At 54.8% G+C, this 1137565-nt stretch overlaps 10 protein-coding genes and 1 long non-coding RNA gene across 41 annotated transcripts; 5 read left to right on the top strand and 6 right to left on the bottom strand.

The window, feature by feature from the left end:
- The first annotated feature begins 53407 nt into the window (after positions 1-53407).
- Positions 53408-57836, top strand: HMX1 (H6 family homeobox 1). The gene is made up of 2 exons (XM_033106484.1): positions 53408-53861; positions 56576-57836. The coding sequence occupies exons 1-2, from the start codon at positions 53468-53470 to the stop codon at positions 57223-57225; spliced, it is 1044 nt and encodes a 347-aa protein (XP_032962375.1). The 5' UTR covers positions 53408-53467; the 3' UTR covers positions 57226-57836.
- A 148208-nt stretch (positions 57837-206044) lies between these two features.
- CPZ (carboxypeptidase Z) lies at positions 206045-227590 on the bottom strand. The gene is made up of 11 exons (XM_033106233.1): positions 227451-227590; positions 223163-223195; positions 221830-222204; positions 219713-219925; positions 216268-216464; positions 215539-215700; positions 214968-215126; positions 212151-212286; positions 210269-210408; positions 207186-207285; positions 206045-206509 (listed from the first exon to the last, which is right to left on the bottom strand). The coding sequence occupies exons 1-11, from the start codon at positions 227533-227535 to the stop codon at positions 206142-206144; spliced, it is 1968 nt and encodes a 655-aa protein (XP_032962124.1). The 5' UTR covers positions 227536-227590; the 3' UTR covers positions 206045-206141.
- Positions 227591-256356: 28766 nt separating this feature from the next.
- Positions 256357-281815, bottom strand: TRMT44 (tRNA methyltransferase 44 homolog). 2 transcript variants are annotated; one of them, XM_033106250.1, is made up of 11 exons: positions 281166-281815; positions 280250-280364; positions 275740-275959; positions 273435-273503; positions 272534-272641; positions 271179-271250; positions 267965-268071; positions 266876-267059; positions 264925-265288; positions 262616-262732; positions 256357-257683 (listed from the first exon to the last, which is right to left on the bottom strand). In XM_033106250.1, exons 1-11 carry the CDS (start codon positions 281794-281796, stop codon positions 257349-257351), a joined length of 2322 nt encoding a protein of 773 aa, XP_032962141.1. In that variant the 5' UTR covers positions 281797-281815; the 3' UTR covers positions 256357-257348. The 2 variants fall into 2 exon arrangements, with proteins under 2 accessions (XP_032962141.1, XP_032962142.1); XM_033106251.1 differs by having other exon boundaries at positions 275740-275930; positions 281166-281304.
- Positions 281816-288383: 6568 nt separating this feature from the next.
- Positions 288384-328222, top strand: ACOX3 (acyl-CoA oxidase 3, pristanoyl). 2 transcript variants are annotated; one of them, XM_033105812.1, is made up of 18 exons: positions 288384-288553; positions 290118-290275; positions 290707-290937; positions 291825-291899; positions 292388-292477; positions 293020-293163; positions 297531-297619; positions 301788-301884; positions 303781-303963; positions 305649-305771; positions 307293-307413; positions 309533-309655; positions 310887-311000; positions 317291-317406; positions 320293-320467; positions 321749-321816; positions 323695-323781; positions 326543-328222. In XM_033105812.1, exons 2-18 carry the CDS (start codon positions 290132-290134, stop codon positions 326660-326662), a joined length of 2100 nt encoding a protein of 699 aa, XP_032961703.1. In that variant the 5' UTR covers positions 288384-288553; positions 290118-290131; the 3' UTR covers positions 326663-328222. The 2 variants fall into 2 exon arrangements, with proteins under 2 accessions (XP_032961703.1, XP_032961702.1); XM_033105811.1 differs by having other exon boundaries at positions 290704-290937.
- A 23737-nt stretch (positions 328223-351959) lies between these two features.
- Positions 351960-383103, bottom strand: HTRA3 (HtrA serine peptidase 3). Of its 2 annotated transcripts, XM_033106404.1 has the most exons (9): positions 382501-383103; positions 371232-371331; positions 368693-368915; positions 366989-367183; positions 366232-366264; positions 364361-364475; positions 356214-356262; positions 354504-354599; positions 351960-352458 (listed from the first exon to the last, which is right to left on the bottom strand). In XM_033106404.1, the coding sequence occupies exons 1-9, from the start codon at positions 383009-383011 to the stop codon at positions 352293-352295; spliced, it is 1488 nt and encodes a 495-aa protein (XP_032962295.1). In that variant the 5' UTR covers positions 383012-383103; the 3' UTR covers positions 351960-352292. The 2 variants fall into 2 exon arrangements, with proteins under 2 accessions (XP_032962295.1, XP_032962297.1); XM_033106406.1 differs by lacking the exons at positions 351960-352458; positions 354504-354599; positions 356214-356262 and adding an exon at positions 362685-363449.
- A 24232-nt stretch (positions 383104-407335) lies between these two features.
- SH3TC1 (SH3 domain and tetratricopeptide repeats 1) lies at positions 407336-452183 on the bottom strand. 2 transcript variants are annotated; one of them, XM_033106654.1, is made up of 18 exons: positions 452020-452183; positions 437194-437410; positions 433432-433506; positions 431726-431853; positions 430242-430347; positions 429305-429451; positions 428427-428637; positions 427517-427593; positions 426512-426707; positions 423261-423394; positions 422472-422513; positions 419012-420676; positions 416331-416511; positions 414999-415149; positions 413616-413738; positions 412798-412948; positions 411637-411833; positions 407336-408467 (listed from the first exon to the last, which is right to left on the bottom strand). In XM_033106654.1, the coding sequence occupies exons 2-18, from the start codon at positions 437360-437362 to the stop codon at positions 408210-408212; spliced, it is 4011 nt and encodes a 1336-aa protein (XP_032962545.1). In that variant the 5' UTR covers positions 437363-437410; positions 452020-452183; the 3' UTR covers positions 407336-408209. The 2 variants fall into 2 exon arrangements, with proteins under 2 accessions (XP_032962545.1, XP_032962544.1); XM_033106653.1 differs by lacking the exon at positions 452020-452183 and adding an exon at positions 441101-441271.
- Positions 452184-465632: 13449 nt separating this feature from the next.
- Positions 465633-590397, top strand: ABLIM2 (actin binding LIM protein family member 2). 24 transcript variants are annotated; one of them, XM_033105460.1, is made up of 23 exons: positions 465633-465816; positions 502681-502824; positions 510990-511173; positions 517229-517344; positions 518608-518734; positions 521032-521125; positions 531236-531323; positions 534224-534282; positions 540345-540422; positions 542031-542180; positions 543769-543801; positions 545322-545442; positions 547016-547114; positions 553200-553301; positions 553831-553884; positions 558735-558854; positions 559792-559844; positions 560566-560707; positions 570984-571045; positions 576325-576379; positions 577702-577709; positions 577912-577992; positions 588606-590397. In XM_033105460.1, exons 1-23 carry the CDS (start codon positions 465807-465809, stop codon positions 588717-588719), a joined length of 2094 nt encoding a protein of 697 aa, XP_032961351.1. In that variant the 5' UTR covers positions 465633-465806; the 3' UTR covers positions 588720-590397. The 24 variants fall into 24 exon arrangements, 23 of the variants coding, with proteins under 23 accessions (XP_032961351.1, XP_032961350.1, XP_032961349.1 ...); XM_033105459.1 differs by lacking the exon at positions 465633-465816 and adding an exon at positions 490454-490508 and having other exon boundaries at positions 560569-560707; XM_033105458.1 differs by lacking the exon at positions 465633-465816 and adding an exon at positions 490454-490508.
- LOC117021989 (uncharacterized) lies at positions 504100-507996 on the bottom strand. Its single transcript, XR_004422974.1, has 3 exons — positions 507859-507996; positions 507063-507265; positions 504100-504209 (listed from the first exon to the last, which is right to left on the bottom strand). It is a non-coding gene; the product is annotated as an uncharacterized LOC117021989 (long non-coding RNA).
- A 9387-nt stretch (positions 590398-599784) lies between the features above and the next one.
- On the top strand, positions 599785-725770 carry AFAP1 (actin filament associated protein 1). 3 transcript variants are annotated; one of them, XM_033105959.1, is made up of 18 exons: positions 599785-599915; positions 651931-652059; positions 655342-655439; positions 665963-666071; positions 670960-671171; positions 674615-674794; positions 681254-681349; positions 683978-684059; positions 687246-687395; positions 694474-694685; positions 697730-697875; positions 702741-702858; positions 706735-707001; positions 708868-708982; positions 712936-713100; positions 714692-714882; positions 718147-718308; positions 721129-725770. In XM_033105959.1, the coding sequence occupies exons 2-18, from the start codon at positions 651933-651935 to the stop codon at positions 721153-721155; spliced, it is 2457 nt and encodes an 818-aa protein (XP_032961850.1). In that variant the 5' UTR covers positions 599785-599915; positions 651931-651932; the 3' UTR covers positions 721156-725770. The 3 variants fall into 3 exon arrangements, with proteins under 3 accessions (XP_032961850.1, XP_032961849.1, XP_032961851.1); XM_033105958.1 differs by lacking the exon at positions 599785-599915 and adding an exon at positions 620485-620749; XM_033105960.1 differs by lacking the exons at positions 599785-599915; positions 706735-707001 and adding an exon at positions 620581-620749.
- Positions 725771-733337: 7567 nt separating this feature from the next.
- Positions 733338-1125499, bottom strand: SORCS2 (sortilin related VPS10 domain containing receptor 2). 2 transcript variants are annotated; one of them, XM_033106450.1, is made up of 27 exons: positions 1125029-1125499; positions 963710-963777; positions 879336-879435; positions 799645-799809; positions 794047-794120; positions 790095-790159; positions 788733-788851; positions 787794-787883; positions 779231-779410; positions 774256-774402; positions 768524-768626; positions 762189-762265; positions 758613-758704; positions 757538-757645; positions 756844-756964; positions 755935-756068; positions 754989-755117; positions 752514-752685; positions 747337-747523; positions 746717-746850; positions 745509-745632; positions 742068-742180; positions 741023-741148; positions 739476-739575; positions 738716-738818; positions 738283-738386; positions 733338-735682 (listed from the first exon to the last, which is right to left on the bottom strand). In XM_033106450.1, the coding sequence occupies exons 1-27, from the start codon at positions 1125497-1125499 to the stop codon at positions 735618-735620; spliced, it is 3471 nt and encodes a 1156-aa protein (XP_032962341.1). In that variant the 3' UTR covers positions 733338-735617. The 2 variants fall into 2 exon arrangements, with proteins under 2 accessions (XP_032962341.1, XP_032962342.1); XM_033106451.1 differs by lacking the exon at positions 1125029-1125499 and adding an exon at positions 1118650-1118693 and having other exon boundaries at positions 738241-738386.
- Positions 941230-943852, top strand: PSAPL1 (prosaposin like 1). Its single transcript, XM_033106452.1, has one exon. It carries the CDS (start codon positions 941289-941291, stop codon positions 942852-942854), a length of 1566 nt encoding a protein of 521 aa, XP_032962343.1. The 5' UTR covers positions 941230-941288; the 3' UTR covers positions 942855-943852.
- Positions 1125500-1137565: the final 12066 nt, after the last annotated feature.

The raw sequence follows: 1137565 nt of genomic DNA, 5'->3' as shown, positions 1-1137565 counted from the left end.
GGAGAGCCTTCCCGTTAGATACTCCTCACAGCCTCAGAGTAGCTGTACCCCCGAGATGGAGCTCTGCATTCTACCCGATACGGAGGGTGTTGAAAGGGACACTGATACAAGTAAGCACAGGGAAGGCCCCAGAGACCAGCTGCCTCCCGGGACCCATCTCCCAGCCCTGTGTGCTCCGTGGACCTGTTGCACTGGCATACCTTGGGGATGTGCTAGAAATAGACACTCCTGGGCACCCCCAGACCTCCTTCAGGGGATGCTACAGGCTAACGGGGTGCCCCGGGGATTCTGCACACCTTCCAGCACGGGGTGAGCTGGGGGAGGCAGGACGTGCAGCTGGAGGCGCGGAGGCGCGCCAGCAACTGGCTCAGATGCAGCACGAGGTGGAAGGGCATCCAGGTGAGCCCAACCCAAGGCGGGGGAGGAGCAGGGCAAGCTTATCCCAGAGCCCCGGGATGGGGAAGATGGACAGCTGGCCAGGCTGGCAGACCTGGCTCCTGATGACAAGCAAACCTGAAGTGAGGAGACTGCCATCAGAAGAGCCACCAAAACGCTGAGTCTCATGTGCCCGCCATGGGGACCAGACTTCCGGCGTCTCTGCTCTGCCCTTTCTTGGGGAGTCAGCTGCTCCCGTGATGCTCAGAAATTGCCTCAATTAGCTGGAACCGTGCTCAGCAAACTCCACGGAAACCCTAAATCAATTTGAAATCTGCAGAGTGAATCCGATGGGAGGCCGGTAACTGAATTGGCTGAGGAAGAAATACCTTTCAGCACCCCCTTGTTCCTATTAGGAAGCACACAGACCTTCTCAAATGAGTTATCTTGGAAAGAAAATGTGGTGCAGGAAAATGCCTTCCACACTTTGGGGCGAACCAGGCACGAAAGCAGCTGTGGTGAAGTTTGCCTCACTTAGGAGAGGGGAGTGGGTTCCTGTGGGTTCTGGACTCGATCAGGCTGTCCTTCAACCGAGCAGAGGATCCCCAAAGCAGCTGGCACTCCCGGGGGCTCTCATTAGGGTCTCGCAAAAGGCATAGTCTTTGAGTCTGGAGAGAAGATTTCAAGCAGATGTACTGTCCCTCGATGAGAGCCGAAACAGAACGCCGTGAGGCTCCAGGCAGCTTCCAAAGGTCAAGTCTGCAGCCCCGGGGGAGATCGCAGGCTTTCCAGAGGGAGAGGATCTGGGACAGCCCCTCATGGAAGGACAGGGAGGTTCAACCTCTCATTAACCTACGGGCCGTGACCAAGATCTCCTGTAGGTGAAGCTGTGATTGTCGCCATGGATGGTGGCGTGGCCCCAGCAACCAAGGTGCTCAGAGCCTGGAGGATGACAGTGGGGGACAGTGGGATCGCTGCTAACCCCCGTGGGACGGCGTGTGGAGCGGGGGCCGTGGGCTGTGAGCAGGGTGAGATGACGTCGTGAGGGTGGGGTCCCCGGGGTGGCTTTGGGGCCCTAATAAGAAGAGGAAGAGAGCAGAGCTCTGCTCTGGCCACACACAGGCACCAAGGAAAAGCTGGGTGACGACACGGAGAGAAGACTGCAAACCAGGGAGAGAACTCGCACCAGAAGCGGACGGCAGCCCCAGCTGAGCTCCTGCTGGATGCGCCAGGACGCGTGTGTAGGCCAGCACTGCGTGCTCTGGACACACCGTCTCAGCTCGCTGGCCCTACCACCTTCCGGGGACGGAGACTATTTGTCCCTTTTTACAGAAGAGGGCGTGGAGGCTGAGGGAGGCGTGGTCAGCCACCGGGCAGGGATGGGGTCACAGGGTCTGTACAGGGGGGCTGTGGTTAAACTCACAAAGGGTGTGACTCCAGAGCGCTGCTTTTCCCAGACCTCAAATTCTGGGGCCTCTAACAGTCAGGGAGGCTGTGGGGAGAGGGCAGGTCTGCTGCTGGGACCGGAGCCCAGACAGCCATGCCTGGAACCTTCCAGGGCAAAGGTCCGGGACGCACGGTGGCTTCCTGGGAAGTAATGGCTGCCCACTAATAGGTGGGAACAGTGTTTGCCGTAACATGGGAACAGAGAATGACAAGAAGAGGGGTGTCGCAGGGGCCTTGCCAGACAGTTCTCTGGGGAGGCAAAGGGGACGGCGGAGGGAGAAAAGTCCCAGCGAGAAGGGGAGGTCAGGTGGAATCCCTGGGGGGTGGGGGGAGCTGGGGGGTGGGGGTGGAGACTGGGGGCCTCTGCGTCTGTCCCAAGTCCAGTGTGGCCAGCACTGAACTCCTGTTTCCATGCGGGCATGGGGAATCCCCACTGTGCGGCTCTGCTCCCAGAAATGCCCAGGCCGGTCTCTCCCTCTGCACGCGGGTTTTGGTGACTTCACCTCCACCTCCACGGCCAGCTCTGACAGCTTAACCCAGAACTCCGCCTCTAAACACAGCTGACGTCCACCAGCCGGGGACCTGGCCCAGGTCGCTTCTCTCTGAGACTCAGTTTCCTCGGTTACAAACTGGGGCCACAGATGAGCTTCCCCTGATTCCGAAAGGGATGAGGGCAAAAGGACTTCCAGTGACATCAGTGTCACTGGACACCTCTGCCAGCTTAGCGCAGTAATGACTCATTGGCATAATAAGCCGCACGAGCAGTCAAAATCCATCCCAGGTACCTGTGGCTGCAGAGCTGCTGGGGCCAGAGCTGGTCACCCTGCTCCTTGGGCTCACCCCACTGTTGGTTTGTGTGGCTGGGTTGCTGGGAGCAGGCGTGAAGAGGCTGCGCGATACCCTGAGCACATTCTAGAGAGAGGAGATGAGATTTCACTGTGTGCATTTGTTTTCTTAACTCAGGTACTTTTTCAGGAGCCTGAACACAGACTCTGGGCCCCAGGTGCCACTTTCCTGCAGACGCTCCTCCAGGTCTGGTCCAGCTCCTCCTGGGGGGAGAGGGTCAGGGAAAGGGTCAGGGTCTGGCTCATTCTGCTTTGCCTTTAGAAGCAGAACTGTATGTACCACAGCGGCCTGGACACTTCAAATATGTACAGGTCATGGAGGACCAGAGCGTGGCGGGAATGTTCTGGATGAAGGAGAATAAGGAGAAACAACCACGATGTGCGGCGTGATTGTCAATCGCATCTGAGTCTTGCAGACTCATGAGTATTGACGTTTCTGTGCCCCTGGGGTTTGGGCTGTTTGTTACCGAGCGTCATTATGCCCATAGCTGACTGGCACAGGGTCCCCTCTGCTACCCGAGGACGCAGCCACTGCCAGAGAGCCACGCCTGCCGGCCTGGGGCAGGGACCGCATCTCAGCCCCGCCCATGCATCACCCTTCCCGGTTCTTCTCAATGCTAGTGTTTTTCTCTGCACTCGCTTAACGCCCAACCGTCCTCACAGGAGGTCCTGTCACTCCCCATGGGACACAGTGAACAGATGGAGGAGGGTCGGTGTTGTTCCTCTGCGACATTTCCCTCCTCCTGACAGCGATGGTCGCAACAGTGATGGTTGCCGTGGTGGTGGCCCAGATCCCCACGGTTGCGGCCGCTCTCACATTTTTCCCTCCTCTCAGCCCCAAAGGTCCCAAGGGGACGACAGCCATGTCAGGTGTTGAGGAGGGAGCGTGCTCAGATTAGCATCACACTAAAGGCCACCCAAGGATGAAGAGCAGGTAGCACAGGACCCCGTGGTGTGAAGTGCAGGGCTTGCTTCTCAGCTGCTGCCTCCGGGGCTTCTATCTGCACGTAGGTCTCGTCTTATACATATGAGCAGCTCAAAAGATTGGAAAAGACAAGCTAAAAATGACACCAGAGGTATGTCTAGGTGGAGTTACAGGCGCTTTTTATTATCTTCCTCATGTTTTTCATGTTACCCATAGTCTCTACAATGAACACGCTACTTTTAAATCAGAAACAAACAAACAAACAAACAAAATCCAGTTTTGCAGAGAGAGGGGAAGAAGGGTTCCGTATGGGTGCCCCTGCCTGTGGCCGGTGGAGACACGCCGGTGAGGTCAGTGCCCAAGGCCAGTCTGTCCTTGATTCAGGTTTCTGCCACGGCACCCCAAGATTAGGGAGCGAAGACACTCTGAGGAAGAGGAGGAAGCGCAGGAGTGTCAGCCTGGCTCCACCCCTGCCGAGATGGGTGGCCCTGGGCAGCTCCCTGTGTGTCTTCAGCCTCAGGTGCCCCGGCTGTAGAATGAGGGGGCATCCGGCTTCTTGCCGGGTCATGAGGATGCACAGAAGTGCTGGACACAGGACGTCACGCCAGGAGCAGCACAATGTAGCCCCGACCCTGTGACCTCGGTGTCCAGCACGTCCACTGCAAGTGTGGCCGTCCTGCCTCGCCCGCAGGGAGGCCCCCAAGCAGTGAGAACGAAGCCAGCCTCCGGTCCATCCATCACACTTGCTTGGACCGAGCGTGGGGGCCTGGTGCTCCCTGCACTACTGTGTCGGAGCTGAGTTAATGAAACAAATAAAATAAAATCCAAAACAGAGATGTGCGCACAGCTGGAAATGCAGGGGACCACATTCCCTAGGTGCTGCGACACTCGCTGTGGAAGCTTGCAGGCTGGTGAGACCTCAGCTCTGGACCTGCAGGTTTGCATTTTAATCGCATGTAATTATAGGCAGCTGGCTGCACCCCCGGCGCTGGGTGGGAGGAGAAACTGAGCACCCAGCTTTTATTCTTTTCTTCCCAACAACCACACAGTTACCTGCTCTCACTGCCAGAGAGGAGGGCCCCCCAGGAAATATCTGGCCCAACCTCCTATTGCACATGGGGAAAGTGAGGCCCAAGAAGCCAGCGGACTCTTCCCTGGACAGTGGGACGGGCAGGAAGAGCGGGTCGGGAGTCAGCCTGAGCTGGTTTGAATTCAGATTCAGCTACGTCCCAGGTGACCTTGAACTAGCCACCTCACCTCTTGGACCCTGACGGGGAATCAGCACGATGCCCCCGGGCCTGGGGTTGAGGTTAGAATGAGTAAAACGTCAGCACGTGCTCCTGGCTTCCTCCACGCCTTTCCCGGGACACAGGGCCTGAGGCCCTGAGCCTCTCGGGGCAGGCCCTCCCCGCCTGGCCCTGAGTCCCCAGTGTCCTCTGGTCTGAGCGCGAGGCTCTGTCAATGGATTGTGCAGGTGCCACCCACCTAGTGCGTAAATTCACCGGCAAGTGAGCACAGGGACCCAGGACAGCCTTTGTCTTCGCTGCACAACCAGCCTTGTGACGGCAGCCGCCCAGGGCTGCTCCCAGCAAGGCTCGCCAAACGGGGCAGGAGGGGCCTGGAGGCTTCAAAGAGGGGAAACCGAGGCACTGAAGGACCCAGGGCCGACTGAGGCAGCCCTGCCCTGCCTCTGCCCATCCTTTCTCTTCCTCTGCATCTCTTTCTCTCTTAATCTGGCGTCATCTCCTTTTCCTCCCTTCCCTCCACCTGCTGGGTGCTAACTGAGCAGGTCGCCGGAGGCTCCCCCAGCTCCCCTGGGAGCCCATCCCTGACCAGCTCAGCCCCCAGGCTGCGAGGAGGCTCAGGTGGGGCCAGATTGGGTGGGCTTTGCGAACCTGGCTTAGGTGCAAGGGCCTCTCCACCTCCCTTGGTGAACAGGACCCCTTCTCAACCCTGACGCAAACCAGGCCAGTCCACACACATTCCCAGAGCCCTTGGCTGCAGGGAGGGGCCTGCTCTCCATGTGAGGGAGAGGGAGCTACACATGCAGCAAGGAGACGCACTCAGAAAATGCTGTGAAGGAGGAAAGCAGCAACCAGGAGGGCTTCCTGGAGGTGGCACTGTTTGGGCTGGAGGTGAAGGCCTGGAAGAGCAGAGATCATAAGCATGAAGGCAGGAACCATTGTGGCCAGGTAAGGGTATCATGGAGATGGCTGGTGCAGACACTCGATCACAGAGAGCGTGACTGTCACACACGAGCACAGGCGTAGAAGCAGAAGCACAGCAGCTGTGCAGGGTCTGGGTCCCACGGCACCTGAAGCTGGAGGCTCCTACCTGCCTCCAGGTCCCTGCCACCTCCGGGCTGTCCCATGAACACCAGACAGCGTCATTCAGCCTTCCCCCACCCTCCATCCTTCTTTTTTCTATACTGGGTTTGTCTTCATTTAACGAATTAATTTCACAAATTACTGGATCGATACCTAATTACAACCGCACGCAGTTCTGACAGCCCTCAGAGCTCAGTGCCGCGATCGCCCTTTCCATGGGGAGGGGCTGGGTTCAGAGGCCACACTGCTAGCGAACCACAGAGCTGCAAGCTGCCCGAGGGCTTACGAAGTGTCCCCCCCCCACCCCCACCCCACCCCGAGCTCCGCAAACCAAGGCGACGGGGGTGGAGGGCACAGGGACACACTGGCAGCTCAGAGCCCCCACCGCCTGGCAGCCCTGCTCCTGTCTGTGTTTGCACTGCCCCTCAAAGGCCCCTGGGGACACTTAGTCTGGTCTGCAGGCAGGGGCCGTCACCCCTTCTCCATTTTAGGGGAACGGCTCAACTTGGATCCTAAAGGAGAGGGCAGGGAAGGGAGAGCCGGGGTCAGGGTCAGCAGTGGGGGCTGAGGTCGGATGGGGGCTCATGGCTGGAGGCGGGTCGGCGTGGATGAAGGGGGCTTTGCGCTCTGGTAATCTGGGTGTGCCCAGGCTCAGGGCCACGTGTCCTCCGTGCACTAGGCCTTCCTGTGATGTCCATGTGGCTCTCTCCATCTTCCCCACGGGGCGTCTACCCGGTGAGGTCCTGGCTGACCCCAGCCACACACTGCCACCCACCCACCATCCCACCCCTCCGTTCAGAACACGTCCTGCTCCTCCAGGGCCTATAACGCCTGTCCCTCCAAAGCTGGGCCTGTTCCGTCTGATACACGGTTCACAGACTTGTCCTGGAGCTGGGAGCAGCATGACCCACGCTCGGCCCTGTCACTGTCTGGTGGGGCCCGGGATGAGCGAGGCAGCGAGCTGACATGGAACAGAGCACCTGGACTACGAGCCCAGTGGCCCCCTGTCTCAGTCTCGGGCCAGAGCCAGCCCCCTGCCTGAATTGCCATCTGTGCCCTTTCAGGCAGAAACCACAGCAAAAATAGATCCAACTCCCCCCCATTGCAGGACTCGAAGCTTTCAAGTCCAAACCCCACCTGGTTGGAACAGGGACCTCTCCCTGCTACACCCCTCCTCCAGCAGCGGAGACGCATGGGGTGGGGGGCCCTATCCAGGAGAAGCCCTCGTCCCCCGCCCACCACCTCAGGTCCCAGCCTGGGTGTGGATCATCCACCCCTCGTGCCCCTAACAGGCGTGTGCTCAGACCCGGACACTGACGGGCAGCTCCAGGCGGCTGGCATCACTGCCTCCCTTGCCACTGCTATTCCCGTTTCACAGAGGAGGACACTGAGGCGGGGTGTTGTGGGGAGGGCGTGACCCGTCCACTCCCTCCTGCCCACCCACGCGTCCTGGCCCAGATGTACCTCTGCCCCGGTCTGAGGTTGACAAGCTCAGCCATTGTTCTGGGGAGGAAAACCTGTTCATGTTTCATTTCCTCTCTATTGTAGGAGGACGCACGCCCTTCACCAACCTGCAGGGACAGGCCACCCATTCCGCTCGTGGGGCCTCTGGGTACTGAAGCCGCCACCGTCTGGGCTGGAAACATGCGATGACAACATTTCCTTTAATGAGTCGAGCGACACAGAGCAGCCCAGCCCAGCCCCGGCTCTCTGTGGTGCCCTGAAGTGACGTGAACAGGGTGGGACGCCTTTCCTCTGGAGAAAAGATGGCCTTTGTGTTGCTCCAAAGCTGGGAAGGGAAGACCTGTCACCCTTAACTTCCCCTTCCTGGGCTCCTGTCGCATTGTGTCAGGGCCTAATGTCATCTGAACATTTTCATATTTAACTTGCAGGTCACCAGTTGCTCGGCATGACAAGAGAGGACCTGCTTCAACGTCTGTCACTGTCAGCTTTGAGGCCACCTCTTGCCAACTCAGAGGGCCCCACATTCTGCCCTACTGAGGAATCTGGTCCCCATTGCCCACGGAATGCAATCAAACAAGGGGCATTCCACTGGCCCAGCAAGGACACGGCACTGGAAACTTCCACCTACCGAGCCATCAAGACTGCCCTTGGGCCAAGGTGATATTTCACCCTCATGGTGTCCCCACCCTGTCAGGAACTCTGTTGTTCTCTGATTGCCCAGGTCTAGTCACTTCTTCAGAAGCCAACCCATGCCTCCATCTCTGGACACTCGGTCATCCTTCAATCCATCCCTCCATTTATCCATCAATTCACCCACCCATCCACCCCTGTACTCATCCACCCATCTACCCATTCACCTATCCTATCCACCCATCCACCCATCCATCCATCATCATCCATCCACCCATCCATCCATCCATCCATCCATCCACCCATCCATCCATCCATCATCCATCCATCATCCATCCATCCATCCACCCATCCATCCAATAAAAATGCTTCTTTCATTCAACATTCATTTTTAAGCAAACATTTATTAGGGATCCAGGTAGTGATGCTGATCTCTGCGTCCCACGACCAAATGTGTCTGCACATTCATTCCATTCTTTGTTCTTAACCTTTACAACAGCCCTAAGCACGTGGCTGAGAGGGTGAGCTGTCTGTCACCGTCCACATGCTGCTTGTCCTCCTGGCACTCGACTAGAAGACATTCCCCAGCCTCCCTCACACTTGGTAGCAGCTCCATGACTGAGCTCTGACAAGAGGGAGGTGAGGGGAAGTGAGACGTGCCATGTCTGGGCCGAGCCTTTGCAGAAGCAGGTGCCCCGCTCTGTGCGCTCGCTTTCCTTCCCCTCAGCTGGATGCAGGTGGTGATGGGAGGTGGAGCCACAGGGAGACAGAGTGAGGACCCAGGACTCAACACAGCGGCAGGGGAGGCGCCGTACCACCCATCAACCACCTGCCTGGGGAGGCTCTGTGAGCAAGAAATTGACGGCTATCCTGTTTGACAAATGGCCACAATGTGTTTCGGGGCCTTTCTGTTACCACAGCAAAACGTACCTTCACTAACAGATTGGGCATCATCACCCTCAACATGCAAAGAGGAGCCTGAGACCCATGAAAGAAAGAAATTGACTTGGCGGTGATTTCTTGGATGTGACATCAAAACCACAGGCGACAGACAAGTGGGACCGCATCCAACTGAAAGCCTCTGCACAACAAAGGAGACAATCCACAGAATAAGGAGACAAACTATGGAATGGGAGAAAACATTTGTGGACCCTATATTTGATGAGGGGTTAATTTTCCAAATCTATAAGGAACTCATAAAACTCAATAGCAAAAAAACCTCATTAAAATGGGCAAAGGGCTTAAACACGTCTCTAAAGAAGACAAATGACCACAAAAAGTGTTCAGCATCACTAATCATCAGGGAAATGCAAATCAAAGCCACAATGAGATACCACCTCCCACCTGTTAGCATAATTGTTATTAAATAAATAAATATAAATAAATAAATAAATAGTGTCACCTGATGTGGAGAAATTGGAACCTTGTGCACCGTTGGTGGGAAATGTAAATGGCTGCAGCCGCTGTGGGAAAACAGTGTGGAGGTTCCTCAGAGAATTAAAAATAGAGCAAACGTATGGCGCAGCAATCCCGCTTCTGGGTATTTATCCAAAGGAAGTGACATCAGGCACCCCCATGTTCAGTGCAGTATTACTCACCGTAGCCGAGGCGTGGAAACACCCCAAGTGTCCATCCACAGGTGAGTGGATAAAGAAAATGTGGAGCACACATGCAGTGGAATATTATTCAGGCTTTAAAAAGAAGAAAGTCCTGCCTTTGCGACACGATGGATGAACCTGAAGGACACGACACTGGGTGAAATAAGTCAGGTACAGAAAATCAAATACTGTATGACATCACTTCTCGGTGGAATCTGACACAGTCAGACTCGTAGAAGCAGAGAGCAGAACGGCGGGTGCCAGGAACGGGCAGAGAAAATGGGGAGACACTGGTCCAAGGACCTAAGTCATGTAAGATGAATAAGGCTTGGGGATCTAAGTGAAGCAGTGGCTATAGTTACAATCCTGCATTGTGTACTCCAAATTGGCTAAAGGGGAGGTCCTCATTGTCCTCACCACAAAAAGGAAACGGAACCGAGGGGATGGATTTGTGGCTTCTCTGGATAATGGTGATTCTGTCACAATGCATCTGTGTCAGAACACTGAGCTGTACTCCTCAGACACACAGGATTCTTGTTCGGCAGTCGTACCTCAGTATTCAACGAGCGACCTCAGTTATGCTACATGAGTAAGTTCTAGAGAGCTCTGTGTACGTCGGGCCTGTAGCTAACACAGTATTCTGCGCTTTGAAACTTGTTAACAGGGTAGGTCTCATGCTGTGTTCTTACCACACTGAAAAAGAACAGAACAGAGGGACAAGGAAACTCGGGGGGGGGGGGTGTCTGTGACCTTGACTGCGGTGACAGCATCACGGTGTCAGCAAATTGTACACGTTAAACGTGTGCAGTTATCTGAGGACTGATCACGCCTCAATGAAGCTGTTTAAAAGAACTGACTGAGTCACACACCGCCATCGGCGGGAGAACTAGGACCCCAGCCTGGGCCCGTCTGTCCCCACGTTCTCTCAGACGGACCCGAGTGTCTCCCTTCTGGCCCTATGCCAGGAGCTGGGCACAGAGAAGATGGGGCTGTCCCGCCCCCCCCAGGAGCCCCTGGCCTTGGGGGAGGCACCCGGAGACCTGTGCTGGTTCGTTTCTCTGCATTTTCCGATGCCTTCTACACGTGTGCCCCTAGTGTGGCCCCGTGAAGTTTTCTGTAAAAAGAATTGAAGGGATTCCAATGTCCTTTGTGAAGCAGGCACTGCAGTGACCGCTAATTGCTGTGTGATAGGGTTATTATCAGTCACAGGATAGCTGACACCGTCAGGGGCCGGCACTTCATTTTTACGAAGGGGGAAGGGTTCCAGGAAGGGTGAGTGGCCAAGTGGCCTGGACATTGGAAAATTGGGGATGACCCCACGGGAATGTGAGGGGAGGGGAGGGGCCCCATGTGAGCCACGGGGGGGGTGGGGGGGGGGGGGGCGGGGGGGACTCAGGGAAGGAAGGGAGCGAAGCATGGGGAACTCCGGCGAGGAGACTTCTTTCCAGGTAGAGGGAACAGTGAGTGCAAAGGCTCTGATCCCTGTGGCATTTGGGTGCCCACCCCACAGGGCAGCTGAGGATTCACGGAGGTGACAGGCACGGGTCCTATGATCCCCTGTGATGGGACACTGGGGTATTGGCTGTCTGGCTGGCTTTCCCTCTGGGACATGGAAGAAGGAGGTAAGAAAGGGCCCCAGTGCGGGGGAGTCCAGCCAGGGCTCCCCAGGAGACGCCGGCTCCCTGGGCTACCCCGTAGGTTGTGTAGGAACACTGACTGTGACCCTGAGCTCTGGGGATGTGGGAGAGGAGGTGGATTTTGGGAAACACCGCGGTACAGACACCAATATTTTGTCGGGTCACAAAACACTGAAGCAATTGACGGAGGGAAAACATCACAGATTCCTTCAGCAGTTTCTTGGCCTATTTTAATAACATTAACTTTTTAAATTAAAATGGACTGCTCGAGACTTTCCAATGGAACCAAGTTTCGCTTCTTAAAATAGAGTGTGTGCACATGGGACTCCTACCAAATAAGCTTTCCGGAAATCCAGAGGTGGGTGGACAGCAGGAAAGTGGGAGTCCAGGTGGGGAGTGGGGTGCTGTGAGGCCGGAGGCAGATGAACCCTGGGGAGGGCACGGAGGGTCGGGCACTTCAGGGGAGGGTCCTCTTGCCCTCCCGACACTGAGCCCTCTTCTCAGTCCCCCGCCTTCAGTCCTGCCCACCAGGCCCGTGTGACAGGTCTTTTGTAGGTCTGTGCGCAGTGCTGATCCGGTGGCCTGCCTCCCCTCAAGAGCCATCCGTGGCTCCCCGTTACGCAAGATGAATGCCCAGGCCCTCGGCCGCCCGGCCTGTCGTGTCTGAGATCCTGGTGATGAAGACTAAGCCGGACCCTCCGATGGGGTGTAGCGACTCATGGAGGAACATCAGGCTCTTATCCGGTCTGTGGAGAACACGGCTGCGGACGTGAATGGCTCCTACTGGAGACCAGCAAGGAAGGGACTCGGTGGTTTGGGAAATGCTGGTACATCCACCATCTCCTCAAATACGCGTCTGACATTCCTGTCACATATCCCGCTACTGCTGCAGAAACTGCAGTTGCTGAACTGGAGGGAAAAACAGCCGAGATGTACAGGGAGGGCGAAATACGCCCGAGCCCTCCCTTGAAGGCTTTCAGGGTCAGGAACGTGCCCAAGTTTGGACCAGCGCGTCTCACGTCTCTGGGGCTGGTCCATGACCGGCGGCGGGAACCCCCGGTCTGAGTCAAAAAGGTTGTGATTCAGCAGAAAGAGAAATGCAGCTATCATGCGGGGTGTCAGGCGGGGTCTCCGGTCCCGCCCCCACATAAGAACGCAGGACATGGTGAGGCCAAAAAGGAACACCCACGGAGCCACAGGTAGGGGAGTCATACTGCTATCTTCTCGCTGGCGCTGGGTTGGACACACAGGAAGCAGGAGCCACCCGATCAGCACTCCCGCCCTGCTAACTGCAGTCCGCGCTTGCAGGCTCAGCCACCATCTCCTTGCCAGCCCCCCATTTGCTGCTAGCGTAGCCACAGCAGTTATATTCGTGGCCAATGGCTCACTGGTTACAGCTGACGGCCAACTAGCCACAGCTGATGGCCATCCAATCACAGTCGATGGCCATTTACTACCCGAGCCAGCACCTTTCCAGTGAGGCCGAGAGCCTGGAAACTGCGCTCCTGGCTGTGTCCCCACAGCAGCCAATGAAGGCTCAAGCGACTGAGGCTGGACAAAGGGACCTTGGATAGGCTACGATCCTGTTTTCCTGTGTGTCGCTCTTCTTGCTCCTCTAACTGCTTCCCTCACCCCTTCACCCACAATTGTTACCAAGAGCTGCAGCAGAACTTGCTGGTGGGACCAGGGGAACCACAGTATTGCTGCTGAGCCTCTAAGTTAGGCTGCACATGCAGGGGAAAGACTGGGCTTTGGCAAACAAGACGAGTTACAACCCCTTCCCCAGGTGAGGCCACGTGGTCTCGGAGGGGAGACTGTAAGTGGGTACAGAGTTTTTTGGTTTGGGGAGCTAAACTCATCAATAAAAGTTTCCTCTGGTGAGAAAAACCCAACCAACCAACAACCAAGCAAACAAAACGGCAGCTCCCAGCTCCTCAGCAAGGCTCTGCCCCTTGCCTGCCGCGGGGCCCTGGGCACTGACGCTCCTCCCTCGGCGTCAGTTTCTTCTGCGCATCAGGACTAATGAACGGCTGGCTGAGAGTCAGTGAAGCTGGGGCCTGACGCAGCGTCATGGTCAGCACCGGCGTCACACGGGCAAGGTCCCCGTGTACCCCACCTGCATCTAACACCACTGACCCCAAAGCACTCCGGGCCCCCCCAATGCCCTCATTGTCCCACCTCGGTGCCCGTAAGCCTGCCGTCCTGGAATTCTCCCCCACGGCCCACCTTTGAGCCCACCTCTCCAGCCTCACCGCTCAGAAGCTTCCCACACACCCAGCCGCCCCAAAGCCCAGGGCTCACACTGGTTTCAGGGCCACCTGGCCTCATTGCACTCCCACACCCCACCAACCTGCAGCTGATGGTCCCGGTCTCTCCTATGACCCAGCTCAGCAGCCCCAGACCTGGCACACCAGGGACTCAGAGATCAGCAAGGGAAGGAAGGCAGAGGGAAAGGCAGAGACAGAGAGAGAACAAGAGAAGGACAGAGACGAGGCATGCAGAGAGACAGAGAGACCACAGAGACAGACAACGCGGAGAGAGGCCAGACAGAGACCAAAGGTGCAGAGCCGCTCCCAGGCCCCTCATTCACACATGGTCCCCATCCCCAGTGAAGAGCAGGTGCGCAATAATTGTCCCATTTCACAGATGGGGAAACTGAGGAGCCTCAGGGCCCAGGGTCCGCTGAGACCACACAGAGACTTCAGTCCCCTTGGCTGTTGGGGCCACTGTGATGGTGGAGCCTGGAGGAATGGAGATGCCTGGCGTCGCCTGAGGGGAGGGCCCCCCAGAAGTTCCATCTCTCCTGCTGGGGCAGGCAGGGCCTTTGCAAGCCATTTAGAAGGACAAGGTGCTATGGGGAGCCTGCCCCAATCCACAAACTTCATCCAAGTCACCGGTGGGAAGGGCGGGACGGGGGGTGAAGTTCCATCCAGGATGTGGAGCTGGGGCCCTTCCCATCCAGCGCCTGCGTGGATCCCACGCCTGCAGGAGACCCCTACGCATCAGGCCTGGGGACAGACAGGCCCACCTGCCTCACCCCCAGCCCCTCCCAGACCCCGCCCTGAGGCGCCCCCAGTGTTCTTCCCACAGATCCGCAGACTCACGCCACACCCCACTACAGCCGGCTTCCTTCTTCTATTATCAGCAGTTAATGAATTGGTGTTGGCTCCCACACAGAAAGAAGGGGTTTTTGCTGGCCATCTGCCGACCACTTGCATTGAGACGGGACAGTTTCAAGAGGGAAGTGGAGGGAAGGTGTAAGGAGGGTAACATGGAGAGGGAAGGGGGGGAGGACAGAAGGAGGGAAGAGAAGGTTAGAGAAGAGTGGTGGTGACTGCAGGAAAGAGCTAGGCATGACTTGGACAGACCTTGGCTTGGATTCTGGCTATGTGACCTTGGGCAGTTTACTCAACATCTCTGGGCCTCATTTCCTGTATCTACAAAGTGGGGATGACAAAGCATGCCTCGGAATGGTAGCAACCATAAAGTGTCATGACACCTGCTGAGGAAACCGAGGCTCGAGAGGCCTGCCCAGGGGATGGGAAGGCAGAACCCACTGGCTGCCAGCCCCTAGTCCCTACCCTCCCAGCAGGGTCTCCTTAGGGGCTAGACGTCTCCTGTTTCTTACATTGGCTTCAAATTGGACCAAGAAATGGCACCGAAGGCCTTTGGGTCAAGTAAAAGCTCAGCCCGAGCACAAGCCAAGTGTCAGGGTCATGGTGAGAAAGTGACCTTGACGTCTGCAGGGGAAGAAGGTGGTGATAAGCAAGGCTGCCAAGGGAGTGCCGTGATCAGAACCATGCCAGCAACTCCACCTGATTAATTAGCTAAGGACAATATAAGAGGATCGTAAAGTAAAATACAATGTGACCAGTGGCACTCTGTCCTCCAGAATTCCAAGAGAGTCAGAGAGACCCAGTGGTAAAACAGGGAGGAGCCCATTTCACAGATGGGGAAACTGAGGCCTCCAAGGGCCACACAGCGGGCAGGACCGAGCTCTGCACCTGCTCTGGCCAGCAGAGTTAGGAGACCGGATACCCCGCTTCCCATGGGGTGGGGCAGGGGTAACCTGTGGGGGTGATGATGCTTCTCTGTCTTGATTAGGTGCTGGCTTCTCGGTGTGCACAGGCCAGGCCCATCACGTGTACGCTCCCAGACTGCGCTGCTTGTGTGTTGGTTACATCGCAGCAAAGCTGTCTGAAAATAAATGAGACCAGCCCACTCCTACAAGGTTTCCATGCTGGACAGTGGCACAAACGGTCGTCACAGAGGTCAAGACAGACTCCCCCATCGGTTTTGGTCACAAACACGCGCCACTCGATCTGCTTTTTCGTCCAGAGCCTTGACGGCCGCAGGGCTGTTGTGTGAATCCGGGCTGCAGTCACCCCTTGCAGGTCTATGTTGCCTGACTGGGCCCATGGTGTCACCAGCAGGGCCCCTGGGGGGTGGGCTTTCCTCTGGCCTGTGACTGGGCCCAAGGACCCCACCATCCTCTTGGAGGACGCTTTCTTAGCGCAGCGGTCTGAGCCTCGGCTGCCTCCCTTTCCGTATTCTGCACAGATGGCAGACCTGTCCTCTCCCTGGTTCACTTCACCAGGGGCTCCCAGGAAATCACGTCCAACCCTGTCTGGGTGTCTGCTTCAAGGAGGACCAGAGCTAACAGGTGAGGGGAGCTGGGCATAGGGTCTGGCACCCAGTAGGCTCACAACGCGCTTTAGTTGAGTAAATAAACCTGGGCCTCCCTGGCGACGAGGACGTAGGTGTGTAGAGGATGTCTGGGGAGGAGGAGAAGAATTAGAGCAGAAAGGGTGCAAGCACGTGAATTAGGGGCTGCAGAGGGGTGAGTGGGCCCCCCAAAAGGCATGTCCACGTCCTAACCCCAGAATCTGGGACTGTGATCTTATTAGAAAAAGATCTTTGCATGTGTCAGCTAAGGATCTTGAGATGAGCAGATGACCCTGGATTATTGGGGGCGGGTCCTAAATCCCATGGCTGTGTCTTTACAAGAAGAGGAGGGATGCAGGCACAGTGGGGACAGAGGAAACAGTCATGTGATGGTAGAGGAGAAGTTGGGGTGCTGCGGCCACAAGCGCAGGACCGACTGCAGTCACCAGGGGCTGGAAGATGCAGGAAGGACCCTCCCTGAAGCCTCCGGAAGGAGGTGGCCCTGCCCACACCTTGACTGTGTCCTCAGCCACCAGTCCGTGGTGATGGCAGATGTCAGCCCTGCTATCGTGGCTGCTCCAGAACACACAGTAGCTCCTCCACTGGCCCGGGCACCCTGTCCCTCGCAGCCTCATGGGGGTGACGCTGCCCAGGGTCCTGTGCTCCCTTCTGAGGCCTGGTTGCCCTGCACGGTGTGCTGTGGAAGAGGCAGCTGGCAGGAGACAGCATGGTTGGTGAGAGCTCCCAGGGACCCTGGGTCTCGGGGAGCCTGCCTGGGGGAGCCCACCTGAGGGCACAGGGCTGTCTGTGAGGGGAGGGACTCACAGGTGGCATCAATGGCCCCATCCTGCAGCTGAATAGGGTGACGGGTTGAGCTGCATGTACCTGGCCAGGGAGGGCCTGCCTCTCGCTGTGTGGCCTGAAGACAGTCTAGACGTCGGAAGGGAGGGGGGTCCCAGCTGGGGCCAGCACCTCCAGAAGCCCCGAGGAAAGGGAACTCTCACCCTAGGAGGAGCTGCAGCCCCTGGACTGCCCTGTCTGCTCTGGGGACCTGCTCATTCTAACCCCACAGCACAATCCAGGCCCCTTGGGGTGGGGACTTTCTCCCCCAGTCGCCAGAGGGCTGCCAGAAAACGGCCCTCAGCTGTCCGTCTTCTTCATGGGGTCGAAGGAACCTGCCTGGACGGTCACTTCTCCCCCAGCAGCAGCCGGTGGCTGGTCCACGTGGGAGTATGACTGCAGGGTCTGCCTGGCCCAGTTCCGTTCAGCTCTGAAGGGCCGCCAGCCCAGGGTCCTGTGGGGACCTCCACGCCTGGTGAGGGCTTCCTTGCAGCTCGGTTTTCTCTCTGTTCCCCCGTTCCATGGAAGTGGGTCCCAAGCACAACCCCTCACCCCCAGGCAATCTCCATCAGGGTCCCCTTCCCAATTCCATGTACACAGTTCACGCAGGAAAGAAGGCTCCCGTCTCTGAGCTGGAGGGTTCCCTTCTCTCGCGAGAACACGCTCCTTCTCACTGGCGCCTTCACAGGCCCCAGGGAATCCGTCAGCGTGCCAGCTCTGCTGGGGATGCCTGGGGTGTGGCCATGTGCAGAACAGAAACCTCACCTTGGGGGTGCCTACAGCCACCTGGACTGGGCAGGCAGTAAAGACATCCAGTTGAACATGTAAACTGTTTATAATTCCAGGTCGTGATGGGTGCGGGAGGAAGTGAGGCAGGTGAGAAGACAACGGGGTGGGGGCGATTTGCCAGAGGCATTTCAGAGAAGGTAAGGTGACTTACCCCAGGGCTGCCGGCCTTGTGTCTAACCCGGCTGCGATTTGAGGGACAGCCACCAGGTGGCACCATTGTGCCACAGACGCTGGCTGGCTGCGCTTTCTCTGGCTCCTGGCAGGCTGAGCCCACCACCCCCTATGAACTCGATGCTGGTGGGGGTCAGCCTCCCTCTCTGGGCCCTGGCGGCTGGACGGGGTGCAGAGCTCGGAGGCTCCCGCAGAGCGGCCTGGGCACTCCTGCTGCAGGGCGCCTCACCTGGGCAGGTGCAGCTGTCCTGGGCGGGGACAGGGCTTGTCTCCTGGGCCCACCCCATCAGCATGGGAGGACCTGTGCTGCTGAGGAGTTGCAGAGAAGGCAGAGCAGGGCAGGCCTCACTCCCCCACCCCCAGGAGAGCTCAGCTCCTTCCTCTCTCCTCTTCTGCTTCTCACCAACGGTCTGTGTCTCGGGCTTTCTCCCTGTCCACCCCGCTGCTCTGCTCTTGTGTGTGTGTGTGTGTGTGTGTGTCTCCAGGTAGCTGTCTGGGAGTCCCCTGTCTCTCCCTCTGTAGCCTCCATTTCCGTTGGACCTACAGTGTGGCCCCAGACCTGGGACCTGCAGACACTCAGCCTCCCTGCTCCTGGGTCCCTCCCCAGGGCTGCTGGCAGCCTCTGGAAGGATGAGCAAGGCCCAGCCCAGATCCCGGCCTGCACACAGCAAACACACCACAAGCTTTGCTGGTCGGCTTGGGCCTGGCAGGCACTGGGCCACAGAGGGAGCAGGAGGCCAGGGAGGATCCTACCCCACACAAAGGCCAGGAGAGCTCTGGTGTCCCCTGGGACCTGCACGCATGGGGTTGGTCCCCATGGCAACCATGAAGCAGGAGCTGTGCTCCCCATTGCCAGGAGGGAGAGCCAGGCCCACGGAAGCTAAGTCAGGTGGCAAAGCCCCTGAGCTGGGACCAGGGGAACGGACGAATGGTGAATGTATGCATGGTATTGTCTGGGTCTCTCTTCTTGGGCCAGAGATGCCCAAGTACAGGTGTGTTCCTTGCCAGCTTTGACCCTGGGGGTCCTGGGGAAAGGATGGCTTGACTATGTGACTTGAACAAAATGACCCCAGACTCGAGTCCCCAGCTGCAGGCAGATGGGACTGCTCCCCAGGCTGAGCACACTGCGAAGTGCTGTGACCAGGACGGATGAGCCCTGGAGCGCGTCCCTGGCCTCATGACCCCCGAGCTCTGTCCAGGCCCAGGTGGCAGGGGTGGGGGCTCCGTGTGCACCTGGCCCTGAGGACACCCTTCAAGACACCTCCAGATGTCACTTCCCATCGCAGCACTGGAACAAAGGGTTCTGCCGGCCTGTTGCTCCTGCATCTCCAGGGACCTTGAGGAGGCCCGCGTGTGTCCAGAGCCTGGACGCCCTCCAGCCAGCTGGCCTCGGCCAGAGCTGCTGAGGCCATGAGTCTTTGCACAAATGAACTACCCATTTCCTTAATGGAGTGTCAGACCTGGGACTTCTAGAGCGAGCATGAATAATGCAGGTCTGAGCTTCCTGTCACCAAACCAGGAATCACCACTGCGGTTTCTTCATCTTTCCTAAAAGTCCCCAGAAGGGGATGGGGACTCATGCTGCTACAGGGGGTGGGGAGACATGCATGGGCTTCAAAAGGGTCTGGCCTGCGGAGCTGGAGCCCACAGGGCCTTCCAGGAGCAGGGTGCTCACCCCTCAACAGGCGCCCGCATCCTTACTGGGCGGAGACAGGGGTCAGAGGGCACTCCTAACCACTCCAAGAGGACACCGGCACCCTGTGCTGTCCCAGCCCACCACAGCTCTCCAGGTCCCTGGCTCAGAGAACCCAGGCTCAGCCTGAGCTTGGCAGACACCCCCTCTAAGGCAGCTCCTTCCAGGCTGCCCACAGGAGCATGTGTTGGGCCCAGACTGGACAGGTCACAGCCTGGGCAGAAAGATGAGGTGGGCCACGGGAGGCTAACAGGGCAGCACCATGGCCAAGCGTCTGGGCTGGAGGGACGGAGTGGCTCAGGCATGTATCTGGGAGGGGTAGGGCCAGGCTCCATCCTGAGAAACCCAAAAGCATCCCTGTGGCCTCATCCTTGAGTTGAATGTGTCGGACATGTGTCCATGTGGCCAGCTCTCACAGCCTGCGCACTGCGGCCTCATCCTTGAGTTGAAGTGTCGGACATGTGTCCATGTGGCCAGCTCTCACAGACCTGCGCAGCTGCAGTGTCCAGGGTCCAGCCACCAGGCATGTACACCAGCTGGGACCCTGACAGTGGCCAGGTGTGCACCAGACTAGAGCCCCGAATGGAAGGTTCTCTGCCTCAGAAGCTCTGTGCACTGTTTCCCAAGCCAGCCCTCCCTCTCCCCCGCCCCACCTCTGCTCCCCCTCCCTCAAGGCTCCTCCTCAGGCAGGGCTAAGTCCCAGCATCTTCAAGGCCCTGATGCCCCACTTCCTTCCCCATGGACCTGGCCTTTCTCTGCCGCCAGCAGCCTTGGGCTCTAGAGGTTCCCACCGACTTCCTTCACTGGGCTCCCACCCCCCCCCCCGTCTGTGGTCTGTGCCTCATCATTCCTGCAGGGTCCCCACCACAGCACCCCTGCTGCCAGGCAGGCCCAGAGCACACGATGCCTGAACAAACGGATGGAAGCAGCGCCCACAGGTGTGGCCACTACCCTCTTTCTCTTGTCTGGAGGGTCAGTGTCTTGCACGCTGCTGCTCAAGTCTCGCCAGGGACTGCTGCAGGGGCTCCGAGGTTCTGCAGGTGGACAGAAGGAAGACATGGCCCCAGCCACACCCTGCCGGCCGGCTCCTGAGGTGTGAAGCCCTCCCCCACTCACTCTGCTTTCCATCCTCGCACCCTGGTGCCTCTGAGATGCACCAGTGAGCACAGGTCTGCCTGTCAAAGGTCTTGGCTGTGCTGTCCTCATCCTGTGGATGCAGGACCCTGAGGCCAGAGTCAGGGTGGCCCTCCCGGGGCCACTCGGCCAGGAAGCAGCAGAGCTGGGGTTTGAGCATTGTCTGGGCCTGGATGTGCTGACCACTTGGCAACCCTGCCTCCTGCTTCTCAGATCTCCTGGGACTCCCAACCTGCTCCCTTTCCTGGACAGCCCTCCAGTGCAGTCCAGTGAGGTGAGGCCTGCTTTCCATTAAACTCCACGTGAAAACAATTTGTCCTGCAGACACAAACATGGAGACTGTTTTGTTACAAACAATGGCTGCTCCGGGAGGCCCACAGGACACCCGCTCCACAGCCAGAGCCCCGAGGCTCCACCTGAGAAAACCAGGGGACGTGAAAAGGGGTGAGGACAGAGAGGAGGCAGGCTGGGCTGGAAGCCTGCCGGGGTCACAGTCGTGGAGATGCAGGATGAGGCCAGCCTCAGGGCCTGGGAGCTGGGGGGCAGCACACGTGCCCTTGGAGCGCGGTCGGGGACTCTGTGCTGATGGCACGTCAGGGGCAGTAAGCGGGCCCGCCTTGGGCTGGAGACCAAGAGGCTCCCCCAGCCCTACTTCTCAGGTTGGGGCCTGACCCAGTGGGCACCTCTCTTCCGAAAGAAGCATCTGGAAACCTCCACTCACTGTTGGAAAGAGGGCAGCATCTTGGGTCACCTAGTTCTGAAATAATTTGTGGGTCTATTTCTCTCCAGCGATCTATTTATTTATTTATTTATTCTGCTCGTGAGGTTGGGTCTTCTAACAACCTCATGCTCACAGCGCACATGCAACCCGTAAAGGTTCTTACGCTAACGAGTCAGCATAAGCGTTTTGCATGTTCGAATGCGCTCCACGTAACCGGGTGGAAGCACCCCGTGGTATTCCACCCAGCAGACGATCCACAGAATAAGAGTGACCCTTTTATCAGATATTTAAGCTGCTTCCAATTTGTCACTGGTTAAATAACGACGCAGCGACCACCTGCCGCGGTTGCACCTGTTGGCCCTTCAGTCCTCTCCACACTGGCTACTCAGGGGCAACACGCTTTCCCAAGGAGGGGCCGTCTGGGAGCGCACAGCCCGTCTATGACGGTGTCCCCTCCGTCCCACCCGCATACGGGTTGTTATTTTGAAGTGCTGGGTGACACGGGGCATCTCAGGGTGCTCTCAGTTGGTGACTCTGTGTGTGACTTGACCCCTTTTCCAGACACCTGTTAATAGCATTCAGCCTTGTGACATGTATGTCCACTTCCCGGAGCTGCTATCACAAAATGCACCAACCGTGTAGCTTAAACAACAGAAATGCGTGGTGTCCCAGTTCTGGACGCTGGTGGCCCGAGATGGAGGTGTGGCAGGGCCATGCTCCCCGGGAAGGCTGTGCCCTGCTCCCGGCGTCTGGTAGTGAGTTCCCCATGGCGGCACCACTCAGCTCCACATGGCGCTCTCCCGTGGGTGTGTCTGTGTCCAAACTTCCCTTTCATAAGGACACAAGTCATTGCATTGGGGCGCTCTCTACTCCAGCATGACGTCGACTGAACTCATTACCTCTGCAAAGACCCTATTTCCAAATAAGATCACTTTGTGAGGTCCCAGGGGTTAGGGCTTCAACATTTGGGGGACACAATCCAAGCCATCACAGACAGGTCCACACACACCTGACCTCTGGAAATGCTCCCCTGCTTGGAAATGTTGGGCAAGCAAAGCCCGTGGGTTTCCTTGGGCTACACCATCTGTGGTGGGAGACGCAGGCCCCCAAGACACACGCTGAGTGTGTGAGGACCAAAGGTCTCCGCAAGAAAGGTGAGTAAATTCTGTGCAGTGGAGGATGGATTTCTTTTGGGGGAAAAAACAAGAGAGAGAGAATCGATGTAGAGCGAGCATGTGGCCTTTTGAGTTCGGTCCTCCTTTGTACACTGCCCGGTCAGCAAACCACTTAAAACCCCCAGGAGGCTGACGAGCATGCTCAGAAATAGCAAAATGATTTTTTTTATGGCATTTACTGCTCAGGCCTACCCTCTCAGCTAAGAAAGCAATACCCCACGAAGAACACCACTTGCTTAGGGGCTCTCCATGGCATTTTCAGGACTAGAACTGTGCTCACAACAGGTAATTGCCTGGAACTTAGTAGGGACTCAGAAAACATTCTTTACATGAGTGCGTGCATGTATGCGTGAATGAATGAATGAATGAATGAATGAATGAGGTCCGGATCCAGACTCCACGGGGACTGCGCTGGTCACCCCATGTCATCCATTCCTGGGAGCAGAATATTGTATGTGACCACTGTGACACTGTATCACTGTATTGGGGTGTCACTGCATCGGCCTGACACGCCTTGGGAAGCATTCGATTTTCTTGTTCTGTTCTTTCCAGCAACATCTTTCCTGGAATCAGAGCACAGCCAGAGGGAGGTGATGATGAAGTGCCCCATCGCCAGGGGAACCAAGGAAGGATCCGGGGGGTGGGGTCACAGCTGTCACCCATCTCAAGGCTGCCACAGGGAGGAGGGGGCCTGAGCATGTCATGAGGGGCTGTATCTGGGGACACAGCTACAATTGGTGAGTGGAAGCAGACAATAGCGGAGCTATCCAAGCGTAGAAAGGGAGTCCTTGTAAGGTAGTGAGCTGACCATCTCCAGAGCTATGTAAGCTGAGTCCGCTCAGCCGGCAGCTGGGAACATTGTGAAAAGCACTGGCGGGTACAGTGTTGAACTGGGGGCCACGGGGAGGCTGTGTAGGAGTTGCTGTGAGCGGTGCTCTGAGCGCGGCAGGGAGACTGAGCCCTGTTCACATTGGTGCTTTCATTCTCCCACTGGGGACTCCCACTCGCCTTTCCGAGGCTGGCAGGCATCCCTTTCTCTATTTCACAGAGAAAGCACAATGTGAGGCCCGTCGGGGAGCCGGGCCCTCCATCTCTAGCCTCTCTCTCCAGGTCAGAGAGCCTGGGTAGGAACCCACAGGTAGGACTGCCCGAGTGCAAACGTCTGTGGGGAGCCTGGCCTGTGGGGAGCTGGGCCAGCAAGAGGGGGGAGGGAGGCAGGGCCAGCTTGTCTTTACATCAGGCAAGGTGTTATAAAAATGCCAGCAATGCTGATTGCTTCAGCCTGTCGGGTGGGGCGGCAGGGAGGCCTAATCGCGCTTTGCCAGCTCCCCAACGCCCTCCGTGTGCAGTGCAGGGGTCTGGGCTCTTGATTAGCCGCCTCCACCCTCCAATGGTGAGATCATGGGGCTGCATCTACACGTCCTGTCAGCCCCCCATATAATGGGGAACAGATGCTGTCAGAGGGGCCCAAGTGGGGAGGGCTGCCCACAGGGGCTGGCGAGGGCTTCCCGGAACCAGCCAGTGAATGTGGATCTCAAAGCACAACAATACTGCCACTTACTAGAACCTTCTGTGAGCTGCCTAGCGTTCTGACAGACCTTGGGGCTCATCACTCTGACCTCTGCTGCAGCGGAGCAGGGAACGCTGTGTCCCATGTCCCGTGTGATAGAGGAGGAACTGGGCGCTCGCACAGGTGGTGACACCGGCCAGGCACCCGGACGCTGGGAGGGGGGCAGGTCCAAACTCTTGGGGCCTAAGGCCAGTGCAAGCCCCCTGGAGGCCACACGACACCTCCCTTCTGAGGACTCAGGTCTTAATGCTCTCGCTCCTGTGATGCTGCCACCAAAACGCAGGACCTCCTGGCTGATGGACCCGAGGAAGCACACCCCAGCGGGCGTCTTGGCATGTGTAGGAGCTGCTGCCCTTGTCCCATGGTCCCCCGTTTGCAGTCACAGCCCCTGGAGCAGATCTGAGCACAAGACTGAGGCACCAGAACCCAGTGGGACCTCCCAGGGGCCTCCCCTAGTGGTGATGGCATCTACTTCCCCAATTCAGGTCCTGTCACAGGGATTCAGTGAGCACCTGATTCCTATGTCACGCACTGTCCTGCCCTCGTGGACCGGGCTGGGTGAGGTGGGGTGATGCAGAGAGTGATCGCAGCAAATTAGCAGATGGCATGGTGTGGAAGTGGGTGGCAAGTGCTACGGAGGGAAATAAGAAGGGGGAGTAAGGGGAGGGTGATCAAGGTAGAGGGACGTTTGCACAAAGACCTGAAGGAGGGGAGGGAGTGAGCAAGCCCCAGGCAGAGGCCATGGCCAGTGCAAAGGTCCTGAGGCAGGAGGGCCTGATGTGTATGAGGATGAGTCGGGCAATACACTGTCTCCTCCAGCCCAGATGTTTAGATGGCATCTTAATGTCCTCAGGCTGCTGTAACAAATCACCACACACTGGGGGCAGACAACAACAGACATTCATCCTCTTTGTGCTGGGGGCCTGACGTTCAAAAGCAAGGTGTCAGCTGGGCCTCACTGCCTCCGGAGATTCTAGGGGAGAATCTGTTCCCTGACTCTTCCGACTTCTGGTGGCTGCCAGCATTCCTTGGCTTGTGGCCACAGCCCTTCCGTCTCTGCTTCCGTCTTCACATGGACGTCTCCCCTCCTGCCCAGCTATAACTGAGTTTGGGACGGCCAGACGGGGCGCCCAGCAGCTGGGGAGTTGTCAGCACTTGTGCTCACACGACCACTACACGCGAGCTCTCCATCACCCAGTCACACCCTGCTGTGGGCCTGCGAGGTCATTTCTTCTCTCTGCGCCTCTTTCCTCATCTCTGAAAGGCCATGTGAGGTTAGAATGAGGCCCGGGCAGGACAGGCCGGAAGGCTGTGTGTGGTCACTGTCCCTGACAGCGGGGTCCCCTGGTGCCCTGTGATGGAGGATTGTTGCTACTCACACTCAGAGGAAGGCAGGTCACACGAGGGAGGTCATACCAGCAGCAGGACAGAGTGCTAGTGGCCAGGGGGCACTCCTGATTCCCAGCCCACGGGAGATGAAGTGGGGGTCGGATCTAGTCACCCCAAAAAATAATAACAATGATAACTGACAGCAGTAAGTGCCTGAGGTGATCGCCTGAGTCCTGCTTCCTGCCGCTCGTCTCGTTTCAGCCCCACACATGACTGAGGCCAGAGTGGGGACCATGGATCGTGGGCCTGGCCCAGATGCAATTTGGGGGACCTCTACCAGGAAAAAAATCCCCACAAAATTATGAGTGCACAATTAGAAACAAAAGTGAATAATTAATTACAAGTAGAAAAAAATCACAAAATGTTACCCATTTTTTAAAAATTGACAAATACCATGGATATTTAAAAGTCCAGGCACATAATGTGACTTTTATTATCCGCCTGATGGTGTTTACTTTTTCCGACATATTTTTTACTCTGTCTGCTTTTATTGCCTTTTCACACGATGACACGGTAACACCATCTTCTATGTGAAAACTAGAAAGATGACTGTGGCTTCCCTCTATCAGGTTGGATTTCACTTTGGTTTGGACAATTGTTGGTTTAGGACAGTGTATTTCTCTTAGCTTCACAGATCATTACGGGTCCCTCCACTAAGAACTGTTTTCCCCGATCATTCACAGGGTTTACACTGCTGATTAATTGGGTAATTCAACAAACCAAGCGGTTTCTTGCTCCTATTCGAAATGCGTCTGCCCGGAAGAATGACGGCCCTGGGCACCATCTGAGCCCGCTTTCGGCTACAATTCACTTCTCAGTGTCTGAACGGCTTCTTTTGGCTTCACTGCTGGCCTTTATTTCACATTCCGGCCATTTTATCTGAGTCTTTTTTTTCTCAGTTCCTTAAGAGATAAATTAAAAGTTGACAACAAGGCACCTTTGATGTCAATCCAAAGCGGGAATCTGCAATTTCTCACTTGTTTTATCGAATTGCTCCAAACTGTCTTTGCAAATTATAGTTTAAACAGCACATTTGAGCTTGATCAACTTTTTGAAGAAGGCATGCGCGTCTCGTTTGTGTTCCGACGTCTCTCCCAGGTGTTTGACCGTTGCTCTCCACGTCCTCACACTTCCCCACCCTCTGCACCTGCTGTCATTCCAGTGAAGCGCCCGCTCTGTCCTCACCGCACCCCAACAGACACTGACCCTGAGCGCTGCGAGCGGCCGGCTGTGCAGCCAGAACCACTTCCCTTTGCTCAGAAGCTGGCGGGTTTCCCAGGCAGAACACTCATGCTCACGAGACCTTCCAGGACGAGGAGTGTCACCGTCCCTGCCCCATCCACATGCATCCCATCCAGGGTGCCGAGGTCCACCGGGGATCGGGAGGGGCCTGACCCTCTGAGCCATGGGTCCCTTCTCCTACTGCCCAGGAGACCAAGAACCTCCTCCCTGGGCAGAGGGACCCGTGCTCTTGCAGGTGGGGGAACTGGGGCTGGGCCGCCCTGTGTCCTGGCAGAAACACCTGGGGGTGGGGGGACAGCCTGAACTGGATTTCTCTGAGGAGGAGGGGAGAAGCCCCTCACAGCACGAGGGAGCACAGGTTTGAGAACAAGCAGGTGTGGGTTCCAGGCCCAGCTGGGTGACCCCAGGCAGTTTACTTAACCTCTCTGTTCTCTGATGCCCTCTGGTGTACAATGAAGCTTAGCTCCCGTTCCCAATGAGGCAGAGCCCCACTGAGAACCAAGTGGTAGGGCTGCCCGCAAGCCGCAGGCCGTGGGTTTGCGTCCTAACCCCTCGCACAGATGACATTCCGCCAGATGGTGGCAGGCCATGCAGACTCTCTCCAGCCGAGTCTGGGCTGCCTGCAGCTGCTGCCCTCCTGGCAGCCGGTAGGGCTGGGACAGCTGCCTCGCCAGTCCTCGGCCGTAATTGCTTTGGATGCTTCAGCCTGGAGCTCTGCTCAGCCTCTCGGGGGTGCTGCAAAGGCTCCTGCCAGCCCTGCCCCAGGCTCTCACCCCTCCCCTTGGCACAGGGAAGGCAGGGGCCAGGCAGGACACAGCGTCACCCCTGTCCTCCTCGTGGCCTGAGGACCAGCTCTTCGCCCTGGGTCTAACTGCAGGTCACCTGAACCATCAGTCCTCATAAACTGGGAATTGAAGTCTGGGGAGGCCGTAGCTGGAAGAGGCCACCTCTCCTCTGTCCCAACCTCCTTGAGGGTTCCTCCCCATCCCGCAGGTCACCACCCACAGCTCATTCCTGCAGTCATTTGTTTGTTTCTTCAACTGTAGTGGCTGAACAATGCCACCCCATGCGCCCCCGTGAGGCCCAGAACCTGTACGCGTGTGCACTTGTCAGGGCAAAAGGGACTTGCAGGTGTGATCGAGTGAAGGACCCTACAATGGGGAGACTCTCCTGGATTACCCGGCAAGGCTTTCAAAGGGGTGGGGACCAAGGGCACAGAACCCAGAGCGGACACTCAAGGCAGGAAACATGCTGAAGGCAGGCCCTACGTGAAGGAGGAACGGCAAGAGAGGCAGGGGCAGGACTCGAGCGAGAAAAGCGGAGAAAAGGAGGAAGAGCCACGAGAGGAAGGAGGACAAAGAGAGGGAAGCAGGTGCCTGTTGGAAAGAGAGACAGCCTGGCGGCGGCAGTGATTGAACACAGCTGTGGGTTGGAGCCAGGCATGGAGGGCCTGCGGGCACCCTGTGGGCATGTGTCCCAAGGAGACACGGAGGGGTTGGTCGCTGCAGGGTGTAGACCCCACTTCCAGCAGGGTCCTTTCAAAGCCAGCAGGCTGGTCTTCCAGGGTCTCTGACATGGAGCAGAGGGACGTAGAAATTAGCCATCAGCTCCTCAGGTGTCCAGGCTGAGGCAGGTGGCCCCGGCTCCTCAGCCCAATCTCCTTCCAACATCAGACAAAGAACAAACATGGCCCATGAGACACAGGCCGCAGACCCCACATGCTTCAGAGAGTCCAGCCTGGGCCGTGACGCCCACCTGAGCACGGAGGCCTCAAATACATGGGGCAGCAGCATTCGAGGAACATGTGGGCAAAAGAAGGGCCCTCCTGCCTGGGAAGCATGGCCCCAGGGCTCACTCTCTCGTCCCAGCTCCACCAGAGCGCCCCCTCCTGCAAGAACAGGACAGCCCACCTGGCGCCCTGGGGAGGAAGCAGGTGATGGACACCAGGGCAGCAGCCAAGCATAGCTGTGTGGGTTGGGTTGCAGCTCCCAGAAGGGCTCTGATCCCAGGACTGGCCTGAGCCTCAGGTACTGGGCCCCTGCAGCTCCAGGTCTGTCGCAGAGGTGGGCCACCCCCAAGTCCTGGTAAGGCGGGCTCTCCTGGAGGTGCCATCAGTGGAACATGCTGTGACTCTGCAGGCATCTGACTGTTCTTCCACAAAGAACTGGCCACCTTCTGCAGGAGAGGAGGATGCACAGACCCTGCGTTGCAGGCGGGTCCTGCCGCCCTCTCCACACCCGCCCTCTGTATGTTTCTATTTATCATGGGCGTGGGCGCCACAGTCCCGCTGCCCATCTTGAATCCTGCCTCAGCCACTCACTGGTGTGTGGTCCTGTGTAAGTTGCTTGTCCTCTCTGAGCCTCAGTTTCCTGTCTGTGAAATGGGAGTTGTGACAACATCCCTCTTCCCATGAGGTTGTAGCACGGATCAAATGAACAAACATAGAACAGTACTGAGCACATGCAAGATGGTTCATGTCAGTGGGAAATGCCGCCAGTGCCAATAGCCACTTCCCCAGCGCTGCCTCTGTGCCAAGCACTGCGCACTGCCTGTTGTCCAGCTGCCCTGTGCTGTGGGTGATAACACTCGTGCAGAAACCAAAGGTTGGGTGTGGTGCGAACAGCGGCTGCACCTCCGTGCACTGCCAGTCAAAGCAAGTCACGAGGCCAGTTTCAAGGAAATAGCTCCACCTCCTGATGGGAGAGAGGCAAAGCCACGTGGCAGAGGGACCGTGCAGGGCTGGCAGGAAACGGCGGACATTTTTTTCCAGTCTGGCACACGAGCTGCATCTAAGTTCTAGCAGTTCAATCCTCCTGTCTTTGTGGGCGCACCCCACCCCCACATACCCCGTGTGCAGGGAGCCAGGGCCCTGGGGTCACATCAGCATGCACTCCATCCCTGCTTTGGGGACGCTGCGTAAGACCTACCCGACCCCCACAGCCTGGCTCTGGGGTTGTTGTGGGGCTGCCTGAGCAGGGCTGGGCCACAGCGACCCTCTCCTCTTCCTCGGCGCTTCTGCAGGGTTGGGACCCAGCTGGCCCAGGCGCCCCACCAGGAACACAGCCCCATGCCCTGCTCCCATGGGCTGCTCTGGCCCCGGGCTGGCTTCACAGACGTGACCCCCGTGCCCTTCTCTAATTTGTAAAGCAAACTCTGGGGAGGGTGGGGAGGAGTAGGTACGGAAAAGGCTCTTCACGGGCCACTGGGTCCCCCCCACTCCATTCAGCACACATTACATCGCCATCCATCAGCCCCTGCCCAGGCCCACGGGGGATAGCTGGAGCCCTCTCCTCCCCCAGAACCCTCCAGCAATACTGGCTCTGCCTGCGGTGAGGTCACTGGGTGGGGTGGGGTCCCAGGCAGGCTCGGTGCCTGCAGCCCGCTCCCGCCTGGGCTCCCAGACTGGGCACTGATCCTAAAGTGCTTGGAGGGCAGGGAGGCCCATGCTGGGGCCATTTGTTTCTGAATGGCCCAGACTGGCCACCCCGCAGCGAGCAAGGCCTCTCTCAGAGCAGCCCCCGGGTGGCAGGGAGGGGGGGGCAGTTAATGCTGAAAGGGCTGCAGCTGGGCCTGAAGCCTTGATGTCTTTTGAAGTGGAGACAGAAAGAAACCACCTCAGGCAGGTCCCCTCTGCAGCGGGGTCTGCGAGCAGTTCATCTGCACATGCAGGGGTGGGGTGCACCCACCGTGCGGCATCTTCCAGGCCTGAGGGCCATGGACCCCTTTTCCAAGGAGCCCTGCAGACTCATGTTCCTCAAGCAAGCGTCAGGTTGCGGGGGTGGGGGGGGGTGGCCACCCAGAGTTTGGAGCCGGGAAGAACGTGTCCCTGAGGTGCTTGTTGCTGGCACCTGAGACGCTCCTCAGAGCTCCTTGGAGGTCTCCATCCACTGGTGAGCCTCCAGCCTGGCCTGTGAGGACACTTGGATTTCCGTCCTGCCCTTTGGGTATTTGAGGCCCACCGCAGGGATGAAGACAGATGTGGGGACGGGACCCAGGGCCCCCGCCGCCCAGCCCAGACTCCTTCTGAGGCCAAAGACGGAGGACAAGGGCTGGCTGTGGTCAGACTGGCCTCCCCTTCCCCTCTTCTCTGAACGTGAGTGGACGGGGGAGGTTTCCAAGAGAGAATGCTTCCAGCAAGAAGCAATAACTTCTCCATCCGTCGGTGAGTCTCAGAGAAGCTGGACTTGCCAACACCTTTCACTGAGGCTGGTTTCACAGAGGACAAGCCTCCAGCCCGAGATCTGAAACTGGTTAGTCCAGCCAGCCTGGACAACTGCCCAGTGCCCCAGCAGAGCTGGGCCCCCTCCCAGCCAAGACAGGAACTCTTGACACTGGTTTGGAAAATAAAGTCAAGACAGAGGTGGGACCAGGGTCCGTTTCTGGGTCTCCCCTGAGGGCTGCCTGATGCTAGATCCACAGCCACCCTGCCTCAGGCTCAGTCTTCACCGCCATAAAATGGGCTCAGTAATTCTTCACCTGTCAAAAAGCAGAGAACTCACCATCAAACAACCCATGTTTCAAGGACCCATGAGGAAAAAGACGCCAACAGACCTCAGAGACTTGACTCTACATGGTCCTCAAAATTCAGGGGCTCTGGGGATGGGGGAGTACATATTTTTTAAAATATAGATTTTAACAAAAATGATAAACAGTATCCAGCTGTCTCCTTTGGTTCCTCCAGGAACACACATGAAAATGAAATTGCTCTGAGCAAACTTATCAGGGGACCCAGGTTTACCTCCATCAAAAGATACTTTCTCCTAAATATCATTAACACATTTCCAGACAGGAAAAATTTACTGTTGTTAGCCTTAGATAAATATTATGCTAATCTCAATCCAGAGCCAAAAACGTGCTCCGACAGCGATATGGATGTTATTTTTTCCTGGGTTTCCTCCGTGTTGATCAGCAGATACAAAGTGCTTAGCTCCTAAGGGGTTTCTGGAAAGTGCCAGAATCTAATTAAAACCAGGGTTGGAGATGATGTGGGTTGGGGGGATGCCATCCTTCTGGTTAAAACTCTTTCTTTGGCTCCCTGCTGCTCGCGTTCCTTCCTCAGCCTGTCAACCTGCTGGCCTCAGGTGGCCCCAGGTACCTCCTCACTGCCGTCTTCCCCTGCGACCCCTAACTGCCCCCACTCTGATCACATATGATACACCAGACACACCCTTACTGTCCCTTTCTGCTCGAAAGTGCTTTTTTAGCCACTCGGTCGGTCGGTCATCAGCGTGTGCCTGGCACGGCCATTCTGCTCGCTCGGGGCTGGGACCCAGCACAGAGGTGCGTCGATGCTCAGGCTGGGGACAGGGCGAAGGGGAGACAGGGACACAGATCAGCGGGGGACAAAAGTCATGATGAGTCAGAACAGGGTGGCTGATTATTTCCAGGCGCAGAGGACAACGTGGACAGGGCTCTGACAGTGAGTTGGCAGGAGGACCAGGAATGGAGGGCCCCATGTAGGAAGGTTGTGACCTGCGGGTGGGGATGGGGGAGGAGTTCAGGCTGGGGTGGGGAGGGGCTGGCAAGAGGAGCTGGAGGGCGAGCGGGTCTGGGGCGTGGCTTGGTGCCAGGTTAGGGAACCCACCCATTGGCTCGGCGACCTCGGCAAATCACTGCTGTTCCCTAGGGCTTAGCTTCTATGAGACAGCCAGTGGCCTCCAGGCACAGAGGTGACAGGTGATCTAAATGCCACAAGTTCCCCTTGGGCAGGGTCCTGGTTGCCTGCTCACTGCTCTATTTCCGGAAACTAGACTGATGATTGGCACATCCCAGCCGCTCAGTGAAGATTCTAGGAAGGAATGAAGGGAGGGACGGAAGGAGGAAGGAGGGAGACATGTGTTGCTTTTGCAGAAAATATGGAGCTGTTGGAAATCACTGCCTGAGATACAACCCCCAGGCCACACTTCTCGGTGAACTCTCCCAAAAAAATGCTCATTTGAAAAAAAACAGACTCCTTGGGGGGAACATTTTAAAACCCTCCAGGTTTCCCTGGTAACATCCACTTGCATCCAAGATGGGAAGTGATCTCACGGAGGGCCCAGTGTCCTGGAGATGTCTTCTGAGGCGGGACCCCTGGGAGAAGGGCTAACAGCTTGCGATGACTGGACAGTGGCCCTGCCTTACTCACAGCCGCAGTGCGCTGTTCCAGCGAATTGAACTGAACCTGGCCCGTGTTGATTTGTTTTTCCCGACTTACTTCCATTTAAATCAGCTGCCCCCCAGAGCCCCACGTCTTGCATAATGCACCGCTCTGGAAGTGAAATCAATCAAAGCTTGAAGGAAATGGATTTGTATTCGCATCTTCTGGGGCGGGCTTCCTGCCCTCACCTCGGAGCTCGCTGGGTGTTCTCGGTACCGGTGCCATGCTGTGTGCAGGCAGGCAGGGGCAGGGTGGCAGAGCGCAGTGGGCGTCCTGGATTCAAATCCACTTCCTGCTGCTGCTGTGTGGCCTTAGTGAGTTCCCTATCCTCTCTGCGCCTGTTACCTCACCAGTGTGTTGAGAGAACTCAGTCACCAGGTTTGCAGAGGTAAATCCTCGCACCCCCCACCCTGTTTTACCACCCCTTACAGATGGGAAAAGGACGGCTTCTCCTGGTGGTTGCCTCATCCCACAGGTCCCCAGGACTTTCCATCCCTCACCGAGGCCAGGTGAAAGGTCAATGGGTAGGGCTAGGTGCCCTGTGTCTCAGGTGCTGTCCAGGCTTAGACTCATCGACCTCCTGCAGCCCAGCTGGGGACCTGGAAAGCCTGGTCAGGATCAGCTTTTTTCGGAGCCTCCTGGCGGCTGGGATGGGGTGCGGGATGAGCATACGGGCTCCAGGACCTGGAAGGGCCCCCAGGCCCAGTCAGCTCTGACACGCCCGTCAGAGTCCCCAGCGCTTCCTCCAACCCCCACGAACCCAGAGGCCCTCTCAGTGTCCTCAGCCAGCAGGGGAGGTGTGGGGAGCACTGTACACCAGGGTGTGGGTTTGGGAGCATCGGGAACGTTCACCCCACACATGCCCTCTCCCTCCAGGGCCCTCAGGAAATATCTCCGGGTCAATGTCTACCTCACCCTGTGGCTCAGCACTGCCTGCTCCAACCCAAGTTAAAGAGAAGCCGACAGTGCCGCTCAAGTGCCCCTTACAGGTAGGGAAACTGAGGCCGAGTGGAGCCAATGCCTTGGCCAGGCTCTCCCCGCAGAGCTGGGGTTGGGTCCTCCCCCAGCCTGCAGCACGATCCCCAGGCTGGAGAAGAGAAGCATCTCCCGGGGAGCAGCATGGCCCACGTGGGCACAGCTGGGGATTCTGCTGCCAGGCTCCTTCCGCCCACCTTGGAGGCAGGTGTGTCCCATGAAGGAAGAAATCGATGCTTCTGCCCAGGTTGGTAAACTCCACAGAGGCTGCTCTGGGTCCCTCCAGCTTCCCAAGTCCCGCTGGTCCCCCAAGTACGTGATGTCAGGCCTGCAGGCAACCAGTGCCCACCCCCAGGCTGGTGAGGGCCCCGTGACTTGGGTGCCTTACCCAGCTCTGCTGGGCCTCCATTCCCTGGTCTCCTGAGTGGGGGTAGCCTCAAGCAGTGCTCCGAGGCTAAAACGGGACATCGATTGAGGGTCACAGAGCACGGCTGCTCCTAGGAAGGCGAGTCCCTGTGCCCCAGCACCTCCCCTCACTCCACACCTGCAGGTTGTATGTACCTCACGCCATTGTCCAGAGAGGGAAACTCCTAGCACAGCTCAGCAGGTGTAGTTGGACTGTGGGGGTCCTAAAGTTCATACAATCACAGTGCTTCTGTTTGGAAAATATAGGAATATAGCCCTGTTTTGTTTTACAAACCACATGCCCTGGTGAACACCTGGCTAGGGCCCTGGCATTGACCAGCCCTTAGCGCTTAAGCCTCAGTGTTCACAGCCAATCCAACTCTACATTTAGGTTCCCAGACCCCAGCTGTGGCGCCGCCCGCCCTCCGCAGCTGCGGTCCTGCAGTGCGGTCGCCCTCCGCAGCTGCGGTCCTGCAGTGCGGTCCCAAGCAGGCCCGACTGGAGCTGCCCGCTCGCCCGAGTGCTCTGAGGATGGCCAGGCATGCAGCCTCCCGCCCCCAGCCCTGCCCAGCGCCCCGGGTCTTGTGCGTCTTGGGTTCTCTCTTAAGACAGACTCTCAGCCTGTGCTCAGCTGTGAAGCCACCTCCCAGAAGGTGGCCCAGGCTCCGCCCTGGCGGGGAGAGACCGGTTGGCAGTTTGGTGGTGACTGCACGCCAGGGGTCTGGTCGGATGGAGCGTGCATGGGCTTCTGCGGGCCTGGGCTGAAGGGCAGGTGAGGAAACAGATGGGGCCCAGGCGACTGGCCACACACAGGCTTCCGTGAGGCTCTGTAGGAGCCCAGCGTCCCTGTCATCACCCGGGCTCTGACGCTGGCTCCCCAACACAATTGGGAAAGGTGGTCTGAGCCCCGAGCGGATCCTGGGGACAGAGCAGCAGTGGACACACATGCACAGACCTGAGAGCACCCACTCTCTGCCTCCGTGGGCAGCTGAGGGCCGTCTTGGTTTTCCAGATGTTCAGAGAGGGTTCCCAGCAGCAGGGGCTGGAGACAGTCATGGGTGGGACAGCAGCAAGGCTGGGCCCTCAGAAACCCAGCTCTAGAAACAGGCCAGGCCCTGGTGTCAGACCTGTACTCTGCTTAAACCACACTTGCCTCTGTCCAGCCCACCTGCCTGCCCCCCTCCTGCTGGGGAACAGCTGGCTGGTGACCCTCTGGAGTCCCCAGGGCAAACGGAGAGAGTAGCCCATGGGACACCTGGGGGGAGGGCACGACCAGGCCTAGCAGGGAATCGCCATGCCCAGCCCCTTGGACCTGTGGAGCAGGCCACAGCACCCAGCACTTTGCAGATGCCCCAGGACTGAGCACTAGGGGCCGGCAGGGGAAGGCTTGGGAGTAGCCCAAGTGGGGCTCTCCTGAGATCTGGGGCAGGGCTGGTTTCCATGGGTTTATGGGGACCTCAGTCACACAGGACCCTGTGCTCAGGAAGGCCGCTCTTGCTGTAGCTGCCTTGAAAGTCACAATACTTCTTGACTTGTGAACAAGGGTCCATGTTTCCAGGTAGCCACAGATGCTCGGAGCTGGGCATCCCAGCAGCCAGGTGAAGAGGGCCTCAGTTTCCAAGGAGAGGTCAAAGCCAGATGCTAGGACCCGCCGCTGAAGGTTGCCCAAGGCTTGGGGTGCAACGGTGCCTCAGCTCTGTCGCTGCGCCTCGGCAAAGGGCAGAGTGGACAGAGTCTTTTCTAAGACTGTCACGCACAGCCGCCATGCCCCACCGCCCGCGCTGACCCGCGTGGCTGCATTTGGCGGGTGGCGGGGTCCGGGCTGGGTGGGAAGGTTAACCAGCCAAGGCGCAGTGTGTGGGGTGGGGAGCTGCGCAGGGAGGGTGGGGGTGGAGACCCAACGCTCCCTGCCTTCCGGGGCGAGGGCTGCAGTCCCGCGGGGGCGTCTGCGGGGGCGAGGGTGGGGGGCGGAAGAAAGATAACCGCCGGGAACAGAAGTGCTGCCGGGAGCCCGGGGGCCACCAGTCCCGCGGGCCCGGGCTGAGGAGCGCAGTCGGGCGTGCGGAGCAGCAGGAGTCAGGACCAGGGCTGGTCCGGGTAAGACGGGGCACTGGGGCCAGTGTGGGGGGACAGCAGGGGACGAAAGTCCCGTGGCGAGTGGGTCTCAAGGAGCTCCCAGGCCCCCAGTGCAGGCGCCGCTGCGGAGGGAGACCGGGGCCTCGTTGGCGGGATTTGAAAACCGCGGCGAGAGCAGGCGCCCCTGAGCGCTGAATTAACAGCCTATACTCAAGGGCAAAAGCGGGCATGGGGGGACTAGACTAAGGTTGGACTTGGTTCCTGCTGGGAAACACCTTGGCCCACTTCAGGGACAGCGCCGCCACTGCCAGCTGGCAGCTCGTTGGTTGAGGAGCAGCGCCGGCCTCAGCAGAGTCACAACCCCTTGGTGGCACAGACGCTCGGCCGGGACGGGGCTCCTGGGGACCCAGGCTTCCCCACGGCAGGGGCTTCAGGCCGCTCTGTTCCGCCGGAGCTCCGCTGTGGTCGCCGGAGATTGCATGCGCCCTGGTCCCACTTAAAGACGGCGTTACCACCTGAGGTCCACCCGGAAACTAGGTGGGAGCCCCGCCTGCACTTGCAGCCTTGCAGTCCTCGCAGCAGGGCCATCCCTCGCCTCCGCTAAAACGGTTTCCGCCCGGAGATGGAAACCCCACGTGGCTCTCAGGGGAGGCCCCTGGGGGGCGGGGTCGTAGGGACCGGGGCGAGAACGCTAATGCCCGACGTTTCGCCATCAGCCCAGCCACGCATGCCCGTAAGGTCCAAGACGCAAGGGAACAGGCCCCTCATTCTTCGGAGAGGAAAGGACCGATTCTTGCTCTGGAAGGTCCGCATAGACCGGTGTCCAGACCGCTGGGGCTGGGCTGGAGGCCAAGGCTTGGGCAGCGGGTGCGGTCACTGGGGGCACTGGGTCCTCCAGGGTTTGCGGGGGAGGCGGGGCCCTGGGGTCTGCAGGGACCTGGAGACCAGCTGCCCCCACCTGCAGCTGCGGGCGGGCTGCAGAGAAGCATGGGTGGCCTAGGGCGGCCGGAAAGGGGCAGCAGGGAATCCTCAGAACCAGCTGGGAGAGCTCGACAGGGCCCCGGATGCGGCTTCCCAGTGTGGTTTCTTTGTAAAGTCTGATGCTCACCCCGCTCCCGCACCAGCCGCATGGGGTGGGGGGGATGGACCCTAATCCCTGCTCTGCTGGGCAGGCTCAGAATGGGCTGTGTCCTCAGAAACGCCCCTCGCTATCGCGCTCTTCTGGAAGAACGGAAGGAGGCAGGTCCTGGAGCCAAGGACCTACGCGGTTGGGGACAGTTCTTTGGCCTGGCAGTCCCAAGTAGCCTGCTGTCCCCATGGCCCACAGTTTCGCGAGCCGGGGCACGACCATAGTTGTCTTTCCCTGGAGAGATCAAACCAAAGCCAAAGGAAACCACACACACACACACACAAAGACAACCTTGAGGGAGGAGTTTGTCCTGCTTAAAATGTGCAGACGCTGTAGTCAGGACAGGTGGAGAGCAGAGGTGGGCAATTCTGGAGGACGTGTGGGTCTTGTGCCCCTCCGTGGGACCTGGGGCGCAGGAGGAAATCCCAGGCCTGTGGCACCCGGGCGGGGGGGGGGGTCAGTGAGAGGCCACTGTGTGTACGGAGGACAACTGGGCACCGTGAGCCTCCCTGTCCTGTGAATGGGGGCAGTGCTGCGGGGAGCCTGTTTCGGTCAGCTGTGTTGGCGGGATGACCTCGGGCTGCGCATTTGGGACATGCCTACCAATCCAAGAGTCAGCTTGACATTGGGAAAACTGAACCCAGGGACAGGATTTGCCCCAAGATCCATCACGTTTGAGGCAGAGCAAGCTTGAGACTGCTCGTGAGGCCCTGGCGCTGCCAGGCAGGTGACTAGGGAAAGGGAGGAGAGGTGTGAGGATCCAAAGCAGACCTCTGCCTCTGGGCACAGCCGCAGGCACAACCCCAGGGGGAGGGCGCTAGGGCTGGCTGCAGAAGACCAGACGCGCCCCCTCCAGCCCTGGTGGAGGCTGGGCGGGGCAGGGCTGGGGCTGGGGCAGCGCCAGCCGGGATTGGCTCCGGTGGATGTGCGCCTGTAGTGCAGAACTGGCCGTGCAGAGTGTGGGCTGAGCCGGCTACCTGGTTAAATTAAGACGGCGTAAGTGCCTGGAGTCCAGATAACCTTCCCGCCTCTGGGCTCCCCGCCCTGTCTGGACCTCTTGTGAGTCCCTCACCTGGACCATCTCCCCTATAAAGTGGGGACAGGAATAGCACCTCCAACCCGCTTTCTGCACCAGCTTTATGCCTTAGGGCTCAGAATAGCATGTAGTGAATGGGACTCCTCAAAGACAAGGTGCAGGAGAGTTCCTAGGAACTAACTAAATGCAGCTGTTCTGCAAGATGCGACCCAGCATGGCCCCGGCAAGAACGGGGCGAGGAAGTGGGTGACGTTGCTGGAGGGGCCTCAGGGTACCGCTGCTGGGCTGGAGTCTGGTTTATTCCCCCTTTCTCCACGTGTTTATCCTGCTCAGTAGAGATCTCCCTGAGGTGCTGAAGGCAACTCCATGGGGAATGGCCCCGTACACTCTGCTGGCGCCCTCAGGTACCCGCGGGTCCCTCCTCACGGCAGGTTTGTGCTGTGAGGTTGACCCTCCTCTGTGGGGTGATCCGCTCCTCTCTGGGCTCGGGTTTCTCCGTGGTGCGATGGGAGTAGCAGTGCCTGGAATTCAGACCGAGGTCAGGAGGCCCTGGGTCAACGGGAGTCGACTGCCCCAACCCTCACTCAGATCCTGCGCGCTCCCCGCCTGTTTCTGCAGAGCTCGTTTCGGCTTGGGTCATTTTGCATCAGCCTGGCCAGGAGAAGGCACAGGAAGGAGTCTGGGGACGGTGGGGCAGGGAACCCATGCCCACTTCCAGGCACTGCTCCACAAGGAGGCTTCCACCGGGCGGGCCTGATGGCCCCAGGTTTCTGTTGCTCTCTCCTCCTTTGGGATTAGGGAAAAGGGGGCCTGTTCTCAGTGGGAATCATTTCAGCTACACGAATCAAATGCGTCTCAATCTGGACAATGCTGCTTCCTGGGGTCCCCAGTATGTTGCAGGGAGCAGAGGTGCGAGGCCGTGGGGCGGGGGTGCCCAGGACCATCCGGGGAGACCCATGGGGGTGTAAGTCCCCTCCTGCCCCGTGCTGTTACTCTCATAACAGCCTGGCTAGGTTGTCCTGTTACCGTGCCCATTTTCCACTGAGAAAACTGAGGCTTTAAAGAGGCATGGAGTTTGCCCACCTGGGTACCTGAGGCCAGAGACTGGCATGCAGCCGCGGGACGGAGCGGAGAGTGGTTTGTAGCTTATGGCATCCGCATCTCCTACCAAGGACAGACCCCATGTGCAGCAGGGACAGAGGCGGGGGCTGGAGTTGCTGTCAGAGCCCCTGGGTCGTTGGCCTGTGAGGCTGTGCGAGGTGTAACTCAGGCAACAGGCACACGTCTCATGCGTCGTCCTGGGGCACTAAATGGAGAAGACATCAGGTCTGTCCCTCCTGATGTCCCTGAGGGAGCTCCTCCCCCAGGCAGAGGCCCCATCCCACTCTTAGGGAGACCAGGGGAGCGCAGGGGAGGCTGGGACCTGTCACTTTTCCTGTCTGAGATTTACACTTTCATGTAGAGTCCAGTCGAGCATCAGCTTCCGGGTGTGGACCCACAGGTGTCCACTGGGGAGTGAGTGAGTCCTCGGGAGTCAGCCCTCCACGTGCTGGCAGGTCACCTGCCTCTCCCTGAGCCCAGTTTTCCCTGCTGTACAGGGACTGAATTGGGCTGAAATCTCTCAGGGACCCCTACACCTCCAACATTTGCTGATTCTCAACTGCCAGTTCATTTAACAATGGTCCCCTTACATGTGAAAGGGAAAGAGTGGGGTTCAGGAAAGTGGTGTTCCAGGAGCCCAGCAGAGGACTCCCGGCTAGTTAGGCCCTGGTGGGAAAACAATTTAGCTCTTTAACGTCTGCCTTTGTTTCTAGTTTTAAGAGGAAGAGTATCCTGTCTGTGCCTAGCTCGGTACCTGTCTCCATCTTTCTACCTATAGACCCTGAATGCTGGGGACGGCTTTATCCTCAGACGCATGAGGGCATTGGGGAGGGAGTGAGAGAACGGGAAGTGAGCTGATGTCCACGCAGATATCCCTGTGAGAGGGCCAAGCTGGGCACTGCCCCCTGCTGGTGTTCTGCGCTAATTACAGGCTGAGAAACAGAAGTGAAGCCTGGCCTCACCTGGGCTCTGGGGCACGTGGCAATAATACCTTCCACGCTGGGTTATAAAGGCCGCTTTAGCCCCTCGGGGCTCAGATCCCTCCGCCTCCCCCACCATGCAGGACTGCATGGGCCAGGAGGAGACAAAGGGGCTCAGGTCCCTCCCCCACCCCACAGGTGCTTCATCAGAGACTTCATTCTGCTGTAGTTAGACTGTGAAAGGTGGACGACTGTCCCTCCTGTCTGCCCATGTGGACAAGGGCGGGGTCTGGCTGGGGTCTCCAGTGTTCAGAACAGGGCCTCCCTGCTCCACTGCCTCATCACTAGTCGCTGAACAAATGAGTGAATAAATGAAGTGCTTTCCACTCAGCTCCCCAAAGTCCGAGCTCATAGGTCGGCCTGTGTCATCGCTGTCTGGCTCAGGTCCCATGTTCCGGGGTGTTGGGGATCAGGGGACGGCCGTGAATGTAGAATTCTCCTGGAGACAGTCTAGAAAGCATTTGGGGGCATGAGGAAGAGGCATGTTTAAACCTTCAGTCCGGTTCCGTCCCATGGCGGGCCCCAAACCACACCAGAGCCTTTATGTTAAGACACCATGTTTGTCACAGAAATAGTGTGGGGTGTGAGGACGCCAGGGAGCTGCAGCGGGTATAATGCATATTTTCACGTCTCTGCCCCAAAAGAGCGTTGTTACTTCAAGTCAGTTCCAGAAGTGTCCTCATGGTGGCGATGACGAGACAGGACGGTCATCCAGGGCCCGCACTTCTTTGCTTTTGTAAGCCTTTCGAATAAATTAGCTTTGGATGAATACAATCCAGTCACTGTGCTCTCATCTAAAGAAGAGTTCCAGAAAAATCGGGCTTATTGATGGATTCAGATCCAAGAAGCTGTTCTGTTTTAGAACATCCCCTGGTCCCAAAAATGTAACTTAGGGTGACTTGGAGACCAACTGTTTTTGGACAGATTTACTCAAGAGTTATTTTCAAGCTGATAACTGAATCGCGCTGTCTCTGCACTGAATCCACTCGGGGCACTGAGGACTGATAACCAGACCCCACCTTGCAAACTGTTTCCAATATCATTACAGCACAGGAAGCCAGTCCTGGCCACTACCCTGTGACCCCAGCCAAAGTGTTCCTTTTGGGGTGCTCAGAATAGGCACCCCCAAAAGAGTGAGTGCAAAAAGAAACTTTACCAGTTGCTAAGAATTATAAGCACAGTGGCCCACATGGGCCACGAGGGGCCGAATGAAGTTAGCAGCCTGGCCACCATGCAGGACCCACTCCCTTACCAGGGTCCACCAAGGGACACAGGTGCGGAGGGCAGCATTGTGGGGTGCGGGGTTCTGGGCTTGATGTCCATGTAAAGGGGATGGACATATGTGGACAGAGGCCTCTAACTGCAGGGTCCAAGCAGGACTGGAATCTGGCAGTGAGACGGCCACTCACCCACCTACCCACCCCTTCTCAAGCATGGAATGGCCAGAAAAATTGCCATCCCTTGACCCTCTTCAATGGCACGTTGAGGTATTGTGTGGAGTCAGGTGACAAGTGTATCACATTTGATGGGCCTGGGAGTTCAGGGATCTGGCTGCCTCCCCCACTAAGGGGTTTCCCTCCCTGCCTGCCCCCAGCCAGTGCACACAACTGTCCCCAGGGAGGCTCTAGCCAGCCCCATGTGGGCTCGCCTCAAGGAGAGGGTATGGGGAGAAGTGGGTAGAGGAAGCCAAGACCTGAGGGATGTGATCACCCTCAGCCCAGATACCTCCACAGGGCTCCCGCCCGGCTATGGGGCAACTGGATCTTGCATGAGAAATCTAGCCATCCTCTCATATTGTGACTTCAGTGATGGACTGAAGATGGGGGGATCTCATCAAAGGAAGGGGGTGTATCCCTTGGCGTGTAGCTGAGCTCAGAACTCCACCGAACGTCTCCTCCCAAGGCTCTGTCAGAGGGAAGCCTGGACTGCTGCAGACCTGCTTAGAGACCCCAGGTGGAGAGGCCAGCTTGTTTGAGCCATTGTTTATGAAAGCCTCCTCCGTGCGAGGGGGTGCAAACTCCAGGCTGGTGCCCACACATCAGGCTGGAACCAGGCTGACCGTCCTGAGGGCAAGAAGGGCACAGTGGGACAGCGCCTCGATTCAGAGGGTCTTCCCGGGCCAAGCCACCACAGCACGCCCAGCAGCTCTGCAGGAGCCAAGGTTCCTGTGCACATGGTGATAGGTGGGTGACCATGGGTGCTTTCAAGTCCCCCTCCGCTGGGCAGACATTTCATCCTCTCCGGGACCCGGTGAAAGCCTCACTGGTTTGGGACGACCAGCTCCAAGGGTGAGGAGGTCAAGGTTTCCACAAGCCATCGGCCCACCAGGGTGTTGCTTCTCGCCACTCTGTGCTGAGCCCTGGCCTGAGGTGGGAGGGGTGCAGATGCCTTCCTGGTCCTTGAGCTGATGACAGGCTCACTGACTGAGATTTGAGTGTGGGTCAGGGGTGCACGTGGAGGAGGGAGAGGGAGCAGGCATGAATGTTGGCAGGGTACGCTCCACTAGACTCCAGACACAGTGCTCCCACCCCAAGCCTAAAGCACCCATCCATCCACAGTGGGGCAGGGGCAGGGCACCTGAAGGCCCGGTGCCAAGGGAATGCTCATTGCACCCTCACCAGCAACCCTTGACTTAGAGTAAACCCCACTTCACACCCACTAGTCTGGCAAAAAGGGAAAAAGAAAAAGTAAAAGGAGCTATGCTACCTACTGGCAGCGAGGAAAGGACCCCACATAAATGACGTGGTGCACGTGCGAAGCCACTCTGTGTCAGTCACACAGACGCACACGTGCATTTACACGCACACACACTCAGACGCTACAGGTCCCTCAGTCACACTCCAGAAATCTCTCCCACAGAAACACAAGAACCAGCTCCTCTAAGGAGATAATTACACCTTTCCTTGCAAGTGGACACAAACACAGTGTTAATCGCAGCAATCAGAAACTGGAGAGCAAGTTGAAATCATTGAAGGGAGATGGTGGAAATGGGTCATGCATCCCCGTGAAACTGCACACAGCCAGGAAACGCGAGACCAGGGGTCCCCACGGTCCATGCTGGGTGAGAAAGAAAGAGGCAGAAGTACGATGTCATGTGCCGGTGTTTGCCTGAAACAATGACTCCCACTCTCCTGGTCACTGGACGCTGTTTATATAGGTTTGTATGAGATTCAGCGAGTGTGTCGGGACATAGACAAAGACACACATTAGGTTGACAACATGGCTTTTTCAGGGGGTAAGATGGAAATGGGTAGATACCGAGGGGGGTCTGTGGCAAGAGTCCATATGATCCCACGGGTATGAAATTGTGCAAGGGGGACGTACAGGGAGTCCATCTGTGTGTGGGGAGGACACGAGGCTGGGGGGCATGGTGTGTGATTACGTATGTGCATACGAGGTCTGACAATTAAGTTCGCGAACTTGTTGTGACGATGTTGGTAACCTTTTTGTTATCAGAGGGATTATTCATTATGAATTTGTACCAACTGGACAAACAGTTAACCAAGTTGACTATTTGGAAATGCTGAAAAGGCTGCGTGAAAAAGTTAGATGACCTGAACATTTCGCCAACAATTCATGGCTCTCGCATCACGACAATGCACCAGCTCACACGGCACTGTCTGTGAGGGAGTTTTTAGCCAGGAAACAAATCACTGTATTGGAAAATCCTCCCTACTCACCTGACCTGGCCCCCAGTGACTTCTTTCTTTACGGAAGATAAAGGAAATATTGAAAGGAAGACATTTTGGTGACATTCAGGACATCAAGGGTAACACGACGACAGCTCTGATGGCCATTGCAGAAAAAGAGTTCCAACATTGCTCTGAAGGGTGGACTAGGCGCTGGTGTCAGTGCACAGCTTCCCAAGGGGAGTCCTTCGAAGGTGACTGTAGTGATATTCAGCAATGAGGGATGCAGCGCCTTTTCTAGAATGACTTCATAAAATTAATTGTCAGGACTTCGTATATATGTGGGGTGTGCGGTGAGGGGGTGTGGGTGTGTGTGAGGGACATTTGGGGGAGCATCATATGCCCGTGGGGATGTCTGGGTGTAGGTGTGGATGGGTGTGTGATTGTGGGAGGGTGTGGGGCATGGGAGTGTGTGCGTAATAGTGTGGGGGGGGGTGTGCGCGAGCTTGAGCCTGTGCTTCTGGGAGGTGGGGAGGGACGGTCCCAGAATGATGGTGGTGAAGTCTCAGGGAGGTGGGTTTCCAGAGGCCTGTATTTGCGTCTTTATATCATCAAATTCTTTTTGTTTTTCAATTTGTATTTTCAAATTCTTTGTGTTGAGCATGTCTTATTTACACAACATAGAAAGCACTTCCGTCGTGGAATAAGAGGCCGGGGTGAAGGCAGAGACCTGAAGGGCCAGTGGAGCTGGCAGGCCGCTCACCTGGGCTGGGGTGCCCTCGGTGACACTGTCCTCATTGTGACCTGTGAACTGTGTGCTACCGGGGCGCTTTTTATTCCTCTATCCTATGAGGAAGTGCGGGCTCCGCGTGGTCCCGTGGCCGCCCGTGGGCCTGACTGCACAGCCCAGCTTTCCCTGTCACCTCCAGGACCTAAAGCTGGCCTTGGGGGACCACCCCCGTGGACTCCCCCTCAGTCCACACTTCAGTCAGTCAGTCTGTCAGTCAGTGGCAGGCTTTACCTCCTTGGTGGCTCGTGACCCTTCTAGCCCCTCCATCCCTGCTGTCCCCACCGTCACTCACCTGTCCACCCGGGCTCTCTGAACCTCTCCCCCATACCCTCTGCATTCATTCCCCAGCCCGGTGGCTTCAGTGTCCCCCAGAGTCTATCGGCTTCTCTGCAACCGCCTTGAATGATTCCTCTCTCCCAGGGCATCGCTTTGGGGACTTTTTAACTTTTTCCATTTAATTTTTAAAATTCAGTAATGCTTGCACACGGTATGAAACGCAACCTGTGCAAAGCTGTGAGCAGTCTAGTCCCACCATGGCCTCCAGGGCCCAGTTCTTCTGGGGTGGGTGATCTCACCCGCCCCCTCCCATCCTGCCTTCCCCCGGACAAGGGAGCCGTGCTCTGTGCTGTGTCCAGGGGCTTCTGGAACAAAGGACCCCACTCTGGGCGCTTAGAACAGCAGAAAGTGATGTCTCACAGTCTGGAGGCCAGACATCCAAGGTCAAGGTGTCGGCAGGGCCGCACTCCGCTGGGGCGTCGGGGAGGACGTGTTCCAGGCTCTCGTGCCTGGTGGGTGCTGCAGTCTTGTGGGGTCACGATGCAGCTCCTCTGCAACCCCCTCTCCTCCACGGCCTCCCATGCACCTGTCTCTTCTGGGGGCTTCTTTTTATAAGAACACAAGTCATATTGGATTGGGGTCACCTGACTTCCAGGCTGGCCTCATCTTATCTCACTACACCTGCAAAGACCTGATTTCCAAATCAAGTTACATCCTGAGGGTCGGGGGCTTACACTTCAGCCCATCACCCATGTATACACAAACAACTCCACACAAATGTGTCTACGTCCAGTGCTGCGTGACGTACCTCTTTGTACTCGCCCTCTCCTTCACACACACTTTGTACACATCCTGGAAAGTCACTTGCTCCCCTCCATCAATCCTTGAGGGGTCTCACATTCAGGGCACCCCATTCTGTCCCCAGCTGCATAGGTGGCAGTGTGAAGATGGGTCACTGTTGACACACCCGCTCCCTGCTGATTTGCACGCGGGGTTTTCAGTGTTTTGCAGTCACAAGTCCTGCTGAATAACCTCGGGCGTCCCCATTCCCCTGAAGTCCTTGCAGGGTTTGGGGGCACTGATGAGCCGGGCGTGTAAAGCCCCAGGCAGGGCGGGCCTGTGGCGGGGCCTGAGTTGGTACTTGCTAAACGTGGGGGACTCCGACCCAGCTACTTCTGAGGGGGTGCAGGGTGGGGTGGGGCTTGCGCAGGCCCCACAAGGGCGCTGCCCTCAGAAGGTGGAAGGAATAACTGAGCCAGCCTCTCCTCCAGTAACCAGACATTCACGTGGCAAACATTCCTGCGGACACAGTGGGGGGGGGGCACAAATACGCCCTGCTAGGCCACAGGCATCCATGTCGGGACCGAAAGGGGTGAGCCGAGCCAGACTGGCAGGGTTCCCGCTGGCTCCTGGGAAGGGGTTCCCTGCACCGTTCCCTGCCCCAGCCCTTTGTTCCAGCCTCATTTCTCCAACCCCAGTCACTTCCAATCAAGGTCACAGGCAGTCTGAGCTGTCTGACGGTCCCCCGTGGTTTGGATCACTCGCACCACAAATCTGGGCTCCATCGTGGAAACCAAAACCTGCGCCCACCTTGGGGCACTCTTCCTATTAGAACCAGACACCCAGCCCCCTGACTCAGTGACCACAGCTTCCCAAAATTTTACAGAGACAGGAAAACAGCTGAATGCGGAGGCAATGCACACAGGAAGTCACATGTGTGACTTTATCATCACACTTTTCAAAATCATCACGGAGGAGCAGTTCCCTGGGGCAGAAGTCTCCAGAGCATGAGTTTCACATACGTTGTCTCCCCAGCACAGCCAGCAGCTCAGGGGCCTGTTTCCAGAGGACGAAGAGAAGTGAGTCTCACTGCTGGTCCATGGCGAGCTGGGACTGAAATTCACACATTACTGTGAAAGGCATTGATGGGGGTGGGGGTGGACCCAGGGTAGATAGAGGGCACAAGTGATGAAGCCAGAAAAGCACTGATGGAGGAATCTGGGTGCTGGGACTGTGCGTGCTCTCTGGCCAAGTCTTTGCATTTGTGTGTGTGTTTGAAAGTTTTCCTCAGAATATGTTGAGGGGGAAATCTACCTGCAGAGAAGGGAAAGGTCCCTTCACACGTGAGAGCCCTTAGCAGGGTCCCAGGTTTGCTGAGCGCCTCCTGGGACAGGGCTGGGGGTGAGACAAGACGCACACAGCCACCAAGCCCTGGGTAGGGGTGAGCATGGGTCCAGAGACCAGATCTGGCCCGGGACAGATTCCCCTTCAAAGGTCCTGAGGTTGGAGCAGCCTGCTTGGCACAGCATCCTGCTGAGGGGGGTGGTTTTGTCAGGGCTGCTGTCCCCACTGAGGGGACAGGCATTGGCATGGCTCCTTCTGTGCCCCAGCCCTCTTCCCAGCTCTGAGCAGTCAGTGGGAAGGGCTGGGACCCTTGGGGGAGGGGGGGTGCTCCCAATCGGGAGGGGGCTTGTTGGCTGGCCAGTGGCACTGCCTGGGAGGAGTCACCCGTGCTGCAGGAGCCGGGCTGGGGAGCACATGCTGCCTGCATCCAGGCGGGAGAACCCCTGGGGCAGAACCGCGGGACCCAGGGCCGCCTCTGCCCCTCCCCCTCGCCCCTGCACGCCAGGAATGCGGAGGCTGAGCTCCTCCTGCTCCTCCGCCCCTCTCCCCTGTCTCCTCCCCCTTTGCCTCCTCCTCCTCCCAGGTCCCCCTCTCCTTCCTCCTCCTCCCTACTCCTCCTTACTCCCAAGGAGGGAGGGGAACTCTGGGAAGCATCCACTTAACACGTTATGAATATGACCCTCCTCTTTCCAGCGTTTAAAGGAAGACTTTCAGAAGGAAGGAAGAGGCCAGACCCTCAAAAGGCGGTCCAAATAATCTTCAAACACTTGGTCTTTTTCAAAGCAAACATTTTTCCTATATGCCAGAGACTCGCCTACACCGGTGTCTCCCCTCCACCCTGCTCCAGCCTGGGCTCTGGACGGTATTGTTATTCCCGGTTTACAGCTGAGGACACTGAGGTCCCTAGAGGGCAGTGACTTGCTCGTGACCACAGTGGACTCAGCAGCTGAGCTGACCTGAAGCCTGGTGCCTGACTGCACATCTGGACAGCTGCAGGGATGCTTCCTGCTGGCTGCGAGGTGGGGAGCAGACCATTTGAGAAGCCAGTAGGGGTGGACTAGGGCCCTCCCCCTGCTCCCTGCACCACCAGGACTGAGCCAGGAGGGGCTGCAAGAGAAGAAAAGATGGCAGTGCCTGGGGCTGCAGCTGAGGGGTACCTGCAGTGTCCCTCCCTCCACTCTCCTGCCCCCCACGCCTGGGCACCACCTAATGGCCCCTTTGCATGGCCACTGACCTCATGGGCTTCACTGCTTACCACCCACCACGCAAGACCCTCCTTGGCACTTCCTCATCTCAGTCCCCTCTGCCCCTGCAGTCACTTTCAGGTCACTCCTCCCAGGCCCAGCTTTGATCCTGTCACTTCCCCAGTTCAACAACCTTCAGTGGCTCCCCATTGCTGTGCAAACTAATTAGCTGCTATTAGCAACCAGAGAATCGTGACCTAAAACCTGATTTCCCCTCACACACTTCAGTGTCACACAGGAGAAAGTCACATAAAACCAAGTTCTGGTAAAGATGTGAGGAAATGGAAACAGATACAGTCATGCTGGAGAGTCTTCCTGAAATGCTGGGTGATGCTGAGTCTGTCTGTCTGGACCTTTCACCCCAGGAGTTCCCTTTTGGGGGCACAAACCTCAGACAACTCTCATAAAGACAGCAGGTCGTTCATCCCAATACTGTTTGCAATAGGGGAGAGTTGGTGGCAACCAAAAAGTCCCCCAAGAGGTGGGTCAACCTTTTCCCGAATGACCACATGGGTTTCTCATCCTATAATCCGATAGTTGTCCTACTGAGAGATGGGTCCAAGTCCCCTGCTCTTGAACCCCATGAGAGCTGTGACTGCTCTAGTCAAAGCAGAGAGCAAAGAGCTACCCTGATTCCCAGGCCAGGTTTTACCTGTCCCTCCCCCACCCCTCCACACTTGCTCTGGGAACCCCTGTTGTGTGGAAGCTGGGTCACAAGGAGAGGCCTCAGGTAGGGGTCGCTCAGCTGATACCAGCATCAGCCCCAGATAAATAAGCCACTGCACCTCCCCCTGCCCTTCTCCCCCTTCCCTGCACTAGCTGCGGCCCCCAGTACACAGACCACCGCCCAAGCATTCTAATAAATAGTTGTCTTACGCCCCCAGGTTTTGGGGAAACGTGACGCGGCCACAAGAACTGGAACAAGGCAAATGTGACTGTTGGGTTAATACACAGTGGTTAAAAAATCACTGCTACGTTTGTCAGCAGGGATCTCAAATCTATAAGGTGAAAATGAGAGATAGAAAAGGTGTGCAATGTAATACTGCTTTTGTAAAGTAATACAAGAGCAGGTACCTGGGATGAGGCAAGGACAGGTGGAATTGGGATGAGAGATGATGGAAGCAAAAATAAGATAAAATTGAAACTTAAATGTAGAAGTTATTCCAGAAGAAAAAGTTTATTGAAACAAAACAAAACAGGTGGTGGCTGGTGCATTTTGCTGGCTCTTGACCTATGAGGCTCTTGGGACCATCCCCAGTGACTCCCTCGGCGAATGGGGCATCTCCGGCTACCAGCCCTGGGCCAGGCCTTGGGACGCAGGTGACAAGGCACAGTCCCCGCTCACTGTCCAGATGAGGAGAGCACCAGGTGTCCTTTAAGATCCTTGGCTGGGATCCACGGTGGTCACTGCGCAGGGAGCTATGGCGATGGAGGGAGGATGAGGAAGGACAGGAATGGACAGAAAGCAAAGGAGGAAGGAAGGAAGGGAAGGAGGAAATGGAGGGGAGGGAAGGAGGGAGGGAGGGAGGGAAGGAGGAGATGTAAGGGAGGGAAGAAGGAGGGGGGAAATAGTGTGGATTCCTCGCTGTTTCTGTCGTTCCTCCTTTCTTTTCCTTCCTCTACTTTCCTTCTTCTTTCTATTTCTGCCTTCTGAAGGGAGGGATGAAGACTGGCTTGGGGGTTGCGGGAGTGCCCGCACAGAAATGGAGGACAGATGGTAACAACCTGCTGACCCTACTGATGGCTCCACTCTTCTTGCTCTTGGGGTGGGGTGTCGGTGGGAGGTCCTTCAGCCTCCGAATCTGCCCAGTGCCCAAAGGGTGACCAGAAAGCCTTTGGCTCTGCCCCTGGGAACGCCAGAAATCCCGCTCAAAGCAACAAGGATTGGGGTCAACCTGGAGAGAGAGTCCCTACCGGGGGACCATCTTGGTTGAGAACAGCTGCCACTGGGAGCTGTCCGCGCGTCTGAACGTGCAAAGCCGCGGAGGCGGCGAGCCCAGTGCCACGATCTCTTCTCAGAACTGGGCCTCTCCTCTTACCTGGACGTGGGCCGCGCTCTGACCAGCGCCGAGCGGAGGCCCAGGCCGGGGCCAGCATCGTGAGGCTAATTCACGCCTGCCTAACCAACCCCGCGCCGCAGTGGTGAGCGTCTGCTGGTTCTGCGCACACGGAGCGCCACCGTCGTCGGGAGCGTCCCAGGGCCAGCAGTGTGGGGACCCAATGCGGCACGCGCCAGCCGCTGCCCGCTGCCCTCCACAACCCCCAGAAGGCCGGTGCCGGCAAAGGAAGGCCCACTCACCTCCGCTCAGGTCCACCTAGACCCATCGCTTCCCATCTTCCCATCCCCCACGGGCCCCCCAGCAGCAGTAGGGACACACCAGCGAGCTCCCAGTGATTGGGGCCGCTGCCTGGCCGTGTCCAGCCTCCACTCCCAACAACCCAACACAGACACGACGCTTACTACCCCGGTTTATAGGAGAGGAAGCAGATCGGGGTTGAGGCCCCGCCCAGGGCAACACGGCCCGGGAGCAGAGAGAATCAGGACTTCCTCTGAGGAAGCGCCATCCGGAAGGTGCTGGGAGAAATGGGCCAGCCAGCCCCAACCTCTCAGGCTTGCGGTTCCAGAGACGGTGAACGGGCCGCTTACTGGAGAGCCCGGGGCAGCCTAGCGTAGGTTGTTATCCGGAAGGCACTCCTCCCCACAGCCAGTGTCTTTTATCCGGGTCCCTCTCTGGCGTCAGTTTCCCCATCTGTCAGAATCCCCCGGATTAGTCGGTGAGGAGCTCGGAACTAGCGCTTCCCTTACAAATAGACTGGGGAGGTCATTTTTCTCCTTGGCGGGACCCCTCTGGCTGGGGTGTCCCAGGGAGCAGTGGTGGGGAGACCCAACTTTTCCCTAAGCCGCCAGCTCGGTGTCCTCATCTATGGGGCGGGGGGTGGGGGGGCATATCTGTGTCCGCCGCCAGGATGGAGTTAAACAATCGGGTGAGTGCTGTCACAAATCGTCTTTGCCCCACTTGGCGCAGGATGTGAGGGCCAGAAGAGACGGGTCCAGCGTCTGGTCCAGGGTCTGCAGAAAATCCCCCTCCCACCCGCGGTCGCCTTCACTGGGCACCACAGGCCCTTCCTGGCAGCCCCGGAAGAAATGCGCCCTCAGGGGAAGGGCGTCGGGGATGGCTGGCTTCCACAGGCACACATCCAGGGTGCGCAGCGGTTTGTCTCCGCGGCCGCAGGCGGGCAGAGTTCCCTGGCCTAACCTCGGTCCGCACGGCCTCAGTGGCGGCTGCTCCGCTCCCATCCGACTGCAGGCGTCGGTGCGGGGAAGGCCCCAGGTCCAGAGTGTGTGAATTCAGGCCTGCCAGAACCACTTACCACCTGGGGTAGTCTGTCCTCGCTTCTGTTTTCCTCTGAGGGAACATGGGGTTGAAGCGCCCTCCGCGGTCGTCGTTTGAGACGTTAAAACGAGTTGGAAGCCGGGCCTGCAGCAGCCCTCGAGGAGTGCGGGCGGTCCTCTGTTGGACAGGGGCCCCTGGCTGGTCCTGCGCGGCTGGATGTGTCTTCCAGAGATGACCCGCGTTCTGTGAAGCCGGCTCGGTCCGCGCCACCGCGCTGCGATGCGGTGACTCGGCAGTCACCTGCTCCCGCCGAGGCGGGTCAGAAGGTTATTCCTGAGCGGCCACAGCTCCGAGGGTGACAGCGTGGGCCGGTTACATGTTTGTCACCGCACTCCCTGCTGCAGAAATGGGAGGTAACTCACCAGGATTCTAGAGTCTTAGAAACCGAGGCTCAAAGAGGAAACAGGCCTGCCTCCAGCCCTCCGCGGAGTGCTAGGTCGGAAGCAGTGGCTAGGTCGGAAGCTCCCGCCCCCCTTCTAATGCCCCGGCCTCGCGAGGAGTGGGACGTTGGGGACCCGCTCTCACTCAGCGTGACATCAGGCGGGGCTACGGGGCTGGGGGGGTGTCAGCATTTCCTTACACTCTGAGACTGAGCCTGGGAACTAGAGTTCTATTGCACTACATTTGGCATTAACATATTTCATTAAGTGTAAATATGAAAATACGCCACAATTGTGCAGCCCGGACACTCGGGGGTCTTAAAAAAAAATGACTGTGGTCGGTCCAGCTTCTTGCGGTTTCTTGGAAGCCCCAGGGTCCTCACGCCCCCCCATACACACGCATATACATACACGCACATACATCCATGCATACATGCACATAACGCGCGCGCGCGCGCACACACACACACACACACACACACACACACAGTTATGCTGGGTCCAACACTCTGCCGCGAGGTAATTACGGCTCTTGCTCGACAGTGATTGGCCAGCCTGTTTCTCATCGGGGCCTCGTAGCCAATGGGCGGTCGCCTGGCCGAGGTCCCACCCCCACCCCCCAGCGCGGGTGGCACGCACCGGGGAAAAGGATCACGCGGGACCCGACGCGCCGTAACCCCCAGCCTGAGTCCCGGGCCGCCCGCCCTCGGCCGCGCGACCGCCTGCGCGCCGGGATCCGGCTGCGTCTCTTTTCAGTGGCCGCGCTTGGTCCCGCCGCGGCGTCCTAGAGCTGAGCGGGCCGCCCCCCGGCCCGCGCTGCCCCGCCCCTGCTGGCCCCTCCCTCTCCCCTCCCCGCCCCCCAGCGGGGCCGGCTCGGGCGGCGACTAGAGCGGCGACGCGAAAGGCTAGCGAGGCGGCTGCCCTGCCTGCTGTCGGCGCGCACCGGCTCCCGGCCCAGCCCAGCCCAGCGCGGAGGCCGCCGCCTGCCCCGCGGGGCTCGACGCCAGCGCTGCAGGCAGCAGCCCCAGGGTCGGCCCGCGCGTGCCCCGGGGAGCAGCGCGCCACTGTCCCCAGTGGGGACCGGGACCGGCCGCGCCCCGGGCGCCCGGGACCCCGAGAAGCTCGGCAGAGCCCGACGGGCCCGCAGCCGCGATGCCAGACGAGCTGACGGAGCCCGGGCGCGCCACGCCGGCCCGCGCCTCCTCCTTTCTCATCGAGAACCTGTTGGCGGCCGAGGCCAAAGGCGCTGGGCGCGCGGCCCAGGGCGGCGGCGGCCGCGAGGACGAGGAGGAGGACGACGACGACCCGGAGGATGAGGACGCGGAGCAGACGCGGCGGCGGCGGCTGCAGCGGCGGAGACAGCTGCGCGCGGGCGCGGGGCCGGGCGGGGAGGCGCGCGCGCGGGCGCTGCTGGGGCCTGGCGCGCTGGGCCTCGGTCCCCGGCCGCCCCCCGGTCCCGGGCCGCCCTATGCTCTGGGCTGCGGCGGCGCGACGCGCTGGTACCCGCCGGCACACGGCGTCTACGGAGGCGGCCTCAGTCCCGACAGTGAGTGAGGGCGCGGGGACCGGGTGGGCCAAACGGTGGGGCCCCGCTTTCTCCCCCGCGCATTTGCTCCAGGACTTAGTGTTCACCGGCGCCCTTTCTGGGCCACCCTCCTCTGGTGTGTAGCAGGGTCTGGGTCGTGTCGGGCCCCGCAAAGCCCTTAGTTGGGCGAGTTTGGAGGCCCACTCTCTGGCACAGGGAGCTCCCGCGGGGAGGAGGTTTCACAGGGTCTGGACTGCACCCGTCGCCAGGCTCTAGGGAGGCTGGAGAGCCCACAGAGAGGGGGACCTGGGGAGGGGACAACAGACAGCTGAAGAGAAAAGCAGGGAATGCGAAATGTGACAGGGAAAGACAGGAAGCCGAGAAGGTGGGAGAAGAGGGAGGGATGCAGGAAGAGAGGGACATTGGGAGAGGAAAATGGGGAGAGGGAGATGCAGAAACAGCATCCCACGAGTGAGAGAAAGAAAAGATAAAGAGAGGAAAAGAGAGGAAGACAAAGTAGAGTCAGACACGGAAAAATAAGGTGGTTGAGCAGAGGTGGTTGAGTTGTGTGGGGCTGGACGGGCGTGAAGCAGTCCTCCAGTGTCCCTGCCCCAAAGTCCTGTCTCTAGAGCTGCACACCAGGCCGGCGCAGGGGCCTGGGCCTCCCTCTTGGTCCTCCCAGGCCCCACCTCTGTGGTTTGCTAGGCAAGAGGGGAGCCTGTTCCAAAGCCCCCAATCCCACCCCCTTCCTTTTCTGCCCCTCCCCCTTCCTGCCTTTGTTCCCCGCTGAGGGCTTGGGGCTGCGAGTGGGGGTTCTCAGCCTGAGAACCCACTCATCCGGACCCCTGAGTTCTGCTCCCTCTCCCCAGGGTCACTGCCTCCCTTGGGGACCTGCCCTTTGCCAGGAGAGCCCTGGAAGGAAGACCAGGAATCCATTCCAACCTGGCCCCCAGGCTTTTCCAGCCCACCCCAACACACACACACACACACACACACACACACACACACACTGAGGCCAGCGGGGGAGTCTTTGGGCTCTTAACTCTGTGGCGTGTTCATGTGTGCTGGAGTAGGTGGCAGACCCCTCTCCCCTCTTGGATAACCCCCTTGCAGAGGGACCTGGGTCTGAGAGCCTACACGCAGAAAGGCGGCCCCCTCCTCCTGTAAATGTGAGCAAGCCACAGTGAGTCCCCTGAAATCAAGTGGTCAGACTTAGGGCCCTTCTGGGGGTACTTCTGAAGAGGCTCTCTCAGGGTGAAATGTGTTCTCCCGCCCCCGCCACCCCCACCGGCAGCCCCTCAGGCAGTCCCGAAGAGGCAGCTCCTTCTTATTTCGTGCAATGCGGGTTAGGGTCCCATTTGCCCCAGAGCTGGCGAGCTGGCTTGGCACCTTGTGGCAATTCATGGGCTTCTGTGAGTTTGGGGGTGTGGGGTGTTGTGGGGAGGCAGAGGCTCCCTATATCTGGTGGCAGGCATGCCAGCCTGGAACCTGACTCCTCTATGGGAACAGTGAGGACTTAGCCACCAGGGTTGGGCAAGGGCACACGGAAATCTGCATACCTCCATAGGTGACAGGTGATAGCCCAAGCCCCACACACAGAGGCCAGCAGTGTTTGCACACCTTGTGGGGGGGCACACACTCACCCTGCGGGCACACCATTGCCGGAGTCCGCAGCTGTCTGAGGGCCGCCTGGCCAACCTCCAGCTGAACCTCCAGCCTGTGGGCCTTTGCATGGAGGCTGAGGCGGGGCGGGCAGCCTAGCCTGAGGTGGCGTCGTGAGCCCTGCACTCAGGCCCAGGCCCTCTCCATGTCAGGCCTGGAATCTGGGCCCTGGACCGACTTTCATTTGTTGGCACCATCTCTTGCTAGCCCTGGGGCATCTCCTCACCTCTGGGAGGTGAGGTGGAGCTCAGTACTTGGAGCACCAGGTCAGGGGCCCCTTGTGGCCTTCTGTGCCCCTCCCCAAACCCACAGGCTGGACCCGGACACGGCCTCATGTGTTTGGGTGGGGTGCGGATGGCTGAGTGTTTCTGTCGAGCAGTATGTGTGCCCTTCAAGTGTGGTTGTGGGTTTCGTGGGCACATCTCCATGGGCATCTGGGTTAGGGGGTCAGGAAATGGGGGATGAGTGGGCATCCCAGTGTCCCCTGGGCGCTGGAGTTCTCTTTTGGAGATTGTTTGCATTTGTTTGTCCTCCTGCAGAAATATTTCTGTGCACGCGGGAATTTGGCATCTGCTGCAGAGCGTGCATGGGGAGGGGCCACAGCAGGTCTTTATTTCTCTGTCTGGGGCTGGGGAGCAGGGGGTGTTTCTGTGCTGTTTTCTAGCGCGCACATTTCTCTGAAGGACATCTGTCCTCCTGTGAGATGGTCTGCGGACCGTTTGTGTGTTTTAATGCAACGCTGTGGTTACAGAAGTCAGCCTTCTGTTTGTGTTTCTGTTTGTATTTGTGTTTCTCTTCTGTCCTCTTTTCTCTCGTCTCTGGTATGCACGTGTGGACGAAGTGTTGGTGTGGTGTAGGGTAGGTCTTAAGGTCCACCTCCTATGGCTCTGCCTTTCTCTGTCCCCGCGAGATGTGCCCACTGCGGTGGTACCGGATGCGGGGGCCTGTGGCAGGGATATTTCCCTGCTTGTGGCTGAGGGTGATCTCATGGCGTGGTGGGAGCAGCTGGCTTCAGTGACTAGGTCTGGGGAGTGGCCCCCAGAACCAACCGTGTGCTCCTCTCTCTCCTGCAGCCAGCGACCGGGACTCACCGGAGACGGGCGAGGAGATGGGCCGCGCTGAGGGCGCCTGGCAGCGGGGCCCCGGGCCGGGAGCGGTGCAGCGGGAGGCGGCGGAACTGGTGGCGCGGGGTCCGGCTGCAGGCGCGGAGGAGGCGGCGGAGCTGGCGGAGGCCCGGGCAGCGGCAGGGGAGGCGCGTGGCGGCGTGGCCGTTGGCGGCGGTCGAAAGAAGAAGACGCGCACGGTCTTTTCGCGTAGCCAGGTCTTCCAGCTCGAGTCCACTTTCGACCTGAAGCGCTACCTGAGCAGCGCCGAGCGCGCCGGCCTGGCCGCCTCCCTGCAGCTCACCGAGACGCAGGTCAAGATCTGGTTCCAGAACCGCCGCAACAAGTGGAAGCGGCAGCTGGCGGCTGAGCTGGAAGCCGCTAGCCTGTCCCCGCCGGGCGCGCAGCGCCTCGTGCGCGTGCCCGTGCTCTACCACGAAAGCCCCCCAACTGCGGCCGCCGCGCCCCCCGCCGCACTGCCCTTCCCGCTGGCGCCCAACGCGCCCGCGCCGCCCCCGCCGCTGCTCGGCTTCTCCGGGGCCCTCGCCTATCCGCTGGCCGCCTTCCCGGCGGCTGCCTCCGTGCCCTTTCTGCGGGCGCAGATGCCCGGCCTGGTGTGAGCCCCACCCGTTGGGCCCACTCCCGTGGCCACGAGGGAGCTCTGTGGATGCGCGGGTGGTGCGGGGCGCAGGGGGCCATCCTGGAGGGTTGGCTCCATGGGATTGCTAGCTGCGGCCCTGGCGGCGGAGGCTTTATCCCAAGCTCCCCCAAAATGTAACAGGGACGCTACTGACGGTAGCTCCCCAAAAAGTTGCAAGGCTGGACCCCCGCAGGAAGAGGGTATCACCGAGAGACAGTGGCCATGCAGCCCAGAGCCCCTGGGGTCAGGCCTTAGCCTAGAAGTGAATTTAGCCACCCCCTCAGGAGGGAGCCAGCACCCGGCCAGCCCACAGAAAAGAGAAACCAGAAACAGGCTCCAAGGTGCTGCGGGAGAGGTGACCATCCCCCAACACAAACGCCCTTCCCGGTACCGCGAAGGGACCAGGACGGCAGGCCACCCGAGGACTGTGATCAGCCTTACGGCCTTGACAATGGGCTGGCAGAGAGAGAACCGGGGGAGAGAGCCCCTGTGGAGATGGCTTCTCAGATTGTCCATTCTAAAGGCAGGGCCAGACTGGGGCTTCTCTCCTGGGCTGCAGCCACCAGCGGCGAAGACTTTTTTTTTTTTTTTAAATGAATCTACTTATTTGCGTATGGAATAAAAAGGGATGTTTTCTGGACGGTTTCTCCTGCTTTGTGATCACTGGTGCCGGGCCCCTCCACTGGTAGCAGGACACAGAGTGGGCACTGGTTCTCCCTCCTAAAGCACTTACCAATGCTGACCCCGGGCTGGTAGAGCCCCGGCCAAGCTGGGGGCAGGTGGGCAGATGGGTAGAGCTGGCAGGAGTCTGAGGTTGGGGGGTGCTGTGCTCTCTCTCACACACACACACTGGCAAGCCCAGCAGGACCACAAAGGAAGTAAGCAAGGGGCGGGAGAGGGGACACAGAGCGTGTCCCATATCCTGGAGCTCAGGGGTCTCCACGGAAATCAAGTCACAGGCAGGTGAAGGCAGAGCCCGCTGGCCACTCTCCTTTGGCACAGGGGCCTGTGTGCCCCACTCCCCCATGTGCACTGCCCGTCCTGCACTGGAGTTGAGAGCCATCTCTAACCATATGGGTTTTTCCTTTTGGCCAAAACCGAACACTGGTGCTTCCTACAAGATCAGGCGGAGAACGCTGGCTCCAGCCAAGCATGATCCAAGCAGCAGCCCCTGGATCGTCTGCAGTTGCTGTTAGCTGGGGGACTCGGGCCGTGGGCGCAGTCCCGGCTCCGGCCCGAGCTATGGGCTCCCGAGGACAGCTTGTTGGTGTGGATCACTGTGCTCACCCCGCCTCCATCAGCCCCAGGCTGGGGTGTTGCAGGGTGAAGATGGGCCCCTGCACCAGGAAGGGACACTTTAGTGTGTGTGCTTTTTCAGCCTGGGGAGAGAGGTCATTCAGGGGTTGAAAGGGTTGCTTCTGTGACAGAATTGAGCCCCCTTGCAAACCTCCATCCGGGCTTTGAATAGGAGCAAACACTCCGGAGCGGAGCGGGTCGAGATGAGCAGCAACGGGGTCACATGCGGAGCCTCTAGCCATTCTCAGCCAGATGGCCCAGCGGCAGGTGCCATGGGTGTTTTCCCCAGGTTGCCTGTCTGTCTGTCTGCCCCTACCCTCCAGCTCTCTGACCCAGAATCATCCCCTGCCCCAGCCAGGCTAGGCCCCTGAAAGCTCCCGCGGGGCCAGCTCCCTCGGGGACAGCCTTGATCCAGGCGGTCCTCGCCCCTCTGGGCCCTGCGACCTCCACCTCTGGGCTCCCAGGGACGCTGCACGACAGCGTGAGCATCTTGAGAAGACCTGTGGGGTCTCCGCCAATCCAGCTCCCCACCCCATTGGTGCGGTGGAACCACCACCTCGGCACGTCAGCCTCCCCTCAGCCCTTCCAGGGCTCAGGTCACCTAGTCCCCTGTCCTGGGGGTGAGGGTGGGGTGCTGCTCCATGCTGCTGCTTTTCTCAGCCTCTGAAGCTAGATTTTGACTTTGTCTAGAAGGGACTTTTAGGATCTGCTTCAACAAAACGAGTTTGCTGCTAGTTACTTTCAAAGACCTTCACTCCTGGTCAGCGAGATGCTAAGGAGGCCCCTCCTGGCCACTCCAGGGCTGTGTCCACCCTCCTTTCCATCTCTCCTCCCTCACTCTCCTCCCCACCGGGCCCTCTCTAGGCCTCCCATCCCTGGCTCAGGCTCCACATGGAACCCTCCTGCTCTGAGCTTCTGGTACTTTTGTGACGGCCCCATGGGGTCAGCGGACATGTCACCACCAGCCCTCCAAAGGACACAACCACCCAGTCAGCACAGGTCCCGGCCCATAGCTGCCACCCTGTCTCTGCCTCTTTCTGTGCACACGCCAGGCCGGCAGCCGGGCATCCTGCCCTCACGCAGCACCCACCCCGCTTACAGGGGTCAACAACGGTATCATTAAAACCCAGGTAAAGAGAGTCATCACCACGACAGAAGCGTTTTATTTGACTGTTTGGGGCTCATGCGGGTACAGTCCCGAGGTGACGTGGTGTCTGCAGTGTGCCACTGAGCTCAGTGTGGTGCCCTCAGCGGGGGTCGGTCCACACCCACCAGAGCTCTGTGCAGGGGCCCTTGAGCCAGGGCAGCCATGTAGCACTGGGACCAGAGGCCACAGAGGGTGAGGAGCATGTGGATGCCGAGTCCAGAAGCTCCACCGAGAAGCAGAGAACACAGCCACTCGGCCTGAGCCTGGCGCCCTGTTGCAGGGAGGAAGGGTCTATGTGGCTACAAATGCCGGGCGGTTTGGGACAGAAGGGCTGTGTCTTTCGATGGAACCAGTGAAAGTTTAGACTGGCCAGTGGCTCCCGTGCCTGCCGGGCTCATCCAGGTACCCAGGCCGGATGGAGCGAGCAGGAGGCCTAGGGGCTGTTCTCCACCGAAGGGCCAGGCCCTTGTCCCCTAAGCTCTGAGCCTCACAGCGAAGTGTAGAAAGTGGGTTCCAACACAGACGAGGCAGGTTGGGCTCAGGGACGCTGGCCCTACCCCTTGATTTTCCAGCGCCCTGCATGATGCAGCAGCGGCTGCCCAACCAGAGAGAGACGGTGGTTACACACAGCCCAGGAAGCCCTAGAGGGCGTGCGGGACCAGGCTGGGGACTGCCGGGCCCCAAGCTCCAGCACCATCGATCGCTGGCAAACATCAGCTCTTTGGCTCCACTCCTGGCAGGAGATGAATGGCCTCGATCTGTCCCCACCACGCTGCCCTCCCCACCCCAAACCGCCAACCCCACCCGCCCCTTCAGTGAGGCCCAATTCAGCCACCAAGGCTGTCCAGGGCTTCCGTGGCAGAGTCCTTGAGCCCAGGTGAATCCCATAGGCTTTGGACGCTGGCCCGGGCCCAGCCATACTCCCCCAGTGACCTTGAGCAAACCCCTTCTCTTCTCCAGGCCTGTTTCCCACCAGAGACTGTGCTGAGGATGGAGAGCTGTAACCTGTAAATGCTCAGCCTTCTCTAATCTGAGCTCGGCCGACAGGGTACCGGGCCAGCGTCTCAGGAACACTCCTCCCAGGCTCCAGGGCTCACACTGGGGGACGGGGGAGTGACCCAACTCCTCTGGGCCTCTCAGTCCCCTGCTGGGGACTACAAAAGCCACGTCTCCACCAGCGACTTCCTGAGAATCAGCTCCACCTACAGCTCCTCCCTTGGGACTTCTGAAGGTGGGACCCTGGATGGGCCACTAAGGTGCTGTGAGGACTTGGGAACTTCATCGGGTCAACGGAACACATGGAGTTGCAATCTGACAGCAACTCACAGCCCGGTTCATCCTTCACTCAAAACCAGACCTGCCCCACTTCTCCCCAGGTGGTTGCTCTGCTCCTCACCCCCGCCACCCAGGCCACGCCAGGGCTCACTCCTGCCCGCCTGATCCAAAGCCCTGGTGAGAGAAGCCCCAGAAATTACCCTGCTTCTAGCTGGTGGTTCCCCATCCACCCTTTTCATCAGGCGCAGGCTAGGGGCGGTTAGTGGGCTCCAACCTCCTCCCTGAAAGCCTGGCTTGGGGAGAAGTTTTCCCAGAGAGACCAGAAGGCTACCGGCCTGGGTTGAGACAGAAGGGGCTGGGAACTGGGAAGGTAGCAAGCAGGTGGGCGCCAAGAGGGACGGAGGCCAGGTGGGCTTCTCTTTTCCTTGTGTTTGTAGTTTTCTCTCTCAAGCATCCTTTATGGTCTCCTGGCCCCATCTGGTAATTCTCAGAAAGAGAAACTGAGGCTCCAAGAGGGGCAGAGACTCGGGGGCAGGGACCCAATGAAATCACCTGGTGCCATGGAGGTCAGCTGCCCCATCCCTGGGGCCGGACCCTGCACCAGAGTCGCTCCTTCCTGCCAAGACTGCTGTTAGAGCAGGGTCTAAGTATCCCTCTCCGCCAATAAAATCAGCTGGATAACTCCCTTTGGCTGCCCACCTCTCTGATGGTCAGTGCAGGCGTCCACCCATCTGCCTGCCTACGGAGGGGTCCTGCTGGGAAGTGGGGTCCCGCCTTGTCTCTCGGAATCCTTAGCAAGGAATATCGCTGGGACCCTGCCATCCAAGCCAGGTCCCAGAGGCAGTTCAGCCCAGGACTGGCTGCACAGCCCACCGCACTCTAGGGGATAGGAGAGGGAGGTGGACACCCCCTCGAAGGTGGGCTGGAAGAGGGCCACCCTGTCCTCACAGCGCTGAGCTCTGAATCTGGAATGGACATGCCAGACAAAGACGGCAAGAGAAAACTGAGACCAGTCGGGCCATGTGCGGCGTCATTGCCTGGAGACCCAGCCGAGGAGGAGTTGCCTGCTTGGCTCTTGCGGGCTGCCGGAGCTGTGATCCTCCTATTTTATTGTTTTAATGATAAAAGTAATACAGCATATTATTGATTATCTGGGAATTGCAGTGAAGTCGAAACAGAAGTAAGTTGTCTGCATTTCCACCACTGAAGTCAACCGCTTCTAAGCGTGAGATGAAGCTATGGATTCACTAAGGTGATTTATAGCCATATTGCTAATTTTTAAATATTCTTATCAGTTAAAGACGCACTTATGTATTTACCGGTGAAATGTTTGCGTTTTTTGCTTGTAAATATCGCAACAAAACAAATTAATTAAATACTGAAAGTTAAAAAGAAGCACAGATAAAACTGGATTGGCCAGGAGTCGATGGCTGTTGAATGGGGGTGAGTACAGGGAGTTTATGTCAAGGCTCCCTCTAGTTTGTTTTATATTAAAAAACTTCCATCATGAAAATGCTTTAAAAGTGATTACAAGAAACGTCAGGAGTGTTTGTTCCTGGCGGCTGATTGTCTTGTCTCTGCCGGGGGCTGTTTTGTTGAAGGTTTGTTTTCATCCCATCGGAGTCTGACCTGGGTCCAGCCTACATCCTGCTTGTTTTATTTTTATTTTTTTTTCTGCTTACTCCGAACGTACGAATTAAACCCGCGAATTCGATCTCTGAAGACGTGTTTCAGTCTCAGATCTTTCTCTTTCTCCACGAAGCTTTCCCTGCCTCCACGCCTCCCCCACCGGCCCGGGCGCCCCTCTGGGTTCCCCCACGCCGAGCACCCGCGCCTGCGATTGCCTGCCCTGCGGGGAGGCCTCGGAGACCCGCGGGGACTGAACGTGGCTGCGGGATCACTGGCGCCGCCTCCCGGCCCGAGCGCCCGAGTCACCAACACCGACCGCGATCTCCAGCTGCCTGTGCGGCTGGTCTGATCGCGCCGTGGGCTCGGGAGACTGGGCTCCGCGGCGGCCCCTCTGGTCCCGGGTTCGTGTCTTTGGTTTCCCTGGAAGATCCTTGACGTTCTCGGCGTCCCCTAAGTCCACAGCGCGCGAGACAGGCAGAAGTAGGTTGGGTGGCCCACGCACGGCTGGGCGGGAGACCCCTGGAGGGCAGATGGAGGAGGGATCTCGTGCTTGGAGCTCTCGAGAGACAGGTCGGTCCGAAGGGTGTGCCCTATCCTCTGGCGAGGGGCTGAGCTCCCAGATCCTGGAGCTGTGAGCGCCCAGGCGGAAGGCTCCAGGGGCAGAGGGAGGGGAGATGGGGGCGGAAAGGAGCACGAAGGGGCCTCTGGGATGGGGGTGCCCCAGCCCCGAGTTGCGGTCTCCGCGGGGATCTCGCCAGTACCCCGGCGGAAGGCGCTGATTCGCACCACCTCACCGCTGCCTCTGGGGCACCGCCTGCCCAGCTGCGCGGTTCCCTTCGCAGTCTTCCAGTCAGTCTCGGCCTCTCCGTCTTTCTATCTATTCTTTGCTCCCTTCCCTCCACCGGCGCCCAGGATTCCGACCGTGCGTTCAACCCCGTTCATCGCGGTCTCCCTTCGTTCTATTTCCCTCTCCCGGACATGATTCCTCCCCACTTCCGAATGGCCCAGGTGGGGTCGGGAAGGCCCCTTTCAAGGTTTCATTTCTTTGCGGAGACGTCTCTGGATTTAGGCCGCTGGAAGCGCGTACTGCGGGACCCGGCGACGCGCAGATTCCGACCCTCGAGGCCCTGCTTCGCCGGGTCGAACTGGTGGGAGTCTTGGTCGCTGCTGCGCGTCCGAACCCCACGCCTCCCTCACTGAGGCCCTTGAGCTGGGCTCGTCCCCTGTCCGGGCGTGAGATTCCCGGGTGGCAGATGAGGGTAAAGACTCCCGGGCCCGCGGAGCTGCCCGAGCTTGAAGGAGAGAAACTGGCAGTGGCGCCAGCCTCGCCGCTCCCGGGACCCGCGGACGCCCAGCGCACAGCACCCCCTTCCCCACCCCGGCCTCGGGTCTCGGAGAACAGGGCCGCGGCTGCTCTGGACCCCCAGGCACTGGGACCTCCGGGGCGCCCCGCCCCCTACCGCAGCCCTTCCGGCCCCGCCCCCACTCTTCCCGGCGGCGCCCCGGCCCCCTCCTTGCCCCCTGCCGGCTCACCTGGCGTCTCCGCGGCGTCTCGGAGTCTGCCTCCGCCTTCGGGCCCCGCCCTTCGGGTCTCACCTCGCCCCTTCCCGCACTCCTGTCACCAGCTCACCCGTTTCCCCTCCGACTCCGCGCGGCTGATCGGTCCGGCCTCCGCGCCACCTCCTCGAGAAGGGCGTCGAGCTCAAGCTTAGCGCAGGGGCTGGGGCCTGCGAGAAGGGAGGTGCCTGAGTCCGCCCGAGTCCCACAAGGCTTCTGGGAGAAGCCTCTATTAACCCCGAAGGCTAGAGAGAAGTGAAGTTTGAGGAGCGCAGGTGGAGACCTGGCGGTTCGCCGCCTCGCACCTCGGCCCTTGGAGGGGCCGCTCTGCTTGGATCTCCGCCCTCTGGCCCTCGCGTGGGGGCACTCTCCTTTTCCACTCTACTCTCCCGGAAAGATGGGGCTCATTGTTAAGACCGCCGAACCACGCACTGCCTTCACTGGTCGTCTGCGTGGCTTTGGGAGAATCACTTCACCTTTCCGAGCTCAGCTTGCCCAGTAGTGGAGTGGGCAGGGAGCAGTGATGAAGGCGGCGCGATCTAAGGACAAAGCGCGGGCTCAGGGCTGGCTGCGTGCACACAGACTTCCGTGCCCCCGCTCAGCACCCACCGCAGCCCACAGGCCCCAGCGCGTTGTCCTCTGCCTGGTTCGCTGTCTGTCATGGCTTGGGCCGGGCACGTCACTTCGCTGTCCCTACCCCCATTCGCGCACATAGTCATGCTCCCACTGGGGCTCCGAGACAGCCATGGGGCGCGCACCCGAGAGTCCTCGCAGGCCTACATACATGTCAACAGCCCTCCATGATCAAAGTTGCGCCCCCTGACCCCACAGGCACCTTTCGCACTGTCATCTGCCGGGCGAGGGTCCAACTTCCCACTCTCCCGGCACATACACCCCTGCTTTGCCTGGTTCCCAGCGGAGACCCGTCCTGTCCACACGCCTGTGCCCCAACTCCCACCACCGGCAACTGTTCCTCTTCTGTGCCAACTACACAGGTGGGGGAGACAGTCAGCATCCAGAAATGGACGCAGATCTGGGTCCAGAGCCTTGGGCCTGCTGTCCCGCTCTGCCGCCCCTGGCCCCATCCCCACTGGAGCTTTCTTTAAGCTGGGAGCTGATCAAGCACATTATCAGACTTGTCTCACTAAACTTCCTCAATAAGCCGGGGAGGGGTGATGTCCCCATTTTATGAGTGAAGATTGAGGTCCCCATCCAGCTCCAGATTGCACAGACCACCTGGGGGAAATGACACCAGGCCAGCAAGGTACACTAGCACAGCCCTGCAGCCCACTTTCCTGGTTGGGCCACAGAGGAAAACTGGGTGGGTGAGGGCAGCTCAGCAGCTCAGAAGGCCTGGCTCCTTCAGTGCCTACCCTCCGTCCTTCCTCAAATCTCCTCTCCCTGTTCCTGAAGGATTTCTTTTCCTACCGCATGGTGGGGGTGTGTGTGTCAGAGGCAGTTCTTCTGTGCCCCAGGCTTTGCCTCCGAGGGCCCCACACCGTGGAATGCCTTCCTTGGAATTTTCTAAGGCTTTCTGGGATGCTTGGGACCCACGTGGGCCTTAGTGGGGTCCCAGAGGGGAGCTCCAAGCTGGCAGGAGACCTGTGTGGGCCCGGATTCCTGGAAGGCCGCCTGGCTAGCTACAGGATTGGAAAGATTGGACCTCCAGAATGATGCTGACATGCTGATTTGTGATGATTCAAATTGTTTATATAGACAGGGGCCCCCTACAAAAGTCCATTCATGGGGAGTGGCAACAGCCTCTGAGCCACGTCCTCAGCAAACCCCCAGCTCCTTGAAAGGGACTGTTGCCAGCTCCAGTCTCACCTCCTGCATACATTTCACAGATAAACCCAATGTGGCCCCAAGAAGGGCAGAAGCTAGTCACCTCTTCCCTCTGCTCCTGAACCCAGGGCTCAGGGAGTGCACCTCCCCACAGTAGGTGCCCCAGGAACCAGAGCGGTGATTGCACCCCGAGTATTGAATAGAAGGGAGTGGGAGGCCCCAGGGGAAACCAGGTCTGTTAGGATGCCCACCCTAGGCTTGGTGCCCTCTCTGATCTCCCCACTCGTTTGCCCTGCGGGGACTTCCCAGGGACTCTCCTCTGAAAATCTGGTTCTCTTGCAGGGCCTGGCAGAGGGACACATCCAGGACTTGACCCCAGAACCCCAGCCACTTGAAGCCTGGGGATCATTGTCCTTAACTTGAGGAGGGGACTGGGGTGTGAATGTGCGTGTGTGAGAGTGCGAATCTCTCCCAGCCGCTGGGAGGGAGGCTTGACCCCGGGCCAAGGTCATGAGCTCAGGGTGCGTCCCGGCCGCCGAGCCGCCCGAGTCGTGTAGCTTCTGCCCCGGTAGGAGGGGACTGTCAGTCGAACACAGGCCCTGGCCTCCTCCTAGCGCACAGGGGGGCTTGAGTGGGCACCTGGGACCCCCAAGAAGTGCCCGGACCCGCCCTTGCGCCCGAAGATCGCAGCCCCCGCCGCATGGCGGGGTTCATTCTACCAAGTTGGCTCTGTCCCCCCTTCTCCGCCCGGGCTTCTCGCTTCTCCCCGCCCAGCGCCCCCTTCCCGGAGTCGCTCTCGGGGCTCCAGCTCCGCGCCGAACCGCAGTGTCAGCACATCCGGGCCTCGCTCACTTTGGTTTGAGTTTATTTCTTAAATCGCGAAAATCCATTTCCCCAAATGGGCGGGGAGCGGTGCCTCGCTTCCCCGGGGGGTCGGCCCTGCTGCCCCCACCTCCGCCCCCACCTGCACCCCCCGGCCCGGCATTGATCCCGCCTCTGGTGTACACCGCATTAGTCCTAATGGTTTCGTTGATGATTCAACTTTTTCACTAAAAGCCGCCCCTCAGTCCTCACCCTTCCTCCGCCTCCGCCTCTCCGGGTTAGGCCGGCCCCTCCGCGGCGCGCCCGCAGCCCCGCACTCTCAGGACCCGCTGGCCCCTAGAGACGCGGCTCCTGGAACTCGGGCCCGGGCCGCCGCGCTGCGCTTGTAGCCTCCTCGAGAGGAGCGCGCTCCCTGGGGCAGGGGTGAGGGCTGGGTCCGGGAAGGGCTGCGGCGGTTTGGGACCCTCGGGGACCTTGGGCTCCCTGGCGCGTAAAATAAAGGTCTTAGAACCGGACCAACTGAAGACGTCCGAAGTCTCTCCTCCTCCCACCAGTCAGACCCGGGCAGAACGATGGACCGATCTAGAAGATGGGAGACCCATGCGCCCTCCAACAAGGGCCCCCGGCGCCTTTCTGCCCTCACTACCCACGAGCAGGCGCGGCCTAGGGACGGGCTCCAGGTCGGCAGTCACTACGGAACGGAGCTCGGCCAGTGCTCAGAACCAAGGACGCAGGCCGGGTGGAAGGGGAGGCACCGGGACCGCTTCCGCCCCCTGCCCGCGGCGCTCCCTCCTGGGCCTCCAGACTGGTGGGGGGGGGGCCCGGGCCTGCAGAGGGCGGACGCCCGCCAGGGGGACCTTCCCCTTTCCGGGTAAAGCTGAGAGCCCCCGGCCGCGTAGCCCCGGCTCTGCGCGGTGGGACCTGCCCCCGGTGCCTCCCAGCTGGACTCCGTCTGATTTCACGAGGAAACGCTGTTCTTTTCCTGTTCGTTTGTTGTAGAAAATCCAGGCCAAAAAAAAAAAAAAAAAAAAAAAAAAGGTACCACAAATCCGACTACCAAGAGATAACTAGAGTTTTCAATAATTTGGTTTTTCCATTTGTTTGTTTGTTTATTTAGAATAGCACATTGGCGTGGTGCAAAACTCAAGGTATAACCAGGTAGACTGTGGGAGGACTGCCTCTCCTCTTTCTTAGGCACAGAAATAAATTTACCTGCGAAGGAAAGCATGATCTTAAGAGTACAATTAGGTGAGTTTGGACAAACGTACACACCAGTTTTTTAAGCAAGGAAAAATTTCACATAAATGTCTAGAAGATTTAAGTGGAGAGACCCCTGTACCCTCCTCTTCCTCCTTCTCTTTCTTCTTATTAAAATTTACCAAAGTTATTGGTGCTCACAATTTAAAATGTCCTCGATTTTCAGTAAGGGAGTAAAAACAACCAGAACCCCCCACACCCAGCCCCCACCAGAGGACGCAGCAGTCCACCCTGCCCACATTTCCAAATAGCTGACTAATGTTGCTATTTCTTGGTTTCGTTTTTTTAAAAAGAAATTTACCAAGTGCCGGTGGCCCCATCTGGAAGATGGGACGTTCGCTTGCTGACAGTCGTGCCCACGCCGCACTGAAGCCCTTTCCTCCTCCTCCTCAAAATGCTGTCCTCTGCAGACTGCGCTGAGATGGGTACCGGCTCAGCTGCCACCCCATAACTGCCCTTCCGGCTGGGTGTGAGCTGGGGTTGCATTTTTCCCCTCACACTACTTGTCCCCCTTCGTTTTCTCTGTACCTGCCATTTGTCCCTAAACTCCCCTCCACAGTGTCGGTCTCCTATGGAAGGCGTAACCCCCCCACCCCAGATAAGGTGGGGAGGCTGGAGGAGGTGGGCGCAGGCCGGGGCTTCTAACAAGGCTCGCCTGTTTCCTCTTCACTGGATCCCGCTTTCAGAGGCCGCGTTTCCCAGGGCTTCCTGCAGCTGGCAGGCCGGTCAGCTGCTCCTCATTCTTGGCCCCCCACATTCTTCAGATCCCCACCCCCGGGGCATTTTGGGAGGGGGCTGGATGCACCCTTCTGGGGGTCACAACATTCCTCAAGGCTTTTGAGCCTTCCCGAGACTTCTGGGCCTCATCCCACTCCACGCCCTGGGGGGGGGCTGCCAAGGGGGGGCTCTGAATTTCTGAGGGTCCTGCAGGGGTGTGGCCCCTGGCTGGGGCTGAGGGGTTCCCTAGGGTGAATCCCCTACTAGCCTCCAGGGAATCCTCGTTTAATGAGGGTGCCAGGTAAAGTGAACTTTCCTTATCCCACCAGGCAAGGAGCCTGCCCTGGCAGCCCCTGGGGGCGGTGCCCCCACCCCACCCACCCGTGGGCCCCGCTGAGCGAGCTGGTGCCCAGCCCTCATCGCATCACTTGAGGTCCTCTGCTGTTTCTCATGTGGCTGCCTAGGAGACTGGGGGATGCTGGGGAGTAGGATCCGGCCCTGCCATCCTGACAGGCAGTTTGGGGGGTGCCCCTGATGGTGCTTAATCAATAGTTGTTGAATAAATAAATGGCGGATGAGATCGTGGTTAATTTGCACAGCCACCACATACTGTGGACGAGGCTGGCCTGGCCCCTTCTCAGGGGACCGAATCCAAATCTGGAAAGCAAGGCTAATAATATTGGTTCTGAGGTTGCGATGAGCCAAAGGGCACTGGCAGACACATCTGTATTGAATGAACGAGTGGAGGAGCCCGAGTGCAGTGGCCAGGCCCATGGGTGGGGTGGCGGCACCATTCTAGTTGTGCACAGAGGGATGGTTACGTGCAGTACAGTGACTCACCGTCCTGCACACACGTGTTCCCCGCGAAATAAAGCTGCTGGGGGTGGGGGAAGCCAGTGCTTCTCAGGATTAGTATTCTTTGCTGGAATTGTGTTTTACATGTCTTTATTTGTATACTTATTTCAGGATGTAAAATGCATTTCTTACAGTGGCTATGTCTACAAAAAGACTTTGAAGGTCACTGGGTTATGTTGGAATTATCTTTGTTACCTTATACTCCATATTTTTTTAAGTTGGTACGAGAAACAATACATACTTTTCTTCATATTGTTCTTAGGTATTGTGTTGAACCAGTAGAATACACACACACACACACGCACACACACACGCACACACACACGGAGAGAAAGAGGCAGAGAGAGATTTTTGTTTATGTGACTGTGAGACTGGACAGTCTGAAATCTGCAAGGCAGGCTGGCAGGCTGGAATTCAGGCAGAGTTTCTGTGTTGCAATCTCGAGAATTCTTTCTATAATACCTCAGGGAACTCCAGTCTTTGCTCTGAAGGCCTTCAACTGTTTGGGCGAGGCCCACCTTCCCACATTATGGTCATCTGCTTTCCTCACAGTATACTGATTGAAGTGTTAATCTCATTTAAAAAACACCTTTACGGAGACATCTGGACTGGAGCCAAGTTGATGCATAACATTAAGATCTCAGGTATTCAGGCCTCCAATGGATAATTTTAACATCCTCCCTCTACATAACAAAGCAAAAGGACCTCCCAGCATTGGTATTTCCCTGGCACTGTGTAATGGCAGCCTCTATGAGCCTCTGGCGCTTCCAAGCCCTCCAGGTTCCCCAGGTGCAGGCCCCATTTTGGACACCAGCATGGGGGAGCAGGACACGTCCTGTGCAGCTGTCACATTGCAGGGCCGGCTATAGCTCTTGTCTCGCTGTGTGGCAGTGCTGCACCCATGTCCCCTCCCCACCAAAGGCCAGGTCAGTGCAAAGAGACGGGTGTGTGTGGGAGGGCTGTTTCTCCCACATTGTCCAGGTGGTGGCAGTGGAGGGGGGTTGGGGGAGGGAAGGGCCGTGAGATTGGCTCACTGCATACACTTGTGTTCATCTCAGGTGGATTAAAGATGTGCATCCAATATTAAAAAGCAAGAAAAGATGATCCATGCTCTTCAGTTTTTTTGTGGTCCCAGGCGAGGGGAGGAGTAGCTACTCTCCCTTCTGCCTTCCACCAGCTGAACCCTTTTGAGTTTTGCTGGCCATTCAGCCACAGATCACGTCCCCAGCCTCCCTTGTACCTCTCAGCAAGGTTATACGATGAGGTTCTGACCAGTGGGCATGAGAAGTGCTATGTGCAATTCCTGATCTTTCTCTGAACAGGAAGTTGGGCCACTCCTGTGCCTTTCCCTCCCCTTTCTGGCTGCCTAGGGGTTGTAATGGTCAGACGAGGACATGTCACGTAGAGCACAGCAGAGCCTCAGATGAAAGAACTGGCCTGGGCAGAGCCGCTCTACCCCCGGAACCATTTTCTTTTTCTTTTTCTTTTTTTTTTTAAGGAGGGCACAGCTCACAGTGGCCCATGCGGGGATCGAACCAGCAACCTTGTTAAGAGCACCAAGCTCTAACCAACTGAGCTAACTGGCCATCCCCCAGAGACCCGTTCACTGACTTCTGCCTTCATCTCCTTGGCCACTTCTCTCTTCCAGAGAGGGTTTAGTTACTAAAGCAGAGGGGGATTGGGGATTGGAGGCACTAGGAGGCCCGCACAGAGAAGGTGTTAGCTATGGCCACACGGCAGCAACAATATCAGGACTTCTCAAAGAACTTCAGTTGGGACAAGTCTCCCCACAGTTCCACCCCAGCCCCTGCTGACTGCCTAGCGAGTCCCCCACACCCAGGCCTGATCAAGGCTCTCGTGTGAGGCCGGGTGGCAGGGCAGGGAGCCTGGGTTATCAGACACACCTGAGGGAGTCCTGGCACCCCACTCTCCCACTGTGTGGCTTTCGGGAAGGCGCCTAACCGCTTTGAGTTGCCTCTCTCCCCTTTGGCTCTTGCTGCACTGGGGACTGGGAGGGTCACAGGAGATAAACTGTGCAAGCACCTCTTCGCCACATGGGCATAGTAGGTGCTGAAGAAACAAACAGTAGCCAGTGTTCTTGCAGCTGCTGTGTGACAAAGTGCAAAGGAGCAAACGCTCTGAGCTGGGGCTCAGGCAGCTCCAACTGGTTAAACTCCTTCCCTGGAGCCGTGTTCCTTGGATGGCTGCCCTGCTGGATGAGCCCATCTGTTATTTTTATTACAAATTGCCACTCAATTGGCTTACCCCAAGGCGTGTTACCGAAAATAATGTAGTGATTGCTGGTCACTCCTTACCCACAGCCCCCAGAGTCAGGAGAGGTGGCCCCAGAGAGTTCCCACAGTGGCGGTAAGTCACCACCTCCTGGGGAGTGACGGGGCTTCCCACCCCACAGAACCATCTGCATTTAAAGATCCTGTCTGTCTCCAAGGACCTGAGGACCTCCAGGACAGTTTCCTGTTTGTGATGGGGCATGGGATCAAGGGCCTGCCCAGCTGGGATCAAACCCGCTGGCCTTGCCTTGGGATGTGAGCAGAGGAATATGTGCCTGGGCGGCACAGCTGGCATGAAGAATCGTCAGGCCAGAGTGCCAGTGGTGCCCACCCCAGTGAGAAATGTGGAGAGCTCCTCGGCGGTGGGGAGTAGGGCTCGGCCTCTTATTTCACGGTGGAGAAATGGAAGCCCAGAGGGGCCCCAGCTGTCCAGCCAGGCTGTTCACCCACAGGAGCTGGGGAGGGGATGCAATAGGCATGCCCTCATGTCTGCGGGTTTTTGAGGGCCTCGGGGCTCTCCCAAGCCTGGACCTGGAGCTGGAAGCCATGAGGCCAGCCCGGTGCCTCTGTTGTGTGGGCAGTGGGCGGCCTGGTGCTGCCGCCTGCAGGCTGGGTAAGGAGCCAGCAGCCTGGAGGCAGATTCCCAGGAGTGGGAACCCCCTGGGCACAGATGTGCTGGCAGGTGGTAGAAGTCAGCCTGAAGGCACCCACGGCTGGAGCACCAGACTTCCTGGGGAGGTGACTCAGGCTGTCCTGAGTGCAGGCTCTGGGAAAGGGGCCATTCACAGGTCTTTTGTTCTTCCTCATGGTAATGGGGGAGTATGCCGTCTGGGGCCAGATCACTGGGTCCTCTGTCCCTGTCCAGTGGCCATGTCTCCTTAGGCGGGTGGCTGAACTGCGCCAGCCCTCACTTTCTGCATTTGCAAGTGGGAATGTAATTCTGACTTCCAGAGGTCCACAGAGAGCCTGCCACACGCGTGGCCCTGTGCTGGACACTGCGGTCCCAATCCTGCCGAGGCGGTGCATGAGCCTACAGGCTGCAGATCTGCTGATGGGGGTGATGCACCTTCCTGGGCCACCCGCGTGTGCAGGCGCTGCACAAGGACCATGTACCACCATCCCTGCCTCCAGGGAGCCACAGTCTAGCAAGAGAGATGGCGGGGATTGTGCAACGTGGCTGGTAAGTGCGGCAGTGGGCGCAGACATTGGGCAGGGCCGAGGAGAGGTCCTGAGGAGGCGGTGAGTGGGAATTACCCAGCTGGGGGGGAGGGGAGGCGATTAGCTGGGAGAATGTTCCAGGCAGAGGACGGTTTGAGCAAAGTGCCGCGGTGACAGGGGTGTGGTAGAGGAGAATGTGGGAGAGTGGTGGGTGCTCTCTGGACCTTGATGGAGATAAAGGGTGTAGGACTCCCCTGGCCGGGAGTCTGGACCTCATCCCGAGGGCCACAGTCAGTGCTGGGTTTTAATCACTCTGGCCTCAGAGGGGCTGTGACAGACATTTATCCAGCAGGGCCAGCTGGATAAAGAAAACCAGGGCCCAGGAGGTGAGAATATTTCCAAAGTTGGGGAGATGTCAGAGGGCAGAGCAGAGCACCCCAAGGAGGTGTCTTGGACTCCCCAAGTTGTGTCGGGGCTCCCACAGGTGGAGGGCAGGTGTGGGCTCAGATGTGAGGTCCTGAGTGCTTGGAGTTGAGTTTTCAGCTGAGTTTGGGGCTCCCCCTGAGCCCACCTGCCCCCTGGCTGCAGCAGCAGGTGCTCTGAGTGGCCATGTCCCCTCTGCAAAGTGGGGGAGGCTGCCCTTCTAGCCTTCAACCAGCCAGTGCTCTACCTGCACTCATTCACTCACTTAGTCATTCAACAAACTCACTGCCCACTCATTCGGTGCCAGGCCTACAGAGGAGCTATCTTTCTGGTGTCATCTCTGGAACGTCGGTGGGTGGGGTGAAGGAAGCCTGGAGTGGTGGAGACGTGGGCCCAGGAGGCCCCAGGAATTGGGCCTCGCTCAGGGGTCATACCCTCATCAACCACTCATGTGAGAACTGACCTGGGGTCTCCGGGCACACCACGGGTCCCAGCTTCTCGCTGAGTGTCCGGGGACTGCTGTACCCAGTGAAATATTGATTCTCTCACAGTCTGGAGGCCAGAAGTCCGAAATCGAGGTGTTGGCAGGGCCAACAGAAAGGCTGTAGGGGCCGGTCTTCCTGCCTCTGCCACTGTCTGGTGTTTGCCAGCTCCTTGGTGCGTCTCGGCCCAGCCACGTGGCTGTCCTGTCCCTGTATCCTGATATGATCCTCCCTCTGTGTTTCCTTTTCTTACAAGGACAGAGTCATATTGGACCACGGCCCGCACTGACGACCCCACTTTAACTGGATCATATGTAAAGACGCTCTCTCCAAATCAAGTCACATTTTGAGGTCCTGGGGGTCAGGACTCCAACATGTGACTTTTGGGGACATAGCTGGGCCTACAACAGCCGCCAGTGTTGTGTCCTCGATGCTGCATTTCCCAACCTCACGAGAAGGCTACACCTCCCATCAGAAGTGGGCTGTGGGGGCGCTGAGAGACGATGTGCCCGAGGTGGGCAGCTGCAGAGGGCGCAGAGGACGCCCCCTCCGTGACTCCCCAGCCGTGTCACCTGCCTCGAGGCACCATGCCTGTACGCCCCCAAGCCGCACACTGTGAGAACTCAGCTTTCTCTTGCTGTAATGGGAGCTGCTCAGGAGACGCAGAGTTTGAGAGAAACGGTCTTTTAGCAGAAGGGAGCATTTTTCTCTTTGTAGTAGTAGCTCCTGCTGCTCACCAGGAAGGTGGGGCAGTGGGCCACGTGGCCAGATGGCCAAGTGGTGAGGCCTCTGCATGTACCAGGTGGTGCAACCAAAATGTGGTGGGGCCTCCATCAGCCTGGGTGTCCAGGTGGTCATGTGGAGCGGAGTGAGCAAGAAATAAACCTTAGTGTGTTAACTCACCTGAGCGTCTGCTCGTGATCGCTGTGTGACTTAGCCTATTATAATAATACACATGCCTCCCTTTCAAATGGGGGAGAGTTTGCTCCAGTCAGCACATTTCTAAATATTTGTGAACCCTGATTCTGAGCAATTAAAACGGTTTACGTTGACCTCTCTGTCTCTCCAGCAAGGCAGCTAGCTTACACGGCACCCTTGTGAGAATCACAGAAAGGCTTGCTCTCTGTGACGATGCAGTTCTCAGCTGCTCAGATGGGTGAGCAGTGAGCAGAGAGCAACCTGAATTTCAGCCTTGACCCACCCCGCTAGCCAAGCATTTTTGAGCAGTGCACAACCTGCACAACAGTACAGGGAGGCTCAACCATTCATCTGGCCCCAAACAAAGCACTGACGTAGGCTGGGCTCTGAAGATACAGTGAAAGTAGGATGCTACGTGTGCCTTCAAGGAGCTCACATTGGGCAAAGTCAACAGACTGTAGAATGACCCTCAGTGTGGTCAGTGTGGGGAGTGAGAGGGGCTCTGAGGGAGGCTCCGACCAGAGGAGGCACAAGGGCTGTGGGGACAGTGAGGGAAGCTCTTGACTAGTGTGGAGGGTGGGGAGCTGAGAAAACTGGGAGAGGCACAGGTTCAAAGAGGGGAGAGGGGCTGGAAGGCTGTCCAATTGTGGACATGTGAGACCCCCAGCAGACAGATGGAAGGGGTGAGGTGGGGGCTGGGGAAAAGCAAAACCTTCCAGACAGAACTTTCTGACTGCTTTTCTCTGCTAAGCGGTACTAAGTAGCATTTGCTGCTGTCCTGTGGGTGTCACTTCAGATCCTGAAGGGTGGGGGTACTATGGGGTTGGGGTCTTGGCTGCAGAAGCCATCACGATCACCCCTCCCCATCCCCCGTGCCCTTCTATCCCCAGCATGAGAACCCTGAAAGGAAACACAGCAGCAAGAGCCCAGCCCAGGACCACTGGGCAGTGGGCAGAGCGCTGCAGAGCCAGCCAGCCAGGTTCAAGGCTACGGCGGCCCTGCAGCAACACACAATCACATGGGCCCCCATTTCCCATTTGGGAAAAATTTCTTCCATGTGATCCTCAACATCTGTTGGGGAATTCTTTTTTTTTTTTTTTTCCAATAACAGCTTTGTTGAGATATGACTCACATATCATACAATGCTCCTGTTTTAAAGTGTACAATTCAGTGGTTTTTAATGTATTCAGATTTATGGAACCATCACCACCATCTGATTTTGGAACATTTTCATTACCCCTAAAAGAAACTCAGCACTGATTAGCAGGTAAGCTCCATCCCCACCGCCAGCCTTGGCAGCCACTAATCCACTTCGGTCTCTATGGATCCGCCAATTCTGGACTTTTCACATAGATGGAATCGTACAGTACATGGCTTTTTGTGTTTGGCTTCTGTCTCTTAGCGTAATGTTTTCAAGGTTCATCCATGGTGTGGCGTGTATCAGCCCTTCATTCCTTTTTGATGACCAAATAATATTCTGTTATATAGACAATGCCATTTTGCTTGTCCATTCATCAATTCATGGACATCTGAGTTGTTTCCACTTTTAGCTGTTGTGAATAAGGCTGCCGGGAATACTCCTGTACAAGCTTTTGCGTGGATGTACATTTTCAGTTCTCGTGGGAGTTGGATTGCTGTGTCGTCGGGCAGCTCTGTGTTTCTGAGGAACTGCCAGACTGTTTTCCACGGTGGCTGTACTATTTTAGTTCCAGCAGTGTGTGAGAGGGTTCTGATTTCTCTCGTCCTCACCAACATTGGTATTGTCTGTCTTTTTTATCACAGCTACCCTAGTGGGCGTGCAGTGGTGTCTCACTGTGGTTTTGATTTGATGACTAATGATATTGAACATCTTTTCATGTATTTGTCAGCCATTTGTGTATTCCTGGAGAAATGTCTACTGGAACCCTTTGACTATGCTTTAATTGAGTGATCTGTCTTTTTTATTCTTTTTTTTTTTTTTTAAGATTTTATTGGGGAAGGGGAACAGGACTTTATTGGGGAACAGTGTGTAGTTCCAGGACTTTTTTCCAAGTCAAGTTGTTGTCCCTTCAATCTTAGTTGTGGAGGGTGCCGTTCAGCTTCATGTTGTTGTCCTTTCAGTCTTAGTTGTGGAGGGCGCAGCTCAGCTCCAGGTTCAGTTGCCGTTACTAGTTGCAGGGGGCACAGCCCACCATCCCTTGCGGGAGTTGAACTGGCAACCTTATGGTTGAGAGGACGCGCTCCAACCAACTGAGCCATCCGGGAGGCAGCTCAGCTCAAGGAGCCGTGTTCAATCTTAGTTGCAGGGGGCGGAGCCCACCATCCCTTGCGGGAGTCAAGGAGTTGAACCGGCAACCTTGTGGTTGAGAGCCCACTGGCCCATGTGGGAATCGAATCGGCAGCCTTCAGAGTTAGGAGCATGGAGCTCTAACCGCCTGAGCCACCGGGCCGGCCCCCTGTCATTTTAATTCTTAAATTGAAAGAGTTCCTTATATATTCTGGATACAAGTCTGTTGGTATATATGAGTATATGCTTTACAAATATTTTCTTCCATTCTTTGTGCTGTCTTTTTACTTCCTTGATGGAGTCCTTTCAGGCAAAAGCTTTAAACTTTGATGAAATTATTGGGGGATTCTTATATCTAAGATAATAAAAGATAATGGCGATTACTACATGCCTTAGTAGTATTGATTCACTTAAGCCTCACACCAACTAATGAGGTCAGACTGCTATTGTCCCTAGGTTCTAGTTGGGGAAATAGAGGCACTGGCAGATCAAGAAAGAGTTTCAAAGTCATGAGGCTAGAACATGACAGAGGTAAGATGTGCCCCAGCAGCTGGGTCTAGAGTCTAGGCTTTACCCACTACACAGTGGGATCTCTGCACTGTGGCCTTTAGCTAGAGGGTGAGGGATCATCACCATCACCATCACCACCATAACCACCACCATCACCACCATCATCACCATCATCACATCACCACCACCATCACCATCATGACCACCATCACCACCATCACATCACCACCACCATCACCATCATCACCACCACCATCACATCACCACCAGCATCACCATCATCACCACCATCATCACATCACCACCACCACCACCATCATCACCATCACCACCATCACCACCACCATCAGCACCAGCACCATCACCACCAACCACCACCAGCACCACCATCAGCACCAGCAGCACAGCACCACCACCAGCCCAGGACCAAGCACCACCAGCACAGCACCACCACCAGCACCAGCAGCACCAGCACCACCAGCAGCACCAGCACAGCACCACCAGCAGACAGCACCACCACCAGCACCAGCATCACCAGCACCACCACCACACCAGACAGCACCACCACCAGCACCAGCACCACCAAATCACATCACCACCACCATCACCATCATCACCACCATCACCATCACCATCACCACCACCATCACCACCATCACCACCATCACCACCATCACCATCACTACCATCACCACCATCACCACTATCACATCACCACCACCATCACCACCATCACCACCATCATCACATCACCACCAGCATCACCAGCATCACCACCATCACCACCACCACCACCACCATCACCATCACCACCCTCACCACCATCACCACCACCATCACCATCATCACCACCATCACCACCACCACCATCACCATCACCACCATCACCACCATCACCACCATCATCACATCACCACCACCATCATCATCATCACCATCACCACCACCACCACCATCACATCACCACCACCATCACCACCATCACCACCATCATCACATCACCACCACCATCACCATCACCACCACCATCACCACCATCACCACCATCACCACCACCACCATCACCACCACCATCACCATCACCACCATCACCACATCACATCACCACCATCACCACATCACCACCATCACCATCACCACCATCACCACCACCACCATCACCATCACCACCACCATCACCACCATCACCATCACCACCATCACCACCATCACCATCACCACCATCACCACCATCACCACCATCACATCACCACCACCATCACCATCATCACCATCACCACCATCACCACCATCACCATGACCATCATTATCACCATCTTCATCATCGCCATTATTATTATTGTGATGGCACCTGGACAGTCTACCAAGCTCCTCACCTGAGGCCAGGCCTCAGGTGATCTGTGATCACCAGAACTGTGATCACCACATCTGTCGCCTAATTCAACCATCCCAGCTGCCCTGCAAGGGTCCTGAGGCTGGGAGAGGTGCAGTCACTTACCCCTCCCATAGCACACATAGAACCTTGACTCGGGCCTGCTGATTTCTGACCTTTGCTCTTGGCCAAGGCCCCCTGCCCCCTCACAGAGATGTGCACAAAGGACTAAGTATCAGGACTGAGGGGAGGGGAAGGGCAACTGGAGTCAAGTTCTGGCCAGAGATGAGGGCAGAGTGGTTTCCAGATTATGGCCTCCAGAAAGAGATGCTCCAGAGAACCCTGAGACGGGGTTGGAGGCTGGACTCCCAGGCGTGAAGCCATCCTGGATGAGGGTAAGGGTTGGGGTGGACCGTGGCCGACCCTATCAATTAGTGCAATTAGCCAGCAGGATAGAGGCCCCAGCACTAATTGCCTGGTGGGTGGCTGAGGTGCTCAATAATGGATTAGCGGAGTGCTGCAGCCACTGCAGGGGTGGCCTTCACCTCCTGGGGTCAAGGCCAAGTACTCAGGGATGCCTCCTCTCCCCAGGGCAACCCAGCCCTCTGCAGCTGTGTGCCACCCCTCCTCCTTGCCCCTTCTCACACCCCAGGACTGAGAAAACTGGCTCTGGGCCCACATGGCCACAACCCAGGGCAGGCAAAGGTCATGGTCACAAGTGGCCCGACGTCCCTCAGCCAGGTCCTGGGGAGTCCTTTCTCCCTGCCAACACTCCTCTTCTCACAAGTAGCTCACTCTGAGGGCTCAAGCCTCGTCTCTCCCTCAAGCACTAGGTCAGACAGGGCCCCTTGTAGAGACGTCCCCTCTTTGCACCTGGGTCGCCCCCTGTGTAGATGGGGCATCACCTGCCTGCCTTGCATCTCTGCCAGGGATGAGAGGTGTCTGTGTCCCGAAAGCTCCTTGAGCAGAACCTGCAGCCTGGGACAGCTCGGCCCTTTTAGTGGAATGTGAGCTGCAGTTTCCAGCCCACCTGCAATGGTTCCTGTGTCTTCACCTGGCCCTTACTCACCTGGCTGGGTCCCAGGGGGAAAGGTGGGGGCCGGGGGCAGTGGACTTTCTCCTGAGGGCAATAGGAAGCCATGGACAGGTTTGCGCTATACCACAGTGCCTGGTGGGTGCTATGAGGAGGGGCTTGGGAGTGATGGGGAGCCTGGGGGAGAGGCCGTGTCCTGAGCCTGGCCTGGGGGTAGGGGAGCTGGGGGGGGGGCACAGGTGTGCTAGACTTTAGGTGGGACTGGCTTGAGGGGAGTGAGCCTCTTCACTGGCTCTCAGGTTTTAGCCACAAGACCCTGCAGGGATCCTTCCAGCTCTGCCCCTGCTTCTGTTGCAGCCTCATCTCCTCACATTTCCTGTCCCCTCCTAGAGAGCCCAGTGGCCAGTGTCACTGACGTCCCCACCACTCAGGGCTGGATGCCCCCACGTGTGCCCTGCACACAGTGTTGCTCCCAGGCAAACCTGGCCCTGGGCAAAGTGGGGCGTGTCCTAGCGTGTATTCACTGGGTCTCCTCGGGGTCTGGTCTCCTCGTGCAGCAGCTCTCGGGCAGCTAACGCCGAGGGATTTTTAAACATAGAATTCATAAAGTTCACTTTTAAAGCAGTGTTAAGTTTACAGGCAATTGAGCGGAAAGTACAGAGCGTTCCCATATGACTCCCGCCCTACAGTTAACATTCTGCGTTGGTGTGACACATTTGTGACACTTGATGAGCCAATGATGATACATTATTATTAAGGGAAGTCCATAGTTTGTATCAAGGGTCACTCGTTGGTGAGCATTCGGTGGGTTTGGACGGTGTAATGACACGTGTCCACCATCACGGCGTCACACAGAGGGGTGTGCATTCTGTGGGTTTGGACGGTGTAATGACACGTGCCCACCATCACAGCGTCACACAGAGGGGTGTGCATTCTGTGGGTTTGGACGGTGTAATGACACGTGCCCACCATCACGGCGTCACACAGAGGGGTGTCACTGCCCTAAGCCCCCTGCTTCCCCTGTTCACCCTCCACCCCCACCCCCGGCCACCACTGATGTCTTTACTGTCTCCACAGTTTTGCCTTTTCCAGGGTGTCATGTCACTGGACTCACACAGTGTGCAGCCTTTTCAGATGGGCTCTGTCACTTAGTGACACGCATTTAAGGTTCCTCCGTGTGTTTTCATGGCTGGACAGCTCATTCGCGTTTAGTGCTGAGTAACATTCTCTTGTCTGGATGGACCACACTTATTTATCCCTCAGCTACTGGAGGAGGACGTCTTGGTTACTTCCAAGGCTTGGCAATTCGGGATGGGGCGGATGTAAGCAGCCGTGCGCAGGGTTCCGTGTGGCCGGGGGGCTCCGGCTCCTTTGGGTAAATGCCGCGGAGCCCGACTGCTGGATCCAAGGGTAGAGTGTGTTGAGTTTTGTAAGAAGCCACCCAACTGCCTTCCAGAGCGGCTGCGCCGTCTGCGCTCCCACCGGCGTGAGGAGGGTGCCTGCCGCTCCACGTCCTCGCCAGCGTGTGGTGGGGTCGGTGTCCTGGAGTCTGGCCATCCTCACAGGTGTGTGGTAGTATCTCATCATTGTTTCAGTTTGCATTTCCCTGATGTCTATAAGTGGAGCATCTTTCATATGTTTGTCATCTGTATATTGTCTTTGGTGACATGTCTGTTCAGTCACCATTTTTTCAATTGGGTTGATTGTTTTCTTATTGTTGACTTTTAAGAGTTCTTTGTGTTCATTCTTTTAGTGTATTTCACAGAGCAGAAGTTTTTAATTTTAATGAAGGCCAATGTAGTATTTTTTTCTTTCCTAGATCATGCTTTGGTATTGCATCAAAAGTTGATTTCCCCTGTGCTATCTTTAGGAGTTGTATAGTTTTGTCTGTGATCCATTCTGAGTTATTTCGTGAGGGCGGGTCTGTCTCGATTCCTATGTTTGCACGAGGGTGTGCATGCACCGATTTTGAGCAATCACTTCTTACATCCTCCTTGGAGTGGCCTCTGTTGGAACCTCTACCAGACCGGTAGACAGGTCCCAGCTCCATGCCCACAGTGACCACATGGGCCAGGTGCAGCTTTGGACACCCTGGCACACATATCCCAGGTCCCTGGGAGAGGATCCCCTCCTCATGTGGGGAGCAAGATGTAGCTTGTCTCAGGCTAGCCCAGGTCAGACCCTAGACCTCTGATTCTGAGCCATGGCACTGGGGCCCCTCTCTGGCCTTGGGTGACCCGTGCTTGTGTCTCGATGGAGGAGTGACTCAAGAAGCACTGGAGCTGTGCTGAGGTCAGGCAGGTCTCGTGTGGGAGTGTACTCAGGGCCACAGCGGAGCAGTCAGGGAGAGCTCTCTGGAGGAGGTGAGATTATATCCAACCTTAGATTTGGAGCAGGACTGAATCTGTCCAGAGGGTGGGAGGCTGGATGAACCATGCGGGATCAAGCTGGGCCCCTCCTCCTCCCGCACCCCCCCCACATTGTCTGCCTGCTCCACTCCCCTCCCTGCCTTTGTCCTCCCATGCTTGCACCACCCCCACTGATCCCCCACGGGGCAACCAGCAAGACCACCTAACTGAGACCAGCCTGGCTTGCCACCCCCTATGACCCTGGTGCCATCCCCTAGCCTTACTACTAGGGTGGGGGGCACAGGACCTACCTGACCACCCTGCCTCCTTCCCCAGTGGGAGGCGCAGTGAGGGTCCTCGGGCCGGGCTCCCCAAGAGCAGAATCTGAGATGGAGCTGAGCGGGAGGAGTTTATTTGGGGGTGCAGGGCACACTAGCAGGGGGGAGGAAAGCCAGTAACCCCCTGGATAATGTGCTATCCTCTCACACCACAGTTTCCCCACTGAAGGCCAAGGGAGTGGGGGTCCACACCCCAACTCCTCAGGCATTGGCTAAGGGCTGCTGGAGCGTGTGTGGACCCTCAGCACCCCTCAGCAAAGAGATGCAGACCCTGACGAGGGGAAAGCGGCCACAAACCTAGAAGGGATGAACTCCAGGGATGGGCCGGGCCCGAGGATAGGTGACGAGGATGGGTGACAGATGGCCTGCATTAGGGAGCAGGTCTGAAGCAGCCGCTGGGGTGGGGGTGGGGTGGGATTTGAGCAGCCAGGCTGACCAGTGGAGACCACAGCTCGAGGAAGGATGAGGAAGACGCCTGGTGGCTGAGTGTCCTTGAGAGGCTGCCTGCTCTTGCAGCATCCCGAGCTTTCTTCTATGTCCTCTCAGGCTGCCCAACCATCCTGCACAAGGAACAGGCCCCACCTGAGAGGTCACAGGGGCACAGGGCCAGCTGGGCATTGGCAGGGCTCTAATTTTCAGGCCATCAGAGTTTGATGAGAGGCACAAGCTAGCACTTCCCAAACTCTCCTGTGCCCGGAACCAGTGGGATTTTTCTAAAATGCAGATCTGACTCAGCAGGTGTGGGGCAGGCCTGAGACTCTGCCTTTCTGACAAACTCCCAGGGGACACCAAGGCTTCTGGTTCAGGAACTGCACTTTGAGAAGCCAGGTTACCCCTTCAGTCATGGGCTCCAGACAGCCGTACACACACTCTGAAACCTCACCTTCTAGAAGCCGCGATGAGGAAAGTTTTACGTCTCTTTTTGGCTCCAGAACTAACTGGCTGTGTGACTTGGGGAAAGCCACTGACCATCTCTGGTCTGCAGTTTCTTGATATGACAACCGAGAGGCTAGGACTAAGCCATAAGACTTCTACAATTCGAGGGACAGTAACGACAGGTTCCGGTTAGGGAGCACCTTCGTCCTGTTAGGCTATGTTCCTTTATGACCACAAATCTAGAAAACATTGTTCCCACTTTACAAATGGAAAAACTGAGGCTCAGAGAGGGGAGGTCCCCTGCAAGAAACAGCACCCTGCTTTCCAGAAGCATTGTCTGGCTTTGAACCCGAGTCTGCTTGCTGCAAAGCCCTTGTTTTTTTTCTACATGAAGCCAACTCCTGTGTTACTTCGGGGGTGAAATAAAACTTTTTCACGAGGAGAGATGAAATGTGAAAAGGGCTTGAATTTCTAAATCCAGGGAACAATCATCGCTCAGGCAAAGGCATTTGTGGTCTTTGACGGTTTCCCCCAAAGTATTTTTTGAAAGTTGATGAGAAAGAGTCATTTTCTGTAGTGTAAGGAGGTGAGTCTGGAAACAATAAAATCAGCATTCTCGTAATTAGCCCTTAAATTGTTCCCCTGTATAAAAGTTTCCTCTAGTCCCAGGCCCCCATCTTGCTCCTTGCACATTCTTACTTACACAAATCTGAACAATTTTTGACAAGATTTTTGAGTTTTGTCAGATGTGAATTGTTAAGATTTAATTGAAAAAATGAACAGAACACAGCCACTATTTCAAAGGGAGTGACCCAGAACCAATTAGAATTTTAGTAACAATTGACCATTCAGCGTGGAAATCCATGTTGGGAGAACCAGCTTAAACCCACTTTAATTTCTTCTCCCCTCCCTCGTTTCTGAACTCAAAATATCATTAGTGGGAGGTTTCCCTGGGTTTTTTTTCCAATCAATTTTCCTGGTTTTAGAGGTGAAGTTCACCGGGCGGGATTGTGCTCGAGTGGATGCTGGCTGATTATCTCCTGGACGGAGATGATACACAATATAGGTTACCGGCTTGAAAAAACAGGTCAGGCTGAGCAACATTCCTCGTTAAATTGCTGTTGACAGCCCAAACAAGAGACGGGGAAGGACCACAGAAAGGGCCTTTCATCTGAAGACAACACGGCAAATAATTGGTCATTCTTTCCTTCTTTCCCCTCTCTGTCTCAGCTGGAGGAAAATTCCCAAACAAAGCCGGGGCTTCAAACAGGCAACTTCTTCATCTTTTATGGCAAATGCTCTCAGGGAAGTGTCAGCTGAGAGAGGAGGCTGGGGATACCTAGCACATAGTAGGTGCTTATTAAAGGCACGGGAGGGCCGGCCAAGTAAACGAATGAATGACACCAGGCACAATAGGGGACATAGAGATGATCTGTGTAATCTGCTGGGTTCCAGCCCTTTTCTGCAGACAGAGAGTTCCCTTTGGGCTATAGAATCTTCCAGTCCTCTCCTGGGCTTTCTGGATTCTTCTCCGAAGCCCTCCTCTTTGGGCCGCAGGTCCTGGTCACCTTTTCAGCTCAGGTCCTGGCCACCACCACTACTCACTGAGCACACACCTGTCGCCGGATGCTGTGGGCCTTTGTCCCTAGAAGGAGACTGGGGCTCGGGAAGGCCGAGTGGGTTGGCTGAGCGGAGACTGGACTCTGGAACCTGCTTGAGCCCACGGGTGTGTCTGTCGCACCTGGGTTCCACCTGGCACCCTCAGCACTCAAGACTCCTGCTCCCATCCTCCAATGTTGGTTCCTGGAGGTTCTAGAAGCAGGGCCCTGCTCCAGGCCCTGCCTTGTCTAGTCCCAGTGGGACTGAAAAGCCAGGGCCCAGAACTGGGAACATGTTCTAGACATTTGCAGGCAGGATAAGTCATCGACGCTCACAGCAAGGACCCACGCTTGCTGCTGTGGCCGGTTCATTATTATGTTGAATGCCACCTTGAGGACATGTCCTGGAAACAGTGACATCCAGCCAAATCGTCCCACCATCTCCATTATCACCTCCATCCCCAAACTCTTTTTGGACCTGTTTCTGTTCAGTTCCAGAAGTCGAGTGAGACCCCCACAATGCTTTGTGACAAAACACAACACATACGACACAAAAGTGCCCACCCTGGGTCAGACTGTGAAGGTGTCCTCAGCACGTCTTAGAGGAGGCCATCGCAGACCTTTGGCATCTGGTTTGGGTGCCCAGAAGCAGACGCTGAGACGAGAACTGGCGGACAAGTGCTTTCCTGGGAGGTGGTCCCAGGAAACACGAGAGGGGGCAGACAGGGAGGCGAAGGAGACAGGAAGTGTTGTGTGCTCAGACAGGCCCCAACCAGGCGACGGCTGTGGGAGGTACACGGGCCAGGGGTGCAGGGGCTGCGTGCTTACCCACCAACTCCTGCCAGCACAGCATGAGGGCTGCTCCTGGCTGTGCAGACATGGATTCTGTGCCACTTCTGGCTGCCTGCCCTGCACACACATGGGCAGAAAAAAGATCAGCAGCCAGAGAGAGTCCCCAGGCAAAGGGACGTGACAGTCAGGGGCATGGAGGCAGCTGCTACAAGAGGGGATGCTGGGTGTGCTGAGCCTGGGAGCAGGCACCAGTCCACTGTTCAGTTCAGAAGAGATGGCGCATGTGGGTTTGTTGCCTTCAGCTGTGTGGCCTCGGACAAATCACCGCACTACTCTGAATCTTAGTTGCCTCACCTGTGCAATGGGAAGAAGAGTACGCACTCTTAGGTTCCTTGGAGGCTTAAAAGAGCCCCTGTGGGTAAGGTGCCCAGTCTTTGAAGGGCTGTTGCTAAGAGCACATGCAGTGTGCTGTAGCTGGATCAGGAACCTAGGTGAAGGGACTTCAGAACCTGGGAGTACTGTGCCAGGGAAGAGGGGACACACATCCAGTGTGGCCCTAAGGGCAGTGCTGGGGACTGCAAGGGAGACATCTGTTTTACCTGCATTTCAGGAAGGACAGAGTTTATGGTGGAAGAAGCAGGGTGCTCTGTGAGGTAGTGAGCTCTCCATCCCTGGAGGTGTGTAAGAGGCTGAGTGTTGGTGTTAATTTTTCTGTTGTGTGGAGAGCTCTAAGCCCTAGACGGTGGTGGTGGTGGATGGGGGGTGGCTGGATAGGATGTCTTTTAAGATCTTTTCCACCCCAGAGAGTCTAGAATTCCATTTGTCTGTTAGGGGCCAAGCACTGCAAACGTGCTCCTGATTTGATGCATTGCATCCGTGACTCCCTGAGGCTCCCCAGATAGAGCTCAGCAACTTGGGCCTGGTCTGAATTAGTGGGATGTTTAGGGGGAGATTCTGGCTTCAGCCGGAATGATCTGCTGAGTAGTGACCTGAAGCCTGGATGGAAGAGAAGCCGCTAGCCAGCAGAGTCCCCGGGCCTCAGACTATGAAAAGCAGAGGGGAGTCTGCCCTTGCTGGGGTGAAAGAAGACCCTGGGGGGCCTGTGAGAGTCTAGCCAAGCGGCAGCTCATGCCACTGGGGGTGCCCTGGGCATGAATCCTACGGGAAGGGTCCCCAGGGTGAAGGGACCACCTGAAAACCCAGTCACGGGCCATCTTGCATTTCATGTTGGCTTTGGCCTTGGCCCATCTGGGCTCCTGGCCGGGCTGGACTTGAATCCTGCCTCCACCCTTTGTGTCAGTCCCAGTTCAGTGGCAATGCTCCCAGTTGCTCCCCCGTCCAGGGAAAAGTTTCTGGGGGTGAGGGCCTTGAACCTGGCCCTTTCCGGGAGAAACACGGCCGAGGCCACACTTGGCTGGGGTTCTCTTACAGCTTCTTGGGCTTAACCAAGTAGGCTGAGAACAATCTGACCAAGACCAAGGGACCCCATGGTACTGTCATTTCCCACCGGTCTTGTATTGTCCATTACTATACAAAGGCTGTTGTGCGCACTGAATAAAATGGGAGCACAGGCCACCCTACTGAACTGTGGAGGTGGCCCAGCTGACCCCGTGCACCCTGGATGTTTCCGGTGGTGAACAAATGACGGCATCGTTCATTCATTGGTTCACTCGGTGGCCACTGAGTACCTCCACTGGGCTGGGTGCTGAGTTAGGCACAGCAGTTGACACTGATTGATACGGTTGATAACTGTTAGGCATCTAGTAATTGATAAGCCCTCGCAGCTGGTGAGTGTCCTGGCCCTTTGCCCAATTCCTGTGTAATCTGTGGTGTGGATACATTTGACGCCCCCACAACTCCTTTACAGACCCCTAACTATGATTGCACAACACAGTCAGTTTTAGCTGGGGACAGCTGTCCTTTGATCCCCTCTGTACCCAGTGCCGGAGGGAGCTCCCCACACTTGTCCTGGAGGGGCCCCGAGAGCCGGCTGGCAGACGCTCCCTCCTGACTGTGCGTCTTCGTCTCCTCTTGGCCAAGTTCACATGAAGAAGCCCCAACACGCTGATCGACAGACGGACAGCACGCCCCACGGTGGGGCCGCAGAGAGGCCGGGGCGCCTCGAGTCAAAGTACTAGGTTCATGCCACTCAGGCCTTCCCCACTTGCCTGCTGTGGGGCCTTGGATAAGCTATGTTGCCCTCGGGGCCTCAGTTTACCCACCTGTAAAGTGGAAATAAGAGCTTTGCCTCAGGGGGGTTTTAGAGGATTAAATGAGTTAATAGTGCTTCTATTTAGAAGTGTACTCACTCAGTACAGTTGTTAGTACTGAGTTTAATTTAGGCCCCGGAAAGGGAGGCAGACAGAGGCAGGTCTCGGAACCGGGGTCTTCCGGCTTCCAGACTGAAGAGCCCGGCCCTGGAGGGCCATACATTGGGGCTAATTTCTAAGGCAGAGAAATCTCGGTGGATTCCACCCCCACCAGAGGCTCTCCCATCCTCTGAGAGGATCCGGCTGGCCTGTCTCCTTAGGGCCGGCAGGGGAGGGTGGGGTGGGGGGGAGAAGAAAGGCTTGAAACTGTATCCTGTCGACTTGGGGTCAGGGGATCAGACCCCACGTTTTCTCCACCGTCAGAACCCCGGTAAGATTTTCTTGAAGTTAAGTTTCATATCATATGGCTGAACATTTGGAACTTTTTAAACGGAAATTGTAGAAAAAATGAAAAGTATTTTAGTCTCGGAACACAATACCTTCCTGGCAGGGAGCCACAGGAGAAAGCTCGAAGCTGGAGGAAAAAGCGGTCATAATTGTCAATCTGGATTAATCCGGGTGTTCTTCCGCTTAACCTCGTGCGGGCTGAGCCGGCTAATCAGGGCACAGAAGACACTGTCTTTTGTAACTGTACCGGGGCCCCGCTCCCACACATCAGCTAATTTTCCGATCACATTTCCTTAATTATGAGCTCGGTTTAATGGAGCCCCGGACGAGACTGAACCATAAGGAAAAGGGGAGTGTCCTGGGTAGAGAGTGCTAAGGGTTTGTGACGCAAACGTCATTGTGTGTCGTCAGTGGCTTAGTGGGGGATAGGTCTAAAGGCACACAGGCAGCCCCTGGGGAAATTCAATTTGAGGCAGGGGTGGGGTGGGGGCCTGAGGCAGCACAGTCATGGTTAGTGAGAGTCCTTTGGCAGCTGGCTTAGCTACTACTCAGAGCCCTTGCCAGGGAGGCCACCTGCGTCCCCATTTCACAGGCCCTGAAACCGAGGCGCAGAGACAAGATGAGCCGGTCTGCTGGAAGGAGTGGCTGCTGCCCAGCCCCAGGCGCGCTTTATGTGCCTCCCTGACCAACTTGCAGGACAGGACATGCCTCTGGCCCTGCCGGCTGGGCTGGGAGATGGCACAAGTAAAGGACCTCAAAATGGCCATTGCCAGCCTTGGGACCAGGAGGGTTTGCACAGAACTGGTGGAAGCCCCCCCACCCCCCCGACCATCCCTTCTCCTTGACGACAACCGCACTCCAATCCAGGCCAGTGGGTGTTTCCCTCCAGCAATTTTCTGTCCTTTCTGTCCCCCAGACCCTATTCTCCTGGCCACTGGCCCCCTGGGAGCAGACCCCATCCTCCCCCTGAAGCCCAGGGTCTCCTCCTGGGGCCGGGGTGTCAGTACCCACAGGAGCAGCAGAAACAGGCAGAAGTGGAAGGTCAGGGGCAGGTGGAGGCCCTTTCGCATGTGACCCTGAATTAACACCAGAGGCGGATGAAGCAGCCCCGGCCGGGCCGTGGCGCCAGCTCTGGCTGTGACGGGCGGCCTGCCTCGCTGTGTGGCCCAGTGCCTCACCTGTGATGGGACCGAGTTGGCCGAGGGGACAACAGCAGCCCTGCCAGTTTGCCCACCTTCTCCACCTTGGGAGCTGGGCTCCGTCTGCCGGGCTTAGGGCAAGAGCAGTTGTGACCCTGGCACTCTCCATTTGGCAGGCGCCCTCGTCCCTGGCTGAAGCCACCATGCCAGCAGCAGTGCCAGACCTCTGTGCAGGTTGTCAGAACCAAGCCAGGCTGGTATGGTCCCCACATGTCACCAGCTTTTAGTGGATTTGCTTTAGAATAAGGCTTTACCCCATCTCCACCTCTGTCTCCTTCACCATGTTCTGGGCACTGGGGCCATGAAACGCACTGGGCATCATCAGTCCTCCTCTCTGAAAGTACATGGTCCAGTGTGAGCCGTTTGTTGTCAACAGAGGGATATCAATGGTTGCCAGTTGCAGCACAAAGGTGGGAGATCAACCCTGCTTGGTGCCTCCAGGAAGGCTTCCTGGAGGTGGTGTCACTTCAGAGATTCTTAGAGATTAATTGCAGTTTACTAGATGGGCAAGTTCCTGGGATCAGTGGGAATAGAGGAGAAGGGATACCGAGCTGTGTGACCCTCAGGGACCCCAGGGGCAGAGGATCTGGTCAGAAGTTCCTCTGGGAGGTACACTGGGCCTTGAACCCCTGGTTCAGAAAGGGGATTTTGTGCAGCAGGCAGTGGAGAACCATGCCGGGTTTAGTTCAGTGGATGGAGCCAATCCATCCTGCTTGGGAAGCCCCCTGGCAGCCAGTGGAGAGGGGTGAATCTGGGACAGGTGACGAGCCAGGAGGTCCTTAAGGATCCAGGGGACTGGGTGGTGGTCTCGGCAGGCAGCTGCACAGGCCTGGGAGACAAGTGGACGGGAAGGGCGGCTTTGCAGGATTCTATCCCTGGGGAGCTGGCAGCAAGGGACCTGATGGACTCGGTATGGATGCTGTGGGGACAAGGCTGTCAAATGTCCCCGTCCCCCAGCTGACATCCGAGGCCCTTCAGGGATTACAAGGGTGAGTATGCCCATTGCCCAGGCTCTCCAGGGCTCACAACCCTCTTGGCTGCTTCTGAAAAGCCCTGCGGACATTTGCAGCCAAACACCCTGCATCCCAGGACCCCCGACCCCCCCTGCCCATCTCTGGTGTCCTTCACCAGTCCCTGGAGGGCTCTGCCGGGGGTGGGTGACATTCGCATCTGGGCCAGCTGTGCCCGTGTCCAGCATGCCATTGAAAGAAATGATTAATGAACACCTCAGTCCTGAAAGCTCTTGGAGGTGAATTCAAAGACGCCCATCTCTGCAGACCACCCGGTGGGAAGATGAAAGATGGCTCCTGAGGCCTCCTTCTGACCTTGGCTTCCATGCTGGATTTGCACACTGGTGCCCACTGGTGTGCTTCTGGCCAGCGTATGCCAGCTGGCATCGCTTTGTTCTCAGGTACACTCCCTGGTACCAGGTGCCAGGTGTGGCGGCCTGGGAGTGGACCCCATACCTGCCCTCCTGGGACCTACATGCTCTTAAATGTTTCTGTTTTTGTCTGAACTACCTATTTCATTGGGCATGCAGTCTGGAGTTCAGTCACTGGGGAAAGAGTTGGGGAGAAAATCCGAAATGAGCACATCAGTAAAGTTCTTGTGATGAATCTCTTTATACTTCCACTGGGACGCCAGACTCCCTCCTGGGTGCTGGCTCATGGAGCCGTAGCACGTGCGGGCACCCATGGGTCGGTAGAGCTGTGCACGGGCCCCCTGGGTCCTGCTCCTAACTTTCTCCCAGCTCCCCCTCATTCTTCCATCACCTCCTCTCAGCAGCCTCCCTGGACGCCAGCACTGGGAGTGGAAGATGGGTGGCAACAAATGGCCCCAATTCTTCACCCTTCTCTGTACCTACCTACAGCTTTGTCATGTGATAGTGCAGCTTCTCCCACCCACAGACAGACCCGACTTTCCCACCCTGTCGCTGGGGGGGCCTGTGGTTTGGTTGTGCCAACAGAATATGGCAGAAGCAATGGTATGCCAGTTCCGAGCGAGGCCTCAACGGGCAGTGGAAGCTTTAAGGATGTCTAATCGTCAGTATTTCCCTTCATGTCCTGTAGTTTTTTGTACCATGTTTAAAAATTCCTCCCTATTCTGGGGTCATCCAGATATTATTTTATATTTTCTTCTGAAAGTTTTATAGCTCTTTTCACACTTATGTCTTTGACCCATCTGGAATTGATTTTTCTGTAAGTAGGGATTCAATTTTCCTTTTTTCTACATGGAAAGCCACGGGTCCCAGTCAGCACCACTGCTGGATGGTCTATCCTTCCCTGAAGTGTGTTTCTGCCTCTGTCAAAAGTCCGCCTGTCGTACACAGATGCATTCTTCCTGAGTTTTCCAGTTTGTTCTCTTGTCTCATTTTTAGCCATTTCCACACTTTACCTGTTTCCAAAATTTTAAGGTAATCTTTATATGCTTTTATTTCCTAAAAATGTTAAAGTTATTTCTCTTCCATTATCTTTTTATACTAGTTTTCCAAGTCTTGGGGGGGGGGAAATCTTTTAGAATGTTTGATTCAAAGTTTCTTGACTGCATAGGCTGATTTAGGGTGAGTTGATATCTTTATGACCTGAGTCTTTATATCCACGGACATACTATGGTTCTTAACTTTCCCAGGGAGCATCTTGCATAGTTTTAAAGATTATAGTTTTGGTTGCTTAAGATTGGGATCTTTTCTCTATTGATTTTGTTATTGATTATTGCTGGCATGTGGGAATTCTATTGCATTTGTATCCAGCAAACTTGCCAATTATTAGTTATCTCTGTATAATTATTACTACTACTTCTCCCAGATTCTCCACAGATTATCTTGGATTTTCTATGTATTTTCTAAAGTTGCCTCTTTGTTTTTGTTTTTTTCTTGTCCTATTGCATTGTCAGGTCCTCTAGTACAATGTTGAATGTAAGAGACGATAAAGGCATCCTTGCCTTCAACCTGACTTTAATGGGAATATTTGGAAAAAGTAATGACGACGTATGATGCCTACTCAGTGTTTTGGATGCTCTTTATCAGGTGTGGCAGAGCCTGTAAGTTGTCCCTTGTTACGCATTCTTCCTTATTTTTTTCTTTTCCAGTGATAGAATTCCTTTGAGTTTTAGCTGGGCACATGGCTACCGGATGGAAACTGTATTTTCCAGTCTAGGTGTAGCCACTAAATTCTCATTAATGGACATGGGGAGAAGTGATGTGTGCAAATCCTGTCACTTTCCTTCTCTCCTTCTGCGGAAGTGGTGGTGGTGACGGCCAGGTGGATGAGGACGGCCTCACAGGGTGAGCTCAGGAGCAGAGCCACCTGCCTGACAGGTATCCGCGCTGTCCCTGCACTGTTCCATGCGACAGAAGCAAACCCCATCTTGTCCCAACGCCATTGGCTCCCTTTGTTTGGCAGCTCATCCTATACCTTGTCTAAATTCATCCACCTAAGAAAATTTTATTCTGTCAATAGTTTGCTAAGAATTTTTTAAAAAATCATCAGTGAATGTTGGATTTTATTGAAAGCTCGTTTGACAACTATTAGAATAACCAAATTGGTTTTTGTCACCCTTCCTCCTTTCATCTCTTTCATCTCTTTATGTGCTGTTGTTTCAAATTGAGAACTCTCCTTGCCCTTGCATTTATGGGGTAAACTAAAATGAGCTGTAGTTGTTTTAACACACAGCTAGACTTGATTTGCCAGCCTTCCCTTAAGGTTTTTTAAAATCTATGTTTTTAATTGAGATTGAGGTAATATTTTCTTTTCATGAGCTGTCATTTAGCTTTAGGCCTTAGTTATACTAGTCTCAGACAATGAGACTAGTTTCTCCTTTTTCTCCCTAGTCTATGAAGCAGAGTGCAGATAATGGGGATAACTTATTCCTTGAAGGTTTGGTAAGTCTTACTATAATACGATCTGAGTTTGGTAGCTTTTATTTATTTTTTGGACGGATAAATTTTTACTAATCAATTCACTTTCTGTCTTGGTTATTGGTTTGTTCATGTCTTCTGTTTCATCTTGATTTAATTTTGGTAATTAAGTTTTCTTTAAGAAAACTGTCCATTATACTTGCATATACAATTTATCAGCACAAAATAAATTGTAGTATCCTTCACCAATTTCTTGATCTGTACTGTGTCCACATGTTCCTTTCTGCATTCCCAACATTGTTTCTTTATAGGGTCATTTTTCTTGTTTAGTCTTGCTAGGAATTTTTCATATTTTATCAGAGAACAACATTTTGCTTTTGTTGATTTTTTTCTACTTTTCTTCATTTTCTATTTAATCAATTTCTTCTCACATCGTCTTTTTTTCAATGTTCTTTAGTGTGATTATCATTCTCCTGTTTTTTTCCCTTAGATAAAATGTAACTTACTTACTTTAGGTTTTCTTGTTCTGTAATAAATGCATATTTTACAATTATACCTTTAAAATCCAATTGAGGTACACCTCAGAAAACATATATTATGCTTTCTTCTCCATTCAACACTAAATAATTTGTGATTTCCGTGGTAATCTCCTCTTTAACTCATGAATTTTTAAAGAGTGTGTCTAAATTTTTCAAACTCATATGTATGTGCATTTAAATAAACTTTTCAGTGTTAATTTGTGGACTAATTGCACATGGTCAGAAAACAGTTCTCTGCATGAATTTTATTTTTTGAAATTAGTTGAGGTTTATTGTTTGACCTGTAGGTTGTCAAGTTTTGTAAATGTCTTGTGTGTGTTTGAAAAGAGCATTTAAGCTCTCCTGCAGATGTGTCATCGTGGAGACCATATCCCTACGTCCATCCCTGGGCAGCACTTTTATACCCTTATGTGTGGTTCCAAATGGCCTTAGGAAGGAAGCAGGGCTGATATTATATACCATTCATTTTATGGGAGAAAGGACTGCAGCTCAGAGAGGGAAAGCAATGTGCCTGAAGTCACACAGCCTCTATGTGACAGGTAACTGTGGAGGACTCCTTCTGCCTGTAGCTGTGGGGCCGTATTAATAGTGGCTGAAAGGAACAGTGTGTAATGGCATGGAACAGCATGGGACTGTGTTTGGGCTTTGCCCAAGCTTGAGCGTCGGGTGCTGGGACCTGATGCAGGCAGGAAGTCACGGCGATCTATCACTTGCTGCCTATTCTCACATATGTAAACCTCAGCCCCTCGTCAGGCTGAGCAAGCCCAGGTTACACTCCCTCCAGCCTGCGTGCCTTGTGGAAGCTGGGTCCCACCTGGAGGCCTTCTCCAGTCCCAGTCATCTCAGTCAAGCCCCACTGACTTTCCTGTTCTACTTCCTCCCACTTCATGTTTTCTATAATCCAGGAAATGCCCCCAAATCATTGTCTGGGCTGCTACATATCTGATTCTGTTGTTTCTGGCCAATTCTTCCCATGTGGGAGAACTGGCTCCAGGTCACCTCCTCCAGGTAGCCTTCCTTGGTCTCCAGGCTGGGTTAAGGCCACTCTGCTCTCGCATGGCACTTGGGGATGCCTGTGACCTGAGCTCTGAGCACTCTGACCGTGTGGTTATTGCTGTTCCTTTGCCAGCAGGAACAGTTCCTGTTTCAACCTCTGGTCCCATCTTCCCATCCTGGCTCTTGCCCCCAGGTCCAATGTCTCTGTCTGCTGACCCCTGGGGTGTTGTCTCCCAAGTTGCCTGCCAAGCTCTGCAGGTGGGGGCAGGAAGCAGCATCACCCTTCCCCCTCTCTCCTGGCAGTGGCCCCGGTGGAGGCTCCTGCCTGCTGACCGAGGCTGACGCCCTTTCCCACGGCCCTTCATTAGCGACTGGGCATCTCGCTGAGTCAGCAGGGACCGCTTCGCAGCCCCTGTTCAGGGTCAGTAGGTCTCTGGAGAATGTGGCCGAGGGCAGTTGGCCGACAACAGGGGCCATTGTCCTCGTCTGCCATAGACGGGGTCAGCCCAGGCCCATCTGGACAGGGCAGGGGGCGTGACCTCAGCCGAGAGGTCCTACCAAAACCTGGGGCACAACCTGATGAGATGGGGAGCACAGATGGTGTCATCAGGAGCCAGGCCCTCCAGGGACCTGTTTTTAGGGCCCGAGGGACCAGCTTCATCTCCTCCGCCCGTCCCCACCACCCTCTTGTCCCAGAGGTCTTCCTAAGGTGGGGCCCAGCACAGCTCGGTGATGGGTGACGGGGGTCACCCGCCCACGCAGCCCCTCATCTCTGCACTCTTGACATCATTCTCCCCAAGACTGAGCCAGCCTGGCCCCTGTGACGTGTCCCTCTGGAGACATGGACCCCGGTGAGTGCCCCCACCCCACCTGTCCTTGCCCGTCTGTCTCCACTCCGGCCTCACTGCCATCGACCCCCACCACCCCCACCCCACTGTGAAAATCGCCAACAATAATAACAGCCCTGGCTAGGCGTTCTCTCACTGAATGAGCTTCATGGCTGACGTGTCCTCAGGCCCCGGAAGCAAAGGGGCAGAAGCTCAGAATCACCAGGAAGTAAGTGCTGGCACCTGCAGCCAGGGCACAGCCACGGCAGCAGCTGTGTAGGGGTCACACTTTCTCTGTCGAGTCTCCTCTGGGACCCAGGTGCTGCTATTGTCGCCAGTGATGCTGTGCTGGCTTCACATGCCTTTTGTAGTTCAAGGACTAAAACTTACAGGCTTAGCGGAGGGCCCATCCCGCACCACCCCAGCGCCCTGCCTCCCTTCCCGTTTTCGCCCCTACCTACGCACGCATGCACGGAGATTCAAAAGCTTTAGCTACAGGAGTACATGCTGGGGCTGTAGGTGTTGTCAATTTGGGCGTTTAACAGAAAATCGGACCATGTTTAGCTGTGTTCCGTAGCTCTTTCCACCCAGCCTTGGGTTGTTACTAAGACTGAGCTGATTTGGTCCCTGAATGTCCAGAGTCGAGTTTTCAGTTGTAGGCATGTAGGTAGAGGGGTGCTGATGAGGAAACTGAGGCTCAGAGAGGTGAAGGCCTGGCACACACTCACATGCCAGTATGTGCCTGGGCAGGGCTTCCGAGCGGACCTGGCTGCAGAGGCCACGCTCTGTCCCCTGGGCTGCAGCAGCGTCTCCTGGAAGGTCAGTGACTCCCTACTCACCCACCACCACGGCCCCCTGAGCCCTGAGCTGAGTTGAGCTCCGCCCAGGTGTTCCAGGCCGGCCGAGCTGGCCTGGGTTGCCCTCTTGCCTGCTGGCTTGCTCCCGTCACCCTGCCCCGTGCCTGCCATTCCAGGACCAGCCACTCCCTGAGCGAGGCCCATGAGTTGCCATGGCCAGGCCTTGGCCTAGGCTGTTCCCCCGCCTGTGTGTACTTTTCCTTCTGCTCACCTGCCTGAGTACCCCCTCGTCTTTAAGGGCCAGCTGGAACGCTCCTGCTGGGTGTGTGAACTCTGGGTTAAAAGGGGGCTGTATGGGTCACCTGGCTGGATCAGTCACCAGCACAGGACTAGCCACTCTCCAGAGATTGGGGCAGAGCCCAAGAGACAATCCCACAAGGTTCCGATCACCAACAGGCTTGGGACCCCCTCTCTGATGGAAATTTCCAGGTGCCCTAATGCTCCCTGCCAGGGACCTCCTTCTTGCATGACCTCCTCTGGGGATGGGAGTTCAATCCCGCGTCCAGGGAAGGGAAGCCAGGCCTCGGCATCACAGACACGTCCACACCCTGCAAACACGTGCAGAGCCACCCATGCAAGCCTCCAGCCTCCACCATCCACACGGGAAGGCCGGATTTCCGGCTCAGACAAATTAAGAGATGTCTGGGGCTCTGGCTGCCCGGGAAAAGCCACTAATTAAGATGTCTCGTGCCTCAGATCCTTGGCCTGTCCCTGATCAGGTTACAACCAGTGACAGCTCGAAGGTGCTGCCTCTGGGGGCTTGTGGGGGAGAGAGGACAGATTGCTGTGTGACCTGGAGCTGCCTCCCTGCGCCTCTGGGGACAGGCCTGGGGGAGGCGGCATAACCTGAGACCCCCGCAGCCATGAAATGGGCAGCAAGGGCATCTGCTCAAAGGAAGTGCATGTGGACGGCCCGGCCCCGCAGTGTGCTCCCCACGCAGCTGACTGCCAGCCGCGGTCATCTTTCCACAAGACATTACCGTCCAGTGATTCTGGGCAGGAACCCCTGGAAGTCATGGCTGGATCTGACTTTGCCCCGAAGTCATTTCAAAATTTGAGACATTTTTAAATTTGAAGGCATTTTAAAATCTGGAAGGCTGGGAGTAAAAAGCACTCCCATATTCAAACCCAGCAGGTTCTGGCTCCTTGAAATCCTCCTTAAATATTTCTTGAAAATTGCAGAGTTTGCTTGTCAGCTCCCTACTGCTCTTGCATTTTATGGTAGGTAGCAAGGAGAAGAACGGTGGCACAGTCACCTACAAGGGTCTGCTGCCCGGCACGCACAGAAGCCAACACGATGGCTCCGGCTTTTGAGAAAAGAACAGGTTTGTATTTGCCAGTCGATGGGCAGAGACAGGAGGCAAGGCTCAGCTCTGTCTCCCCATCCAGGGTTCAAGGAGGAGTTTTAAGGGGGAGCAGTTAATGGTTCACGAGTGTCACTCATGAGGGGAGTACGCAAGGTTTGAACTCTGGTTCCAGGTTTTGTTAGAAACAGGACAGAACCAGTCTGAGCTGGTTCTGCAGTAACAACACTTTCAGTATTTTTCCTGGAAATCTTAGCTAGATTGAGGGTCAGCAAACTTTAGCCCACGGGCCAAATCCCGACGCTGCCTGCTTTTGTAAACCACATTTTGTTGGAGTGCAGTTGTGTCCACTTGTGTATGTATCATCCGCACGTATTTCGAGCTGCAGCCACAGACTCGAGGAGCTGCAAAGAGTTCGTCTGGCCCTCAGCACCTCACAGGTTTACTCTGTGGCCCTTTGCAGTAAACGACTGCTAGATCACTGTGTCAGTCAGGTACGTTTGCTGTTTTCCACCTTGTTGCCGGTGACAGCTGCTATACTGAGGGCCACTATATAACGAGGGTCCCTTTTCCTGTGGTTCCCAATCACGTTGTTTTTACTCTTTCTCAAGCTCTCACTAGCCTCCTCAAAGCCTCCTTAACTTCTGTCCACTGCCCAGGACCAGGCTCAATGTTTTGGATGGATCGAGACAGTCAACCTCTGGCCAGGTGTTAGAAGCCACCTGAAACTCAAGCATGGAACAATGATGTCTTTGGAAAGAGCCAGTGTGGGTGGCCTGTCTCTGCTCCACAAAATCTGGGCCCCAGGCTTGACGCCCCGATGACTCCGTGGCTGGGGGCTGGGGTCATGTGAAGCCTCGTCGCTCCCGTGGTTGGTGCTTGGGCAGCAAAGCCTAGAGCTGCTGACCAGTGTGCCCAGGGCCGGCCTGTGCGTGGGGCTGGGTTTCCTCCCAACATGGTCGCCTCAGGAAGTGGAACTTTTTCCCGGCAGCTCGTGGCTCTTAGCGGGCGAGTTCTGGGGAGCAAGGGGCGCTGCGTCACCATTTGTCCTAGCCTTGCTTCCATTGCACTGGTCACAAATGAGTCATAAGCACAGCTGGATTCACGTGCGTGCGTGCGTGCGTGTGTGTGTGTGTGTGTGTGTGGTCTATGAGGCTCCCTCTCCATGCCAGGAGGTCCAAGAATTTGTGGACCTGCCTCAAAGCTGTCACACCTCAGTCTCCTCTCTGTAGAACGGGGATGACAGTAATTCCTGCCTGGTGGGGTGTAAGCATCACGTGGGTCACTCCACGTACAGTGTGCAGGACAGGCCCCAGCTCAGGACTTGCTCCGTGACGGCTGGTTATTATCTTCACCATCATCCCAACTTGTAACCCCAGCACATATACTTCCTGGGTGTCTGTCACCTGGTCTGTCCGGCTTAAACAGGACCTCATCCTAAAAGGAGCTGGAGGCCTTTCGTGAGCTTGCACCACGTGCCAGGCTCCTGCAAGGCTGACACGTGGCCCTGTGAGGTTGCTACTCTTGCCTCGTCTTCCCATCTCATGCTGAGAGGTGCCGGCTGGGCTCGTGGGCAGGAGAGGACCTTAAAGCAGTGGAGGCCGGGCCCTCATGCGTGTGTCCAGGGCCTGCTGGCCACTCACTGAGTTGGTCCGTTTATCCTCTGCGTGTTCAAGTAGCACTTATGGAGCTCCTACGATGTGCCAGGTCTTCTTCTCATGCTGGGTGAACAGACCAGCCAGAGCGCTGCCCGCCTGGGGCTTCCCTTCTCGGGTCTTTGTGGCAAATTGTATTTTGGCTCTTGACTCTCCACTCCACCTTCTGGAAGCCTGCATTTGACCTCCCCTTCACCGACATGTGCTTCCCGGGGAGATGACCACGTCCCCCCACTGACGAAGGCCCTGTGGGCAGGTGTGCAGTTCTGGCTTTTCTCCAGCCCTCTTGCTGTTTTTACTGTGCCACGACAAAAGCATGTCCCCATTCAGCCTGCTCGTTCAGCCTGGGTCCCGGGATGGGACGTCACAGGCCACGACTGAGCCGCTGACATGCGCCGTGAGTGAGAAACCAATGTTTGTTGCTGTGCTGTGTTACCGGGGTTACCACGGTGGAGCTGACCGACATAGTCCTGGTTGAGGGTCCAGAAAGCCCACGGCACATGCATGGTTGACAGGGACCGAGCGTGGCCTAGAACCAGAGTCAGTCACAGGCAGGAAACTGATAGTTCACCTAATCAAAGGTCAAACGGCCAGTCAGCGGTCACAACCAGAAGCAGTCACCAGACCCCAGCCTGTGTTCTCCTCATTTCCCCACTCTGCTTTGCTATTTATTTCACTCATATGCCCACGCTTTCAACAAAGGATTTGAAGTGGCTTACAGCATGAAGCACATTGAACAAACATAATGAAATCCAAAAAAGCCACAATACTAGCATACAAGAGAATGCGCCGATTATGTTAGAAAGGACCGACACTGCTGATACACTTGAGTTTTTCTTGGCCTCTGAGCTTCCTGGCAGCTAAGGGGAAAGTAAACCGTGATCAAGTCTACAGTCTTCACTACAGGAATGGAAGAAGCATATTACTTCCTCTAGTGAAAGCTCTATCAAGCACCCAGTTTTAGAATAGAATTTGGGGGGTGCTATCCAAGGGAGGGGAAGCAACGGAATGAAGTGACGACACATTCTTCAGCGCTGTGATGATGATTTGTCTTGCATCCAGGACAAATGGGAGGCTCGCCTTCAGAGCCAGCTGTTTACAACATCTCCAAGCTCAAGTGCAAACAAGCCTGGGATTATCTCTGCATTTGGGGTCAGAAGGCAATGAATTTCAGTGGCAAAATGTTCCGCCCGCTCTGCAATCTTTGTTTTCTGCATGAGCTGATACACTCTGAGGCCAGGCCCACGGGCTTCCCGCCACATCGCCCATGAGCTTCAGTAAATCTTGTGACAGGAGTCATTGTCTAGGGCAGGGCCCCAAACGACTTCTCTAAACGGAGTTATTCATTTGGGGATAATGGGAGGCCAGGCTGCTGGGCCCGCTGATGGCGATAATTTCACATCATATTGAGGCCCCGTCGTGTCAGGGTATTTGCAGACTGAATGCCGGCCAGCAGTGCCTCCAGCAAGGGGAGGGGACTCCCCTTAGTCTGGGGCCTGGGCCTTGAGTTTGGGGTTCCTGAGGAGGAAGGCAGACATCAGAACTCCTTTCCCTCCAACTGTTGCACAGAAGGAAGATAAACTGCTAATAAGTCGGGGGGCGGTGGGGTGTGGAGATGAGGGGGGCAGAGCGGTTTCATCTTGATGTCCACTGTCACTTTAGGACACTGACTCCACCTCTCCAGCCTTAGTTTTCTCATCTGTAAAATGGGATTAAGGACACCCATGCCTTAAAGAACTCTGACAGAACACGGTAAGGAGTTTTCTGTCCTAGCATTGAGCACCGGGCCAGGTACATGGAGACACTGAGAAAGGTGTCACATGAGTAGTCGCAAGCATAGCCAGAGCCAGTGTCCGGCTGGTGAACGCTCAGCCAAGAGGAGCCTGGTGGGAGCATAGGAGGCCTGCGGGGGGAGCACCTGCCCTGCCCCACACTGAGCACCCTGAGTGACCCCCCGGTCAGGTCAGGACCTGAGGGAGCAGCACCCCAGAGGCTGCAAAACCTCTCTGTTTCGCTCCCCAACCCCATAATCCCCTGCCTTGCCACCTCCAGGTCCATGGGCCCCTTGCCCTTCACCCTCCAGCCCTGTGCTCCCGAAGCTCACCACCCTGCAGGCCCACCCCTCCAGCCCCATGACCCCAGCCCCATGCCCCCCTCAGGCACTTCCCACAGGTAACCCTGTGGATCGGGGTCGCTTGTTTTGTGCTTTGGAGACAAGGGCTTTGCTCAGCGCCGGGTCTGGGACCCTCCTTTTTGTGGAGTGGGTGGGTGTACTGGGGTCATAGTCACTGCTGGGGGTGTTCGTGGGAGCAGGAAGCGCTGTCCAGTTCTTGTGCGCCTACCCAAGCCTGGCGCAGGGGCTGGGGCTGTCTCCATCCGCCGGCTGCCTCCTGCGTCTGCTGACGGTGGCAGTGGGGGGCCCCAGGGACGATGTGTAGGGCCCCAGGGACGATGTGTAGGGCAGCCCCGTTTCTCTGGGAATGTCAGGGTGTTAGCCTGGGGAGTCCTGGGTCCTGGCCCATCTTCAGTCCCCAGCAAACCTGGATGGTCACCCTCAGTCTCTTGCCCACGTGTCTTCCAGAGCAATGGGCAAGGTGTCCTAGACGCTCAAGTGGGCAGGAGGGAGAGGTGGGGAGTCCTGGCAGGAGCTGACGCTGAGAGGGTGCAGTGGGACGGGCTGGCTTATCCTGGGAGGATTAGGGCTCCCGCGTGGAAGAGGCGAGGGAAGGTAGGCTCCTCACAGGGCGTGGAACAACTGCGTCCCTGCAGCTCCCAGCACAGACCTGCTTTCCCTGCAGGGCCTGGCTGTTGGCACTTCTGGGTCCCCAGGGTTCCTGACCCCCAATTCTCCTTATACCCACTCCCACCTAGGGGCATGAGTGTTCTGCCCCTAACCAGCACACGTGACGGAGGTGACTTGGGGGCACTGAGCCCCCTTGGCTGGGCTGGGGTCCGTGTCCACCTGGGGGGCCTGGCCTGAGCTCCTACAATTTAGATCAGGGGTGAGCAAACTAGAGCTCATGGCCACCTCCAGCCGCTGGCTGTTTTTGCATGCCTGGCAGCCTGAGAATGGCAATTACATTCAAAGAGTAAAAAAACAAAGAAAAAGACCATTGTGTGACAAGTGAAAATTTTATGTGAAATTCAAATTTTTGTGTCTGTTGTGAAATTCAAAGTTTTATTGGAACACAGCCACGCTCATTGGTCCATGTGCTTCTCTGGCTGCTTTCCTGATATAAGAGCTGGGGGAGGCTGTATGGCTGCAAAGTCAAAAATATTGACCTCTGGTCCGGCGGACAGTTTGCCGACTCCAGTCTGGAGGGTGTGGAAATGTTTTTGCTAATTATCGCTTTTTTTCCTGGAATGTTTAGAGACTCTCAGGTTTGAAGCTGGCCCACATCCTCCTGGGACCTGGGTTCTGGGCCAGCCCCCCAGCCCCAGCCCCCCAGCCCCAGTCCCCCAGCCCCAGACCCCCAGCCCAGTCCCCCAGGCCCAGTCCCCCAGCCTGGGAAAGTGCATGATTCCAGTGAAACCAGTGGAGGGGCCAGGGGCACAGTCTCTGGGTTAGCACTACTTTGTTGGCAGAAAACCGAGACATTTATGCATCATTAGTATTAATTGAGAACCTACTATGCTCCAGGCGCCAGGACATGTGAGATTAGAGACCAAGGTAATCACAGTTTCTCGGTGGAGGCAGGTGAACCACATGGGTGACAAGTACAGAAGGAAGCCCAGGCAGTGGGAGCCCAGAGGAGGCGCCAGCACAGCTGGGGAAGGTGATTCCCAGGCTGGGTTTTGTAAAAGGATAGTGATTGGCCAAGCAAAGAAGGGGAGTGGAGAGGGACGGCATTGCATGCAAAAGGAACGGCTTGTGCAAAGGCCTGGCCGTGGGAAATAGCAGCACCTTTGAGACTGAGGTGAGGGACTCAATCATTAGAATGTAGGACGTGCCCGCGTGTGTGCATTTACACGCATGTGCGTGTGGTGTATGTGTACATAGCTAGGGATTCCCGATGGATTGGGACGCTGGGTTCTTTCATGAAGGACCTTATGTGCTAAGCTTAGGCATTTTAGGAATTCTGAAAAAAAGGTGATAACAGTTCAGTTACCTGTTCCGTGTCCCAGGGCAAACCTTTCGCCCTCACCCTGGGCCCTGGGTTTCCCAGGCTGGGCCCCGCAGCTCTGATGCCCTGTCTCCAGACGCCAGCCTCCAGGAGAAGGAAGGAGACCCTCTGGCAGCCTTTGCCACATGCTGCAGCTGTCCCAGGGTGCCCCTGAGAGGCTCCTGATGCCCGGCCTTGCCGAGGAGCGGGCCGTCTGTGCTCCTGCGTGGGCTGTCAGCTCCGTGTAACGAGAGCCGGGCAGCACAGCCGTTACAACACCAACAACAACCTGGCCTTTTAATTCTGCAACTGGAGAGGGGCCAGTGGGGACTCAGGCCTCCCCAGGGGGCCTCGGGTGACTAATTGATCCATCGACGACAAACATCAGGGATCGGGGGTGAGGGGACTCTCAGCGGCCAGGCAGTCTGTCGGAAGAAGATGCCAACAGCTGCGCGTCAGGGCAGGGCAGGGAAAGCAACCTGCCGGGGTTCAGAAAGGCTCCTTAGAGAAAGGTCGGTGTTGAGAATCCCGCAGTTTGCCAAAGGTTGGCGTCAGGCCACTTAGGTGCAAACAGCGCTGCTGCAGGCCTGGGTGTCGTCCTGGTGCTGCGTAACTGCCTGACGCTGCTGAGGTTCCCTGTGTTCCTGAGTAAGAAGGACACGAGCTCAAACGGGAAGTCTGGATCAGGGTGGCCGATGGAGCCCCTGTCCCCCCCACTCACCCCCATGTGAGCAGCCCTCCCCCATCTCTCCAGCTTCCTGCCCTGTGCCCCCTCCGCCTGCCCAGGCCTCGTCTACCAGCCATGGTTCACCTCCTTCCTGACGATTCCAGCCCCCTTGCAGATCCAGAGCCCTGCACCCTCCCCACAGCCCCCTCCAGGGTGCTGGGCACTGTCCCCCAGCCGAGTAATCCGGGCTCTCTCTTCCGCATGTGTGGTTCAATATACCCAGTATAACACTGGCCTTTCAACCATTCCTTAAGTGTCCAACTCAGTGACATTGATTGCATTCACAATGTAATATAACCTCCATTTCCCAAACCCGTCATCACTCCAACCCAAGAGTTTCATACAGTTAATGACAAGGGGGCTATTGGCGACCCACGGGGCCACACTGGCGCTTGCATCACCTCATTTCATCCCAACAACGGCCCTGGTACGTGGCTTTGGCTCACAGACAGCGAGGGCCCTCACATGGGTGGGGGTGATGGCGGGCTTGGTGGTCTCCATCCGTGCCTGCTCATCCCCTGTGCAAAGGGCTGCAGGCCCCCAGGAAGGAGGCCCCGGCTGAACTGCAGTCTGACCCTTTATTGTGTGTCCCTGAGCTGGGTAATTGCCGCTGTCATGTGCATATCCTGATGCCATCAACCCGTACCTACAGCAGGTGGCTCCCTGGACACCTGGCTGTGAGCAGGAACTGGGAGCAGAAGTATGAGCTGGGCCAATCTGAGTCTGTTCCTAGTACCTTGGAGACCAGCAGTGGCCGCCATGCCTAGCTGTCCCCAGGCCTCATTCCCTTGTCTTAATAGCAGCAGAGCTTCTGACACGCAGCTGGGCCCTTGAATGAAGAATGTAGTTCCCTCGGCAGGTCAGTGTGGCCATGGGGCTAAGTTCACTGGTGGGATGGGAGTGGTGGGTGGGTGTGGGTGCCACTTCAGGCAGCTGGAGAGGGAAGGGTCATCCTCTGTCCTCCCCCCACACCCAGGGCAGAGTGGAGGGGGCTGTCTGAGAAACCGTTTAGAGGAGGCAGCCGCTGGGGCCAGTTATGGAGCAGCTGAATGGGACCACCCCGGGGAGGGGGCCGCCCTGCCGGCCTTGCTCTTGTTTCTACAGAGTCGGCTCCGTGGTGATGATTTCCAAATGAGAAAATGTGATAGGAATTTGAGAATTTGGACAATAACACAGGATTTAGAACTCACTTCCTTTAGGGGAGAAATGCAAACGTTGTCCCTGCCTTCAAGAAATGCCCACATTGGGGCGGCCGGTTAGAGCACGGTGCTGATAACACCAAGGTTGCCAGTTCGATCCCCACATGGGCCACTGTGAGCTGTCCCTCCTTAGAAAGAAAAAGAAAAAGAGAAATTCCCACACTGGCTTTCCCAGGAAGGCTGGGGAGGAGCAAGCTCGCTGGGCCCCTGCTGTCAGGGGGCCTTCTTGCTGCCTCCACGTGACAGATGAGGAAACAGTCTCAGAGAGCCTAGTTCAAGTGCCCGAGGCTGCACCCACAGTGGGTGGGAGGCAGGGCCTGTCCCACCCAAGGGCCTGGGCCTCCAACGCCACCTCCTTCGCCTCCCCCTGCAGCGATGAGAGGAGCCCCCATGGCTGCCCCTGAATGACACTGCTGACCTCTAACGTCACTCTGCATGGGGTCTGTGCCATCAAGAGCCAAGTGCAGAAGGGGAAGAGCCTGGGCAGGATCACGCCTGCAACCTCTCATCTGTCAGCTCACGGTCACCTTGCGGGCTTGGTTGTTATTGGGGCAGATTTCGCCTCCATCCATCCATCCATCCATCCGTCTGTCCATCCATCCTCGCCAGCCTGAGACCTGCGGTCTAGGTTCTGCCAGCGCTTGCCTGGAAGACAGCGGCAGGTCCTACGGGTCTCCTTGCTGCTGTCCAGGTCACAGTCGGCTCCATCCCGCCTGGAAAGCCCCAGGGACACACATCACATCTCTGCCCCCCACCCCCGCCCCGCCCCGCCCCACAGAGCTTGTGTGGTTTCTTCACATGCGCCTTCTGTGCGGGGCAGCCACCACGGGCCGCCGCTCGTCCTCAGCACCTGGGGGCCGTCCAGGTCTGGCCAAGGCCCCTCTCTTGAAAACCTCCATGGCACTTGGTGGAAGAAGGTCCCGAGCCAGAACACGGAGGCCCCACCGTGTTCTCTGAGTGACCCAGGAGAGCCTGCACGCTCCCAGCCGGGCTCACACCGCACCTCCTTGGGCTGCTGCGGCCAGTGTCAGAGGCACCAGAGTCTGTGCAAGACGATGGACTCTGGGAAGTGCGCCAGCCTCTCCCCTCAGGCCGGCCGAGCTGTCCCGTGTCCCCCGCTGACCTCTCCGGGCGCGGGCCCCCTGAGTGGCCTTCCTTGAGATCGATAGCTGAGCCGATCAGCTGGCAATGTGATACTAATGGACACAGAATTAAAACGCCGAGGCCCATATTAATCTGGACAGCCACGAGGCCTGGACGGGCGGGCGGGGCTCGGTGCGCGGCCCTTAATGGAGCCGTATTGACCAGGCCACGAAGACCGCAGCCGGCTGGGATGTCACTCGGCAGCCTAAGAACTGGGGCTTTATGGATTTCAGTGTTTTATAGGTTTGGGTTTTTATTTTAAAAAGTGACCTCTGTTTTTCCCCCAGATCAATATACTCTTTCAGTTGAGCGTGATCACCGATATGCCATCAGCACAGCCTCTGGGGACATTTGTAAATATCAGTGTTGGAAATGTTACTATCTGAGGGTAACGGGGACTCAGTGACACGGAGGTGGCCCGGCCCTCGGCCCTGTCCCCTGCTCCAGGCACCGGCAGTGCCCACAGACCTTCTCCTTTGGACGAACTTTTAAGTCTCGAGTTTTAGGAACCCCCGTCCACCTGGACTCCCGATGGGGGCATCGGCCTTCCCTCCCAGCTCAGGACATGCTGCAATTTGCACAGCCACCCTGGGAGGGAGGTACCGTGGGGCTGTGACCCTGTTTCACAGAGGAGGAACCGGAGCTCAGGACGTCCTGCCACGTGGACAGGCCCTGTGTGATTCCAGCCCAGCGTCCACACCAGTGCTGACAGTGAGAACCTCCCTCGCAAGGCTTTCTTCTCCCACAGCCGTCCTTGCAGGCAGACAGGGGATTGGGGCTGTGAAGTTCAGAGTTGAGGAGCTCTGGGCCTTGTACACTTTAAAGTGCCCTGGTGGGGACAGGAGACAGGCCCAACCTCCCCGCCCACCTTCCCTGCCCACCATGGCCTCCCGTGCTTATCATCTCTCCTGCCCTCACCCCAACCCTCTCTGGGGCAGCAGCAGCCAAGGTCCATGAATTCGATGGTAGTTCCTCCGTGAAGCCCTCCTGCCTGAACCCGAATGGCTGCACAGTGCCTGTGGCTCTTCTCTTGGGACACCCCAGACCTCCCCTCCTCTCTGCTCCAGACCCCCTTTCCCCCCTCTGTCCCCTTCCAAGGCCAGAGTGGCCTTTCCAAAGGTCAGATTTGACCTCATTCCTCTTCTGCCTTCCAGATAAAGTCCACTCTCTGTAGGGCATTCAGGCTGGCACCGGTGTGGCCACTGCTAACCTCGTGGCCCCACCCCTCATTGCCCTCTAGTACCTGCCTGCTGTGGCCACACTGCACTCAGACACATCCCGGGACACACAGGGGACCTTGACTCAGCCATGCCAGTAGCTGCCCCCATCACAGGATAAAAGCTAGGATGAGGCTCCATGGGGAGTGGGCCCCCAGGCGAGCTGGTCTCTGCCCCCCCTCCGCCCCCAGAGCCCAGCTCTCTCCGTCCTCCCTCATCCCTGCCCTGGCCGCTCTGGGAGCCTTCACCGAGTCCCTGGCACACGGTCTGGCCCCAGTTGTAACCCCTGCCTGGCTCCCTGCCCACACCCTTCTCTTCCGCTGTCAAGCCAGCGTCTGGCCACATAGAGGTGCAGAGCCCAGGATGGGCTGGAGATGGACAGAAGGAAGGAAAGGAGGGAGCCAGGGGACAGAGAGAGGAGCAGTGAGGAGCACAGGAACAGGACAGCAAGTCCTGAGGACTCAGAAGCGCCAGGAAAGCCCAAGAGGTATGGGGTGGGGGCCACTCTGTGTTGGGAGCTTGGGACTCTTGGACTTTGTCCAGCTCAGAACCAGGCCCTGTGACCACGGGCTGCCCCAGCCCCGTGCTGCCCCAGCCTGCCCTTCCCCCAGCAGGGCCTGGTCTCCTGCTCCTCCTCAACGTCAAGTCCACTCACCTTCCCGTCTAGGGCCTGTCACGGGGCCTGTCACGTGACTGCATCTCCTCACGCTGCCACCCAGCCTGCCTGGGATCCCCGAGTCAGCTCTGTAGCCAGGCTGCTCCTTGCATTTTGGCCAAATACATAAATGAATTAATGAGTTAATGCATCAAAGCAGCAGGTGTCCATTTCCTTCTGTCTGTTGATGGGACCCACACTTCTCAGGGGCCAGGTGTCCCAGCCTTTGCTGAGGGCAGTGGGGACAATGGGGAGAAGGGGGTGAGAGGTAACCAGAGCAGGCGCTGTGTCCACCCTGCTGGCCCAGCTTGGCCAGCTCTCCTCCCACTAGCCTTTGCCGCACCTGCTGCGCACGTCTGTCACAGGTGGCTGGGGGGTGGGGCGGTGCTGGCTTCTAGCACCCTCAGTGGGGGTGGGAGCACTGTCCTGAATCGGAGCATGACCCCTCTTCCCCATGTCCCCTTTCGGCCCTCAGTCTCCCTCTGCACCCGGGGCCCCGTGAGGCCATTTGTGCGGCCATCCAGGCGGGGCTCGTCCGGCCAGCCCTGAGTCCAGCCGCCCCGTCGGCAGTGAAGTGAGCTCCAACATGTTCGACACTGAATAATTAATTTTCATTCTGCGATAAAAACATTGTCTATTGATTTATAACCCCTCCCGGCAATAAAGCTTTTCGATGGAAACCTGACTCTTAATTATTGTCCCCGGACCCGCCAGGAGGTGTGTCCAGCTGCCCCAGGAGCAGCCCCAACTGTTCCCAGGAGTGTCAGAGCCTCAGGGCCAGCTGCTGCCCTGGCCACCCCACTCTGTCCTTCCCTTGTGACCAAGCCACACATAGCCTATGCTATCCCCTTGGCAAATGTCCCTCTGGGCCACCCTGGCCCAGCCTGGGCAGGAAGCAGGTCAGCGAGGCCAATGCCACACCATGCCTGGGAGAGCAGTGACTGCTCCAGGGGATCAGGGAGAGCCGTTGCCACCATGGGGTGGCAAGGAGATGAGGCTCAGGGCGGAGGGGTGGCTGCCAGCCCAGGTGGAGTCCGGCTGACTTCATCCACAGCAAAGGACGGTGGGTACAGAGGAGGAGGAGGTGGCTGTGGTGGTCACCTCGGGCTTGGACCTGGAGCACCCGTTCATGGCACCTCGTGTGCCCGTGTCCCTCCTGAGCGTGGCCTCTGGGCTGGAGCTTGAGTCGGGTGCTCACCCTTGAGGGGTCCTGGTTCTCTGCCCACTGCCTGCTGGGTGCCAGCTGCATTTGGTCCCCAGGTTCCTTCCCTCCAACCCAGCAGGCGTGGAGGGTGACAAGCCCATCTGAGGGTATGCAAGAGACCACCTGGCATTGTCGTCCACTAAGTGTTTGCAGAATGACACGGGGAATAAACAACACTCAGAAAAGTTGGCAGAGAGGCAAGGAGACTTGCCAAAACCTTGCCCGTTGATGAAACGCTCGGTGGAGGCCTGGCCCTACCTCCCTTGCTTGCCCAGCTGGGATGAGCCCGGTGTCTGAGTCTCTAGCCCAGGTCCCCACACACTCGGAGGCAAGTGCTGACCCAGAAGCAGCGGGATCGAGGTCATGGTGTCATTACTGCCCTCTGTGAATCTCTGCCTCCCACACACTGTTCTGTGTGTAGGTGATGCTATTTCACAATAAAACATAACAAGGTGGCAGCCCAGAGGAGGAGGGACTCAGAATGCACACGTGGGGCCATGGATTTATTTTTTATTCCTGTCAAATCCCTCCCTCCCCTACTTGGTTTTTCACAGGATTTGCTGATGTCCTTTGCTGGTGTCTCCCTGACCCTGTGCTGGTTTGGATTTCGGCACTGAGGGTTCCAGAAGCTCGGGGGCACATCACAGGGCAGACGCAGCCCGTCCTACGGTGATGTCCTCATTCCCACACCCCTCATGGAGGAGGCAGGATGGGCGCCGACTTACAGACAAGAGGCGAGGGGAGAAGGTGCCAGAAGAGGCTCATATTGGGCGTGCAGACCGTAGCCCGACCAGGGCGCCCTGCAGTGGGACCGGGGCCAGGCTTCCCAGGGGAGGAGGCCGCACACGGGCCCCACTGGCTGGGATGCAAATCAGCTCAACGTGAAGGGCTTCACACCGTGTCATCAGCACCGAGATGGGGGCTGATCCCTTTGTGTAGAAGGTGCAGGCTGTGGGCTGACCGAGAACGGACGGCTGCGGGTGGGACCAGCAGGCGCCCGTGAGTGCAGTGCCTGTGTGAACACCCTGTTATCACAGCGAGCAAACAGACGAAAAGGGCCTTCAAAGTGAAGGAAAGAAGGACTGCTTGGTAGCGGCACGTTGGGATGTCCCTGCACGCCCTGACTCGAGTGGACCCTGTAGTGTGGTGGAGGCGGAAGCCCAGTGGGGGTGGGTCCGAGAGAGAGAGAGAGAGAGAGAGAGAAAGAGAGAGAGAGAGAGAGAGAGAGAGAGAGAGAGAAGGTGAAGGGGACAGAGGGCGGGGGAGGGGGCCTCCAGGATGGTTCCGGAGAGCAGAGACATAGGAGCTGGAGGTGGGGCGGGCCAGGAGGTGGCTGCGTGTCACATTGGGCTGTGTTTTGTGGCCTGTGTGATGGGGGACGGCCCAGCAGAGAGGGAGCAATTCTGGAGAGGGCACACCTGCGGAAGCCAGGGCTGCTGGAGCAGTAGGTCAAGCTGTCGGCAGTGGGCAGACGCAGGGAGGGGACCGAAACAGCCGCCAGCTGCCCCCGAGCTCACAGGCCCTCCACCTGGGCCAGGGGCAGGCTACTTCAGTTCTCTGTGCCTCAGTTTCCTCCACCTGGGCCAGGGGCAGGCTACTTCAGTTCTCTATGCCTCAGTTTCCTCATTTATCAAATCGTAAAGAAGGAGCAGGCCCTTGGCTCCACGCATGGCACAGAGCTCCCCGCGTGGTGAATTTCGGTGAGGGCAGTGGGGACTCCCCAGGTCCCCAGCGGACTCAGGATGGGGCAGGGGATGGCAAGGCCCTCTCTCCCCACCAGCTCGGGGTATCCGTGAGCAGGAATGTCCCTCTTCTCCTCTGTGTTGTTGGGGTGGGCCCTCTGTAACACAGGGGAACCACACACCCTTCTGAGAACTGTGAGGAGTGGACGGGGGCCGTCCCTTACCGCCTGCTCTACCTCAGGGCCTCTGCACAACCCGCGTCTGTCGTCTCCTCCTTTACATCCCGAGCCCCCACCTGTCCCTTTGTTTCCCTCTGACTTGAGACTTTCTCGCTCTGAGCGCACTGGTGTGCAGTGGGGACGATCACAGCCCGCCCATCCGAGGCCCTGGCAGTCAGCTTCTCCCTCGTCTGCAGCTCCTGATCCGAGGCGGGGTAACTGACCTGTCCACTTTCTGATCACATTTAGCAAATGACTTGTATTGACCTCTGCCTGGTGTTGGAACTGGGGGAGGGGCTTAATGGGGCAATTATAGGATTTCCATCGCCCTCAGTGAGGCCGCCTGGGTGGGGGGCTTCAGGGCTGCTGACTCCCTCTCCTTGCTCAGAAGGGAGGAGGTGGCCGGGCCGGCCCCTCCTGGATGTTAGCTCACAAAGGGGGAAAGTCACAAGCCACCCTGACGCCTGAAATGCTCGTCACGGGGCCCCTGGTTCTAGGAGGCAGGGACAAGCGCCCATGGGTGAGGCAGGCCTCTGAAGCAGGCCCCTACCACCTGTGCTAATTGCCCTCCCAGCTGGGCTGTAGCACAGAGACCCTCACTCTGTGCCAGGTCCCTGGCTGGGCCCTGGGCTCTGGGGGCTGAACATGCCAAGGGGAGCCAGGGACCCAGTATGGGGCCCCTGTCCCTGCCTGTGTGTCTGCCCCTGACACTGCTGTTACAAGTCTGGGTGGTGGGCTGGTGGTTTCCCCAGACCCCAGGGTCATTGCCAAGCACAGTCCTTCCATTCCCCTTTGAGGGCCACTAATCAGTGGGGTCTCATTCCTGAGAGGACTGAGCCCCCAAAGCATGAGCAGGTGACTGATCACTTCCAGGTACCCCACAGACTGCCAGTCAGAGTCAGGGGCAGCCACGAGCCAACGCAGGGCCTGTCAGGTGAGCTCTCACCCCCACCTCCCCACACCAGGGGGAGGGGCAGCCCCCATGTAGGATGGGGGGGCTGGTGGGACACAGGCTGGGGCCAGCAAGCCCCCTTCTAGCTGGAGACTGTTTGGTTCTCTACAGGTGGGACAATCACTGCCGTTTCCTGTGCCAACTGGAAACCGTGGTAACTGCTGCCACCTGGAGAGTGTGCCTCTCGGCTCTGCTGTTCCCAGTCACATACTCTTCAGGACAACTCCACCAAGAAGGGGCTGCCATTCTCCCAAAGAGACGCACTGACTGACCTGCCCGAGGTCACTCGCGGGGGGGCACCAGGGCTGGGACCCAACACCAGCCTGGCACATAGTAGGCACTCAACAAGCTGCACCTGCTGTCCACAGTGGACCACAAATAAATGCTCCACCGTCTCCCACCCACCCACCCGCCTCCCGAGGCGGCCCCATTGGCCCCACCCAGCCAGCAGCCCTCAGTGCTGCTCAGACCAGCCCCGCGGGGACCCGAGCCGGCTGGGGAAGGGCTGAGAGGGGCTCAGGGGGGCCGTGGGAGCTAGCGTGTGGGTGACTGCTCCCAGGGCTCTTGGGGATGGAATGGGATCATCTAGAAGAAGCTCTGGGCCATCAGCCTGGACTGGGGGGTGTACCACGTGGTGGGGGCTGCGGCAAGAGCAGGGTCAGGAGCTGGGGTGGCAGCCTCGGCGAACGGTCAGCCTCTGGGGGTGTGGTGTTGAGCTGGTCCCAGCTCTGGCAAAATCACGGAGGTATGAGCAGGTAGAACCAGCCCCCCAAGGGCCTGGAAACAACGAAAGTTGCCCAGACCAGCTCTGCTGGCTGCAAGTGACCTTGGTTGACCTCACTGCCCGGGGGGGCTCCGCAGGCTGAGGCTGCACCACAGCAGCAGGTGCCACAGCCCAGGCCCCCGGCCTCCCTGTCCTGCCACCGGGAGATTCAGAGAACACAGGGCAGGGCCTCAAAGGGAAACTGAGGTCCGAGGTCACAGGGTCGTGTTAGGCCTGCGCCACACGCGGTCACTTCCCTGCGTGAGCCCACCGAGACCTCACAGCGTCTTTTGCCTGGAGCTCCTGTCCCCATGTTACGGATGAGCAAAGGGAGGGGATGCTGGCCGTGGTCATGCAGAGGTCCCACAGCTGGGCTTTGGGCAGTGGGGTGGACCTGTGGTCGGGCTGCACGCATGTCGCAGGCTGGCTCCAGGACCCACTGTGAGCACTTCCACCTCGTGAGACCCGGGCCAGGGTACTGGGGGATCTGGGTAGAATCTCAGGGGTTCTGAGCCTTGCGAGACTGGGGACCATGTGGTCCGGCTGCCCCCCAAGTTCCACCATGGGCCTCATGGTGCAGGTGGGGACATTGCACCTGGGTACTCTGTGTGACCACAGCCTCTGCTGGGTGGCCATGGCTAGTGGAGGCCTCCTGGGACCTTCTCCTGTTACATCGAGGGAGTGCGAGGGCTTTTGAAGCCCCTATAGGAGTGGAAGGGGAGGGGAGCTCCCCAAAGACCCCGGAGAAATGCTGCCACTCTGGGGCTGCAGAGGACGGTGGAAGAGGCACCTCCAGAGGCCATGCCTGAAAAATGGTCACAAAGTGCTCTGCGTCCCCTGAGGACACTGAGTGGGGGGGGGGAAGGGTGCAGGGAGGTGGGAGGGCCCCGGGCAGGCTTGCTCTCAGCCTCGCCTCTGCAGGTGGATCCCAGAGCTTGTCAGGAGAGACTGGTTTTTGGTGGGCTCAGCTCCCAAACAAGCTGCTGCTCCTCGAGGGGGTCTGTCCTCATTCATCAGTGTCGCCGGCCTGCCTATTGCTCCTCAGAGGGGCCATGACATTTGCCAAAAGGAGAGAGGGAGAGGGGAGGAACCCAGGGAAGGAGGAAGGGGACGGGGACAGGGGGGGGGGGGGGGGGGGGAGAGGGAGGCGGGAGGTGGGGAGTGGAGGGGAGGGGTGGGAGGGGAGGGGAATGGATGAATAAACGGAGCAGGTGGACCTCCGTCCAGCCGGGGGCTGCGATGTCCGGAGCATTGATGGAAGAAAGTTACATGTGCACGACCACAAATGAGACTACAAGTCCGTGGGGCTTCTGTGAGGCCCTTTAGCGCCCCACACGGAATAGGTGGAAGACGCAGTGCGGGGCAGCCTGGCTCCCACCCCTGACAAAGGCGGAAGGCAGGGCGCCCAGCCTGAGCTCTGTGCTCAGGAGCCCCCATGCGCTGGGGGTCTGAGAGGAGTTAAGTGACTTGCCCACAGTCCCCTGGGTGCTCCAAGGAGGCCAGCGCTGGCTCCCATCCTGTTTTCAGACTTTCGCTGATGGCTCCCTCTCTAAGGGATGGGAATGAAATAATGTTGCTGTGACACGGCTCTTGTCGCCTGAGAGTGTCTAAGTGCTTTAAGAACAATTAATCAGCTGTCACCCGCTCGGGCGGCAGAGCGTGATAGCTCAGAGGCCACGGGGGCCGGGCCCACTGGGGCCTGGCCCCTCCGGATAAACTTAAAGTCATAGCAATTTAGAATAACAGACACAAAGAATCGAGAATCATAGAAAAATAGAGGTTTGGGCCTAAAGGATCTCGGAAACTTATGTAAAAAGTCTTAGCCCACCAGGGTCGACCTGAGCTTTTTGCTTCCTGTGTCAGCCACCCTGGGCCGCTCGCTCCTCCTTCCTGAGCCTCAGTTTCCCCATCTCCACATGAGCTCCCTTTACCCAGATGCGAGGGTGGAATGGCAGTCAGGAGTTGCCAGCCAGTCCAGTGGAGGAGACAGACATAACCCCACAGACAGACGTGTGAATGTGAATTGCGGGGGTGGGCTGTTAGGGTGTGGCCAAGGCAAGAGCAGAGGGGTGCACGGGGTCACGCGTTAACATCCTTGGCCTTATGGCCAGGACAAGACACCCAGGAAAGGAGTGGAAACACCAGCTCTCCACCTGGAGTCGGGGTGCTGTGGGGGTGGCCCGGGAGTCCCCCCATAGGCCTTGGTGTAGTGCCCAGTGGCCCAGTGCAAACGTCAGGAGGAGGCAGCCGGGGAGACGTAGACTGTGCCCTTAGCCAGACGGGCCCGGCTGCCAATCCCGCCATGTCATGTCCTCTCCGCTGTGTGTCCACTGCAAGGCCCTGGCCTCTGGGCCCAGGCTCCTCTCCAGCCCTAACTTCTCTCTCTCCTCTGGGCCGGGAGCCCATGTGGGCAGGGACCACAGCTGTCTCAGGCACTCTTGTGTCCATCCCCAGCTCCCAGTACACGCTGGTGCTGAATGAATGAATGAGTGAACCGGGCAGAGGAAGGCCTGCCCCGCGTGCCTGCCAAGAGGGAACAGACACGAGGATGCCAGCACTGCTCTCACTGGCCCAGTGCCGGGGTGCAGCCAACACTCTGTCTTTGTCTTCTTTGGTCAATGATCCCTCCTGTGACCAGGCCTGGGGCTGCAGGGAAACTGGGCTGGCAGGTCCCGCCTGTGTCCCCTGAAGCACGTCTCCCTTCCCCCCCCAAGCCCTGCTCTCTGGCACTGTGAGAGCACAGAGTAATTCGGGTGTCCCACTGTGCCCGCCTCTCTTCCTAATGACCACTTTGGCAAACAGCATAGAATTACATAGGCGACAATGGCTCACTGGAGACCGGGCCTCCCTGGGCAGCGACAGCACTTCTGTGCGATGACTTGCCACTTGGGCAGAGCGACAGCACAGTCAGCCTTTGAAGGCCAACCAGTCCGTCACCGCTGGGCCAAGTCACATGTCCCATCAGATCGGAGAGCAGCTTTAGGGACAGACAGGCCTGGCCTGCCTCCAGTCCACCTGTGCCACCCTGGGCAAGTCACTTCCCTTCCCCCATCAGCAGGCAGTCGTTGGATGGAGTGAGATCCCGTCACAAGTGAAGCTCTGTGTCTGGCGTTGGACACGCAGAAGTCATCAGCCAAGGGTTACTCACTTTCACCATGGACAAAATAACTCAGTCTGTTTCTTCCTCGAATGCACAGCAAACTGTGTCTTACCTAGGGAAGGACCCGTCTGCCTCATCTAGGACTTGGCTGTCTCTCCTCAGCAGGTAACCCCGATGCCACGAGCGGCTGCATCCAATGAGCAGAATTAGGGGCATGGGGACGCACTGCAGGATAGTGCTGGGGACATCTCCTGAAATCCTCTGACCAACCGGGGACCTTATACAAGAAGGGAATTCACGGGCCGGCCCGGTGGCTCAGGCGGTTAGAGCTCCGTGCTCCTAACTCCGAAGGCTGCCGGTTCGATTCCCACATGGGCCAGTGGGCTCTCAACCACAAGGTTGCCGGTTCGACTCCCGCAAGGGATGGTGGGCTGTGCCCCCTGCAACTAGAAAATGGCAACTGGACCTGGAGCTGAGCTGCGCCCTCCACAAGTAAGACTGAAAGGACAACAACTTGACTTGGGAAAAGAAAGGCCTGGAAGTACACACTGTTCCCCAATAAAGTCCTGTTCCCCTTCCCCTATGGAAAAAAAAAAAAAAAAAAAAAAGAAGGGACTTCACAACCTGGTGTCTGTCCAGATAGATGACTTGCAGAGAAGAGCACGGAGACCCTGTCACCCAAACCAGGTTTCTCCACCTCGGCACTCGTGACATTTTGCTCTCCTTTGTCATGGGGACCATCCTGTGCTATAAAACGTTCGGTGGCATCCCTGGCCTCCACCCAATCAAATGCCAGCAGTAACCCCAGTCATGACAACTGAAAATGCTCTGGCTTTGCCGGAAGTCCCCAGGGACAAAGTCGCCCTGCATGAGGACCACTGCTCTGAAGAACCTAGGAAGGAAATGGGGACATCCTGGGAGGTGTGGGCTCACTCATCTGCTGGCTTCTGGGAGAAAAGGAGGAAGGACCATTTCAGGGGGGACCCAAGGTAGAGCTGGGGTGATGGTGGAGGCAGAATCCAATACCATGACAGCACGTTTCTACCGATGGTCCGAGACGGGGTGGTTCTCAGGGAGATCCGGCCCCCTTCACTGGTGGTCCACCGAGGAAGGGACGCGGGTGGGGGGCTGCCACCAGGCACCTGCGTGTTTAATGCCACCTCATCTGAAGTCTGTGCAACATCACAGCAAGTCCGAACGGCTGGCAGGTCCCATCAGCCCGAGCCTTTGGCCTTGGATTTAGAAACGCGAGATCCCGATCGATCTCACTTCCTTGAGAGCGCATTATCTTGTTACCTTCACGTGGCCTTGTGTTGATGTGCACGGCAATTTCCTGGTCCCAGCTGCAGACCCCAAGTGCCCCGAGCCCTCTGCTCCAGCCCAGGGGGAAGGGGCCGTGTCTCCGGGGCAGGGTCACCTCTCCAAAGTGCTCAGAAGTGTTCAATTGCTCCCTGGGGACACCGGCTTCCCCTGCTAAGTGTCACAAGGCCCTCAAGGACCTCTGCTGTGCCAGCAACAAGTTTGTCAAAATGCCCTCAGCTGAATGCTGAGGTTCTTGGCTTCTGTCTCAGACATCCCGGAATCTCAGCGTGGAGAGGATCTGAGGGGTCTCAGGGTTGGCAGCTGCAGGGCTCACAGACTCGGTCCCCTCTGCAAATCGCCCACCAGGCTCAGCCACCTCGGGTCAGATGGGGGCCTGGCCTCGGCCCCCACGGCCTCCTTCTCATCTACTGTGAGCCACACTGGCCTCCTTGATGCTCCGTCAACAGCCACACAACCGTTTCCCACCCAGGGAGTTAGCCCTTTCCCCACTGCTGCCTGGAACATTCCATCCAGGACCTCTGTCCTGTGCCGGGTGGGGCCTCGCACCCGCCTGCTCCGACCCCCGCCTTGCCCGGTGACATGTGCCAGCCTAGGACAGCACTGGAGGCTGCAGGACCAGACCAGCTCCCTGAAGAGTCTCAGCTCGCTCGGCCATTCCCCTGTGCTGTCACAGTGCAGGACGCTGGGAGGGCCGCCCCTCGTTTGCTCCGAGAGCAGGTGTGTCTCTCCTTACCTGGAAGGACTTTCACCATCTCAGTTTATAACAATGGAGCTCACTTCGCCCGAAGCCACTGAGCTCGCCTCTAGAGCAAACCCCACGGCTCCTTCCGTGTTTCTGCTTCCTCAAAGTTGCAAGATATGCTGCAGTGGGCACCGCGTGCCACGTCCCTAAGCTGCAGTGTCCGTAGCCTTGCCCTCCTCCCACAGGCCCGTGAGTATCTCCAGGGGGACCCACATTGGCTCCCCTGTGTGGTGGGGGCTGGCAGGGGGTCAATACTCAGGATCCTGGGTGTGGAGTCAAGTGGTTTCTCCCAGCTGAGTGGGATTCTAGAATCTGCTCTGACAGGTGTGGGGTGCATGCACGATGACTTCCCAAACAGGTGAGCCAGGGTACCTGGACAGACTTGGGGTGCAGCTCTACTGGCTTTTGGGGACAGGTTCACAGGGGAGCAGATTGGCAGGAGCCGGGCCTGCCTCCTGTAGGGGAGAAAACCATTTGCCTGCGAAGCGAGGCATAGCCCTGACTGGCTGCCTCCCTGGAAGGCAGAGGCGGGCTCCAGAGCGAGGTGGCAGTGGGAAGAGATCTGCACTCACCAGATGCGGCCCAATTAATGGTGTCAGGAAGGGGGGCCGTGGTGGAGCTCTGGGGACGGCGGCAGCTGTGTCCGAGCTGTGGGGCCCTCTCTGCACTGGCCCCGGCCCCAGGCTGGCCCAGCAGACCTGTGCACAGAAGTTTGCTGAGGGCTCCTGGACCCTGCTATGAGAAGCCTCCTACCTCCTCACGTGGCCTCCCTCCTTTGCTCTGCCCGCCCGTGTTCCCATCCGCTCCAAGGGAGGGTGAGGCAGGGGTCTGAGGAGGCGGAGAGCCTGGGGGTGCTGCCAGCAGTGGGTGACACACTCAGGGAGCATCAAATGGCTCGGGGCAGAGCCAGCGGCAGGGGACCAGGAGGGTGAGGCCAGCTGGAGCCTCCTCAGGCTTGTTCCAGACCAAGAGGGATGCTTGTGGTTTCCACAGAGGGAGCAGGAAGGAGCAGGCCCTGGCCAGGCTGAACCACGGTCTTCTCCACCGCTGGATCTTCCACGTGGCAGAGGATGTGGCCCCCGACCGCTCCTGTCACATACAGACAGCTCAAATCCATGAAAAAGGGAGACATCCTCTCTCTCCCATGCCTGCAGAGAAAATGCCAGGGTAGTCTTCTGACAGGCCCAGCCAGGTCATGTGTCCTCTCTGGCCAGGGGCACGGGAGGCATGGTTGGAGGGACCACCTAGAGAAGGAGAGGGGCATTCACCACCAAGAAGCGGAGGGAGGGTCCAGGCAGACCAAACAGCAGATGGCCCCCACGGCGGGTCAGCCCAGCACAGATAACCGGGCTCAGCCGTGGGGAGTCAAATCAGGACGGGCAGAGAGAACAGGAGGTGAGTGTGTGTGCCACTGCCTTGCTCCCCAGGCGGCGCGAAGCTCCCGCCCCCCCCCGCCCCCGCCCCCCCCCCCCCCCCGAGGCCCTGGTCTGTCCCACACTGTCTTCTCATCCCCAGATTCAGGCTGAGAAAACAGCCCCTATTTGGGACATGCCACTCTTGTGTAAGAGACAAACAACAAGAGATAAACCCAAACCATGAAATGATGTTCATGATTTTTTAAAAATTTGCTTACAGCAAAATTAGCTCTCTCTCTCTCTCTCTCTCTCTCTCTCTCTCTCTCTCTCTCTCTCTCTCTCTCACACACACACACACACACACACACACACACATTCACACAGAGTTTAACGAGTGTCCATAAATGCATGGAGCGGTGGTGTCCAAACTGCGGCCCGCGGGCCAACTGCGGCCCGCAATCCATTGTTAATTGGCCCGCAGCAAATTCCAAAAATATATTTAGTTTACTTAAATAAACCAGGTGAGGCAATACGTACTTCACCTCGAGTGAGTGGCCCGGCTGTTTGTGTATTTTACCGCATGTGGCCCTTGGTAAAAAACGTTGAAAACAGTTTGGACACCCCTGGCATGGAGTCATGTAACCACCACCACAATCAAAACGCAGGACGGTTCCATCACCTGCCTCCTAATTCCCTTTGTAGGCAAAGCCTCCCCTGAACCTTCACCCACAGCAGTAACGGTCTGTTTTCTGTGCCAACAGTTTCCTCTTTTCCAGGATGTCATAGGAATGGAATTGCACAGTAGGTAGGTTTTGATCTGGCTTCTTTCACTCGTATAATCCCTTCGCGATCGAGCCGTGCTGTTCATGAATGAATCATCCGCTGAGCTGTATTGCACACAACGTGAGGACGTGTGGGCGTCTGCTAACCCCTTTGCACTTGAGGACATGTGGGTTGCCTCCAGTTTTGAGCAATTATGAATAAAGCTGCTGTGGGGACAGAGTCCCAGAGGGCAGTTTCCAGCTCTCGGCCTCACGTGGAAAGGTGCTGGCTCGGGTAGTAGATGGCCGTCAGCTGTTACCGGTTAGCCATTAGCCACTGATACAACTGCCGTGGCTGAGCTGGCAAGCGCGGATTGCAGTTAGCAAGTGGGGTCGGTTGGCAGAGAAGCAGGTGGCAGGTTGCAGATCCTGTGGCTCCTGCTCCCTGTGTCTCCAACCCAGCCGCCAGCGAGTACATAGTGGTATGACTCCCCTATCTATGGCTCCGTGGGTGTTCCTTTTTGGCCTCACCATGTCCTGCGTTCTTGTGTGGGGAGCAGGAGCTGAGACCCCGCCGGACACCCTGCATGACAGCTGTTATAAACATTCACATACAGATTATGTGGGAATGTAGGTGTCAGGCAGGGACTCTGCTCCCGCTCCCCACACAAGAACGCAGGACATGGCGAGGCCAAAAAGGAACACCCACGGAGCCATAGATAGGGGAATCATACCACTACAGTCTCGCTGGCGCCTGGGTTGGAGACACAGGGAGCAGGAGCCACAGGATCCGCAATCTGCCGTCCGCTTCTCTGCCAACCAACCCCTTGCTAGCTGCAATCCGCGCTTGCTAGCTCAGCCACGGCAGCTGTATCAGTGGCTAATGGCTCACTGGTTACAGCTGACGGCCAACTAGTCACACCTACTACCTGAGCCAGCACCTTTCCACATGAGGTTGAGAGCCTGGAAACGGCTCTCTGGGACTCTGTCCCCATAGTAGGTTTCCATTTCACTCGGGTAGGTACCTAGAGCTGTGGCTCCTGGGTCCAGTGGCAAGTATATGTTTAAGTGAATAAGAAACTGCCAAACCATTTTCTACACATTCTCACCAGTAATGTATGGGAGTTTTAGCCTCTTTTCATCCTCATGAGCGCTTGGTATTGTCAAGTTTTTTTTTTTTTTTTTTTCCATTTTAGCTATTCTAAGCAGTGTGGAGTCACCTCTCATTGTGGTTTTAATATATGTTTTCCTACTGCATGACGCTGAGTATCTTTTCAGGTGCTTATTTGCCATCCATATGTCGTCACTGGTGAGGTGTCTGTTCAAATCCTTGCCCATTTTTATTGGATTGTTAGTATGCTTCTTATTGAATTTTGAGATTTCTTTACATATTCTGGATACAAGTCCTTTATCAGCTATGTGACTTGCAAATAATTTCTCCCGGTCTCTGGTTTGTCTTTTCATCCTCTAAATAATATCTTTTGTAAGTGAATTTTTTAAAATGTTGACACAATCAAATGTATCGTTTCCCCACATAATGGATCATGCTTTTATTTATATATCTAAGAGAACTTTACTAATTCAAGGTCACGAATATTTTCTTTTGAAAGTTTTATAGTTTTCCATGTAGGCTTATAATGCAGTTTGAGTTAATTTTCTATAAGATGTGAGGAAGGGTTGGAGCCCAATTGTGTTGCGTATAGCTGTCTGTCCAGTTGTTTCAGCCCCACACGTTGAAAAGACAGCCCTGACTTATTTAATCACCTTGTCATCTTTGTCAGAGGTCAATTGGCCATATGTGTTTATGGCTCTATTTCTGCGCATTTTCTTCTGTTCCATCGATCTATGTGTTCGTCCTTTTGCCAAAATCACGTCAGTTTGATTGCTATAGCTTTATAACATGTCTTGCAATCAGGCTGTGTGCGGACTCCAACTTCTGTCTTCTCAGTCACGTTCTCCTTTTAACTTTTTACTTGGAGATAATTTTAGATTTACAGAAGTGTTGCAAGAATGGTACAGAAAACTCCCCCAGACCTTCACCTAGTTCCCCCTAACCATAGCCCCTTACATAACCATATTACAATGATGTACACTAAATTAACTTCGATACAATGCTTTCACTTAACTTCAGACTTCGCCAGTTTTCCACTAACGTTCTTATTAGCTTCCATAATCGAATCCATGGTTCCACCTTGCATTTAGCTGCCATGTCACCTTAGTCTCCTCCCGTCGGTGACAGCTCCTTAGTCTTTCCTTGCTTTTATGACCTTTCGCCTTGAAGAGTGTAGGCCAGTTATTTTGTAGAATTATTTTCTGGCATGGTTCTTCTGATGTTTTCTCGTGATACGATTGAGGTTCTGCGTGCCCAGAATGAATGCCACAGAGGAGGCATGCCCTTCTCAGTGGCCACACCAGAGCTGACTCGGTGTTCCATCACTGGCGACCCTGACCCTGGTCACTCGGTTAAGGTGCCACCTGCCAGGTTTCTCCTTTGTAAAAGTACTGTTTTTCCTTTCCTAGTAACATCTTGGCAGAGCTACTTTGAGGCTGCGCAAATATCCCATTTCTCCTGCCCACTGATTGCAGCATTCAATACTGGATGTCGCCACAGCCGAGATTGCTGTGGCCATGGGCCTTTTCCTTCTTCCTTCCACATTTATTGCGTGCAGTTCTTCCGTAAGAGAGTATGTTTGTGGAAACAACGAAAATGTCCTCCAATAGATGAATGGAGAAAGAAGTTGTGGTATATATACACAATGGAATACTATTCGGCGGTAAGAAAAGATGAAATAGGACCATTTGTGACAACATGGATGGATCTTGAGAGTATGATGCTAAGTGAAAAAAGTCAGACAGAAAAAGCAGAGAACCATACAATTTCACTGATATGTGGTGTATAAACCAAAAACAACAAAAGAACAAGACAAACAAATGAGAAACAAAAACTCATAGACACAGACAATAGTTTAGTGGTTACCAGAGGGTAAGGGGGGTGGGGGGTGGGAGATGAGGGTAAGGGGATCAAATATATGGTGATGGAAGGAGAACTGACTCTGGGTGGTGAACATACAGTGGGATTTATAGATGATGTAGTGCAGAATTGTACACCTGAAATCTATGTAATTTTACTAACAATTGTCACCCCAATAAACTTTAATTTAAAAAAAAAGAGAGTATGTTTGTTTGTTTTTAACATCCCTATGAATGTAAAGGTGTTTATTTTATTCTTTGGGTTCTAATCCAAATGTATCTTTTCCTATATTGTTACTTAAGTTGTTCCAGCTTTGGCCTCTAGACACTCTCCCGGATGAGCTCCAGTGGTCTTTTAACATGTACCCTTCTCTTTTTTTTAAAGCAATTACCTGATTCCTAGAACTCCAAGATGCGCTAGGTGTATCTCAGTCTTTTTCCCTTCGCATTTTCCAATATGCTTGTCTATCATCTGTGTATCCTCTTTAATGAATTGTTGATCTAAATCTTTTCCTCTTGTTCAAAAAATTGGTTTGTTTCCTTATTGATGACCTTAGAGAGCCTTTAGTTTTATTATATATACTCTGAATCCAGTGCATTGTCAGGGGTGAGATTTGCAAATATCATCTCCTAGTCTGTGGCTGGTCTTTTCATTCTCTTAATAGTGTTTGTGTTTTTGTTTTGTTTTGTTTCGTTTTTTTGCAGAGCAGAAGTTTTAAATTTTGATAAAGTTCAAGTTTTCAACTTTTTCTTTGTGGATCATGTTAGTGGTGTCTTATCTAGGAACAACAGCTAACTCAGTCACACACATGTTCTCCTATATTTTTCTAGACGTTTTATAGTTTTATACATTTTACAAATGCTCTGTCCTGAGCTGATTTTGTTATAAGGTGTGAGGTTGAGGGTTAATAAATTGCATATGGATGCACAATTTTTGTAGCACCATTTGTTGTAAAGACTGTCATTTCTCTAATTGCTTTTGCACCGTTGTCAAAAATCATTTGACTATATATTGTATCTGTGGGTCTATTTTTAGGCTCCGCATTCTGTTCCAGTGATCTATGTGTCTGTTCCTTCACTAACACATACCGTGTTTCCCCGAAAATAAGACCTAGCCAGACCATCAGCTCTAATGCGTCTTTTGGAGCAAAAATTAATATAAGACCCGGTCTTAGTTTACTATAATATAAGACCGGGTCTTATATAATATAATATAAGACCCGGTCTTATATTAAATTTTGCTCCAAAAGACGTATTAGAGCTGATGGTCTGGCTAGGTCTTATTTTTGGAAAAACACGTACAACGCTGTCTTGATTCCTGCAGCTTTGTAGCAAGTCTTGAAATCAGGTAGGGTGAGTCTTCCAGCTTTGTTCTTCTTTTTCAAACTTGTAGTGCTTATATTAATTATTTTGCCTTTCCATACACTTATAATTCGACGTGTGTATATCTTTTTTTTTTTTTAAAGCCTATTGGGATTTCTATGGGGATTGCATTAGATCTATAGGTGAAATTGGGCAGAAGTGACATCCTAATATTCAGTCTTCTAAGCCATGAAGCTCTCCAATTATTTAGGTGTTGTTTGATTTCTTTGACCAGTGTTTTCAGTTTTCAACATGCAGACTTTGCACATTTAAAACATTTATACCTAAATATTTCATTTTGGGGGGCTCTGTTTGTATATTTGTTTTTCATTTCAAAGTCCAATTCTTCATTGCTAGTATAGAAAAATGCCGTAGATTTTTGTTTGTTGGTCATGAATCTCATGATCTGCTACATTCATGTATTAGTTCTAGAGCTTCTTTGTAGATTCTTTGGGATTTTCTACGTAGAAATAATACTATCTGTGAATGAAGAGAGGCTTATTTTTTCTCTTCTTATTTTACTGTTCTTGCCCTGCTCGATAGCGAGGACTTTCTGCATGGGGTTGAATACGAGTGGTGGGAGAGGACATCCTTGCCTCGTTCCTGATCTTAGGGGACAACGTTCACTCTTTAAAGAAAGAATGGCCAAGAATTTCTGTTTCTAAGAGTATGTTTAGGTTTACCACCATATTGAGAGAGAAATATAGAAATTTCCCACACACCCCTGTCCCACGCGTACACAGCTTCCTCCATTGTCAATGTCACTCGTCAGGACAGTACATATTTTACCAGGATGTACCCCCATGGACAAGTCATCACCACCCAAAGTCCACAGCTTACATGAGGGTTCGCTCTTAATGTTTGACACTCTGTGGTTTGGACAAACATGTATCCTTCGTTATACTACCACACAGGGTATTTTCACTGCCCTAAAAATCCCCCACCTTCTCTGAGTCTCTTGGACCTGTGTTTTGGTGCCTCTCACTCATTTTAGTAAATTCTTGGCCATTATTTCTTTAAATATTATTTCTTCTGCACTTTCTCTCTCAGTTTTCCTTCTGGGATTCCAATTATGCATTTAGAACGTTTGAGGTTGTCCCACAGCTCACACTATTCAGTTTTATTTTCGTCCTTTTTCTCTTTTGTTCAGTTTGGTTAATTTTTTGACCTGCCTTCAAGCTTGTTGATTTTTTCCTCAGCTGTGTAGCACCTACTGATCAGCCTGTTGAAGACATCCTTCCTGTCTCTGTGTTTTCCATTCGAACATTTCCAGTTGATTCTTTCTTAGAGTCTTCATCTCTCTGTTGAAATAACCATCTGATAATGCACGTTGTCTCCTTTTCCATGTATCAATCCAATGTATCAATCATAGTTATTTTAAATTCCCTGCCCGCACTTCCAACGTGTGTATCATATCTGAGTCTGGTTCTGATGTTTGCTTTATCTCTTTTGAATCTGTCTCTTTTTCTGGTCTTTTTGCATCCTCAGGATTTTTTGTTCAAAGCCATGCATCTTGTGTAGGCACTTCCCCCGTTAGGGTTTGTTCCCGGTGCGCGTCCTTTGCAAGTGGTGCAGCCGCGGGCATTTCTGGGCTCGTCCCCTGAGGCCCCAGGGCCGCTCTCTCTGGGCTGTGCAACTGGAATGGAATTGCAGGGAGATGATGCTAGATTGTTCCCCAAAGGGCCATACCGGTTCTCATCCCCACACAGTGTCCGAGAATTCCCATTGCCCCACCTCCTCGCCAACATTCTGTGTTAAACTTACCACGAACTGTAGCATCAAGAAAAAAGACCCGACCGTCTGGCTTCACAGTGCCATCTGGTGCCAATGCACCTTCTGCTTATAGTGGAGAGACCCTGGGTCCACCCAGCTGCCCTCTGGCTCTCGCATGTGTGCAAGATGGTTTGGGATAGACATGTGACAATGCCTCAATGCACAAAGGAGGTAAGTGTGTGGAGCAAAAGGACAGCATGTCGAGGGTCTGCAAAAAACAGAGTCATTCAACTTCTCTGAGCAGGTCTGGGCTTGGCTCAGGGCAGCTGGGCCTCTTTGCTGCCTGCACGTGACCTGAATGGTGGCAGTGCCTGGATGGTGCTGCAGCCCCCACTCAGAGCAGAGGCTCAGGCCTGGCCCTGTGACCACCTTCTCCCACCCAGGTTTCAGGAAGCAGTACCATCATGGTGCCTATTTTCAGGGTAAGGAAACCAAACTCTAGAAAGGTTTAGGGTTCCCTCTGAGGGACTTGGCCAGGACGAGCCAGGTTGAAGCCGTGGCCCTTTACTTTCCCTTTGTCCATGGTGTTGGGACAGCACAGGGCTCCCCCGCCCCCTCCGGGCAGAGGGGCATCACAGTGCTTAATCTGTCTGGGGAGGTGACCCGAACGTGGAATCTGTCGGGCTACCCAGGGCTTGCCAGCTTACGGATGCACAATTTCACCCCAGGTCAATCATCCCCCCAGGCTGCCCCAGGCTTTGGGCCTGGTGAACAAACGCCTGTTCTCTTCCCACAGACTGACTCATCTGGAAGCTTCCATCTGGGCAGGGGGCCAGGCTGATGCCAGGAGGCCACATGGCGGCACCGCACTTGGTTCCCCAGGCCGCTGCGAGGTTTGTGCCGTCACAGACATGCCTAATACATGCATTACTCTACTCTCGTTATGCAGGAGCAGGTCGCACTCCTGGCCGGAACGTGAGATGCTGCCTGACATGCGGCTGTTTGGTCAGCAAGCGTCCAGGAGGGGACTTTCTCCTGCATTTTATGTGACCGCGGGGCCTGTTCCTTGCGCCTGTCTGGTCGTGTCATGTCATGAAGAGTTCTCGGGCAGCTGGCCGGCTCCAAACACAGCTGGGGTGGCGATTGCAGCACAGCTGCTGCCCGGACACTCAGTGGAGGTGCTGGGCTGGCCCCGGGGGGCCGCGTGGCGGGGCCATTGACCGCCCTTTGAAAACTGGCATTTGCCCAAGTCGTGCCCATGAAGAGGGGCAGCCAGGCCAAAGGCGCCTCACCAGTGAGGTGGAGACGTGGGGAGTGAGTCACGTGTGATTGTGTGAGTGGTACAAGGGCTGACACTGTGTGTGCACAGGGGTGCGTGTGTGTGCGTGGAGAATGTGAGTGTGCATCTGTGAATGCACACCTGTTTGGGCATAGGTGTGACTGTGCACACATGTGTGCTTGTGTATGTGCCCACATACATGTATGTTCACGGGTGTGCATGTGTGTGTGTGTTTGCGACAAGAGGGAGACATTCTCATGGGCATCCTGCGGGCCTCGCAGGATCCTGGCGTGAACCAATGAGAGGAAGGCCCTTGCCGCTGACAGCCAGAAAGTACCCTGCTCCACGTGGCATCAAACACACTGGGGCGCATGGCACACACCTGGGTTTCCTATTCCCAAATGGTTAGGCTTAATGGATGTTTACTTGCTTAATAGCTTCCATTGTGGGTTGGGCTGTGTGGCTTCTGCAGCACACAGTTCAAACACCTGAACCTGTCCCAGGCCCTCTGTGTACCGGCCTCAGCTTGTCCAAGCTGCCTTTTCACCCGTGATCTTTCCCCTCCCACCCTCGTGCATGACTCACGAGCCTCAATTTCCCTGTTTGTAAAGCCTTCCTGGCTCGGCACGAGGGGTGAGGGCTGTGACACACTCAGCACGGGGCCTGCCACAAGTGAATAGGAGTTTTCTTTCTGTGTGCCTCTCTTGTGGTGCAGGGGCAGGAGGGAGGCTGTGTCCTGTCCATTTCTGAGTTCGAAATGAGTCTGCACCTTGCAGACACAACACAGATTTGCCAGGTGAAAGAGAGCTGTCTCCCTCTTCTGGAAGGTGCAAGATTTCATGTCACAGCTCCACCCGTGACATGATGGTCCCACCAGAGACTGAAAACGGATGCCGAGAAATTCACCCAGCAAATGAGTGAGCCCAGAACCTCGAGCCGGCCTGGGCAGGGGCAGCCGTCCCATTTCCCGTGACTCTTTTTGCTCTGATGGCCAGTTCACAGGCTGTACATGTAATTTGAGGCATTCGGTAGTGAGCTAATTAAATGTTAACACATCATTAAAGTGATTTGCAATAAACAGTTAACAATTTGATAAATCCACTCCTGGCCGACTCCATGCTGAAAACAATCGCTCCCAATCAGGGGCGGGCTGTTGATATCCACTGAACGTTCAAGGGACACACGTACGACTGGCAAGGCACGTCTGCCACCCAAGACCTTCCATGCTCCAAGCCCTGATGCCGGCATCTGGGTGCAGTGGTGGGGTGCGGGAGCAGTTAGTTTCCGGGCGTTCTAGAGGTTTCTGTGTCTGGGTGTCCCGGGAGCAGGTAGCCATCATGCCGAGAATTCAGGAAGCTCTGTTTTGCCCTGGTTCGCACTCCGTGGTGAAGGTGGCCTGCTGCTTGAAGGCTGTGAATCACTGCTTGTTAATGGAATTAATCGCTCAGGAATTAACTGCATTTCTGCACTCCTGTTGATGGCGGGAATGGGGCCACTTTCGTCTGAGTATTTTGATACAGTGACTTAGGAGAGAGATGGCTCACGGGAGTGAAGTGTGTTTGCTTAGGGGACATACAGCGTCGGAAAATACAAAATGGGCTGGACTTGTGGCCCATGACACTCCGGAACAGGAGGGACTGTTAGAGCTGGATGGTGCCAAGCGATCGTCTCAGTCCAACCTCAGCTGGGGAAACCGAGTTCCAGAAGGTGGGCACATTAGTGCTGGGGCGGGAACGAGAACCAGGCAGCCATGTGGTTGGGTGAGCAGGTCCAGGCTGGGTCAGGAAAGTTGGGCTTGGCTCCCCGCTGCAACTGCTCCGAGACCCAGTGGCTTCAAAGGGTGGGGAGAGAATCGCGAGAGGTGGTGGGTGTCCAGTGCCTGTGGGGGGCCTGGCGCATGGTCCCTCCCTCCAGGTGTGACCAGGCCTTGCTGCAAAACTCCGTGTGCCCGGAAATGAGGTTGAAGGCTGGCATCTAACCAGGGTTTATTGTTCAATGGCTGAGTTACTGGCAAGTTCAATTTGGTTCCAAGATTGTTCACTGAGCACCAACATTGTGCCAGGCTCTCGAATGACAAGGACACTCATGACGCCTTCCTCTCTGGTCTCCACTGCCACCTCCTCTTCCTCATCTTACTTAGACTCACACACGCCCTTCGGCACCTTGGTCGGTGTTGCAGAAGAGTCACTCCCACTGCTTGACTGCCCTCCAGCCTCATCCCTCCAGCTCCTACTCACCAATCCTCTGAGTCCGAGCCTAAACACTGCCTCTGAGAAGCCCTCCAGGACTCCAGGATCAGACCCCTGTCCTGTACTCCTCCAGCTCACATCTCTTATGGGTCTTCCCGTTCACTTGTTACACATGTGTCTTCCTTACTAGATTGTAAGCCACTGCAGAGGGCTTCCTAGCCATCGGTCCTGGGGCAGGTGACTTCTGCAAGCCCTGGTTCCTTATCTGTACCCTAGCTTCCAGGCGGGAATTCCCGCCTGTTCTCAGGAATTTTTTTTTTTGCTTTCCTGTTCCTGAATCCCGAGATATAAACTGTTTTCTGTTCTCCATGATGAATCGTTTCCATGAAGTGACGGCCGATACTATCAACCACCTGGGTTCAAGGAGCTGATTTTCCCGATTTCCCAACCAGGCTTTTCTCGGGATTCGAGAATGTGAAAGCGAAAAATAATCCTGAGAATGGGCGGAAATTCCCGCCCGGAAACCCTAATCTGTACAATGCTGTGATAGAGCCCTGAACTCAAAGAGCTCTTGTGAGGATTGGATAACACGGTGCAGGAGACTGAGCACAGCCTGGCACCTGTCACGGGCCTGCTGATGTTAGTTTATCACTATTATTATTCTCAGCATGGAGTGCAGCCACCAGGTTCTTGAATGATGCCTGCCCTGGCATCCAAGTGCACTAAATGGACTCGTGGTGCCATCCCTGAGGGGCTCCCTCACAGTGAGAAGGGGGAACAAATGGTGGCTGATAGTGTAAAGTGCCCCAGGAAGGGCAGTGGGGAGCACGGAGGAGGGTAAGAAGGCTTTGGAGAGCGTGCTGCCACCTGATCTGGGCTTCAAAGTGTAAAGCAAACAAAGAATGTGTGAGTGTGTGTGTGTGGGTGTGGGGGATGCAGGTAACAGTCAGGGTGGGGGATGTTCCAGGCAAAGAGAAAAGCGTGAGGAAAGGTATGGAGGTTGGTATTTTGAATAGCTACACACATTTTGGTGTTTCTGGTGCATAATATACAAGGAAGGTAGTGTCTCAAACAAGACTTGAGAGGTGGAGAAGGACCACAATAGGCAGGAATTTGATCTACTTATGAAAGACTTACTTCTCTGCTAAGGAGGAGTAACTGTCTTCTGTGGAATGCGTGGTTTGTGAAGGGTTTTATCCAGCCTGACACACTTTTACTTAGACTATTTCATCCATTTACATTTAATGTAATTACTGATATAGTTGGATTATAACTACCATATTACTATTTGTTTCCTATTTTTGCTCTCTTTTCTTCCCTTCTTTGAATTAATTACTTTTTAAAAAATTATTATCCCACTCCCTTCTGTTAACTTATTAGTATTAGTGGTAACCTAGAGATTAAGACACACATTATTCACTTATTGCAACATAATAGATATGATTTCCTTAACCACTGCCCAATGATGTTAGAACCTTAGAACACTTTAATTCCATTTATTCTTCCCATTTTTTACATTATCAGTTTTCTGCCTTTTATTTATACATATATTTTAAAACCCCTAATACATTGTTATTATTATTATTTTGAACAGTCATTATTCACTTGTATTTATAAACTTGTTGACGCTTTCTTTACTCTTCATTTCTTCCTGCGTTTATGTGCTTTAGCCAGATTGTTTTCTTTTGCCTACAATACCTTTTTTAGTTTTTTTTTCTTTCTCTCTCTCTCTCTCTCTCTCTCTCTCTCTCTCTCTCTCTCTCTCTCTCTCTCTCTCTCTCTCTCTCTTTCTCTCTCTCTCTCTTTCTTTCTTTTCTTTGTGTGCAAGTACACCAGTAACAAAGAAAGCAACCGTTCCTGTTTGTCTAAAAATGTATTTCACTCTCATTTTAAAGACTATTTTGGGGCAGCCGGATGGCTCAGTTGGTTAGAGCGCGAGCTCCTAACAAGTTTGCCGGGTTTGATTCCCGCATGGATTGGTGGGCTGCGGCCCCCGCCACTAAGATTGAAAACAGCGACTGGACACAGAGCTGAGCTGCACCCTCTAGAACTGGGGTGAAGGACAATGACTTGTCTTGGAGCTGGGACGGTGGAAAACAACACTGTTCCTCAATTAAAAAAAAAAAAAGACTACTTTGTCTGAATATAGAGTTCAAGGGTGGTAGATAATTTTTTTTCAGTGCTTTAAAGAGGTCATTACACTGTCTTCTAACTTCCACAATTTCCTTGAGAAGTCAGATTCTTATCGTAACTGTTTTCCTAAAGGTAAAGTGTGTGAAGTATTGTTTTCTCTCTGGGAGTTTTTAAGATTTGCTCTTAGTCTTTGTTTTTCAGCAGTTTTACTGTGATGTGTTTTGTGTTTTTGTTTTTGTTTTCAATCTTTCCTGCTTGTGGTTTGCAGAGCCTTGAATTTGTGAGTTTATTTCTTAAAACTATTTTGGAAAATTCTAGGTTGATATTTCTTCAAATTTCCTTCTGCCCCATTTTCCCTCTCTCTTCTCCTTCCAGAGTTCGTATTACAAATATATTAGAGGTTTGTATAGTGTCCATATTCCCTTTATGCTCTTTTATGCATTTTCATTCTTTTCCCCCTCTGTATGATGTAGTTTAGATATTCTCTATTGACCTATCTTCCATTTCACAAATCCCGCCTTTTGCTGTGTCTACTCTGTTGTAAAATCCACCTATTGACTGATTAATTTTAGATTTTTTTCATTTGATTTTTGTATAGATTCCAATTCTCTGTTGAAATTCTCCTTTATATAAAAAACAGCCTTGTGCCATAATTTACTCTTTTAAAACATACTAATTATAGTTATTCAGAAGCCCTTGCCAGCTAATCCAGTATGTGGATAAACACTGGGTCTATTTCTATTGTCTGTTTTTCCCCCTTGGCTTTCTTTCACATAACTCTGTCTCTTGGCATTCTAATATTTTTTCATTTATTGGCAGATATACAACTTTGTGTATAAAAGTTGTAGCAGCTCCAGGTGACTTTATTTTCTACCCGGGAGAGTTCCTCATTTCCTCTGACAGGCAGACAAAGTGTGGGGCTGATCACCTGAAAAGCTGATGGTGTCAGTCTGGATTTTGGATGTGGTAAGGTTGAGCCAACCTCTGGCTCCCCATTCTCCTAGTGCATGCAAATCTCCAGAACTTCAACTGAGAGCTTGCTGTGCTCCCTGATTTGATCCTCTCATCCTCGAGGGTCTCTGTCTCTTTAGCCCTCAAGACTGAGGAAAATTGCATTCTGCTTGTCAGAGGTCTTAGCTTTTTAACCTCTCTGTCCATTCCCCCAGGCAGCTTCAGGAGCTGGCAAAAGTCCTGACCTGGAAACGGTCCGTAATTTTGAAGCCCCTAAAACCTCTAACTTGGCTTTGCGGCTCCGCAAGCCACCGAAGGCTCTGCTGGGCTCTTTAGCCACCGCACTCCCAGCAGAGCCGTCTTCTTGGGACAAGCCCATCCTCTCCGCCTCTTGCGTCTGCCTGGAATCAGCAAATGCCGCCGGTGGTTAGCTCAGCCCTGCCTTCTGGTTCTCGTCGTGTCTGCAGCACTCTGACAAGTAGATGATTTTGTCCTTGGAGGCTGCCTTGGGGGCCACAGACCCCTCCCACTCCACGCAGAAACTGGTGATGAGTTTAAGGAAGGAAACCACATCAACTTTGGGGGGAAGTTTTGTTTATTTACATGACTTACCTCTTTCACAAAACTTGCATCTAGTCTTCACCATATGCATTGGAAATGCGTTTCCATGAGGCTGTGCCTTTGTCTGCTCCAGGGCTGTTCTAAAAACGCCCACCTTCTCAGGAAGTCTTCCTCAGTGACCGCATTTAAACTTTCAGGCCCCCATCATTCCTCATCCCCCTTTCCTGCCCATCCTTCTTCACGGCTTGTCACCATCTGATGTAATATTTATGTCACTGATTTCTCCGTGTTGTGTCTGCCTCCCCAGTAAATAAAAGTTCCACAGGGTAGGAACTTTGCTCATTCTGTTTATTGCTGAATACCATGCCCAAATCAGAACCAGGCCTGTAAAAGGTGCTCAACTAATATTGGTTGAATGAATGAAGACTGTTAATCCTGATTAACAGATAAGTGAACCAGGGCCACCTTTAAACCACTTAAGGCCACATTCACAGGTGCTGAGTCAGGACAACACATCTTTCCGGGGGACACAATTCCACTCACAACAGAGGCAAGAACAACCAGTAGCTCTTTGCTGTTTCTTCTACGTGCCCAGCTGTGTGCTCCCAGAAGGCGGTCTCCATCGGACCCCTCAGTGGCGCCCCGTCCAGCCCACATTTGCTCACTCAGTCATTCATATCCACTGAGTACCTTCCTGTGTCTTGGCAACACTGAGAGGATAAAGCCACCGAGGCATCTGGTGGGAGAGGCAGGTGCACGAACAGGTCATGGGTGAGTGTTGATGGGGTGACAAGCTGCCCTTGGGGACAGGTAAACACTCCCATGGGGACATATTAAAGTGCCAGCAAGTGCAAGCAGAGTCGTGAAACATGACTGGAGATTCCCTGGACGCTGGGAGCAAAACGTGAGTCCCAGGAGACTGCACGTCTCTACAAGGGGGAAGGTGTGCGTGTGCATGGGAGAGTGGTCAGATCCCAAAAGTCAGCGGGGTTCAGATCACAGAGGGGCCACATGCAGCCCTGAACAGGCCAAGGAAGCTGCCCTCCTGACAGCCCAGCGTGGAGGAAACACCGGCACCTTTGGAGAGAAACCCAGTGAGTGTGGAGGGTCAGGGAGGGCGCGCCTGCCAGAGCGACAGGCTGAGGGTCTGCGTCGGAGTGGGAGCACGTATTGATTTGCTGTGGCTCTGGCAGGCGGCCGGTGATGGATGAAGCTCTCGGTCCCTCGGCACACGGGCCCAGCGCGCCCACATTAGGCCACTGGCGCCAAAATTGTCTAGAAAGCCCATCACAGACGGTGTACGCAGCGCGCACTGAACGGCAATTACAGAGCCAGTCATTAATTAAATAAGACCTGCTTTTTGCAACCACGCACAGGAGACCATGCTGTTTGTTCTGTTTGTTCATTCAGCATTTACTGGGCACCCGGGGGGCGGTGGGCAGACAGGAAGCATTGGGGGGGGGCGGCCCTGACTCCAGAGGCAACACCTGCATTCGAGTCCCATCTCCGTCCCTCCTAAGATGTGTAGCCCCTGCAGTGACACCTCCCCGAGCCCCGCTCTCACCCTTAGGCTGTACCTCCTTGCTGCTGGCTGTACAGGTAAACGAGATAATGCACCCGGCACAGGGGCCAACACACAGCAGTCCTGGTCACGCTAATGCATTTCCCCTGGCAGGAGTGCAAAGATGGCACAGAGACACATCCCAGCACAAAGCATTCACACAGCCCTTGTGTGTGAGTCTCAGCCATTCTGTGCACAGAGCATGGGACACGCCTGACACGGGACTCTGCTGGGAAAGAAGCCCCAATGCCGTTAGACGTGACAGAGATGCCGTCAAAGTCACCCTTTTCCACAGCCTAAGCGGCACTTGTGGTCAACTCTCCCTAAAACTCAGCATGAACTACATCCAGGTCTTCTTGCTCCCGTGGCCAGCCCAGACTCAGGCCCTGCCACCTGCAGCCTCAGCCATTCCTCCCGGCCTCCCCGCCTGGTGTAGAAGAACACATCCACTCGCTGCTGGCACCCTGGCCTCTGCCAGGGAGCCTGTCTACTGCTCCCCACTGGTTTGGCTTGTGGGTCCCCTTTAAAGGTCAGGCCCGGAACTCTCCCACTTGAGGACACCCAGGCCCCAGGTTTCCTTCTCCTCTGACCTTGCTGTCCTCTCATCATCATTGCCCCGGGCCGAGCTTCTCTACCTCCGCCTGCCCCGTAAGGGCTGGTGTCCAAAGGGCACTGTCACCTGCCCCTTCTTTCTACAGACATCTTTCTGTGACTTTTTTCTTTATTTCCCTCCTTAGTTGCTTTTATAAAACGATCATTTGTTTAGCCCTGATTTTTTTTTTTTAATTTTAAAGCTTGAAATTCTGATAAGGGGTAATTGAAAACTTGGAAAAGAAAAGGTAAATTAAATTCTTAAATTCAGTATCAGTAGTAAAACAATCAAATGCAGATTTTGAAATTTTCTTGAGAAGCTGGTAATGTGTCCGTCTGCTGCTGTGTTTTAGTAACCGGTACCGAAACCGCCAATGTGCTCAAACTCCAATAGGATTTCTACTCTTTCAATAGAACAGCACATACAAAAGGACACATTTATGTATATCTTTCATCTGAGTGTCTCAAAGATGTTTAAAAACATATGTATTATTTACGTAAATGTATAAGAGGACCACAATAGTGCTGGGGAGTTAATGATGACTAACAAGAAGGTGGGTGAAAGCGGTGATCCCTGGGGAAACCGTATGTTTGGGCGTAAAAATCAGGTGAGACATGCCTGTTGCTTCTGTTGTCTCCAGGGTCGGAGCCCGGCTTCGTGCAATGTCGACGGATACAGCCCTGCTGTGTTTACCACAAAGCCTGGCCCGCCTGAGAACCTGCCTGGATGGAGCCCCACGTCAGTCAGGAAGGGGGATGCGCCACGTAACAAGCATCTCCACAACGCACACTGGGTGGCTGTCTGTACCGTGCCGGGCGCTGTGCTGGCCCTGGGGGGTGTAGAGGTGGATTTTGAACATGGACCATCAGTTACAAGCTGGGATCGGAACCCAGTCCTCTGGATGCAGCTTCCAGGGCCCAGGCCCCGCAGCTGCCGTCCTCTGACACACTGGGAACCCCAGCGCTTCCTGGGCGCAGGTGAGACTACCAGGCAGCGGGAAATAGGCTGGGAGGTGGGGATCGGGCCCACCACATCCGAGCACAGCTCCTCCTTGCTTAATGCCTTCCTAAGCTCCATCCCAACAGGACTCGGGCCCGGCTAGCAGTAATAGCCTCCGTGGTCCGTCTGCTGCTTGCTGCCTGCTTCATTTGAGGCACATGGCCAAGTGGCTCGGAGAGCTGGCTCAGGATGCAACCAGGTGCCTGTGTTTGAGTCCAGCTCCTCCACCCACTTGCTGGGAGAAGTCGGACAATGACACAACCTTTCTATGACCCGATTTTCATCAGCTGTGAAACAGGGTAATATCCACCTCCTCACAGGACTGTCACAAAGATTTAGTCAATGTATGCAAAGTTCTCTGCACAGTGCCGGGCTCACAGCAGCCCCAGCCAGTGTCGGTTGGCTGACTGACTGACTGACTGAACAAACGAACAAATGAATGAATGAGTGAGTGAATGAGGCCCCTCAGCCCCCAGCTGGGAAGTGGAAGGGCCCAGGAGCCCACCGTCTGCCTGGCAGCCCAGACCACTGTCTTGCAGGGGAGCCTGCTTTCGGTCTGTGCCGGCAGGCAGGCAGTACGGGTCCCCCACAAAGACCTCTGGGCTCACACCTGATTAGCCGAGCCTGAGTGCTCTCCCCGAGCGCCATTACAGCAATTAGGAGCCGAGCGTTCCACTTAACTGCCTGAGCGAAATCAGCGCCGCGCAGGGGGAGGTGGGTGTTGGGCCGTCTCGCCAGCCTGGAGCCCCCGACTCATCTGGGCCTGAGGGTGGGCGTGAAGCTGGTCGGGTGCACTCGGGTGTCAACCGCAGCCTGGATGGGCCAAGGGGCTGTGGTCAGACGGACGATGGGGGACAGGAGCTGGCGGATGGGGGCAGGAGCTGGTGGATGGGGGCAGGAGCTGGTGGACCTCACGGCCCATGTGCATGGTGCCTCCAGACGCTTGGCCACGTGCGTCCACCACTCGCCTGATGTGGCCGGCAGTTCTGTGAGGCCACAGGCCGGGCTTCAAATGCCACCTGGGCTGCCTTGGCCACCATAACAAGGTGTCCTAGGCTGGGGACTTAAACAATGGAAATTTAGTGTCTCACGGTTCTGGAGGATGGAAGTCCAAGATCTGAGGCCCCTCTGTCCTTGGGGCGTAGACGGGCCGTCTTCTCCCTGCGTCCTTACACGGTCGTCCCTCTGTGTGTATCTGTGTCCCGGTCTCCTCTTCTCATAAGGACACCAAGCATATTAGATCAGGGCCCACCCCAGTGACCTCATTTTACCTCAATCCCTGTTTAAAGAACTGATGTCCAAATACAGTGACATTCTGAGGTGCTGGGATGAGGGCTGCAGCACGTGAATTTTTGTGGGGGATATAATTCACCCCACAACACCATCTCACTGGGCCCTACAGGTAGCACGTACTGGCTGTGGGGTTTGGCCTCAGGCGTTTGCACCCAGGACTCCATCCCAACCCCAGCAGAGGCGTAGAGGGGAGCTGCTCTGAGGCTGAGAATGGCCCCCGTGCTACCTGGCAGCTTGATCTGTTCTGGAAGACTTATGGATGTCCCAGAAGTGCTGGTCACTCAGGGACACTGGGCTGTGGTCTCCTATGCTCGTGCTGAGCTCATGCCTGTGCTCAGCTGCCCTCTGCGTCCCTGGAATCTAGCCCAGTGCCTGCTTAGTAAATGCCTGTTGAGTTGAGACAACGGGGAAACTGAGGACCCGTGGAGCTCTCCTGGAGCTGGGGACAAGCCTGGACCCCTCTCCACGTTGTCCGGGGCTCATGACCCACAGCTTTCCTGCAGCCATACAGGGTGACACTTCTTCCCCAGGAAGCACTATAAACTCCATTATTGCTCCTAGAATTACACTCAGGCGACTCAGGCGGAGTGTCGCTGCGTCTTCTTTCTGCATGTGACAGTCCGTGCGTCCTGCCCCGACACCCGGCCCGAGAGGGGAAATCACCTCTTTAGAAGAGTGCATAATTATGTGCAGTTATTTTCTGCTACCAAGATTGACTCGGTAATAACTTTCCAAAATGTGTCTAGACAATATGTAAGAATGCACTGGACAAGACAAATTCATTAGTAGGCTTGAATAATTTAGAGAGATCTAGGAAGCAAATGAGTATCAGGGTGTCCCCTCGGCCTCTGCACTATAGATTTTCCTTTAAGAGGCAGAATGTACATGAATGGGCAAATTGTCTTTAACGACACAGGCAGAACTGGCCCTTGCCTCGCAGATAGCCACTCATTAAGGGAAGCTTTCATTTTCTCCCCCTGGACGAATTTATTGGTTAAGTTCTTAGAAGTGGCCCCTGGCACTGGTCAGAGATAACCGCTCCGATGAGGAATTGCGTGGCCAGAAAGTTTTGCACCAAAGGAAGAACTTTCCATAGAAATTGCTCTGTTTTGGAAACTGTCCTTGGGGCAGAAGTGGCAAAATCCATCCTCCCCACCCCTATACCCCCCAACCCCCTGCCAAACTGTAGATCCTAAATGACTGAAGGGAGGGGCTGCCCTGTTGCTTCACCAGCCTTTCTGCAACCACTTTTAACCCTTTGTATTAGTTCTGTCTTTTTGCTGTAACAGGTTGCCACAAAACTTGCAACTCAGACAATATACATTTCCTATCATGGGGTTCAGGAGGTCCAACACAGTCTCACTGGGATACAATCCAGGTGTCGGCAGGGCTGGTTCCTGCTGGAGGCTTTGAGGAGGACACGGTTCCTTGCTTTTCCCAGTTCTAGAGGCTGCCCTCCTTCCTTGGCATGTGGCCCCTTCCTCCATCCTCAAGCCCGCCGCAGTGGGAGTCCTTCTCATGGAGGTAAGGCTCAGAGGCCAAAGTGAGACTCCGCTCAGCCCTCGGCAGGTCTGCACGGCCCGCTCACCCTCACGTCCCAGGTCAGGGCCCCCCGCCTTCCCACACTGCCTCACCCCACTTTGGGGCAGAAAAAGTTGACTTTTAAGCTCCATTTTTTAAATCAAGAAAAGTAACCGAAATAAAACAGGAGAGAAGGGACGAGGAGAGGGGAGCCGTGACATGGGGAGGATGATGTTGGGGTTATTTTGGGGTGTCATCCGAGCCCCAGGGTCTCCAACAACAACCACAGGAGGCCAGCGTTCCAGAGGGCTGACGGGCAGTCCAGTGAGGCTGGGTGGTGAGCAGAGCCGGGGCTGTGAGGAGGGAACTTACAAGGGTCTCCCTGTCGGATCTGTGTCCGGGGTACCTGGCGCTTGGGGCAAGTGGGTGTTTTGCAGGCCTGTTGGGTGGAGCACAGAGAACGGGATCTGGTCAAGGCCCTGGCCTTGCCCCTGTCTGCCCTCGGGGTGATGAGAAGTGGCTTTGGAAAGGAAGTGGTGGCCAGGCCAGAGGCTGTGGGGGACGGCAGAGGTCCTGGGAACACTTAGGCCCTTATTGCTGATCAAAGCCAGAGGTGCCGCCCGACAGGCGAGGTGTGGCCCCACCTGGCTCTCATTAGGCGGCAGCCTGGTCCGGGGGGGCGCGCCCCTGTTCACAGACCCCGAAACAGACCTCTGCATGGAGTCCCTGCCATTGCACCTGGTGGCCGGACCTGCAGGCCAAGCGCCGGGCACTCGGGCAATGGGGACCCCAGCCCTGCCCACACTCCCTGTCTGGCCAGATGCCTGGTTCTGGCTGCCTCTCCCAGCGCAGCCTGCGCCAGCCTGCGGGCACCCTCCCTGCTTCTTCCCCAGGGAGAACCCTCCTCCTCCTTGGCCGGCTTCCCTGCTCTCATCCTCGGGGGCCCACTCCCGGTCACCTCCTGCCTGTGCTGTGGGGCCCAAACTAAGGCTTATTACTATGCGCTCCTTGCCGCCTGGTGACATTGGGCCCACCACCAGAGGGGTTCTCCTCCCCATGCTGCTCGCACGGATATGGTGCCTCGTGGACACTGCTCCTCCGCGTGGACCCAGCAGCCGTGCCTGCTCCCACTGAGTGCAGGCTTCAGTTCTCCCCCAGTCCAAGGAAGGAGCCGGGCAAGTCCGTCCCATCCTCCCGTGGGAACCAGGGGCTGGCTGAGGCCACACATCCCCCAAGAGGAGAGACTTGGCCCATTTCTTACCACCCCTAAACACTCAGTGGGAGCTGGAAGAAGAACAACACCCACTAGTAACGTTTCTACAAAGTATGTATTGTAGCATTTCCTTCCAGACGTTTTTCTACACATATTTGTTTTTACAGTGACATCATAATATATGCACAGTTTGTAACCTGTTCAGGCATTTTTCCTGTTACTTTTTGTGCCTCATAAAGTAATTTGGAATGGCTGAATGGTATTCTGTGCAAGGATACTCTGTAAAAAGAAAAAAAGCTGTTTCCCATTATTTTCAGTATTATAATGAATAGTCTAATGAAGTAACTTGTTTTCCATATTTTAGATTATATTCTTAAATTGGATTCCACCAGGCGAGTGATGGGTCGGTTTTGTGACCTCGAGAAAATGAGAAGTACACAAACAAATACAAGACAACCACACACACACGCAAAAATCACACAGATGACTGACGAAGTCATCTATTTTCTTTACAAAAATCGAAAAGAAACCCAAAAGTAACGGTCACGTGCCACAAAGCAGTAAGTTAATGCTTTTCGATCCTCAGTCATTTAAAGTTCTCGATCTTCTAGTCCTGAGACAGCACACGGCAACATTAGCCCTGATAAAATGCCTGTGCGAGCACCAGCGTAGCTGTTGAGCCCCTCACACATGCAGTGGTGGTCAAGAAATTGGAACAAATGTTTGGTGTTAAGGGAGTCAGAGTTATGGGAGAATTGCATATGTTATGATTTATGCATCCGTCATTCCAATCATCTTAAATAAGAAAAATGCTGGTTTTCAATTGCCACCGAGAAGTATCTGGTCTCTTTTAGATAAAGATTAACCACACAGAGTGACGGCCCAGCTTTGCAGGCAAAGCTAACACTTTTCTTATTATGTAACTGGTAATTCAGACAAGATTTAATCAAACAATCCATTTCTAATACCCATTTGGTATTAGCTTTCTGTTTTGGATTTGCCTCTATTCATGTAATATCCAGAAAGGCTATCTGTCTTCTGTTAAATGCTTTTAAGTCCCACATTTTCAACTTATATATAAAAGATAATCCAATAAGTAAAGTGCAAACTGGTAGAATTATCAGGTTTTTTTTCCAGGGGATAAGGATATATATATATATATATATATATATATTTACACACACACACACACACACACACACACAAATTTGTTATAAACAAATAATAAATTTATATGTAACAAATTTATTTAATACATTTTTTATATATATTCATTATTATTATTTTATTATTACATTTTGTGTAGTGGTAGATTGGGGTCAAAAAAGGGATTTTTTTGAATATTCACTCATTTCTCTAAATTTTGTGCAACAAAAACATGTCCATTCAGATGTGTGATAATGCTTGCAGTCTACATGTAACTGTATTTAATTTTTTAATATATTCAATGATTATTTACTTAAGCCTCACTTTGGGCCAGACTGGTGAAACACCAATTCTCAAATACGAATAAATTGGTCTGTGTCTCTAGGCTCTCACGCCAGCAGCAGGTGCCGGGAGTCTGGGTCATTTCCGGTGTGGAGTGTGGACCCGGCAGCCTATCCCATAGGGGTGCAGCAGGGGCTGGGTCAGCTCTGGCCTTCTGAGGACCGACCATCTGGGCTGGCTGCTTAGGAGGCAGAATTTGTTAGGTGTGGTCAACAATCTCAATTTCCGTTTCAGAAAAGCATCGAAATTCTTGCTCCACTGCTGAATCTTCAGCTTCGAAGATTCTATTAATATAACCATATATCTGTTTATTCCACAAATATTTATTGAGTGTCTACTACATGTCCAGCGCAGGACCATTTCTGGCCTGAGAGTTCTGACGTGAAAGGAAAGCGTCCTGTGGAGAGCCTCTCGAATTTAAGGGAAGGGCTGTTTGCTTGTTTGTTTGCTTGTTTTAAATGCAATAGGCAGCCACCTGCTTTTTAAGGCATTTTGAATCAGTTGAGTTACTATGCATTCATCTATTCCTTCCTGCTTTTGCGCATCCATGCAAAAATGTCTGTCGAGGGACCGAGTGTAATAAAAGCCCAGAGATGCTTCAAATCACTACCATTTCCGAGCAAGTCTGTGTGTCTAGACACAATCTCGGGGCCTGGATTTCAAGCTGGAAGCCTTGGTGCAGGTCCTTTCAGGAAATCTCCCTGCGACAGAGACAAATGAGCGGTTGATTTTTATGCACGGCGAATCCTCAGTACAAAACATCTGGCCCATCTGCTGCCTATCTCAGATCCCCCAAGAGATGTGAGAACACCTTGGATATTTCAAAGTAGTTTTTATTTCCCTGAAGGTTTTATGAAACCTGGAGCCCTGACACAGAATAATACCTTGGTCCAAATGGACGCGGAGACCACGTACAAGACATTCCTGTGGCATTTCCAGCTGCCTCAGTCCAGGAGCTCTGGATGACCTTTCCCAGAGTGAAGAGGGGATCATATTATTTGGGGGATCTGTGCGTTTGGGTTTGGGGGAAATGCATTCTTCCCCTTTCTGCCTGACCTACCGGAACAACTGTTGCCAGTATCCCCCATCTCCCTTTCACAGACAGTTTATTCAAAGTCCTCATTCCCTAACTTGTTTTTACCTGCACCCAACTTGAATGATTTTATTATTGGGGCATATTGAGGAACAGTGTGTTTCTTCAGGGCCCATCAGCTCCAAGTTGTTGTCCTTCAATCTAGTTGCAGAGAGCACAGCTCAGCTCCAAGTCCAGTCGCCGTGTTCAATCTTTAGTTGCAGGGGGCACAGCCCACCATCCCATGTGGGAATCGAACCGGCAACCTTGTTGTTGAGAGCTCCCGCTCTAACCAACTGAGCCAACCAGCTGCCCCAAATGAATTTTGAAGTCATCTTGTGACATGGTTTCTCAAATGTTGGGGCCCACACATTGCCAGCTTTTATGGAGACACAAGTTATGCCTGCCTTATGGGCCGTCATATTGATCTTGGGTGCTTCTCCCTAAGGTGAATGGAGGGGAAGGCTGAGCAGGAGACAGGCGGTTGATGGGGACGGGTCTGTGGCCCCCCCCCATTGAATGCTCTGGGCTAGGAGTTTTAAGTGCAGACTGGCATTTCCTAGCTCTGCAAGTTTGGGTGAACCACTTGATCGCTTCAAATCTTAGTTTCCTCATCTAAGAATGAGAACAAATAATATTGGACCACTGTATCTTATAGGACTATCACTGACATTCAAATGAGATGATGGATACGAAAGGTCTTTGAAAACATTAAATACTGAGAAATGTGAGGGATGATCATGAATTAATTATCATCTATAGTTATTTCATTTACTGAGCACCTAATATGTGACAGATTGGACAAAGATGAATGTAAACTTTTTCAGAGGAGAAAGGAATTTCCAGCTTAGAGAAAAGTACGGTAAAAGTGAATTCGTTGGGATTTTCGCTTCTGGCCATGTGGACAACTGGGCCTGGATTTGCCCTCCCCGAGGGACCAACTCTAAACTATACGGATGGATGAAGTCACCTCAAGGTAAAGTGACCTCAAGAAGAACAGGTTTGTGGCTTCTCAGAGAAGGGAAACGAAAAAGGATTTTATACCTGTCTACTGATCATTACACACATAGACAACAATTCTGTTAAGACAGAGCTGAATGACATCACCACCCACGTTTACCTCCCTGACATTTACAGAAGGCTACCCCAGCACTGCAAAAGGCCCCTTCTTTTCTAGTGCACATGGAACATTTGCCAAGACAGACCATTTCTGGGATAGAAAAATAATCTCCGTACATTTCAGAAGGCTGAAATTATACAGAACATCAGTAAGAAATCAGTGAAAATGCGATACCAAGAACATACCCAAATATTTGGAAATTAACAGGCTTCTAAATAACCCGTGGGTCAAGGAAGAATAATTCACCAGGAAAATTAGAGACTATTTTAATATGAATGATCGTGAAACATAATCTCAGAATTTGTGATATATAGCTAAAAATACTTACAGTGGAATTTATTTCTTTAAATACTTACATTAGAGAGGAAAAATGATTTAAAATCAATAATCTATATTTATACTAAGAAGCAAAAAAGACAAGTAAATTCAAAGTGAGTAGAAAGGAGGAGGTAATAAAGATAAGAACAGAAATAATGAAACAGAAAACAAACAGGAAATTAATACAGCCCAAAATTGGGTTTTTAAACAATTAAATAATTTGATAAAATCCTAGAAAGTCTAATCAAGAATAAAAAAAGAGTTCCAGTGGCCAGTGTGAGTGGCCGGCAGCCATCGTAAATGGCTGGCAGCCGTGAATGGCCAGCAGCTGGCGAGAGCTGCCGTGAGCTGCTGGGAGCGGCCGACCAACGGCTGGCGACCGACTGCCTCAGCCGGGGAAGCACAAGGCTCACAACACCAGCGTGGGCCAGGGAGCTGCGTCCTCCACAACTAGACTGGGAAACAACAGCTTGAACCGGAGTGGGCAGGGGGAGAAAGAAGCGGAAAAGAAAAAAAAAGACATAATTTACCAACGTAAAAAGTGAAGGTAAAATATCACTACTGATCCTACAGTCACTAAAAACATAACTAGGAAATATCATGAACAACCTAAATAGGAGGCAGGAGGAAACTTTTGGAGGCGATGGCATAGATTGTGGTAATGATTTCGTGGGTGTATGCTTATCTCCAAATTCATCAAATGTACACATTAATTATACATAGCTTTCTGTCTGCTAAAATATTTTTAAATTAAAGCCAAAAAACCCAATCTTATTCCAATGAATTTGGTAACTTAGATAAATGGACAGATTCCCTGAAAACCGTAAATTGTCAAACTGACTCAAGAAGAAATAGAAATTCTGAACAGCTGTATAACTATTGAAAAAAAATCAATTCATTACCAAATACTTTTCTACAAACACAATTCCAGGTCCAGGTGGCTTCACTGGTGCATTCTATCAAACTTACAAGAAGGAGATAATGCCAACAGAACACCAATTCTTTCATAAAATAGAGGAGAAAGAAGGAATGTTTAATACCCTTTTTTTGAGGCTAGTATTACCCTGATATCAAAACCAGACAAAGAAATTACAAGAAAACAAGACCAGTGTCTTTCATGAACATGAACCAGAGCACATCTTTCATAGAACAATGTATTTCATAATATTCAGCAAAATATTAACAAATTGAATTTAACTGTACATAAGACTACCTAGTGGAGTTTATTCCAGAAATACAAGGTTGGCTAGAGATTTGAAAATCAATCAATATAATTGCAACATTAACAGAATAAGGAGAAAATCATAAGATCATGTTAACAGAAGCAGAAAAACCATTCTGCAGTATCCATTCTTCAAAACTCATTCAAGCTAAGAACTCTCCGCAAACTAAGGTTAGAAGAGATCTTCCTCAGTTGGGTGAAGGGCACCTGAAAACCAACAGATAACATCACACTTAATGGTGATTAACTGCATGCATGCCCCTAAGCTTGAGAACAAAACAAGAAGGTGGCTCTCACCACTGCTATCTATTATCATACAGGGGGGGCTGAGCCGACTCAATAAGGCAAGAAAGAGGAATGAAAATAAATAAATAAAAGGCATGGCTGTTGGAAAGGAAGAAATAAATCATCTTTATTTGCAACAGCATGTTTGTCTACATGGGAAATCATCAGAAACCTTCAAAACGCTGCTAGACTTACTGAAAGATTTATACAAGACTGCACGATACGAGGTCAATGAACAGAAATCAGTAGAATTTCTTCATACTAGCTAGCAATAGCTTAGAAGCTCATGTTTTGTTTTGTTTTTCAAAATTGGAAATCAAAAGAAAACAATTGTATATACCATTTGGAATACTATAAAAATAGGTAGGGATAACTTTAATGAAAATTTTGTTAGACCTCTGCATGAAAAATCAAAACATTTTTGAGCAAAATTAAAGATCTACATAAATAAAGAGATATGCCATATTCATGAATAGGAAAACTCAATATTGTATAGATGTCTCTTTTTTCCAGTTGATCTGTAGCAGGGTTGGCAAACTATGGCCCTCAGGCTGACACCTGTTTTTGTAAATAACGTTCTATTGGAACAAAGTCATGCCCATTAGTCTATGTCATGTCTATGGATGTTTTGAACTTTAGTGGCAGAGTTGACTACTTGTGATAGAGACTGTATAGTCCTGAAAGCTTAAAATATGTACTACCTGGTCTTATAAGAAAGTTTGTCCACCCCTAGTCTATAGGTTTCACACAATCCCAATCAAAAACCCAAGATTTTGTCGTTCATTGTAGTATTGGTTTTACTTTGTCAAGGTTTATAACATTTATGACCTCTTTTGTAATCTTAATACATATATTTATTGTGTAAAACTTGATTCAATACTTACCCTCAGCCTTTCCTTTAAGGACAATTTTTCTAATCCTGAGGTTTTCAAAATCGTAATCATTTTTTACTAGATTCCCCCCCCCAAAAAAAGGCATCTTCCCCACAAGAAGGGTCATAAATGCCATATTTTCTGAATTCTTGCATATTTGACGCTTCCTGTTTTGCCTTTCTACTCAGAGGCCATCTTGGCTGGGTATAGAAGCTGTTGGCTGTGTTTTCTCCCTTAGCCCTCTGCAGCCACTGCCCCAGTCTCTTCTGCCCCTGAATGCTGCCTTTATGAGAACTTCTCTTTTTATCTTCAGTTGGCTGGACTTGATCATGAAGTATGTTTTTCCAAGATGGACTTTTAAGGCTGATATACAGCCTGTTTGAGAACGTCAGCCTCTTGCCTTATCCTTGAGCAACGTGTCTGCTTTTTAGAAAGAAAATCATATGTTTTCCTCTACAAGCTCTTTCCTCCAGAAATTTGATTTGTGTCACTGAGTGATTTTGTAGAGTCAGTTGATAACAGCCTGACTTGTTTTGCCTGCCTACGTGCCTGAAGTCTCTATCTTTGAAGTTCCATAATTTAACAAGAATTTGTGCCAGTGTGGTTCATTCTCCATCACCTCACTCTGTAAAAATTATCAGCTACTCAGCTTGCAAACTAATCTTTTCTTCATTTCAGGGAAATTTTCTCTTGGACTATCTTATTGTGTAATTTCTTACGTCTAATTTCTATTCCTTTTTGGCAGCTACCTCCATGGAACCGTTTTGTCCTTCCCTTACCCTCTCTCTGGTTGTTTCAATATCTTTGCCTTTTTCTCTGCTTCATTTGGTTTTGACCATTTTCCAAAATCCATGTGAACCATTAAAAAAAGCAAACCCTGGAGAACTGTCTGTCTCTTGAGACCCTCAGACCCTTGCTACCAAGAGGTCTTTCTAGACTTTCTCCTGGAGGTCTGCACCTCCCCTTCATGGATGTGCTCCGGATTTTGTCAACCCACCTTGTCCCCACCACTCGGCTTCTGCCATGCAAAGGGATAGTCAGGAGCCATGCCCTGATGCCAAAATCTGTGTTTCTCTTCATTACTTCTATGAAAACGTACAGCAGGCAGGTGATCCCTGTAAAGTAATTGCCTGGACACTGAACTTGACCAGTTTTTAAGTTTTGTGGTTGTGTGCTGCACTCATTGGTTGGGAAGGGGAGCTCAAGTTCTCACCCCTCCACCACCTCCACCTGAATGTCCGAAGAGCATTTGAAAAACGCCATTCAGCAGCAGCACGGACAATGGATTGCAAGCAAGGAGGCCATCTGGCTGGGACACAAGCCTCCCAGTGTAGAGAGAGGATGCATGAAGATGGAGAGGGACATAGAAAGGTGGCCTGGCCTGGGGCTGCGCAGGAGGGCAGGCGAGGTGTGTGTGATACCAGCCTGGCAATTGGTTGTGTCCCGTCTTGGAAGCAGCTCCTCGGTGATCTGGAGCTGTCTCTCAGATCTGTCACTTACTAAACTGTTGTGTCTTGCTTCCCGCTGCACTGCAGCCTTGTGGACAGGGAAGCTCTTAGGCCCTTGTCCAGGCCTCATCATGATTAGTATGGAGCATGAACCAGAGTCTGGCTTTGGCTCCCACCTCTGACTGTGCCACCCACAGTGCCAAGGCAGCCCTAGAGCAAGGATGGTCTGTGTGCCTTTAATTAGATGTCTTGCTAGTCGCCAAGCTCTGCGTCTGTCTCTTTGGCCTCTCACTGTCTGCTTTCTCTCCATCCCATGGTCTGGGGCAGGAGGGTGCAGACCTCTCCTGGGCTGAGGCTAGTTTTGCACCCCACAATTCATTCAGCATAAACCATGTGCTTTCCATATGAATTAACCTGGGATAGTTGTCAGAAGAGTGACAACTCAAAGTCAAAGTCGTAACTCCTGTATTTGCAACATGAAGCTTCTTTTCCCCACCGTGGTGCCTGAGCAGGTGTGAAGAATCAGAGATGTCACAGCAGGCTCCTGTCCTCAGAAGCATGCCCACGTGACTGACACGACTCCCGAGGGTGGTGAGCCCGGCTCGGAGCTGCACAGAGGGGCTGGGAACAGGGCAGTCTCCTCACACTCCCACCGTCCTCCCTCCCCTTTGCCAGCCAGTCCTCACGCCCCACACCCCACCCTCTCCTCTCCTCCTATACCTGGTCCCCACATTGGCAGAGCGAGCGAGCACTCTGGTGTCAGCCCCACTGGACCAGCGCCCCAACCTCATGACCTCACTTAACCTTAATGACCTGCTGACAGCCTCATCTCCATCACACTGGGAATGAGGACGTCAACAGATGAATCTGGGGGACACAGTCCATTGCAGGGGGTGAATTCCGAGTTCTAAGACCCCCCCCCTTTGCAGGAACTGGGGGCATTGGTGATAAACATTCCTGCTTAGCGTGCTCCTGGGGTGTGAAAGCCCACTCCATTTACCACCTAAATCTATTCATTCCTGTTTCATGAGCCACGGCCTTCATTTGGGGTCCCAGCCAACCTCAGCGATAGCAGGCGGGTCCCTTTCCTACCATCCTGTGACTTCTCAGAGAAGGGACTGGCCTTCTTGGGCTGGCTGCCACCTGTTCACACCAGGGCACCAATGTGAGTCATAACAGCAGCTTCCATCGAGGGCCGTGTGTCTGTCAGACTTTTACACCTCACTTACCAGCTGAGCAAATGGGGCCACAGAGGAGTCAGTGACAGCGCTGCCACACCAGGGCCTGGTGAGGCCTGGTCGCCCTCCCAAAGCTTCTGCTCCCACTGCCCTGCTCCACTGTCTTTCGTGAGGACACCCTGTCACTTCCACACCTCCTTTGTTGGAATGCTGGACCCCTTGGCGGAGCTCGGCTACAGAAATCCCTTTGTGTGGTCAATGTCCATTTGTCAGGCCAGCAGTCACAGCTTTGGGGGGTGGGGGTTCAGCTCCTGGCCCCTCCTGGCACTGGAACCCACCCAACAGTTGGCAAAATGGCCTGCTTGCTCTCCCTGAGAAGAGAGGTGGCCCTCTGGAGCCTGTGAGGGCCAGGAGATGGGCCCCTCCGCCCGCGGCAGCGTGAGGCCTAATTGCTCGGCAGGCTTTGAAGGCCGCAGCCCTGGACTGTGCTCGGACCCTGATGGCGGCAAGGCCTTCCCAACCTGTCATCAGTAATCGAGGGTAAATTAATATTTACTAAGCAGAGTCCCGAGGAGAGGGGCGTGCATGAGAAAGCAGGGGGATGCACAGACTGAGGACCTCGCCTGGCTTTCAACTCTGTGCGGGCGCGGGGCGAGCAGAAACCCGATCCACAGCTAATTGCCCGGGGCAGCCTTTCTCAGAGCTCCCCTGCCCCGACTCACAGCTCAAAGTGTTTCAGTGCCCTCCTGCACCTCCAGCGCTTTTGTGCACATCAAAGGGAGAGGAGGAAGCCTCTTAATGCCCCATTTCCCTCACATGGCCCACCCCCACCCCAGGACCAGCGGCAGCCCTCGGCCCCCAATCTAGTAGGGAGAGGCTTTCCAATAACCCAAAGCCTTCCAGCCCCTTGCAGCTTCCCATTGGGCACTTAGGTTCACCCCCAAGCCCCACTGTGAGAGAAACGTTTATTCTCCTTTTTTTGACCAGTGGACTGAAACTCAGAGAGGTTAAGTGAGTCGCCTAAGGTCACACAGCTGGTTACATGGTGGAGCTTCGATTCGAAATCAGATTGTGTTAGCTTCCTGGGGCAGCCATGACAAAGTGCCACAAACTGGGGGCTTGAAACGGCAGACATTTATTCTCTCAGCTCTGAAGGCCAAAAGTCCGAAATCAATCCTTGGTTTGCGACAGTGTCTCAGTGGCAGTCTCTGCTTCTGTCGTCACATGGTGTCTCCCGTGTGTCTGTGTCCAAACCTCCCCTCTCATACAGGGACACTGGTCATCGCATGTAGGGCCACCCTGCCTGAGTACGACCTCATCTTAGTGACATCGCAAAGACACTATTTCCAGGGAAGGCCATACTCACAGCCACTGGGGTTAGGACCTGAACAGACCCCAGACCCCATTGTACAGGAAAGCTGCCTTCGCTTTCTGTGCTCCTCTCATTTCTACAAGAGGGAACCGTGAGGGTGGCTGAGAGGATGAAGTACGGGAACTCCCAGACCCTTGACGCAGCCTGGGGGCTTCACCACCGTCAGTCCTTCCTTTCCCATGTCGGGGACTGGGGGCCGAGGTGGAAACTGTGGGTGACATCTGGCATAGCCCGTGAGGACACCCTCTCCAGGGTCCACTCCTTGAGTTATGTGCGAGGTGGGTGGCATCGGACCCTTTGAGCCACAGCGTCATAGGCCAGGGGTTAAGTGGCTGCTCCAGGGCACGCACGGCCTCAGTGGCCGGCAGGGCAGGAACAGGGGGCAGCTGACCCCAAGCCTAGAGCTCTTTGCAAAAGCAAATTTGTCAGAAAGCTGCCCAGTCTGGGGACTACTTATTTCAGAAGTTGCTAGAAGCCTCTGCGTTGACCGGGGGCCTGTTAGGTGAGTCCGGCCATTCAGTGCCCTGGTTTACGCAGCCACGGCTCCCACCCTGCAGTGTGGAAAGATGTGGACAGAGGCTGGGGGACACTGAAGGAGGGGCTTTGGAGGCTGAGCAATGCCTGTGTGGCCCAAGGAGGGGACGCCAGGGGAGCGGCTTTTTGCTCAGCCAGGAGGACATTTTAACAAGCGAGCTGTCCAGGGATGGGGGTCCCTGGAGAGTGGTGGGCTCTGTCACTGGAGATACTCAAGCAGGCACCTGTCTGCTCTCAGGGGTGTCCTGCAGCAGGCCTTTTGAACTGAGTGTCCTGTGAGCCCCTTCAGCTGGTGACCCCAAGAAACCTGGGGGTTGAGGAGGTGCAGGCTGGGGTGAGCTGGGGCTTGAGCCTGCCCACTCCACCCCAGGCTCTGGCACAGGTGCATCACGATGGGCGAGCCCCAGCAGGTCTCGAGCCCTCACGGGGCTCACAGGTGTGACCAGACGGCTTCCTGGGCCCCTCTTAGTGCACATGCAGGGGGGCCAGGCGCTGGCCGGGGCTGTGCTCTAGAAAACGGCCATCGGGCTGCATGAGCTCCCACATCGCTTTGTTCAGGAGACAACGACAGAGCCTGACGTCGTCTGACTCAGCGTGCAGGGAAGACCCTGGAGAAGGGTCCTCCATGAGGTGCCTCAGTTGGTCCTGGGCTCGCTCCTGGCGAGGGGGCTGGAGGGGTCAGAAGATAACGGATGTCAAGAAAGAACCTGCTGGGCCGCCCAGGCCACCCCTTCATTGACTACATGGTCTCCTGACCCGACACGGACGTGGATGCCCTGTGTTGTCCTCTTGTCCCATCCCCTCTAGACGGTGACTGCTGGAGGGGCCCGTGTCTTGGTCTGCGTGCCTGGTCCCGGGTCCGGGGCCTGAATGGGTTCCAAGTCCAAGCTCCTGCCTCTGCCAAGCACGAGGGGGAGGGCACAGGGTCTCGTGACCATGCACACCGGGGTGATGAGCTGGCCACTGGCATCTCTGTGGTCTGTCTGTCCTGATGCTGTCTGACTGTATGTCCATCTGTCCACAAGCATCTGTCTGTGCCTCATTCTAAAGGAACAGGCAAGCAGACAAACCAAGCCATACAGTACAGAAGGATAAGATAAAGACTAGTGGTGGGGATGGTGGAGAGAGGAAATGGGATGGTGAGAAACCAACCCCCGACAGAGCTCCAGTTGCCCCAGACCCCTGCTAGAAGGGACCCGAAAATACAGCTTTGAGCTCCCCAGCAGCCCAGGCCACAAGTCCTCAAGAGAAAACCCACAGCCATGTACAGGAGCACTGAGCCATTTCCAACCCTGGCACCCATATCAGGGGTGGGGCCAGAAATAGGCCCCGTGGAAGGAAGGGCCCCACGCGGTGGTCGTGGTCAGCAGGGCAGGGAAGGGCTGAGCACTCACTGGACCTGGGACTGTCAGCCAGCTCAGCGGTGCAAAGGAGCAGAGCCCAGGAGAACCAACATGCTTCTCTCCTTTACGTGGACAGAGGGTTGCCTGGTGTGCCGGGTGACAAGTGACAGAGAGTGACAATTCATGGGGAAGGAAGCACATTCAGGGAGGGGGTGAGAGAGGCATGTCACAGAGCCATGTGCTGGCCTGCTGGCCATGTGAGATCACACCTCCAGGGCTAGAGGAAGGCATGAAGGCCAGCGGATCCTTTCCTGCCCCAGCCAGACCCCACCCGAGCTCCCCTGGAAGCTCCCACAGACACGCCCCGGCTCCCTGCATCTCCCAGCTAGCACCTGAGTTCCCCGGAGATGGGCCACGCTGGCATCTGAACTTACCCCTTATAATTCTCAGGACAACCCCTCGAAGGGACTGTCAGTCCCATTGTACAGATGAGGAAACTGAGGCCACACAGTAGCTAGGCCTAAGCCCCCACCTGCTGACTGAAGGAGCCGTGTCCTGGCCTGGCTGCCTCCAGAGACTGTGTCTGGGATATTTTGCTATCGTCATTTTGTAGTCGAGCATTATGGGGAAAACAGAACAGATGAACCCCAAGGAAATCAAACGCTGAAGTGGAGAGAGTCTGGGCTTTCTGGTTACATTCCCCTGCGCAGTCTGGGGCAGTATGCGGCACCCAGGTGGCATTGGAACCCACCTGCCTCTCCCCGCCCTTCATGGCTAGTCCCCAGGGGAAGGAAGAACTCTCTGCTGCGAGGATCGACATTATCTGGTCCCGCAAGTGCTCAGATTTGCCCGCCTGCCCTGGTTACAGGACGGCGGGTCCCTGCGGCAGCTCTGACTCCCACTCAGGACCCCCTAGAAGAGCACTGCCCTCACCCCCACGATGAGTCCATTTTACACCCCGAGAACCCGCTGGTCCCCAGAGCAATGGCTCCCTTAGACTCTGCCAAGAGTAAAGTGGCTATTCTGTCCATAGGGCCTGAACTTTCCTCGAGGCCCAGTTCCAAATGCCCCTTCCTCCAGGAAGCGCCCCGGTCCTCCCAGCTAAAGGGAGCCCCTCTCTTCTGCGGACACACAGCCCTTGATCTGAACTCCCCCCACACCCACACTCTGCCATGTGGCTTCACCCCAGATTGCCACACTCGCTGGAGTCCCCCCACTGACTGAGTGCCACAGCGGGCAGGCAGCTGTCTCATTCTTGGCTGTGTTCCCAGGAGGAGGAAACAGCTGGGGCTTGGGGAGGGCCCACCAAGGGCCCCTGAACGGGAGCCAGGCGTTGCCACGCTCGAGATGAACTCATGCGTAGGATTTCACAGTTCCAGCCTGGGAAGGCTTTACTCAGTAACTTTTTTCTTCACACTCAACCAGAAGATGACAAAGCCAATGAACCAATAGAGGGTAAAAATGAACAAAAACTCAGCTTCGGAGGCTCCTCCTAGGCCAGCGGCTGGTCCGCACCCTGGCCTCAGGCCGCAGACCCACACGGATGGGACTGTGACCCCACACATCTTCCAGCGGTCACGCTTCCTGCTCAGCTGTCTGGTCACAGTGGCCTTGAACCTGCAATGGCCAGAGCGTGGTGGACCTTTGCGCGGTGTCTCTAAGCCTCAGCCTCCTCCTGGGAGAGCTATTCCTTTTTACTTTTTCTCCAGCTTTATTGAGATCTAATCGGATTCCAGAAACAGCACAAACCTAATGTGTACATTTTGGTGAGTTGGACACATGTCTACACTTGTGTTACCATCGCCACAATTGAGGTCCCAACATATCCCGTTTCTTTGCATCCCTTTGTGGTTGTTTTGGGGTTTGTTTTTTGTGGTAAGAACTCTTCACATGAGATCTACCCTCCTGAGAAACTTTAGGAGCACAATACATTCAGTGTCGCTTACTATGACGTCGCAGAGATCGCTGGAGCGCATTCACCTCGTCACTGAGCTGATGGCTCCTGGATGACAACTCCCCGCCCCTCCCCCAGACCCCAGATTCTGTCGTCTGCTTCTCTGAGTTTGACTGTTTTGGGTTCCTCATGTAAGAGGGACTGTGCAGTATCTGTCCTTCTCCAGCTGGCTTAGCGCACTCAGGGTGACGCCCTCCAGATCCATCCACGTTGTCACCAACGATAGCGTTGCCCTCTTGTTTGAGGTGGACTAATATTCCCTTATCTGTACGTAGCACCTCTTCTTCATCCATTCACCCATCCATAGACCTTGGGGCTGTCTCCATATCTGGCTATTGTGAATGGCGCTGCTGTGAACCTGGACACGCAAACATCTCTTCCAGGCCCTGCTTTCAGTCCGTGGGTGCCTAGAAGTGGAATGGCTGGGTCATATGGCAGTGCTAGTTTTAATTTTCAGAGGAACCACCATACATATTTCCACAGCCGCCAAGAGTACCCAAGACCCCAACTTCTGAAAGAACTTGTCTTGCCCCCAGTTTAGAGCTGAGCTCATCTAACGACCTTGGTGGGTCTGTCCCTGCCAGAAGTGGGGAGCTGGATGTGTCCCCAGACCCTCCCTACGCTGAAGCTGTGTTCCCTGGCCTGAGGCTGCAGCCTGGGCCTGAATGGAGCTGTCGGTGGCGCTGGGGACCCCGTGTCCTGAAGCAGAGGCAGGAGGGCAGGTGCTATGGCAAGAAGCACCAGTTCCTCTCTCTCTCTCTCTCTCTCTCTCTCTCTCTCTCTCTCTCTCTCTCTTTCTCTCTCTCACTTTTCCAGGGGTAAAGAGACTATGTTCTTCAAAGCTACGTCTGACCTAGAGTCAAGCGGGGGACCCTCTCTCACCCCCCAATATCCTCACCTCATCTCCCCAATTTAGGAGAAGGCGGTTCAGAGATTCGGCTTGTTGATGAGCTAACTTCTTTGGCCAAAGCTCGGGACATGGGGGACAGAACTCCTCCTTCCTGAGTTTCTAGAATGGGAGGCGGAAGCCTGAGGGCAGCAGGGGTTTGGGGGCGTGCGCACGCATGCTGTTGCTGTAAGAGTTATTTTAAGGGAAATTCTGTATATAAGAAACAATGCTGCGATGTGACTTGACTACACGGACGAGATCCTGTTAGTGTCTCCCTCTCCCTGCACCCCAGGTTGGGTGCACGTCGAGGTGCCTGGGACGCCACCAGGACAGCACTGGGCAGCAGCTCCCGCTCCCCGGTACCCTGGGAACCCCGGGGCGCTCTCCAACTCGCCTCCCCCACCCCGAGTGCGGCCACGCCAGTCTCCCCCTCAGAAGGAGGAATTCGATCAAATGTTAATCCTCTCCACATGTAGAATGTTCCAGATAGCCCGGAGCTCAGAGTGCCTTTTGAACTTGTGAACAGAAATTGATTCAAGGTGACGAATTTGTAATCAGTTTGTGATTGATGGCCCGCATGCCCAGAAAGGCAGCTCCATGTCCCGCCCTCCTTCCCAGGAAGCAAATGTGTTTCACTTTATCTCCCCCATCGCAGGGCCCGGAGGACCGGCACAGAGAAAATAAAGTCAACTGCAATATTTAACTTGGATTAGAACAGATGCCACTTAATTAAGGGATCAGTGGGAAGGAAGTGCTAAAATAGGGCTTTTGGCTACGCACCCTCCCCGTCTGGACAGAGGGCAGATCGGATGTTAAACTATTAGTGTGATTAGGTGAATAATGACTTTGGAACTAATTTCGGTGGATTGGAAAGAGAGCAGGACAGGATGAAAATAGAAACATCTGCCTGAATATTCTAATTTCAAAGGGTAATTGCAAAATGCCTGCTCAGGTTGTCCCCTCTCTACCCTTTCCTTTTCTTTTTTTTCTCTTTCTTTTCCTTCTTTTCTTTCTTTCTTTCTTTCTTTTTTTTTTTTTTTTAACTGAAAATGCCTTGAAGTGACTCCGAGTTCAGCCCTAGCAAAGTTCAGCAGGAAAGTTCTCAGGGCAGGAGCACGGGGAGCGACAACCAGAGAAAAACAGAGCAAAGCGGGGAGAGGGGGGCTCAGGAAGCCACCTTTCCACCACAGGGGCACCCGACAGGCTGCCCAAGGGGGAGAAGAGGCCAGTGGCTGGTCTGCCTGGGCCACCAGAGCAGCGGGCAGCAGCCTTCACCTTCTCTGGGTCGGCACGCCTCTGAGAATCTGATGAAAGCCATAAACCATCCCCATCCTGAATGATAAAAGAACAGGCGCCCAGCACAAAAACCTTTCGGGCAGGTTCACAGACCCCTTAACTGGCACCATCTCCAGCCAAACGTCCCTGCAGCCAGCTACTCTTTCTTCTCTCTTCAGGCAGCCGTGTGTTGCTAAACCAACTCTCAAAGCAAAACACAAAAAAGAACAAATCTTGATTTGTAGCATCTGCCAATTATTGTGGTGTAAATACCCCTCCAAGGCCAAAGGCAAGCCACCAACACTGATGTTACAGAGCCAACATGGCTGGGAAAACATGGACACACAAGTTCAGCTCTTGCTAGCTGGTCCTGCTGCTCCCAGGCCCTGATGCAAGGAAGTGAATTTGGCCAGACCATGGGGGTCTGGGATGGGGACATGGGCGCTCAGTTTCTCTGAGCATCAGTGCACTGACGGTCTGTGTGATTGTGGGTTGGGTCCAGGGTCCTGCTCGGGCCGGGGAGGCAAGAGCCAACGCCCAGGGAACCAGTGGAGCTGCCTGTGGGTAGGCTGGGCGGTGAGGGGGAGGAGATGGGGAGGACAGACAGGCAGAGGCAGAAAGGGGACCGTCATGGTGGAGACAGAATTAACTGATGATCACGACCCCCTGACAGTTGTGGAGAGTGAGTCCAGGGGGCTCACTGACCCCCGTGTGCCAGCGCAGAGTGGGTCTGCAGCCACGTGGGGGCTTTCTGCCCCCAGGGCCTCTTCTGTGACTCTCCCTCCTACCACCTCTGACTGAGACACACATCAGCCCAGCACCTTCTTTATCCTCTTCTACCTTCCCGCTTTTCCCGAGCTGCCTCTGAGCTCTGTGCCTCCCAGGCCCAGTGCCAAGCACGGCCAGGGGCAGGAGGGGCTCACGTCTGAGCAGCACCAAAGTGGACGCCCTTTTGTCCCAGGCAAGACTGTTATATGCTAAGAGGCAGCAGGGCCCCCAGCAGGCTGGCTGTATCAAGTGAGCACCTACTGTGTGCTGGGCTCTGTGCTGGATGTGAGGGGACACCAGCAGAAGCTTCCAGAAGATGGGACTAACAGGACACAGAGTGGCCACTGTGACGGATGGACCCAGAGAAGGACTGGACACATCAGAAAAAGCTGGGGATGAGGCTCCAGGTCCTGGCCCCAGAGCCTAGGGCCTGGACAAGTCATTTCTCCTCCCTGGGTCCCCAGGGTGGTGGCAGGAGGATGTCTGAGACCCTCCAGCTAAGGGACGGAGACACTGAAAATGTGCAGGCCTGGGAACAGAGGTGGGGTGAGGGACACCCCACTCCTTCTGGGGGGGGCAAACAACCACAGGGAAGGGGTGATCCTGGAACCCTGGAGATGAGGCTCAAGGACCCGTGAAGCAGAGACAGAGAGAAAGAAGCAGGAAGCATCCAAACAAGTGATGAACCTTCAACAAGTGAAGGAGGACGGAGCAGTGCTAAGTGACTCGGTTCTGCTTTTTCAATTAATTGCAAAACTTTTGTTTTTAAACAAAGGGAAGGTGCCGCCACTTTGGAAAATGCAGAGTTACCATATGCCCCAGCAATTCTCTCCTAGGCAGACACTCAGGAGTAATGAAACATACGTCTAGGCAGAAACTTGTACATGAGAGATGCTAACAGCAGTCTTCACAACAGCCAAAAAGCAGAAATAATCAAATGGTCCATCACTTGACAAATGGATGAACAGACGGTGCTATGTCTATACCCTGGAATGTTACTTGGTCATGAAAAGGAATGCTGCAACCTGACGAACCTCAAAAACATTCTGTGCAGTGAAAGAAGCCAGTCACAAAAGGCCACATATTATATGATTCACGCACACAAAGTGTCCAGAGCAGGGAAACCTACAGAGACAGAGAATAGATCGGTAGTTGTCAGAGGTGGGGGTTGGGAGCATGGGGAGGTGATGGCTAAGGGGGAGGGGCTTCTTTTCGAGGGGGTGAGATGTTCTAAAATTGACTAGGGTTGGTTGTACGTATTTGTGAATATACTACAAACCACTGCATTGTACGCTTTTTAAAAAAGGACATTGTTTTCATCCCATTTTCCAGGTGAGTAAGTGGAGGTTTAGACAGGTGACAGTGACTTGCTCAAGCCACACCGCTGGTGGGGGCGGAGCTGGGACCACTCCCTGGTGGGAGGAACCCGGTGGGGGAGCACGTTGGAGGTCAGAGGTGTGTGGAGCTGGAAGCAGGCGGGGCCTGCTGGGAGTGAGGGGTGACAGCCCCACCCCCCGGCCCCCACCCCAGCTTCAGCCCATCGAGAGTCACTGTATCTGAACTTGAGTGTTTCCCAGGACTCATCCCAACACTCTCCCAGCCCCGATTCCAGCACCGAGCCTGGCCCAGGGCCAACGGCCAACACATCCTGGGAGAGTGAGCAGGCAAGTGCGTATGGGGAATGGCCAGGGTGTCCATACAATTCACATCCAAACTGGGAGGCTGCTGACTCTAAAAGCAACACTGTTAGTAACTCGTCTGGGACAGCTGCAGACGACCAGGACTGTGCTGAGAAACCGGGAGGCACGGGCATTGGGGAATGGAAGGAACAGTAGTTCAGGGATGCAGGAGAAGGACTTGGCCTGCAGCAATCTTAGAGGGCTTCCTGGTAGAGGAGGCGCTTGACCTGCATTCCCTGGAGAAGCAGATCGGGAGACAGTCCAAGTCACCACCCTAATAAGAGGAAACGGAGAAGACTTGTTATCCTGGGAAGGTCACTTGCCCCCACGTCTCTCCAGTTGGCCATCTGCATAGCCACTGCCCACTCGCTTCGAGGAATGTGTCGAGATAGAACCTGAGAGCATGGATCTGCCCTGGGAGGAAATAGCACATCCCGGAGGATATCACAAAAGGACTCCTCTGCCCCTCCCCCTGCAGCAGCATTGTGGCTGATTAAGTTATCCATTGGTTTACTTCAGTTGGATTTTAAATGGTTTAGAAACAATGTTTTCCTTCCTTCACTTAGAAAGTGTCTGTGTTAACAGCAGAGACACGGCTGGGGCACCGGGTTGCACTGGATTTGCTCCGGGGCCTGGCCTCTGTGATGAAAGGAGATTTCTCTATGGGTGAGCACATGGGTATGTATATGTGTGAGTGTGAGTGTGTGTGTGAATACACATGGGTATGCACAGGCATGTGTGAGTGTGCATGCAACATGAAGTGTGTATATGTATGTGTGCATAAGTACACGTCAGTGTGTATACATGTGCACATACATGTGCCTGTGTGTGTGTGTGTATTTGTGTGATAGAAAGCCCCTGAACTCGTGGACCCCTTCACTGTGCCGTGGGAACCCCTCTCCTTGATTTCTTCGAGACTTTTGCACACTGTGGCATGCAGGTGACAACAGCTCCACATGTGTGCACGGCCCTAGCAGAGGCTGAATGTCTACATCTGGCATCACGCCATAGCCTCAGCCATCCTTCCTGGCGGGCTAGGTGGATGCTCTCCCCCACACCAGTTTGATGGAGAAGAAAGCCAGGCCCTGGAGAGGGCAGGTGACAGGTGGGCCAGTAGCCACCAGACCTCAGATGCCTGGGCTGTCCCCGACCCCTTCACCCACACAGGGGTGGGAAATTCTTACAGCCAGAGGCCAAAGAGGCTCTCTTGGGAGGGGGCTCTCTCCCCCGGCGCCCCCGCCTGCCCTGCCTGCCTGCATTCCTGGCCTTCTGATCCACCAAACCCTGCAGCCCCTTTGAAGTTGGCCCTTGAAATCTGACAAGGCTTGACCCATCTCTCTCTGGCTGCATCATCCTTCCAGGGTCCCGGTGCTGGTCTGCTTGCTCTTGCCTTCAGGAAATAGCCTGTACCCCAAGGGGATGTTCCTGGGACCTCAAGCCCTACAGGGTCCCTCGAGGCCAGAGTCAGCATGAGCCAGCTGCACATGCTCTGTGATGCACCGGCATCTCTGGACCTTGTCCAGGCAAGCTCAGCTTGGGGCTGACCGCAGGCAGTTCCAGTCTGCCCTCCTACCCACTGACCGCTCCCCTTTCTAATCCCCCTTCGCCATCTTGCCAACCTGGCTCCTGGTCCTGGTCCCCACCCAGTCCACACTGGGGTCACCGGTGAGACATGTCATTCCCCATTTTAGAAGAACGATCTACAGGACTTCACTCAGTTGACCCTCCCTCCATTTGGAAGTGACCTTGTCCCTTCCTTTCCAAAAGTGCCAATCCTCACTCCCGTCCTCCGCCCACCTCTTACACACGGCACATGGCAGTTCCTCAGGGCTCCATCCCAGACCTTCTCCTCTCATCTCCCCACTTACCTGGTATCATGTCTCCCCTCTCAAGACTTCATCTCCCTTCTAGACATCTCTGTGAACTCCAGCTGTTTCCTGGACTCTTCTACCTGGATGTTCCACTGTCCTGAAAGTTCAAGTCTAAAACTCAGCACCTCTCCTTCCTCGCCCTCCAAAGCTGCTTCCTCCCCAAGCCTCATGGATGGCATCACCAGCCCCACTTTGTCCCTTCCCATAACCTCCCTGAACACCTGCCACCTCCTCTAATCAGCAACAAGTCCTGTGGCCCCATCCTCTCTTTGATAGCTCTCGGTCCATCTTCCCCCGCACCCCATCTCCTCTCCTCTGTCCACAGCAGCAGCCCCTTCCTGACCCCGTCTGACCCCTGTAATCTATTCTCCAGACATTTTGACTTCTGATTATGATGGGACGTTCGTAACAGACCAACACCGTAAGAACCACTAGGCAAAAAAAAAATTTTTTTTTTAATTTGAAAACATATTTGGAGACATTAGAGTGTCAGCCAGACCACTAGGACTGGAGATGGCAGGATCTCAGACTGACACAGAGACTGCCTGACACTTGGCAGTTTTCCCTTTGAGACATTTGCCAAATTTTTAAGCTGCTCAAATGAAAAGAAACCAAGAAGACAGATGCTAAAAGTCAAAGTGGAGTTTTAGCATCACACTCCTAAAGAGACAAAATTTGATGTTCAAGGTCCACCAAAGAGCAGGAGTCCCAGACAACATCTCAGGTTCTCCACTGGGACCCCTGGAGGGATACAGTCGAGAAGTGGAGGTGAACCTGAGGGGGAAAAAGCAAGGTTTGCAAAGACTGTGACCCAGCCTTAAGCGAGCTCATTCCCCGCTTGGGTTAAAGTTATTTGCCTCCTGCTCTGCTCACCTCTCAGAAGATGAAGCAAACCCTTTCTGGAGGAATGTAACACCATCCAAACCTCTATAATTTGTTATTCACAATGCCTCGGATTCAGTTAAAAGTTACCAAGCAAAACGAGAAACAGAGTCAAGAGAGAAAACAGACAATAGAAACAAACTCACAGATGACCTGGATGTGGCAGTTACAGACTCACAATGTAAAATAATTGTGATTAATATGTTCAAGAAAATAAATGACATAATGAATTTTACTAGCGAAAAGGAATCTATAAAGAGTATTCAATGATGTTTGAAAAACTGAACAGTCGAAATACTAAAATTAAAAACTCAGTTGATAGACTCACCAGCACAGTGGGCGGAGCTGAAGAGTGGGCTAATGAATTGGAAGCAGGGGGAGTATAATATACCCACCTGAGAAAAGGAGAGCAGAAAGGATGGAAATTACAGACAAGAGAAAAAAAAAAACCAAACAAACAAACATGAGGCAGGATTAAAAAGCCAAATATAAACGTACTTGCAGTCCGAGATGGTGAAGAGAGAAACAAGGAGCAAGATTGGAAGAAATAATGGCTGGGAATTATCCAAAGTGGAAGAAAAACATCAACTACTGATTCAGAAGCATAAAGAATCCTAAGGAGGATGAATACAAAGAAAGCTACACATAAGCAGAACTACTGATGAGACAAGACAGAGAAAGAATATTAAATGCAGCCAGAGAAAGAAGACATGGTGCCTTTAGAGGGACAGCAAAAAGACAGACAGCTGACCTCTTGACAAAACCACATCATCTTTAAGGTGATGAAGGGAAAACCTTGCAAATTTAGAAGTCTATGCTCAGCCAAACGTCCTTCCCAAGTAGGGAGATAGTCATTTCCTAGTAAACCAGATTTAAGAGAGCCTGCTGGTACCTGACCTGCACTAAAAGAAATGCTAAAGGGAGGTCTTTAGACAGAGAAACACAGAAATGAATGAAAAGCAACAGAAAGGTAAACATATGGCTATAAATGAATATAGGCTATATAAACAATAGTCATTTAAATATATATGTAGAGTGAAGATGAATAATACACAAGGCAGGAAAAGGATGGCTGGAGTTAACGTATTTTCTTAGCTTGTCCTACCATTGACCAGGGAGTGGTAATCATGTTAATTTGCATTTGATTTTAATAAATCAAGAATGCCATTGATCTCTAGGATAAACAGTCAATCAGATAGCTAACCAGCTAGGAGAGGGAGGGAATGGACCTAAAATTCTTGATTGATCTAAAAGAAGGCAATAAAGAAGAGAAAAAAAAAATATGAAGATGATTTCTATAAATACCTCAATAATTACATTATATGTGAATTGACTAAAACACCAAAGATTGGCAGACCACAGTGAAACATATATGCTCCATAGAAAAGATACGTCGAAATAGGACAGAGAAAGGTATGGAAAAATACAGGCAGACCTCAGAGATATTGCGAGTTCTGTTCTCAACCACTGCAATAAAGCTGTTATTGCAATAAAGTGAGTCACGCACATATTTTGGTTTCCCAAAAAATAAACGATGTGTAATAGCATTGTGTCTGAAAAAACAATGCATATACCTAAATTTAAAAATACATTATTGCTAAGAAGTACTAACCAGCATCTGAGGCTGTTGGAGAAACGGCAGTCATAGACTTGCTCGATGCAGGTTGCCCCAAATTTCAATTTGTAAAAAACACAATGAAGTAAAGTGCAATAAAACGAGATATGTCTGTATCAGGTAGGATGGTCTATAGGGCAAGATTTGTTATTAAAGATAAACCATAATGATTAAAAGGTCATTCCACCAGGAGTTCAGAATCATTTGTGTGCATAATAATACAGCTTCAAAACACAACAAACAAAACTGGACAGCACCAGAAAGTTCTATAGACCATCTTCAATCATGGTGGATGTGGGTGTGTGGGACACGGCTCTGTCAGGACATGTAGGAGTTGAACCATTTGCTTACTGAACTTGACCTACTTGACATTTGCACAACACTGCGCCCAACAAAGACAAAATTCCTGTTGTTTTCAAGTGCACATGGAACATTTCCTAAAATTGGCAAACCTTGCCCATAGCACCACAGGTATTGTTCTAACATGCAACCCCACCCACCCAGCGCCTCTTCTGTTTGAAGGCCTCCAGATTTCCAGTCAGTCTCATGATGTAGACCCAGTCCTGCACCGCTTTCCCTGACCCCTGAGGCCAGACTCCATGGGGTCGTGAGCTCCAGCACGGCCGGCAAACAGAGCTCAAAGCCTTTCCCATGGATCTTGCTTGGCCATTGAATGCCAGATGACCACATCATCCGCTGGCCAGGGTCCTGCCATGAATCTGCCTCATTTGGAAACAAAGCTGAAGGTCACGTGGTGGCCCTGAGGCCCCAAAGACCCAGACCTGGTCACCTGTGACACTTCACTCCCCCACCACAGCCACCGTGGCCTCTGCACGTCCCAACGCACTGGGACCGTCCTTCCTAGGGCGTTTGCCTCAGTGGCTGCTTCTACCTGTACCTCTGCCCAGGTGTCTCCTCAGCCACTTGAAGTCTTGGCTCAACGTGACCCTGCAGCACGCTCCCTCCCCCCGGTACCCCTGCTGCTCTCCTTCCATGCACCCCCCCCAGCCCCCACATCCACAGCGTCTGTAGTTTGCCTCCATGTGGCAGTACCCCTGTGTCCTTGCTCTCTGCAGCACCTGTGAGCTGGGACGTGCTGAGCTCCCAGCAGGGGCCCCACCAGTCATCATGGATGGGTGAAGAAGAGACTGTTGGGATGCTGGGAACTAGAAAGTTCCAACACGTGGGACCGGTAGTTACTACCCTCCAGGGAGTACTGATCCCTTATCTTCCTGCTTCTCCCTCACTTTCTCTTAAAGCAGAGGCATAAGACCATTGACTTCTAGGCCCATTTTCTCTCTCTCAGCCTCTCCTGCTTACGCTCCCCCTGTTTACATTCACTCCAGATGCAGCCCCGTAGAGGACAGTACCATCCCCATTTCACAAGTGAGGAAACTGAGGCCCAGGGAGATTAAGGATTAAATGTGTGGTTGCCCAGCTGGTCCAACATGGGGTGAACCCAGCGATGTCTAACTCCAAAGTCACCCTCTTCTGCTCCACCCACGTGCTGAGGGCCCAAGGGCACCCGGGGCAGCCGCTCACATCCCCAGCCTTGCCCTCCCTCGTGCCCAAATGCACCCACTTGCTCCCAGCAAGCCCTTGGTCTGTGCTCCCACTTTCATGGCTGCTCTTCCTCCTCCTCTCCCTCTGCTTAGTTCTTACCCCCATCTATCCTTTAAGGCGCCGGTTTCATGTCCAGGAGGCTGACCCCAAAAGGACGGGCCAGGAGCCTCTCAGGCCCCCACTGTGCATTCTGGAGCCCATGGAGCTGGCAGGTGGAGGTGTAGCTCAGCTATGTCTGCCTGTCCATCCCCTCACTTGGCCGCGTGCGCCTTGGGGCGGGGGTCTGTTCAGCGCCCCGGGCCCCAGAAGGCTCCTGGCCCTGTTCATGCACAGTCCTAGCGAGCACCTCTGCAATGTTGCACAGGTCTTTCTATTCCTTTCCACTGCTCATGTGCGAGGTGAGCCCGATATTCGGTTCTAGACATTTCCCTCTTAAAGTCTGAGTGAATAGCACCCCTTTCACAATGAAATCGGCTGGTTTGTTGGCTTGGTTTTGTCATCATTCTGGGCGTGAGACGGGAACCTGCGCCCTCAAATCTTAGACTGCTGCTAAGAATAGTTTTTTCCATGTGCTGTGGGGAGTCATTTCACCGGGAACCAGAGGGCAGAGCTGTGATGGCCCCGGGGGAGGAGCCCCCGCCATCCCCGCGCACCTGTGAGGAGCCAGAATGGGGTGGGGGTCACCGAGGGCCACACAACTGGTCAGAAACTGAGCGGGACTGGAAACCAGCCCAGCGCTTTCCTAATAAACAGAGCCGGCTCCCTGATGTGTGCACTTAGGAAAAGTAAGTATTGGGATGGGAAACGTGGATATAATCTCTTAACTACGCGAATTTGCCCACTGTTAATGTGTTTCAATTAGAGAAATTATAGACTATGTTGAAAGTAAAGCCTGGGACGATATTATAAGAAAGGAAGATAACTGTGGATAAACTTTAAAACCTCTCCTTACAACGCGGAAGGGAAACGGTTAACCAACGTGATTCCTTGGCAGAAAGTGCGCCACATGGTGGCCAAGTGGGGGAAATGCAGGCCAGAGGGCTGGATAAGAACAAAATTTCTACGAAGTAGTGTGCCCTGGCAGAGGACTTTGAAAATACAGAAAAATAGAAAGAAAAAAATCTCCCACAGAATTCCCCTACTTTTTTCTCTAATTCTCTTTTGCTGTTGCTCTCTTCGTGTGTCTGTGTGCGCGCGCGTGTGTTTTGTAGAGAGCAACACACACAGATGCAGCAAATAATGGGGTGTGATGGAGGCAGAGATGGGGAGAGACAGCCGAGGGGCAGGGGCGCCTGAGGGGGAGAGGAGGTGTGTTAGCACACCTTGCTCTATCTTTCCTCTTCCCCGCCATTTGCAGTCATTCTCTCTCGTCCTCACACCGCTCAGTGTAAACTAAAATGGAGCCCCAGCTGCCATCCCAGAGGAACTGCCTTGCAGGTGTTATGTCTCCAATCTTGAAGTCAAAACAGGGCAAAATAACCTTTGGACTGGGCCTAGGGTAACATTGTATCCAAAAAAATTGTTTGCAAAGAGAACAAGAAAGCAGTTATTCTGACTACTGGACTGATGACTACCGGACTGAAAATTGAAAACATTGTTTAGAATTCACATCACGGTGTTAGCTTATCTGCACCGATAGAAATGCCTTCCTTCCATTGGTGTAACTGCTCCCCTTCCCTTTCTCATAAATACCCCTTGCCTTTGTCTCCTAATCAAACATCATGTGCGCAACATACACGAAAGAAACTTCTCCCAGTTCTGTACCTGAGGTTGCTGGTGAGACCCACCAGATCCCAAGGCCCACCAGACGGGGGTGGGGCTGCAGCTCTTTGGGGAGAGGACCCGCCCGCCCCCCACCAGCTGCTGTCTCCTCCTGACCTACCCGAGCAGAGGACACCTATGAGCCACCCCTGCTGGAAGGCAGGGTTCCACTTACCCTCCTCCCATCCACTGGTGTTGAAGACGAGGGAACTGAGCCCAGGCCCTGCGTGCAGGAGCAGCAGGCTGTCTTGGGCCTTCCTGGGCCTTCTCATGCTCTGATTTATGGCCCCCTGTGCCACCTGTGAGAGATGCAGGAAGGAGTTTACAGGAGGGAGACGCCTCTGAGACCTTGTGGTACCCACCCTGGGGCTTGGAGAAGCCCAGCTGAAATACTCGTGGGTGGTTCTTCTTCCCCTGCCAACATCACTCTGTGGCGTATGTGTCTTTGGGAAGCCCTGGGAGGGAGACTGCCTCTGTCCTGGCCCAGCTGGTACCCTTTCCTGGAGCTCTATCCCACTGCCACTAGCTTCTAAGCTCAGTGTCCTTGGTGACTTCCAGTCAATGTTTCGTTGGAATTTTCTATGGCCTGGGACCTTGGGAATTGCTCCCACTTCTAATACACCCTTCCTCTGTATCTTGACATCCAGTTCTCTTCGCTTCTCCAACTTTTCTTCTCCACCATCTCCTCTTCTCCATCATCTCCCCTTCTCTTGCACCCACCTGGGTCCCTGGCTGTGTCCAGCCTCCCACTCCAAACCGCATCCTCCATCCCTTCCAAGCAGTTCAGACACCCCTGAGTTCTAAATCCTCTTTGCCCTTGAACAAGCCATCTCTGCCCTGAATACGCACCCAAAATATGTCCCCGTCTCCTAGCTGTCAGCATCTCAGTTCCTCACTCTGCTCACTGTTCTCTCCCATTGGGAAGGTGGGTAGCGCAGGGCCATGAGTTGGGATCCCAGCTTCAACATAGGAATTTTGGAGGGACACAAACATCCAGTTCACAGCAGTGACGTAGTGAATACAGAGAGAGACGAGGGTCCTCACCCATGGAGCTGACATCTTGGGGACTTCCTACAGATGGAAAGCAGTCTGACCAATATTTCAAGTTCCTGTTCTTTTCATGACACCATGTTGTCATCCCACATGACTCTCAGATCATTACTTTGTTTGACCCTGGATGAGAAGCAAGGCAAGGTTTATTGCCTTCATGTAGATGAGGACATCTTAGTTCCCTTCTTTAGAGCCAAAACAAAATGGAATCCATCAATCTACCCACCTACCCACTTATCCATCCATCTATCCACCCACCCACCCACTTATCCATCTACCAACCTAACCGTCCATCCAGCTATCCATCCATCCACCTATCCACCCATCCATCCATCCACCATCCATCCATCCATCCATCCATCTATCCACCCACCCATCTATCCACCCACCCATTTATCCATCTACCAATCCAATCATCCATCCAGCTATCCATCCATCCATCCATCCATCCACTCATCCACTCTTCCATCCACCCATCAATCCATTCATCCATCCATCCATCCATCCATCCACTCTTCCATCCATCCATCCAACCATCCAACCAACCAACTATCCATCCATCCACCCACCCATTTATCCATCTACCAATTCATCCATCCATCCATCCATCCATCCATCCATCCATCCATCCACCCACCCATTTATCCATCTACCAATCCATCCATCCATCCATCCATCCGTCCGTCCATCCATCCATCCATCCATCCATCCATCCATCCATCCATCCACTCTTCCATCCATCCATCCATCCAACCATCCAACCAACCAACCATCCATCCATCCATCCATCCATCCATCCATCCATTGATAATCCATCCATCCATCCACCCATCTATACATCCACCAATGCAACCATTCTTCCAACTATCCATCCATCCACCCATCCATCCATCTTTCCATTCATCTGTGGATTTTTTTCAATAAACTCCCTGAACAGCCATCAAAGTCAAAATCCTCTCCGTCCTTCACCACGTTAATGCCACTCTCAGAATTTCCATTGGCTGCTCTGCCAAACCTGTCAGAAGCCTGACAGAGACCGGGCATCAGGGCTGTCTACATACCATCATGCTGGCAGTGGCCACAGTAACCAGGCTGAGGTCCTGCTGAGCTACCCTGGGAACCCCTCGACCCTATAGCACCCTGGTCTCCATCCCAAAGCATGTTTTCCAGGATCCCGTCTTAGCTTTGAGGGCCCACTGAGCGGGGGTACCCCCACAGAGAGGGGGAGGAAGGCATGCCTTTCCTTCCCGCCCATTGCTCCGTCTGCCAGGGCCTGAAAACTGATATTCCATAAAGGAGGGCCCAGCTGAACTCAAAATGGAAAACAGACCCTGGGCAGCTAGCGAGCGCCGGCTCAGACAGTCCAGGATCAAAGCAGGCTGAGCTGTCCACGAGCCCCAGCACGGTGTCTGGTTATCAAATTTGCACTTGGCAGTGCTTCTCCGCTAGCTGTCCTGGAGGGAGGGAAGGTCTGGCCAGGCCTGAGGACCCCCCTGACATGGAGGGGTAGAGGATGTCCCAGACTGATGTGCTGCTGCCTCCTGCACGGGCACTGCTGCGAGGGCCCCATCCTGTGAGTGCCAGCTGTGTGCCCAGCGCTTCGTATTCAGCGAGTGCAACCTGAGGCTTCAACAAGCAGGTGCTAGCCTGCGTCCCCACGTCCCCCGTCAGGAAGGAGGTGACTGGCTCATGGTCCCGTGGCCGGCAGCTGGCAAAGCTGGCAGGAGGACCTCCAAAACCGGCACCCTTTTGGGTATCTGATGCTGCTTCTCCATGTGGCTTCCTTTCCAGCGGTGGTCGGGGTGGGTGAGAGGCTGGGTGTCCTCGAGGGAGAAAGGTGCCTGTCGGGAGTAGAACCCACAGGGAATAAAGAAGGAAGAGGCAGGACACCAGGCACACGTGTCCACTGCAGGTCTCTGGGTCACTTACCTTTGGCTGCATAACAAAGCACCCCAGACTTGGGCGTGTGACCACAACCAGTCTCTGCCCGTGTGTCTGTGGTCAGCTGGGGCAGACAGGGAAGCGCTGCAGATCCGGGGCAGCCTTAGTGGAGACGACTGGGGGTCCCCACTCTGCTCCACGTGTCTCATTCGCCAGCAGGCTAACCCGGCACATTGTCACGGTGAAGGCGTAGGAATCACGGGAAGTATCACATAAGGCTTCTGAGGCCGACTCGGAAGGGCGGTGTCACTTCCATCACATTCTGTTGCCCAACAAAGTCACAGGGCTGAGCAGAGCCACAGTGGAGAGCGTGACCAAGGCCAGTGACAAAAGCCTGGGGGGAAGGCGTGGACCGGGGACCACGGATGGGAAGCTGCTAGGACAGCGGTGTGGTAATCCTCCCGCAGCGACTGACGAGTGTTCTCCTTACAGATCGAAGTTCTGTGTCTGGTGGTCAGCGTACAAATCTGTACTTTGAGAGTCTTCCTAACCATCTTCTCTTTATTGTCTATTTATTTATGTAGTTTTGTATGTATAGCTATTTACATTTCCATTTATAAAAAATGTTATATTCTCCCCAGAAATGAGATTGCCGAAAGACAATTGTAAATTGTCTCCTTTTCCCCAAGCAATGTACATAAAACCTGTTGGCTCCCCCAGGGCAGACACAGCTGTGTAACCCCGGCCAGACTGCAGCCCCCCCTTACCTCAATCTTGTCATTCATCTAAATGCCGTCGTGTCCACCCACAGGAGTGTCCAAAGGTCACTGATTCCCGCAGTGACCCCTGACCCTGTGGTGTGCCCTGGTCACCTCTCCCTCAGCTCCCAGGGTCCTTCGGCAGCGCCATTTGCCGCTGTGGGTTCCTTGCCTCCCCGCCCCCCAGAGCTGGGGCTCAGCAGACCCCCTGACCGGCTGAGTGATAGCTGCGGCAGCAAGACTGATGGCGGGGCCTTGGGCTTCACCCTCGCAGAGCTTGGCCTCGTCCATTATCGGCCAGGGCCGCTTGTCATCACACTCCGGGCGCAAATCAGAATCAAATGTGATGCCCGAGACTGTGAGAACGCTCCATTGCACATTTGCAAAAAATCTGGGAGGGGCAAGGCTCTTTTCTGTCAACTTGAAAGGGAAGGAGAGGCGGCAAGGAAGGAAAGAAGCTGCGATAATTCTTGAAAACTTTGTTTTTCATTTTCCCCTCCTGGCTCCTTGGGCTCCACGAGAGAACGGCCGAATCCCACAAGAAAGACGGCTCGGTCAGCGCCTAAGCAAAGCCACGTGTCCTCACGGCTCCTTAGATGTCTTGAAATGTTTTTCAAATGTCTGGGCCCCCACACTCTCAAATGTGCCTGCTGCAGAGCACGCCTGGCAGAGGTAGAAGGGGGCTCGTTTCTCAAATCCGAGGCAGCGTGGGCCACATGCTTTTCACGGAGTCCCCCACCCCACCCATGACTTCTGATTCAGATCGGGAATCACAGGCATTGACATTATTGATCAACAGCCATTGGGGCGCTTCCTTCCGCCCCTTGGTCTAGGTCTTCCGGGGGGGAGGAGATGGGGCCTCCATGCAGGGGCCTTGGGCCCAGCGTCCCAGGGGCCTCCATCCCTGGCGGGATCCCTCCCAGCCTCTCCTAGGCCCCAGTGGTCCTTCTAACTTCCGCTCACACATCTCCGGGGACAGGCTGCTTCCTGCTGGCAGGACGCTTCCATTTCCCCTGAGCAAGCTTATGTGTTTATTTACAAGTCTAGTCATCCTGGCGTGACTGACGCACAGGTCGTCAGCCTGAGTCCTTCTCCACTTTCACTATCGCAGTTTCCTCGGAGAGCTTCCATTGGTTCCCCCTCCTCTCCTGCCCCAGAGGCTGACCTGTAAGGTCGCATCCACCGGACTTGTGTGACCTGTGCCTTCCGGTGGCTTTGGCCAACAGGGCGCCCCAGTGGAGACTGGGGGAGGGAGCAGAGCAAGGTCAGGGGCCTCGATGTTCGAGGTGGCCTTGAGTCCCAGTGGCCTGCAACTGAAGAAAGTCCGTCCCCTGTCCTGCTCGCTCACCCCCTCCGTCCCCTCTCCCCTTGCCTCCACCATCTCTCTTGTGCTGTAACAATGGCTCCCTCCATGTCCCAACAGGACAGAGGTGTTGACAGCCAGTGACCCAGGCACTAACCCCACCCTCTGGTCCTCTGCACCCACACCTTTGTAACAGCCCCCTTTCGTGATCCTGTTTTCAGTGTTCCATCAATCTGATTGTGGTGGTCCCCGGATGACACACGTCCCTAGATAATGCCATGTTACAGGGGTAAGCAGAGAGTCCCTGAGTGGCCAGCACTGGAGCCCTGGCTCAGCCGCTACCCAGAGGGAGACCGAGCACCCCCGTTAGACACAGGCCAGTAAGCCTCGGTTAGGATCTGCACCCACCCTCTTCTTTATTGCCCACGTGTCCAGTGAACAAATAAAGGAAGGCGCGGATGGGACAATTTCCAAGCTGCTCCAGATTATAGCCCAGCAGGTTGAAGTGTAAATACTGAGCAGGTAAGGGAGTGTGCTTGGCGGGGAGCTTTCATGCCCTGGAGCAAACAGGCAGGGACCAGGGTGTGAATCCTAGCTCCACCCCCCACCTGCTGTGTGGCCTTGGGCAGGTGGCTGAACTTCTCTGTGCTTCGGCCTCTTTACCGGCACAAGAGAACAGAGAAGTCCCACCCAGCCTTCTTTCTGTGCCAGGATGTTGTGCAGGTCAAATGAGGAAATGATTTGCAGATGGTCAAATTCTGCCTGGGAAAGTTACCAGCGCCATTCCTCGTAATTGTCAGTGGCTGACCTGAGATTCCAGCTTTTCCTCATCTCAGGTGCCATTGTGAGCTCACAGAAGACACAGCCCTTTTTAGTCTGGGACCATTAACGGCCTCAACCTAAGCTTCCCATGCATCTAACTCAAAATGAACATAGAGCTAAATGCAAGAGCTGAAAGGACACAACTTCCAAATACACTTGGGATAGGCAAATTCTGAATAGGACACAAAAGCACAAACAATTAAAGAAAAAAGATCACTACTTTGAACTCCATAGGAGTTTGCTTTTAAAGAAAATGAAAAAGACAAGCCACCGACTGGGAGAAAAGATTTGCAAAATATACATCTGATACAGAACTTGTATCCAGAATATATATTTTAAAAAAAGAAAAAAACCCACTCTGACAAATGAATTTAAAAATAGGCGAGAGATTCAAACAGACAATTAACTAAAGAAGATATATTAATGGCCAGCAGGCACATGAAAAGAAGTCCAACATCATTAATTTTTAGGAGAGTGCAAATTAAAACACAATGAGATGCTGTTACACTCCCACAAGAATGGCTAAAATTAAGACTGATAATACCAAGTGTTGACGAGGGTGTGGAGCAACTGGAGCTCATATTCTGCTGGGAGGATTGTAAGGGCTGTGGCCTCTTTAGAACCAGTTTGACAGTTTCTTATAAAGTTAAACTGATATTTACCATATGATCCAGCAATTCCACTCCTGTTTATTTACACGTGAGAAATAAGACCATTTGTCCACACAAAGACTCATCCTCAAGTGTTCATAGCACTGTCCTCTGACGGTGGCCAATTGGGTTATGTTTTTGTTTTGTTTTATAAATCATTATGAACTCATGAAGTTAAATATATTTAATGCATCTCAGATTGCTGCAGTTAACATCTGTATTATCCTTTGAGAAGCTCAGATTTTCCATGTTTGGAGAGTGGAGACTTCGTCTTGTTGGCTTCTGAGTCTCTCTCTCTTTCTTTTTCCTCCTTTTTTTTTTTTATTGTGGTGAAATATACATAATTTGCCATCTTAACCATTTTAAAGTATTGAGATCAGCGACATTAAGCACTCCATTGTTGTACAACCATCAGCACCAGGACTCTTCTATCATCTTTTCCAAACAGACTCTGTCCCCTTTAAACAACAATTCCCCACCACCCACCTCCCCAGCTCCTGGCAACCACCATCCACTTTCCGTCCCTATGAATTTGACTCCTCTAGGGACCTCCCATAAGTGGGATCACACAGTATTTGTCCTTCTGTGTGGCTTATTTCACTGAGCATAATGTCCTCCAGGTTCATCCATGTTGTAGGAGGTGTCAGTATTTCTTTCCTTGTTAAGGCTGAATATTATTCTGTTGTGTGGGAAGACCACCTTTTGTTAATCTCCCGGGTTCTATCACCTGAGTGTTTCTAATTTTGATTTACGTTGTCCTTTTTTTCTTCTACCATTGTTTTAGTTTCTTTCAGCTGGTTTGGAAATATTAGGTCTTCATATTTTTGTTACTTTCATTGTATATAGGGATATTATTCTGTCTCTGTTCTCCGTTTTTATAACTGTATAGGATTTTATTATCCTTTCAGATGCTCATTTTTAGGTGGAATTAGTATACCTGAATTTTTAAGACAGAGCGGTGGGTCGAAATATGCTTTCTTGTTTCACGCCTCTAAAGAGCCCTGTTTGCTATTTTCCTGAGTCGGTCACAATATGCCCAGCACTTTCTGAGATGTCCTGGCTTGGTCTCCTCTCTGACTATCTGCCTCTCTCTCCTGCGCCAATGGGGTTCCTTTCCTGTCAGTTTCTCCCCAGGGGAATCTCCGTCCCGGTGGAGTGTCAGCTGTGTTTGAGCATCGTGGGTCCTGGCCTCTCCAACACCTCAGACCTTCCTGAAGAAGGTGAATCAGGTGAGCAGAGCCCCACCCAGCCTCAGCAGCTGTTCTCAAATGGTTCCTCCACACTCACCGAGCACCTGTTAACAGTTTGCCCTGTCATTCCCTCTGCGGCCTCTTGTACAGATGCTGACATAATAAGGGTCTGAGAGCTTGTCCCCCACCTACTCACATGCTGGAGCTTGTGACCTATTGTGACAAGGGGTGGCGTCTTGTCACCTATTTCATTGTAGATGTTGTCCATGGGTTTGGTGTTATGGTGTTAATATCTTGTTTCATGTAGAATTTCAGGAGATTCTAAAACTGTACTACCATTTTCATCTTTTCAGAATCTTTCTTTCAATTTGTTTTTTAATTAAAAAATAAACTAGCATTTGTTGAGCCCCTATTAGGTACAAGGTACCTAATGAAATTACTGCATAACCCCTGTACCCACCTTTCGCATCAGCTATTATTATTAAATCAATGTTTGGAAGAAATTAGTCTCAGAGACGTTCAGTAATTTGCCCAAGATCACACAACAGGTAAATGGCAGATCCAAGACACGGACACAGGTCTGTATGGTTAAATAGGGAGGTTTAGTTGCCAGTGAATTAACAGCTTGATCCACTAAAGGTATTGTTTAGAAAAGTGACTCTCAGGAGAGATCCAAGATGGTGTAGTAAACACTGTGCCTGCTTCCTTCCATGAACATATTAAAATTACAAAAATTATGGAACAAGCAACGTGGAGAACCATCTGAGGTCTAGCTGAGCAGAAGTATTACAACTGAGGATATAAAGAAGAAGCCACGTCGAGACTGGTAGGAGGGAGGAGACGCAAAACAGGCCGGCCCCAAACCTTCGTGTGGTGGCTGAGAATCAGGAGGAATATCTCGGCTGCAGAGGTTCCCCTAGAGAAGCGAGGGACCCCAGCCTCACACCAGGCTCCCCAGCCCAAAGTACTGGTGCTGGGAAGAGGCGCTCCCACAACATCTGGCTGTGAAAAACAGTGGGAATTATGATCATCTGGGTGGGACAGAAGGCTTCAGGAAATGCAGGCGTCCTCTTAAAGGGCCCACACACAGACTCAGAGGCACTCACCTGGGGCTCCAGCGGAGGGACAGTGACTCAGGGGGGCATCGGAGGCATAAGGAGAGCAAACTGAGATTTGTGGTTTCAGGCGAGGGCTAGAGGACAATCAACATTTTCTCTGTGTGGGGTCCTCTTCCTATGCAGCCGGCCAGCAGGTGCCATCTATCCTGTGTTGAGCCCGCCCCCTCTGGCCAAACCTGAATCTGATTGGTCTGGTGAGCTTTGCTGGGACCCTGCCCCACCCATCTCCTCCAACGCTGGAGGTACTTTCTCAGGGAGCAGCCGCCCCACTGGCATTGCACTCTTTCTTGGAAAACTATCAGAGTCTGCAGGGAGCAGGTGGGCAGTGAACGGCTTGGGTGTGCTCTGAGACTTTTGCTGAATAGCTATGGGCTCAGCACTGGCACCAAACCAGAATCTACATTAACCTGGTGAACACAACTCTTCACACTCTACTGACTCCCTGAGACCCTGACTCACCCAATTTGCATACTGCACAGTGGCTGAACCTTAAGGAAGCCAGCAGGTGGCAGCAGGCTTTGGGGTGTCCTGGCTTTTTTTGAAGCTACCCCAGGCCTGGTACTGGTGGCAGCCGTCCTCAGTTTGCAGTGTGGCCCCTCCCGTGCACCTCCAGGTTTAGCACAGGCAGCGAACAACTATGGATCACTTTTAATTCCTACCATGTAGTCCCTGGCTGGTCACAGGCATTAGGTGACCTGGGCCTGCACCAGAGCCCCTCCCCAGAGGCCCTGGAACCAATATACTTGGAAGTTGGCTTCAGACCAGCACCACCCAATTAGCCCCACAAGTGGCACACACAAAGGGTGGTCTCAACAGGCACCAGAGCCCACTGGGGAGAATCCCACTCAGTGGGGTAAGCCCCCTGCACAGCAGCCCGTAAGCTGTGGATGTGGCCAAACCCCACAGCCATCAGCCTGAGGGTCAGACCCACACACTCATGTGCTAATAGCAATCAAGGGTCAACTATAACAGGAGGACACACACAACTCACATGAGGGTCACTCCTGGAGCACCCAGCACTGGGGACCAGGGAGACTGTGCCAGGGCCCCACAGGGCACCTACTACATAAGGCCACCCGGCCAGGGAGACAAGCCTGGGAGACATAACAGGTCTATCTAATACATAGAAACAAGTAACTGCGTCCCAAATGAAAGAACAGAAGAAAACTTCAGAAAAAGAACTAAGTAAAATGCGGGCAAGCAGCCTACCAGAGATAGAATTCAAAACACTGATTATAAGGATGTTCACGGAACTTAGTGAGAACTTCAACAAAGAGATAGCATGTATAAAAAAGGACATGGAAACCATAAAACAGAACCGGTCAGAAGTGCAGAATACAATAACTGAAATGAAGAATTCACTAGAAGGAATTAACAGCAGTTTAATGAAGCAGAGGATTGAATCAGGGATTTGGAAGACAAGATAGCAGAAAATACCAAATTGGAACAACAAAAAGAAAAAAGAATAAAAAAAAAATAAGGATGGTTTAAGAGACCTCTGGAATAACATCAAGTGTAACAACATTCACATCAGACGGGTACCAGAAGGAGATGAGAGAAAGCAAGGGATTGAGAACTTATTTGAAGAAATAATGATGGAAAACTATCCTAAACTGGCAAAGGAAATAGACATACAAGTCCAGGAAGTGCAGAGAGTCCCAAACAAAATGAACCCAAACAGGCCCACACAATACACATCATAATTAAAATGGCAAAATTAAAGACAAGATGAATCCTAAAAGCTGCAAGAGAAAGGCAACTAGTAACTTATAAGGAAGCCCCCCACACCAAGATTGTCAGCTGATTTCTCAACAGAAACTTTGCAGGACAGAAGGGACTGGCACAAAATATTCAGCGTGATGGAAAGCAAGGACCTACAACCCATGGTATTCTACCAGCAAGGCCGTCATTTAGAATCCAAGGACAGATAAAGAGCTTCCCAGACAAGAAAAAGCTAAAGGAGTTCATCACCACCAAACCAGTATTATAAGGAACGTTAGAGGGACTTCTTTAAAACAGAAAAACAAACAGATCAGAATTATGAGTAATAAAATGGCAATATCTACATATCTATCAACAATTACTTTCAATGTAAATGGATTAAGGATCCCAATCAAAAGACATAGGAGAGCTGAACTGATAAGAAAACAAAACCCTTACACATGCTGCCTACAAGAAACTCACTTCAGATTGAAAGACACATACAGACAGAAAGTAAAGAGATGGAAAAAGATATTTCATGAAAATGGAAATGAAAAACAAATGCTGGGGTAGCAATACTTATACCAGACAAAATAGACTTTAAAACAAAGGCTACAACAAGAGACAAAGACGGATCCAGTAATCTCATTTCTGGATATTTATCTAAAGAAACCCTAAATATTACTTTGAGGACATGTGTGCATCCACATGGTCATTGCAACATTATTTACTATGGCTAAGACATGGAGGCAGCCTGGGTGTCCATCGATGGATGAATGGATGAATGGATAAAGAAGAGGTGGTACATATATACGATGGAATGCTGCTCAGCCATGGAAGGGAATGGGTTCCTCCCACCTGCCGTGGTATGGATGGACCTGGAGGGTATTGTGCTGAATGGAATATGTCAGACAGAGAAAGACAGATGCAATGTGATTTCACTTATATGTGAAATCTAAAGAACAAAATAAACAAACAAAACAGAAGCACATTCATAGATACAGAAAACATTTTGATGGTTGTTAGGAGGGAGGCTGGGGTGTGGGTGAAAAAAGGAAAGGGATTAAAAAGTACAAATTGGTTGTTATAAAGTAGTTATGGGGATATAGGGTATAGCATAAGGAATATAATCAATAATATTGTAATAACTATGTATGGTGTCAGATGGGTACAGATTTGTTGGGGTGATAGATGGGAGGGGGTTTGGGGGACAGGGTGAAAGAGGTGAAGGGAGTAAGTACAAACTGGCAGTTACAAAATTAGTCATGAGGATGCAAAGTAAAGCACAGGGAATATAGTCAATGATATGGTAATAACTATGCATAGTGCCAGGTGGGCACTAGCCTAGTCAGGGGGATCACCTTTTAAATTACATAAATGTTTAACCACCACAAAAAGAGAGAGTGAGGCAGGGTAAGTTTCCATAGCTATAAAATGAATACATCACTACAGATCAGAGAAGGAAAACTCAATTAAAATTTAAAAAATAAAAATAAAGAAAGAAAGAAAAGTGACTCTCAGCTACATTACGCTGTAGGATTTTATGAGCTTGAACTAAAGCACGAATGAGCCTTTCCCCCAATAGCCTCAGTGCGGTCACACTACACACCCCAAAGCATTTCATGTCCAAGTGCATGGTACACAGAGGGGTCCACGGCTCCCTGAACCTTGTTCTCCTGAGCCCAAGACAACTCACAAGTTGGGTGCTCTGAAGCTATTTGGTGCCACAATTTTATTTTTCACCTATATTTCCCCTGCACTGTCAGATATCTAAATAAATATATATATTTATTGCAGGACAGAAGGGACGGGCACAAAATATATATATATTTTGTATATATATGTATAAAATATATATATATTATATATATATATAAAGCCAAAAAAGATATTTTTTACTGCAATAATATTTACTGTATCAATAAAATATTTTTGTAACAATTAAGCCATTCCACAAATATTGGCTCAGCACTTACAGTGTCCCAGGCTGCTTTTTGGCATTGTGTGCACAATACAGCTTGCTTCCCAGAGGGGATGACAGACCATAACCACGTGAGCAAATAGAGCAGTTTCTCCGAATGAAGTTCAAAGGGGGCCTGGTGGGGATGGGAGACATCAGGGAAGGTAGGAAGACAGGAAGATCTTGGCAAGGACACTGCATTTGGGTTGCGAACTGATTGATGACCTAGAGAAAAAGGTTCCAGATCAAGTCTAGAGGAAGCTCCCAGAAGTAGGGACAAATGACCCTGTGGGTGTAGTCTCCTCAGTCAAGAGGAGAACGACAGCAGATGCCGTCAGGGAGGAGACGCTGCCAGAGCACGGGGGTTTGTCGGTTTGCATCTTGCTCTGGGAGGATGGGAGCCATGGCCTGTTTAGTATCAGGAATATGACCTGACTGTTGTTGCTGGAGGACTCCTTGGCCACTCGTGGAGAAAGGGTGGTCAGGGAGCCAGGGGAGCAGCCAGGAGGTGAGTTAGCAGGCAGCGGTAATCATCGAGAGGCAAACCCTAGCGTGGTAGTGTGAGGGCAGGTGTTCTTAGAAAGATGCCATCCTCCCCAGCGTGGATCCCACATGCCTCTGTGAAGGTTCCTGGATGGGGGTCTAGGTTTCTGAAGGATGTGATTAGACAGGGAGGACCAGACCGGAGAGCCTGGGCCAGGGGCTGCAAGAACCGTTACACTGCAGTACATCATGTAGGACACGCTCAGTGGGTGGGGTTAAAGTTACTGTCTATGTAAGATTTTAGTTCTGACTGAAAACTAATATTAATCCTCACACAGGACTTCACAGTTTCCCAAATGCCTCTGATATATGATCATATTTGATTTTCTGCAATCCTCCAAGGCTGCCAAGGCAAGTTCTATTATCCTTGCTCTGCAGATAGGGAAACTGAGGCTCCTGGTCACCCCACAGCTGGAGGTGGAAACAGGCCTTTGGCCTGAGAGTGGATACTGAAATTCAATTTTTTAAAATATTCAAGTGACAAATAGTAAAACATTGTATGGCCCTTCAGTAGCCTAGGATGGAACTAGCCCGGTGCACAGGAGGTACTTGGCCATATTTTTGAGTGGAAGAGTGGCCAGGGGTTAGGAAACTTGATATGTCACCTCCTTTGTACCCCTCTTAACACTCCCTAACCTTCTGTGTTATACATCGATTTACTTACCTGCTCGTCTCCTCCATGTGACTGTGAGCTAGCTCCTTGAAGGCAGGAACAAGTTCAATCTGTTTCCTAATTTTCCACACTGTAAGGAAAATTGTGCCTGGCAACAGTGAGTGTTAGTGAGTGAGTGGTGGGCAGTGAGGAGACGGTAATAAATGGGAGTTGGATGAGGCAAGAGGCCTGGAAAGGCTGGAAGGCCTGGGTGGGAAGAGGTGGGCAGACCTGTGAGGTGGGGAGCTCGGCTGGCGGAGGAGCAGCCCGGGCCTGAGGTCAGCACCACGGACAGCTCCCCGCGCCGCCTGCCCAGGACGCTACCACCAGCCCCACCTCCGCGCGGTTGCTTCGGGGCCTGAAGGAGCTCCCATGGGGAAGGCCCTTCCTAGTTTGAGTCACGGTCGACTGGGGTCCCTAGCTATATAAGATAGTGGCACGCCCTTTCCTCGGAGGACGTGGATTCGCTGGCAAGTGAATCCTTCGGGCGGGATGGGGAAATGGAGGCAGTAATGACTCTGAGAAGGGCGGTGCAGAGAGGGGATGCCGAGGGCATTTAACTCACGTGGTAACTGGGGACAGGGACAGCAGGGACAGCCCCAGCCCCAGACAGGGCTCCTGCACCCTAAGAAGAACACTGGTCGTGGGGCAGGAGGCTTGAGGTCCGACCTGATCTTATGAAAGTTTCATCATGAAAGTTTCATCATGTCTGCGGAGCCAAAGCTTCCTTGGTGAATCTGGGGGGTGGGGGGGTTCTCCTGCACCCTCTCAAGCTGTGCATGGCGGGTTTATCCTCTCTCCTCCTGGCCACCCACCTCCAGAGGGGACCTTGACTCTTGACTCTGAGACTGTCACCTTCTGTCTTGGGGAGAGAAGAGAGGCCACAAACAGGCTTGAGCAAGGCCGGGGTTTAGTACCTTCTCTTGTCACAGTCAGTCACAGGTCTGAGACTTGAGGCACAGCGCCACCTCTCTGGTGAGAGTTATTAAATTACAAAATGGGCACAATCACAGCCACTTCAGCTAGTCACCACAGGGGCTCAGTGCTTCCCCAGCATGGGGCCTCACACCACCGGAAGAGCCCCCAGAGAAAACAAGAGAGCCCCCTTCGCCCTCCACGCAGGCGCAGTAGGTATGTGTGTGGGGGGGTGGGGGCCGATGAGGTGGTGGGTCTGGGGTGTGTTCCCTTCATCGTCCCCTGACTGTCACACTGCGTCCTCTCTTCCCAGAAGAGCTTCTAAATTTAGGCAAACATCTTTTACTTCTGGTGAGACAGGCGATGCCGGTAACCAGAAGAGCTCAGGGCAGGGCAGGAATGGCTCAGGTGGGAGCAGAACCCGGAGCCACTAAGTCCTCCGCGTCGCCCTCAAGATCAATTGAGGTTGTTCCTGGAACGGTGTTCTTTTAAACAAGAAGGGCCTCCCTTCTCCTCTGAGAGTGTCAGCAGGACACACAGCAGGTCTCTGCCCCTCCCCTTACAGGAAGCACTCCTCCCCCTGGGATTTGGTGGGAAGGCCAAGGACATGGGAGTCCGAGGACCCCTGGATGCCTATCTGTCCCCCGGGGCGTGGACTGGACAATGTCTGATGTCCCTTTCCTGCTCTGGCTTCCAGGATCCCAAGATTCCCCACCTCCCTGGGGAGTCAATCCAGGAACTTGTGTGATTTAAAGGACAGGTCATTCAGGGTATGCAGCCCCCTATAGACTGTTCTTGAAACGGCAGCCAGAATGATCCCCTTATTTCACCTCACTTCTCTGCCTCCGAGTCCCCAGTGCTTCCTCATCTCCCTCAGAGTAAAAGCTGAGTCCTCCCAATGCCTTAAAAGATTATCCCCTCTGCCCCCACATCACCTCCCTGTTGCTCACTCTGAACCAGCCACTCTGACCTCCTGGTGGTCCTGCAGGGCTCACCCCAGGGCCTTTGTACTGTCTGCCCTCTCCACTTGGAACACTCTTCCCGGTTACCTGCATGGCTCACTCCCTCAAGTCTGTGTTCAAACATCCTTTCTCAGTGAGGCTTGCCCTGCCCATCGTGTTTAAAATCGTAACTCCCACCTCCACGCCCCTGAACTTCTTTACTCTGGTGTAACCCCTCCCCCACAACACTTAAAACTTTCTGATATGCTATTTGAGTTGCTCTCCCCACTGAATTGTAGTCTCTATTGAGGGCAGGGATTTTTGTCTGTGTTGTTTTTCACGGAGGTGACCCCAAATCCCACAAGGTAGTAGATACCAGGTGCTCCGATGTCAAGAGACTGCTCAGAGGAGGAGCAGCTGGCAAAGATGTGTGAGAAGCAGCAGCAGGGAGGTCGGTGGAAGCAAGGAGAAGGGGCTCCTCCCTCCCCCCCCCCCAAGCCCATGCCCAGCACACAGCTGTTCTGCGCCCGTGGCTTTTCAGGACTCATGTGTCCCTGGTGAACAGGGGCACGGGCTTCTCCGAGGCAGGTGCTGAACTTGAGCATGTATCAGAATGACCCAAGGGGTTTGTCAGATTAGTCGGCTGGGCACCACCTCCACACTTTGTTACACAGTAGGGCCAGGTAGGGCTGAGAGTTTGTATTTCTAACTGCTTCTGGTTGATTCAGATCAAGTATCTACATAACAGCAGAATTTCTAGGGCATGTGGTCTGTGTGTCTTCAACTGAACTAGAAATTGCTTCACAAAGTGTTTTATGTCCCACCAGCACTGTCAAGTTGCTACATATGCATAGACCTGTGTCTCAATATTCTATTTAATTATCTATTGTGTACCCATGCACCAATATCACGCTGCCGTTGTTGCCACAGCTTTTCCACAACCCTTGAGATGGAGTAAGGTGAACTCCTGTGCTCACCTTCTTCTTTGTAAGTGTCTAACTAATCGTGGCTTTTTGCCATTCCATTTACATTTTAGAGTTAACTTGCCAAATTTTGTTAGAAAGACATTTTGGGGGTATTTTACTGGAATTGCACTGAATCTATAGATTAATTGGGGGAATTATTGATCTCTCTTTAATACTGAGTCTTCTTATCCATAACATAACCCTCTATTAGGGTTAGATCTTATGTACTATCTATTAGGTCTTATGTACTATCTTCCAGTAAATATTTTATAATTTTCTACCTAATGATTCTGCACACCTTTTCTCAGATATACTTCTTAATGCTTCATTTTTTGTCACTATTATAATGATAGTTTAATTGCATTTTCTAACTGCTATTGTCATGCAAGCACAATTGACTTTATTGTTGTCCTACCTAGAAACTTTGCCAAATTAATTATAATAGATTCTAATTAATTGTAATAAATTCTGTGTAGATTAGTTTGGGTTTTCTACACAGAAAACCATTATATGACAATAATGACAGTTCTAGTTTTTCCTTTGTACTTGTTATATTTTTTATTTCTCTTTCTTGTCTTATTTCATTGGCTAGCATTGCTAGTACAAAGTGAATAGAAGTGTGATAAAGGGGTTTTATATTGGATTTTAATGGAATTGTTTGTTTTTTGTTTGTTTGTTTCATCACTGATTATGATGTTTGCAGTAAGATTGTTTTGTTTTTCTTTTTAGATACTCTTCATCAGGTTAGAGAAGTTCCATTACAGCCCTAGTTGCTAATATAGTAAGTTTTTAAAGAACACAAATGGATTTTAATCATCAATTTTATAAAATGTTTTCAATATCTATTAAGATGATTACATAATTTTCTCCCTTTATCTGTTAATGTGATGAATTACATTAGTAAGGTTTCCAATGTTGTAACAATATTGCATTCTTGGAATGAACCTCAATTAATCATGACTTACTATGTTTTTTATGCATTATAGAATTTGGTTGGCTAGTACTTTTTTGCTGGATTTTTACATCTGTGTTGATGATTGAGGTATTCCTAGTTATCTAATTTTTGTATCAAAAATGACCTGGAAAAGATGCTCAATAACACATGTCATTAAAACGACAGTGAGATACCACTACACACCTCTCAAAATGGCCAAAATCCAAAACACTGACAACGCCAAACACTGGTGAGGATGTGGAGCAATAGAAACTCTCACTCCTTGCTGGTGGGACTGTGAAATGGTGCAGCCACTTTGGAAGCCAGCTTGGCAGCTTCTTACATGTGATCAAGTAATCACACTCTTTTTGGTATTGACCTAAATTAACTGAAAACTTATTTTCACAGAAAAAACTGCACACAGATGTTTACACCAGCTTTATTCAGAGTTACCAAAACTTGGAAGAAACCACGATGTCCTTCAGTAGGTGAATGGATAAATGCACTGTGGTCCATCCAGACAGTGGAATATTATTCAGCACTAAAAAGAAATGAGCTGCCAAACCATGAAAAGACAATGAGGAAACTTAAATGCATATTATTAGTAAGTGAAAGAGAGGAATCTGAAAAGGCTGCATACTGTGCAATTCCAACTGTACGACATTCTGGAAAAGACAAACCTATGGAGACAGTAAAAAGATCAGTGGTTGCCAGGTACCGGAGGGATGAATGGGTGAAACGCAGAGGATTTTTGGGTAATTGAAACTACTCTGTATGAGAAAAGATGCAGGATCATTAGGTAAAAAATTATAAAACATTTACTGGAAGACAGTACATAATGGAGAGTTATGGAAAAATAATGGAGAGTTATTATAAGAGGATTCAGATTGATGCCGTTTCTTCAATGTTTATAAAACCTCTTGAATTTTCCGTTTCTTCTTGAGCCAGCTTTGGCACTTTGTCTTTCTAGAAATCTGGTCAGTTCACCTACCTTTTCTTATTGGGGCTATAAAGTTGCTCATAATATTTTGTTATTTATATTCGTATCTTCGTGATTTATTTTCTTTGGATTTACTTAGTATTCTTTATATTACCTCTCATATTCAGATAATTAATTTTAAGCTTTATTCTCTTCTCATATAAAGATTTAAAATTATAGAATTTGAAAAAATATTGTTTCAGCTGCTCCCTGCAAGTGCTGATAAGTAGTATTTCTGTTGTCATTCTTTTGTAGTATTTTCTCATTTCCATAATGATATCCTGTTTGACTTAAGAGCTAATAATAAGTGCATTTTAAATGTTCCACATGTATTATGTTTTATTGATATTTACTTATTTTCATTGTGCTCAGAAAACGTGGTCTCTTTGAGACCTCTTCTTTTACATTTGTTGAGGCTTGCTTTATTTATGGCCTAGTTGTTGTTGTTTTTTTAAATCCATGTTCCATGAGCATTTGAAAAAGGTGTGATTTCTCCAGTTGTTGGGTACAGTTTTCTATATATGTTTATTAGATTAGACTTATTAATTGTGTCATTAAAACATGCTGTATCATTATGATTTTTGGCCCACTTTCTCTATTAGTTACTACAAAATATCCCTCTCTGGTGGAATTTGTCCATTTTTCCTGGTATTCTGACAAAATTTGCTTTATGTATTTTGAAGTTGGAATTAGGTATAAACAAGTTTAGAATTACGGTCAAATTGAAAATGTTATGTAAATTCAATGACTCTCTTTATCTGTAGTAGTGTTTTTCCTTTAAGTCGATTTAGTTGATTATTTTTATAACTATAACTTTTATAGCTATAGCTTTTCTACTCACTGAGACATGCATCTTAAAAGATTTTATATAAAACATAATACATGGGTATAATGCGTATTTATTTCATCCAGTATTTTAAGTTATTCTGAACTGGGGTGCTTTCTCCAGACATCTGGATTGTGACATTGCCAGAGGGGGGTCCTTTAATTTCAGAGAAAGAAAAATCTACTAATTCCTTGGACAGAAAGCCTTTACTGAGCACACACTGTATCTGGGCAGTGTGGCTGGTGCTGTGTCTGTCCCACAGGGCTCCCTAGTCCAGGGAAGGGACAGGTGGAGCCCAGACACAATCACAGCGGTGGCCGTGTGTCACTGGAACTCAAGGCTACGGAAGCCATGAGAAGGGAGTCATGCATGGGTAAGGCCCGCTTGGCAAGCTGATCCTGCAGGAGGCCCGTAGCTGAACTGCACAGAGAACTGCCAACCTTTGCCTTAGCTCACTGAAAGGAGACGCTGGGTCACAGCCGTGCCGTTTACTGCTATGTCCTGGAAATGACAGCTATTGCTCATGCGACATCTCCCTATAGGAGAGCATTGATCTGCCGTAGGAGCTGGCGGGAGAACGGGTGGTGGGGCAGTCTGTGGAAGTCTGAGTCGTTTTCTAATTCCAGCCTTGGTCTCTCTTGCCGTCTGAGTACTTAGGGTGATTTACGGGCCCTCGTTAAGTGCGGCAGTAATTGGATGAGCCTCAAGTCATTACCAACAATTAAGAAGCACCATTGATTCCACTAAACAGCAAGTGGGCAGTTTAAGGGCACTTGAGATGGGTCCTCCCGGGAGGTCATCGCCCTGCCTCTCTGGGGACAGTCGGGCCTCTCCGTGCAGACCACCAGTACCAAGTCCCCCCTGGCCTTTGGTTGGGTGTGGTGGCATGGCAGGCGGGCAGAGAACAGGCTGCAGGTGAGAGGAATTCGGGCACAAACCCAACAGTGACCTTGAGTGAAGCCTTTTCCTCCCCTGCCCCACAAAGGTGATGCCCACCTGGCGGGCTGTTGGGAAGATCACATGAGGTGATGGATGTGCCTGGATAGTGGTGGTCACTCGATACATTGTAGCTGTTGTTATATTTAAACAGGTCACGGTGGGGGCGTGGGGTAGCTGTAGAGCACAGCTGCGGTTACAGGACTGCAGCCCACGTCGGTTATGGCATATCGCATTATATAATTATTCATACAATGCAACCTGCAGCCTGGACGAGGCGGAAATGAGCCAGAAACATAAGGGCTCCCTCTCCTTGGACAAGCAGCCCTCTCAGCAGCCTGACAGGGAAGAGAAAGCCCCGATGTCCCCGTGCCGGCCGCCCGCCAGGGGCTGGGCTCCAGGCTTTAGTTAAACTGTTTTTATCTTCCATAAATCCTCGTAAGCTACTTTAAGGCGCATCAGACCCCCTCAATTGCCATTTAAGTGTTTTTTTCTGCACTAACTGCTTCTTGTTAAATAGTTTGACATTTATGCGTCTAGACTTTGGTTGTTTTGATATTGATTTGGTCCAGAATGATAATGGAGAAAGAAGGCAGCATTTGTTTTGCTGTCATTGGCAGCGGCCATATATCTCTGTGAAGTGGATTGCTTTTTTATTTTCTCATGTTGGTACCAGAAGGGTTTGGAAGGGTTTGCACCCTCCCGGGTGTCTCCCCACTCTTCAGGGTGGGGGGATGGTTAAACCCAGGGCTGCACAGATAGCCCCAAGTGAGGTTTCCTGGCAGTTTTGTTCTCGCTGGAAGTCACAGGTGCCAGAGTCACAGGTGGGATGGTGGTGGGCCCTTCGTGGGGAGCTGCAACCTCCTGGGCTTGCCTCTGCACCTTTGTCTATGCTGTTCCCTCCAACTGGAGTGCCCTTCTTTCCTTCATCTTGTAAACTCCTACACAGCCCTCAAGACCCCAAGCAGATGCTCCCTCTCAGCAGGTTTTCCTTGGCTTCCCAATGATGCATGTGGTCATGTGGACACCCAGGGCCTCAGAATTGTCCTTAGAGATCAACCAGACTCTCCTTGTCAGCATGTGGGTGAGAAAGGGTGAGTGTGACCTGACTAAGGTCACCCAGTCACTCTGAGATGCAGCTGGGCACGAGTGGGGTTTCAGCTCCTGGCCTAAACCCTCTTCTACCATGTTCTCTGAATGCTCCGCCCGGCTTCCACCACGCATGGCAGTTCCCATGATCCCAGCTACTGCTGCACATACCACCCGAGGAGCTTGTGGCCAGAGAGTGGCTCTCCGATCAATACCAGGAACCGCACGGAGCCACCTGCCGGGCGGAGGGTGGCCAGGGTGAGTCATGGCTCCTGGAGGGCGAGGGAAACCCCGGCGCCTGTGGGCCAGCTTCTCACCCCGTCCTCCCTTCCCCTCTGCTGCTCTCGGCCCTGATGTCCTTTGTCCTCCTGTATCTCTTTCAAAACAATTTTTTAAACGTAAAACAGCACAGAGGAAAAATTACACCCATGTTCCCAACTCCCAGAATCCACAAATGTTCACAGTTTATCATTGTTATTTACCTTTATTGAAATAAAGGAAAGAAAACCACAGATAAGGTTGACGTGTCTCCTGGTCATCCTGCTCCCTCCACCCCCAACGGCCGGCTGTTGTCTCTCCTGCAGCTCACCTTTCGGATTTGCCGATACAGGCATTTGTGAAAACCTATAGGATTGCATCATATTTCAAGATCCATCGTACAAACACACCTCCATTTCATTTATCCATTCCATGTGACCGGCGTGTGGGCTGTTCCCAGGATGAGCAAAGCCGCCACAAGTGTCTCTCTGTGCCCCAGCGTGCGTGCCCCAGCCTCTCAGGGTGAAGTCCTAGACGGGAGGCTGGGACCGAAGCCCAGATGGTGCTTGGACTTCTGTCTGTCTGTTTACATGCTTATTGGGCTTTCAGATTTCCTCTTCTCCTTATATCTTTTGTCCGTTTTTTACTGAGTTGTTGGACTTTTTCCTCATTGAGTCCTAACAGTAACTTGGATACTCTGGATAGTAATCTTCTGTCTGACGGATATGCTACAGATGTCTTCTTCTGCCTGTCGCTTAGTCGTTATCTTCGTTTTGGTGTCTTCTGTCCTAGTCAGGTTAAATTTTGACATAATCAAATCTATCGCTCTTTCCTTTCTGAGTTATTCCCTTTGTATCTTGACTCAGAATTTTCCTACCCTGAGGCTCTTTGCTAGCCTCCTGTATTTTCTTCTAACAGTTTTTGTTTTCCATGTGAAGATTTTTGATCCATCTAGAATTTTTATGTAAGGCATGGATCGAATTTTTGCTGAAACAAATTTACATTTCTATTTCTAGAATAAATCTTGCTTTTCTTGTAATGGATTTTTTTTTTAATTATCTGCTGGACTTAATTTGCTAATTCTTCATGTGAGATTGTATATATGTATGGATAAATTTGGCCTGTGTTTGTGTGTTCTTGTACAAATTGTGAATGTTGGGATGTACCAGCCCCTCAAATGAAGCAGAAGCTTTTATTTTTTCTTCTCTGAAAGTTTGAATGAGGTAGAGATTGTCTGCTACTTGAAGATGTGTTAAAACTCACCTTTAAATGGCCTGGGAAGACTCAGATTTTCATGTCTATAGGTTTTCTATGTCCCTTTAAATAAAATTTGATAACATATTTTTCTGGGGAAAAAAAATATTCCTTCTCATTTTTCAAACATATCCATGTAAAGTTGTTCATAATCATTTAACGTTAGGTCAATGTATGTTTTAAAACTCATTAAGCCAGCAACAAAATCAGAACATCAAATTTTTGTAACAGCAACAGCAACTATAGAACATGTAGCAACAAATTTTTAAAAAGGGAGGAAAGGTGTCTGTGGAGAAAGTTATTAAACATTACTGACGAACATTTCAGAAGACCTGAATAAATAGAGAAATATACAAATATTCATGGAGACAAAGACTTGTGAATTTAAAGATGTCAGTTCTCCCCAAATCAATCTTTAGCTTCACTGCAATTCCAGCCACATTAGTGTGTGTGTGTGTATGTGTGTGTGTGTGTGTGTGTAAAACTTAATAAACTGATTCTACAATGTTTATGTAAAAGTAAACATCCAAGAATAGCCAAGGCACTCATGAATAACACCACAGAGAGAGTTTTTCCCTACCAGATACCAGAAAATTTTATGCTCATGGTGACTCAAAACTTGTTCCCAGCAACTTCACGTCTACATATATTCCCCAGAGAACTGAAAACATGTCACGAACAAAAAATGTTCGTAGCAACGTTATTCATACCAGCCAAGGAGTGGACACAACCCAAGCGTCCATCAACAGATGAAAGACAAACAAAATGTAGTCCAGCCACACGGTGGAGTATTATGCAGCCATGAAAAGGAACGAAGCACCGACACACGTTCCAACCTGGATGAACCTGAAAACATGACGCTAGTGAAGAAGCCAGACACATAAGGCCACATGGTGTGTGATTCCACTTATATGAAAGGTCCAGAACAGGCACATCCATAGAGACAGGAAGTAGATTAGGGCTGGCAGGGGATGGGGGCGGAATGGGGAATGACTGCTGATGGGGACGGGGTTTCTTCCGGGGATGTCTAAAGTGTCCTAAAATTGACGGATTGTGGTTGGATCATCCTGAGATTATTCTATTCTGGATTATTCTAAAAGCCATTGAATTGCACATGTTAAGTGGGTGAATTTTACGGTATGTACGGGGTCTGACACGCACAGATGAGCCGTAAATATTTGTTGAATGAATGAAGGAAGGAAGGAAGGAGTGAACAAGGCCAGAGTGCTTTAGCGTCTGCCCCTGGTCATCCAGCCGTGGGGAAGTGGAGACACTGGGGTCTGAGCTCTGGTTGTTCTGCCCTCCCAAGTGTGCCTGCCCCTGAGTCCCTGGAGGAGGAAGGATAGCCTGGGCGCTGAGGAAGTTCCAGAGACACACAGAGGGCTCAGGAGGCTGATTTGGGAGCATGGCATGGCCTGAAGCCGGTGCTCAGGGTGGCGATCCTGTCAGGGTTAGACTTTAGACTGGAGAGCAAGGGGACCCCTGGAGATCAGAAGGGTTAATGCCAACCCCAGCAGCCATGCGGGGTGACCCTTGGGAACTCGGGCTGAGACCACCTTTCCTGAGAGAAATGCATGCCGTGAGAGTCAAGGCCAGAACCTTCCCCTCTGTGTCCCCAAGCACCAGAACATAGGGCTCACTGTAGCTCAGGTGGCGTCAGGAAGCAATAATTGTGACATGTTACGCTCTGCTAAGGTGCTCACACATGATACGCAGTAAGGTGAGAGCCTCGAGGCCCTTTTTATCGTAATCTTTGTAACGAAACTGTCTTCCCTCACTCCCCTCCCCACCAGGGACCCTCTGGGCCAGGTGTCCTTATTTAGAAAACCCCACAGTAAAGATCTATAATGGTCTCTGGTTTTCTCAGCAGCAGGTGGAAGAGAGTCGGGCTCAGGACGGCCCTAGGATGTGGTCGTGGGATCCAGGAGGGTGAAGTGCTTATACCCCTGATGCAGTGAGAAGCCTAAAAATGACTTCTTTTTGGCAGGTGCCAGGAAAAGCAGCGGGCAGGCAGACCGAGCGCTGCCTCTTACCCTCAGGGGACCTTGGCTGGATTTCTGACACCCCGTGCCTCAGTTTCCCCATCTTGGGTCCATGCCGCCTGACTCCTGCCCAGGGCTGCCTCCAGCTGACCAGGCTGCCAAGCAATGCAAGCATAGCCCCAACGGGCAGGGTTCCTCTCTGGTGTGGATTCACGGGCCTTCCACCCGGCTAGCTTCATTTGCTGCAATCCTGCTGTGGCTTCTGTGGGCATGTGTGTGCGTGCATGTGCGAGCATGTGTGTGTATGTGTGTGTCATGGGGGCACATGCAGAGCCCTGCCCTCCCCCACGGGCACAAGGTCCTTCCTAGTGGAGCAGCTGCCAGGGTGGGTGTTCTCAGCCTCTTCTGGAAGCAACTTTCCACCACATTAGAGTCACAGCGTCCTGAGGACATCAGGGCCCCCCTGGACCAAGCCCCTCATGTAGAGAGAGGAAGCAGGTCTGACCCTGCATCGCACCAGCAAAGAGGCCGTGGGCCGTGCAGCTGCTCCGGCCTCTGCCCGCCCCTCCGCCTCCCTGCACACAGCAGGCTTCCCCCTTGGCTCCGGTCCCCGCACACCCTCCAGTCAGAACTCCTGTCACCAAAGAACCCCCAGCACTCTGTGTCCGTGGCAGGTGCGAGTCTGTGCCGATCACTGAATCATCAGTAAATCTCCTCCAAGCCCCCATAAGTCTCCGCTTCATAAACGCTTATTACCCAGAGCAAGACCACGTGGGGAGTCTCCACGTGGGGGGACAGGTTCCTTAGATCAATCGCTCACTTCAGGCAGAGCTTGGCCAGCACTCAGGGAGCAGTGGGCCTGACCCAAGAAGCAAGCAGACACGAGAACACATTTTTTTCCACCCTCTAGTCCTGCGTGTGAACAAGTAGGGGGAGCACATTCCACGCATACAAAACTGGCCACAGCACCATGAAACGTGCTACATACGAGGTGTGCCCAATGAGGACATAGCCATCAATTCAACACAGGAAGCCTGGCCAGAGGTGCTGTTATTTAGATGGGGCTTTGAAGGATGCATAGGAGCTCATTAGAAACATGCCCTAGGAAAAAGGAAGCACATGAGGAATGGCAGGAAAGTGCACTGCATCTTGTATTAGTTCCCCATGGAATGGGGAGAGGGAAGGGAGACACTGGCGCTGGCTAGCCCTTGGCTGGGGGAGTGAGCTGGCGTAGCCAAGGTTCTCTTGGCTGGGATCATGTCCCCCAACAAGGCAGAGAGTCCCTTCCTACCACCTGCCCCAGAATCACGGGCTGCATAGCTCCTCATCGTCACGGACCAGAAAGCAGGACCCCAAGGCTAAGTGGCTTGACCAAGGCCCTCAGCTGGGGGCCATGAACCCCCAGCCCAGCCCTGCCGAGTCACAGCAGAGGCCTGAGGCTCTGACCACAGGTGGGAAAGAGCTTCCTGGAAGGGAAAAGTTGGTAAAATGCCAGGGTTGTCAGAGAGGGTCTGAGAACAGAGTCCCAGAGAGCAGTTTCCAGGCTCTCAGCCTCACGTGGAAAGGTGCTGGCTCAAGTAATAGATGGCCATCAGCTGTGACTGGTTGGCCGTCAGCTGTAACATGTTAGCCATTAGCCACTAATACAACTGCCGTGGCTGAGCTAGGGTGTTGGTTGTTGGTTGGTTGGCAGAGAAGTGGATGGCGGATTGCAGTTAGCAGGGGTTGGTTGGTTGGCAGGTTGCGGATCGTGTGGCTCCTGCTTCCTGTGTCTCCAGCCCAGCCGCCAGCGAGACGATAGTGGTGTGACCCCCCCATCTGTGGTTCCGTGGGTGTTCCTTTTTGGCCTCACCTTATCCTGAATTCTTGTGCGGGGAAAGGGAGCTGAGACCCCGCATGACAGAGGGCCCTGTGAGGTCAGGGGGCGGCCTGTCGGGGACGTGGCGCCTCAGCTCCCGCCCCACCGCCCAGCCCCTCCAGTCGGCCCTCCCTCTCCCTGGAACCACGGTGGGGCTGGAGCCCATGGGGTGAGGAGCAGCAGGGCCAGGGGCCAGGTGGGGGCTGAGGCTGATGTGCTCGGGCAGCCGAGACGAGTTCCTCAGTCTTTGCACGTAACGAGTCCACTCTGACCGCTCCCCTCCCCCAGGTACAGCCAGGGAGCTGGCCGCCTGGAAGAGGTCAGTAGCCAGCCGTGGCCAGCCTGTCTGGCTGCACACATTTGACCCTGCTGCTCCCTAAACCTTTTCTCACACCTGAAGAGCAGCCCTCTGACCCTGGCCTGCAGAATTTGATCCGTGCCCCCAGGCTCTGTTTATCTTATGTATTAATTCCGGCAACATGGGCTGACCCTGGATTCTGGGGCAAAACTTCTCTGCCGTCACTCACTGGGGACAGCCTCGCTGGCCAAGCCGGACAGGCTGCACCCAGCAGTCTGGTTCCTTCCTGCCCTGGGTCATTCATCATGGATCCAAGGGAGCCTGCCCAGGGCCAGACCTGTGCAAGAGCTCGGCTGGAAGAAGGTCTGCACATGGATGCACGTGGGCTGCCAGGAAGGGCTGTTGTTAGGATGAGAACCAACTATATGAGCTGAACAGCACATGGGTCACGAGCCCCTCCCACCCACAGACTCCGACAGAGGGGCTGGGAGCTGCCTCCCCAACACCTGCGCACAGTAGGTCCTCAGTAAACATTTGCCAGACACAGTAATCCCCCATTTTCCCTTTTACCAATTTTCTCAGGCCCTAGTACGAGGTTGCCCTGTTGCTCCTCTGAATAATTGGCATTTTACTGTCTCCTGGACACTGTGGCCATGTGATGAGCGTATTTCCATCTTTGGTTTGAAGTCCAGGCTTGAATTTCCACCGCACCCCGTTCTCGTGTTCAGGGGCTCCTGGCTGGCATCTGATATGCCATCCTCACCTCTGACTTCATCTTATTTTTCTGTGCATATTTTCCCAGATCCCCTCATTTATTAATTCTATCCTGTTTCATGGTGGTACCTCTGTAAGCTCTCGGACATTTTGGGATATGGAATAGAATATTTTTAAAAACATCTCATGCATAAATTCTTAGTGGGCAACTGGATCTCAACTATAAACGTGTATTAAAAGAACAGTAAATGTTACCAAGGGCCGCCCGAGGGTGGCCTGTTTCTTCCTTGGCTGCACGTGGCTTGAGGTGGAACCTGCCACACATTGCCTGCAAAGCTCCTGCGTGCCCAGCACATTAATAGTTTACCACCATTGCCAGTTTCTGAGGACCGACTATGTGCTGTTTGAATGGAAACGATGCCAATTTGATGGATGAAGAACCTGAGATTCAGAACACCTTCTCCAGGTGACCCAGAGGGAAGGGGCGCTGGGATGTGAACCGAAGTCTCGCTCAAGCCTGAACTCTGTCCCATGTCATGTTGAGTCCGAGAAAACCTGAGACCAGCCATGGGTCTCCAGCAAAGCTGGAGACAGATACTGTCCCATTGTTTGGCAGGAAGCCACCTCCCACCCAATCCGATGTCACGTGTTTGACAACTGAGCCAGCCAGCGGGAGGGAAAGCCTCACTCAGCTTCCCCCAGCCGTCTTCAGCGCAGGTCCTCTGGCTCAGAAGCCACCTGACATTCCACACGTTCACTCTGAGCAGACTTCCTCAATTATCTGTCTTGATCTGAACTAGAAAAAAATTTCACCAGAGAGACTTGGAAAACACTGGAAGTCGAGAGACACAAAATGAACATCACCCATCTGATGCCCATTCAGAGACAAGGGCCAGTGACACTTTGACATGGACGTCTGAGCACCTACCTGCCTTTTCATGTGGCCCAGTCGTGCTCTGTTATCTTCCCACAGAACCAATGAAAAGGCATTTCCCCTGCATTTAGCGTCTCCACGTATGTGCACCCAACTGCACCCCAGAGACTGCGTTTGACCGGAGGGCAACGTGCAGCCTGGGCTGGGGCGATCCCGGCACCCCCGCGAGGAGCTGAGCACCGCACAGCCGTTCCCTGCTGCTCACTGTCCCATCGTCCTTGTTGGACACTGAGTGTGGGGTTTTTTTAAGTCATTTTTATTTGCTAAACAATGCCCGGACCCTCTCCTGTCGAAGCAGTCATGGCACCTCCTTTTAACACCTCCCCTAGTGTCTGTTTTTCAGGAGGCCACAGCCCAGGAAGGCCACCGTTTCTGTCTTGTCCCTGCAGGTTGAGTGGAGACACCCAGCAAACATGGGCCGAGCAAGGGCTTCAACAAGGCACAAACCTGAGGGTTTCCAGCTCATTCTCACACCCCCTGCCACCCGGCTGTGCCAGAAACAGCCCTTCCTTAGCCCCAGCGAGATCTTGCCCTCTAACGAGGCAGCCGCCCCCCAGTGACAGCTCATTTCCACGTACAAATCAATTTGTCTCCACCGAGGGGAGAGAATTGCAAAGCAAACAAATTATGCATGTCCCACTGCACCTGGGGCACGCGGGCGGGCTCAGGACCCGGAGGGATTTTCTTCCTCTACTTCTCTCACAGGGTGACCACCGCTGGGGGGAGAAATGCCATGCTCCTTAGCTCCTGAGCAATAAGTCCGAAATCTATTTCCCCTCAAACCGTCTAGGTCAGCAGAAGCGTTCGAGGATGGCCGTTATTTGGCAGGGGTCTGTCTGAGTAGGTCCTGTGGTGTCTGTAACAGATAACCACAAACAGAGGGCCTTAAAACAGCAGAAATTCATTCTCTCACAGTCCTGGACCCCAAGAGTTCGCAATCCAGGTGTGGGCAGGGCCGCAGCCCTCTGGTTGTTCCAGGGGAGCGTCCTCCAGACCTCCTCCACTTCCGGCGGTGCTGGCAACCCTCGGCTTCCGGTGACTTCCTTGGCGCTGCACAGCTCCAGTCTCTGCTTCTGTTCTCACGTGGCCTTCTCCCTGTGTGCCTGTGTCTTGTCCTTCTAAGGACACCAGTCGTTGGATCAGGGCCCCCACTACTCTAGCGTGACCTCCCCTCAACTTGACTACATCTATAAAGACCCTATAAAGTCACAATCACAGGCACGTGGGGCTCGGACGTCAATATAGCTTTTAGAGGGACACAATCCAACCCACAGCAGAGCCCTGTACCTGCAAAACATGAACAGGCTAACTCGCTGGCTTGCAATGAGGCAGAATCCCAAACACGGGGGGATAAGAAGTGAGAACAGACCAAAGAGTAAGAAAGTCTCTTTCCACTAAAGCGGCGGCCTCCTGGCCCCTGACTATGGTGGGAACAGAGAAGGGGCAGTGACAGAGCTGGCACCGCCCCCACAAGTCACCAAAGACAATGGGTGTCAGCTCCATCCTATGGAACCAGTGGGGAGGCGGGATTAATTTTGACCAGGGTGATGGTGAAGTCTTCGTGGAGGACTCAGAATCTCCACTGGGCCTTGAAGGGCAGATCAGGGTTTCAAAGCACCCCTAATCTAGCAACTGTTCTTCAGGAGTCTGGACCTGGTAGCAAGCACAGAGGCCCACAGACACCCCCTGAGTCCCGGCTTCTGTGGTCTACCTTCCATCTTTCTCCCAGATTCCCTGCCCCCACCCCAGGAAGGAAGAGGCCATGGTAAGCACCAGCTGTGAACTCCACCCTCCGCACCACCGTTCTGTGTATCATGAGCCAACCACGTGGCTGGGGGCACAGTTCCCTGTCACCTACTGGGCTGGTTGGAAAGCAGGGCGGTTGTGGAGAGGTGGAGCCCAGGCTGGTGCTTGTAGCCTGGCCTCTCATCACACTGGGGCTGGTCGTGTTCCCAGCCCTGGGGGTGCCGTCTGGAGGCACTGCCATCTTGGTAAAACATCACGGTTTTGTTTCAACTGAGAGAGATGTAAACCGGCTAAAACCGGCTCTGCTTCCCTTTATTGAATTGGGCAATACTGGATTTATGGAACTCAACTTTCTGATGACAAAAAAATTATCTGTGTGGCCAAATAAAGATGAACGAATACAGAGCCCACTCAGAGGGCAATTTGGGCCACTCACCCACCTCACGGGCTGCTTATCACGCCCTGGGATGGTGTCATCCGTAGAGTTGGGATATAAAGTACCCTTTTGGATTTTTCTTAAGCTAACATTAGAAAATTGTATATAAATTTAATCTCGGCTAAAAGGTAAAGCTAGTCCACAGCCAAGGGGCAAGGCCACCATTGCGTGGCACATGCTTTATGGCCAATCAGACACAAACTAAGAGGGGAAAACATGGTTCTCTCGGCTAATCAATTACATTTGAGTAATTGATCGTATATTATTATTGATGAAAGCCCATAATATGTGAGTTAGAAGGGAGTAGGTTCTCAAAAGATTAGATTTGTATACGAAAATGGAAGGGAAAAAAAATGACTGTCATAAAATCATTTGAAAGTGGTTTCTGGTTTAATGCCTGGTGGAACATGGAGACGGGTCCCAATTGCTTCTGTCCTCTCCTGGGCGCTGTCCACGTGGGAGGAGGGCAGCTGGACATTGAGCAGACGGGAGAGTCGAGAGTCCACAGTAGCTGCCTAGGAGGGTTGTCATGGGGAAGAGACAGGATTTGGCCTGTGTAGCCTCAGAGAGCAACACCAGGTGGACACTTTAATGAGAAGTGAGTCCTTTATGGAAGCACTTTCTCTCAATGAGAAACATCCAGACAGTGGTGGCTTCCTCGTAAGACGGTGACCTTCCCGCCCCTGAAGGCTTCAAAGCAAAGACGGTGAGACCAGCTGCCAGACACTTGGGAGAGGAGAGTCTGCTTAAACAGAAGGTCCTTGAGGTCGTTGCCAACAAAGACCCTAGGATTCTCGATTGTGCCACAAACCAGGCAGAAATGACCACCCCTGACATGGGTGCCATTCCTTCCGCTGCAGCCTCTGAAATACTGGTCTTGTTTAGCCCCTCACCCATTTCTGGGGGTGACTCTCCCTCCCCTCAGCCTCCCACCTCCCCTCATTCTCACCAAATAGAGACTGGGAAGTGACAAGTGTCTCTGCTTCCCGTCTTCCACCACCCACCACCCCTCAGTTCTGACACCCCTTTTCACCTTCTTTCCTGCAGTTCCCATGCTCAAGGCCAACGCCCCAGCCTCAGCTGGGTGAGGCCAACAAGCCCCCAGCCCCACACCTGGTCTCTCTCTCTCCCCCTGTGCCTAGTGCAATAACCAACAGCAGGGAGAGCCCAGGAGATACTTGGTCCAGAATCGTGCTGTCCCCTCCCCCAGGAATGAGAACTGCCCTCTGACCCTGCTCCCATTTCCTTCCCAGGCGGGACATGAGAGTGCGGCCCGCAGCCCAGAGCACCCTCGGCCACAGCCGGCCACTCCCCAGGCACAGCCTTGATGAGTCTGTGGGACTTCTACATTATCCAGACCAAAGACCCACTCCCAGCTCTCATGTTATTTCTCATTCATTCATTCATTCATTGTTGGATGAGCAACAGCGATTCGCAAGCCTCTCCACTAGGGCCTGAGTTCCAGACACCGTTCCCTTCCCCACGGAGCTCACAAGTCCACAGGGAGCACACGGGCAGATGCCGATGGATAAGCCCGGAGAAGAGTGACGAGCACCCCCCCGCCCCCCGCCCACCAAGAACGGAGGAGCAGCTCTGGGCGTGCCCCAGATCCACTCCCGTAGTCGGTAATGCTCTCAGCCCTAGATGTCCCACCAGTGCCCCCACCTGGGTGGCACTCACTGGCTCTCACTTCCTCTCTGGGCGCTCCTTCCCACGAGCCTTCTCTCTGCCTTTTTAAAAAAATTGAAATAAAATTCACAACATAAAACTCACCATATTAACCATTTTAAAATATACAATTCCCTGGGTTTTAGTATATTCACAGAGCTGTACAGTCATCACCACTATCTAGTTCCAGAACATTTCATCAACCCCGGAGGACCCCCACCCCCAGGAGCAGTCACCCCACACTCCACCCCCAAGCCCTGGCAGGCAGGGCCGCATCTGTTCTATGGCACGTGGTCTGTCTGTTCAAGTTATCTACTTCTTCTAGGGCTAAGTTTTGTCATTTATATATTGTGTATTATATATATTTATATTTTCCCAGGAAGCCATCTCTTTTCTTTCTAGGTCTTTAATTTTACCACCATAGAGTTATATATGAAGTTTTCTTTAAAAATTATTTTAAATTATCTTTCAGTGCTTTAGTTACGTCTCTCTTCTCGCTTTCAATCACATCTCTTGTATTCTCTTTATTTCTCTGTCAGGTTTATAAGAAATTTAGCTATCTTGTTGATCTTGTTAAAGAACCACTCGAGCTTATCAATCCTTTCGCAGTTTGGGTTTGTTTGTTCTCTATCACCTCGTTTCTCTAGTACTTTATTCTTATCTTTTTAAGAGACTTTCTTAATGTGATAAATTAATTCCTTTATGTTTAGTCTTCACTCTTCAATAATGAATGTACCTAAGGCTTTACGTTTTCCCTGGGTACCAGCTTTCGTTGTGTCCCATCGAGGAGTTTTCCTTTTCACTGCTGTCAGGTTAGTTTCTGATTTGTTTTCATTTGTTTTCTGTGCCAAGGAGGTAGTACAGTCTAACTGTCTTCCAAAAGCCATTCTTCTCTTTTTCTATGGTAACAGAGCCCTCCGTTTTCAGTGGGCACGTTCCCACCCAAGATAAAAACTACAACTCCCAGCATTCCTTGAGCTAGGCATGACCATGTGACTGGGTTCTGGCCAATGGAATGTGAGCAGAAACGATGATGGCAATGAGGGGGACCTTGTGGATGAGGGCACTCCTGGGACTGTGGAGCAGGAAGACCATGGAGCCTGGGCTCTTTGGAGAGCATCCTGCTGCCTGACCACCACCCAGCCCAGACCTTTATGTTCGAAATGAACTTCCATTGTGCTAATCTACAATTCTGTTGATTCTCTGCCATGCAGCTAAATCTATTCTTAAGGACAAAGCATAATTTAAGAGAATTTTTCTTATTTTCCAAGTGGTAATAGGGTGCTTTTTTGGGGGGCAGAGTGTTACAATTTAATTTATTTTTCTAATTTTTCTAGAATATGGCTAGAGAAATTCTCAACCTTTTAAATTTTTCTTCACGTTTTCTTTGAAGCTAAAGACAATATCAATTTTTATAAATGCTCAAAGCATCTTTGAAAGAATGTATAATCTCTCAAGTATGAAATATTTTGTATACATGTGTTAAATTGAGTTTGCTGATTGTGTGATGCCATTTCTCTAAAACCTGGTTTATTTATTTATCATCTACTAGATTAGTCTGATTCTGAAAATGATACATTGGAATTCTGCATTTATTACATGCTTGTCTTTTTAAATAACTTGGCTTTATATCGTTAGCTGCTAAGTTGATTAGTGTTTTACACAGATTTATTGTTTTATCTGACTCATAAATTACTCTTTTAATTCTTCAAAATGTCTTTCTGCCCATTTGATGTTTTTAATCTTCAGTTTCGCCTTCTCTGTGCTAAAAGGAACCCTCCTTTCCCTTTTTGTCTGCATTTCCTGGCCTCTCTTCCACGTCCCTTTACTTTCAAGCATTCTTTATCACTTGCATTTAAGCATGCTTCTTAAAACACATACAGTCTTTTTTTTTTTTTAACCCAAATTGGTGGTCTCTGTCTTTTAATGGAGAACCCAGTGCATGCACGTTTCCTCCATTTGGCTGCTATGCACCCACCCCCATTCTCCCCCTTGTGACATCTGAGAGTGGTCCTGGGATCTCTCTCCTCACCAGGGGTCACCTTCCCTTTTCCACCTCCAGACCAGACTCCTGGTTCTGCATTACAATATGAAATCAAAACACCCAGTGCATGCGTGCTCCCTCTGGGACCCCCCTTCTCCCACCGTGCCTGGTGCCTGGCCCCTCTGGAGGACAGCTGAAACCAGCTCCTGCAGCTGTGGCTCCAGAGTCAACCCTGGGATGACTTTCTCCAGTCTCTTTGTTCCCCGGTCCCCATGGCTCGGACTTCCTCTTCGGTCTCACAGCACAGCAGGCAGACCCTTCCTCCCCATCTCCTCCATGGGGGGCTCTGTCCTGAGTCAGTGGTCCTTTGCTCAGGTGAGTTTCTGGGGTACGAATTCGCTTGACCCTTGCCAATCTGGAAACCGCTTTCTTCCTCTGTGACCCATGAATTCTATCTGCACAGGCAGAAAGAGAGGGATGAAGAGCACAGACCCATCCTAACTAAGCCAGACTCCAGGTTCCAGCTGTGTGACTGTGGCTGTTATTTAACCTTTCTAGAGAGGGAACGATCCTGATACCGCTCTCATCACTGAGAGGTGACAAATGAAACGAACTCAGACGGTGAACACTTTGGGCAGATAACAGCCTGGACACCAGCTGTTATCACCATGGGTGGTTACTATTCACTGGGTGTGAAGGCAGCCAGCCAGAGCCCTTTCCTGTGAGTACTTTGTAGACATCAGTCCATCATCTTCTAGCTCTCACAGCAACAAATGAAAAGCCCAGGCTAAGCTGACGCTTTTCCCTCTACACTGTTTCTCTCCTTCAAGGAATGTGATCAGACTATACCTGGCCGTGTGTATCTCTACACCAGTCCTGTCTAGGACCTCACGAGCCCTCTCACTCTGCAGGCTTGAAGACATCATTAGTTCAAAGACTTTTTTTCTATTCTCTGTTCTTTTTTCGCCTGCTATTTGCATATGGGGCTGCTAAGTCTGTCCTCAAGCTTCCTTTTCCTCATGCTCTCCTCTTGGCGGTGCCTTTGCTCTGCCTTTCAAGTTCCTCCCTCACTTGGTCCTCGCTGACGTTAAGGCAGGACCCAAAAACATCGGATAAATGGATTTGGATTTACAAATCATGGGTTTTAGTTCCAGACATTTCTCAGGCTTCCTTGAATCTCCTTTCATTGTGCAATTCCTGTGGTGGCCCTTCCCCGGCAGGCCTGTCCCCTTAGCAGCCCTCCTCTGTCCTGCCCACTCCTCCTCCCTGGCAGCACGGACCTGCTTCTGGACCTCCCCGGGTGTCCTCAGCCTCCAGGATTAGCAAAAACTAATGATTTGACCTTATATCCTTAATGGGTTGTATCCCAGGAAAAAGAAACGGCAAAAAAAAAGAAAAATCTTGAACAGTTTTCGGTCATGACACCGTGGGTGGTGCTGTGGACCGGTGGTATTGTCCTTTTGAGATGGATGTGTGTGTGTTATAAGTAAAGCAAACGAGCAATTATAAGAAATACGAATTCTATCAGTCCGGTCCTGCAAACCAGGTTCTCGGAGCAGGAAAGGGGGTTAAGTAATTCTGAATTTGATTAGGAACCATCACTAAGAACTTATCTATACTGGCCCTTTAAAAGGAAACCTGTTTCTAGGTCTGTCCGCTGGTAAGACCTAGAAGCCATGACTTCACCCCCGCCCACCACCCTCCCCTCCATCTCTCCCTCACCCCACACCCCCATCCCACCCCTCCAGGAGGAGCCCCAGTGCACTGGTTCTGTTTTCCTACAATAGAACCCAGGAGACTGAGAAAATGAAAAGAGCGAGAGGACCTGTGTTCATCGTAGCTGCCAGATGGCAAAGACGTCGCCAAGGTCTGCTCCCATTCTATCAAAAGGACATAGGAGCCACCAAAGTGTCTCCCCTGGACAGAAATGGGCGCCGTGAGCCCCAGGGAAGGGCTGGTGTGGGGAAGACAGCCATCCTGTCCCCACCGTCCCCTCACTGCCATGGCCTCTCTCACCATCTCTCTCCTCGTTCCAATCTTGCCCCCTCCACCACCGGGGCCCAGGCCTCAGCTCCGGGCATGAACCAGGCGCTCGGCTGAGCTGTCTCTGCTCCCACACTGGCTCCTCTCCTGCAGACAGCTGTGAACACTGGGTGAGTGAGTGACAGATGCAGGCAAAGCCGTGAGCCTCACGCCGTGTCCTGGGCAAGGCACGGGAGCTCTCGGGGCTGCTCCCAGACCCGTAAAGCAGGAGTAGCAGCCCTGCTCCACAGGCCTCCGGGGGTTGTTGCATGGCACCTCTGCACAGTGCCTGGTACGCAGTGGGGCCAAATGCATGCTGACCGTCAGAGCCACTGGCCGCACGGTGAATGTAGGGTATCAGGGCTCTGAAAGCAGAGAGATGTTTGGTAAATGCTCCAGATCACATGTGCCCTGTCTTCTCACTGTGAATCGCCTACCGACACAAGCCTGTTGGAATAGGGGTGCCCCGGCCTCTCCCAGGAGTCCCCCCGCACAGGAAGTGCACCTGGTCCTCTGGGCTCTGCTCTGAGCCCTGAAACCTCCTGAGACGCACCGCTGGCCGAAAGCAATGGAACAATGCTGCTGCTGCTGGTGGGGTTCAGGACAGTCTTCAGCTGGGGTCAGGCACTGCTCAAACGGGGTACCCATTCCTGTGAGGGGTAAACCTAGCCCAGGCCAGGACGCTAGAATGCAAGGGGCCAAACGGCACAGAAGGAGCAAGCAGAGAACCCACCGCATCGCAGGTGGTCCTTCTGCGATGGGTCCAGTTGCATCCGCCCTGGGTTTATGTGCCAAAGCTCTGACCTCCAGTAGCCGTGACTGTGACATCAAGTGGAGATCGCATCTTACAGAAGTGATCACATTAAAATGAGGTTATTAGGATAGGCCCTAGTGCAATGTGCCTGGTGTCCGTATAAGAAGAGATTAGGACGCAGACACACACAGAGGGACGACCGTGTAAGGACACAGGGACAAGGCAGCCACCTTCAGGCCAAGGAGAGAGGCCTCAGAAGGAACCAACCTGCCTGCACCTTGGTGTCAGACCTCCAGCCTCCACAACTGTGAGACAACAGATTTCTGTAGTGTAAGCCGCCCAGTCTGTGGTACTTGTTACGCGGCCCTAGCTGACTAGTACACCTTCTTTGCCAGCATTCTCTGACAGGCTGCCTAACTCCCTACCTGATAGATCCCAGGACTGACAGACCTGCCTATGAGAGGGGTGAACCAGGAGGGGAGTTTGGGGCCTTGGGGTGTCCCTGAACCTGAGAGGGTAGCTTCATAAAAAGGGGAAAGAGTCAGAGCCGCACAGAAGCCCGGGAGCCTCCAAGTGTGATCCTTGGGTGACGCTCCCCCACTTTGAGGCCTCGACCCTGAGGGGTCCCCTGCAGCCCACCCCCCGTTCTCCCAGCCAGGTGCCCCGACCTTTCTCTTTTGCATCCTTCCTCCATATACTCCCAGACACACACTCTTCAGCTGCAGGACCCAGTGTCTCAGCCCCTTGCTCAGCCCTGCACCACCCTCTCCAGGTGTGGCCTTGGGCATGTCACGTGCCCCCACCCAGCCTCAGTTTCCCATCTGTAAAGTAGAGGGCCCCTCTCACTTTAAGGACCATGCACAGATGGGTTTCAATGGCAGCCCCGTTAGTGGCCACTTGTAGGACGGCAGGAGCACTTGACCCAAGGTCATCAGGTGGGCGAGGCCAGGGCAGCCCTCACTGAACAGGGGTTCCAGTCGCCTCCCAGCAGACGCCTCCCACACAGAGCCTCTCATCACGACAGGGGAGAATAAAAACATTTTCATTAAACAGAAACAGCTTTATGGGATGTCTTTGGAAGACAAAATCAAGAGCCAGGAATGCTGGGCCAGAGGTGGGCTGGGCCCGTGTCACACATGGGCGGTGGCACCTAGTACTTGAGCAGCCAGCGTGGCTTGTGCTGGTTCAGTGACGTGAAGTAGGACCACCACCAGGGCTTGCTCCTGCCTGCCCCTGGTTGCCTCCGTGCCCTGAAGGGCTCCTGGCCGGGGTCCTCCGGCTCCCTGTATGGGCCGGCCCCTTGTGGCGTGTCTCGGAGCCCAGGACTGCGTCTCTGTGGTCCCTGAAGGAACCTCTTGGGTCCAGTCCGCAGAGGCTGGAGAATAAAGTCCACGCGGCCAGCCCTCTTCATCTGGGCAGGGATGGTGACTTTCTTGATGACCTTGGAGTAGCCGGGTGCTTGAGCAATGACGATGTGGGACCCTGGGGGCAGTAGTCTCCAATAGTCCCCCTCTGGGGCTGTGGACAAACAGAATAAAATGGTTCTCAGATCTCGCTTAGAGTCAACCTTGAGAGGAAGGGTAATGGGAGACGGAGTGGGTGTTAGCCTGGAGGGCAGATAGACTCCAAATTGACACTTGCCTCTGCACTGGCCTGGAATGTCCATCCCATCTCTTCCCTCTATCAAACTCCTATTCATGCCTCAAAGCCCTGTGCAGGCACCACCTCCTCTCTGAAGCCTTCACAGACGATCCCCATCCTGCATCCCTCCCTCCTCTGGACCAGGTAACCACATCACAATGTATTGTAATTTTCAGATCAGTTGTGAAATCCCCAAGGAAGGGCAGCCAGAGCCCACACAGGACACACCAACTCATCAGTGGGATATAAACTCTGGGACATGAACACACATGGGCTGGAGGCGTCTCCCTCCTGCAATCTTTCAGAAGGAGGCTTCTTTCCAGCACAGTTATCTCTTGATGAACATGGAGTAGACATTGACTGTCACTAGAGCCCAGCACACTGTCCCATGGGCCAGATGCTGCAGGAGACACAGCTTGAGGGGACGCAGCCCCAGGTTCCCGCCCTCCCGACCAGGCTAAAGAGGATGAATGAAGCCACCTCGAGGAGCGTGGGGACGCAGCGAGTGCTTGCGGGACCGGCAGCCAGGACAGAGGCCCAGGAAGGAGCTCACCTGTGGTGACATCGTGACGGATCCCCTTGACTGAGATCCGGGCGTTTTTGACCGGCTTGCCAAATTTGTCCATCACCACTCCTTTGATGCCCCGGTGCACCTGGGGGACGAAGCACGAGGGCGCCGATGTGGCACGTGCCCTCCAGAGAGCCCGATGGCTGCCCCAGCCCGTCCCCGCATGTCTCTCCTCGGAGCCGGGAGTCCCCAGGTGGCTGAGCCTACCATGTGCCTTGCCATCCTGAGTAAGTGATTCCCCTCTCTTGGCCTGTTTTCTCATCTGGAAAATGCTGGTGACCATTTCTGGGGTCCCCCATCCGGCAATCAACCCCGTTACAGGTTTGTAAATGACCGCCAGTGCTGCTTGAGGGTCTGGCTGACATCTCCTGGGCCGTGAGCGCTGAGCAGAGAACCCCTTCATGCCTACCTCCTAACACACCTGAGTGTCCCCCACCTTCATAACCAGAGCGGGTTGGTTCTGAGCCGGGGTCCCAAAGGCAGTGTGGGCCATGAGGAGGGCACAGGCCAGGGGGTGGAGCCCTGGCCGTGGCACCAATGCCCTCTCTGACCTTGGGCAAGCTACCTCGCATCTCAGCATGGTCGCCCCATCTGTAAAGCGGGGTCACAATGCTTGCCAGGGTGCTGCTAGAGAACAGTAATCCATGCAAGGACGGCGCCAGGGCGGGGCCACAGGACCTGCCTCCCGCTTATTAATTATGAACTGGTCCTGAGCACACGCCTGCAGCTCCTGCACCCATCAATGGGCGAGACTCAGACACTACACTTCCCAAAGGAAATCTCCTCCCAGGACTGCGTGATCCTACTCACATTTCTTATTAAAAACTCAGCAATAGACAAGACAAACCACCCAACAGCTTGGGTCCACAGGTCACGGCAAACAAGGCCAGGATGACTGGGTGGAAGGGGAAACTCAGCCCAGTGAGGCCGGTCTCTCCCTGGAGGCTGCACACCCACCTCCAGTGTCGCCCCAACACCTCCTCATCTCCCTCACCTCTCCCACTATGAGACGCACTTCGCAGTCCTCTTCTTCCAGGAAGCCCTCCCTGATGATCGCCGCATCAGGGGCCTCCTTGGGGGGGTTTCCCACAGTCCTGGGCTTCCACCCTCCCAGCCCTGACCTAACTGTGATGTCACTGACTGCCCTTCCCCCAACCTGAGAGCAGAGGCCGGACACATAGTGGGACCTCATTTAATGCCAGCTTGCACTGGCCAGATTTTGTTTTGTCCTTGCTCTCAGGCTGAGGACACGGAGCTCCACCACAGGAAGGAGAGATGGCACACACACCCCTCCCGCTCCCGACTCAGGGAGATGGCGACACCCCCCAAGGCCTGGTCCGGATCACCGTGAAAAAGGCCTCAATGGGCCACGACAGGCCTGATCCTTATCAGAACTCGGCCGGCTTTCTGGGGGGTCAGCCCTGGGGGCGGATGTGCCCGGCCGCGCGCTATTAAATCTTCATATCCCGAGACTTCACATACAATATCCTCGGAGTGATCCCAGCTCCATTTAAAGCTCCTTAAAACTCATTTTCATCAGACGCCGTAAAACGGAATGAGTGCGGGGTCTGGCCTGGAGCCGTTACTGAGTCATGACTTGCCTCATGCAGCGAGAGGTCGCTGGCACAGCCATAAAAGAGGAACGCAAACACTCATGACATGCAGTTATCTCTGCTGTTCCTGTTGCTGTAGCTGCCGACCCGGGAGGCTCTGCCTGGTTCTTGCCTGGAGGTTGCTTCCTGATCTTTCTAGAAAGGAGGGGGTTCGTGGACAGGAGTGGGGTTTGGGGCAGGCAGATCTGAGTTCCAGCTCTGGGCAGTCGCTGGGTGACAACGGACAGGCCTCGTCACTCTGTCTCCTCCTCTGGTGGTGCCACTGTCACGGAGAGGCGGGAACAGGAGCCGGGGCATGGCCCAGTGACCCCGACCAGCACTGTCCGTTCCAGGCACAGCTGTCGTTTGGTCTATAAACTGGAGCAGGCTGTCAACCGCCCTGGACTGGTGTCAGGATTTGATGCCACATGTGGGGGTTCCACCTGGAAAGTGCCGTGCACTTACAATCCCCTCATGAGTGCCTCTGGGCAAGTCTGTTTCTCTCTTAGAGCCGGCTTCGCACTGGGACATTGTGCCAAAATGCAATTTGTGTGACTCTTGAAAATGCTTGAAATAAAATATAGCAGAGGCTTCTGCAAATCACTGTTATCTTTCATTTTGACTTCCTGTATTCCTCTCATGCACATGGCCTTACTGAGGACCCATGACATCCCTCGGCTGTGAGCCATGCTGGGGACACTGAGGTGTAGGGCAGGGCTGGGAGAGGTGGCGGGACAGCTGGCATCTATTCCCTGCTCAGTCACCAAACCACTGGGAGACTTGGGTCTCTAAGTCCAACGAGGCGTTGTTTCAGACACATTCTCTGAGGCTCCAGCTCACTGCCCACACAACTATTTCTGGGTGTCCTCAGGCCCATGACAGCAGTTACCCCTCCGCCCAGCTGCCCACCCCTCCCCCACCAGCCTGTGCCCTACTGTCCAAGTCCAAGAGGCAGACGTGCCCAAGGCCCTGGACCGCAGGAATACCCTGCGGCTTAGAGACATCACCACCAGGCCTCATCCTGTCCAGTGCCTACCTATTCCCACGGCCACTGGGACCCTCACACCACTCCCTCTGCCCGAGCTCTTCTTGTCCCATCACCTTTCCCTACTCTTTCAAGACACAGCCCAGGTGCTGCCTCCTCCTGGAAGCCCCGTGGCCTCCGAGGCTGGATCAGGTGCTTCCCCAGGGCGGCCCTGGCCCCCGCACTCCCCTTGTTCAATTAGGTCCCTTTAGGCCCTGAGACCCTTGATACAGCTGGGACTCTGACGTATGTCTCATGGGGACCCCAGCATCCCCCCAGGGCACGGCCTGTGGGAGGAGCGGTGGCCAGAGAGGCTTCAGTCATGAACGAATGAGTGGTCAACTAATAAACAGTTGAAATATAACTAAATGCACGGGGTCTCAGACGACGAGGTTGAGGGGTCACCTCATGCCCGAGTCCGCCCCTCCCTACCCCCGGCCACCAGGGCTCACCATCTCCATGAAGTTCAAGAGCGGCTCTTTGTTGTGCTGCCAGAGCGTGTAGAGCGCCTCCTCTGGGGGGAACTTGACACAGCCCAGCTCCACCGTGATCTCGAAACAGTTGCTGTGCAGGTAGTTGAAGTCTGACATGCCTGCAGCAAGGGGCGCATGTCACGTCCGCCTCCACCACTTAAGCTGGTGCCAGCGGCTGGCGTTGTCACTATCCCCACTCCATAGACGGGGCACGGGGTGTTTACAGCTCTCACTCAAGGTCCCCCAGGGGAAGGAGCAGAGGTTACTGTGACCCAGGTTGTTTGGGGCCTGAGGGTTTACCCACCATCCTCTGCAGCCCCTCAGTGGGTCAGGACTGAGCCGACTTCCAGTAGGGAAGCCGGCAGGCAGCCGTGGCCATCACACGGCCCCCTGGGGTCCCGGCGGCTGGCCTTCCCCTGGCCTGGACCCCAGTGATAATGATGTCCTTTATCTGGACGGTCCTGAGAAGAGCTTAGAGAGGAAGGTCCTGTCATCTCCATCTCCAGGGAGGACACTGCCTCGCAGGCTGGACAGCCAGCCAGTGGAGTGGTAGAGAGAGGCTTGGAAGCAAGTTGGACTGATGGCCGTCCCACCCGCCTCTTCCCCATCTGCCTTTGGAGTTTCCTGTCCAGCAGGTGGAGCAGCCTGTGTTGGGAACAGCTGGGAGACCCTGTGCCCTTAGGAAGTCAGGCGGTCCTCTGAGCCCCGGTACTCGGTACTCGGCGGCCACTGTTAGTGACTTAACATTCACAGCCCGCAGTGTGGCCATGCTCCATCCCTCTGGCCCTTCTGGCCTGGCCACTGGCCCCATGCCTTCCCTAGCTGTGAGAGACCCTACCTTTTCCCCTGGGAGTCAGGGAACCCTCGAGCCTGGGTTCGGGGAGGGAGACAAACTGCTTTGCCCCCACCCCCTGCCCTGAAAAGACCGCACATTCCCGGTGGGGTAGCAGGGGTGAGCTGGCTTTGGAACAGAAGCCCAAGGGGCCGCCCTCTCTGCCAACGCAGGAGGAGGGAGGACAGGTTTGCATGAGAGTCCCAGCTCTGCCACCTGCGGTGTGGACCTGCGAAACCCTTCTCTTGTCTGAGCCCAATTCCTTCATCTGCCGAACAACACAAGTAGCAAGTGCCATGCGGGCGTGCAGGGGTGGCAGGCGGAGCCCAGGGTGTGTGGGCCAAGCCCAGCGGGAGCCCCTCAAGGCGCAGGGGGCCACGTGCGCTCAGCTCTGCTCTGTGCCCAGTGTGCACCTAGCACAGCTTTAGCAAACAAAAATGCAAGACGCCCAGTTCAAGTTGAATTTCAGAGGAACAACAGACAAAGTTTTAGGGTTAGTATGTCCCCTGTAATACGTGGGACATACTTGTACAGTGCCACAAAATTCTTCATTATTTCTCTAAAATTAAAATTTAACTGGAGGTCCTGTATTCCACCAGCATCCCTACTTCACCCGCTAAAGGCAAAAATGAACTGGTCACAGGTGGAATCACGAAACGGACGTGTCCATTACACAGAGGACAGAAATGGCAGCGGGATGTCCCAGGTCCTGTACTTCCAGCACAGCACAGATGACCCTCATCAGGACAGTAACTAGGACTGAAGCCAGGGAAGCCCCACAGGCGCCAGCCCCAGCGGAAGTTTCCCCACCAGGATGTGTCTTTGCTGCTCTCCAAGGTTCTAGAATCCAGTTACCAGCAAAAGCTGCTAGACGAGGTACCAAGCCCCACCTGCTCCCCTCTCCCTCCTCAGCCCTCCCCCTGCCCAGCTCCTCCCCTCCCGTCTTCCTCCTCAGCCCTCCCCCCGCCCAGCTCCTCCCCTTCCTTCTCCCTCCTCAGCCCCCCCCTGCCCAGCACCCGAGGGCCGCACCTCCAGTGAAGCTGTACCAGTCGGCCCCATTGATGATGCTGCCCCTCTTCAGGAAGTTACCCCCACACCTGTTCTCCGACCTGTCCATCATCATGGGGTGGACATCGGCATAGGCCCTGGCCAGCAGCTGGAACATCTGGAAAGGAGACCAAAACGAGGTTTCCCCCGGCCAAGACCAGAGCCCTTCAGAGCTCAGGACAATGGAGGGGCCTCCTGTGGGAGGGGCCTGCAGCACAGGTAAGAGAGAGACCGGTGTCCACACAGAAGTCACAGCACTTGCAAAGGCCCAGAGGTGGGACAGCCAAGCTCAGAGCACTTGCGGTGGGTACTTGGTGCATCTCTGAGCTCCTGCACACCTGGCTAGAAGGTGGGCTTTCCTACAGAGGTTGCAGGGCATGGCTTATACAGTACTTCCTGCCGCTGGGCAGAAGGCAGGCCGCTGGTGGGAGCCTGGGGGCAGGGCATGTGTGGGTGTGGCCAGCGCTCCCCACCCCACTCAGGGCACACAGGTCCCCCTCTCAGGCAGGTCTCAGCCATCTTATGTCCCAGGCAGGTCTGACCCCAGTGAGGGTTCCCAGGGAGGGGTCAGATGGAGGAGAGGGCATCTGTATTTGGCTGGTCTGGGCCCCTCCGCCCTGGGAGAAGTGTGCCCTGGGGAGGGGACCCCCTGTAAAAAAAGAGGAGGGGTCAGTCGGTAACTAGGCGCTGCTTCAAGCTAGAACGAGGGTCTCTCCTAGTGGAGGGAGAGGAGACTCAGACCCCAGGCCCTGAGGTTTGGGGAGAGATGGGCCCAGTTTCTTAGGGATACGTCTGCAGTTTCAACTGAGTCCCACAGACGTAAAGCAAGCGCCCAAAATACAACCCCTTCAGGCACCAGGGCAGGAAGATCAGGGACTGCCATCCTGGCAGCAGCCCCTGCCTCCTGGGAGCCATGGGCAGTACCAACCACCTTCAGCCAGGGGACAAAGAAAGGGGCTGTCGCCTGCAGGTGTGACAGGGCTGCTTCTAGAACTCTGCCAGGTTCCCACATCTCTGGCCCTCCACCATCTGTCTGCAAGCAGGCCCTGGGCTGGGGGAGCTGGGGGGTGGGGGGAGGGAAGTTAGACCAGACCGCTCACCCTCCCCACCCAGCCTCTCTCCATTCTGCCCTGGGACCTCCTTCCTATAGTCCCACTGTCCCACTGCCCTGAGGAGAGCAGGGAAAGTCACCATCAGTCTCCCAAACCCTGGGCACATGAGCAGCAGGCCGGGCTGGGAACAGGCCCAAGCTGGGGGGTGGGCACAGGGCAAGGACTTGGGGAGCAACTCCCGCCCAGAGAACAGCATAGGTGGGTGAGGGAAAGACTCAGAGACCAGAGACGATGTGACCACGGCTGTAAATGAAACAAGGTGGGACACGGGGGGGCTGCTAGGAGGGGGCAGACATACACAGACACGGGGTCCCAGCTCCTGCCACCTGTGACCCTGGGGTGTGGGCTGGCTTTGGCGGTCAGCACTGAGCTGGAGCCCAGCTCAGAGCAGGTTTCCTGGGGAGCAGGCAGAAGGGGCAGGTGTGGGGGGGACAGGTGAGGAGAAGCAGGGGGCTGGGCCGGCCTGGGGGCCTTGAACGCTTCCCTGAGGTGCTGGCTGTTGCCCACAGAGCTCCATGCAAGTTTGAGGGGGTGACGGGACACCCTGGCCAGCTCCTCGTTGCTCTTCCACCACCAGCACCTCCCCTGGGACCCTGGTTTCCACAGAGCCCACTACTGGCTGTGGGGCTGAGAATTATCGATCGGGGATTGACGGCTGGTGGGGAGGACCCTGTGTTCTGACTCTGTGGGACTCATTGAGGTGGATCCCTCCCTGAGGACATCTTCACATACCTGCCTGTGAGATTCAGAGATGCTGAGCCTGGTGCCCAGGGATCCTAGGCCTGGCCCAGCACCAGGGACCAGGGCCAGGCCCCCGGGAGACCCCCCAGCTATCCCTGGGATCGCTTACTGAGCTCCGGGCACAGAACGTGGCACCCCTGCAGGCCCTCGGCCTGTGCTGGCTGCAGGAGCCAGTGAGTGAGGGCGTGAGTGCAGACGTGAGAGCAGGCACAAGCGTGGGGGGCCTCTCTGATCACCCCTCCCTTGCCTGTTTTTCACCCATAAAATGGAAAGGGCTCCACTCCCACACCCTTCCCAGAAGAGCCTGCGTGAGCTCCAGAATTGGGCACAGAGAGGCACCCAGTCAGGGCTTCAGGGGAGAAGAGGGCTACAGAGGGTCCCGTTATCATCACAGGTCTCAGCCCCTGCTGGTAGGACCAGTGAGGGAAACTGAGGCCTGCAGAGGAGCAGGACCTCCTCCAGACCCAGGCGATGAGGGGGCCAGAATTCCTACTCGGATCCCACTGCACTCCAACTCCCAGGGAGCCAGATCCTTAACAAACCCCAAGGCCCACAGGAAGGATGGACTAGCCCAGAGCCAGGCGGGTGCCATGCGCGCTGCAGCACTGCCCTCTGCTGGCATTTCCCAGAACCCACCCTCCACTTGGACAGAAAACACCAGATGGCCTGGTGGGAGGGCACTCGGCGAGGGCCCCCCACACAGAGGCTCCCAGACAGGGACACTGCTGAAAGTTGGGTGTAGCCAGAGGAGGGAGGGGCTACTCCCAGCTGGGCTGGAAGGCTTCCTGGAGGAGGGGGCTTTGGCTGGGCTGGAAGGCTCTTAATGGCTCAGCGACTCTGTGGGCTCAAAACAGGATTGACACTGGGCCAGGCCCAAGGGCACCACCCACACCACCGCTTCCCCTGCACCCACCAAAGCCACCCCACCACGGCACCCACCTCTCACCTTCTCATCGGGAGTGGGAGAAAACATCTTCTCCTCGTGGGGGTTCTGGGAGAGGTCAAAGGGATAGGACACCACCAGGTCGCCCCCGTGTAGACTGGCTGAGAGCACGAAGGGGGTGGTCCTCATCCACTTCATTATTGCCTTCGTCTCAGGGGCCACCTGCTCCAGATGAGGAGGTGGTCCTGAGCCCTGGGCACGCCCTGCTGACCACCCCAGGCCAACACCCAACCACTGGGCTCTCACACATGCTAGTACTCCTGCCTGCAGTTCTCTTCCTGCCTGGCAGGGACGTCACTTCCTCCAGGAAGCCTTCCTGGGCATCCATTCCATGAGCACCTCCCAGGCTCTTGGTGTTTTCAATGCATGCTCCCTGAATTCTACCAACACCCAGTGAGGAGGTATCCCCATTTCACAGGCAGGAAACTGAGGCTAGAGGGGAAGGCTTTAACTGCCAGGCTCTCCTGTGTTGGGGAGGGACCACACCTGAGGCCGGAATAGCTGAGCCCCCAGAGGGATGCATAACTGTGGGCGGGGCCCAGCCCGGGGCGGGCGTGGCAGCGGTGGCTCCTACCTTACCCCACCAGTAGTGCTGAGGGATGGGGATGTGATCCGTGCGCGCCCCGCGGGACGCGGCCAGACGGTAGAACTCGGAGGTCAGGTCGGGGAAGTTGCGGTTCAGGTCTAGGTTCTGGGCGTTCTGCCTTCCGCTTGTCCAGCCGTTGTAGCCAGCACCCTGAAAACACAGGCCACCCCCAAGCAGGGGTCCGTTGGCACACCTGCTGCGATTGTTCCAGAGGGCAGCGGCAGGGCTGGGCTGAGAGCTGGAGGCAGAGGCAGTGGTTTCTCTCTGGCTTTGTGTGATGAACTTGGGAGCATGTCGGCCCTTGGCCTCCTCTGCCATCTCTCAGGGCCCTCCCGCCGGCCTCCTTGCCGACCCTGCAACCTCAGGGCCTGGCACTGCCTGGGCCCCCTGCCTGGAGTGCCCCCCAACCCTTACGCACTGCTCGTCCCCCACCCCCTGCCGGTCAGGAAGCTCCCAACCTCCAGCTGGCACACTCGCCCTCTCTTGACTCCCTTTCTCATCAGCCTTTTGCTCCACGGCGCATATCACCTTTGTGACACATCAGTTATCAGCGCCTGTCCCCTCCGTGCCCCTTCAGGACCTGCCAGTGTTGATGCCTGCTGCATCCGCGTCCCCTGGAATGGGGGCACCCAGACCCTCCCTGACTGCCAGCAAACGAGTGAGTGAATGGGGGCGGCAGAGGCCGCAGCCCACGCCCACGCCGGCTCAGGCGCTCACCTCTGCGGCCGCCACCTCATAGCCATCGGGGTTCATGGAGGGCAGCAGGTGGATGCGGGTGGTGTTGAGCAGGCGCTGAATGCGGGGGCTGCCCAGCAGGTACTCGGAGCACAGGTACTGGGCCAGGTACACGAGCATCTCCCGTCCCGCCACCTCGTTGCCATGGATGTTGCCGATGAGCTTCACCTCAGGCTCCACTGGGGGGACATGGTGACCTGGGGGTCATCTAGTGACCCGGGCTCCCCAAAGCCTTGAGCGCCCCCTCAGTGGGGTTGGCCGGACGTTCTGGGACCTGTTCATACTTGTTTTAGCCTCAGCATTTCTGTGCCTAATGAGGTCTCCTGGAGGGCATCACTTTCGAGGCACTCATTTGTCATGTTTAGCCATAATTAGTAGCCTGACAAATCCAGGATATTAATTAATGATAATATATGGTATCAGTGGACTGCGCAAATTTCGTTGTAGCCACTCTTCATGTTTGTGTAATAAGTTAAGGTGTTATTAGATGGAAAGCAGCTGGCCCGTGGATAGATGGATGGAAGGAAGGAAGGAAGGAAGGAAGGAAGGAAGGAAGGAAGGAAGGAGGAAGATGGTTGGCAAATAGATGGATGGATAAATGGATGATGGATGCGCAGCTGGTGGATGGATGGTGGATGGATGGATGGATGGATGGGTGGACGGATGGATGGATGGATGGTAGATGGATTGATGGGTGGATGGATGGATGGATGGATGGTAGATGGACGAGTGGATGGATGGATGGGTGGATGGATGGATGGTAGATGGATGGATGGATGGATGGGTGGATGGATGGATGGAGGGATGGTAGATGGACGGGTGGATGGATGGATGGGTGGATGGATGGATGGATGGTAGATGGATGGGTGGATGGATGGATGGATGGATGGAGGGATGGATGGATGGATGGATGGATGGTAGATGGATGGGTGGATGGATGGATGGATGGATGGAGGGATGGATGGATGGATGGATGGATGGTAGATGGATGGGTGGATGGATGGATGGATGGATGTGTGGATGGATGGATGGATGGATGGATGGATGGTAGATGGATTGATGGGTGGATGGATGGATGGTAGATGGACGGGTGGATGGATGGATGGGTGGATGGATGGATGGATGGATCGTAGATGGATGGGTGGATAGATGGATGGATGGATGGATGGTAGATGGATGGGTGGAATGGATGGATGGGTGGATGGATGGATGGATGGATGGTAGATGGACGGGTGGATGGATGGATGGGTGGATGGATGGATGGGTGGGTGGTAGATGGATGGGTGGATGGATGGATGGATGGGTGGTAGATGGATGGATGGATGGATGGATGGTAGATGGACGGGTGGATGGATGGATGGATGGATGGTAGATGGATGGATGGATGGATGGATGGTAGATGGACGGGTGGATGGATGGATGGGTGGATGGATGGATGGATCGTAGATGGATGGGTGGATAGATGGATGGATGGATGGATGGTAGATGGATGGGTGGATGGATGGATGGGTGGATGGATGGATGGATGGATGGTAGATGGACGGGTGGATGGATGGATGGGTGGATGGATGGATGGATGGATGGTAGATAGATGGGTGGATGGATGGATGGGTGGATGGATGGATGGGTGGATGGATGGATGGATGGATGGTAGATGGACGGGTGGATGGATGGATGGGTGGATGGATGGATGGAGGGATGGTAGATGGATGGATGGGTGGATGGAGGAATGGATGGATGGTAGATGGACGGATGGATGGATGGATGGATGGAGGGATGGATGGATGGTAGATGGATGGGTGGATGGATGGATGGGTGGATGGATGGATGGATGGATGGTAGATGGATTGATAGGTGGATGGATGGATGGATGGTAGATGGACGGGTGGATGGATGGATGGATGGATGGTAGATGGATTGATGGATGGAGTGTGGGAGAGTAGACCAGGAGCCTGGCAGCCTTACTAGCTGTGTGACTTTGGGCAAGTCCCCTCTCCTCTCTGAGCCTCACCTTACTCATCTGGAAAATGGTGTCTCCCTCCCTGGCTGCGCTCAGCCCAAAGACGTGCATGTGTAGAAGCAAAACCCCGTGTCCCTACAGCATTCAAAAGTGTAAAAGACCCTGAGGATTTCCACAACAGTCACCTGCCTTGACTCTCCGCATAGGGGACACCCCTCAGATGCACAGGGGACACCTCCAGGCCGATGCTAATAGGGTAGGGCTCCCGTCTTCAGCTGAGAGCCCAGCACAGGTGGAGGGGAGGGGGCAGGGCTGGTCGTGGAGGCTGGGGGGCTGGGTGACCTCTGACCCCTGGCTGGGGAGAGGGCTTTGGACTCATGGTACCCAAGCTACTAAGATAAAAGCGGGGCTGCGTGTGGCCGGCCTAGCGGAGGCGCCAGAGTCGCTTGACCCCAACAAGGTGTGCATTTCAGTTAACTTATAGGGAGGAGGGGTGAATGCCCGGGGCCTGCGTCTAGGTTGATCCCAGCTGAGTCACATGGGCACAGGGACAGATGAGCTGAGTGATAAGGCTGAAGAAGGACTGGCCCCTCACTCCATGACCCCCCACAAGGCCTGCCCAGGGCACCTGTGCCTGAAGCTCTCAGTGCCCTGGAGGTGGCGGAGTTCAAGGTCACCTTGACAGGCAGGAAACAGGCTGACAGTCAGGGGGCTGAGTCCTTGCTAGAACCTTGGATTTGGGGGCCGGAGCCCCCGCCCCAGCCCCAGGGCCCACATGGCCTCTGCCTGCCCGACACTCAGTCACAATAATATTTTTCAGCCACTGCACTCCTGGCCCGAGTGGCCCTTTCTCATTCGTGGTGGGGAGTGAACTGTGACTGCAGTGAAGTCTGACTTTCCTCTGCAAGAACGCAGCTCTGAAGGGACAAGGAAATCTGGCATTTTCCATGCGGCTCTCCCTCATCTCAAAACAGGATCACTAAGTCTGATATGAGTTAAACTGGACATGAGTTTTACAATGGAAAAATAATTTTATTCACAACTCTGTGATACCACCTTCACCAAGCAGCTTAAAGGAGCCGGGACTGGGCACCGGACGGACCTGCCTGGGGTCCGGCTGCCAGGGCAAGGTTGCAAAACAACAAAATGCATAAGCAATTACGTTTTCCCTATAGCTGCACAGGGTCTGACAGCCATCATTCAGCCCTCGCTTCACTTCTCCCTGACTTGTGCAGGCCTCATTCCCGGGACTGTGTCCCCTCCCTCTCAGTGCTTCCCCTTGGCCTGTGGCTGTGGCCGTGCTCAGCCATGCACCAAGCAGAGCTCCGAGGCCTCTGCCCACGCCCTGTTCCCCAAACATCAGGGTCTTTGATTAGGATCGCGGACCCCGGCTTATGCACCCCACAGCCAAGCAGGCGCAGAGCCCTTTCCCGGAGGCCTCTCAATGGGACAGTGACAGTGGCTTACTCAGCTCATGCTGGCCAGGGCGGCCCGAGAACTCGATGACCAGCAGCTCCTTGCCATCGAAGCTGCGCCCGATGCTGTAGGTCTTGGCAACGTGGGGGCAGCGCGCGGCCGTGCGCCTCAGCACGCGCACCATCTGGGCGTAGGAGTGGTGAGTGAAGTGAATAAAGGTGGGGGGCACTCCCGAGGGCAGTGCCTCCTCCACGTCCAGGCCTCCTGGGGGAAGAATGGGGGCGCTGGGGTCGGCCTCTGCCCGCCTGCCGCCCACCCAGGGCTGCTCTGTCTGCCCACGCCTGCTTCCCCGCCACTGCCTGGGACCCTGACTGCTCATGGGCCCTCACACCCCATGAGGGGGAGGGGGAAGGGAAGTGGGCAGGGAGGGCAGCCTCACCCACTTAAAAAAGGTTCCTTAGGAGAAACTCATGGGCTTCCAGGTCTGGGGAACAGATGTTTTCCAGCACAGCCCACAGCCAGCAGGCTCTCCCACCCCCGTCACGGGAGCATAAGCTCTGGGTGGACGGTCCTGGTCACTCCCCGCCCACCTCACCGCCCCCTGCCCTCTGCATTGACCCATGCAGGTCCCTGCAGGCTGCTCCTGGAGGAACACTAGCAGTTAATGCTTTTCCCTAAGTGTCTTACTCCCCCTGTGGTTTTGCTTCTGCTAAAATTGGTTTTTGAGGAGATAGAAAGCAGACAGAACCGGCAATTTGGTGGCGGAGTTGCCCAAAATAACCACTTTCAAGCCAAGTCCACGAGCTTTCCCAGGGCAGGCAGAGTCTGGATTTCTCCATCCGCATCCCTGCCCCACCCCACCGCCTCCCCTGCCCGCTTCCTGCCTCTGCCCCTGCACAGGGCTCCTATCCGCCTGCAGAGTGCTGCCACGGACGCCCTGCCCCACACAGCGCCGGGAAGACGGGGCCCACCGGAGTCAGCTCCACGATTTGCCCTGAGGGGCACCCCCACCCCCCCACACACACAGCCAGCGAGTGGCAGAACCGCCAGCACAGACGCACCTGTGTGTCCTCCCCTGCCACCCTCCACGTCGCAGCCCGAGCCACGTACGCAGCAGGTGCTCACTAGCTGTTTGGGGAGTGGACAGATCAATGTGTCCGTCAGCCTGTTCACACCAGCTCTGCCAGGCTGCAGCTGATGACCCCGCTGCCATTTGCCTTCCGAGTCTCCACTCTGTCATCTGTACAGTGGTGACTAACATTCAGGGTAGTCGTGGGGTTGAAATGAGACCCACATGTGTGGCACTCGGCAGCAGAGCCTGTGAACCTCTCCCTTAGTTTCATGATATGAGTACATGAGAGGCCGGAAGCAGATGTTGTCCTACATTGTCCAGTGTCACACGTGCCCATTTACAGTTAAGCTTAAATTCATTAAAATCAAATAAAATCAACACTGAGTTCCTTGGTCAGACTCCAAGCAGCCAGTATCCACGTGTCACTCGTGGCAGCTGTCTGGGATGACACAGGAAGAATGTCCATTGCAGCAGAAAGCTCTTAGCCAGGCAGAAGCAGCCCTCACAGAGCCTTTCCTTCTCACCCAGCAGGGAGCACAGCAGCCCCTGGAGGGCTCTCCCTGGCTCCTCCCCAACCCCAGCCCCCTGCCAAGCAGCCAGCCCTCCAGGACCTCTTGCACACCTCCCAAGATAAGTGGCCCACCACCACCCAGGGCTGCCCACTGCCCCTCCTCTTGTTTGTCCACGAAGAACCGAAGCCCATACGTCTGCAGTCCCCTTTGCGGCTGCCTTGAACCCACGAGGCCCACGGACCCTACTTTGAGGGGTCTGGCTACCAGCCAGTAGCCTATGTGTGGTCTTTCAGGGCTGGCCATTGGCAATCACAGGCTCTGCCTGGCAGGCCTCCTGGGGCCGTGCCCTCCCTACAGCAGACGGGGGCACAGCCCGGGGACAGCAGGCCGTGCATAGCAGTTTTCTGGAGGGGGCTGCAGCCAAGGCCCCCGGCCCCCGGGACAGTCATGCTCTCACGCTGTCTGCAGTGCCAGCTTGGCACCTGCATGCGGGTCTCCTCGCCGGCGCCCTGGTGGAGGTGCTTTCCCACTCCTTTTGGTCACCTGACTGCTCCACACCACTGCACCCCGGAGCCCCCACTTACCTCGTAGCTTCTCCAGGGGGTCGTAGCAGCCTTCCTCCTCACCCCCGAAGTAGTGGCCGCAGTCGAGGAAGTAGGGCCAGGCCATGTCGATGGCGTCGAAGGCAGGCTGGCAGGCCTCCCGCAGGGCCTCGCAGACGCGCCGGCAGGGCCTGTGCACGCGGCCGCCCTCGCAGCGCGGGGCCAGCACGGCGCAGCCCAGCAGCCGCAGGTCGGGGTTGCACTGGCCTTCCAGGAGGTGGTGCAGGACACTCAGCAGGATGTACTCGGAGCTGGACTCCACCGCCTCCCGGGACCGGTGCTCCAGGGCAGTGGGGAAAGCCGTCTGGTTGTAGGCGGCGTCACTGCAGGTCCTGAGCTGCAGGTCCTCGCAAGTGGCTGGGGGGAGGCGGGGTCAGCCGGTCACTCCCTCCCACGAGGACCCACACGGTCATCTGTCTGACGCTTACTGAGGGCCTGGTCCTCGCAAGCAGACCCACCGGGGTCAGGGCCTGGAGGGAGGGGCCCCCACCGTCTGGGTAGGGAGAGGTCCAGGACAAAGGCGACTTTGGAGGAGGCAGGAGCTGGTGGGAGGACCAGAGAGGGCTTCTGAGCGGGACTGGGCTTCAACGCTCGCCAGTGGGCGAGCTGGCCCGGCCACTGGGTCTCAGCTCCCACATCTGTGAAATGGGAACAGGAGAGCCAGCCTGACTGAGGGTTTTCACCATAGGGCACGTCACTGACTTGTGTATTGGGAAAGTATTTCCTCCTTTCTTTTAGAAAAAGCAAATCTAGTCTCTCCATTTAGAATATACCAGATGCCCAAGTCTGGCAGGAAGAGACTTGCAGAAATGTCTGCTTCTGAGCCCTTCAGATAGATCAGCTCCCACATAATGTTCAAAGCCATGCCATGAGACCAGCACTGCCTTCCTGGATTTGCAAAGGAGGACACCAGGGCCCAGAGGTGGGGGCTTGTCCCAGCCTGGGATTCAGCAGGTGCCGGGCACGGGGCTGAGACAGGGGTGCAGAGGGTGAAGAGTGAATGCGGCCTGTGTGTTCTTCAAGTTCGGACCTCTGTGCCTAGAGCCCACCTCCGGGCCGCGATGGGAGGAGCAGCAGGGAGGAAGGGAAGGGACGCCCCTGAGGGGCTGGACCCAGCCGGGCTGGAGGCCCATGCTGCTGAGGGAAGGTCCTTCCTTTTTCGTTCTGTCTCATTTCCAGCTGCTTAAGAAGCAGCGGGTTTGGGTAATGGGCCACATTATGAAGTGCACTTCAGGGGCTCAGCTTGAATGTGCTGACGGCGTGGAAGGTCTGTATAACTCCTATAAACAAAAAACGAGGGCATCCACGTACGTACCACTGTCTGAGGCTGACGGCCTGTGGCAGCTACCTGGAAAGAGAAAGCCAGCACTGTCAGGGTGCGCGAAAGGTGGCCGCTCCACCTGACGGTGCTTTACCGCTCACCGATGCCCGCTGGGCACCAGCCCCCTGCTGGCCCTGCACTTCATGGCAACCCTCTGATGTCCATGTGGCCATTCTCCCTCACTGCACAGGTAAGGGGCCTGGGTCTCATCACGGTCACAGGACTTGCCGAAGACAAGATAGCCAGAGAGAGGTGTGGGCTCTCCAGAGCCCGGGGCTGACCGCAGCTCCCGGCAAACCTGTTTGCCAACAGCCTTGCTGGACACACTCCCACCATGGCCAAGTTCCAGCCTCCAGCAGTTGAGCGACTAGCTCTCATAGAACGCCCAAACGTTTAACAAGCAGCCCTCAGAGCCTGTCCTGGGGCTCCACCCCACACTGCCTCTGACCCCACATTATTTGACGTCCCCCCTGAGTCACAGGGCACCAGCTCCCTGTCCTCCAGAACACTCTGCAAGTGTGGTATTCCTCTGTTTCCCGAGCTGGGGACCCTCTTCGCAGAGAACACATAAAACTTCCCTTGAAACTGTGGGGATCAAGGGCCCTCCTGGAGGCCCAGACATGTGAACCCAAGAGCGAGCCCCCTGGGTGTTCCCAGTGACACCAACTCCGACCAATGCCACCTGCAAGGTCCTATCAGAAGCACCAAGAGGGAAGAACAGACTCCAAGAGACAGGTTGGCGCCAGATGTAAGCTCAGCTAGAACCTTCCACCCATGCAGGAGTCCTGGGAGGGGAAGGGCAGGCTGGAGGTGGGAACAGCAGACACAGGAAATGAGAACTGGGTGTATGTGTAGGGGGGGCCGAGATAAGGAGGCGTGGGAGGGAGGATCGTGTTCTAATCTGTGACGTCACCCAGGCCCGAACCCCAAATCCGGGAAGGGTGGGAGCTACTTTAGGATTTCACCGTAAGATCTGGGGGTCACGGAAACCTGCCTGAGCACACGTGAGCCCCCCCATGGGGGAGACGCAGTGGGGCGGGACAACTCCCAAAGCTCTCGCGGGGGGAAGGTTTTCCAGGCACCTTCTTGCCTCAGGGCACTGGTACAATAACTCCGGTGTCTGCCCTGGTGACAAGGTGACAACACGATCCACACAAATACGTGGCCGGAACAGTGCAGACTGTCTGTGGGAGCACGCCTGCCGCCCTGGGACCCCCTCCCCCGTCCAAATAACGTGATGAGAGAACACTGTGTGAGCCGTGGGGTCGGCAGAGGGCAGACAAGAGGCCCAGCCGCAGATCCCACAGCCCCCTGTCCAGCCCGCCCGCCCGGCACAGCAGGGAGACCCTGGAATCATTCTCTGTGCCTCCATTTCATCTGGGGTTCGTTATAATCACTTTGTGGGAATAATGTAAAGGTTCTCCGAGACGACCCACATTTAGGGCCCGGCTCGGGGTAGATGTCCCCTAAGGAACAGCGCGTGTCATTACTGCTGCTGTTTTATAAACCCCAAAGCAAGGCACCAAGGCCCGCGGGCTGTCCCAACTGCTGGCACCACTCGGGCAAAGCAACAGACGAGAGGCTAATTTCCCTAAAGCGCCTGGGCACCAGGCCTGGGCATCAGGGGCAGCGGCCCCAACGCAACAGAGGGTGGCAGTGGGCAGATCCCTCCTGGTGTCACATGGCTCCAAGTCTCCACATTCACAGGTGGGAAAATGAACTTGGAGGATCAGGCGCCTCCCTGCGCCTGGTTTCCTCACCTGCAGAACAGGGATGACAGCAGCGCCCCCTGATGATGGAGGATCTGATGAGGTTCCTGAGCGGGACCTGGGCCAGTAGGGCTATAAAGGGTGACCCATGTGACCCTCAGGGCTCAGTGGGGTGGAAAGAGGGCAGCATCTGCTGGCTTGGTCACCAGCGCTTCACAGATGCCACCAGGGGCAAGACAGAAAGATGGGCGGATTCGTTTCCTGGGGCTCCCGTAAGAAAGCCCCACACATTGGTACGACAGACATTGATTCTGTCCCAGCTTTGGAGCCAGGACCTGAAATCAGGGTGCTGGCAGGGACGCGCCCCTCTGAAGGCTCTGGGGCGGGGGTCCCTCCTGCTTCTCCAGCTCCTGGGCTCCCAGCAATCCTTGGCTTGTGGCCACATCCCCTTCAGTCGCTGTTTCCCAATAAAGTCACAGTCACAGGTACTGGGGATCATGACTTCAACATTTTGGGGGACACAATTCAACCCATGACAATAGGCAAGGCCCAGTGTGTGCCCAGGGGCTGGAGGTGGGGACAGGAGAGCAATCGGCTGTTCTGGCCACACCATCCAGGATGATGACTACCAGCCCCATTGAGCACGTGAAAAGCTTTGAGTCCAAACCAACACATGCTGTAGGTGTAAACAACCACATTTCAGACTTAGTACTAAACAAAGAGTTAATAATTTTTATATTGAGGGGAAAATCCTGCACCAATATTTTGGATATATTGGGTTAAATAAATTTTGTTATTAAAGTTAACTTCGCTTGTTTCTTATTACCTCTTCAGTGTGGCTATGAGAAAATGTAAAATTATATATATGGCCAGCTGGCATCTTTCTATTGGAAGTCCCTAGTCCAAAGGCTAGTTGAGCAGCCCACACGTGACAGTTACACCTCTCCACCACAAGGTGTCAGCATGTCTTCAACAGACATGGAGACTGTCCTATGGCTGGCCATCTCAAAGACCAGACTCGGTTGTTCATTCTGGCCAGAGCCGCTTCTGATAGAGGAGAAAACTGAATGAGGTCAGAGAAGTCACGCCATCTGCCCACGGCCACACAGCAGAGGAGTCTGAATTTGAACCCAGACCCACCTGGCCCCTAAGGACACGAAAGTCACCTCAGACCCCAGGCTCCCCATAAAAACCCAGAGACCTCCACCAGGCCAGGCAGAGGGGACAGAAGGGTCCAGTCTGACTCTGAGCCCCTGGCATTGAGATGGGGACAGGCTACAGTCCTTGGATTTAGCAGCCTGGACTCCATCTGCCCAGCCCGTCAGGGGTCAGGAAGAGGCACTGGGTTTCCATGGAGCTCACACATAAGGAAGGAAGATGGGTCTGGAGGAAGGATTCATTCTAGAAGCAGTGACTGAAGTTAGTGAGGGAGGTGAGGGGGTGGCCAGAGGAGGGGCTGCACTTCTCGCTGGGAAGGCGGGTCAGAGAAAACTTCCTGGAGGAAAGGCCTACGATTCCAGACGGTTCCTAGGGTCTCAGAACTTGTCCAAGGGAGGGTCCCTCCATGACACTGTGCAAGTTCCATCCACGTCCTGCACGCACACCGGTGCGCACACACACACACCCTGCCTGGCCCGGGCTTTTCTGCAGAAAGGAGGGGAAGGGGAGAGCCAGAGGGAAGGCAAAGTCCAGGCTGAGAGAAGAAAAGGAAAGGCCCACATCACACTTCAGAGGGGACCTGCTGCTCCCGGCACATCCACTTGGCCTGCACGGCAAGTTCTCAGGTATCCACCAGCCCAGGCGCTGGAGAGGTTCTGAATCTGACACCCACAAACTCTTTGCCCAAAGGGACCCCCGCGCTCCAGGGGCACAGATGTCTGTTGCTGATAAGGACCCTGGAGACTAGTTCCAAGCCCACCTTTAAATATGAAGGGAAACAGGCCCAGTCCAGGAGGGGAGGTGGGCCAGGACCCCAACCCCTGGCACTGCCACACACCTGACACTCTCAGGTGAGATCACACAGGCAGGGCACACCCCTGGAGGCTCCTTGGGTCCCACCCATCTCCCTGTCCCAGAGCCATCCAGGAGCTCCTGCCTGGGGACCACACCCCCTCCCAAGCCCTCTGCGCCCACTTCCGGAGACGGTGTTCACATCACAGCTGAGCTGGGAGGGAGGGTCAAGAGTTTGCTACAGCCCAGAGGCCACCCACTTCCCGGAAGGACCGGGGACCTCGTATGGCCTCTCCCCCTGCGAAGTCCTGGCACCTGCTCCCTTGGACCCCACCTGTAGGACGGCCCCATGCTGTGCCCTGACCAGAGAAGAACTCCCACGTCTGGGCACGGGTCCCTCCACTGTCCTCAGCTGCCTGTGCGTTCTGCCCTAAGGTCCCAGCTAAGGTCCCAGCCCCGACGTGCTCAGAGAGCCTGGTGCCCTCTCCTGGGCAGACCACCAGTCCAAGGTCACAGGGCGCCCACTCGGCGACGTTCTCTCGGACCCTGGGTCACACGCGGGTAAAAATCCCGGCACCCTGGCGCTCCCCAGCCCCCTCAGGGCACGGGCGGTCCGGCCTTACCCGCAGGGCCCCCGGCGGGCTGGCACCCGGGCCAGGCGGCGGCGGCAGCAGCGGCCAGCGCGGCGAGGAGCAGCAGCAGCAGCATAGTGGGCGGCGGGCTGCGGGCGGGCGCAGTGATGTGGCACTCGGGCCGCGGGGCTGGGGCGCAGCGCACTCGGGCTCCCGCCCCCCACAAGCGGAGTCGGGTTACAGCACGGCGCCAGAACCGCGCAGGGAGCAGGGGGAGGAGGACAGACCAGCGCTGCCCTTCCGCGGATTGTCCCGCCCCCAGGGGTGGGCCCCCCGGGGTCTCAGTTTACCGCCTCCTACCTGAGGCTGACCTCCAAACCCCGCAGCTGATCCTGGCTAAAAATCCCGATTCCTGGACAGGACTGGGGCCAGCTGCGACCCCAGCTGGCTGTGAGCCAGGCCAAGTCAGCCGGCTCTGCGCCTCGGTCCCCATGAGGGGAGTGAAGGAGTGCCCCACCTCCCACTCTGTCCAGGGGTGTGGGTGCACCCGAAGGGTCTGGGGCAGACGGCTCCTCCGTGTCCTTGGGCGAGGTACACCTCTGAGCCTCCGTCGGCACCATGGCGTGAAGTCCCCTCTTGGTTTGCTCCCTACAGGGAGCCTTGCAGCAGCAAGCAGTCAGTGAAATGTGGCAGGCCATCAGCTCAGTGCATTGGAGCAATAGCAAGTCCAGGTGGTGGCCCAGGGCTCACGGGGGCGGAGGGGGGGAGTCTCTCCTTCTCCCTCCCTCCTCACCCTCAGGTGAGCAAGGCAAAGGCAATGTGGAGGGGCCTGGACTGCCCCAGGCAGACACCCCTGCCTCCACAGTGACCTGTCCACACCCCAGGGAGTTAGAGGGCCCCCTCCCACATGCCTCCCCTCCCCTGTGCCCATGCCTGGGGCACCGGGAGCCATCTGGGCAGGTGGGGGTGGGAGGGCAGGGGCTGGGAGGAGGGAGTCCCAGGACCCCCGGCCCCAAGGTGAGGGAAAAGTAGACCCCAGCTCACTGTCTGCCCAGAGCCTCTCTCTCCTCCCAGAGCCAGGACTGCTTTGGGGTTCAGCCAAAACCTCTGAAACCCTCCCCTCCATGGAGCTGGGCAGGTGCTGACCTACCATCCAGATGTGCACACGTCTGCCTGCCAGCCACTTCTCACCGCCCCACAGCTGCGGTCCAGCCAATGTGCACCTCTGTGCTCAGGCCCTGGGCCCTGGGGACAATGTTAGCCAGCGACCAGGGTCCACAGCCCAGGAGTGTCACATGGGCCCTCCCGACCATCTTTAGGAGCCATGTGCCTTTATGGGCCTTCGCTTACCAACTGCGCTGGGTGGCGGGGAGCCAGATGTCCAGCCCTAGCACTCTGGACCAGCCGCTTAGCCCAGAGGCTGGGGTGACCGTGACAGCACCTGCTATGGAGTAAATGCAGCAAAAGGGCTTGGGTCCCTCCCTCACTCCACCTCATGGACTCCCGTTGCCCATGAGGGAGACTCCAATTTCAGCACCTTGGAGTCTGGGGCGTCTGGTGCTCCATCCACACTGCCTCTGTCCACCTGGACTACAGCCTCATCCTTCCAGAAGCCCCTGTGCTTGCTGCAGCCAGTGTCTCAGGGCACTGCCCTTTGACTGGCCTGAGGTTTCTGGCCTACGTGTGGGAAGGCGAATTCAGACCTGAGTGCCAGCTGGTGGCCCACGTTCCCTCCTTCCCCGTGTGCCCATTGGAGACCGGTCCCCTCCTGTGCGCAGGTTTACTTCTGAGTCCTCAGGTGGCCAGCTTTATGCCGCCAATTACAGCCCTCTTTTCAGGTTTGTTTTTCTTTCTGTGTACATAAAATGATACAGCTTTAAATCAACCAGTGATATTTTAGATTTGATGAAAAAGGGTTAGTGTTAGCTACTGTTATTTTTAAAGACTCAGAGAGAAGGGTCCTGGTAACCCCCTCCAAGACTAACCCTTTTCCTCCCCAATAAATTTGGAAGGAATAGCCTCTCATGTAAGGCTGCTTAGCCAAGAGAGCCCACCCACCAAATGGTTTGTCAGAGACAAGTCACAGGTGGGTTAACGTACTTCCCAAGGGTTGCGAGGTGTGTAAATCCTCCCTGTCCCTCCGAATCCCCAGGCCCCTCCAGCCAGCCCACCGGATGCTGGGCCAAGAGCAGGGGTGTCCAAACTGCGGCCCGCGGGCCAACTGCGGCCCGCAATCCATTGTTAATTGTCCCACAGCAAATTCGAAAAATATATTTAGTTTACTTAAATAAACCAGGTGAGGCAAAACGTACTTCACCTCGAGTGAGTGGCCCGGCTGTTTGTGTATTTTACCGCGTATGGCCCTTGGTGAAAAACGTTGAAACAAGTTTGGACACCCCTGGCCAAGAGGGTCGGGGCAGCACACAGCCAGACCTGCGTGGTCAGGATGGGGTAGGTGGACCAGCAGATGCCACTGGAGCCTGAGTCTGCAAGAGTTCAGATGCCTGCGGCCAGAGCGGGCTGGGGGGTGAGCCCACAGTGGCTGCTTGGGGAATAGCTGCACATGTCATGGAAAGAACACAGACTCTACCCGCAGCTAGTGACTAACCTCAGTGAGGGCGGAACCACAGCCAGGGGCCCACAGGTGGTCGGAGTCCCCTCCCCAGCTTGGAGATCATTTCCTGTGTCACCGAGGACTCAAAGGTTCAGCTTGCCTGCCAGCCCTCTAGCCAAATAAGACACAGCAGGAGATTGCAGCAAAGAAAGGAAAGGTTTAAGGAGTTGGCGCCAAGCACGAGACACAGGTGAGCTACTGCTCTCAGAACACCTGGCTCCCCAGGTCCTCTAGTGGCTGGGCTACATAAGGGAGAAGTTAATAATCACGGTTCCTAACTGGGGGCGTGGGCTCCACTGATTGGTTGGGACCGCGGTGGGGGCAGTTGATGGTGGACGGCTTCAGGTGTCAGTCACGGCATCGTTCAGTCCAGTCTCCAGGGCGTGTGGCCCGTGGGTCCATTCTGCTTTCATGAATCTGGAGCTGAAATGTAACTGAGGCCAAGGTGTTAGCTTTGTTTGACTCAAACCTTATTCTACTTTGAAGTTTGGTTATTGTATCTTGGTCCTGGCTGATAGACCTGAGGCTTTATTTAAGTGAGTTTGACGCTGACCAGAACCTAATGTCCTAAAGTCTTCGTGGTTAAAAGGAGCGGACATCCAGTGTATGTACAGGCAGGAGGGTCTGGAGAAAGAATGCCAGGGAGTCATAGATCTATCAGGCGAAACAGAGGTCGTGCGGACTAAAGCAGAGTGCACGCTAAAGAATGGAAGTCCATGTGCGGTTACATCTGTGTGCTCTTCCTTTGGTGCATCAAGGGAGCAGTCCCACCCCCGCGGCCCCCCCGCCAGGAGCCCCCTCCCCACGCTTCCTCTGGCACAGCGCTGACCTCACTGAATACTCTGTTTAATTCATGGGGGGGCTCTACAACCACAGCTCAGCACTGCCCCTGCTGGGCACTGAAGAGACACTGACGTCACACGCAGCCCAGACCTGGAGTTGGCAGCAAGGAAGGTGGCAGCCAGCGGTTCCTGCCCTGGGGGGTCTCGGGCCCTCTGAGAATCAGAAGGGAACTAAGGACCCTCTCCAGGACCGCAGGTGCCATGCTGGGTGCCCCTGGCTCATGCAAGGGAAGCATGAGGTTTGCAGGAGAGCTGAGCGCCACCTCCCCGCTCTCCTCCCACCCCACCCCCCTCCCCGCCCCAAACGTGCTGCCAGGTCTGCGCTGAGTCACCTGGGAAGCCCAACTGGGGCTCGCTTTTCTGGTAATTACACTGTTGGCTTTGGGCTAATGCACAGGCAGCATTTTTCTCCTTTGCCGAGAAATGAGAGACCCTTTGAATAAAATGTTTATTGATTCACAAAGTCCTTGGGACACGACACTGTTTTGCAATACGTTTAAGTGCACATGAAAAGTATCTTTCAAATGAAAGACCACAAGCACAAGGGAAAGACAGCACGGTGAGTGAGCCACATCAGCTGGTGGAAAGAATGTTCTAGAATGCCCCAACGACACTCCCCTGGGAGGCACCTGTGTTTCAGTGATCTTCTAGAAAGTTCTGTGGGGGCTTCATGGAGGCAGAACAGAAGAGGAGCAGTCGCCACCGCTAATGAGCGCAGTCTCTTTCCCACCAGGGCATTTCCGCAGGACTGAGTCCACGTATTTCCTCCAGTGCATGTAAGGCTGTGAGCATGACTTTTAACCCAGCAAGGCTGTGGCAGCCCAGACTCCAGCCCGGCTGACTGGTATGCTTCCACCACCCCAGGGAGGGGAGGGCTCCACCTACGGGTCCACAGCCTGACTCAGAGTTACCGACGAGGGAGACCAAGGTCTCCTTGGCGAGCCCTGGGGGCCCTAGGTCCACATGGCCCCTCTGAGCCCGGGAAGTGAAGCCACCGCCTGTCTCACGCCTGCCGTCCAGCCCAGGGCTGTAACGATGCGTTCACTGAACGGCTTGGGTGTTTGTGTTTTTCTGTTTTGTGTTTGTTTGTTTGTTTGTTTTTTGACTGCTCCCTACCACATATCTCTAGTTACTATTATTCCTAAGAATATTTTATTTGAATTGCACCTTATAACTTATAAGCACTTACAGATGTCCCGCTGGGGGTAGGCCCTGGAGAATCAGCCCAAAGCAGCCCAACAACACCCAGATAGTTGGGAAAGAATTTGTCAGGCTGGCTCCCCCAGGCTAGAAACTGTCACTAAAGAAAACCTTGACAAAGGAGCTGACTGCTGTGTGTGTGTCTGGAAGGAAAGCACTCAGGACCCATGTCGCCCTGGACCTTGGGTGAGGACCAGCGTGGCGGGCTCTGCGCCACCCCATGGGAGGGGCCCTATCAGAGTTCGTCCCCCCATGTGCTGGACCCCAATCACAAAGCCCACCGTCGTTCTGCAGGGAACAGCCTGGGGCCCGAAGGGGAGAGGAAACAGTGATGAACAGGACAGAAGAAGCAATTGTGTCCATTCATTCACTCGTTCTCCACTCCACACGACACACCTCCATCGAGAGTCTGCTGACACCATCTGGGCTCCCTTCTCTCTTTGAACTGTGAAATATGAGAAATGCAATGTACTTCCCGGACCCTGTCCCCTAGGTCCCTTTGGCGACAATGACAGTGGGTGCTCCACCCGGTAGTGGCCCCCTCGACCACTAGACTGGGCTGTCCCAGGGCTGAGCAGGGCGGCTGAGTTGGGGAGGGAGGCCCCCGCCCTCCTGGCCGCCTGCACACCTGGGTTCTGCCTGCAGCAGTAACGCTCTCAACCATCTCTGACCGTGATCACGAGGCCCAACGTGGCCTTGGGGGCACGGAACAGGGTCCACGTGCTCTTACACCTTCACCAGAAAAGGCTCTGAGCACAGATATGCTTTACGTCCTTCCCCAGTTAAGACTCTGATCTTTCCTAGCAAACCAAAAATCATCAAGATGCAGGAGGTGCACCCAGTCTGCCCCACCCACGTGCTAGGAGGAACCACCATGGAGCGGAGGGAGCCAACTGCAGTTTCTCAGAGATGGGTGCTTCCCGGGGGAGCCCTGCACCCGCCTGCCAGGCAGCCTGCCCTGACCCCCAGCTGTCAGGTGAGAAGCCTGGGAGCCCTAACCCACTCCCCACAGAATTTACCTTCCAAACCTGGATGGTGCTGGAAGCGAAGGGGACACTATCAACAATGAGGCTGGAACAACCAGTGTCCATGTGGGCCCCCCCCAGACCCTGAGCAAGCACGGTCACCTTCCCCATAATGACAGCTGTCACTTCCAGGAGACCCACTGTGTATTAGGCACTGGCAGGGAGCCTTTGGACTCACCACCTTGAAGCATCACAACAACCACAGAAAGGAGGTGGGGAAACTGAGGCGTAGGGGAACACACTGCCCGAGGCCACACAGCAGCCACGTGGCTGAGCCCAGAGCTGAAATGATCCACAGCCTGTGCCATCGCCTCCACTGCACAACTGCTGCCCCCACAACCAAGCTGCAATTTGGGGGTCCCAAGTGGCATTTCTGTCACAGCCCAGTGCCCCGTCCACTGGGCTCCAGCGAGGCTGGGCCAGGCCCTCAGTGCGTCTGCTGCTGGCAGCAGTTGTTGTCCACGTCCAGAGAGCTGTTGTGGGCGGACGCCTGGTGCCCGTGGTCCTCAGCAGCCAGCTGGCCAGGCTGGCCAGGACCTGACGGAACTGCTGGCAGAGCAGGGAGTAGAGAAAGGGTCGGCCACCGCCTTGCCCTGGCTCAGGCATGTGCTCTGCGGCCCGGTGAGTGCTGACAGTGACAAAGGCGTGTGCTCCACCAGCCTGCTGGGGTGTTGAGCAGGGGGTTCAGCAGCGGTGACCACATGTGCACACGCCCATGCTCTGGAGGTTTGGAAGTTTCCAGAACCACAGCTGAGTACAGATGGCAGTACTGACGCTCCGGGCTGAGCGGCTCTGTGCAGATGCTCTGAGCCTCAGGCACAAGTGTCCGGTGAGGGACACACAAGGGCTGAGTCCGGGAGCAGCCCAGCTGAGCCAGGCTCAGAAGGAGCTGCCAGGCAGACGCCTCCCGTGTCGTAAGCCTGAAGCAAATGGGCGCCTCACAGCCACGTGTGTGGACCAGGTTCTGAGCAGCTGCCAGATTAACCCACAGACATCGGACATGCGGCTCCTTTCAAGGTCCCGCCCCTGGAAGGGTGTGCATTTGTTCTACTTACTCTGTATTTGCTAAAGAAATTTCAAAGACCTTCTCCCAGAAAATTCTTTTCAGACCTGGGGTGTCAGATTCTCCTGCGGACACCTCGAAGATGAATTTGCCCTGGTTACAAATATCACAAAGTGCCCTGGAGCCTGGTGGTGTGCCTGAAGATGGTAAAGGGGCTAGGGACCAGTGACTTCTCCCTGTTTCTAGGTGGCCGCCCTTGGGTTTTCTTTATTCAGTCAGTGTGTGGATTCCGGCCCTAGGTGTGCGGCACGCAGACTGTGGGGGGGTGTGCTCACCCTCAGGAGGGCAGTCTGGGGGAAGGAGGGCTGTGCAGAGTGACCAGAGCCAGGGTGCTCCCCCAGCTTAGCTCCTCCATGGAGATACCTGCTGTCAGAGCTAAGCGCCCATTAAGGCGGGGTCACCTGGGACCAGGCACAAAGCCCAACAAATGCGGAACCATGCATAAAAGCTGCATCTGCTCACTAGCACTCATGACAATCCCCAGAGGTTCTATTTTATCCAGATTTTCCATAAAGGGCTTGCACTAGTGAGTCACAGAGCTGCCAGGGTCTCAGGGCTGGCACGGTGGGAACCAGGCTGGAAATTCAGACACCGCGGCTTCGTTCTGATTCTTCTTCCTGCACACGTGTGTGCTCTCATACAGATACAAATACACACGTGCACGGGCCCTTGTACACATACTGAAAATAAGAACAAGGCCCGGCAATCAACACAATACGCTCCCTCGTTATTCATTTATAATTTCCAAAGCAAATGCTCGGGCTAAGTCCACGTGCAGGAGCTCGTGAAACTCCAGCACTCGCTCCTCACACGCACGCACACCCTCACAGCCCTGCTCACCTGCAGACACACGAGTGCACACACAGACACGATACCCAGACGCAATCTCAGATAGTTGGCTGGTCCTGAGAGAACGCCCCGGCTCCGTGCGCCTGTGATTGGCTCACAAGGTTTCCTGAGAACGGGGGGCCTCTGCCAGTTCCCATGTGAGGACACGGTGTCCGCCTGTGACCCATGAGAAACCCACCCTGTGTCCCCAAGTCAGACGGCAATGGTGGCCAAGAGCCACATGACGCACGTCCTGAGCACTGATTCTGAAGGGCTCTGAGGGGAGCCTCACGGGGTAGAGGGTCCACTCCACTCCCACGGAGTAAGAGGCTTGACTGACTGAGGTCCAGCCCACTCCCAGTGGCCCCCAGGACAGGGGCCCAAGTGCCAGGACCCAGCTGGTCACCATATATGGGGCAAAGCAGAAGAAAAAGGACCAAATGAAGACGCTGATCTTCCTGGCAGCCTGCTGGGGGCAGTGCCCCTGCTCACAGAGGCACCACTGGCACATGCTGCAGAGAAGGCCTCAGCCAGGGGCCGGGAGGGCAGGGAGCAGAGCCCAGAGCTGGACCAGGCAAGTTCAGGTGAATGTCCAAGCTGGAGAGCCCCAGGAGTGCAGAGGGACAGGGCTCGAGAGAAAGAACAGAGTAAGAGGCAGGTTTCTTTTGTAAGGGTGAAACAATGAGGCACGGGAGGGGGTTGTCAGGAAGAAGGGGGCATAGAGGGCCTCTCCTTTCCCTTTCCCTCTCTAAGCCCCTCACCTCCGACTGGCAATGACATCAGCTAGAGATTCAGTGGGCAAACGCACACCAAGGAGTGTGAAGACAGAATCGGGCAGACCCTCCCCAAGACTTGAGACCCCAGGCCAGGCAAGGGTCCTCAGTCAGCAGGGCAGACATGGGAGGAGGTTCAGGTCCACACCCACCTGCCCCAGGAGGGGAGCGTGTAACCGCCCCCACAGCAGGCGATGGTGCAGACTTCAGCCCAGGGCTAAAGCTTCCTGCGGTTTGTGGACACATGCAGACGCTCAGAAGGTCTGGCCTCCGGGTGTGCAGACGCATGGAGCGTGCAAATAAGCCAATGTGGACACTCCAGAGCAGTGGCAGGGGAAGCCCCACAAGGCTGTGAACACCTGGGGCTCAGGTGCAGCCCCAGGGGCTGGGCCCCAACGCGCTGGCCGGCTCCCTGGGGTGCAGGTCCAGGAGCAGCGCGAGCACCTGCGTGGTGACCACGTCTGTGCCCTGGCAGTGGCCGCGTGTCACCCGAAGCACCTAGAGCAAGGGAGGCTGAGCACAGCGAGTGGCAGCGCCAAGCCCGCCGGGGGAGCGCAGCGGGGAGGCGGTGAAGCGCGGGCTCTCGCGTTCCCGGGCCGCAGAGAGCCAGACGCGAAGGAGCTGCTGTAGCCGAGCGGTGAGCTGGCGAGCACGGCGAACGCGAAGGCCAACGACTGTATCCACACGTAGGCCAGCAGCAGGCGCGCGTCGCGTGGTCGCAGGCGCCGGGCGTAGAGCCACGGGAATCCCACCGCCAGCCACGGCTCCGCACTCGGTGCCGCCGCGATCAGCGCCGCGTTGGACGCCAAGAAGGTGTCCAGGAAGCCGACGGTACACCCGAGCAGCGTGAAGGGTAGGTCGAGCGCCGCCAGGAGCAGGTGGCCCAGCGACAGGTTCATCAGGAAGACGCCAGAGGCGTGCGCGCGCAGCTCGGCGCTGTTGGCACAGCGGAGCAGCACCAGCGCGTTGGACAGCAGCGACAGGGCCAACACCCGCGCCAGCAGCCCCGCCAGCTTCTCCTCTCCCGAGCCCAAGGCACTAGCGGCTCGCCGGGAGCCCCGCGGGGGCCCATGCGCTTGGCTCCGCTCTGGGAGGGGAAAGTGCCCGAGGAGGCCCGGAGATCCAGAGCCGGCGGGCAGGACCCGGAGAGGCACACGGAGCGGCGACCAGCACCGGGTTCCGGGAGCCCTGGCCAAGCGCGCTGCGCTGCGGAGCTGGGAGTGACCGCCCGCGGCGCTGTCCGGGGTGCTGAACGCTCCTACGTCCTCGATCTGCCCCGGGGTTCAATCTAGGCGGGAGGTCGCGGGGTGCAGGGGCACGGAGGTCTCTTTGCAGTTGCCTTGTCTTTTCTTCCCTCCTTATGGAGTGGCGGGAGGGGGCTCCGTGCCCCTCTGCTCCGGACCAGGTCGGTACCTGTAATGGTCACACGTCCGCTGGAGCGTCCAGTAGCGACTTATGATCAGCTGAGACTCTAGCGAGCCTGTCCACTCCTCCAGGGATGCGACGGCCCTCACTGAGCTCCTCGTCCTCCTCTGCGCTGGTGTCAAACTGGAGTGACCCGGAGGTGTGTGGGGGGCGGGGAGCAGGAGACTGAGGGGACCGAGCAGAGGAAGCAACAAGGAGGGAGGAGAGAAAGCACCCCGCGGTGGGGTTGGGTTCCGCTTCCCCACCCCCCAGCTCAGGGACAGAGACTGGATCCAAGCAGGGTGACAAGAAGTGGCAACCGAGTTGGGGGGTAATGAGGGAAGGAGGGAGATGAGGAAGGAAAGATAGAGGAGGGGAAGAAGGGGAGAGGAAGAGAAAAGCAAAGAGGAGGGAGAGAAAGGCAGAGGTTGGGAGATGCACCTTTGGAGCTGGAGGTCTGCCCTTCCCGGTGCCCCTGGGAGGCCCTGGAAGGGGGTGTCTGTCTCTCTCCCGTCCTTCGCGGACCCCTCTGGGCCTCTGAGCTTAGTCACCCTGTGAGAACCTTCCACTCTCTTCACTGGCCAGTTGGCAGAACAAGGACGAGGGGAAGGCACGTGGAGGATGTGGTTCCAGGAAGCTTCTTGGCATTTTCTCTGCAGTAGCAGCCCAGACGTGAAAGAAGACAGAAGGCAGACCTTCACTCCACCTTTCCCACCCCCACCCACCCTCACCAGAGGCTCTGCTAGCCTCGCCCGTTATGAAGAACAGTGTGGCTCGTGGGCAGGGGGCTCACCCTCGTGGGGGTCTCCCTGGTGTGATAAGGACTGCAGAGAAGGCAGGTGGCTGGGGGAAGCAATAGGGTAGACAACCGTCACTGGTCCATCACGCCAGCTACATGCCCTGGGACAAGTCACTTAACCTCCCGGGCCTCCTTTGTTCTGTAAAACAGACTATTAATAGCTAGTAAGACCAGTGCACACCCAGGCCGCACGGTACCGCCTGCGGCTCCTGGCTACCCGCCTGTACCGCCTGCTCCTGGGCTGAATACTGTGGGCACTTGTAAGTGTTTGTGTATCTAAACATAGAAAAGCTACAGTAAAAGTACGGCATCCAAGATCAAATGGCACCTGCAGAGGGCACCCACCGTGAGCGGAGCCTGCGGGACTGGCAGTGGCTCTGGGTGAGTCAGTGGGTGAGCGGGGAGTGGACGTGACGGCCTAGGCCGTGCACGACTGGAGACTCTGTAAACGCTGAACACTTATTCTGGCTGTGGAGCCATTGCAGCCTGGACTCAGATCCTGGCTCGCTCCCTCTGAGCAGTATGGCCTTAGCCTTTCTGAGCCTCGGTTTCTTCCTCTATAAAATGGGAACACGACAGACACAGTCTGAATGTTTATTCCCCTCCCACCGCCATTTCAAATGTTGAACTCCTAACACTCAATGTGACGGTGTCAGGAGGTGAGGCCTCTGGGAGGTGCTTAGGTCATGAGGATGACCCCTCTAGAATGTTCAAGAAAGACCCTCCTCTTATCCCTCCAAAATCCTTTTTAGTTCAATAATTATTTATTGAGCTCCCACTCTGTGCCGGGGGTGGGCTCGTGGTGAGTAAAGCCAGACCCGGTGCCTGCCCTCAGGGGCTTACAGTTCTGCCTGGTCTGACAGTAGGAAGGCAGCGGGAGGGGTGCAGGGAAAACAATGACTGCTCTGGAGGTCTGTGGTACAAAGAGCAAGGAATGCGGAGTCTGACAGACCCGACTTGTAGGCCCAGTTCTGCCCATGATGAGCTGGGAAACCTTGGGTAACTTCCTCAGCCTCTCTGAGTCTTGTTTTCTTCAGGGCTCCTCCCTTGAAGACTGCAGATTCTAATGGGACTGAGCACAAAGAAACAGCAGGCTGTGTGTGTGAGGTCAAGTGTGACTGAGTGCCATGTGGACATGAGGAAGGGCTGGCAAGGTAAGGGGGGATGGGAGGTGAGGAAGGAGGGAGAGAAGGGTAGTGGGGGGGCGGGGGCAGCATCTCTCCTTCCGGAAAGAGTCAGCCGGTTAAGGCCCTATAGTGGCACCAATGCTCAATCTGTCTCAGAAGCATCAGCTGCTGCCAGGTGAACGAGACGGAGCCCAGAGACAAGGGGGGCTTTCAGCAGGGCAGGGAGCAGCTCCTGCGGGTGGCTCAGGACAGCTAAGGGAGAAGGAGTGGTCTGTAGCTAAGGACAGAGCACTGGGCACCCAGCCTCCATCCATGCTGGTAGGTGAGCTGCATCTCAGACTACAGCACCCAGAAAGCCCACAGGTGCCCAAGCCTTCCTCACCATCTGAGGAGCTAAAGTCCCAAGAGCATGGGACAAACCCTCTTACTTTTGTTTCCTGTCCTCCCACTGCTTGGCCCTAGACTGAGGCATGGTCCCAGGGTACATGCTGCATATCAGGCTAACTAAAGTTCTAGTCTTTTGGCCAAAAGACTGAACAGGCAATCCCCACCCTGAGAACTAGAGACATCAGAAAGAGGAAGAAGCTAGAACCTGACCCATAACATTGTTTCTGAACCCCTGGGCTTCACGTGTGTGGATCTGATCGTAACAGACACATTGAGAGCTCAACTTAAGTGTAGAACCACCTCTTGGGTCCCGGACTGGTCACTGGTTGGTGCCCTCACAGGACAAACTGCTGCAGAGACTTTGAAAATGGAACTGATGTTAAAACCACAACCCACAGAGGCTGATTGAAACCTGTGAGCTAGACCCAGCTGGATCAATTTCCTGCTAAAACAAAAACATAACACTGCATAAGATCTAATCAAGATCCACAGTCTCAAACATAGTATTCTACATGTCCAGGATACAATCCAGAATTGCTTGGCATATGAAGAACCAGGAAAACTTCAAGTTGCATAAGAAAAGACCACCAACAGACGCCAATATCAGGATGACTCAAACGTCAGGATAATCTGATGAAAACTTTAAAGCAAGTATAATAAAAACAATCCAAGAAGAAAGGGTGAGCACTGTTGACATGAATGGAAAGACAGGAAGTCTAGGCAAAGACATAGAGGATATAAAGAAGAACCAAATGCAAAATTTAGAACTGAAAAATACCGTAATCAAATGTAAACTCATTGTATGGGCTCAGAAGCGGAAATGACAGAAGAATGCATGAGTGAACTTAAAGATAGAGCGATAGAAATGATCCAATATGAACAAGAGAGAACAAAGAGGTTTTAAAAATAATCACAAAATCCAACACCTTATCATTATAAAAACACTCAAACTAATAATAGGAGGAAACTTTCTCGACCTGGTAAAGGATGTTTACAAACAACCCATAGCACACGTAATACTCAGTGGTGAAAGACTGGACATTCTCCCCTACGAGTGGGAACAAGACAAGATATCAGCTCTTATCAGTGCTACTTCACATCGTCTGCCAGATTCCAGCCAGAGCAATCAGACAAGAAAAAGAAATAAAAGGCATCCAGATTGGAAAGGAAGAAGTAAAATGATCTTCGTGTTCATATGACATGATCTCGTATATAGAAAACCCTAAAGAATCCCCCCAAATCCTACTAGAGCTAATTAACAAGCTGAGCAAAGTTGTAGGGTGTGAGATCAACAGACAAAAATGAGTTGTATTCCTATACACTAGCCAGGGACGATCCCAAGGCAGAATTAAGAACACCATTCCACGAGAACATCAAAATGAATAAAGTACTTAAGAATAAATGCAACCAAAGAAATGCAAGACTTGGACACTGAAAACTACAAAATAGTGTTGAAAGGAGGTAAAGAAGACCTCAATAAATGGAAAGACATCTTGTGTTCATGGATTGGAAGACATAATATTTGTTAGGGTGGCAAAGTTCCCCAAACTGGCCCACAGCTTCAAAGCAATCCCTATCAAAATTCTGATGACCTGTTTTGCAGAAAGGGATACACTGATCTTAAAATTCATGTAAAATTGAAAGGAAGTCCAAATAGCCAAAACAAGCTTGAAAAAGAACAAAGTTGGAGGATAGATGCCTCCTGATTTCCAAGCTTACTACCAAGCTGGAGTCAGCAAGACAGGGGTCCTGGCATAAAGATCCATGGAGTAGAATTGAGAGGCCAGAAATAAACCTATACAGTTACAGCCAATTGATTTTCTACAAAGACCAAGACCATTTATGGGGAAAGAATCATCTTTTTAACAAATACTAGAGGAACAATTGGGTATCCACATGCAAAAAACAAATAATTTTGGACCCCCCCCACCACTTCACACCATATACAAAATTAACTCACAATTAACTGGAAGACCTCAATGTAAGAGCTAAAGCTATAAAACTCTTAGAAGGAAACACAGGTATAAGATTTCATAAACTTAGATTTGGCAACAGTTTCTGAGATATGAAATCAAAAGCATAAGCAATAAAAGAAAAAATAAATAGGATATCCTCAAAATTAAATACTTTTGCTGCAAAGAACACTCTCAAGAATCTGAAAAGACAATATACAGAATGAGATGAAATATTGGCAAACCATATATCGGATAAGGGTATAGTATCTAAAATATAACACTAAGAGACAAATAATCCAATTAAAAATGGACAAAGGATCTGTGGACATTTCTCCAAAGAAGATGTACAAATAGCCAACATACATGAAAAAATGCGCAACGTCACTAACCATCAGGGAAATGCAAATCAAAACCACAATAGATACCACTTTTCACTCTCTAGGACGGCTGTCGTCAAAAACAGAAAATCACCTGTGTTGGTGAAGATGTGGAGAAATTGGAACTCTCGTGCAGTGCAGGTGAGAATGTCAAGTCGTACAGCCACTATAGAAAACACTACGGCAATTCCTCAAAAAATTAAAAGTTACTATATGATCCAGAAATTTCACTCCTAGGTATATCATTTAGTTCAAGAGACTTGAAAACATATGTTCACACAAAAACTTGTACACTAATGTTCACAGCAACATTTTTCCCAATAGCCGAAAAGTAGAAACAACCCCCATGTCCATCAACCAAGGAGTGCATTTTTTGTAAGTGTGCTCTATCCACACAGTGGAACTTTACTCAGCCATAGAGAGGAATGGCACACTGGCACACGCTACACCGTGGGTGACCTTGAAAGCATTTCGCTAAGTGAAAGAAGCCAGACACAGAAGGCCACATACTGTATGATTCCATTTATAGGAAACGTCCTTAACAGGCAAATCGATAGAGGCGGAAAGCAGATTAGGGGTTGCCAGGGGATGGGGGAGTGGCTAACAGGTATGGGGGTTTCCTTTTGGGACGATAGAACGTTGCGGAATTGCATAATGGTGATTGATGTACATTGTGAATATACTACAAACCATTGAATTGTACACTTTAAATGGTGACTTGTATGTGAATTATATCTCAATAAAAATGCAACTTAAAAAATAATGAAAAAATGAACACAGTTTCATAGTCCAGTGGGGAAATAACAAAAGGTGAAACGTGTGTGTCATTGGGTTCCCAGAAGGAGAGGAGGGAGAGGGTAGTGCAGGAAAAAAAAAAAAATCCGAAGAAATAATGGCTGAAAACTTCCCAAATCTGGCAAGAGACATAAACTTGAAACAACCCAAATGTCCTCCAGCGGGCTAAAGGTAAAAAAGTAGGAGGCTACATCCAGGTGCCGGAATGCTGGCCCGCGATCCAAGGGACGACCCGCTGACACAGGCCATGGCTTGGATGAGTCCTAAAGGCATTGCGCTGCGGAAGGAAGCCCTCCCTTCTCCCGTGCCCGCCTGCCCTGCTTAGGTTACTTTTATGGTAGCTCCTTTAGTGTCTCCGACAGACCATTCCCATGTCTTATTCGATTTAGATGACATTCTGGAAAGGACAAAGGCATAGTGCTGGAGGCCAGATCACTGGTGGCCAGGGCTGGGGTCTGGGGACTGGGGGCCAGGGGAGGGCCCAGGGCAGCAGGAGGGGGTCTCTGGGGCAGCTGTCCCCTGACTGTGGTGTGCTTACACGTGTGTGAGAATTCACAACACTACGGCCAAAAAGGTGAGAGGCCTGTATGATAATTCAAACGATGAACTATATGAACTTAAAGCAAAACATTTTTTAAACCTGGGTTCAGAGGAAAGACATTCTGGGACCCAAGTGAGAAAAGGTGGGAGATCCTCATTGTTAGTGTTTTGTTTTAGGGAAAAACATTACACGTGCGCAGGCATTATGGTTCGCCAGGCGCCTACGCGTTTTCATGTGCGCCCTTCGCATCCATCAGGCCAGGTAGGAGAGCAAACATCAGCTCCCAGAGAAGCCAGTCCCTGACACGCAGTCACGTGGGGGGATTGGTTTCTCTGCCTCCCGCTCTCACGCCTTTCTCTCTATGGCCCAAGCCGGAAGAGGAGGCACCTGGAGAAGCGTCCCCGGCCCGAGGAAGGCGGGATCTCTCCAAGCCCACTGTGCGTGCCACGCCGGATGGCCCGGCACTTGGGGTGCACGGAGTGGCCAGCCCTGACTCCCCCATACAAGCCACAGGCTCTCTTCCTGCCCCCGTTTCCTTAGCTATAAAACTGGAAATAAAACAGGAAGATACAGAAATAGGAGGTGCCAAGATCCCAGCGCCTCGGGTGATCAGGTCATCCTACTTCATTGTGGTGCCCCACTTTACCGCGCGCACCCCGACCGCCCACCCGCGTGCTCCCCTGCCTCTCTAGGGGGCAGTCCAGACGTGGCTCGTGCGTGCAGGTTCATTGCATGTGTCTGGCACCGAGGAGTAGGCGCCATTCTGGTTCCATTGGCCGCGGTTTTCTCTCCGTGGTGTGTAAATGACGAGGCACCGAGAACAGACGGATGGCGTCCAAGAGCGGACGGGATGTGGTTTATTCATCCACGCAGCAGACACGTGCAGGGCGCAGACTGGGTGCCGCCCACTGTGCGGCCCCACTCCCGGGGCCAGCCACGCCCACCAGGTGTTTGGGGCGGTGGGCGGGGCAGAGGAGTGAGGGGCGGGGCGCGGCCGCCCCGGTGCTTTCTGCTTTGCACCTGGGCTGCAGCCGCACTCTGGCCAAGCCCCCTCCTTGTGCGCCACCCCCAACTCCCACAGCAGGCCTCCTCCGCTGCTGACCTCCCCTCCCTGGAGCCAGGGCCTCGCCAGTGAAATCAGAGCCCAGACAGGCCGACCTCCGGAGGCCTGCTGGCCTCACAGCGGGAACACAGACCTTCCTTTCCTTAAACTGGGAATATTTGAAATTCCACAGGATGCCCCATCGAACTCTTCCAGAAATATTTCCTGAGCAGCACATTCTTGAGTCACCCTTGCAATGAATGCATCTTCCTTCTGTCCTTTCTCTGCTGCCCTTTGCATCACGGAGGCCCAGAACCTTCTCTGGCTCACAGGGAGGTCTGCAGGGGTCTCAACGACAGGCTGTGAGTTTTCAACCTCCATCCATCCCAGGGCCTCCCTGGAGATGGATTTGGAAGCTCTTGTCACCTGGGGAAACAACTCCCACAGGAAGACCTCCTGACCACCCCCGCCCACTGGGCAGGGTTACTTCTGTCAGTACTTGTCAAGCTGCCTGTCGGGAAAAATCATCCACCCCAGGCTGAAATGTGGTCCTCCTGTGTGTGACCATGTTTGGCCCGCGTCACTTGGGATTTGTCACGTGAACTGGTGTGTCTACATGTTGTAGTAAGATGACAACTGACAATGACCTGCTTGGGTGGTGCTGCGAGGTGGAACTGCTACAAAGGTCATTCAATAGTTGCTCCCGATTTTCTGCACTTGCCCTGGACCTGTCACTAACATTTTGAGCACAGCCCCCCAGGCGTGACCTGCCCTGAATCTCACCAACAGGGGCTTCTCAGGTCTGGTGGGTCCAGGACCCCAGGGGGAGCCCTGGAGCGAGGTGGCCGGTCCCAGGCAGTCCTGTTCACCCCGCGCCCTGGGAAAGGCTCCCTGGCAGGGGAACCACGTTGAAGGAATAAACGTTGGAGTGAATGTGGGGGAAATGGATAAACAAAAGATAAACAGAGGTGAGCGAGACTGAGAGGATGAAGTCCTGCTGCCTCAGCTGCAGAAGTGCATCATGTGTTCTGGGTGTCAGTCCTTCCGGGTGCCAGTCCTCCGGCTGTCAGTCCTTCCGGGTGCCAGTCCTTCTGGGTGTCAGTCCTCTGGGTGTCAGTCCTTCCGGGTGTCAATCCTCCGGGTGTCATCCTTCTGGGTGTCAGTCCTTCCGGGTGTCAGTCCTCTGGGTGCCAGTCCTTCCGGGTGCCAGTCCTCCGGCTGTCAGTCCTCTGGGTGCCAGTCCTTCTGGGTGTCAGTCCTCCGGCTTTCAGTCCTTCCGGGTGCCAGTCCTCCGGGTGTCATCCTTCTGGGTGTCAGTCCTTCCGGGTGTCAGTCCTCTGGGTGCCAGTCTTTCCTGATGCCAGTCCTGCCGGATGCCAGTCCTCTGAGTGCCAGATGTGCATTGCAAGCCTCCACCCAAGTTTGCCTTTGGCATCTTGTTATAAATGTTTTCCTTTCTGGTGTGGACATTTTGTGTCCTGGTGAAGGAATCATTCTCTAACCCAAGATCATAAGAACATTCTCCTGTTTGTTCTCGATGTTTTGGAGTTTTGCTGTTCAGGCAGGTCTCTAACCCACCCAGAATCCGGTCTCACGCGTGGTGTAAGATGGGGCTCTAATGTTTTCATTGTCTGTACAGATAAGCAATCATTCCAGCCTCATTTGTCAAAGCGCCTTTCCACCCTCCGTGACACAGGGAACCCAAGGCCAGCTATCAGGCTTGGGACCTCCCCATGGCAACTCCTACTCATCCCTAAATGCCCAGCTATGTGGTCACTGCTCTCAGGCAGACTTCTCTGATGCCAGGCCTGGGTTTGGTGGCTCCTCTGGGCTCCCGCAACCTCTCTGCTCCCCTGTCACAAGAGAAAACACATGGTTATGCAATCTCACAAACTGGGGTCAGTCATCACAAATTGAAATCCTGCTTCTAACTGTGAACCTTGGGCAAGTTCCTTAACTTCTCTTAGTTCAGTTTCCTTGTCTACAATCCAGTGTTAAATAAGGGAAACTTTACGAGCTTCCTGGCACGTAGCAGGACCCATGCATGATCATACTGATTGCTGCAATGTGCGTTGTGGGTGTTACAACCATCTCTTTTCTGTCTGCTTCTCCCACTGACGGTGCTCCCTGGGGGTAGGAACCAACAGAGCAGAATGCAGCCTTGAGGGAACAATGAGAGGACATGACTACCATCATGAAGGGGAGAACAGTTAAAAGGAAGAGCGGCCTGGACTTGGCTGGGAACGGGGCTCCATCCACGTGGCCACCCCACCCCGTCCAGAGCATTTCTTCTCACAGTGGAAAATCGGCCTTGGCGGCCTGCCCCACTGGAGGCACAAAGCCTGGCCAGCTCTGGAGAGGACTTCTCCAGATGGCGGGGAACATCTCGGTTGCATTCCCGCTGAGAGTGCTTTGCAGCCCACAGTCGCAGCCATGAATGGACCAGAAGGGGGTCTGGTCAGTGCAGATTGCTGGGGACATGAGGCCTGTCCCCGCCCCCAGGGACACAGCTGAGCAGGTTCAGCATAGGGATTCAAGCCTTTGACTCTCCCTCCTGCACTAAAAGTCAAAACGGAAAAGCTGAAATGTTAAAACCCGCCTGTCCCTTCGAGACTTCCTCGCCCTTTCTGTGTCCAGCCTGTGACGGGAACAAGGGCGACAGCGGATGGAGACCCTCCACCCTGAGGTGCTGTCCCAGTCCCGGGCTGATGCCCGCCCATCACAGCGACAGGGCACAAGGCCCAGGGCAGCGCTGTCCAGCCCGAGACCTTCTGTCCTCACCTATCCGCATGTCCAGAGGGCGCCAGGCACTGCCTACCCACCTCCCTTCTGGCACACCCCACTCTTCTGTCAAAGGAGGGCAGCTCACGGCAAAGAGCCCAGGCCTTGGCAGCAAACTGTCCTTCCTTCCCTTCCTTCATCTGTGTACCTCAGTTTCCTCCTCTGCAAAGTGAGGATAATAACAGTTCCCGCCCTGCAGGCACGTGGTGTGACTTGCCTTTGGGAGTGAGGAAGTCTTCATTAACCATATTCTTTGCCTGCCCAAGATTGGAGCCAACTGGGAGACAAAGAAATCCGGCAGATGGGAATGGAAATAAAATATCATGTTTAAACAAACAAAAAAAGCTGGATTCAGCAGAACAGAGCTTGGATGTGCAGCACTGATGGTTTCCTAATGCTGGCCACCACAGTCAGGCTGCCCCGCCCCTCCCCCACCCCGCCCCAAGCAACTGTGACCCCCGCAGGCCTCCCCACAGGGCCGCCCCGAAATCTGGCTGCCGGCAGGAGCCGACCACGCTGCGCATTTGGTGTGGACAGAGGGCGGAGAAGCTGCACACACACAGCACGCACCCCGCAAAGAACGCCCTTCTGCAAGGGGCCGAGCGAGGGGGCGGCCGGAGCCCAGGAGAGTTTCAGGAAAATCCCTCCTTAAGGACACTGCTGAGGGAGAATGCATTCTAGCAGCTGGTTCCATCCAAACAGGGTTGATATATTAGTATACGTATTAGTACATATATAGCTTTTTTGTAGATTATATCAGATTTTCTGCAGAGGTGTTCATGTTGTATGTGAATAAAGACAGTTTCATTTCTTCATTTCTTCTTTTATTCCTCTTTACTACCTACTGCACTGGCCAGACCTCCAGCTAGACGCTGACTAGACATGGGGGAAGCAGGTATCCAGGCCTGTCCCTATTCTTCGAGGCACTCAGGCTTTCTCCACGAAGTATGAGATGAAGGGCAGGGGGTTTGCAGGTGTCCTGGGTCGGCTGCAGGCAGTCCCCTTCTATTCCCACTGTGCTGAGAGGTTTTATCAAAAGTAGACATTGGACTTTGTCAAAGCGTTTTGGTGTGCCCCTGTTGAAATGATCATGTGGTTTTTTCATTTTTAACTTGTTAACGTGGCAAATTACACTAATTGCTTTTTAAATGTTAAACCAACCTTTCATTCCAGGATAAATCTGCCTTGGACATACTCTATTGTCTGATTTGTATATTATTGGATTCAATTTGCTAAAATTTTGTTTTAAAGTTCTGCATTGATATTCATGAGAGACCAGCTGTCGTTTTCTTGTCTTTGCCTGGTTTTGGTGTCCGGGTAATGCTGGCCTCGTAGAAAAAGCTGAGAAATATTTCTTCCTCTTCTATTTTCCAGAAGAGTTTGGATACCATTGGTGTTATTTTTTCTTTAAATTTTTGGTAGAATTTTCCAGTGAAACCACCTGGGCCTGAATATTCTTTATGGGGAGGTTTGCAATTAATAATTCAATTTCTGTAATAGATACAGGGCTATTCAGGTTATCTTTCTCCTCTTGGGTGAGCTTTGGTCTTTTGTGTCTTTCAAGGAATTTATTCATTATTCCTAAGTTGTTGAATTTACTGGTGTGAAGTTGTCCACACTGTTCCCTATTTTCCTTTTAATATCTGTGGAATGTGTAGTGATGTCATCTCTCACTCTCGATATCGGTAATATTGTCAGGATCGCCTGCAAAATAGTAAACCCCTTCACCCGGACATGCCGAACCGGCTTTTCCGGTACTTACTGCACGTTCCTCCTGGAACCTGCTACCATTTCCTCCTTCCCTCCCTGCCCCTTTACCATCACGTCCTGCATCAGTTGGGCCCCTAGGAGGGCAGAGCAAGGTAGGATTAGGGATGGCCGCACACAGCGGAAAACAGAATGAAATGGCTTAAACGGATCCGTGGTTTTACTGTCTCAGGTAAAGGATATCAGCGGGTAAGCAATCAGGAGGCATGAGGTCACCAGGGACCCCAGATCCTTCTCTCTTTCTGCTTCAACATATTCAGTGTATGGTGTCTGTCTTCAAAGTCACAATCTGGCTGCTAGAGCTCCAACCAGCACATTTGCATTCCAGTCAAGAAGGGAAGAGCAGGGGCCAAAGGGGTGAGCGCCTGCTGTCTGACCCCTTTAAGGAACATTTCCGAAGTCCCACTCGGGCATTTCCACTGACCCAGGCCTGCAGCTCCAGCTTCACCTGCTTTTTCCTTCAGCCTCTCCCCTGAGGCGTCACCACCCCCACTCCTTCCCCAGCACAACCACACGAGACTGTGCCACACGAGACCCGTGTCCTTCCTTACCAAGGCTCAGAGGATGGTCCTCATTGCTCAACACTCTCCAGATGGGGAAACTGAGACCCCGAGAAAAAGGGCTCACCCAGGGTCACTCACAAAGTTGGTGACAGCAGGGTGACCATGCCAGTCTATTCCCAGCTAGGGCTCTGGCAGGCACATTCCAACTGGCTGCCTGAGGACCACGTTCAGAAAGACTGCTTGGAGCATCCAGGACCACCAGGAAGCAGCCGAGTCACCTCCCAGCAGGTGTGCAGACCCCACTGAGCCCTTGGAAACACGGCTGTGGTCCCAGGCTTCGTGAACACTGTCTCATTCGCTCCGCAGGGTCTCTGACCCCCGACTAGGCCAGATGTGCTGAGCATGCAGGGATGGGTTCAGTGAAGCCTCCTTTGTCTTCCTAGACAAAAAGCATCTCTTTCCCGTGCTTCAGCACCTAACAATACTCACTCGTCTGCCCGCCGCCAGAGTGAGGGCACCGCTGACCCCTGGAAGGGCAGCCAGTGCTCGTCTCTTCAGCTGGGGCAACACACAGAAAACGTGACCTGGGGCAAATGACATGAGAGCTCGGGCATGACCCCACCCTGCTCGTTGTCAGAGCTGGAGAGAACTGGAGAAAGAATTTGCTCTGCACAGCGCCGTCTCCTGCAACGCCCTGCCCACTTGACAGGTGGGCTGCCTGAGGTCCCCAAAAGCCCTTGCCCAGGCTGCTGCTGCCAGAAGTCAGGGCCTGGCTACGAGGCAGGCTGTGAGCAGATGTGCCTGCCCTGAAATCTCCTCTGCCCTCTGTCGTCCCCCAGCCACCCTGCAAGGGGAGGGCCCCGTTCTCATTTTGCAGATGAGAGTGTAAGTGGCCTGGAAGCACCCGCTGCTGGGAGCACTTTGGGACTGTCCCACCCGGAGCCTTCACTCCCCCAGCTCTCTTGGGTCAGGGGGACCCCGACAGGCTTCCTGCCCCCACCGCTGCCCCAACACCCAGCTGAGGCCAGGCAGGCAGCGTTGGCGGCTTTTGCGAGTGCCAGTGTAGAAAAGGCACTTTCAACACAGAGATTCCTGAATGCAACTCAGTTCTTGGAAGTCACTCTTTCCTTCTCTGCCCGAGGAGAGGAAAACGGCTCCCCAGGCACCCGCCCTCCCTCATGTCCTGCCAGAAGTCTGTGCCTCGTGGAAACTGGAGAGGATCAGGCCGCCTCCCAGCTGTGGGGCTGCTGCTGACGTGGCCTTGAGCCTGGGTCACCATCGGGAGAATGTGGGGACCTTCCAGAGAGCCCGTGCAGGAAAGAAGCCATCTATGCCAAAATGTCAGAGGGGCTGGCCTCCAGCAGGCATGTCTTCAGGGGCTCTCTGGGCAAGGGGGCTGGAGAGGGAGCAGAGAGGACCCCATCAGCAGGTTCTAGGTCCCTTGCTGTCATTCATCCCCAGGGCTGCAGGGGTCCCCAAGCAGCTCTGCCATACCTCCAGTCCTGCCCCCGTCCTCCCCTGCAAAGCTGGTAGGTGCTGCCCTGGGTACCTACCTTTGCAGGCAGGGCAGAGTCTCACCCAGGTTACTCAGGAGTGTGTGGCACCAGGGTGCAGGTTCCCTTATAGCAGGCAGTCCTCAGCCACCAGAGAACAACCCTGAGGCCTTGGCAGCACCCCCAGGGAGCAGGAGCGGGGTGGGGGGAGGGTACCTCCTGCTGATGAGGAGCTGGTTCCGGAGAGCTGCTGGCTGATGGCAGCTTCCTGGGGGGGGAGGGGAGACTGGGCTCCAGGGGGCGTGGGATCCGGTGGCAGGTAGCCGGCCTGGCCTCCCTTTGTCATCGGCTCCATCTAGAGGGAGGGGCGGCAGGCAGGTGGTCTCGTCAGGCTCCCTCCTGAGCCTGGGCTCTTACCTCACTGGCCTCTTGGGAGATAAGATTGCTCACCATGCCCTCCATCTCAGCTCCTGAATCCCCTTTAAAATTAAAGAAGTAAAGACATCGGGAGTGAATTTTTAAAACTCTTCCAAGCAGTTCAGAGTGGGGTGTGGGTGGGGGTCTGTGCTGCCTGCAAACAGACCTTCTCCGGACTTCCGGTCACCTGGGAAGGAAGCTGGTGACGTGGTGGGCTGTATAACAAGGCCCCTACCACACCACACGCCAGCAGCACTGTGACAAACTCTGTGGTGGGAGGAGAGTGACGAGAAAGACGCGTGAGGTGTACAGACCCTAAGCAGGCTGTGTCCCACGGTCAGTGTCCGGAGTGCAGGCCCGGCCCTGCCATCGGCCGTGCTGTGGGACCTGCGCGGCCCCTCGGTGGCTCTGAGCCTCATTTCTTCACCTGTGCCATGGGAACAGGTGCTCCAATGCGGGGACTCCCGCTTCCCGACCAGAGCTCCCTTAGGCCGCTGCTCCCTTCCCAGCAGCCGGCTGGCTGCTCACAGGAGCCCTTGGAAGGACAGTTCTCTCGGTCAGCGTGCCCCTGGGGGTGGATCCTGCCCCCAACACAACACAGTGAGGTTCAAAAGGGCCCAGGCTGGGCCCACATGGGGGTGCAGAGCACACCAGAGCAGTGTGACTCCAGCCGAGGCCGCTCTGAGGCCTGGCCTTCCCCTGCTGTCCTGAATCACAAAACCCGAACCCCCATCTCAGCCTGTGCTCTCAGGGGACCTAGACCACTGCCTCCCACACACTGGGTAAACAGCCGACACCTCGCCAGTGATTCCAGCATGTCACCTGAGCAGGGAAGCCCAGGGTCATGGCTGCGGCCCTCAGCTGTCCTGTCAGGAAGTGCCTGGGGGCGTCCGATAAGGAGCACAGGCTCAGAATGCTCAGCTCCCCACTTATCTGCCTTCTCGAGCTTCCCCTTCTGGGGGGCAGGTACCAGGACTGTGGAGAAAAAACAACTCCCAGCGGCTAGTTGGATTTACAATTTCATCATGTTTCTTTGCTTACTCGAGGAGAGCTGTGATTACAAAATCTCAGATTTATCTGTTGTTTCCTAGTTTCCATGGAAACCCCAACTGTTCCCTGTCATCTGCTTAAGAGGAGTGGCTGGTGGGCCCCTTGCAGCTCCCGCCAGCCATCAGGCCTTCAGGGAAACACGGGATGGGGTACAAAGCTGGTTCGGCCCGTGGCTCAGCTGGGAAGAGAAAAGGGCACCAAAGCAGTCAGTCAGGGCAAGGACTCAGAAAAGCCACTGGCTTGGAGAGGGGCTGTCCCCCCATTTTACAGGTCAGCAAACTGAGGCTCGAGAGGGGAAGGCACTTGTTACAAACCCACAGACCGAAGTGCCAGGACCTGCCGGCAAGCGGGGCTTGTGGGTACACTGCTGGAGGCGCAGCCAGGACTTCACGTCGGCCACTGTCCACACGGTCGCAAGCCCACAGCCACGGTCAGGGTCAGCCGCACCGCACGATCGCGAGGGGTTCAGGGACAGGCTTCCTTTCCATCCAGACCCACTGGGGCTTCCCGAGCATCTGCCTGCAGGCAAAGGTCACTCGGACTGACCTTCAGGTCCCTCCATGGGGAGTCACTTGGGAGGGGGCTCAGGGCTCCTGTTGGCTCCACTGGCCCAATAACCTACAGCCACAGACAGGGCCAGCAGCTCCTCGCCCACCTGCCCAGCCCCCAGCCGCTTGTCACCGTCCTGCCTCTCACAGCCCCACAGACCACACAGCAGGTACCTGAACTAGAGGCCGAGGTGCACGTCCGCACCCCACCTTGTGAGGGCGCTGGAGCTTAGGGCTCCGCCTCCTGGTGGAATTGGGGACCATGGGGGGCACGGTGCAGCGAAGGAGCCCGTATAAACTGGACACTCCGGCTCACTCCCGGGCCCCTGCAGCCTGGACTTTTCTATAAACTGGACCACCCTGCCTCCAGGTTCTGGGCGGAGTGGGCAGGCGTCCTCACACACCCCTGGGATAAACTCTTTGGATGTCAAAGTAACGGAAACCAATTCTAGCTTCAGCCAAAAAATAAAGGGAGGGAAGGGGGCTGGGGGGATAAAGCTGTCACAGAAACTGCAGGCGGGGGTGTCGGGAGCCCAGGAACCATCCGGAACAAAGCCCCCCTCAGGTTGGGCCTGTTCTCTCTGGAGAGTGCAGAGCAAGTCACTGCCCATGAGCCGGGTCCCATGACCAGTCCACCCAAGCAGACTTGTCCCTTAGTTCAAACTCCTGTGGGGAATGGCTGGACCTGGCCTGGGTCAGGGGCTTACAGCTCTGCCCTGAGCACGCGGACGAGAGCTGTGGTGGACACTGGCACAGGGTCCCCCAGGAGGCAGTGCGCCTGAGAAAACAGGCTCTGTGCCGGCTCTGGGGGGGTCAGGGATGGGGGACGTGGGCATTGTGAAGGGTTTGCCAGCCCCACCGCAGGCTCTGGCCAGGCCTGGCAAGCTGGTGTGGTCACAGGCCTTCCAGTCCTGCAGGCCGTGAGCCAGGCGGGCTCGGAGGGGGCAGCCCCCTCTGGCCGGCGAGGCCATCTCTGGAGGCTCCGCACACGAGGCCCCCAGCCCCAGCTGCAGGAAGGCCCTTGGTGAGCCTGCACGGAGGACGAGCCGCCTGGCTAACCAGGCAGCGCTCTCATTTGGAGCAAGCTGAGCTGGAGCTGGACTTGTTTATCCCTGCCAAGAAACGGCTCCCTGCTGGAGCTCCTGGCAGCCTGGCGGGTGGGGCGGGCACTGTGAGGTGAGATTGCAGAGGAAGTGCACACACAGCACTGGGCCCGCTTCCCTCGGGCAGAGAGGACCCCAGGCACCCCAGGAGCAGAGGTTAACTCAGGCTAGGTCGGCACTGAGCGTGGAGCGGCTGGCTACACTGCCGCCCACTCACCTGGGCAGGGAGGAGGGCTCGGCTGTTTCAGTGGCGTCAGTCCTGATGGTCCCACAGGCGGGTGAAGAAACGAACTGCTCAATGTCTTCCGGGGCACCGAGGGTTTCGCAGACATTCCTGCTGCTGCACCCCTGCCATTGGAAAGATTTCTGCCCTCGGGGTCCTCCTGGCAGTGCCCGGCCCACCTGGAGCTTTGTGCCACCCCGTGGCTCCGGGTCTCAGGGAGGCCCTGGATGTCACTGGCCCTGTGTCCTTGTAAAGTACCTGCAAGAGCAGGGAACGCCCTTTCTTCCCCCGTGTCCCGTGCACACTTGAGCCAGACAGCCCTGGGTTCCGGGCTCTGATGCTGTCATTTACCGTAGGGCCCCGGCAAGTGTCTCAATCTCTGTGTGTCTGTGGTTTCTCATCAGTATAAAGTAACAGTGAGGACACCTCTGGAAGCTGAGAATGAAAGGCGACAGCCTAGCAATTGAGGGCACCTGAGCTTCCTGCTCCTCTCCCATCCAGCTCCATCTGACCCTATGACCTCAGCCCACCCACCACCCAGCTGCCTCTCAAGAGTCACAAAGGAAGCCTTGGGGGTCTCCATCCATCGCCTTACAGGCTCGGAAGCCAAGGCTGCAGGAGCACCACCTGGCCCTGCACCCTGGAAATCAGCCCGTGCGCCACACTGCACAGGGCGGGACAGGCGGCAGAGGTCTCCTGCAGGCAGCGTTCTCTGCTCCTGGCTGGCGGGTCCATGGCCCTGCACAGCCTCCCCCCAAACTCGCCACCTCTTGCTCAGGTTCCTGTACAGTGAGTCTGTGGCTTTGGGCTCGTCCCCTTGGGGCAGATCCGCAAGCCTGGTCCTGTGCCATCCTAACACTTGGGCAAAGGAGCCACGGGCGAGAGGCTCTGCAGAGCTGCCTTTATCTGAACTTGGAAGAAACGCAACTTGCCAAGCAGAGAAGAGGAAGGAACATTTTCCAGAGGGAAGGGCCTATGAAAAGGCTCGGAGGTGCAAAGCGCAGGGGGAGGCATCTCTCAAACTCAGTCTCCACATACACCACCCGCAGAGCAAGTTAAAACAGCTGCTGGGTCCCACCTCGGGGCTCCGATTGATCAGCAGGTCTGGGATGGGCCCTGAGATTCAGATTTCTAACAAACAACCATGCGAGACTAAAACCACACTGAGCAGCTAAGGTCTGGTGCACTCTGTCCAACATGCGAGCCACCAGCCACACGTGGCTATTTAAATCACAAGTACAGAAAATGAAAACTTCCGTTCCCCAGTGGCAGCAGCCATATTAAGTGGCTAGTGACCAGTAGCTCCCATCCTGGGCAGTGCAGACCTGGGACATTTCATCGCTGCAGCCAAGGATTTCAGGGGAGTTTATACGCAGACTTTGGAGTGCCTCCGTGCGGGCCCCTCCTCCCCAGGATGTCCCCCTCAATTTTCAGGTGTTTTGGCAGCTGACTCCTGAATTGCACAGGTGCGGTGAGTCCAAAGGGGCCAGGACAAGAGCCAGAAGTAACCAGAGCAGAGTGTGCCGCCACCACACGCCACAGGGGACACAGCCTGGAATTCAAGTCCTGCCAAGTTAGGGGGCTGGGGAGAACCCTGGTGACCCATGAAACCCCAGGAAGGCCATCTTAGAAGGACCTGTCCCAGGACTGCAAAGACATGAAATAAGGAATCGGAATTAAGGGCAAAACAGAACTCGATCTGCCTTAACAATGCCTCCACCAGACCAAATTTTCAGACTCACTGAAAATTAAAGGCGCACCACACAACATTCAGCACTCTTCATACGAAGACAACAGAATTCAGGATCTACACATACCACCCACAATTTCCAGCAAACAATAACCGTGTGTGTGTGTGTGTGTGTATACACATATATATACATACGGTCATAAGGAGAAACAGAAAAATGTGATCAGTCAAAAGAAAAAACAGTCAATAGAAACAAACTCATAGATGAGCCAAATGTTGAACTAGCAGAAAAGGACTTTAAACCTGATGGATAATGGCTGACGAGATGGAGAATTTCAGAAGAAATCACTTGTGACAAAAATAAGCAGTGGAAACCCTAGAAATAAAAACTGTCATATGTGAAATGTAAAAATATGTATCACTGAATAGAATTAACAGCAGATTCGATGTAATGGAAGGGCTAGTGAACTTAGAGACAAGTAGAAAGCATTCAAACTGAGAAAAAAGATTAAAAAAAGAACCTCAGTGACCTGTAGGATGGTGTCAAATGATCTAACACACATACAATTGGAGTTTTCGGAGAAGAGACAAGATGGAGGAGAAAAAAATATTTATGGAATACTGGCTGATTTTTTTTCCCCAAATTGGATCAAAAACAGTAACCTAGGGATTTACAAAATTCAGCAAACCCCAACAAGATAAGTAAAAAGAAAATCACATCTTATGCACGTTATACAAAACTGCTGAAAACTACAAATGAAAAAAACATTCTTAAAAACAGCCAGAGAAAGCGTGCCCTGCACAGTGGGGCGCCACAGTAAGAATCACGGTTAAATTCCTCTCAGACACAACGGAGGCCAGCAGACAATGGAGTGGCGACCTCAGAGCTGGAGGAAACACTGCTTGGCTTGGTCCCTCACAACCACCTGTGAGCTGGTGACACCCCAACATCCACACGTGACACTAAGGCTCAGAGCTGTGCCTGGTGCGTCCTCGGCGCAGGCCCCAGCCAGGCCACCATGTCCACAATCTCTTGGCCGTCACCCCCACACGTGTGCTACGCTGCCCAAGGTGACCATGACCTTTGGGTGGGAGGCAGGGCGGTGCTGGGGCCAAGAAACAACGTGACCTGGACCTCCAAGGCCCAGTGAGACACAGAGAAAGGAATGAGCTTCTTCTCGTCCCTCACAAATGACCCACGGCCACCTGTCCCATGGAAAGGGCGCCAGGAGACGTCCCACGAAAAATCAAGAGGCACAACAATCTGTCTGGTGCCGACTTTTGTGAAAAGCTGGAAAAATAATTGCAAATAGAAACACATCAGGAGTTTCTCTTCCCTGGAATCAAAAGAATGACCAGCACCAGTGGGAAGAAGGTCCAGTGGAGGAGGGCGGGAAAGAGGGGGGCTGGGCCCGGGCAGCTGGGTCTGGTGCCGGGAGCTGTCGCAGGCATGGCTGTGCTTCCTCCGTCTGAGCTGTAGGACATTTACGAACTGTCACACTCTGACAAAAAGAAGCTGGACACATTTAAGAGTTTGCTGCTTTAACAGACTGAGCATGCAGATGGGGGTGGGTACGAGCTTCTCCTGTTCATGTACCACAGTTATGTCCCCATGGAGGGCGGAGGGGAGGAGAAGGGGAAGGTCTCAGAAACCATGCAGCCCCGCGGGGCTGGGGCCTGGCTCTCCGCCGGCCCCTCGCATGGTGGAGGCAGCTCGCAGGATCTGCGTTTCCTTCTTGGTGGCCGCAGCTCCTCAGGCCCGTGGGCAAACGGGCAGCAGTGTGAAGGCAGGGCACAGCCGTCAGGGTGGTGAGTGAAGAACCAGCAGAGGCGGGTTTTGAAAGCCCCCGACAGCAGTGTGCGCTTGGCCTCTGGGTGCTTTCCCTTCTGACACTTCTCTTCCCTCCAGTCGCGAATGTGAACGCTCCCATTCAGAACTGCATTTGGGACAGAGAGAAAGACAGCCAGGAAGTCAGCCTGCAAGTCCCTTAGGTCCCCAGGATCTGTGGGCTGCACCGACACGAGCCCAGAGTCCCTGCCAGTCCCAGCCAGCCACTGCCCAGGGCGACGGGGTGCTGAGGTCTCAAGCAGTGGCCGGCTTGCAGTCCCGACCTGTGGGTGAGTGGTGATGGAAGCACGGGGCCAGCGGGGAGTGTGGAAGGGCTGAGGCTGGCACCACGGGCTGGCGGTCAGCACGGGTGTGCCAGACCCGGGAAAGGGTGAAGAGCCCCATGACTGCAGCCCAGGTTCCGGTGGCAACATCAAAGGTGTGGCCATGGGAAAGTGGCTGGGGCAGCACGGGGGTCGGGCTGATGGGAAACCAGGCTGAGGACCTGGGGCGAGGGGTGAGAGCCCTAACGGGGTCCTGATTTGTGAAGGCCGGACGCTGTCTGCACAGTAGCCCTGGTCCTTAGGACATCTCCACGTCATAAAGAGAAAACGAATAAGGGGGGGACACGTCCCTTCTAGGCAGGCAAAGATGGGGGAGCAGGCGGTGGAGACCCCCACGGCCAGAGCCCCCAAAATATAAATGAGGGTGAGAGTCCGCCGTGGCACTGGGGGAGCATGGTGGGAGGGACCTGTGTGGCTGGAGGACCCCAGCGGGCCGGGGAGAGGAGGGGGCCGTGGCCTGGCAGCTGACCAGGCCGCTCTGAGCTGCCCTGAGCCGTTGCTCCACCTCGGCTGACACCCCCGCAGCTCACGCCTGGCTGTTTCCTTCCGAGAGCCAACAACTCCAACAACTCCACGTGAAACGGAGCCAAAGCAACCAAGCCCATCCCGGTTTTGCCTGGAAGCTATAAACCCGCCCGGAGCCTTTGGAAAGGCTCGGGAGAAACACAGGAGGCTCATTGAGGCAGCCTGGCTGTGCGACCCCTAAGACTGGGCGTGTGACTGAAATCGCCACTCCGCTCTCAGGTGCCCTCGTGACGGTGCCCGCCCCGCAGACTAACGTTTACTGCTTTCCCCTGGAAGCAGAGAAGGGAGCGCAGAGGCGCCCCACTGCAAGGCCACAATGCGGGGATTCATCCTCACGGGACCAAGAGGCGCCTCCTCGCCGGGCTGCCTCCCCCGAGCTGGCTCCTGCTCTGTCTCCCCCCATGCTGCCCTCAGCATTCTCCGCCTGAAAGCGAGTCAAGGAACCATCACTGTGCCCACTGGATGCTCCCACGGCAGCACCTCCCGGCGCAGCATGAAAAGCCACGCCCCAGCTGTGGGGAGAAGGCGCCGCGGAGGTAAGGCTCCCAGGCTCCCGGGTGTGCACGCCAAAAAGGCGAGGGGCCCCTGATGGCCTGGATGGGCTCAGGAGAAATCTGGGGGAGGTCACAGGGGCCAAAGCTGGGCATGGAGCCCAGCCCACAGAGGTCATGCCCGGTTCCCTCCTGTCAGGAGAGGCTGGCTGGCGGAGGCAGCTTAACTCCACAGGCAGTTAAGACGACACCTGGCCACACCTTTGGAGCAGTACCTGCAGGGTCAGGGGAGAGGGAGCCAGGATTTCTAAGGCCTGGGAGTGGGCGCTAATGACAGAGTGGTGACGCTGGAGCTGAGAGGCAGGGAGCCCTGAGGCTGGCCAGGAAGCCGACATGCCGCCCCCCACCCCCAGGACACAGGGCAGCTCTCAGGCACGTGCCAGGCCCAACCCGAGGGGTGTGTGCACGTGCCAGGCCCAAGAGGAAGGCCTGACACCCAGCTCCCGTCCCGGGCAGGCCCGTCCCGGGCAGGCCCGTCCCAGGCGCCCGCCAGCCAGCTCACAGGACAGACCGACCACCCAGACTCTGCCTGTGCAGAAATGCGTTCCTGATTATAAGATGGAATCACAGGAACACATGCTCTTCCCCAGCTCATTTCCCACCCGGCGTTTCTGAGTGTGTTCTCCCTCATGCGTGCCCCCGACAGGCCTGGACAGCACACGGAACCTGCCGTCCGCCTCCTCCACTGTTTCTGGCAACAGACATCACCTTAACCAGTGTCCTGAGGGGCTGAAGAACCTTCCAGAAAATCGGTTTGGACCGGGATGGTGCTGCATGCTTGGGAGCACTGGTCTGCTCCGTCTCGACTTAGGGGCCAGCCCAGCCCCTCCCCTTGAGGGACACCTCGGGCATGTCACCAACCTCTCTGAGCTGGGTCCCCATCTTCAAGGCCGTGAGCACAGCAACTGACCACTCAGAGTGCGGACGTCCTCACCAAGAGCGCCATCAACAATACTGGAGACTGTCCACGTTCCTTTACAAAGAACCCTCACAGATAAGGCCCAGCTCCAGTGCATAGTTTTTGCATGACTGGAAGCAGACTGTTTACTTGGAGCTCAATCCCCAAGCCTCCTACTCAGAAGTGTTTCCAAAAATAAAAGTGTCCCCCCCACGTGAACTGCACAGAAAAGCAGTCACACACATGCATATTTATAATGGAAAAACGATACTATTTCATGAAACCAACCGGAAAAATGTGTTGGGACAAAACAAAAGAAGAGCGGCCCTCGGGCTGCATGACTGCTTCTACCCACTGGGCTCTGGACGCAGAGTGGACCCCAGGCGGCTGTGCCAGCTCAGCGGGAGCAGGAGCCTTCAGTTCCAGAAGGCGGCCCTCCTCCAGCTCTCCAGCCCCCACGGGGGCCTGCCCTCCTGCAAGCACCCCAAACATGGAGACTCTGGTTCCGTTTACAAAGCTTACCTCCCTCGGAGCAGCAGCACTTATCCAAGTGAAATCAAGTTCATGTGAAAACAAAGCTTAGCTCCACACGGGCAACCAAGCCATCCAAAGACACTGCAGGCGTGCACACCCAGCTCTCCCGTGCACACATGGGGGGGCAGTGCAGGCGTGCACACATGGGGGGACAGTGCAGGCGTGCACACCCAGCTCTCCCGTGCACACATGGGGGGCAGTGCGGGCGTGCACACCCAGCTCTCCCGTGCACACATGGGGGGGCAGTGCAGGCGTGCACACCCAGCTCTCCCGTGCACACATGGGGGGCAGTGCGGGCGTGCACACCCAGCTCTCCCGTGCACACATGGGGGGGTAGTGCGGGCGTGCACACCCAGCTCTCCCGTGCACACATGGGGGGGCAGTGCGGGCGTGCACACCCAGCTCTCCCGTGCACACATGGGGGGGCAGTGCAGGCGTGCACACCCAGCTCTCCCGTGCACACATGGGGGGGCAGTGCGGGCGTGCACACCCAGCTCTCCCGTGCACACATGGGGGGGCAGTGCGGGCGTGCACACCCAGCTCTCCCGTGCACACATGGGGGGGCAGTGCGGGCGTGCACACCCAGCTCTCCCGTGCACACATGGGGGGGCAGTGCGGGCGTGCACACCCAGCTCTCCCGTGCACACATGGGGGGGCAGTGCAGGCGTGCACACCCAGCTCTCCCGTGCACACATGGGGGGCAGTGCAGGCGTGCACACCCAGCTCTCCCGTGCACACATGGGGGGCAGTGCGGGCGTGCACACCCAGCTCTCCCGTGCACACATGGGGGGGCAGTGCGGGCGTGCACACCCAGCTCTCGCGTGCACACATGGGGGCAGTGTGGGTGTGCACACATGGGGGGACAGTGCAGGCGTGCACACCCAGCTCTCGCGTGCACACATGGGGGCAGTGCAGGTGTGCACACATGGGGGGCAGTGCGGGCGTGCACACATGGGGGGACAGTGCAGGCATGCACACCCAGCTCTCCCGTGCACACATGGGGGCAGTGCAGGTGTGCACACATGGGGGGCAGTACGGGCACACATGGGGGGACAGTGCAGGCGTGCACACCCAGCTCTCCCGTGCACACATGGGGGCAGTGCAGGTGTGCACACATGGGGGCAGTGCGGGCGTGCACACATGGGGGACAGTGCAGGTGTGCACACCCAGCTCTCCCGTGCACACATGGGGGCAGGGAAGAAATGGTGGCAGCACTCAACCCCTTAGGAAGTTTACAGCCTGAGGGAGTGGACAGACATGCCTCCATCAGCCATGTTGCCCAGCTGAGGCCTCCTTCCCCACCACCCCACTCAGCAAGAACATAAAGGAGGGGGGGTTCAGCCCCAATCCTGGGGCTCAGGGAGCTGCCCACATCCCCAGACAAGGCCCTAGGGCCCAGTGTGTACACACACCCCTCGGGCTGGGCCGGCACATCCCCTTGGTGCAGACTGCAATTCTGCGCCTCTAGGCTGGCTTCCCTCCCCTCTGGAAAGGTGCCCAGCCACCTTCCCTACACAGATCCTGACCAAGGCACCTGTCCTGCTGTGCTGGACCCACCACCTGGTGTGCCATATCCTGGGGGCAGGGACAGAGGCTGTCATCTCAGTGTGCTCAGGGAGAGACCTGCCCACTGATGGCACCTCGTGGGCCGGAGACCCTGGGACCCAATGGCTTCCCCTACCCCTCGCCGTGAGGAGGGTCAGGTGTGCGTGCCCCCACCCGCCCCCCAGGCCTTCACTCATCCCCCGGCTGAGCACCACAGTGTGTGTCTGTGGGGGGGCTGTACACCTGGCCCCGCCCAAAGGGAACTCTTGGTCTAGCTGGGGTGGCGATGTTACAAGGACAGGAAGACGTGTGACAGAAGCACATGTGGAACCTGGGGGCACAGAGGAAGGGCTGGGCAGGGGCAGACGGGAAGGTGGTTCCGTGGAGGAGACGGTACTTGGGCTCCCATCAGAGAGGCCGGGACACCGGGTGGGGAGGAAGCAGGGGCCCTGGGGGAGTGGGCACAGTGTGTGGTGAGTGACCGCCCCACAGAAACATAAACGGGCAAGCCAGGCGGGAGGGATGGAGAGATTCAGTCCCGCAGAAGCTGCGGAGGCAGGTGGAAGGAAGGTGGGCGAGGGCGGCGCAGGGAGCGCGTTTCCACCTGTGAGAAACAAGCATCCTGAAAGGTTTGATGCACTTACCTTCAAACACCTGATGGCTGTTTCTCAGCAGCGTCTGCAGGCCGCCACACTCCCGCTTCAGCCTCTGCAGGGTCTCCCTGTCCAGCTTATCTGCGACTTCAGACAAGGAAAGGCTCTCTGTGGAAAATGGGGTTTTCCCCCAAACAACAAAATGGCTATTACAAACCTATTGAATAGGCACAAAAACAATTCTAGTTCTATAAATTCACACCCCTTATGTACGCCAGCAGGAGGGACCACCAACATTTAATGTAAAGGTCCAGTAACCCAGCGCACACCTCACCACAGCCGGAACCATGCGGGCAGCCGTCACCACCGGGGCGCCCTGAGCCCCCCACCTGCCAGGCCCTGCACTGCCTGTCCTCCCCACAGGCCGCCCACCCCCTCCTGCCCGCGAGCCTCCCAGACTCAAAGGGTCGGCACCGCTGTGCGGCCCAGGCCTGGAGACCACAGTGCAGGCAGCTGTGTGGACCGGCTGCTGTAATTCAACCTGTCAGAGCCCAGCGGCCTTCCAGGTCTGCCTCTCAGCTTCCTCCAACCCGTTCTGAGGACCCAGGGCGTGTAAGGGGAAGTTCCACTGGCCCACACAGCCCTGCCCGCCCTCCCAGGTCCTGGCGCCATGAGCCCCGTGACGCTGACTCATGCCCTGCTCCTGCCCCTCGCTGGAGCAGGGACCACCTCCTCCCAGTGTCCCCTCGGCCATGCCTTGCAGAGGGCAGACCCCAGGCCTGCAATCAGTAAGGTCCTAAGGACAGGCCCACTCCTCTGTCATGAGGTCCCAGAAACATGGAGACTCCCATGCCTGAGGGCAGGCTGGGTAGGGGTCACTAATTCCAGTGACCAAAGAGGACAAGTGCCCGTGGGTGGGGGCAGGTGGCTGAGAGGCAAAGGGCACACCACCTCAGCGGAGCTTCTCCCAGATGGGTGGACAGGGGGCAGCTGGAGCGCCTCCAACAGCCTCGGACCAACAGAGACCAACCTGGGGAGGACAGCGCCCCAGCTCCCAGGCATCTCCAATGGGGCAGGCCAGAGAAATGACCAGAGCCCCCGCCCCGCATCTACCTCTGAGCCGAGGAAAAGAGCCAGGCTTTGCTCACTAAAAGGGTGTCCCATCCGAGGCACAGACTGGCACCCCTGTGCTCGACCGTTCCCAAAGGCCCCAGCCGAGAAAAGGGCCATCCTGGAAATGAAAGGTCATACTCGACGTTTTCAGATTCACCCGAAGGTCTCTGGCCTCTGGCCTCGCCCGCCTGCCTGCTGTGGGCTCCGTGCTCTGAGGCCACGAAGAAGCCCCCCGCAGCTGGCCTTCCGCTCTGCTCTGGCCCCGCTTTAGCAGAGCACACCTAGAAAGTGGGGTAGCCCCCACGGAACACCCCATGGCACCTCGGGACTGTCGGCAATTGCTCAGCACCCAAGCCAGGGCTGACAGTGGGTCCCCAGAAGCTCCCCTGATCAGCTACTAACAAGGTCGGCTGATTCCTGGAGAAGGGGGACATACTCAGTGGTGCTGCCACGTCACAAAGACAGAGGTAGAGGGAGAAATGACGACAAACAAGGATGCCAACACCCACGGCTGAGGAAGACCAGTCTGAGGGCGAAGGAGGACCCACGGCTACAGCCTCTCTGGCCAGTGCAGCCAGGCACAGACCCTGACAGCAAAAGGGAGGAGTCCCCAATTTCCTCCAGTGACCCAGTCTCAGAGGCAAAGCTCTGGCTCGGCCCAAGCAGACAGCTCCACAGCGCCCCCTGGCCGCCGGGAATGGAGCAGGAAGCACAAGTGTCTGCCCCGCAGCCTGGGACTCCAACACGCCAGGCAGTTTTAGAAAAAGCACCAAGACTCACACTTCCACTCCTTGCGGCCTTGACGGCCACTGTTTCAGCACATTGTCTGTCCTATGTGTACAATACCTGTTCTCCTGTCTGATTTGGCATTTTGGGGATTTCAGAGAATTATCAAATCACAACATATATTCTAGGGGACAGAGCCTCTTTCTGGCCTCCAGTAACCCGTTTTCTGTTTGGATACTTTCTAGACTGAAGCTGAGTAGCTGCAGACCAAGACCTGAACATGTCAAGGTTAGGGGCCCGGTGGTAGCACCCTGCTCTCAGCCTCCTGCCTGGAGGCAGCCGACATCCCCCATGTCCACAGGACGTGGAAGGAAACATAAGAATGAGCTTGCAATAGCCTGTTACCCCATTTCTTTGAAATACATTTAATTAAAAGCGGCCACACAGTTGTAAGCTGGTTACGAGGGAGACTGAGTCGCTGCCCGAAACCCAGCAAGTGCCCCAGTGACGTAGACGGTTACCTCCTCGGTTCCAGGCCTTCAAACGCCCGCCGGGAGAACTTCTCGGGTTTAACCGCTTTCCACCCAACAACAAATCTGCCACTTGTAGCACCACCTGGTCAACAAAGTCTCGAGGGAGGGTGGCACAATTCCTTACGCGCTCGGCTTTTTCTCGAGGGCGAAACCCAGGCAGCCATAGTCCTTCAGCCTGGACGTCCGGGGTTCCACGGCCATCAGGGCACCCGTCGGGACGGTCCGCGCTGCTGGCGGCAGCCCCGGGGGCAGGAGGGCAGCCCCGCCGCCTGTGGATGTACCGCGTTCTCTGGACATCCATGGAGGCTTCTCCAGCGGGGGGGTACGTTCTCGATTTCCCAATGAGACAAACCTGCATTTGAAAAGAGCAGAGTCAGGCTCCTGCAGTATTTGAATGCCCCCAGGAAACTCCTTGGAGTACACGTTGCACAGAAGTGTTAGCTATCCGCCACAAAAGAAGCCTTATTTTAAAAACCAACTCCAAGACCAATGACTTAACAGTAAACAATGGAAAGCCATGAAAACACGCATCGCTGAGACTTCCGTGGGGAGCTAACAAACACGCACACACCCAGGTCCACTTTGCTGAGCGTGCCAGCCCCCCTGTTCTAGACACTGCGCTCTGTCAGCCCTCACTTGCCCCCACCTCTGCCCCACGCAGACCCTGGGGGTCCCCCTAAGAAGGAGCTACAAAAGAATGAGACGTCTCTATGTCAGCCTCGCCAGAGCACGGGGAGATGTGAGTACCGAGCAGGGCAGTCAGCACAGCGGGCATGTGCGGCCCGCGCCACTCTCCTCCCTCAGACGCGCACACGGAGGCCGCTCTCCAGAGCGGGGCCTGTCCCGTGACGCCGCCGTGAGCCTTGTACCTGTGCACGTCCTCCCGGGGCACCAACTACAAAGCCAGACAGGCAGTGAAAGAAGGCGAATCTGGTCCCATCAGAGCTGCCCCTTACTACGCTCCAGCTCTGCCACCTGCGACACACGTGACCTCAGGCAGGTGACTTAGCTTCTGTGTGAGGATGAGAACACGTGGCACAAAGTCAGGTGCTGCGTGTGGACATGTACTCCTGCATTTGACCCCAAATCATCCATTTACAGGAAACCAAGGCTGGGGGAGGTAAAAGGTCATCTGTGGCTTCTACAAACACCAGTGGAAAGACAACTGCACAAACCAAACTGTGGGGTCTTCATGCCCACCTATGCAACCCAAACTTCAGCAGTTTCTGAAAACCACCTCCAACCTCCGAAGACCACGACTTGCCCAAATCGAGGGCATTTAGAGAACGACAGGAAGGCTCTGAAGCTGAGTCTTAACGCCCATTTCCTGAGCAGTGACAGCACCGACAGCCAAGAGGTCCCTGAAGCCGACAGGGGGGCCGAACCCCAACAGCCGGTGAGCGCCCACCACGGGGACACCTGCCCTCCCCACCTGGCGGAGTCCCGGAGGGTGCAAGCGTCAACTAGGATCCAGACCAATTACACTGCAGATCAATCTGAATCAATGAGGCTTTTAATAAAATTTGAAATCGTTCTGAACTTCTGAAACCACCTTTCATTTCAGCCAATTATTAGCACGTTCAGCTGCAGACAACACGAGGGTCAAGAATCTCTACACAGGCCAAGCTGACACTACCTCGGGGAGACCCCGTGGGGCCAGTCCCAGTTTCTGGAAAGGAAATGAAGACTTGGTGAGGGTTCCTCCAGAGTTGCCTGGAGCAGGAAGTTTCAGAACGTCCCCAAAAGAGGCAACCGTACAGAGAAAAGCCCCTGAATCCCACCAACGACTGAGATGTTGAAATTGGGATAGGGCCCTTCTGGAACATTCATACTTTCAAACATCAGGGCCGTTTATGGTTCTGGGCCAGGCCCTAAGCCTTCCATCTAAATGGCGGCAGCACGTCGCCCGCGGAGAACACGCGAGGTGACTGGGACGCACTCGCTTGGTTGAGGGGATCCTAAGGCAGTCCTCCTCCACGTGGAAGCCGCAGGTCGCTCCCACCTCTGTGATGAAATCCAGGTACCCTCGGTACTGCGTCTTCTCACTTTGCCTCCGGTGGTATCTTCCAACGAAGTCGAAGAAACAGCAGGGAAGGACAAAGAAACGGCACTTGTAGGAAGACCTTCAAACACAATCAACAAACACAGGATCCAGAAGTCGTGAATCCAGTCAGTGAAGAACATTCAGCAGAAAGCCACGTGGCAGTCGTGTTAGCAGGGGAACATACAAACGTCTGCTGCTGGCTCATTTTAATATAAAAAAACGAAGCACAGCTTTCCCCAATTTAATTTCTAGAAACAATGGAGCACAGTATTATCTTTCCTCTCATTACTTTTATAAAAAGTATTTTCTATTGCAGTTACTCTTGTCAACAGTAATCTAAAGTTTTCTGAACTGCACTGAGATTTCAGCCGTGAATCAGAAATTTCAGAGGTCGGCCTCACGAAGACTAAGATTTTCTCCCTGACCTCCCTAATTCCTGGAGAGCTAGAACAGCTAGCTCACAAGAACCTGGATGAAGAAGACCAGAAAACAAAATATTTCAGGGCAGCAAGGTAACATGCGCCTTGATGGTCTCCTGATACAGAAGCATAAGCCACGTCCGACAAAGGTGTGATGTTATCTGCGAAACAAGTACTGCTGCAAAGCATCTTTATATTGACAGATGTGCCCTTTGAAGACAAACTCTACTGTATCAAAACAAACTTCCAAAAAAATGACACATCTTTCAACACTGGATGTAAGAACTGTAGAAGTAATCAGTCTCCATCAACACTGTCCCACAGAAGTATGACGGAAACCACGTATGCAATTTTAGGTTTTCTAGGACCCATAGTTTAAATAGCAAAACAGGTGGAATTTCTTTTCAATTTAACCCAATACATTCAACATGTTGTCATTTCCACACTTTGAAATAGCTGCATTTCGAGTGCTTGACTGCCACATGCAGCTGGTGGCTCCTGTTTGGGGCAGCGAGGTTTAGCCACCCAACACCCCAGCCACTCACCTGCCAACCTGTCTACCTACCTGGCTGCAATGACAGGTATCCATGGTGTTAGTTCATCGGAATGGTTACCGATTAACCAATCAACGTCAGGAAAAAGGGTGCTATCGTTTGGTGTGATTGCACTTTCCTAAAAGAAAAACATAAAAATGAGACTAAACGTTTCGGAAATAAATGCAGAGCTGCTGAGGCAGCAGCCCGAGTGGGCAGGCAGAGGGCCTGCAGGAGCTCGCCATGCTCCCCGCAGGTTCTTAGCCCCTGTGGGCTTCCTGTGTCAAGGCTGAAACCGGGACTAGGAGTGAGGAAGTGAACGTGGCTGCCCCCGAGGGCAGGAAATATGAGCAACTTCTAGAGTCATCACTAGGGAAACACTTTTCTGAGTGCTAATTTCCTTTTGGTCATCAAAAATGTGCTTCATTACAAAACCATAAAAAGGCGCGCAGGAAAGAGGGGACACGTGACCAGTTTCACCTTCAGCAGAATACAGGAAGAAGAAACGGCCTTAAGAGTGGGGAAGTGGAAAGCAGCCAGGGCTCAAGTCGACTTAAGTGTATACTATAATGCACCTACACAGCCTCAGACGTCCTTCCACCTTTACCTATAAAAAGATAAAACACACGAGGAAGCTACACACGCAGGCAGCATAATTCTTTGCTATTACTATCTTTTATGAAACTCCACTGAATCGGCATGTTAACCACTCTGAAAATTTCTGAAGTTAACCTTGAAAACAGCTTGCTTTTATGATTTGGGAACTTTAAACACTCTCCCCCCTTCCTGCTAAATCATTAACTAGTACTGAAATCAACAGTCTCAACAGTGACTCTATCAGTCAAAACTGGCAAGAGAACAGACACTCTATAATTACTCCAAGTCCTCTTAACTTTAAAGTTGATGAATCCCCCAAGGAAGTAGGCAGACGTGTTACTCCTTGATCAAAATAAATGGGAAGACTAACAAAACTGCAGTATAAGAGCACCTTGCAGCCATGACCTTAATAAAAATAAAATTTAAATTCTACAATCTTTCTGCTTCTTAAATAAGCATATGTGCTTTTATTCACACATACATTGAAATGTTGAAAATAGTATTGCTCAACAGGTATGCCCATAATTTAAAAGCAGGAAAAACAAACCTTGATATTTATTCTGTATTCCCACTCATTCTAGATTTAAATTTGCCTACTTGTCTCTTTAAGTGGCCTGCAATGATACAAACATCACTTATACTCAGCAATCCCGTAACATTTACAGTTATCTGGCCAATAGCACGACAGACAAAACGCCACTTATTTAGGAAAAGTTTTAAATGACATTCTGAGTAGAGCAAACTGACTGTTCCTATTCCATAGATAGCTCCACAATTAAGACACTCTGTGATCCCCACACTACTGTTACTAAAAACGGGTGTCTTTTCTTAACAGTTTCTTGCTTATAATCAAACGAGGTTTTTGAAAGGAAGGACAATGTTGTACCCCACGCGTGGCCTCTGAACGTCCAGAATGCCTGTTCATGGAAGGGCCTCGTTTCCGAGACACCACATAACCACCACGCTAGTTTCGGGCCGCTCTTCTAAAGCAGGCGGCGTCATAGACGGCGGCCAGGCCTCACCTCACATTTAACACTAGAACAAGCAGAATCTCCAAGCTCTGAGATGGAAGGTCCAGGTGTAATGAGACACAATACACAAGACTAGAAAACGAACTCCTCTTAGCAGAGGAGTCTGAGGCAGGCCACGGGAGACCTCAAACACAGGACTAGAACCTTCCAACCCTTCTGCCAGCTCACCTGGGGTCACCACTGGAACACAGGGCTTATTCAAGTACTGTCTGAACCTCTTCCCAAAGACATTCTTTTGTTTTTTACAACTGTGGACACGGGATTTTGAAAACAATCACGTTCCTCCTGTAGCTTTGATCATCAACCTCGTGCCTAAATTAGAGCCCCTTTTTCTTAACTGTGTAAGAATATATGGTCTGCGTGCTATCTGCAGCCTCCCCTAGACATCGACTGCTTCCCGACATTCTTCAGACCGGAGAGCTTAACAATGTTTTAGTATAATGCATGACTACGTAAGCAAATGCAAATCCTTGAAGCATAAAACAGAATGAAAAAAAAAGCAAACAAAGAGATGTCAGGCCGCTGCGATGAACTTCCCTTCAATTTGAAAAAACAAAAATTTGCAACATACTTCTCAACTTTAAAAGCAAGTGAAACAGAGAGAATACAAAAATAATGTCAAAAAGTTTATTTTCCATTTACAGATGAAACGACATGCCCGAGATCTGTTTCAGAACAACAGAGGGGCTAACGGTGGGAGTGGAGGGATAAATGAAGAGTCGCTGAAGCTGGCTGGTGAGTTTCTGGGGTTTGTTATGCTCTTCTCTCTACTTTTGTACATCGTTTAACGATGGGAAAAGTTCTGAGAAGTGCATCGTTAGGCGATTTCGGATTTGGCTGTTGTGCGAGCATCACAGCGTGACGCACGCACCCAGGCAGTACAGCCTACCTACCACTCACCTAGGCCGTGCGGTACCGCCCGCGGCTCCTGGCTACCTGCCTGTACAGCACGTTACCGTATGAAACAACATGAGATTAAATCAAGCACAAAAGATGCGATCAAGAGACGCAGTGAAGCGCTCGCTTCGGCAGCACATGTACTGAGACGCAGTAAACATGCGACGCACGCGGCCGCTGCCGGCGTCAGCGGCATACTGTTCCACAGCACACTTTTTGTAAGGAGAGAGCACACTCTCAATGACAAAAAGCATCGAGCAGTAAATCCGCACGCCAGCAGCATGCCGTTTATATTATGAGGTGTTACGCACTGTAGTAACTACTGCTCCACGCTTCGACGACTGGCAGTGCAGTGGGTTTGTCTACTCCAGTGTCCCCACAAACATATGAAGGATGCTTTGTGCTGTGACACTCGCCTCCTCACCAACTTGCCCTCCGCCCCAAGGCAGCACCAAGCACCCACAGAAGGTGCCCACCACCCACGGCAGGCCCGCGGCAGGCCCACGGGAGGAGACGGCTCCTCCGGCTGCAGAGCTCAGCTCCCTTCTTTCCATTTAACAGGAAGGCTTTGAAAAGCCTAAAGGTTCATCCTTTCGCTAAATGTCAGATTAACGTGAATTATGGTAGCATTTCTGATCGGCCTACACAGAAACACACTCATTGAAACAACTGTCACCAGGGGATAACATGCAGGGACCGAGTGAATGGACAAAGCCAGTACCTCTAGGCGAGTCTGTGGCCCATACATGTCCCAGATTTTCCTTCTTCGGATATCGATCCCTCTGCCTGGGTGCTGAAATAATTTCAGAAACCGAAGGTTAAGTTCCGTGCATCATAATACATTAGCAAGAACCACTTAAACTCTGCAGGTACCTCCAGCCGTGGAAAGCACAGACACCCTCAGCACTGACGGAGGGCCCCAGAACAGCTCTCAGCCACTTCAGACAGACACGCTCTGTGCTCCCCGCTCGCAAGGCCCAGACAAGACCTGCCCCACCCTCTGGCAGCCACAAGTCTTCACGAAGGGAAACGGAGTCCAGGTGCGGGAACATCTCCATGGCTGGAGCCCCGGGAAACGTGCCTGGAAAGGGAGCTGGCTCCCTCGGCTCTGTCAGCTTACGATCTCCGATCTCAGGCACAGCTCCTCTCCCAGCTCACGCGACAAGCCTCATCCTCTAGGTGGCTTCTCCCCCAGGACACCACGACCACCTTGTTAGCTCTCACAGGGAACCGTATTTCTTTCACAACGCCCTCCCCATCACTGTCTCCACCTACCAGCATCATGTCACCACCTGATGTGCTAACCCACACCTCTTTACAAGTATTACAAACCCATTCTTTTATGAAGCAATTCAAAAAGGACGCTGGGACAAGCCCACTCCAAGCTCCCCGTGAGGACAGGTACACCTGTGCAGCAGACAGAATGCCACAGTCGGAAGAGAACCAGCCTTGGGGCAGCACTGGGCTTCAAATCCCAGCTGTCACCCTTGAGTGTGAAGCTGCTGAGCCCCCGTTTGCTCGGCCAGATGACGAGGGAACCGTGCCAACACACTGGGTTCTCCGGGAAGGCTGGGACGACGGCGGGAAGCTGGGGGCCGGGCGCCGCCAGCCCGCCCTGACTGCACTGCTCTCAGCTCATGCTGCCTTCACGTCACCGATCCAGAAAATGGTATCAGTTTTATGCTGTGGGATGTGTGCACGTGACTACCCTCTGAACTAGAACTTAAGCTTCTCTTAAGGAGGGCACGCTGCACCTTATTGTTTATTCTCCTCTAGTGCCTTGAAACGGTGGGTTTTCCAAAAAGATCTGACACACGTGCTGTTTGAAGCCTGCCGTTTTACAGGCGCTCCTGGCATGTCCCTGAGAAGCTCTTTCAGTCTAATGAGACTGCGCTTTTCCTCGTCTTACAAGCTGACGGTTCTGCAAAGCAACAGTCTACAACCAGTCACTATTCCAACAGCCAGGCCAACTCTGAACCCAGATCGTACCGGTGGAAAAAGAGCTCAGCGAGCCTCGCGCTAGCCTTGCAGACACTCTAGAAAAGGTACAAGAAAGGGCCGTGAGCCCTGCGTTACCCCCTCACTGCTCAGCACGTGCACCAGGAGGCCATTTCCGCACCCTAAGTCCACAAAGGACTGCTTAGCTGTCACTCCCCGCTCGGCTCTCTCGTCTTCCCATAAAACCTAAGTGAACAGAAGAAAACAGTCAGTTTGTAATTCGCTCTAGCCCAGAATCACTCAGACACAAGCCCACACGGGACTACACTGCGCACTCTCAGAACGGGCTTCCGCGCAGGTGCGCAGAGGGCGGGCGCAATTGGCCCACGGCTCTGGTGTGACGCTGCATGGGGCGGGGCAGCCTCGCCTTCTCCTTCCATCAAGATGCCACATTCAAGTGGTCGTCTCTGGGCAAGAGCCTTAAATATTGTTAGTTTCCCCGCTTGCTCTGTATTCTTCAAGTTTTGTATACATCGGCAATCAAAACAAAATAATGCTGTCTTAAAAAAAGGACTAAGAGAATTACAGTGGAAAGGAAATTGAAAGATACCTAATCTAAACATTTTATAGATCAGAAAATCAAGACTGCAGAGTTACAGGGCACGTCCAAGTGGAGGTGGTCTAGCAAGCTCGCTAAGGAAAGATCCACGGCTAGAAACCCCGTGTGGAGGGTTGGAGGGCGTGAGCTCAGACGGCTGCCATCGGTGGTTCCCCACACCAGCCAGCATCTCCATGCCGACCATGAGTGAGGAAAGGACAGTTCAGCTTGAACCCCTCCAGTCAAGTTTCACAATTCACACTTGTTCAACACTCATGCGAGGGCTCCCTGCGAAGTTAAAAGCCATCACGTGTGGAACCAACTGTGGCAAACAGAGGTACACACACCTGAGTCATGGCCCTGACAGGTGTCGCCCACTCGCAGCGAAATCGCCAAAGCCACCTGCCCCCACCCCACAGAGCTCCAATGACACGCTCTTACCAGCAGGTAGGCAGCAATCGCCACATCTTCATATACAAACTTCTCAGGGTCGGTCACCTCGGGCCACGCCTACAAAGTTTTCAAGAGCGTATGAAAGTTGTCCTCCCATCTGCCCCCGTTTCACGATACTTAAAGTATCTCCGGAAGGCCTAAGTCAAGCTGGACTAATAATGCGATCAAGTTTAAACAAAAAAGGCTCGTTCTAAAGGCAGGAATTCGGTCTCTTATGGTAAGATCTGCATAGACTTTTTTCCTATCTGTGTAACGGGACATGTCGAAAGCCAACACAGTCCAGGCAAGACTTTACAACCAAGACCGTGTGTATACGTACTTAGAGGAGGCGACGGCACATCACAGGAAAACAGCTGGCTGCACCAGCCTGGCCATTTCTAGAGGACAATGACCAGGGAAATGGGGCTGGGGAGTAAAGGGACAGGGGACAGGACGCCAGCGCTCCGCCTTCTGGTCTGTCAGCCGCTGTCAGTCGCCCATCAGTCCCACTATCAGCTGCTTTGTCCCCGTATCCCTGTCCGTAAAGCACGGACACAGCCTAACTACCACGCAGGATGACTGTCAGGTGCTCTGAAAACTGACACGCTGGTCGTGCAATGTGGGGAGCCATGATTTCTTGCTATTCTGAAGCCTTGCAGACTGGCTCAGTTTTAGCTCCTGAGGCATTGTCTCTGCCTGCACCTGGAGGGTGCTTGCAAGCTGCTGAGGAATGAGGTGGGAACGGCCAGTTACCGGACACAGATCACTGATGATTATCAGGGTAATTGGTGGGCTTTGTCATTGAGATAATGACTTTGGGAAGTTTCAGTGAGTCTGTAGTTTATATGTAAAAGTTGAAAATTTTACTCTCAATGAGGTAATGCACATTCGTGATTGTTAAGCTGCACGTACACAGGTGGTATAAATTGGTAAAGAAAAGTAAACTCTGTGCTTCAGGATCACTGAAGACTGGCCGCATCATCATTTGTGTGAGTGTCTTTTTTCATTCCCACTCCCCCATTCAGGTACTGTTTGGCGGCTGGCCCGTCACAGTGCAAGTGTGAGGTCACTATGCAAACCACTAACGTGCACAGCTGGCATCTGGCAGAAGAGACACCAAGGCCCAGTGATACACATTCAGATGTGTTTCCTGTCACCGCAGGCCAGACAGTTCAAATGAACCGTCTCACAACTGTAAAAGCTGGAAGAATATAAAAGTCCCTTCTTGAAGGTTCTGAATAGTTAAGACAATGAAGGACGACTAGGCCAGGATCTGGGAGAGATGGGGAGCCCCAGGACCTACACACGCTTGAGCGGGGATGAAGAGTTACTATTCCTGCGACTTTTGGGGGTGCCCGGTTACACAGCAATAGGTGATAAAATACAGCGGCGTGGTAAATGGTGGTTGCTTCTAGGAGGGAGGGAGATGGGAAGTAGGAAAACTACAGGGAACTGCGACCGATAATTAGAACTCATTTCTTAAGCTGGGTGTGAACACACACGTTTGTTACCTTTTTACATCTTAGAAAGTCAAGAAAGTTATAAAATGTATCGCTTTTTGGGAAATATATATGCCCCCCGCCCCCCACTCGGTGCAAACCGTCAGTTGTTTCCCAGTCTAGTTGTGGAGGACGCAGCTCCCTGGCCCACGCTGGTGTTGTGAGCCCTGCGCTCCCCCGGCTGAGGCAGTCGGTCGGCCGCTCCCAGCAGCTCCCAGCAGCTCCCAGCAGCTCCCAGCAGCTCCCAGCGGCTCCCAGCAGCTGTCACCGGCTGCCGGCCACTCACGCCGACCACCCCAGCTCCAGGTCAAGCTGTTGTTCACAATCTTAGCTGTAGAGGGAGCAGCTCACTGGCCCATGTGGGAATGGAACAGGCGACCCGGGTGTTAGGAGAAAGATGCTCCAACCCTGGAGCCACCGGGCCGGCCTGGAAGTATATTCTTTCATACTTTAATTTTTCACATATTTTAAAATATCTTTAAGTTCATACCAAAGCATTATGGTAATTTAGTAACTAATTTAATGTTCAATTATTTTAAATATTTCACTTTTTTCTCTTGAAAAATAATTAGTATTATGCAAAAATAAATAAATTCTTTTCCATAACACACCTGCCAACGTTTTTGTGGTTCGTATCTCTAAGTATGTCACACAGCAGCACAGCCACGAGTGACCTGAAGTGGGTACATTGACTTAATGCCTGCATATGTAGAAAACTAGAGGGCATACAGGAAAAACCATTTAACCTGGCACAGTTTGGTCATGTGACCTCATTTATATGCAGCGGGGGTCACAGATGCTTCCCCCAGAATTACCTTGACCATGTCCTTGTACTTCTCTTTCAGCCCCTGATAGGCCTTGCTGTACTTCGCGATGGAAATGAGGGACAGGGTGCTTTTAAACGCGCTCTGCCGGCTCTCTGCAGACCACCTGGCCAGCTTGGCCAGCAGCTCGCCTGCAAGCCACGTGACTTTGGGGTACACAATTCCATCTGAATGCCATCTTTCTGGACAGAAAATTAAAACAGATATGAACCTTTAAAAATAAGAAAAACATGAATGAGCAGAGCTGGTTTTAATTCTTGTTTTTAAATTACACACTTATCTACTAGCACAACAAGAGAGAAGACAGCTACAATTACAAAAGTTTATCCAAAACACAAAACAAGCTGAACTCGTTACAGAATTTTCATCTAACAGAGAAAAACACATTTAAAAAGCAGAAAGAATTCCTCTTCTCTTGCAAACACTGTTAAGACAGCATCTCGCACCCTATGAAGCCCAGCAGGAGGAGGAACTAAAATGACAAACTAAAATTACCGTCTACTTCAGACCCACTAACTGGCCAGGTGCTACAATGCCTATGGATTTTCCTAACATTTCTCTTCTTTACACATTTTCATATGTGCAACTCAAACGTGAGTTTGCTGGTTCACCAATCATTTACTGGACAGAAAGATGAGTGCTCAGTCACAAAGCTAAGGACCACCCCCGTGCAGCATGTGGTTCGTTGGGCTCCTGCATCTTCTGCCACCAGAACGTGGTGAGGCTGTGGCTCCCGCCTGCGCCATTCGCTCTGCATCCCAGCTCCCAGCAGCACCTGGTCCACGGCAGGTGCTCACGACCCGGGGGCCCAGTGGGCCCAGATCACAATACCCTCTCTCAGGCTGCAATTCGGGCAGCACGGTGAGGGGTGAGCGCATCGTTTGTGGGGCGACACAAAGGAGGAGGTGTTCGAGGGGGAGCCCCTACACAAGCAGAAGCACAGGCGGCTGGAGGAGAGAGCAGAACTGGACACAGGCACAGGGGACAAGGAAAAGGGGTCTGTCGGGGTGGCGAGAGCTCTGACTGTCAGGCTTCTTATCACCACGTGCACCAGAGGAACACGACTCACTCCCAGAAGTGACAGCACTGATTCTGCAGGAGACACACCGAGGGAGGTCACAATGCAGGAAGGGCCTGGGCGGGACGCTGGACGCTCACCTTCCCCGTCCCTTCCCCTCAGGAGCTCTTGCTGGGGCTGACGCACTTCGGTGGGCCTCTCCCCTACCCTTCCTGGGCCTCCCGCTTTCTCCAGGTGTTCGCAGAGGTCCCCACACCTACTCCCTCATCCACTCAGGCCTGTCCTTGGATGTCCCCATCTCAGAGGCCTTCCCTGCCCACTCTACATACGCTGGCACACCACCTTTGCTAACGAGGGGCAACGGGCACAGAGACCGTTTTACCTTTTCTTTCTCGGCACGGTACTTAGCACTACCTGGTACTAGAGAGTACGTTCACGTGTCTCCCCCACAAGGCTTGCTCAGCGCTGTCCCCCGGGGCTGAGCACATGGTGGGCACATAACAAACACTGCTGAGACGGCAGCCCCTCAAACGCCCATTTAATTCATGTGGGCTCCCCAAAGTATGACCAGTGCTCACAGGAATGTGACTGACACAGCTGCCCAGTGGGGCAACGATAGGAAATGCCACCCTGGAAAGATGGGGGCTGCCGGCTGAGCCGTCAGTAACTCATCAAGGCGCCGGGAATGTGACCCCTGGCATCGGTGTCCTGAGAGCCAGCTACGGCCAGGCCTGGCTACAAGCGTCGCCACGTACGTACCTGAGCACCTAACGGCTTGGTGTCGGCACCCAGCCAAGTGACCACACAGGTGAACACGGGGCCTGCTCTCACTCCCCACTTTCAGAACGGAGCAAGCTGAGAGAAAAGGCCCTTGGGCCACCTCTTGATAATTCTCAAGAGGCATCACCTGGGTAGCCCCAGGAATTCCCATCAAGCTTCTAAGCCTGCAACGGATCCCTATGAAGCCCTGCCCGGTGCCCTCAGAGGCTTATTAAACCCATTTCACAGGTGCGACAACTGAGGGCCACGGAGACCATGTACCCAAGGTCACACTGCTAGTGGGGAAACCCAGTCTATCTGACCCCAAACCAAGCTTCTCCCACTGTACCCCTCTGCCTTCTACAAAACCATGTGCAAAGCTCATTCTGCTTAAACAGACACATTCCCCAAGGTTGTTTGTCGTGCGGGGCGTCCGGTGGGGTCTCTGGTCCCACTCCCCACATAAGAACGCAGGACATGGCGAGGCCAAAAAGGAACACCCACGGAGCCATAGGTAGGGGAGTCACACCACTATACTCTCACTGGCAGCTGGGTTGGAGACACAGGAAGCAGGAGCCACACAATTCTCAACCCTCACTGCGCCGCTTGCAGGCTCAGCCACCATCTCCTTGCTAGCCCCCATTTTCTGCTAGTGTAGCCACGGCAGTTATATTAGTGCCTAATGGCTCACTGGTTACAGCTGACGGCTAACTAGCCACAGCTGATGGCCATTTGATTGCAGTCGACAGCCATTTACTACCTGAGCCAGCACCTTTCTATGTGAGGCCGAGAGCCTGGAAATTGCTTTTTGGGGCTCTGTCCCCACACTCCACCCCTACAGGGTCTCGCCTCACAATCTACGCGACAAGCGTCTTCCGCGAGGGGCCCTGTGCGAGGAGCCTGGAGGTGAATGCTATTTCCTGGACACAGCCAAGCTCTCTGGTCACAGCCAGGGCTCTCAGGGCACCACCAGTACTTCTGGGCACAGCCAGACTTCCTGGGCTTCTTAGGGTACCACTAGTCTCCCCGGCACACGAGGGCCTCTCAGGGCACTGCCACTCTCTCTGGGCTCAGCCAGACTTCCTGGACACAGCCAGGGCTCTCAGGGCACTGCCACTCTCTCTGGGCACAGCCAGACTTCCTGGACACAGCCAGGGCTCTCAGGGCACTGCCACTCTCCCCAGGCCTCTCAGGGTACCGTGCTGGAACAACAGTGGCTCACAGTCAAGGTGCTTACATATTCTCGATGGTGGCCGGTCAAGACACAAAAGCAAACATCCGCCAGTTCCACTACATGGTGGGATGTTCCCAAACAGTGAAGAGGTCCATTAAATTAGGGATGGAAGGCAATTCCCCATAGTCCATAGTCATTCACCAGGGCTGTCCTGGGGGTGAGGGGTGACCTTGACCTCACCCTCAGCTCCCACGGAGGACTCAGCAAGCGTTTCTTCCTGGGACTACAAGTCCTGCATCCGGGCTGCCTCAGCGAGCACTTCCCAGCCCACTGGGCCGCAACCTTCGCTTTCTCCGGCCTCTGCTGGTTGGGGAACCGTCCACGTCTTCCCACCCCTCCACGGGGGTCCATCTCTCAGGCAGCGTCTCCTCCTGGTCTTCCTGAGACTGAGTGTTCATACGCACAAACCGCTCCACCGCCTTTCGGGGAGCTTTGGCCGGCACCGTACCCTGCTCGCTGCGCCATTTGTCGTGCGGGGCGTCTGGCGGGGTCTGTGGGGTCTCTGCTCCCGCTCCCCACATAAGAACGCAGGACACAGTGAGGCCAAAAAGGAACACCCACGGAGCCATAGGTAGGGGAGTCACACCACTATACTCTTGCTGGGGGCTGGGTTGGAGACACAGGAAGCAGGAGCCACACAATTCTCAACCCTCACTGCGCCGCTTGCAGGCTCACCCACCATCTCCTTGCTAGCCCCCCCTTTTTCTGCTAGCCTAGCCACGGCGGTTATATTCGTGCCCAATGGCTCACTGGTTACAGCTGACGGCCAACTAGCCACAGCTGCTGGCCATTTGATCACAGTCGATGGCCATTTACTACCTGAGCCAGCACCTTTCTATGTGAGGCCGAGAGCCTGGAAACTGCTTTTTGGGGCTCTGTCCCCACATTGTTCTAGAAAGTACAGACCAGATGTGGCTTTCAGGAAAACATCAGCAGAAGGGGAAAGAGTGAATTTACCCTTCCTCAGACTTTTTCATTTAAAAAATACCTATTGGAATTAAACCAAATCTCACACTTGGCTGTACAGGCCCAAACGCCACATGGGACAAAGGGAGCTTGTTAAACTGCTACTTTTATGCTAAGCGTTACTAAATGCCCGTGACATCTGGACAAAATAGAGCCTCAGCAGGAAATCAAAAAGGAAGCTTGCAATTACTCCATCACCAAGTTGTGAGAAACAGCAAAATGACAAAGGGATTTGAGTTCATCTGATTTCAGGGCTAAAACTAGGTGCTATAATACTAACCCTCAAGGCTGCATGGAAAGCAGAGACTCCAGCCTCCAGCCAGGCTGTGACCAGAGACGCAGGCCAGGCACCAGCGACAACAAAGGCGTGTCCTGCCAACACCAACTACAAGGCACCTTCCACAAACTCTAACTGCCCGACAGGGTCCCTTTAGCTCTTCAGTGGCCCAAAACCATGCAGTCGCCTAAAGAAATCATCAACTGATACCACAACACATTGAAAGAGCAATCAGTTATCTGCTTACCATTCTTCTTTGATGTGACTGAGCTGAATTTGATACACATTGCTCATCTTAACCTTTAAATTCCCGGTGTCGTCTTCTTCCAAAGGTAAAAAAGTTACAGTTCCATTGAGGACATCTGGCGGAAAAACCCACAAGGATGACAAGTTACAGCCGCTTAGTTCAGAGTCTTATCAGAGGCAGTATTAACAACAGAAACGACTGAGGTCCTTAGAGTCCTGGACGCCCCTCCCTCTCCTGTTCTGGTCCTCTTACATTGAAACGGCAGTTATATTAGTGACTAACGGCTAACTGGCTACAGCTGATGGCCGAGCCAGCACCTTTACACCAGAGGTGGAGAGCCTGGAAACTGCTCTCTGGGACTCCACCCCTACACTTCTTAACCTAACTGCGTCCGCTGCTAAAGATTCTCTTCTTGACCAAACTCAAGCCAGGCTCCTCTGAGACCTTTCTCCATTGGGCATCAACACTGGTCCATAAACACTTGAACAAACACTAACATGGTTTCCAACAGCTCAAGGCCATACCCCTGGGACGACCTGAAGATGACTGAGAAAGTTCAGGGCTGCTGCCAAAAGAATGGACTGTCCCAGCGCACACCTGAAGATGGGGCGTCTTCTGGCCTCCGTGAGAGGGGAGGAATCTGACTGCCATAAACACAGATGGGTTTCACATGGACACTTTTGTCCCTTTTAATTTTTCACTCCCTGAGGCCCCCGCCCCTACACACACCATTCCCTCATTCTCCCTTTAAAAGGCCCAGCTACCTCTGCTCAAACGGGAGTTCAGTTCACGCTGCACTCTGGTTCCTAAGGCAACGGTGTATGACTACTAAAAATCTATTACATCTTTGCCACTTAACTAGCGTCCGGCTTCGTTTACCTTTGACACCTCCCACTACTCGAAATACTCTTCTTACCTTGCACGACTATTTCTCTCTTCGGAGCAGAAAGCGGGCAATGCGTGCTCCGCTTGGGGATGACGGTTCTGAGCACCACGTCGAGCTCGCGCTGAGCCTCTGGCTGCGATCCCGCCCCAGAGCCCGTAAGGAAGGCCAGCATATCTTGATTGTCGCGGACAAGGCTTCGGGAGAAATCGTCCCAGAGAGAATCCAGGTCCGAGGCTGGGAAGTCGTCCTCCCCGACTCCAGCCTTGCGGGGCTGTCCGGGGGCCCCCGCGAGCAGAGGCGCTGCGGCTGCTTCCCTCTCGTCTTCCCCGAGCTGGAGCCGGCCGTGGGGCTGCTCGAGGTCTGCGCTCGGCCCGGGGCCCGGGCCTCCCTCGGGGGAACGCTGACCGGGTCCCGGTCCGTCCTCGCGCCCGCATCCCGACGCCGCCCGCCCCTCCTGCTCGGGGCCTGCGCTCGACCTGCGGCTGCGGCCGCGGGCCTCGGTCCGGGGCAGGACGGCACCCCGCCGGCTCTCCACGCGGACGCCACACAGCCGCTTGTTGGCCACCTGCGGCCTCTCCAGCCACACGGCCACCGCCGCCCAGAAGCCGCCCGGGAGCAGCGCCCCGGGGTCGCGCACAGCGGCCCTGCCCACCTCCGCCATGGCCTGCCCGCGCCGAGAGCCAAGCAGCGGCGCGCCGTGATGACGCATGGCGCGCCGTGATGACGCAGCGGCGGCGCGGCGTGTGGACGCCTGGGGGCGGGGCGCCGGGACCGGAAGTGAGCGGGCGAGGAAGGGCAGCCTGCGCTTCCGTCCTGTGATGCCCTGGCAGGATTCCGTTGCGGAATTTTACCTTTGCTCTCTATTCTCTGGGGGTCCGTCCCAGGCGTGTGGGTTCCTCCGAGGAACGTGAGCCGAGCTGAGCTTTGTAGAATTCTGGAGGTGGTGTGTTTATAGAATCGTGATCGTCCTGCCTCCGCCCCCTCATTGTCTCCAGTATGGATGACTGATCACAGTCCGGGAGCCCGCGTTTGTGAACGTTCAAGATTACGCCCATGTGCAAGCTCTCCCGTCTCCATTTTCGTTCTGGTGTGCTTTCCCGTGAGGCAGAGTTACAGGGGGGCGTTCCTGGGTGGGCACAGCGCTGGGTGTTTCTTATGACAGGTGACGTCAGCTGTCACCTACGTGTCCCCGAGAGGAACGGAAGGGTGGGCACTGCCAGTTTCGGCCCACATCACCAGCACTGTCTGCAGAATCTAGTGATGGCCCAAAACCCTCAAAGATTTGACACTTTTTTTTTTTTTTGGTACTTTAGTCCTCAGGTGGGATTTTGCCATTCCCTAGAGGGTCTCTGTCAGAATCAAAAAGAAATGAAAACTAACTCAAATCACGTGATATAAGTCAGAAGAACATAGGCCAAATGTCTGGAATAAAGTATAAGATAAATGAGTGATAGAACCCCGGAGGCACACCTGCTCACTTCCGTGCTTTCAGCCTTTGATGTAGTTGACTTTCCTGCTATCTGTGTGTGTTTCCATAAATTACCACAAACTGGTGCCTTAAAACAACGGAAAGTTACTCTCTCACAGTTCTGAAGGCTCTGAGAGAGCATGTGTTCCTTGCCTCTCAGATTCTGATGGTTGTCATCAATCATTAGCTTTCTCTGGCTTGTGGCCTTAAACTCCAATCTCTGCCTCCGTGGCCACGTGGCCTTTTCCTGTGTTTCTCTGTCTCTTCTGCAAAGACCCTACTTCCAAATAAGGTTGTAGGTACAGTGGGTAATGACTTAGACATGTCTTGTGGGGAGGGCATAACTCAACCCCCAATACTGTCCAAATGGGTTTAGCCTTGTTGGGGAAGCCAAAAGGTTAATAATTACAAATATTACTGTTTGCTAATGTGTGTGGGGGACCTGGGCTAAGCACTGACAGTGCAGAACTAAATTAGATCCTGCCCTTGAAAAACCTTCAGGTCAATAGCGGAGGCAGATAGGTAAACAGGACCATGATTATGGAACATGAAAAGTACAAGACAGTGAAGACATGTAGAGGGTTCAAGATTGCAGCCAGGGCCGGCCCAGTGCCTCAGGCGGTTGGAGCTCTGTGCTCCTAATGCCAAAGGCTGCCTGTTCAATTCCCACATGGGCCAGTGCCAGATGGTTCAGTTGGTTGGAGCGCAGGCTCTCAACCACAAGGTTGCTGGTTTGACTCCTAGACTCCCGCAAGGGATGGTGGGCAGCGCCCCTGCAACTAAGATTGAACACGGCACCTTGAGCTGAGCTGCCGCTGAGCTCCCGGATGGCTCAGTTGTTTGGAGTCTGTCCTCTCAACCACAAGGCTGCTGGTTTGACTCCCGCAAGGGATGGTGGGCTGTGCCCCCTGCAACTAGCAACGGCAACAGGACCTGGAGCTGAACTGTGCCCTCCACAACTAAGACTGAAAGGACAACAACTTGACTTGGAAAAAGTCCTGGAAGTACACACTGTTCCCCAATAAAGTCTTGTTCCCCTCCCCCCGCAAAAAAAAAGAAATAAAATGCTTTTTTAAAAAAAATTACAGAGGCAAATTGTTTACTCTCTAAGTCTCCTATCTCAAAAGAAGTGTTGTGAAAGGAGGACTAGGTGACCACTGAATGAGGTAGAACTAACTGTAAAAAAAGGAACAATCTGCAAGGGATCCTGACTTCAGAACACCTGGCTGTGTAAATAAAGAGCAGAGAACAAAACAAAATAGTTCCCAAAAGTATAGTAATTTCTTCACAGTGGAACAAAACAAGTCCTTCTCCCATATTCTCTGCAAAAAGCAACACATATCTGCAACCAGTGTTACTGCAACCAGGAGCAATGTTTCATTAGGGCATTTGCAACTTACAGGAGAAGCTTCATTGACTTCAGGGGACTGGTGTTAGACTGAGCTTTCTGGTTATTTCAGTTGCTCTGAGGATGCAAAGTGCTTTTGTTTTTTTCATTTGGCTTGGTACGTAATGTCCCTAACAAAACAGCAGCAAGGCAAGGTGTCCACTCTGATTTCTCATGTACAGCAAGAGTGCTGTTTCCTTTAAATATGAGCTCGAGTCCCCAGACATTTCTTTTCTCAGGCTCTGTGCTCCAACTCGTCTGGGCCCTTTTGTGGCTCCGAGGCCTCCCTGCGTCCTGGCACTGACTTCGTCCTGCTGTTCTGCTGCATGTCACATGGGCCTAGCAGGAAGTGATCCATTGCTGAGCAGAAACCTGGAGGCCAAGGGCTTGACAGTGACAGGGCAGAAATCCAGAGGCCAATGTTTCCAGGGAGGTGAAAAAGTCCAGTTCAATACGGATGGGTATTCTTGCATGAGATCGTGTCAGTTCCTTGCTGGAAACCGCCCCAGTGCACTAAGAATACAGTTAACCTGTCCCTTGGCCACTGTTTCCAACATCCCACACAAACTGGTTCTGCCTTCTTTTCTAACTTCATTTCCCGTTCCTCTCACCCACTCAGCTCTGACCACAGCAGCTGTTCTTGGAACTCCCGAGCTCATTCCCTCATTCTCACCCCTAGAGCTTTTCTCTAGGGGTTCCCTCTGCCCGGAATGCTCATTCCCTATCTTCTCCCGAATAAGAAATCAGATTAAATGTCCCCTCCTCAGACAAGGCTCCCCTGACCTCCCAAGTAAATAACCCCCAGGTTCTTTATATCTTATTACCGTTTTTTTTTAAATTATCCAAACATTGTGTGCTGCCTCCTCCCTCTAAAGCACAAGCATCCTTAGGTCAGGAACCCTGTTTGGCTTATCACCATAGCTCTAGCTTAGTTTTTGGCATAGAGGAGTCACCCAATGATTAACTGCTGAATGAAAAGATGTCTAAGTGAAGAGAATGTGGCAGGAGAGCTGTGTAGATGGCAGGTTGTCCAGGACTGTCTCTCTGGGGAGGAGCAGAGCCCCAACCAGAGGCTGCTGGGCAGAAAGAAGCTGGCAAGATGCAGGCTGAGGGCAAGGTTGCTGCCCATGGCCTGGGTGTAGGAGTGGTCTCTAGATGTCACTATCCTATTGAACTTGGTGAGGATGGAAATGTTCTATATCCGCATTGTCCAGTGTTGACCTTGAACAAATAAACAGCCAGATGTTCCTCCAGCAAAATGGGTTTATTGGGGAACAACAAAGAATTACAATTCAGGACACATGGTCTAGGGGTGAACCACAGGTTCAAGTCTCTGACAACAAAGGAGAGGAATGTTGTTTTATAGAGGAAAGGGGGAGCTCAGAGGGGCTGCCGTACACAAAGAGGAAACGGGGACTTGGAAGTGTAGCTGCTTTTCATTGGCTGAGTGGTAGCTGGGGGAGGGAAAGTAGTCTTTTCCTGTTTGGGGTAAAGACTCCAACAGGAGAGCTCCCCCTATAGACTGTCCCAATTTCCATTTAAATGAAGTTTCTGTTTATTATTTTTCACAAATACAGTAGCCACCTCTGGCTACTGAGCACTTGAAATGTAGCTAATGCAACTAGGGAACTGAATGGTGAATGTATTTTATTTTAACTAATGCGCATTTAAATTCAAATAGCCCCGCGAGGCTGGGGGTTACTGCACTGGATACGGCATCTCTACAGAGCCTCAAGTGGGTCTCCCCACACCACCACACCCCGGGTCCTCATTATCTGAGTGCTGGAAGCTGGGTGGAGGCGGGGGACACGGTGTCTGAGGCTGGCGGGGAGGCCCTCTGTGCTCTGAGTTTCCAAGTGCCAACCCCATCAGGCGATCGAACGTGGGCTTCCGCCCACTCCAGCAGAGCCTTGCTCTCCCCCAGTCCCATACTCAGGGGCCTACTGTGTGATGCGATTTTACTAGCGGGAAGGACGCTGGGGCCGGGTGCTGGCGGCCATGGCAGAGCTCTGAAACCCCACACTTGGCATTGAATCACCGTGGCCCATCCCAACCCAGTGAGGTTGTGGCTCCTTTCCAGCCAGGCCTCTGTGAATGCTGAATCAGTGAGGGAGGTGCTGGTGCTGGTGCTGGTGGCGGAGGGAAGAAGGAAGGGGATAAGGAGAGACAAATGCCAGATTTGGGGGGGAAACTTTAGTGTTAACAATGTGTTCAAATAATGGCAGTGAGCAATGACGGCCAATAGAGCCAATGACTAAAAATGATCAGGCAATGGGTGGGCCACACAGAAAGGAGAGGAACAGATGTCAAAATGAAAAGAGTGTGTGGTTGGGGACTGATGGCAGAGCTCCACTGGAGGCCTGCCAGGTCGTTAGCTGAATTAGGAAAGAGCTCTCACCCTCCCCTGCTATTTACACCAGCTCCACTGCAGCTCCTGGCAGTTTTATGAAGAACTAGCTAACAAAATGTGTACGGAATCAAACTCCCTTTCCTTTGCCCAGAATTGCTCCCCTATGCCCATCTCAGTGGCGTCTCCTTCCACCCAGGTCCCAGCAAAACAACCCAGAGCAGTGCAGGGCCCCTTCCTCTCTCCCTCTCTCACCACCGTGCAAAACATGTTCAATGCCCACCCGATTCTACCTAGCGATGCCCAGGGCACAATCCCCCTCAGATACAGGCCAAGCGGTGACCTGGAGCCAGGGAAGGGACTGAGTTCTGGGTACTGGATGATTGACAAGCAAAGACCAGAGGTGGGTCCTGAAGCAAAGCTAAGGTCAGAGCTGGGAACAACTCTTAAACCCAATCACCAGTACAGGAAACTAAATGGAGTGAAGAAATGAGGCCAAAACTTGCTAGTAGGAGCCAGGCCTGGTAAGTCGGGAGGGTAGGTGTAGACAAATGTGAGAAGAGGAGGGAGGCAGGAAAGGGAGGAGAGCCTGAAGGCATTCAAAAAGGTGAGAAAATCTGCTTTGTATGTGGTCTCTGGGTACATTTTGTGAGGAGGCCCAGTCTTAGAAAGAACCGACAATAACAAGTCATTCAACCCCCTCTCCTGCCCTGGCTCCACGGCTGCAGCTGGTCCCAGGCCGCCTCACCTCTCACCTGTACTAGTTCACCAGTTGCTCCTCCATCCTCACCTTTAGCCAGCCCTCCAGTGTCCACTCAGAAATGTCTTTGCTCTCTCACTTCCACAGTGAACTCAATTGATTTCCAAGTGGAAATATGTTTCTCTTATGTCAGTAAAACACGTGAACCTGACGTACTTTCTAGTAGTTGTAATTTTGAAAGCAACTGTGACCTAAAGGAGGTGTGAATTCTGTAATGAATGGGTTTTTTATTACTCTCAAAAGTATCTCCAAACATCTGAAAAACAGTAGTATGTGTTTTTATCAGACCACTCTTATTAGATCTGTATTCCTGGGTGCTCTCCTGGGCTCGGGGACCCCCTGCAGCAATTCCACAGTCCCCTGGCAGGAAACACTGCCTAGAGGATGGAGTGTCCGTTCTGAGAGCTTAGTATGGTACACGCGAGGCCCTCGTTTGTCCATCAGTCTCTTCCTTCTGCTTTTGCAACAGGAAGGTCCTACCCCTAATTATAAGTCTGTTTGGAATAAGAGTTGCAACTGCGAAGGAAAAAACGTTGTCACGGCATGAAGGAGACGGTATTTCAAAGTAGCAGGAGGGAGAGAACGTCAGCGTCTCCACCCAGATGTCCTACCAACACCTTCAACTTGACACATCTCTACAATTGAACTTTTTTGCTTCCCCATGGCTGCACCGCCCACCTTCCAGTTCCCTTGAAATGAAAAAGTTTTGACTTTCTTGATAGGGCAAATTGCCAAGTCCAGCTGATTCTCTCTCGGTGGATTCATGTGATGAGCATGTCTTAGTTTGGATTCCCGCAAAAAGAGCGTGAGACAGGGCTTCGCGTGCAGGTGTTTCCTATGGAGCTGACCCCATGGGCCGGAGTGAGGAAGTGGAAAGCCTGAGACAGAAAGAAAGAAACCTCGTAAAGGATGGATCGCCGGGTTGGTTACTGGTCTGGGCGGCCAGGGCTCAGTCACACCAGCCACTCTCAGGAACTGGGTAGCTCCGGGGTTCTCTGACTTGATGCAGCACTTGGCCGTGCCTCTTAATTCGACAGTGTCCAGGCCCCAGCCTCGGGGTTCTGACTCCGCAGCTCTGGAGTGGGCCCCAGGAATCGCACACGAAACAATTATCCCAGGGATTCTTAACGCAGGGGGGCACCTGGGAAGAGCGCCGGCAGCGTCCCCCGGAGGCTCTCCTGCCGCGAGCGCGTCCCGGACGACCTCGGCTGTCCCGGAGCTCGAACGCGCTCTGCGTTTCCCGGGCGACGGGGGCGGGCGGAGCGGCGCGATGACGTCAAAGTCGGATGGTAGTGGAGAGGCGAGGCGGCTCGGACCGCCGGGCGGTGCGCGGTTACGCGCGCCCCGCCCGCCCTCGGACGTCTGCTTCGCCGCAAAGACATTTACCGGTCGCCTGCCGAGCGCGCTGACCCGGGCCGCGGACCCGGCGAACCCGAGCGATCGGCGACATCTGAAGGTGAAGCCCGCCTCTGCGGGAGGGTGAGGGGCCAGGGGACCGAGTGCCCGGCGGGCCGAGGGGACGGAACGTGCAAGGGCCCGGGGGTGCCCCGGGGGCCTGTGCACAGCCTGCCAGCGCGCAGTTGCGGAGCGCACAGCAGGCAAGGGCCGGCGGGCAGGCGGGTAAACCTCGGAAACATTGTGAGGGATTGGGACATTGTCCCCTGGGGTCGCGGGGCAGCCGTCAGCTAGAGTGGGACTGATCAGCTGTGCCTGTTAGTCACCGCTTCCCCAGTCGAGAGGAAAGTTGGCTGAAGGCGACTGTTGCCGCAATCATGATATCCAAGCCACAGCTCCGTGCTGGAAACTGTTCCAGGTGCCCCTTGTCAGTTGTAACAGCCGAGATACTAGATACAGTAAGACCTCCCTTAGCATAAGCGGAAGGACGGGAGTATCAGGAAAGTTTTACCACAGGCTAATTGATGTGAACGAGAGTTAACTTTGTACGCATCTCACCAACCTCCTACTGAAACAATGTGGAAGGACGCGGTGTGATTCCAGGACCCGCCGTACTACACACCAGGCTACGATCACCGTGTGGACCCGCTCCCGCGGCACAGAGGGCAGGTGACTTCTCAGTGAGCCAGCTACTGCCCCAACTCCTCAGCTCTAGCGTTGGGGTCTGACGCCTGGCAGTCCGGCTGAGGAGTCCTTCCTTGCCACAGCTCTCCCATCGTGCAGTCATGCTGGTGCCCTCAGGCGCCATGGGGTCCTAGGGCACCTACGGGTTGCTTAGGATCCTGGGGTTTGGGGTCAGATGTGCCTGAAACCAGCCTGACCTTGGGCACCTGACTTCACACTAACAGGCTCCAGTTTCGTCAGCAGAACATGAGAGTACTGGTAGTGCTCGAGGTTGCTACATCACTGAGACATCACCTGCACTCCGCGATCGCTCAGTAACTGGAGGTTATTGTGAAAGATCTAGTAGGAGCGGAGAGAAATGAAGGGATGCAGTAGGTGCTAAAGAGGGGCAGTGAGCAAGCCACTCACCAACTGGGTTATGGGGCCTGAAGGAGGGGGGAGTTCCAGGATGATCCGCAGGTTTGCAGCCAGAGGTGCCCTTGGGCCACTGGCCACGTGAGCCTGTGCGTACAAGAGGACAGGCTGGGTCAGGACTGAGGGGAAGCCGGTGTTGCACGTTCAATGTATGAGGACCGCCAGAACAGGAGAGGGAGGCGCGTCCAGGAAACTAAGCAGTGAGCACGTGGGTCTGGACATAGGGCCGTGGGAACACTCCGTTCTCGCACAACACGGCCTGTTTACCTTGGCGCTTCGTGCCCCAACCCCAGGGCCACCCATGCTCTCCCCGTCTCCTCGTCACCGTTGTTCAGGAGTGAGAATGAGGAGATCACTCCTTGCCTTCTGTTTGGGGAAAAGGGACATTAGTGCTCAACGTGGCACTCCTGCTGTCCCTGTGGAGTTACAGTTTTTCTCTTACTTGTAACACGTCGCACGTGCACAGTTGTTCATGGATGATTTGAATGGACTGAAACACGGTGACTCAGGTGGTTCATTTTGTGCAGGCTGACATCAAGCGATGGCACCTACTTTGGAAGGCAGTAATGACGCGCTGATGCCCGATTTCCCCAGAGGGCCCCTGCATGCGTACCGCGCCCGCGCGTCCTTCAGCTGGAAGGAGCTGGCACTGTTCTGGGACGGCGCCGACATGCTGCGCTTTAAGGTGAGGCCAGCGGCTGGGCAGTGCTGGCCGTGCCGGTTCCCAGTCGGGTCTGCTGGGCATCTCGGTTCGTTGGCTCAGTGGAGCTTTGTGCCCTCAAAACCAGGTGGCTTCCCCGGGCCTCGTCTAGGCCTCTGTGAGGTGTGGCTGGCCCGGGCCCCAGCACAGGCCTGTCTCCTCTTTGCACCCCAGGATGGCAGAGCCTCTGGGAATTGCCAAGGAATCCAGGAATGAGCACAGACTGTTTAAGCTTCCTGGGCCTCAGGCCCCCACTGCTTTCAAAAGGACTTTCATCTCTGTCCCTGTATTTCGGGGTTATACTGTGTGTTTGATGTCGCCAGCAGCCTTGAGAAAACTCGAATAAATAAGAGCGTAGCAAGGTTCTGTCCTTTGCCTCCAAATCGGCCATCCCCTGTCTCCTGCATTTCCAGAAGACCCTCTTCTCAACTTTGGAGAACGACCCCCTCTTTGCACAGCAGCGTGGAGGCGATCTCTCCATGGAGAAGTACCGTGAGCTGAACTTCCTGCGCTGCAAGCGGATCTTCGAGTATGACTTCCTCCGTGTGGAGGACATGCTGGGGAGCCCTCTCAAAGTCCTGGGGCTGGTGACCTGTCTGGGCACATACGACTGGTCCCTGGCTACCAAGGTCTTCCTCCACATGCTGGTAAGTAGGCGGCACAGGAGAGGAGAGGAGAGGCGTCGGCTTTCGCTCCCTGGGATGCCCGAGGTTGCTCGGGAAGGACATGGAGATGGCATAAACTCCTTTATGTAAAATACACGCAGCGTGTGGGCTTGGGACACTTGCCTCGGTGGTTTGGTGTTTGTTAGTGTTTGCTTGCTTTTAAAGTTTTCTGGGTATTTATGCATTTGGGGAAATGTTTGTTTCAAGAGATTCAAAAGCAGCGATTAGAATGTGTGGGCAGAGCCCACGGTTTTTAGTGAAAGGCCAGCTTTTTCCACCGACATAGGCAAATTTGTACACCTAAGTCCTTGATAAGTACAGTGCTATGGACTTAAGAAGTCCCCATAAGAAGGGGAGCTTTGGGACTGTTTTGCTTTATACTCAAAAAAAAAAAATTAAAAAAGAAAGAAAAAGAAAAACAGAAGAGGAGAAATGGAGCCAAGGCCTGTGTCTCCTTTCGTCTCTAACATGTGGTGGGGGTGAACTTGGAGAAGGTGGCTTCCCCTTAGCTACACACCTGGTCTGTCCCTTTGTTGTCTGATGGAAAGGTGGGCTCACCTCGCCTCCATGCACCCTCCTTCCCTCCTCTCCTGGCCCCCATGCTCTTTGCAGACCCTCAGGGGTCTTTCAGGTGCCTTACGTCCGAGGTGAGTCTGTTGAACTTACATAAACTGCTTGGGACGGGGACCCAGGTCCCCCCAGTCCCGTGAGCTCAGGACAGCCATGTCCCTGGGCCTCGGACGTTCTTGCTGTGAGCCTCTCAGGGCTGCCCTCTCTGTCTGTGAAATGCTGTGGTGTGCAGAGCCAGGGGTGGGTGTTAATGTGCTTTTTCACGTCCACTTGTTCATGTGATGATGTTACATTTTCAGACTTTTGGATCGACCATTTACAGCTCTGGTTCTGAAAGACACTTCAAATATATTCCCAAGGTCTTCAACATGGAGGTAAGTTTAGGCTCGTGGTGAGCTAGGAGCCCACGATTTCTCACCCATTCTCCTTAGGAACTTGTGGGAAGGGCAGACTGCAGCTGGGTGGGCCTCGGGGGAGGGGTCACCTTATTTAATGGTGTTCTTAGTCTTCTCACCAAGCAGCTAATGCTGTTCTTTCCAAACGTGGGTCTGCTGGATGCCTAGTACTATATGACGTTAGCTCCTTATCAAAGCTAAGCTAAAGCCTTCCGTTTTCTTCTACTACCTGGGAACAGTTGCAGCCCCCATGCTGACTGAGGCCGTTGGCAGCCCGTCCGACCTGCTGTTGTCACGGGCTGGGAGGTATGGCATCCAGCATAGCACAGTGATGATTAGATCGGTAAAGGAGAGGTGGGGCTTTAAACCGTGGGTAAAGCGCTTGAAGGACAGGTGGTGGCAGGGTCCCTCCAGGAACATGAGAAAGAGCCTTTCCTGCCTGACATCGTTTTGTGCTTCCGTATTAGATTTTTGGATGTTTTGCTCTGACTGAACTGAGTCATGGGAGCAACACCAAGGCCATCCGAACGACCGCGCACTACGACCCCACCACTGAGGTAGGCGGGCCCTTCCCATCGCCCTCTGGGCTCCGAGCACAGAAAACATGGTGTTGGCATGAGCAAAAAAGGAATGAGACCACGGGACCTGTCTGTATGCTCGTGAGCTTGTAACGTGCACACTGAGATCCATCGTGCTGAAAAGTGGGTGCTCAGGAGGTGAAGGCTTTCAGAGGCAAAACCTACCCCTCCCGGAAATTGTATTCCTTAGAGTCAATGAGGTAGGGGTAAAACTTACAGGAGGTGGTCAGGGAAGGCCTCCCTGAGAAGATAACACGAGCTGGGGCTTGGCCAGCTTCCAGAAGATTCTGCATGTATTTTATTGTTTGACATGTTGGTCATCATTTCCCACAGGAAGGTTCTGCTTAGGTCCTGAGAGCCAGGAATGTGCTGTGTTCAAAAATAGGGTCACCGGTGCCTTACAGGGGATAAAAGGTTCAGTTCTCACTGTCACCTCAGAGATTTACGAGCAGTGAATATCAAAAAGGAAGAGAAATTCTTCACGTGTTCCAGTTGCTGATTATAATTTTTTCCTTGTGCAGGAATTCATCATACATTCCCCTGATTTTGAAGCCGCCAAATTCTTGGTTGGCAACATGGGCAAGACTGCTACTCACGCAGTGGTGTTTGCCCAGCTGTACACGCCGGGAGGCCAGTGCCATGGCCTGCATTCCTTTGTCGTCCAGGTAGGCTGTCCTGCGTGCTGTGTTAGAGGGGAGGAGGCAGGTTTGACCCCAGGGGACATTTGGCAGTGTCTGGAGACATTTTCCTCACAACTGCGGGTAGGGGCGTACTTCTAGCATCTTGTGATTCGAGCGGGACCAAGGACACGGCTAACCATCCTCGGATGCACAGGTCTGCCCCACCTGCCCCCCAAGAAAGAATTGTCCAGCCCCAAATATTAGGGGTGCCAACGTTGAGAAGCCCTGGGCCCCGGGCCCCAGGGCATCAGGTGGAGGGCTGTCTGTCCTCCTAGCGGCCACGTCAGTATTGTCTCAGACATTCAGCACAAATCTGGATTGCCGGGCCCACCCTCCCGGGACTCCCCACTGAGCAGGTCTGTGGTGGCCGTCCGGAGTTCTGATGTGAGGTCTGGCTCGGGGGGCCTCTTGGAGCATGTTCCTGGGTCACAAACAGGAAGCTTACTGCCCAAGGGAGTGGCGCTTGGGACTGACGGCCAGGCAGGGCTTTCCTCCCCAGTGGGGCCCGTTTCCCAACTGCCCAGGGCTGCTGCAGCCTCCACACCTGGAGCTTCCAGAAGCCTGTTCTATGTGGACCTTTCTATCTGGACTGACTGGATTCTGAATGAAGCCCCACTTCCCCCCACCCTGCCCCATTCTGGGATTTTTGTTCTTTAAGACTTTTCTGGTGTGGGAGGGGAGGGGCTGTCACGGAAAAAGGAAACCATCATGTGTGTGGTTTTTTTTGCAAATTGAGGTGTAAGTCATATAACATACAATTCCCCATTTTAAAGTGAACGATTCTGTGGCAATTAGCGCACTCACCGTGTTGCGTAAGCACCACCTCTCCAGCTGCAAAACGCTCCATCTCCAGAATACCCTCCCCGTTAAGCGGCCAGTCCCGGTCCCCTCCCCAGCCCTGGCAGCTGCTCTTCTACTTCCTGTCTCTGGATGTCCCAGTTTGGGTCCTTTCATATAAAAGGAATCATACGCTATGTGGCCTTTGGTGTCTGGCTTTTTTTCAGTCAACATATGTTTGAAGTTCAGCTGAGTTGTAGCTTGTGCCTGAATTTCCTTCCTTTTTAAGGCTGAATAATCCATTTTATGGGTAGGCTACAGTTTGTGTGTCCATTTATCCATTGATGGACAGGTGGGTTATTTTCATCTTTTGGCTCTTGTGAATAATGTCGCTATGAACATTCATGAACAGGTGTCTGTTTGAGCACCTGTTTTCAGTTCTTTTGGGGATACACCAAGGAGTAGAATTGCTGGGTCATTCGGTAATTCTGTGTATAACTTTTTGAGGAACTGTCCACCATTTTATATTCCCACCAGCAATGTATGAAGGTTCCACGTTCTTCACATCCTCACCAACACTTGTTATTTATTTATCTTTTAATAATCACCCTAGTAGGCGTGAAGTAGTATCTTGTGGTTTTGATTTGTATTTTCTTAATGACCAGTGATGTTGAGTATCTTATCATGTGCCAGTTGGCCATTTGTATATCTTCTTTGGAGAAATGTCTATTCAAGTCCTTTGCCCTGTGGAAAAAAGCAAAGACTCCCCCCGCCACCCCTATCACACACACACAGGAGAAAGCAAAGGCTGTTTACTCAGAACCGGCGGTAGCGGGGTCGGCCACCGTGGCTTGCCTTTGGCCGAGACCCCAAGGCAGGCAGAGGGGTGGGAGAGCTTCCTAGTGGAGAAAAGGGGGCTCAGGTGTCCTGATGGGGGCTGGGGGAGGCTGGGGGGCTTCTAGAAGGGGGCGTCCCAGGTGACAGGCTAGGGGAGCAGGTGTGGCTTTCTCGGGTTGGTCCTGAGTGGGAAGTGGGGACAGAAGTTAGGGAAGCTGTCAGTTATTGATCAAATCCTGGCCGATTGTCACAGAAGTTATTGTTCAGCCTCCTGGGTTGTCACTGGAGACGGCAGGCTGACGTCCTGCGAGTCTGGCTTAGAGGCAGGTGGCTGCGGCTGTGTTTTAGATGAGGTCTGGCTGTTGCCTGTACATTCGGTCTCTCCATTTCTTAATTGGGTTGTTTGTGGTTTTTATTGTTGAGCTATGATGGTTCTGTAGATTGTCTGAATACTAAATCCTTTGCAGATAGATGGTTTGCACATATTTTCTCCTTTTCTGTAGTGGTCTTTTCATTTTCTAGATAGTGTCCGTCGATGCACAAAGATTTGTATTTTGATGAAGTCCTGTTGATGCATTTTTCTTTGTTGTTCTGTCCTTATTTTTCAATTTACATGTGAACTACTGCAGACCAGATATATTTTCGTGAGTATAGGTTTGTGCCTGAAGTGAGCTTCTTAAAGAACGGACTAGAATTTGGCTTCTTACAGTGTTTCTGGATCTTAGGCTATAGAACCACAGTGTTTAAAACTCGTTAAAAGTTATGCTTCAGATACTCCGATGTGTTTTGTCATTCCTCCATCCAGCAGATGCTTGCTGTGTGCTCAGTGTCTATCCAACAGAGGCTCAGGGCAGCATGGTTCCCTGTCCTCGTGGAGTTTACCGTCCACTGAGAAAGAAAGGTTGAGACAAGTAATTGCGAAGCTATTTAATTAGACTTGTGATGCATGTTATAGATTGTTAGCTGATAAGCTAGAGGGACTCTTTTTTTTTTTTTTTTGTATCCTATCAGGTTGGCAGTCTCCAAATATTGTGGAAAATCTTATATGTAAATTGACACAGTTAAATATTTTGGAGATTACTACTATAACATTAATTCTGCTTTTGACTTTAATCAGAGTCCAGTCCTTGATTCGAGAGGTTAATATGATGTTTGTAATGACTGTTATCATTTATTTCTAGATGAACCGAAAACTTGCATTAGTGTTTTTCTGTTTGATCACTTGAAAACCACCAACATTTTTAATATTTCTGTTTTACCTCAACACTTTTTCCCCAACTATTTTTTTATTTCCAAGGTTATAAAAAGTTTGTATCTGAATCTTTCCTGAGCTTTACTAAAACACTTTAGAAACAGGGAAAGATGATCTACATTTGGGCTTTAGCCTGTTATTTTATTTTAAATATCATTATTATAAAGTTTAATTAGGTTAGATGAAATAAATAAAAATGAGCAATGCATGCAAATAGCTAAATCCCAAACAGTACAAATTCAGTATTTCTTTAAGGCAGAGTTTCTCAGCTCTTAACATTTGGGCTGGATAATTCTCTTGCTGTGGGCCGTCCTGGATATGTAGGATGTGAAGCAGCACCCCTGGCCTCCCCCTGTGGAACCCCCCCAGTTATGACCACCAGAATGCCTTAGACACTGACACGTCCCCTGGAAGGGAGGGGACGGTGATGGAGTGACACCTGGTTGGGAATCGCTACTTTGAAGCTTTTCTAAAATGAAACATCATATCCTTCCTTAGCATAGAGGTCACATAATGAGGGGCTATCTGCTAGCTATAGCTGCACTTTTTAAGGTAAGCCTATTTATTGGAAACTCATTTGGGGAAGCAGAGATTTACAAAAATGATCTTAGGCTGTTTCTCCCACCGCAATATGTACACAGCCATTTCGTCATTGTATTAAAACCAGCAGAAAGTCCTGTATCGAAAGCCCCAATACCGAAAGCCCCAATATTTCATTCCTAAAGTCCTCCAGGCAGCGTGTGCTAGCCAGTTCCTGGAGTAGTTTTCCAGTGCTGCCTACTGTGTTTCCCCAAAAATAAGACCTAGGTGGACCATAAGCTCTAAAGTGTCTTTTGGAGCAAAAATTAATATAAGACCCGGTCTTATATTATACCCAGTCTTATGTTATAATAAAATAAGACCGGGTCTTATATTAATTTTTGCTCCAAAAGACGCATTAGAGCTGATGGTCCAGCTAGGTCTTATTTTGGGGGAAACACAGTAACAAAACAAAGCAGGACAGACCGGGGCTTAGAACACCAGAAGTGACTCTCCCACAGTCCGGAGGCCAGAAGTCCAAATCCAGGTGTGGGTGGGGCCTCTTGCTCCTGCCCCCCAGGCTCGCGGGAGGGTCCTTCCTGCTCCTCCAGCCTCAGGTCCCTGCCAGAGTTCCTGGAATGCAGCCGCCTGATGCCAGTCTCTGCCACCGTCTTCACTTGGCTTCTCCTCTCTCCACGTCCTGTTTTCTCTGACTCTTCTGGGACTCTTGTCACTGGATTTGGGGCCCGCCCGGGTAATTCAGGATGATCTCGTCCTGAGATCCTTCACTCAGTCACATCTGCAAAGACCCCATTTCCAAGTGAGGCCACATGTTTGGAGGACACAGTTTACCCCCTGCAGCTATTTGGAGGGAGCCTGAGGCTCGGTCACTGGGGTTGGCACCAATCCATTTGAGTTTCGTGTGCTTGGCACAGTTGTCATCTGTTGCTTTCTGTGGTTTGTACAGATTCGGGACCCGAAGACCCTCCTTCCCATGCCCGGGGTGATGGTGGGTGACATAGGGCGGAAGCTTGGACAGAACGGTCTGGACAATGGGTAAGTGCACCGAGCTTCATGGTCATGGTGGCTGTCCCCGGGGTCCATCCTCGAGGCTCCTTGTCAGGGCTTAGGTTCCTACCCCATGGCTGCTCGAGCCTGTGATCTCACCAGGCCCTCAGTGCTGTCCCCACACCTTCCTAGGTGCCTATGGAGCCAGGTAAAGTGTGGTGGGGCCACACGCCTCACCTCCACACTTGAAGGGCCGTCTCCTGCATCAGCTCCAAGGTCAGGAGGTATAAACAACCTGAGAACTGAACAAGTGACCTTGTCCCCAGGCAGGTGGCTGTTCCCTGCTCATGCATCAGGCCCAGGCCAGACAATGGCAGCTTGGTGGGCTGTGCTGAGCTGTGACTGGGACCCGCCTCCCCCAGATGAGGTCCCCATCAGCAACCTCCAGGGACTGCAGCATCCAGCACAGGTCCTCGCTGATCTTGGGGGTAGAGGGTGGGGAGTGTCTCAAGTCTCTGCTTTGACCCTTAAAACAGACTGTGCCAGAGGGCGGGGGAACCATTGAGTTTTACGCAGTGTTAGTTTGAGGAGAAAACAGAAGGAAATTGTTAAAAAGCAAAATCAAACACACACAGAACCCTTCTGATTAATACTCTCTCAGCATTCTGTGCGCCTCGCTCACTGACCTGTACGGAGAGCCTGTTAATGATGTTGGAGTCTGATGGGGGCCGTCAGTTCCTTAAACCATTGCTTTGTGTGGGTGCATGGGGGGCCCTGGCCCGGACAGGCCGTGTGGCACGTGTTGAAGTTTCACCATCCTCGCCCTTTGTCCTCAGCTCTCAGCGAGGCAGTGATGCAATTCAGTCTGTTTGCGAAGATGGCACTGGCCGGGGGAGGGGGCATCTAGGAGGGCGGTGCAGGAAGTGAGTGTGGTCTCTTTCTGCACTTGGAAAATGAGTCCTTTTGTGAGGTCCGTGCGTTCCACTTTGGGCTCAGAAAAGTAAGTGTGTCGTGACTCTATCTGTGGAAGGGTCTGAGTGTACGAGTGGGGCCTGGTCAGCTGTATCCTCAGGCACCCGGTGGGGGTAACTTACCCTCCAGCTGCAATTAAATGCTACCAGGTCACATCCAGTGGATGGCACCTCTAGTCACTGCTCACTTGGTTTCACCAATCAGAATCTTTAACGTTGCTTTGGGACAGCCTCGGAAACCCCTGCACTTGGTTCCCCTTAAATGGACTCATACTTCCAGAGACAGAGCACTGCCCCTCCTGAGGTGGTGCCCGGGGAGCATTCAGTATGGCACCGACAATAAATGCATCCTGCTAGTGTGGCACAGGCTCTCCTAAGACTCACAACGCCAGTCACCTCTAGCATGACCGAGGGCCAGCGAGGTGACCACCCCTTGAAGGAGTTTCAGAGCAGCTCCACCGAACTGAAGTGACCGTGCCCCGTGCAACTGCTCAGTATCAGGCCGAGGGGACATTGGAAGCAGCCATACTCGGTCCCTGAGCCTTTGAAGGTCCCTGGGCTCACAGGCTGGGGCCGGGGTGTAAGCCACGTGTGACACAGCAGTGCCCTTTTCCCTGCTCCTCCGAAACCCCTCCCGGGCCTGGGCACACATGCCCAGCAGAGGGCGCACGGGTTTCGAGGACGCCGACCTCCTGGTGGGGTTTTTTGCTTGCGTGCAGTGCTCTGTCAGATTTGAGTATCCGTTGTAATTGAGTAATTTTTTGGACCGAGGTCACTTATCTTGAAAATGTAGGGTAGATTTTGTCACTTTACAAGAATTGCCAAGTGTGTGTGGGCTGACTCAAGGAATCAAAGGCAAATATAAACTGTGAGGGTTAGTTTCAGCCACGTGCTCTGAGAGCAAAACAAGGACCCTCTTGGGTGAGATTTTGGCCTCTGAGGCTCTATGTGCAGGGCATTCTCACATATTTGCTTTGAGGTGAGGCCGGGTGCTCAGGCCCTGGGAATCCATCTTGAAAGTGGATGGAAGGAAGTCCTGCGAGGCACTAGATGTCCTTGGTCCCAGGTGAGGCTGGGTGGTGGTGGGAGGCCCCAAGGAGGAAGGAAATTGCTAGAACATGGAGCAGGAGGCCCAGGGTGGAAGGGTGTGTGCAGCACCTGGAGGTCAGGCCTGCCACACACACACTCCCCGTGTCACACACGCCACATGTCACACACACCCCCATGTCACACCACATGTCACATACACCCATGTCACACATACCACATGTCTCATACACACACCCACACCCCAGAGCCCTCTGGGGACACTGGAATTCTGGCTTGCAGCCTGGCCCACCAGTCTGACCACCAGCTGTTTCTGGAACAGCTATTGTGGTGTACTAGTACTCAAAAGGGAATGTGTAAAAAATCTTTTCAAATTATTTTCCAATGACAGTCGACATACAATACTATGTAAGTTTCAGGTGTACGGCATAGTGATTAGACAATTATATACCTTATGAAGCAATCGCCCTGATAAGTCTAGGACCCATCTGGCACCATACCTGGTTATTACAATAGAGAAGATGTGAAATTTTGCTTTCGGTAAACTCAAGCCAATCCTTCTGCAAGTATAAATATATTCAGACGTGTTGTATCTCTGTGTGTCAAGAAAGGTGACAGTTTTCCATTCCTTAAAAAGGGAGCTTTGAGTTTACAGAACCTTCCTTTCAAGTAACCACCGGGGCATCGGCCCTGGTGGGCCTCCCCGGGCCCTGCGGTCTTCACGCAGCCAGTCAGCACCACCCCACGAACCTTGACCTTACAGCTCACCCCGAGACAGGGCCTGAGTGCGCCAGGCTGGAGCCTGCCAAGAGCTGGTCTGCATCCGACCTTCATTTCACAGGCGGGAGGGTGACCCACAGAGGTTGGCCTCTTTCCTGGACACCGGCAGGGGCCTGGTGGCCTGGTTGAGAGTTCCCCACCTGCAAATCTCCTAGAAGCTTCCTAAGGAATTTGGGAGGGGGCTCTTCCAACCCGCCCTGTGCCCAGCCCAGGTCTCTGCTCTTCCCTGGGGAAGCTGGAAGGTGCCACTTGTCTTTCCCCCAAGACTGTCCCCGGACCGGCGTTTTGCCACTGTTGATTCATTCCACAGCACTTCTTGCCCCATTATAAAGGGGTGATCGAGACCCTGGAAGCTGCCAAAGAGAAGTGGGTGGCTCAGTGAGGGCTGTGGACAGTAGGTGGTCGCTGCAAAATGGCACAGCCCTCTAATGGTACTCTGGCCTCACCAGTCCCCACACAGGTGGGTGGAGAATCCTGGCAGGCCTCCTGGAGGAGGTGGCGTCAGGAGAGAGCCTGGCCAGTGTGAGGGCCACGAGCAGACATGACCCAGCCACCGGCTGCAAGGAGGCCAGCCGGTGGGGCAGTGGGCAGGGTCCCTCCCAGGGCTTACCATGTTTTCACGGTGTTAAGATTCTCAGGTGGCAGACTGGACCTGTCTCATGCAGGGCGGGACCATTCCTGAGGGCAGGACAGGCCGGAGGGGTGGGTGCTGGAAAGAGCTAAGGGGAGGTTTTTGTAGTAAGGCAGACAAGAAGGGGTGGGAGCTGAAGGACGATAGTTCGTGAGACAAGGGAAGTGCTCTTTGGATCAGGTACGTGACATAGGAACTTGATTTTTTAAGATGGTTTGGGTTTTTGGCACAGTTTATGTAACCTCCAGTACTTGCGTGCCCTTGTCCCCAGACTGTTGTGAAGTAGCCTTTCCTGGCCTGACCTCTGTAACAATGCCTTCCATCACTAACCTATGAGCCTGTCCTCTGTCATCATGGTGTAGACCCCGGTGAGTGAAGCGTGAGAACCAGGGGAGTCTAATCTTTATAATAAATAGCTGCGGTCTTTTCTGTTGAGTAACTTTCTCGATGGCCTGCGGTGTGGCGTTGGTTCTTGGAGCTCACTGAGGAGCCTGACATATAAGTGCCACTAGGACCCCCGCCTCCGAATGACCCATAGGTGGCTGTTTTGTTTCACATGGAACCCCACTGCACACACCCACTTTCTTTTTAACCTACTTTTTCGGATAGAAAAAATTGATGAAATTTCCTGTCTGCCAGTGTTTGTTTTCTCTCCTGTTTTCTTGGTCTCTGGGGATTTGGGCACGTTGTAAACTGTCCTTTGCCTTCACTCGATGGGGTTTCGGGAGGCAGAGGGGATAAGGCCGGCTCCAGACTGGTGTAACCCAAGGTCCCATGCACCCCCCAGGTTCTCCATGTTCCACAAGGTTAGGATTCCTCGCCAAGACCTCCTGAACCGGACCGGGGACGTCACCCCCGAGGGCACCTACGTCACCCCCTTCAAGGTATGGTGTCTCCCTAGGAGAGCCCCTGTGCCCACGAGGAGGAGGTCTGCCACAGGAGCTCATTGGCTGGGGCAGACCTCTCTAGGTTTGGGTTCCAGTGCCACCAACGAGGAAGGGGCCACTTGGGTCAGCCCCACCCCAGAGTGCGGGCATGATGACATGCTGGCCTACAGCTGCCCGCAGGCCTCCACACCCCTGTACCGCCCCCGCCAGCCCCATGGGGTTAGTTAGGAGGCCCCCCCCACCAGTGCTGTTCCCCACGGTGGATTTAAAGGTGAAAGGTTACGTGGTGGGCCATCCACAAATCGGGCTGACAGGGTTCCTGGTGTCCAGGGCTCATTGCCCCCTTAAACCCATTGGGTGGTAGACACACAGCGGTGTGGCCCTGGACCCTCTCCAGTCGTGTCCCACCTTGTAGAAGCTGATCGCCCCCCTGAGTGAGTCCTGAGCTCACAGCCAGGATGGCTGTGTCCCGGGAGCCTATTCGCTTCTGAGAACTCTGCCCGGACAGCAGGCCTCAGGCGATCGGAGCTGAGACAGCGTGACAAGTGCGCTGAGAGATAAGGAGAGCGACAGACCGTGAAACCAGAAGTCATTTACACATGGAGATAAAGTTAATAGGAAAATGAACAATTGAAAGAAGGAATGCGACGGGATGAATAGAGGGGGAGAATGAATTGGAGGCTGGGAAATCCTAGGAAGGCGCCGCAGGAGAGGGTGAAAGACCATGAAGAGAAGGTTTGGAGAAGTGATGACGATCAATGCCAAGAAGAAAGAAGGAAACGCGACTGGAGGGAGCCATGGAGAGCCCCAGAGGAGAAGGCAGGGGCATGCACACCCCAGATACACGGCGCAGAAACTTAAGAATTTCAAAGAGAGAACCCCGAAACCTTCCAGGGAGGGTGTGGACCTGACGCCAACGGAATAAAACTCACTTTCCTTCAGACTCCTCCAGCCCGACACCAAATGCAAGTAGACATGAGACGATGTTTTCTCCCACGGAGGAAGATGATTTAAATGTATGCTTTTAAATGCAACTGGACTGTCATCCGTACGTGAGAACGTCACAAACATCCCCCAGCATGCCCAGTTTGGGAAGCCTGCCACACAAATACTGCAGGGGATGTAATTTTGGAAGAAAAGCCCAAATAATAAGAGACGTGAACCCAGGAGAAGCCGCCAGAGGTGGGGAGGGCAGGGTGATGGGACGGCTCAGGAAAGCTCTGGGTTAAACGCACCCACAGCCCCACCACGGGCCTGAGAGACACCGCGCTAGTACACCGAGCTTTAGAACCGAAGAGTAAAACTAGATGCCCACAAGGAGATTGTCTATTTTAAAGGAACACAAATGAGCATCACACCTCTTCAAATGGTTGCCTTGTTGGGGAGAGAGGGATTCCGGGGGCTGAGCGTCAAAGGGAGGCATTTTATAAAACAAAACGTTGATACCAGCAATACAATCTCGGCCTGGGGCTGGCCCTCCCACCCCCACCCCCTGCAGGCTGTCACACAGGCTGTCTGAGCGCAGTGAGGGTGACGGCAGGGCTTCCAAACCTCCCGGCGGGCAGCCTGCACCCCCCCAGACCGCGAGCCCTTGCAAAGCACGACTCCCTCTGCTGCAGCCCCCTCCCCTGTGGAGCTGAGCCCCCCCCACATCCTGTGCCTCCCCACCCCATCCCACCACGAGTCACTAATGACACCTGTACCCCTTGCAGCCCAGCCGGGGCTCCCTGCACCTGGAGCTCTGTGTCTGGGGGTGCCCTGGGGGCGGGGCCTCGTGGGTGGGTACTTTGCAGAGATGAAAGGAGGAACAGGTGCCCCTCCATCTCTGTGCCTCTCTCCTGGAGGTGGCCTGACGTCGTCCTGCTGATGTGACTCGTTGCTTTTCTCCCGCAGGACAGCAGGCAGCGCTTCGGAGCGTCCCTGGGCAGCCTGTCCGCCGGCCGGGTCGTCATCGTGGCCATGTCCGTTGTTAACCTGAAGCTGGCCGTGTCCATCGCGCTCCGCTTCTCGGCCACCCGGCGTCAGTTTGGACCAACAGATGAGGAGGAAATACCAGTACTCGAGTACCAAATGCAGGTCCGGTTTCACAAGTATAATGTCACTTTCTTTCTGTTACGCATGCAGATAAACCTGTTTCAGATGACTGCTGTTTGTTTCCTGGGACTTCACCAAACCTCATAAGGCAATTCACAGAGCAGTGGATAGGAGTTACCAGGGCGTTTAGTAAATGGTCTTTCATCAAAAGGAGTCTGTATGACTCCCCAAAATAAGAAGCCCGGAGAGCGCGTGGCAAGGCTCTGAGGAGACAGGTGTGCACACTCACTGCTCACCTGTGAAAGCTCTCGAGCTTTGGTGGGGTCCTTGCATGTCCAATGTCAGTGACCCCTCGTCCCATCCTGAAATGACCCCAAGGAAATAAGCTGAGTGTGCAGCGCTGTTCATTGTGATGTCATCTAGAGGAGCAGAAGGGTCCCTCATCCTCAGAGGTGAGGCAGCCTGAGTGCAACCCAGAAAAGCCAATTGTCACCTGGAGAGGGGACATGCACTTGATCCCAACGAACACTCATGGTGCTTATGCGGTGCCAGCCCTTCCTCACACACCATGTGGTCAGTCCTCACGCCAGGCGGCTGGAGTTACTGTTCCCGGCTTATGGGTGGGGACGGGGGATCAGGGACGTGACTCCCTCGGGACATCAGTAGCTAAACCTGCCAGATCTTAGGCCAAGCTGCACATTCACAAAGGTGAATCTGAGTGAACATTTCCGGGAACTATAACAGACTTGCCATTGGTTCTTTTAACACTTCTTTTACTGTGACTTTGAACCCATTTTAATAATAAATGAGGGACAGCATAGTGTCCTGCTTCATGCTGTGTGGCACACATTGCTCGCCACCATCACTAATCCCGTGGCCTTTGTGAGGTCACCGTGCATCTGACTGTGGCATTGGGGTGGCTCAGCGGTTACGAGGGCCCACTTGGGCCACAATGCTTGGCTCCTAACGCCAGGTCCATCCCTGTGGGCTGTGTGCCCTTGGGCAAGGCACCGAACCTCTCTGTTCTCTAGTTTTCTCATTTGTTAATCGGAATGGTAATAACCTCTTCATAAGGTGGTGGTAAGAATTAAATTCGTTCATACGTAGAAGCGTTGGCACAGTGTCAGGCAGTGAACACTCAGCAAGATGGGCAATGGGTGTGCTGATGGTGGTGGCGACTGTTCCCCGGGTCTTCTCAGGCTCCTGCCTTCCATCCATGTGACTGTGGGTGTGGACAGGTCACTAGGACACGCTCCCTGCCTCTGAGGGACTTCAGGCTCTCTGTGAGCCTCAGTTTCCCCATGGGGCTCAGGGACGATTGCTTCATCTCTCAGAGGCTCACAAAGCACCACGTACCAGCCAGTCTGTGCCACACTCCGGGCACAGCAGGCTGGTTTTCCTGGTTCCCAGGTAGACTGAGACTCTGTGCCAGGCAGCACTTTGACGAGACAGCAGTGAGAGGCAGGTGTGCAGGGAGCTGTGTGTGGGACAGTTGTGCCTTTGCGTGAGGTTGCGGGGTTGGGAGAGAGAACTGGCCCGGTGAGGGCGCGAGTTCCGTGGCTGCAGGCGGCGTGCAGGACCTTCCACATTCATTGGGGGACGTGGGTGGTGACGTCCTACCGCTCCCCTGACCCTGGCTCCCTGCTCTGCCCTTCACGGCCACCGTGAGGCGGTCGGTTCCTTGTCAGCACTTAGGTGTGTTCATGCCCGTGTCCTATCCCCTCTAGCAATGGCGCCTGCTTCCGTACCTGGCCGCTGCCTACGCCTTCGACCACTTTGCCAAGTCGCTCTTCCTGGACCTGGTGGGGCTTCAGCAAGGCCTCCTGGAGAACGACCGGAGCGCCAGGCAGGTGAGCGGAGACTCACTTTTCCCCGCAGCATTGTTATTATTTCAGCCTCACTGAGCTTGCACATCAGCCTTTGTCCCGAAACAACACCAGACCATGGATTTGTAGGGGGAAGGCTCTCCCCGCCTCTCGTCAGCTGTGTCCCCACCTGGAACTCCTGGAGCCTCACTGATGTGAACGGTTTGGATGTCTGTCCACATTCCCACTCCTCAGGATGTGTGACGACCCCTGACTGCACTCCTGTGAGTTCAGCTGGTGTTCTCCTTTGAGGACACGATGGTTTTGCACAGCCCACGTGACCTGCCCCTCAGTAGCTTTCATGGCTCTGATCCTTTCGTAAACAAGCACACAGAGGTCTGAATCCAGCTGACGGGATTTGCCTTGACAGGCAAGGATTGGTGCCAGACACGGGTGTGCAATTCCACCGAGCGCAGCCACCCCCACACAAAGTCCCTTGTGAATTTCTGCGTCAGTGCTGTAAGAGTTGACTTTCTGTAGCCCCCTCTTTGTCTCCTGGGCAGCCATACAATGTGAAGCACAAGACGCGCGTTTGAAAATGGATTAGAAATGCCACAGATTAGGGGTATGTACAACACCCTAGAAGGCCTGTGTCCAATTAGTACATTCTGGAATATTCGGCACAAACATCCAGCAATCAAGAGGCTGTGGGTGGTGCACGGGTGGCCAGCAGGGGGCGCTGTGAGCCGAGCTCAGGTCTGCTGTGGGGGTCTTTCCCCAGGAAGGCAGGGGTTAAGGAGTTTTTCTCCAACATGAGTCATTGAAAACCTTTGCCAGCTGACACTGGAATTATTCTCCTGTTAATAATGTTATAAAGTGTGATCACACTTTATTCTTCCTGAAACTCTGGTTTAACCCAGGCACCACAGGACCTCACAGTCGCCTTTACTTGAGGTTGAAAACACTAGTAAAACGGGTCACCTTAGGTAGCAGGTGTGTGTCTGTCCTTTTTGAGAAAAAGAGAATTGTTTTTATTAAATGCCAAGTAGAAAAAAGGCTATTTGTAAGCCGTGGATGGCCCAGCGACGCTGGCTGGGGAGTGCCCTCGCGGAGTCCGCTGTGAATGGCCCTCTCCCCTCAGAGGGGCACCACCTGGACATTGTCAGCGACCCCTTGCTTGTCTGTATAGTGTCACCAGAAGTGGTTGGAACCTTCAACAGCATGTGACTTGGTGTCACGTGGATGAACGTCCCATAAATGAGTCGTGACGTGTGGTTCCCTGAAGTTAGCTTCCACCATCAGCCTTTGGCCCTGGCACTTGTTTGCTGGACAGAGCACTGGCCCCTGTACCTTCCTGGCTGTGACATTGCATAAGTGTACCACGAGGTAGCTGTTCTTGGGGGACTCTCCCATTTGAAGCTAAAATTGTGTTTCTTCCTCCTGTAGTTGTCAGGTGTCTTGGATTAGATTGGAGGGGACTTGCGCCTTTGACGCTAGGGCTGGACGGATCCCTGGCCTGGGGTTGGTGCCTCTTTTCACCTGTTCTTCTTGGATTTCCTCCCCAAGGCAGAGCTCGGACGTGAGGTCCACGCCTTGGCGTCGGCCGGCAAGCCCCTGGCCTCGTGGACTGCCCAGCGGGGAATTCAGGAGTGCCGGGAAGCGTGCGGAGGACACGGCTATCTGGCCAGTAGGTTTCAGAGAAGCGTGTGACAATGTCCTGTCCTTACCCCTACCGTTTGACTCCAGACCATGGGTCTGCAAGCTCCAGCCTGAGGGCCAAAGCTGCTACCACTGATTTCTGGGAACAGTTTTATGGGGACGTGGCCACACCCGTTCATGTATGCATTTTCTGTGGCGGTGTCCGCACTCCATCAGCAGAGACGAGTATCTCGGCAGAGCCTGAAATGTGTACTGTCTGGCCCTGTCCGGAGCGAGTTTGCTAACCCCTGCCCTGGACTGATTCCTCCGCTTTCCGATGCCTGGTGTTCCTCAAAACATGGAGATCTGGGGGTACTTATGCAGCCTGGAGAAACGTTGTGTGGGTGCTCACTCAAAACCAGAATGGAGAGGAGGTGGTCTGTTCATTTGAGTTGTAACTTTCTGCTGAACGCCTTGGCAGTACAGTGGTACCAAGTTTTGTTCTGGTGAAACATTCTTAAATGTAGAAAAAAAAGAGTAAGGTTTTATTGGCATTGACCTGTTTGGGCAGCTGGCCTGTGGGCACCTGAGAGCCAGTCCTAGCTCTGCCACTCAGTAGCTGCCTCACTGTGGGCAACCTGCCTGACCTTGCTGTGCCTCAGTTTTCCTTATCTGTAAAATGGGGATGAGAATAGCACAGAAACATAGGTCCCTGCGGTGATTAAGTGAATTAATACACGCAAAGCATTTAGCAGAGTCGGCCATGTAGCTTGTGCCCAGTAACTTTTACTTGCTGTTGTTATTAGAATTACTATTATTACAGCATCATTAGCATTTGCAGTGTACCAGCAAATTTCCCGTGCCCTAATCGTAAATAACTTACTGGAAAAAATCTTGGTTACTCCAAGAAAGCCCATACACATTCCAAACAACAGAACTGGCAGAACCCTTTCGATAGTCTGCATCTCCAGAAGCACGTTAGGCTCTTGCCGAGCTGAGCACTTCAGTGGCAGCCTGTGGATAACTGACCAGGTGCGTGGCTGCCTGCTCTCGGTGAGGTTCTGGTCCAGATGCTTCTCTGGCTGGCGTGGTGGCCCCCGGTGCCCCCACACTGGCCTCTCTCCGTTGCTTACTGACCTTTGGATAACCATGGCTCTGCACCAGTTGCCATTTCCACGTTTTGTCCTCCGGGCAGTGCTCTTTGTAGTTTCTTTTTGTTGTTCTAAGTCATGGAGACGCTGTAAATAGTTTAGAACAAGGAAACTGAATCCTGAAACATGCTGACAATTGAAAAAAAGGGCTGAATCAAGTGTCATTACATATACAAATGCTGGCCTCAAGCCAAGAGACCGAACTCAGCAGGGAGAAAGGTAAAGCCCTTTATCTAGGCTTAAGTATATCTGTTGTAAATTATTTCTCGAGGTCACTCCCAGCTCTTCACGGTCAGTGGTGTGACTGGCGTGGGCAGAGTGGGAGAGAACCAGGAGGGAGGTGCAGGCCACCACGAGCCTGCGGTCTGTGAGCGCGAGAGGCGGCGGTCCCCCCTTTCCCTGCTGGGTCCCCATCCCAGCCTCTCATACAGAGAACATCCTCATCGAAGGAAGGAGACGGGGACGATGAGGATCCGGGAAGCACAGCTTAGAAAGTATGCGAAGGACTTGGTTTCCCGAACTGGCAGGAGAGAGAAGAAAAGGAAGATGAGAGTGTCTTCAGATGTTTGAAATTTCTTGTGTAAAACAAAAGGCTCATGCAGTTGTAGAAGGCGGAAGGGCAGCCTGCGGAGGTCGTTGGCTCCCTGAGCGTTTGTCACTGAGCTCCACGGTGGAGGGAGGTTCTGCCAGGCGACCTCGGGAGGATGGGGACGCTGGTGACAGTGAATCTCTCATGAGCGCTCCCTGCTCACTGCTGAATGTTTCATGGGGAAGCCGCCCACTTTCCTTCCTGACACCCTTACTAGGCTGTTACTGCTGTGTCTGGAAAGACGGGGCCACTGGGTGGAGAGCAGTTCGGGGCTGACAGCTGGTCGGGAGGTGGAGGTGCAGGTGGGGTGTGGAGCAGGCTGGGAGGTGCTTTGGCCCCATCACGCTGGGCCCAGGATTAGATTCCTGGGGGGGATGGGTATTTTTCACATATACACCCAAAATGATGAAAACGTGGTTTTGTTGCAGTGAACCGTCTGGGCGACCTCAGAAATGACAACGACCCAAACTGCACATACGAAGGGGACAACAATGTTCTCCTGCAGCAGACCAGTAACTACCTACTTGGCCTGCTGGCGCACGGGGACCCAGGTGAGCAACCACCTGCTCGCCTGCTGGCGCACGGGGGCCCAGGTGAGCAACCACCTGCTCACCTGCTGGCGCACGGGGACCCAGGTGAGCAACCACCTGCTCGCCTGCTGGCGCACGGGGGCCCAGGTGAGCAACCACCTGCTCACCTGCTGGCGCACGGGGACCCAGGTGAGCAACCACCTGCTCGCCTGCTGGCGCACGGGGGCCCAGGTGAGCAACCACCTGCTCGCCTGCTGGCGCACGGGGGCCCAGGTGAGCAACCACCTGCTCGCCTGCTGGCGCACGGGGGCCCAGGTGAGCAACCACCTGCTCGCCTGCTGGCGCACGGGGGCCCAGGTGAGCAACCACCTGCTCGCCTGCTGGCGCACGGGGGCCCAGGTGAGCAACCACCTGCTCGCCTGCTGGCGCACGGGGACCCAGGTAAGCAACCACCTGCTCACCTGCTGGCGCACGGGGACCCAGGTAAGCAACCATCTGCTCACCTGCTGGCACACGGGGACCCAGGTGAGCAACCACCTGTTCGCCTGCTGGCGCACGGGGACCCAGGTGAGCAACCATCTGCTCGCCTGCTGGCTCACGGGGACCCAGGTGAGCAACCACCTGTTCGCCTGCTGGCGCACGGGGACCCAGGTGAGCAACCATCTGCTCACCTGCTGGCACACGGGGACCCAGGTGAGCAACCACCTGCTCGCCTGCTGGCGCACGGGGGCCCAGGTGAGCAACCACCTGTTCGCCTGCTGGCGCACGGGGGCCCAGGTGACCAACCACCTGCTCGCCTGCTGGCGCACGGGGGCCCAGGTGAGCAACCACCTGCTCGCCTGCTGGCACACGGGGGCCCAGGTGAGCAACCACCTGCTGGCACGTGGGGACCCAGGTGAGCAACCACCTGCTCGCCTGCTGGCTCACGGGGGCCCAGGTGAGCAACCACCTGCTCGCCTGCTGGCGCACGGGGGCCCAGGTGAGCAACCACCTGCTCGCCTGCTGGCACGTGGGGACCCAGGTGAGGCTCTACCACGCTGGTGTGTGGCCCCAGAACTCTCATGGGTGAGGGTCCTCGGGCCCCTCTAGTTAGACTCTGTGTTAGCAGGAAGAAAAGTGTGATGACGTAGTGACTGCCCAACTTCCCAAGTGATTACTGAGGCGGGCGGGGGAGGTTCCCTCCGTCCCCCCCGGGACACGCGCTGTGGGCCGGGTCCCTTGGCTCTCGCCTGAGTGACCCATGTGCTGCTAGGTGGCGCTCGCTTCCAGAGCCCTCTGAAGAGTGTGGCCTTTCTGGAAGCCTATCCAGCCCTCCTTGGCCAGAGGTTCCAGGTGGCCAGCCTCAAGGACTGCTTGGACTCCTCAGGTAAGCACGCCCCTCCCCGCCATTCCCTTCAGGCCCAGCACAGGTGGGGGGCTGTGGTGGTGGCCGGAGGAGACCCCGGACGGTGGCTTGCCGCCATTCGCTGGAGGACTCATGCATCCAGCATCTCCCTGGGCTGACACTGAGTGAGACACTGACTGAAGGTGAAATGAGGGGAGCCCCACACCTGGCACCTTCCTGAGGGTGGCGTGTGAGCCGCTCTGGGGGCCCCCAGCCCTCGCCCACGCCCCCTGACCGGGCTGTCATCACAGGAAGCTGGGGGCTGTCCCTGAACCTTCGCCCTTGATTCTCCCTATCGAGGGCACTTGCCCTTACGTTGTTCACTCTGCAGACAGATATTTATAAGCACAGGTATCTGTGCAGTCTTGCTGGGACGCAAAGGTGACTGAGACCCAGGTCCCTGCTCTCACGGGCTTCGCAGTCCAGATGGGGGACAGCCGTGTGCAAGGACGTCAGGGGCCTGATCAGAGGAGCAGTCTGCGAGGCTCTGGCCCCCCGTTCAGGGGTGGGGTCACTGGCACAGCCTCCTGAGGTCTCAGTGGAAAGAAAGGGCTAGTCGCAGGGGACCCGAGGGACAGCTGTCCTTCCAGGCCCATGGCAACCACTAGAGGATTCTGAGCAAGAGCAGCTGACTGGTTTGGGTTTGTGTTGTCTGTTGTGATGACTCACGTTAAAATTATTGTGGAAAAAAGGCGATGGATGGAGACAAGGATGGTGGCCTGGGCAGGGCGGTGGGGGCAGGAGGATGGTGGTGATGGCAATGGAGAGCCACCAGGACAAGGATGGAGTGGTTGGGGGACGAAGGGACGAGCCGCGGTGCGGCTTGCGCATGACATGCCCCCTTGCTCGGGACTCTCGGGCTCAAGGACGTCCAGTGGCTTGTCCCTGGTGGAATGCAGAGCCAGTCTGGACCCGAGCCTGTTGTGCTCCAAAGCTCAGGATAGTCTGTCACAGCTTCCAGAAGCATCTGAATGGGCAGTCAGGATGAGATTTTACAGAAGGAACAGCTCGGCTTGGAACTTCTGCCCTGGACTCCGCGTCCCCCACCCCTAGGGTGGCTTTGAAGGAAGTGCCTTCCTCCCACACGGTCCCACCTACTCTTCTGTCAAATCTCGTATCAAAAATAGCTTTAAGCCACAGCAAAAATGTCATTAATGTGGTCACCTTGTCCATTAGCATTTGGTGAGCCTCTTCACTTTGCCACCCACACCTGCTTCCAGGTGCCTCAGAGACGTTCTCTGTGGGCTGGGCATGGATGGTGGAGCAGGGGGCCCGGCGGGCGGGGAGAGCTGACCCTTCTAGTGAGACCCCAAGAAACTGGACGCCAGGCTCACCCGGGTCTGCTCCAGCCCCTCCTCCCCACAGCCACGGGACTTAGGGCAGGTACCCTCTCGCCTTGGTTTCCTCGCCTGCACCGGGAGAATAACGGTTCCACTGTGTTGGGCTTTCGTGAGGATGAAGGAGCTGGTGCATGGAAAGCACCCGCATGGCACTTGGCACCACGTGTGTGCTCAGTAACCACCGATGACTATTTTAAACACATAACCTTGTCATGGTTCTAGTTGTAATCACAGGGTCATTGTCAAGGTGCTGTTTATTCCACCAAACTGTCAGCAGAGTGCCTTTGTTACGGGAGGAGGAGACCCCAGCGTGATCATCCCCTGGGATCTTGGGGGGCCGCTGGGTCCTCTGGGTGAAGAATGGAGAGCACGTGACATTGTAGCACCAGCAGCTGTGGGCTCTCCTGGAGAGGACACGGTGGCACAGAGCAAGGTGGCACCAGCCCTGTCTGCCTCTGTCCCCATCAGCAGCCCCAGAGCAAGAGTAGACCCGGCCGGCTGCCCCCCCCGCCACCGCGTTCCTCCCTCCTCCCCCACACTGTTGTCATCATCGTCATCCAGAAAACGTTTCTGCCAGCAGTTGCTTTATTTCTCTCCGGGCACCACCCTTTGTTACAATTTTTGTGCCAATCACTAACCTTGCCGTTGCTCATCTGCCCTTTTAAAGTGCCTGTAGAAAACAGGGACGCACTGGAAGATGTATTTCTGATGGTTACAATGTTCCCCAACCAACCCGTTGCTACAGGAAGCATTAGAAAATGACCTCATCGTTCTAGTAACATGAACCCAACCAGAATGTTTTCTTCCCTAAAACCTGTTGTAAAATGAAAACGTAAACAAGTGAGCTGCCAACTTCTTGGTGTATCTGCCATGCTCTGCTCGTGTTCTTTCCCCTGTTGCCAAAACCATGAAAGCAGAAGCTGTTTTATTAGGTTGATGCAAAAATAATTGCGGTTTAAAAGGTTAAAAGTAATTGCAAAAACCGCAATTACTTTTGCACCAACCTAATATATACCAGCGTCAGGGAAAATGCCAGGGCAGCGTCATCTGTTTTTTCTCTGAGTGCCCTAATTTTCGCAAGACCCAACAAAGTGAAAACATTTTCTGGAGGAAAAAAATGCAACTAAAATTTATTTGGCATAAGTGGCTTGGCACCGAGTCCTGACGTTATTCTCTGTGCAGAGAAGGGAGCGCATAGCTTGTGTGCAGCCCCTAGTCTCCGGGGTATTTGATCATCCAACCCCAAATCTCGGGACTGGTCTTTGTCTCAGCTGGACCTTTGGTAAAAATTATCTAAAAGATTTATGACCCTTGAGCTCGGTAGGACTAGAGATGCAGACCTTTCCAGTTTTGAGCGTCGCCTGTTTGGAAGGTCACGAGATCTTTTGCCTTCAGGGAATAAAACGATTATTTGGAGAGGGAAGGGCAGGCACGGCGCCGTCCAGTGCCTGTGATTTGTGCACACGCGTGTGCGCTGAGGTGGGTTTAACAAGTGGCGCTGCTCATGAGAGGGCCTGCACGGTCACTTAGCCGTGCGAGCCCCGCGTCTTTCCCTGCACTTGGCTCATTTGCAAAAATATGAAATAATTGCAGGACAGCGTGTTTGCCGCTCTGAGAACTGTGTGTGTCTGTGCAGGGCCGTGGGGTCACTCCCATGTGTCCGTGGGGCCCCTGGTGCGGGCAGTACAGCCAGGCCTGGGGGCTCCGTGCTGCCCCCGCGGTGTGGCTCAGGCTTCTGTTCACCCTCTCTGAGCCTCAGTCTCCCTTGTGACAGATTGGGGAGGGAATGCGGTCAGCCCAAGCTGTGCCTGATCAGGGCTGGGGGCTGGCCACGGTGGCGAGGTCACTGTTCTGAGCAACCCCTTTGGGCAGAGGTGGGGATTGAGCTCTGCAGGGTGAGCTGAGCTGCTTCCCAGGAAACGAGCCGGGTCTCGGAGGCGCAGGGTAGTGTGTTCAGGAGCAGGTGGCCACACAGGGGCACAGGTGTGAAGGGCGTGTGCGCACGGATGGACACAGGTGGCACCGGGCCTGGGGCTACGTGCCAGCCAAGGAGCCCGGGCCAGTCGTCCAGGTCTTGCTGTCTGGGGCGTCCCTGGGCAGAGCCCCGCTTTAGAAAGCGTACCCAGAGCAAGATGGACCCACGAGGGAAATCAACAGGAAACAGAAATCCAGACAGAGGCAGCGCGGGGAGCAGGGGAGCAGGGTGGGCAGGCAGGGGAGGTGGTCAGAGGGCGCACTGGAGGGCCGTGAGTGGGGAGTGGCCCGTTAGACAGAGGGCTGAGCGAGAGTGAAGCCCCTGGGGACACTGGGGTCGAAAGCTGAGTCAAGCGCCCGGGGGTAGGGGGGGCGGGGGGCATGTCCAGAAGCCCCTGGACTGAGAGGCTGGGCAGGAGCGCAGACCTGGGAGTGAGTGGGGTGGAGTGACAGAGGCAGCTGTGAGCAGTGCCCGTGGGTGGGAATGGGCCACACGTGGGGGGGGTAGTGCTGGTGGGCAGGGGCCGTCAGGTACAGAGGGGACATGGGGGAGCCCCGAGGAGCCCCTGTGGTGTGCTGCATCAGAGGCCAGCTGTGGCCCAGCACCAGGGACGGTGCTGGGGACAGAGGTGTTGAAATGGTGTTTGTCCTCTGGCCATTCGCAGCCTCTCCCGAGAGAGCGTTCCTGCCGCTTCTCCCAACCGATTTTGTTACTTAATTTCTCACCTCCAAAAAGGTCCAGGAATTGTCCACACCCCTCCCCATCCCCCCGCATTACCGTGTGCTTTCATGTGCTTGCTGGGGACCCTCCCATGTGAACACGTCGAAGCAACATGATGTACTTTTTCTAAAAACCTGAGAGTTAAAAGTTTCCACAGAAAAGTGTTCCAACAACTTGTGTATCATTTGAAGCAGCAAACTCTGAAGCGGTCCCGGACCGTGGCTCCGTCTGGGGTGGGCATTGTTGTGTAGTGGCGTCCACCGCAGACGGGCACGTCCCTGGGCAGCCTGTGGAACGGCCCTGCACGGCCTCGAGGGACAGCGGCCGTGGTGGGCGTGTCAGTGACGGCAGGAGCCTCTGCCTGGTTACGCATTAGCAGGACCGGTTTCTGGCTCTGGCGAGGACCTCGGGTTTGTTGCTGTGTAAATAAATCATGGAAAATAGGAGGGTGTGCGCCTTTTACTGTTGCTGGTGACGGTCCGTCCTGCTGGGAAGACTGTCGGAAGCGGCAGCCTCGAAGGTTCCAGAACAGGCTTTTGTTAGCGCTGGTTTCCAGGGTTGACCTGGGTTTTCAGGGACATCCGGAAGGACAGCATCTAAGGCTCAGGAATGCCCACTGGGCCACCTGGTGTGTCCATGTCCTGGGGCGGCTGTGACAAAGTCCCACAAACTGGGTGCTGAAAACAGTTCAGAATCAGGGTGTGGGCAGGGCTGTGCCTCTCGGGGACGCCAGGGGACGGTCCTCCTGCCTCTTCCAGCTCCTCGTGGCTCCTCATGCCACGTCAGTGCCGTCTCTGCCACCGTCGTCACCTGGCCTCTCCGTGCGTCTGTGTGTCCTCTTCTGTCCTTTGTGTAAGGTCACTCTCATGGGGCGCAGGGCCCACCCCAATCCAGGGTGGCCTCATTTCGAGACCTTCAACTTAACTGCAAAGACCCTGTTCCCCAGTGAGGGCACATTCACATATTTCAGGAGTGGTCATGGTTTTTGGGGGGTCATGTCTTTTTGGGGGGCCCATGGAAGCCACCACACCTGGCAGGACTCTGAAAGGGGTGCCTCACCACCTGCCTCCCTGGGCCCTCTGAGATCAGCTTCTCGGAGGACGTCTCAGGCCTCCCCACCCTGGCGTCCGAGAAACCTGCCTTCCGTCCTGGCAGCCATGTGAGCGCGGCCGTGGAGCCTGCGTTCCTCAGCCTGTGCGACGCTGGCGTCGTCGTTGGTGGGCTTCTCGGTTCTACTGCGACGAGCAACTGATAGAACAGGCGCAGAACGGCCGGTGTCTGCGCAGCTCTCAGCAGGGCTGTGCCTTCCTCCCAGGGCCCCTGGGCCTGCCCCGGAGCGAGACCCTGTGCGGGATCCCTCCTGGGAGCTCCCAGCCGAGAGCAGCTGCCAGGTGCCCTGTGCCCGGGTGGGGGTGAGAGCGTGGACTCAGAGCCACGCGGCCAGGCCGGGCCCCTCGCCCACTTGCCTGGGTGCCTCCTTGTGTCCCTGTCCTCGTTGGAAGGGGTGGTGACACGGGCTGGCGGGTTCTCAGCACTGCCACATCCTGGGATGTGCTGGTCCGCAGGAAGCACCGTGTCACTTAGACGTGACGAGGAGCAGAACGCGCCACAGGTGTGGCATCGCGCCTGGCTCAGGGCGAGGACCAGGCCAGTGCCCTCCAGCCTCGCCGTGGGTCCAGCCCACCCTGTCCGTCTATACCCTGTTACGTCCCTCTCTGAAGCTTCCTGTCCCCCTCCCTTCAGAGCTGTGGGGAGGGACACGTGTGCATGCGGTGGGGACCCGGTGTGAGCCGCCGTCTCACCCGCCCGTCCACAGCAGTGCGGTCGAGGGCTGGGCCGCCACTTGCCCACCATCTGCCGGAAAGTTGTCCTGATGTCCACGTACGTCCCTGGCGTCACTGAGGGGACACGCCCCCATCCCATCAGACCAAGCACGTCAGTACCAGCCATCATGAGGGAGGCGGTCACACGGAAAGTGGCCCTGGGACCCTGCGGCCTCCGTGGTTGCTAGAATAGTGTGGGACTCGGAACAGCCTCAGGGCCGAGCAAGGGAACACCCTCACCTGTGCCTGTGCCGGCCCGGCCCCCACCCCTGCCTGTGCCTCAGTGTCCACGTCTAGACTGGGCACCTCACACACTCGTCAGCACATGCCAGGTTCTCGCAGTGCCGTCTGTCGGGGAGGTGGGTACTTGACAGATTCTCTATCGTCACTTTCCCTCTGTTTCTCGTTTTGAAGTCCCCCTGGCAGCATACGAGTGGTTGGTTTGTTACCTGCTCCGAGAGAGTTACGAAAAACTAAACCAAGAGAAGAGATCAGGAAGCAACGACTTTACAGCAAGAAACAACTGTCAAGTATGTTTGCTTTAAAAATGGCTTTATATTTATTATTTGCTCCTAATTCCTGTGCTGCCAGGTCCCAGGTAAGCTGAATGTCCTGGGGGAGGCGGGCCCAGCCCTCCAGCCCCCGGGACCTTGGGCTGTTGCCTGACTTCTGCACCCTGGTTTGCTGTGGGGACCGTGGTACCTCCCTGTCTGGCTTGTGGGAGAGACTGGGCATCGTCAAGTGCCGGCAGCATCCAGCCCGTCAGCCAGAGCCGGGATCGCTGGAGGTGGACGTGGGGCTGCAGGAGCCTTGGCACAGTGGGGCTGGGACACCAGGCAGGTCCCGACTGATCGGCTGACAGAGCGATGGCTCAGTGACTCACATGAGGTCACACTGGAGCTCTCCCTTTGGTTTTCCAGTCATCTCCCTCCCCAGGGAGCTTTCGTGGGAATGGTCCAAGGGTGGCTTTGGCTCTCACATGGAGCAGGGCTGTCCCGTGTCCCGGGAACCCCCTGTGCAGAAGCAGTGCTCTGAAACATCCTGTGACGCCAGGGTCTGGTCTCCTGTGGTCCATGCGTCCCATGTGTCTGCAGCGATGGGTGTTGTTTGGGAGGCCATAGATAGAAGCTTCTCAAACGGGTGTCGTCCCTTCTCCTTGGTGGTGTTTGGTGAGGCTCTGTGTCCTCTGAGAACTCAGCGTCCCCTTCTGCCCGTCTGCTCCGAAGGCCCAGCCCTCCTCCTGAGCTGCGAAGGACAGCCCGCAGCCCTCGGGGGGAGGCACAGCTGGTGGTGTCCCTAGGGACCTGCTGGATACACCTGCCCATGGGGTGGGAGGTGAGGCATGAGGGTCACTAAACCAAAATCAAACCTGTGGCTTAAAAGAAATGAATTCAGTGGTGGTCAGAATCAGTTCAGCGACCCATACAGGAGGTATGAAAATGGTCTTCTGAAATGCGCCGGGGTCACAGCGGCTTGGTCATTCAGACACTGATGGCTCTGGTTTTGTTTGTCCCATGTCACTCCTTTTCTCTGCGTGTCAAATGGTCATTCTTGAAATGGAAATGGAGACTCTCCCGAGTTACAAGCCAAGACCCCAAAGGGATGGCAGGCACCAAGGGGGCCCGTACCACACATCCAAATCCCAGAGAGGTGCCCCGAGGCCGCCAGCGATCCCCTCCTAGCTGTCCTTCATCCCATGCCAGCTGGCCGTGCGGCACCTGGCATTGCACCCTGATGCTGGAGCCCCAGTGGGTGGCTCAGCCGTTTGGATGTAGATCCCCTATAGAATGTTGTTAGAGGACTCCGTAACGGCGTTCCAGTGTCACGTGGCTGAGGATGGAGAGCCAGCGGATGTCCCTGGGGAGCGCCTCAGAGCTGACCAGCACTGTAAGCTGAGGTACAGCCCCATGGAGTAGCCGTGGCTATGGATAGGAACGTGGCCGTGAGGCCTGGAAGAGAAGGTGATGACCCAAGAGGGGGTCTGTGTTGTCCCCACCTGGTCTGGATCACGGAGCTTTTAAGAGCGAGCGCTGGGTTATTTCTGACAGCCGAGCGCGCTCAGACCCCTAAGAGACATAGTCCCTTCCTGTATGGCGGTTGGAGCAGCAATTGCACCCGAGAGAACACTTCAGAGATTGTTTGTATAACCTGGGCGTGGGACGAGACTTCTTGAGTAAGACCGGAAACTCAAGCTGTAAAAGAAAACTGTCAGCTCTGACTGCATAGAAAGTCACTATTTCTGAACAGCAAATGATACTGTAAACAAAGTCAGAAGACAGACTGCAGACGGGACACATGTAACATATAACCGACAGCGTCCCCAGCCGGGAAAGGGTTCTGCAGATCACGCGGCAGCCTGGCCCGACACCAGCCACAGGCCCTAGGGGGCGCCATGCATGGTTGCTGACCGTGAGCCGGCGCCAGGGACGTGCAGTTTGGAGGACAATGTTCAGGGGACAGCGGCCACTCGATATGCTGTCAGTGGAGGGTGGGAACTGCTGTGTTTTTTGGGAAACTTACTGCTTTAGTTAAAATATAAAACATGCTCCCTCTTTGACTCAGCAGAGAAGTTCGTTAACTTCTGTCTGCTCTCTCCTGCCAATAACAACTGTCACTGTTTATCTTCTGTGTAAGCCAGATGTGCACATTAGGTTTTTTTCAAAAAACATATGTGTTTATCACATTTTTGGCTGGGTGACAACATCACATGTTCAAAGTGAGAAACATACAAAGGGAGGCAGTGGGGTCTCCCCAGCCCACCTTCCAGCCTCACCGCTCCCACCCTGGCCAGAGTTCCTGAGGATGCCCTCCAGAGACATCTGTACCTCAGGAGGCAGATGAGGCTGTTTCCTCCAAAATGCGTCCTTTCACACCGTCGTCTTTGACGGATAAGGAGATGGAGGACCAGGGAAGTGCCCCAAGTCAGCCGGCTCTCCTGTGCCGGGGCTGACGTTGAACCCACGCCGGCCCACTCCCGGGCCCCGCTCTTTCCCCCATAGTACACGGCGGACGTCCGAAGTTGGACAGTGTGGAGTTTGTTTTTTGCCTCAAGTCTCCATTCCTTGTTAACATGCAAATGTCCTCAGGAATGAGGGTGCAGCTGAAATTAAGACCTGGCTCCCCATTGGCTCATCTCGTTCTTTCCTGGGGCTGGGGGCTTATTGGGGATGCGGGTTCATGAGAGAGGGGAGCCTGGTGTTGGGACCAATGTGGAGGAAGGTTGGTCGCAAGGCTGGGGGTACGGCCTGTACCCCATCCCGACTTGAACGTCGGACTGTCCGCCTCTCACTTTGAGTGCACGCTCTTCAAGCATCAGTTCCAGGATTCCTGCTGTGAAGTGACAGCCGACCCTTAGCTCCCGACCGGAAGTGCCCCGGCTGCTGCTCACCGGAGGGTGGCATGTCGCTTGTTTTCAGGTGTACTACTGCCGCTCCCTGGCCCTGGCGTTCCTGGAGCTCACGGTGCTGCGGAGGTTCCACGAGCACACGCACCAGCCCGGCGTGCCGCCCCCACTGCGGGCTGTGCTCCAGCGGCTCAGCGCTCTCTACGGCCTGTGGTCCCTGAGCCAGCACATGGCCCTGCTCTACCGAGGTGAGGCACCTGCCAGCGCCCCGCCCAGGAACGGGGCGCCATCTGCCCTGTTTGGGAGACTGTCCTGCCCCGGTGTGGCATGACTCCCACGTGACTTACCCAGCACTCATCGCGTGCTGGGCCTGTCGACAGATAATCCCGATGCCATAATAAGAAAGCAGGAGGGCACAGCAGCATCAGGAGGGCGCCCGTAGGGCACAGACAGGAGCCCAGGCTGCTGGGGAGGCGCCCCCGGGAATGCCCAGGCGGGGCTGATTCCTGGAAGACTGGTGGGAGGAAGGGCCTAAGCCTGAGGTCCTCAGCCTCTGTCCATTCTCGTCCTCCTCAGGAGCCTTTTTGGGCATTTTTTTCCTATTTGCCCTCATGACACGTTAATGCTACGAATATTCTGTGTATCTGTTCACATCCTGTGTGTGTATCTGGGCTTTGCGAACAGTCCATTTTTGCCCCTCCCCCTTGCCAAGAACCTACCTCGTCCCCCTTCGGGCTGCTGTTGCCCCGTGGAGGCGGCGAGGGTGCACCGTTCACACAGGAAGGCTGGGGGCGTGCGGGCAGAGGGAGCCGCTGGGTGCAGGGGCAGGAGACCACATCCGCCAAAGCACAACTCCAAGTGACCAGACATCGTTTTTATAGCAAAATTCAAACGAAAGCAGGTCCTACAGCAAATGCATTTTCAAACGTGCAGGGCCTGTTAGACACTGCAGCAAAGCCCGCAGCCGTGTGGCAGGCGAGGCTGAGGAGGTGGGCCTCGCACCCTGTACCTGGTGGCTCCGATGGCCCCTTGTGCCCCAGGCCATGCTCTGTGCTGGGGCCCCTGCCGGCCCACAGCCCCACGCTCTCCCGCCGTCTCCCCAGGCATTCCCAAACCACCATCCAGCCTTCAGTCTCCTACAGTCTGTCGTCCTCAGAAAGAACCCACCCGCCAGCCCCAGCCCCGCCTGCCTGCTGAGCCCCTCGGCCCTGAGCTCCTCACAGACCCCCGTCTCCTGGATCCCGCAGGCTGTGCCTGCCTCGCGCCGGGCCCTTTGCTCCTGCAGCCCCAACTCCTGGTACATGTTCAGTGAACTAGTGGAAGAGGGACATCAGAACTCCGGCCCAGCCCCTGCATTCTTGCAAAGGGGTCACAGCTCAGCTGGGCTTGTGTGTGTGTGGGGGGGCGACAGTGACATATTTTCACACAAAATGGGCTAATTTGGAAAGCTGTTTCCGAATGATTGCTATCTGTGGGTGATTTTGGACTTGGGGTACCAGACCCCAGGGTAACCAGTACTGTACTTACAGGTGGCTACTGTTCTGGTGAGCAAGCAGGTAAAATGGTGGAGAGTGCCATCCTGGCCCTGTGCTCCCAGGTGAGTTGTCATTCAGCTTTGCATTGTCACATGACGTAACCTGTAACCCCTATATGTTAGTACCACTCACCCTGCTTGCCCCCTTCCATGCACGCACTGTTTAGCAAAACAAGAAAATCACAAGAAAACATGCCTGTGTCAGGAATTTCAGGAAGAGAGGAACTCAGAGGGAATGCTTTAGAATCGGTACACATTCGACTCACTAATTTTCACACTTTTCACAACTACATCGATAATCCTTCTGCACATTTCCGCCTCCGAGTTAAATTCAGCTCATGGTAGTTCACTTTTTTAAATTGTATTCTTTGACCTTTGCCACCCAGGAAACTCCAACGGCCCCAATCCCCACTTGATGTTCTGGTGACACTCTGTCCAGTAGAACGTCCCACAGGGATGGACACGTTCAGGAACCATGCTGTCCCACGGGTCACCGCTGACCATGGGGGCCACTGGCAGGGGGACTGTGGCCAGTGTGGCTGAGGATTGTAATTTCCTTTCATTTAAATTAATTTAAAGTGTAAGAGCCACAGGTGCTGTGGCCACTGTCCTGGCAGTGCTGCTACAATTAGCCGAGTCGTGACTCGACTTTGAGGGTAGGAAGTGAATCAAGGCCCTGCCAGCACCCCAGCAAGTGCCCTAAGTGACAGTGACGTGCCATTTCATTTCTCCCGTCAGCGCTGTCAGAGCTGCTAAGTTCCAGGTAACATCTCTGATTGGTTTTAAGCCTCTCCCCGATTCGTTTCGTAAGCAGCCATCACGTCTCCCTGTGTTCTAAGGTGTGTCTATACCTGCAGTGCATAGGTGTGGCCACATTTCCTTTTCCCACAGTGAAACCAGTGACAGGAAAGCATTTTCCTCTCTGTGGTCCTGGGCGAGTGGCTAAGCCTGATGCAGCCCCGTCCTGCTCCACCCGAGTTCTCACTGAGGTCAGCCAGGTGGGGGCGCCAGCTCCGTCCTGTGTCCCATGGTGGCAAACTCAGCCCAGTCTGACCATTCGCTGTGCACCCACTGGACGTTGCCGCCCAGGCCCAGGTGAGCAGTGAGGCGGAGACCCCAGGCCCAAAAGCTGACGCTATTTCCCATCGGCCCCTTAGGCTAAAGGTTTGCCAACTACCTGTCCCGACAAGGGCCTTGCTCTGCTGGTTTCCCTGCAGGGGGCTGGCTGGTTCGCCTGCGCCCCGCAGGCAGGGCCTGTGCTCCTGTCCTCTGTGTGGGGGGGTTTGGTGCTCTGTGCTGACTGATAGCTTTCGATCTGTGTCGTTAAAAGCTCCCCTATCCCACTGTTCCGTTCAGCAGGGCTGTGGCACTTCACAATTATTGTAGAAAAAAAATTTTCTTCGCATTTCAAGAAAATTCTTGGGAGTCCTCGCGTATAAATTCCGTATTGAAGAATACTTTGTATAACGGGATAGGAGAGTAATAAAAGTGCTGCGAAGCTAAGAGCGCTCCTGTGAGGACTTTTCCAGGTGCTTCTAATGCCTTCTCCCCTACATGTTCTGAACATATTTTCCTGTGTTGAAATAGTGACTGCCCAGGGTTCAGAGACAAATCTCTGAAGACAGTTGCCAGTGAGTGAGCTGCAGAGTCATCACTTTTATGAGCAGTTCTACCTTGTTGGGAAAAAAAAACACACACACAAAAAACCTTTAAACATAAAACGTTGGAAGTGCTGAGTGAATAGCAACATGGTGAAAATATTCAGAGGCACCCCAAGGGACTCTAACGGGCCAATGAGAAGCTACAGCATGGGGACTCCAGCCCTGCGCCAGGGTTACTGTTGCCAGTGGGCCGAGCAACAAACTCTGGGGCTCTGTTCCTCCGTGGTCGCCATGGAGATATCTGGGCGTTGCCAAGTGAACGGACTTTGTTTTCCAACAGCTGAAAGATGATGCAGTTGCCCTGGTGGACGTGATCGCCCCCCCTGACTTTGTCCTGGACTCACCGATCGGCAGAGCCAATGGCGAGGTAAAGGGTCCCCTCCCTGTGCCCGGTGAGGAGCCCGTGTGTCCGAGTGCCAGCCGGGCCGCGCTGGGGGCCCATGGTAGTTACTGCAGAGCCTGAGATGATGACTTGCCCCAGTAGTCTCCTGGCACCTGCTGGGGGGTTGTCAAGTTTGGGCAGCTGTGGAGGGAGCGGCCAGGACAGGTCAGGGTGGTCACGGGGGACTTCGCCATCCCCCAGAGCCTTCCTCTGAGAGATGGGCTGGTAACTGGGCCCTTGCAGGGCTGTGATGCCAAGGTCAGCATGGACCTGTGCGGAGCCCCAGGCCCTGCAGCGTCTTTCTCCCTCCCTTCACACTCCCCCGAGGCCCTTTCTAGGCCTGGGTCTTCCCAACATATCACAGTGCTGGCTCCTGCCCCCGCTGTCAGCAAATCCACTCACCCCTTGCACCGGCACTCCCTGGAGGCCCCCGCAGGACTCCCTGATCTCCTCCCCTCCCCGCAGAAGGATTCCTTACAAAGCAGATCCAGTCAAGCCACTCCTCTGAGCCCTCCACCTGCAGTTGCCTGCACCTGCAGTTGCCCTGATCCTTTCCTGCACCCCCAGTCCCTCCGCATGGCCTGTGCCTGGCTCCCCAAGGTCATTTTACTACCTGGTGCTCCTCCCTGCTCTGGCCTCCAGCCTCACGGGCCTTTGTTCTTCTGGTGGGCTGGGCTCGTTCCCACCCCAGGACCTTTGCACCTTCTGTTTTCACTGCCTAGAGCACTTCCATTCATTTGGTTCTAAGCTCAGTGCTGCTTCTCAGGCCTTCCCTGGCCTCCAGCTGTAATGCCCGGCTCGCGCCCCGCTCTGTCCTCAGGGACCCTCATGTTGCTCTGACTGAGCCCACGTGCACCCCTACGTGACCTTCTCTGCCACATGGAGATGCCAGTGCTGGGGAACACGCGCAGGTCTGCTCAGCACCTCCCGGCACAGCACTCCCTACAGCTGTTGTCCCATGTTGTGATGGGGACATGGCTTTTGCAAGTGTCAAAGTCACTTGCCTGAGATCTCACAGCTATCAGCTGTGGAGCAGGATTTATCCCCACTCGACCCCTGACCCCCAAGGCCATGTTCTCTCTGCTGAGGCGTCTGCCGCCAGCTCAGGCTCTGTTTGAATGGAGAGTGAGCATATAAGGGGACAGGAGCCCTCCTCTGCCTTCAGGGGACACTGACATCGGGACTTTATACAATCGTAACAGCCTACCCCAGGAGGGGCAGCTGCCCTGACCTCTGCCCGGCCCAGGCCACCCTTGGGGTTGGGACCAGGTACCAGGTGCTGGGGCAGTTTCATTCTCCACGGGTGAAACCCTGATACCCACACAGGCCAGGTGTTCGCCCAGCCAGGAAGCGGCAGAGCCAGGATCCAGGTAGAGATCTGCCTGGAGGGAAGACAGGACAGTGCCCCTCAGGCCCCAGTGTGGCCAAGGCTACAGAAGAGGCCGAGCTAAGCCCACAGAAGAGGGACGGTTAGCAGGCCAGCAGGTGGGTGGGCATTTGAGGAGGAGGCAGAACAGTGGTGCCCGACACAGAGGGCCTGGAAGTGGCGTCACACGGGGACCCCTGAGCACACGGGAATAGTCACCTCTCCAGAAGGGGCCAGAGCGGCCGGCTATGGAGCCTGTGCCTGCTCTGCAGAGGGCAGCCCAGACGTGGGGCCTGGGGCGGGGGAGTGAGGAGTAGAGGAGGCCGCCCCGCCCCCCCCCCCCCCCATGGGGCCCCTTCTGAAACCAGAGCCAGCGACAGGACGGGTTATACTATGCGCATTTCTCCCAGTTTAAGGACTGATGTTTTAACCAAGTGCTACTTAGTAAGAAGTTCATTGTAAATGAACAAACGCAGTGGTAGATGATGCGAGACGACCACTACATGAAGCGTAATGCTCCAAGTTGTAACACGTGACCTCGGATTTATGACGCGTGGAGCAAAAGCCCATGTTTTGTCTCTGGGAGCCAAGAAGAGCAGTGGCCGTCGCTGAGCGCATTTGGCAGGTGCAGGGGGAGTGGTTTCTAAGAGTGAAATTGGTCCACATCAGCCAGGCACAAAATAGGCCCCTTCCTGTCCCTGTGGCTCATCTGTCCCCCGGGCTCGTGGCCTGGGCACTGACTGCTGGGGGCGGGTGAGGGCTCAGTCAATAGTTGATGTGATTCACGACTGTCCTCTCAGATGACTGGTGCTCTACGTTTGTCCAGGGAGGTGACTCGGCTGACCTCCCTGGAGGAGACGGCTTGCGGGCCCAGTGGGGCAGGCAGCCAGGGACAGTGTGTGCCAGGTCTGGTGGCCCAGGGGACTCGGGGGCCCACACAGCAAGGCCAGCCTGATGGCTGTCATCCTGCTGCCCAGCTGCACCTCCAGCGTGCCAGCCAGCAGCCACGTGGGTGCCCGGGGACAGACCAGCGCAAACAAGAAACGCAGACTCGCAGAATTCCATCATGGCCACAGTTGGTCAGGAAGCAGGGTCTGCCCTCGATGAGAAATTCCAAAGAAAAGGACGAGTGGGAAGTTCTCCTAAATGCACTTGATGGATATTTTATACTTGCATTTTCCCCATTGTTTTCTGCTGGGGGCAAAAAAGGTTTACGTGTATATAAATTTAAGTCATCTTAAAATTTTTTTAAAAAGTGAGAATTTTTTAAAAGGAGAGAATTTCCTGGGTTTTAACAAGTTTACAAGGGGAGTTGCATTTGCACATTTGGCCATCTAAGGAATTTTTTTTTTTTTTTATTGACGTGTGTATTTTTTACAGCTCTATAAAAACCTCTGGACCACCATCCTTCAGGAAAGCAAAGTGCTGGAGAGGGCGTCGTGGTGGCCGGAATTTTCCGCCAACAAGCCGGTCATAGGAAGTTTGAGACCGAAACTGTAGTTTCTCCAGGAAGCGTTCAGCTCAGTCTCATGAAGCCAATGAAGACACTGAGCTCAAATTCCAGTTCCCACAGGCCTGGAAATTGCCAGCCTTCTGAACACGCACCTCTGCCCTTAACTGGCTGGCTGTCCTGTGCGCCCAGGGTGGGCCGGGCCCGTCCTGGCAGGGCCCCCGAGTCCCCTCGAGGGGTCACCCCGAAGCGCTCTGTGATTTGCTGTGTGAACAGATCACCTATACCATCACATCCTCCCGATGGACTGTTGGCTGGATGAGTAGAACGGTGCACATCCCGCTTTTATCTGCGGAATCGAAAGCCAACTGCTCATGATGAGGGGCTTTGGGTCAGCCAATGCTTTGCGTTCATCTGAGGGTTTTACATAGCACTGCCAGCCTGATGCTTCCTCCCTACCTGCCTTTCCGTGTAATTAAATGACAGCCTCACTTATCTGCACTGCAGACCATCTGAATGACATCATGTAAGATTTTCAAGGAGATGAAAATCAGTTTTCTTGCTTTCTCGGGTGCAACTAAACGTTTCTGTCAAAGAAACTTCAAAGAAAAAAATTTGTCACGATTCGAATGGTCAATTTGAAGTCCTGGCCGCCAGGTGTGTCCACGTTATTGAATCGGTTTGTTCCCACCATCGGCCATTCCCCAGTGCTCCTCGGCCCCGCAGAGCGTGTGCTCAGCAAGCCCTTCATGTGTGTGTGTACGTGTGCGTGTGCGCGTGCCCTCTGCACTGCCCAGGTCTGTGAAAGCCCATCCGACCAGTGAGACCAGATTGAGGAGGCGGATGCACGCCTCCCGCCATGTCGCTCGTATTTCCAGGGTCAGGACGACGGGCTGCTGGTTTGTTGTCACCCTCAGCCCCACCTGTGTCGCCCTTTGGCCGCCGGGTTACGCTCCTGGTGTGTGATCAGTCCAGGAGGCCACAGGTCACCTTGGAGCCCTGCAGGTGATGTGACCCAGGTGCCCAGAGGGCACAGAGTGGCACTGAACAAGTGATGACCGGTGCTTGTTTTTCAAAGTAGCCCGGAGAACCTCTGAGCACCTGAAGGGCAGGAATCTTTTTAAAGACCAAATTTCCAGCTCTGGAAATGAAGGGGGTGGCTACTTGACTTCTCAAGCCTCAGTTTTCATGCCTAGAAAAGGGACGTGCACGCACACACACCCCACAGAGCATCCGGGGCATCCGAGTGGGGATAGCGGCTAATTTGAACAAACATTAACTGCACGCTAGAACTTTCTGCCCATCTCACCGGACCCTCAGACAACTGTGTGAGCTGAATGATATTGTCATGCCTGTTGCACACATAAGAAATCTGACTGCCGTGGGTTAGACGGCCCGGAAGCAGCCGAGCTAGACCAGGCTCCCAGGCCTGACCCGAACCCCTGCACGCACCCCTGACGTCCAAGGCGCCAGCACACCCTCAGGGCAGGCACAGCAGGCCCTTGCTAGTGTCCGTGTTACAGTTTTAACTAGGGAGCAATCCCCCTGAATTTAATATATCTCTGGCTGGGTGGTTTCCTTGGTTTTAAATAAACCCTCTGTGTTTCTGAGGGCTGTTTCGTCCATTACATTCCTCGGTGCCTCCTTTTAGAAAGATGGGAACAACAGACAATATTCCAAACCCTTAACAGTTTAGATGGGTCGGTTCTGAACGCAAGTCCCAACAGTAAGTCAGAGGAGCCTGCTGATGCCAGCAGAGCTCCGTTTCTTGTGGAGGCCGCCTCAGGGGGCCCGAGGCCTGGCCCCCCGGCTGGGTCCCCGCCCAGGACAGTATGTGTCCCTCAGCTGGGGTCACACCAGTTTTATCAGGTGTCCCCTTTAGGAGAGGGATGTTGTGGGCCGGGCTGCCTGACCCTGTGGCTTTTCTCAGTGAGGAACTGGCTCGTGGGTCTTCCGACACTCCTGCCACTGGCGTCTCGCGGGGCCCAAACGCCTCACCTCACCCCTGCAGGAGCAGGCCTCCGGTCCTCGATGAGTGAGTGACTGAGCCTGATCGGGGCATTTCTGGCTTTTCTGTTGACCTTGGGTCCGGGGCTGGGGTGCAAACCCAGGTTCACTGGCTCCAAAGCACACTGGACCACCGCTGGACAGAAACTGCCGGCAATTTGCAACTGGCGGGCTCTTTGAAACGTATCATGTGATTCAAGAGGTCAGGTCACCACCATTGTATGCCCTGTCTGGGTGTTCTGCTGTGAGCTCTTCTTTCTAGAAGTTTCCTTCCCTCCACCTTCTCCACCCTCAGGCCCTTCCAGCCGCATTTCTAGATTGAGAACCAGGACACACCAAGCCTCAGAACAAGTGTGGTTGGTGGGTCTGTCTCGAGTGTTTGGGGCAGGCAGGAGGTTAAAGGATGCCCTAGTGACTTAGGGAACACAAAGCAGGAGGAGCTGGGGACGTACAAGCCTGACCGGGACACGTGGCCGTCTGGTTGCTGGCTTTCAGGGTATGCGCACCCGCCTGTTCGCAGCTGAGCTGCTGGGACACACGAGGAGTAAAGGTTTAGAACCAGGCAACTAGATCCCCAGGGAGGGTAGGCCGGTCCAGGCAGGCACCCTGCCCCCAGAAAGGGCCCTGGGGGGCGGGAGGCCTGCGGTCTGGCTGCACCTCTGCAGAGCTCTCACCTCTCCTCCCCTCCTCGGCTTCCTGTCCACAGCCACAGTCACAATGATGCTGATCAGATGACAGCAGCCCTGTGGACGGTGCCCACCCCTGTGCCCCATCTACATCCCAGAGTACCCCAGCCCTGCCTGGCTGGCCCATGGGACAACGCTGTGCTCAGAAAGCTGTGACACCGGCCCAGCCAGGGGGACACAGAGCCCTTTGTGGGGACAGGAGGGGGCGGGCGTTCTGCCCAGCTGTTGGCATCGGATGGGTGTCTGGTCTGTGTTTGCTTGGCTGTCTCCCTGCAGCCCACCCACGGCGGCTGCTTCATCTCAGAGGCAGGACTCTTTCCGTTCCTTACCCCCAAGATCCAGGCATTGTGAGGTCATGGTGTCCAGGTTATCAGCTTGACGTTAAGTCCAGGCCCAACTGGGGACGGCGGTGGGGGGGGAGTGGGTGCAGGAGTGGGCTTCTGAGAATGCCAGGCCCCAGGGGAGCATCTTGGGAAGAGAGGCCTCCAGGCAAACTCTGATGATAAGCGCCTTTGGCAAACCCCCTGCCTCCCACCAGTGAGCCACCTCAGGTGCCACGGGTGCTCTGTATCGGTGCCAGGCTGCTTGAGTCTGAGCACCAACTTGCTGAGCACGAACTGTGTGCCGAGCTGGTGCCAGGCCCCTCATCTAAGTGACCTGTTGGATCTCCTCATGCCCCGAATTTCACTGACAGGGGCTCAGCCCAGGTCATGTGACAAGGAGGCTGGGCCCATCAGTCTGGTGCCAGACAGACTGCTGCCTTGGGTCCCCTTCTCTGCCACCGCGGCAGGCCTGCCAGGTCCACAGCCCCACGGGCAGGGCCTGCCCAGAAGGAGCCAGGGGTGCAGGAGAGGGAACAGAGTCAGTGGGGCCCAGAGAGACAGGGGTCCCAGTGCTGGGCCACTCGGGTCTCACATCCTCCCGGGGCAGAGGCGCCGGCGGTGAGACTGCAGAGGTGGGTGCACGTGGCTGCAGCTGCCTTCCCCACTGTGCGGCCAGGCTCGGGCACGCCCCGTTTCCCAGCCTCCCTTGCAGCTGGCAGGGCTGTGTGTAGGGGCTGAATTGAATCCCTCCAAATTCGTATGTTGAAGTCCTCACCCCCCGGACCTCACAAGACAGCTGTTTTTGGAGACCTGGCGTTTAAGGTCATTGAGGTGAAACGAGGTCATTAGGATGGGCCCCGATCCAACGTGACTGATACGCTTATCAGAAGACGGTTAGGACACAGACGTGCACAGCAGGACGACCCTGTGAGGACGCAGGGAGAAGGGAGGGTGACTGTCATACAGGGTGGCCTGCAGGGTCTCAGCTCCCGCTCCCCACACAAGAACGCAGGACATGGTGAGGCCAAAAAGGAACACCCACGGAGCCATACATAGGGGAGTCACACCACTATATTCTTGCTGGCGGCTGGGTCGGAGACACAGGAAGCAGGATCCACACGATCTGCAACCTGCTGTCCACTTCTCTGCCAACCGCCTCACTTGCTAACTGCAATCCGCGCTTGCAGGCTCAGCCACCATCTCCTTGCTAGCCCCCATTTTTGCTAGCGTAGCCACGGCAGTTATATTAATGCCCAATGGCTCACTGGTTACAGCTGACGGCCAACGAGCCACAGCTGATGGCCATCCAATCACAGTTGATGGCGATTTACTACCCGAGTGAGCACCTTTCCACGTGAGGGCGAGAGCCTGGAAACTGCACTCCTGGCTCTGTCCCCACAGTGACTGTCTACACCCCAAGGAGAGCGGCCTCAGAAGAAACAACCCTGCCCACACCTTGTCCTTGGACTTCCGGCCTCCAGGACTAGGAGAGGATACATCTCGGTCTGCTTCCTCGTTAGGGTTGCCTCAGCAAACGGGTGCCCTGGGCCTCCTACAGGTCTGGCCACGAGGTGTAAGCAGAAGGTTTGGGAGGGGGTTTCTGGGAAGGCTTCAAGAAAGTGATTGACTGTTGGCAAGCTCCTTCACCCTCCCCCACCTGCGCACCTGAAAGGCAATACCTGTTCTGAGACCGTGAGGATGCCAGGAATGAGAAAATCCATGAAATGGGCAGGGTCCTGGAACACTCCAGTTGGTGGGACAAACCGCCTGTTTCAGCCAGCACTGGGCAAGTCTCCTGCTCCGTGCGGCATCCTGGCTGCCCGGCACGTGCTGTTTCCCCTTCCCATCAGGGGCCGGCTTCTCCACACCCACCTTTGACCTGCCATCAGTCGCACCTGCACAGAGGATGTGAGACCCACGGCCACCAGGCAGCTGAGTCCAGAATACTCAGCTTTGTGAGCAGACTCCTACTTCTCACGTGTGTTGGCAGCCACCTGTGCGAAGCTGACATGCTTTGTGATAACCATTGAGAAAGACCACCCAATCCTGACATGTCTGGGCTGTGACGTTCTCCTGCCTCTGCCCTGACCGCCCCATTTTTGGCCGGGGTTGGGGTTGGGGTGGCGGTGAGTGTCCTCAAATGCTTGTCATTGAAGTCTTCATGTTGGCTGAAGGATGCTGATGCCGGCCCCTGGGCCCAGTCCTTGCTCTGTGGTTGGAGGTGAGCTCCTGGTCCTTTCTGGGCCTCAGTTTCTCCATATACAAAATTGTGGGAGAGCTGACTTCCAAAGGCCTGTTCAGCTCTGACACTTCGGGCGTGTGTGTGTGTGGATGGAGCATGTGTCCTTTCTCCCATGTATGTGGGATTATTTCTTTAGGATACACTCCCAGAAGCAAAATTTCTGGTTGCTTAATGGCTGATACAAGTTTGCTTTTCAAGCTCATTATTCCAGCTATAAAGTTAATAATAGAGCCCGGGAACCGGCTGCCGGCTTACCCCCCAGCGCTGGGCACAGTTGTTTCAGAGCATTTTAATTTAATGGGTGGAAAGAGACCCCTGTGGTTTTAACTTACATTTGTGTTTCCTGGCAGGCTGCTCTCCTTGGGGCAGCTCCTCAGAGGAGCTGGGCTGAAAGGAGGTTTTATTCTCTGCTCCCTCATAGTGACTGGCCCTCGGTCCCCATTGAACGGCCAGGACTAGAGAGAAGGGCTGCCCGTCGTGTGTCTGGAGGCAGAGTGGACAGTGCTGAGCAGACGCCAGGAGCCCTGGGTCCCCGTCTCAGCTGCCCAGATAGCTGTGGCCAGGTCCTGAAGAACGTAGCTTATCCCTCTCCCTCCCCAGGGAAGCCAGCGTGCTTGGGATCCCCAGCCAGACACCCACGTGTCACCCTCGGCCCCCTGGTACCCGGTCCTGCCGAGCTTGGTGCTCCCTCGTCAGGAGCCCTTCCTCTCCACGCCCCTGTGAGCCAGCATCCATCACACCTGGGCCACAGGGAGCGCCCTCCCTGTGCTCCTGGCCCCTGGAAGTCGGGTGGAAGCTCCTCAGACTGGCATTCAGGGCCCTTCACATGCTGGTCTCCGTGGACCTCCCTTGTGTCTCCCTCCCCTGCCCTGGCTGCCACTAGATACCACACTGCTCCCTGCACGCAGTCACCTCACCCTCAGCTGGCCTCAGACTGGACCCTCTCTGGACCTTCTGGTCCCTTCTTGCTCTGCTTTAACCTACAGCCATGTGGCAGCCCAGGTACCCTGTACTAGGGGTAGGGGGCGGGGTGGGGAAGGTGGTGGGCTGCCGTCCTCTTAGGAGCCCTCCCCAGGCTGTGCTGACGTCAGAACCCAGCCTGCAAGCCCATTCCAGCCAGCACCCTTTCCTGACCCCGTTGCCTCTTCTCCCCTTTTCCAGCTGGACCCAGACACCTGGGAGGGACATGAATTCTCATGTTGGCTTCAGGGTTCCTGGCCTCCACTCCAGGGCTCAGGCAGCTGATGCAAAAGTGTGGCATCTCAGTTTCCCCATCTGTATAATGGGACAGCATCACCCACATGGCAGGGCTCCGGGGAGGCCTCCAGGCGATAACGGGCCCAGCTCACTTTAGGTGTTCAGTAAACGGTAACTTGCTGCTGCTGCTGCTGTCAACATTGCAAAGGGTCACAGGGAGGAAGGTAGTGCAGCCTGAGCATCTGGGAGCACAGAGGATGGGTCCCACCCCTGGGGGACGGCACGAGCCTGGCACGAGCTGGGCTCCTGACTGAGCGAGCTGGGCTGAGGCCCTTGACCTGCATGGAGTGCTCTTGTCCTAGAGACATAAGGGAAGGTAGAGGTGGCGCCTTAGTCTGAGGCCTGAGGGGCAGGGATGTCACCCTGCTGTGGACCCCTGGATGGGCAACTCAGCTCAGCCCAGACTGTGCACGGGATCGCTGCGGCCAGCCCTACGGGACGGACTGTTTGGGGCCTGGCCCTGAGTTTGTACGCCGGGCTTGTCGTATCAGCAGTTTCTCCAAAACATCCATCCTCTCTTGGCCTTGCAGCTGTTTTTCCTTAAAAAGAAAAACACAAACTAAAACCAAAACACGAAGCAGGATTTCAGCGGCACATTTGCCAGGCCGCTGTCGGATATGTGAACAACACAAACAGCTGCACTGGAACATGTCAGCTTAAAAGAGCTCTGGCCCTCCCTGGCTTGAGTATGCTGCGTGAAGGGCCAAGTGCTGTCCTCCTGGCATCCTGTCAGGCCCCTCTGAGAACACAGGGGCAGCTGAGGCCTCCTGCTCAGAGTCTTTGCACAGGCTGTTCCCTCTGCCTCCAGTACTGTTCCCCTCATTGTCCTCCTAGCAGCTGCTCTTCTGTGGGCTGTTCCCAGACCAACCCTCACTCTCTGTGACCCAGGTGGCTGGCTTCTGTCTCAAGGCATGCTCTCTTGCTGGTGCGGCTGGGCCACAGCTCTGTGGTTCTCCTTTGGGTCTCTAGAGCCTTGCACGTATGTGACAAGTGTCCAGTTAGTAGTTCATGGATGAAGGCCTTAATGAATTGGGTACCTGCTAGTTCCTGGGACACAGGGATGAGCGGCCAGGGCTCCGGCCCTCTGCAGATGCTCCTTTAAAGTTGAGCTCCGATCGGCAGGGAGGTGAGGCATCCTTCCTGAGCCGCTAATGGGAGTCATTCTCCCTGAATGTACAGAGCCAGGCCGACTTGACGAGCCACACCTCATCCAGGAAGCCCTCCTGAGCCCTTATGTCAGCACCCCCTGCCCCGGCTTTCCTCCATCAGGCCCCCTCAGGCTGCGCCCCCTGCCCTGCCCCCTCTGATCCTTTTCCAGCAGCAGCCCTTCAAGATATGAATCAGCACGTGCATGCCCTCACTCAGCATGTGCTCGCTGAGCTCCGGCCCTGCTCGCGCCCCATCCCGGGACAGGCATGCACAGCGCTGGCATCCAGTGGGGAGAGAGCCATACATGGGAGACAATGAACGAGGAAGTACACACAACGCCAGACAGGCACGTGCTGTGGGCCAAGTGAGGCTGGGCGTGGCTAGGCCGAGGGCGGCCAGGGCAGAAGCAGCGGCACAGGCAGAGGCTCCCCCAGGGAGGCACCAGCCGATGGTGGCTCAGAGCAGCAGAAGTGGTGAGAAAGTTCTAGATCTGCTGGGGGTAGTGCCTTCAGGACTTGTGGTGGATCGCAGGTGGTCCGCAGGACAAAGGAGTGACAGCCTATGCTTGGTTGTCAGGCGGGGTCTCAGCCCCCGCTCCCGCCTAAGAACGCAGGACATGGGGAGGCCAAAAAGGAACGACACGGAGCCACAGACAGGGCAGTCAAACCACTGCATTCTTGATGGCGGCTGGTCAAGACACAAAAGCAAACATCTGCCAGTACCCCAACAAGGGGTCTTCCTGCACCCCAGTCTCGCTGGCGGCCGGGTGAGACACAGGAAGCAATCCGCCACCCACACTGCTAACCCCAGTTGCTAGTCGCAACCCGCCGTCCTCTTCTCTGCAACCAACCAACCCCTTGCTAACTGCAATCCGCGCTTCTCTTCTCTCCCAGCCAACCAACCAACCCCCTAGCATAGCCACAGCAGTTATATTAGTGGCCAATGGCTAACAGTAACAGCTGGTGGCCACCCAGCCACAGCTGACGGCCATCTAATAACCGAGCCAGCACCTTTCCACGTGAGGCCGAGAGCCTGGAAACGGCTCTCTGGGACTCTATCCCCACAATGGTTGTCAGCGTGAGCAGGTGGGTAGGAGGAGGGTGACAGCGGCTGCCATGCAGATCCCTCAGGCAGGGGTAGGTCTGCCTTGGAGGGTGGCTGGCGAGAGGCAGCCCTCAAGCCGGCTTCAGGCCTGAGCGTGTAAGATGCCCGGCTCGGGACCCAGCTTGTGGAGCCCCCTGCGCGGCCCCTCACCACCCACGTCACTGCCTGGGGCACCTGGGCACACAGGACTTGTGCAGATCCCGGAATTAGCTAGTTGCGCTCTTTGTGTTGGCGAGAGGCTCATGGGAGAAAGCCAGGCGTTCACAGCTGTTGTCAGAATTGCTGAATTTGCCAGTGTTGTGAAGGAAACCAGTCCACAGCCCTAAGGACAGCTGGGCCTGTGAGCGTAATTCCGTACCCTCCCCCCACACTGAAAGTTGTTTGTTCCCCACTAGGGACGGAGGGGCCAGAACGATGTATTTTTCTCGAAATACAAATGAGTCTTGGCCCTCACTCCATGTATTTCAAACGGGAAAAACAGTCAGTGTTGGCGTTACATCTGGTGGCTGGCGGAAGGAGGACGAAGGCCCAGGACAGCAGGCGGCTGGCAGCAGGGGCTCGCCCAGACCTGGGGCCACAGCCCCTGCCTTCAAGGTTCTCCAGTTGGGATCTAGGGGGAGGGGAGACCAAAGTGCAAATAATGCCCCTGACCGTGGTCCCACCCCTGCATGGCCTCTGCTTCTGTGACACCCCCAGCCCCCATCTCAGGGCGCGCAGCCAAGTGTTCCAGGCTGCAGTGGGACAGTAGACACACCCCACAGAGTGAGGAAGCCCACATTTACCTGGTGGGCTCTGAGGTCTCCTCTCATTCCTGCTCCCTCCCTCCCACTTCTCGGGCTACTGCAGGGTCTCCATCCCCTTCCTGGCCCAACCTCCCTGTAGCCACAGTCGGAGCTCTCTTCTATCCATGGCTCACGGGAAAACTTCTAACTCAAAGTTGCATGTGCGTACAATCTGCGGAGTTAGTAATTCCCCAGGCTGCTTATAAAAACCAGCAATCCCCTGTCTCTCTACCCCACCCACTCCAACTATTCTTCCCCAGAGGCAACCATTTCCTTTTTTAAAAACAAAAAAACAACAACAAAACATCTAATGCTTTTGGTATTTATGTCTGCATTCCGAAATAACACTTTTGTGTTGCTGCTTCTTGCTTTTTCAACTTAGTGGCTATCTGCTGCCTTGCCTTATGGAGGAGAGGTGTCAGCTTTCCCTCATCCCCTGTCCCACCCCCCACACCCCCTTTCCCCCCACCCTGTTCAAATGCAGAGTGAGGTTTGAGTTAGACCCACGCAATCATGTAAATGAAACTCACAGGCAGAGCCAAGTCCTATGCTATGATTACTTTTCCTGCCTTATCTTTTTCCCCTACAGTTATCAATCGCTGTGTTATTGTAGCTGCTTTTTTAATGTACTTATTTCTAATCCAATGCCAATCTGGCTGCCTGTTGTCTAAATCTCCAGGCCTTTGGACCATTAAGGTATTCTGTGTCTTTCCCAGTCTGGGGTTGCTCCCTTGTTGGGTGGAGCTGGCACTCTGTTGACTTTCTAATAAGGGTGCCGAGGAAATGGAAGTGCTGCGATCTCCACTGTCTGACAATGACCCACCCTGTCCTCCCGGCCGGCTGGCTCAGGTTGACAGTTTGGCTGGCTGGCTCAGTCCGTCCAGTGCTGTAACAGAAAACCACAGACTGGGGGGCTTAGAACAGGGACTAATTTCTCATGGTTCTAGGGGCTGGGAATCCAGAATCGAGGTGCTGGCCGCGTTGTTGTCTGGTGAGCCTGCTTCCTGTTCATAGATGGCGTCTTCTTGTCACTGGGTTAAGGTCTGGCTGCTTCTCACTTGTAAAGCGAGAGACAAGGTTGGTGGAAAGAAAAGCAGGTTCATTCCAAAATGAATGGAGCAGACTCCTCTCAGAAAGACCACCTTCCCTGCTCTTAACACCGCCAAAGGGTTTTCTGTGCAGTAAGAAGAGGAAGAACAAAGGAAATACAGGGTGGGGGGTGGTCTTGGGTGAAGAGGGAAATCTCTGGTTGTTGATGAAGCAGGTGTCTGAAAGCTGTAGCTGCAAGTCAGTGTAAACAGATTTAGGAGGTAGCCTGCAATCCTCAGAAAACAAATCGTTAAGGCTAATTATTCTGTAAATTAGTGAGGCGGGCCTTCCTCTTAAGTAAACAGAGTCATTGAAACTGTTATGCACAGTCTTGAGTAAACAGAATCGTTAAAGCTGAGGCTAGAGGGGAGCAAAGTAAAGAAAAAACTTTTCTAAAGTCCTAAGCTAAATTACATTATTAAGTCCAATTACACCAGAAGGTTAAATCTCAAACTAGAAGATACTTCTAGTGTCATACTTACATTCTGTTTCTCTGGGGTCTCTTTTATAAGGGCACAAATCCCCTTCATGGGGCCTCCACCCTCGTGACCTCATCACCTCCAAACACCATCACATGGTGGGGAGTCAGGTTTTCAACATACCAATGGGGGATGTGCACAAAATTCAGTCTATTGCACTGGGTATAGAATTCTTGTTTGAAAATCGTGTTCCTACAGAAAAATGTGGGCAGAAACCCATTTTACAGGAGTCGCTCCAGCATCTTCTAGTTGCTAGTATAGCCATTGTCAAGTCCAAAGCCATTCTGATTCTTAATTCTTTACAGGTGACCTTTCCCTCGTGTATTAGCAATGCAAAAATTAAGATAAAAATAAATTAATTTTTGAATTGTCTCATTTGACCCTCCTTCAAACAGGAAAAAGTCAGTCTTGTTTTCTCATATAGTCATAGACGCTGGACTGTAAAGTCCCAGAATAATCGAAGAAGTAAATCTTTGTTTCCCTTCTAAACCACCTAGTGTGGAGCCGCTGGGACGTAAGATGGAAGGGGAACGAAAAACACCATCCGGTCATTATCTCCAGGAATCTTACACCTGTCTGGTCCACATGCTGTGAGAACGCTGAGTGCGTATGTGGAACGCTGAATCGGCTCCTGTGACACAGTGGGTTCTCCGCAGATGGAGCCGCCAGCACTGTCGTCCCTGCACTGGGGCCCCCAAACCCCCCATCCACCCTGGGGCGGGGGCTCTTGTAGCACACACCTGGCCCTGGTGACCCTGTGTCAGCCTCTTCCTGGGTCTCCGTGGCCTCTCAGCAAGCGAGAGCTCTGGGCCTCATTCCAGGGTAGAGTGGAGGGGCACATGGGCCTCCAGAGGGCCCCGATTCTGTAGGTGACCCTCTGAGGGAGGCACTCTGTCCCCGCCTCCTGTGTGCCTTGGGTTTGAGCGGGAATGTCCTGGCTACAAGCACGGGTTAGAAGGTTAAGGTCACAGGGCTGCTTTCACAGCTGTGTAAACCAAGGTTAGGGGCTAGTCTCTGGGTCTCAGTTTCCTCATCTGCAAAATGAAGAGGAGAGTGTCATGCAGGGTGTCATGTCGGGTCTCTGGTCCCGTTCCCCACACAAGAACGCAGGACATGGTGAGGCCAAAAAGGAACACCCACGGAGCCATAGATAGGGGAGTCACACCACTATATTCTCGCTGGTGGCTGGATTGCAGACACAGGAAACAGGATCCACATGATCTGTAACCCGCCGTCCACTTCTGTCTGCCAACCAACCAACCCCACATGCCAGCTGCAATGCACCATGCTAACTGCAATCCGCGCTTGCTAGCTCAGCCACCATCTTCTTGCTAGCCCCCATTTGCTGCTAGCCTAGCCACGGCAGTTATATTAGTGGCCAATGGCTCAATGGTTACAGCTGACGGCCAATGAGCCACAGCTGATGGCCATCCCATCACAGTCGATGGCCATTTACTACCTGAGCCAGCAGCACCTTTCCACGTGAGGCCGACAGCCTGGAAACTGCACTCCTGGCTCTGTCCCCACAGAGAGGTATTTTGAAAATCAAATCAATAACAAGATGTGGTTTGATGAGCACTTTGCAGCACACAGTAGGTCCTCATATTCATGGCGAGCTGTCTGCCAAAGAGCCGGGGCCCTGGGTGGACCCAGATGCTCCGGACAGACAGACCCCCTTGGTCCCACCCAGCATTGCAGCATTCTGGGACGCGGGGGACCCTGCCAGGAAGAGCTGGGCGGCCAGCTCCCTCTGGTTCTCATTAGGACTTGTCACCGCCCCTGCCCCGGCCCCCTCCCTGTCGCCACCATCACTCCTCACAGTTCTCCTGGGACCATCATGGCACGACAAGTCCTGTCATCTCATTAGGGACAAGCCAGGGGACCTGCGCCTTCCAGAAAGGAGGTGGAGGCGGGCCACGTCAAGGACTCGAGGCCCGAGAGCCAGGTCTGGCTGGGCGCTGAACCACGTGACCTGTGGGCCTTCCTGCCGAGGGTGAAGATAGTGCCGGAATCTCTTGCAGGCATTCAGGCCTGGCAAGGGATGGCAGACTCTGAGGCTGGGACTGCGGAGTCCTGAATGCCTGCGGGAATATGGAGCTGGTCCAGACCCAAAGGCCCTGGGCCGCTGGAGGCTGTGTGTTTCCTGGAGGGGGAACTGAGGGAGCCGGCTGTGTGCACAGTGGTTTCCGGGTGACTGGGATGGGGCAGGTGGGGTTGATGGACAGAGGTGTCGAGGAGGTCACTGTCCCTGGCCAGGTGCTGGGGAGGGGGCTTTCTCTGTGTCCCCCAGGTCTGCTTTGGGGCCTCTGATTGCCCTTCCTGGATCACCTGTTTGTCTCCATCCTCGGAGATCCGCGGGTCCAGCTCTCCTGGGGCCTCGTACATCGGTGCCTTTGGGGGAGTTTGAGCAGTTTTCCTGCCCCTTCTGCCTTCTTCATGAGCAGTTTGTCAGGAGAGCATTTTCCTCTGCAACAGCGTCACCCTGCATGTGACGTGCCTGCTGGACCCGAGTCTCTGGCTGGTTGGGTCAGAGCTGACTCTGGCAGGCAGGGCCCACCAGGCATCTGGGGACCCCTGGAAATATTAGATTTTAAGTGCTTTTAAAATCAGAAGAAAACGTGAAGATAATAATGAACATATAATAATGAATCCAGCCTGGATCACATTCAGCTTTGTGCCAACCCAGTTGTAAAATACAATTTTTTAATTTTTTTAATGGAAGAAGGGGTCCTGAAAGAAAAGTACAGAGGGCCCCGGGAAGCCATGGTACAGCCCTGGGTCACGTGGGCAAAGTCGGCCTGTGGGGCTGACTCACTAGCAACTGTCTTCCTGATGCGACACGTTGGCTGCCCTGTGTATCCTCAGATCATGACTTTCAGATACAGAAGGCCCTGACGAATTACTGGGTTCCTTTGGACCCTCGTGGTCCCAAGATGCAGAAATGCTGCTCAAACCAGCTAAGCCAAGGGTAATGGATTGACTCGGTGACAGATAAGACCAGCTGTCCCTCAGGATTCAGGCTCGGCTGGACTCAGGCTTCAGAGGGTGTTGTCAGGGTACAGGCCCCACCTGTGGCTCTCAGACAGGCTCTCTCCTCTCCCAGCCGCCCCCCAATGCCAGCCCAGCTGCCCCAGTGGGAAGAACCCGCCCCACACACAGCCCTGGGAGCGCCTGGGTGGCATCACGTGGGAGTTTCTGTCCTTACGCCCTCTCGGTGCCCAGCGCTGGGACTGGTGCACAAACGGCGCGTGAGCAGGGCTTTGGGGATGCGGAGCGCTGATCGGCCTGCGTGCACATCAGCCTCCTTCCCTCCGTCTCACCATATCCTGCCACCGCAGCTAGGCCTCAGGTCTCCTGAGGGTAGCCTCCTGGGTTCTGACAAGCTATCAGGTGGGAGGTCGCTCTGCACGTCCTGGGCCACAGGACAAGGCCCCGATGTCCTCCCGAGATGGACATGATGTTCTCATTCCTTTCCTGTCGACATCGGAGGCTCAGATACTGCGTGTGTGGGAGGCAGTCAGTGCTGTTTGGCGGCGGGAGGCTTCCTGGCGGGCTGAGAGGGAGCCGCCTGTGCTCAGCTGCCCCCGCGTCTTCCTGGGGCGTGGACCGCACTGTGTGTGTGTGTGTGTGTGTGTGTGTGTGTGTGTGTGTGCAGTGAGTTCAGTGGGTGTGAGTGGAGTGTGATGTGAGTGAATGTGAGCCCTGTGGGGGTGTGTGTCACACATGCTGGTGACCTCCTGGCTGTCCCATCCCCCACACTCCCCTCCCTACCTCTCCCAGGCTGCAGGCGAGCCCAGGCCATAGGACACTTTCAGTGGCTCCTTCTTTAAAACAGGAGGGGTTAATGCCTTGTGGTCTGGTCCCCTTTGTGCTCTGGGGAAAGCAAGGCGTGCGGTCAGCAGCTCTGTCCCTGGCTCCACCCGCCTCCCTCTGAGGCCTCCTGGGCCCCCCTGTGTGTGGGTCTGAGGCCCAGGGGTTTGGGGCCCTCCCGTGGGGTACAGCATTTGACATCTGTACGGGGTTTCCTCAGGGCCGTGTGGCTCAAGCCCTGAGCCGTACCCAATGCTCACAGGTGACTATCACGTCCTGCTGTCCAGAGCCTTTGCAGACATGCCTGCCAACTGCTGAGGCCTCCCTGCCATGGCCTCCCTTGCCAGGGTTCCTGGGGCTGCCCTCTCTGCCCAGGGCCTGGCTGTCCACAGGACTGCGTGGGACCCTCCACGCAGCAGCTCTGCCTGCAGGTGTTTTCCTGCAAACAAGTGACACCTTCTGTGCCCATGACCTCATCTTTCCACGGCTCCCCCAAACCATCTGGCTGGCCGGACCCGGAGTGCTTCTCTCAGTCCCTTGGGTAGGAGGCCAGCTCGGGGATTTCTCTCCCGCTGCACAGGTGGAGACTGCAGTCCCGAGTGGGGAAGGGGCTAGGCAGGGCCACAGGTGCTGCCAACATGACTCCTGCCCGGGGGGCGGGCTCTCTGTGCAGGGCATTTTGCAGCACCCTCTCAGCTCTGTGTCCTCACCACATGGCACCAGACCCGGGCCGGGCATAGACACTACCTCACCTGCCCGGGTCTGCCAGCTGTGGGAGCACGGCCATGGCTGGCCAGCCAGTCTGGGAGAGGGGACAGCAGTTCCTAAGTCTGTTTTCAAGCAGGTTTAGATACATCTTAGAATAGCAGCCTGCCCCTCACACCACGGAGGAGGGGAGAAAACTGAGACCTGAGGGGTACACTGACTACCTCGATCTATAGACCCAGGGCAACCGCAAGCAAAACCCCCGCGAGTTACTTTGCACGTCGATGAGACTGCAGGATGCACACTCAAACATCAGCAGATATTGTCACCAAGTGCCGACATTGTCAGTGATTTTAATTTTTTTCTTCGTGCTTTTCTGATGTTTCTGCCATGAAAGTGTGTTACTTTTAACATCAAAAAGGACAATAAACATTTTTTTTTATTTAAAGGAAGATATGCAGAAATAAAGAAGAGCAAGCAGAGAGGGGCATGGCAGATGAGTTTAGCAGCAGAGTCTTTTTGGAGTTGCCAGGACGGGCCAGGAGTGTCACCAGGGCCAGCTGACACATGTCTCCTTTCTGGGGTCTGGCAGCCCCCTGTCCAAGGCTCTGATAGTCCCACAGTGAAATCCGACACAGCCTGGCCTGGGACTTTTCTCATCTGCAGAGAGGGGATGCCGGCCCTTTCTATGGTCTGGATGGGCCCAGGGAGGATAATTTCTCCAGCTGGGTCTTTTCTCTTTTAAAGGCCTTTAAAATAGATGACAGAGTAGATATTGTCAAGACATCCAACTGCAGTTCTTCACTGTCAAGTTCCCGTCCACAGAGCCCGCTTTGGAAATGTCCCGAGGAAGCCCAAGGGCACGTAAGGGCTTGCTCCCCACACTCTGCTCAACCTTCAAGGCTTGGCTCCAGTGCCACCTCCTCCAGGAAACTCTCCCTGATTTCCTGGGCCCACAGCACTTGCTCCCTCTCCTTAGTCCTGATGCATTTGACCTGCCCCATCCTGGGTCCTGACTCTTTCTCCCTTGTGGAAGAGCCTGGTGAATGGACCAGGGTCACCCTAGAAAGGCCGGAGAGGAGTGGGAAAGTATGTGAGGAAGGAAGGGTGCACCAGGGAGTCACGGCTGTGGGCACCTGGGACCCAGTCCCCGTGAGTCCCTCTCCAACCATGTGGCGCACACCTTGAGTGGCCCCACTGAGGCACAAGGAAGCTGGTTCTATTCACAAGTGGTCCATGGGGGCGACTCCTGGGCATTGCCTCCTGGCACATGGGACCTGCCCTGGGCACAGGCTGGCACACTCCCAGCCTGGTCCTTTGGCCTGAGATCCTGATAGGCAGACAAATAGAGGTGGCCATTGGCTGGAAGGACAGGATGGTCTGCAGGTGAGCTGGCCAAAGGGGTGCAGATGGGGCACCCCCATACCTGCTCCTATGTCCTCGATCAGCCAGGGCCTCTAGGCTGCACCCCACACCCTGAACGGAAGCGACATTTGACAAGCAGCATGTGCCCAGGACCCAGGGAGGCCGCCTGCCTTTCCCCAGGTCCCTCAGTCCTCAGGCCCAGAGCAAGGGCTTGGGGAAGTTTGAGGAAGAAAACAGATCCCAAGGAGGGTCCAAGCAGCTCTGACCCGTTCTGGAGAGGGGTAAGCTTTCATTCATGCCGCAAATATTTATCGTCAGTCCTGTATCTGCCTGGCCCTGAACCTGAGCCTGTCACGGAGGCTGGCAGCGGCTCAGAGACCCTGACACAAGACAGAACCCTCAGTCCCTGTGAAACTGGCAAAAGCTCAGGCGTGGGGTGGGCGGTGGCTTTGCAGGCAGCGTGCAGGGAGCTCACGCCTTCGCTGTGAAATCAGATGGACCCAGACTCACATTTCAGCTCTGCCACTTTTGTGAAGTGCGGCACCTCTCTGAGCACGTCTCCTCGTTTGCATAAGTAGGAAATAAACTCGGATACAGGGTCATCAGAAGGTGGCAACAGCCCAGCTCAGAGTAGTGCCTTCCAGGTGGTGAGCGGTCAACATGGCGTCACCGTGGTTGTTGTCACTCACCATCCCTGATTCCAGGGCCTGCCCACCACACTGTGTGGCCGAGAGCTGCGGTGACCATCCTTGGAGCTTCACAGAAGAAACTCGCCAGGACCACTTTCCTGAGAGTTGCTCTGTGGACACCTTCTTTGGCCCGCCTGTTACACATCCTTTCATGACCCAGGAACAGATATTGTACAGGTGAGGAAACTAAGGCTCAGAGGGAGGTCACTCAGCCAGTTCCGGGACTCACGTTAGTCCCACTGAACCAGCAGCACTGAGGACACGATGGCTGACACGCACCGGGCAGTGCCATGGTGGCCGGGCTGAACATGCCTCCTGGGAACCACTGCTATAATCTGTGCCATGAAAGCCAGTTCTCTGACATCTCTCAGCTGCAGATTCTTTTGGAAAAGTTGGGAGAGATGCTGGGTGCTTAGCATGGGGCCGGAGGCATATTCCATGTAACAACGCGGAAGAAAGAAATGGAAGCAACTGACTGTCCTGGGAATCTTTGTGGGGACGGCATCTCGACGTGCTTGAGTCAGGAAAGGCCTCTGTGGCCAGAGTGTCTGCTGGGCCCAGTGCCACTGGGGGAGACTGCAGACAGGACAAGGGGTTCGCTGCTTCCGGGGAGACTGGGAGGGGAGGCAGTGGTGTGCAGAGAGCAGGTGAAGCAGGGTCAGAAAGGAAGATGGCCTTCCACTGAAGGCGGGGCTCCAGGGGAAGCCACCCTATGGTGGGGTTGCCAGCATCTTTAAGTGGTTTGCTACAAGGCCGGGATGTGCCGTCCCTCCCTTGCTCCTCACAATATCTTCAGCAATTCAACATTTGTGTCTCTGTGTTATGCAAGTGGATTCTTCTGGAGTGACACTGATGAAGATGGTGATGATGATGATGGAGGTGGCGGTGGAGGTGGTGGTCATGGTGGTGATAACGATCATTGCTAATATTTTGGGGACATTTATTAAGTGCCAGACAGAGTTTTAATTTGACTTTGCCTGAGCTATCCCATTTAATTCTAATGGCACCTCTCTGGTGTGTGCACCATTATTGTTCGTAGTGAGAGTCCCATGCCCAGGTTGCTCCAGGCAAAAGAGCTACCCATGTGGGCTCAGGAGTCCAAGGGCAGCAAGAAAGGAGCGGTGCCTGAATATTCTGAGTCTCACAACCAGCCCTATAAGGAGGAATTGCTGTTCTGCTTCCCAAGTGCAGAAAACGAGGCCCAGAGAAGGAGAGCAACTTGCCTGAGGTCACAGAGCTGGCGATGGCAGAGACAAGGTGGGAACTCAGGTAGGTTGAACTCAAAGTTCTCGCTAAGCACCTAGGCCAGGTGCTAGGAATGCAAAGATGACTCAGATCAACCTAGCGCTGTCCTCAAGGAGCTCAGTCTCATGGGGAGACAGGCAGGTAAACTGACAGTAGAGGAGGGACCCAGAGGCCACCCCAACCGAGAGGTTGGGAAGGCTACCCAGAGCAGACAGCATTTGGCTCTGGGGAGAAGGGAAAGTGTGGTCAGACAGGGGCCAGGGGGCCAGCAGGCGGGGTCTTGTGTGTGCTCCCCTCACATCCTCAGCCAGGGCCCTGCCCTGAGCCCCAGACCTGCCACTGTCCACACAGAATACCAGCCTTGGCAGCCACTTCTCCCAGAGCTATTTTTACACCCAATTCCGCTCTAAACGCAAACACGTTGTCAGATATTGGCTAACTTGGATCCCATCCATGAGCTCTGGGACACCAAAATAGAAAACGGCTCCACTCGTGGATGACACGGACTGTTGGCAGAGGCTGCGACTCCCGCGGACAGAGGCCAGATCACGGCCCAGCCCTTGGATGACCCAGCGTATTGACGCTTCCTACCCAAATACAGTATAAAAATGCATGCAGAGGCACGGTGTAGTTAATCTCGTAAAAAGGCAGCTTCCCACTGGGGCCGACCACAGTGCCAGGTCTGTGGGAGCAGCAGGAAATATCTCTATCACTGTTTAAGAGAGAAATAATGCCAATCTTATACAGACTCTCCCAGAGAACAGAAAAAGAGTAAACACTGCCCAAGTCATAAAATGAGGTCAGAATAATCTTGTAGCAAACTCCAATGTGAACATTAGGCAAATTATAGACCTGTTGCACGTAGCAACACCAAAATCTCAAGTAAAATATTAACAAAAATATTTAAAGAGGATACTGCATCATAGTAAAATTAGGTTTTGTCCAGTAATTCAAGGTTGGTAAAATATTTCAATATCAAGGGATTTCACTACATTACCAGAACAAAGGAGGACATGATTTCATCATTTTAGTAGAAGCCGAAAAAGGCTTCTGTTAAAATTCAATATTCATGCATAATAAAAACTCTTAGCAAATAGGAATAAAAGGGAACTTTCTTAAACTGATAAAGAATAACTACAAAAAACCTACAGCAAACATTATTTTTAATGGTGTAAGGCTGAAAGCATTCCTTTTGAGATCAGGAACAAGATTAAGATGTCGGTCATCGTTAATTCTATACAACACTGAACTAGAGGCTTTCGCCACTGCAATAAGGCAAGAAAAAGAAGTAAACGGTATTAGGATTGGAAAGGAAGAAATGAAATTCGTTACTTATAGATGATGTGGCTGAGTATGTAGAACATCCAAAAATAACCTGTTGATCTAGTTAGAATTAACAAGGGAAAGTTGCTGGATATAAGGCCAAAATTTTTTAAATTATGAACAATTAAGAAGTAATAACAACAAGTCTACATATTAACAGTGAGAAATAAAAAAATAAAGTATATTATTTGCAGTATCAAATATAAGCTATTTACACAGAAGGCTATACAACAGTATTGGGAGAAATTAATGAAAATTTAGATAAATGGAGGAATACCCAATGCCATTCTAACCAAATTCACATGAAGTGGAGCTTGATAAACTTATTTTAAAATATATATGAAAAGCAAAGAGTTGGGAATAGCTAAGCACCCTTGAAGAAAGAGTAGTACAACATGCATGGTTTCAGTGCACTAAATAACAAAATATATCATAAACCTAAATAGCGAAGGGGCAAGGACAGAAAGAGCAATAGGACCCTAGGTGGCTGGAAGAAGACCTACCCGTGTATGGGAGCTTGGTTGGTGACAAAGGAGAAAAGAATTGCCTTTTGAATAAATGGTTTAGGGGACAATGACAAACCCACATGTCCGGATGGAGAAGCAAACTTGACCTCTGCTTGCGCTCTATACCAAAGTCAAGTCCAGTGGGTTGTGTATCGACATGTAAATATAAACTAATCAAGCTTCAGGAAGGTAACAGCTTTCTCAGGTTTTTGAAGTCCCTACATTCTTCAGCCCCGTCTCTCGTGTCACCCAACCTGTTGCTTCCATCATCACATCTCCTCCTCTTACCCTCCTTCCTCCCTCTCATAAGGACCCCGAGGTTCCATGGGGCCATCCAGAGAATGCAAGAGAAGCTCCCATCTCAGTATCCTTGACTTGCTTACAGCTGCAAGGTCCCTTTGGTCATGTGAGGTGACATTCACAGCTTCCAGGAGTTTCTGAGGTGGATAACTTCAGGGCTGTTTTTCAGCCCATCCATGAAGGGGATGGTCTGTGGGAGTGAAGCAAGCAGAGGGGAACCCGAGAGAGAGCCCAGATTGAGGGAGTGGCTTGCACACAGGCCCAGGGCTGGAGAGGGGAGTGGAGAGGAGGGAGGTGAGAGCAGCAGCGGATCCCCAAATGCCGGGGGAACAGGACCGAGAACAGGGCAGCCATCTGGGCTGTGAGTGGGGTAAATGACCATCTGGCTGCCTGGGGCCGAGGGCGGGTGGCGACCAGAGGCAGAACGCCTTGTATACAAACACAGAGCTGGGGCAAGTGTTGGCAGGCAGGCGTCCAGCCCCAGGCTCCCCCAGGAGCTGCTCAAAGCCGGGGAACAGTGCCAGGTACCCGTGCTCCTTCCCTCCAATCGGACCCATTCCTGAATTTCCATAGTTGGTCACCGTGTTCAGGGTCCACTGGTCCCAGAGGGGTGGGGGGGGGGCCTCTGGAAGGAAGATGACCCACAGGTCCGATGCCCACAGGACTTGCTTCTCCTGGAGACCCCAGTCCCACCCCACACCCTCGGGCAGTGCATGTTTGTGCTGCTGCAGCTGTGGCCACAGCTGTCTGCTGCAGCCCAGACTGAGGGGAAGTTAGGAGCCCAGCCCTAGTCACCTGGAAGCCAGCCACTCTCTCATGTGTGACCCCAAGTCCTTCTCTCTGACCTCAGTGTCCACCTCTGTCCAATGGGGCTTTTGGACGCGGGGGCCTGTGATGGGTTGCGTCAAGAACCCAGAGGATTGCACAATTGTGGCAGCTGGCAGCCTCTGAAAAAGTTGTTTTTCGCCAAGCACAGCTGGAAGAGCAGCTGGGAGACCAGCTCCGCCCAGTCGGGTGGCTGGAAGAGGTCAGAGGCTTGAACACCACAGAGCCCACTTCCACCGGGGCAGGGCCAGCGGGGTGAGTGAGCCCACAGCCCCAGTATTAGGGGAAGGGTCCCTCCTCCTGGGGGTGGCAATCACTGGCCCCCCTGGATGCAGAAAGGCAGAGCTGAGGCCCCCAAGAGAGGTCAGCCAGGGAGGGGCAGAGCCGAGTCCACTGCCCAGACCCACTCACTCCGAGCTCAGAGACCCCCACGTCCCAGCTCTCTGTTTCACACATGGCCAACCTGAGGCCACAGGGGTGATGGTGATGGTCACCCGGGGGCTGGTGGCGGGGAGCGAGAGGAAGTGATTTTGGGGGTACTTTTGGGGCCAGACCTTGTCAGGAACCTTCTCACGGCTTTAGAGCGAAGCTGGGTGTCAGCCCGCTCCCCTCCCTCTTCCCCCACTGCTCAGACCTCAGGGAAAAGAAGGTTCCGTGAATGCCCTGCGGCGGGAGCTGGGCTGCCCATCTAGGTGCTGGAAAGGCGTGGACCGTGGGCATCTGCTGGGCAGGGCCGGGGCTGCCGCATCCCTCTACGGCCTGTCTCTCGAGATGAGGACAGCAGGGGCTGTGGCTGCCCCGCTCACGCCCCCCCCCCCCAGGTCACCTGCAGCTGCAGCTGCGCGGCACAGCTCTGGGCTCTGGCAGCACTGCCCCTAGGCCTGGCGGTTCTCTGCAGCCCTGGGAGCACTCGCTCAGCCTCTCGCAGGGCAGGGCGGCCCCGAGAACGAGAACGAGAGAGGGTGAGGTCTGTGCGTGAATGCTGCCAGTTTCCTGTGCCGCACGGGACGCTTCCGAGCTCCTCGGCAGTTCTCAGAGGGTCTCCGGCGGGCTTTACCCCAGAGGCCACCACCTCAGTGTCACATCCCTCCGTTGGCTTCTCTCCCCACCCTGCCTTAGTGTCTGTGCCATGGACTGGATTGTGTCCCCCCACCCCAAATTCACCTGCTGAAGCCCGAACGCGAGCGTGCTGGTGTGTGGAGCTGGGGGCTTTGGGAGGTGAGTGGTTAGAGGGGGGTGGGGTCTCCCTAATGAGACTGCTGCCACGGTGAGAAGCCACTCGGCTCGCTCTCCCCGCCGCCCACAGTGGGAGCTCACAGTGACGGGGCATCTGTCTGTGAGCCAGAAACCGGATGGACCCCTCCTTGATCTTGGACTCCAGATCCCTCTTGAAAGCCTGGCCCTGGGTGAGTCCAGAGCTCTCTCTCCACGCCCTGCGCCCAGCTCGCCCTCTTCCTGGGTCCAGGCTCACACGGGTGACCTTATCCCGCACCTCTGCCCCAGCACCGCTGGGCTCCGTCCTCTCAGCCAGGGCCATGTGGCCTCTGGGCTCCTGGTCCAGGGGGTCAGAGATGGAGGAACAAGGACCACGCTCTGTGGGCCACTGCACGTGTGTGGAAAGCAGAAGGCCTGCCCGAGAGTGAAAGCGGAGGCCTGGGAGGGTGGATGGACTTCGGGCATTAGGACCATTCTAGATGGGAGGTGGGCAGGAGAAAAGTGGGAGGGGGTGTTGGGATGGCACGGGGTCTGTTGGGTTTGACCCACACTGGGGAGGAGTGGAGGGATGGGGGTGGTTGGGAAGTGGACAGCCCCACCCTGTGGCTGAACCAGGCTCCTGGCCAGGCTCTGACTCTTCCAGAAGACACTGGCAGTTGGAGGTGGAGCAGGCAGGCCAGCAGGAGGTGGGCACCATGGCCTGGTGAAGATTGGGAGGAGTCTTGCAGGGCCACTTCTGTGCCCAGCCCCTCCCTCCCCAGCGGGGTCTGGTTAGCACTGGGTGTGGGAGGGGTGCCAGTGCACGTGGTAACCTGAGCTGAAAGATTGCAAAAGTGGGATGGTGAGCCAGATCACCGCGCCTGCATTAAAAAGCTGCTTGCAACACTTCTTGGTCTTTTTCCGGGCATGGGTGCTGGGTGCTCTTGGTCCAGTTTCCCCGCTCTGGCTGGCTGCAATGCACAGAGTGGGCCACACCCAGTGTCACCGACGGTCTGTGTGCCTGTCTTCAGGATTCTCCTGTGAGTCCCTCCGAGGTACCAAACAGGATTCTGACTGCCACCATGGCTACCTGGGACCATCTCTTAAAATTAACCCCATGGTGGGGTCGTTCGGTCGAGTCCCAGGCCTGAAGTTCTGCAGCTGACTCTGTCCCATCGCCCCCAGGGAGAAGGTGGGCGTGGTCACACAGCTGTCCAGAGGCCAGCTGGTGGCAGACCCTACCCACCTGCAACCTGCTTCGTCTCTTCCCATTGTACAAATGTTTAGTCCTCATTTCCCCATCTCTGGGTCGTGTTGGTGAGGGTGACACAGAGCAGATGCAGGGAAAGCTTTGTCATCTGCTGGGTACACACGGCACGGCAGGGACTCATTGTCAGCCAGGCACCTTTCCAAGTGCTCTGCCCACTTGCCAGGAGGTTGGTGGTCTCAGTTTCCATCCTGTATAACGGGAGACACCAAGGTAGGTGGGAAGGAGGTGTCTTGCCCAAGACCACGAAGTTAGGGGAACAGGGACCTAAGTGGCTGGGTGTCGCTCATGCCTACTGATGTTGGCTCTGGGTCCCAGGAGAAGCTGTGGCCGGTGGGGGTGGGTGCCCCAAACGCCCCTGCTGGCTAAGGACCATGTGCTTGTAAACTTTAATTTCCATACAGTAGAGAAACACAGTATAAGCAACATGGGGGGTCGACTGTAAAGCGAAGCTCACAAATATACCTCGCAAGGCACGGCGCCCCGCTGAGAGGAGGGTCCTTCCTGCTGAGACAGGGCAGCCCCTGAGTCGGCTGCTCCACACAGAACAGCACATGGGAGGCCAAGTGGCTCAGTCCTTGCAGCCCCCTCCTCCCGGCAGGTCCCAGCTTCCTCTGGGCACCGCAGCACGGTCACCTCCCAGAGGACAAGCAGACTTCCAGACGGGGTTGACACAGGCTGCTCCCTGCCAGCTTCTCTCCCACGTGGGGAGGGGAACCTCACCTCCAGCTGCAGGGCTCAGCCAGGTGGCCAGAGGACATCCCTGGGTGCCTGCTCGGGGCCAGGCCCGCCACACCTGGCTCCCCAGGGGGTCAGCCGTGGCCTGCCCTCCAGGGGCAGACAGCCTTGGTCATTTGACACGGGGCCCAGGGAGGCTTGGGAGCTGACACCTGAGTGAGAGTCGGTGGGGGAGAAGCAGAGTGGGCATTTCAGACAGAGGTATCAGGTGCAAAGGCAGGAAGGTGGGAGAGATGGGGGACTTCCAGGGACTATAGAGGAGTCTTCTCAAGTATCAGAATCATTTTACATTATCCGGGGAACTTGGAAGGTGGCCCTCAGGAGCTTTTGTACAAGGGGGACACCGGGCTGCCCCCGTGGGTACCGTGATGCAGGAGCCAACACTCCCAAGGCTGACAGGCGGACCCCTGGCCAAGTCCAGACTGTGGCTTTGTCCCTGGACAGCTGGGAGGAGGTCCCTGGCTCTGCTGAGGACCGACTTCAGTCCTTCGTCCTGATCCCAAGGGAGGCGGCGACTCCGGGTGGAGCCAGCGGGCTGGCACCTGTCCTCCGCTGTAGGCTCCGGTGCTCGGCGATGGGGGAGGTGGCCTCACCTTCACAGGACCACCTCAGGGGCGATGTTAAACAGCAGGTCGTCATTCCCCCGCCGTACCTCCAGCAGCAGCGGGGACTCGGTCAGCACCGCCTCCTGCAGCTCGCTCGAGTCTGCCAGAGGGCGCCCGTTGACCTTGACGATGATGTCGCCATCTTGGATGCCCCCTCTGCCAAGAGAAGAGACACGCGGTCACCGCAGCCCATCCGGCCTGGGCCCTGTCAGGGCACAACTGGGTCTAAGAGCAGCAGTTTAAGAAAATTCATTTCAACAGGTAAGATCAGAGCCCCGACTGCAAGGCTGTCACACCGGATGAAAACCAATGTCCCACGATGGACCCATGTCCTTGCAATCTACTTCCATACTCCAGGAGGGCTGGCTCCAGATCTGGATGCAGCTTCTTAGCTGGGCCACCTCGGGCCAGGTGCTTGGCCCCTTTGAGCCTCAGTGTCCACACCTGCAGTCCTGTGTGGGGACACTCTTTGCAAATTACAGTGAGGTCCAGGCGATTGATTCTGACTCTGCTGCAGTTTCTAAGACTTTCGTGTGGACGGAAAAAGGGATTGTACAGAAGGTGACCTCACGGGGAATCTGATCATAAATCCCTAACTGGGCAGGTCGGGTGGGTCCTCACGCCCCAGCCTCTAACTTCTTTAGGGAAAGGTCTTAAACCAGCTCTGTCCATTGTTCTCCTGCATCCAGATTAACACACCTTTGAAGCACCGGAAGTAACACCCCTCCAGGGGGGCCTTAAGCCTCAGGAGAGCACAGTCTCCTAACTCTCCTGTAATCTAATCCCTGGCTTGCTTTCCCACCTCCAGGCCGGCTTCCTTGTTCCCTCCTTAACTCCAAATGCATAGAAGAAACTGTGAAACTATTATTCTCCGGAGCATTTGAGATCTTGCTCCCCGGCAGCCGGCATCTGTTTGGCTCCAATTAACTCTTACAGAAATTCTCCACAGGTTTGGACATTTCTTACATGGACTTTGGCACAGGGGGCAGAGCTCGCCGGCCAGCCGCCTTCTGCATCCTACTCGCTGTGACCTCACCGCCACCCGGAAGGCAGGCAGGCCAGGCTGGGAGGCATAGTAGTTAGATGTCTGGGCCACAGCACCAGGATCCATGCCTCAGAGGGCTAACTTCCCTAAGCCTCAGTCTCCCCATCTGTGAAGTGGGGTGAAAGCAGTAGCCCACACCTCCCGAGCTGCAGTGAGGAGAACCTGAGACACGTGTGGAGCGCCCAGCTCATGATATAGCCTGCTCGTCAGCAGTCAGTCAGCACCAATCTCACCCGTCTGGCTCTCAGGGTGCCTGGCACGTGGCCACTCTCCATAACTGCCCTGCTGAATTCAGCAGGGCACAGCAACCCTGGATAAAGGGTCTGAGTTGGGTGGTTACCCTTTGGCATCACGGAGCTACATTTTAACAATTTCACTGCAGGCGTGCTGCGGGCTGGGCATGTGTGCTACCTGTGGTCACTACAGAGGACCTGGGGGGCCGTGCCTTCCAGTACGGCCTCCTGGAGCAGCACAGTACATTGAATGGAAAGAAGAGGCCCTGTTTGGCTGAAGGCGCCGTGGGGGCGGAACGCCTGCCTGCCCGGCTCCTCTCTCCACTGCACACCCTGCCCTTGCCCCTTGCAGCAGCCCCAGGCCCCGGGGGGACTATCTCCAGCTCCCGGAATGAGTTCAGAAACCATTGACCTGCAGCCCACTGACAGTACTGGTGGAGACCAAGGCCCAAGGAGGGGAGGGACTTGCTCAGAGCCCTTCGAGGGGCCTGGATTACCCATGCAACTGTGTAGCGACCTCGCTGCATGTCTGCCTCAGCTCATGGTGTTGCAACATTCAACATTCCCCAGCACTTGACCTTGATAAAGTCTCCCGGAATAGAAAGAGTAGGCTGAGTCATGTCCATTTTGCAGATGAGGAAATAGACCCAGGCCAGCCCACCGGGCCGGTGAGAGTCAGGCTGTTTCTCAGGTTGGGCCTGACATTCAGGCCACAGAAAGGCATGGCCAATGCTCTAAGAGATGCTTCATCTCCCCAGCCTGCCCCTGGCTGACAGGACAGGCCAGCATCCCACCGGCCACTTCCACATCACATCTTGCCAGGAAGCTCAAGGTCAGTGAAACAGGCCCAGCCCAGGCCCCAAGCCCACCAGGATGTCTGACGGCCTCCCATCCAGTCCTTCCACCCCCTCTGAGGAGCCTACCTCTGAGACGGTGAATTCGGAACAACCTCTTGCACATAAATCCCACTGCCGACCTCTGGGAAGTCTGGGTTGCTGGCCTTTAGTTCTTCCACCAAACTGCAAAGACAGTTGCACAGCTAAGGCCCTTCTCCTGAGCCTCTGAAGGCACAGAGCTGCCCCTCCGCCCAGGCCAGACGAGGAGTCTCCTTGGGCTCCCACACCGGCCTGTCTTGCCACCGACCATCTGGGTTCTCACTAGCTCTTGTCTGTGTCCCCTACTCAACCTGGGCTCCTCAAGAGAAACCTTAGTGAAGGTGCATGGTGAGCAGTGTGGAGACGGGGTGGTGAATAGATGGGAGGTGGGGTGGGAGTCGGGGTGAGAGAAAAGAAGGAAGGTAGAAGGATGGGTGATCAGATGGATAGGTGGGTGGATGGATGGATGGGAGAAAGGAATAATGGCTAGATGGATAGATAGAAGGAGGGACGAGTAGTGAGTCATGGAATGGATAGAAGACTGAATGGATGGATGGATGGATGGATGGATGGATGGATGGATGGATGAAAGAGACAGATAAAGAACACGTGTCAAAGATAAATCGGTATATTGGTGTTGATCACAAATTGCCTTTAGATTTAACGCCTAGATTAGCAGTGGCTGAAACAGGAAGAACGATCATTTGAGGGACTCCGTGGGTTGCAGGGTGTAGTCCGTTGAGCTCACCTCAGTTCTTCCCAGAGTTTCCCAATGCAGTGACGTCTTCCTTCTTCAAATCCTCGAGCTTAACTTTGCGTTCACCTCCCTCCCTAGTGCCCTCACTTCCTCTGTCCCCCTCCTCTTCCCCACGCCCTTCTTCATTTCCCTCGTTCAGTATTCCCAGACACCCGCTCTGTTGTAGGCCTGGTGGGGTGGGGGCAGAGGGATGAGCAGGACACAGTCCTCGATCCCAAGGAGCTCCTGATCAAGGTGGAGTGGGGGCACAAACAGGCAACACTGACGTCACGGGACCGATGCAATGCTGAGGAGGGAAGCACAGCTGTGCACACGACGGGGGGGACATGCTCCCCCTTGAGCAGCCCCTTAACATTCATGACCACTCAGAACCTCAGAATGTGACCTCGTTTGGAAATAGGGTCTTTGCAGACGTCACTGATTAAGGATCTCTAGATGAGATCATCCTGACTGAGGGTGGGCCCTAAACCCAATGACCGGTGTTTTTACAAGTAAAAGAAGATGGAGAATTAGACACGGACACACAGAAAGAAGGAGGCCATGTGAGGACAGAGGCAGAGATCAGAGTGGTGCAGGTATAACCTAAGAAACACCTGGAGTCACCAGGACCTGGCAGGGCCAGAGGACTCCCCCCTCCCCAAGAGGCTTCAGTGGGAGCACAGCCCTGCTGACTGTGGACTTCTGGCTTTCAGAACTGTGAGAGAATGACTTTCTGTTGTTTTAAGCCAAGTTTGTGGTAGTTTGTTATGGCAGCCACAGGATGCTAATCTAGGGGCTTCCTGGAGGAGGGGGCACTTGAATGAAGTTCTGAGGGAACCAAAGGAATCTATCAGGCAAAAGGGAGAAAGGTAATCCAGGCAGAGGGACTGGTCTCAGCAGAGGCTCAGAAGCCTGAGTGCATCTGGCTCGCACCTGCAGGTGGCCAGGCATGGCTAGGAGAAGGGCTGAGGTGAGGGGTGACAATGGAGGGCAGCAGGGGACGGCTTCCTTCAGACACTCACCTTGGTGTGATAGTCCTCATCCGTATGCCAATGAAACGTTTCTTCCAATCTGGAAACAGAACATAACAGGACTTGGTTAGAACCACCATGAAGGGTAGGTGGGGGCAGAAATTCACCCACAGGAGCAGAAAGCAGCAGTAGCCATTCTACTAGGGCCAGCCTGGTCCGCATATGCTCAGGTGCCCAGAACTCTTGGCTACTCTTAAGGCTGAAAGATGTCCTGGCTCAATCTGATGGCTTCCCACTACCCTCACCCTCAGGCACCATCCAACCACATCAGCTCCAACATCTGTTCCCCCTCTGAGCTCCATACCCAACCCCCAGTGACCAGTGGTGCTCTTCTCTCCAGCCTCCATCCTGCAGGTTCCCCAGGTCTGAACTCATCACCTCCCTCTGCCTTCCCCATAAATAATAATATTAATTCACGATGCCCTGTGAGTACTAACTGTGTGCCAGGCCCCCTGGTTGGAGTATTATACACACAACCTTCTAAGGCGGCACGTCTTTCCCCGCAGCTGCTCTAGCTTGTGATTTAGCTGGTGTCCTAGACTCAGAAATAACATTTACATATTCAGAACCATAAAATAAGTCTCAGTAAATTTTAAAATTTCATATCATAAAAGTATGCTCTCTGACCACAGTGAAATTAAACTAGAAGTCAGAGGTAGAAAGGTATCTACAAGATTCCCAACAACTTGGAAACTAAATAACACACTTCTAAGTAACTCATGTTCAAAGAGGAAGCCAAAAGGACATTAAAAAGGATTGTAAACTAAATAAAAATGAAAATACAACGTATCAAAGTCTGTGGGATGTAGGTAAAGCAGTACTTAGAGGGAAATTGATAGTACTAAAGTGCTGATATCAGAAAAGAAGGTCTCAAATCAATTACCTCAGTTCTCACCATGAAAACTAGGAAAATAAAATAAAATGAAACCCAAAATAAGTGGAAGGAGGCAAATAATAAACAGTAGAGTCAATGAAGCAGGAAACAGAAATACAATAGAGAAAATAAATGAAAGCAAAAACTGATTCTTTGAGAGCAATAAAATTGATAAACCTTTAGCTAAACTAATCAGGAAAAAAAGAAAAAAGATGTAATTATTAATATCAGGAATGAGAAAGGTGACATTACTACAGATTCTACAGGTATTAAGAGTATAATAAGAGACTCTTATGAACAACTGAATACCAACAAATCTGACAACTTAGATAAAATGGACACATTTCTTGAAATTTCCAAACTACCAAATCTCACTCAAGAAGAAATAGATAACCTGACTAGACCTATATCTATTAAAGAAATTGAAATTGTAGTTAAAAATCTTCCCACAAAGAAACATCAGGCCCAGATGGTCTCATAGGAGAATTCTATCAAACGTTTAAGGAAAAATAATATCAATTCTACACAAACTCCTCTAGAAAACTGAAAATGAGTGACTACTGCTGTGATGTTGTGATTTATAATAAGAAATGTATATTTTGGTCTTTGCCCATGGTTCCCAGCACATAGATCCTAAAACTTTTGTAATTTCCTAAGTGATAAGAGCTATGGGGCATCTTTTGCTCCCAGCTCCTGAAATAGCTCCAGAACTGTGAGGGAGAAATGGGATTTTGTTCTTCACCACACGTCCCTTTCAACCACATCTGAGTTTAGGTCAATGAGGTGACTTTTGGAAAGCACCTGAGGAAGGGGGCTGGTTGCCAGGGAAACCAACCTCTGGGGAAGGGAGAGGGGCTGGACGTTGAAATAAGCACCAGTGGCTAATGGTGTAACCAATCATGCCTATGTAACAAGGCCGTCATGGAAACCGGAGGGAAGTTCCTCTGAGAGCTTCCGGGTTGGTGCAACGTGGAGGTGCTGGGAGGGGCTGTGCCTGCAGAGGCACGGAAGCTCCACGCTGCTTCCCCACACCTTGTCCTTTGCATGCCTTCCGGTAGGCTGTTCCTGAGTTGTATCTTTTTATAATAAACCAGTGATCTAGTGAGTAAACTGTTTCCCTGAGTTCTGTGAGATACTCTAGCAAACGATCCAACACCAGGAGGGGTTCACGGGAACGTGAGATTTATAGCCAGTCGGTTCAGAAGCACAGGGGACAAGCTGAACTTGTGACTGGCATCTGAAGGCAGGGGCCGGTCTTGTGGGATGGAGCCTTTTTCACCTGTGGGATCTGACGCATCTCCAGACAGTGTCAGATGCGAGTTAAATTGTAGGGCGCTGGCATGGGGAAGCCCTGCACATTGGTGACCAGAAGTGTGAGAAGAGAAGCAGTGTCGTAGCAGGAAACAGATTAGAGGGGACGCAAGAGGAATGTTCTTCCTAACCAACTTCTTACTTCATTCTGCTGATGCCAAAATCAGAAAAGAAAACTAGGTCAATATCCTTTGTGCAGACAGTTGTGGAAAATCTTTCATTGTCTTCAGCAAATCAAATTCAATAATATATCAAAAGGAGAATGCATCATGACTAAGTGAGGTTTGTCCCAGGAAGGCAAGGATAGCTTAACATTCAAAAATCAACCAATGCAATTTACCACATTAACAGAATACAAAAAGGAAAACCATCATCTCAAAAGATGCAGGAAAAGCATCTGACAAAATCTAGCATCTATTCATGATAAAAACTAGAAATAAAAGGGAATTTTTTTCAACCTGATGAAGGCCACGTACGCAAAAGCTTTATTAACATCATATTTAATGGTGAAAGGTGGAAGATTTCTCCCTAAGATCAGGAAGGGGGCAAGATATCCACTCTCACCGTCGTTATTCAGTATTTATGGGAGGTTCTAGCCAGGCAATTAAAAAAAAAAAGGCATTCAGACTGGACAGGAAGAAGTAAAACTGCTTTTATTCACAGACTGCATAATCATCTATGTAGAAAATCGGATGGAATCTATAAAAAAGCTACAAGAGTTATGAAGGTTGCAGGATCAACATACATTTTAGTAACAATCAGAAATTGAAAAAATTTTAAATATACCATTTCTTATAGCATCAAAATAATGAAATACTTAGGAATAAATCTGAAAGTTGAGAAAGACCTGTACACTGAGACCTAGAAAACCTGTACACTGAGACCTAGAAAACACTGCCTAGGGAAACCCAAAGAAGATATAAATGATGGGGAGAGAGTCTGTGTTCAGAAGATTCCATGTTGTCAAAATGACAATTCTCCCCAGATTGATGACAGATTCAATGCAACGCCAGTCAAAATGTCAGCGGGGGGTTTTTGGGTGGGACTTGACAAGCTGATTCTAAAATTCATATGGAAATGCGAAGAAGGCTCTAGAAGAACAAAAACAACGTTGAAGAAAAAGGACAAAGTTGGAGGACTGACACCACCTGACTTCAAGACATAAAACCACAATAATCAGGACAGTGTGAGGTTGGCACAAAGACGGATAAACAGACAAATAGGACAGAATATGCTCGTTTTATTTTTGACAAAGTTGCAAAGGCAATTCAGTGGAGAAAGTGTCTTTTATAACAGATGGTGCTGAAACAATTGAACATCCAACGCAAGAAAAGAACTTTGATCCACACTTGCACTATTAAAAAAAAAATTTGAATTCAAAATGCATCATAGTCCTAAATCTAAACCCTCAGAAAATAAAACTTCTAAAAGAAAATGTGGGAGGACATCTTTCTGAACTTCAGTTAGCCAAGAATTCTTAGATACACCACTGCATAATCCAGTAAAAAAAAAAAAATTGGTAAATCAGACTTGATAAACATTTACCAAACTTCTGAGCTTTAAGGGTAGTTAAGAGAATGAGAAGACAAGCCACAGGAGAAAATACTTGCATTCATTTATCTGATAAAGGGCTCCTACCCAGAATGTGTAAAGAACTCCCAAAACTTAATAAGAACATAAACAACCCCAATTTTTGACATGGGCAAAATATTTAAACAGACATTTCACCCAAGAAGACTGATGGATGGCACCAGGTGGGAGATGAGGTCAGAGAGGGCGGCAGGCCTGGCTGATGGGTCTGGCTGCCAGGGAGGCTTCAGTGTTTATTCCCAAGGAGGTGGAGCCACGGCCAGTGTCAAGCAGAGACGTGATGAGTTCTGAACTTTGAAAGGAGTCCACAGGCTGGGGTGGGGTCTGTGGGGGAAAGGGCAGTGGCACAGGAGCAGGGGGGAGGCAACAACCAAGAAGAGTGCCGCTGGTGGCAGGACCAGGCAGTGGAACTGGAGCCGGTGACAGGGCAGGTGCAGGAGGGGCAGACCCCATGCTAGGGCCAACAGAGCTGGCTGATGGCTGGAGTGCAGCTGTGGGAAATCCAGAGGTTGGAGCTGACGTAACTGAGAAGGTGGACGTGAGGACAGGGGCGCACAGGGAGTGGACATGTCTGACAAGCAGTACATCCGGGTCTGGAGCTTGGTGAGAGGGCCCAGCTGTAGATGTAAATTTGGGGGACTCACTCTAGATGGCATTTACATTCACAAGACTGGGTGAGGTCCTCAGAGGAACGGGGAAAGGCCTGGGGACTGAGTCCTCGGCCCTCCATCCTGCTCCGGAATGGGTACCGGCCACTGGTCAGCTTCACTCAAACCCAAGGTCGTGCCTCAAATGAGGAAGACACCTATGCTTGCCGTGCTTGTGCCTGAGCAGTGCCCTGGAGGGGCAGAAGTGCAGCCTGGGGTCAAATCAGAGTCCTTGGGAGGGAGAAGCCTCCTCCCCACCCTGAGCCAACAGGCCCAGCGCACACGCAGGCTTCCCAGAAACACTGGCCCGTGGGGCATGCAGGGCGGACTGGTTGAAATTCTAGGTCAGCAGAAATTGCTAGGTCATTAGGTGGAAAACCACCTAAATGGTGAGTGTCTGACACGCTGCCCTGGAAATTCGGCTGGAGGGAGGTCGTGGATTTGTTTGTTTTCTGAGCATGTCATGGAACAACTTTGGAGCCCACAGTGAGGCAAGCATCAGGGGGCGGTAGTGAAATAGCGGCAAGGTGGGCAGGGGGGAGGGGGAGGAGTTCGGGGTGCAGAGTGCTCCTCTGGGAAGGCCAGAAAGGTTGGAACTAGAGGGAGGGGACACCTCACGACTTGCTGAGTGCACTAAAGCCCGGGAAACAGCACACTGGGGACTATTAACAATTAACAGAGCGCTTAGTTGCACAAGATGTGAATCTCACCTCAATAAAAAAGCCAAAACCAACAGCGAGAGAAACTGATGGATGCCGGGGCTTCTGGGGCATTGGGGCTCATCCTTGATTTGCCCAGGACCCCCCGTCCCAGGAGACGTCCCTCAGCTCCCGGGCCTTGTCCTGTCGGCCCCAGCCCCTCACTCACATCCTACATCCCACCTTCCAGCAAGTTCTGAGGGCTCCAAGTTCAAAACAGATCCAAGACCCGACCACTCCTCAGCCCAGGGCTGCCTCCCCCGGGTACCACCTGGCATCTATCTGCTCTCAGCTCCCTGCAGTAGACTCCCCGCAGGCAGCCAGCCAGGTTCTTTTAAATCATTGCCACTCCTTCCCATGGGCCCACAACACTTAGAATAGAACCTAGCACCCGAGACCGGTACCCGAGGAGGGCCCACGGTCCCATGCCCTCATCTGCGCCCCTCTCTCCCTTCCCCCGCTGGCCTCCAGGGATCACGACTCTGACGTCATAATACGCATCTGCACTTTTGTGGCCCCTCCCGGCTAGAAGGAAAGCTCAAGGGGCAAAGACTGTGTGCGCTCACAGCCCTGCTGGCACCCACAGCACCAGCAGGTACTCAAATTTGTTACCCCCGGACCTAGACCCACTCTGCAGATGAGAAAGCTGAGGTGGTAACACATCCCGGGTGCAGGGCTGGGAAGGAGCCCAGACTGCGCTTGGGTATCAAGGACACTAAAGCCTCTGACATCTTGGGAAAGGGACAACGGGAGAGGCGGGCAGGGCACCCAGCAAAGCGCTGGTCCTCCGGGCTCGGGACACAGGTCCTTCCTCTACTCTCCCCTCCCTGGGGGCCCACTCCCGCCTCCTTGGCTTCCTCCTCCATTTGAGAAGGATACTCTGGCATGTGTGATCTTGAGGCCAGGGAATGTGCACTTGGACCCCGTCTTCCCAGTATCCCCCACAATGCCTCCCTGCAACTCTCCCCCAGCTCCCAGGCCACAGAGACCCTCCCCCCCCATCAGGAGAGGAATGAGAGTTTCCACTCCCCAGCCCACACCACTGAGGAGCCAAACCCCCCCAGTTTACAGAGGGGCAGACACCCCTAACCGCCCAGCTCCAGTAACTCAAACACCCCCGTGGGGGTGCACTCTCGTCCTAAGTCTGGCCAACCCCCAGAGCCCTCTGGGGCCGCAGGCCGAGGCAACGCTACTGCCCTCCGGAACCAGCATGGTGGTCCCTCTTGAAGTCCCCAGAGGCCTCTGCACCCCAACCCCTAGGTGGGAACAAAAAGTGAACCCTAACTAGTATTTCCTTGATTTAATAAAAATATGGTTTGTGTTAAAGAACTTTAGATTAACTGGGTTTGGATAGTTTGATATTTTTATTAAAAAAAAAAAAAGCAGAAATGAACACCAGCTAACTTCAAAAGGATTTTAAATTATAGATTCTTCAGTCATCCAGCTAAGATTTAGTGGACTCTTCAATTAGTCCACATGTCCTGGGAGAGGGGACAGCTCTGGGAGGGTCTGGGGTGAGGTCAGTGCCGACAGGGTCAGTCCCTGGATAACAAAGGGGTGCACCTGGCCCCTGGTGGGTTCCTGTCTGTGAGAGCAAAGGAAGAGCGGCAGGAAGGGAGAGGATGTTATCATCCCATTTCCAACAAAACAGTCACCTCACAGCTCAATCTGTGCAAAGTGCAGCTCCACCGATTTGCAGGAAGGTGGCAAAAGTCAAAGGCCCCTGGAGCAGGAGATAATTACAGTGGAAAAGCCCACTTATTAGAGAAAGGACCAAGACTGTGAGGTACGAAGGTACAGCCCTGGGTCAAGTTCTGAGCTTCCTAGCAGCCAAGAGGAAAAGGGCTCAGGAGGTTAGATGGCCCCTCTGGCCAATAGAAGCCTTCAGAGTTATTAGGGAAGACAGGCACTGCCCTGGCTCCAGGCTATTTTCACATAAGGGACACTGATGAACCAAACGGAGTCCTCAACAGCAGTTCTTCACGTAACCAGTCCTCACGGCCCCGGTCTTTTCTGTACTGGGCTGTGTGTGCTCGGCTGGCGGAGTGGTGGAGGACGGGCAAGCATGCAGAGGCCCCCCGCTCTCAATGAGCTGCTGGTGAGAGGGCTGGGAGGAGATACGGAAGCAATTTGAAGGTATGAGTGTCAGAGCTGAGTCAGGTCTAGCCAGCTCTGCCGGGGGGTGGGCATGGGGGGCAAAATGGCGGGAGGGCAAGGTTCACGAGGGATGAAAACAGGTGGGAAGGTGGAGGCTGCCAGGAAAGGTGCTGAGATCAGGGACGTGTGACCCTCCCTGGAGAGTGGCTGTGACCTCTGACTTTAGGAAGGCCGTTAGCACGCCCTCACTAGGGAGGGCCGCCTGTGCCTTGTCAAGGCTTCTCCCAGATGGATACACTCACGCCACCTAGGAGTGGGCAGGGTGGGCTGGGCACCCACTCCCTTAGAGGAGCGGTCACTCCAGCTGGCGGTCTGCAGGGCCAGCGCTGAAAGAGGAAGGGTGGATGGGTGGATGGAAGGAAGAAAGGGAGAGGAGATGGAAGGATGCATGGACGGAAGGGAGGGAGGGAGGAAGAAAGGAAGGGTGGATGAAGAGAAGGAAGTAAAGAAGGGCAGATGGATGAACAGATGGGTGACTGGATGGAAGGAAGGACAGATGGGTAGATGAATAGGTGAGTGGATGGACAGAAGGAAAGAAGACTGGGCTCTGTTAACGATGGAGCAGCCCAGACAAGGGGAGCCCAGGGAACCCAAGCAGTGGGAGGGAGGAGTGACATCAGAAATCTCCAACCTGTCTGCAGGGGTGAGAGGTCAACGTGGCCGTGAAGTGAAGAGGGGTGGGGGGGAGATCTGAAAGAGGCTGAGGCTGAGCCCCCAGGGACTCAGGACTTGGGAGCTGGTCGGGAGTGAGCCAGGGCATACGGCCCTGAAGGACGGGCTGGGGTGGCCCCAGCTGGGCTGTGAGCCTGCGCCCTGGCCCGGCGTGCCAGACCTCTGCCAGCCCCTGGGAGCGCTCTCTACCTTTCAGGTGCTTGTCCTGGAACTCCGTGAGGAAGCGCGCAATGCGGTCCGAGGGGATGGCGAAGGAGATGCCGGCGGCAACCTTCAGCGTGTTGATGCCAATGACCTCGCCGTCCTGGTGGGGAGATCAGAGCGGGCAATCACGCCAGGGGCACAACCAGCCACTGCCCTCAGCCGCAAAGCATTGTACCCGGGCCCAGAGCTGACCTGGCTGGAAGCGGCCCTGTCTGAGGAGCTCCCAGCAGCCCAGAAGCTGTCCTGGGAGGGCACTCTGGGTTCACATGGGGTCAGGGACCCCACCCCTCACCCTTTTTTCCTCCACACCGGACTCCCCCTCCATCGCTGGAGGCTGTCAGCTGGGGAAGCTGAGAGCCTGCCCCTCAAAGCAGTGCCCACTAACCCAGGACACCCCCGGGCGGCATTCTGAGGGGCCAGAGCCAAGAGAAGGATGTGATGGGGATGGTGGGGAGCGGGGCCCCCCTTTCCCTTCCTTCCAGAAGTAGGTGGGGGTGAGTGGGGCCAGGGCAGCATCCCTCACTCTCTCGTCCCTGTGGAGCTGGCCTCCCGCCCTGTCCCCTCCTGACCCTGCCGCCAGGCTGGTGGAGCGGGCTGGATCTGCCCCTGCCATGGGCCAATGAGGACCCCACGCTGCTGGGAAGCCTCCTCCCCACAGCCTGGCATGCGCCCCCAGACCTGGGCTCCTGCCCATCTCAGGGGTGATATCCTGGCCAGCTCACCAGGGGCCCCCTTTGGGGGCAGAGCTTTGAATCAAGGCACGCTTCATCTGCCTGGTCCCCTGAGGGCGCTCCCCACCTGGCCCCCAGAAGCTCTCACGGTGGGCGGATGCAGGGGTTATAGACCGCTTCTCACTGGCCCTGTTTGCCCCTCCCTGACTCATGGAGACGGGAGTGGTCTCCTGGCCGCCAGCCCTAAGTGCACCCGCACGAGTGGGGATGGACAAACACCGGCGTGATGGCCTCAGCCCTGCTGAAAGCCTTCAGGGCTACTTAGGATGCAGGGTGAAGCGCCACCCTTGTCAGGACATGGGCCCCCGCCTCCTCCACCAGCCGATTGTCTGATCCCTGCCGCTCTGCTTCTCCAGCAACAGCACCTGACTGAGGCCCCCGCCCCCGTGCTCGTGCTGTGCCGTCTCCCTGGAATATCTGTCATCTGCCTGTCCCCTCCACCAAGCCCTGTCTCCACAGCCCAGGTCAGATGCGCCCGCCTCCAGGAAGACCCTCCTGGTCCCACAGCAGCTGCACGGCCTCCTGCCGCTGGCCCTCCAGGGCTCTCTCCCTGCCCCTCACATCAGGCTTAGGGGTGTCCACATCTGACCCCCCCACGGTGGGAGCTCCCCGAGGTGGGTGGGGACAGCACCTGACAATTATCAGGGCCCAGGAACTCTGAACTGAACTTCCTGATTTATTCTGTAAATGTCACCTGGGATGGGGATGAGCCTGACCTGGGGGCGTAGGACAGACCTGGGGGAGGGCGACCTGAGGGGAGTGAGAAGGAACCAGGGCACCCCTCTCATCTTGCATATAAACTCATGGAAAGGGAGGCCCAGAGGGGTGACCGACACGAGTGTCTCCCCCGCCCCAGGTCTCTGAGGGGCACATGGCCCCTGCCTGGCTGCTGCTCTCGGGCCACCCTTGTTCCTCTGCCAGCTGCCAGGAAGGTGGCGGCAGGGGACACAGGGCAGCATGTGCTGTGGGTCACGTCCTCTTGGGCCTCCAGCCCAGCCACCTCCCTGACCGTCAGGTGTGAAGGTGCCAGGGCCGCATGTCGGGTGCCATCCCTGCCTCACGGCTGTGCCCCCCATGTGAGCAGAGCCCCAGAAAAGTAGAGGCCCCGCTCAGGGGGACACTTACCAGGTTCACCAGCGGCCCCCCGGAGTTCCCGTACTGCAGGGGAAGAAAACACAGTGTTAGCTGTGCCCAGAGTGCTACTGAAGCTCTTTCTTACAACGACCTTTCCAACAGCACAGAGACATGTGGCCCCCTTATCCCCTAGCAGCTTCGAATGGCCTTGTCACCGTCCCCCGTCTCACAGATAAGAAAGCCGGGGCCCACACAGGCCCTGTGGGTGGCGGAGCGGGTCGGAGCTGGGCAGTGCTCTCTGTGCAAAGCTCCCAGGCTCACTCCACACTTGCTTTGGTGTCTCTGTCACTCGTGGCCTGGGCCACACAGGCCGCCTACAGGATGGGACACTATGTCTCGTCCTACGGCATCAAGGAGTCTCGACAAAAACTGACATTTCCAGAGAATGCCCAAACCACGGCAAACCCCGACAGGCGGGCACTGGGGCACCTAGGCAACGTGCTTTGTGAGCGCCACAGGCACCATCCAAACACTAATACTAACGACGACGATGGTGATGATGACGACGTGATGTGAAGCTGACCGTGGAACTTGGGCAGACATTGCAGGGGCGTGGCTGTGCCTCTCCATCCTGAAGGCAGCCCCCAGGCGGGGCCGCAGCCTCTAACTCCCAGGGCAGACCTGGCAGCATGGGAGTCAGAGCTCCATGTCATGGAAAGAAAGAGCTTTCTAGCAGTGAGCAGTCTGGCGAGGGGTGGGGTGGGTCCTGGGGCAGGGCCGAGCCCGGCAGAGTCGGCTGAGGACTCACGTTGATGATGGCGTCTGTCTGGATGTAGTCCATGTCCGAGTCCCGCAGGCCCAGCTCCCGGCCATCCCTCTGGGCCGTGCTCACGATGCCCGTGGTCACTGTGTTCTGCAGGGCGAAGGGGCTGCCGATGGCCACCACAAACTCGCCGGGACGCAGGTCTGCCGACTGGCCCAGCAACAGCGCCGGGAGCTTTTTCTGGGGGAGGGAGGAAGGTTCAGCTGCACGCCTTTGGTGGGGACCAGCGCCAGGTCAGGCCAGGCCCCTGGTGGGGTGGCCCTAGAAGCAGCTAGTTACAGCGGTCAGGCAAGTCACTGACGCAGACTGAGGCCAGGCCTGCCTCCGGCTGACCCTTGGTGGACAAGAGAGACCCAGGCTGGCATCCTCAAAGCAGAGGTTCAGTCCCACCAATGCCCACAGGTCTCTCAGAGCGGGCACAGGGTACAGCTGGGCTCAGCCTCTGAGGCCATTGAGCCCGCTGGTTTGATGGTCACAGTTCCCTCTGAAACTCTGATAGAAGCTATGGACACCAGCACCCCGAACGTGTACCACACACAAACTGATGCATACAATCCAGAGATCTGCGGGAGCCCTGGGGCCCGTCTGGGGACCTGGGAACCCCGGTTAGGAATCCTTGATCCAGCTCAACTGATTTCCTAACACTGACACATGGGGAAACTGACGCCCAGAGAGAGAATGCGACGTAAGCAAGCTCCGCCATCATCCCTGCGCACTAAGACACCTGCACACTTCTCCCTTGTTTTGCATGGAGCCAGAGCAGTCTGTCTGTCTAACTCTGGGACAGCCTGGGAGCTCTGAAGCTGCAGGGAGCATGCTCAGAGGAGGTGCTCAGAGGTGCTCTGAGTGTCTGTCAGAGGGGCTGCAGCGCACACGCCAGTACATGTGAAATTGGTGGGCTGAAGCGCTGTCACCTGCACCCACGTCCATTTCCGGGTTTTGGTGTGGCACCCCTATGTCAGACGTCACCACTGGGGGAGTGGGGGCACATGGGACCTCCCAGCACCACTTCCGCTGCTTCCTGCAGCTCTAGAATTATTTCCAGATAAAGTTTTATATAAAACGGTGCTGCAGACGGCCATGCCCAGATCACACAGACCTCACCCTCACTGGGGATCGGTGGGGAGGACCCCACACTGCGGTCCCTCTGAATTGCCTGATGCCACTGCTCGTCCTGCCCAGTTAGTAGCTTTCCCCTTTACGCTGTATGCCACCACATCAAGTAAGGGATTTTTTCTTCAGGAAGCCTTTTTCATAGCAGCTGGGGGGACCAGTGTGGAAGGGGAAGGACAGGACATATATCCCAAGGGCTCCCCACTGGCCTCCCTCACCCCACGGGACAGCTGCATCCCTGGGCTGGGCCCAGGAGGGACAACGGAAGTGCCCCTGGCGTTGGAGGACCTCCCTGAGGCCGTGGCCGTGGGCAGCACAGTTTTCGGCCAGTGGGCAGCACAGTTTTCGGCCAGTGGGCGGCAGCCTTGCTCTGCCCTGTCCTGTCCCAGTGGCTCAGGGAAACAAGGGCAGGTGTCGGAGATCTTGGTTCTCCTCTGACTTGGCCCATGACGGGACAAATGGCTGGCCCCCCGGGCCTCGGGTCCTCCAGCTGTCCAGGGGAAGGTTGGGCTGGGGCATCTCTCAGCTGGAGTCTGGAGAGGCTCCCCTGCCCCCCGGCCCCTGCCACCCACTCACTTTGGAATGGATCTTAATGGTGGCGATGTCCGACTTCTTGTCGATGTCCTTGATGGTGGCCTCGTAGGTGTCACCATTCTGCAGCTGCACCTTGAGCTGCTGCCGGCCTGAGAGGGTGTTGGTGCTGGTCACCACGTGGGCGTTGGTGACAATGAGGCCGGCCTCCGACATGATGAAGCCCGAGCCGCTGGAGAGGGGCACGTTGCGGCCAAACAGCGGATGTCTGCGGGGAGCGGGCACAGGGTGTTCAGGGGCCGGGCACATGGGACCTGGGGGTCAGCCACAGTGACGGCTGAGCCAGCATGGGGGCAAAGAACACGGGCTTGGGGTCCTGTAAGCCCAAGTTCAAATTAGAGCTTTTCCACTTACTGGCTGTGGTCTTGGCCAGGTCAAGAAGTCTGACCCATCTCACGGCCAAAAAGAGGGGGCAAATCTCCGACGTGCAATTTGCCAGGTGAGACAGGAGGCCAGAAATGTGAGATCTGTGATAGCACAGCAGACACTCGCTGCTCCGACAACAGCACTGGAGCCAGACAGACCAGGATTCTAATCTCAAGTCCAGTCCCCACTTATTATCTGCCTGACTGTGGGCAGGTGGCTTAACCTCTCCGAGACTCGGTCTGCCCACCCAGGAAATGGGATGACATGTCTGGTGCCTAAAGCACCTGGAGGCGGGAAGTCACTCAACAAACAGGGCTGTTATTGGCAGAAGGGAAAATGTACCAATGTGCCTACAGCATCCGCTGGGACTGTCACAAGCAGTCCCCAGAGCATGTTAGTTTCCCAGATTTCTGTGTAGACAGAAGGTAAGCACTGGGTGGGGATGTGCTCCCACCTCCTTCTGACCCCTCCACTGCGGCCGGCTGCCTGGAAGCCCCCATTGGCTACCTTAAGGGGCCCATAAGCATGCAAGAGAAAGAACAGGAAGGATGGGACTTTCTCAGGAAAGTGAGTCTCTGGACTGGATAGAACCAGTGACAACAGCTCATGTCACCAAGCGCTCCTAATGAGCCAGGGACAAGGTCATTTAATTCTCATGATAGGTACCCTACAAGGTAGGTAAGTCTCCAGTTCACAGGTGGGGAAACCGAGTCCCAGAGACGTGAACTGCTTGGCTGGGTCAGGCAGGCACAGGGTAGAGCATGGGTTTGAACCAGGCATCCTGGCCACTCAGCCTCCCTCAGGGTGACCATAGCGGGTGTCCACCCAGCTGTGTGTGTGCCCTGGGCAGGGGCTACACCTGAGTGCCTCTGGAAGTGCCTGCCCTCGGCACCTGCTCAGCCCGACACGTATAGGACTTGGCGCTTGTCTGTGGAAGGGCCCGAGACCACCTGAGGCCTCCGAGCCCAGCAGAGCTCCCCTGCCTGATGGTCATTGCGTCTGGGATTGTGTCTGGATCTCACGCGCCTGGGCCTCAGCCTCCAACCCCTCGGACATCAGCCTCCGAGGCTGACACAGGAAGACATCGCCACCTGCCCGGCTGAACTGCTGTGGGCAATTGGGTGGCTCAGGGCCTGGTGCCCGGGGCCTTCTGGACAGACACTGACCCCACCCAAGCCACCAGCAAGGCCAGGACTTAGCACAAGTGCCAATTAGCATGTCCAGCGGTAATCTCCTCAATGACACGTCCCCGGGGCTGGGGCCCCCAGAGAGGGCAGTGAGGGGTCAGCGTGTTGCAGAGGGATGGTCTCAGCTCTGAGGTCCGAGACACCTGAGATCACACCCTGCCTCAGCACTTAGCAGCTCTGTGAGCCTGGGGAAGTGTCCAGGCCTCTGCTTCCACATCCAGGAAATGGGAACGTGACAGCCTACCTTCCAGGGGTCACGGGAAGATGCCGTGGGCAAGAGAGAAGGGCCTTGGAGTGCGTGGAGCACAGGTGCTGTCAGTCAGCATTGGGCAGTGGCCTGGGCCTGGCTCTCAGGGGTGAGTCCCATGGGCTGGCACCAGGGCTGTTTGAGAAATGTAGGCAAACAGCCACCACGGCACGGGGCACATAGGGGGTCCAGGGTATCACTATTCTGATGGTGCTGGGCTCATGCCAGTCCCCTCGCCCCATGGAGCACTGTTGGTGGTGAGCAGTCCCGGTCCTCCAGAGACTGGGCATAGTGACACCCAGTGACACGGGTTCCCACCGGGCTGGCTTGGCACCATCAAGCAGGAGCCTTGCGCTGGGGCAGGAATCATGGTTCTGTATTTGCAGGCTTTCCTACCTGGCCGTCTGGGATATAAACACATAGTAGCCGCTCATGAGTTGAATGAATGACTGAATGACTACAGCTACCACCCACTGCACACCTGTTTAGTGCCTACAGCTCTGGAGGTGCGAGGTTGTTTTCCATTTTCCTCTGATTGCCTTGCCATCAGAGTCAGAGGGGACGTCCTTCCCAAGGGCACACAGCAGCCGGGAGTCTGAGTGAGGTCCGCCTGACTCCAAGCCCAGTCTGGTTTCTACTGCCCCCAGTGCTAGAACCAAGTCGGGTTTGGGCCCCAGCAGGCAGAGGGGACGCCTGGGAGAGGCGCGGGCGGGGCTTCACACACCTCAGGAAGAGCTCTATGTGGACCACAGCCGGTGCGATCTTCTCCACCACGTCGGCGATGAAGTTGAACTTGTACCGTGGGCTGGTCAGCTGGTGGAGACCTGCACTGGCAGGAAGAACCCGGTGCATTAGTGAGACCCAGACACCGCCCAGAACCCGCCCAGGGTGAGGAAGGAGGAAGCTCCACCCAAGACCCCTGATCAGATTCACAGCCCCTTGGGGACACTGAGCGGCACAGTGACACGAAGACATCTGGGGACGGGACTCGCTCGCCCCAAGAATGGTTAATGCTCAGCTTCCTCCTATCACCTCACTGGACCCTGCCCGGCAGGCCAGGAGGTTCAGATAAGTTAGGACACTTGCTCTGGGCTGCACAGCAGTGACATGCCTCTCAGGCTGGATCCGGGCCAGTCCCCCTGGGCCCTCGTCCTTTCTCTCACATATAGCAATACCCTGACACAAGGACACCATCCCCTCCCCTTGCCAGCTCTGCTTGTCTGTCCAGGCCTTGGGCTAGTGCAGTGACTGGGCAAGAACATAGAGAAGCCCTGGGTTGTCCCTCCTGACTTGCCACACCCAACACAATGCGGCCCCTTCTGGGCTATGCTGGGTCCCCATGTGTATCTATTAATAACTTGGCCTTGCCCCAGCCTGACTTGCCAGGAGGTTCACAAACTTCTCTGGAACCTTCCCTGTCTCAGATTTCTGCTGCCGTCAAGAACAGGGCTGCTGTCTACTGGGACCACAGGCTAGAGGCATGTTGGTGGCATGAGGCCCCACGCTTGGTCCCCCTGCTCAGGCATGTGCCGAGGTCTCCCAGGTCCTTGCCAGAGACTGGTGCTATCTGGCACCCATACTGCCCAGTCCTGCTTGTCAGTAGCTCGCAGGGCCCGGAATGGGCACTGGGTTTCGAGTCCTGGGCTTGGCTGGGCATTGCCACTTTCCAGCTGTGTGGCTTCAGGCAAATCACTTACCCTCTCTGGGCCTTGACTCCTCATCTGAAAATGAGACTGAAGATCCCCTTGTACCCTCGCCCCCCGACCTGTAGGAACTGGGTGTGACTGTGACCTGCAAATGTGCAGCTCCCTGCCCGGGAGCCCACCACCCACCCTGCCACCCTGATGGTGGTGAATGAAGTGGGCACAGCCTGTCAAGTCCAGTTTTGCAGCTGCTGTTCCTGCTGATGAGCTCTGGGAAGTGACTGAGCATAGGGATCTGGAGAAAATCTGGCTTCCCCGGTCGTCCAGGGTGAGGGGAGCTAATGTGTTGAGTGTAGTCACAGGAGCAGGCAGGGGCCCAGGGCCATGCCAGGAGCATGTGGCAAACGCAGTCGCTGCCCACGTCCCGACTAATCTCCCCAACCATCCAGGGCGGCAGCCACGGCAGGGCTCATTCCCTCCATCTTTGAAGCGGGGAAACAGGTTCAGTGAGAGGAATCCTCTTGCCCGAAGACACATATCTAGTTGGACGTTAACCAGGCTCCCTTTCCCCCCCCAGTGCCCCCCAAGGTCCCGACTCTGCATTAAGCCTGAACCGGGTCTCAGAGCCCAGAGGACAGTTAGCCTTAGACTCTGCGGTTAGGGCGGGCAAGGAGGGCCCACCCCACTGATCCTTCGAAGTCTGCCTCTCAAACAGCCCACGGGCCCTGGCGGACAGCCAGCCTGCTTTGGTCAACCTGAATCAAAGGCCGCCTGTCCAGGGGTGGCCCACTGCCGGGCACTGCCCGGCTTCTTGATTAGCAAACAGTGGGCAGCCAGGGCTACTGTGCCTTGGAGCCCTCTTCCTGGAAGCAAAGCCCCTTGGTGGGACTGGGTCCAGGTTCAGAGGTCATGTTAACAACCAGCCCTGGTGCAGGGCTCACTCTAGGCCAGGGCTCCATGCTCCCAGCACACAGGGGTTATGCCGCACATCTATTTCCATGTGGGATCACTGGTCCTGTGGAAACTCTGGAAGTGACGCTGTCTGTCAGACAGCCCTGCTTTGTCCACCAGCTAAGCTAAGGCCCTGGGAACCTGTTTTCATGTTCTAGCCTCCAAGCAGAGGGAAGGGAACCAACCTCAGAACCTGCTCCCCTCAGGTTCTGTTTCTGACAAGACACGCCCACCAGGCAATCCCCACAGCTTGGCCCTGGAGGACCCCAAACCCACGCCGGGGCAGGGGTATTTGGCAGGGTCTACAGCTCTCCCATATATACTGAGGCTGGATTTACGTTGGCTGAGGCTCCTGGCCACCGTGCGGTGCTGGGGCGGGCAGCTCCAGGTGGGAGAGTCCAGGTGTCACCCCTCCCTGATGTGTAACCTCTCAGGCCATTGCCCACCTCCCACAAGTCTGCTCTATGACCTACCATTCTCCCTCCACCTGCACGGACTGCTCCCCATTTCTCCCTACCAAACTACTCCAGCTTGTCCTGGGCACAGCTCAAATCCCACCTCCTCCAGGCAGCCCTCCAGCAGGCTTCTCCCCGTCAGAAGGAGTCTCTCCGTGCTCAAGGCCCCCAACACAATGCCTCACCTATAGCACTTGCTCTCCTGTGCATGTGCTAAGTGCCTTCTGTGTGTGCACCCCATGCTGGTACAGGCCTGTGACCAGCCAGGCACAGCCCAATGTGACCAGTGATGGGACAGAGGAAAGCCCAGGGGTGTCGCTGATCCAGGCCTGGAACAGTGCACTGGGCAGGGGAACAGCGTATGTGAAGACACAGCTTTGCGCATAAAGGGAGCTACAGATGGAGGTGACTCCAAAGTGGGCCCAGAATGAATGAAACAAGAGGATGAAATATTAGAAAAGGCCGCGTTTGCACATGACCTGATCGTGGATCTCAGAGATTCCAGCACCCGTTGTGCACTTCTGTCCACCCTGCTGCTGGCCTGTCCCAGGTCCTGGGGGCCCAGGGAGCCCCAGTGATGCTCAGGTTGCAGATCCCGACCCAGTGCCCGGACATCTGGATGGGACGGCAGCCTCCGCCTAAATGCTTTTCTTTCAATGTGGTCTCCAGAGATCACTTAAAATAGGCGGCACTCAATTTTATACATGATGATTTTTAAAAAAAAAAAACCCTCTGTAAAATATTTATAAGTAAAAGGCTAACAGGAAACACATCAAAATACTTCACGGTGGATATTCGGGAACGGTGGGAAAGTTACAAGTGATTTTGTCTTTCATGGACTTTCCAAATTTTATACCACAGGCAAATATATGCAGACGTACCCGAGAAAACTGGTCAAGGGAGAGAGCAAGGCCTGGTGGAGGGCAGGGGCGGGGACGAGCCAAGGCGGGGCACTGTGGCGCCCCCTCGGTGGGCAGGGCCCTGGGCTGTTTGGCTCCAGAAGCTGTAGGGACAAGCTAAGGTGCTCACCTCCCTCCCAGGCACCAGCTCCTCCAGCCGATAACAAGCACGGGAGGCCCAGGGAAGCCTCTGAAAACCCTTCAGAAGGGAGGGGACTTCACTCCCTCTGACCCAACACACAGCAGGTTTGCAAACACCAACACAAAGCACACCTCAGCCTACCGGCCAGCCTACCAGCCAAGTCTTGCAGGAGAAGCTTCCCCAGAACAGCATGGGGTGCTTCCTACCTCCCAGGAAACTGAGCCTGGAGGCAAAGATGGCTTGCGGGGGAGGTCCTGTGGACCTCGGAGCCTGAGCCCACCCTCCCTGGCCCCACAACCTTGGGGCATCCCTGCAGGGCTTCCAGGTCAGCTGGCTGGTGACGGGGCCCTGCCAGGCTCTGTCCCTTTAAGCTGACCATGGTGGGTGGGGGTGGCTGGGGCCTGGTTCCTGGTTCTCCTCCCCACACACAGATGAATCACCCCGTGAATCAGTGGGAAGGGAGGACCCGTTTCCCACCGCTGCTTTCCACATGAAAACCTTGGGCCCCACGGCTGGCTGGGAAGCAGACTGTTTATTTGGGGGTTTGGACAACCCCGCCCCCACCCCGTGCTCCAGCCAATGTACTGAAGTCAACAGTCTCGACCAGATTCAGCTGCTAGCATTTTTTTGCTTTTTTCAAAAATAAACTGTAATGCACAGGCGTTGGATGTTTCAGTCGGGAGGAACTTGACACAGAGCAAAGCAATCAGGCCAGGTCCTGCAGCGCCTCCTGGGAGAGAAGGGGCACAGCCAGGAAGGAGAGAGAGAAATGGGGCTCCGGGCTCCACTGCCAGCATTCCTGCAGGGCAGGGCTTCCAGAAGGGCTGAGGGACAGTGCAGACCCTGAAAGACGACTTACTATGTGCCAGTTCAGTCTTGACTACCACGGAACAGATGGGGAAACCGAGGCCCAGACACCCTGCAAGGCCACTTTGTACTGCGGCATACCATGTTTCCCTGAAAATAAGACCTGGCCGGACCATCAGCTCTAATGCATCTTTTGGAGCAAAAATTAATGTCAGACCTGGTCTTATTTTACTATAAGACTCGGTCTTATATTAATTTTACTATAAGACTGGGTCTTATATAATATAATGTAAGGCTGGGTCTTATATTAATTTTTGCTCCAAAAGACGCATTAGAGCTGATGGTCTGGCCAGGTCTTATTTTAGGGGAAACACGGTAGGTTGTGCACTGCACAACCCCAAGACCATTACTGACAAAGATCACCGTGTGGCTGACCTGCCCTGGGGTTGTGCAGTGCACAACCTGCCTAACCGTACGCATTAGTCCTTCCAGCACATAATGAGCAGAGCCAGCACTGAGACCCAGTTCTAGTCCCTCCAACTCCATCCCTGCCGCTTCTTCCATTGCCCCTTGCAATCAGAAGACACCCCTGTCCAGTGGTTAACTAGGACCTGGGGATGGAGGCCCATCCATGGATGACCACGAGGTCCCCAGCTGGGCCCATGTGTCCGTAATGGTGACCACAGCCTGCAGACCAGACGGCAATCTCTCGGCAGAGCCCTCAAGCATCTCGGTGTTGAGGTCGCATTTATAGCTGCAACCTCACCTACTGCCACTCTCCCTTCTGTCCCCTGGCTCTGCTTCCCTAAGCACACATGCTCCTATGTGTGCCCCTGCTTTTGTACGGTCAGATGCCCCTGCCAACACACGGGCCTGCACTGACTCAGCAAGCTCAGTGACCACTCTCTCTCCTGGGCCCCCGGCTTGTTCCTTGGGACTGTCCCCGTGGCCTGGGCGCCCTGACCCACAGCAATGAGCAAGGGGGTGCATGACTGTTCTCCAGGCACAGAAGAGTGGTCCCATGGGCCCCTCACAGCCCCCAGGCCCCACTTTCAGTCCTGCTACAAGGGGCCGGCTTTGAAGCCCCAGGAGCCGCCTCCCAGGTCTAATTAGTTCCCAGACAGTTCCCTGTGTTTTTCTTTCTCTAAAAACTTGCCTGTCCCTAGTGAACCTCCTACTCCCAACCAAGGACAGGCCTTCAGATCTGGCTGCAACTGGGGTGTGGGGGGGAAGGGCAGGGGCAGTCCTCCTGTCCTCGACCAGGCTTCTGACCCTGGGACCCAGGGTCAAGGGCTGCAGCCTAGGCCTCCCCCTCCATGGGCTGGGCGCCTGGCATTTACGATTTCAGTGAATTCTCGCAGCAGTTCTGCAAGGCGAGTTGTTAGCCCATCATTCAGGCGAGGAAAAAAGGCTCAGAGAGGTCATAAGACGTGACACCGCCTCCAGGCCAGGTCCCTCAACCCCCACCCCAGCTACTTCCCCAACTGGGTGCTGGTCCTCGGCCATTGGGACTGGCTATGGGGTCCTCAGGGGAGCTAGGCCTTGGCAGGTCCTCGGCTTGGGTCCAGCCTGGCTCATCTGGCTGTGAATTCCACCAGGAGGAGGCAACTCTGCCACCAGCTTGTTTGTGCTTTATCAAAGGGTCCCCCAGGCCAGGCAGAACTCCAGGTCACCCACAGGGTCCCGCAAGCCACTGAATCCATGGAAGACAATGTGGAGTCCACCACAGACCCGCCTCCTACAGGAAGCCCTCCCTGCCCAGACTGGCCCATCAGTTGACTCCTCTGGGCTCAGGCTTCCTGGCTGGGAGGCGGGGACTAGAAGAGGCCAGAGTGGGGCCCCCTTGGGCACGTGGCAGCCCCTCCACAAGCACTTCCGGCTCCACCTCTCCTTCACTCTCACAAACTCCATTTACATCAGAAACGTCCACTTGTCAATATTTAGGTGTGTCTGCACTAACATCTTGGCCCTTACAGTGTGCAAAGCACATTTACTTCCTTACCTCATAGACTGTCCAATGAGCCCGTGAAGAGGGTACCACGCCAGAACCCCCATCAGTACCTAACCTGAACTCGTCCCCTCGCCTCCATACCTGTCCTTCAGGCTGCCCCGCCTCTAGGAAAGACCCCACCATCCACCCACCCTGACACTGGGGCCCACCCCCAGCCCCTTAAGGCCTCTGGAGCCTGCCGTCCTCAGCCGTCACGCTAGCTCAGGCCGCATCAGCTTCCCCTGCCCAGGGCGCCGACTGCCCACTCGCTGGGCCCCGTACTCACTGTGCACACCTAGTACCCAGAAGCCTCCAGGTTCCTCACCTCACGGCTCCTTCACTTGCACCTGCCTGTGCTCAGCGTCTCCTGCTGGCTTGGTGCCCACTTGTCCATGTCGTCTGGGGGCTGCCTCCCCCAGGAACCCTCCCTGATCTGTCCTCGCCTGCATCCACACATTGTCCTGTGTCCCTCACAACACGAGCTGGGGATTCCTCAGGGATAGGGGGGCCTGCTGGTGGTGGTGACGGTGGGTAGGACGCAGAGGCCAGATCGCACTGAGTCTGCAGGCCACGTCCGAAGTCTGTGCTTGGTTCTGAAGGCAGCAGGAGCCATGGCAGGGCTTTTGGAAGGGACACCAGTATTTCATGATGCACCCTTGGGCCATTGTTCGGAGGTGCATGGACAGGCCAGCCCCAAGGGGGTGCCAGGGGGGAACACAGAAGGTACGGGTGCTTCCTAGGCCCAGCCCTGGCCGTGGGGCGGGGGGGTACTGCATAGCATCCTGCATTTTAAGCTCCTCTGGCTGGACTGCTGGCTCCCAGGGACCTGGGCAGTAAGACAGCTTAGCTCTGCTGTCCTGGGCAGGCAGAGAGGGAAAAACAGGCGGGACGTCATCTTGCCTGATTTGCTAAGAGGATTAAAAATCAAAAGCCAACCAAAGCTCTTAGATAAACAAAGCTGAGAGCCACAGTAGGAAACTACTCTGGGGTTGCACAATAAAAGCTGCTTATTAAATGCCACATAAACTGCCCCAGGGCTCTAAATTCTGAATTAATTGCACAGTCAAAGGCCTATTTGTCTGCAGCTGTCGGCAGACAGGCTGCAAAGATCCTAAGTCTCTGGAGTAAAAACGGGAAAGCTCTTCTCTGTGCAGACCCTCTGAACACGTTTATCTGAGTTTGTAATATCCCACCGTGTAGCAGCACTGCCTCCCTGGAGAGGTGGTGAGCCCTTTTCACTGGAGGTGTGCAAGGAGGGTTGGGAGGGTTATAAGAGATTCGTACATCACACGGGGATCCACTCATTCCACAGCACCTACTATGCACCAGGCACTGGGCCAGGCCTGACAGGGAATAAACGGACCAGGCCCTCACCCTGTGAGGCTCAGAGCCCAGTGAAGATGGAGATAAGGCACCAAGTCAAATAGGTGGTGTCAGGGTCTAGAGGGGACCCCAGAGTGTGCTCATGAGGCTAATGACGGGTTCATGAGGCACGGTGGTCCGGAAACGCAGCTGAGGGAGGGTGAGACAGCCAGGCCCAGGCAGAATGAGGACTCGGCCATGTAAAAGTGAGGGAATGGGAATTTCAGGCAGTGCACACAGCATGTGCAAAGGCCCTGAGGCGAGAAGGAAACTGGCGTGGCTGGAGCCCAGACGATGAGATGGTGTTCAGGGTGGGAGGGGGCCAGATGGCATGGGATGCTGTGGGTCAGGGTAAGTGTCGGGGAGCTGCCGAGGGGATAAATTTATCAAGATTATCCTGGCTGCTGTGTACAGCAGTGACCAGAGGGAGGATGAAGGAGGTGGGGAAGAAAGGGGAGGCCAGAGTTGCCAGGGCAAATAGGAGTAATGGCAGGCTGGGGGATGGTTCAAGGTTGAGCTGAAGACTAGCCTGTGGATAGAAGCTAAGGAATGATGGGAAATGGGAGACCAAAGGTGACGAAGGCTTCTAACCTAAACTTCCTGGGGTGGTTCTTTCGGTCGAGGACCCTGGCCAGGTGAGACACAGAACTCTAGCTCAGAGAAGAGACGGGGCTGGAGACAGGAGCCCCGAGTAATTGGCAACTGGGTGTATTTGAGGGCAGGCCCGGGTGAGGGTAGAGATGGCAGGACTCCCGTGTGGAAAAGCTCAGGATGCTGCAGGGTGTGGACATCCCCCAGTGATCTCTGGCGGGGCCCTTGGGAGGGCAGAGAGGGGACACTGCCGGTGCCACTCTGTGGAAGCTGAGCCCAGCAGAGCTGGAGACCTAGGCCTAACTCCGATGCCAGTTATCGGGGACCCTGCTGCTCCCCCCACCCTGCCCCCACCCCAGCTGCCTGGGGCCCTTGAAGAGTGTGGCTTTCAAAGCCAGCCAGACGGGGGCCAGGCCTGGCTCAGTCATTTCCTGGCCAACTGACCTCAGATCAACCACTTGTCCTCTCCCTGCCGCCGTGGGCACATCTGTGGTGTACGCAGCCAAATGTGCAGAGGCCCATGGAACTGCGGTGGTGAGAGACCAGGCAGCAGCGCGTACTCCACAAACACTGGATTTGCCACATGCAGAAAACTGGGTGTCTCAGGTCCCTGTTACAGGGGTCAGGGGTGTGTGACAATGACCGCACAAGGCCCAGAAACAAGGGCAGGGCCACATGGACCACTGCGCTCCCAGGCCCTGGACCCGGCTGGCCCGCCCTCCCGCAGCGAGGCTCCCCATCCCCTCTCTCTTGGGCTTCAGCCCCACAGGGAGTCCCTCACCTCTTGGGCTCTGGCAGCAGCCAAGCTTGCGGGTCCTGGGCCTGTGAGGCCAGTCCATCTGCCTCTGCTTTGCTGCTGTCCCTCTCTGTCCCCCTGTCCTTTGTTCACCCCCCACAGCTCAACACAGAAGCACCCCACCCACCCACTGACTCTGCCAGATGAAACAACTGGTCGTAGTAGTGGTACTAATACACGAAATAATAGATGGCCTCTTGATTGCAAGAGTTCTCCACAGTAGGTGCTACTGTCACCCCCACTTTACAGATGAGGAAACTGGGGGTACCTTGTCTAAGGCCGCAGCATTCGTAAAGGCACCCCACGACAGCCCCAGCCCACGACCTCTGTGCCTCCGTGTGGTCAGCAGGCTGTTTCCTTCTTCCCACTCTCCCATGTATGACCCCGACCCTCTGAGATTCTCAGGGCACAGACGGGCTCTGTCTCACTGAGGTGCCTTCTCACCATCCCAGGGCCAGCCAGACACACAGAGGAGGGACTTCACAAGTGTAGACATGCTCAGCTAAGAAAGAGGGTTTCAAAACGCCGAGACCACCTCCAGCCTCCCTGGCTGCCGCCCTCGGCCATGCTTGTCCTGGAGTCTGTCTTACTCTAATAGCACCTGCCACACGGATGGGGGTCGGGGTTGGGGAGAGGGCCCCACGGGCACAACCAAGCTGCAGTGGGCGGGCGCCAGGCCCACCCGGAGCCCTCCACCCCTCAGACCCATCACGACCTGAGATGGGCCCCCCAGTACCAAGCCCCAAAGCAGACGCGCCCGCTGAGGGTGCAGCAGGAACTTATTACATGGCAACGCCCATCTCCCAGACACCGAGGGGCACGAGACTGTCATCCCGGGGTCCCGGACACAATGTAGCACAGCCGACCACATCACCCTCACTTCCCCTAAGGCCCTGCCATGGCTCTCCCAGATAACCACAGTCACTGCCATCTAATGCTTCCCAGACGGGGCTCCCCGGAACCCCGGTGTGCCGGGAGGAGGTCAGGTGTATTCCGCCAGAAAAGAAGTGCTCTCTGTTGAATTTCTCTGGAGAAACCTTGGCTTTTACCAGTGTGTGTGTGTGTGTGTGTGTCTTACTGCAGCTTTTCTCAGAACCTCTAATAGAACCAAGTGACTCCCCATTGCAGGGACAGTGTTCACGCTGCCAACCTTTTGGGGCCACAGGACACTTATTTTCAGAACACCAGACACGTGTTGGGAAGCCTGGCCTACGGGATGAAGTCTAAGCCGTCAGCAGGATGCTGTGGGCACCGCCATCCCATCCCTGCCCACCTGCGCAGGCTTGGGGCCCCCCCTTTCTCTCTCTCTCTCTCTCTCACACACACACACACACACACGCAATGTATGCACACACACCTCCCCTGCACACCAGCTGCTTGGGGTTTTTGCTCTTCCTACAAGGCTCACCACTCACAGCCCGCCTCCACAGGGAGGTTCATGCCATTCCCTCTTTCCAGAAAGCCTTTCCCTCTCACTACCTGGAAGGTGTGTCCTTGACCTTGAAGTCCGTTTAGATGTCCCTCGTCCCTGCACGTTTCCTGGCAGCCAGGCAGCTGTGCCCTGTGCTGCTCCCAGGGCAGTAGAGCCTGTCCTCCTGCTTCGTCTCCCCCTGAAGCTGCGAGCTGAAGGCACACATGAGCCTGGCTCTGTGAACTTGGGGCCCAACATGGGATGTCTGCGAGTACCTGTTGGACTAATGCCGTAGCCTACCTTCCTAAGAGGCGTCCCAAACAAATAAGGGGACAGCAGCGTTTTTCAGCATTTTCTTCCATGCACAGGGTCAACCTATGTGGCAAGAAGCAATCCAGGGCCAGCTCCAGGTCAGGGGAGGCTGTTCTGGGGTTTGAAGAGACTGAGAAATTCCCTATCCCACAGCCTCTCCCCATGGAGCCCCAGGAATTCCAGGGACCCCATAGGCTTGCTCACCATTCCCGGACCAGCATTTTAAGTGCAGTTCAAAAGAAAGAAAACACTGAATGTCGCTCCAAAGGGCACCCAGACTAAGGCCAGGAAAGACTGCTTTTCACCCAAACTGACCCGTGGAAATGAGCTACAAGATAGGTAAGTTCTGATGAGGCCAGAAGTTGGAGGACCACGAGCTAGACCAGGCCCCCTGGGGCTCGCTTGTGACTACTTCTGTGACCTTGGGGATAGCATTTTACCCCTCCACGCCTCAGTTTCCCCACTTGGAAAACCAGAGGGCTGATGAGACGATTTCCAAAGCCCCTTCCCGTTGTGCCCAGGGCCTTGGGATTTTGAGGCGCTGCCCTAGCACTGAGCCTTAGTTTCCCCAGGAGGAGGCTTCACGTCCACCCCACACGCACCCCCGCCGCTCTGCCCCAGCCCGAGCACTTACCCGATGGGCAGGCGCCCTTCTGCAACTGGCGCACGGGCGTCCCAGAGAGCTGCAGCGCCCGGCGGCTGGCAGCCTGCAGCGCGCACACGTTGGCATAGGTGTGCCCGTCGGTGCCGCACACAGCATGAGCCCAGCGACAGCGACACACACCTCGCGTGCACTCCAGGCTCTCCCCACACGGCGAATCCAGGGGGCGGCCGCACGGTTCGCCCTCGCTGGCAGCGCACACCAGGCAGCAGTTGCAGAGGTCGGGCACGTAGCCGCCGGGGCAGCGGGGGCTCGGGCACCGCGACACATCGCAGCGCGCTGGGCACGGCGCCGCCGGGGGATCCCGGGCCAGCGCCAGCGCGGTCAGCGCGGACAGAAGCAGCGCCCGCGTCTGCATGGCTGACGGGCCGGCGGCGGGCGGCAACGCGGAAGACCGGCCGGGGGCCAGCGGGGACACCGAGGCCGCGCCGGAGCCCGGCGCCGGACGCCTACGGAGGGGCCGGGGACGCGCACACGGCCACATGCGCCAGCGGCTCAGGCGAGCCAGTGACGGGACCGCAGGGGCATGACCGGGTTGCGGAGACTGGAGAGACGCCCACTCCCTCCGGGCCGCCGACGGTCTGCGGGCAGCCGGCCCAGCAGCATTTAAAGGCGCAGCCCGGCCCGCCCCCGCTGGAAGGGGCGGCTGGGCCTCTTCACCAGCCCCGCCCCCCGCCCCAAATGGCCAATGCTCGGCTTTCCCGGCCTGGACGTAACGGGCCGTGGTGGCAGGACTGGGCCTGCCTGGTCTGATATGCTGGTGACTCAGAGGGGTAGGGACATGTGGAGGGGGTGCCACCGGGGAACAGGGCTGAGGCACACCTGGAGTGCTTGCACCACATGTGTCCATGTCCAGGGTTCCAGCGACCTGAGCTACTCCCCCCTCCCCATAGAAATTGACAAGTCCGGCCCCCCAGCTCCTTCTCCCCAGCCTGTCTCCTGTCCCTCCCCTTTCTCCTCCTTCCCCATCCCCCAGCCTCCTCGGAAGGGGCGCTCTCAGTACAGGGCCTGGAAGGTTTACATCAGGGGTGTAGGAGGTCGCCCCTCTGGCTCCCACCCCCACTGGGGGCAAACCTTCCTGAAGTGCGCGCTTGTGCCCTGACTCCTCAGTCTTTAGAGCCTGGAGGATGCGCTGTCCCAAGCTCTGGACAGGTCTGTCAGGGCTCCCAGCTCCCTCCTCTGTGAAAGGGGCAGGAACAGCCCTTTGCTATCTCATAGGACTGTTGGGGAAACCCCACGGAGTAGATGGTGGGGTGCAATGTTCCCAAGCACTCCATGCTTGGCACACAGTCAGCCCTCAGGAACGGAAAGCTGTTCCGTTCTCCGTATTATTCCCCACTCAGGCTTTGAGGGGCCACTTCAGGCGCAGTGCCCTGCCCTGAGGGGCCCAGAGCCTGGTAACAAGGACACCAAGCCAGTGTGAGGAGGGTTGTGTGGTCAGAGGGAAGAGAGCAGAACCCACTTTGGAGGTGGGTAGGGCTTGGATGTGCGGTAATGGGACTGGGGCTGGCAGGGGACGAACCAGGAGCTCATCACCACCTGGCCAAGGTCCCAGAAGGGACAGCAAATCAGAGCCGAGACTCACTAAGCAGGAGACCTGCATGCAGACCCTGGAGCTGGGGTCCACCCCTTCTGTCCTGAGCCCGTTGGCACCTGGTGAAGTCCGGGGAGCCTGGTTCAGAATGATGTTTTTCAAATGCATGAAACAAACTGCACAGCGTTACAAAAGGAAAACATGTGATTGAACTACACTTATTAAAACAACAAATAAATCCACAATATACACATGGGCTTCTCTGTGAATCCGTTAATGACGACACCTGGCCGGTCGGATAGCCTAGAGATTTCCAAGCAACGGGGAGCAGAAGGGAGTTTGGAGGTGCCTGCGGCAACCGCAGGGCAGTGTGGAAAAAGCCGTGCATTCCCTTAGTGACAGGGTCACAGGCGTGCTGTGGCTGGGACCTACTTCACCACTGAAGGGAGTGCTGCGCTTCAGGGGGAGTTGTTGGTGAGAAGAAAGATGTCGCTTTCATCTAAGTTTATGGAACAGCTGGCTCAGAGGAGGGAGAGGGAACTGGGGGTGCGGGTGGGGCCTGGAAGACTGAGGAGAGGCTGGGTCCCATCCCTGAGGACAAGGACGCTGGGCACAACACGCAGAGGGATCAGACGGGTTTGTTGGAGGAAGTGGTGCAGGCTCAGGAGACTCAGGAGGGAGGAGTGGGGGTCCAGGCAGGAGCATCCACAGGCTCCCAGAGAGGCCGTGGCGTGAATGCGGACTTAAGGACAGTAGGGGGGTGGGGTGTGAAGGGGGCCGGGGCTTCCTTCCTCTTTGACACAGGGAGACACGATATGCTTTTCTGCCTCAAAAACTGGAAGCACATTTTGCTTTGAAGATGGGGAGAGTTTCAGGCCTTTCTTTGGAATAACCCAGAATGCTGGGGGTTGGGGACCCGGGCTCCTGGTTCACATCTCCTGCAGGGCAGGCTCAGGCCTGTAGGGTAGAGGGAGTGGCCTGCAGGTCCAGGACATCCTGGGGGCTTCTGAACCCGGAGCAGACTCTTTGGGGGGGTCACAAGGTGCTACAGACCCTATCCCTCGGGACAGCACCTTTGCCTGGATTCTCCATGCACAGAAAAGCAGAGCCCTGGGAAGGGTCAAGAGCTCACCTCTTGTCCAAACAGGGAAACTGAGGCTCAGAGAGTCATGGGGCTGGCTGCTACTGCAGACCAGAGTTTGCCTGCCCTCCACCTGCTGCTTTGTGGGCCCTGAGGCTGCTCAGGTGCTTTGCATACATTATTTGACTCAATCTTCACCCCCCCCCCCAGGAGGTGTGTATTGTGATCTCAGCAGGACATTCTGGAAGGTGAAAGCCACAGCAAGTGGCAGGCTGGGACGCAGAGCTGGGTCTTTCTGCCAGTCGAGTCTGTTCTTCCCTTCAGACCACACTGCCCCCCACTGGCCATTTGATTAGACCTTCACAACTGCCTTGCAAAGGGGATATTTATTCCTTGTACAGGTGGGGAAACTGAGGCCCAGAGTGAAAGGACACATAGTATCTTCCCTGCTCCACTTGGAAGCAGGGATGCAATCCCCTGGGGTTGCCTTTGTTCTTCTTAGACGCGGGCGGACGTGGTCGGCCAGCCAGGCTCACAGAGACTGCAGCGAGCATGGGCTCACGCGGCGCCCAGACTGCTCTGCTGGCTTAAAAGGAACCCGGTTACAGAATCAGGGGCAGCTGTTGGGGCGACGGAGGGAGCAGCGCCCCCTGCTGCTCCCACTCCTTCCTGCCTCTGGCTCTGCAAAGCAAGACACCCTCAGGGGCTTCCCCCACTGCTAGGGGTTCCCTTCCGGGCACCTGAGTCTCTCCCAGGGTCCTGCCCCTCTGTGGGTGAGTATACCTGAAGGCCTCGCTTATGCCCAGGTGATGCTTTAAGGAAGGCGGACGCTCCTCCCACTCTCAGGACCTACGGGAACGTGAGGCTCGTCGTCTCAGTCCAGGCACCCCGATTTGGCTCTGCGTGTGGGTCCAGGCCTGTGCCAGGCTCTCTGCTGTGTATCACAGTCCATTCTCCAACAAATGCTGGCAGGCTTGTTTCACTTACATAAATTTATCATTCATTTGTTCGTATTCAGTCCCCTTGGTCCCCACCCAAATATTTAAGGATCTTTACAAACAAGAACAATATAAAAAAGGAGGGGAGAAAAATAGAGTAAAACAAAATGAAGTGGTAGAAACATAATGGGAAGCCAGAGGTGAGGCTAATATATAAATTCTTGTCATGAGATGCTACTTTTTAGTGTGTACCCATAAATTTGGTTCTGAGTTTCCTGGTAGCTGGAGCAAAAACGGAAACATGAGGCCCACGTGATGAAAACAAGCCAGTTGCTCTAAAGCAGCCTAACCCTTCTCATTATTGAGAGGAGAAGAGGGTTCCCCAGGGAGCCTCAGAAAGGGACGCTGTGGAATGTCCTGACAACACCGTCTACTATGAGACCGTGTGGCTGTCCACAGAATGTTTCTCGGGGGGGGGGCCCAGAGGTGAGACAGCCTAGGGATCCTGCAAGAAGGATCCAGTAGCCAGCTGGTGATTCAGGTTTTCTTGGGGGAGGTGGAGATCAACTGTTTCAGCAGTAGTGCCTGACTGAGCTTGGCAGAAGTGCCTCCCTAAAGCAATTCAGGAGCAGGTCTTGCGATACTGAGGTTGGAGAGAAGTGGCCTCACTCACTCACTCATGAGAACGCCTTCATCACGCCAGTCCTCCCCCACCTAGCACACTTTACCGCAGGTAAAGAGTTCCATGAACCGTTGTTCAAGGAATGGACTCAGGTCAGCCAGCATGACTTGTGGCACCCAACACGGCAGGGCGAGAAGGTTCTAGAAGCATGGAGAGGGCTGCGAGGGCTGAAGGCCTTCAGAACCGCGTCAGCAAGGCCCCGACACCATGCTTTGGGACCCTCCAACAGAACGCAGCGCAGGGGACCGAGGCGTTCTCCCGATAGTGAGGTACCTAAGGGCCCCATGGCTCTGCCCCGTGTCCACACTGGTGCCAGAGGACCGGGCATTCTGACAAGCCAGCAGAGCAGCAGTGGCTGGAGGCCGCAGGCCGCGGTGTCCTCTGCAGACTCTGTCTTGTTCCTGAGCTCATGGGAAGTGCCCTCGGGGAATGTCCCAAGATCCTGGGCAAAGGGGATACTTTCGGTGGGGCTCAGGGCCCTGCGCCTGCAGGCAGGGGTTCCTGCTATAAAGAGTGACCTCCCTCCAGGCTGCAACCGTAATGCAATCTACAGTCTACAGAGCACGATCCTCTCGGGCCTGACTCCACTCCAGACGCAGCCCCTCGCCGAGAGGGATGGGGTCTCATTGCCCGGGCGCCGGCACATGCCGGGCATAGGCCAGTGTTTTGTTACACTAACTGGAATGGAGCTGAGTCCATCAGGCCAGACATGGGTGGGGTCAGAGTCTACATCCCCCCGCCCCACCCCGCTTCTGGGGCACCCCCACCCCAGCCAGCACAGAGCTGGACAGCAGGGCTGTGCCCTGGTCCTCGGGTCACACTTTCCAAACGCTTGGCAGGCTCTGCCCTTTGTCTTGTCCCTTGTCCAGGCCAGGGTTTCACATCGCATGTCATAGTTTACGTCACTTTGGGGACCTTGAGGGCCATCCCCAGCCACACCTCGGTCTCCGATAAGACTCATTAACCAACATCAGTGGCTGACTCAGAGGGTGGGCCCTGCTTAGGGAGGGGTGGTGATGCGGGCCACCCTGTCTGCAGCCTCCCCTTGGCACTCAGCACGCTCAGAGGAAGTGGGGCCCCCGGCCCGCGGGGAACGCTGGAGCGGGGGAAGGCCAACACAGCAAGAGCTCACACGCGTTGCAGCTCTCAGGAGCCTGTGAAGTAGGTGTTATTAGGACCCCGTTTTGCAGGTGAGGCAGCCCGGGCACAGAGAGGTGGAGTGACGTGCCCAAAGTCACAGCATGGGACTGGGCCCTGCCTGAAGTTAGCCTGGAAGTGCGAGGGGCCCATAGAGAGGCCACAAGGCAAGGACCTGGGGTGACCTCTAGGAGCTCAGCGACACCCAGCTGACAGCCTGCAAGAAAACGGGGACCTCAGCCCTACAACCAAAAGGAAATGAGTTCTGCCAACCCGACAGACCGGCACATGTCCTCCCGGAGCCTCCACTTGAGGAAGTGGCCGGTGGCACATGGCGAGACCCTGTGTCAGGCCAGCGAACACATGCCGCCGGCTCATGACGCACGGAAACTGTCAGACAGTGAAGCGTGTTGTTTGAAGCCACTAGGTTTGTGGTCACTTGTTTTGTTGTGCAGAAAACCAATACAGGACGTGAGGGCTGAGCAAGAGTGTGACATACTGAGGAGCAGAGCAAACCAGGCAGGGAGGCAGCTAGCGGGGAGGGAGGGGACAATGGCCTGGAGAAGGGAGGGACCTTCTGCACCAGCGCAGGGAGACCAGCCGATCTCTTGAGCTCTGCCTGCTGGCCCCACCCTGTCCTTTCTCGGCATCTACTTAGGTTAGGGAATGCCACCGGAGTGCTGGTTACACCACCTCACAGGCACAGAACACCAGCCTAGGAGAGTTTAAGCGACTTTCCTAAGCCATTAGATAGTGGAGCCAGGATGAGAAAATAGCTTATCTGACCCCAAAGTCCATGCTTTTTTCCCAGCACCACACTTCTGTTCCATGTCCATTTTATAGAAGGGAAAACTGAGGCCCAGAGGAAGGTGGGTTGCTGAGATAGCCAGGCTAACTGATAACCCCAAGTCATATTGATCCAGTCTCTACTGTGTATCAGGCACAAACCGTGTGTGTCCAATCGTGCCCACACTTTCTGGAGGAGGTACTATTATTGTCACGCCCATTGCACAGATGGAGAAAGCTAGGCACAGAGAGGTTCCATAACTTGCCCAAGCTCACACAGCAAGTGAGCCACAGAATCGGGATTGGAACCCAGGCAGTGGCATTCGTGCCTCGAGCACAAAAGCTGCTTTGGGAGCAGCTGACGCTAAGGCTCAGATGGGGGCGCTGAGAAGACAGGAAGGGGTGTGCAGCTCGGAGGGGCCCTGGCTGCTGCCACGATGCAGTCAGGATGCAGTCAGGGTGGGAGGAGCAGGGCTTGGTCTTGTTTCTTTCTCGTAAGACAACAAGACCCAGCGCTGAATGTCTGCAGCCCAAGCCCTTCTTGGAAATCTCCCCACCCCACCCCATCCTCGACACACGTTGGACATGAACTCTCTCCTGGATCAGAGCGGCCTCCCCACTGTGGGAGGGTACGTCCTGTCCATCTTGTCCGGCCAGGCGGCCAGCCCCACCCAGCCAGCTGACCATGCAGCTGTCCTGGGGGCTGCTTGGCCTCTGTCCACCCTCCGAGCCCCTCTCCACCCTCTCTGGAGCTGCGGGGTGGAGGCCCTGGCACAGTCGCTCTGGCCACCCAGGCTGTCAGGGGTGATGGGAAGGGTCTGAGTTGTGTCCAGAGGTTCGCAGGGGCCTGCTGGCCTGAAGATGAGCCAAGGAGGAAGCCCTTCAGAATCAAGCTTGAGGCCGAGCCTGATGGCCCTCTGGGGCTCCCCTCAAACCTGCGAATGGGGCACAGGAGCTCCCCAGGCGCACCCCATCAAGAGTCCCCACGCCTGCTGTACACTGGGCACCCGCCATGCTCTGTGTCCAGGTGTGGTGCAATCCCCACAGAGCCCCTCTGGGGGACCGTCCCCATATCACACGGGAAAACGCCGAGGCTCCGAGCGGTGGAAGCCACTTGCCCAAGGTCACACAGGTTTGTGGGGTGGGAATGTAGAAGCCTGGGGTCCCACATCAAAAGGTGAGATGCTCCGGCCAGAAGAAGCCCCCCACGAGAGGCTAGAGGCCCCCCAAGCGTCTTCCCACACCTTCAGCAATGGGGTCCTCGCACACACCTGCCGGGGCAGCCTACCCAGTTCTGGCTGGCACTGCAGGGGGCTCTGGAAGGGAGCACATGGTATAACCACGAGTCGGCTCCAAGCCGCATCCTGCCCGTGTGACAGAGTCAGTGCCCTTGTACCCCGCCGACGCTCAGCCTCCTCCTTCAAGTGGGCACACGTGGTTCTTGCCCTCCTGTGCTCATCTCTCTGCAGCTGTCAGGAGACCAGCTAGCGAGGCGGTAAAGAACCAGCCCCTGCCCAACCTCTCAGTCTGAATGCCACCCTGCTCTAACCCTCTCGGACTGAATACAGCTCATGCCCCCATCCCTGTGGACAGTGGTCTCTATCTTGTACACTCGACCCCCCAGCCATCTGTCATCTCTTTGAGTCTCATCCAGTCCCCTGACCCGTCCCCACGCCTTCCCTCAGTCCCCAGCCCCACACTCTGCATGGACGGCACCCCCAGATCCGGGTCCCTGACCCCGGGACTCCTCACCACAGGGACCCCCCACACCCTCTTCGGTCCCCACTCCACACCCCAGCTCCTGTTTTGCCAGAAACATCTCCACCTTTGCAATCTCAGTTTCCAACACACCCCTCACCTTGGATTTTAAAAATATAACAGCTTTGTTAAGATATAATTCACATGCCACACGAGTCACACTTTCAAAGTGTACGATTCAGTGATGCTTAGTATATTCACAGAGTTGTGCAACAATCACTACAACTAATTTTAGGGCATTTCCATCGCCCCCCAAAGCAGTCCTGTGCTCCTTAGTTATCACCCCCCACACCCCTCCCCCAGTCCCTGGCAACCAATCATCTATTTCTGCCTTTTCCAGACATCTCATATAAATGGACTCATTTTTTGGTAATTTTTTGCTTTCTTATTTTATTAATTACAAAGGCAAGTTTCCCACTAAAACACAGAAATTAGTGCTAAAAAAATAACAAAGGAAAAATCCCAAGCCTGTGTGGTCCCCCTGCCCAGGAAGCCTCCCTAGGTGTGCAGCTGAGGTGTGTGGGGGCGGGGTGCGGGAGGATGGAGAGATGACTGGCCTCGGGGATGAGGTGGACGTGTGGGAGGTGCTGAAGTCACCTGACACCCGTGATCTGAGGACACCAGGCCGCACAGGGTTCTGAAGTCTCCTCCGCCCGAAACCACCTTTGTAGAGAAGGTGTGGCTAAACAGTGGGTCCACTCGTCCAGTGTGGTCACAGAAAGCTCCCCTAGGAGGCCAGCTCGAGGCTGTGCTGGTGGTGGATGCAGTTTTGTACCACGGCCTGAAGCGCCTTCCAGTGCTCATGTGGAATTACACCAACCGCCGTTCTCCAGCCTGCTTACCTCCATTCCGTGCTGGGTCATGGGATGGTGGCGTGGACTTGCCCACCCAGTGGAGCTCAGCATGTCCTGAATGTCCCACTCCCCTGGGAAGAAGGGAGATGGACCGGCAGGAGGGAGGGAGACGGGCCGTGAACAGCCGAAGGTGCCCTCTGTGGCCGCAGGGTGGGCAGATGGGGCTGGAGAGATGCGGTTTGGGCCAAGGGCGCCCTGGTGAGGAGATGGCATTTGATTCCAACCGTGGTGGGGCCGCTGGGGGGCTGGAGAGTGAGTGTGTCCTTAAAGGACAGCATTGGTCACCGTGTGGGTGGAGGGCAAGGCCAAAGCTGAGAGGACGGTGGCCCCAGGAGGCTGTGTTCCCAGCAGTGCCCAGCTCCAGGATGGACCTTTCGGGGGCATGCTGAGTGCAGACCCCAGGCCCCTAACCTTCCCTGCTTCAGTGTGGCGTGTCGGATGAAAGGCCCGCCAGGAATGACACGGAGGCGAGGGTGCTTGAGCCCGTGGCGGGTTCCCCTCCATCGCGTGGCATAGATCCCTATAATTTTCCTGCTCGATGGACAGGAAGCTTTGGCCACGAGGCCGCTGTGGTTCCCTGTGCCAGAGAGGCCTCACCGTCACTCCAGCTCCCTCGGTGGCTTTGTGCAGACACAGCATTTCCCTCCTGCTCTGGCCAGAGTGTCCTTGGTGACCTCACCCCTGAGGCATGCCCCCTTCCCGCACCCCTTCCGGGCGGGTCTGTGCACGGCTCCCAGCCTGGCCCTCCTGTGTGTGGACTGGCCTCCGTGGCTCCCCAGGGCGCAGCTCAGGCACCCCCCTCTTCATTTCCGGAGGCCCCCAGCCCCCAATCCTCACAGGCTCCCTACAGCGACATTTCTCTCTCATCCTCCCACCAGGCTTTGTTCCTGCTGTAGTCTCTCCTGGGACGTCCTTTCCAGTCTTCTTGGCATTGGACATTCTTCCTCACTTAGGCACTGCCTTGCCCCCTCCCCCCGCTAGGTCAGGTATTGCCCTGGACACACTGCCCCTGGGGCTTCCCCTGAACACCCTGCGGCATGTGTCAGCTGCATTTTCCCAGGCCACCACAGCCTGAACTAAAAACCAGCCCCATCATGATACACCCTAAATCTGCATTTTGCTTAGTCCATTGCTAATGCAGTCCCTCAGCCCAAAACGCCTGCCCTGCTCCTGAACGTTTCTGGAAGTCTCCGGGGTGTCTCGGGGCTCAGGGACAAGCTGGGCACCATCCTGTAGCTCACTTGGGGCCGAGACTGCAGCCCAGTGTGGGTGTGTTGCCCACGGGGCACCTGAGACAAGAAACTGCAGGAGGAGAGGTGTGGGGCTGGAGGGGGCACCGTGGCTCCTTTTCTGGCTCCATCCAATTTCTCTGCAGGTCCAAGCACCTGGTGCCCAAGGCAGGAGGGCTTCCAAGAGGGCACACACCGTGGTTCCATCGAATCGGAAGACAGACCTAGCACCTGGCCATTTGAGACTCTTCACCCCACTGAACAAACGGACAAGGGGGTCGCTCTGCTCGCTGGGGTGTGATCCTGCTTCTCCAGGGGAAATTGGGGTGCTGCTATACAACCAAGGCAAAGGGGACACACCTGGGGGCCGGCGGTTCTCTGGGGTGCCTCTTCCTACTCACATGCTCCATGATAAAAGTTAGTGGAAACTTACAGCAACTGTAAAAACAGTAGGGCCACCAAAGGCTCAGAACCTCGGGAAAAAGGCTTAGGTCACCCCATTAGCTGGAGGAAGCGGGGCTGGGTGGTAGGAGATGGAAAATTAAATAAAAACTAGTGTTTTTAATAAATGTAAATAAAAACTAGATGGGATATTTGTAGCAGTTCACATTTTCTTTTGTTCCGGGTCCTCAACTTTATGGAGACACAATTGCCATGCAGATTCCATTGTGTTACCCTGAGGTGTGCAGCTGCGGATCTGATCCACTTACAGATCGCGAAATGATTGCCGCCACAGTGTTGGAACACCCCTATCCGGTCGCATAAGTACCTTTTTTTTTGCGGTGAGGGCATTTAAGAGTTACTCTCTTGGCAACTTGCAAGTATATCGTCGTGTTATTATCTGTCATCACTGCGCCGAGCGTTAGGGCCCCAGACCTTCATCCTCTGTCAGTCTGTACTGTACCCTTTGGCCAACATCCCGCAGTCCCCAGCCCCGGCTAGCCCCCATTTTACTGTCTGTTTCTACGAGCTCAGCTATTTTAGATCCCACATATAAGTGAGGTCAGACGGGACTTGTCTTTGTGTGTCTGACTGATCCACTTAGCAGAGTGTCCTCCAGGTCCACCCATGTGCTTGCAGATGGCCTGATACCAGTGTTTCTGACCATGTCCGGCCCTCTCTCGGGTCCCCGCTCCTGGGCACGCTGATGTGCCCTGGGTGGGTCACACCTCCAAGAAGCAGAAGGTTCTGGGCCCAGGAACCCAGAGCTGTGCTCCATGAGCCACAGTATTGGGAGCCACACCCTGGGGAGGGGTTTCCCCTGGAATTCACTGGAAGGATGACGTAGAGAGCCACGGTTTCCATGAGCACAGCCCTCTGGGTTTGCCCCCGGCACAGCAGCCCTGCTCATCACGGTACTGGCCAGAGTCCTGGTCATTCAGCACCTGCCTCGAATGCAAGTACTGTGGGTAGGTGGCCAGCACCCTGCCGTGCGCGGAGAGTCATGTGCTCGCTTGTACAGAGCTGAGGGCAGCTTCCGGGCACCCCCGTCCCACTCCCATCAGGGAATGCCGTCTGCTCTGACCCTATGCAGGACTCACAGTAGGGGTGGGGGCAGATTCTCCTGCAGGCTGCTCCGAGGGGCCCAGGAATTTATCCCGAGGAAATGATGAAGGCTCCGTGCAAACGTTTAGCTGCCGGTGTTTCCCACAGCGATGTGATGACAATGAAAAATCAAAACACCTTAAGTGTCCACAGCCGGGTGGTTTGGAGAAGCCCTGTGCATGGACCACAGACAGCAGCACGACGTGTCCTGCACAGTCTATGTGAAAGGGGTCACGGTGCCTCCTGCAGTGGAAAAGGGGCTGGATGGTGCCATTTTGGTAAAACGTAGCGACGATATGTGCCCATACATCCTTCTCTCAGAATCTGGAAGGAAATTCTCCCAAATGTGCACTGTGGTGGTGGGATCCGGGCTTTTTCTTTTATTGACTGCATTTTTCTACATTGACACATTTTGAGGGTCTAACTTTTAATAGTTATTTTAGAGCAGTGAGCATGTGTGTGCGTGTGTGTGGGGGATGGGCACACATGCGTGTTGCTCGGCCTGGGTGCGTGTTCACGTCTAATCTAGCTCTGTCTCTCCCAGCAGACATCCTGGTCCCTGGGGCCCATTCCCAGGCCAGGACAAGAACTCTTCCCAGACTGCGGTCCTGGGATTCTTTCCGGAAGGAAGAGGAGTGGAGAGGGGGTCGCTTGCGGCCTCCAGCTGGGCCCAGGCGGGGGGGGGGGGGGGGGGGGTGGGGAGGACCGGGGATGCTGAGAGCAGTGCTGACCTCAGCTCCCAGAAGCTTAGGGTCCTGGGGAAGAGAACTTGCTGTTCTGTTTGTCACCACAGACCAGAGGAGCAGAGCCTGGCAGGGCCTGAGAGAGTGACTGCCTCTATTGTAGTACAGGCGGGGAAACTGAGGCCAGCAGGGCATGAAGCGTGCCCAAGTCACCGAGCGAGTGACCAGCACTGTGGACATGGACTGGGGCTCAGAGCACCACCGCCCCCCCACCTGCTTCGTGGGCACTCCCGCAGCCCTGCCCCTTCAGTTTTCACCCCCAAGGGGTCCCTCCTCCTTGGGGTTGGACACTGGTGACCCAGGAGGGAATTACATGAGCCCTGCCCTTGAAGAGACAGGGCCAAGGGACATTTATGGAACACTAGCACAGACAAAGCGACGTGTCCTCCCATCTACGTGCAGCCAAAGTGTGCACAAAGGTGCCCTGGACACCCCCTGCCCCGACCAAGTCACAACTCTGCCACTCACCGGCTATGAGTCGTGAGCAAAGGATCCAGGTGGCTGAGGCACAATTTCCTCACCTATAAAGTGGGGAGATGATGCTGACCCCACACAGTGGGGTCACGAGTGGCCAGGGAGGTGGTTTGCACGGAGCTGCCCAGACAGTGCTCAGTTCCCAGCGGGCATGGCCTTCTGTCTGCGGCTTCCCAGTGTCACACATTACCCCGTCCCTGTCCTCGTCCTCTCAGGGCCACAGGACCCCCCAGCTCGCCTGGGAAATGCCTGTGCGATGATGTCACCCAGACAGGCTGACACAGCCACTCACTCCGGCGACATCCTGCCCTCAGCACCGGGCACAGAGGGAGGGTGAGGGACGGGGACGTGTGCCCGCCCAGGAGGACACGGCCCCACAGCCACCCTCCCTGTCACGTACCTGTCCCTCTCGGTTTCGGACTCTCTCTCAAGTTGGGAAAAATAACTATTTTTATACAACTTGTTTGTTATTGGTATCATCATCATTACTGATTGCATCTAATAACACAAACTATCATTGTAGATAATATAGAAAGTAGCAACGAGTATGCAGAAAAGTTTAAAAAGTGACCCCCTCACAGTAGGTTGAATGGTAGCCCTGAAAAACGTATGTCCACGTCCTCACCCCCAGAAGCCTGTGAATATGGCCTGTTTTGGGAAAGGATCTTTGCAATTGTGATCAAGTTCAAGGTCTCGACATGAGACCATCCTGGGTTATCTGGAGGGCCCCGAATCTAACAGTGAGTGTGCTTATGCGAGACAAGGAGGAGGAGGCCACGTGGGGACAGAGGCAGGGATTGGGGTGATGTGGCTGCAGCCCAGGAACATCTGGGGGCCATGACACTGGGAGAGGTGGGAAGGCCCCTCCCCCAGGGCCTCTGGAGAGAACACGGTCCTGCCGACACATGATGTCAGATTTCTGGCCTCCAGGACTCAGAGAATAAATTTCAGTTGTTTAAAGTCACCGAGTTTGTAGTCATTGTTTCAGCAGGCCCCTGGAAATGACTACTGACCCCAATCCCCTCAGCCAGGGTGGGTCCTTGCCGACGCCCTCCGGCCTGAATCTCGCTGTGTGTGCCGGTGAGTTTGCGTGGGTGTTGTGTGTGAGTGTGGATTACGGCCGACAGACCTTGCAGTAACTTTATTAAAAAAAAAAAAAAATGATTACACGAGAATTTTCTCATTTTATCAAATAATTTTTTCAGAATTTATTTTTCTGATTACAAAGTACATATTAAAACATGCTTATTTCATAAAATTTGGAAGCTAGGAAAATATATACATAAGAAATAGAAATTACACTTGAGCTGTCAACCAAAAACTAACATTCACTTTTGTGGTTTTCTCCTAGGTGTATGCTTTGGTTAGACTCCTACCAGGATATGTAAAATAGTACAGCCACTCTGGAAAACAATTTCCTAAAAACAAAACAAAAAACCAACAACTAAACATACGCACATGACTCTCCTGGGCACTCATCCTAGAGAATTGGAGACTATGTCCACCCAAAAACCTGCACACAATGCTCACAGCAGCTTTCTTTGTCACGGCACAAAGCTGGAGATCCCAGGTGAAAGGTCAGGCCAACCATGGCGTACGTAGCATGGATAACACAACAAAAAGGAAGAAACTGTTGTCACATAGAGCAACCTGGGTGGATCTCAAGGGCATTATGTCGAAAAAAAGTCAACCTTACAAAGTCACATGCTGTATAATTCCATTCCTATAACCTCCTGGGACGGGCAACCTTACAGACACGGAGAATAGTGGGCAGGGATTGTGAGGTGGGTGAGACCTGGGGACGGCTGGGGTGGTGAAGTAGCTCTGTACCCTGACGGTGGCAGTGGTTGTGTCCATCCACACACAGGGCAACATGACATGGAGCCACCCGCACATGCTGTTCCAGGGTCAGGTTCCGGTTCCCAAGTCGCTGTTGTTACATAAGATGCAGTCATTGGGGGAACTGGGGGGAAGGGCCCACGGGGCCTCCCTCCACTGTCTCTACAACTTCTTGTTAATCAGTATTTATAATATTTCAAAATAAAAAGTAAAAAAATCCTGCCAGAACAACAGAAGCCACTCCAGGCACTTCAAACAGGTGGTTTATACTGAATCCCGGCCCCACAGGCCACGGAAACATAGAAAAGCTGAAGCAGAGCCTGGAGCCACTCTCACCCCTGGGGTGTCAGAGGAGCTGGGATTTCTGGAGTTCTGGGGTCGGTCCCCTGGCTCAAGCTGGGATCACCAAAGCGCAGGAAGTGGAGAAATCCTGGCCAACCCCCAGCCTCTCAACCGCTACTCTCCCTTTGGCCAAGCACAGCTGGAAGAGGTCTCCTCCCGAGACACAGAGCAGAGTCGGGGGGAGACAAGGGAGGGTCCCGGGGGCCGTGCACATCCGGTGTCGTCGGGTGGGGGGGATCACAGCATGCTTGTGCTTTCCACTTCTTGTCTTACATCCCAGGGTGGCCAATTCCCTTTGAATTAACTGTCTTCAGAAGCATGCTTTAGGCAGTACCGTGTTTCCCCGAAAATAAGACCGGGTCTTACATTAAGTTTTGCTCCAAAAGACACTTCAGGACTTATGTTCAGGAGACGTCATCGTGAAAAATCGTGTTAGGGCTTATTTTCCGGTTAGGTCTTATTTTTCGGGGAAACACAGTACATATCATCGTTGGTGTGAGTATTATAATCTCAATCCCACACCGCCTACCTTAACAACGCAGTGACAAATATCTCTGGGCGTCAATGTTTGGGGCATCGGCCATGATTTCTTTAGGGGACATCCTGTAAGAGGAGTTTCAGGGTCAATGACTCTTTGCTCTTTTAAGACCTGACAGAGAGCCAACTTGCTTTCTGGAAAGGTCCCACTGAGTATAGGCAGAGGGCCTGTCTTGGGCACCTTTGACACCATCGAGCATTGTCCTTGAGAGAATATTTGCCACGAGGTACCTCCCTACAGTCCGGTTCCTCCTGCTGGATGACGGTCCTCTGGGGACACAAGGAGAAGGCCAGCACGTCACCTGTGCGTTCTGTGCGTCAAGACTCAGACAATCCTCAGGGAGCTGGGTGCTTAGGGGGTGGGGACATGCAAATGTGGCGCAGAGTTAAGGTCCCTCTGAGCTACCTCCCTTTGTGAAGCCGTGTCCCCAGGTGGGATTTCTACCCCCTCTCTGTGCCCTATTTATCTGCTGCTTCGTGTCCTCCTGGTATGATGGTGACAAAAGTGAGTGTCTGCTTGCACCTCCAGTCCATGTGGAGCAGGATCCATCTCTGTGACTGAGCTGACCCCTGACCCAGTACTGGCAGGGGCTCGTGAACTGTGACATGTGGACGGACCCCTGCCATCTTACTGGTGGGACACAGAGAGGTCTCTCAGGTGCACCGTTTGGGGCCCACCCACTTCCTGTGCATTCTGAAACACATTCACCATCTTCATTTTATAGATGAGAAACCAGAGGCTCTGAGAGGGGAGGAACTTGCCCTGTCCCATGCTAGCGGGCGTCTCCATCACCCCAGAGTCAGACCAGAGGGCCCTCCCCGTGTCCCGTGGCTGCAGGAGGTTGAGAGTCCTCGCAGGGGGCTCTGTACTAGACGTCCCTGGCTTCTCGTGCTGAAAGGGCCCCCCTAGGAGTGGAGGAGACCAGGCTTTGAGCTGGAGGGTATCAGAGTTTGCGGACACCCATGAGAGTCCGTCGACAAACACACAACCCCTCCAAGTTCCAGCATGTCCCCTCCTGCAGCAGGCAGGGCTCCCCTGGCTCCAGAGTCCCTGTGACCAGACACAGCTGTTGACCTGGATTGGTTTCCCGGGGCTGCCGAAACAAATTACCACACACTGAGGGCTTAAAACTACAGAAATGTCTTCTGTCATGGTCTGGGGCCTAAAGCCTGGCATCCAGGTGTCGACAGGGCCACAACCCCTCCAAAAACTCTAGGGGATGCTCCTTCCCGCCTCTTCCAGCTCCGGGGGGCCCCAGGAGTCCTTGGCTGGTGGCCACATCACCCCAGTCTCTCCTCCGTCGTCACCCCTTCTTTTTCTCTTCTCTCTCTCTGATCAGCACCAGTCATTAGTTTTGGGGACCACCTGGGTAGTCCAGGACGATCTCATCTTCAGATCCTTAGCTCATAACGCCTGCAAAGGCCCTATTCCCCAATGAGGTCGCACTGCGAGGCTCCAGGTGGACGTGAGTTTGGGGGAATCCTATTTGACCCTCTACGTGTCCTCAGGATCTTCCCAGCCGCTGGGAGTTCAGAGCTAGATTTCAGCCTGGCTAATGGGCAGGTAATACTTGCCATTAGTGTTCTGACCCCAAATCGCTGTTTTTTGTCACCCGCCGGCTGCAGGCCAAGAGCCCTCATGCAACAGTTACATAAATAAACCATTAAAGAAATAAGCAAAGTGTCAAAACAGACACAGGTGATGAGGGGGCATCTGTGACACATGGTAGCCCCCACTGGCCACTGTCCAAGCCCCAGCTCTGGCCTGCCTCCCTGTGATGATGAGCTGCCCCCACCTGCGTACTGACCACCCCCTGGGTGCCATAGACACACCACCCTGGATGCAGGTTGAGGGGGAGCTAGCAGCCGCAGGTGGGGTCTTGTTCTGCTCTTGCCAGCCCACGTCCCCTCTGTGGGCCTGAGCCACGGAAGGGGCTGCTGTCCTGTGGTCCCTGCATGTACTTTGTCCTGCAAATACCTCAGCCCCAACTGCCCACCCAGCACACGCGCGGTGGTCCAGAGCAGGAATTTGAAAACATGCTGTCGTGCGGGGGACCCTGCTCGCTGTGCCATTTGTCAGGCAGGGAGGCCTGCGGGGTCTCTGGTCCCACTCCCCACATAAGAACGCAGGACATGGTGAGCCAAAAAGGCACACCCACGGAGCCATAGGTAGGGGAGTCACACCACTATATTCTCTCTGGCGGCTGGGTTGGAGACACAGGAAACAGGAGCAACACAATTCTCACCCCTCACTGCGCCGCTTGCAGGCTCAGCCCCCACCTTCTTGTTAGCCCCCATTTTTGCTAGCGTAGCCACGGCAGTTATATTAGTGGCCAATGGCTCACTGGTTACAGCTGACGGCCAACAAGCCACAGCTGATGGCCATTTGATCACAGTCGACGGCCATTTACTACCTGAGCCAGCACCTTTCTATGTGAGGCCGAGAGCCTGGCAACTGCTTTTTGGGGCTCTGTCCCCACACATGCACTTGTCATACTCGCAGCCTGGCAAGTCCTCTGAAGCAAGAAATGCAACAGATAGTTAGTTGCTTGGCCCATTGGTGGAAATTATACATGACAATAACTCACGGGGGAAAAAATAATATGGCTCAGAGAGGGATTTCTGAGAAAAGAACATTGTGTTTAGTGCGGAAATTCTCCAAATCTTCTCCACGTGGGTTCAAAGCCTTTTCCCAACCTCACGGGACACACCTGCTGCTGTGTCCCAGGGAAGCGGAAACCGTCTCCAAGCCCCCAGCCCTGGGAGCCCCCATCTGTTGCCGGGCACTGTCCATGGGGTCACCCCTCATAGGACCACCTTCACACACGCGTTCCCAACGCCTCGGATACACGTGTGGCAAATATCTTCTGCAAGCTTGCGGCTTGTCTTTCCACTGAGTCAGAGGTGTCTGTCTTGCACAGGGTTTGTAATTTTAATGTAGCCAGACTTCTCAATCTTTCCCTTTGGTGCTATTTGTGTCCTGTCGGAAATGGTCTTCCCCACCCCGGCTTACAAAAACACTTTCACTTTCTTAGACGTTCACATCATTTCTGCTTTCCAGAGTCTGGTTTTTCATCTGACAGGAACTGGTCTTTGAGGACACCTGTTCACGCGGGGCCACTGAGTGTTCCCGCGCTAGTCGCTAAGGAATCCAGCTTCTCACAGCCATCTGCTCGCTCCGTGGCAGGTGTCCACATGTAGGCTACTGCCTATTGTTTTGTGGTAATTTATTTATCCCTGTCCCAATGCTACGCTATATTCACGAAATAACTTTATAATAACCCATCATATAAGGCAAGGCCCTCGCCCCAATTTTTCCTCTTCTTAATGAGTGCTGTAGCTGTTCCTGACTTCATTCTTCCACATAAATTTTAGAATCAGTTTGTGAAGTTTTACGTAAACCCTGTGGGGTTTTCTGTTTGGAATTGCCACAAAGTCATGTATCTATACGAAGAAAACTGATATCTTTACTGCATTGAGTTTTCCTACCCATGAATTTGGTTAGATTTATCCCTAGATGTCTCATATATTTTTCTTGATACTCTAAATTGTGTGAATTTTAAAACTACATTTCCCAACTCCTCACTGCTGGTCTGTAGGAGCGGGCCTAACTTTTGTTCACTCTTTCCTCAGCGAACTTGGCTTCTTCTTTATCTTAAAAGCTGCCTGAGCCTCTCTGGGGGTTTTCTATATGCAATGCAGGGTCTCAACTCCCGGCGGGTGAACACAGGAGACGTTGAGGCCGAAAAGGAACAACAACAGAGTCATGGATTCTATTCTCGATGGCGGCCAGGCAAGACACAGGAAGTAGGATCCACCCGATCCGCGCTTGCTAGCGTAGCCACGGCAGTTATATACAAAAGAATAGTGGCTAATGGCGAACTGGTTACAGCTGATGGCCAACCAATAACCGAGCCAGCACCTTTCCACGTGAGGCCGAGAGCCTGGAAACTGCTCTCCTGGGACTCTGTTCCAACACTAGATAAACAATCATATCAGCTGTGAATAATGTCCATTTGTGTTTTTAACGATCCTTAGAGCCTGTTTCTTTTCGTCGATGTGTTGTGTTTTCTGGGACCTCCAGAATGACTGACTGGCAGCGGTGTTGGAAGCAGGCTGGCCTCCTCCTTGAACATGTGTGGATCGCTTCTTAAGTTCCACTGTAAAATACGGTAGAAAACTCTTAGCAGGTTGAGGTGGGGCTGTCCTCATTGCTCAGCGTGTTCATCAGATACAGGTGGGAGTGGTAGAACGTGGAATGCTTTTCCTGTGTCTACTGAGATGGTCTGGGGGTGCCTTTGATCTGCCCCAGGTGTTGGCTGGAGATTAAGCTGGGGCATAAAGCGCCTGCTGAAGCTCCCTGGTGAGTACTGAGCCCACAGCGGTTAGGCCTTCTTCTAGGCAGGGCTGGTCCTGCACACAGAAGGCTGTCCTCCCAGGGGCCGGGAAGAGGGGAGGGAGGGAGCCTCTCCTCCTCGGCATCCTAGCGCGTCCTGGAAAGCAGATGTGCTCCGTTGGGCCGAGGGCAGGGCCCGGCCGACCTCACACTCAGCTCTGGGCTCCAGACCGTGTCAGGAACAGGCGTGTCTGCTTAAGTTGGACCAAGAAGCCCAAAGTGTGTGGAGTCATGACTGTACTCCCCGGGGCCCTCCTGGCCAGCCTACTGGCCCCCTGGCAGCCCAAAAAGCCTGGGTAGTGCTGGCTCAAGGCAGAGGCCGCTCTTACGGGGCAGGTAGGGGTGGAAGGTGAGGGGAGAGGCGTGTCTTAGCCCTAGTGAGGGGACTGCCACCCCCTGCCGCCTTTGTCCAGGGCGGGGCCTATTCCCAAGCCTGAGACATCATCAGGTCAGAGCTACGTCTCCTTCCCTCAAATTTGTCTGGAAACCCAGCCCTGCCCTCCCCCGGCCTCACAGCCCCCAAAATTGAAAATTGATAGGTCCCCAGAGAGGTTCCCTCACCCTGCAGACGGGCCGTCATAGAGCAGAGCCCACCCTATTTTTTCTGGGTGGGGCACCCCTGTTTCCTAGAGACACCCTAGGCCCTGCATTCCCTCTCCCCAGGACGCTGTGTGCCCAGCCCAACAGCAGGGGTTGTGAAATCCTGTTGTGGGTTCTGTCTGGGCAGTGAGGGCTGGCCTTGTGAGCATAGCAGCTTGGGCCATGCTTGCAGCAGGAAATGGCTACCCCTGGGGGACAGCGATGCCCGAGACCCGAGGCTCGGGCAGGAAGAATGCCCCTCTGCTCAGTGAAGGAGGGGGTGAAGCCCAGGCTGGCTGAGACCCACAGCCGTGAGGCAGGGTGGCTGAGGGCCTGCAGCCCAGTACCTGGCCCTCCCTCGCTCCCTCCCTAACTTCTGGTGTGCGACTTAAACCTCAAGACTGCGTACTTGGACTTGTAGAGCTTGGAAAGCACAGGCAGGTGGGCAGGTGAGGATGGAAACCTGTGGGGGAGGAGGGAAGGCATGCTGCTGGACGTAGGCCCGTCGAGGAGGGGCTGCAGGCTTCAGGGACACCTGGGCCTAAGCCTGGGTATTTGTGCTGCACAACAAATTATTGCAAACTCAGCTGCTGAAAACCACACCTATTCATTACCTCACAGTTTCTGTGGGTCAGGAGTCTGGGCCAGGTTTTCTGCTCAGTCTCCACAGACTGTAATCAAAGGGTCTGCTGGGCTGGCAGAAGTCAGTTGCAGGACTGAGGTTGCCGTGGCCTCCAGGGCTGCCGGCTGGGCTGCTCAATTCCCAGAGATGCTCTCAGCACCCTGCCACGTGCCCCTCCATAGGACGGCCAGTCACATCATGGCTGCTGGCTTCTTCGAGGCCATGGAAGCTCGGCAGCTCCACAGCTGGCTGTCCTCCCCTCCTCCCCCACAGGCCTCCATCCTCACCTGCTCACCTGCCCACTGGCCCACACCTGGGGACCCTCCCCCACAGGCCTGCAGGGAAGGCTGGACCCTCTTTTAAAGGGCTCACCTGATTAGGTCAGGCCCACCCAGGATGATCTCCCATTTGACTAACTCAACATCAACTGAGTAGAGGCCTTAATTACACCTGCGAAGTCTCCCCACCTTTGTCCCGTAATGTAACCTAATGTGGGAGTGAAAGCCCATGATATTCATCGTTTCACCTGCACGCCAGGGGAAGGGGCTACAAAGTAAGAGCCGTTTTAGAGTTCTGCTTTCATCTGGGTCAAAGCATACCACTGTTGTTTTTATTCATATTTTCGTCTCAACACTGGTGAGCTTAATAAACCCTGGGAGAAAATGCTAGATGTTAATCTTAACAGTGGGGCAAGGACCATTGTGGGGACAGAGCCAGGAGTGCAGTTTCCAGGCTCTCGGCCTCACGTGGAAAGGTGCTGGCTCAGGGAGTAAACAGCCATCAACTGTGATTGGATGGCCATCAGCTGTGGCTAGTTGGCCGTCAGCTGTAACCAGTGAGCCATTGGCCACTAATATAACTGCCGTGGCTACGCTAGCAGAAATGGGGGCTAGCAAGGAGATGGTGGCTGAGCCTGCAAGCGCGGATTGCAGTTAGCATGGTGCATTGCAGTTAGCAAGTGAGGTGGGTTGGCAGAGGAGCAGACTGCAGACTGCGGATCGTGTGGCTCCTGCTTACTGTGTCTCCAACCCAGCCACCAAGAATATAGTGGTATGAGTCCCCTACCTATGGCTCCGTGGGTGTTCCTTTTTGGCCTCACCATATCCTGTGTTCTTATGTAGGGAGTGGGAACTGAGACCCTGTATGACACCATGCATGATAACCATCACCCCATTTTACAGATGAGAAAACTGAGGCACACAGAGGGTGCATGCCTTGGCACATGAAGGATGCCTTCTGCTCAAAGTCACATCAGTCAGAGAGAAGCAATGCCTGGACTTGACCGTGTCCTGCCCCTGCACTTGTAGAGCCCCACCCTGCCGCCAGCAGACAGGTCCCACCAGCTGCACAGTCTGTGATCGATAGCCCCCGTGCCCAGGCCAGGCACTGACCCCCAGGGAAGTATAGCTGATGGCTACCAAGTTCACCCAACCAACTGGGGTCACAGATGGTGCAGACCTGAGTCTGAGGGGCTCCTAATGTCCCCAGCACACTCTCAGGGTCCCTAGACACACCTGTCCGCTCACCTGGGAGGTCCTCTGTGGCCTGCTTGAACCCCTCTGCAGATGGGAAGCTCTCTTCTCCCATCTCCCATCTCCCATCTCTGAAGAGCTCTACCTGGGAGAGCGCTCAGCTTCATACCGGGGCACACCCACCTCCTTGCACTCTCACCGGTTGTTCAGAGGAGATGGAGTTGCTGTGGCTCCACAGTGGTGAGGGTGACAATAGCTGCTGTGCATCCTTTGGATAGTTACAGTCCCTCTCTGAGCCTCGATGTCCTCATCCAAATCTGAGGCCAACCTGGGCTTGGTTCAGCATTTGTACCTTGGATGAAGCCGGAGCTGAGAAAGGAGGGTGGAAACAGCTGTGCTGCAATGGAGTGCCGGCACCTCACAGTCAGGTGGGGCTGTGTGACCCTGGACAGGTTGCTTTCCTTCTGTTTGGTGTGGTGGGTGAGAGTCTCTAGGGACCCCCAGCAAGGAGTATGATTTCATCCCCTGTCCCAGGAGCTCCTCCAGGAAGGGCCATTTGTCCTCCTAGACCCCACGTGGTTCAGCACTGCACCTGGTTAATGGAGCTTGCACACAGTAGGTGCACAGTGAGTCTGTGTGGGAAGGGGACTGAATAACCCAGTGAAGACACCGGCACTTCCTTCTAAAACTGGGCCGAGGCCTCTGGGCTGTGTGCCCATCGGTGGATAGGGCTGAGTGCCTACTATGTGAGGGCACATGACTATCTCATGCTCACTCTGCTGAAAGGGGCCTGGAAGGTTGCTGCTGGGGGCCCTGGCCTTCGAAGGGCAGAGCAGGACTGGGCTGTCGGCCTGGGGCCCGAGCCAGCCAAGCCCTGGCCTCTCTACCTGCCTGCTCCTTGCCTCGGCCACAAATGAGGGGCTGGCTGCCAGCTTCTGCGCACCCACTCAGTGCCCGGGACACAGATTCTCTTCATTCTCAGAATCTTGAGGTAGAGTTTGTCTTCAGTTACACATGAAGAAGAGACTGAGGGTATAAGAGGTTAAGCGACTTGACCGAGTGACTCCACCTTTGGTTCAGTGTTCTCAGCCTGTGGTTATTGGCGTCCCTCCTGTAGTAACAAGGATTGTTAACAGGGAACAGGCAACTATTGGCCGGGGATCCGGCACTGAGCTGAGCCTGATGCTCGAATCTTCACTTCAACCCGATTCAGGTTCTATCAGCCTCATTTTAATTGTGACCAAACTGGGGCTCAGAGAGATAAGCTTTCCCCATACCCCTCAGCCTGTAAGTGGGGAGCTGGGATCAGAACCCCGGAGTTGGATGGCCCAGCCTCCCCTCTAGGCCTCCAGATCTGCTGCCTGAGAGCCATGGGGTCACAGGAGGCCAGTGGCCCCAGTGGGAGGCCAGTGGCCCCAGTGGGAGGCCAGTGGCCCCAGTGGGAGGCCAGTGGCCCCAGTGGGAGGCCAGTGGCCCCAGTGGGAGGCCAGTGGGAGGGGCAGGGGTACGACAGCTGTGGAAAGACAGGGAAGGCACGGGTTCCAAGGCCTCTGTTCTCCATTCTCTAGGCAGGTGGTGGGCATGAAGAACCCACCACCACTGGTCCCACTGCTCCTCGAGGCTGCAGGGCCAGGCCTGGGGCTGCCTGGCCGGTCAATGACCTTAGAGATGTGTGTCCTCGGGATTATTGAGAAGGGCACTTCCTGCTGCACCCAGCGCGAGTCATCGGGCCTTCATGTTTTCAATTATGGTGCATCTTCCCCACTTTCAGATCCAGCCACAGAGAGGGCAGTTTGAGGTCAAAGTTAGAAAGTTTGTCAGCAGCTCTGCAGGGACTAGTTCCTTCCTCAGGAGGCACGAGTTCTGGAAAGCTCTCTGCTGCCCCCTGGTTGGAGAGGACTAAGGGGCCTGCCGGCAGCCTTTGAACGGGGCCAGGTTCTGGGGCTGCAGGTACCCTAGGACCAGAGGAAGGAAGGATGGATGGAGCTCCCATCCTCCTCCCCGAGGACTCTGGGCCCTGACACTTGTCCTGGGCACAGAACCAAATGCAGGACTGAATTAGGGCTCTGTCCCACCAGCAAGTCCCTCTCCAGGCGTCAATTTCCTCTTCTGTTAAATGAGGTTCTTGGGGGAGGGAGAATGAGAAGTGACTGTTTTATGGGTACAGGTCTCCGGGGTGATGGCAATGTTTTGGAACTAAACAGGGGTGGTGGTTGCACAACACTGAATAACAAAAACGCCACTGAATCAGTCACTTTAAATGTTTAATTTTATGTCATGTGAATTTCACCTCATTAACAAAATAAAGAAAAAGGAGCTTGGAATAGTGCTGGTGGGTGAGAACCAAGACACCCACAACCTCTCTGAGCCTTGGTTTCCCTGCCAGTAAATCAGGGAGAGGATTTCAACGAGGGATGCCTGGGTTCCTTCCTGGCCCTTGGCTCGTCGCTGCGGGACGGTGGGCAGGCGGAGCAGGTGGGGAGGGCGGGGGTAGGCGGCCCAGATGAACTTTTAAATACACTCACTCGGCAGTGGACTCCACTATCCCTCCAGGCAGGCTGGCAGGCTGGCAGGGTGCTTCCTGTGCTGAGCTCTGGAGCTCTGCCCTCCCTACCTGCTGTGTGATGGTGGGTAAGGCACCTAACCTCTCTGTGCTTCCGTTTCTTCAGCTGTAAACAGGGATGATAACAATCCCAACGTCGCAGGGCGGTTTGAAGATTAAAGGCCGAGTATAGTGCTGGACACTCAGCGGGGACTGTGGGAAGGGAAATGACACCCAGGGAATTCCACGACCATCTCCCGCAGACAGGCAAGAAACGGGGGTTTGAGGGGCGTGACTTGCCCAACGCCACGCCGTGAGTGGCTGGCAGGGGACCCGGCCTGCGTCTGTGGGACTCACAGCCTTCCTGCTCATACCTGCGGACAGGGTGCAGCAGCAGAGTGGCCCCCGGGACACTCCCTGGAGGCTAACAGGGAAGAGGGCCGCGGACGCAAGGAGGCTCCTGTAGCACACTTATTGCTACTCGGTCCCTCCCTTCGTGCCTCTGTGTCCAGGAAAAGGAGCCAGCACGGCCCAGTCCTGAGAGGACAGGGCCCTCAGGCAGACAGGGACCCACTCGCTGGAGGACGGGCCCTCAGGACGGGTGGCCGGGCACCAGCCAGGCTGCCCGCCCCCAGCACCGCTGAGGGGCCAGGTTGACCCTGCGGATGTTGAGCTCGGCGGCGAAGGTCCTGGCCTTCTGGTAGAAGAACAGGGACTTCTCGCGGTCCAGCAGGAAGTTGTGGTAGATGGTGGCCAGGCGCGTGTAGATTTTCATCTGTGCCTCCTTGTTGCCCAGGTCCACGGCCGCCGCCAGTGCCAGCTGGTAGTAGCCTGCTGCGTCAAATGGGTCCTGCAGGGGAGAAGTGGTCTCTAACCAGATTCCATGTTGCTTGACCCCGGGGCAGGGCGGCAGGCGCAGCCTGCCCACCCCCCATCATCTCCACCTTACACAGGTTACCCCACCTATGGCCTGTGGCAGGCGGGCCGCCCTGGGGCCAGGGACAGGCCCCTGTGGCCTCAGCCCCTGGATGTGTTCCTGGGAGGAGCCCACCTGCTCCAGTGGGGCTGCCTGAAGGTGGACTCGGCCTCATGTCCGGGCTCGGACCTGGAAGTCTGCGTGGCTCTGGACAGGCATTTTGGCTAACCCGGGTCCCTCTGCGCTCTGGGCCCCCCAGAGCCAGGGCTTCGAAGCCTGTAGTCCATGCCCGTGGCTCCTGCCGGATGCCTCTTCCCCCTCAGCCCTGGGGCCTCCCACCCACCTGGAGGACATCTGTAGCTTTCGCCTTGGGCTGGGGGGGGTCTGACTGCTGTTCTAAGAGCCCACTGCAGAACCCACCCCAGCCTAGGGCCACCACGGCTCGTCTCTCTCTTGCCCCACGTCCACACTGATGCCACCATGTCCGGAACCCTCCATGGGCCAGGCTCAGCTCTCAGCTCCTCACAACATTCCCTAACATTGTGACAGAGCAGGACATCCCCAGGACATCTGTTCCCATTGCAGATGCATCTTTGCCTTGAACCCATCATCCCAGGTCCAATGCCCCTCTCCCCGCCCTGACTCCTCTCTCCCACCCCAGCTTCTGCCCAGGTCTCTCCCCCCATACCCAGGTTACCAGAGGGACCCGCTCTAAATCCCAAACCAGGCCTGTCCGTCCCCTGCTTATGATGGCTCTCCAGGACGGAGGACAAAGTCTGAGCTCAGCAGCCCTGGCTCCTCACTGCCCCACACAGAGCAAGGAACCAAAAGGAAATAAAAGCAGGTACGTGCAGCAGTCTCACCAACACTCCCCCGGCCCCTACCAGGTGCTGGATGCTGTGCAGGGCAGACCCACGCTGCCTCTGGGGACAAGTGACCACAGCGGGTGTCTGGGGCTGTGGCAGAGGGAAGCCCAGCAGGCTGTGGAGCCCTGGGTGGCACCTGACTCAGCCTGAGGTTGGGAGGGCTTCCTAGAGGAGGTACATCCCAACGAAACAGAGGGAATTGGCCAAAATGTGTGGTTGGGGTGGTGGTGGTGGTGGAGTGTACGTGTGTGCCTATGTGTGCATTCGCGTGCACGTGTGCGTGGAGCAGTTAGTGGCTGGCAGGCTCAGGACCACACCCAAATCTGTCCCATTCCAAACCTTGCTCTCAGCGATGACACGCCACCCCAGGCGAACAATGACCCATTTCAGTGAGACCATCAGCAAAGGTACTTGTGGACCCCCTGCCTCTGGGCAGCACTCGGGGGCCCTGTCCACCCGTCTTTTTCCTTCCCTTCTGTGTCCTGCGCAGAGAAGCCCGTGGGTCACGCACAGGGCGTGCAGGGACCTCTTTCCCTCCTGGCTACGTGGAGGAGGGCGAGAGGTTGGCCGGTGGCCCCTGAGGAAGTTCCGGTCTCGCCCAGCTGGTAGGCAGGCCTGGCGCTGACAGAACTGTCATGGCGTGGCTGTGGGCAGGGAGCCCTTTCGGAAGGGAGCAGAGTTCCTTGCCCCTTGCCCCCAGCTGCTGGGCCGGGATCGTGGCCTCTCAGCTGACTGGAGAGAGAGGCCCCTGTCCCCACTGAATGCTGGCTCATCTCAGACCCTGGGGCTCCCCCAGGCCTGGTTCCCCACACCCCATCCTGGGCAAGTCAGTTCACCTCCTCAGCCTTCGTTTTCCCTTCCTGTGTTGAACTGTTTGGTAGTCAGTCATGTGGATCCTGGGGGGTGGGGGATGCATGCACTGCAGCCTCCTCCTCAGACCAGCCAGGGGCCAGGGGTACACGGTGAGGCCACGTCACAGACAGCAGACGGCTCCCGGCAGACAGAGCTGGGGTGAGGCTGGCCGCAGCCCTGCCCCACACAGAGGAAGGCCTGGCTTGGGAGGGTGGGCACTGACGGGGTGTGCCCAGGTCGCAGGTCGCAGGTCATGGGGCAGTGGAATCTCAGTTTTGTGAGGTCGTGGGGCCGCACGGTCTCAGGTGCGAGAGCCCTTCCACGCTGCTCCTACCCTGACCTCAGTCAGGAGCCATGCCTCGCCTGTGTCCTCCCAGTCCTGCGTGGGCACCAGCTCCCGCCTCACAGTAGAGCACGCAAAGAGCCGACCACATAGAGTTTGAATCACAGAGCGCCTAGACTATACACAGCCCGCCTGGCACAGAGCCGGGAAGCACAGAAACTGGGTGGCACAGAGCCTGGATCACACAGAGCCTGGATTGCTCAGAGCCTGGATGATACAGATTCTGGATGGCTCAGAGCTTGGATCACAAAGAACCTAACCACAGTAAAGCTCAGTTGCAGGGGTCACCACTGTCTACGGGACACCACTGCCTGCCTCTGACATGGCAGAAGGCCAGAGTGACCATATCTGACCAGTAAGTGTCGCCAGCACACAGCCAGGGCCGCTAGGAGGAGGTTGGGGGATGCTGGCCCAGCTCTGACAGGGCAGCGACTCATCCTGACTTCCTGGAGTGATGTCCCTGCTTGGAAACCTGGGGTAGTCGCATCCTATCCTGAGCCCAGGTTTCCTTCTGAGAAATGGGGTGATTGTTCCTGCCCCACCAGGTGACGTGTGGATTCAAGGTATCTCAGGATCCCAGGAAGAGCTCTGTACAGACTGGCAGGCTTCCTGGAGGAGGTGCCAGGATTTGGGTTCCATCTTGCATCGTGGGTGTCTGGGGATAATGGTGACTCCTCCCTCCCCTCCCAAAGTCATCTCCCCCCTTTCACATTTTTGTAGCTACTTCCTGCTTGACTGTCCAGGCTCAGCTTTGCAGTCCCCTCCTCCAGGAGGCCCCCTGACTACATGCCCTTGTGTCCTTTACTCGGTGGCTGCCGTCGTCTGTTCACATGTCAGCCTCCTCCACGGACCCTGAGCTCTGAAGAGCAGGGCCCGGCCCTTGTGAGAGCTCAGAGAGTATGCTGACTCTGCCCGTTCTGCACAGCCAGGCCCGGAGCTCCCGGGAGACCACGGGAAGGGACGCTGGAGGACGACGTGGGCCCAGGCCTCTGGGGTCCGGGTGCAGGTCCCACCCAGCCCTGCCTCCTCTCTCTCCGCCCACCTTCAGGTCGTAGAAGATGATGTCCCCGAGCACCAGGTACACCTTCACGTAGTACAGGGTCTCCTCGTCGAACTCCAGGGGCGAGGTGCAGAGCGACAGCGCCTTGAGGTAGAAGTGCTCGGCCAGCTCGCCGTGGCCCAGCCGGTGGTGCAGGGCGGCCAGCCGGTGGTAGGCCACTCGCTCGTTCAGCCGGTCCCCTGGGGACACAGGCGGGGGCACACGTGAGGACACACTGTGTGGGGCGGTGGGGGCACAGGCCCGTCGGGAGCACCCATGCCAAAGCCACCTCCAAGCTCCAGCCAGTCACTTCCCACATCCAGACTCACTTTTCCCACCTGTAAAGTGGACCTTATAATGCCTGCTCCCTGTCTACCTTGGGGGTGGGGCAGAGTTGAGGATTTGGAGGCCCCAGCTCCGAGCCTGCACATAGCCATGTGGGTGGGACACATGTTTCTGAGTAGGAGACCCCAAAAGTCATGCAGTCTGTGCACTCGTAGGCACCATGGCTCGGGTCAACCTCAGACGTGACATGTGACCCTCCTGGGGTATCAGCAGCAGCAGCAGCAGCCCCCACCCCATCCTCTGGCATCACCAGCCTAGGCTGTGTCCAGGACCCTCCCCTTTCAGGCCAGCGCTGTGGGGCCTGCACACAGACCACGCTGCGCACCTACTGTGTGCCCAGCCCTCTCAGGGCTCCTTGTCTCTGGGGGAGGACGACGGCCTGGGACAGCACAGTTAGGTGCCAGACAGAGGGATACTCGGCAGCCGGAGACCGGCTTCTGGAAAGGGGGCTGGGGTTTCTCCAGCCAGGGAACAGCAGGGACTGGCTGAGAGAGGGGAAGGGACAGCATGCAGCCGGTGTGTTCAGGGACCTGTGAGAAGCCTGCAACGCGGGCGCACTGGCTGGCCTCATGGAGGAGGCCGCACAGCTGGCAAAGGAAGTCCAGCCACGCAGCAAGCGTGATGTTTCTGAGAGAATCCACACTGGCCCAGGCAGGGACGGGAAGGAGGGCTGCAGCCCAGCTCAGCCCAGCCTCACAGGAGAGGGCAGCCTGAGGATGGGAGGAGCCCGCAGCTCTCCTGGGGTGGCCTCTGTCACCTTCTGCTCCTGCCCTCCTGCTCTCAGAGGCGGAAGCCCCGGCACCAGGGTGTGGGGCTTACCCAGGGTGATGCTGAGTGCCAGGGCCATGTGGCCGAACTCCAGGCCCTCCTGTGGCGTCTCCAGTTCCTCCAGCAGTGCCACCAGCTTGTTGCAGAGTCTCAGCTCCGCCTCCTGGTTCCCTGTGGTCACAGCCAGGGGCAGCGCCCGGTCCTGCCCACACAGGCGGACGGGTCAGGCCTCTCAGAGCCCCCAACACGTGCTGGAGCTTCCTCCCTCCACTAACTCCCCTGGATCTTTACACAGTTCTGTCCCCCAAGAGAAAGGTTAGCTCAGAGACGTGCTGACACCCCCAGAGCCACTGGGCCCTGAGCCAGCGGGGGTGTCACCTGCAGCTCTTCTGTCTACACTGCGTAACTTCAGACCAGCTCCCCTTCTCGGGCAGTGAGGGCCTGACCAGGAAGTCTGGTACCCCTCTACGCTCTAAAAATGCCACATTTATCTGAATCCCAGGGGCTGAGCCACACGTGGTGAGCTGGGCAGACAGGAGGGGACAAGCCGCCCTCCCTGGGAGGCACATGCTGACTGGGTCCTGGTCTCAGTGCCCCCACTGACGTGCTGTGTGCCACTCTGAGCCTCAGTTTCCTCGTCTGTAAAATGGGGATGAACTAGCACCCTGGGGCTGTTGGTGGTGCCCGAAATGCATGCTTCCAGCCCAAACAATCGTTCCTCTCTCTGTACCTCCAGGCCAGGGTTGGGGTCAAGACCATCCCAGGTGAAGCCACCGGCAAATTAGGCTTGTGCATGAGGTGGCCCTGCCTTCAGGTGAGAGGCCTCCACCGGCCACACCTGTGCTGTCCCACCCACTGGGGCCACTCACCCGGTAGAAGGACACGGCTTTCTTCCGCTCCCAGGTCCCATTGAAGAAGATGTCTCCGGCGGCCTCGAACAGCCTCAGCCCCAGGTTGGGGTCCCCCGTGTACAGCGCTGCGTTCTGTGCCACCTGTGGGGATGCGGAGACTCTCCTGGGACCTGCAGTATTCTGGCAGGTTGAGGTGGCCTTCCCACCCCGTGGGAAAGTCACAGCCACATCCCGGCTGCCCTGGGACCCGCAAGCAGCCCTGTACACCCTGGACTACACAAACACGTGCATTGGAGGCCACTTCCCTCTCACACACCTCAGGAGTGACTGGCCCTGTGCATTTGGGGCCATTGTCACCCACTTGTGCTAGGATGATAATTTAAGCCCTGTGTACTACGAGGAGTCCTGTCCAGTTAAAGCCCTGGGAGCCGGAGGGTGTGGACTGCTGAGGAGCTTGGGGTGGAGCTGAGAACAGGCCCCTGGATTGCACCGGCTGTGCCCAGACCATGTCATGCTCTGCTCTGGCCTCACTGGGGCTCCTCCATCCTGACCCTTTCGCCTCCGCTGATTTTCCTCCATAACCCTTAGGAACACCTGATGGTACATGCCCGCCTGTCTCTCTCACCCGAGGACTAAGGTTGTCGGCTTCTCTGCTGCATCTGGGGCCTGGCACAGTGCCCAGCGCATAGTAGGTGCTCAACAAATACCAGGCAGTGAATGAGAGCACTAGCCCCCGCCCACAATACAGCCACGCTCAGCTACTTGCAGTCCCGGTACTTGCCACACGTTGGGCACCTCTGGGCCTTGCCACCTGTGAGTCTGCTGCTGGAACACCCTTCCCCGGGAGGGCACTGGCCCCCACTGGCTGCAACTCAAACCAGCCTGTGCGACCCAGAAGGACAGGAGCTCACCCTCCAGCTCCTTTCTGCACCCCCTCGTGTCTGCCACAGCCCAGGGCCCCGAGTCAGCATTGTTTGAGGAGCCTGTACCCCGTCAGCCATAACTCCTGCTCTGGGATCCTCAGCCCCTGCCAAGGGAGATACACAGCAGGTGCTCAAAAATAAAAAACTCACAAGGCTCATGAGCCTCCCAATTTGTTCCAAATCACGTCACGTTTAAAGGAGACGTGCCATATGCGGCTGGAGCAAGGTCTTCTGTGTGTCAGCTGAGTGAGCACACTTATTAAGCACTTGCTGTGTACCAACACGGGGGCGGGGGCTACTGTGAGGGGCACGCGCCTCCGGGGCACGCGCCTCTGGCCCCCGGGAGCTGAGACCACTGTGGAAGATGCTGGCAGCAAGAGTCCAGGGGCAGTGGGGGGACGGCACGGGCACCTGGCTCGCAGCAGGCGCTGGGCAGTGGTTTAGGAGGGAGGGAGTGAGCGCCCGCGCCTGCTCGCACCTGGATATACATGTCCACCAGCTCGTTCTGCTGGAGGATGTAGTAGATCTTCCCGGCCTGCAGCCAAGCGCACGCCTCCTTGTCCTTCCTCTGCAGGTCGATGAATATGCCCAGACTGCGCTTGGTGTAGTCCAGCGCCGACCTGTAGGCCCTGGAATGAGGCTCGGATGGTCAGAACACGCCCTCTGGGCTGGCCACCACGCGAGGGCGGGGACCGGGCTCTTCCCACGGCCGCTCTGCTGACCAGGACCTGGAATGTCGGGAGTGGGATCAGGTCCTGCCCTGCCCAGGCTGATGGGAGAGCAGGTGGACACAGGCGGCACTGCTCGTCTGGCAAAGGTAAGGGGGCCCTTTGCGGGAAGTGGCAGCGTGTGGCCAGGGAGCAGCGCACTATTTGTCTCTGCCGGCTCCCACACACAGGCACCCCACCTCTCTGGGCGCAGCAGGAAGCTCTAGCACCGGGCGGAAATTTAGAGATTATCTAGGCTACAGCGTCTTAGGCCCGAGTGGGCAGCAAAATCATTCAGAGGGCTGTCGAAACGCAGATTGCAGGGCGCGGCTCCCCAGGTGTGTGACTCAGCTTTCTGGGGTGAGGCCTGAGAATGTGCATTTCCAACATGCTCCCCGGGGAGGTGGATGCTGCTGGTCCAGGGACCCCACTCTGAGAAGCACCGTGTAGGGCATCAGCCCATTTGTCCTGCTGTGAAACTGAGGCGCGAGGGTGGGGTGCAGGCCGAGACTGGCCCTCCCAGTCCTTGTGGAAACCTGGCTCCCTCTGCTCTCTCCGTGTGTCCCCACACCAGAGGCCATGTGATCAGTGAGCGTGTGGGCCCTGCAGGCTGCGTGGCCCAGGCTGGACAGTACTCCATCTGGTCAGGGTGCTCAGTGTAGGCTTCTCGGGGGACGGGCGTCCCTGAAACCCTGCCCTGGGGGACAATCAGCTGTGTCCTGTGTACCAGACTCCCCCAGGCTCAGATGGCTGCTGTCCTTACATCTGAGGGCCTGGATGAAGACCAGACCCCCTGGCCTGGAGCTGGGCCAGTGGGAGCAGACTCAGGGCAGGCAGAGGGCAGCTTACAGAAGTCATCATGGCAGAAAGAGCAGCCCAGGAACACAAGCTCTGCCTCCCCTGGGGAGGTGTGCAAGCAGAGACCAGAGGACATGCGTCATAGGACACAAATGTCATGAGCATTAGCCAGGACGACCCCGAGGCCTGCCAGCTCAGAGCTCGCCTGGTGCTAAGGAAGGAAATGGTCCCCAAGGAGGGGCTGCCCTGATACGGCAGCCCAGCATCCTTTCCGTGCCTTCCCTCCCCACACAGCCAGCGCTCACCGCTCGGTGCCCAGGGAGAGGTAGAGTTGACTGATGGTCTCCAGGAGCTGCCCCTCCAGCACCTTGTTGGCCACCCTTCGGGCCAGCGAGAGCTGGAACTCGTGGTAGACGACACATTGGGCCTCATTGGGCTTGACCGTGCTGTAGAAGTGACACAGCTGCTGGACAGCATGCAGCTGGCCTGGGCAAGGGAGACAAAAGGAAGAAGCCACTGTCATTCATCAGAGCAATGACGACATTTGCAGGGTTCAAAGGCCCCTGCTCCGGTCACACAGTGATGAGCACACCATCATGGGGCCAGGCAGGACATGTTGTAGGTGCTCGAGAGATGGCACCAACCATTTTTGTAATGCCCCTCAGGCCTGGCGGTCCTGGCCAGGCTCTCACCACACCAGGCCACCTGTTTCTGCTTCACAAATTTCCTCCTGGCCAGGACAGGTGCAGCTTCACACTGAGCTGACAAAGCAGGGCACTGGCATCCCCATGCTGCAGGTGGGCAAACTGAGTCCAAAGCTGAGTCCAGGCATGCAGTGGAGCTGGAATTCAGATTTGGCTTCCGGCATTCCGGAACCAGTGCTCCTTCAAGAAGCCAGGCTCCAAACCCCAGCCTTACTTGCCTCTCCTAAAACCAGGGTCTAAGGACAGTCGAGAGCTTTCACTATTAAATATGATCTGGCTGTCAAGGAAAGAGAACACTTGCACGACACCATGAACCAACGAGACCGAGTAGACACCTACAGAACACCCCCCAACAGCACCAGAACACACATTCCTCAGGGCCCATGGAACATTCTGCTGGACAGAACAGAGGCTGGGTCATGAAACAATTCGCAAATGTAAGAGGACTGAAATCACAGAGTCTGTTTTCCAGCTACAGTGGAATGAAATCAGAAATCGACAACACAAGGAAGTTTGCGAAGTTTACAAATATGTGGAAATTAACAACATACTCCTAAATAACCAGGGGGCCAAAGAAGAAATTGCAATGGAAACCAAGAAATATTTTGAGATGAGTGGAAATAAAAGCATGACATCCCAACTTGTGTGGGATGCGGCAAAAGCAGTGTGCAGAGGGTCTTTATAGCTGTAAATGTCTACATTTAAAAAGAAGACTATTTCAAATAAAAAACCTCAAACTTCTACTTCAAAAAGCTAGAAAAAGAGGAGTTAACTGGACCCAAAGCAAACAAAAGGAAGGAAAAATAAGATTCGGCAGTGATGATTAAAAACAGACAATCAAAATAATCAATAGAGAAAAATCAATAAAACCAAATGATTTTTTTCTTTTTTTGGGACAAGATTAACAAAACTGACAAATCTTGAGCTAGACTGACCGAGGGAAAGAGAGAGAAGATGCCCATTTCTAAAATCAGGAGTGAAGATGGGCATTAATCATAATCATGGATGCTGATCTTATAGAAATAAAAGGATTATACTATGAACCAGATAACGTAGAGAAAATGGACAAATGCCTAGAAAGGCACAAACTACTGAAACAGCCTAAAAAGTGCCCCAGAGCAGGCACTGGGTGACCCTGGGTATCACCCCAGCCTTTTGTCACCTCGCTGTTCAGTATGGAATGGGGACAACATGACCCCCTAGGACCCCCAGCTCGACATCCCCAAGTCTGAATCCCTGAGCGTCCTGGGGAGGGGCCTCACAGGAGGTTTGAGACAGGCCCATGGGGACCACTGATGAGTATTCATTGCCAACATTTGCCTGAGGCCACAGGGCAGGTCTGGGGACCCAGCTCTTGGTTCTTCCTGGAGGTCCAGAGGCCCCTTGCCAGCCTTGGTGAGTTTCCTACATCCCTCAGTGGCTCCCCAGTGCTCTCGGGGAAAATGCCAAACCATAGCCTGTGTTCCCCAGCACTTGCCCAGGCCCCCAACCGAGGTTTCCACCACCCACCAGCCAACCCACCGGAACTTTGCACCTCCCTGCATGGCCCAGCTCACTCACCTTCTGCCAGTCCCTCTCCCAGTGCTTGGCTAAACCTCAGCCCTCAGGTCCCAGACTGAACAGACATCCCTGATTCACAAGTCAGGACCAGGAGTCGACCATCACCGCCCTGTGCACCCCTTTGCTGGCTCTTGTGACCTGGACATCTGTTCCCTGTAATTGGCAGCCAGCCCCAGCGAGGACCACTCAAGTCCCATTTGTAGGTAGAGTCCCGCATAGAGCTTGCTCTAACAACAAGCTGCTGTTGAATGAAGCTAACTGCTCCTTGGCCCTGGGGAACCACCCACCACCTGGGAGTCCTCTGGTGTGCAGGGCTGTCGGGATGCCGAGGGGAGAGCAGCCGCTAAGGTACTCCGTGTTAGAGTCTATGTGGCTCCTTCAGCTCAGCCGCCCCTGCCCGACCTAGGCTACATCCCGGATGACCCACCACGTGTTTGACCATGACTGTGGAGATGCCCAGGCTATAGGGCTTTCAGTGCTCAAAGCAGGACATGCCAGGCAGACCGGGATGAACTGGTCACCCTGTTTATGTCTGGGCTAGCATGGGAACACCCTCCAGCACCTGGGAACAGCTGCTGGTTTCCACCACTCTGTTGCCAGTGTGGAAAAACCACCGCCCACCTGTGCTCGCAAACCCCAGGCGTGCTCTGAACAGAGATGAAAACATGTTCTTTCCAGGAAGCCAGTGTGGGGCCGGCGCTGGGACAGGGCGTGGCACTTACTCTCTAAGTGGTCCGTCTCCACGGCGACCAGAAAAGCCCACTGGTAGTAGCACTTGGCCTGCTGGGTGAGGGCCTTGCGGGTGTATAGGTGACCCAGCTGCAGGAGCACCTGGGTGAAATCCTGGCCGCACTCCCTGCTGGGCAGCCTAGAGAAGAGCTTCACGGCCTCCAGGAGGTAGTGCTGGGCCAGGCCGCTGGCACCGGCCTGCAGGCACAGAGTCCCAAAGTTGGCCCGGACCACCGCCTGGTTCTGGAGGTGGCCCAGGTCCCTGGCCACTCGCAGGGCACGGTAGTAGCCCTCGGCCGCCTGTCGGGTCCTGCCTGTCCTCTTCAGGGCAATGGCCATCATATTTGCGATCACGCCCTCTTGGTCCACACTGGCCACTGCTGCGTCCAGGACAGACTCCAGGATGTCCAGGGCCACCGGGCTCTGCCCATGAAGCACGTGCAACCAGGCCAGGGCCACCAGGTAGTCCACGACCAGGCGGCCACCGGTCTCGGCACTGGCTTCCACTGCCTGCATCATGAAGGAGATGGCCATGCCGTGCTGCCCGTGGTGGCTGTGCAGCTGGGCCAGGCTGGCACAGAGGGGGCCACGCAGGGCCTGCCCTGTGCCTGGGGCCAGGGGGGCCAGTGCCTGCCTAAGGTAGGGAGCGACCTGGGAAGGGGGACGGTGGGGCTGAGGGGCGTTCCGCAGGACCAGGTCCACGCTCCTGAGCAAGCTGGCCAGCGAGCCCCGGGTCTGCAGCAAGGACACCCTGATGCAGCTCAGTGCCAGGTGGGGCAGGCACTTCTGGCTGTACACGTGCGCCAGCAGCAGGTAGCAGTCTGCGGGCCACAGGGCGTGCGGGGACCCCAAGGCCCTGTGCAGCAGCAACAGCCTCTCCAGGAAAGGCAGTGCCTCCTCGGGCTGCTTGAGGCGGATGTGGTGCTTGGCCAGCAGGAAGCAAGCGCGGGCTTCAGCCTGCGGGCTCTGGCCGCCAACGACCCTCTGCAGAGCGAGCCTCAGGAGCTCTGCGTCCCCCTCGGTGCTGCAGACTTGGCCGGGCGTCCCCAGGAGCAGGGCGAAGGCTTTGGGCACCACCTGCCCGCACTTCTCCCTGTTCTTCTGCTTCAGGTAGATGGTGGCCAGGTTGGCATACAGGGCCACCACCAGGAAGAGGTCGCCAAAGTGGCCCCTCAGGGCTCCCAGGCCTTCCTCAAAGTACACCCGGGCCTGGGACAGCTTGAGCTTCCGCACGCACAGCCGCCCCAGGACGAAGCAGAGCCTGGCCAGGGCCACAGGAAGGCTAGCTCTCTTGGCCACACCCCGGGCCTGTGCCAGGCGCCCGGCCAGCTCGTCCTCATCGGCGAAGCCACAGAACATGGCACTCAGCCCTGGTGGGGAGAGGTCGTATAGGCTGCGGAAGCAGGACTTGTACTCGGGAGCGTCCAGGAGCAGCAGCAGGGAGTGCAGGGCCTGGGGGTCAGACCAGTCGTCCTCAGCATCCAGGCAGAAGGAGGGCTCCTCGGCACCCGGCGAGCTCGTGCCACTGGACACTGCGTGGAGGCCCCAGGACACTGGCTCCTCAGGGCAGCCGTGACAGGGCTTGCATTGTTCTAGAACATTCTTCACCTTCTGCAGGGTCTCACGTGGCTCTGAGTGCAGGCCAGGCAAAGGCATGTCTGCAAGTCACCAAAACCCCCAGATGGATTAGAGTCTGATCCGAGTCCAGGCCGGGGCAGGGACGTCCCCCCCGAGGCCCTGCGTCCCTGTGGCAGCACTTGGCAGACACTACCTTCCCAAGGGCCGCCTGAGCGTCTGAGGGTAAGTGGGACGCCCGGCACCCAGAAACCAGTGTAAACTCCGTAATTAGGACCTCGGGGGACACAGCTCCATTCAGCCAAGTCACCGAGAGGCCCTCCTTTGCTCATTCCTTCTCGTTTGAACTCAGTTTCAGGAGACTAGTGCCCTAGCTCCGTGATCACTCAGAGGTCCCTTTCCCTTTAGAAAGCATCAACGCCACTTAATGGGATGTCCATTCGCTGTGATTTTGTCAGCTCTCGGGACCTCCAGTGAGGTGTAGGCGTCCCCATGACATGGTCGAGAGCCAGTCAGAGGAAGAGATGAGCATGAGCCCAAAAGCCACCCCCAGAACTGACAAAACCAGCCGCAGTGGAGGAAGTGACGTGTCCAGTTGCCCAGCTCTAGCATGGAACCATTTCCAACAGGAAACAGCGGGATTGGCTCCCAGACCCCTGGGCTCCACTTCACCTTGGCTGATTTGAGAATTTGAGGCCCATGGCTACTAAAGGGTTAAAAAAAAAAGAAGAAAGGACAGGGAGCTGGGGAGTCTGGAGACATCCCAGAGGCCCACAACTGCCTGCTTGTGGACTATTGGCTTTGGAAGGATCAGAACCCAAGGGTTTGTCCAGCGCTTAAGAGCAAACAAGTTCCATTTCCTGTTGGGAAAACATGGGCTTAAAGGGGAATTTATTTGAAAGGAAAAAACCCAGCATCTAAAGACTGTTCTGTTTGGAATTAATATGTAAAAAATGTTCAAAACTAACTGTCTCCTTATAAGTCTGTAAAGTCTAGGAATAAAGAAAAATTAAATCTGGTTTAGTGGCAAATGTCTGACTTGACTACACATTAGATTAGCTAAGAAAACGCTGTCCTCCAGGCGTGTGCTCCCAGCTGTTATCCAGCCCCCCTCCCCCACCGCCCTGGGCAGCCTTTGCTCCCAGGGACTGGCAGGGTGTGACACCCCCCTCCTCAGGGAAGGCAAGCCTGCAGAGTTCTTCCCTGTCGTCACCCCGCAGAGGCTCCGGAGGAGGATGGCCCTGGAACAGCCCGGGGGGGCCGGGGGAAGGGGGCTGGCCTCCGCACTGACACCCCAAAGCAACACTTCTGTGTTGATGCTTAGATAGGTCCCATCCCCAGGGAATCTCAAAGGGTACTCAGGCATTCACGTCCGTCCGCAGGACCTGCCTGATGCAGACCCTCTGTGGGTAGAGAGATGGAGGAGCAGAGGGGGCGCGGGTATCCCTCGACCAGCCCTGCTGGGAAAGGAGCAGACCCCCAAGGACTTCTCCAAAATAAGGCTCTAAATTCAGCACCCTTTTTATTCTTCAAAGCAGAGCACAGGGTGAATTTCAGCTGCTCTAGGTTATGTGAGAAGAACCGAGGACCAGGCATGGGCTGGGGCGAAGGAGGGCGTGCTCCACCTTCACTGGGGACAGAGCGGGGGTCTGGCATGATCACTGGGAACCTGCTGCTGCCGGGGAGGGGAGCTTCACCTCCATCGCTCCAGCCTCCCCTCCAGGGCAGGACACCCACCCACCAGCACTCCCCCACGGAGGAGCGGGGTCTGTGCCCAGCACCCATGGGTGGCCAGCTCTGTGGCCTCTGCCTGGCATCACCCCCCCAAAGCCCAGGTCCATGACCACAGAAGCCCTGTGCTGTGTGGGAAGAACCCACCTTTTTTTTCCTGTGGTTCAATCTCAGCTTCTTCTAGTCTGTCTGAAAAGGGAGAGAAGAGAAGCATCAGCCTGCGGCCAGCGCCCTCTGGGCCATGTCCGGGGACAGTAGTGACACCAGGAGGGTAACATTCCTGACTCCAGTGCCCGTTAGGGGCAGTGGGGAGTGGGGGTGCGGCCTGAGAAACCTCATCTTCCAGGGTCTTCCCCACCCCCACCTGCACCCCCACCCCTGCAAGGCTCCATCCTCTCACGAGAAACGCGAGAAAGGTCGAGGCTGTGGCTTCTGCTGCCGCCCCTCTGGAGATGAGGGCAGCTTCCCAGTGAAGGAAACCCTTGACCCCATCGGCTCTCCCAGGGAGCAGGGTAGCAGATCTGGTGTGACTCCTGCTCCTCTGTGCACTCCTACCGCTCATTCCCTCAGTCCCTTAAAATGGGCTGACACCAACAGCTCGCTGGGTTGCCACAGAAATCAAATGAGAAAAAGAGCTGTCAAAAGACATGAAAAGTGTAAAGTGCTGCCGACTGTGATAACACTGAGAATCCTGGGAAGTTATGCGGCATCAGACAAAAGGGCCCCTCCACCCCGAATGAGACGTCCCAAGGTGGCTTCCTAAGAAAGAGAAGAAAACCATCTCTTTTTGTCATGGTTGAGGACACACGACACACTTCCTTCAACGGCGCTTGGCACTGCAGCCTCAGAGAAATCCCTTCCAAGTACAGGAGCGGAGAGGTGAAATGGGAACAGCGTTGTCTCAGGAGAACCCCCCCCAGCAGCACCCACACCCACCCAAGCTGTACACCGTGTAGATGTCTGCGCCGGATATCCTTCTCAGTAACTGTCTGGCGTCCTCCTCAGAAAAGCACCCTTCCTTGCTGAAGAAAGATCTTTCTTCCTCATTGAGAAATATCACATTTTCCAACCTGGAGAAAATCAAGTGCTTCATTGAAGATCACATGGTTCCAAAGTAAACTTTGCGCCGTCAGACCACTTTCTACTCCCTCACTTGACAGGCAGTCCCTGTGCACCTACTGTGTGCCCAGCAGTGAAGACACTGATAACAAATAAAAGCAAAATAGACCCTGCCTTCAAGGGTGCCTTGTCTGGTCAGAAGCAGACGCCCAGGAGCAGAAAAGGCTGTGGCAGATGCAGCAGGCCACGGCAGCCTGGGAAGAGGAGCTCCTGGGCAGCCTTCAAAGCCCCACCTCAAATGTCCCTTCCCCTGTGAGGCCGGTCATGACAGCTGCAGGCAGAATTGATCCCTCCACACAATAAGCTCCTGAGATTTCTTGTACGAGCTCCACGGTGCTCCCACAGTGCCCAGCACAAACACTGTCAAGTAAGGGAGACGAAAAACAGGAGGGAGGGAGGGAGGGAGGGAGGGAAGGCAGAAAGGGGCCATTTTGCTTATAGGACTAAATTAGCATCATACTATGAAACTCTGAAATGTGCTGTGAAACTTGGGGCTGTTTTGAGATGTTAAAGAAAAACTTAGAGTAGCTTGTGGGACATTCAACCAAACAACATGCCTGCATTCTTCAAAAATGTCACTGCCATAAAAGATGAGAAAGACTGAGGAAATGTTTCGGATGAAGGAGAGAAGACTAAAGGGACAGGACAACGGGTAACGTGTAGTCTGAAATCTTCTTTGGCTATAGAGGGCAGTAACAGGAAAACTGGCAAAATCTGAATAAGTTCTGTGGATAATATTACAGAATTGTATCAGTGTCGACTTCCTGATATTGACAATCGTACTGTGGTTAGCAAGCAGAAGGAGTTTGGGAAAACACTGCCTTAATTTAGGAGTAAAGTGAAAACACTGACTGACTTACATCATGTTTGCAACATATTCTCAGAGAGCTTAGGGGAAAAAACTAGAAGTAAAACAGAAAAAAGGAGAAAGCAGATGCCGTAACCAGGGAGAATTTGGGCAATCTGGGTGAAGGCTGTGCAGGAAATGTATGCTCTTGTTGCAGCTTTTCTCTAAGTCTGAAATTATGTCAGAATAAATTAGAAGGAAAAAAAGAATAGCCACCAGGCTGTTCATTAAACAAAGAATAAAAAGCCAGGGCCTGGAATAGGAAAGATGTTCAGGAAATGTTTGTTGAATGAATGAGGGAAGTCATTAGGGCTTCTCCTGCCGTCAACAGGACCAATGGCCCCTTCCAGGTTAAGAGAGAGGAACAGACTAGCTCAGCCCCCTGACTCTTCCAGCTCAGGCCCTTGGTAAGTTCAGGACCTATTTAAGTCACATGGCCCCTCGCCATCTGTCGAGAAATTGTGGTCTCCACGAAGACAGTGGCAGGGATCTAGACCACAGGCCCCCAAACTGTGTTCCCCAGAATACCAGCTGATAGAGCTGTGTGAGAAAAGGATTGAGGAGTTCAAGTCAGCGTGACAAACATATCTCGACAGGAAGAAAACAGTTTCAGACTTCTCGGTGCTTTCCTTGCACCGGGAGGCCTGCAGGCTGCCCACCAGGGCACAGGGAGGGCCCATCCCCACTCATGTGAGCACATCGAGGTTTGTAACGGAGTGCCAGGAGGGAACACATTTTGGGAAACGCAGGTCTAGCAGCCACACTTAACATCCAGGCCCAACCAGCTTCAAACTGCTGCTGCCAAATAAGTGACAGAGGCACCAAAGCAGCCAGACACTTACATCAGGGAACAAGGACTGGCAGGACCCGTCACGACGCCAAAGTGGCCTCTGGGCTCTGGTCTGGGAGGTGGTGGTCTGTCGTAGCGCCAGACCAGAATGAGATGGGATGTCGGGGGCGGGGGTGGCGGGGGGGCCTTGTGGACAAACATCTCGTCTGGGAGAGGGGAGGCCTGGCGGACGGGGACAAGCCCAGAGCCCAGGACCCAGTAAAGGGTCCTTTCCACGCCACACTGTCTGGCGTCCTTGACCGAAGTCTTAAAAATGAAAGGTCAACTCAAGGGGAAGAGAATTCCACCACGGGGTGGACGTGGCTGTGTCGCTCACCACTCTCCTAGAACCCCCCGTCCCCTGCTGTCCAGGGCTGGGCAGTGGGGACACGCAGGTGACCAGGCAGTCCTCGCTCAGGATTCCTAGGGGGGCGGGGGCAGACACATCCACCAAGGGGCCAGGGGGCTCACACAGGGAGAGGAGCTCGGCCAGGACGAGCATCCTCAGGGATGAGCCACTGGAGAGGGGCCTTAGGAACCAGTGAGGGCCCCCAGGAAATCGTGAGGTCGGGATGGACGGAGCGACACCCAGGGTCATTCTAGAAGGGACAAGCCAACAGCATAGATGGACTCAGGGTGAGCTGATGGCGAATGGTGGTGTTTGAAACGGGGGGTCACTAGGTCCTGGGTCATGGGGGGGCCTTGAAGGCCAGTCCCAGAAGCTTCGAATGGTTTCATGAAGGGCAGTGGCGTGGTGCACAGAATGGAATAGAGTCCCCAAAGTCCATGTCCTCCGAAAGTAACCTTCTTTGGAAAGAGGGTCTTTTCAGATATAATCAAGTTCAGGGTTCTGAGATGGGGCGCTCATTGTGGATTATTCAGTGGGGTCCTTAAATAGACAGAGGGGAAGAAAGCCACGTGAAGATGGAGGCAGACAGGAGGCGTGCGGCCACGAGGAAGGCCTGGAGCCCCCGGAAGCCGCAAGAGGCCGGAGGCTCCTCCCCGGGGCCTCCAGAGGAGCCGGCCCTGCTGACACCTGGAGCTGTGAGAAGCCCCTGGTTTGAGGGGCTCTGTTCCCCCAGGACGCTAGTGCACACAGACAACTGTGCACTTCAGAGAACGACCCCTGGCAGCACCAGGAGGAATGACAGGAGGGGCCCAGATAGGAAGTCGATGTTGGGCCTGGGGACAAGGGGATGGCAGCCTGGGCTAGGTCCAGGCCTGGGGACAGAGCTGGGAGCAGACTCCGCCATGACCAGCGGGGGTGGGACGGGGCTGGCAGCGCTGTGCAGGACAAAGTCCAGGTTTGTCACCTGGGAAGCAGGTAGATAGCAGCAGGGTTCCCACGGGGGTGGGGGCGGGCTCAGGGAGGGGTGGCGCCTCAGCACTCACTCAGACGCGTGGCCCTGCACACTGACGAGACTCGTCTGCACAAACCCGACCTGGCCCGAGGCCATGTGCCGGCCCAGGAACCAGGGCAGGCCGGGCACCTGGGCCCCGAGTATCTCGATGAGGTCGCCGCTTTGGAAGGTCAGCTCTTCAGGCCCGGAGCCCTGGTAGTCTGCCACTGCCGAAGCCAGGCCCACGGCTATGGGAAAGAGGGCACACGGTCAGTGCTGGGGGCGGGCCCGAGGGGGGCAGACACCACCCTCAGCAGGCACACGAGGTCCCGCTGTGGACCCATCTAACACCTGTCAGGGATTGCAGTGACGCTCAGTCACCGCACGTGAGGGGCTGGACATTCACGCAGTCCTCAGAGGGGGTGCTTTAGCCCTACGCTGAGGGTGAGAAACTGAGGCCCAGAGACCTCAATTATCTCGGCCCACGGCTGTTGGCCTCCGAGGCTGGGCTCTTTCCTCCGTCCCACCCCGACGAGGCCAGGCCAGGCCAGGGACCCTGCAGGGTGTGTGCCGCTCTGAACATGGGTCCCTCCGATCCCTGCTCCCCTGGGGCCTCATGTTCATGTCACAAGGACACAAGGCCACCCCAATACTAGCCAGTCTGGGGCAGAGAAAACAGCGCTCGACAGGGAGCCCTCCGTTAGTGCACAGGGCCATTTCAGCCACAGCCCGGCCCAGCGCAGCCCAGCGCCCCCCGAGTGTTTAATGTGGTTCCAGAAAGAGAGAACAGACGAGCGTGCTGGTGAATGGTCTGTGGAAGCTACACTTTAAGGGCAGTAACCAGGAGCCGGACCCGGCCTAGCTGTGCTGTGTGAGTTTGCACCAGCCAACAGACCTCTCTGAGGACAGTCATCACCCTGTGACCTAGAGAGGATTCTAGCTTCATCTGGTGGCTTGGGGAGGATTCAGGGCTAGGGCAGAAGCTTCCAGAACACTGGCGCCCGCCCCTCCTCACCCACCTCCTTCCCCAGGGAAAAAAGACAATGGAAACATTTACCCATCAGCTGGATGTCCGGCGTCCTAGGTCTATCTGTAGAGTCATCAAAGGGGTCCCAGGGAGCCCTAAGAGCCCATCTGGAGTGGGGAGAGGGAGGTCTTTGCTGCAGGATTTCAGTTTTGGGGCAGACTGAAACTGTGCGGAGTCTGGATGAGTCAGCAGCCCCTGGTGACCCATGTGGATCCCACCACACACACACACACACACACACACACACACACACACACACACACACACCTGTCCAGGTGTGGGACCTTCCGGCCTGGGCGTGGCACTGCCTCCAGGTAGCCCCATGCCCCCCAGCCCAGCTGCCTCCTATCCTTTCTCATGCTCATGTTCCTGGGGAGAGAAGCTGAGCCATAGCCTGTTATTTCAAGGACACTGAACATCTGGAGATCCAGTTTCTCTCTTTGTCTTGGCTGCCAGGAAGCTCCAAGCCAAGCGTATGCCTCACATTCAGCAAGGGAGCAGGAGCTTACATGTTCCCTGCCCTGGTTTCCCCCAGGCTCTCTGCCTTGGTCAATATTCCTTCAGATTCCCCTGTGTTTCCTTACTACAAGCTCCCTCAAAAGGTCTTCATGAGCTGGGATATGAAGAGCTCCATGCAGCACGTGCAGGTGCCCTTGTATCCCAGCACAGCCCTTCTGGGAAATGGCAGTGTCCTGTCACACAGGTGGCAGCCCTGAGGCCCAGCTGCTGGACTGGCTTGCCAAGGTCACACGTGGGGAGCAGCAGAAAGGATCGTGGCTGGGTCTGCCTGGCTCACACTGCTTTTAGTCTCCCCACCCCCAGCACACACACACACACCCCACCCCTGCCCATGGACGGCCCAGGGCCCAGGGCCCAGGGCCCAGAGGCATCTCCGAGAGGCCTGACGGCAGGAAGCAGTGAAACAAAGGCCGGTACCTACTGATGAAACGGAATCAAAGTTTCTGGAGTGGCTACCGCTGCCAACTCCTTGGAGGATGTGCTGAGGTGGTGGGCCGAAAAGTCCACTGCTGGGGTTGCCTCTCCCTGGGGACCCCCTGAAGCCCGCCTCAGGGGCTGGGGGCCCCTCTCTGCACCCCAGGGAACAGTTGTTGCTCGCACATGGTGGTCAGCACACAGGACAAAGAAAGGCCCTTCAAAGTGACAAAGGGTGGTCATTCACGGCGGCTGGACACAGGGGGCCCACCCTTCCCCTCCAGGATACACGTGTGAAGGCAGCACCTGTAGGAGCCCCCCAGCCCCCAGCTCTACATACAGAGGTGTCTGGACTTGGGCTGGGGTCCCAGCTTTGCCCAGGCTTGCCCTGGGAGCCTGGCTTGGACAGACTCTTGGGGCCTCAGTTTCCCCTTCTGTACAGAGGGGCCAGACGTGTGATCCCAAGGGCCCTTCCTGCTGGGACCACCATTGGTGAGTCTAACCACAACTGGCCACCTCTCTTCCTCTCTGTGGCCAGGGTAGGACAGACAGCTTCTTGTTCCATTAGCTGCAGACTTAGAGACTCATTGTGAGGCCACCGTGGCCTTCAAAGCAACAGCTGAGTCAGGAACACAGGGTGGCAGGTTGCACTCGCAAAACTCCTTTTCTGTTCTTTCTGTGGGAGCTGACCATGGCCTTACAAGGAAGTGACGGAGCCTGGGCCCACCACTGTCAGCGTCACCTGCATACCCCTCCCTGCCTGAAGCCCCCTCTGGTCTCCACGTGCATGCCCGAGCCTCCAGAGCTCTCCCGCTGGCTGTGGCCCGGGCGTCCCCAGCACAGCATGGAGCTGGCCCATGTCACCGTCACCCACGTAGCAGTCACCTTCCTGGATGAGGAGGCTCTCATGTGTCAGCCTCAAGGCCTCCTCATCCACGTGGACTTGGATGGCCGTCTCCTCGTCCTCAGCCGGTGACAGCAGCCAGAAGGCCTGGTCCACAAGCAGGTTTTCCAGACAATGATGAGTGAAGCCTGGGGAGCCAGACAGACCCTGGTCACCAGCGGACCTCAGAAGACGGCAGGGAAGCCCTCATGGCCCCAGGGTGACCAAGCCCTGCACTGACTAGGCCCAGGGAGACACCCCGCCCTGCCTTTGGGGACCACATCCTGGGCGGGCCACCAGTCTGACTGTCTGAGCTGCAAGTGGCCCAGCTGTGACCGGGCACAACTTATTTGACTTCCCTGTGCCTCGGAAAGGTTGGACGAGGACAAGTTACTTCTTCTGGGACCCTCAGTCTTCTCATCTATGAAATGGGACGAGAGTGTCTAATACTATCACATATGCTGGTTGTGGGAGTGACACAGGCCCTTCTCAAGGTTTGCAAGAAATTGTCATTTTCCAACATCCTCAGCCCTCAAACCAGGGGTGGGGGAGCAAGTTTCCCCAGGAGACGCAGTCAGACCCTGCAAATGCCTCCCCAAAGAATGGGGAATGTTCTAGAAAGAAAGCACTGGGGTCGAGGTTGAAATAACAGTTTCCTGGTCTGTGCTCGGCCAGGCTGAGCTTAGCTTCCCTCCGTTCTGGTCCAGCAAAGTTAGGCGGCACAGCGTTGGAACAAATTTGGAAACAGCCAACTAACATGGCAGCACAGATGGTGTGTGCCTGCAGCTCCACCCACCACAGCGTCCTCTTGGGGACAGGTGAGAGGCCATCATGAACTAGCCTACTCTAAAGCCCGATTTATAACATAAATGCTTGGTGTGTGACAAGTGTCCTGCTAGAGGAGTCCTCGTAACCGGTTCTGGCAGGGCACAGCTTTACCAAGAGCGTGGTAGGTGGAAAACTTCCAGATTTCTTCGAAAGTCTTAAAGGTCACCACAATCCTGTCCTGGTCACTGTGGATAGACAGCAGCCTGGCCGATAACTCCTTACGGGGAAGAAGCAGAAATCAGAAACCATCCCAGGGGCTCGAGGCATCTGACCATCAGGGCACAGAGCCACACCACAGGAGCATTCTGCAGAAGTGACCCTGCAGGGGCGCAAGCACACCGCGGACTCCTTGGAGGCCCGGGCTTTCCTCTCCTGCTCTCTCAAGCCAGCTGTGGCTCCCCAGGGCCTGCGCCACAACCTGCTCCTTCCCGGCGCCTGTGGGACCTTCACGCTCTGGACTTACACCCTCAGCAACTCCCTCCCCCGACGGCTCCACCAGCCTCCATCCCTCCCCACCAGCCAGCGACACTCAGACAGGAGGTTCTCTCCTGTTCAGGCCGCGTTCTCAGCCCTGCTCAGCCCAGACCGGCCACCCCGGCCCCACCTGCAGCATTTCCAGTTCTAACTCCCCCACCCCCTCTCTGACCTCCATCCCATAATCACTCCTGGTGGGCGTGACGGGGCGTTAAAGCAACACCAGCTAACACGGACAGTCACAACTACTTACAACTCAGTGTGTGTGTGTGTGTGTGTGTGTGTGTGTGTGTGTGTGTGTGTGTGTCAGGGAAGGGGTCGTATTCGTCTCCATTGGATAGACCCTCCACGTGGCACAGCCGGGAGTCAGCCCAGAGTCTGCAGGCTTAACCACGCCACTCTCACCTGGTGTCATAGGGGCAGCCCCACTGCTGAGCACCTGGGGTGCTTGGGGGTGCTATTCTGTTTGCAGGATCCTCACATCAGCTTCCTGGGCCACAATTCTAAGCATCCCTCGATGTGTGGCTGAGGAAGCCGGGTTCACAGAGGCCAAGGGGCATCGGCCAACGTCAGGCTAGGCTGACTGCAAGGTCAGATGGTGGCCACCCAGCCCTAAACCCCAGGACCTCTGTGGCCTGGCCCAGGCCTCTCCCCCACCATCCTCCTTCCACACCGCTGTCGTGCCCCATTGTGCGGAGGTCAACAGGGGGCTGCCCCATCAAAATCAAAGAATAAGGTTGACTCCCACCAGCCCTTTTTATACCCAAAGAAACGTTAGAAATCCTAGCAGGACGAATGGGACGGGGACGCACTGGGGACATGGCAGCCCAGGCTGCTGGGCCTGCAGGAAATGATCTGATGGGTGGTCCCTGGGGCCAGACAGCCAGGAGAGCAGACAGGACAGGTCACAGCGCCACCATGAGGCGAGGTCAGGGATAGCCTCCCCTTCCCACGGCCTTGGGGGCTGGGAGGCCTGGACTTCTGGACCCTCGTCTCCTGGGGCCACCAGCTCTGCACCTGGCAGTCCTCCTCTGTCCTGTTCTCAGTCACGGACTCCTGCACCTGCGCTCACCCAGGTTCCTTCCACCCAGGCCCTCAGCCCCCAGAGGAACCAGACTCACCCCCAGAGCGCGGGCCACCTCCCAGCTGTCGTTCTCCAGCAGGCGAAGCCGGTCCCGCAGGGCCTGCTGCAGGTGGGGGTCCGGCAGCCTGCTCTTCCTCCGCACAGCCAGCAGCTGCAAGGTCAGGTCTGGAGGGCAGAGCAAGGTCGGGCAGTGGGCCTGGTCTAGGACAGGCGTCCTGTGGGCCTGGCCACCCCGTGAGGCCCAGCTCACCCAGTCATGGGAGCCGGGGTCAATCCCCACGTCAGGCACCTACGCGCACCTCACACAGCGGCTGTGCCCGAGCCCCACTTTCTTTGGTTGTAAATGCATTGCAAGCTGCCTACATCCCACAGAGTGATGGGAAGTAGACCCCTGTGACAGCCCCGGGACAGGACGGCACTGAGTGAGCTTCCAGCAAATGTCTTGAGTCACCAAGACGTCCAGCCCCGACCTCTCCCACCACCCCCACTCCAGCCAGGGGCACCTGACCTCCGGCAGACACTCCCAGAACCCTCAATCCCACCCCAAAACCGCCTCCTCTCCCTGACTTTGCCATCTCCAAAAGGGCGCCAGCCCAGCCCTGCTCAGGCCCCCACACGTCCCTCCATCACACACGTGGGTCCATGGGAACCTCATCGGTTCCCCCTGCAATACCAGGCCTGCTGGGCTGCCCTTAGATTCAAATCCCAGCTCCCATGCCACCCCCACCCCCACCCCCACCCCCTTAAAAGGCCACCACAACACAAGAATCCCCAGAAAAGGGGCTGTTCCAAGGGAGATGGGTGGTGTGGAGGAATAGAAAGGGAAGGAGGTGGAGAGGGAGAGCGAGATTCCCCCGCACTTTGCATACCCATTGCTGTATTGCACCTGCCTTAGAATTTTCTAGCAGGGGACCCTGGAGCAAACAAAACCCCTGCCCTCCTGTGGGGCAGGGCCAGCGGCAGAACTTCTGGAGACTTCTGGATCTGGGGTCAGGCCTAGCATTTCACAGCCTGTTCTACTATGTCACCCCCCCTGCTAATGTAAGAGGGTGGGGTGGCGTTTTCAAACCCAAAGTCATCTGCCCTGTTGCTTAACTTGTCCCGATCCTGGCTGACCACAGGCGGCACCGAGCACCTGACAGGAAAGTGGGGGGACAGGCGGATGTTGGGGCAAAGGTGAAACGCCAGCAACACTGAGGTCTCCGTGCCCCCACTGCTGGGGCTCAGGAGTGGGGTCTCCAGCGGAAGGCGCTTCTTACTGCCCCCAAGGCCAGGACCACCCTCGCTGCCCAGGGTTGCCCGCCATCCATGCTCTGCAGAAATCTGCCCACCTCCTCAGAGCCCCCTCCCCAGAAACTGGCCCTTGGAGGCCTCTTCTGTGGGCCCTTCCCGTCCTCTGCGCTACCCACTCCACAGAGGGCTCTTTGATCTAATTCTTACCACATCCTACTGCTGACCCCTCCCTTTCCCTTGCATGCGGCCTCTGGGGCCAGGTCCAACTTTCTGAGCAGATGCAAACACAGAGTCCAGAGAAGTCCTTTGCAAATGCAGGTGAACCCAGCCTTCCGCCTACCTACTTCCGGAAATGCAGAGTCCTGGGACCTACCCCAGACTGGAAGAATCAGAACCTGGGTGTCTGCATTTAACAAATCCTTTCCCAACCCCCATGGAGGGAAGGGGGGCACCCAGGGATCCCACATTCATGTCCCCAGTCCAGCGTTAACCCTGCCCGAGGATGCCTACCTGTGGGGTACGCGCCCATCTGGCCGGGAGGGGTCCCAGAGGCCCGCCGAGACGTGCCAGGGGGCAGAGCAGCACCTGTAACAGAGCAGGTCTGTGTGTTTACGATAACAACAGGCAGCTCGCAGCTACACAGGCACCAACCCCCCAGATGTTTCTGGAACAAAAGAGGTGTGTCCACATCCCCGCAAGCCACCGTGCACTCACGACCTCCCATTCCTCCAGTGTCACAAAAGCCCAGCGAGGGTGGGAGGTGTGTGAGTTTTCTTTTGTGCTGTCACACACTACCCCAAGCTTAGTGGCTTCTGAAAACAACACAGTATATTATTTTGCTGTTCTGGAGTTTGAAAAGGGTCTCGCTGGCTAAAATCAAGGTGTCGGCAGGGCTGGTTCCTTCTAGAGGCTCCAGGAAAGACTTGATTCCCTTGCCTTTCCATCTTCCAGCAGCACCTGCATTCCTTGGCTGATGGCCCTACCTCTATTTTTAAAGCTGGGAGCCCAGCATCTCTGATTTCCCTCTGACTCTGACCCCAGGGTAATCTCCCCATGTCAAGATCCATAACTTAATCCCATCTGCAAAGTCTTTGCCACAGGAGGTAATGTATGTGTGCACGGGGTCTGGGGATTAGGATGTGAATATCTTTGGAGGCCATGATTCTGTAGACCATAGAGGGGAGGGGACAGCCCAGGAGGAACTCGGGGTCTGGAGAAGACAGAGCTGCGTCCTGATCTGGCTGCACTAGCCACTTGCTGGGGACGACACGTGCTTTGTGAGGCTGGTGGAGTGAGCTCACAGCCTGGCAAGGATTAGTGACATACCCCCAAGTTCAGGGTCAGAGAACGGGTTCTTAAACACTGATAGGCCGCTCAGTCCTCCGCTTTCACCCCTCTCCCCTGCAGCCTCCATCCTGGAGGCCAGCTCCCAGTTTGCATCTGAACCAGGGCACCTCGTCTCTGCCCTGCTCAGTTTGTTCATCTGTAAAATGGGATGATCAATCAGGGCCTTGGGGCCAAGGGGAGTCTGATTGGGAAATGCCTATGGTTCCGGCAGAGGGTCTCCATCACCTCCAGACATCCTGCTCGGAGGCATGCGCACAGTGCTACCACATCGGCCTTGGACCTGGCAACACAATGGTGCTCATGCCTGCTCTCCTCCCAGCAGGGTCTGCCGGCCACCGATGGTATACCAGCCCCACGCCGGCTCGTTGCCTGAGAGGTCAGAGCCCATATCCGCGCCTCGCTTTCTCTGTGTCCCCAGGCCCGTCCTAGAGCCAGGCATTCAGCAGGGACTCAGAAATGCCTGTACAATCCCAAAAAGCATATAGCGCCCAGATCTTGGCTCTAAGCACCCTCCTCCTATTCAGAAGCCTGGGCTCCGTGGAGAAACGGCCAAGTTTGGGGACTGGGATAAGTGCCAGATGAGCATCTTGTGGTCCCAGAAAGCCCGACGTGCTCACAGAATGATGGGGACATGTCAAAAGACCAAAGCCGGGCCAATTTGAACACAAAATAATGATGTCAACTAATACAATCCAGAGAGTAAACTACAGATGGATGTGCCCACAGTAAAATCAATAAATGACTAATGGGGGAGGGGCGGGGACTGCTCTTCTTTACAGTAGAAAGCCAGGTGATAAATGTAGAGGAACAAAGCGTAAGAAAGTCACTTAGCAACCATCATAATTATTGTTTCCGTCAAAAACCAGGCATCGATGATAAAGCACTGCTTTGTGAGCTTGAAAAGGAACAAGAGATTCACAGCGTCTCAAAGCATCTTCCCACAGGTTACGTACCAAAGACAGAGGGAAGGATTACCGGCTCGGGGTGGGAGGGCTGTCACACACACCCCTTAACCAAGCCATCGAAATGAACGTCATCAGTATGGAGACAACTTGCTATCGCGGCCTCCAGCTGTGCTGCGCTGATAGGCACACGGCCCTTCTGGGTGTTTTGTGCCACAAACACCTGACTGTAAAGCTGAAGAACCATTTGCTCTGCCTGCAGTGAGGGACATCCTACAGACTACCTGGCCTTACTCTTCAAAATAGCAACCCCCACGTTGCCACAGAGAGGTGGCAATGCAGTGCAAGGCATGGCCCGGGGTTCTCCCTGCTGTGAAGGACGCTACTGGGACAGATGACAAGATCTGAATGAGGTCTTCGATTATCATTTCGACCAGGAACGTGACGTTGGGACCCCATGTCCTGGCCTTAGGAAATATACACGCCGAAGTATTTGGGGACCAAGGGGCATCGTGTTGGCAATTTACTCTGAAACAGTTCAGAAAAAGAATACATATCAGTAAGAAAGGGAAAGTGAAGTGTAGTAAAATGTTAACATCGGAGGAACCTGGATAAATGGGAATTATGCGTATGATTTCTTGTACGTTTCGCTGTCGGTGGAAAGCAAGCCGGCAGGTGAAGGAGCCTGGGTGGGGCCGGTCACTGCGCGGCTTTACACCTCACAGCCGGGCAACCTCCTGAGGAAGAACGTACGTGGTCACTGACTCCCTTGGCGGGGCTCACAGATGCATCCCGAGGCCAGTGTGTGTCGTGTGTGGTGTGTGGTGTGGAGGAAACACCTGGCAACAAGGGCAGAGTGCTTCCTGTTTGGCCTCAGCGCCAGACCTCACCCGTCCTCTGCTCTAAGACTCACGGCCCCTCCCTGGCTGGGCTGTCCGCGGGAGGCAGGTCAGGCCCACACACGGGAGGCAGGACCCAGCTCCTTCTTCCCTACCCCGCGTGCTCCTGAGGGAGTTGGACCCCATGCTACGAGTGGGCTCCCAGGCCCAGTTCCCCCAACAGCTCCCCCATTCCTGGCCAGGCAGGTGTCGGACAGGACGGATTCCTTGGTGGGTCAGCACCTAGGAGGGTCACCCTGGCCCTTCCCATCTGTGCCAACACCTGGAAGGGCCACGATAACAGCGGTATAAAAGTACCTCCAGTTGCCAGGTTTCCACGGTGTCCATCTCTGGCCCGCCACCGTGTGTTAGGCTTTGTTTCCACTCTCCCAAAGCATCAATCATTTACTGATCATTACTGTGCACCAAGCATCCACCATGTGCAACCCGAGAGCCCCAACAGGCAGCTAGGACAGCATGGCAATGGGGGTGCCTGGCGAGGGGCCCGGGCACCTCAGTTTTGGCCCCTCTCCTTCCCTCTTCTCTTCCAGGACCTGAGGGGGTTGGGAGAGGGGTCCTGGAGATCACTGAGGCACCCCTCAGGTTTCCTAGTGGGGAAACAGAGTCCTAAGTCAAACAGTGGCCCAGCAGCAATCAGGATTAGAGCCTGGTCCTTGGGCAGCCAGCCCACCTTGCCTCCCCCGTCACAGCGCCTCCTGTGGGGTACACAAGACACCGCCCACGTCACACCTGCTCCTCCTCCTCCTCCGTCCAGGAAGTAGCCCTGCCCTAGTCCTGGCCTGGCCACTGGTCCCTTTCCCTATGTGGGCCTTAGTTAGCCTCCTGGGGGAACGGGGGCGCCCCTTCCTGAGTAATCGGTTTATGTCTTGAGGACACACAGGGCTGTGGGAACGCAAAGGTCTGTAACAGAGCCGTAAGTGGAGGTGTCGGGACAGCTGTTCTAGGACTTCCAAGCCCCTTCCCCTTTCTCCAGGCCGGTCTCGTCATCACTGACACGCCCCTGGAAAACATGGGTTGGCTTGCCAATGACTCACTGGGAGGGGAGTATCTCAGTCGACACCCCGGCAGTGCAGACACCGCTCTGGCCACATGGACCACTGGCCGGCCTCGAACGCTGCACTCACCGCCTCTGCCAGAAGCCTCGGCCTCCTGCGGTCCTGCTCCCTCCCAGCCGACCGACGACCTCACGGCCAGTCTCTGGACCTCGTCGCCGCCACTACCACCAGACGCCCCTGTAGGCACCATCCTCATCGAGGAAGGGACCTCAGCGGCCACCTCCGCTGGATCCTCCATGACCAGCAGTGGCCTCAGGGCCGAAGGCTGAGCATGCCAGGCTGGCCTCTGCAGAGAGAGTAGAGGGTGGTGGTCAGCAGTGAAGACAGGCCCCCAGGACCCGCGTGGATGCTCCCACCAGAGTTGGGGTCAAGAGGAGAGAACCCCTCCACTGTACTTGGTGGACGCCTCATACGCTTCATCGCTCTGCTCGCCGGTCACTTCCTCTCGGACCAGCACAAGTCTCCCTGGAACAAGCTGTCAGAGCCACGTGCCAATGTTTGCATGGTGATCGGGCTCACGCCTGCCTAGCCTGGCAGGGTAGACATCCTGGAGGGAGGGTGGGGTTATCCACAGAGCCCTGCCGTGGAATCACTGCTCAGAAGTGACTGTGAATGATGCGTGAGCAGCAAGGACCGTGTGGGACAGGAGCAGAGACGGCCTCGTCACACACCATGGCACCGTGTGCTGGGGATAAGCCCACCCACGTCCCGCCAGCGAGGGCTGAAGCAAGGAACCTGGAGACAGCTCATCTCTGGGGAGACAACTATTTAGTTGCATGTCACACAGGCCTCGGCCGACCTGGGATTCCAGCCTGGGATGATTCCCAAGAGGTTCTGCTGCTCCTTATAACAACCTCACGGCCTGAACTGGCTCCATGGGTTCCTTTCTCCCACTGGGAGAGGCCTGGGCTCTGGCAGGGTCCCCGGAACGCCGTCCTGTCTGTCAGGAAATGGGCCGGGTCCCAGGAGGGTACGAAGCCGGTGGCTGAGGGCAGGGAAGAGGAAGTGGCCGAGGCAGGAGGGCGCCTTCTCCTCACCCCAGGGGTGCCCTGGGCCCTCAAGAGCAGGCAACCATGCCTCAGTCCTCCCCAGGGTCAGAGACGAGAGGGCCATCACGGGGAGATGGCAGGGGGCATCCTGGCCCAGGGCTAAGGGGCCCAGGGCAGACCCCCAGCTGCTACGGCCTCCAGGGCCGGGGTCAGACACAGCCCCGCCGCCTGCATTGTCGGGACCAGGGCGCATGCAGCTCCAAGCCTGCCCTCCCCTCTGCTCTTGCTGCTGAGCCCACGAGGCATCTCATCGTAGCACGTGGGTCCCTTGACCCACTCGGCTCCTGTTTGTGGGCATCCCTCGTCCTGACCTGTGTCCCCACTCAGGTCCCTGCCCCCCTGAGGTGGATGGAGCAGGTGCTCTCACAGCCGGGCATCTGGCACAATGGTAGCACATCTGGGGTGCGTGACTCTCCACCCCGCCACCCCAGGGCAGGACCGGCCCACCAGCTTGTGCACTGGGGCCACCATGGACCGGCACCTAGCCAGCGCTCAGGGGCTGGGGCCTGAGGAAAGGACAGGCTCCCTGGCTCAGGGAACCCCCACCCCTGCTCCGTGAGGGACCAGCCAAGCAGGAAGGACTGCCAGGGACAATTGTAAGCGTGGGGTTCCTAGTCACAGTCCAGTGATGAGGAAGTGGGTACAATCTCCACGGGAGCGTTCCCTGCTTTCTGGTTCCTAAAATGGCCTCGCTCGGCCTCGCGGGTGCCGGCTCCCACTGCAGGAAGGGCTGTCCTGACCACAGCCCTGTGGGGGTCCGGTGCTCCCAGAGGCAGCCGGGTCACCATAAGCCACCCTTCAGAGACTCTTCTACCTCTGGCCTTTATCCTCTTTGCTCAGCTCATGGTGGGGACAAACCCGGGCGGGGCCTCTGCAGCCCCAACCTCCGGGGAGGGGAGTCTGGCACCAGAACACGGGGCCTGGGGTCAGTGGGCAGGGTGACCGCTCTACGCCTCAGTTTACTTACAGGAGAATGAGAATGAAAACACCCACCTCGCAAGGAGCTCGATGGATACATGGATGGTGCTACTGGATTACAGTTGGCATTTGACAAATGGAGGATCGACGGGAGGAGAAGATGGTACCAACTCAGCCCTAAACGGGGTGGGGGTGGTTCTAGCCGGAACTTTCACTGGGCTCACGCTGAACAAATGCTTGGAGGGCCCATGCAGACCCGTCTGCTTCACCAAGAAGCACCTCTCAAGGGTTGTCTGGTTATCCCCTGTACTGGGGTGAATAGTGTCCCCCCAAATTCATGTCCACCCTGAACCTCAGAAAGTGACCTCCCAGGAAATAGGGTCTTAGCAGGGGAAGACAAGGGCACACTGGGTTAGCCGGGCCCTGGACCCAGTGACCCGTATCCTTATAGGAAGAGGAGGGTACACAAACACTGGGAGGGGCCACGTGACACAGGACAGACTGGAGTGACTCGGCCACAAGCCCAGGACCGCCTGGGGCCACCAGGAGCAGGAAGAGGCAGGAAGGCGCCTCCCGGAGCTGTGGAGGGAGGTGGCTCTGCTGACACTTTGATTCCAGGCTTCTGGCCTGCAGACTGTGAGTAAATCTCGGTTGTCGGTTGTTGAAAGCCCCCAGCCTGTGGCACTTGGCCATGGCTGCCCCGGGACACTGGTCTATGCCGGCACCCAGTGCTTTGATTTTCGTCTGCTGTGAAGCAGGGCTAACCTCACCCACATCAGGGTGTTCTTGGGAGGAGAACCGAATGGCTTCCCTCATAGCACATGCTGGCACTGCACCCAGTACAGGAAGCGTCATCGTTACCAACAGCAGTGCGACAATCACATAATGACGGCCACCACCTCGGTGCTAACTACGCATCCTCATTTAATGACAGCCTGCAGGAGGGCGTGTCCTCGGGCCCCTTTCCCAGATGGGCAACCTAAGGCTCCTGAGATTTAAAAGGCTGGATGTAAAATCAGCTGGGTCTGCGTCCAGCCCTCGAGCACCCACCCTTAACCTGGGCGGACCCGCTCGGCCCCTGCACTGCCTCCAGCCAGGGGTTCAGTTGCAGCTCCCCAGATCCAGCGCTGGGAGGCCGGCCCCCGCCGGCCGGCCCACATGCAGGCAGCCCCCGGCCCCAGCATGGGCTGGCACCACTAATGCCCGACATTGCTCTGCCAGCCATCATTTCTACGAACCTCACCAACTGCAAAAGGTTGGAACCCTCCATCGACAGGACCAGGGGTCCGGGGCCCCAGGAAGGGTCACTGGAAGCCAGTACAGAGTCTCGGGGTGTCCACAGGCCACGTGCCCAGGACAGGACCTGGTGTTAGGGGGCCTGGGTCCACTCCTCCCCTAGAACTTGCTGCTTGGTGCCTCTGATCAAGGCACTCATCCCATTTGCTGCTGGAAAAGAGGCCCGAGGTGGTGACCTCAGAGTGGCCAGGTCACAGCTACAGTGGCACCCTGGGCTGGGCACTTGTGGGGTCTGCCCCATGTGGCACCAACCTGGTGCGAGGTCCCACCTGAGATGCCCTAGACCTTAATCCCTTATTGCTGGCTAGGTTCTGTGTCCCTTCCAGACACGCAGGACACACTCGCTCAGCGCCCACGTGGAGGGGAGATGAGGCGAGATTGTGGAAGCCCGGTGCTTCATCAATGTGACATCAGTACTGGCACCATCACCGCCAATCCCCACTAGCAGCGTTCCTGGCGTTCTGGCCAGATCCGCCAACCAGTGCCCACAGCCTTCCAGAGTCACCAGGCTTCCGTTCTGCGCCCCCCAGTGCCAAAATGTCAGAAAAGTCTTCAAGGAAGTAAACGGGGGAAGACTGTTCTTAGATCCAACTGTGGCGAACCCCTGCTGTGAGCAACGCCTGCTCTGCCAGCCTACGTCCTCCCACCCCCGTCCCAGAGCCCCCAGAATGCCCAGCACCCCCAGTGACCTGCCTGTCCCAACACCCTCATACCTGCATGAATCCTCAGAGGCAGCTCCCAGGCCGGCGTCCACAGGACAGCAGACACCAAGTAGCCGATCCCGGCTCCTCCCCGGCTGGCCCTGCGGCTGTCTCAGCCAGCCAGGGCAGGCAGCAGCCGTCCTCAGCCAGGCAGACTGCTCTGCAGTGGCCACCGCCCCCTGCTTCCTGCCCCACTTCCTCCCTGCGCCTGGGGCCAGTGAGGAGAGGCAGGCCCAGTACAGCAGGAGGGTTGATCATTAGCTCCTTCCTGGACCAGCTCCAGGCCCTGTGCCGCCCGCCCACCACCCAGCCCCCAGGCTCTGGGTGGAGACCCGGGGACACCCAGGATTGGGGAAGTCACCCAGCTGCCAGCCAGCCCTGCCTCCCAACCTCAGCCCTTCTCCGTTCCTCTTCCACTTGCGTGCACACACACACACACACACACACACACACACCACAGACATACACAGATGTACACACGCACTCATGCTCACACACGGGCACAGCACCGTCCTGCTGGGGACAGAGGAGGGGGCCCACAAGCTCTCCTTTTCTCTGTGCCTTCCTTCCAGTTGGCTCCAGGTACCTCCTGGGTTTGAGAGCAGGGGACCCCGGCCCTGCCTCAGGCTCCCGTTGGCTCAGACAAGAAGCAGGAACTGATCTGGGGCCAGCCCCACATCCTCACCTTTCCGGCCACACTCAGGCCCTTGCGGAGTGAAGGGCTCTGGTTGCCGTCCCAGCCCAGCCCTAGGAATGCGGAGTGGGAGGGCCACAACCTTCACGTGTGGCCTGGCTTAACACAGGGAAGAACCTCAGAGTTAAGCGGTAGGTAATGTGCTCGGTTTACAGACAGGAAAACTGAGGCTCAGTGAGGTTATGTGACCTGCCCCAAGCTAGTGACAACTGGCGGACAAGCTGGGACCAGGTCTGACAGACCTCGAAGCCCCAGGCCTGGGTTCCCTGGGTTTCTAACTGTGCGCTGTGGACACCTGGGGGGATGGCTTCTCATCACGGGGACGGGCTGCCATGTGCACTGTAGGATTTTAGGGGCATCCCTGGCACCTACCAACCACATGCTGACCCCAGCTGTGACAACCAAACACATCTCCAGACAGTTGTCCCCTGGGCAGCAACATCGCCTGGGCTGGCCACCACGCCAGGCCGAGCTACTCCTGGGGGACACCACTGCCGCCCACGGCCTGCCCCTTCCTCACCCCCCCCACACCCTCCTTCTACCCTCTCTCTTCCACGCCCTCCCCATCAACTCCAGGCATTATGCACAGTCACCCCCGAAAGTCCTCCTGCCCCCCCCTCGGGCCTCAGGGAGGCCTAAACAAGGTCCAGGCACCCCGTCCTGGACCCCCTCACCACCTCCCTTCCTCAGACACCTCCCACTCCATCTCCCCACTCCCTCCTTCTTCTGCTCCAGTTTACCTTTCCTGGTCCCAGCCCAGCAGGCTACTCTGTCCAGCTCGCCCCTCCCCCTTTGCAGCCCTTGCACAGGAGGGAGGATCTTCCTGCACCTTCCTCGTACATGGGGGCTGCTCTGCCGGAGCCAGTCTCCTGGGCCACACCGCTGTCCTCATCCAGAGGCAGGAGCCCAAGCCCCCTCTGCAGTGGCCCTGGGACCTGTGGATGCCCACAGATGGGCCGACATTGTCCCCTCAGGTCCTTCTCTCCCGCACTGTGCCCCATGGCCTTTCAATGTCCCTTCTTAGGCTTCTCCACAGGGTAAAACCCCAGGCTCCATTGTCTGCAGTGCAGGCTGCCACATGGCGGGAGCCGGGCCTGCCGATGGCACCCGTGTCCCCGACACTGCCTCGAAGGCCAGCTCTGTTGTGCCGGTCACACGACCTCAGTGCTTCGGTCTGCTCAGAAGGCCCAGGAGGGGTTGGCATCCTGTGGTCTTGCTCTGGGCCATCAGAAGGGTTCAACTAGATGTGGGAATTCTCTGACAGGCCGGCCCACAGAGCGCGCAGCACAACCAAGCCTCAGTTCATGTGACAAAGGCCAGTGTCCAGGCCTCTTCTATGGCCTCTGCCCCCACTGGCCACCCCCCCAAGGCCAGGGGACAGAGCTCTCCAAGCAAGTGGAGAAAGAGGAATGTATCTGGAATGTCGGTCCCCTAGCCCAGCTGCCCACCCCACAGCCCAGGGCTGGCATGTGCCACTGCCCACTGAGGTCCTGGGGGGCTGCAGGGAGAAGCTGGGCGAGGGCGAAATGTCCACCCCTCAAGGCCAGGCCTTGGACACATACCCCGTCTGTGTGGTGGGGCCCCCATTCTCCAGCCTGCTCCCCAGAACCCTACATAGTGCAGACATGAAATGCCTGCCTTCTGCTCCCTTTGTTTTGCTGGAAACTGTGTTGAAAGAGGCCCCAGACATACTCCACATCCATAAAAGGGTCTGGACACGTTTCCTCTCCTGGCCATTGTCCCCACTGAGCCCGAGACCCATATCCTGTTTGTCTCTGCAGCTGTGCTCTTGGCCCAATGCCAGAGGGGGTTTTCCAAGAGCCTCCCCAACTGTGCCCAGTGCTCCTCGACTCTGCACAGAACACTGAACCTCGTAGAGCACCCCAACCTCAAGAGCACACCCCAACTCTGCACCCAACTCCACAGAGCGCACTACAATCCACAGAGCACCCACTCTGCACGGCTTACCCCAACCGGCTTCCAGGTCAGGGGCTTTCTCCAGGGTTCCCTCCTGGAGTCAGGGGCATGAGGCAGACCCACAGCCCTGCTGGTGACAAGCTACCCTAAACCCAGCCCAGCCGGCCTTTGGGCCGCTTTGGGACAGCCTGTCACTCCCTGGGCCTCAGGTTCCCCCTTTGGAACGGTGGAGCTGGGCCTGGAGATCCCGTGGAAACTCCTGAGCTCAATAGTCCTGAATCCTGACTTGAAGGGCGGCCTGGCCTTCACCGGGCAGCCCTTCCAGGCATGAAACTTGCTAAGGTGTCCCATAGCCACTTCCAGGTGACAGCAGACAATGGAAGCCAAGGACAGACCCCCACACCCTCCTCCGAGGGCTAATCTACAGCAGGTCAGAACCCAGGACCTCCAGAATGCTGGCCCCAGGACGGGTACGTGACTAACGCCCGCCCCCCTGGGCCAGGCTTCTGGTTCTCCCAGCACCCCCTCACAGTAGCAAGTCCTGCCCGAGCCACACGTGTCATTCCAGGGCAGGGGGCTGCAAACGCTTTGCGTAAAGGGCCAGAGGGTATGTAACTTGGCTTTGGTAGCCATGAGATGGGTCTCTGCCACAACCCTGCCATTGCAGCATGAAAGCAGACGCAGGCCAGAGGGAGTCAGTGGGCTGGCTGTGCGCCAATAAAACCTATTTACAAGACGGGCTGGATCGGGCCCTGCGTGTGGCAAGGGAATTAGTGGGGAAGCTTCTCAGATCACCCTCCGGTACAGGAAGGAGTCAGCACAATGGCAGAACCGTCACATGGGGCTGGGATGTGTAAGGTTCAAGATAAGAAGACGCCAGCTAAGCAGTCAGTGGAGGGGCCGAGAGGGCACGGGGGCACGAGGGACGGGCACTGTGACCAGGCCGCTGCAGCCCACCTTGTGACTGGAGCTGGCTCAGGCCATAATATGTACGTGATGCTGTGTCCCGCCTCCCGCCTCCCACTGTTCATGGCTGTAGCTGCAAACACGGGTGGTTCCGTGAGCGAGAATTTTCGTGAACCAACACTTAGAATGCAGGACACATAAGGACAGGTGACTGGATAGCCAGGCTGCAGAGCAGGTCCTTCAGGCCTACAAATGGGGAAGCTGAGGCTCAGCTCACCCCGGTCACACTGTTCTTTCACATTGAAGGTGACTCAGAGTTCGGCCCCAGCCCAGGTCCTGCTTGGTGACCGTTCCCACACCTGACCCGGCTCCAGGCCAAGCAGCACCCCACTATCTTTCCTGGTCTCTGGTGCAACATCTGTGAGGTGCAGATGGGAGCCGGCTTGAAGCAGTTTCCCAGAAGTGGACAAATGGACAAAGACACCACCGTGAACCTTCCAAGACAGCAGATTCCCGAGCCTGACCCAGGTCCAAGGAAGTGGAGGCAGGAATCTGCCTGGAGAAGCCTTTTCCAGTCGGTTCCTCCACACCCAAGTGTGAGCACCAGGGCATCTTGGGGACAGAGACAGAAGCCACAGCCTGCAACCTGGCACCGGCTGCCGCTGGACACATGGAAAGGACTAGCATAGAGCCTGTGCCAGCAAGGGTTACGCATGTTTGGTATTCCGGCCTTCGCAGCTGAAACTGGCCAGAGCACAGATGAGGAGGATGCGAGCTGGGTCCCGTGATTACAGGGACTGCTCTTTGAAAAACAAGGATATGGGGACCGCGCAGGCTTTCCAGATGACTGATGGCTGCCCCAGGATGGGTTACAGACCTGTCGGAAGTGGTCAGCAGTTCCGTGCCTGGGCCGGCACCAAAGACGCCCACCCCAGCCTGGCCTCGGCCTCAGTCCGGCAGGGGAAGTGCTGACTCTGCAGCCGGGGGAGCTGGCCAGGTGCCTGGGTGTGTTTGTACCAGGGACGCCTCCAGACACCACCGCCAGGTGTTTCCACAGACAGAGATATCAGGAGAAGGCACTGCCTCCTGGACACCGCAGATAGTGGCACGTGGACACTGGGAAGGAGTTGGTCAGAAAGGTATAAAGGCTGTTTTCACGACCCATACAGGTCACAAGGCCCAGGTGGTATGCCCTCCTTGTCACATCCGTAGGACAGGCTGGAGGTCGTAGGGGACCGGGACGGGGGTGCATAGAGCAGACAGAGTAGACGCGCCCAGAGTTGGGGGGCATGGTGTGTGCCATTTTCCCTGGGAGCCTGAGAAGTCACCCTCGCTTACAGATGAGTCCCACAGACCCCCTGACCCTATCGGCCCTCACTCCCCAGAGCCCCAACATTTCTGACTTGGGGTGTGGGGCCCCTCTGGAATTCTAGACATTTTCTGGAGCCCAGTCACTAGGGGGTGGATTTTGAACTTAGCTTATGCAAACATTAACCCAGGCCCTACTCCCCAGAGGCTCCCGGGGGAGTGAAAGTCCTCCCAGCCAGGACCCATCTCCCTGGAAACCAGGCCCAGGTCACTGCAGTCCGGATGGGGGCAGGAGGGCTCAGGGAGAATTTCCATGGGACTCCCCAGTGTGCCCCTGGGGCGGTGCCGGGACCTGGGTGATGCTGCCAATCCTTGGGCTGCTGTCAGCAGGCTCAGGGGTTACAGCTGCACCCTTCTGCTCCGTCCTGAACTAACTTCAGAGCCTGTACTCCTGTCTTCTCAGCCTCGACTCACCCTCACGCCCCGAAACTGCCCTGTCCAGGCTCCCTGTCCTCATCTCACTGGCCTCTGGCGGTCACTCCTACCCGGCTGGCCACATCCTCCTTCCTCTCACCCACCTGCCACACCTCTCCGAGGGGAGTGCACAGCTCGGGGACTTCTAAAGCCATCAGTCCACATTGACCATCCAGGGTGTCATCTCAGGCCTGAGGGCCGAGCCAGCACCTCCAGGCATTCCCCTTGGTGGGACACCCCCATCCCCGTTGCCCACCCACCACTCCCTGCTTTTCCCCAAACCTCAGGAACCAGCACCTCCACCGCTGGACTCCTGGTCCTTCACTTCCCCCACCTGTTTACATCCAAGCCCCTCCCCCACACCCCCACTCCAGTAGGGGACCTTGGGCTCCTGACCACACTGTGCCCCCCATTTTCCATCAGTTGGATATCACTCTCCCAGTGACTTTCTCCAGGCTCTGACCTTGGCTCCTGTCTACTCCCTCAGGTCTCCCTCAGGCGTTACCTCTTTCCAAGGCCTTCGCTGACTGGACGAGCCGGCCCTCCCCAGCCCCCGAGGGCCCTGTGCTATAACTCGGTTTTCTGTCCAGGCTGCCACTTGGTTAACTCGAGAGGACCCCACAGCTATGAGTTCCTCAAGGACGCTGACGGGGCACTTTGCAAGTGTTTGATGAATGACTAGCAAACAGAGATGTTGCCAATGGGGGAAGGGGCCCTCCGAGCCCTGTAGGACCCTGAACAAAACCCGTGTGGACAGGGTCTACCTCTCCCAGACATGCAAAACGGGCAAAGTCGCACGAGACATTGACCCTTTTCCTTCTGCCCATTTTCCAGTGGCACCCTCTCTTCCTGGCTCTCCGGGGAGGCGGCTGGGGGGAGGGAATCATGCAGGCCTCAACCTGGGCGTGGGCTCCAGGGACCTCTCCCGGCCTCCTTTGGTGAGATCTGCTGGGAGTGTGAACAGGGCCTGGTAGGGCCTGGCCATGGCACTCTGTCCCTCTGACCGGAAGGCTGGAGACATGGGCTGGGGTCACAGACTGGTCGATGGGCCCCGAGTGGTAGCCCCTTGTCAGGCCGACATCCACCCCTGTGCCCTTCCCACACCAGCGCCCAGGGACGAGGTCTCACAGGCCACGTTGTGGGGGGCGTGGCCAGAGCAGCCACTGCCGGCTGGGCACGCCCTCCACCTCCCTGTCCCTGGCATAGCTCTCCTGTGTTCACAAAGGGCGGCTCTGTGGTCCAGGCATCTCACGTGCCCATTCCTGTCCCCCCCACCCCACCATGCTGAGCCCGTACAGTACAAGCTCCGGCGTGACATGGTGACAAAGAACGGAGATTCTGGAGCTCTTGTGGCTATCTGCCAGGCCCAGCACCCCTCACCCCCAGGGTGGAAGGGGGTCCCACAAGGAGAGACATCATTGTCATTATTATTCAGAGGGGGCAGGATGGGAACTGTCGGCAGTGCCCAGCCCCAAACTTGCCGGCCCACCTCTGTGCCTGGCCCGGGGCGGGCACTGGGGGCATAGATGAATCAGATGGCGCTGTCCCCAGACCTCTCGGCCTTGTGGTCACAACAGCCAACGAAATGGATGGAGGATTGCTGGCCAGGTATTTCATAGAATGTACTTCAATGGGGATTTGTCTGGTGTTTTTCTCAGTCCTTTTACTTTCAATTTTTAATGAAGAAATCTGCTGCTGGTTTCGGTTCAGAGCAAGGCTGGACCCTGGCTCCTCTGCCAGCAGCTATTTTGGGTTAAACTGCACCTGAGACGTTGACCGCTTTGCCGTGTCAGAGGAGAAGACCAACAACTCTACAGAAAAACAGTGAGCAGACACTTCCTATCTGTCTGTCGCCTAACAGTACATGAAATGACGCTGACAAGACGTGCAGATGATCCCAAGAGACCCTCTGGCTCCTCCCAGCTCAGCAACACCCAGCATGTGTCAGCACACCCTTGGTGGCAGCAGACAGCAGGGTGCAGGGGCCAGCTGGAGGGCGAGTTACCAATCGCACCTGTAAAACCACACTGGTGTTCACCCTTTGACCCACAGCCCCACCTCCGGGAATTCACTCTGCAGGCACCTGCTGCTTCTGAGATGGCAGGGCAACAGATGTGCACACTCTATAATAGCAACACCTTGGAAAGAACCCAGGTGTTCAGCAAATCTCACCCCAGCCCTGCAGCGCAGAGCGTGCAGCTGTGATAAGGAACGAGGAGGTTCTCTGCGCTGATAAGGAACTCTCCCAGACGCGTGAAGGGAGAAAGCAAGCTGCCAGGTGACAGGTATGTTACGCTATGCTACCTGTCGTGTTCCAAAGAGCCTTAGAATCCATTCGTATGTGCTAGCATCTGTGGAAAGAAACTGGGGAAGGGTCAATAAATGAATGTGGGGGTGGTGAGTAGGGATGCTAGAGGCGGGATTTGTAGTGTGGGGGACTTGTGTGATTCTGGGATGGTGGATACACGACACTGCTCTTGTCAAAAGACACTACAACTTTGCAGCACAAAGCGTGAACCTTAGTGTACGCAAACAAGAAAAGTGTTAGGAAGACAGGGGAAATCCCAGGATGGATGCAGAGTGTGGCAAACAGTGAACGGCATGAAAAATGTATAAAACAGCCTCACGGGTGGGGGAGGGGAGAGGTGCCCCCTGAGCAGCTCTGACAATGGGTGGAGTCTGAGTCTGAAGACGAGGGGAACAGCTCGTGTGTACTGGGCTCTAGCTGACGACACTGTTCCCCACGCGGGCCTGGGTTACAGGCTCTCATGCTTCTACATCTGGCTTGAACAGCTGGATTGTGAACAGTTACGTAAATGGATGGTGGGTGGGTGATAGAAGCCAGCTGTGGCACTGTCGGAGTGGGAGTTACAGACAGTCAGCGAGAGGAGGCTGGAAAGATCCGTGTGGACATGGGTCAGAGTTGGAGACGTCAGTGTGAATTCACAGTTCCCTTAGAATAGATACTCATGTTACATACAGAGATACTTATTATAATAGGTGTGGATATACACATACGTGGTATGTGCATAAATACGTGTACTCATACACTCACAGATATTGTGTACACATGGGCCAGCATGCTCGTGCCCATGGATACATGTGTATATGAGCTAGTAAAGGTACACTTGTAGGTATGTGTTCACACGTGGCTTAGTGTACTCACAGATGTGTCTCTATTCACAGGTTAGTATACGTTATACTTGTAGATACAGGAGTTGGCATATACATTTAGATCTCCAGGCTCTGTCAGCTGACAGGTCCTAAGAGAAAAGACACTAGGTAGCAGCAAAAACACCCAGAGCACAGAGAGATCTTGGTTTCTAAGACTATTCTCCAACAACAGAAGTCAGGACTCTTGGAGAAATGACTAATACTAGGACTGGGCCAGGAAACACAGATGAGCCTGGCTGGTAGTGCCAGAAAAGTAAAAAATGAATGAATGAATGAATGAATGAATGAATGAATGAATGAATGAATGAATGAATGAAAGAAATCCCAGTGATGGAGCATGTCCAAGGGACACAGGAGCCAACTGAGAGAGCTCCCAAGGGCTAAAGCCGGAACAATTGAGAAAGAAAATGAATAACATAGTACTGGCGTATAAACCATAGTGTAAAGCAAACATCCACGAGTCCATGCTGATACGAGTGAATGAGTAAAGAAATAAATGCAGCAGGGAGGCAAATCTCCATGCAGAAGAATTCCCAAAAATTTACGCAGACAGTCGGCCCCCAAGGAGGGGAGCCGTCCCCGACTCCCCAGGTGCGGGCTGTGCTCAGTGACTCCTCCCTAAGAGGACGGCGTGTCAGGGGGAGGAGAGACCTGGACCGTGGACAGTCCTGGCCAACACGGCGACCTCGGCCAGGGGATCCAGGTCAACGCCACTGTGATGGGTCATGTGGACAGCACATGCCCGTGACCTGCTGGGGTGAGAAGGGCGCGTCACCTCTGTGGTCTTCCTCCCAGGAACCCTAAACCCCAGTCTAATTGTGAGAAAAATCAGACAAATCCTAAGTGAGGGGCATTTTACAAAATCCTTGACCAGGAGTCCTCAAAACCGTCAAGGTCATGAAAAATAAGGAGGGACCTACGGAGGCCCAATGACTAAATGTCATGTGAGGTCCTGGATGAGCTCCCACGATAGGAAAAGGACATTAGGAAAAAACAAAGGAAATATGAATAAAGTACAGACTTTACTTAATAATAATGGACCAATATTGGTTCATTAGTTGTGGCAAATGTCCCATAGGAATGTAGGGTGTTCAAAATACGGGAGGCTGTGTGTGTGTCGGTGGTGGAGCAAGGAGTCATGAAAACTCTGCGCTAACCTCACCATTGTTTTACAAATCTAAAACAGTTCTAAAAACAAAATCAAGTCTATCTTTAAAAGTCCCAGTAAGACGGAACACACTTCATGTGTGTAGAGAGAGAACCATTAAGGCCTGAACAGACAACACACCTTGTGGGATGCGGCAGCCTAGGGCATGTTCCAGGGCCACTTGCTGTGTGGCCTTGGGCCAGTGCCGAGTGTGTCTGTGCCAAACCTCCCTCAGATGTAACTAAAGGAGGACACTTGGGGCAGAGCCTGGCTCTCCTTACTGTTCTGAAGCACTGGGGAAACTGAGGCAGGCCTTTGGATGAGCACCCCAGTGCCAGCCGCTCCCTGCCAGTGATGTGGGGTAGGTCGTGCCACCCGGAGCCCCAGTTCGTTTCTCTAAACGAGGATCCGGAGAGGCCCTCTACAGATACCTGAGATCCCGTAAACCAAACTCCGCCTGGGGCTGCGTGGGAAGAAGATTCCCAGGCTCATTGTTCATGTGGAGAAACAGAGGTTCGGAGACACGCAGCCTCGCCGGGGGCCACTGAGCTGCCCACTCACTCCTGGGTCAGCCGGTGCGAAGTCCTCAGGGAGGGTCCCAGACAGGGAGGGCAGAGCTTCTCCTTCACCCCCTCCAGGTCGGACCCCCACCCCCCTCTCCACTGCCTCTTCCCTGTTCAAAACCTATTCTCAGGCCCACCCCCCAGGGAAGGGGGCGTTCTCAGGGCTGCAGGGACTCTGGCACCTGGGGGAAGTTGAGGAGCAGACCCCTCCCCACAGAGGGCAGGACCTGGCCCTGGCCTGCAGCCCAGGGGCCCCCGCTCCTCTCCAGTGTCACTGGTCTGTATCTGCTGACCATGTGTGGACACCGTGCTGGCCTCCAGCATGACACTCTCATCTTGCAGATGGGGAAACTGAGGTTCAGTGTGGTGCAGTCACTTGCTCAGACTCTCAGCCAGTACCAGAACCCCCAGGGCCACTGTCTTCTGGGCCCTCACAAAGTCCCCCAACCCGTGGGGAGGTGCCTTCCCACCTTACAGTTGCCACCTTGACAACGTCCAGCTCCACCTGCCAGGCTGTTGGTCCCTTTCTCAGAAGTGGGGACAGGAGGCTGGCCCTTTCTCGGCCACTTGAACCCCAGCCTGGAGTGGCACTGCCTCGCTGCTCCCTGGCCAGGCCGGTTTTGGGGTACACCCCCCATGCACACACCCCCTGGCCCCACATGTCTTGACAGGTGACCCTGAGTGTGGGAGACCGCAGCATGGGGTGGCTCCTGCCAGGGCAGGCCCAGCTCAGTGGTACAGAACTTACCCTGCCAGAGGACAGTCGCTGCCAAGGAAGGGAGGGAGGGCGGCTTCCCGGGCCCCTGAGGACGGTCTCCACGGAGCAGCCAGGCCAGGAAAGTGAACATTTTCAGCCAGGCTCCAATCAGGCGGCCTGAGCTGTCAGCCCGAGGCATTGGCTGCGGCCATGGCTGGCCCGCCCCGCCAGGAAGGGGCCCAGTCTCCTGAATGACCTTCCTCCTTCTTATCCCTTATCAGCCATCGGCCATCGGAAGTGTCAGCAATCCCGGTCAGCATTCCGGAGCCAGCATTCCTGAGCGAGGTGGGGAGGAGCTGAGGAGCTGAGGCAGGCAGGCAGACGGCTCCCAGGATCTGCCTGGTGTGCTGAGGCTGTGGGGACGCCTGAGGACCGGTGCCACCTGCCTGGTCTCGGGGCTCACAGAGGAAGGGGCTGGGCCCCAGGACGGCCGCTAGGGATACCCCATAGCTGGGCTGAGGAGCACTGGCCACTCTTGCTTGGGCCTTGAGGGCAGCGGATGGGGAGTTCACCAAATGTTTATTGAGCACCTACTGTGTGCTGGGCCCACTGTGAGGCCTGCAGTGGGTCAGTGAAAGAGGGTAGCATCTCTGTGCGGTGTCCAGAGGGACTGGTTCCCAAACCTACTCTGGATGAGTCTCCTGGGGCGTCCTTAAAGTTACAGATTCTGGACTCCAGGTCCACTGCCTCAGGATCCCCCTGGGCAGGTCCCAGACATCTGGACTTTTAACAAGTTCCCAAGTGGTCTTTCTCATCAGGCGACTACGAGTACCCCTGTCCCACATGGCGCTCCTGCCATTGAATATTCAGTCATATGGGCAGAGTCCTCTGGGGCCTGTGACAGACACTGCCTCCCTTGCAACTCTGAAGACCCCTGAATCACCAGGGGTGGGGCTACAGCTGCCACCGTTGGCTGTGTGACTACAGGCAAGTTCCTTAACCTCTCTGTGCCTCCCTTCCCTCATCTTTGAAATCTAAGAACAGTAGATACTTGTCCTACCTCATCAGTGTTAGTGAGAAATAAGGGAGTTAGTAAATGCTGAGGGCTCAAAACAGTGTTCACCCCCCAACCCTAAGTGCCACGTGCTCACACTCACATATACCAGATGTGTATGTATTATTAGGCATCTTAGTGATTCTCTCAGCCATTTGAGGTGATTTGTACTCTTACAGGGGAAGAGCTGGCTCAGCCAAGAGGCAGGAAAAGCTGGGCAGGATCTGCCCATTCCGTTCTCTTTACCTATGTGGGTGGGTGGGTGGATGGATGAATGAATGAATGAATGAATGAATGAGGTACAAGGTGTCTGACACTTCTTTGCTCTGAATTATGAGAGCCTGGAATAGGTCTCTGCACCGCCCTGCTGGCTGGCATCTGATAGCCGCTGGCTGTCGCAGCTCCTGACACTGTCCCTGCAGTCCAGAGCCCTGGGCTTTCTTCCCACAACCCTCTCGTGCTTGCCCTGTGTGTGGCCCAGTATGTGGCGATGTGTGGCACTGTCCTAGGACCTCCGGCCTGTGAGTGTCACCAGCAGCCCTCAGGCCAGTGGCGTGGGGCTGAGACTCCTGAATTCATTTTCAACAATTGAAAGGATAGAGATTGCACAGTTAATCCAGACATCTGGCTATTCTGGAAAATCCAGGAAGCCTGGCCAGGTGGGCAGCATTCCACCAAACCACGTGGCGGGATCTAAGGGTCTGCTGCTACTTCGCGGGCGATGAACTCTCCAACACACATGAGTACAGCAGGCACTCCACTGGTTCACTAGTGGGTGCCCTGCAGGGGTTGAGCTGTGACCCCGCTTCTCTGGGCCTGGTGGGGGTCCAGCAGCCAAGTCCTGGCACCCTGGAATTCCTGGAGACACCCGAGCTCTTAGAGCTGTAGGACCCCACCAGTGTCCAGGGGACTGTGCTTGTCACTAGGCCAGGGAAGCCAGGCCTGGGGACTTGGAGGTGGTTAGGTCCTGGGCCATCCTCCTCCAGGGGACCTCGCCTGGTTTGGGGGCCTTCATGGGCCCAGTAACGTGGACAGAATTTACCCTGGAAGTCCCTAGGCTGGGGTCCCACCATGGGATTTACCACCATTGACGTCTCTGATTCTGGAAGCTCGTTTGTGCTGGAGATTTGGTCCTCTACCCTCCGCTGGCCTGGCGGGTCCTCTCATGGAGCCGAGCTATGTCAGGAGCCCTGAATTTTTGATCCCAGCTTCATTGCAGACAATACACCTTGCTGTGGTCCTCAGGGTCCCCATATGCAAAGTGGAAGGTGCTGGGCTAGGAGCTCTCTGTGAGTCAGAGTTACAGAGAAGACACCCGCTCCCCGGCCAGGCTCCTCTCCACTCCCCATGCTCACTCGTCCTGGCTGAGGGGTGCAGGAGGCCTTGTGAGCCGGCATGGGCTTGTGGTGACGTAACGCCTCTCCTTTCTCTTTCTGTGAGAGTTCTCTCCACCGTATAGCAGTCTCACATCTGCCTCCTTCAGGGACTCATGATTTTCAGGGACTCAGCATTCAGACAGGAAGTGCGAGGGCTTCCTTGATATAAACGATGACATACATCAATTGTCTTGACTTGGGGACTGCCGTTCTGGAGCCCAAAATTCATTTACGAACAAACAAATCGCCTAAACCTAAACTTCTTGTCTTATCCTTTTACCGTTTAGCAATCTTGCTTAAAAAGACTCAAGCCAAGTGCACCTTGCTTTCACCCCCTGTGACCCTAAAGGCCTGGCCAGGCTACCCCATTAGCCCGAGAGTGAGCCAACCAGACTGGGGGTGTTTTCAGTGCACATTTCCTACAACGTGGAGGAGATGGGGCGAGTGATGAAAGGGGAAGTTGGCCCTGAGGGGCAGGCAGGACCACTCGGAGTAGAGACGACCCAGGAGAAGCTAGAAGATTCTAGAAAAGGAACGTGTATTGCTAGGCCCAGATCCCCAGGGCCAGGGCAGCGAAGCTCTGCATTAAATGGACACTTGGTCTGTTTCCTTCTGAGACAAGGCAGCTCTGGGGCTGTGTCCAGAGAAGACATAAACAGGCAAAGAAAAGGCTGTAACCTACCTGGCTGGGCGGAGACAGGCGTGAACCCATCAGCAGCTTTACACACAAAAGCCCCAAGGCAACAAGGACTTGAACTTGTTTTTGAAGGGCTGTCCTCACCACACGTTGTGAGGCAGCCGGACTTCCCCCAGGGCTGGCATCCACCCAGCCCAGGGGGCAATAGGAACGAGGTGGACTGGACAACTACTGTCGCTGGTGGCAGAATAAACAGTGATTCCATGAAAATTTTCTCAATACTTCTCCAAGGACAGGGGAAGGAATTTCAAAACACCATGGGAGTTTGCAGGCCATTTGTGCTTTTAAAAATGCTCTTTAGAGGGAAAAAGAATGAATGGACAGAAGAATACAACACCTTCGCTGTGGTCATCAGAGTGACGTGGTCAGACGATTACATGTTCGCTGTACTCTTTCTGTATTTTCCGTGTGTGTCACGTTTATAATCAGGAGACGATTAGTTTTGCAATCAGAGAAAAAGCGATCTGTATGATAGTGAGAGCCATCTTTTGGGAGCAAGTTTATAAATGAGTGTTTCTGAGCAAGCATATGAGCCCAGGGATGGGCACAGCAGGCCGCAGTCCCTCGAACTTTAGACTCCTGGGGCCTCTGCCCAGTTCCAGACCCCCAGCTCCCCGTTTTCCATTCGTTAGGATGTTGTCACCTGCTCATGGTGTCTGCCCAAGCCCCATTGGGAACAATTGTGGATGAGCCCTGGGAGATCGAGAGGGGGGCATTTCTTTCTCTGAGTGACTTTGAGCAAGTCCCTCCCCCTCTGGGCCTCAGTTTCCCGTCTTTAGACAGAGGCGTCAGTCAGGCCAGTTCCTGCAGGTCCTGCGTTCCCATGCTCAGTCCAAACCTGGAGGAGCAGCTACCGCCCACCACTGCCCTCTAGTGGAAAAGAAGGAGATTGACCACACAGCGACCACCGCCATCACTCAGGGACCTGCGCTGGGCTAAGACCCCGGAGGCGATCTCAGTGGGAGGGCCCAGTGCCGGGAGGACGCCTTCCTGTGATCACCGCCTTGATAGATGAGAGGGACTCGGCTTTCCCAGGAAGTGCTGAGCTGGGTTCCCCTGGCTCGCCCCACTTGCTGCTCTCTGATTCTTAATTATACAATAGTAGTGCCGATGAAAGAAAACCAGCCTAAGTCTTGTAAGAGTTTATTTAACCCAAACCTATGCTAATTCCCAGGAAGCAAAATCTCAACGGATTGAGAAAGTGCTCCGGAGAGCGGCAGTTTTGCAGCTTATTTTAAACATTGGAATCAAAGGAGGAGACGTGAGGAGGGTTGTGTGGGATCCACTGGGGGTGAGGGGGTGGGAGGAAGTGAAGGGGGAGTCTCTGGGATTGGATCAAAGTAAAACGGAGAGACACGTGCGTCTTCCACACTGGTGGGTCCAGGACAGTAAACTTCCACAGAACTGGAGATGGCACGTGAGCAACACGGCAGCATGTGGGCTGTGCTCTGGTGTCTTCAAGGAATCTGGGAAAGGAGATGACTCTGACATTTCAAAGGTTTGTTGCCTTAGATGCACAAAGACAATAGACGGTTTCAAAGGGAAAGACTGACCTTTGTCAGGAAGCTACAGGCCCAGGATGTGACTACCCCCCACGAACCGTTTTTACTGAGGAAATTTTACGTTCAGGCCACCCAGTGTGGTTGCTGTGGTCTCTGGGTTTGTAGGGCCCGCCCGCCACGTGGGGCTCCCCTGAGCTTGTCGGGTGTAGTATGTGGCTGCTTTTCGGCCACAATATTAGTAATTAAAGAGGTCCCTCGTCCGGGAGACCAGGTTGGTCATTGCTGCCAGGTCCTCAGAACAACGCTGGAATGAGAGGCGAGCAGGGAGAAGCACTGGGTAAATTTCGCAGGTGAGGTTCATGACAATCTTCCTGAAAAGCCATCCCTTTCTCACAGCCCCGCAGAGCAGCCTCAAGGGAGCATAGTTTTTGTAGGGGACCTTTCCCCGCCCCCAAGACGTAAGTGTGTACACGCGCAAAGCCGGGGCATGAAGTTTTGAGAGATGACAAGCTGTCTTGCCTGATCGGCTTGGGGGTCTGGTGGCAACGTGGGACCAGAGGCTGGTCAGCTGCATGAGACTCAGGATAAGAGCTGGTCTCACTGTCAGGGACGCTGCCTCTGAATCCCCTGCTGGGCATGTGCCTAAGTTGTCATCGACAAGTGGGGACACGGAATACTGGGGTCACGTGGCTAGGAGAGTCTGGTGCATTCTGGCCTGCGCGGGCCATGTGTGACCTTGTTGCTCTGGGCCTTGGTTTGTCCTCTCCAGCTGTGAGCCCCTGACGTGAACCTTCCTCCCAGGCCCTTATAGGGGGGACGACACTGGGTTGAGTTGTGCCCCCCCCAAAATATGCTAAAGTCCTAACCCCTGGGACCTGTGACTGTGACCTCATTTGGAAATAAGGCCTGCGTGCATAGATGTAGTTAGTTAAGATGAGGTCACGCTGGGTTAGGGCGGGCCGTGACCCAAGGACCTGTGATCTTTGAAGGAGGGGACATTGACAGAGAAGGCTGTGTGAAGACAGAGTAGAGAGTGGAGTGACACTGCCACAAGCCAAGGACGCCAAGGATGGCCGGGAGCCCCCAGAAGCTAGAGAGAGAAGAGGGAGCCTCCCCGCGAGCTATCAGCTAAGCACGCCCGCCAGGACCTTGGTTTTAGGTGTCATGCCTCCAGGGCAGTGAGAGAACACATTTTTGTTGTTTATGCCCCCCAGTTTTGTGGTACTTTGTTATGCAGCCCCAAGAAGCTAGTCCAGCTCACATTCCAGTTACCCCTGGAGGACCCAGACCAGCTCTTCTCTCCTGTTTCCAGCACACGGTACACGGTAGGTGCTCAGCAAATGTATCGCCTCACCACTGAACTTGCTCTTCTCCCTCACTCTCCAATTCTCTCATGTCATCCTGACTCTCTTTGTTTCTGCTCGCACAGGCACAGAATTGAATTATAATAACGACTTTTTGATCAACAGCCAATAACCTGAGTTTTGCATCACGTGAGCTGTTTCCAGAATCAGGCCCATACAGCCTACTTCATTCCATCACGTGTAACAAACCCTCTGTCATGATTTTCTGTGACGGCCAAATGTTGCCAAGTCCGCAAAGCACTCAGTTAACTGCCAGCTGAAATTACGCAATAGATTGGGCTGCTCCGGAGAATCAATTACATAAAAGCCACACCAGTGCATGTCCGCTTCCCATCGTGCCTGCAGAACTCAGGTGAACTGTAGGTGCGTGGTGACGAGCTTGGGCCTGAATTGGCTGAGTAATCCTGGTGTGTGGACCTGCGTTTGCGAGAGCAAGATGTGAGTCACATGTTATTTTTACTCCTGGTTTCACATGGCATGGTTTAAATTATTGAGTGGTTGGAAAGATCCCACAATGAAATCATATTTCATCTGTTTCTCCATTTGGCTGTGAAGTAAATCAATTCACGGGCTGTATTTGGAGGTGAAGAAAGGACAGAGGAAACTGCAGTTTGTTGAGAGAATGCCCGGAGGTGCCCTGGGTGATCCGGGTCCCCTGGAAGCTGTCAGCTTCTGCTGGACACCATGTGCCCACAGCCAGCAGGATTTCTGCACAGCTGGGTATTCAGGCCGATGCCTTTTCTAGACCAGGCCCCAGGTGACACCAGATATACTGTGGGCTCCGTAGCAGAAGCAATTTGTGGGAGGTCTCAGCGGACCCAGGGCTAGCTCAGGAATGTTGGGAGGGGGTTCAGGGGGTCTGACCTCTTTCCTTTGGCTGATTGAGGGGCCTCAAAGGGAACCATGGAGGGGAGCTCGCTGACCCTGCAGTTCAGTGGCCACACCCTTCTACGCGGGAGACCCTGGGATACCCAGAGACCCCGGGATGCCCTGAAGAGCCCAGGACACGCTGAACCTAGCCCTACCTGGGAGGCCTGACGTCTGGTTTGGGAGCCAGGCAGGACTAAGGAGTGATGTGGCAGTGACAGTCAAGGCCTCAGGGAGCAGAGGTGCCCCCTGGTTTAGCTGGGGGCGGGGGGGGTCACAGAGGCTTCTCCAAGGAGAGAGTCTGCAGCAAAGTCTAGAGCATAAGACCGAGATCCCCAGGTGAGGGAGGGCATTTCCAACAGTGCAGGGACAGAGGGCCTGGTGTGGTTCGGATCTGGTGGGTCCCTCTGTGCTGTGCTGTGCTCCTCATCCTGGGCGCAGGCCTCTCACCGCATCGCCGAGCCTCCCCACTGCCCTGTGCTGGGGATCACAGATCAGGAAGGGCGCTGTGTCACAGGCTCTCTGTTCCTAAGGGCCGAGGGTGCATCCCAGCTACTCCACTCAGCAATCATTTGCATTTTGGTAAAGGCCTCAGTTTCCCCACGTAAAATGGGACGATGGTGATGATGATGATGGTGATGATGACAAAGGTGGAGGTTCTCTGGCACAACAGCCCTTGTCGTGACAGGGCCTCACCTGGTTGGGCCTGGGCATCTTCCTCAGGTGCAGTGTCATACTCACCCTCAGCTCCCTCTACCTGAGCAGAGTCTGGACCCACTGAGGGTTAGACAAAACCCCTCCCTCTAGGCTATTCTGCCCCACATAAGCAGCCCCCAGCCCATGGGTCGCTGACCCCTTTCCCTCCCACACCGTCCTGCACCGGCCTCAGGAAACCAACCTGCATCCTCACCTGAGCCAGACTGTGTGAGGTCGCCACTATGGCCGGCCCCAGCCTGCCCTAGTCCCGCACCTCCTCTCATCATTCTCCACTTCTCAAGACCTTCATGCCTCCACAAAGGGGACAAAACGTTTTCAGGACAAATAACCCTGCTTGTGAAGCAATCTGCAGACCCATGGAGTAGTGACAGGTGCCTGTGCTTGTCACCGGGGCATTTATCACAAAATGAAAACAGGGCCTTCACCCACAGGTCACTGGACTCCTTTCTCAGAAAGCCTCACCCGGCACAGCCTGGGCAGGGAAAATATTCCACAGACACACCGGAATGGCTGTGTTTTTCAACAGAGCAGGTGGTTTTATATATTTAACAGACATTTGTAAAAGCATATATTTGCATTTATTATTTTTGTGTTTTATGATCACCTTTGGATTACCAAGAATAGAACCCCAAAATTGTCACCTGGTACCCACAGGAGAGCAGAGTTTGGCCTGCAGGGCTTGGTCCCGGAACCCATTGGGCCGGGGTGCTGCAGTTATCCTCCCCGTATTGTTTCCCTCCCTCACCAGAACAATCAGTACCACACAATAGGTGGTTAGGGCACTGAGAAGGTGCGCGGCGGAGTGCAGCTCCCTGTTTGCCCCGGGGTCCTACCACCCGCTTGCCATCCTCTCCTGGCCTCCTGCTGGCACCAGGCAGGTCCCCTGGTGGGCCCAGGTGCTCTGACAAGTCAGCCCTGATTGTACCACAGTTGTCCTGGGGCCCAGGTTTCAACAAGGACATCCCCGGGCACAAAGCAGGGGAAAGATGGAAATGCCACCTCTCAGTGCTACCAAATCCCGACTACAGCCTTGAGAGTGGAAGAGGCTGCAGGCACAGAGCCCGAGACCCATCCTGGAGGGACAAAGGCCAGTGCTGCCGGCTGGGGGCTCCCACCAGGGGATCTAGTCCCAACGTGCCTTGGAAAACTCCACCCGTCCTACACTTCCCCAGAGTGAGTCTCCAAGCCTGTAGGAAAGAAGGCCAGCGCCCTGCTTTCGGGGTCATGGGAAGGATCAAACCAAATGAAACATGTCCATGGTATTTAGGTGGGAATGATGAGGCAAAGGTGTGTGTGGCAAGAGGGGGCTTGGTGCCGGAGGGAGGGGCCCCACTGCCTAGGGTACCCACCTATGAGAGGCTTGAAAGAATCTCCCCCAATGAAATGAGATGAACAGTCCCCCATGGTGAACATGTGACAAGTGCTTGAAGTGGGAGGGGCCCTCAAGGAGCAGGGGTGGCCCCTACACTGCCTTCCTTGAGTGACCTGGGTCATGCAGGGCATCCCTTCTGTCTGTAGGAGGTGTGAGTTGGACAGCAGAAGGGTGGGAGGCAACCAAGGGAAGCTCCTGCTGCCCTGTGGCCCCCGCCTTCTGCATCTGTACCCATCAAACTGCAGCTCTTCCTCTAAATGCACTTTTAATAAACATTGAAAGGATCTTGGTTTGACAGTTAGCCTGTTTGGGGCCTCTTCGTGTCAAGGAGCTGCTTGAACGCCCTCTGACACCCCTCCCTTGAAAAGCAGGTGGCGGCATTTTCTACAGTGATTCATGTGACTTGTGAAACAAATTCTTGTCTATTTTCTTCACTAGAACAGTGCCCAGTACACTACAGGTATTAAATACTTGGTGGATGCATGGATGGATAATGGATGGATGGATGGGTGGATGGATGATGGATGGATGACTGGGTAGATGGATGGATGGATGGATGATGGATGGATGGATGGATGGATGGATGGATGGATGGATAAATGTTGGGTAGATGGATGGATGGATGATGGATGGATGACTGGGTGGATGGATGGATGGATGATGGATAGATGGATGGATGGATAAATGTTGGTTAAATGGATGGATGGATGGATGGATGGATGGATGGATGGATGATGGATGGATGGATGGATGGATGGGTGGATGGATGGATGGATGGATGGATGGATGACTGGGTGGATGGATGGATGGATGGATGGATGATGGATGGATGACTGGGTAGATGGATGGATGGATGGATGACTGGGTGGATGGATGGATGGATGGATGGATGATGGATGGATGGATGGATGGATGATGGATGGATGACTGGGTAGATGGATGGATGGATGGATGATGGATGGATGACTGGGTGGGTGGATGGATGATGGATGGATGACTGGGTAGATGGATGGATGGATGATGGATAGATGGATGGATGGATAAATGTTGGGTAGATGGATGGATGGATGGATGGATGGGTGGATGGATGGATGGATGATTGGGTAGATGGATGGATGGATGACTGGGTGGATGGATGGATGGATGGATAATGGATGGATGACTGGGTGGATGGATGGATGGATGGATGGGTGGATGGATGATGGATGGATGACTGGGTAGATGGATGGATGGATGATGGATGGATGGATAAATGTTGGGTAGATGGATGGATGGATGGATGGATGATGGATGGATGACTGGGTGGATGGATGGATGGATGGGTGGATGGATGATGGATGGATGACTGGGTAGATGGATGGATGGATGGATGATGGATGGATGACTGGGTAGATGGATGGATGGATGGATGATGGATGGATGACTGGGTAGATGGATGGATGGATGGATGGATGGATGATGGATGGATGACTGGGTGGATGGATGGATGGATGGATGGATGATGGATGGATGGATGGATGGATGATGGATGGATGACTGGGTAGATGGACTGATGGATGGATGATGGATGGATAAATGTTGGGTAGATGGATGGATGGATGGATGGATGGATGGATGACTGGGTGGATGGATGGATGGATGATGGATGGATGGATGGATGGATGGATGATGGATGGATGACTGGGTGGATGGATGGATGGATGGATGATGGATGGATGGATGGATGGATGGATGATGGATGGATGACTGGGTAGATGGACGGACGGATGGATGGATGGATGGGTGGATGGATGATGGATGGATGACTGGGTAGATGGATGGATGGATGGATGATGGATGGATGACTGGGTAGATGGACGGACGGATGGATGGATGGATGGGTGGATGGATGATGGATGGATGACTGGGTAGATGGACGGATGGATGGATGGATGGATGGATGGATGGATGATGGATGGATGACTGGGTAGATGGATGGATGGATGGATGATGGATGGATGACTGGGTAGATGGACGGACGGATGGATGGATGGATGGGTGGATGGATGATGGATGGATGACTGGGTAGATGGATGGATGGATGGATGGATGGATGGATGGATGGATGATGGATGGATGACTGGGTAGATGGATGGATGGATGGATGGATGGATGATGGATCGATGGATGGATGGATAAATGTTGGGTAGGTGGGTGGATGGATGGACGGAAGGAAAACATGAGAAAAGGCAACAAACAGTCTTTAAGGTTAGTGATGGCACATGCTTCTCCCTGGTCTGTTTCAATAACAATAATGACACCATTTATTGAGCCAAGCACTTTGAAGTGTTGTCTTATATACTCATTTATTCTCCTAACATCCGTCTGAGACAGGTACTGTGGTTTGAAGAATAAGTAAACTGAGACACAGAGAACAAGCAAGCTGCCCGAGGTCGCAACTGGGATGAAAACCAAAGTCAGTTCAATCTGTGCAAACCAACCAGTCTCAGGGGGCTTGTACAGGAGGAGAGTGAGCAGGCCTGCCCCCCTTGGAGTCCACCTAGCTGGGGAACAACCGGAGTGAGGGCAGAGGGAGTGGTGGCACAGCTACAGGACCTGTGTCAGGCCTCTCCCTTGCCACTAACTTGCTGGGTGTCTCTGGCCAGGATCTCTTTGGGCCTTAGGTTCTGCTCTCGTGAAAGAATGTGCCAGAACTCCATGACCCTGAGGTCCCTCCAAGTTGAATAGTGCTGTGACTCCCCATCCCTGCCTCGTTTGAAGGTGCGGGCTTGGAGAAGCAGGGCCGGCTCCATCGGGAGGCCTGGGTGGCCAGAGGGAAGGCTGAGCTCTGGAACCAGCCAGGAACTGGACACTCACTTCCACCCTCTGACTCATAGGGACTCGGGAGCAAGTGCCCGCCCACACCTTCGTTTCTCCCTTGGGCAACTGGTGTGATGGTGACGTCCCCGCCAATCTCACTGGGCTGTGTGTAGGAAACCATAGACCCTCAGGAGGCTCGTAGGAGCCTTGGGAGACATGTGGGGCTGATGCTTCTGCCAGGGAGGAAACAGGCTGTGGGGGAGCTGGACAGAGAGCTGCTTAAAGAGGGGAAGGGGTGGCAGGGGTGCGCCCACCCCCTCTCCTTCCCTCCATCCTTCTCTCCCTTTACTCAACAGATATTTGTGGAGTGCCCACTTTGTACCAGGCCCAGTGCAAGACACTGAGAATAATAACAATAGCACAATGATATCAAAGACATTTATTGATCTCATCTCATGCTGGGGAACGGCACGCATTAGCTCATGTCATCCTCAGAACTATCCTAAAAGGCAGGGATGGCTATCAGGTCCAATGATGAACACTGAGGCACAGAGTTAGGTACCTTGAATGAGCAGATGGAGAAGCCAGGCTCCCCACCAGGCGGTCAGACCCTGGGGGCTTCCGACCCTTAGTGGCTGGCATCTGCCTCAGCCAGGACCAATGACTCAAATGTGATGCTCTCAGCCAACAGTGGGTCCTTCACTGAACCACTTCACAGGTTGGGCTCTGATGCCCAGAGGGGAAGGGACTTGCTCCAGGCCACCCCATTGAGATGAGGGAGCTGGGTTGGGGACAGGGCATCTGACCCCTTCCCGTGTTCCTTCCATCACATCACACTTGTGTTATGGGCACAAGACCCCAGCGGGCGGGCCACAGAGCCTTGCAGCTGCTGACCCAGCCACCCAGCCAGGCCTCCCGGGTTTCTAGGGTGTGTGGGACTGGGGCCATTTGGCCTTGGCCCTGGCTGGCTCTGCAAGACTTTGGCTCCCTCCAGGAGCCATGGCAACCGGGGAGGAATATCTCCTCCTGCCTCGGTATCCCATTCAGAGTCCACATTTTCTGTGGCCAGCCCTCGATCCTCTGTGGCTCCTCTCCTCATGCAGTGCCAGGTCCCAGAGATTCTGCCTCCTGCACGCTCATCCAGTCCGGGCCCTCTGTACTCTCTGCAGCCCCCTTTCGTCAGTACAAGGCACCAGTGGGCTCCACCTGCTCCCACCCGGGGGCTTTCCCTCTCCTGTACCCGTCCCCTGTGCTGCGTGCCTGACGTCACTGCAGGGAGACTGGGAACCGGGCCTGCCCTGGACCTGGGGGTGGGAGTGAGGCGTCCCCTCCTTGGGCGCCACCCCTGCCAGACTAAGGCGCCAGCCAAAGCGGCGCGCCGGGAACCTAGGATGTGCAGCCCTAGACCTGGAGTCAGGAGCCCTGAGTCCGTATCGCAGACTGCTCAAGACTCGCCGGGGAGGTGGGCAAATCCTGCCGTGCCCCGCTCCTGCCTCAGTTTCCCTCTCCGTAAACGGGGAGAAGAGGGGGTTGGCCGAGGATGTCTTCAAGGCCCCTAGCGACTCAACAAGAGCTGCAACAAGCTCGCTTTCTCCTAGGGCGCCCTCCTCGCTATCCCCGGGTTTCCAAGAGCTGGCGGTAGCCAGGCAGCCAGCGAGGCCAGCAGCAAGGCCCCGGTGACAGCTCCGCAGACCCACGAGCGGCTGCGGAAGGCCGCAGCGGCGGCCTCCGTTTGCGCACGCGCGGGACGTGCGGCCTGCCGGGACTTGCAGTCCGTCGGTGCGGCGGCTGGGGCCTGAAGGCGGAGCGCTGGGGTCGCAGCGCCTACACTTCCCAAGGTGCGCCCCGCCCGCGGCGCGGCGGGGGTGGAGAGGGGCGGGATCGCCCGGGGGCGGGGCGCAGGGGGCGGGGCGCGAGGGGCGGGGCCGGCGCCCGAAGAGGCTGCGGCGACGCTGCGGGCAGGCGCGGCTGTGAGCTGAGCCGCCGACCGGTGGAAGGACCGCCGATCGCGCAGCTGAGCGCGGCACCTGCGGCCAGGAGCGTCGGGCTGCAGCAGCGCGCGGACGGCCCGACTAGAAGCTGCCGCTGAGATGAGTGCAGGTGAGTGCCGGGACCAGGGACCGGCTGGTCCCAGAGCTGGGTCGCGGCGCAGCGATGACTGGCGGAGCTGCACCTGCAGCGCAGAGGGAAATCGCCCGGCGGCTCCACCCAACTTTTGCTCTAGGGTCTTGCAGTCCAGAGGGTCCTGCGCCCCGGGCGTGTCGCTCTGCGGCGCAGACTGGGGATCCCCCTGCCCACCGCGCCGGCTGGGTGGCTGCGCTGGGCTGTCTGGGAGGCGCCACTCCTTTGCTTCTCACAGGTCCCGGGTCTCCGCAGGCTGCAGTAGGCGGCCGGGGTCCCGGCGAGCGGCGCCGAGCCGCCTCAGACCGTGACTCGGAGAGCTGTGATGATGGCATGGGGGGCTTTGCGGCAGGGGGCGCCGCCCTTGCGGGGCTCCCGCAGTGTCTAGGTCCTGGGTCGGGGGCGTCAGGCCGAGCCCCCGCGCCCTGGGCTCGCCCGCGGCAGATTTGGGGGCGCGGAGCCCACAGGTGTGTGCGACTTGCCCGGATCTCCGCGCTTGGTCTCTGGCGCCTCACCCCTGCGCATCCCACTGGTGCCTCCCGCGCCGCACCCACCAGATCTGACCGCCTCTGCGCGGCCTCTGTGCGGCACTGGAAAATCCCACATCGTCACAAGCCAGCCGCGCCTAAAGCGCTTGGGGAAACTGAGACCTGGAGCTAGGGGGCCTTGGCGGATGAGTCTGGACTTGGCCTGAGAGCCCTGGTTTTGAGAGCCTTCTGGGGCCCGGCCCTGGGCCGAGGGCTTGTCCCTACGTTCCCCGGCAGGGTGGGGCCTGTCACCCCATTTTTCAGGGTGCGACTGAGGCTCACAAGCTTATCACTTGCTCAGTTCCCACAGCGGGGTGGAGATTCGAACCGGGTGCTCCCGGGTGCTCTTTCATCTGATCTGTCTCTGTACAGACTGCAGTTTGGCTCTTGGAGGAGGTGCAAAAACCAATGGGGACAGCTGCTTCCCTAGGGAGGGGGATCAGACTGGGGAGGGAGTGTGCATTTAGTGAGTGCTCACTATGTGCTCTCAGCCTGGGGGTGCTGTTTCCAGGGACTTCCCCAGGGGAAAGAGTCCCCTTCCCCTCCCAACCAAGGAAAGAGGGACACTGACAGTGGGCATCTGGAGAGTGGCTGGGAGCAAATGGCAGGCTGTAGGAGACAGAATTCTCTAGAAGAGGGTTTCTGAAATGGCCAACCTGTTATCCGGAGGTGGCTTGGGAGCAAGAGCAAGGCACCCCCAGACCCTGCAGGGCCTCCAGACACACTTATTTAATGGGAGACCGGCATAATGGCAGGGTGCACACAGGGTAATTTTGGGCTTTCTGTGGCCATAATTGATACCTACGGCCCTCCTAAAAACTGAGAGAACCCTGGAAGGAGCCTGCATCCCTCCCCATTGGTGGTTGTCCTGGGAGAAGGGGTATGTGGGCACTGGGGGTTGTGGGGGTCATGGCTGGAAAGAGCAAGAGGACTGGGATTGAACCATGGTGACCACCTGGTGGTCTTGGGCACCTTCCTGAGCTTGGCTTCCTGACGTATAGGAACAGTCGTGCTGGTTATCTGGAGAGGATAAGGTACGAGTGAGAAACCCCGCGCACAGTAGGTCCTTAATAGCTTAGATGGACGTTGCCAGTTCGCCTTCGTCTTCCTGAGTGAATCAGCTCTTTGGAACGAGCAGTGAGCATGCCATCCACCTGTCGCTCATGCCCCAGCCCTGTCGCCAGCCCATTATTTGCATAGAAGTAATTTTGACTACCCCTGAGGTGGGGGAGAGCCGTACGGTCCCTTGTCCCTGGCACTTGGCTCTAATGTCCGGCCACTGTGCACATCCGGCAAGTCTGGGGCTTCCATTATCCAGGGCAGGTCCCCTGATGGCCCTCCCATGGAAGGCTGGCATCCTTCTGGAGCTCGGCACCAGCAGGTGTGGCTGGGGATCACGTGGCCCCGTCTCCAGCTGCGGAGATGGGCTGGATAGTCCAAGCTTGTACAGAGGCAACCTGTACAACCTCCCCTTTAGGAGGGTCCCCTTTCCTTTATGCCATCAGGCTGCAGGAGTGTCTTCCCTCAGCCTGATAACGAGGACACCTTTGACATGGCTCACGTGGCATCAAGGCCCATGCAGTCACCTACTTGTTTCGTGGCTTGTTGATTTCGAGTGGCCAGGGAAATTAGGAGATGGTGTTCTGCGCCAACAGGCCTGGATCCAAATCCCGCGCACTCGCTGTGGGCTCCCTGCTCCAGGTTCCCCACTGTGTTGGGGGGAATGTCCTTAGCTCCGCCCGAAGTGCCGGCCCACATATGGTGGGGCCCAGTAGACCACGATGCGTGTGGTGGTGGCTTCACAGCATCACAGCCCACGTGGTCACAACGGGACAAGGTGGGGCAGAGAAAAGAACCTGAATTGGGAGGGGCTCCTGTGCCAGCTCTGCCACCCGTGGGCGCCAGGTCCTTGAGCAAGACCCATGCTCTCTCTGGTCCCCTTGTCCTCCCCGGGCGGCTGCAGGTCTGCGAGGCAGGATCCCCAGGTGGTCAGAAGTTCATGGAGGGTTTACTGTTCTTCCGGGGCTGCCCTGACAAAGTACCAAAGGAAGAGCGGGAGCTTCAACGGTGGAAATGTATCTTCTCACACTTCTGGAGGCCGGAAGTCCAAGATCAAGGAGTGGGCAGGGTTAGAGTCTTCTAAGGCCTCTCTCCTCGGCTTGTAGCCTTGTCCCTGTGTCCTCACGTGGTCGTCCCTCTGTGTGTGGCTGCGTCCTAATCTCTGCTTATACGGACACAGGCATACTGGATTCAGGCCCATGCCAATGACCTCATTTTACCTTAGTTACCTCTACAAAGGTCTTCTCTCTAAATACAGTCACAGTCTGAGGTCCTGTGGGGTTAGGGCTTCCATATGTGGATTTTTGGGGGACACAGTTCAACTTATAACAGGGGTGCAGGGCCAGGTGGAGAGCCTGGATGTCTGGCTCAGTCAGCTTCCGTTCCCATGGCGACTGAGTTAGCATCATGGAGCTAGAAGGGACCTGGAGGATCCTCCAGTACAAACCCACCCACCGTCCCAGAGGGAAATCCGAGTCCTGTCCAGGGTCAAGGAGCGTAAGTGGCGGAGCGAGAACCTGAGCCCTAGTCCCCTACTCTGTTGGCGCAGGTCCCAGTATTTGGGACAGAGACACAGTCCTTCACCTAACCCGAGTGTAGGCAGTGATGTAGCCACAGAGATGGTCCCCTCAGCGTTACTAGGAACAGCACAAAGGCAGAAACCGCCTGAATGTGGAGGGCTTGATGACATATTAGCCATGCAATCATTCATTCAGCCAACAAATGTTTACACTAAATGCCTCCTGTGTGCCAAGCCCTGCGGCAGGCCCTGGCAGTCAGCAAAATGATGGGAACAAACAAAAACCCATATCCTCCTGACATGCGTTCTGGGGGTGGAGGGGCGGGGAGCGGTCTAGAACTGCACGTGAGAAGTTTTTAATGTTAGGGGAACATGCTTGCGAAAAGGTTAATTTAGAAACCAGCAATTTTTTTAGACAAAAATTGCATGTCATGTGTGATGTCAACTCTACAAAAACAATGCAGGAGAAAAGACTAGAAGGAACTACATCACGGTGTCAGCAGCGGCCCTCCGCTGTGGGAGGCGGGAGAAAGCCAGGTCTCCCCCACCTGCGTCTTTATACTGCCCGTGACTTCTCCGAGTTTTCTTCATTGTGTGTGCTTTGCTTTTACAATGAGGAATCAAGAAAAGCGTCACGCCCCCGGTCTAAGGCATGCACGCTCTGGTTTAGAAGTTCGTGACTTGGTGAGCGGTCCGGATGCTGCCATTCCACAAGGGCCACTGTCCCTGGTGGCGAATGACAGCATCACGGAGCGTCATACAGGTAGTGGCTCTGGTGCCAGGTTCCCTGTGTGACTCCATCTGAATTCAGTGCCGCAGGAGGCAAAGCCCCCCGACCCAGAAAGTCAGCAGAACTTGCCTCTGAAAAGGATGGGCGTTGCCTGGGCATCACCTTGTTCTGAACTGGTTTGCCCTGATGTTCAGGGTCCCTTCCTACCTGGCCACCTAAGACCTTTTGATTCTTTATGGTTTCTGTCGATGACGTAGTCTGGGGAGAGTGGACGTCTTTTCTAGCCTCAAGTCCTGAGTTTGAAGAACTCATGCAAAGTCCAGTCTTACCGTCCCAGAAAAGGGAGTGTGACGCTCGCTTACGGAGAACTTGCCTGTCCCGCACCCTGACCCTCCAGAGTATGCTCTGGGTCGTGGGAGAGCTGTGAGCTGGCGAGAGGAAATCGGCAAGTCCAGGTGGTGAGAGGAGAGGGTGGGAAGGGTCCAGCCTGTGGGGAGGTCTGCCCCGCCACTGGTCCTCAGGGCCAGGCCAGCTGCAGTTGCTGACAGTCCCAGCTGCCGGGGCTCTGGGCTGCTAGCTGGAAGCCTGACCCCCAACCCCTCCTCTGTATAGACATGGCTTCCTTGCGCCCCTTGTTTGCCTCGGCAGCACAAGGTAAGGCTTCTCCTGAACTTGGGTCTCTGAGGCTCAAATTCCAGCTCTGCCACCTGCCAGCATTATTGACTGTTGAACCTCTCTGTGCTTTTGATGCCACCTCCCCCGGGTTTTCATTGGGACCAAGGGTGCCAAGTGCTTGGCACGTGAGAAACGCTCAAAAAGGCAGTTAAAACATAGGAAAACATGGGTGGTGTTTAGAAGGCAGCTCATACTTTTGGATGATAACCATGTGGTCTTATGAGATGCTGAGGGGACCAGCCAGATGTGTGCCAGCTGCCAAGGGCTGCCCTGAAGCAGCGGGCCTTGAGGCTGCTGGTACACAGCGCAGAGCAACCCGAGTGCAGCGTGTCTGTTTACTCGGGGATGTTTCCACTACCACCGTCTCTAGGGTGTTGGCAGCGCCCTGCTTTGGATGTCATGGCAGCTGTGCCTCACTGGGTGGTCCCTGGGGCCCTGCGCCTCGGCCAGACACTCCTGCAATCCCGGCCGGGGGTGGGGGGGGGTCACAGTGCTTGTTGGGGCTCCTGGGTATCCCCACTGCAGATGGGGACACAGATGTCCAGGGCCCGACATCGTGTCACCCCATTTGTAAACGACAGCTGGATTTGAACCCCAGTCTGCCCAGACACACGCATCTCCCCGACTGGGTGGCACTGTCTGTGTCCCCCCACGGCCCCACTACATGCATTAGCTGGCTGCCATGGTGACTTACTGGCCCCTCGTCAAGTGTGGCTGAGTGTTTGGGATGGGTAAAACTTGATTCATTTGGGGCATCACGACAATGCTTCTTAAGAAGGGGAGTGTTACGCATCCCGTCTTCTCACCTGGGCCATGAAGCATTGTCCCATCTCCCAGGTATTTCACCTGCCTGCACAGAGCCCGGAGGCCAGAGCCAGCCCAGCTGCAGGTCCACGTGCCTTGGCAGTGTATGCTCTCTCCTCTGCCGCCCATGGGGGCTCCTGCCTGGGTGGTGGCACAGCCCCCAGCATCCACTCTAAGACAGTGTGGACCATGAGAGCTTCACCATATCAAGCCCACGTGCCTCCCTGTGGCCTTGACCCTCTGGCCCTGGACTCTCAGCCCCACCCACCCAGACTTCTGTGTGGCCTTGGGTGGCTGTCTTCCCTCTGCACCTCCGTGTAGCCATCTGTAGAAGTGGGGCCCACTGCCACCCTCATATGTGTGACAGTGCTGTCCCCTCCACTGTCCCTGGCGAGACCATCTGGGTTGGAGGCTATGCCATGGGTTCAGGGAAAATGCCGTGTTAGCCATGAGGTCTCCCATCTCCCTTCTCCACCAGGGAGACCTTACGTGACATTTTCACTTTGCCTTTACGCCAAGGATCTTGGTGTGAAGGGAGTTCTGGACAGCCTGCCAGGGAAGTGACATCCACAGGCCTGATACTGAGCTGGCAGAGTGGCTTTGGGGTCAGACACACCTGGGCTGCAGTCTCAGATGTCACCTGCTAGTTGTGTTCCTGCACCCAGGTTGCTTAACTACTCTCTGCCTCGGTTTCCCCACCTACAAAGTGGAGCTACTAATAGCCCCTGCATTTCCAGATTGCTCATGTGTTTGGGGTGTCGATGGCTGGGGCACAGTGGCACAGGAATTGGGTGGAGTGGGCTTCACGGCGGCCGTCCACGCCCGCCACGGCTTGGGCCAAACCTGAAACTGCTCCCCGCGTGGCCCACTGTGCCGTCAGCTGACACAGTCAGCCAGGCTGCAGCTTGTCTCCCCGTGTCACTAGTTCTGCTCCCTCCCCTGACCAGCCTGCCCCAGTCCTGTTTACAGCTCCTGTTGGTCCCTGTCCCTGGGGAGTGCCCAGCTCCCGTCCTCCCGCGTGTGGGTCGTCAGTGCCGCTCAGGGCTTCACTGCAGCCCGGCTGCTGGCCGCCCTCACTGCCCTGCCAGCGCCGCTCCACCCTGTGTGCAGCACACGCCGTGCTCTCCCGGGCTTCGGTTTCCACATGCATAGAACGAGGCTTTGGAGACATGATCTGGCAACACGATTCCAGCCAGCAGAACAAGAAACCGACGCCCAGTGTCACGGCAGTGCAGAGCGTGCTGGCTCCTGTCCCCGCTGGGTGTCTGTCCCCAGCACAGGGCTGGGCCTCTGACTTGCACCTGTCCGGTGGTCCACACATGGGCTGCCACGGGACGACGGTTCCATGCAAGCCCGTCCAGTGAAGGAGGGACAATGGCTGGAGCTCAGGGCCCCGCCTCCTGCTCAGCCTCCTCGTCTGTTTGCTGTCTTTCAGGTCAGGGGCTCACAGCCAGACCTCTCTGCCCCTCTGCCCCACCTTGGACGTCCCCCAGGCTCTTACTGGGAAATGACGTCTCCAAGGCCCCAGCTGGTGCTGCAGCTGGGCCTGACGTTCCAAGAAGGAAGAATTGCAAGGACCAACCCCAGGGCCCCCACTTCAGCTTGGAGCTGAGTTTCAAATGCTTGAAGACCCTTCGTCCTGCAGCTGTTTCATTTTAGGTTCCTGAGTGACTGGGGGCTTGGGTGCAGGTGGTGTACCTGGGAGGCCATCCCAGGGAGCAAGGGAGAGTGACGAGGGTGAGATGGGAGGGGGAACCAGGGCGTGTTGGATGGGTGGGCGGCCACTATCCCTGTCACGCTCCATGATGCTGTCACTCCCCACCAAAGGACAGTGGCCCCTGTGGAATGGCATTGTCCAGACCGCACGCTGAGTCATGGACTCCTAAACCAGAGTGTGCCCCCCTTAGACCTGGAAGCACCCCAACCCCAGACGTCTGTGCAGTTGTGAATTGCCCACGTGTGCAGGCACTCCCTAGCTCTGGGGGCGCAGTCTCACCCCCCAGGGTGTGGGGAGCCTGGGTCCGGCAGTCTGGCTTCCCCGGTACCGAGTGGGTCCACTGCTCCTCTGTTTAAGCCAGATTGGCTCATGGGCCTTCACGGCCCTCTGACAGGACTCTTGTTTGCAGTTCTGATCCAATGGTTCGCCTCCTGCTTGGAGAACGGGCCTCGCCTGCCAAGTGCTCAGGGAGTAGTTGTGGGGTGCAGAATTACAAGCTTCGGTTCCCTCCACACATCCTGCTGTGCCCAGAAATCAGGAAATGTGATATGTGTGCAAGGAGCCCAGCATCCAGCCAGGGGCATCCCTGCCTCTGATGGGTACAAGTGTGGGGTGCAGCATGAGCTTGGGGTGCAGTACAGGGTGGGTGTGAGGTGCAAGGACTGGCTTGGGGTAGAGTGAGGGTGAGCTGTGGCTCCCAGTGCTGGGGGTAAAAGGGGTGGTGCTCTCAGCGCTCTGCATGCTGCCTCTGCCATCCAAAGGGGTGCCCCCCCCCAGAACTCACTGTGCCTTGATTGCTCTTCCCTGCCATCCTTCTCATTCCACCCGCTGATTCTGTTCCCTCTGGCCAAGCGGGACCCGTCCGAAGCCCTGCAAGGCCTGGGGCTGCCACGTTAGATCTTTGTTCTGCCTCTTCCCTTTTTCCCTGGGCCCCATCTCCTGCCACCCCACATCCCTACTCTGCCTGTGTCGCTTTGACAGCAGTTTGCTAGGGGCACAGTGGGAGGAGCCAGCCAGCAGCCTTTGAAGGAAGATACCAGGCAACGTATATACACACTCTAGCCCCTAAGTGGGGCAGGGGGCAGGGGGTGCTTTGGGGAGGCACATTGCAGCCCAAGGCGAGAAGGTTTTCTGACAGGTGATGCTGTGGGAGAGAGACGGGGGTTGGAAAAGGAGGGAGTTGGCCCCCATCCCTAGAGGTGCTGTGCACCCCAAGAGAGGTGGTTGAGGGCAAGGTATCGGAAGCACTGTGCCCCTCAGAGGCTCTGGGGAGAATCTGCTCCCCGCCTCCCCCCGCTCTGGTGGCTGCCAGCGCTCCTTGGCTTGTGGCTGTATCACTATAACCTGGATGTTGAAGGCTGGCATCTTCAAATCCGTCTGCTCCATCTGCACACCGCCCGCCCCCTGTGTGTGGGTCAGATCTCTGCCTCCCTCCCGTAAGGAAGCTCGTGACTGCATTTAGGGCCACCCGGACGATCCAGGGTAACCCCACACCTCAAGATCCTTAATTTAATCCCACCTGCAAAGACCGACCCCCCTTTTTTAACCACACGTGGTCATTCACAGGTCCTAAGGACGTGGATGGCTTTTGGGAACATTATCCAGGGTACTACAGCAGCTTTCCCGAGCATTCTGTTTCTGGAACCGACAGCTGTTTCTCTCCCTGTGGGAATAGCTGAGACTTTGAGACAATGACTTCTCACGGGATGAAAATGTTACTCTCGGCTAAGTTTAGACACCCCCGAACCTGTGAGCTGGACGCTGACACAGACGGCCGACGGGAGGACCGCCATGCACAAGCTTGAGGCGCAGTAAGCAGAGGGCCTGCGCCCTGACCACGCCCGTGCCCTGTGACATAGGGACGCAGCTGCCCAAGACGGCTCTGGGAAAGGCTCTGAAGCGCAGCCATGGGCGGACGCCTGAAAGGTCGTTGGGGCAGGGGTTGCGTACGCCACACAGTGAACATCCAGCCACCGGATGCTGGCTGCGCAAATCGCTATCCGCCCACAGCAGCGGTTCTCAAACTTTTAGGGCTCAGAACCCCTTCATCTCAAACTTAATTGAGCATGCCAAAGAGCTTCTGTTTAAGTGGACTGTCATTGCCGATATTTATGGTATTAAACTTCAAAACGGAGAACATTCTGACGTATTTATGAATTCGTTGAATCAGAATAGTAGCCCTTTGTATGTTACCATGTGAGTGTTTTTAGTGAATAGTCTGGCATTGCTTCACAATTCTGCAAATCTCATTAATATCTGGCTTAATAGACGGCAGCTGGATTCTCATGTCCTGTCTGTGTTCAGTCAGTTGTGATGTCACCCACCAGGCAGCCTCTGGACAGCTCCATTTGACACTCGGGAGAGAAAGAAAGTGAACAGGGAAAAGAACACCTTAATCTTATTCTGGAAAAGGTTGTGACCAGCTGACCCCTGATTGGGTCAGGGGGATCCCCAGGGGCCCCTTGACCACACTTTGAGAACTGCTGATAGAGGATGGACTATTTTGCAGTCATTAATATGATTGTGAAGGTTTAATAAAATGCATGTGTCAGTGCTGGTGACAAATGAAGAATACAAGACCCAGAATTATATACACAGTGTCATCTCTGCAAAATATGCAAGAAAAACGCACTGGAAGAAAATACATCAAAATACGATAGGGTTAGGGGTAACCGTCCCTTTTTCCCCTAATGCTTTGCTGTTTTATTTTTTCCTGCTGATTCATCTTAAGATATGCAAGGGACAGGATTTCTTCAGGGAGGCTCGACTAGCGAGCAGCTGTCTGGCAGCGGCCGACTCGGGCTCAGGAACAGCGTCCTCTATTTTGGGAGGTGAACTCTCACCGCGGAGCTAGGGCTGTGATCGACATCCACATGTGACCAGCACAGGAATTGAACGTGTGTGTGTGTGTGTGTGTGTGTGTGTGATGATTTAGTCTACAGCTCTAAACAAGAGAGAGAGAGAGAGAGAGAGAGAGAGAGTTCTGCTCTGGAGCAAATTCCACAGTCGCCAATGAGGAATTAGGAGCTGGTCTGAGATGCGCGTCACTGGCTGGAATGCCTGCACCCGGCCGGCTCCAGCAGAGCTAAATATACCCTGGGTGTGTGCTGGTGGCTTCGGGAACGCCAGCCCCCACCCCAGCCGGCTGCTGATCAGAGCTCAAGGGAGTGGTTGAGTTGCCCAATAAAAATCATCATCTGCCATTTGGGGTGCGACTCGTCATGCCAGCCATGGTAGAGAGGTTGTGCAGGCTCGGTCTCCAGGGCCCCAAATCCCTGTGCGGTAGGGACTGTTGCTCCCAGTGTGCAGATGAGGACATTTGGACTAACACGGGAGGCTTGACTTACCCACAGTCATACAGCTGGAAAACGGGGGCGGTGGGTTTCGCACCCCAGTGCCTCCTCCCCTGAGAGCACGTGTCTCCCCACTCTCTTATGAATCAAGGAGTTGTTCTATTTCTCCAAGAGCTCAGGCTTCTTGACGAAAGGTGCCTTGCAGGTGGTAGAGACGGACAGTTGCAATAGAGGTGACCACACTGGACCCCGTGAGCACTGCAGGGGTGGCTACCTGACTGCCCATGTTACAGGTGGGGACACAGAGGCCAGGTGACGCGGAGAAACCTGCCCCGACTACCCAGCTGGTCCCGGGAAAGCGGCATTCAGGCTCAGGCGGCCTCCTTCCAGATTCTGGGCTTCTGCTGCACCGCGTCTCCGCTCCCTAACCTGCATCAAATGTGGGTCAGCTTCCAGCCGGGGCTGTCTGCCTCCTGCCCTCAGCTCCCTGCGAGCCACGTTTTCTATGCCGCCTGTGTACTTGAGTCGCCTCCTCTCCTCTCCTTGCAGAGAGCCGAGCTCCCCTGTCTGCTCTCTGCTCTCCAGCTGGCTAGCCTGGGGCGATGTCATCAGCAGGGAGCCGTGGTGGGGGCAGTTCTGAAAGGGACCTCTAGAGAAACCCTCCCTTTCCTTACTTAAAAGAGGACCCACAGCCTCCAAGGTGGGCACCTTGCAAAGAACACCTTGCTGGAAATTGGGGTCTTGAGGGCCATTTCTGCCCCCATTGATGGCTGGCTCTGACCTTTGACACCCTTCCTTCCCCCGACTCTGAGGGGTATCCCTGTGGCCCAGCAGGAGGTCTCAGCAGGGCTTTGTTCTGGATCTGGAGGGGCAGCCCTGGCCTCAGCCCACCTCCTAGCCATGGATCAGCCTGCAGGAGGCGGGGGGTGGGGGGGCGGGGGTGGGAGAGTTGGGGGGTGGCGGGGGGATCTTACCCTGAGCCTCACCCTTCCAAGTGCCTATGTCCTCTGTGAGGACATGCCTTTCCCTGGGGTGACTGACACCAAGAAGGACACCCCCTTCACAGAAGGACACCCCCTCCCCAAAGATAGGGTCCCACCCTGGGTCTTATGGATAGTCTCTAACATGCCACCAAGCAGCGGTGGGGGTGGGGGGGCAGATGTGTTGATTTCATTTGAGCATCTATCCACTGGCCAGTTGCTGGAGGTGACCCCGACGCAGTCCCTCCCCCCAGGAGCTCCCAGCCTAATGAGAAAGGCAGACAGTGCGTGATGAAAACACACCATGAGAAAGCACTTCTCAGGGAGGCTGTGGGGACAGAGAAGGCAGTTAATGAACCTGCCATGAGTGATAAGTCCTGGCAGGCTTCCTGGAGGAGGTGACACCAACCACGTAGGCTGTAGCCGGCAAAGCAGTGGGGCACGAGGTTCAGTAGCAGGTGCCGAGCCCCAGAGGTGAGAGAGGAGGGAGCATTGAAGAAACATCTGTGCTCTGTCCCCTGCTGGGCCCTGCGTGAGGTGCTCGGCCTGGGCAGGAGCCCCACAGCCCCCCCCCCCCCCGCCTCTGTGCGCTGGAGTCTTCCAGCAGGCAGTCGGTGCTCTGTGACAGTGTGGGAGCAGATGAGTCTCAGCCTGAGAGGCGGGGAGGGGAGGGGGCATGGAGACCGCAGCTCTGCAAAACGCAGACTCCTGGGCTTTCTGACAGAGCCGCTGGGGCCTGGGAACGTGCATTTTCAGGTCCACACCAGGCCAACTTCCTCGCAGAGGGCCCGGGGGCCCCTTGGTCAGGAGAGGGGTGCGTAGTGGCATCTTCCTCTAGCTGTCCAGGCGAGGGCCCCTGGTTTGTAAGCTGGGCCCCCTCCCTGCCACACAGCAGGGTGCCCACCCCCCCTGTTTGGCAGCCCAGCCAGCCACAGCCTGTGTGTCATTTCAGTCAAGAGCAGCAGATGGCTTGGGGTAGAAGTGGCCTCTCTGACTTACATGCTGTTACATCCGGTGACTCCTCAGGTCCTAGGATGGTGAGGGCGACCCGTGAAGCCGGTGACGGGGACGTGTGGCCGCTGCATCTGAGGTAGAGAGCCATGGAAGACAGCTGCGGGGTCTTCTGCGTACAGCCCGGCTGGGCAATGTAGGGGCAACACAATGAGGCCCATGGGGTCCCTGTGCCCTGGACGTGGCTGGGCTGGGGCGACTGGCCTGGGAGCAGACAGCCACACAGTGGGACTGCAGTGCCATATATCCTAGTGAGACCCAGAAACTCAGGGAGGGGTCTCAGGCCAGTACCCAGACCCTGGCAGCAGCCCGACTCACTGTCCCAGTTCTGGGAAAGAGGGTTATGCCAGGAATAGAACCTTTTATTTCCCACAGCACCGCCTGACTCTGGAGGCCACAGCAGTTCGGAGCGGGTGGCACTAGTGGCCGGGATCTGTGGCTTCAGGTAGGGCTGTGCCGCGGTGTGTGGCCTCCTGCTCGGAGCCAGAAGCTCCTGTTCAGGCCTTTCCTTCTGCATCCAAGACGGTGGAGCCACTCAATGCTCAGGCTGCACGTCTGCAAAGCTTGGCCCTGAGAATGTGGTCAGAAGAAATCCAAGATGGAGCTCTGGACCCGGCTGGCAAGCCAGTGCACTTAGCACATTGTCGCAAATTGTCCTTTTACTTAGAACTCACTAAGCTCCGCTGCGAATACCAAGCCCACTGTCAGTACCCTCCCCCACGGCGGCCAAGAGAAGAGGAGTGATTCAGACATCGATTACCTGACTCTGCTGGAGCAAACAGCCCCAAGTGGCATTGGCCTTGGCAAAGGCCGTTCCCTGGGTGAAGGGAAATGAATTGCAGGACAGCTCTGAACGAGGCCCATGTGGCTGTGGGCTTGCCCGGGAGAAGGGGGGCTGGTGACTGACTGGGGGCCTGGCTGGGCCCAGATGCGGGTCTTTCCAGCTCTTCCCATCCAGGCGACTATAGTTTACGTTTGCTCGGGGTGCGCATGTTTGTGACCTCCTGAGAGTTTGCTCAGAACCCTCAGAAATCCTTCAGGCTCTAGGGGTTGGGGGAAGCTGGCCGCCCAGGTCATCACCAGCATGAGGAGAAGCCGTGGTTTGAGCCCAGGGCTGCCTGTCCCGTCCCAGGCCCTTCCCGCCACCCTGAGATGTCTCAGGAGAGGGAGTGGGCCAGGGAATGGAGACTTCCGCTGACCTTGAGATCAGGTGTACCGACCTTGGAGAAGTGTCCACAGGGCAGCAGGCACTGATTTTAATGAGGAAAGAGGCTTAGAAAGGCAGCGTTCACACCCCCAGGCCTCGTCCGTACTGATGCAGAGTTTGCTCGCCCTTAGAGCTCCTCTCAGCTGCCATTCACTGTCCTGGCCCCCTGATGTGACAGGTGGGAACACGTGTGTCTCTCTTCTCTGCTCTGTCCTAGCTCTTTCCTCCCTCCCACGCACATCCGGGCACCATTCCCTGGCCACTGAGGCCCTTACGGAGGGGGACCCCACCTCTTCGAGGGGCCTCACTCTCACTGGATTTCTGGGAGTCGGGTTTATCATCATCCTTGTTGGCAGTGGCAGTGAGAAAACAGCAAAAGTCACAGTGTGACACACACGTCACACGTCTGTTTTTGTGAGATCGATGAGCAGAGGGGAGATGGTTCCTGACCCCAGCACACAGCCGACCACGGGCCCCGGGCCGACGTCTCCCTCTGCGTGGACGTCAGCGCGCGTGTGCTTCCCTCCCGTGATGGCCCCCAAAGCAGATGTATCAGTGCTGCATGTGATTCTGAGTGGGTTTCTGTGGTTGCTGTGACCACATTCGTTCCTTTACTAGATGGGGAATGTTGCTTATTTGGTTTTTTTATTTTTTGTATTTTTAAATTTTTTTACTGGGACACGATACACATAACGTAAAACTATTTTAACTATGTTAAAGTGTCCCGTTCAGTGGCACTAAATGCATTCACACTGTTGTGTGGCCCTCCCCACTGTCATCTCCAGATCTTGTCCATCTTTCTGAGTGAAACTCTGTCTCCATTACGTAACGACTTACCCCGCCCCCAGTCCCCGGCTCCCACCATTAGACTCTGTCTCTCTGAATGTGACTCCTCCAGGGGCCTCATGTAAGCGCAGTGTTTGTCCTCGTATGTTCTGGCTGATTCCATTGGCGTGCTGTCCTCCAGGCTCCTCTGTGTGGTCGCAGGCGTCAGAAGGTCCTTCCTTCTGAAGGCTGAGTCATGGCTCACTGTGTGGATGTACAGACCACGCTTAGTTTATCCATCCCTCCGTCCGTCTGTCCGTCCATGCATGGACACTTGGGCTGCTCCCACCTTTGGCCGCTGAGAATGAATGATACTTCTGTCAACAGGGTGGGTACAGATACCTGTCTGAATCCCCATTTTCATTTCCTTTGGGTGTCATCCCCAGAAGTGGCTGGCTGGATCAAATGGTAATTCTGTTCCATTTTCGAGCAGCTGCCATGCTGTTCTTCATGGCAACTGTGCCACTTTACATTCGCTGAGGGGTATTTTGAGAGCAGGACATGGTCAGTTTGGCCTCGGAAGCCACCTTGCATGGGGACAATCTCCCTGGCTTGGCCGAGGGGCTGAGACCCGGGCCCTCCCCATCCTCAGTGGACGCTCACTGAGCTCTTGGAGGGGCCCCATGTGGGCCGCGCTCCTCCCCACCCCCACGCCTTTGCACAGGCTGTTCCCCTCTTGGCTGCCTTCCCTCCCCTGTCCCTTCCCCCAGTCCAGCAGCGTCTGCTCCATGGGTGGATGTCCTGTTGGCTGTCCCTGACCCCTCAGCCTGCTGAGGCACATGTGTGTCCACCTGTCCATGTGCCTCCCTCCACCAGTGACTCCACTGTATCCCGGGCCCAGAATCCTCGGAACTAGTGAGCTCCTGCTGGGCCCTCAGGGTTCGTGACCCAGGGCGACAGCTCCTAGGACCCTGGAAGCGTCTCCACGAGAGCACGGCAACCTGGAGTTCCCTGAGGCCTGAGCCAGACACACAGCCGTTTTTTGGAAAGACCCAAGGCCACCATGCAGGGCGCTGTCCCAGGCAGTGAGGTATAAATTTAGCCACACTCATTGGAAAATGTCCTGTACCTTCCTTCCTCCACTTCCCTTAGCCCTGTGAGCGTGAGTCAGAGGGAAGCCGTTGTTGTCAAGTCCCCCTCAGAGCACCCCCTGGTCTGCTGACCCAGGGATTCCCTGGGTGGTGGACCCCTGACCCACAGAGCAGACCCAGTGGTGAGAGGGCACGAAGCCCCCTCCACTCACGGCTCAGCCAGAGCCCCTCCCCGTTTTGGTTTGGAGTTTTGCTGCCCCGGGCACAGAGAGCACCTCTTGGCACAACTTTTTAATTGTGTTCAAATAAACACAACATAAAATTTGCCCTCTGAGCCATTGTTAAGTGTCCAGTTCTGTGACACTCACACTGTTGTCACCTTTCCCCCATCATCTCCAGGACTTCCCCTCTTCCCAAACTGACACTCTGCCCCATGTAACACCGGCTCCCCACTCTCCCCTCCCCCAGCCCCTGCCACCCACTATTCTGCTGTCTGTCTATGGATCTGACTCTCTAGGGACCTTGTAGGAGTGGAATCACGCAGTGTTTGTCCTTCTGTGACTGGCTTGTCTCACAGCATCATGTCCTCCAGGTCCACCCGTGTTCTCCCGTGTGTCAGAATGTCCTTCCTTTTTAAGGCTGAATGATATTCCATTATATGGTTGGACCACATTCTATTTATCCCTCCACCTGTTGACAGAAAGTTGGGTTGCGCCCGCCTGTGGCTGCTCAGAACGAGGCTGCTGTGAGCACAGATGGCCAGATACAGGGTTTTGATTGTAACGTCCCAACAGCAGCTCTGTGCCAGGAGACCTCACACGTCCTGTGGCTCTGCCGCAGGCAGGGGCCAGGCGCCAGGCCCAGCCGAGCACTTCACGTGTGGTTCTTCATTTACCCTTCAGTACAGTCCTGTGGACTCGGTGCTCCGTATGTCCCCCATGCGCAGATGGGGAAACTGAGGCCAGTGAGGGGAAATGATTCGCCTGCGATGCCAGTCTCTGGGCTACAGCCCTGGGTGGAGGGTTTTCCACATTCGGAACGCACGTCATCACTTCTCATACAGCATCCAGTTGGCTGTGTGCATACCTTCATCTTCTCGGTCATTCATTTGACGACCAAACACTGAGCCTGCCCGCCCTCCACCCTGCCCTGGGCGGTGCTGCACGAGCTGCATCGGGTGCCACCTCTGGGATGGGGGACTGACTCACACAGAGGCAAAGAATAGGCAATCGACTGTCCATGTCTGCCACAGGTGCCAGACAGGTGGGTGTATGTGTGCGCGTGCGCATGCATTGTGGGTGGGCACGTGTGTGCATACAGGTATGTGCACATGCATTGTGTGTATGTGTGTGCACATGTGTATACATGTGTGTGTACGTGTGTGTGTGTGTGCATCTACATGTGCATGTTTGCCAATTCTGGCTGCAGTTGGGGAAACAGGCCTGGGAGAGGAGAGTGTGTCCTCAGTCGCAAAGCCAGGTGTTCTGAGCCCAGGGTCTGTCTCTGTCACTGCAGTTTATCTCCCGGGATCTTTAAAGGTAATGTGGCAGGTTATGTTCTGTCCTGTTTCCAGTGGCATTGTTTTCTTCATCAGTTTTTCCCCCAACGTTTTATTTTGAAAAATTTTAAGCATATAGAAAAGTTGGGGGAAAAAAGAACAGTTCTATGAACACCTTGTAATACTTTCATCTGGGTGCATCAAGGATTCACATTTTGCAGCACTTGGTTCTCTCTCTCTCTCTCTCTCTCTCTCTCTCTCTCTCTCTCTCTCTCTTTCCCTGCTCTCACCACCTGAAAGGTGCATCCTGACAGCCCCTGAGCAGTTGGCGCATGTCTGTACCAGAATTTCACCTGCAGAAAGCACACGGGCCTGTACCCCCCACCCCAGTGTCCTTCACAGAGGCTTGTTTGTTTTTTCTCCTCCAGGAGCCATCATGCCCTGCAATCGGTTATCTTGTCTCTGTGTTTTTCGCCTCCTTTATTCTAGAAAGGTCTTCTCACCTTTCCCCTTTTTTCTTTTGTGCCACTGACACTTGTAGAGCCCAGGCCTGTTGTGCTGTGGATTGTCCCACAATCTGCATTGGTCTCTTTGTGAGTGACAGATTCGGGATTAGCATTTTTGGCAAGAGGCTGCCTTGGGGACATGTGTGCCCCTCAGGAGGATCTTCACATGCCGTGTGTGCCCCGAGCGGAGATGAGGATTCTTTTTTATTTATTTTTATTTTTTTATTTTTGGGTAATATTGGGGAACAGTGTGTTTTTCCAGATGTCAAGTTGTTTTTTCAATCTAGTTATCGGGGGGCTCAGCTCAGCTCCAAGTCAGGTCATTGTTTTCAATCTAGTTGTGGAGGGTGCAGCTCACTGGCCCATGTGGGACTCGAACCGGCGACCTTGGTGGTATGAGCAGTGTGCTCCAACCACTGAGCCAACTGGCCGCCCGAGGTGAGGATTCTTATACGTAGGTCTTTGCACCCATGTGCAGAGACCTAGAAGAGCTATTCCTGGAAGTGGAACTGTTAAATGGGAATGCTTTCTCCAAACCGCTCTCCCCAGTGGCTGCCCCAATTATACCTTTACCTAAGGGAGGAGCGTGAGAGTCCCTTGTCCCCGCCCCCTCCGAGCCCAACACAGGACAGTGTCAGTGTTTTCAGATTTGCCAAACTGATGAGAAAAGGGCACCTCCCTGCTTTATCTGCCTCCCCGGATACTCGAGTGCCCGAGAGCATTTTCCTACATTTCCGGGCCATTGGTGCTGTGAATTTCCTGGTCCCTCCTTTGCTTATTTTTCTGTGGGGATGCTTGTCTGTCTTTATTGACTCAGGAGGCGGATGGGCGTGTAGACTGCATTTGTCAGGCAGGGCAATGAATCACTCCTGATCTGAGTGTGGGGTGGTGTTGCCCATGGGGCCTGGGCGGGGGTGGGGGGCACTGGGAGGGCAGGGGCCGCGGGAGGTGTGTGCAGGTGGTGGTTGGGCACAGAGGCAGGCAGTGGCAGGGAGGGGGTCTCTGAATGGGGATGCAGATTCTCCATCACCTCCCTCATGTCTTTCTCACTGGTTGATTTGCCTTGTGCACCCTGCTTGGGGGGCCCCCCAGGACCCCACGAATGAAATCAGACAGAATGAGACCCCTTTACCTCTCCACAGCTTGCTCTTGCTCTTGCTCCTCCTGGCCTGGGGTCCCCACGCCTGCTGACCCCCTGGAGGGCTGTCCTACCCCCTCCTTGGCTTGTTCTCAGTCTTTGGAGTGCAGCCTCACTGTCCCATGCTGCACCCACAGCAGCTGCTCCCCGCTTTCCTCCTCGTTAAGCTGACCACAGTCAGCTTGAACGTTACTGTGTTTTCTTGGCTACGTTGTCCCCTGCCAGCCTACCCGCGCCACGCGGGACGAGGCCCAGAGCACCTTGCACCTTGCATGCTGCTCGGGCCAACCTGCCCTCGGCACGGGGTGGATGCCCAGCGCTGGGCGGCCCGCATTCCTCTGCTGTGCGTGTGGGACTTCTGCTGATGTGCCCGACCCTTGCCATCTGGGGGGTTCCCAGTGCAGCCAGCTCCTTGTGGATATCTTGGGGTCTCCTGCATGTCCTCGACCTGAGGGAGCCCTGGACTCACTGCTGAAGCCCTAACCCCACTACCTCAGAATGTGGCCCTATTTGGAAATAAGGTCATTGCAGACATAACTAGTTGAGATGAGGTCACATGGAGTAGGGTGGGCCCTCTCCCGGGCCCTCCTCCAATACGACTGGTGTCCTTACGAGAAGAGGAGACAGAGAAGATGGCCATGTGATCACAGACACAGAGACTGGAGTGACGCAGCTGCAAGGAAAGGATCCTCTCCTAGCGGTTTCAGGGGGAGCACGGCCCTGCTGGCACCGTAATTTAGGACTTCTGGCCCCCAGAACTGTGAGAGAATAGATTTCTGTTATTTAAGCCCCCCCCTTTGTGGTTCTTCATTATGGAGGCCATGGGAAACTAACACAGTCAGGAATTGGGAAAGAAAGATGCCAGTTACCAAGTGCCCACCATATGCCAGGCGAGAGGCCAGACACCTCCACATATTTCCTCTTATTTAAGTCTCCCTGCAATCCCCCATTCTACAGATGAGGAAACTGAGGCTCAGAGAGTTACAGTCTTTGGGCCAAGGTCACACAGCTGCTGAGCAATGGAGCTGGTGGCAAACCCAATTTTGCCTGAGCTGCAGAAGTGGAGCCAGCTGGGTGAGGGTATTGGTATGTGACGTGTGGCTCCGATGGGAGATGGCGAGTGGTGAGTGAGAGAGGACGCATCGAGTGAGTATTCTCTTTTTCGACTGTGAGGTGCCTGGGGGGCTTCCAGGAGGAGGTGTCCAGCACGCAGCTCTTGCTGGGGGTTGAATGCTCGGGAGAGGCTAGGGCTGGGCCTTGGAATCCTTGCCCAGGGACTGGATATTTCAGATCCTCCAGACCTAAATTTTTATGTCCCTGAAAGAGTGCTGGTGTGTTCCTTCCTTTAAAGTCACCTTGAGATCTCTCCATCTGTCGTAACATTTTCAAGCCCTCACTCTCATTTGTTTCTCATCTTTGAAGCAGCGTTGGGAAACGAAGTGAGCAGGCATCACTGCCGATAGCACAGTGACTGGTGGGCAGTGCAGGGCTGGCAGGGGGTGAGGAGTGAGTTAGAGCGGGCAGCAGGGGCTCCGCTGGGAAACGTGAGTCAGGAGGGAGCTGCGTGTGCGTGGAGCTCTAGGAAGTACTGGGGTGACGGCCACTGGGGACCACATGCCCCCTTTCCTTTCGGGCCAGTGCCCCTCCCCCAGCTCCCTGGTAAGCCAACCAGACTGCTCGTGGGAGGCAGCCTGCTGTGGGGGCAGCAGGGGGAGGACTGTCCGTGAGGCCCGGCGGGACCACTCCTCCAGGTGGGGTAGTCCTTCCTGGCACCTGTCAGGCCCGCCCCCTCACTGTACAGAAAGAGCGCATTTCTGCTTTCCTTTAAATCATCATAGTTTTCACTCGGGTCCCCACCCTGGCAGGGGTGCTGGTGTAGGATTAGGACAGAGCTTTCTACACGGCGGGGAGCGACCCATTTGTGGGCGCAGAATCAGATTAGTGGGTCACAGCAGCGTTTGTTATGTAAGAGGTGGAATCGAATAGAAAAACAGAGAGCACATCACGAGGAATAAGGGTAAGTCCTGTTTGATGGAAGAAATTGTGTTATGTATTTACGTATCATAGGAACTGTTGCTACGTGTGCTCGGCTGAAAAAGGAGCCCTTCACGATCTATCAGGTCCTTATTTTGGACCCTGTGAGTGCTGTCTTATTTGGAAGCGTCTTTGCAGATGGGGTTAAATTAAGGATGTTGAGACGGGGGGATTACCCTGGATTACCCACTGGAGCCCTAAATACACTCAGATTATTCTTAGAAGAGGCAGAGGGAGGATACAGACAGACACCCAGGAAAGAAAGCCACTGACCGTGAAGGCAGAGGTGGGGGTGAGGCAGCCACAAGCCAAGGCCGCTGTGGCCACCAGAAGCTGCCAGAGGACGGCACAAATCCTCAGCCTCTGGAGGGAGGCAGGCCTGCTGACACCCTCACTCCAGCCCCATGAGACCCATTTTGGATGTCCGGCCTCCAGAACTGGGAGAGAATCCATTTCTGTTGTTTTAAGTGGTACGGTTTGTTACAGCAGCCACGGGAAGCTGATACGCCGTGAAACAAACATCCCTAACGCTGGAGGCATGAATCAGCAGTCAGCCACCCCCGCCTGGGGCCTCAGACTGGCCGGGGCTCAGCTGACCAGGCTGCCTCGGGGGGTGTCTCTGTGTGGTGGGGCGGCTCAGCTCCATCTCACGCCTTCCTCCTGGACCCGCAGGCTGGCCCGAGTGGTCTCGTACAAAGGCAGAAACACGATAAGGCAGGCGGCAATGCATGACGCCTCGGCTCGGAATTGGCACGTTGTCACCTCCACCTGTGTGCCATTGGCCAGAACCAGCCCCGTGGGCAAACACACGGTTGGTAATGGCACAGGAAGCTACCCTATCCCCCAGATGAGACGAGCAGTGAGGGAGAAGCAGGGAGAGTTTAAAACCCCGTCCACCACAGGCACGCACACTTGTGTGTGCGGGGCCCCCATCCGATGTGATACCGCTTTCTGTGTGCCGAAGTCGGGACAGTGCGGAAGCCACTGCCCAGGGACAGAGCCTGGCTCCAAGTGTCTGTCCCCAGCGCCCTTGACCCCAAGGTTTATGGGTTTTCTGGGCCCCGGCTCTGCTTCTCTGTGACTCTTCCTGAGATCAGCAGGAAGGTTCTGGTGGGACAGGCATAGCGACAGCATTTCTGGCCTTACCTCCTCGCCCCACTTCCGGAGGAAAAGAGGGCGCACCCTGCAGCATCTGGGAGGGGAGCAGACTGCTTCCCTGAAGCCCAGCCCCCACAGCCCGAGGATGAGATGTGTGAGTTGCAAGTGAGCGTAAGCCCACTGTGGTCCTGCCTGCTGCTTTCAGATCTCACTGGTGACCTCGGAAACCTCTGCAGCCCAGGCCATGGGGCAAGGGACCCCCACAGGGCTGGGGGGGCCTTTCCTCTCTGCAGGTGCTGCTGCCCCCTCCAAAACCATGGGGGAGGGCAGGGTGCAGGTACCCCCGCCAGCCCTCCTGAGGCCCTAGAACAGGAGGCTGTGGGTCCCCGCACCCCTGGATATTTGTGGGTAGGAGACTCCCCCACTCTGTGTTCCCATGAGCCAGAGGTAAGCTTCCCGGGTCCCAGCGGCCAGCACAGTTGGGGGAGCAGGGGCAATGGGGCTGGAGCTCCAGGGGTGGTTGGTGCCCGGGCGAGGGAGCCAAAGGCTGGCAAGCACCCGGAGGGGCACAGAGCTCAGGAAGGCACTGCAGAGCCGGGCCCTGCACTGATTCCTGCCTGAAGGCCCAGGGTCCAAGAAGCCTCCACTCGAGCGCGGCCCTTCTCCCCTGGGGCGCCGAAGTACCCCCCGAATGCAGGTGTTTTGGCCTCCAGCCAAGAAGAATGGGAGGCGTCGGGTACCCTGGTAGGGAGGGTATCGGCCTTGGGGAGTATGGCCTGAAGCTGGGAGGCTCTGGGAGGGTCCAAGGCAGATAGCTGGCCCTTCCTGGGGCCGCAACAGGGACTGGGTTCATTCCCACATGTGTGTCTTCACCTTGGGCAGCCCCTGGTTCCCGCCTCATGGTGGAGGGAGGAGGGTCCTTCGGAGGGTGTGGAGAGCATGGGACCCTCGCCCCTCCAAGGGCCTTGTGAGAGGTCCAGCTCTGTGCTACATCCAGGGTCCCAGAGATGCTTGTGGAAGGGCCGGCTGTACCCACCGCCCCTCCACTGCACTTCGCTCTCTGACACCTGAGCAAGACCCTTCCTTGCCACCCATGGTTCTCAGGGAACAGCCCCTGCTTGGGTGGGGCGTAGGACGCCCTGGTGCCTGCCCAGCTTCCCACCTACCAGATGCCCCAGGCTTGGGCAGCCAAGGTCGTCCTTCCTGCCACCTTGCGCGTCTCCTCTCCAACCTCACACAGGCTGCTCCCCCTGCCTGGCACGCCCTTCCTGACGTTGAGGGGCTAACTGCTCCTTGGTGTCTGCGTTCCCGCCGCCGCTTTCCTCCAGGGCACCCCCGTCGAGCCCCCAGGAGCTCTCACTGCCCTCTGTGTTGCTCTCAGCCCGGCACTGGTCACACAGGGTGGGCCCCTCGTCCCCCACCGCCCCCAGACTCTCAGGCCAAAGCCTGTGGCTCCGCCCACCTGTCTCTGCTCAGTTTCCTCATGGGGAAAGTAAGGGTGGGATTCCCGCTTGGGCCTGAGGCAGTGTATGGGACTGCTGTGTGCTCAGCCGGGGCTGTTGTCGTTCTCACTGGCATCGTTTTCTGCCCCAAGCTGGGCACTGGGCCGCAGGGATAGATAGCAGAAGAAATGAAGGGGAAACTCTTCTCATTTATAAGCAAAGGGGATGCTTGGATCACTGCCTCGGATGCCTAATTTGTACCCATTTGTTGGTCCGCTGGGCTGTGGGAGTGGAGCTCCAGGCCACTTCCTGCAGTGACCTGCGGTCACCATCCCCATCTACTGGGTGTGACTCATGAAAGTCAGACTGGGCAGCGGGGCTGCCAGCACCTGCTCCCGACTCCTGAGAGCTGCTGGGGGAGGTGTTTTCTGCTGAGTGCCATCACAGGGGCCACTCAGCCCTCCCAGAGCCGCTCCGAGGGCCGAGTGGTCCTGCCCCGGGCTCTTAGCTGCGGGACCCTGGCCCTGGTTAGCTAATGACTGGATTGGCACACGTCATGTGCCCGTGGGTTGTCTGCGGCCACGTGCTGGGTCAAGGCAGTGCTGCCTACATGATGGCAGATCACATAACATTCTACCTCCTGAGATCTTAAAGCCGAAACTAGCAGAAGGGCATCACAGAGAACGGGGGACGCCTCAGGGACCACGCGGTCAGCCAGACTTGGGCAGGAACGCAGCGCTGGCTTCCGTGCCCCGGGGCCTCCTCTAGTCACCTGAGCTTCCCAGGCCTCAGTTTCTCCTCTGGCACATTGGGGCTGTGCAATGGGTTAAGTACGTCCCCCCAAGTTCACGCCCACCCGGAACCTCTGTGTGTGACCTATGTGGAATAAGGGTCTTTGCAGATGTGATGAAGATGATGATGGAGACAAAGTCCTCCTGGGTTAGGGTGGGTCCCAAATCCAGTGCCTACTGACCTGACAAGAGACAGTAAAGGACATGCAGACACAGGGAGAAGCCATGTGGAGACGGAGGCAGAGACCGGCATGTTGCGGCCACAGCCCAGGAACGCCTGGGGCCACCCGGGGCTGGGAGAGGCAGGAAGGAGCCCCCCATGCAGCCCCCAGAGGGGCCTGGCCCTGCTGACACCTTCACTTTAGACTCGTGGCCTCTGGGACTGTGAGACTGGAAATGTCTGTTGTTGAAGCCCCCAGTGTGTGGGTTGTTGGGCAGCTCCAGGACCCGGGCATGGGCGGTAACCCCCCACACCGAGCTGTTGGGTGGGCGGGAGCTCACTCATGTGGCATCTGGCATGTGTAGGGCAGTGAATGGACCTGGCCCCCCCAGCCCCCTCTCCCCGCCCCCACGTGTCTTTTCAAAGTCCCTTTCCCGGACGCCTGGGAAACAGGTGCGCCTTTGGAGCGTGGTGGGAGTCTATTTCAGTGTGACAGGAGGGCGTGTCCATCGGAGCGGGCGGGCCACAGAGGCTGCCCCACTCGTCCAGCTGTCGCCCGCAGCCTCCACCGGTGCCAGCCCTTGCGAGGAGGCCACGCTCCATGGGGATGCCCGGAGGAGAGGCGGGTAAGGCCCCAAACTGCCCTTTGTACTAAGACCATCCGGCTGGGGAGGAGGGAGCGTTTTTCTCACTAGAAGTCTTGAGCCCTAGGGATAAGCTCTGGGGGCCTGACATGAAAGGAGGCCCTCGGTCTACCTGAGCTCTGCTGTTTATGAACATAGCACCTGTGAGCGCTGACGTGTGCCGGCCTTTGCGACTTTCTCTTACGGATGCTTGATGACAGCCCTGTGGAGTGACCCCATTTTACAGATGAGTAAGCTGAGACTCGAGAAAGGGAAGTGGCGGGCATCAGAGCCGAGACCCCCTTGGCTGGGCAGAGTCACTGGGCCCACAGATTCTGCACCAATCCCTGCTTAGCCCCTTTCCTCTCCCATTTCCCCCCTCTCCTTCCCCCTCTCCTCCCCCCTGTCCTCCCTCCTTTTCTTCCTCCTTCTTGTTCTTTAAGGCAGTGGTTCTCAACCAGGGCCGATTTTGCTCCCCAGGGACCACGTGGCAAAGTCTGGAGACGTTTTTGGTTGTCACAGTTTGGGAAGGGGGTGCTCCAGGCACCTGGTGAGTGGAAACAGGGAAGCTGCTTAGTGCTCCGCAGTGCACAGGCTGGCCCCCAGCAGAGAGCTGCCTGGCCCAAGATGTCAGTTGGGCTAAGACTGAGAGACCTGCCTTAAGGAATATCATGAGAACGTCAGTTCTCTTGGTGTTGACACAAGGAACAGGGCCCATTAGCTACTTAGGTAAGGAACAATAAGTACCTTCTCATCCACTCAAAGCCCACGTGTGGACTGGTGGCCTGGGTGAGGATGACAGGAGGAGAAGGCGGGGGACTCAGGGAGAGGCGGCAGGAGGACATGGTGAGGGCAGGTGCCAGGGCAGGGAGCCTGGACCCAGAAGCAGAGAGAGTGCGGTGTGCGGGGGGGCCTCTGTGAGCCGCGGTGTGCAGCACCGGGCTCCTTCCTGCGGGCTCCCGGCCTCCACCCTGAAATGTTCCCGACTGTGGTCGTCAGGCCTCCGTCAGTGCCATGGACGCCTCCTTTGGGGGCAGCCATCGCAGAGCTTTCCTCTTGCTGGTGTCCTCTCTAGCTCACGGGGTCTGTCCAGATGTGGGGACCAGGATGCCTGGCCCCCATCTCCCCGTCAGCGCCTCACACGCCAGGGTTTTTACTGACAGGAGCAGCTCTGGGCTGAGACGGTGGCAATGGCTGTGTTCTGTGCAGGGACCTCAAGGACCCCATCAGTAAATGGGGTGATTATGGTTCCTCCGCCCCGGCGGTTGTGAGTAAGCATAGCAGACACTCCATATTTATTTCCCGAAGCAAGTAGCTGGGGCTCCCCCCATGCTGGCCTGACCGGCCCTGTGTGGGCTTCTGTCTCCTTCAAGCACCAGTTAGCTTGAGCTCAGGTAACTTCCCTCTGGCCTGGTTGGTATACTGGATTGTTCTGGAAGTTCCAGCGGATTCCAGGAGCTGAGGCATGTGATGATGCCTGTTTCCCAGATGGAATTTCCACGCCGGAGGTCGGGCGGGTCTCCGCGCTCAGCTGAGTACACAGTGTCTTTCACACCCACTGTGCTTTCCCCAGACCATCGCCAAGAACCAATGGGAAGGAACAAAGGCCAGTAATGTGACAGAGAGCACAGACCACTGCAATGAGCCCTGTTGTTCCCGAGTCACAGGTGAGAACCGGCATCTTGTGACACAAATAGCAGGAAAGGAAATGTGATTCTATTTATGTAAAGTTATAGTAAGAGCTAAAACCAACAAAACAAAACTATACTGCTCTTAGAAGGAAACAGAGATCAATCTGTGTGACTTTGGACTGGGCAGTGGATTCTTAGATGTGACACCGAGAACACAAGCAACAGAAGAAAACTGAGAAAGTGGATTTCATCAAAAGTAAACTTTTATGCTGCAAGGAACATTATAAAGAAAATGAAACACAATGGGAGAGAGTCTTTGCCAAGCATTTGATAAGGGACTTGTATCTAGAGTATATAAACAAAAAAATCAGTCATTAAAAAATTAAATGGAGGTGGCCGGATGGCTCAATTGGTTAGAACACAAGCTCTGAACAACAGGGTTGCTGGTTCGGTTCCCACATGGGCCAGTGAGCTGCGCCCTCCACAACTAGATTGAAGACAACGAGCTGCCGCTGAGCTTCCAGAGGGGCGGCCGGATGGCTCAGTTGGTTAGAGCGTGAGCTCTCAACAACAAGGTTGCGGGTTCAATTCCCACATGGGATGGTGGGCTGCGCCCCCTGCAACTAAAGATTGAAAACAGCAACTGGACTTGGAGCTGAGCTGCACCCTCCACAGCTAGACTGAAGGACAACAACTTGGAGCTGATGGGCCCTGGAGAAACACACTGTTCCCCAATATTCCCCACTAAAACTTAAAAAAAAAAATAGTTAAAAAAAATTAAGTGGACAAAGGATCTGAGTAGACATTTCTCCAAAGAAAACATGCAAATGGCCAACAGGTACATGAAAAGGTGCTCAGCCTCACTAATCACCAGGGAAATGCAAGTCAAGCCACAATGAGATGCCACCTCACACCCACTAGGATGGCTGTGTTCAAAAATACAAACAATAACCAGTGTGGACAAGGGCATAGAGAAATTGGGCCCTCCTACATTGCTGCCGGTGGGACTGTCACGTGGTGCAGCCACTTAGGAGAAAATCAGGTGGTTAAGCAGTTACCATACAACCCAGCAGTTCACCCCTACGTATGTACCCAGAAGTGCGACCATGTCCATGCAAAAGGGCTCATGCATGAATGGTCACAGCACCTTGTTCAGAATAGCCCCAAAGTGGAAACAATCCCCAGTCCTTACACGGAGGAGTGGGTACATGGGGTGTGTTCACACAATGGAATATTACGCAGCCATAGAAAGGAACAAAGCACCTGCTACAATGTGGATGAACCTTGAAAACATGATGCTGAGTGAAAGAAACCAGACAGAAAAGATCACATATGAGGTCTGACAATTAAATTCACAAACCATTACAACAATGTTGCTCACCTTTTTTGATATCAGAGGGATTATTCATTATGAATTTGTACTAACTGGACAAACAGTTAACCGAGTTTATAATTTTGAAGTGTTGAAAAGGCTGCATGAAAAAGTTAGACAACCTGAACTTTTCACCAACAATCCATGGCTCTTGCATTAGGACAATGCACCAGCTCACACAGCACTGTCTGTGAGGGAGTTTTTAGCCAGGAAACAAATAACTGTATTGGAACACCCTCCCTACTCACCTGATCTGGGCCCCGGTGACTTCTTTCTTTACCCGAAGATAAAGGAAATATTGCAAGGAAGACATTTTGATGATGTTCAGGACATCAAGGGTAATACGATGACAGCTCTGATGGCCATTCCAGAAAAAGAGTTCCAACATTGCTTTGAAGGGTGGACTAGGCACTGGCGTGGGTGCATAGCTTCCCAAGGGGAGCACTTCAAAGGTGACCATAGTGATATTCAGCAATGAGGTATGTAGCACTTTTTCTAGGATGAGTTCGTGAACTTAATTTTCTGACCTTATACACTAAAAACCTTTGAACTCTGTGTTTTAAATAGGTGAGTTGTATGGAATGTGAATTATATCTCAATATAATTCACATTTTTTAAAAAGCATACACTGAACCTTGTCTGCAGAGCTGTCAAATGGTCAAGACAGGATTGTTCCCAGTTGTGCTGAAGGAAGGATCCTCTCCTAGTGGTTTCAGGGGGATAATTGCACTAAAAGCGACAGGTGCACAGGAGGGTCTGGACAGTGGCTGGCATCCTCCTGGGTAATATGATGGGAGAAAGGGGTGTTGGGGGGCTGTGACCTCTGTGGCCATCCTGGCTGGATTCAAAGATAAGGACTTTTCTGGGCTGGTGGTGCCCAATGGGCCCCCATCCAGACGGGTAGTGTCTCTAGGTCAAGGCTACAACCCCATCTTCAGAGACCTGAGCAGGAAGGGGCTGGCTGGTGGCTCTGAGCCGGCCAGTGCACACTTGGGGGCATGACGGCAGGTCCTCCAGCCTGCCGGGCTCCCACACAAGGGGTGTCCCCTGTCAGACACCTTGGGGGAGTGAGGGGTCATGGTGGGATTAGCTCAGCTCTTATGCACCCTCTTGGTGGGAGGTGACAATGGGCTTGGGATCTCGCAGCCTGGGTTCAAATCCCAGCTGTGCTATTTGGCCATTTCCAGCTCTGTGACCTGGGCTATTGACGGAAATTGCCGAGTGCAGTGCCTGGCACAGCCCCGGCACAGGAACTGAAAGATGATGCCACTGAGATTGTCACCACCCTGCCTGTGCCCTGTACGGTCCTTCAGTCACCAAATGAGTTTCCTGTTTCCCATTAGATTTAAGGAACATTTATTGGGCATCTGCTCTGTGCTGAGCTCTGGGCATATGTTGAAGACCCAGAGAGGTCACTTGTTGATTCAGTGGTAGCCGCCCTGGCCCATGGCAGTGCGACACGGGGGACAAGCACTGCCTGGGGGCCTTAGACCCGAGCTCTGGGCCTGGCCTGGCCACAGACTTGCCGGGCATTGGTAGTTTCCTCTGTGTGTGTGTGTTGGGGGGTGGGGGGAGGCCCAGGTGCCTGCTAAGCCCTGATCTTCCGGAATGCCACCCATGAGATCCTCAGATGCTTCTCCGGTCAGGAAGAGCTGCTCTTCCGGGGATGAAATAACACACTGCAGGGATGTGGGTGGCGAGGGTGCCTGGATCAGCTGCTTGAAGCTTGAAGAGTCCCAGGAACTGCCAGAAGATCAAGCTGAAGTCAGCTGGGAGCCCCTGTGGCAGCCGGAGCTTCCAGGGAGCTGCTCACGGCCACATTTCTCCCAGCTTCTGCCTCTGGAAGGAGCCCCCCCCGCATCCCCCAAACGCACACTGACACCCGCTGAGCCCCCACCATGGCCAGCCCTGCCACGTCATCCTCAAACAGCCCTTCCCTAGAGCAGCCGGATGGCTCAGTTGATTAGCGCACCAGCTCTGAACACAGGGTTGCCAGTTCGATTCCCACAGGGGCCAGTGAGCTGCGCCCTCCACAACTAGATTGAAGACAATGAGCTGCCACTGAGCTTCCAGAGGGGCAGCCAGATGGCTCAGTTGGTTAGAGCGCGAGCTCTCAGCAAGGTTGTCAGTTCAATTCCCGCATGGGATGGTGGGCTGCGCCCCCTGCAACTAAAGATTGAACATGGCGACTGGACTTGGAGCTGAGCTGCGCCCTCCACAGCTAGACTGAAGGACAATGACTTGGAGCTGATGGGCCCTGGAGAAACGCACTGTTCCCCAATATTCCCCAATTAAAAAAAAAAAAAAAAAAGCCCTTCACTGAGGACCTCAAAGGGACAAGAGCAGGGAAAGACTTCAGAAGGCCTGGAGGACACACGGCGAGATGCTGAACCGTATGGACGCCGCTGGTGAATGCTGCAGGAAGCAGGAGACAGACGTGTGTCCAAAAGGGCTACAGCTCCGTGTGATAGGGGTTGACTCATCCCATTTATCAAGTGCCTCCGCGGTGCCAGGCCCTGCGTGGGGTGCTGGGCCTCCACGCGCAGCACACAGCTTCCAGGTGTGGGGCCTGCCAGTCCTTCAGCGGGACCGGTGCGCTGAGCGGGGTGAGCAGGCGAGGAGGGCGGCTCCTTCCCCGGCAGCCGGTTCCTGCCGCCCCCCAGGCCAGCCCCGAGCAGGCGCGGAGGCCCACGCGTGGGTCGGACCTTAGGCGGCCACTGTCCGGGCGGACAGAGGTGCGGACGGGGGCCAGGGGAAGTTGGTCAGTTTGGAAACACAGCGGGGTCACGTCCCGATAAGCCCGTCATCCGTAGGAAATATCGTTAAGTCGAAAATGCAATGAATACACCCCCCCCACCAAACCTCACGGCTTCGCCTGGGTTCTACTGAACGTGTGTCGCTGTCCTACCATCGTTAAGTGACAAAATCTAAGTGGAACCATCGTTACGTGGGAACTTTCTGTACAAAGCATTTTCAGAGTCTGTTCTGTCTGCACACTTGTGCTCAAGCCCCCACATCTAATTCTTAGACCCCCCCAGGATAGAGCAGAGCTGCTGGCTGCCCTTGGGGGAGGTCAAGGCCTCCATGGGAGAAACCAGAGACCATTCCCGTGGGGAATCGGAAGCGGGCCAAGTCACGTCCGGGTCTCAGGGCCACTTCCGGTGTGCAGGTCACTTCCGGGTCATGGGTCACTTCCGGAGTGCTGAGGGAACAGCTTCCCGTGGAGGTCCCAGCGGGTCCTGCAGCTCGATCTCGTGTAGTTGTAGAGATGGGCGTGGGGATGGGTCCCGGCAGGAGCGTCCCTGTGCCCGGAGTTGAGGCATCAGTGCGATGGGCTCTCCGCGTGGGGTGTTCCCACCTCTGTCCCCCGTGTCCACCCTTCAGTGCGAGCTCCCGGGGATGGGGACGGTCTGCTTCTCCGTGCCCGCCCCAGCTTGGCGGGAGGGGGTGCCCGCTGCATCTTCTCAGGATGGAGGACGTGCCTGGGGGTGACAGGATGGCCCTGTGACGGGGCGTGCGACGGCCGAGCCCGCTCGCTGCGCCCAGGCTGCTGGCGCCACGGTGAGGGGTCGGCTCCAGGGGCGGGGAGCAGCTGCCTGGTTCCCGGTTATAACTAGCGGCCGGCCCGCAAGTAGGTGAGGCAGTGAGAGCTCGCGTGTGAGTAACTGGTGTGATTTGCTAACTCACAACCTTGGGAGAGCAGGTGAGGCCCGGACCTGTTCCTGAACCAGACAGGACCCGTGGGGTGTTCTGAGGGCGGGGGGACAGACCCTCTGCGGCAGAGGGGGCATCGGGCGGGCACACGGCTCCACGGCACACGTGGGGTGTACCAGCCTCAGGGACGCTCAGGGATGCTGTGATGCCTCAGGACAGAGCCAGGCAGCCCCGGTCGCCCCCAGGACCCGGCCCTCGGGAGAGACACACTTCTCAGAGCTGGCTGCTGGCCCTGGGGGCTTCCAGGCCAGGGGAGGCGGACAGGCCAGTGGGCACGGGTCACCCGTCGTGGTCAGGGTTCAGCTGCCATTGCTGCTCCCCAAGCCAAGGGCCAGTGAGGCTCGGGGCATCTGGATGAATGGAGCATAGCTGGGACAGGTGCTGGGGTGCAGAGGACCTCCCCCACCTACCCAGAGGTTACCATTGGGCCCTCCCTGGAGGAGCAACCTCACCACCTCCAGTCCCCCTCACACTTACTGCCTCCTGCACCCCCACAACACAGCAGGCACTGGCTGAGTCACCAGCTTCACACGTGTTCTCTCCCCTGATCTGCACAAGGGTCCTGCATGTGACAGTACTTGTCCCCATTTTATAAAGGACGAAACCGAGTCTCCTTGAGAGCATGTGACCTGCCCAAGGTCAGCTGGGGAGGGCATCACTGGGATCAGCACTGGACTGTCCCCCTTCCCACGCGCCCTCCCTGCCATCCCACTGAGCTGGGCCAAAGTGTGAAGGCAGAGCTCAGGCAATCCACTGAGGCAACCGCGTGAGTGAGGTGTGGCCCTCTGGGAACTCCAGGTCCCCTTCCTCACAGCCCCCGCCCCAAATTGCTGGTCTGCCTCTGAGACGCCGACAGGACTGAGCCGGGAGCTGAGGCTCATACCTTCCATGCACTACACCAGGTGCTTTCTCTACTCCCGTGGGTTCTAAACAGAGCCTCCTGAGAGCAAGCTCCAATACACAGATAGAAAGACTGAGGCTTCTCAGCATTTAGTCGGCTCTCCGAGGTCACAGCCGCCCCTGGATGGTGGGTCCAAACCCAGCCTTGCTGCTGTGCCCCAGCTCGCAGCACACAGCTCCTCCGGGCCTCATTCCTGGTGGCAAAGGAGAATCCGTCCCACCTGGATGGGTTGTAGGAGAGGGACCACAGCGACTGCCAGTTAGCTGGCCCTCCAACACCGAGCAAGCCGCATCCCTCCCTCATGAGAGGGAGCCTTAGGGGTCCACTTTCCCAGTCATAATTCTTTTGATTCCCAGCGGGGTTCACTGTGCTGCGGTTTCATTATCACGGGCGGGACCAAAAAGTCACAACAGCCCTTGTATGATTGATTCTTACCACTTGAGTTTGTTTTGTGTTATTATCACAGTTAGGGATTTGTTAAACCAAATGTTGGAGCCGATCTTGAAATTGTAGTGAAACAAACCTGCCGCCTGTGGTTAGGTCTGGGAATGTGGTCGTTCTGTTTCTCTGTCGTTTAAAAATTTTAACAGACTCTATTCTCAGAGCAGTTTTTAGCCGACAGAAACATTGAACAGAACGCAGAGAGTTCCCATATATGAGCTACCCCAAACCCCTACTTGGGGGTTTAACGTCCCGCCTTGGTTCAGTTTGGTGTGGTACTTGAGTCGCAATTGATGAACCCATTTTGATACATTATTGTTAACGGAAGTCCATAGTTTACATGACGGTTCACTTTTGTGGGTTTGGACAAATGTGTAACGACATGTATCCTTCAGTCCGGTGTCGTACAGGCTGGTTTCACTGCCCCGAAGTCCTCTGTGCTCCCCTTGTCCATCCCTTCCTTTTCCCCAATCCCTGGCATCCGCCGGTGTTCTTGTCTCCGTGGTTCTGCCTTTTCCGGAATGTCATGTAGTTGGCACCGTACGGCAGGTAGGCTTTGCAGATTGGCTTCTTCACTTAGTGACATGCATGTAAGTGTCCTCCACGTCTTCTCATGGTTTGACTTCTTTCTGTAACATTCGCACACCAGACATGAATTGTGGCCAGAAACCTGACTTAGGGCCACGTGGAGAAAACCCTGGGCGTTGCCAGGCTCGGGTCCTGATCCCTTTCTTGCCGCGGCCCTGTGGCCATGTACTGGCTGGGCCACCTGTCCCAGCCTCAGGTCGCTCAGCAGCAGCAATGACGGCACTTATTTGCTGGCAGCTGTGAGGAGCGTTCCCTTTGCGAAGCCCCCGTATGCATAGTTGACCTACAGGGAAGGGCCTCTCCTCGCAGTTGGGCAGCTGCAGGAGGAATGAGTCCATCTTGGGGTAAAAGGCCCACACCATAAACCCACCAGATTCACAGACGTGATCCCAGGGCCAAGCAGGCAGATGGGAAGATGTGGGCTGGAGGGAACACCTGTGGAGGCGGTACCTGCATGAAGACAGGTGTGCAGTGCCTACTTCCTACCACAAGAGGGCAGCACCACGGCTCTCACCTGTGCCCAGAGGCCCCAGGAGCCTCTAGAAGATGCTCCAGGTGGGTGGAGTTGGGCCCTCCCAGCCAAACCATGTCTTAAAGTAGCTTCCCCCCCACAACCAAAAATACCTCCAGTAACCAGGAAACTGGTGGTGTCAGTCCATGAGGTCTTGTCAACGAGGAGAGCTGCTGTGCACTGAGCACTTAGGGTTTGCTGGCACCTTTTTGCCCACGGTCCTAGCATGTCCTGGGCAGGTGATGGGAGTAGAGGGCTGATGGCGGAAGGACAGACAGACGGAAGTCTGGGAGTTCCGGGTTCTAGCATGTAGGAGGTGAGGCTGGGGCGGCAGGTACCCAGGCCATCCGACCCTGCAGCCGCCGTGCCCCCAGGGCTCTGACACCGCCCCTAGCGTGGGTGGGCTGACGTTCCCCGCATACTGGATCAGGGCCCGTTCCAGCAGCATAAAACCACGCCTTGTCTGCGCGTGGAGAGTGTCCTTTGTATGCCTCACGGGTGAGAAGGTAAGAGTGTTGGCTATCTGTGTACCCCCCCTCTCCATCTGACCTTGGACGTGGACCAGGGTGACTTAGTGGCCTGTTAGCCCCACGTGAGCCGTGGGCGGCCAGGGCGTGAGCTGGCACTTGCTGTCTGAGGTTCCAGTGGCTCGCTCTGCTCGGGGAATTTTAAATTCAAGCCCAGGACATCCTCACTTTCTGCCTGCCTCCTCCCATCTATTTTATTCAATAATTGATGAGGCAGTTTCTGCCATTCCATAGGAAAAAGGAGCGTGGGGCAAGCCTGCTGTTGACATTTAGCTCAGAGCTGGAAATGCCACCATGGCTCCGGACCGCAGACGGCTCACGAGCCCTCGCCCATCTCTGCACTGTCTGCTCTGCTGGTTGGTTTCCTGACTTTTCTGGAAATGTGAGGCAGGTGTTGCCAGGGCTCAGGGTGCGGCTCGTCTTCCTGCACCTGCTTCTCCAGGCAGTGTAGCCTCTCGTCCCGACAGCTGGCACCCCACCACCCATGGGTTATGCAGAGCCCTCCTCCTCGGAAGGCCTGCTGTCCCCAGCATGGCCTGGGTCCCTCCTTAGTGCCACCCCCCCAGGGCGGGGAGTGCAGAAGAGGAGAGGAGCCCTGCTCTGGCCAGACTGGGGGCTGTCGGGAGGTGGGGTTCTCAGGGTATCAGGGCAGGTTGGCAACTGGATGGAGAAATGTCCTCTGTCTGAGATCCACCTCGCTTTTTACAACAGGGATGAACAGACCTTCCAGGCTTGGTGCTCGATCTATGCTAGTGTTAAGCAATTGTTGGAGAGAGAGAGAGAGAGAGAGAGAATACACTTAACTGTCAAGTGAAGTGTGGCAGCTGTTTCCTGGGCCCGCCCACCTCCCCTGTGCCCCCTGTAGTTCCAGAGGCATCAGCCAGGCAGGCAGCCCACCTACACCTACAGACTTCCCCTCAGGCGCCCACAGCTCCCCTGGCTGCTGTGCCTCAGGCCTCTGCTAAACCCTCAGACTCACTCAGCCCAGACACCGGGCAGCCCAGAAATGGAGGGATGGGGTGACCCCCACCCAGGAGATAGGAGGTGCCCCAGCCTCCTTCCTTCTGAGTGGCGATCTAGGTATGTTTCCCACGATTCTCTGGAGGGCCCCCAAGGGGCTGACCCAGTTGCCTACAGCAGTGACCAGCGTGGTCACACACCTGTCAGTGGCTCTTGCCTTCCCTGCCTCGTCCCCCCACCCCCACCTCTTTCCCGCCACTGGGAATGCCCAATACCCCACCGCACCCTGTCTTTGTCTCAGCCGCAGGCCAGGGGCCCCCAGACCAACACTGGAGGGTGGAGTTAGAAGGTGTGGAACTAAGTGGAGACCCACACACAAGAAGACAAAGACCCTCCCTCTCCCCCACGCCCCTCCCACACACGAGAAGCCAAAGTCTGTTTACTCAGAACCCGCCGTAGCGGGGTCGGCCACCATCACTTGCATTTGGCTGAGACCCCAAGGCAGGCAGAGGGGTGGGAGAGCTTCCTGGTGGAGAAATGGGGGCTCGGGTGTCCTGATGGGGGCTGGGAGAGGCTGGGGGGCTTCTAGAAGGGGGTGTCCCAGGTGACAGGCTAGGGGAGCAGGTGTGGCTTTCTCGGGTTGGTCCTGAGTGGGAAGTGGGTCCAGCCTGCTGGGAACCTGGCTCAGGCTGCACTCTGCCTGGCTGGCCTCCGTGCCAGTGTGCAACTCTGCCATCTAACTACCAGCTTCTCCTCACGTTTCGAGTGACTCCTCTGGGACAGAGCTGGTCCCCAGCCCCACGGCTTCTCCCAGCCCCGGCTCTGTCACTTGGGTGTGACTATTGCTCACTGCTGGCCCACTGCTGGGCTGGAGCTCCTGGAGGGGCAGGCCTGCCAGGGCCCGTGTCCTGCACGCTGGCCTCTGAAGGTGCCCTTGGAGGAAGTGGTGAGGAGCCGACGGCCCCTCCCAGACCCCAGGAGCCCCCCATTGGGCCCCTAACTGTCCACCCAGACCTGCCTCCGTGGGTCTCCAGCGCCCTGTAAACACCCTAATTTGTGTCTGGCTTCAGGCGGGACAGCACCAATAGTCAGGTCAGTGTCGCCAGGACGCAGAGGGAACGTGGCGGCCACAGGACCAGGTTAGTTAGTGTGCGAGCAGAGGAGAGGACTCTGGTTCTCCTGGCACAGAAGCGGGGGGGTGGGCAGCTCTGAGACCCTGGAGGGCCAAGGTCATGCCAGGTCAAGGCAGCAGGGGACCCGGCCACCCCGGTGATCACATCCCTGCAGGTGTTCTCACTGCATGGGGACAGGTCTGCCCGCTGGGGGCTGACCACTGGTCTCTTGCGTTATCCGATTCCTATTGGTGTCCAAGGAGAAGGGGAAGATGAGTCTGTCCCCTGACAGCCTGCCGGACAGACTGTGCTGGGGGTGTGGGCCCCGTGTCCTTGCCCCGCTGCTGCTCTGCTCACCCTGTGCCTGGCCCGTGCCCCCTCGAACGCCGCCTCTAACGCCGCCCCTTTTTCCTGACAGTGTCAGAGGCCCAGGCCGCTCACCGCCCCCTGGAGAAGCCGCCCAGCACAGCCATCCTGTGTAACACCTGCGGAAATGTGTGCAAGGGCGAGGTGCTGCGGGTCCAGGACAAGTACTTCCACATCAAGTGCTTTGTCTGCAAAGGTGAGTGAGCGTCTCTGGCCAGTGCCCTGGCTGCAGTGGCCACAGGGACAGCCGGGCCTGCAGCCGCGGTTCAGGGCCCACAGGGTGTCTCCTGGATCTGGGGTCTTCGGAAGTCGTCAGAGTCCAGAATCTTCACACAACAGTGTGATCGTTTCAGTGTGGCCTGCGTCACTTATGGGGGTGATAGAGGAATCTGGCCGAGTGGGGAGGGTCAGGACAGGGGCCAGGTCCCCAGGAGTGTCCTTGTACAGCTGCACGCAGCGTCCCCGGATTCAGGTCCAGTGGCCACAGCAGGGTGGCTACCTGGGCCCCAGAGCCAGAGGGCACATGGTCCTTGTGGGCAGCATGACCCCACCAGTGTGGGGGCACAGATTGCCCGGGGCCGCACGGAAACCCCCACTGGAGTAGGGAGAGAACATTACTGTGTGTTCCAAATGAAAACGGTCTTAATTTTCTCTGATTGTAAAAAATAACGTGCATAGTACACTAAACTCAAATAACGCCGAAAAGACAAAAAGAAACAAAAGCCTGAAACCCTGAGACCTCCGTGTATCTGAGCCGGCCTTTGCTGCAGGCTCCCTTCCCCTTGCCTTCCTCCCTGCACTGACGTGAACGCATATCAATTGTGTAGAAATGGTTCCGTGTAGTTGCATTTAGTTTCCTAAAAATATTTGAAAAATAGCATTTGGGGGAAGGATAAGCAAACCCAACCAACTGGGCACAGACTCCAAGGATTTGCGGTTCTAAAGGGATTGCGTTAATGGGACTGGAAACACCGCTAACCTCTCTGCAGCGAGCAGTGTGGTCACGCCTGCTTCCCGAGGTTGGGGAGGATGTCCTCCTCGGCTGTCACGGGTGCATGCGGCGTTAGCCATCATGCACCTCACATAGTCTCGGAGCGATGAGGGTTTGCTTTTGGGGGGGCAAACAAAACTGGGAAATGTGCCGCATACACCTACAGGTAATGGAGTGACGTGATTTTTGTGGACGTTACGCGGCCCTATTCAGTCAGCGCAGGCTGCATTCACTCGCTGCACAGAGGATCCCAGGAGGCCCTACTGTGCGCCAGGCCTAGCGGAGGCTCTTGAAAGCGCTAAAGCATAAGAAGGCGCCAGCTTAACTTTGACTGGTGACGCTGGTGAGGGAATCAGTGTATCAGCTGAGGTAGGCGTGCAACACAACTTGGAAAGTTCACTTTTAGTAATGAAACCATGTGCTGGGAGTGGGGCACAGGAAGGTTCCGGAAGCTTCCAGAGAGGGCATCACAGAGGAGGTGGTGTTTGGGTCTAACTTGGAGAGAGGAGAAATCCACCGGTCAGAGGAGAGCCAGGCGGGTCCAGGTGGCAGAGACAGTGTGTGCGGTGTGGAGGGTGGGCAGCCTGGACCTGTGGGGAGGGTCAGTGGTTTGCTGAGTGCAGCCGAGCAGCAGGGAGATGAGGCTGGGGGCCCAGACTCGTCCCTGTGTCAGCAGCCCCACAAGGGACGTGTGACTGTCCCCGTGAGAGAGGGCAGCGGAGGCCGGGAGATGTAGGAGCCTGTCAGGCCTTGGTTCCAGGCCGGCCCGTGGCCCCCACACAAGGGGCTTCATCCTGGGGGTTCTGTGGGGCCGCCTCTGGGGGCAGAGTGAGGTAGCAGGGAAGCGCCCGCCCCCAGAGGACCTCTGCCTGCAGCCACGTCATTGTCACGGGCTCTGTGTGAAGACTGTGTGAGAGGCCTGTGGTTTGAAAAGAAAACTTGAGAACCATTGGCCACAACTCTCCTGCTTTTCAGGGAGGATCCAGAGAGGCCCTGAAGCCTCCTGGCCCTGCAGGGGGTCAGAGTGCAAAGGGGAGACATGGGGGAGGGGTGGGCAGGGGCCATGACTTAGGGAGATGGATGAGCACCACCAGCCTGCCTGCCCCTGGACCCATGGGGGCTACGTCATTCCTGGCAGGGGTGGGCATACCCTGGGGTCCAACCCCACAGAGGTGCTGTGGCTCCATCTGTGGGCGTGGGTGGCTGTCAGGGACGTCACTGAGAATGACTTGATGCCCCCCGAATCACCTGCATTCCAGGGTTCCCATGCATATCCACAGCCTGGCTCAGCCCCCAGTGAATTCACCTGTCCGCCCAGGTGCCCTGTTACCCCAGCCGGACAAAGGCTGCCAGAGTCCTAGCAATGGGGTCCCCCCCAGGGCAACCCCAGGATGGTGGCTGGGGGACTGTTTGGAGAGACGAGGTGAGGGGCATGTCTGTGGCACAGCCTGGGAAGCGTCGCTTTCTGGGGAAGAATGGAGCTGCCCCCGGTGGTACTGGGGGCATGGCTCGCCGTCAGCATTTCCGAGGACAGGAGCTCAGTCTAGCTGCCTGTGCCCATGACGCTGCACTCGCCGCCTTCGGCTCCAGAATTCAGGGGACGCGTCTGTGCCAGGGAGATCTTTCCTTGGAAAAGGTGACCACCACCCTGGTCGGTGTCCCTGTCCTGCCTGAAGCTTGTCTTGCGTTTCATCAGAGCTTCCCAGTCCATCGTGGAATTGGTCTGGTTTAATTATCTCCACTCTCCGGAAGAAGCATTTGCTACATTACTGAAAAGCAAAATCCATTAGGTTGCTCTTTTACAGCTCACTTTAAAACACAGAGGGGAAGTGCCCACTGTATTTAAAAGGATCCTCTAAGCGCAGACCTAGGATCGCAATACAAGGATTAGACCCCTAGAACCCAGCCCATCACCTGAATTGACCCTCGGGGTTTGGTAGGAGGTGGGAACTGGGCCTACACACCGTGCACCCCCTCCCCAGTGTGTCACTGGGGCAGGTCACTCTGTCCTCTGAGGTGTGTGTCCCCTTCACCTGCTGAAGAATGGCAGCAGAGCAGCTGAGATTTCCTGAAAGACTTTAAAAAGCTGTGTTTGTTTAAGCATGAGAATTACAGTGTTGCTTGGATTGGTCTTTTATCCAGGCTCTCATAAAAATGCAAAGCCTATGAATCACCGAGGGTGCCTTTGGGTGAATAAAAAGAACACCCAACTCATAGTGTCCTAAGCAGCACGGATACTTAACACCTCAAAGCAGCCTGGAGGGAGCCCCTCACACCCAGGGCTGGTTAGTTTAATGACTCAGCAAGGTCATCAAAGACCCACTTTCTTCCTCCACTTCCCCACCCCGCTGTTCCCGCTCCACCCTCATCCTGTGCATGTCAGCGCTGCCTGTCCCCGTGATGCCACGGTGGCTGCTGTAGTGCCAGGCATCACAGCCTCACAGGTGGCACTCAACCCTGGGGAGGGCGTTGGGGACCCTCCCCTCGCACCATGCGCCCTGTGATCAGGGAGGAGAACCCTGTCCCTGAGGTCCCCCACGGACTTCCAGTGGTTCATTGACCAGAACTGGGTCACACATCCCCCCACCGGCAAAATGAACGGGAGGGAGGCGACTGACTGACATCAGTCTCGTCCCTGCCTGGTGGGTATGTCTCCAGTTGAACCAAAGCGGGGTCAGAAGACCACTGTGCCACTGTCAAATTCTGATCCGAGAGGCCCAGGGTGTTGGGTTCCTGCCACCACGGCACTGGTTCGATGTGCCTCGGTTTACCTGGGGACGCCATGAAAGCATGACGTAATCATCCTTCCCTTGCAGCTGCCGCAAGCTCAGGCTTTGATGCCGTGAGGTGTGGGTTCACATCCCACCTTTGCCACCCTCGGCTCGGTGGGTATTAGACATGTTTCTTAACCTCGCTTTCCAGTCAATGATTATTTCTTGGGCACCTACTATGAGCAGGGTGTGCTGGGTGCTTGAGATGCTTCCACGAACAGAACAGACCTTCTTGTCCTGTGGAGATCGTGTCGTAGGGTGACAGGTGACAGACACTAGCCAGAATAAATAAGCATATGTTATTATGTGCTAGAAAGTGGGGTGCTAGGGAAGGGAAGAAGAGGGACAAGATGAAGGTGGGCTGGGGGGTACTGTTTTAAATTGGGTAGTCAGGGAAGGCTTCCCGGAGGCGTGACCTTTGAGTGAAGACTTGAGGAGGGGAGGAAAGAGTGCAGCAGTGGGTTGGAGCACGTCCGGGATTATGGGAAGAGCTGAGGAAACAGGAGGGAGGGGTGGCTGCATGTCCAGGGAGGAGAGCCCACCAGCCCTTCCTGTAACTTGGTAGTGGCAGATGGGGGTGTCCTTGCGGACCCCCCAGCCCCCCGTTGGAGACTGCTCTGGGCAGCTAGAGAGGTGCGACAAGGGAAGGGTACAAAATTCCTGCATACTCACCTTTCGGGGCATTCCCGGGGCGTTTACGGGAGACCCACCAAGGGCTTCCAGACCAAAGGAAAGCTCCAGCCAGATGTACCTCCTCCTCAGGCCCAGAGCACATGTCCTGCACAGCCGGACCCACGCAGGGTGCGACAGGAACCAGGGATCACATGGCAGAGTTGTGGAAACTCACGGCAGGAAGGACTCTCTGATGACACGGCCTGTTATTCCAGATGGAGAGCCTGAGGCAGAGGTCAGGCGAGTCCTGGGCTGCTCGCTCCCAGGCAGGGCGCACAAACCCCTAGTCCTCGGCTTTGCTGTGTCGTAATGCTAGTTGCCGTCCCCTCCCTGACGCACCAATGCAGAGAAGCAGGGGGCGAGCGGGAGAATGTGTCACCTGACCACCCGGTGGTTTTCTGGGTTTCAGCCCTCCAAGCTCATCTGTGCGCCAGTCTTTTTAAATTTGAACTCATGCTGTGTCCATCCGTCTGTACCCTGAATTATTCACTTAAAGGACTGTGGAACCCTTTCCCCATCAGATAAGCTCTTCAAATCTATTTCCACATCTGCCCACATTCCTCCAAATGCAAGGCCCATCGTGAATCTGGCCGTCCCTCTGCTGTCGGACGTTCACATGGGTTCCAGCCCGGCGCACCTGCCTAATGGGTTTCCTGCACCTCATCTCTGATTTCTTATGACAAGCAGGCAAGATGGGGATGGTTAACCCATTTTACAGATGAGGACTCTGAGGTTCAGAGAGGTTCGGAGACTTTCCAAGGTCACACAGCTGGGAAAAGCAGGACTGAGGACTCACCTACACTGCCTGTTTCCAATGGCCAGTTTACCTGGCACTGTACTGCTTGTAGCCAACGCCGACAGCTCAATGTCTGGGTCTTCCTGCTCATTTCCTCTGCAAAGAGTCCCCGGAGAGCAACTGCTGGGTCAAAGGCTGGGAGCGGTTTGAACAGCCTTCAGAGTCAGTGCCAAATGGTGTTCCAGAACGTGTTTTCCCACTACTGCCCGCCCCTCTGGACCATTTCTCATAAGTGACCACAGTGAATGCCAGGGACCGACACTCAGGGTCACCTACGGCTGCTTCACACTCGTATTAGTCTTGGCTAATCCGATGGGTGACATAGAATGTAATAACATATTGTCTTGATTAGGCGTTTTAAAATTGTCCTTGACTTTGGACTCTATTTTTAGCAGCAGAGGTCTGGGTTCGTCCGTCTGGCCCGGACCTCAGCGTGTTTGGGCGGCCACAGTCCGACCAGCAGCAGAGGTAACCAGGAGAGGTGGCACCAGCCGGACCCGGCTTGTGTGACTGGAAAGCTGTTTTACTCCCTCTCCTAGCAGCTCCGTGATGGAGACTTACATCATTTTAAGGGGGCGCACGGCCCATCTTTACATTTTCATCCTTCAAGGAACAGTCCATGCCTTCGTATCCTTCTGAGGAACAGAAGATTAGCCAGATGCCAGGGTCAGGATGTCCAGTGAGCAGCTCTGTTACTCAAGAGCTGAATTGTTTGGGCGGCGTTGGCAGAAAAAGACAGGAATTCTCTTCATAAGGCCCCAGATAGTCTGTTCTTCCCAGTGGGGTACGGCTGCCTGGCCTGCGCCGTGATGCAAGTTTGAACAAAGGGTTTTCACTCTCAGGTGGGTGTGAGGATTCAGAATGGGTGGCCTCTGGCCTCTCGGGCGAGTGACATCAGCTCAGCCACGGCCTGGACAGGGGCCTCCATATGACTCGGGGCTTGCTTCATGCTAGGTCCCCTGTGCTGCGTTTTCACCTTTGAAGCGGGCCCTGTGCTCCAGGTGGGAACGAGGAGACCAGAGAGGTCAGGAACGTGGCAGGGGCTCTCAGCTTACGTCTCACCTTATCCAAAGGCCTCCCCTCCCCCTGGAGAAGAGGAATGAAGGGTTTCCCACCGCTCTGGGGGCTGTAACAGAACAGGGCACACACAGCCCTGAGGCCCGGGTGAGGGGACAGGGGCACCCCGAGAGGTCGTGGCCTCACCCTGTGGGGGAGGGGGCTGCACTGAGGGGGGCCCACCTGGCAGGGCTGCCAGAGCCCCCCGGTCACGGCTGGGAGGGGGGTGCGTCCTGACGGGTGCGTAGCTGAGGGGCCCTGCTACGCAGGCCAGGTGGAGCAGATCGGCCTGGGGGACCCCGAGACTCCAGACCCCAAACTTCCCCAGATACTCTTCCTGTGTGACCTTCCTGGGAAGGTGCCAGTGGTGGGGGAGGAGGCCAGGAGGCCCCTCTCCCCCAAACTCCCAGGGCACCAAGCAAGACGCAGGTCGAAAGTCGGGCTTCCGTCACCAGACACCAGTGACTTCCCAGACACCAGCCCCCAGTCAGCGCGAGCTGCGTGCCGTGCCGACAAGTTTTACTTTATGACTTTAATAGTAACTTATCAAAACATACAGCACGTGCTGTGTGATAGCTTTGTACTAAGAGTTGTAATAATAACAACTCAATCCAGGATAATGCATGAAGTATTTAGAGCCTTGTGACTACAGAAATTCCTAGTCAATCAGTTTCCCTGTGGACTTTGGAATTTTGGTTGCAGAGAACACGACACACACTTTCAGTGTTTGAAACTCACAACATGCGCTTCCAGTTCTGCGGGGCGGGGGAAAGGTTGGAAACAGGCTTTCCAGGCCAAAACGGGATGAGGTGAAAGTTCAATAAGAGCCCGGCGGTGGGTTTTGTAAGTAGATCTCGGGGGTCCCACTTTGGCATCTACACTCCTCTGGATGTGCTGAGATTTCAAGATGCCAGTGCTTACAATTTGCCAGAAACAACATGCCTTGCTATCAGTTAATGTTTTGATAAAAACCGTTAGGTGTCGATTCAAAAACGTATGAAGGCTACATGATTTTTCAAGACTCTGGCTTGGGGGCTATGACCCACGAGGACCCCAGACTGACCGGACGCAAGGTGTCCTCTGGGACTCCAGCAGGGGTGCTCCCTCTGAAACCATGCCTGGCTCCCATGTGTCCCTGGGGCGGAGGGGGAGTGAGGGGGTGGATGCTCAGGTGTCCTGCTCACTGACTGGCCAACTGCCAAGGGCAAGTGCCCCGTTCCCCACCTGGTCAAGTCCCCCAGACCCTGCATGCAGTGCTACAGTGCAGCTTTCTGGGGCAGGAGGTGTGTGTTAGGCGCCAAGTGTCCCTGGCCTCACTCCCTCCTGCAGGGGTCTGGCCTTGTCAACGCTGTAGGAGGAGTGAGGGAGGGGGGAGGGGGCCTTGCCGTGGTCTGGGCGCTGACCGCAGGGATTCATCTGTCCTCTGCCACACGGGCCCTTCCCATGCGGAACAGAGCCGAGAGCATAGTAGGTGCCTTTCTGATCTGTTCTGTGCTGGGACAGCCCGCCTGGAGTAGCAGAAGGCTTCAGAGCCAAGCACGCTGCACCCTGGTGGGGTCCGGTAGGGAGGGAGGGGGCAGGAAGGGAGGGGGGAGAGAGGAGGGGGGACAGGGGAGGGGGGAGGGAGGGGGAGGGAGGGGGGAGGGAGGGGAGAGGGAGGTCTGGAGGGAGGGAGGAGGAGAGGGGGATGGGGGAAGAGGGAGGGGAAGGGTGGGAGGGGGAGACGGGGAGGGAGGGGGGAGATGGGAGGGGGCAGGGAGGGAAGGGGGAGGGGGAGGGAGAGAGGGGTGAGGGAGGGCGGGAGGGAGGGAGGCCGGTGGCACCTGAGCACAGCCTGGTTCTCCTCCCGGGTCAGTGCCCCTTGGGGAAACTTCCACAAGGAAGTCCACTCAACTCCAGGCTGAGGGGCCGGAGCTGGAGTCTGTGCCTGGACCTGCCCCCCCAGGGTTTTCAGTGAACCACTGTGAGCCTGTGTGGGGAGGTGGGGGGCTGTGTGTGGTGGGTCCACCTGGGCCCTGTGGGGTCCGGGGCAATGGTCCCACCTGCTAACAGTGGCCTCACACGCTGTCGCGCAGTGTGCGGCTGCGACCTGGCCGAGGGTGGCTTCTTCGTGCGCCAGGGCGAGTACATCTGCACGCGTGACTACCAGAGGCTGTATGGGACCCGCTGCTTCAGCTGTGACCAGTTCATCGAGGGCGAGGTGGTGTCTGCGCTTGGCAAGACCTACCACCCTGACTGCTTCGTGTGTGCTGTGTGCCGGTGAGTGGGCTGCCAGGCTCCCTGCGTGGGGGGAGCCCTCCCCCTCTCTGCCCCTTTCTCCCTCCCTCCCTCTCTTCCTCCCACTGGGTCACAGCAGGAGAGGGAAGGTGGGGCCCAGCCAAGGGATCCCCGGGGACCCTGGGCAGCCGCACACCACACTGAGGGTTCCCCCTCCTCCAGCGCCAGACTCTTGCTCACAGCACAGGACTGAGCCCTCTTCCCTGGGGGCAAAGTGGCCAGCGGGCTGTGAGGTGCTGGCACGTGGCCTCCTTTGGCTTCTGGGAAGGTGCACCCTCCCTGTCCCCTCCCGGGGACATGTCTGCATCCTGCACACGTTTCATCTCTCACTTTGGCGCCTGAGGTGCCCACACTTCAGCGCCTCCATGCCCACCCACTGCCACTCTTCAGCTGTCCGGGCACGTCCCACCTGCACACTCTGCCTCACTCCCCGAGTCGCTGATCCGTGGGTGGCACAGATCCACCAATCCACCAGGCGCATTAGCCCCAAGCCTGGGTGTGTTCCAAGGTCCCTCCCTTTTCAGAATCCACCCAGCGGCTGCCCACGCTCAGGCCTCGAAACTTGCCTGCCTGGGGTCCCTGCCTCCCGTCTCCTGTCACTCCTCCACACTGCCTTCTGAGGAGCTTCACCGTCTGTTCCGTTCGTTCATTCGTTCGTTCATTCATTCATGCATGCATTGGCCAGGCTTTTCTAAGCGCCAACACGTGGCCAGGCGCTGGGCTGGCACGGGTGACCTGGGGTTATGCATTAGCAGACACCCTACAGGACTCAGCACCTAGGGACACTGCAGTGCAACAGGAGGTACCACCCCAGAGTCTCCCCCACTTGCGGGAGCTGCTCCCTCCTTCCCTCCATCCGTGGCCCCCATTGCACCCTGTGCCCACGCTCCCGGGCCCCACACACTTCTCTAGCAACATGTCTCTGGAGCTGCTTGATGGGAGCGTCATGCAGGCCGGGCAGGGGCTGGCCTGATTCTTTGTGTCCCGGGTGCCTGGCACAGAGCAGGTGGGCACTGACTGACTGGAGGGGATTGGCACCCCTCTCTGCCTGCACCTCGGGGGCTTAGCAGGGAGGCCAGCAGGCAGCCTCCCCACCTGGGTGTCCTCCCCCCGCTCCACAGCCCCAGACACAGTTCTTCCAGGAGGAATGTCCCGTTTCTGGAAAACAAAGAATAAAACCCCAGAGTTTACTTCCTGCTCTGCTCTCTCTCTGTCACCACACCCAGTGTAAAGGGGATTTTTTCAGTATTGTCCCCAAAGCTGTTGTCTGTCGTTGTGGCCCGTGCACTGGACAGAGATGGAAGCTTTGTCAGGATGACACAGAGGGAGGGAGGAGCGATGCCAAGGAACATTGCTGTGTTATGGCAGCGCGTGGGTTAGAGCTCCCCCAAGCACTATCTGAGGGTTTGATTTCTGAGCACGTAGCTCAGAGACAAGGGTTGACTTAATCATAGTGGGTTTGAAAGATCACCTCTGGATAATCCACTATTTTAAAAATAATAGCAGACAGCTCTGTCACGCTGGGACTAGATTTACCCATCCACTGTAAACAACTAGAAAACTGGACAAAATATACAAAACAACTGTTTTCATAGGTTGGGGCACAGGCGGCTCGGGACTGAGGGTAGGAAGATAAATGAAGTGAACCCCATGACTTCCCCTTCTTGCTACCTGGAGGCAGTTTCCCATAGTACAAGGAGGGAACCATTAGAGATGGCATGCTCGCTGTGTTAGAGATGGTGGTCTGAGACCGAGAAGCATACAGAGGGGAGAGAGCTGCACACAGGTGCCTTTCACTCTGACTAATACAGAGCCAGGTAGACAGAGGACATTTTACAAAGTGGGACCACGAATGACCGGGTTGCTGTAAGCTAAGCAGCCGCCAGGGCTGGGAGACATTGGAGTTCTGGCCTGGTGGAGAATGCTTGCTGAACAGCCCAGGAATGCAGTAGGGACACAAAAAGGGCCACGCCTTACTGTTGGGATTAAGCCCTGGGCAAAGACTACAACTACACATCAACGCTAATGAAGTACAAGAAAAAAGTCTCAAAAAGATCAGGCTGATCTGTAAACAAGCTAACAGCCTGCCAAAGCAAAGTCCAATACTTTTATGAGAAGAAAAAAGTCCAGCTCTCAACAACATAAAGTTGACAGTGCTCAACATTCAGTCAAATACTGGTATTCATAAAAAGAAACTGGAAAATGTGACACAAATCCAGAAGAAAAATTCATAACAGTAGACCCAGAAAACGAGAGCAGTGGTGAAACTAGCAGTCAGTGACTTTAAAAGAGCTATTATACTTATGCTTAAGTATTTAAAGGAGTATCATGGAAGACGTGAAAAGAAACTAAATGGAGTTTCTAGAAATGAAAATTATAATTTCTGAAATAAAAAATTCCCTGAAAGGAATTAGCTGTAGATTACATTTTGTAGAAGAAAAGATTGGTGAACTTGAAGACATAACTATAGAAACTATTCAAACTAAAACAAAGGGAGGATAAAAGACTGAAAAATACAGAGAGACTCAGTGATCTGTGAATATAGAGCTATCTGTCTGCCTCTCTAGGTTGGGACAGGGAGACCAAGGGAATGGGAGAAGACTCAAAAAATTTGAATAAATAATGGCTGGAAAATATCCAAATTTGATGAAAACTGTAAACTCATGGATCCAAGAATTTCAGTGAATCCCAAGCAGAATAAACATACCAAAAACCTACCAAGTCCATCATAATAAAATTTCTGAAAAACAATAGTAAAAAGAAAATCTTAAAAGCAGTAGGAGAAAAAAAATAAACAAATAAAAAAATTAAAAAAATAAAACATATGTACAGTGGAACAAAAGAATGACTGTAGACTTCTCATCTGAAACTATGCGCACCAGAAGACAGTAGAACAGCATCTTAAAAGGACTGGAGGGAAAAGAATCAATCAAACAAGTCTATACCAAGCCAAAAAAAAAACTTTCAAAAATGAAGGCAAAACTGCTGAAGCGTATGGCGTTCCTTTTTGGGGTGATGAAAAATGTCCTCAGATTGATTGTGGGGTTATTTACACAACTCTGAATACACTAAAAACCATTGAATTATAGACATTGAATGGTTCGTGAATGTTATAGAGCCTGTGAATAAAACAATGACAGTAAAGCTGTCACACACAAAAATGAAGATTTTTGTAGACACACAAAGCTAAGAGAATTTGTTGCCAACAGACCTGCACGACAATAAAGTTAAAGGAAATTTTGCAAGCTGAAGGAAAATGATGTCAAAAGACATCCAGAAAAAGTAGGAGCAAGCCATCAATTGATAGATAATATGTGTCTGACGATGGAGTGGTACCCAAAATGTATAACGAACGTCTGCAAGTCAGTTATAAGGGTCCCCCATTAAAAATTAAAAATGTTAAGCCCCATTAAAAATGAGCGACAGCGTTTAGCAGACACTGCACAAAAGAATATGTATGGATGACAGCGAACACACAAAACAGTGCTCAACAATTAATCGTCAGGGAACATAACTGAACGCTGTGATGGAATGCTGTTATACATCCACTAGAATGACAAACTGGAAGGATGGATAATGTCACACGTTGGTGAGGAGGTGAAGCGAAAGGAACTCTTCTATGCTGCCGGTGGGAACACAAGTGGTACAGTCTCTGTGGAAACCAGTTTGCCATAAGCATATGGCCCAGTATGTCCACTCTGTGGTGCTCACCGAGAGAAAGGAATGCACATGTCCCCAGAAAGACTTGTCGGCAGTTGCTTGTAGCAATTTGACTTGTAACTGCCCCAAAGTGGAAAGACTCCAAATGCCCTTCGACCGACCGCGAGTGGAGCCTGTGTGGCTCCCCCATGCAAAGGAGCAGTGCTGGGCCAGAAAAATGAGCAGACTATCGGTGTACGCAGCGACGTGAGTGACGCTCAGAAACGCGATGCTGAACAAGACATCCGAGACGGCGTGCTGCGTGATTCCATTTATGTGAAGTCCCAGAACACCGGGTCTGCTCCATGGTGACGGAATGCTGATCCTGGTTGCCGGGGCAGGGGTGGCGGTGGGTGATTGTAGACGATCACAGGGGATCTTTTGCAGGGCACAAAATGTCGCATGTCATTACTGTTGTGTGGGTGACATGAGTGTGTACACTTGTCAATGCTGTTGAATTAATAAATAATAGCTGCCATTTATTCAGCCCCTCCTGGGTCCAAGATAGTGTGTCCGATGGGTGGATGGATGGATGGGTGGGTAGGTAGGTGGGTAGGTGGTTGGTTGGGTGAATAACGACTCCACGACACAGGTGTTATAAGCCCATTTTACAAGCGAGAAACAGAAACTCAAGAGGTTACATAACCTGCTCTGAGTTACACAACTAGAGATTCACTCAGAGCACATTCAGGGATGGTGAGGGACTCCCACCCACTGTGTCCCAAGATCCCTCATTACCAAGCCAGCTGCCAGGCAGTAAGATGGAGGGAGGCAAAGCACAGCACTGAGCAGTGGCACAACACAGGGCATCAGACAGCTGCGAAGGCTGCAGGACCGTCTCGCACGTCTGGGGAGGAGGGTCAGCTCAGCCTGTGTTTGTCCTCAGTCTCCAAGAGCAGATACTGGTCAGATGGGAGCTCAAGGACCTACCTGCTGAATGAACCTAGGGCCCTGAAAAAGTGGGGAGCTATGGCAGGGCTTTATGGGGGAAGGCATGGCAGACATATGTGTAGGAAAGCTCATCTGGCTGCAGGGTCAGGGCTGGACCAGAGCTGGTGGCTCGGACAGAACAGGGCGGGCTGAGTGAGACCTCCCGGGGACCTTCAGTCATTCACTTCTTCATACTTTCATTCATTCATTCATTCATTCATTCAGCAATTCCCTATTGAGTGCCTGTCATGTGCCAAATATTGTCCGGTCCTGAGGACGGCGGAGGGGAGACAGCAGAGGCTGAAGCCAGGGGAAGGGGCTTGTCTTGGTTCTGCCCACAATGCACAGGCCGAGCTGTGGGGGAAGCGGCCCGGTGGCTGCCGGGAGCCCAGGTGGCAGGAATGGACGTGGGCACGACCCCCAGGCAGTGCTTCCAGCCCCTGTCCAGGTGGCCTGGCCCTAGCGCACCAGACGCAGCCACTTTATCCATCTCTGTCACCAAAGGAGAAGTCCTTGGGCTGCAGGGGGTGGGCTGGCTCTCTGCTGCCCCCCTGCCAGCTGTGACCCACCTGTCACCAGGGCTGGGACCAGGGTGCACAGCATGAGGTGCTCGATTCGTACGTAGAATTTAAAGGGATGCCAGAAAACTCAGGAATCCAAGTGAAGGCTATTTTAATATGATATTTAAAAAATTGGAGTTAATGCAAAAATATCCGCTATAAACAAAATGCCCAACTTTTAAATAAAGACGGATCCAATGTACAGTGCCTTGGTGTCTACAGGACATGTTTTGCCACATTGCTGTCTCAGGCCCAAGTCGGTGGTTGTGGAGCTCTGGAGCCAGACAGGTCTTGGTTTGATTCTGGGTCTGACGTGCATCGGCTGTGTGTCCTTGGAAAAGTTACTATCTTCTCTGAACTTCAGTATTCCCACCTATAGAGAAAAAAATGAAGCGAATGCCAACGTGGACAGATGTTCTAAAGTTATGCAGTGAGGTCTGCTTGTAAGATATCTGTCTTGTGCCTGACATCCAGCACCCAGCACGTGCTTAATAAACGGTACCTGGTACTGCTACTATTGAACTGATATAAAAAACATCCTGGGGGGCGGGGGTGTCAGAGGAGTCAGGGTCGCGGGGAGGAGGCCAGTGGCTAAGACTGCCTGGTTGAGGGCCGTGTACCAGGCACTGGGCAGGCCTCACTGCTCCCCGCCATGGCCCTGTCATTCTGCCTGCTGGCACGGATGAAGAAACTGAGGCTCAGATGTCAATGAGCAGCCTGAGGTCACAGCAGGGACACGGCTGTGCCTGGATGGAGAGGCCTGTGTCCGTGAGATCCCAGGGGGAGGGGATGGGGGACCTGGGTGGGCAGCAGGCAGTCCTGGCTTATAATGCGTTCTCTTGTTTCAGGCTGCCTTTTCCACCCGGGGACCGAGTGACCTTCAACGGGAAGGAGTGCATGTGCCAGAAGTGCTCCGTGCCCACGGCAGCGGGCAGCAGCTCACACCTGTCCCAGGGCCTCTGGAGTAAGTAGGCTCTGAGCTGTGTAGGGGAGCAGGACTGACAACACTCAGACCCAAAGCGGAAGCAGTCTAATGAATCACTGTGGACAAGCATAACACAGGGAGCCAGGACAGAGGTCCCTGAGGCGCTCGTGCTCCCGAGCCTTTGTGCAGACTGTGCCCTCCAGCCCGTGTGCCACTCCTGCTTTTATGTCCAACTCGCATCCTGCCTTGGACCAGCACCTCCTCCAGGAAGCCCTCCTGGCCTGCTTCTGGTCCTCTCCTTCCTCACAGTTAGTTCCAGAAGCCCTCTGGGAGAGCCATTAGAGGGGCACTAGACTCTGGGCTCCTGTGTGTGGTCAAGGGCTGCACCTGCCAAGGTCCAGGACATGGCACGTATGCAGTGGGTGCTCAGGACAGGCTTGTTGCCTGAAGAAGCAGGAGCTGGTTCCTGTAAAAGAGCAAATGCCAGCTGGGGTGTCCCTGGCCTGTGGATGTGGGGCAGGAGCAGACAGACACTGGCCTTTCCCAGCTTAAGCGGCTCTTCTGGGGCCAGAGATGGGCACAGGGCCTGGGCAGGGGAGCCCTGCTCCAGGATCCCGCTGCCGAAGTGGAGTTTTCAGAGCCCACCCTGCGTGGGCACTCCCGTGCTGGCCCAGTGCCGAGGCCGTGTCCTGGGACAGAGGGGATCCTTCTGATGTCCAGAGCCAGCCCGTTGCCCACAATCAGTTTCCTCTTCCGTGTTGAGCTCCCTCTCCCTGCGCACCTTGGTTCCCGTTCATGCATTCACTCACGCAGGCATGCATTCATCCTCAAACGTTTCTCGAGCCGCCAGCCTGTGTGGGGCTCGAGAGTCCTGAGATGGAGCAAAGCCCCTTTGCCCTCGGAGTTTGAGTCTGTTCTTCAGGTGTCCAGGGTGTGTGTGGATGTGAACAGTGTGACAGTTTAGGACAGCCAGAGCGCGGACAGTTTGGGAGCCCCCAGGACACAGCCGCTGCTCAGACCTAGACTCACCTCTTGGAAGCGGGGGCGTGCGTCTCCCCAGCTCCCAGCCTAGGCTGCATGCAGTCAGTGCTCAGCACCTGCAGGAATGAACCTCCCGGTTCGTCTCCTACACGTTCGCAGCGGCCGTTGTGTAACGGTCCTGCAGACGCATGCAGCTGGATGGTGCCCTGTGGCTGCCCTGGGCCCACTCTGACTGCTTTAGTCGCGTCTGCACACCCAGCGGCCCAGACCCCGTCTGCTCTTGGCCCGCAGTTGATGTCTGTGTTCTCATCTTTCTTCCAGGTTGTGGGGGCTGCGGCACAGAAATCAAAAACGGCCAGTCCCTGGTGGCTTTGGACAAACACTGGCATTTGGGCTGTTTTAAGTGCAAGACCTGCGGGAAACAGCTGAACGCGGAATACATCAGCAAGTGAGTGGGGGGAGGGCGCAACTGGGGGCACCCCTCCTGTGTCCTGTGTGCGCGGCAGCCGTCTGCCTTTCTCATCCCGCTGGTGGGCAAGGAGCCTGTGGGACCTGGCATGCTTGTCCCCCAGCCAGGCGCCCTCTCCCACCAGCCTGCTCCCCTAATATGGTTTATAGAGAGACCCCATTTCGTTCAGTGGATTGAAACAGCTGTTAGCACTCCCATCTTTGACTTTGTAAGACACTTCCCCACGTGCACCCCGGGGGTCACCCTCCCCATGGAATTTGCCCCCTTGGTGGCACCTGGGTCTCCTGCAAAATGCAAAGTGGAAGTCAGCTGATGCCAGCAACAGAGCGAGGGAAAGAAGGGCTGGCCAGTCTCAGTTGTCAAGGATGGGACAACTCAGCCCCACGCTCAGGCTTCTGCAGTGTGGGCCGTCGGGCAGCTCCCACTGGCTGACGCAGTGCCCCCAGCATGCGGTCAGGGTGCTGTGACGGCCCGTTTGGGTGGGGAGGGGGTAGCCGGTCTGCAGAGGGCATGCATTTTGATCCTGCAGTGCAGGGAACTGAGACAGGCAAGCCCCAGACAGCGCAGGGGAGGGAAGAGTTAAGGTGCAACAGGCTCCTTCCTCGACTTAGGGACACGTTGGGCAACTTTTCTCCAACCCTGTCCTAGTTCTTGGTGCTCTGAGGGAACAGGACCATCACCAGAACTGACGGGTTAGAAAAAGTCCTCTGGTAAGACTGAACAGAATGAAAGACACACGCACATGAGCACACGCACATGTGCATGTGCACGCGAATGCCTGTCAGGCTGGGGGAAGATGAGTCAGGTCCCTGGATGATCCACCTCGCTATCCGGGTGCCCTTGTACTGTAATTCTGCAGGAAGGCTGTTGTTTCTTGCATGTGACTCTACAATTCTGTCCGAATAAAAGGTGTTCCATAGAAGTCCCCCATCCAGATGAGCCTGTGTCCAGGCTGGGTCAGGCGGGGTGCGTCTCTGGCCGCTCGGTCCAGGAGGCGCTGCCTCTGTCATAGCAAAGGAGAGGGGTGAGTGCCTCGGACATCGCAGCCTGGTGGACAGATGCTCCGAACAGAATAAACGCCCAGCTCCCAGGCTGCTGCCGCCCCGCTCACGTGAGTGGCAGGCAGCTCGCCCACACTGTGCTACGTTACTTAGCAGCCTCCAGACTGTCCCAGAATTGACAAGGAGGGCGCGTTGGTGTTGCCATGGAGACATTATCTTTGAACCGCCTGGGTCTGCTGCATGTACACCCCTTTGTGGGGAATAGCAGGGGCCCTGAGGTTCTAAGGGCCCGATTTATAGCTTCCTCTCCTGTGGAGTAAGGGCCTCACCCCAAGGACTTGTCACCCCACAGCAGGCCCTTCCCCTCCTGCAGGCATCCCTGGGACCTGGAGGAGGTTGACCTTCCGATGACAATGGCAGTCGCTTTTAAATGAGCTCCTGGCACAGGGCAGACGCTGTACCAACCTCGGGCTGGTGTTCTTTTCTGTCAGTGGCCCTGCTCACTGGCTCCTGTCCTCTCAGCTCAATCAGTGGGGGCTCAGCGTTTAAGCGACTGGCCCCAAGCTAGCAGCGCCTCAAATGGTGTCTCATTTGTCACCAAGTCCCCAAGGCCACCGCCAGCACCTGGACGGAGCAGGCTCGCTGTAAACATGCCTGCAGAGTGGGCGCTTCACCACGTGGCCCTCCTGCCTCTGCCCGCACAGCCAGACCCTCTGTCACCCCACGTGTCCCCAGGAACAGGAAGTTCCCGGCCACAGCTGGGACCCGCCACATCTGCCGCCTGGTCCCCGACGTGGGCACCTCTGTCACACACCCTTTGGGACTCACATTTTTCTAGGGTGCCCAGAAGGAGCAGGAAGCCAGCTGAGGAGTAGACAGGCCATTTCCCACCCCAGATGTGGAACGTGGGGCAGAACAAACCGGAAGGACGAGCCTTGTCTGTGGAAATGGCTTTTATTTCTCAAACGTGGCTTTAATTCCCTCGGCCCAGCCTCTGGCCTCTCACCCTCCTACTGGGCAGGTGGCCCCCCCTCTGTGCACCGTGTCTCCCTCCATGAAAGTGGACAATCTCCATGGTGTCTCTGGAGGGGCCGGTGTGATGATGGAGGAGGCCGGCCTGAAGCTTGGAAGCGCCCAACAAATGCTGCCGAGAGCGGTCCTGTGGTTTGGGTGGGAGGAAGTGGCCATGTCCCCTTCGGGGCCGTCCCTCTCGTTGGCAAAGTTTGTCAGATCTTGGAGGTGACCTCGCCGTCCTGACTGCCTGGCTCCTTGCAGGGACGGGCTGCCCTACTGTGAAGCCGACTACCACGCCAAGTTCGGCATCCGCTGTGACGGCTGCGAGAAGTACATCACGGGGCACGTGCTGGAGGTAAGCGGGCCAGCTGCAGGCCGGAGAGACACTGCCCTCTCTGAGCTATGCCCTGCTCCAGGTGGGTGCTGGGGCCCCCCTGCCCTCCCCCCCCATTAACTGTGAGGATCGAAAGGGACCTTGGAGTAGCTGATGCTCGTGTGCATTTGTGCAGAATCCCTCCCCAGAGCTTCATCTCCCCCATCCTCCCAGCTCTGTCAGAGCGCCACCTCCTCCAGGAAGCCTTCCCTGTGCCCGTCACAAGTTAGAGGAGTCCAAGAGATGGGAAGGACTTGAGATCTTTGGTCCAGCCCTTTCCGTCTAGACGGGAGCCTGAGCCCAAGAGGCAGGACTGTGTCCTTACAGGAGGCCCAGGGTGGTCACCTGGCAGGCCAGGTCAAACAGCACGTATGAGGTGGGATTCTCCTGGGTGCTGACTACCTGCGGGGTAGTTACGTGGGTGTGTGTGTCCCCTGTGAAAACAGCAGGTGTTCTGCACTTTTCTACATTTGTTCGGAAGATAAATCCCTTAGGATGACCAGGAGTGGTCCCCACCCACCAGCCCTCACCCGCTGTGCAGCCCCTCCCTCCTTGGCTCTGCTCTGGGGTAGGAGGACCACCATCCATGGTCCCTGGGGGGGGGGGGCACAGGTGACTGGAGGGCCTGAGGGGAGGAGGCCCTGACCCAGCGGAGGTCACAGAAGCAGCCCCTGAGGTTGGGGGAGGGAGAAGGCCTGGGGGGTGAGGCTGTAGGGCCCCCATCATCTCCGAGGAAGGCCCTTGAGCCTGGGTTGGATTTGCATTTTAAAGAGCCTGGAGGTCTGCACTAGGAGACTGGCCAGGAGAGGGTAGGATGGGACAGGCTTTCCCCTCAAATCTCCAAGGACTCCTGCTCTGCCCACAGCTGGAGCATCCAGTAGGGTTCAGAGGGCGTTAGCGGAATTCTGCACTGAGAGTCGAGTTGCTTTTCTCACAGTTGCAGTTGACATCCCAGCAGCAGGGCAGAGTTGGGCGGCCTCAGTGTCACCTTCCTTCCCACGCCTCGCTCACCACCTCAGCTGGGTGGGGGGAAGGGGTGGCCACGTCCGTCCGTCCCCACATCTGTGCTGCCCAGCGGGACTCCCCCTCCCGCGCCCACCCTGTCCTCTGCCCACGTCCCACAGTGGGAATGGTGGAGTGCTCCATGTGGAGCTCCTGCCCTGCTCCGCTGAGCCTCTTCTCATTGACTGTGGAGTTTGCAAAGCTCAGACGAGGGGGAGAATCACTGATGATGCAGTCCTGGTTAGCCGAACTTTTGGGCTGGTTTCCTTTCAGGTTTTTTTTTCCTCCACGTAATCAGTCACAGCTGATATCAAACCATTTGTACAATATTGTATCCTGATTTTTTTTCAATACACATTTCCTATTTAACAGATTCCCATGTTTTTGTTTTCTGTATTATGGGTCTTTTTTTCCATTAGACCATGGTTCACATACCGCACAATTCACCCGTTTAAGGGGTAATTCAGGGGCCATTGGTGTCGTCACAAAGCTGTACCACCACCTCCACAGTCCACGTTAGCGCTTCCATCACCCTCGAGAACCCTCCCCCCTTAGCTGTTACTCCCCACCCCCGAGCCCTTGGCCACCACCTGTCTGCTTCCTGTCTGCCGAGGTCCCTGCTCTGGACATTTCCCCGGAGTGGGGTCATACAGCACGTGGTCCTGCGTGCCTGGCTCCTTTCACACAGCACGTTTTCAAAGCTCGTCCGTACGTGAGCGTGGGCCAGCACGTGCCATATTTCGTCATAGGACTATATCAGAATTTATGGAGCTGATCCCTGTTGTTGGACGTGACACTGCTCTCCACTTTTCCGATAAACAGCACTGAGATAGACATCTTGTTTTATTGCATGTCTAATTTTCCTTCAGATTAATTCCCAGAACTGTAGAAGCTAAGTCAACCACCATGAACGTTTAAAGGGTTCTTGATGCTTGCGAGTTGCTTTCCAGAGAGATCACCCTAATTTAGGCTTATCCACAGAATATCATTCTCCCCGCCTCCCACTGGGAGCGTCATCTTTATGGGGCCCTGAGCCAATCTGACAGCTCGCTTTAATTTGCCTGTCTTCCATCCCTGGTGAGGCTGGGTCCTTTCTGTCATGTTTAGCCAATCATAGTTCGTGTATTTCAGTTATATTTCATGAACATTGCCGGTTTATGCATTGGGGTCTCCACACTTTTCTGTCGGATTTGTGCGAGCGATCACATCATGAGATTGTTGACATTTTGTCTGGTAACTATTTTCCTGGGTCACGATGATACCTGATACTTATAGTCACATCCTCTGAACGTGGACAAATGACAATCCTCTCCCCGTACCCCGTACCCCTCACCTGGCCCCTCCGCTCCTGGTGCCCCCTCTCCTGCCCTCATCTCTGCTCGCCCAGCAACTGCACCAGTGCCTCTGGGAACGGGTGTGGGGCGCCTGCCCCTCTACCGAGGGTGCAAACCCTGTATCTTTCTGTCCCCCTCACCTGTTCCCGACCTTGTACCTCCCCGGCTGCTCCCTCCTCTGTGACAGTGACCCTGTCTTCCACTTGACAGAGAGAAGGGTCCAGAGGTCACTCAGCACCATCTTCCTTGGCTCACTGACTGTGAAGCCCCCATTTCTACCTGTCTCCTGCCCTTTCTGCTAAAGGTGCTGCCCCTCCTCCCCTACACCCCCATTTGTGCTCAGGTCCCTGCCCACCCCACAGCCCCCACCTTCTCCGGGTCCTGACCCTGCCATCTCCTTTCCTCCCTTGGACTCACATCTCCTCTCTCAAAAAACATCCTCCTGGTGGCTTTTTAAACAGCTCAAGTCTCCCCTGTTTAGAAAAACAAAACACCACAGCCTAACAGGAAGTCCCTGCGTGTGACTTCAGCCTCTGTCCTCCCTTCACAGCCACCAGCCTCTCTCCCAGCGCTCTGCCTGCTCCCAGATCAGACCTGCCTCCAGGGTCTGAACCTGGGACCCCCTGCAGCCCTCTCCCTGTCCCCTCCCTGTGCCCTCCCTGCCTTGAGGCCTCCGGTGCCTGGGCTCCTGTCTCTCTCTTCCCTGAAGCCCCTGGGTACTTGGCTGACTCATGTTTGTCCTCACTCACATTCCTCCTGGGAAGGGCAAGTGGCTCTAAAGCTGGACCAGTCAACACCAAATTTGGGAAGGACCCCCCCGCCCCCTCCCAATCCGCACATGCCTGGGGTCCTCCCCACCCCCAGAGAACAAGTGGGACCAGCTGGTGCCATACACCTGGCATCTGGCATCTGGCTGGTGCTGGGCCATTGGCTAGCCAGACTTGAACCCAGGCTGCCCAGGCTCCTGGCACCCCCACCCCCTCCACCTGGCCTCTCCTCGTCCGCAGACATTGGTTCATGTTTCTGTCTTAGCATCATGCCATGTGGTGGTACCTGACTGCCTACAGGAGGCTCAGGTGGGCTGAGCTGTTGGGGCCTCAGGTGTGTGAACCCGCCTGGGCCGCTTCCTGACAGCCACGGGCAGCGGCCCCCGCACCCTGGGAGGGGCCAGACCTGACCAAACCATGCTGCTGGCCCTGCTTCTCCAGGCCCTGGACAAGTGTTCTAGTAACATCTCGGGGACTCAAGGGACATGTTTGTGAAGTGTCCCCAGCTCAGTGCTGGCCCTCTGGCAACGGATGGTGGGGAGTGGGATGGGGACTGTCATGCAGCAGGCAGGGGGCCTCCCCTTGGGGGTCTGGAATGCAGGGTGACCCCCACTGCTGTGGAAGCGCCTCTGCTATTTGATGCTGGAACAGATGCTGCACTGGGGGGCTGGTGCCTGGGCCCAGGCCCCTCCGGTACATCTGGTGTATCAGGAAGGGCCCTCTTAGTTGCGAGGAGCAGGAGGAAAACAGGTCTGGCTTTTTCCTCCTCTCTGCAGTGGAGGATGCAGGGCCTCCCAGGGAAGATTAATGCTTTTGTTTTCGCCTCTGCCGGGAGCTCAGGGCTGGCTGAGTCGGCGGGCAGGCGGGCGGGCGGGCGGCGGGCTCTGCAAAGCTCTGAGCATCCTCCTTGGTGAGGCGGCAGCTGCGGGTGGCAGGGGAGAGGAGCCCGCTCTGCAGAAGGGGAGCAGCCCCCGCGCAGCCCCTGAGCCTGGCCCAGAGTGTGCTGGCACCGGCTGGGCGGGCACTGAGCTCTTGGGGGTCAGCAGGTGGCAGACTCTGCAAAGAAGGGAAAGGATCCAGAGCTGGCCAAAGGGCGAGGGTGGCCGTCCTCACGTCACACTGCTGGTTCCAGCCGGCCTGTCCCGGGAGCAGGCGCTGGACAGAGGCCTGATCGGACTGGGCTCTGGTGCCAGGACCCCTGCAGGTAGGAAGCCTGGTGGGGCTGGTGGGGAGTGGCGCCCTGCTGGGCTGCAGGTGGGTGGGCTGGCAGTGAGCAGGACACATCGGCCAGGTGTCAGACCTCCCACGTACCTGTCACCCCCCCCAGGACCCCGTTTTGCCCCCAAGGTGCTTGGTGTCGCTCAGAACTTTCCTCTCTGTGGAGCACGAGTGGGAGAGCAGCCCCGGCCGCTTCCCGCCAGCCGCAGAAGCCGTCAATCTGTGCCGCGTCGGGCCTGTGTGGCGGGCGGAGTGGCATCTCAACGCTGGGCGCCAGCAGCGCCCGCCCGTGAAACGTGCGTCGGACATGGCGGAGGGGCTCTCCCCCACCTCAGTCTCTCCTAAATATGTAGCGTCCTCTACTGTGTGTTTCCCGCAGCCTGCACGTCTCAGGGTGTCTCTTGATGAGCACAGGCGGGTTGGGGGTGGGTGGAGGTGGGTGGAGGTGGGTGGCTGGGGCAGCCCAGTGGCAGTGGGGCCCCTGGGGATGGAGTCGCCCCAGGAGACAGCTGGGAGGTGGTGGGGAATTGCCGGGGACAGAAGTGTCCCCAGACCCACTAGACCAGCGTTTGCTAAGGGGAGGAGGTGCTGCGTGGGGGGCGTCCCTGGCTGAGTCCTCGCTCTGTCACCCCACGCACCTACCTCCCCTGCCTCGTTCTCTATTTTGTTCTCAGTGGTTTTAGCTCTAAGGCTTCCCTGCACAGGTGGAGGAGGTGGGGTTGGGACAGGGGGTGCTGCTTGCACCCTGGCTGCTGAGTCCCACCTGCCTCCTGCAGCCTGACTGTCCCCATGGTAACAAGGAGGCCTGGGTCCCTCTGAGACTACTAATTCCTCCCTCCTTCCTTCTTCCCTCCCTTCCTTCCTCCCTCCCTTCTTTCTTTCCTTCCTGCCTCCCTCTCTTCCTCCCTCCTTCCTTCCTTCCTCCCTTCCTACCTCCCTACCTCCCTTCCTTCCTTCCTCTCTTCCTCCCTCTTTTCCTCCTTCCACCCTTCCTACCTTCCTTTCTTCCTTCCTCCCTCTGTCCACAACTCACCTTACCCTTTCTGAACACTAATGGTGTCCCATCCTGGGCTGGGGCCGGATTCATGGAGATGGTGGTTACAGGCCCCCCTGCCTGGCCTGGAGGAGGAGACCAGGTGGGAGAGGCAACCACAGGTGGACCCAGCCTTGGGTCAGGCGTCCAGCTAAACATTTCTCCATGCCCAGTAAACCATCTCCTGAGACTCTGGGATGCTGGTTTATTTGCTTCGTTTTTCTTCTTTTGGCACTTTCCATTTACCCTCACAAGCAGGTGTGGCTTTTATCAGTGGGAGAAGATAAACCAAATGTTCCAAACAAATGAAAGCATTTCCTCAGGACAGAGGTGAAGTCAGCTTCCCCAGGCCCCAACTTTTTTCTCTGTTTTGAAAACTTAATTAATGTGTTTATTTAAAGAGCACACTCAGGAGGAATCATTGTTTATCATCTAATAAACCAAAAAATCATGCATAATGAATGCCGTCACCCAGACGACTGTCAGCGTGTAGAAATCATCCTTGTAGACTCAGGGCAAATGCACACACACACTGACCACACACACACACACCGGCCACACACACACCCCACACACACACACACACCGGCCACACACACACACTGACCACACACACACAAACACACACCAGCCACACACACACACTGACCACACACACACAAACACACACCGGCCACACACACACACTGACCACACACACACAAACACACACCGGCCACACACACACACCGACCACACACACACAAACACACACCGGCCACACACACACACTGACCACACACACACAAACACACACCGGCCACACACACACACTGACCACACACACACAAACACACACCGGCCACACACACACACCGACCACACACACACAAACACACACTGGCCACACACACACACGCACACCACACACACACACACACACACACACACACACACACACTGACTTGCCTTTTGCCTGATAGCAAGTCCTTATCCTCAAATATTGGGCTCTGCCATTGTCAGGCGTTTCCTGGTCAGCTGGGCCCAGAACGCAGGCTGAGCAGACATCTGTGCAGGCCCCTTAGAGCCTTGATATGCTGGCACCCCAAACCCCCTTGGTCCGAGCCCCCCTGTGGTCCCTAGCACCACTGATGAACGGCTGGCGGGCACTGTTTCTCTTTCCAAGTGTCTTTATTGGGCACCACCTCCACGTGCAGCTAGCTCTGCTCTGGGGCCTGGGGACAGCAGAGAAGAAAGGGACGGCACTCAGTCCTCCCGAAGCCCACACCCTAAAGGGAGCTAAGTGGTGAGACAGAGCGGGCAGTGAGCCGTGCCACCCTGCTGGCAGAGACCCCGAGCAAGGGTGAGCGTGTCCCAAGGCTAAGGAGGAGGCCTGGTGGACACGTGGAGCCAGCGGAGGGAAAGGGGCAGGAGTGAGGTCAGGGGCTCTGGGGGGGGGGGCTGCGGACCACGCGGGGCTTTGCCAGCGCGGCAAGGAGCTGCGTCTTCTTTTCAGGGTCACGTAGGCCCTGGAGAGCCTGGGCTGCAGGGAACCTGTGGGGGCTGTGGGCTGCAGGCTGTTCCCACAGCTGCATCGCTCCTGCTGAAGGCGCTGGTTGGCTTCGCAGTAAATGCTGTTTGATCCGTGCACTCTGATGAGTAGGTCTGGTAAGGTCTGGATTCGCTTCTGGTCATTCAAAGAGGAAACTAAAGCTTTGAATTGGGCAGTAAATGCACTTGTGGCCATGGGGTGCTGGCCAGCCCGGGGACGTGCACGTGCAGCCCTCTGCAGTGTGGAATCCGGGGAGGGCTTGGAAAGCAGGTGGAGGCACTGCCGGTTCTCCAGAGAATGGACCAGGCCACAGACTGGCTTAGGGAGGAGAAGGGGCGCCGCCTCAGGGGTGCAAGGCGCCTCACAGCGCAGGGCCTCTCCCTCTGTGCTTCCGACAGCCCCGTGAGGAAGAGGTCGCTAGTCCTCTGCAGGGCGGCAGGGAGGGGCTTTCTGGAGCCCGACCCCGCCCTGCATGCCCCTGGCGGCGGGACCTGCTGAGCCCCCCACTCTGGCCTGTTGGGGAATAGTGTGTGCCCTGTGCCCCTGGAGGCTGTGTTCCTGCGTTCCTAACCAGCCTCGTTCTGTCTCATTAAAGGTGACAGTCACTTGTCAGAAAGCATAAGACATTGTTTTAAAACCACGCACTATAAAATCTCATGCGCTTTTCATATACTTTTAAAATCTGAGCCATCTGCAGCCACACCTGGGTGAGGGGCTGGTCTGCCTGCCTGGCAGGGGGTTGGCGGGGCTGCACTGATGACACCCCCGGTGCTGAAGTGTCCTAGAGGCCTTTGTCGGACAGTAATTGGGAGGAAACTCCCTGAAAGAGCTGGGAGTCCAGCAGTGGTCTGGTGACACCCTGTGTCACGGTGGCTGCAGTGAGGGGACTAGAGTGGCTGGTGATTGACAGAAGAGTGAGGCTACGTGTCGTTTTGCCTCCAGAAGCTCATGTTCATTTGCTCGGGCTGCTGTAACAAATACTATAGACTGTGTGCCGTTAACAACAGTCATTTTCTCACGGTTCTGGAGGCTGGAAGTCCATGATCAGAGTTCCGGCCGTTCAGTTTCCGGCAAGGGCTCGCGTCCTGCCTTGTAGAGGGCTGCGCTTTCCCCGTGTCCGCACGTGGCAGAAAGAGGGCGCGGTGTCTCATAAGGACTGTAATATCCTTATAAGACATCACGGGGCCCCATAGGTCAGGACGCCGTTCTTTTTCATGGCTGAGTAATACTCCAACGGATGGAGGGACCACATTTTGTTTATCTGCTCATCCCCGGATAGACATTTGGGTTGTTTCCACCATTTAGAGACAGAATCATGCTGCTACAAACCTTCCTGTACACGTTTTGTGTGGATCCATGTTTTCATTTCTCCTGTTCTGTTCTCTTTGTTTTTCTTATATACCTAGGAATGGAATTGCTGGGTCCTGAGGTAATTCTGTACTTTTGGAATCACTGGCAAACTGTTTTCCACGGCAACTGCACCACTGTCCATTCCCACCAATGTGCAAGGGTTCCAATTTCTCCACATCTTCACTAACACTTGTTATCTTCCAATTTTTGTTTTGTTTTGTTTTAATTATTGTCAGCGCAGGTGGTGTGAGGTGCGGTCTTGTTGTGGATGGTTTGTATTTCCTTAGTGACAGGGCAGCTGAGCACCTTGGAGGCACCACTTGGCCTTGGCATGTCTTCTTTGGAGGACTGTGTGTTCAGGGCATTGGCCCGCTTTCCATTGGACCCTTTGTCTTTTTGCTGTTGGGCCATTAGAGTTCTTCATGTATTCCGGATACTCAGCCCTTCTCAGACCTGTGATCTGCAAATACTTCCTCCCATTCTGTAGTTTTTAGCCTTTCCACTTCCTTGATAATGTCCTTTGTTGCACAGAAGTTTGTAATTTTTATGAATTCCAACTTACCTATGTGGTTACTGCTGCCCATGCTTTTAGTGTCAGATCCAAGAATCCGCTGCCAATCGGGGCTCATGAAGATGTACCTCTGTGCTTTCTTCTCACAGTTTTATACTTTTAGCTCTTGCATTTCGGTCATTGGTCCATTTTGTGGGGACACCTTCACTGGTGTGTGGCACCCACAGAGGAGAGCACAGATCACACTTGTGCAGCTTGATAAATTTCCCCAAACCGGACACGCCCATGTAACCAGCACCCAGATCAAGAAAGAGCGTGCCCTGCCCCCCACCCCAGGCGCCCCCTGGGGCCCCCTAAGGCCAGCCACCAGCCTGACTCTGACAACACAGAGTCCTTTGCCTAGTTTCGAATTCTGGAAAAAAGGAATCTGCTTTTTAGTGGCTGGCTTCTGTTCCAAGCGTGTTCTGGATTCTTCTCCCCAACACACAGGGGTCACCTTTGGGCCTGGTTTCCCCCGAAGACGCGGTGGGTGAAGACAGGAAAAATAAAGTGCTTGTAATCAGTTTTTATCCCATTACTTACTTTTTCAGGAAAGTGATTATTCATCATCCACATTCGGGAAGTGATGATTAGATTCTTGCCCATTTTAGGAGAGAGAAACTCGGGGATTAGCATCCACATTTAGCTGCAGGCGGCAGCCCCGCCGTAATTACCAGGTGAAGCAGTAGTTGCTGTAAAGGAACGCTGAACGCCAGGCTTTGGGAAGCTCTGGGGCGGGCGAGGTTGCACCAGGTAGAACTAAGCCAAACCAGCCAATGCAATTGGTTTAGGTTATTTCAGTGTTACTACTGTAATCTAATGTAATGGATTTTAAGAATTATACAAATAATAAATGCTGATTGAGAAAACTGAACAGTACAAGGACACGTAAGAAAATTATTAAGCATTTTTCTCCCTGCCCCTCTGGTCCCTCCACCTGGGAAATAACGTCCACTTCATCACCCCTCCCGTTCCCCTTTCTCCTCCTCCAGCCCCCCCAGATACACCGATGAATAGGACCTGCCCCCCCCCAGCCAGCTTAATGGGGGAGGCTGACCCATCAACCTCTGAGCCGGGAGCTGGTGACACACTTGCTCCTGGAGGCCGGGTGGTGTGGCTGGGTCTCTGCTCCCAGCCGTGGTCCCCGTCGGGCAGAGCCAGCTTTCACACACAGCACCCTGGGCAGCCACTGGCCGCGGGCTCTGTGGGCGCTCTGCCACACAGCACACCTTTCAGCATCCTGTGTGCAGGCGTGCTGCTGGCTCAGGACCGCTACTCGAGTAGAAACACCTGTTGTCTTCTTGCAGGCGGGGGAAAAACACTACCACCCATTGTGTGCACTATGTGTCAGGTGTGGCCGGATGTTTGCAGAGGGCGAGGAGATGTATCTTCAAGGTAAGGACACAGACGGGCTGCTCAGTCCCCAGGGCAGGACATGGACATGTCTTGGGCCCATTCCACGAGCTGGGTGTGAACTGGTGGGTCACATGTTATCTGGCTACTTAGGAAGCCCCGCCACACAGCGGGGAACTGGGGGAGCAGGGTCCGAGCAGGCACAGTGGGGAGGACGGGTCGGATATTGAGATCCATCCCTTTAGCCACAGTTTCTTTTCAATGATTTCTCTGTCTCCAGTGACCCTGGAGGCAAGCTGAGCAAAGCCAGGCAGGTGGGAGAGCCACACACTGCCCCGCAGACGGGCCATTTAATGACCTCATGCAGCGTTGTCTGGGGGCTGTGTGCCAAACAAGCCTCCCTTTCTGAGGCTGAACCTCATGGGGTGATGTCAGCTAGGACGGCCTCGTCCCCAGTGTCCCCTCTTGTTCCTTGAGCCTCTGCTGGAGAGCCCATGAAAGGGGTCCTTTGCGCCCCTCCCAGCAGTGCTAGGAAGTCTGGGCGGCGAGAGGTGCCCCTACCCGAGGCGTCGCCCTCACTGTAAATAGAGCCTTCAGGCCTTCTGATGCCACCCAAGCACAAATGGCGCTGGGGCGGGGACACGAGCTCGCCGTCACAGGGGGCCCCATTTCAGGGAACAAAGATGCTCTTCATGGTTCTGGACTGAGGCTGGCACCCTATTTCTAAAGCAGGTCCTGCCATAGCTTTTTGTGGGATGTTGAAGCCAGTCCTGTCCCCTTCCCCAGGCTTAGATTTTCCAGTTGGTCAGATGGTCAGATGAGTGGTCAGAGCAGGTGGGCGGTTTTCCTGCTCTGCACCATGGAGCACCAGAGTCCCAGGGCCAGGGGCCTTTTCTGCCCAGACACCCCGAGACCCTGTGCCGAGTCTACCTGGATGTTGGCCCCCGTGCAGATGTTATTTGACAGGTGAATCAGGTGCAGTAAAAGCTCTGAAGAGCATGGGTCCCGGTGAGCCCCATGGCCTCTGAGAATGATGGCCTGGGTACCACTCCCCAACACCACCCCACACTTTCCGCTGGACACACCTCCTCCTCTGTAGACTCTTTCCAATAAACGTAGGGGTTGGATGCTGTCTCGCACTAATGATTAAAATAACCATCAGATGGTATTTTTTTCCCAAGATGAAAAGGAAAGGCACATCCCCATGTTATGAGGCTCAAGGAAACGGGCGTCTTGAAGGCCGATGGGGGTGACAATTGGGAAATTGGTCATGTGCATCGAGAGCCTTAAAAATGCCTGCGCCCTAGGCAGTCCTTAAGTAAATACTAGGAGACACAGCGGAGCACCCGAAACATTACTTAGAAATAAACCACTGAAGCTAACAGGAGAGGAGCAGACAAATAAATTCTCACTGTTCACACGGTGGAACGTTACGCCGCCCTTCAAGTTACGTTTTTGGTATTTCCTTGTACGGGGGGATGTTCAGGACATTTTACAGCAAGAATCACACAATAAAAAACTGTAACACGGTCCTCACTCTTCTATGTGAGTGAATACTGGAGGGCCGCCCGACTGAAAGTGGGTGGGAGGTTACAGATGATTGTAATTTTCTTATTTATACTCTGTTAGCTTTCTGTACTTTTTAATAAGGAACATCTGTGACCTTTATAATCGTAAACAATTTTTTAAATAAATGTTTAAAGCCAGCCCCCAACGCCCATCGTGGTCTGCCTGGGAACTCCTGATTTGCCACAAAGGAGCACTAATAAGTTCATTATCTCACATGACCTGGACGGTTTCACAAGCAAAAAAGGGATGTAGCTGCCTCCTTCCACACACTTTTAAGCCCTTGCTGTGCCAGGTCCCATGTGGCTTGTTTGGGGATGTGAGACTGGGATGGACACGGCCCCCACCGCCACCGCGGACCCTGCAGCACAGCTGCCAGCAGAGAGCGTAGGACCCGAGTCCGGCTCAGGCTGAGGTTCAGAGAGGCCCTGGGGAGACGGGGGTGAAGCAAGTGCTCTGGGCCCAAAGGATGGGGGACAGGGAGCTCGTTTGGAAGAAACTTCATGATGATGGGACACGTGCACGTGACTGTTCACAAAGCCCCTTTCCGATACCTCATGACCCCACTTACTTTTATTAGAATCGCCCACTGACCTGGTGAGGTGGGGTTATCATTGGCCCTGTTTGCAGGTGGGAACAATCCACCCCTCGGGGAAGATGATGTAGAATTAGCAAAGAGCAGAGCAGCCGGCACATGGGGCACTTGGTGACCTTGGTTGTGGCTTTTGATGTGGGTGGCTGAGCAGAGCTGGCAGGTGAGGAAACGGAAGCAGGAGAAGGCTCAGAGACAGTGAATTAGTGACGGGGTCGGGCCCAGGGCTTCCTGCTCGGCCCCCAGCTCTCAGCCCTGCTCCTCACCCCATGCCTGAGGTCCCCTCTGAGGTCCCCCCTTCCCGCCCCAGCTCCAGCCCAGATGCGTCCACGGCCGGGCCACAGACGCCCCCCCCCCCACACACACACACACACACACACACACGGCGAGGAGCAGGCAGAGGTCACACAGACAGCCCTCCTCTCTCCTCTGTCTCTGAACTTGAAACCACCCACGTAGCCCTCCTCCCAGCCTTGTCGGCTGCCCCCGGCTGGGCGAGGTGCCCGCACAGTTCTGAGGGGCGCCGTGCAGCCCCCAGTGGGAGCAGGTGGCTCACGGCGCTGTGTTTGCCCATTTATTTCATGTCCCCCCCGGGGCAGGGCCTGTGATCCGCGTGCCCCGAGTCCAGCTTGGACTCCGCACAGAGGGCGCCCGGGGCTCCGGGGGGGGTGTGGGCAGCTGAACGCCCCCGTGTGGACTGCCCGCTCCGCCGCCCGACTTCCCCACGGCCCCTGCATTTTGGGAAATGACACTAACCACTTCCCTCTTGGGAAAATGTCCCCAGGTTCCTCCATCTGGCACCCGGCGTGTCGACAAGCAGCCAGAACTGAAGACAAAAACAAGGTTGGTGGATTCACTGTTTTCTCAGATGTATTCTTCACACTCGTGTGATTGTCATACAATCAGGAGGGTGCTGACCAGCTTCTTCAGACTGAATGACCAAGGGGACACGCAGCATGCCACGGGGAGAATACCCGGCATGCCATTGGGATAGCCAGCGTGCCACGGGGACAGGCAACATGCCATAGGGACACGCAGCATGCCACGGGGAGAATACCCGGCATGCCATTGGGATACCCAGCGTGCCACGGGGACAGGCAACATGCCATAGGGACACACAGCATACCACAGGGATACCCAGCATGCCACGGGGTACCCAGCATGCCACAGGAACACTCTGCATGCCATGGGGACACCCGGATGCCATGGGAACACCCGGATGCCACAAGGACCTGGGGAAGAGGGCCCTGGGCCAGGGAGGGAGGGCTCTGTGGAGGACAGGTACCTCCTCTCTGTGCCCCCCAAGCTTCCCCAACCCCCAGCAGCCTGGCTTGTGGGCCATGCAGGTGCTCGGTCCCTTTCCGGGGACACCAGGCTGGGCTGGGAGGTGGGTAGTGCATCTCTTAGGGGCGGCACTTTCTTTCTTCTAGGATTTTGTTTTGCCAGATTTTAAAACGATGCCAGTTGCTTTGCTCAGGGTCCTACTCAAAGTGTCAATACAGGGCTCTGATTTAATTTAGGTTCCTGTGACCACCTTTCATTCCTGAAGAGACCAGATCCGCGTCGGGCACTGCTGGGCACAGCCCTCCCCGGGGCCTCGCTTCTCCAGCCTCAGGCCGAGGGGAGTGGCGAGAGGGAGGGGTTCCCTCAGGGGCTGGAGGACCGGGGGTCCATGCCCCCGGCTAAAGGAAGCAGCAGAGGCTGGCGTGAAGGGGCCAGTCCCCCTTGGTGAGGGGCACAGGGCCCTGGGGCAGGTCTGTGGCTGCTGAGACCCCGGCATTGGCAGCCTGCCTGGGCCACCACCCACGTCTGCTCCTCTGTTACCCCAGGTGTCCTCCGGAACTCAAATGGCACATTCTGGGGTGACAGCTGGAGAGCCTTGGTGATGGCCAGAGGGCTGATGACAGCATAGAAGGAAGCAAGGGACAAAGGAAGCCCACAGCCTGGGGGGACTTTAGTGGCTGGTGACAGCGTGGAAGGAAGCAAGGGACAAAGGAAGCCCACAGCCTGGGGGGACTTTAGTGGCTGGTGACAGCGTGGAAGGAAGCAAGGGACAAAGGAAGCCCACAGCCTGGGGGGACCTTAGTGGCTGGTCCCACTGCTCCCCAAGTGCCACAGGTGACAGCCACCACCATTTTAGCTGAATTCCCAGAACTGTCACATCCCGTGGCCAGGCCCTGTGCTCCCCCCACTGCCTGGGGACCCAGGGCAGTCCCCCCGAGTACGTGCCAGGACAGCACCCATCCCTGACATGTGGTGCCTGGGACATGTGGGAGGCAAGGAGGGAGGACAGAGCCACACGACCGCCGTCCTCCCGGCTCTAGGGACACAGAGCAGGGAAGGCTGCGGGAGGAAGCTGGTGACTGGATTCATTTCCTGTGGCTGCTGTAATGAATCACCCAGATGCAGAGCCTTAGAAAAGCACAAATGGAGCGCCTTGCAGTTCTGGGGGTCAGGAGTTTAAACGGCCGGCAGGGCTGTGCTCCTTTCATCCCGGGGTCAGGGGGCTGCCGTCCTGCTTGTGCCCCTCGCTCAGCCCTGCTTCCATCGCCACCGCTCCTCTCAGAAGGACCCTGTGGTTACGTGGGGCCACCCGACAGTCCCAGAGGACCTCCCCTCATGCTCCTCAGTCCCATCTCTCAGTCCCTTTGGTCTCACACAGGGGAACAGTCACAGGTTTGGGAGATGAGGCCGCAGACGTTGTTGGGCTTTCCTGTACCTCCCGCACTCGCAGATCTGACCGTCCTAGTTTGTCATGTACACGCCGGGGTCTCAGTAAGTGGCAGCACATTGCAACTGTCCATCGTCCTCCCACGGGGCTGATTCACTCTGCAAACTCCCCCTGTGCCACCCGGGTCTCAGCGAGGAGCCAGGCAGCATCCCCACCCTCACAGAGCCTGACCTTTGCCTGTGGACCCCTCGTCCTACACCAAGCCAAGGCCTGGCAAAGGGATCTGCAGGCCGACAGGCCTCAGGACCACACACACGCGTGAGCGTGTACACTGTGTGTGTGGCGGGGGGAAGGTGGGGACCTTCTCACCAGGCTGACTGGGCTTGGAGAGTGGGGCCCAGGACCATGGCAGGCCCACCCAAGGACAGGTCAAGGTGGCCAGCACTGGCCCCTGGATTCTGGACCTGGCTGCTGAGCTGGCCTCAGGGTCTGCAAGGAGCTCGGCTCCGCCAGCCTCTGCTGTCAGCCTGAAGGCCAGCCCATGGTGGCCGTGGCCATTATCCCAATGGAAGGGAGGCCCCCCGAACACTGTAGGGACAGAGGAGGAGAAAGGTGTCACCGCCTTGGGCTGCATAGCCAGAGCTGGCTTCCTGGGCCGTCCTTGCAGACGCTGTGGGGACACTGGGGCAGAGGCTGGCAGCCTGAGAACGGCTGCCCCCTCCATGCTGTGCCCGGCGCTCCTGGGGCTACGGCCTGCCCTCCGTGTCCTGGGACAGGACGCAGGCCCCGGTCATGCCCTGCTTGTCCCTCCTTTCACCCTCCCTTCATCCTAGCCCTGCCCCAGCCCCCCAGGGGCTCTTCTGTGTCCCCGCGAAATGAGAATAAGCTCCAGGCCCTGGGCCGGCCGGAGTGGGGCCATGCGTGAGTGGACAGAGCAGGCACACGTGGTTTTTACAGTCGGGTCCCTCGGAAATCATTCTCCTGGCCAGCTGGCCACTCGGGACTGGACGGCAGGAAGAGAAAGCGGTACTTCTGTTCATCACATGAGAGCCAGTTAATGAGCACGAGCCAGGCAGACCCGCTCAGCTCTGGGCATCTCTAGAGGGCCGTCAGCCCCTGAGAAACACAGCAGAGGTGGTGTGGGCCTCGCTAACTCCCTCTGTAACCAGCCCTCAGCTGGGGTGGCTCCTGTTACCTGGGAATCCGGATGAGAGCTGACTAGCTCACCGTCTTGGGGGTGTGCTCAGCTGTCGTTTAACAAGTGTGCCTCCATGTCAGGCCCTGGGGGGCACCAGGAAACCCAGAAGCCAGTTCCCTTCTTGCCATTGGAGTCCTGCCGTGCTTCTGCCCAGCTGTGTGACCTTGGGCAAATCACTAGCCCTCTCTGAGCCTCAGCCCATTGCCTTTAAGTGGAGATAAATGGGTATCAGACCTCTCGCACAGTCACACTTGTGTGTGACATTAATGAGAACCACTGCCCGAATTGCCGTTGTAGCCAGTGCTTCCCCGGTGCCAGGCTGAGGTCGAATGGGGCCCCGTGCACCTGTGTCGGTATGCACAGGCCCCAGGTAACACCCGCATTGGGTTTAATTGTGAAGCTCCTCTGGGCATGCGGAGTCAGAGCAGAGAGAGTGGGAACCCCAGTGTCCTGATTCTGGGGACCCTCCACTTGGCTCCCCATGTCTGCACTCAGTGACCGGGAGGCGCTCTGCTCCTATCATCTTTCCACAGGGCTGGGAACTGGACACAGAGGGGCGTGTGTGCAGCCCCCGCCACTTGCTCGGGACCGCCCTAAACATGCTGGGGCAGAGCGGGCCCCAGGCTGCTGCCGACAGCCCAAGTGCTTCGTCCTGGCAGAGCCCATGTAACCTGGTGCGGCCCCTCCCGTGCCAGGAAATATTCCCGGGGACCTGGGGCCAGCATCCAGGTGAGCAGCTTCCCGTCGTGAGTGCAGCCTGAGCTGAAACACACGTCAGGATGGTCTGTCAGAGCCAAGCCCTCACAGGCTGCATCTGTGAATTGTCAGAGACAGGAAACCCCTCCAGGAGGTTTCTCCACATTATAGACAAGCAAGCTGAGATGCAAAGGTTTTTCAAATGTATAAAATGTATGCATACGTCGTTTGGCCAGTAAAATAGACGACCTAGCTACAGGGACATGGAGAAAAACAGACCCTCTGTTCCCTGTCTCAGAGTGGCACCATCTTCTTTGCAAACAATATCCTGGGGTGTGATGTCTTACGTGGGGGTGACCGAGGACTCAGGACTGCTCTGTGGGGTCAGGCTGAGTTCCCTGGAGAGACCCCAGCCCCTGCCGGCCTTCGGAAGCCCATGGTCTGAGGGGACAGGCCGACCCCTGCGTCGATGCCCAGTCCAGCATATAGAACTGGGGTCACAGGGCCGGGGGAAGCGGGGCAGGCCTCCCGTTGGAGGAGGTGGCCCCACACTGTCCTGGAGGACGCCAGGGCCACGAGAGGGACATGGGAGGGCGTGGGCAGCACTGGCGAGTGAGCCAGTGAAGAGGCCGCCAGCGAGATCATGCCCGCTCCCTGTTCGCTTCCTCCCAGACGCAGACCCAGGTTTGCACTCAGGCTTGCCCGGGCACCACCCTGTGTGCCTTGTGGCCTGGCGTCTGGTCCTGGTGTCGTGCCCCCCTCACTGCTATCGTGCTGAGTGTAGGAGGAGCTGGGTGTCCTCCACTGGGGAGGGGAGGGCTCCACAGTCTGTGTCAGTGTCCTGGGACTGCTGTCCAAAATGCCACAGACCAGGGGCTAAACGGCAGAGACTCGCTCCCTCCCCGTCCTGCAGGCTGGAGTGTGAGGTGCCCGGGTGGGCAGGTTGGTTCCTTCTGAGGCCTCCTTCCTTGGCGTGTGGAGGGCCGTCTGCTCCCCGTGTCCTCACAGGGTCGTCCCTCTGTGCGTGTCTGCGTCCTGGTGTCCTCTTCTTATAAGGACCCCAGTCAGGAAAGACCAGGCCCCTCCCCCCCATTTTAACTTAGTTATGTCCCTAAAGGCCGCATCTCCAATACAGTCACATTCTGGGGTGCTGGAGGTTAGCACTTCAACATGAGTTTTGGGGGTACACAAACCAGCCCGTAACATGGCCCCTCCCAGGCTGCCGGTACCACTGCGGCGGGTGTGGACGACCGAGAGGAGCTAGACAGAATAATGGGGGGGGACCTGCTTAGAAAACAAGGGAGGAGGCAGAGGGAGTGGTGTGGGGAGAGGGAGGGCCGAGTTCTGGGCTGGGGAGGCCCTGTGTGGAGGGGGTTCCATTTAGATGGGGCAAGTCGGGGTGTGGGAAAACTGGGTGAGGGGTGGTGCAGGCAGAGGTGGGGGCTGGAGCAGGAGAGGGCTGTGGCACTGCCAGGTCACGGCCTGCTGGTGGGGATGGACACAGGTGCAGTGAGTGGGGTGGGAGCCGGAGGAGGAGCGTGTCCACGCAGAGGTAGGGTGGGCCTGGTGCGGGGAGTGGGGGACCATCACCTCGGGGGTGCAGGGATGTGGTCGGGAGGGAGCAGGGCAGGAGTGGTTCCAAACAGCAGTGGGCACTCGAGGAGCAGGTTACACATGTGACGGCCACAAAGGCCCTGGCTGTGACCGAGGCCTCAGTGGGGAGTGGCCGGCAGTGACCTCAGGAGGGTTTCTAAGGGATACCTGGGGTGTGGGACAAGTGCAGGGTTATTGCAAGGGCTGCTGGTGCTGAGAAAGGCATTGGGGGCGGGGTGGTCAGAGGGGTGTGAAGGGCGGGGCCCTGGAGTCGGCAGGAGAATGGTGGTTGGGGCCATGAGACCGTCCCAGAGTCTGACGACAGAGCCCAGGGTGGGAGAACGAGCTCCCACACGTCCCATAACTTAGACGGAAAAGAACAGCTCTGAGCAGCAAAACTCTGGGAACGAGAGACGGCCTTTGTCCTTGAGTGCCCAGAATCATTTGAAAAGGCATCGCTTGCTCTTGGCCTCCGAAAAACAGATAATGTTGCGCCATGAGAGCTGGGTGATCGTCGCAACTGAGAGCGTTCCTGCTTTGCTTGTAGCTCACGCCACCCACTGTGTCTGTTTGCTTATAGCTTTCCAGTCATCCGTCCGTTCAAGCCTGCCTGTTTATATTAAGAGTTCTTTCAACCGTCTTGTGAGCCAGCATTCTGTTGGCATATGACTGTGACAGTTGCCTCTGGCAGGATCTTCCCGTTGACACGTGCTGATTTCAGTCTCCTTCTGTCCCCTTCTTTGCCAGGAAACCAGAACGTCCTCCGAGAGCATCATTTCTGTACCTGCCTCCAGCACCTCAGGCTCTCCCAGCCGCGTGATCTACGTAAGTGAGATTCTTTCTATGGAGAGTGGGGAGGGGCTGGGGGCCTGGGGTCATCAGGTGTGGGGCCAACCCTGCCATCCCTGCTGCCAGTAGAGATCGGTGCAGACTTTCAGAGGCTGACTCAGAGCCTTTCTTCAATGAGGACGTAGCATTTGACCCAGGAGCTCCCTGGTTATGTGGCGACAAGTGCACGAAAGGTGTGCTCACAGCTGCTGTCATGATGGTGTAAGAATGACTTCGCCTCCACGTCCAGCAGCCAGGGCTCTCTGGCACATGCAGGCCCCAGCAGGCGCTGTGACTCACGGGGCAGATCTGTAGTTACCGTGGAAAGTGTGCCTGACGTGCTCCTAGAAGCGTGTTAAATACAATATGTATTGTGATCCCATTTTTGTTAGAGGGTGTGTGTGTATGTGTGAGTATGAGTGTATGAATTTGGACAAAAAAATATGAGGTCGGACAATTAAGTTCGCAAACTTGTTGCAACGAGGTTGCTAACCGTTTTTGGTATCAGAGGGATTATTCATTATGAATTTGTACCAACTGGACAAACAGTTAACAGTTACTATTTGGAAGTTCTGAAAAGGCTGCGTGAAAAAATTAGACAACGTGAACTTTTCGCCAATAATTCATGGTTCTTGCATCACGACAATGCACCAGCTCACAGGGCACCATCTGTGAGGGACTTTTTAGCCAGGAAACAAATAACTGTATTGGAACACCCTCCCTACTCACCTGATCTGGCCCCAGTGACTTCTTTCTTTACGGAAGATAAAGGAAATGTTGAAAGGAAGACATTTTCATGACATTCAGGACATCAAGTTTAATACGATGACAGCTCTGATGGCCAGTCCAGATAAAGAGTTCCAAAATTACTTTGAAGGGTGGACTAGGCACTGGTGTCAGTGCACAGCTTCCCAAGGGGAGTCCTTCGAAGGTGACCGCAAAAGGATATGTAGCACTTTTTCTAGGATGAGTTCACAAACTTAATTGTCCATTCTCGTATGTGCACTTGTGTGTGTATGTGTTCGGGTGCATATATGTACACATATGTATTTGTAGTACTTGTGTGTATTCACACGTGGGTGTATGTGTGTTTGTATGTGTACATACACACATGCGTGTGTTGGTGTGTACACGAGCATCCCTGTATTTGCGTGTGTGCACAAATGTGTGCATGCGTGTTCATGGGCACACGTGTGTATGCATACACGTGTGATTGTGTGTGTTTGTATGTGTTCGAGTGTATGCATACATGGATATCTGTATATATTTTTAGGCCAGAGACTGAGTCTCACTGTCTGGTGGCACCAGTGCCAGGCATGTCATAGGCCCCACCTGTTTGACCATGGAAGTGTCCCATGGGACCATCTCCCCCACTTTGTAGAGAGGCAGTGGGGACTCGGAGAAGACACTTCTGTGACTGGGCATCAGGACCTAGGCCCGTGTGACCATGAGGGCTCCTGCCCCCGTGGCTTTGACCCCTTGGTCCCGTTTCACCGTCGCCGGGAGCTGGGGCACGCTCAAACTCGTGCCTCCCCACGGCTGCCAAGTGCCTGCCCTCTGCACATGGGTCTCACCATGCCTGCTCTGCTCTTTGTCTCCTTGCAGGCGAAGCTGGGAGATGAGATTCTCGACTACAGAGACCTGGCTGCTCTTCCTAAAAGCAAGGCCATCTATAACATCGACCGCCCCGACATGATTTCCTACTCGCCCTACATCAGCCACCTGGCGGGAGACAGGCAGAGCTACGGCGGCGAGGTACGGCTGATGTCCCCGGGCCGGCCCCTCCCTTCCCTCCTCACTGGTCTGTGCTGACACTTGGCCTTTGTCACCCCCCAGATGAGCTGTGCACCCCCTCTTTAAATAACGCCCAGTGTGCTCTGCCCCGACGTCCCCTGGCAGATGACATGCAGCGCGCTGAGGCCTGAGTCTGCGAAAGCCCCTGGAACGGGCAGAGAGCAGGAGCTGGTGTTGAGGAAAATGATAGGAACGAAGTGAGAGTCCCGTTGTTTTCTGAGACGTGGGATGATTTCCTTAGTGTGCGGAATGTTCATTTTCCTTTATCCAGAACATTCTGGGCCTTGCTCCGCCCTCGCCACCATGGCCTGCGCCTCTGTCCTGTGCCTTCTTTGAGCTGGTTGAACCCCAGGTGACTTACTCCTGTGGGCACCATCCTTTGCTGCCGACTTCTCAGTCACGGCTGCCCTTCTCTATTCAATGAGGGGGTGCACTGTCGGCTTCCCCATTTCTTCTGGTGGTTTTGAGGTTTCAGTGTGACCGTGGTGCCTGGGATGGAAGAGCGTCTGCCAGCTGTCAACTTGAGCGTGGGTGCCATTTGTGTGTGGGTGGCCGGCACGGGGCTCTCCTGGGGGCAGGAGCGCTCTGTCCCTCTACGCATGTCCCTGGCCCCTCCTGTTTGATTCTCTTGCAAAGGGCCTCTTGGGTAGTGGGGCTGGGGCTCCAGGGGCGCCATGCTCGAGGGGATGGCCCAGCTGACACCTGGGCACCTGCTGCAGTCACAGCGCTGAGCACAGCTGTGGAGCGCGAAGGCAGGCGGGAGGGGGAGGGGACCCCGCTTTCCCTGCTCAGAGGCCAGCGGGTACCCTTCTGACTGGCTTCTGCCCCTGAGAAGACACAGGACCCCAAGAATCTGGGTGATAAGTTCCATTAAGCGTGGCCAGTGGGGGGGACGGGAAGGGAGGGCCCAGACCTGCCCCCACCTACCACGTACCTGAGTTGGGCAGGGGGCCTCCTCATCCAGCATCTGGTCTAAATTCTGGTGGAAGGCACTGGAAGAGGGTCGGAGAGGTCAAGTGATGTGGCCCCGGTTCCCTAGAGCAAATGTCTGTGGAGCAGACGGTGCTTACCTGCTCTAATGCGGGGTGCTGGTGGGGGGTGGGCCCCAGGGCCACCACTGGCAGAGCTGGCCCTCACCCCAGACCTCAAGAATCCAGAGCTCTCTCTTTCTCTGGGCTCTTTTCTCTCTTTTCTAGAGAAAACTGAGGGTGATGGGCTCACAGGGTGTTGCCACCCCATGCCCTGAACTAACAGTCGTCCTTTTGGAAAAATGTCCTCTTGGGAGCACAGGGAGGTGCTCGAGGTGGGCCAGGATGGAGACAAGCTTCAAGGTTGGCACAAAACAGTGTCCTGGGACCTCTTTCTTGGGGTGCCATTGGCTGTATTTCTCCAAGAAGGAGGTTCTGGAGCCCGGTGCTGGGTCTCGTGGGGGGTCCCTCTCCCGTGTGGTGGGGTCCTGTCGTGTGAGTGTGTCTGTGCCCCGAGCTGTCTCTCCCACAAGTGGCCGCTGGTGCCCAGTCGCTAACAGGCCCCCCTGTTGTGCCCACAGCCCCCTCAGTTACTTTCGCCAACGCCGACTGAGGTAACTGTCGCCCCAGCTCACGCCCTGCACTGTTTGCTCGTGGTGCTGCTGCCCGGGTTATAAAGATAACCGCCCACCGCCCCCAGGAGCCTCCGTGGCTCTGACTGTGGCGTCTGCAGCCATGGTGCTCAGTGGCTACAGGTGCTCTCCTGGGTGTTGGTTATTTTTATAATCATGTCTCACCTGCATGCTTCCCTGCCGCGGCTGCCGGCCCTGCAAACGCCTGGGACACACAGTTCCTGAGGTCTGGGTCACAGCTTCCTCAGAGGAAACATCCAGGAGTCTGGGGTGGCCTGGGACCACCTCCTGTGCCTCCGAGCGGGACATATGGGAAGTCCTCACAGAAATACATCCTGGAAGCATTTCTTTATCAAATGGCATCTATAACTGGCAGCCCTCGTTTTTCCTATTTCTCCAAATTAATCGGTGACATAGAGAGCTGCCACCCAGACTCCAGTCTGCATGAGCATCAAGCTGTTGGAGCCAGGATGTGACAACAAAACCGTGCAAGTGGCCGGCGAGCCCCAGACAGCCTAGGCGAGGAAAGAGGACACCTTTAGGGTGTAAACTGGCCGGTGCGCTATGCAGAGGACACCCAGGGACGGAGACTAGACAGCAGGGCTGTAGCTGCCCAGGAGAGTGCATCTCCGTGGCTGGCACAGGCCAGAGGACTCAGGGTGCAGCACAGGTGGGAGCTGGCAGGTGTGATACCTGCACAAGGGCTGGCCCGAGCTAAGTGTGGAGGTGGGTGCCCAAGCAAGCTTCAGGGACAGTGGCTCGGCCGGTTTGGCTGCAGAGTGATCCCTAAGAGGCGGACGGTAAGCTCGGAAAGGCGTGGGAGCCCTGAGCGCCAGACCCAGACTCACATTGCTCATCCCCTCACTGGGCTGGGCTCCGGCATGACGCAGGCCACCGTGCTTACCGTGGTGGGCTCAGCAGCCTGCTCTTCCCCTCACACCCTGTGCCATGCCATCTCACGCCACCTGCCGCCCCCTCGGACTGCTCCAAACAGTTGCCCATCCTGCTTGAATGGAATCTGCATTGTCGGTGCTTGTGGGTCTTGACTGGGCTTCTGGGCCTGGAAGGGCACCCTCCTACCTCCCACGCCAAGGGAGCCCCCATCAGGCTGGGGAGGATACAGGATCTCAGTTGTTCTCAAACTGTGTTCCCAGGAGCTTTGGGTGCCTGGAAGGATTGGGCAGGAGGGGATGAAGGATGGAGGTGGAACCAGGTGCCTTCACCACCTCTGTAGGTGCCCCAGCTTCAAGGTGGGCCTGGCGGAGGGGTGGATGGGGCCCTGCCCCCCAGTACCTGCTCAGGCCTACGGGAGTGTCAGCACCAAGGCCAGGCCCCCAGGTGGCTCTCAGATGTGCCCTGGTGGGTGCAGGGGTTGCCTCTTGGGGCCATGTTGAGGCAGCCTCTTGGATCAGGAGAGCAGACGCCGCGTGGAGGGTGGTTGGGTGGGAGAGGGTGGGCAGTGCTCTCGGCTGCGGGCTTCACCAGGCTGTCTTCCCTCCCAGGGGGACCAGGACGACCGCTCCTACAAGCAGTGCCGGACCTCCAGCCCGAGCTCCACCGGGTCAGTCAGCCTGGGGCGTTACACCCCAACCTCACGGTCGCCCCAGCACTACAGCCGTCCAGGTACTTGGTCCCCACGGCTTCTTTTACCCCCAATGAAGCTGTTCTTCTTGTCGGTTTTCCTCTTATGAATCTGTCTCTTATACACAACTGGAGCAATGGCTGACGGGTGTGAGATTGCCAACAGGTGAGGGAGAACCCGTCTATTTGGCAACATAAAGGAAAGGCCCTGATATCTGGGTGGGGAGGTTAACTCAGAGGCAGCTCGTCAACCTGTTGGGTAGAGGAGCTTCAGGCAGCACTGAGCCCTCAGAATCTAGCTGATGTAATAAGGGTTTCAGGAGAAGAGATGTCACAAAGATAAAACCCCATAGATGGAAGGAGACCAGAAGTCAGTTCCGAGCTCGTGTGGGTGTGGGAAAGTTTGAGCTGTGAAGGCAAAATCAATAGCCAAAAAATAGTCAGAATATCCGTTGACACTTCATCTGTAGCTGGGTTGGTGGCCCCAAGGACAGACGCCCCGAGGGAAAGTTGGGGAGAGGCCGCTGCCAGTCCGCTCCCATCAGGGACAGGCCCTGTGGAGGGTCCTCTGTGCCCCGTTCCACCTCATTCCCTGCCTGGTGCCCCGCTGTGCACTGCTGTCCTTTAGCTTCCAAAACTCCTCGTCACCCTCAGCGTGTGAAAGCCACAGGGACGCTCCACACACAAAAAGGACGCTGCCTTTTTGAGGGATTTTTCCAAGCTGCTTCCTCCTTGGCCAGCTGTTGCATGACTCCATTTTCACATCCATGGGCTATAGCTCTTATTTTTGCAGCCTTGTGGAAAAATCAAAACTCATTCATTTGCAAAGTTATTTTCATTGGCTTCTTTCAGTGTGCCTGGTACATCCTGCTCAAAGATAGAGGTTTGGAAATGAATGAGTGAGTGAGTGAATGAGTGAATGAGTGAGTGAGTGAATGAATAAGTAAGTGGATCAATGAGTGAGCGAGTCAATGAATGAATGAAGGAGTGAAGGAGTGAATAAATGAATGAATGAGTTAAGGACTAAGTGAGTGAAGGAGTGAATGAATGAATGAGTGAGTCAATGGATGAATGAATGAGTGAAGGAGAGAATGAATGAATCAGTGAGTGAGCAGGAGAGAGCAGGAGTCAGGGAGCAAAGGGCAGTCGGCCGCTCTGATGGCCCCTCTGCTGACCCCTGACCACCATACTTTGGGTCACCGGGGCTGTGGACCGCTCCCAGCCAGGTGTTAACCCAGGAGAGCCAGGCACTGAACCTCGGCCGGTGAGGCTGGGTGATCGTCAGGTGACAGTCCGTGCACACCCTGGGCTGGCCAGCTGCTCTCCACCTGGGTCCTTGATCTCAAAGAGCCCCCAGGAGGAGTAACAGGCAGGGCCAGAGGTGCCCGTCCAGCAGCCCTGGGGGCCACCACCCTGTCCCCAGAGGGCAGGGCTTCCTCCCTCCGAGCCTGGAGCAGACTGGTCTAAAGCACATTTGGTGACTTCCCTTCAAAAAGGCTGAATTAGTGGAGAGAGGAAGCAAACACATTCCTAGCAAGTGGGCCTAGGACTGTTCTGTGGCTCTGCGGCCAGCGAGTGGGGGGTGGGCTCTGACTTGCTCTCTGTTGCCCTGCAGCTGGTACTGTGAGTGTTGGTACCAGTAGCTGCCTGTCCCTGTCCCAACACCCAAGCCCTACATCCGTGTTCAGACATCATTACATCCCCTACTTCCGAGGTAAGGCGCGCAGTGCTGCGGGCTGTGGGTGCTGGCAGGGACCCACGCCACCCTCTGTCTCGTGTCTGTGTCACCGCATGGCTCCCCCAAGCCCTGTGTCTCACGCCTGTGCTCCTCGCTCTGTGTCTCGTGAGTCCAGCTCTGTTCCTGTCCGTGTGTAAATGACCCTGGGAGGAAAATGCAGGTCACTTGTTGTGTAAAGGAGTGAGTGGTGAGGAGTGGCGGTGGAAAGCTGCAGGGAGAGGGGGCTGGGCCTCACCCAACGAATGCCTGCCCGTGGACCTTCGTCATCTCATTGTATTTCCCATGTCAGCCAGCTCTGTGGGGAGTAGGGACTGCTAGTCGCGGTTATCAGGAGCCAAAGCCCAGGCCGGGGAGGGATGATTTGTCCACAGCGTCCGAGCAGGGCGGCCTGGCAGACCCACCCACCATCCCCACCCCTGCGTGGACGTGTGTCTGTGAATCCCACCAGGAAAATGGCCGAGCTCCTGGTTTTTCATGTTATGACTGAAGTGTATCCCCCCAAATCCGTACATTGAAGCCCTAACCCCTATTGTGACTATATTTGGAAAAGGGGCTTTAGGAGGTTGTTAGGGCCACATGAAGTCGTAAAGGCTGGGTCCTAGTCCAATAGGATTGGTGGCCTGACAGACTAGGAGAGACACTAGAACATCTCTGTCACTCCGTGCGTTCAGAGGACAGAATGCCGTCTACAAGCCAGGAAGTGGTCTCGCCACAAACAGCCCTGCCCCAGCCTGGTCAGGGCTTCCAGCCTCCAGAACTGTGAGAAACAAATGTCTGTGGTTTGAGCCCCCGGCCCGTGGGGTTTGTTACCCAGCCCTTGCTGACTCTCAGGGCTGATTCCACAAGAGATGTGTGAAGCCCCCCATGAGCTACTGCTGAGTGGAGAGCGTCTCAGGAAGAACCTTCTGCGCCTAACGGGACCAGGAGGCAGGCAAACGCAGCGGGATCAGGCCAGCATCTGATGGGCGTCACAGGGGCTCCATCAGCATCACTTGCTTTGCGGGGCCCCATCGGTCCGTCTGCTGAGAAGAGAGCCCCTGACCCCGGGGACTGCTGTCCCTGCCACTCGTGGTCCCTGCTGGACGGAATGACTCTTTGGAGAAGCAGCAAAGCCCAAATGGCGCATCTTGCCAGCAGGGCCCTGTTGCCCACGTCCACATGGCACGTGTGTGTCATGGACCAGTGTGTGGTCTCACCCAAGGGCGGACAGAGGACTCATCACAAACAGAACTTGACGGTGAGACGAGCCACGTGGGTCCCCAGGAGGTGCCTCCCCTCCCGTTGCCCGACGTCAGAGGCCCACATGCAGCTTCCCTCCTGTCTTGGGTGGGGCCATTACTGCTGGCGGCCGGTGGAGGTTGGCCCAGACCCAAGGCCGGGCTTGGGACACTTGCTGTCTCGGTAGCTTAACCCTCGCTCCCCGGCAGACCCTGTGAGCTGCGCTGGCTGCCTGGGAGCCCTTTGGCCGAAACCCATCTCTGGGGCCTGGAGCCAGAAGGCCCTGTGACCCCAGCTTCTCTTCCTGTCCACTGTGAGTCTCCGCCCTCGAGTTCTTACCACTCCAGGGCGAGGAAAAGCCAAGATGAGACCTCAGCCGAGGCCTGCAGCTCGCCACGCTCAGCCAGACAGGCGAGGGCCAGGGAAGGAGGCAAAGGCAAAGGCAGCCGCGCTCTGCCCTCCTCGGCGGGAGCAGCGCGACCCTTCCCGCCATCCTGTGGCAGGAAGACAGTGCAGACGGCCCCACCCGCACCCACCAAAATGTGGCTCAGAAACTGTCTGTGTCATTGCCATTCCAGGGCATCCCCGAGGGCAGGAGGCCCAGTGCGCCTGCAATCTGCGGCGTGGGCACAGGCACTGGCCCGCTTTGAGGCTGGTCTCTGCCCTGGCTCCCTCCTGGCTGCTTTGGCCACCAGTTCTCTGTTCGGAAATTAGGCGAAACCCCCTGCCCTCCTCTCTGGTGTAGAATGTGGGAGAGCCCGGCCCCCGTGCTCCAGGGCTGTCTGGCTGTCTGCCCTGTCTGGCTCCAGGGCTGTCCGTGACCTTGGGAGCGCCCAGCCTCTCTCCAGTACTCCCCCCAGAGCAGAGGGCCTGAGACAGCCCAGAGGCAGGCCCTCGTTCAAGAGCCGCGTCCACCCTCGGGTCCTGGGCCCACCCCTGAGGCCGCACCGAGGGAGCCCATGCTCTTCTCCACACCTCTCATTCACCCCCACGGGCTCCCAGCCTGTGGCACTGTGGTGGCCAGCTGTGCCAAGGGCGCCTGCCTCCTCTCAGCTGGTCACAGGGCCTGGCGTCCACCCCCACTCTCAGGGAGAGCCTTTCCTGGTCTCTCTTTGCGGCATCTTTAGTATGTTCCCCTGAATGACACTATGAGGGAGGGTTCCCCAACGAGAGGCATGCCCTCGCCCCAAACCAGATGCTTTTCTCCTCTCTTCCCACCTGTCCACCTGTCCCCAGCAGACCTTCCCACTGTGTCTCAGTGCCCTGGGCCACCTCCACAAGAACAGTCAGTGCTGGTGGCAGTCATTTGCACTTTAGTGTGAATTTCCGTCCCTGGCCCATCTCCTGAGGTCTAAGCCTGTAAGGTTTGAGCCTGACTCCTCCCCGGTTAGGGAGCAGGCAGTGCCATGGGGAGGCGATGCTGCTAAAACTGCTTCCCTGGGCGGAGGTGGCACGTGACCAGTGAGCCTCTTCCCACAGTGTGAAAGGGAGAAGGGAGCGCTGCTCAGGTCGAGGCCGGCGTCCCCACTCACCCACCCTCTGTGCCCCCAGCTCCCCTTCCTCCCGGGGCCTCCACCTACTGGTGCTGTGGCCGATAGCACGTGACGGAGACTCACTACGTGGAAACCTGCGTACGTCTGGGCATTGTCCTAACAGACCCTTGCACGTGGCGGGGAGGTGGCCTTGCTTTCGGTCACCTTGAGAAGATTCAGCCGGAGCCAACTGAGAGAGCTCCCAAGGGCCAAAGCCGGAACAATTGAGAAAGAAAATGAATGACATAGTACTGGCGTATAAACCATAGTGTAAAGCAAACATCCACGAGTCCATGCTGATATGAGTGAATGAGTAAAGAAATAAATGCGGCAGGGAGGCAAATCTCCATGCAGAAGAATTCCCAAAAATTTACGCAGACAGTCGGCCCCCAAGGAGGGGAGCCGCCCCCGACTCCCCAGGTGCGGGCTGTGCTCAGTGATTCCTCCATAAGAGGACGGCGTGCCAGGGGGAGGAGAGACCTGGACCGTGGACAGTCCTGGCCAACACGGCGACCTCGGCCAGGGGATCCAGGTCAACGCCTCAGTGATGGGTCAAGTGGACAGCACGTGCCAGTGACCTGCTGGGGTGAGAAGGGCGCGTCACCTCTGTGGTCTTCCTCCCAGGAACCCTAAACCCCAGTCTAATCGTGAGAAAAATCAGACAAATCCTAAGTGAGGGGCATTTTACAAAATCCTTGACCAGGACTCCTCAAAACCGTCAAGGTCATGAAAAACAAGGAGTGAGAAACTGTCATCACAGCCCAGAGGGACCTAAGAGACGTGATGACTAAACTTAGTGTGGGGTCCTGCCTGGGATCCTGGGACAGGAAAAGATCACTGGGTAAAAACAGGTGACATACGAATAAATGGCATTTAGATGACACTACTGAGCAATGTACTGTAGGAACGTAAGCTGCTAACTGTGGGGCACGCAGTGCAGAGGACACAGGAACCCCCTGTACTGCCCAATCTGCTGTCAAATAAGTCATTTACTTGGACCAAAAGAAGAAGGTGGCTGTTCAAAGGCCAGGACTTCCCATCACCAACAGGCACTCTCGCAGGGTGTCTTTGCCGTCTCGCTGAAGGATGACCCTCCCAAGCAAAGGTCAGAGTCGGGCCTGCATCCTGAACCACCTGGAGGAGCAGCCACAGCCTCATCAGAAGGGGCTTCTGTGCCTTTTCAAAGTCACTACACAGCCAGCCTCTCCACTGATTTTCTCACATCCGTGGAGACTTACACGGCTTGGGATTTTTACCGCTAAGGCCATGGAGGAAGCTGGCCCCCAGAGCAGTGATGGAGGCTGCGCCAGGACACTGGCCCCAGGCCCTCCCCGCCCCATCCCTCCTGCAGAAGGTTGTCATGGTGTGTGCGCCCCAAAGGGCTGTCCTGGGCATTCGGAGAGCAGACATGGGCACTGCTCCCCATGGCCCCGCGGGGTCGAGGCCAGTGCTGCATTTTATTACAAGGAAACAACACAGTGAGTGGGTGGGTGTGAGTCCAGAGAAGGGCATGGTCAGTGGTGGGCTGTGTCCTCCAGGAAGACTTTGTACCTGAGTCTTGACCCAGGAAGGGTCTGGACAAGTGGGGGGCGCGGTTGGAAAGTGGGTTCCAGACAAGGATGTGGGGAGGAGGGGAGGTCAGGAGGAGAGGATGAGAGGCGTCTCGGGCTGGGACCAAGGTCTTGAGAGTTTGGTGACCGGTGTAGCGGCCCCTGGATGGCCGGTGTGAGGGGGCGTGATGGGCCAGTGGGGCGACTGTCTGTGTCCCCAGCTGCCCCTGGGTCTGGGGCCCTCTGAGCAGCTGATGGAAGCTGTCGGCCTCCTTAGGTAAATGTGCACAGACGCACACAGAGTCCTGCTTGTGACACAGGACACTGCACTGTAGACTTGGGGACGGGGGGGGCAGTGTAGCGGGCCCAGGAGTCCTGCGATACAGAGGCTGCAGGCCTCTGGACAGGCATGCAGCTGCAGAGGCTCTGGGCTGCGCTGGAGGGCGGCAGCCAAGGGAAAAGCGGGGTTCACGCCGTGTGGGGGAGGGGACAATCATCTACTGAAGCCCCATCAGCCTGACAGGTGAGGTTGGCGCCACACTTGGTAAGATGCCCGACGCTGTCTGTCGCCAGCGGCCGCCTTTGTGGCCTCAGCCCAGTGTGGGCCGCTGATTGGGGCCGCTCCTGCTGAACCCACGCTGCCTCTGTGTGCCCCCGGCCCCCAGCCCACCCACCTGGGCACGAGCGGGCCCTGAGCCCGCGCCTTCCTCGTCAGCCCGCCACGCTGCCCCGGCCGGTCCGCGTCCAGGTCGGCGCGCGCGCGCCCGCTGTTCCAGTGCTGCTTGGTCACGTGTCCCCTCGGGGTCCTGCGGCTTTGAACAGCTACAGCTGAAGGGGTGTTTTTGAGTCGAGGGTGGCCCTTCCCTTTGCCAAGCTGTCGTCCCATGTGGCAGAGGGTTTCCTGAGGGTAATGGAGAGGACGCGGGGTGTGCCTTCTGAGTGCCGTGCGCCCCTCATCCAGAGTGTGCAGTGCCCATCGCGTCTGTCTCTCATACCATTCCTTAAATACGGGGGGTGGGGGGGAAGGGGGGAGGGGGCGGTTCACGCGGGAGCTGCAGACACATCTGTGACTTGATAATCCAACCTTGTCCGCAAAACAGAAATTACAAATCCAGGTGGGATAAGAAATCAGAGCCCGAGTCTGAGGATTCTTTCCATTTAATTAGCCAGAGAGGAGCTTCATCTAGGAGGGCGGCGGCTGGCGGACACTAACTTTGTCTCATTCTCCCGCAGCTAGTAAAATTTTACGCAGTGGCTTGTAAGGACAGATTTTGATGAGTTCTAGCACTTTCGTCCTGTTGAATGCTCCCTTGTGGATTCTCCAGTAAAGCAGTGTGTTTGTATACAAGGATACGAGAAAGGGCGGCCCCAGTGCTGGTGCATTTGTGATTGTGAGATTTAAACTGCAGCCACGGCAGAGCAGCCCCCGGGGCACCCTCTGTGCGCCCCGAGGAGGGAAGGGCTCTGCCAAGCCAGCCCTGCCTTCCGATGAACTAGGAACCACCTTGCTCTCAGCCGTAGGAGCCACTGAGCCTTTGACAGGGGGCCACTGAAGGGGTGGACGCAAGGTTGGATTAACAAGTCATGGGGCTCAGTGTGGATGTGTTGTGGGGAGCACACTCCCTCCCCTGGGCAGAGGGTTTGGGCAGCTCCACAGGCAGGGGAGACGGGGCTTCCTGGGAATAAGCTTTCAAGCTTGAAATACTCTGCTTTGCTTCCCCTCCCCTCTTCTACCCACTACCTTTGCTCTTCCGTCTGGAGGCAGTGAAAGTGGCCGGAGCACCCCCAGCCTCTCAGTGCTCTCCGACAGCAAGCCTCCCCCCTCCACCTACCAGCAGGCTCCTCGTCATTTCCACGTCCCAGGTAGGCACCCCAACACACGGGCGCACTCCCCGTGCAGGCCAGCTGCTCACACCTCAGTGGTCCAAGAGTCTGCCTTGCCTCAGCAGGTGTTGGGTGGTTCCCAAGCCTCTCTGTCCCCCGCTCCGCCAAATTCTGAGGTTCTTTAAAAATGAGCAAATTTGGGTTTGCACAGCCCCAAGATTCAGTGTGTTTGTTTCTCCCAAAGCCCCACAAACACAGGTACACATTTTTGCCCTCCTGGGAGTGGGCTGCAGAGAAGGGGCCGTCTGGGCCGGTGAGGGCCCCGTACTGCTGTTGGCCACCCACTGCGTCTGCCCCCTTCCAACTGGGGGTGGCGTCTGGGCTCAGTGAGGCTTGGTCTGAGGTGTGGGGCCTGGGCATCAGCCGCGGTGGGGTCCTAGAGCCTTTCTGGAGATTCTAAATCTGGGTGACTGATAAGTGCTGACGAAAAAAAATCAGTAGAATGGAAACCATCACAGTTTGCTTGCTCACCCTGCTTTCTCTCCTGTTTTCCCTTCTTCTCTCCTAGACGCTGGCGTAAAAGAGAACATCTATAGGAAACCCCCCATCTACAAACAGCATGGTACCGTCGCTTTCCTCTGCTGCTGTGGCGTCCCCTGCATGCCTGTCCCTCCCTCCTGCTTCTGAATGCTTCATTGTGTTGTGTTGTTACATGGCGGGGCCACCGGGAGGCCTCAGAGAGTCGTAGTCAGTAAGGACACCTCTGTGTGTTATAAACTGGAGGCTGACACGCGTCGGCCGTGCTTGGGGTGGGCGTTTGTACCTAGAGCTGGCTTCTGTGGCTTCGATTTTGCTACTTTGAGAGAAGCAGCCAAGATGGTGAGGGATGGAAGCTTCTCGGGCCACAGCTTGGGCTAACCTGATGTGTAGGAAACAGAACAAAGCAGAATCAGTCACTTACTCCTGCGTGTTTAAGGGCTGTGTTGTGAGCATTTCTGACGATAGAATGAATGCCCTTGCCTTCAGTTAGAGGGATTTCTTGCGTTAGCAGATGCAGGCTGGAGAGGTCTAGTGGCGAGGGTGTCTCTCTGCCCTCAGTTTCTCTCTCAGAGGTGACCACCCACCTCCACTCCACCTGAGCCAAGTGGTGGAGACAGGTGTGCAGGGACAGGTGTGCAGGGAGCAGACAGCTGGGCCATGGAACAGGAGAAGAAGGCTCAAGGTAGCCTCTGTTGCCTCATGGAATTTCTGGGTTATTTGGGGCTGTTGCTTCCCCATCCTGAGACTCTTATTTCCTCATCTGCAAAATGGGACGGATCCCTCCACCCATCCCTCTTTCCAGGTGCTTGTGAGGACCAGATGGGATAACGAACATGGAAACAACCGTTCTAAACTGTAAAGTGCTGGGCACGTGGTAGGGGTTGTTATCAAGTCGCTGGGGGGATGGGAAGAGGACTTCCCATACTTGAAGTTCTTGTTCAGGTGCACCAAAAAGAGCAGCCACGTCCCACGTGGACAACCGGCTGGACACTGCTGGGTGGGATCCTGTGAAAGTGTGCGTCCTATGACTGACTGACAAATCAGTGGTCTAGTTACACGGCCTAGCAAGTTGTTATTGGTCTAGCAAGTAACAGGGATTTGAAAGATTGTTTTCCTTGATGGCAGTAGTCCCTGTGCTTCGTGTGTTTATTTCTGCCTCGTCCCAAGAAAGAAAAAAAATGAATGAAAACCGCTGGGTTTCCAGACGGCGGGGACTTTTACGGTTGCTTCTCAGCCAGAGAAGTTTGGAGCACAGAACTTCCGGAGGGATCCGAGAAGGATGGGCTTGTTATACCCTGGGGCCCTTAGAGAGTGTCCAGACCAGCTCCCTTGTGTTACAAGTGGGGAAACTGAGGTCCAGCTAGAGGAAGGAGCAAGCACATCGTGCGCCGTCTCTGTGTCGGCGCCTGTGTTCAAACCTGCGTGGAGGAGGCTGCGTGATCTGTCCTTGGCCTGCAAGTGGGATCGATCACTGGGCCTGTATTAGCCTCAAACATGTCACTCACACAAGTGTATGAGGGGTCGGCCCCTTAGGAGGGGAAGATGAAGGAAATGAGATGATGAAATTGCTCGCCTGTGAGACCGAGCCAGAGCTAAGACAGACGACTTCCGACAAGAAGCCCTTTCACTGAATCGTGCAGGGGGAGAGTCCGTTTTATTACCAGTGATAACCTTTGTGTTGTTTTTAATCTGGATAGAAACGCCTCTCCTATCCAAAGGCAAGTGAATTCCTATTGGATTGGACCCTGGGCAATGGCCAAAACCCTTGTAACATTCCAGAATTTTGGCATATTGATTCTTTTATGAAATGTATAGAGCACCTTCTTGAATGTAAGTAGGCCATGACCTGAGGGTTCAGCATGTGGTGTGTGCTCTTCTTCAGCTGCTTTCTGTAGCTGGTCCTCAGAAAATAATGGATGTATTGGGGTGCATTTGATTTCCAATACATTTGAGATATATTGGTTTTATAAGCTTTTCCCCATCCAGTGGGAATATATCCTGTCAGAAGTGTGTGTGTGTGAACACGCATGTGTGTGTGTGAACACGCATGTGTGTGTTTAAAGCCCACGTGCAGCCTACCCCCCACCCCTCCAGCCCCGGGATCTCAGCACACTGACCTCCGGTCACCTCTCGGGAAGACAGGAGCGTGACTCAGGCTTGAGACGCCATCGTTTTCCTTTCCAGACTTCGCTGACACACACTCTCGGGGATGACTTACTGGACCATTTGATTAGTTTAAGATAATATATTCAACGAGCTGAAAAATTATGCTTGTAATTAACAAGTTCACTTTTCGACTCTATTTCCAACTCATCCAAAGTTTTCTTGTTTTTTTTAATTAGCGTCACTCTTTCTTGATGCTCAACCCCCACTCCTGTCTTTGGGAAACGAGCCTCCCGCCGTGAGGATGGCCAGGCCGTAGGGCAGGGTGGGACCACTGGTGCTGGGACAAAGATGATTAGTATTCCTGTAGCTGTGGCTGAATTCATCGCTGCCACGTGCTGGGCCCTCGATACACGATAGCTCACTTCATCTTCACGTGCCGAGATCTGTGTTATCATAGGTGAGGAAACTGAGGCTGGGGCCGTGAAGTGCCCAGGCAATGGCTGAGCTGACGTCCACACCCCGGTCTGCCTGACCTCTGACCTCTGACTCCTGACCCTCCTGCTGTCATTGGACAGCATTTAGGGCCCAACAGTATTTTCTTGTACTACATCAGTTCTAACTCTACTTTGTTACGATTTAATGGCTTTTTAAATAAAAGAATAAGAGGAGAAAGGAAGCAAAAGGAAATGGATGGAAAATAAGGAGAAAGGGGGAAGGGAGAGGACAGGACGACCCCTTCCCTGTGTCATCAGGGCCACACCTACACCAGCGTCAGCGCAGGGTGGGCTGGGGTGTGATGCCGTGGGGCCGCCCCCACACTGCCTGTGCCACTCCGGCCAAACGTTCGACGCCACGGCGGTCATTTCATGGCTTTCCCGCACATCCTGAGTCACTCGCAGTGAAGCCCAGTTACTGTGTGAGGCAGACGCCATTCGAATCACAGGCGCACCCCTCCCTCCCAGCTCCGTCACCGGCCGAAACACTTCCCTCTCAGAGCTGGTCTCCTGGAGTGTGGGGTTCAAGGCACCTCACTCGCTCCCCTAGGGGGTTTCCGTGAGGCTGACTGGACTCTTGGCACAGAGTGGGGACTTGGTGGTGGCAGAGGCCCTCGCAGAGTGAAGCCGGACCAGCTCTTATCCCGGCTGTTTAAAACAAAGTCACGAGCAGAGAGACGCTGCCGCGACTCCCCAGGAAGCTGGCTGTTCAGATGTCGGCACAGGACTTGTATTTCACCAAGTGTTCTGTTTCACAGGAGCCATCAGATGGCTGTGTGGGGGGCACACTGGCCCAGCAGGTGATGGCATCCCATCACCTCCGATTGTCCACCGATGGGGGTGGAGGAGGGGTGCTCACTCCTGCCCTCCTGCCTCTCAGAGCTGCCCACCCAGACCAGACAGTGAAGGTGACCCCACATGGCACCCATTGTGTGCTATTTCTTGGGCCCCTGGTTTAAAACAGGAAGTAATCACATCTCACGTGTCTATCTAGGATTCCTGTGTAGTGGAGTTGAGTCTTGTTTTGGTTTTGGGGTCCTTTCTTGGGATGGGAAGAAAGGGAAGGTGGGCTCTGTGTCCAGAAAGAAGGCCAGAGCCCCGCCCCCCCATTCTCACCAAGATGTTGCTAACAAAGTTTCCAAGGGACATGAGGAGAGGACATCAGCCTCACCCAAGAGGGTTCCTCTGCCAAATGCATTGCAGACTCAGAAGGAGCTGCCTCATGTGGAAGGAAAGACACACTCCTGTCGCTTTCTCCAGTTCTCCTGAGTGGCTCTATCTTCCTGACACTGAAACAGTGTCCCACCCATCAGGCTCAAAGTCAGCCCCTTGTTCACTCTGAACCCACCGTACGTTACGGCATCCACATGTTATCTCATGTGTTCCTCACTCCTCGAGTGGGGGGGGGGCATCACTAGCCCATTTTGCAGATCAGGAAACTGAGGCTCTGAGCTATTAAGGAAGCAGGCCGCAAATGATAACAAAACACGGAATTCCTGGATTTTCCTGCCCGGTCTCCCACTTCTCAAGAGACTCTGACGTTGTTTTTGCGGGCTGGCAAACTTGAGCTTTGGAAAGGCCTGGCCTGAGTCTGGGTAAGCTGTGCACACCTGGTCGAGCTGGCGGTGTGCCAAGGAAACTCGCTAGCTCGGTGGAATATCCCCCTCGTTGGAAGGAGGACCGTTTTTGAGCTCTTCTCAAGTGTCTGGTCCAACCTATTGTCTATGGCTGTGTGATGTTCTTGAACCCAGAATGGCCTGAACTCCAAGGGCTGGGATTTCATATCCCAAGGGACCCTTTGGGTGGAACCACTTAGTTACACTTGCAAATTACCCCAAGTGTGGGCCCAACTTGGGGGCCTCTGAGGGCTGTTCAGAGATGTGCCTCACTTGGGCCAGCAGACCCAGCTCTGCAGGCCTCTCTGGGCTGGACGATGGCAGTGCCACAGCTCCAAACAGCCATTGACCTGATTTTCCTTGGGGATTACTGGGTGGCCGCCAAGAGTCACAGCTGACATATGGCCAGACCCTCTCGGGTTCCACTGCCTGGCGATGGCCAGCCGTTGTCTGGGGAACAGGAGAGCCCATGCTAATGGGCCTGCACCCCCTCTGAGCACCCCATTCCCCGTCCCCCCTCCCACCCCACCTCTCTCCATCGTGGAGCTCCTTGAGCAGGCTCGTTTATTTGCCTCTGCGAGCAGAGAGGGCAGAGTTTTTTATTTTCACATTGAAAATCACTCTCTCCTGGAAGAAGGAGAGACAGGTAGCTGTCGGGAGTAACGAAACGTCAGCATATCCAGAACGGTCTTCAACTGTGGCCTTATCTTGTCAAGGTCCTGTAGCCCAGTCCCCAATTTCCCAGCTCTCGGGCCTGATGTCAGTCTTGTCCTTGGTGGTGCACAAAGCAGGGTGCTCCAAAAGGCTGGAAGCCCCCAGCCCTCCGCAGGCTGCAGGTAAGGAGCCCGCCCCCGACGTCTCCGCACGGCCTCGGGCTCCGTGGTGGGTGGGAAGGGCCCGCGGTCCTTTAACTGCTCCGTGCATGGGGTCGGTGTTTTAGTACGGGACGTACAGGATGGGTCTTCACAGGCTGAACTGGATGCTGAGAACTGTCCGCATACCCTTGTGTGACGTATTTGATCACACTTGGTAGGAGGTCATGTCAGCTGGGTGACAATCACCCCTCTCCCAAAAAAAAAGGCCCGTGGGGAACGTAGACGCCTCATGACCAGCTGCACAGAGCTTTCTTGGGAAAGAACTGGCTGCTCTGACCCATTGTGGGCGTCTCTGGGTATACGCTGTACCTCTGTGCTGCTCTCCATGGACTGTTTCTGGTGGCATAACGCTTACCGTTTTGTGACTTGTGGGCAGCCAGCAGTGAGGTGGGCAGACAGAGGAAGGACCCTGGGTTCACATGTCAGCCTCTGCCTCCCGCTAATCCACGACCTTGAGAAAGGCATGTTATCAGTCTGAGCCTCAGTCCTCTGATCTGTGAAGTGGGTTGTGTGGGGATAGGCTGTAATGTCCGCGACCCACCCAGCAGAGTCCGACACAGGAGGGGCTGGATGCCTGAGATCATCTCTGACTTTGAAGTTAAACTCGGGGGGTAGGAAGTGTGTTCTTCAAAATGCTAAGTGGCTGCACTGAGAACCTGGCCACCCTCTCTGTGGGGGGTTGGCCGGAATTTTAATTAGGCTTCACTTCACCCACCGGCTCGATCTTAAGGACTGTCATGTACAAAGGCACACAGCCAGCCACTCCCCAGCCAGTGTTCCGCAGGAACCTCAAAAGGCACTCGTACCTTCGATTATTTTCCACTTTTGAGCATAAGTGTGATGCGGAAACCCAAGATAAATGGTGTGTGACCTTGACAAATTGACTTTTGCCTTTCAGCCTTGAGGCGATTGGATGGGGAGGATGGAAGTTTCGACCAGGATAACAGGAAGGTAATGCGGGAGCACATCTGCTTTAGAACAAGCTTGTTCAGAAAGAAATCTGGTTCTGTGGGCTCTTCTCCAATGGGAAACGTCAGGTGCCTCCTGTTGGGTCCCGCTCCTGCATGGTCCCATAGGCCACCTGGACCAGGGACCAAATCCAAGAGGAGGTGGTTCCACCAGCCTCCTCCTTACGTGTGGGGCAAGCAGAGCTACTCCCAAAGTTATTTGCCCCAGCTCCTTGGTTATTGTCCTGTCACTGAGGACATTTCTGAAACCAGAGGCAAACAAACCGCAGTGCATTCTCGGGGCATCTGAGACGATTGTTCTAGAACAGGCTTGGCAGGCGCTTTCTGTAAGGAGCCACAGAGTAAATATCTTGGGCTTTGGGGCCACACCGTCTCCGTGTAGTGACACCACTGTGAAAGCCCAAGGTGATGCATGAGGGATGCGTGAGTGTGTCCCTGTAATAGTCTCACTGCAAAGGCAGACTACATGCAGGGTTTGGCCCTTGGGCTGAGTTTGCAGGCCCTGCCTCGAGAGGTAAAGCCTCCTTTGCTTTAAGGAAGGTAGGCGAGTATGGGAAGAGCCCCAGGATGGCTCAATTTGCTCTCTGTGTGTGAAGCTATTTGGACCTTGGACCTCCCTAAACCTCAGTTTCCTCATCTGTAAAATGGGGCAGTGCCATTGCAGATGAGCTCAAAATTCACATTACTTTCTTTTTTTTCCTCAGCAGAAGGCCAGCTGGCTGATTCTCAAAGAGGATACAGACACTAGGACTAACTCTCCAGACCTAGACAGCCAGTCTTTGTCTCACAGTAGTGGGACCGATAGAGACCCTCTCCAAACAATGCAAGGAGACAACTTTTACTCACGTGAGTGGTTCTTTTGAGCAAGGAACTGTACATGTGGCACGAAAGGCCTCACAGCATAGGGGCCCCACAACTTTGAGCCCATCCCCCCAGATCTAAGCCTTGCTCATTAAAAAAATACAGGATCACACCAACAGACAGGAGGGCAAAGCAGGCAGGAGGCAGACCCTTTTGCTGCTTGCTGATTTCCCTCGGACTGACATCCATTAGCTAGTTTGCTGGTCCCAGGCTGTGCCAGTGTGTCCGCTATAGCTCTCCAGAGCTGGCAAGAGGGCAGAGAGCCACGGCGGGGGAAAGGGCCTCCTGGGCTGCCAGGGTGGAAGTGGAGGGCCCATTTCCCTCCAGTGCAGATGTGAGCATGGTCCAGGTGGCAAGTCCAGACTCGGAGTCGGTGATGGCATTGCCCCATCTCACCTGGGCTCACCCTGAGCAAGGAGCCAGGATTGGGGCTTTATGTCCTCAGGGAGTATGGGAGGCAAAGATGACGTCTGCCTGACTCGGGGGGTTGTGAAGCCTGAATAGCCTGAATTAGGAGTAGGGCAAACCCACTCCTCATTTCCAGAGGCTGTAAATTACAGGAGAACGACACCAAGTGCTATCAGGAGCCCCTGGGGGTGGACCTTGGGTCCCAGCAGGCTGTGGGTGGTTTTCTGTGGGCAAGCTTGAGGCTTCGCCTGGACACAGGCCAGAGGGGATGGATGTGGGGTGAGAGCTTTGCCATGAGACAGACCCAAGTTCAGAGCCCTGCCCACCCTGACCGGCCTGTGAGCGTGAGCGAGGCCTGTCGCGGGGCCTCACTTCCGGCTGCCTGCCTGGCCAGGCTGTTAGCGACCCGAAGGCGGTGACACGTGTACGCAGCCTGCGCTCTTTCTGGCCCGTAGTAGATGCTCAGCAAACACCGTGTGTCACTCATCATCATCCTCATGCATGTTCATTGTCAAGTGTCCTACAAAGGAAAGGTGAGAGGAAAGTGCAGCGTGGAAATCACTGTTAAAGAACTCTCCACAAAGGAAAGGTTACTGTTTTCTGTGTGATCTTTGTAAGCAGGTGTCTGCACGCACCCCAGGCCTCTGACCCTCCTGGGGTACAGTTCTCTCCATGTCGGGCTCTCAGAGCTGGTGCACAAGGCTGATGTCACCATGGGAAGGGCACACCCAAAACGTCCCCCAGAGGGACTCGTCCAGGACGGCGGCGTGCCCCTCCTGGGGCCGGTCTGGAAGGGATGTGGCAGGCGGCGTCCCAGCAGCAGGCAGGGCGAGGGGCGCAGGGCTGCTCCCAGGAGAACCGGGGGCAGACTCCTGAGCAGGCCTTGGCAGCTGGTCCTCCGGCCCGTCTGCTCCCCGGCACCCAGGGCTCGGGTGGTGCCGGGCGGGTCCCCAGCCATCTGTCACACCTCAGTGGCCCTCCCACAGCAGGGGACATCAAGGCCTCAGCGCCCAGGCCCAGAGCTCTCAGGAAATTGGGCATCTCACGTGGCCTCTTCCGGCTTTCGGTCCCTCTCTTGCCAGCTGGTGGCACGCCCATCACCTCCCCTCATGCTCCTCAGTGGAGGCCAGCTGCTGCCCCCGGGGGTGCCCGCTTCTGTTCGTGGCCTGTGCTGGAGGAGGGGGCACCATGTGGGGAAAGGCCTGGGCAGGACACCAGCCACCCCGTGTCCCTCTGTCCCCGACGTGACGTGTGGCCTGCGCGTCTTGCCTTCATCTCTGTACCGCTTCCTCATCTGCAAATGCCAGCACGAGATGCCCTGGGGTTGTCCCCGTGTCCCACACGTGGCAGACCCTGCGAGGCCCGAGGCTGTGGCAGCTGTTTCAACTGGCCAGTCACACGTCTGCAGGGCTTGTGTGCCAACTCCGCCCCTTGCCGTTGCTTTCCCGTCACGAGCTGGGAACCCTTTGCGACCACAGATGGGAAATGGTCACTTCTCATCCGGGGCGCCCCGGCCTGCAGGAATTGATGCCTGCGCTGGAACTCAGTATCTAACTGGGGCAGCGAGTGCATGCGTGGGCGTGGGCGGGCGTGGGCGGGCGTGGGCATGGGCGTGTGTGCGTCGGCGTGCGTGGGCATGCGTGGGCGTGGGCGGGCGTGTGTGTGCGTGAGCATGCGTGTGTGTGCGTGAGTGGGCATGGGCGTGCATGTGCGTGGGTGTGCGTGCGTGTGCATGCGTGGGCGTGGGCGTGTGTGTGTGTGTGTGTGTGTGTGTGTGTGTGTGTGTGTCCCCCTCCATGCTGACGCTTGCTTACAATGACTGTGATAATGATTCCGTCATCTCTTCACCTTCTGCTGCTGCTCTGACGCCGGTCCTCTGAGCGGGAAGCCCAACATGTGTGGCCATTGCAGTCGTGCCTTTGTTTCTGTCCTGATGACGCCGCCTTGTTTCCTGGTGTGCACGGAAGTAGCAGTGAGGACCCAGGCTGCTGGCTGTGCCTAGGTGCGGTGTGCCTCGCTTTTTGCCAGCCTCTGGGGAAATCAGAGCGACGGGCAGCACTCACAGAGGGTCGTCCACCTTCTCTCGGGGTTCCTTTGAGGCCCCCAATGTGAGTCCATCGACACCACTTCCATTCGCGAACCATTGTTACTAAACAAAGCGTTGGCACACAGCAAGGCACGCCCGCCTGCACCGCCAGGACATCCATCAGTAGCACGCCCAAGGAAGGTAGGCTTGTGACACTCTACACAGTGGGCTCCCAATAAATGTCTGTTGAATTGAGATGCGTTACATTCAACGGGTATTTATTGAGCGCCCACTCTGTACCAGACGCTGTGCGGGCGCTGAGGGGGAGGCCGAGAAGACAGGAGCAGCCCTGCCCTGCAGAAGTGTGCAGGGAGCCGGGACAGGCAGAGACGCCGATGGGGGCAGGCACACGTGCATCCCACCGCTGCCGGCCCGGGGTCCTCTGGGAGCTCTTGGGGGCTGGTCACAGCCTGATCCCACTTATGACACCATCAGCACATCTCACCTGGGACGGATTTCATCCTTCAGTCATTCATTCATCCCGCCACCAAACATTTATTGAGCACCTACTATGTACTGGACATTGTGCTAGGCTGTGGACAGGTGGTGGTGAATATGGCCCAGTCCCCATCCCCCAGCAGGGAGGCAATTGATTGGACAGCAGTGACAAGCTGGTGTGACATCCCTTTCCTCCATGGCAGTGCTTCTCAGCCAGCACTGCCTCCCCCTCCAAAGAGGGGCTGAAATCCCTATCTGATGGTCGACTACCGCGGTTGTCCTTTACGTACACATAGGGTGTTCTCTGGACTATGCTTGTAGTAGGTTGAATTGTTGATGGGCCTGATTTCTGCACAGGAAAGGGACAGTGTTGATTTTTTGTTACAAGAAGAGGGTCTTGGGCCTTATAGGGTGAGACCCATGGCCTCCAGAGGGACATAGGTGATGTGGGCCCCCTGCCCTGGCCTGGACCCCATGGAGGGGTCCCACTGCTCAGGTCCCACCTTCCTAACCTGTCAGGTCCTGGGCTTGCTTTTGAGGTTCCCACATGCCCCTCTGCATGGTCGGAGGGTGTCAATGTCAGGCAAATCCCGTGGCCAGACAGACCCTGCCCAGGGGACGCAGTGATCCCTAGAAAGGACGCTATGCTTGGAGATTAGGGTAAGAATTGAGGTAGCTCAGATGTGTGGGCCCCTGTGGCCCAGCCCTGCCTGTGGCTTTGGCATTGGTGTCACCACCTGTCTGTCCCTCCCCGTGGAGTCCCAGGCTTGATGGGATGTGCTGGTCTGGGGCCAGGGTGGGCCTGCCTCCCCGGCCCCTCCCAGTGCCCAGGGGGTATGAGGTTTAGGTGACAGCACTGCTCCTCTCTTTTCCTTCCCCTGCTAGCGGAAGGAAAGCGGGTCTGAGGCCTGGTCAGAAATGTCCGTTCTGCTGGCCCCTGGTATTCCTCTAGATTGTCAAGGTGATAAGACATTCTTCTCACTTCTTCGTCCATGGTCGAAAGAGAGAAGCACATAGATTTGCTGTCTGCCAATTTCATGAGACTATCAGGGCTGGCGTGTCCCGTTTACGTGTCGTGACCTGAGGACCCCAGGGATAGAATCCCTTGGCACTAGGAGGACATGGGTGTTGTTTCCTCCTTTGATGACAGGCCAGACCAGGCCCAGGGTGAGGCATGACCCACCCAACCTGCCACGACTGTTGGTGAGCACCTTCTGGTTCCCAGCACTGTCTAGGCGCTGGATAGAGCAGAGACCCAGACAGGCAGCCTCCTGCCCAGGAGCTGACATTCCAGTGGGTGGGGCACAGACGAGTTAGAAAGCCAGAATGTCAGTGCCGCGCAGGACAAGAGGCTCGGAGGCGCTGAGGGTGCGTTCAGCGTTCGGCGAGGGAGGATGACGTCTGAGTGACGCTCGGGGGTGTAGACTTGACCGTGCAGGGACTTGGGGAGGCATTCCTCACAAAGGTGGAGGCATGGCTGGGGGGGTGTGACGGCAAGGGGGCCTGGGTGGGGCTGAGGCTGGGGTGCGCAGGGTCCCCTAGCGCTTTGCTGGCCTTGGAGGACTCCAGCCTGGCCGCCGAGTGGAGGAATGGTCCCAGCGGGTCCTCAGCACACCCTGACCCTACGTCACGTAGGTTTCAGCAGGATCGAATGGGTGCAGGAAAGGCGGTAGGAGATGGTCGTCATCATCCAGCCTGGGGGAGAGGTTCTAGGGGAGGGTGTCCCACATCCTGGGGGTGTCCTGGGGGGTGGGGGTTTTAAGCAGCATGAACAGTACGTCCAAAGGTTTGGAGGAAGAGCAGGCTGGCCTTTTGGGAACCAGGAAGCCGGTGGGGTGGCAAGAGAGCGGCCAGCCAGAAACAACGTGGTCCGCGTGCCATCCTGCCCACGAGGGAGTGGTCGCACTGCGGGCTGTGAGCAGGGAGGTGAGTGGTCGGCTCTACGTGTTTCCAACACAGACGGGCCTCACAGAGGAGAGAATGGAGGCTGCCTGGCCCGAGTGAAAGGGACTGGGCGTCCAGAGAAGCCACAGGGGCCCCTGGAAGGGTCTGGATGGTGGGAGGATGTTGAGTACTTAAGGAAGACGGGTTGGGGGTCGGGGGACACGGGGCTGCCGGCTCAGGCAGGTGCAGGCACCTGTGTTCAGAGTCGGGGGTGAACGAGGGGTGTCCCCAGGCTGAGTCGGGAGCCGAGCCCTCCAGGCTGAGCTGCCCAGACGGATGTGGACAGATGTCTGCGGCCTCGGAGGAGGTCTGGGTTGGAGGCAGAGTCCTGAGGGTCCTTCACTCCAGGTGGGCCTGGGCGACCTGAAGCAGTGGTTGACCTGAGACCCAGGACATTCCCCAGGGGTGTGCCTCATAACACATGTTCCCGAGTTTGCGTTACTTTCTCGGAAGGACCTGAGGCCCAGCTAAGGTGTCATCCTTCTCCCATCCCCACGTCTGCGAAACGCTGGAGGAGAGGAGAGAGAGAGTGGGCAGGGCACCATGAAGTGGGCTGGAGCTGCCAGGGCAGGAGAGCACCACGCAGGGAGGGGCCGGAAGCTGGAAGAGGGTTGGCCAGCAGTGCCAGGAAGACAGTGTCGGCCAGGAAGACAGGGAGGGAAAGGCCTAAGGGAGCTGGAGGGCGTGAGTCTGGCTGCCCCTGAGTCTAACAGGTAGCCAGGAGGTCACCAGGTACCGACACTCCTGGGAAGGGACTCAGCCTGGTCTTTCTGTAAGGACTTGGCCTCCAGCTGGATGGGCAGACTGCCCTCTGCCTCCTCCTGCCCAGCCCCCAGAGAGAGCGATGGGAGCTCTAGACGTCAGGGAGAGACCCTTGGCCCAGGAGCAGCCACTGTTAGCCCCTCACTGGTAGAGACCACCGCCAGCCCAAGTGCAAGGGCGGGGCACCTCAAGGCAGAGCCCACTGCCATTCACGGGGGGTTGGCTGGGGACTCCGCTTTTAGGAAACATCCCCGGGCCCCACTGTGCCCAGCAGGTGTTCATGGAAAGAAGCCATTGTCTCCCTCCAACTCTGCCATGGGGTTTTAGACACCCCACTCTCCTGGAAGCTCTGTGTCCCCTATCAGCTCCTGGGGATCAGGGTCCAATGGGGACCCCTGTGCCTGCCCCCTCACCCACAGCAGCTTCTCAGTGAGCTCTTGGGTGGGGGTGGCCCGGTCTTCTCTGAGCAGCACCTCCTCCCTTCTTGGGACCCACCACTGTTCCTGGTGGGGCTGGGGGGTGAGGGTGGCCGCAGCTAACACAGGGCAGTGACAGTGTCCACGAGATCACGTGAGGGGAGGCAGCGCTCCAGACCCGGGATGGAGTCCCAGCTGTGTGACCTTGGGCATGAAAGCAAACTTCTCTAGGTTTGAAATCACCTCATCCGTAAAGATGGGGATGATCCAGCCCTGCTGGCAGGGAGCATCCGGGCCTTAGCGCTCACGCGTGGGCACGCCGACATCCTGTGGCCTGGGCCCTGTGGGATGTCACAGAAGAGCATGATCAAGTCTGCAAGCCTGGCCGTGGTGAGCTGCAGCAGCGCCCTTTCACTTTCTTCTGCAGCCTGAAGCTCAGACTGTCCAAAGCACCTCCAGTTCACAGTCACTCAGAGATAATAGGAGTTCCAGCCCCCTCCTTCCTCAGATGGGGAAACCAAGGCACAGAGAGGGGCCCCACGCCTGCACAGGGCCACTCAGCTGCACCGTTCCATACCCGTGCATCCGTGAACAGAAAACCATTTATGAATCTGGTGACACTGGTGAAGAAGTGCTGAGGAAAGGCTTAGTGGTCAGCCGTGCACAAGTGCCCCTGGAGGCTGTAATGAGGAGCTGCGTCTGGAACAGTCTACCTGCAAGGTCCTCTCCTTGCACATCCAGCAGTTACTCTAAGCTCTGACGAGCCCGCACAGAAGACGTACAGGCCCAAGGAGACTGAGCTCAGACGCCCAAGAGCGGTCCCAGAAGAAGGCCGAGGGCAAGGTCGCCACAGCTGGGCTTCTGGGAGGAGGTAGCAGGGGAGCCTGGGTAGGCTGAGCTTGGACATGGGGAGTAGGTGGGTGTCCAGCACTTACAGGGCCTGATGAGACTCTGGGACATGGTTACCCAGCCACGACCTTGTCCCAGGTCCACCACACCTGCCTTCTCGCTCTCTAATGCGCACACACAGAACACACTGCCAAAGCCATCTGATGCCATGTGACAAGCAGATGCCTAGAAGATGCTCATGCCTGCAAGCCTACCCCAGGACAGAGCTTCCAGAGCAGATGAGGTTACTGGTTCCTGAAGCCAAAAGTCCTGGACTCTGGTCTTATCTTCTTCATGAGCAACCGTCACTTAAAATCATTAGGCCTCAGCTTCCTCACCTGTAAAATGGGCTCGTGTAATGTGTAGCCTTGTGAGGGTCAAGTGAAATCTCTGAACGTGTGAAAAGACTTTTTAAACCAGTGGCTATCAACCCTGGCTGCACCTGGGATCACGGGGACCTCTAAAATCTACTGATGGCTGGTACGATCTGACGAGAAACCCATTTTCATAGTTCTGGATAGCAACCCAGGGGATGAGATGGTTCAGGCTCCTCTCTCCCTGCTTTTCCCCACTGAGTGCAACAGAAAAGCCTGGAAACAACGCAGCAGACAACCACAGAACTCTGAAGGGTGGAAAGAAGAAGGTGGACTGGCTAGGGGACTTGAAAAACACAGGACCCCATGTCTCCCACCTCCCACAAGGTGACCAGGTAGCTGAGTTTCCTCCCCTCTCCGTCCATGGCTGGCGTCTCTCACCACAACTTGGGCTGCAGAACAACCAGAGAAGCACATTTTACCTGCTCAGGCGGTGAGCCCTACATGGACTCAGCAGACCAGAGAGCACTTTGAGAAGCATTCTGAAAGCTAAACTGTTACCCGGACCACAGCACATAAGAAGCCAGGCCCTACACGTTAAATCTAAACAGGGTGGCAGCCTGATAAAATAGAAGACTTCACCAGCATCCAGAGTCTCCCAACATAAGACCCCAAATGCCCAGGAACAATAGAGAGGTGGTCCTTACACCAAGGGCCACGAAGATTAACTATTTGAACCAAAAAAAGGCAACGGATACAACACCGAGAAGAATCTGAAGCTGGAGTTAAAAATCTAAGGATCTCTAAGGCAGCCGTCACAAAAATGCTTCAACAAGCAGTTACAAACATGCTTGAAACAACTGGGAAAAGGAAAAGTGAATCTCACCAAAGAAATACAAGTTATCAAAAAGAATCAAATGGAAATTGTAGAACTGGAAAATAAAATAACGAAAATAAAAAATTCACTGGGTGGGTTCAATAAAAGAATAGAGACGAGGACAGAGGAGAGCGAATCAGTGAATCTGAACAATAGAAGAAAAGAGCAGGAAAAAAATGAACAGAGCCTCAGAGTCTGTGGGGCAATATTTGTACCATAGGAGTCCCAGAAGCAGAGAAGAGAGTGGGTCTGAAGAAGTAGTGAAAGAAATAATGGCTCAAAACCTACCAAATTTGGCAAAAGACATAAACCTACACATTCAAGAAACTGAGTGAATCTCAAGTAGGATAAATCCAAAATAATCCACCCCAAATCACATCATAGTTAAACTTCTAAAATCTAGAAACAGAGAAAAAACGTTGCTGAAAGCAGCTGAAAGACGGATTTCTCTCTAGGGGAATTCCAATTCAAATGACAGCCGATTTCTCATCAGAAACCATGGAGACCAGAGGAGGTGGCACCATGTTTTTCATGTGTGGATGTGAATTCTATGTTGGGTGAAACTATCCTTCAGGAATGAATGGAACGTAAGGACATTCTCAGACAAAGGAAAACTTAAGAGAATTTTTGGGTAGCAGACGTATTTGGCTAAAGGAAGTTCTCCAAACAGAAAGGAAATGGTAACAGAAGAAGGCTCACAACTGCAGAAGGGACAGACATCACAATAGGTAAAAATAGGGGTGAATATAACAGGTGCGTCTTCTTTTCATGAGTTTCTTAAATCATATTTGATGATTGGCGCAAAAGTTGCAATACCATCAGGTGTGAGTGTTCCAGGTGGGTAGAAGGAATGCCTGAGAGAATGGTAGCTAAACAGTCACGAGGATAAAGTGACCTCCATGGAAGTAAGGTTTCTACACTTACGTGGGATGGTAAGATGCTGAAACCGGAGCACGGGGGATTTCAAAGCCGTCCAGGGACTGCAGTGCGTCTAGGTAGAGAAGCACTGGCTTAGAGCGGCTAAGCTTACAGGTGAGGGCATCGCGGTTCTGGAGACCCGAGGGCAGTGGTCCCCCCCGCACCCCCTCTGTGTGCATCAGAATGCCCTGGATCACAAGACCCAGCCCCAGAATTCTGATGCAGTAGGTCTGGGTGGGGCCTGAGAATTTGCCTTCCTAACAAGTTCCCGGGTGTGGAGGGTGCTGCTGAGCCAGGGACCCCACTTTGGGAACCACTGCTCTAGCATCTTCAGCTGATAAGTGGCTCCTGTGTCTCAGGCCCAACAGCCCACGTCCCCGAGTGTGCCTGGCTCTGTGCAAAGTAGGAAGCAGGAGAGTCCGGGAAGGGTCCTAAGACAGCAAGGCAGGGGGCCTCGTCTTGCATCGCAGGACTGAGTGATTTTCGGCAGGTCCCTGCATGTCGGGACCTCAGTCCCCCTTCTGTGAAATGGGCACAGTGGGCTAGTTCGTTTCCTGGGTTGGGAAACCCTGCTCCTGCAGGGAGCCAGGCTCAGCCACTTGTCCTCCCTCCCGGTACGCATCCCACACTTACCTCTGAGCCGCCAGGGCCTACAGAGAGCTCCACTCTGCTCTCCCCAGACCTGGCATTTAAGGGGTTGCCTGGGAGATCTCCCAGCGCCAGGGCCAGCCTGGCTGTGAGCAACAGAGGTAGATCAGACAGACGCTTTCCGTGGGACCCAGGGCCCTGTGTCTCAGACTGGCCCTTTTTCATTCCGAGAAAAGCCAGAAATTAGGATTTTAATGTGAAATCCCCCGACTGTAAATAGCTCAAGATATTTTAAAAACATAAAACGGTCTCCAGGCTGCCTTTGGTTGGTGGTGGGCTTCCATTTGCCACTCTGGCACAGGATGGCACAGCCTTACCCCTGGCCATCAGAGAACACAGGTGCCCCCGGGTTGGGCTCAGTCTCCGTGGTGTCCCTGGTGTCATGGCAGGCGCGGGGACATCCGTCCGTCCCTGACTTCTTCCTCAGTCCCTGGGGACAGAGGTCATGACTGAGGCAGGGTGTGATGGTCCCCTGCCCAGCCCCCTGGCCTGGGCCGAGCTGTCCTCCCGCCTGGCCGAGCCTGCCCACGTGTGTGACAGAGCTGTGCTGTGTCTGTTTCAGGATTCCCCTATTCCAAATCTGACCCTCTCCCAGGACACGGAAAGAATGGCTTGGACCACCGGGTAGGTACCCCACTCGTCCCCGGCACGCACGCGGTGTACTAACCATCACTGAGCGCAGCTTCTCGGCCACACAGCCAGGAGGTGGGGGTCCCTAAGGGGCCCCGGGGACCCCGCTCGCCCGCCTGCCTCTGCCTGCAGCTCCTGCCAGGGGCCACACTGCTGCTTCTCCAGACCAGGCCAGACAGGACGGGCAACACCCCTTTCTCCCCTGGGCCCCCCACCCACAGGGAGTCCTCAGTGTGCGAGGGCAGGGAGATGGGGGCCACCCAGAGTGGTCAGACCTCCTTAAGGCCCCTCCTGACACACAGCCTTCTTCTGTGACCTAGAGCCTATTAAGAACCTTAAATGTGAGCCAAGGATCTGCTTCCTTTCCTGGAATGCCACTACTGTCACCGTCACCACTCCTGGTGTCGGGGGCCCCTCACTGTCATCACCGTCACCATTATCTCCCCTAATGTGCCGTTAGCACCTGTGATTGCCACTGGAGTCCACACAGAGTCACTGGTTTCTCTGCTCCCAGCTGAAGGCTGGGTGGATCCCTGGCCCTGGTTTTCCCACTCACGGGACAGCTGAACGGGAGCCCAGAGAGTTTGGTGCCTGATTTGTCCCCCACAGAGGGCTGAGGCCCTGATGAAGTGATCTACTTCTGTCCCTCTTCCCACAGCTTCACTCGGTGTCCAGTGAGGACCCCCGGGTGGGGTGGGCGTGCTGGCCCCAGAGCCCCTCCCCACACACAATCCCAGGAGACCTGCCTTTGCCTGGTGACCTCTTCCCACTGAGGAAGTTTGTCCAAAACCTGAGGCAATTCACCCTCAACAGAAGCCACTGAAAGCTGAGTCCCCGTTGGTTGCACAGCCGTGGTCTCGGCAGTAAGTGTGTAATGCAGGGACAGCCTGCTCCAAGAGGAGCTCGTAGCCAGGGGCCAGGCCACAAGGACATGTCCAAGAACAGGGACGGTCACCGAGCCGCAGGCTCCTCTCGGTCTCTGTCTTCCCCAGGCTCTGTCAGACGTGCTGCCATGGAGCCTCTGCATGGTTAGGCTCCAGCAACCCCGCCCATCCCACTAACCTCTCCTCCTGTTTGTCCGGAATGGGCTGCGTGGGGCCGCGCATGCAGCATGCCTCTTTGAATTTTCTCCAGTGGGTTCCTCCACCCTTCATGTTCCACATGGAACGTGGGAGGATGAAAAAGCAGGACCAATGTCCACAGGATGCCACGGCCCCAGGAAGCTCAGTGTTGGGTCCTGCGGGCAGTAGGGAAGTGGTCCGGAAGGTTCTCTGCTCGCCTGGAGCAGCTGTTCTCTGACTCAGAGCAGAGCAGAATAGAAGTGGAGGCTCGACAGAACCGAGAGCCACCCCTCTGTGACTGTCACCCTGAAGGGTCACCCTCTGTGACCGTCACCCTCTGTGACTGTCACCCTGAAAGGTGGGAACAGCACGAGGAAGCCCAGCGTCCTTCTGCATATGCTTGGGGTGTCCACAAAGCTGGGGTTCATGGTCGTGTGAAGGCTCAGCTTTTCACGCTGCCCATGTTGGGGATCAGTGAACGGTACTGGTGACTGCTTTGGGATCTGCCCCCATCCTGGCTAACGTTCTCTGCTATGTTTTTCGCTCTTTCTAAGACTCTTCTGTAATTTGATGCCCATTTCTCAGTGTGAAGGCCAGATAATTGATCTCTGGGATGGCCAGCCTTTTACGTGCAGCCGTGCGAGCAGCTGGACTGTCCCCCTTCACCCTGGAGGTCCCCAATGAGCACTTGTCCTCCCACTATGGTCGACGTCCGGAAGTGCTCCCACGTCACTTGTTAAGTTGTTTCTTGGTTGGTTTTTGCTTCCAGGAAGGATTCTTGGTGGCCTAAAGTAAAAACACAGACTGAGTATGACCAAAACCCCTCTGACACCAAGTCACAGGGGAGGAGAGGAGGAAACCGTGGGAGGAAATGATGTCAAAAACAGACAAAAGAACATTGTGTGAGGAAAACTAGCGAAGCTTAGCTCCTTGCTCCTCCTGGCGAGGGCACTGAGGCGAACGGCTGGCTGTGTAGTTCGCATTGTCCGGTGGACGGAAGGGAAGCAGTTCATGGCAGGCAGAGGTTTTCCTGGTTCTTACCCTGAGAGGGATTTGGTACCAGGGGCCAGCACCATATGCCCCAGAGCTCGTTAAAATGTCCGGACAACCAGCCTGCCACAGAACCTGACCTTGGCACATGCTCACAGCACCCTGTGGAATGAGTAGGGCTGTAGTCACATGCTGCAGGCTTTCCTGGGGACGAGGAGCATTGATTCCAACCTGTGCCCCCCGCCTGTTAATTAGAAAATGGCCACTGGCCCCCAACAGACCCTGGTGGTAGCCCCTGGAAGGAGCCCCATCTTGAAAAACGCAGATGCTAAATACGAACAGATTGAATTCTCCTGCGAGAAGACAGACTGTCAGGTTAGAATTAATGTTAATAGCATAAAGAGGGGACGCTTGTTCATGGTGACACGATAGTTAGAACAGGCATAGCACACGTAAACTTAAATGCACCAAGCTTGACAAAGTACGAGTAAATTGGTTGCTGTCGCAACAAGAATGGTAGGCGATTTGACTATGATTCTTTTGAAATCAGACGTATGGATCTAGTGAAAAAGTAAGGAAAAGTCCATGGAAGAAGTGGATAGTGCAAACAGCAAACTTCATCTAACAGGAATACAAGGAAAATGGATAACTTCTGAATCCGTTTTTCACCTGTCCATTAAGCATTTATAAAAATGTTCTTGTATGTGACTACAAAGAAAACCTTAACAAGTTAAAGAAGCCTGATGTTTTCCAACTGTAATGCTGGAAAGAGCACGTGCGTTGGCATCAGACAGCCCTGAGTTCAAATCCCAGCTCTGCCGCTGACTGGGTTTGTGTCTGGGCAAGTTACATACATTTTTTGAGTCTCTATTTCCTAGTCTTTAAAGAACAATTATCCTTACCTTACTGTGACGACAAATAACGTTATGGCTGTGAAATCTTCTCATAAGCTCTATAGCGTGGTTCCCACATGAGTAATTCTTATCAAAGCAAGCCGCTACCCCTTCTTACTTCCAGGTCAGTGGCTTCTGAGTGAAGGGGCACAATCCAGCTTGAGCTTTAGCAAGAGAAGCACATGGCCAGTAGTGAAGGGCCACAATCTCACTCCTACTATTAGCAATTCTAGTATAATTTTTAATAAGTAAAACACAGGAGTTAAATTTTTTACAGTTCTATGTATTAGCAGTGTGATCTTGGGCAAGTTGCTTAACCTCTCTGAGCCGCATCCATGAAATGGTGATAATAATGCCCACCTCCTAGGGTTGCAGCAGAGATTAGTTAATGTGTCCGCAGAGCAGGTAGCTCATAATGCTAAACAAGTGGGAGAGGTCAGGAATTTGTTTCTTTCACATTCTCTGGCCCTCTGCTGAGAACTGCAGGGGAATCAGCCATGGCGGTGCCTGCTGGCACAGCCTTTGTGGAGTCCCCCTGGCCACTTTGCTCTCCTGCCACTTCACACATAAGAGCAGCAATCAAGGCTCCCGGCACCAGGGAGGTCTTGAGAGCCTAGCCCTGCTTGGCACCTAGAGAACCGGGACTCTGCTCTGTCACTGCTCTGGGCTGACGCAGTGCTCCCCCCTCCACCCACACGACGCCCCACCTGGGAGGCTCCCATCTTGTCCCCACGCTGGCCGACCAGCTTCCGCTGATTTTGCCGCTAGGAAGTGGATGTCCAACTGCCCCAGGTGGCGCTGGTGTCCCGGGAGTTTGGACTACCTGTGATGCAGGACAGTGGGCACTAGGGGGCGGCATTTCTCTTCTGTGCCACAGACAGGTGGGAGGAGGCAGGTTTTTTGAGATTCCCTGACCGGATAGGTATACCTGCGGGTGCTTGTCTGTGTCCTGAAAAAATGTCTCATAATGTATCCTTGAAACTAAGGACCATTGTGTTGTGCCGTGGAGGAGGTAAAAGGTCATGAAGAGTCACTGGGTGGGAGCAGACCCTTGCCTGGGGGACCCCAGGGCTGGGACGAGGTGAGGCGAGTGAGGCACCTACCAAAAGACTGAGTAACCAAGATAAATGTTTTAATGCAGCGTTTCTTAAAATCCAAATTAGTGCAAAAAAGATCTATGATAAACAAAATACCAAACGTTCACACTAAGACTGGCTGCAACCCTGCACTTACACGCTTCCCCCCTCGCCGCCTCAGTTTCCCTTGTTTGGGTTGAGGGCCTTTGTCCTTGCTGCTGTCTGGGGTCTTCCCTGCCCCACACTCTCTAGGACTGTGGCCAGCTCCTCACTTATCACCTCTTGCAATGAATTAGTGCTGAAAGCACTTTTTCCTGTAACGGAATCCGGGGGTGAAGAATGTCACCTCCCCTTTACCTGCAGAACTCTCTCCTTGAAATTGGACCCCTGTACGCAATTCCAGGAGAGCTGGACGACAGCCCTGACCCTGTGTCGGACCTGTACCAGGTCCTGGGGATACAGGCCCGAATAAAACACTTTCTTCAAGAAGCTCAGTCCACAGTGGGCAGGGGACACACGGCCACGACAGAGTTTGGCCCTCGGCGCAAACGCCCAGGTGTAGAAGTTGAAAGGTGGAGAGATGGACAAACTCCTGCAAGGCTCAGTGTGTGCTTAGCAGGCGGGGACCCTCCTGAAGGTTTGCAGGGTGGCATTTGCAGGTGGGCAGAAGGGAAAGATACCCAGACATCCATGGTCGTGATGCACTAAAATGGTAAAGGTGGCTGGTGGTGCTGTGGGCAGGTGAGGGAGGCACCTGAGACAGGTGGTGGGGCCCTCAGGTCCACGTCCCCTCGGGGTGTCACCCTCTCAGTATCGTCAGTCGCAGCCACTCTGTGTGGAGTGCTCATGACACACCAAGCCGTACAGACACTAGGCACTGAACAGCTGGGCACGGCGGGGTCTGGAGGGGAGCAGAGGCCCCATGGAACGGCCTCCCACTGTGCTGGAGCCCCACACCTAGTGAGCCTCTCCTGGGGTCCATGCCAGCTGCAGAGCCCAGGGACCAGGCACCTGGGAGCCATCTTTAAAGGTGGTTCGATGGGGGTGCCTGGGCAGGCAGGGCCAGCAGACGCCTGGAAGGCAGCAGGAGGCGTATGAGCAAACCTGCCAGGTTGAACACAGCATGCCCCTTCCAGAGCCGGCATCTCGAGGCACGGTGGTCTGACACCCTCCCCACCCAGGCGGAGAGGACCCAGGCGTCACTGCCTGCCCCTGCAGCCTGCCTCCTGCCACCCTCTCTCTTTCTCTTCCAGAACGCCAATCTGGCCTCTTGTGGAGCAGACCCGGATGCCAGCTGGGGCACGCGAGGTACACGGAGCGGAGACCCCTGTGGTCTCTGGCTGGGGCCAGGGGTCACTGACACGTTCCCACAAGTCTCATTCTGAAACCACCCCCTCCAGGGCCAGCTGGCAGAAGGCTCCAAACCGTGTGGGGTGGGGGGTGCCCATTTCCCCACTTCTTCCAGTCAAGGATCAGTTTACCTCTATTCTAATGTTACCTGAGGCCTTCCCTCTCTCCCATCAGTCCCTGTTCTGACTTGTTTGTCACTCCGGTCTCTTGGGGAGAGATCTGTATGGGAATAACGTCCCATGCCTGGGCACAGGCCAACCCAACCCCCGCTGTACATTTCATGGCACTAAAGGGAGGCAGAGTCACAGCAAAAGGCCATGGATCTGAGCCGAACGAAGCTGGGTCGAACCCTCCCACCCTCGCTGGCTGCATGACTTCGATCAGGAGGGCTGCCTGCCAGGAGGTTGGCCGTGACCCTGGTCAGGTGCCAGATGCTTGACTGAGGGCTCTGCCAGCTCTGAGCTGGCCCCGAGCCCGTGCAATGCTCTCTCATACCCTCATCCAGGCGATGGCAGGAGGGGGGCGGGTTTGCACTGGAAGGCAGAGTGTGGGGGTGTCTCAGCCTGCTCCCTCTAAGGGGTTCTGCAAGTCCCCAAGCTCAGAGCTGGCACGTCCAGAATCCTGCATGGCACACTGGGAAATTCAGGGACTGGCTTCCCCTCACCTGGGCCCCCTGCCAGGAACTCTCTCTGGAGACAGGCTTGCGGCCTAGGTTCTAGAATTTCTACTTCTGTGGATTCTGCGTGTTCACCGAGGCCTCCTATTCATACGTTGTTATTTTTTTAACAAGATGCTTTTAATCTGGAGGGAAAACCTTTTAAACACTAGTGTGTGAAGCTCAGTAATTTAAAAGGAGGAACTAAAGGGTTAAGAAGGTAAGATAGTAAGGGACTGGGGGGTTAGACCCCAGTGAGGCTATCAGTCTCCCTAACACCCCCAAAACGTCTGCCTGGAATGTCCACTCCACAGAGAGGTAGACCGAGGCAGGCTGCTCTCCCGGGGTAGCCCAGACCCCCAGAAACGACAGTGCCAAATCCGTCTCCCAGTCTGGCTCCAGCCTCCTGACCACGCCTCCTGCCCTTGGTTTCTCACTGAGACCCTTAGAGCCCCCTCCCCCTGTGGCTCAAGTGCGGCTGCTGGGCAGACGGGGTGACCAGCATGGCCCAGCCGACTACAGGGGCTGGGGAGGGGGTGTCCCCAGACAGGACTGCTTCCACCTTTGGGCCCAGTTCCCATGCTTTCTAAACGGCCACCTGTGGTCTCCACTCTTTCTCTTACAGAATACAAGGTAAGAGGGGCCACCCGCCTGTGCTGACCTCCTCCTGTCGCCACACCTGCCCAGGTTAAAAGTTCCTTTTGTGCTTTCTCTATGAAATATGTGTGTCAGATGCAGATGCAAGTATGTACCTCTCCCCTGGCCTGGGCTCAGTGCTTTCGTCCTGGCACATGTGCGTTTCCTGGGGTGAACCCGTGACTTCTCCCCCCAACAGATCTACCCTTATGATGCCCTCATTGTCACAAACCGGATTCGCGTGAAACTGCCCAGAGACGTGGACCGGACGAGACTGGAGGTAACAGGGGCCCCGGGAGGCTGGGGGTTGTTCGGGCCGAGAGAGTCTCTGCAGGTGGCAGCAGTCCTGGCTCCTGAGTGTCCTGCTGGGACGGAGGGGGGCACAGTGAGGGCTCGGCCTCGAGGACCCGCATTGTTTCAGAAGTTGGAGAACGTGCTTGTGGCACTTGTGTGCCCAACAAAGGCAGCTGTGCAAAGACGCCACAGCCATTGGTGGTTCAGGCAGGGACGGTCGTAACAGTGCTTTGCTCAGTCATACTGGTCCCTTCCCCGAGTGCTGACAGTGAGAAAATCGTCATGAGTCACGACTTGTCATGCTCTACAATGACACACTGATCCATGGAGAGCAAGTACAGTTGACCCTTGAATAGCGTGAGGGTGGGGGTGCCGACCCCCACATAGTCAGAATCCGAGTATAACTTTGACTCCCCGCAAACTTAACTACAGTCACTAGGTGTCTGCGGGGCTGGGGGGTGGGGGAGGTGGTTCCAGACCCCACCTCCCCAGCAGGTGCTCAAGCCCCTCACATAAAACGGCATGAAACGACATACACAGCCGGCCCTCCACATCCGCGGTTCCATCTGCGGTTGGTTGAATCCAGGGATGGGAAACCCGGGGATACAGACAGCCGACTGGGTGTTTACTGAAAAGCGCCCGCCTATGAGTGGACCTGCACAGCTCAAACCCGTGCTGTGCAAGGGTCAACTGCTTATGTTTAAAAGACCCAACAGGATGTCAGCGCAGCGTCGTATTTGGATGACGTCGTTGAGTTGGAGAACTCACTTTTCTGAGCACCTATTATGTATGAGCCCACGTGCAGTACTATTAGGTTGGTGCAAAAGTAATGGCGGGTTTTGCTATTATTTTTAATCTTTTAAACCGCAATTACTTTTGCACCAACCTAATAAAGCCTCACAATCGTCCTACGAAGTAATCAGGTCCAGACAATGGAGTTCTCCTCCTGAGCTGTGTCCTGAATGTCTTACCGCCTTTTCATGACTATTTCACTGGCAGTCAGGGGTCTGGAGGCTCCTGAAGGCCCGGGGCCACCCTGCCCCATCCGTGTCCCAGGGCTGGGCACACAGTAGGTGCTGAGGGCAGAAGAGGCATACTGCGCGTCGGGCCAGCGCCAGAGCCTGCCGGACTGCCTGCCCGGGCAATAGCTCAGGCAGGAGTGGACATGTAAACACATCCAGGCTCGGGAGGAAGCTCTGAGCTGGCCCTGGAAGGAGGGACAGGACTGTCACCAGCAGAGACGGGAGAGCGTGGAAGGGCCTTCCAGACCAAAGGAGCTGTGAGCAAAGGCTTCAGGGGGGTCCTGCAGGACTTGCTGGGGGGCTGGTGTGTGGGCCCCAGGGAGCGGGGGCCACTGGCTTGTGGTGGTGCCCAGAGAGCAGGGTGCACAGAGTAGGCCCAGAACCCAGCAGGGCCGCCTCTCGCGGAGGGGGCACCCACCCCATGGTCTTGTGCTGGGGCCCTGGCAGCCTCACTATGACGATCCCACACTCTCTGCAGCGACACACTCTTTGGCTCCTACTGAGGCTGAGTCCTGTCCATTGTGCAGTCCTGTCCCCAGTACAAATGCCACTACTGTAAAATGGGCTGCTTCTGGCTGGGTAGCTCCCGGTCAGGAGGTTCCTGGCTGTTGTGTGGCCTTGTTCCTAACGGGGCGAGGCGTGCTGTGGACTAACTGCTGTCCCACAGAGGGGACCTCAGAACAAGCTGCTGGCTCCTGGCACCGCAGCGGCCTTGGGGCCGGAACCCACTGGGACTTACTGTTTCCCCTGGGGACTAGGTGCACTTTAAATGACTCCCAGTCATTTCTTTTTGCTACAGTACAGAATGAAAGGTGCCAAATATCAAGAGGCTAATATGTGTAAATACCTCCTCTTTAAAAACTCTCTGAGGCCGGGGAAGGGTTTAATCACTCAGATCTGCAAGCTCACACCCAGGGCGCGTCTCTCTGTCATCATTCCCCCCAAAGACTCAGCACAGCCAGGACGCAAACGGGAAAAGTTACCACGATGGGGCCTGTCCCACATTCTTTGGGGCTGGGAGCTGGAATGTGAGCCAGGAGGGGCTCGAGAGGGGCCCCGCCCCAGCAGGAGAGGAGGGACCCTGATGTTTTCATTTCAGGGAAGAGAGCTTTATTTTTGATATAAAAACAATTCATAACTCTTGTAAAACTCCAAAAAAATACAAAGAAGACCATAAACATCTCACGGAATTCCCCCACTGAGTCATAACCCCTGATAGCACCGTGGGCGACACACTTCCCAAAATCACTTCCTGTACAAACACCCAGCGACGCTGACTCCCACTTTGGATAAGTGGCCCACAGGGTTTGTACAGCTGGACACCTGCCTGTTTCTTTTCAATTTGTCGTGAACGGTTTCCACACCAGTTCCTGTGGATCTGCCCATCCCTTCATGGTGGTCCCGTGTCCTGTTCCACACATGGGACGGTCCAAAAGGCCAGACAGTGCAGGGGCAGATTAGGCTTTCGCTCACGCCCCACTGGCTGAGCTCAGTCACATGGCAAAGCCACGGGCAAGGCAGGCTGGGTTGGCTGTGTGCCCAGCAAGAGGAAAGGATGGTTTGGTTGGATAGCTGGTGGTGCCTGCTGCATATCTGGGGGGGTCAGTTGCTGGAAGGAGGACTGCTCCGTAGAAGGGTGAAGGCATGCTGTCTGTCCTACCGCCAACGTGCTGCGCTGAGCCTTTTGGTCGTTGGGTGAGTGTGTGCGAGCCCTGAGCTGGATGCCAGGGATGCAGGGTGAGCAAAGCAACAGGAGCTCCGCTCTCACAGACTGTCTGACGGGAGGCTGGGTAGAGGTTAACTGGGCACAGTCAGTACGCCTGCAAGCTGAGGGATGCCAGATATGGAGAGAATTCCAGGAAGGGTACACTGCACGTGCAAAGGCCCTGGGGCAGGAGGAAACAAGAGCTGTTTAAGGAAGAAGTGTAAGAAGGCCCAGGTGGCTGTACTAGAGCAAGGTGAAGGTGAGGATGGGCCAGGACGTGCAGGGCTCTGGGCCATGTGAAGCCTATGAGCACCAGCTTTTAAGTTGGGGACTAAATGGTTAAGTTTGTCATTTATACCAATGCCCGGGCTGCATTGTGAGAGCTGGATTGGCTGTGTGGATGCAGGGAGACTGCTCAGGAGGGAGTTGGGTTGTCCGAGCAAGCAGTGATGGCGTCTTGGACAGGGCAGTGGCAACGACGAGGTGAGAAATGGTGAATTCAGGCAATATTTGGGAGGTCAAGATGGCAGGAGTTGGTGATGGATCGGCCAGTGTGGGGAGGGGCAGGGACAAACCTGGCGTGACTCCGGGCTGCCAGGGTGGGCGGGGGGGTGGTCACTCAGGGGGGCAGGGCGAGCCCAGATCTGACCATGACTGACGCTCTGACCTATGAGGTTCTGCCCAGAGAATTCAGAATACTCAGCCTGGTAAAGTGAAAGGCGGCCGAAGCACACAGTAGGTGCTCAGTAAGTTCTGGTGACTTCTGGCGGAGGTGTGGCAGTCCTCTGTCACTCTGGAAGTGTGGTCACAAAGAAGGTGGCTGGATGACTCCTGTGATCCCAGTGGGCAGAGTAAGCAGGCAGACCTCGCAGGGAGGCCCACGTGGGGCCCGTCTAACGCCCTTCCTGGACCCTGCGTACTCTGTCCTGGCCGGCCTCTGTCCCGAGGACCTCGTGCCTTGGAGGACCTCAGACCCTTCCTGCATTTGCCAGTTACCCTCTGAGGGTTGGCTGTGCCGGGAGCTTCCAGTTCGAGGGGAAGGAGCCTTGCCTGTCCTCAGGCTGACTCATGTGGCCTGAGGCCACCACCTGCACAGGTGCCCAGCACTCTCCAAAAGACACCACCATTTTGTTTATGTGGCAGCCTCTTGTCATCCAAGGGTGGCCTGCTGGTGGAGGGAGAGAGCCCCCAGGGGCAGGACGACCTGGGTGTGAATCCAGTCTCCATGTCTAGCTGTGTGGCCACAAGCAGGTTACTGACCTCTCTGAGCCTGACGCCTCGCCCTGCCTGCCCTGCCGGGTGGTCTGAGCATTTATTTTGTTGTTGAGAAGTAGTCATGGAGCACCTGCCCTGAGCCCAGCTGGAACAGTGTGTGCATAGTTCACCTATTTCATCCACGTCCTTACCACACCTTCGCAGCCTGAGAGAGAGCCAGGTGGGTGACTAGATTACAAAATGCTTTCCACGGACAGGGGTGGAGGTCGGGGTGCTATGGGATTGCCAAAACCATGTTTGCTAAGAACTTAATGAAAAGCCAGGTGGCCACATGTGAATGGGGGCGGCGTCAGCCAGGAGGCTCGGCCGCTAGGAGGAGAATGGGACCCGCCTTTGGATGCCCCATTCTGGGACTAAGTGGGATGGTGGAGACTTTATCGTGTTTGGCTTATTTAACGAGTACGTGTCCCTGTCGACTACGCAGCAGCAGGTTGTTCCAGGCACTTGGCACGTTAGCACCCTTGCTTGTCACCACTGATGAGTCACTACAGAGGAGGCAGAGGAGGCAGAGGAGCCCGAAGACTGTCCTGGGCCCGTGCCCTGAGCGGCAGAGCTGGGAGGCGGCCTAGGCAGCGCTCAGTGCAAGCTCGGTGCTGCGCTGGCTTCCCGGATGAAGGGCACGCTGCAAAATTAAGTTCTAACCCCTCCCGACGCACACATGCAGACATTCTGTTCCTTAGGCAGCAAAGTATTTCAGCCAGGGGTCCTCCAGGGAAACAAATAACAGGAGAGAGGTAGGTAAGCAGGTAGACAGATAGACATAGACCTATATTGAGAAATGTATTTTGGGAAATGGCTCACGGAACTGTGGGACTCGCAAATCTGGAATCTGTAGGACAGGCTGGCAGGCGGGAGCCCAGGCAGGAGCGACACTTACAGGCAGAATTTCTACTTCTCGGGAAGCCTCCGTGTTTGCTCTGAAGGCCTCCAGTGGATTGGACGGGGCCCTGCATTCTGAAGGCTCCTCTTTGCCTCAAGTCAGCTGACTGCAGATGTTAGCCACGTCTGCAGAAGACCGTCCCAGCCACCCCTAGACGAGTGCTTGCCAAACAGCTGGGCACCATGGCCTGGCCAGGCTGACATGACATGATCACAGAGAGCAAAGGGTGCGGCTGAACAGGTGTGAAAGGAGCTTTTTGTCTGGCCTGAGGCCTGGAGACAGTGTCCCTGGGGCCACTCGAGGGTCCTCTTTGATTCAACACCAGCCCTGTGTGCTGCTGCCCAGAAGCAGTGGAACTCGTGTTTTCCGGAGCGGCCTCCTCGCGACCCCGAGGCCGCCTGCACACCCGAGTTTGCTCAAGCAACAAGTCTGTGGAATGTGCCTGAAAAAGACGGACCCCGCAGTTAAAGAAGAACCTCCTTTGTTCAAACTCATCCGACCGGTCTGATGAGAACCTGATAGACTGACGGTGACGGTACAGGATTCCCGGCTGGCTGGCGGTGTAGGTGTGTCTGACGTGGGTCTGCACCGGCAGCCAGGAATCCAGGGGCCTCCCAGGCCGAGGCAAGGACAAACATGGGCAGTCCTGGGGGCCAGGCCACGTGGCGGGGATTGCAGGGGTAGAGGGTGGGGAGGGAGAGGAGCTGCAGTGGAGACTAGGGCAGGCAGGTGGGATCAGCCCTCAGCCCCGATGGAGGGGGGCGGAGGCTGGGAGGCAGCATGACCGGGAAAGGGAGAGCATAGATTTAGATTCAGGGTGCACCTAGATAACACAGGTTGTCCCTGGGGGAAGGTAAACACACAGGCCCATGCCCGCCCTCATGGAGCTGGGAGTCGGACGAGGTCAGCCCTGATTCGGCACTGAGGGCCATGGCGGGACGTGGCCCCAGGGCCCGCGTGGCTAGGGCAATCCAGGAGGGCCCCCCAGAGGAGGGGACATTTGATCTGGGACAGGAATATGAGGAGTATGAGGAGAAGCCAGTCTGTACAGTGGGAGAAAGAGCATTGCAGGCCCGGGGTGCCCAAGAGTCCGGCATGTTCCAGAACATGTAGAGGCCCCTGTGAAGCGGGGTCTGGCACAGCATTGTACGTTCCCTTTGGTTATCAGCTAACATTCCTTTGATGAGCTCTTGCGGTGTTGTATGTTCAGGAAACCTTTGCCAAGCGATCCAGGTTACAAAGGTACGTCAGAGATTTGTTTCTGCAGGTCCCGGCATCTCTGCCAAGCCTTCCTGGGTCATCCCAGGTCCCACAACCTGTAAATGGACTCACCTGCTTTCTGACCCGCCTCCCCATCAGGTGTGAGATCTCTGTGGGGTGGGGGCGGCCTGGCCTGCTGCATGTCCCACAGGTGAACCAAGGAGAGGCTTGGGAGCATGCGTGGAGCACAGCGCTTCGCATCCCTTCTCTGCAGAAGCCTCCAACCCACTCGCGTGCCACTGCGCACCCTGTGCTGGTTCCTGGGCACAGAGGTGGTGAGGCCCCATTTCTGTCCTGTCCCCGTTATTGAGGAAGGCACGGTACAGCTCACAGTTTGGCGGCTGCTGGAGCTGCTGTTAAATTTTCAGAAATTTTGCACCCTGCTATTAAACCCAGCCATCCTGAAAAAGCAATTTGTCAACTTAGGATGGAATCAATATTATCGAAAGCAAAGGAATAAATACTCAAAACTTCCCCCCACACACACACACCCTCTACGTTTTAGCTCCACCTACGCTTCCGGGGTTACGTGCACCTATTGTGTCCGTGTGGTAGAATGTTCTAGAACCGTGTGCCACTGGGCATCTCTTCCCATGTCTGCACTCAGTGACGTCACGTTGACAGCTTGAAACTGGCCGTGATGTGAGTGGTTACACCATGGAGAGGAGACTTGCGGGCGCGGGCCCTGGGCTGAGGGGCCTCAGGAGAGGTTTCCCGGAGGAGCTGGGGTCCGGCCCAGGCCTGAGTGAGCAGGAGCCCCTGGGTGGGTGAGGAGAGGCTGGCCCTCCAAGCAGAACGGTGATGGTACCATCGCACTTATTCCCACTTCACAGACGTCACAGCTGAGCTCGCGGCCCTCAGCACCGGGGTGGAGCCAGGACTGGAAGCCTGGGGTGTCTGGTCCCGGCCGCAGGTCTTTGCCCGACACTGCCCTGGAGGGTCACCTGTAGGCAGACCCCCGGCAACACCTGTGAGTCCTGCCATGCTGCAGAAATGGCTTCCTCCCCAGGGGCGCTCCTAGGGGACACCGGTGCACCCCAGGTGTGGGATGTCCTAGAATGAGGCCGAACTGCCCCTCTGGAAAGTCACCTCGCCCTGGGCTTCCTTCCTGCTAGCTCAGGAAGGAGCGGGGCGGTGCCTGGCCTTGGCGGGCACCTCGACGTGCGGGGGTAAGGCCGCCTTCCTCCTGGGGAGCCTTCAGGAGCCAGGGGCCAGGGGCTTGGTCAGAAAGCCGGCTCTGGCCATGGGGTCAGCTGAACCCCCCCTCCCTGCTATGGCAAGCACGTGGGGGTGGCAAAAAGAGCCCTGGAGGGGGGCGTGGGGGTGGTTCTGCCACGTGACCTTGAGCAAGTTCACCTTCAGTGCCAATTCCCAGCGGCCACAAGCAGGGGCCCTCAGCCCCTTCTCACCTAGGAGGCAATGGGGGCGCAGCCAGGTGAGGGGGCATGCGTAGGAGCACACAGAGTCAGAAGTGGTGAACAGATGCCCCTGCCCCCGCCCCCCCCCCCCCCCCCGCACAGTCCTCAGGCAGCCAAGCTCTGTTCTCACTCGGGACCTGAGGAAACAGGACTGGGGGCTGGAGGGGTCTCTGCCCACCCCCAGAACTTTCCCTTAGCCTGAGTATTTCCAAACCCAGCTGCCGTCAGCTGTTCTGGGAAGGAGGCTCCTTGGCCCTGGGCGCTGGGCCACTAAGCCCGCCTTGATAGGTTTCGGGGGCCCTGCAGTTCTCAGATCTGACAAGCACCCTGGGTAACTGTGACAGCCTGCAGGACTGGGAACTCAGCTGGGACCCCATGAGGCCTCCTGTCCCCCCTCTCTCCCGACCCGTCGTGCCTTCCCAGCAATGGAGTGGGCCCCCAGTGCAGCAGGAATGTGGGACCAGGTGGGGGCAGGTGGGGGCAACACCCCTATCTGCGGGGTAAGGACGGCTGAGGGTCGCAGGGGGCCGGCCTCAGGCTCTCCCAGCCTATCCCTGAGTGGGGCTCTGAAGACCCCACAAGGGGCAGAAACAGAGAGAGCCAACCGCGAATCTCTTTGAAGGTCTGGTCCTGTCTCCTTCCCCAGGACAGGTCAGCCGCTCCTCCCACCTGGCTATTTTCAGGCATCGCTGGCGGTGGCCTTACTCTTGTTCATATCTGATGCCACCCTCCCCTGCCCCCTCCCACACCCCATGACCTGTGTCTCTGGCACGCGCAGGCACCCAATATTTATAGAGTAACAGTGGAAACAATGTTCCTTTCCTTCTTTTTCCTCATCTTGATTGTCCCACAGTAACTGGGAAGAGTGTGATCTGGACGGGTGCTGTGGTCTGAACCCATTCTGAACCTCTGGGGGCTGGGTGTGACTCCTCAGCCACCAAGACTCCCCAGTTTCAACACCGTGCAAATGGTTTGTTTCTGGCAAGCTGCAGGATTCTCTTCCTGTTTTCAAATTCCAGATAGCAGCGGGCCGCTGATGGCCCCTTCCTGGCAGCGACTAGCTTGGTGGAGTGTGTGTGTCCCTGTGTGTATGTGTACAGGAGGACTCCAGGCCCAGGTGCCATTAGGAGGGGCTTTGGTGACTCGGCAGAAGGCTGGAGGCGGGTGAGGGAGTGTCTCTTGGGTTCCCTCCTCCAGGAAGTGGGCTCCAAACCCAAAGCAGGTTTGGCGATGATTTGTGAAAGACGCAAGTAGGAATGATGGATGTTTATGCTTTTCGTAGTTGACCGAATGTCTCCACGTGCGTTTTCTCTCTTGAACATCAGTATGAGTAGTTGTGTTTTAAAGTCAAGGAAACCACACTTTTTTGGTGCAAGAATTCTTTTTTTCTAATTGTAAACTTCACGTAAAATTCATCATTTTGACCATTTTAAAGCGTGCCATCCAGTGGCATTTAGTACATTCACAAGGCTGGGCAGTCACCACCTCTGTCTGGTTCCAGAACATTTTCATCACCCCCGAAGAGACCCCCCATCCTGGAAGCAGTTATTCCTCATTCCTGTCCCTCCACTGGCCCCCGGCAAGCACCAGTCTGGTTCTGGTCCCCCCACCCTGGATGTTGCGTGTGAATGGGATCACAACATGTGTCCTTTTGTGTCTGGTGTCTTTCACGTGGCCCCGTGTTCCAGGTCTCATCCACGCTGTAGCGGGTGTCAGGACGTCACTGCCGTTTGTGACTGAAGGACATTCCAGGCTGTGTGCCGCCACATTTGGTGCAGCCATTGTCCTCTGACCGAGGTCGGGTTGCTTCCACTTTCTGGTCTTGGTGGATAGCGCGGCTGTGACCATGGATGTATAAGTCTCTGAGTCCCTGTTTTCCATTCTTTGGGGTCTACCTGGGAGTGGGATTCCTAGAAAGTGGAAATTCTGTTCATGTATGGAACAACTGCCAGACAGTTTTCCACACGGCTACGCAGAGCCACACTTCTAAGTAGGGAAGGGGGGGATTTGAGCCAGATCCTCTGGACCCAGAGCCAGACCCCCTCCCGCCACAGACCACCCCCAACTTCCTTTCCGTTCTTCCCCTGGGCCCCTCCCAGGCAGGGCGGGGACACACGCAGGCAGAAAGCCTCCCTCTCCCTGGGAAGCTGGATGGGAAGGGCTACAGGCAGCCACCTGAGCCCCGGGCTGGAAGGATGCAGAGAAGTTTCTCAGAGCCTCCTGACAGAGAGAGACGTGCGGGTGACGGGAGCAGATACAGGCCAGGGGGAGGCTGGGCCCCGGGGGTGGGGGGACGCTCTGCAGAGGCTGCTCTGACCGGCTCAGTGGCTGACACCCACTGGCCTGTTCTGAGTGCCGACCTGCATAGACTCATCCATCCCTACAACTCCGGGGGGAGCACCACGGGGACCCCAGTATTCAGGTAAGTAGACCGAGGCTCCAGGAGGCCAGCGGGCACGCCCAGTGTCCCAGAGGCTGGGGTGTTGGTCCTTGACCACCGCGCTGTGCAGCCTCTCTGTGTGCCCCCACATGAGGAGCGGGGCTCAGACAAAAAGCTCGTTCCTGATCACACAGCAGAGGCTGGGGAAGAGGGAAGAGCTGAACTCAGGCTGGGGCCCTGCTTGGCTTCTTTGTTCACTTCCCACACCTCAGCTTCCTCGTCTGTGAAATGGGGGCGTACTAAACCATCCACCTCCTGCTCTCAGACAGCACCTTGAAAATCAAATGAAATAATGTGACCACATAAGCAAATCTTCCGAAACCTCAGATGTTTCCAGGCAGGTGCGAGTCCGGGACCCAGGTGTGGGCATGACCTGGGTCTGCAGTGGGAGATAAGCAAGTCTGTCTCCTCTGGGCTTGGTTCCTTCACCTGCGAAGCGGGAAGGATGGGGATACAGAGGGAATCTGGGGAGCCGGGGCCCCGGGCACACGGAGGGTGGCAGCCCATCCTCGCCTGCTGCCAGTCCTGCCTCCCCTGGCGCAGTGGTGCGTTGCCCAGTTGCTAACTGCTCCCGTCTGGGTTTTCCTTTTTATTTGAAGAGACACTTGTCTCCGGAGGAGTTCCAGGAGGTGTTTGCGATGAGTATGGAGGAGTTTGACCGCCTGGCCCTCTGGAAGAGGAATGACCTCAAGAAGAAAGCCCTGTTGTTCTGATGCCGCCAGGATGCCTGAGCCCGTGTGCTGGTGGCCAAGCCCCGGACCCCAGTGGGAACCACACAGACCCTTCCTATTGCACTGGCTCTGGCTTCTCTGTGTCCACGCGGTGGGCGCCTGGGGAGGGCTGGGCTGGGGACCGGGCGGGAACAGGTCCCACAGCAGTTGCAGCCGGGGACACTCCTGCCCGTAGGTCAGGGCCCAGGTGCCTCGCTTTGCACCCCTCCTCCCCCGCTGTGCTTGGCATCAGGGAGATGTTGCAAGGTGGCCGTCCGCGGAGAGGGAAGGACGTGTAGACAACCACAGCCCACCTTCCCGGCCTCCCCCGCACGAGGCCCTTAGGGCACAGAGGTGACTGGGGCTGAGATTTGCGGAAACTTGTCAACGACAGGCGCTGACACAATCGTTGCTGGGTGGGCACAGAGCTCCTGCGCCCACCGGCCCCCACCCACCCGCTCAGCCCAGGAGGCACAGCCTTGCATACAGATGGCATCTGGCTCATGGGCCTGCAGGCCCGGGTGCCCAGGGCTGTGCCAGCCTTGGGGTGCACGATTTTTGCAGCCGTTTGTGACAAGTCTCTCTTTAGGGGCAGATGTCAACCTGACAGTGTACCTTCCTCTAGGACCCTCCGTGCACTGCGTTTTTCTTCCAAATCATCCCCTAGATGCCTAAATGATATCTTTAAAGTAACATAAAAGGTTTTATTTTATTAAAAAGTATAGCCTACTGAAACATAAGATGACATATATAAAGAATTTAATTTTCTGGTCCCACTGAGGGGAGCGCTTCCAGCCTTATTCTCCACTGTTCGGATCTGTGTGGTTTCGGTTCTCGGTGTTTCTACTACGTGGGACCCCTTGTCTGTTTTCTTTTTGCTTTTTTCCTCCCGTACCTGTCACACAGGTACCCTTAAAGGCAGACCCCCTTCCCAACGAATGCTGTTTGTAAGGACTTGTGAAGTACGGCCACCACCGTTATTTCTTTGCTGTTACTTTCCAAGTCTTAGAGAGGAAAACAAACCTCTTCTGATGGCCAAAGCCCCGAAATAAAGAATTCCTTGTGCCCAGCCCGATACCCAATGTGGCTTTTGGTGACGTAACCAGTGGTGTGCTACCTTCCCACAGCAGAACACAAACACCGGGAATGATCGATGCCTCGTGTGTGGGCCTGAGACAGACACCCCCTGACACTTGGGGAGAGAAGGACGGGAGGTGCTGCCTGGTCTGCCAGGTCAGCAGTGCATCCCGCAGCAAAGGCCAACAGTCCCCAACTGAAAGGTGTCATGTCTGCCATTAGGCGTGGGGTAAGGTGCGGTACCTATCACAGAGTGTTTGTAAAGCGCGTCGAGAGGCGTAGGAAACCCTATGAGGTGTCACCCACGTCTGTTTCCAAGTCTTCTGTGGAGCTGTGTCTTTGTGTGTGTCCTAGATGTCCACATCCGTGAGTCTGCGTCACTCAGCTTCCTTCCAGCCCCGTAACACGCCACCCCCTGTCCTGCACCCGGCTTCTCACCAGTCCGGCTTGGCCAGGGAAGGGGAAATGTCAGCACCTAATATGCTTCCTTCCATCTAGCAGTTTGAGCCTGGCAACTGGAAACCCCCACTTTTCTTATCAGTACAATGTCATGTCGGAGCCAGGGAAGCCTGGAAAAATAAAGGACGATGTATTATAAGTTGTAACAGTGCAAAGCTGCTTCTTAGAAACGCGTGTCATTTCTTACTCCACGGGTCCCCTTCTGCTGACAGTGTGTGGGGAGAGCAGGGACGATGCCCTGAGGGGCAGGACCCCAGGTCGGCACTGGGAACACCAGGGCCTTTGGACCTCTGCTCGCCCAGTAGCCAGTCTCAGCCAGGCTCTGGTGCCGATGGCGGAGAGATGCTTGAGAGCCGCCGCCTGCCCCAGTCAGGCTAGGGAGACCGACTGGCCAATGATGACAAGTCTGACCGCTGCCCTATGGAGGGGCCCCGAAGGAAGCCCCTAGTGCACCCCAGAGCTCAGGGGAGGCTTGCAGACAAGGTGCTGTCCAAACTAAGTCTTGACAGATGAGGAAGTCTTCCTGGAGGCCACTGAAGGGAAGGGCGTTTCAGGCCCAGGGAACAGGAAGGAGCCGACGCACTGAAGCTGGAGACAGCCCCACAGTTTCTGGAAACTTTGGCAGCTATTTTGGCTGGAACACATGGCCAAGGAAGAAGAGAATTAGGCGGGACTCCCACGTGGGCGGGCCCAGAAGGGAGCCCACCCACAGTCAGCTGATTATGTCTGGGATGTAAGGTTTCATAATCTCTGTTTCTGTCTGCTCGGGCTGCTATAACAAAATGTTATAGACTGGGGTCTTAAACAACAAATACTTCGCATAGTTCTGGAGGCTGGAGTCCAAGATTAAGGTGTTTCCAGGGTCAGGTTCTGGTGAGGACTCCCTTCCTGGCTTGCAGGCGGCCACCTTTTCACCGTGTCCTTGTGGTAGAGAGAGAGCATGTCTCTTCTCATCTGTCATCTTCTTATAAGGACACTAATCCCATCGTGGGACCCCACCCTCATGTCTTAATCACCTCCCAAGGGCTTCACCTCCAAATCCATCACACTGGGGATTAGGGCTTCAACATATGAATTTGGGGGGACACGGACATTCCATCACAGTGATGTCTAACCATTGCAGTGACACTAAGGACTCTCATAAATGTTGGGTTCTCCCCAAAAGCTTGTTCGCGTGGATACCATCTGTCCCATTTTAGTAAATGGCACAACTGTATCCCCAGATACATAAGTCAGAAATCAGCCCATTTTTCTCAGTTCCCAAGGACAACTCAGCAGAAATCCTGGTTCTAGCCCCTAAGCATCTCTCTGCATGTCCCCATCTCAGCAGACACCGTTGTGGAATTACCCAGACAGGAAAATATTCTGAGAGTGGGAGTGGCACTGTTCCCCGTGACCCTGGGACACAGGTATGTGCCCGGCCTGACAAAGGCAAACCTGGGCATGTGGTCACCCTGACCCCACTCCAGGCCACCCTCACCTGTCACCCGGGATGGACACAACAGCTTCCCAATCTGCCTCTGTTCCCACTCTCACCTCCACAGCAGTCATTTCCCACCTGACAGCGAGAGGAACGCTTTGGAAACATCGATAGGATCATGCCATGCTTTCAATGGTCAAATTCTATGGCCTCCACTTGCCCCCACCACCCCACGTGGGGTCCTGGTCTGTCCCACACATCATGGCCACGCTGCCTTTCTTTGAGCTCCTTAGGTAGCAAACCTGGAGCCTTCGTACGTGTTCTCCCTCCCAGGGGCCTTCATCTCTTTCCAGGGCGAGGCCCTTCTCTCCCTCTGGGTCCGTCTCAGAGGTCCCACCTCAGGAGGCCCATCTCTGACTCCAGGAAATTCCCACTGGTGCCCAGAATCCACCACACCTGCCCGAGTGCCAACACATTCTTCTTCATCTGGTCATTGATTCTTTCCCTCCACCAAACCGTACACACAAGAGGCTGGCAGTTTTATAACAGTGCTCTCTGGCCTGGGAATGTCACTGGCCTCTTTGGAAATGGTACTGGAGCCCACATGGACACTGTGCTCACCCCCAAGCTTCTCAAGGCGTTGGTGCTTCTAGAACAGCACAGCCTGAGAACTTCCTGTGATGATAGAAGTGTCCTGCACCCACGCTGTCCAGTACAGTAGCCCCCAGCACTAGAAATGTGGCTGTGGGACTAGGGAACAAAGTTGTACATTTTAATTAGCTTAAGGTTAAGTTTAAGTAGCCCGTGTGGCTAGCAGCTGCAGATTACACAGTGTGGCTCTAGACTGGAAACTTCTACTGCCCTGATCTGAGACCCCGACTCCCACAGGAGGCCCTGGGATCTGTCCTGTCCAGCCATGAGGGTTCATTTAGTGCCTTGGTGTGTAAGGTCAATGTAGGGCGCCCTTCCTGAGCGCACAGTGCCGCTCTGTGCCCGGCACTGCCCTGATAGCTGGGCGTGCGCACGGTGCCGTCCCACCCCCACAGGTCGTGTCTGCCCCTCGAGCCTCTGTTGCCCCAGTTCTAAGGACCTGCCCACAGCCAAGTCTGGCTCAGTTCTGCACACCAATCTTAGTGTCTGCCAATGGCACCAACCTGCCTGCCTCGTCCCCAGCCTCGGCCTGTGTCAGGAACCCCAGGACGGATGGGCAGGGAGACGTCAGAGCCTGCAGGCCTCCATTCTGGACCTTCTCCCTGGGGCAGCAGTGCATTCTAAGCTACGTAAATCTTAACCCAAAGCTTCCGGATTCTCTGCAGCAGAGGGAGAGGGCCTGGCAAATCACAACAGTACATCCCAGGGGTTGGCTCAGAAGTGACAGGCAGGCTCATTGGCCAGAACTAGTCACATGACCCTACCCAACTGCAAAGGGATCTGGGAAACGCAGGCACCCATGTGCCCGAGAAGGGGGCAGGCCAGCACCATGGGTAAGTGGTCAATTCTGCAGCCGAGGCTCACCACGGGGCTTCTCGTCACCACACTCAACTCCCAGGGCCTTCGGTGCTTGTCTCTAGGGATCGTCTGGAGGCCCCCAGCTGCCCTGGCTGCCATCCTCTGCAGGCGAGCCCCCCTCCCCCAGCACAGAGATGGGACCGAGGACATCCCTGGGCCACCTACACAGTAGACTCCTGGGGACTCCATGCAACACCGCTGCCCCCCCAGAGGTGCTTTGTTGTGTGTGGAGATCTCCACCCAACAGAACTTTCTTGGGAGCTGGACTTTGAGACACGCAGGAGTCAATAGGGACGTGGGCAAAAGCAGGGGCCACCCGCCAGTGCCGTGAGCTACCAGAGGCCACAGGGTAAAGACGGAGGTGGTAAGGTAATGAGAGCACGTCTGACGAATGAAACAGGAAAGGAGACCAGAGCCTCCCTGGTGACCCTCAGGCCGTGGCCGATCGAGAATTCATGAATGATAAAGGCTTCCTTTTCCCCACAACCCCGTGAGATTAACTGATTCACTCAACAAACAAGTACTGAGTACCTACTATGTGCCAGGCACTATTTTGGGATCTCAGGACACAGCAGTGAACAATAGAGAGAAAAATCTGGAATTTGTCTTCTTTTGGGTGTGGGAAGAGCAGACAGACAATACGGTGCCAGGAGAGGATAAATGCTCAGGGGAAACTATTAAATAGGATAAGGGGAGAGAGTGACGAGAGGGTGCTATTTTATACGGGGTGGTCAGTGAGGCGACAACTGAGCTGATCCTAGGGGAGGGGATGTCCCTTTTTCCATGGTAACATGGAGGAAAGGAAGCTTGGGAGGCTGCTCAGTTTGTGACGGAAATATGCCCAGCATCAAACACCTCATTTTGACCCGAAATGGTTTTACTCAAATAACAAATATTCATCAAACGCATCCTATGGAGCCAGGTGCCTTGTGGGTGCCCGTGAGATATGTATGCACCCAACGTGTCCTACTCTGGAGGAGCTCTCTGTGACACGGCAGGCAGCTCATGACAATGAGGGGTGTCCAGTATAATCATACAGGGCGGTGGTTCAAGCAGCGGTGACATGATGGAAGGACCAAGGACGCCATCCTGGGGGCCGAGGCAGCTTCACAAGGGAGGTGACATTTGAGCTGGGTCTTGAAGAACGAGCAGGAGTTTGCCAGGTGGAGGCTTGAGCATGAAAGGAACTTACATCTACTCCTAGGTGCCTACTGTGTGATACACTCGCTCGTTTAATTCTCCGGAAAATCCATGGTACGGATTAAACGAGTACTTACTGTTAAGATGCCTGAGGCTCGAGAAGTTCAGACACTTGTCAAGGTCACACAAGTGTTAGAGCTGGGTTTCCAGACATGACTGTTTTTATTCAAATGTATGCTTTCCCCAAGATACATAGTAAGCTGATAGCCCAGTGTTGGCAAAGGCACCGAGCTAGGCAGTGGTTCTTTTCCTATTTGTGTGCGTGGAGGAGACTAAGAAAGTGCATGTACCGTGTTTCCCCGAAAATAAGACCTAGCGGGACAATCAGCTCTCATGCGTCTTTTGGAGCAAAAATTGCTATAAGACCAGGTCTTATTTTACTATAATAAGGTCTTATTTTCGGGGAAACATGGTAAGTGCTGGAAGGTTTGGGAGATGGATTGACCGTTTTAAACGTAAGAATGTTATCTCATTGTCTTTTTGTTTTTTAAAGTTTATTGGGGTGGGGATCAAATATATGGTGACGGAAACGTGATTTTTTTTTTACAATTTTTTCCCCTCTTTTTCTGCCTACCCCCCTCCACACCCCTGGTTCAAGCCGTTGTTTCTCAGTCTAGTTGTGTAGGACACAGCTCCCTGGCCCGTGCTGGTATTATGAGCTTTGCGCGCCTGCCAGCTGAGGCAGTCGCTCATCTCATTGTCTTTTGACTTCCCTTTTTATCTGGTAAGAATTCATCTGTAATTCTTATTGTTATTCGCCAAAATATGATGTTTGTTTTCTATGGCTGCTTTTAAGATTTTTAAACAAATCATTATTTTTCAGCAGTTGTGGTACCAGTAAGCAGCCTCTGGGGTGCCCCGCAGGGATCCCTGCTTCCTGGTACCCCCACCCTGGGGTGGGCCCCTCCCCTTGAGAATGGGTTGGACTTAATGACTCATTTCTAATAAAAGGCTGGGAAAGTGATGGACTGTCACTTCCGTTACTGGGTTACAAAAAGTTGTGGCTTCCCTCTCAGGTGCCCTGTCACTCCCTCGCTCTGAGGACGGTCAGCTGCCACGTTGTCAGTTGCCCTAGATGGGGTTCACAGAGGAAGCAACTGAGGGGGCCGACAGCCAGTGAGGAGCTGTGGACTTCGAACAGACACACGAGTGAGTTTGGAAACCTTCTCCCCATTGAGTCTTCCCATCAGTCCACAGGCCCAGCCAACAGCTTGCTTGCAATTTCGGGAGAGACCTTGAGCCATGGGCCCCCAGTTAAGCTGAGCTGGATTGCTGACCCACGAAAACTGTGCGATAATAGATGCAAGCTGTTTTAAGCTGCCAGATTTGGAGGTAATTCATTACTTGGCAATAGATGATGGATGCAACAGCCCTGTGGGCTTTCATTGCGTTGGTGAGCTGATCTAACACCCTCAACTGGGCCCAGATTTCCCACAGGTGCCCAGAGGCTCATTTAGGTCCCAGGATCTAGGAAGACTGCATCTAAAGCATCACGGAAATGCAGCTTACTTGGGCATATAAATAGCTTGTAATGAATTGTTTTTCCTCAAGAGACATGTTCCTGGAAGAGTCCGGAAGAGGTCTCGAGTCACTAAGCCACCAATTTCCCTTTCACTGGATCAGATGAGATCAGCAGTTTCCACAAAGAGTGTTGGTCCAACTCTTAGATTAATAAACTCTGATTTACTTTCCCATCGAATAAACCCTCTACATCAGAAGGGCTGTGCTGGCAAAGAGCGACTGGACTTATTTTTGAGGTTCTAAGAGGTCCCCAAATTTGGGTTTCATAAAGGGAAAAATGTTCTACTAATCAGAGTTGTGAAACTGTGCCGTGGCTTGTTCACTAGAGGTGAGTTTCTTTTTAGTGGATATAAGGCCGAATAGGATGACTGATAAGGAAGTAACGTGAGGCTGAGTTTATTGATTTGCAAATACTTATTAATGCCTGTATGCTTCAGTTAGTTAGGAATTCTGTGAGTAATAGAGAAATTGACTACTACTGCCTTAATCAAATAAAGGATTTGGTTTTTTCCAACCTAATAGAGAATCTGGAGGTAGTTAATTGCTGCTCTTGGTTCAATGGCTCAGGGGTGCCAGAGGAAGAATCTCTCTGACTCTGATTTTGCTCATGGCTGTAGCTGTTACAGCTCCGGATATCACATGTGTGTTCAAGGTAGTCATCCCTGCTGCCGAGAACAAACTGAGAAAAGTCAGCATCAGCTGTGTCTATTTCCTTTCCCAGAGAGCACGATCGTCTCTAGAAACCAGTGGTGTGCTGGTCAATCTTCAATCACTAGTATTCTGGGAAACCAGAGGAAGGAAGAAAGTCCTGATCTGTAGCAGTTGCCAATTTCGGTGGCATGAACTCCCCTGCCACATCTGACTTCAAGCATGACGTTGCCAGCTGCACACGTGGGAAGAGACGCCAGTAGCACGCCATTGTAACACACACGTCAGAATTCATCTTTCACACAGTGATAGTAGATGTAAAATCCTTAAAAGCATCGATAATTGTAAACTGTAGTAAAATAATTAGGAAGTAATGAATTGGGGGTATTATCGTTGTTTTTAATATAATTTTAATTGTAAGTTTATATAACTTAATTGTTAAGTAATGACAGTGTTTAACAACTGACTTGCAAAATTCCTGAACAATGAATGCTCAGTTCTCTTGGTCTGGTCGAAATTGCCTCCGGGACACCACTGCCAGGAACCGGTCAGCCAACTTCTGCCATGTCTCACTGGCCAGGTCAATGTCACATGGCTACCTCAGGCTATAAGGGAAGCTGGGAAGCTAAGACACGACTGTCTCTATAAGGCAACATGGCCAGGGCAAAGGGGGCTGATAAGGACGGTAGCACCAGCCGACCAGTCGACTGGTTGGTGTACCCTGGACCGATTGCCCTAGAAGAAAACTGCTCAGCATTTGGAGCACAGCGATGAGCAAGACAGGCTTCATTTCTGCTCCCGTGGGGCTTCCACGCACCAGAGATTCTAAACAAGTGTGACTGAGGACTGCCAGAAAGAAGTCCGGGTGCTATGAATGTGTAAAATGGGGCGGGGCCCTAGGTTAATGTATTCGCTCTTTATTGTTTCATAGAAAAGAACCACGAATGCAGCAGCTGAAAACATGCATTTCTTAACTCAGTCTCTGACTCAGAGTTTGGCACCTTTTAGGATAGCTGGGTCCTCCGCTCGGGGCGCAGCAAGCTTCACTTAACCTTTCGGCAGGCAGCCTGCGTCCTCACCTGGAGCCTTGCTTAGGGATGAAACCACTTCTAATGTCTTTCAGATTGATCTCAGAATTCATTTCATGGGCCTGTGTGCCAAGAGGCCTCGCTTTTTGCTGGCTGTGGGCTGGAGGCTGTCCTCAAGTCCTCCAGACCATCTGCCAGGTGGGCTTCTCTGATGGCCCCTCACGGCACGGCAGGAGACTTCTTCAAAGCCTGTAAGTAGCATCTCTCTCTAGTCTGTTAAGACAAATTTTTATGTAATGTAACCTGACTACGGGAGTGACATCCCATCACTCTGCCACATCGTATTGGCTAGCAGCTGTCACAGGTCCTACCTGCCCTCATGCCAGGGGAATCGTACAAGGGCGTGACTCACCGGGGGTCACCTTAGGATGTATCTGCCACGGTTATATTTAGTGCTCGGTGGCGACAAAGCCTTCCTGGGTGCCCGGGTATTGTTTCGGTTTCGGGGCGGCACCGACAGTTAGGGTGAAACTTGAAGGGTCAGTAGGAGTTGGCAAGGTCCTGGGAGAAAAGTGTGTGAGGCAGAGGTTCAGCGCATGCAAAGGTCTGAAGCCTGGGCCTGCTTCACTCCCTGAGATTTTGTTTTCCTAACCTCTGAGTATATCCCCAAACCACACCGGTAACCGTGGCTGGAGAGGGCTATGGAAGTGTCTTATGTTCAGGCAGGAATTTGTTTGGCAAATCGAAGTGGAAGCCAGGCTTGCAGTGCTGTGTGTGTGTGTGTGTGTGTGTGTGCAGGGAGATGGGATTGGTTCTGCTCTAGTCACTGTTGGGTCCCTATCCTTTCATCCGTCCACCCCGTCAGCGTTTCCACCCCGCCTGAGTACCTGCAGGGCACTTGGCCCTGTTCTGCACACAGAAGTGAATCAGAGTCAAGCCCCTGCCTCGTCCCAGAGAGGTCACACTTCAGTGGGGGTTGGGAGGACCACTCACACAGAAAGCTCCAGCTGGTGCTGTAACTGAGATGGCAATGAGTGCGTGGGCCTGCAGAGGACGGCTCGAGGGAAAGATGATTTCAGACCTTAGCTTGAGCAGCTGTGGATGGAGAGGCCATTTACTGAGAAAGAGAAGACTGTGGAGGAGCAGGTGGGGGCTTTGAATGAAGCGCTTTGTTTTGGCCCTGAGACGTTTGAGATGCCTCCTGGGCGTCCAGCTGGGGACCCCGGAGAGTTTGGGACTGGGGACAGGGATCTGGCAGTCACCACAGTATGTAATGCTTAAAGCCTGGCAGAGCATGAGATTTCCCGGCAAGAGAGTCTGTGGTGAATGGAAGGGCATCTGGGCCCAGCCATGGGCCCCCCCTAACATTTCAACCTGTTAGGTCGGGCAGAGAAGTGGCAATCCTGGAGACTCCCCAGGAGCAGCTGGTGAGGTAGAGAAAACCCAGTGTTGGGTCACATGATGCTGAAAGATCAAATGTGAGGAGGACAGAGGTTTTAAAGATGATGGGTAGTGCTTGGATATATGGGGGTGAAAGGTGGAGAAAGGAGGGCATTTCAGGTGGGGAATAGCAGAACCACAAAAGCTTTGAGGCACGAAGGGTGACAGCTTGGCTCCAGGCTCCTTTTCCATGCGTTAAAGTAAACTCTAGGGTCCTGCTTGAAGAACCTCCTTCGGAGAGGGCCGCGTTTGCCTCTGCTTCACTTCTAACGCACATCCCAGGAGCTGTGACAGTGTTGGAAGAATAAAAGCTGAACGAAGGAATGGGACTATGGGACTCGCTTCTTGGGCCTCAGTTTCTCTCTCTGTACAGCAGGCCAACCCTACAAATTCGAGTTCTGGGTTTGGGATGAGCACGGCCCGCTGAGCGGATCCCAAGCGGACGTTCTGCGCGGCCTCCGGGACTGGGCGGGACTGGGCCGCAGAGGGGGCAGCTCCTCTGTCCCTCCTCCCCGCGGGACCCGCAGCCCCGCCCCGGCAGCCCCGCCCCACCTCCCTTTGTTTCTCCCAGCCCCGCCCCTCCGCGCAGCTCCCTCCCCATTGGCCGGGGGGCGGGCCCCGGAGCGCCGGGCGCCGCCGGGGGCGGAGCGGAGGGGCGCGGGCGGGGCAGATGCGCCTGCGCTGTGCCCGAGTCCGGCCGCAACCTCGCGCCGGTGGCTGCTCCCTGGAGCGCGAGCCGGAGCCGGAGCCTGAGCCGGGCTGAGGCGGCGGCGGAGGCGGCCCCGCCCCGGGGCTCCATTGTTGAGGCGGCCTCGGCTCTGCCGGCTGCGCGGCTCCTCTCCTCTCGGCCCGGGCGCCGCCGGCCAGGAGCGAGCGCTGCGGGGGCGGCGGCCTGAGGTGAGGCGGCGGTCGCGGGCGGCAGGGGTTCCGGCGCTGGGCGTGGGTCCCGGGCCGGGCTGCGGGGCTGGGCCGGGCGGAGGTCCCGGGCGGCCGGGCCCGGGCCGGGTGTAGCAGAGCTGCGCGTGGCACCGCGGGGTCGCGGCTCCAGGTGGCGGCCGCCGCCCTGAGCGTCAGCGGGACGGGAGAGGGGCTGACCGGGCGCCCGGGCATTGTTTCCGTCTCGAGGGGTCTCCACGCCTGCTGCGACCCTGCGTGGACGCACCCTGACAGCGGGGCACTGTCCCGGTCCCCGCGCCCCCCACGGTGTGACTGGTGTCCCGGGGCCTGTGTGTCACCCAAGGCAGCCGCGCGTGGGTCCCGCGCGTGGGGAATCCTGGGCGTCCTGCGAGTGGGAGACGGTCCCTGCCACCCCCCGCGCTGTGACTGGCGCGCTGTGCCTCATCGACGGTGACTGCGTGGGCCCTCGATCGTGGGGGTCCTGGCCGCCCTCCGATGGGGGTGGCCCGCCTTCCCAGTGCCTGGGCCACTGAGCATTTGTGTCACGGAGGGCGGCTGCGTGGACCCACGCGCGTGGTGCCCTAGTCACCCTGCGAGTTGGGGGCTCCGCCCGGGCCTCCTCTCCGCACGGCCTGTCGGTGTGAGCGGGGCCTGCCCCCCACCCGTGTGTGCGCTGGGGGCTCCCTGTGCGGGGCCGGCGCCCGTAGGGGAGCAGCGGGCTGTGCGCGGGGCGCAGTTGGCCCGGGTGGGACCGCCCACCGCTCTTTTATTTGTCGTCTTTTTTGCCAAACGAGCAGAAGCGGGGAGCGGCGCCGGCAGGCCGCACCACCCCGCGGACCCGGCCCTGTCCCCGGCCCTGTCCCCGGGGAGCGCGGGGCTGTCACCGCGCCCGGGGACCGCGCGTCAGGCCACTGCATTTCCTGCTCCAGCGCGAGGCTTGGCCGGCGGGAGCGCGCGCTGATTGGAGAGAACCGAGCCCCTCTGCCCTGCCCCGAGCTTCTTGATTTCTTCCGTTAGGATTGGGAAGGAAAAAAAAAAAAAATCTGGAAAGCCAGATTTAACTTTGCAGCGCTCAGCGCCTGGAGAGGGGAGGAAACTCTCCCAAGAATTTGGCGGGCTGGAAAATGCGTTTGAAGGAGAATCCACACCCACGGACCGAGGCCAAGGCAGTTGCAGGGAGAGGTCAGGTTTACGAAGGGAGAGCAGGGTGAGGCTGCGCCGGGGAACCGCCACGCCAGCCTCGCGTCCGGGCCGGACCCTACCCTGCGGGCTCTGGCGCTCTCTCGGCCACTCAGACAAAGTGGACTCGTTCATTACCCCCCATCAGACTTTCGGAAACACCTATGAAGGCCCGGGGATGATTCTCTTCCTTGAGGGAGGCACAGTCAAAGCCAGGCTGTCCCCTGTCGGAGTGCTCTGGTCTGAGGTGACAGACTGGGCCCCAGGCACCAGGAGCTCTACTGTCCAAACCGAAGTTCTTCGTGAACAAGATGGTGTGTAAGTCACACGAATGTACGAGGAACACGTAGCCACCTCCGCTGTCGCTCTTATGAAGTCCAAACGGAGCACGCAGGCCTTTCGGGATTTGTGTTCTGTGCCCTTCCCACTTCCCACCTCCCACTCCCCACTCCTCGCCCCTGTCCCTCCAGCTCTGCTTTACCCATTCCGAAGGTCTCAGCTGAGGCGGCACCTTCCCTCTGAAGCCTTCCCTGAAATCCTTGTGTCCTGCCCTCTGGGAGAGGTGGCCCTCAAGGACAGATGCTTTGCTGTGGGCTGCTTGACAGCTGCTCTGACAGAGCTGAGCACGGCTGCAGCTCAGAGCCCGGAAGAGCTGCATGAACGAGCGGGCCTTTTTCTAGACCATGCATCCAAGTAGTTAGTGTGATTTAGCATCTGAGCTGCCCCAGCTCTCCAAGGGCTTTTAGATTCGTATTCGCTTCCTAGGGTTTGTTGCAGCACAGTGTAGAGTACTTGGTTGGCATTTATTGGGTCTAATTCTGGCTCTGGAATTAAGTTACTATTTGTTCCTGCAAAGCCACCCCTTCTGGCCTTGAGTTTCCTCCTTGGAGGGTCTTGAACTAGGTAAGAACCTCTCAGCTCTAAACTTTTAATCCTTTCAACCAACTATAGCAGAGGGAAGTTCTGTTAGTGGCAATGGTCTAAATAATGGGGGTCTTTGCAATGCAGATGCGAAAGGGGAAGTTCTTTTTCTTCTTTTCAAACAGTTCAGTTGTGTGGGTGGATATTTGTCTCAGTTAAGGACCAGAGTTTATGATGGAAGCTTAAGCAATGTTTGACACGATCTTGCATATTCTTCGTAATTTCATTTTACTTGCACCATCTGTACTATATCACATTGGTTTGATGTTTTCCTTAATGAAGTTGTTGGGTGCAGAACTCTTGTGAGGAGCATTTCATGGATCTTTTCATTGTCAGATGAAGTCGGCCAACTGTCGGCTTCTGTTATGTCCCGGTCTCTAATGAGATTTTAATTTGGGAGTCTGAAATAAATGGAATTTTGGGAGTGCTTTGAGTGGGTGTCTGGGGTTTTGTATAATGGTTTCAAACATAGTTTAAAATGATTACTTGCAAAAAATTGCATCATATGTTAAATGACCTATAAGGAAGCTCCAATTCTAAGGAATATAGTAATTAATCCTTTGAAATATTAATCTCCCTTCCAATTTATCTGTTTGGTAAGATGGGAATTTGGTGTACTTGATTTTCTTAAAGCCACATGTCTGTCTCTGCTATTCTTATTTGGTTGATTACAGGGATTAAAAATAGATGATAGCTGTTTGGTCAAGTAGTGATGCCACTGAAGTACGATTTTCACTTAAATCAGTGGGATTTTTGTCTTCTCTTAATTAAAAAAAAAAGTGCCGTGTGATATGCTCGATGTGGTTTGTTTTGTTAGGGATCTTATTTTAGGAGGGGTCTTTTCTGGTCTTTTCCACAACTGGTTTTCTTTGTGGTTTCCTTAGATTGTATTACTACCGTATACTGTTTTCACTGAAGCTTAACTAGTTAATGCTTGTTCTGCGTTGAGAGTATATTTCATTTGTAGCAGGCCTGATTTTTATGTGGATTAAATGAAAAGGTCTTTCATCGATGGGAATGCCTGGGGATAGAGAAGGTCGAGTTTGAACTCTGCATTTCAAAATTGTTCTCGCCTGAAGGAAGAGAGTAAACTTTATCTTCCTCATGACCCACACTGAGCTTAATTCACCGGCTTTAAAGAACTAATGGTGCTTTTTTTCAGATTATGATATTCTGTAAATCACTTTTCCCTTTAAGTATTATTTGCCTGAAACTGGGAGTTCAAAGATAAATTTTTCTTAGACTGTAAGTCTCATTCTTTGTGTTAACCACCCCCCCACCTGTCCCACCTGTCCCACCTTACCTACCTTACCTACCAAATGGTTTTTTCTTCTCTATTTTAACATCCTTATTGTGTATGTGTCTGTTATTTATTGTAGGCCACCTCAAAATCTTTGGGATATTGACCAGCTGTAAATATAAATCATATATTAAAGATAACTTTAGTTCTTTTGGACAGGAGACTAGAATTAGAAATCTGGCCCTAGTAAGGCTTGTGTTCCCGGCAAGCACTCTGAACTTTAGTTCCCTCATCTGTAAAGAGAAATTAATTGTTACTAATACCTGCTCTGTCTAGCTCAAGAAATTGTTTTAAGGATAAAATTACATCATGAATGTAGTAGAATTTTGTAAGTTGTAAAATATTATGTTGCCAAGGATTTAAAAAAATGCTTCATTAAGAATTTAATGAATCTGGGTTTTTCTTTAAAATCCCAAATGTTTAATATACAGATGATCTTTAATTTGAGATATGTTAGGCAACTTTATTTAGGATTGTTTTCTCTCTTTAATTGACCAATATTGTTTGACATTTTTGTATTTTGGGGAAACATCAAATTCAAGCCTCGTTTACCGTTAATCTTTTATAAGCAAGACTATTGAATGTGCACAGTGTAGCCTGTAACAGTCTCTTCAATGATATACATTCCACGGACCTTCCTTTAATGAAGTATATTTTCTTGACATTTCAGTTCCTAAGTGACCTGTCTTGAGGTTGGGAAAGGCAGTAGGCAGTCTGAGGTCAAGGTCAGCAAACTCTCCTTCATGCGCCTCTTCACACGCAGTTGGCGTCCGCCGGCACCTGATTCAGCACCCAGGCTTCCGTGGCCTCCTCTCCTCAAGGCGCCGGACGCTGTTGTGCAGAGTCCCATGCGCCCGGTAGTTCTGCTCTTCTCTCCCTCCTGCCTTCGCTTGCTGGCCACCAGCTGCTGAGAGCCTCTGATGGCCCAGGCAGTGGCAGCGGGAGGAGGGCAAAGGCTACTGAAACATGGCCCTCTTCCTCAGAGAATTGACATTTCATATCCAGATGTTAGCTTGCACTGTCATACAGCTTGACAGGCCTTTGTGTAGATTACAGGTGATTTGCCCACGTTCTGTGCTCCACGCCGAGCGACAGACATGGGACGGTCACTGAGCCGAGAGGAGCGGGGGCTCACGGGTGGACGAGTGCGAACAGCGGAGTGTGGTGAGTGTGCCACAGGCACATCGGGCGACTGGAGGCCGGGTTGGTGCCCACAGTCCAGCATTTATTCTCCTACGTGCTGCTTCGAGTTTCTCTGGCAAGACAGGTATTGGTAGGTACACAATTTCAAGGAGGAGCAGCGAATTACCTGAAACCCATAATTGGTGGGTATTCTGAGCGATTTCTAATTCCCCCGATCTGCGTTTATCAGAATGAGGCTGCCATCTGTTGTTCTGAGTGGCAGGTGTCCATCCTGCCTTTTGACTTAAGGAAGCCAATGGACGCTTGGTGAACGTCGACGTCTGACAGTTGCTCTGCCGGGTATTTTCACATATATCACTGTATGAGTTTCCCATTGCTGCCGTAACAAATTGCCACAAACTTAGAGGTTTAAAACAGCACAGATTTATTATCTCAAAGTTCTGTAGGTTAGAAGTCGGACTTGGGTCTCACCAGGCGAAAAGCAGGTGTCACAGGGCTGCGTTCCTTGCTGGAGAGCCTGGGGGAGAATTGCTTGCAAGCTCGTTCACGTTGCTGGCCGAACATAGTTCTGGCAGTTGTAGGACTGAGGCCTGTTTCCTTGCTGGCTGTCAGCTGGGGGGCCCCCTCAGCTCCTAGAGGCCTCTTTCCGGTCCTTGCATATAACCCGTGATCCCAGAACCAGCAAGGACCCTTGAACTGTGCTACGGCGCTCTGACTTCTGCTGCATCTCTCTTCTACCTGGAGAAAGTTCTCTGCTCTGAAGGGCTCATGTGATTAGATGAGCCCATCTAGATAACCCAGGATAATCTCCTATCTAAAGTCAGTAGCAAAGCCCCTTTTGCTATGTCATGTGACACTCAGAGGCCCCAGGGATTAGGGCATGGACATCTTTGGGGGCTATTATTTTGCCTTCCACAATTACCCGATCCTTTTACGACAACATCCAATGAAGTTGTTGTTCCCTCAGTTCACAAATAAACACAGCAAGGCACTGAAAATGTCAGCACGCTTAGGGTCCCTATTAAATGACAAAACTGTTCATCTGACTCGCTGTCGAGCTGATGGATGGTGAGGTTCCTAGCAGCCAGGCAGGTCAGTCAGAAGCAGAATTGAATTTTGTGTTTTGCAGTATTTAAGTGGTCTGCTCTGATTACAGAAGTTTTGCCAAGAAGTCATTAGAGTAATTCCTGTATCAGAAAAGAAAACACCCATGTGGGGAATTTGGGACCTTGCCTTTTCAAGGTTTATGTGAAGGACTCTTTCTTCATGGGGCAGAGAGTGCATGATTCCATGTCTGTTTCTAGAATGGAAACAGCTGAGTCAACCCAACAGGAACTCACATTCCTGAGTTTTAGAGAATCTGTTTCAAGGCTGAAGCAAAGCCAACAAAACAAAGTCTGTTCCTTCATAGTTAGGGATGAGGTGCAGTCTTGTGGTCGTGGAGACAACTGGTGACGGGCATCAAGTATGTAAGACCAAGCGGGACCTCATTTGACCATGTTGGTGTTTCAGATAGTTTTTCGTTAGGATTTGTTTCCTTTGCAATGAATGACAAGCTCTGGTTTGAAGTAAACTTCCTGTAAGAAACCAGAATCCATCATCCTAAGGCTTTAGGAATTTACAAACTGCCTGAAATCCTGCGCACAAATTTTGTGTGTCTGCCTGTGGGTGTGCTTGCCGGGCAGGGACTTACAGCCCTCCACACACTGTCGGAGGGGTTGGATTTCAAAAAGTTGAAGAACACACCACTTAATAGGACATACTTGTCGGTCAAGTATCAGATTTTGTTTAAAAATTAAATACCCATTTTAAACAAAGTTATACACAGGCACATAGTTTTAAGAGTCAAAAGTTCTCCAAAGCTTAGGACAGAAAAACAGCAATCTTCCCCCCCCCCATTCCTGCTCCTCAGGGGCAACCCCTTTGCATGTTTTCTCTGTTTCCTCCAGATTCCTGTTGGAGAGACACCCTGCTTTGGAAGGAGGTTCTTTAGGCCATTTATGCTCCCCCCCCTCCCCCTGGCCACCTCCCCCCCCCCCCCTGGCCACCTCCCCCCCCTCCTCTCAGTATACTTATGCTAAAGGTTTCGGTTAACTAGTCAGCTATTATTCACAGCTGAGACATTTAGTCTCCTTTGATTATATTTCCTTTCTCTTATAGTTTTCCCCTAGAGCTGATAATCGCCCGCCTTTGTTTTGCTTAGTTTTCTCTGTATCTGTTACTGTCCACCTCCCTCTCCACCCCACCCCCAAGTGTAAATAAACTTCCTTTCCGTACATTCCTACCCATCAGGGAATCTTCCATTCTGTCCTTTTCTTAGGATGAGTATCCCGAACCTCTCATTCGGCTTGCTGTCCTCTAAACTGGCTGCTGTCTGGGCCTGCTCAGGTGTCTCCTTAGAGCTTGTCTGTCACCCTGAGGGTGTCTTTTGTCCTTTCCTGCACAAGACGCCTCCTTTTGAAGTTCTTTCTCTTGCTTTGGTTGAGCATGCTCACCAGTGGCTTTCTAAGAAATGACTTTTTTCTGAGATCTTATATAACATTGGAATATTTTACTCTTGCTTTTAATTGATAGTTTGGCTGAGTATAGAATTCTGGGTTAGAAATCATTTTTCTGCAGAATTTTGAAGATACTGCTCAAAAAGCTGAAGTTTGCTTTTCTCCTTCTCTAGAGGTAAGCATTGTTCTCTAGAGTTAAGCATGTAATCCAAACCTTTATTGCGCATTATAAATACTATATATATACACACACACACAGAAGGTGCCAAAAAAATGTATACACATTTCAAGAAAGGAAAAAAACTATTAAAATTGTAATACTCAATATATACCAATAACAAAAGATGAATACAAGTCATGTTTGACTTCTGCAATCACAAGTGGTTCCCATCAGCATCCAGATACTTCTGATTGTGGCGAACTACTGCTTGAGCAACGTCAACCAAAGTGTCCACTTGTCCATTTTTTGGCACCCCCACTATATTTAATATCTAACATTTATTTACATATTCAACACATTTCTATTGAACTACCCCTTAGTGCCAACCCATTTAATCTTTAGAGCAACTCTATTGTGACCATTTGACGGTGAAGAAACTGAGGCACAGTGAGATTGGCGGCCTTGTCCAGCATCACACAGCCAGGAAATGTTGGCGTTAGGGTAGGAACCCAGGTGCTCTGGCTCGGAGCTCTCAACGATTATTCTGGATTGCCCGTGGGAAACTTGTGAGTGCTGTGCACACCTTACCTCCCACAGGAGTTCACTTGCCATTTGTCACAGTGGCATAGATGAGCTTTCTTCACCTCCTGAAGCCTAGACCTAAATCCTGGAGTCATTCCAAACCCTGGCTAGGACCTCTCAGGGACAGACAGGAGGGGCTCTTCAGGCGGATCTAGCTACTTGGCAGGTGGAAGTAGAATTGAGTAATTTTGCCAGAAAAGAAGGCCAAGATGGCTGGGCTTGTTCCTCTGAGGGAAGACGCCCTGGAACATCCTTATGACCTTGGCCACTTGGGTAGAAAAGGAAGAAGGGAGAGCTTTACCCAGGACGGGTGACTGACTGCAGAAACGAAACCCTCAACAATCTGTGCTGGTGTGGGCGGCCCCATTCACTGTCCAGTCTCCTGGAATAAATGCTATGAGGGGCGTTCTCGCCCGGGGGCCAGTAAGTTTGACTTCTGACCCGGGCAGGGCAGGGTAGGGCTTTGTCCAGCTCCAAAGGAGAACAAACACATTCTTTCCACTGGCCCAATGTGGAACAACACCTTTTGTAATTCATTCATTTTTTTTTTTTTTTTTTTTTACAAAAGTTCAATTTGACACATAGTTATATCTTTTCTTTTAACAATGTTACAGATTAAAGTTTTGTTTTCCATTCTGAAGGGGACTTAAAGAGTGAGATAATATACTTTTAACAATGTTACAGATTAAAGTTCTATTTTCCATTCTGAAGAGGATTTAAGAAAAAGGTAATAAGGTACCTCCAAGTCTGCTAAAAACGGAAGCATGGGGTCGTGTAGAAAAGTCACTTTCCAATTATGGATCATATAACGTGAGCTAGAAGTGACCCGTACTTAGGTTGGAAAATGGAAAGAAAGCTTGTCTTTTGGTAACACTCCCCAAGTCAGGAAACTGTGGCCTCTCTGTGAATAAAAGGTGCTCGTCAGCCTTTTCCAAGGTGCCTCGTTTCTCCCAGGGGGCCCAGGTGGGGCCGGGGCAGGTGCTCGCTGCCACTGAGGGTCCAGTACTTGTCAGCTACGTTACAGCCTCCCATTTTATACAATCTTAGAGGGAAGTATTTTTATTAAAGATGAGGGTAGAGACATAGAGACGTTAAGAAACTTGTTCCGGGTCACATAATTCTGAGGGGAAAGATGAACTGCTGAAACCCAGGGCTTTGCATGCAAAGCCCTTGACCTTTCCGTAACACCTGGTTACTTCCCTGAAGGAAAGGGAGTGACTGAGAACTCACGTGAGCGGGTTTTGTGGGAAGAGGGCCGGGGGATGTGATGGCTCTCCAGGCCTGGAGTCTGCCTCGTTGGGCTTCTAACTTACGGACTGACCATCTGGAGAGAAGCACCTGGTTTAAGACTTTTCTTCGTGGAAACAGACGAAGACCAACCACATGATAAAGGCAAAAGCTGTTGATTCAGAGTTTAAGGTTTAGCCGAGACCCCAAGGCAGGCAGAGGGGTGGGAGAGCTTCCTGGTGGAGAAAAGGGGGCTCGGGTGTCCTGATGGGGGTTGGGGGAGGCTGGGGGGCTTCTAGAAGGGGGCGTCCCAGGTGACAGGCTAGGGGAGCAGGTGTGGCTTTCTCGGGTTGGTCCTGAGTGGGAAGTGGGCACAGAAGTTAGGGAAGCTGTGAGTTATTGATCAAATCCTGGCCGATTGTCACAGAAGTTATTGTTCAGCCTCCTGGGTTGTCACTGGAGACGGCAGGCTGACGTCCTGCGAGTCTGACTTGCAGGCAGGTGGCTGCGGCTCTGTTTTATATGAGGTCTGGCCGTTGTCTGTACATTCAGTCTCTTGTCTTTCTCTTGATGGTAAGATATTAAATGACAAATTAGATATGTTGGGAAGTTTTTAGATGTTGTATGTCGTCTGGAAGAAGGTATTCGCACTGAGATTAATCAGTGATTGTAAACTGTTGGCCATGAACCTCAATGATCTAAACCTGGAAGGTTTCGGCAGTGTCCCCGCATGTCCGTGCGTTTCACCCATTGTCAGGAGAACCTGTGTTTAGCCACAGCCAGCTTTGTCATCCAGTGTATGGTGGATCCGAATCCCTGCAGATCGCATCTTTTGTGCATTTCACCGATCGATCGTCTAGCTTGCCCCCCTAGAAGGTGAAGTTTATTTTTGTCACCATTGTTGGTACTACGGTATTGTTTGAGGGATTTGCGAATTGGAAGGCCCTCAGAAATCTCCTAGGTGAGCCCACTGATTTTACAGCTAAACTGGGATGCACAGGAACATTCTAGCGTTTTTGGTGGCAAAGCCAGGAATAAAACCCAGTGTTCTTTTTTTCACAGTGTGGTTGAAGGAAAGGCCAAATGTGGTGCCTACAATGAAACCCTTTGATAACTGATTGTTATTTTTCTCTGCTTCTGAGTCTTGTTATCACAGAAATTTACAGTCGGCCTTTATGTGTTATCAGAAATGTGAAGAATACCGACCTGTTCAGTGGAGGGTACCTGTTTTCCTACTCATTCCGTTGCTGTTTCAACGTGGTTGAAAGGTCACAGGTACAGACCGACTGTCCTCCCGCCCAGGGCCAGTGCCCTGGTTCCCGTCCTCTCAGTGGCATCTTGGCAACAGCCTCCTAAGCTCTCTTTTCCCCTCCAACCTGTCTTATGTCTCTGGGTTAAATCATGTGTGGAATCCTGCTTTTAGCATTCCACGTCTACACAGACTCCGTGATTTTCCATTGTTAAGATGAAGTGCAGATTCCTGGCCTGGCATTCAAAGCCTTCAGGCTCTGGATGCAATCTACTAGTTCGGGTTTCTTTCTGGTACTGTTTTCAACCTTACACTCGGGCTAGTTCCTTAAGCCCTTTTCTGAAGCCCAGTCTCAGAGCCGCACCAGAATCTGTACTTTCTTGTCTATTGGTTGAGCAGGTTCACCAACATGTAGCATATGCTCTTCTCTCTATCCGGAATGCTGTCACCCCCTTCTGCTCCTCACATCTTATCCATCCTTTAAGGGTTAAAATACTCCCTTTTCATGATCCCTTCTTGAAACCGGAGGCCCACCGAGTCTGGGGTTGTGCTGCCTGCACCGCTCCGCCAATAGACGGCACGGGAATTGGGCCGTAGAAGAAGCGTTTGTCAGAGCCCCGGTGGGCGGAGGAGGCAGCAGGTGTTACAGACCATCGTACCACTCTCTCACGGCTTGGGGATTGAAGGGAAAATCTGGGCATGCCTCTAAAGGCTGCAGAGCGGTGCGGGTCTGCCTGGAGCCTTCCCTCCGGCCACGTGATTCTTCGTGGCACCAGGAACAATGCTGGGGGGAGCCTGGTGACCGCTGAGACTGTGATCCACAAGCCCAAGGGTGTTGACCATAAGTTTCAAGGTAATTTGTAAAGCAGGGAACTAGGTGGGACAGGGGACACTCCAGGCAGGGGCGTGAGCTGTGGTTAAACTGTAGGTAGGTGGAGGAACTCAGCAAGGCCTCTTCTGGGGGGTCCCAGCTGGGCCCTGCTTCCTTCGCTGACACCCACACGAAAATCGCTCTTTCATCCTGAGGACTCTCCGTTTTGTTCCTCATTGAATCAACACAGATCCTGCTACAACTAGTAGTAGTTAGATACTACTAGTTGCCTTATGTCTTTTGTGATTAGGTTAAAATAGTTCCTTTAGTCACATATTTTGAATATGTAATGTAAGCAATGGAACAGCTTTCAAAAGGCCCTAGAGAAGAAGAAGGAAGTTCCACTCACGTCACTGATCTCTGTCCAGTAGCCGCTGTGACTTGTTTCTTTTGAATCTTTTCAGAGATTTCCTGAGCAGAGTCAAGCATTTATGGATGATTGTGGCCTTTTAAAAAACAGTGTTGGCATGACAGACACATCTCTCTCCTAGTTCCCTTTCCTTAGGTGTTTAGGTTGTCTGTCCCCAGCCCTTTGGAATAAGACGCAATGCTGCATTGTACGTCATTCTTGTGTATTTGCGTGAATATGTTCATAGGTGGATTCCTAGACACGGGCTTGTTGGGTCACCGTGAGGCGCAGTGTCAGTTTTCACGGGTGATGCTGGCCTCCCTTTGGTCAGGGCTACACCGTTTTACTCCCCCGTCAGTGTGGAGGAGTGCCGGGTTCCTGTACCCTTGCCAATGCAGCGTGTTCGCCAATGTTTTCTTCTTTGCCAGTCTTAGAGAGAGGTTTGAAAAATTGCTCCTATTTTAAAGAGTAGGAAACAAGCTGAGAGAGCTTAGGTAGGTAAATTGCCTGGTCTCACTCACAGTTGATGGTTAAGCTGCAACCTGAATTTAGTCTTATAATTTCAAAATTGTTTTCTTTGGAGGCAAGCTGGTAAAATATATATATATTGCTTTTGACAAGTTCATAATTATGTACTATTTAGTCTCTCTCCTGGATTTTAAGCTGTGCGTGTGTGTGTGAAGGAATTTTGAGATTTAGAGAATTTTTTATTGAGAGTCTAGAACAGTCCTGAAAAGGCAGTGCAGATAATAAAATAATATAGATTTTTCTGTTTTTTTAACCTCAAAAGATGTCTAAATTGTCTTTTGACTTTTCAAACCTTTTGGTATAGAGATTTATTCTGAGGGAGAAGCCCAGGCGATTTGTGTTTTAGGGTTGCAGTGTTCTTGGGAAGGAAATGTAGGGAATTTTGTTAGTAACCTTTTTAATTTGTGAGAGTGTTCTGTGTTCAGTTAGTTATATTTTCCGTATCGTTTATAAGATTGGTTTTGGAAGGAAGTACAGTTTAGAAATGGTTTCCTTCCTTGTTAATTAAACTCTTCTTCCTCCTTTATGCATTATTGTGGCAGCATAAAGTCTGCCTGTGAAGCCACTGGGTTTAGCTGTCACCCAGAGAAGGGTGGCCCCCAATTATGTGGCATACCAAATTTAGTCCAAAAAGATTGTGCATAGAAATTTGGATATTGTCAAACTTCCCAGATACATGAATTGAATAGTACAATTAATATATGAATTGTGTGTATAGAAGTACACTTATTTGTTATGACATAGGAATCAAACTGTTTAAGATAGCCTTTCTGACAAATTCCTAATAGCCCTCTTATTCCAAAATTACGGAAGTTTTGCATTCATACCTCAAGTGGGTACACACTTACCTGATTCCTCCGTATTTAATGGTCCTGCTCTTGTGTCGTGAATTATTTTGAATTTGCTCATCAGTCTTAACCTTCCTACTTAGGTGGGCTTTTGTTGTGTTTTGATTTGGTCATTGGACCATGATCATCCGTGTGAATTTCCCTTCCTCTGTCAGCCAGATTCTCTTTCTCTTAATATCCCATCGGGCTTTACTGTTTTTCTAACAATGTGAGTTCAGGACTCGGGGCCGAGCAATTCCACGAGAAATCACACTCATCTTCTATAGTAGTGCATGTTTTCAAGACAAGCAAAACGTATTAACAGTTTTTATGGGGTTGCATACCAGCACCCTTCCGTGAGTCAGACCACCTGGCTTTGCATTGTTTATAGCAATGCTGGTGGCTACCCAGGCGGGTCGCGTCCGTTCCCTGGTCCGTAATTTTATAAGGAGAAGCGGATGGTACGTTTTCCAAGAGGTCTTCCTGCCTGGTACTCACTGACCTGTTGTCTGCACTGTGCCAAGTGTGGTGGAAATGACAAGCAAACTAAGGTGCGTTTGTAATCACTAGGGGATTACAATCCAAATTCAGGCGCCGGAGGAAAACTAACAGCACCCGGTGGACAGACCTGAGGAGCTGGGAAGGCCGCGTCCAAACCCCTGTGAGAGGTGGATGTGATTAAAACTCGACCGCTGGTCTGAGGACGGCAAAAAGGCGTGAGGTTGCTTAGAAAGTTCTCCGTCTTTGAGTCGTGGGACGGAGGCATGGCGGCAGGCCCTGTTTGCAGGCCGAGGCGCTGCGCTGTGGTTCTCCTGTGCGCACCACGCCTGCACTTGACAGTCACGTTCATTTACTTCTATCTTCTGGTTCCGCTTTCCTGACGCACCTGCTTGTTTCTCCAGAAACGTGGCAGGGAAATCCTTTGAAAATTTTTATAAGAAAACTAGATGCTGATTGAAAATAATTCAAGCAGTACAGAAGACAAAAAGCAAAAGGTGAATGTTTCTTTTCTCGCTGTCTTTGGGTAACCACTATTAGGTTTTGGTGTATTTCCTTCCAGATCTTTTCCAGTGCACTTACAAATTTATATGCACAGTTTTGGGGGTATTTTAAAAAACAAAACAGTGAGTACTTGATACACACTGTCCCAGGAACCCCCGGCCCCCAGTGTACGCGGACATCCTTTCATGGTGATATCTGAGGGTCTCATTAGACTCCTTTGCCCTTGGGGTGCAGGCTGGTAATAGCTAATGGTAACTGTCATTATGCCACGTGCCGGGGCCTGTACAGTAAGCTCGTGGCATGAATTGGGCTTCTGTTTCACAACAGTCCCATAGGGAATACTGTTACTGTTAACGTTTTACAAATTATAAAACTCGGGTGGAGAGGAGCTGAGCTACGTGTTCAAGCTCATGGCATTGTTTGCAAGAGAGGTAACACATTTAAATAACTCTTGTTGGATTCAAGTAATTTACATTCACTCACGTCAAGAAATATTTCGTGAGTGCCTTCTGTGTGTCAGGTGCTGTCCCAGAAGCTTCTCCTGAAAGCATGTGTGGGATAGGGGTGCAGGGGAGATGGCCCACAGGCGCTGGGCTCCCGCTTGTGCGAGGAGGGAGGGCCTGGGGGTGGGGGTCTGCACAGGCCTTTTGCCACCCATTTCGCTGTAGTCTGGCCCCAGGTCCCGTTATTGCACATACACTTCTCAGAGATCTGGGCTTTGGTGTTTATTATGGTTCCTCTGAGATTAAGTGACCGGTCCTTCAAACTGCCCGAGTCCCGGCCTGGAAGCTCAGCGCTGCCGCCTCCACCCCTCTGGCTGGTGTGCGGTCATGTCAACTCCTGTGGGGGGAGGGCACTCCTCTGCGGCTGGAGTGCTTTGCCTGCAAGCAGCCAAGCGGCGGTCTCATCGTGAGAGGATTTCAGGCCGGTTATGATGGGTCAGACTTTCCTGCTGTATCCCACTCGGAAGGAAAATTGTCACTCATCTTTGGGTTTTGCTGAGGCACACTTCAGGGGTTAGAGCAGGGCCGGAAGTTTGCTGGTCGAGACCCGTGTTATGCCAGTGCAGTCAGAAAGCTTTGTGATGTGTGGAAAGAAGTAGCACAGAGCACAGGGGCTGGGGGCTGGAGGGCGTCCATCACTGGGTTAGAAATCTGCGACAGAAGGCATGGGAGCTGCGCACAGCAGCGCTGGGTTTCTGCTATGTGCTTTCTCTGCTCTTCTGGCACGTTGTGTTTGGGTGTCTCCTGGACCCAACGCATGACATCAGCTTTTGCTACCAAGTATTTATAGCAGTTGGTACCTCCTATGTGGGTCACTTTTTGTACCGTGGTTTCTTTAGGGAAATTGTAGCTCTCCTACCCAAAGCACACCACCCATTTCAAGGTGCTACTAAATTGTGAACACCTTCAGAGAGCTGTGCTACGGAGAGGAAGTGGCTGGCAGGTGTACCCACCCCACTGGTGTCTGATGATGATGGCTCAAGTGACGAAGGCCTATAAAGATGTGTCCTGGCGTCTGTGACACGCTGAAGCCCATTCCCTCCTCTGCTCCTTCTCTTCTTCTTCTTCTTTTTTTTTTTTTTTTAACATTTCTTATTAAAAACCGAGCAGGTATTTTGGTTTTGCTTTCCTTCATTTTCTGTTGTCTGCTAAGTCTGTCTCCCAGAGTGAGCCTGGGAGAGGGAAGAAGAAAGTGTTTGCTTCCCTTCAGTGATGCTAACGGCCCCTCTGAGACGGCCTGACAGTGCCCGCCACGGAGACCTGGCTTCGCATACGTCCTCTTTCATTTCGCTCTCATTGCCCGCAGTTAACCCTCTGAGATAGGTGGTATTTATCCCCAATTAATGAGGAGGGCGTGTAGCTCCAAGCGGTTGAGGGAACCTCCCAAAGTCACAGGACTAGGCGGTGGCGAAGGAGAACCAAACACAGATTGTCTGAGTCAGTAGATGGGCCGATTCCAGAATGGGCTCTTAATTTCGGGAGGTCAGCAAGTCCCACTTGCGTTGGATTGGCCGTGACGTGGCTGGCCATTTCCTCTCTGTTATGACCCTAGACACTTATTTGACTGAACTATCCTGCCTTCAATAAATGTGAGGCATTTGCGTGTTGAAATGTCAGCCTTGCCTTTTATAATACAGGGAACTAACACTTCAGGCTTGCTAGATACAAACATTTATGAGCCAGTGACAGGTTTACAATTATGACCACCTCCCCCACAATAAAGGGGAAGTAAAATCCTAACTAATGGACACACATGCTGGTTCTTATGATATATTCTTAGTTGTTGTTCAGGCTTTATCTGTGATAACGTTAATAGTGTCTGACATCATAGATAGAAATCAGAATTTTAAGGTAAGAAGAGTTAGAGCTATATTTTTCAAACTTTTAAACTACACGTTTTACATTGTTCAGTATATAACTGAAATTAAAGTTTTACAAAGCATTTAGAAAACATTATATGCCTAGAATATAGGGGATGCACTAGCATATTTTCCAGCCCATTAAAAAGTGGAGAAATTGGACATCCGTGGGCAAAAAAATGAAACTTGACCTAAACCTTATACCTTAAACAAAAATTAACTCAAAATGGATTACAGACTTACATGTAAAATGTAAAACTATAAAACGCTGAGGAAAAAATCCCATAGAAAACCTTTAAGATTTAGGGCCAGGCAAAGAATTCTTACTTGGACCCAACACTGAAAGTACAGTCCATGAAAAGAAAAACTGATAAATTGGACTTCCTCAAAATTAAAAATGTTTGCTTTGCTAACGACTCTGTTAAGAGGATGAAAAGACAAGCTACAGACCAGGAGAAAATATTTATTTACAAACCACATGTATGATAAAGGACTATTACCTAGAGTATATAAAAGACTCTCAAAATTCAACAGTAAAACAAGCAATCCAATTAGAAAATGGGCAAAAGACATGAAGGGACATTTCACTGAAGAGAAGACACACATGAGACGTGAGCACGTGAAACTGGCCAATAGCCTTAGCCTTGGGGGAAATGCAAATGACACTACACGGCTCCTAGAATGGCGAAAATAAACCAGCAGTGACAATACCAAACGCTGGTGAGGACGTGGAGACACTGGAGCCCTCACGTATGGCTGGTGGGAATATAAGATGGGACAACCGCTCTGGAGAAGAGTTTGGCAGTTGCTGAAAAACAGCCAAACATGCAGCTACCACCGGGCTCTGCAGTGGCCTCGTGGGCATCTGTCCAGAGAGAGAGGATTCCGCTCACACAGGCCCTGGGCACCACGTTCGTAGCAGCTTCATTCCCAACAGCCAGAGAGTGGCAGCACCCCAGACATCCTCCCGTGGAGGTGTGAATGGAGGAACACTGGGCCATCCGTACGTGGACTCCTGCTCTGCAATGGCGAGGGACAGGTGATGGGGACACGCCACAGCCTGGGGGAATGTCCGGAGAAGGATACCAACGGGAAAGGCCGATGCCCAAAGTTCGGCTAATGTGTGGTTCCATTTGTGTCTCTCTCTTTTTTTTTGCCACTGTGAGATAGGGTTTGTTAAAGTAAAAAGTGTTCAGACCTGTAGAGAGTTTTTATAAGAGTTTATTTGAGCCAAACTGATGCCATCTGCCGGGAAGCAAGATCTCAAATGCTCTGGAGAATAACAGTTTCACAGCTTCTTTCGTGCGTTTGGGGTTAAGGAGGGCACAGAAGGAAGACGGCCTGGAGGTGGGAAAGCAAGGCGCAGGACCGTTAGGAGACTGTGCTCTCCTGAGGGCGGTTCGGCTTAGCTCAGAGGCTGGTGACGCAGATGCACAGAAACAACGGACAGGGCAGCTCACGGCCACGATGAGCCTGTCAGTAAAGAAGTTCGAGGCCTGGGGCGTGACGACCCACCACGACCAGCCAGTTAGGGATTTATGATCATGTCACCTATATAACATTCTTTTTTTTCTTCTTCCGCTTTCCCCCCACCATCCCCCATTTCAAGCCGTTGTTTCTCAGTCTAGTTGTGGAGGACACAGCTCCCTGGCCCACGCTGTGTGTTATGAGCCTTGTGCTCCACCGGCTGAGGCAGTCGGTCCTGGGTCATCCGCTCACGGCAGCTCTCGCTGGCTGCCAGCTGCTCACACTGACCGGCGGCCACTCACACTGGCCACTGGCATCTCCTGGCAGCTCACGCCCGCTTATGCTGACCTCCCTCCCCCTGCTCACGGCAGCCCAGCTCCAGGGAGAGCCGTTGTTCCCAATCTTAGTTGTAGAGGGCGCAGCTCACTGGCCCATGTGGGAATCGAACAAGCGACCTCGGCGTTAGGAGCATGACTCTCCAACCATAGGAACCACCGGGCCGGCCCATAACATTCTTAAAATGAACGGGTTTAAGGGGCGGCCGGTTAAGGAGTGGGGAGGAGGCAGAAGGGGAGCGGGAGTGGGAGTGCCTGCAGAGGGGCCCGTGAGGCATCCTGTGGTGAGCTGTGTTTGCTGGTCCCTGCCAGTATCCTGGGGGACTGTGCTATGGTTTCGCATGACGTTATCCTGGGTAGAAGCTGGGTAAAGAACACAGGGGATCGCTCTGTATTAGTTCTTATAGCTGTAAATCTACAGTTGTTGCAAAAAAAGCTTAATTATTAAAAAAATGCTGGTCGCTAAGCAGTCAGTCGATTTTATTATCCACTAGAAGGCTCTTCTAGAGAATCTATGAACTTTTTTTACTTTTAAAAAAATTGGTGTTCTTGTAAAAGTGTTGTGTGTACATTATAAAGAAATCAAGCATACAGAAAAGTACACAGGTAAAGTGTTTTAAAAATCACCCCAATCCCACCCTTCAGATATCACCATAAATTGTAAAAATGGAGTATTTCCCTCACCACACATTTAATTTGCTCTTTTCTTTTGAAGACATCATGGCAGTGATTCTCCTCATGTTGACATCAGGAAACCAAAGCTCTGAGAAGCTAGACACCTTGATCAAGGTCAAATAGTGGCTCCTAGGCGTTCAGACCCTTCTTACAAGGACACTTGTCTGGGGCCGGCCCCGCCTCCTTGCTGTCCTGTCCCTTGGAGCAGTGGTTCTCCAAGTGTCGTCCCCAGGCCTTAGAAATGCAGCTTGTCCTGCCCTCACCTGGGGAATGGAATTTCTGTTTTGCTAGCCCCCCCCCCCCCCCAATGTGGCATTAAAAACCAGAGAATGTGAAGGAACTGGAGCCACGACTGCTGGGCCTTCAGTGCTTATCTGTTGTGATTCGTTGGCTGTCTGGTCCCCTGTTTGGTATCTGTCTCCCCCGTTGGGTTCTGGGTCTGGCGTGGCATCTAGCACGTTTCAGGCACTCAGATACTTGCTGCCTAGATAAATGAGTCCGTGAGCTTAACACTTTGATGGTTACCCAGTTTCTGTCCCAGCCTCTGGGATCTAGAGGCCAGCGACCCGACCCACTGGTCGTTTCCACTGAGTTCATTTACTTGTGTCCCTTCCCTTTCTCTCTTCTATGAGCACCGACTGAATGTCTAGTCCGCGCTAGACTTGGGGAATCACAGGCAATTCTTTTCCTCACCTGAGATGCTCATGCATCTCAAATTCCACGCATCCACACCCTCCTTCCTGACCTGCTTCTGCCTTTGTTTGTAGGTGACAACATCCTCACGCATCGGTCCTTCAGACTGGAAACCCCCACCTGCCTTACGCCCCTTCTTCCGTCTCCATGTCTGCTTGCACCTCCCTGTACATGTGTTTCAAACGCCTGTTTTCTCTCTAGTCCCATTGTCACAGCCCTGGCTTGGCACCTCACCCTGTGCACGTGAACTGCTGTCCTAGCACCAGTTCTTCTCTGCCCGTCAGAACACTTTCTGCACTTCCTACTCCGCACTGCTGGTAGAAGGATCTTTCCCAAACAGAACTGAGCCAAGGGAGCCTGTGCAACCTTCTGAAATACATGCATGCTTTCTGTTAGAAGTTTTATCACTTGTCTTCAGGCAGCCCAGGGACTCCAGAGAGACAAGCCTGCTTTCTGCCTGTCAGGTCACGTCCGAAGCCCTGGAGGGGCCGCCTGGAATGTTGGCAGCCTGCTCCTTCTGGAATCCGGAGGCCTCAGGTCCTGGCTCTGTGTGCAACTGGGTGTCCTTGGCAGAGTCCCTGGAGTTCTGTGAGTTTGGGTCTCCTCATCTAAACAACAGGCGTGATGAAATACGCTCAGCCTACCTCGCAAGGCTGCCTGGAGAAGCAGATGAGGTGCTGGTGGAAAGGCTTTGCAATCTGTAAAGCATGACACCGATGTGAGGAAGCACGTTGTGGAAACAGCGTTTCTGGAATGACTGCAGGAAGCCCTTGAAAGGGCGGACTCACTGCTGACACCAGTGAGGACCTGTGGCGGCTCCTCTGACACAGGGAGGCCCGGTTCAGGGCCGCCGGCTGCCTTGCTGCGGAGTTACACACCCGAGAGCACACCCCTCCCCCACCCCGTGGCCCAGAAAGAAGGAGGCTCTTTCCTGCCTATATTTGGTGGCGTGTGTCAGTGCTCTGGGGCTGTGGAGGAGAACGCTGTCCTCCACGCTGACGGCCTGTCTGCACCCCATGGGGAGGGCTGGACCGAGTCATCGTGGTGACTTGCCAAAGTCTTTCTTAATCCAGCTGCTCACAGAAGTGACCAGCATAATAAGTAAAAGATCTGTTAGACACAGATGGACTGTATTAGTCCAGTACTTTTGTGGCTTTTGTGGCCTCCGTCACAGAGCGGCCAGGGCCTGCTAGCTTTCTGGGGAGTGCCAGGTCAGCCAAGGGCCTGGAAAAACTGAGGGAGGAAGTCCACCCCCACCGCTCCGGTCTGGGGTCTGGGCCTGGTTCCTGAGGGCCACGCGGGGAGCAGGCCCCTCAGATACGGTTCTGAACCTCCATAGGCTGCAGCTCTTTTCATCCGTGACATCAGGACGTGCAGCAAAGGGTTTCTATGAGGACTCGATAAGCCAGTGTAATAATGGGGCGACTCAGAAGACAGGCTGCAAATGAAAGCTGGAGTTAGGCGAGGTGAGCAGCGTCTGGCACATAGAAGGCACTGCAGATATTTGCAGAATTGAGGGAGGAAAGAATGGAGGAGGGGGGAAGGAAAGGAGGGAGGGAGGGAAGGAGAGAGGGAAAGAGGGAGGGAGGGAGGAAGGGAGGGAGAAAGAAAGTGAAGGAGGGAGGAAGGAAGGGAGGGGAGGAAAAGAGGGAGGGAAGAAGGAAGGAGGGAGGGAGGGTCTGCAGCACCCCTTACCCCTCTGGTTATGCTCCCTCAGGTACTGAGGATGGAACTTGTGTGTCTGCTGTCCTGGGGTCCGCTGGGTGGGATGGTGGCTGAGTTCCCTGCTTTCACTTTTGATTCTTTTTGGTTTTTTAAAAATTTTTATTTCATTTTATAGGGGAGAGGGAACAGGACTTTATTGGGGAACCGTGTGTACTTCCAGGACTTTTTTCCAAGTCATGTTGTTGTCCTTTCAGTCTTAGTTGTGGAGGGCGCAGCTCAGCTCCAGGTTCAGTTGCCGTTGCTAGTAGCAAGGGGCGCAGCCCACCATCCCTTGCAGGAGTCGAACCGGCAACCTTGTGGTTGAGAGGATGCACTCCAACCAACTGAGCCATCCAGGAGCTCAGCGGCAGCTCAGCTCAAGGTGCCGTGTTCAATCTTAGTTACAGGGGGCGCAGCCCACCATCCCTAGTGGGAGTCAAACCGGCAACCTTGTGGCTGAGAGCCCACTGGTCCATGTGGGAATCAAACCGGCAGCCTTCGCAGTTAGGAGCACGGAGCTCCAACCCCTGAGCCACTGGTTCGGCCGCTTTTGATTCTTAAGGAAAGGAACAGGTACTTTAATTACTTTAGTGCTTGATGGCAGAACTTTCTTTTTATCCCTATTAGAATCTGGAGATTGAAGTAACACCTGTCTCATTTGTGGAGGAAAAAAGGGGCCACAGGTTAAACCTGACAAGCTCAGGAGACTGAAAATAACCGCAGAGGATGGCGTGAATATAAAAACTCCTAACTGAGGTGGGCCAAGGCAGGAAGTCACATCCTTGGCCTGTAGCTTCCTTGACAAAGGTCGATCTTTACTTTAAGTGAGCCTGTCTGTGGTCTTTGTGCATCGAGGATAACGGGCCCTTGCAATGTCAGTGCTCCCCTCTTCCTGACCAGAGCAGGAAACCACAGAATCCCACGTTGCTATTCTTGTCTCCTCATTCCCATCTCCCTGCGCTGTAACAAGTGAACTGTTAACTGTCCTGCACCCACCTATGTAGAAGCAGTTCCCGGCTCTCCGATTTACTTTTACCCAGTCCCAGAGATTTCCCTGCTTTGCTTTCTCCCACCCCCTTAATCTACAATCAATCAGTGGATTTCAAGTAACCCTCCTCCTTTGATTCTACGTATAAAATAAGCTGCAATTGTCATTTTGCGGAGCATTTTCTCAATCCATTGAGATTTTGCTTCCTGACAATTGTCATTTTGGCTCAAATAAACTCTTAGAAGCTTTGTCTTAGGCTGGATGTTTTTTCGTCCACCAGGGAGGGGAAGGAAGGGACTTCAGGTGACCTTGCTAATTGTCAGTGGGGCCAGGACGAGACTCCCCGCAGAGCTGTTTCCTGTACCGAGCTGCTTTTCTCTTTCCATCCTTGATAAAAGAGTGAATCTAAAAGGTAGCCCTGTGTTTGGGGAGAGCGTGCTCTGTAAGTGCACAGAAGCCCCAGACCTGACCTTTTCTTCATGCGGCACGCCACGGCCCGAGTTAATCCCTGGCTCCCGACAGGGTAGGTAAAGGAAGTTGTTTTGGACGTAAACTAATACCAGAGTAGTTTGGACGGGACTGGAATCAATCTCTGACATTGATTTCTTTATCCTAAAAGCAGAGAGAACTTTAAACACTTTTTAGGGGGCAGAGACTGACTTGTCTTACTCAGCCTGGATTCCTAGCGCTTAGACTCCCCATGAGTGTTTGATGAACTGAGCCGCGGTGCGTGAGCGTCTGGAACAGCGCTTTGCAACCCTAGATGTATGTGGGACTTTCACAAACGCCTGTGTGCCCACTCCACACCAGCTGACATAAATTCTCCAGGCCTGGAGCCTGGGCATTCACAGGTTTGAAAAGCTCCCAGGTGATTCTGACGGACAGTGAAGGTTGGGAACGTCTGTCCATGGTGAGTCGGAGTCCCGGGTACCTTCTGCTTTCGCCAGCTCAGAATGGTTTTGAGGTGATTAAAGAATGTTGTACAAGTAGATGTGGAAATGACGTACAATTTCCACATCCTGCTAGTATCTGCCATGAATGTATTTGTCAGTTACTTAAGTTTATTCTGATGTCGAGCCCTTCTACGTTTGTTTCATGGAATAATCACGTGACAGGTAAGGATGCAGAACTACACTAAGTCTTCTCCAGGGTCTGAGGTGCTCTGTAGTCCTTACACCCTTGTTTGTACACGGACTTGTCGGACAGTTTATAAACACACCTCTTCCAGCAGGGGCTGTGGAGTCGGCTTGCCTGGTTTTTGTTAACTAGCTGTGTAATTTGAAAACTTGACAGTTTTTAAAATTTGTCAAACCTGACTTTCTTCATGTATAAAATGGCATGACAGCGACTGTTGTGAGGTTCAAGTGCAAACGTGTGCATAAAAGGGCCTGGCCTCTGCCTGTGCCTGACACACAGTACGTGCTCAGGAAAGTGGCCAATCTTGCATCATGTTCATGATTTTTAATGTGAATATTCAGAGCTAACAAATTTGTCAAAGATACTTCACCTATAGCCCTTGGACCTAGCATTTCTTTAGTTTTAACTGGTAGAGTTAACTCGCCACTCAAACATTAGCCTCTTGAGTACCTCGAATTTCACACGCGTGTATCCAAGGGATCTCATAACTGGAACATTGCCCTAGAAAGCTGATTTTAATCTGTATGAGTGAACAGTCCTGGGACTTTATTTCTTTGATTTCTTTTCCTGAGCACTCCTCTACGTGACTTCTGACGCCAAGGGAGTCATGGCAGCTTCTCTAGCAGCCCTGGGGGGACGCGATCTTACGCTGCAGGAAGCTCTGAGGTGGTGTTATTTATGTATCGTCAAGACCAGGGTGTGTGCTTCCCCTGGCAACTTGTGCTTTTTCTTCTTAGCTCTCGGCAATCATATATACAGAAAGGGCCAAAAAAAGGAGACACATTTTAAGAAAGGAAAAAGCTGTATTAAAATTGTAATACTCAATATACTCGTATACTAATAATGAAAGATGAACACAAGTCACGTGTGTACATTTTTTTGGCATCCCCGGTATATAGTAGTATAATCTCTTCCCCGTTAGACTCTAAGCTCTGTTTGAACAAGACCATTGTTCTTCTCACTGCTAGGTCCTCTGCACTTAGTGACATTTAGCACATAATAGGTGTTCACTAAATATTTAGCAAATGATAATCTAGCAGATCACAAGTTAAGATTTAAACTGCATCGACCAAGCTTAGTACGTCAATTTGTTAATGCAAGTTTAAAGTGTTTTGGTAGCTAACTTAGTTCCATGATCGTTTATTGAGTGTCTTTTAGGCTAGGCTTTGGGGCTGGGAAGGTGACATCCCATGATCCCTACCTTCCTGAACATGCAGTCTAGTGGGGTACAGACACATGGACACACCGTAACATAAATACGGTAAGTATTACGGTTAAGGGGAACAGTGTGTGCGCGGAGATGGAGCAGGCTTTGGGTTTTATGAACACTGGCGACAAGTCAAAACACAGTGGAAATTACTCTTTAGGTAGTCATGCATGTATATTTTATAGGAAGAGCCTACTTTTAAATACAGAGGGTGCCAAAAAAATGTATACACATTTTAAGAAAGGAAAAAACTACTAAGATTGTAATACAGTGAACGATGCTAGTAGTCATTTGATTGACGCCGTCTTTGGAGCAAACGTCATACTACGCATTGCTACCGTAACTCAATTCAAGTAGGACATGATAACGTCTCTTACAATGTGTACATTTTTGGGGCACCCCTGGTGGATGCTACATAAACTCTTTAATGGGTTTAGCATGGATTGAATGGCTTTTTTCCGGGCCCCATTTTCCTTTCTTTCATTAGAAAAAACTATTGGCCCAGAGGTTTGGTGAGTAGGTTTTGGTTTTGGCTCCGTCACTAAACCAGGCTATTTAGGCCCTTATCTGGGCGGTAGCTTCCTCCCCGGGAAAAGGAGGCTTGGGCTGTCTCATGTTGACGGCCTCTTTGAGTTCTGACTTGGAGACTCATCATTGCGTGGCAGGTGGGAATTGTTTACCTACATTCACGAGGGTTCGCAGCCTAATGTTGGGGAGAGGCCATCTTAGCGAGCGGGGACAAGTACTGGTGGTCGCCGGGGGCCCCACCCCAGCGGTGAGGAGGGTTATTATTTTTCTCGGTGTTAGTCAAAACATCGTTACGGTCAGCGTTCGCGGAGTCAGTTGCAAAGAGGCCGAGCGTAAGTGCTACAGGAGGTATTTGCATGCATTGAGCAGAATTCGCTCACTCTCCTCGCTGAGTACCTTTCTCGGGGAGTCCACCTTTGCATGATTTCCTTGGTTTAAGCACGAGGAGTTTAATACGATCATATGACCTTTGAAAGCTCCCTGCCCTGTGCTGTGGGAACGCGTGGACAGCAGCGTTTGGGTCCCGTGGTGCAGTCTCTTCATTGCTTAGCTGTGCTGTAAGTTTGGAGGACTTCAGGCCCTCTGAGAAGATAAAATGTGGTCTCACGTGGGAGTGTGGAGTGTGGTTCTCTCTCAGGATGCAGTGACCACTTGGAGGGAGTGACGCAATGTGAGCCACGACACTGGGATTGACCAGCTAGCCAGCTGGGCTGTAGATGGCTTTGTTTTTCGGGAGAAGGCGGGAGGAAAACGCTCTGGTCTCAACTCGGTTTTACATGGTTGTTGTTAGTGGCAACGATGATGTCTTACATTTGTATTGCGCTTTGTACTTCGCAGAGAATGTTTAAATTTGTTCTCTCATTTTATCCTCTCAGCTGTTCTGTGAAAAGGGCAGGTCAGTTTTCGTCTCTTCTGGTTGTCAGTGATTTTACCGTGGCTCCCAGAAGTTACGAGCCTTGGCCAAGGTCACGGGCCGAGTTGGCAGCGCCGGGGCCAGACCGTTGGGCTTCTGGTGGCCCTGTGCTTTCCCTGCTGTCACACCAGCGCCCTGGACTCTCGTAATGACGCGTTACTGTTAGTGTTCTCCACATCCCTTACCCATCTGGGGAGTTCCTGGGAGGTTTCTGTTCATTTCGGAGCCCTTAGACTTCTGTCCTCTGTCTCCTACCTCCCGGATGCCCGGGCCCTCCTGGAGGCTTCCGGTGGCCCTGTGTGTGGGGGCCGCTCCACCTGCACACACGTGGGAGGGAGCCCCTGCAGGCACCGCGCCTCGTCTGCGTCCACTCTCGGCGTGGACTGTGCACATGCTGTAAGCGTTGCATCGTTCTCATAGAAACCGGCTGTGCTGTGTGTGCTCCGCGGTTCTCTTCTTTTTAACTCAAGCTAGTTAGGGCCAACGCTGAAACGGGTCCTAGCAGTTAGTGGACTGTTTTAACACTGTGATTGTGCAATCTTCCCTCCCTCCGCACAAGCGCTTTCAGGGGACGGCTGTGCCACAGGCCTTCGTGGCGTTACCACAGTGCCACGTTACCACAGCGCCACAGTGCTGTGGCGTCTGCGCCACAGCAAACGCGAAATCCATGCTTGTTACCTGAATGCAAGTCAGGTCAGCAGAGAGGTATTAAATCTGGAAACTGACAGGTGAGGTAAAGGAATTTTCACTTAAGACAGTTGCAAAAGAAACCTTTTTTAGACAAGTTGATCTGTTTCTCAGTTGGGGGTTAATTGCAGCTCAGAAAAGCAGCTGTGTGCCCAGAGGGCTTTGGGGTTTTGCTTTGTGACAGACGAATTAAATTTGTTGTTGTAGGACCCTGTTGTTTTTTGTGGCTTTCTGTGGCTTTCTCCCAAATGGAATAGAGTTTTCTGTAAAAGTCACACTTCCCTTTTGAGGAGTGTGACGATAATTTTATAGGATGATCTCCTCATCGTTTCACTCACAAGATGACCCTCCAAGGGCCAAACACTCTGCTTTGGCCCAGCAGGCGAGTGTGGTTCTGTCTTCGCAGCCCGAGGGGAGAGAAGCCCTCTGGAAGCTGAGTCAGGACACATGTCCGCCTGGTGGCCGTTGTCTGCCTGGTGGCCGTTGTCTACGGCCACTTCAGGTCCTGAGCCGTCATTTCTTTCAGCTTTTAGGAGCCTAGAGAGTGTGGGAGGGAGGGAGCGGAATGTGTTTTGTAGATACCAGAGCACCCCCAGAGCACCCCGCTGGAGGCTGTGTTCTCCCTCATCACTGCCTCTCTGACTCTGCCTGAGTCACACAGGGTCACTGCATGACCTTCCTTTTCTGTTAAGCTTTTCTCGAAGGGTTTTTGCAAGAGTCAGTGAGATGCTATGTGCAAAAGTGCTTCTGTACTTTTAAATCTGGGAAAATTTCAAGCCTGTATGTATTTCTGAAACATATGTATTTACCTTTGAGACATTTTAGCATAGTTATTTACTGGACATTTGGCAGTATTTTAATACTTCCAGAGTGTAGGATTCAAAGCCTTAATTACTTGTGAATACCACCGAAAAAATGTACTAGATTTGCTTAGCAAGAGATAAGACCATTTGGTTCATGCAGAATTTTGCATATCTCACTGTGCATAAATTAGAGTCTCCTTTACATCTGCCCTTGGTGATACAGGTTAGGTAGCATGTCCCTAGGTAGACAGGGAGGTCCCTGGTGGAATACACAAAGACAGCCATATCCTAAAACTCCAGGTTTTGAAATCACTCCTTCGCTCCAGGACAAAATGTAACAAGGCCTTGAGGTTAATCATAAAATTCATTTTGGCCTGACAAACGGAGCAGATCTAATAGATAAGAGTGGGTTACTTTGCTAATTCCTCCAGAATGGGCAAGCGGAACAAACCTGGCAGACGAATTTCATTAGAAGGAGCCAGTTCCCTTCTTCAAACAGTTCCCCTTCGCCAGACAGTCAGGGGAAGGTGTAAAAGTAAGAGCTTTTACCTCAGTCACAGGGCACCCCCATTCGGGACCCCCTCCCGTTCAGGAGCTCTGACTCTTTGCTTTCTATAAACTATCCTCTTTTTAAAACTCTTAGCCTCTCCTGGGTCCGTGTTTCCATTCTTCGGTCTCACGAGACATGATCCCGGCCCACACCCCGAAACTGCCGGCAGATCCAACATCATCTACGCCATTTGGGGACTCACAGGAAAAACATTCCTCCATCAATGGCACCTTGAATTCATATACTTATTTTACAAAAATTAGCTCCACGGTTAACATTTTCTATGGCCAGACATGGTTCTGAGAGTGTTACAGATATTAACTCATTCAATTCTCATTACAAACCCATGAGATTATAACCCTACTCTTATGACCCTTGTCTGACAGATAAGGAAACTGAGGCACAGAGAAGTTAAGAAACGTGGCCAAGGTCGCAGAGCTCTTGAGTGGTTCTGGATTGCAATCCGAGCGTCTGTCCCAGTCATTCTCGTCGCCACTGCTGTAGGGCTGTCTTCCGGTCCCCCCACACCTCGTTTACTGCTGTCTAGTGAGCAGCAGCCCCTGAGCTCGGTGGCACCGGATTCCCGGTACCTGACATACTGCCCAGCACAGCAGGCATTCGCTGAATGAGGATGTGCCAGTCTCTAACTGTAATATCTTGTTACTCCACACAATTCTGGCACAGCTGTTGTCTCATTTGACCCTTACGACTGGGAGGTAAGTAGTGTTTTCCTTCTTTTTATACAGAAGGACATTGAATCAAATGAATGATATGTGGTAGGTTCATGGATTGAACTCTGGGTTCCGTATCCCAAGTCCATACTGTTTTTTTGTCTTTTTTATTTCAACTTTCAGAGTTTTCTAAAATTCTATACTTTGGTGTGGGTCATCAGAAGGCAGCACAAGTAAGAAGGTCTTATGATCTGCAGATTCAGTGGAATAAAAAAATTGTTTGACACCTAGAATTACCGAGTGACTGTGGGTCCTCAGAATAGAAATCTTGGTATTAAAATGTTCCTATTTCTAACCATCTCGGAGGTAAATCTGACCATGTGTTGTAATAGCTGTTTCATTGGGGGGTAGAATTAGAACCTTAATGACATCGATTGAGTTTTTTTTTTTTTAAGATTTTACTGGGGAAAGGGAACACGACTTTATTGGGGAACAGTGTGTACTTCCAGGACTTTTTTCCAAGTCAAGTTGTTGTCCTTTCAGTCTTAGTTGTGGAGGGCGCAGCTCAACTCCAGGTCCAGTTGCCGTTTTCTAGTTGCAGGGGGCACAGCCCACCATCCCTTGCGGGAGTCGAACCGGCAACCTTGTGCTTGAGAGGACGCGCTCCAACCAACTGAGCCATCCGGGAGCTCAGCGGCAGCTCAGCTCAAGGTGCCGTGTTCAATCTTAGTTGCAGGGGGCGGAACCCACCATCCCTTTGCGGGACTCGAGGAATTGAACTGGCAACCTTGTGGTTGAGAGCCCACTGGCCCATGTGGGAATCGAACCGGCAGCCTTAGGCATTAGGAGCACGGAGCTCCAACAGCCTGAGCCACCGGGCCGGCCTCCTTGATTGAGTTTTGTCTCTGCTCTTCCGCCCCTCCGGCCCTTTCACCTCCCCCCAGAACCCCTACTCTGTCCTCTCCCTGTCACTCATGCCCCTTCTCTGGTGTCTGTCTGCTTATGTTAACTCGGAATATCAGAGAAGTTTATATTTTCCCTATATGTTACCTGCAAATTGATATCATGTAGGCAGAACACGCTAAACAGAACTTTTAAAAGAGTGTAACATTTCTCCCTGATTATAAAGGAAATACATGTGCAATGCAGAACATTTGGAAATAAAAGAGGATAAAGAAGAAAATAAGTCTTATTAGCAGATACCACCTCTGTTAACCTTCCGGTGTTGTGCAGAAAAGCCTGGACACCGCAGGCCTGACTTCCGTGACCTCAGAGGCCTGCCCGAGGCTGGCCCTGGGCTGGTGTCTGCGAGCTTGGCTGGCGGAGGGTTCGCACCACCCGATTGGATAAGCTGTCTCATGGGCCTGAGATGTCTGTGCAAACAACATGGTTTATTGCTAAATACCTGCTTTCCTCCTGGGGGTCTGGAGTTTGGTACATGCTGGACAGAGGGTGACCATGTGGCCAGCCCCCCATAAAACCCTGGGCACTGAGTCTCCAGTGAGCTTCCGTGGTGGACAGCATTTCACACGTGCGCTCACACTTCTTGCTGGAGGAATGAAGCATGTCCTGGGTGACTCCACTGGGACAGGAGCCGGAAGCTGGCGCCTGGTTTCCACTGGACTTTGCCGCATGTGCGTTTCCCTGTGCTGACTGCTGTGTGTCCTCTCGCTGTGCTGTCGTAGCTCTGAGGGTCGCTGTGTGCCGAGTCCTGTGAGAGTCTCTCCAGGGAGTCATCGACCCTGAGGGTGGTCTCGGGGACCCCCGACAAGGGCCTAGTCCTTCTCTTTTTCTCCGCATAAATAAATATGTATATGTGTTTCATAAAATGGGTATTACGTGATGTCTTTTTGAGATCTCATTCCATAAACATCAATGAGCATTCTGTCACATCAAATGTTCTTTCACAACATGATTTTTAATGATCTCAGATTGTATCTTAAATGTTATGAGTGCTGGGTGTGTGTCTTACAGTCATACTGCTAATACAGGTCATGAAAAGCCTTGCTGGTGGGGTGCAGTGTGGGTGCCTCTCCGATCACTCTCTTAGGGTCCGTTGTTCTTAGAGTGAGGTCAGGAAAGGGTGGGTTATGTATGTGACCTCCACAGGCACGTTCAGTTGTTCAGAAAGGTGGTTTCCCTTTGTACAGTCAGAGGAAGCGTGAGAGCAGCATCTCACTGAGTCCTGACCTGGGCTGCGTGTGGTCACGTGCAGCAGTCATTTGTCAGTGTGATCAATACTAGGTGCTGTCGTTGTCATTTGCACTTTGGAGTATTAGTGAGGTTGATGATCTGTCATGTATTCATTGCCTTTTTTTTCCTTTTCTGACTTGTCTATATTGTTTGGACTGAGGGTAATGGGACTTTTCCGCCTTCTGCCCAGATCCTTTGTGACGGTGGCTCTGGGCTGTGACAGTGATTGCAGAGGGACAGGCTCTGGGTCCTCATTGTGCTGTGTCCGCTCTAGGTCCGCACACCCGTCCGTCCATGGCAGGTGCTCACGGGCTGGGCTTTGGCGATGATGAAAACCACGCCACCTTTTGCCCATTGGTTAGGCGCGTCCTTAAAAACACGCCACCAGTGTACGCACTGGAGTTAGTAGTTGCCGTGGGGAAGTCCACGAGACCCTGGGAAAGATGGTGGGGGCCAGGGCCGTCTGTGGAGCAGAGTGGGCGTGAGGAGGGGGCCCTGTGTGTATTTATGGCCGTAACAGTGTGAGTGTCTCCACCAGGACGCGTCCCTGTGTTTCCCATGAAATGTGAACGGCCTCAAGGTGTGAAAACCGTGAACTGATATACGTAACTGCGGAAACAGCTCAGGAGACCGTCATGGGGACACAAAGGGACGACGGAGGTGGTGCCGGGCAGAGGTGACCTGCGCAGGTCCTGTGTGGTGTTCGGGACACGGACTGCCTGTCAGTGTCCCCTGTTGGGCTAACGTGGCCCTGCCTTTTGCCCCCGCCCGGGGGACAGGCCGCCATGGGAAGGGCCTCACCCCTCTGCGGCCAAGGGAGCTGGCAGTGGGGCCACATCCCTGCACAGGGACCCGGGGCACAGTTGTGTCGACCACAGGTCGCTCCGTTACTGGCAGGAAACATGCTGCATGCGTGCAGCCGTACGGGAGGGGACGGCTGGGCCAGGAGGCGCGCGGTGAAGCTGTTGGTGTGTCAGCGACTCTTTACTTGGACTTTATTTGAGGTGGTTTGGGAGGCGTGTCATGGATTACGGGGCGTAGCAGCTAGAGCCCCCTCGAGTCTTTCACGGAAAAGATTCATGTGCGCGCGTGCGTTCTGTCTAAACGTCTAGAAGAATCTTACAGGGACAGACGTAGAACATACCGTTGACACTGGTTGTCTCAGATGAGGGTAGTGGACTGGAGATTATAGTAAAGGGAGAATCTCACTGTTTTGTATAATTCTGAGTTCTTATTGCTGTTCTGTTTTGTGAGTTAATTTTCAGTTGTAATAACATTTGTAATTAAAGTAAGATTTGCTTTTGAGAATTTGAAAAAAAATACTAAATAACCCGTGACCATGAACAAATAACTAACCTTCCCACGCTCAGTCTCCTTATCTGTAAACTGTGGGGTATGATATGGTACTGGTTTTAGAGGGCTGTAATGAGAGCTAAGTGAGATAAAACTCCGAGCCTGGCACCTCGTAAGTGCGTAATAAATGTTATTATTTCAACATTTTAGAGGAAAACGAATTATGGTTTATGTGGTATAAATATCACCGGGCTTGTATTGGAAAGAACTTGAATTTGATCCCATATAACGAGTGTGATGGGAAAAGAGTAAGTTGGGGCCTAAAGAGACGGGCTGGGCCTGGGGCTCCCCTCAGCCCTGTGGCCCGGGCAGCCATGTCCCCCTTCCCCTCTGCTGTTCCAGGGGCAGCAGTACGTTTACATTGCAGGACTCTTGGGAGGGTTGCAGGACGTGTGACATGAAAATCGCTTGACTGTGACAGAGGAAAGCATTGGGGAGCAGCTTTTGTCCCGAGGGCCAAGCCTGGCCTGTCTTGTGCAGAGAGCTGGTTCCTTCTCTGCTCCTAAGGCTGCTGGGAACCCCAGGGTACCGAATCCGTGTGACAGCCCCCATCTGCTCTTGTTGACTTGGCCTGTTGTCATTTGCTGTCATCACAGCAGCAGCAGTTGATGGGACAGCTTGCCTTGATTTGCATATTTGGGTGTTTGTGCTATTTATAAACAATTCAAAAAAGCATGGAAGCCTGTTTATGGCAAGCTGGCAAATTCAGCAAAACACCGGCCAATCTGTTAGTGTACTTTGCACGTGCGCAGGCACGAAGCAGCCAAATCCACACGTTTGCCCGTATTCAGAAGTTTCTCTTAAAAAAAGGCATTCAACTGTAGTCCATATGGTTTATAGGCTTTTCTCAAAATGCATGAGTTTGACTATCAGACATCTGAAATCTGAGACCATCTTAAAACACTGCCCTAGTTTTCATATCTCCCTCTCCCTCCTTATTTTTCCATTATGAGGGGAGGAGAAGGGAGGGGAGGAGAAGGGAGGGGAGGAGAAGGGAGGGGAGGAGAAGGGAGGGCAGGAGAGTGTCGGTTCACAAAGGCTCTTGGTACAGTTGATCTGTCGTGTTCTCTCTTCCTTTCTGCACCCGAGTGCAGGGAGTGGAGAATTGGAAGCAGTTGAGGTTACACAGGTTGCCACTGGACGGCTTGTCATCCCAAATACCCAGCCTGGCAAAAGGCGCAGTGACGGAGTGGAAACACAGGTAGCTCGTGCAGGAAATTAGCTAGGGTCAGAGCTCCCCAGCTCGGTGTGTGACCTTGCCACGTGCGTTGACGGGACGAGCTGCCATCAAGGCTGCCATTGCTTAGAATCAGGCTGTTACATCCCTGGTGCAGACAGGAAATTAACCCGGAGGCGCAAGACAGTGATTGCCCCAGGTCACCTGGACAGAGGGCAGCAGGGTCTGCGTCCCTTCTCCGGAGCCTCTGAGCTGCTCCCCACGCTGCCCTCCTTACTGCTGAGCTGCCTTCCTTCACCCCGCATGTGTGAGTGTAAACACAAGGGAGAAAATGGGCCCCGAGCCCCGGGGTCAGGTGCAGGGAAAAGACCCAGCAGCTTCAAGTAACATTCACAAGTCTTGTCTCAGGGAAAGTGGTGGTTTTTCCCGATGCCTTTACATTTCACCGCGCCTGTCATTTTCTCACAAGTTCTATGAAACGACAATAGAAGGAGTTGGGGGAACAGCAACTTTAGAAAAAAAAATTAAACCGGAGAATTACTATTTCTCTCTTATTCTCAGTCTGGACAGTCTGTGCTTTTGACTCCTGTCTGAGGTACAGCTCGGAGCTGACGGGGCCACTGTGTAGCCAGTACCCATGATTTTAGAACAGCAGATGCAGCACCGTGCTCCCCTCTAAGCGCCGTCCTATTCATTTTACACTTGAATGCCAGACGAAGCAGGTGGCGAGGTGGAGTAGTGAGCATTTCCATGTGTGTCATTGATAGCTTTGCCCTTCCGTGGTTCCTGGGATTTGACACTGGCTAGTCCCACAGAGAGACGAGTATCTGTCCCCTGCCCAGCTGCGCTCTTTGTCACCTTGGGTCCAGAAGGGTTGCTCCTACTGCAGTCAGCAAAGACAGACTGCTGATTGTTTGAGATCGTGCAAGTCGCTTTGCACCACTCGGAATTCTGAAGCAGAGCTGTAGCGTAGGTTGTCTTCTGTATTGCATTTCTATCTGGGTGGTGATTTTTTTTTAGTTAAATAATCACAATCTTCTTTAGTAGGTAATTGTGCATATTACTGATGTAAGTCAGGTGTGTCCTGGGATTTTGTTCATACAAGGATGCGAGGCTTGGAAATGAATTGCATTTTCTAAATGATTATCTAGGAATGACATTGAACACCAGAGAGGTGACAGTGTTTTTCCAGTGCCATTCCCAGATAATCATTAAAGAGATCTCCTTTTACTTTGTCCGAGTTGGGATTTTATAATACACCGGTGTTTGGAAAAACCGCAGTAGAACTAGCGCAGCCGCTGCTCAGCCTGCGGTAAGATCCAAGCAAAGGTACTTGCAGGGGGGCGCATTGCCGCTTCTCTCTGCTCTGCACAGGTCCTTACCTGGCCGTGCACCTGGTCTCTCACCAAAGGGACTGGCGAGCGCACTTGTTCTTGAGGCCGGATAGGCCTGCAGAGGGAAGGGTGGTGCTGCCCCATCCACGGAGACCGGTGTCGCCAGCCTTCGGAGGAGAGACGAAAACGGTGGTTGTCATCGTCAGGATGGTCTGGGCATTGAATCGGGGGAAGCCGTGGAAAAGTGTGTGTTACCCCAAATTTGGTGTCAGAAGGAAGTCAGGGCCTGGCTGTGGAGTGATCAGAGAGTTGGAAAGGTAAGGCCTAGCGGGGACGCCAGCTCTGCCGAGAGTGTCTCCTTGTCTCCTAGGCGCACGTGGACATGGGGCTCCGTCTCACGTGTTCCTTAGGAATTTGCCTGGTAATCATGCCTGGAGTCTCATGATTACGTTCTTCTTCATAGTAGGCTTCAGACCGCAGAAGCTCCCTCTTGCTGCACAGAAAGCGCTTTCCGTGCTACGTGGGAGGACCAAGACCTGGGCCAGCCGCCTAGGAGGGTGGCGTTGGAAAGGAGCAGAGGACCTCGTCCAAAGTCGGTTTTCTGATGAGTGCAGACAGGGATGAGAAGCGAATTGGCCCTAGACCTGATGTGTTTCACGGTAGCATTTGAACCAAGCCGTTTCTTGACCTGTTGCTCTCAACTGCAGGCCATCTTCTGATTCCTGTTAGGTTGGTGCAAAAGTAATTGTGGTTTAAGAGGTTAAAAATAATTGAAAAACCGCAATTACTTTTGCACCAACCTAACATATAAAGCTGTTCGTCCGTCATTCGTTGCGGCGAATTGTAACAGTGCTGCAGGGTTGAACTGAGGCCATGTTTATGCATTTCTGAGGTTCTGAGTTGTTCAGTTTTTGAACTTGTGTTTACAGTTTCTTGTTGGTTGCAAGATAGCCTTTCAGAAGCACATTCGATGTGGAATATTTACATTTATTTGTTTTTAAAGGCTAGTTGGGTTAGAACCTACTTAGAGTAAGTGGGGGTGGGGGACAGTGACAGTCCCCAACCGCTGCCCGCTTCACAGGCAGAGCTGAAGCCATTGGTTCCTGAAAAGGGACCTGCTTTGTGACCTGATTCTGTTCTCTACCCCCCCACCCCCACCCCCTATCCCATTTGTGTTGGTTTCCTAGCACCCGTGCATTTCTGGCTGCGTCTGGGTCTCCTTTATTTTTGCATACAGTTTCAGGTTGGGAGAAAGAATGGCCATTGTCGCACCGAGATCCACGTGCACTTGGACAGAGGCGGTCACCCAGCAGTGGGACTGCTTTTGTTCTTCAACAGGCAGGGAGGGAAGCTTCCTGAATTTGTGGCTCTGGTCTTTCACAGTTCCTCCTTGTAGCATTCCAGAGTTTTGGAGGGATCAATGAGAATGGTAATTGTCCAGAATGTCATTCTTGCAGGTTCTTGTAAGTCAGGATTTATTCCGTGTTAATTTGATAGCAATAGCTTTATTCCTATCTGAATATGTAAATGAGATGGTCTCTTGGCCCAGCTGGTGGAGGTGTTTGCTGGGGCTCAGACTTACGGGAAGTGTGAGTTTGAATCAGTTTAAACCATGAAGAACCAAAACAGCCAGGTGCTTTTGGCCATATTGTTTATAAATCACTGTTAGACCCCTCAGTCAGACCTGATGAATTATTATTATTATTATTATTTAAAGGTTTTATTGGGGAAAGGGAATAGGACTTTATTGGGGAACAGTGTGTACTTCCAGGACTTTTCCAAGTCAAGTTGTTGTCCTTTCAGTCTTAGTTGTGGAGGGTGCAGCTCAGCTCCAGGTCCAGTTGTGCTTGTTAGTTGCAGGGGGCACAGCCCACCATCCCTTGCGGGATCAAGGAATCGAACCCGCGCTCCAACCAACTGAGCCATCTGGAAGCTCAGCGGCAGCTCATTGACTTCATTCTAGTTGCGAAGGGCGCAGCTCGCTGGCCCATGTGGGAATCGAACCAGCAGCCCTGTTGCCCAGAGCTCGCGCTCTAACCAACTGAGCCACCCGTCCGCCCAGAGCTGATGAATTCTTGAGTGCGTGTGCATGCACACACACGCATGTACACACACACACACACACACACACACACACCTTTTAAAGACCCCAGCCTCTTGGGCAGCCACTATCAATAAGACCCCCTTTTGCCATCTCTTGTTCTAACGTCCCTGTCAAAGTGCCCATCACGTTATTTTGAAATTCTCTGCTTATGTATCTTCCTTTCTGATAACAGAACTCTTTAAGGAGAGGCTGAGGGTTATGCATCTCATTTTTTTGTTTGTGTTCTGTTACTCCCATTGCCAAGCACACTGAAACAAAGGAAGGCAAAGGATGTTTAGTGTTTCGTGAAAAAATTGAGGGCTTAAGGGAGGGGTCCCCAAATTGTACATGGGGAAGACAGGACAGGCTTACATGGGGGAGGGGGATTTTGGGGTTTTGTTTTTCCAGCTGTTTCATTTGAAATAATTCAGACTTACGGGAAAGTTGCAGAAATAGTACAAAGAATTCCTGTATGTCCTTCACCCAGATTCCCTAGACATTTTACGAGATTTGCACTTTCTCTCTCTCTCCCGTGTGTGTGTGTGTGTGTGTGTGTGTGTGTGTGTGTGTGTGTATAATATTTTTTCCTGAAATGTTTGAGAGTAAAATATAGGTTGCAGGTGTGGGTGAGGAGGTGGAAGAGAAGAGGTGAGGGGGAAGCCTCTATAGTAATCTGGTGAGAGCGTGGTGGCTTGGCCTGGTTGGAAATGGCGAGGGAGGTGAGACGTGGTTCGGGCTGGTACATATTTTGAAAGGAAACCCTGTAAGGTTTGCTCATGGGTTGGGTAACAGGAGTGAGAAAAAGAAGTGTGAAGGATGGCTTCCAGGATTTTGGCCTGAGTGACTTCTTTGGAAGAGGTGAATTGCCATTATTGAGTGGGGGCCACTGGGACCTGGGGGTTTGGGCTGGTTTGGGACTAAATCCGAGGTCTAAGCTCAGAGGCTGAGAAGTGTTGGGGAGCAAGAGCAGAGAGCAAGACCCCAAAGAATGCGAGCAGTGCAGGAAGAACGAATGAGCTGATTTGATCACTAAGCAAAAACAGTGCTCCGCAGGCAAAGGAGCCACAAAGCTGTGGGGTATTGTCAGCTGTTTGTATGAATGAAACCCGATTTTCCTGCCATTAGGAAACAGCAGATAGTCAAGCTACATCAGCAGTGACACAGCTTGCCCCGACGTCCTGTTACTCATAATTCATCACTTTCCTCTGGCATTTTGTTTTCATAATTCTTTATCACCACCTCCTGTCTTTGTCTCCGAAGCATGTCTGGCACATGTGATCCATCATCACCTTCAGCATTCCTCAGTCAGGTTAGATTAAGTTCAGTTTCCCCACAGAAGGCAGTTGGGAATGAGTTTGGAGTTGAGGGCAGAGATCTGAACTGAAGATATTAATGGAAATTTAGGGGTTATCACTGTACGGGTGTCGTTCAAACCGGGGGCTGGAGGAAATCACCTACGCAATGAGTGTGATTAGAAGAGAGAAAAAAAGTCCGTGGTCCAAACCTGGGGCACTTCAACATTTAGAGATTGGGAAGACGACAGGAAGACAGAGACCAGGTGACAAAAGGAAAGTTAGTGGCCTCCTGGAAACCAAGCGTAGAAATGGATTTCAGAAGAGTGGGTGATAGAGAAATGGTGGCACCTGCTGCCAGGTTGATGCTAGGAGGTGAGGCTGGACGGCTGGGCTTGCAGCAGGTGACTCTCCAAGAGCTGTGTCAGAGGCGTGTGGGGACACGTGTGGGGACACGTGTGGGGATGATGGGAGCCTGACAGCAGGAAGAAGGACGGTGGGGGCTATCTACACTTCTCTAGGTCGTAGTAGGTGGTTTGGTGAAGTGGGTTTATTTCTCGTGGTTAGTCGGGGTGGTGTGAAGGGTGGTAACCTCGGGGGCTTCTCCTGGGGAGCAGATGAATAGCCTTTAGCTGGAAAACTAAATGTGTGTGAAGAAAAACCTCTTTTAATTGCGGGTTCTACAGTATTTGGGGCATTACAAAGAAAATTTTCTCTGTAGTAATGGGGCCCTTTGGGTTTCAGAAGGACGCACACTTTTATATTTAAATGGTAAAGTGAGAGGATAGTTTCCTGCTTTATTGGCTGCTGTTGAGAGGTCGCTGTTAACTAGAGGACATGGGTCTGTCACGTGTGAGTTTGTACCCTTGAGGAAGCTGTTTAACCTTCCCGACAGTTGGTTCGCTCATCTGTGAAATAATATCTACCCTGCAGATTATATTGTTATTTAAGAAAGATTTACTGACTTGTTTGGAAGAACATTTCTCATTAGGTTTATTGATGCCCATGAAATATATAAGGGAGACTAGACTTGGTTTCTCTGGGGGAGTAATAGCTACGGTTTATCGAGCGTTCATGTAAGATGCTCTGTATTAGGCAAGTTACATGTTATCTTATTTAGTCCTTATAACTTCAGTTGACCCTTGAACAATGCGGGGGTTAAGGGTTCAGACCACAAGCACAATCGAAAATCCACGTGTGACTTTTGACTCCTTACAACTTCACTACTGATAGCCTATTGCTGACCGGAAGCCCTACCTATAACCTAAATAGTCAATTCACGCATATTTTGTATGTTATATGTATTTATACTGTATTCTTAATAAAGTAAGCTAGAGGGAAGAAAATGTTATTAAGACAATCAGAAGGGAGAAAAAATACATTTACAGTACTTATTGGAAAAAAATCTGTGTATAAGTTGGACCAGGGTAGTTCAAACACGTGTCGTTCAAGGGTCAACTGGACTCTTTCAAGGTAGAGAGTACCCTTTAAATTGTTTCTTTTACAGATGATGGAGGTGGTGGTGATGATGGAGGTGGTGTGATGGTGGTGATGATGATGGTGGTGATGATGGAGGTGGTTGTGATGATGGAGGTGGTGGTGATGATGGTGATGATGGAGGTGGTGGTGATGATGGAGGTGATGATGGAGGTGGTGGTGATGATGGAGGTGGTGGTGATGGTGGTGATGATGGAGGTAGTTGTGATGATGGAGGTGGTGATGATGGAGGTGATAATGGAGGTGGTGGTGATGATGGTGGTGATGATGGAGGTAGTTGTGATGATGGAGGTGGTGATGATGGAAGTGGTGGTGATGATGGAGGTGGTGTGATGGTGATGATGGTGGTGATGATTGAGGTGGTTTGTGATGATGGAGGTGGTGGTGATGATGGAGGTGATGATGGAGGTGGTGGTGATGATGGAGGTGGTGATGATAGAAGTGATAATGGAGGTGGTGGTGATGATGGTGATTGTGATGGAGGTAGTTGTGATGATGGAGGTGGTGATGATGGAGGTGATAATGGAGGTGTTGGTGATGATGGAGGTGGTGGTGATGGTGGTGGTGATGATGGAGGTGGGGTAATAGCCAAAATTTATTGAGGACTTCTTTTGTGCTAAGTTCTTCACATAAGGACATTAAAAAAAACAACAAGAAAAACGTGTCAACAGGACTCTGCTCTCTGTCCCAGACAGGGCCAATGGTGTCCCAGTGCACTGAAGGCCACATTGAGAAAGTGTGGAGCAGAATTTCAGCCCAGTTCTTCCACACCGACGCCTGTGCTCGTTCGCTGTATCAAACAAGTCAATCATCTCATTTTACTGGAACCGGAATCTCATTAATTCTGTGAGCACAGCAGCTCCCAACCTTGCAAAGCTATTGTGTGACCAGCCGGCTTCTTTAATTGGCTTCCATTAACGTACAGACATATGTCACCCAGCCCTTGTGCCCACCACCCTCCCCCGTCCACACATCATGGGGCGGGCCCCATCTGCCAGGGGAGCAGGGGCAGAAAGGCAGACGGAGGGGAGCCCTCAGCCCCCTTCCCCTTGAGTCTGAGCCTCGTCCTGTGCCTGCTGTCAGTGGAGACTCGGGTGGAAGGAGAGCCGGGGCCTGGGCTCTTCATGAAGACAGGCGGGGGGAACCAAATTAACTCAGAAGCCCGGCCACTGACGTCCCCATCGGGGGCTGTGTTACTTTGAGGGTTGCTGAAGAAAAGGAGGGCAGCTCCGGTTCACGTGAGAGTGCAGCAGTGCTGGGGGTCGGTGGGTTCACACAGGTCGGGTTCATTCGTCTCCCCGGGATGCAGGCTCAGCACGATTAGCAGGAAAGTGACGATGCTCACGCAATGGGTTAGACCTCTCGTCTGTAGTCGGGTTCCGTTTTTTCAGCTTCTACCAGGCTTGCTTTCAAGTAGAGCTCTTACCTGCCTCTGAGTTGAGAGTCCTAACTGCTTCCACAGTGTTGGGGTCCTTTCCTGTGCCTGGGGTTTCAGAGTCTCCTTTTGGGGTTGATTTTCCTGAATATGTGGAGCAGAGGTGAGCACGCTTTCCCCTGAAGGGCCACATAGGGAACATTTTAGGTTTCGGGTCTCTGCAGCTCCTTGATCTGCTCTTGTAGCGTGAAAGCAGTCCTAGACAAGACACACACGGGTGGGCGTGGCTGTGTCCCAGAGAAATTATATTTACAAACACAAGCTTTGGGCCAGAGGTGGTAGTTTGCCCCCCGACTTCGATGGATGAGGATTTGGACAAGCTCATGCACAGAGTGAAGCCCGTTACCGAGTCATCTTGGATCTGGGTGAACCTGACGTTTGGAGAGCGTCGGCCTGCTGCCAGCTGCGTCTTTGGGGGCCTCATTACTTACTCAGTGTCTCGTCCGTCTCCTGACGGCTTCGCTGTGCTTTGCATTCAGCTTCTGTCAAAGGCCCCGGTGCCCGCTGAGACGTGGGTGGGAGGGGGAGTGAGGGCAGCGGCGTGGTCATGACTGCCTTACGGAGCAGATGGAGCATATCTACGTTTGAAAACCCCTTTCCTGGGTGTAGCAAACTCAGTGCGGTTTAGGGCCCAGCTTCTCAAAGTGGGGCCCCTAGACCAGCAGCTCAGCGCCACCTGGGAGCCTGTCAGAAATGCAGACCCAGCCCCACCCAGACCTGCTGAGTCAGAATCTGCATTTTAACAGGAGCCCAGTGACTGTGGTCCCAGGAAAGTCTCAGGAGCCCTCCTTGAGGGCATTCCCGGCTGGAGGACAGAAAGGACGCATTTTTAAAAATCCTTTTGTCTTCAGCTTTTTGATGCTGAACGCATAATAATGCACCTTTAGAGCTGTGAAGGCAGCTCTGTCTTTCCAGACGTAAGAGTCGTAATTGAATGTTATTTTCCTGCCGAAAGGAGATGGTGGACCCTCTAATGGGGGTGGCATCATGTGAATAAATAGTTCTAGAGCCGTGCAGAATACTAGACGGAAGTCACACCCCCACCCCGCGTAACTGGGCAGACCCCCCCATCTCCCTGTGCCTTAGTTTCTCCTGTGTGATACAGTAGACGGTGCTGCAAGCTCTTCCTGGGCGCAAGTACTGTCTTCCCTTCTTCAGCCCGTGCGCTGCCCCTCTCCTCTTGCCCCTGCTGCCTCGAGGATATTTTCATTCTCCATTCTCCTGTGTGACCCCCTCCTCCCGTCCCTCTTTTGACTGATATAGTCTGCAATTTCAGCCCAGCTGGCTGGGGTCAGGGGAGCAATCCAAAATGCAGTGTAATTGTGGAGCTTCAGAATTGTTGAAAAGACAAGCTAGAATGCCGAGGAGACGCCATTTCAGAGTCGGTCGTTACGAAACAGTTTTGGTGACTTACAGATGGTTGAGGTTTGTTCGGTGGGACAGGCTAACCAGTTAGAGTTACTGTCCCGCATCCTGGCAGCTTCTGCGTCCACTTCCTCCAGCAGATCCAAAGTTACAGTTTCAGATGACTTAAGTAGGTTAGGCCTTTTAATTCCAATAAAATCGTGGCCGGACATGCACAGAATCGAGCTGGAAGTGTGAAATGATGGCGTGTAATAGAAAATACCTTCTGTGTCAGTTACTGGAAACGTGCTGTTTTACAGCTTGGCAGTGTGTCCCAGATCCCGGACCTCGCTCTGCCTCGCCCTCCCCTCCCCGCCCCCCACATCTCCCCCGGGAGTGCAGAGGTCTGCGGGTAGCCCTTCCACTCCTGTCTGTACTGCTGCCTCCCGCACAATCCCCGCTGTCCCCATACTCCCTTGGGACAAGTGCGTAGCCTGACGTGTCTGACTGGGCAGCTGGCGGCCACAGCGACGGCTGGCAGGGGAATCCTTCATCCGTGGCAGAGGCCTGAGTGGTTTTCTAAGTGGCACTGCTCCATTTAGAGACGGCGCCAGGGCCCCTCTCATGCCCTAGTCCTGGCATCAGCACCTGGGCAGCCAGACGTGGTGTTAGTCCTTTCTGTCCCTTAACTGGACTTGTGTCCCCATTCCTCTCTCCACTTCCGTGTCTACAGTATAGCAGAGCGTTATCTAAGATCCCGCCGATGTCCCCGGGAGGATTCAGTCCGTAGGATGACAGACGTGCTTACGCCCCAGCACCGCTGCCTTTGTGTCAGTTCCCTGCGGGGGGTGGAGGCCTGCAGGCCAGGGATGGGGCCCAGGGGAACAGTTCCTTCCCTTCACACCCTGACCAGTCTTCAGGGGACCCAGGGACTGCATGGGGCCTCTCTCTGTGCTCGGTGCCGAGGGACACGACGCTGTTTGTGCCGCCGGAAATCCTCCCTTGCCCTGGCGCACTGCAGGGGCTTTGTGCTTCAGCGGGTCCTTTCACCTTGGAAAGAAGACAACTGGGGCGGGTGCAGTTTACTGCTGTCCTCCCCCCATGTGGGGTGTGAGCCTCTGGACGCCACCTGCCTCACTGATTACGCGAGAATAAAGCCTGTATGTTTTAAGGAGACCACGTTGCTAAGCTCAGTCTTCCTTTCCTTTTCCCTTTGTTTCTATTCCTTTCAGTAGAAGAAAAACCCTTTTGTGGATAAAGATGCAGCGCAGCCCCTGGGGAGGGAGAGAACGCAGGTCATTAGAGCCTTGGGATTCTCTGCACTCGTGTTAGGTAGGAACTCGGCTTTCGTCCTTCTGAAAACAGAATCAGCCCTTGACGTACTAAGCCAGTGTGACACTCATCTTCCCTGTTTATTGCTGTTTTGTGAACAACAGCTTTTCTTAAAACTCCATTTACCTAGATTTTCTTACAATACCCTGCATCTAGCATTATCGGGTAGAACATACAGAGTGTCCCCCGCTTGATTTTACTTCACCTTGGCTAGGTAAGGTTGGTTTCTCTGACTTAATTCTCTTCTCGAATGTGCCATCTTCAGCCCAGATTCCCAGCCCAGGAAGACAAAGAACGCATCCGTCACCACTCAGACCCAGGCAGCCACCGTCATTGCAGATTAGTTTGCTGGTTCTGGAATTTTGTACAGTGGCATCAGACAGTATGCCTTTGTTGTGTGCCTAGTTTTTTCACTTTTTTTTTTTAGAGATGCATCTGAATTATGCATGAAACTGCCCAACTGTTCTCTGAAGTGGTCCCAGGTAGACTCCCACCAGGAAGTATGAGGGTTGTGGCGGCTCTACAGTTTGGCCAAGGCGTGGAATTACCAGTCTGTTAAATTGTGGTCATTCTCCTGGACGGATAGGAGCATCTCATTGTGACTTTAATTTTTAAAAAAGTTTTATTGGGGCAATACTGGGGAACAGTGTGTTTCTCCAGGGCCCATGAGCTCCAAGTCGTCCTTCAATCTAGCTGTGGAGGGCGCAGCTCAGCTCCAAGTCCAGTTGCCGTTTCAATCTTTAGTTGCAGGGGGTGCAGCCCACCATCCCATGCGGGAATTGTACCGGCAACCTTGTTGTTAAGAGCTCGTGCTCTAACCAACTGAGCCATCCGGCCACCCCTTCAGAAGCTCAGCGGCAGCTCGTTGCCTTCAGTCTAGTTGTGGAGGGCGCAGCTCACTGGCCCCTGTGGGAATCAAACCGGCGACCCTATTGCTCAGAGCTCGCGCTCTAACCAGCTGAACCATCTGTGACTTTAATTTGCACTAACCTGATTACTAATGAGGTTAGTTAGCATCTTCTTACACAAGCATATTGGTCATTTGTGACTTTTCTGTTAGAATGTTTATAGCTGCTTTGCCTGGTTTTTGTTAGGTTGTTTGTCTGTATATGTTGTCAGTATTCAATGTATTGGTATAAGTGCTTTGTCAAACACAGGTTGCAAATATTTTCTTTTCGTTTTCATAATGACTTCTTTCCAAAAGTCCAATTTAGTACTTTTATCCTTTTATTTTAGTACCTTATGGTGTTCTAAGAAATCTTGGCCAACTCCACAAAGTCATAAATAATGTCTATGTTTTCTTCTAGATTATTGTAGCTTTACTTTTTATATTTAGATCTCTAAATCATTTGAGTTAGTTTTTGCATATGGTGTGATGCAGGGGTGAAGTTTGATTTTTTTGCCCCCGTCTCCGTAGCCACAATGTTTACTCCATTTACTCCAAAGACCGTTCCTTCCCCATTGAGTTGCTTTGGCATCTTAGTCCAAAATCAATTGGCCATTTATGCGTGGGTTTATTTCTTGACTTTCTTCTGTTTTACTGATCTATCCTAGGCCAACATTGCCCTGGATTGATTATTTGAGCTTTGTGTGGTAATAAGCCTTGGAACTGCTTGATTTGAAGCCTCCAATATTGCTCGTTTTTCTCCCCAGTGTTTGACTATTCTAGCTCGTTTCATTTTTATCCATTCTAGAATCAGCCTCTCAATTTGTTTTTGCATAAAGAGCTGCTGGGATCTTATTGGGATTGTGTTGAGTGTATAGATTAATTGGTGGGGGGGAAGAATCCGTATCTTAGCACTAGAGACTCTTCTAACCTTATGACTATGGTACCTCTCCTTTTATTTAGGCCTTCATTAAGTTTTTTTCGCTACATTTCATAGGTGTCAGCTTGTAGGCCTTTCACATATTTTGTTAAACTTGTCCTTAAGTATTTCATGCATTTTAATGCTGTTATAAGTGGAACTACTTGTTCGTTTTCTTTCACTTTTCAATTGTTATTTTCTAGGGAGGAGCTTACTGTTTTATAGAGACATTGACGGGTAAGTGGGCAGGTGAGGGACAGAAGAACAGAGAAGAGCATTCAGTCCCCAAGGCGCTGGTTCGGGTGGGTTTGCAGAGCGCGTGGCATTTGGGTGTCCCTAGAGAAGCTGGGATTGGTAGAGAAGATGAGTGCTAGGGCAAGCAGGTTGCAGAAAGCGTGCGTGAAGGTCAGAGGCAGGAACACGAGGAATGTTGTGAAAAGAATGAGCAGAAGCTGGACTGGGCCACGCAGAAACGTGAGGGGTGGAGTGTGGAAAGCGATGGGTTTATAAAGACATTGGGTCAGAGAGACAAGGGCTTTCCTGCTGGGCAAGTGACACTTCATTTGGTGGGTGTGTTTATGAGCCAGCGAAATGGAGCCTTTCTTCTGCATTTATGTTATTTTTAAAAATTGTGGTAAAATATATATGACGTAAAATTTATCATTTTATTCAGTTTTTAGTGTCCAGTTGGTGGCATCAGTTAGATTCACGTTGTTGTATAACCGTCTCCACCATCCATCTGCAGAACGCTTTTCATTTCCCCAGAATGGAACTGTCCCCATTAAACCCTAACCCCCCACTACCCCCAGCAACCATCATTCTACTTTCTTTCCTATGAATTTGCCTCCTCTAGGAAGCCTCTTACAAGTGGAGTCACATAGTGTTTGTCGTCGTTTCACTGAGACTGATGTCCTCCAGGCCCATCCCTGGAGTAGCAGGTGTCAGGACGTCCTTCCTTCTGAAGGCTGACGGAGAGTATTCTGTTGTGTGGATGGACCACACTGATTACCCATCCGGCCGTCAGTGGACGCTGGGCTTGCTCCCCCGCTTTGGCGGCTGTGACGACAGCTGTTCTTGGTGCAGAGAACCTCAGACATGAAGTACGGGTTTGGAGCTAGGAAATTTGACATAAAATTGTTGCCTAGGTCCTTTCTCATAGCCCCCATCTTCATTTCTAGCTGTTTTTATTTCCTTGCATACTATTTGTTTGTCTCTTTAACTTGATGTAAGAGGTCATGTTTGTTTTGCTTATTGTATACCGCACACTTAGGTACCCAAACATCTGTGTAGTGAGGGTTTTTTAGTAAATATTGAAAATACCTTACAATAAATAGAGGATACATTTGCATTTTCCTTTCCATCCTCCTGTTGCTAGCATTCTCCAGAGCCTCGTGACTGGGCGGGCCTCTTCCTGCTACACGCGCTTACTTTACCAGCTCATCCTGCATAATGCTGCCGGAACGATCTTTAAAAAGGTGGCTATGCATGAATGCCACCTTTTCTGAAAACCTTCTGTGACTCCCTCTTTCATAAGCTCCCTCTTTCATAAGATGGTTCTGTGAGTCTGAGTGTTTATCTGCTGCTCTAAACTGTGAAGCCCTGGGTGTCGGCTTGCCTGTAGATTTTGAACACAATGTCTTGAACATGTCGAGTTTTAAACAACTTATTTACTGAGGTACATTGAAGAGATGTACATGGAGTGAAAATACTATGCTCGCAATCTGGTATTTCACACTTGTGTTAGCAGCCAGCAGGGTGTGTAGCAGTGGTCTTCTGCTCACCTAGGAATCAGGCTTCAGAAATCAGGAAGTCCGGTGCCTGCGTTGCCAGGCTGCATACGTCATCACGGTCAGTAAAAACATGTGCAGGTCTAGGTTTCGTCTTTTGTTTTCTCCAAAACACTACATAGAAGGATATTTTCTGGTAGGGCTTTTGTCTATCCATCCAGCTATTAATCTGACTTTTAAGAATCATAGTAACTGCCCGAAAGAACGTGTTCTGCGGATTTTTACACCAGTTCCTTTGGGGATTCCTTGCGGGCTTTATATAATCCAGAAGGGAGAATTCTCAGGACTCAGAATAGGCTGGTACGCACATACCCTATTATTTTTTTCCCTTTACGTTTTTTTATTATTATTTGTATTTTTCAATTACAGTTGACGTTCAACATTATAATAGTGTCAGGTGTACAGCATCGTGGTTAGACATTTATATAACTGACACGTGATCCTTGGTTAGCACGCGCCTGGCGGCACTGTGCAGTTACCACAACATTAGTGGCTGTGTCCCCTGTGCTGTACTTCCAGCCCTGTGACGAGTTTGTAACCACCCAGGAGAAAGGTGAAGAGATGAACGTGCTCATTCCCTTTCAGAAACGCAGACTTGCCTTTGGGATTTCAGAGTCAGGGAGGAAACTGAGCCATGATTGTCCTAGGTCCTGTTCAGACACCCGAGGAGGACAAGTAGGGACCTTACGTGATCTTTGCAGATTCAGAGGAAAGCAGCGTTGAGGGAGTGTCTGAGGCAGGGCCGTGTGTTCACAGCCTCCCCCGGCTCTGCACGGCGGTCTTGTTGGCACATGAGTGTCCGCAGTTCTTGACCAGGGCCCTGGGCACCAGAGCACCCAGTGGCCTGTACTGCGTCGTCCGCTCATTCAGATAACGCTCTGCACGACTCTTCAGGAATTGCAGATGTAGTCCAGCGGAGGGAAACATTCCAACCAGGCAGTATCTAAAGTGGTGCCGCTTTTTCTGAGATTTCTCAGACCAACCTTTAGGCAGCCCATTTAGAATCTGTGCAGAGGCCTGTGGGGCATTTGGAAGCGTCTGCCCGAGGCGTCTTAACAATAACCCTATAAGGGAAAATATGCGGGTGCCTCGCTCGAGTCGGCTCCTTGCTTCAGTGCCACACGAGTCCCTACGCGCACGTCTGAGGCTCACACACAGTGCCTGGCCGTCTTAGCAGACAGGGGCCCCAGCCAGGTGGTGATCGCCTGCTGGGCCAAATGAACTTGTCGCATCAGTCTTTTGTCGCCTTTGATGTGCACGTTCTAAGGATGTCACAGGAGACAGTTACTATGATAGGATGGTCCATGGTATTTTTCTCTGCAACTTTCTCTTCAAAACAAATCTCAGGAATGTTGCCTGTTGTGGAGATCTAGAAACAAACAAGTGACTTAATTCACCAAACACATAGTGAGTGTCTGTTGAGTTCTAGCTTCCCGTCAGGCATTGTGCTAGGTACTCAGGTGCAGAGAGCAATCACGGGGAGGCCCCCCCTTGAGACGCCTGCTGGCTGAAGGAGGAGACGAATTAGCCCATCATTACAGAGAAGGCAGAACAGTGATGAGGGTCGGCCAGCGGTGGTGATGAGGAGGAGGGGAGTCCTGGAGCCTAGCCAGGGAGGAGCCAGTGTAAGAGGTGTGGGGTGTGTGTGTGAGTGTGTGACGACAAGACGTCCCGCCTAAGAGAAGGCTTAGGAGAGTGTATCGGAGCCAAACTGACACTTGCCGGGAAGCAGAATCTCAACGGAAATGGCAGTTTCACAACTTATTTTATACATTAGAATCAAAGGAGGGTTACATGAAATCCATTGGTGGTAGATTAAGGGGGTGGGAGAAAGCAAAGCAGGGAAATCTCTGGGATTGGACAAAAAGTAAACTGGAGAGACAGGTACTACTTTTACCCAGGTGGGTGCAGGATAGTTAACAGTTCACTGTTTACAGCGTGTAGAGATGGTAACGGGGCACAAAAACAACAATGAGGGGTTCTGTAGTTTCCTGCTCTGGTGGGGGGGGTTGTACCCTGAGGGGTCGGGAAAAGGGCATTACTGACATTCCAAGGACCTGTTATCCTAGATGCACAGAGACGACAGACAGGCTCACTTAAGGTAAAAATTGACCTTGTCAAGGAAGCTACAGGCCTATGACGAGACTACCTGCCACGAGCCCCTCTTAGTTAGGAATTTTTATGCTCAGTCCATGCCATGGGGTTCACTTCTGTCCCTGAGTTGGTAGGGCCTGCCACGGAGGCCTCCCCTGAGCTCGTCAGGTCTTGTCGCCCACACAGGGGTGCACGTTAGGGCGCGGCTGCAGCAGCGAGCGCCAGGGTCCGGCCCGCAGCACCCTGATGCCGGTGGGACGCTGCGCCGGTCAGAAGAGTTACAGTGTGACCCCAAGGCGGGGAGTGGAGAGATGAGGCTGGAGAAAGAAGCGGGGGGCTACTTCACAATCGGATACGAGATGGGGACAGTCATCGCGAAGAAGAATGCAGGGGACAAGGGCGCTTTCTGAAAAGCAGCTTGGTCTTGGGCCAGCCGAGGTTCACCAACTGTTTAATTGGAGCCTCAAATGTAGCAGCGTGGTCCTCAGTGAGGGACATGAGATGGGGTTTTATGAAACCAGTTCCCCAGTGACCCAGCCTCTGGAGAGTCAGCATGAAGAGCGGGTGTACGGCAGGCGGCCGGCCGCAGTGAGGCTCCCCGTGTGTGTGTGTGTGTGTGTGTGTGTGTGTGTGTGTGTGTGCGCGCGTGTGCGCGCGCGACGCGGAACGGAGGGCGTGACGTCCACCACCAGCCCGCGCTCTCCAGCAGCTCCTGCTTTTATTTTTATGTCGTCTCCTTGAGCCGCCTTTTGTTTTTACATCGCGTTTTGAGTCACAGTTAGAAAATCTTTTCCCGCACCAAGGTTGTAAAAGCATTCATCTACTATTTCTTAAAGGACTTGAATGGTTTCATTGATTGTATTTTGGTTCTTCAGTATCGTTAGTGCTTTTTCTAGTGTATGTTTTCAGTTTTATCTTTTCTTCCCCTAGTTGATACCAGTTGTCCTCACTCCAATTACTGAGTCTGCCTTTTCCCCATTGATGTGAGACACTGTCTTTATCAGATGCTGTTTACCCATAGGCCCTGCGTGTCTATAAAAAGGGTGGCCTCACTTAGTGTCTTAAGTCCTGGAGGGTGTTGGAGACGTGTAGAATAGTAGATTGGGAAAGAATCCCGGAAACCAGCGGTTCTCGAATTCTTTTGCTTACAACTCTTTGGTCCCAAAATAATATATTAAAGACCCCAAAGAGCTGTGTTTTATGTGGGGATATCTGTAAATATTTTCATACTGGAATTTAAAACTGACAGATTTTTAAGATATTAATTCATTTAAGAAATCATGTATTTACGAAATGTAACTGTACTTACCAAACAAGATAATTTGTGGGTGGGTGGCAGGGTTTTCTATTTCTGCAAGTACCTGCAGTGTCTGGCTTCATAGAAGCAGAGCTGGACTCTCCTTCCTCATTCAGGTTGCAATGAGACGTTGTTTTGTGGGTAGTATGTGAGAAAAGCTGGCCCGCACAGATATGTGGTTGGAAAAGAGAAGCATGTTTCAGCATCTTTTCAGAAAATTGAGAATATTCTTCTTTGATACTACACCAAAACTCAACAAGTAGCAGTTCAGTTTCTTCCAGTTCAATTGCAATGTGAGCTCTGAAGCTTTGTCAGAAAGAACCCTCCATCCTGTTACATGAGAGTATTTGAGCTGTGTTGCACGATAGATCGATCCTTATTCACGTGTGACTGTGTGACATCATGGTTCACCAAGCAGTGCCTGTCTCCCAAATGGTGACAAAATCAGAAAGTGATGCTTCCTTCCAGACAAGCAGTGTACCTCAGTCTGCAGAAGTGGTCCACAGGCACGTCCCATTTCATCACACAGGGTACTAAAAGGGGGTGTCCTCAGTGGTGGAGATGTAATAAAAGCAGTGAGTTTTACTTCTTTGTCAAAGTCATCAAAGATACTTGTAAGTGACAGTAGCATTGTTTTCTTTTTCACTGCAAGTAGATGCTGAAGAATATGACGTGCAGTTTGGTGTCACTGCTTGGCCTAATTTGACCACCTTTGTGTATTGCACCAGTGGTGCAGGAGAGGGTGAAAAGTGTCGTAATGTTATGAAAACAGTTTGGCCTTGTGAACTCCCTGAAAGGGTCTTGGAGTCCGTCAGAGGTTCACAGCATGATTTAAAACTTGCTGGCAGGAGCCACGGTCCAGTCTTGCGGATATCAGAGGGAACGTCTGTCCCGTGACAGGAAGCCGGGCCCACCCCTGTGTTCTAAGCCCTCAGTCCTCGTGGGCACCCAGCATCTCTTGCTGTAACTGTATAAACGTGCTCACAGTCTTCCTGGGGATGGAGCCAGTCCTACAAAGCGGAGAGTTGGGCGTTGAGTTTCCGAAACCATGTCCTAGTGGTCATTTGAAAACTATTTGGCATTTTAAGCCACCATCTCCTTCTTGACACTGAAATTTAATATCATGCAACTGACCCAATGATGATGCCAGGCTTCCGGGTCATGACTCCGTCTGCTGGCAGCCTGGCCTTGGAGCTTCTCCCAGCCGTGCATTGTTGCCTCAAAGCAAAAGCGAAAGACTAGCACATTGTCTAGAAGATGAGGCACGAATCTTTTAGTTGACCTGGTTGCAACCAACTTGTTTTTCATGTTGAAATACTGCATTCAACCATCAAACTGAACATGGAAAGCTTTGAGTAAAATTTAACCTTCATCTTGTGACATTTACAAATCAATGGGTCTAACAGTACCCTCCCTCTTCTTTTGTTTGTTTTCAGCAATGGAAGAGTTAATAGTTGAACTTCGTGTCTTTCTTGAACTTCTGGACCATGAATATCTAACATCAACTGTCAGAGAGAAAAAGGCAGTAATTGCAGACATCCTGCTGAGGATACAGTCCTCTAAAGGTGCGTCTCATTCACATTTCTGCTCTTTCTTCTTCTTCCAGTCTCTCTTGTCTCTGAACCATCTTTAATTCCACCATCTTTCTAAAACATAATCATTTCTTCATTAGTTTATGAATTTACTGAAGGTTTTACTATGTGCCAGGTACTGTGTTAGTCTCTACCTATAGAAAGATAAAGGTGCTAATGAAATAGTGGGTTTGTTGGGGGCTCCCAAGAACACCCCAACATTTGGAGATTCATTAGAAAGACTCAGCATATAGTTATACTTCCTTGTACCCAGGATTTATGACCAAGCTAGTGAGGATACACAGCCAGATTAGAGGGGAGAAAGGCACAGGTGTAGTCTGGAAGAATCCGCATGCAGCCTCCCTCATGCAGTCTCTCTCCCTTCAGTGTCACACAGAGCACACTTTCCCAGCAACAAAAATGCAGCAACCTGTGTGTGATGTTTCTGTTCTGAGAAGCTCACTCCTGACTCAGTGCCCAAGGATTTTATTGGGGGATGACCATGTAGGCGCCCTCTGCCTGGGCACACTACCAAAATTCCAGACTCCCAGGAAAGCAGGTTTCTTAGGGTTCCCCAGAGAGACAGAACCAATAGGAGAGACAGAGATCGAGACAGAGCTAGAGATACACGGAGATAGAGATTAAAGAGGAGGAGATTTACCGTAGGAATTGGCTCAATGCTTATGGAAGCACAGAGGTCCCGCGGTCTGCTGTCGGCAGGAAGAGAACCACGAAAGCCGGCAGTGTGATCCAATCTCAGGCTGAGAATTGGGAGCTAATGGCATAAGTCCCCACCTGTCCACAAGCTGGAGAACCAAGAGTGCCAATGTCTGAGGACAGAAGATGGACGTCTCAGCTCAAACAGAGAACTGTTTCGTCCTTCCTCAACTTTTTTGTTCTGTTTGGGCCCTCAACGGATTCAATGATGCCCACCCACGTTGGGGAGGGCCACCCTCTTTACTCAGCTCACCAATTCAAATACTGATCTCTTCCAGAAACACCCTCACAGAGTCCCCTAGAAATAATATTCTACCAGCTGTCTGGGCCTCCCTCGGCCCAGTCAAGTTGACATACAAAATTAACCATCAAAGCAGATGTTTGTAATAAACCACATTGTTTGGCAGCCTAGGCACAGAGAACCAACTTGATCGATTAGGGATGATGGATGCACTTCTGAAATTCACGTTCCCAGATGCCAGCCGAGGGCGGGCCTGCTGCCTTAGCGCTCTGTGCACAGAGGGTAGGGCAGGAAAGCAGGGAGTGATACTCCTGGTTAGTACTGTTGTAGGGGGCATTAGAGGGTAGGGGGAGCCCCTAAGAGGGGAATCCAGACCAGTGCAGTGAGAGAGAGAGGTGGAGGGGCTGGGGCGGTTCTGGGGGCCTGTGATGGTAGAGTCTGGATGGCTCTTTAGGAGAAGGTGGATGAGATGCAGGGACTTCCGTTAACAGCTTTATTGAGAGAGAATTCATATACCACACACGTCACCCATTTGAAGTGTACAGTTCACTGGTTTTTAGTGTATGAAGTCATGGTGTGACACAGTTAGATTTGTCACCTGTCTGGACCATGGGCTGAAGGAGCAGATTGAACGTGAGACCCTGGGTGGACGGGGCAACCAGTCACTCAGATCGGAGCACAGGACGAGGACCATGTTTAGGAGGCAAAGTGAAATGGTCACTTTCGAAACAATGCTGTTGGTTCCCTGCCTAGACCCTCCTGAGTCTGCCATTGCCCCCGGTAAAGCCCAGGCCCATAGGTTTCACGTGTGTCCTCTCCACAAACTGGCTTTGGTTCCTGGCTCTGCCAGTCACCAGGTACCGTGAAAATAAGACCGGGCCGGACCATCAGCTCTAATGCGTCTTTTGGAGCAAATATTAATATGAGACCTGGTATTATTTTACTATAAGACCAGGTATAATGTAATATAATAAATATAATAATATAATGTATAATATAATATAATATAATATAATATAATATAATATAATATAATATAATATAATAAATACCGGGTCTGATATTAATTTTTGCTCCAAAAGACGCATTAGAGCTGATCGTCCAGCCAGGTCTTATTTTCGGGGAAACACGGTATGTGACCTTGCCACTTCATGTCTTGATGCTTCAGTTTCCTCATCTGTGACAAGGGCGGCCAATATCATGTACCTCACAGGAATGGTGTGAGGATTGAAGGAGATTATATAAAGTATTTCCAAACAGTGCCTGACATACAGTGGACACTCAGTAACTAGTGACTTTTGGTTTCTGCTCTTGCTTTTATTAGTAGAGGTAGCATTTCTTTTCAGCCTCATCTCCTCTGCGTATACCCTTCTTGCAGCCATTCCACCATTGGTCTGAACACTCCCCAGCCAGGAGTTACTGTTTTTCCCGATTTCTCTTCCTCTCTTCCTCTGGCCAGTGAGTTCCAACCCTTTGTCTCCATGCTTTGTTCTGAATGCATCTTCTGATATTTGCCAATTCACTAATTCTCTCTTCAGTGCTTTAATTTGCTTACAACTCACCCACTGCTTGTTTTAGTGGTGAAGTTTCCATTCGTTCTTTTTCTTTTTTCTTTTTTTATTGTTTCCAGTTCTCTGCCAAAATTCTGGTCTCTGTCGCAACTTCTAGAGTTCAGGGACTTTGTCTTTTCAGATCTCTTTGCCTAGTCTTGTAGCATCGTGTTAAGTGATTGTTTTTCTAGGTCCTTCCAGGTGAGCTCTTGGCGTATAAATAATACTGTGCCCGAATTCTAAGTGGTTTCTGCGTGTTTCCTGCTATCACTGATACAATGCTCCCCGCCTTTTCCAGGAGTCAGTTGTGTACGTCTGTACTTGACTTCCCACCTGGAATACGAGTGCCCTGAGGGTATGCGCTGGTGTCAGTCGTGTCAGTAATAAAGTATGTCTGGTACGGTATCGGAGGTTAGGAGGGCACTTAATACAAGGGTGCTGCCTCCCAGCCAAGCGTCTGCCCCCTCGTACACGGGTACGTGCTGACCTAAGTAGGAGTTCAGGTCAACAGCTCTCCTTTGACAGGCTGCGTGGCCCTGGGAGGATCGTCGGCTTTGCTGCTGGCGCCACCGTTTCTACCTGGTAATGTTTCAGTTAAGTTCTTTACCCTTTCTTTTTTCCCAGCCACAGAGAATGCTGCTTCATAGGATTGTTGTGAAGGATTAGAGATCACTATTTGCCAAGTGTTCGCTGTGGGGCTGAGGAAATGGTAGCTGGTGCCATTGCCTCCCTCCTCACGAGTTCTGTGGTTTTGGTCGATACTTACAGGTTTTGAAGTGAAAGAGCATGCTCCGAAGCAAGAGGCCCCTCACAGCCTGCCGGCCCCTCCCCAGATGCCTCTGCCCGCGATCCCGCAGCCCTGGCTGGTGAGTGAGCCCCGCCCTCGCAGCAGGGTCCCTGGGCGCCGGCTTCCTGGCTCCGGGGGATGCGAACCCAGTTCTGGAAGAAAGGAGGCTCCCTCGGAGTGTTTCCCGGCTGCTAGGAAGAGCTGAGTGGGAGGCTGGAAGGGTAACCTGCCCTTAGGAGGCTGGGGTTTCTCTGAAAATTACTGGAGCTACAGATCCACGGAAATCTGTTCTTAGGTTAAAAAACAAACAAATGAAACAGAGGATTTAACAGGTGAAACAATGACAGTAGAGCCTGGGGAGCTGGACCCCTTTCTCAGTTAACTAGATTTGAATACCTTAGTCTGAAACTTTGATATTCATTGTTATGCTTCTTCTGGAATTAAAAAAAAAATTTTTTTTTCAGAAGAAAAATATGTTCACGTTCCAGGAATGTGTATTTTATTTGATCTTACGCATTCAAAATTTGTTTTGGAGTTCTTTTGCCACTTTCGCAATCTGGGTGTACTCGCATACACAATTCTTCATGTACCATTCAGCCTTTTCTGCCTTTTGCTGTTTTCTAATTTGCTTACTCGGGGAAATTAGACTTTCATTCAAAATGAGATCGATGTCAGTTACTTGGCAGTTCTCTTTCTAATGTTCGCTTTCCCTATGAATCATCTAATTATCTCTCCACCAGGATAAGAACTGCAGGAAAGCAGGGCCATGTGTCATTTATTTCCATCCTGCCTGGGCCCCAGCTGATGGCTGATGGCCAGTAGGTACTCCGTAATTACCATTGTAGAGGAGGGCAGAGGAAATTAGCACTTACTGGGTTCTCACCACACATCACAGAGCATGCTTGTTACTTTTTCACTTATAATTTCATTTAATACCGACAACTTGACCTCAAAGAACCCCTGATTTAACTCTAAGCATGTACATAGTATGTATACCCATTTTCCAGAAAAGGAAATTGAAGTTCAATGAAGAGATGTGATTTGCTCACGGTCCAGTACTAAGTAGGAAAGGTGAAAATTGTAACCTGTTCTTTGGATTTCAAATCCAGCCTGTTTTCTCCAGTACTGTTGGGGCGGTGTGGCAGCAAAGCTGATGCCAGCCTGACTCTCAGGTGGGAGAAGGCTCTGTTAGGTGCTGGAAGCCTGTTCTGGAGCCCAAGTCCCGGCCAGCAGCGGGGTGCAGGGTGCAGACTGGGGAGCTTGCTGCCTGCTTCCGGTGCCAGCTCTGCCACATACCCACATGACTTAGACTGTGGCTTCCTGTGCTGCAGATGCCTCATTTTTAAAACGAGTATGATAATAGGACCTATTTCATGTGATTGTTGTGGAGAATGAGCTGATATATGGCAAATGCTTAGAAGACATGCCTTGCATGTAGTGAGCCCCACGTGAGAGCTAGGTGGTACCAGACAGAGCAGCCCTTCTTAAACGTTCATGTCTAAGTAACTCCTTGGGGAGCTTGTTAAAATGCACAGTCTGACCCACTCGGTCTACATGGGGCTTCCGGGGCTGCATTTCTAACAAGATCACTGTGGAAGGTAGAACACCCCCTTCAAAGGTAAATAAGGTCATCTGTATGCCTCCTGCGCTGGAGCGCCACTGTTCTCACGCGGGCACAATTACTTTGAGCCTGTCTCCACTTGTGCTCTCCGGTGCAGGGGCCACGAGCTGCAGGTGGCCATCGGGCACTTGCAGTGTGGCTGGTTCTAACTGGGATGTGTGTGTGTGTCAAATTCACACTGGATTTGGAGGCTTCTGAGAAAAAGGATGTAACATATCTCCTTAATTTTTACCCTGATTACATGTTGAATTATGTTTTGGATATGCTGAGTGAAAGAAGCGATATTAATAAAATCAATTTCATAGATTTCTATGGCTTGTAGAGACATTTAAATTACATATGTGGCTCACATTTATAGCTTGCATGCTTTTTTGGTTCCATACATTTAATCTTCCCACAGTTGAGAGCATTACTCCGGGAATTACTTACTCAGGGAATTACTTACTCAAGGTGAATATATGACTCTTATGTGCTATTTTTCCTTTTTTACCAAATATGTATTATGTATTTTTCCTTCTTTATAAACTTCTTTTTAATTATTCTTTTTTTAACTCTCATCCTGTTTGTTGTAGAAACTGACTTGACCATTTTTCACTGTCTCATTTGCTGTTTTTAGATATAATGCAAAATTATAGTCCAGAAGTATGTCAATAGTATTAATTTTATAAACTGATATTTATCTAAAAGAGAAAGAACTAGTTGAGAACTCAGTGGTTCATGAGTTTCCTGGTTTACTTTTATTTTTCTTTCTAAGCTTGTCTAAGCCCGTGGCTCTCCTACGATGTGTCCCAAAATGCAGGATCTAGCATATCATCGTCACATGTCAGATCAGGAAAGGTGTTTGGAGATGGAAGGTGAAATGCAAACATCTAGAAGCAGCCAGAAGTGTAGAGAGGGTTATAGGAATTTCACGGGCTCTTCTTTAGTGCCATATGAAGAGCTGTCTAACTGGTCTGGCCTAAATCACATGTCCCAGATGTGCCAGGCCAGACGGAGGGTATGTAGGTCAGGTTCAAGGCCAATTCCGACGGAAGAATACTCATTTGCATGGCCATCATTTTCTTCCATTTCTATGGATTTTTCCCCTCAAGTAAAGTTTATTTTTCATTCTCACTCACATATGCTCTGCCCCGCCTACGGCTGTGAAATGCCTGTGGCAGACTGCTCTGGTTGAAGGTGTATGAGAAGCCCTCCTACCCATGGAATCACAACTGGTGGTTGATGAGTCAAAAAGGTTGGTTAAAGTAAGAAATTGTCAAAAAGGTGTACATATGCTTGAATTATTTTACGTTTAAACAATAATTTTTGAGTAGCAGTTTGACCAATGGGTGATTTTAGGGTTTCCGGGTGGGAATTCCCTCCCGTTCTTGTGAAATTTTTTGCTTTCCCATTCCTGAATCCCGAGAAAAATTGGTCGGGAAATCGGGAAAATCAGCTCCTTGAACCCAGGTGGTTGGTAGTATCAGCCGTCACTTTGTGGAAATGATTCATTGTGGAGAAGAGAAAACAGTTTATATCTCAGGATTCGGGAACGGGAAAGCAGAAAAAAATTCCTGAGAACGGAAACCCTAGGTGATTTCTCCCTACTGGTGTCCAACACATGGGTGTCCGGTGGGTTTTCTCTTGGCCTCCAAACTGAGCCATTACTTGCTATAAAACTAGGAGGATTTTGATCCAGGGTCAAGGTTCTTTGACTATGGGGCTACACAGTGGATTCTACTTGTCTTTTTTGTGTATCTATACCCATGATACTTTAATCTTTTCCAGTTCCCTAAAGTGGAGTGAAAGTTAGACACTTGTGAAACAATCTGAGTTTCAAGTCCCTAGAATTTTATGAGTGCTGTGCTATTCTCTTACAGCTGACGTGCTCACCCTGACGTGAATAACTTTTCTTTTTGCACTTTGTCTTGACTGAACCTTCCTAAAGCATCTTAGAGAATTATTTGCTCTCCTTTGCACTCATTTTTTTCATTGGTCTATTTATGTAGTAATCAAATTAATTACATAATTATAGTATTAAGCATGAGACTTTAAATACCAAAGCTGACTCTTAATAAATAAGACTTAATAAATGGGACAGCTGATGGGACTCTCTGTAGGCACTGAGGGGGGAGCCTGGTACCCTGAATGTTTAGCGTTTTCTGGATACCAGTCAGGGCATTTGACGGAGGAAATGAAGAACATCTGTCAGGTCAGCAGAGCTTGGTTAAGATAGCTCTACTGTGTTTTTCGGATAGTTTTCCAGTGAATTAGTTATTCAGCAAGTAAGCCAGTCATTCAGTGAGTTCAGTCTGCCTTTGGTGAGCTGGCCTCTGGCCAGTGGGCCATTTGCTGTTGGCAGATTGACTTCCAGGACAATTAGCTTAGAGTGGAGTAAAGATGGAACGGGTGGCAAGCTGTGCCAGGCACACGGTGTGCCCTAAATCAAGGCCCAGCCGGAGAAAGAGCCAGATGGTCTGGGAGCATTGCACCGCCTCTGTGCTGGGAGGTAATACAACGGGGGTGGGGCATCTGCAGGTGAGGCGGGGCCCCCTCCCAGGGGTTAGGTCATGGAGGGCCTGTGGCCGAGCAGAGCGGTTTGGGACGATCACCAAAGCAACGCTACGTGACTGAAGGATGCGTGTATTCTTTTACACACATATATATCCAATTATATATATATATGTAATTAACATATATCCAATTACACACATGTATATGTAAGATTCATGATTCTCCAACCATTTATTTCTCAGTCATCTAAAAGGCTATTGCATTTTTACCTCGAATGTAGCATATATTGACCGAATACTGCCTTTTATTGTAGTTGTGTTAGAAACTCTAAAAAAAGAGTTAGCTTTTATTTGTCTCCGTTTCGTGCCCACCAGTGCCTTGTGCCGTTATCACGAGCTGTCTCTTGACGGTCTTCTCCCGGCAGCCCTGTAAAACTCCTCCTGCGTAACTAACTGATGGTTTTACACACTGAACAGCAACAGCACCTGATTTCCACTTTCTTTTAATGAAACGAAATGTAACCTTTAGAAGATGGTGTTTGTTTCTGTGTTTCTTTGTGTTTCTCACGTTGCACAGCCGGGAATGTGACGATGGCTCCCTCTCAGGGAGCGAGCGTGTCAGAAGTCAGTTTTGTCATGTCGGGAATGTGTGAATGTTTCGGTTTTGTTCTCGAAGTAGGTGTCCTGTGTGAACTGGTGCCCCTTTAGTGTGGCTGAGTGGGTGTGAAGGGGCTGGCGAGTGTGCCACGTGGAAATTCAGAACTCCTGACTCTTGGAAATCACACGTGTGGGCCGCGGCATGTTTGGCGTCCACTTTGGCTCCCTTGCTCTTCCAAGGGGCCACTAGAATAGGCCAAAGTGTGCGGATGTGTGATGAAAACTCTTCTGGGAAGAGCTGTGCTTTTCCACAGATTGTTGTTTCTGTTCCATACTGAGGGCCACAGCCCTCCCTGACTGTACTGAGTGTGCAAGAGCTGAGAGGGCGTTTGCAACGGCGGCCCCCCCACAGAAGTGGGTCCCATCTGTGCTGACATTGGCCGTTGCGACCCGCCCCGCGCTGAGGCAGCCATTTCCCTGAGCGGGTCGGATCCAGACAATCACTGATTGTGCTTTATCTCCTCCTGCCTGTTCTTCAGAAGGGCATTGAATCTACTAACGGGGGTCTCAGATCTTCATGGCCGAGAGGAAAGAGCAAGGTCGGGTCCTTTGGGGCTCTGTGTGAATTGTACCATACACAATCAAGGCATTTTCTAGAAATATTTTTATTCGATAATTTAAACAGCAGGGGGTAGGTCACATTGTGTTTAGATGGGGCAGAGGAGAGCGATTTCATTCTTTGGTATTTTAGGGCCGGAGCTGATGGAAACGTGCTGCCTTGTGTCAGTAGATAACAATGAAGGTTTTACCGTAAAACATACATAACGTACATTTGACCATTTTAGCCATGTTCATGTGTCCAGTTCAGTGGCATTAAGTACATTCACATCGTTGGGCAACCATCACCTTCATCACCTCCAGAACTTTCCATCGTCCCAAACTGAAGCTCCGTCCCCATGAAGCACTAACCCCCCACCCGCCTCTCCCAGGCCCCGTACCCCGGTCTACTTTCTGTGTTTATGAAACCATGAAGTTACCACCTTGTCCGTGGTAGATTTTATCCTTCCTAAATACTTTCGCAGCAACTTTATCATCTCTGTGTGATAGATGGGATTACGAGGTTCAGAGATCATGTGACACAGTCAGGTGTTTTACCTGCTGAGGAGTGAAGACTAAAGCCCAAGATTTAAAACAACTCAACCGTTTGTTTCCCTGTGAAATCACATGTGATCCTTTTAGTGGACAAGAACCGTCTGGTTCCTTTTCCCTTGTCTTTCGAGACTCTCCAAGTTTAGTCTCGTGTCTAATTCCAGGGGCACCTTTATCTTAAATCTGCTCTGGCTGCACCCACAGGCGCATCCTGTGTACACGCCTGTTGGGCTGTTCCCGCCCCCCCCCTCGTGGAAGCCCACCTACTGGGCGGGAAGGAAGGGACTTCAGGGGGGCCCCCCTCACCCCCCGGGCTTTCATTCCCTCCCAGGCGCACATAAATAGAACTAGAGAAAACTTACCAGTGTTTACTCAAGTGCTGTGTGGAATGCAAATTAAATGGCCATCAGAATGGAATGGGTATAATCTGGACAAAAACTCTTATTTCGTCCAGAAGATTACTTACTCAAAATTCTTGATGTTAGGATTGGAACCATTTTTGCAGCTGAGACTATAACATTTTGTTATTGATTGAGAATTACTTTACTCCAGTCCTCAGTTTCCCTCAGCATCCTGCACACCTTCCTAAAGGGTGAACCACGGTAGAAGTTTAGCTTATGGCATGAACGCTGCTGTCGGGGGCTTCAGAAATATCCATGGCAGTTGGAGGTCCTGTGCTAAGTAGGAAAGGCTGATACGGGACAGAACTGGAGCATGAACCCTACTTTTCTTATGCCAGATTTTATTCTCGTGGGCGCTTACTCTTCACGGATTTTAACCCCTGTAACCAGCGAGAGAGTCTGCATATACCACCATCTACACAGAATTAAAGTCAGAAAGAGATTCCACATTCTCGGCTGGTATTGTTCTCTGCTGAAATCGGCTCTCAGTCTATTGGTGTTACTAGTGCAAAGGACGAAGTAATAAATTGGGGTGAGGAAGGTGGTGGGGAGCAGAAGAGAGGCAGAGTGTGAGTTAGAGGGGGAAGGTGTGAAAGGTGTTGGGCGTGACGTTGATGGTACAGGAACCCGTGCCTCTTGGGAGATGAGGGGTCGGTTGTCCTGGGTGATGTGGAAGCAGTCGGTGTGACCCGGTAGCCTTAGTGGGCCGCTGAGTCCCTGGTTCTTTCCCGACTCCTGTTCTGCTCACCGCGCCCCCCCGTACCCCCCTCCCCCCACACACTAGAAAGTGCACAGGGTTACAGTTGTGACTTAGAGATGGCATCTGTGCTGTTTCGAAGCTTCTGGTTCAGTGATCAGTGCCGACTCTGGCTGACTTTCTACGGCTTCTCCCCTAATCTAGCATGTGTGGCCTTGGGCAAGGTCTGTCATCTCTTGAACCTCAGTTTCCTCATTTGTAAAAGTGTAATCAAAATGCCCAAATCTCTGCTATTTCCTGAACAAGAAAAAATATATATAAAGTATCCCAGAGCAATGTCTGATACATGGCAGGCAAGCAGTACATGATGGTTACTATTGTCACATTGTTGAAATAATAGGAATAACAATGATAATTATATTTATACCACACAATTACATAAATATAATAGTTATTATTAATGGAAAAAGAACTCTCTGTAAGGCTTTTCCTTAAAGTAGCAAAGGCAGAGACTAATGGGCTTTTCTTTCCAAAACGATGGAAATTAAATCAAGGCCAGTATTGTGAGCCAAGCGAACCTGTAGCTTATTGTCCTATACAGTTGTCAGGACTGGTTTGCTCTAATAAGACATGGAGCCCTTAAAGGAGAAATTTACAACGTGCCGTAAGGCAGGTAAGATTTCCTAAACTAAAAAGCAACTTTCACTTAAACATTATCTGGGAGGCGAAATATTTTGGTGAATTTAAAAGCCATCTAGTGAGCAGCGCGCTGTGCCTCTTCTATGTTTTATGTCTAGAACGAAGCTCAGTCGTTCTTTGAGGAAAACAGCTTCTCATCTTTCTTTTTAAGCAGTGAAGGAGGCTGTGGTGGTTAGATTTCAGGCCCTTATTTTATCAGCATGTGTTTTGTGAGAGCCAGCCCAGGAAAACACTGGTGACGAATGCAAGACGGTGTTAGAGCTTCATGCAGAGGCCGAGTCTCTTCTGATATTGAGTGAAAGTTACCAGATCTAGTGAGAATAATGCCCTGATCGGTGTGCAGGGTTACTGCCTGAAGGGACCTTTAAAGTACGTGCTCTGGCCAGAGGCTGTAATGTCATTTCTCATCTAGTGAGGACACAGTCAACTCTCACTAAAATTTCGAAACAGGTAAAGCTGGCTTCGTCAGAATACTAGAACTGGAACCTGAGAGCCAGGGTGGACATCAGAGCGGGTCATGACCCAGTGCCCCCATCTGCAGGTGAGGAGAGCGGGATTCAGGTGCAGGAAGGTTACAAAGACCCTGGACGAGGGGGACCCACACAGAAGGCACGCCGAGTGTGAGCGCCGTCGTCTCCCTCTGCTCTCATTTCCTGTCTGCCCTCTGGTTTGCCATGATCCCTGTTGGAAACCTGTCTTTCCTGCTGTGCACCTTTAAAAATCCCTGTTAATTGTGATTTCAGTGAATTCTTACCTATTGGAAAGGATCTGAAGGAAGATTTTCCTCAGAAAGCAGTTCAGGGTACCTCTTTCCAGCTTCTCCCCCACTTTTAACAAACCATAATACTTCTGCTGAAGTGTGAGAGCCTGTGGCAGAATTTCAAGGGTAGGTCGTGTGCGGATCCTTTTTGGAGAAAGAGGTGCTCCTGTAAAAGTACAGGAGCACCTCGGTTTTTGAGCGTCTTCATTGACGAACATTTTGGTTTACGAACGCCGTAAATTTTATGGATCTGTGGTATCATTATATAGTAAAATTCATGCTAAATTTGCAGTTTTGGGGGTTGACTTTAAAGGTCTGGAATGGATTAATCCATTTTGCATTACTTGCTATGGGGACACTGTGCCTCGGTTTTCGAATGTTCAGAACCATCAGCTATGACGATAAGCATCTCACCTAACACGCCCGTGTCACGTGCCCCACTCGGAAGGGAGTCTGTGCTGTTTCATTCAGCTACTCGCACTGCTTTCCCAGGACACGAATAATTTTGACTGTTTCAACATCCTAAAAGGAAGTTGAAACTCCACTTCATGAATAAAGACTCTGAAGCAGACATCTGTTTTCCAAAAGCAACAAGCAGAGATTCCACCGGGCATGGACTCCTGTTCAGACCTGGCCTGCGGTGGAGCTCGGTGGGTCAGGTTCCCGTTAAGCGTTGCGTCTTCAAGAAGGTGTGAGTGACCTGGCTGCGACCCAGTGTGACACAGGATGATGGAAGCCAGCCGTGGGAGAGGGGTGCAGGGAGATCTGTGGTTTGTGAGGGAACCGGACTGCGGGGGCAGGGAGACGCCTGCCTTCAAGTCCAGGAGGGATGCGTGCACGCGGCCGTGGCCCGAGGAAGGGGCGGCTTGAGTGCACAGTGGTGATTAGTCATTCACAGAGGACGTCTGGAGTCTGAGGTGAGTTAGATGGAAAGTGGTGGAATTTTTCATTCTGGAGACTGTGCACGTATTAAAACATCCTTGATTCTGTGGAACATTGTTCTCCTCGGAACTTCACCTGGTAGATCTTCGGTAGGGACCTCTGTGCTGTCCCACTCTTGCTGACATCTTTCCAGTTTGTTCACAGAGTATAGGCAGTGTGAGTGAGTTACCAAAGGTGTGTGTGGGGGAGAGAAAATGAAAGAAAGGCCTTCAGCGGACAGACCTGGAGTTTGTCCCCAGCTCTGTCATGGAGTAGCGTCTGGCTTCCAGCAGGCGCTGACACACTGAGCCTCACTTTTTGTACCTGTGAAAGGTGATGGGATGTCTCCTGGGTAATGTCCTGCACGCATTGGCTGATGGGACTTACTTAGCACAGTGCCGGGCAATGAGCAGGTGTTTGGCTGGTGTTGGCTTTCCTTCCCTTCGGTCCTTTCCATCGGTGGGAGGACCAGTGAGTGGCAGAACCACCAAACCTACAGAAGCTTGTAGGAAGGAGGTTGGTGTGCGTTAGTGCGCTCGGGGCTCGGTCCTGACGCCGCGGAGACTCTGTAGTCCGGAGCCTGCCAGCTCTTCCGTGGTGTAAAGTTCCAGCTTCAAGACCTGAGTGTCTTAATCCCAGAGTTTGACACGAAACTGATGTGCCTGGTTTTAGTAACGAGCAGATTTCTCCTCCAGAGAAAAGTTCCAGTTTCTTTTAGAGAGCGTCTCCTAGGTGGTTTCCTGTTTTCGAAGTTTCCGTGGCAAGTGTTAGGAGCATGGTGAGCTGGTAGGCTTAACGAGTCCTTCCCTCTGTAAGAGCTCTGGTGACCCGAACCATTTTCTGTGCTTCCGGAGCTCCCAGCATGGTGCTGTGGGCCGCGGGGACCTCAGAGGGTAAGTGGTGTGGGGAGCACGAGAGAGGCACACGTCTCAGCTCGGGCATGCATGTCAGCCCATTCCACTTGGGAAAAGGGGTACTTTGTGCCCACAAGCAGTATGTGCAGGGCACTCCTGGGACACGGGCCATATGTCAGGTGATGGCCAGCAGCTTGTACGGACTGAGTGGCGTGTGGCCAGGGCCAGGCTGGGGGTGGACGTGAGCAGGAAAGTAGTAAGAGCCCGTCAGGACCCGAACTTCAGAACCTCTTCATAGGATGATGTTCTTTTTTGCCAGAGACTTTACAAAGGAAAGAGGAAGGTGCTGGTGACTACCTGAAAATACGACGTTTTCATCCAGTGATGCCGTTTTTCCCTTTTTTTCCGTAGCCTCCTGACAGTGGGCCCCCGCCGTTACCGACGTCCTCGCTCCCAGAAGGTTATTATGAGGAAGCTGTGCCGCTGAGCCCGGGGAAAGCTCCAGAATACATCACCTCAAGTGAGTGTCGGGGTCGGCGGCCCCAGCTGGCCTCTTGACTCGTGGGACTGGGAGAGCCTAGCCCTCTTTCTGGGTGTGGGGACAGAACATTCCAAAACGCTGTGCAAATGTGAGTGACGTCAGTTTTCAACCCAAACTGGTAAATACAGACAGGGCTTTGAAAAGTCAAAAGTGCCTTCCCACTATCTTTGGGAATTCAGATTGTTCTGACTCAAAATTAGTGGAAACTTATATGGTATTTGGTTGGTGCAAAAGTCAATGCGGTTTTTTTGCAATTTAAACTGCAATTTCTTTTGCACCAACCTAACAGCTGTGGAAACATGGATCCCAATGAAGGGGGTACCCTTTGTCAGAGCGAAATGGCTTTTCGTGGCATGTTCTTATGGGTGCGTGACCCCCACTTTAACAAGGGGGTGTGTCCCCCCCACCTTCATTGTGCCAGGAGGAGAGTAGTGTCTGCCAGGCTGAAAAATCAATGGGCACAAAACAGATAGGCATTTCAGTCCGAGGCTTTTGTTTCTTCCTTTTTTAATAATAAATCCAGGTTTTATGAGAACTTTGTGACCTAAAGTGGAGTGGTCTGGGTGTGACTCTCGTTAGTTGCCTGCTTGATGGCTCTCAGAGGTGCCTCTTGCACCCGCCTTGCAAATTCAGAGGAAGAACGCCACGCTGACACCGGAAACCTAACTGCCTCGGGAATTTATTTTTGGGTCATCGGCTTTATTTCTCCTCTTGATATTCTGTCTGGCTGTGTGCTGCTGTCTCGTAATAAAGTGGAAGGTCTGAGCACGTGTCCACTGAGGGCGTCCAGCTGGCTGTGCTTCGATCAGGAAGTGGAGGGCAGGGTGACAGCTCGTGTGGCCCGGGGCTGCCCGCGCACTTACGCTCACGGCGCTGGCCTCACCTGTCTTCCTGGGGAGACGCGCTCGCCCAGCCCAGTGTGGTCGTCGCATTGCCCGAGTCTCTGCCACGTGGACACTGAGCTGTCTGCTCTTTCTCTCCTAGCAGTAAGCAAGCAGAACGAGTTCAGGCAAGCAGAAGCTAATCTGAGTGTTACAGCCCCCCTGCCCCCCACGCCAACGTATTTCCTGAATGTGGAGAGGGATGTGCTGAACCCAGGCAGGCAGGGCTGGAAGCCCCTGGACGGCAAGGGGCCTTTCCCAGCTCACTCAGGCCAGTTATCTCAGCTTCCAGAACAGTCCCAGTACAGACTAAGCCCAACAGCAATAAGTGTTTGTTATGCTCTGAATGCAAAAAGGGAAAGACTGGTTTTGAGGTCTATAAGTTAAATATTTCATTTAGGAACTACTTGGGAAAAACACATTCAAGTAATTTCTAAGTGTTCACTCTTCCAGAAGACAGTAAGTTAATTAGAAAACAGACACCATTTAAGTGGCTTGACTGTATTTTAGAACATCGTGGACTCCTTTCCTTATAATAGCAGTGAGTGAAGTTAAATGTTTTTGATGAGGGTTCGTCCCAGGGTTTGGACACGGGGTTGTAGCCTCCTCCCACCCTCCTTCCCCTCTCCTCACCATACTTCATGGTTAGAAACTGGTAGTAAATTTGTTTGTTTTTCGGGGCCTTCGGTCATTTTCAGCCTGAGAAGCCGATGTGTAATGTCCTGTCCTTCAGAGAAGCCATTCCATAGTTGCTGACCAAAGGCAACTTTTGTTGAACTAATTCCAGAAGCAAGAGTAATCGAAGGACTCCTGCTGGGGAACAGTGAGTCATCGGTGACAGCACCCTGTGGCTTCTTTGATCAAATGTCTGTGGTGAAATGACCTGCCCGGAAGAACAATGGTGGTGAACTGACCTGCAGGTCAGGCCAGGGATATGCTGCTTCAGTTCCTAGGGGACTTGTGACAGCTTTGTGGCACCTGTATCTATCAGGTCCAGTTTTATCAGAGAAGCAGGACCACTAGGGTTGTCGTGGAGGAAAGGGCTTACTGTGGGGACAAGGCCCTGTGTCATGTGGGGACCAGTGAAGGAGCCCCTGGAAGGCTGTTGCCTCTGTCTGGTGGGACCGGCCATTGGGAAGCAAAGCTGGATGAGAATTGGGGAAGAGGAAGGACAGATGGGAGCCCACTTTCGTCTCTCACTTCCTCCAAACCCGATGACCAGCTGGAGAAGCTGGAACCCGTCGTACAGAGCTGCAGGCCCCTGGCCCAGGACTCAGAAGAGACCCGGCAGGAGCTGCGGGCCCAGCGCCAGCCCCATGGCCACATGGAGGGCCAGCAGCTCAGCGCCAGGCTGTGCTGTGTGTGCAGCCACTCCTGGCAGCCCGCACCGCCCTGCACATGCGCTGGCAGCCGCGTCCCTCTGCGCAGCTTCCAGGGGCTCCCAGATGGCTCCTGTGGCCAGCCTCACCCAGAACCGTCCGAGAAAGGGAATTGGGGGAGATGTAATTCCAGCCTTGCTAAGTCGATATGATAGAAAACCACCACCATTTATCTTGTGTCGATTTGGCCTCCATGCGCACCTCTCTTAACCACACTGAATTTCCAGATAAAGAGCAGCAAAAGCAGGATGCAGCATAACGTGATTCAACGCCGCCTGCATAATGGAAAACTCCCTAACTCCCCCAGAGGATACAAAGTCCATTTCTCTGCTCTGGGGGGGCATCCACTCTCTTCCGGCTGAGTCATACTCACCATTGAGAGCCTGTAACTTAAGTATTGAGAGCCCGGGGTGGCTGCTTTCTGTTAGCACGTTGGATGTGGGGGACCGGGAGAGGTGCAGAGAATTTGCCTATCATACACAAGTATACCTATATCACAGTAAGGAAGACAAACTCAGAGCTGGGACAGGCCTCCCCTCTGCCACCTCCACGGTCACACCACGGTCACACCACCGCGGTCACAGCTACTACTTCCCTCCCTCCATTCCGCCTCCCAGGCTGGAAGGGCTGCGGCAGACGGGGCGGCTGGACTGTGTAACCACGTGATCTGCTCGAGTCCCCCTCCTCACGTTCCTCGTGGCGCCCCTCGGCGTTCTTCTCAGCGTGATCTCAGGTGCCTCTGAACCGTCTCCGTCTCTCAGTCACCCCACTTCAGCCTGTTCTCAATGCTATTACAGAGTGACCGCTTCGGCCACCTGAGGCTCTTGCTCAAAATCCTTCCTTGACTTACGTTCGGGATTTAAAATTTAACTTCAACTTACAGTCTCCCCCCCCCGCCATTCCCCCCAGAAATGGCTTTGGGAGGGAATTAAAATGCAAGCACGACTTCTGAGTACCAATTATAATTCGGTTTCTGGTGAATTCTGTCCTATGGAAGGTCTGTATTCTGCTGTGTTTGCTGAATGGCGCAACTGATTGCTTCAGCTGCAGTTTTTCCTTATCTGTCATTCATTCATCACTTAGGTGTTCCGTCTTCAAATATGTTTGAAAACGAATGTCTCCTAGATGCGGAGGGGTGAGGGGAACGCAGAGAGGAACCAGACGCAGCCTCGAGGAGCTTATCCAGCAGGGCCAAATAGTAATAATACTGACTGTCACTGGTGTTCACTAAACACTTTGAATGTGCCGGCCCTCCTTAGAAGGGCCTCGCAGGTATAATTTAAGTTCATCCAACAGTTCTTTCTACCTTCTACAAATAGTGTGAACTCACCCTGTGCCAGGTGCATTGTTACCTGCTGGGACAATCACCTCCAATAAGGTGGTCTCCCTTCCCTCAGGGGCTTGCGGTCTGATGTGGGAGACAGACAGACAGACAGATGGCAGTGAGAGTGCAGTGGGACATGCTTCCTGCTGGGCGGTGCGGGAGCACCCAGGAGGGCATTTCACCCAGTGTCTTAGTCAGCTTGGCTTCTATAACTAAATACCACAGCCTGGGGAATGAAACAATAGACATTTACTTTCTCCCAGTTCTGGACATCTGAGATGAGGGTGTTGCGTGGTCAGCGTCTGGCGCGAGCGCTCCTCCTGGCTTACCGCCATCTTCCTGTGTCCTCACGTGGCCTGGAGAGTGTGAGAGCTCTATTCCTCTTATAAGGCCACCGATCCTATTGGGTTAGGACCCCACCCACCCATATAACCGCCCTTAATCTTCATTACCTCCAAAAAAGCTTTCTCTAAATACAGTCACATTGGGGTTAGAGCTTCAACACCTGAATTGGGGGTGGGGGACACACACACACAGTTCAGTGCATTGCAGCCAGCTTTGGTGAATCCAGGAGGGCTTGTGGAGGAGGCGCCAATAGGTTATATCCGGAGAGATGAGAGCCTTTGTCCAGGCAGAGGCCAGAGACCGAGTGGGGCAAACAGGAAGCCTACGTGAGGGCCGCCTATGCAAAAACCCCCGGGATAAGAGGCAGTGTGATGTATGCGGGAAACTAAAGATAATCCAGTATTTCTGTGTCAGTGCACAGCAGAATGCGAAGGATAGGGTAAACGCCTCTGCAAGCCCCAAGAATGACCCCAGCAGAGGGAGGCCTCCGGCCTGTGCCCTGGCAGTGCCAGCAGAGAGCAGGGCACTGTAGAGCAGAAGGAACCGTGACGGGAAGGTGTGGGCGCGGATAGCAGGGACCGTGGCAGGTTCTGGGAGGTGGGCCGCCCCGCGGGTCCGGCTGGTGCTCGCTACGCCCACAGGACGAGCGAGGGCTCCGCCACGCAGGGTCTGCCGCGGGCACGGCCGCTGCTGGACAGTCAGAAGCGGGTTTTCTCAGTGCGCGGTTCTCAGTCGCTTTAGTTTAAAAGTCTGCGCTGAGTTTGCACTGCCCGTCGGGAGCGCCTTTCCCTGAGTTTTGGTACTGCCATTCCGCAGCACCCTGAATGCGGAGCGCCCTTCCTCGCTGACCGATGCAGTAACGCTCTTGAGCCCACGGACAGGCTTCCACGTGAGAGTTTTGTAACCAGGCCCTGACTTTGCTGTTGTTACTTGGACAGATTATGACTCGGATGCCATGAGCAGCTCTTATGAATCGTACGATGAAGAGGAGGAGGACGGGAAGGGGAAGAAAACGCGGCACCAGTGGCCATCGGAGGAGGCCTCCATGGACTTGGTAAAGGACGCCAGGATCTGCGCCTTCCTGCTGCGCAAGAAGCGCTTCGGCCAGTGGACCAAGCTACTCTGCGTCATCAAAGACACCAAACTCCTGGTAAAGCCTTGCGAGGCCGTTGCTCTTGTGTCAAGTCGGTCAGATTTCCTTGGCCGTCCATCTGGATGGAATTTATACTGGGCAGCGCTGACCCGGGCAAGGGCAAAGCGAGGCACAGAGCTCGGTGCCCATGCTGGGTGAGCTCACAGTGCCCCAGGGCCACCCCACAGGCCGTCAGGGTCCGCCCGCTCCCTAGAGCAAGTAGAGGGCAAGCTCTTCCTCTCCCGCCGGGGTCTGCGGTCTGTATCAGTGGAAAGGCACAGTGGAACCTGCCAGAAATCGCAGGATGGATTTTCTCATTTGTAGTGAGTCAGTGGATTCCTCAAAGCCAGGTCAGAAGTGGGAAGGGCAGGCCTTGCGGTTTGGGGGAGCCAGGCCAGGACAGGAAATTCTTTTGGAAAGCTAAGGGCCGGTTCTTTTTCTTTTTCTTTTTTTAATCTGAGAGGCAGAATAGGAAGATAGAGTCTGTAACAGAAGCAGGGCACGGAAAACACAGGCCCTTTGCTGGAGGTGTTGTTCCAACTGGGACTCTATGAAGGAACCAGAACGTTTGAGGATGGTCTGACCCTCCCTCCTTCCCAGCGTTAGAAACCATGGTTGATTCTTAGAATTATGAATTTTAGAGTATGTTTTTTGCTCTTTGTTTTTCCTTCAAATTCACCTTGAGAAAAAAATTCACTCAAAACTAGATCATTAAAACAACACATGAGGAGTTACGTCTCTGTATGTCAGTCGTTAGTGGAGCAGATAACTCTTTTTTACAGTTCCTCTGTGAGTTATGGGAATCTTATTTTACTGGATTCTTAGGACATTGTATATTTTTTAATTAATGGTTTTGCTCAATGTTTTTTTAAAACAGAGAGAGTGCATGTTTTTTCCAAATGTGTGGCCTGAAATCTCCCAAAGTTAGAATATGCCAAGAATGATGCCATGGGGGAATTTTAAAGTAAAGAATGAAAAAAAAAGATGTGAAAGATTAATATGGTGCTTATTAACAACCTGCCGTAATGGCAGCCAGATGTGGACATATTACATAAATGTTTTAAAAATACACAGCCGACTGATGAAAGAGAAGTTTTACAGCAACGACGGGGAGCCTGTGTCGTGTGTGAAGGTCAGCCGCTCCAGGGAGCAGGCGTTCTCACCCCGGCCCAGTGCCCCTCCCCCCACACCGTCTCCTGTCTCCACACCTTTCCCCTCCTTTTCTTCCATTTCCTGCCCGACTTTCATCTTCACAACGAGGATGATCACACCTACGAGGTAGAATAGTTGTAAATATTTAAGAAGAAATTAATGGAAAGCCATGTGAAAGCACCGCTATTCGATAAAGTGCAGAGTCAAAATTAACAGTTACTTTTATTATGAAGGGTGTTTTTTTTGGGGGGGGAGGAGTTCAAAAGTGGCTTATGGTCCAACTGCCCAGATGACCCCTATTGAGACTGAAAAAAATAAAATCAGCCATGACAACAGCAGCAAATGCTTTTCCAGTTTCAACAGTAGAGAAGCCATAGGTGGAGAACAAAGTGCTGGGCTCTTCCCCTAAATGTCCCCAGTCTGTCTTCCCACAGGCACCGCCGCTACCAGCTATTGTATGTCCTTCCAGAAGCTGCTCCTTTCTATGCCCAGGCAGCTCTGTGGTGGACACTGACGTGCCCACGGCCACTTCAGGACTGACGGACCTTGTGCCTCACTTGTAGGGAGGGCTCCTGGCACACAGCTTGCCCAAGGTCATGCTCCCTGTCCCAGGGGGTGTGCATCCGATGTGATGCCCGGATGTGAAGGCCAACCTCACGGGACAACTGTGATGGCGCATTCCGGCTCCGGAGCCCCGGGGTCCCCTTGCCGAGGCCTTGAATGAGCTCGTTGCAGCCTAGCTTCTTCCCCTGCGCAGTGTTGCATCCTGCACCTCCCTCCCTCCTACGGGTGATGCTCTCCAGGGAGCACCGAGTACACGTGCTGCGTGCTGCTCCGTTTCACAGCCAGCTTCCCTGGGAAGCTCACCTGCAAGACCTCCAGCTCGCAGTTGGTCAGGTTCTGATGATACACCCATCCTGAGGCGTTCGACTCAGGGAAAATACAAGCTATAAAACTTTTAATTCCTTCCATCCTGCTGTTTTTCTGTTTTTTTTACTTACTCAGAATGTGAAAAATCTGGTAATTGGTAAACATTCTTAGTAATCTGAGATTAGTTGGTTTTGGTGTATATTTTTTTTTCCTTTTTAGACAAGGCAACCATCAGATGAAATTTTTAAAATTTAAAAAAAAAATTTCTATTTATGTGCCATTCAAGAGCCATGGTTTTGGAGCTGTAAATAATCATTTGTGAAAATAGGTGTCCATTCATTCCTTCATTAACAGATGGCTTAGGGTCAGGAGTGCAGGCCGCGTGTGGTTTGAGCTGGAGTCCTACGTCTACCACGTTCAGGTTGCCTGATTTGGAGCATGTTCCTTAACCAAAGTGACTGGTTACTCAACGTATCCAAGTTAACTTAACCTGCAAACACACATCTGGGATAATTCAATTAGATGTATGAGATGCCACATTTTACTGTTGACACCCAATACTTGCTGGCAGATGTTATTGTTACTAATAATTAAATGTAATTCAAGAAGATAACAATAACTCATTTTACCAATGAGGAAACAGGCTCAGAAAACTTACAAAACTTCCTGGGATCCAGATTAAATTAGTAACAGAAGTAGGACCCAGACACCTGACCTCCTAGACCGTGCGTTTTTCTGAAGGGGTAAGCCTCTGGTCCCCAGTAATGCAATTAAACAATGCAGGGGGGCGGGCGGAGACCTCTGGACAAAGATTTGATCTAGGTTTTACAGATCTCGTTAAGCAAGAAGGATGGTACTAGATCTCAGTTTTAACCACAGCTCGAAATCTTCAGTCAGCGCAGTTGTGTAAATGGAGCAACGTGAGCGTGGGATCCTCCGGTAGTTAGAAAACAAACCTTTGCAGACATTTTTGCATATTACATGTTGATAGTTACACTATGACTAAAATCATTCATGTGACTTTCAGAAAGAGGATAGAGATGAGACAGGCAGATCCCAAGTGGCATAGGTTGTAGAAGAAAGTATCCAAATTACTGTCTGCTCACATTAGGGCTGTGTTGTTCCGGCAAACTTAGTCAATTATATTCCTGTAACTTCATGGACATGCGCGTGTGCTCCGTCAGCAGAGGGACTTTCTGTCTCCCGCTGGGTTACGTCACTGGTGGTCGGTACACTTGGAGGATCCATGGGGAGATGTATTTGCAGGTGCACGGAGGTGATGTGTACGTGGTACGGTGAGTCTGCAGGTCCATTTCCAATCACCGAGCCTCCCCAGATGCCTCGCCATTGCTTCCTTCCGCTCTCATTCTGCCGGACTCTGGCAGTGTCGCTGTTTGCCTTCCTTCTGTCCTAACTGTGGCTTGTCCTGTTGAACGCAGTGCTATAAGAGTTCCAAGGACCAGCAGCCTCAGATGGAACTGCTGCTCCAAGGCTGCAACATCACGTATACCCCGAAGGACAGCAAAAAGAAGAAACACGAGCTGAAAATCACGCAGCCGGGCACAGACCCCCTTGTTCTGGCGGTGCAGAGTAAGGAGCAGGCCGAGCAGTGGCTGAAGGTGAGTTGTGGCGTGTGTTTCTGAGCCCTGTCCATTGCCGGACCTCTTCCTGAGATCTGTTTTTATTTTAATTTGTGTTTTTTCAATCATATGCAAATGTGGATTGACCTGAGTCGTTTGGTCTTTGATAGAGGGATGTTCTGATTACTTTGAGGTTAATTACTTTTAAGTTTTGTTTCCAAAAGGCAATCTGCCTCCCAGTCGCAGGCTGCTTCTAGGACTTTCTCTCTTTGATTTTCTAGTTTCACGTTATTGTGTCTGGACGTACATGATTTTTTATTTATTCAGCTTGGGATTCCATAAGCTTCTGAAATCTGTGGATTGTCATCTTTCTAAGTTTTGGAAAACTTCAGCCATTTCTCTTACAATACAACTTTGCCCCATTTCCTCCCTTCCCCTGACTGCATTTAAATATATGTTAGATTTTCCCCACTATAATCTACTTTTTCTCTTCTCTTTGTATTTACTATCCCTATTCTGAAAAAAACTTTAGTCTAGTTAATTTTTTCTTGTTACTTTCCAGCTCACTATTTCTCTGTGTAGCAGTGCCTGAACTGCTGTTAAATTTGTTCCCTGTTCAGTAGGTTCTTAACTTTGGCTATGGTAGTTTTCTTTCTAGAATTTTCAGTTGTTCCTTTTAAGAATGTTTGTTTGGCTTTTTATGTCTATAACGAGCATGGAACAGGCATGGTTGTTTTGACAGTGGTTTTGGTGGAGTGTGGCAGACCTGCTTCTGTTAACTATTCTTGTTCTTGTTCATGGCATTCTGTCGTGTTGTGTGTCAGATTATCTGGTGATCATTGTATTTTCGAAAATAATTATTTCAACAATTTTTGTATAACAACTTTATTGTGATGGAATTCACATACCATACAGTTTACCCTTCTAAGGTGCGGTTCAGTGGTGTTTAGTATATTCAGAGTTGTGCAACCATCAGCATTATCTAGTTCCAGAACATTCTCATCACCACAAAGAGAAACTCTGTGCTCACTATGCTAACAGTCTCTGCCCCCACCCTGCCCCCAGTCCTAGCCCCCGACAACCACTGGTCTGCTTTTTGTCCCTGTAGGTTGGCCGAGTGTCAACATTGCAAATAAAAACACTCATGCGATATGTGTCCTGTGACTGGCTTCTTTCACTTAGCATAATGTTTTCAAGGTTCATCCATATTGTAAAATGTCTCAGTATTTCATTTCTTGCTGTTGCTTTTTGTGTCATATCTAAGAAACAATTTTTTCATCCGGGGCCCTGAGGACTTACACTTGTTTTCTTCTCATAATTGTCCGTCGTGTTCGCTCTTAAATTTAGCCTGTGATCCTTTTTAAAAATTGACATAAACTGCCATTACCCCATATTGTCATCAACTTACTATTGAGGCTTTCCCTGTTTTGAAACTCTGCTGTAGCATCACAGGTATCTTAAGTAAGGCGCACACCTTTGTCAGGTATGAGAAGCATGGCATGGTGTAACTTCAAGAATCGTGCCAAGTTTGTTTCTCTCGTTTTGGTCTGCAACTTCCATTACCAGCAGCTCTTGCCAAAATTAACTGACTCTGTGTGTGTGTGTGTGTGTGTGTGTGTGTGTGTGTGTGTGTGTGTAGTGTGTGTATGTATACAGATGCCGAAAACATGAGCCATTTTGTAGGGGTCAGTCAGAAGACAAGAGCCAGTATTCCCAGAAACGGAGTGGTCAGGTTTCCTTAAAAAATGTGCAGAGATTGTGTTTCTGGAGATGAGGGCTCGAGTTAAAAGCAAACAGAAATACCACAGAACATATAATAATTTGTTTTTTTGAAGAATCTGTGATTCTGAATTTGGATCCAATTCTCTTAAATACATACTGAACTTCTCATAGAACATAGCTCTTTAAAATGAAATATGTTGATACAAAAACCGCATTTGCAGCTGTTCAAAGAATTTGGGTGATAACCTCTTTATTTATTATTTCTTAATTAACTCTGCAGGGGCAGCGTGGCCGTAAATAGAGAGCAGAGTGGAAGGACAGTTTCATGAGAATAACCTGAAAGACTCCAACTGGCTGGTTGATAAAAAACCATGGCGGTAGAGACCGGCTTATGCTCACTGGTCTTTTCAGTGCGTTTCTCTGTACCTCGGACAGAACTATTGTGTAGGCTGGGGGAAGAGACCTCATGTCCCGGTGTCGGGATGCCGTGGCCTAGCCCGGCCCAGGGGTGTCTGGGTCTCCTGGTCTCTGAGCGCCCATCTGTTTCCTAAGCACTGTGGGGGACGCTGTGTTCCCCACAAGAAATGTAGGTTCTAGCAGGGGAAATTCATCGAGAACACAATCGTAGAATTTATCGAAGTCTAAAGACATGGGTGGAGCTTGTTAGGAAAGCATCTCCAAAAAGGCGATTGTGTGAGTTAGCTTCGATGGCAGGTAATGTTACCTGGCAACTTCAGTGATCACTCTGCTGCCTGAACCTTTGCTGGCAAAACAGGACCTGATAGGGAACAGGAGAGCCAAGGGGACATGGCAGTGACCAGGCGGGAGCGTGAGGAAGTTAGCCGGGTGGTGGTGGGGGAGGCAGTGTTGGTGCTGCAGGCGTGGGTTTTACCCACATGCCCCCTTTTCTAAAAAAAATTTCCACTGAGGATTTCAGAAATCTATGCAGAGGACTGGGGAAACTGTCGTGAATATTTGCTTGTTTTATATGATGGGCTGGTTTCTTTCCTTCAGTTTTTCATTCATTGTTTTCCATAGACAATTTCAAGTCCAATTAATTTCTTCATTCCCTCTTCTCTTTTCCTTTAGTCACACTTAGTTTGAGTTGCACTTATGTGCTGAAAAGCATGGGGGCACCACAAGAAGGTGTAGTTCCTTCTGTGAAAATGAGCACAGCCAAGGAGAAGGAGCAGACCTGTCACGTACAACGCACGTGACCAGTGTCTGACGGGGGACGCATGGCTGTCTGTGGCCCGCGTAGAGGGGTAGCTGTACCACACACTCTATGTGGGAGATCAGAGCAGGCTTCCTGGTCACGTGACAGCTAGGGAGTCCTGTTTCGCCGAGAGAGAAAGCCTCCGTCCTCCGAAGGTGGCACCATGTGACCGCATGCAGGTCGCCTGTAGCAGTCATTGGAGCGGTACTGCCAAAGGGCCTTTAAAAGAGAAACAAAGAAAAAGGAGAGAAAAGAACACAACTGTTTCTTGACTAAAAGCTTTATAGACAGGTTTCTATAGGTTATGTTTGTGAGGTTCAGCCTTTTGGTGTAAAATGAACTTCAGGTTTGTATCATTGACACACACTTTCATTTACTGAATGCTATAATCACAGAAAAAGAGCTCAAGTTTACTTAATGGCTATTCTGGGAGAAGTACTGGGCTGGACACTTTATCATTTCATCTTCACCGTGACACCCCCGCAACCCCCACAGGCATTTTCTGTGCATTTTCTGGAAGAGGGAAGGAAGGCTCAAAGTCTAGATGGCTGAGCCTCACATTTGGAGGAAGTGGTAGAATTGGGGCTTAAACCCCAGTTTCTGACACAAAAGCCCAGGATTTCCCTTTGCATTATACTCTTTCTCTATAGAAAAGACAAAACCCTGTCTTTAGATCAAATACAATTTGCCTTCTCAGCTAAAGATTTGATAAACGCATTGGGGAGGTGAGGGAATAAAGACCCTACTACAATGTGAGATTAGCAGAAACGGGAACTGAGAGAGAAGCTAGCATTTTCCCCTTCGAGGTGTGCAGAAGGCACGCTCGGTGGGTTGACGTCACCTTTGGTTATGGTTTCACACCTAAAAATCAACAAGGACAAAAACATTACAGCAAGCTCTCTAGGTTTTTGTCGTTTTCTTTTTCCCTGTTTTAGTCTCAAATGTGGACATAGCTCCATTTTTTTTTCATAAAACAGCTGAGCAGCAAAATGACTGGAAACACTGGTCTGTCAGCCCCTGGCTCTAATCCCAAGACCAGTGGGAGCCAAGTGAGTTTGGATGTGTCTGTTGAGATCATCTTGCAAAATTACTACACAGATATCTGGGACTGGGGTGTTTCTTTTCTGCCCAGTAGGCATTGGGTTGAACTCAAACTGCAGCTTCATTCCAAAAAGAATAGAAGACATTTTGAAAGATTTGCCTGCTAACTTTTCTGTTACAAGAAAGTAAGTTCCACCGACCTGGGAACTTTGTCTGTCATAGGTACTGCATATCCCCATTTATCAGAACTATGCCCAGCTCACTGCAGGAGCTCGGTAACGGTGGATGGGACAGTGGATGCCCGTTGGGTGGCTGTGAATGTCACTAGTACCTAGGACCACTGCCTGTGTGCTGCAGACCCCCCATCTGTAAGTCTGGGCTCTCGATCCAAACCATGGGGTGCGCACAGGATGACGGTGTGGGTGTAACAGCAGCCACCATCGTGAGCCTACACCTGCTGGATGCTGGCTTGGCTTTGTGCACACAGAGTCTCCCTTTCTCCTAATTCAGCCACATAGTTAAATAGCAGGACAGGTCATCTTGACGCTCCTTGCTTTGCTAGTGAGGAGACTGAGGCTCAGAGTGGTTACGACTTCCAGCTAGTAACGGATGTACAGTAGCACCTCGGTTTTCCAGCGTCTCCGTTGACGAACATTTCGGTTTACGAATGCCGTAAACCCGGAGGTAAATGCTTCGGTTTTCGAACACATCTCGGAAATCGATCGTGTAACGCGGCTTCCACTAAGTGCAAGAGCCTGAGGCCTCGCTGTCGGCTGTTTTCGACGTTTCAGAACTCAAACGGCCTTCCGGAACGGATTACGTTAAAAAACCAAGGTACCACTGTACTTGCCTCTCTAGTCACTGAGAAACCAGCAGTCAGAGAGGAGCGTTCTCAGATTCCCACCGCCCAATGCACTAGCCCTTCTGCGTCCCCCTCCTGCCTCTGGAAAATCCTGGCTTTGCTCCTCTCCTCCCTAGGTCCCTAGGTGTCCCCCAAGTCGTGCTCCCTACCGCCTCCCCAGACAGGCCCACCTGCAGGGCTGTCTGCCAGCTCTCCACACTCCCTGCTCCTTGGAGGTGCACTCTCCTGGTTTGCGCCCACCTCCCTGTCCATCCCAGTCCGGCTCCCGCCAGCCTCCCTCCTATGGCCCACCCCACATGCTAACTGGCCTTCAGTCCTTCTCCTGGATGTGGGTTCCTTTGTCTCCCACTCCCTGCCGGTGACTCATCCATCCCTTCCAGGATGAACGGCAGCCTTTTGCTGTTATTTCTAGCTTCAGCTGGAAATTTGCCTCCAAGCGTACCCACCTCACTTCTCTTCCACCCAACTTGTTTCTGACTCCTCCACCTGAGGAGATGGCATCCCCCGGCGGCTCAGAACGGAGCCCAGGCGGCCCCTGGACGTAGCCCTCTCCCTCATGGCCCACATGCGGTCCATCAGCAGGGCCTGTTGGGTCTCCCTCCAGGACACGTGGCGAGCCCTGCTCCCCCTGCTCCGCTGGCTGCGCCGCGCTCGCTCTGCCCACATGCACCGTCTTCATCCGCGGCTCTGCAGCAGTGGCCTAGAGCTCATTTTCCTGGCGCCTGATCCTTCTTTCCTCCCACAACAATGAGAGGGCTCTCTACAGCCTTGTAATCATTGAATGTTCATTGTTATGTTTTAGGCATTTACTTTTTATAAGGGGTACTATTGCATCTGCACTTTTCAGACGGGAAAGCTGGAGCACAGAACAGCTCATTGGTTTGGCCGAGGTGAAAGCCAGGATGAGACCCAGGCAGGCAGGCGCTGGAGCCCCGGGCCCCTGACCTCTGTGCTGTGTGGCTCCCCTCGGAGGATTCCGCCAGTCCTCTCCTGGAGGGGCGCCCCCACTTCCTCATCGCGCTCTTACAAAATGCGGTCTCCTTGCCAGGCCTGAGGGCTCCACGTGACCTGGCTCCTGCTGGCCTCGGCCACCCCGTCTCCTGCCACACGGCACTCTGCATTGTCCTTAAACATTTCACGTCCAGCACAGGCCTTTGTACCTGCTGCCCCGACTGCCGATAGCTTTCCAACGGCTCTCGACATGTCGGATCCTACTGGCCATTCAGCTTGCAGGTCAGCCCAGTGAGGCCGCTGTTGACTCCTCGGTCTAAATCAGCCACGCCTGTTTGTTCAAGACTACCTTCATTCTCGGTAGCACTTCCTGCTGCGGTCTTAGGTTACCTTCATTTCCCGGTGATAACGCATTGTTTACTGTAGCTCATCTTACTGGGGTGGAAACCCCTGAGAGCAGGCCTGTCCTATACATTGTTCCCTTCTGGCCCAGAACGCATGTCAGCACAGGAGTGGGTGTATGTTCGGGGAGTGGATACGTGAGTGAGTGAACAAATGAGTGCCCGGCATCCTGGAACTTAACGCCAGGTGCTTGGGACCCCACGGATTTTCCTGCCGCACCCCACGCCTCTGTCCATCTCAAGCTTCGGCCCCTGCAAGCGTCTCTGCTTTGGGACATACTCAAAACTGTCGGCACTTCTTCCAGGTGATCAAGGAAGTCTACAGCGGCGGCAGTGGGCCCGTGGATTCCGAGTGTCCGCCCCCATCCAGCTCCCCGGTGCACAAGGCAGAACTGGAGAAGGTAAGGGGCGTATTCTTTCTGGGAACAGTAGCCTTACAGAGGAGGTAGGCCTCCCTCAAAGTTTTGATAATATTCTCTGAGAATTCCAGGCCTTCTAGTTGAAAAAGAAAGAACAAAGAATGCAACCCTTCCTGTGCCTTTCACGTGCCCACTCTTCCCGAAGCTGGCGTCAGTCATTTTCCAGGCTGCACGGTTGGTTGTATTATTCCCAGCTGGCGGTGAGGAAATGGCCTTGGAGGTGTCAGGGCCTTGCTCACGGCCACCTCGCTGTCCACGGCGGAGTGAAATCTGAATGCCGGTCTCTGCGCTTTTGGAATACAGCAGGCACTGCATCATCCGTGTACCTTCCCGAGGGCTGATTCCCGACAGACAGGAGACTGTCGTGTCCCTCTGTGCTCTACTCATTTCACTTGTAGAGGGCCCAGGGAGAACGCGGCAGTGGGGCACGCGTGAGCCCTCTTGCCAGAAATGTATGAACCCGTCGCTGCCATGACACACGCCCAGCTCTCTCTGATTGTGCTTTATTTGTCTACACTTAACAAAGATTTCGTTTCTGTAGAGCTCCTGGCTTCCTGCCATGCAGTGTTCCGTAGGCAGCCTGTGTCTCAGGAACTTTCTGTGTCCTCCCCGTTGAGCCGCCCCCTTTTTGTTTATTCTTGTTTTAGTCAGAGTTCTACAGAGGAACAGAACCAACGGTGGTGTGTGTGTGCATGTGTGTATGTATATGTAGGTATATGTATGCATGTGTGTGTCTGTGTATATATGATTTACATAAGGAATTTATGTATAAGGTTTATAATAAGGAATTGGCTTATGTGATTTGGAGAGGCTGGCAAGTCCAAAATCTGCAGTGTGGGCCAGCAGATGAATTCTGAAGGCCATCTGCGGGAGAATTCCGCCTTGATCCGGGAGGCTGGTTTTTTTGTTCTCGCCAGGCCTTCAACTGGCTAGTGAGACCCAGCACGCCAGGGAGGGCAATCTGCTTTACTCAGTTCACTGATGTAACTGTTCGTCTCATCCAAAAACACCCTCAAGTTGACACATAAAATTAACCTCACAACCCTCACCCTGATATTGCAGGCGTGTTTCCTTTTTTTCCTGATTACAAAACTAATCCTTGCTTGCTGTAGAAAATCCAAAAAGTTCAGAGAAACACAAAGAGGAGCCCACCCTACAGAGGAGGCAGCTCGTCTCCACACCAGTTTTTTCATGTTTCTTGGATAATCTGATGGCATAAAAATTTTTATGCTGCTTTATTCCCACTTTATATTATTACCAATTTTCTAGGTTTTTGAAAGCTTATAACAAGTAATACATTTTTGTATTTTCATCAGCTGAATAATATCAAATGTGTGTGACTCTACTATCATTTATATCCCCCTACACCCCTGGCCAAATTAGGCCTATTATTGGTCATTTAAAGCAACCTGGCGTCTTTTGAGTAAGTCTTGGCTGCTTCTCTGTTACCGGAGAATCAACTCCTAGAAGCTGGATTACTAGACCAAAGCATAGAATTTTTCTGGAAAGATTCTGATTCACGTTGCTAAGCAAATTGCTTTCCAGAAAGGCTGCCGGGCGTTCAGTTCCCGTCCTCAGTGCACCAGAGTTCCCCTTCCCCCCCATGGGACTGGCAGTCGTCTCTCACTTATCTGGGTTCCTGAGTCTGTGCTGGGCCTGGCCACACCTGTTGACCTGGTTCCCAGGAGCACTTCCCCGCCGAGAAGTGGGCAGCACTGCCTTTCAGTCACTGTCACTGGGACTTGGTCCATCCTGGCTTCTCGGTGAACGCCACCAGTGCTCTCACCGTGGCTCTTCCCAGCACCGCTGTGGGCCTGCAACCACTGCCTGCCGTCCTCGCCAGCGTTGCTCGGACCTCCCCACTGAGTGGAGCACGTGTGCTCCCCGGTCCTGGCATTTCCCGGGTACTTCGTTTGTCTCCCTGCTGGCCAGTCTCTGTGGCCCTGGGATGTAACGCAGGGTGTCTGAGGAGGGGCATTTTGGGGCTCATGTCCCCCACTGTGACCCCACCACAGGCTCTTTGGTGGGAAGGGAAGGATTCCAGCTGTAAACAATGTCTCTTCTTCACACACCAACCTACAGTGCTACCTATGCTCCTGAAATCCAGATACAAGGCCTAAAGTAATTGCAAGTATTCCAGTGCCCAGTGGTGGTTTTAATAGTAACTTGTCTGTCTGTGTGCACAGTCTAAGTATTTTTATTATAAGCAGATACTTGACACTTGACCAATTATTGGTAAATGACAAGAGGAAATTAAATGACTCATGTATAGTATTTCTTTCTGGAAGTGTAACATGCCTTGGTAAGGGGGAATATTTTTTGTGATCCTAATATTTTTTCAAAATTATTTGTAAGAAAGTGATTTGAAGGAATAGGCATGGTACTATAGCGGGTGTTTGTATAACCTCTGAGTGTCTTCTTTGTCCTTTTGATGTTTTTCAAGCTTTTGATAACAAGCCAGGCAAAGAGTCTGTGTTATAGTTCAGCCCTAACTATCCTGGATTGTTGTGAATTTGGCCCACATTTTCTTTCAGCTTTGAGATAACTTTTGATGCATCACTTGGCCGGTGTGACCACTGTGAGATAACTTAATCCTTCTTATCCTCCCAGAAACTGTCCTCAGAGAGACCAAGCTCAGATGGGGAGGGAGCCATAGAAAACGGAATCACTGCATGTAATGGGAAAGAACAAGGTGAGTTCTGCTTGTGCCAAAAATGCATAAACTGAAAACAAAAAACCAAAATCTGAAGCACCACGGCCGGTTCTGTGAACTCTGAGGATGTGAAAAATCTCCTTGGTGATTCAGTCACGCAGATGTCATCATCCTGTATTAGAAATCCAGAGCAAACCCCTTCAGTTGCCAACCGACAGAATGTTGGCCTAGGTTTTACCTACTGTTTTCCTAGGTGCCCTGCGTTTTTTTTTTAATTTATTCGCAGCGGGTTATTTCCTCACTTGATTGAGGCCAGAGACGAATCTGCAGTGGGGACCCGCTGGCGTCTGGCTCGGGGAACTGACTTTCACTGAAAGAGACCGGAACCCACAGCCTGTCCTATCGCTGCCTTCGCCTGATCTTGAGCAAGGTTTCTCTCTGAGGACGAGCCTCAGTTTCCCCACCTTTAAAATGAGGAGGCCAGACTCGCAGATTTCTGAAGTCTTTTTAAAAAAGATTTTCTGAAATGTATTTTACCTTCATTAAAAAGTTTGTTTTTTTCCCCAATTGTGGTAAAATACACATAACCTAAAATTTACCATCTGAACCATTTTTCGGTGTTCAGGTCGGTGGCATTAAGTACGTTCATGATGTCGTGCAGCCGTCACCACCGTCATCTCCAGAGCTTTGTCATCTCCCCAAACTGAAACTCTGTCCCCCCAAAAACACGAGCTCCCTACTCCTCTCCCCAGCCCCGGGCGCCCACCAGTCTTTCTGTCTGTATGAATTTGACTCCTAGGGACCTCATCAAGTGGAATCACGGTATTCGTCCTTGGGTGTCTGGCTGATTTCCTGGGCCTAATGTCCTCTAGCTTCATCCGTGTTGTAGCAGGTGTCAGAATTCACTTCCTTTTTAAGGCTGAAGACCAGTCCATGGTGTGGATGGACCACATTCTGACATCCTTCATCAGCTGATGGACACTTGGGTTGTGTCCACCTTTTGGCTACTGTGAATAATACTGCTAGGAACATGGGTGTGCAAATGCTGAATTCTGTTTTTGGAGTCTCTTTATGGAGGTATACGTTACGTACAGTAAAATTCACCCTTTGGGGCATACGGTTCTTTGGGTTTTGATGAACACTCACTGGCCTGTAACTGTAGCCACAATCAAGACGTGGACCATTTCTTTCATCCCCAAACATTCCCTTCTCCCTTTGTGTCACCTCCCCCTCCGCCTCTCCCCTGCCCCTGGCCACCGCTGATCTGTTCTCTGCCCTTTACCAGAATGTCCTGTGAGTGGAATCGTGCTGTAGCCTTGGGGGCCTGGCTTCGTTGGCGTCGCGTAATGCATTTGAGACGCGTCGCTGTTGTCGCGTGCTCGGCAGTCGGCTCCTGTGTGGCTGAGCCGCACGGCAGTGTGTGGATGTGCCAGTGAGCTCGTCCTTCACCAGCTCACGGGTGTTCACAGTTCTGAGCTGTTGTGAGTTAAGCTGTTGTAGACACTCACTGTCAGGATTTTGCATGAACGCATTTTCATTTCTCATGGTGAAATGCCTCGAGTGGGATTCCTCGGTCATGTTCGTCCTCACCAGCCTTGGTGTTGCCGTTTTTGTTTTGTGTCATTCTTTTTATGTTGACCATTGAATAGGTGTGTAGTGGTATGTAATTGTGGCTTTAGCTTGCATTTCCCTAATGACTAACAACACTGACCATGTTTTAATGGGCTTATTTGCCATCCTGGTTTTTACCTTTGGTAAAATGCCTATTCAAATCTTTTGCGCATATTTTTATTGGGTCATTAGTTCTTCTTCTTGACGGCTGAGTTCTTTATATATTCTGCATACAACTGCTTTCTCAGATGTGTTCTGCACATAATTTCCTCACAGTTTGTGGGCTGAGAGGAGAGGTGGGTCTTGGGTAGCAGGGACAGGCGCTCTGCTTGGACCTTGGTTTCCCGAGTGAGCGACTGCCCAGCCCGCTAACCTGCACCCTGTCACTAGCACGGAACAGGCATCTCCCAGGTCTGAAAAAGTCACCTTACACCAAATAGCAACCCAGGCCATTAAGACTCTTGGAACCCAGATCATCTGGACGATTGTGATATTACAAGGTTCACTCCAAAAGGTCATGGTCTCTGCTTTTGCCCGTGTGATTTTCTAACCCTGTCATGTCTGCATATAATTTTAGTCCTCTCCATCGGAAGTTACCCAGTGGAAGGTATTATCTGTCGTCCGCAGGGCATAGGGTGTGTAATCAAAGGCAGGAAAGCTGTGTTTGAGTTTTGCCCTGAAGTCGACTAACCTACAATCTCCGGGTGCCTGCCTCGATGTTGAGGTGCAGATGTTGCTTCGGTTTGTCTCTTTCCTTGTTGACTGTCTCCCTCCCCCACCCCCGCATCCCTGTGTAAAATTAAGTTATACAGGATGAATGTCTCTGGGTGTACATGTAAGGGAATAAATCTATATCTAAAATCCTCCTTTTTTAAAAACAGGAGCAGCCTTCTGTGCTTTGTAAAGGTGACCTTGGTTCAAACATTCTCTCGCCTGGCATGGTGCTTTGTGTGTAGTAGACACTCCTGAAGGAAGTTGAGTTTCCACACATCCTGACCATCTCTCTTAGCTTTTATCCTTGCTTCTCATACTTAACCGATTTGCAGCTGAGGGGTGTCAGTAAAGGTCCCTTTATCCCAGCCATGTCGTGACTCAGACAAATTGCTGGCCACAGAAAAAATCCTGAACTCGCACAGTTTCTCCTAAACGTTAGACGCTCCATTGAACATGGAAACAATCCGGACGCCATGTGGCCAAAGCCACAGGGAATGACTGTAAAACTTGTTTCTTCTCTCAAGGTGACAGTCCCCAATATTTAATAAATTAATGCAGCGTGAGTTTTTGTGGGATAGAAAACATCCTACTGCCACTGTGATTGATGTCGGTGAAGGGAGTCGAGGACCTGGTACTAATTCACATGGAAGCTTTGACTGTCCCCAACGAGCACGGCACACGTTTAAGTTTCATCATGTGTAATGGCTCTGTCACTAGGCTCAGTGGATAGATACTCCGATGATATTAACCCGTGTCCCCAATAGCTGGCACATAGCAGGTGCTCAGTAAGTAAACTTGGGTGAAAGAAACTTAGCTATGTCTTAGGGTTTATTTTGATATTTCTCCAATTAAAGTCTATAAAGAAAATATGATTTTTGTTGTCATTGTTATTCTTCACAGTTAAGAGGAAAAAAAGTTCCAAATCAGAGGGCAAGGGCACAGTATCAAAAGTCACTGGAAAGAAAATCACCAAGATCATCGGTCTAGGGAAGAAAAAGCCGTCAACAGACGAGCAGACCTCCTCAGCTGAGGAAGACGTCCCGACCTGCGGTAAGACGCGGATTTACCCCGTGTGCGCGGCGTTCCTCTCCCCGGGAACTGCCCTGTTCCGCGTCCGGCTCAGTCTCATTCATTTGGGCTCTTTTGGATCAGGCCTGTCATTTGAATTTGCGGGAAGTGTTTTACATTTCTACTGTTTTTAATAAAAGACTTTGCAGGGGTTTGAGATGATCGCTGAGGTTCCCTCAAGATGAAAAACAAAGTCTCTCTTTGATCCCGTGAAGTTCTCCCAAATTCCTTTTCAGCGTTTTTGAACTGGAATGTATGCACAGGCCGCTGGCCCGCGCTGCAGGGGGTATAAAGGAGGGCCAGACATTTATGGGATGGAAACCAGTTCTTCCCTGGGGCTAAAGTAGTAAAACCACATTTTGCTGTCATGCTCCATTTCTCAAATTCCAGTTTCCAACCCAGTTAGACTGGACAGTTATTCCAGTCTAACTGACCATCTCCCTCCCCATTCTTTCCTCGGTAGTTGCGGGGCAGCTGCTGTTTGTCAGGACTGTGTGAGCGCGTGGCGTGTGGTGGTGACCAAGACAGTCCCCGCCCTCCCAGCGCGTCCAGTCTGGGAACAAAAGGGGCCCGAAGCGAGTGATCACGGAGATAAACGCGGAACTAACTGGTCACTAGTGGGAGGGGAAACGGGAGGCAGTGACGCCCGCCGCATGGACAAGTGAGATTTTGCGAAAGTCGTGTTTCCTAAGCAACCAGGTCAGAAGAGCCCGGCAGCGCTTGTAAGGAGCTTAGGAGCCGAATGAGGGATATTTGGTTTCCTTGTATTTCACAGCTGCACGTTCAGCTTTCTGCCTGTAAATCCCAGTTTCTTTTGTTTGTAGCGTCGCTCTGTTTACCTCTGATTCTCTTATTGGGCATCCATTCCGCCCAAAGCATGGGGTTTTATTTGGGGCGTACCCAACGCTGTGCCGTTTAGGTGCTTCCTCAGATGGGCCGTGCACCTGAAGATGAACGTGTTGAAGGGATGCCGGGTCCCATGGTATGAGCTTACGCTGAAAGGATGCCCGGGACGTGGGGGCTGCGGTGCTGGGGGGAGGTCAGGGCTGAGGGGAGGCCAGGTGGGCTTCAGCTCCCTCCTGGCGTTCACAGCCGAGGTCTAGACGGCACGACATAGACCTCGAGTGGACGCGGCGCAGTGTCACCCCAGGTCCTGTTGACGCGGTCGCTGCGGGTTGAGGCCCGAGGCACGATGACGCCAGAGGAGACCGAGGGCCTAGGAGCCTCATGCGTTCAGAGGTCCCTGGACTTGTCCTAACGAAATGGCAGCCGGGTCACGGCAGCGGCTGACTGACGTTCTTCCCACTGCCGTCCGTCCCCGCCTAAATCCGCCTTGCTGCCATTGAACGCGCCGGGACAGGGTTTGAAGGGGAGGGCACAGGAGGGCACAAGGAGCCCACTCACCCTGCTCCCGGCCTCTTCTCGAGCGGCACAAAGCGCGGGTCACGTGGGCTTGTCCCCCGCTTGCCGTTGCCCTGTAGGGGAGGCAGGAGTCAGGGGTGACAAATGGAAAGAGAGAGTCACCCACCCCAAATGACTACATTCTAGGTCAGTGGAGGAAATAGAAATCCTTTCTTGAAAAGCGTTCACATGGAAGGCGGCTCGGAGGCGGTGGTCCAGACGCTCGTTACAAACGGGAACTCTGCAAGCTTGTGGGGCTTGTCCGAGCCCACGGCCTGCTGGGGCAGAGCCAGGCCCGCCGGCCCAACTCTGCCGAGTCCCCATGGCCCACGCCTTCCCCATGTCCCTTAGTGTCCCCCAAACGTGCCCCCTCTGTCCTCTTAAACGGCTTCACTTTGTTGGTGACCAGACACCGCAGGAAGTCCTGCTGTCGGGCGTTTCCTGGGAAACAGCTGCTCCCTCCGAGCAGGGTGGTGTGTCCACGGCCTGTCATTACACTCTGTGGGTTCTGTCACATGCTGAGTGGACAGCTTTTGTCTCTGCGAAGAGAACATCCTCTGCCGCAGATTTTAAAATTGTCATCTCGTTCCTTGCTGGGGCAGGGGCATGGCAGGGGTCTAGAGAAATAAAGGGGAAACGACCATTTTCAGTGATTCGAGTACAGCTGCAGAGTTTCGGGCAGAGAAGGAGCCGGACTGCGGCCATGACACCCACCCGGCCGGCAGAGCCCCTGCAGCTGCCGTTCTTGTGCAGCAGGGACAGGAAGTGCCAAGAGGGTGGGCGGAAGGGCGCCTGGGAGCCCCAGGAGCTGTGTTCATCCCAGCTCTTCTGTGGGGTGCGGCCTGGGCCTCGGGGCCTCTGGCACACAGTGAACATACGGGGGTGCAGTGGGAGATGGTGTTCCGCAGATGCTCCAGCTGTGAGGGATGGGGAGCGAGCGCCACAGGGCCACCGGCAGTGCAGCCAGCCCCTTGGCCACTTCCGCCCCCCCCCCCCCCCACGCCTCACGCCTGTCCTGGGCCTGTGGAGTGAGGCCTTCAGCATCAGCCGGGTCAGCTCTGCTCACAGCCACTTGGATGAGGCATCTGAGGCCAGCACAGACCCCTAAGCAGAGAACCAGCTTCCATTGGTCTCTCTCCGGCGCTTCTGAGTCCCGGAATTATTGTCACTTGATAAACACAGCTGTGGTTATCAGGGCGTGCATGTCACTCTTCCTCTCCTCCCTGTCCCCAGTGCTGTCTGTTGTTTGCACCAGCAGCACACACGCCCCTTGACCGGCCACCAGATGAAGTTGGAAACAGACTGATCGTATCGTGCTTTCAAAGGAAAAAAGCTCTTTGCTGCTCATTTCAGGGCCTCGAACAATCTTGTCTTAAACTTAATTTTCCAACTTTTTCTCCTGTGTTACTGGATTAAGATGCAGATTGCGTTGCTCACCCGTGGTGTCCCCAGCAGCTCACGTGGAGCCTGCAGGTGTAGCAGCAGTTCAGCAAACACCTGCTGATTGAATGAGTTGCCTTAAGCAAATGGCATAACCTTTCTGAGCCTCAGGTTCTTTATCTGCGTAATGGGCTTGATACTTAAACTACTTTGTTTTCATAGGAATTGAAGATAAAATGTATGAATCACTAAGCTCAGTGCCTGCCTTATAATTTATGCTCAGTAAATGGTTGCCACTATCATCCATTTATTTACCCGATGTGCTTTTTAAAAAACTAAGCGTTCCAGACATATTCAAGGCAACATAAGGGCAATGCCAGGTGAGGGGCATAGGTAATAAGAAATATGGAAGCTGAGAGGACGGAAAGATCCCCGGCTGCTCAGATGGAGTCAGGATAACCTGAGCTGGGTTGAAGGACTCACTGGATATTTCTCAGGTCGATTCTAGCTCTAATGTTCTGTGACTTTGGGAAGTCTTCAACATTAGGGCTTTTTAGTGGACAGACAGGAAAGTTACACGCTTCTCACTTCCTATCATAATAACAGATCAGGTGACACTTAATCGAGGGGGAGGAAAGCATTCTTAGTGTGTCACCATGTTAGGTGTTGGCATAGGAGTGTCTTGGCACGTGTGCCTATTAGAGGTGTTTCGGTGTGGGCAGGACCAGGACCAGCTGTTGGCAACATCGACGTGTGGTACCCCTCCCCCACAGCACCCTCTGCTGCTGCTGGGACCCCTTTCCCAGGGCCAGGTCCCCTCAGCTGATTGTAAACCGATTTGCTAAGATAAAGCCAGCAGTTACACTGGGATGAATGTCCTCTCAAAGCCCAGTCGCCTGCCCTGCAGGTGGCAGTTTCCTCTTCTAAAGAGGAGGAGTCAGTGGGCACTTGGCCCCTGCCTGCCCTTCTGCAGCTGTTTGCATTTGAGAGTCACCCTGACTGAGCCCGGAGACGCCAGATATCCCAGCAACTGAACGCTGGAACTTTGGTGTCTGCCCCCTGCTCCTGTGTTTCTGCTTGTTTAATCTCAGCCCAGTTCTAATGAAACCTTGTGTACTCTTGCCGTGGCTTTGCAAGAAACCTTACAGTTCTTTCTTTAGAATTCAGAGCAAACGTAATCTCAAAAAATCAAACTGAAACTCCAAAATTGTTACGATACAACATCCCACCAAAACATGAGAAGTAGGATCTAAAATAAGTGCAACTGCCTTATTTTCCAGTTTATCGAAATGACCTGGGGAGCCTGTGATCCTAGTCAGCCTGAGTGCTTTCTGGAAGAGCCAGTGGGCTGGGCCTGGCTGCGCTTTGTCACCACCTGGTGGTGGCTGTGTGCGTCAGCCGAAATAGTCATGGGTTCCAACAGTGTTAGGAGACACAGGGACCTCCCCTCACTCCGGGTTTGCCCTGGGGTTGTGTGCATTTCCCTGTGTGGCCTCTCCCTTGTCATCACCTTCCTGACCCAGAAAGTAGGAATGGTAGGCCACGGCTTCCATCTGAGCAGAGCCGGGCGCAGTGCTGGGCCAGGGGCCCTGCCACATGTGGGCAGTTGCCGTGGAGTCGACTGTTTAGGAATCCAGAGTGATGATTCTCTTTTCGCTTTTCCCTTTGGGGAACTGTAAGCACATCTGAGGGAGGCGTTAAAATATGGTGATTTTTATATGAAGTCATGCTCTACATCAGATGGGAATCTGTCCAGTGGAATCTTCCCTTTTGTGATTCAAATGTCAGGAGATTCACAGCACTTGGTGACTTTTGGTTAGACTCGGTCAGGGGAGAAGCTATCATGCAGGGGAGAAGCTATCATGCGACAACCTTCCCCTTTTCAGGAATGTGTCGCCCACTTGGGTAGCGGGGCCGCCCTCAGTAACTGCTGAGGGCATCGAGGGCATCACGTGGTGAATTCTAAGATCGGGAAGTCCTTGGGGGATGGAAAGGAATGTCGCCACTGTTACTGAGGAGGCAGATCCACCACCAGGCCTTCTGCTCCAGTCCCTCAGAGAACATGGTAGCGTCTCACGTCCCGTCGTGATTCCGCGCCCTCCTGCATGCAGGCCAGCGAGCGTCCTACAAAGGGTCCGAGGTTTGCCATCACCCGGTCCCTGGATGTTTCACATCTTCGTTTCTTGCGTTCCCCTCCCCCCAGGCCAGTAGTAATGCCTCCCTGTGAGGAGCTCCTGGCCGCCCAGCCCCTGCAGACGGCATGGAGGCGCCTCTGGCAGCATCTGCCTGAGCCCGGGGCCTAGGGCTGGCTTGTGACAACCATTCTCGTGCGCTGACCTTGCGGGCCCCAGCAGAGCAAGGCACTCGAGAGCAGTGCCATGTCTCCCAGCTCTTTTTACGTATGTCATCACGTTTGTCTCTAGGCCACCGTGTAGTTCGTGCTCACAGAATACTTAGGATGGATGCAGCACGGAAGTCCAGAAAAGCGGGCTTTCAGCGTGATTCATTCCTCCTGGGGTGCCCGAATCATAGGCACTAGGTCAGATATTACAGGTGACTGTGTGTATCAGAATGATGTAATTTACAAACAGTGTTTTTCAGAATGAATATCCTAATGTGAAGGCTGTAGTCAGAATGACAGTTCTTTATCTGCCGTCTTTAACTCTCAGTAGAGCTTCTGGTCAGGCTTTGCTGGGTGGCCTTGAACGTGACACTCACCCAGGCTTTAACTCTGCTTCTCCCGCCTCTGCAGTCCCCACATGTGTGACCTGCAAGGGATTTCGGCCCAGGCTCGCTCCTCCACTTTCTCTGTAATTTCACAGATACAGCGGCGCACACCCTAAACGGAGGCCAGTTCTAGGATAAGCAGTAAGCTCTTCTGTTAGGGCGCATTGGCAGGACTGTTGTCACACGTAGCCAGATGAAAATCCAAGCTTTCCAAGTGTTTCCCTAGTTAATTCCCTGGGCAAATGCTTATATGTGACACAGAAAGCATCATTCTGGGCCTTGTGCTGTACATGTGGGGTTTTTGTTCTGGTTTGGCTTTGTACCTTTATGCATTTATCCTTTGCTAATAAGGTGTGTAAGACTGGAACGTAAAGGAAACAAAGGCATTTTTAAAACTCAGAATTAGAAAGGATTTGTTTTGTTTTTTGAGCCACGTGTGTGAGCACATGCCCGTGTATGAATTGGGAGAGTAGCTGGATGACTTAAGGAATCCTTGTTTTGTTTCTTCCTTATCGACCTGCATTTTCTATGCTATTTAACTCACTTCCTAAATCTTGAAGGAAGGGGGCAGTAATTTACTAGCATTAGGGAATGGTGAGAAGTCACAGCTACCCTGTGAAATCCACTTCCTATGCCTTCTTATGTCTAGAAAAATACATTTTATGTTTGTGACAAATGAAAACGATGAGGTTTTTTGGTATTTGAAGAGATTTCTTTTACAAGAATAAGGACGATTCTTCCTCTAACTTTATCTCATGTGGAGACATAGATCTATATGTGTATTTCTGCATGTACGTCCCCATGTCTGCGATATACTGAAGGTTTTGTGCAGTATAGTGACATGAATGGCAGAATCCCACGTACATTCCGGCTCAAGCATTTAGGTGGCATCTGGGCAGGCTCCAGCAGTCAGATGGAACCCTCAAACCAGCGGAAGATGCGGGTCACTGAGGACGTCTTGGCCTCTGGGTCGGAGTCTCATGCCGAGGCGTTTCCATCATTTGCTGGAATACGTCCAGTGCTGAGGAACTTACCACCCCCCCAAGCCCTCCGTTTCTTGGAAAGCTTTCATTTTCAATAGTTTTTTTCTCATGTTAAGCCAAAATCTGCCTTCCTATAACTTTTGCCCTAGTTGTGTCGTTTGTAGCTATTCTAACTCCTTCTCCATATGTCCCTTCAGCTAATTGAAGCCGGCCATCATGTCCTCATTTCCTTCTCGCCATCCAAACACTGATGCTTAGTGACTTTTCCCATCCTCCAGGCGGACTCCAGATTCCACAGAAACCTCAGCCGTCTGGTGGCCGGTTCTTAGCATGCGTTACCACCACGTTCCATTAGGGGCTTCTCATATGCGCTGTCTTGTGAAGCCCCTGGGCTTGCTTGTTTGAAATTGCTCCTATGACAGTGACCGCTCTTATTTACATGGATCTGCGTTTAAAAATGTGTGCGGGATTTGTTCTATGCATGTTACCATCCTGGATTCTTTAACCTGTCTTCACCTACGCCCCGTCTTGTCCTGGAGGCTGACAGTTTTCCTTTTGTCCCCTCGCAGGCTACCTGAATGTGCTCTCCAACAGCCGCTGGCGGGAGCGCTGGTGCAGGGTCAAGGATAACAAGCTTGTTTTCCACAAGGACAGGGCCGATCTGAAGACCCACATCGTCTCCATTCCTCTCCGTGGCTGCGAGGTGATCCCTGGCCTGGACTCCAAACACCCCCTGACGTTCCGACTGCTTCGCAACGGGCAGGAGGTGGCTGTGCTGGAGGTAGGGCCATCTTCCCGCCAGAAGCCAGCGCCGACCCTGTCAGCTCAGCATCGCACTGTTCTGGCAGTGCCGTGTCTCATTCACAGCCTGTTATCTCACTTTGCCCATCTTGTTCGTCTCTGCTTTTCTTCCTGTGTCACGTCCTCTCTCTGAGGGGCGTTGGCAGGACAAACAGCACTGCGCCCTTTTCTACTAAGATGTGCACATCCGACTTGTCTGCCTCGTTAGCTCCTTGTTTCATGTCCTCTCTGAATGTGTTAGCGTGGAAATTAAAGGCAATCCATACTGTGGGTTACGTTTTTTCAAGCAACTTGTTTTAAAATTTTCAGTAGAATTTTTTCTCCTTAATGATGGTTTGCCTTTGAAGTGGTGGTGTTTCCTTTAACTCGCCCTTCAGAATGTTCTTGAGTGCTTTACAGGTGAACAGGTAGGTGTTTTTGGACAACCCATTGCGTTACAGACAATGGCCAGTGAGCCAGATTACATGGAAACCAAAAGAAGACCTTTGGTTTTTCAGGAGCCCTTGGCTTTGCATGCATTTTATTCATTTGGCTGCTGCTCTAGAATGGATTCACTAAAGCAGAAAATGCAATTAAAACGAATTTCTCAACAGAATTAAAACTTTCATTTTTAAAAGTTTTAATTTTTATTTTTCTTCTCTTATATTATTATTTTCCACCCAATATTAGTTCAGACCTTTGCCCCTTTGTCTTTTTCCCACTCAGCATTGTTGTGATTGAGACGCAGAGATACACAGAGATGCGTGTATCCATGTTTACACAAGTATCAGGTGGTAGAATTTCCAGAGAACCTGTGAACGTATTTATGCTATCTGGTCCATAGAACGAGGTCTATTAGGTTCGGTGGAATGGCGATGTGTGTTCTCATTAATCAGACGTAGAGCCAAATTCTAGCTGACTGGAGCAATGCTGATGAGGGGAGGAAGGAGCCCGGCTGTGACGATGAGACGCGGGGGCCCAGACAGGCCAGCCGGAGGTCTTGACAGGAGATGAGAGTTTGTTTCCGAGATGATGTTCATGGAAACTTCTTTTTCGGTGGGGGCAAAAGAAGATGAACAGTCTAGCTCTCCTTCCCACAAGGCTCAGGGCCCAGTAGTTGGAGATAACAGCTCCCGAGTCCTGCCTGCTGCCCCACCTGCTGACTCTGCAGCGTATGATTTCACAGAGAGGAGGCCAGGCCTGGCTGGAGGCAGGATGTCTGGGTCCCAGGCCTCGTTCTGTCATGGGCTTTGATCACAACCAAATCTTTTCTTCTCTCGGCTTCTTGATGTGTCTGTAAAACATGCGTGTTGGCTACAGTTGGTGTGCTTGGTAAGCGTTTCTGCAGGGTGAAAACAGCAGGGTGGATGGCAGTGGAAGAAAGCTGGAAACGTAAATGAGGAAACTATATTCTTGATGGAAAACAATGCCGGGCTCATCTGAGAGCTTTGGCAGCAGATCTGAGAGAGGGTGCAGGACAAGAAGGCATGAATTGGCACACGCTGGGTGTGCAGGAAGGAAGAGTGGGGAGTCGCGCCTGCAGTCTGAGGGAGGCTGGGCTGGATTCTTAGATGGAGAAATCCAGGAAGTGGGGGCAGAGATGTGAGGGCCTGGGGAGACGCTCACCTGTCCTGCCTTCGCCCCAAGCACTGCAGGTGCAGGTTCCAAGTCCTTGAAAGAGAGGGGTCGTGTTCCCATACCCTCTTCTGTATTCTAGTCATTACATCAAACACACACACACACACAGCGTTCCACCATTAGCAATGAGTTCTGAAACCATTTTTATTTGTATGTATTTTTTCTTTGACATTCACTTAACTCACACATTTGCTAGCTCAGTGTCCCCTAAACTTTAAACATTATTTACACATTTGATTAATCAAATTTATTTAGACATTTCATATACCACTATAAATGTAATAAAATTGATTTTCTAAGTCGCCTAACAAGAACGATTTAAAACTTTGATGAATGAAATTTTTTTATTATTATTATTATTGGGGAATATCGGGGAACAGTGTTTCTCCAGGGCCCATCAGCTGCAAGTCATTGTCTTTCAATCTAGTTGTGGAGGGTGTAGCTCAGCTCTAAGTCCAGTTGCCGTTTTCAATCTTTAATTGCAGGGGGTGCAGCCCACCATCCCATGCGGGAATTGAACCGGCAACCTTGTTGTGGAGAGCTCGCTCCAACCGACTGAGCTGTTCGGCTGCCCCTCCAGTAGCTCAGTGGTAGCTTGTCTTCTATCTCGTTGTGGAGGGCGCAGCTCACTGGCCCATGTGGGACTCGAACTGGCGACCCAGTTGTTGAGAGCTCGCGCGCTAACCAACTGAGCCATCCGGCCGCCCTAATGAACCAAATCTTAAAGATGTATTTCAGATTTGCCAGTTAGGGGTTCAGTTCAAAGTCAGGGGTTGGGGAACATTTCAAACATCTTAAAAAATAGCACACACAAAACAGCCCAATGATTGTGAATCATTATTACACCTATATAAACGCACTGATATACAAGTAAGTTAGTGTTTTATACCATCTAATCAAGGGAAATAAAATTGCCATTTCAGGCCCGTTTAGGATGCCGCAGCAAGGGCAGCCCGTCAGCAGAGTCTGAGGCCAGCAGGGCGTTGGCCCGACGGTGCTTTCCAGGCTGGGTCGGCCACATTGCAGGGGCTGCTTTTTCTGGCCTGATTTTGTTGCCAAATTAATGAGGCTTCCTAAACAACTTCCTTTAGCTGAGATTTAACTAATCACATTCATTTCCGTGTCTTACACCCTAGTGCCTTGCCCCCAAATAATTGGAAGGCACTGTTAGGCCCTCAGATTTGTATTTCCTTGGGTTGGGTCATTCTGGAACCTCCTGCGTTAAGGCTTAGTGTGAATTCGGCGTGGATCCTATGACTCGGGCAATAACTGCACCTTCCGTCTCTTTCCTACTCCTCACGTCTCACCTTCTTTCCAATTCTGTGGTCTCTGTGGACATATTTATGAAAATGTTAAAACTCTTTAGCATGACTTAAATAAAATGCACTTTCCCCTTTACCGGAACAGGCTTCTTCTTCTGAAGACATGGGCAGATGGATCGGAATTTTGCTGGCTGAGACGGGGTCCTCGACAGACCCCGGGGCCCTGCACTACGACTACATAGATGTGGAGATGTCTGCAAATGTCATCCAGACGGCCAAGCAGACCTTCTGGTGAGATCCGTCGCCATGTCACTTGGCACTGAATTAAACAGCTTCATGTTTTCCCTCATTTTTTTACTTTTTATGTGCGTCTGTAGCCTCAGGAGGAAAAACAACTAAAAACTCTCCCTGTTGTATTATATTAATCTAAACTTTGGTGAATTCTTTGTCATTTTAACCCTCCACGTTTCCTATTAGAAGAAGGGTTGGCAAACTTTTTCTGTAAAAGGCAAGACAGTAAATAGTTTTGGCTTTGCGGGCCAAATATTCCCTGTTGTGACCACTCAGCTCTGCCGTGGCAGCCACAGACAATACATAAATGAGTGGGCGTGACTGTGTTCTAATAAAACTTTATTTGCAACCACAGGCAGTGGGCTGGCTGTGGCCTGTGGGCTGGCGTTTGCTGACCCTGGTGTCAGGGGAACAGTCCTACGAAGCAGAAATGATTCTTCATATTGTGTAATGAGGACAGAGGTTTCAAAGCCATCACTCATGGACTTTTAAAATTTTAATTGTGATTTTTGTTTTTTTTAAACCAGCTGTTGCATACAACTCATTCTTTTGAATCATGATTTTTATTTTTTTAACACATTGATGGCAAAGATAATTATAGCTGCAGTTCTCAAAGTGTGGTCCACAGACGCAGTCCAAGAGGTCGAAACTATTTTCCTAATAATACGAAGAAATGGTTTTCCTTCTTCACTGTTGTGCCACTTGCGTCAATGGTGCAAAGGCCACGGCGGGTAACTCGGCACACTCGTCAGACCACACATGCTGTCATCACTGTGTCCTTCACCCCCACACACTTGCAGTGAAAGAAAATGCTGGACTCCCCTAAAATGTCCTGATGAAGCACTAAAATGACTTTTTCTCTGAAAGTTGTCGAATGAACACTTATTTAATGCTCAGCCAGGAGATGCTGGAGCTAAGTAAGTAAAGATACCTTTGGCTGGTATTAGGAGTCAGACCTCCGAGTCCCCCCTGCTGGGGGTCATAGCCTTGGCAGAATGAATGAGTCTTGGACAACTGGGCCAGAAAACCTCCAGTGATGCAAGAGGTTTTCTAAAGTATAAGCCACCTCTTCTGACTGCTGTTCTTTTGTGTGAAAATCAGGATGACATAGTTCGATACTGAGTGTTCTGTGTATGTTATTATTTTTCCATAATAACATTAATCAGCAAAATGCAGGTAAGTTATCATTCATTAAATAAAGCACATTTAAAGTGGCTTTTTAAGACATGTGATATCCATAAATCAAATTTTGCAAAATCTACATGTCTAGAGTGACATAAAAGAAAAGTTTATGGTTGTTCACTGGTTATTTGGAAGTTATGAGGTTTCCAAAAGCCTCTCCTAAGTCCACCTATGTCTCCAACTATAATCAGCAAACTGATAACCCCACTGAAGAGAAGCCCTGCATGAAAGCAGTTTCCCTAAACGTGGCTGGCGTCTCATTTCTAAAGGAGTGGACTATTAATCTAAACCCAATGTGGGAAGGTTGCATTTCTGAGAAAGGAATGAGGATTGCAATATTGAAAAATTATTTATTAAAAATAAGCATGTAATGAGTATATGGCTGCAAGAATCTTTGCTACCCCATTAAAATCTTTATAGATGTCAGTTAGCAATAAATTTCATTTTCATGTTTCAGTTTTCTAGCTAAACATTCTTGTAAAACTTAAGAAGAGATTTAACAAGGAAAGTGTTCAAAACATAAAATATGGTAGCTTGCCAGTGTAATAAATATTCTAAGATTAAATTCCTTTTTTGCTTTTATGCAAATTGGCAGCTATGAATCTTTTCAAGGTTATTAGGGAAAATCTCAGTGCATTGGCTATGTCTGAGGGAGAAAGAGCAATGATATATTTTTGGAAGAAGACATTAAAAGAAAAAATAGTCATTTAAGTTCCCCCAGGAAAAGTGGTATATTTAGGAATATTTACAATATTAATAATGGTAAACTGTTGAAACATATTTTCCCGAGGCCCATTTTTAAATGAAATATATAGATTATATGATGCAAGGGAAACGTTCCGAAGTTTTCTCCTGAAACTCCTCCAGAACCGTGCTGGGTTGGAGGCCCATGAGAAAGCTGTGCTACTGCTGCTGATAAAAAGCGATGGATCCGATGAGCAGAGCGGGGAATAGACAAACTGATAGGAAGCTGCTGTCTCGACTCACCTTACCCGAATTCCCGGGAGATTACGTAAAAATGTATCTCCATAGCACATGGATGAGCCGTGAGGGCATTATGCTCGGTGAAATCAGCCAGGCACGAGAAGATAAATACTATGTGATTCCACTTCTGTGAGGCACAGAGGAGGCAGTAGAATGGAGGCTGCCAGGGGCTGGGGGATGGGGAGTTAGTGTTTCCTGGGGTCCGAGTTTCAGTTTGGGAAGGTCAAGCTCTAAATGGATGGCGGGCATGGTGGCGCGACAGCGTGAAGGCCCTCAGTGCTGCTGAACTGTGCATTTGCAGCGGTTATGAGACAGAATTTTATGTGTATTTGAATGACAATATACAAATATTTCCTATGAGTGACTGACTTACGATTTGGGTTTAACAAGTGGCATGCGGTCTCTTATTTCTGCTTTTCCATTTGGCTGAGAGTCCTGTTGTAGAAAGTGCAGTAGGCAGAAGAGAGGGACCTAGTCTTGGCCCCACTCACTGTAGGTCCCGGACACGGGTTGGGGGCCCACATCCCTCTCTGTAGGTGAGGGGTAGACTAGATGCGGCTAAGGTCTCTTCCCACCAGGATGTCCTGTGTGTCTGTGACCTCTCGCTCTTCTGACCCTGAGTCAGAAGCATCCTGCTGGTGTCCATTCCATGCAGGTAAGCTTCGGTCCTGCCCACTCGTGGTCCCCACTCCTTCCTGGCATCTGTGTAGCAGTGTGAATGCCAGGCATAAGGCCGAGAGCTGAAGGACGGAGCAAGCCCAAGGCTGTCCCTGCTGTGAGGGGCTCCGTGTGCCCGGGGGCAAGAGACACATGACAAGCTCATAGCCGTGCGACCAGTGGTGGGCGCTGGACATGGGCGGGAGCGGCCACGGCGGGGTTTGCCTTCTTTCCATTACTGCCTCTCGCTAACAAAACATGTACATGGTCTTACCCCAAAATAGCCTCAGGTGAGACATTCAAGTTAGAAAACCTTAAATACATATTTATAAACAAATCAAAAATCTCCTGTTATTACAGAACTCTTAAATATTTAAATTTTTCTTTCCTTCTTTTAGTTTTCCTTTTCCTACATACTTTTATGTATTTTAAATATAGAATAATCGTATACGTTTTTTATAAGAAAAGAGCACGAGTTCTTTTGTAAATGAATGCGCTTAAGGCCGGTGTGGACGTGCATAGCGGCCTTCCGCCAGCAGAGGGCAGTCGCTGCGCCCGGAAAGCCGCTGCCTGGGCCGCGACCAACAGGAGTGCGGAGGGAGACTAAGCCTTAAAACCCGTTTCCTCTGGCTCCCTCTTCCATCAGAAATCAGCTTAGCTTTGTTGCAAGACCTCTTAGGAGGATGAGAGAGGCAGTTTTCACTGTCCCTGCTACCGCCCTCACCTTTTTTCATTTACTCTCTTTTTTATTCACCTACTTACCATAGAAAGGTAAGATCCCATGAAGAAATAAAATTTGAAAAAAAAAAAAGATTTAAAAAAAAATTCCAGACTAGTATAGTTCACCCAGTTGGGAGAAGCTTTTTTCTTCTCTGAGCATTCGGTTTTTTACGTACAACACACCTAAATTCACGAGTGAACCACTCAGGCATTCATTCCCTCGGCACGTATTTGTTGGGCGCCTTTTGTGGGCCAGCCATTGTCCCAAACACTGACCTGACCTAGGGCAACGAGCAGAGCTGCCCCGGGCCTGTTCTCCTGCAGCCGGTGTTCTGGTGGGCAACACAGATGGTGAGCGCGTGACGATGTGCTCCGTGGTGAACAGTATTAGGAAGAAGAACTGGAAGGATAGGGGTGCTGAGATGGGAGGGGCGCTCAGGGAGGGCCTCTCAATGAAGTAACGTTCCCACGGAGGCTGAACAAGGGAGGGGCTCTGTGAGAGGAGCTAGCTCCCAGGCAGGCAGAGGGGCAAGGCCTGTGGTGACAGAGCCACAGGGAGCCTGGCTGGGGATGATCTGGGGATGGGCCACAGAGACGGCCTCGCAGGCCACAGCCGTGCTTTGGATGTTCTCCGAGCCACTTCAGAGGTCCCTGGAGGTTTTGAGCAGAGGGGTGACGTGTCTGGCTTGCCTCCTGAGGGGTCACACTGTCCACTGTCAGGGCTCTCTGACGTTCAGGGAGTGGAAGGCGGAAGGAAAGGTGAGCTGTCCTGAGGTGATGCTAAACGATCACTGAGAACGCGAGAAATGCTGTGGAATAAACACTCTAAAGAGCGTAGGGGCCCACAAACTTCCCCAGAAAAGGCTACACAGTAAATATTTCAGTTTTGCAGCCCGTATGCTCTCTGATCTTGATAACAGGGTCACGAAAGAGGCATATAAACGTCTTGAAAGCAGCCACAGACAGTGCGTAAATGAAGGGTCAAGGCTGTGTTCCAATAAAACTTTATTTACAAAAACAGGCAGTGGGCAGGGGTGGCCCCTGCTTAGACTGGTGAGAATGAAAACGGTTGCTATTTATTGAATGCCAGTTATGCGCCAGGCATTGCTTTATGTATCCAGCCTGCATTGTCGCCAGGCCTTATCAGCATCCTGCCGGGTGGTGGTGTCCTACCTTATAGGTGGGGAGTGTGGCCCTAAGTACCAGCTACTGGTACTTCCTCTCGACCCCCAGAGCCTCGGACGCCACCCTGAGCATCGGGTTAGAACTCATGTAAGATTTGTCAGTTGACTGGAGCGTTTTATTCATGTCCTGTCTTTCAGCTTCATGAACCGGCGAGTCATATCTACAAACCCGTATCTAGGGGGTACCTCCAACGGCTACGCCCACCCCAGCGGGACAGCACTGCATTACGACGACGTCCCCTGTATAAACGGCTCGGTGAGTGTGCCACGCTCCCAGAGGGAATGGGGGCTTGTTAGAAGGTCTCTGTCATTTAGTCCCCCTGCTTTCAGTCCACATGAGATGAGGCTCGTTTTCATGCTGTGAGGAAGATAAAAATCCATCCCATCTCTCCTGTCCTTTTTTTTGAGCAGCTGTTCATCTCAATCTGCATTTGAACAAGTAGGGGATTTGACACCACTAGACAGTTCGTCATTCAATATCACTGTCAGTAATTAAAGATTTTGGCACGTCCCCAAATTTTGACTAAAGGGTAACACATTAGTGTCTATATCTCAGATGGATCAACATGTAGTACGGTGTGAGTTATCAGTGAATCGCTGGTTCCCTGGGTGAGAAAAACGCTGAGGATCACCATCAGAAAGCAAGAGTTGCCATGGGGTGTTGCCCACACTCCAAACTCAAGATACCCTCCTTCAGGGCACACTTGGAGAACTGGGAAGCCTGCCCCCACCTTGTGCGGGGCATATACCCACTTACAAACCGTGCAGCTTCTTGTATTGACATGGCCTCCAGGGTGTCTGTTTGGCCTTCAGAGTTTTGATTTGTTCTCAGTTTACGTCTTAGGCATAAATTAGCAGAACTCATCAGTAAACGTTTGTTTCACGATGTCTCCACGTTACTCAGCTCACGGCCATTTATTGAGCATCTTCTCTGGGTTCGTCGTCCGGGTAATCAGAGGTCAGGCCTTCAGAGTCCACAGTCATGGGAAGGGCTCACGAAAACCATCCTGTCACTGGTCCCCCAGTTCTGGGTAGATTTGAACTGGCCTCTCTGCGTTAGGATGTTTCAAAGGTGGGAATAGTGTGTGTGTTCATTGTGAGTTTTTAAGCTTTGGAGGTATTTTGGGTTTTTTCCTACTGTTTTGCTTCCCCATTCTATTCTTAGTATTTTGATGGATGTCACCTCTCAGCTCCCTGTTATCCACCATCATAAAATTCACACCCGCGCAGGCAGGAACCAGGAGACCATTGCCTTCCTGAGGGCAGGGACTCCTAGAGCTTAGAATTGTAAGCAACTGGAAGTCAGGGTACGTGCCATGGGCCTTCTCTGTCAGACCCCCTCCCGCCATCAGGCCTGCCTCGTGTGTGGGGGGCGGGGGGCCAACTGTCCACGGCTCTTTGACTCTCAACAGGGATGTCTCTGCATCACAGCCTTCCCCCTTCCCTCCTCCCCTTCTTCCTCCCGTCCTCTCTCCCTCCTCCCTGCCCTCCTTACTCCCCCTCCTTCCTTATTTTCCGAGGCTCCTAGTGTCCAGACTCTGTGCTAGGGACTGGAACAAAATGGATAAGGTACAGCCTTAAGGGGCCTCCCAGTCTAGAGGGAGAGAAAAGAGGCGGTGGGAGGAGAGCTGACCGGCACCTGGGCCTGCAGGCACCTGTTCAAGTGCAGGTGAAGGCCGGTCGGGTTCATGGTTGGCACGGGCCTTAGGGTGTGAGCAGAGCCACTGTGAATTCCAGCCTGGCTGCAGAGTCCATCCAACAGAGTCCTGCCTGAGTCGGGGATGGTCAAGGGCAGGGAGGGGAGACGCGTCCTGTCCCACAACAAGGAGCATTGGGCCAGTCAGTCTCCTCTTTGCCCCCCATTCCCACCACCGTCTTTGCCACGGGGCCTCCAGAGTTTGGGGGCCTCCTGGTGCCCAGTGCACCCCAGCCCTGCACCCCTGTGGAGAGGCTCGTGTGAGCCCACCCACTTAGGAAAGCCCCGTGGTGACCCTTACAAGCAGAGGTCTCAGTCGGGGCGCTGTGCCTGTGCCAGTCACTGTGCTATTTTCAAGGTGGCCCTGGCTCTCCTGGTCCCCGTTTGCTATATGCAGCCACCCGCTCCTTGTGACCGAGCAGCCTCAGCCCTGAGTTTGCCCCACTGTCATCCGGACAACGGCCAGCTTCCCAGAGCCTTGGATCTCAAACAAGCTTATTTGGAAAGCTGACACACAAACCTGTCTTGGAATCTCCCTCCCAGAGACCCTTTCACATCCTCAGAGGGTTTCCTCATGAAAGTATGAGGCTGAGCCTCGGGTTTGGAGGACCAGTGGCTACACAGATTCTCAGCTCGTGCCACTGTCCCAGCCCGCTCTGATCATTGTGTGGGTGCCGGCCATGCCTGGGTCACTCACAGCTGGATCTTTTGGAAATCGAAACGTGCTGTTCCCAGAGGACTGCATTTGGGAACTGTGTCCTGTGGGTGTAATGCCGGCCAGGCGTTCTGGTGTCTAGGACATAGTGTCGTGTGCACAGCTTCAGGGCCCCTGGCTGGTGAAGGCCCTGGAGGCGCAGACCTTCCTCACACCACTTTCCCACACGCCGGACCCTGCCACCAGGCCACCAGTCTCTCGTTAGGAGGGCTTCATTTCTGTGTTCCATGAAGTTCACACTTCTGACCCCAAACCTGACATCTCAGCAGTGTTTCAAGTTCACTGACCTTACCCACTCAGTGCCCCCTGCCGAGGCCCAAAGCAAGATGAAAGTGAGTCTCAAAAAGGATCTGCTGACCCGCACACGTGCAAGCACACACACACTTTTGATCTAGAAACTTCTATGCAGTTTCTGAGTCTTCCATGTGATTTAATCCCCTGGTATTTTAGGAAAATGATAGTCTCGTCTGGACCGTTTTAACCCTGGACAAATATATACTCGGTTGTCATTATGAAAATCTCACATCCAAGTTTATCTGCATGTTCCGTTATTTTTAGATTGTAGTTGGGTCCCCAGCATCACAAAAACAGACACACTGAAGTGATTGCAAAGAAAGAAGAACACTCCCACTATGAAATCTTAATGCTTTTTCTATTTTTATAGTAAAAGCCTGTAATTACAGTCTGGCAGAAAGAAGCTCTGCAAGAAGGATATAAAAATAGGGGAAAATGAGCATAATATATGAATTAATTTTTCTTTTTTTTTTTTTTGTAAACGCAAAGCAATTTATAGAGACCTTTAAAACTTCAAAGGATCCGGTTGCGGTTGTTAGTTTGGGGTTTTAATGTGTAGTTTAATGTCTGTGTCCTGACGTGGCTTCTGGCTATTTTAGTCCTTTAGAAGGAGGTTTTCCGCTAACATAATGCCAGTATATCAATTATACTTGGAGACATCCTATTTTCTGTGATGACCTCATTTCTTTCTTTTTACAGACTGTGTTCTGGTTACGGCACTTTAATCAGCCATAACCAAGCCTGGGACGCAGTGCAGGCTGACACCCCCATAACGCCCAGTCACCGGTGCTGCAGGCGTGGACGGTTCACAGGCCCGAGGCCCATGCAGCGTCCTGTGCTGTGTGCCCTTAGCACAGCTGTTCAGGCCAGCTCGCCTCCGCCAGCCCTGTGACCTCTCTGCCTCAGTTTCCTCCTACTTCATAGGATCCCCCTGAGAATTATAGGGTTCAAGATTTGGAAAGCACTTAAAACAATTGTCTAGACCATAATGATTACTGTACAACAAGATGAAGTGCTTCGCGGGACTCTCGCCGTGGCTGCTCGGTCCCCGGGCGCCCCGTCTGGCTTCCCTTCCCTTCTGTCACATTGCTCTGCTTTCTGGATCAGGACTTCCGTCCGAAATCTGGTCCTTTAAAGAAAGAAATGTCAAGTCACTTCTTTTTCCTGCTTTGAAAAACAGACCAAAAACTTCATAAGCCAGTGATTCTGGGGATGACTGAAGGAAGAAAGAAAATTTTCCTAAAGTCCCCAAAAGTAGAAGAGTTCTTCTGAATCAGTTCACCTATAGTACTTGTGTGTCTGTGTTTTATTTTTAACAGCTGGGGGTACGTGCGCATGTTTGGGGGTGCTAATAATGTCTCACTGTGCTAAAATCTGCTGTGTTTTCTGTGGCCGAGACACTAACGACAAAGCTGTGTGTATTACAGTGGGAACCCGAAGATGGCTTTCCTGCTTCCTGTAGCGGAGGCCTGGGAGAAGAGGTGCTTTATGATAACGCAGTCCTGTACGATAACTTGCCGTCTCCGAAAATCTTTGCGCGCCACCCGCCTGCTGACAGGAAGGCTTCTAGGCTATCTACTGACAAACTGTCCTGTAACCATTACAAACACCCCACCTCCTGTGGCCTACCTTCTGCTCAGTCTGTCACTAACACCTCTTCTGTGGGGAGGGCGTCTCTCGGGCTCGGCTCCCAGGTACAGCATCGCATTCTGTCATGTTCTAGAATCCTCTTTCAGTCAGGGTCCTCCTACAAAGTTTTGCAATGATACCAACTTGTAGTCAGGGAGACCCATCAAGGGTAAAGCATAATTTATTTCTCCCCAGCTAGAAAGTAATTTGCAAGTGCAATCAACATTTGGCCACCCAGGAACTGATGAAATATTTCTAACTGGTTCATGGTTTAAGCACCATATTTCTTTACCTACATCTGGCTCTCTTTCCATTCTTGGAAAACTCCCCAGTGAATTTTATGAATTATGTCAGCTAAAGGCAAAGATTCTAAAAAGGACAGGGACGGTGAGACTTTCAGAAGATTCTTGAGCTGCAAGTTTTTTTAATGTTTCCATTACATGTCAGGGAGGAATGGTGGACTCCAGGTAGTAAGTGCTTTTTGATCTTTAAACATTAAATAGGATTGTTCAGAGTACTGTGGTATTTTTCCATAATACGTATAAAAGTGTGCTCCCTAAAACCAAGTAATAAGGATTATGGGTTGTCATTGAATCATTGAATGATATACTTATCATTCAACCTTGATATTGAACTGTTGCTTGTCCCACAGCTCACATTTATGGCAAGCTGTAACATTTCAGCATAAATACTGATTTGTGTTTTCACGCATTTTCAACCTAAGAATTTTTTTATACGTTGAATAGAGAGCTATACGTCATATGTAAGAGTGCTCTACACACACAAAGCAGATGGACACATTTTAGATTTTTTTCTTTTCCCTCTATTTTTGCGGTAATCTTAAAAAAAAAAAAAATGATGAATGCCCAGAAGACCCTAGAATTTCAGATCATGGTGGCATATAGCAACTTTTCCCAACTGATTGGTTTCATCAGAATCCCATGGAAAGTTTTTTGTTTGTTTTTGATTTTTAATGACAGTTGTTCAGATCCCGGCTCTGGAAAGTCTCTTGGGTGAGTGTGAGGGGCCCAGACCCATGTGTGGTCAGGCGTGGGAGCCATTGGCCTCTAGTGTTTTTGAGTCCTTATGTTGAAAGTCTGGTAGTTTGCTGAGCAAACGGAGGTTCCGAAAGTGTCAGTGATTCGCTCAGCAGCTCCTAGGTGCTGGAGCCAGAATTTGAATCCAGGCTCTAATGCCTCCCGAACATGGGCCCACGGCAGGAGGAGGTGGAGTGATGGAAAAGCATAATATAGACTTAGCCTTTACCCTCCAGCTGAAAGCGTCACACAGCTGAGGCGCACGCCCGCACTTGAGCAAAATGCAGCATTTGTTGGCCTGCAGCAATCCAAGAAGTAGGGGTACTATTGGATTTTTTAAAAAACCTGTGGTTGGTCAAAATTTAGTTCACACTGTTTCTAGATCGTGAGTCTTATTTCCTCAGACACTGTCAATGAATCAAAAGTAGTTATTGATCCCATTAGGGCACCAGGCAGCTTAGAAGCGCTAGAAGCAGGATGTGGTTGCATAGTCATGCTGCTCCCTGAAAGAGCGTTCCAGAAAAGAAACGCTGTTTGTCAGAAACAGACTTAAGCAATCTCAGCCCAGTCACTTAGTACCCCGGTACCCAACTGCCTATGCCGGCGTCCAGACCAGCAGTAGTGATCTCCCAGCAGAAGCACATAACTTTTACTGCATCCAACTGACGACATCCTAGAGTCCCTTCGTACTGGAACCTCTTAGCCAGTCGGGGGAGATCCCAGGAGTCCAGTGCTTGGGAACCAGATCGGGTTTCTACGACCCTCATGTTTTTCTGTCTGTGCTACGTGCTACTTAGCGTCAGAGACTGAAACAATTTACTGCAAAAAAAAAAAAAAAAAAGCTTTTTTGATCGTTTGCTTGTTTTTGATTTTCTCATATATTTATTTCAACAGTTGAAGGGTAAAAAGCCCCCAGTAGCGTCCAGTGGAGTTACAGGAAAAGGGAAGGCTCTGAGCAGTCAGCAGAAGAAAGCGGATTCGGCAGCCGGCGTGAAGCGCACACCTTCAAGTAAGGTTATCCCTGGCGTCGTGTTCTAGTAGTAGCTGCAGGTTGCAGAGTTGGGCTGGATGAGCCATCTTCCCATCTCCCCACTCAGGGAGACAATGCCGGGTTTCGGGGTGTCAGTGGACTTGATGGGACTGCGGCAGCATCATCCTCATTTGCTGGGTGGGAGAATGGTGACGATTCTTCCCCCAGCCTTTATGACAGTTGTATAGGAAAGGAAAAGCAGAGCTGGTTTGTTAACGGTAGAAGTGGTTAAACACATTTAAGTGTGAGGCAGCGGTACCGTGTTTCCCCGAAAATAAGACCTAGCCGGGACCATCACCTCTAATGCGTCTTTTGGAGCAAAAATTAATATAAAATCCCGGTCTTACTTTACTAGAAGACCCAGTCTTATTTTACTATAAGACCGAGTCTATATAATATAATATAATACCTGGTCTTATATTAATTTTTGCTCCAAAAGATTCATTAGAGCTGATGGTCTGGCTAGGTTTCATTTTCAGGGAAACGGGGTAGGTGCAGGTGGCAGTGCAGCTGCAAGGGCCCTGGACTTGGGGCCCAGGGACCCCGGTTTATGTCCCCGATCTGTTGGGGACTTAGTGACTTCAGTCGAGTCACGTACACGCTCAAAACTCGGCTTCTATGTGTTAGCTGTACACGAGTGGCTACTGTGATTTATTTCCATGGTGAAATGACCCAGGTAATAACGGACTCCAGAGCACTAGAGAAACACGGAGTTAGGCAGGATCCTGGTCCCGCAGTGCCAGGTCGTCGCCTGTCCTCCTGCCTCATTCTCAGAGCCACCTCTTAAGGGTAGGTGTTGTCATCCACCTCGCTGTGCACACGTGGAAATGGCCTCTGAGGGATTCCGTGGCTTCCCCGGGGCTCACAGCGGGGGGATAACAGAACCAGAGTGAGCACCAGGTTTTACCCGAAGCTGGCAGGGGACAACCGAGCAGAGGAGCAGCGACCCAAGGGGACTCGGTACCCTCCCTTTTCTGCAGGTGGATAAAGCAGGACAACACTGTTATCAGACATAATAGTGTTTCTTCAGCCTGGTGATGCTGGGCACCTCTTCACTCGGCAGCCAGGTGCCATGGACCCATGCCAGGCGCTCGGCTTGTTGGCGGGCTGCGAAGATAAGACACATTAGGTGCTTGCGTCTGGCAGAGAATCACACAGCGACACACAGAGGGACCAGCTGAAGCTGGGCGCTTACGAGGCTCAGCAGCTGCCGTGGTCTGGGCGGGCGGGAAGGTGTCCAGGCAGCGAGATGTGAGGGGGCTTGTGAGTGGGGCAGGGCCGCTGGACGTCGTGTCTGCTTTCTGCCTCTGGCTCAGTAGCTGGAGGAGCCGTGAGCGCGTGAATAAATGAGCACGAGCCAGCTGCTTCGTTAGTGCCCTCTGACCACCTGACACCAGCTGACCCCCGAGTGTGCCGAGATTTAGTGTCACGGGCAGAGTACACGGGCGTGGGGAGGCTGGCTTTGTCCTAGGCCCTCCACGTGGACCAGCCTCAGCAGGACAGCCTGCTTCTGCCCCAAGGAAACCGGTCTGTTCTTCACGTAAACTTGTCTCTGCGGTGCTTCTCCTCAAACGCACGTTTCCGGCAGGCAGGTCAGGGGCCAGTTGGGCCAAATCTGTGTTTATCATTATTTGTGTAATGTGCTGACTTATCGGGCCTTATCTCTTTGGCGACCTCATTTCCTAACGCAGTCGGGTATGCTTATGTTCACTTAAAATGTTAGGGTCGTTCACGTGGGGCGAGGGATAACGTGCTTTCTGTGCGAGGCCCCGCGCCACGCCCTTCTGGGCGAACCTGGGCTGATTTTGTTCCCTAGCTGATGTATTCATTCCTTTATTTTATGAGACCTTCTGGTGGGAATTTTTATTAACTGTGGTGACATCTAATGGTGACAAAAGAGAAATAATTGCATCTGTGTTTTTGCTGAATTCAGCCAGTTACATTGCAGACTGGATGGGGTTTATTGCACGGGCACCAGACGATGGGGAAATGTATAGGTTACTGCATAGCGGTTTGTCGGGGGAGCGTCGCAGCTCAGAAATAAGTGCCTAGGGTTTCGACGTTTCCCCTTGCAGAGCGTCCTGACCCTGAGCCAGAGAGCAGTGCTTTGGTTTCAGCTGGGTGGTTTGGGCGGCTCAGGCTGTGGTCCGTTTCTACGGTCTGTGTGCGTGTTGTGTTTCTTAGGAAGGGAAAGATGAGTGGGGAGTGGTGACTTCCAGCTGCCCGCGTCGGTGCAGTGTTTTGTTGCGATCCCTGTGGTCTGCGTTGCAGGAGTTGATGCATTCGGCAGTTGGGAGCAGTGCTGGAAGCGGCTCCCACTGCCTCTGTGCACAGGGCGCTGGGGCCTGTGTTCTCACTGACAGTGATCAGCGCTGCCAGGGCATGGCCACCACGTCCCAGGTGTCAGATGCTTCTGTGAGATGGTTTTTGGGTAATACATCGAATTCTTTAAAACCTACAAGGTAGGTCTTACCATGTGTGCTTTACAGCAGGGGGAGCAGAGGCTTGGGGAAAGCAGTTGCCTGCCTAGAATCATAGCCACCTGCCTGGCCCCTGCCTTCATCATTAAGTGGTACGCCACCCCCTACCCCTGCCAACGTCGTTTCTAGTCTAGCAGGGCAGTCGGACGTGCAGATAAGTAATCGGGGTGCATAGTGGAACATGGAGAGGCTGTGTGTGTGAAGGCTGGGAGACCTCTGAGCTGCAGTCAGGTCCGAGCGGTTAACCGTCGGAAGCAGTGGGGGACACTGCAAGCTTCGAGAACGGTGGCCCTGGGTCAGTCTCGGCCTTACTGCAGTGTATTTTCACAGAGGCTGTTTCTAAATTACTGTTATCAAAAGCCAGCATAATTAGAGGAAAAGTGCACAGGCGAGGGATTCAAATGTCATGTGCAGCAGTGATGTGACATTGGCCAGATCCCGCCAGTGTCCCTAAGACTGGGTTCCTCTTCATTCACTCCCTCATTTTATTTAATGAGCATTTACAGAGTGCTCATTTTATGTTTGTTCTGAGTGCTTTATAAATAGTAACTTAATCCTCTTAACAACCCTGTGAGTTATCCCCATTTCACAGATGAGCAACTGAGTCACAGAGAGATTAAATACCTTGTTTAAGGTCATGCAGTGACAGGTGACAAGCTGGGATTCAAACCTAGACAGTCGGGTGCAGACCCCACCCTCCATTGCCTCTCCATTGTCTCACTTGTTCATCCGTTCACCGACCGGTCCTTATCACATGCTCAGTCCTCCCCGCTGCTGTCTCAGAGCGGCAGATGTAGCTGCCAGCAAGTCAGCAGAACAAGCAGATGGCGGAGTCGCAGGGTCAGATGTGACGGTGTCATGGACATGTTTTGAAAAATACGGACAACTACACAAATTCCGAGATGACTGGATATTGACAGCCTCCTTTCTCTTTAGGGTGTAGAATGTTCACTGTCGACCTGAGTTGCATGCTTGCCAGGGAAGGGAATCAAAGGAATTTCCTAGCATTTTATTTTTGTTTTGTCAATTGAAGAGCTTACCATGCCCCCCCCCCTTTGTTTTTTTAAAGCTTTTATTCATTTAAGTGTGTTTTTCCAGGACCCGTCAGCTCCAAATCAAGTAGTTGTTTCAGTCTAGTTGTGGAGGGCGCAGCTCACTGGCCCATGTGGGGATCAAACTGGCGACCTGGGTGTTAGGAGCACCGCGCTCTAACCAACTGAGCTAACCGGCCGCCACTGCTATTTTCATTTTTAAAATTTGTTTCAAAGAGTCTCGGATCATTTGAACTATTCTGTTTAGTTCAAACTGGTCCTGTTCTTTCTCTTACTGAATCAGTGGAAAGCACTAGCTTTGAGTTCATTTTGCAGAGCTGGCTGATGGAGTCGGCTTTGTGAATCCCCTAATATCTTCTCGGTTAAACCTGATTTTCCACTGCTGCTTTGTTTCCTTAAGATGCTGATCAGTACAAGTACGGCAAGAACCGGGTGGAAGCAGACGCCAAGCGGCTGCAGACCAAGGAAGAGGAGCTGCTGAGAAGGAAGGAAGGCCTGCGGAACAGGCTGGCCCAGCTCCGGAAAGAGAGGCGAGACCTGAGGGCCGCCATTGAAGTGAACGCCGGTATGAGGCGCCCACTCGTGTCAGAGTCTAGGTTGCCTCTGCTCTGCCCGCAGGGCTTGTAGCTCAGCCGGCTCTCGTCTTAGTAAGACCCCCTCATTCATGCAGTGCTTCTTGGAGTCGGGAAGCGTTGCCGGTGAGCACAGGGCAGGTGCCAAGGTGACAGAATGACGGAACAGGCAGCGGTCCAGGCCTGGCCCTCCCCCTGCCCGCTGAGGCTGGCAGGTGCCGGGGAGCCGTCCCAGCCTCCAGGGCGGACGGCCTAGAGCCTGCGCACTGTGTGCACTGAGGCCGTTGGGTTTCTCAGCAGGAAGACGGCCCCCAGGGCAGGTCACGTTCAGAAGCCCACGTAGAGGTCTCTGGATGGTGGAAGGAGCCCTCCATTCCCTGAGAAGGGACTGCTGAGAGCAGGCAGTGTCTGAGTTCTTGGAAGGGAGGAGGGGCGGAGGCCAGGCCAGTGGCAAGAAGCCCCGGAGGGGAGCTGAGTGTCCCGCAGGCAGTCGGGGAAGCGAGTGAGGTACTGTCTGCATCAGGCTTATTCTCGCCGGCAGGAGCGAGGTGTGCGGTTCCTGGCCCTGGGGAAGTACATGCGCCGTGGCTCCAGCTTGTTCTGACCCTGGGGCAGAACCGACTCTAGATTTCCATGCTGGGAGCTCGGAGTGGGAGGGGCAAGGCAGGCGGGCCGGTGTGGAGAACAGGATGGTCTGGAGGGGACATGCCTTCTCAGGTGGTCACCGTGCAGGGACGAGGTGGCGCGCAGGCGCACAGAATTCGGGCCTTTTCTGACTTTGTGCCAAAAGGAAGTGCTTTTGGAGTTTAAAGAATGGGAGGCAGCTGTTGGCTGGGCGGATCAGAGCTAACCTGTGCGAGGAGGGGGATGAGACATGTAGCACAAGGCCTCCCGGGGGAGTCAGAGCTCAGTCAGGGAATTGTGCAGGCGTGGGACAGTGAAGATGCAGAGGGATTCCAGCAGCTTCTGGCCTCGAAAACTGAGAAGGTCACGTGCCACGAGCACTAGACCAGGGCCATGGGCACCAGTCGTTCATTGCCTTGGAATCAGTTTTCTTGTCTGTCCAATGGGTACGGCACCTGCCTTCCTGTGCCACTGGAACCATGTCAAATAAAATCAATGGAGCAGGTGAGCTTGAAGAAACGCGTGTCGTGTTCTGTGGAGGGGCAGGCTGTGTTGTATTTTGACCACAGGGGCCGAGCAGGTGACTCGCGAGGATGTGGGAGGAGCATTCAGACAGGCAAATACTCAGACTTCCCACGTCAGTGACGCCTTTGGAAGCCATACAGTTTAATTCCACATTTTAAAATGAGTGTATTGAGGCACAGGGCCAGAACTGGAATTGGTGAGAATCAAGGTCTCCTGATTCCTGGTCCATATTCTCCCAGCTGCAGCCAAGGCAACTGGTGAGAAAATGATTTGGTTCCTTTAAAGAACAGTTGAGTTTCGTAGGGAGGACTCCAGTCAGGGGAGCTCAACCCCCGAAATCTTGCAGAGCCCCCCGTAGGGGCACCAAGCGTCTGCCCACTGGTACTGTGACTCTTTGTCTGTGGTTGAAGCCACACCGTTTCTCTGGGCTTTCAGGCAGGAAGACCCAGCTGATCCTGGAGGAGAAGTTGAAGACGCTGGAGGAGGAGTGTAAGCAGAAGGAGACAGAGCGTGTGAACTTGGAGCTCGAGCTGACGGAGGTCAAGGAGAGCCTGAGGAAAGCCCTGGCTGGCGGGATCACCCTGGGGCTGGCCATCGAGCCCCGGTCGGGGACCTCCAGTCCACAGGTAACGTCTGCCAGCGCCCCAAAGCGGCTGCGCGGTCGCGGGCGTCCAGGGAAATGCCCAGGGAAATGCCCGCCTGACTTTCTAAAGGAGCCACTGGCCGTCCCCCAGCCTCAGCACGGCAGATACACAACGCGCATCACCTTCAGACACTTCCTCCACTGTGTGTTAAGTTCACTGACATTAAGTGTTCTTAATGCCTTCTCTGAACTTTTAAAAAGGTGCTGGAGACACCGAGTCTGTTTCCTTCTCCGTTACGAAATCTGATTGTAATAGGTACAGTCCTGGTTGTCCCTTTTGAATCATGTCCTAATTTGATGCCACTTCATGAGATAGAAGCTTGAATTCAGTGTAGCTGATGCTGATAAAATGTCTAGCACGTCCTTACATTGTGCCGGGCACTGGGGACTGGCAATGAGTGAAGCAGTCTGGATCCTCTTCGATTCGAACAGGACAAATGGAAAGCATTTGTCACGCGGGAATTACCACCTTCATGGTAATCATTGACCGTTCGCTCCTGTGTCGTTGCCGCATGAGTATTCCCTGCACTCCTTCCACCCGGTGACCGGGCACCCCTGCCCACCAGCCCCGCCACGTCCCCTGGTTCACCCCATTCGCCCACTCACCAAAGAACCATCTCAAAACTTCTCCCTCTCCTCCAAACCCCGATTTCCGGTCCCTTCCAGTGAGGCTCCCCCACACACTTGCGGAGATGCCCCCTCACCCCCCCGCCAGAGCTCTCCCAGCAGCACGGCAGGCGCTCCCATCACCAAAACCACAACATGCGCCGTGGGCCACTTCTTTCAGCCACAGCTGAGTGGAGTGTTTGCGAAGCGGCTCTGGGATCCCACAGGCCAGCGTTTGAGGTGACTCACCTTCTCTAGGCTGCGGTTTTCATCTGTAAAATGCTGGCAGTGGTATTCCCTACTGCCGGGACTGTGTCTGGTAAAGCTCTTGGCACAGTGCCTCGCCAAAGAAAGTGTTTGCTCGTCCATTCCGATATGTGTTAGCTCATTCATTCATTCATTCATTCATTCCACAACTTACGGGCATGTATATGCCCTGCATCCTCTGGGTGCCAGGAACTGCTCTAGGGGCCAGCAGTGAACTTAATAGAGGAGCATCGCTGTTTTCACAGAGCTTATATTCTAGTGAGGGGACAGCCCAGTAAAACATTTATGTCAGATGTTGATAAGTGCTATGGAGAGGACAGCAGGGAACGGGGTGCTCTTAAAGCCTAAGGCCTGAGGGCGACGCAGATTTCTAAGTGTTCCACGTAAGCGGGGCCGAGGGCACAGGGAGGCCAGTTCTAAGTGGAGGTGGTGGTAAGGCCATGAGCCTTGCTCGACATGGGGCAGGGGTCTTTTCTCAGCACCAACTGACTTCTGGGCCCCTGGTGACCCTTGTCAGGCGCGGGCTGGAGGCAGGGCAGCATGTGGCCCCTGTGACCCTCTTGACTTCCCTGGAGGAAGTGCTGGCATTGCCACCTTTGGGTCCCCTTAGAGGGGACGTGCTACGCCCTAGACCCCAACCTCTGACCGCAGGCACCGTCTGACCTTCTCTCCTGTATCTTCAGCTCTTCTTCCCCCTCGCTTCCTCCAAAGCATTTCTAGATCCTCTAGTTTGTTCCACCTTAAGAGAGGATTCTGCCTTGGCCCCGCATTCCTCTCCAGTTACCGTCCTGTGGCCCACACCTTCTCTTTCCTGTTAGATTGGAAATAGTGGTCTGTACTCAGGTGTCCAGCTCAGCCGGCTCACTTCACTCGCTGTCGCTCGGCTCCTTCCTGACCCTGCTTTCATCAAGGTGACCTCCAGAACTAGCAACTTTCTGTGTGTGCGGTGACCCCACATTTCCTGGGTCTTTCCCTGACTCTCCAGAGTCTTGCTCTTGGCCTCCTTTGTCCGCTCTTTCCTCTTTGGCCCAGATAGTCAGGTGTGTCCTGAAGCTGTAGGACCTGCGCTGGAGCTCGCACTCAGCCCACGGGCTTGCCGCTTCCTTTTTTTTGAGGACCTCTCCCTGGACTTTGGTTGCCATCATGTGCCTGGCGTCGCAGCTCTGCGTCTTTCCTGCCCAGACCATGTCCTCGGACTAGCAGCTTGTTAGAAGGACGCGTCCCAGAGGAGTGGCACATGCTGCCGAGCCTGTCCCAGGGACAGACGGTGTTAATGTCTCCATCCCCCACGCCCTCTCGGCCAAAGCTGCCTTTTCAAAGCATTTCCAAGTAACCCGGACACGGGCGAAGCTGGCTGCTTGGGGCCCATGGTCAGCAGCCCCACGGGGGTTCTAAATAACGTTCTAATGGCACGTGAAGCACTGTCCTCCCAAAGCAATGTGCCGTGTGACCTGGCCAGGGGTGGTCCGTGTCACATCACACAGGAGCAACAGCAGGTGTTTTCCTCGGAGCCCTGATGCAGGTATTGCTGTGGCTTCCCCTGGAAGACCCTCCTGGAAGGACCAAGGCTGGGGGTCTGGGCCCCGGAAAGGACATGCTGTTCACTTCAGGCTTCCAGAAAACGTCTTCCTTGGGCGTGTGCTCTCTGCTGTGAGCTGTCAGAACCCTCCGTGGTGATCTGCGCTTGGGTCGCTTCAGTGAGCCGCAGCCGCAGCGGCACTTCCAGGAGCTCATGGCCCGGGCTGCCGCTGGTCGAGGTCCCCGCGTTTCTGTGGCCTGGGTGCCACAGGTGGCTGCGGACATAAGTCATCTTGGAAATCAGAAAGCACTGTGCACAGGGACACGTTGGAGGCTGCGTGATGGGGCTGGAGGGGCTGCGTTGAATGCGGGGACGTGGCCTGCAGCCCGCCTTCCCCACCTCCTGTCAGCAGCCTTACTTGGTCTTTCTGTCTGTGAAATGGACGTGTGAAAGTCGCACTTAGAGTTATATTTATAGGTACAGTAGCACCTCGGTTTTCAAACATGTCCATTGAGGAACATTTCCGTTTACGAACGCCGTAAACCTGGAGGTAAATGCTTCGGTTTTCGAACACGCCTCTGAAGTCAAACATGTCACGTGGCCTCCGCTGAGTGCAAGATCCTGAGGCCTCGCTGTCGGCTGTTTTCCAACGTTTCAGAACTCGAACGGTCTTCCGAGACGGATTATGTTCGAAAACCGAGGTAGCGCTGCGTATGTGTATGTGCTGGTCCTTACTATTGTTATTTTTGCCGATTTCCAAAACCCATTGTTGTCTTTAAAATGAACCGTTTCTTGCTGGGAAGTAGTGATGGCTTGGAAAGCACAGCTCACACCGGGTCTTGTCTCTGTGTTAAGTCTCCAGTCTTCAGGCACCGGACTCTGGAGAACTCGCCCATGTCCAGCTGTGAGACCAGTGACGCCGAGGGCCCGCTGCCTGTGAACAGCGCGGCCGTCCTAAAGAAGAGCCAGCCGGCCGGCAGCTCCCCCTGCCGGGGGCACGTGCTTCGGAAGGCCAAGGTCAGCGCCCTCACCCCTCGTGCTGGCAGGGTACCCCAGAACTGATGGGCGCAGACTGATGGGGGGGTGCAGGCCGATGGGGGGTGCAGGCCGATGGGGGTGCAGGCCGATGGGGGGGTGCAGGCCGATGGGGGGTGCAGGCCGATGGGGGTGCAGGCCGATGGGGGCGCACAGTTCAGCTTCAGGCTCTTGCTGGCCTGACGAAGTTCTACACCTTCCATTAGATGCCATTTCTGAATGTCTTCCACGTCCTTCCAACAGTCAGACCCCCCTTCGGGCATCCCTTTCAAAGGCACAAAGAACCAGAACCTTCCCCAAGGCGTTTACCATCTAGTGTCAGGAAAGCCAGCTGCTCAGCTCTGTCTCAGGAGCGGGCAGGACTCCTGGCTTCTCCTGCCGTGGTTTCTCACTGGGGGGGTGGAGCCTGGGGCAGCTGAGCCGGAGCTCTGTCCAGGCCCCGTCTTCTCCAGCCCCCCCACCCTCAGCCTTATCCATCAGTCGTCGAGGTCAGTGGGGACTCTGAGGTCCGTCCTATAGTGTCTTCCGGTCTCTGGTGCGATCAGCCACTAACACTTTTTGATGCTAAACTTACAACTCTGAAAAATCTAAAAACTGTTTATAGTTTGTCAAAGCAGTATAGTTTATCTTGATAAAAGTAACTGAAAGTGTCATATGGAAAAATCATCCTCGGTACAATGGCATTAATTCATCCAGATGAATTTAATTTATTCTGACAAATGTGGAGGCCAGACGTCTTCCCTTCACTGCCTCTGGGGCCTCCAATTGCTGTCATGACTTTTGTTCTCTGGCAGCTCGGGAGCCCATTCCAAATTGGCTAGAAATACATTATTTTCTGCAAGGTGGGTCTGGTGTTAGGTAAGAAAGCGAATGTTAACCACTGGCTACACTTGATGTGTTCACGGGAGGGTCCCTGGTGACCCACCCCCTCGAGAATTGGTCCTTCACAGCAGATGTATTGGACTGAAGACTGTGGGTTGGTCAATTTGGGGAAAAGAAGGATTGTTGGGCGTCATTCTGTGACTTTCCTCAGCATTCATCAAGTGTTTTTGGTTTGTAACTGTTGTGCTCATTTATAGGGGACTGTGTTTTTACTGAGAGATTTAGAACTAAGTTGCCCAATAAAATCCCCTAATGATTTGCAGATGAGAAATGCAGTACAAGTATTTCAGTTATTTGGTTCTTTACTGTCACAGAAACCAGACTTACAGTTATGCAAGTGAAGCCTCCGGAAGGGCTGCCCTTACTGGCTGTGCCCACCCCATCCAGAGGCCCGGGCACTCCAGCTCTTGCCGCTTTGTCACGACCGGCCCACACTCACAGGGGAACGTGCAGGCAACATGGAGGAAGCAGCCAGGAGGAGTCTTGCTAAAACAATGGGATGGGACGGGGGGCGGGGGGTAGGGGACCAGATTCCTGAAAACAGTGACAAGGACCACGGCTGCAGGAAGGGGTGGCAGTGTGTCCTTTTGACTCGGGACCTGTAATCCACTTGTAGGTGCCTCACACACGTGGTCTTGTCTGCCCGCCCATCCTCGCTCTGAGGAGCAGACCGGGCTGACTCATTCTGGGCCCGAACGTGTTATCCCAGGTCGTGTTTGGAAAATACTTCCAGTTCCTGCTGAGGGCATTCTGAGCACGAGATAGCGCGGTCTGGGAGGGGTTCCTAGCTGAGAAGGGGCTCAGAAGTGGCCATGACGTCCAGCACCAGGCCTAGCATGTGTGCCCACGGAGCTCTGCTCCCCCGGGCACGGGGGCTGCGGCCGTGCGTTCAGAGCTGCGCACGGGAGCCATTTCCAAAGGCAGCGGCGCTGGGCTGCCCCACAGATTGCACCAGCCATTGACATGCCCTGCCTTTCTGCACCGCACTGCCGGGGCCTCCGGGCTGGGCAGTTTCCCTGAGCTCGCCATCTGGTCCTCTGCTTGGTGGCGGTCTTACCGTTGCTGAACGTGGGTGGTGAGCACTGGCGGTGTCTGCAGGTGGCAGTCCGTGTTCTCGCTGAGACCGGCAGTGCCATAGCTTGGTGAGCTGGGCAGAGATTGCCAGTTAGTGCTGGTCTCATGGCTCGTCCTCCCAGTGTCTCCTCTATTGACAGTGGCCCACGTGGTTGTCCCAGGAGGACTGAGAAAGGAGACAGGACCCCATATGCCCTGGGAAACAGCTGCCTCTGCTCACACGTGCAGGCGACGCCGAGGAAGCAGCCAGGAGTCTCGCCCACAGCCTCCCTACACGAGTGGGGCAGGGCAGGGGTTTCCTGGGACCCAGACGGCCTGTCCTCCTCTCTGCAGAACCAGGTGCTCAGTGCTCGCAGGTGGTTGTGTAGCTCTGTTTTGGTTTCTGCCAGTGTGCTAATAACGTGTTTGCAACCATTCACTGCACTTGAACTTTTGATTCTAGAAAAGGTGAGACATTCTTGATTTTATACGGTATGTGAAGGTGTGCAGTGCGCTCCTGGCCCAGTTGGGAGAGCCCAGGACACACCGTCGGAGTCGGGCGTTTGCCTCAGAGCAGCGCGACTGACACACAGTGCACGGAGTGGGAAGGGAAGGCCCTGCTCGGTGAGCAGGCCGCGTGGCGCAGACTTCCACACACGATTTCTTCTTGGGTCTTCGGGCACTTCCGCGTCCTGGGCAGGGCTCCCGCTGCTCTGGTTTTGGGGCCGGGTGGTGGTTGTGCTCATCATTCTGAGGAGCCGCCATCCAGCCCCCGCTACACCCTCCAGGCCACAGATACGCCTGGGGTGTCTCGTGGCCCCTTGCCGCTTGGCTCTGCCCAACTCTTGCTCTCACTTCCCTTGTCAGGAATGGGAGCTGAAGAACGGGACGTAGAGGCGACGTGGGAGCGCTCCAGCGCCAGCTGGCGTCGCCGCCGGATGCCACCCGCAGGAAGCTGTGCCCACGTGGCCCCCGCCTGCGGCAGGATACGGGGTTTGTGACTGAGCTCCGAGGCCCGTCCCCAGACCCGGCTCACGTGTATTCTTTCTACTGTATAATGGTGTCCTTTAAAGAAATTTACCTGTACCACTTTGGTTTCCAACTTCATTTGTTAAAAACAAAAAGGGATGAAAGGTATTGTAAAAGAATCCTGTGGCAGATGGAGAAATTGCATCTTTTCACCCAGCAAAACGATGGCTTGAACCAGTGTCAGCCCAACCTCAGACTGAAGGTGAACGGGGCTGTGGGCCCCGAGGCCTCGGCGTGGCCTCTCCAGCGAGTGTCACCAGCTCCTGTGGGCACTGGGGCTGCCTTGCCCGTCTGCCAGGGGCGCCTGGATGCTCATGGCTGTGACGCGCTTGGCACGACCCCCTAGTGTGTCTGTGTCCCCTCCCACATACCTGTCCCCTTGTCCCTTGAGGTAAAGGCCTAAGGAGTTGTGCTGTGACACATTTTTTACCTTTTAATGTTTTTTTTTCTGGACTGGACAGATGCTTTTGTCACCTGGACAAGAAAAGCTGCCATTCTTTTTAAATTTTCAAAAAATGTTCTCTTTTGATCGTGTGCCGCACTTAGCAATAAGGGGTTTTCAGAGATTCGTATCATGCTTTATTAATTATTTGTACTGCTTCGGAAAGGCGGCGAGGGTGTCTGATACTCCACTGATGTGTGGCCTCCCAGCGTCTCTCCCACTGCGGAGCTGGCGGGCGGTCCTCACCTGTGCAGCCTCAGGGTCGCGCTTAGACTTCCCTTCACAGGACGCTTACTGATGGTGTGGGTCCATCCTGCAAAGGGAGCAGGTTCTGGAAGTCGTACAGTTCTAGAACCTTAGCGTCACAGAGCACGAGAAGGACCGAGAGAGAGAGAGAGAGAGCTCCTAGTCCCCTCCACACCCCCTGCTCCAGTTTGCAGATTGAAACCCTGCACGCGTCCGTGGACTTGGGTGCGATCCTCCTCTCCAGACACGCGGGCTGTGTTGGCCTCCCCGTCGCTTTTCCTGTTTGCCTCCTGTGTGGTCTTTCTGGGGGTAACCAGGCCTGAGGCATAAATGGGACAGAGAGATCTAGCTTCTACCCCGAGGGCCTCAGAACCACACTTCTGTGTCTCCAGGGACGCTCTCAGGAATTGTTACGACGGGGCAGGAACTCAGAGTCAGGCCGCCCTCCACGGACCGATGCATGGCGGCAGGGCACGCGCGGACGGCTCGTGCTACCGAAACGTGGGGCCGGGGTGAGGCACGCCTGTCCTGCCCCGCTGGGAAGGCTGTCCCACCCTGCCCTCAGCACATCCCGGGGCCACCACCCCTCCCGCAGGCGCTGGGGGCAGGCTGTTTCGTGCCAGGGCCGTCCGTGTGCGGGCTGTGTGATTTTACTGGCCAGGCCAGGGAACCAGTCTCTGGTGCAGAAGGAAGTTTTCCAACAAGAATCGGAGGCTGTTTAACTGGAGTCCACCTGAAACTTGAATTTATTGCAAAGCCCTGTGCCAGGAGTATTTGTGGTTCCTGGGCTGTCACCTGGCCCTGTCACCGACGCCCACGGCTTAGCAGGCTGAGGCACATCCCATCACCATGGGCACGGCTGACCCCAGCAAGTCTGAGCAGGAAGCTGGAGGGAGCCCCAAAGCCTCAGGCCTCTTCCCACCAGTGCTGGGCGGGCCCCTCCTCCCCTGGCCCTCAGTCCGCTGCGCGCAGTGCAGCTCCTTCTCTGTGAAGGCAAAGGGATGTTCTCCCGCAGCTCTCTGCTGCCTGCGGGGCCAGCACCGTTCCCCCACTGAAGGCTCACGGGCCTTTCTGCTGGCAGCCAGCTCTGCCCGGAGGACTGCCAGCTTTCAACTGTTCTTAGGAAGGGACACCCTGGCAGCCTGCGTTCTCGACCTCAGCCGGCGGAGGCGGGCGGCCCGGAGGCGGCAGGTGCACCACCAGCGGGGCAGCCTCTGCGGGCCGCGGCCAAGGATGCAGCCGGTCGGGTCGGGCCCAGGACGTGGACCCTGGTCTGCAGACTCCTGGCTACACATTTTGTTTCTCAAGCCCCAGGTCTTAAATGACTTTCAGAACCATCAGCCTTTTAAAGAGGATGGTGAACTTAAATCCTGTTGGGTTCCACGGAGCCGTTTAAAATGGGCCCCGTGAGGGCGAGGCTGCTGATAGCGTATGTTCCCCTCCATGTTTTTAGATTTGATCGGAAAGTTAGTTTAAAGCACTTGCTTCAGAATAAGTTATTTATTTGTATATGTTCAATATAGTTTTTAATTTATATCTGTATATATTAGACACACCCGAGACATCTTGTCAGGAATCTGACAGTGACCTCGTTGTATCACCTCCCAAACTGGGCCCGGGGGTGGCCCTGTGACACGGATGGAGCCGGTGGGTGGGTGAGAGCCTGACCCAGTCCCTCGCTGCTGGGGCGCAGATCACGCTCCGCAGGGAGAAGTCAGATTCCCTTAGAAATGTCCACCGTTCCCTTAACAGTCATGTTCCCAGAGTGCTGGCCGGACTAGGACGGGATCCTGACCAAAAGTGGGAAGAACGTGGTGCCACACGGGGTGGGGGGCTGGCATGCGCTGCCCGGGGTTTTCCCCGTTCGGACCCGACGCCGTGCTCTCAGCCTCAGGGTTCTGCTTCCGGCTCCCTTTTGGTAAGGTGCCATCCGTCTGCGAGGTCACCTCCACTTTTATATTTTTATACTGTTTTGAGCTCCCTCGCCAACCTTTTGCACAAAAACAGTGACGGGGAAGGGCTCTCTATGTCACCACTGCCGTGGACGTGCCGGAAGCGTTCACTCCCCCTCTGCCCAGAGTGTGCAGTGGGGTCCATCTGTGAGGGCACACAAGCCAGCAGGCCTTGTCCGGCCTCAGGGTGACTCCACCCCGGCCGGGGGACCAGAGTGGCGCTGGGGAATGACTGGGCCCAGGTGCTGGACTCAGCGTCCAGAGGGCGAGGCCTCTTGCGCGCAGATCCTCCCACGGTCTCCTGTTGGGAGGCCTGGTGACCTTAGGCCATAGGGCAAGGTCACTTTTGTCCCCTGTAGGTGCACTCGAGCTGGCCAGGCCTGGCCTTCACCTCGTCCACTTGTCCGGAGCTGTTTCTAGCTGTTCTAAAAACCCCAAGCCACTCGGATGGGTTGGAGGTTGCCACCTTTTGCAAAGTTGTTTCACAATATGTGTCCTAGGCCCTGAAGGCCACCCCAGGAAGCTGCAGGTTTGCTTCCATCGTGGCGACAGTTTGCACTGCTGTGCAGGTTGCCAAGGGGACAGCTGTGAGGCTGCGGGTGGCCATGGGGGCTGTGGGCGAGAGTCATGCCGCACCTCCTTCCACAAGGGAGTGGTAACTGTCAGCAGCTGTTTGGGGGGCATGTAAATGCTGCCCGCAGACCCAGCTCACGAGGTCACAGGACGGGAACCTCCTGAGGACGGGCAGCTGGTTGGGCTCACTCAGGCCCACTCTGTCAGCAGAGAAGCTGGCGGTGTCACGTCTGTGCCTGGCGCAGCTGGCAGGGGGCTGACCACCATCCAGCCAGTGCTGATCCTTATATGTCGCCTCTTCCAGGAGCACAGCGACCGGAAGTCTAGGCAGGTGCTTCCCCTTTATGTAAAGGCCACAGCGACACTGAACTGTTAAACTATTGCCTTCCTCCTTTTTTCTAAAATAATTTTTAATGGGGAAAATAATTTCAAATCATGGCGTAGTTTTAAAGAGGGCAATTATTACTATTTGTTCCTGTTAGTGCTGCCTCATCATCCCCATGACGGGCTAGCTTGATACTGTGAAATAAACTAAAATTTTCGTGCCATACACACACACAGCACCGCGCCACAGCAAAAGCGGGCAGCCTGTCCCCGGGGAGCTGTTGGCTTCACTTGGATGCATCCTCTTGCCCGTCTCTTTAGAGTATTTCCAGTTACGTTCCTCCCGAAAAGCTTACCTTGATGGTGTACAAGTGCGACCAGGTAGCTCTATTTGACACCATGGGACATATTTTCAAACTGGGATCATCAGCTCATAATTCTTGGGGACCAAAGGTGTTTTTTATAATCTTTGTATTTGATTTTCTGATGAGAAGGGATGTTTAAATTTTAACATCAACTTTTAAATTACAGGTCTTCATCATTAAGTGACTGTGCTATACATTGTAATATGTTTTCATAGTAAGAATGTAATTATTTCCTTATTGTATTTTTTAAAAACTAAAGTCATATTTAAAATTCTCTTTGAAAGAAGCAGGCAGGAAACACGAAAGATTTTTTTTTTAATTAAATATGTTGGCAGTGCCCGTTTTAAATGACTGTAAATATGTTTTCATATGTGTTTCTCAATGTATTTAATTCATAAAGTGAAAAGTTTTATCAGAAATGGAAATACCAGTGTTCCATCCATTTGCCCCATTTTGTAGTCGCCTCACTTGAATTTCTTTACTAAGGGATTTTTCTACTGTTTCACACGGTGTAGCCCAGACCGGCGCCCTGCGGCGTGACTCATTTGTGTATTATTAATAAAACTCTTCCAACCAGGCGTCGTTGTCTCGACCAACCTGCTTTGAAGTGCAGATGGGGAAGTCACTCGGTTTCTCACGCTCTTCCTTCGTGTTGAATGGACGCAGTTTGATGGGTGTGGTGGGTAAGAAGTAACTGGCGAAGGGAGAAGAGGGGAATAGCTTTGTCGCTATTAGCAAGAATCCTCCGCTTTCATGAAAGAACCATAGTTGTTTTATTGTTTTTTTGTAGTGCCTTTTAGTCCACAGACTCGAATATTAAATCCAATAAATGATTGTGCACCTGGCAAGTGTCAGGCTCTGTGCTAGGTGCTGGAAATAGGGATGGATCAGGTGTGACTTGCTCTCAGGGAGCTCCCTCGTATAAATGGGTGACCCCGGTGTGCTCTGGGAATACAGGGTCCTATGGGGACTTCTGGAGCCCTGGGAGAAAGAGCGGCTGCCTTGCAGTCGGGGCGGGTTTGCAGGAGGGTGGGTATCGGAGCTGGGTCGTGGTGTTTAGGAGTTTGGCAAGGAGAGAAGACGTTCCCATGGGAGCCACCAGCAGGAGCGGAGGGTGGAGGAAGGGGACTACGAGCCAGTGGGACAAAGGCTGGCAGCTGCACCGAGCAGGGACCCGGACCCGGGAGGAAGGTGCACCAGCGTCTAGAGCGGGTTGGAGTCAGAGGGGAGGGCTTCCTGTCAGGTGGAGAAGGGAACGCTGTGGCTTGCGGCCAAGGCTCCTCCTGTGGGAGGGTGGCCAGATTTCTGGGTTTTGGCCTAGTGGGATGAGAATGCGGCAGAGTGATGACCAAGGCAGGCCCTTATGGCCACTCTGCAGTGTGCCCAGGGGAGCAGAGGTACCAGTTTCCCCAGGTGCACACGCCCCCTGTGATGGCAGACAGACGGCAGATAGAGCAGCCGAAGGAGACCCTACGGGGGCTGGCTCTTCCCTCCAGAACTCGCCTTGCGGTGGCCCTGCTTCAAGTACTTGCACAGACGGTGACTTGAGCAGCTGGGCCACCTGTCACCTGACAGAAGACACGGAGGAGCCGCGGTTGGGTGAGTGCAGCACAGAAGGAGCCCCGATGGAGCTGAAGCCTGCAGGACTTCCGGATCATGGAGCCGGAGAGGCCAGGTCAGATCACAGGAAAAGGGGTGGCCCGGAGCCCAGAGCACAGGCGTGTCTGTGGACCCAGGGACGTCCCAGTGGCAAACTGCCCATCTAGACCCTCCTGTCAACGGTCTGGGACCAGATGAGCCTGTGCACCGCCTTCACCCTAAGTCCATGGTCCCTGTGGCTTCAGGTGGGGTGTTGGCTGGTCATGTCACAGATAGTTAAGGGTCCCCTTTTATTGTCAGTTAAAAGCAACTGCCTTGAAGTCAGAAGGTGAAAAGAGCTCTCCAGGCCACCTGAGATGACAGGGACGTCATTTTTCAAGTGCTCTCAGCTTGTCTCAATGCTCTTAGAGCTGCAGTCTTTCTGCCCCCCACCGTTCGCTGTTCAGTGGTGGGTGATGGTCTCGCTGAGGGCGCAAAGCTTTACTGAGGCTGCTTTTAGCAGAGGCTCCGTCTTGGGCCCTGAACGTGTCATGGCCTGGTGGGCTGCCAGACGACAAGAAAGGGCCTCTTTCCTTTAGAACTTTGCAAGAGGACACCAGAGCGCGAGGCCGTGCTTTTTTAAACGATGGAGACGAATCAGGGTTAGTCACCATGAGTTATGATTTGGGGAGCAGGCCACATGAAGCGTCACCAACATAAACCAGGAGCCCAGCTCCGTTGTAGGAAGCAGTACTGTACGAAAACACTGTACGATCCACATTTTATGATGGACACGCCTTCGAGTTTATGCTGCTGGAAAAACAGCTGTCTTCTCATAGGAAGGGAACAATTGGTCAAAGTAGGGTCTGAACATAGCAGGTGGATGCCTCCGTGAAACGGGCAGGTGTACTCACCTGGGGGCAAGTGTAAGCTGGTCCTGAGCACCGAGAGGACGGGTCTGTCCTGGAACCATCCCCAGGGGCCGGGGGCCAGTGCCCAGCTGAGAGCTGGCTGCCGCCCTCCGCGGTGCCGCCGGCCGCTTTGGGGGAGGGCTGCCCAGGCCTGTCTTTTTATTCCGATGCCCTGACCCCTGGGACCTCGCTGACCCTGGATGGCTGGCCTTCCCTTCCCAGGGCGGCCAGTCCCTAGGACAGTAAGGGGCACCTGCAAACAGCCCTTTTGTGTACAAACTATTCCAGAGCCCACACCCAGCCCCGCCATGTGGGGTTCCCCAGGGCTCACACACTCTGAGCCCCCAGGGCAGATGCCAGACACCCAGGACAGCCTCCACCAACCCCGTCACTGAAGGTATTCAGACCAGCTAGTCCTAAGACTGCCTGCCCGGCCTCGCCTGCTGCTTCCTATGGAAACCACCAGAAAGGCTCTTATGCAGGTTTTCCCCTCCCTCTGCCTCCTGACGGACCCCAGTGCCCCGCCCCCCACCACGTGGTGTGGTGTGACGTGGCGTGGCTTGCTCTTTCTTCTCAGGAACTATGAGTTTACAAACTTACCTATTCAGTGCCATGGCCTCCTGATCTGTTGGCCTCCCCTTAGCGGATAAGAAACTCCCCGGTCCTGTGGGAAGGGCGTGGGTTTTGCTGTCTGCCAGCCTCTGCCTCGAATCTGCCTTGTTTTCTTATTTCTGTCACTCATAAAGTGGGAGAATAACAACTGTCTTGCAGGCTCATTGTGAGACTTCAATGGGATGAGGTGTGTAAAACATCCAGCACCATCTATCAGCCAACAGGGGCTCACAGAGTGCACACGACCCTGGGGGCTCTTCCCCAGCACCCGAAAGGCAGCTGGGAGAGAGCCCAGCATCCCCTGCTCTGCCGGCGCCATGCTAGTTCTTGGACCAGATCCTACAAAAGGTTATGTTATCACGTGGGAAAGAAGCGGCAAGCAGCCCTGGGCCCTGGGCCCTGGGGGCCCAACGAGCGAACCTGCACCTGCTGAGTGCACAGGCTGGCAGTGAGACCCCAATGGCCAGCTCACAGCTGTTCACGCCACAGGCCGGGCACACCTGCGCTGCCGAGAGCTGTTCTTGGCACAGGGAGCCGCCGTGACAAGCCAGATGCCATGCTAACTGCTTCTTGAGGGCCACTGGAGTGACAAAAACTAAAGCAGGAATAAACAGGAAGTGCCTGTATTGATAAAGCCCTTGCTCAGACAGAGGGCACCCCCAGACATCGGTCCTAAGGCACAGATGGGGGGCGTCACAGGAGAGGGGCAGAGTCATACCAGAGAGGTGGGAGAGCAGATCACATGGAGCTTTCGAAGCTGAGGGGAAGTGGGTCCTCAGGGGCTTTTGGTTACAAGGAAGAGAAGGCCCCACCCAGCGAGAAGTCCCACAGCCAGCACCTTCATGACTGTCAGGGACCCAGGTCCTTCCCACCCGGCCTCTGCCGTCCTGGAATCCCTCTTGTCGGGATGGGGGCAGCTGGTCCAGCCTGGAGTTCAGGCACAGCCGTACCCAGGGGAAGAGGAGGTACTGGCCCCCCAAGAATGACCTGACCTCTCTGAATTGCAGCCCCAGGGGAGTGGGCGTGCCGTGACCAGCTGCCACCATGGGTCTCCCTGTGCAGAGTCAGGCTCCCTGAAGAGCAGACAGATGCTGATGGAACAGGGCTTCTGCTGGGTGGGGGCTAAGTGTGCATGCGGGCGGGCGGGTGGGGTGCCCACAGACACTGCTTCAGGAGGAATGTGGGTGTCAGGACCCCGGAGGGTTCCAGGCAGGACCTTGTCCGCATGTGTAAAGGGCTCTGAGTGCACTACCGTGGGGAACTGTCCAGCGGAGGTGGTGGGGTACGCAGGGAGCCAGCTCACTCGATCTTGTGTCCACTTGTGTTTTGATGAATATTATTTGTTGTATTGATGTGACCACAATCCTTTCTTACATCCCATGTACCCATTACAGGACTGCTTGCTTTGACGCCCCTTTTTTTTCTTTCTTAAAAGGTGCACAAACCTAAATGTCTCTTTCTATGTCCTTCACATTTGACTGACGCTGAATTCTCCGTAAAAGTCCCTCCTTTATCTTCGGCCTTGGGAACCACAGGGAAGCCTCAGTGCTGCCCGCATTCCCCCTGTAAGTATCCTCTTTATTCTATTTAGAACCTTGTAGCACTTTCTAATCTTTTCCTTTGAATTAAAACGTAGTACGGGACCGACAGCTGCAGGCCCGGTGTGGCGAGCTGTCTGTTCTCGTTCCCCAGCAATGCCTCCTCCCATCGAGCTCCCTGGGTCTCCTACAGCTCCTGTCTCCTTTGTTCTTAGAGACAGTATCTCTTCTGTCCGTTGAGCGGTGACACACCCAGGTTCTGTGCTTTATCACCTTTAATGCAAACATTAGGCCGCTCACGGGTTTTACCCTCCTGCTCATCTTGCACCTGTGACTCCCCTTCCACTCAGCCTGAGGACCTTTCCTGTCGTGTCTCAAAGGGCGCGCATTTTCCTGCATTTTCCATCGAGTCACAAGGCATATCATCTCTAGAATTTTCTCTGGCTTCCTTTGATAAACTCCTATCCACAAAATGTGCCGTTTCTCTGAGTCCGCAGGGCTGCCCTCCACTGTTTCAGGCTTCGGGACGTGATGAGGAGGGCTCCCTCCAGACCACGTGTTTTATGGTCGCGAGCTGTGTCCTGTCTCCCCTGCTGCTTTCTCAGATCGGAGGGAATCCTTCTTTTCTCCATGCATCTCGAAGGCAGTGTGATGTGCAGAGCCCCAGACAAATCCCAGGGATCTAGCAGGCCATCGCCTTGTGTACAACCCCAGAACTGAGATGGGGCCCTCCCACCATCTGAGGTGAAGGCTGCAGGCCCAGTGTTTACTTTTGCATCTGCAGCATTCTGTGGTGGTTCTTTGTCCCCAATTCGGGGAAACGTGGTGGCCGCGCCTCTGGCTTGGAGTGAGTGTGAGGGAGCATCTGACTCAGTACTGAGACAGTGTGCTTAGGGGCTCCTTCTGGGATGGCCACGTGATCTGATCAGAGCCTGTGGACTAAGACGATGATACGCAGTCTGGAGCCACTGCAGTCATTTTGTGACCTGAGGACACCTATGTGCCCCTGTATCCGAGCAGTGGGAGCAACAGAACCACCGAAAGGCGTCCCTCTAACTCTGTGACCCAGACCTCCAGGGGCCGCCACACTGCCGGGATGTCATCAACTTCCTTAGCCAATCAGCTTTCTCACTCTTGTGAGGATGATTTCACCCTGCCTCCTGTTGCCAAGGCCCTTCTCCCAGCTCACTTTCAGTGTGGCCCTCACTTGTTACTTACTTGGGACACAGAGCATTTGGAAGAGGCTCCCCACCCAGCTGCTTCTGTCCCCCCCACCCCAGGAGTGGTCCCTGCTCCCACCTGGGGTCCCTGCCCCCCCACACCCGTCACACTTGGGACTGGCTCTTGGGGTCCCTCCTGCTCCATCTGTCTCCTCTATTTGCTCCTGTCCATCCACCGTCTTGACAAGACCGCCCCTATCCTCACATTCCCCCAGATACTGCCCCAATTCTCTACTCAAGTCATGAGAAAATTCTAGGAAGCATCGTTAGGTACATTCTAGAAAGCATCTAGTTCCGTGATTTCCTTGACTCATTCCTAGTGGGTGTTTCCCTCCCCCTCCCCCAAAGACCCCATTCTGTCCTCATCCACCCTTGTCAGCAGCCCCCGGGCAGTGGCCACCTTCCCCTTTGCAGCATGGTCACTTCCTGGGCGGCCCCCTGCCTGAAGGTACTGTGGGCGTGGGGGTGGGGGGGAAGGGGTAGGAGGGAGGGGCGTGGCTGCGGGGGCGTGGCTGCGGGCGTGGCTGCCGGGGGCGTGGCTGCCGGGGTGGGGCTGCCGGGGGCCGGCGCCTAGCAGCTCAGACGTGCACTTGAATCTGACTCTCGCTAACTTCACGCCTCTCTGCCCTCGACTATGGGATGGGGATGGTGGCACCTCTTTTATGTGGCTGCTGCCAACACGGTTTATGTAACTGCATGAAAAGTGCCCACACTGGACTTGGCACACGGGGGACACCAAATGGGAGTTGTCCGTGTCATTGTGATGAGCTCGTCCTGTGGCCACAGTGCTGGCGGGCTCGGCTCCTCCAACGCCCACTCGGCCAATATACTGTGTGGACGTCGTTAACAGCTGCACATTTGGGCCATAGTCATGTCAGCTGCAAACGATGGCAATGGTTCTGTTTTCCCAGCACAGGACCAGGGCGAGTCCGGCCCAGGTGCCCATCTGCCGAGCCAGGTTCTGTCGGTGATTAAGAGTCTAATTATAACGTGATGCAGAGGCCTGGGGGTTCTGGCCACACGTTACTAAACCGTCTGGGCTGGCGCGCTCAGTGCTGGAGCTGGAAGTCTGAGCTCACCAACTGCAAAGGCTGCGGAGCCTGGCAGACGGCGGGGGTGGGGGGTGGGGGACGCACTTGCTGAGTGGGGTGTGGCTGAGGAGCCCTCGCTGCCCAGTCCTGTGGGAGCAGCAGCGCGTGGCGATCGTGCCAGCAACTTGGGGCTCATGGGATGTTTTCGTGTAATGAAACCTGGGATGCAGCTGCCAGAGCCCCTCCCCCACCACACAGGCAGGGTGGGGCGCATCTCCCCTTTCATTGGAACTGAGCTCAGGGTTGTGGGTTTTTCTCAGGCTCGTCACTGAGTAGGTCAGCGACTGCCCATGCACAGAGACCGGTCTCTCGCCCAGGGCCACCCCTGCTAACTTAAGGACCGAAGGCGCTGCCCGTGTCCGCAGCCTGAGACCCAGGGGCACAGCTGTGTTTGGACAGGCTGGGTTAGTGCTCGGTGCAGAAGGCGTACACATATACCATGGGGGTTCCGGGCCGGGGTGGGTGGCGCGCTCTTAGAGGATGCTGGGAACGGCTGATTGTTGGGGGGGCCGCGGGGAGCGGTCTGGGGAGGAAGCCAGGCTGGGTGCCCCCAGGAAGGAGGGCACGTGATGATTGGGCCAGAACTCTGCCGTGATGGGTGGAGAGGTGGCCTCACTCTTCTCAGATAAGACGGCCCTGTGGCCGTTTGTGGCCGGGTCCAGCCGTGTTCAGACACGATTGGGGAATGCTCTTGGTTTTGTCTCCACCCTCACGGTGGTCAGTGACCTGGTCTGACGCTGGTGTTGGTGACACGGTTTATGCTGGACGAGGGAACGCCCCACTCCCGGATTCTGGGAGCGCGCCCGCTGTCAGGCGTCACATTGCCCGGCTTGGCCTCCCGGCCTCCCGGCCTCCGCTCACCTGGCCTGGGGGCCGGGGTTTCTGGGCCGCCCTGCTGGCCTTGAGGACGACGTGAGCAGCAGGTGTGTGTGCGCTTTGACAGCTGACGGGGATACCATTGCTTTGCAGTTGGCGTGTCCTGGATCCAGTGACGAGAAGGTCCGTGTCATGGCACCCTCCCCCCGCAGGTCAGTAACTGCTCCTGGTTCCTCTCACGGCGCCTGGCCACGGGGCTGCCCGACCACACTTCCAGGGGCCTGTGTGTACGCGCGCGCGCTTTGAGCTGAATGTTGAGAAATAGGGTCACAATAAGGCCGAGACGGATCATATTCATTTAATCTTTGTTAAAAGCATCACAAATGATTTATTGATTTTAAAAAGGAAAAATAAGATAGAATTTATCACATTTTGTTATGTGCATATACCAAGTATGGCGTAACTGGGTCAAATGAAACCTCAGCTGCCCGAAGCAGGTTGCATCTTACACCCAGGTACCTGTATGTACCTGTCATCAAATATATAGGCTCTCCGATGTATAACCAGATAAATCCATGGACCTACGTGTCGCTCTATATGATTATGGGCATGGAAAAGCATAGGGTACCTCAGATGCCACCTTATTCCCAGGTTCTTGGGTCCTCACACCCAAAATATTCTTGCTAATGACATAAAATACAAGAAAAACACAAATAACTAGGGGAGAACCCTACCCAAACAGCAGAGAGAATGAAGTTGAGTGGTCAGAGAAGGTGAAAGGGCTGGTTACCCGCAGGCACTGGTGAGTGGGGGGCTGTGTCAAGGGGACTCCGTGCTGACCTTGAGCTTGGGCCTGGATTGTGTGCTGACTCACGGGAAAGGCTGTGGGGCAGAAGGCCACAGGCTCCCCCGAGGGGTCTTTGGAGACTTCACGAGGGCTGGGTGGGGAAGGGAGTCCTGTGGCAAAGGTCCAGAGAACCCAGACTCTTCCACACCATCCTTGCCAGCTCCATGCCCTGGGCCCAGCTTGTCCCCAAGGAGGGTCTTGAGAACAACTTGCAGGGTGACCTCTGGAGAGGGCACCCAGGAGCCCCCGCGGGTGGGCAGGAATGGTGGGGAGAGGCCACTACCACTGCCTGGCCCCATGACCCCTTCCACCCTGTGATCTGAGTCCCCATTTGCGACATGGGAACACTGGACTCGAGGGATCCCCCACTCCCAAGTGCTGGGGGCGGTTCTGTGTGCGAGGTGTCACCCCTGGGCCTCCCCTCCCACAGGGAAGATGGGTTAATGTCCCCCAGGCTTCATTCCAGGCCAGCAGTTGCTGGCCTGGACTCTGGTGTTCCCCACCTCCAGGAAAGGCCAGGCCACCTGAGAGCCCTGCCTGGGGTGGGCAGGGGAAGACTGACTTCCGGTTTCAAGGCAAAAGGTGAGGCTCCCACTCTGGATTCATGTGTGTAGCTGGAGGCCAGCGTCCCTGATTCTAGGCATGTTTGTGTGAGTGGACTCGCACGGCGTGGGGCACAGAGGGCTGGTTCCTGGGGCACCTCTGCTACCCTTTTGCTGTGTGACCTTGGGAAAGTTAAGTCACCCCCTCTCTGGGCCTTGGCTTATCTTCAAAATGAGGGGCTCACTCCTGGATGGCCCTCCTGGCTCTCCAATCCTAAACCTTTCTGGTTCTAGGGTTTCACACGGGTCCCTGAAGCTATAAGGAAGGACAACAGACGTCGCATCTGTAGGCAGGTCCCACACTGCTCCTGGGAGGAGGTGGGCCTGCAGAAGGGCGCCTCCTACTGGTTGGCTGTGTTAGTGCAGGTTTCCGTGGCCCCCCGCAGGGGGAAAGCCAGGGCCAGCCTTTGCCCCTCTGGGACCCAGGGAAGAGACCCTGCCAGCAGAAGCAGAGGGGCAGCCCCGGGCATTCTGGTAAAGGGGCTCCTGAGAGTGGGGCTCTGACAAAACAACCCAGATGGCTACCATCTGGCCATAAAAATAAGAAGTTAAAAATAAACAGCTACCTGGAGAGGTATTTACATTATCTGCAGTTTAAAAAGAGGAGGGACAGCAGGAGGAATGGAGGATGGTGGGGGGGGCCTGGTCACAGCTTTCCAGACTCTGGGGGATGAACCCCTGCAGAAAGAGGGACATCCAGGGGCAGGAGCCGTCTCCCTGGGGAGGAGCTTCTGAGGAGAAAGCAGGCCCCCGGTGTCCATTTGCGGTGGCAGGAGCCTGCGGGCCGAGTGTCTGCGGTTCTGGGAGGGTCGGCTCAGCTCCCTGTCCCAGGGGTACCAGCACTGGCCACCAGAGGTCAGGCCTCGGGCTGGGCCACGTGTGTGGGACAGCCAGGGCAGCGGCCCAGGACCCAGGGGTAGAGGCGTACCCAGAGTCAGGGTGGAGGCCATGGGTGGTGCCGAGGGCCTGGTGTCCAGGGAGGGCAGGAGTCAGCTGGCCCCCCATGTGTCCTGTGGGCTGGGTGGGCTGGGACTGGACAGTGGGGGCGGGGCATTTGTCGCCTCACATGGGGATAGCTGGAGGTGGCTTTTCCGCAGGTCTCTGAGGGGATGCCAGTCTCAGCACCAGTGGCGGCCACATCTGTGGTTCTGTGCCCTCCACGGGGACGAAACGACAGAGGAGACTGTTCTGGGCTCGGGCTCCGCGGGCATCAGCTCACCAGGTAGCTGTGCATCTCACGGGAGTTGATGCTCAGGACCACGCCTGAGTGGTTCCCTAGGAAACAGACATGCCCACTTATGAGCACAGGCCCATGGGTGCAGGGGCTGAGATGAGCGGGGGCCGTGGTGGCCTCCGCAGGCACCACGGCACCACCGTGCGGCGGGTATCCCACGGTTCCTTCGGTCGTGTAGGCCAGGCCTAAACGCGGTGCGGAGGTGCTGGGGTCTCCACGTCTCCTGGTGGGTGGCTACGAGTGGGTTCTCCCAGTGGGTTCTCCCGGTGCTGGCACAGCGGTGGCCCCCACTTGTGTGAGCCGAGACCAGCCACCGCCTGCTGCACCCAGTGACCTGGTCATCGGCAGCAGGGGGGTGCAGGAGGGGCTTCGCCCCCTCCTGGCAGTGGGCCCTGAAGGCCCGCCGTGGTACATACGGCCCCGGGATGCGGCAGGAGAGAGAAGGGGACAGTGACGGTCAGAAACAGCACTGAGTCGGGTGGTGGGGGTGGGAGGCCTTCCTTAGGAGACCAGGGACAGAGGTGTGGCCCGGAGGGAGGAGCTGGCACGGGTGAGACTGGGTCTGCTCCTGGCCTGTGGCCCCCAGAAAGCGGCTGAGGGCTCCAGGCACCAGCCAGGCTAGGGTGGTGCCATGTCATGAGCTCCACTGCAGGGTGAAACCTTCAAGGTTGTCACCGTGCGGCTGGGTTTTGGCATCTGTGACTCAGGGATGATAACAGCACCTCCCTAAAAGGACCATGGTGGGGGGCTGTAAGGGAAAACACCCCTGAAGATGTGGCAGGGCCTGACACATCCTGGGTGCTCGAGTTATCGTCACGCTGTTACTGTTCTGCAGGGGCGGGACAGCAAACAGTCGCCAGACGCAGGTCGCCCATGCCCTGCCCTCCGGCCAAGCTTGGGAAGTCATGTGTTACGGGGCTGCAAGGCCGCCAGGCACGAAGGGAGGGAGAGTGACCCCCGAGTTCTGGCGCTCTGACCAGCCCAATCCCGGGTGGGGCGAGACCTGGTGGAGGGGGTCTGGGGGTTGCAACCGTGGGGGGCACACAAGGTGATCGCCTGAGCCTGCAGCCGTTGGGGGCACTGGCTTTGGAGCCGCAGAGTTAGTGGTGACTCTGGCTCCCACATCAGCTACGTGACCGGGGAGTTTGACAGACCACTCTGAACCTCAGCTTGCTCATCTGTCAAATGGGCACCTTACCAGTTGGTTGCCCACGTTGGGGAGGCACTGAGACTGGGGCCTGGCCTGAAGTGAGTGCTAGGAAACAGGACTTATCATTATGTCCAAGGAGGCTACAGACACATCTGGACCGGGGGGCATGGGCTAGGTGACCCACTGTGCAGTCACGGCTGACCTGGGTGTACGTTCAAAGTCAGCCACGTGTCAGCTGTGCACCCTCTGCGCCTCACTGCCAATCATCTAAGCCACGAGGACAGTGATTTCTATGTCTCACAGTTCTGAGGACACAGCACACAGGGTGTGAGGCCAGTCCTAGCAGTGACACGACACTCCAGCCACACTCTGCTCTGGCTGCTGGCCTGCAGTCCTCACAGAGACGCCAGAGGTGGCGCCGTCCCCGCGAACTCAGACACAGACAGAAATGGGAGCGTGAGGGGACACGATGGGTCTGAACTCCAGCCCCCCCCACCAGCTCTGTGACCCAGCGCAGTGTGTCTCTGTGCCTCTGTGAACTCGGCTCTGAAAAGAAGCTTGTCTACTGGGGTTGCTGAAGTGACAGCATCCACGACATGGCTGGAGCCTCAGTTTACCTTATGGAAAGGATCAGCTGTACTGTGGGCCCGTGCGAGGGGACAGTGCCCCAACTCCAGGTGGCCCGGCCCTCCCCACTAGGGACGGAGTCTGTGTCACCTGCCCCTGAAGATGGTCAGACTCTGGGTTGCCTCACTAACAGTGCAAGACCCAGGGACAGTATGTCTGTCACAGAAGGTGCTGTGCTCCTTCTGGCCGTTGCCTCTCTCTAGTTGCCCTGGGAACTCGGCCGCCATGCTGTGAGGGAGCCCACGCCACGTGGAGGCCACAGGCCGGCGCTCGGGGGGGGGGGGGCACAGCCCAGCTGGGGGCTTGAACTGCCAGACACCTGGGTGAGGACCCTTTGAGACGACTCCTCTGCAGCCATCGACGGTAACCTCATGACACACCCGGAGAGAGAACCGCCTGGCTGAGCCTGGTCACCCCGGCACTGCGAGAGAACACGGCAACAAACGGTGCTGTGACACACGGAGCTGGGGTGCGGCTGGAGAACTGGGCTCGGTCAGAGTGACTGAGACGTGAGCGAGAATGTCTTGTAAACCATGAAGTGCTGTGCACAGGTGTTTTGTGCACGACGCCTACAAAGTCGTCATTACCGGTGAGCAGGAGGCCGGGCGCGTGGAGGGGCGGGCCCTGCTTCCTCGTGGAGCCCAGCCCCCATCCTCTCCCCGCCCTCCAAGTGTTCAGGGCCTGCCAGGCGCGGTGTCCCAGCACCTCGTCAGATGGAGGGGACAACCGCACAGCCGGCCGGGCCCTGCGTCCCGTGCGCTGCGCTGGCCTGGCCGGGGGCCCATGGGGGGCTGGGGAGGCGGGTTTCCGGGCGGGCGTTACCTAGAGTCTGCATGTCCAGCTCATCATCTATAAACTCCTCACCCTGGGTGGCGCTCTGGACGCCCTGGCTGTGGCTGACCGGGCTGGTCATTTCCTGCTCCTTCTCATTGTGCATCTGGGCATACACGGTCCTGCCGGGCCGTTTCCTGTGGGGCAGAGGTGGGGGCTCAGGAGTCTCCCCAGACCGCCTGCCCCCAGACCCCCATGTGCAGTCAGACCCTCACTCCTCTGGTCCCCAGCTGTGTGGCCCTGGGCATGTCACTTAACCTCTCTGAGCCTGGGTATCCCCGTCTGTAACACGCCAGCGGGCTCCCCGAGGGCAAGGGGAGCACAGAGGAGGCTGAAAGATGCTCGCTGGGTTGGGCACCCGAGCGGGATTCAGAACTGGGGACGGGTGTAGACGCACGCCTCTCCCCACAGCCCCCTGCAGGCGCAAACACTCCCCCTCCTGCTGAGGGAAGCCAGTGAGCCTTGCCTTTTGAACTTGTAGAGGATGAAGGCTGCCACCACGAACAGTCCGATGACAAAGAGGACAGCCACCACCCAGTAGCTGCTGCTCTGTCCCAGCCTCTGAGAATCTGCAGCAAAACAGCCAAGAGTGGTCAGCGGGGGCCGCGGCCCCTCCCCACCTGGCCTGGGCACCCATCCCGGCCTCCTCAGACGGGAGGCGGTTCACATTCTCCGGGTGGCTCTCCTGCGGTGGCTGAGGGTGGCGGGCAGGCTGTGCAGGGTGAACCCTGCCCTGGGCCTGACTCCCGCTGTGTGACCACCGGACAGACCACCTGGACAGTGGACAGACTGCCTCTGCCGTGTCGTGCTGCGTGGGGGGACCTGCGAATCCCATGGCACGACGTCTTTCCAGGGCAGAAAGAAGCTCTCCAGCTTCTGCAAAGATTCTTGCCCCAAAAGGGAAAGGACACATGTGACCAGAGAGAACAGTCCCACGTGGGGGGCCGGGGGCAGAAATGATCTGAGACCCCTGACACCGGAGTCCGTGTGGCCTGTGCAGAGGAGGGCGAGGCCTGAGTGACCGCCCAGCCGGGAGGCGCGTATGGACAGCTGAGGGGCTGAGCCCAGGCCAGGCCGGAAGCACACCTGCCTGGGTCAGTGCTATGTGCCCGCAGCTGGCCCGGCTTCCCGCCTGGAGGAGGAGTGAGCCTATAACTGCTACTAGAAGACCGCAGGTCCGTAAAGGCTGGGAGGGTCTGGAGAGGGGAGTGGTGTGGGGCTCTCACCTGTGTCCGCGTCCCTCACGGCCACCAGGACGCGGACCCCGCCCCGCAGGAGGAAGCTGATTTTCTGTGCGGTCAGCACTTGCTGGATGGCCGCGAGTCTCTGTAAGCAGAGGGAGAGTGAGGGGCCTCAGGGACCCACAGGGAGCAGGAGGGGCCAGGCGTCCGCCCTGACCCTCCAGAGCACTGCAGGCATGGGGTGGGCGGTATCTGGCCTCTGGGGGCCTGGCTGGTTTGCTTTTTCACCAGCGACATTTTCCTAGTGATTAGAGGGGAAGCGCTGGCCCGTGTGGAAACTCAGATGTGGTCCTCGCACAGTGGGGGCGCGGGGCTAGGAAGGAGGCCCCCGCAGATGGCAGTCCTGGGACATCCCCTGGGGACTCTGCTTGCTCGTGGGTGAAACTCAGGCTCCATGACAGCGTTTTAGCACCTGAGCTCCAGGAGGCCGCTCCTGGCTCAGTGTGGGTCTTCATCGGGGACCCTGTGGACGATGAGCCAACAGAGCCCCGGCTTCGAAGCGGCCGTGCGGCTGGAGGGCTGCTGCACCTCTGCTTTGAGGGTCAATGTGAGGGTGCAAAGAAACACCTGCAATGCCCCCCCGCTCAGCACAGGAAGGGCTGGGCGGTGCTGCCGCCGTCCGCGGTCATGACACGTCATCGTGATTCTTTTCTGCCCTCGGGCGTTTGGTTTGCTCTCAGCACTCAGGAAAAATGCAGATGGGGCACCCCAGAATCACACACCATGTGGCGGGCTTCTTTCACTAGCGTCATGTTTTCAGGTTCATCCAGGTGGGAGCGTGTGTCGGTGCTTCGTTCCTTTTCATGGCTGCATAATACTCCACCGTGTGGCTGGACCACATTTTGTTTGTCTTTCATCTGTTGATGGACGCTTGGGTTGTGTCCATATGGGGGCTATTAGGAGTAACGCTGCCATGACGTTTTTGGTTTCCTGGGTGGAACTGCGATGTCACAGCGTCACTCTACGTTTAACTTTCGGAGGAACGGCCAGACTTTTCCACAGCAGACAGCATAGTGTCTCCACACAGCCATCCACGCTAGTCATTGTCTGTTTTAAGTACTACAGCTGCCCTAATGGGTGGGCAGTGCTTCCAACCACCCCGGGTCCCCCCGCCCGACCTCAGCCCCACGCCTGTCACACAGCACGATGCCCTGTCTGGGGTGAGGGCCATGATTTGGAAGCTGTCTGTGCACTAAGGATGTTTGCTAATTGATGGGGACTGATTTCTTCTCTGTCCTGAACCCTGCGCCCTGGGAGTCCCACATCCGCAGCACCCACCCTGCACTGTGCGGGGCCAGGCGACCAGCTTCAGAGGAAGTGGGCCAGGAGGCGGTGTGCATGCCCCTGGGGAGGTGGCCCGCCTCCCCCCACCACAGTGACCTTGGAGGCCACATGGGTTCCAGAGGGTGAAGCTGTAGGTGACAGAGGGCCAGCACCCATCGGGCTGTGTCTGAGAAGAGCGGCCATGTGCTGGCTGTGACCGCCACAAGCCTGTGGGGGCAGGGAGCACCTGGTCTAGTGGCCACAGGTACCTTGTCACTTGGGAGGCTTCTCTTCCTTGTGGGCTGGGGCGGGGGCAGCAGCACGTGCAGGTCGGCCACGGTGGGCAGCCCCGGCTTGACCACGGTCACCAGCAGCTCCTCGGGGACGCTGGTCTCCTGCAGGGACACAGATGAGCCACTCTGATCTGCATGCCTTCTGGGCCACACTGCAGACCCTCCCCTTGCCCCGCGTGGACTGTGTGATCCCGGCCGCCTGTCCTGAAAGCCATTCCTGACCCACGCACACCACGAGACGGGCCCGAGTCCCGCACAGCCCTGCGCCACCTCCTGCAGCCAGCTCCCTTGGCCCATCAGCCTCTGTCCCCCACACCAGCCTCTACTTGCCAGGCCTGTCCCATTTCACTCCTCACATCATGGTCAGTGAGCAGCCCCTCCCCTGCTAACGTCCTCCCAGGTGTCAGGGCTCCCGACCATCCAAGTCCCCAGACCCACAGGCTCAGCTCCTATGGGCCCCTCTGCCCCTGCACAGGCATCGGGCAAACTCCTACTCTTCCTTAAACACCCAGGACAGTACTGCCAGCACCACTAACGGGCTGACGGCAGGCACGGTCAGTGGGCCTGGCCTGCGACGGCCTTGGGCAGGGGGCAGGGGTCTCTCTCTCCCGGGGACAAGGGCTTTGAATGTCCTGCACACACTCTGGCGCTCACTGCCTTCCTGTGCCTTCTGCCACCGCCCCAGGGCAGCGGGCACACTGATTCTCCTGCATCCAGGGTCTGGCCCAGAAGAGCAGCTCAGTGAATAAATGAAAATCACTTTAAAGAGATTCTGGACGACGGGGCAGCAGCGGCTGCTCCTGTGTAAGCAGCTGGCTCTCACACGACCTGTGCCTCCCCTGAGAGGTGACACTCAGCCTCAAGCCCCTCCCCACCCAGGCAGGGGACCCAAGCTGGCTTCTAAGTACCCAGCAGCCGCCCGAGGCCAAATCACTGTGACTGCGGGCAGCTGTGCCCACCCCGCCCCGCCCCACACCCCAGCTTCTCTGAGGTGCCCTCGGGTGCTGGGGAAGCGGGGCACCTTGGACAGGAGCCGGGTGACCACCAGGCCGACGTCCTCTCTCCACTCCGGGGTGTTGGGGTTTTGTGCATCCAGCTCCTGGGAAAAGCGCAGAGGCACTACCTGATACTGATCTGCAAAGAGGCCGAGACGGGCGAGAGGCTCAGTCCTGGGCAGCCGGGCTCTGCCCCACAGGGAGCCGCCGCACACCCTGGCTGGCCCAGGACGGCCCCTGGGGTCAGATCCCATGGCCCAGTTTTGGAAAATGAGATCCCACCCTGTGTGCCCAAAGCTGTCCCAGGCAGGGCCCACGTCAGTGGCTGCCATTTAATAACAACGAGGACGACGACGATGAAGGCAGCTCTGACGGAAGGAGGGCCTGGCACGTGAGGTTTGCCTTACTGACTCACAAGGACCTACACACCCCCAGGCTGGCCTCCCATGCCCCAGGGGTCCATGGGCTTTGACTGGGCTGGTCCCCTCACCAGATTAAGAGTCCCCTGACAGCAGAGGCCCCTGCCTCCTCTTTCTCTCGTATTTCCCAGAGTCCCAGCTCAGAGGCCTATTCTAGGGCCATGGCAGGGGTTGGTGAAAAGACCGCAGCACTGGGAGCCCCAGCTAATTGAGACCTCTCCCATTTCCCTCCAGAGCCTTGGTTTTCTGACTTGTAAAGTGGGAGGAGGTCCCACAGGGATGAGCGGCTCAAGGACAAGCGCTTGTGAACTGTGAACTCAACATCTCACACTGGGCATTGTATTGGAAAGGAAGGAGTGAAACTCACTACTGGCGATGACAGGGTATCATGTTTAGAACACCCTACAGACTCTACCAGGGAGCCATTAGAACTAATACATTTGGTGAAGCTGCAGGATACAAAATCAACACACAGAAATCGGTTGTGTTTCCATACACTAATAATGAACTATCAGAAAGAGAAATGAAGAAAACCATCCCATTTACGATTGCATCAAAAAGAATAAAGTACATAGTAATAAACTTAACCAGGGAGGTGAGAGACCTGTACACTGAAAACTATACGACCCTGCTGAAAGAAACTGAAGAAGACACAATTAATTGAAAAGATATTCCGTGCTCATGGACTGAAAGAATTAACTGTTAAAACGTCCATACTACCCAATGCAATCTAGAGATTTAATGCAACCCCTATTAAAACTCCAATGACATATTTCACAGAAATAGAAAAAACAATGGCATTTTCCACAGAAATGGAACAATCTTAAAATTTGTAATTAAACCACAAAAGACCCTGCATAGGCACAGCAATCTTGAGGAAGGAAAACAAAGTTGGAGGTATCAGGCTCCCTGACACCAAACTATACTACAAGCCTATAGTAATCAAAACAGCACGGTACAGCCATAAAAACAGACACAGGTCAATGGAACAGAAGAGAGAGCCCAGAAGTAAACCCACGCCTACAGGTCAATTAATCTATGACAAACTAGCCAAGAATACACACTGGGGAAAGGACAGGCTCTTCCTAAGTGGTGCCGGGAAAACTGGACAGCCACACACAAAGAATGAAACCGGACCCTTATCTTACACCAAACACGAAACTTAACTCCAACGCGGTTAAAGACGAATGTTAAGACCTGAAACCACAAAACCAGAAGAAAACATAGGCAGTAAGCTTCTTGACATCAGTGTTGGCGATAAGTTTTTGGATTTGACACCAAAAGCAAGGCAAGAAAAGTGAGAGTGCATCCAACTAAAAGCTCGTGCACAGCCCAGGAAACCAGCAGCAGAGTGAAGGGCGCCCCACGGAAACCGGCAGCAGTGAAGGGCGCCCCACGGAAACCGGCAGCAGTGAAGGGTGCCCCACGGAAACCGGCAGCAGAGTGAAGGGCGCCCCACGGAAACCGGCAGCAGTGAAGGGTGCCCCACGGAAACCGGCAGCAGTGAAGGGCGCCCCACGGAAACCAGCAGCAGAGTGAAGGGCGCCCCACGGAACGGGAGGTGTTTGCTAATCATATACCTGGTAGGGGGTTACTGTCCAAACACAGAAAGAACTCACGCAACTCACAGCAAAACAACAAATAGTCTGAGTTAAAACGTGGGCCGAGGACCTGAATAGACATTTTCCCAAAGACACACCGATGGCCGACAGTACAGAAAACGTGCTCAGCATCACTAATCATCAGGGGAACGGGTCAGAACCACAGCGGGAACCAGCTCACCTGTCAGAATGGCTGTCATCAAAAAGACAGACGACAGGTGTTAGCGAGGCTGTGGAGGAAAGGGGACCCTCGTGCACTGTTGGTGGGAATGTAAACTGGTGCAGCCGCTATGGAAAACTGTGGAGCTTCCTCAAAAAACTGAAAATAGAACTACCTCATGACCCAGCAATCCCACTTCTGGGCATTTATCCGAAGAAAATGAAAACACTAATTTGAAAAGATATCTGCACCCCTGTGTTCACTGCAGTGCTATTTACAACAGCCAAGATAGGGAAGCAACCTAGGAGTCCATCGATAGATGAATGGATACGGAAGAAGTGGTACATTTGTACGATGGAGTATTAATTACTCTGCCCTAACAAGGAGGAAATCTGCCATTTGTGACAAACATGGATGGACCTGGAGGGCATTATGCTGAGTAAGTCAGAATAAGACAAACACCATATGATCTCATTTACACGTGGAATCAGAGACCAAATCAAAAGCTGAGCTCACAGGTAGAGAGAACAGACTGGTGGTCTGGCGGGAGGTGAGGGCGGGCGAATTGGGTGACGGGGGTCAAAAGGTACAAGCTTCCTGTTATCAGATGAGTAAGTCCTGGGTCCTGGGGCTGTATGTATGGCACCGACTACTTAATAATGTGCTGTGTGTTGGAAAGTTGCTACAAGGTAGATCTTCAAAGTTCTCACCACAAGAAAACAAAAAACTTGGTAACTAAGTGTGGAGACGGATATTAACTAGACTTATGGTGGTGAGCTGTCACAATAATACAAGTATCAAACCATTCCTGTAGCACAGCTGAAACGTACACGTCAGTGTAACCACCCACAGCGTCCTATGAGGGGCGTGCTGACGGCTATTTTCAGGCTCAGGCTCGGGGCCTGGTGCCCACGTTTGTGAGTGAAGGAATGGCTGAGGGCGTCCCCCTAAATATTTAACTGCTGGCTTCTGTCCACAAGAGGGGCTGTGTGAAAGCAAAATGGGTTTTTATCGCTGTGACGATGAGGGCAGCAGCACGCTGGCGGAGCCGGGGGGGGGGGGGGGGGGGGACGGAGAGGGGTCTCTTCTATTCTCAGGAGTCGTGTTCAGTGTAAATGTCTCCTATAGGGGTTCAGGGCCCCCAGTGAGCACAGATTAATGCACACTGACTCAGACGCGTGTCTCGGTCTCCACCTGAGGCCGCTGACCGCCCAGACTGAGGTGGTATGAGAGGAGAAAGCGTGCTGCGGGACCCGGTCCCCTGTCCCCGTCCCAGGGGGGACTCACCCAGCACGCGGACAATCTTGGAGTCCTGTAGCACTGAGTTCCCGCAGGCGGCCTGCACTGTCACACGCACGTCCCCGGTGTTGACAAACCGCGTTGTCACAGAGTTATCTAGGGACAGCAAGGGCTGCAAGGCGTAGGCAGAGTCAGGCCCGGGCCTGCGGTGGTGGCCACAGGACAGTTGGCCCAGTGGCCGGTCAGCTGCCCAGGGCTGCAGTGAGAATGCTCTCCCCTGCTCTCACGAAGGGATGGGGTAGTACCGGGTGGGCACAGGGAGGACCCCCCGAAAACCCGGTTCTAAGCTAACAGCGTGGATACAAGCCCTTCCTGGAGCTGTCCCAAAACTCTCCTCTGGAACGTGGCCTCATGCTGGGCCTTCACCTATCCTAATCCATCTCCCAGCCCCACTCAGCTGAGGCCCCAGGGCCCGGCCCAGCACCAGCCTGTGGGGTGGAGCGGTTTCATCAGGACCGGTGGCCGCGTTACCTCAGACCTTGCACATGGGGACACAGAGGTTCAGTGGCCTGCCTGAAGAGCGCCGCTGAAGTGGCTGAGCTGGGATTCGAACCCACAGCCCAAGCCCATGCTAGACCGTCCCCACTCCAGGGAAACACCACTGCGAGCCTACAGCCCCTCACCGCCCTGCCTCTGTGTCTGTGCCCTCAGCTGCTGTTTGGGAGGCTTTCTGCCGCAGTTTGCTGAATGAAGGATGCCCCTCCTTGGGTCTTGAGGCCCCCCACTTTAAGGATGGGCAGCCTGGCTCCTCAAAGGACCTCAGGACCTCCCCCCAGGCATTCTGTCCGTGGGCTCTGAGAGAGGCCTCTGAGATCAGGTCCAGCCCCAGTGACCCCCTCCTCCAAGAAGCCTTCTTTGACCACCCCTCCCCAGACTAGAAATGGCCTGTCTCCCCTGGAGCTCTCAGACACCTCTCCTGCGCCCTTCCTGTGACACTTGTCACACCCTAACTCGAGTCACCTACCCTGGTCACAGGCAGGGTCTGGCCTGATTCATTCTGTGTCCACCATAGTTGCACACAGATGAACCCTGTGCAGTGCTCATGGTGGGAGGACAGGGTGGGGTGTGCCCGCCTCCACTCCACAGTGCCATCCACTGTGTCCTGCCAACACCTAGGGCAGTGTCCTGCTCTCACCCTCCACCCCCGGCGGGAGTTACCAGAAGCAGAGGCCGCCAGAGGTGCGGGGCCAGCGTACCTGCAGGCTGTGGCCAATCCACCAATAGAAGACAGTGCGGTTGGGGTTCAGGGGCAGCAGCACGGCTGTGAGGTTCACCTCCTGATTGATGCCAGTGACAGGGACCACTTCGAGGTAGAGAGCCTGCAGGGGGGCTGAAGGGTCGAGAAAAAGGGCAGAGGGCATCAGGGCACGGGGCTTTTAAGAGGCTGCTTACTGGATACTGTTACCATCAACTTCATCACCATCACTGCCCCCATCTCCCACCACCACCACCACCACCACCACCATCATCACATCACCACCACCATCACCATCACTGCCCCCATCACCCACCACCACCACCATCATCATCACCATCACCAGCGCCACCAGCACCGCCATCACCACCACAACCACCATCACCATCACCACCAACAATCATCACTATCACCAAATTCATCACCGCCATCATCACCATCATGCTACTGTGCAGACCTCCAAGGGTGTGCACTTGAGCCAGCCTGCCTGTCTCCCTGCCCTTGGGCCCTCCCTTGGGCAATGGGGACCCATTGCAGCTCTGAGGGGGTCCCCATGCTTCCCCAGGACCAGGTTCTATGTCACAGGGAGTGATGCTCACCCCCAAGGGGCAATGGACTTACAGTTGACCTGGACAAAGAGCACCGCCTCGTCATGCCCTGCCATATTCTCCGCCCGAACAGACACACGGTAGACGCCGGGGTTCTCATAGCGGTGGCGGATGGGTGCCCCGGTCAGCGTGAGGTTCATGTACATGGCCTTGAAGCCGTCTCCGAGGTCCACCTGGTACTTGGTGGTCAGAACATCGCCCTGCAGGAAACATCATGAGGGCACTTAGGGGTGGACCCCAAAGCTCACTCACTCACTTAATCCCTCACTCCTTTCCTAACACGAGTGGGCCTGGGGAGCTCAGGGAAGCAGATGTGGTTCCACCCTTAGGGCAAGCCTGGAGTGCCAGGCTGAGGAAGGCAGACATGGCCCAGAGCTGCAGACACACAGGAGGGTTGAAGCAGGGCCAGGCTTGCATTTTAGGGCCAGCTGCAGAGAGGGAGATGGCTGAGGGGCCCAAGGCTGAGGGCAGGGAGGTGGGGTGGGGGCGGGGCCGGGCACAGGCTGGGGGCCTCAGTAACAGCACCAGGAACATGCTTACATATGAAGACTCTTAAACAGTCTCCTAAGAAGTAAAACGTTCTTTTCCCTCCCTTCTGTGACTGTGTTCCTTGAGTTCTGCTTTTGTTTTATGCGGTGCCAGGAATGACCTCGCTGCTCAGGAGGGGTCTGTGCAGAGAGGTGCTCCCACCACGGCTGCCTCTCCCCGGCTTTTAGCCACCCACACAGGCTGCGCTACTGCCCGCTACTTCCCTGCCACGACCATTATCTGTCAAACACCCCGTTTCCTCCGAGTCCTGGGAAACTGAGTGAAGGAAAAGAACTTTTCCAACTTCAGAGCAAGGAAGTTCTGGTTTTCAGTCTCATTTTCTCCGCCCCCCACCCCCTCTATCCCTCCCCCGCCCCCCAGGAGCACCCAGGAGTGGTGTCTCCCTGCTGACGAAGACGAAACAGGACATTACTCAGTTAACGGTCCTCAAACTGTACATGTGCCAATCCTTAGGACTCGACAGCGTGTTTACATCACTTACGTTTAACTTTCTCCAAAAATATGGTACCATGGGTTGAACAGTGTCTGTCCCCCCAAATTCACACCCACCTCAGAATGTGACCTTATTTGGAAATAGGGCCTTTGCAGATGTGATTACTTAAGATGGGGTCACTGGATTAGGGGCCCTAATCCAATGTCTGGCGTCTTTATAAAGAAGAGGGAGATCTGAGACAGAAAAGAGGCCACATGAAGACAGAGACACATCAGAGTGAGGCAGCCACCACCGAGGGAATGCCTGGGGCCCCCAGAAGCTGGAAGAGGCAGGAAGGACCCCCTGGAGCCCGAGAAGGAGCCCAGCCCTGCTCACACCTTGACTTCGGACCTCTGGCCTGCAGAACTACAAGAGAAGAAATGTGTGTTGTTTTCAGCCACCCAGTTTCGGTCACTTGTTAGGATGGCCTCAGGAACCTTACACGTGTGTGTTCTATTATCCCCATTTTATAGATTAGAAGATTGAGGCTCTGTGAGTCCAGAAAGGGAAAGGCATCTGACTGGAGCCACGACCTGTGGCTTTGCCTTAGGCAGGTGGCACACCCACCTCTGGGAACCCCATGTTTCTGCCTGCGAGTGGCTAGACTGATGCACATTTAACTATTTAAACATTTCACTTGGTTAAAATAACTTGTCACTTTTTCCTAACCAGGAAAGTAGTACAGTCTCAATGTACAAAAAATAGAAAACACAAAGGGAAAGAGAAGGGGATAAAAGGACAAACCGTAATGTCACTGTAACATCCACCGTGAACACCTTGGTGCATTTCATGCAGATCTGTTTGGGTGTGTTTGCTCCTTACTGAGCACTTTAAACAATGTAAACGTTTTATTCTGAGACAACTGTCAATTCATACGTAATTGTAAGGACTAAGACAGACCTCGCGTGACCTGTACCCAGTTTCCTCCAGAACTGACATCTCACAAAACGGTAATGACACTGACACAGCCAGAGCAGTAGAGTCCCCACGGGGGGGGGGGGAGTCCCCATGGGGCCCCCCTTTTATAGTCACGCCCCGCCCCCATCACATCCCTGACTCCCAGCAACCACGAATCTGTTCTCCATTTCTATAATCTTATCATCTCGAGAATGTCCAATAAATGGAACCACACATTAGGCGAACTCTGGGCATCGGCCTTTCCGGTCGGTATCCTTCTCCGGACATTCCCCCAGGCTGTGGCGTGTCCCCATCACCTGTCCCTCGCCATTGCAGAGCAGGAGTCCACGTACGGATGGCCCAGTGTTCCTCCATTCACACCTCCACGGGAGGACATCTGGGGTGCTGCCACTCTCTGGCTGTTGGGAATGAAGCTGCTACGAACGTGGTGCCCAGGGCCTGTGTGAGCGGAATCCTCTCTCTCTGGACAGATGCCCACGAGGCCACTGCAGAGCCCGGTGGTAGCTGCATGTTTGGCTGTTTTTCAGCAACTGCCAAACTCTTCTCCAGAGCGGTTGTCCCATCTTATATTCCCACCAGCCATACGTGAGGGCTCCAGTGTCTCCACGTCCTCACCAGCGTTTGGTATTGTCACTGCTGGTTTATTTTCGCCATTCTAGGAGCCGTGTAGTGTCATTTGCATTTCCCCCAAGGCTAAGGCTATTGGCCAGTTTCACGTGCTCACGTCTCATGTGTGTCTTCTCTTCAGTGAAATGTCCCTTCATGTCTTTTGCCCATTTTCTAATTGGATTGTTTCTTAGTGTCGAGTTCTCAGAGTTCTTTACACACTCTGGGTACTGGTCCATGGTAAGTATCTGCCCTGTTAGCCTTTCCATCTTCCTAACAGGGTCTTTCCCAGAGCAAAAGCCTCTAATGCTGATGAAGTCCAAGTTACCAAGCTGCCTTTTTGGATGATGCTTTGGGTGTCAACTCGAAGCACTCTTGGCCCAGCCCTAGATCCCAAATATTTTCTCCTCTCTCTTCTGACGAATTTCTAGTTTTCCGTTTTGCATTTCAGTCTGTGATTCATTGTCAGTTGACTTGGTATCAGATGAGGGTCCTGGTCGAGGTTCCTTTTTACTGGATGTTTGTTTGCTGAAGACCAGCTTCCGTCCCGAGCTGCTTCTGCTCCTGGGGCAAAACCGGCTGGGCGTTATGTGTGTGGGTCTATTTCTGGGTTTTCTATCAGACCTGATTTTTAATTCTTAGGTTTTTACAGAACTTGGGCCCTCCTAGATCCAGGGCTATTTCCACATCCAGCTCGGCCTAGGTGAGGGTGTGTGTGTGTGACTGAGCGTGTCATGTAAAGATGTGCCTGTGAGCCTGTGTTTATGGGTGTGTGAACATATATGAGTCAGTGCCCGTGAATGCACGCGTGTGTGTACACACCCCCAGCCCGCGCTCCCAGGCTCAGGTGAGGAAGCCAGCAGCCCCTGCCAGACGGCAGCGGGCACTGAGACACCGCTCTCTTCTAAGACCATCTTTGGGTCGCCCCCCTCACCTCCGGCGACCTCAGCCCCATGCTGCTGCAATCAAGAGCCCTCATGCAGCGGGGCTGACAGACTTGTCCCATCTTGGCTCCAATTCAGAGACTCCAGATGCAACTGAGTGGCCGAGATTCCAGGCTCTAGGGGGCAGCATACGATCATCTTTTCCTGGAAATCTGACCTGGAACTCAGGGGCAGCAGCTGGGTCCACTCGGAGGGCCTAGGGGACCCCAGGCCGGGTAGGGGACTTCATCTCCCTGGCACCCCAAGACGATGCTATGAGCAGAGGTGCCCCATCCCCACCCCAGGGCCCCCTAAGGCTCCGAGCGGGACTCTCAGAGCCAGATCCATCAGCAGTGGGCCCAGGGGCAGGTGGGAGCAGAGCCTGTCCCAGGCCGGGCTCAGGTCTGGGGCCGTGACCAGGTGCTGTCCACCCCAAATCCCCAGGCCTGGGACCCAATGCTATCTGTCACTTGTCACTGTGTGGCCTTGGACAAGAGACTGCCCTTGTCGGACGGAACCTGTTTCCCAGCCACCAAGCAGTTGACAGGCGCCCTCGGGGAGGTGGGGATAAAGAAGGCAGTGTGCATAAGGTGCCAACACACCAGTGCCCAGGTGCAGCTCTGTGTCCTTTTGGCCTCAGTTTCCCTGTGTGCACGAGACCAGAGTCCCTGCTTTCTGACACCAAAGCCCTATGTGATCCTCACCTGGACACCCCTTGGCACCGTATTTTAACAGACATCTGCGAATGCCCAGCAGCACCCCATAAATGTAGGGGAGCCCAGAGCCCGGGATCTCTCCCCAGGTGGGAACAGGCAGCTTTGACTTCTCCTTTGTGTGGTTCTGTCATTTGGAATTTCCTGCATGTTTATTGGTTTTCAGATTTTCTGTTTTTTGAATGTTCTACAACGAGCACTTGTAACTTCTATAATCAGAAAAATAAGCACGCTACGTATTAATTTAAAAAGACTAGAAGGAAATACAAAAATTAACTGTTGTTATCTTGGGGGAACAGGAGTTTTGGTGATATTTACATTCTTGATATTTTTTTGTGTTTTTTAAATGTTCTATAATGAATATACATAATTTTTAAAATCAGAAGAAAACATAACATTGTACTAAAAAAAGAAAGGCTAGGAGACTGAGAAGAAATTTATGCATAGCGGGGGTGCCAAAAAAATGTATACACATGACCGGTATGCATCTTTTGTTATTGGGATATATTCAGTATTACAATTTTAATCTAGCTTTTTCCTTTCTTAGAATGTGTATACATTTTTTTGGCACCCCCTGTATGTATTTGTCTATCTACCACCTACCTACCTACCTACCTACCTTCCGGATTTATTTTTGATTGTGGGATTATAACGCATGGTTTGTTTTTTACCTGTCTGCTTTTCTTAAGATTCCAAAGTAACTAAACCAATATCCTTGGAGGTTTAGCAAAAGCCCACGGCCACGTGCAGCACTGAGTGGCCATCCACACAGCCGAGCACACCCCCTTCACACCCACGTTTGGACCACGCTTCCCTTTGCCCATGTTGCCCGCACTCTGACAGTTTCCCTCACATTCTACTCTTCTCTCCTCTGTGTTTTTCTGTGTCATTTTTTTCTATGCTGGTCTGGACCCAGAAAGGGATTTCCAGCCCACTGTCACCTCCTGCAGCGTGGAAAACGCTGGTCCAAGGTTCAAAGCTCTGAACCACCCTGAGGCGGGCCGCTCACCTGCTCCTGTCGCACCACGAACAGGACGTCCTCGCCGGGCCGCACGGCCACCGCCTCGCCGAGGATGCTGACCTGCAGGCCCCGGGGCGGCGTCAGCGGGCACTGCAGCTGTGCCAGTCCCTGCCGCAGGTCCACGCCGCCCTTGCACACGTTGGACACCACCTTCCGGTACCTGTGATCAGAGGCGGGTGGGGGTCTGGGTCAGGGTCTGCACAGACGGGCGGGGTGGGGACGGGCCCTGCGGCCCAGGCAAAGACGTACTCGTCACCAAGGATGGCTCGTGGCTTAAGACCTCATTCACCAACTCCTGTCCTCCTCCCGACTGCCATCCACCCCATTTTAGAGATGAGAAAACTGAGGCTTAGAGAAGGGGATGAGTGACCAGAAATGGCAGGATCTGCTTCAGTCACCTGACTTGGTCTGGTCACGTTAGTTTGGTAAGAGCAGGGACAATAATGATGATAATAATAGCAGCCATTGGGACGGCTGCTGAGGGACCCAGCCTGAATCCGTGGCCTTGCCGAGAAACATGTTCCGGGAGGGCAGAGTACCCGAGATGGGCTGGGGTTCAGCCCTGGTCTTGCTGCCGTCCCCCGGGGGCTGTTGCCCTATTACCTTGAGGCAGCTGGACCCGGCAGTACCTGGCTCATTGACTCATCCATGTGACACCCACGGACTAAGCATGTACTACGTGCCAGGTGCTGGGTGCGGGGTGACCGCACACAGCCCCTGCCCTTGCAGAGCGGACTGTCTAGTGGGGGAGGGGAGGCTCCTCAAACCTTCCCCATATCAACGGAAAATCATGACCGTGACAAGCGCTGGGCGGGGGCGGTACCAGGCACCTGGTCGCCGAGAGAGGGGCTTTTGGCTGAGATCAGGAGATGAAGGAGCCCCCAGGGTGGGGGGACCAGCGTGTGCAAAGGTCCTGTGATGGGTGGGGAGCAGGGGCTGGTGGGCAGAACCCAATGGGCCCAGGCAAGCCTGTTAGGAGACCACAGGAAAACTACTGCGTGGGTGGCACCTGACTGGCCACATGGGAAGCCCCCTGAGGCTACACTGGGATTGTGTGCCCGGGAAACTAGCGTTAGGGCCCAAGTGCCTGGGCCTGCCCGCATCCTGAGCATGGTGCCCGCTTCTGCCCTCACGATTCAGCCACTGCATGAACACTCGCAAGGTTATCAGGCAAAGACACTTTGATTACTCTGGAATAAAATACACTCTCTAAGAGCCACCCACCGGCAGCGCTTCGGTGCCCAGAGCGTGTAGATGGTCTGGAATGAGACCCTTCGCCCTTTGGGTCCTGGTTCTGACACTCAGACAAGAGCCCCTGTTTGCCAAGCCCTGGTGGGTACACTGGAGTGGCTGCTGTGGCTGCCTGAGGGAGAGACAGAGGGAGGGAGCGAGGGAGGGAAGGACACAGGGAGGGAAGGATGAACGAATGAGGGGTGAGTGAGGAATAAATGAACAGACGGATGACTGGATGGATGGATCGGTGGGAAGACGGATGGAAGATGACTAGATGGGTGGGAAGACGGATGGAGGAAAAATGGACAGGTGGAGGATGGGCTTTGTGCCGCTGAGGTCCAAGCCTGCAAATTCTGGTCCTGCCTCCTGCCTCCTCAGGCTCTGCCTCGCCCCTTCCCCAGGGGCAGTAATGGGGGTTTTCTGAAAAGGCCTGGAGGCCTTTTTTCTCCCTTTCAACACTTCCTCAAAGGGAAGAGGGGATTTTTTAGGTGCAGCAGCATGTTTGGGGCCTCCTGACACTGCAGGTTCACAGCTTTTCTTACGGAACCTTTTTATATGATGCTAATCCTTTATACACAACACACAGCCTCTGGTGGAGGAAAAGGGCCGTAATTGCTCACACCTGCTGAGCACTTCACCCTCACACACAGCTTGTGTTCCTCACACCACACACTGAAGGAAAACCTACTGTGTGTCACAGAGCTTACAGTTCAGCATGAGGACAACTGGGTGAGTGATGACAGTAACCGGACGTGGGCTATGACAGAGGTAAGCTCAGGGCCCAGGGCGGGTGGTCAGGGAAGGCTTCCTGGAGGAAGTACCGTTCCAGCTGAGCCCTAAAGGAAGCGTGAGCACCTCCTGCCCAGCTCAGGGCTGCCTCACTAGGTGCTGGTAAACGAGGAAGGGTCCTGGCAGAGCAGGGACTCAGAAGGACCAGGTGAGGAGTGTTTAGTGCCGGGGTGAGCTCAGCTCCTCCGGCAGGATTAGCTATGAGACACCTCGGACCTTCTCTGTCTTGTTCTTTGCTCAGAGCCAGCGCAAGGTACATGTCTCCCTGATGCTGACCCACATGGGCTCAGGGTCAGTGCCTGGGGTGACTCAGCAGCTCCCACAAACAGGACGTGCTCAGCCCGGACTCCGTGTGGGGAGCTGTGGGCATCAGGTGGGCAGGCAGCTGGGGGGCATCACGGCTCCGTCCCTGCAGCTCCATGAGGCGGCCTGTGCACTCACCCGAGGCTATTGGCGTACGTCTGGCCCAGGACACAGTCGTCTGGGGGGGACAGGGGGTTAAACCAGAAGTTGGCAAAGCACTTGTTGGCATCGGACTCCGAGGACGGGGAGCGCTCAAATCCGTAGTCGCTGCGAGGAGGAAAGAACAGGGGTCAGGAGCCAGCCTGGGGTGGGGGCCTCACTGAGAGGGCCTCCTGTGCACCCGTTTGTGGGGGGCACAGAGGCAAATCCACATGGCCCTGTCTCAGATGGGGAAACAGGCCTGAAAGCCTGTTCCAGGTGAGAAAGGATGCAAAGGGGATTCTGGGAACTCACAAGAGCACTGAGCCCAGCTTGTGTGTCCTGGAGGGCTGCCTGGAGGCGGTGAGCTGAATCTCAAAGGAAGAGCAGGAGACAGCCAGGGGAAGGGAGGGAAGGGGCACTGCAGGGGGGCCAGCCCTTTCAGTGCTGGGGCAGAGATGCAAGTGGAGGTGGCCAGAACGTAAGGGGCAGCAGGATGGCAAACAGTAAAGACGGCTGGGGAGGCAGGCCAGGAGCCGGAGGCCTCGGCCAAGCTCGGGAACTCGGACATTCTCCTGTGGCCACTGGGCCCCACAGGGCAGGCGAGTGGTCCCCGGCTTTCGGCAGGGTCCCTGGACCGAGGAGAAGGGGTTGGGGGGGCACAGATTCCCCCGCAGATGCCCTCAGCTAGTCCTAGTTTTTCCTCCCACTTGGGAACAGGCCTCCCGTGGTGCTTTAAAAAAATACGCCCAGGAATTCTTTAAGGCTCCTTCCCCGAGTGGGGGCTGGACGTAGTGACCTGGTTCTAACGCACAGAATGAGGCGGAACGCACGGAGGGTGACAACCAGGACAGAGAAGGCCGGGCGGCCTCTGCCTGCTCCTGCATGGCCCGCAGCACGTCGTGAGGCCACCCAGGCAGCAGGAGCAGGGGACCCAGAAGCTCACCAGAGGAAGTCCGAGTCCCGGCACTCGCACACGCGGGACTTGAGTGCCGACGTGAAGCTCCTCCCCTTGACGCACGACGACGTGGGCTTCCTCTTCCGGAAGCTCCTCTGCTGGCCCATGAGGCAGCGGTCACCCTGCAGCGGCAGCATTCGGGAGGGGTTTGTCCCCTTTCACAGATGGGGAAACTGAGGTCCCGGAGGCGAAGGCCTGTGCCTGAGGCCAGGCTGGGGCAGCCTCCCTCCCCTCGCCGCCCACAAGCACTCACTGAGCTCGGCAGGTACAAGGGTACAAGCTCCATCTGGGCCTGAGAGGTCACAGGGCTGCTGGAAACGGGGCCCCCTTTAAATGCCTCAGGCCCCAGGGGTGCCAGGCCCCATGCAGGAGCTGGGACGAGCCACGGCGTTGAGGGCTCGTGTGGACACACAGTAGGTCCTCAGCCAGTGATCAGAACAGGCCCCATCCCTGCCCCCTGAAACAGACGCTGTGGGAGCAACAGGTGCAGGGTGCCCCAGCAATTCCAGGGCCCCCCATTCTGCAATCCCGACCTCCCCCATCACACCTCGGAGCACAGCCTGCCCTGAACTGCAACACGAGGGCATCTCTGGTCCTTGTTTAGTCCCCTTAGTGTAGAAACACTTGTGTGTTGGGATTATGGGGGCTGTTAGGTCATGTAGGATACATGTGCCGTGTTACCTTCCTACGATCTGGACCTCAAGCACACCTGACTCCACAATTGGCTTGGGGCCTGGGAACCGGTGCCCCCTGAGTGTGACAGCCCAGAGCAGCCAAGCATCAAGAAGGGGCTAGAGAATCCCCAGGTCCAGACGGGGAAAGATGGTCGGAGTTCTGGGGAGACTTCTGGGAGGGGGAGGGGCCCTGGTGGGGCCGGTGGGCTGCGGCCTGGCCCACCTGCAGGTTGGTGAGGTCCCAGGAGCTGTAGTCCTCCTCGCCGCACGGCCTGGTGAACGACGGCCGGAAGTCCACCTTGACCAGCTCCCAGTCGGAGCGGAAGCTGATGTGGCCGAAGATGCTGGGGAGGGGACACGAAGGGGGGAAACGGCCTTATTTGGGCCCCGCCCCGCGTCCCCACGGTGCAAACCGCTGCCCCGCAGGCCTCAGTTCCCGCGTGCACTGTGGCCCAGCGATACCGCCGCTGCCCTGGCAGGGCCGCCCTGGGACTAACGGCCGAGTGCTGCGGCCTCAGACGGCAGCCTGCCCCGGGCCGGGTGGCGGGGCTGGGCTCACAGAGCTGGGCCACAGCCTGCCTCTGCCCTGCACTGGTCTCGGGTCCTCACTGGGCAACGTGCCTGCAAGTCCTTTACAGGTACCAACAGCCCATAATAATAATAGTCACTCACAGGGGGCGGAATGGAGCGGTGGCCCAGAGCCAGCCCCCAACAGCCAGTGGATGTGGGCAGGTAAGGGTTGTCCTTGAACGTGGACTTCCCAGGGGCTGGGCGTGAGCGGAAACAGTGCACAGTGAGCCGAGGAGGCAGGTGTGAAGATGAGGGAGTGCCCAGGGCAGCAAGGGCCCAGCCGGCCCTCCGCCGAGGCCTGCGGGGGGCTCAGCTCCGACCCACCTGCCCCCCTCGCGCAGACTCACGTCATGACCAACGTCTCCTCCCCCGGCTCACTCAGCAGCCCGTCCACAAACACGGAGGTGCTTGTGAAGTTGTGCGTGCTCCAGGAGAGACCCTCGTCTACGCTGAACCTGCCGAGAGAAGGGAGGTCACCACGGCAGGGCATGGGGGACACTTCCTGTGTCCAGAACTGGCTGCCCCGCTGGACCCCGCCCTGCCGGTGCCCAGGGACCAGTGCCATCCAGCTGAGGCAGCTGGGAGAACAGGCTGGGGGGGGAGGGGAGCGGCAGCTGTCCCCAGGGCCAGCCCAGCATCTGGGGCCCAACCAGCCCCTACGTCACTTTCTCCTGGGGCCAGATCGGCCACCTGCCAACACCAAATGGCGTCCATATCTGCTTAACCACACTGCAGCCAAGGAGTCCTGCGTATGTTGCCTGGGTACCCACTGCTGGCAGTCATCTGGGCCTTGGAAAGCTCCAGTTCGGTCCCTCCCAAAGCCTGAGCCCGGCCTAGGGGCTGCCAGGCCAGTGCCAACAGCATACGCCAGTGCTGCCAGCTCAGTGCAGAAAGCTCTTTTTCGGATTAAAGTGATACTGGCTTCCTGGCAGCTCTCCCCCGCCTCCCCCACCCTCTGCCTTCCGGATCCAGAGTTCACACCTGCCCTCACTTCCCCACTGTGGCCCTTCAGATGTCTGAAGCTGATGCCCAACCCGCTCTCCCCTGGGCACATGCTGCTGGCCTCCTTGGTGGGTCCCACCTCCTCCACTTAACTAATTCCTGTTCATGCTTAAAAGTCACCTCTTCTGGGAAGCCCTCCTTGCTCCCTCAGCCTGGGGTGGGGCCTCCTCTGGGGGGCGCCCTGGCTCACCCGGCCATTGCGCCATTGTCATTTCCTGTTTCCTTGTCTCCCCATGCCTGACCCTGAGCAACTGCTGGGGGAAGCTGGGCCGAGCTTGCCGCCACGCCCAGCTGCTAGGGTTCAGTGCTGTTGTCCTGGGGCCACCCAGGGAGGCTATTCTGGGGAACGTGCTGTGGGCCCCCCAGGTGGAGAGGAAGAGCCCTGCTGGCCCCACACCCCAGCACTGGGCCTGCCGTTACTTGAGGATCTTCAAGGGGATGGAGGTGTCCTTGATGGCCACGATCACGCCGCCGTGGTCCAGGTACAGGATGTGGTGCTCCTCCTCGAACACCTGCAGGGAAGTGGACGGCACCCTGAGAAGGGTCGCATGTTGTTCAGGCTTGGGGGTCGCTCGCTGGGGGCAGAACTGTCAACATGCAAGCTGGGGGCGTCAGCAGAGGCCAGCTCCCTGAGTCAGGGCTGGTCTGAGGGCTCCCCGTGTCCCCAAGCTATCCCCATGCCAAGCCACAGCCCCCAGGCTTAGTACATGTGGGATGAACGGATGACGAATGGCAACGTCTAGACCAGTGATGTGAGAAGGGAAATTGCAAATAAACATTGCAGGTGGTCCTCTCTTCGTGAAAAACTCATGCACCAAAAAGGCGAAGAACACGAAGATGAGACAGAAGGGATGGAATTTGGAAAAGTGGTTAGGAGACCCAGCATCAGTAAAAGCAAACCCTTGTTTGGCGTTAAGACTCAGCTCACGTGCTGCCTCCTCCAGGAAGCCCTCCCTGGTGTCAGGGCACTCACTGGAGTTCTCCCCAGATACACCCATGGTGCTCACTCCTGCTGCAGCCACTGCCACAGCTGCAGGGGACCAGGGGAGTGGTTGTGCCTGGTGTTCTCTGTCCTAACCATTAACCCAGGAAGGCGCTAGGGATATGCGTGCTGCCTGAGGCTGCTTTAACAGACAGAGTTTCCTGGGTGAGGGAGGTGATGGCCTGCAATTTTTAGGGTACCATGAAGAAGAAATAGTCACAATTCTCCTCCCCCTCCTTCTACCTATTCAACAGACCCAGTGTTCTAGAGGGAGAACGGAAAGTCTGGCCCCCAGGAATTCACAGCCCGGGGAGACACCCCCAGGGACGTAGACCACCTGCACACAGTGACTCGCCCACTCGGACACCAGAAAAGAGGGGGCCCACGAACTCTGTCCTCTTTGCCTGCTCAGTTCCAGTTCTGGCACAGCTGAGGGTCCCAGACAGTGTTTTTGGGATGAATGATGTCAAATTCCAGCTAAAATCTTGACCTGAATCACTGGGAGGGGGTCACAGTGCAAGTGGCATTTGGGTTAGTCTTAGGAAGGATGAGGTGGGGGGACAGTGTGTGCAGAGGCCTGGAGGTTAGAGAGCAGTGTGTCCGGGGCAAGAAGTGCTTGCTGGAGCGGGGCTGCGGGGGCAGCTGGAGGGGCCCCAGGAGATGGGCAGCTGGGTCACGAGTATCAGCTGATGGCGAGATACCCCAAGTTTAATCAGGGAGTGATGTGAACAGATTTCCCTTTTAGAAGCTTCCTTGGGTGCTGGGGGGGACTGAATTCTGAAGCAGATGGGTGTCTCCTCTAGGAAAGAGTGAGCTCCCCGTCTTGGGGAATATTCAAGGATAAGCTGGGCCCCCTTGCCAGGCAGTGGCGGGAACCACGCTCGGTCCTGTCGTGCTGTGTAAGAGGCGCGTGGCAGCGAATGCATCCGTCTACACCGCGGGCGCTGCCTCCGATGCCTCTGAATTTATGCGCAGGAGGAGCCCTCATTCATTGCTCCCGTGGGAGCCCCCTCCGCCTCCTTTTGGGGTCTCCCGCAGGAGATGGGGGCTGCTGAGCGGCAGGGTGTGCTGCCGTGAACGGAAAGCCAAAGTGGGTTCTCAGAGCCTGATAGTTCCTGGGCAGGATTTCCCTCCCAGGGACCGTGCCACCCTCCAGCCTCAAGGACAGGCGGGGGGCATTTCCCCAGCCCACCAGGAATACAGGGCACCTCCCAGCCATCCCAGAGGACCCCACCCCAGCCTGGGACTCTGGAAAAGGGGGCGCCGGGGCTCCCCAAGTCTGGCCGCGGGATCGCAGGGACTCTGAACATCCATTGCTGTGGTGGTCTGTGCCCTGATCAGCCCCCAGGGAGCAGGGCCCAGGGGCGGCGGTCCCCCACCCTCCCTCTCCCCTTCCTGCCTCCCCACCCCCTAAGCTCTGGAGGGGCTCCTGGAATGCTTTCTGTCTATTTTGTTTCTTTGATCACTCCAGGGAACTCCTATTTTGAAAATGTTATGTCCATGATCAGCACACACGCTGTCTGTCATTTGTAATTCATATTCCAAGAGTGCGCTCGACACGTCTCATTACATCCGTGACAATCTGGCCTGAGCTTACCAGGTCATCTTGTCTTTCCTGCCTTCATCCCACCCTGTCCTCTGCTCCCCACCCCCCCCCACAAAGTAAACTCCCAAACCCAGCGCCAGCAGCTCTCCCTCCCCGACATGCACACACGGGTGCCCCTCCTCTCCTTTCCCAGACACAGGAGCCCCCCCACTCCACATTCCCCCATCACTTGGGGAGAGAGCAGGCGCCCCCAAAGCCAGGCCCCACACTCAGCACTTGAACAGACATTCCCCCATTTAATTGACATTCCCACGTTTGAAATCTGAGCAAGTGGCCGACAAAAGTGGCCACTGTGCAAACCTAACCATCCGTTTCTGTGAAACTGTGACTGCTCCTGTCTGACCTTAGAATATTTAATCTAATAAGGGGGTTTCTCCCATAAATGGACACATGGTGACCTTTAAGAAAATTTAGACATGCTTCACGAGTTTTGTGAAATAGAAATATTATAACACCATAAATCTCTTTTGCCCTTTTCAAAATTCCTTGTTTCTCGTGTGTTATTAAGTAACGTCAGGACCCCAAACCAAGGCTTCAGGCAATCCTGGTCCTTTGGGGATAACACATCTGTCCAGAGGGCTGCCCGGGAGAGGGGCCGTAACTGGGTACTCGGGCGTGCAAACCCGCGGCCTGGAAACTGAGCTTCTTACATTGACAGGAGGGGGAGACACACAGAAGTTTAGCGTACTTTCTTAAGTGTTTAAAGTGGAAACTGTCACTCCGCGAGGCTGGCAGACCAGACAGGACTTTTTTTGCTGGGAAGAAGTAGCGAGCTCCACGCGGGCACCATGCACAGCACACAGGCCCCTCGCAGGGTCGAACCCCGGCGGTGGGGATCATTTGCTGCATAACCGCTGTCTCCTTCTCTTTCTCCCTCTCTCCCCGGGGCCCATCCCAGACTCACCGTGGCGCCCCAAACCTGCTCTTCCCTCCTATTGTCTCTCTTCCACGTCTGCCGTCCGCCTAGCAGCCGCCCCTGGCAGGAGCCCCAAGGTCGTCTCTGCTCCCCACTTCCTGGGCTCTGGGCTCCCAGAAGTGCTCAGCCCAGCCTCTGAGCCCGTGTGCTTCCTGGGGACGGCACCTGCACCCCTGTGTCTGGCGTGTTCTCCCTTTGCTTCCACGTTCACAATCATTGCTGTGTCTGACCGTGTGGAAGTGTGTGTGAGGTCTGGAATCCCCCAGCAGTGACCATCAGAAGAACGGCTGGTGGATGGGGCCAGCTAGCCTGGCCTTGCTGTTCAGACAGCGACGTAACGTCTGCTAAAGGGCAGTGTGTGTCCAGCCACTCGGGCTGAGAAGACGAAGAAATGACTCAGAATGGCTGTGGGGGGGTGGGGGTCACACCTCTCCCAGAAGTCTCAGCCAAACGGGCACGGGCTGGATTCCAGGCCCCTCTCTGCCACCTTACCTGCCGCCACGTGTGCCCACAGTCTGACGTGATGTACATTTCTTCCTTATATTCCACCAGCTGTGAGCCCAGGTTACCTGGTCCAGGAGAAAAGGTTGCTCTTAGGCTCAGCAGCTCCCAGACAAGTCCCCAAACAGAGGCGCGTGTGCCTGTACACCTCCCACCAGCAAAGCCACCCACCGGCGTGCCTTGTCTGCAGTCGTCTGATAAAGACAGGCCTGCAGTCACCACTGGGTGTGGGCCCTGGTCCTAGTCTGAGCAGTAAAGGATTAACCTCGCCCTGAAAGCCAGCTGCAGGAGGCTGCAGAGGCCCAGGTGCAGGCAGAGCTCGGCGCTCCAGGGGACCCACAGGTGACAAGTGTGGTTCAAGAGGAAGAAGTGTGGAGTGGTGGCTGGGAATAGACTAGGGGACACGGGTCAGCTGAGCCAGCCCGGGGTCATGGCAGCCCTGACGGGCTTGACCTGGGGCAGGACTCCGCTGGGTTTGCACTGGCGACAGCTCCCTGGGGGCCTGGTGCAGGGGGGCCAGAGGTGGGTCCAGGGCAGCGTGGGGTGGTAGGTGCTCATGAAAAATCTGTTGAGTGGATTTTAGAGGATGGTGAGTGGGCACCGAACTGGCCGGGTGCCCAGGTGACTCCTCTCTCGTGGTCATTTGACTCCCTGAACCTGCTGGCTGGTGGTCACTAGCCTTGAAGGCCACTGACTGGGCTCAGACTTAAGCCTGGAGGGAGGGGGGCAAAGTGGGAAGAACCACACCCAGTATCCAAGCCAACGCCAGCTTACATACGAGTAAACTGAGCCCCACAGAACAAACAGGGCCCACCCAGGAGAGCACGGCTCCAGAAGTCACGCTGGCTTCCAGAGCTGAACCCAGCCCAGCGTAAACAGCCTCCTAGAAGGGCCTTGAGTAACGGGATAGTCCGATGAACTGTATTTGGCAGGGCTCTCTGTGCCCTGTGGTCCTGGCAGGGACAGGTGTCCAAGCCCCAGGAAGACGGGGACCTGGGATGAGGACACTGAAGCCGTCTGGACTCTCGCCAGGAGCTCCAGAGTCACCCCTGCTCTGGGCCTCCTGTACACCACGTGTTGTCGGTGCCTTATTCATGTAGCACTCTCAGGAATATCTTACCCAGAGTCAATTTAACTGTCGTTGGAAAATTCCAAAGGAGATGGACTGTCCTCAAATAGATGAGCCAACATGAGTTCCAAGCAGAGTAGCCGAGGGTTTGTGTGCCTGTCTTCTTTTCTGAGGTCTGACCAAGCACCAATGCATGCATGCATCCACCATCCATCCACCATCCATCCATCCATCCATCCATCCATCCATCCATCCACTCATCCACCATCCATCCATCCATCCATCCATCCAGCTATCCATCCATCCATTCAGCCATCTATCCATCCATCCATCCATCCATCCATCCATCCATCCATCCATCCATCTATCCATCCATCCATCCATTCAGCCATCCATCCATCCATCCATCCATCCATCCATCCATCCATCCATCCATCCAGCTATCCATCCATCCATCCATCCATCCATCCATCCATCCATCCACTCATCCACCATCCATCCATCCATTCAGCCATCCCTCCATCCATCCATCCATCCATCCATCCATTCATCCATCTACTCATCCACCATCCATCCATCCATCCATCCATCCATTCATCCATCTACTCATCCACCATCCATCCAGCTATCCATCCATCCATCCATCCATTCAGCCATCCATCCATCCATCCATCCATCCATCCATCCATCCATCCAGCTATCCATCCATCCATCCATCCATTCAGCCATCCATCCATCCATCCATCCATCCAGCTATCCATCCATCCATCCATTCAGCCATCCATCCATCTATCCATCCATCCATCCATCCATCCATCCATCCATCCATCCTTCATTAGTTTATCCACCCATCCATCCACTTATCATCCATCCATCCACCTATCCATCCGTCCATCCATCCATCCATCCATCATCCATCCATCCATCCATCCATCCATCCATCCATCCATCCATCCATCATCCCTCCATTCACACCTGCATCTCGTCTTCATCAATCCCACTCCATCACCCACTCCTACACTTATTCATCAGCATTTGCTGAGTGCCCACTCTCTGCCCAGCCTGTGCTAAGCTGTGAGAAGTCTGAGCTGAATAAACATTGGCCCCTGCTCCCAGAGAGCTCTCAGTCTAGCAGGGGAAGAAGAAAGGTGGTCTGCAATTGCACACAGAGCCAGGACATCTGGAAGCCCAAGGACTTGAGAAGCAGAGAAGGGAAAGCCAAAGGACTCATGAAAACAGGCAGCTGGGGAGAGATTCCTGCAGAAGTGACTTCCCAGCTGTACCTTGAAGGACAAGTGCCGGCCGGCCAAGGGGAAAGGGCGGCTAGGGAGAGGGAGCAGCCTGGGCAATGGCGTGGAGGTGAGACGACACGGGACAGAGGGAAGGTCATTCAGGGGAGGGGGCCGAGGGGCGGGTGCTGAACTGGGTGTCCTTGTACCCACCTGGCCAACAAAAGGTGCTGAATAAATGACAGGAGTGAGATAAATGAACCAACGGAACAGCTGGGGGTGGACAGGGGAAGGAAGGGGCACCCTTTATGTCCCCATCATTCCAGATGCCAGCAGACGTGCCGGGACACACGTATCAAACCCAGAAGCTGAGCATCGAATGCCACAGTGTCAGCAGAACTTGGCGGGCAAATCCCGGGCCGTGATTTCAGTGGCGCAGATGTCTGTCTTTTAAGCAACGCTATCTGTTTTCCTTGCTCCATCTGCCAAGGCTGTCAGGCTGCTTGTCACCCAACAGGCACTGGGGAAAGGGGGAATTCACAGAATGTGTCCCTAGGTTTTCAGAGTGGAAGGGCCTGCATTTTACAAATGGGGGAACTGAGGCCAGCGGGCCATGACTAAGAGCGAGCCTTCCCTGCTGTGTCCCCCCCGGGCTGTTCTGGTGTCTCTTCCCCCAAACCCCAGCTTCTCTGCCTGCTTTGGGCTCACAGGACCTGGTAGTGTGCACTTCCTCTCGGTCCTTCATTGGCCTCCAGTTTACAGAGCGGCAAAGAGCTCACGCCAGAAGGACAGAGCAAAGAACCACACAAAAGCCAACCCACCCACAGTTTGTGGAGGAGGACCGTTACCTGGAAGCCTGGTGGCCCCAGTGCAGCAGGGCGAGCACGCGCGTCGGTGAGACGCAGCTGGAGCTGAAGCGAGGGGACCGCCCCTCTGGTCCTGCACTTGCCATCTGAGGTCCCATCTGCAGGGCCCGGGTGACCCCTGTAGAGCCGACGGGACTCAGGTGGGCTCTTACCAGCTCTGGCCCTGGGCCTCCCGTCTGGACACTGCCCTGTGCTATGGGCCCCGAATGGTCACAGAGCCAGACTGGGCGGGAGGACTGAGAGGTGTCCTAGTTCCTGGGAGCCCGAGGGTTTCCCTGCACAGAGCAGGCCGGGGACTCCGGGCTCCCCAGCAGGGTCCCCTTGGGGTTTTCTTGGATAAGGGACTGTGCCAGGCCTGCGTCAGGGAGCGTTTACTGTCCTCCCGTCTGCGGGGGCCCCAAGAACCTGGCCCAGAGGAGCAGTGAGAAGGCCAGGTAGTGAGCACCGCATGCGTGATGCATGACTGTCCAGGATGGGGAGGGGCAAGGAAACGGCTGGACAGCACCTGGAACACCTGCCACGCACCCAGAATTGGGGCGGGGAGGCCGGCGCTTTGCAGTGAAAGGGTGCCCTGTGGGGACACAGCTGGCCTTGATGTCCTCTACCTGACCCTGCACTAGTGTTACCCTTTCATCCTCGCCTTTTGCAGACAAGAAACAGGCTCACAGGGTCCAGGGAAATACACGAGGGCCCAAGCTGGGAGATGGCTAGGAACCCCCACCACCTGCCGCAGGGTGGAACGTGGGAAGGAACAGCGGGACAATGGGAAGAGAGGCGGCCCCGTGGGAACCATCACCCCCCACTGGCTCAGGTGGCTCAGCTGTCACAGGTGGGCCAGGCCCAGTGAGGGGGAAGCTGGCCCCTGCTCAGCGGCTGCAGTGGTGCCTGAGGGAGCCCTGCTCATTCTCCAGTCCCCTCCTGCTCCCAGCAGGCACTCAGGGCCTGAGAGGAGGATGGGAAGTGTGCACACCGGGGGCCCCGCTACACGGATGGCTCCGTCCCGGGAAAGGCGTGGGCAGACTAAAAAGCAGCAGAATGCAATACCGACGTGGCATCCTGCCCTTGTGGGGACAGCCAGAGGGAGGCCAGGAGGCAGGACAAGGAGCTGCCACAGGCACAGCCTCCACAGGGCACAGACGGACCCCTGGTCTGTGAACCAGCACGTAATTAAGTGACACGCCTCCAGAGTCCAGCAGCATTCTCGGGGGAACGAACACTCACTCTGGGCTTTCAAGGCCTGTGAGCCACGGAAATGTAAAGTGGCGTCTTTCGTGTTTTGGTCAGGAATTTGGGGGTTCAGCCAGTCAAGACAGTGCATTTTAAATACACTGCCTTTAAGACTCAGTACACGATGCCCATAGGCCTGGGGGTGCCTGACATAGGCCTGGCAGTGCCCAACACAAGCCTGGGGGTGCCCGTGCATGGAGCCCCGTACGCGATGAGCTGCACTGAAATCGACGCTGACGTGCAGAATTTTCACTGACTGACGCACGTCCCAAGCGGGCAGACACTGATAAAACCGGCTGTCACTGAAAGAAGCATAGAGGAATGAAGGGACTCTCAGAAGCTAAGGGGGTTTTATTCGAGTCACTCCCCTCCTGCAGAGCCCATCCTCCCCAGCACAACGCCCGGACGCCTCAGGCCTCACGGCCGACGTCTCCTGTGATCAGAAGCCCAGCAGTGCTGACGGCTGTGCGCCTGCCCCCACCTCCTCACGGGCTCTGATTCAGTCGTTCCCGCCTCTGCCTCGGCCACTCCTGCCGTCTCAACATGGCCGTTCGCTCGTTCATTCCTTCATTCCTTCACTCATTCATAAACAGCACCCTGGGCCAGGCCGGGCCTCGGTGCAGAGACATGGGACAGGGTTGGATGTGGCGTCCAGCTCTGGGGCTGGGGCTCACAACCAGCGCCTCCGTGTCCGATGGCGCTGGGGCAAAAGGAGGGAGGGGTCCCGGGATCAGAAGGCCATAGGCCCGGCCCTGCCTCAGCCGTCCTTGCTGTGACAGGGGCAGGAGTCACAGTCTCTGCCACTCTCGCCATCTGCAAAGCGGGCATGCAAAGCCTCTTGCCCCGGCCCTTCCACACACTGGCCAGGTGGCCTGGGACGGGCAGCCCCGCCCCTGGGAGCCTCGGTTTCTGCAACTTTTCAGGGGCATAGCAGCCCCCCACCCCCGCTACCCCATCTCAGGACCGGGCTTCTGGGGCTGAGAGGCAGTGTCAGGCTGTTACATGACTAAGAGTTCAGAGCCTGCTGGAGAGGAAGGGGTGTGCGTGACCACCGCTAAAAGGGTGAACACTGCCACTGTTTTCCCTTCCTACTTACCGACGGTGCCCAGGGAGCCCTCCCTGCACTGGGAGCTGCTAAGACCCAGCGCTGAGGAACAGGGAAATCAGAGGCCAGCCGCTGCCTGGCAATACGCTTTTAAAACATACACCTTTTCTTCTCCTGACTCCATTTCAAGGTTCTATTCGATCAGCACACACTCAGTGGTCCCTGAAGGAGATCCCTTTTAATGAGGTAGGCGGACACATCCCAGCGACACTGAGTTTCCCCTCATGCTAGTTGTGTATGTGTCTCTCTCCACCACTAAGCTAGAACCTTCTTAAAGGACCAAGACATGTCGACTTTGATACAAATCATTCTCCCATCCATCCATCCTTCTATTTATTCATTCATTATTTTGTTATCCATCCTTCCATGTTGCTATCTAACTATCCATTCTTTCAACTGTCCTTTCGCTTGTCCTCCATGCGTTCACCGAGTCCTCCATCCTTCAATTGGTCGTCCATCCACCCACCATCATCCACCATCATCCATCCATCCACCAAAATCTATCCATCCATCCACCCACCCATCCATCCACCCACCCACCCATCCATCCATCCATCCACCCATCCATCCACCCACCCTTCCATCCACCCATCCATCCATCCATCCATCCACCATCATCCACCATCCATCCATCCATCCACCTTCTCCTTCCCATTGAGCCAATGTATCACATGCCCAGGGTTTTCCACAAGAGCTGAGCTCCCTGACGATGTCACTGTCCCCCAGTGTACACACTGTGACCCAGGCCCATGGCCATCAAGTCTTACCCAGGATCACAGAGCTCCCCTGATGCACGGCGGTGCCTGCCACCCCGTGATGCAGTCTCCTACCTGCACCCATGATGAGGCCCGGGGCGGTGTCCTTGGTGTGCACGGTGCCCGACACATAGGGGTTGTCTGCCCAGCGCAGGTGGAGGTGGAGGTGGCAGTCCGGCTGCAGGGAGAAGAAAGGGAGCTGTGTCAGCACTTGGGGGGAGAAGTGTCCCTGGGAAAGAAAGGTAGGACTGAGGCCGGATTCACCCCTGTGGCTTTGGGGGTGGGAAGGCAGGGCCAGGAGCACCTAGGAGCGGATGGAGGGTGGGAAGAGGTCCAGGGGCCGACCGCCAGGTGAAGGCTGTCAGGTCTGCGTGAGGTGACGGCTAGTGGATGAGGCCTTCTCCAAGGGTGGCCCCAACATGCAGTGCTGGCCCACGGACTACGACTCCTGCAGCCTGCACGGCCCACGCTCACATCCGCCCGTCCCCCCAGAAACTTTCCTGGGGGCCTTGGATGTGACTGCAGGAGCCTGGGCTCAGGGAACAGCTGTGGGGCGAGCCCGGCGCGCCCTGTGAGAGGCAGAGGTAAGGTGGGCGCGCTGGAACCCGGTTTTCTCACGAGCATCCCCTGGACGGCAGCCCCAGCTGGTGTCCTGGCTGGAGGGTCGGAAACGCAGGTTGTAGTAAGAGTTTCAACAGCAACTCACGCTGATGGCTGCCTCTGGGCCAGCACTGAGCAAGCGCTTTACAAGGCACGTGTCACTGAGCGCTCTCAACATCTGCACTTTTAACATGGATACTTTTTCTTTACTACGAACCGAGTGTCATCCCTGTTTCAGCAATGGGGAAACGGAGGCAGAGAGCACTTCAGCAATCTGCCCAAGGGCAATGGAGGGGCTGGGACCATAACCAAGGCCACTGGTCCACTGTCCACGCTCTGAGCCCCGAGGATGTCTGTCCCTGCAGGGCCAGAGTGGGCCAGCAGCCTCCCAGAATGAGGAATGCGAGTCTGACACTTGGCAGGGCCAGATCCTCCTGTCTCCTCCCGAGCTGCCTGTACCCCAGCTCCCCCAGGGTGGGATAGGGGGTCCAGGAGAACACACAAGCAGGGAAGGATGTGTCCTGGGCCTCCCCTAGTCCTTGGTGGCCCAAGGTCACAATCTTGCCTGCACCCCTCTGTCACATTCACGAGAGACTACAAAACCATGGGACACTGGACGAGGCCCAAGGTCTCTGCACAGCTGGCTCCAGGGCACCAGAGACCCGCCAGCCGTCAGCCAGGGGCTGCCCACACCGGCCGCAGGAGAGGGAAGGCTCCAGAGACCCTGTTTCTTCTCTCCTTCCTCCTGAAACCTGAAAGGCAGGGTCTGGGGTCTGGCTGGCTGAGCCACGATGATCACGTAGGATTTCTCGCCCCCACCCCCACCCCAGGGGAGCAGGAGGGCCGCCAAGACCCCTACATGCCCATGGATGTCAAAGGGTTTTCTGGGGTAACAACTGTGCAGTCAGCCTTCTGGGCTCCCCAATCCAGGGGTTCCTCTGGCCCTGAGTGTGGGCAGGGTGGGGTCATGGAAAAGGTAGGGCTTTGAATCCTTAGACCTCCTCTTAATGCTGTGTGACTCTGGGAAAAATGCTCAGTGTCTCTGAGTCTCAGTTTCTTCCCCTGTGAAATGGGGCAATGACCTGTACTTGACAGCAATACTGGATTAACACAGCCACTGGGGAGAACGTTGGGGTCCAGCCCTCCCCTGAACAAGGTGCTGCCTCACTGCTTAATGATAAGAAAAGTAATGATTTCCTTGGCCCTCTCTCTCATTTTTTCTGACAAAAATCTCCAGTTTAGAAATACCACAGAACTGAGCACCCAGAGGTCCAAATTTGCACTTAGGAGGTGCCACTAGTTTTATGGGAAAACTTGGGCCTCAGTTTCCTCATTTGTGAAATGGAGACAGAGGTGCTTGTCACCCACACCTCGCAGGGTGTGGGGAGAGAAGCGAGGACAGTTCCCCTGGTCATTCCTGTGTTAGACCCTGTACTGAAGTCTATGGGACCGGCGTCCTTTCTCCTCATTTTATGTTTCTATGGTAGGACTTTCTTCTGGTTCATGAACGAGTGCATTTTGGATGGAGTATCCTAAGTTAAAAATAAAACTGTTACATAAATTGGATGTTGATCGGGGTCAGACCATACCAGGCACCAGGTGGGAGCCCCAGCCTGACCCAGCTGGAGACGAGCTTCGAGCTTCGTTTGTCTGCATGGGGTTTGCCAATGTGTCAGTCGCACCATTGCTGTGACATGTGCAGAGGAGGGAAATCTACGGACGGTAGATGAGTGGTTGCCAGGGCCAGGGGTGGGATGGGGAGCTGGGGAGATGGCGGGTGATGGAGAAAGGGGCAGGGCTGCTTCTTGTGGCGATGAAAACGCTCTCCATGGGCTGTGGTGGTGTTTGCACAACTCTGTGAACGCACCAGAAACCGCGGATCGCACACTTTCAATGCATGAATTCTATGCTGTATGAGTGATATCTCAGTAAAGCCGTAATAAGCAGAACTGAAACAGAAGATGGAAAATGCAGCGGGAGGAAGGCCCCGCCCCCTGCAGAGGGCTCTTGGAAGTAGATGTGATGAGCTGGAGACCCTCCCAGGACGGACCAAAGACGGCAGGGCCCTGGACGGGAGCCCGGTCACTGAGTCCAAGAAGACAGCCCGCCCCCACCCCCTCTAGGGACACCTGGATTGAAGGGGGCAAACCCACCCCAGGGAAACTGTGGGATGATAAGACATCACTCTTTCTGGATGTCTCCTGATTTCTCCTGATTGAAAAGCAGTTAATATCTGCTAAGTATCCGAGTTAATATCTTTGGTGAGACCATTTAGTCCTGTCGCCCTGCCCGCCCAGTGACCAGACCCTGATGGGGAGAGGGTGTCCAGGGCAGGGAGAGTCCTGTGACCTCTGTGGCAGGGCCAGCTGCCACCTGCAGGAGGGAGCTCTAAGCCAGGAGAAAAAGCAGCCTCTCCAGGTGCGTGGCACTTGGGCCCCCCACTGGCAGGCTCCTGGCAGAGAAGGGTGGTAGTACAGTCCTGCTTTGGTGGCCCAAGTTTCCTGGTGGGCCAGGTGGGGCCTGGAGTGGCCTGAGCTCCGAACAGCCTTTCCCTCATCCCCTGTTGGCCTGTGCGCAGAGCGTCACTGTGTACAGTGAGCAGAGCAAGTCAGAGGCGCTGCCTCACAGAAACTGGCTGCCCCAAGCCCAGCCCACTGGGGAGGGCCCCGTGGCCGGGCACTTGTTTGGGCCAGAGGCCAAACACTCCTCAGGGTTCCCTGTGGTCAGCTGTGGCCCACAGGGCACTGGCAGATGCAGGAAGAATTGCGGTCCTCTTTGGGGCGGCAGAAGGCCACACAAGTGTCTTCCAGCTGGTCCTGAAGCTGTGGGGGCGGGGGTGCTCTGCTGGCGTCTGACAGCTTGAGACATGCCCCGCAAACAGCCTCCCAGTTGAGTCTCGGCAGGACCAATGAAGAGACGGGCAGACCAGGCAGACCTGGAGGCCACCTGCAGATGTGACGGGGCGGCATGCATGCAGAGCCAGGGCTGTCAGAGATGGAGGGGGCCCCTGGGACACTGCAGGCCAGGGCAGGACACCCCAAAGGTCCGCTGGTACCACGGGAACCCCCCCTGCCCCAAGCCCCGCCTCTTGGCCCCTCTGCATGGGGGAGCGACTGGTGCTCTAAAGAAGTGTGCCCCACAACATGAGAGACACAGATGGATGGAGGCCACACCACCTGCCTTGTGAGTGAGGAGACCTGCCCACCCGACACCCCACTTCCTGACTCTGAGAAGTTACCGTGGGCTGCAAAACAAATGGGCTTTCATTCTGAAGATGTAAACAGATTCAAACCATCTTCCGAGTACAATTCATCATCCTAAAACAGACCTGAGCTCATCACTCATCTGTTCAAAAAGTTCTCTACTTTCTGAATTACAGGAAGGAAATCTCCCAGGCAGAGAGCTGTTCCAACGGCTCAGGAAAATATTTGTGATCCAGAGTTAAGAGAAAATAGAGAAGAAAGGGAAATCACAGATGTGTCAGGATCCCAATTACCACCTTTTAATGTGCAGATGAGCTAAAAGGTGGTAAAGAAAAGTACCTGAGTATGGTTATTTCTGGGTGATATACTTATTGCCGTACCTTACCTCTCTTTTTATACATTTCTGTTTTTTTGAAATATTCTGCAATTAGCAGGAACCCCTTTTATGGTGAGAACTAGACCCTCAAGTGTCGTCTGCCTCACTCATTGCAGGGTGCGTGGCTGGGTGAAGGGCACAGTCAGAAGGGAAACCCCGGTGAGTGGGCACGCCGGTGCCCCTTGCACCCCCACCTCCCCTGCAGCCAGGACCGCACACAGCGGGTAACGGACTCCTAGCCAGGCGTTAATCGCAGGCTTTAAGCTCCCCAGAGCCCCACCTGGGCATCAGTAGGCCCTGATTCTGCCTGGGTCATTTCCGCACAATGCCCCGGGGCCCTGAAACACAAGTGCTGTTATTCTCTGAACAGAGAGGCAGAGCGGTGGGTGGGTTCAGGCACCCCCACAGCATATCTCTGTTTGCAAGGGGCTTCAAAGACAGAGAGAAACAGGCAGAGGACCAAGTATGTGCAGTGAAGTCTTCTCAGTGGAAGGGATATTTGGGCAGGGTTTTCAGGGATCAGTAGGAGTTTGCTGGAAGAAGGAGGAAAGGGCATTCCAGGCTACGGAACAGCATGGGAAGGGGGCAGTCCCAAAGGAAGGGGCTTGCTCGGCCTGGCCTGCTCGCTCCGTGCCAGTGTCTGTGCTGGGCATTCTGTAATGTTTCATCTCATCCTTACCACAGTGCATGGGGCCTTTTACCATCTTCCTTCCTCTTTCAACTATTCTCGGTGATCCTGAGTGCCTTAGCCAAGGTCACATGGTGGGCTCCACTCTGGACCCTTCCCCCACTCCGAGTGGCCCCCACTGGGGAAGGGCCAGGGGTGCCTGTGGTGGGGAGCTCCTTGGGGGGGCAAGGACGGGGTCCTACTGGAGGCCGAGCAGACACGTGTGGTCCATCCAGCCTCTTCCTCCCTCACAGCTGCTGCTCCCTGGCTGCCATCTTAGGCCAGGGCCCCTTCAGCCTCTGCCTTTCCACCCTCACAGCATGGGCCTGCATGCCACCCCGATCTCCTGGTGCCCATGCCAGGGTCCCAGGGAAACCCAGCACTCTCCACCCCCAAGGCAGCCAAGACGCTGGACCACCAACACTCCCGTTCATGAAGAAGGGCGCGCCTGCCAGAGCAGCGAGGGCCTGGAGTCTGTGACATCTGGGCGGTAGCCTGGCCCCCACTTCCACAGGCTGAGTGTATTCCCAGGTCCTGATGCTGGCCAGTAGCATTTAAGAGATGTGGCACGCAGCTCACCACATGTTTGCCGGAGTCTACTCACCCTCCTGCAGCTCTGCTACTGCTCTGACAGCGTGCCTGGGCACCCATGTTCTTGGGTGGCAGACGTGCCCCCGCCCTGATGTGTGAGCAGAGTGCCCAGCCGAGCCCAGAGAACAGTGACTGTTGTTTTGGGGTAGTTTGTTACCCATCAAAGTTGTGGCAGAAGCTAACTGATAACACTTCCCTCTCCGGCCTCTGAGGGGTTGCCCGTGCCCCTCTCTGCCATGCCCAGGGAAATCATGGTTCCCGTCTCAAATGACCCTGCTCAGACGGCCCCGTCTCTGACCTTCTTCTGGCTCCTTCGGCAACGTCTGCAGCCACCCCACAGGAAGTGTGTGACGCGAGCAGAGGCACTTACAGGCTTACAGTTGGTGGGTTTTCCGTTCATGTCCACACTGGGTGGCCGCAGGTGACCCCAGTCGCGGCCCTTGTTGTAGGTTATAAGGGTCACCACCTTCCCATCGACTTTTTGGTTTGCCAAGAAGACTCCTTTCACCCCACGGACCTGGGACAAATACAAGAAGGATCGTAAGAACGTGTCTGGGGCCCTCTGGTGGCCAGGTGGCCACTGTGCGACCCCTGCTAAGGGCTCCATGCCCCTGGCCTGTCTCACCCGGACAACAGCCCCAGAGCTAAGGAGGACGCTGAAGGTGAGCAGGGCTTAGGGGACAAAGGTCCAAGACTGGTCAAGCCTGACCGGAAGCTGCTCTGCCTGAGCCCAAAGCCTGGGTGTGTTTCATGACACAGCTGACCTCCCAGATCCAGACACTGGCTGTCAGACAGTGAGCATCACGGTGACACCGTCTTCAGGCCGAGCTCCTGGTTCAGAGCCCCTGACCCCGCACCCTTCCCCGTGGACTCGCAGGGCCCTGACCAATGGAACCTCCTCTGCGCTGTCCTCTGAGATCCCTTCAGCTCAACCCCAGACGAAAATGCCCAGAGGCAAAGACGGGGGTCCTCACTTACCCCGCCTGCCCTGGACGGGGCTCATTTTGCCTTCCTCCCTCAAGGTGAGGCTTGTCCCCCTTCTCAAGACTTCCTGAGGGGCCCACGGCAGTGACCCAAACCCATCCCATGGTTGGTTACTAGTGGTCACACAGCAGCAGCTCCCTACAGTTCAACCTCCTGCTGCCATAGGGACGGCCTTTCCTGCAATGCCATAGGCACGGCGCCCTCAGACCCAGGCAGTGAGACCCACCAGTGTGGCCTGAGGTCCTGGAGCCTGCTGTGTGCCCGAAGCGGGTTTTGCCTCTCTCTGTGTGGCATGTCACTGCTTCCCACAAGGAACCTGAGAAAACGAAGCTCAGACAGTTCGGAATGTGCCCACGGTCCATAGCCAAGGATGCTATGGACAGTAACACACGGTTACAAAGGGCCTTTTCTGTGGCTGGCACGAGGGAGCTTCCGAAGGGCCGGCTCGTTCATCTCCACAGCCCCAGGAGGTCCGTGCCCTTCCTGTCCTCGACGCACAGGCTGCCGAGTGCCTGTCACATGGGAAGTACACCGTCGGTGACGCCGGAATGAAGAGACAGAGGGAGTGGTGCCCACGGTTCCTTGGCTGCTGCCACAGACGAACACAGACTAAGTGGCTTAACACCAATTTATTATGTGACAGTTCTGGAGGTCACGACACGGCCCCACTGGGCTGGCACCCAGGTGTGGGCAGGGCGGGTTCTTTCTGGACGCCCCAGGGGAGAATCTGTTTCCCGGCTTTTCCAGCTCTCAGCGGCACCCACGTTCTTGGCTGGCGACCAGCAGTCTTCTGTAAGGTCTCTCTGCGCCCCTCTCCCGCACCCCCTTCCACTTTGAAGGACCCTGCAGTTACAGCGGGCCGGTAATCCTGGGTAACCTTCCTATCTGCTGGTAAGCACCCCAACTGACTTCTGCGATGTGTCGTCTGTGTTGGAGGCTGCTTCGGGGGTGGGGACACCGGCCCTCATCTCCACAGAGGATGCTTTGCAGCCCTCCTGGGTGACAGCCCTTCTCTCACACAAGGTGGCTGCAGTCTGGCTCCTGCTCACCTGGGGCATCACCTGGGGCGGCGTCTGGGTCCAGATGCCTCCCCGACGTCCTAAGGGCATAGGACGTCCTAAGGGCACTCAACAAGGGTGTGCTTTATTCGGTAATCACTGTTTTATATCCCGACTGGTCTCCGTGAAAACACGCCTCAGTAAGTAACAGGGATCCCTCATGTCCCAGAGGGACGCAGACATGAGCTGTGCCCCCCAGGGCTGAGCCTGGTCAGCCCAGCATCAGCTCCCAGGACTGAGGGGGCCACACAATGGCCCTCTTCATGGCTGGGCTGGTTTCTTGGGCGGCAAGAAACAATTGCCACACACTTGGTGCCTGAAACAACAGAATTTGTTCTCTCACAGTTCTGGAAGCCAGAATTCTGACATCAAGGTGTGGGCAGGGCTGAGCTCTCTCCGAAAGCTCCAGAGGAGGCTCCTTCCCGCCTCTTCCAGCCCCTGGTGGCCCCACGTTCCTGGGCTGTGGCTGCATCACCCCAGTCCCTGCCTCCGACTGCACGTGGCCTCTCCCGGTGTCTGTGTGTCTCTTCTGATCCTTACAGGACACGTGTCGCATCCCGGGCCCCCTGGATGACCCAGCGTGGAGCGCACGTCAAGATTCTCAGGTGAATGTGAACTACAAAGACCCTTTTTCCAAACAAGGTCATAGTCACAGGTCCTGGGGAATTGATATGGACATAGCTTTTGGGGTCTCCGGACTGTGGCCAGGGCTCCCCGGGGGCAGGGACAAGACTGGGGTCCCTCTGAACCCCTATCTGAAGCTCCAGCACAAAAAGGCCCCCAGGAAAGGTTTGCTGTCTTGCCTGGAACCCGGGACGTGCCCTGCACAAGTGACTCTCACGGGTCCTTGAAAGCACTGGCCTTCCAAGGAAGTATTTGCCCGTGAGGTCAGGGACAAAACGTTTTTCCTGGATGAAGGACAACCACGATGACAATGGCACTGGAACATGTGTAGGACCTCCAGACCTGGATTCTTGGCCAGCCTCTGCCCAGGCATTATCTCCAGTCCCTGGAGAAGGCAACTGCTGTGACAACAGGAAGAGTCAGTGAGCACCGACTTCATTACTAGACGCTGCTCCACGTATTTAACAGGAATGACGTCCTTGAATCGGCACAGGGACCCTATGCGGAAGGTGCTACCATCATCCCTGTTTCACACTGGGGAAACCAAAGCACAGAGAGGTTAAGTAACCTCCCTCAAGTCACACAGCAAATACATATCCAAATTGGGATTTGACCCCAGACGGCCGGGCTCCAGAGTTGTGGTTGTAACCACCAACTGTGACCACTGTTAGGAGGATTTCAGAGAGGCAAAGTCACGTTTGAGGGTGTCCAGCTGGTGGCAGCGGGCGTTGCCTTTGGACCTGGCCGCTGTGAACCTCCTATGGTTCCTCACGTCCTCTCACTTCATGGTCTTTGCATGGATTGCTGTTCCTGGTTCTTCAGCTGGTTAACTTCTGATGGGCTTCAACTCAGCCTGTACCTTCTCCTCCAGGAAGCACTCCCTGACTCCCACTGCAATCTGGCCAATCGCCCCTCACCATGCCCCCCAGGCTCTGGAACACAGTGTCAGAACCATTTGGGGGCTGGTCTTTCTGCAGAGGCCAGCAGCTCTGTGGCAGGTCTACTCCCCCCACCCCGGTGCTCCCAGAGCGGGGCCCAGAGCCTGGTGTGTGGTATAAGCGTTACAGACACCTGTGGACAGAACAGGACATGGACTGTCCCCCCATCTGCAGTGCGCTTGTCCTGGGCACCCTTCCCGGGCCACCGTCACCGGCCCCTTTTCTCCCAGCCGGCTTTGTGGTGCAGCGGCAGTGGCAACACCTTTCAGAGCCAGGCCTGTGAGCACCCAGCGGCCTCCCTGGAGGCCACACAGGACAGGGCCTAGAGGGAAGGGCTGCCGGGCAGGACGAGGCCACCTGCACGCAGCTTTCAGCTAACAGCCATGAGCCTGGGCCGGGGTTCATTTGCTTGTCCAGCTTGGGAAGTGAACACTGACAAATGGCTGTCATTGTAAACAATTGATTACGTTCACTATTTGGGGAAATGTTTCCCAGCTGACAACTGAGAGATGAACGCTGCAGCCAAGCCTATCCTGGAGGCCCCTCCTATGCTGATAAATCCCACTATCTTCCCACGGCTTTGTGGGCCACCCAGGGGACACGCTCCCCAGCCCCACCGGGAGGGCTGACCACTGTGCCCTCGAGGAACCTGGCACGCTCACCATCCAGCGCTTATAACCAAAACACGCCGCAATCATCAGGCCGCTTGCAGGTGTCCCCAGTGGCCGGGGGCTCCCCAAAGGCAGGGCATGAGGGAGGAGCTTGGGGTGAGCGAGGGGCAGTGCTGGCCAAGGGGGTGGAGGTGGCCCCGGGGCCGACATGTGGGCTGCTTCTGGGTCTGTCTGGGCAGGTTGCTGCCTTTCCTGAGCCTCAGGTCCTTACCTGCAAATGGGCTAAGGGACCGCCCATCCCTGGCTCGGGGGTGGGCCAGCAGAGGTGACCGTGACACACCTGATCCAGGACAGGCCGGGTGTAGGCAGGGGTCAATGTTTGTGGAACCCAAGAACAGAAGGAAGCCGGGCACAGGCTTTCTCACAGGTGGAGAGAGCCAGCCTGGGAGCCAGGAGCCCTGGCTCAGAGCCCCTGGGTGTCACGTGATGTGACAAGAGCCAGCGCAAACTTAAACGGGAGACAGACAGGGCAGGTCCCCAGGGAGGGTGCTGGGAGGAGACCGGAGCTGAGGGGGATGAGGGGGAGACAGACAGACAGACAGACACCGGATACTCAGACAGAGGGGGAAGGAAGAGGAGACCAGGGGCAGGGGACAGACGGGGAGGGAGAGAAAAAACAGGCAGCAGGGACCTCGGAGGGCCTGAGATGGAGGGGGGCCAGCCTCTGTCATCAGGCCTGGTTTTGTGCAGGGCGAGCGGGCCAGGAGCGGCTTATACACGATCAGTCAATGGTGGGGACTCCTAACACTGAACCCCAAGTCAGCCAAATGCCCTTTCCCCAGAGAACGCTGTGCTTCCCGTTAATACATCTGCGTTACAAAAACTGCACTCCATTATTGTATTTTGAATTTTCTCAAAAAGAGTAAGTTTCCTCTTGCTTTAAAAGTGTCTACATAGTATCCTCTCGGCCCGAGTAGGCCCTTTACAGAAACAGTTGCAGACCCCGAGATAGAGCCTTAGGTGTGGGGGCAAGTGAAAGAGGGGGCAGGGATGAGACCTGCCCCCCCACACATCCTGGGCCGGGGCTCCCCAGGGGCCCCCCAGGTCCCTCCGTGCCCCACGCGTCCCACCTCGAGTATGTCGATGACCACGTCCTCTTCGGCCTGCCGGGAGCTGCGCACGTCCTCCAGCACCAGGGCATAACGCACGCCACGCGGGTCCGACTGGTACAGGTTGTAGGTGTCCGTCTGGTACCACTCCTGCACCGCCACGAACACCTGGCTCTCATCCGTGCTGATGATCAGCAGATCCTGAGGGGGGGGTGTGGGTGAGAGGTGGGTGGGCATGGGGGAGAGCGGAGCTGGCCCTGGGGAACGGCAGGCCTGGGGTCGTGCGCAGGCTGCAGCCCTACGCAGGCTGACCAGATTCCCACCTTGGCTCTGCCCTCTCGGTTCTGAGGTCTCGGACAAGTCCCTTTACCTCTCTGGGCCTCCATTATCCCACCTCCAATAAAAGGGGTGACGGTGTGAGCCTCCACGCTGGGGTTAGGAGGGGTGTCCTGGGCACAGGGTGTGGCTCGGCGAGGCCTCCCCCTCATGGCCCCACGTCAGGTGTCTGCCCACCTGTCCCTGTGTGGGGAGGACTTCCTCCTCCACGCACCCCCAGGTCATCAGAATGCAGCCCAGATGGTCACCTGTTGGGGGTGCAGGGGTTCTCCTCCCCGACCCCCTTCCATCCAATCCTGAGGAGAAGGTGAGTCGTCTGTTAGTTCAGCTCATATGCACTAGGTGCCTACTGTGTGCCAGGCACCGTTCTGGGCACTGGCAGGGAGCCGTGTATGGTCTCCGCCCTGTGGTAACATCCACTGGGAGGGAGGAATGGATGGAGTCTCACGTCCAGGGACGCATCACAGCCTGTACATGAGCTGCCCTCCACCCACAGCGCCTCCCTGCCTGCCCACGCTGCCCACGCTGACAGCTGGGCCACGCCATGGGTCTCCACCACCCTCTGCACACCCAGTAAGGCCCCCGCAGGTGGTCCTGGGCAGGCAGCGGGCAGCCCGAGGCACTAGGCCAGGCTCCTCACCCAGCAGAGGGGTGGAGGGCTGCCCTGAGGAGGGGAACAGCAAGGGCTTAGGCTCCCAGCCTCAGTTTCCCTCTGGGAGCATGAGGGCCGGCAGCCCAAGTGGACTCAGCAGGCATGTCGGGTTTCAGTTCCAGATTTACAATTCAGAAGCAAAACAAGACCCGGGGAAACACGAAAGAAGAAACGGAAAGCCAGGGCTAACCTTGGTTTCTCACTTTTCTTTTCTGTCCCAGCCAGCCCCCAGTGCTGCTGGGAGCCACGTGAAAAGGCATCCGAACAGGCCCATTCTGAGGCTATCGCAGGCTTTTATTCCCCAGCATCTATTACTTTGCCTTCCATCACTCTGAAACTTTGATTGCTCTTCTGGCAACAGAGCTGCCAAGATACAGCAGCTGAAGATGGATGGCGGAGGTGGGCAGCGTGGTCACCACCTGCAGAGGCTGCCCCTTTGTCCCGCTGCCACGTGCTGATGTAGTTTGGGGATGCGCCCCCTTCACATTTTCTCATCTGATGTTAGGGCACAGACAGGTCCTTTCTCTCTCTCTCTCTCTCTCTCTCTCTCTCTCTCTCTCTCTCTGTCTAATAACAGATTAAGTTCCTATTCAGTCCAGTCGGACATGACCTTCTGGTGACAGTGAAGAAGTGACTGCCTGGGCAGGGTACAGGCTGGTGACAGTCCCTTCCTCTCCTGCCTGGCCCAGCCCCTGTGCTGTGAGGCCAAAAGAAGCGGCTTTGCAGAGAAAAGACGCCGTGTTGTGAAGCACCTACTGTGCACCTCACGATCAGGGAAGACCCCAGCAGTGTGATGCAGACCCTCTGTGGATGGACGTAAATCTAGCCCACAGAAATGACTGGAACCAAGAAGCTGGGACTAGGGAAGGATCGTAGAGGTGAGGGGAGGCAGGGCCTGGTGGGTCCCATGGGACAGTAGGGTGGTGGGGAGTCTGACAGACGCATGAGAGAGAAACCTGGCTCGGGGAGCCTGGTCATCACTGGTCTTCTCTGCCCTGTGCCCATTTCTGCACCTGCAGCCACAGGCCAAACTGCACTGTGTCCACCCGGGCCTTGGTCACTTTGCTGCCTCTACGGGGCAGGTGTTCCACGGGCCTCCGTCAGGTGGTTCCAAGCTCAGGCGTCCCCTGCCTCCACCACACAGTAAGCATTCAATCTTTACTTTTATTGCATCAATTCAGACTTTTCCTTCTCCACATCTCTGGGTAAATGTTTACATAACCCAGGTAAATACATTGGGTACATGTTTACCATAATCTGGGAAATAAAGAAAAATGTATAAAGCAACTAAAAGTTGCCTATAACACCACCTCTAGAGAAACCTGAAATTAACATTGTAAAATGTTTATTTTGGGGATTTTCCCAAGTGTGATTCACATACTTTTTTCATGTTTGGTTTGTAGCTTGTTCTTACACATTATATGGGGAGCATTTTCCTCTGTCATTATCTATAAACACCACTTTTAATGACTACAGGACGTTCCCTTTTGTGGATATACCACATTTCCTGCTGCTGCCCAGAGACTGCTTTTAGTGTCTCCTATGCTTTGTGCAAAACAGCCGTCAGCATTCCCACAGGTCATGAGCTCTCCGGTTACTTCCTGAACTCATATGCTAAGTGGAAGTGCTGCACTGGAGAGCAGGAACATTTTACAGCTCTTCTTACGTGATGTTAAGTCACTATCCTGAGAATTTATGTGAATTCTTTCCCATCAGCAGGGCTAGTGGGTGCTTATTTCATTTCATGGATACCAGGATCCAGAATAGTCTTTTAAAGATCTTTGCCGATGAGAAAGTGATAAATAATATGCAAGTTTTGCTTGAATTTGCATTTATGCTATTATTTTTTTAAAAAGAACTATTAGAAGCCAAGATTCTTATGGACTCCGTTTTCAAACATTGAATGTGAAAAATACTCACGTATCTGTATATGTGTTTATATGAATGTATTTGTATGGTCTGGAGACATATGTAGAAGGAAACACCAAGGTTGCCAATATAGTGGTACCTCGGTTTTCGAATGTAATCGTTCCGGAAGACCATTCGAGTTCTGAAACATTAGAAAACCGAGGCACGGTTTCCCCATAGAAAGTAATACAAAATGGATTAATCCATTCCAGACCTTTAAAATCAACCCCTAAAACGCAAATTTAGCATGAATTTTACTATCTAATGATATCATAGATCCTTAAAATTTATGGCGTTCGTAAACCGAAATGTTCGTCAAAGGAGACGTTCAAAACCGAGGTTCCACTGTATTTGCTGTCAGGTTGAATTAGGTTTGATTATAAGTAACAGAAACTGGGGGGGAGGGGAGATGAGTGACTTAAACAAGATGCTCTTTTGTCCTGTATGTAAAAGAAGACCAGCCGTAGGCAGCCCCGTACGGAAGCTCTACAAAGTCACCAGGGACACAGGCACCTTCCGAGTCACCGTCCGACTGTCCTCATGATCCAACACGATTGCTAGAGCTCCAGCCATCAGAACAACATGCAAGGCAGCAGGAAGGAGGAAGGAAAGAAGGAGAGAAAGGCTCGCCTTTAAAGGAAGGCTCTGAGGAATCCCACATGACTGTTCTACTTACATCTCATTGACCAGAGTTTAGAAACATGACCACGTGTAGCTGCAAGGGAAGCTGGGAAATACAATCTTTTAGCTGGTAAGCAATGTGCCAGCTAAAACCTGGAGTTTGTTAAACTAAGATGAAGAGGAAGAATGAATATGGAGAAGTTTCTAAGAGCTTCTACCACTGTTACCTTCAGGAATGAGGAAGTGAGATTGTCCTGGAAAGGAGGAATGGAGAGGCAAGCAGGTAGAAATGGTACAGATACCTGTATTATTATCTCATCAGTTGTAGTGAATACATTCTAAAGAAGTAATTTCGGAAAGTTTAAAAAAATTATTAATAAGCCTGGTAAGGGAAATTTCTCCATAGGTCTTTATATACAATTCACAACAGCCTAATGAACCAACACCTTCACCAGGTTGTTTCAGCACCTGGAATACATCACCTCTCTGTCTTCCAAGGTTTCTGATGAGAAATCTGGCAAATATCTTATTGAGGATCTCTTACATGTGACCAGTTTCTTCTCTCTTGCTTCTTTCAAGAACAGTTTGATTATATTATGTCTCGGTGTGGCTGTTGTTGTTTCTGTTACTTGGAGTTCATCACTTTTTAAAGATATTTATCTTTATGTCTTTCATCAACGTGGGGAAGTTTGGGTCACTCTTTCTTTAAATAATCTCTCTGCCCCTTTCTCTCTTTTCTCCTCTGGGACTCCCACACTGTATGTTGGTCCACTTGGGTCCCACAGGTCCCTTAGCTGGTGTTCACTTTCTTTTAACATCTTTTTTCTTTCTGTTCCTTGGAGTCAATAATTTCAATTGTCCTATATTCAAGTTCTCTGATTCTTTCTTCGTCTACTCCAATATGCTTTTGAATCCCTCTGGTGAATTTTTTTCCATGTCAATTATTGCTCTTTTTTAGCCTCCAGAATTTCTTTTTTGGGTCCTTTCTATGTCTTCTATTTTTTGATATTTCCATTTTGTCCATATGTTGTTTTCTTGACTTTCTTCATGTTTTCCTTCAGTTCTTTGAACATCTTTAAGACAGCTGTATGAAAGTCTTTGTCTAGTAGGTCTGCCATCTGCTCTTCCTCAGGGACAATTTTGGTTGGTTTATTTTTTCCTTGAAATCGATCATACTTTCTTCATATGACTTTTGATTTTGTTGTTGTTGAAAACTGGACATTTCAATATAATAATGTGGTAACTGGAAATCCGATTCTTCCCGCTTCCCCAGCGTTTGCAGTTTTGTGTTTTTGTTTCTATTTGTGATTGTTGTAGGCTGTCTCTGTACCAGCGATCAGCCTGAGGTGTAAACTTAGGTTCTTCGTATGACTTTTCTGAGCCTGCACTTTCCCCTGGGCATGCACAGTGATTTCTAAATTCTTCCACATATGTGGTAGCTTTTGAATGTCCTAGTCCTTGAGTATCTGGCTCCCAAAAGGGGAAAGAAGGAAATAAAGTTGGGGAACACAGTTCTTTGGCCATGTAAATCCCTTGGAAGCTGCATCAGCTGGGTGTGGTTGCAATAATGGCTGCCAGGGGGGATGTCTGCATCCCTTCCTCATCAAAAGCACAAATCAAGAATCAGAGCACAGACTCCCAATATTTGGAGGACAAGGTCCTCATGCCCACTCTGGCTTCTGCAGCATCCTGCTCTGGGAACAAGAGGGACAGCTGCCTGCCACAGAGCCGGGGTAGGGGATGGGTTTAGCTCTACTACGATAACAGCTAAATCGTGGAAAACTAACCTGATTTACCACGGAATATTCCCCTGAGAACTGCAAGCCTTTGAGTAGACTCCAGACTTCCAAAATAGTTCTGCAGACAGATCACGCTCCTGTAATAACTGTTGTCCAGGTGAGAAGATGACTTACGCTGCTTCTGACCCCACCATGTTCTCTGATGTCACTTCCACCTTTATTCTTAAGCTCTATGAATTGTATTTTACTTTATGTAAATTGTCTGTTATAAGCCTTTACTATTGTTTGGGGGTTAGGTAATATGACTATTTTTTAAAAAAATCATTAGAAGTAAACAATTGATGCAAAAATAGTGATACATTTAGTAAAACTGTTCACCCTTTACAGTTTTCACATATAGATGAGCTAAAATAGTAGAATGACACCACTTACACCTTTTAAAGTAGATGGAACATAGAAAGAAATGATTATAACAACAAATTTGGCAAAGCTGTGTTGAGACTAGTGTACCCTAACTTTGCCAGTGGCAGGTGGAACCCTTTTAGAACAGAATTATGCTATACTAATATTTATATCCTTTGTCTGGAAGTTCTTAGACTTAACTTCAGAAATATGAAAAGAACTGCCTGCAGGCACAATTATATTCACTGCTGTGCTGTTTATAATATGAAAAATGGAAATAACCCAAAATGTCTGAACACTAGGCTCAAGGTACGTCTGCTCAATTGAAAGTTTTGCAGTCATTTCAAGTGGGTATCATGTGTCATTCTGAAAAAATCCTCATGATACAATGTCATGTGAAAGCAGCATGCCATGATACAACTACATAGTACATAAAAGTTGCCTGGCATGTGGCCAGGGACTGCTGCAAGGAAAAACCAAACAGGGACCTGGTTGACGGGAGGGAGGCTATGGCTGAGTTCTATTGTTTTCATGATGTTACTCAGGTAATTAAAGAAAAAAAGTGAGGATGATTTAGGGGGAGGAAATAGGAGTTACAAGTTCACCATAAAAGCACAAAATCTGAGTAGGAAATTCAATTAGCCAGATCTCCAAGTTGTTGGTGGCAGACACCGAGGTCTGGCCTTTCCCCTGAACTTGGTGAAGAGGAAGGAGGCCCGCTCTCTGGCTGGGCAACGTTCTCAGCAAGACGAGATGTGGTACTGAGGACCCCACAGGGCTTGGGGGCAGGGCAGCATGTTCCCCAAGAGGAGCCCGATTCACCCATCACCCTCAGCTGCCTGTCCCTGGGTCCTGGGCACAGGCCTCCAAAGCAAGGACACTCAGTGCCAACGCAAATGCTACGGATCTGAGGGGTCCCTGGTCATCCCGCAAAACTGAGTGACATGAGGGGCGTGTACATGTCTCCTTTCTGTCACCCGCTTATGATGTGGAGGCTGTGTCTTCTATCATAGCCTCATGATTCTTTTCAGTGCCCCTAATTTCCGCAGAAATGGGGGAAGAAGGGAGCTAGCAGCTAATATACTCTCAAGGGCCTGCAGTAGGATTCCCGCAGGGGAGCTTCTTGCAAACCCCACCAAGGGCTCTGAGAAACACGCACTCCCATCTCATGTGCAGATGGGCACTCCTAGGGCCGGCGAGCTGCAGCCAGCACTCAAGTCCACAGAGGTCGTGACTTGTGGCCGCAGGCTTCTTAGCACCCCCTTAGAAACAGCCTGGCTGCTGATCCAACCACCTCCGTCCCAGGAGAGGGGCAGTAATCGCAGTGCCCCCCTCCCAATGCCAGAGGGAGCAGGGAGAGACCCTGGGATCCCCCTAACTCCTCCCACCCCAACACCTGGACAAAGGGCCCAGGACACGGGACGCTGATGTTGCAGCCCCCAGGGGTGAAGGAAAAGCTGCTCAGAAGCTGAAAAGTCTCCTTATCCCCAGCGTTCGCCCTAAATGAAATCATTAGCTTTTAATTTACTTACTCAGCCAAGCCGGAGTTAATCTGTTAAGCTTGGTTCTTTTCTTTCTTTCCTTTCCTTTCCATTTTCCTCCTTTTCCTTTCCTTTTTTTTTTTTTTTTTTTTTTTAAAGCCTCATGTACTTTTCCCATTTCAGGCTCAGCGGGGATCTGTCGGTGCCCAGAGCAGCAGCTCAGGACAGCTGAGGACTTCACACAATCCACTGTGCCCAGGCTTGCAGGGCCCAGAGCGTCTGCCTCTTCTCACCCCACCCCTATTCTCTGCTCATCCCAGGCCTCACTCCTGCCCCAGGGCCTTTGCACGTGCACTGCCTTCCACCTGACCAGCTCTCCTCCAACCTTTGGGCTTCAGACCAAATATCCCCCTCAGAGAAGCGCCCCACCCTCCACCACTCTCTGTCTCTGCCTTTCCTTCCATTCATAACACAAATCACAACTTGCGATTATTTTATACTTCCGTCGGCACCTTGATTTTTCTGCTGGTTTTCTCTCTAAAAACCCCACAGGAACAGGAAAGTGGGGTCTCCGATTCATAGCCGTAGCATCAGTTTCTAGCTTGTGTTGATGCTTAATAAATATGTATGCAAGGGAAGGCTCGCAGTATTCTGGGCTCCAAAATCATGCACGTGGAGTGTGTGTGAAGCAGGCCATCCAATGGCCTCTGGAGGGGGAGGCCACATGGGGCTGGTTTCAGACACTTCCAGGCCTGGGTTTGAGCCCTCCTTTGGTTTCTAGCTCGCTGTGTGACCTCAGTTTACTCAGCCTCTCTGAACGTCAATCGCCTCCCTTGTAAAATGGGACTCACATGTCAGCAGGGAGGGCCGTGGAGTTCAGTTCTGAGGCAGGGCTAGGAGCAGGTCTGGGCAGCCCCTGGGTCCCCCATTTTTGCCTGTTCAGGCAAGGGGAAGGAAGTAGCATTAACTGAGAACCTACTATGTGCCAGGTGCCAAACTAGGCAGTTGGAATGCAGAGGTGAATAAAACAGAAACTGCCCCTACTTCTCAAAACTCTAGCTGAGGGCAGGAAACTGACACAGAGGGGTCCCCAGCCCCTGGGTGTCAGAAAGGAGAAAGGTGGGGTACAAGCAGGAAACAGAGGCCTAGAGCAGCCTGGAGGGTTCCTAGTAAGTGACTTTTCTCCTGAAGTCTCACGTGTGCAGGAGTTCTGAGGAAAGCCAGACAAGGCAGTGGGAAGAGCGAGGCAGAGGCCCCGGGACAGCACAAAGCTGGAGGGGACGGTGGGGCAGAAGACCAGTTAGAGCAAGCATGCACACGCTTGCTCTCATCCATCCTGACTTGGGACCTCTGAGCACCTGAGTACAAGTCCTGTTGTCTCACGATTCAGTGCAGACCCAGGATGTGGCCACTGGGGCAGGGGGGGCGAGGGAAACCACTCTTACCTTTGGCAACGCGTACTTTGGCAACTTCATCAGGACAAATTCATTGCGACGATACGAGACGTAGTATTTGGTCTGGTTGGCTGAGGTGGCCTAACAGGAGGCAAGAGACATGTTTTTGAGGGGCTAGGTTTCCTGTCAAGCCAGAGCCTCATGAATGAAAAACTACACATTGTATCCAGCTGGTGAAAAGGCCATTTTATTTTGCTTATACCTGCTCCTCCTGAAATGGACAGACTTCTATTCACCCTTCAAAGCCCTACACCAAATGCTCCTGCTCTGGGAAGTCTTCCTCCACCTCCTTCAGTTAGAACTAATCTCTTTCCTCCTGCTCTCTCAGCACCTTGTTTCCTTGCGTCTGAGTTATGGAACAAGGTGGGGTGGGAGGAACATTCTAAGGTTTGAGCTATCCAGGAGAGGGACAGGCTGCTTTGAAAGGAGGGAGCTCCCCATCAGTGGGAGTAATCAAGAAGTGGTATGATCAGTTCGTTTTTCACTGGAGTTTCTGAATGGCCAGACCGCATGGTTCCTGAGGGTGGTCTCAGCTGTGATCTGAGCATGAGTGCTGCCCTGTAGATAGCTGGTACCTGGCGGCCAGCAGCAATGACCAGTGTCAGCCCCCATCAGTTCCAAAGTCACCCAGACCAAATGGAGCAAAATGGGTGTGGGCCTGCGGGACCCGAGTTGTGGGAGTTTCCTGGGGAGTGGAAGGCAGGAGGAGCGGGCCTCGTCCTGAGTCAAGGTTCTGGCTCTGTGGGGCATTCTGGGGTTGCCTGCAGCCACGGCCACAGGGGTGGGGGGGGGGAAGTGCAAATTAAGTCGCCCTTGCAAGTCAAGGGGCCATCTCACTGCCTCCGCTCTGAGTGATTCCGTGTTCCCTAGAATGGCCCAGACTCTATGTCACCTACTGCCAATTTCCGGGTGCCCCACAAGCAACGGTACCTTGAAGAAGATGTAATCGTCCTGCATGGTTAGGGAGCTGTGGTCAATCGGGCCGGCGAAGGGCGCCATCAGTGCCTGATCGGAGCAGTTGTGGATCTGGCAGGTGACGTAGCGGAACCCTGCAGGGGACAAGAGCCAGCCCGGCTGCATGACCTCTCCAGTGCTGAGTCCAGTGGCAGGGAGGGGCAGGCTGCCAGACCACCGGATGCCGAGTGGATTGCGGCACCCTCTGCGTGCTGGCCGCAGCACTGTGGTGGGTTCGTTGGTGGGTTGGAATTTCAGGGGACCCTGTGGTCACACCTGCAGCTGCGTGGGGCGGCTCTGTGCCATCCCTCTACTGCCATGAGCACTTTGATCCTCAGGAAGCTACAGGGGGTCCAACCTTACAGGTGAGCAGCTGAGGCTGAGGGAAGAGGTGAGGCCCTTGTCTAAAGCATGGCCGTACGCCCACCGCCAGCTTTTCCTAAGGAGGGGCTGACGGGAGCAGACAGACCGACAGTGAGGGACCCAGGGAAGAGCTGAGGGTGCGGAAATGGGAAAGGGACCCGAGAGCAGCTGCTGCCCACAGAGCGCTCGCCCATGCAGTCTGGTGCTAGGTGCTGTGTGTACGGACCCATTTCACAGTTGCAGGGACTGAGGTGCAGGGAGGTGGGGAAGCTTGTCCCGGCTCACGTGGCTGGCACAGGGCTGGCTGGGAGCTGAGCCAGTGTTTCTGTCCCAGCAGGATTTTTAATCTACCATCCACAACACTCGTCCTCTCTGGGGATGCATTCCTTGTTCTTGTCAGCTCCCACGCTAAGTGTGAACCAGCCGAGGTTTCCACTCCAAGAGAAACCGCGGGACGAGGCTCACGGTCCCGGGTGTCTGGAGGAGTTGCGGTCAGAGCCATGAGTGGTGATACCCCCTCCACTCTGTCCCTCCCCGCAGCACGGGGGTCCCACGGCTCGTACAATGGCCGGTTGCATCTGCTGTACCCCAACAGGCAGGGGCGGGGCTTTCTTGTTCAGCTCTGAGTCCCCAGCAGGGCATGAAGCCCCCGCCCCACCGAGGAGCAAGCCATGGGAGGACACGTCACCGTCGAGCACTCAGCAAGTGCTGGGGGTGGGGCCAGGGAGCGGGAAACACTCAATGTTCAGGGCCCAGAACAAATCGTCTCTTAATAGACTTTTCCACTGGAGCGGAGCTCCCTGACTTCAAATTATCTCCAGCTGGAAAACAAGCACCTTTAAAATTACGCCACACTGGAACACGGCGAGGTCAGCTGTGCAGAGCCAGCGGCCCTGGAAGAACCACTGAACATGGTGCACCGGCTGCGGGGCGAGGACCCCAGGGCACACTGGGCTGCTCCCCCTCCCGGCTTACCTCCTCCGAGGTCCTGGACCTCCATGTGGACCAGGTCAGGGTCAGCGTCCACCCCAGACACGGCCCTGGAAAGGAATGGGGTCAGGCTGGGGTGGGAATGGGGTCCCCAGCCCCGAGTGTGGAGCCCGCGTCGTGTGCTGCACCCCACGTAGCCACACGGCCTCTGGGTTCTAAGGACAGTCGCTCTGTGGGTCGGAGGGAGCGGGATTTCTGCCTGGCAGGGCGTGGAGTTTGCTGGGCCTTCCTGTCTTCTCTATAGAAGATGTTCTCCTTTACAAAAGACTTTCACACGAGTTGTGTGTGTTTTGTTTTGTCTTCTTTTTTTTTTTATGATCAAAATGATGTTAAGAGGCAGAAGCAGGCCTGGGAATATCCCCCTCATTTTGCAAAGTAGGAAACTGAGGCTCAGAGGAGCAACGCCACTGCCCCCAGGGTGCAGAGCTGTAGGTGGCAGAGCCAGGCCTCCCCCAGGTCCCTCTCCCTGCCCGGTGGCTCCTGGAATGCCACCCATCAAAGGGTGCCCTGCGGAAGGTGCGGCTCTCGGCCCCCGGCCCCAGTCCAGCTGTTGTTCAGGGCTCAGGCAGCGGCTGGAACAGTGGGGACTGGCCGCCGATGGCGCACTCAAGGAGGCCCGAGGAGGCGGCGGTGGGAGGGACCTGCTAGGGTCGCAGGTCCATGGGCCGTGTCCTCCAGGGCAGCAGGGGCGGGCCAACTGCTTTCGCTCTGAACCCCAGCGCCGCCCAACACAGGGCCTGGCACCCAGGAGGTGACATGCAGAGTTTTCAACGGAAAGGAAACTTGGCAGTGGTGGTCCCGTGTTTCCCACTTTTTACTGTCATGTGTCAACTGGACTGTCGTTTGCTCTACAATGTCGACTTCCTTTAAAACCTCTATTTACTCAGGCTTCTCCTGAGTGTCATGCCTGGATCTGCTGAGCTGATTCTATTTGTGGTGAAAATAGTCGTGCCGATATGACCATTAAAAGCCACCCAGTGAACCAACCCCTTGCCTGGACACGACTCTGACCAAGAGCAAAGTGAGGGTGAGGATGTGGAGGTCACTTCCCAAGGTCACTCAGCACCAGGACAGGCCTGCTGTCCTCCCTGCAGTGTCCCCCCGGCGTCCTGACATGAGCTGTCCCATCACTGACAGCCCCCTGGCCCGAATCCGCCCCTTTCAATTCTCAACTCGCCTCGCAATGGGCTTGACACCAGGGTCCCCTGGGCTACACCTTGTTTGGGGACAGGTGGCCCCCGCGGACAGGAGAAATCCAGGAGGGGGTCTGCGTGCCGTGGCCCCCGGCCCGGTGGTAGAGCGGGTGGGATCCCCGCAGCACGCTGACGTGTAAGCCGTGGGCTTCAGCCCCCGTCACTCTGACCTGCCGCAGAGTCTCGATTGCAAGGTGAAGTGTTGATTTCGGCTTTTGTGAATAGACCATTTGTAAGCTCTGTGGAAGGAGGTCTCCTGCCTGACATTTTTCTCTCTTTTCTGGACAAAGACGGGCATTGTTCCCTTTACCAGGAAACAATGTGTTCTCTCGGGAACAATGTGTTCTCTCGAGAACACAAGTGAAGAGCGAATGCTGCTGTCTGCACAGCCTGTGCCCAGGGCACGCGTGGCCCGAGGGACGCCAGGCCCCATCCACACCGTCTCACTGATGGATCCTCAGCTGGCAGATGGAGTTTCAGTCTGACAATCCGTCCTCTGTAGGGAGGGGTGACCACATCAGCCTGTTCACTCACCCACCCGTTCACTCAGCCAGTCACTCAGCACTCTGTCCGCTCCCTCCCTCCCTCCATACTTCATCCACTCACCACTTCCATTCCCGCACTCTGTCACTCCCCCGTCAGAGCACCTCCCACAGGGATTTCCCGACATGCTCAGGCCTTGGAAAGGGCAAGGGAGCAGTGCCGGCCTGAGGCCTGGCCCCCACCCAGAGACGCTGGCGCCCGGGTCGGGAAGCCCAGAGACACTGCATTTATAGCAGTTAGAGCCTGGCTGCCTGCAGGGCAGTGTTGCCCCCTGCACCTGCCTGTCCATCAGGTTCCCTGAAGGTGGTATTTGGGGACGGCCCCGGGCCTGGCTCCAAACACTAGTTAGAAGTAGCAGTCACATGAGACGACCCACGGGAAAGCAGATCTCTGGGAAGAGCCAAGTGCTCTGGGAGCGTGAGGAATGGATTTTTATCTCTTGGATACTAAGGGCAGTTCTGATTCGCTCACTGTCACCACGACCACGCCTGTGGGCATGGCCTACCCCCTCAGAGGTCCTGCCCCTTGGCCCACACTGGGCAGCCCTGCAGCTGCAAGAAGAGGAAGGCTGAGGCTTCCCTGGGTGAGCTCAGCTTGAGTGGAGAAGCAACACAGAAACCAGCCAGACTGCCTGGCCAACAGCATGGCCACTGGCCACAGGCAGAGGCGGCCACGGCCGGGGGCTGCTGCTTCTGGGCAGTGTGACCCAAGACAAGGGTCCTAGCCAATCTGAGCCTCAGTTTCTCCCTCTGTAACACAAGGGGTGACAATCAGGGGCTTCTGTGTGGATTCTACAGAGGAGGATTTAAACCCTCAGGCTGGTTTGTGCCTGGCAGGTGGTCAGCTTCTGGGGGGCCATAGTTGTGATTTTGTTCCGGGGCCACTGAGACACTAATGAGGAGGGCAGTGGACAGAACTCCCTGGGGGCCGGGAACACAGGGGGTCCCCACCGCAGGGGCCCCTTACGGAGCTCACTTGTTGTTTGGCTCCTCAAAAACAGTCACGAGTCCCAGTGTCAGACAGAACAGGGGGCTTGGGCAATTCCTGATGCTCGTTCAGGACAAAGAGCCGCTTGGAAATGCTGTCAAAGCGGCATCGTTCACCACATACAACAGGGCCCGTCGCCGCTGTCACCACATTCCAGGAGAGACGGGGCCCAGGGGCCGCTGTGATTCTCTCCCGAACAACTCAGAGCAATTTGAGAAAATAGGGGCAGAATTTGATTTGCTTGAGTTAATAAGATGTTTGAATTAGTGCCAATTTACCTTTCAGTATCTGCAGGCGGGTGGGAGAGGTCTCCTGGGAGCCTGGACGGGGATGGAGCTGGGACTGGACCCCACAAGGCCGAGCTCCCAGCTCCGCCATTTCCCCAGCCGCGTGGCTCCGAACCCCCACCTCCTGGCACCCCTCCCCACCTCTGTGAGCCCTTGGGGCCAGCAGTTGCCACCAGTGACAAGGCCGGTGATTGGTGGCGGCAATCCGGTTTCTGAGGAAGGAACCGGCCCCCTGTGGACAGACGCGTGGAAAGAAGGCCATCTCTTGTCCCCACAGCAAAAGGCCTGCAGCCCAGGAGCCAGCATTCCAGAGAGGAGACAAAGGCTCCCTGCAGCCTTGTGCCCTTCAGTCAGGAAAGGTGGGGGGTTGCTGCACAAAGGAGGGGTGTGTGTGTGTGTGTGTGTGTGTGTGTGTGTGTGTGTGTGTGTACATATAAGAAAGAGCAATTGAGGAGAAAGAACGCCACGTAGCTGCACGTATCTCCAAAGGCAGGTAATAGGAGGCTGGATGGCACGTGGCTGGTGGCAGGAATGTGGGCTCTGAGCAGGCCCTGCCCCCGACCTTGACCCCGACCTCGACCTTGACAAGTACTTGTCCTCCATGGGCCTCATTCTCTCATCAAACAAGAGTTTCCTGAGCACCAGTTTCCTCGTTGGCACAGAGAGACCCCAATACGGCTCCAAGAGCTCGTGGAGCGGCTCCCAGGAGAACACAAGCGAGAAGCCAGTGCTGCTGTCTGCACAGCCTGTGCCCAGGGTACGTGTGGCCCGAGGGATGCTAGGCCCCCGGGTCTGCACCAGGAAGAGCCCTCTGGAGACCCCCCTGGGGTGAGGAGGTACAGGGCGGGCACAGAGCAGGAAGGGAGCCCAGAGCAGGAAGGGAGCCTCAACCCTTGCGGCTGAGGCTCCCTTTCCAGGTGCCCTCACCAGAACACGTGGTCTTTGGTCACTCGCTCCTGCAGAAGTGTCCACTTTTTCCCCAGGTCAGATGACACGTAGAGCTGGAGGGAAGAAAGAAGAGAAAGGAAAGTTTGGTCAGGATGTGAGAAATGAGCCTCTCGCGAGAGACGGTGAGGTCCCCTCCACGATGAAAGCGTCTCGTCCAGCCCTGGCTGGGGCAGGCCCTGAGCTCATCTGGGGGGACAGACCAAGCCCCATGAGGCTGAAGGTCGGGTGTGGGGGCTCCACAAAGAGCCATTCCTGCCCCCAGGCCAGCTGGTAGGAGCCGAGAGAAGAGGTTGTCCAGGGAAAAGCCAGGCAGGCCTCCCAGTTTTGTTTCCTACTTCTCTGTGGGAGCCGGTTCTGCTCAGGGCACACACCCTCCTTCTCACCTGTCTGTCACCAAGTCTAGCCCGGGCCCACGGCTGCTGGGTGCGCTGAGTGAGTGAGCAAATGTGACTCTAGGGCAGGGGCTGCCAAACTTTTCTACAAAGCACCAGGTAGGCAATACTTTCGGCTTTTCAGGCCACACTGTCTTTGTGATAGCCACTCATCTCTGCCTTTGGAGCCAGAAAGCTGCCAGAGACAGCACGTAACAAATGGGCGTGGCTGCGTGCCAATAAAACTTTATTCACAAAAGCAGGTGGCGGGCCATTGTCTGCTGACACCTGCTCTAGGGCACATGCTCAGAAATCATCACCTTTCATATTAATTTAAAAAGGGCTTTTTGGAAAGTTTTCATCCCTTAGAACGTAAGCTCCAGGGAGGGCCTGGAACTCATCTATCTTATTAAGCAGGTGCATTCGTTCCTGGTATGTATGCAGGCGATGCTCAATAAATATCTGTGAATTGAGCAACTGGTTGTACTGAATTTTCATTAGGGCCCCAATGGGAAAGCCTGGTAGCAGCTGTGGCCTTTCATGGAGCCAGGCACTGAGCTAAGAGCTTATTAAAAGCTACTTTATTTAACACACACACACACACACACACACACACACACACACACACACACCCATAAGATAGGTAATTTCTCCCCTTTACAGATGGAAGAACTGAAACTCAGACAGGTTAAGTAAGTTGCTCAAGGTCACGCAGTGTTTGCTTACAGCAGCAAGTCCCATCTTGTAGACCCGAGCGTAATGTGCTGATGGCTGAGGAGTCCCCCCAGGGAGGACGACCCATCCCCTCTAGTCTTTTCTCTGGGTCATCTGAGCGACCAGGCCAGGGCCTGGTCCACCTCGTACCTCAATTTACCCATCTGCAAATCAGGAGAGCACGGCTCATATTCTCAGGCAATAAGTGAATAAAAAATGAGTCTGTAGCCATCAGCGTTTGGGAGCCAGGTAATAAACCCTCCGCATTAATGGAGGCATTATCCCGGCCATCACGGGAGGCACTTGCATTTATGACGCCTGCCCTGGAACTTTATGAAGCCTCCCCAATATGTTCTCATGGGAGGTCATTTTATAATGCATCATCAATTGCTGCCGAAATACGACGTTTCTGCATAATAAAAGACAAACACCGGCAAATAAATAAGAATAAACACACCAGGGACATCCCAGTTACTGCAGCTGAAACCTGCACAGTGACGTCCTGTAGGAGGGCTGATTGCCTGTCGATTGCTTGTCTAAGAAAGGAGGGGAGGCTCCGTAGCGGGACACACAGACTCTCTGACATAAACAGTCAGGAGTCAGAGCAGGGAGAAGCCAAGGTAAAGGACGAGCGTGCTGTCAGGGGAATGCGAATTCCCAGGAGTGCAAGCCAGGGCTTCCTACGATTATCAGAGGCACCGCGATTCAGCCCTGGCTTTCAGTGCACGTCGGGTGCAGTGGTTGGGACGCAGAAGCCCTCCCTCCCTCCCGCCCCACAGGGCGCCTCGTACTGCAGAGGCTGCAAAGCTGAGATCCAGCCTTGCTTAGACTCCTCTTGCAGCTAGAGCTCTGGGTCAGATGGGTGCACTCGTGCGAGGTCTGCAGGATGGAAGTGACACCGAGACGCGTTCCTGGTGCCTCTGGCCATTTTTGCTGGCCAGCACGGGAGACGTGCTCTGGCATCCATCCTCCCGCGTGGGAGGGTGGAGGGACGGTGATGGTGGAGGCAGCAGCTGGACTCTGCACTCGTGTCCAACGCCTGGTTTGCAGACGTTGCCAGGCAGTGTGGCAATGTAACAGTGGCAAGTGCAGAGGCCCAGGTCTCAGCACAGCCGTGTGCTCTTGACCTTGGTAAGTGGTTCCTCACCTTCCTGACAGGCAGAGGAAGAAGACCCCCAGGTGGGAGAGCTCCTGGGAGGCTTCTGGGAGGATCCTTGCAAGTCCGGCCTGAAGCCCCCTCCTCCAGCACCCCAAGACTTTAGAGAGCACCCAGTCCCGTGGGAAGGGACTGCCTGACTCTCACTTCCTTTTGATCCCAGGAACCTAATGGGGTTTGCTGAGCCTTGAGAGAGAAACCACTGCATTTATGCTCTCACTGTCCAGGCTCTAAATAAGGTCACTTCAGAGTACGCCAAATGATAATGACACAGTAAAGGAGGGAACTGAAAGTAGGGGACAGGGCAATCTGAAGGTGGGTAGATACTCTGCTGGAGGAAGGGGCAGGTATCTGGGAGGAAAACAGGGCATTTGATTTTGTATAAATCTGCAAGTCCTGTGAGTGGAATATTCATGCCGAACCCTGCTGACTCTGGGTTTGGCATGTGACTTGCTCTGGCCAATGGAGTGAGGGGATGTGATGTATTCCCAGTGAAAGCAGACACGCTCCAGGGGCTTGTGTGGTGTCCTCTGCCCCCCAGAGCCTCTGCCCTCCACCATAAGAGTAGCATGTCCCCAGGTAACCAGGTAACCCCAGGTAACCAGGTTGCAGGATAAGAGACTACGGAGACCTGAGCCCGACCAGTCGCCAGGAGCCCTATCTTGTCAGCCCCAGAAGAATCTGGCGGGACCCCAGCCAACCCCCAGACCCAGCAGGAACAAGAAGTAATGCTTGTCACTGTGCACCACAGGCAGGGCCTGTGTGTCACTCAGTGTCACGGGAGCAGAGACCTGCCTGGTACCCCAGGTCTGCCAGAACCTAAGGCAGCATTGCTCCAAAGCCACCCTGCCTCTTGGGGGTTAGGGAGCCCTGAAAAAACTACAGTCCTATTGTTGTTGTTACTAATTTCCTCAAAGTCCTCGTTCCTTTTACAACCATAACTCAGTCTTTTTTCTCTCCCTTTTCTTTCCTACAATCACAGAAAAGAACCAAGGAAAAGAACTGAGATTTCAGCTCCATTAATTTTCCAGGGTGCCATAAATTAAGGAGCAATTGCGATGAAGTCAATTTCTGCAGGAAAATAAGTCCCTGTGATTGTGCTTTGGTCTAATTACATGGAAGGCGAAGCAGCGCTATTAATACCCAGAAGCACACGCTGTCCCAACGGAAGGTGCCGGGAGCAGAGAGGCAGCCTCTGAGGCCAGAGAAATTCGGGGATGCCCGTCAGGAGGACCAGACCTTGGCGAGGAGCCCAGGTTCTGTCGTAAGCCATGGCTCGGCCACCCAGGGGTCTCCATTCGGAGGGTCGTGACCTGCGTGATTGCTACTGACAGAAATTCATCATTCATTTCTTCATTCATTCACCCAACTGCCATCCATCCATTTACTCCATCCATCCATCCATCCACCACCCATCCATCCAACAAATATTTTCAGTCAGGAACTTGAGATAAAATGGTGAAAACAACCAGGCATAGCCTCTGCCCTGAAGAAGCTTACTCCAAGCGTGTGTTTAGGGTGCAGGCAATCAACAAATAATAGCACAAATACATAATTACACATTGTGATCGGTCCGGGAAAGAGGTGCTGGAATCTGGAAGAGTGTGGAGCAGTGGGGCCCCAGCAGGCCTGGGGGTGCAGAGAAAGCCTCCTGAAATGGACAGCTTCCATCTGCGTCCAGGTCCAGGCCCTGCACCTTCTCTGCCCTGAAGGCTGGCTGTGTAGACGGCATCCACAGGCTCTTCCCCTGTGGCTTCTGCTGGGATTTGGCCCACGGGAGGCACTGGGAGAAGACTGGAGGGCAGGGGAGACAGGCTGGGGGGATGAGTCCTGTTCACCAACGGCCCGGCCGCCGTCTGGGAGGGCCTGAGCTGCTTGGTCCACGGCCGGCCGCCTCTGGGTGCCTATCGAGGGGCCACGCCTCCCACTGGGCTTGAGGGCAGGCTGAAAACAGCCCTAAAAGAGCCACGACCTAGACCCTGGAACCTGTGAATGGGACCTGACAGGGCAAAAGACTTCGCAGATGTGATTCAGTGAAGATCTTTAGATGGGAAGGTTGTCCTGGAGTATCCGGGTGGGGCAGAGGGACATCACCCGCTACACACACACACACACACACACACACTCACATGTGCGCACATGCAAACACTCACACGCGTATGCAGTCACGCACACATGTATGTGCACACACAGTCACACACATATGTGCATACACACACATGTGCACGCACACACACAGTCACACACAGGTGTGTGCAGTCACGGGTACATGCAGTCACATGTGCGCACACATGTATGCGCACGTGCGCACACAATCATGCACACATAGTCACACACACATATGTGCACACACACGCACACACACATATGTGCACGCACACCACCATGTGAAGACGAGCAGAGAGAGAGGTGACAACGCTGCTGTTGAGAGCGGAGTGATTCCTTCGCAAGCCCAGAATGCCAGAAACCAGAGGACGCAAGAGGGAGGCTTCTCCAGGCTCCAGAGGAAGCGCCGCCCTGCGCACCTGGATTTTGGCCCGGAGAAACGGGTTTTGGACTTCTGGCCTTCAGAACTTGAGAGAATTAACTTCTACGGGTGTAAACTGTGGAGTCTGTGGCCCTGGGGTACAGTGGCTGCAGGAAGGCCTGCCACTTCTCCTTCCCACCCCCATGGCGCTCTGCCTCCTCAGCCCTCAGGACCGGGGGTGGGGACACTCTCCCACCCCACGCCGGCCCTGGAAAGAGCCCTCCACCACTAGGGTCTCCTGGGTACCCCATGAAGGTGCCCTTGGGCTCCTGGGGGCTGGTACACACAGCCCCACAGGAGGGGACGCCGACTTGGGACCTGAAGGCCAATTCACTGTTCTTGGTGGAAGATGGTTCCAGGCTGAGGGAAAGGCCCGTGAGCTGGTGTGGGAGGGTGTGTGGAATGTTCCAGAAGTGGAAGAAGGCCTCGGTGGCTGGCAAGCAGAGGGGAGCGGAGTGGAACAATCCTAATAATTGTCTGCTATGTATAGATCTCGCCTCACATGCTTTAAGTGCCCCCTCACCTCCTGTCCACTCAGATGTCACACAGCGGGTGCTCCTGATGGCTGACACCCAGCCACACGGGCCTCAAGCAGAGGAGATGGTGGGGTCCGGCACCCCCAGCCCTGGGGCTCCTCTCGGCCAGCCCAGGGCTTCTGAGTCCCCCACGATGGAAAACATCACCCAAGGAGCAGCAAAGCCATGCTCTGTGCCCACTCCCCCCGCCCGGCACCCATCTCCTTGGCCGGCGCCCGCCCCCCCATTTGGCACCCGCAACCCCCCACCCGGCGCCTGCCCCCACCCGCTCACCTTGCTCTCCTTGCTGTAAGCCAGGACTTTGTCCTCCTCCCTGGGGTGGAAAATCAGTGTCTCCACAGAAAAGGGGATGAGTTGCTTCTGGAAGGTGGTACCCTCGTCTGTGCTGAGGAACAGGCTGTCGTCCCGGTCGCCCAGCGACGAGCTCACGAGGATGATCTGAAACACAAAGCCGGGGACGTGAGAGGCGCACGCTGGGACTCCAAACAACCGAGGTCCAGCTCCAAGTCTGTGCGGCCTCAGGCAAGCTGACTTACCATCTGTGCCTCAGTTTCCTGTCTGCAAAGCAGCGGAAAGAGCCTGGCGCCTGAAACCGAGCGAGCCCGCAGTGAAAGTCTAGTAGGAGCGTGCCCAGGCTGTCATTAGACCTCTAGGAGGCCATTCTCATTAGGCTGTGAGGCCTCAGCTTGGCAGGGGGGGAAACTGAGGCACAGGAGGGGAAGCAAACTGCCGAGGTCACACGCTAGGTAGAACGGCGCCAAAGTCTGGGTCTGAGCAGGACTCCTGGGCCCCACGCTGGGCCACCCCTCCAGGGTGAGTCCACGCAGGACAGGGTGTTCCCGCTGGGCCTGGTGCCAGCGAGTGGGGCGGGGGTGGGACTAGCCTGGGGGTGGGGAGCACTGGGCACGGCTTTCCTGAAGGAGGGTGTGAGCCAGTGAGGTGCCTTCTGCATGGGTGGACACCCCACTGTGATGGCAATTCCTCTAGAAGACAATTCAGCCCACTGCGCATAAATTGATAAGCTGCACAAAACTCCTGCCTTTACGTGAACAAATGGTAACCCGCTACCTTCTTTCTTTCCAGGAAAACCTTAATGAGCTCCCCAGGTACATTAATTAGTCTCCTTGAGCATAAACCCCTTCTTTCCCTAGCAAACCAAGGTGCTGAAGGAGATGGATGTGGCATTCACGGAGCCTGGTTCCTGGGTGACTTTGCCCCTGGAGGGTGGCAAGGATATCCCTGCAGATGTTCCTGGAGGTGTGGTTTATACACAGGAACATTGGGAGGAGGGGCTGAGGAATGGTTAGCGGAGCCCAGGATCCCACCATAATGTTTACAGAGAATGATTAACTACAAGGGAGCATGTATGCTCATGGAAAAAGCAGGGTACAAAATTATAAGCAAGTATAATTTCTGTACCTTTCACATCGACACAATTATGAGGAAGTCTATTATAATTTTGTCAATGGTAAGTGTATAAAAGTAAGTATAATTTGCCAGTGGAAAATGCACAGAAATAAGAATGAAAGGATTATTATGCAGCCATAAAAAAATAAAATAAAATCTTGCCATTTGTAACAACATGGATGGACCTTGAGGGCATTACCTAATGAGTAAGTCAGACACAGAAAGACAAATACCATATGATCTCACTTATATGTGGAATCCTAAAAAAAGAAAGAAGGAAAGCCAAACTCATAGATACAGACAACAGAATGGTGGTTGCCAAGCTGGGGCTGAGGGTGGGTGAAATGGGTGACGGGGGTCAAAAAGATAAAACACAGAAGTCCTGGGATGTGATGACCCGCGTGGTGACTAGTTAATTATCCCGCGTTGTGTATTTGAAAGTTACTAAGAGAGTAGATCTTGAAACATCTCATCACAAGAAAAAAATTTTTGTAACTACGGGAGGTCACAGATACTAGAACTAGACTTACTGTGGTGATCATTTTGCAACATATACACATATCGAATCATTATGTTGAACCCCTGAAAGTAATACAATGTTGCATGTCCACAATACATCAATTTTAAAAAAAGAATGGAGGGAAACACAGTGGGGGGCGTGACTAGTGGTTGGTTTTAAGTGGTGGGGTTAGAAAGAATTTATTCTTTTTATTTTAAATAAACTTTTATTTTGGAGTAGTTTTAAATTTACAGAAAAGTTGCGAAGAGAGTTTGCGGCCACCCCACTCCCAGTTCCCCATTATTAGCATTTTCTGTTGGTGTGACACACTTGTCACAACTAAGGAACCGCTGTGGCACACTGGTGTCATCGGAACTCCACACCTTGTTCCGATTTCACCAGTTTTCCCACTAATGTCATCTTCTGTCCCCGGACCCCATCCAGGACACCACGTTTAGTTGTCACGTCTCTTAGGCCCCTCTGGGCTGTGATGACAGTTTCTCACGCCTTGTTTCCCATGACCGTGACAGTTTTGAGCAGTCCTGGTCTGTGTGGAAGGTCTCCATTGTGCGGAAGGTCCCTCAATTTCCATCTGTCTGATGTTTTTCTCCTGGAGATACTGGGGTTACGGGTTTCCGGGAGGAGGAGCAAGAGCGGGAGTGCCATCCTCATGGCAGCATATCCGGCCACACATACTGTCCCTGTGACCTGTCACTGGTCACATGACCCTTGCTGGCCGGGTTGTCTGCTCAGGGTTCCTTACTGTTCAGGCCCTCTCTTCCCCCTTCCACGTTGTCCCTTTGGAAGGAAGTTGCTGAGCACAGCGCAGCCCTGAGGAACGGGGGTCGGCTCCCCTCTTCGTCTCCCCGTTTGTTTACTTAGTCTATCATTTATTTATATCACCATGAACTCATGAATATGTATTTTATACTTTGAGCTGTAAGTCAATACTATGTTGTTATTTTGTTGCCCGCATTGCTCCAGCTCTGGCTGTTGGGAGCTCTCTGGGGCTCCCTGGTCTTCCCTGACATAACCCCATCGTCCTGTCCTGCTGCTTCTAAATGTCAACACTGTACCTGGCTTTCCTGCATAAACAGGGAAACGTGACAGGCCATCAAGGCTTCTGACACATCTCGCTGGATATAGCAGGGTTCACTCACCATCCACGCCATGCTCTGAGGCCACGCTCTGCGCCCCGCCCCAGGCCAGCGACCGCACACTGTCAGCGCCGTTCGGCCAGGGAAGCCCACGTTTCCCTCATTAAAGCACTTTTCTCATGATGCATTTTTCAGGCTGTTCAGACGAGGCAGTTACTATTTACCTCCCCCGTCAAACTGTCCAGGAGCACAGTACAGTGACTTAATTCCTCCTTTGTGCCTCTAGCAGCTGGCTCAGGCAGGACGGGGGGTGGTGAGTTAATCCATGCCTGACGGCTACGTGCATGCATGCATGCATGCATGAATGAATGAATGAATGAATGAATGAACAGCTCCATCTCAGCTTGTGACTCTTAAGGGAATTGTTTGCTTTTCTCCTTTGGGAGGAAAGCACTGCCAGAGTTGTTTAAGTAGCCTAGAGAGCAGAAGTCATTAAAACAAAAAATCTCATTCACTTATTCCTCTTCACTGCTCAACGTATCACACATCCATGAAGGCCCATTCATTCATTCATTCATTCATTCATTTATTCTTCCAGAGTTGCTAAAACCACAGGGTCAAGCCAGGATTTAGGTAGACACAGGGCTTTGTGGGGAAAATAGCATTCAGGTTTAGGGCCAGCCTGAGGACAAGAAGAGGGCTTCCGGAGGAGGTGACACCCAGATGAGCCTTGAAGAATGGATGGAAATTTGACTCGCAGGCTCAGAGCGGATGTTTCGGGCAGAGGACAGCATGACCAGGGCACACAGGCCGCGTCCTGCTTCAGCCTCACGCTCCCATCCCTCAGGGTCCGTCATCAGCCACTTCAAACTCCTGCTGTATTTCTCTAGTTCGCGGAGACCGTTCCCATCTGACAGACTTTGCATGCATGGTTCCCTCTGGCTGGAATGTGCAGCGGAACCAACATCCCTCCCACCTCACCACTGGTAATTCAGAATCAGGTTTTAAAAGTCCAAAATGACACAAAATCCATGTGTGATGAAATTAAAATAGCTTCTTTCAAACTTTCTGAGCCCCAAATTCTGAACAACTTCAACAAATCTGAATGTTTTTCACTTATTTTTGCATCCCTGCTTTGCAGGGCCCCCAGCTTGTGTTTAGCCTGTTTGTATGGTGCTTATGTGCTTGTCAAACACCTCCTTACGCCATTCCAACGGTCACCTCCTCCAGGAAGCCCTCCGTGATACATATCCTCCCACAGAGTTATTCTAATTCCTCCCCAGCTCTTGCCCACTCCCCAGCTCTTGAAGCAGGTTGTCATTCATTTGGTCCAGCCCAAATTCCCTCACGTTCTCTTTGTGAGTCTGTCTTTCCCTCCAGGCCGGGAGGCTTTGCAGCCTGGCAGGGTTTATGCACTCTTCACTGCCATGTCCCCAGGCCGGCGCACAGGGCCTGGTACGGAGCAGGTGCTGTCTCCCAATAAAGTCTCCCGGGTTTTAGTGATCTTCCCACAAAGAGTAAGCACTCTGGGTACAGAGGAGCCTCTCCATCACAGCCTTCGGTTGGGGCCAAAGCCCTACCGATTGTGGCACCTAGAGAGGAGAAAAAAGAATCCAGGCAGTGACTGTGGCCAGGGGCCCAGCTATCTGGATTGGGGGCTATTTTTGGCCTCAGCGTGAGACGAGGGAGCCAGGAGAGATGGAGGAAGAAAGCAGTGCTGACAAAGAAAGGAATACTGGAGCAAAAAAAACAAATCAATTAGCACCGCACTGAGCGGAGGCTGGCAGATTGTTCTTCCAAATTGGGAACCAGACTATTTTAAATGGTGTATTTTTGCTGCTTACTATTCGGGGGGGAACATGTGGTACCTGTGGTAGGTGCTGGGGGCCCACGAGGCCGGGTGTTTGGAAATCAGAGACAATGCATTAAAGAGAAATAGTTGACAGATTCACACGAGGCGTAAGTCCCCAGACGGGCTACCTTGTTTGTGGGGCCAAGTACAAAATGTAAATGTAGGGTTCCCCGTGCATGCGTGCATGTGACAACATTTAAGAATTTCAAGACGGCAGCAGTAGAAAGCTGAGCCAAGCCCAGGCCCCTCTGCACCCACCCCGGGCGTGCTCACAAAGCCCCCGTCATTCCAAAGCTCTTCCACCAGTAAGCTCTGCACCCAGCATCACTGTGCCCGTCAGAAACACGGCGCCGTGGCCCCACCCGGCCCCACTGGGTCAGAGTCTGCATTTTCTCAAGGGCCCTGCTAGTAAGTCCTGAGATCTCTCCATTGGGAGGGCTGCTTTAGGTTGTAGCTCCTGCTGCTTTTCACTCGTGTGCCCACTAGCTGTGTGACGCTGGCCGACCCTGGCCTCTGGCCCCTCCTTTCATCCAGTGACAAACTGAAATAACCAGAGCACGTTCCGTACCAGGCCCTTGGGGTTTCACCCGAGGAGGACGCACTTTCACCAGCCCTGTTTTATTTGCCAGCTGAAATTGGGAGGCCTGGGGAGGTTGTGTCTTGTGTTAAGTGGGAGAACCTGGGTTGGAATCTGGGGCTCTGGCACCCGGCCCCCCACTCTCAGCCACTCTGAGGATAGCCTGCAGCATGGAGGTAATACCGATGGCAGCCCCAGGAATCCAGGGCACTTATGCTGCCAAATGTGGCCCACAGCACGAGCTCAAGTGGGCAGTACAGGCTCTGGGGACACGCAGAGCTGGGCTGGCTTGTCCTTAGCTCCTCCCCCCAAGCTGTGCAAACTTGGGCAAGTTAAGGCACGTGTCTGAGCTGGGTTTATTACTGTGGCATGTTGGCTTTTGTAAAAGAAGGTCGGTTGTTCAGCTGAGTTCAGTGAGCACTGACCAAGCCCCCCAAGGGTCGGGTCGCGGCCTTGCGGCCTCTCAGAGGCAGTGCTGAGAGGAACGGGCAGCTTATGCCCCTCGCACTGGGGCGTGAATGCCCCCCTCACTGTGCAGCCTAGAGCCTCACTTGCCTCACCTGGCCTGGCCTCGGGCTGGGGCTTTCATGGGGGTGTCGCCTGGGCCAGGCCTGAAAGGGGCGGCGGACAACGGCAGAGCTCAGCGTGACCAGAACATTCATTCTGAGGTAGGAGTGGCAGGCTGGAACCCTCCTTCCCGAGAAAGTCACGTGCTTGGGCTTCTGGGTTTATTTTTCTAGCAGATCATATTACTGACACAGTTATTGGATGTGCTCCACTGACTCCAAAGCAAGCGTGGCCACTTGGCTGGTCTGTAGATGAGATTTGTTCCTCCTGCAAGACGGCAGTGCACCTTGACATGGGGTGGCAGAAGTGGGTGGTGAGGCCCCGAGCTGGGCACTGCACACCCAGGAAAGCCAGCCCAGTGCAGGGCAGGGCTCGAGCGCCCCTGCCTTGCCTGCCCCGGAGGGGGCCTCCACACGTTCTCTCTCTGCCCGCACCCATATTGCACACTGGTTCTATGGCGGCTCTTGTCACTTCGTGTCACAGTGACCTGCTGCCACATTTGTGTTACCTGCAGGAACCACATGGGGCTCCACTCTGCCCTGCTGGGCTGTCCAATTACCTTCCCCGGGCCAGAGCTTCAACCCATCTCCTCCGAAAGGTGGTGCCAACGTCCCAGTTGGCTGCCAGCAAAGCCCTTGAATCATAGCTCTTGTACCTCTGCGTTAAAAAAGGAAACCAAACAGCATCAAGAAACGGTTTGTCCTCTCTGCGAGAACTCTGACCAGTGGTGGACGGATCCCTGGTCTCCATTTAGAACTCTTTATGAAGGAGAGCACTTCTGTGGTCTGCCCTTTACCAAATATAGCCCCCAAAGGGGTCCCACCCCAGCCCCAGGACTGCTGTCATCTTCCCTTCCTGTGTAAACCCAATTGCCCTGTCTATTCCTGGCCACACAGATGTGCCCAGCTGGGGACACGGAAAACTTCCCTTTGCTGTCAGGAGAGGCAGACAGTGGCGACAAACACAGCAGCACCCACCCCCAGGTCTCCAATTAGAATCTGTGCAGCGTCTGTGACAGGCCTGGTGAGTCACGGGAACAAAAATAAGCCTCCCTCCGAGCGCCGCTCTGGGAGATGAATGCGTCTTGCCGGGGCCATTGCACAAGCAGCCCGGAGCCTTAGGAGACGATCGCTGCACATAGTGATGTTTGTCTCTGGGTGAGCTGAGCACAGGGGGTCACAGGACAGAATGTGGCTGAGCTGTGGCTTTGCCATTTCAGGTTCTGTGACCTTGGGCGAGTCAGTCTCTGCAAAGTGCAGACAACAGTCTCTTCTGTGCTGTGCTTCCAAATTAGGCACAACAACTGAAACTGTTGTACAGATATAAAGGCCTCGTCATTATTCTTGTGCTTCCCTAAACCAGAAAGATCTATTCTTGGAGCAGTCATGCATAGTCTGAATTTACGTCAGTGCCAGCCTGCCGTCTCATGCCCCTGCTTGGAACCTTCCAGGCTTGGTCCCCCCAAGCGCCTGGGTCTGGCCTCCACCAGTCTCCCATGACCTCATCCTGCTGACCTTGCCAGCACCTGGCCCGAGTTCCAGCCGCCCGGGCTGCTTTGGACTCTCTCCCACTTTGCCTGGATGCCCTCGGCTATCTGCTCTCTGACGACAGTGAAGGGGAAAAGACGGGAAGCTGAAGAGGGAGCTGCAGCGATTATCCAGGTGAGACACCTGGTGACCTGCGTTAGGGCAGAGCTCATGGAACTGGAGAGGAGAGGGCAGATGTGAATGCATTCTGGAGTGAGAGTTCCGTGGACGTGGTGGGGAATAAAGAGAGAACATGGGCACACCGCTGAGTTTCTGGCTTGAGCAAGTGGGTGGGCGGCGGGACGACTGACGGGGAGGAAGAGCTGGCTTCGGGGGGATACAGGTGAGCTCAGTCGGAGCCTCCTGCTGGGGCTGAGGTTCCTGAGAGGCAGGCAGGGCCGATGGGGGGAGAGCTCAGCAGAGAAGTCTGACCTGGAGGAGTGTATCTGAAACACACGCAGACATGTGGTCGGCGGTCCTGGGAGTGGAGGAGCCTACCCAGCAGCTGTGTGAACTGAGAAGAGCTGGCCGGCATGGAGACCAGAGGGACCCCACACAGAGAAGTCTACGAGCAGAGCAAGGAGGGGCAGCTGGAGAGGTGACAGGCCAGTGTCCCCCACCCACTTTCCACCACCCACCTGGGGCCTGCCAACATCTGGACAGATGTTCCTGCCTCCTCTCTGCCCGCAGGCCTCTGGGACTGGCCGACTTCTGTCCCTCAGCCTCTCGTTTCACACCCACCATCCTGCGCACTCACTCCACTCCTGCCGCCCGGGCCTCAGGCTGTCCTGGCTCTGTCCTTTCCCAGACACTGTGTGACTGGCCCCTTCTCAACCTGCAGCTCTCGACTCTGAGACCAGCTCTCAGAGCGGCCCTTCCTGAGCACATGACCCAAACAGGCCGATACCAAGTGACTTTTTATTGCGGTAAAGCGATTATTAACACGCTCTGAAAATGTCCATTTATCTTATTTTGTTGTTGTTGTGGCAAAATACACATAACATGAAATCTACCTTTTTACCCTTTTGAGAATAAAACTCAGTGACATCAAGTACATTCACACTGTTGTGCGATCATCCCCACCAGCCATTTCCAGAACTTTCCATCATCCCAAACTGAAACTGTCCCCACGAAACACGACTCCCCACGGCCCTCCTTCCACACGCTGTGTCCACCCTCTTAGTGTCCGGATTCCCCCGACCGTGCTGTCAGGCAACACTTTGTCTTGTTCATGCCACATCCCAACCCTCACCTGGCACATAGCAGGTGCTCAGTCAGTGTTCCTCGAACACTCGATGGAACATGTGGAAGCCTCATTTCTGGCAAACGTCTAACAGGTAAGGGAGGAAGGTGCTCCATGTGTGTCAGGGGCTGCGTGCGGCTATCACACCACTGCAGCCTTTCTAAGCGCCCCTCAAAGCCAGGATCTGGAAGCCTGGGCACCACATTCCCCACCATCTGTGGACTCTGCCGATGGGTGGCCTTCACATTAGAGGTTAGAGCTGCCAGAGACGAGAGGAGATGTCTCAGGTCCCCAGAGTCTTCTGCAGGCAGGTGCAGGGCTCTGCCGGGAGCTCCAGCATCCTGCACGGACCACCCACTTAGCTGGGGCGGGAAGCTGACGCCAGCGGCAGCAGCTTCCGAGGTTCCCATCTGCCAACGTCCTGATCTTAGGAGGACCTTCACCGCCAGCCCCCTGTCCACTGTGTCAGCCTCCAAGTCCGGGCTTAAGCCCTTCCCTAGTTTTACCAAGCCCTGAACAATGGATGCATCTAGAACTATTTTACGAACACCACGAGCTCGTCCACGTTCCCTTTCTCTCCAGCCCACTGATGATGGCACACCTTAGTTCAGCATCTGTCTCCCCGTCAGTTTTCTGGCTCACTTCCGCCAAAGGTCTCAAGACTTATCAGCTCTTACCTCTCAAGACCAGGAGCTTGGCTGACACCCCTCCAGTGGCTGCCAACCAACGGAAGCACCCCAGGGGTGAGAGAGCGCTCCGTTTTCCAACGAAAATATTAACAAACTCTCTTGGCAAACTATAAACTGGGCGGGGCTAAGACGGAGAGACCCCACATTCAAAACGTGGCTGTTAAAAGAGACTTGCAAAGTATACTGAAACAGTTGGGCAAGGCCCCCTTCCAGCGCATGGGCGTGTTAACTCAGCCCCCCTAGGAGTGTATTTCGGGCTGAGCCTGACGCCAGGCTGGTGGGTGGTGTTGTCCATCCACGTGGGAGCAGGGATATTAATAGCTCGCCACTCTCAGTGGGGTGCTCCCCACTGTGTTCCCCTTAGCTGAGGGAACTCGCAAGGACCGTGAGGGAGAAAGGCCAGAAGAACCGTGGCCCCCAGGCAGCACCAAGGACGAGGCCAGGACGGGGACACAGGCCTCATGCACCGAGGAAGCTGGCACATGCTCAGTGAGTGCCAGGACTGTTAAATGCTGGGGACACGACGGTGAGCAGGACAGGACAAAACCCACCTCTGAGTGGAAGAGGAAGGGAGAGAGACACAGGCAGGAAGAAACTCGTCTCAGGGGGTGAGAAGTGCTGTGAGAAAATAAACCAGGTGACTGGAGGACGGTGTGCGTGTCTGCGCGCATGTGTGCGCGTGTGTGTTCATGTGTGTGTGTGTACATATGCACGAGTGTATGCACACGCGTGCATGTGTGTGCGTGTGTGCACATGCGTGCACATGTGTGCGTGTGTGTGCACCTGTGTGTGCGTGTGTGCACCTGTGTGTGCGTGTGCATGCACACATACACACACAGGCACACAAATCCCACACGTGTGTCTATATAAAGAGATACAGACACATGTGTGAATATATAGAAAAAGAATGAACGAAACAGTCCAGAAGGTTAAAAACACTGTTTCTGCACAACGAGACTTCAGATAGTTAACTTTTCCTTTCTTCAGAGTGTGTTTCTGGTTCCATCCTTAGTCTATAATGCATTGCCTAGCATGGGACAGGTACTCAATACATATTTGTGGAATAAATAAACACATTTTTATAAATCGAGATTTTTAAAATGAAACTATGTTAAGTGTGTAATCAGCAAAAACAAGGAATCATACACTTTTATGAAAAGAGGAATTTGCTTGTGAGCAAAGACCTAAGAATGCATAGTTCAGTCCTCTATTAAGGAGAGAAGATAGTGCGAACATTTCTTAAATGAAGGTTTACTTCCAGATAATCTATGAACTGTTATTAACATTTTTAATTCAGCTGTATTTCCTTCGCTTTCTCCATCCATCATCCAACAAGCCTTCCTTCCCTCTCTCCCTCTCTCCTTCCCCATTCATCCACTCACTCTCCATCATCAGCTCACGGAGGTTGCTTTGGGGAGTGAATGTAAGTGTTTGGGGGAGGGGAGGGCCCCGCTCTTAGAACCCCGTGTGCACCTGAGTCGCCTGCTGTAAGCGCCCCGTACGGCCCAGCCCCTGAATCACCCTCCCGCGTGGACACCAGTGCTTGTATCTCCCAGTCTGTGTCTGCGTAGACTAGAAGTCCCAAGGAGGGATGGGACAACGAGAGGGAAATAATTCTACAAACACCTACTGTGCGACTGGCCCTGCCCGAGGCACTGGCACACATGAGTTCTCATCGTATTTTCACAACAAGGTGGGAGATATTTCTGTCTATTTCATACACAAAAACAGAAGCTTGGGGGCGGGGGTGAAGGACCAGCTGAAGGCCGCACGGCCTGCAGAGACCTGGCTTTCTGACGCAGAGAGCCTCTTCCTGCCTCTGTGTGGGCCTGGAACTGACAAGCAGCCAACATGATTTAGTGAAACACCCACTCGAACACAATTACTAAATTGATTGTCAGGGAAGGGCTGGTTCTGTTTTAATTACTGGCCTGACAATCAGTGAAATGCAAGAAATGTCTCCAAGAACATGTGTGAATTTAACGGGGAGGCAGACCCGTTGCTCCGGCCAAAGGCTGACGTGGAAGGTCCGTCTGATCGATAACACCTAGATGAGGTGGACATATTTCAGGACATATAAAAATAACTCGCTGCCAATATTTTCTAGCTTGGATTTGTCAGTAATCTCATCTGCAGCATTTGTGAAACAAGAGGCCTCGGCCAGCCCCCTCCCCTCTGATTACCAAGTACCGCCACTCTCCAAAGGGGCTTATGCCAGGCCCTGGAGTGCATACGGGTTCACTGTGTTTTGCTGGGCTGTTTGAAGACATTTTGCAGACAAAGCTAAGAGCCTGCTTTCTTGAGCGAAGTGAGGCGGGCGGCGAATTTTCTGGAGTGACTGTTTTGGAAAAGCGTCTTTTATCGGGACTGCTCTGTTAACTGTGCACGATTAGATCTGTGAACAATTTGCTCATTTATCTTCCCCCTAATTGAACACCAGAAGCAACGGAATGTCTCCCAGGACCTTTGTGTGACGGCTTTTCAACAGACTCAGGCGCCTCCTGGGGAAAGATGACAGCTTTCGGAAATAACTGTGGAATCTTCGAAGGCTCTTCAAACATCGCAATTAGAAACCACGATATTTTTGGCACTGCTGGTCAGGTTGGTTAAATCATTGTATTCACTTCCACCAGCAGCCAAACCGATCGCTTTCCCTCGAGGTGGGTGTCCGAAGGCTGAACAAAAATGTGTCCGTGTCTGCACCAAACGGTCGCCGCCATCTTCACCATGTAAGGACGGTTGATATTCTGTGGTTGTAGCATCAAGTGCGGACAGAGCCAGAAGGCCCATTATTCCAACGTCCTCATTTGGGTGAGGGAACGGAGTCCCCTCCCGGGGAAGCCGGAGCCATGTCTTGCAGCTGATGCCACGTGAACCTTGATTTGCATGAACGACACGCTGCTGCGACGTACCGTAGATAACAGCACTGATAATAAAACCATCACACATAGCATTTATTGAGCACTTACTATATGCCAGGCACTGTACTGAGTGCTTTCTGCACCTTTTTGAACAACCTTCTGATGAGGCAGTTACTGCTACTGTCCCCGTGTCATGTCCCAGAGGGGCAGTCACCACCCGTCCCTCAGGGGCTGAGCTGGAGCTAGGATAAGCCACAGCGGTCGAGCTCTTGTTCGCACACCGCAGTGCAGGCAAGGGTGCACACTGCTCTTCACTCTACTCAAGCGTTCATGCGACTGGTGTCAGCCGGTGCAGGGACGGAGTGAGGGCACCTCAGCGTCCTCAGATTCATGGGGAGACAAGCTAGCGGTGCCACAGGCAGTGACCCAAGCAGCACTTAGCGGCCGTTCAGAACTGAGGAGAGCCCAGCCACTTAACAATGGGGGGGGGGTCCAGGAGGCAGGGGCAAGACCAGAGGGGGTGAGACAGGACAAGTGACCTATCCCGCAGGAAGAGGTGAGGAGGCGTGGGGATGGGGAGGAGAGGGCCACAGGACCGGAGGCCACTGGGCGTCTAGACGTCACCACCCCCCACCCCCGGCTCCTGCCTGGGGCACTGGGAGGAAGGCAGTCCCTTGTGGCACTTACAGTCTTTCATGGAGAAGAGCCTGAGAAGGAGTGGGCAGAACGGTAGGAGGACGCCAGAGAGGATAGTGCCAGGGCATCCACGGGAGGGAGTGGGCACGGGGGCACGAGGGCACGGGGGCAGGGCACAGGGAGCTCACACATAGTGAGGACTGTCAACGGTGGGGCGCTGGTGTCCCCCAGGAGGGACGCTGTCAGAGGTGTGCCATCTTCCATCCCCGTCGTCTATCCTCTTACCCATGTGCCGTCAGGCACCAGCTAGCCCTGTGGCTTCTCCTCCGAGTGGCCGGTGTGGCTCGGTCTGGCCAGGGCCTATCCCAGGACAGACGCCTCCTAAGCGGTGGGTGAGTTGAACAAACACACGGCAATAATGGGAGAGACGAATAATCTGTTTTGTCAATTTCTTCTCATCCTTCCGACCACGAATGAGTGATGATTTAATTAAAGTTCTTGGGGAAAGAGCTCTGGAGGAGATTTCCCGAGGGCCCTTGGTGATCACATGGGGACCACGTGACTGGAGCACTGGCTCCCGGTGACAAGCATCAGTGCAAAGCAGGACGGAGCAGGAGGGACATCGGCCTGGATGAAAGCTCCCAGGACCCATCCCCACAGGCACGGACCAAAGAGAAGGTACATGGGGGGTGAGGGTGGGGGCAGGCCCAGCCCCCTCCTGTCACTCAAGACACAGTGACAAACCCAGGAATCAGAGGCAGGCCGGGTTGCAAAGCCTCAGAGCTGGCAGCAGTGCCAACAGAACAAGCATACTTTCTGATGCTGGACTCGTTGAGATAGGCTCCTTTTGCTTGGATACCTCCTGTGACGGGGGGATCACAACCTCGCTGACTCCATGGATGTTTTTCTTTATAACAAGCTCACTCCTACAAGGCACAGAAGAAATGGCTTTGGAATCCAGTAGATTTATGCTGAATTCTGGCCCTGCCGTGCAGCCGTGTGACCTTGACTCAGTTCTGTGGCCCCATGTGACCTTGCCTCAGTTCTGTGGCCCCACGAGCCCGATCCCACCCTTTGAGGGTGGCACTCTTCACGCTCCTTGTTCCCCTCTGTGGTCTCTTCCTTCTACCCAAACCTCAGGATGAGACGGGTGGGGGTGGGTGATGGGAGGAGGAGGCCCCTGGCGCCTGGCGAGAAAGTACGGCTTTCCTCAACAGCTGTTCTGTGGGCATCTCCACCTTGGGAGCCACGCCGGGTGAGGGGCTACACTCTGGGGTGGGATGCGGGCATTTCTGGGCAGCCGCAGACCAGAATGTTATTAAAATCCCGCCTCGTCCTTGATTATACTGATTAGTAACCCACTGGACTGCTCTGATGGTGCAGGTGTGACAATGTACGGAACTCACCAAGCCGGGCAATATTCACAGCAGTAGCAACAACCGGCGACACTCCCCCCAGCAGTAGCACCAACCGGCAACACTCCCCCCAGCAGTAACAACAACTGGTGACACTCCCCCAGCAGTAACAACAACCGGCGACACTCCCCCCAGCAGTAACAACAACCGGCGACACTCCCCCAGCAGTAACAACAACCGGCGACACTCCCCCAGCAGTTACAACAACCGGCGACACTCCCCCGGCAGTAACAACAAGCAGCAGCAGCCATAACAGTAACAGCCCCATGGGCATCCACTCAGGGCAGAAGCTGCTCTGGGAGTTTCCTGTGCCTTCGCTCACGGGCTCCTCCTACAGCCTATTCTGTTTCTAACCCCACTTTTCAGGGAGGTTAATACCTGGCCCAGAGGTCCCCTAACTCATCTGAGGCAAGACGGGGGGAAGGAGGCCCCAGACCTCCAGGTGGCCTCCGCCCGAGCAGCCTGTCTTTGATTTGATTAGCTGATTGTTTCTGCATAAGATTTTGTCAAAAGGCTTTTGATGTTTAAAAAACATATTTCACCACCTTTGATGTTGTCTGATCACCACACCCCCGATACACACACACACACACACACACACACACACACACACACACACAATCCCCACATTCCGCAATCATCAGATAGATGAAAATACAAATAAAAGGCACTTGGATGGTGGGTAGTTGGATGGATGGATGCGTGGATGGATGGATAGATGGACGGCAGGTAGGCATGAAGGGAAGACAGTAAGATTTTTAGTCCAAATATTCATCATTTTGTGCTGGCTTCTCTCTTACGAGCTGCCTGGCAGGCACCACAAGGTCCCCGTTTTTGGGCCCTGGGCTGCTCACCTGGCATGTGAAGAGGGCTGACCAGCTGTCTACCCGCGGGGGCTTCGCGAGGCGCAGGGATGGTGAGGGCCGTCGTGAGGCAGCCCCAGGCAGCCTGGCAAAGCCTGCAGCACGCAGAGCTCGCTTTGCCAGAAATCACCTCCAAAACGTACATGGAGGGAACATCATTTCCACATGGTTGGCTTTAAAACCACGCAATTAAGTGGTTTTACAGTCAGTTTTTTAAACAAGCTCTTTAAGTTATGAGTATAAAGCGTGTCTCTATAATACCCAGTTGTGTTTTGTGATTGCCACTGCAATGCTTTTATAATTAGGCAGAAAAAACATCCATCCAGGGCTGAGGCCACGTTACGGAACTCACTCTTTGCCCTGGTGTGACCTAATCAACCCACAGAGATGGGGCTTCCTCAGGACCTGGCCCATGCAGGTGTCTGGGGGAGGGTGACCGACTAGGAGATACGACAGCCCAGCCAGGACGGAGGGAAGCCAGTGGGTGTGGGCTGTGAGCGCGCGTGCACGTGTGTGGTGGGGGCCCAGGGGAGGCGTCTCTCCAGCCTGGAGGAAGAGAGTCAGGCAGCCTCAGGCTGAAGGCGAGTTTTCGGCTGGGTGGTCATTGTGGGGCAGTGACATGGCTCAGCTACAGGGGTTGGGGCCTTCCCATCCTGGAAACCTGTCCCTGGAGGCTGGAGTCAAGAGGAAGCTGGGGTTGCCAGAAAATATAGGTTCCCTGCTTAAATTTGAATTCCAAATAGACAAATAATTTTTTCCCAAATATAGCGTATTTTTAGCATAAGTATAAACATTTGCAATATACTTATAATAAGAATCTGTTGCTTATATGAAATTCCAATTTAACTGTGTCCTTTCTGATCCTCCCTAAATCCTCCGAAGGACTCGAGCCATTGGAGTGGACACAGGCCTGGTGACCACCTCTGGCCAGCTGAGGCCAGTGGTGGCTTCTCATTGCCTGCAATGAGTGATACACACCATGATGGAGGATAATTGGGGGGGGGTCCGTGGGAGCACAGAGCCACTTAGCCCCCACTGGATTGGTTAAGGAGAGCTTCCTGGAGGGGGTGTCACTTAAAAGAATCATTCGGGGGAAATTATTTCAGGAGAAAGTTATTTCAGGTGCTGGAAAAGCAACATGTGGCTGCAAGGACACTGGATACGGCAGGAGTGGGAGGTAATGGGACTGGGTGGGGAAGGTATACAGCCACCTCCCTCGTAGGTTACCCAGGGCACACGAGGGCTGTTGCCACCTGATCAAAGACTTATGCACAGTTAAAATGGCGCCCTATCCGGATGGTTGGCCCCTTTACACCAGGAAGAAGATACCTTTCTTTCAGGCTGATGCAGCCCACTCGGGGGTACATATTTGGCAAGTGGGTTCCAGCCCCATTCACCCTCAGCTGAGTGCCCTGGTGCAGCGCACGGGATGGCTCAGTGGCATGGTGGCCCTGATGTTAAGCTTCAGGTGGGTGGGTCTTTGTTTCTCCTGCTCACTGCTGTGGCCCTACAGCAGTGCCAGGTAAATCCCTGAGAAATCAACATTGAGTTGGGGAGGGTGAGTAGATAGATGGATGAGGGAGTGGAGATGGATGATGGATGGAGGATGGATGGATGGATGGTGGGTGGATGGATGGATAGTGGGTGGGTGGATGGATAGGTGGACGAATGGATGGGTGAACTGCAAGTTTAGGATGGCAGGCCCCAGACCTGCCACCCAGGGCCTCACCCCTGGGCACTGAGTAGCAGCTTGCAGTAGGAAATCAATGAAAGGGTGTGGAATTGGAGGGACTCCCAGTTTTCCTGTCCCTGAGAGACGTGGATTCCTAAAGCTGCATTCTGGAGGGTCATTCCTGGCACACTGTGTGGGATTCATGTGTTGGGTCTTTACATGGGCCGCCTTCTGCAAGACGAACCTCAGTGTCCCTTAGGTGCTGGATGTGACTTCCCCACTCCTGTGAGTGGGGACCTTTTGCCTCTGTGCTGGGGTGGCCTGGCTTGCACTGCTGCACATGACAGGCTCAGCTGGGTCCCTGCAGCATGGGTGGCTTCCTGGAGCTTGGGCTACAGGGCCCCTGAGGGACAACACACAGAGACTGCTGGACTTACGTAGCCCCACTGTCCACTTGCCCTCTTTTCTTCAATCTTTTCTGCTCTGTCTTATTGATCAGGTTATTTAGGTCACCTGAGATGTCCTCTTGCTTTTTTTTTTTTTGTAAGGAAGCAGAGTATCAAAAATATATATATTAATTTCTCAAGTAGAATCAAAACAACCTATTTTTAAGTTAGTTGACCCAGCCTGGGGTCCCAGATGCTTGTTCATTCATTCAACAAATACTCCCTCTGCCAGGTTCCCGCCAGAGTGGAGGTGGCTCTGAGTGTCTACAGGCCTGGCTGGCCATGGGACCCTGAGCCCCTGGTAGGGAGCTCCTCCCTCCTGGGCCGGAGCCACCTTTCCCTTACCCCTCGACCCCCAAGAAACCGTCTTGGATTCCCCTTGTGGCCAGCCTGGGTGACGTCATTGTTCTACGGCCGGGGGTGGGGCCTGGCCTGAGAGTCACTGCTGCTGCTGGGTCCTGGCCCAGCTTGAAGAACAGCTCCGCCTTCCTTCTCGGTCCTTCCCTCCCCTCCCCTCCCCTCTGCCCCTCCTAAGTTATAGTTATCCAGCTTTATTTTCAGGTGCCTACTGTGGGGCAGGCCCTGTACGAGGGCTTAACATGTATTATCTCCCCCGTCCTCGCAGCTGCCTGTGGGGCGGGATTAAACGGCATAATGGATGTGACGAACCGGGCAAAATGGAAATCACTGTAGGGACGTGAAGGGTTATGCTGATACCAGCTTCCTCTAGCATAACAGCCCTAGATGGAGAGCTGAGGTACCAGAGCGGGGAGCCCGGGCCGGGACCTGAACACGCCTGTCCGGCCACTCCTTTGCTGGGGTCACCAGAGGGAGGGTGGGGGTGGCAAGGCACAGGGCGGCCTGGTTCTCAGGAGATCCAGATGGGAGCTCAGATGGGCTGTGGAAGACACCCCTCCCCCACCCGGCATGCCGTGCAGGGGACACCCAGGTGGCTCAGGCAGAGGCCTGTCCTTGAGGAGAGGGCGGTGGACCAGAGTGCACCCCCACAGGCCATGGACAGGGCAGCGGGAGGCACAGCCGGCCTAAGAGGCCCAGAGATGTGCAGGAGGAGGCCTCCCCCTCCCCAGCCCGGGGACGAGCCCCCTCGCCAGCTCCACAGCGCCCTCCGCCCTTCTGGGGGGACCACCTTGCCTTCAGCGTATGACCTCCAGGAAACCCTCCAGTTCCTCTGCCCTGTCGGGGTGGTCTCACTGTTTGTGACAAAACCACCACCCAGGCCACGGCCACTCAGCTCGGCCTCCTTCCTGCCCAGCTTTGTCCTGAGCCCTGGCACCTGCACGCCAGCATGCCCCACAGCTCCTCCACACAACAAGCAAAGCAAAATTCGTCACCTCTGTGCCCCCTTCCATCCTGCATGTGCTCCCTCCGGGCCACCTGAAACGCAGAACTGAGAGCAGAACCCAGAGCCAGCGAGGAGCAGGGCCCGTGCTGTCACTCCCCCTGCCTCCTCCATCATGGGTTACGACCCGGACCAGGCTGGGCAACCGGGCTCTGAAAGGACCAGGGAGTCAACCTTCGGTCTGCGGGCCACAAGGCCTGGGTCCTACCTGCCAACCCCAGGTGGCACGGGGACAAAATGGACATGGTGTTGCCAGTGGGACCTCAGGCTGGCACACTGGGACCGGATTTCACACCAGTTAATGGGGCCCGAAGGATTATTAGTCTTTGAAGTTTTTAAGCACTTCAGTTTGTATCTGAACATTTGGAGAAAACCGTGCGTGTTCCAGCTCCATGGCGCTGGCCTTCTGGAGGAACCCTGATGCCTGAGCCGTGATGTCTCTGATCCAAACGTTTACTGGAACCAGTGAAGTAATGAATGACGATGGGCAAGTGAGAGAACTTGTCCTGGGCCGGGCACAGCGGGGCACTTCCAGGGGGCGGGATCCCGTCCTGCAGGTGGCACTTGCCCAGGTGCAGAAGCGCCACCCACCTCGGCCAAGACTTGACCTTGGTCCCTCGGGCTCCGCAGCTTATGTTCCTCTGGATTTTGCTGCCTCCGAGCTTCTGGCTTCATTCAACACTCCACAAAATGCTCGGAAGCACCGGCTCCACCGCAGGCTTCACGCAAGGTGCTGGCCGAGGAGGTGGTGGCTTCTGTCCTGAGATGTTTAGTGCTTCAGAAAGAACGGTCACTCAGCCCTGTGGTGTCTGCGTCCTCATGGCACCAGCAGCTGCCAGTAGAGGGCCTGACTATGTGTGGGGCCTGTGCTGTCCTACTGAGTCCCGTGGTGCTACTAAGGTCCCAACACCAGTGTTTGTCCTGCATCCACGTGTGCACAGGGGTGTGGGTGAGTGGTGTGGATGGACTCCAAGTCCCTATGAGCGCCAGGCAATGCAAGGAATGAACACAGTAGCACACCTCAGAGCCCCAGCACCAAGTCCTGCACAGTTGGGGGGCAGCTGCTCGCAAACCCTCCCTGCCTTCTCCCTCTGCCCCTCCCCGGGGGCCCACAGGACCAGCGTGCTCGTCCCAGCACCCACCACACCAAGATGTTTATTACCTGGTCACCGAGCAGCAGCTTTGTTAGAGCGTGTGCGCGCGTGCACGCACACACACGCACACGTATGCACATACACACACGTGCACACACATGCAGGCACATGCACACACATATGTACACACACGTACACACATGCACACACACATGCAGGAGCATATGTGCACACATGCACACATATGTACATACACACGCGCACACACATGCACACACATGCAGGTACATGCACACACATGCACACATATGTACATACATACACACAGAGACGTGCAGGCACATACGTGCACACATGCACACATATGCACACATGTGCACACTTGCACACACACACACGTGCACACACACCACCTGAGCTGCATTTGTAAGGGACTTGAGGACCCTAGGGATCCTTCCCCCCACCCACCTACACGAGAAAAGACCTCAGCTCTGGGCTGGGCATTTCTTGAGACAAGAACAGGCCCGCTCATCTCTGAAACCCCGGCCGGCACAAGACCAGAGTCAGCTTGGACTCTGCAAACATGTCATGAAATGAACCATGTGGGAGCCTCATTCTGAGCGCCATTTGAGCGACGTGGATGCGTGTGCAGACAGAGACAGATGGCAGGGCTGTGGTGGTGCCAAGCGGTGATGAAGCCCCCAGCCTTTGGGGCACAGTCCCACGTCCTCATCCCCCACTTGATCATATGACGGGGGACTCAGTACCATCCACCGCGTGTTTGGGGAGGGGCGCAGCGCCAGGCGGGCAGGGAGCGAGCGTCACTCCCAGTTTCCTTCTCCGACCCCCTGGACCACAGCGAATGGCATCTGACGCGCGTGACACTCAGTAACGTCAGCGCTGGTGAGATTTCCACAGAGGCCCGACACTCAGCTTTACTTAGCGTGTCTTATAGTCCGGGGAGAGAACGTTATGGGGTGATATCAGCCTCATGATTGAAAAACGGGCCTGGGGATGATTATGGTCAAAAAGTCACCGGAGCTGCTTGCCTGGAGCACAACTGCCAAACAATGAAGGAAATAGGACGTCAGGTTGCGTTAGCCAAAAATAGATATAAAGCGAGGTGCCGGCACCATTTGTGTCCAGAGTCTGAGGAACTCCATACAAACAGGTGGCTGGGGGAGCGCTGAGCAGGGCCCCACAAGAGGTACAGTCACCCCGAGGTGACCAGCAGAGCCCCTCACTGCCAGCTTGGCCCCATCTCACCTCCCCAAGTTTATCCTGAGCTGATGGGGGTGGTGGTGATCTGAACAGCTCCTGTCCCGTCCCCTGGAGCCCGTGTCCATCCTCATGGCTACTCTGGTCCTGACACTTCCATTCTGGTCACTTATAAGCCAGGCCCTGAGCAGAGCATGGTCCCTGCCCCCTGGAAGCTCGGGGTCTAGAGGAGGAGAGGCTCTTTATACCACAGTGGGGCAGCGGGAGAGAGAAGCCACAGGGGCTGGGGTGAGAGTCTGGGAGAGGAGTATCTGAGTCTGAAGGGCATATCAGGAGAACCTCCTGGAGGTGGTGACAGCCAAGCAGAATGCTGAAGACTAAGACCTCACCAGGGAGAGCAGGGGAGAGGGTGGAGCGGGGACATGATAGGTGACCTGGCAGCACACACGCAGGGCTGGAAGGCTGGAGGGGCCCTGTTCCCAAGCTTTCAGGCTCACGAACCAACCGTCACCATTGACAAGGTATCAGTGTGGGGCCCACATGTGACTGCCTCCTTTTATTCTTCCCAAGGAGGTTATTAAAAGAAAACTACTATCCTCAACCACCAAGTGATAAAAGAAAGGACATGTTAGTGCCCCCAGAGTAGGAAGGACAAGCTCTCAGATAAAGAACGTATTTCCCAGGAGAGGCCACTGATGGACCTTCAAGGCCAGCTGCTGCTCAGCGACCTGGTTTGGGTACCAGGGTTCAGGGAGTGTGGGGAGGGCTGTGAAAGGGGAGCTGAGAGAAGGGGCAGGGCCAGTGGGCTTGAGGCAGGACGGGGTGTGGTCAGGTCTGGCCCTGGAGCAGGGCTGCTGCGCTGGGTCCCGGCCTACACCCAGAGGGGGCCCTCACAGACCTGGCCTTGACACCCTCCTCAGGAGAACGAGCACGGGCTTCTACGTTGCCCTTAGAACCCATCTGCTCCAAAATCCTGGTGACACAGGGTGGCCCAGAGGAGACTGCCAAAGAGACTGGCTGGAGTCTCAGATCTACCTGTGACTGGATGTGGCTGCTTTGGGAAAATGTCACTTCCTTCTCGGAGCCCCCGTTTTGTCCGTGAGATGAGGATATGAATTCTTGGCACACAGAGCTGTCACAAGGATGAGCTGAGGTCGTCTCTGTGATGCCAGATGTCCAAGAAGTGGCCAGGACCAAAGCAGGAGGGGCAGAAGGACATAGTCGTGATTTACAGAGGGCTTCTCGGAGGCAGTGACACGGGCTGAACCGGGAGGAGGGACAGGCCATAAAATGCAAGTTCTCCAGAGTGACCTCTCCACCTCACCACGAGGACCCCGTCTCCAGATCAGAGCATGCCTCCAAACCGCGCACAGGGAGGACCTGCCTCAGATGCAAGTGTTTAAATGCTGGACATGACTTTTCATCGTGGAAAGGCCAATGAGAGACCCGTAAGAACACTCGAAACACAGAGAAATCAGTTTTGAGGATGGCAATCCACGTCCTCCTGAGTGAACTGCGGCCCTTCCTAGACAGTCAGTCAAAATACCAAAGTCAAAAGCTATCAGCAGGGTTTCTGTCAGGTGGCAGGAAGACGGATTCTGGTCTCAGGGCTCCATGCTCCTGGGTGAATAGCTTTAAAGGGACAATTTGGAATAAAGTATGATTCACAAGTGGCCGAGCAGCAGAAGCAGGGGCAGCCTCAGCCCGTCTATTCAGGAATACAGTCAAGGGAGCCCCAAAAGTCCCGCGGGATAGAGTGGCTGCAGATGCTAATTCTGTGCCAGTGGATGACACACCTGGGGTCCTATCAGCAGCTCCACCCTGGCCTTCCTGGAGGCACTGCCACGTGCTATGCCCACTGGGCAGAAGGGCAGGCTGGTGTGGGAACATATGGGGTAAGTCCAGCCAGAGGAGACTTGAGAGGCCAGTGGACACACCCCCTGCTCTGGATAAGGTGCAGAAGCCCCACCTTCTTAGAAGCTCCACCTTCTCTGATACTGGAAGAAAATGCTCTGCAAAATTCTGAAAGGGGCAAATGAAGCTTCCAGGTCTGGAAAGCAACCATCCCCAGCAGAAAACAAGAGCGAGGAGTCAGAGGAGATGCCAGATGCCAGGGAGCCATTGCGATGCTTGACTTACAACCGCCGGCATTTCGAGGTCACAGAGACAGGCATTTAATAAATATTAAAAACATGCAACCCACAGTCAATGGGTTTGACTAGCTATTATCCGTCGCTAAAGAGACCCAAGCTTCTTTTCTCCAAAGGTCATAAAGAGCAAACTGCTCTGTGATTTAAAGCAGCTCCTCACTGGAAGAACTCCGCTGCAGCTCCCCTTCAAGAATTATAAGGTCTTTGTATCCAAGACATTGAAACTCCACTTTAAAGAGTAAATTATCATCAAGAAGGGATGGCTTGTGGGGATGGAAACGTACTGGTTCAAGCTCAAGAGCCTGGAATTGAAAGAGCCCCGTACCCCCACTCAGACAGCCAAGCCTGAGCTTGCTTCCCGCCACCGTTCCCTCTATCTGGCCCCGGTGTCTGTACCCCACTCTCCCCCACCTTGGATGCCCCACATGTACCCTGCCAGCACCTGTCCTTGGCTAGTGCAGGTCCCCAGCCCACCTCCCCCAAGACCACCTCCTGGAGGACTGGGTGGGCTTTCAAGCTTGTTCCACTGCCTGATCGTCCACACGCAAATCCCGACGTTTGCAGCTTAGGGGCCACACCAAGTGTCCCCCAGCCCTGCTCGGCTCTGGGGGCGGTGGCTGAAGGGCAAGGGGGTGTGTTTCAGAGTCAGGCAGACTCTGCTCAGCAAGTCAAGAGCCGAGAGGACCTGGGGCTGCCAAGGCGGCTGTGAGAATCACCGTAGAAGGAAGAAGTTGGTCCCTCCTGAGTTAATGGTCTGTGTCCCGGGAGGACGGGTCTCAGTGAGGCCACGCTTGTGACAGCACCTCTCCTGGGCCCTCCTCCCACCTGACTCCCTCGAGAGCGCTGGCTTCGGTCTGGCCACTTGCTAAAGCATCGATGCTGAGTGACCACATCCCCAACAAGGCTGGGACCCCGCACGTTGCAGGGGCTCCAGCTGCCGTGGCAGTGACATTATGACTGTGTGACATGGTGCAGCTCAACGTTAGCACAGCTTGGGCAGAACGCACCCCCATCCCCACCCTTCCCAGCGCCGTCCAGGTCTGGGTGGACTTGCTGTGGCTTCCACATGTTGCTTCTGTTAAGTTTAAGAATATCGCGTATAGAAGAAACCATCGCATAAGGTTTTCACGAACAACGCTTAAGCAGGCTTGGCAGGGAGGATGTTTCAGTGCCAGGAAAGCAGAAGCGAGGGGACTCAGTGTTCCGCCTGCCTCTCACCTTCCACCATGCTTCTCCCCACCCCTCCAGTGGCCTGCCCACGCCTGGCACACAGTAGGGCTTCCCTGGCACACAGTAGGGCTTCCCTGGCACGCCTGTCTGGCAGGGTTCCACCGGCCTGACACATGACCACAACAGAGCACAGAGAGCTGGTCCCTTCCCAGGCTGATCCGGGAGGGGCCAGTGCAGAGGCTGGCCCGAACGCGGTGGCCCCACTGCTTTCACTGGACTGGGTGCCGGTGAGCCCCTTCGAAGCCCCTCCATGCAGACACACAGAACACTATGAGGGGTTTGGATGGAGGGCACCCGCGGCCGGGGGTCAGAATGCTGCAGCTCGTCCTCTGGACCTTGTGGACCCAGAAAGACCGGAAGTCAGGACAGCAGTTGCTAGGGTCTCCTCTGGGTGACATTATTGAACTTGGCCCGAGCCCCGGAAATACCAACAGGTAAGTCCCCCTCCCTCCTGCTCCAGAAAAGAGCTACAGCAAGAAGCTCCTGCCCCGTGACAAAGACGCATGTGCCCCTCGTTCACTTGTGACAAGGCTAGACCCCCAAGTTCTCATTCTCTGCCCGTAAAAGATCAGCCAAACTGCAGAGCCCACTGGCCAAGTGGTACAAAATGCAGACAACATGCCTTGACCGACTTTAGGCAGGCTTCTCCCCCCTCCATAGGCCAGAACTGTGACTTGCCCGGAGGGGACATGGGGACCTGGCCCCTCCTGGGAGTCAGCTGATGGCAAAACAGAACACTGCCTGCTCCTGTCCCTCATCCAGTTCTTTCCAACTCATTTACTCCTCCCATCAAAGGAAGCCCCTCTCCGCCTCACCTATATGAGACGCTCCAGATCTTAGTCTCTCCTATTACATAGCCCCACCCCTATTGTCACAGCGCCTCCCCTATTGTCACAGCCCCACCCCTATTGTCACAGCCCCTCCCCTATTGTCACAGCCCCACCCCTATTGTCACAGCCCCTCCCCTATGTCACAGCCCCTCCCCTATTGTCACAGCCCCACCCCTATTGTCACAGCCCCTCCCCTATTGTCACAGCCCCTCCCCTATTGTCACAGCCCCTCCTCATATTGTAATAACCGCTCCTCCGATTGCAAGAGCCCCTCCCGCTATTGCAATACTCTTTTCAAATCTCCTTCCCTAAGTACAGACTTGTTTTTATGTGACAAAGGAATCAGCCCCCAGGCATAGCACAATGCCTCTCTCACCAGCGGACACTGCATCAGAGATTCTTGGGTTTCTTGCTGGGATTTTCCAGATTCAAAGAGTTGAGCCCCTAATTCTTCTAAAATTTTCAGGGTGTCCTGCGAGCCCCTCACCACCTGAATATGGCAGCTTACTGCAGTCTCCTCCCTTAGGAAGTGGGTCCCCACTGATCTGCCACCTGTAGCAGCTGGACTGGCCTCTCGGGGACCCACACCTGTTTACTCAGCGGCCCAGGGGGACTGCCCGGTGCAGGTAGACGGCAGTGACCGGGGTCTCCTTCCATGAGGACGAGGCCAGAGTGTTCTGAGACGGGAACCTCCCTCGCTCCTCTCCCAGGGGGCCTTCTTCAGCCTTTCCCACACCAAGAGCCGACTCAACTGATTTCCAGAAGGCTGTGCATTCCTGCTAGACCATCCTTTTAAAGTTACATAAAAAAAGCAACAGGCTGGTCCGAGGGGGGTGAGTGGGCTTCAGCACAGGAGAGAAAATTTGAGAGAGCAGGTCCTTCCGGCCCGACGCACTGCATAATTGAGTGGCTTTTTGAGCCTGGTAATTAAGTAGCATTTTGCCCGAGTCAGAGAACCGAGTCTCGGCACCGAAGGGCACTTTGAGACAGAATCTGACACGCAGGTCTGGCGAGTCCCTATAACAAGCAACAGGGGTGGAAAACGCAGCCCTCCTCACAGAGAGGGGCTGTGAACCGGCCCGGCGGCCATGCCGACCACTGGCCCTTAGCACCTCCCTGGACACCCCCCTTGCCCTCCCCCAGCAGGAAGGGGACTGCACCGTCCTGTGATGTACACGTCTGGACGAGGCCTGTACATCCGTTCCGTAATAGTCTTCTTCCTACCTAATCCACTGTGGAGCCGCTTTGTGCTTTCTGACAGCAGCAGACATCCGACCAAAGGATGCAACTTGCTGCTGAGTCAAATTTGCAAGGAGGAGTGCTGCCTCCAGCCAATGAAAACATCTGCCGTTGTGCAGCCATGGTGAAAAGCTGCCGGGGTCTGCAGCAGTAATTTATGACAGGGAAAGTGAGAGGGGACTGCCGGGTCCTTCCAGGTGATGCAGGCCTAGGGGGTGCAGACACAGGCTGGGCCCCGATGGAGTGTCCAGGTGAGCACCTGGTTAGTACTCAGCAAACACCTGAGTATCCGAAGGCTGGAATAAAACAGAACCCCCAGTACAGGGCGAGGGAGAGATGGGAGCTCCCAGAATCACAGCAGCACATCTGGCCTGACCCCTTAGCCAGTGCCAGGCCCTGGGCCACGGGCATTCGTGAGCTGTGGCATAAGAAGAAGATATATTTGGTGTCTGTCCCTTGTTCCTGTCACGCAGCTCCTAAAACCCTTGGACTCTGAGTGACAGGAATGAATGTTTACGTATGAGACGGCTGGTGGCTGGGGGCCTCCAGGTGGCTTCGGGATGGGGGCTGGTTGCCAGCAAGACCAGGGCAGGATGACAGGGTTGGCACTTTCAGCCCCACCCCCGAGACCTCTGACAAGGTGGGGGTGCTAGACCTTGAGTTCAGTCACCAAAGAAAGACCAGATTTCATCAATTGTGCCCACGTAATGAAACCTCCACAAAACCCCGACACAGTGGGGCTCCAGAGCTTTCTGGCTGGCAGGCACATGCTGGGGAGGGTGACCCCCCCCCAGCCCGGAGAGGGCGTGGAAGCTCCATACGCCCCTCGCATCCTGCCCTGCGCCTGGCTATTCCTGCCGTGAACCCTGGATGACAACCTGTAAGTAACGCTCTCTGTGCTCGTTCTGTGAGTCATTTCAGCAAACGATCAAACCGTGGGGGGAAGGGTGTGGATATAAACCCCCTGGTTACAGCCCCTCTGTCAGAAGCACAGGTGCCACCTGGAACTCGTGACTCTCATGTGGAGTGGGGGCACGTCTGGGGGGCAGCCTGCAGCCTGTGGGGTCTGACGCTGACTCCCGGTGGACAGTCAGAGCTGGACGCCCCCTGGCGTCGGGGCGTGGCGAGGTGGTGGGAAGACACCGCATGTGGGCCTGGTGCAGCTCACGCACCATCCCCTTTAGTCCTCAGAACAATCCGGTTACGCTGCTGCCGTTACTGCTCTGCTTTTGCACATGAGGACACTGAGGCACGGTACGCACATCCCTTGCCCAACGACAAGCTGCTAAGGAGCGTGTCCCATCCCAGGACACACCCTCCAGACACTCAGAGCTATGCCTCAAAGCCCCACGCAGGGCCCGTAGGGCGGAGGAAAGCCCCCGACACCCCGCATCAGGGGCCTCCTGCGTGTCCCTGGGGGCCGGTCCCTGGCCTCTCATGAGCTCCTCAGTCCGTCTCTCTGTGACATAATCTCCAGGTCGGAGGCTGTCCCTACCTGCTTCACCTCTGTAGCTGTGGCACCTGATGCTGGAGCAAGAAGGGGAGGCGGGAGGGGCACCTGCGCAAAGCGAAGGTCCGTTCCCGCAGGCCAGAGGCCAGTTACATCGCACCCAGCCTGAAGCAGGCAGGGCAGAGCCACGCGAGGACGGAAGGCCACCCTGAGCCTTCAGGGCAGCCAGCCACCGGCTTTCGCTGGCCGGCGGGCTAGTGCACATGGGCGGAGGCGGGCAGGCCTCCGTTGCTCTGGAACCCCTGAAATGCATTCACGTTTACTTCCTGCTACAGGCCACAAGCACTGCAGACACTACGGCCGGCGATAAACATTGATAGCAAACCCTACAGCCACCAGGATAGCAGCCGCCCAGATTTTACAGCTGGGGAAACTGAGGCGCAGAGGTTCACACAATGGGCCATGGCACACAGCTGGCAGTGTCAGCGCTGCGATGGGGTCCCACCCCCTTAGTCTGGATGATCCACCCCGTCTCTCTCTGTCCTTGTTTTATTTCCCTGGAAGCCGGGGGACATTTTGGAGGCAGACACGGAGTGTCTTTATTTGGTGTCACCAGATCTCGCCCAGGTCCTGGCAGACAGACACGCTCAAGAGATGCTGAGTAAATGAAATACGCGAACCAAAATAAAAACTGGCTCAATGTGGAGAATGTCAGGATGGAGTTCAAGGCGTGCCCACGGGGTCTCCCTTCCCCATAACAAGAGCACTCGGCACGAGCAGCTGCGGGTGTCCCCTCCCTCTGCACGGGCTCCGGAGAGGGGCATCGCTGGGGTCGGCCAGCCTGACCATAATGACAGTACGACTCCTTTAAAACTGGGTGATCTCTGCAACGTAGGCTGCTCGGCAGCGGTTGCTCCTGCACTGGCGGAAATGGCCCGCCTGCTGGCACCTGCTGTTGCTCCCTTCTGCCCGGGACCACCCCCACCTCACACGCACCACGGTTTGGCCAGGTGTCTGCAGGGCTCCAAGCAGCAGCAGTGTCACCTGGACCTGATCCGGTCATTAGAGGGCTACCTGAGGCCTGGCCAGGCGCAAAGATGGCAGAGCCAACACTTGGAGGGTGAGAGGCTGGGGACCAGGTAAGGAAGGGCCCTGGAAGGGGGCCAGGACACCTGGGTTCTCTTATGCACCCCTCCCCCCATGAAGAGTCCATTTGCTGTGAATTCAACAGCTGTTTCAGCCACCTGTGGCAGACTGTACTTTCCGATGACGACAGCAGCGCCAGCTCTCATGTCACCTGTTCTTCTGCAGTGTGACCTGGCTGTGCCCCCACGAAGTGGGGGTCTGTTTCTTCTGCCCTGAATCTGGGCTGGTCTTGGTGGCTTCCTTGGCCCAGGGGGCGCAGCAGAAGTAATGTTCTAGGACGCGGGAGGCTCGACCATAAGAAGCCTTGTACTTCCACCTGGGCCTTGTGGGGTGCTAGAAATGCTCCCTCTTAGAACCCAGCCACGATGACACCCCAGGCACATGCAGAGGCCACCCAGAGGTGCATGGGGCTTCCAGGCGAGCCCCCGCTGAGCCCTTAGCCAACTGCCAGCATCAATGGAGTGACCAACCTAGACGTCCAGCTGAGTCAAGCCTTCAGGTGACAGCAGCCCAGCCAATACTCAACTGCAGCCACGTGGGAGACCCAAGTGAGAGCCTGCCAGCTGACCCCACTCACACCCCCGCACCGTGGGAGATAATGATAACCTAGGGTTTACGCCAGCAAGTTTGGGTTGTTCTTACAAACCACAACAGCCCATCACTGGCATTTGCTTTCAGGCTTAGTAGCATTTATACCCCTAGCAGGAGCCAGACGTTCTGTTTGGTGGTATGTCATTCGTTCATTCACTGAACAAATCCTTACAAGAGGATGGAATATGGGTTACATTTTAGAAAGGATAGGCTTAGCTGCAACCTGACCCATCAACGGTCTATGTCTCGCTCGTGCTATTTGTCTGCAGCGGGCAGACAAAGGCTCTGCTCCACACAGCCATTCAGGGACCCAGGCTAAGGGAGGCTCAGCCCTCGGGAACCCGAGGCCTTCTCAGCTGTTTAGACGCGGAGGGAAACTAAAGACTCACATGTGGGCTTTTCAGGGTCCAGGCCTAGAAGTGGCCCTCATCACTTCCTTGGCCACATGGCCACGCCTGTTGTAAGGGTCAGGGGAGTGCAGTCACCCACTAGCCAGAAGGAAAGGAGAGCCTGGAGGTGAGTGGCTCTACCAACGTCTTCTACCAGCTTCTCCCACTTACGAATGAGGCCGCCGGGCTGGGGAGCCTAGTGCAGTGCTATAGGGTCAGTAAATCGGCTGCAGAACTGACCCGTTTGGCTCCAAACACACCAGCATATTCCAGGGCAGCCTGTACTTTTATTTTTTTAATGATAATGAGAATAGCAATGCTGGGATGAAAGTGGACGGTTGGTGGGGCCCCCAAAATTAATGAACAGGACCGGCAGCTGTAAACAGCAGAGCCCTGGAGAAAATGAAAGGGGCCTTGTGGAGAGGTCGACACCAGAAGCTGGTCTTTTTAAACTTTAAAGGGGAGAAGCCCAAGGCTGCGTGCAGTGCTTAAAAGCCTCCAGCATAAAAGCAACCTTGGCTTCCCGGCTGCTTTGCCAATTTAAAGGGTTATTATTATTTTTCCCCCCATGGCTTGCTGGGGTTTTCTGTGGGTCAAAATGGCCCCATGTAATCCTTTGAGGGGTCTGGGATGTCCCCTGGAGGCTGACACACAAGCATAGAGAAGTAACCGCCGCTCACAGTGCCCCAGAAAACAGATGTCGCCGAGGAAAGCCAGCGGGCGATTGTAGGAAACTTGCCCATCCACTGGGCAGGGGGCAGCCCCCCACAGACCCTCGGGAGTCCCCTGTGCCTGGGGCTCACGGGGCTGCTTCAGAAAGGCCAGCGGGGGGCGGGGAGGGCATGGAGCTAACCTCGCCCCAGTATCTGCTTTAATCCTTGGGGGCCAGGCTTCCAAAGCGTTGCTGGAAAGAGCCTAAGAGGGGGTGGAGGGTTGAAAGGTCTGGCTGGTCAGTGCCACAGTGGCTCCCCCGGCTAGGATGAAAGGCTGTTCCTCTCGGGCCCAGGAGCTTGAATTTCCCATTTAACAGGGCAGGCTGAATTTGGGCCCCACGAGCCATGCTGGAACCCTCCCCACAAAAAGCCTTCTAGAGACTCCCCCTGAGGTTCCCCCAGATTATCCAAAGAAGCGGGGGAGGGAAAGAGAGCCCCCTCCCAGCTCCGGGACTGGGTCAGCTTACAGATTCCCCCAGAGCGTCCTTCACAGGCTGGGCTGTGAACAAACAGGATGACAGGGCTCAGACCGTGAGGAGCTGTGGGCTGTGGAAGCGCCCAGCAGTAGGAAGGGAGGGGGGCAGGACGGAAGCGGCAGGCAGAGACCCCAGCATGGTCTGGAAGAGGGAGGAAACAGGACGAGAAGGCAGGAGCTGGGAGGGCAGTTGGGAAGAGAAGGGCAGCAGAACAGAAAGGGTGCAGCCCCCCCCCCACCTGTGCACTGGGGGCTCTTTGAGCTTCCGTTTGCCCAAAGGAGAGCGGGCACAGGGGCAGAATGCATCACAGCACCCGCGGGGGCGGCTATCAAGGCCACGCTGACACCATTTCTGCAGGTCTGCTTCTTGATTTAAGTCTGCCAGCAAGCTGCTAAGATGGTATTTTCTACATTTTAAAGACAAGAAAGCTAACTCATATAAATATAATGATGCCTTAGCTTTCTATGGCTTCCAAAACAAATCACCACCAACTGAGTGGCTTAAAACAAGACCAATTGATTATGTCACAGTTCTGGAAGTTGGAAGTCCAACACAGGTCCCACTGGGCGGCTTCCTTCTGCAGGCCCCAGGGGATAATCTGGTTCCCTGCCTTCTCCAGCTTCCGGAAGCGCCCGGATTCCTTGCATGGGCTCATGGCCCTTCCCCCACCTTCAAAGCCGGCGCGTTACAGTCTCTGCCACTCTTTCAAAGTCACGTCTCCCTGTAACGGCCCAGAAAGGATCCCTGCTGCTCAGGACGCATGGCACTAGACGGCGCCACCAGGATGGTCTGGGATCACCTTTCGGCCAGGTCAGGTGACAAAGGCCAAGGTTCCGGGCAGAGGACCTGGACTTCTCCGGGGAGCCATCACTCTGCTTTCCATAAGGGGGCGCTACAAAGAGTGTTAAAATGAACCCCAACAGCTGTGGGTCGTTCTTCGGTTGGTTCTGCGCTCAGAAAGAGGTCCCCTGGGCCGACCTCTCCTGGTAGGCAGGGGAACAGGGGTTTACAGCTCAGCTAAAATCCCCTCAGCTCACTTCCACAAACGTTTGCCATGAGCCCCTGTGCTGTGGGCACAGTTGGGAACCCCGTCTCTGTGGCTAGCACCCAGTAGGAGCCCCAGGATCGCTATGAATTTGGGGGATCAATGGAGGTCTCCAGGGGCAGTGGAGGGACCACAGGACCAGACGATGCAGAGCCCAGCTGTTTCCTGTGGGTGGTGTGACCTTGCCAGGTTCTCTCTGGGCCTCAGTTTCCATATCTCCAGAATGGGTACATTTATCCACTTCCCTCATCCACAGTGTTTTGTGTGGAACTAAAGCAGCAAAGCATGTGGAAATGATTTGCAATGTCCCCCACATTCCAGCCCACCTTCCGAGAGGAGCCATCCCTCCCTGGACTCCCGCCAGGGCTCTTTCTTGTCCTGGAGGAATTTCTTTTCAGTGTCCCTGGGAGAGTTTAGAGGACCTAATGATTCACAGCTCCCTTCACAGCGTTTTCACAAGCCCTTTCCTTCCTAAAGTTAGCAAATAACAAAGAATCCATTGGCAGATTATGGCACAGCTATGAATATGCATGACTCATTCAGTAATCAAACACCGCATCCCTTCCAGAAGAAGGGATCCGAGCATAACTTTCCACCACATATTTAAATTCAAATTAGTCATTATTTAATGTTGGGACAAATCGCTGGAGAAGGTCATGTTTTCGGTTTAATGTTTCTTTCTCAATAAGCGAGGCCAGCTCCCCGGCAGGGTACACAGGCCCCAATAACACGTGTTTCTTTCTCTTATTCTACTCGTATTGAAGAGCTGCACCCTTGAAACAGCAATAAACAGCCACCCCCATTCATGGCTTCCGTGTAAAAATGCCCCCCCAGCCCTTTTCCTCCATGTCTCTTGCTTCTCTAAGGGCTTCATCACCCACCCCCGATTCATGCACAGACACAGATCCACTGACCATATCTGGAGTCCAAATCCCACTCTGCCATTTCCCAGCTGTGTGACCTCAGCCACGTGACTTAACCTCTCTGAGCCTCAGTGTCCACATCTGTAGAAGGAGGACACTAATAGTTCCTACTGCACAGGTCACCATGAGTGTCACGACATGCAAGGGGCTTAGAAGGATGCTTATTGTAAGGTTCCACACCCACAGATGTCGGCTACGGTTACTATTGTACTGTTGTTACTAATATAACCAGCCACCAATACCTCAAGCGCCGTCCCCTAAGTCTCTCAGCCTCTCTGTCCTGCCTGTCAATGCTGCATTTCATCCCGAGGCTACTGCAATGGGCTTCTACTGGCCTCCCGGGTGGAATTGGGGGACTCCTACCAGGAGGAGCCCCGATTCTGACATGGCATTCAGGACCTTCACAGCTGTCCTGCTGATGGCTTGGTCCTGTGTGCTAGGCTCACCGGGAAGCTCACCGCCTCCCAAATAGGCTGCACAATTTCAGTCCTCAGTGCCTTTGCACATGCTGTTCCCTGGATGCACAATGCTTATCCACTTTGTTCTGAATGGCCAGCAACCCCTGGAGAACCATTCCACTTCCAGGTCCTCTGTGAAGTGTCCTAACCTGGGCTGAGTTAGTAGCCTATTCCTCTGTACTCAGAGAAAGGTGGAACAAAACAGAACGAAGCAAAAATGCAAAACAAAAGTCTTGTCCGGACTGTTGTTTGAGCAGTTAGCCCACTACGTTTGGTATTGTGAATGAATGAACACCTGTCAGGCTTCTCTGCCAGCTCCCTTCCTCCTCCAGGGCAGGAGCCCCAACAAGTTTCTCCCTGAAGTCATGTCTGACCCCAACTTTCCAAGATGGAAAACAAATGCTTTTGCAGAGGCTTTTATACCCCGATCACTGTCGCATGTCCGTGGACAAGACAAGCCCTTGCAAGACCCCTGAACTGCAGTCACTGGGGGGGTCTTCAGCCACAAATGAACCTGGATCCTCAGAGTATCGGTCAGCAGATTCCAAACTGGGTTTCAGGCTGGGGTTCCTTTAGCACCAAATCGACCCCAGATGCTCTGGAAAGCTGGTCCCTGGGGTCCTTGTCATCCATGCAGGGGCCAGAGCAGATGTCCCTACTTAGACTGCAAGTTCAAATAGAGCCTGTCAGTCAAATAAAAAACAATCCAGCAGCCACATGTTTGAGGGACCTAAAGAAACCCAAAGCTAGGTTCACTGGACACATTTCACAGCCCAAAGTTGGCTCCAGGGCGACACTTGAGAAATGGGACCTCAATGCAGCTTGGCTGCTGAAAGAAAACGGGTTTGCAACCACAGGCAATCTTCCTAACAAGACATTTTCTTATTCCAAGAAAGGCAGACAAATGGGCAGACTTCTTACTTTAATGCCTGATGATCTGCTCTCTCGGGCGCCCTGGATGGAGGGCTATCAGACAGACCAGAAAACTGTCCCCGGGGAGCTCTGACAAATCCTGCGGGGGCCACTTTTTACAGTCAGAGAAATTGGTTTTAAAGGCCCAATACAGTGCATGCTGTTATTACAGAAAAGCAATCCATCTTTTTGTTGTTGCTACTGAGATGAAAAATGGATTCTTTAAAAAAACAACAACAACAACTTTGCTCCGTGTCCCTGAGAACAGGCCGGCGGAAAGAACTGGGCACCCTAGAGCGGTGCCGGCAGTGCTCTCAGCACCAGCTGGCTCTGCCGGGGGTGCTCTCGGCCCCCGCCGGGCAGTGGTGGGGCCAGCTGAACCAATGCCACCCTGATGGCCCCCACAGCAAGAAAGGGGCCGCAGGGCAAAGTCTCCCCTTCAGGCCACTTCATGTATCCAAAGCGATGGGAGACAGCAAACACGCTGGAGCCCAGCCTGCAGCTGTGCCCAACCTCTGCCCCTGCAGTGAGCACCACACTGGGTCCCGGTAGAGGTGGGGTCTCCATGGAAACCCCGAGGGCAACAGCCTTTGGTCTCATCAACCCATCACCCCACTGACCAAGTACCCGCTCAGAGCCAGCACTTGTCAGTCTCTTTTGGGTCCTGACAATAACTGCATCGAGTCCTAAGGGGGGTGGGGGGGGCTCTGGTCTGGCCTGTCTCTCTGTGCCCCAGGACGGATCTGGCACATTTGTTTGTGGGGTGAAGGAATGAACCAACCTGGCCACAGAGGCACCAGGCACAGCCTGGCCACCAAAAGGGGGGGACCCAGGCTCAGCCCGAGGTCACAGAGCACTGAGACCCTAAACACCCTCCAGCCGCCTCCTCTTCTAAGCCAGACCAGCACCGAAGTCTAGAAACCCCACATCTGGGAGCTGAGGGACGTCTGGCTCGCCATCCCAGACGGGACTCATTTCAGTGGTGTTCTTCCAATGGCTGTGTGGCCTCTGCTCACACACCTCCTGCGACGGGGCTCCCTCCCTCCCAGGACAGCTCAGCCCATCGCTGGACATGTGTCGCTGCTAAGACGCTGTTCTTATTATAACTCTCAGCCGAGGTCTGCTTCTCTGTCTTCTCATATACACCTGCTCTCCATTCAAAACCAAGTGCTCCGGGGCGTTTAGAGCTGGGCCGAGGCACTAACACCCACCACAGAAGCCCCCACCATCGTGCTGAGGTTCCTTCCTTTCCCCCAGGAAGGAAAGACCTTCTTCAGATTGTTTTAAGAAAAATGGATGTCCGAGATATATGTCCCCAAAGAGCTGAAAACAGATAGTCAAACGAATGCAGACGCACACATATTCAAAGCAGCGCTGTTCACAGCTGCCAAAAGGTGGAAACAACCCAAATGTCCATCTGGGGGTGAGCGGATAAACAAACTGCGGTCCGTCCTTACAGTGGAGAATGACTCGGCCACAAAAAGGAATGAGGTTCTGACACGCGCTGCAATGTGGGTGAACCTCAAAAACCTTCCACTATGTGCAGTGTCCAAACGGGCAAATCCAGAGACAGAAAGCGGAAGAGTGGTTGCCAGCGACGTGGGAGGAAGGCGGGAGGGAGGGCTTCACGGGTCAGAGTTCTTCTGGGGAGAGGAGGTGTTTTGGAACTAGACAGACGGCGAGGGCCCCGCAGACACGGGGGTGTCCGAAGTGCCGTGGAACTGTGGGCTACACCACGGTTAATTCCATGGCGTGGGAATTTCACCTTTATTGAAAAAGAAGACTGTGCAGAGAGGGTGGCAACATTAAAAGTCTAGTCCTTTCTGTCCAATTAAGAGAAAAACATGTTAGTTATTGACAATGTAGGAAAAAGGTAAGGGAGGAAATAAATACAAGGGAGTTCCTGTACTGAGGCGTCTCCCTTTGCCTTTTTTCTTTGCACATATATGTTGTTTTAGAGAATGAGGAGACTGACACGCATGTTTCTGGCCACCAGCTTTCCCACTCGAGTCTATTCCTGCCGTCTTAAACAGTCTTTGAAAACTCGCTTGTAAGCATCGGAACCGTTTGCTCTCCTGTGGATGCACCACGACGGTTTAGCTCCTCCTGTGTTTACCTTGAAGGTGCTTAATGAACAGAACGAGACAACCACCCTTCTCCATGGCAGCGCCCAGTGCCTGCACCCTGGCCACCTGCCCGGGACACAGGTCCCTTCATCCGTCACCCGCTAGGTGGCCTGCAAGGGAGAGAGGGAACAAAGGGCTGCTGAGGGCACAGCAGGACCAAAGAGCTGGAGTGGAGAGGGGTGGGCGGCTCCCAGGAGACCGTGCATGGGAGGGAGAGGCAGGATGGAGGCAGGTGGGAGGGGAGGGCTGTGGGGGGGTTGGGGGAGTCAGTCCTCCCTCTGGGCTCAGCTCACCTGTGCCCCCCATCCCCTACCCCAGGGTGAGGAAGCCCTTGAGTGGCCGTTTCCCTGGAGCTGGAGTGAGCGGGCCAATGCAGACCTGGGGGCTGAGCCCCTCTAGGCCGTCTTCACAGTCAGTGGGGCTTTGCAGGGAAAGGGACCTAAAACCTGCCCACCTGAGACTCCAGGCAAACTGCTCACCTGCCTTTTGCTGCATCTGCCGTCCCTCCGAGATCCGGGGGAAGCAGTGAGCTGGAGTCTCTGAGGCAGCACTGCCGTGGGGATGATTTCTAGCTCCCAGCATGCTCCGGCCGGCTTTGCTTTGGGAACATCAGCAGAGCAGCCAGGACAGGGATGGGGGTGGGGCGTGCATTGTTGTTCCTTCCCGGGAGCATGGTGGGGGCACATGCGTGGGGTGGGCCCAGCATAGCGGGGGAAGGGATTGCTGCCCTCGCTTGGGTTGTAAGGACTGCTCTCTCTTAGTCCCCTAATAATTCTGAGTACTTGCGGTGCTGAGCTTTGTTCTAAGGGATTACGTAATTTAATCCCCGCTACAACCTCAGGAGGGAGGAACCATTGTCATCCTCTTTTTACAGACAAGGAAATAGGCACAGAGAGGTGAAGCGACTTGCCCAAGGTCACACAGCTGGTAAGTGGCCAGGCGAAAGCGCACGCGAGGCCATCAGGCTATGCTCCACGACTCTGCTCCACGTCACGGCCCTAACCCTGGAGGACAATGGTTTTCTGAGAGTCCAGCCTTCCCCCACCCCGTGAAACTGACGGCCCAAAGCCGTGGGGAGCAGTAGCAGAAGTCAACAGAAAATGAACTGGTTGTTGTATTCTGAATACTGCTTGGGCTCAAATACAGCCCAAAAGCTTTTTGGCCGTCAGTGGGCCGTGGCCCGTCCTGCAGTCTTCCTGCCCCACTGCTGTGACAGGGAGCATAATGCTGTGTGTGAAGGAAAGGCCTGGTGACTTTTTAATCGTCTGTAGTTATCTGTGGAACAGCCCAAAACAACATGCGGGGCTGGGCCGACGGAGAGACACCAGTCTTAGTCTCCGTCCTTTTTTTGCAGGAAAAGAGCGAGGACTAAGAATGAGACACTGTTGAACTTGAGCCCCTGGCTGGCCACTTACTTCAGTGTGACTGTCTCTGAGTCTCCATCTCGTTATGGGGAAATGGGAACAGGAGCTGGCCGGCCCTGCCCAGCCCCAGAACCGTCATGGTCGTGAAAACACGATCTCATGCCCTGAGCACAGGACGCCATGCGGGCGGATTTCAGGGCCTGTGCACAGACGGGCCTCAGAGCACTCTAAGATGTTTGCAAATTCACAGGGGTTTGCTGTCTTCCAGAACAAGGAGCCCTCACTGGGTTATCAGCTCCTGGAGAGGACAGACTGACTTCCCTGCCCCTTCACTCCCAGCAGTGGGCCCAGAGTCTGACCCGGAGCCGAGCCGGTGGGTTGGTTGCAAATGGAGGGAGCTTCCATGCACTTGGGAGCTCGCGTCACCCCGAGAGCCTAGTGTTCCCAACAGCCTCAGAGTGGCGTCCACCCCCGCCGGTCCGCTAAGGGACGCTGGCAGTGCTGGGGCTCTGACCGCACGGGCGGGAAGTGCTGTCCCCAGAGCACCACCCCGGACTCCACGTCAGAGTTGCACCTGGCCGTGGAGCCACATCCCTCAGCATGGGAAATGGTGACCTTCTCTGCAGCACTGACAACCAGGACGGAAATACTGACAACCGCCCACCCACTGCCCAAACTGGAGGAACAGCCACGGATCAGAAGCTCAGTGGGTGGTTCACAGGCAATTTGCCATCTGAAATGGAGCAGCCCCTCCTGGTCAGCCAGAGGGAGCGTGGCACCTCCCACCACCTGCTGCCTGGCTCCCCGACCCCAGTCCCTGCTGGTGGAAGCAGGTGGCCATTCTGCCGCTGTGGGGGCTGTTTGCGTGTGGCCCCAGAACTTCCGGGACCTTCCCATCAAACTGTCTCTTGCTAAATCTCTTCCATGACCAAAGCTCCCCATGAACACGTGACAGGAGCTGGGGGGCTCTGACCAGGGGCTGTTGCATCCTGGCAGGAGGCCAACGGCACCCCAGCGCAGGGCAGGCTGGGTTCGTAACTTTCCATGAGTTCCCTAAGATTGGAGAGGGAGAGACTCATCAGGAAAAGCTGCTGACCCGGCCAGCAGAACTGTGGACACCACGTGACTGAGCCCTGCCAGGGCCACGGGGCGGGGGTGGCCCAGAACCCACGCGACAGCAGGATGGCTGAGGACCCACACCTCCTCTGCTGTGGGTGATACATTCTCCTTTGTCAGAGTTGGGTAAATAGGAAAATAGAAGGAAAAACCAGCATGGCGCTGGTGAAAGAATACCAGAGCCAAGTTGAAAGGAACGTCATCCTGACGACTCAGAGGAAGGCATTGTCTCTGAACAGGGCTTATCTCCAAAACCTGTAGACATGTAAGGAAACGTCTGTTTGGCAACCTCAGTGGGATGTAAGAAGATACGGGCTCTCAGCGAGAGAAGACTGAAAGAGCATCTCAGGGGAAGAGCAGAATTTAAATTGTCCTGGGAGGCAGTGAAAGGCAGACTTTAAACACAGAAAAGGAATCAGGGATATTTTCACAGAAATACTCGTGAAACTCTTCCCAGAAGGTAGCAGAAGACGACAAATCAATAAAATGAATAGGAGGAAAAGAAATGTCCTTAAAGATTGAGCACAGGGATCCATTCTCGACATTGTACGAGTTCCTGCAGAAGCAGCAGCCAGGACAACTAACTGTGTATAATAGGACGACCGTCAGAGACGAGGAAGGAAATTTACAGATCGAAGCCGCGTGTCCAAGACTATGAAAGGACGTGAACATTACATTATCCTAGTGAAAACAGTTAACTATTAATATAAGGAGAGAGAGAATAAATGAACAATGAGATTGGCGAAAGGCCCCTCTCTAAAGTAACACTAAGCAAAGAGAGCAACCCCTTTGGATGCTTGAGAGAGAAGGGGTGACTCAGAAAATCTGTTCAGTCGTCATCCAACCGTTGTTGCCAGAGAAGCCCAGAATGCAAGGCCCACAACCCAAAGTCATGAAAACCCGACTTTGTACCCATTTCTGTCACTCTGTCTTGTCATTGTACCACCCCACACTCGTCTTCAAAAACAGCATTGGAAGATATATTCCAGCCAACTGACTGATGAATCAAAACTACTGATTCAAGAAAGGGAAAGGCTCGTATAAAACCTGCTGTGAGAAAGCAGGCTCACAGGAGGCTATCTTAGCAACTGCAGCAAACATGATTACGGAGCAGTGAAAATGCTGCAACTAATTCTTAAACACAAAGATATAGTGGTTCCCCACCCCTCCGTGGTTTCGCTCTCTGGGGTATCAGTTACCCGTAGTCACCACGGTTCAAAAATATTCAATGGAAAATTCCAGAAATAAACAATTCATACATTTTAAATAGTGTGCTGTTCTGAGTGGCGTGGGACGTGAATCAACGCTTTGTCCAGCGTCTCCACGTGGCATACGCTCACCACGCTTAGTCACAGGGGATCAGTCATTCCATCTCAGTGATCAGATTGGTTATCAGACAGAGAGAGACCACATCCACACAACTTTTATTACAGTGTATTGTTATAATTGCTCACTCTATTCTCAGCTGTTGTGGTGGTTAATCTCTGACTGTGCCTAATTCATAAACTTTATCATAGGCATGGCGAGGAAAAGACATACATATATCGGGTTCGGTGCTCCCTGTGGTTTCCGGCGTGCACTGCGTATCTGGGAACAGTTCCCCCTCAGCTAAGGGGGGCCTACTGTATTTGATGAAAAAGTGATAATTTAATGACCGTAATCTGTCAATTATGTCCACAATACCCAAAGGAGGGAGAAGAACTACAACCTGGTCCCCTGATATTCCTGCTATTAGTTCTGGAGTTTCAGCAGTGCCAGGACACAAGGGGCGTAGAGAAATCCAGGAAAAGCACTGTCCCCAGTGCAGGGTCCAGGCTGCCCTTCCTCTCTCTCCCTGGGGACCAGGGAGGTGGCCTCATGACACCTTTCCTCCTCTGGCTGCTTCAGTCCTCGTGCCCCCTCCCGCAGGTTGGCCCAAAGCCTCCCTTTGAAGTCCCATGACTTTGAGGTGCTGGCGCAGGAATGCAGGCCACACTAGGGGCGACAATTCAGCCAAACTCTCTTTCTTCCTGACAGAGCCCGCGCCCCATGTCAGGAGGCTCTGAAAGGCGATGGAACAGCCTTCACAGACCATTATGTCTACTTTCTGCTGAAGGAAATATGGTCTAAAAGGGGAAATTACGTTCTCCAGTTTTTATATGGTTGTCTCAGATCTGTGCTTTCCTCCACCCCTCTCTTTGTGTCCATCCAACAAAGCAATTTCGAGGATCTATTACATATCAGACGAGAATGATGTCATTCCTTTCCCTCTCAGTGTGGGCACACTGAGCAACGAAGAGGCAGCAAGAATCACCAGTTACTGACCACAGAAGCCGCATCCCCCTTAGTGTTTCGTAATGTTCCTTCTTTATTTTGACACCCTGGCGCCGCGCGTCAGTGTCTATAAACATAATTAGACTAACGACATGGGTATTTTCAGTTCAACTGGGTGATGGCGGCATTTATTTCACTTTGGGAATCTCACACACAGTCTGTTGAGGGCAGCAGAAAATCACACCCTTGGAACTCGGCCTGCAAACCTGCCCGGGCTCGGTTTGCTCCCTCCAGCCCAGCAGGCTTGGGTTTCCGCCCAGTGTTGGGAAGGGGAGGCAGGCGTATGAGCTCACTGGCCTCCCACGGAGGCAGCCTCGTTCCTTGGAGCGGGAATGCTGGAGGGCCTGCCTTGTGGGAAACCTTGGGTAAGTCCCTCGTGTTCCCCAGGTCTCAGTTTGCCTCCTGTAAGATGGGGAAGTGCCACTAGGGACTCGTCCCTGTTAGGACTAAATGTCTATTACGTCTCTCTCTTTCAGCCCTCCGTGGCACGGGAGCATTGCTTCCTTAATTTTACTTCTTCCGTTCCCAAAGCTGGACGGGTGCTGGACACAGACCTAGCTGTTGAGTCAGCAGACATCGCCTCCGGGATTCCCAGCTCTCCATTACCCAGGCTCCCTCCGTGCCCGAAGCACAGGCCACTGGAATAACCATTCTCTTCCTATTCCACTATCTCTTACTGTTACTGTTAGGTTGGTGCAAAAGTAATTGTGCTTTTTGCAATTGTTTTTAACCTTTTAAACCGCAATTAGTTTTTGCACCAACCTAATAGTAAGTTTATTCACCGGCGTTTCTGAAACACCTGCTCTATGGCGGACACGACGTTAGGAGGCAGTGGATGGACAGGGAATGAAGAAGACGAAGACGCTGCTGTGGCACCAAACAGGCGGGAGTTCGAGTCTGCAGAGCGCATCCCCAGACGCTCCCAGGCCCGAGTGTGGCCCTGTGGTTCCTATTTCACAGGTGGAGAAATGAAGACAACGGGTACGGGCCGCACAGCGGAGGTGGAAGCGGGTCTTCCGTCCCCAGGCCCCACGTCCTCTGGGACGTGCCGAAGCTAAGGGTACAGACCACACCTGAGCTCCAGTGGGGGCACAAAGAGGCTGGGCTGTCCCTATGTTACTGTTACATGGCTGGGCGACGGGCAAATGCAGTCCCCTGTTTTAACCTGTCTAAATCCTCTGGAGGGGCAGGGGTGGGATATACGACCCTTAAGGACCAGCCGCAGTAAGAAGCACCTGAGGGGGTCCGATCGACGAGGGGCAGGTGTGCGGGGCTTTCCCACAGCCCCCCTTCCCACAGAGGCAGCTGCTGTCCCAGGCGGATCTCAGCCGAGGTTTTCTGGACAATTTTCTGGAGTTGGGTCAAGTTTGTCAAGGCTCTCAGGATTGTGCAGCCAGCTGACTTCACGTCAGCGAATGTGCAGCGAGCCCCTCGTATGTGCCACGTTCTCAGAAGCCTGACCCCAAGGGGGCCCATGCGCTGGGAGCAGCGACGCAGGACGGGTGGCCGTGGTCAGTGGGACCACTCACACTGCTTCTTGACTGAAATCTCTGCTGTCGTCGCTAATGGAACTGACTGGCCCCGGGAGAGGATGTTTAGTGAGAGGGGCATTCGAGTAGAGGCTAGACGGTCCCTTACCGGCGTACCCATAAGGGGGAAGCAGGAAGATGGCAATTATGTCTCAGGGACCTCCCAATCTCAATCTCTGACCCTTTCGTCTTTAACAACCTTCCATTTGACAATGCAAACAATGTCCAACTACCTGGTGATCGGTGAGTCATGGGGACGCGTGCACGGCTTATTTAACCATTTTATGTAGAGGACTGCAGGACGCAGGGTGGTGCAGGGACAAGCTCATGGCCTTTCTCATCAGACATCCACTGATTCAAAAACCATCTCTGCCCTGACCGCACTGTGTGCTTTTGGGCAATTTACTTACTCTCTCTGGGCATCAGTTTCAACATCTGTAAACAACACCTTCATTTAAAAGTATTTTGTGTATTAGAATTAATGGCTGTAAATACATTAATATGCTGAGAACATACGTAATATGTCTTCAATAAATGGTAGCTAACTGCAAAAACGGCTGCATCATTATTATTTAAATCAGACTATTTTGAAGCCATTAAAAAGATGCTTACAAAGCATTCTTAATAATATATGGAAATATTTATACGACAAAAATTCAGAGTACAAAAGTGTCTCAACTATATAACAAAGATTCATAGGAAAAAAAATGACAAAGAAAATTACCAGAACTTCACAAGAGACCATCTCCGGGGGTAGATTTTACAGGAGAAACACTACTTTTCTGCATTTGAGTCCTCTACAAGTGAGCAAGCTTTGCGGTACAGGTGGACTCCAGGACTCAGATTCTGGCCAGTCTCAGCATAGGGTGACCTGGCTGAGTCTCCCCAGGGCACCACCAGTGGCCAGAGAGGCTTAGCTGGGTCAGCGCCGCGGACAGCACCAGGCCGCCTGCCACCCTCGTCTGCCTGGGGGCTCCCGGCCTAGAGGGACTGGCTAGGTCTCCAACGCCCAGGCCCAGCTTCCCTTAGGCGGCTCCCCCATTCCCACAGCGGGCACACCTCCGCCTCAGATGCATACCAGCCAAGAAGATGACAGACACCTGTGTTTTCTTTACCGCGGGGTCTGTCATGGTCTTCGATTGAAGGGGCACTGACTTTGTTCAAATACTTTGTTTTAAATCATCAGTGGCACCTGCAATAAGGCGGCGAGAAGCACATAACTGCCAGAGGTCCTATTTCCTCATTTCCTCATCAAGCAGGGTGTTATCATTACTGTTCCAGCTTAGTTTCTGCCAAGGTAAGAAGTGAAAAGGACATCTGGTGGGTTTTCTTTGAGAGTGAGGCTGAGTACCTTTTCCAAAGTTTATTAGAATTTTTATTAAAAGTATTTTACTACACGTTGTTAGCAGACATAACGAGAAGCCTGGTCCGTGTCTTACCGGCCTTGTGGCCTCAGGGATACTTGAGGCAGGCCCCCAAAGATGAGTTCCACCCAACAGGGCAGCCTGAGTAGGTTGAAGGAATCAAGACTGGTATCTTATCCTGGCTCCTGCACATATGACGTCTGTGGGCAAAGTAAGTTCTCTGGGCCTCCGTCTGCCCAGCTACACCGTGGGGATTACAGTGCCTGTTTCCAAATGGTGTGCAAATGTAAGGAAACTGTGTGTGTCTGTGCATGTAGGTGTAGGTGTGGGTGTGGCCTGGCCAGTGCCATGGAATTTTGTAGGTACTCAGTGTATGGTCACTATTATAAAAATAACAGTAATACAAGGAAATATTAAAACCACCCATGCATCAAGTAAAGAAAGGCAAAGGGAATTCCTCACTGAGGGAACACCAAAATATGTGATATGGGATCCAGGGGAGCCTGTGCTCTGAGCCTGAGGGTTTGGTGGTTGGTGTTGGGGGCAGCTGGGAAGCGGACATGTGGACATGCTCAACTCCATAAACATTGAAATGAAATGACAACTAGGGACCCATTCATGCATTCATTCGTTCATTCATTCATTCTAGCCTGGAAGAGACAGAGACTTGTGTGTGGGTAGAACAGCGGGAAGTCAATCCCAACGTGCCCTGACACCCACCCCCAGCCAGACTTTAGAAGCAGCAAGAAGTTAGCTTAGGAAAGAGGAGGGCTCATATCCAGTAAACAGAAATGTAAGATTTAAATCACCAATATTTTGCAGGAAGTATGAAACTGAGTAGGATTCCAGAACTAGGGAAACTTTGGGACCAAATACCCCACGTGCTCCATTTTACGGATCGGGAAACCGAGACCCAGAGAAGTTACGTGCCCTCCCAAGGTCATCAGTCCGTCACAGAGCTGGAACAGGGACCCAGCTGGCCCACCAGCTCTAAGGCAGCGGCACCGTTCTCCGCTGTGTTTGCCCTTAGACACATGCCTGATGCAGAGGGAACAAACACCCCTTGAGCATATGATCGAAATTGAGAAAATTCATCAGCCGGCTCAGGCTTAGCAGGACAAAGTAACTGGAAGGAATTGTGATGAACAATTTGGTCGTACCGTGTTTCCCCGAAAATAAGACCCGGCTGGACATCAGCTCTAATGCATCTTTTGGAGCAAAAATTAATATAAGACCTGGTCTTATTTTACTATAATATATAATATAATAAATATAATATAATGTATATAATATAATATAATACCGGGTATAATATAATATTAATAATATTAATACCAGGTCTATAATATAATATAATATAATAGGTATAATATAACATAATACCGGGTCTTATATTAATTTTTTCTCCCAAAGACGCCTTAGAGCTGATGGTTTGCCTAGATTTTACTTTCAGGGAAACACGGTAACTCACAGGGGCAGACATGAGCAGCTGGCACTTTACTAAAAAGACTTTCAAAGTACTTTAGGTCCAGAGTCCCATCACCTGTCTGCCCACCTGACCCCATCTGTATGCTCACCTGACCTCACCTGCACGCCCACCTGACCCCATCTGTATGCTCACCTGACCTCACCTGCACGCCCACCAGAAAGCTGATGCCAGGAGATGTGAGGCGCCCTGTCCCTCTCCCTCTCACTGTCGCCTCCTGTCTCCCCTTTCTGCTCCGGATAAACACCACGACCTCTTACCTGGACCCCCTGCAGTTCGCACCATCCACCTGAGCTTTCTCATGGCAGCGGCTGAGATCTCTCGAGAGCAGGAGCCCAGCCTTTGCCTGAGTCTCTCCTGGTTGAACTCTGACAGGCAAAAGGGATGCCAGAAGACCACATTGCTCTCATGGGGTGTCAACAACTGTGAAATTTCACACAAATAAAACAACTCTAACTTCTCTTGACATCTCAGAAGATTGTGGCAACCGGGCCCCATTCCCATATGGTAAAAATGGAATAGAGCTGCGTAGCTGGTGCCGCTGAGCGTGGGGCAGGCAGGCTCCATGCCACAGTCTCCGTTGGTGCCACAAGCCAGGCCAGCTCCATGGATTTGCATGTCCTGCTGGGCCCTGTAGCCACTCGAGTCTGCAACCTCTAGTCTCCATGGCAGAGGCTCAGCCCCATACGGCCGCGTTCCAGGCCCTTCCTCTCTGACAACAGCTCCATTTCCAGAGACGGCTTGCTCTCACTACACCCCTCCATGCCCACACCTTACACAGGTGCCCTCTGTCACCACTCCCCACATGAGCAGGCCTCTGGACACAAGCTCTTCAGGTCTTTTTCCAGCCCACTCCTATTCACCCCTCAACGCCCAGCACAGATGTCACCTTTGTGTTAAGACGCACGTCTCTGTGGTGAGACAGACTCGGGAATCCATCCGCTTCTCATTTACACAGCACTTGGCACCCGATGGCTGTGCCTGTCGGACTGGCCCTTTCCTACTGCTTTCTTTTGCTAAATCGAAGGAGATGCTAATGCTAGTTGATAGAATCAACTCCTTTTTCTAAAAAGGACTTCCAAAAATGATCCCTGGAAATAAGCTCATATTTTCAGAATGAAATTGCTCAGTCCTAGGTCCTCACTGACTTATTCCTACACGTAGACAACCAGTTCCTCCCAGAGACTCGGGATGGGGATGGCATTTGAGCTGTGCGCGTGGCTTTGGTCAGAAGGAGAAAGTTGCTGGTGTAGGACTGTCTCTGGTGCCGATTAGTCCTGCTTTCTAGGAAGAATACTCTGCTGGTGGAGCTCGCCCTTGTCCTTCCCAGCTCACCGCAGCCTAACAGCTGTGCACCAGTCATCAACATCCTGTTTCTTCACTGAGATGTCACCCCTCCCCCCCCGAAATGTGACAGCCTCTGCTTCATCAAGTCACAAGCCAATGGAGCTTTTCAAAAAAACTAGTTTCGTAATTACGAACTCAGATCATTCATTTGTCAAATTACTGATCAGAGAACCAGGAACAGGAATGAGGTACCTTCTCCACCGCGCCGCAAACACTGGCCCATAAACCCGTCCAGTGACACCAGTTTCTGCTGGCTCTGGCTCGGAGAGGAAAGCCCAGGGCAGCCCGGGTCGCCGTCCCAGTTATAACGTGGAAACGCACGGGTCAGTTCTGCGCCTTGGATAAACAGGGACAGAACTTGCTGTCCGCTCGTGGCTGCCGGCTGAGCACTTCAAACGCAGCTGGTGTGATGAGGACAATTCAAATTTAACTTCGTTTTAATCAAATTTTAAAAACGGATGCTTGATGTGGTTGTTGGGAAACTGAAGGAACTTTGGAACAATTTGGACACGTGAACCCATTTTTTCAACTGTGAATCTGATGAACTCTAAATACAGATCAGATTTCGTGGCTGAGGCGAGATGCTCCGAGAATAAAGCAGAAACTGCATTTCGAGGCTGAGTATGAGAAACGGAGTGTGGGGGATCTCGTGGGTGATTTTCACACCCATTGTTTCTCGATGTGACAGCACGGCCTTAAAATGTACTGTTACAATCAAGCCCTTCCTTTTCGAAGGTGGCTGTTAGGAAGTTTGAAGTCCCGTGTGTGGTTCGCATGAAGTTTCTAGGGACTGAGGTGGCACAGAACAGGGATGGGAAGGTTAGAGAGCTTCACGCGGCTGCTTCATTCACAAGAGAGCGGTCAGGGCAGGCTCTGGGGACTGGCTCTGGGGACCGGCTCTGAGGACTGGCTCTGGGGACCGGCTCTGGGGACCGGCTCTGGGGACCGGCTCTGGGGACCGGCTCTGAGGACCGGCTCTGGGGACCGGCTCTGGGGACCGGCTCTGGGGACCGGCTCTGGGGACCGGTTCTGGGGACCGGCTCTGGGGACCGGCTCTGAGGACCGGCTCTGGGGACCGGCTCTGGGGACCGGCTCTGGGGACCGGCTCCGTCTCCCGTGGAGCCCGGGGCTCCGCCTCCAGCCCCAGGACCTTGACCGTCTGTCTTCTGACTGTCCCACTATCTCCTTCCCTGGACTCTCCAGCATCTGGAATATGCATGGCTGGGCGAGCCCAGGCCAGGGAAAGAGTGGCCTGTGATCAGGGGACGCTGTTTGTCCATGGGGCGGGGGGCGGTGAGGACGAGAAGAGCTAGCGGACCGTGCAGTCACCCAGGCTGCCATCCCAGCGTGGCACACACATCTTTCCCAGGAGGAGGCCATCTCTGTGGATTCAGTCAGTGAACCTGCAGGTTCTCCTGCTGATGTGGGCTGACGTTAAAGGTCGTGCCCTGGAGGGAAAGGTTGCTCTGCTCCTCAGTGAGTGGCTACCCACCCCGACCCTCCCTCCACCCTCTCTCTGTCGCCCATCTTTCTTTCTCTCTCTCTCCCTCAGTGACACACCATCCCATCTGCTGCCCTGCCAGGCATTCTGCATCACACACGTGTCAGAAATGGCAAGAACTGTCCTGATGACCCCACGGCAGGAGGCAGGGGCGTGGGAGAAGTGCATCTCACTCTTTAAGACCTGAATCCAAACAACTCAACGTTCTCTAAGGAGAAACACTCATTTGGCTCTAAACAGGTAAGGTCCTGCTGCTGTCTCCACCCGGGGAAGCATGTCATCAAGGTCATCGTGGGGAGGCGGTGGGGCTGAGAAGGACACAGGACAGGGCCTGCCCTGTGGGCTCACACCCGAGCTTCAGGGGAAGCCAGCTGAGAACAAGCAAACACACAAACAGGATGATTTCCAAGAGCGACCAGTGCTTCGGAGAAAGCAGTGGAGAAGGGCTGCAGAAAACCTGGGCAGAGGAGGCGTGCCACTGTACTCAGCTTCCAGAGAAGGTGATGCTTGGGAAGGGACAGGAAGAGGGCCGGGGGGTGGAGGATCGAGGGACATGCCCTGGGTGGTGGGCGTGACGCCAGGAGCAAGGAACTCACCAGAGGCCTTGGGACTAGGGGGGCCCGAGGCGCACGGCCTGGGGTACGTGTGGGAGCCACGGGAGGGAAGGTTCAGCAGCCTGAAGCCACCAGGGGACTGTGTACCCTAAAGAGACCAAGAGCCGCACAGGACAGCCCAGCAGGGGCTCTGGCATCTAGCTTCCTGCCTCTCACTTGGCATAAAGACTTCCCTTCCTCCTAACTCCTTACAGGTGGGGAGGATGTGCAACAAGAAATGAGTCGACGTGTATTTATGCTTCTTATTTGATCTGAAAAATAAGTAGATTGACCCTGGCACCCCACTCCACCTGCTTTGTCACCAGGGGCTTCCCACTGAGACCTGTTGACACTACCCTGCCACGGGTGTCCCTGAAGTGGCTGATTTTATAAAGACAGCGCCCTTCAATGGGGGCTTCTGTAAAGAGGGAGCACGCCCGCGAGTCCTTGTGAACTTGCTGAAGGGGGATGAGTGTCTCACACACAAGGTGCTTCCAGAGCTGCTGAACGTGAACATGAATTATTCATTTTCCTTTTACCAAAAGACACGTTCCAAACAGGAACCGAAGGCAGGCTGTTATCACCTGCATGCTACTCAGCTGATGTTTTCAGAAAGAATTAACACGTGCAGCTTGTCCCTTCAAATAAAGTGTGTGAGAAGTCCCCGTTTCCAAAGGGGTGTAGGCTGTCGGGGGAGCAGTCCTCTGAAAATAGAGGTCTGGCAGTATTTCCAACGCTACGAAAGGATGTGCTTCCTTACGAAATCTCTCAAACATGCAGACCTTAAAATCTTGGAAATAAAATTTTCTAGCCTGTTTAAAAATCTTCCAAAGGGGTTCAATATGTTTTTTTAGCCCATTGGCTAAAAATATTAAAACTGCAGCACCTGTCAGTGAGTTTGCAATGCAGAGGGATTGGGGTGTCCTCCGCCTGCTCTGGGGGGTAATACCACTCTGGGCTTTCCCTCGATGGGAGTCAGAAACCATCCCCCGTGAGCACCAGGGGAGAACGCTGTGTCCCCTCTGCCATCTACCCACTGAGCTCGAGGCCACCAGAGGAACATGTACGAGCCACTTAGGCCCCAGGGACTGTCAAGCACTGGGGATAAAGCATGACCCAGACCCACACGGGCCCTGCCGTACAGGAGGAGGACACAGAAAAGAGTCTCCTTGTCCCATTAAGAGACAGAAGGAGGACGGCCTACAAAGGAGGCCGCAGGGCCCTTCCAGGAGACCAGGCCTGGGTGGTCTCTGGAAGGCTGCCTGGGGGAAGCGGTTGGTTCCTGGGGAGATCTAAAGGTGTGAAAGGGGAGCTAAGAGAGGGGAGGACGCAGGGCTGCTGGCCCCTGTGCAGGACACAGGACGCAGGATGCAGGGTCAAGGCCAACTGAAGAGCAGAGGCTGGAGCTCAGTGTGGAGGGCAGGGGAGGGGCCAACGCTTCAGAGGTGGTGGGGTTTGAGGTTGGTTTTGGGGAGCAGAGGGGCTTCCAGCCTGGGCGTGACATGCAATCAGATCTGCATTTGAACATGTGAAATATGGGCTGCCACGTCCACCCAGCACCCGCCGGCACTTGTCCCCAGGGCGTCCTCGCTGAACTGAGAAACCAAGTGACGGCTCCATCATCGCACAGGGGTTGGCAGGTCCCAGGAAGCCAAGTGGCTGGACTTGTTAACAGGACATATTAGTCACTTTCCATTACTGGTGATAATCACCATTATTAACATCGAGTGATATTCATAATTTAAGGCTGTGACACCCTTTGGTGCTGAGGCTTTGAGCGGTCTGCCTCGAGGCCATTTTCCGCATGACGCGTCCTGCTGGCACAGACCCAGCTCTGGGGGCACCTTCTTTTTCAGCCCAGTCCCCGCCTGCAGCTCTGCCCCCACTTACTCACTCTGGCCATCTCTTCTTAGTCTCTCACCTCCTCCAAGAAGCCTTCCCTGATCCACCCTTCTCTGTGCTCCGCCAGCCCCCATCATTTTCTCCTTCAAAGTCACACTGGACTGCTCCGATGGGTCCCAGTGTCCCCTGTCCCATCCATCTCAGAGTCCACCACACCCACACGTACAGGCCTGGCCCGGGGCTGCAACCAGCAAACACTGGGAGGTGAGAGGAAGTTTCGGCCCAGGCTCAAACAGCGACCAGCCACATCGTCTCCCACCGCTGTGCCTTTGCCCTCACGTGCCGGCCTCCTAGGATGCCTTTCCCTCCTTCCGCACCTGACATAGGTCTCCTCCTTCACGGTTTAAAGTATGTCTTTCAGGCAAAAGCCTCTTCTCTTGTCTGCAACCCCTGAGGCTGGCCTGTGCTGGCGTAAGAGATGGCTGGGGCTGGGGGCTGCCATACCAGGATTCATTATTTTAATAAGTACGAATGCTCAGGCTCGAGAGGCAGGGAAAGCCTGGCAAGATTCTCATTAAAGCTGCAAGCAGAGATTTCTGTGGAGGGCAGCGCTGGCCTGGCCTCTGGCGTCCCTCTGGGCTGGCTGCCTGGGGACGAAGAAGGGGTGGCCGGCAGCGGGATGCTGTCCCTTCTCCCAGCCAGAGAGGGAATAAACTCACTGCGTTGTTTCCTCAAAGTAACACCTGTCAGAATTTTTGTTTTCACTTCACCGCCCACTCTGCCCATATCTGAATGCTGGGCCGACCGAGGCTTCCTGCACCAATGAAAACCTCCCCTTCTGGAAGAAAGTTGGAGCTTCCTGGAGACCAGAGGTTTGGTGCCAAGGCAGGGCAGATGTGGCCTGGCATGGAGGAGAGGGCAGAACCTGTGCAGGAAACCACGTTCCAAGTCACAGCACCTCCCCAAGTGCCCTTCCCAGCCCTGCATCCCCTCCCCCCTACACCCCCACCCTGCTTGTCCTCAGGAAAGGGAGGCTGACCCGCAGGGTGGCATGGGAGGCTCACGGAACAAATTCACTTCCCTCTGAGAACAGGGAGGCACGGAAGAGCCCCCTGGCTTTCTGGTTGGTACCCGTGACACCTGACCTGCACAGGGGGACGTGTCTCAGAGGGGACCAGGCGTGGGTACTGACTGACGACACACAGAGTGCAGGTACAGCCTCCGGCAGTGGGCATGGACGGGTCCGAGTCTCAGAACACACCGCGGTGACTGGACAAGGGCCAGGTACCCACAGGGTCAACGTCGGCCTGTCCCCAGGCTCCACCGGCTGCTGCTTTATGGACCCATACATCGGGATCCACAGAAGGCTGGCGCTTTCTAATCCATGACTCACTGCCACCCCTGCCACAGTCACCAAAAACTCAAACAATGAACCTCCCGCCCCTTTGGCCGGCTTTATCCATCACTCCTTACTTAAACCAGGAGATAAGCATTTAGTTTAGAGCCAGGGTTGGACTTGGGGGACACTGGGCTCAGCAGCAGTGGGGTGCACCCCTCCCTTCTGGAAACGGGCTGCTTGCTCTTATTCCTGTGAGGAGAACAAAGCATCTTGCCCCCGCTAACAGATCACCCTGACTGTCTTTAAAAGGTGGGGAACAACAGGCTCCAGAATGGCTGCACCACCCGGTGGTGGCTCAGAAAGGACAACTGACGGGCTGAGAGCAGTTAAATGGCGTCTCGCAGTTTGCAAGCTGCTCTCCCTCGTGAATCCCCCATGCCCCCTGCCCGCCCCCAACCACAGCCTGGGAGTACATGGGTGCAAGCTCCAGAAAGTCAGAAAGATCTTGAAGAGCCTTTCAAATCTCCACAAAAGGGGGAGCGTTGTGTTGTGTGTGCAAGACACACATGTATGTGAATGGTGTATTACGTGTCTATAACACGCATCTCTGTGGCATGTGTTATAGACACGTCTAATGCTATGCACACGTGCACACACATACACGTGTCCACGGGGTGCAGTGACGGACGGGATAAAGTCCAGGCTCCTCTGCAATGAGAACCTTCCTGACGGCGTTGTGCCTTTAAGCGTCGGTCTCACACGTACGGGGGTGGGGTGTGGGGGGGAGGGTATTCCCAGTGTGACAGTCACCCCGGGGGAGGCGCTGAGGGCAGGGCGGAGACTCGGAACACCCCACCTACATCCGGGGCACCTGTCCCCCTGCAGCCCTAGGGGGCGGAAGCCCTGCTGTGCCGTGCCTGCTCTCAGTACACTCTGTCCCTTCCTGCGGGCACACATCAGGCTTCCTATGGGTGAAATGTGTGCATAACACCTGACTGTCACGGGGGCAGTACATGTATAACGCCCGTCACCTGTCACAGGGATAGTACGTGTATAACGCCTGTCACTTGATTGTCATAGGGACAGTATATGTATAACGCCCGTCACCTGACTGCCACAGGGACAGTACGTGTATAACGCCCCTAGCCTGCACTGTCACAGGGACAGTACATGTATGACACCTGTCACCTGACTGTCACAGGGTCAGCAGGTGTATAACGCCCAGCCTGTAGTCATGCTTTTACCTAGTTTGCAGGAAGTGCACTGAGGCTCAGATGGCCCTGTGGCCACCCCGCCCAGGTCACACAGGAAGTGGCAGAGCCCCACCCACCCAAGGGCTCCACACGCTCCCTTCCCAGTGCCCAGCTTCGTCAGTGCCCACTCACCTCCTCAGTGACCTCTGCGTTCTGCTGCCACCCCAGGCCTTGACCTGGGAGCCACAAAGCAAGGAAACAGGCGGTAGCCCTCTATGCCAAGGCCACTTTCTGTTGACAAATTTGCACAGAAACAAAGCTTCACGCCATCCAACTGTGGACTCAGCACATCACACCCCAGAAACACCCAGGAAGACGAGGAGAGCCCTGCAGGCCTGGCGTGTGCCCCAGGCTGACTCCATTTCTGCTGGCCGGCCTCGTGGGCTGTGTGTGCAGTAAAGAGGAGGAAGTGTCTTCAGGGACCTGGGGACAAGTCTCACGGGGCTGCAGGCAGGGGAGAGGGAACTGCTAGAAACAAGAGTTAGAGGGGCCAGCAAATGGGGCTGGTGGTTAGGACGGGGATGCCAGGCCAAGGTTTGAGAAGGTAGGCACTCCCTGACAGGTGCAGGCGCACACATCACATAAGCAATAGTGGTGAGGAACAAAACAAAAACGGTATTCTTTCTTCCAACTTAATGTGTATTTTTTTTTTTTAAGATTTTATTGGGGAAGGGGAACAGGACTTTATTGGGGAACAGTGTGTACTTCCAGGCCTTTTTGCCAAGTCAAGTTGTTGTCCTTTCAGTCTTAGTTGTGGAGGGCGCAGCTCAGCTCCAGGTCCAGTTGCTGTTTCTAGTTGCAGGGGGCGCAGCCCACTATCTCTTGTGGGAGTCGAACCAACACACAATGTAATTTATAGATGATGTGATACAGAATTGCACACCTGAAAGCTATGTAATTTTACTAACAATTGTCACCCCAATAAATTAAAAAAACAAAACAAAACAAAAAAACCAAAACAACCTTGTGGTTGAGAGGACGCGCTCCAACAAACTGAGCCGTCCGGGAGCTCAGCGGCAGCTCAGCTCAAGGTGCCGTGTTCAATCTTAGCTGCAGGGGGCACAGCCCACCATCCCTTGTGGGAGTCGAGGAATCAAACCGGCAACCTTGTGGTTGAGAGCCCACTGGCCCATGTGGGAATCGAACCGGCAGCCTTTGGAGTTAGGAGCATGGAGCTCCAACCGCCTGAGCCACCGGGCCAGCCTTATGTGTATTTTTTAACAATTGCTATGTCATTAGAAGACACACACACACACACACACACACACACACACACACACCCCTGAGGTCTGACCATTGGGTTCGTGAACTGGCCTCCGTGCCCTTACACTGGCAGCCCTGTACAAGCAGCTCGGTAAAGTTTCATCACCTCAGTGTATCAGTGTCTCAGAGCTGAGTTCGTGTCGACGTGTGGCGGTGTCCTGCTGAGTGGCGTTCATTATCGTTGTTGCGTGTGTTTGTGTGCCTTCACGAGAATGTCTGAGCTTGAACTAGAGCAACGAACACACATTAAATTTCTTGTTAAACTTGGCAGGAGTGGAAGTGACATAAGGGATATGTTCGTCCAAGTTTATGGGGATAATGCCATGAAGAAAATGGCAGTATAAAAACGGATTAAACATTTTTCTGAGGGGAGAGAATGTGTCACTGATGAAGAAAGGTCAGGGCAGCCAGTAATGAGCAGAACTGATGAGAACATTGCAAAAATTCTTCGAATTATGTGTCAAAATTGTCAGCTGACTGTGAGAAGCATAGCAGACTAAGTAAACATCGATAGAGAAACAGTTAGGAAAATCTTAACTGAAAATCTTGGCATGAGAAAGGTGTGAGCAAAAATGGTCCCAAAGGAGCTCTTGCATCACGACAATGCACCAGCTCACAAGGCACTGCCTGTGAGGGAGTTTTTAGCCAGTAAACAAACAACTATATTGGAACACCCTCCCTACTCACCTGACCTGGCCCCCAGTGACTTCTTTCTTTACCTGACGATAAAGGCTATATTAAAAGGAAGACATTTGATGACATTCAGGACATCAGGATAATATGACAACAGCTCTGATGGCCATTCCACAAAGAGTTCCGAAATTGCTTTGAAGGGCGGATTAGGCACTGGCGTCAGTGCATAGCTTCCCAAGGGGAGTCCTTCGAAGGTGACTGTAGTGCTATTCAGCAATGAGGTATGTAGCACTTTTCCTAGGATGAGTTTGCAAACTTAATCGTGTGTGTGTATGTAAAGTTGTTTGGACCTAACTACTTAATACATAGAAGTTTTAGGCTTTTCTGTGTTTTGTTTTGGTCTAGGCATGCTATAAAATTATTGGGATTCTAAGGGCCCCCTGGGCTGAGAAGGTTTGGGAACCTCTGGGACTGTGGGGAAAATGATGGGTGTCACCTAGCACTCTGATCGGCTTCTAAGATCATTCTTCAATAAAAGGAACCGGTGCTCCCAGGACAAATGGCTGATTCTAGGACTGGCTGGGTGTCTTGGAGAGCCAGGAAGTGAAGGAAGTGCTAAAAAAAACATCTCCCAGTGATGGGAACGTGTCAAAGGGACACAAGAGCCCACTGGAAGAGGCCCCAATGGCCAGGGCTGGCACAGTGTGAGCCATAAAATAAGTAGAGGAGTATTGGCTTATAACCCAAAGGATAAAATAAATATTCATGAGTCCATCCTCATATACATGAATGATTGAATAAATAAATGGGGGAGAATGCACAAATCTCTAGTGAAGAATTCTAAATAATTTATGTAGCCACTGTGCCCGCAATGAGGGGGCTTCAGTCGCCACTTCCTTAGGTGTGGGCTCCCACAGGGACTTCCTTCCAAAGAGGACAGTATGGGAAAGGAGAAAACAATTGAAAAGAGGCACTGAAAGACCCCCCTCGGCCAGTTGCTCAAGGTCGACGTCAGCAGTGCTGGGTCACATTGAGAGTGTCTGCCTTTGATACGACAGGACGAGAAGGGCACGTCACCTCGCTGTTTTTCTCCCCATAACCCCAAGTCTAATACTAGAAAAACACCGGACAAGTACTAATTGGGGGACACTCTAAAAAACAGTTCACCAGGACTCTCAAGAAATGTCAAGGTCCTCGAAAGCAAGGAGAGCCTGAGAAACGGTCCCACCCCGAGCAGCCTGAAGGAGACGTGACAACCAGATGTGGTGTGGTTTCCTGGGTGGGCTCGTGGAACAGAACAAAGACACAGGAAAAAACTAAGGAAATCTCGCACAGTTTGGAGCATGTTAATAACGTATCAGTCTGGTTCCTCATTTGTGACACATGTACCACGCGCATGTAAGACGCTAATAGGAGGGGAAGCTGGGTGTGGGATATAGGAGCTCTCTGTACTGTATCTTTACGATTCGTCTGTAAATCTAAACCTTACAAAATTTAAAACTCTAAAAAAATTCCCTTAAAAATAAATATGGTCATTGGGTCACCAGACCTGTGTCCAAATCCCAGTTCAGGGACTTCCCAGCTGGGTGGCAGAGAAAGTTAGCGCTCACCAAACGTCCACATGACCCCCTGCAATTCTGTTTCCCCTGGGCCTAGCTGGGCCATGTGACGACCTCTAGCCAATGGGTTGTGAGCGAGACGGTGCCCTTCGCTTCCTGACTAAGGAACCTAAGAACCAAGCACCTGCTCCAAGACGGAGGGGAGCCGCCAACAGGCCTTGGACTTCCCGAGGGGCAAACAGTCTTGTCTTGAACGACAGATGTGGGGGTCTGTCTGTCACAGCAGCTCAGGTGTGAGTTTCTCCAGCTCTAACCTGCTGTGTAACGTCTGCCGGTCACTTTGCTGATCAGAAAAGTGCTGGTGAAGACAGGAACGTTAGGTGGCAACGGTAAACGGTAATGGTGGTGCCCAGCGCTGCCCTCACGTCTCACCGTCATCTGCACCGCCACCGTCGTCATCGTCATCGTTCTAAGCACCCCGTCGTCATATCCCCACCTCCTTCATCGCCCTCCTCACCTTCGCCGCAGTGCCCCCACCACTGTCATCTCCATCAGCAGTGCCATGACCTCCTGGTGCACAGCCGCCCACAGCCTTTGTCCCGAGGGCCGGGCGAGCCTCCCCACGCTCCGTTAGCCCGGGGGGCAGGCAGGAATTTCTGTCTCGGGGGCCAGTCCAGAGGCTGTTTAAAAACGGCACTTCTTCAGGGACTAGTTATTTATTTCAAATCATGTCTCATCGATCCTCAGTCTGGGCAAACAGATGTGGCCTGAGCCAATGGAGTCCCCACAGAATCTCGAAATGTCAGGCAGCCCCCGCTCGCCCCTCCCTCGAGCACCTTGGGCTGGTGACAGCTAATGAATAAGCCATCATGGTGACACGAGGAGGAGGATCAGAGGAGGGGAAATGAATTTCAAAAGGCTGCCAATGAACTGAGTCTTTTGAGAGGGAGCTGAGGGGCCACTTCCGAAGGTCAGCTCCCGTGACTAAGGGAGGGGACACGTGAGCTGGCTGGTACCGATAACTCAGGCCAGGGGCACCTGGGCAAGCCAGAAAACTGCCAGGAACTCTGGGTATTTTCTGTTAATTATTGCGACCATTTGCTTCTTTTGTCCATTATAGAACACAATATTTGCGACACTCATTCCAATAGTCACTGTGTGTACTCATCTCTTTTCGTTCTCAAAGCACCCAGAGAAGTGGGCAAATGGCCTCAATGCGTGACGTATTCAACACCCCTAAGCCCAGCTGGACAATAGAAGGGCAGAGACTTGAGGCTGGGTCTGCAGCCCCGACCCACCCTGTACCAGGACACTACACAGCCACCAAGTTCTCAGCGAAGCAGGGAGACAACAGTCTCTCCATCCTCTGCTAGGAAAGGAACAATCCGCAAGCTTAAGCTAACATCTTGGGCGGTTTCCCGGCCATGCTTTCTTGCACCAATGCAAAAGCACTCAACTTAAAACAAAACCAAACAAACAAAAAGGAGGAGAGATCCAAGATGGCAGAGTAGATGAACAGTGTGTCTGCGTCCTTCCGTGAACGCTTTACAACTAAATTATAGAACAATCAACCTGGAGAACCATCTGAAGTCTAGCCAAACAGAAGTCCTATAACTGAAAACATAAAGAAGCCACGTCGAGACGGGTAGGAGGGGCAGAGACGCAGGATGGCCCCAAACATCCATGGGGGACGAGAATCAGCAGGGGTATCTCGGCTGTGGAGGTTCCCCCCGAAAGGAGCGAGGGACCCCAGACCCCCACGCCAGGCTCCCCAGCCTGGAGTGCTGGTGCCAGGAAGAGGAGCCCCCACAACATCTGGCTGTGAAAAACAGAGGACATTCTGACCCTGCAAGTGGGACAGAAGGCTTCAGGAAACCCTGATGTCCTCTTAAAGGGCCCGCTCAGACTCACTCGCTCGCAGGCAGTCACCTGGGGCTCCAGTGGAAGATGGGTGACTCAGGGGCTTCGAAGACATACAAGGGGCAGACTGAGGTGTGTGGCTCTGGGAGAGGATTGGAGGACAGCCGGCATTTTCCACGTCAGGAATATTCTTTCCATGCAGCCGGCAGGCGGACGCCATCTTGCCTGTGTTGAGCCCTCCCCTGACAAGGCCAAATCTGAACCTGATTGGTCCAGTGAGCTCCGCTGCTCCACCCTGCTGACTCAGGTGGGACCCCGCCCTACCCAACTCGTGCACGTCATGAGCAGCCAGCCCCACACGCACTGCACTCTTTCTTAGGAAACTACTGGAATCCAGCAGACCCCAGGCAGCTGGCGACTGGCCTGGGTGTGCTCTGAGACTTTTGCTGAGTATCTCCAGGCTCAGCACTGGCACCAAACCAGAATCTATATTAACCTGGTGACCACAACTCTTCCCACCTTAGTGACTCCCTGAGACCCTGCCTCACCCAACTCACGTACCACACGAGGCTTTATCTACTTCTGAACCTTAAGGGAGCCGGCAGGTGGCAGCAGGCCTCCAGGTGTCCTGGCTTTTTGCAGAGCTGCCCCAGGCCTGGTCTGGGTGGCAGCTGACCTCAGTTTGCAGTGTGGCCTCTCCCACGCACCTCCTGGTTTAGCACAGGCAGCAAACTACCGTGGATCACTTTGTAGCTCCTACCAGGTAGTCCCTGGTGATCTCAGGCAGTGATGACCTGGGCCTGCACCAGAGCCCCTCCCAGAGGCCCCAGAACTAACATACGTGGAGGTTGGTTTCAGACCACAGCACAGCACCACCCAATTCGTCCCACAAGTGGCACACCCAAAGGGAGGTCTCAGCAGGCACCAGAGCCCACAGGGGCAAATCCTGCTCCATGTGGCAAGCCCCCAACACAGCAGCTCATAAGCTGTGAACGTAGCCAAATCCCACAGCCATCAGCCTGAGAATCAATCCCACCCACTGATATGCGAATAGCAATCAAGGCTCAACTATAACAGGAGGGCACACACAACTCACATGAGGGTCACTCCTGGAGCACCCAGAGCAGGTGACCAGGGGGACTGTGCCAGGGCCCCACAGGGCACCAACTACATAAGGCCACCAGGCAGGAAATGCAGCAGATCTACCCAATACATAGAAACAAACACAGACAGGCAGCCAGAATGAGGAAACAAAGAAATGCATCCCAAATGAAAGCACAGGAGAAAACTCCAGAAAAATAACTAAACGAAATGGAGGCAAGCAACATACCAGACACAGAGTTCAAAACAATGGTTATAAGGACGCTCAAGGAACTTAGTGAGAACTTCAACAAAGAGATAGCAAGCATGAAAAAGGACATAGAAACCATAAAAAGGAACAAGTCAGAAGTGAAGAAAACAATAATTGAAATGAAGAATGCACTAGAAGGAATTAACAACAGTTTAATGAAGCAGAGGATCGAATCAGCGATTTGGAAGACAAGGTAGCATAAAACACCCAATCAGAACAGCAAAAAGAAAAAAGAGTCCAAAAAAAATGAGGATGGTTTAAGGGACCTCTTGGATGACATCAAGAATAACAATATTCGTATCATAGGGGTACCAGAAGGAGAAGAGAGAAAGCAAGGGATTGAGAACATATGTGAAGAAATAATGACTGAAAACTTTCCTAACCTGGGGAAGGAAATAGATATACACGTCCAGGAAGCACAGAGTCCCAAACAAGATGAGCCCAAAGAGGCCCACACCAAGACACACCATAATTAAAATGCAAAGGTTAAAGACAAAGAGAGAATCCTAAAAGCACCAAGAGAAAGGCAACTAGTAACTTATAAGAGACCTCCCACAAGATTGTCAGCTGATTTCTCAACAGAAACTTTGCAGGACAGAAGAGACTGGCACAAAATATTCAGTGTGATGAAAAGCAAGGACCTACAACCAAGGGTACTCTACCCAGCAAGGCTATCGCTTAAAATCAAAGGACAGATAAAGAGCTTCCCTAACAAGAAAAGGCTAAAGGAGGTCATCACCACCAAACCAGTATTACAAGAAATGTTAGAGGGACTTATTTAAGATGGAAAAAAAAAAGTCAAAATTATGAATAATAAAATGGCAATAGCTATATATCTATGTAAATGGATTAAGTGCTCCAATCAAAAGACATAGGAGGGCTGAATGGATGAGAAAACAAAACCCTTACATATGCTGCCTACAAGAGACTCACTTCAGATCAAAAGACACACAGATGGAAAGTTAAAGGATAGAAAATCTTATTTCATGAAAATGGAAACAAAAAGAAACAAACAAATAAAAGCTGGAGTAGCAATACTTGTACCAGACAAAATAGACTTTAAAACAAAGGCTATAACAAGAGACAAAGGTAATCCAAAATGCTACTTCGAGGGGACATGTGCCTCCATATGGTCAATGCAGCACTGTTTACAATGGCCAAGATGTGGAGGCAGCCTGGGTGTCCATCAATGGACGACTGGATAAAGAGGAGGTGGTACGTATATCCAATGGAATATTGCTCGGCCATGAAGGGAATGGGTCCTGGCCACCTGTGGAGGCCTGGATGGACCTGGAGGGAATTGTGCTGAGTGGAGTGTCAGACAAAGACAGATGCAATGTGATTTCGCTTATGTGCGGAAAAGAACAAAATTAACAAACCAAACAGAAACAAACTCATAGATACAGAGGATGTTTTGATAGTTGCCAGACAGGAGGTGGCTTGGGAATGGGTGAAAAAAAGAGAAGGGATTAAGAAGTACCAATTGGCTGTTACACAGTAGTCATGGGGATGTAGGGTGTAGCACAAGGAATATAGTCAATAATAGTGTAATAACTATGTGTGGTGCCAGATGGGTCCTAGATTTATTGGCAAGATAAATGGGAAGGGGGCTGAGGGTCAGGGTGAAAAGGTGAAGGGAGTAAGAAGTACAAACTGGCAGTTACAAAACAGTCCTGGGGATGTAAAGTACAGCACAGGGAATATAGTCAATGATACGGCAACTCTATGCACAGTGCCCGGTGGGGACTAGACTAGTCAGGGGGATCTTCTTAAATTATAAAAATGTCTAAGCCCTATGCTGTACACCTGAAATTCATATACAATAATATTGAATGTCAGTTGTAATTGCTAAATTTAAAAGTAGGGGGGAAGGTGAAGGGGAATAAGAGGTCCAAGTTTCCAGGCATATAACAAGCAAGTCACAGGGATGTAAGTACAGCACGGGGAACATAGTCACTAATATTGTGGCAGCGTGGTACGGTGTCAGGTGGTCGCTGGACTAATCATGGTGATCACTTCTTTGGGTATATAAATGTTGAGCAACTGTGTTGTACCCCTGAAACTCACATAATATTGTATGTTAGCTATATTTTTAATAAAAACTTAAAAAAACGAAGGAAAAACATGTCATTAGATTAACTTGACATTTTATGTTTCATATAGTAATTTCCAACAAATACCATTTCAGTGGAATCGGGGTGCTGACATCTCAGCCCAATTGTTCCCACTCATGTTGCTTGGTGGGGGGTCCTCTGTATTGACAACAGTTAAGTGACTAGACTGTTTTAGATCCTAGAACACGGAGATGCACGTCAGATAACAGGCGTGATCTGTGCCTGTGTGAGGGGAGGGATTACATTCGCTCTGTGTGAACTAACAAGAGCCCAAGTTGCAGAGAAAATGAGACCCAGAAGACTGCTCAGCATGAGAACGGCCGACGGGGAGAAGGCACAGAGCACAGGAGACGGGGGCATGAGGACTCCAGTGACCCACGGACCTGGGGGTCGGTCCCAGCCACCTGCTGTGCCAGCGGAAGTCCCAGACGTCGTGGCAGGTCACATACTCCCCTGGACCTGTTTTCTTGTTGGTAAAGTAGGAATGAAGGATGAAGTCTCTGCAAGGGGCAGCTGTCCATTGTGTTGGCTGCTGTATTCCAGTCCTGAGGGGCCCTGGCCCACGCAGGACACGGCAGCCGTTCGCACGATCCACGATGAGCGGGAGTGAGAAGGAGTCGGCACATGTCCCTCCCCCCACCCTGCAGTCTCATCCCTCACCCGTCATCCAGGAGTCAGCCAACCACCATCCGAGGGATGAAACCTGCCTGTTTTTGTATGGCCGGGGAACTAAGACTTTTCTCTGCACATTTTTAAAGGGTCGTGTATTGGGTTGGTGTCCCCCGAAATTCACCTCCTTACTTGGAAGTGGGGCCTTTGCAGAGGTGATTAGTTAAGATAAGGTCACACTGGAGCAGGCTGGGCCCCTCATCCAATGACTGTGTCTTTTAAAAAAGAAGCAATTTGGACACAGACACACACAGAGCAGGAGACCACCATGCAATGACAGAAAGACAGTAATGTGGCCACAAGCCAGGGGCTGCTGACACCATGTGGCAGCAGCTGGAAGAGGCAAGAAGGATCCCACCGGGAGGGCCCGGCCCTATGGCACTTTGATCTCAGACTTCCGGCCTCCAGAAGCCTGAGAGAGGAAACGGCTGTTGTGCTAAGCCTTCTAGTTTGTGGTGCTTTATTATAGCCGCCACAGGAAACTAATCCATGTTATATATTAAAACTATTAACACATCAGAACAAAAACAAAGAGGAACAGGCAGCGAGACGGGGTGGGGCGCATGAAGCCATTACTGTCTGGCCCTTTACAGAAGGAGTTTGCTGCCATCGCTGTTCTTGAGTAAAATCGAAGTCCTGTCACCCACAGCCTAGAGCTTCCTGTCCTCCCGGCCTCACCCAGGCCACGTCCTCCTCTGTCCGCTACCCCGTCCTTGCCCCAGGGCCTTTGCACATGCTGCTGATCAGAGCTCATATACCACTTTCTCAGAGCGGTGCAGCCCTGTCTCCTCGGCTATCCCCAGACCGGGTCAAGTCTGCGTTACACCCTTTCCGAGGACCTCCTCGCCTAACACGATCACACGGATAATTAAGTGCAATAATAATGAGCAATAATCAATGAAAATCAACAGCTAATTATAACTAATTGGGCAATTATTCACTTAACACTTGCTCTCACACTAGGTTGTCAACTCCATGGGGCAGGGGCTAAGTCACCAGTACCCACCACAGAGCCTTGTGCAGATGAAGCAAACTCCTAGAAATATTTGTTGGATGAAAGAAGGAAGGGAGAGAGGGAGGGAGGGAGGAAGGGAGGGAAAGGAAGAAGGAAAAGAGGGAGGAAGGGAGGAAGGGAAGGGAGGGAGAGAAGGGAGGGAAGGAAGGAGGGAGATAGGGCGACAGGAGCTGTTTTCCACGTGGACGCTGCCGCCGAGCTCCCAGTTCCAGACCTTCCCCGGGGCAGCCATCGCGGGGCCCAGCCTCAGCTCCAGCCATTGCGCCTGTCAGAGCACCGAGGGCACCTTAGGTTGGGGGTCCCAGAGCCATTTGCAGAGCAAGGTGCTTCAAATGGCTCAGACATAGGAGGATCGACCCTTTTCAAAGGTGCTTGACACAGGAAAAGCACAGGTAATATTCATCGCATGAACAAATGGTTGTCATCATAATAACAGAATCTGGCCCAGACTAGTTAATCCAACCCTCAGTCTCCAAGCTGGGTTATTAATCTCTATTTGTTTCATACGTGTGACAAAGAGAAACAGCCCTCGCATCTATAAAGCATGGAGAGCCTTCACAGCCTTTCCTTATCTTCATGGGAAACCTGGACCTCACAGTCGCCAGAAGCCAGCACAGTGTCACCAGCCCAATGGACAGACGAAGGCGCCGGGGCTCAGATACAGAGGTGACTGGCAGCGCTTGGTGGGCGACGAGCCGAGGATCGTTGTAAGGGGAAGGAAGATGGAAAGACTCAGGTACACGCCAGGAGGAATTGTCCACCGATCGATTGGTTGGTTGAAGTAAATGAAATGAATTCAGTGACAAAGGCTGTAAATAGGTTCAATACAGTTTCAAGTCCCTGTCGACACTTACAGCACCGGCTTACTGATGAATAATTGATACACTGAGGCTACCCTGCCCAACCTCCACCGGGACCCCGACCCACGCTGAGTCTTCACACCTCTGAGCCTTCGCCCAGCAGTTTCCTCCACAGCAGTTTCTTCCACGGGCACTGACTTCTTTTTCCTGTTTTCAGCCTCCTACTGATCCTTCTCATCCTGGTAGGTTGTCCCTTCTCTGGGAAGCCTCTCACCCAACCCCTGTCCCCTCCAGACAAGGTACATTACTCGGTGTCCACACAGGAGGCGTTTGCAATGAGACAACAAGCACTCTCCTGTATGTGATGTTTACACACTTGTCTCCCCACTGAGCAGAGACTGCCTCAGTGTGTACCTGGCACAGGTGAAGTGGGTGAAGAGGAGGAAGGAAGGAAGGAAGGAAGGAAGGAAGGAAGGAGGGAAGGAGGGAAGGAGGGAAGGAGGGAAGGAGGGAAGGAGGGAAGGAGGGAAGGAGGGAAGGAGGGAAGGAGGGAAGGGAAGGGAAGGGAAGAGAAGGAAAGAAGGATGGATGGGTGGATGGACAGCAAAGTGACTTCCTAGCTGCGTGACTTCATGTTCTTGGACTCAGCTAGCTATACTCTTCTTCTTGCAAAAACTGGACTTTGTGGACCTTTTCCAGCAGCTTAAGACGGGGCCTTGGTCTCGTGTTGGAGTCTCTCTCTTAGGAGTCAACGATTTAAGAAACTAGTGGAGTATGCAACATACAGAATGCTTCCAGGACCCCTAACCACTTCAGAAACTTCTTTTACTGGTGGGCAGCTGCTATGCTAATTACCTTTCTCATCTATTCCCTTTGAACAGTGTCCCCAGAGGGCTTTGCCTCAGCTGCCTGCCACCACACTGCCCTTTCTCCAGGTCTCTCAACCTCAGGACCTTTGCATCTGCTGTTCCCTCCCCACCTTTTCACCTGTGTAACTCCTACCTTCAGATGTAGGCTCAAGTGCCACTTTTGCAAGGAACAGTCCCCACGACCCTCTACTAGAGTGATTTTTAAAGCTGTGCTTTCTCCTCACACTTGGTGCCTTTCCTCTAGCTACCAGGTTTGGTAACACGTGTCTATTTGATTCAATGCCACTTTCCCTCAGGGAATGTCTGTTTCCGGATGGTGTCTGTTTCTTTCCCTCTGCTTCTCCAGCACTAAACGGTTGCACGGATGAGTGAAGAAACGGTGCGTCTCCCCATGTGTTGGCGTTGGGGGAGAGACTGGCCAGGACACTGCTGAGTGGGTCCTCACACCGTCCTTTCTCACCTGCCTGCACTGGTGGGTGGGGCTGCTGGGTTTCCTCCGGGCCCTGCGGCTCACGCAGGTGGGCGGGGCTGTGGCTGTGCCAGGCTTTGGAACCGGCCCCTGCTAGAAAGTGTCATCAGAATGCTGCCCGCTTGAAGTCATTTGCGGACAATTTCGGAGGGATTGCAACTAACCGCTCCTTGGGAAAGTGGCCATTAAAATGAGACAGTTTAATAGCGACACGTGCACAACAGCCAGACGTTCTGGAATGATCTGTCTCACGCAATTACCATCACTTTTGTACACAGGGCGTGTTTACATTGAAGGGGTCCTCGCAGTTCATCTGCGTATTTTAGATCTGAACTCTGGTTTCCAGGAGAGGCCTAAACAGGACACACGGCCAGACAACGATTGTCCCGTTGTCCACCTGTGCTTAACCAAGAGAACGGCCAGTCTGAGCAGTGGTCTCCAGGCAAAGGCCGCGAGGACTTCTGGGCATTTCCCCCCCGAGCCTCAGCACCGCGCCCCCAAAGCACTGGGCTCCCGCCCCTCACACAGCCCCCCCCAGCAGGACTGCACTCCACCGGCTCCTCCCCCGCTCCTGCCCCACGGCTGCCCTTCCTGCCCCCCGTGCCTGGCCAGCTCAGCCCACACAGCGTTTCTCTAAGGCCGACGTCCTTCCTCGGGGCTCCCACAGCGTGGCCAGTCTGAGGCTGGCACTTAACTCGGCACCCTTGTGTCCCTGCCAGGTATGGGAAGTGCCCTCGGGTCCCCACCGGCAGTGTGTAAGTGCTAAGTCGTCCACCTCCTCAGCCAAACTGGACCTTTGTCTCAGTGAAGAAATCCTTCCTTATAACAAGGTCAGGAAAATGTCCTCCTGCTTTGTCTTCCAGGAGTTTTATCGTCTTGCCTTCACATGTGAGTGTTCGTGTGGAATGGATGATGTAGCGGGGGGGCAGGGGTTCAGTCTCATTTTCTTTCCAAGTGCACCGCCCGCTGTCCCGGGACCATGTAAAACAGCCCCTGCCTCTCCCACAACCAGCAGCGCCTGAAAGTTCCGTATATATTCACGCACTTGATTCAGTTCCATCGGTCAACTCGTCTTTCCAGAGTATGCCGATCATTGTAACAATTCTTGATAAGTTTATGGTAAATGAAATCACCCAACTTGACCGTCAGGAGAATTTTAGTGATTCTCTGTCTGCTGCTCTTTGATATAAATTTTCCAATGAGCTCAACAGGTTGACACAAACCTGTTGGTGTTCTATGTGGAACCGCATTGTCCATAGACGAGTCTGATAATTGACTTCTTTGTTGTTTCTCCCCCACACGCCCATTTAACACGGGTTAGTCTTCGTTTACTGGCATCTTCTTAAATATGTTTCAGTACAGATTAATAATTTCATCCCTAAAAAGTGCTCTGAGGACAGCACAGGAATCTTTTTTATCTTTCTCTCTCCGCATATTCTAAATGTCTCCCTACGGACTCTTCAAAGGTGTTTGCTAAATTCATTCTGGGACTTAAAACCTTAATGGCGGACCGTCTAGCATCAGAGTCATGTCCTAGGGAAGATGGTCCTAGAGAGCGGATGGGGCCGTGTGGATCAGCGTGGAGAAGACATGCAGGGGCGGGGAGGGCGGCGTTCCTTCTCACAGTCCCTCAAATAATGCCACAAAGTCACTCACTGATGTGATTTATATGCAGCCTGCCCCCCGCCCCACGATAATAAACAACGTTCATACTTCACGGTTTGCAAAGCACTTTGGGCTCACCAGCATCCACTCGTCTAGCAGCAGGAGTGTATCAGGTGCGACTCCAGGAGTATTTTAAAGCAGGTGAGGTTCCCCCTTTGGCGTCCTCCCTCCCTGGTCCTTCCCTCCCCGAGATGTTGAGGGCTCCCCTTAGGAGATCAGGGGCAAGGAGCCCCCGTGTACTCCATGGGCATGAGGGATGTCTGTCTTAGATTTTTTACTTTGTTTTATAAACTTCCTTACTGTTTTGTGTGCTCTATCTTGCCACGTGGCTGATTTACTAGCCTTTACCTTCTCCAGTGATATGGGCAATGAACCGCCTGATTGGATTCAAAGAAATATTATTTCAAGTTTCTAAAAAGCATTCTTCAACTCATACTTTGCCAACTACTAAAGTAAGGAATGAAGTGCATCTTTTGACTTCCCTGTATGTCAGGAAAGGGGTCCAGAAGCTTCTCCTCCACCCACTTACACCTCCTTCCTCCCCTTTTCCAAAACCTCCGTCTTTATTAATAGTAACCAGAGTTTGGATGATAGCTTCTCCTTTATAATATATATATGACACGTGCATTTGGTTTCTGCCCAGTGTTGTAGCAACAACCACAACCACTACCTAAGCTGAAGCTGGTGTGTGCCCAGCCTTGGTCCTCCCCACTGGCTTCTAGGCCAGGCTTTCTCTGCGTTCCCCAGCTGAGCTTAATCCATCTCTCTGCCACCAGAATGTCTTCCCAAGGCATTTTCCTTTCGAAACAGGTACCTGTAAGTTAGGATGTTCTGCTCTCTGAAGATGCCTCTCTATCCCTTAGATCTACAAGCGACAGCTGAGTTGGGTACAAAATTCTGAGATCGTATCTTTCCCACGTTTATCTGCAGACACTGAAGTCCATTTAAATTATTTCGAAATTTAATCCTGAAAACATATCTGTAATGGCCTGAGTTTTATGCTTTTATAGATAAATTTTCTTTTTTGAGAAAAATGACAAGTTATATTATCCCCTCATGATTAAAGTTCAGAATGTGAGGACAGGCTTAACAAGGGCTTCACTTCAGAGACTCGCTCACCCCCCACAGCCCCATCTTCGGGTCCAGTCGCCTTGCCTTCCCACTTGGAAACACCTGTGGTCTCAGGCAGGCTTTCTCCCCGCTTCCCTGTCTGGCGTTTCCTTCTTGTTGTCATGCTTTTGTCTAGAGCCTCTTCCTTTGTGAGAACTCACTGAGTTCATTCTCCCATCACCGATTCACTTTTCCTGTGGAGTCCATTCTGCTCTCTCATGCTTCCAAAATGCCTTTTAGTTCTGCCATTGACATTTCTATTGTCTTACAAGTGTTTGTGAATCCCACAGCTCCCTTCCTATTTATTCCTTGTCTCAGGGAGCCGAGCTTCGTTGCTGTCCTTTCTCCTAAACTTCCATCTGCCACCCACACCAACTGTACTTCTATGGGGACCAAACATCACAGCATGTACCCCTCCCACAGTGGTCTCCACACCCCACTTCTTGCCTGGTAGGTGGTAGGACTACAGAGCTTTGGGGTATGGGACAGGGAAGGTGAAACGATGCAAAGGAAAAGCAGCTGGCTGCCTCCGTGAGCAGCGTCCCTTCGCGGAGATGTCCACCCAGCGGGGCCTTTGAGGAAGGTCCCCAGCTTCTTAGTGGTTGGCGGGGCCGCTCAGCCCCATGAACTTCCCACTTGGTAGAAGGCTCCGTTCTGAGCGTGGTCCTGTTTCCGGCAGTTATCTAGGCTCTGTCTTCATAGTCACTTTAGGGAGAACTTGAGGAAGCTTGGGACAGGGGCTGACACTCTTTTGTCTGAGAAATCAGTGGCGCCCTTGGAGAGGTCCCCACCCTGGCAGCCTTCCTGTGCCAGTCCAGGTTTCAGGGCAGGATCCCTCTCTGTCGTGGTGAAGGTGGGGGTAGCCAAGGGGGCAAGGAGGCCTTCCTGGGAATCTGTACCTTCCACGTAACATGCAGGAAAACCTGAGCCGGGTCAGCTCAGGGTCAGAAACGCCAGGGATACCACACACTGCTGAGGGCCTACAGAAACGCGACCTGTCCCAACTCACGTGGGCCCTCACTCTCGGGGAGAAAGGTATTTATTTCTCTGCCAGTTTTATACTTTGTTAAAAGTATAGCACGACTTTGGAGGACATATAATGTCTAAATTATATGGGACAAGTAACTATTTAATTGCTCTCTAATTACATGACAATTAGAATTCATATCTCAGCCGTGTCCTTAGGTATCTATTTATGGGTTGCGTGGAGCATACTTACTGCGCCTGCGACCATTAAGAATGCCACCATTTGCCGAGCAGGCAGCACTGACGATTAGAGCATAATTGCCCATGTAATTATTCTCTTATACCCGAGTAATTACACAGGGGTATCATTTGTGTATTACAGTTTATTCATATACCTAATCATTGTCTCCTTTCACAAATTGGGACCCAGCCCAGAAGGTGCTAAACAATTTTTTTAAATAACATAAAAGTCATCTGATGAAAGGCTACCGGCTGCCTCGAGGTCACGGCCACATGGGAGAAATGGTGAAGGTCTGGGGTGAGGGAGTTGGGACTCACACCTGACACAAGTTCACGGCGGCCACCCCACCACCCGGCCTCACCCTGAGGCACGAGAGCACAGCATGGATGCCCTCAGAGCTGAGCCAAAAGGTGGGCACTTGACTGCCAGGTGGGGCAGGTGCCTCTGCATGTCACAGTCCTCGCCGGCATGCGTGACCCACCCTGTGTCAGGACCACCCGTTTTCTTATCTTTCTTCTCTCCTGCACTGTGAGACTCACAATGGCAGGACTCTCGAAGGATCCTTATTTGTATCCGTAGTGGAAAGGGGTGAGTAGCCCCAGCAGACTAGGGGCTCAGTCCACCCCTGCACCACGAAGTTGCCAGTACAAGCCCCAGCGCTCTGGCCTGAGAATCCCATTTAGGAAAGAATCCTTTTGGTCAGGGCAGGAAGCGGGGAGAGCATGTGCGGAGATGGGGGACCGGCGACAGGAGTTCTTTTCCCTTAAGAATTTCAGTCACATTTTGTATCGCTCCATCCACCATGTCCTGCAAAGCACGTTAAAAGCAATCGACGGGGTGACCAGAACTTCTGGGACCAAAGGAGTGGGAAAGAGGGGCCACGTCACTGATGGTCACCACACCTGTTAGTGCAATCAACAAACACAGCCTTGAATCAGACGCTCCACACAGAAAAGATGCAGCGTGAGAGCAGAGTGAAGATGCCGAGTCACAGCCCTGGGTGGGAAACCAAGGCCGAGAGCTGGACGGGCAGCCAGTCCCGCCCAGCCGGCGGCCTCTGGCCTGTCCACGGTGCTAGTCATAGTTCCTTGGCCTGAGCAGTGATGACCACCAGTGCTCTGGGAAGTGCAAGGTCCTCACCCATCAGACGCACACGCTCCCTGGCCCGGCGACGGAGACGAGGCATGGCCGGGAGTGTGACGAAGGCCAGAGCCTCCAATGGTTAGAACGCCCACGACCGGCCGAGGGCCTCAGGTATACAGTCTTTGCTTCTCAGAAGGGAACTTCCTGTGGCCAAAGTCCTTCAAGGTCTCCTATGGAGAAGGCACGGAGGGAGGTGGCATTGATTGGGAACCTGCTACAGGGCCTCTCTCCCCAGTGACTGTGCCTGGACAACCTCTGAAATGCTAGAGAAGTGACAGCAAGCGCGAGCGGTGTGTGTCTGCTTCCTGTGGCTGCGGTACCAAATCCCCACAAACTCAGTGGCTGCAAACAACACTGACAAGTTGTCTCCGGTTTTGGAATCAGAGGTCTGAAGTGAGTCTTACGGGGCTGGTTCCTCCCAGAAGCTCCAAGCGAGAATTTGTTCCTGTCTTTTCCAGCTTCTGGAGGCGCCCACATTCCTTGGCTCATGGCCCGTCCTCCACCTTCACAGAGCAGCCCAGAATCTCCAGTCTCTCTGACTCTGATCCTCCCGCCTCCCTCTTACAAGGAGCCGTGCGGTTACATTGGGCCCGTGGGGATAATCCAGGCTCACCCCCATCTCAAGGTCCTTAACTTAACCTCCTCTGCAAAGTCCGTTACCACTTATGGTGGCATTCACAGGTTCTGGGGATTGGGACGGGGCCGCCTTTGCTGGGGACTGTTATTCAACACACCACAGTGCGTTAGACATCACACAGCGACTAAACATCACAAGAGGCTGCTGTCACCGGGCGCCCAGAGGTCACTTAACAGGCCCAAGGACCCACTGGCTGGTAAACAGAGGGCCGCATGTGAAACAAGGTCTTGGCCTTCCGGACTTGGACTTCCCACTATACCCACCGTCCCGTCAGACAAACGGACACAGGAGCTCAGACAGTTGGACATTTTGCTATCCCAGGTGGCAATGGACATGTGGTCCCCCTGTATTTGGTAAGACGTCCCACTTCCCTCCTGCAGAACCAGTTCTCCTCCACGGTGGACTGTCCTGTTGGAACCACCCAGCAAGGCCCCTGCCTTCAAGCAGGCGAGTACATGGTCCGCTTAGACACGAGGGTGGGCGTCCCCGGGCTTCCTTGTTCCAGCAGCTGTGCGGCTCCCTAGGTCCCTGCAGCCTCCCTGCTTCCTACACGTCACCACCCGCCTTCTTGTTGTTGTCGAGTCTACCTGACGTATTTCCAGTATAGACCCCCTCAGCCTCTGCTGGCCCGCAGTGGTTTCTGCTGGTTGCCACCAAAGCCCCTGGCTGCCACCACCATGTTTTAGCCACAGCCACATAAATAGCAGTGCTGGAGGGCCGTGGAGCTGTAGGAGGCCTGCACCTCCGTCTGCAGGTGTAGAAGTCGAGGCCCAGAGGGGCACCTTTCACCTCCCACGGCACAGTCCAGACGGTTCATTCTCAGCTTTGGCTGCTTGAAATGCAGACAGACACAAGGAACAGAAACACCGCGCCCCCTGAGGTGTAAGGAGTCGCCATCCTTCCCATCGCCCACCGCCCTGCGCTGGCCCTGCACAAACCATCCCGCAGGGGAGTCACGTTTGGCTACATGGGCTGCATTCCCGTCTCAGGAAGCAGACTCCGGGGCTCGTCTCCCTCTCTCAGTGCCTATTACACGGTCACCTGAGGGGACAAAGATGGATACGGTGTGGTGCTGGCCCACAGGCCGCCTTGTTCAGGAGAGAACCACACTGAAGGCAGGAGTGGGCTGTGGGTAGGCACACAGGCCAGGCATTAACTGAGCACCTACTGCACACAGAGCTGATACACGGAGCACCGTGTCCGGGGAGGACACAGGCCCACTGCACCTCTCGGGGCCCCCTCCCTTTCACCTGTCAGGTGGCACAGGGAGGTTGCCAGGGTTACAGGTAACATGCACGAGGCCCCTAGTCAGGAGCCTGACATGTAAAGGGCCCCGGAAGTCGGGCCACTCCCACCAGGGTAAGTACAGCCTCTTCCAAGCGGACGTTTGCTCTGTGGCACTTAGAGCTTCTTGCAGGCAAGAGCTGGTCTGAGTCGAACCCCATCCCGAGTGCCTGGCACGAGGCACCTCCTCAGACGTCTCGGGTGATGAGCAGAATGAACAAGCAGACAAGTGGACGGCGGTCTTTTCCCAAGCCCACACTTCACAGATGAGTGATTACATGACACTCACGCGGCCAGGGCCCGTGGTGCTGGCTGGGCGGGGTCCCGGGCTCGGAACAGGAACATTCTTGTGAATGAAAATTCACATGAATTTTTAACATAAACCGTGACACTTGAAAGCAATTCCGTGCCCCGGCCAGCTCCCCCAGCCGTGCCTTCACACCCTCTCCCCGCCAAGGTGTTCCAGGACCAAGTCCGGAGCTCATGTGGGAACTGCCGACAGCACAGAAAGCCTACAGGGCGTGTTTGGGGACTGTCAGGGCCCCCAGGGTCTCGGGTCATGTGTGACAATAGCAGGATGCCCTCCCTGTGGGCATCGAGGTGGGAGCCTGAGCAGCACAGAAATAAAAGAGAATTTATTCCGTAAGGCAGGTTTCAAAGTGTTCTCTTAAGAAGCTATAAAGTGCTGCTTGGCCTGTAATTGTTGCTAAATGGAATCTTAATAGTATTCCCATCTTCCTCCAAAACCTATCCATTACCCGGCACCAGGAGAGGGAAGGGCTGCCCGGCACACGCTCCCGCAGGTGCCCCTGCAAATAGAGCCCCATCTTTTCTCAGATCAGACTCACCCAGGGTGAATCCTCTCTGCTGGGGGCCACTCTTGTTCGTCCCACAAAAATGCAGCAGGAGACACTGGGTTTTCAGGGCTCCACCAGACCCTCAGAGGTTCTAGAGGTCAGAGTTGTTTATCCAGTTCACCTGCACACCCCAGTGCCCAGCAAGGGACCCCAGTGCACAGCAGGGGCTAATCCGCATTAGATGTCTACAGGATTGGACGGAGGGTGCTCTGTCTCTGAGCAGTAAGAAGGCAGCGTGGCGCACAGTAGGGCCTTGGCCCACACCTGCTGAGTGGATGGCTGTCGTTGTGGAGGGTGGCCTTGGAGACCTTGTGAAACCCGCCCTCTTGCCGGGGAAAAAGCCAAAGCAGGCAGTAGACAGAGGGGAGAGGGGTCCTGCCCACGGGGGTCTCCACCAGCCGCTGGAAGGAGACCAGGGGAGTCGGGAATGTCCGACCTAGAAGGGGCTCTGGATAACTTCCAGTTCTACTGTCTCACCTGTGGATGGGGAAACTGAGGCCTGGAGAGGAAATATGATCTGCCTAGAGTCACACAGCTCAGCCGGTGCAGCCACGGCACATACAGAGTGGCCCCACCTCCCTCACGGTGGGCTGGGCTGGGCTTGCACAGACCCGGGGGACCCCCTCTGCTCCCTAGACCGTTGCTGCGTATGACAGGGTGTTTTGGCATCTAGCAGACCCAGGTTCGAATCCCTGCTCCATGTCAGGCACAGAGACACTCAATATATTAATATTCACTGCACGGGAGAACGCTTTGCTATCTAGCAGCTGGGTGACCTTGGACAAATCTCCCAGCTTCCCCAAGCCTCCATTTCCTCATCTGGGTAACGGAGTGATGATGCGTACCTCCAAGTCATGCCCTCCTCCCCCTAATAAATGAATCTGATTGACATCTGCTTCTAGCCCAGAGCCTGGCACATGTGAATGACCACCGGGGTGGCTTAGGGATCAAGAAACTCTGAACAGTGAATAAATTAATGGAACGATGAAAGAAAATCCTGCTTTATCTGAAACGGAAATCTCTTTCCCTGAAGGGTCCCAGCCCATTACATGCGTGTTTCCTGAGGATTTGCTGAGTGCTAAAGGCTGTGCACCACCGAGGAGCTGGAGCTGATTACCACCCGGTCTCCGCCGAGCAGTCTGCCTGGGCTGCTCCCTGCCCCCCAGGACTGCCCTTCAGAGGTCTGAGGGCCAGCGTGGCCCCCGAGTCTTCCTTCCACCTCCACCAGACCCCATGGCTCCCCTGTTCCTCGTGTGACAGGTCTCATTTTTTTCTGTAACTGTGGCAGTGATTGTGGCTTTTTTGCTTCAAAATGCACTTAAAACCAAACCAAAGCAAGCTGCACCCACCAAGAGCCCTCCGCTGCAGGAATAGCTCTGGGGACACAGCACTCTGTGTCCCATGCCCTGTTCTAGGTTGCTCAGGTGCACCAGCTCATGCAATCCTCATTCAGCGTTACCACCTTACTTTACAGACGAGGAAACTGAGGCATGGAGAGCCAAGGCAGTTAGTTACCCAGTTATCCTGCTCCTGAGAAGTGGAGCCTGGAGCTTGGGTCTCTGCTCACCGTGGCAGCATCTGTTCCCAACCTCACAACGCACAAGTCTCATCTCTTCAAATAGAGGGGCTGGCGTTTCACACAGGCTACTGGGAGCGTCTCAGTGAGACGAAAGCTGCCTTGTTAGTTGGACAAGGAATTGCCACCTTGCCCCGTGACTGATAATGAACTTGTGCTCTGTAGGACACAGGGCCGGCTGGTGCTGGCCACTGGTTCAGACCTGGCACAAGGTTCCAGAGCCAGAGCTGTGGGGACGGATGTAGACTGAGGCCCAGCCCCCTGGGACCCCGACCTCCCTCCACTTCCTGGGCCTCCGTCTGCCACATTCTAGGCCCCACACCACTGCCCAGCTCACGTGGCACCGCAGAGGGCACTGCTCCTGCCCCCTCACTGACCCAGACAAACAGCTGCAGTCTTTGAGGCAACTAGCTCATGCCTCAGTGGGCCTGTCGGTGCCCTCAGTCGAGGGTTGCAGAGGATGGCCTTCCAGAGGGAGGGGTGGTTCAGTCCTGAGGAGAGGGGTCTCCTCAGGGAGAGGTCGGAGCAGGACAGATGATGGAGCTATGACCGTTTCCCTGTCTGGTGTCCGGCAGGAATCCAGGTCCATGGGTTACAAGGAGGGACCACGGGACGGCTGATTCCTTCCAGGTGGATGTGTGGTGAGCAGGGCAACAGGCCGGCAAGGGGCACAGGACAGCTGGCCTCCTCCCCTGCACCCCCACCCTCAGCCGACCCCAAAATGACGCTCCATTCACTTCCTGTGGTTGCTGTACCACAAACTCAGTGGCTTCAAACAACAGAAACTTACTCTCACAGACGTGGAGGCCAGAAGTACAAAACCCATGTGTCTGCAGGGCTGGGTCCTCCTGGAGGGCCTAGAGGAGAGTTGGCTGTTTCTAGCTTCTAGAGGCTTCCGCGTCCTTGGCTGCTGGCCCTTCCTCACATCATGCCAACCTCTTGCTTCTGTCGTCGCCTCTCCATCTCCCCTGACTCTGACCTTCCCGCCCCCTCTTTACGGACCCTGTGATTACATGGGACCCCAGATAATCCAGGAGAACCTCATCTCAGGATCCTTCACTCCATCACATCTGAGAAGCCCCTTTTGCCACAGAAGGTGACATGTGCGAGTTCCAAAGATTGGGCAGGGGACAGCTTTGGGAGCCACCATTCAGCCTTTCGGCATTTACCTGTCAAGTCTCCCCTCACTCGCTGTCCCCATGTAGAGGTGACACACCTGGGACCTCCCTGATTTCCCCTTACTGGGGGTCATGGCAGAGCTGGACTGAGCAGAGGGTCCCCCAGTCCAGGCACTTTCCCCCAGACCACCTTACAAATGCCGGGTGCCCCAAGCCACCCCAGGAAGGAGCCCTGGGCTCCACGTACACACGGGCCACCTGTCCAGGGGATGTGTGGGGCCTTCCACCCAGCACACCCTTGGGCCCTCTGCCCCCGTTCTCCTCGGTCCAGTGGGCAATGCAACAGTAGCATTCATTCAGCAAGACCTGCTGCTGTCCACTCATTCATTCATTCATTCTACTCCTTTAACGTAGACTGAGCCCCTGTGCCGGGCACGTGTCCCCATCAGACCCAGCCTTCCACCCCCAACACCACTTCCAGGCTAAATGTCCAAATGATCAAATAACCTCTCACAGGCACTGTATTCAGCTGTTCTGCCTATTTTCAGAGACACAGACATCTCCCTGGCAAGAGCCCCAGTGGGACTCCCCGCAGTGCAGTCGTCCCGAGCCGCCGGTGGCCGACACTGCTGCCTGGCTCCTGGCGCCCGTCACCTGCCCACATGGAAACCTGTTTGCCGAGCCCCTGCCGTGACATGTGTATCTCATGAACCCCCCAAGCACCCGCTTTACAGGCAGGAAACAGCCTCAGAGGGGCCCACACCGTGTCCCAGGCGGCCCCAGGCAGGGCCAGGGTCTATCTGTCCCCACCGCTGTCCACATGAAGCTTCCTCTGACTCATGGCCTCAGAAACCCCCAATTCCATGACGACCACCATGGCGGACACGGCCCGTGGGCGGCTCTGCACTCAGGGACACTGGGGAGCTCACAGACAGTGAGGGGCTGATTCCAGCTCCGTCTCTTTACCCACCTTGGCTATCACGACGGCGGGGATGAGGTGGAGCCTGACTGGGGACGGGGACAGCTCAGGGAGCAGGGCGAGCCAAAGAAAGGAGGCCGCATGTGGTGGGGGGTCATTCCCTCACACTTGCTCTCGCTGCTGCTCAGGAAGTGTCCGAGCAAGGTCCTCCCTACCAGCTGTGTGACTGGGTACATCTGACCTCCCTGCCTCAGTCTTCTGCCCTGGAAAGGGAATGACAAGCCTCCTTCCTTGGGCCGTGTGGGGTGGGGCGAGGTCACGCGTGTGAAGCTGGAGGGCAGCTCTAGGGTGATACGGGGGACGGTGAAAACCAACCCACAGCCCTCCCTGCCTTCACTCCCAGTCCTTTCGCTCTAAGCAGACCCCTGTGTCCCCCAGGAAGACGCTCCCATCTGCCTGCCCCAGCAGCCCTCCCCACCCCTGCATTCCAGTTCTGTCCATCGGGAAGCTTTTACAGGGAAAAGTCAAGGAAAGGGACGGGGGTGGGTGGGGAAAGACCTGCTTTAGAAAGATTGATAAGACAGGAAGGATTGTAACGGTGGCAGTAAATCTTCTATGTTGAGATTTGGACCTCTGGTATAATTTGATTTAGCAAGTGAAAGTGAGCTTGGGACTTTTAGAAAGTGTTTTTCTCTTTTCTTTGCCTACCTCTCCTCCTGCCAAACGTTAACGACCCTGCTTCCCATACACTTACTGTGCAGTTTCAATGGTTCTGTTTACTTCAGCCCAGTGCTGGTTGCATCTGTGTGGGATCCCCTCCTGGCTAACACCATTTCCCCCACCCCAATGGACAAAGCACAACTCAGCAGAAGACTCCATTACAGACCGAAGCAATTTACATCCTGGTTAGAAATTAGGAAACTTCAGACGAAACAAAGACTCAAGGCAGTAATCTCAGCAGCCTGCCCAGCCGACACTCCTCTTACTGTCTAATCTTCCTTCTATATTTCCACCTGCCTCATGAATCTTTTCACAGCCCGCGAGCAGCCACAACAGGGATGACACCCCGTTAAAAAGTGCCTCAGGGGACCTGGACAGCTCTGGTGACCGGCCCTGCGTCTCAGGCCTGATGGTCCCCAAACTCTGTGATGGGCCCTTGGTTCCTGCAGAACCTGCCACATGACTGCTCTGACCATCTGTCTGCAGTCAGCGTGACCGTCAGTCACCCCAGGCGCCCTGAGTGCCCCCAAGGCACGCCTTCCGGCATCCACGATGCGCTTTCTGGGACGCTCGGAGGTGTACGGGAGTCTATGCTGTCCCACCTTCCCTTCAGTCGTGGTCAGAGCACCGACCCGTCCCCATGGGCCACCCCGGGGAAGCAAGCGCCAGTGTCTGGGTTCTCATCACCCACAGCAGGCGGCACGATTCTCTGTGCGAGCCGTGGGTACCTCCCACTTCCTATGAGGAACCTGGTCTGCCGGGTCCCTGTCTGTGACACAGCTGCTCTCTGGATGGAGTCAAGGACATGGGCCGGCTCTGTCCCGGATGCTCCCTGACCCTGTCCTGAGGTCCCCAGGTGATCAGGAGGCCACATGGGTTTGCAAAAGGGTCTTCTCATTTAAGACTAGTAGCCTTAAAACAACAAAGTGCCCCTTCCCATGGCCAGGCAGACAGCAAAGCTGGGACACACGCTCAGAACAAGACCAAACGCAAAGCTCAGCTAAAACTCAAAGCCAAGTTCAAACCAATGAACAAAACCCTGCAGCAGGCAGGGAGTGCTTGTCACTGCTTTCGAGGACCCAAACTCGCCCAGGGCCCCCAGACCTCCCCACGTGGCCCACGGTGCTGCCTCCAGGGCAGGAGAAGACAGAGGCACCGGATGAGCACAGAGAGCCGTTCCTCGCAGGGCCCGGCTGGTCGCTTAAAACTCCCTCATTCACAGTGGGTGAAGGCGGAACCAGGGGTGGGGGGAGGGAGACGCTGGAGGAACAGGCGCAGGTGGCGACAGTGGGCGGGGAGGCCCTCGTGGCATGCCGAGGCCGGGGTCCCTGAGCGGGCCCACCTGGCCGCGCAGAGCGGGCGCCGGGCGCAGCACATACCTTCTTCTTGTTGGTCGGGCAAATGTAGAAGCTGTCGATGATGGTGGTGAAGCCGGGCTGGAGGGTGAGTTTGCTATAGGACGTCCCGAAGTCCGACGACCTGGGGGAACGGGATGACAGCCGTCAGCGACCCGCCTCCCCAGGGCAGATTTCCCGAGCCCCCTCCCCGAGTGTAGTCCTCCCTCTCCCGGGGGCAGCAGGACACTGGGCTCCGTCAGACACCGAGCACTCACTCAGCCTGGAGCTGGGATGTGCAGTCAGGTCCGTGCGCCTGAATGCCATCCAGCCCCCACCGAGCTGCCTCCCCGCGGCGTCCCACAGTATTCTGCCCTGTCCTTGAGTTTATTCCGCCTCTGCTGCATCTGCATCTCGCTGGCTCCGAGAGCCACACACGGGGCAGGTACTTCTGGCTCCTCCCATCTCTGCCTCCGCACAAAACCCTGAGAGACTGTCGCTCGGTCCACCTCGCAGGTGACCAGAGCAGCTGGAAGCTCCGAGGGCAGAGGTTCCTGCCTGAAACCACTCAGCTAAGAAGTGGCCAGTGCTGGGTGTGAGCGCTGGCCCGTCCCACGCAGAGCTGGCTGCGTCCTGTTTGCTCTCCAGAAGGTTCCCCACCAGGCCCCGGCCTCATAATGCCGGTCTGCTCGTCTATTTCCCATTCTGGACCCTGAGCTCCTCCAGGGACCAGCACCCTCCACCCTGACCGCTGCCCACAGGACAGCAGGGGCCCGGGGGACGTGGCAGCCACCAGAGCCCTGGCTGAAATCATCCCCCAAGCACGGCGAGACCAGCCCTCCCCACCCGCGGACCCACTTTCCTGTCTGTACTATGGGGGTGCAGGCGGGAGTCACCGAGCGCTCTGAACCCCCAGCCACAGCGCGAGGCGGAGAGAAGTCACCAAGAGCAATCTCACATCTGTGTTTGGAAGTGACAGACACATCGGGACGTGGAGTTGATTCCATGTTGAAGCTTCAAGTGCCAATGACCCTGAAACCAACACTCCTTAGTATCACCCCCACGAAGACGCGCTGCGATCACAGAGCAAGGCAGGCTGGGGACTGGAGGGACGCCAGGTCCTCGGGCGGGTGGCACGTCCATCCCACCCTGACGTGGAATGTGGGTTCCAGGGCTCTCCTGGAGCCGCCCAGTCTTCCGATGGGTGAGGACCCGAAACCTACACTGGGGACAGGGACAGGAAAGGGAGCCCGCAGCTGAGGAGCCTGCGGTGCATGGCGCCCTCCCCACCAGGCCTGTCCATGTCTAACCACTTTCGGTCTAGGCACTGCTGAGCTCCAGGGCCGTGGGCCGGGCTCCCAGCTTACTCGTACGTGAGGGGCAGGTGGCTGGGATCCCGGCGAGTCTGTGCTCATCCTCAGACTTCAGCACCACTGGGGCCCAGCGTCCACCATGCGGCCTGGGCACCCTTCCCCGCTCCGGGCCCGCTGAGGGCTGGGAGACCTGTGTGTCTGGGATTTGCCCAGTGCCGCCCAGGAGGGGGCACAGGCTGGGAGACCTGGAGCCGCTTTAGATAAACGCCCCACCCACCGGGAACGTTTCAATTCCATGCCAGAACCCATCCTCAGTGGTTTCTGTGTGGATAGATTTCCTCCCGAAATCAGCAAGTGAAACTGAGGCTCCAGGAAGAAGGTCTGTGTTTATTGAATCGGGGCTTAGTGGCCGCATGGCCCCACGTCCCCAGAGGTCGTGTCCCTCACAGGCCTCAGGGTCACAGGGTCCCTCTCAGGTCAGGGCACAGAGTACTGCTCCCCCCCACCGCACTCCAGGGAGACGAGCAGGGCCAGGGCCCTCCTGCCGGTCAGGAGAGGGCCCTTCATCCTCTGGCTGCCCTTGCCCTCCTCTGGGAGGACCTGCAGGAGAGAACAGAGAAGGCCCCCTGGAGGAGTAATTAGGGAAGCACTTACTCTCCAAACCTCAGAGAATTGATTTTCTTTGGGAAGGACGGAGCCAGAGGCCCATTAGTGGAGGATCGATCTGGAGACCCAGGAAACTCTAGAGCCCGGAAACAAATGGCTGTGTTTATGGCTGGATGCATGGAAGCCACCTCTGGGCCTCCTGGCCCCTCCCTTCTCCCTCCCACCCCGACAAGCCATCTGGAAGACCTCCGATTGATTCTGCCTCCCAGACACCTCAGAACCCACTTCTATTCCCCTATCCCGACACTCACCGGTTGCAGCCCCACAGCCTGGCCAGGATCTGGCCTCCTCCCTGTTCCCCACCTGCTCACACCTGCTTGCCCAAGGGCACCTGCCGGGTCTGACCAAGGCCCTGCTGCCCACAGCTAATGTTCTAAGAGGGTGAGGGGAGCAGGGTGATAAAGAAGTCAGCAAAAATATAACATGTCAGGTGCCAGGGGCTGGGAAGAAGAAACAGCCTGTGTGTGTGTGGGGTGGGGGGGGAATAAACAGTGGTACTGCTGTCTCAGACAGAGGGGCAGGAAGGCCCCTGGGACACACAGACCGGAAGGAAGGAAGAGAGAGTGTATGTGCCTGGCTGGGGGAAAGCCATTCGTACTGGGTGAATAGTGTTCCCCCCAAAGTCATGTCCACCCAGAACCTGTGAAAATGACCTCATTTGCAAATAGGGTCCTTGAAGATGTCATCAAGTTAAGATGAAGTGACACTGGGTAGGCCCCTCATCCAATGACTGGTATCACAGAACAGGGAAATTTGGACACAAAGACACGGACACAGGGAGAGCATCATGTGACAATGGAGACAGACAAGGGGTACCAAAGACTGCCAGCCACCATCAGAAGCTGGGAGAGGCTCGGAGCAGACGGCACCCCAGAGCCTGACTAGTGGAAGGAGACGTGACAATGGAAGCAGAGACTGGGGGCCACTCTGTGAAGCTGGAGGGAAGGGTCACCAGCCAAGGCGGCAGGAGGCCTCTAGGAGCAGGGAAAGGTCAGGAAAAGGATTTTTCTCTGGAGTTGCCAGAAGGTGCAGACACCTCGGTTTTAGCCCGTAAGACCGTTTTGGCTTTGACCTCCAGAACTGTATGATAGTAAGTGTGTCTCATTTGTAAGCCACTAAGTTTGTGGTGACTTGTCACAGCAGCCACAAGGAAGGGAAACACCACATGTTGGTGAGGTCTGCCCAGCCGGCATCGGCCTCCCTCTCCTCTGAGCCTGGGACCCACCGCGACCCCCTCATGGACGGGCAGGAGGAGAGGAGGGCCTGGATTAGGGGTGGGGTGGGCGTGTGGGACGGAACGCAAATGTTTTAGGAGGAAGAGTGAGCAAGATGGGGTGATGGATTAGATGGGCAGGGGGGTCGCCTGGCGGCCGGGGGAGCTTAGCCTTTCGCATTTCTGTTTGCCCGTGTTTCGAGTTTGGTTTCCTTATTTTCGATTCGAATATGTGCAGATTGGTTTCGGGGTTGTCGGGTGCAGTTAGCAGAACTTGGAAATGCCATGGCTATTGAGCGATGGGGAAGGTGGGGGACACAGAGGACGTGCTCAGCGAGCTCTGCTTCCCTCCCCCTCCCTCGCTCCCTCCTCCTGGCCACGCTGAGCCCTCACAGGAAATTTGACACTGTCCTGAGAGGAGGGGGTCTCTCCCCATCAGGCAGGTTCACATGGGGGTGCTGGTGCTTAGACAGTCCCTACATTTTCAGTGGGCAGCTGTTGCCCAGAGAGGGCCACCTGCCCACCTGAGGTCACACAGCGTCTGGGTCTGGTAGCTGAGTGCTAGCTGTGGGCCTGGCCTGTGGACTCGAGGATGGCCTTGGTGACGCTGTCCTCCGTGCGACCAGGTGATGTGTATGGACTTCAGGAGGTGGCATTAGATACAGGGGAGGGTGGCTCCTTCCTCTAAGGACCCGTGTGATTACATGGGGCTCACACGGGTAACCCAGGATCACCTCCCATCTCAAGACCCCTGACTTAATCTCATCTGCAAAGTCCCCGCTGCCATGTCAGGTGACACATTCACCACTTCCAGGGATTAGGACATGATATCTTTGGGGGGCATTATTCTGCCTTCCACAGGTGGGCATTTGAGCCGGGTCCGAGGTGCAGCTAGAAGCAGGGTGTGTGGCAGTGCCCAGGCAGCTGATGGCCACAGTGGGCAGCGAGAGAGACGTCAGGGCCAGAGGCTGAAGACGGGGGCGGGGCGGGGCATGAACAGTTCCCAGAGCCACACAGAGACCTGGGCCTGCCTGCACGCAGCACCGCTGGGTAGGGGGCGCTGGGAAGTGGGCCGCACGATTAGGGGCCAGCACATGCCGGTTTCCCGGGCAGCAGGAAGGAACGCAAAGTATCTCATTATAATCTCACACTGTCACATGGTGACTTAATATTATTATACTACATTATTATAAAATAATATTTTGGATATACTGAGTTAAACAAAATCTGTTATTAAGATTCATTTCACCTGTTTCTTTTATTAATAGTCAATGTTTCAGAGCAGTTTTAGGGTCACACCAAAATTGAGAGAAAGGCACAGAGATTTCCCAAATCCCCACTGCCCCCCACTATCCATAGCCCCCACCCGCTGGGACATTTGGTACAGTCGATGAACCAACACTGACACGTCACAGTCACGTAGAGTCCTTTGCATCAGGGGTCACTGGGTGGTGTGCATTCTGTGGGTTTGGACGCGTATAATGACACGTGTCCACCATCACGGCGTCACACAAAGGGGTGTGCATTCGGTGGGTTTGGAGGTGTAATGACACGTGCCCACCATCACGGCGTCACACAGAGGGGTGTGCGTTCTGTGGGTTTGGACGGTGTAATGACACGTGCCCACCATCACGGCGTCACACAGAGGGGTGTGCGTTCTGTGGGTTTGGACGGTGTAATGACACGTGTCCACCATCACGGCGTCACACAGAGGGGTGTCAATGCCCTAACCCCCCTGCTTCCCCTGTTCACCCTCCACCCCCCACCCCCGGCCACCACTGATGTCTTTACTGTCTCCACAGTTTTGCCTTTTCCAGGGTGTCATGTCACTGGACTCACACAGTGTGCAGCCTTTTCAGATGGGCTCTGTCACTTAGTGACATGCATTTAAGATTCTTCCAGGTCTTTTCATGTTGCCTGTTTCTTTCTACTTTTTAATGTGTATTTGAAACTCCACACGTGGCTTGCATCCTATTCCTAATGGACTCTTTTGTCTGGACACTGGCCAAGGCCATGGGTGGCCTCTCGAGGGGGTTCTGCAGGGCTCTGCGGGGGACAGGTTTGTCTCCCCATCTGGAAAGTGCTACCTCGGTGTATTAGCTGAGTGACTGCGTGAAAAGTGTTAGATGGCGCCAGGATCAAAGCACACACAGAAGGAGCACGTCGTCACAACTGTTTAAGGAAGATTGGGACAAGGGACTAAAGCGACAGGGTGAAGTGGGGAGGAGCAGAAAGGAGGGCAGGACACACGTCTGGGGCTGGAATCCACAGGCCGTGGGATGGGGAGGGTGTGGTGAGGGAGGGGTGGAGGTGACACCAGGTGACATGGAGGGTGGGGCCATGCTGCTCCGATGGGTGGAGGGTTAGGCTGGGGAGCAGGACAGCCCCTTGGTGAAGCACGCACTTGTCCCCCACCAAGCCTGTAGGACAAGCTGGGGCTCCAAGAGGAGCCAAGCTCAGAGAAGCACGTTTTCCCCTGTGCCAGCGACTCTGGGTCACCCGGACCCATCAAAGGAGTCCCGTGACCCTGGGAGGCCGGAGGCACTGTTAGCCCTGCTTGCTTGGAGCCAGGGCTGGCAGTCAGGGGGTCTGGCCCATGCCCCACTCTGCTACTGATTTTCTGAGCTCCCTGGGTACACACTAAGGGTTTGGGCATAGCTTTCCCCTCTGAGGCATCAGATGGTTTCAATCGGGTCCCTGGGGTCCCCATCAATACAATGGTTATGCTCATGTGCTCTTAACAGCAGGTCCCTGCTTGTTACCAGGTCTCCCAGCATCCCTTGCAAGGCCAGTTCTCAGGGACACCCCTGGCCCAGACCTCGTTTTCTTGGTGGGCCACTCCAGTGTCTATTTTTCACCTCACTGTTTCCTTGGGCCACCTGTTCCCAAATAAATTCAAATACATAAATAAGTCAGCAGGGATGGTATCTGTATTATGAAGATGTATTCTCAGACACGAAACTGGAGACTGACACTTCTCACGGTCCCTGCCTCTCCCTCTGTGTCTGTGGGGGATGGAGGGCACCCAAGATAAGCATCCGCTTTGCAGAATGGGCCATGATTCTGCTGCAAAAACCAGAGGTGCCCAGGGGACGTGCCAGACACCAGATGATGGATGGTCTTGTCTGTTCCCGGGAGCCAAGTTATCTACGTTGTGCGGTCAGAGGAACGGAATGGATTCCAGCAGGCAGTTCTCGGCCTGGAGTTGTGGGCACAGAGGCCGAGGGAGAAAGGCGGGGGTGGGAAGGGACCCCAGAAAACTCGCACAATGAGAAACAATGAGGTTTAGGCGGCACACAGCATCAGTGTCTTGTGGAAAAGATCACGGTAGCTGTGTTTCTCGTTTTGGAGCTTCCAAAAGCTCCCTCCTTCAAAGAACATTAAAAACAACCGTGTTGACTATTTCCTGTGTGTTTTCAATGCTGTGTAAGCAACAGGACTCAACCAGATAAATGCTGGTCTGATGATGAGGAAGAAATTGAGGCTGGACGGGGCGGGGGAGGGGGGTACCTGACTTAGGTTCCCAGGCTGGCGTAGCAAACACTGCAAACGGGGGACGGGGCTTCACGCCATTTATTGTCTCCCAGTCCCGGCAGCCAGAAGTCTGACATCGGGTGCTGCAGTGCTGGGCTCCCTCCTGAGGCTCCAGGGGAGGCTCCTTCCTGCCTCTCCCAGCTCCTGGGGGCCCCAGAGGTCCCCGGGCTGTGGCCGTGTGGCTTCAATCCCTGCCTGCATCTTCACATGGCTGCTCCCGTGTCAGTGTGTCTGTCCTCTTCTTCTAAGGACACCAGACATCATCAATCCACCCCAGATCCACGAGGATTTCACCTCAATCCTTAACTGGTTACATCTGCAAAGACCCTATGTCCTGACGAGGTCACGTGAGGCTCTGGCTGGATGTGGGTTTGGAGGGAACACTATTCAGTCATGACAGGCCCAGGCCATGGCGTTTCCTGAGCACCTGTTGTACGGAAGGACGACTGTGAATTAGACACCTCACATTCCTGGTTCTTGTTTCACCCTCCCCTGAATCTAATGCTGCCTCCTGAAGTCCATACACATTACCTGGTCGCAGTGAGGACAGCGTCACCAAGGCCAGCACTCAGCTACCATACCTAGACGCTGTGTGACCTCGGGTGGGCAGGTGACCCTCTCTGGGCAACAGCTTCCCACTGAAAATGTGGGGACTGTCTAAGCACCAGCACCCCCATGTGAACCTGCCTGATGGGGAGAGACCCCCTCCTCTCAGGACAGTGTCAAATTTCCTGTGAGGGCTCAGCGTGGCCAGGAGGAGGGAGCGAGGGAGGGGGAGGGAAGCAGAGCTCGCTGAGCATGTCCCCTGTGTCCCCCACCTTCCCCATCGCTCAATAGCCATGGCATTTCCAAGGTCTGCTAACTGCACCCGACAACCCCGAAACCAATCTGCACTTATTCAAATAGAAAATAAGGAAACCAGACTCGAAACACGGGCAAACCGAAATGAGAACGGCGAGCACAATTGGAAAACTGCGATTTGCAAATCAGCGGCTTAACTGCTCAGTGATTGTACTTTTAAAAAATGACTTAATTACGCCACTTTCATCCCCATAATTATTTCATTGGGGAGACGTATGTTCAGCTCCCGGCCCCGCCCTCACGCAGATGAGACCCCGTCTCTCAACGGCTAGCTTGGAAAAGCACACGGGTGTGCACAGTGGCGCCCACCTGTGCGGCGGGTGCCACCTGCAAGCATGTGGCCTCTGGCAAGGCCTGGACCTCTGTGAGACTCAGTTTCCTCATCTGTAAAAGAGGCTAATGACCCAGGCCTCAGATGCTATGGTGAGATTCGAGACGGGGTGAGGAGCACAGGCAGCAGCTGGGCTCACGGTCACGGGCCCTGTCCCAGGGGGCATGTCTGTGCACTGCTGTGCCACCTGAGGGGCACTGATGTCTCACCCCTTCCATGTGGACTTCTTTGTGGCCAGAGGGGCCGTGTGTGTGGATACGCCTCACGTGCCCTAATGACCACAGCGCTGGCGACCGGCTCTTGTCCTGCATGTGACCGTTTGCAGGGCATCGTGAGCTGACCCCAGAGCCGCTCCCGGGTGTCGGAATTACCATCTGCACTTTACAGATGGGGGAAACTGAGCCCCCACCAGCAAAGGGACTTGTCCAGAGTCCTATGGGATCTGATGGCAAAGCCGGGACTCGAACTTGGTCCCCAGGCGCCCACCTTGTGCTCTCCCAGAGAAGGCGCAGTGAGTTAGAGGCGTATTTTTCCAGCTGGATGTGGTTCTGGGAAGGTTCCAGCTGCGCACAGAGTCTGTGGTGCGAGATAGGGAAGGACCGACGCTGACTGGACATGACAGAAGGACCACTCAGGTTCTCAAAAACACAGGGCGGCATGGAACCCGAAAGAGGAGGCTTTGGTCCACTGCCTGGGACTGTCTCCTAAACCCTCATGGGATCAGCGAGGAAAAGAGAACAAAGTCAGCTCAGGACACTTCCAGGACCCGTCAACTGAGAAAAGTCCAGCACATGGCTTGAGATTCTGAGAGGGAAATGGGGAGCTGGACGCCAGTTAGGTGGGTGAGCTGAGGGAAGAAATCATGGCCCTGCCTGGAGGGGGTGCACGGTGAGACTGGGGGTTGGGAGCAAAGCAGGCAAGCAGCCCTGTGCACTGACCAACTGCAGCAGGTCTGAGAAGTGGTATTCCCACAATGTAGGAGCCTCTTGGGGGCGGGGTGCTCGCCGCACTCTGGACACCAGGCTCAGGGCGGGGAGCACGGACTCCCTGACACAGGACGGCATGTTCACACAGGAGTCGCTTTCCCATCGTACAGATGAGGAAACCGAGGCTTGCGAACATTTGGTGATGTGCCCAGGACCACACACCAGCTACGGAAAACTCTGTTTTAAGCCCAGGTTTTCGGGCTCCCAGTCTGTCCTTTCTGCTCTACCTCAGGCTGTCCCCAGAGCGGTGCACATGTGGCATGGCCCCCACCCTGCGTGTCAGGACTTTCTGACTCCCTGTCTCACTCCAGCAGAGTCCAGCGGGCAACGCTCTCTAACGTGTCAGCAATGGGACACTGACCACAGCCCACCCCGACTCAGGGAGCCTGGTTACCACTACCTGTGTTTCATACCAGCCAGCAGCTCCCATGGAGCCGGGGGAAGGTGCAACTTAAGCAGAGCAGGAAAAGCGTGTACCTGGGCAATCTGGGGACGGCTTGCAGGTGAGCAGGCAAGTGCTGGGGAGGGAAGGGCGAGAAGGGCATGGCACAGAGGGGAGGCGCCACTCACAGCCAGCCCAAGTGCTGCTCAGGGGAGTGACGCTGCTCCGGGCAGCAGCAAGGAAGTGATGAAGGTCCAAGTTCAAGGCCGAGAGGACAGTGTGGTCACAGCCCAGAGCCCCGGCCAGCGAGCCTCCCCAGCCAGCCGCCCTTGCCGAGGCTGCTCCAGGCCCAGGATAAAGCCTCTCGGTGGATTTCCTTATCTATTCTCCATTCCATCCAATACTCTGCTGAGCAAAGGAGGAAACCGAGATGCAGCAGGTGAGGCCACCTGCCCGGGCTCCTGCGGGACAAAGCGACCTTATATCCAACTTGGGTTCTAAATCGCGCGTCTTCTCCAGGCTTCCAGCTATAAATGGAAGGGGACACCATGTTCTGCTGCGTTTATTTCTGGAGGTTGTGAGATGACCCAAGATGGGGCCATTGCGATAAATGGTTCTTCTCCCTACCGGTGGGGTCTTTAGAACTGGTTTACAGCCATTAGGCGAAATGAGGCCTGTGTCCTGGTCACTGTTCTGGCTCAGGCAGAGCTGCCTGCTGCTTACGTTGGCACACGGGGCCTCGTCAACCTCCAGCAGATGTCCCTGCTTTTACAGTCACTGCAAGCCAGGCACACTTCTGAGGGTGACCCGTGCAGACCAGCTGGGAGAGAGCAGAGCCATTTAGCAGTGAGTGGCCTGTGCAGGGAGGGGAGGCACCGAGTCCCCAGCGCTCTCACAGGCTGCAGGCGACAGGCCCCTGCTGCATTTGACACCGTGTTGTGGCTCACTGAGAAGCAGCCCAGGGACCAGCCACCGTGTCCTCTGGGTTAACTGGGGGAAGTTGTGTCCGATGGGGGCGCTGCAGGGGCCGGGCCGGGTTTGTGCCCAGATGGAGGCAAAGCTCCAGTGACCCTGAGGGGGTGGGGGCGCGGAGGGCCTGGGGAAGCAGCCTGTTGCTTTGGACACATAAACACCTCCTGCAAATGGGACTGGGCAGTCACTGTCCAGGAACAGGACTGCCCGGTTCCAACTTCTTTCAGTGGCCACCAGGGTGAAGTACACTGATGCACATTCTACCAGGGAACCAATGATTTGGGAGAGTGCCAGGCCCTTCGAAAGCCTAGAGTGTCTTTCAAATAGGACGCACCCACGCAGAATAAGATAAATAACACCAACGGGCTTTCTGCAGACAGATCTTCCTGCAGCTGCTGCCTCCACTGTCGAAGAGGGTGGGCGAGGAATTCCTTGCAGGGCAGGGAACCGGAGGATGGATGGGCAGAAGAACTGTAAGAAAGCTCTGGAAGGGGCGGCGGAGCTACAAAGTCAGAGAGGCGAGGCTCGGCCTCAGAGCCGTTTGGGGGTTGGGCCAGGTCAGACCTCGACTCTGTCCTGTGGAAAATTCCTGAAATTCAGCAATCCACAAGCAATAAAACTTCCTTCCTGATAGGCCAACACATCTCCACTCTTCTTGGAATCATTTAAAAGTAATAAAACGAGAACAACAGAAAAGAGCTACAAGCTAACGGGAAAAAAGAATGCCGTGCAATTGGAAATCTACTTTTTCCCTATTGATTGCTGTTACAAACCCTGTCCCCTTCATAAACAACATTTTCGTGACTTGAGCACCTCCCGGATTATCTCCTGGGGCTCTAAGTTCTGTGTGGCTTAAAAAAAAAAATGTGAGAAACTCTTTCAACTCAGTATGTTAAAAATGAGGGTCCACATTTATTCCTAGGGGGTTCTGGCACAAAACGTAACATTTTTATATGCCAATTCCCAGATTATAGAATCTGAGGCTCTACATTGATTTTTTTTGAGTAACTGTCGACTACATATGGCTTCTGCCAAAGGCAGCCCAAATGATATATTGAACAGTTTTAAAGAGGGAAAAACGTAAAGAGACATTAACACATGAGGGTTGGGTGATCTGGAAGGGAATTCTATTTTAAAATGTGGAGAGGACTGTTTCACACCAAAGTACAAGAAGGGTCAGGCCCTTGACTGGTTCCTGGAGGGTCACGCCTAAGCCCTGAGAGTTTCTGCCTGTTAAGAACGTCTGTGTTTCCTGAGGCCTTGGGCCAACCAGGACTCCACGCTCACAACATGGTCTACAGTGGGGGTCTTGGGTCAGCTGGACGTCAGCCACAGGCCACATGACCAACCCCCAATAAAAACTCTGGACACCAAGGATCAGATGAGTTTCCCTAGCTGGCACTTCTTCAAATGTGCTGTCACACCTCATTGCTTTAAAAATTAAGCACTATCCACATGGCTCAGAAAATGTGACCTGGGTATGGACTCCCACCTCAGGGCCTTTGCACGTGCTGTTCTCCTTCCTAGATACTCAAATGGCTACACTCCTCACTGTATTCACACTCCTCACTGTATTCTCTGGGCGCTGCTCAAATGCTACCTCCCTGGGGAGTGCTGGGCCTCCGTGACTGAAATGGCAACCCCCACCCATAACTCTCTGCCCCTTCGTGCTGTTCCCTGACACCATACATGCGGCCTGTTGATTTATGGTCTGTCTCTTCTGCTGCAAGGACATCAGTGGTGTCTAGCTACCCTCTACCCCAGGAAGCTGCTGCAGACTTCTCCCCGGCCGGCCTGAAGGCCCCATAGGCCCACGCTCGCTCGTGCTGATGCTCTTTTGGTTCTGTCTTGTAGTCCCCTTTAAGGACGTCCACTGAGCCTGCTCCACCCATGGCCACTCCTTCCCCTCACAGCCGGGTCCTAAGTCAGGGGTCGTAGGTGTGGCTGGTCTGGGCTCACTCGGGCCACAGAGCTTCCAGGCCCAGCCTCAGACACCAGCGACAGTTGCCACTTGCGGTTCTGTCCCCCAGCCCCACGACACTGGGAAAGCTGCAAGCTCGTGGCCCCCACCTTCGTGTCCTGCATTACTGGTCCAAGTAGACAGTTGGTGAAAGTTTCCTGAAATGAATGAATGGTGCTCAAACAATTCCATAACAGCAATAAATGACAGAAAACCACAGTGAGGAGCGGGCCGCACTCCCTCCTCCCTGACGCTGACTCTCTCGAGGGGAGGAGGGACTTTACTCGGCCTCTGGCCACAGCACTGTAATACCTTAATGCACTCCTCTCTCCAGGCAAGAAAACCAAAGTAGGTGGAAACTGGCAGAACGTATTTCTCCATTTCTTATGAATCCCATTTGAGAATTAAATAATGACAAGATGGCTTTAAGCGCTTGAAAATTATGAGTTAAGCCGCTCCCAGAGAAGGCGTGTTATTCGGCAAGCAGGCAGGATTGATTGTTCCGACCACAGGTCTGAGGAGACAGCTGGGGAGGGAGGCCTGCAGGACAGCACGCTGGGTCGGGCTGGGCTCTGGGCTCCTCAGAAGACCCTGGGAATCTCAGTCCCCCAGCAGGCCCTGCCTCCCCCACACTGCGTCTCCCTGGGGCTCCCGGGGTCCTGGCTGCATGCCAGCCCTGCCCCCCAGGCTCCCAGGGACTAGGCAGACGGTGCCAGCAGTGCCTGGCTCTGGCCAGCCTCAGGAGTCATGTGTGTTGGCTGGGCTCTGAGTGGACTCCTTAAGCCCTGTGAAGGGAGACTGTGACTCTTCCTCCTCACCCACACCTAGAGCCAAGCCTCTGCCAGCAGTGCCATCGCAGTGGGGTGGAGCGTGGGGGCTTCTGCCAGCCATCGGCCAGGAGACTGTGGCTGGAACTCCTACTCATCTGCAGCAAAAGCATTTTTTAAAACCACGTAACTTACACCTGTAGTGCACTCGTTAGGACCCCGTAGGGTCCCATTCTAAAGAGCAGAACACCAGGCTCAGAGAGGTGAAGGGACCAGCCCAGAAGCCACAGCGAATCGGTGGAGTCGGGTCTGTCAATTCTACAGCGCACGGCCCTCCCCTCTGCCAGCCGAGGAGGCAGCGGTTATGTCCCTCCCACACCTCCCGTGTTCCAGCACCTGAGCCGGGCTTCGGGATTGCCTCTCGTCTCCTTGCGGCCTGGAGGGGGTGCGACAACCCGCCACGAACAAGGAAGAAGCAGAGGCTCCTCGTCCTGCAGTAACTCGGCCAAGGGCCTGTGGTCACAGTGGTCTGGGGCTCTGGCCTGACGGAGTGGGGTCCCACACTTCCGTGGGCGCACAGGACAGCGAGTGCCCATCGACAGGGGAGTGGCTACTCCCGCCATGTGATGTGGAAAACCAAGGTGGGATGGGGCCTGAGGGGGTCGTGGAGGGGAGGGGGAGCAGACTTTCTCTCGGGTTCTCCCCTTGCAGAGCCAGGGGGGAGGTATTAAGATGGTGGTAAGGGTAGAGGCAGAGGGGGCTGAGCTCCGGGGAAGGCCCATCCCGTGGGTCCATGCTACAGACCAGTGAGTGGTACCTTGTGGCGTTCTGGGCTTCTTTTCCATTGGATGCCCCCAGCCCTCTAGGGGTACTGCCCATCTGTTTCCCTCAGCGACTGTCCATCCCTCCGTCTGTCCGTCCATCCATCCACCACCTACCTATCCTGCCACCAATCCTCCCTCTCTCCCTCCCTCCCTCCTTCCCTCCCTCCCTCCCATCCATCCAACTCATACCCCACACATTACTGGGGACCTGCTATGTGTCTGGCCCTGGGCTGACCTGTGAGATGGGGGCGATGCCTCCAGGGACACAGGTGACATGTGCTGGGTGACAGAGTGGGCCTTCGGTGCTCTCCCGATAGGCCACCGCCTGAAGACTCGCTCACCTCTGATGCTTGATCGGTGTGTCGCTTAGATCCCGGGACCTACCACTGGGGCGATTCCTGAATGTGACTCAACTTTCCTACTTTAGAAACACCAGTGTACAATTTGTGGCATCCTTCACAGAATGCATGAATGAGCTGCCGCTGCAGGAGGGTGTCACATATCAACAACGGTGTGTCACCTTGCAGGACCTGCTAAAGAAGAACGTCTGTGACTCGGGTCTGGGGTGATGTCAATTCTCTGTTTCCTTCTCCATTAAGGACATGTTTTTCCTGAAGACAGATTCTTAGCTGGAACCCGGCCAGGCCAAAGCTCGCCTGAATTGTCTGGGGAGTGACAGACAGCTGGCTGGAATTCCAGACAGTGAGAGAGAGGGGGGCCGGTTTTCCAGCAGCGTGAAGAAACAGGCCATTCGGCCTTCACCCCACACTGTTCACACCTGTCCCCCAGCCCCTGAGGCACTGGCGACCTTCACTGGGGGAACCAGACTAGTCTCTGCAGAAACGTTTACCCAGAGCCCATCTCTCTGTCTCTCCTCGGCTGGTACCTCCACGTATCTCATTTCTGTCTCTTTGTCTCTGAGGGTTTCTCCTCGGGGGCAGCTGCCCTGGTCGCTCTTGGTCTGTCTGTCTCTCTCTCTCTCCATGTGCCTCTGATTTTCTGTATGAACCATTCTCTCCTTCCACCCTCCACATTCCCTTTCTCCAAAGATCATTTTAAGAGCAGACGCCCCATCATACAAAGGTCCGGGGATAATGTGTGGCCATCTCTTCTCGGCCCTAAGGAAAGCAAGAGAGCTGGTTCCAGCCTCACCCCTCCCTGGTGGGTAACCGGATGCCAGAGTGTCTGGTCCCAGGGAGCTGACACTCTAGAGGGGCAGCCAGACTATAAATGAACAGAACAAATGGATGATGTTGGGTAGTGCTATGCACGAGAGATAAAAGAATAAGAGGCAGAGAGTTGGGGGGGAGCTGCTATTTCAGGCAGAATGGCCCAGGATGCTGTCCCAAGTAAGATGACCTTTGAACAGAGACTAGGATGCATTGAGGGGTCAGCCCCTGTGGGTATTGGAGAAAGAGAACAGCACATGCAAAGGCCCTGAGGTGGGATGCCAGGCCCTGCTGCATTTCCTGGGCATGCTGCCTGTAGAACACTTCAGATGCTAGGGCACCTCAGATTTCCACCTCAGCCTGTCTGGCCAACGTGGTGACTGAGCGTAGGTGTCAGCACAAGGGGCCTTCCCAGGGGGAGTCGGCAGGAGGCTGCCACGCACACAAGAGCTGCTGACAGCTGGGGAGGGCAGGGGCATCCACCCTGTCTCGGGGACTCAGGCAGGACTCTCTCATCAGCAGCGGGGTCCTCGGCCCCCGTCCCTTGTCATTCCCACACTAGGGAGGGGTCTTGCGACCCCACAGGAATGGAAGGCTTTGCGTCCACGTCAGTGGGCTGTGGCTGCAGCAGTACTGCCAAACCGATTGGACAGCTGGCCGAAGCCTGCTTTGCAGGACATGTGTCCACGTTCTCCAAACATCACATCTACACTAATAAGGCAAATAAACATGACATTTAAAGATCAGAGGCACCGCAGTTATAGCCTATTACATTAAATTCACCGTCAAGGGTGAAAGAGAAGATAAAATGGGATTATTCTAGTCATGGCAATTAAAAAAAAGAAAGAAAGAAAGGCGTGTTTTGAAAGAGATGTAATTTCGCCATCTCTGAAGCCAGAGTTTGTGGTTTGGAAGGGATATTCTGGAACGAGGGGCCAGGCTCTCCTCTCTCCACGCGCTGGCTCAGGGCTCCCTCCTCTAGAGCCCAGGGTGGTCACTGCAGGAGAGGGAGCATAGCTTCCATGCCTCCCAGACGCTGCCATCTTCTCATCCTCCATAGCTTCCTACCTGGCAAAGCCTTCTCCCTGGGGGCTTATCCTGGGCTTCTTGGAGCTTCACTTTACCCATCTGGGAAATGGGACTGATAAAGCGCCTTCATCATTTTTCTACTTCCACAAGGAGCTGTGCACCCCAGTTCTGCAGGAGAAACGGGCTCCCATGGCCACCAGACGGCTCCTGAGCTTCCCTTCCCATTGTTCATTGTTGGTGTCTTGTAGTCCCTGATGGTCGGGCCCAGCCAGACCACAGCAAGAAGGTGACAAGTTGTGACGGAACTACGACAAGTTCAGGAAGGACTGGCGACGGAATTTACAGGGCCCAAGGCTAAATGAAAATGCCCCTTCATTCAAACTCGTTAGGAACTTCAAGATGGCGGCAGGAAAGCATTTAGCGTGAACCCTGCTGAGTGGGGGACCCCGTGGGACGGCACATGTCATCGCCCTGGGGCCAGGAGTCTGATGGATGTGGGTTCAAATCCCAGCACGGCCCTGACTAACTGAATGATGTCAGCAGATTCGGAACCTCTCAGAGTTTGGTTTCCTAGTTCAGAAAATGAACAACATTTCAGGATTATTACAAAGACGAAATAGATACTTATACATCTCCATGTCTTTCCCTCATTCTATCCCCAACAGTCATGTGAATAAGAGAAGTGCTGTCCTGAGTGCCAAAACCACTTGAAAATATTCTGGATTCTGCATTCTAGGTTCTTTCAGGAAAGGCACTGGGCTTTGAATTCCGTTGACGCACACCCGAACCTCCGTTTTAATTGTGCGTGAAGTAGCACTGGGCTCGAGCAGGAGCCAGGAGCCCCCACGTGGCATTCCCGCCCCTCCTGATGGCTGAGCATCAGGAAAGGCTGAGGCTGTACCCCGCCGATCGGGACGTGGCCCCACCCCTCACCCTGCACCCGGGGGGCAGTGAGATGGCCAAGGCAGGACCCAGGACTTGAACCTGCGAGAGCCCGAGGCCGTGGCAGGAGCTTTAACAGAACCAGCTCCTCCTCCCTTGCCCCAGGCCTGGGGGACAGGGGGGCAGCACAGGGTTCTGAGCCGGAGGGAGGAGCTGGCAGAGGAAAGTGTCTCTTCCAGGGCCTCAGAATCACCCCCATTGCCAACCAAGGAGCTGCTTACACCTGGCCTCCAGCCTGTGACTCTTGGTGATGTTTAAAATGACAAATATTGAAATGTGATGTTCCAGCAAGCCCGGGGCCGGGCCAGTCTGCTTAGTTCAATGCACACTGAGTGAACGCCCATTCTGGGGCTGGGCCCGTGTTACCTATTGGTGAACACGTGCTCGTTTCTGTCTGTTTCTGTAGCGACATCCACCTCCGTCTCCGCCTGTACCTGTGCCGGCATCTGCACGACCACGTCAGTCGCCATCTGCATCTGTACTTCTCCCTGTATCTCAATCTACCCATCCCCTTCGGTTACTGTACTGGTAGGTCTACCTGTACCTGTACCACCATCTCAGCTCCATTTGCATGTCTCCCTGTAGCTGCACCTATGTCCATCTCCGTCTCCATCCCCATTTGCATGTCTGCTTCTAGCTGTATCTATTGCCACCTCCACTTGTACCTCTACCTCGAGTCAAGGTCACCGACAACTTTGTATTTGTAGGAGGTAACAAAATGTGTGCAAAAAACTCTGTTACCTTGTTTCTACGCGGGTTGTCTCACCACTGCTTTTAAACAGGCCAGGAATTCCAAGGGTGACCTACGTATGTGCAGGTTTTTTCCTGTTTGAGTTTGGATTTTCCCTGCTGTACAAAGTAATAGCTGTCTTATTTGGGGCTTCTGAAAAAGCACGCATACAGCAAAAATCTCATTTGTCATTGAACACACTGGTTAGGCTTTGGGCTTTTGCTCAGATATATATTTGGAAAGGAGCTACATATCTTTTGGATAATCAACTCCTTCTTTTGGAATAAAGAAGGCATCTATGCCAAATGTTCCACTCTAATCCCATGCTAGGGAAGACTGTCCCTGTTTTTCTCATCCAGGATTACAGTTTTTACTGCTGCTAACTTATTACTAAGTTAAGGAGGGTAATTGGGGAAACGTCTTAGATCCAAGCCCTTAGGAGCGGAATAAATTGTATCAAGAGGTACGGCATGCTGAAAAGTACACTCTAAAATAGTGTTATTTTTATATGTGTGCATATATATATATATATATATATATATGTATTTTTTCAATTTATTATTGATTTTTGAATCCCCCGATGACTCAGGAGAGCAAGGGCTCACACACAGAGATGTGCCCGTGGTCTAAGTGCCAGAATACTATTATTGGCAGGGCCCCTCTGCTCAGTTGTTTAATTTTAAAACCTGAAATCAGGTGGAATTTGTCCAATAAATGCACCGAGAGATAAAGGAATAGCCAGATTCTTTTAAAAAGTGAAACAGCATTTAAGTAGGTCACGTTTCCCATGGGTCACTGACACCCTGATGGTTTTACAATATTTTCTTCCTCGATTATGGAAGCTGAAGAAACGAATCTTCCAGCGAAGCGCGTCAGCGGCACGGCCGAGAGTGGGAAGCAGTTCCTGTCTCTCCTCAAACAGCTGTTTTTAAGCGCAAAGGTCCTACCAGTAGGCAGAGTCACGACATCTGGCTTTGCCACTTCCAGACATGTGGCCTTAGGCAAATCACTTCCATTCTCTGTACCTCACGTGTCCTCTCTGTCCTCAAGATGTTACAGGCCAGATGGAGACAGACCTGTACGTGGGAGCCATGTGGGGGGATGAGGAGGGTGACAAAGGAGGACGCCTGACAAAGGCTGCCTGGCAGTGCTGCCCACAGAGAGGCCGACCGAACCCCTGCAGGCCCTTCTCACTTACGGTGAGAGCTGTTTCCATCACACCCCTGAGCACCCCATGTCTATTTTCTGATGGCACTGCATTCACACAAAGTATCCCTTTGAGAACAGAGCCCTGCTCAGAATAATCAGCCCCTTGGGGACCACCATGACCACAGAATCCTCTTCCCCCGCAGAGAGGGTCATTCTCAGACAGAGGCACTATGTACGGTTTGCTGAGCCCTGTGAGGCCTTGCTCTGGTCTCCCGAGAACGTTTTCCCTGGGGATGCCCCCTGGTTCTAGCCTCACACGTTCCTGTTTTGATGGACAAGCAGATCTCCAGAGTCAGAGATGGCCTAGAGGCCACCCCCTCACTTCTGATGGCACTACCTATGACATGGGGCGGTGACAACCCCAGCTGCTCCCGGCTGCCTCGCCAGGGACAGGTCAAGGGCACACTTAGTGCATTCGGCCCAAGTGTCCATCTCGAGTCCACAGACAGCTTGATTTCAGGCTCCTCAGACAGCCTTGCTGGGTGCTGGAGCCCACGCCGTCTTCCTGGAGTTCAGCAGTGACTGTCCCTCTAACATAATTACAGTGGAAATTAAGGAAATTGCTAACCCTGCTGTCAGGTGCATAATTAATCTGAGAAACTTAATTGTGTCTTAGCGGGGGAGGATCTCCTTAATCGAGATGTACTTTCAAAAGAGTGAGGAAGGAGGGAAAATTCCAAACTTCCAGATTCCTTCAGTCTCAAGGCACAGAGATGCAGTAAGTCCAACAAAAAGATCAGTGACCCGAGGGTCTCTGTCACCCCCTTTGCAGATGGGGACACCGGGTGCAGAGATGCCTGCGTCCAGCTTTGGTAAATACGGCAGGGAGGAAAGTGCACAAGCCACAGCGGCACCAGCCATATGACACTGCAATCTCTCTTCACCACTCCGACCCTCAGTGTCCTCTTCTGCAGAATGCCCGTTGCCACTCACAGCACTGCTGTTTAGAGTAAATTAGGCCACATACAACATTCAGAGCCCCTACCGGTTTTATAATATTTTGCCCTCCTACTATGTGCAGGTTCCTGCACAAACCAAACCACTGAGTGGGCAGTGGTCACTAGGGCACAGAGCCTGGCCTTGCTTGGACAGGTGGCCAGTGCCCCCCTGACAGAGCTGAGCTGTGTTCAAAGCCGGGGCACAGCCAGAGCCCCTCGTTCGTTCCCTCCCCAGGTCAGCAGGTCCTCTCGTCCCGTCCGTCCTCTCCCTTTGCCAGTTCCCTCTGCCTGGCTCCCTGGTAACGTCCCCCGCCCCTGGCCTTTCCACTCACACCTAGTTCCTTTCTGTGGTTTTGGCCTTTTCAAATGTGCCCCATGAATAATGAATCCTTGCTATAAATTTAGAAAACGTCCTTTCTCCCTGCAACCTGGCCTTTCCCGTTATTTTTCTCAGGCTGGTTTGTAAGAAAATGAATCCTTTGAAAACGCATTCTCCCCTCAGCTGATTTCCTAAGAAGCAAAATGAAGTTGCTAATTTTACAGCCTCTGTGCAGTGTGCCACTGGCTCACTGTCCTGAGGGCGTGTTGGGGGGGAGGGGAGTTGGTCAGGGAAGAGGTGTGGGGGGAGTAGCTTTCCAGAAAGTTCTAAATCCTGGGGCCTAGGTAGTGTGCCGGGAAGGGCACGGATAGGCCTTAGGGGCAGACGCAGGTTGGTATCTGGGCAAGCACCTCACTTCTCGGGGCTCCAGTCCCCTCTCTGAGCACCAGGGAGGAGAGGCTTCCTGGAAGGTTCTGTGACAGGAGGACGCAGAGATGGGGGTTATGTTGGCACCAAATGGCCCCATTGCTCCTGTTTCCTCCTTCTCTTCCTACAATGGACTTTATAAGGCACCAGAAAAACCTTCCGGAACACTCTCGAGGGACTTGCAAATTCCCTCCCACGTCCACTCTCCTCTGCGAGACTTAGGAGCTGCCTTGCGCCCCCCAAGTCCCCTGCGTCTGGGCGTGCTCCCTCTGTGTCCAGGTCTCTTTGCTCTGCCAGGCCCAGGCAGGTATCAAGGACACAGGGGAAGTCCAGGGATGGGCCCCCATTCCTGGAGCTTCTCAGTGCTGTGGGGCGACAGTGCGGGACGAGTGTGGGGATGCCCAGAAAGCCAAAGAGCCCTGAGCTCCAGGGGGCACAGCCTGTGCTCCTCTCTCCTGCCTCAAGTCCCATCCTCCCTTTCTTCCAAGGTCAGCTCAAGGTCACCCTCTTCCAGAAGCCCTTTCCTGGTGACTGGCTCCTCATTAATTTAGACCCTGGCCCTTGTCTTGTCATGGCTGAGGTGTAGTTACATCGGTCCCCAGTGCTCTGCAATTTCAGGCATTCCTTGTCAGATTTCTCACCATCCCCCCCCACCCCCACACACATCGCACACCAACTGCCCACCCACTTAGGCTCCAAGACTCTCAAGAACTAGGCCCAGCCTCACGCCTCACCACCAGCCCTGAGCAGTCCCACTGGACAGCTGACGGCCCGTGCTCAGCACAGCTCCCGGCCAATACTACAGCTGGGGGAGCAAATGAATGAACAGGCTAATGAATGGATGAATCTGAACAGATGAACCTACTGCCCATGAAGACCTGGCTGCCAGGCCCTTCGTGCCCATGGGAGGGGATGCCACGCTGTAGTCAAGCCTGCAGGCTCGCCACTCAGACCCCAATCCCACCTCTAACCAGCTGGCCCTCACAAGTCACTTAGCCTCTCTGCTCCTCAGCTTGTTCATCTGTAAAATGGACAGAATAATAGCACCTACACCAAAGGGATTCTCTGTGAGTGTTAAATGAAAAATTCACATGAAAGAATTAACACAGAGTGAACGTTCAATAAATGGAGACTGCTATGACGATGATGATGGTGATGATTATGATGGTGGTGATGGTGGTGATGGTGGTAATGGTGGTGATGGTGATGGTGGTGGTGGTGGTGATGGTGATGGTGATGGTGGTGAAGGTGATGGTGGTGATGGTGGTGGTGGAGGTGGTGATGGTGGTGGTGATGGTGGTGATGGAGATGGTGATGACGGTGACGGTGGTGGTGATGGTGGTGATGGAGGTGGTGATGGTGGTGACGGTGGTGGTGATGGTGGTGATGGAGGTGATGGTGATGGTGTTGATGGTGATGGTGTTGATGGTGATGGTGGTGAAGGTGATGGTGGTGGTGGTGGTGGTGGTGGTGGTGGTGGTGGTGATGGTGGTGGTGGTGATGGTGGTGATGGTGATGGTGATGGTGGTGATGGTGATGGTGGTGAAGGTGATGGTGGTGGTGGTGGTGGTGGTGGTGGTGATGGTGGTGATGGTGATGGTGGTGAAGGTGATGGTGGTGATGGTGGTGGTGGTGGTGGTGGTGATGGTGGTGGTGGTGATGGTGATGGTGGTGAAGGTGATGGTGGTGATGGTGGTGGTGGTGGTGGTGGTGATGGTGATGGTGATGGTGATGGTGATGGTGCTGATGGAGGTGGTGGTGGTGGTGGTGATGGTGATGATTGTGCTGGTATGACGTGGTAGAGAATCCTAAAGAGAGCCACAGCAACTGAGCATCTGTTATGTGGCAGCTACTATGCCAGCTGTCTTAAAATCAAATATCAAAGTTCTGAACCTAGTGATGCCCTGATTTGCTGGCTGAACCAGGTAAAGCAGCCACATTCTCTGGGTCTCAGTTTCTCCCTGGGTACATAGGGCAATGTCTCTTGGTCTGGAAATCATGCAGCTCAGATGCAGTAAGGAAGCTGAGAGTAAAATGCAAAGGACCCTTGTTTGTGCAAGAGCCTGGGCCCACGCGTCAGGATTCCAGAGATGAGAGGCCACTCCCCTCCTTCCTGAGCCTCAGGTTCCCCATCTGCACAATGAGGTAGCTGACATCTGTGGTCTTCCAGACCCTGTCAGCTGCAAGCCCACAGGTCTTGGGGCATCGCTCACTTCTGAAATGCACAGTGAGCACTCAGGCTTAGGGTCAGTGGGGATGTTGAGAAAGGATCTTCATTTGTGGGGCTTTGTGCTAGACAAGGCAATGCTCTCGGTGGGGCCTGCTGTTCCCATTTAATGGATGAGGAAACTGAGGCCCAGAGAAAGGGCAAGTGCTGCTGAAGGACACACAGCTCGTTGTGGGGCTAGATTTGCACCCAGGTCTTCCTCCACTCACATGGGTTCAGCAGATGCTGCCCTGCAGGGCCTTGGCACTGGCCACCAAGGCCCCGTGCCTGCTCTGCCCGCCTGCTTTCCATGCACATGTGTTTCTCATTTTCTGCACTTGTTGGCTCAAGCCTACTGGGTTGGCCCTGTGCGGTCATGTGTGATTCTTGTAAGGGGAGAGCATTTCCCATACCGCCGGGGGCTGGCTGCGAGCTCTCTCCACTCCCAACTCAGCCCAGGCAGCCTCCTCCTTCTCCATTTGTTTTGGACGCTGAGCTGCTGCGTGTGCTGCATGATGGCACGTGAGAGCCCTCAAAGGAAGCAGAAGGTCATCTCGCACCATTAACAGCCGACCTGAGCAGGCAGCCAGGGGTCCTGGGACCAGCAACACACTCGAGCCAGGCTGACGGTGGTGGGAATCCCACTTCTGCCACTAGGCAGCTGTGTGACAATGGGCAAGTCACCCACCTTGGGCAAGTCACCCACCTCTGAGCTTCCCGTTCTCACTGCAGCCTCATGCGATTGCTTCAAGGCTGAAGGGAGGCGGCACACTTCACGGCTTGGTGTGCCCCAGGTTCTCAGGGACTGAGACTTCCCTTCCCTATCTCCTCAAGGGGCTGTTGCCAGGGTTAAAACATGAGACAGTGCTTGGCACAGACGAGGGGTTCAGTGAATGGGATTGCTCATGGAGCCCACCATCCTTCCAAAGCTGGCATTTCCTTTGTCAGCCGCAGAAGTGCGAGGCCCCTTGGTGATGGAAGTGGTCACCCCTGCTTTTTAGTCCGCAGGACACGTCCACATACGCGACCTCTCCTGTGAGAAAGGCATGGTCAACCTGATCCTTCCTCCTTCACAGAGGAAGATTCTGAGGTCCCAAGAGGGACACTGACTTGCCCAGTCCCCCAGCTGGCCAGGGCTAAAGCAGGATTTGGACTGGAGTCTGGCAAATGCCAACTCGCCCAGCCAGTGTCAGTGAGCACATTCCCAGTGATGGCTGGGGCAGGAGAGGGTGCCAGGAGGGAGGAAAGGGGCACTGAAGGGGGCGGCCTCAGAGAAAACTGGAGGACACCACAGCCCGACAGAGGTCCGGCTGCCCCACTCAGAAGCAGGTCATAAGGGGCCGAGGCCAAAACTGTTCACTGCTATGGACTGAATGTTTGTACTCCCCCATTCCTATGTTCAAGCCCCAAGCCCTAGTGTGATGGTATCTGGAGGTGGGGCCTTTGGGGGGTGATTAGGGCTAGCTGAGATCATGAGGGCGGGGCCCCTGTGATGGGATTAGTGCCCTTAAGAGAAGAGACACCAGAGAGCTTCCCTCCTCTTCCCCTCTCCGCTTGTGAATGCACAGCAGGAAGGTGGCCGTCTGCAAGCCAGGGAGAGAGCCCTCACCAGAACCAACCGGCCTGTGCCTTGGTCGGGAGCTTGCAGAAGAACTATGAGGAAAAAACGTGTGCTGGTTGAGTCACTCAATGTATGGTATGGTGTGTTACAGTCACCCGAGAGACGAAGCCATTCCCCGTGGGATCGCTTGGAGATACAAAACGGAAACCACTCTTGAGATCAGACATCGGAACAGCGGAGCCAATTGTGGCAGGTTCGCGGGGCGAGGCAAGCAGAGTGGTGTTTATGAAAAGTGTGTCGTCGCGCAGGCATGTGGCACCATTTAAGGAGCAGGACACAAAATTATATTAGGAATAAGATCTCAACTACAGAAATACACTCAGGTACACACACGTGTCTGTCGGTATGTAAATATGCGTGTGTATGTGTGTGAGTGAGCATGTTTGTGGGTACTGGATGGAACACAACAGATCTTCACTAAAGGGCTCGTGTCCAGTGGTAACACGCTTCTCTTTGCTGGTTTGTTTGTGTTTGGGGGGGGTATTAATTAATTTCACACAATGCACACTGATTACAAACATAAAAAGGATTTTTTTAAAAGAAGCAACTTGGCTAACTCATTCACGCTGGGCAGTTACATCTTTCATACTACACTTGTGTCCACTTCCCAAACACTGCCCACATGTCCCCCAGGCCACCACCTGGGACAGCTCCCTGCTGGGACCTGTGTACACGCGTGGGACCTGTGTACACACACACACACACACACACACACACACACAGACGAGGCTCAGAGCCCCTCCTCAGGTCAGCAGGCAGAGCACAGAGAGGGGGACATCGAGTGGCTGGGCAGCCGTCAGAGCTTACCTGAACCAAGTACTTTATCTTCAGTTGGGGAAACTGAGGCCTAAGGAGGAGGGTTGCTGAGATGGCGTGTGACCACCAGCAGACCCAGGAACATGACCCGGCTATGCTCGTGGGCTCCCCACATGACAAGTGGCTGCTAAGAGCCCACAGGCCGGCAGATCCAGGGTCAAATCCAGGCCTTGGGAAGCTGCCAAGCACCTCTGTGCTCTGCTATAGAATCGGGTGGAAACCTGACAGAGGCAGGATGGCTTGGCTGTTCACTAGCTGTGTCCCCTCCCCCTGGGCCACCACGCTGGACTGTATTTTCTAGACTCCATTGAATCCTGTGACTAGGTTCCATCCTGGGTCCAATGAGCAGAAATGGTGTGTGCTGCTTCCAGGCCAGGTTTCCCACCCGAGATTCCCCGGTCTCTCCCCCTTGGAAGGCAGGAAGACGGCCATGTCATGGATGGAAGGAGCCTGGGCCCCTAAGTGACCACGTGGAGCACAGGCCCCGGGAGGAGCGTCAGGAGAAATGAGCTTCCATTGCCTTTGAACCACAGCCAGTGGGGGCGTGTCCCAGCAGCTGGCATTCCTTTCTAATTCATAAGAGCAAACACCAAGGTGAGAAACACAGGACGCGGCGACTAGAGTTGGGCGCTCGGCATGTGCTCAGGAAACGCACCTGTTTCCTTCTTGGCTCCAAGTCTCCAGGGACCCCAGTTGCACTATGAAGAAAAACTGCTTTAACTTCCGTATTGAATAAAACATCCATTTACATTTTAAACCCATTTCCTTCAGGTTTACTTGTCAGGGACCAGCCTCCAAGGGGCTCAGGAGGAGGTATTATTTACAGAGTAAGTAGGGCCGCCTGTCGGGGCCCGCTGAGGCTGTCTCCGGCTCCTTCTCTGGGGGTCTGATTCCCTGCCCGGTGGGGCTATTTCCACGAGAGGCCAGAAGACTGACAGAAGCAGGAGAAGCCAGCACCCACTGCCACGCTGGTACTGCACTCGGCTTGTGCCCAGCGTCCCTGCCCTCCCACGGCTGGGGGCGTGAGGCCCTGAGCCGCTGGCTGCTGGCGCCTGAGGCCGCTCCACTGCCCCTGACCTGTGGGAACCTGGAGCCCGCTGGGCGTCCCCCGCCTCCCTGCCTGATCTGCCTCTAACGTGGGTTGTGAGGAGAGATGAGGCCGTGCAGAAAGGGCTCAGAAGAGCAACAGGCACACGGACGCAACAAAGGCTTAACAAACGCCGCCGTTACTGTCACCACCCTCCTTTTACAGATGAGAACACAGAAGCTCAGAAAGGTCACGTGATGTGCCCAAGGTCACACAGTATCAGGAAGAGTCAAATCCAGACAGATCTGCATCTCTGCAGCCCTTCTGCACTTAGTCAGTCGACAACCATGAGGTAGGCATGGGAAGAGGAGCGCACAGGAGCTCTCAGCCCCAGGAAGGGGGACAGAGCTTGAAGAGAAGACACAGAGGAGAGCTCCGTGCCCTCTGCGGGGTCAGCCCAGGTGGGCAGCTTCCCCAGCCAGAGGCGCCTGCTCCGTCTGTCTCAGGGCCCGCCCCTCCCGACCCCACTCCTGCTGCCTTAACCCTGGGCCCTCAGCCTCCCGCTCCAGTCTTCCCCTCCCGCAGCCATGGCCCCTGCAGACCTGAAATAGGATGTCACCTCCTGCTTCAAACCTCCAGCTGTGAGCTGAGCCTGAGCCTGGCCGTCACCACCCAAGCCTCCCCGCTCTTAACTCTGTGCTCTTCTCCACTCGAAACCCCTTCACGCGGCTCAGGAGCCCTCATAATATTTCCTGTCTCTGTCCACTCACTCACAGCAGGCCCTTCTGCATGCTGGAAAGCCCCAGGGGCAACACTAATCACGGGTGGTTCCCAGGAAGGTTTTGACTGGGGTTTGACAGGCTCTGTCTGTGAATATCAGAAACGGAGCCTCGGCCTACATTAGGTGCAACTGTTTTGATTCAGGAATTCCACGCCTCGATTTCTGGGCGCAGATGGGGTTTTCAAACCTGAAGTAACAGGTTGCCTTATGGGCATGGAACACGGCCAGGGGACCTTTAAAACTCCAGTGCCAACCACAAGAGAATGCCTGTGAGGTCCAGGGGGCCGGCAACCCACTGTGTGTGCATTATTTACCACCCAGAGACACGCGGTTGTTTTGAGCAAGGATCCACACATCTCGAAACCTTTTGGGTGGGAAGGCTGTCTGGACAGTGGCTGAAAGGAAACACGGGCCTGAGGGCTCCAAGGACCAGGCAGGGCACATACGTTGTTTTGAGAAGGCACTAGCGCTTATGCTGCCACAAAGCCAAGGTCGATGGGCTGCTTAGAAATGACAGCAGACAGGGTGAAGACAGGGAGACACATCTCAGAGCGAGGGGCCCCAGGCGACCCACCCCGCTCTCTGGAGAGCAGTCAGGGAGCAGGAGAGGACCAGAAAGAACCCAGCGCCCCAGATTTCCAGGAGTTGGAGGCTCTGGGTTAGTGTCTGTCTGCAATCATCTGATCAGCATCCATCTCACCAACTGGAACGTCAGCCCACAAAGGTGGCCCCCAGCCCCAGACGGCGCCAAGTGTGTGGGAGGCATCACTAAGCAATGACTGACTGACTGACTGAATGACTGAATGAATGAGAAAAGCATGAATACATAAAAAGAAGCCAGTGGATGTACCGTAAAAGAAATCCAGGCAAATCGGATGACAAAAGGTGGACTTAACCTGACTAGAAAGTTTCCAGCATTGAATTCTGTGCTCGTTCATGAAGCAGCATTATAAGCTAATGTGATATTGTGATTTATAATAAGAAATGTGTATTTGGTCTAGTCCTGCTCCAAACGCAGAGCTCCTAAACCCCTTGGGAGTGCTGAGTGTGATAAATGTGTCATTTGCTATGTTAATGAGGTGACTTCTGGAAACCGCCTAAGTCACCAGAGGATGGGAGCTGGTGGCCAGTGGAGCCAAGATGTGATTAGAAGGTTGGTGCCTTCAGCCCTCCCCCGACCTCCGGGGAGGGGCACGGGCTGGACATCGAGTTAAATCACCAACAGCCACTGATTTAGGCCATGACAATGCAGAGGCCTCCATAAAACCTCCCCGGTCAGGGCTGAGAGAACTTCGGGTTGGTGAACGTGGCACATCTGGAGAGGGCATGGACACTCCCTGTCCTCCCCCCCAAACCTCGCCCTCTTCTATGTGGCTGTGCCCAACTTGCATCCTTTTATAACAAGCAGGTGAGCTAGTAAGTAACATGTTTCTCTGAGTTCTGCGAGCTGCTCAAACATATTCATTGAACCCCCGCAGGGGCTCATTGGAACCTCCCATCTATAGCCAGTCAGTCAGAAGCTCAGGTGACAACCTGAACTTGTGACTGGCATCTGAGGTGATCTGTGGGATACGCAGCCCGTGTCGAGTTGTGTGGTTGGAAGAAGAGCCCACACACGGGGACTGTGTCAGAGTCGTAACTCATTTAAGATGCAAGGCTCTCATGTCACCCTCTCCGTGCTCAGCGGCCAGGACAACAGGCAACGGTCAGCACTGATTAGACTTCCGCGCAATAAAGCGCCAATGCTTTGACGTTAAGCGGGCAGGTGACATGGTTTCCTCGTCACGGCTCTGCGACTTGTGGTCCCTTCGCTGCACTGAGCCTCAGTGTCCTCATCTGTCAATGAAGCAGCCGCCCTGCCCTGGCGACGCACGGGCTGTGACACAAGGCAAGGAAGTCTGGGAGGTGCCGTGTGAAGGAGAGGGCTCTGGGAAAACCAGTCCACAGGAGGCAGGGTCTACACCAGAGGGGGCATCCTACCACATGGGGGCAAAGTTGGGCACCTGAGGACAAGTGCCCCTTCGTCCAGCCTGATTCTTCAAACTCGGAGGCTGAAGTTGACCCACAAGCCTACAACCCACTTCAGACCCCTGCACCGGCCAGCTGTGGGACCGTCTCAGACGGCACAGATGTGGCTACCGCTGTGGGGCTCAGGCAGTCTTGGGACTAGAAACACTCCCTTGGTGACAGCAAAGCAGGGGGGCAGACCCGAAGGACGCGGCTGGAGAGGACACACAGACGGCACCCACACCCCACGGCCCTCTCCTGAGTCCAGGGCAGACATGACTAGCTCATCGCCACACTTGCTGCTGATGACACTGTCTTCATGCCAGAATCGCCCCCCCCCCACCCCCACGCACAGAGTCCAAGTACCAGAAGATCTGAATTCGCTTGAATGCGAGACCTGTGGGCCCTCTCCAGGCTAAATTGCGGGAGGATGAAAGCATGCAACTTGCTGATGAGCCAGCTGCTCTGCCCTGGATTTCTTTCTCCTTTGTCCCTAGTAGAACCGGGCTGTGCCTGATGTCTACAAAGGGACATTTTAATAGAATCATGGCCAGCCAGGGAAATAATGCCATCTGCAGTGACCCCTAATTAAAGCACAGAGCACACACAGCCAGAGCCCCTCGGTGCCGGAGCTGCTGGGGTTTAATTGAGAGAAAGAGATGCACAGAAGGGGACGGCCAAGCAGCGTGGGGCCGGGGGTGGGGAGCTGAGCCCCTGAAGCAGGGCCCGGCTTCACCATGACGTGAGTCTAGTGGAAGCTGATATTAGCGCGGTCCCCCTGCAGGCTGGTGACCCCGAGACGGTGGGAAGTGCGGGAACCAGCTGAATGCAGCTCAGTCTCTCCAGCGCAGGCGGTGGAGAGGGAATTTTAACAGCTCCATTTTCATATTTTCCCCCACAATGTAGACTGTAGCCAACAAGCCACCCTCCCAGTGTTGATGCCGGCGGTGATTCTCAGGGCAGCCTGGACAGGAGGCAAGGGACCCAGGGTTCAGACTGCGCTCCGCCTCTCCCCAGTGGGGAATCCTGAGCAGCCGCAGCCTGTCCTGGCTCCTGGGGGTCCCCTGGGGGGCGGGGGGGAACTTGGCCCAGAGTTGAAGGTCCTTCTGATGACTGAGTGAACGAGTGACTGTCACAAGTTTGGGAAAGCAGAGGCAGCTCCTGCTGCTTCTTCAGATAAGTGGGCTTCCTGGTTCAGGCAGAGGTCATACAGGTCCCCCCTGCACACATGGAAGGTGAGTCTCCCAGCTCCCACCCAGTGGGGAGGGCGCTGGGGCTTTGTGTCCTCCAAACTGGCCTCCAGGGAGGCGGGAGATAGGGGTGCACTGGGGCCAGGGAGCATCCTGGACAGATGGGAAGTGCAGCTTCAGCCTCTTCCCTTTGGGATTTGTAGTGGGTTGAATAGTGACCCACAAAACATACGTCCATACCCTAATGCCCAGCATTTTCTAATGTGACCTTATTTGGAAACAAAAGGTGTTTGCAGATGTAAGCAAATTAAGGATCCTGAGATGAGACCAGTTTGGACTATGCGAGTGACCTTATATCCAAAGACAAGTGTCCCTGTAAGTGACAGAAGAGCAGACACAGATCTAGACACGCGGGGAGGAGGCCAAGATAGGCAGAGGCTGAGGGATGCGGCCACAGCCTAGGGGCCCCTGGGGCCCCCAGGAGCTGGGAGAGGCAGGAAGGGGCCTCCCCTGGAGCCGCAGGAGAGAGCCTGGCCTGCGACACCTGGATGTCAGACTTCTGGCCGCCAGGACGGTGGCAGAAGGAATGTGTTGCTTTAAGCCCCCTGTGTGTGGTGACTTGTCAGGGCAGCTTCAGGACACTGACACAGCACAGGGCTCCAAGATGTCAGCGTCCTCAGCTGGCCCAAGAGAGGACAGTTCAGCCTCAGGCCCCCTCGCGGGCATGGGAGTGGTGAGAAAGGGGACAGCCTGGTGACTTCCCAGGGCCGGGGGTCCCGGGGCAGGAGGCTGAGTCCATCCCCATCTGCAGCTGAGATGGAAGACCCCTGCACCAGCCACGCGGGCTCTGCCAAGAGCCACCCAGCAGGCCTGTGTGGACTCAAGGGGCAGCAAACGGGGCCTGCAGGCTCAGGAGCAGCCCACAGGGTCCCTCAGACTAGGTGGGGCTTGTTTTCAGCCTCAAGGAAGACATTTGGGAAAAACCTCAGGAATGCTGGAGTTCCTGTTATTGAGCTCATGAGAAGAGCCAAGCAACTCAGTGGAAAACGGAGACATTGCTTCCCGTGGACGGGACCCAGGCTGTGATGAGCTTCGCAGGATCTGGCCCCGAGCAGCGGCTCTGGGACAGGGACGTGGTGAGGGTGGCCGGGTGCAGACAATGGTGAGGCCTCCCCTGGGCGAGCGGCAGAGGAACCTCCAGAGAACACGTCAACGCCCAGAGCCTGCAGGCCCCTCCTGGCGCCTGCCGCCGGGCCATTCCTGTCTCTCCCCTCCCAGCACTGGATTTAAGGCCACTCACATAAGCCAGGATGATCTCCTCTTGAGACCCTTAACTTGCTTACATCTGCAGAGACCTTTTTCCACATCCGCCGCCTTTCAACCCAGCGACCCCCCTGGGCATGTCCTCTTCCGTCTGGGTCTGACCTGCCTGGCTTCCCCCTGAGCGCAGGGCAGGCTCCCTTCCTGGTGCTAGTCCCATGGCCCCTAAAGTCACAAGCTACTCCCATGGCAGCTGCCGTTCCTGGGGAGACAGCCTGGGCAGCCCACCTTGTGCCTGAACCCTCCCTCCCCCTGGCTGGGTCCACACCACTGACCCCTGACCTCTGCTTCCCATCTGGAGTTTTCCATTATGGGGGAAAATAACAAAGAAAGACTGGGCGTTGTAGGGGAAGAACAGAGAAGGCCACAGAGCCACCGGCTGTGGATGAAGGGACCTCCACAGGGCCACAGCTGGACCCATCCGGTGCGATGGAGAAAGTGAGGGGGCAGCCTGGGGCCCTGGGCGGGGATGCCCAGCTGCTCCCCCGGGGCCTGTCCTGCCCCAGGCAGTGTGTTCCTGGTGACCAGGAGTCTGTGTGACAGTGGGGACATGTGACAGCGGGGACACGGCTGTCCATGGGGAGACGGGTGTGCTGATCTCACCAGGAGACCCAGGGCTGCAGGCGGCCGCAGGACGGCTGGGAGGCCCTGTACGAGCATACAGTGGGAGTGCACGTAGCCTGCTGATAGGCTGTCAGAGGCCCTGAGGCCGGGCTCAGGACTAGAGTCCTTCACGGCTGGCTCACTCAGTCCTTCAACAAACGCCCCTTGAGCATGGACTTTGAGCCCTGGCAGGAACCAGCCAGCCAGGTCCTGACACTTGGACTGGGTTTCCCTTCCAGCAAGGGTAGCAGGCAACGCACGCACGCACACGTGTGTGCGCGTGCACACACACACACACACACACACACACATCAATAAACACATGAGAAAGGGAGACGGGACAGCCCAAGGGACAAGGGACAGGACTGGGTGCTGTGAAGGCAGCTCTCAGGCGGTGATATTTAATCCATAACGTCCCTTCCAGCTCAGAATTCTCCCACTTAAAGATTGGGTCGTTTTGTTTTCTCCTTTTAAATAAGATCAGAGTGGAGGAGGAAAGGAAAGGAGACTCTGGCAGGGAGAGGAGGTGCAGAGGACTCAAGTCTGTAATTTCCCCATTATCGTCAGCGCTTTCGGCCAGCGCATTGTCCATCCTCAGGGGGCCGCGCTCCTTTCATCACACAGACCTTGGGACACAGAGCAGCGCTTTCCTGCACAGACTCCTTCCCATCACCCAAATCCCCACCCAGCGGCTCCTCCATCTCGGCTCCATGAGAAAGAGAATTCGTAAAATACTAGGAAGATAAACTTGACACCGCACGGTCGCTTTGTTTCCCGAGTCAGGAAACATGGAAATGTGTAAGGTGGTGACAGATCCAGCAGCCTTGCGTGGGGAAGACGGAGATGTAATTCGCAAAACACATAAATCAATCACCCTGGAAAACGCACTTGGCCGCAGTGGCCACCGCCAGCAGACAGAGGCTGAGCGGCTCTAAGAGTGGATTATGGAGGCCTGGGGATGCGTAACGTTCAGACGCCTCTCGTTACGTGTTGATTTTTATTGCACGGTGTTTCCTGGGAAACACCGGGAAAGCAAAGAAAGGTAAAAACATTAAATGCTTGAAAACACAGGTTACAATACTATGCGTGTAGATGTGGGACAGCCTGGGTTTCGGAATTCCAGACGTTCTACTTTCTAAGTAAGCGGGACCCTCAAGCAGTTCTGGTTTCGGTTTCCCAAGAAAGTGTGGGGACTCCATATGTGCACCCCAAGGGGCGCTGTTGGCCCCTCAAAAGAGGAGCTGTACAGAACAGTGCTGGCCTGGGATCTGGCATGCAGTAAGTGCTCAATAAATGTGCATTCCCCCCTAAAAGCCCAATCTCCAACAAATGAGAGATTTGGGTTAGGTTATCTCAAAGCCCTCAAGTTCTAGGAATCCAGGCAGAAAAAAACTCCGCTTAGACTTGATCTCAAGGTTAGTTTTCTATTTATCCCAGTTGAAAACATTGCCAAAAATGTCTTACCTTTCACTATTTATTTAAACACACGCCCCCCGCCCCCACATACACACACCTACTATGTGCAGGACACTTTCAAACCTTCTTTCACTGGACCTTCTAACAATGAACAATGCTATGAGGCCAGCAGAACCACTAATATAGTCAGGAGAGGCCTAGAGGCCTTACGACAAATGAGTGGGGACACCGGGATGGGCCCTGTGCTTATATTTCCTGTTGGGACAGCACGCGGTGAGGACTGACAGAAAGCAGACACAGACATGCAGGGGACCGAAGTGCCTTTCACTGTGTGGGGCTTTAACAGGACTTCTCATGTGACACCATCGGCCACCCAAGGGGGAGGTCTCAGCTCAGAGCGCCCGAGGTCCAGGTCCAGGTACAGGAGATGAAGGGATTTTCTCCAGACCCTTCCCCCTCGAGGAGAACCCCTCCGGAGGGCTCCAGCTGGGTGACAACAAGCTCTTGGACCCTGCCTATCTGGCCACAGCTGACTCTGGGTGAGTCCATCATTGTCTCTGTCCTGGGAATTGGGAATTGGGTCTGGAGAAGCTTGTTGAGCGGCTCCCTGAATTATATACGCCCTGCTGCGGGCTCAGGGTCTATGGCTGCCAGTTGGATGAGGCACATACAGGAGGAGCAGGAGGAGAGCTAACCCCCCGAAGGGAAGCAGGGAGCAGCAGCTGTTTGATGGGGAGAGAGAGGGAGAGGGAATGAATAGACCGGTCCGAGCCAGCTTTCCAAGCTCCCTGTTCCCACTTCAAGATGCTCACCCGCCAGCGGCCTCTGCCCTTGGTGCAGGAGCACTTGGTGGCTAGAAGAGAACTACAGACTAGACAGGCGTTTTGAGAGCAGGATCTGTGTGAATAACAGGACTCCTGGAGGCTCTGATACATCAGCTCCTGCTCACAGTCAGCCAGGGAGCCTGAGGGAAGTGAAATGAGCACACTGACGCTTAGAGTCTGCACCAAGACAACCGTGGGCTCTTAGAGCGATGGATTTCTTGGAGAAATGAACCTTGCCCATGAGATTATTATATGATCTATGTCTCTCTCATTCTATTTCAGCCCCTTGCTATGTATGACTCTCATCACCATCACCAATCACCACCACCACCACCACCGTCACCATCATCACCATCTCCATCACCACCATCACCACCACCGTCACCACCATCACCACCACCGTCACCATCATCACCACCACCATCACCACCTCCATCACCACCATCACCACCTCCATCACCACCATCACCACCACCGTCACCACCATCACCACCACCACCATCATCACCACCACCACCGTCACCATCATCACCACCACCATCACCACCATCACCACCACCACCACCATCACCACCACTACCACCATCACCATCACCACCTCCATCACCACCATCACCATCACCACCACCATCACCACCACCACCATCACCACCACCATCACCACCACTACCACCATCACCATCACCACCTCCATCACCACCATCACCACCACCGTCACCACCGTCACCACCACCACCATCATCACCACCATCATCATTCCCACCATCACCATCACCATTTACATCATTGTCATGTCTGCCATTCATCATCAAACTCTGTGCTAAGTGCTTTATGAGTGTGACTCATGTCTGCCCTCACAACAACTCTTTAGGATACTGCAGTTTATTTTCCCTATTTTCCAAGTGAACACATGGTAGTTCAGAGAGCTTAAACAACTTATTCAAGGTCACAGAGCTGCCAAATGGTGAAGTGGAGATCCAAATGCAGGTCTGCCTGACAGAAGATGTGGCATTCTTAACAGGAAGGGGAAAGTAGAACACAACATCTCGAGCCAAACTCCTGACTGTCAGGAATGGCTTTGCCTTTCAATAATCGAACCTCCCATGGCTGACAGTGGACTCCGTCATGGGAGAAAAGCAATTAGAATCCAACACAACCAGCTGGGGCTGGGCGTGCATTCCAACTGATCAAGATGAAGCTGGCCCAGGGGAAATGCCTGCTTTTGAGCTGTGTCCGCACCGGGCATTCATTCATACGTGCTTCACTCCATACACGAACACATTCAACATACCTTTCCTGGGCGTGCTCCCGCCCCACATCCACAACTGCGGTCACGCTGCCTCTCACGGGGCAGAGGGTAACTCTAAGTCCTGATGCTCATATAAACCCCCTTTGGCAGAGCAGCTTCTTGGGTACCTGCCACATCCCAGGCCCTGGGCATGTCCCGGGAACACTGAGACGAGGGGCATGGGAGCAGCACAGCAGCAGCCACATGCGAAAGGCGGGGGTGCTGTGCGGCAGTGAGCAGCGTGACGCAGCCAGAGGACTTGGTGACCATAAGCACGGTTGCAAGCCGAGGCTACAGCCACAGACACAGCTCCGCAGCTGGACGGAGGGTGGAGAGACCCACTTGACCTGAGCTATTCACGCAGAAGCCTTGGGTCCGTGATTAGGGGAGAATCAGAACCAGAGGATGCTCAGAAGATGGGGGCAGAGTTATCCTGGGACAGGGGACCATGTCCTAAAGGGACAGTTGAGATGGACACAGGCATAGGGGTGCGGTGAGGGCCGCTGCCGTCCTCACCCTGGGTGTGGTTTCTCAGGGCAGAAGGGCACAGACCTTGCTTCTGAAGCCAGGAGGGCAGAGCCAGCCCCTAGGGGGAGCCCACTCCCAACCAACCCTGCGGCCATCTCCAATGACGGGGACACAGGGCTTGAGCACCCCAGGGTGCCATCAGCAGAACACAACCCCGAATGGTGGAAAGACCCAGGAAAGATCCTTGTGCCTGGAAGGGCTCTGGGGCTGTGGTCGCCAGGGCTGCAGGGTACTGAGGGGTGCAGTCCCTTATTTTGTGAGTGTGACAACTGGGACCAAAAGTGAGCAGCACCTCCCCTGGAGGACCAGCACTAGCACTGACGCCCAGGCCTGTGGGGGCCAGAGCCCTGGTCTTTTCGAGATCCCGGGCGGGCACAGAAGCCCCATCCAGGACCCAGCACGTCACAGGAAGAGCTGTAGGGACATTCCCCACTCACCCCGCAGGAGTTGGTGGCTTTTGGTTTATAAACAAGAAAGAGCAGAGTGACACGAGAGCCGTGACAACAAGGAGACCTGGCAATTGGCCGCTCCTCCATCACCCAACCCAGAGGCCAACGTCTCCAGGGTGGGTGGGCTCCTCTGCTTAGGGGCCTGAGAATAAAGGACACCGCATCCGAATGGAGGCCCCAGGGAAAACCCCAGTCCTCTGCTGACGTCCCTGACCAGGGTCCATGAAGAAAGAGGTGGCAGTGTGGGGGGCTGTGGGTGACATGTCACTCGGCCACATTTCACAGCTGCTATCAGCAGCTTGCCGGCCTCATCGGACGCCCGGGCGACTGCATGAGACCTGCTGTGGCCAGGAGAGCTGCAGGCGCGACCCACCAGGACAGGAGCCCGGCGAGCTGCGGGGTGAAACTAAGCCATGCCTCCATGTCACCCCTCCAGACACTCTGCCCCCACGCTGGCTGCTCACTGGAGCCGGGAAGCCCCGGACACCCACATTTGCAAGCCCTGCGTGACTCAAAAGGGAAAGGCAGCAGTGAGCTCCCTAATAAAACAAACCTACGAACCAACAAAAATACAAACTCATAGATGTAACAGAATGCTGGTTACCAGAGGGGTGGGAGATGAAGAGGGCAAAGGGGGTCAAGTATATGGTGATGGAAGGGGACTAGACTTTGGGTGGGGAGCACGCAACAGAGTACACAGGTGTCATATTATAAAGCTGTACACCTGAAACTTATGTGATGTTATTCACCAATCGTACCCCAATAAATTGAATTTTTTAAAAATGTGTAACTGTTAGGGGTGAAGCCTATCATCCTTGGCAAGTGGGATTATGTGTGAGCCTTTTTCTCTTCCCCATTTTCTATAATAACGGCATTTTTATACAGGAGGAAAAAACCAACTTTGAAAAGAGAACTGAATGCGTATCGGTAGCACAAGCCCCTGGAGACGTCGACGTGTCGCTATAAACATTCAAGTCAGCGGAAATGAGAAAACGCCAGCGCAGCAGGGCTCCTGCCTGCCTCGCCCTGGGTCCCGTGCCAGGTACGAAGTCTCTCATCACCACCCTGCCCCCCTGGCCCCACCATGGGAGGGGGTCTCACAGAGATGACGGAGGGAGCCAGAACACCACGCATTTTACACGGTAAGGAGACCGGTAAGACTTGTCCTGTTCTGCTGAATTAAAAGGAAAGAGCATTCGCTGTGCAAGGGAGGATCGCATCACTTAGGTTAAACATTCACATCGCGGGGACTCTTCGGGGGGCACGTGCATTTCTACCGCGAGGAAGGGCCTCCGCCATCGGCTTTGCCAGCCAGCTCCCGGTCCTCAGACACCCACAGACCTAGTAGGTGCTGGGCCTCTCGGGTGTTCTTTTCTCACCCAGCGTCACCACACGTATTATTAACACCTGGAAGAGCTAACGACTCGCTTTACCTCACCTGCACAAAACAGACTTTTGTCCTCCTTTTACAGACAGGTAACGTGACTTGGCCAGGACACCCCGCACCTGGGCAAAGCACAGCCGGCTCCTGGACCTCAGCCCGAGGTAAGGAGGAGCCAGGCTGGTAGACGGAGGCACCAGCTGCCAACCCCCCCATTTCCACTTCTGGGGCTCCTCCTCCCTCTGTGCCAGGCCCTAGTCTGCAGGCAGAAGACACACAATTTAATAGAGCCGGAATTCTGCAAAGTCTAGATTACAGAGTGCACGTAGGTGGGCTTTCGTTTTCATTTTTCATTGATTTCAACAGAAATGGTCACAGTACACTGTTTCTCGGGGTCCCCAGGAGTGTGGGACCTCCAGCCCCTCACCACCACTGAACGGGCACAAACACGCACCCTAATGTCACCCATTCTTAATGCAACGCGTCCCTTCCTCGATGACAAATCTGACCATGGCACTCCCCGGGACCCCCTGATGTTCCCACGTCCCCACGCGGACGGACCACAGTCCCTCGGGGCGCCCTGAGCTCAGGCTCGCTCTCTCCTATGGGGCCCTCTCCCCACCGTGAACTTCTACTTGCCCCGCAAGGTCCATCACAGAAGACCCAGCCTGTGTCCCTCCCATGGGTGGCTGCGGAGGGTCTGTGAGTTGTCTCATGCCACTGTGATAGCAGGATGGACGAGCTGTCTGGGTCCCTATTGCTCCTCCAGACTAGCAAGTTCTGGGTTGTAGGCACATGTCCTGATCCCTGTGGCTCTTCGCTCACGTCTGACTCCGAGTAGAAGCTCAACACATGCTTCTTGAGTGAAAGACTGAATTAACACTGTGGCTCACAGTTGGTTCCAAAAGCCAGGAAGGAAAGAAGATACTCCTGCCATCCCACTCTGCATCCCACAGCCCACCGGCGTGGGGCCAGAGCTGCCTGTCTGAAACCACCAGCTGCCCCACACCCCCGTCTCCTCCACCACAGCGCGGCTCCCAGTGTGACAACTGGGAAACCAGTGCCATGCCAGTCCGGTGTGTATCAGCATGCAGGCAGCACGCGGCTCCTGCTGAAAAATTCATCAGGGCCGTTTGTACGCAGCGTGCTGTACTCTGGAGCGGCAGCTCCGTCTCCCCAACTTTCCTCCCCACTATTTCCAAACTCAATAAGCACAAATCACTGATCTAATTTTCCCCTCAAAGTTAAACAACAAATTGCTTCGCCAGCCTCCAATGCTGGCTGTTTTAAAGGGACATGGAAAACAGCAAAGACTTTTACAGGCAAGCTTTGTTCCTGGAGGCCTCTGAGCCAGGGCCCCTGCCACCCCCACTCCCACTCGCATTGGGGAGATCCAACAGATAACTCATACCTCCACGCTGGGAAGGAAACATTAACTAAGCACCTACTATGTGCCGGTATCTTCTTTTAAAATCCCCTTTTCAAAATACAAGAGTGGAGCTCCCAGGAAGCCAAGTAAAACCCTTCCCCCCACCCAGGGAAAGAGCCGGATGAAGTCCAAGATTAAAAACCAGGTCTCTCTGAGGTCAGAGCCCATTTTCTTTTTATTAACAGGCTACGTGGCAAATCCTACTAAGTGGGACAGAATTCTACAGTCCTCGTACACTCAGAAGGGCTCCAGCACAGTGCTCAGAGCTGGTCTCCAGGGCCCCTGCTCTGCCCCTGGCTCCCCGGGTTACACTGTCAGGGACTCAGTTTCCACTCCTGTACTACGGGGAGAGAGATCATGGGACCTATGTGGAAGGGCCGCCCTGAGGGCGGGGTGAGGAGCACGTACGAGAGCGCCCAGCACGAACCGCGTGCTCCGTGCATGCAGGGATGACCCCCTAGCTCCACCACCATTTACCGGAACCTTCTATGCACTACGTGAAATAGGCACCAGGTACCAACCACCTCCCTGTATTCATTCAGCTCCTCTGTGCCAGACCTGGAGCTGGGTCCTGAGGTCACTGAGCTGCCGTCTTGGAGAAAGCCAGGCTGAGCAACACAAGGCACTCTGGAAACAGGTCACAGTTACACGCCTGCTGAGGCCATGAGCCCCGGGAAGGCAGGAATGCAGGATTTCCATCCAGTCGACACAGCGTTTCCAGAAGCTCACAAATGGACGTGATTTGCCCACATCTCCCAGCTCAGTGCAATCTGGCTCCAAACCTCCCCACACATCTGCCCTGTGTAAAGCATCCCATACAGCCTGGGCAAATGGCAGGTCTGTTCCCCTTCCGGGAGGATTACACTTAACAGGAGCCCAGGGCCAAACGCTCTGTGGGGGTCACTCCGGGCATCCTCTCCCCGAGCTGAACTCAGGCTGTTGCTTTTCTTGAAGGTTCAGTTTTGTTCCCCGGAGCTTTGGGCCTGGAGACGGCGATGTCTGATGCAGTGTCTGAGACCCACAGCTGCGGGATCGAAGCCATGTGACCTCAGCTCGTGCCCCGCAGGCTGGGAAGTTCGTACTGGAGTTGTCCTGCAAGAGCCACCATCCAGCTGGTTTGTGCTGGAGGGGAAAGCCCCACAGACGTGCTAACGTGGCCAATTGCACTCGTGCATACACCCCTCCAAGAACACACGCAAGGCTGCATGTGTGTCGCTGCTTTCCTTCTGGAAACTCAGGTGTGCTTCATGTCACCTCACAGAGCCCTTCTCAGGTGAGGCACCGTTTCTTCTCGGCTGGTGAAATGTGCAGGCACGTTGGTTTGGTTCCCAGGGGTCTGTCAGGGGCAGAGCTGACAGCCATCCCTGTGCCCGAGTGCACACAAGCCAGGCTACCAACCGGCCACCATTGTCCCCCGCCCCCCAGTGCAGTCATGGGAGCTCCCCACACCGCTTCCCTGGCCACAGACTAATGGTGAGTGGAACTGACCACCTACTGTGTGCAAACCCAGTAAGGGGCTCTTTCACAGTCATCAGGGGACGTAATCTACAGAACTCTCTGGCTAGATGGGTGCTACAACCCCCACTGTTACAGATACAAAAGCAAATGCTTGTAAAACACACACACTCATGTAAGCACAGATGAAGGATTCAAAACCACAGTGAGGAGGGTTGTGAAAATGACCACGATTTTTCCTCTCCCTCTATCCCCACCTTTGCAGTTTGACATTGCAGCCCCTCCCACCAAAAGGCAAATCTATTTCTCCACCTGCTTTCTGGGCTTTGAGAAGAGCAAGGCCAGTCTCCCAAGAGCAGAGCCACCTAACTGACCAACAAGTGACACTGACATGCGAGTGAGCCCAGCAGAGACAAGCAGGAGAACTGCCCTGGGGGCCCGGCCCCGTGTGCTGACCCACAGGACGGCTAGAGAAATGGTCATTTTTCAAAACATCTCAGTTGGGGGGGGGGCAGCTTGTTATGCAGCAAAAGCTAACGGGTACATACGTCTCCTCATTTTGGAGCCCCCACTTGGTACCCCACCACACTGTTCCTGACGGTCCCGGGGTATCAGGATGCAGACGAAGCAGCCTCCCCACATGGACGCCTTCCTCTGGTCATAAGTGGCTTTGCAATATTACTACATTTGCGCCACATATAAACCCTGTTTACTGAGAGTTCGTGGGCCCACATTACAGATGTGGAAACTGAGGCTTGGGAGGGCTTTAGCAAGTGCGTTTGGATCCCCCATGAAGCGGGTCAGTAGGTGGTCCCGCGGGATCCCCCTCACACCTTTCCTCCCACTCCCGAAGGCCAGACTCCGAGTGTCTGATTTGGGAGGATAAGGGGTACGGCGTGATACCAAAGCCACAGGGGCTAGGACAGTCTTGCTCTGAGGCCATGTTTGGTGTGGGTGATCTGACCGATGGCAACGAGCAGGTAAGGTGACACACCTGCCACCGAGGCAAAGCGTGCCCACCCCTCGGCCTGCGTGCTGAGTCACGGTCCTCTCGCTGTGAACCCCAGGCTAATGGCCTTGCGGTTCTCAGTCGGCCGAGACAGAGTGAGTCCAGGCCCAGGATGTGTCCCTCAACCTCTAGAAGTGGCGCTAACAGCAGGCCTCCCCAAGGGGGTAATGAGGACAAAATGAGACTTCGAATCGGGGTGAGCCTCGGGTCCAGCAGGTAGGAAGATGCTTAAATGCATAAATATCGGTCCTTATCATCGTGGTGCATTCACTCAGGTCAGCTGCTGGCTGGACACTAATGGCCCTGCTGTCACTGACCCCATGGAGCAGGGGGACAGATTCCTGTAAGGCGTGGCCAGCAGAGCAATGCAGGGGCTTGCAGAGGTGCCCCCTTCCTTGTGAGGTGGGGGTGCTGTCCATTAGGGGAGCTTCCACAGAGGCCTGGGTTGTGATTGGAAGCCATTTGGAAAGGGGCAGGCTGGGGGGCTGGGCCAGGCGGGGCGGGGCGGGACGGCCGAGAGGCCCCCAGCAAGCTTCCCACACAGTGAGGTGCCTAGAATAACCCCAGGGTTTTTGAAAATGCAGAATCCAATGGGGCAGGTCTGGGTGGGGCTCGATGCTGGTCCTCTGACCACATTTGGGGTTCAGGGGTTTGGAGAGTTAAGCAGGGGCCAGAGGCGATGCACCCAGAATGCCCTTCCCTACACTTTAGGCTCTGTCCCCAGAGGAGGACAGAGGGCAGAGACATATAATCGTTGGGTTTGCTCCTCTGCCGCGGGGTCGTCCATGAGATCCGCTGGGGGTGTGAAAATGTTCACAGGCCATTTCACGTACTATCCCACTTTTCAAATGTCTATTTGGGGCACGGTTTTATCATGTACGTAAAGTCCTGCTGCAGTGGTACACGAACTGCTACACATACATCGCTCGTGGCTGTCCTACATGCCTCCCGTGCAGAGAAGGTCAGGAGGCAGCGTGGGGCCACGAGCGAGCTCAGCCACCTACAAGTGGTGGACACGGTCGGTCGGATGGAGGGGTTGGGGTGTGGGGGGCAGAACTGGAGGAGGAGGGAGGGGGTGGGGCTGGAGGTGACTTAACAGCTTCTTTCACATTCAGACATGGAAGTGTCCCCTTACAGTAGGGACAAGAAGCAAAGGCAGTGATTATTTTATTGAGGACCAGGAAATGATGAAACATTTCATTTGGGTGGAGAACCACAGCACAGACTAAACCGCCACTTCCTCAGGTCCGACACTGCCTCCCCTCTGACGCCTTTGGCCATGGCCGGCAGGCATCTTGGGGAATGGAACCTTTAGCCTGGGCATTCTGTCACTGGCCCAGCAGGAGGGGCAGAGAAGAGGTGGGGGGACAAAATCCTTAACTGAAACGTGGTGCCTTTCCATAAGCGTGCTCCCATGAAAGAGTTAAATCACAGACGTGCCGCGGGTACTCAGCGCTCTGTCCCAGGCCTCGGGGAGGTGACTGCGGGTTCACAGCAGGGCCCTGGCCACAGATGTCACAATGCCACAACAGGCTGCCTCGGGGGCACGACGCATCGAGTTACTCCCCAGATCCCAATATCCAGCCAAGTCCGCTTGCTTTTCCCACCAAATTCCCACTTCTAAGAAACCAGTCTTGCCAAATCTCAATTACATGGCTCTCCACGTGTCATTCCGACAAGACTGCAGCTGTTCCCACGGACACAGAAATTCACCATGTGGTCCGCACGGTGGCTCTGGATACTGGGGCGCAGCAGGGCTTCTTAAAGCCGAAAGGAAAACATGGTTTTGACACTGCGTGTAATTTCGTAGAAATCGGACCCTGCACGTGAAACTTGCTGCTTCAACTTGGGGCTGCTTCTCCACCACCGGCAACGCCAGCGGAGCTGGCACCCGAAGGTCTGGGCCTCAGCCACGGGCATGGGGACCCTCCACGCTGCCCTGCCCACAGACTGCGGTCTGCTGCTGAGTGCCCGGTGGGTCCTGGCACAGCAGGACTCAGCATTAAGTGCCCTGGAACGACGGGCCGGGCCTCCCCACATCTCGGGGCCCCACCGTGTGGTGGGGGAGAAGGGCCCCAGAGACAAGTATGATCCCACAAGTATGTGACCACCCAGCCGAGCTGGCTGCGGAAGCCTCAAGTGGGGCGGAAGCAGGGCGGGGGGGCAGGCTCAGTGCGGGCGAGGGTAGGCAGAACATTCATTCTGTGGAGCAGAGTGCCCAGGGGAGAGAGCCCACACCGGGGCCCGCGGGCCTTTCCTCCCACCCTCCTGAAATTCAAGGGCGCCTCTGAGCTCTGCTGCCGGTGTCCGTGGGGCACCCTTCACTCTGCTGCTGGTGTCCATGGGGCGCCCTTCACTGCTGCCGGTGTCCGTGGGGCGCCCTTCACTGCTGCCGGTTTCCGTGGGGCGCCCTTCACTCTGCTGCTGGTGTCCGTGGGGCGCCCTTCACTCTGCTGCTGGTGTCCGTGGGGCGCCCTTCACTGCTGCCGGTTTCCGTGGGGCACCCTTCACTGCTGCTGGTGTCCGTGGGGCGCCCTTCACTGCTGCCGGTTTCCTGGGCTGTGCACGAGTTTTAGTTGGATGCACTCTCACTTTTCTTGCCTTTGCTTTTGGTGTCAAATCCAAAACTTATCGCCAAGACTGACATGAAGAAGTTTACCGCCTATGTTTCCTTCTAGTTTTGTGGTGTCAGGTTTAATTTGTTAATCCATTAACTTTCGTGTATGGCATAAGATAGGGGCCTAGTTTCATTCTTTGTGTGTGGCTGACCAGTTTTGCCGGCACCACTTGTGAAGAGCCTGTCCTTTCCCCAGTGTGTATTCTTGGCCATGCAAAGGTTTTCAAAGACATTTTAAGAAGCAGGACTTCTTGTCTAAAATAAAGTCTGACCCAGAAGCACATGCTGCAGAAATGAAACAGAAGAAAGTGAGCTGCTTGTCTTTGGGGATGGGACAAAAGGGGGGGCAGGAATTCAGACCCACGTCCCTCCATTATCCTCAGCTCAGAGCCCCCAAAGGGCTCAGGGGAGCAAGCTGGAAAAGCACAATGCTCGTGTGCACGACAGGACTTACTCCCACAGCCTGGACCCCGAGGTGTAGCCCTCACTTGCTCCACAACCACCAGTGTCTCCCCAGTACCCACAGTATGGTGCCCCCACCTATGCCCCCCTGCCCCAGCTCTTCAACCTCAAAGTTCCCTGCCAGCACTGCCCCCAGCAATGCTTTTGGGGGACCCTGTGCTTTGCACAGGCTGGACTCTAATCTCTCTCCCTGGAAAGCGCTTCCTTCCCTCTAATTTTTACAGTACTGTGCCACCTACGGTGCCCAGAGGGGCGTCAGGCATCCACTCACCCAGGTCAGTGGGCAGGTTTGTTTGGGGTACACCCTTCACCAAGAGAAGCCTAGCACCAGCAGGCCAGAGATCCCCTGCCCTGTGACCTCCTGGAGCTGGTGGTGGGAGCCCTGGAGCTCAGGCCCCTCTCCACAGCCCAGCTTCTGCAGAGACCCAGCAAGTGGACAGGACATATTAGCACAAAACTAAACACAAGGACCTTCCCGTTTTCCTTTCTTCCTGGTCTCTCCCCAGAGGCCAAGAAAACTGAGTGAGTCAGGCAGGGACACAGAAGGAAAACACATTTGGAGCAGTCCCAGCGGTGAGTCAGCCCGCCACCCCTGAGGCTCACATCTGTCAGCCTGCAGTGTCCACTGGGGCACGTGGCTCCCTGGCTGAAAGCTGCTTTGGGTCACTGCACTGTCGTCCCTTCCCCACCAGCGGTTGGGGCCTGTGTCCTTTCTGGAATAAAGTGGCTGGGAACTGAGGCTGAGCAGCTCTGAGGTGTGAGGCTAGAACCCAGGCCGAACAAACGGGGTGCTAGGGAAGAGAAAAGACCTCCCAGGGCGGGTGGAGGGAGATGGGAAATCTCTCTGCGGCACCACTGTATGTGTTACGTGTTGGGCACCTACTCTATGCCGGCCCCACGGAAGGCCTGGGGACCCGAGGGGCAGAGAGGGACAGAAACGTCGGCACCAACACAGGGCTAAACTCTCCAGGCATGAAATGCTCGGTGCAGGGCTCGGTGTCCTCCCTTCTGACCTCCTGTTATTCACCCACACAAGCCGCAGCAGGCACCCCTTCCAGGGTCAAAATGGAGCCAGAGCAGTGCAGGGGCCTGCCAAGGTCAAGACTGATAAACGCCAGGGTGGGGTGGGGAATGGGGTCTGCAGACCCCCAGCCCCAGGCTCCCCAGTGTGATAACGGCGGGAGAGAGGCAGAGCAGCAGGCCCCCAGGGTCCCAGCCACTGGGGAAAGCTTCAATGCCTGGCAAACCCAAGGTTCTAAAATCTTCCCGTTATGTAAGTGAAAATCCAAGTGATTGCACTTAAACCCCTTTCTGTCTTAGGTAGAGACAGAGCTGATGGTCACAGAAATGAAATTCTTTGGGAAAATCTTCCCAGCTTCCTCAGCTCCTGTCTCTGCATGGAGTGTTCTCTCTTATCAGAGTTTCTGTCCTCAAAACGAAGTACTCTTCCTCCGCCCCCGCCCCCACCCCACACACATGCGTCTGGATGGGGGAAAAAATGCATGTAACGGAAGGTTGGCCACTTGCGCTGAATGTAAAGCAGAGACAGCCCTCTGTTGCCTCTGTGATTTCCCAAGCAGAAAGGGAGTGTCTTGTTTGCATAGCTCCATTCGTTCATTTACCTCGCAGATATCAGCAAGCACCAGCTATGGACTGAATTGTGCCACCCCCCACCCCTGAAACCCATATGTTTAATATTTAAGTCCTACACTCCAGCCCCTCGAAATGTAACTGCAATCAGAGATTGGGTCTTGGAAGAGGTGAGTTATAATGAGGTAGTTGGGGTGGGCCCTAATCCAACATGACTGGTGTCCCTGTAAGAAGCCGAGATCAGGACACAGGGACGACCACGTGAGGACACAGGGAGAAGACGGCCACCTACACGCCAAGGAGAGCGGCCTCAGGAGGAACCAGCCCTGCCGACACCCTGGCTTGGGACTTCCAGCCTCCAGGACTGGGAGGAAACAGGTTTCTGTGTGCTTTGTCACGGCGGCCCTGGCAAACTAACAGCCCCTGACACCTGCGCGGCCAAGCCCGGTGCTGTTCTAATTCTTATGCGTTAACTCACTTCATCTTCCTGGCGATCCTATAAAATGGGTCCTATTATCGACCCATTTTGCAGAAGCAGAAACTGAGGTCCAGGCAGGCAAGTCACTGGAGATACAGACATGGCCACCACATTGCCCCTGCCCCTGGGGACCTCGCCGTCTGGCCCAGGAGTCCGGTACGTGTACAACCAACAGAGGCTCAGGGCCAGAAACTGCACAGGTGAAGCCGCTGCTAGGGCCAGACCTGGAAAACAGCTTAGCTTTTGGCAAGCAAAGAGGAGAGGTGTGGAACCTTCCAGAAGGTGGCGCAGCAGGAACCGAGGCTCAGCAGTGCTGGGAATGCGGCACTTAGAGGAAAAGGTGCAGGAAGGAACCCAAAGAACAGAATCGTGGGGTGTCTGGAAAGGGGTCTTTAATGCCTTGGCCAGGGGTGTATGAGCCAAGAGCTTCCAGGGAACCCCCCCTGTCGTCCAGGAGGAGGAAGGTGCTACAATGTCCCAGGGGGGTGCGGGCCGAGGTCGTGGGGTGGCGGTGGAGTGGTGGGGTGCAAGGCTGGACGTGAGCAGGAATGACAGGCTTTGAGACCAAGAGGAGGGGAGGGCAGGGCGAGGGGCCACCCAGGGGGTCCCTGTGATTCTAACCTGGACTCTTAACGGCCCCAGGACCTGTCACCTCACTGTGGGCCCCGTGGGAGGAGAAAAGGGGTAGGTTCTGGAGGGCAGAACACACTGTCAGAGCTGGTCTTGAAGCAACTCCTTCCACAAGCTGGGGAGGAATGGGAGGCCCAGAGAGGCTGAGTAACCTGTGGGAGGTCACACAGCATTGGGGGCAGGGCCTTGCCACCGCCGCCTGGGTGAGCCTCTTCTCTCCAAAGGAAGGAGGAGAGATGCCCAACGGCCCCCACTTAGCGACTCTCCCTTCCCTGATGCTCTGTCCCAATCCCACCTCCAGGGCAGGGGTGTCCTGAGGCCACCTTGGGTTCCAGGGGCCGTGCTGGGTTGGAGGGTCATAAACTCCCACCTGGGACAGCTCTGGCAACACCTGCTGGGGGGCGGGGTCCTTTTAGATGCTGTGTACCTGGGGCCAAATACTCACTGTCCCTCAAGAAGCCAGAGCCTCCTGGGAGCCCGCCCTTTATGCCCCAGTTCCTGGGACCGGTGATAATGAAGATGCAGCAGGAAACCAGTTTACAGTTTCGCCAAACAGGACCAAAGCCAGCTGGTCTGGCCTAGCTGACGCTGGCCCCGGCCCCAGCCCCAGGAGAGCAGTTCCGGCCCAAGGCTGCTGTGTGACAGGCAGCACCCTGGGCTGCCGTCCTGGCAGTGCCCGCACCAGTCTGTCTCCGGGCTTCCCACACATCCCAGCAAAGAGGCTCACTGTCCCCATTTCCAGGACAGGAAAGTGAGGCCTGCGTGACAAAGGGCCTCGATTAAAAAACCCAAGGGACAGAGGAGGGAAGAGGACAGTGATGGAGAGTGAGCTGAGACAGGCTGGTGGGGGGAGGGGGTCGGCCCCAGGGCCTGAGTCACCTCATCCTGCAGGTCACAGGGCTGTGGTACCGGGGCCACTGGGCTGCCTTCCTGCCTTGTCAGCAGGCCTCACACAGCGTTTGTAAAGGCTCAGCTACAGAGCCAGCCCCGTGGGTCTGCCACTTCTGCCTCTCTCCTCTCTGTCTGTCTCTCTCCTCTCTCCTGTCTCTGTCACTCTCTCTCGGGCTGTGGCATGCACACACACGCCTCCCACCAGCAGGGCCCTCAGGGCTGTGTGGCAAGCCCTCCCGAGACAGTGACAGGCAACGGGCCCAAGCACAGACCATCACAGCCCCCCTGCCGCCTCCCCACCTCCACGGCCGCAGCCCCCGGCTGGACCGTGCCTCCAGCCTCCTCCCTGGGCTCCTGCCTCAGTCTGGCCCCTCGCTCCGTGCCAGCGTGCACAGTGGGGTCCGGGAGTCACAAGCTAGCCCAGCAGGCCTCTGCTCTCGGGCCCTCTGTGACTCAAAGCCTTCATTCCCCAGGGGGGCAGTCCAGGCTCTTCCTAGCACAGCCCAGCCTGCACCCCACCCACGGCTGTGTGTACCACTCGCCAGCCAGACTGCAGAACTGGTCCTACTCTGTGAACGTGCATCACCTACTCCATCCAGGGGGTGGCAGGTGTGCTGAGGGCTGGGTCCCGTCGCTGGCCTGTACCCTCAGGGTGGGGACAGGCGGACCTGGGAGCTGGGGATTCCCAGTGACTCGCACTACATGGGAACAAGCGTGCCCTTCAGGTATCTGTCAGAGGTGGAGTGGGTAGAAACTGGAAACTACCTCCCTATCCTGAATGGGGGAAACTGAGGCACAGCGCAGGTAGTGGATTGCACCAGAGCTCCCAGCTGGTTTGCTGGGCCTCCCCGTCACCAGGTCCAGCTGCCTCTTCTTCAGAAGACCTAGGCCTGGGCCCCAGGACACTTCATTCATTCACTCACTCACTCATTCACTCACTTATTGATTTCTTCACTCATTCATTCAATCATTCACTCACTTATTCATTTCATCACTCATTCAACCATTCACTCAGTAACTTCTTCATTCATTCACTCATTCACTTACTCATCCAGTCATTCACTGAATTACTTGTTTATTCACTCACTCACTCATTCCCTTACTCCTTCATTCCCTCACTCATTCATTCCTTCTTTCACTCATTCATTTTTTCATTCGTTCACTCAGTCAGTCAGTCAGTCACTCACTCAATAATTCACTCTCTCCCTCACTCATTCAGCCACTCATTCATTCCTTCCCTCATTCAATCATTCATTCATTCTTTCGTTCACTCCCTCACTCCCTCACTCCCTCACTCACTCCATGGCTAAGCAATGCCTTCCACATGCCAGGCCCCCTCCAGGTGTGGATACAAGATTGGACAGCCCTGGATGCTTGGGGCACATGTGTCATGGGAGGAGCAGCCACAGATTGGATCATTAAGCAAAGAACTCAGAGCTGTGATGAGTGTGGCACAGCAGGGTAAGGAGCCCCAGATGGTGTAACTGGGGTGGGGGGACCCTGGAGACCCTGGTGTGCAGGATCGGTTAGCCAGGCCACTCCTGGGCAAACATGAAGAGGACAGAGTCTTCCTGAGGCCTGACCACCGCTGGGACCTCAGAGCCTGGGAAACGGCTGGGGAGTGGGGAACGGAGATGGCGCCTCCTGATTCTCTAATTTCTGCCCTGGCGTAGGGGCGGCCCCCACCAGTGTGACACCAGGCAACCCAGTATCAGCAGGCAGGCTTCATGGATCAGAGAAGACCCTCCCACCAAATGCCCCCGACACGGGTGGGGAAACCGAGGCCCAGGGAGGGGCAGGTGGGGCTGAGGTCACAGGCGGTCCCTAGACCAGGAACCAGACCCCACATCTCGCAGGCCCTGCAGCCCCTGCCCACCGCCACCGAGACCCTCCACCACCAGAGAAACCCTGACTGTAAACAGGACGAAAAGGCTGCCCCACGCATCCTGTCCCGTGGGCCCCATTCTTTGGGTTGTTTGAGGGGTAAGGGGGGAGGAAATGGTATTTGTTTAACTAATTTCAAGGATCAAGAATTTCCAGATGTTTCCCCAGTCCCCGCCCCTCCCCACCTAGCCCCAGTGCCTTTCTCATGAATGTCCCTGTGGGGGAGAAGGGGTGTTCCCGCGGGGACCCCTGGGTGTGGAGGAATGTCTGGCTGGTGAAGCTTTAGGGGGAGGAGGCCATCAGATTCCTGGAAAACTAGAGCGATTTTCCAGGCCAAAGACTGCTGGGGACAGCTCCAATCCACCCCCGAGAAGGCTGCTCCAGCGCCAGCTGAGTAAGGGGGTGTAGAGGAGGAGGACGGGGCGGAGGGGGGGGTGGCTCCAGGGGGTCTAGCACACAGGTCCACCGCGTGAATAGATGGAATAGACCAATGAGTCAGGGAATTGGTGAACAAACAAATGACAAGGCCCAACGTTTACTGGACACTGTGCCACATCCCTCACCTATTGGAGCAAAACTCTAGGTCACGGCAACCCTGTCAAGTGGGAATTACCGCCCCATCTTACAGGCAGGAGACAGAGGCACAGCTCCACGTGGAAAGCTGCCCCAGTTTCCCCACAAGCTGGTGGCAAAACAAGGATTTGCATCTTGCTCAGTCTGTGTGAATTCTACGCTGTAGGTGCTGGGAGGCGGAGAGAGAGGGAGGGAGGAAGGAGAGAAAGGAGGGGGCGGGGGAGGGAGGGAAGCAGCAATCGGGACTGGAAGTCCAATCTTTCTCCCCCGGCCTGGCCCAGGCGCGAAGCACACCTTGGCCACACAGCGGTCTGCCTCCCGAGGGCCACACCTGGGATGCTCGCTGGCTCACGCACGTGCACCAGAAGCCCTGTATGACGGTGCTGGCTGTGAGACCGGCCGTAATTACAAACAGACGGGAACAAAGCCCCAAGTGTCCCTCTGAAGGGACACAGGTCACTGGGGGTTGTTCTTACAGTGGAATCCCACCTCTCAACGGGGATCCGTTTATAAACACAACTCTGAGTGAAGAAGAGCAAGCCACAAACAGCCCGTCAGCTTGGAGCCACTCGTGTCCCTTGAAAGCACACAGCACTGTGGCACCTTCATTTATCGACACGGGCAGATGGCGAAACCATGAAAACACTGATAAGCGTGGAACACACGGCGTGCCTGCGGAGGTCACATGGTCGGGGAGGGATGGGGCGGAAACGCCTCCTCTGCTGTGTCTGTGAAGTTTCACTTCTTTCAACAATCCGAAACCCATTTACAAAATGTTAACATCTGTCTAATGTCCTCCAGGCTTACAGGGGTCAGTTACATTGTTTCCCGTAGTTGAATTATTTCCTAAGTGCAATGTGTTAGTGTTAGGACCCATCTTTGATGGGCAGAAGCGTCCTCCTGGTGGCAGGAGCCAGGGTTCCGGTCCTGAGCCTGCCTCCCTGGCTGGCTGCGGAGCCCGGAGGACCCTCGAGGCTGCCCTGATGGCCGTGTTTTAAAGTCCATGCTCCCAGTACATGGACGGCTTCATTGCTGACTTGTACATCTATCCCTCATAGGAAACCGAACTCTTTCCAGGAGGGGATTAGCAAACAAATGACAATGACAGCATCTAAGATGACTGGTGCATACACACTGGCTTAACTTGAGGAAGGCGGTTCCATCTCTTTGAGCCTCAGTTTTCTCATCCGGGAAATGGCTGAGGGTGGGTATTGCGATCCCTCATCCTGGAGAAGGAGGGATCGGATTTAAAGGGTCCTGTGTGTGATGACAATGAAAGAGAGGACAAGCCACCGTGAGGTCCTTGAGCACCACCCAGCCCGGCGCCCCCGTCCAGGCACCGCCGCTGTCTCAGGGACCCCGCCCCATCCTTCCCGCTGAGGTGCATCTGGGAAGGTTCCGGAGCTCCGAGCTGAGTGAGCGGCGCCATCTGTCCCCAGCCCACTCCCCCACTCGGTCCTCTGACGGTGGGTCTTCCCTCAGAGTAGAGCCTTTCTGTCCAAACCAACAGTTAGGTCACTGAACGGGCTCAGACATCAGGACTTCAGGACAACTGGCCTGGCCTGTCACTGTGCCCGCACCGTGCTGGAGCGGGTCGCCCTGGAAGCCAGATTCTCAGGGTACCGTGGGAGATCTGGGAGGGGCGGCCTGTCCCTGTACCCGTGGTGGATGGGTGTGGAGAATAAACACTTGGGGACTGAGCTCGTTCCTACGGGGGTGGCCTGTGTGCTCTGCGTCCCCGTTCAGGTCCCTCTCCCCTCAAGTGTCTCCTTTGCCTCCCACACACCACCTGCTCTCCGTGCTTTGTCTCAGGGTCTCCTTCTGGGGGACCCCAACCCACAATGCTGTTCCCAAGTGGGTGCCTGTGGAGAAGAGTTGCTAAGAGGCCGATTTCAGGGGCAATCAGAGCTGCTTGGGAGGAGCAGGACCGCGGCTGGTGGCTGTTCAGCCAGCGAACGCTCAGTAGCCTTCCCGCGAAGGAGGGGTCTTCCGGACTGCACTGGCGAGCCAGGTTCAGTCTCCCACCCAGCCCACAGAGCAAGGCCTGCTGTGCTCAAGCAGCGCCCATGGCTCCCCAGTGCCTTCCAGGTCCTTTGATGGAGGGAGGAGAGCGTGACCTGGATGGGAAGATGGAGGCCAGTGCTGGTGGCAGCCAGCCCTGGTTTCCTCATCCACAGAACAGGACACATAATCCCTGCTGCCCTGGGCTGTCACGGGGCTGCACAGGACCCAGTGTGGGGACAGACATGAGGGAGACCGAGTCCCCAGGGAGCCAAAGCTAGAGTGAGTGATTCAGAGGGAAGCTGTCATGAGCTCTGTGACCGGCAGCAGGTTCCTTACCCACCCAGACTGCCAGGAATGGGACAGGCATGGTGCCCCCCTCTGGGCTGTGCTGAGGACACGTGGGCACACCTGGGTGGCCTTGGCATGGTACCTGGCACAGGTACACCCTCCACAAACCAGTGGCTGGGGTGGCAGGTTGGCAGCTGTTAGTGCCACAATGGGCAACCTGGGCAGAGGTCACTGAGTGACGTGGCCCAGGAGGGGGCTCGGGCCCCTGCCCCTGAGGTGAGGCCACCAGCAACTACGGCACACGGTCAGGTCACCACAGCCACTTGAGGGGCTGGTGAACCCGCACGGATGGGGAAGGGGTACCCAGGGAGGGCTGAGGAGTGGGGCAGCCACTGGGCTACAGGACGGGCTTCCCCCCGTCCTTCTGGTTCCCATGGTTCCCCAGTTTGTAACAGAAACTTCTCGTTAGAACAGAGACACTGATTCCAGCCCAAGGCCACAGATTTGAGTGCTGGGCCAGAGTCCCCCCAGGGCTATGAATGACAGCAGTCCCCTCTGAAGTTTGTTTAGCACGAGACAGTTTACACAGCCCTTGGCGGGTAGGCAGGCGTAGGCTTAAAACATCAGCCGGTCAGGAATAAAAGGCAGCCAGGGTGTCTTGTAGGGAAGGGCGCAGATTCCAAGGTCAGCTGAACTAGGTCTAAATCCTGGCTCTGAACTTCTCTGAGCCTCAGTGTCCCATCTGTAAAATGGGACAATGGGCACCATACTGAAGTCTCACCATGTGCCAGGAACTTATCTAGGTCCTCAGTGGGCATCGGCAGGACCCTCCCTCCTAGAGCAGGCCAGGGGGCGTGGACACTGGTGTGACCTGCTCTCGGTCAGGTGGTCCAGCCCTTCACCCCCACATCCCGGTGACCTCCTCTCGGGGAGCGATGAGCACACAGCGGTCATCGTGGATGAGCCCCAGAAGCCCCTTAGGACCTAGGGGGTCCTTCTAGGACCTGGCTTTCATCTGAGAGGGCACGCGTGTGTAGGACAGGTGATGAAATGACTTCGCCCAGCTCCTTCACGCTGGAGGGCCAGCCCTGGCAGTACCTCGGTTCAGCAGAGCAGGGTAGGCGGGCAGGCCACAGAGACAACTAGGCTGAAGGTTCGGGAAACCTCAGCCTGCAATTAGCTGCCACAACCCAGGCTGTGCCCAGTTTCCCCAAGCCCCTCGACCTGGCATTCCAAGTGGCTTGGTGGCTTCGCCAGAAGGACACAGGTCCTCATGTGCTGGGTCTGCCCCCCCATCACTGCATGTGCGGTGACCCACGTGGGTGTGGTAAGCGACGCCTGGCACAGTGGGTGCTAAATCAGGGCACCCCCGCTGTGTGCAGGCACAAGGGTGCACAGAAGGCATGGCCCCTTGTCACGGGCACCTCCCGCATGCCAGGATCCCACCCCTGGGTGGGGGAGGCAGACGCCATCTCACGATGCTGAGTGGAGACCTCGGAGTCTCCCCGGGGTTCAGGGAAGGTCACAGTGACCCCTGGGTGGTGGCCCCAGCACTGAGCACATGAGAGCAATCCTACAGCATCCGCAGCATGCAAAGTCAGATACTCAGGGATGGTATGAGTGATGAGTGAAATGTGTCCCCCCAAACTCATATACTGATGCCCTAACCCCCGGAACCCCAGGATGTGGCCTGATGGGTTAAGTTGCAGATGGAATTAGTTAAGATGAGCAGGGTGGCCCTCATCCTATATGGCTGGTGTCCTTATAAAAGGGGGGATTTGGACACAGGGACACAGGGAGAAACTGGGGTAACGTGTCTGACTACAGGCCAAGGAACGCCCGAGATTGCCTGCAAACCCCCAGCAGCTGGGAGAGAGGAACAGACCGGACTCTCCCTCGGTCTCCGATGGAACCAGGCCTGCCCACACACAGATCTCAGACTTCTGCCTCCAGAACTGGGAGAGAATACATCTCTGTTGTTTAAGCTGCCCAGTCCCACAGGCTGTCATCCTGGTCCCCTCCATCCTGTGGTCACCACTGACCCTCTTCCAACCCACCCTTCTCCCTGGGAGGAGGGCCGGCTGTCCCATCATGCAAGCCTGGGCCTCCATTCTTCCCCTTCTCTCTCTCTCTCTCTCTCTCTCTCTCTCTCTCTCTCTCTCTCTCTGTCTCTCCCTCCCCTCCATTGTCCTTTCTCCGTCCTCCGAGCCCCGCCCTGCCCCAGCCACCTGCCTCTCACCTGGATGTCACAACAACAGCCCGACAGGTCTGCCTGACCTCCCTCCTCCAGGCCGGCTCCCCAGTTGGCCAGGTCAAACATTTGGCGTGCCCGACTCCTGCCTCTCACATTCCACATTCCAGCCAGCACATCCTGTTGGCTCTACCTCCAGGCAGATGCACAGTCCATGGCCTGCCCCCCACTGCGGCCACTCAGGCCCCCGTGATCTCTCACCTGGCTCCCTGCGGTGGCCTCTGGCTTCTGGCTTCCATCCTGGCCTCTCTGCTGTTCCTGCACACACACCTGCCTCAGACCTTCACACGGGCTGGTCCCTCTGCGGGCAGCACACCTCCCACAGACACCACCTGGCTCTCACCTCCACCTTGTCCAGGCTTTCACTGAAATAGTGTTGAAACACAGGCTTTCCCTGAGCACCCCCCTCCCGACCTCTCCCCCCAAACCATGTGCTGTCTCCCACTTACTTATCACCTTTTCCCATTTCACGGCTCATGGTTATTACATTTGGTGTTTAATTTCTGCTTCTTCCACTCACTCCAGGAGCGTGGGGCCTCTGTCTGTTTCATTATCTCAAATATCCCCAGTACCTAGAATGGCATTCAGCACATAATAGGTGCTCAGTAAAAACTGCTGAATCTATGTATGAAAGTAAAGCAAAATAAGGTACAAGCCATTTGCTCTCAGATCTTCTTATTTTTCCTTCTTCTAATAGAGTAAGGAGAACTCTGTCCATGTCACCAGTTTCTCCCTTTGCCCGTGGGGGTGAAATAACCTACTTTGCCTGCAGGCGAGGCCCTGCCAGCTCACACACATGCTTTCCCACGGGCACCCTCCCAGGGGTGGGCAGGTGGAGTGGACTTTGCTATGCTAAGAGGGTCCTGGAGCTTAGCCGGGCCCGGGGAGGCCGGCACGCCCGGCACCGGGGAGGGTACCTGTGGGAAAGCACCTGGGTGAGCTTTCGCATGTGCTGGAAGGAAGCTGGGACTTGGGAGGGAGGCAACACAGCTGACCACGGGAAACACTCTGTCGGCGTCCTGAGAACAGGACGAAGGCCTCCGGGCTCTGCAGGCGTGTGTCTGAGGCCCTGGGCCTCACAGTCCCAAAGACCCGACACTCCTCGGCTTCTCTGGTCTCCGGTCCTGATGCCCAACCCACCCTCGGCCTCTCCAATGTCACAGGGCTCCTGAGTGCCTGGAGCTGGGGTCACTGCGGCTGGAAGATTCAGTGCCTCCCCAGGCTGTGGGGCTGGAGAAACTGGAACACGGGTCTGCCTTTCAAAGCCCCCATCCCACCCCCCGGCCTGTGTGTCCCAGAGCTGAGCTCCACTCCTAGGAGCCTTGCTGTGTGCTAGGAAGAGCTGTACGCACAGCGTCCGGGGCACGTCCGTCACAGGCGCTCCGCCAACCCCAGGTGCTCGCCCTAAGCCCACACGCTGTCTACGCAGGGGCCACTCTGCCTCCAGGCTGCCCAGGGCCAAGGCTGGATCCAAGTCACAGCCAGAGTTTAAGGTTACGTTTATGCTGTGAATGGCAAGAACTGTGTCCCCTAAAAGCGTGGCTGAAGCCCTCACCCCCAGCACCTGGGAATGTGACCTTATTTAGAAACAGGGTCTTGGTAGGTGGAGCTGGTTAAGATGAGGTCACACTGGAGTAGGGTGGCCCTAATCCAATGACTAATGTCCTTACAACAAGACGAGCGACAGACACAGGACAAGGCCTGTGAGGAGGGAGACAGAGATTGGTGTGACGCAGCCACAAGCCCAGGGACACGAGGATTACCAGTCACCACCAGAACCTAGAAGGAGGTAGGAAGGACCCTCCCAAGGGCGGCCGTCCCTGCACCCCGGTCTCAGGCTCTGGCTGCCAGTGCTGGCGCTGGCCAAGGGCACGGTCTCTCTCCTCTGTTATGGGCAGGCCGAGTCCTTGGGGTTGACCCCTGTCTGAGGTCGGCCAGTCCCGGGTGGGGGCGTCCGGTTCAGCTGGAACTGGAGATGCAGTGGGGCCCCCTCCCCCTGTATGACACACAGCACCCATCTGTGGAATGACAAGCACCCTACAGGTTCTGCTGCCCTACAAACACCACCTCCATCCCTGCAGGGACACATGCGTCTCAGCACGAAGGGAGGGAAGCCGAGCTGCCTGTCTGTGGGAGGAGGGCTGACAGCGCTCCCCAGGCCTCGCAGACTCCCCGATCTAGCTCTTATCTGGGCTCGGCGGGAAGTCCCATCTCCACCGTCGTGCTTGTGGCAGGAGCTGCCGGCACTGCCCTCGTCTAGCCCTGCCCAGGGTCCCACCGCCCGGCTCCTGCCCCTGCCCTCTGCCCGGCTCACCCACACCCCCACTTCTGCTGGTCCGGGTGTGAGTCACGGCCTCCCACTCCACTCCCTGGCAGCCCTCACCTCGCCCGGGCCGCCTCCATGCCCTGCCCGGCCCTGCCAGGCCACACTCGGCCTCTGAGCTGTGGACCCCAGGCCTGGCTCTGCAGCCCAGGTGTGGCGTCCCAGGGGCTCTCCGGTGGGCTGGGGTGCTGTCCTAAAGGAGGCTGTGACCCTGACCTCGGGCTCCTCACGTGGGGTGCCCTCTCCCCCAGACTTCACAACGACAGTACTTATATAAATCCTACGTGCGCCTTCTCGGAAGCAGCCAAGGGCTCCTTGCGGGGGCTCAGCAGCTGGGCGACGGAGGGGGGCGCTGTCCAGCCTTGCACTCCGTAGATTCTGGGCCCCCCCCCCCCCCGCCTCCTGGCCGCTGCACAAAGGGCAGCATGCACCCACCTTGGGGCCTCACCCCTGCCGGGCTCCTTCCTGGGCGCCCACCTTACTAAGGGCAGTGCTCACCGCAGCTTCCCGCCTCCCTGCCCTTATCCCGCTTTCTCTTAATCCACGGGACACATATCACCTGACATTAGAGTGGTCACTTAGCATTTCCTCGTTCCTGGTCTGTCCTCCACACCAGAATATCTGGTGCTCATTTGTCTTCTTCCCTAGTGAGCGCCCAGCTCATCCCAGGGTCCAGGAAAACACGTGTGAAATGAGTGACTGTGAAACCCACCCTCAGGTCCCAATGTGCCTGGCGGTGCAGGTGAGTCCTGGGCAGGGCACAGCAGTGTCACCCCCAGAAGAAGGGCACAGAGGAAGAGGCAGCCTGGGAGTGGGACAGGGGAGCGTCAGGCATGGCCACAGCGGAAGGAATGGGAGAAAAAGCCAGAGCTCTCTGTGGACAGACATCCCAGAACACAGGCCATAAGCCCAGCGGGCTGGGGCTGGAGCTACATGTCCCTGTCACTCTGTATACACAGGGCCAGCTCCTGCCGCCTCCTCAGCAGGGCGGCCAATGTCGAAACCTTCCTGAACGCTTCTCAAAGCTGTTGCTCCTTGAAACAGGCCTAAGCGCGCACCCCTACTCCTGCTCGCCCTCCTTGAGCCAGGCTCCAGATAAGGGCTCCCCCCACAACCCTCCCACCCCCTAACCCCATGTGTTTAGGCTTGTCTGACCTTGGAAAGAAGAAGTAAATAACTTTCATAAATAAATGGAATTTATAAAAAATAAGCAAACGCTGCCATTTGTTAAATCGCGGGTGGCGGATGAGTCCCTGTCATGTCGTTTCCTGCCTTTTCTACAGGACTGAAAGCAGCGCGATGTGGCGTGACGCTGTGGGGTGACAGCTCCCGGTGCCACCGCCTTGGGGACGTCATCGGGGGCATCTGCTCACATGCAAACCCCTGCGCCAACAAGCCCTCCACTCGATGCCCACCCACGTGTGCCCAGAAACACACCTTCCGTGCCCGTACCCATCGCCCAGAACGTACAGAGCAGAGATATTTGAATGACCCACACTGATGACCTCCCCAGTGCCAAGCCGCAGGGACAGCCCAACTGTGGTGTGGTCCCAGGGAACACACGTGGGCTGTGGGTCAGATGACAGCATTGTATCAACATTACAATTTTCAATGTGACAAATGCGCTGTGATGATGTGAGAATATCCTGGTCCTTAGGAGACTGGGTGTAAAAGGACAATGTCTCCAACCTACTCCCAACAGGTTAGGAAAAAGTACCCGTGAATATATGTGTGTGAGGATAGACAGGTGGGAGGGAGGGAGAGAGGGAGAGAGACGGGGAGAACCCCAAAGCAAATGGCGCCGATGCATCTGAGGCGTCACCGGGGCTCCTTGACTATCTTTGCAGCTGTGCTCTAAGTTTGAAATTACATCAGAACACAGAAGATGCTGAGGGCAGTGGGACCCCCGTGGACCGCCATAGCGGTATCTACATGGCACACTGACCCCGGCCATTCCGCTCCTTTATAAAACCCAGCAGAGATGGGCACGCGTGTGCCTCCGAACGCAAGCATTGTCTGTGCTGCTCCAAACTGGAAATGACCCAAATGCCTATTGAGGGAAGAACAGATAAAGAAATTGGGGTGTAGTCACCCAGAATCCTACAGAATGAGACTGCCCAACCACAACTCCACACGGCAGCACAGACGAATCTCATAGACACAACATTGCACCAAACAAGTCAGACACCAAATAGCAAGGCTGGTGGTTCCAGGAAGGAGGGGGGACATGGGGGTAACCGGCAGGTGACTAGGGGCTGCTGGGAATTCTCGTTATTTTGTCTGGAGCCAGGTGCTGGCGCGCTTTGTGGACCTTCACCGAGCTGAACACTTATAACGTGTGCCTTTTCCTGTGGACATGAACTATTTCAATACAAAGTTAAAAATTAGAAAGTCCGAAAGAAAAGGCTGCTGTATACGTTTAAAAAATAAACAACAAATTCTGTATTTCAACAGTGGGGCACTGGGCCCAAGGGGTGCCAAGATGAGAACGTTCCAGCCTCTGGGAAGTTAGCCTCTGTGGCAGGAGCCCGAGGAGGCGACGTGGGGCTAGATGGTGAGGGAACGTGGGGGCCACGCAGGAGGCACAGGCCATTGTCACCGCGGGGCAGGGCGTCCTGCTCATTGAGCCTGGTGCCCACACTATCAGGAGACGCACTGAAAGACGGAGCTGGCATGTAAAACGCGTGCTGACATGAACCAACACCTGCCTGCCCCAGGCACATCTGGATCAGAACAGCCCACGTCTCAGCCCCGCCCTGGTGACAAAGGACGTTCCGCAGCTGCCATCCCTGCAGCTGAGACAGCGCAGTAGCACTTCATCCCTGAGGTCATCCCGGCCTCCAGTCCAAAGGAACCACAGTCCTTGGAAGTGGTGTGATGAGCTGAGCAAATCCAGTTTTCCATATGCTCTTCCCGACCCCGCCCAGCGGGAGGAGTGCAGATGGAACAGGCCTGTCCTCATTCCTCCACCCGAGCTGCTGTTGTCTCGGGTCTCGATGCCTGGCCCACAAAGTTGGGGTGCAGGGTGCTCCCATGGAGCACTCGGAGCCCCAGAATCTGAGCCAGGGCACCATGTGAGGGGCTCACACCCACCGAGGGGGCAGGTGGTCCCCGGGCAGCCCCTACCCTCGGGCCCCTGACCCATCCACCCTCGTGCGGCTCAGTGGGGACAGTGACCATGTGGGACTCAGGCCAGAGGCAGCCTGGCTTTGGAATTCTCCATCTGATAAACAGGGCCCAACTGTGTTTCTGCCCGGTGCTGACTCTTGCCTGAGGACTTTTCTAGAAACTGAGGAAGAAAAAGAACAAATGACAGGAATGAAACGAGCTCCTTTGTGTAGGTGTACTTTCAACCAACGCCTTCACGCCCACTGCTGCAGCCCACACTTGGCCAGGTTTCCCACAGGAAGAAACTGCCCGGGCCCAGGAACCCACGCTGCTTGTGGTTTTCATGCCCGTGGCTAGTCCTGGGGGGTCAATGGGTACTCTCATGGCAGATGAAGACATGAGGTTGTACAAGACTACCCCCCAGACAGCACAGCGGCCAGCGCCAGAGCCAAGGCAGAGCTGGCCAGGCACACCCCCAAAGGCCAAGCGTAGAAAACGGCAGCTTGAGGAGTGGGCCAGGCATTGAACTCACTTAATTTTCAGGCAGAAAGAAACAAAGGATGGAATGCCTTTATGTACCTCCCAGAGGGGGACAGAAATTCCCCTGGGGGTCACGTTCTAGGAGGGGACCCAGCCCTGCCAACAAGTCGGGACAGGACTGAGCCCCCGGGAAGCTGCTGCAGCCGGGAGGGGGCAGTGGGGCTTCCCCAGAAAGGAGTCTGAGTTGTGCTTCGTTCCAACACAAGCTGGTTCTGATAAGCAAGTCCAGGGGAAGAAGAGCCGAGTCCAGGGGAAGTGTGCCAGGCAGAGGGCACTGCCACGAGGCCTGTGAGGGGAAGCCAGGGTGTGAGTCAGGCTTTGGGAGGCGGCCTGGGGGGTGTGGCCCTGGTACAATTGCCGGGGCCCCAGCGGGAGACGTGGGTTTATAGCAGCAGCCGGGCTGCCAGGCACATTGCAGCTGCCGAGTCACCGAGCAGAATGCTCCGTGCCCTGCTTCTCCTGCCCAGCCTCCTGGGGGCAGCCCTGGTCAGCCCCATCTCAGGCCCCCAGGAGTGTGCCAAGGGCTCAGAGCTGTGGTGTCAGGACCTGCAGGCAGCAGCCAGGTGCGGTGCCGTGGGGCTCTGCCGCAGCGCCGTGTGGAGCCAGCCCACCGCCAGGTCCCTGCCCTGCGACGTGTGCCTGGATGTGACGGCCGCTGCCAGCAACGGGCTGAACCCCAATGCCACGGAGACTGACATCCTGGCTTTGGTGACCAAGACGTGTGAGTGGCTCCCCAGCCAGAACTCTTCAGCTAGATGCAAGGGGATGGTGGATGCCCACAGCTCGGCCATCCTGAACATGCTCTGGGGGTCCCCGGAGAGCACCCCAGCACAGGTGTGTGCTGCACTCACCCTGTGCCAGCCATTGCAGAGGCAGCCGGCCACTGTGGAGGGGCCACTCTCTGAGGAAGACACATCTGAGGTGGTGGCCCCGTTTTTGGCCAATGGGCCCCTCAGCTTCCACCCTCCACAGATCCCTGAGGATGCTACGTGCCAGGACTGTGTCCGGCTGGTCAGCCGGCTCCAGGAAGCTGTGGGCTCCAACTTGTCCAGCTTGGCGGAAACGGCCACACAGCAGCAGTGTGAGTCCCTGGGGCCCAGCCTGGATCTCCTCTGCAAGATCTATGTCCTTCGTTTTCTTGCCCCAGCTGAGCGAACACTGAAGTTTGTCCGCCCAGAGGAGACCTGCAGGTTGGGAGGCTTCTGTGAGGAGCCACAGGGACCCACCCACCGGGCTCATGTGGCTGCTACGAACAGGGCCCCTTCCCTGGAGTCCCCAAGGAAGATGAGCGAGGTCCAGATGAAGGCCGGCCTGACCTGCGAGGTGTGTCTGCAAGTGATCCAGGAGCTGGACCAGTGGCTGGAGTCCAACAGCACGGAGGCCTTAATCAACCACGGCCTGGAACGGCTATGCTCAATGATGCCCGATGCCGTCGCCCAGCAGTGTGTCACCTTGGTGGACACCTACAGCCCCTCCATCGTGGAGATGGTGACCAGAGTCAACCCGGAGAACATATGCAAGGCGGTCCGGCTCTGCAGCAGCCAGAGGCGGGCCCGGGACATCCGCTGGCCCCACATGACCACACTGCCACCCCTGCTGGATGGTGAAAACCAGGGTACCTTCTGCAACGGCTGCAAGAGGCTGCTCGGCGTGTCGTCCCGCAGCCTGGAGCGCAAGAGCACCAAGCGCAACATCCTGGCGGCTTTCAAGGGCGGCTGCGGCATCCTGCCGCTGCCCTACATGATCCAGTGTAACCGCTTCGTGAACGAGTACGAGCCCGTGCTCATCGCGACCCTCATGGAGATGATGGACCCCACGGCCCTGTGCACGAGGATGGGTGCCTGCCACTCCCCCAGGACGCCGCTGCTGGGCACCGACCAGTGCGTCATGGGCCCAAGCTTCTGGTGCGGGAGCCAGGAGACGGCCGAGCTGTGTGGCGCCGTGGATCACTGCCAGCGGCACATCTGGAAAGTGGCGCGCTTCCACGCAGGGCCACATGCGTGACCGCAGCCGCGGCTGCCAGTGACCCAGTGCTTGCTCGGGTCCATCCGGGAGGCCCTTATCTCCTTGAATCCCAACCACAGGGACCTGGCGAGGTGGGTGCTGTCCCCATTCCCATTCCACAGATGAGAAACTGAGGCTCCGGCGGGGAGGCTGCAGCAGGCAAGGGCTGGAGGTGGGACACCCAGCCCCGTCTCAATAACCCTGCCGTGTGGCTGTGCCAATGGCCTGTGCCCACCCCCGCCCGGCCGAAGCCCCGCAGTCTCCATCACTGGACTGGTGCTGGCCGTGTGAGGGGCCTGCACTGGCCTCCGGTGCCCCCCTGCGCCTTGCAGACGAATGCGCCCGCTGACAGCCATGCTGGGGTCCTCGCTGGGGTGACCGGAGGCAGGGGTGGAGGGCGGGTGAGAGGGGCCATCACAGGTGAGGCCCATCCCTCTTGTCAAACAGCTGGGGCCGGGGGCTGGGTCTCATCCACGACCACCATCACTTGCTCAGGCCAGAGCTTCTCAACCCGGCGTCCCTGGGGGTGATCCTGAAGGTGTGTGTGAGGTGTGTCTGTGGACCTTTCTGGGGAGGAGGCTGGGGCTTTAAGCACATCTCCCAGGGTGCCTGGGCTCAGAGCAGGCCTTCAGATGCCTCTGCCCACCATGGGACCCTCTCCTTGTACCCTGGACTCTTGGCTGCCCTGCTAACAGGCAGGTCTCTAAACAAGGAGAGAAAGATGTGCCAGGTAGGAGCCCACGGGAGAGCCCAGGGGCCCGAGTGGAGCTGCGGCTGTGGGGCCCTTCAGTGGAGCAAGTCCCTTCATCTGTCAGAGCCTCAGTATTCCAATCTGTAGAATGGGGTGATCAGACCTGTCTCATGGGGATAGTGACACAATTCAAGGAGATGTCCACGAGCTTCTCCCGCAGAGACCACGCCCACCGGTCTGCGGGGACCGACACAACCCAGCGAGGGTCCCCAGAAGAACCTGGCTGTGCAAGTATGGAATAAACCAAAGCGTCTCCAAACGGTGTTTGCTGTGTCTCATTCTCACGCAGGCCTGCATCACAAGCGACGCAGCCCGCCCTCCTTCTGCCTCACCTGGGTGTCCCCTCCTACGGGAAGCCTGTCTTGAGCTCTTTGCCTGGTTTAGACCCCCACTGGTTTCCGCTTGCGTGGTGCTGTGGTCATCGTTCTCCCCAGTACATTGCGAGCCCCGTGGGGACAGTCACGGGGCGCGACCCCATTGTGTGTCACGCTGAGCATTGGGCTGGCATCTGGTAGGTGCTCTAAGGTTTGTGTTTCACATGAGGCCAGGCCCGCTGAGGCCCAGCCGTCACCTGCAGATGAATCCTCTGAACAAGAGGAGAACTGGGCAGGGATCTTAGTGGGTGCTCTTTTCCGAAAGGCCACACCTGAGCTCTCAGGTAAATGTCCCGGGCCCCAACCATTGGCAGGGCAGTGGCCAGCCCTGTCCAAAATGAGGGCAGCAAAGGGCTAGTGACCACGCTGGCCCTCTAGCCCCAGGGCCCAGATGTGGCCACAAGAAGGCAGCTCTGTGTCAGACTCTAGTAACTGATGGACTCTCAAACCGGTAGACCGTGCAGGAACCAGGGTCCCCAGGACTGGTCCTGGAGGCTGTCGGTCTACCAGCGGGGGTCTCCTCTCTGTGACAGGATAGAGCTGTAGCCCCTCCTCTGGCCTGGTCTGGGGGACACCTGCTGACAGCTGTGTGACAGGTCATAGTTTCCTGGGGTGTCACTGGTCACACATGGCTGGCCTGTGAGAGGCCAGAAAGCGAGTGCCACATCTCACAGGTGACCCATCCATGCAGGGCTGAGATGCCATCCTGGACCCTTCAGCCCCGAGCTCACCCTCCTTCCCCCAACCCAAAGCTTCCTGTGGTGGGCGGATGGGATGGGGTCTCCACAGGCCCCTTCCCTCTGCCCAGCCCACCCCAGGCCGGGAGCCAGCTGCTCCCACCGACACGCCGCATAGCTGAGACTGCACGTAAGTCCAGCCAGTTCCCTTTGTGTGCTGGTCATCCGAGGACAGTGACTGCTGCTTACCTACAGAGGGCTTCCTACACGGCCAGGCCAGGCACTGCCCCAACAGCTCTGCTTCACCCCTCCTCCTCCACAACTACCACAAGACAGGCACCTTTATCATCCCATTTCACAGAGGCAGAAAGAGAGACCAGAGAGGTTCAGTAACTGGCTCAAGATCACAGAGCCAAGAGTGTGGCCCTGTACCTCTGACCCCACACCCACTGCACTCGAGAGGCTGGAATTCACGTCCTGACCCCACCACTCCCTGACCTCAGCCTGTCTCCTCATTCCTAAAATTGTGGACGATCCCTACCTCAGGAGGGGGCGGGGTCCTTGGCAGGACAGATGATGACATGTGGGAGGGGCCCTTCTCTGCAGGCACAGAGTCAGGGAGGAAGGCTTTTAAAATCCAGTCCTCCCATTAGACATCTGCCTGTCTTGCCACGTTTCTAGCCTGCCTCTTAAAACCTTTTCACTGTTTTCTTTTTACGTATCTTCCACTTAACACACACTGTGATTTCAGGTCTGATACGGCCCATTTACTTTCCCCGAGTGAGCCCCTTAACCGCTCTCTGCTGCTGTTTTATCGTTTCCCTCATCAAATTCCTTTTAGATTAGAAAGCTGGGGGATGGTCCATTAGCTGATTGGCGATGCTGCAACCGTGAGAGGGACTGTGCAGGGGTGTCGGGACACCCAGCCTGGCCTGGGGTGCCCCACCCCACCCCAGTCCCCACCATGGAGTGGAAGGCATGGGAAAGCATCTGCCGGGCTGAGTGCTCATGACTTCACCATCTTCCCCAAGCTCGGGGGTGGGGGCTGTCGTGTGTGTCGTGTGTGCGCTCACGGCTGCACAGGTAGTTTTGTGCGAAGCCGGAATCCTAACTCCACCACAACCCAGCATGGGTGAAACAGATGAGCCCTTCCATTCTCTGCCTCAGTCTTCGTGTCTGTGAAATGGCCCCAGCAACCCCAAAAACGACTCCTGGCTTTGGAAGCACTTTGCAAACCAGTCCCTTTGCTGGAGGACCAGGGCAGCAGCCCCGTCACCTCCCAGGAAGGTCCAGTCTGGGTCCCACCCGACAGTTCCTAGCTCTGCTCCCAGCTTCTTTGTCCCTCAGCCTTTACCACATGGGACACACCGCTGATGTCACCTATTTATCTTATTTGTGGTCTGTCTCCTCTTATGCAGCATAAAGTGCAGGAGGGCAGGGCTTTGCCTCAGTGGTCCCCACCGCGTTCCCAGCTCCTAGGACGCAGTAGCTTAGGACAGGGCCCCAGGAGTGTTTGTTTGTCGGATGAATTAACAAACACTGTATAACCATCATTTCAGCCTAAATCTCCCTCCGGCCTGCCCTTCGTGGGCAGGGACCACCAGGGCTGCACGTTACCACGGGCTCAGATGCTTCTGAGAAGGCCTAGCCACAGCGGGACCTCCCAGGTATAAAATAGGAACACTCCATCCCTCAATAAATGAAAGCGAATCGGTCCTGCTTAGTTCCAACTGCCTTCCAGGGATGCTATGCAGACAACAGCACTCTCCAGGGCCAGACGGGCTGCGTCCGGAGGACCCACAGCTGACAGCTGGCCTGGGCCTGGGCCTGGGCCTGGGTGTGAACAGGCATTGCTCTCCTCCCCAAGCCGCCCTCCAAGCAGAGCCCGGTGAATGCCCACTACCCCTCTCCAGCAGTGTGTACTCCCTGCCCCCACGAGGGTCGCTGGCAAGGGCAGCGTTGCCCGGTCCCTGAAGGACGGACACTCTAGCTGCTGGGTCCTTCCCCACCCACCGCTCTTCTCACTTGCCCCCACTCAGGCACTCTGCCCCATCTCCATGCCCCCCTACAGGAATTCAGAAGTGAGGGTGGGGGGCAGGAGGCCGGGGCCCCTTACTCAAGTTGCCATTCTTTCTGCTTCCCTCCCAACCTGGGTGTCCGAGGGCTGGTGAGGAAGGGACGCTGCAGACGCCCTGGCCAGCAGGCTTGGGACAGGCCGAAACTCTGTGCCCAGAGAGGAACGGTGTCTCGCCTGGGGGCCCAAGCCCACGCTTAGTTGCACTAGGGTCTGGATCCAACACAAGGGAGGGGGCAGGAAACGCGCTGGGCCACTCCGAGGCCTTCAGGGGCCGGTGCCCCCCCCACCTGAGATCTGCTCTCCTCTGACCACGAGGCCCACAGGAGGTGCTCTGTCCCCCCCATGCGGATAGCGTCTCCCGTACAGTATCCTCGAGGCTCCAACCATGCCGGAATTCTGCTTAGGACGTCTGAACTCTCCCCGTCGGGCCCCGGCCTGGAGAGGCCATGCGAGAGCAACAATGTCAGGTGTTCATTCTCCCGCAGGCCCCGAGACGGCCCTGCCTCCCGGCTCCTGCCACCACCCACAGCTTCCTGTCAGGATGGCCCAGTTTCTGTGGCCTCCCCAGGGAGGCCATCCTCATTGCCCCATCTCTCTGAAACACCCCCGATTCACCGTGTGCCCACTGTTATGGGGGGACAGGCCTGACAGCACAAGGGGACATTTCTGAAACAGACAGGAGTCTTGAGAGCCACGCAGCAGAGCAGAAGGGGACAGGCTTTGCCACTCACGGCTGTGTGACCTTGGGGGAGGTTCGTAACAACTCTGAGCTTCCTTTTCCCTGGGAGTACACATGGACAGTAAAGGCACCCCTCCCTTGGGGTCAGGCTGAGGATGAAGTGGGGTGACCATATCAGGGCTCAGCCCACTGCCGTGCACACACGGCCGCAGAATACTTGTTATCCCCCCGACTCGATGCCACCCCCTCCCCGAGCTGCCGGAAGCTTGCTCTCTCTCCCTGCTAACAGGGATACAGTGAGGGCCTAAACTCAGCAGCCTGGCCTACAAGAGCCAAGAGGCCAGATACACCATACACGCCTGCCTGTTGAGTCCAGTCTAAATGACGAAATTGCCTGGGAGAATCTGACAGACACAGGGGTAGAGGGGGGTGGGGAAGGAGGGGAGAGGGAGGGAGAGACGGGGTGGAGGGGGTGGGGGGCTGGGCAGGTCTTCTCTTCTCTGACTGAGATTTCCCTGCGCAAGTGCCATCTCCAACACTGGTGCTTGACGACAGACTCCAGGGGTCACCCACAGGTAAGCAGTGTGTACTAGGAAGGCCCTTTTGAGAGCCGGATGTACGCCCCTGGCCGGTGAGGCCAGCACCGCGGCCCGGGCTCTCCACCTGGCTCAGGGCCACCAGGCAGCCCCAGGATCCAAGCATTTCCCACCGACTGTGGGAAAAGATGTCTCAGGAACAGTGGGCCTCGACCCAGAGATTTCTCCCCAAGATAAACAGGGGCCCTGGCTCACAGAGCAGCTGCCTCCACAGCCCGCTGCGGGTGTGTGGCCAAACGCAGCAGCAACGGGGAGAGCTTTCAGGGAGGTTCTTCTTGGGGAAGAACCTGCTGACGAAACCAGCTGGGAAATTGAAACCACAACACTTTCTGTCCCTCCTGAGTCCTTGAGGGAAACACCGGGGGGTCACCCCACTGGAGGCCTGAGCTCCGGGCTGAGTCTCCAGGACTGGACCGCCTCAGTTTCCCTTCTGTTAGTAACCTGAAGAGGTTGGACTAGATGGGGGACAGGGCGTGAACAGCCCCAGGGCCCCAGGGACGTGGACAACGGTGGAGCCTAGGCCCTTCCAGCAGCGCCCCCGCCCCAGCCCGGCGCGGTGGCCCTGGGAGAATCCGGCCCACTGCCACCCTTTCCTTTCATTTCTCCAGACGTCAGAACCTGGGGCTGCTCATGAGAGATCTGAAATTCTTAAATGCTGACAGCTCGATAAACACTTTTTAAAGTCCTCTTCTGGCCAAGCCAAACACGCCTGAAGATTAGGCCTGGCCCACCGGCCACCAGCCGGCGACCTCCACTGGCCGTGCGTCTCCTGCTGGGAAGAACGCCTGACAACCATCTGACAGCTCAGAAACCCTGGATGTTTTCTTCCTGGCTCTCACCAAGCCCAGGAAGGTACTGGAATCCCTCTGCTGTCGGGTTCCTGATCGGGAGGGAATTATGTATCATGGAGCCATTTATTTAGGACAGTGAGAGTAATGGCAGGTTTCGCCACTCCCAAACCCGTTTCTCAGGTGGACCTTCCCACGGGGAAGGACCAGATTAGGAAAGCGGGGGAACGGCAGAAGGGGAGCGGGGCGCCTTCCACTGCTGTCTTATTTAAATGCCACCACTGGCCATGGAGCTGGAGGGAAGCTACGTGCACTGCCCAAGGCCACTCAGGCCAGTCCTATGGGATCCCACAGCCAATGGTCACTCCACAGTCATCAAGGGACAGGACTGGGGCATCCGGCAAAATGGAAAACACAAGGCTCTGGCAGAGCTATGCCAGGTGTAGGCTGGGTTTAGAAGAATCTGATGCTCTGGAATGTGAACTAAAGAGGAACGCAGAGGAGGGTCATGTGCATGCAGCCTTTGGAATCCAGCCCAGGGCACAGCTCCACCTTCACCTGCCCACGCAGGGCCCAGGAGCTCAGCCCACAAGGGGCCAAGGTCAAGGCAAGGGCGGGTCTGTTCCACCTCCTGCTGATCCCACACCCACAGGAGAGAAACAGCGCCCCTGCCAGCTCCCCAGGGAGAGCGCGTCTGTACTTCCCAGAGGTGGTGAGCTGGGAGCCTTGGGGGAGGGTGGCAAGTGCTATAAATCAGGTGTTTTTTTTCCCCTGGAGTTTTGGTTATTGAACACTTATCAGCATACCACACAGTTTCTAAAGCTCCAGGATTCAAGAAGTTGCAGGAAACCTAACACCTGAGATAACCGCCAGGCAGTTGGGTCTCCCTGATACTGGCTGTGCCAAACCCATGCCAGGCACATGGTGGGCGTGGGCGCTGGTTCCAGGAGGAAACAGAACATCTCCACCCTGAGCAGCTCACAGAACAGCTAAACAAAATGTTCAGTCTCTGCTTTCAACTCCCTGGGTGGACCTACTGTGTGCCAGGCACAGCTCTAGGCACCGGGCCAGCGTGAACTACACAGGCAAAGATGCTACCGCCTAATGGGGCAGACAGACCAGCCACATATGAAGAAATAGTACCAATGCTTGGAAAAGAAAGTTTCATTGAAATAATATGACGATGCTGAGTGATTACAACAGCTGTAACAGAGAAAACAGCATGGAGTAATTGCATCGAGTGGGAAAGGCTACTTAGGGTTGTCGGAGATGGTGGCTCTGAGCTGACTTGACATGTGACTAATGGGAGCCTCGCCTGTGAGGGAAAGGGGTTCCAGGAGGGGGTGCACAGGGGCAGAGGCTGGGAAGTGGGTGGGGGGGCAAGGGAGGTGGTTGTGGCTGGAGCGAGTGAGTATAGGGCCATAGGAGTGACCTGAGAGATGGGCATTCCCTGGAGGTCGCCGTGGAGTTCAGGGAGGGGCTACATGGACCCTGTGTGACATGACAGGAAGCCATGGGTCCCCTTTGCTCTCTGACAGTTCACTTTGGTGGCAGGGAGACAGAGCAGTGGCTGGCACAGGCGTCCAGGCGCGAGACGGTGGCACTGGTGGTGCCGAGAGGTGAAGAGGGGTCTAGGGTCAGCATACGCCCAGGCCACACTGCCAAGCCACAGAGTCATAAGCCAAATGAATGCTTATTGTTTATGCCATTAACTGTGGGGCCATTTATCATGATGCAAAAGCTAACTGATACATCACCACCCCTGCTCTTTCAATGGTTCGTCCTGAAGAGGGCACAGTTTCCAGCTCCCCAAATTTCTGAGCTGGACTTCTCTGAGACATGACATCATTTTCAGAAGGTTCCTGGTAGAGGGGAAACAATGGCCTCCTCTGCCCTCCACACCCCTGCCTCCCACCAGGGACCACCTCGCACGCCATGTCCCACCCACCCTGCTTCTCACTCTCCCCTTCCTGGACTTTGCACGGGTCGTCACTCTGTCTGAAATACTCCCCTAATCGTTCACTCCCTGGGTGCATCCTGAAGTCTGTCGGGATGCCACTTCCTCCAGGAAGATGGTCCAAGCCCTAGTCCAGGTATGCTGCCCTCCTGTGCCCTCCCACGCATGTCCCCACGAGGGACAGGTCACCTGTGGCATCACCCAGCCACCGCCTGCCTCCTGTTAGAATGCAGCCCCCATGAGAGGCCACGTGCCTCTCGTTTAACATGGAAACTCCCAGGTCTACAAGTGTGCACAGAAGGAGCTAAGTGTTCAGGAAAATCGGCAGAGGGGAGGGCGGGGAGCAGGAGGAAGCATGGTGATGTTTCCGACTGGTAAGGGCATCCAGCTTACGACACAGGCAGCGCCTAGTAGGTGCTGCGTAAATGTCTGACTAGGTGAAAACAGCCCCAAAGCTCAACTTCTTCCAGGCTCCTTCTGACCTTCCACTCACTTATTCTTCTATGTTCCCCGTGCTATCAGCTGAAGATACAGTCTGGCCCTCAGCAGAGCTCTGGGAGGAAAGGCACCCATTTTACAGGTGGGTCGGAAATGTCTAGTGACTCATAAACGGCAGAGCTGGGACATCCGGAGGTAGTTGCCTATAATTCTCTCAAACTATAACATTAGCATAATAATAGTAAGAAACGAAACAGCAGCATAATAAAAACACTATGCATCTTGGCCCCCCGTGCTAAGCAAGCTTTACCAGGACTACTGGGCTCCAGGCACCTCCCTTTTCTGGAGGCGAGGAAACCGGGGCCCAGAGAAATGCACTGACTGTTCCCGCACCAGCTAATAACCAGCAGTGCTGGGGTCCCCCCGGTGCAGCCCTGCCGTGGGCCCATCCCCCGGTGCAGCTCGCCCTATAAACAGCTTTATGGCTCCATCCTTCAAAGCACATTCAAGTGAGGTTTATTACATGATAGAAAACAAAGACAGTTTTTTCATATGTTTTCCTCTCAGGGAGTTTTATTAAAATGTAGTAAATCTGCAGGGCAGAGCGTGACTTTAATGCAAAGGACAGGAGAACAGACCACAGGGAAGGGGCTGGGAGATGAGCAGGGGAAAGTGTAAACCCGGGGCCTACGTCAGACTCAGCCCCTCTGGAAACCCCAAGGAGCTGTGCACGCCACTGGGTCCTGGAGGGCAAGGGGAAATGTCAAATACCTCCTCCTCTCCGCCGTCTGCTTTGCCCGACAGCCTAACCAGGCCTCCCTACACCAGCCACGCGCCCACTGTAACCACCGTCCTCGTGTGGCTCCCACCACCTACAGGACAGACCTCAGTCCTGCTGGGCTGGCACCCAGGCCTGCTTGGTCCAACCCCCACGGGACCACACACAGGCTCCCACCACCCGTGCCTACCTCACTCTTCAGTCACTCCGAACTGCTCAGGGTTCCTCCCACACCGGGCTGGTCCACGCCGCCGTGTGTCTGCACGTTTCCCGTCTACATTGCCTTTCCCCTGCCTGTCTGCCTGGAAAACTCCTACTCATCCTTCAAAGTCCAGTTCAGACATCACCCCCTCTGAAATGACAAGTTACCCCCTCATGGGTTCCTCACCACTAAATGCTGGTGCCCCCATCAGTCTTCCTCTCTATCAAGGTGGGTATCTCATTCATGGCCAGTCCTGAGACCTAGTAAAGTGCTAGTACAAAGAGGATACTCAAAGAATGTTTACAGACTTCAATTACCTGAAAGTGTGTCTTAATAGCTTGTGTTCAGTCTTGGTGCCCCCGTCAGGCCTTCACCTGAGGAGGGACACGGAGACGACCTGAGGGCCGCTGTCTCTGGAGGCCTGCGCGCCCTTTGCAATCAAGAGAATAATGGCCCCCCGACGCATTCACATCCTACAGCCCAGAGTCTGAGCACGTCACCTTGTGGGCGAAAGGCACTTCGCTGATGTAAGTCAGATGGGGACATCATCTTGGATTATCCAAATGAACCTGGTCTAATCACATGGGTCCTTAGAAGGGAAAACCTTTCCAAGCTATGGTCAAAGAAGGAGATGGGAAAACAAAGGGTCCAAGAGAGTAAACCCTGCTGTGCAGGTGGCAGAAGCGCGGGAGCCAAGGAATGCAGGTGGACCCTAAAGGCAGGAAAAGGCCGGATACGGATGTTCCCCAGAGTCTCAGGGAAGGAACGCAGCCCTGTCAACAGCTTGATTTTAGCCCGTGAGAGAGATCCCTATCAGACTTCTGCTTTCCAGAACTGCAGAATAATAAATTGCTGCTATTTTAAGCCGCTAAGTTTGTGGGAATTTGCTATAATAGCAAAAACAAATGAATGTACCCTGTGCACCAGCCTGGCTGTTTACCATGGGGTTCCCCAAACCCTGGGCATTTCCCAGCCTCTGCACCGTCGCCCTGCAGCTCCCCTGCCTGGGTTCCATTCCCCTGGTTCACCTGCCCTTCTCTGCTTGGTGAACTTCTACTCATCCTTCAGAACCCATTTCCAAGGTACCTCTTATGGACCAGCATGCCCTGGGGGAGGCCTGCCACAGCCCTGAGGCTCAGCCGTGTCCATGGCGCACGTGCTGGAAGGTGTCATCTTGGATTCTCAGTTCTCCCACTGGTTGGCGTGACCCTGGATGGCAAGCGCCGGGGTTCTGTTCATTCTGAATCTTCGATGCCCAGAACAGTGCCTGGCGGTACATGGCTGGGGCTCGGGGCAGTGAAGGTCAGGGGTTGTGCAGACCAGCGGTCACCTCCTTGCCTGTGGCCCCAGCTTCCCCATAGCTGGAGGTGTACCTGCACCAGGAAAGGAGGCAGGGCTCCTCCCACGCCTCAGCTCCCCTGCTGGCTGGCTCTTTAATGTCCCCTCTCCTCAGTACCACCCGTCACAGTCTGGGAGACAAACCCTCCACACACCCTGTGATCCAATACGTGGGAAAGAAAGTCACGTGGAAGAGTTCTTCCTGAGAACAGAACCAGAGATGTGGGAACAGCGTGGTACAAGGCCACTCACCACAGCTTTCTTCACACCTTTATGTTCACGAAAATGGAAAGTGACACAAGTACCTGAAATGAGGATCTGGTTAAATAAATAATGCCTCCTTCCGCTGAGAGCATGTTAAACAGCCACTAAAATAGTGGTTTTGAAAATATGTGGGAGCATAGGAACATGTTTAACATGTAATATTAAATTTGGATTCAAGATTTATAAAACATGTACATATTTGCATCTTAAAAAGACTAATGAGAATAGCCACCTCAAATATTCACCGTTGAAATCCTGTAAGGTGAGTTAACACGGGATTTGTTCTTACGCCTCATTTATTTTACAGCTTCCAAAATTTCCCTAATGATCATATGTTATAACTTTTTTTAAATAAGGTATTTTTGGGGGAGAGTTTTCTGGAGCGGAATTTAGTGACACTCTTATTCAGAGTCTCTGTAAAAGGGTTAAGGACGTAACGCAGCGTCCTGCTTCGGACAACGTGAGGTCACTACCTCTGATTCCTGAGCGGCACTTTGTGGGTTTCCATGTGCCCTGTAAACCCTGGCTCACATCTGTTCCAGAGCTTCTGCCAGTGCCAAGATACAGGAAACCCCCGACCCCAGAGACGAGATGGGCAGGGGGCTGTGGCAGAGGGTCCGGGGGCGCTCAGGGGAGGCACCTGACCCAGCCAGAGTTTGACGGGGACCGGGGAAGGGCTTGGGGGGGAGGGGACATCCGGTGCAGTGGGGATGGGGGACAGGGGAGGCAGGGAGGAACCCCAGGAGGCTCCTGTGGGGTGGGGGGGCCCAGCGGCCCCCAGGACAGCCCCTTGCCCCGTGGAGGTGGAGGGAGAATTCTCTACGGGGAGAACCTGCAAGTGTCAGGAGGACCAATGAGACTGTCCAAGGCTAATGCAGGCCCAGGAGTCAGACCGTCCCCACAGAATCCCCAGGTGGCCCCTCCCCCCCGAGCATCTGTCTCTCGTTTTGGAAAAAGCCTGTGAGATGAAGAAATGGATTGGGAAGCCATGCTGTGGCCTAGAAGGTGCACGGTCGCTCCTGTGGGCTGGGCTGTCATCACAGCTGCGAGGGAAACAAGATCCCCCTGCAAACTGTCAGAAAGCTACACTCAGAACAAACGCTCTGCTCATAGCAGAAGCTGCCGGGGCTGCTCCGAAGGACCCAGAAACCTGTGTCCTGTCTGCTTCTCCCTGAGACCCCTTCTAGAGCCTGGGACGGCCTTTCCAGCCTGCAGGAAAACGATGGAGGAAAGCGCGTATGATGGTCCGTGCCATGTGGGTGAGTCCAGGTGGCACGTAGCTCTCTAAGGGTGGGTCCCACATGGGAAGCCGGCCTTGGGCCTGACCAGGACACGGCCAGAAGATTTCCGTCGCCTGCAAGGTCAGCAGCTGCACTTCTGCAATGCAGTCTCAGGTGAAAGAAGGCATGTGGGTACCTGCTACACATGGACGTGACAGAGCTTGGTGGGATGGATGCTGGGCACACCTGAGAAGCTGCTTGGCCACAGCAACAGGGGAGGCACTGAGTGGGGAGAGCTGCCCAGACAGACGGGGAGACTGCTTGTGGACCAGGGCTGGATCTTCTTTCAGGAAGTCCTCCTCCCTGATTATTACCACTCCCTCGACGCGACAGAGTGGGCGTGTCTAGTGCTTCCTTGGTTCTCTTGGTCCTGTCTCAACGCAGATTACGTGCCATTATCCTGGGCTGTTTCACTTATCTGCACCCCCTACTAAACTGAGAGTCTTGGGGGTCATTTACCATAGCTTACTCCATCCTAGAGCCTGGATGGATGGATGGATGGATGGATGGATGGATGGATGGATGGATGGACAGACAGACGGACGGACGGACGGATGATGGATGGATAGATGGATGGATGGATGATGGATGGATGGATGGATGGATGGATGGATGGATGGATGGATGGATGGATGGATGGATGATGGATGGATGGATGGATGGATGGATGATGGATGGATGGATGGATGGATGGATGGATGGATGGATGGATGGATGATGGATGGATGGATGGATGGATGGATGGATGGATGGGAGAGGCATAGGAAGGGGAGAACGGAGGAGGGAAGATCAGCAGGCAGAGACCACAGTCAGTGCTAGTGTCTGGAAGGCACAGAGCGTGGGACAGAGGGAGCCAGGACCTGCGGCAGGGCAGGCGTTGGTGTCAGCACAGGGCGGGGGCTGAGGACACTGAGGGATTTCCTCAAACTTCCTGTGACCTCTCAGCCACCCAAATCTTGTCCCAGAGCATTTTACAGGCATCTCAAAGCCTCAGATTCTGACCTCATCAGGATGTTGATTCAAATTGAATTATTTATTGACTAGACTCAAACCCTGAAAGCTTTTAAGGCAGCACCCCTCTCGATCCCTATCTGCTCAGAGTCTTATTGAAATCAAACTCAGATCTCCATGGTGATGTGAAAGCAAACACAGAGAGAGACTCGCCGGGGAGTGAGAACGTAGCTGGTGAAAAGCCAACCGGACATTGTAAGGTAATGGATTGAAGAAGGAAACAGCCCTCTGACACCTACTAAGTGCAGGTGTTTTACACACGCTATCTGTTGTCTTCATAACAACCTACGAGTCTGCGTCAGGCTCAGTGTACAGATGAGGCTCGGAGATGAAGCAGGGACATTCCAGAGCCAGAACGGAAACCAAGATCCATCTGCGTGGGGCACAGACCCACAGAGGAATTCTAGAGCCTGTGCTAGCCTGAGGGGAAAGCCCGTTACAGTCTAAGACTTTCTAACAGACTCAAACCCCGTCTGGCTGGGCCACCAAAGGACACAGAATATCTCTAATTTTCCCATCTGAAACCTGTGGCTACGAGAGCTCAGCACCGTGTGCCTATAAGACCCTATCAGCATAACTGCTCTCATTAGCTCTGACGTTTGGGGACCCGGAGAGACACGCTGTGTCGCCCCAGGGCTGCCCACCGGCTTCTGAAACACTGCACACACAGCTCGGCTCGGCTCTGTCCATCTCACCCTCATAACCACGGAGCTCTGTGGACGTCCCCACCCCCGGCTGTCATCACCTCTGCCGAGAAGGTCCTTTATGCTTCCTTATATTAGTGAATGTCAAGAGGACTTTGCACGGCTGTGGTTTGACTGCTCAAATTCCTTACACTCTGCATTTGTAACACTTATCGCTAAAATTCTGTGTGTTCAAAAAGAAAGAGAAGGAGACAGTACGGGAACATAGAAGCAAACCTGACTTTACAAACAACAGCATAAGAGCACAGTACCATTGTATGGGAACAGACGTGACCTGAACATCTCAAATGCCAGCGCTACTGGAATACAAATCCATAAAACAGAGTTTCCCAAAGTTAGTTCCATGGAAAACCAATCCTAGGAAATGCTCAGCAGAACAAAAATAAAGTAATACATAAATATGAAAACTTATTAAGAAAATTAAATTAAAACCAATTTAATCCAATTAAACAAAAATTAAATTCAAATTTAAAATGAAATAAAATACGATAAAAATTGAAGATTATGGAATCAGGTGAGGTGGAAAAACACTGCACGACCTCGCTGGAGATGTGTGACGTACTTTGGCATGTTAGGGGCGCTGGTAAGTCCTACTGCAAAGAAACGTGATTCTTTTCAACCTAAGTATGTTTACCAAACACACACACCACAGAACACATATTTTTTGGACTCCCTGTGATACTTCTGTCATTCAGCAAACATTCACGCCCCGACCCTACAGCACCCACCTCCCCATTGGTGTTGGGCGTGACCATGTGACTTGCTTTGGCCAGTGGGATTCTGCCAGTGTGATGTGAGCAGAAGCCTTAACCATGCTTGCGTCATTGGGTTTGGCTCTTGAGCTCCAGTGTTGTGCATGAGAAGAACATGTCTTGGTGGCCTCTGCCCCATAGGCTTTGGTCACAGAACAGACAACAGATGGAGCAGACCCACGCCGGCCACCCTGCAGCCTGAAGTGGGGCCACCCAGCCATGCCCCGTCTACAGGAACCAAAACACAGTCAGCCCAGGGGTGTGAGAATTAGTGCGTGGTATATACCACTGAGTTTGGGGGCAGCTTGTTACACAGCATTATTGTCACAATAGCTGACTAATACATCATCCTACAGAAATATTGTTCTGAGAACTGCACTTTGAGACATTACAAAATGGCATGAAAAAAACATTCTTAGGAGGAAATATCCTTAGAAGGTTCTAGGAAAGAGTGAATAGCACATGGTAGGAGCTCCAGACACACAGCTTATAGTTAAGGGTCCCAGAGTGGACTTGGGCTATTCGCAAAGGAGAGGCAGGGTTTAAGAACCAATTAAGCAACCCAGTGGAAGAAGACAGGCACGAGATATGAGCAGGTAAATACCAGAGGACGAGACCTGAATGGCCAATAAACAAAAGAAAGTGTGTTCAGTCTCATGAGGAATCGGGAAAATCCAAAATAAAACCACACTGAACTCCAGTCTCACCTCCACTTGAGTGCAGACATTTAAAGTCTGATGATTTAGGACTTGGAGCCAGAGTCACGCCACAGACTGGCAATAGGGAGAGAAAGGGATGCTAGTGCCACCAGCCAGATAGATGCTCCCTGCAGCCCTGTGGGAAGGGCAGTGCCCAGGGGAAGAATCCCCTCACGCTCCCACAGCAGGGGGAGGCATAACTCAGCCAGAGGACGTGCGCCGCATGGATAAACACCGGAGCCAAACTGAGAGTCTAATCAGATTTCAACACGCTGCATGGTGCTATTTATATCAATTTTGAAAGCACGCTGAACTGTAGAATGTATTGATTACAAATAGACACAACATGTGTACTTAACATATGGGCATAGTTGGGATGACCCACACCAATTTCAAGGCAGGAGTCACTTGTGGGTAGGCGATGGCGGGGTGTGCAGGTGGTAGGAGGGAGGAAAGAGTGGGCCTCAGTCAGAATCTGTAGCAGTGTATTTTTTAAGAGATGGAGATCCCAAGCAGAAACACATGACCACCCCGTACAGCTGGGGGACCGCCTGGGTTAGAGTAGCTGCTGCGGTAACAGCTGAAGCCCTAAACTTCATTGGCTTCATCTGTGCTGCTCCTGCTCACCATCCACTTGCCCAAACTGATCATATGATTCCAAAATAACTTCAACGGGGGCCGGGAAAGGGAGGAAATGCTTAGATGATTTGGTGAGATGATGGTCTCTGACACACGGACACCTGGGCATGGTATACTACAGTCCACACTTTCTACACATGTTAAAGATTTCATTTTACGTGAACATAGAAGAGAATCACTACCCCCACCCCACCCCAACAAAAGGGATAGGATTCCACTAAGTCACTCAGAAAAGCTGAGACCCATCCCACCCCAGCACTCCCGAGGTTTCCGCTGACTGGGTCCTGCCCAAGGTCAAATGTGCTAGTGAAATGGTAGGGCTGGCATGGCTCTCATACCGTCGTGGTTCAGAGGTGACAGAGGCACAGTGTTAAGTGGGCTGTGAGAGTGGGGCTGTCATTTCAAATCTGCTCAGTGTGAGGTCACAGACAGTCCCAGAGGCTGCACCGTGGGAAGCTGAGCCAAGGTCAGCTTTCTCTCTGGCTCAGACTGCTCCCAGGCCGCTCTTGCTGACGGCATCAGAGCCAACTCTGTGCTCCTGGGTCCACACCTTCCTCTAGACTTGCCCCATAGATGTAAGGGTCTCTCAGGTCCGGCAGTGTTTCCCAAGAAGCACATCACATCTGTCTTCCATCCACCCATCCATCCATCCATGCATCCATCATCCAACCATCCATCCATCATCCATCCATCATCCCAATCCATCCATCCATCATCCATCCATCAATCACATCCATCATCAAATCATCCCATCCATCATCATCCATCAGCCATCCATCATCCACCCATCCACCCATCCATCCATCATCCATCCATCATCTACCCATCCATCCATCCACCCATCCATCATCCACCCATCCATCCATCCATCCATCATCCACCCATCCATCCATCCATCCATCATCCATCCATCCATCCACCCATCCACCCATCCATCCATCCATCCATCATCTACCCATCCATCCATCCATCATCATCCACCCATCCATCCATTCATCCATCCATCCATCATCCACCCATCCATCCATCCATCCATCATCCATCCATCCACCCATCCATCCATCCATCCATCATCCACCCATCCATCCATCCATCATCCATCCATCCATCCACCCATCCATACATCCATCCATCATCCACCCACCCATCCATCAATCCATCATCCATCCATCCACCCATCCATCCATCCATCCATCATCCACCCATCCATCCATCCATCCATCATCCATCCATCATCCACCCATCCATCCATCCATCCATCATCCACCCATCCATCCACCCATCCATCCATCCTTCCACCCATCATCCATCCATCCACCCATCCATCATTTATCTAATTATCCATCCTTAAAAGAGGAGAGGCTTGGACAGGAGCCAGGGGCAGGAGGGGTGTGAGCTGAGAGGGCTGCTGGGACCCCATGAAGACAAAGAGGTGGAAGGGAGCATGGCTGAGGGGACAGACGGGGACAGGTGCAAGAGCCACTGAGGCAACCGATCTAGGAGCTACCACCAGAGTTTGGTGATGTGCTGTGCAGTGAGCTGAATGGTGAAGCCAAAACGATCTGTCCGTGTCATGACCCCCCGAGACTGTGCGTGATCTTATTTGGGAAAGAGGTCTTTGCAGATGTGATTAAGTTAGAGATCCCGAGATGACATCATCCTGGAGAACCCCAGTGGGCCCTAAATCCAATGACAAGTGTCCTTATAAGGAACACACAGAGGAGAAGACAGGAGAAAGTCATGGAAGACGGACACGGGTTGGAGTGATGTGACCACACAGCAGGCCCCAGACAGAGGGCAGGATCCCGTCCAGAGCCTTTGGAGGGAGTGCCCACACTTTGATTTCAGACTTGTGGCCTCCAGGACTGTGAGAGAACAAATTACTGTTGCTTTAAAGCCTCCGGTTTGCAGTCATTTGTTCCAGTGGCCCCAGGACGTGGGGACGAGGGCAGGATGGGCTGGTCTGAGTGAGGGTTCTCTTCAGTTTCCATTAGTCCCAGGAGGCTCCAGAGGGAAGGTGTGGGTGGAAGGACCAGCTCTGTGCCCTCCAGCAGCTGATAAAAACGGTGGCTTTCCCAAAGGGGAGGGGCGCGTGCCCTCCTGCTCCCTCTTGCATTGATCCAAAGCTGCTCAGAGGCTGAGCAGAGAACACCACCCCCAGCCCAGAAGAAAGGGGCAGACCACTGGATCATCAGAGCCAGCAGGGGTGAGGGGTGAAACACTGCGGACATGTGGCTCATGAAATGGAGGACGATTAAAAAGGCACTGGGCTTAGATTTCAGAGAGCCTTTTCCAGAATGTAAATATGACACCTGTCATTACAAATGTGTTTATTGTGGTTACCCAGGAGGCTCGGTACACGTACAATAACTGTGTCTTCAATACCCCATGTAATACGTGTTCTCCAGGTACAGGCACTGTCAGCCTCTGTCCACATGCGCCTTAAACAACAGACAGAGGGCTGGGGAGGGGGGCATCGTGACAAGAGGCCAATGACAATCTTGCCACTTCTAAATGACACTCATGCAAGTCCCCAAAATAGAGAGGAAGTGAGCAGATAATGGTCGCCAGAGAAAACGTGATTAGCAGTGAGACGTAGAGAACTGCTCGCCCTCGTGAGGAACCAAAGAGATGCAACCTCCAACAACTCTGCAGTCTGTTTGGGCCATTACAGATGAGTGGTCAGACCCGAGCTGGGCGGGCAGCAGGGCGCTGCCCCAGGTGACGGCTGGCATTCCTCCTGACAAAGAATGCGGCCTGCAACGCACCAGCCGTAAATCTGCTCACACGCTCCGGCTCCGTGATGTGTAACTCCCTGAAATCCATTGCATGGAACAAAATGAAAAGGAAAACGACATGCCTAAATTTTTTATGGCGGCATCGTGGCGAAGCATTAAAATGAATCAACTTGAGGGGCTAGTCCACGGCCATCAAAGAATGATGATGCAGATGACGATAGAACGTGGAAAAAGCGGAAATCGGTATGAAAGGGAGAGGAGCACAGGGCTCTGGGACGAGTCTAGTAACTGCACAGACACGGCAGCGAAAAACGGCAAGATAAACAAAGACAGTAATTGCGCCCAACGGGTGGGGACGTGGGTGAACGTTCTTGAAATGACTAATGCTTTGGCATGTATTTTTAATGAAGGAAAGGAAATGTCTGAGTATAGAGACAGTGATGAGGAAGGAACATGGAAAATTAAAGTCTGCTGATGTGTTGTGGAGAAAAACTAAACGGTGCACTGTTCCAGGGGTATTTCATATATTTTCCCACCCACAACATCCCACTCAGGGGTATTTTGTCCCCACTTCACAGGTAAGAAAACTGAGGCTTTCTGGAGGAAGGAGGAGCCCCCTGGGAGCAGCTCCATGGCGGTGGTTTGGCCTCTGGGCCTCCCCACTTGCTCCTGAAGAATTCTGTGTGGGAGCCAGTAAACAAGGAGTGCGGGTCCCCAGCATGGGGCGAGCCGAGGTCAGTCCCACCTCTACCCTGGCCCCACGAGGACCTGCAGCAAACTTTAACTGCACCCAACAACTTTGTCCATGTAAGCACAGATGACACATGCGCTACTGGGACAACATTTACGACACCCTCATCTGCTGTCTCCAGCCACGCCGGGCACCACAGGAAGTGGAGGGAACCTGACCTGCTGGATGGATGAGCCAGAGCCACTGCAGACCTCCCACCTTCAATAGTCACTGCCGTGCAGGACCGAGGGCGAATGAGGGGGCTGGGGCATCCTGCTGGGGGGAGACAGGACTCAAGTGCCTGGCCACTTGGTAGCCAAGGGGACCTGTCCTGGGACCATCCACCTCACAAGAGGCGCAGGGGTAAGAAAACTCAGGGCACCGTGACAGTCCCCTTGACCGAGCCGGCTGGCCGTGAGGAGACACGGTTCCCTACACAGCAAAGAAAGGACCCCGCTCAACGAACGTGCCATTTCAACAACCATTTCAGAGCATCACGGAAATCGCTCACCAAGAACCAACAGAAAGGACCATCAAGCCCTTTTGCTAAAAGCTGAGCCAAACACTGAAAATACGTCACCTCAAGGTATCTGCACACACATCGGGGGTTCTGAGAAGCAGTTTGGGTGTTCTGTACAGATTTCAAGTAGAAAAATGAATTAATGATTACGGGAGTGCAAAACACATCTTGGAAACCAAAATGGTTCAGCGAGCATGTGGGAGTGGCGAGCCGTACACGGAGCGAGCAGAACCCTCGCAACCCGAGCCCCTGGCGCTGGGCACCCCCGCTTCTCGGGGGAGCAGATGTAAATGCTGAAGATGATAATCGCCAAGATGATTTCTGAAAACCTCCTTCTCTCCCACCCCATTCAAAACATCAAAGGGCCGCCTAACGTTCTTGGACTGAATTCACAGTTCACAAATAAAGAGATCTGCCCCCTTCGTCAGCGGGTTATTTATTTACTGAGCTTTTCGGCTGAGCCAGGAAGAAAGAAAGCTGCCTGGACAATGAGGCTGATGGGCGTGTTTGCAGGACGCCAGGAGCTGTGGCCGAAGTTCAGGGTGCAAAGGGGATTGTGCACTGACCTGAATTCACAGGAAGCCGACTTCCTGAGTGGGGGAAGGGCGGGGCAGGGGGCAATGAAAAACCAGAAGGAAAAGGAAAGAAAGCAAAGAAGCATTCTGAACGTCTATCTACTCTCCGGTGCTGTGAGAGCCTACTGACAAAACTCTTAGTTTGCTTTCAACTTCTCCTATATGCATCTTCTAGACAAAGAAAAGTCGCCAGGCAGCCCACTCACAGAGCTGCTCCAGCGGCATTTGGATCTCAGCCTGCAGCCTCGGGAGATGCACAGAAGAAAGGCCCACCCTCGGGCTCACTTACCGCCACAGAGAACTTTCCAGAACCTTCCCCATGTCCGCATGGTAATACTTCGTCAAGATCAAGATCACCTGTGGTGGCAACGGAGAGAAAAAGGCAGAAATCAGTGGGTTTCGAGGTTCTCAAAGAGGGATATGATGACACTCGCCCCACCCGTGCATCCAGAATCTGGGGATCTCTGGGGTACCGGCTACCCAGGCCTTCCTCGGTTGGCATCCCCGGTAGGCTCCTGACACCGCGCAGCACAGCACTCGGACACAGGGCTGGTTTCCGCCCTGAAAACTCGCGTCTCCTCTCCGGAATGACTCTGGGAACATGTCTGTCCATGAGGTCTGCCCAGTAGCTGCCACTCGACGGGGATCATTCAACCCCAGCCCCGACAAACTCCAACTGTGGTCAAAGGGACAGCTGAGGCGGTGGTCCCAGGGTGAGTGCAGAACACAACAGGCCAGGCTCCCGAAGGTGGGGCTCTGTCCCATTAGCACCCTGGACAACAACCTAAAGCGGCCAGGGCTGCACCCAAGACAACAGCAGGCCCAGAAGTGAGAGCTGCTGTTGCTTTGCTCAGAGCGGAGGCTGACAGCAGAGCCGATGGCCGTGGGCTGGGCGGATGTGAGACGGTAGCCCATGTAGCTGGACGTGTCCGTCCATCACCCACAGCACACACACTTCTTTCCTCGTCGATCAACTATTCACCCCCCCACACACACACACTGGGCCCTACCTACCAAAGCCCTTTTCACCGCATGCCTGTGCAAACAACTCTGTTATTTATGAAAGTGAAAACTAAATGTGCCCGTCAGCATCCCAGAGTTCTCCAACACAAACATATGAGAAACACTCACAAGGAAAGGAGGACTCGCTGGCCGGCCACGGGAAATAGCCCCGTCCCCAAGTGCTTCACCAGCCACTGCCACTTTCATGTACATCAAATCTCACTGCACTCACTGACATTCCCTGTCAGCCGCTCCGACACTCCCGTTACCATGGGAACCCCAGGAGGTAAAGTGGGAACAGCCCAGGTTCCCAGCACAGCCCGTGAGCCTGTTTAATTTGGGGTCACCACACTGGTCATCACCAAGCTTGGCTCCCTCCCAGGAGCTGACCTTCCTCTGCTCTCAGCATGGCTGCTGCAGACATGGTCTCAATGATCTTTCTTTCGCTGGTGATTAAAGCAGGGAAGATGTGAGGTGGACGCCAACCAAGACGGGTCTGTGTTCATTTCAGAGGCAGTGATGATTAAAAAACATTGCAGGCCCGTCAGTCAGCGGAGGCGCGATGGGCCCCTACTCGCTCCGGAACAAAGCGGGTCTCCCCTGCCAGGCTCTCTGGCAGCCCCGAGTGAAGCCGGAACCCTCTGAAGCTCAAGGAAGGCAGGCAGAATGACAGGGCATGGATCACAGGGGATGAGCGTCTTTTTAACCTATTGATTTATATTTTATAGTCTTGCTATTCCCAGAAGGGATTTCAAGGAGCCGGAGGAAGGGACCTCAAAGTCCATCAAGACTGAAATCCTCCAGGCAGCAGTCTGCTTGCACACCTCGAGGGTTAGGGAGCTCACCCCCTAACTCGGCATAGGTAACTTCTGCCCACGTGGACTAGTTCTGGACGATCACTGAGCAGGGCTAGTTCCCCTCGTGCTCCCTTCTGGATGAGAGTCTCCACTCATGCGCACCCCACTTCCTTCTCAGCTCCAGCCACTCTGGGCCTTTGCACAAGTTGTCCTCTTAGGACCATCTTCCCCAATCCCCATGCCTACTGCCTTGTTAATTCCTACTTAACTTTCAGATCTCAGTTTAATTGACACCACCTCCAGGAAGTCTCCAAGACCCCTCCCTTGAGGTTCAAAGCCCCTTCCCCCCTCCCCCAGACCCAGCATGGCTCACAGGAGCTGTTTCCACCACTAGATCATGAACCCTTTGAAGGAGGGGACAGGTCTTGCTCACTTTCCATCCCTCCCCCGCGTCTCTGTGACGCTGCCTTCCAGGAATGGGACATGCAGATGCCCTGGCCCACTGGATGGTTGTCACCCAGGTCTAGCCCAGGCTCGTTACCCGGAAAGGCCAACCGTGACCCCAGTGAGAGAAGCCCACCTCTGGCTTTCCCCAAACCCGCCCGCCTCTGAGGCCACTGGGGTTGGGGTTCCAAGGACACGAGCACCGACGGGAAGCCGCTGGGCTTCCTGTGACCCTGGGCCTCAGCCCCTCGGTCATTGTCCAGCCAGGTCCCATTCGGCCTCGCGCTGATGGCTGGAGACACACATGCCCCACAAGGGCCACGCCGACCGGCCGGGTACCCTGTCTGTACTGCGCCCGCTGTTAGGAGCCACCTCCGCCAACGTGCCCATCTGAGGACGACACATGTCCAGACCCCCTCCAGGCCAGGGTCCTGAGTCTTCAAAACAGCCAGTGGGCACGCACTGTGAGGCAGCCTGACACCTGTTTGCCTTTCAAGGGTTCAAGAATAATCAGAAAAATCACACATGTGCAGGTCCAATTCAGTTGTCAATCAATAAGCGCACTGCACAAAAAATAAATAAATGATAAAGAAAGAAAGAAAAAAAAGAGCAGCAAGAACTCGGGGTTAATTGTGAACTCTGAAATCAACTTTCCATTGGAAAAAGGGAAAACTGGGAGTTGACCTATGAGGGCCCCCCCAATCACTGATGGACTCCAGGCCAAGCAGGACGGGCTAGCCCCGCTGTGCTCTAGTCTGGGGCCTGGCTGCTCACAGTGGGGTCTGGGACCTGCCAGCAGGCTTCCCGGGAGCTCCTAGAAATGCAGAACAAGGAGGGGGCCCGTGCCATACCTGATGACGCAGAATCTGTGTGTGAACATCAATGTTTGAGAAGCTACACTGGCAGGTCCTCACCCAAAGAAAGGCCTGGTCCCCACCTGCTTGCCCACGCGAGAAGCTGGGTCTCTTGGTACCACTGAAGAGGGCCTGTCCTCTCCATCCTCATGCAGCAGACCCATCCCCCGCTGACCCAGCAGCAAGCACACACCACCCTTAGGCACACACTCCGGCCAGGACTCTCAGTCACCCCAGGGCCTTTGCATTTGCTGACCCCTGTGTTTACAGCATTCCGCCTGCCCCTCTACACTGCCTCCCTGCTGCTTATTCTTAAAGCCACGCCCTCCCGGAAGCCTTCCCCAGCCATCGAAGGCTGTCAGCTCCAGGAGAGCCGGAACCAAGTCCACCTCTGTCCCCCGAGCGTAGCCAGGTGCCAGCACATGGTACGAACCCAATAAATAACTGCTGAGTGACTGAATCAGCTGCCAACCAGCTCCCAAAAGCCAAGAGCGACTCCTGCTGTTGCCTTTCCCCACCCCATCCCATCTGTCCACTTGCCCAGGGGTGGAAGTTGACTCTGGAATGTGCACGACATTCCATCACACGGAACAGAACTCATGCGTTTAGGAGCCCACCGAGGACTGAGGCCCAGACAGGGGGCGGCTCCAGCCCAGGATCACCTGGCACCTGTGTTTCCATGTCCCCAGACTGGGCTCTGTTTCCCACAGCAGGCAGGCATGAGCTCGAGCTCTACGTCTTTGGGGCTGGGCCCCATCCTGCTCTGCCGGATGCCCCCCAGGGTGAGTGAGGCGTGGTGCAGGAAGGCACAGGGCAGGAGCCAGCCCACTGGGAACCCTCCCTTCGCACTCTAGCGTCACTGGAGAGTAATGGTCACACGTCCCGAGAGGCCAGGATGATGGAGTGTGGTAGCACCGAGGAGGGCTTGACAAATGACCACCTCTTCCCTCCTCGGTGACCAGACTGAGAGGCCGAGGCTGTTGGCTGGAGAGGTGGCCCCAGGCTCTGAATCACCCTGGCCCCAAATAGGATCCCTTTCTTCCCACAAAGCTGTGCCCTCATCTGGCCAGTCTGTGTTGGCTGCTGGGGGCCCAGAAGAGGCCAGCTGCAGGAAGAGAAGTCAGGGCCACACAGCAAGTCCCACGTCGGGCCTGGCTCCCTCTCCCTGGCCTTAACTATACAACTTCCTCCCTGCCCCCCACTGCACTTATCAGAGGTGGCGGGGAGAGGCTGCCCCCACCCGAGAGCAGGGGAGGAGCTGGGAAGGTGCCGGAACGGAAGGCTTCTATGGCTCTCTGTGAATGCAGGAGGCACAGATGCCACCCGACGCAAGGCCCTCATGTCAGAACCCTTCGCCATGACAAGGAGGCAACCTCAGGACTGCCCAAGGCGGCTTTGGGGGAGGAAGGTTTCTGGGAAGAGTCCGGGCTGGGCGGGCTCTCATACCTCTCCTTCTAGGCGGACTGATGTGGAAGGATGTGGCCAAACCGGGCCGCCGGGGCGCTGTGGCTCTGAGTGCCAGCTTTCACCCCACACAAGGGGTTTGCCCTCAGTGCCCTGGCCCTGACAGCACCCTGCCATCATGTCAAGTAGCATCACGGGAGGAAGCTGGGTAAGGTGCCTGGAACTCTGTGCTACTTGTATAACTTCTTGCTATGATTTTCAAACAAAATGTTAGAAGAGAGAGACTTGAGAAATATGTAAACCAGATACCAAGTAAAGGGTTTGAGACTGTGCAAGCCTCCCACCTTCGCCCGCCCACCTCCATCACCCTCAGGACCCGGCTGGGCCTCGGCCATGCTCAAGCCCACTCTCGAGCCCGCCCTGTGGACGGAGGCCACAGTCCACACGGACACCCATCAGCACAGCAGCAATGGGGGGCTCCCTCCGCATGATGAGAAGGCCCTGCCCAGCTGTGCCCAGCACATGAGGACCAGAAATGGGCTCGGATGTAAGAAAGAAAAGAGGACTTGGGAAGCAAGAAAGAGAACAAGTCACATGAGCCATGGCCTTGAACCTGTGACCCCTGCCCACCAGTGGCCATGGCCCTTTCTCCCTGGGAGGTCAGTGAGGTGCAGTGTCCCCAAAGGAGGGTCCTGGCCCCTGCGGTGTCCACACTGGTAGGGTGTTCGCATGTGTTCTCCAAAGCCCCAGGCGCTTCACACAGCTAACACGGCCTTCTGGTGAGGCAGGTGTGGCTTGGAGACCTAGGTCTGCCCACAGCATCCACAGAACGTGGCAGGAGCCCCATGGGTCACCTGCCTCCTTATCTTCACTGTTCATTAAAATATCACTGATTCACTCTGTCCTGGGCCTGGCCTAAGCCCTACGGACATTATCTCATTTAATCCTCCCAATAGCCCAGGTCACTGGGACCCACTTTGTCCCCATTTTGCAGATGAGGACATCGAGGCACACAGAAGGAGGTCACTTGCCCTGGCTCAATCAGCTCAAACGAGGCAGGGCTGGGCCTCAAGCTCAACAGTGTGACTCCAGGATTTAGGCCCAGGAGTGGGACGGGTCTGGGGGACGGGTGGGAGAAAGGAGGCCCCACAGGCCATGCATCCCGGGTTAGCACCACAGCGTGGGGCCAGACGGCAGCAAAGCATGCTTCCTGCTGCAACCAAACTCCCACCCCGAGCACCGGCCTCCGGAGGTGCCCAATAAACAGGCTGTAGCTGCCTCCCCTCCCGATGGACGCCCAGGACTCACGGACCCGTGCTGGCTGGTGGCCGACACACTCACGGTCCATCACTGGACACTGCACACTGACAGGCTGTCCTCGGCCTTGGTGGGCCCCTCGGGAGCGAGTGTGCAGCACCCCGCGCACCGGGCCACCTGAGCGCCCACTGTGACCCAGCGAGGTCCCCATTACGCCTTCTATGCCAGCTTTGCACAGGACGCCTCACAGCTCCAAGTTCAGATCGCAGCATGGTCGTCGGTCACCACTGCTCTGAGAGCCCTTGTGCAAACAAGAGGCTGCATTAAGAACGACTGGTCGTAAGGCCTCGAGGCCACCACACAAACTGCCCGACTCCTCGGTACATCCACCTGGAGCTGGGCAGGTCTCCATCCTCACATTTGCCGCAGCACTTGGCAGGGTTTGGGAATGAATGAGTGAGTGAATGAACAAAGGCACGCATGACGCGTGGACACGACGCTCCAATCAGGCAGGATGGCAGCGGCCCACCTTGAACACACCCCGCCCCTTTTGCACCTGTAGTCTTTCCCTGTGTGCTGCTCTCCCTTTGCTCTGCCTTCCAGCCACTCCTGTAACACCCGCAGCCTCGTGGGGCTCTCCTCCCAGGGACTCACCGCAGGCACGTCCGTCGGGGAAGACGTCCAGAGCCCTCACACGTCCCAGGTCGCTGACTTGTCTGGGTCCCCACCGACCCTGGATGCAGTGGGCTGAAGGCAGCCCACCAAGGTATTTCCACGAAGAACCTGTGAGCATGACCTTATTCGGGAAAAGGGCCTGTGAGGACGTAATTAAAGATCTCAAGATGAGATCATCCTGGATATATGAGGGGCCCTAAATCCAGGGACAAGTGTCCTCGGGAAGAAAAGGAGGCATGACGCCCAGCAGGAGGCCCCATGAAGATGGAGGCAGAGATCGGGCAGGTGATGCATTCACAGGCCGAGAAATGACAAAGACAGCAGCAAACGCCCGGCGGCCGAGAGAGGCAGGGCGCATTCACCTCTGCCTCAGGAGCCAGCCCTGCCGACACCGGGACCTCACACGCCTGCTGGTTTAAATCAGTGTGTGGTACTGAGTCAGAGCCGCGCCAGGTAGCAAACACCCTGACTTCCCACCATCAGCCTCCTGCTGCCCACGGCTCTGACAGTCCAGTGTCCCCGAGGGCCAGGGAGTGGCTGTGTGCAGGGCTCCAGGCCCCACGCAGGATGGACAGAGCATCCTGGGGAGGGCCGTCCCCACTCAACAAAACGTCCTCCTGCCCAGGCTCTTCCACACCCACTTGGGAAACCCAACTCCATGTCCTACGTCACCTTGGGGACCACCCTGGACTCCGGTCAGACCATTCTCCTCCTCTCTGTGTTTCCACAGGAAAGACCACCTGTACTCATTCCTGTCATGGTGAGCTGTGTCCCCCCAGAAGATGTGGAAGTCCTAGGCCGTGGTGACTGTGACCTTGTTTAAAGACAGGAAAACTAACGTGAGGTCGTTAGGCTGGGCCTAACGCAATGTCACTGGTGTCCTACAACGAGGGGACATTGGGACACAGACAGACGAGGTGCACAGAGGGAGAACCAAGTGAACACGCAGGAAGAAGACAGCCAAGGACGCCTGCAGCTACCAGAAGCCTGGACACAGAGGCCTGGATCAGACGCTCCCTCACGGCCGCAGAAGGAACCACCGGCCAACACCTTGGACTTCTGGCTGCAGCCAACACATTTCTGTATTTTATCCACTCTTGTTTTGGTCATTTGTTATGTTGGCCCCTGGACACTAATACCCGTTTTCCAGATGAGAACACAGGCTCAGCTGGTTCGAGGTGACACAGTGAGGTACCCTGCACGCTGGTCCAGGGACCATTCACTCAGACAGAAGACGAGCTGGGAGGCACCCAGGCAGCAGCCCAGCTCCCCGGAGCTCCCCTACTCGCTCCCTCCCAAGTGCCGCCTCAGGAAATGCTGGGGTCCCGCCTGGGGCTGAGACAGCTGACAGCGCAGCGCCTCCATCAATCAGGTGTCTTTCACAGGCACGAAACCCGATGTTTAAAAAAAGGGAGTTGGGAGCTAAGCTTCTAAAGGACTTCTATTCATCAAAATCAGTCAGCAGAAAATAGATGTAGGAACATTACTGAGCTGTGGAAAACGGCGTTTTTACATCAAATCTGTTTAAGGGATAATGTATATTTTAATAGGTGGGTCTTGGTAGACTTTCCACCCCAGCTGTCCTGTAAAAATATTATTGGCTCTCCATTCCTCATAACCAGATTGAATTTGAATTTCACCCATCACTCCTTTTTAATAGTCACTTTAAGTAAAGTTATTAATGAAATTATAAGATTCTTTTCTTTTTCTTTTTCTTTTTTTTTTTGCCGTTGCTGTTCAAAATGCTGCCCTAGTGTTCCCACCTGGAAGAGCTGGCATTTTCGGATCTATTTATGGCAACAAAAGGTTGCTATTGCACCTCTCTCAACATACAAAGGGCTCAGGGTCTCTCCTGGGGGTGGGTGGGCATGGCTGGTCCTGTTTGTAAAACAGAAATCCTCCCCCAGGCACCAGTGCCCGCCCCATCCTCCCCGCCAGTCCCCAGCCAGACAACCACACGCTGATTTCTTCCAAGACTTTCTCTTTGGAAACAATGCTGTCACATCAGAACAGAGCAGCCCGAACAAAGGAAATGCAGGTGAAGGGAGAGAGGAGCCTATGGCACATCCAACCGGGAGGGCTGAGACTTTGGCTACAGGAGCCTGGAACGATGCCCCTTGGCCTTAGGGAGTCCAGACAGGCCAGCCACCCCCAAAGGCCAGTGTCGGGGTTGTCAGGAAAGCAGGGAGCCTGGTGGTCAATACCAGCTTGGAGCAAGCCTCTCGGGACCCATCCGAGCTCTGCGAAGACTAATTTATCTTCTCACGAATGTTGGCAAGAGAGATTGATAATGAAATCCCATCCCTGCTTCTGGAATCTACCCTCTTAGCCATCTGGGGTACAAGATGACTCCTGGAGGCCTGAGGCGGCTGGGCCTCTAGGGCCACGTCCTCCATAAAAAAATAACAATTATATTGTACAGCTGCTTTGGCATAAAGAAGGGCATATTTGTATCATATATCAAAACATTTCCTTGACCTAAATATTTACTTTTCTTCTGACCTTAAAGGAAATTAAACCATTTTTGTGAGTCCCTAAGTGTCTTGTGGATCCTGGTATGGAGCCACAGACCCTGCAGCTGCCCCCAGCGGCCCACCCATCTGGTCCCTTCTTCCCACCCTGACCCCTGACCAGCACCCCGATCCTTGCACGCTGGGTGGACCTGCAGTCTGCCCCCCCAGCAGCCCCTGAACCTGGTTCTCAAATGCAGATGGATCGTGACACCCTCCCCATGCGCCCGGGACAGTGACTGTGACACTTCCTCCCAGAGGGGACCCTGTTAGGAACCTGAGGACATCTAGAAACATACAGGCCCTTCAGCACAATTTCCGGCCCCACTTCAGGGTTTAGAGACCCGTGTGGGACCCAATCAGTCTCGGGCCCGGAAGCCCTCCCATTCCCGGCAGGTGGGCAGAGATTCAATTCCAAACTCGTCTCAGTGGTCTCTGTGCCTCACTGGGCCATTCAACCAGGGCACAGCCCAGGAGATGCCAGCTGGGAACTCACTGTACAACCAGCAGTGCTACGTAAATACAAGTGAGGACGGTGCCGCCACCACTCCCAGGCTGCCCGGACCCCTCGCTGGCCGCCAGGCCCTGCGGGACCATGACCCCATCACTGCACCACTCGGCTCTAGGCACCACCAGCTTTGGGGCCTGGCTCACCTCACTTCTCACCCCGAAATGCCTCCCCAACGCCACAAGGAACCCCACCCACCCTTCCGGGTCCTTCGAAGGTCTCGGAGCCTCTCTTAGCTCAGACTTTCCCCAGGATGACAGCGTTCCTTGGACCTGAGTCACTTTCTTCCTCATACCCCAGCCATTCGTGCTATGCGCTCGCTCCCTGGAGACAGCTCAAGGGCGGGCTTGGTGCCCACCTGCAGAGCCCTGGCACCAGGAAGGGCTGGCGCAAAGCTGGGGTTTGTGCCTCGTCGTCTGTCACTGCTGCCTGCATTACATCTTGCCTCCTCTCGCGGTTCACAGTTGGGGTCCATCCCCAGTACCTGGCACACAGTAGGTCCTGAGGCTGCATGTGGTTACAGGCCAGAGTTTGTGCCCCGGGTTGGGATGCGAAGTGTCCAGTGTTCTGGGACATTCTTTCGCAAAGAAAGTGTAAATTGTACTTTGAATAGGAAAGAGAGTGGGGGCGGGGTGCTGCAGGAGCCTTCCCTCAGCCTCCAGACCCCTCCTCTCACTCACCCACCCCTGCCAGGGACACCAGCTTCTGGTGGGGGGTGGGGGCGGGGGCGGTGGGAAAGTGAGATTTCTGCAGAAAAGGGATCTTTCAGGTGCTGCCCTGGCACAGCCTGTGATGGCACCTCCTGGGAAAGGCTGGCCCTGGGCACAGCCTGCTGCCTCAGGCTCATCCTCCGGCTCTGTGCTCCGGTGTCTGCCTGGCCACCCCTGTGCCACAAGTGGCTGTCCTGTCCCAACAGAGCCCGGAATCGCTGTCAGTGTCAGGCAGCCAGACAGCTGAAGGAACCGGGGCCTGGTCATCCAGGGACCACCTCCGACAGCTGCACCAGGGTCATCCGCCAGGAGGGCACACTACTGAGACTGTTCAAATCAACCCACTTCTCCTTAAACAGCGAATGTCACATCATTTCCACAAACGGCAGTGAGCATCACCTCCATGGAAGTCACACAGACCGTAACCACAAAAACAATTCATTCTCTCCTGCCACCTGCGGTTTGCCCTAGACAGCTCAGGGGCCGGGGCCAGCCCTTGCTTTGTCATAGGAGCAGGGAGCTGTCAGCGGCCTGCTCGCCACAAGTCAAGCTGCTCTCCTATTGTCAGCGTGGGGGAGGGTGGAAGCAAGGCTGAGATCCCCTTCCAGGCCTCCAGGGCCATTGGATGCTCCTGTCCTGCCAGCAGCAGAAGTCCCACACTTTGAAAAACACCCTGCTTCTCTGAAGGCAGAATCCCCCACCTCAGCGCCCCCCCACAACCCCAAAAACCACCCAAGAATCCAGTGACGGGGAGCTCACTACCTCACAAATGGGACTCCCACATGACAGGAAACCTCAGTGAAATTGCCGAGAACTGTCAGCAACTTCAGCTTCTGTACAAAACCAAGCTGCAGCTAAATCCCATCCTCTGCGAGTGCTATTTCTGCAGAGCCCAGAAGCCGTGCGGCTCCAGGACAGATCCATCTACGTAGGCAGTGGCGCTCCTCAAACAGAGCAGCTTGCGGGGAGGCTCAGGAGAACCTCAAATCCCAGGCTGGCGTTGAGTGTGTCTGAGAACAGTGACCGTGGCCCCATGCGCCCTTAGCTGGACTTTCCGACCCATGAGCGTCTGTAACCGAGGTGGCTTCTGGGAGATGGCAGCCTCCCAAGGGAGACTCTCCTAGTGACATCGGCAGAAGCTGCTTCCCAGGCTCTCTGGGCGCTCACATTGCTGCTGGAAGTGGCCGTCACTGAGAAATCATGGGGGGCCTGTGACGCAAGACGTCCAGCATCTCATCATCCTGTCCCCAGCCGGGCTCTGGGCAGTGGGAAGGCAGAAAGCAATCAGCGGACAAGGGCCCGAAGACTCAAATCAGGGCAGTCAGGCTTGAAATGTCTGAGAGCAAGTATTTTAAGAGAAGCATTTTTAAATTAAGACTTGGCGATTTCTAAAAAGCAAGTTTCTGCAGCTGTCTTCATCATGTTTCCCCGGCGTGCCACAGCCTAATGAAACACAGGGCTTTCGTGGAGGTCTCAGTAGGAATCCTACAAATAAGGCGACATGTTTCTAGAAAGCCCTTTGCCTCTGCTTAGAGAGTCCACAAAACCTCATGGTCTGGAGGATTCTGCCCCATTCTAGCCAGGCGGCTTTGGCGAGTTGGCATCTCTGTGAGCCAATGGGACACCAATAATATCTGCCTGCCTACGGTGAGAAGAATGCTTAGTGGGGAGACTAATACCTGTAATTCTCATCTGGGGAGGGTGGAGCCTCATTCACACGTCACTATAATTGCAGCCACCCAGCCAAGCGGCCTTTTAGCTTGCATACCTCATACGATGGGGAGCTCCCTACCTCCCAAAGCCCTTATGTTTAGCAGAACCTGTCGCCCTGAGTTGCTACGCGTCAGTCTAGCTCTGCCTGGGCGGGCCACACATGCTGCGTCTGCTCCCCCAGACCCTTATAGACACCCAACAGCAATCCTGACCTCCCTCTCCCATGACCAAGGCTGCGGTCGCCCAGCTCCCACTGAACTTGATGCAAACCAATCAACGGGGAGGTAAACCACAGCCTAGCTGCGATTTCTGAGAAAAATCCTTATTTTCAAAGCCAGTCCTCATGAAGAGCTGGCCCATTCTAGGGTTCACCTCCCTGCAACCCTGCATCTGTGGCCACCCTCCCAGGACAGGGTCAGAGGACAACAGAATGCCACGACAACCGTACACTCCTGCTGCAAATGCATGTGATCGACATACCGATTGCACCAGATCAATGATCTTGGAAAACTGAATGGATCTGATGAGAGCCTCTCTTTTGCTGCTTGTCTCAGTCAAGGTCAATTAAAACGCCAAGAATTAATCTGTGTCCATGTGGATAATGGCGCAAGAAGTGGAATGTGACCCCTCCGCTAATTGAGACCGTCACAGAATGGGCGCACGCTTGTTGGGACAGACCTGGGTTAATTCTCTGCTGCCAGTAACCGTCCGAGTGGGGAGTGAGCCCGGGGAGCGGTGGGGACTTGGGGCAACCTGGGCATGCAAGGGGCAAGCAGTGGGGAAGCGAAGATGCTGTCTTAGCAGCGGGGAAGGGGCGGCCCCCCACACAGGCGCTTGACCTTGTCTGCATGGACCCCACCAACAATAAACATTGTCCAGGAGAGAAGCGATGGACGGTGTTTCAACAGAGATGTTAGTTTCATTCACGGTTACTTTCATCAACCCAATTGGTTTCATATCCAAATAAATAAACATGACCCTGGCTTCTCTAAATATTTCAGGTTAGTCTAAAGAATTCTAGCTAAAAGCAGAGGGTAAAAAAAATGTATCCTACATCATGAAAGCTGGGGTATATCGGTAACTTGTTTGGAGAAAAGAAATGGCAGAAGCGTTTGGGTCCTGGGCACAAGAAGAAATAAGACCTTCATTTCTGAAATCTAATTTACAAGCTTTCCCCAGGGGGCAGCCACTGTATCTTCCTGCGAAGGCCGAGGATGGGACAATTCTGTTGAGACCCAAACATATGGCTGAATGTTACCGTAAGCTTATCAGCTAGAACGTTCCCTTCATGGGAGTGACTCGTTATAAAACAGAACTGTCAAATCCGACTCCACATGTAATCCTCCTGAGCCGATTTGGCTAAATCACATGCTTGGTGTTTCATTACCAGCTGTGGCGGAGGGCATCCCACCACCCTGGGTGAAGGGGCACCCTGCCGCCATCACATCAGGGCTAAAAACAGAGTCGTCTCCATCAACTTGACAAAGACAAGGAACTTGAATTAAGAACCCTGTCGAAAATTAACAGCGATTGAAAGTTAATGACGGGGCAAATTTGGCAGAACTGTTTCCACACGCATTATGACGTGGGCTCGGCATTCAGATGGGAAGCTGAAGTCATCAATGTCTGTCAAGATCCAGCTGCGACCACGGCCGTGCGGCTTTGTGAAATCCTCCCTTCCACTAGAATCAGACCCTTGGCAGAAGGTCTCATCTGTCACCCCGTCAACTGTCCCCAGGTCTGGGGCTGGGCTAATACATCTGCTGCTCAACATCCAAAGTCATTATCTCCACCACAGACAAAAGTCAACTCAAAATGGATCCTAGACCTAAAACTCTAAAACAGGGAAGAAAATCATTGTACTTTGGGTCAAAGACTCTTAGGTAAGACATAAAAGCATGGACTTCATCAATATTAAAAACTTATGCTCGAATGACAATGTTTAGAAATGGGAAAGATAATCCACAGCCTGGGAAAAAATGTTTGCAAAATACACATCTGTTAAAGGAACAGATTCCAGAACATATAAGGGGTTCTAACAATTCTCTAATACAAACACTGCAACAAACACGGCCCAAAATTTGAACATTCACTTCACCAAAGAAGATATAGATGGCAAATAAGCACATGAAAAGATGCTGAATAGCAGTAGTCATTAGAGAAACGCAAATTAAATCACAAGCTATCCTCACACGTTTGTGAGGATGGCTAAAATGACAAAGTTGACAATACCAAGTGCAAACAAGGAGGAGGGGCAGCTGGAACCCACCTGGCTCGGTGGAGGGAATACAAACTGGGGCAGCTGCCATGGAAACCATTTGCTTGGAAAGGTAAACATGCACTTACCGCATGACCCAGCCGTGCCACTCCTAGGGACGTGGACACATGCACACAAAGACCGTGCACAGTGGTTGTCTTCCCTGGGGAAATGAGAAACCCCCTATTGCCGCCGAGCAGCACTCACGGCTGGGATGCAGGGAGGGAAGCCTGCACTGGGGTGGGTCCTGCCCAGACAGTCCTGCACGGTGGGCCCCAGAGGCCAGGGCAGTGGTTCTCAAACAGGTGAGCGGGGGAGGCATTTGCCGATGTCTGGGGATTCTTTTGATTGTCACTATGGGGAAGAGGCCAGAGGTGCTGCTAAACACCCTACAATGCAAAGGACGGGCCCCACAAAAACAACAACAGCAAAATGATCTGGCCTACAATGTCAGCAATGGCCACGGCGGAGAAACCCCGAGGAGGCTGTAGGATGATGTTTTAAGAGAAAAATGGTGAGGAATCACATCAGCAGTTGTCATACGTAACATGGCTCTTCTAGAGGGGACCATGTAACATGGCGGTTGTCACACGTAACATGGTGATATGATTCATCACCAGGGTTCTACCTGCATCTCCTCCAGTCCTTCCACAGCCCTGCAGAGCAGACTTTATTTTAAAGATGAGGACTGGGGCTCAGACATACCACGGCTTTTTGGAGGGCCTGCAGCCTCCACGTGACGGAAACTAGGCCGGGACGAGGGCCCACAGCGAGCTGACAGCACCCACCCCACCCCCGTGTCTCCCGGGGCTGTGCACGGATGACCCAGCAGCTCGGTCCATCTGCCAGTTATTACATCTATAGGTCCCAGGCCCATGGCACCACGGGCCTCTGAGCTCACGGGCTCCTCTGTGAACACAGAAATCCTTGCACCCTGGGGAGAAGGAAAAACCAGGCTCCGACTCCACTCATCTTTTTCCCATCAGATCATAAATGAATAGTCCCACCAAGACACCGAAATCTGGAGGCAGAACAAGGCGGAGTGCAAGACCTAAGTATGAGATAATGAATTTATAATCCTTCTGAAGAGCAGTCAGAGGAGAAGCTGACATCACCATGGAAACCAAGGAAGTGACGTGAGGTTCTCAAGGAGGACAGTGGAGCCACTTTAGAGGTGCTCCAGGCTGGAGATGGTGTGTGATCGGCCCACCCCGCCAGGCACAGGCTGCCAGGACGGGCCTTGGTGGCATCAGAACCTGGTGGGCACCTACCCACCATGCTGGGATGGGTGCCTCCTCCAAACCCAGGATCAGTGGGGCAAGGCGGGACTGTGCCCTCAGAACCTGCAGTCACGACCCCTGCAAACCTCAGTAGAAACGCAGCGAGAGGATCCAGGGGGCACCGTGGACCTTGGGCAAATAGCCCGCACCCGAGTCTGTGCATGAAGCACTCCGACAACACTCACGAAACCCCGACTCTGAGTTGGCCCTCCAGGGGCCCTCAGAGCAGGGACAGAGAAAGCTGAGGATTGTACCCTCTGCCACGAGGCCCCGCAGAGGCTCCTGGAGGCCACGACAGCTCAGGACAGGCCTGAAGCTACAGCAGCCGCCAAGGGGACGACACGAGGTGCGGACTGCGCCCAGCTGGTGGGCAAGGAAGGGCGCACACAACACAAGACAGTGAGCAGATGCGACAGGCGGGGACTCGCCATGTGGGGAAGTGAGCAGGAAAGGAAGAAACCTGGGCTCAGCCAGAGGGGCTGGGCAAACACAACGGTCAGCTCACCCAGAGAAATGTCACCCAGGACGGGGCATGAGGGTGGGCATCACGGGGAGCAGCACGGGGGTTCAGGGGAAGCTGACTGGTCAGGAGACGGCCAGCCCATCCCGTCAGCCTCTGTTTGCACACGGGCTGGAACCGGAAGAGGAAAATGGGCGTGTGGCAATGACAGGTGAACTTATTACTTTTTGGAAAAGCTTTGATAGTGTTGATGTATAATTTTTCAATAAAAAATTCATCAGCCAAGCTGCCAAGGACCCTAATTTTAAATAGTTTTACTCGAGTTGTTAATTCTATTCTCAGCCTCGTTACAACTAATTATCGAGAACCGTAATGACGAGATCCCAGATGGACCCGTGTGTCCTCTGAATACAAATTACTCCCCGCCTCCGCCTGGAACAGCCCCACCTGCACGCTCAGAGCAGGTATATCAGAGGGCCCAACGCTCGTCCCCCTCTGCCCAGGACCACACAGCAAAATAGAAGGAAAAAAAATCTGTGGAAATCCCGTGTTTCTCAAACCTCTTGGTGCCACAAACAGCTCTGGCTGGAGGTCAGGGACACGCAGCCCAGTTCAGGCCTTAGAAGCTGGTGCCCTCGCGCGAGGCTTGTGCCCTCTCTGGGCAGTGTCCCCAGGCCCTGCATGTCCTGGGCAGCCAGCACACGCCACACGCGGGCAGAGCAGTGACATGCTAAGGGTGCTGTGCTGACGGCCGCATGTTCCCCCTGCGCTATGTGAATTACTGCGGTTAGTATTGCCCCAGCTCTACAGACGAGGAAACTCCGGCTCAGACGGCACTCACTTGCTCTTAGCCAATTTCTTCCCTAAAAGTTGCTTCCAGGGACCAAGAGTGACATTTTTTAAACCGCATGGGGGATGTGACTTGGCCTGCCATTAAAACTAAGGGGTGGTCCTATTGGAGCAGTCTTTCTGGGGTGCACCGAGGGGGTGAGCGGGACCGAGCCCTGAGGGTGAGTCTGAAATCTCCCCAGGAGGCCGGGACCCCACTTTAGAAAAGGGTCTGCTTCACGTCCCCTCCCCCCACGTGTGAACAGGGGACAGGGTATCTGGGGCTGGCAGAGAGTATGGTGGCGAGCCCTTTGTAGAAAGAAGGCCCTGCAGTAGTTAAGCTGCTTTCCAACCCTCTAAGTCTTCATTTATCCCAGAGCTGAGGACTGAGGGCCACAGGAAGCTCAGCCATTCAGAGGCAAAGCTGAAAATCCAGCTGACACGCGGCTGGGAAAGTGTGGGAGGCGACGGCACGGTGTCTGTCACCAGCTTGCACTCCAGAGCTGGGGTGTGGGGTCCGGTGTGGGGGCCCTGCCAAAGCCTCCATTATGCTTAGAAAACGTTATTTCTTAATTGTCTCCTTCTGTTTTCCCACTCCCCCAAATTTATTTAAAAATAAAGTGTGCAAACTCAAGGCACGCTTTCACAGCCCCGTATAAGCAATTTCCTAGCATGTGTCATAACCACTGTTGAGTCCTGAGCAGGCACGACACCAGGGCTTGCCAGCGGTTCGTACACACTCAGCCTGTCAACCAACCCCGAGAGCGAGAGGGGTAGTTGGAGTACACGCCCAGGACATGCCTGGCAATCATCGTTTCCTACTACGTCCTGTCCACAGTCAGCCAGAGGCTACTTAATTCTCCCAACAACTCTGCAGCATAAAAAACAGCATTCCCATTTTACAGATGAGGAACTTGAGGCTCAGCAAGGTTAAGGAACATGTCCAAGGTCACACAGCTAGCAAGTGGCAGAGCGGAAACTCAAGCCTGGGCTATTGGACAGAGTCCAAAGCTCTGTGCATCACAGCTGAATTTCTGAATTTGCCAGTTCTCCATTCTGGCCACTGTGTTCTGGACACACGAAAGATTGTCACCACCCCACTTACAGGGTGACCCCATCTGAATGGTATTCAAGAGATGGTCAGGTCATTGCAAAGTACAGCAGACTGTCACCTCCCTTGTCATAGACCCTATGACATAGACTTCTATTAATGTAGCCTGAGGTGGCCGTGCCATTGCTGGGGCCATGTCACTTGGTTCTCGTTCGGGGGGGCTTATACTCTATGGAGGCCCTGGGGCTCTTCTAACATCCACTGCAGCTAGGAAAGGGACTGCCACGTGCTTCCGGGGCAGCTGGTTTGGATCACTGATGCACAGATTACATCCATCTCTATAAGATTATTTCTGTGATTTTTCAGTCCTTCCCTCCAATAGGCCAGGCTCTGCCATTAACCTGCCCGTGGACTTGAGCCAGCTCTTCTTCGTGTCCCCCAATGAATGGGGCCACGGGTTCCTCAACTATAAAAAGGGGTGTGAGGACTCGACCCAGTGGCTGCTGACTGTGGCATCTCCAGAGTAGGTACTCAGCGCATGCTTGAGAGAACAAATGAACCACCAAGTGAAGGAACGCTCTCACCCCACAGCTCTACTCCGAGGGCACACAGTGTGCCGAGCTCTGTGCTGGGGACGCAGCAGTGGACAAAACAGACAGCTCCTGCCCCATGGCCATGACTGTTTGGGGAAGAAGAGCAACAAGCACAGACGACTGAGCACAGAGCCCACTGATGGGGACGAGTGCCGTGGAGGTGCTGGGTGAGGGGCACGGAAGGTGTCTCGAATGGGGGAGGGGCGGGGTGGGGAGGAGGAAGGGAAAAGGAGAGAAGAAACCAAAAGCAGGTTTCTGCCTTTGCCTCCTCGTCCAGAAAAGGGCAGAAGACCCCCGGGAGGAGGACGAGGTGCAGGGCGCTTGAAGGAGCGTCACAGCCCACCCGTCTGCCTCTGGCTCTGGCACAGACTTGTGTGCTGGTGCTGAAGGATGCCACTGTGACAAACAAAACAAGGGACAGACAGCTCACTTCTTGTACCTGTAGATAACAAACCATATTGCCAGCTGGACTTGTTTTGTCTGATGGCGGGGGCAGGGACAGCGCAGCCCTGGCGGTAACATCCAAGGGCCCTGCCAAGTAAGGCAGACAGGGGGTGGCTATGAATTTATTTGACACTCTGAAGAAGAGGGCGGTTTTCTCTCTTGGGGAGTCCTAGAGAAATGGTCCACATGTCATGTATTGTCATTAGTGCGGATACCATCAGAGGCCCGCCCCAGCCGGCAGTGGCCAGCTGCCACCTGACAGCGTGCCCTGTTGACAAGTCATGATTTCTAGGGACGCTGGATGCAGCCCAGAGAGAAAACGTCAGTTACAATGCTTTTATCATATTGAGAGAAACAAGAACAGAATGTCACCATGAAGACAGGTGCAGTTCCCTGTCAAAAGAATTCAGAACATTCCATGTGGAAAGAGAGATGCCCCCAGATGGACTCAGCTGACCTCAAACTAGCCAGGGTGTATGACGTGCCGACTGCTAACAAGATCGGGATTCTAATCCCCAGCCTGTGTGTAGGCTTTGCAAGTTATTATGCAGATGGTGGTGGTGGTGGTGATGGTGATTGTAGTGATGATGGTGGTGATGGTACAAGTGATGGTGGAGGTGGTGATGGTGACCACTAACATTTAATGAGCCCTTCACGCTGTATTAAGTGATGCAAATGCTTTGTCCCACTTACTTGTCACAGCAGCCCTGTGAAGTAGTGGGTACTGTTATTATTCCCATTTCCTGGATAGAGAAACTGAGTCCTGGATCACTAAGTGTCTTCCTAAAGGTCAGAACCCTATTTAGGGGTAGAGGTGTCACTTATTCTCAGGTCTGCCTGCCCCCAGAGCCCACCTGCATGTAATCACCAAGGCTCTACCTGTTGAAGAGGCAGGGTGAGGAGTGGGGCAGAGGGAGAACTGAACTCAGAGGAATCATGGAAAGTCCTGATGTGTTAGGAGAATCTCAGGAAGGTGCCTGCACTGTGGGGACATCAGGGGCAGAAAATGTGGCTGGAATTGGTCACGAGAGCCTTGAAGGCCAGGCCAGGGATTCGGATGTCATGGCCAGGCAGTGGGATGGAAGCAGGTGGCACAGCCCACACCCTGCCATGAGCGAAATCAGCCCCGTGCGGCCACAGCTCCTCAGGGGAGGGCCTCTTCCTGGGCCCGGCTCTCAGCCGCCAGCACTCACAAGCTTGCCCCAGGAGCCCCAGAAGCCCAGGAGCCAGTCCAATGGCTGGATAGGGGTTGTGCACACAGCGCCTTCTCAGTGAGTGCCTACTGACCGATCCCCTGTGAACAGCCAAATGCAGCCAGAACACCAGTGGTGGCTTGGTCAGGGTCTGGGGCCAGGGTCTCCGATCTTCCAGTGGGCAAGTGAAATGATCGACCTGGAAGACGTGGGAGAGGGAAGTGGGATCCAGTGTGGAAGGGCCCCAGCATATGGGGACACCTGTTTCTTAGCCAATACTGTAGTCCAGTTAGTAAAATGCTAGGACTCCTCACCCCACCTGAGACAGGCATTCAGAGGGGACCGATATTGGTGCGGCAGGTCCTGATATTTGGGGCATGAGTCGGTTTCACCTCAAATCACATCTTGCCATCTCGCATTTCCATTTGCACAGGCTATTCCCTCTGCCCTTCCACGCTCTGTCTTCCTGGCCCAAGATCACAGAGCCAGTCCCCGGGGTAAGGACCCAACTTCCTGACTCCAAGTCTGGGCCCTTTCAGCCTCACCCGCCCACCTCTCAGACGGCTGAGAATGGGCAGCTCACCACAAACCACACCAGCGCCCAGAGGAGGCATGAGCCTGCCCCTCCTGGGGCAGGAACCAGCCCTGTGCTCCATGCCTGCCCTGAGGGCCGCCCTCAGAAGGGCCTCTGGGCGCCGGAGGGCCCTGGAGTCTGTGTCAGCCTGGGCATTAAAGCAAGATTTCTCGTCATTAGCATTCATCCGGCAGCGTTGGTCTGTTTCTCTTTGCTTCCTTAGCCATTGTGTGAAGGTCAGTTTAATAAAAAAGCCTTACAAGCTACCAGCAGCAGGCCCGCAGCACCCCGACACCCCCTGTCTCCACATGGGTCTACCTCCTTTTGTTGTGGAGTCAGGCAGGCAGGTTCTATTTTTCCCTTTATACAATAATGTTACACATAATCGCTGACTCCCCGGGATGATAGGCACAGAGGGGGCGACGCTGCCATTATATGGTCCAGCCCTGTCAGGGGCCGAACGTGAGGCCGCACGGATCCTGGCTCCGTGCTCCCCCAGTGGCTGCACCAAGGGCCTGGCTGCAGGCTCCCAGGAGGCGCTGCTCATTTGGGCAACGGCTGGAGGCGTCGACTTTCCAAGGACAACAGCTAACACCCAATCGGATGCCATCGCCTGCCTCCGCTTCCTGGAGAGGGTGACACTGATGGGAAAGCAGGCACTGGAGACACAGGCTCATTTCAAAGGCCCCGTGTTGACAGTGCTTCCACACAAAAAGCCATATGTGGTGATCATTTCTAAGCTCCAGCTGGCATCCAGGCAGTACATTAGGTGTAATGAAGTCACGTCCAAATTGTGTCTTTCAGTCACTGAAATAATGGGTTTACTGATGGGGGTCTGTGGGCAGACAGGAGGGGCGGGGCCACCCTGAAGAGGCTGACAGAAACGCCGGGAGGTTTCCTAAAGCCGACCCGCAAACTCAGAGCTGCAGGGAGGAGAGCCGGGCTGGGACCCCGGGCTGGGACCCTGGGCAAGGGGCCACGGAAACAGAAACTGGGGGTCCAACATCTGCGCTTGTTTCCAAAAGAGAGGACACTGAATGTCCCCGAGAGTACAAGATGCACAAAGAAGGGACCAGGAGGCATTGAGGGAGCCACACGACGGGCCGGTGCCCAGACTTCCGTCAGCCTGGCAGCAAGGTCTTCCAGCTGGGAGGCGTGGAGGAGCCACACCAGGAAGTGGGAGACACTGGGGGGAGAACCAACGTTTATGAGGTGTCATTTCCCCCGACAGCCGCCCACATTCCTCCCTGTACACTCACCATCCACCCTGAGGCAGACGCTGTTGTACCCATTTCACAGATGGGGAAACAGCCTCGGGGCTCTCGGACTAAAATCAGACTGCTGGTAGCCGACCCGGGTGTCCTACTGCATCTGGCTGATTCTTTGGGGGGTTACCGGAAGCTCAGAGGCAAGTAAGTGTCCCCATTTCTTTTTTCTAAAAAAGAGGAAACATCTGAATCCAAAAGAAACACTCTAGCAAGCTTAGAATCAATCCCCAGCAAAATTATGAAATCAATTTAAAACACAGAGCCTTTGAGTTCTTCACAAGAGAGACAATTAGTAGGCACCAGTATGGATCCACCCAGAGCAGACTGTGCCCTCAGGAGCCAGTCGGGGGCCACGGCTGGATCGTCACCAGCCTCAACAGAATCAGAGACACCAGCATCCCGCAGACCCAGGTCCACAGAACCCACACGTGGCCTGTGCTGTGACCACTTAGGCACAGGTCTGTCTCCATGTCTCTGCCATTTGTCTATCTCACGGCACCTTGCACGACAAGTGTCCCCCCAAAATCTGTTAAGCCAAGTGCTGCCTTCGAGGAAAGAAGCAGAAAGACACACCGGGCGACCGACAAGACGAAGCTCAGTATTCACTGTGGGTCCCCACCCACGAGGCAGTCAGAGGCAGGACCCAAAATAAACACAGCACTGTTTACGTGACTCTGAAGCAGACACACCTGAGTTCAAACCCCGGCTTTAACCTCGTTCACTTGCTCATTCATCCGTGTATCACTTATTCGCTGGGTGACCTTGGATAAATCACTTATCTTCTCTGAGCCTCAAATTCCTCACCTTTCTATGGAGATAACACTATCCCCTAGTACAGACCTGGCAAACTGTAGACCCTCAAAGATTTGTGATCTCTGTTCTCCGTTTTTGTAACCCACAAACAATTCACGCAACGCAGCCTCACTGTCAAGTTTCAGAGGGAAGTGTCCACTTCCACCCTGACCCTCCTCCCGGGGGCCTGACCCCATCCTTGTGATATCGAGCCTGGAGAGCCTTTGCCTAACGTGCACACATCAGACGTGGACAACGTCAGGGTCCCGTGGTCTGACACCTTCCGTCCAATTGCCGAGGGCGGGCTCCCCTCCCATGGGCGCTAAGCAGAGGGTACTGGGGCACTGCCCCTCCACTGTGGCTGCACCAGCTGGGGACACGGGCCCTCTGGGGTGGGGGCAGCTCTCTCATGAGACAGACCCCAGCATGCTGCCCCCACTAGCCACAGGGCTGTGGGTCGGCCTGTGAGAGGACACAGGTGGCCCGGTGCCCACCAGATTAGAGGAAGACAGGAGCAAACAAGCCGTGTGCTTCCTTCCCCACAGAAGCTGCATCGATCCAAGCAGGTTGGAGCCACAGCTGATCCGTGAGATCCTGTCAGCCGGTCCTGGTGATGGCCACGGACCTGGATGGGGCTGAGTGGCCTTGTGGGGTGAGAATAAACCACCAGTTTGGTGGGCCAGGCCCTGGGGCCTCGAGAAGGCTTAGCAATGCGGGAATAAAGGCTGGAATGGTCCTGCTCCTCATGGCACGGGGATCACAGCCGGGGCCCTTCAGTGACGAGCTGCTCCGCCACAAGTGTCCAGGGAAGGCTACCGGGTCGAACAGGCGGATGAAAGGAGCGGGGAGAAGTGACCAGTCGGCAAGCCCGGGCCCCATGGAGTCCTGCAGAGCAGCGTCCTCAGAGGGAGAGCCGCCGGGGCTGGACCGGACCTCGTGCGAGGGCCACTGCACAGGACTGCCCAGCAAAAGGGCGGGGCTAACGTCAGCCAGGGCTACAGTCCCTCCCCTGCCACCACCCTGCTGTTTCCTTACCTGAGCCTCAGCTCCCTGATCCGTAAACTGGAACTCACGTCACCACAACAATAACATAACAATATCATAGAGACTGCATGAGCTAATGCAAAAACAAAATGCCTTGTGTCCTGTCAGCCAAACAGGAGGCAGAGCAATGGTACTGGACATTCGATCAGCAGCAGGAATATTAAACAGATAATTATCAGCCACGTGGGGCGTTCGTTAAAAGAATAAAATACTGTGAGGATTCATTAAAATAATGCCTGTGTTACAATACGCTGGCTGTTACAGGGTGAGCTCCTAAAATCAGAGCTACCACCACTGTTACTCTGTTGTAACTATTACCATTGTTGGCTCCTTCCACACTGATCTCCACAGCAGGAGGCCCTCCTTGGCCCCCAGGTTGGCCTCCTGGCTTGTCCCTCCGTCACCTCCTGCGGCCCGAGTCACTTGGGGACACCATCTTGACCTCAGAAGAAGTGCCCCCGACCGAGGCTGGCCGCTTGGTGGCCCATTGTAGTCTTCAGGCTACAGTGCTCTTTTTTCTCCACCCAGCTGACCTGGTTCTAATCCCAGCTACATTAATGCCCATGGCCATCGAATGGGACCCATGCAGTGGGAACACACATGCATTTCTGCAGGATGATGCTCTAAGCAGCTGGCAAAGCCAGAGACAGAACGCATTTTCCGCCCACTGTCAGAATCTCCCGTGTGAGCTTCGAGAAGGCGGTGGGTCCTTCTGACAGGGGAGCACGGCGAGGAACTCGGCCTGGCTATTTTTAGATCCTGCTGTGGCCCCTGCTTGCCCAAAGCCAAGAAACAAACAGCAGCGTCCCCGAGCACATTTCCTGAGTGCTTTTTCCTAAAAATAAATTACCCGGCATTATAGAGCCTGGCTATTGTGAGCGCCAGCAGTTGTCGCATAAAATATCTCGGTGGAGAAGCTTCAGCATGTGGATTTGCAAAAGGGGCTCTTCAGGGGGTGTCTTGAGTCTGAGTGTGACCCACCCCAGGGCCTGGACACACTGCTGCTACCATCACTGCTAACAAGGCCGGCAGAGCACGTACCATGCTCTGTGCACAATCCCGAGTGGAGATTACCCCACTTGACCCAGGCAGCGAGGAGACGTCAGGAGGCTCTGCGACTTGCTTGGGGTCACCCAGCTGTGCGACATGGTCAGCTGGGTTCAAATCCAGATGTCGGACCCCAGAGCCTGTGCCTTCAACCAGCACCCCAAAGGTCACGGCAATGCATGGAGGCAGGAAGTCACCTGAAGCAAGGGGACAGACGCAGCGACAGTGACAGCTCTGAGATGATGCCCAGCGTGGGGGCACCTTCCAGTTTTTCAAGAGAACCCTAAAGGCCACAGTCTAAAGCAACAGCTCCCATTTCTTAAAGGTTGGTAACTATTATGGGCTGACTTGTGTCCCCGCCCCCCAAATCCGTATGTTCATATCCCAACCCCTGGGACCTCAGGATGTGACCTTACTTGGAAATAGAGTTGTTGCCGATGTAACTAGTTAAGATGAGGTCACACTGGAGCCGGCTGGACCCCCATCCAATCTGACCAGTGTCCTTATAAAAAGGTATGCCATGAGAAGAGAAAGAGACACGCACAGAGGGAAGACAATACACAGGGACGAGACAGCCGTCTGCAGGCCAAGGAGAGGGCCCTGGGCCAGATTCTCTCCCACGCCTCGGAGGAAACCGCAATCTCCTGCACTGACTGGCCACGAGGCACCCTGGCTTAACGATGAAGTTACCCCACGGGGATGACAAAGAGTCTTTCGGAGCACAGGGTCCCGGGCCTCCCTGGCCAGAGCCTCCCTGGTGTGGGGACATGCCAGTCCCAGATCTTGGATCTTGCTGAAACCTGCAAGGTCCTGCGTCAAGACCCTCCAGGGTCCTGGGCCAACACTGCCACTTTCTGGCTCTGAGCTTGGTCTGAGTCTGAGATGTATCCTCCTGGCCCTGATGCCACCGACCCGGTAGGATGGCGACAGTGGTTCCGGGACACGGACGTGCCCACTTTGTTTTATTGTGTGTGCCTTCGTGCATTTTCCAAATGTTTGGCAGCAAGCACCTGCTGCTTGTCTAGCCAGAAAACGAGCATCCAGCCCGGTGTCGGGGCACAGTTGTCACTTGGTAAATGCATTACATCATGCTATTGGCGTGACTGACGAGGAAGTCACGACCATTATGATTATTTGATTATTTTATCACCGAATAACACAGCAGCAACATGCACTGGGCAGCAACCACATGAGACGCGAGCAGAAAGAGATGTGAGAAGACAACAGAAATCCCTTAGCCACGGGACATTCTAATTACCTGGTCTCAGTTCTAGACAGACGGAAAAAAGAGAAACTAGGTAAGGACCCAAAAGACCTAGACAATATTATTAAAAACACAATGTTAACTTATAACAGAAAGCAAATGAACCATCTTTTCTGTTGCCCAAGGGACAGTCACAAAAATTGATCATCTATTTGGCCACAAAGAAAACCTTGATACATCCCAAAAATTCCTTTTAGAAAAACTAATTCCACTGTCTTCATGCTTCCCCCTACAACTCAGTGGATGACTGAGACCTACATCTATGACTTAACAAATACAGGGGCCTCTTACAGGGAACGAGCCAACGCAGACTGGCGTAAAGGCTTAGCACTTAAAATGAAGTGGAGAGTCCACCTCACAAAGTGGTTGAGCGCAGCCTCAGGGGCTTACGAGGGGTGGACCTGGAATGTCCATCGTTCTGTGTCTCAGTCTCCTCTTCTGTGAAATGGGAACCATTGTGGGCATAAGAACAAAACGCCAGCCCCGAAGGACTGTGACCTTGGGAAAGGAAACTCTCGGAGCCTCAATGTGCTCATGTGTAAAATGTGGTTATAGTAACTGATATCAACCAGGGGAGCTACTGCAAATTAGACAGAATATAAGCCAAGGGCCTGGTATGCAGCAGGCACTCCACAAGTGCCCACCAGGGACCCCTCTTCTTAACCAGGTTACATCAACCAGCGTCCTCACCACGCTACGACCATCACCCCTGGCGGATGAGAAATTGCACTGGTGGCTAAGAAAACTCCGTCGCTGGGACCTTTCCTAAGACAACAGGTTCCAGGTCAGTATTTTCCCTGAGCTGCTCAGGAAACCCGAGCCTGCTTGCTCTTCTCCTTGGGAACAGAGGTACACAAATATTTTTGGTAGGAAGCTTGTGTGGAGGAAAACGGGATCCCAGGGGCCATCCTTTAAATGTTCCCTAACCGGAGGAACCACATTCCTCGGTTAGTCTTCATCAGAAGGCCTACCCCACCCCCAAGGCGAGGCAGGCCAGCGAGGGACCCCGTAGCGGCTGCATTTCACTGGGAGCCAGGCCTGGAGCTCAGTGATTACCACTGACACCTCGCCAGAAGCAAAAGTCCCACTCCAAACCAAGAAAGGATTTCTCCCCATTTTCCCCCAACAGGGCTCATGTAGTCTATCTCAGTACTATCCCATGTAATCTTCCTAAAAACCGGAGCCTCTGAAAGGTTGTCACTTTAAAGGACAAAATTATCACCCAATTAGCACTGTGATTATTAACACCTTAATGTGTAATCAGCAGCTCCTTGCATTCAGTTCATCAGCCAGCTGTCCCACCCCGGAGGGGGCCTGAGCCAGCCCCTCTGATAACTGACTCAAGGCCCCACAAATGTTACCATCAGCTCAGCTTTCCACAAGCTTTCAGGATACAGGAGCCTGTCGCCTGCTTTCCCCCTCATTACGTACAACAAACTGTCATCTGGGATTGGGAACCTAGAGCCATGCCTCTGTGGTCGTTTTATATTTTTAAATTAGATTTTTCAAATAAAAGGGCAAAGGCTGAGTCCTGAAGGCAGATTTAAGCTGCCACCCTCCCAGATCCCAGAGGCAGGTAGACAGAGACACACAGCTGGAGACGTGCACGTGCAGGGGACAGAAGTGCACCCAAGGTCACAGACAGAGGAAGCTCAGGTGCCTGCTCTAGGCCAGCACCTGCTCCAGCCAGGCGCAGGGCCAAGGGAGGGACAGGGCTCAGGCCAGCTCCAGGCCTCCCTTCCCCACAGTGTCACCCGTTTCCTGAAGTTAAGTTGAACCTGGGGGCAGGAGAACAGGAAGGTGGTTTTCACCGACTGGAGTTGAAGTTTTCAACACCGATCCATGGTTCCAGGTGCTCTGAGGGCCGCCCCTGAGGTTCACAGCTGCCGTCCATTCATCCACTGGCACAAACCTCCTTGCCCTGTGCCCTCCCTTTCTCACCCACGCCAGGGAAGTGAAGGACTCTGAGGCCTGGGGAGATGGCAGAGCCCCAAGGCGCAGGGACACAGGTGCCTGGGTCCCTGCATCACCACCTGCCTGAGATCCACCCTACAGGACCACCCAGTTTGGTTGCTGCATGAACAAAAATAATAAGCATATAGTGTTAAGCCATTCACTTTGAGGGGATTTTTGTTACACAGTGAGCCTCCCCTGACTGTTACAGTTTATGTAGCAGACTTATTTGTCCAAAGATCTTCTAAGTTGTCCTAAGCCAAAGGGATGTGTCCTGAGGTAGGGAGCTGAGGGCCGGGGATGCCATAAACCCAAGGTTAACTGGAAAGTCAGACGGGTGGGGGTCGAGGGGGGTAGAATGAAGAGGCGCTCATTTGGGGTTCCTCCACATGAGCCCAAGCTCCCTTCCACAATTCTGGGATTATACAAACAAATAAAACCATCATTACTGGTCTAATAAATAGAACAGATTGAGTGTGTCGTCAGTGAAATGTAGAGTGTTTTTTTTTCTGTATATGTTTGTGTTTTTCTATCACTTGATATTGTTTAAAAATAAAAGATGAGATTGGGATAAACAAAACACAGATAAAAGCCACCTCAGATTTTATGAATTACAAAATGCACCAAATCTCACCATTGTAAACCTCCCCTACCTTGTAAACAGAGCGAATCAATGGTCTGGCCGATTAATGACGTCCAGTCTGGTTTTTGCCTAGTCTGGAGTTCAGATTTTCCGCACCGAGCCCTGGGCGTCCACGTGAGGCCGTGCCCCAGGTCCTTCACTCACATGGTCGTTTATCCACTTTTCAACCACGTTAGGCACACTTTCCTATCTGATGGGAGCCTGTTTCCTTCCTGCTCTGGTTTGTGAAAATGCCCTCGGACGCCTTTGTGGAGGTGACAGGAGGAGAAATCAGGTCTTGCTTTATCGCAGGAGAGGTGCTCAATGTCTGCCCTCCAGTCAGGTGCCGTGTGCTCTGGCGCACCCCCTCCCCCCGTGGCTGGGCTCTCCCCATCTGCCACCCAGCCGACCAGGCAAGGCCAGCAGCAGCAGCCGCCTGGGGCAGGAGGCAGGCAGGCAGTGCCCTCTGGTGCCTGAGGGACTCTGGACCCAAAAGGGCTGTGCAGGGCTCTTCTGGAGGGGACTGCACAGCCACAGCGGGACCCGTGCAGAGACTGAAACAGACAAAGGGGCCTTGACTCCCGCTAGTAACCAGGCACAAAGCCAGTGTCTGCAACTGTCTTTTCACCAGGAAAATGGAGACGTAGCCACTGGAGGTTGGAGACTCCAGAGTGGACAGAGAGGGCAGGGTCATGGGGTGCGTGCCTGCATGGGGCACTCAGCAGGGGGAGCAGGGCTGCTTCCCGGGCTGCAACGAGGGGCTTCGCAGGGTTTTAAATACTGATCTAATGGAATCACTAGGCTTTCCCGAGGAGATCCTCACCAGCCGCCAGGCCTCCCTCCTAATGAAAAATTCATTACTAATTTCTGTAAAACTAACAGCGAAGGTAGGACTTAAGTGGCCAAAGTAGAAAATGCCAGGCCGTGATTCATCTCCCCACCCCCACCCAGCCAGCCCTGCAAGTCCCTGAGCATTGCAGCCCAGGGGTAAGAGCTCAGTGGGCTGCCCTCCCAAAGATATCCAGGCCCCTGGCTTCGCCATACGATTCTTTCAAAGTGAAGAATTGCAGGCTGGGGCAGCCCAGGGCAGGGACCGGAACAGAACGGGTGGCACTTGCTCACTGCCCACCTTCTGCTCCTGAATCCACAACTACAGAGCAAGACTGCAGGGTGATGCATGACGTGCAGACCCCACGGCACACCCCATCCCAGACCCCTGTCGACCCCGAGCACAGGGACAGACACACAGACTGAGCCCCCTCCCCAGGCTGCCTGCCCAGCATGCACACCAGGCCTTCCCAACTGCTGACTTGGGGTCCCACCTAGAGCCCAGGCCGGTGGTGGAGGACTCCCCCTGGGTCCCATGAAAAGCCCCACCAGCCCCCTTGAGTTCCAGCACCTGGGTACCCACCATGAGACCGTCCCCACCTTGTTGTCCTAGCTGGTGGTCACCCTAGCCCCCCGCCCCATTCCAACACACCTGCTCAGATGACCACCTTGCTGGCTATGGCGCCCTGTGGGTCCCTTGCTCTTGGCTCCCACGTCCCGTGGTGACTCCGCAGGAACGGCACTGGGTAACAAAGTCCAGTATCGGGAAGGCACAACCAGACACCTCTTGCTGGAGCAAGAGGCCTCGCCACCCTCAGCCTATTTCCTACTCTGGAAAAGGGTGTCACAAACGATTCCATCCCTGCCTCTGCCCGGTGGGGAAAGCCTCCAGAAAACCGTGGTTACAACGTCCCCATGCTCAGCCCAGGACGACAGAGACCCTGAGGCACCAAAGCTCTAGTGTTGAAACACACGGAGTCCCTGGTCCTCTCCTGTCAGCGGATCCCTAAGACACCCTTCCTGCCACCCTGACTGCAGCAGGTGCGTGTCTGCGGGGTCCCGCGCGGATGTGATGTCACGTGAGCTCACCTGACCCAACCTCACTAGTGCTCACGTCGCTAGGCCGGGCGCCCACGCAGACGCACCAACACCACCTTCCTGCTCGCCCTCCAGAGCCCACGAGGCGCCTGCTGGGAGCGCAGCCCGCTGGCTTTGTCCCCAGACGAAGCCCAAGCAAAGACCCCCACAACACACACACACACACACACACACGTACATGCACACACACACGCACACGACTCACCACGTAAGAGACAGCAGAGGTAAAGGAAGGCACCAGAATAGGATTTGGGGTGAGCCCTGGCCCCACCCACACCTGCCGTGAGGCCCTGGCCAAGGCCCTTCACATCCCAAGCTCACGTCTTCATTTGTGAAACCACAGCTGGACCAAGTCACTGCCTCATTCACTCTTATTCAGACTAGAATTTACTGGAAGCCCATGAGATACCGGGCACGTCTGTGCTTGGGGCTGGGACTGAGGACATAAAGCAGACCTGGCCCAAGCTCTGCAAGTGTTCTCAGGGCAGTGAGGCAGACGGGGACGCACAACACGTCTCACAGTTCAGAGGATGAGGCTGACAGGCACGAACACACGGGGCGGCCTGGGTGGCCAAGAGGAGGAGGTGACCACCCCCGTCCGACTCGTCCATCACTGGATCCCAGCACGCAGCACAGAGCAAGCGCAGGACATGGTGGGCGGGTGGGTGGCTGGCTGGGTGAACAGATGATGGATGGATGGTGCATGGTGGGAGGAGAGAAGAGGTGAGGAGGAGGGTAGAAGGACGGGCAGGGGCCTCTGTGACATCTCAGAGAAGCGTGAGCTCCCCTTCCTCTGGGCCCCGCACAAGCTCACTCAGCAAGGGCCCAGCCCCGAGAACTGTCGTCCAGAACGCATTTAACAAGACAGACAGAGAGAAGGGGAAAGAAACATACCCAAGACACAGAAAGAAAGAGAGCGAGAGGAAAGCGAGATGGAGCAGAGGCAACAAAGGGAAGCCGAGCTGGAGAACGCGATGGAAGACAGACAGACAGCAGACAGGGAAAGTACCAGCTGTGTGTGTGTGAGGCGGGGACCGAGTGGGGAAGGAGGACGCGGTCTGCAGTCACGTGATCAACAAGCCACTATCCCAGACCGCCTGGCTGATTACCAGGGTGCATTCTGAGCAGGCTGTTGTCACAGTTTTATGAAGATCTGCCAGGAAACTGCAAAGGTGCCACCAGCGCTCACAGTTACGCTGCAGGTGATGGAGACTCAGGCAGCAGAGTGCTTAATGGCAGTGAGGGGCCGAGGGTGGGACGGGGAAGCATGTGCGAGCCGTGAGGACAGGGGCCAGCACGGTCAGGGCCCACCCACTCCTGCCGGGAGTCCGGCCCGAGGGGCCAGGACGCATGGAACCATGAGCACAGAGAAACAGCACGCACTCTGATTTGTAAACCCCAGGCTTGGACATCCTTGCTCAGACCACAGGCAGCCCTGGGCCAGCTGAGGGCGCCAGCCCTGCTCCCTGCCCCCACCCAGACAACACAGCAAGGGAAGAGGTGCCCACGTGCCCCAGGGTTCGGAGGAGTGCACGGAACAGAGGCTGTGAAGAGCAAACAGGATGAAGACGCCGACCCCTGCGGCACACTCCAAAGTGAGCCAGACTCTAAAAGGGAGATTAGTGATTACAGTAGCAATTAATAGCAGTGAATTATTCAGAGCCAATTAAAAAAGCAATTGTAGCCAACAGTATTTCATCAGTAAGGCAGGAGACAAGGGCTGCCGGGTGGCCTGGGTGCACACCTCTGCAGCGCAGCCCTCCTGGTGGGCTCCGCCAGGCCAGGTGAGGCCCCCCCACGCCTGCCTGCCTCCCCGTGTCCCGGCCTCCGGGTCCTGGCCCGCCCAGCGGCCAGCGCGCTCCTCTGAAACACCCGCACCTTGCCGCCTCGGGCTGCCTCCCGTCCGCTCAGCATGCTCACGGAGCCCAGCTGCCTACGGGCACCGCTGGCTGCCCACAATCCAGACCCAGCCCGGCCACCCTCAGGCCAACATCAAGGATGGAAATTCCTAAGCATCTGACGCCCACCAAACCCACGTACGGGCTCACCCCGTGGTCTGCGTGTTGTTAAACTCTTTTCTTCAAAGTATAGTCTTCAAAATGATCCTTTTAAAGTTGCGTACACTGACCACCATGGGGAATGCCCCGATGACACCAGCACATCCCCCCGTGGGACATCCACGCTGGGGGTGGCCGACCCTGGCAGTAACACTGCTGCGAACATCCTCGAGTGGCAGGTACCACCTTTGTTCACATGCTCACAGCCCTTTTTAGAATCTGCCAGCTGTTCCCTGGTGCCAGACGGGGGCCCGTGTGAAGCAGAACCCTAACTTGCAGCGGCAGGGGCCCTGCAGCTGCCCAGTGACCAGGACACAGGGAGAAGCGGACCAGCCACCAGGGAACACCAGACGCTTGTTGGAGTCTTCATTTCCTCATCTAGAAACGCACGTCTAGGGATTGTATTTCCAGCTATCTCAGAGTGAAGCTCACACAGCGCCTTAAATGGACCCCTGGAAACAGCTAGTCCAGTGGTTCCAGCCCCCATGCTAGGATCACTGAGGAATGCCCCCCAAAAGGCCAGGCCTGCGTGCAGATGTATTTCAAGAGCTGCCTGTGGAGTGACCCTCATGTCCACCCAGCCTGAGGCCTATCCACCTGTCCAAGCCCTTACTGGGGAGAAACTCGGGGTGGGGGTGGGGACAGGCTGGGAGCTGCCTTCTGGATCCCCCTTTCCTGCTTCTTGTACCATCACCCTGCCCACTCGGCTCAACAGGAAATAAAGTCTGATGTCAGCACCCTCCAGCCCCACCCAGCCATGGGAGTCGGTGGCAGAAAGAATAGGACCATGGAGGGAGAGGGGGAGGAAGGGAAGGAGGAGGTGAGGGGACACAGAGGCGGGAGGAGATGAGATCATCTTTAAGAAAAGTGCAGCTCCCGGACCAGCTAGAACTAGATTTCAGTGGCCGAGAGCAGACCCAGGACGCCATCTTGTCACTTTAGCTAATTATAATGGATTATCAGATTATTAGCATGGCAGCCGAGAGAAATTTCTGCCCCCTGTGTCGCCATGACCGTTCTGACAAGAGCCAAACAAGGATAAAAATGCCTCCTCCCGGGGCCGGCCCGGTGGCTCAGGCGGTTAGAGCTCCGTGCTCCTAATGCCTAAGGCTGCCGGTTCGATTCCCACATGGGCCAGTGGGCTCTCAACCACAAGGCTGCCGGTTCAATTCCTCGACTCCCGCAAGGGATGGTGGGCTGCGCCCCCTGCAACTAGCAACGGCAACTGGACCTGGAGCTGAGCTGCGCCCTCCACAACTAAGATTGAAAGGACAACTTGACTTGGAAAACATGCCTGGAAGTACACACTGTTCCCCAATAAAAGTCCTGTTCCCCTTCCCCAATAAAATCTTTAAAAAAAAAAAAAAAAAAAAAAAAAGCCTCCTCCCGACTGGAAAGGGCCACCAGCAAGGTTCCGCCTGGGAACGCCTGTAACGGCCACACCTAACACTTGAATATTCCGGGCCCTCATGTTAAGAGGAATAAATTCCAAACCCTCTTTGTTCTTCAGGGCAGTTGCCCTTCTCCAGGCCTGCCCACTCCCTTCTGGAGAGTATCCTTTAATAAATTCACCGCTGCTTTGGCTCATTCGGTGTGTCCTTGAGTTCTTTCCTGTGGTGACACCAAGAACCCGTTTTTCAGTGACATCCAGAAGGTCCTACGCCTTAAGTCAGAGACCTGGGGGGTCAAACTCAACTCCATCTTCTCCTCCTTGGGCGTCATGGGTCTGATCCACCCCTCCCAGCCCTCTCCTGACTCCAGGAGAATCTGTTCCTCCCCCGGGCACTTGCCACAGCCCCACATCTCTGTCCTTGTGTGTCCACCAGCCATCACCACGCGGCCCGGCCTCCCCTCCCCTCCCCACGTCACACTGAGGCCCACCAAGCGCCCACAATGGAGCACAGCTCAGGAATTGCTAATGGAGGCCAGGAAGGAGTGATGGAGAAGCTGCTGCCGCCGGGACACCAAAGAAAATATCGTGGTGACGGAATGCACGTGAGAAGGCAAGGAGACGTGCGGCGGGTCTGCAAAGTCCCCACGCAAGATGTTTAAGAGGAATGCTAAGACATCGCAGGGGAACCAGGGCTCGGGTCCCAGCAACCCCACTCATCGGTGCCGCCCTGGCCAGGACCTGGGGGGGAGGGTTCAGTACGCCAATGCCCCTGGAGCACCCAGCTTCGTAACGGGCACAGGTTGCTGTTCCATAGAAGTTCCCCCTTGGCCACGGCTGATAAATGTCACATTGGGAGGTGGGGCTCCACTTTGTCTGTAACCGAGGAGTCACATTGCCAACGAGTTTCCGACAATGGTCGGCCTCTCCCATCATGGTAACTCGCTCTCCTAAAAGCACGGGGTGAGGCTCTGATCCCAACCAGCCCTATGGCCTTGGTCCACTCAGCACCTGGAAACCTCAGTGTCATCAGTTGTAAAGTGGAGGCTGATGACACGAGCCTGCTATTGAGAGTGTTGAATGCAGGAAAGCAGGACCCGCAGCTCAAAACAGGGCCCGACCGCACGGAACTCGAGAAACATGAGCTGTTTTCATTATTCCTGAAGTACATAGAGGAACCTCCTCGCAGGATATGTTGACCTCCAACTTCATAACTCTCTGGAGAAAGCCAGCAGCTTGTGCAAACGAGGTGCCTGAAGGACGTGCAGTTGCCCCGGGAATCCCAAAAGGACGACCCGGCGGCAGCCACACAGTGGATCAGCTCGTCTCTGTCGGCGCCTCAGGCTCCTTGGTCTTACACAAGGGCTCTCTCAACGAACTCCACCTTTACTGCGAATCTCAGTAAATCACTGGACAATGGCAGAAATCATCCTCACTTTATTTGTCAAAACTGTGGTTGCCTCTGCCTATTCGCGCCACGTGATCCACAGAAAGGGTTCCTTTGAACTAGCGTGATTTGCGGACGCTAATCTTGAGTCTATTAGCACAGACACTGTAATAATAAATTGAAATTTACATCGTGTATAATCTCATTACTTGTGTGATCATATCGGGTTTGACAGGTTTATGCATTACTAAGGGAAAATACACTAACACATGACATTAAAGATCTTATCAAGGTTAATTTGCCTTAAAATGTAGTTACTACATAATTTTTTATCTCCCTGTTAGATGCTGTGGACTACACACATGGCGCTTTGATCTGGGAGGAAAGCGTCCACACAAACCCACGTTCCTCAGAGGAGTGGAAATGAGCGTGGACTTTGCCACCACTCAGGTGAGTTTTTCAACTCTGTGTTTACACGCTGGGTGACCCCGGGCAAACTGCCAAACCTCCCTGAGCCTTGACTTCCTCCTCTGCAAAGGGCTGTAGGAATCCTTACCCACTGGACCGTTGTGAGGCTGAAACAGGTATAGAAGACCCAGCACAATGCCTGGTACATAGTAGGTGCTTTTTATTCCTCTTCACCCTCACAGCCTTGAGAGTTGGCACAAGGCATGCCGTACGGGAAGTTCACCGTAAATGGAACTCTCAAGCAATTATAATACAGTTTGATGAATGTTATGATGGGGAAAATACAAGCTGTCATAGGAACTCACGGCAGGGGAGAACAGTGCCGTCTGAGATCTGGGAAGACCTTCCAGGACAAGGGACATTTGAGTAAGGCTGAGGGAGGAGAAGGAGGTCAATCCTTCAGGAAGATGCAATAAGTATGAATGTATATGTACCTGAAAACACAGCCCCCGAATACACAAAGCAAAACTGGCAGAACTGAAAGGAGAAAAGACACTTACAATAATCACACTTGAGGATCGCAGTACCCCACTCTCAGTAATGGTTAGAACAACTAGACAGACGATCACTAAGCATACAGAAGATCTATCTGATCAACCAACTTGACCAAATGAACATTTATAGAATCCTCCACTCAACAGCAGCAGAAAACACATTCTCTTCCAGGGTACACGGAACATTCTCCAGGACAGATCACATGCTAGGCTGTAAAGCAAGTCTCAATAAGTTAAGAAAAAAAGCATTGAAGAATCATACAATATACATTCTCTGATCACACGGAACTAAGTTAGAAATCACAACAGAAAGAAATTTGAGAAACACTTAAATATTTGAAAAATGAACAATACATTTCCAAATAATCCATGGATCAAATTAGAAACCACAAGGCAAGTTAGAAAAAATCTTGAACTGGATGAAAATAAAACACAACATGTTATGTATAGAATGCAGCTAAAGAAATATTAAGAGGAAAATTTATAGCTTTAAATGCTTATATTAAAAAGGAAGAAAAATCTAAAATCAATGATCTAAGATCCACCTCAAGAAGCCAGAAAAAGAGCAAATCAAACCCAAAGTAAGTTCAAGGAAGGACATAAAGATCAGAGCAGAAATAAATGAAATCAATGACAGTAAAACAATAGAGAAAAATCAATGAAACCCGATGTCGCTTCTTTGAGAAAATCTAGAGAAGTGATAAATCTTTAGCTGGGCTGATCAGGAAAAAAGAGAAGGAACTGGCCCAAGAATAGATGACAGAGGAGGAAATAAGTGTTCCAAGCAGAGGGACCAAGCAGAGCGAAAATTCAGACAAGTGAGGATAAGGACATGCAGATACTCCCGAAACTGAAAAATGGGGTAGGGAAAGCAGAGGGGGAAAGGTTGGGCCTGCTGCTGGATACAAGTCACCAAAGGTCTTGCGGCTTTCTCAGTGTGCTCAGGCTCTACTCCAAGAGCAATAAACCATCACTTGAAGGTCTGAAGCAAACGAGACACTATGGCAGAGGGCTTTAGGGTCATCACATCTCACAAATGGGAAACTGAGGCTTGGAGAGGTCCTGGGACTCACCTAAAGTCACACAGCTAGCCAGTGGCATTGCTAGAGCACACACTCAGCTATTTCCATCAAATCATCCTGGACAGAGCGCGAGAGGGGCAGTGAGGAGACCCCCAAGTCACTGCCCATCGGCTGGGGCTGCTGTCAATTGATGGGACTATTGGCAAAGCTTCCGCAGCCCCTTCCAACAAAGGCACACACGATTCTAAATAAAGAGACAAGTTAAGGTTCCCCGGGTGTCCTGAGATCACAGCTAACCCAAGTCTTTAAAACTTTACATTGGTCTCACGAGTATGAGTCCAGCACAACTAAGCTTTCCTGTGCCACACACTACGAAGCTTTAAGGTTTCACCACAGACGCCAAGCGGAAATACACACCACCATCTCTGCTCTCTGGACGGCCTTCTTCAGCTCCAAAGCTTTGCTCTGACAGTCGGGCCCCAACATGGTATGAGTGACATTTTTATCACGAGATAAAATCCCTGGCCATCCCCATCAGCTCCATCCAAATCCTCGAGGGAAAATCACAGCTCACAGCCTACTCTCCTGGCCGGCCAGCGACAGGAAGGACAGCAGCCAACGCCTCCCAGGTCCCCTGTGAGCCAAGAGCAGTTAACAGACCCCAGAGAGGAAGGTCCACCTCCACAGTGTTGTGGGCTCTGGATGACCCCCCAAGCTGGAAAGCACAGCTTCCAAACTCCTCAAGCCCCCAGCATGAGGGATTGGCTGGGCGTCTCATGAAAAGAACCCTGAATCACTGTTTGGGAAGATAAGTGACGAGCCTGCACACGGAGGAGGCGGGCATATGTGGGAGGGGGTGTGATTAGCTTTGCTGAACCTGAACCCGTTCGCCCCACTTCCCACTGGGCACAGTGCCTTCTGCACCTGCTGGAAAGGGTTCCCCTCAAAGGCACATTTCCACCCCTCACCTCTCACTTGTCCCTCTGCCCACTGGGTGGCAGGGACCACCCAAACTGCTGTGCCCTCTGCCTGTGCAAGGAGACCTGGGGGAGCAGCTGTCCCAACCGCCTTCCCTTCCTTGCTGCCCCAGCCCTGCAGGAGGGGGCGCTGCCGTATGCTGGGTTCACCAGAGCTGTCCTGCTGGCCCAGGTGACAATGGACAGGCTGTCGCTGTACAGAACTGCACGCTGACCCTGATCTCCGTCTAACCTCCCTTCCCACCAGCAGCAGCAGTGAAGGCCCAGGGAGTCCTGGGCAGGTCGCCTGGTTTTCCTCCCTTTCCAGAAGGTTCCATGGGATAAGCGAGGCCTGGCCTCCAGGGAGCCCCACGTCCTGTGTCCACTGGAGGATGCTCAGCATCCGCTCTGAGGGCCCGATGACTCAGGATTCAGCAGAGAGAACTCACTGAGACGTCAGATCGCAGGCCCCTGGCTGGGGGCGGGTGGTAGCAGTTGCACTTCCCTGGCGGCTGACTGAGCCATCTTCACGCATATAGAAGGGAAGGGGTGTCAGGACCCCTGGCGCAAACCCTACTGTCCCCAACTTTCCACCGCGGTTTTCACCCACAGGCCCAGGGAAATGAACCCTTGTGAGTGATGGCCCCCGGGAAACACACACCTGCCCGTACTTCACGGAGGGCCGGGGGCAGGGCCGGGGGCGGGGCCAGTCATTGAACCTGGAAATGTGAGGATCCCTCTGACAAGATTTGTGTGTCCCCTCATGGGACACAGCTGTGACAAGGCAGCTGCTTGTAAGTGCAAGCAGCCTGTTTCACGTACTTATTCTCTGCTGTGTATTCACCCTGCGTCCTCCAAACAACCCGACGAGGTAGATGATATTATTATTACCCCTATTTTCCAGCTGGAGAAACTGAGGCGGCAGGTTAAGAAATGTGCCCAGGGTCTCCCATGTAGAAATAGGCCCACTGGGCTTTGCCACTGCAGCCAGAACCCTCAACCACCGTGCTTTGCCGCCCGCCACGTACGTAGGCTCACCATTCTGCAGAGGCAGGAGGGCCCGGCCAGGAAAGACACGCACCAACACCCTTGACGTGCAGGTGCTGGGCTGGGCAGGCCGGCCACGCATCTGACGGCTCCAGGAACCGGGCTGCTCTGTCTGTCCTACATGCAAAGAGGCTGAGGCTCAGACGTGTCACCTGCTTCACCTATGGACGGTCAGCTGAGTGGGTAAACACACCAGACCAAACCGAGACCCGTGGCGCCTCCTACAGCGTCCACTGCCTGCGCCCAGGAGCTGCCCGGGCCGTCTGGCTCCCTCTGAAACCTGTACCACTGACCAGCCCTTGTAGCTCCTGAGAGCAGCGGGACATGTGTAAAGGGGCCCGGTCAGACCTGGTGCGATCATTTCAGCTGGGCCATCCTGGGCCAGACCCTCGGCTTTCTCAGCTGCCGTGTCACCTTGTCCTAACGGAGTCACAGGTCCGAAGCAGAGGGCAGTGAGCACAGGGGCTGTTAAACATCACTGTGCTCCCATCTGCACCGTCCCCTCTGGCACACTTGTCCTATCCGGGGTCCATGCACGGCCCTCCATTCCGAAGCCCCACAGGCCCTCCGCCGGGTGGAGACCTTGGCCGGCGCCCAGGGGAGCAGGCTTCCCCAAGAAGGTAAGTGCCTCTTCTTTCCGCCTCGGCAACTGCAATTCTTAACTGAAGATACCACATTAGCGACGTCTCCGTGCTCACGGCTCGGAGGGTTAACAGCCTTTGTAATTACTGCCTACATCAGTGGGCAATTACCCGACTCAGGCCATTCTTTAAGGCAGATTATTTTATAGGAAACTTTATAGGGGACACTTCATTACCCTGGCTCCGGAAATCCTGAAGGGAGGACAGTGTGGGCAAGGGAGGGTGAGGAGCCTTGCACAGCCTGCTTTGGGGGGCCCTGGGGTCCCACCTGCGCACACCGCGCCTCCCTTCCAGACGGCACCAGGACACATCTCAACGGCCCCTCCGTGCGCCACTGCCGCTCAGCTCTCGCTTATGGAATGAAGGCGGGAGAAACGGAGCTCACACTTCCCCACTGGAGTTTTCCAGATCCAGCAACATAACTTGCAAGGCCAAGTGCACAATGAAAATGTGGAGCCCATTGTTCAAAAGTGATTAAGAAAGTCAATGGCAACAGCAGCCAAAGCTACATGAAGGGCCCTCCCCAGCACTGGGCCTCCCTGAACACGAGGACCTGTGCGACAACCCAGTCCACAGTAGATGGAGCCACCCCAACAATGGAACAGGAAGTACCCCCTAGAAGCTGAGTCACCTGGAGCAACAAGTTTTGGGTTACAATGCTTTGGCCACAGGCCACTTCTGAAAGATGACAGCTCGGCCTTGCCCATCCCCCACCCAGAGGAAGCTTTTGAAATTCAGAGTGAGTGATGCTCAGACACAGAATCACCTGGAGGACCAGGAAGGCTTCCTGGAGGAGGGGCCTTGGAGCAGGCCCTGGACAGGTAGAGGGGAAACGACAGTCCAGAGGGAAGGGGCAGCTTGTACAAAGGCCTAGAGACTGGAGCAGTCTGTTCCATCCTGCGTGGAGACCACGTGCCAGGCGAGGAAGGAGCGAGGAACTGCCACCCAACAGCCAACAGACCACCCTCCCAAGGGAAAGCTGTGCATTACGTTCTCTTCCAAGAGGTGGGACCACTTCCTCCTCGCCCCTCACGCTCCCTTGGCTGCTCATGGCTGTGGCCGGCAGGCGAGGTTTGTTCCAGCTGCTCTGGCCACGCGGCCGGGATGAGGGCCACGGTGGTCTGATGCTGGGGATCAGGAGTGAGAAGCAATTCCTCTGAGCTGCAGACCTAACACCACCACCTCCCAGCACATCTGCCTAAAAGGAAGTTTTCATTTGATCTCTGATGTTTCCCTCTTTCTCTTCTGTCTCAACTGATCCTGAACTCAGGATGGGAACAGGGGGTGTCACTGAATACCCGCAGGACCCCACATTTCCCGTTGATTGACATTCACCTTTTCCTCGTCTTGCCTCTGAGTTGGGCCTGAGGCCAGCGCTTGGGGAGCTTGCAGCCACCCACAGTGCTGGAGGGGAAAAGTGTGCAGTTACTATGTGCCCGAGAGCACGGCTGCAGGAGGGCGGTGAGACCTGTTTCATCGGGGAGACGTTGCCTTCAGACCCAGTAGCGAGTGAGTGGCCCCTGGAGAGCCTGAGTGGATCTATGAGCCCCACGGGGGAGATGCATTTCAAGGAGGAAACTGGCCGAGATCCGGGCTTCTCTCAACAACACTAGGCAATGCAGAAGCTCTGCCCAGCTCGGGTGACTGTCCCTGTCTGCCTGAAATGGTCCTGGTTTTAGCGCCAGACGTCTTGCGTCCTGAGAGCCATCCAGTCCCAGCAAACAGACAGCTGGTGGCCCCGCCCCCACCCAACCTCCCCTGACCACGCCAATGCTGGGTGGCACATTCGCACTCCACACGAGGCAGTGCCACGTGGGGCTCCGTCATGCAGGGCTGGGTGCCAGTCCTGGCTCAGCCTCTTCCTAACCACGGGGACTCAGGCATTACAGACCTGCCTCTCCCAGCCTCAGTGGCCACATCTGCCTGATGAAGGCATTTGGGCGTGGCGAGGCCAGCATGGTACCCAGAGCCCCAGGGACCCGTGTCAGTGGGAGCCTAACACGCAGCCCAACAGGCTCTGCACTCTGAAGGCCCACCACGCCCTGCACTGGCCTCATGCTCACGCCGTCCCCTGCCCTTCTTGACCACCCTGGCCTGTCTTGAGCCACTGGTCCTGCCTTGCTCCCCACACCTGCTCCCCACAGCCTTGTTACGAGCGGCCCCTCACGCTGATGTTTGGGTCAGAACCAGGTTAGAATCCTGACTGTGTCGTCTCTGGCCCTGGCCAGACCCTTCGCCTCTCCAAGCCTCAGCTTGCTCATCTGTAGAGTGGGGCTAACCGTCCCTCTCTGGCAAGTCAGTGAGAGGCAGCCACCATGCCTGGCATTGCTGGGGGTACCTGTCCTCGGCTCAGGGGGCTCCTCCCTTCACATCTTCACTGTAGACCCTTGGCCTTCAAGAGATATTCATTCCAAGACTTCCCAACCCCAAAATTTACAAATACAGAAATGTCTAGACTGATTCTAGACTTTCCGTTTGTTATGGTTTGAACTTTGTCCCCCCAAAACTCAGAGTCCTAGTCCCCAGTACTACAGAATATAGCCTCACTTGGAGAGAGGGTCTTTACCAAGCTGATCAGGTTAAAATGAGATCATCAGGGTGGTCCTGACCCAACACGACAGGTGTGCTTATACAAAGGGGACACGTAGACACAGACACACACACAGGGAGAACGCCATGGGGAGGTAAAGGCAGAGATCGGGGTGACGGAACTACAGGCCAAGGAACGCCAAGGACCCGGCAACCCCTATCAGCTAGGGGAAGGGCCTAGACCAGACTCTCCCTCGGCCTCCGACGGAACCAGCCCTGCCCACACACAGATCTCAGACTTCTGCCTCCAGAACCACGAGACAGCACATTTCTGTTGTTTAAACCAGTCTGTGGCACTTTGTTACGCAGCCCTGGCTAACTGATACATGCTTCCAGTCAGCAGTGCGTGTTCCTGGGTCAGGTGACAACTGCCTGTCAACTGCACCGATGCCTCCTCCCCCAGGGGACAGCTGCTTGTCACAGAGAGGTTTTGCTCCCGCTCTGGAGCTGCTGCACATCTGACGGGGAGGGAACAGGCAGCGCTGGCACATGCCGTGGCCTGGGACCACTCCACCCCCAGCCCCACAGGGCCCGCACCCCAAATCCAGGCACAGCAAAATGACAGATCATACCCCATCACTGACCCCCAGGATCACGCACGAGGCATCAAATCCCAAAAGTTAAATTGCTGGGAAACCCGGGAGTGTGGCAAGGGTCACCCGGAGGGCCCTCTAGAACAAGTCCTCGTGGATTTTGGACAGAACGGACGAGCCTATCCTGGCCTGGGGGGCTGGCCAGGGTGTGGGGTCTCCGGGCAGACTCTGCCCAACAGATAGCGTGTTTACCATGGAGACAAATGCTCCTGGTACAACAGGGGCTTCAGGCCCCGCACGCCCGCACGAGCCATGTGCCTCCCCAGGTGCCACAGACACAGCGACTGGTTCCCCTCGGTGCCTTGCACACGGGAACAGCGTGGAGACCAAGGAACTGCAACCGATTACGGCAGCTGTCTAGTACCCCTCCACTTGGGATTAATTAAACGACTTCCAACTGTGATGGAGGCGGTGCATAAAATATTTTTAAATTAATATTTAAAGAATAAATGAGGGCATTAACATTTTATATGCTGGCTGAGGGATGAGGACAGCAGCATGGGGGAGGGGCAGGAGAGTGCAACAGAAAGAGCACTGGACCGGGAGTCCCAGGGCCTCTCACCCTCCCTGCCTCAGCCTCAGCCCAGCTGCGGGACTCTCGGCCTCAGTTTCTCCACTAGTACAGGACTTGGAAGAGATGACCTCTTAGTCCATGAGCCCTGTTCAGCATGGGTGAGACAGCCCAGCATGCTATTTATTCATTCATTCATTCATTAATTCATTCAACCAACCAACATGCACAGTGCACTTGCCAGGTGCCAGGCTCGGTGCTACAGCCAGTAAGCTCAGAACCCTGCAGGGACCCAATTACAAGGTGATGGGGGCTCCAAGGCAGCTGCAGGACATCTGCAGGGACCCACAAACCTGATGCCACAGAGAGTTCACAGGGAGGGAAGGGTGTTTCTGGCAGGAGAACAGCATGTACAAGTGCAGACACTAGAGAGAGCACGCTTGCTGCAGATGCTTGAAGGAGCCCAGGTGACTGGAGGGGAAGGCGGGAGGGAAGGCTGCAGGGCCAGCTCTCGGGTGGCCACACAAACCCTGCTAAGGAGTGTGGATTTCATTACACGCGTTAGCTGAGGGAGCCGTGATCCCTGATCTTTTATCAGGGTTTAGACCTGGCAACCATCCCTTGCAGCCAGAGTGCAAAGCTGGCCTGTCAATCCAGGCACAGAGCCCTTCGAGGGCTCCCCACTGTCCCCCTCACCCAGCTGGAAGGCTCCACATGGCCTGTACCTGAGCCCTGCCAGTCACTCCGACAAGCCAGGTTTCCTCCCACCGCAGGGCCTTTGCACTTGCAGTTCCTGCTGCCAGACTTCCCACCCCCCCCGCCCCCCGCCCCGGCAACTTGGCCTAAACTGCTGTCAAGTTGAAGGTCAGTTTCTCAGGGAAGCGTTCCTGTCCCACTCCTGGACCTTCCCCTCATGCTCTCCTTCATCAAGCTGTCCCTTCCCGCTATTGTCACCAATTACCCATGCAATGATTTGCTTAGGGTCTCTCTCTGCCACTAGACTGCACATTCCAGACAGGCAGGGGCACGTCCCCGCAGTGCTCCTTGCTGGCCCTTCCCAGAGCAGGCCTTGTAAGTGAACGGAAGCGCAAATGGATGCCAACTCCACAGCCGCTCTGGTCCCAGCACTCTGCGACTCTAAGGGCGCATGTCTGCCCAGAAGGGTGCTCAGGCTGGGAGGGGAGGCCCGACAGGGCTCCCATGGGTAGAACTGGATCTTGTCAAAGTAAGCCAGCCTGTCTCTCCTAAGCCACGGCTTTTATTAAACTCCTAGCATACGCCCAGCCCTTTGACACAGGTCGTCTCAATAAACCCTCGCACCTGCCGTAAGACTGATGAGTCCTGGGTTCCAGGTGGGACGCTGGGCTCAGCTTAGTGACAAGTCCAGGATCCAGCGCCATCTGTCCCACGCTCCATGCTCTTGCTAGCCTGGCCAGCCTGGCTCTGAGCCCCGAGTGAAAAGGTACACTGAACTCTGGAACCTGCTACACACCTCAGGTTTCAGAACAGTACCCGGGGCCCAGCTGGACAGAGCTGCTCTTGGTGCTTCCATGGAGATCTGGGAGGAAGTCCCAGAACCCGAGAAAGCGGGGCTCAGAGACCAGAGCCCTCACCCCAGCCAAGGTCCCGCCAGCCCCCTCCCTGCCCGATGCTGGGGAGGGCTGCCCAGGTTAGGGTCTGCCTCAGAGCACAGCAGTAGAGGCAGGTGTACTCACGCCCTGTTGTCATCTCGGTGGGTCAACAGCAGGAAAATTCACTAAGGTGGGTGGGGCAGCCTCAAGCTCTAGTTTCTTCCCTGGGGAGGTAGATGAATCCATCCGCTCCAGGAGGACAGGGCCTTTAGCTTCAGGGGCTGGCTGTCCACACCCTCAGATGACAACACAAATTGGGACACGGAACCAGGCAACTGTCACTGTCTGAGACACACAGCCCAGCGGAGAAGTCATCATCCAGTTACAAATGAAACAGCCAGGTGTGCTCCCAACCCCAGCCAGTAGGGGGCAGAGCTGAGACACGAGCCTAAACCCCAGCGCCCAGGACCCATTGCAGGCTGGGCCTAGCCTCCCAGCCTGGCCCAAGCCCTACTCGCAGCAGAAGAGCCACTGGCCGTGCGCTCCCAGCCGGGATCCTGGGCAAGTCCTCCAAACCTTAACCTCTTTGTATGTGAAATGGGCTAACTCAGAGCCCAAGAGCAGGGAGCGGGATTAGAAAGCCAGAAGGAGTGCGTGCCTAATGGATGCTGGCTGCTGATGAACAGGCCTGGAAATGCCGCCTCGCCCGCCTCCGGCAAGACACAGTTGCCATCCTGAAACAGCAGCCTTCATGAGCAGGGAGACAGGAGGCGGGGCATGAGAGGAAAGCAGAGAAGGGAGGCCGACCAGCCCAGCAGGGAGAAATGCATTTGTCCAGGGGAGGCAGCTCTCAGCAGGTTGGGTCTGATGGAGCCGAGAGGAGGAATTTCTCTGTCGTGTTTTGATTCTCTGCAAAATGTTTAGGTTCTCAAACATCCTCTCTCCCCCTAAGATCCCCTTCACTCCCAAGGGAGGGTGCAGAACAAAAACACCGTTCTATTTTTAATTTCCCAGACTAAATGGAGATCTGAACAAAGACCACTGAAAACAAGCCATTTCTTGCCCTGCTGTTGGGACTTCCAGGGGCTAAAACTCAAAGAGTGTGCAGATGAGAACTGGTGGTAGGGGGTGGGGGTGTCCTGAACAAGAATTTCCAGGAATTTCAGGATTTCAAGCATGAACTTGGATCTGAACTTGGCACTATTTACACCTCTGGACTACTGCTGCAAAATCAGAGGTGAAGAGACGTGGGTGCCCTCTGTGTAAACACTCCAAGACTCCCCACTGCCACCGAGATGGAGCTCAAAGTCCTCGGCCTCCTCTCAATTCGCCTCCTTAGCTTTATTTCCCTCCATCCCCACCTCCCCCCACAGAGCACTTATCTCTGTTCCAGAAAGTGCCTGGTTCCCACCCCCGTGCTATTCTCTCTGCCAAGAATTCCCACCAGCCAATACCTACTCATCCCACAAGGTCTGCTCAAAAGTCACCCCCTCCATGAAGCCTTCCTCAGGGCGGCCAGAATAAGCGTCCCTCCATCTCTGTGCCCCAGGGCACTTCCATGCCACCACCACCACCACCCAATCACAGTGGGCCACCATGGTCGGTCCCCCTCCCCCCCACAATGGACGGTGAACTTCCAGGTGGCAGGAGCCATGTCCAGCTCTGCTCTGTGTCCCCAGAGCCTGGGGTAAATCTCAGCTTTGAATCCCATTTGTGGCCCTGTGTCACATGGTCTGCAAGAACGGACCTGCCTGAGCCCAGGAATCCTGTGCATCCGCAAAGGACTTCAAATTACTCACAAATAAAGACTCATCCATGAGACTGTCACCCACTTACTCACTCATTCACTCACCCACACATCCATCCGTCCACTCACCTATCTACCCACCTAACCAACCACCTGCCCACCCATCCACCCATCCGATAAGGGTTTCTTGAGTACCTACTATGTGCCAGGCCTGAGAACACAGCAATAAACACAAGAGCCGTGGCCAGACCCTCACAGAGCTCCTAGTCTTCAGAGTTTGACAGACACTAAACAAGGAATTCAGGGGTGTGATGAGGGCTTACAGGGGCACCGGGGGCTGTGGGACGCTGGTGGCGGCTGGGACTCAGGGCAGGAGTCATGATTGGCTGAAGGAAATGGGAGGAGAGCGTTCCAGGTGGAGGAGCCAGCACAGAGGAGGGCTGGGCATGAAAGGAGCCCCAGGATGGCTGCAGGGTGTGCAGACTGGGGTGAGGAAAGGGAGGCATGACTGTGCAATGTGGGAGGAGACCCTCGCTCTCAGGTGCCATCCCCGAGTGGGCACCTCCCTAGATTCTGTGCCCAACACCTCCCCCTGGTCAGGCTCCGGGAGGGGCCGGGAGGAGTAAGATGATGGGGGCCTCCAACCTCAGTCCAAGGGCTGTGGGGGCCTCAGAGGGCCCTGGCACTGGGCCGTGTGAGGTCAGCAATGGCTTTTCGGAGTCCCCCTGGCTGTGTGGAGGCCTGAGTGAAGGGGCAGAGGTGGGGTAGGAAGACGAAGACCAGTCCCCTCCGAGGTGGGAGGTGCGGAGCTGCGAGCTGGCCCCTCTGCGAGCTCCGGGCTGCAGACGCGCAGTTTCCTGGGCTCCTCCCCCAGCCCAGCTCGGCAGGAGAAATGTTTTGACAGAAAGAAACACTGACCGCAAGATACAACTTCATGTTAAAGGTATTTCATCCATAAGCCGCTTCCTTATTACTTTCAGATGGTTTGAAGTAAGTGCCTGGGAGCCCCAGTGGGGAAACCTGGGCTACAGGGCTGAGGTGGCGCTGGGTCCACTGGGTCTCAGGGACCCTGGCTCCGTCCCAGGGGTGAGGTGGGGGCCCCTCTCTGGGCCTGCACAGTCCAGGAATGCCTCCCTCCCAGACACCCGGGGTGCCAGCAGCCCCACAGCAGAGCAGAGACCTTCCCACCGGCCGGTTTTTGGAGGCCCTGGCAATTCCAGAAAGCTGGCATCACACATAGGAACTCACTTAACACCTTCAGCAACTGCACTGTAACCAGAGTGGGGCCCGTGGCCCGCCAGCGGGCAAGCCAGTGGTTTCTATGGTGTCAGATTCAAGAACAAGCAGAGGGCTGAGGCACCCAGATATTACATTAAGTGCACCCCCAAGGAGCAGAGGGGGCCAACATCTGATCCAGAGGCAGGTGTGGGCAGCAGGGTCCTGGCTTGGCTGCTCCTTCTGAACCCAAAGCAAACTGCAAACAGAAGCCCATGGGAGGGGAGCCTGGGGGGCGGGGCCAGGCTCCCGCCGGCCTGCACTGCCTGGGCCACCTCATCCCCTCGCCCTGTCCTGCGTGACGAGCGCAGTGGACAGGATCATGCATTGTGTGAGTAAGAACAACTTCCCGAGCACCACGGGCGCTGGGTGCTTTCTCGGGGGAGTGTGTCACTGCGGCTCTCGGTGCCATGCTGCTGCCCAGGACCACGTGAGAGGCAGAGCGGGGGCCTGAGCCGGTGTGTCGAGCCCAAAGCCCCTTCTCTTCCAGCCTCCCCCAAGCTCTCCCATCTCTGGTGGCCGGGCCTCTGTGCTCCACCAAAGGCAGAAGTCACGACGTGATAGGCAACCTGCGAGGCTGAAGGCTTGGTGACAGGTTTGTGTGTATGACAGCGGGTAGGGGAGGTTCGAGCCCCACCCATGCAGGATTTCTCCGTCTGCCTCTGTCCAGTGTGGCCAGATTGGCGGGGGATGCCCAAGTCCTTCACAGAGGTTCTCCCCACGTCTTCCAGACCCTTTGCGGGGCTGAACTCTGCCCTCAAGGGGCCCCGCCTGCAGAGCACTGCAGCACCCCAGAGGTACTTATTCTGATCACCCGGGCCAGGGACAGGTGGGCAAGCCGGTTTCTCGAGGCTCCTAGACTCTCCTGGACCCCAGGTGGAGGCAGGCTTAGTGTGAGAGCCGACGACCTCTCTCCTGTGGATGCAGCACTTCACCTGAGAGCAGCCACCATCTGCAGGAGCCTGAGGCCACCTATGTCACAAACAGCCTCAGAGAAGCTGAGAGGGGCCTGCGGCATCGGGCAGCGTCGCCAGGGTTGCCGCCACGTCCAGCAGGTGTATCTGGTCATCCTGAGCCTGGCTGGGAGACGCCCCAAGCCAACACGACAGACCTGTCCTGAGCACCTACTGTGTGCTGAGCGCTGACGGAACCAACAGGAGGACGCTGCCCCTGTAACAGGATGGACGAGTTAACGCAGGAAGTGCCTGGTCAGTCAGTGCTCGTGAAACATGGCGTTCTCCCCTCTTCTCCTGAGCCAGGAGAAGCCTGAGCTCATTTAAAGGCCAAAACCCCACGCTCCCCACCCCCATGGGGCTTCCTATGTAGCCCCGTGGGGACAGGCTGGGTGACTGGGGCAGGCACCCCCTTCAGGACGGCCTGGGGGACGGTAGACGGTACAGACAGACCGCATTCCAGCCCCTGCCCTTCCTCTGAGATTTTGGTCAACTCCCCGCCCCTCTTGGAGACTCACTGTCCCCATCTGTCACCTGAGGCTCCTGACGTCTGCCCAGAAGGGGTCTGGAGATTTAGGAAGGTGAAGGATTTAAGTCACTTAACCCTCTGCCTCTCATAGAGCTCTGGGGACCAGCTTCGCGGTCACCTGGGAGCTTGTTTAGAAGCTGCCTGGCTTCACCCGGACCCACTGAATCAGAACCTGCACTTTAACAAGATCCCAGGGGACCGTGGGCGTATGAAAATCTTAGAAGTGCCGCTTCAGAAGATCTTAAAGGGGGGCCCTCCCTCCCACACCTCACTAGGTTTTTAAATCAATCCCTGACTCGCTCTGGCCCCGAAGCCCTTTCCGCCGACCTGGATTCAGATGGAGCCTCACCTCTATTAGGGTCTCTCCAGAGCCCCTCGTCCCCGTCCCTCCCTCCCTCACCTATGGACCTTGTCACTCCCCAGCTTCGCAAAGACACACACTGCACATTCAAATGAGTAGCCTGGGCCCCCTGGGTACCTGGCCCCCTCCCAGCTGCCATCACCTGCAAGCCCCAGGCCCACCCCCGTCCTGCCTAAAGAAGCTTCTCAAACCCAAGGCCCGGGGAGTGTCATAGAGCTCACGAAACACGAGTCCCACACCGACCCCCACGCACACCCACACCATCAGTTTCCAGACCAAGGAGAATGAAACCCTGACACCCCCATATGGATGAAGCCCCCACCACGTGACCTGGTCCCTCTTACCCCTCGTCCACCCTGTCCCCCGCCTCCAGCCCCCTGTCCCTAGCCTTTGCACCTGCTGTCTGTCCCCTTGTACATGTAGAGAAATGCGCTGGCCGTGGGCTTGTCACCTTGAGGACCTTCCTTCCCTGAGCCTGCTTCCTGCATTACACAAGGAACTCGAAACCGGCTTCACAGGGCAGGGGTCGGGGGCAAAGCGTGAGCTTCGGGGCAGGGCAGGGTGCTCTGAGGGCCACATGTATTCTCACGTCCAAATTTTAAATTTTATTTCTAAATTCTCATTTCATGTAAATTCGGGGGGCACTATACCACATTGGCGCTGGGAGACCTGGGTGCGAGGCCTGCTGGGACAGCACCTGCTGTCCGCCGGGCAGTGAGACCACGTGGGAATAGCCATTTCCGACTAGATGCCCCACAGGCCAGGGCTGTGCGTGGTGGCGGAGGGCGGGACGCGGCCTCAGCTGAGCCCCGTCCTCCAGGGAGAATGCCGACGCCTTGGGCACAGCTGCCTGGCCTGGACTTGGTCCAGGGCATTGGTGGCCTCTGACTCATGGCCCCTCAGAGACGTCCACGTCCTAACCCCCAATGAATGTCACCTAACGTGGCAGAGGGACTTGCAGGTGGGATCAGGTTAAGGATACTGAGTGGGGGATCAGGTGGGCCCTGAATGCCGTCCCAAGGGTCCCTCCCAAGGAGGAAACAGGACATGTGACGACAGAGGCAAGGGGGTGGAGTGGGGGAGGAAGGGGCCAGGAGCAAAGGCATGCGGGCGCCTCCAGGAGCTGGGAAAGGCCATGCACCGGTCTGTCCTAGTGGCTCCGGGGGAATGCCTGCGACGCCTTCAGCTTAGCCCCTGAGATGCAGTTCAGATTTCTGGCCTCTAGAGCTGAGAGGAGATCAGAGCTGTGTCCTGCCACGACCTTCGTGGGCATTTGTTACAGCAGCGCAGGAAGCTCACACGCTCCCTTTCATGGTTCTCTCCTGTAGTGAGCCTGGCACGAGAATCTGGGTTGAAGGTTTTCACTAAAGAAAACCCATGTGAACTGGGCTGCTGGGTGTCCGGGGGGTGGGGGGATCACGTGAATCTGGGTTGAAGGTTTTCACTAAAGAAAACCCATGTGAACTGCACTGCTGGGTGTCCGGGGGGTGGGGGGTCACGTGCCCAGTGGCTCAGGGGACCCCTCACCTGTATGCATGGCCAGCAATGCAGACACTCGCCACTCCTCACCATCTCAGCATGGCTGGTGGGGGCTGTCCTCGGGGGGTGGGGACCTGTTTTACTTCTGCCTGAGGCTCCCCCCGGGCCCCCAGCCCCCAGCAGGTCTTCCCAGGTGGCCCCATGTTAACTGCTTTTTCTGTGTGGGCAGCCGGTTGGGCCACAGGTGCAGGAGAGTTCTGTGGGCCCCTCGAAGGCCCCCTGACCTGGAGGGATCTTAACCTGGGGCCTCAGCTCAGAGCGCTGAGTCACAGGGCGTGGAAAGAGCCTCCTGATTCCTCCGAGAGCCGGGCACAGGCCCAGAGGGATTCAAAAGCCACTTTGCTCCACCTCGGCCTTTGTGCATGAAGTCTGAGTCTGCCTGGGACTCTGAGAGAACACACCCCACCTGACCAGCTCGTCAGCCAAGGGTGGTCCAACCAGGCCTCTGGGGGTGCAGGCCTCCCGGCCCCATCCTGAGCTAATGACAGGACGTGCCGGCGAGCAGGGCTGTTGGATGCACAAGGCTCGTTCTCAGGCTGGAAGAGCCCACAGCAACCAGCTGGCTACATGTGGGGAAACTGAGGTCCCGAGAGGGGCTGCCCTTGGCCAAGGTCACAGAGGGGTCAGTGGCAAAACCAGGACTACGCCCCCACTGCCCTCCACAGTGCAGCTGATGGTAACGCCTTTGTCTTTCTGTCTTCACAGAGTGACTGGGTCCCTCACACACAGCCTGGGGAAGGGGCTCAAGAACTGACTTCTGAATGAATGAACTGTCTGTCTCGGGCTGGTCCTAGGACAGCCGCGAGGCTCATTCACTGAATGGACCTGAACAGATATGAGCAGCAATCTCAGCCAGCCGCAATCCGAGGGGGCAGAGCCTCAGTTTCTTCATCTGTAAAATGGGAAGGATAATGCCTCCAAGGGGGGCCCTGAGGATTCAAGGATAAACACATGACAGAGGCCTGATGTGAACCCGGCACAGTAGCTGCTCCACCTCTGAGGATGGGGAAGAGAGGAAGTCACTGAGGCTGTCCCGGCGGAGTCCCCAAGCTCAGGAGCTGTGGGACGAGAGAAGCCCTGGAACGCCACCGCCAAGGCACAGCGTGGACAGCAACCCCAGGGCCGGCCAACGTGAGATTCGGGGCTTCACATGAGCCCTCACGTGCCTGGGAAAGAAGAGGCTTCGTGGAGGAAGCCACATTGAGACTGTGCCTTGAAGGGTGGGAAGGGTGTCACTGGGCCCCCCCGAGGGAGAAAGCGCTGGGAGGAGGAATGAGTGGGCAAAGGTGTGGATGAGGCGAGAGAAGACAGGTGGGCAGGAGCAGGAAGCGTTCGGGGCAGGAGGAGCGGGCGATGCTGCTGGGCCTGGGCCGGGATGCCGAGGGAGGGCTGGGACCCGCAGCGGGTTGAACAGAGTCCGCCAAATTCACGTCCACCTGGACCTCAGACCGTGAACATGACCTTGTTCGGAAATAGGGTCTTGGCAGATGTGACCAAGTTAAGAAGAGGCCGTACTAGATTAGGGCGCTGCGTGAATTCAACAGCTGGCATGTCCTACGGGAAAGGAGAGGGGACGTGGACACACACCCAGGGCAGAGCCCATGGAGCCGCTGCCAGGGACGGCCAGGGACGTCCAGGGACCCCAGAGGCGGGAAGAGGTGGGGAGGGTTCTCTCCTCGCACCTCACAGGGCTGCATGCTGCAGCCTCCAGACCCACGTCAGAGAATGGGCTCCTCTGTCGCAATGCCCCGGGTGTGGCACTTGGTCCCGCAGCCGCAGGAAGCGAGCGCATGCATCTCAAGTGAGCTGGATCAGAGCAGGCGCACGGAGGGGCTGGCTCCGTGTCAAGGTGACACAGCCCCGAAACACTTGCCAAGCAGCTGTGAGCAGTGCCGGGGCCAGAGGCCCCTCAGCGCTGGGGGACCAGGAGACAGCAGGAAGGACGCTGCAGTCGCCCATCAATGAGGTCCTTCACGAAGGCGCGCGGCCCACGCCACCCCGCCTTTCCCAGAGCTGCCCTGACCTTCCGCCTCTACAGGCAGCGCTTCCTGCCCCCAACACTGGGCCCTCGGAAGCTTGCTGGCCTCTGGCCAAGCGAAGTGTGACAGCACTTTAGCCTCCCTCCTCTCCCAGGCGGGGAGGGTGACAAGCCAGCGACCGGGACGTCAGTGTGTGATCATCGTGGGCTCCTGGCCCCCTGTGGCCCCAGCCTGCCTGGGTGCCATAACCGTGAGACTCTAAAAGTGCCTGGTGGGGAAAATGAATGAGGCGGGGTGAGCCCTCGGACGGCGGCATGTGGTGGGCTGGGGTCCCCACAGCCGAGACGCCCTGGACCCCAGTTCCCTCCCCTGTGGGATAGGGGGAGTGACCCCTCCCTGTGGGGTCTGCTAGGATTAGAAGGGGCACCGTCGATTCCAGGGTCTCCCGAGCTCACACACAGGGGTCTCACTTTCACCTCCTCGTGCCTCAGTTTCTTTATTTGTAAAACCCAAGTGGGGGTGGCTGGATGGTAACCCCGTGGTGCCTGCCCAGGTCTTAGCTCTGGAGACACGAGCACACATGCGGAGTGTACCCCACCTTCACTGCCCGTGTGCTGAGACCCAGGGTACTGTGTTTAGGGCAGAAACGCCTACGCCCCCCCCCGCCCCCCCCCCCCCCCCCAGCACTCAGAGCATATGGGCTTTCCACTTAGGGCCAGTGCGCGTGTCCTGCGAAGGATACAGAATCCCTTGGGCCTCCGCCCTGGGGAGCAGGCGGTGGGGACCAGAGGCATGGGACACGGGGGCCTTGGGCACCCAGCTCTGAAGCTGAGCACTTCCGGGAGCGCCCTGCCCCGCGTGCGGTCTGCATCCCTTCACGAGCCCCTCCACAAGACGTGCAGCAGACACTCATTCATGCTCACCCCCGTGGCATCTCGAGTCGGGGGATCCACGTCTGCACCCAGCTCAGGCCGGCACGTCCCTCTGCCCCTCACATGACTGACAGCAGCCCCAAACTGACCCAGAGAAAGACTCCCTGACCTTCAGCTCGAGCCCCACACAGAGGTCCATGCTGGCAGCAGGGGTGCTTCAGGCACAGGGGACGGAAAAAACACCCACGGCCGCTGACGGCCGGGCCTGGGCCTCACTGCAGCCTCACAACAATGGGCGGGGGCGGGGTGGGCGGCTGTGGTCCTCATGTCGCAGGCAAGGAAACAGAAACGAGGAGATCTCTGCCCAGGGTCTGCTTGGGAAGTACTCAGCAAACAGATCCTGACACCCCCTGCCCACGATCCATGATGGACACCTCAGGATAAGATCTTTGTCTTAGGCCCCCAGTAACCAGGCCCTCACCTTCCTGAAGCCTCCCAGCTCCCACTGTGCGTCCTATGATTTGGTCCAACTCTGCTCAAAAAACTCGACAACACAGCCTCTAATCACCTGCCTCTGAGCCTCTGCAAATGCTGATCCCTCCATCCAGAACACCCTTCCCTGCTTCCCCATCCCAAGAAATCCACTTGGCTATCAAAAAATACCGCCCTGCTCACTCTTATGCCCTCCTACTCTGACCTGCCACCCCCGGTGGGGAACCCGCAAGGGCAGCGTCTAGCACACAGTAGGTGCTCAATAGATGCTCACAGAATGATGAGTGGCATGGCAGCACCATCCACGTCTCTGAGCCTGGGAAGCGGCAGGGGAAAGCCCCAGAGCTCAGGCTGGAAGGAAACGTGGCACTCACTCAATCCCCCATCTGGGAAGGAATGTGCCCCCAAAAGCCTTCCAGAGCTCACTCCCTCTCCAGGAAAGCCTGGTCCACATCCACATGGTTGAAACTGGAAAATCATTGCTTAGTGGAGCTATTCCCCTCAGCCCCACCTCAGCTGTTGGGGTGCCCAGAAGCCCCTCTGCAGATGCAGGAAGCCAACGGGAGTCCTTGAATTTCCCCTTTCCCTGACAACCAGCTACTTTCTTCAGCGGTTTCTTCCTGCCACTGTCATTCATTCGGTCACTCACTCCTTTCCCGGGGGCTAGGCACCATGAGCAGTGTTCTCCTCCACGTCACCTAATTTAAGCCTCACCGTGGCCACGAGCCCCGTGTCACAGATGGAGACACTGAGGCTGGTAGAGGTGAAGGGGGCCACCTTGTCCAGGTAGTCGGTACTGGAGCCACACCTGAACCACCGGCCGCTGCCATCTCCGCGCGCTTGCTGGCCGCTGTCCGAGGAGGAGGGCCAAGGCAGAAAGGCCCCCCACCAGGTCCTCCCACCTGTACCTCCTCATCTGTAAGCCCGCCTGTGAGCCCACCAGCCCTCTACCTAGGCCAGCACACGTCGTCCAATGGGGTAGGAGCCCATCCTGTCCTCTTTGTCACTTACAGAGAAATTAAATGACTCCCCCCAGGGCAGGCAGTTCGGCAGAGCCAGATTCAAATCTAGGAGCTGGACGCCAGCACGTGGGGCTCAGCCATTGCACCTCTCTGCCACCAAACAGGGACAAAGGCTTGGGCCTAGGAAAGTGACAAAACCACCCTTCTGTTTCAGAGAAGGAGATAGCTCCTGCACCTGTCATTTACACATGACAAGATTTGTGTCTTTGTAACCCTGGGTGTCCCCACCCCATGCCCTCGCTTTGAAGCTGCCTTTAAAAGCAAATGACAACGCAAAACTGGTTTCTTTGGGGGCGGGGGGGAGGGGGAGCTCTTGGCACCCAGGCGGGGGATGGGAGGCAGGGGGCCACTCTCCTGTCCTGTCCTGTCCTTCTTCACTGTAATTACAATTTGCTGAGTGAGGTGGGGAGGGGGAGAGAGGGAGACAGAGAGACAGGGAGAGAGAAGGTGGGCGGGCGGGAGGAGGGCAGGAGGAAGGGGAACAGAGGGAGAGGAAAAGAGGGTGGGTGGGTGGGAGGCAGAGGGGTGGCATTGGGAAAGAGGTGAATCAGATTCTGCTTGTCAAAGGCTTGCCCTGCAGCTCTAGCTGACATCCTGTCATGACAGTGGGGGGTGACGCTGGGGGACACCCCTCCCTCGCCCACCCTGCCAGCCTCCGTCTGAGCTGCAGGGCCACTGGCTGGAGTGTTTCTGAGTCCTGCTCAGGGGCCCCTGAGGCTCTGGTCCTCCCGAATTCCTCACTCTGCAGCCCCGCCTCACCCCAGCAGTGTGACAGCCTGTCACTGCAGAGACACACAGGTGGGAGCCGCAGAGCAAAACCCAAAGGCATCTCACCAGGGATGCTGCCAAAGCCCTGATCAGTGGAAAGGGACCGGGCTTTAGAGCCAGACCGCCTGGGTTTGAATCCTGGCCCTGCCACCTGCTGGGCACCCACCTCCCTGAGCCCACAGGAGATCCCACAGGGATGGTGTGAGCCTCCGATGATGGGGCACAGTAGGACGCACGGCACAGAGTGGGTCCTCCACAAATGTCAGTCCCTGTCACCTCCCACAGGCCATGTGGGACACACCTATGGCAAGAGCATGGTCCTCACACAACAACGGAAGCCAGATGACACTTTCCGGGCTGTGTTCTGCTCCCATTTCGCACATGGGAAACTCGAGGAGAATTAACCTGAAAGTAGCAGACCAGGACCTGAACCAGACACCAGGAGGAACCGGGCTGGCTCCCTGACTCCGCTGGCCACCAGCAGGGGGCCTTCTTGTGACTGAAAGCCTTGAGCTGCTTGTCCCTACCTGGGCCAGGGCACAGCCACACGCCCACCTGCTGACAGGAGCCTCCCCAGGTCTTCCCAGCCCCTCCTCTACTCTGTCTTCCTCACCTGCCTTCAGGTCCAGGGTCTGAAGCAGCCCCCTCAAAGTCAAGGACTACCTCTTAATCTTAGGCCAGCAGTGCATTCTGAGCAATTCTACACCAAGCCCCCTTCAGAGGAGGCCCATAAGCTACATTTTGCTGAATCCCAGTATCCAAAAGAAGCTCCAAATCTCCTGGAGAGCCAACTCGCTTCATCTGTGGGCACCAGGACTGTTGCAGCCAATCCAGTTTCCCTTTTTGCTTTGGCTGCTAGGATGCTCATCTTCCACTGGGTTTTGTTCTTGCCTATTGTCATATGCCCTTCATAGAACTCCCTCAACTACTTGTTATTTTAGTTAAGTATAAGTACACATTTTAAGTAAGTTGCCTAACGCTATGTGCAGAACTAGGCAGTTATAAATGCTAAATAATACTCAACACCATTGTTGAGTGATAATTGTGTAACCGTGCAAAATTTTAAAACACTTCTCCTATGTGTTATAATACCCAGCAAATGCACCGCTGTGGGAACTAGAACCTGCAGAACACAGGAAAAAAGACAGGGGTCCTCGTGGCAGGTTTCAGGGGCACCTGAGCCACTGGCCTCTTGGGTGGAGCAGGGGCGAGACAGGCAGGAGGCGGGCGCAGGCAATGGGCCAGTGGGCAGGACCCACCCTCGCGGCCCTCGACCTCCCTGCAAGGCTCTGGAGTCCCAGCCCTTCCTCTCAGCAGCTCATTTGAAAGTCAAACCAGGTCCTCCCCAGGGTCCTGAACCCAAAGCACAAGTTCTCCCAAGAAAACAATCTCTTTGCCAAGTGTGTGCTTAAAGGAGGAGCACAGCTGGGCAGGCAAGGGGCTGCAACCAGCAGGACTGGGCTGTCATGGCCTCGCCCGACCCCTCTGCCCGTGTTTCCAACCCCTTTCCCTGTTAGTCACCCTTGAGCTCACGTCACTCATGTTGGTGACTTCCATGAGCAGTCTGAGACACAAGTCCTGGGTCCCTGGCACGGGCACCGCTGGAGAAACCCCCGTGCAGGGACTTGGGGTCACATCATGACACCAACGCCCGGAGCCTGTGGAGGGCAGGGCAGGGCCCGCAGAGGAGTTGGGGCCACACAGAGTTGGTGCAGCCAGGTGGTGGGCGTGGGGGTGACACGTTTTGTCCATGTGTAGAACCAAGGACAGAGGAGGGGGCGATGGGACACGGGCAGGGCAGCAGGGACGGCGGAGGGCTGGACGGGCCGCTCCACGGATCGGGAGCTTCAGTCTGTAAGCGAATCGCACTTTGGACAAATCCATGACATGGTCAGAATCACTCCCAGTGTGTCCAGTAGTGAAAAGGCCTGGCCTGGTGGGCTCTCCTGGCAGGGCTGCCTCAGATAGGCTCCCCAAGCCCTCTCTGCCCTGCCTGCCACCTCCCGGCTCCATGCTGCCCACCCGTTCCCTGCGCTCTGCCCATCGGCTCAGGGCTCATCACACCAGCTCCTTTGGCCTCCTCGCCCTTTCTGCTCCCAGACCAGGATGCCCATGTCCATCCCTGACCCTGAGGACAAGTGTCAGGGGTCCAGGCCCTGGCCACCAGATCTCCACGCCTGCAGTCAAGCTGCCTCCGCTGCAAGTCCAGGCTGTCTGACGGCAGGGGCTGTGTGTGCCTCTCAGCTCAGGGAGGCAAGGCCGGCTTCTAGGTGGAATCTCACCAGGAAGGAGCCAAGTGGCCCCAACGGCTTTATCATTTTCACCCAAGAGCTTACAAAGCTCAACAGAGCCGCCCGTTGTGAAACTCACAAGTCACGCCACTCCCCACAGCTCCCTCCTGCCCTTGAAAGAAAACCGAACACCTACCTCCCCTGGCCCGAGACGCCCCTGGATCAGAACCCTCATCACACTCAGACCCACCTCCTACTGTCTCCCTGATGCACGTCCCCACCTGCTGACCCCCCCCCCCCACCTGGCCTGGAACTTCCCTCCCCCACACCTCCAGCGCCTTCTCGTCACTTGGGTCTGACCACACATTGGAATCACATGACCCTGGCCTTCCCCAGCCGCAGTCACTCAGCTCCTGGCTCTGGTCCACAGTCTCCATGGACCATTTACGTCCATCCGAAATTACCTTGTTTACTGACTACTTCCTATTGTCTGTGTCCGCTTGTGGAATGTGGGCCCCACGAGAGCAGGGACAGTTCTGTGAGGACAGGAAGTACCAGCACTTCTTTAAAAGAGCGCGTGACCCGAGCAGATGTGAGTGACAGAACGGCACAAGCAGCCTAGTGCTCACACCACCCGACCGCGTCCACCCCTGGCCTTTCCCAACCTGCCACGGGCAGTGACACGGACACGGCCGGCTCCGTGGTGCTCAGGGTAACGCTGGCCAACGTCAAAAAGGCAGGCGGCCCGGCCCTTCTGTTGGGAAATGGGGCCCCTCCAAACATGTGGATGTGTTTGTGTTTTAAATCCCCCACGAGGAGGAGCCGTCTGGCGAATGCAGCTGTCGCCCCAGCCATCTGGCAGCTGACTCAGAAAGCTGCGTCCTCTGAACAAACTGGCAAATGTAACCCTTCTCAGCAGGTAACATCACACACCTCAGTTGGAGGTTGAAAATCCCAGCCTGTTCCATGTGCATTATTTCCAGCCATCAGTCAAAAGCTCTCTTTCCTGGGGATCCAGTGTCCACCCCTAAAAGCCAGCTCTGGACGGCACAGGCCACATGACCACCTGCAATGCACTAAGCTGGCACTATCAGTATGGAAAGAAGGGCTCACCGAGCAGAGTTTTCTAAAAACCTCCAGCATAAAATGCTGATTACTGCTTTAATTCTAACCTCTGGGGTGGAGTCTATTTTTAAATGATGCATATAGTTCCCAATCTTTGTAAAAAGACTGCACTGGCTATCATTCAGTATCTGACACCACAAACTAAACCATTTATGAGAAACAGGAAGATAACATAAAGGAGAAGCAGGGTGGGGTGAAGCATTAGGGAGTAGGGGGGGCCTGTGGCAGAGGAGGGAGCACAGGCCCCGCCCAAGGTGGGGAGCCACTGCTTTGCATGAGCTGGATGCTGACACATGGTAACACAGGACCAGCGTCACCAAAACTTCAATTTTTCAAGAGAAACCAGAATACCAGATTTGTATATTAAATTTCATGCTTTTTTAAATGATGGAAAATTCATGCAAGCCAGATAAGACAGGTCAGAGGGTTCAATTTGGTCCTTAAGCAATAAAACCCAAACCCAGCTCAATTCATACTGAGGAGGATTGAAAGAGGGTGCAGGCCCATTTCCAGGCATAATTCTATTTACCTCTAGTCTGCACACGATGTCTAGCAATCAATCAAAAATTACAAGACATGTTTAAAAAAGAAAAACTGCAAAGAACCCAATGGTGAATGGAAAAGCACAGACTGCAGCCTATTCATACAGCAGAAGACTGCTCAGCAATATAAAGGAACAAATGACGGACACAACACAGAGGAATCCCAAATGCATTGCGCCATGGGAGAGAAGCCAGACCCAGAGGCTACACTATAATCACCTGTATAACCACGTAGTCATTGCATGGCATTCTGGACAAGGCAAAACTATAGGGACAAAAGCAAATCAGTCGTCATCAGGAGCTGAAGTAAAGAGGACTGATGACAGAGGGACACAAGGGGATCCGGGGGTGGGTGAAGGAATTGCTCTGTATCTTGATTGCAGTGCTGTTGATATGACCATAGGAGTGTGCCAAAATTCACAGTATTATACACCTAGAAGTGTGCATTGTGCAGCAGGTAAATCCTACCTCAATAAACCTGGAGGGAAAAAAGAATGGTCGGGCCCTGGATGAGGGGCTCCGTGGGGAAACCTTATTAACTGCACACATCCAGAAAGCACGAGGAGCTTCTCACGTAGCAAACTAGTCACACTGTGCAACGACGCTTTGGTCCGTGAGGGACCTCATGTGCGAGGTGGTCCCATAGATTATAATGGAGCTGGATTTCCTGTGAGAAACAGGATACGTGGCTCAGGGGAATGTTTTCTCTGAGGGGAGCGGTACCTGTGGGACTTGGCAACAGGGTCCTTCTCACTCCCAGCAGCTGAATTCTGAGTGGACGGATAACATCCAGGTCAGCAGGCGCTGACCTGTCGCAGCACAGGAGCCTGTCCCCCCACCCCCAGCGCTACGTATTCACAGGGCACTGCAGCCCTCCCACATCTAGCCTGACGGTCTTCAGAGGACACAGCGGTGAATTCTTTCTGGAGGACCTAAGACCTTGCACGACGACACGGGCCCACAGGAGGCACCTCAACACTACTAGGTGCCACTGTCACGTTGGTAAAAGCTTCTGTGGCATTGTGGAGCCAGCCTGCCCCTGCACTCTGGTTGTAATGATGTAAAGCCTAGATAAATTTTATGTCTTCTATCAATTCATGGCCAGAAAAAGACCTTTATGCCAGAATAACGTAAATGGAACCAAAAAATCCCCAAAGTAAAAATGCTGAGTCTTCAGTGCTGCGCCCTCTTTTTTATGAGTACCACCAAGTTCCTCCATCTGACACTGCTCCAACAGGTAGCAACCCAAACCATACTGCATGACAATCCCTCACGTCCCTTTGTGTCTCCGTCTTGGTTTCTCATCCCGGCTGAGCCTCAGGCCGCCTTTCACTCCCTCCTGACACTACTGCCCACTATCACCCAGCCAGTTTCTCCTCCGTATTTCCAGTCCATGCAGCCCACGTGCCTGTTCATGGAGCAGCATGGACAGAGTCCACGTTCTATGTCCGACCCTGTCGGAAGGAAGCAGGGGGAGGGCTTGTGGGACAGCGTTTACAGAGTCTCCAGTCGTGCACGGCCTAGGCCGTCACGTCCACTCCCCGCTCACCCACTCACTCAGCCAGAGCCACTGCCAGTCCCGCAGGCTCCGCTCACAGTGGGTGCCCTCTGCAGGTGCCATTTGATCTTGGATGCTGTACTTCTACAGTAGCTTTTCTATGTTTAGATACACGAACACTTACCAGTGCCCACAGTATTCAGCCCAGGAGCAGGCGGTACAGGCGGGTAGCCAGGGGCCGCGGGCGGTACCACACGGCCTGGGTGAGTGGTAGGCTGTACCACCTGGGTGCGTGCGTCTCTGTGATGTTCGCACGATGATGAAATCACCTAACGATGGACACACTTCTCAGAGCGTATCCCTGACGTTAAGTGACACATGACGGTATACATTTATTGTGCCCATTTGGTACCACCTGCCTCCCCACCCCAGAGTATCAGCTCCATGAGGGAAGGGGTTGTTCTGATCGATTCACTACTGTACCCAGAACCTAGCAGTGCCTGGCACATAGTAGGTGCTCCATACATACGTGCTGAATGAGTGGCTGGATCCCCAACTTCTGTATTTGGAGTTAATGGGTGTTTGTGCCAAGAGGCTTCTGAGCTTTGTAGGATGCAAACTGCCCAAGTAACGAAGCCTGGGGCCCTAAAACATTGAAAGGCTTGGACGGGCACAGAAGGGTTAATTTCCAGTGAGGTCTGGGAGGGGGAGAAGCCACAGGAAGGCAGGAGTCAGCTAGACGGTCATGACCTTTCACCCAGAGCAACAGTACTGTGGCGCTAATCACCCCAACAGGCGAGCCACACGCAGACTTGCATGTTTGCAAACTTGGAAATAATGGCCCCAGGCCCAGAGGGCCGAGGCTCCCACCAGGGTGCTGTCAGCAGCAAGGCGGCTCCTCTGGGCTGGGGACACATGCAGCACCCACGCCAGGTGGAGAGCCGTTCACCAGGTACCTGGGCCTCCCCTCCATCCAGAGCATGTCTGAAAACAGCTGTGAGGCAGACATGTGACTCCACCCGTGTCACGTACAGGTGGCCAGAAGCACCATCCTGAAAGCCCAGGGCTGTCCTGCACTCACAGGCAGCTTCACAGAGCGCCCACCTGCTGCGCCCAAGCTTGAAACCAGGTGTCAGGGCCCCTCTCCTCCTCACCCATGTTCTCATCACAGCGCACAAGAAGGGGAGGCCCCAACCCACCCAAAGGGAGGTCCCATCCACCCAGCAGTGCAGGGGCCTTAGACCAGGCCTGCCCTGAGGGCCAGGCTGTCTTGGACTCAAGAGAACAGGTGGATGGAGGGTGGCAGAGTGGGGCGTGAGGCCCTGGGCCCCAATCCTGGCTCCCCTCTCCACCAGCTGGGTAGCCTTGGGCAAGTGACTCAACCTCTCTGTGCCTCAGTTTCTCCAGTGGAAGATGGGGAGAGTCATGGTAAACCTCTGGTTAGAGAGGCCGGTGCACCGTGAGGGACCATTGCACATCAGCCACTTCCAGCAGGTCCTCCGTCAGTCCCAGGTACACTGTGCCTCTGGCCCCACTGTCATCAGAGAGCACGGCTTGGGGGCCCCTGGTGCATTCACTTGCCAGGGCTGCTGTCACGAAGTACCACGGGCTGGGAGCTTCAACAACAGACATGTACGGCCTCACGATTCTGGAGTCGCCTCCTTGAGACGTGAGGCCTGTCTCCTTGACTTGTCGACAAACACCCTCTCCCTGGGTCCTCACACGGCCGTCTCTCTGTGCGTCTGTCCTAATCTCTTCTTACAGGGACACCAGTCAGATAGCATCAGTACCCACCCTAAAGACCCCATTTTAACTGGCTTTCCTCCAGGAAGACTTGGTCTCCATATATGGTCATATTGTGAGGTCCTAGGGTTAGGGCTTCAACGAACGGATTTGGGGGACACAATCCAGCCCATACACCTGAGCACTTGCTCAGCATTTAACTGGCTGGACCCGGGGTCCCCATAATGTTCTCAAGTTTCTGTATGTTTGTTTAATCGGCTGAACCGTGGAGGGGTGAGTGGTGGATGGTCCCATGACTGTGCGAGCCCCAGCTCACCTTCGGAACAGTGCACGTGGGAACCTGGAGAGGACGCGGATGAAATCCAAGCTTCACTGCCTTCAGCTGGGTTAAAACAAAAGGCAAAGTCGGGCACGCAAGGTCCTAATACTCAGCTCTGGAAACAGGGGTGAAGAAGCCACGATCCCTACTGTGTGTTGAGGAGACAGACCCGGGGAGGCACCCCACGCTCACGGGAAAAAGGGAGGCCTGACGGGGGGGACCAAAAGGTGGGGCCACGATGCCAGACAAGCGGCAACCAGGCTGGGGGTGAACGTGCAGGGAGATGCCCAGGCACAGATGCGGCTACACAGACACACGGACACCACGCTGCTCGCTGCTGTGCGCCACCACCCACACGGGAACGCTGTCCTGTTCCCCGCAACTCCAACTCCAACTCCGTATTCATCATCAGATCTCAGCTCAGAGGCTCCTCCCCGGCCCCAGGCTGGGTCCCTCCTCTGGGCTCCCCCAGCGCCCACACATCCAGCGCTCCGCTCAGTATGTTGCTTACTATGACCATAAGCAGCTTTGTCACTGTGGGTCCCCACCCCCAGCACTGCAGCAGGCACATAGTAGGCGTTTCAATGTTTGTTGGATGAGCAAGCTGTTGATCTGCACACATTGTTTCCCCAGGGCACTGGGGATCTCAGAAGCTTTACTCTGGTGCCCCTAAGGGTCTCTGACTCCGTGGTTACTTGGGGGAGTCACGAGGGGTCTCTGTGTGACCCCCTGACCCTTGGGGGCTCACGTGAAGGGCTTGGGGAAGCCTGTCTCCTTCAAGGAGAGCGGGTTCTCGTGATGAACATGGAAGCCTAAAGAGACCCAGATCTCTCACTCAAAGATTCAGGAGTCCAGGGGTCCCAGTCCCTGGGCTCTGGCCCCCCTCCACAGGAGGCGCATGCCACCCTTAGCCAGCCAGGATTCCTCTGCGGGGGTCTGGGGGCTGGGACTTCCGGTAACACATTGGAAATGGCCAGGAGCTGTGTAAGAACATTGCCTTTTGGTCCCCATTTATTTCTTGTATAAACAGAATATTTCAGTGCTCTCCCATAATTCACCCTGTCATCCTTAATAGCTAATAATAAGAGTTAACATTTTCTAAGCCAAGCACTTTATATCTGTTATCTCATTTAATCCATGTAAAGGCTCAGGGAGGTCGGATAACTTTTCCAGGATCGTGTTTCAAGTATTAATGAGTCCAACTGAAGAGTCCAACCACAAGAGCCACGGCTAGGTACTGTCCTAAGCCTTTCGTCTATATTCACGTGCTTGTCCCAGACACGTGGTGCTTGGGGTTGGGCTACACTGGCATATGGTAGGTGCTCAACAAATGCTTCCTGAGTGGTCCTTTCTGTATCTTTTCCTGTATCCCAGACACTTAGCACTGGAGATGCTCAATAAATATTTGGTGTTTGGGTAATAGAGGAATGAAGGAATAAAGGAAAGGAAGAAGGGAGGAAGAGAGGATGGATGGATGGAGAAATGGACGAACGGTAGGATGGGTGGATGATGGAAGGATGCATGCATGGATGAAGTGATGGATGGTAGGGGGTGGGTGGATGGAGGGATAAATGGATGGAAGGATGGATGGATGGGAGAGTGGATGGATGGATGGAAGGATGGATGGTGGATGGTGGGTGGATGGATGATGGGTGGATGGGTAGATGCATGGATGGATGGGTGGATGGATGGATGGATGGGTGGGTAGATAGATGGACAGGTGGGTGGATGCATGGATGGATGGATTCCTGTCCTGTCCCACCCTCAATGCTGTGAAAACGGAGGTGGAGACACAAGCCTGCAGCAAGTCATTGGACACAGAAGCCATGGACGTGAACAACAGGAGCAGAGGACGGGAACAGCCGAGGGGACTCAGAAAGATAAAGAGCCGAGGACCTTCAGATGAGAGAGGGTCCTTCTCACTAGGAAGAGAGAAAGGCTTCATGGGAGAGGTGCCATTTGTGCTGCACCTGTACAAATTACCATGGAACATCTAGGGGAAGGGTCCTCCTGGAAGTAAGGAGGGCATGACCAAAGGGACAGCGTAGGAGAGAGTCAGAACTCCTCACCTGGCTCCGTCCCCAGACCCTGAGCTCCTGCAGATGACGGGTGAGTCACGTCTCTCTGTCCCCCCACAGCACCGGTGTTGGCCTGGCCTAGAGCAGACAGGTAGTCGGTACTCACTGGTGTGACATATTCGGCTCATGCTGCCAGCCCATGCTGCTGGTCCAGGATGTGCCGGCATGAACGAAAACAAGAACGAGCATGTACCGAGCACCTACTACACGCCAGGTGCCTGACATGCATGAGCTCAGTAACCCTCAAACCGACCTGGTCGTTGTCACAAATGGGGAGACTGACCTGCCCAGGGTCACAGCCAGCAGCTGCCAGAGGCCGTGTCTGGGCCCAGGACGGCTGGCTGGAAGCCCCCGATCTTCTACAGGCAGGGAGCGGGGGGCAGGAAAGGAATCAAAAGAAGAGGTGAGACCTGAGCGCCAGCCCCCTGGGCTTTCACACCATCTCTGTGTGGCGGTCACTTCATGAGATCCCAGGGCCCTGCACACTCTCCACTTAACAGTTCTTAAGGATTAATCGGACGCATTAACAAAATCCAGCCTTTGCTTAGGAATACTGGAGGGAGGGGCCATGTAAATACTCGTTCCTACTCCTCGTCTGTGTGACACCGTGGGGTGGGCCAGGAGGCGACACTACCCTGCCCTGCCTCTCCTTTCACCCCGTGAGCTGGCTCTGCAGCGATCACCCCAGCACCTCACAGTGTGGCCACAGGAAGGAGTCTGACTCCCCGCAAAAGAGCGAAGGTGTCTGCGCTGCTGAAAGGACCTTTCCTGCGGAATGTGGGTGGGGGCTCTGAGGAATCCCATCTCCATATGAGTTTCTGGAATCTTCCTGGACCAAATCCCAGCCACTACCCATGTGTCCCCCAAATGTCACTCTTGCATTCCTGGAGCGCCCGCTGTAGAGTTGGCTCTTGGGTCTGGAAGAGAAGGAGATGTTGCCATTCCTGGTCTCAGGGAGGTATCGTCTTAGTCTGTTTCAGCCGCTGTAACAAAATATCCCCACTGGCAGCTTAAACAACAGGCGTTTCTTTCCCAGAGTTCCGGAGGCTGGAAGTCCACGATGGAGGTGCCGGCAGATTCAGGGGTGGTGAGGTCCTGCTCCTCTCGCTGTGTGCTCACATGGAGGAGGGGGCGACGGAGCTCTCTGGAGCCTTTTAGAGGCACTAATCCCGTTCCTGGGGCTCCACCCCCAGGACTTCATCACCCCGAAAGGTCCCGCCTCCTAACACCATCTCACGGGGGGAGGGCATCACTCCTCAAAACTCATTACCATGAATTTGGGGAGCACACACATTGAGTCCATAGCAGAGGTCCAGGTCGGTGGGACAAGCGAGAAGTCAGAGCCCACAGCTGGCCTGGGTGACGGGTGTGTGGAGAGGTGTGCAGACTCATGGTTGGGGACCCGAGGAGAGGACCCAGCTGTGGGGGGGGGCCCAGACCGCCCCACAGAGGCAGCAACGCTGGAGCTGGGTCTGGGAACACCTGCTGGACAGAGGAGGAAAAGGGGAGCCCACCTGGCTGTGGGAACAGAGCAGCCAAGGCAGGCATGTAGGGACGTCTAGGGGATGCTGGCTCCCTGCCCAGAATGGGTTGGGGAGAAACATCCTGAAAGCAGGACGCGTCTCGGACTCAATCCCACAGCACTGGGGAGCCACTAAAGGCTTTGGAGGAAAGAAATGACATCGTCAGATCCATCTTTGGAGACAGCGTGAATGTCCACAGGCCAGAGGTAGCAAACCCCGTGCTGAGGCCACTAGAAACAACAGAGAAAACCATGCAAGTGTCTGGAAAGAGACCAAGTCCAGGCCAGTTTTCTCTGCTGCCCTCCTATGACCCCTGGCGTGGGCCAAAGGGGTCTTTTCGTCTGTCCCCAAGGCTCACCCCTTTCCTTCCTCACCCAGCTGCCCCCTGCCTGGGATACCCTCTCCCCCACCTCCGCTCCAGGGGCTCCCGGGATGTCTGCCCCTCCTGCCTCATCCCCGGGCTTCTCTTATGCAACGGAAAGCAGGAGCCTGCACGGCCTACTGTGCCTGCTCCCCGCTGTGATGGAACAGGAAGGGCTGCGTCTCCCTTGCCTCGATGTTCCCAGGGCCTGCACACAGTAGGTGCTCCACGATTTCCTAATACCTCTGTGAGTGCTGTATGAGCGTCCCACCCAGAATGTGCCACGGAACACAGATCTGAATCCATCCACTGGACGTCCCCATTGTTTGTCCACATACTGTGCTCCATCAATCCATCAGAAAGTGACTCCATCAGCAAGGTGACTCATTGGCTTGGGATGACACTGACCGTCCTGCCCTCCCATAGTCACGGCCCTGAACACAGTAGGGATCCACAAACGCAGGTGTCCTGGCCACTGCAGCAGCCTGGGAGGCAGCTGGGCCCCTCAAACCCTGGGTCTGTTTGAAGTTAGGGGAGAGTCGGCAGTCGGGGCCCAGCAGCACAGGAGGGTTACTGCCCGGCTGCCTCTGGCTCAGCCCGGAGGCCTGGAGACCCGCAGGGACTTCTCAGGGTGCTAGGTGACGCCCCGTTATGCAGAGCACACTTCCCGCTGCAGGAGAAGGCCCCAATCCGCAGAGCGGCTGCACAGAGGCCTGGGGCTTCTGCCTGGACTATGGCCAAGCCAGCGGCGGCCACGACCGGGCCCACGTGCCCTAGGTGGTCAGCAGACTGCCTGGCACACAGCAGGACGCCTCTTTCACACGTGTGTGCTGTTGAGCAATCCTCACGCACCCCCACCAACTCAGGGAAGTCCAGGGGACAACAGCAGCCCTGACTGCTCACCGACTCTGTGCTCTGCATGAGCTCATTTAATTCTTACAACGTCTGCACGGGGTTGCGACGTTGATCCCAATTTTCCCAATTTCCTAAAATGATCCCAATTTTAGGAAACTGAGGCTCAAAAACAGGAAGCCACCTGCCCAGGGACACACAGCCAAGTGGCTGTGGCTGCTGCAAGCCTGGTGTCAGGCACTGTCTTAGATTCCTGGGGCTGTGGTACCAAAACACCGCCAGCCAGGAGACTTAAACCCACCGAAAGGTGTTCTCACACAGTCCTGGAGCCCAGAAGTCCAAAATCAAGGTACCGGCAGGGCCGTGCCCCCTCTGGAGGCTCCAGGGGAGGCTCCTTCCTGCCCCTTCCGGCTCCTGGTGGCCCCAGGCAGTCCTGGGCTGTGGCCATATCTCACTCGTCTCTGCCTCCGTTTCCTTGTGGCCTCTCGCTGCGTGTGTCCAAATTCCCCTCTTAGAAGGCACTGGACACGAGGCACTGGACTGGGTCCCACCCTATTCCAGCACGGCCCCCTCTTTACTAATTTCTGCAAAGGCCCTACCTCTAAACAAGGCCACGTTCACAGGTTCCAGGTGGACATGAATTTGGGGGGACGTTGTTCGCTCCAGTTCAGGCGAACTCCAAACCCCATGGAGCGTCTTCTCCCACTCATGGTGCCTCTGAACAAACGATATCCATTCACTCCCCAGCGAACCAGGCAGACTGGACCACTCATGTGGGAAAGAGAGGTGTCTCCGTGGCCAGTGAGTTCATTTCAGTCATGCCTGATGGTCTCCCCACAAAGAGTTTCCATCTTGTCCCTCCCAGGGCTTAGAAGGCCTCCTTTTGGGAGGTCACATGGGCTCACATAGACAGCTGGTGACTCTCAGCGGCATCCATGTACACTGGGGGGCCTGCACATCTGGAACTTTCTGGGACATCTGGAAGGGAGGCTCCCGGCTAAGAAGGAAGCTGCTCACGCATCCATCACTCTCGACGAGGGAGTTGCGCCTCACGGCCAGCTGGCCAGGCCAAGTCTGTGAGGAGACGTGGGATCTGAGCATGGCCTCTGGCTGACCTTTTGCAGCCCCCGCGGACAGGAAGGTTCCAGAGTCTCCCAAGCGGGCCCAGGGCTTGGGGTGGAATTCAGGCACACAAGCTCAGTTCCAGCAAATTCTTCCTGGTACGGACGGAACACAGGTGCTGCGTGGCTGGGCCGAGGGCTCAGCAAGGGCAGGGAGAGGCTCGCCGAGTCAGGATGGAGAGCCCCTCTGCATACCCTGATTCCACAAACACCTTCTCTCACAGCAGAGGCAGGCGGACAAGCTCCAGGGATGGTGGCCCATGCTGGGGACCACAAGCCCCAAGGAAGAATGCCTGGGTCCTGCTAACACCTGAGGCAGGTACAGGTGGGAGCAGGAGAAGGCGGTGCAAGGAAGAGGGGCGGGGGCATCGAGACATCATCCTTCCTCATCTCAGAGCCCAAGCGCGAGGAGGGGATTTCTTAGCTACGTCACCACAGGCATAGAACATAAAACAGAAAATCACCCAATTGCATTTCATCAAAATTAAACACTTCTGCTCTTCAAAGACACTGAAGAGAACGCAAAAGGCAAGCCACACCCTGGGAGGAAACCAGTCACATATCTACATAAAGCACTCTCAAAACACAACAACAACAACAACAGAGGAACAACTTAGAAATGGACGAAGGATTCTGGGACGAAGGTCAGTCACCAAAGAAGACGGATATAGGGACAGCGAAGCAGCACACAGATAGGACACTGTCGGCCATCAGGGAAAGGCAAACTGAACCTCAGGGAGAGCCACCCCGTGGGTTAGAGCAGCTGGACCACACCAAGGGGGCCAGGCGGGGGGGCCTGGAGCTCCCGTTCACTGTCATTGCTGGGGAACGGAAAACGGTACATAGGTTTGGCAGTTTCTCAAAAGTTCAACATGACTCAGCTATCCCACCCCTAGGTATTCCACCAGGAGAAATGAAGGCTACCACGTTTCCCCAAAAATAACACCTAGCCAGCTGGACTAGCTCTATTGTGTCTTTTGGGGCAAAAATTAATATAAGAGCTGGTACTCTATTCCATTCTATTCCATTCTATTCTATTCTAAAGACCCAGCCTTACATTATAGTAAAGTAAGACCGGGTCTTATGTTAATTTTTGTTCCAAAAGACACATTAGAATTGATGGTCCAGCGAGGTCTTATTTTTGGGGAAACAGGGTTTATGTCCCCACAGATGTCCAGGGAAGCGTGTCAAGCAGCTCCGTGTGTAATCGCCAAAAACTGGAAACAAACCAAACGTCCATCGACAGGCAAATGGATTGACAAATTGTGGTCGATCCATCCAAAGACTGGGACAAAAAGGAGCAAACTACTGGTTGATACACGTGACAACACAGATGAACCTCGATATCACCATGCTGAGTGAAGAGGGCAGACAAGAGAGTACATTCTGTGTGATTCCACTTGTGCAAAAGTCAGGACGGACAAGGGGATCCATGGTGACCGGAGCAGCGGTGACCTGGGGAGCAGGCGGGGCGGCGATGGGAGAAGAGCTTGGAAGGGGGTGCAAGAGAACTTTGGGGTGACGAATGCATTCGCTTTTATGGTGATGGGTTCACATGTGTACAAATCTGTCAAAACTTCTCCAACTGCACACTTGAAGTATGTGCCATCTACTGCACATCGACTGTATCTCAATGAACCCTTCTGTGAAAGCCCTGCCCACGGCTGGTATGTCTCCAGCGCATGCTGACGGATTTTGTCTGGACACACTGAGCGGCATTAGCGATTCATGGAGCGGTTCTATCCAAATCTGTCTACAGATTTGCTAAGGTTTCCTGTTAGAAATCCATCTTTGCAGCCTAAAATCTTCACAGACCAGGGCAGGGCAAACTCATGGAAGGTCAAGGCCTTGGGAAACCCTGCCGCGCGCACCCCACCCAGCGTCTGCCTGCGCCCCTGACCTGGGATGAGCTTACAGGAGGCCCAGGGGGCCTCAGGGAGGGAGGGGTGTCAAGTGTTGGCGTTTCTGGAATTGGAGGCTGAGGTGGGAGGGACCTCACAGGCCTCCCAGGCCAGCGGCCCACAAACCATCTGTAGAATGAAATCGTTTGCAAAAGCCAACTTGTAAAGTGGACAGGAGTTGTGCTATACTGGCACACAAAGAATTTAATCATTTCCGTTGTGACAGCCAATCCGTGTGGCCTGGGAGGCTCCCAACAGCGAGCACGCACCTCTGGCTGCATCGCCCGGCGTCCAGGCCGACTCCGTATCTGCGGACATTCTGACCCTGAGAGGAACGCTGCGTCACCTGCAGCGTCCACCCCGGAGCTACACACGGGCCTGTTAGTGGGCAGAGCGCAGGTCACAGGGGCTCGGCCGCTCCCCGACGGCTGGAGGAACTGTCTTCGTGGTCCCCATGACACAAGGTCGCCTGCCGGGGGGCGGTACCCGGGCCCAGGGGGTCAGGCTACGCACACATCTTCGTTACTGTTTAGACCTGATGTGTCCAAACTGCAGCCCACGGGCCAACTGCAGCCCGCAATCCATTTTTAATTGGCCCGCAGCAAATTCCAAAAATAGATTTAGTTTACTTAAATAAACCAGGTGAGGCAATACGTACTTCACCTCGAGTGAGTGGCCGGGCTGTTTGTGTATTTTACCGCATATGGCCATTGGTGGAAAACGTTGAAAACAGTTTGGACACCCCTGGTTTAGACAGTCAACTGACTTTTAAACTGAAGTTCAGGTCAAATGTTTGTGGCACCCCTGGAGTCCCCCAAACCGAACCCCAAGCTTTGGAACCCACCTTTTATCTGCACAGCCCACTTTGTAGGTGAGCAGCTGAGGCATGGAGGGACATGCCTTCCCCAGGGACCTGGTCCTGCGAGGACGTCTCAGGCGGCACCCGTTCACAAGAGCAGGGAGGAAGGGCCACACGCCAGCGAACGCAGTCTGCATGTGCAGGTCCAGGCACCCCCGCCTCCACCCACCTTGTTCAGTCAGGCTCTGGAGCCAGGAGGCCAGGGTTCAAATCCCAGGGTTCAAATGCCACCACTTAGTGGCTATGGGACCTTGGACAACTGACCGAACCTCTCTGTGACTTAGTTTCCTCATCTCTAAAAGGGGGATGGCGACAGTACATCCCTCCACGAGTGGTTGAGGAGATTAAATGTGACACTACAGATAAACTGCAGAGGCCCAGCCAGATGGGGCCGCATAACTGCTAGCTCTTCCTGCTAAGACCCCGCAGGCCCTCCCACCCCCTGCCCTCGTCCCTCCAGGCCTTTCTCCCCAGCTCTCAGTTCCCCAAATTGACCCATCCTTACACCCTCTCTGACGAAGCCTTTCCTACTTCACAGAGTGGAAAACGCTCAGTTTTGAATTCGAATTCCACCATTTCTTAACTCTGTGACCTTCGTCAATTCAGCCGCCTCCCTAAATCCTGTTCCCCCGTCTGCCCCTTGGGGGTGACATCCCTGGCCTGCAGAGAGGGAACCCGCTGGCACAGGGAACCACCTGCTTGGCACCCAGCAGGCCACAAATGCCAGCAGTACGCACTGGACAATGTCTCACGGAGCCTGTCCCTCTCCCCGCACCCAGCTACACGAGTCGAGGCTGAATGTGCCTCCCCCGGAACCCAGCCCAGAGCAAAGAGGAGGGAACACGCATCTAACCACTGATTGAACAAAATTCAACTCCCACTGCTTTGCAGCTCCATTTTCGAAGAAATGAAAAAGTGGAAAAGATCTCAGAAGCATCCAACAAGCGGAAGCCACACACCTGAGTGGAGGCTCGGTTCACACCCCCACTTCAAATGCTTCAGGAAAAGAGCCCCACCTTCTGCGCTCCTGGTGTCAGTCAAGTCCAAGCTGGCGTCTGACCGCGGCAACATACAGGAAGGGGAAGAGGCCAGACCTGGGGCTGTCAGGGAGTCAGAGCCCCTGCGTGTCCTCGGGTGCACAAAAGCGCTCTGAACCCTCGAGTCCCCCTTTGCTAGGAAGCGAGCCCAGAAGTCAGGACCCTAAACTCTGTCACCCGGGCCCCCTGGGCCAGTCCCTTGGCCTCCCTGGGACTCTTTCCACATTGGAACACAGGAGGAGCAGCACACACAGTGTAAGGAAGGCCGTGGCCACGCACCAAAGCACACACAGTGCTTCAGACCTTGATTCCAGCCATCAGGGGTCTCCCAGGCTGGCAGGGCACTCGACCCAGGCACCCCCCATCCAGCGTGCAGGGCTGGGTGAGAGGAACCACCGGGGGCTGCAGAAAAGCTCGTAATGGGGGAGGCCCCCAGCTGAGCCTTGTGTAAGGAGGAGGAGAAGACACTGTCATGTGACCCTCGGATTCAGGCGGCATCTGGGGGACAGGCGGTCTTGGTGTTGAAGGAATAGCACTGCAGGCGTGTGTGGACAGCTATTGTGCGGGGCCGAGCCGGGCTCTATGGGTTCAGAAGGAAGAGCAGAGAGGAGGGAGAGGACGGGCTCGGTGGGGGCATGAGCAGGAGACGTGCTAGGGGCTGCGGAAGCTTGGCCTTGAGGAGCCGAGACGCTTGCAGCCCCCGAGGTTGCCAGGGTGCCTGCGGTGTAAGGCCACCTGCATCACCTCCTCAGTTAGTCACCAACTCGACACCGCTCCAGGTAACAGGCCCGTCTGATGTCGTTCTAGAACCGGAGAAGGGGGTGAGCCACCCTGGTGTGCAGGAGAGCAAGTGCCCGCCCCAGTGCAGGACCCGTGCATGTGGGTGGGAAGAGCCTGAAGTCACCAGGAAGGGCTGGTGCAGAGGAGGAAGCAGAAGGGGTGAGGGGAGGTGGGGAGAAGGGCTCCCACCATCACGAGGCCGCCGAAGCCTTCACCTGTCTCCGGGGTGGGAGCTTGGAGCCCTTAGGGGTTCTGAGTGGGGAAGCATCTGGGCCAGAGTGGAGGAGGCACCCCAAGTGGGAGTGGGGAGAAGGGCCAGAGGGGTGGCTCCCTGACACCCCAACTTGGAGCAGGGTCTCCATGTCCTAACTACACCAGCTGCAGGAACCGGGGGACCAGAGGGGGGCTTATGAAAGGGGCAAAGGGCAGCCCACCCTCCACAGTACACGCACGCACCCTGCAGCCCGGCTGAAGCTGTGTCCCATCGACCCCCACCCCCGCGTTTACAGAACAGCGCTCAGCACCACCGTCAGCCACCACCCTCCCAAGAAAACGGCACAGGGAGGCAGGAAATCAGACAACACCCACGGGCCTCTGCTTCCTCATCCACAACATGAGGGGACGCTGCCCCCCACCCGGGTTTGCACGGGAGGTGTCTGAGGGAAGGCACAGGGAGCTGTGCCCACGGAGGGAGCTGTTTTTCTTCTTTTCTGGATGAATTAGTCATGGAAGAACTTCCAGGCTGCTTGGAAGTGAAGCAGAGTCACGCATGGAATCTTCTGGATTCCTGTCCCTGAGTGTCCTTCCTGGGCACAGCGCTGTCTGTGTTCGGCTCTGAGAGCAGTTTGGGAGGGGGTGGGGAGAAAGGGGCTGCACAGCTGAGGCGGCACGTACTCCTGTCACCCCGCTTGTCTGCCCTTCCCGGGGACCTTGGGTCAGGCACCCAGTCTTTCCTCAGCCTCAGTCTCCCCAAAACACAGCAGACAATCCCAAGAACTGGACTGTCTCAGGAAACCCAGGAGTGGGACAGTGGGACTTTTCAGACTCTCCCTGACACCAAAGCAGCTCTGAACTCTGGTGGTGGAGGGGAGGGTTGGACAGACCTCTTCTTTGTCAGGGATCCAACTCTAGGTTCTGGGTCGGAAAGGCCCAGCCCAGCCCCCACACCATCTCAGGGGTCCCTCCGAGCTCTCCTGCCTCACTGACCTGACAAGCGGTCACATGTTGCTTGCCGCTGTCTGCACCCCTCCAGGGACGGGGCTGCCCGGACCCCCGAGCAGCTCTGCGCGGTGGTGCCCTGAGCACAGGTCTGTCTGCAGGCCAGCAGAGAACACGTCCGACTCCCCTTCCCAGGATGAGCTTGGGGGACAAAGGCAACTCCTGTACCCCAGCCCGGGGCCCCTCCTGTGGGCCGGCAGGGGTCCTGAAGTGTCTCTCAAGCAAAGAGCCAAATGCCCCCTCCCAGCCCTCTGTCCTGAACCCTCTCTGCTCCAACTACGTCATCCTCAGAACAGAACGCAAAGGTCATGGTCGTGGCTGGTCCCTGCTCCTGGGACTCAGCAGGGCCAACGCCAGCCTCCTCTCCCCTCCCCTGCTTCCGGCCTCGGCCTGACGGGTGCACCACCCCAGAAGCCAGAACTGAAGCCCCATTCGAGACGCCTCCTTCTCCCTCCACCCCCAGACAACCAACAAGCCTCCCCTGCAATTTTCCTCCACCCAGAGCTCCCCACGACGATGGGGGCCTGCCCCAGAGTCTGAGCCCCGCGATGTGCCTGTGCCCCCCACTCCCACCTGCTCCTGCTCCCTGGGCCAGGTGCAATCAGCTGGCTGACTGACGATTATTGTTATTAATACTCAGGGACGGTTTGACAGGGACAGGGCTGGAGCAGGCTGGCAGGGAGCCAGATGCCAGCCTCTCCCCACTTCAAGGCAAACTCAGTGGGGAGTGGCCACCACGGGAGAGACTGAAGTGGCCCTGCACCAGCCCCCTGCCATCCTGCCACAGGGGACAAGCCTGAGCACACAGGCCGATGGGGTCTCCCTCCTCACTTGTCACACAGCAGCCTCCAGCCTCACGCTCCCATCCATCTTTGTGCCCCACAAGTGTACATCCAGCAAACGAAAGAGTCCGTGATCCTCGCCGCTGCCTGAGGGACCCTCCTGAGGGACAAATCCGATCAGGCACATCCTGCTTAACCACATTTCAGGCCTCTTGGTCACCCCGGGATGACGGCGGGACCTGAAGGCAGAGCAATCAAGGCCCATGTATCTGCTGGGGCCACTGTAACAAGCACCACGAACCGGGCGGCTTAAATAACAGAAGTGTGTTCTCTCCAAGTCCTGGAGGCTACAAGTCTAAGAGTAGGGGGTTCAGGCTCGCTCTCCTGAGCCCTCTCTCCTTGGGGTGTAGACGGCGTCTTCCCCGTGTCCCCACGTGGTCGTCCCTCTGTGTGTGTCTGTGTCCTGATCCCTCTTCCCACAAGGACACCAGTCAGGCCTCATCTTACCTTAATCACCTCTTTAAAGACCTGCTCTCCAAGTACAGTCACATTCTGAGGTGCTGGGGGTTAGGGTTTGAACACAGAAATTTGGGGGGACACAACTCAGCCCATAACAGCCCACACAGCCTGCCCTCCTGACACACAGATCTCCAGCTGCTGTACTTCTGGGTCCTTGAATCAGAAATTCGGGTTAGTGAGGGGTCTGGGCAGGGGATGAGCAGAAGCAGCCAGTGCCCACCGGAGGCCGGTCCCCCTGCGTGGTGTGGGGATGTCACCGCGGGGTTGCACCTGGGGTGTGACGGGGGTGGGGCTGAGGTCTGGGCAATGGAACACAGGCGTGTCCACGCCTAGCCCACGGGCGTCCCTGGGATCCTGCATGCCGCCCTTTCCCTGTCCACTAAGTAGCATCGAAAAGGACCTGCGACCTGCAGGATAGATGCAGCCTGGGGCCCTGAACCCCTGATGGAAGCTGCCAGCTCATGCGGCTCTGGGCCACTTACATGAGCAAGAAGGAAACCTCCATTGTGCTGAGCCCCTGAGAGGATGGGGTGCATTACAGCCTCCTGAACAAACGCAGCGATGTCCACTACCCACTGTGCAACTTCAGGAAACGGAGGGAGGAAGCAGGAAGCCGCTGAGTGCCTGTGGGAGGGATGCGATGTGTGAGGGCCTGGCCCCGTCTCTATTTTCAGAATTGGCTAAGCACCCCTCCTTAGCAGGCCTCTGTTCCATCAGAAGAATGTACTGAGAAAATATATATATATATAAAAGTAGAAATAGGACCAGGAAAGCCCAGTGAGTTCTCCTGCATAAGGCAGACTCCTGTGCCAGCAGGGTGACATTCTCCCACCAGGAGCTGTCCCGGGAGCAGGGAGCGGGGATAGTCCAGCCCCGGGACATCTGAAACATTCTGCCTTCACTGTGGGTTTCTTCTTAAGAAGGGGGGGACAGCAACAATGGACGATGCCTCAGTCTGCAGCTGGAGGAGTCCTTTGCTGCCGGCCAGGGGCCTCCCTGTCCCCTGCGTACACCGGCTCAGGCCTGCTCCAAGCTGTTGGTCCAGCTGCACCACCCTCCGGGAATTCCAGCCCTGCTCTCCTCCAGGCTCTGCAATGTCTACCCGGCTCAAGGTCCAGCTCTTTGGAGAAAAGACAGCTAAGAGGGGACCAGCATTTACTGAACACTCATGATGTGGCACGAATTCCACATAGCTCACACAATCCTGGAGGGCAGGTGCGTGGCCCGTGTTACAACCTAACCTCAAGAAACGTTTGTGCCACGTACACACTGGAGGGTGGGAGAAAGGTAGGCTGTCTATCCACCCACCTTCCACCTCTCCTCCATCAATTCCACTTATAGACCAGGGAAGAGATGCTAAACGGATGTTTGTGAATCAATGCACGAAGGAAGAAAGGCAGGCAAGATGGAGAGAGGGAGGGAAGGACGTCTTCTCTCCCCAGGGCATCGACCACAGCCTGTCCCCACTCCTACCAAGAAAGAGGGTTTTCAGTCTGACAGATCCACCTGTCTAGATGTTGATTATTCCTACTGCCTCTTGGTTTTTTATCTGTGTCCCCTACCCCCGGACGAGAATAGAGGCCAAAGAAAAAAAAGTCAAGGTTTGGTCTTTGCTGCTATCTCCATCCAGCACTGGGATCACACCTGGCACATAATAGGCACTCGATAAGTATGTGGTGAGTGAATGAATGAATGAATGAATGATATGAAGTAGTAAAAGAGAAACTGTGCATTAGTTTTCCATCTGTAAACTGAAGCTGACAATTGCATTTATCTCCTAGAGTTCTTGGGACAGTCCCACAAAATCCCACGTGTCCCGGGCCTGGCTAACCGGAGGCCCCGGCTGTGATGACCCCCTTCCCCGTCCTGCCTCTGGCCTCCTCTCAGGACACTCTCAGGACGGCTCCCATAGTGAGTGTCACCATCCGCCGCCTGGATGGCAAACTCTGTGGCATCTGGACAGAGACCCGCTGAAGTCATGCCCAGCACTCCGGCTGGTTTTAGACAGTGAAATCTTTATCCGAGACCCAGCCAATGGGGATGACTAGCACCTACTGTGTGCTGGCCCCATTCGATGCCCGGAAACGGGGAGCAGGCTGGCAGGAGAGTCAACGACTGAAGAGACACTCAGACTTCAGGACCACAAACCCTCACCTCCCAAAAGAGTCTGTGTGGTACTGAGGCCACCCCAAACACCGAAATAAACTCTTCCTTGAGAAAGTCTCATTCAACTTAGCAGTTGGCACCGGATCACCCCAGCTCAGATTAAAAAAACAAATAAAAAGAAGAAGAAAAAGTGGCCGAGAGAACGTGACTGCGCCTTTCGAGGACCAGAAAGATGGAGAGGAATTTGAAGCAGCAGAGAGAGACAAGACTGCTTTCTTTTCAGAAGAGGAAGGAGTGGAGAAAGCATAAAAGATGTTGTCACCAACGGGTAAGATCCATTAATATCTCCTTGAAACCTGAGTGCCCGACACGGTTAGAAAGTGGCCGCCTTTGACTTAATGCAGGCGGCAGAGCTGCCTTGATCTGGGGATGGCCTGTCCCTCAGGAACTCACTTCCCGAGCTGCGGCTGTCTTTCCCCGACCCTGTGCCTGCTCCTTCTTGAAAAGGTCCTCTGGGGGCAGTAATTTGGGAAAATCAAATTAGATTTGCTTTTTATTAGCCTGTCTGAGCTCTGCTTAGCGCGCGGTGGAGTGGCCGGGAGCGCCTGCCTCACTCACATTCCATCAGGAACGTGGCCCAGGCTTCTTGACCACGAGGGCTGAGGGCTGAATGGGCGATTGGCGGGGGCCCTCACACAGCTCCGGGCCCACAAACCGAAGGTGTGAATGCATGATTAAGGAAACTCTGAAGCGCCAATCGGAGGATAGTCTGATGTGGACCGACACCACAGATCGCTACTCAATATCCTCAGCATAGCGTATAAAAGGATACAGTCTCGCGCACGTGCACACACACATGCACACACATGGGCCAACTGCCTGCTGTCCACCAAACACTGTTCTGGAAGTGGAGAACATGACAGTGCACAAGACTAACTTATCTTTACAGGGGGAAGACAGACAGTAAACACACCATCGGTGCAATACACGGTATGTCCAGCTGTAGTAAATGTCGGAGAAAAACAAACCAAGGAGGGGCACAGCATGCGGGGTGGCCCCTAAAGGGAGATCATGAGGCCTCACTGAGCAGGACTGACTGTGCAGCACAGAGCCAGGCACACGTCTGGCTGCAAGAAGGGGGTCTGGGAGGACAGAATGGCGAGTGCAAAGGCCCTGAGGCAGGAGCACGCTCAGCGAGGGGGCGAGACGAGGCAGGCAGGAGGGACGCTGCAGATCTCGGAGGCCCTGGTAACGGGCGTGGCTTTTCTGAGTGAGATGGGAGCCACTCCACAGTGAACACGCACTTCTACATCTTTTTTCAGCAACATGCGAGCCCTTTGAGGGCAGGGACAAAGACTACCTCCCATCTGCATCTGGCATCCTTGCAAGCCTGCAATCGGGCTGTGGGGAACATGTAATTAACCACTGAGCTGGGAAAGATGGGCTACAGGGGTTAGACGGTGCAGGTGGAGGTGGTTGGGCCACCACTCACTTCCTGTGCTGCCTGTGGGTCCCAGGTGGGCCCTAGAAGCCACTGCAGGCAGGGAGGGGAGTGGGGGAGCGGAGGGGGGAGTGGAGGGGTGGGGAGGGGAGGAGAGGGGAGGGGAGGAGAGGGGAAGGGAGGAGAGAGGAAGAGAGGGGAGGGGAGAGGAGGGGAGGAGAGAGATGGGGAGGGGAGGGGAGGGGAGGAGAGAGGAAGAGAGGGAAGGGGAGGGGAGGGGAGGGGAGGGGAAGGGAGGAGAGGGGAGGGGAGGGGAGAGGAAGAGAGGGGAGGGGAAGGGAGGGGAGGGGAGGGGAGGAGAGAGGAAGGGGAGAGGAAGAGAGGGAAGGGGAAGGGAAGGGCGGGGAGGGGAGGGGAGGAGAGAGGAGGGGAGGGGAGGAGAGAGGAGGAAAGGGGAGGGGAATAGAGGGGAGGGGAGGGGAGGAGAGAGGAAGAGAGGGGAGGGGAAGGGAGGAGAGGGGAGGGGAGGGGAGAGGAGGAGAGGGGAGGGGAGGGGAGGGGAATGGAGGAGAGGGGAGGGGAGGAGAGAGGAAGAGAGCGCAGGAGGGGAGGGGAGGAGAGAGGAAGGGAGGGGAGGGGAGGGGAGGAGAGAGGAAGACAGGGGAGGGGAGGGGAGGGAAAGGGAGGAGAGAGGAGGGGAGGGGAGGGGAGGGGAGAGGAAGAAAGGGGAGGGGAATAGAGGAGAGGGGAGGGGAGGGGAGGGGAAGGGAGGGGAGGGGAGGGGAGCGGAGGGAAGGGGAGGGGAGGAGAGGAGGACCAGGGCCCCTCATGAGGTGCTGTGTCTATTGGATCTGCCCAAGAAAGAATGGGCAGGAAAAAGAATTCTGGGTGTTAAACACAACCTTCCAGATCAGCAAGAATGCAATCCAGAAAGGTGCAGAGGAACAAACCATTTGTGAAGTCAGTGCAGCTAATGGAAAAAGAACAGAACCTGCCCATTTCACCTCATTTTGGTGGTTTCCAGAGACTCACTCTCCTCCGGGGCCCTGAGGATTCACAACAGTCAGACCAGGCGATGGAGGCAGGTGGGAGGAGGGGATTTCAGTACCTGTGTGTCAGGTGGCAGGAGGGGCGAGCCCAGGCCTTTGCCCTGTGAGGGAGGGGCCGCATGCTCTGTCCACAGTGCCCCCCACACCGGTGTGCATGGCACCCCGAGCCCTTGACCCAGTTCTCTGGGCAAAGACCAGTTTCTGAAAACTTTGTGAGACACTGAGCGTGGCCACTCACCAGTTCGTCCATTCACTGGGGCATGTTGGCAGCCCTGCCTCCCAGCGCCCATCTCCCCGAATGAACGAATGGGTCCCGGAGACAGTGCCCTCCCCCCAGCCTTCCCACACCAGGATGCAGGGCACCTGGATGCCCCTGCTCTTGGATGAGAAGACAAGCAGGGTGAGTGTCCTCGCCTTTCAGAACCAAGACCCCCAGCACCTTTCTCATACACCTTTAAGAAGAAAGAACAAGGATTAACTGAGGAGAAAATTCCCCAGGATCTGACACGCTCCACCTTCACAGACAGACGTGTGGGTGCTTTTCTGCCTTGTTTTAAAAGGAAGAGAAAACGTTATCTCCAGCTGTTCTTTGATGTTCCAGGCCAGATGGTCTCAGAAGAGAGGTTTATTCAGAGCCATGCCATCCATACCAAAGTGAAGGTAGCTGCTAAGAGGGAGAGCCACCTGAGGGGACATTTCTAACAGAACAAGCAGCAGCCAGCGAGCATCCTGGGATCCGACCAGGCTGCCCCTGCTGGGCCACGCCTGACTGGTGGTTCTGATTCCTTGTCAGGGCACAGCCTGCCAGCCACTCACACACACAGCCGGCCCCCAGGCCCCCACCTCGCCAGGCTTCCAGCTGCCAGAGCAGCCCCACCCTCGGCCAGGCCGCCCACTTTGTCCGCAAAGCAAAGCGCCCCTATTCATCCCTGCAAATGAGCTGGGACTGAATCCCCACCACACTGCTAATTCCTCCTGCTCTCTTGTCTGCTCACCTCCCCCATTGTCTCCCCACCGGTGGGGTTTTATGTGCGGAGCCGGCATGGGGGTGGGACTGTGGCAGGGGCTGGGATGGCCCTTTTGTGAGGCCTCCCGCTAATGCCCCACTAATCCTGCAATTGCACAACTCCAAGTGCTGGGTCACTTTTAATTATCTTCCCACCAGGCCTGTCCCCGAGGAGAACAAACACTTGTGTGACGGGAGGCAGGCTGCAGAAGCCCCGTCAGAGCAGATCCCACAGCCAGCCTGGATGCTGCGCCAGGGTCCCAACAGCTGGGGACAGAGCCCGGCCCAGGCGCCGCCAGCTCAGACAGGCTCTGGCTAATGAAGTCATGAGCCCTGTTTCCTGTCACTCCCGCAGTTGCCTCCTTCCCCCGTGAGGACTGGGCTCTGATCAGATCACCCCGCCCTCCCCACCAAGCGAGTGAGTGTGACCTGTGACCTTGAGACTGCCACCAGCTCTGACAAACGCTTCGTCCCCACCTTGGGAACGCAGGTCCCCACCTTGGGAACGCAGCTCCCCGACGGCCAGGGCATCCTGGCTAGTGGTGCTGACCCTTGTCTGAGCCTCTGATCCGTCAGGAAGCTGAAGAAGGCTCTGACCGCCCTCCTCAGAAAAGCCCCATTGTTGCCCAGGATTTCAGGCAATGCATCCTGGCTTTGGAACTCATCCAAGAAGCCAGACTAAGACCGTTACAGGAGCAAGTGGCCTGACCCTCTGGCCTCTTGTGACGCCCTTTCCAATATCCACAACCCTCATCATTCATCCTGGCTGGGGCCCCTTGTGCCCGGAACTCACCCAGCCTCCCCCCGAACACAGGCAGAGCCCAGGATGTGAGGACCAATGGAGGCCCCCAAACCTCCCCTTTCTCTTCCGGCCACCGCCCCACCCCAGGCCAGGGGATCTTGCCTGCCTGCAGCGTGGGACACCAGCACGCACGTCCACGTCCCGCCCCTCTGCACCACCCCGCCACAGCCTCCCCTGGCCGGCCCTCAGGCTTCGGGTGCACACGCTGGCCGCACAGCCCACTCTGGGAAGACAGATCCAGAGAACAGGTCTCCCGGGCCGTGGCAGCAGAATTACAGGGTCCCAGCTACCCTGAATGTGGCCTGGAAGGAGGACACCAGCTCCAAGGGGGTTCATTCTCTTGACCCCACAGACTCTCTGGGCCTCGGAGAGGGTCCCGGCCAAAGAAAGGCAGAGCTGGGCCCTGTGGAGTGTGGGGACAGGGCAGGGCCCCCCAAGCAGGATTCTGGGATCCAAGGCGCCGTCTAAGGATTCTGGGGCTGGCCGTGTCCTTGGAGTCATACAGAATATGTCAGCTCCCCTTCTCCAGTAGCTCATCCGTCCCTGGATGTGAACCTCAGATTCTAACCCTCCATCAGGCTCTGACACAGAGGCCGCCCTGGTAAAACAGGCCGAGAACACTGTAACTGGAAAGACCTTAAGTCACTGCGCACAAACCCCCACCCAGCACTCAGCAAGGGGCAGAGGACTGGCTAGGGCCCCAGGGACACTGAGGCCACAGGGGCAGAGTCAAGCTGCCCACAACCAAGCCAGAGCACCCGCCCAGCACTATGGGGAGGAGGGGGAAGCAGGCAGAGGGGCGGGGGTGGGGGTGCAGGGCCCACAGAACAAACACAAAGGTGGCATTCATGCAGGGAAAAGGGCTGCAGCCCAGTGGCAGGAGAGGCCGATGGCTGCCCGGCTTCTTCCAGCCCAACACTGGGGCTCATTCCTCCCACAGCCACTGGGCACCGGGGTGATGGTCACTTGGAGTGACTCAGAGAAGGCCCAAGAAGGGAAGCGGGGCATATATGAGGGATCTCAGATGGACGCCCAGAGAGGGAGCCCATGGAAGCCCTGGCAGGCGAGGAGGGCACCCCAGGGGACGACAGAGGTCAGCTGAGTCTTAAAGGCAAACGACAGTACCGCAGGAGCGCCCAGTCACCCGCACGTGTGAATCCGGAGGCTTGTAGACTGACATCTGGGGACGGGGTGGCCACAAAGCTGCATCGGGGTACCTCTGACACCAGGCCAGGCACGTGGACTTTACCCAGCGGGGCTGAGAAGTGGAAGCACCCAGGCCCCACCTGTCCCCAACAGACAAGCCGCTGTGGGCACACGGGCGGGCTTTCCTTTCTACAGTTTGCTGCTTTTTGCTGCTGACCTGCAGAAGTGGGCCTAGCCCTGGTCTAGCAAATATTAACTCATTCAAGCCCTCCCCACAGTCCTGAGTGACCGTGATACTAATTCCCATCTGACAGGTGGGGAAACTGAGGCCCAGAGAGAGTCAGTCAAGGTCTGAGGTCCACGTAACATCAGTGCAAAGTGTCCTCAAAGGGCAAGAGAGAAAGCCACTCGATCCCAGGGCCCAATCTGCGATTAGGCCCCCAGGGCCCAGGGGGGCCCCGCCTCAGGAGGCTGCCAACAAATGCAATGTTGGCTCATAAACCCCGATAATAACACGAGTGAGCTGGCCCTACATAGGCTCACTGCTGACACCGTCAGAGAGAAAAACAGTGTCTGCCTGGGAAGAAAAGAGACTTCCAGATCCCAGAGGCTATGGGAGCAGTGGCCTAGGGAGACGGAGCACCTGGGAAGGCCCATCCCTGAGGAGCCCCGGAAAATGGAATCAGCCAGGGGCCTGCCAGCAGGTGTCACTGCAGCCGCAGGGCTGGGCTCTGGGTTCTAATCCCACGTGTGAATGCCAGAGAAACATCCGACCAGCTCGGACATGCTGAGCTCAGGGAAGGCCAGGGAGCTGCACTGGCCACAGAGGCTTGTCATTTGTGCCTAAAGCATCATCACCAAGCACCTGCTTGTGCTGGGCACTCTGCATTCATCCTCCCTGCAGGCCCCACCACAACCCAGTGAGTGGTGTTAGGATGCCCATTTGACAGGTAGAGAAACTGAGGCTCAGTCCCTGGATGTGTTCACTTGAACGGTGGGTGCACCACTGGGTACGTCCCCCCACCCCCACAGCCACAATCATAAATGAGGATGACAGAATCGTCCTGTCTCCACATATAATGGGCTGCTCTCCAGGGGCCCCACGCATGCGGCAAAGCAGGTGGGCTCTCACCTGAGGGTATCCGGTCCAACCAACGCCACACTTCCCACCCATGGGTCCCTGGCCGCAGGCTCAGGACCCTCCTGGGCGCCCCAGGTCAGGCATCGGCTGCAGGCCGGCCCAGGCTCCGTCCCTATCTCCCCACACGCACTGCCAAGGCAGCGTGGCACCCAGCCAGGGGCTCTTCATCCTCAGACAAAGCCCCAGAGCAAACCGCCCGGCCAGCCGCCCAGGCTCAGGTTGCCGCCTGCAGGGCCCTGGCTGGGAGTCGGATTATTCATGGAAATCGGGCCTCCGCCATGTTCGTGGGCTGCAGTGGGGCTGGCTGCACAATCGCCTCATTGTGTGGGCAGCCATAACGGTCTCCAGAGGGGAAGAAGGAGAGGAGAGGAGGGGGAAAGAGAGAGGAAGGGGAAGGGGAGGAGAGGTAAGGGGGAGGGGGGGCGGGTGGGGGTGGAGGGAGGGCTGGGAGAAGGGGGAGGGAGTGAGGAGGAAAGAAAAGGGGGGAGGAAGGTTGGGGAGAGGAGGAGAAAAAGAAGGAAGAGGGAGGAGAGGGAGGATGAGCGAGCCAGGAGCTTCCCCCCCCCCCCCCGGCCCCGGACATACTGGCTGGGCCCAGAGCTCATGGCTCCCAGAGTTCCAGAGCCCAGCACCCCCTCCACCACTGAGGGGGGGCGTGCTCCCTAACAAGGGTGCTCCCTGCACACTGTCAGAGGCCACGCTGAGGACCTGAAGGCCTCCGGCCTCAGTTGTGCACCTGGGTCTCCACCCTGGCAAAGAGGGTGTGGGTGAAACGGGTGGGGGATAGTGGAGTGAGGGGTGGCAGGTGGGGTACCTGGTTCCGGCACTCACAGGGTTTATGTGCAAACCCCATGGGCCAGGACGGCTCGACAATGAAAACCCGAAACTCCCACCCGTCCGAGTCCAGCCAGCCAGCAGGCCCAGAGGCCAGAGAGGCTTCAGAGGCCCATTAACAAACACACTGGGTAAAGGTTTTGTTGTTTTAAATGAACTTCTGGGGAGTGAAACCAAACCAGGCCAGAGAGTTACTGATAGCTTCCCTGACATCTACGGTCGAATTCAGACGCCTCTGTCCAGTAACGGTGACTGGCTGCCCCTTGGCTACAGGCTAGGACCCCACCCTCAGCTGGGCATTCGAGGCCATCCACACCGGCGCTGACCCACCTCCTGCCTCCTCTTCCCTCTGTCCCTTCACCCCCTACCCCCAGCCCCTGTCCTAGTTACTCCAGCAGACACAGCTCTCGCGTGTCAGGCCCCGGGCCACCACAAAGGTCTGTGCTGCAGATTTTCCCTCCGCGAGGACCCCCGCCCTCTATCTGCCACACCACTCCTCCCGTGCCCAGATCACGCCTTCCCCACGCCCGACACCACTTCATGGGCTCTTTCGCAATGACACGTGCCTGTGTACGTGCTCAGAACCACTCGGTTAGTGACAATTGAAACTAACCACAGCCAACCTTCTTCTACCGCTGCTTTCCGGCCGTGGGGAATCTGAGCGCACAAAGGAAAATAAAACAAAAAATGAGCGGCACGCATGGGATATGCTGAACGCCTCTGGAAAGAAGGAAGATCCCGGCCGGCCAGGTCATTCCAAACTCGACCTGCTGGATAAGGCCTCAGCACGGGACCTTCACACCAAAAGCTAACAGCAGGAGCACTAAGGAGAGACGCATGTTTGAAACAAGTCAACATCGCTGTGTTTGCTTCCAAAGGAAGCACCCTGTCAAGTCCGTCTCCTGCAGTGAGCACCACACACGCGGCTCAGTCGGGGCTGCCTGCCACGGAATCCCAAATGGCACCCCTCCAGCAGCCCAGGGGAGGCTCTGTCCTCCCCACCCCCCAGCCCTCCAGGAAGCAGGAGGCAGCTTTGCACAGGCCCCACAATGGTTCACCCCTCTCAAAAGTGTTCCACTTCTAGGAATCTCTCCTAAGGAAAGAATCCTAAATCCAGGAGTGGTCTGTTCACACTCATGGAGACCTGGAAGTAACCAACAGCACAGGAACCCTTGAAGAAATCTGGGACAATCCACTCAGCGGACACTCAGGCCGCTATTACTGTACCTGCAAGGATGGTGGGAGAACGTGGGGAATGTGAGTGACATGAAACATAGTGAAAAAGAAGTCAGGACACAGGTGTATGGTCAGGAAAACGTCCGCCACCTTTCTAAAGTCACAGACTCCAAAACCGGTGACCAGCCAGTGCTGTCCGCATGCCATGGCCACGGCACCCTCCTCCTTTCTGCTTTTCCGTGCTCTCCAATGTGCATGCACTGTTCTTCTTTTCTAATTAGTAAGTGTCTTCTGGGAAAAAACATTCAGCACGCTGCCCAATTCCATGGCTGGGCGTAGGCCCTATGGCAATTTCATCTTCTTTTAGGGTACCAGCATAACCGCTCAGGGGATCACTGCCCAGGACCTCCACCAGCACCTCCCACTCAGGACAGCCCAGCCAGACAGGATGGCACCGGATGGCAGGCAGATGTCACCAAAGCCCCACTCCTGTCCTTTCATTAGTTCCCAGTCAGCAGCCCACCAGCATGCAGTGTTAACAGGATGCGGACCTGGTTGGTTCCCGGTGAGTCTGTCTGTTATCCCCCCCATCTGTCCTTGGATTTTCTTATCTCCCAGCACTTAGGCGCTGGAGTGAACGGAAGTGCCAGCGGGGACTCAGCTCGCTTGTGTCTGGGACACGGGTGACCCCAACACACTCCGGGCGCTGAGAAGGCCGCGTCCCAGGCCACGCTCGCTTGGCCTGCAAGGTTGGTCGAGGGCTCCAGGAAAGTCACAGCCAGCCCAAGGGACACCCTCCCAGAGCACATGCAGGGTGGTGAGCGCCACCGCCCCACGTGTCCCCTGCCCCGTTCCCTGACCCCATGAGACCAGCGTGAAGGAGGTTAAGATTGAGTGACATGCCCTCAGACAACCCGAGTCCCTTCCTCTCGGCTTCAGCCTCCTCATCTGCAGTCCAAATTGGACGGCTGCCATCTCTCGGCACTGATGGCACCACAGGCAAAGACGGTCGGTGATGTGGACACCAGATCTGCAGCGTCTCCACGACCGTCCTTCCTTCTCCCTTGTCGGAGACTGATGTACCAGCGCTGACACAGCCCTTCCCGGACGCGGCTCAGCGACGTCCACTCTCGAGCATTATGCCCACTCTGCGGCATTTCTGCTGCCGTAGCCACAGAAGAAATGCCACCTGGGTGCGCAGGTCCTCACACTGCACGTGACTTTTCTCTCCCAGGAAGGGCACCAAACCTGGCATCCAGCCAGCAACCTAGGAAACCTGGAAGCCTCCTCCCTCACGGTGCCCTTCAGCCCATCACCAGGCCCTGGTTCTCCTGCTGGAATCTCTCCTCTGTCTCCCTCTCCCAGACCCCCAGCCAACAGGTCAGTCCAAGCCCCAGTGTTAGCTGGACAGCAGCGGCCACCTCACGCCCAGGGCTTGGGCTCCCTCCCAGGTCCCACATCACCCGCCTGCACCCTGCAACCAGAGCGGTCTTATGGAAAGCAAGCCCGACATCCAGCTGTCAAACCCTCGCCTGGCTTCCCACTGCTTTTGCTCACAACCCTTCTCACGGGCCACATGGCCCTCATGCTCTGACCCACCCCTTCTCCTGTCCCATCTGAACCCCCCCACTCTGCTTCTGTGTGAACCACCGCCTCTGCCTTGGACAGCCAGTCATTCCCACCTCAGGACCTTTGCACGTGCCTCCCCCTCTGCCTGGAACACTTCTCCACGTCCCACTTTCACTCAGCCACCTTCTAGCCACCATTCAGGTCTCTGCTAGCATGTCACCTCCTCAGAGAGGCCTTCCCCGGCCCCCAGGTGAACTGCTCTCCAGCACCTGTGCTCCTTTCCAGCAGCTCTCACGGTTGGTGTAATTCAATCATCAACTGAAAACTCAGACCCCATCCCCTACCAAGCAGGCCATGTCTGCCACCTTGTTCCTCACCATCTCCTGGGGCTCAGAGCAGATCCCCAACCTTCCTTCATTGAGCAAATGAATAAATGAATGCTGCCTCACCGAGTCATTTCAGTCAACAAATTGACTCAGAGAGCCAGCCCCTACCCTGCATACGCACACGCACGCACACACACGTGACAGCAGGGGAAGATCACTGGCCTGGGAGTCTGCAGACCTGAGTTCAAGTCTCCATCTTTCCAGAGTCACTACAGTTCACAGCAAGTCCTTTTCCTTTCCAGGCCTCAGTTTCCCCACTGGGCCACTGAGCATGTGGGACCAGGAGACCCAGGGCCTCCCCGCAGTGAGTTCCCACAGCTAAGAAGTCTGTGCACAGCATGGCAGTAGGGGCCTGCAGGGCCGTGAGGAGGCTCCCTGCTCTCCACGAGCTTAGAGCCAAAGTCGCCACCGGAAGTAGGCACAGGGGTGGGGAGACAGCCCAAAGGGGAGGCGTGGAGAAGTCCAGAGAGCAGGGCCCCCCGACCCCACGGGAGCGCGGCCCACGAAGCGGTCTGAAGCTCAGTGCACTCGTTTGACAGACGCGGAAGCCAAGTGTGAGCAGAGACCCACAGCCAAGCCGTCCACCCACACATCCAGTGCACTGTGGCCGTCCATTTGGCAGTGTGAGGTGTGACAGGAAAATAGCACAAGTTTCTTTTTCCTTCTTCACAATTTTGTGAATAGAAGATACATTCTTACCACAGACCTTAGCAATCTTAGGAAATCTCCGCATGATTTCCTTATTAAGTCAAGAACTTTAACCTTTTCCCTTAAAGGAAGCACTTTACGGCTTCTCCACGGCAGATCGGTGGCTAGCATCACTGCCCGCACGCTTTGGGGCCATTGTTATGGAATAAAGGCAAAATGGGGTGACTTATACTTAAACACTGTGATACCGCAACACTCAATCTGGTAACTGGACGGCTACTACGTGTCTCCCGGGCAGGGAGCTCATACAGCGTGGACACAATGCACAAAGGGGTGCTTCCATCCCAGGCTGGACAGAGGGGACAGTTCGCGATTTCATCAGCACACAATTTAAAACTTAGGACTTGTTTACTCCTGGAATTTTCCATTTAATACTTTCAGGCTGTGGCTGACCTCAGGTAATTAATACCGCGGAAAGCTGAACCGTGGATAAGGGGGCACTGCCATATTTGGCATTTAAAAAGAATGTCACTTGTGGGGTCTGGGGAGAGGGTTACATCTTGGTGCTGGCTCCAGGCCGCGGTTCTGTGGTCCTGTTGATCACGTTCCTAATGACAGTCTTGCAAGGCCAGGACAAAAGCCTTGCAAGACCCTCAGTAACTCCCACCAAATCCCAGACATTTTGGGGCTGGAATGCTGGGCAATGACGGAGTTGGCCCACCTCCCTGGGGTCAGCCATCAGCTTCCCACCAGCCTGGGGTCACACACCTGCCTCCAGGCCCTCCCTGGGCCCTGGTGCAGAACCTCCCCCGCCCCCCACCCTCGGGGGGCCCTACCCCAGGGGCCAGCTCTGACAGCCGCTTTTCTGGCACTCAGGACACTTGTCCTTCTCCCCCAGTTGCAGCCAGGTGGTTCCAGGTGACAATGGTCCTAAGGAATGTGTTAAGTGTCCTTTACAGGTGCAGGCACAAGCACAGCATGTGGGCTGGCAGCGTCCAGGGAGGACAGGAGGCGTGGGAGATTCCATCTCCATTTGGGATGTGCAAATAGCCTCTGTTTGTTCTCCCACACCCGCCTCTGCAGCCCACAGCTTTTTTCCTTGAAACGCTGCTGGTAAGAGAGTCTGAAAAATGCTAATACCGGAGGAAAGTCCCCGCAGAGTTCAAATGAAAAGCTTTACATAAATTGTGATATTTCACTAATGTCCCGGGTCTGGGAGGGGTTTATTAACTGCAGCTCTCGGCTCTCAGTCTTTCTTGCAGTTGCTACTGATCTGTGTGGCCGACTTCAATGAATTCAATTCATCAAACATTTACTGAGCGCCCACTAGGTGTGAGGCACTGTTCCAGACATGGGGGGAGGCTTCAATCCAGCAACAAATATTTACTGAGCACCCACTCAGGGGTAGGCACCGAACAACAATGGGATGAGAGCCAGGCCTTGTCTACAAAGCACTGAAGACAGCAGTGAGCTCTGAGCCATGCACTCTGGAAGGCTTCCTGGAGGAGGAAAGCTCACAGCACGTCCAGAGAACCACAGAATCGGAACACCTCGATCGCTATTCCTGAGAGCAGCCCAGCTCTCCAGGAGCCCCCCCTGAACCGCACCTGGGATCCTCAGATGGGAGGCTGGTGTGTCACCTGCACTGGATGGATGCTGGCTTCCCATGGTTAGTGCCCCAAAGTCTCACCTAGCCCAGAGGGTAAAGGACTAACGGACCAATAAAGTAAACAGAGGAGGCCACGACCCAGGACAGGACGGGGCACCCTGGAATCCCTGAGGAGAGAAGGGAAGGCTTCCTGGAGGAGGTGACGCCTGGGCCGGGCAGCAAACACTTCAAGCATGAAGGGCCATTGCAACAACTCTGCTATGGACTGAATTGTGTCTCCCCAAAAATTCATTATCTTGAAGACCTAACCCCCAATGTGACTGTAGGAGGTACTTACGGTTAAATGAGGTCCTTAGAGTTGGGTCCCAAACCAACAGAACTGCAGTCTTATCAGAAGAGCAGCACCTCTGTCCCCACCCCCATGCCAGCACACAGTGAGAAGGCCGCTGTCTGCATATCGGAAAGAGAGCCCTCCCCAGCAGCAGCGTCAATCTGCCGGCACCTTCACCTCGGACTTCCGGCCTCTAGCTGCTTATGCACCCCCGTCTGTGGTGTTGTGTCACAGCAGCCGGAGCTGACCGAGCAGATGCCATTAACCACCGCTCTGTGCCTCCAAACAAGAGGGGTCCTGCAGGCACGCTGGGTCAAGGACGCCCAGGCCCCCGGGCGGGTGGCCACCCTGTGACAGACCCCCATGTGCAGCAGGTTCCGGGATCTCACAGCCCAGCTGGCCTTCCGGCGCTCATCTTCAGAAGGTGGGTAACGACTGTGGCTAATTCATCAAGCTTCCTGCAGATTAACTCATTAATTAATATATCGCACTTTTGAATTTCTAAGCACTGCACCAGAACCCCAGGGACCGCGGTCTGACATCATGGGATAGAGCCAAACGGCATGACTAGGTTTTCAGAAAGGCCTCCTGCCTCCCGGAGCTGGATTAGCGAGCCCCCACCCGCCCTCCGCCCTCCGCCTCCCTCACACCCAGAGCATCTGAACAAAGCCGCGGAAAAGGCGCAGGATGGGATCCGATGGCGCTGCTATTCGGCCAGTTTAAATACCTTCCCGCAAACAAGAAACTACTTTTTAAACACAGAGGAGGAAGCAGCCCTACCTTCAACGTGAAAACCACGTTACGTGAAGCTCTGTGTTCTCTCTTTCATCCTCTGACAGGAACACCACAAACCCACCTCCGCCTGCAATGCAGGATCAATACTCCTGAGTTCCTAAGAAGCTACGTTTTCCCCTCAATCAAGTGTCAAATAAAGACAGTCAATACTATTAGTGTAGTATCTTTCTTAAAAAAAAAAAAAGACATATAATCTATTGGATGAACTCAACCTGTAAAATCAGACTTCCGCTCCAGAGCTGGCAGAAAGTAGGCCCACCTGGCCTGTGTGTCCTCCTGCTAAGTGCACCTGGACGTGATTTACAGGTTCCTGTGCCCTTTCCACAGCAGCAGGAAACCCCAAAGGAGAAAAGGCTCACGTCTCCTCACTCATCCCGGGACAGTGTGCTCCTGACCCCCACCCTCCCCAGACGCCAGCTTCCAGCTGGGAACCAGTTTCCATTCCTGACTTTTACTTTTCTGGGCAAGAACGTCAGCCTGAGCCCGTGGAGGGGCTCCCCCACGAGTATCTGGGAAGGTCGGGGTCAGCTGCCCGGGGGCCTCAGAGCCTCTCTTGGCTCTGCCCAGGGCCTGACAGTGACCGACCCTCCATCTCTCGCGCCAGAACCCACTCTGCTTCCCCGTGGGTCCTTGTTCTTTCTCCCATCTGGAATTCTCCCCTTCTTCTAGATGGCCAGTCAGGAAGGAGACTGCACCTGCCTCTGGGCCAGACATGAGACTCCCCCAAAGGAGACTCCAATCCCCACCCTCAGAAAATGTGCAAATGAAGTCAACACAGAAGGCTGGGACCCATGCAGATGGAGACCCAAAGGACAGAAGGGAAGGCTTCCTGGAGGAAGAGACTCCCAGGCTGGGCCACAGCCACTTCAGGCAAGAAGGGCTCCTGTCAAGGCCCCAACTCTTCTCGCTGCCCCCACTGCACTGACCAGTCTCAATCAGACCCATTTTCAGCCACCACGTGTACCTCCCCAAAACTCATTCAGAACACTCTCCTCTCACAATCTTCCATGGCTCCCGATGCCTGAAAACACAAGTGTCTGTGGTCTGGGACCCCGGACCCCAGCCTCCAGGCTGCCCAAATGACATCTGCTCTGCCCAGGCTTTCTCTGCCTCGGTCTACTGAGGCCCATAAGCACGTGCCAGGCCGGAAGGCAGGAGCCCCGAGTTCCAGGCCCAACTCTGTCTGGGACCTTTGCTGCACCCAGGAGCAAAGCCCTCTCTGGCCTGTGTCCTCCAGGACGGCAATGTGGGCGATGGCCTGGGACCAAGTGGGGGCCGTGCCCCTTCTGGCCCTGGAACCAGCCCCAGCTCCAGGCCCGACCAGCCTGCCACCCTTTGTCTTGCCAGCCCTGCGGCCCCAAGGGAGAAGAGAGGAAGCCGACCTGGGCAGACAGCATGGCTCAGCTGTCAGGCTTCCCAGGACACCTTTCCCCTGCACCTCTTCCTCCCTGCTCCCGGGCTCCGCGGGTGGGAAGCACTGCTGTGTCACCTGCACTGGATGGACGCTGGCACCCACCTTCCCGGCCTATCCCCGGGCACAGGCTGGTCCTGCCGCTCACACTGGGCCGGCTCCCTCTTAGAGCCTTTCCTGCCTCCTTGCCTCCTAGAAGGAAGGTGACCACACAGGAGACTGAGGGTCTGAGCTGTGCGGGGAGGACAAACACAGGCCCGGGCCACCCAGCGGGTCACTTTAGGAAATTGTTTACAAGCTCGTGGGGGTGGGGAGGGGATGGCGAGGACAGGTGCACAGGTGGGGCAGGGGTACGAGGACGGACAGGAGAGGCAGCTGGCTCAGACGAGGGCACTGCTCACGGTGACAGTGATGGTAGAGCTGGTCCCAGCAGCAGGACGCCAGGTCTGGGTCCTGGGAACACTGCTCACACCTTCCAGGCTCCCACATCAGGACCCTGCACATCTGAGAGAGTCACGGCCACAGCGGGAAAATCTTTCATTTGCTCTCAGCTTTGCTTTGATAGCTGGTGGCCCACGCGCTCCTGCCCCCTGGAGATTCCGCAGCCTGAGCCAGAGCCAAAGAAAAAGGGATCTGACTTGGGCTCAGAACACTCTGGAAGGCTCTGCTGGTGGTCCGGTCTTTGCTTGCGGAAGGACCGAGCTCCCAGGGGAATGTCCACCCCTCCCTCCTGGCCTCAGCTGCTTCACCGCACCCCCACCCCCACCCCCACCCCACACTGGGCCAGCTGTCATGGACGTGGAGGGCTGGCTGCAAGACACACAGAAAGCACTGGGAAGGGAGGGCTCCGCGGAAACTGTGCTCTCCACGGGAAATTCAAATCAAGCACCCACTCACGCCAGGCCCTATGTGGAGCACCCGGAGGGTGTGTGGGATGGCATGTGGGTCTGCTGGGCTAAATGGTGCCCCCTGCAGAAGATATGTCCATGTCCTGATACCCAGACCCTGCCATGGGACCTTATTTGGACCAAGGGTTTTTGCAGATGTTAAGTAAGATGTTAGTTAGAGATCCCGAGATGAGATCATCCTGGGATTATCCAGGGGTCCCTAAACCCAATGACAAGTGTCCTAATAAGAGAGACACCAGCATCCCAGACCAGCACCGCCGCTCTCCACGCCGCTCTTCCCCAGGGTCGCCAGGTGGTTATGGACGAGCTAAGAACAGATTCCGAGACCCAGGCTGCTCTGTTGGCCCCTGTACTACACGGCCACATCCGCTTTAAATCACACTGGTTTATGGCCCCAAACAGCCATTAATACGAACTCAGTCCACGTCTCCAGATTCCCAAATCCTTTCCGTTCGGAATTAACAAGGGATTATACGGGCTTATGCATCCAGACCTTGATATTTCCCCCCAAATATAACAGTCCAATGTACTTTGTAAAAGGGCGGAGGGCTTTTCAAAGTGTCCACAGCCCTGGCGAAGCTCTCCGCCCTCCAGGAAGTGCGTGAGTCAGTGCACGCTGACATCTGAACGTGCCGTCAGAAGGCAAAGGTCCTCGGAGGCCAGACAGGGGCAGCGGCAACCTGCAGAGATACCATCTCCGCGTCAGCAGCCACCTCCATCTCCGGGCCACCGGGCCATTGGGCAGGTCTGGGCACAGAGCCGAGAAGGTGGCCTGGAGCTGAGAAACAGTAGTGAAACCAGACTCTGTGATGAGGGCGAGTGCGAAGCCAGGGAGGGGTGGATCGGATGCCCTTCCTGACAGGAACTCCTGGGCACAGTGGTCGCCCTGGTGCCGAGCAAAGGAGGCCCCGTCAGGGGAGGGTGTGCGGAGACTCCGCCACACGCTGGAGGGCGCCCTGCGGCCTGGAGCAGACGCTGGCACCCAGTCCCAGCCAGTACCCGTGACGAAGCGGCCCCTCTGCATTCATTTCCCTCATGAAAAGGAGTAAGAGGGAAGCAAGTGCCCAACCCGCACCAGTGGACAGTGCAGAAACCTCCAAGGCCACGGCCATGATTAGTCCGTGCGGATCCATGCCCAAAGGGAGGGGACAAGAGGTGATGAAGGGACACAATTATTCCCAACAGAATAACTCACCAGGGAACGCCAGGCTGCCATCAGCTGGCTGTGGCCACTCACTGCCCACACCCACAGCCCAGAGGCCAGAGCCACCCCAGAGGAAGCCATGGTGCCAGGAGGCTGAAGGGGAGAAGTTAGGTGGGCGACGGAGAAAGGGACAGGAGTTTGCAGAATACAAACAGACCCAGGGAATTCAGACCCTCGTGAGTTAAAGGACACCCGAAACCCACACCAAGAAATCAGAGAGGTTTGCAAACATGTCAGCCAGCAGTGCTGACAAGGGACGGGTGGAATGGTCCACCGAGAGAGAAGGATTTCTCACCAAAACAGCAATCCCATCTCAAGAGCAGGGTACAGGCTGTCCTAGAGTGACCCCCGCGCTCTGCTTCCATCAGCAAGACTGACGAGTAAAAATAGTTTTGTGCAGCATGTAGAACGCTGAACCCGCCACTGCCTTCTGCGGGGTTTCATCGTATGTCTGCTTTCCCAGGGCCCTGTCCTGAAATTTGGGAACATTCTGGACGTGGCACACTGGGACGAGTGACTGGCATTCGTGGTGTGGATGGCCGTCCTGTTTTTCACTGAACTAACCAAGCTCTCGCACCAGGCTCTTCAGGAGACGGAGACAGTGCCTCAGGTATTCAGTCTCTGGATAATGCAGCTACGGTCTGATGCCAGCCGCGTGTCTAATGACATTCCCCGAGCACTTCCGGGGTGCCACACGCTGGGCTGCCCTCTGCACTTGGCTTAAACCATTCACCCCTCACTACAGTGGTACATGGTCAGGACTCGTCATCTCTGCATTTTACAGAAGGGGAAACTGAGGCACAGAGAAGCTCAGTAACTTCACCACATTTGACTGGATCCCAGCTCCTGCCTTCCTAACACACTGCAGAGAACAGTGCCCTTGACCTGGTTGTCTTGGTTTCTGGCACAGCCACCCTAGTGAACTGGGTTTGGGGACTGAACCCCCAAACTGCACTGTGAGCCATTTTCAGTTAACAGCTGAATAAAACTGACTGTGGCATTTACTGGGAGGATATGGGGTCCTCCCAACAACTGCTAGGATCACCGCTACTAGGAAAGCTCTCCTGAGCAACTCGTTTACTTGCATCTGTTCATCTTTCCCTCGTTACTCTAGCTGCTAAGAAGCTCAGAGCCAACTCTATGGCCCAACTTTAGCAGTACAGCGGGCATTTTATGTGCTGAGACTGTCCTCAGCTTCACCTTGTCCCCCTATTTCCTTGCTTATTTTCACACTGTTTTGAAACACCTTTATAAATCACCTCAGTTCCTCTTTTTGAACCACCAAAATCAAGGAAAAGGGGGCATGAGTAAACAAAAGCAACGTAAATGCCCTTCCAGGACTTCCTTGCAGCTCAGGTTACAGCTGTGGTGTCAGTTCTCTGAAGCATTTGAGCAAAACTTAAATTAGGACCTGAGTTAGGTGGGGGCACGAGGCAGCTGTTTTGCAGGGTGGCTGGTGGCCGGCCAGGGTGGCTCTCCTGACAGGAGCTCACCTGCCGGCTTCCTGACGGTGGGCCAGGCAGCAACTCACTCGAAGCCAACTTTGTGGGGTTTTCTAGAAGCTTCACCTTGGATAATTTTGGCCTGCTCCTCAAGCCTTTCTAACAATTTTGAGAGCAGGTAATTCCTGGGTTGGACCCCCTTTCACATAAGCCAGCTAGAGGGGTCTCCTTTCTCCACAACTTACTCCTAACTGACCCATTTTGTAAAGAGGGAGCCTTTTAGTATTAATAAGAAACAACAAGTGTTGGTGAGGCTGTGGAGAAAAGGGGACATTTGCACACTTGGTGGGAACGTAAACTGGTGCAGCCGCTATGGAAAACAGTGTGGAGGTTCCTCAAAATATTAAAAATAGAACTACCTCATGACCCAGCAATCCCACTTCTGGGCATTTATCCGAAGAAAACAAAAACCCTAATTAGAAAAGATATCTGCACCCCAGGTTCACTGCAGTGCTATTTACAACAGCCAAGATATGGGGAAGCAACCTAAGTGCCCATTGACAGACGATTGGTTAAAAAAGCTGTGGTACATTTATACCATGGAATATTATTGAGCCATAAAACAAATGAAATCTTGCCATTTGCAACAACATGGATGGACCTAGGAGATATTATGCTGAGTGAAGTAAGTCAGACAGAGAGAGACAAATATCGTAGGATTTCACTTACATGTGGAATCTAACAACAAAGGAAAACAAATGAACAAGTAAAACAAAACAGAAACAGAAAACAAACTGATGGTTACCCGAGGGGAGAGGGAGTGGGCGGAAAAGGGGAAGGGGATTACGACCTACACATTTCCAGTTATAAAAAGTCACAGGGGAACAGTCACAAACATTGTAATAACTGTATGGTGACAAGTGGGTACATCATGATCACTCCGTACGGCATATAAATGTCCAATCACTATGTTGTACACCTGAAACTAATATGACGTTGTAACTAGAGTTAAATTTTTTTTTAATTTTAATTTAAAAAAAGAGGGAGTGTTTTGTGGCAGCAAAGGCAGAAGCCAGTGCCAGGCTGCCACGTGTGATCCTAACGTCCCCGTCTCTGTGAATGCCAGGCCACACAGCAGGGACACTCAGTCATGAAGGGAGGAAAGGATGCCTCCGGGGCTGAGAAGCATACGCGTTCTGGAACATTGGACATCGTAAAACTGGCAGCGGGACGTGCTCGCCGCGTTGCAAGTGTCATCCAACGGGCAGAATAGACGCACGGGAAGGGAGGGCCACAGGGCCCCTGGCGGTTGGCACCACCTGGAAATCGCCTTCCTCCTGAGACAGCTTGCTGGGGGCTCAAGGATGGTGACCATCCTCTCTCTCTCTCTAAACACAGAGCCACAGGGCAGTTTACGATTACGAAGACCCCATCACGGTCAGGGTATTCATTCCCAGCCAGATATCACCAGTACTGGCAAAGCACTGGGACTGCAGGCTGCTCGGGGAGGACTGCAGGGGTGGGCGTCCCTGTGCGTGGCCCAGGCTCCCACGCAGCCCAGCATGCAGCACAGGGCTGCGGGAGAAGGACACGCACAACCTGGGTGCGCCCAGGAGCCCAGGACAGCGCCTGGCCCGGGCCTGGCAGGAGCCAGCTCCAGCACTTCTGTGTGACCCTCAGTGAGTTGCCAAACTCCACCTGTCAGGTGGGCGTAATGACTGCTGAGAGGGCGAGGACTCAATGCGCTAACCAGGGCTGTGCTAAGAAGCAACCTGCACACAGCAGCACCCGGGGGTGGGGGGGGGCTGCCTTTCCCAGCCCCCGCCAGAGCTCAGAATGCCGGCGCTCTCGGCCACGGTCAGGTCCACAGCCCCAGTGCACAGACGAGAGCAAGCCAGGAGGAACGACAACTGGGCACTCAGCGGGGCCAGCAGGGTGGAAAGCTGCCTCAGAGCCTCCCAGGACGGGCCCTGGGCACTCGGCGGGGCCAGCAGGGTGGAAACCTGCCTCAGAGCCTCCCAGGACGGGCCCTGGGCACTCGGCGGGGCCAGCAGGGTGGAAAGCTGCCTCAGAGCCTCCCAGGACGGGCCATCGGCTGCAGACCTGGCCCAGAGGATGACGCGCCCGCACCAAGCTGGAGGCAGGCGGCCGCAGACCCCACCAACTTGCTAACCCGAGTCACCACGAGGCTGCTGGATTAAATTCCGAGCTGGAGGTCAGCATCTCTGCCGGGCAGGGCCGGTGCTCAGCGAAGGAAGGCGAGCATCGGAGGCTGGGAGCTCAGGCCGCGGGTGAGAGAGCCGGCCCCGAGCAGGACACTGCCACCCGCCGCCTTCAAGCTGAGCAACCCTTAGCAAGCCTCAGTGTCCTCACCTGTGAAATGGGCCCGTGGGGTTATCCCAGGCCACAGCGAGAATGAACATGACCTGGCATATGTGGGTTGGCACAGAAAGTGTCACTTAAGTTCAGGAAAGTTTTGAGAGTAGCTGTCGAGCACCATGGGTTGGGTTGCCTGTGGTCACCCCTGCGCTTTGCATTTACTGGCTGGTGACCTCGGGCAAAGCCATTCAATATTCCCCAGCCTCGGTCTCCTCACCCGTGACATGGGATGACACCAGAACTCCCAGCCGGGTGAGAGCTCAAACAGGCCTGGCGGGCTTCCCGGTGAGATGACTTGTGCTCCGAGCACATGTTCAGGAAGCTCCAGACCAAAGAGTAATCTACCAACAGAGAGAACACTGAGAGAGCAGCTTTGCTCTAGGACACGGTTTATGTCCCGGTGCCAGAAAGGCCAAAGGCATCGCGGGGAGGAGAACAGCCTGCGGGTCCGACGCGCCCAGACCTGACTCGGTGCACAGCCAGGCCTCTGCTCCCGGCCTGTGTCCTGTGTGGTGGGTGAGGGGGCTCCCTGCTGGGGGACGGACTCAAGCTCAGTGCTGAGTGCCCGGACTGCACGCAGTGATTCATTCCTCTAATTTAATCTAATGATCTCTCCCTCTGACCTTCAAGCAAATCACCAGTTTCTGCGGGCAGATAATGAGGCCTTGGCTTGCCCAGGAATTCCAAAACCCAAAGAGCCTTTCGGATCCTCAAAGCTCCTGCTTATCTTTGGTGGGCTGTTCTCCTTAATTTCCCCACGTAAAACCTGTCTGTATTCAGGGGTGGGGTAGCACCACATACATATTTGCCACCACAGGGGAGAAGGCAGTGGGCAGCCCGCCTTGTCAGCTGGGGGTGATGCCGATACTTCCAGCCCGGGCTGCAGAAACCTTTGGCTGCGAAGCCGCTCCTCAGAGAACACCTGTATGTAAGAAACCACGGCCCTTCTCTCCTCTCTGCCTCCACTCCCCCTCCCAACCCTCCACCTCTGCCTCCTTTCTCACAGCAGCCAAGTTTGAGCTGAGCTTTCAGAAGGGAAGGGAAGGGAAGGGGAAAAAAAGGTCTCCTCCCACCCACGAACCAAGCACTCACCCACCACCCACCCTCCACCAGCTCAGGGAGCCCAGGGGAGGCCTTCACCAGGCCTGGGGGGAGAGAAGGCTTCCTGAAGGAGGCGTCAGCTGAGCGGGATCTGGACAGGAGCTGTCAGCACAGCCAAGGCGTTGAAAGGCCCAAAGCAGGGTCCAGGCACGTGGACGGTACAGCCAAGTGGTCACGGGATTCAGAGTTGCATGGCTGCACCTCCGATGCCGTCCCCACCACACACTAGCTGGGTGACCTCTCGAGGGTTACCTCCCCTCTCTGTTCTCAGCTTCCCTATGGGGTGTTATCAGGATTGATGGCTTCCACACGTGTCAACACTGAGAACAGTGTCTGGCATACAGTGAGTAGAAGCTTTCCTCCTCTGCAGGATGGGGCTGGAGAAAAAGTTCCAGAGGAGATGCAGTCAGCTCTGGCACGCCTTCTCAGCCAACTTCAGGTGACTGGACTTCATCAGGAAGTCAGGGGGCTGGAAGGTTCCAAGCAGGGCAGTGGTTTCAGACGATCCCTGGGTACAGAGTAAGTTCTGTAGGCGAGAACCAGGCCCACCGGAGTCCCCCAGGCGTCTCTGGGGCCTGGAGGTGGGGGAGGCCAGGAACCAGTAGGAGGCCTGGGGCAGGAGCGGCACTCTGGAAAATTCTCCACATAGCTGGGCAAAGTAGGACCTGCCCCTGAGGAGCAACAGAAGCTACGAGAGGGTCCAGGGGCTGGAAGGGAACCTGGAACGATCACTGCTCAGTTCACACGGAGAGACCACGTTAATATCCGGTAACTGGCAAAAACTCCCTCCACTGTGAGGTGTGAGCAGAGAGGTCTCCCTCCCCTGACTGGAAGTTTCTAGTCTGGCACCTCCCACTCTCCAAACAACAGGTTTGCACGCTTGTTCAGATGTACCCGATCTTGCCTTCTGTTTTCAGGGTGCTCAGTGCAAGTCCGAGGAATGAATGAATGAATGAATGAATGAAGAGACCCTGGAGAGACGTCAATGCCACTGTCAATGTCACCATATCCCACACCAGGGCTCGTGCACCTTTGCCCCTGGGAACTTCCTCAGCCATCCCTCGGAGCCTGCTGACTCTCAGTGTGCTTACAACACTAGTAAGGTTAGCAGACCAGGTTTCTAGACCGCGAAGCAGCCCCTTTAACCAGCAGCCACGCTGGCAGCGTCAGAGCAGAGCCGGCGACCCAGCCGCCCCCAGCGTCCTGCGCTAGCCTAACACAGCAGTGTGTCCAGCAAAGGCCCCTGGTAACTAATTACTCAGCTTTATTCGGAAATACTTGATCAGAAAGTGTCTGTGATCAGTCGGGCACAGCCCCTCACCCCGACGCCCCCACCCTCGTGCTCTGAATGACCGTAAGCCACAGAGAAACAGGAATCCGACCCCCTGTGACGTGTCTCCTGGCTCTTGCTGGGTCCCAGGCCAGGTTGCCTACTGACGGCTCACAGGAGCTCACATATTGGAGACCCTTCCCCACTTTACAGTCGTGGTGGCATAACCAGACACATTTGGCAATCGGCAAAGCTGCCCCTCACCCCGAAAACTACATGAGGCACTTTGGAACGTTTCTCCCAAAATCACGAAAAGTGTGGGCACTGAAGGGGTCACCCTTAGGCAGTGGGTGGTCACTGATCACACCCTTGCGTCCGTCCATCATCTCATCTCAACACCCCAGCACCCCGAGAAACAGGCACAGCACACCTGCTTCACAGGAGGGGAGCCCACCGCTCTGAGAGGCGAGGAACAGATGCTGAGTGGGAAGTGGGGACTCGGGCCCAGGACAAGTCCAGGGCAAGCCTCTTCCACCAGGCCAGCCGGCCGCCCCCTGCACAGAACACTGATCCGTGCCATCCCAGAGCCACCGGGAGCAGACTCTGCACACAAAGCTTCAGGATGAATGAAGGGACGGATGAATGAATAAACCAACGAATGAACCAATGGATGAACAAGCCCTCCGTCCCCCATGGGAGGTAAGTGAAGTGGAACCTTATTTCAACAGTTTAAAACTAGTGCCTCTGAAGTTCAATTCCTCACATCCCCTGCCTCTGGGGAAAGGCACCAAGTCACACAGCTGTTTTCAGGCTGACTGGGCAGTCTGGATGCCAGGAAGAGAGGAGAGAGGGTGAAAGGTCACGAGAAGGAGACTGTCCGGTTAATAACACCCAGACTGCAGAGCAGCACAGCAGACCCGCTCTGGGGTGCACACTTGCAGTTCAGGCTATTCAAACACGGCATCCGAGATGCAGAGGGGGTCTGCCGGGGGGGGGGGGGGTCTGTTCGAGGCCAGGCCTATCAGCAGTGGAGACCAGGGTGCTCCCATTGGTCCCTCTGTCCCACCCCCACCCCCAGGCACCAAGCTCACTTGTGACCAACCACGCAGGGGCACTAAACACCCCATCTTCCCGACCAGCCTGGGAAGGAAGCACTGGGCCTGACTTCCACTCACAGACAGGACACTAAGGTTCAGAGAAGCTGGGACCCTGCCCAAGGTCACACAGCTTCAAAGGACAGAGCCATATTTTGCCCATAGATGTTCGGTTCCAAAGCCATATTCTCAATCCTTTAATAAACTGCCACCTGCTCCCGCCTGGTCCATGCAGTAAATCCTGTAAGACCCAGGGACAGTCTGACTCTTAATCAGACGCCAGAGGGAACATTTTGGCAGGAGAACTTTGCCAACCCACCCCACCCCGTGTCTCTTTGGTGGCTTCCCTAGCTTTGTCCCTCCACTGTGCACAAACCGCTGTTCTACCTGGTGGCTCCTGCAGCCTGGCCTACAATGAGACGTGAGACAGGCCTCCTTGGGGGCTAACAGCCCCCGTTTTCCATGTGCATGGCCCCCACCACCTGTACAGAGCCCTCTCCACCTCCCAGAGCGCAGTCCTGCTCAATATTGAATTTAATCTCCCCATTTCACAGATGGGGAAGTGGTGAGACCAGGAGGCCAGGCGGGGGCCTGACTGCTCTAGTCACAGTTGTAACAGTAGCAGCCAACGGTGCTGTCAGGAGCAACGCTTAACACGGTCCAAGTCTGTGCATCCACACACCTCCCGGTGGAGATGCAAAGTCGGAAGGACGGGCACTGGCGGTCCCGTTCAGACCCTCAGCATCGCCCCACATGCGGGAGGCTGAGAATTCTGATGCGTGTTCCACGCTGGCGCCCGGAGTCCCAAAAGGGACCGAGCACCAGTGCCCACAGGGCACACTGCTTGCCTGGCACCCCACTCATTCCCAGCTCCCTGAAATAAACAACGTGCGTTCCAATGCCCACCCCAGGTCTCCTGGGGGAACCAACCCGACGCAGGGAGACAGACAGGACGATGGACACGCCTCCTGGGAGGTCCCACCAGGCCAAGAGCACATACATGTTCCTCCCTGGCCTTTCACTGCGAGGTCACGTCTCCCTGGTCCGGTGATACTGCTGGTTGGTCTACACTGTCACTGTTGTGCGTCTGCACCTTTGTGTATCCTCCTACATGTTCCCAAGGGGTGTTGGGAGATGCCCAGCAAGCTGCTAGCTGGATGCCACTGTAAGCAAGCTCCCTCCCCACTCCGAAAACTCAGGTCCTGGAAGCCAGTTAAGACGACCAAGAATGCAGCTCTTCCGTGTCCCTGGATGGAACCCCGGGGCCCCCCTCTGGGGCTCTGTCCCACGTGGCACCTCTACCCCTGCACTCTGCCACGTTGGTCCAGGGCTCCCCTGTGGGACATACCGGCCTCGGGGGGAGTAGAAATGATGAGAGAGCTCAGGGGGTCTTGGAGAGCCTGGGCCGCGCGGGGAGCAAATGCTCTGGAAACTTTTGCAGGCTTCTACTTGAATGAACGTTCCTTCCCACCTCCTCCGGAGTTCGGCTTACGCCCCAAAGCACAGGACCTGATCACACTGTCACGGCCTGCGCTGACACAGATGGCACTACTCCTTCTTAAACTGCCCGTCCCCTGGAAATCTCCAGCCCCATTTCACACTGGTGGGGTGCCCCACTCCTCCCTGGAACGCGCTGGAAGGTTTCACCTCCAAGGGAGCCTGCTTGCACACATGCCAAGGGATTTATGGCTCGTCCTAGCTTGTTTCATTTAGTTCTCCAGAACATAAATTTGACTGGATGCATTTACAGAAAGAAACTGGCATGCTCGACCATATATCTGTGCATTGCTGTACATCCATTATTACTGTATTTCACCGATTCTGAGACCTGCCCTTTATTTTTTCACATTCTAACATCTTTAAAATTGGAATGTGGCTTATCATCAATGACATTCCTTAGTGGTGAATGAAATAATGATGCAACTCAGAGTGCATCCAAGAGAGGTTTTAGATCAAATGAAATACAGTATCTGAAATGTTTAAATACAGCAAGGTAAAGATGGCAGCTCTTTTTATTGCTGCCAGCCTGTCTCTCCCTGGCCACATCAGTGCACCACAGGCTTTGAATACCATCTCATGGTAATGAGAACGAATCCTTTCAAATGGACTTGCACTGGAGATAAGAAATGGGGCTTAACGGTTAACGAAAGGCAGCAAAGATGACTCTGGTAATGATCCAGGAGCCCCCGGCCCCACCGCCATGCGTGCGTGCACATACCTGTACACACACACACTTCCCGTGTGTTAACCTTCCTGCCTCCAAGCTGAAACACCCCAGAGACCTCCCTGCTGCCCCTGCGTAAGGTCAAGGCTCCTCAGCAAACGCCCAGAGCCCATCACCCCCCTTGGCCTCTGTCTGCATCCTCAGCCCCCCATCCAGGACCCATGACTCCCTGCTCCCTGAACACACGCTCTTTCCTGCCTCAGTCCCTTTGCACATGTCCTTCTCCCAGCTCTTCTCCAGCCGGGAAACTCATATTCACCTTTCAAGACCTCAGGCAAGACTCATCTTGCCACCATCATTTATTCAGCACCCCCGGATGCCAAGCCCTGCCCCAGGCCCTGAGGAAAGCCCAGCTAACAAGTAGACTGAGAGTCCTGCCTGGTCGTTTGCATTCCAGAGGGGAAGCCACAAGATACACAGGATGGCTAAGTAAAGCAAACAGTGGGTTAGATACAAACAAGTGCTCTGGAGTAAAACCATCAGAAAGAAACACAAGAAGGGGTTGAGGTGTTGGCATTTTAGATAGAGTGGCCAGGGGTACCTCCCTGTGAAAATGACAGTAGGGTGCAGATGTGAAGGAGGAAGAGGAGGGGAGGCGTGTGGGGAAGGGCACTGAGGTAGGGAGAACAGCAAATGCAAAGGCCTAAGACTAGACTGTGCCCAGCAGACTCGAGGGCTAGTGAGAAGGCCACTGTGGTTGGGAGGGAAAGGAGATGAGCCAAAGAAAAATGGGAACTGGATCCTGAAGGGTCTTGTGGTCCACTGGGACCACGTGACTCTTCCTCTGAGAGAGCTAGGGAGCCAGAGAGGGCTTAGAGCTGAGAAGTGACATCCTTGAAGCAGAGGATGATATTTTCACGTGATGCCTTCAGCTGCTGAGTGCAGAATAGACCAAAGGGGCCAGGGCAGGAGCAGGGAGGCCAGACAGGAGGCTGTCATAGTACCACCTGCCTCCATCACCGTGCTTCCTACAGTAACCTCATCATTTGGGGTTTGGCCTGTTGCCATCATGGAAACGCCCCATCCCCTCAACAAGAACTGGGCTTCTCTTTTCTATGGCTGCCGAGTGCATACAACAGTGTCAAGCACAGATGTGAATGAATAAATGAATGAATGAATAAATGAATGAATGAACTGATGAATGGATGAATGAATGGACACTAGCGAGGACATCATTACTATAAACAACCTTTGACTCACTCAGTGTTGGGGGCCAAGAGCAGCGTACAGGGGCTGGGTTTCTGACTATGAACTTCCTTCCCCAGTGGGGTATATGCCTCTAACTCAGAAAGTAAAGTCTTTTTGTCCTTGATGTCCTTCACACTCTGAATTTCTTTCTACCTATTTTAGATTTCGTAAAACACTCCACGAAAAGAAAGCTAAATCTCTGTTCTGGTCTTCACCTCCTTGACAGTGGCTTTCAGGAGAACGGCTGGATCTAGGAAGGATTTTTTTTTTTTTAGGGGAAAGGCACATTTTAATTTTAGGTCAAGTGTTCTAAGCAACCATTTTCTTAGCAACAGTCCCCAGATGTGACTTTAAAAACATCCCCCTTGGAGATGTGGGGGTGGAACCTGGGAGTGCGTGGGTCAGAGAGTGGGAGGGAGGGGTCTGTCCCTCCCTGGAGGGGACCGGAGGCGGGTGGCAGGCATCACGTGGTACAGACAGAGGCAGGGCAAAGGTAGCTTCCAGGGCTGCTCCTTCTGGAGTGTAGACCAAACTCTCTCAGCTCACCGGGTGAGGGTGAATGTGCCGAGGGCACCGTGAGTATTCCTGGCACCCGGGAGCCTGTGTGGTGTAGGTCTGGGCGGCCTGCTCTGTGGCTGCCACTCACAGGGGGGATCCCCACGCAGTGCAGACGTCTCTCGGTGAGATGAGGAGGCTGAAAATCCATACTCTATTAGTTTCCTAGGGCTGCCATACGAATTACCACAAAGTGAATGGCTTAGAACAACCAAAATGGATTTTCCTCACAGTTCTAGAGGCCAGAGTCTGAAATCTGAAATCACTGGGCCAAAATCCAGGTGTGGCAGGTTGGTTCCACCCAGAGGCCGTGAGGGAGACCCCGCTCCAGCCGTGAGGGAGACCCCGCTCCTGCCGTGAGGGAGACCCCGCTCCAGCCGTGAGGGAGAACCCGCTCCTGCCGTGAGGGAGACCCCGCTCCTGCCGTGAGGGAGACCCCGCTCCAGGCCTCTCCTGGTCCTGTTGGTTCCCAGCAATCTTGGGCATATGCCAGGCCCCCAGCACAGTCCCCGAATCTCTCTTTGCCAGTGGCTGGTAGCCTGTCTCCCCTACTCAGGATCTTTTCTGCTTCAGAATGACAGTGCCATCCTCCTAGGACACCAGCAGTCCCCTGGCGTCATCGCCTCCTTGCCCCAGCTCTAGGCCCTGGGGACTCTCAAGGGGCCCAGCACAGGGCCTGGTAGTGGTGTGATCCATAACGTCCATGTGGAATCAACCGCCAGGCCCCGACCCCTTTGCTCCCAGAAGTCTCCCTGACAGGCCAGGGTCACAGCACTCGCACCCGCCCTGGAGTCCCAGCCACCTGTCTCCTTCCCTCTGCTTCACTAACCCCCTCCACCCTAAGAGGCCCTGAGTATCACCTCATCCACCCTTCTTCCCATTGTAGGACTCTAACTCAACAGTCATTTGCCACAGCCCACGCCCCAGGCTGGGGTCTCCTCCAGGCCATTCCTCATGCTGACACCCCTCTCCCTGAAAAGCCCACGGGTCTGCTCCCCTCTGCACACGGTGTCGGCATCACCTCCTCCTGGAAGCCTTCCCTGATCCTTCTCCGCTCCCCAGAGTGGGTTGGCACTTCCTTTGTGCTCCCTCTACATTCTCAGCTTCCTTCACTCACAGCCAGTCCCCCACCCGTCCATTGGGGAGCCCCTGAGAGCAGCACTGGGCCTCGTTCACTGCACAGCCCCAGTGACAAGCAGCAAAGCCGTGCCTGACACAGGCTCCCAGCGAGTCACTGTTACTACTAGTGATAACACGTGACCCGTCTGCCTTTGGTGCCGACGCCTTCAATTCGCTGGCCTTCAGCACTTGATGGATGGGCGAGAAGGAGAGTGACTGACAGCTTGTTATGGGGACGAACAGGGTGGTGTCTATTTGAACAAATTATTGTCTCCGCCCAGGAAAAGACCTGCGCCCACCCCCCATGGCTCCCTGCTAAGGTTAAGAGGAAAGTACTGAAGAAAGAAAACGTCCTGTAAACAATGCAGCAGGACCCAACAGGACGTCTGCTGAGGGGCGCCAAGCCTGCGTCCCCTCACTCCCGTTTCTAGCTCCCTTTCATAGATGTGTCCAGTTCAGCCCCATGTAGGGTCCTCCAAGGCCACGGGCCCCCACAGCAGGATGAGACCTGTGGGACATGAGGCTGGCTCTTGGGGTGCTGCTAGGGGCCAGGCCCATGTTTCAGGCTGTTCAGTTCATGTTTCAGGCTGTGCAGATGACCAGGATCCCTCCTGAAAAGCCCTTTCTCCACACGGCCGGCACCTGCTGGCTTCGACTCGCTCAGGGCAGGTGATTTACAAAGTTTCCTGGGCACAAAGGTCACCTACCTGCAGAGTTGTCACAAAGGCAAACCTTTTAAGTACAAGTGACGGATGGACTGAGAGCCCCAGGTGCCCAAGACAAGCCGGTGTTTTCATCCAGTCAGTCTTTCCTCCTTTATCCAATAAGTGTCAGCCCCAGGCTGGGCCAAGGAGGCTGCCAGGACGAGACCCGTGGAAGCACCTCCCCAGTTGGCCCCGGGTGGGGGTGGGGACGGACCCCCTCCTGGAACCGGATCTCAGAGTTGAACCATCATGAGCTCCACCACCACTGGGGGTTTCTCCAAGGGTACCAGGCTCCTTGACTATGCAGGCGGCTTGTGCAGAAACGAAAATAAACATTGTCAACTGAATCCACTACTCTTAGGAAAAAAGGGAGAAAAGTTAGGAACACTAGAATAACAAAACTGAAAAGGCTCAGGGGAAAAGAGAGCACCCCCTGGTTTCTACCGATCGCCTGTCTATCCCTCTGGTCACAATGCTCCAGCTGAATTGGGAAGGCAGTGCCATTTGGCTCATTCACTCATTCAATCTGCTTTTATTGAGAAACTACTAAGTGCTGTGGGGGCAGCAGCCGCGCTCTCCAGTTTTCCCCTGGGCTGCCCAAGCCTGCCATGCCTCCTCCCACCAAATCTTCAGGACTCCCCACAAGTGGGCCCCTGTGAGGAGCCACCGTCTGCAGGAGGGAACTGAGGCTCGGAGGGGGTCATGACCTTGCCTAACGCCCCAGCCACAGTGGACGAGCTGGCACTTGAGTACAGCCACGCTGGCTCTGGAGTCTGGAGCTGGACAAACCGAGGCAGAACACAACCAGTGTCTTAACTGAGATCCTCAACAGCAGAGAGGAGGGGGCATTCCCAGAGGTCCTGGGCAATCAGAGGAGGCCTCCCGGGGGAGTGGCATCTGGCCTGGCCTTGCATGGTACAGTTGAGACCTATTGAAGGGCAGGTCTGGTTTGTCTCCACAACCTGGGAAACCAGCCGGGCCTGGCACAAGGAGTATTTGCTGAATGAATGAATGAGTGAATGAATGAATGAAACAATCAATCACAGCTGACAGGCTGTGGAGAGAAGACAGAGGGTCCTAATGCTGCTTTGGGTAGGAATCACTCTTCTAAGTCATCTTTGGACACATGCAGGAGATGACCTGAGGTCACACCGAGACAAACCAGAGTATATAAAGTGTGGCAATGCAAGGTTCTCGAGAAAGTTTCTTACTTGAAGGAGGAAAGGAGGGAGGGAGGGTGGGAGGGAGAGAGGAAAAGAGGGAGAGCAGGCGCTTCAGTCTCCCATTTCATGCACAGCCATTGCTAAGATTGGGGCCAGGTCTCAGGCAGGAAGACCCTCAGACACTTCAGTCGGGGGCTCCAGAGCCTTCCCCCAACTTCCTGTGAGGAACCTGAGCTGCCAAGCCACCCCACCCAGGCCAGGCCACCAGCTCCTCCCCAGCCCTGATGGCAGGGAGCTCTGGAGAGCTCAGGCTTTGGGGGGAGCTGAGCCCCAACTCGTGTGTGGCAAGAAAGCCTCCAACCAAGCCCACAGCTCTATAAAGCAGGGCCCCTAGGTGAGCAAGGCGAGGGGATCCAGCAAAGGGGAGAAATGCAGGGTGGTCCCGAGACCATAGCCCTTGGGGAGTGGGGTGGGAGGGGGAGGGTGGAGGAAAGGGAGTCTTTTCACAGACAACTGCGGCCTCGGCCCTGGTCCTGGGCTGAACTTGGGGAGTGCAAAAATAGAGCAGAGCCAGCCCCCTGCCCTCGGGGCGGGAATGAGGCCCTGAGGTGGGCCAGTGCAGCTCCAACAACATGTGTCCACTAATACCCTGACCCTACGATGTAACCTGACTTGGAAAAAGAGTCTTTGCAGACGTGACAAAGTGAAGGCTCTTGAGATGAGGTCATCCTGGATTACCCAGGCAGACCCATACATAAATATATGACAAATGTCCTCCAAGAGACCGAAGCAGAGATGACAGAAAGAAGTCCATGCGAAGAGGGAGGCAGAGACAGAAGTGACAGGGCCACAGCCCAGGACCGCCTGAGGTCCCCAGGACCTGGAAGGGGCAGGAAGGAGCCTCCCTGGAACCTCCTGAGGGAGCCTGGCCCTGCTGACACCCGGATGTCAGATTTCTGGCCAGGACTGTGAGAGAAGAAATCTCTTGTTTAAATCACCCAGGTTGTGGTGCTGTTCTGGTGTCTGAGAAAAGAATCAGGCTGAACTCGGACACGGAGGGCGAGGCCAGAAGGGAACAGGACTGGCCGACCCGGGAGGCGGGGCTGTGCCTGTGGCCCCGCCTCCTGTCCCAGCCGGGCAGCCGGGCACCTGAGGACCATGCAGGGAAGCTGGCGGAAAGCACCAGGCTGAGGAGGCCTCCAAGTCGGAAGGGGTCCTGCTGCCCAGGCCCCCTGCCTGTTCCAACACCCGAACGTCCAAATGCCCGAGGTTCCCGTCACAGAAGACGAACATGCTCAGGCACAGCACGTTACCGAGGATCACACACCTGGCCATCTGTGCACCCCGAGTGTGCCGCCTCCCAGGGAAGGACGGTCAGCACCACACACAGGAAGCGCCAAAGGTGAAGACCGAGGGTCCAGGGGACAGCAGCTCGTGCTCTGGGGGACACCTGAGGCCGGGCCAGCCAGGGGGACTGGCGCCCACACCTGCAGTCCCCACGCCTCAACAAGCGTGAGTGGGCAGAGGGCTATGGGGTCAGCGCATCCAAGCCCCTCACTTCCCAACGGGCAATGGGACATGGGCAGAGCCCAGGACGTGGGCGGAGCCGAGGACGTGGGCGGAGCCGAGGACGTGGGAGCAGAAGGAGCCCCCCTCCCTTTTCTCTGATGGAGAAACACCTGCTCTCCAGACAGTATCGGCTTGAAGGTCACTCCCAACACCTTTCCCCAGGCAGGACACACCATGCCTTCGCCTCAGTGTGGTGACCCTGGCTTGTCTGTGTGTTTGTGTGTCTGTCCCCCACTGACCTGGAGCTTCCAAGGGCCCTGCATTACGCCTGGCACACAGGGTCCTCAGGCGTGAATGAAGGAATGGATGCATGAGGGCAGGAATGAGTTCTCTGCCAGCTCACGGACTCTCTGGCCAACAGTGTGGATGAGACACAACGCCCTCTGTCCCCACAGGCTCAGGGAATGCCCGGCTGAGAACTTGACCACAAGCCATTCACCCAGCTTGGTCTTGGGGACACCGTGAGGCAGGTGTCCACTGCAGGTCTAGCCAGCACCACACCCCCATCAGGCAGCAGCGCCCGAACCCTCAGCGGCCTTGCTGGGCAGCCCCAGGCCACGGACAGCCTCCTCCAACAGCAGTCAGCGCGGAAGATGGGTGAGACTAGGAGCTCACCAGGTTACTTGGCCAGATGCAGGAGAATCCTTGAGCCCAAGGTCTCCATGTAAACGCCACGCTGAGGACGCAAACATACACACACACAGAGCAGGCTCCAAAGCAGGCCAGGACGCGGCCGGCTCCTTCCTGGGACAATGGGGAAGATGACAGACCCTAGGGCCAACGTCCTGCCAAACTTCTACCACAGCAGTCACATAACCAGAAGGATGGGTGCTTTCCTTGCAGGCTCCTGCCAACCCCTCCCAGCAGGGCTTTCCACAGGTAAGGCACAACCAGGGCAGGGCCCTGGCTTCCGAGGCCACACAGCCTACAGGAAGGAGCTGGACTCTCCCCCATCTCCCATTCCTGGCCCACTTTTCCATCCTTACACCAGGAGGCCAGCCTCACGGCCGATTTCAACAATGACTGAAACTTCTCTTACTGCTAATACAGCCGACATGGAGTACTTAGAGCGGTCTGAGTATTTCCCACACAGACATGGCCCCTCTCGGGGTTACTGCACCCATTTCACAGATACAGAAACCAAGACTCTCTAAGAAGATGTCATTCAGTCTTGTTCCCTCCTGGGTCTGGAATCTCTGGTCCCGGGGCCCCGTTCCTCTCCTGTGGTGTTCTGGGAACAGCAGGTAACTGTATAAACAAACTGTTGACACAAGTCCCTGGAACCCAGTGGATCAACTACTCCAGCCACAGGATTTCCCAGAGCTCCATCGATCTGGACAACAAAGCCCTGCGTGGGCTGGCCGAGCTCCGCAGTTTCTCCCCAAGAACTGGGCACCTCCTGTCCCAGTGGACACCCTCCCTGGCCCTCGCCAGACCTGCACAGCCGCACGGGCTCTGGGCTGCTCCTTAGATTCACTTTGCTGACACGCACCTGGCAAGTCCACGCACCAGAGGGACAATAAGCCACAGCCATGCGGCTCCCATGGCCAGTCACTGAGGGGCGTCCTGGAGGTCACTGCCATGGTGTGCCCAGGGGTCCCACATGGGAACCCTCAGAAGGATGACTGCACATGCTCAGCCTCCACCTCACACACCCTCCTGGCTACCTCACCCAAGTGCCCCACTCACGTCCTGTCTGTCATCTTGTATTTCTTTCCTTAGTAAAACCTATCCCAACAGGAGCTCCCTGGGAATCCCAGTTCTTAATTTCTTTCTTGTTTTGTGTCCCCCACGCCAGACTGGAAGGTTTGAGAGGACAGGGACCTGTGTCTGTTACTCTACCCCAGTGTTTAGGCAGGGGCCACAGGCGTGGGCCCTCAGTGCACCGTGGATGGGTAGACAGAGGGGTGGACAGGTGGGTGGGTGGATGACAGATGGGTAGATAGGTAGATGATGGATGGACGGACGGATGGACGAATGAATAGAACGAAGAAAGGTAGCATCAGCACCCCCTGCCACTCTTTGTCAAGATGAACAACAAAGTGCTGTATAGTTTCAAAAGGAAGAGAGGGAGCTCAGGAGCGCTTCTTGGGAAGGTGGCCCTTGCGCTATGCCCTGAATGCTGGGCACAGGCTGGGTGGACAGAGGGAAGCTGCACCAGATCCTACATTTCTGCAGGGGCCTTTTAGGGTTTTCATTACCACCCTCCCACTGCATTAACACCGTTTTATAAAGCTGATTTCCTCACATACACCTCCACTCCCGGGACCCCTATGTCTTGCTCAGATCTATTTTGTATACATATAAAATTTATTTATCAATATTCTTTGGGTTTTTCCTAGAATGGAATGCAAACTGCATTTCATACATAATGCAAATTCTCCAATCCACACAAGTCAAATAAAAAGGACCTTGGTTGCCTGGTTCACCAATTTCTGTACAACATCAGGACAAGAACACGGCCCGCCCGCGGGGATCCGGCCTGGGCATAGCTTCTGCGCCCTCTGTCACCACCAGGGAACGAATGCTGCCCTACAGGCCGGTTCAACGGGTGTTTCTTCCTTTTCTTATTTCTCAGCCCCGAGTCTCAGGCACTTTGCTGGGGAGCCTGATTCCCAACCCGCTGTAATTGAATAATCAATTGCTGCTTCCTTAATAACTGAATTTATTTAATGCAGAATACGTACAGCTGATCGTTCAAGGGACTAATTTGCAAGTCAGAGCTTTTGAGGGATTGTTTAAAGAGAAGATCCATATGTTTCATAAATCTGGGATGTAGGGGAAAGCAGGAGTAATAGGAAGACAGGGAAATAAATTTTCACAGCGTGATTTGCATTCGATAAATATCATCTCCTCTCTAAGCCACGCAGGCAGCCGCTGACAAGCAGCACGCTTACTAACAAGACAGTGGGGTCTGCCGGGGCCAAGAAGCTAGAGGTGGCGCCAGTCCGAGCTGCCTTGGCAGCCATGTCCTTCCTTTTGAGGGACCCCCGGCCAGGCAGAGGCTTGCAGACATCACCTGGTTGTGTCCACTGTGCCCCAACCTTGGTCCAGTCCCGTTCCCGCTGCCTCCTCACACCCCACCCCTGTACAGGCCCCAAGCAAAGCAAGCTGCCTGTCAATCCTATACTCGCTTGGCTGTTGCCTCAGCAGGGAATGCAATTCCATGCAATTCCATGCATCTTGAGCCTTCAAGGCCCCACTGAAATGCCACCTCCTCTAGGACATCTTCCTGGTTCTGCCCTCCTCACTAGCCTGTCCCCTCACTCTCAGCTGATCGCCCCTGCCCCTCCATGCTCCTCTCTCTCTCTCTCCTCTGTTTCTCTTTCTGTCTCGGTGCCTCTCTTAGGGTGCAGAGTGCTATTCTGCCTCATTTAGGGTTACAATGTTGGTGCATCACTTCCGGAACAGCCCCTGAGTATTTTAGGTGGGAATCATCACAGCTCCCCAACCACCATTCATTCACTCATTCGACAAACACTTGTTGAAAACCTGTCAGTGCCAGGGACACAGTGGTAAAAGCCAGGCAAGCACTGTGTGGCACGCTTGCTTCACATTGCCCCTTCCATCCTCGTGAGCAGGATCTGCAATCCCTTTCACAGACGGGGACACAGAGGCTCAGAGAGGTGGGAGTCATCCTTACAGCCCCAGGGCGCTGACCCGCTATAGGAAAGAGAGTGGAGTGTTTGTTGAGTGACTGCCGGACCAGCCCATCAGTCAGTCCACTGAGGCTCAATAAAGGCAATTTGTTCCTCAGAGACCGGGGAGCTGGGCCTGGAGCCTCAGAGGCACGCGGAGGCGGCAGGGGGCCCGGGGAACATGGGGGCGTCCCTGGGGCCCTTGTGTGACAGACCCTCGTGGCAGCTGTCTTAGAGCAGCCACGTGGAGGAAGAAGCCAGACTCCCCTGGGACGGTCAGCCGGAAGGTCCTGGCATAGCCAGAGGGGCAGCCCCTCTCCCCACTCCTGCCATTCCCCTCCCACTCACAAGGCAAAGGTAAGTTCCCGTGTGTATATGGGCTCTGTGTGTGCTGAGTCGGGAGGGCAAAGGCAGGAGGCTCCATCCAACCGTTCCCCACAGGTAGGGCCTTCCAGGGCCAGGAGAGGGACAGTTGGGGCGGATGGGGGGGGCAGCAGCGAGCACAGATGTGGGGGGCCTTTCCCCAGATACAGCCTGGGCCATCAGGGAAAAGCCCTGTCCCCCCCGAAGGGCTGGGCGGCCCAATGAGGAACCTACTGGCTTCAGAGTCCGTTTACACAGACACGTGTCTGCTCCGTCCTCAGTGATGCAGGGAGCTGGCTACTGCTCTGAGCCTCAAAACAGGGAAGACGCTACGAACCCCAAGGAGGGGTGAAGGGTACAGACATGACGACAAGGAGAGAACCAGGGGTCATGCGACGGTGGACATGCAACCACCTCCTCGGGTGCTGCGGCCTCCTGGACACCGACGGGTGGACCTCGCTCAGAGAATGGGCAGGCGGGCAGGGCACCGGAAGCAGGAGGAGAGCCAGCACCGAGAACACAGGGTCACCGCTGGGCCCGACAGCGGGGATGGCGCTGTCACTGCAGGCCTGCTGCCCTCACCAGCATCCACTCCCTGCGTGTGTCACCCCTGCATCCCCACACCCCACCCGTGGGGTGAACATGGCCCTGATGGCGTCCCGAGTGGGGCAGCCTTGGCCTAAATCCCCCCCGCAACTAACTCTGGACTTCAGTGCCCACTTCTGTCAGGGGCTGATCACAGCACTTGGGCACGGGAAAGATGTCATGAAGATGAAATGAGATGACACGTCTATCAGCCGGTCTGGGCAAGAAAATGCAGGCCCCATCAAAGGGTTAATGGAGGAAGACTGAAAGCCAGGAGAATGCACAGAGGTGTGGGCGCCAGGCCCACAGCAGGGGCACTGAAGCACCCTCCACAGCCGCCAGGAGCAGGAGGCCAGGGGCCCCAACCTCTCCAAGACCCCAGTGGCCAGGGCCGCAGGGGGCCTCCTCCCAGGGCAGGTGCAGGGCGGAGGAGGGGGAGGCAGGGGAGAGTGACCCACACAAAGCGTAGAGCACCTGGCACCTCCTAGGAGCTTCCAACATGCCCACCTCTCAGTGTCACGTTCTTTTGCAGGTAACAAACCTGAAACTCAGGTGTCCAAGGGCACACTCCCGCTGGGTCCAGGCCTCCCTGACTGGCAGGGCTGCTCTCTGACAAGCGCTGAGCAACCCACCCCGCTCCTCCTCTTCCCGACAGAGGTTCTTACGGGTGCGTCCTGACCGCGCATGCGCCGTGACCGCACATGCGTCCCGCCGATAGGTTAGAGCCGTGTGTCAGGGGATGCGACTTGACGCCTCTGCAGGAAAGTCTCACGTCTGTGCTCTGGCCAGCTGTCTGCCTCCAGGGCCAGAGGGAGAGTGGCCAATGATCTGCACATTCTAATAATGTCCTGCTCCCTCTCCTGACCCCAAGGTCCCCAGATGGTAAAATATCAAAACCTGTTCTATTCCAGAAGGACTGGGAAGTTCCCACAGAGCTTCCCAAATTACCAGCAAATGCCCAGGAGCCATAAATTAGTTTCCTACGGTGGGTGACAGACCTAGGCTGTCTCCGTGCACCCAGGACACCGGCAGGGCAATGGGGGAGTGGCTGCGACTGGAGCCCACGGTCAGCCAGTAAACACCAAGGTGACAGCGAGAAACATGGGCAACTTGGGGAGCAGCACCATGCAGGTGAGGGAGATCTCCCAGGTGAGGGCACTGCTGGGGAGCACCTCCGTGGCTTCCTCCCACAGGGGAGGGCCTCCCCTGGCCCCACTGCAGGTGGGGAGCCCCTGGCGACCCAGAGGCCTCAGGGCTCCCTGTAGGAAAGACCCATTGGCACACGGGGCACAAGCACGACCTCCAGAACCAGACAGCCTGGGTCCAAAGCTCAGCTCCACCACTTGCTAGCTGTGTGACTTGAGCAAGTTACTTCACCTCTCTGTGCCGCGGCTTCCCCATCGGCGCCACTCAGGTGGTTCGTGGGTGGGTCCGCTCAGCAAGAGGCCTGGCACGTATGGAACGCTCAGTGGTGACCATCAGTCAGTATTATCTTTCCCCCTAAGCTTCTTGCAGGTGCCAGCAAGGCAGAGTCTGCTAGCAAGACTCAGCTGCTGGCGTGGAATGCCGGCCCTTAGGTTCTTTTCACCCACGACCAGAAGTCTGCCTGCTTGGATCCTCCTACAACAGGAACCCTCAAATGCAGTAATTCTTTGTGGTGGGGGTACATGGTAGGACATTTAGCAGCAACGCTGGCCTCTCCCCACTACATGCCAGAAGCGCTGTGCCCAATTGTGACAACTAAAAATTATCCTCCAGTGATACCCCTGCCTGATCTAGCTGGAAGAGAGACTCTTGCGTCTGTGTCTATGGGGGAAGGAGAAGGGGAGGACCGTTCATTCCTGCGATGGTCCCCATTTACACCTGTCACCCTGTACAATTGTTAACCACCCCGTCCTTCTCAGAAGAGGCCTGGTCTGGGGGCGCTGATCCGTGTGGCAGCTCTGGGTTTCAGGAACAGGAGCTGGCAAAGAAAGGAGAGCTGTCTGGCAACAAAGGCACTTGGGGAAGTATTTAGGGTCCTAGGATTTACTTTGTGGACAAAAAGCGGCCACATACTTCACCCGACAAGCTCAGGGGAGCCCCACGTGGCGGGCGGGCCCTACAAACCCAGAGACCACAGCAACCACACCGGGTGGCCTGAACGTAAAAATTCCTCAGTAAAAGCGGGTCGTGGGGGGTAGTCACATCCTGGGCCTGTAGCTTCCTGACAAAGGTCAGTCTTTCCCTTTGAAACTATTGTCTTTGTGCATCTAAGGCAACACACCTTTGAAATGTCAGAGTCATCTCCTTTCCCAGATTCCTTGAAGACACCAGAGCACAGCCCACATGTTGCCATGTTGCCCACATGCCATCTCCAGTTCCGTGGAAGTTTACTGCCCTGGACCCACCAGTGTGGAAGACACACGTGTCTCTCCGTTTTACTTTGATCCAATCCCAGAGACTCCCCCTTCGCTTCCTCCCACCCCCTCACCCCCAGTGGATCCCACACAACCCTCCTCACGTCTCCTCCTTTGATTCCAATGTTTAAAATAAGCTGCAAAACTGCCGCTCTCCGGAGCATTTTCTCAATCCATTGAGATCTTGCTTCCCAGGAATTGGCAGCAGTTTAGCTCAAATAAACTCATAAAAATTCTCTACAGGTTTGGACGTTTCTTATGTCCACAATCTTTTAAAAAATAAAAATCGCTTTCTTTTACAGTATAGAAGTAATACACGTTCAGTGAAAAAGTTCTACCAACACAGGAACATTCCAAAAAGGAAGAGGGGTGAGGAGCTCTCTGCTGACCCCTGTCAGCCCTCCGCCCGCCAGGCACAGCAGTGAGCTCCGCCCTGAAGGCCAGGCCCCGCCCACCACCTGCACTGTCCCTCCCCATCCTCCAGCCCACGGCTCTCAGCTCCTGGAGCTCCATGTTTCCTACCTCAAGGCCTTGGATCAGGCACCATCCTCTTCCTGGAAGACCCCTCCTGGACTCCAGCCTCCTCCAGAGCAGTAGTTCTCACCTCCCTGGAGCGTCAGTGCCCGCCCCTCTCAGGTGGCAGTGAGAACACTGATTCAGCAGGTGGAGGCAGGGCCCAAGAATTCGCATTTCCAGCACCTCACCCGTCCACCCTGCCAGAGCCCCAGGGTAGCCTGAGGGCTCTGGGCAGCCTGAGCTGCATCTGTCTTGGTCACCTCTAGTCTCCCCCAGCACTGGGGCTCTGTCAGTACCTGCAGAGTGGAGCAGACTGTCACAGCGCTTCTCAGAGCCTGCTCCATGAGAGGGAACTACGGGTGACTGGAAAAGTGCCCTTCCGTCAATAAGTCCCGGAGACAGAGGCTTAAGTCGAGGTGAGCAGTTTCTTTACAGGACTTCTCAGGGCCTTTAATGGCCAGCAGACATTCCACATCTTGAAGGGGGGCCCCAGAATGCAATCCCCACACTTGAGTGACCCTTTTTACACACAGCAGCCTGTCCCGAGGAACCTGCTGTTTGGAAAAAATACCGGCATGCACACGTGCACATACACACGCATATGCACACACATGCACTCACGCACACACAGCACAACACAATTTTACATACCGAGAACCAACTACACCCGCCGCCGTGCGTGAGCATCCCACGTAGTAATGCCGAGGCCCCTTTCCCATGCGGGGTCACCTGGACCACATCAACGGCTGTGTTGACATCATTTCTTTAACCAGCCCCCGTGGGAACATTTGGGTCACTTCCAATGTTTCACCATTAATTTTTCACCTTCAACCTAAGGATGAGGACAGCAGAGCAGAAAGGGCATGGGACAGAGGCTGCCACCCCAGCAGGGGGTGGCTCGCCCAACATCTCCTGTGACAGACAAATGCAGTCCTGACCAGCTAAACCGCAGAGGCCCACGGTTCTCCACAGCAAGGGGCTAAAAGGAATTCCAGTCAGGTGAACAAGAGGCAGCTGGAAACTGATGCCAACGGAACCAAGAAAGCTTCGACAGCCACGGACGTCAGGGAGAGAGCTGGCATTTGGGGAGTACGGACCACATTCCTGGCACCAGTCTAAGTTATTTCCTCAAGTGTTCACAGCTACCCATCGAGGCACCAACAGGTACGATTCTACCCATTTACAGAAATGCACACTGAAGCTTAGGGAGGGGTGGTCTCGCCCCTGGAGTCGTAGATGGGGAAACACCAGAGCCAAGTTCAGCACCCTGGTCGTCTTGGTCCCAAACTTTCTTTCCCGCTGTGTATAACCACCCCCATCCTGAGAACAGCACGTTAGGGCGTCGGGTGAGTCCTTCCGTACACCATGAGGGGAGACCCTCTACAACTGCCAAGGCAAAAAGTAGTCCAGGCCCCCAAACCACCCTCCATGCTGTTAGTTTAGGTGTGTATGTTTCTTTAAAAAAACAAACAAACAAACAAAAAAACCCACAAAAAAAACTTGTTTGTACAATTCTCTAGGAAAATTTTAGGATGACTCTCCATATAATAAATTTGTCCAGAACAAATTCCTCCACTTAGCAGAGCCCAGAGCACCAAAGAAAAGGACAGTGTTCAGAAGACACTGTTAGAGGTGCTGGATCAAGCCATGCCTGAAGCCACAGTTCTGCCCCTGGGACTTTCCATTATGCAAAGTCATACACTCCTCGTTGTTTCATATGCTAGTTTGAACTGGGCGTCTGTCCGCTGCTAAGGAAAGGATATCACCCTAGTGTACCCATTTTACAGACGAAGAAACTGGGTCCAAAGAGCTGTGTCTCACCCCGAGTCACTTGGCCTTTTGGTGGCAAAGCAGGGACAAGAACCCTGCACTGCTAACTCCCGCTCCAGCACCCTCACCACGATTGCATGCTACCCGTGGTGGCCAGCTCTGGCCGACCCGCCTGCCTGCCCTGCTGCCCTGGTGGTTCAGGCACCACATCTGTATTAACAGGCCCTGTTCTTTTCATCCGCCTTCAGTGAAAGCCCGAGCACCTCTATGTAATCAGGCAGCAAAGCCAAAGGGAACCTGCTGTTCTTGGTAGACTGACGTCAGTTTTAAACATTCCCAACTCCAGATGTGACAGCATCGCGTGACCAGATGTTTTTCGACCCCAACACCTTGGCTCCTCAGGTACATGGAAGACCTCAGGCCACGATGCCCAGGCTGACTGTGCTTCGTACAAATGCTCTCGACATCTGCCTCGCAGCTCGGGAGCCCTGCAGAATATCAGGGATGTTTGGAAGATAATTATTCCATGGGATCCAAAGATATGTCTCAGGGACATAAATCTGGGAAGTCTCTATGGAAACACACAAAAATGCATGTTGTTTTTATTAATACAACGAAATGTCTCTGGAATAAGCCGGCTCATTTTAAACCACACCTCAGAGCCAGCGTGTTTCCCGTTAAAGAGAGTCTGTGGGGTTTTTTAAATTATGGATGGAGCAGCCTACAGAAAAGAACCCTTCAAAGTCAGGGAGGCCCAGGTGATGGAACCACTGCTAGGATGAGGCACAGCGGGCCCGTCTCAGGTAAGACTCGCTCCTGCCCGCACCTGCCAGGGGCAGAGACCTGCACAGGGGGCCCTACGTGGGGACATGCAGAACAAATCTCAGCTGAGAAACCAGCTCCTATTAGAGCTGAGAAGCGTGTGGGGCCCAGGGTCGTTTCTCTTGCGGCTCACACACATCAGTACTGCAGGGGAAGGCCGTCCTGGGTTCAAGCCTCCTCCCAGGAGGCCTTGAGCAGGTTCCTTCCCATCCCCACCTTTACCTCCTCGTCTGTAAAAGGGAGACACTAGCCCCTGTCTCCTAGGATACCTTGAGGCTTAAACGAGGTGGCAAGCCATTAAAGGAGTACCTAGTACATGGCAAGCTCGGGGATGAAAGGGGATGAAAGTTTTATCCCCTCCCTTGAACCCAGACTGGCTCTGTGACTTCTCTGACAACAGAACACAGCCAAAGTGACACTGTGCCAGCATCTGGTTCTGGGTCTTAGACCAGCGGCATCCACTTTTTGTCTTTTGGAACTACCATGCTGTAAGGAAGCCCAGACCATGTGAAGAGGCCACACAGAGAGAGAGTGACACCAACTGACCCCAAACCCTTACAGCCATTCCAGCCCAGGCACCCAAAACGGGGGGGAAGCCATTGTGGACGTCCAGCCCAGCCAAGCCTTCAGATGACGTCAGTCCTACCATCTGACCGCAGCCAAGCAATAAGCACGCCGGCCCAGTCAACCCATCTATCCATGAACCATAACTATAGATGATGGTTTTAAGCCACCGAGGTTTGGGGCTGTTTGTTACAGCAGCGTTACCTAGGCACCCTGACTGACACAAACTCCCCATCCCACCTACCACTGCCAAACTGACTTACAATAAAAATTAAGGGACCCGAGATGTCTCAGAAGGAGAGGCCTGATCTGACGGCCCATCAAGTCATCCCCCCCTCCAGTCCCAGACACAGGCCCTCAGGGGTCCCACCGAGTTATCTCCATCCCTGGCCTGACACAGAGGCCAGTCGTTCCCACTCAGATCATGAGCAGAACTCTCTATGTCAGCCGCCGTCAACTCTCTTAAGGTGAGGAGGTGTTTTGGCAAAAGTGATTAAAGCGTAGGGCTTCAAATATCATACGTACTACAGGAAAAGTTATACACCAGGAAAGAAGAATAAAATAAAGGGTAGGGACCTTTAAAATTCATCTGGTGAAAGCCTGTCCCTTCATGGATGAGAAAACCAAAAAGAAGCCAGGTGCCCGCCCAAGGTCACAGTGTTAGTTATGTAACAACTGCCACCATTTACAGAAGGCCATCCTCATGCCATCTAAGAAACCACTGAGAAAGAGTCATTATCCTCTTTTCTGCAGATGAGGAACTGAAGGCCCAGAGAGGTTAAGTAACCTGCCCAAAGTCACACAGCTGGGCCACACACCTGGTGTTGTGATTCTAAGGTCTGAGTCTACCCCACTGCCATGTACGCCACAGGGAGGTTTGGGCTGGAACCTTACTAACATGGTGGAACTCTCTCCACGGGCAAAACCTCCTCCATGCACCACCTCTCCGCCCAGCACCTCCACGGCCTGTGTGGTCATGATTTGCAAATGAGCATCCTGGCTTTGGGGGGTCTCAGCTGCTGTGGCCACACACAGTGAGCAGCTGAGCTGGCACTTGAGCTCAGGCCTGGCGATCCCATCCATGGAGCCTGTGGCCTCGTAACTGGGGCTCCATTCTCCGGTCTCCTGACAGCCCTGCCCAGGGCTAGCCTTCCTCAGGAGGCCTCTTCGTACCGCCCATCGACTGAGGGCTTTGGCTTTTTAGGTGACTGGGGTGGAGGCCTTTGGGGACAAGATCACACTCTCCTGAGATCTGGATTCCAGTTACAAGAATAAGAGCCGTCAGAAGGGCTTACGAAGCATTTGCTCACCCACGATAGCACTTGACCCCTAAACAGTCCTTACGGTGGATTCCCAGGTGACATCACTGGCATCTCCAATTTTCAGATGAGGAGACAGAAGCCAGCGGAAGAGGGCACTTGGCCACCACCCGCTGGCCGTAGGTGACAAGGCCAGACCTCACCCCCATCCTTTCAGGCCCAGCCCCCAGCACCCCCGGGCCTTAGATTTTATAGCAGAGCTGGCTGGCCACCCCGCCGGCAAGTCTAACATTCTCCGTGTTTGTCCCAAATCCTCTAAAGAAAATATATAGGAAATGTCCCCGTAAAGATTTAACAAATTTGCTTCTCTGTTTTCTTTTATGACACCATTTAGGGTTGGCCAAACAACCAAAACGCTGCAAGTGTTGAACAAATGTTTTTCATTCTATTTTAAAAGAACGTTTGAGTACAAATATTACATTTTTTACTCATTCCAATAATTTCTCTTCTAAGTATTCCACTGAAAACCATATCATGGGTTTCATTACCCAGAAACATTAAAGCTCCCAATACACGCAGAAAATTCCAAAAGACAGAGACGTTCCTTCTACAGTGGGTAATTCTCAGTCAGCCACATCAGGCTGCACGGGGGAAAGAAACCTGGGCAAAGGGGCCTCATGCTCCTGGTGCAGGCCACACAGCACTCCTGCTGCCCTGGCGTCACTGGTGATAGACTCTCAGAGCTGGGCCAGGCGGGCACACCGCGCCCCTCACCAGGTGCCTCCGGCTCCCACAGCAAGGTTCTCGCCTCTGCTTGTTCGGGACACATTTCCCAAGCACCTGTTCTGTGTCCCGTGGAGAACGCAGGGAGAGGGGGAGACCAGAGCAGGCTGGCTCCCTGGAGGAGGAAGCAAAGGGGCAGAGCCCGCAAGGTTGGGAGGGGCCTGCCTGTAGCAAAGGGGGCTTGGGAGGGGCGGGCAGCACTGCTGCTGGAAGGGACAGCAGGGTCACGGGAAGGACGGCTGGACACATCGTCGTGACCACGTGGACGCACAACGTGCACCCCCGACGTGCCCATGTGGGAGGGGCAGGGAACGCCACACTGTGGGCTTCTCAGGTAGGGAGGCAAGGCGCTCCATGGGGTCTCAGCACAGCGGTCACAGACTCACCTCCCTACCCGGCCAGCCCTGGCCTGGTGCTGCCAAGGGCCCGCCATCACTGTTCACCACTCACTACGGTTCACCACTGACCACTGTTCACTGCTGACCACTCACCGCATGGGTACGACCCTGTCCCCAGGCACCCACGCTTTGGCTTTGAGCCACTGATGGGGCCTGTGGATCCGTTTTCTCACAACACCCTAGAGGGATCCAGAAGTTTGTGGTCAGAGTGCAGAGAGGAGCAGGAAAGAGCCGGTGGGTAAGGTGGTGCCACAACCTTTCACCTCTGAACCCTGACATCTACAGGTTGGACACAAGAATGCAGTAAAATGAAGAAAAGATGACTAGAGGGGGTGGGGGTTTCCTAAATGGGTGTGGCCAGGTACCCGGAACACAGATGGGGGCGGGGGGCACATACGCTGGGGCTCAGAGGACCCAGGCCATGGAACGTTCCAGCACTTTATCCCGAGTCTTCTGCATGGCAGTGGCAGAATACAGACCTACAGTCACCCAGGACTGAGACTACACAGTGGAATCCTTAAAACGGACAGCAGGGATCTGGCACGATGCACTTCTGACTGACCGAACTAGCAGTGGGCAAAGTGAAGGCTGGGAGAGTCACCGTATGGCCCAAGGTGCCAGCGGCCACTGCTGTCCAGGCGCAGCACGGCTTCTTGTGCGCCCAGCCAGAACAGCCCAGTGTTTAGAAAACCAAGGTGGCATCGGTGTCTCAGACTCGGCTGGGACTCCGACACGAAGGTGGCCTCTTGCCCCTGGGACCAGGAATCAGGCCCACATCCCAGGCCCAGCCTCCTCACCACCTGTAGGCTCAGGTCACCTATAAAATGGGACGGGACTGCCCGCTGCCTGCCCCCCGGGCAGTGTTCAGTGCCTGCCCGTTGCCCCCTTGGGAGGCAGGTCTACCTCACGTGTCACACAGGACGCACAAAGAAGGACTTCTCAGAGCGTGTACAACTCTGGCCGGCACAGGGACTGTTCCCTGTCACCGGCTCGTGACAGCGAAGTGGGGTTGTCACTTCCCTTTGCCAAACAGAGACAGAGCCCCAGATGCAGGAGGACTCAGATCCTGCTCTCTGGCCCAGACCTGGGCTCTCGGCGCCATCGCTGGAAGTCACTTCTTCTATGTCCCTCTGACATGTGGGACAGAAAGCCCTGACCTACCACAGGTCACTGCGGGCAGATCAGAAACCAAACTCTCTGTGGCCACATTGAGGTTCGGAGTCCTGCTTTCAACAGAGTCCCCCACCTGCCTGTGTGGAGGTAGTAGAAAACCAAGTGTTCCCATTTTATAGATGAAGAAACAGAGGCTGGGGAGGTAATAAATGGAAACCAAAGATGTGGTGAGAGCCAGCATTGAATTCAGGTCTTTCGGAGTCTAAGCCTGAGTTATTTCAGAGGGAAATGAAATCAGACAGAGCTAACCAATTTCTTCCACAGCAAAAACCGCACATCAGTCCTGAGCCGCCCAACACACGTGGTAATAAGGATAAGGAAGTGTACCAAGCGCCAGGCCTGGCTGTGCCAAGCATTCTCCCGACCACCCGTGGGCAGGCACTGCAGTGATTCTGCCCATTTTCTAGTCAAGGAGACCTCATTGGCGAGGCCACCAGCTGGTCAGGGTGGGTGGCAGTTGGGACCAGGAGGGGTTTGCTTCCAGGCTCCTGCAGAATGTCAGCGGGAGGGGCTAAAAGTGTCGGCCTCCCCCCTACTCCCACTTTCCACGCCCCCCCGTATTTGCCCAGGGCTCAGGGGCCGTGCCATCCTTCCGGTCCATCCACACCACCTGGAGCCCGAGCTCCCAGGGGCCCAGGGCAGGCAGCCCCCTTGGGTTCCCATGGCTGCTTCCTCCCCTGCCCCTCCCACCCTGTTGGCCAAGCAGGAGGCCGAGGGCCTGGCTGGAGTCCCCCGTGCTGACTTGCATATTAACGTGCACGGCTTCCCTCACCACCATTCTGGAAACTTTGAGCTCAGCAGAACAGGAGCCTGTTTTGGCTGCAACCGCCTTTTCCTAATTGCCTAAAAAGGGATTTCCCCTCATTGTTTAAATAAGAGTTTGGGGAGGCAGGTAGGGCCGGGTGGGCGTGGGTGGGGTGCAGGACCACCAGCTCTGAGGCAGGTCTCCGGAGCTCACAGGCTCCCCAGGAGGTTCAGCGAGCCGTGGGTGCTGAGAAGCAGGGGTGCGGTGCCATGGCCCCACCCGCACTGCGCCTGCTTTCTGGCTTTTCATCCATCGCCCCTGAGAACGCACGGCCCTGAAAAGGGCCTTGGCAGGCCTGCCGGGCACCCTGCACTTAATATGCAGCGGCAGGCGGCCCAAGGGGCCAGGGAGAAAACAGCAGGGACCTGACGCCAAGGATGGAAAGCCATCAACTCCTGGAGGAACATCGCATTACACCGGGCAGGGAGGCGGCAGGGAAAGCCAGGGGGCTTACAGCCCTCACACACGAATCTCGAGAATGACCATGGACATAAATCACCGTGTGGGTCGGTGCCTGAGTCTGGACACTCACTCACCACCCCCAAACTCATTCCAAGTGGGGGAGATTCTGCAGCGGTGCTGGGGTTACAGCCAAGCTGGGCGTTTCCAGCTCCAGGAAAGGGGGTTGGCGCGGGTGGAGCATGTCAGGAGGTGGAGGGCAGTGCCTCCCCGGCCTGGCAGAGCCGCCCCTTCCCAAGGGCTTTAAAAATGGGGACTCTCCTTCCTGTTCCATGCGGGAATGGCAGGAGCGAGTCAGGGATACACAGAGGCAACGAGGGCAGGCGTGACTCAGCAGGCCAGGGAGGCGACGATTGAACTGAGCGTGCTGTATTTGATCTGGCAACCCCAAATGAGTTGGTCCAGCTAGGTCTAAGCCCCACACCTCCTGCCAGCAGCCTCTGTCTTTGTCAATGGCAGCCCACTGTGCAGGGACTCTCGTGGTTACTGCTGTGTCACTGCCTCCCCAAGAACTTTCATCAGTTCCAGCAGCGGGATCTAGCAGGTTCCAGAGCTGAGGAGGTGAGGTCACTAAAAAACAGCATCTTTGTGACCCCCCCCTCGCCACCCCCTCATGATCCGGCCTGGGGAAACGAACAGGACAGAGCTCGTGGTGGCAGGGCTCAGAGCGCCTCCAGCCCCGGCTCCATTCTGACCTCGAGAACCGGGAAGGGAGACACGATTGGGCAGAATCAGGAGCAGATAATCACGTCTGATTACCATCACTTCAGCCTCCGTGCTCCCCAGCCAATTAGAGTTTATCCTTCATTCCAACTGACACCCCGGATGGTGGCACGTTATGTATCAAACAAATTACAAATCCCCAGGAAGGGCTCCTCACGGTAATCTGCTGCTGAAACATTTTTTGCAGAAGTAAAACCTGATTAGGAGAAAGCCTCTGGTGTCCCTGTCTTCCTGCCCTTCCTCCTGAGCATGTGAACCGTTTGTGCTCAGGCCCGGTGTCGGGAGCGGAGACTCCTTCCCCACAGGTGCTGTGCTCTGGGCTCTGACACCGGGTTCCGCAGACACCAGCCCCTGCTCGCTGGGATCATGACCACCGCCCAGAGCATGGCGGCTCCCTGAGCTCGGGCCGGGCCGCTTGCCCAGTCCCCGCCCTTGGAGGGGCTGGAGCTGAAATTAGAACCCACGTCCACAGTGTGGAGACTGGACTCCTTTCCATGACACCAGAGCTGCCTGTCCAACCACAGACGAGGGAACCTACGTAGCAACCCTGGGTCCCACACTTCCAGGAACAGCATCCATCTTCCCAGGGCTCTCTAACAGGATGGATGGAGGCAGCATCCTCTGTTAACCCTCTTTGGCAAATTCCTGGGCTCTTCTCCTCAAAGACAAAGAAATCAGACAGTTCCTTCTTTTCTCTTGTTGCCTGTCATGCAGGGTGTCCCGCAGGGTCTCAGCTCCCGCTCCCCACATAAGAACGCAGGATATGGTAAGGCCAAAAAGGAACACCCACGGAGCCATAGGTAGGGGAGTCACACCACTATAGTTTCACAGGAAACAGGATCCACACAACCTGCAATCTGCTGTCCACTTCTCTGTCAACCAACCAACCCCACATGCCAGCTGCAATCCGCCCTGCTAACTACAATCCGCGCTTGCTAGCTCAGCCACCATCTCCTTGCTAGTCCCCATTTTCCCGCTAGCGTAGCCACGGCAGTTATATTAGTGGCCAATGGCTCACTGGTTTCAGCTGACGGCCAACTACCCACAGCTGATGGCCATCCAATCACAGTTGATGGCCATTTACTACCCGAGTGAGCACCTTTCCATGAGGCCGAGAGCCTGAGAACTGCCCTCCTGGCTCTGTCCCCACATTGCCTTTGCTGACATCCGAAAGGGCAAAGTGGCCTTTTTTAGGTCCTCTTACCCAGAACCCCTGCTTTCTACTTCACAGGAAGGAAACTGCATGCAAGGGGCTTAACCCGCTGCCACACAGGTCAGGCCCCGGCTCGTGCAAGGCCCTTCTTACAGCCAAATCTGTCCTCTTTACGTTCCTTCACAGTCGGAGGCTGTGACTGGCCAGCCGGTCACTAAGGGCCAGCCGGCAGGACAGCAGCCTGGGGCCACCTTGCATCTGGGGGAGGCACAGGGGCAGGACGATACAAAGTAGAAGACAATCAGGAAGAGACAGAGAAGCACGGCTTTGTAAGGGTGATGGAGGGTGTGGCTCGTTTCAGGTCCCGAGGGTTCCACTTAGGGCAGCTGTCCTGGGGGAAGGCTCCCCTCACCCAAAGGAGGTTGGGCACCTCACGGCCACAGCCCCGCCCCATCCCTTGTTGCTGGCCCCACCCCCTCTGCAGAAGTCCAGAGGCTGAGAATGTGTCCCCATTGGGCTCCTGCAAGTGGGGAATAGAAGAGGGACTCCCTTAAACTGACGGCAGCAGATCGGGCACAAAGACACGCCCCACAGAGAGTGGGGGGCAGAGGGCCAGACAGAGAAGCAAAGGAGGTACATGACGTCAAGAGAGTCTCTTGAAAGCAAGAGAAAGGGCCACCTACGTGGAGAGATGACAAGAGGACCCTGCCCGAGAACAGATGGAATTGCGTCCCCACTCCCTGGAGAACCCAACAAGCTCCAAGCAGCGGGAGCCGGTGTGCAGACGCCGCCACGAAGAGGACGCTGTAGCCTGCGCACAGGGCAATGGGTGGGTTGCAGAAGGAGCTGTCACTCGGCCAGGAGGCATCCAGGAGGCACGGCCTGCTCAGCTCCAACCCAGGGAGGCTGTGTGGCACCGGGGCTGGGGGACAGGGAGCCACACACTCCAGACAGGGTGCAGGACGTGGCAGGAGCTGGATTCAAACACACCCACCACACCTGGACAGCAGTTCACTTACCCAAATGCATGACAACATGTGCTCCCCCCGAGGCTGTTCCAGGCCCAGCTTCCAACCCCACACACACACCCCTCGTGTGCACACATACATATGTGCACACACTTACATGCACACACATGCATACTTACGTGCACACTTACATGCACACACGCACACTTACGTGCACACGCTTACATGCACACACGCACACACATCATGTTCACACACATGCACACACTTACACACACATCCATGCACACTTACATGCACACACTTACATGCACACACTTATGTGCATGCACACTCCCCCTCATGCCCAGGAGCAACCAAGCTGTTCTGGGCTGACAGCGCCACCCTGTGGCCTAGAGAAGGACTGATGCCTCCTTCAGGCACCAGCTGCCTTCCTACGCAAGGGCCCTGAAATCTGAGAGCAGCGTGGCAATATACCTGTACTTTATAAAAAGGATCAACTCAGCCGGTATTTGGTTTTATCGAAGATAAAGAACACCGCGGGTAACATCGAAAGCCTTCCGTGGTACCCGGGGGTCCCGTTCAGACCGCTCGCAAAGCCTCTACCTCCATCACCTAATTAAATCTGGGTTTCCCCAAGCATCCGAAATTAATAAAATCACCGTTTATTCTTCAGAGTGCATCTGGTTCACTGCACAGTCATATTACAGTAATTTCAAATTGCCTCCACAAACAGCGTCCTCATTCCCACCACGATTAAATGGAAGCTTGTCTCTCTATTGCCAATGCATCAGAAAAAGCATTGTTTCTGAAAGAAAAGGCTTTTCACTTCTCAGATGACAGACACTGAACAATACCCTCAGTCCACAACCCATTAGTATCTTTAAAACTCCTGAACGTTCGGGCACCGTGTACTTTCACTTGCTCATTCTCTAATTCAGAAGCAAAAGAGACCCAAAACATCACACTGCAGGTGGCTCATGGTGCAAATCTCAGAGACACCCAGAGATGGAGCCTGTAAACGGATCACAAAGCTCCCTTCCTTGGCCCAGCACTGGGCTGGTTCCAAAGAGCTTTCTTATGCATGATCCAATTTGAACTCCTGCAGCACCCCCGAGTTGGGTGCTATTATTCCCACTTTACAGAAGGGACAACAGAGGCTCAGAGACTGACACACAGGACTGCACACTCCAGGGCACAGAATCACATCTGCTCTCCTCACAACCACATCCAGGGCACCAAGCACAACACCTGGCCCACAGCAGGTACTCAGGAAAATCGCTGAATAAATACATGAGTAAAAGAAAACAGAAAGCATTAAATGCCATTGTCGGACCCCAGACCCAGGCCTCAAATTGCTCCCTGGCTCCGACTTCATTGGAACAGACGTGGGCGGCGTCTTGTCAGAGGAATGAGCAGGGGTCACTGCGGTGCCTGAGAGTGGACCGGGGTTGTCCTCCGAGAGGCGCTGTGTGGACATGACTGGAAAGCCACCAGCAGAACGAGGCTGTCCTTTAAGAACAAATAAAAATGGTATAAAGCAGGACTCCCTCTGGATTCTGAGCTTTCACTGGGCATTTGGAAAAGGGCGTCTATTTTTACTGCCATCAGTTTTGTTAAAGTTGGATTTACTAAAGAAGACGAAAATTGCCCACGTTATCTGCTGCTTGTCAGAAACTTCACATTTCGATTTCCACTCTTGGCTGAACTGGAGGCCCCAAGCCCCTCCTGCAGTGGCTAAAAATAGCCACCCACAACCTAGCGGTGGCCACAGATGCCAATGTCTTCAGGATGGCTGGACTGTCCCACGGGTCCCCCACTCGTCCCAGGTGAGCGGTCTTACTCCCCCAAGGCTAGGGATCGCCATCTAGAAAGTAACAGCGGCTTCTCTCTCCTGGGAGATGTGAGTCGGCATGAAAAAGTGAAAAGCACAGTTAACAGACTATTCGCAACGACTAACTGCTGGACAACATATGAGGGATCTGAGAACTTGGGCTCCCATGGCCCCTTACCCACGCCACGCTCGGCCCCCCGCTCCCTCCCCTCCCACCACTGGACTCTGCCGGTCCTCACACAGTGACACTCTCCTGCCTCAGGGCCTTTGCACTTGCTGTCCTCCCTGCCGTATGGCTCATTCCCTCAGGATTCCTCAGAAGCCACCTTTGCAGCGAGTGCCCTCTGACCTCATACCTAACATTTCATACTCCCCCTCTCCCGCTCTATTTTCTCCATCACTCACCGCACACGAGTGGATGGATGGGCATGTATGTTTGCTCACGGTGTGTTCACAACACACCCCTTCCCCAGTAGCACGCCGCAGAGAAGAGACCTTGGTGTAATTTGTTTCCTGCTCTATAGCCAGCACCTAGAACAGTGCCTGCGCGCAATAGGGGCTCGGTAAAGAATTGTGAACGTGTGCAAACTCTTTCAGGGCTCGGCCATACTTACAGCTAATGGTCCACAGGTGTTCACACCTGTCTGCAAATCCAAATCTGGCACTAGCAACGTGACTGCACAGGGCTTACCTACCACGAGAGCGGCCCTTGGAATCCAGACGGGCGCTGTCTCACCTTTGCAGTGAACTGCACCTGCCCCCCTACGGCTCCACCCACAGAGTGCTCATCAATGTGGCCCTGACAAACCCCAAGAGGCACAGCCAGGCCCTGTGCCCAACCAGGGCCCGGCCTCACAAGGGCCACCCAAGCAGCCCAGTGGGTCCCAATGTTACTGGGGACTCACCCAAGCGCCGACCACCGCCCTCCCCTGGAATGTGCCCCCTCAAGGGCCCTGGCTACCCAGACACTTCCCTCTAGTTGCCCTGGTGAGGGCTTCCCGCCACCCCACCTTGTGTGCACAGCAGCAGAGTGGCCTCCTGCAGAAACACTGGTGGCCCAGAGCCAAAGCACAGGCCTTGCGGCCAAGGGTCCCCTGACCCTCTGTGTGACCTTGGGCAAGTGGCCCCCCCCTCGGAGCCTTGTTGCTTGTTCTGGAAAATGAGTCGTAACAGTTCCCGCCCCGACGTCTGCTCTGAGGATTCTGTAAGAGCTCACGGGGGGGGGAAGAGGCCAGCCGAAGGATGAGCCCAGCTTCCCCCGCTGCAGCCGAGAACATACCAAGCACAGGCCGGGGCAGCAGCAGGCACGGTGAGCGCAGGCGTGTAGGCTGGACCGTGTGTCACAGCGGGCACGGGGGTGTGGTGCTCCTCCCACCTACCCCTCTGCTGAACCCACTGCACAGGCGAGGACACTGAGGCTCAGAGAGTAACTGCCGGAGGGAGACAGGAGGCAGAACCGGGACTGACTCAGTGCTCAGCCCTCCCTGCTCGGCCCAGTGCAGGCCACCCTCCCCACCACTCACCACTGGCCTCCAGGTCCCACCTGCACCCATCTCCTCTGCAAGGCCTTCCTCAGCCCCGCCAGAGCGGTCACTGCCCCTGAGCATGTGCCCTGACTTATGTCTGCCATGGACAGGCTGCCTCAAGGGCCAGAGCTTGGGTGGCCCTTTATCAGGTAGCTGGAGAGGGCAGCAAGCCACACCAAGGGTACCTAGTGCCACAGAGTTCAGCGAACATGAACTGAGCTCCTACCGCGTGCCAGGAACCGTGAGAACTAGACACGGCAGCCCAGGGAGTACCTAGAGGACCGTGGCCAAGGGTGTGTGCCTGGACTCCACAGCCCACAGCTGGAGGGTGACACTAGGGTCTTCTCCAAGCTTCAGTGGCCCCACGGCAGGCACTAAGCCCCGGGGCTGCACTGCCACACTGCCACCCGAGATTCCCTGGAGAGGCCACTATGCACGGCTGCCCGGCAAGAGTACCCCACAGGACGTAACTCAAGCCATGCATTCTTCCTAAAAAAAGAGACCAATACACTGACAACGGCTGTCAACTTCTCAGAGATGCAGCACCTCCCTTACTGCTGCAGCAAAATAAGCCAGCTTGAGGGGGAAGGGAGCAAGGATGGCGGCTGCTTCCTGTGCCAGCACAACTAGCACTGTCGCCCTCAGCCCCGGGCAGCTTGAAATCAGGTCAAGCTATCAAAGGAATCAATACATGTAAGGATGATGGACAAAGCTGCCACTTCAGTGACAGCACTGGGTCATCTTTCTTGCTGGAAATCTACATCTTCATCCATCTCCCCAGCACCTGGGGAAAAGGGGCGGCAAGGCTGGGGACTCGGGGAGATCCCCTGTCCCCAGCACTCCCTTTTCCATGCCCAGGACTGCAAGGCGCACAGACCTACCCACTCAAAGCACACAGCCCACAGCAGAGGTCCTTTCCCACCTCTTTCCACCCTGCCCCTGAGGTTCAACCACCTGATTTTACAGATGAGGAAACCAAGGCCTAATAAGGAAATGAGACAGTGTCGGACATTTTACTCTCGGATCCTCATAACTGCCTGTGGTGATGCCCATTTTACAGATGGGTAAAACTGAGTCACGCAGAAGCAAAAACTTGCCTGAGACCTTGGCGGGCAGAGCCAGGGACGCAAACGCAGGAAAGAAGGTTGCAGTTCCCCTTACAAAAAGGGGGAACCATGCCAATACTACCTGGGGTCTCTAAGACACCCCGTCTGGGAAGTGTCCACCATGTGGCAACCACCAGCCTCATTCCCAAGTCTTCCTCCAGTGTCCCTACACGGCCACCCCCACACCCTGAACCCACCTCGCTGACACAGGAGCCCTGGTCTGGGGTGTGAGTCATGTAACAGCCTCACGGGGCTGCTGCAGAGGCTTGCAGGTGATGCACTGAAGATCTCTGTCTGCCCGCCATGGAGCAGGTGCTCAGCAACGGCCAGAAGACCCTGTCACGGTCACCCCTAGCTCACAGGCCTCCTGTCCCCTGTGGCTTCTGCAGATCAAGTCCATGGTGGGTGGGCCAGCTCTTGGGCCTATCCCTCACAGCACACACCCAGACCTTCCCCATGTGACTCCTCCTGCCTGAGTGCCCCCCTCCTGCGGGCCCTGGGGACACCTTTTCTCACCTGCCTGCCAGGTGGGGCCATACCTCTCTTTGGCCAATGCACTTCCACCAGGGGGCAGTGGTTAAGTTTCAGGCTCTGACCTCAGACTCCTGGTTTTAGATCCCACCCTGGCTGCTCTCCAAATGCGTAACCCAGGCCCAGACCTAGCCTCTCGGCTCCTCAATTTCCCCCATCTGTACAATGGGGACGATAAGAAGAGTGCTGACCTGGTGGGACTGTCATGAAGATGAACCGACCTGTCCCACAGAAAGCTCCAGCCCAGAGCCTGGCAAAGCAGCAGCAAGCTTTGGTGACGGTTACCGCTATTGCCACACCCAACACACCGACTGCCCGCCATGCAGCAATGTCTCCATGGGACCCAACACTCCCCAGGGGCACGGATGTGCAGAGCCTTGTCCAGTCCGGACCTTGACACTCAGTGCCCGGCCCCCATTGGTGCTGACAGCCCTCCACTAAGTGGACTGGAACTCAGCATCCTGGGCTTGCTCAGGGCTTCCTGTCCACAGATGGGGGTGCCCCACAGTGTCCTTCCCCACGAATGAGGGACCCATGGCTCCGTGCCCCCGGACAGGGGCCCCACAATGCTCCCTGGCAGGATGGGGGAGAGGCAGGTGTCTGCACAGCACAGCACCGCCCACAGGAATGTGAGCAGCTGGCGTGGCGGGAGCCCCACCGCCTACGGCTTCATTGAAATGTTGGAGCAGAGCAGGAGTGTAAAGGTCATGGACTGCGAGGCGTGGAGGGGAAGCAAATTAAGAGCTCAGGTCCAGAACCAGGGGGCTGGAGAGATGATGAAAAGAATGAGTCTACCACCCCAGGCCACCGTGGGGAGCGACATAATGAGGCTGGCACGCCAGGACTCGCTGGCTAACTAGCACTCTCCAGTGGCCCCGCTGCGGGGCCCATGGAGGGGGGCAGGGCCCGGGCTCCGGGCGGCATCTGGAGGAGGAGCTCACCTGGGAACAGGCACTGCAGTGATGTGGAGACCTGCTGGGTGTGAGTGTGTGAGAGTGTGTGTGTGTGTGTGTGTGAATGTGAGTGTGTGTGTGTGTGTGTGTCACTGTGTGTATGTGAGTGTGTATGTGTGTGTGTATGTGAGTGTGTATGTGAGTGTAAGTGTGTGTGTGTGTAAGCGTGTGTGGGTCATGCGTGTGAAACACGAGGGCACGCTCACCACAGCCGGCCACCACTGTCCACCATGGACCGTCTGCCTGTAATGCCCGGCTCTTTCAGCTCCAGCTCCTTAGTCGTGAACTAACCAGCAATGAGCATGTCATTCAGTTATAAGGGACGCTGGTGATTTTGGCCATGAGGAGACCCAGAAGCTGAGAAACAAAACCAGGAAAAGCCTAGAGGTTGTCCCTTGCTGGTGTCTTTGAGGACGTGGAGCAGGTGTGCCACCCACACTAACCCCCCAAACAAGTAGGGCCTGGCTGTGAACTCCTGACCAGGAAGACCCCCTCCCACCTCGGAGCCACTGGGTCTCAGCCTGAGCGGTGACTCTGAAAGCCGGGACAGATGGCGCTCTGGATTAGTGGGTCTGGGGGAAGGCCCACAGCTCTTCCTTATGTCACACGGCATCTAGCAGGCTGTCAGTGTGCCCCAGAACCACAGCCTGCACCCTCCACCTGTCAGGAATAAACCCCACAGTAAATTTTCCTGCTGGGCCATCCCAAACATCACGATTTAGCCCTTCAGCAAACAGGCCGGCACCAGCCGTCAGTTCTGGTGCATGTGCTGCATTCGACACGGCTCCATCATCTCCTGCCCTGGACCCCTCTGCTGGGAGGACACATGGGGGCCGAGCAAGGCCAGGCTTGGGGGTCAGATAGACCTGGGTTTAAATCCAGACTCTGCCTGGGGCTTTAGGACCTTGGACTCGTGGCCGCCCCAGCCGTAAGGAGGTGAGTGACGGCTGCCTTGGGGCTGGAAGTGGAAACGGGGGCCTGCGACAGTACGTACTCCACACACAGTGACAGTGCAGCTTCGGATCCTCCTCACACGATGGAGCCATAACCGCAGACTCAGAGGCCGTCGGCTGTGGGGGTTGCTTTGGGGTTCACCAGCCACAGCCATGATTTCTCACCATGGTGGTTTTCAAACACGGCCCCCAATTCTTTGACTTTGCTGCCACTGGAAGATGAGGCGTGTGTTCCCTTCCCCTTGAACCTGGCCGGGCTTCTGACAGGTTGGCTCTGGAAGTGACACTGAGTGACTTCCGAGGCTGCGGCCTGAAAGGTTACGGGGCCTCCATCTCCTGCAGGAACCCCACGCTGGAGCCCTGGACCACCACAAAGCAGTCCCACTGCTTGGCGGCCACCATGCCGGGAGGAAGCTCCAGCCGGGTCCATGGGCAAAGAACACACGGAGAAGCCCTGAGAACTCACGAGGAGAGAGGCATGTGCACAGCCCCCAGTGGGCCAGCTGCAGCCCCCAACTGGCTGCAGCCACGTGTGGGAGCTCAAGCCAAGGCTGTCTGCACTCTGATGTTTGGGGACCACAAGGGTGACAGGGCACCCCATTTCGGCTCTTCCCAGGACCGAGCACACACCCAGTCCCACCCCGACAACTCCCGGGCTGGCCGGCCCACACTGGTTCAAACCACCAAGCGAGGAAAGGTCAAGGAGATGACGCAACAAACATTCCTGCCATGCTTTGTGCACGGCCACATGCTACTGTCGTTACTCCTTTCAACTCAGCAGACAGTGGCTGCAGCCCATTCTGAGCCGACAGCAGTGCCACACAAAGATGGAGAGGCCTTGGTCCTTGCTGTCCATAGTTCTCGGCCCGGCGGGGTAGACACAGAAGTCAAGGAACCGTGACAGCCGGGTAGAGCTCACCAGTGATAAAAACATGTGTGCAGCAAAGCATTGGTGTGAGCAATTCTGTCCAGAGGAATCAGGAAAGACCTCATAGAGGAGGCAATACCTCATTTGGGTTTTGAAGGATGAACAGGAGTCTGACGACATGTTTTGTATAATTGGATCATATTCTCCCTCGGTCCCTCTCTTTGAAGCATTTTATGAAGCATAGAGTTCATACATCACTCCCCATACGGTGGAGGGAACACCGGTCTGTTTGCCATCATTTAGAGGAAACACCAAAGCAAAGATGTCAAATGTCTTGCCCGAGATAAATGTCACTGATGAAGAAAAGGACACAATGAAGCTCAGTGTCCTGGGATGAGCCCATCTGGCCCCCAGCGAGCTGCTGGGACAGGATGGCAGCCTCAGGACTGTCCTGGAAGTGGAGAAGAGGGAGGGGAGCAGAGGGAGAGGAGGGAGGGGCAGGATGTCCTCTAGTCCCTCCTGGTTTCACGCCTCCGCCTCCCACCAGCATAACAAGGTGTGGGGAGGAGAAGCTGCCCAGAGCACAAGACCAAAGGCAGGATTTTAGGAGCAGAAAAGACAGCAGCCTAGAGCCTGCTGTTGCAGATACGTGCACCTGCGAGCAGAGCCCCACCTGGACTCATCCCCTCCACTATCGCAAATCACGAAAAAGTAATCCCATGTCCCCATTGGTGTCTTGAGGGCGCATGTGCCTTCACACTCGAGAAGAGCTAGGCCAGAGGAGGCAATTTTAGGGGAGAAAAATCAAATGCTGTCAGACCTGACTTACCTGCCCGCTCAGCCAGGCTCCCTGGGGCTGAGCCCTGAGGTTCCCTAACCAGCTGGCTCCCGTCCTCCCAGCAGGTGGATCTGAATCAGCCCTGGAGCCAGCATGCCAGCCACCGCAGCCTTCCCCCACCAGCCCAGGGATCCAGCGCAGGCAGCAGTCACGCTCCCTTTGCACATCTCTAGTACTGTGCTGATACAATTAACAAAAACCAAATCGAACAGCCATTGAGTTCCTACTCTGCCTGGTAGGTGTCGGTAACCCACTGAACAGATGAGAAAACTGAGGCCCACCTTATACGCTGAGTGAGGTGGCCAGGTTCAAATTCCAGGGGTGGCCCCTGAGCTGCGTGGCCGGCTGCAAGTTCCTTAACTCTTCTGTGCCTTGGCTCTTCCACCTGCAAGTGGGTTGAGAACAGCCTCACAGGACCGCTTTGAGCACTGAGAGGGTTCATTCAGGTAGAGTCTGGCACAGACCTAGGAACGGAGCAAGGGGTGAGCAAGTGCTGCGGGGAGGGGAAGAGCCCCCGTCCTGCCGGCCACCCCGTCACCCTTGGAGCCCCGCTCTGCCTCCTTCCTTGGGGCTTCAGCCCCTCCCGCAGCAGCTCAGATGTGGGCACGTCCCTACGTCCCGCCACCTCTGGACACCCCACGTTCCTGGCACCCTGTGAAGGGGTTTTCTGCCCGTCGCCTCCCACCCGCCCAGACACATAGGTGCAAATGCTGGGGCAGGAGGCCTGTGGGCAAGCCGACAACAATCCACCTCCTTACTGACCGTCAGATCAAGTTCAATTGTCCAAGGAAACCACGCAGGGAACCCGAGTCCACCGTCCTCCTGGGACACTGGAGTCACCGTTGAGCCAGCAGGTGAGACACACCACAGCCCTGCACACGTGGGCCGGGCCACGTGGGTGCATGAGTCCAGGGCGCCCCTGGAGCCCTCCAGGTAACCGGCCGCCCTTGGGGAGACTCCACCTGCTGTGCCTGCCCCCGCCCGCTCCTGCAGACCCTCACCCACCCTCTGCCGTCCTGAGCCACAGAGGCCTCCCCTGGCGCTCCAGCTCTCTCCGGACACTGCCGGGGCGCCCTTCCTCACCCACACTTGCCCCCCTGCCTAACCACGGCACACAGGCCCCCCACCCCTCAGCTCCAGCCATACCCCCCTTCCTTTCCAACAGCTTTACTGAGGTACAATTCACACAGCACACGATGCAGCTATCTGAGGTGTGCAGTTCAGTGTCTTAGTACATCCACCGACTTGTGCAAACACCACTGATGCATTTAGAACGCTCCTTTCCCTCCAAAAGAACCCCAGCCCTGTAAGCAGGCAGCCCCTCCCTGCACCTCCCCCAGCCCCCAGAAACCACCACTCCCGCTGTCTGTGGAGGGGGTTGTCTGGGTCATTTCACACAAATGGGCCCCGCAATGCGTGGTCTCCTGTCGGCCTCCTGCACTCAGCGTGTTTACAAGGGTCCCCCATACTGTACCTATCGTGTGTCAGTGCTTCGCTCCCCTTTACGGCCGAGTAATGGTCCACTACCCGGAGAGACCCCTTTGTGCTCATCCAGTCACCAGCTGATGGATATCTGGGCTGTTCCCACTTTGGGCTTTTGTGAATAATACTGCTGCGAACATTCGTGTACACGTGTGGACTGCACACAGGTTTTCATTTCTATTGTAGACACGCACGGATACACACACACACACACAAGCACACAGCCCTAGGAGTGAACCGCTGGGCCATGTGCCACTGCCCTTGCAGGTCCCCACGTGCCGAGCCCGTCCCCACGCAGACACCACTGCCCTACCCCAGCCTCGGGCGGCGGGGCCTACGCCCCCCACCCCTGTTCCCTGCATGTCAGCATCTGTTCTCCACAGCACTTCCACCCTCTGCACGTGCTCCACTGACTTGCGGTTGTGTCCCTGCCGCTGCAGTGCACATACGAGCTCCACAAAGGCAGATGTGTGTGACTCGGCTGTCACCGCCTTGCCACCACCTAGCACGCGGCCAGGCTCTCGGAGGACACGCAACACCTAAGTGCTTAACTTAATGTGGTTTCACTGCCTTCCCCATGTCTTGGTGACGTGCCTCTGCTTCCGGGAAGCCTGCGCCCTCCTCTGCCTCAGCAGCCCTGCCAGGTGTTACTCAGCCATCTGCTCACTGGCCTGGGGGCTTCTGGAGGGCAGGGCCTGTGTCTCTCTGCGCCCCACACACAGCCCGGCGTGTTGCAGGTATCAGGTGACACCATCGGTCCCCCTGATGTCGCTCCAGTGGCAGGCAACTTGGGGTGATTCTCACCTGCCCCTCAATTCATTCCATGCTCTCACACACCTTGAACTGGCAGGGCCCTGAAGGTAACCCAGCCACACAGGAAGTCACTGCCACCTTCTCTGACTCCTCTGCTCGCTCTGCCTGAGAAAGGGCTCTCCCGCTGGAGGACTCCGTCCACGTCCACCCACTGGCACCCACTCAGGACATCTGAGGCTGGTCCCCGCTTCTTTATGACAAGTGCCTGCAGGAGACTGTGCCACACACCAATGTTTGGATACCAGTCAGCAACTCAGGGCATAGAAAAGAGGTGGTTTTTGCCCACGAGAACTTGGTGACATCTGGTCAACCCCAGGGGGTGTGGCCAGCTCTGTACGGAGGACAGCCCACGTGATTCGCTGCTTAATTGGGCACATCCATTGAGCTGACACGTTTGCCCACGTAAGTAATTAGGATTTATTAAGCAGCATTCTGCTTATTAAGGCTTTCTTCCTCCTCTCTGACAAATCATCAGAGCATTACTTTGTTTTGAAAAATCATTTCTTTTTTTAAAAAAACTGTGTGGGTGCCACTTAATCATTTACTTCCTATAGAAACTTGGAAACATAAAAGGACATAAGTGTGTAATGGGCTGCAACAGAGTGTTGGAAATCTCACACAAATTCACCCCTAAATCAGCTCTCACTGCAGCAACCAGCTCACACTTGGGAAGAAGGCTGAACACTGCGCAGCGTCTGGGTAGCAGCCACAGAGGCCGCTGCCGGGCGTGGAAATGGACCACAGAGCACTAACCCAGGGGTCTGCAGGGGGCTTACAGAAATGCGGACCGCCCTCTCAGGCCAAACAGCAGCCCCTCCCTTGCCTTGCCTGAGTCAATCTCTCCTATCTCAATGGACACTGAATAGATACTTCCAGAAAACGTTTGAAGGGACACCAAAGTCTTGCCCTGCCTGGGACATACCTACGGCCCTTTGATTTAGGAAAAGAGGCCTCTTCCTTTTCTCTCTGTCAGTCCTTCACCCACTCGTTTCTTTTCTTCAATTGTTTCCTGAGGCCCTACAACGTAGCAAGCCTTAAAGTAGATATTAGGGTGCAGAGACGAAGCAGACAGGCCCCTGTTCCCAACACAGCACCCTCCCATGCCAGGAAGTGGCACCAGGATCGTGTGGCCTGGTCACCTACGGTCCCCGGGCCTCAGTCTCTGCTTCAGGAGCTGGGAGAACGGCACCGAGCTGGCTCTCCTTCACTACCGGGCGGCCTCCCCCATCAGAGCTGCCACCACGCTGGGGGCAGGGGAGCCAGACCCAGAACCCGCAGCCTCAGCCCGGTTCCAGCCACATCAGCCCAATGGGCGGCCAGCAGGGGCCGGTGCTTTAAACTGTGTGTACTTTTGATGCAACTACTTCTGAAATCCAATCCACAATTCAGTCGCGTGAGCCAAACACGTCCTTATTTCACAGGCACACACAGGCGTCAACGTGAACGCGCATGGAGGCCCAGAGGGCCTGGGACGAGGCGGCCGCTGAGGGCCGGGCTGCTCCTGCCTCCACATCCGGTCAGTCTACCTGCAGCGCCTCCCACCTCCCCTCCGAAGTCCCGACCCAGGACCGTGGTTCTCACACACAGCTACAGGTTAGAAGCACCAGACGCACCAGGCTCCCTGGTGGGTCCCCAGCAGCAGACATGCTAAAGCAAGTTAGAGACCCTGGGTCTGCGGGACTTTGGCACCTGGCAGTGCCATGTGACACCTCAAACTTAACGGAGCCCTGCAGTGTGACACTGTCCCTGCCTTTGGAGAGTTACTGTTTCTGATACACACACACACACACACACACACACACACACACAAAGAGTAAACAGACAAAAAGATAAGCCAAATACGAACTGCATAATATAATTAAGGAAAGAAGCAGGAGGCACAGGTGGAGGGCACAGGACAGGTTTAAGGAAGGTGACCTTTGCTGAGAAGGCCCCCAAAGTGACAAGGAATTGAGGAAAGGGCCTTGCTGGGACACACGCTCTGAGGAGGGAGGGTAGCAAGTGGACATGGCACCGGGGCAGGCAGAGCATGTGGGGCAGCGAGTGGATGTGGCACCGGGGCAGGCAGAGCGTGTGGGGCAGGGAGGCGGTGTGGCACGCAGCGGGGTGAGTGGGGGCCGCACAGAGTGTGCATTTTGTCTCAAGGGCATGGAAGCCCCAGGATGGTGTGTGTCGGATGTGAACGTGGGTGGATGTACCTGGATTAGAGACAAGCCATGGCATTCCTTGTGGCCTAGTTCACAGAATCAAAGGGCTGCCTGATTGGCCTTTGTCATCACGTTCCACTGGCAGCGGAGACTTGAAAACACACCCAGGGTATGGGAGCGACCTTCAGTTACCTTCAGAAAAGGTATCAAATCGTGTTGAAATTCCCCAATCTCATATTTCCATCCATACACTGAGCAGAGAGGAAAAGAATATGCATTATGTTTAACAAGGCACAGCATTTTAAATGTCTCTAATCTCTTGAGAGAGGAACTATTTCAGTGGGCTGAAGCCCGTATCTATAATTAATATCTATGACAAATTGAACCCTCACCCCCCCCAAAAAAAAAAATTTTTTTTTTTCAGGCTAAAAATCCTCATGTGATTTCTAAGTAATTAACAGTTTGGTCTCTAAAACAGTAAAAATAGGCTTCCACCTGAAACTAATTTCCTTTTTGGCTACCGAGGCCATTCTTTGAGTGATGGAGGAGAGAAAGCTATGAGGATCCACTTAGGAACGCAAACGGGTGGTGACGCCTGGCTGAATGGAAGGTGACGCCTGGCCAAACGGGGTGAGCAGTCAGGGGCAGTTAGGAGCACAGAATCGCCTTCCTTGTTGAATCCGACCGTCTGTTTCAGCCAAGTCCCACAGCTCACAAACCTCCCAAGATGAACTTGTACTTCTGGAGGGGCCCCTCCCGACTCCTGGCCAGCCCGTGGCTCAGCCCACCCTGGACACGGACACGCACAGACACGTGTGTGCATGGAAGCCAGACCCCCAGAGGTGTGATGATGCGCCCTGCATCATTCAGGTAGCCGGTGGGAGAGGCCAGCCTGGGACCCTGTCCACCATGCCCCAGCTCAGCCTAGCCGTCCCCTCTCCAGGACCCTCAACCACCCCCCAAATCGCTCAACCCTCACCATCCTAAGACAACAGGCATCCATACAATGTGCTCGCAGCTTCCGCAGGCAAGAGCTGCCCACCCCACAGGCCTCCACATAGCTCCTTTTCCTGCTTATTATTGAACAGTTGGGTACTTTTCCCTTCTGTTATGTATGCACTGTTGTCACACACAACCACACACAACTAAATAACAGGTAACTAGAGCAGAAGCCACAGCCTTGGGCATTTCAGGCCACAGTGCCCTGCCCCACCCTGGGGGCCGCCTTCCCCTCACAGGGGCTCAGCAAGTATTTGCTGACTTGACGTCGTCCTTTGAAGTTGGCCAGATTTTGCCTCCAAGTGGATTAAAAACCTTCATCTTAAGTAAAAGCACATAGACGCAGAGCCCTATGATAAAGGCTGTCTGTCCCACAGGCCCCCCAAGCTGGTCCACAGACAGGACTGACTGAGGAGACGCCACGTGTCAGGCTAAGTGTTAAACATACTTGTCCCGAGGAGACGCCCGAGGGAGCACATTATGGCACCCTGGGGGGGGGATGGTGGGAGCAAGAGCAGGGGAGGCCGGCGGTTAGGAGGCTGGAAGGTTCCAGACAGAGGGGGCCAGAGGTGCAAAGGCCAGAGAGAGAAGGGAGGGAGGGACCTAAGAGAGCTGGTCAGGGCTGCAGCACAAAGGCCAGGGGACGGGAGGCGAGAGGAGTGGTGGCACGGTGCCCAAGTCCGAAAGCCCAGAACCTGTACATGCGCTGCCTTATAAGGGACCCTGCAGGTGTGACTAACTTCAGGATCCTGAGAGACGGGGAGATGGCCGTGGATTCTCTGGGTGGGCCTTAGGAGAGGAAGCAGGGCAGATGTTACACAGGGGAGGCCGTGCGCTGACGGAAGCAGAGCTTCGGGCGATGCAGCCCGGAGCCGAGGAACGCTGGACAGAGTCAGAGGAGACGTGATGCCAGAGCCAAGAGCGGGGGATGCACAGAAGGGGCCAGGAGCCAAGGAATGCAGACGCCTCTAGAAGCTGAAAAAGGCCAAGGAAACGGACTGTCCCCCAGAGCCTCCAGAAGGACCCCGCCCTGTCCCGCCTTGACTTCATTTAGCCAGTGACACTAACTTCAGACTTCTCACCTGCAGAGCTCACCTCAGGAGACACCTGTGTCTTCAGCTGTCACAGGAGCTAATACAGGAGACACAGCCTTGAATGAAGGGTGGCAGCGCAGACCCCACCGCCAGGCGCACCCGACCCGGGCTCGGGGGTCACCACAGAGTGGCAGTGCCAGCTCTCACGGACACAGAGCAAGCTGGCAAGCTGAACTCTCCCTCACCTCTGCCTTCTAGGGTTTGCCATCAAAGGGAGGCAAGGCCGGGGAGCCTCAGCCGTACGGGGCACCACCCCCACTTCCCCTGAGGCTCACGAGCAGAACAGATGCACCACCCGGAAACCCCACCAGCAAAGACAGGCAACTCCATGTCTACCCGGACGACCCGCCCGCTTGCTGCATCGTCTTCCTACCGTAACCTCCACTCAGGGCTGATCTCAGCCCCTTCCAGCAGAGACCAGACACCTGGGATATGTTGCCTCAGGAAGGGGGTGAGCCTCCCGTCACCGAAGGGATCCCAGCTGGGACATGGTGGCCTCCAAGTGCCCTGGAAACTCTGAGACCCTGTGTGTCTATCCCAGGACTCCTCCTTAGCGACCGTCCTACACATGGCAGATGCCTGTGGTGTTTGCTGAGTGAATCTGCCTGGAGAGACTTCCCACCCAACAGCTGTCCTTTTGGCAGAAGGAGCTGTGAGCAGACAAGAAGGGACCCATCTGTGATTCACCTTTTCCTAGGGTTCCTGTCAGACACCCAGGCTGGAGGCTGGAGACACCAAAACAAAGCCTCGCAGCCGACTTCCTGGCAGAGGAGTCCACGTGCAGCCTAGGGCTGGCTCGCTCACTGCCCGGAATTCACAGCTCAAGGGGCGAGAGGTCAATACAAGCCCCACAGGAATGCTCCAGCCACCCCAGTTCCGGGAGCTGTCAGCCAGGGCTGCTGGGGCGGCTGAGAGCCCTTCCCGGGGTCACCCTCTGGGTCTCTGTCTGGAAGGGCCCTGGCCTGAGAATGTGCACACCTGGCCTACACCCTGCTCTGCAGCTCACAGCCTTGGACGCTGTTCAAACCACTCGAGCTCCTGATCCTCCGTTTCTCACCTGTAAAAGGAGGCTGCCCGGCTCTAAGCGCCTGTGACACCCACATCCCCTGATTTAATTCCGTGGTTCTTGACTTCTTGGGTAAAGATTTTGGCGGCATGCTCAAAGGTGCTGAGAGGTTCAACCACTGAATGAAGGAGACACAGGAGCCCGTCTCCAGGCTAGGTCTACCACGCTCCATCACGGCACAGCTCCCTGGATCCCCTCTGACAGCACCGCCCCAGCCCTGCTCGGCCGGCCTGTGGTCCGAGTCCAGGCCACAAAGCCCTCAGGTGTCCCAGGAACCGCCCTCCCTGCTGGGGTGGCGTCCACCACGACCTGCACGTCACCCCATGACCTGTCACCAGAGAGCTGCACCCACAGGACACACTGAGCCAGAGACAGCAAAGGCACCTGCGGGGGAGGGACACAGCACGGGTGAGAGGCAGTGGGGGCCACACTCCAGGGCCTGCTTTACTCATGAGCTACGTGGACATGGACTTGGCCCCACGCGGAGCCGAGCGGCCCCAGACGCCCAGCTGGGGGCCTTCACCAGACCACTAACCACAGAAAGTGAGGGGACTGGTTTGGCCTGCATGAATGGCGATGGCACTGCCACCTTCTCTAGTGGAGATCACACAGCCCAGACCCCTCGGGGAGCCCAGGGCCATGGGGGAAGGGGCGGGCCGGTGTCCTCCTAAGCTGGGAGGATGACAGGACGATGACCTTCTGTGACTAAGCCAGCAGAGACACAAGGCCACCGCTCGGGCCCTCCCCGACTCCCCACGCTGCCCTACACAGGGTCCTGGCCAGAGCCAGCTGGGTCCTAATCTCAGTCTGAGTGGGTCCAGGGCTGGGCACCGAGGCCTGGCCTGGCCCTCCGAGCTTCCGGCCCTCTGGCCAAGACGATGGGTTCAGGGTGGGCACGTGACCCCCGCAGGCTGCTGGGTCTCAGTTCTGGGTTCCGACGGGAAGCACTGGCATGCAGCAGCATTCTCGCCTTGGTTTCTCACGGGGCCACGACCTGGGAAGGCTGTGGGGAAAGGATGCCAACACAGAGGGAAGCTGGGCCCAGGCAGAGCCTGAGGAACAAGTCTGGTACCAGTCGTGCCTGAAGTCAGCCCCCTGGACTTGCTGGTTCTGAGAACCTGTGATGCCACTTTTTCACTTAAGCTAGTTGGAATCGGGCTCCTGTGACTTGTAACCAAGAGTCCCGCTTAACACACCCGCTCTGCACACAGCATTACAGGAGCTACAGGAAAGGCAGGACATGGGGTCACCTCCCCGCCTCAAGTAACCCTACACGGAACAAGGAAGATGTGACCAATCAGCGAGAACGCAGCCAGGTAAGCCCACGAGATGGACGGTCCCTCCCAGTGGGGCTTGGAGGAGGGGAAACCCTGCACGGCCTGCTGACAGGAGTCAGCGTCCAGGAGGCAAAGACCCCCACCAGAGAGCTCCCCTAGGTCCCCCACCCACCCCCACTGCTCCCTTCTTTTCCCTCGAGAATTCCCCTCCCCCACTGAGGGGACAGGCGCTCCAGGCAGGGCATCCACAGGCAACTGGGACCGGTTTTTGACAGAATTATGCAGAAATAGATGCCAGGTAACAGTCATTACCTACGGACACTGCTATCCAAAAGTTGCCATTCCGTTTTCTTCCAGGTGGGGCGAGAATCAAAGGGACTACGGATTCGGCCCTGGGCCACACCCTCTGCCCTGTCACACGCTTCCCTCTGCAGGGTCTGAGGGGACGCGTATGCACTTGGGGACGTTCAAGTGGACGATGCCCGTCTTTACAAAGGCGCCATCACAAATGTTAGGGAAGTGAGTGTCCCACATCAGGCTCCTCCCTTCCAGGTTCTGCCTCTTGTCCCCAAACCCACCAAGCTCCACCATGCCAGCTGGACACCCGCCCTCCCTCCTCTCCTTCCCTACCACCGTTTCTGGGAGGCTTCCCGCAGTTTCTCCAGGCAGGGAGGCTCAGGGGAGCGTTTTGCTCCTGCAGTAGGTCGGGGCCTCAGGACTTACTAAGAAAAAATGCGGATGTGAAATTTCTTGCATAAGTGAGTCCGGGGGCCCTGACTCAGTCTGCCGTGAACTTGGGGGTGTTCTGAGGAGCAGAGGGAGCCCCTGGAAGAGCCCTGTGGGCCTTGACATGTTGGCAGCTAGCTGAACCCCACCCCCTCCACCTCCCCAAAAAGTCTCTCTCTCGTTGAGGAGTGAACCCCGGGGCCTTCCACACTAGAGGAGCTGACACAGGCTGGGTCCCAAGCTTCGTGGCCAGTGTTTAATGCATCGTCTCGGCCAGGATGGTGTGACGAGGTGGGCACCGTATCCCCATTTTCCAGGGGAGACCTGACTGGGAGCAGATAGGCAACTCTGCGCAGCAGAGCCACCATCCCAGGTACCCCAAAGTCCGGAACAGGACATTGGTCCCTGGCCAACAGAGGACACAGGGGACTAGGCACCCAGGGGACGGGCCAGCCTGGGTACTTGCCCTGAGCAGCCATCTGCTGCAGCACTGCACAGCTCCAGGAAAGGCCACCCTGCAGACCCCGGGAAGATGCCAGCCCCTCCCGAGGGACACCCTTTCTGAGCAACAGCTCACAAGGCCCCTGGCCACCCCCCAGCCCCCAGGTTAGAGAACCTCATCAGGGACTGTGCTCTGTCTGGACCACGTCACTCCAGAGAACACCCCAGGTGTGAGCTGGGACACGCTGGCCGCCCAGCACGGGGCCAAGCCCTTTACAGGCACCAGCCTTGGTCCACAACAAGGCTGGGGTGGGGCTCATCACCCCCTTTAAGGATGAGAAAGACCAAGTTCCGTGAGGTTAGCAGCTGGCCAGGGCCTCACATAGCCCGGAGGCGGGCGGGCTCACACTCAGTCAGCCTGGCAGAGCCCCTTTCAGCCTCACAGGACCCCAGAGCAGGGCACAGCCACCGGCTGATCTAGGGGACTAGGCAGCAGGCGCCGATGAGCAGGGAAAAGAGGTGATTCGTCCCCACAAACAGTCCGAGGACCCCGAGAGAGACCCCGGGGTCCTGGCTGAGAAGGGCTGACGGGGCTCGTGGGGAACGATGCACACAGCTGTACACCACGGGCAACAACACGTGGGGCTCTCAGCCCAGCCCAGCGACAGGGGCCTAACTCACTGCATGGACAGTGGGCTGGGGCTTCCTGCAATCCAGAGTGGGCGCTCGGAGACTTCCTGGAGGAGAAGCCTGAGACTGGAGGATGCAGGCAGTCTCTGGTGCAGGCTGAAGTGGGGTGCATGCAGGGGACGGCCACCTAGGGGATGAAGGGAGCAGGGTGGGTGGGCTCATGCTAGAAGCTAGAAGCCTCATCCCAAGGTGAGGGTGTCTGAATATTCCTAAGATGCAAACGATCCCTTTCCCAGATCCCCTTGTCCTATTGCTGGTGTCACAGCCCACCTCCCTGCCTCCCCGGGAGGCTGAGAGCAGGTGCACTGGGTGGTCTTTTGCTCCTCTGTTGCCCCCTCCCCCCCACCATGCCTAGAACAAAGCCTGGCACATGGGGAGGGGGCTCAGGAAATGTGTCCACAGAGGAGGGAACGGGGCAGAGGGCAGAAGACTAGTCCTGCCTCCGGGCCCATTCAGCCAAGGCCCTGCCCTGACAATAATTCCTGAATTTCTCAGTGGACAGTATCCACTGAGAGGCCGTCTGGAAATGGTCTGGAAAGCAAAAACCTTGAGTGGCCTGGAGAACTTAAGGCACTCTTCCTCCTTCCCCAGCATGCCACGTGGACGGCCCCCACCCCCATCCTTCTCCCAGCTCAGAGGTCAAGGCAGCCAGCACCAGACTCAGCCAAGTGTCCCCTTCTCCAAATCTCAGAGGAGCGAGGCAGCCAGGCAGGGTGGGGCAAGGCCACCTCGGTGTCCAGGTCTCAGGGTCCTCGCTTTTCCTGTGCCAGGGAGGGCACTGGTGACTGCTCAGGAATGTCCAGGCTAGCTCCCCTCCCCAGGAGCCGGGAGAAACCTGCCCAAAGCTCCCTTCCTGCTAGCCCAGCCCCGCAGTGGTTTCTGATTTCCCCGTGATGCCCAGGCCCTGCTTGGTGTCCAGAGAGACAGAAAGAGTCAGACATGATCTTAAGAGGTGAGTGTTCCCGGCAATAACTCATATCAGGAAACTTGTGAAAAACCAGCCGTCAACTAGAAAGAATTTAAAAGCACATTCAGGGAGCCGAATGCTTCATGAAACACTGGCTTCACTCCACTTTAGCAAACTATTCAAGAAACGGGAAGAAAACGTAACCTTGTAAGAGTCCCTAAAAGAAAGAGGGTAAAATCTGATTGGCACCAACAAGTCTTCCCAGGACGGCAGAAGCTGGCTGGGTGACTGGCACATGCTGAGCTCACCTGTGTCCCTCCCGGCACTTCCCACACCTTCCCTGGCTCCATCTGTACTTGGCTGGGGAGGAGCAGGGCCTGTCAGTTCCTCTGGGGATGAGGAAACTGGAGAGGGCTGGGGAGCAGCCCGGCAGGATCCACCAGCTCGCTCGCTAGAGGAGCCCGGGCCCTCTTGCCATGGTGGATGCTGCAGCCCAGCACCTGAGCTGAGCCCTGACCACCGGGTGAGCTCTGGAAGCCAGCTTACCCCCTCAGCACAGGCAGGGTCCTGGGAGGGAGCATGGGGGGCTGGGGGAAGGGCAGGCACCCCAGCCACAGCCTCCAAACAATGGCTCCGTTTACACCTTTTTAAAGGTAACATGTTGATGTGACTAAGAAGACATTGGAGGACACAGAACTCAGGCCACGTGGACAAAGGCCGTTCCCAGGAGTTCCCTCACCAGCTCTCCCCTTTGCCTCTTCTGGGAAGGAAGGAAATCCCTCGATCTGTCGGGCAGGTTCTTTTCTGCAGAGAAGGCTTCGTGACCCTCCCTGCACAGGGGCAGGGACGTGTTAATGCTTCAAAAAGCAGGCAGCTGGATAGGGAGCCCCGTTGTCACCCACTGGCTGTGCGACCTACAGCGGGAGGCCCCACTCTGGTCTTTCCCAAACCTCAGCAGAAAGGGAAGTGGGCTGGGCCTCTGCGCTCTGACAGCCCCTCAGGACCAAGGATCACCTCCCACTCTACGCATCTGACCAGCTTACTGAGCATCTGCTAAGCACCAGGCACTGGGGGACGGCAGAGGCCAAACGGACAAACGCCCCCACTCACCTGGAATCCACACCCGCAGGTTGTGGAAGGGCTGGGGGAGACAGGACCCGGGGAGCAGGGGCAGGCGGTGGAGGTGGCGGGGAGAGAAATCATTCCCGCGGGTCCTTCTGTCTCTTCTTGTCCCACAGGCCACATCCCACTTCTCATTACCTTTACCACATGCAAGTGAGTCTCTCTGCTGTGATAGTAGTTTCCTGATGTGTCAATAAAGAAATTCATTTTCATATTTTGATAACTTTATTGCCATAGATTTGGTTTCCTTTTAATCCTCTATATTTCATTTTATGCTCATTATAAAACCACATCTGACCAAGTTCCATGGGTTTCTCCAGACTGCTGGTGGGAGCTCCCTCTATGGCACAGACAGAGCTAAGAAGCCCCGTGCCACGCTGGGGGGTCCTGGGAGCCAGCAGGTCCCTGGGTGCAGGTCCTGGGCTGGCCCTTGGGGCCTGACGTCCAGCAAGGCACATGGCAGCTACCTCACCTCACAGACAAACATCCACTGCAGGGACCAAATCAGCACCCAGGAGCCCCACCCAACACTCAGGGATGAATCAGAAAACAGACTTGAATGGGGTTAAGTGGTATTGATGTGAATAAACTGAGATAAACAGAGGAGTTTTCATTGAGTGCTTCATTTTTATGGAGTGAAAACTGAATTACTTAACTGGTCAGTGAGGCAGCCAAGGGGAGAAGAGCCTAAAAGAAGGGAGGAGGCGAAATGCACGTGAACCTGAAATGCAAGCCGCCAACCGCAGGCAAGGCAGCAGCCCTTGCCGACACCTGCCCTGGCAGACTTCCTCCTCCACCCGGGCCAGGCGTCCGACCAGCCAGCCTATTTCTGACTTCCCACCGTTCCTGGGCTCTTGAGCAACAGCCCTCCCTTGGGTCACACATGAGAAAGCAGACACAGGAGTGACTCCCACGCACAGTCTCACGCAGTGTCCCTTCTAGGGACGGGAGTGCCTTTAAAGCTTGCGTGTTGTGCCTCCAAACACACGGAGCGGTGGATTTCTTGGGGGGTAGCCACCGTGCAACGAATTGGCAAGCGCTCTAACATCAAGGCAGACGTAAGAGCGAGAGTTCTGCCGTAGCTAGGACCTCAGGCTCAATTAAACATTTACACAGAATTAGCACATGATCCAGCAAGCCTGCTTCTGTGTAAACACCCAAAAGAACCAACAGCAGAGACTGGAACAGGTATCGACACAGCAACGTCCACAGCAGCACGATTCACAGTTGCCAAGAGGTGGGGCCACCCCAGGTGTCCACAGACGGATGGAGGGACACACAAAATGTGGCACGTCCACACCACAGAGTATTATTCAGCCCTGAAAAGGAAGGACATTCTGACACCTGCTACAACCTGGATAAACCCTGAGGACACCATGCGCAGTGAGACAAGCCAGACACAAAAGGACAAACACTATGTGACTCCACTCCTGTGAGGCCCCTAGAGGAGGATTCACAGAGACAGAGACTAGGAGGTGGGTGCCAGGGGCTGGGGGAGGGGAGATGGAAAGTCAGTGCTTCATGGGGACAGAGTTCACTTTGGGGGATGAAAGTTCTGGAGATGCCGATGGCTGCACCACAACGCGAATGCACCTAACGCCACAAAACTGTGCACTTAAAAACGGTTAACAGGGTAACTTTTATGGTAGCTGTGTTTTCCCACAATGAAAAAATAATAATGAAAGAATAAAAATAGTTCTTGCACGTGAAGAAAAAGCACTCAGCTCAAGAGTGATGGAATCCACATCACGTCTCCGACCCTTATTAGCTGTGCGATTCGGGCAAGCGCCCCGGACGCGCGACCCTGACTTGTCTCATCCGTTAAGTGAAGGGAATGATGGCATCTCCTTTGCAGGACTGTTCCCAGGACCCAGAGCGGTAACTCGTGTGACATGCCTGGCACAGCAGTGGGCACACAAGGGGGCACGCTGGTGATTAACTTCACTAGCACTAGTCAGCACCACTATGTAAACAGTGAGACGTTGTTATGAGAAGATAAGATGATGTCAGCGGCACCGTGATCCTAACTGACGCACGGCATCTCCCCGGAGATGGTATCTCCTGTCTGACGCTTCAGAAATATGCACGCGCAGAAACCTCATAAAAGTCCCTTTCTGCATTAAAACCGACCTGAATAGAAGCGGCCACACCAGGCCTGGCTCTTTTCTTACTTTAATTTGAACTTAATTTATCTCTGAGCATCAGGAAATGGCGCCATGCAAGAGACGCGGCCTGGTGGAGTCCAGGCGAGCCCACCATTGCAGGAAATTATCTGCTTTAGCAAGAAAATTACTAAGGAAGGGGAGTGCTGTTATTTTAAGATCTTCGAGCTGGTGTGAGAAGAAACTAATTAAATGATTGTCATTTTCTGTGCAAATACAGTAACTGACTGCTACAGAAATGCAAAATAAGAAGGAACTTTCCTATCTCAAAAGAATGTCGGAGTTCAAATTTTTTTTTTCAGTTCTCCCATATGAGCTCACATTCAAGCAACCCCATTTATTTTGAAAACGACCAAGGGAGCTTATTCGGGATACAGATGATGGGCACAAACCATGCTGTGTGGAGTGTCCCCAAATTAGAGGCTTCCTTCCATAGAGAAGGGTTGCCTGCTGCCCTCAGCGGGCTGCCCGTCAATCACCACTCACGGGGGCTGAGAACAGTTGTGTAAGTCTGCGGTTTACAACCCGCGGAGCACGTCAGGATGGGCTGCACCAGTGAGAACCTGCTGCGGAGAGGCAGCCGCAGGCAGTGCCAGTGCACGCCACTCTCGGTCCCCACCCTCCACCAGGAGGGCCCAGAAGAGCTGCGGACCTAGGAGCCCCAGCATGCAGGCCAGCGGTCTCCTACTCAGGGGGACACTGCCGGGGCGAGGTTCGTACTCACAGGGCACTTCTTTCATGCCAGGATTCAAACTCACAGCCAGGACGAGGCTTCCACAGGATTCTCGCAGCAAACGCAGTCTGGGACACACACACACACACACACCCCTTCACCTCCCAAACACTGTGAATGGCAGCAGGACTCCCCTACTCCCTGGGCTTCCAAACCTGGGGGGAGCTGGCCAGGAGAGCATGGCAGCAGCAGCCAGCTTCTCGGGTCCAGAAAGCACCCATGCAAACCCCAGGACTGGCAGGAGAAAGGGCCAAACCAGCACTTGTAAGAACCTATAAATAACTCACTTGCTGGAGACTGTGGGGGGGAAAAAAAGAGGAAGCCCCCAAACAGAAGGCAATTTACAAGCTCCCCCTCCGCCTCTTCCCAAACCGGAAAAGGCACAGGGATACTCGGCATCCTCCCAGCCGATTTCCTAATCAGTCCAACTTTGTGCTCCCTGACGTCATCCTCCAGAGTCTCAGCCTGCTGCTGACAAATTATAATAAAATAAAAATCTGAAATAACGGCAGCACTTTAGAAGGCCTGTGCAAGCACGGGGCTGCTTTCTAATCTGAAGGGGCGTGCAGAAGAATGATGTTAATTTATGACCTCTTTAAAATACTCTCAGGAACCCTCATGCAACTACAAATTAAATAGCCACTTTATTAAAGTAAAAGTAGATCTGTGCAATGTGTTCAGGAACTTTATTAACGGGCTGTCTGTATGCCCTGGAGCCAGGCTTTCTGATTGACGGATGTGTCCTTGCTCTTGCCCACAGCCCCGCAGGTTTCTCAGGACCCCAGCCTCTTCCTCAGCCTCCCTCTCACCACCCCAAACCCCTCCTCAGCCCAGGCGATGTGACTCTACTTGTTCTTCAAAGCTGCTGGATCACCTCCTCCGGGAAGCCCTCCCTGATGTCCCCACACAGCTTCACAGGGCACTGGGACGCTCTCTGATGAATTCCTGTCCAGACCAAACATCTCACCAGGACAGGGGTTATGACTGATTTTGCTCATCACTGTATCCCCACCACCTGACAGACCGTCTTGAAAGCAGCCGGTTTGAGGGCTAATGGGAGGCCTCTTCTCACCTGGGGCTTTCCCCCCCCCCGCACAGGAGGAATGCAGAAGACCCTGGGTCACCCTGGACACAGAGCAGGTGTCCCACAGGATTCTCGCAGCAAACGCAGTCTGGGAGACACACACACACACCCCTTCACCTCCCAAACACTGTGAATGGCAACAGGACTCCCCTACTCCCTGGGCTTCCAAACCTGGGGGGAGCTGGCCAGGACAGCATGGCAGTATGACACTGCTGGTTTGCACGCCGGGACTCTCCTAGATTCGTCCGCCCAGCACACATCTCCATTTGCTGTCACCTGTCCCACACACAACACAGGCTTCCTTCTCTTTCTCATCATTCTTGATGCAGCTGCCAGGCCCAGGGTCCCCAAGCTTGCACGGCCAGCTTCCTGACAGCAAATGTGACAGGTACTCAGCACTGGTCACCGCACCACTTGACCTCTGCCTGCCTCTGTCTCTCTCTAGGTGGCCCCTGGTGGCACTTGGTGAAGGCTGCCATGACAGAATCATCTGGGCAGATGCCCACCATCCACATACTGACCAGCCATAGCCACCCGTGAACCAGACCTCTCTCTCCAATCCAGTGCCCACCCCGAAATGCTGGCAGGCCCGGGGGACAGCAGCCTGGAATTCAAAAGTATCTCAGGGAAAGTGCAGCAGACTTAAACGGAGGGCCCTAGAGCCACCAAGCTCAGTTCCAAGAGTGGAATGGAGCTGTCATCACGAAACCACAGACGTCAGATGCAAGGCTACAAATCAGCTTTGTCGCCGGGTTTGGACCCGTTCCTTCGGGAACCTGAAGTGCTTTATAAGAGGCCTTTCTGGCCTCTGGATGCTGGCGGCTGGCTGGGAGCCACGAAGCCAGTGCTGCTTCGGGAAAGAAAGAGGCCTGCAGAGCAGGGTGGGCCGTCCTCACCTGGGAACTCTCAAGCCCTCGTCTCCCTCTACCCCTCCAGGGCCCTGGGCCAGGCCATCCACCTCCTCTGAGCTTCCATCCAGAGGTCTCACTTCCACGGACCTGGGTGTAGAGCCTGGCCCTGCTCCTTTCTGGCTACGGGATCCTGCGCAATGGACTCATGAACTCTCGGGGCCTCACTGACCACACCCAGGCGAGCAGGGTCCGAGGCCAAAGCGTCAATAACCACCCCCCCACACCGCCATGCTGGGCTCTCCGGGCGCATGTTTGGGATCCATTAGGAGCTGCCTTCAACTCGTATCCTAGCTGTCCGTGTCCACCCCTGGACTGCTCTGAGCTCCACTGTGGTAAGTAAGGGGACGCAGGCGTAACTGGGGGCCCTTCCCTGCTATCCCAGGCTGGACTGTGCCTCCCAAAATAACCTGTTTAAGCCCAAACCTCCAGCACCTCAGAATGAGACTGTATTTAGAGATTGGGTCTTTACAGAGGGGATCAGGGTAAAATGAGGTCACGGGAGTGGGCCGTGATCCAATATGCCTGGTGTCCTTATAAGAAGAGATTAGGACACAGACACAGAGAGAAGGCCACGTGAGGACATGGGAGAAGATGCTGTCTACACAGCAAGGAGGGCGGCCTCAGGAGGAACAACCCGCCCTCACCTTGGGCTTGGACTTCCAGCCTCCAGGGCTGCGAGAGACTGGTTTGTGTTGCTAAAGCCCCGCCTCTGGCACTTTGCTATGGCGGCCCGAGGAAGCTACCACACCTGCCCTGAGGATTTGACACCTGGCAGGCGCCATGAGCCCATTCACACCTTCAGAAGCTCCGTACGAACCTCTGACTGGCTCTCTGCGTGTAAGACATCAGGTTCCTCAAGACCCCAGAGAATCACCTCTGCATACAAGCCCCGTCGACATCCCCAACCTTGCAGACACAGCACAGAGTGGACGTGGAAAATGGGGGAGGGGGGTGACCTGCTGAACAGTGACAAAGCTGCACAAACTGGGCCTGGCTGCGGGAAGCTGACGCACAAGTCCAGGGAGCGTCAAAGCTGAAGTTCAAGTGCCGTGAGGGAAGGCCCGCAAGTGAGCAGTGTGTAAACTAAGCATAATAAGCACGTGATTTCCCAGAAACGGTACAACTGGGACCGGGCTCAGCGCAGTCCCACCAGGGGAACATGAGCCGGTAACCCCGGAGGCAGCGACTAGTGCTCTGTAGTATTTCTCCACCTTCAGATCACACCTCTGCCTCCGAGGGCAGCGCAGGAGACAAAACCAGGAGCCCCTGCACAACCCATTCTGGATCCATCAAAGGCAATGCTGCTCAGTTGCAATGAAACACTCGTTTCACAGGTAACACTGTTTCCACTAAACATCAGACAGACAGGCAGTGTTTGCTTCCTAGCCATTCCTATCCACCTGGAGCTCCGTGGGGCAGGAGGGATGGAGCACCGGAGGGAGAAGGCACAGAGCTCGCCAGCCAGCTCTGCAGCCGCGGAACCAGCTCCGCTCCGGAGACACCTCTTTGTGGAGGCTCTAAAATACCGTTTCAAAAAGTGTGTCCCTCTCATCAAACAATTTTTTTTCTTTTTTAATTTTGAAAACACAGCAAGGCAAACACTCTCTGCTCACGTGGACCACATCTGCGAATCATGCTTTCTTGGGTCTCACTCACTACCTGGGCAAATTGGGTGAAATAACAATTTTAAAAGATTCCGCTCAACAAACTGGCCTCAAGTTAATGTCTGTGCAGTTTTCAGAGATGGTGCTTTTGAGCGGAGGTGAAACCAAGTGCAGAATCCCGGCTAAAATCTTTGGCCCTGGGCTACCTGCTGAGGACCAAGGGAGCAGAGGACATTTTAAGACACTTCGTGCGCCGAGCACCGAGAACAACCAGAAAAATGGTTTTACTTCGCACTTGGTTACAGCTTTCACTCCTGTTCTGAGTTGTGTCCCGGTGAGGTAGAATTCTTAGAGTATCACCTGCTCCCCAAGCCAAAGTGTGGTCTGTTTTTCCAGAGAAAACAGTCTCCCTCGACTTCCCATTCCAGAGAACGGGTTGGTTGGAGAGGGAAGCAGGCGTGGGAAGCTGTTTGACGCCGGGGCCAGCATTTCCATGCCATCTGCCCTCCTTTACCCTACAGACGCTCAAGCCACTAATAGTGCTGAGGGTTTCCGCCTCCTAAGGGTCTGCCAAGTGCCAGGCTACACCCTGCTTTCAAGGAGCCATCCCTGCCCTCCCCTTTCCCAGTAGCCAGAGGAGAAATGTACCTCCGCTTCTGGAATCCCCCACTCCTAGCCCCCCATTCCCCAGTCCCTCTCCCTCCTGGCATTCAGCTGCCAGCAGCCAGGGTACAAGCCCACCCACTCAACCCAGCCACTGTGCCCAAGGAGGAAATCAGGCCCCTCTGCCAGCCTCCCTTCGCTGTCCCAGCCCCGCTTGTCCAAGGCCCCTCCCCACTCTCCCCAAGGAAATCAACTGGTCCTCAGGCTCTGTGCTCAGAATGAGGGTGGGTGGGCTAGGTGTCCGTGAGCCCTGAGGCACTGGTCCCACCAGGGAGGCTGATGTCCACCCCTCAGCGTCTCTCCCTTCTTTCACCCCCACCCCCTTCCAGCAATGAAGCTAAAAGGACAAAGGGACACAAGCTGCTGGATCAACAACCTCAGCAGGTGGGGTGGGGGCCTGGCTTAGATACCTGGCTCGAGGGGACTGACTTTTCATGTTTGTTTGTTCCTTTGAGTTGCTGGCTTCCGGGTTACCTTTCAGTCCCTAAGTTAGAGCTGATTACACGGGACAAAGTTTGTCCTTGAGTACTGGGGGGTAGTGTAGGGCTCACCCAGCTGCATGTCTGTGGTCTGACCCCTCTCTCAGGATGCAGATGGGGAGGGCCCCCTGGGGGGAGGGGGGCCCAGTGAGTCAGCTCCACACCCCTCCCCCATTCCCACCCCCAGGGCTGCGAGTCTGACTGAAAAATGTCAGAAATGACCAAAGACCAGAGACTTGCGGGGGGAGGGAGCAGAGCACTGAGCTCTGGAACAGTCAAGCCCATCTGGGCTGCCCACTGCCCCCAAATCCTCATCCGCCCACCCTTTCCCTCTTCCAGCAGAACCCCCCACCTCAGAGAAGCCCAGCTAGCTGGACAGAAGAAGGGGTGAAATGATGCCCAGCCTGGGTGCCACCCCTTTCCTGGTGAGGGAAGCGCCTGGACCCCCACTCCTCCACTGCCACAATATGCACGGGGCCTGGCCCTTCAGTGCCTCCTCAGAACTTTGGGGAGCAGTGGTCAAGGAGAAGAGTTGGGGGTCAGCCACTGGGGGGGACCAGCATGAACAACGGGAGTGAGCAGATTCCCATCTTTCCTCCCCATACAACCAGCCACACACACACACACACACACACACACACACACACACACAAACTGCCACCTCTCTGCACCCACCCCTCTCCCAAAACTGTGATGACCTGCTAGGGCTGCTGGGAGATGACCCCAAAGTGACCACCGGGCATCTCGGGTGGGCGAGCAGCAGGGTAGGAAAGACAGGCGAGGCAAGCAAAGGCCCTGGGTAGCCTCAATCCTAAAGAAGCAACACCCAAAGGAGGGGGCAGGATCCCCGCTGGGTAGGAACCACTGCATGGCGGAAGGAGGCGCCGGAGGACCCTAACAGAGGTGGCCTTGCCGGGAAGGGGGTGTCGTGTTGAACTTCCAGCTAGAACAAGGCCAAAGTGGTGAGGAAAGCAGGGGCGGGCTGGGAGTTTTTGACCGCGGTCTCGGAGCGCAGTGTGGCGCCCAAATCCACGGGTACGCAGATCTGGGCGTATCCAGGTGCGTCCCGCGGCGAGTCACACTACGGGAATCGGGAAAGGGGTGGCCCCAGAATCGGACACCAAGCTGACCGGGAAAGTCCTGGAACCCGTGGAAGTGCTGCGAGCCGGGTTCCGGGGAAGACCATGGAGGAGAGGGTCTTGGAGCCAAAAATCCCAGAACACACGGCTGAGCGGACCAGGTGGAGTCTGAAGGCGACTGAGGCGCGGCACCGACTTCGGGGGTGATTCTAAAGGGCCTGGGGCGCCCCAAGGTGGCCACGATCCTGAAACCTCTGGAGACAACCCTCAACCCCCATAACCTGGGATGTGAGGGCCAGTGGGGGTACCCCCGAGGTGGCTCGGGGTCCCGGGAATCTGCGCGAATATCCCCCGAGGTGAGGCAGGGTGCTCACGTATCTGGGGTCCTCTCCCCAAGTAACCGGTGGCCAGAGGCCAGTAGGGGCGCCGCCGAGGTGACTCGCGTCCCCAAGTATCCCAGAGCACCCGGGTTGACCACCGGGCGGTCCGGAAGTCGAGGGCTTGGAGGTGTCCGGGCAGGGGCCCCAGGGGGCGCGCAGAGGTCACTTACGCTGCTGTTCTCGCCCGTCCAGTGCACCATCGCCTGGTTGTGCGTCGCGTCCCCCTTGAGCACGAACGACGTACTGATGAGCGAGACCTGCGCCGGCGAAGCCGCGCCGGTCACTGGCGCCGCCCGCGCCCGGCGCCCCTGGCCCGCGGCGGGGGCGCCGTCCTCTCCGGGACCCCGAGCGGGACCCCGGGCGCCGGACTCCGCGCCGCGCGCCTGCCACTCCTCGCCGTCACCGGGCAGCGCGCGCCCCGCGGGCGGGCTCCGCGGCGACCGGGTCAGCCAGGCGCGAGGACCCAGGCGACCCGGCTCAGGGGAGCGCCCCGCCGCCCCGCAGGCGGCCAGCAGCAGGAGCAGCAGCAGGAGCGGCCGCAAGCGCGGCGAACGCGGCGGCGGCGGCGGCGCTCCGGGGCTCCGGGCTTGGGTGGCGGGGCTGGGGCCCTTCGGGGCGCGCGGGGGCCCCCGGTGCGCCATGGTCGCCGAGGGGCGGCGGCAGGGCGGTGCGGGCGAGGGAGACCACGGCCGCGAGAGCGGAAGGGAGCTGGGGAGCGCGAGCGAGAGCGCAGAGAAAGGAGCGGGCGAGGGGAGGGAGCCGGCGGGAGGAGGGGACTCGCCGCTTCGCCGACGCCACCGCGCAGCCGAGGGCGCACCGCCACCTGCCGGCCGGCCTCGCGCCCGCCCGAGCAAGCGCCAAACGCTCAGGCCCTAGCCCCAGGTCCTGGGGCGAGGCCCTCAACCCCCACAGAGCCCTTTCCTCCCTTCCTTGTTCCTTCCTCCCTCTCCCTTTCTCCCTGTACTTACTGAGCAGCTACTCTGGGCCAGCCACGTTCCGGGCACTGGAATACAGGGGGCAACGACAGCCAGGTGCCAGGTCCTGGAGCTGCCAGTCTGATAAAGGAGACAGACCACTCCCAAGTGGACACGTTTATAGATAGAATAACTCCAGAGAGCCAGGATGAGGACACCGTGTGCGTGGGTACATGTTCTCCTGCAGGGGCCAATGAAGAGCTGACAGGGGAGACCCAACCTGGGCCATAAAGATCCAGGAGGGCACTGTCTAGGTGGCAGGAGGGCACTGCAAAGACCCTGAGGTTGCCCCCAGCAGAACCCACTCCTCTGGCAGCCACTATTGTGACTTAGGCTTCAGGACTTGCAGAGAGTGGCTCTGTGTCCCAACTCCAGGGGCCACCCAGGGGCAACCCCTGAACATAAGGACAGATGCCTGGATAGAAGGAGCATCCTGAGGGAGAGGGTGGGGGGCCAGGTCTCATCCAGGGCAGAGCCTCGTGTGAAGAGTGCAGGAAGTCCCCACCCAAGGTCACGGGCTACTTTACACAGATTTCAGTATAAATTAATAGACCACCCACCATGTGCTCCGTATCAGCCCCCAGGAGTGGGAGTTTCTCCAAGGCAAGGCCAGGGGCCACCCTGCTTCCATCTTTCCCCAGGGGCATTAGATAGAAGCTCAGCTTCCCTTTTCCGCCCACCTCCCAGCTGTGTGTCTTTGAGAGCCTAACAGGACAGAGAGCACAGCCTCAAACATTTGGGAGAGATAGGGAGTGAGGGGTCCCCTCTGGCCCCCAAAGAATTGAAGCACCCAGGCCCTCTCTGCTGCTTGTTCACCTCCCCACCCCACCCCCAACCCCTCTGCCAGGGTCAACAGAAGGCATATCCAGTAACTGTCACCAGGGTCTGCACTGTGCCCAGGGCTGGGGTGGGGCATGAGGGAGGTCTGGCTAGCGGTCTAGAGGGTCTCCTCCCTTGGAATGCACCCTCGCCCCCTCCACTGTGTAACTTCTCCACCTGTCAGGTTCTAAATCTCTAGCTCAGGAGAGTGAAGAGGAAGCAGCTGTGGGAACACCTGGTCCAGCAGAGACCAGAAAGCGGTCAGTGCAGAGCTGAAGGGAGGGGAGACAGGCCAAGTGGGGGAGCTAGAGAGAGGCTCACCACGGAGCTGCAGAGTGGCTGGGCTTCCCTGGGGAAAGCGCTGCCCGGCAGCCTAAGAGACGGTCTGTCCCAGCTTACACAGGCGCCGGGATTTTCCTACACACGGACGCTCCATCCCCAGCTGTGAAGTCTAATTCCCTGGTGATTGGTTTGGTCTGGCTAGGTTTGGTTTTAATGAAGGATGGCCTCTAGTATTGTCCTCAAGAGAACTCGACAGTGACAAGTTATTGAGCACCTACTGCGGCACTTTCCTAGGGGCTGGCTGTGTCCTGGAAAAGAGGACAAGCCCTCTGCTCTTGGGGAGGTGGGGCGGAAGGTTGCAGGTTTCATACTTAATTCTCACCACCAGGCTGTGGGGGAGGTATGATTATCCCCATCTGACCCAGAGATGGGACTGCCCAAGGTCACTGGCCAGGCATGTCAGCCAGGTTTTCTGGCCCTGAGGTGGCGCTCCTCCCCACCCCCACCCTGCCCCTCACCCACATTACTTGTCACCTGTGTGTAGGGCTCAGCAAGGCCGGGAGGAGATATGGGCACAGCCCCACCACCACAGGCTCAGACAGGCCCACATCATCAGTGACTTCATTAAGGTCCCGGTAAACTGAGGGGACAGTCCAGACCTGGGATGCAGGTGGCGTCACACCTCACAGGTGCTCTTTCCAGAACAGTCACTGCCTCTGCCCTAATAAGGGTGCAAAGCATCCAGAAGAGCAGGACGGAATCACCGTTCTCTGAATGCAAAGCTCAGCGTCGCTGTGACTCCCCCAGGTCACTCAGCTCACAAACGTTGCTGGACATGGGGACACGGTGATAAGGAGACACACAAGTTCCCTGTGCTGACAAGGTGCTCTGTCCCCATGTGGATGGACAGCTCCTGAGGCCAAGTCACTTCAGACAGTAATAAGTCCCCAGGAGACAACAAGGCAGCCACCGGATGGAGACGAAGGGGCCGTGGAGTCAGGAAACTCGGAGAACTGAGAAGGGAATGGTGAGGGGTGGCCGTGGGCATGGCAGAGAAGCAGTCCCCATAGAGGGAGAGCCTATGAACCACCAGGCCAGCCCAGAGCAGCTGAGTGTCCAGGGGAGGAAGGCCACGGGCTTGATTGGTATTCACAGACTGACGCAAAGTCGCAGAGGAGTGAGACTAGGGCATTTTTCAGCCATCACTCTGGCCACAGTGAGGACAGATACAGGAAGCCACCTGAGAGGTGATTGTCACGTCCAGTGAGACACCATGGTGGCAGGCACAGGTGGGCAGCGATGGAGGAGGGGACAATGGAGGGAAGCCCACCTCCAGGCACCTCCCACCCCCCTGTGCTCACTCTCCTTAGTGACCCAAGTCTGGGACTCGGTGCTCAGGTGCCAGAGAGAGAGAGGGGCGGGGAAGAGCAGGAAGCAAACAGGAGCTGGCTGGCTGCAATCAGGCATCGCGCCTGACCTCTCTGATGGAGAGAGGTCTCCCGGGACCATGGAGGCAGTGGCTGTGGTGCCATCGAGGTAGCCCATTGGCTCAGCAGGCGTCAGGGCGAGAGCGCAGACAGGGGCCCGTTGGTGAAGCCGCTCCAGGCGCGGAGAGGCAGAGCCACGTGGGATGCTGGGGGTTGGGACGGGCACTGGGCGAACTGGACACACAGTAAACACTCTGGTTGTAACACCTGATCACTCACAGCACTGAGGTCCAAACACAGGGAAACCAGCCCAGCCATCCCCGCTCATGGCCCCCTCGTCCCTGCTCCACGCAGGGCACTGGGCTCCAGACAGAGTCACACTGCTCCCTGCTCCTGGAGAGCTAGTCTGATGGGGGAGGCACGTGAGTAAGCAGACAGTGACATCAGGCAAGCAGGTGCCTTGGGAGGTGCCCGGGACCCTGAGGAACTCGGCAGCGGGGGCAGGGGGTGGGGCTGCAGGAAAAGGCTGCTCAGAGGGGGATGCCCTCCACTGCTCCTTCCCGGTGACAGCAGCGTGGTCACGTCACGGAGGTTAGCACGTGTGGGGGCCTACTCTGGGCCAGGCTCTGTTCTTGAGGGAAGAACTCACTGACCCTCACAACAGCTAGAGGGTAGGTCCTGTCTCCCCAACTTAAAGATGAAGAAGGTGAGGTCACAAAGGAGTTCAGGAACCTACCCAGAACATTCAAAGGCCCACGTCCCATGGACCAGCCGGGTGTCCTGAGCGAGACACGTCCATCCTTGTGTGCTGAGCTGCCCCACCTGTAAGTGGAACCTCACTGCCCTGCCTCGGTGGCTCACAGCATGTCAACCCTGGACCAGCAGCTTCAGCGTGAACGAGAACTGGTTACAGTGCCGACTCCTGGGCCCGCCCAGCCCTCCTGAGCCAGAATCTCTGGGCTGGGACCCCGGGATCTGTTTACTACGCCTCCGGGTGGTTCTCACCACCTCCCTAAGTTTGAGAACCGCGGTGCTAACCCAGCGGGTCTGGACCGGATGCACATGAGAACCACCTGGGGAACTTTAGGAAAACGCCGATCCCACGCCCCACTCGTGCCCTCCCACTCCCCGGGTAGAGCCCCTTTACTCGGTCGTCCCTAAGCTCCCGTGACCTGAGCGTACAGGAGCCATGAGCCCCTGCCCCACAGCACGGCTTTTTATAGGGATTCCTGCGAGGAGGACAGACGCCATCACCTGGTACAGGGCTGGACCCCGATCGAAGGTGCTTTTCCTGAGAAGGGGGGTCCTTGCACCCCAGCCCAAACCTTTTAGCTTCAAGGTCCAGACTTGCCTCCCATCCCCCAGCAATGCTCCTGATCCGACTTGTCTCCGACTGCTCGCTCACGACAAGTCGGGTGTTTTTTAAATGATTGGAGGTCTCCAGTGCCAACATCTTCATTTATCTTCATAAACGTGACCAAGCTCCGCCTGTGTGGCTCCCCGAGCAGGCCGGCCTCAGAGATGGTCAGGGAGTCTATGAGCAGTCCTCTCTGGGACGCTTGGGGACCCAGCAGGAGGGAGACTGAGGGGATAGGCTGTTGGGGTGCCGTCTCCACAGAGGGGAGCCACACCCTCAGTGGCCCGGCCTGGCCTCCAGCAAGACTAAGAAGTTTGTGCAGGCAGGGGCAGGGGGCTATGACGGCTTGCAGAGAAGTCTCCTAATGACATTCAGGAAACTCAGGAGTTAGAGTGGGAGCAAAGATGAGCACTACAAACCCATCAGCAGGTCGGCAAGGGAAACGGAGCAAGGCGTGCGGACCGCCGCTCAGGATGTGCGCTCAGGCTAACTGCAGAAGTCTGATACGGAGACTGAAGGGAACCGCTGTCCAGACGGAGGAAGAAGAAAGACCCACCGTGAGACAGCCGGGGCTGGCAGCTCCAACCCGAAGCGGAAGCGAGCCAGGGAGGGAGGTGACGGCAGCTCCGTGGTTGTGGGCGCCCTTCCCGTCCCCGGGAGCAGCGCCGCTGTGGGCAGCCCTCTGTGACAAGCTGGCCAAGCAGGAGGCCCAGATCGGACAGAGACGGGGTGACACTCGACCATGTCCAGCCATCTGGGTTCTGCTTAACCAGAGACAACGCACAGTTGATGCATTCATTTACTGAGCACCTACTACGTGCCTGGCACAGTTCTGGGCCCCAGCGTGGGCTCCATCATCATCTCCTTTCCACAGAAGAAACTGAGGCACAACACAAAAAGGCAGAGGGCTTGCCAAAGGTCCCATACGCAGCAGGGATGGCAGCGGGGGCTCTGACCCCAGCATCTGGATGAAGAACCTGTGCTTCCCCATGTACCAACGAGCTCCAAATGGGTAGGGCGGACGTGGGCACCCTCCTCCCTGCCAGGCCCCTCAGCCTCACAGGCCTGACCCCCGCTGAGAACGAGGCTCCCAGTGTACAGCAGGGAAGTTCGTGGGGCCTGTGCCCGGGCCTGCCCCAAGCCCACCTGCTCCCAGCTCTCTATGTACACACACGCGCTATGGGGACAGAGGCAGGGGCGGGACCAGGCCTGGCCAGTGCCGCAGGCTGGGGGTGATTCCTGTCCCCACAACGCCCCCGTCTTACTGGGCTGGAGTGCAGCTTAGAAGTCTGCCCTCAGCTCCTCAGAGTATTAGAGTTCACGGTCACTTCCTGATGGGCACCGGGGAGGCCTGGGAAAGTGGCCCCGGTGGGTCCAGAGATCCCCCATCAGTCCGTCTGGGGTCAAAGCTCAGTTCGGTCCCTCCAGTGGGCAGGGCAGGGGGAGGAGGGCTGGACATTGGAGGGACACATCGCCACCCAGAAACTATCTTTGGGGTTCTTGGGGGCCTCAGGGAAGACGGCCGAGGCCAGGGGTTCTGTCACTGAAGCCAAGTGAACAGGCCCTGACCTGCAGTATGAACCCAGAAAACACCTGAGGGAAGGGATGGAAGAAGGGAGGAAGGAAAGGGGGCAAGGAGGCAAGGGAAGCATAGGCCAGCCTTGGGGGGCCCGGCTTCTCCTCTCACCCTCAGGGTGGAAATTCCCCACCCCTCCCCATGCACCATACGGTGGGGGGGAGGTCAGTGGAACTGGGGACAGAGGGGCCCTTGTGCCGACTGTTATTCTGATTTTAGAAACAAGAAATCAGAGGCCCAGAGAGGCTGAGTGAGCAGCCCTGGATCACACAGCTGGAGGACAAGGGAGCTAATAACAAGGTTTCAGAAGCGCCTGTGGGGATGTCAGCAGCCCCGCCTCACAGGGCTGCTCTGCGTCTGAGCGCCCGTCACAGGCAGAGTGGAAGAAATGAGCTCCCAGGAGCAGCCACGCGAGGCTGTAGCCGGCTCAGTCCTGGCCCTGCCGCTCCCCGGGTACGTCCCTGAGGCTTTGTGCCTCAGCGTCCTCGTATGTCGGTGACAACGGTAATGGCACCTGTGCAGAGAAGCGAACGTGTGTGAAATGCTCAGGACACCTGGAAAGCACTGACTGTGGCAGGAGCTGCAGAGAGAAGGGCTTCACGGGGACAATGACAGAAGAACCACAGTTAGTCCCGTCTGTGTCACGCACACCTTATCTATGTGACAAGGTGACGGTCCCTGACAGTCCATTCTGAAGTCTTCAGTCCAGTCCCCCAAATGCCCCAGCTGGGGTGCCGTGCATATTCATTCATGAGGCAAACGTTTCCTGAAGCTGGGGGCTGACCAGCAAGTCCCCCAGATGCTACGTGGGTAGGTGGCCCTGCCGGCAGGTGCCACCCTCTGCCAGCAGAGCAGCCACCCCGGCAAGCACACTTCTCCATTCCAGCAGTTCTGCTCTTTCAACTCGCAGCCTGGCCATTCACCAGCTGTGTGCTCGGGGCCTCGGTTTCCCTGTTTGTAAAATGAGAGGGTAGACTACGTCAGAGCTTCCGGAGCACACAATCCCCAGGAGGTCCTGTGGTTTTAGGAGATGCCACCGACGCTAGCATCCCTCTCCTAGAGTCCCATGACATTCACATATTAAGGACTGAAAAGTTCTGCAATTCCAAAACCTGTTTGACTTTGATTCATTCCGTTTTACCCCAAGGCTGGTGACCCCATGGTTCTATCCTGCCGCGACCTGCATCAACACCCTAGATAAGACAGGCCCTTATGGAAATATGCGCTGAGCATGGCAGAGGAGAGAAGGAAGAATTTATTCAGAGAAAAATACTCAAGCAGGTCTTGACTGACGACGCGGGACCCCGTGGAAGAGGAACAGGGCAGCACACACGCGGGACAAAGGTCCACACAGGAGTGGCACTGGCCCTGGCTGCACAGGACACAGTGGCTTTGAGACTAGAGGAGAGAGCAGGCCCAGGGGCCACAGGTTTGTGCCTTCTTCTAAGGTCAAGGAAAACCTTGTAGAATTTTCAAGAGAAGGAACAACGTGATCAGATTTGTGTTTCAAAAATTCTGGTGGCTTCTGAAAGCTGGAGCTTGGAAGAGAGACAGGGAGACCAGCTGGGGCCGTGGCATTGGTCCAGGTGAGCGATGACAAGTGCTGAGTGAGAAGTGAGAAAGAGGGAGGAATCAGAAGAGACTTTGGAGGAACAATGAGGCCACTTGCCTAGGCAGGGAACCAATCTGGAGGAGAAGAAGGTGGCTGCTCAGCTCCGGACATGTCACCTGGAGGCATTAGTCAGGCAAGGCGAGGCTGGGCTGCCGTAACAAGTGAACCCCAAACCTCAGTGGGGTGACCCAGGAAAGGTGACTTTCACTCATTCACAAAGCCTGGTGTAGGTCAGGTGCCCTCCTCCATCTTGTAGCTTTGCCGGCTGGAACATGTGGCCTCCAAGGTAACTGTGGCAGAAGAGAGCCGAGAACCACACAGCGTGTTCCGCAGGGCGGACCTGGGAGTGGCTCCTTCGCTCACATCCCATTGGCCAGAGCCTCAACCTCCCCACAAGGGAGGCTGGCAAGTGGAGGGGCGTGTGGGTATCTGGGGAGCTCCAGAGGCCTCTGCATTTGGCGACCGGGAGAGTATCAGGCTTGAGACATAGTTTTGGGCATGATTGTTGAATGAGATCACCCAGGAAAAAACAAAAAGAGAAGGAAGAGGGAAGGGTGAGATGAAATGGGTAACTCCAGAAATTCCTCTGAGGTGATACTTAGGAATTCCCAGAGGATGACTCAAGATTTAGTCCAAATCTGTTTCCAAATATCCGATTGTTTGTTGTCATATAGACAAGGCATCCAGATTTTTTCCTGACTTTTCAGTTTCCATATGGTTCCTTGGCATCGCACAGGCAGCCAAAAGCAGCTGGCAAGCGTTTAAGTACCGTGCTGCTCCACATTGCTCTGTAAGGCCAACGGCCTCACGATGATACATTTGTCAGGAGGAGAGGTCTTCAAAGCCTTCAGTTTTAATCAACATTTTGAAAGAGGACTCACAGTATTCTTGCCTTTAAAATTCATTTCAGAAATCAAAATTTCTGCTACCAAACTATTCAACATGAGATCGATTTTTTTATTTAAATGCTTTCCACATGTAAAATTTTTTTCACAAATAAAGTTTTGGTTGAAAATCATGGTTTGGGGGATTTCCGCTTGGAGGTTAATTCAAACTCACTGTTTTCTCTGGAAAGGGCTACTGCCTTTCTCCAGACTAACAAAGAAGCTTTGGGTGGTTCTGCAAAATGGATCTGCAAGGCCCTTTCCTGAGGACAGTGTCTCCACTCTGAGATTATAAGGGTCATGACACGGGCTGTGTCAGTTTTTGTCTTCCACTAATCCTCAGGGCTCAGCACAGGGTTGAGCACACAGTCGGCACTTAACAAGTATTGGGTGAATGGATGGATGGATGGATGGATGATGGATGGGTTGATGGATGAGTGGATGATGGATGGATGGATGAATGGGTGGAGGATGGATGGATAGATGGGTGGGTTGGTGGATGGATGGATGGATGGATAATGGATCTGCTGCATTGAAAACTCCTAGAAATTCAGACTTCTAAACTACAATTGCTGAAGCAAACAGCAAGTTGGTAGAAGAGACAGAGCACTGGACTGGGAGTCAGGAGTACCAGGTTCAAGTGTCAGAGCTCCACTGATTGAGCTTTGAGAACTTGGGAAAATCCCTTTCCCTGTGGGTGATGCCATGCTTCTCCTCTGCTAAGTAAGGTCTCATCCACCTGGCCAGTTTTCATAGCCTCATATCCAGCCGCTTCTCCCCTTCCGCCATCCATTTGCCCACAATACTGCCAGTTGAAAATGCACTTCAGGGAGGCAGAACTTCCACTACAGCCAAGTGAAGAGGCTGGCCAATCCTCGCTCCAAAAATCAATTATAAAACTGCACAAATTGATAAAAACAACCATTTCCACACTCTGGAAATCATCCAAGAGCATGCAACAATCTGAGAAGTGTTTATGCTTGAACACTGATGAACTTTAGGTGGAAACGGGGGGAGTCTGCAGCATTTTGGCCCAGGGCTGCTCCCACACCAGCTGGGTACACTGAGAGATTCTGCAGGGTAGGGCAGGCCATGAGGCCCAGCAGTTGCAATGCCACACGTGAAGGGGGATCACATAGACGGAACAGTGAGTGACATCTACGTCTAGTGGCACTGCCATAGCAGTGATTGGCTGGAGGACTGTGTGGAATGGCTAAGGCTGTGTCCCTCTGGGAAGAGCCTCAGCCAGCCACGGCTCCTCACTGACGCTAGGGCCACGTGTATGCACATAGGAAACATGAAAGCCTAGTGAAAAGTAAAAACCAGGCAGACTTGAAAATGCCTAAATTCTGAATGTGATACTCTACCCACACACAGGTCTCTGACAGAGGACAGAAGGCTTACTAGCTCAAGGTGTTTAAGAATTTGATCTCTAATACTGGCTGACCTCTAAGCTAGGCATGTACAGGGGCACAAAAGCCAAACTTAAAAATAAAAATTAGAAATTAAAAAAAAAACAGCATCAGCAGCCACACACAAGGGAGGCAGATTTTACAGCTTTAGACTAGGTAATTATTAAACAAACAAACATATGAACAAGCAAAAAATATCAACAACTTTCTGGAGGAAATCAAAATCCAGAACTGCTACAGCATATAATCTAAGATGTTCAGTTTTCAACAAAAATATTATGAGAAATGCAAAGAAACTGGAAAATATGACCCATACTTTGAGGTGTAGGGGTTGGGGGAAGGGAGAGCAGCCTTTGGAGATCCTAGAAGTTGCATTTGGTAGTGACAGAATTCGAAGGAGCTATTGTAAATATGATCAAAGAATTAAAGGAAAACAAGATAATAATAAATCAACAAATAGAAAGTTTCAATAAGGTAGAAGAAATAATGTAATTTTGGAAATTCTGGAGGTGAAATACACAATACTGAGGGAAGTTCACAGATGAGCTTCAATGGCAGATTTAAGATAGCAGAAAAATCCATTAGCTTAAAAACAAAGTAACAAAAAATATTTAATATGAATAGCAGAGAGGAAAAAAAAATGAACAGTGCCTCAGAGAATTACAGAACAACATCAAGTACAACATCCTACGTGCAATGTGAGTCCCAGAAGAGAGGAGTGAAAGGGGCTGCAAAAATACTTGAGGAGCAATGTCCAAAAAATTTCCAAGATTGATGAATAACTTTAAACATCCAAGAAACTCAACAAATCCCAAGCAGGTTAAATACAAAGAGATATACACCTAGACATATCATAGTCAACCTGTTGAAAGATAAAGAGAAAATCACGAAAGAAGAGAAAAGAAACTCCTCATGTACTGAGGAACAATTATGATTAATAGTTGGCTTTTCAAGGGGGGGGGCGGGGGTGAGAGGACAGAAGGCAGTGGAATGACATATTGAAAGGGCCAAAAGAGAAAAACCGTGAACCAAAAATCCTATATCCAGCAAAACTATCCTCCAAAAATAAAGGTGAAATAAAGACATTCCCAGATAACAAAGATAGAACCCATTGCTCGCAGACTTACCTTACAAGAAATATTAAAAAGCAAGCCTTGCAGGTTGAAAGGAAATTATACCAGACAGTGACTTAAATCTACAAGAAGAAATGAAAAGCACCAGAAGTGGTAAATATGAAGGTTAACATAAAATACTCTATAAATACTCTCTTAAATTCTTTAAAAGACATAAGCAATAATTATAACATTGTATTGTTGAGTTTGGAATATAAAAAGATATAATATATATGACAATCATAGCACAAAAGAGGAAGGAATGAAGCCGGAACTATTTCCACGTTTGATTGAAAGTGAGCTGGTATTAATCTGAAGTAGATTGTGAGAAGTTAAAATGTATTTTGTAGTCCCTAGAACAACCCCTAAGAAAATAATTCAAAATGTATGGTTGTTAAAAAAGGAATTAAAATGGGACATTAAAAATATTTATTTAACACAAAAGAAAGAAGTAAAGGAGGAACAGAGAAGCCAAACCAAACACAAAAAAAAAAAAAAAAAGAAAGAAAGAAAGAAAGAGAGAGAAAGAAAAAAAGAAAGAAAGAAAGAAAGAAAGCAAAACAAAACAACCAAAAAAAAACCACAGGAGAAATAGAGAAAACTGCAAAATGGTAATGTAATGAAATATAACGTACAGTAAACGTGAATAGTCTAAGTACCTCAATCAAAAAGCAGAGGTTTTCAGATAGGATAAATAAGCAAGATACAAATATATACTATCCACAAGAGACATAACTTAGATTCAAAGACATAAATAAGCTGGAAGTAAAAGGATAGGACAAAGATACACCATAAAAACAATAACCATAAGAGAGCTGGGAGTGACTAATTTAATGTCAAACAAAATAAACTCTCAGACAAGAAATATTACTAAACACTAAGAGGGACATTTCATGATGATAAAAGAAAGGGTCAATCTCCAGAAGATATAAAAATTATAAATGCATTACCCCGCACAATAGAGCCTCAAAATACATGAAACAAAAACTAACAGAATTGAAGGGACAAATAGACAATTCAACAATAACAGCTGGAGATGTCAATATCCCACTCTCAGTACTAGAACAACTAAATTTTTAAAATCCACAAGGATATAGAAGATTTGAATACATTATTGACCAATACAACCTAACTGAACCAGGGATTTCAGGACACACACACTTCCCAAGCACACATGGAACATTTTCCAAAATATACCATGTGCTAGGCCATAAAATGAGCCTCAATAAATGTAAAAAGACTAAAATCACAT

This window comes from Rhinolophus ferrumequinum, chromosome 5, assembly GCF_004115265.2.
Source record: "Rhinolophus ferrumequinum isolate MPI-CBG mRhiFer1 chromosome 5, mRhiFer1_v1.p, whole genome shotgun sequence".
Taxonomy (NCBI): domain Eukaryota; kingdom Metazoa; phylum Chordata; class Mammalia; order Chiroptera; family Rhinolophidae; genus Rhinolophus; species Rhinolophus ferrumequinum.
Note: the sequence above shows the minus strand (reverse complement) of the source record. Positions and strands in the feature narration are given on the sequence as shown.

What these genes read in the sequence shown, in the direction of transcription:
- HMX1 (XM_033106484.1), top strand. Translation starts at nt 53,468, where the DNA reads ATGCCAGACGAGCTGACGGAGCCCGGGCGCGCCACGCCGGCCCGCGCC. An exon ending in AGGCGGCCTCAGTCCCGACA is followed by an intron (nt 53,862 to 56,575) that starts GTGAGTGAGGGC and finishes TCTCTCCTGCAG; the next exon opens with CCAGCGACCGGGACTCACCG.
- CPZ (XM_033106233.1), bottom strand. Translation starts at nt 227,535, where the DNA reads ATGCTGCTGCTGCTGCTCCTCGCCGCGCTGGCCGCTGCTGCCGCCGCC. An exon ending in CCCCCTGGAGAAGCTACGAG is followed by an intron (nt 219,926 to 221,829) that starts GTAAGTGGGGGC and finishes TTCTTCCCCCAG; the next exon opens with GAGGCCTGGACGTGGAGGAG. An exon ending in AGCACTACTGGTGGGGTAAG is followed by an intron (nt 215,127 to 215,538) that starts GTAGGAGCCACC and finishes CATCTGGAGCAG; the next exon opens with GTGGCCCCTGAGACGAAGGC.
- TRMT44 (XM_033106250.1), bottom strand. Translation starts at nt 281,796, where the DNA reads ATGGCGGAGGTGGGCAGGGCCGCTGTGCGCGACCCCGGGGCGCTGCTC. An exon ending in AGTACAAGGACATGGTCAAG is followed by an intron (nt 273,504 to 275,739) that starts GTAATTCTGGGG and finishes AAAACTTTGTAG; the next exon opens with GCGTGGCCCGAGGTGACCGA. An exon ending in GGCCACAGACTCGCCTAGAG is followed by an intron (nt 268,072 to 271,178) that starts GTACTGGCTTTG and finishes TTTTTCTTTTAG; the next exon opens with GAAAGTGCAATCACACCAAA.
- ACOX3 (XM_033105811.1), top strand. Translation starts at nt 290,132, where the DNA reads ATGGCACCTACTTTGGAAGGCAGTAATGACGCGCTGATGCCCGATTTC. An exon ending in CAGCAAGAAACAACTGTCAA is followed by an intron (nt 317,407 to 320,292) that starts GTATGTTTGCTT and finishes GCTTGTTTTCAG; the next exon opens with GTGTACTACTGCCGCTCCCT. An exon ending in TCGGCAGAGCCAATGGCGAG is followed by an intron (nt 323,782 to 326,542) that starts GTAAAGGGTCCC and finishes TATTTTTTACAG; the next exon opens with CTCTATAAAAACCTCTGGAC.
- HTRA3 (XM_033106404.1), bottom strand. Translation starts at nt 383,011, where the DNA reads ATGTGGCCGTGTGCGCGTCCCCGGCCCCTCCGTAGGCGTCCGGCGCCG. An exon ending in GAAGGGCGCCTGCCCATCGG is followed by an intron (nt 371,332 to 382,500) that starts GTAAGTGCTCGG and finishes CTGCCAGTGCAG; the next exon opens with GTCTCCACCAGCTGACCAGC. An exon ending in GGGGGCCGCTGGTGAACCTG is followed by an intron (nt 364,476 to 366,231) that starts GTAAGTGTCCCC and finishes TCTCCCCACCAG; the next exon opens with GACGGCGAGGTCATTGGCAT.
- SH3TC1 (XM_033106653.1), bottom strand. An exon ending in GTGCAGGGCCACGCGTCTGA is followed by an intron (nt 423,395 to 426,511) that starts GTGAGTGCTGAG and finishes GATTTTCTCCAG; the next exon opens with GTTGGAAAATGTGATATTTC. An exon ending in TGAACCACAGGAAAAAAAAG is followed by an intron (nt 420,677 to 422,471) that starts GTGGGTTCTTCC and finishes GGTGACTTGCAG; the next exon opens with ACATGCCTTTGCCTGGCCTG.
- ABLIM2 (XM_033105458.1), top strand. Translation starts at nt 490,484, where the DNA reads ATGGGGATGCCCGGAGGAGAGGCGG. An exon ending in CAAGTGCTTTGTCTGCAAAG is followed by an intron (nt 502,825 to 510,989) that starts GTGAGTGAGCGT and finishes GCTGTCGCGCAG; the next exon opens with TGTGCGGCTGCGACCTGGCC. An exon ending in CCAGCACTACAGCCGTCCAG is followed by an intron (nt 545,443 to 547,015) that starts GTACTTGGTCCC and finishes GTTGCCCTGCAG; the next exon opens with CTGGTACTGTGAGTGTTGGT.
- AFAP1 (XM_033105958.1), top strand. Translation starts at nt 620,728, where the DNA reads ATGAAAGCTGGAGTTAGGCGAG. An exon ending in AGGAGGTGGCTGTGCTGGAG is followed by an intron (nt 694,686 to 697,729) that starts GTAGGGCCATCT and finishes TTACCGGAACAG; the next exon opens with GCTTCTTCTTCTGAAGACAT. An exon ending in TCCCCTGTATAAACGGCTCG is followed by an intron (nt 702,859 to 706,734) that starts GTGAGTGTGCCA and finishes TGTGTATTACAG; the next exon opens with TGGGAACCCGAAGATGGCTT.
- PSAPL1 (XM_033106452.1), top strand. Translation starts at nt 941,289, where the DNA reads ATGCTCCGTGCCCTGCTTCTCCTGCCCAGCCTCCTGGGGGCAGCCCTG.
- SORCS2 (XM_033106450.1), bottom strand. Translation starts at nt 1,125,499, where the DNA reads ATGGCGCACCGGGGGCCCCCGCGCGCCCCGAAGGGCCCCAGCCCCGCC. An exon ending in GGGACCTCACCAACCTGCAG is followed by an intron (nt 756,069 to 756,843) that starts GTGGGCCAGGCC and finishes CTGCCGCTGCAG; the next exon opens with GGTGACCGCTGCCTCATGGG. An exon ending in CGTCCAGAGCGCCACCCAGG is followed by an intron (nt 735,683 to 738,282) that starts GTGAGGAGTTTA and finishes TCTGTTTCCTAG; the next exon opens with GGAACCACTCAGGCGTGGTC.